The 1,131,246-nt window shown below is 41.9% G+C and overlaps 5 protein-coding genes, 4 long non-coding RNA genes, 5 other non-coding genes and 1 pseudogene across 52 annotated transcripts; 8 read left to right on the top strand and 7 right to left on the bottom strand.

The window, feature by feature from the left end:
• Positions 1 to 64,735: 64,735 nt before the first annotated feature.
• ODF1 (outer dense fiber of sperm tails 1) lies at positions 64,736 to 74,365 on the bottom strand. Of its 2 annotated transcripts, none has more exons than XM_086336231.1 (2): positions 73,883 to 74,365; positions 64,736 to 65,332 (listed from the first exon to the last, which is right to left on the bottom strand). In XM_086336231.1, the coding sequence occupies exons 1-2, from the start codon at positions 74,200 to 74,202 to the stop codon at positions 64,864 to 64,866; spliced, it is 789 nt and encodes a 262-aa protein (XP_086192357.1). In that variant the 5' UTR covers positions 74,203 to 74,365; the 3' UTR covers positions 64,736 to 64,863. The 2 variants fall into 2 exon arrangements, with proteins under 2 accessions (XP_086192357.1, XP_086192356.1); XM_086336230.1 differs by lacking the exon at positions 73,883 to 74,365 and adding an exon at positions 68,729 to 68,924.
• LOC147359153 (uncharacterized) lies at positions 69,234 to 82,000 on the top strand. Its single transcript, XR_015140565.1, has 3 exons — positions 69,234 to 69,432; positions 81,034 to 81,144; positions 81,760 to 82,000. It is a non-coding gene; the product is annotated as an uncharacterized LOC147359153 (long non-coding RNA).
• Positions 82,001 to 87,428: 5,428 nt separating this feature from the next.
• Positions 87,429 to 159,639, top strand: LOC147359152 (uncharacterized). Of its 2 annotated transcripts, none has more exons than XR_015140563.1 (4): positions 87,429 to 88,381; positions 88,970 to 89,191; positions 90,799 to 90,888; positions 98,446 to 104,271. It is a non-coding gene; the product is annotated as an uncharacterized LOC147359152 (long non-coding RNA). The 2 variants fall into 2 exon arrangements; XR_015140562.1 differs by lacking the exon at positions 98,446 to 104,271 and adding an exon at positions 150,514 to 159,639 and having other exon boundaries at positions 87,431 to 88,381.
• Positions 159,640 to 202,833: 43,194 nt separating this feature from the next.
• LOC147359151 (large ribosomal subunit protein uL13 pseudogene) lies at positions 202,834 to 203,172 on the bottom strand (annotated as a pseudogene).
• A 5,066-nt stretch (positions 203,173 to 208,238) lies between these two features.
• Positions 208,239 to 345,934, top strand: UBR5 (ubiquitin protein ligase E3 component n-recognin 5). 16 transcript variants are annotated; one of them, XM_086336221.1, is made up of 59 exons: positions 208,239 to 208,806; positions 253,176 to 253,220; positions 253,790 to 253,871; positions 254,347 to 254,423; positions 255,127 to 255,246; positions 264,653 to 264,842; positions 265,393 to 265,552; positions 266,153 to 266,302; positions 268,058 to 268,251; positions 278,467 to 278,583; positions 278,668 to 278,778; positions 279,392 to 279,546; positions 281,055 to 281,172; positions 285,210 to 285,394; positions 287,600 to 287,709; positions 288,837 to 288,949; positions 290,255 to 290,398; positions 290,493 to 290,604; positions 290,772 to 290,926; positions 291,220 to 291,417; positions 295,740 to 295,950; positions 296,937 to 297,063; positions 300,968 to 301,119; positions 301,601 to 301,645; positions 302,021 to 302,144; positions 307,429 to 307,526; positions 308,189 to 308,337; positions 308,655 to 308,746; positions 309,584 to 309,730; positions 309,824 to 309,942; positions 310,027 to 310,153; positions 310,236 to 310,365; positions 311,267 to 311,427; positions 311,544 to 311,783; positions 313,995 to 314,118; positions 314,732 to 314,843; positions 315,868 to 315,999; positions 316,376 to 316,633; positions 317,170 to 317,438; positions 317,609 to 317,820; positions 318,594 to 318,824; positions 319,305 to 319,378; positions 320,558 to 320,730; positions 320,820 to 320,933; positions 321,728 to 321,948; positions 323,387 to 323,507; positions 323,631 to 323,729; positions 326,052 to 326,295; positions 327,636 to 327,747; positions 328,347 to 328,491; positions 329,733 to 329,863; positions 334,439 to 334,499; positions 336,466 to 336,641; positions 336,839 to 336,923; positions 338,251 to 338,406; positions 338,742 to 338,855; positions 340,270 to 340,414; positions 342,005 to 342,090; positions 345,322 to 345,934. In XM_086336221.1, exons 1-59 carry the CDS (start codon positions 208,745 to 208,747, stop codon positions 345,532 to 345,534), a joined length of 8,328 nt encoding a protein of 2,775 aa, XP_086192347.1. In that variant the 5' UTR covers positions 208,239 to 208,744; the 3' UTR covers positions 345,535 to 345,934. The 16 variants fall into 16 exon arrangements, with proteins under 16 accessions (XP_086192347.1, XP_086192342.1, XP_086192340.1 ...); XM_086336216.1 differs by having other exon boundaries at positions 301,550 to 301,645; XM_086336214.1 differs by having other exon boundaries at positions 301,550 to 301,645; positions 323,631 to 323,735.
• Positions 345,935 to 349,772: 3,838 nt separating this feature from the next.
• On the bottom strand, positions 349,773 to 354,230 carry LOC147359149 (uncharacterized). Of its 2 annotated transcripts, XR_015140561.1 has the most exons (4): positions 353,348 to 354,230; positions 352,995 to 353,071; positions 351,607 to 351,779; positions 349,773 to 349,965 (listed from the first exon to the last, which is right to left on the bottom strand). It is a non-coding gene; the product is annotated as an uncharacterized LOC147359149 (long non-coding RNA). The 2 variants fall into 2 exon arrangements; XR_015140560.1 differs by lacking the exon at positions 353,348 to 354,230 and having other exon boundaries at positions 352,995 to 353,268.
• A 235-nt stretch (positions 354,231 to 354,465) lies between these two features.
• On the top strand, positions 354,466 to 389,303 carry RRM2B (ribonucleotide reductase regulatory TP53 inducible subunit M2B). Of its 3 annotated transcripts, none has more exons than XM_086336228.1 (10): positions 354,532 to 354,751; positions 364,457 to 364,549; positions 365,207 to 365,362; positions 369,998 to 370,114; positions 370,859 to 370,992; positions 371,566 to 371,660; positions 374,836 to 374,969; positions 378,496 to 378,600; positions 380,339 to 380,452; positions 385,372 to 389,303. In XM_086336228.1, the coding sequence occupies exons 3-10, from the start codon at positions 365,321 to 365,323 to the stop codon at positions 385,522 to 385,524; spliced, it is 894 nt and encodes a 297-aa protein (XP_086192354.1). In that variant the 5' UTR covers positions 354,532 to 354,751; positions 364,457 to 364,549; positions 365,207 to 365,320; the 3' UTR covers positions 385,525 to 389,303. The 3 variants fall into 3 exon arrangements, with proteins under 3 accessions (XP_086192352.1, XP_086192354.1, XP_086192353.1); XM_086336227.1 differs by lacking the exon at positions 385,372 to 389,303 and adding an exon at positions 381,226 to 381,521; XM_086336226.1 differs by lacking the exon at positions 364,457 to 364,549 and having other exon boundaries at positions 354,466 to 354,751.
• Positions 363,777 to 363,883, bottom strand: LOC147359148 (U6 spliceosomal RNA). Its single transcript, XR_015141360.1, has one exon. It is a non-coding gene; the product is annotated as a U6 spliceosomal RNA (small nuclear RNA).
• Positions 389,304 to 398,903: 9,600 nt separating the features above from the next.
• NCALD (neurocalcin delta) lies at positions 398,904 to 938,336 on the top strand. 10 transcript variants are annotated; one of them, XM_086336203.1, is made up of 8 exons: positions 398,904 to 399,202; positions 400,090 to 400,159; positions 438,158 to 438,342; positions 608,672 to 608,724; positions 714,242 to 714,292; positions 913,774 to 914,170; positions 932,979 to 933,084; positions 935,692 to 938,336. In XM_086336203.1, the coding sequence occupies exons 6-8, from the start codon at positions 913,793 to 913,795 to the stop codon at positions 935,787 to 935,789; spliced, it is 582 nt and encodes a 193-aa protein (XP_086192329.1). In that variant the 5' UTR covers positions 398,904 to 399,202; positions 400,090 to 400,159; positions 438,158 to 438,342; positions 608,672 to 608,724; positions 714,242 to 714,292; positions 913,774 to 913,792; the 3' UTR covers positions 935,790 to 938,336. The 10 variants fall into 10 exon arrangements, with proteins under 10 accessions (XP_086192329.1, XP_086192323.1, XP_086192328.1 ...); XM_086336197.1 differs by lacking the exons at positions 398,904 to 399,202; positions 400,090 to 400,159; positions 438,158 to 438,342 and adding exons at positions 468,827 to 468,854; positions 742,259 to 742,346; XM_086336198.1 differs by lacking the exons at positions 398,904 to 399,202; positions 400,090 to 400,159; positions 438,158 to 438,342 and adding exons at positions 468,830 to 480,617; positions 742,259 to 742,346.
• A 2,865-nt stretch (positions 938,337 to 941,201) lies between these two features.
• Positions 941,202 to 1,112,880, bottom strand: GRHL2 (grainyhead like transcription factor 2). Of its 10 annotated transcripts, none has more exons than XM_086336189.1 (17): positions 1,111,358 to 1,112,880; positions 1,067,230 to 1,067,425; positions 1,058,700 to 1,058,767; positions 1,053,772 to 1,054,165; positions 1,040,724 to 1,040,779; positions 1,037,821 to 1,037,977; positions 1,032,825 to 1,032,936; positions 1,005,832 to 1,005,926; positions 986,275 to 986,433; positions 978,424 to 978,511; positions 977,598 to 977,737; positions 972,503 to 972,534; positions 961,079 to 961,173; positions 957,121 to 957,206; positions 949,287 to 949,391; positions 946,305 to 946,369; positions 941,202 to 944,216 (listed from the first exon to the last, which is right to left on the bottom strand). In XM_086336189.1, the coding sequence occupies exons 2-17, from the start codon at positions 1,067,395 to 1,067,397 to the stop codon at positions 944,102 to 944,104; spliced, it is 1,935 nt and encodes a 644-aa protein (XP_086192315.1). In that variant the 5' UTR covers positions 1,067,398 to 1,067,425; positions 1,111,358 to 1,112,880; the 3' UTR covers positions 941,202 to 944,101. The 10 variants fall into 10 exon arrangements, with proteins under 10 accessions (XP_086192315.1, XP_086192312.1, XP_086192314.1 ...); XM_086336186.1 differs by having other exon boundaries at positions 1,111,415 to 1,112,880; XM_086336188.1 differs by having other exon boundaries at positions 949,287 to 949,370; positions 1,111,415 to 1,112,880.
• LOC147359145 (U6 spliceosomal RNA) lies at positions 947,760 to 947,863 on the top strand. The gene has a single exon (XR_015141398.1). It is a non-coding gene; the product is annotated as a U6 spliceosomal RNA (small nuclear RNA).
• Positions 999,597 to 1,017,922, top strand: LOC147359143 (uncharacterized). Its single transcript, XR_015140559.1, has 4 exons — positions 999,597 to 1,004,983; positions 1,005,746 to 1,005,795; positions 1,007,048 to 1,007,133; positions 1,012,149 to 1,017,922. It is a non-coding gene; the product is annotated as an uncharacterized LOC147359143 (long non-coding RNA).
• TRNAW-CCA (transfer RNA tryptophan (anticodon CCA)) lies at positions 1,010,758 to 1,010,829 on the top strand. The gene has a single exon. It is a non-coding gene; the product is annotated as a tRNA-Trp (tRNA).
• A 4,827-nt stretch (positions 1,112,881 to 1,117,707) lies between the features above and the next one.
• LOC147359141 (small nucleolar RNA SNORA79) lies at positions 1,117,708 to 1,117,852 on the bottom strand. Its single transcript, XR_015141371.1, has one exon. It is a non-coding gene; the product is annotated as a small nucleolar RNA SNORA79 (small nucleolar RNA).
• A 9,251-nt stretch (positions 1,117,853 to 1,127,103) lies between these two features.
• On the bottom strand, positions 1,127,104 to 1,127,215 carry LOC147359140 (U6 spliceosomal RNA). Its single transcript, XR_015141392.1, has one exon. It is a non-coding gene; the product is annotated as a U6 spliceosomal RNA (small nuclear RNA).
• Positions 1,127,216 to 1,131,246: the final 4,031 nt, after the last annotated feature.

Below are 1,131,246 nucleotides of genomic sequence, written 5' to 3'. Positions count from 1 at the left end.
CCATTCTGTTGTTTTCCTCTATTTCTTTGCATTGATCGCTGAGGAAGGCTTTCTTATCTCTCCTTGCTATTCTTTGGAACTCTGCATTCAAATGGGTATATCTTTCCTTTTCTCCTTTGCTTTTCGCTTCTCCTCTTCACAGCTATTTGTAAGGCCTCCTCAGACAGCCATTTTGCCTTTTTGCATTTCTTTTTCTTGGGGATGGTCTTGATCCCTGTGTAGCTTTAGTGTGTCATATTTGGCTGTTTCCTGTCTGATTTATATACTGAGTTGAACTGTTTGAAATAGCTGGTATTCAGCTCTCTTAACAGTTAATTCTTTAAATTTTTAAAAAAACACGGCTGTGCCGAGTCTTGTTGCTGCTGGTGGGTTTTCTCGAGTTGTGCGTGGGTGACACTCTGTAGTTGTATCAGGCTTCTCATCACAGTGGCTCCTCTTGTTGCAGAGCACAGGTTCCAGGGCACAGGCTTCAGTAGTTGTGGCCCATGCGCTTAGGTGCTCCACGGCACGTGGAGTCTTCCCAGACCAGGGATCGAATCCACGTCCCTTGCATTGGCAGATGGATTCTTAACCACTGGACCACCAGGGAAGTCCAAGTGTTAATTCTTTTTAGATAATGTAGATTTATAGAGAGAAAGTTATAAAGATAGAGTTACCATATATGCTTAATCCAGCTTCCTCTTTTGATTAACATCTTACATAGCCATAGAACATTTATGAAAATGAAGAAATTCACCTTAGTACAGTGTTACTAACTGAACTACATTTGGGTTTCACTATTTTTTCTACTGATGTCTTCTTGCTATTACAGGACCTAATCCAAGGTCTCAAGTTGCATTAAGTTGTCAGGCTCCACAGGCTCCTCCAATCTATGGTTATGCCTTGGTCTTCTCTCATCTCTTTGGAACAGTTGTTATTTAGTCGCCAAGTCATGTCCAACTCTTTGAGACCCCATGGACTGTATGTAGCCCACCAGGCTCCTCTGTCCATGGCATTCTCCAGGCAAGGATACTGGAGTGGGTTGCCCTTTCGTCTTCAACGGATCTTCCAGACCCAGGAATCAAATCCACGTCTCCTGCACTGTATTCTTTACCACTTTAGGTAAATACCACTGTATTCTTTATCCACCAGAGAAGCCCCTTTGGAACAGTGCTTGTCAGTTATTTCTGCCTCTCACTTTGGGTCTGTCTGATTTTTTTTTATGATTAGATTGAGGTTATGCGTTAATTGGGAAGGTACCGCAGAGTGATAATGTCCTTAGAGCATCATATCAAGGAATACATGATGACATTCTGTATTACTGAAAACGTTAACCTTCACCACATGGCTAAGGTGGTGATACCTGCTGGAATTTTCCATTGTAAATTGACCATTTCTTGATATATAATTATTACATATTTAGAAGGAGATACTTTATACCAACAACCTATTTCTGCTTCGACTTTTCCCCACTCACTTTACTATCCTTAAGTGGATCTCGATCGAGGCAGTTATTACTGTGATACATTAATGGTGATTTCTTATTTCCTTCATTATTTATTGATCAGAATTTCTGTGTGAAAGAGTCGTGACTTCTCCCCCATTCATTTATTTAGTCCGTTATTTATGTCAGTATGGACTTGTATATTTATGTCATTTTTGGGGTTACAATATAATACTATCTGAACTTCCCAGGTGGCTCAATGGTAAAGGATCCACCTGCCAATGCAGGAAAAACTCAAGAGACTCGGGTTCGATCCTGGGTCGGGAAGATCCCCTGGAAAAGGGAATAGCAACCCACTCCAGTATTCTTGCCTGGAAAATCTCATGGACAGAGGATCCTGGTGGGCTACATTCGATGGGGTTGCAAAGAATTGGACATGACTGAGCATGAACACGCACACGCTGATAATACTGTCTTTATTATGTGACTCTACTGTTCCAACTTTGGCCCATATTAGCTCTTTCAATATTCAACCATTTTTGATTGACAGAGATGGAAATTTCATATGGTTCAACCTATCATTTCTCATGGGAGTGAGAGCCGTTTGGTGTTGGTAATTAGACTTTAAAATGTTTTTCTCTACCTGCATTGCTATTAAGCTGTCTAAGCCACCCTCTCTCACTTGGATGACCGCAGTGGCCCCTAAGTTTTCTCTCTGCCTCTGGTCTTGTCTCCCCACCATCCCATCACCACAGAGTCTTTTGAACATGCAAACCTGACCACATCACTTCCTTGTTTAAAAATGCTTCAAACCCTTCCCAGTGCTCTCAAGATGAAGTCTAGACTTCCTAACACTGTCTAGAGCAGTGCTGTTGGAGAGAAATGGAAAGTGAGCCACCTGGGGAATTTGAAATTTTCTAGTAGACACATCAGAAAAGTTAAAACAGAAAAAAATCAAATAGCTTTATTTAACCCATAATATTATCATTTCAGCACACAATTAATGCAAAACAGTTGAGATACATCTTTTTTTTTTTTTTATCCTAATCTTTGAAATCCAGCTTACAGCACCTCTCAACTGGGACTCACTGTGGACCTAGAGGACCCCTCACCCTTCAGCCTCTTCCAACCTCCCACTCCAATCCCATCTTATTCTCTACATCATGTCCAAGCTCTGAATCATCACATACTCTGCTTCTTCTGCTGGGAGTGTTTCCTGGCCCTTTTAACTTGACATTTCTGCTATCATAATAATCGTTACCCTTTCCTGACACTGCTTAATATTAGTAAAACTCCCTGGGTGTAAGGACCCGTGGATCTTGCTCACTGCTGTATCACCAGCATGTACCACGATGCCAGACACACAGCCGGGGCTCACTAAAGCCTATCAAACAGAATCAAGAAGTCTATGAGACTTTAGGGAGGGAGGACAATTAGGAAGTTTTTACAATGGCGTGCCGGATGCAGACCAAGATGATGGAAAGACTGCCTTTTAAAATTCTCATTCAATCTTTGCTGGTGCTGAAAGGATTATTCACTACACCTTCCAAACTCTAAAGTATCTCTTGATTGCATTTTTACCAGGCATGGAAGAAATCTGATCAAGGTGAACATACACGAGGACTCACCAAGGCCCTCTGAAAAATGTGAGAGTGTCACTCACTCAGTCGAGTCCCACTCTTTGTGATCCCATGGATTGTAGCCTGCCAGGCTCCTCTGTCCATGGAATTCTCCAGGCAAGAATACTGGAGTGGGTAGCCATTCCTTTCTCCAGGGGATCTTCCTGACCCAGGGACTGAACCTAGGTCTCCTGCACTGCTGCTGCTGCTAAGTCGCTTCAGTCGTGTCCGACTCTGTGAGACCCCATAGACCGCAGCCCACCAGGCTCCCGCATCCCTGGGATTCTCCAGGCAAGACCACTGGAGTGGGTTGCCATTTCCTTCTCTAATGCATGAAAGTGGAAAGTGAAAGTGAAGTCGCTCAGTTGTGTCCGACTCTTCGCTACCCCATGGACTGCAGCCTACCAGGCTCCTCCATCCATGGGATTTTCCAGGTAAAGTACTGGAGTGGGGTGCCACTGAAGGCAGATTCTTTACCATCTGAGCCACGAGGGAAGCCTCTGAGGTCCTCTAGTTGTTGTTACTGTTGTTAGTCACCAGTTGTGTCCAGCTCTTTTCGACCCCATGGACTGCAGCACGCCAGGCCTCCCTGTCCTCGCTATCTCCCAGAGTTTGCCCAAGATCATGTCCATTGAGTTGGTGATATCCAACCATCTCATCCTCTGCTGCCCCCTTCTCCTTTTGCCTTCTGTCTTTCCCAGCATCAGGCTCTTTTCCAGTGGCTCTTTATGTGAGTCTAATTCCTCGGCCTGGAATAGCTGGGATGTGTGGCCTCAGCTCAGCCCAGCCTTTCTTCTGGAAGGACATTCAGGATGGGGCAGGGACTTGAATGAGGACTTGCCTCAAGGGCTCCGGACAGTCAGCGACACCCCAGCACTAGGAGAAACGCTGGAAGATGACATCCAGGGACACTTTAAAGGTGGCCTTTCTTCCAGTGATTTCCAGCTGATTTATATTTTCCTGGTGCCTCTGGCTTGTTGTAAGTGGAAGGAATAAAGTTAAACAGGGCCACATAAATGAGGTCTGTTGTTTTAAGCTTCCCCTGCTTCTTGACATCCTAATCCTGACGGAGATTTAGAAATTCCTGGCTCTCTGCTCGATGGCTGCCCACACTTCCAGTTTGACCTTGATTGGTCAGCTTGGCAGCTGGGTGCTGAAAAGGGAGGAATAGCCTCAAATATAAGAAAGTGACACCTAATCTTTCTTTGATTTCCTTGGAATGATTTAATATTTTTTAATTCTAAGTTTAGCCACTAGTCAATGGAGGCACTGCTTGGCTTTGGAAAAATCTGTATGGTCTAGGAAGAAAATGAAAAGCTAAGAAATAACATAAAGTGAAGGGTAGGCTGGGGTGAAAGCCGTTTTCTAGTTCTGGGATTAGATTATCTGGACCTTGAATATCAGTTTCCAAAAGGCACCCTTTTAGTTTGAACAGATAAGTACTGAGTGTTTATTGGGGAATTCCCTGGAGGCCCAGTTAGGTTAGGACTCCACTCTTCCGCTATAGGGGGCCCAAATATGATCCTTGGTAGCAAGCCACAGGGTGTGGCCAAAAAAAAAAAAAAAAGAAATCAGCATTGAGTGTTTATTGGGGTTTCCCTGGTGGCTCAGAGGGTAAAGAGTCTGCCTGCAATGCAGGAGACCTGGGTTCGATCCCTGGGTCAGGAAGATCCCCAGGACAAAGTAAAACACTGGCCTTGGGACAGGAAACATCTCCTGGGACCATGGAACCTGTGTGCTCGTGTATGTGTATCGCGCCGTCACTTCACTCGTGTCTGACTCTTTGCGATCCCATGGACTGTAGCCCACCAGGTTCTTCTGTCCATGGGATTCTCCAGGCAAGAATGCTGGTGTGGGTTGCCATTCCCTTCTCCAGGGGATCTTTCCCACCCAGGGACTGAAGCTGTGGCTCTTATGTCTCCTGCATTGGCAGGCAGGTTCTTTACCACTAGTGCCCTCTGGGAAGCCCTGAGTGTTGGTATCAGCTCTGAACTGACTGTAACTGTGAGCTAAACAATTTGACTATTTCATGGCTCAGTTTCATTATCTATAAAATGGGGATTATAAAGCTTATCCGACCTGCTTCCCAAAGCAGAATTAGATCTGAAAACAGAAAAACAAGCCAACAGTTGCCAAGTGAACTACTCTAATACCAGTGGTGGGGATTGCATTATGCCACTCATATCAGTCATTAAGACAGAAAAGGCCCCTAGAGGTGGGGCCGGAAATCTGATGTTGGTTACAAATAGTCATTAATGGGTTCCTGTTGGGGACGGAGGTCAAACTCCAAACATTCACAAAATCGTTCACAGTTTTGGAGGTTATAAGTCCAAGATCAACCTGTGGGTAGGGTTGATTTCTTCTGAGGCCCCTCTCCTGGGCTTGTAGAAGGCCCCCTTCTCCCTGGGTCTTCACATGGTCTTCCCTCTGTGTCCTAATCTCCTCTCCTTTCAAGGACATCAGTTCTTAAATTAGAGCCCACTCCAGTGAGTTCACTTTACCTTAATTAGTTCTCTAAAGACTCTATTGCCAAGTACAATCATCTTCTGAGATACTGGGGATTAAGACTTGCTGGTTGTGGATATAACCTGACAGCGACGCCTCCTTATATAATATCATTCATCACATCCATTCTACCCTTTGCCAGTTTGGTTCAAAATCACAATGATTTTCAAACAGGAGGGGAACCTGGGTCCCCATCCCAGTAATTCATCCAATATTTCAGGCTGTCTGCTTTTCATTTCTAGCATTGCATTTCTCTCTTGTGGCAGGGTGGTATCAAGCAGTCAGGTCTGGCCAGTGGATTGGAATGGAAATGATATGCATCAATTCTGGTTCAAAGTTATTTGACTGCCAGTGTTTGGACCTCCAGAGCTCTCTTTCCTTCTACTGTGGGAACCAGCAATATTCCAGCTAATCAGCCTTAGCCCTGGAAACAGTATGATGAGGATCAGAGTAAGAACTTAACTTTGTAGTTTGAAGATATTGTGGTTTGGGGGGTAACCTTGACTTACCAATATATACTGACTGATATCATCACTTTTGCCTCCGAAGCTGCTTTGCTCTGGGTAAATTTATTCACCTCCCTCTCACTTCTGAATATCAGGTTAAGGGGGAGTACTTTAAAGGACAAAAAGACATGAGACAGTTCTTCCCTTTCAACAATGTGTTAGTCGTTCAGTCATGTCTGACTCTTGGGGCCCCATGGACTGTAGCCCACCCGGCTCCTCTGTCCATGGGATTCTCCAGGCAAGAATACTGGAGTGAGTTGCCAGTACCTTCTCCAGGGATCTTCCTGGCCCAGGGATCGAACCCAGGTCTCCTATATTGCAGGCAGATTCCTTACCCTCTGAGCCATCAGGGAAGGAGATAGCAATGGGTACCTTATACGTACATAACCAAGAGGGGCCGAGTCCCAGGTCCTGCATCCTGAACAAGGAGGCTCTATTGCATGTTTGGTGGTGTCTTTGTCATCTGTCTGGACAGAGACGCAAGCTGCCTCAGCCCTTTCCCTTCAAGTACCACCACCGTCTTGGCTGCACTGATGCTGCTGCTGCTAAGTCGCTTCAGTCGTGTCCGATTCTGTGCGACCCCATAGATGGCAACCTACCAGGCTCCCCTGTCCCTGGGATTCTCCAGGCAAGAACACTGGAGTGGGGTGCCATTTCTTTCTCCAATGCAGGAAAGTGAAAAGTGAAAGTGAAGTCGCTCAGTCGTGTCCAACTCTTAGCGACCCCATGGACTGCAGCCTACCAGGCTCCTCTGTCTATTGGATTTTCCAGGCAAGAGTACTGGAGTGGGGTACCATTGCCTTCTCCGGGCTACACTGATGGAGACCAAGAGAAGGTGATGAACCACTGTGATGACGCTGCCTAAGATAAATCAGTAGACTTAATGAAAGTCATTCCTTAATTTTAGAGTCACAAGTGTTTAATGCGGGTAAATGACCACTTTCACCTCAAGCATCACGTGTGTAGGAAGGAAGACTGAGAATAGAGTCCTCTGGGATGTGCTGAAGGAATCAGGGGAGGGTGGGCAGGTATCTCCCAGCATTTTGTCCTCAGCAGCTCTAAGGAGTAGGAAAGAAAGGGCACAGGGCTGCCAACTGCTGCCTGCTGCCCAGTTTTGACGGTGAGGCTATCACAGATGCTCAAAGGGTAAAACGTTCATCTTTAAATACTTTCAGAAGGCACTGTGGTGTGGCGACTACAAGCATCAGCTCTGGACTGTTGCTTTTCGAATCCTGGTTCCACCATATACTGGCCACATGACTTAAAGCAAGTTAGGATTAAGCATGAGGATGAAATAAACTGGCATATATAAACCATTAGGGAGTCTTCCCAGGTGGCTCAGATGGTAAAGAATCTGCCCACAGTACAGGAAACCTGGGTTTGATCCCTGATCTATGAAGATTCCCTGTAGAAGGAAATGACAACCCACTCCAGTATTCTTTCCCGGAGAAATCCGTGGACAGAGGAGCCTGGTGGGCTACAGTCCATGGGGTTGCAAAGAGTCAGACGTGACTGAGTGACTAGCACACACAGGAATGCCTGGTGCATCATGAACATGACGTTTAAGTGTTTATGAGAGTGGTGATGTTTGCATTTCAGATGCCCCAGCCAAAAGGATCTTGTCTGGGTATAAGGTTGATTTATTTAGGAATGCTGCCTTAAGGGACCAGAAAGGGGTTCTGATGAAAGATATTATAGGCAGTTTTTGGAATGACACCCATGTTCTGTGACCTTGCCAAGGTTCGACAAGACAGCCGAGTGCTTGACTGTCCCAAATGATGAGTTAAATCTGGCCGGTTTCTTCTGCCCAGACCTCTGGCTTGGGTGAAGAGGTCTTTGATCTTTTTTTTTTTTCCTGAACATGAATGTTTGAGGATTGTCTGGGTTTGTTTTCAGGCTTTCTTTGGCAGCTGTGAAGTAAACCCTTTTCAACGAGTGTCAGTGTGGCTGTGCTCAAACCACCCCGTGTCTCTTGGCCAGCGTTACAGGCACCCTGGGTGGCCTCCACAGTAGCCGCTAGTCACTGCAGGAGAGACGCGGTGCAAGAACTTGACCCTGGCCCTGGCTCCTCTCTTCTGGTTTGGCTGGTTTAACCCTGAATCTGCCCAGTGGCCATGTGTGGGATGAGGTTAACAGGGAGGAACTGCTTCAGGTCAGGCTGGTTCTAGGAGACTCAGCCTTGCCCCAGCTAACCTACCAGAGGGATCCCAGGTCAACTGGAAGATCAAGGTGAGCCTTATGGTACCAATTCCTCTCTCCTCTGCTTGGAAAAGTTACAAACAAGCTATTGTGATTTTGGGTTCAAATCATGGCTTCTCTACTACCCCCTGCTTACAAAACTCTTGAGCATATTGTTTAACTTCTCTTGAGTCAGAATTTTCTTACATGCAAAGGGAGCATGATGTTCATGTTTATCTCAAACCACAATACTGAAGCCTGAGCACTCTAGAGCCCACGCACCCTAAGAGAAGCCACTGAAGTGAGAAGCTCCAGCAACACAACTAGAGAAAACTCACATGCAGCAGCAAAGACCCAGCGCAGCCATATTTAATTGATTTCTTTTTTAAAAAAGCTAAACAAATTCCTTAAAAAAACAAAAATAGTGAAGAGAACCTCTAAAAGGATTGACTTCGGCTCAGACGGTAAAGCATCTGCCTTACAATGTGGGAGACCCGGGTTCAATCCCTGGGTCGGGAAGATCTCCTGGAGAAGGAAATGGCAACCCCCTCCAGTATTCTTGCCTGGAAAATCCCATGGAGGAAGGAGCCTGATAGGCTACTGTCCATGGGGTCACAAAGAGTCAGACACGACTGAGCGACTTCATTTTCTTTCTTTCAGGCTTTCCCCAACCTTGGAAAGAACCCTGATGGATTTGACTTGATTAATCAACGTGGCCTCCTGGCCTGCTCCTTGTCCTGGAGTGGTTGGTAGCTGTGGTTTACAGGTGAGATCCGTTACAGTCTCTCCTGCCCCAGGCTTCTCACTCCAGCTCCGTGTGTCCCCTCCCAGGGTAGACTCTGGTGGCTGTTTGAATCCCTGTCCTCCGTGTTTGTTTCCTGGAAAGGGGCTCATCAAAAATCCCCTTCTCCTGTTGACCTGGAGGAAAGACCCCGAAGACCCGTTCCCCTGAGGACGACACTGCCTCGGGAGCAGAAGTGGAGCTGTGGACACGGTCTGAAGGCTGAGCCAGGCCGCAGGAGAGGACGTCAGAAGACGGAGGGAGTCCACTGGGGCAACCGCGGAGGCAGGAGCAGGCCTGCAGAGAAGGCGGCGGAAGGCCGGGGAAGGTAATGGGGCCAGGGCCTGTGCCTCCACCCCGGAAGGAGTTGGAATTTGAGGAGCTCTATCTAGGTTTCGGGAGAAGGCAATGGCACCCCACTCCAGTACTGTTGCCCGGAAAATCCCATAGATGGAGGAGCCTGGTAGGCTGCAGTCCATGGGGTCGTGAAGAGTCAGACACGACTGAGCGACTTCACTTTCACTTTCCACTTTCATGCATTGGAGAAGGAAATGGCAACCCACTCCAGTGTTCTTGCCTGGAGAATCCCATGGACGGATAAGCCTGGTAGGCTGCAGTCCATGGGGTCACACAGAGTCAGACATGACTGAAGCGACTTAGCAGCGTCTAGGTTTCTGTCCGGGACCCACTGGGCCCACTCTTTTTTTTGTTTGTTTTAATGTTTGTAGCAGTTTCAGTTGCTGTCTGGTGGATTTTTGTCCCCATTTGGCCCATTCTTTTTTTTTTTTTTTTAACGGTTGTAGCGGTTTCTTTTTATTTTGGTCTTTGATGCTGCACTTGGGCTTTCTCTAGTTGTGGCGAGTGGGAGCTACTCTTCGTTGCGGCTCCCGGGCCTTCTCATCGTGGTGGCCTCCCTTACGGCGGAGCCCTGGCTCTAGGTGCTCGGGCTTCTGCAGTTGCAGCACGTGAGCTCTAGAGCGAGGGCTCAGCAGCTGTGGTGCAGGGGCTTAGCTGCCCTGTGGCATGTGGCATCTTCCTGGACCAGGGATCAAACCTGTGTCCCCTGCATTGCCAGGCAGACTCTTAACTACTGGGCCACCAGGGAAGCCTCCGCCCCATTCTGACCCGTCCTCTAGTTGGACCAGGAGCAGCTTGGACGCCACCTGTGCTTTAGACACTCACCTGGAGACCCATCCTTTCCATTACGCTTCCTGAGGTATCTCTGCCCTCCCGCCCAGTCCCTCTCTTTCCTGATGGTCCATTGGCCTAAGTATCTCAGCTCCCAGCTAAATCCTGTCCTGACCTGTTGTCGCGTTGACCCAAAGCCCACTGTCACCTCCTCTGAGAATTCCCACCTCCCTGGACAGGGACAGTGTCTGATGCTGTGGTGGCCCCACACCCGGGGCAGAGCTTTGCGTGGGGCTAATAGGGACGGACTCAACCCACCGAGGGACCCAGGACTCCCCCTCGACTTCCCTGCCTGAGCTGGGGGGATTTATTACTGGCACAAATGACCCTTTAGGACTTCTCTGGACCACAGGCTTCCAAGAACATTCTCAGGCCAGACAAGAGAAAGGGAAGGAAGTAAAATAAATGCCGGTGGTTGGGGGGGACCCACACCTGGATTCCAGGGAAATGTCATGGGCTGAAACCTCCTCCACAGTGGCAGGTAGGCAGAACCTCCTATGACAGGGCCCTGGCAGCCTCCCTGCCCACAGGCAGGTGCCCACACTTGGGGAACACAAACTGAGGATGATGTGGTCTTATCTGTGTGGCTGCGGTAACCTTTTTCCAACATTAGATGGGCACTTCCAATCCTTACCTGTGAGCCCTGTCTTCACTGGCTGATTCAGGCATCCATTCTGCTGTCTGGGGAGCCCGCGGGAAATCAGCCATCCACATAATGTCCTGGCTTTTAGGATTGGACGGTGGGGGCAGGGGTGAGGAGGGGGCAGACACGTGTGTGTAAGAGAGAGACTGAACCATGTTACAGGACGAGCATTAATACTGCATTTTGCTTTCATTCAGCTACACAAATGTTTATGGTGGTCTTACTCTGTGTGGGTCCTACTGCCAGGGTAAATATTCTAAAACGCAGATCTTAAAACTTAGCATTAAGAGTCACCCCACTATCCACAGGTTAAGGCCCAGATTTCTGATGGCGTTCAGGGCATCTCACCATCTGGTCTTGGCCTCCTGTTCCAGAATCACCCACTACCACCACTCCCACAGTCTACAGATGCCCAGGGACAGAGTGTCCACCGAGCACATTGCTGCCTCCAAGGAGCTCGGTGCTGGCATGGGCAGGGCCCCATCCTCTTCCATGGGCCAGGTCTACCTGGCCAGGTAGAGAGAGCCACTTACACCCTGCATGGTGACAAGAGTGGAGGCAGATGGAGCCCGTCCGTCTGTGTGATACTCTGGCCCTGGGCCCAGCCTCCCTGGCTTCAGGCTTCCTCTCCTTCCCTCCGGGCCAGCCTGTGGCCGCTTTCCCCACCCAGCCCCGCAGCAGGCTCAGGTCCCCTCCTGGAAGGGGATCCACACACTGGGGGTGTCCACCCAGGAGGGCAGAAATGGGGAGCCTGCCCTGGGCTCACACCTCCTTCCTGCTCCAGGCCTCTGCTGGTCGGCAGAAGAGCCAGTGCTTACGGGGGCAGCCACGAGGTGCTGGCAGAGGGCAGTCCGCGCCCCTGGCCCCAGTTCTGTTTTGTTCTTTGGAGGGAGAGGGTCTGGTTCTCAGCCTCCCAGTTCTGACAACAGGACTTTTCTGTGTGTTCAGCGACAGAGCTAGAATTATAAATTCCACAAGACTGCTGTGCAAACTAGCACATCCATTTATTGCTGTATGGTGGTGGGGGTGGTGGGGATATCAGTTGAGATAAGTTTGGCCACCGTAACCAATAAATGCAGAAAACAGAAGCTAACGTGGCTCCTGCCCTATGGCCACTCCTGCTTCTACTGAGCAGTGACTCAGGAATCCAGGCTCATTCCTTCCATCCCTGGGCCCCAGCAAGATGACCCAGAGATCATCTCCAGGCCACCCTGCCCGACAGGGAAAGAGCAGGGAAGGTTGTTGTATGGAGGAGGAGATTGTCTGAGCGCTGCTGTAACAAATGGCCACGACCTGGGTAGCTTAAAAGAACAATGGTAGATTCTCTTACAGTCCTGGAGACCTGAAGTCCAAAGTCAAGGTGTCAGTGGAGTTGATTCCTCTGGAGGCTCTGAGGGAAGACATTTTCCAGGCCCCTCTCCTAGCTTCGGGGCAGGGAGGGAGGGGTTGTGTGTCTGCTGACCCTTAGCATTCCTGACTTACAGAGCATCACTTCCGTCTCTGCCTGTGTGTCTGCGTGTCTGTCTGTCTTCTCCTTTGCTGTCTTACAAGGATACCTGTTGTTAGACACAGGACCCACTCTAATCCAGGAGGATCTCATCTCAAGATCCTTGCCTTAATTACATCTGAAAAGACCTTTCTTCCAAAAAAGGTCACTGTGACGTAAGAAGCATATATTTAGTCTCTGCCCTCAGGTCCTGACACAGAGCTCCTAAAATCCTTAAAATCTGAGTGATAAATATGCTAGGACATCTTTTGGTTTTGATGTCTGGGACTTCCCTGGTGGTCCGGTGGCTAAGACCACAGGCTCCCAGTGCTGGGGGCCTGGGTTCCATCCCTGCAGGGAAATAGATCCCACATGCTGCAACTAAGAGTTCACGTGCCACAACTGAGAGCTGGCACAGCCAAACAGATAAATAAATATTAAAAAAATTTTTTGATCTGTGCCTGCATGTCCTGACCCAGAGCTCCTAAATCTCTCGGGATTCCCTGGGTTACAGGAGCATCATTTGTTCTAATGAGGTGACTCTTGGTGGGCTTCTGGATGGCTTCAGGATGGGGGCTGGGCACCAGATAGACCAAGTCATGATTAGAAGCTTGGAGTTTTCAGTTCCACCCCGCACGCCCACCCCCATTCTTCTGAGGAAGGGAGAGGGACTAGAAATGAGCTCATGATGGATCATACCCACATGATGAAGTCTCCATGTGTGCGCGCTCAGTCATTTCAGTCATGTCTGACTCTTTGCGACCCCATGGACTGTAGCCTGCCAGGCTCCTTTGTCCATGGGATTCTCCAGCAAGAATACTGGAGTGGGTTGCCGTGCCCTCCTCCAGGGGATCATCCCAAACCAGGGACTGAGCCTGGGTCTCCTGCACTGCAGGCAGATTCTTTACTGCTGAGCCACCAGGAAAGCCCAAAATCTCCATAATAATCCCTAATCTATGAGGTTTTGAGAGATTCAGGTTGGTGAACACATCCATGTGCTAGAAGGGTGGTCACTTCAACTCCATGGGTACAAAAGCTCCTGCACTTGGAACTTTCCAGACCTCACCCTATGCACCTCTTCACTTGGCTGTTGTTCACTTGTATCCTTCACTATATCCTTTACAGTAAATCAGTAAACATAATTAAGTTTGGTGAGCAGTTCTCACAAATTCTCAAACCTGAGGAGCAGGTCATGGAAACTCCCAATTTACAGCTGATTCGTCAGAAGTACAGGTGACAACCTGGAACTTTCGATTGGTGTCTGAAGTGGGGGACTGAGCCCTTGAGCTGTGGGGTCTCTGATAATTCCAGGCAGTTAGAATCAGAGTTCAGTTAACTTAGAGGACACCCAGTTGGTGTCCCCGGAGAACTAGAGAACTGGTTGGTGTGGGAACCACCACCCCACACACATTTGGTGTCAAAAGCATCCTGTGGGCATAGACACAGGGTTTCTTTTAACGACATTCTGAGCTTCTGGCTGGACATAAATTCTGGGGGACACTGCCTTCCACTACAGGGACGTAGCTGGATATGACGCACCTGTTGTGCCCACTTTCCATTGGCCAGAAAGTGGTCACACGACTTTACTACAAGAGATGCTGAGAAACATCATCCAGTCATGCCCAGGATGACCAGGAAACTGGTTTGAGGAACAGCTAACAGTGTCTGCCTCATGGCGAGGGGGGAGCAGGGAGGAGCGTCCTTGTCCAGGACCAGGAAGCTCAGGCTTCTAGAGAAAAATGACCCTCCCTTAGGCAGAACCGGATATATACTTACTAATCTCTCCAGATCCAACCATGCCCCTCCGCCTTGGCCTTGCAAGTCCAACTTCTAGTTCCAGAACTTGCCAAGAATCCAGTCTGTAGAGATGGTCCCTGAGGGCTCCAGTTAAGAAGTATTCCTCCCCCCCCCTCCCCTGTAAGGGTTCCAGAGATGGAGGGAGGAAGGAAGGGTACATGGAGTAGTGGGGTTGGGTAGGGAGGAGCAGGTGCCCTGGAGACTTTGAGAGAGACACAGCCCCACCCCTGGCCCCTGCGACTGACCCTCAACGCCCTAAGATTTCAGTGCCTTATGGGAGGAGATGCGTCTGCTTCCTTACTCCTGTCTTCAAAACTATGCAAAACCAACTCTTCATCTTCTTGCTGCTTTGCCAAGATTTTTTTTTTTAAGTATTGTTCTTGGCTCCCTTGGTTTTCAGTTCCCTAAACAGCAGTTTTGAGCTGTTCAAGCTATTTTAAAGTGTTCTCTTTAAACTGAGACCAAACCCTACTCTTTGGGAAAAACTATCACTTCAGAGGAGATATTCTTTTCTCCCCATTCCTTTCTTCTACTGCCCTCTGAACGATCCCTGTTCTCCAAGACGCTTGTGTTTTATTTTTTGCTTTATGTCAAAACAACCTTCCCTTTGAACCACTCCCCTGCAGAAAAACCTTTCCTAGAACAAAAATGTTTCACACCCATGACACTATTTTGTAGCGAGTATACACGGGTTAAATGGCATAGCAATTCCCCCAAGGGTCAGAAGCAAGCAACAACTTTACTTATTTTGAGTGGATGCCCTTCAGGTTTAGGAACACACCCCGTTTCATGATCCAGCAGATAAGATAGAACCCTGGGTGGCTGTGGCTGTTATTAGATGACTTCTGAGGTTTTCACTTCCATTGCTGATCTGCTGCTTCTAGGATCAATTCATTTTATTGCCTGTCCATTTTTAGAGAAAGACTGACAAAGCCACTCTAATAGATCAGGGGTCTGAGCTCAGAGTAGGTCAAAGGCACTCACAGGTAGGGAGGTGGATAAAAATAGGAGGAGGGTTGGCAAGTACAGCCAGGACACCTGCGTTCAGGGTGGACACTAACGAAGGCCAGCCTCTCCTCATTCATCTCTGGAGGGGAGTCATGATGGTTTCACAGGCTCAAACTCAAACCACGCGCAAATCAGGTGATTTCCCCTGAGCATTCCATAAAAAGAAGATCCTTCCATAGTCGGAGCGGCTGTTGAATCCGGGGCTGTTCTGACCGGTCTGATGAGAAGAGCTTGTCTAGAATGGAGCCAAAGGTTTGCTCGCTCACATGTAACCATGTGAAAACGCTCATGGCCATCAAATCTACATTGTTGGACTTCCCTGGTGGTCCAGTGGTAAAGAATCCCTCCCGCTAGACATAGACGTGTGGACACCAGGGGAGGGGTGAAGGAGAGGAAGGGATGAATGGGTGGGATGGGGGAGGGGGGAGGGAGATCAAGAGGGAGGCGGTATGTGTATACCTACACCTGATTCATGTTGCTGTATGGCAGAAACCAACACAATATTTAAAGTAATTATCTTGCAATTAAAAACAAACAAAATTTTTTAAAAAGTAAAATATAAAGTCAATACAAAGTAAAAAAAAAGAATCCACCTGCCAATGCAGGAAACACGGGTTTGATTCCTGGTCCGGTAGGATCCCACATGCCTCGGGACAGTGAAGCCCGCAGGCCACAACCACTGAGCCTGCGGCCTAGAATCTGTGCTCCACAACAAGACAAGCCACTGCAGGGACAAGCCAGCGCGCCGTAACAAAAAGCAGGCCCCACTCGCCGCAGCTAGAGAAAACCTCGAGCAGCACGGCCAGAAAGAAAAAAAGAAACGGGGGATGTCTTTATTCTCGTCTGCATTTGAATATTTGGAACCCACCTGAAAAGGTATTTATATGGTTTGCCCCTGGGCCTTCATGGCTACCTTTATTCACACTAATAAAGGGTTTTTCCATTTGCAGGTAAACATGTTGGAGGCAAGTTTTTAATACTCTGTGTAATCAGTATCTCACATTTTCAGAGGGGCCTCAATCCAGAATAAAGATGAGAAAAGGACTCTGATGGTAGCAACCCCACCAATTATGAGAAAGTCCCTATACCATCTGGGAAAGTCACTTCATGAGTCTTTGTGTTTTTTTAATCAGATATATAACCAAATACTTTGGTCACCTGCTGCGAAGAGCTGACTCATTTGAAAAGACCCTGATGCTGGGAAAGATTGAAGGCAGGAGGAGAAGGGGACCACAGAGGATGAGATGGTTGGATGGCATCACCAACTCAATGGACATGAGTTTGGGTAAACTCCAGGAGTTGGTGATGGACAGGCAGGCCTGGCGTGCTGCGGTTCATGAGGTCACAAAGAGTCGGACACGACTGAGCGACTGAACTGAACTGATAACAAAAGGATCTGTATTTCATGAATTTTTAAGAGAAAAGGAGCTGAATTTATCCTCTATGTTTACTTTTTCCATTTTTCTCAAGTTAGTATTTAAAGACAAACCAACAAAAACCTTTTAGATCCCTGCAGTAGCCTAAAGTCATATTGCTTTGGCAACAGTAGCTAGTCCACTGGACTCACCAAATATCAAGACAGAAAATTGTTAATGCACTTGAAATTTTACAAAATGTCACATGGTTCAAGATCATCCTATAGTCATAACTGACCTTCCAGCGTAAGATAATAAAATTGCCTTTCTCCTGATTGAATGTAAGTGGTCAAGAGAGATTACAGAACTTGATTCTTTTTAGGATGTCCTAAAAATTCTAGAATGGTTTTTCTTTTGAGGGAAGTGTGTTATCCAAATCAAAGGGATCTGAAATTACAAGTCCTTTCTTGAAGCTGGTTGTTCTTACGCAAGTGAGTGGTAAGTCCAAAATCAAACTCAACCACTGAGTCAAGCATCTATTTCTACGCTACTTGAAACAGACCATATGTAGTAGAACTTCGGAGAAGGCGATGGCACCCACTCCAGTACTCCGGCCTGGAAAATCCCATGGATGGAGGAGCCTGGTAGGCTGCAGTCCATGGGGTCGCGAAGAGTCAGACACGACTGAATGACTTCCCTTTCACTTTTCACTTTCATGCATTGGAGAAGAAAATGGCAACCCACTCCAGTGTTCTTGCCTGGAGAATCCCAGGGATGGGGGAGCCTGGTGGGCTGCCATCTGTGGGGTCACACAGAGTCAGACACAACTGAAGCAACTTAGCAGTAGGACTTCGGGGTCTTTCCTGGCAGCTCAGCAGGTGAAGAACTGCCTGCAATGCAGGAGACCCTGGTTCAATTCCTGGGTCAGGAAGATCCCCTGGAAAAGGGATAGGCCACCCACTCCAGTATTCTTGAGCTTCCCTAGTGGCTCAGATGGTAAAGAATTTGATTGCAATGTGGGAGACCTGGGTTTGATCCCTGGGTTGGGAAGATCCCCTGGAGGAGGGCATGGCAACCCACTCCAGTATTCTTGCCTGGAGAATCCCCATGGACAGAGGAGCCTGGCAGGAGTCCATGGGGTTGCAACGAGTTGGACATGACTGAGCAACTAAGCATAGTAGAACCTCAGTTAGCGTTATGCTGAACCTGTGGGTATCTGCTACATCTTGTGAGTGCAGAATCAAAACACGGTGATGCCTACATATACTTTCAGTCTTTTCTATACTAGACGTCTCACTAATGTGGGAACTTTCTGCTTAGTCTATGAACTACTAAACACAAATGACATATAGTATATGTTTTCCCTAAGTTAGCAAAAACTTGGAAGCCCTTTATCTGACTGCTGTGTTCTTGGGAATGCCTCTTAATAACCACTAGCTTTTAGCTCAATAAACATGGAAGCCCTAAAGACAGATTTTGAAAGGGATGACTAATTAGGGAACGTTTGTCCTTGTCCCGTGATTTTGGTGCTTTCCTAGGGGTAGGAGAGCCCATCTAAGCTAGCCTGTGGACAACAACTTTATCCCTTTGAGTCTATGATGCTCAGAACTGGGAGACAGCTTGTGGATCAACCATTGACTCTAGTTGTTTAATTTGACAGATGTAAGAACCAAGATCAGAGGACACACTCAACAACCCTCTTGGTCACTCCTCTCACAGAGAGACTCAGGTTCCCTGGAGATAATTACTGCACTCGTGCCATGGGCACTGATGATCTTGACTGATTTGGGGGTGGTCGGGGGGTTGTCCCATGTCCACTGGGAGGAGCAGGCTTGAGTCTTATTGTTTTGCTCTCTCTTGGAGCCAGTGAAATATTTACCCAATAGATATGATTCAGTTTGTACAAAGTCATCGTCTGCAGCTGCCCCTGTGACCATGCATGTTTTGTGAAGAGGAATTGCACACACACAGTCCTGTCTTTCTATTTTAAATGGTTACAACTAAGTCAGTTGAGTCAACGGAGAGACTGTATGTGTTTACAGGTCAAGGAATCCACAGGGGAATCCTTTATTTTGTCTTCAATGAAAGGTCCCTTTAAAAAGAATAAACTTTGGGGACTTGCCTGGTGGTCCAGGGGTTAACTCCACACTTCCAGTGCAGGGGGCTCAGGTTCCATCTCTGGTCAGGGAGTTAAGACCCCACATGCTGTGAAATGTACCAAAAGAAGGGGGTGGGGAAGAACAAACTTTCTAAAATATTTCTTTTCCATCTCTGGCTCAGAACATCATATTTATGACTTTGTATTTCTTATGACTTTGAAAACTAGATCAATTTCTCCTTGGAAACATCAGGAGAAAAATACATTTCTTTCATGTTCCTTCTAGAAGCCACCTTCTCAGGGTTAAGGTGTATTGACTAAAAGAGCTTCCTTCTTCAAGAGATCCTAAGTGTCTGTAGGGCACTTCATTGCGCTTAGAGGGATGGAGGGATGAAATCAGTCTGGTTGGGCGCAGCGCCCCGCGTCCCGACCCCCGCCCTTCCGTGACGGTGGTCCTGGAGCTGAGGAGGAAGGCAGGGGAAAGAGTTGAGTTGCGTTAGCGCAGGCGGCCACTAGAGGGCGCCGGAGTACCGGCACGCCCACCTGTAGCGCCCAGGAAAGCCCTCTAGGCTCTGGAGATGGAGATGACCCCAGCAGAATCCCAAGGAGGTGTCTACAGAGGAGGACTTGGTGCCTGGGTGCCTGTGACTCTCCGGCCCAAATTACCTCGCTTCAGAGGAGGGACAAGGTCTGCTTTCAGCAGCTGGGGCACTTCCAGCCTGGCAGGCTGTCTGGGGTCTGACTGCCCTTTGTTTTTCCCAGAGGAAGGCTTCTGGACCCAGAAATACCTGCCTTGACAGTTTTCAAGCTGCGGGCCTACACAAGGGTTGGCATCGGGATAACGGGGCTGGTGGGCGTGAGTGTGGAGCGTGTAAAAGTGGTGGCATTTTGGTGGGTGGGCTGTGCTCATTCCCGTGACCTTCCTCCCCATTCTTCCTTCTTCCTTTCCGCCTGAGTCTCTCATCCTCTCCCCACAGCCCTGCCCTCAGCAGAAGGGTGTCACTGTTCACGCTCTATGTCAAAAGCTGTATTAGGTGCTGGGATCAATGTGAAGTTCCCAGCTTTTGAAGATGCAGGCTTGAGGGGCAGACGGTGATGTAAGTTAGGGTCATGTGATGCAAAGTCACATCATGTGATGGAAAGTCACGTCATGCAATGGAAAGCCATCACCTGACATAAAGCTGAGGCACCTGAAGTAAAGTCCAGCACCTGATGTAAAGCCAGACATGATGTAGACAGCCACCTCCTGAAGACAGAGATTTTTATCTTGGACCAGCCTATTCAGGGAGACTTCAGAAACCATCACTTGCCAGGAAAAAAAAAAAAATCTTTTAGCTTCCAGGTACCTCGTACCTGTCCACTTGCTGTCTAGTCAAGTGATAAAATATTTTTATGAGCAATGGGAACTACAGAAAGCAGTCAGTGATAAGGATCCTTGGTTTATTATCCTTGGTTTATTTCCTTTTTCATTAGGTAATCTTTAAATTCATTAAGTTCATACACTTCACCAGAGTTATATCAGGATCTCCTGAGTTGGAATAGCCTCTGTGGTTGTCACAGACACGGGGACCATCCCCATGGGAAGAGTGGAAACCCCAGGGGCCTGTCTGCTGAGAAAAAAGAGTTTCCATCAGGCATGTCTGTATATTTCTAAGGGCTTTCCTGGTGGCTCAGACGGTAAAGAATTTGCCTTCAATGCAGGGGACCTGGGTTCAACCCCTGGGTTGGGAAGATCCCCCTGGAGGAGGGCATGGCAATCCCCTCCAGTATTTTCGCCTAGAGAATCCCCATGGACAGAGGAGCCTGGTGGGCTACAGTCCATGGGGTCGCAACAAGTCAGAGACAATGAGCGACTAAGCACAGCACAGCACCGCATAGCACCACCAGGAGCAGGCTGCTCGATGCTGCCCGCTGACACTGGTCTTCAGGCTCTGCCACTCTGCCGTCTCCTCCATCCTGCTTCCTTTCCCAAACTGGCATCAAACTTCACAGCCCATCAGTCACCAAATCCCCTTTGTTTTCTGCCCTCAGTATTTCCAATCACAATCCTCTTTTCACCATCACCTCTGCCCCACCCTCGTTTGCTCAGGGGATTATTTCAAGCCTGAGGATGAAGGTTGATAGAAATGAAATGATGCAGCAGCACTAGCACAAGAGTGAAGAAAGAGAGGCACCCAGGACATGAAGTTCAGGAGGCATCGCTCTCAGGATCAGTGTGCGGGGTCAGCTCAGAGGAGTGCCTTCCCGAGTTCATGCCCTAGTCATCTCCCTTGACTTACCCTAAATCCAGTCACATGATTTTTTTAAAATTTTAATGTAAATTGTTGCCAAAATCTATTAGCACCCATCTGTATGTTATGTACACTTCTCCCCTCACCACAGGTACTCATCCAGGTGAGATACCTGGGCTCAGATGCTGCCACTTGGTGGCATGCTTGTAAGATCTTGCCCATGCAAAATGTTCAGTTATGTTTCTTGGGTTGGCATTTTTCTTTATGGTGGCTTTTCCCTCTGCTCTTTATATTATCTGATTTCATTCTCTGGTTTTACATCAAGACACCAACATATTTTTGTCCTCACAGGCTACCCTTGACAATTAGGTAATCAGCACTTGGGACAGGTTGTCAGTTGCAGAATTAAGAAACACACAGGTAGATGCGGCACGCTGAGGGATATCGTGAACAGAAGTGACAGCAGCCACAGGTACTCGTTATTAATAGTAACGTTTTGGGACTTCCTAGTGGTCCAGTGGTTTAGACTCCATGCTCCCAATGCAGGGGGCTCAGGTTCAATCCCTGGTCAGGGAACTAAGATCCCACTTGTAACAAAGATCCCCTGTGCCAACACTTAGATCTGGTACAGCCAAATAAAAATAATAAATTACCAACACCTGCTAGTGTTGGTTTGCCATACTTGCAGTGATAGCAGTAAATCAGAGCAGAACCAAGGTTATCTCTTCAATAACATCCTTACATTCTCTAGAATTCTCTAGAGTTCTAGACTGCTTTCCTCCACAGGAGGGAAAGCGGTGGCTTTACCTTTAGCCTTCCCAGCACTAGTCTTACCTTGTAAACACGATGCACACACGTGTGAGGTGCTGCGATCTCTTAGTGTGTCTCCTCAGGACAAAAATAAAAGAGAACGGTGGGTGTGTGTTGGAGCCTAGTAAATCCAGGAGCCCTGAGATGTTCGACTTCTCCAAACACTGTCTCTCAGGTCCCGCTTGGGTGTTTTCCTGGGAGAGATTTTCCAGGAACCGTCTGCATGTGCCCAGACCTCTGTCTGGTTGGGGCCCCATGGAGCAGGGGTGGGTGGGGGTGGTTCCTGGAGAGTTTGCCCCTCCTTCTTCTTCACAAAATGCGTGTTGGCACCCCCATTTTCACTGGCTTTCCATACAGTACTTGACTAAAAGGCCCTTTCCCTATTATCTCCCTCTTTTTCCAGTGGATTCACCTTCAGGATGAACTCAGTCTCAGTAGATACTGTAGTTCACTGGCCCTTTTAGGTCAATCAGGTCATCCTCAGTCACACTTTCTCCCAATGTTTTACACACTCATATACACGTTTCCATTGCCCTTTCCTACTTTTACAGCTGCTGTAGTCATAAAGAGCTGTTTATTCAGGACATTTCTTCTCTCCTAAATTACTGTAGTTGTCTCCTGGTTAGTTTTCCTGCCTCCGGGCCAAATCCCCTCATTCTTTATAGAAATAAAATATACAGGAATACAACATACCCATGAGACATCTGGATATGCTGATCACAGACTTACTCGTTCTCTTTTGTGTATAATGATTCGATGAAGAGGGAGAGTCTTTGGAACCACACAGACTTGGATTTAAACCCTGGTGCATCCCCTAAGACCTTGTGATTTTCATCACCTTTGGGCATCAGGCTCTTCATCAATAAAAAATAATAACAATCTCTACTTCCTAGCATTTTTATGAAAATGAAATAGCACAATGCCTGTAAAACAGTCAGTACAGGTGTCTGACACATAGTAGGGTTGTTTTTTTTTTAATGCATTCTCTATTTATTTGTTTGACTGCGTTGGGTCTTAGATGAGGCATGCGGGATCTTTCATTAAGGTGCACGGACTCTCTAGTTGTGGCACGCAGACTCGGTAGTTGCTTAGGCCTGGGGAATGCTAAAATGAGAAGGCATAGTTCTTCTGATTTCTAATATCACCATCATTTCAATGAAAGTTAACCTGGCAAACATCTCTCCAAGGAAATGCTTAAGCCTGGGAGTGGAGAGTGGTGAGAAAGGGGCGGAGATGAAAGGAATGACAGGGAAGGAAAGGGACGCTCATAGTGCACCCAGCTCACCAGCACCCATTCACCGGCTGATTGATGACAGGAGGGCTCTATTTTCTCTTAAGAACTTTTGAATGAGAAGCATTACTTATATCAAATTATATCATAACAAATAACCAGAATGAATATCCCACTGGACTTGAGGTGGAATGTTAATTCTGGAAGGACAGAGGAAAGGGACTATGTGCTCTGTATCTGCTTCTGAAGGACCAGATTGTAAGAGCAAAGTTGATGGAGAAAAGTGCCACCATGTCTTATGTTGTAAGACTGCAATCAAATCAAAATAACTAGAAGAGAAAAAGCAATAGACTAACAGTAATTCACTGACAATCAATCTCTCTTTTTCTTTCAAAAAGTTTTTTTTTTTATCACTGAATTTTTCCTCTTTTATCCTCACCCCTCCATAGAACTATGCTGAAAATAAATAATAATAAGTGAAAGTGAAAGTTAAAGTCACTCAGTCATGTCTACCTCTTTGCGACTCCATGGACTATACAGTTCATGGAATTCTCCAGGCCAGAATACTGGAGTGGGTAGCCTTTCCTTTCTCCAGGGGATCTTCCCAACCCAGGGATCGAATCCAGGTCTCCTGCAGTGCAGGCGGATTCTTTACCAGCTGAGCCACGAGGGAAGCCCAAGAATACTGGAGTGGGTAGCCTATTTCTTCTCCAGCGGATCTTCCCAACCCAGGAATCGAATCGGGGTCTCCTGCATTGCAGGCGGATTGTTTACCAGCTGAGCTACCAGCGAAGCCCACATAATAATAAGCAGGATTCAAATTCTATTTTTAGAATACCCAGATGTTTTTAACAAGATCGTACAAACCAATAAAATGCTAGTACTAAGTGTTTCGAAAGGAAAGTTCATGTGAAGAAAAATTGCACAATATTTCCCTAACCCTTAAATGTCCTTACTTTGGATAACAAAGGGAAGAAGGAAGGGTTACTTCTGTTAAAACCCTACGATGGGGACTTCCCTGGTGGTCCGGTTGTTAAAAATCGGCCTGCCACTGCAGGGTACATGAGTTTGATCCCTGGTCAGGGAAGATCCCACACGTCATGGAGCAACCTGTGTACAACAACGATTGAGCCTGCACTTTACAGCCTGAGAGACGCAATTACCGAGCCCAAGTGCAGCAATTACTGAAGCCCACATGCCTAGAGCCCCCCACATGCCACGTGCTCCCCAACAAAAGAAACCACCACAATGAGAAGCCCACGCACCACAACGAAGAGTAGCCCCAGCTTACCCCAACTAGAGAAAGCACATGTGCAGCAACGAGGTTCAGCCAAGTACAAGCAACTCAGCACAGGGCCCCCACCCAAAAAAATATACAGTGCAAATCCATGCATCTACAAAGCATCTCTATGTTCTACAGACATAGAGAACAGGCTTGTGGTTGCCAAGGTTGCGGGGATGGGAGGGTAGGAACGGGAGTTTGGGATTAGCAGAGGCAAAGTAAGTACCTACAACAAGGACGTTGCTACAGATTGAGGTCGTGGTCCCGGGAAGACTGACATAGGAGGCACTTCAGTTAACAAGGCCGAGGTTAGTTGTAGGGGCTGGGTGGTTAAGGGGAAAGATCCTGGCCTGACTGGAGCCAGGCTTCTGTCTAGAGGACTGGACTGGGCAACTGGTTGTTTAAAGGCAGTGAATCCTCTACTATTGGGTGAGATGGACAAGTTCCCAGCAAGGGGACTGGATTGGACGAGAAGTCCTCCGGAGGCCCCTGCGTGGTAAGAACATCTTTTTTTTCTGGGTATCTTAAGTCCTAGTCTCTGATCTTATCTCTGTTTTATGTGGTCTTGTCTGTCCTAATGCTCTTGGAAATCTTTGCTGCGAATGTGAGCATGGGCTGAGCACTTAAAGGCCACTAGAGCACTGGCCACTGGAAGACCCCCATAAAAAGGTAAGTCAGTCCAGCCCAGGGTAGATGAGCCCTAGGCACCTTGCTGCCTGGAAGCAAATGTCTGGGTAAGAAAGCTTTAAGTTTTAATTGCTCAGTCACATCCTTTTTGCGACCCCATATCCTACTCTTTGCGACCCCATGGACTGTAGTAGGCACACAGGTGTAGTAGGCACCCCTATGACCAAGAGCCAGGTCATGTGATTTGAAGGGGGCTGGTGGCCCTTCAAATTTTAATTGGGGTTAAACCACGATCCAGCACCACCCTCCTGGCGGGGGGCAGTGTGGCTGTCTGCAAACTTGAGGCTGGTTCCCGTTGTGTCAAATTCCAGTCCTGAGAAGCCAGCTTGGTTGGTCTGGCAGTTTGCTGGGGAGAGAAGCATTTGGTTGCACGGTGGCGTTCCTGGGCTCTGGGCCAGGGCTGGGGGTGCTTAGATGTGGCTGAGCCACAGGGCGAGGCAAAGGGGGGCAAACGAGAGAGGCCAGTCCCCAAGCCAGGGTCCAGGAGGTCTTGCCCGGCCTCTCCAGGCCTGAGCTCCTCCAGGAGACCCTTTCTCTGGATGCTACACTAAATAAATAACTTAATAACTGCTGAGTACTTGTCAGTCATAGATTCTGTGCAAGGCCCCAGGAAGACCACCCTGGACAGCACATCATTCCTCTTTTCCAGTTGTTTGCAGTCTAGTGGAGAGCTTGTTGAAAAGGCCAATTTGTGAGACTCAGCCTCAAGATTCTGATTCCACAGGACTGGGAGGGACCCAGTGCATCTCTGGTGGTTATGCTGGCGGAGCGGTCTTCCCTCCAGGCTTGGAGAAACCCTGTTCTAGCCTGAACCCTTTGGGGAAGAGCCAAGTGAGACACAGCCCTTGAGAATGTTGCCTGCTTCAGGGTAGCCCCCCAGAGAGTTAGCTCTGGAGGAAGGAGAGGGTGCCCCTGGTGAACAAAGCAAATTGTGGGGAGATGGAGATGCATTTTCTCTGGGCTGGGTCCCCTGTTTCCCACCAGGGGGTGCTCCTTGGTCAGTCCAGCCTCCTTGAATTTGCAGCTGTTCAGCATCAAGTGAAGATGTTTTGCCTGGTAGGGGAGCTCACTGGGGCTGGATTCCCCATGCTCTGTGATTTCTGCAGTTGGCCTGGCTGTTGACTCTTGGATTATTTTCTGGACACCTTATTTTTCATCGTAGTTTTCTAACAAAAGAAACCAGTACCTGATGAGTCTCAAAACCAGTGCCCAGTTCTCACTCATTCTAGAATCTTAAGCAGTATCTCTTTTCAGACTCAAAAAGCTATTGGCCCTACTCAACCTCAAACCCATTAAAAAAAAATAATGCAGAATCTCTGGATTAGAAACCTGTTAAATGCACACAATGAGATCAGAACTCTATTCTCTGCCGGCTACCACCCCTTGCCCACACAAAGGTTTTAAAATTCGATGTCAAAACTATTAGAACAAGTTTTTAAAGGAATAACCTAGAGGAGAACATAGGCAAAACACTCTCCGACATAAATCACAGCAGGATCCTCTATGACCCACCTCCCAGAATATTGGAAATAAAAGCAAAAATAAACAAATGGGACCTAATTAAACTTAAAAGCTTCTGCACAACAAAGGAAACTATAAGCAAGGTGAAAAGACAGCCTTCATAATGGCAGAAAATAATAGCAAATGAAGCAACTGACAAACCATTAATCTCAAAAATATACCAGCAACTCCTGCAGCTCAATTCCAGAAAAATAAATGACCCAATCAAAAAATGGGCCAAAGAAGTAAATAGGCATTTCTCCAAAGAAGACATACAGATGGCTAACAAACACATGAAAAGATGCTCAACATTACTCATTATCAGACAGATGCAAATCAAAACCACTATGAGGTACCATTTCACGCCAGTCAGAATGGCTGTGATCCAAAAGTCTACAAGCAATAAGTGCTGGAGAGGGTGTAGAGAAAAGGGAACCCTCTTACACTATTGGTGGGAATGCAAACTAGTACAGCCACTATGGAGAACAGTGTGGAGATTCCTTAAAAAACTGGAAATAGAACTGCCTTATGACCTAGCAATCCCACTGCTGGGCATACACACAGAGGAAACCAGAATTGAAAGAGACACGTGTACCCCAGTGTTCATCGCAGCACTGTTTATAATAGCCAGGACGTGGAAGCAACCTAGATGTCCATCAGCAGATGAATGGATAAGAAAGCTGTGGTACATATACACCATGGAGTATTACTCGGCCATTAAAAAGAATACATTTGAATCAGTTCTAATGAGGTGGATGAAACTGGAGCCAATTATACAGAGTGAAGTAAGCCAGAAAGAAAAACACCAATACACTATAAGAATGCATATATATGGAACTTAGAAAGATGGTAATGATAACTCTGTAAACGAGACAGCAAAAGAGACACAGGTGTATAGAACAGTCTTTTGGACTCTGTGGGAGAGGGAGAGGGTGGGATTATTTGGGAGAATGGCATTGAAACATGTATAATATCATATATGAAACGAATCGCCAGTCCAGGTTCGATGCATGATACTGGATGCTTGGGGCTGGTGCACTGGGACAACCCAGAGGGAGGATACGGGGAGGGTGGAGGGAGCGGGGTTCAGGATGGGGAACATGTGTATACCTGTGGCGGATTCATGTTGATGTATGGCAAAACCAATACAATATTGTAAATTAATTAACCTCCAGTTAAAATAAATAAATTTATATTTAAAAAATAAATAAAAGACTAACCAAAAAACAACAACAACAACAACAACACAGATTTAAGGAAAAAAAAGTTTAGTCTGGAGGAAAACAGATTATGGTCTTGAGTCTTGTGTCCAGAAAACATCTGGGTAAGACTTTTGCCATGTCTGGGGCAAGAGTCTCTAAGGATCTCAATTCTGATCATTTTTAAGTTTTTCTTGTATGTACCTATTTTAAAATAGTCAGTCTCTGGAAAGGTTATAGGAAAGAAAAAGAATGACAAAGAAAAAGTGAAGTTTTCACATTCCAGAAAGATTCAGATGGTTTGTTGCGTCCTTGGAAAGACAGCACCAGCATGAACTGCAGTAGTTTGGAAAAGATGGAAAATAGACCAGATGTTCTGTGCCTGGGCTCCGCGCAGACTCTACCAATTCCTAGGGAGCCTCTGGGAAGCTTCCTGAAAAACTTAAGTTTCCTGACTTGTAAAATGGAGACAAGAGGACCACCTTGTAGGTTCATTATGAGTGTAAATGAGATAATTTGCATGAAGAGCTTAAAGGACATGCCTGACACAGAGACCAGTAAATGCCTATGACATCATATCATCACCATCACCATCATCTTTCAATGCCAGGGTCATCAGTTTGTTTTCTTAGCAAAATGATTAAAGCCTCTTTAATCAAGATAGCTTTTTCTTATCCTTAAAAGCATAATGCCCCCTTTTGTTCTGTGTCTGAGCCAAGCTTTGAGGGATTTTTTTTTCCCCAACAAACACTTGTTAAATGAATGGTATAATTCCAGGCTCTAAACTAAACGCTTTGCATGCCATTTTTCTTTTAATTCTCTCAGCTTTCCTACACAGTTAAGTTTTCTTACTGTTAACATTTAATGTGGATGAAGAAATGGAGTCAGAGAATAAGTAACTTGTCAAGGTTATACAGCTACTGAGTGGGAAAGCTGGTTCTTCAGTTCAGGCCTCTTCTTATCATTTAGCTTAAGTAAATACTTCACTCTGAACTCTGGTCTCTTTATCTATGTAGAAAAATACAGGCTAGCTGTTGAGAGCAAGTAATGAATGATCAATGAATTATTCAAAAATGAAATTATTCATTGTATCTTGAAAATGCAGAATGGTTATGAGATTTCAATGAGAAAGCACATTTTTATAAAGCACCTAGCATATTACAGTCATTTAAGAAATATCTAAAGTCCTCTTATTTATATCTTAGTAACACCAACCCCATTATCAATCAGCCCACAGCCCCTCAGAGGGCTAGCATGAGGCAAGCAGAGTAAGTGCTCACTACTTACTTATTGGAATGAATTTGAGCTTCTTGTTGGGACTTGTAACTGAAAAAGGGTCCTTACTTTTGGGTTTCCTGGCCTGTCCCACACTTGGAACAGCAGAGCCTTGGTGTTGCAGAAAGGGGAACCCCTTCCAGGGCCCAAGAGTGGGCTCTTGTCTAACACTCAGACATGAATTGTCTTAGGAGACACATGCATGTATTGACAAAGCAAAAGTCTTCACTGGGAAGGGTTGCCCAGGCAGAGAGCAGCAGGGTCAGAGAACCCAAGAGAACTGCTCTGGCTTGCGGTCTTGGGTTTATGGTGATGGGGTTGGTTTCCTCATTGTTTCTGGCTAATCAGACTCAGGGCCCTTCCTAGTGGCGTGTGCCTCTCTCAGCCAAGATGAATTCCAACAAGAAAGGTCTTGGGAGGCTGGTATGACACATGGCGTGGCGTGTCCTCTTTCGTCTCGGCCCCTCCTGAACTCTCCAGTTGGCACCATGTTCCTTACTAGGACCTCTTGCTGCAAGACAACTCATGCCAGCAGGTATCAGCATGCTCCCTCTAGTCTATGGGGTCTCTTGTCAGAAGACTGTAGGAGAAAATGAGGAGCCACCAAAGAATCTTTGAAGGGTTGAGCAGAAGTTGGAGGAGGTGGAAGGTTAATGGGAGCACAGGGAGAAAACCAAGGAGAAATAGAAGATGATAGGGCGCCCACCCCTCTTTCTGTTAAGCGTTGATGGACCCCATCCATCACAGTCTCTCCTCAGGCTCTGCCTTCCTGTCCACACCCAATGGCCTCACCATTTAGGTCCTGTTACCAGCTAGAACGGAGACCAGCCTGCTTGCAGCCATGAATTAGGACACAAACCAGGCTGATGCAATGAGAGATGGAGTTTCTTTTTCTCACAGCGTGGTTCATACTGACACTCTTAACATCAGCTGGACTCTGGCAAGGGCCCCGGATGGCTCCGTTTAGCATCAATTTTTCGGCACTCAGCCTTCTTCACAGTCCAACTCTCACATCCATACATGACCACAGGAAAAACCATAGCCTTGACTAGATGGACCTTTGTTGGCAAAGTAATGTCTCTGCTTTTGAATATGCTATCTAGGTTGGTCATAACTTTCTTCCAAGGAGTAAGCGTCTTTTAATTTCATTGCTGCAGTCACCATCTGTAGTGATTTTGGAGCCCAGAAAAATAAAGTCTGACACTGTTTCCCCATCTATTTGCCATGAAGTGATGGGACCAGATGCCATGATCTTCGTTTTCTGAATGTTGAGCTTTAAGCCAACTTTTTCACTCTCCACTTTCACTTTCATCAAGAGGCTTTTTAGTTCCTCTTCACTTTCTGCCATAAAGGTGGTGTCATCTGCATATCTGAGGTTATTGATATTTCTCCCAGCAATCTTGATTCCAGCTTGTGTTTCTTCCAGTCCAGTGTTTCTCATGATGTACTCTGTGTATAAGTTAAATAAGCAGGGTGACAATATACAGCCTTGATGTACTCCTTTCCCTCTTTGGAACCAGACTGTTGTTCCATGTCCAGTTCTAACTGTTGCTTCCTGACCTGCAAGAAAAGGCAAAATGATAGGATACTGAAAGAGAAACTCCCCAGGGCAGTAGGTGCCCAATATGCTACTGGAGATCAGTGGAGAAATAACTCAAGAAAGAATGAAGGGATGGAGCCAAAGCAAAAAGAATACCCAGCTGTGGATGTGACTGGTGATAGAAGCAAGGTCCGATGCTGTAAAGAGCAATATTGCCTAGGAACCTGGAATGTCAGGTCCTTGAATCAAGGCAAATTGGAAGTGGTCAAACAAGAGATGGCAAGAGTGAATGTCGACATTCTAGGAATCAGCGAACTGAAATGGACTGGAATGGGTGAATTTAACTCAGATGACCATTATATCTACTACTGCGGGCAGGAATCCCTCAGAAGAAATGGAGTAGCCATCATGGTCAATAAGAGAGTCCGAAACAGTACTTGGATGCAATCTCAAATGCGACAGAATGATCTCTGTTCGTTTCCAAGGCAAACCATTCAATATCACAGTAATCCAAGTCTATGCCCCAACCAGTAACGCTGAAGAAGCTGAAGTTGAACTGTTCTATGAAGACCTACAAGACCTTTTAGAACTAACACCCAAAAAAGATGTCCTTTTCATTACAGGGGACTGGAATGCAAAAGTAGGAAGTCAAGAAACACCTGGAGTAACAGGCAAATTTGGCCTTGGAATACGGAATGAAGCAGGGCAAAGACTAATAGAGTTTTGCCAAGAAAATGCACTGGTCATAACAAACATCCTCTTCCAACAACACAAGAGAAGACTCTACACATGGACATCACCAGATGGTCAACACCGAAATCAGATTGATTATATTCTTTGCAGCCAAAGATGGAGAAGCTCTATAAGTCAGCAAAAACAAGACCAGGAGCTGACTGTGGCTCAGACCACGAACTCCTTATTGCCAAATTCAGACTTAAATTGAAGAAAGTAGGGAAAACCACTAGACCATTCAGGTATGACCTAAATCAAATCCCTTATGATTATACAGTGGAAGTGAGAAATAGATTTAAGGGCCTAGATCTGATAGATAGAGTGCCTGATGAACTATGGAATGAGGTTCGTGACATTGTACAGGAGACAGGAATCAAGACCATCCCCATGGAAAAGAAATGCAAAACAGCAAAATGGCTGTCTGAGGAGGCCTTACAAATAGCTGTGAAAAGAAGAGAAGTGAAAAGCAAAGGAGAAAAGGAAAGATATAAACATCTGAATGCAGAGTTCCAAAGAATAGCAAGAAGAGATAAGAAAGCCTTCTTCAACAATCAATGCAAAGAAATAGAGGAAAATAACAGAATGGGAAAGACTAGAGATCTCGTCAAGAAAATCAGAGATACCAAAGGAAATTTTCATGCAAAGATGGGCTCGATAAAGGACAGAAATGGTATGGACCTAACAGAAGCAGAAGATATTAAGAAGAGATGGCAAGAATACACAGAAGAACTGTACAAAAAAGATCTTCACGACCCAGATAATCACAATCGTGTGATCACTGACCTAGAGCCAGACATCTTGGAATGTGAAGTCAAGTGGGCCTTAGAAAGCATCACTACGAACAAAGCTAGTGGAGGTGATGGAATTCCAGTTGAGCTCTTTCAAATCCTGAAAGATGATGCTGTGAAAGTGCTGCACTCAATATGCCAGCAAATTTGGAAAACTCAGCAGTGGCCACAGGACTGGAAAAGGTCAGTTTTCATTCCAATCCCAAAGAAAGGCAATGCCAAAGAATGCTCAAACTACTGCACAATTGCACTCATCTCACATGCTAGTAAAGTAATGTTCAAAATTCTTCAAGCCAGGCTTTAGCAATATGTGAACCGTGAACTTCTTGATGTTCAAGCTGGTTTTAGAAAAGGCAGAGGAACCAGAGATCAAATTGCCAACATTCGCTGGATCATGGAAAAAGCAAGGGAGTTCCAGAAAAACATCTATTTCTGCTTTATTGACTATGCCAAAGCCTTTGACTGTGTGGATCACAATAAACTGTGGAAAATTCTGAAAGAGATGGGAATACCAGTTATATGTATATGTATATATAAATACACATATACTTTTTCAGATTCTTTTCCATTATAGTTTATTACAAGATATATGCTATAGAATAGATCCTTTTTGTGTATCTGTTTTATATACAATAGTGTCTGTTAATCCCAAACTCCTAATTTATCCTTCCCCCATCCCCTTCCCCCGCCTTGGTAACTGTAAGTTTCTTTTTTTTGCCTGTGAGTCTATTTCTGTTTTTTTGGCTAAGCTATTTTTAAAATTTTTATTTATTTATTTGTGACTGTGCTGGGTCTCTGTCGCTGCACCAGCTTTTTTCTAGTTGTGGAGGGCTGGGGCTAATCTCTAGTTGTGCTGTGTGGGCTTCGCATTGCTGTGGCTTCTACTCTGCGAAGCACAGGCTCTAGGGTGCACAGGCTTCGGTAGTTGTAACATCTGGGCTCAAGAGTTGTATGCACAAGCCTAGATGCTCTTCGGCATGTGAGGTCTTCCGGGATCAGCAAACCTGTGTCTCTTGCCTTGGCTGGTAATGCTTCATTTCAATTATTCATGGTAGAATTTTGTAGGAAAGCAGCTAATATGCTCTAGGAAGCTGCCTTAAGGGGACACAAGGAGCCAAACGGCAGTCTGTGAGCTCACAGTTCTGCCCACAAAACCCTTCCCCGGGGTGAGATACGGAAAATGGGAGGGAAGGATGGAGTTCTTCGTGCAGTCAGGTAGTTGGCATCTTTTGTGTTAATCCTTTTAAAATTAGCCAAGGAGTATATTCTCTTCGCCTTCTTAATTTTTAATGTCTTTATATATGTCTTAACATATGTAGAATTTTTTCCAGATGCATAAATGTGATTGTGCGTGGCTCCTCTATTTCTTTTCCTTTTATTATTGGCTCCCCTTTCCCTCTCTTGTCTTCCCTTTACCACCCAGTTTCCACCCTTGACTTACTCGCCCCCAGAGTCTATGATTACAGCCAGGTGTGTCCATATCTTTCTCTGTCCACACGTGTACTGGGTGAAGCCAGAGCCAGGCCTGCCCATGGAAAGCCCCTGCGCCTGCTGCTGCTGCTGCTGCTGCTGCTGCTGTTAAGTCGCTTCAGTCGTGTCCGACTCTGTGCGACCTCACAGACGGCAGCCCACCAGGCTCCGCCGTCCCTGGGATTCTCCAGGCAAGAACACTGGAGTGGGTTGCCATTTCCTTCTCCAAGACATGAAAGTGAAAAGTGAAAGTGAAGTCGCTCAGTTGTGTCTGACTCTAAGCAACCCCATGGACTGCAGCCTACCAGGCTCCTCCATCCATGGGATTTTCCAGGCAAGAGTACTGGAGTGGGGTGCCATTGCCTTCTCCGATGGAAAGCTCCTAAGGGGATCTAAATGGTAAAGACCGGGATCCTGCAAATGCAAGACATTACAAAACCTGAGACTCAGGCACCAGGAAGGGGAGCCCCCTCAGGGCGGACCAGCGAGGGTCAGCTCCCAGGCCCTGGGCGGTGGGCCAGGCAGACAGGGCTTGCGGAGGAGCAGAATTGCTGACTGATACGTGTATGACACAAGCAGAGGCTGGAGGGCTTTTATGGGGGTAGAAAGCAAAAGCCCAGGAGAGCAACCTCTTCACCTGGCTGGAGCCCTCTGCAGGAAGAAAAGAAGGTGACTCCAGAAAACACCCTCTTTGAGATGTCCCCTCTGTCTGGGCTGTTCTCATATACTTTGTAGGCTCAGTGGAGCTTGTGACTAGGACTAAGAGTATTCAAGGGTTTCATTCTGCCATCTTTATTATCGTTATTATTTATTTATTTTTTTTGAAAGTGAAAGTCTTGGTAGCTCAATCGTTTCCAACTCTTTGAGACCCCATGGACTGTAGCCCACCAGGCTCCTCTGTCCATGGGATTCTCCAGGCAAGAATACTGGAGTGGGTTGCCATGCCCTTCTCCAGGGGATCTTCCCAACCCAGGGATTGAGCCCTGGGCTCCGGCACTGTGGGCAGATTCTTTACTGTCTGGACTTCCCTTGTGGCTCAGCTGGTAAAGAATCCGCCTGCAATGCAGGAGACCTGCGTTCGATCCCTGGGTTGAGAAAATCCCCTGGAGAAGGGAAACGCTACCCACTCCAGTATTCTGGCCTGGAGAATTCCATGGACTGTATAGTCCGTGGGATCACAGAGTCAGACACAACTGAGTGACTTTCACCTTACTTCACTTCACTTCTTTACTGTCTGAGCCACTAGGGAAGCCCCAGTTGGAGGTTAATTGCTTTATGGTGTGTTGGTTTCTGCCACACATCAACATGAATTCTTCTGCCATCTTTGAACTCAGTTTAGGTCTTCTCAGATTCAGTCATAAAGCATAAATTGAGAGTATTTTTAGAATTAATTTGCATATCGAAAAGTGGGTTAGAATATAATATGTATTCTTTTGTATCTTCCTTTTTCTCACTTAAGCAATTCCCTCCGATGCAACTGGCCTGGCGCCCATGCATCCTTCTGTGGCTGTCGCATAATATTCCACGGTGTGTGTATTCTATTCCTGTTCATGAGTGTCTGAAGCATTTCCAATTTGTCTTTTTTAACGGTTATGAAAATTTCTACAATAAACGTTCTTGTACATCTGTCCTGAGGCACAAATGCTTTTATTGCCATGTAATGGATTCCCAAGAATAAAATTACTGCACCATAGATGAACCTTGAAAAACACAATTCTAAAAGACTGAAAGAAGCCAGTCATGGAGGACCACATGTCGAACAATTCCATTTACATGAAATGTCTAAAAATAGGCAAATCCAAGGACACAGAAAGTAGATTGTTGGTGGTTGTCTAGGGGTGGGTGGGGAGAGTGGTGGTAGAGAACTGGACTGATTGCTCATAGATTCGGGGTGGGGGTTCTTTTGGAGTGATGAAACTTCTAAAATTGGTTGTGGTGATGGTTACAAACTGAATATACTAAAACCATCAGATTGTATACCTTAAAGGGACACGTGAATTATATGTGTGTTTTTTCTGTTTTGTTTTGTTGGGGTTTTTCAGTTGAACTGTGCAGCATGCAGAATCTTAGTTCCCTGACCAAGGATCAAACCCATGCCCCTGAAGTGGAAGCGTGGAGGGTTAACCATTGGCTCGCCAGGGAAGTTCCAATGATGTGTTTTTATTGTAGTAGATGCCATCAGACTACTTTCCAAAAAGGCTATATAGCTTTTCCCATTTCTACTGAATGAGAATAAGTAAAGATAGTGCTAAGTGACTCTTGCAATCGCACAAACAGTAGCCTGCCAGGCTCCTCTGTCCATGGGATTCTCCAGGCAAGAATACCGGAGTGGGTAGCCATTTCCTTCTCCAGGGGAACTTCCTGACCTAGGAATTGAACCCAGATCTCCCGCATTGCGGGCAGATGTTTTAACAACTGAGCTACACAGAAAGCCCTGATACCCCCACCCCTCTATTGCTGCCAGCAAAATGTTTTACACATTTTTCCAATTTCACTGATCTTGATTTATAAAGTGATATCTCATGTTTACTTTAATTTGTATCTCCTGGGCAGATTCTCATTATATAAGTTTAAATAACACTTCAGTGCACAAAGTAACCAGAGAAGGCAATGGCACCCCACTCCAGTATTCTTGCCTGGAAAATCCCATGGACGGAGGAGCCTGGTAGGCTGCAGTCCATGGAGTCATGAAGAGTCAGACATGACTGAGAGACTTCACTTTCGCTTTTCACTTTCATGCATTGGAGAAGGAAATGGCAACCCACTCCAGTGTTCTTGCCTGGAGAATCCCAGGGATGGGGGAGCCTGGTGGGCTGCCATCTATGGGGTCACACAGAGTTGGACACGACTGAAGCGACTTGGCAGCAGCAGCAGCACAAAGTAACAAGTACAAAACTCTTTTCACCTCTCAGGTCTCCCCTGAAATAATGCTTCTCAACAGTTAGTTGGGGTTCCAGGCAACTTTTGATTGCTTTTAGTGTATTTATAAACTAATCCACGTAGACATATCATTGTATAATTGATAAGTTGAATCACACTATAATGCTATTCCATGACTTTTTTTTTTTCATATAAGGGTATGTCTTGGGAGACCTTTCCAAATTAGGATGTACTGCTCTAGCCCATTCTCTCGTTGAATGAGACAGCACGCTGAGGAGAGTCCTAAAGGATTGCTCTCTCATCCTGCTCTGTCCCGCCAAGGCAGCCTCCCAAAGAAAAACTTCAGTGGAAACTTTCCACCTTGCCCTGACCTGGGCAGGAGAGAAGGCTGGGGGGTTACAGCTGATGGTGTCCCTCCTGGATGACGGGCTTGGGGCGGGTGCCCCGGGGCGGGAGGGAGACTGGCGCTGAACCCAGGGCGCGCAGGGACCGCTGTGCGCCCGGCGTCTGTCGTCTGTTAGCAGAAGTGCGTCTGGCTGTGACCTCAGCGGCTCCACTGAGGCTGGAAGCCCCCAGGACGGGTGGGAGCCGGTGCACTTGCCCGCCCCTCGCCTGGGTCAGGAGAGGCTTCTCCTGAGAGACCGAAGGCCCCACCAGCTTGGGTGGAAGTGGGGCGAGCCCCAGAGACGGCTTACCCCACTTAGAAGGTCCCCCGCGGGCCCTTAGTGGGTCAGCGCTGTGGGTTATTTTTAACCGTGGCTCGGGTTTCAGACGGCCTTTATCCCACGGTCGGAACAAGCCCGGTGGGCAGACGGCCTGGCGGGTGGAGCTGGCAGGAGAGGGCGGGCCAGCTGCGGCCAGGCCAGGCTGACAAGCGGGGAGCCGCCAGCGCCTCTGGCTGAAGTGCAATTACCGCCGGCACGAACTTCAGAAACGGCCAGCCCCTCCGCGGGGTCCCCTTTCCCCTCGGGGTCCCCTCTCCCCTCGGGAATTCCACACTTTTAATAAGAAAGGCATCAGAGGGTTCAATTGCTGAAACTGGAAGGAGCAGGCGTCATCACATCTGCAGTGCAGGGCAGGGGCGCACTAGGGCCAGATCTCAGGTGCTCCCTGGGGGCGGCCTCTGGCACATCTCAGCAGACCCGGTCAGGGGCCGAAAGAGTTTATAAGCAAATAAGCAAAGGGCTGCGGAAGCAGGAGTGTGGTGCGTGGGATGGGGTGGGGGAGGGACTTGTGGCTGGGAGACAGGAGAAGGGGGCTTGAAGGCTGGACCTTGGAGGGTGGATAGAATCTGCCAGGCAGTTGGGAGTGAGCAAGAACTGAGGAAGAAACAGCCCGAACCAGAAATAGGAGGGATGAGGACCGCTGGGGGACGGTCAGAGGTTCCCGTATGCTGTGTTTAAGGGAGTAGTCCTGAAGAAAATGCTGGAAGGGTAAATTATCAAGGAATTTAAGCCAAAGGCAAATGGAATCAAAGGGTTCTGAACAGGGAGTAATGTGATCTGAGTTATTCTTTTAAAATGTTTCTTGGATGGCTGTGGGTCAGGCTGGGCTGGAAGGGGAGAGCTGGATGCAGGGAGACCAAGCAGGAAGCTAGCAACCGAAGAACAGCCCAACCCAAAGTTTTATAAGCAGAAATGTAATTCACTAGCTCACCAAACTGTAAAGGCCAGGGGTTCTGGCTTCAGGCACTGTTTGATCAGGGGCTCCCATTTTGTCGGTTCAAGCTTGCATGCTAAGTCGCTTCAGTGTGTCCGACTCTTTGCGACCCTGTGGACTGTAGCCCACCAGGCCCCTCTGTCCATAGGATTCTCCAGGCAGGAATACTGAAGTGGGTTGCCAGTTCCTTCTCCAGGGGATCTTTCCAACCCAGGGATCGAACCCAGGCCTCCTCCATTGCAGGCAGATTCTTTACTGTCTGAGCCACCAGGTCTCAATTTATGTAAAAATCCTTAGGAGGCTTACATAAATCAACATTTATGAAGTGCTTAGAACAGGGCCGAGCTCAGGGTATGCACCATATAAATATTTATTGAACAGATATGTTGACTGGGCCTGCGTCGCACGTCTCCTGTGGCCACTCCCTTAGACCACGGTGACTGTGTGGGGAGGAATAGCAGGTGTGGGACAAAGGGGAAACAGACCCAAGCAGGCAAGAGACTGTGTTCTCTAAAGGGCTGGAGAAAGGGGAATGGAAGGACTCGTGGTTGGATATCGTGGAAGGACAGATTAAGGAGGAGGGGTGGTGACTGTCGTCAGAAAGGGGGTTGGAGGCCTTAATGTTCCCTGAAACTGGGCTCACCTTTCGGTTGGTGTTGAGCCAGTAGGCACAACCAAGCCAAAGCTCAGGAGAAGGAAGGATTTATTATTACTTTCAGCAAGTAAGAAGAACCCTGGGGATCTTGCCCAAAGCAACGTCTCCCCAAACAGCAAACTTGGAGAAATTTTAAGCTAAGGGTATCCATTCACGAAGGGGCTTGAGCAGAAGAGAGTTCAACATAGAAATGGGGCAAAGGTCCAGGGTCCAAGCTTTAGTGGATTGAACTCACAGACTTATTGTTATGTAAACATATCCCTTGAGGAGGAGGAACTAGGGCTCTGCACCAAGGTTTGACTGCTTTTTTTTCTTTTCCTGCATTCCTTTGTTCCTTTGAGATTATTCCTTTGTTCTGAGACTTGTTCAGAGACAAGCAATTCGGCAAGGCTTAGATCACAGAATGGTGTGTGTATGCTAAGTCACTTCAGTCCTGTCCGACTCTGCGACCCTATGGGCTGTAGCCTGCCAGGCTCCTCTGTCCTTGGGATTTTCCAGGCAAGAGTACTGGAGTGGGTTGTGGTGCCCTCCTGCAGGGGATCTTTCTGACCCAGGGATTGAACCAGCATCTATTATGTCTCCTGCATTGGCAGGCGGCTTCTTTACCAGTAGTGCCACCTGGGAAGCCCTAGATCACAGAATGGCTTAGGCCAAAATGGATTCTCTTTTGTCAAGAAAGCCATTCCTGGTTCTTTTCCCCCTAACTTATCTGCTTAACATTACTGATGTTGCAATTCCATGATGAAGAGGATGCAAGAGTGGAGATGTTTTGGGTTACAAAGCAGAGTTGGGAGGTGAAGACAGCCTTAAAGCCAGGTTATTGAAGATTTAATCTGTGACAATCCCTGGAGACCTTTATCAACTCAGGCTGAATTTTGTTCTAAAAATGATATTTTCAAAGATTTTTTTTTAATACTCTAGGTTCTAAATATAAATATTTGGGGTTAGGATTTAAATAGCTCAAAGTTTCTTGTTTTGTTTTTTCTTTTGTAAGTGACCTGTCTTTCTATAGTTTTTTTCCTCTAAATCAATTTCACAGAACTTTAGAGCCCAAAGATGTCTAAGAGCCCACATCCAGCTCCTTCAGGTCTTGAGAGTCAAGGGTTTTAATAGGATAGTGGTGGTGGTGGTTAGTCGCTAAGTTGAGTCTTACTCTTGCAATGCCCTGGACTCCAGCCCACCAGGCTCCTCTGTTTTTGGGTGGTGGGGAGGATTTACTGGAGTGCTGGGCCCAATCCCTGGCTGCTCCCCTCCCCTTCCTCTCCCACTTCTGGGCTTTGGCAGATAGACAGGAGGAACCACAATCAGCAAATTAAAGCACCAGTTTCATTACAGGTGAAATTAAACCTAAGAACTCAGAGGATACTCGGAGTGGAATTCTTCTTTGAACGTCTTTGGGCTTCTTTGAACGTCTCCCTCCAGAGCGGATGCTGCAGGTAGGTCCGTGGCTCCAGGGCAATGCAAGCGGGTCTATCTGGATTCTGTTTTGTTTTTGTGTTTAATATCTATTCATTTGGCTGCACTGAGTCTTAGTTGAGGCACACAGGAGCTTCAGTGTTCATTGCTGCTTGTGGGATCTTTCACTGTGGCACGCAGGATCTAGTTCCCTGACCAGGGATCGAACCCAGGCCCCCTGCATTGGGAGCCTGGAGTCTCAGCCCCTGGACCACCAGGGAAGTCCCAGGCCTATCTGGATTCTGAGGCAAGGCTGGAACCAGGAATAAAGTGATCACAGGACTGGGGATTGCCAGGAGAAATATCAATAACCTCAGATATGCGGATTACACCAGCCTTATGGCAGAAAGCAAAGAGGAACTAAAGGGTCTCTTGATGAAGGTGAAAGAGGAGAGTGAAAAAACTGACTTAAAACTCAACATGCAAAAAACTAGAATCATGGCACCTGGTCCCATCACTTCATGGCAAATAGATGGGGAAAATATGAAAACAGTAACAGACTTCATTTTCTTGGGTTCTAAACTCACTGTGGACGGTGACTGCAGCCATGAAATTAAAAGATGCTTCCTCCTTGGAAGAAAAGCAACGACAAACCTAGACAGCGTGTTAAAAAGTAGAGACATTACTTTGGTGACAAAGGTCTGTATAGTCAGAGCTATGGTTTTTCCTGTAGTCATGTACAGATGTGAGAGTTGGACCATAAAGAAGGCTGAGCACCAAAGGACGGATGCTTTTGAACTGTGGTGTTGGAGAAGACTCTTCAGAGTCCCTTGGACAGCAAGGAGATCCAACCAGTCCATCCTAAAGGAAATCAACCTTGAATATTCATTGGAAGGACTGATGCTGAAGCTGAAATTCCAACTCTCACATCTGTACATGACTACTTGAAAAAACCATAGCTTTGACTATACAGACCTTTGGCCACCTGATTCAAAGTGCCGACCCATTGGAAAAGATCCTGATGCTGGGAAAGACTGAGGACAGGAGGAGAAGGGGGCAACAGAGGATGAGTTGGTTGGATGGCATCACCGACTCAATGGACATGAGTTTGAGCACACTCTGGGAGACGGTGAAGGACAGGGAAGCCTGGTGCGCTGCAGCCCATGGGGTCACAAAGAGCCAGACTTGACGGAGCGACTGAACAACAACTATAAGGACTGGGGAGCAGGCAGAGCAGCCCCTCATCTCCAAGGGGAGCCGGAGGGAAGGAAGAGAAGGTTGAGTTTGCCAACTCAAGCATCCCAGCACTGCTGTATTTGTGGTTCTCATCCTCTTGAACCATGTATCTATGGAGAGTCCTTGGAAAACCCAGATTATTCTTTTGCTAAAGCATTGCAACTTTCTTGCATTTTAGTTTAGAAATCTGATTTGGGAGATTTCATCCTCCTTCCCATTTGTATTCCTGCTCTGCTTTCTCTCAGTGTCAAAACTTGACTAAAGGGGCGGGGCCGGGGAATTAGAAGCTGGGGCTTTGTCATCGCACACCCGGACTGAACCCCAGTTGCTCCCGAGCCTTGTGACTTGGGAGAGACTTTTCTGGGGAGAGATTCTCTGGTCATCAACTTCCTTATGTGTAAAATGGTGGTCCTAGCAGCAGTTACTTCATGGGGCTAGGCAGGGGGTGGAGGAATTGAGGGGTGGTTAGATGGAATAGTATCTGCAAAGTGCCCCCACATGGCCCCCAGTAATTAGTCAATAAATGTGAGTGATCGTTTTATTTCCTGGAACATCTGTAAGAGATTCACATGGAGGATTCCTCTTTGTTTGGGCCCTGCCCTCGGCCTCACTGGGGAGTACTCTCCTGAAACTTGAATCTTTGTTTTGCAGAGTCCCAGTGGTTTAGTCCCCAAGTGAGCTCACAATTGTGTAGTCTCCAAACCACTTCCATAGCGATCTTGCTTGCCCAGCGTTCATCCTGTTTTTAAGCAGTTGCCTCTAGTGATTAAAACAGAAAAACATTGCAAGAGCAAATAGAAAATACGTGCTACGTCAAAAGCTGTTTTGAGGTGTAGTATTTCTTCTTGAAAATTTTTTCGTTTCTCATTTCATGAGAAGCAAAGATTTGATAGCTGGGACAATTTAATAATAAAAATGCATTTTGATGTCTGAAATAAAAGTGTAGTCACCATAATAACGTCCATATGACAAATACGCTTAGAACCTAAAAATAGAAACATTTAGAGGGCTATTTTATTACTTGATTTCATTTTTAATATATCAAACCTGAATTTATTTTAGATTTTACCTTGTTTAAAATGTATTTTATGATGTTATAAATTTTAAAAAGTCCTATTTTGAGGCTTAAGATGGAAGTTTTTCCTGGGCGCAGATTACTAGGGAAACAGCTTATTTTACTTTGGCATTTTCTATGGCTATGAACTTAAATCTAGTAGCTGGCATCCATGTTCTAAAAAGCAGAATATTCTTTCTACTTTCTTTATTTTTGAACTCAAACTATTTAACTTTTATACAAATGGAAAAAATAGTTCAAAAGCAACATCTCTTCTTTAGTGTTATATATCAGCAATTAACATCTAATTTACAGCTCTAAGTGGGAAAAAAAAATCAATCCCTCCCTCAAATATGAGAGTCAGGTCTCTTATGCTTCAGGGGCTTCCCAGGTGGTCTAGTGGTAAAGAACCCACCTGCCAAAGCAGGAGACACTGGAGACACAGTTTCAATCCCTGGGTCGGGAAGATCCCTTGGAGGCGGGCATGGCAACCCACTCCAATATTCTTGCCTGGAGAATCCCATGGATGGAGAGTTGTGGTGGGCTACAGTCCATAGGGTTGAACAGAGTCGGACACGAGTGAAGTGACACCATGCACGCACGCTCTCGTAGTCTGCAGCTAGACTCAGTGCCATTTCACTAGATTGGTTTTTTGGCTGTTTATTTTAAAAATAACCTTTCCTTTTTCTGATTGAAATGTAATCAATGCTTTTAAGGCAACTTGAAAAACAGCATTATCTCTCTCATTAAAAATTTTTTATTGGAGTATAGTTGATTTACAATGTTGTGTTAGCTTCAGGTGTACAGCAAAGTGATTTAGTTATACATGTATACATATTATTCTCCAGATTCTTTTCTCAAATAGGTTATCACAGAATATTGAGTAGATTTCCCTGTTCTCTACAGGAGGCCCTTGTTGGTTATCTATCTTATATGTAGTAGTGTGAATATGTTAATCTCAAGCTCCTGACTTATCCCCCCGACCATGTTTCCCCTTTTGTAACTGTAACTTTGTTTTCCATATCTATACGTCTGAAAAACAGCATTATCTCTTGATAATTTTGAAATAATTTGTCTTTTAAAAATCTTTCCTCCAAGTTGAGGACAAAAACAATATGTGGCTCCTAAAGCAATGATTTGAAATACAGGTAGAGATTTAATCCAAAGATATTGTTTCATTACAGCAAGACGATGTAATAAACACATTTTTCATTAATTATGATGAAAAACTTCAAGCCACCTAGATGTTAGGAAAATATGGTCAATCCATGTAAAGTGTACCTACTATAAATAATTGTTGAAGCTCCAATACTTTGGTCACTTGATGTGAAGAGCTGACCTCATTGGAAAGAATTCTCATGCTGGGAAAGATTGAGGACAGGAGGAGAAGGGGGCGATAAAGGATGAGATCGGATGGCCTCACCAACTCGGTGGACATGAGTTTGAGCAAACTCTTGGAGATAGTGAGGGACAAGGAAGCCTGGCATGCTGCAGTCCACGAGGTTGCAAAGAGTCGGACACGGCTTAGTGACTGAACAGCAATATAAAAAATACAGTGTGAAGCATTTTCCCTTTTCATTAAAGCTTCTTTTTATTTATAAATTAATTCCATACAGTACATGAAAAAGCTTCATAACACAAAGGCTACAAAGAAAAACACATTTTTTAAGGACTTAGAGAAATGCTCACAATTCAAATGGAAAAATGAAAACATAAAATTCAACACACATCTTGATTTTAGTTACAGGCCTAGTGGTGATATTCCATAAATAAGACAGGCTTTCTCTGGCTGGTAGAATTCAGATGATTTGTCATTTTCTTTCCTTATTTTACTATTTCACGTATTCCCACCTTTATGGCAGAAAACAAAGAAGAACTAAAGAGACTGTTGATGAAAGTGAAAAAGGAGAGTGAAAAAGTTGGCTTAAAACTCAACATTCAGAAAACTAAGATCATGGCATCTGGTCCCATCACTTCATGGCAAATAGATGGGGAAACAGTGGAAACAGTGAGAGACTTTATTTTTCTGGGCTCCAAAGTCACTGCAGATGGCGACTGCAGCCATGGAATTAAAAGATGTTTGCTCCTTGGAAGAAAAGCTATGACCAACCTAGACAGCATATTAAAAAGCAGAGACATTACTTTACCAACAAAGGTCCATCTAGTCAAAGCTATGGTTTTTCCAATAGTCATGTATGGACGTGAGAGTTGGAATATAAAGAAAACTGAGCACCAAAGAATTGATGCTTTTGAACTGTGGTGCTGGAGAAGACTCTTGAGAGTCCTTTGAACAGAAAGGAGATGAAACCAGTCCATCCTAAAGGAAATCATTCCTGAATATTCATTGGAAGGACTGATGTTGAAGCTGAAACTCCAGTACTTTGGCCACCTGCACAAAGAACTGACTGAGTGGAGAAGATCCTGATCCTGGGAAAGATTGGAGGCAGGAGGAGAAGGGGAGGACAGATGATGAGATGGTTGGATGGCATCACTGACTCGATGGACATGAGTTTGAGCAAGCTCGGGGAGTTGATGAAGAACAGGGAAGCCTGGCGTGCTGCAGTCCATGAGGTCACAAAGAGTCAGACATGACCGACTGACTGAACTGAACTGATATTCCCAAATCTCTATAATAAGTAATGTATACTTTTATAATCAAAAGGTAAACTTTAAAAAAATGTATAATAAAAGTGATAAAGAAAATACAGAAGCCAAAGAAATGTTTAGACATTAGGGCCACAGGCTACACCAGTTGATGAACATGTTTTGGACTACACGAACAAACCTCAGCCCAGGGATAGTTTCTGCTGTCACTAACAAGCTTCCTTCCACCAGTAATGTTGCTCGCATCTTGGCCCAAGTGCAGACATGCCTAGCTACTTCATCCTCAAGGCCTCAGTTTCTTCTTCTGAAGGGTCCATATAGTGTTAAAGTCCTAAGATTCAATTTGATAGAATTTAATACTTATTTTTATAACACCATCCGTTTGAAAATATTTCCATTTGGCTAAGAGGGTGGCATTCAGTGGAACAAACCTGCTGGGGGGAGCTGGGAAGGAACATCCCAGCTTTAAAGACGTTTCCATCTGACAAGAGGGCTGGCTGTGAATAGGTGGCGGGACCTATTAGAAATACTCAGGGAGCTGGGAGCACGGAGATGTGAGTCTTGACCAGCCCTGGGTCTGGAGAGTCAGGGGAATCAGAGACGTTCTCCTGGAAGAGAGGACACCCAAGTTCGGTTTTAAAGGAAAACAAGGTAGCCAGAACCGGGAAGGTACAGATGGCTTTCCATCCCAGCAGCATACTGGCAGTGCTTACAGAGTGAGAGTGATCAGTTTAAAATGTTAAGGAATTCGAGGCAAAAAGACTTTCCAGTGGTTGCCCAAAAAGAAGGCCACAGTGACCACAAATAACAAATGTTGTGAGGATATGTAGAAAAGTAGGAACCCTCATACACTGTTGGTGGGAATGTAAATTGGTACAGCCACTTTGGAAAACAGTGTGGAGGCTCCTCAAAAGACTAAGAATAGAATTACCAGTAATCCATTATTGCTGGATTACCAGCAGTCCCAAGAGTAGAACATTCAGAAAAAAATGAAAGCTCTAATTTGAAAAGACACACGCACCCTAATGCTCATAGCAGCATTATTTACAATAGCCAAGATACCGAGGTAACCAAAGTGTTCATCAACAAATGAATAGATAAAGAAGATGTGATACATGTATAAAATGGAATACTACTCAGCCATAAAAATGTTTTGCCATTTGCAACAACATGGATAGGCTTGGAGGATATCATGCAAAGTGAAAAAAGTCAGAAAAACAAAGACATATACAGTATGTTATCACTTATTTAGAGAATCTAAAAAATAAACTAGTGAATATAACCGAAAGGGAACAGACTCAAAGATATAGAGAACAAACTAGTGGTTATAGGTGGGGGGAGGGACAAAATAGGGGGAGGGGATTAAGAGGTACAAACTTTGGGTATAAAATAAGCTGTGAGGGTTCATGCTCAGTCACTTAGTCGTGTCTGACTCTTTGCGACCCCATGGACTATAGCCCACCAGGCTCCTCTGTCCATGGGATTTCCCAGGCATGAATACTGATGTGGGTTGCCGTTTCCTACTCCAGGGGATCCTCCCAACCCAGGAATTGAACCTGAGTCTCCTGTGTCTCCTGTGTCTCCTGCATGTCCTGCACTGGCAAGTGGAATCTTTGCCACTGAGCCACCTAGAAAGCCTGCCTCTTTATTCACCCCCAAATAAATTCAGATATGTCAAAGATTTTTCTTATTGCCTTGGAGTAGGGAGGGCCTTTCTAGAAATGATTCAAAACCCAGTATAATCAGTCTGACGACATAAAGATAAAACACATCTGCATGGGAAAAAAAATAAGCATAGTGAAAGAGAAATGACAAGCTGAAACCATACCCAAAGGACTAATTTCCTTAATAAATAAAGAACACCTATAAATCAATAAGAAAAAAAACCCCTAACAAACTGAAATGGCCAAAGGCTACAAATAGTTCCCAGAGAAGAAAATACAAATGCCTTTCCTTTAAATATTGAAAAGATGCCCAACTCAGTTAAATATAAATTAAAACTATAATTAGATACCAATTTAAATGCTTTCAAATTGGCAAAGACCAGAAAGTATGATGTCAGCATTAGTGAGGGCGTAGGGAAACAGACCTGTATATATATGTTGCTGATGGGAGTGAAACCAAGTTACCCTTTATGGAGAGTAATCTGGTAATTCTGTCAGAATTTAAATTTCATGTACCCTTTGATATAGTAGTGCTCCTTTATGAATTTAAGGGGCACAAATAAAAGGAGGGTTAGTTAAATTACAATAATGGCATATAAGTGAATACAGGGTCAACCCTATATATGCTAACATGTAACATTTCCCAAAGTAGGAAAAAAAAAAAAAAGAACTGTATGCATTTACAGTGTGTTCTTCTCTTTGTTTTTTAAAGAGTAAGTTGTATCATTTCCATGGACTTTCCAGGTAGCTCAGTGGTAAAGAATCTGCCTGCCAAACAGGAGACTCGGGTTCCATTCCTGGGTTGGAAAGATCCCCTGGAGGAGGAAATGGCAACCCACTCCAGGCCTCTTGCCTGAGAAATCCCATGGACAGAGGAGCCTGGTGGGCTACAGTTCATGAGGTCACGAAGAGTCAGACACAACTTAGTGACCAAACAGCAGCAGCAGCGGCATCACCCCCATTCTACAATTGCAGAAAGTGAGGTTTGGAAGAGCTAGGTAGCTTGCCCACAGTCATCACACAGTCAGTAGTTAGATAATGGACAGAGTCTGGGCCAGGCCAAGAGTGTCTGGTCTCTTTGGCAATAAAATCCAAGTCTTTGGGGTTTTTGTTTTGTTTTGCTTTGCTTTTTTGGGGCTGTGCTGCTCGGCTTGCAGGATCTTAGTTCCTCAACTAGAGATGGAACCCATGCCCTCTGCGGTGGAAGTGCAGAATCCTAACCACTAAACTGCCAGGGAAGTCCTGAAATCCAGGTCTTTAACCACAAGCATTAGAGCCTCCCCTATCGTAGAATACAAGAAACTCTCCTACACCATTTTCTGCTTCTCCCCATCACATACCTTTCCATAAGCTAAACTGAATTTTTCCACATTCCTCCACACATCCCTTTTCCCCAAACCTCTACATCTGGTTCATGCTGCTTGAGCCAGATCAAATGTTACCTCCTCCAGGAAGCCTTCCTTTGTTCTCCCAGGCAAATTAATCTTGCCTCCTCCAAATGCTTGAGCATTTCATCTCTTTCAAGGAAATCTTTGGAGGGTAGGGTCTAGAGAGAATAAAAGAAATGAAAGGAGGAAAGAAACTTAAGTATTTATCATGGGCCTGTGCCCTTTGGACTGTAGCCCACCAAGCCCCTCTGTCCATAGGATTTCCCAGGCATGAATACTGAAGTGGGCTGCTGTGCCCTTCTCTAGGGGACCTTCCCAACCTAGGGATCAAATCTGTGTCTCTTGCGTCTCCTACGTTGGCAGGATGATGCCAATTTACCGCTAGCACCACCAGGGAACCCAATCGTGGGCCTACTTTGTGTTAAGCATAATGCCACTGCTTTCACACGAGTCTTCTCATCTGGTATTTAAGTATTTATCATTGGGTCATGTGTTGTTGGTGGCAGGATCCACGTCTGATGGACGTGGATATCTCACTGAAGACCTAGCACAGTTCCATTCCTCATGCAAACAATTTTTGTTTAACTTTTTACTTTGGGGACTTCTCTGTTGGCTCAGATGGTAAAACTTCTTATTTTGTATTGGGGTATAGCTGATTAACAGCATGGTGATAGTTTCAGGTGGACAACAAAGAGACTCAGCCACACACACACAAATATCCCTTCTCCTCCAGGGTCCTCTCCCATCCAGGCTACCATGCAACATTAAGCCAAGTTCCCTGTGGTATACAGTAGGTCCTTGTGGGTTATCCATTTAAAATATAGCAGTGTGTACATGTCCATACCAAACCCCCTAACTGTCACTTCCCCACAACATTCTCTTCAGCAGCCATAAGTTTGTTCTCTAAGTCTGCGAGTTTCTTTCTGTTTTGTAAGTTCATTTGTATCATTTCTTTTTAGATTCACATACAAGGGATGTCATATGATATTTCTCCTTCTGTCTGACTTACTTCACTCAGTATGACAATCTCTAGATTCATCCAAATTGTTGCAAATGGCATTATTTCATATTCTTTTTAATGGCTGAGTGATATTCCATGGTGTAGATGTACCACATCTTCTTTATCCATTCCTCTGTTGATGGACATTTAGGGTGCTTCCATGTCTTGGCTGTTGTAAACAGCATGCAGACAGTTTTTGAGATGCTACTGCGTATCAGGTACTGTGTGTAGTGCTGGGAATACAAAGATGAGTAGGATGAACAGAGCAGAGTCTCAACTGTCTGTCTAGGAGGGAAGCCAAATGTATGACCCAGTAAATCACATTTACTGTTAATAAGGTGGTGGCAGAGGTTTGTTGGATGAATGGATGCGTGCTTTTGAATGCGCCCCGTCTTATCCCTCCTTTCACTTCAAAACTTGCTCAATTCAACTTGCATCCAGTCCTGAAACCACCCTTTTCATGCACAGCCCTGGGGTTACAAAGTGTTCACATTGTCTCTCTAGAACTATATGGTCCAATACCATAGCCAGTATCCACATAGGGCTGTTTAAACTTCATGACAACTTCAAAGAGCTGGAGAAGTTAGAGTTGGGCAGCAGCATTGCCCTTGTCTGTTTTCCAGCACACCCACAATCACAGAGAGCTGTAGCCACGGCCTAGAGAAGGGGGCAGGGCAGCAGGCTCTGGGGTCCCCCGGGGAAGCTCACCCAACAGGAAAACATTGTCTCTGCTTGGGATCGCCCCAATCTTCCCTCCTCCCACTAGGAGGAGGGAAACAGAGACTCATGAATGGAGGGCCTGCCAGCAGCCCAGCTGGGTGACCCTGTGAATGTGGGACATGGGACCACAGAGGATTTTCCATTCTTATGGCATGCCCAGAGGGGTGCAGATGGGTGAGGGGTGCCCTGAGGTCTCAGGGCCCCTGTGTTCGTGTTCCACCTGCAGCACAGAACCTTGAGGCAAGGGAGTTTCCACACTGCCTCCCCTGGTGTGTGCCAGCCTTCCCTCCCAACCTCCCCAGGGCTCAGAGCCCTCTGGTTTTTCTTCCTGGGAATGGGGAGGGCACCAGAGGGGCTGGCAGTCCGGTGGGAGGGATTTTCCTTTCTCCCTCTCCTTCAGCGCTGGGGATCTTATTTCTCCCTCTCCCCTCTCTCTGCTGCTGCTGCTGCTGCGTCACTTCAGTCGTGTCCAACTCTGTGCGACCCCACAGACGGCCCCCCACCAGGCTCCCCCGTCCCTGGGATTCTCCAGGCAAGAACACAGGAGTGGGTTGCCATTTCCTTCTCCAATGTATGAAAGTGAAAAGTCAAAGTGAAGTCGCTCAGTCGTGTCCGACCCTCAGCGACCCCATGGACTGCAGCCTTCCAGGCTCCTCCATCCATGGGATTTTCCAGGCAAGAGTACTGGCGTGGGGTGCCATTGCTTTCTCGCCCCTCTCTCTACTCCATGGCTTTTGCCAGCTACCGGGACCAGAGCTGGCCACTAGAGGGTAGCAAAACCCCTCTTTTTAATTCTGAACTCGGTGATTGAGAAGGACAGCTCCAGGGAGTTCATGGCTCCCCAGCCCTGCGGAAGTGAAAATAAAAGAGCAAACATTTAAGGAAAAAAAAAAAGAATGTAAACCCTATTTTCATGTTTTACAGAAATTTCCAGGTAGACATGAATCAAAAGAAATTCCTCAGGAACCAAATAAGAAATCTCCCAAAGCAAGATGTTCCATGTCCAATTATTATTGTGGGATCTACAGTAATAAATTCTTCTAATAAAGGGTTCTCCAAAACCCTGGAAACTTAATAACATTGCGATCTAATACCGTGTGTTCTTAGAAGGTATTTTACACAAGACCAACATGCAGGTTTCTTTCTCTCCCTTGGCATTCAGCAGTCTCTTTCATTGTATTTGTCACTTGGTTTAAAAACTAAATTTAGAAATGAAAATTCAACACCTGCCTCAGCCTAGTTCTTGACAATTAGCTCTGTGCTGTCTCTTGGAACTGCTGCAGGGAGAGCAGAATCACTTTGCAGTCCTGTGTTTTATTTCTGCAAACTGATGCCTCCTAGTGGCAACACCAAAGCCCAGATGTTGACATGACCTTTAACCTTTCACCTGGCAAAGTTGGGTTTTGTTTTTTTAATCAATAGAATTGAAAAATTCATCCATCTACTTTACTGTCTATCTTTTGGGCTATACTGTGTATCTCTATTTTGGAGAAGGCAATGGCACCCCACTCCAGTACTTTTGCCTGGAAAATCCCATGGGTGGAGGAGCCTGGTGGGCTACAGTCCATGGGGTCACTAGGAATCAGACACGACTGAGCAACTTCACTTTGACTTTTCACTTTCATGCATTGGAGAAGGAAATGGCAACCCACTCCAGTGTCCTTGCCTGGAGAATCCCAGGGACAGGGGAGCCTGGTGGGCTGCCGTCTATGGGGTCGCACAGAGTTGGACACGACTGAAGCGACTTAGCAGCAGCAGCAGCAGCATGTATCCCTATTTATTACTTCTTCATCTCCTGTTTCTTTGCAGATCTTTGTTGTTGTTTACCCACTAAGTCACATCTGACTCTCTTGCACCCTATGGACTGTGGCCTGCCAGGCGCCTCTGTCCATGGGATTCTCCAGGCAAGAATACTGGAGTGGTTTGCCATTTCCTCCTCCAGGGGATCTTCCGACCCAGGGACTGAACCTGTGTCTCCTGAACTGCAGGCAGATTCTTTACCACTGAGCCTCCAGGGAGAGAAGTAAATTCTACCCTTTACGATGTGGTTCCATGTCTTCTTGACAATCAAAACAAAATAAAAAAATCTTATTGTGTAAATCCTGTTAAAGAGAAAAACCACAGGCCCCAAACTGTATCGCTTGTGCGCATGATACCAAACCTAGACCCAGCTGCAGCTTCAACCTTTCCCAGGTACGTAGTCTTTTTTTTATAATTTTTCTGGGGAGTATGGTTAATTAACAGTGTTGTATTAGTTTCAGGTGTACAGCAAAGAGAATCAGTTAAAACTGGGCAGTCTGGAACCTTCTGGCCCTCACCACTGAGGGCCCCACGGGACTTCTCCACCATCAGCACCAAGCCCCACTCCAGGGGAAGAAGAGGTAACCTGCATGGGAGACCCTGTCCTTCTTCCAAAACAAGGTGCCAGACCTGAAACAGTCCTTTCTTTTCTCTCGCCAGTGCCTTCCTTGCTGCACCCTCCTTCTTCCTATTAAAACCTCCCATTTTGTGCTGCCCCGCGGAGTGCCCTTTACCACCATCACTGAATAAAGCTGGTCAGATCTTTGAATTTGCTTAGCTGAATTGTTGTTAACAATCCTAAGAGCTGGATTGCACTGTGTAATTTTCCAAAGGGCCCTGAAGAAACATATTATTCTCCCTCTTTTGTAGATGGAGAAATGGGTCCCCTGGACGTGTGTTGGCCACGGCCACCCAGCTATTCCCCGGTGACATCCAGGTTTGAAACCTGATTGCTTTGGTCTCCACTCTGATGGACTCTTTGTAGGAAGAGAGTGTGTTGGGTCAGAATCCCTGAAACCCATGGCACTTGGCTGCCCAGCTGGTACCTCCTAGGCCCTCGGAGCATGTGGATTAAGAGGAGGGCGTGGCCAATATGGAGAGAGATCGGAAATCACCAGAACCCTAGGGCCCTGCAGGATGGTCTGCTTTGGTTAGTGCACTGCCGGAGGGTTGGGGAGGGGTGGGGAGGGGGGGTGGGGGGTGGGTGGAAGGCGGGGTGGGGGGGTAGAATGCGTGGTCTGCGGTCTTCGGGCCCTTTCTGATGCTGATTTCATTTTGCAATTCTCAGCTCCAGCCTAGTCCTCAGAGAATGAAGGATATGAGATGATGGCCCAGTGTGGGCAGGGAAGAAGGCAGAGGAAGTCGAGGGACTTGCCTGGTCATATCCCAGCTGATGCTAGCCCCACTGTACCTGGAGCTACAGGGCTTTCTCACCTTCAGCCAGAACCAGTGTTTACTGAGGACCTGCTTGGTGTCTAAGGTGCTTAGCAGAATTAGTTTCTTTAGTGCTTTCAAAACCCAGCAAGGTCGTATCCTTGTTACAGTAGAAAAAGGAACCCTCAGAGAAGCTAGTTCTTGTCCAAGAAGTAGGGAAACTTTTTTATTTTAACACACATGTTTTATTTAAATAAGCTACTTAAAAAAAAAAAAAGCAAATGAGAGGGAAGGAAGTGGAGAAACTGTGGATGTTCTGTTGCTGAGAGGCAAAGGGTGGAGGAATGAGCTGTTGTGGTTCTGTTAAATCAGAGCCTCTGGTCAGTGCACTGCTACAGCAAGAGAGGAAGGACCAGCCCGAGGCAGGCTAGGGGTTGTGGGCCTGTGAGCAGGAGAGGGGACAGCCTCTGGTGCCTGGGAACCAGCTGGGCTCCACAGGGTGCAGGCAGGAAGCCACTTACTTTTTTTTTCTCCCAATTGCCTTTTTCACCCACACTGTAGGCAGTTCCTTCCAGGCCCTGAGTGAGATCTCAGGCAGATCCCACAGCTTTTCAGCTTATCTTGGGTGGGGAAAAAAAAAATCCAGGCTGGGCTGATGTGGAAACTGACTTCGGGTCCAGTTGAAAAGCTCTTCCCCACTCAGCTTGGGCCTGCTTTTCACACACTGGGTGAAAAAAGAACTGTGCTCGTTACTCTTCTCTGTCCGTTCGTGCCTGTCTTGTCACCCCCCAGCTGCTGCTTTGGGGGGCCGTGAGGGTGGAGGGAGGGAGGTAATTAGCCGAAAAGGTCGTTCGTGAGTGCTGCAGGCCTCAGGTGATCATGACTGTGACCGTGACCTGGGCGAGTGTTCCACCAGATTTTTCCTCAAGAGAGGCGCTTGGTGAGGACTTAATGGACTGCCATCTCTGGGGGCGTTTTACCCACTTGGTAGTGCCTCCCCAGCTTTCTGCCTACCATCTTGCAAGTCCAGGTGGGCCATGGCCCAGCAGGTCTCACCTGTCAGAAACGGAGAGCTTCGGCTCACCTATACCTGTTGAATCAGAACGTGAGAGTGTGTGTGTGTGCGTGCTCAGTTGTGTCCAACTCTTTGTGACCGCATGGACTGTAGCCGCCAGGCTTCTCTATCCATGGGATTTCCCTGGCAAGGACACTGGAGTGGGTTGCCATTTCCTACTCCAGGGGATCTCCCCCACCCCTGGATCGAACCTGCATCTCTTGCAGCTCCTGCAGTGGCGAGCAGATGCTTTACCAGCGTGCCACCTGGGACGGCCACGTTGAGTCAGAACCTACATGTTAACAAGAGCCCAGGTGATGTGATGTGCGGTCAGGTTTGAGGAGCTCGGGCTTCCAGCCACCCCCAGCCCCTGACTCCCAGCAGCATCTCTCTTCAAGGGTTCACCAGACGGGCTTCACCCTGTACTTTTTAGAGCCTCCAAGTCCAGCCCCCTTCCACCCACGTACAAGTATGAGGGGAGTCTCTCTTCTCCCCATGGTAGGTTCTCTGGCTGCAGCTCTGGAAATTCGACTTACAAAGACAAATTAACAAGAGAAATCAAGTTTATTGACATGCATATGCATGGGAGCACTCAGCTATAAGGAACTCAAAGGGGTGGTAAGAATTTGAGCTTATGCAGCATCTTAACAAAAGAACGATACATTTTTAGAGAAGCGTCAAGACATAAGAAAAGCATTTGGGGCTTCTGGGAGTGGCAAGTTGTGGGACTGCGAATACATGAAGGAATCAATGGTAGATGAGGTCTGGTTTTAGCAAAGTTTGTTATGTAGATTCCTGCCATACTGCTAAGGGTCTAGATTATCTCCAATGATTAACTTCAATCCTTCTTGATAGACAGGGGAGAGGTCATAGCCCCTCCTGACCAGTCCCTGGGGATCTCACCCACCATGCTTATTAAATGTTCCACAGGATGAGCAGACTGTAGTCCATTCAGCTCTTCCCTCATTGAGAGATACTCAGGTGGTTTTCCGACTTTCATCTCTGCAAGCCAAGCTTCAAAATGTGTCCTCTGGTTTGTGTGCTCCAGAGGTCTCATTTCTAAGGGTCACCTGCAGTAGAACATGGCCTCCAAAAATACATGCCTTTATAGTAGAGAATGTCAGATTGTTGTCCAAAAGTTTTAGCAACTTACACTTTTACTAGCAAGAAATGAATGTGCCCTCTTAACCGCAAGACAGAGTAAAATAGTGTAGCTGTTTATGGTTTAAGCTAATTTGATGTGTGAAAAAGAGTATGCCGTTAATGTTTTAGTTTGCTTCTCTACAATGACCACAGGGGTCAGGGTGTTTTTGTTTTTTTTCATGTCCACTGACCACTTACATTTCCTCTTCTACAAATTGCCTTCTTTATTATTTTAAAATAAACTTTCTCTTTGACTGCACTCTGTGGCTTGTGGGATCCTAGTTCCCTGACCAGGGACTGAATCCAGGCGCTGGGCAGTGAAAGTGTGGAGTCCTCACCTCTGGACCACCAGGGAATTCCCAAAATGAACTTTATTTAAAAGAACAGCTTTAGATTTACAGAAGAATTGTGAGGACCTGCAGAGGTTCCCACAGAGCTGCGCCCACTCTCCCCATTAGTAACACCTTACATTACTTTGCTGCATTTGTCATGGTCCATGGACCATTACGGATACATTATTATTAATTGAAGACCTTCAAATATCCTTAGTTTTTCGCCTAGTGTCTCCTTTCTGTGCCAGAAAGTGAACTAAAACATGAACGGCATACTCTTTTTCACCACATTCAGTTCAGTAGCTCAGTCGTATCAGACGCTTTGCGACCCCGTGAATCGCAGCACGCCAGGCCTCCCTGTCCATCACCAACTCTGGGAGTTCACCCAGACTCATGTTCATCGAGTCAGTGATGCCATCCAGCCATCTCATCCTCTGTCGTCCCCTTCTCCTCCTGCCCCCAATCCCTCCCAGCATCAGAGTCTTTTCCAATGAGTCAACTCTTCCCATGAGGTGGCCAAAGTACTGGAGTTTCAGCTTCAGCATCGTTCCTTCCGAAGAAATCCCAGGGCTGATCTCCTTCAGAATGGACTGGTTGGATCTCCTTGCAGTCCAAGGGACTCTCAAGAGTCTTCTCCAACACCACAGTTCAAAAGCATCAATTCTTCAGCGCTCAGCCTTCTTCACAGTCCAACTCTCACATCCATACATGACCACTGGAAAAACCATAGCCTTGACTAGACGAACCTTTGTTGGCAAAGTAATGTCTCTGCTTTTGAATATGCTACATTACACTTAGTTATTTCAGCTCCTTGGGCTCCTTCTGGCTTTGATGACTTGTCAGACACTGCTTGTTTTCCATGACCTTGACAGTTTTGAATAGTGTTGGTCAGGCATTGTGTATAGTATGTCCCTATCTGGGTCTTGTCTTTTTCTCCTGACTAAACTGGTATTAAAGCCCAAATTATCAGCCTGGCCTTGGCATCAGCCTTGCACACCTGGCAAGGCGGTGTTTGTCAGATTCTCCCCTGCAAAGTCACTCTCTCCCCGCTTTTTCCACCCTCTACCCTTTGGAAGGTAGTTACTATGTATGAAAGTGAAAGTCGCTCAGTCGTGTCCGACTCTTTGAGACCCCATGGACTGTGTCCATGGGATTCTCCAGGCCAGAACACTAGAGTGGGCAGCCGTTCCCTTCTCCAGGGGATCTTCCCAACCCAGGGATTGAACCCAGGTCTCCCGCATTGCAGGCGGATTCTTTACCAGCTGAGCCACCAGGGAAGCCCAGGTCCTATGTAAAACCCACACCTATGGAGTAGGGGTTATGCCTCATCTCCTTTAGGGTAAAGTACATGAAGGATTTTGAACCCTTCTATATGAAAGAGTTGTCTGTTTCCCTTTGTTTACTTAATTATTCATTTACACATATCCATTCGGATGCCTGGATATTTACCTTATACTTTAGGTTATAATCCAATACTATCTTATTTTCTTGCTCAAATTGTTCCAGCTTGGACCATTTCAGATGATGCCCATGACCCTTTGACGTACTACCATCAATGTGTGTGTGTGTGTGTGTTTTTAAAATTTATCTATTATTTATTGAATTTTTGGTCACCCCTTGTAGCATGTGAGATCTTAAGTTTCCCGACCAGGGACTGAATCCACACCCTCTGCTCGGAAGGCGGCGTCTCAACCACTGGACCGCCACGGAAGTCTGGGCTTTGTTTTTTTGATCACATCCTTGCCTTCTGGCATTTCAAGGTGCTCCAGGTTCTTCTTGTGTCCTAGAATCAGCTTGCTGTACCCTAGAATCAGCCTTTTCTCCAAATAGTTCTAGTTTCTTTTATGAGAGAATGGTATTGGAAAACAAGGTCTGGGTACAAGATTGCTCATTGCTGTTGGGGTGTTATTGCTTCCAGTTTCTTTCAGCACACAGAGCAAGGTAATGTATGTGAACTTATTAACCAGTGTATCTATACACATTTACAAATATTTCTATATGAATATGAATTCATTCCTATATCCACAGCTCTATCACTCCATGGAATAGTTTCGCCTCCTTCCCATGCTTATGTGTAAATGCCCACTCCAACAATGAGAATCCTGGCTCCCTACAATATTCGCTTTACTGTTGATTTCTAGTACACATGTATATCAGCATCAGAATTATTAACCCTACCCTGATGGGAAAAACTTCATCAAACAGAGTACAGTTTTATGTGCAGTTATTTTTGCCTTTAATCTTATGGCTCCATTCATTTCCAAGGTTCCTTCAGTCAGCACCTATCCCCTCACCTCCTTCAGGGAGGCATTTTGCTACATTTCCAGTACAGATTATTTCATCCCAGTCTGCATTCAATCCTGGAGTCCCTTAATCTCCTAGATGATTTACTTTAATGTGTATGCATTGGTTCACTATTTGTGCTGTGAAGTTCTATGGATTTTGACAAATACACAGTGTCCTATATTTACAAGTAGTGTATCATATAGAATAGTTTCACCATCCAAAAACAAAAATTGCATACTTCTTCTATTCAACCCTCTACCCCACTCCTATCAAATTCCTGCCAATCACTGATGTTTTTACTGTCTCTATAGCTTTACCATCTCCAGAATCTCATATAGTTGGAATTATACAGTAGGTAACTTTTTCAGATTAGTGTCTTTCATTTAACAATATGTATTTGAGGTTCACACGTGTCTTTTCCTGACTTGATAGCTTATTATTTTTTTAAATCACAGAATAATATCCCATTATGTGGATGTACTACAGTTTATCCATTCCATGTTCTATTGAAGGACATCTTGGCTGCTTTCAGTTTTTAGAGATTATGAATAAAGCTGCTATAAATATTCTTGCCTATTTTTAAATTGTCCTTTGCTCTTCAAATTGCTAAGGACTTTGAACTTCATCAGGTTTCAACTATTTTTTTCCTAGTCTATTATTTATTTCCTAGTCTATTATTTCAACTATTTATTTCCTAGTCTATTATTATAGTCTATTATGTCTCCACTGACTTCATGATTTTTGCCTCACAATATTAAAAAATGTCATTGAATATATCTGTAATTTTTGTTATGGCTTCTGGGTACCCTGACTTGCCCAGATTGTTTTTCTCCATCCCAAGGTTGAAAGATGTTTTCTGAATCTGTCTTCCATTACGTATTAAGGAAGAGTGCGGAAGAGTGCGTAGGTTTAAACAGGAGATAGAAATGCTGAAGAATTACAGAGTGCCTGCGGTACAGTGACTTGGGGCTGAGAAGCGTTCTGCCTCTGAATTCCGAGTGGTCCATCACCTGGGCTTCCTAGGGTGATCCCCGAGAAAAGGTTTTCACGGGGTCCCTTCAGACACATGTAGTTCTGGAAGCAGGGACCCATGTGGCCTGACTTTGGCAAAGCAAAACCAGGCCCCAGGCTTGTTTCCTGAGCTCATTCGCCCCTATGTCTCCTTATTTTGTTTCCTTCCTAGATTGTAAGTACCATAAAGTCGAGGGCCAGGTCTGGCTTACTGATCCTTCATTCCTCAATGCCTGGCATGATGCCCTGTGGGCAAGCAGGTGAGAAGGAAGGAAAGGGCGTGGGTGATTTCCATTAACTCTGAAGTTCCACGTGAAGTTCTGCTGTAGGCCCCGGGTGGCTAACCTCACCGGACCACCTCACAGGCTTCCTCACCTCCGGCTCCCCCACTGGGTGTGGCCAATGGATACCCAGTCAGGGGTTTGGAGGCTTGGAGGAAGGGGAGGTGGGAGTTCTGATCGCTGTCACGCCTCACGGGCTGGGCAGGCCTGGCAGCAGCACGTTCTTATGTACTCACAGCTCCCGTCCTGCGGCCCTCCTCCCAGGATGCCAGCTTTCACCCGGGCACGCACACCACACGTCTTCCTCAGCCTCTGCCGCTCAGGTGGGCGAGCCCCTTCCCTCCGTGGGCAGTGGCTGTGGGTATCAGCGTCTCTTACGACTTAGAGGAAGCTTCCCACACCTCTGTAAATAGTCACTTCACTAAGAAACCTTCTCATAACCCCCAACTGAGTGTGCTTTCTTTGCTGCCTGGACTCTGACGGGGCCTTAAAGGGGGAGAAAAATAGGGAAAGAAGCAAGAGGAGCCTGGAAGGATAAGAGGTTCCCTCAGAAGCACTCACACAGGCCCGGGAGAAGCAGTCCTTGTCATTCCCTGTGCTTACCCCACTACGGGAGAGGACTTAGGACCGTGCGAGGCAAAGCGATGGCCGGCCTGAGTCAGCCCAGCTCCCCCTGGGCTACTGGCTCTGTCCTCTGTTCCCTCAGTGCTTGGTTCTATCTAGACAACAAATCTTGATAAAGTGAAATTATAACTTACCCTTTATAGGCCTATCTCCCTCACCAGACTGGAACTCCTCAGAGGCAAAGATTTGGGTTTTGACCGTTTCTGGATCCTGCCCATTTTCTTGTTTTTTTTTTTTTTTTTAATGTTTATTTTTATTTATTATGTATTTTGCCGTGCGGGGTCTCAGTTGTGGCACATGAAGTCTTTTATCTTCGTTGTGGTCTGTGGGATCTAGTTCCCTGACCAGGGATCGAACCCCAGCCTCCTGCATTGGGAGTGCAGAGTCTTAGCCACTGGACCACGCCCCTCTCCCGCCCCCGGCCAGGGGAAGTTCCCCGTCCAGTTTCTTCCAGGCTGCTGGGCACCGAGGAAGTCCTTGAATGGATTCGCATGAAGAAGGGAGGAGGGTTTCTCCCACAAATGAACCTGTAGGCCCACCCTTCTAGAACCCACCCCGTTCCTTAGTGGTGAAACCACCTCAGAAGCCAGTGGCCAGGTCCTGAAAGCTAAAAAGTACTTGACACTGATGATATCAGAAGATGACTAAGCTGCTGACTCAAGAAAACCAACTTCCTCTTCCAAGATGGCTGCCGGTTCGATTATCATGCTGTTTCGCCCACACACATCCTGGCCTCGTGCCTGCCTGCCACCTTTGCCTCCTTCTTCATGGGCTGCCAGCTTGGCTTCAGCAGCTTTCTACTTGTACCTTTCTGTTCTGTTGCTGTCTCAGATGTTGTCTGAATGATCCATACTAACCCCTTCACACCTGCATCAGGAAACCCTCACCACACAAAGTCCACAGTGTGGACCACAGTCTCCCATCCCCAAATCAGGATACCATCATTTGAAACCGGGGCTGTCCCAGAAAACCTGAGATATCCATTGGATTTATAGAAGCAACACTAAACCTCGATTCATTTTTAACTTAAATGATTTTGATAACCACAAATGTATGAGGAGGAAAAACAGTGAACAAAGCTTAATTGTGTCTGGCTGTAGTTTTCATAGGCAGTGGTGACCAAATGCCTGTAACTTTCTAATGCAGTGGCTTTCTAAAATTTTAATTGTATTGGCATATAGTTGATTTACAATGCTGTATTAGGTTCAAGTATACAGCAAAGTGATTTGGTTATACGTATAATCATTCTTCTTTAGATTCTTTTCTATTATAGGCTATCACAGAATATGGAGTAGAGTTCCCTATGCTATACAGTAGATTCTTGTTGGTTGTCTATTTTATGTATAATAGTGTATGTTCATCCCAAGCTTCTGATTTATCCCTACCTTCTTTGTTTAGTTACTAAACTGTGTCCAACTCTTCTGTGACTCCATGGAGTGCAGCCCACTAGGTTCCTCTCTGGGGTTTCCCAGGCAAGAATACTGAAGTGGGTTGCCGTTTCCTTTTCCATCCCCTCTAATGCAGTGTTAATTTCAAATGTCCCATTAGTGGAAACATTTTTACTTTATTTTATTGAAGGATAATTGCTTTACAGAATTTTGTTGTTTTCTGTCAAGCCTCAACATGAATCAGCCATAGGTATACATATATCCCCTCCCTTTTGAACCTCCTTCCCCCTCTCTCACCACATCTCACCCCTCTAGGTTGACACAGAGCCCCTGTTTGAGTTTCCTGAGCCATACAGCAAATTCCCATTGGCTATCTACTTTACATATGGTAATATAAGTTTCCATGTTACTCTTTCCATACATCTCACCCACTCCTCCCCTCCCCTCTCCCCATGTCCGTAAGTCTGTTCTCTATGTCTGTTTCTCCATTGCTGCCCTGTAAATAAATTCTTAAGTACCATTTTTTCTAGATTTTGTATATATGCATTGCTGCTGCTGCTGCTGCTAAGTCGCTTCAGTCGTGTCTGACTCTGTGCGACCCCATAGATGGCAGCCCACCAGGCTCCCCCGTCCCTGGGATTCTCCAGGCAAGAACACTAGAGTGGGTTGCCATTTCCTTCTCCAATGCATGAAAGTGAAAAGTGAAAGTGAAGTCGCTCAGTCGTGAAGCGACCCCATGGACTGCAGCCCACCAGGCTCCTCCATCTGTGGGATTTTCCAGGCAAGAGTACTGGAGTGGGGTGCCATTGCCTTCTCCAATATATGTGTTAGAGTACAGTATTTATCTTTCTCTTTCTGACTTATTTCACTCTGTATAATAGGTTCTAGGTTCATCCACCTCATTAGAACTGACTCAAAGGTGTTCCTTTTTATGGCTGAGTAATGTTCCATTGCATATATGTACCACAACTTTATCCTTTCATCTGTCAATGGACATCTAGGTTGCTTCCATGTTCCAGCTGTTGTAAATAGTGCTGCAGTGAACAATGGGATACATGTGTCTTTTTAGATTTTGGTTTCCTCAGGGTATACCTAGGAGTGGGATTGCTGGGTCATATGGTGGTTTTATTCCTAGTTTTTTAAGGAATCTCCATACCATCTTCCATAGTGGCTGTATCAATTTACATTTCCATCTGTGGAAACATTTTTGATGCCGAATATCATCATTCATGTTGTCGTATTATTTTCAATAAAAGCTGTTATTTATGTGTATAATAAACTGTGACACTTTGTATACCATTGTAAGATTTTTCATCTGAAATCCCACCCCAGCCCTGGAATCATCCCAGCCTGGTGCCAGACGGTGAATGAAGAAGCCTCTAGAAGACTCCAGTCACCTGAGTTTTCCCAAATGGAGCAAAGACAAGGCATCCCACCACGCCCTTCCTAAATTTCTGACCTGCAAATTCATGAATGTTAGAAAAATGATTGTTTTATTTTTTTTTGATTGTTTTATTTTTAAAAAATCACAAAGTAAAACTCTTCTCTGGTTGTTGTTTTTTGTTTTTTTTTGAACGTTTTTCTTAGTATATGAAAATTCAGTGAAAACTGAAGTTTTAGAAGAAGAAAAGGAGTATTTCTGCACCCTCCCACCCTGAACCTTCCAGATTGAACTTTCAGATGTTCTGATGCTTGGTGGTCCCTATTCCACCAAGAGCAGAAGTTAGTCCAGCCACACAGGGTTATGCCCACATCCCTGGGGCACTCTCTATACTGCAGAGAGAAAGATGACCTGCTGGAAGGAATTCTAAGTGGTCGGACCAGTTGTCTATAGAACAGTGAATGCTGGCTTTCAAATGCCCTGTCTGGCATCCTGGCTCCAGGACCCTTGCTGTTACTGACTTGTCTGAAGCACACCTAAAGCCCTTGACAATTAAATCATGGTGTTAGTCTTGCCTTGACTGAACAAAGCTCCTAGAAAGGTACTTCTCATTGACAACCGCTCCTGGCACTATCATTACAGGTACTCAATAGAGAAACCCTTGCCTTTATATCAGTTTTCCCTGTGAGGATGATGAGCAGATTCAGGCAACTAACCCACCACCACAGGCCAGGCTTCCAGCTGAGGGGTGGCCTCTGGCTTCCCTGAGGGATCCTGTGAGGCAGTGATATCATCAATGCATTTTTCAGAAATGCCCAAGGTGCATCCAGCATGCCCCTCTGGCCTCTCCTAGTCCTTGTAAATTCAGTTTCTTCAGAACTCCCTCCTCTCCCAATCTCTCCAAGCACCTTCTTGAATTTGAGGCATTGGTGAAGAGGGTATAGAACACAGCATCTGGTATTTAAATGGATAAGTCTGGCTTGGCAGGTTAGTAAATGAATGAATCTGGACCAACAAGAGGGTGAGCAGGTGGGTAGGTGAATACAAGCATGAACTGTCACCAGGCATGCCCTGGAATGGCACCTTCCAGAGGACAGGGATTCCCACTTATTCAAGACCCCAGCTGGATTCCATTGACCCAACAGCATGAAATTTTTTCAAAATCTATTTTAAAAATGTGTTACTTAGAAACTAGAATATTTATGAACATGTAATCAAAGTGTGGCAAGACACTTATAAAGGTAACTCTACCATTTGGTACATACAAACATTCATTTATACCTAGTTGCTAGGTAATAAATTTTTGAAATGTTCAATATTTTATATCTACCACCTGTATTAGTGGGCCATTATTTCCCTCAACTAAAAGCAAACTATGTTTTCTATCACCGTCAATATTCTTTAAACTTGAAGGAAACTTTTAAAGAAACAGGGATGGGAGAGCTTTAAGATCCCATCCAGGGTTTCTCAGCATTACCTGTGTGATTCAAAGTCTTACCTGGGAAGACTTTAAAAAATCTCAATGTATTTTTTTTTCCTTTTTAAAAACATTAAAATTTTTTTTTCTTGTGTGCATTGTGTGTGTGTGGTTTGTCTTTTTTCTCTTTATGGTTTGGCATCCATGTTTTTAAAGTTTCCCAAGTGATTCCCATGTGCAGCCAAGGCTTTAACCCACGTGCAGCTGAGACTAGTAAAGAGACTTACTCTGCAAACGTGTAGGCTTTACATTCCTTGTAAAAGTCAGACGTGAAATCAGCCCACGTCCTCATTCTGATCCCGCCCCATCATCTCCCTCTTCTTTACACTTATTTCTGTCTTGGTGGTTTAGTGACTCATGGGCCGTGTCCGTGAGGATCCAAGTTCAGGTGAACTATGCTATCACTTTGTGAAAGCTGTACTTTCCACTCATGAACGCTGGACTGAACTTTTGTGCCTTGAAGTAGTTTTAGGGACTGAGGAAAGCATAGTTGAAATAAATCCTGAGAAGTTTGCAAACCACCCTGAGCCACAGCTGGCCCTTCCCCCAAATCACAGGAATGTTGAGAAACAGCAGCTGTATGGCCACCCTACCCTTTGTCAGTGGGCTTGCTCCCCCCATACATTTGTACTCTGTTCGTTACCCCCAGTCAAAACCCAACCACGTGTCCCTTGGAGAGTCACTTTCTCTCCAATGCTCCCTACCATAGCAGCTTTGAAAAAGTGCTTGTCTTCAACCCTAACTAGTCTCGTTTTCTGCTTTGACTGTTTAATTTCTGGACTAGGTCATGTCACTGACTCATTTGGAAAAGCAACATGTGAGGATGCCCACCCACAAAATATCTTTTCCCGGGCTTTGGCATTAGTGGGGTGTGAAGTAGCACCCGGGAGGGCAGACTTCAGCATTCACCTTCCCTGCCCACCCCTCATCCTTCCAGTGCCCACTAACCAGGTAGGGCTCGGGGCGGGGGTTGAACCAAAAGACTTGCACATGCCAGTGGGTTGCAGTTATGTATTCAGTTTCCTATGTCCTTGAATAACACGGGCCATGGGAAGGGGGAGAGAAACACTGGAAGAGCTGCCTGGCTGGATACATGACTTCTACTAAGTCCTAGGTTCCTACACTTTACAAGATCATCTTCCTACAGGAAAACCGGCTCCCACAAGGATAGCAGGGGTTACAGGGGTCACAGGGGTTACAGGGGCTGCAGGGGCTACAGGGGCTGCAGGGGTTACAGGGGTTACAGGGGCTACAGGGGCTGCAGGGGTTACAGGGGTTACAGGGGTTACAGGGAGACGCGCAAGGGTAGCAGGGAGACTCGATCTTGACGCAGCTGCCGAGCCCGTAGGAGTAGGTCACGTCCTTCTCGTCCACGCACGGGGGCAAGCTGAACTCTTTGCAGATGTTCATGTAGCTGTATTTTTTCGACCCCAGGCAGTCGTATCTGTTCTCGCGCTCGGCCGACACACACACCTTTCCGTCCTTCACTCTAACCTTGACTTGATCCGGTTCAAAGCCACACACGTTCACCGATCCTAAAATGTTACTGCTACAGCAAGAGGAGGCCAGAATTCTATTTGTTGTTCTTCTCAGTCTGGAGTTTAGGAAAAGGAAAGGGTAGGAGGGAGAAGCTCAGATGGACTCAGACACAACTTGACAAGCAACATTTTAACCTCTATTGAAAAAAAAAAAAACCAAACCAGCAGAAGTAAATACTAGTCACTGTGGGGAGTCAAACTTTACAGAAGGGTGTGAAGTGAAAAATGAGAGTCGGCCCATGGGAACCACACCCTCCACTCCCAGGTAAACCCCTGTTAACTATTGGTGAGTGTTTGGTCTTCCAGATCTCTCTGGAAGTTTTTTATTTTTACTGTTTATTTTTAAAATTTTTTTCTTTTTCTTTCCAGTTTTATTGAGAGATAATTGACATACAGCATTGTAAATTTAAGGTGTACAGCATAATGATTTGACTTAACATACATCGTGAAATTATTATCTCAGTAAGTTTAGTGATTATCTATCACTTCATATAGATACCAAATTAAACAGAAAGATCTTTTTCCTTGTGATGAGAACACCTAGGATTTAGTCTCTTAACTTTCATATACAACCTACAGCACTGTTAATCATATTGTATATTACATACCTAGTAAGAGTCAGACACGACTGAGCGACTTCACTTTCATACATTGGAGAAGGAAATGGCAACCCATCCCAGTGTTCTTGCCTGGAGAATCCCAGGGATGGGGGAGCCTGGTGGGCTGCCGTCTATGGGGTCGCACAGAGTCAGATAAGACTGAGTGGCTTCACTTTCACTTTTCACTTTCATGCATTAGAGAAGGAAATGGCAACCCACTCCAGTGTTCTTGCCTGGGGAATCCCAGGAATGGCGGAGCCTGGTGGGCTGCCATCTCTGGGGTCGCACAGAGTCAGACACGACTGAAGCGACTTAGCAGCAGCAGCAGCAGCAGCAGCAGTACTTATTTTGGAGAAGGCAACGGCACCCCACTCCAGTACTCTCGCCTGGAAAATCCCATGGACGGAGGAGCCTGGTAGGCTGCAGTCCATGGGGCTGCTAGGAGTTGGACGTGACTGAGCGACTTCACTTTCACTTTTCACTTGCATGCATTGGAGAAGGAAACGGCAATTCTACAGTGTTCTTGCTTGGAGAATCCCAGGGACGGGGGAGCCTGGTGGGCTGCCATCTCTGGGGTCGCACAGAGTGGGACACGACTGAAGCGACTTAGCAGCTGCAGCAGCAGCAGTACTTATTTACCTTATAACTGGAAGTTTGTACCTTTCGACCACCTTTATCCAATCCTCCCCCTTCCTCACCCCTCTAGTAGCCACAAATCTGATCTCTTTTTCTGTCTGTGTGGTTGGTTTGTTGGTTGGGTTTTTCTAAAGTATAATTGACCTACAACATTCCTGGTGCACAGCGTAGTGATTTGATACTTTTTTCCATTACAAAATGATCAGCACTTTCTCTTGCATTTAAATCTCAACTCCTTGTCTTATTAGTTATGGAACCCTGGGCAGGCTTCTTAACCTCTCTGCCTCAGTTTCCTCATCTGTAAAACTGGGACAATACCAGTAACCTATTTCTAGGGATTTCATGAGACAAATTAGTTACTGAATGAAAAGGATCTATACTGGTGCTCCGAGCATGGTTAGCATGTTAGGCTTTTGTCTTGTGTGTGAGTCCCACAATGTGCCATGGAAAGTACTAAGCCATTGGAGGCATTGTTTCATTTGACCTGCATGAGAACCCTGTCACGCAGGTGGAATTGTCCCTGTTTTGTAGATGGGGAGATGCTGAAGGTGGTGAGTGCAGAGCCAGGATTCAAATCCAGGCCTGTTTAATGCCAAAGTCATGATTTTAACCATCACTTAGACTGAGCTGTCAGCATGAGGACCCAGACACTCAGTCTTGGAGGCCTGGCATCAGCCCTGCCTGCTCTGGGTCTCCTCAGGGACCAATTTCTTTCTAATTGCCTAAGCCTTCCAAAGATAACCTAATGCTCTGAAATGCTCTTCTTTTTACTCCCTTACCATTAAAAAAAAATCTGTATTCTAAGAGCCACTCCTGGCAAATCTTGCATCTTTGGCCTCCAAAGGGAGGTCTTGGCATGTGTGCTTTCTAGAACCTCTTCTGGTTTGAGGAGTCTGGACTCTGATTGGGTGATTAATCTCAGATATATTTTTTATTCTGACTTTTTATACTGAATAGTTTATACACTTACTGCTTTTTGTTACATAAGTTATTACAAGCTCACTGTAGAAAACTCAAAATGTGCTGTGCTCAGTCGCTTTAGTCATGGCCGACTCTGTGACCCCGTGGACTGTAGCCGGCCTGGCTCCTCTGTCCATGGCATTCTCCAGGCAATAACACTGGAGTGGGTAGCCGTTCCCTTCTCCAGAGGATCTTCCTAACCCAGGGATCAAACCTGAATCTCATGTCTCCTAAATTGGCAGACAGGTTCTTTATCACTAGTGCCACCTGGTAAGCCCAGAAAACCCAAAGTCCAGATAAACAAAGAGATGGAATATTTTTTCTTTTTTCAGTTCAGTTCAGTCGCTCAGTCGTATCAGACGCTTTGCGACCCCATGAATCGCAGCACGCCAGGCCTCCCTATCCATCACCAACTCCCGGAGTTCACTCAGACTCACATCCAGTCAATGATGCCATCCAGCCATCTCATCCTCTGTCGTCCCCTTCTCCTCCTGCCCCCTATCCCTCCCAGTCTTTTCCAATGAGTCAACTCTTCGCATGAGGTGGCCAAAGTACTGGAGTTTTAGCTTTAGCATCATTCCTTCCAAAGAAATCCCAGGGCTGATTTTCTTTTTTAACAGACCACAAAAGCCCTCTTTGTCTTCTACAGGAGATGGATCTGGGAGTCCAATGTACAAGCCAAGGCCGGCTTCCAGATCCATCTCTTCCTCTCAACAGTCTGAATCTTGGGGCATGAATTCATGTTTGTTTTGGGTTTTCCTTAGATTTCCCCCTCTCCCACTATTCCCTGCTATTCCCGAGGGGGTCACTCTGGCCCCCTCTCAACTGCAGCAGATGCATGGGGGTCTCACAAATATGGATCTTCAGGAAATTGCCCCAGAAGTCTTGGCTGGATCAGGTTTCTTCTTCCTTTTGCTCCTAGGTCAGGTGCAACCTATGGGGATGTGTGGGTCTAGGAGAAATTGCAGAAGCCTCATTTTACCCATTAGATTGAGCTCCGAACTTGCAACCTGACTCCTGCCTGGCAATGTACCATCACCCTACATAAGATTTTCCCTGGCTCTGTGAGGTTCTGAGAGATATTCTGCTTTACTGTGATCATGAGGACAGAGGTTAGTCATGGTCAACAGAGGCAAGTCAGCCTCTTCAGTGGATGGCAGAAGCCTCTTAGGAAAATTGGGGAAGAGCGAGTGGGCAGCGCTGTTTGCCTGCCACTCTGGGGTGTCACCTCCCCTCCCGACTGAAACTGGATTTCACCTGAAGGTATGACCACGCTCCTGAATGTGATTCTGCCCAGAGCAAAGGGGAGTGATACCGCAAGCCATCTTCACAAAGAGATGAATCGGTTTTCTGCCGAGTGATGAATAAGGTGAAGAGGATGACAAGAACGCCAGTCTCTACACTGAACCACAGGATGGCTGTCCTTCCTCTAGTTACTTTTTCTCCTTAGACCCCTGCGAGTAACCTGTTAAGCTTGCTTGTTCCTTTCCAACACATCTTTCCCTCTTCCTTCTTTTCCCTCTTCCTGTCTCCTTGCCTTGTCTCTCTCCTGATTTTGGATGATACTGGAGAAGTATGACTCTCAGCAGGAGCAGGGTGGCACCACACAGGTGCATCCGAACACCTGTGGCACTGTTCAAACACAGGTGCCTGGGCCCCACCCCCGGAGTTTCTGATTCAGCTGGTCTGAGGAGTGAACCAAGAATTTGCATTTCTAACAAGTGCCAGGTGATGCTGGCTGCTGGGTTCAGACAGCAGATCACTCTGACCACTGCTGACCAGGCAATTTAAGCACATCGATTCCAGAACTCAGGCAAACCTGGTCTCAAGTCCTGGCTCTCCCATATCCTGAGGATCAAGAACGTTGCCCTGACTCTGTTTCATAATCTCTAAATTGGCCAAGATGTTGCAAGGATTAAATGAAGATGATGTGCTAGGCACTTGGTTTTCACTCGATAAAGGTAAGTCTCTTTATCAGGCTCCGCCTTACACAGACTTCCCCGAAATATGAGGCTTTAAGTGGCCAAGCCCCAAGTCCTGTGTCAAACACTAAGGCTAAATAATGGATATGCACTTGGCCTGCAGGGGCAGCAACTCCTACTCCTGCTGCCCTGGGTGCCTGGGCCCTGAGACCTGTGGGTACAAAGAGATTGCGGTGAGAGGGGACGAGGGGCCCAGCTTGCTTCCAGCTCTGCAAGGTCACAGAGGGAAACAGCGAGCTCTCCTCTCTGTGGGAGAGTCAACCTGCCACCAGCCGTAAGGTAAAGCCGCAGAGTTCCTGGGTTCCTCTCTGCTGGCTTCCCACAGTGTGACTATGCCCTGATCTTTGGGTCAAAGAATGAGGTGGGTTGAGGGGAGTGGAATGATTTGCCTGAGGGCTTAAAACCTAGGGAGGCACTGCTAAACCACAAAGAATGCACTCTGGGGGCTGACAGTCATCAGCCTCCCCCAATGAGGGTGATGCAGGGGGAACTTCATACTCAGAGTGTGAGGGGTAAAAGGAAATGAGAAGGCTGGTTTCAAAGTTCTCAGAAGATGATGCCTCTGAGGTGGGGGTTTTTTTAAGGGAACTTCTTGAGCTGCAGGTCAACCAAGGATACTTGGATGACTGGACGGAAGCAGTCTCAGGATGAATTTCCAGGTACCTGCAAAGGGCCCAGCATTGAGCCTAGGGCATTCCTAAGCGCAGCTGCAAATCAAGGTTCATTTGCCCACGAACACTAGACCCAAGTGTTGGAGCCACTCCAATATGAGCTATAGTTAGATAATGAACCCTAAGGGCAGGATGGCTCTTACCCAGAGGGTAAAGCGTCTGCCTGGAATGTGGAAGACCTGGGTTCGATTCCCAGGTTGGGAAGACCCCCCTGGAGAAGGAAATGGCACTCCATTTCAGTACTCTTGCCTGGAAAATTCCATGGAAGGAGGAGCCTGGTAAACTACAGTCCATGGGATTGCAAAGAGTCGCACACGACTGAGCAACTTCACTTCTAAGGGCAGGATTGAGGAGGGGCTGGCTTTGTTCCTACCATTTGCGTACAGAGGACAGGAAGCCCACGAAATGCAGGGGTGAATCGAGTGCAAACTTACATCAGGCTGGTCACATGGTTTCCTACAAGAGAAATCAAACTCAGTAACTTCAGTCTCTCTCAGTTCAAGAGAGGAAGGAAGGAAGAGTCAGGGAAAAGGCTAGTGCTTAGAGTACGAAAGTAATCTGGGGAGAAGAAAAGAATTTCAAAGAAGCTAATGAAATGGAAGTACTTACTTGGGTCTCCACTATTGAAGATGCTGTCAAGGTGTCTTTAGAAGTAGCTGCTCAGTAAACAATGGGAAGAATTTGGACCTTCTGTACCCAGACTAAAAATACACACACACACAATCAAATACACACCAATTAAATACACACTCAGGAAGGCTCAAATGACTTTTAGGGGAAATTACATGGTCTGCCAAAACTTCTTGCCCATTATTCACGGAACACCCAGAGACAGAGCACATAGACTCTCACACAGAAAAACAATTCCAGTGGGGCCATGGCAACTATAGACCAAGGAATCTTCTCCATTGGGCAAAGAAGCTTCTGGATAACATGTCCTGGCATCTAAGAGGACATGTCATACCTAATCAAACTGCTGGCTTTTGCTTTAAGGGGTAAAAGGTCAAGTGCATATGTTTTCTAAATTCTAAAAGCCTTGGGAAGGTTTCACACCAAAGATTGTTTTAAATCGAATCAACATGATATTTCTGAATCCATTCAGTCATGGGTTGGGAGCTGAGAGATAAGAAAAGAGGCATTTCACTGAAAAAAATGATAATGGGAGTCCTCTGGGACTAGAGCTGAACCAGGCTTTAACATTTTCATTCATATTCAGAAATTGAATATTTAGGTTTGCAGGTAACTCTAAGCTTTTCAGAACAGTGAAATGTCAAGCTGTTAGAGCATAGGAGTTTCCCAAGGTGGTCTGAATAGGAAGAAAAGTAGCTGGGAAGAGGGCAGACCTGAGGTCATTTCTGAAATGAACTCAGGATTATCAGTTCAGAGATCCCAGAAGACCTCAGCAGCTTCATGTACTGCTTCAGGCAACAGAAAAAAATTAGCGAAAAATCCAGACATCATCAGGGAAAGTATCACAAACCATAGCAAGCGTTACCTCTTGTATAAATAAACCACACTGCTTAGATTTAAGCTTGAAATCGTGTCTACTGCAGATCATTAAGTAGAGACTCCCAGAGTAGGCGGAGGGTGCCCAGCTGGTGAAGAACTCCCCTGGAGAGCCCGGAGAGTAAAACAGCCTGGAGACAGAGACTGAGCAGACTTGGAGCAAGGGTGTTTGAATAGTCAGAGGCATAGGGAAGTAGACACAGGCTACTCGCAAGTAGCCCTTCATTTAGACCAGATATTTTTTTAAAAATGACCCTTACATGAAATTTATGTAACTTGATACTTGATGGGGTAAAAATTGGTTCAGATTGAGTATAGATGAGTTTATTTGGCAATGGTCCCATCTCAGACTATTGAAGGAAGTTCATTACTGACCTTTGGTGACCAATGACCTAGACAATAATTGTTCTATTGCCCTTTCCAGGGAATCATCACTGTCCTTTGTTGTCAAGGGCTTCATTCTCTCTCTTTCTGTCTTCATCCATCCATCCGTCGTCATCTTTCTTTTTCTTTTCTTTCTTCCTCTCTCCCTCTCCTCTCTCCCCCTCCTTCCTTGTTTTCTTCCCTCCTTTTTCTTTCTTCCTATCTATTCATCTATTAATATATGTGTCTCTCTGTCTAATCTATCATCTAATCTATTAATCTTATCACTGGGATAAGAAGGACATTGTTTAAGGATACAAACTGGCAATGAGTAGTAAGTCCTAGAGATCTAATCACAGTATAGTAAATGTAGACAAAAGAAACATTGTATTATAATCATCAAACTGGATAAGAGGCTAGGACTTAATCAATCCAATCACTAAAAAGCAATAATTATATAACACAGTTTGTTGTTGTTGTTTAGACTTCAGTCGTGTCCGACTCTGTGTGACCCCATAGACGGCAGCCCACCAGGCTCCCCCATCCCTGGGATTCTCCAGGCGAGAACACTGGAGTGGGTTGCCATTTCCTTCTCCAATGCATGAAAGTGAAAGTGAAGTCACTCAGTCGTGTCCGACCCTCAGTGACCCCATGGACCGCAGCTTTCCAGGCTCCTCCATCCATGGGATTTTCCAGGCAAGAGTACTAGAGTGGGTTGCTATTTCCTTCTCTGGGGAATCTTCCCAATCCAGGGATTGAATCCTCATTTCCTGCATTGGCAGAAGGATGAGCCACTGAGCCACTTGGGAAGCCCCTGTGTAGCACAACGGAGATAGCTAATTATTGCTACAATGGCAATCATATTATAATATATAAATGTATGAAATTTGCAACATTGTACAACTTAAATTTATACAATGTTATGTCAAATATAATTAAAAAGATCATCTATTTGTGCCATCTTTTAAAAAATAGTAGCATATTAAGTAGTTTTTCTGTACCTTTTTTCACTTAGTATGACAATACTTAAAATGCTTCATCAGTTCTTTTTACAGCTACATATTATCCCAATGTATGAATGTACCATAATTTGTTTAACCAGGTGACAGTGCTTTCAACTATTTTTTTCTATCATAGTTACAGACTAAATGGCATAAGTAGACAGAAAAAGAAAGTTTTCTCAGGCAAAAAGTAAAATGTGATGAAAACCAAAAAAAACTTGTAAAGTGAATTTAAAATTATCCAGTTCAATTAAAACCTTTTCAACTGTATTCTGAACACTGTGGCTTCAGTTCTGTAATTTCTTTACACAATCTTTACTATAGTTGAAGGGGGAGGCAGACAATAAACCCAATACCAGATGAATTTGAAGTCATCAAGAGTTGGAGAATAGGAGAAAGGATTTCCTACAAAACCAAATAAATGCCTCTATTGTTCAATTTGCTCCCCTGCTCTTAAAGCCTCTGGCAAACGTTTGACTTGATCAATTATTATTACTTCTCCCATAGTCATTTCTGTAAGCCGAAATACACTCAAATCACTTTACTCATAACCAGAAAAAATGTTTAGTTTGCTGCTCCCAATAGCTTTTTAATGACACCCCCTGTTTCTTTCCCTCATTGAAGCCACATTATTTATCACGTTGGTGCTCCTGCCATAAGCTGAAAACAACCTTGCCAATTGACATCATTACACTGTCTTTTGAGAATCTTACAGTTCCCATTATGGACCCTTTTACTCTTCTTTTCTTAAATCTTTTCTGTGTCACCAGAGTCATTACCTTGAACCCGGTTCATCTTTGTTCAAGTATCGATTGTCACCCTCTCCTCCCTTATTCCAACCTAGGAGGCTAATGCACCAACTCTAAAAACCTGAAGATGTTGTCTTACTTGGCAAGCTCTCTCTTCTCATCCTCTATGGCTCTAATGGCTTTCCTCTCCAAACTTCTGAGAGACGGGCGAAGACAGTAAAGCTTCACATCACACAGGCAACACGGGTAGAGATCGCACAGGCCGCAGGACCGTGACCGCTTTGAGTAGCACAGGCAGTAGGGGTACGGGTGCAGGTCGCAGCAGCAGTAGGGGTGCATGTATAAGTCGCACAGGCATCGTGCGCGGAGCTCGTCGACGCATCTCAACTGCCGCAGTTCTCTGTCCACCTTCTTGATGTCCCTTCTAACACTGTCCAAAAGACAACTCAGTGCAGCCATTACAGTCACACCTTATTGTTCTGTGAGTACCTTTGGGAAATGGCACTCGGGGGGGAAAAAATTGTTCTAAGCTCTTCTCAGAGGTTTCTTTTAAAAATAAATGACACACACATGGTTCACTTACTTTAAAGCTTGGGTTCTATGACCTCACCACCCTCTTAAGTATGTCATAGTCTTTCGGTTACCATGAGAACTGTACACAGTCACGGTCTCCAGAGGCCCTCCTTAGAGTTACAGAGCTACTCTCAGAACCACCGTAATTAACATAAGGGTTTCATTCACCTTGATTTCATTCACCTTGAAGTGGGATGGGCCCCCCAAGTCATCACAGTTCCTTGGGGTTTATTGGGCTAAATCGTCCTGCTCTTGACTTGTGTGTGGCCTGTGGATTAGCCACAGCAATGAAGATCTTAGTGTGCAGGGTAGAAGGAGCTGCCTGGCTCCTTCCTTCAGGTCCTTCTCGCTCCAGCCTCGACATCTAGCCTTGCCCCTTATACTCTAGGATTCATTCTGGCTTCTATTCCTTTATAGGTAGAATATTAAGAGCTCCCCAGGGGTTCTCCTTACCAAGCTAACCTTGAGTCAGCCTTTGTCCTTGACCTTCTGAGCCTCCCATCTCTGGGTCCTGCCTGTTCTTTATCAGCTGGCATCCTGGCTATCCTAGGACCTTAGTTCTCCTGTGACTGGGGTCCTGCTCTTAAGCTCCCACCTCTCAAAGCTCCGAGTCTTGTCCTCATCACCACTTCCCAGCAACTATGCCTCTGGTCTTACATCCAAGCTGCCAGATGCCCTATTCCCAAGTGCTTCCCAAGTGTTGGTCCTTGATACTCAGAGCCAACTGCCTGAAGTTGCCTGAGACCCTGACTTGGGCCAGTTTCCTGTGTTCTCAGCTGGGTCAACATGCTGGACCTGGAGCTCAGCCCTCAGCCTTGGCTTGGCTACTTCTGCTCCCCTGGGCCATTCCCCTCAAACTGCTCTCTGCCTCTCAAATTCCCTTTTAGTGGACCAAGGCATAGGGTACTTGAGGACAGGTGGTTGGAGGTGGCATTGGAGAGGGAGACCAAGGGCTGGGTTTAAAGGGACTTCTGGCCAGTTAGGGCATTTGAACTTTATTTTGAGTGCAGTGTAGACTCACTGGGTTTCCTTTCTGTTGAGAGAAGTTGGAAGGCAAGCCACACTGAAGGTGGGGCATGAGGGGAGAACAGTAGCAATGTCTTCTGCGGGAAGGCAGGAGACAGATTCAGGGCTGGGGACCATGGCCATAGGAGTGGCAGGAAGGAAGCCAATGGGCCGTCTTCCTCTGCCCTCCCACATCCGCTCAGGCCCTACCTAATCCACTCTCCACGTTTTAGCCAGAGTGATGTTCATACATAAATCTATTACCCTTCGACTCTACCCTCCCCTCAAAGTCTTCAGATTCTTCTCTGTCCTTGTAGGAGAAGGCCCAACATCCTCACAAGGTGGTGAACAGTAGGGCCTCTGCCCACCTCTCCAGTCTCTTCTGTTATCATTACTCCTGCAACTTGTTCTGCATGAGCCACAAAGGCTTCCTTGAAGTCTCTCTCATTCCACCTCCTTCTGGACTGTGTTCTGTCTGCTTAGAAGTTCAACACCCTAACTAGTTGATCTAGTTAACTCCTAAGGCATTCTTTAGTTCTTCTCTTAAATGTCCTTCCTTCAAGGGCTTCCCTGTTCCCCAGAGGACATGCTGAACAGTCCACATATGTCTTTCGTAACATTGTTTGTTTCTCCAACTGGAGTGTAAGCTCTATGAGGGCAGGGACCAATTATTTTTGCTCACCATTAGATCCTCAGCATGATGTCTGGCACAGAATAGGAAGTTAGAATTGATTCACCAAATGAGTAAAATTAAATAGCATTTAGTGAACAGAATGAGGACAGAGTGAGGGAGGTGTAATGACTCGTAAGTTTCTAGCTTGATTGAGTCATGGTGCCATTGACTGAGATATGAAACACAGGAAAAAGAGTAAGCTTGGAGGACATGCTGAGTTTGAGGTGCTGGTGACAACTTTAAGGTAGAAATGTGGAGTACCGTGTGGGTAAGTGGGTCTGGAACTTGAGAGAAAGCTGGGTCAGAGATATAAAATTCAGGATCTTGACTGGGCTAGATCACTCAAGAGGAGAAATAGATTGAAAAAATGAAGAGGACTAAAGCAGACTCCTGAAGAACAATGATAAGAAATGAGAGAATTAAAGGAGTCATGAAAGTCTCATAGAAGAAATACGAGAAGAAAGAATTCCCACTGCCGAAGTCCATTGTGTATCACTAGACCAAGTCCAGTAGACCCCAGTCTTGACCTATGAACTCCCTTTCTGTAGAGATGAAGCATTTTAGCAAAGAAAGCAAATTTCCCTGAAGATATTAGAATGAGGGAGGCTGGAGTCTGAGACACACAGGATGAGTTAGAAAAACAAAGAGGGGTAGTACTCCTCTGTGGACAAATGGTGAAGTCTTTCAAGAGTGATTCCATCCAATTCTGAAGGTAGATTGTGTTAATAGGAATGTGGCCTGTTCTCTTCCTGAGGGTTCATTGTGGAGCTGTTCAGATTTCTCTAGTTCCAAGGGATGGACTTTGAACTTTTATATCACCACAAATTCTATCCCTTAGCAAATGTCAGCAAAGGTCAAAACAAGCAAGCTCTCAGTTTTAAATTCATAAATATATAGGTTCAGGAATTTAAGCACACACACATCTGTATTATACATGACACATTATGAAGATAGTTATAGCTTTATTTTAACTAGGATTCCCCCATGATTCCATCCTCCTAGTAACTGCACTCTTTATCGTGATGCATATTCTTGACATCATTTCAAGTGACTTAACAAAGGTAGTGACCCCTTTAAAGATCAGAGGGAAATGTGATCTATTCATGTCAGAAGGGCAATGTAGAATTCATTAGAACCTGCAGAAACCCACAGGAACAATCTAGAGTCACAGTTCCCTGCAGCACAAACACAAGAAGATTCCTTGGACGTTTGTACAATGGAAATGAGAGGCTTTCCTTATATAGGACTATGTCTGGGGAAGCTTCTGCCACTTTGGCTGGTGTCCAGATTGAACCTTCTATGGGATGGAGGGTAAGTGGGTGCTTGGTCCCCAGTATTGGTAGAACTATGTGTCCAAAGGGGTCTCCTCTGTCTCTTTCACTAGGTGCAACAGCTAAGTCATTTATTAGGCCAATGGCACAAAAATATTCCTCTAGCAGTTACTCAGAGAAGGCAATGTCACCCCACTCCAGTACTCTTGCTTGGGAAATCCCATGGACGGAGGAGCCTGGTAGGCTGCAGTCCATGCGGTTGCTAGGAGTCGGACATGGCTGAGCGACTTCACTTTCACTTTTCACTTTCATGCATTGGAGAAGGAAATGGCAACCCACTCCAGTGTTCTTGCCTGGAGCATCCCAGGGACGGGGGAGCCTGGTAGGAGGCTGTCTATGCGGTTGCACAGAGTCGGACATGACTGAAGCGACTTAGCAGCAGCAGCAGCGGTTACTGGTGCTCAAACATCAAGTTCAAAGTCACCCTCAAGGATTAAGTGTGGTCATATCTCAGTAGTGGAATTAAAGATGGTTTTAAAAATTCTGTTCCTAGACTTTTGTCATTTCTTAGTTTCTTCGATAAGAATATCACCAATTTTTTAATGAAACAATTTCTGATAGTATGCTGTCTGCCACACTATCAGTTTTGACCTGAATTGCTAAGCCCACCTCCAGCCTCTTCTTTTATAATCCAGGTGGGCTCCAGGGCCATCTCTCTGAGAAGATTTGCTGCTGGGTCTTCCTGAGTTGACTCATTGGAAAAGACTCTGATGCTGGGAGGGATTGAGGGCAGGAGGAAAAGGGGACAATAGAGGATGAGTTGGCTGGATGGCATCACTGACTCGATGGACATGAGTTTGAGTGAACTCCGGGAGTTGTTGATGGACAGGGAGGCCTGGCATGCTGCGATTCATGAGGTTGCATAGAGTCAGACATGACTGAGCGACTGAACTGAACTGAACTTCCTGTAAGGGACATCGAATACTTTTCCTAGCCATCATCCATGGCATCCTCTCCTGATAAAATAACTCTTCTCTTCCCCTGCCCTCTGCCGTTCAGTTCAGTTCAGTCGCTCAGTCGTGTCTGACTCTTTGCGACCCTATGAATTGCAGCGTGCCAGGCCTCCCTGTCCATCACCAACTCCTGGAGTTCACCCAAACTCATCTCCATTGAGTCAGTGATGCCATCCAGCCATCTCATCCTCTGTCATCCCCTTCTCCTTCTGCCCCCAATCCCTTCCAGCATCAGAGTCTTTTCCAATGAGTCAACTCTTCACATGATGTGGCCAAAGTATTGGAGTTTCAGCTTCAGCATCAGTCCTTCCAAAGAACACCCAGGACTGATCTCCTTTAGAATGGACTGGTTGGATCTCCTTGCAATCCAAGGGACTCTCAAGAGTCTTCTCCAACACCACAGTTCAAAAGCATCAATTCTTCGGTGCTCAGCCTTCTTCACAGTCCACCTCTCACATCCATACATGACCACTGGAAAAACCATAGCCTTGACTAGACGGACCTTTGCTGGCAAAGTAATGTCTCTGCTTTTGAATATGCTACCTAGGTTGGTCATAACTTTCCTTCCAAGGAGTAAGCGCCTTTTAATTTCATGGCTGCAATCACCATCTGCAGTGATTTTGGAGCCCAGAAAAATAAAGTCAGCCACTGTTTCCACTGTTTCCCCATCTATTTCCCATGAAGTGATGGGACCAGATGCCATGATCTTCATTTTCTGAATGTTGAGCTTTAAGCCAACTTTTTCACCTCCTCTGTCACTTTCATCAAGAGGTTTTTTAGTTCCTCTTCACTTTCTGCCATAAGGGTGGTGTCATCTGCATATCTGAGGTTATTGATATTTCTCCCAGCAATCTTGATACCAGCTTGTGCTTCTTCCAGCCCAGCGTTTCTCATGATGTACTCTGCATATAAGTCTGCCATTAGGTACCATCAATAATATTGCCCAGTAAAGGGGCAGACATGTAACAAAAGCTGGCCTATCCAACTTTCCTCTGGGGGTTTGATCTTTCACAGAGAGACTGCGGATGTTTGGAGCTGATTCACGTGGTCAGCATGACACCTTTGTTACGGCCTTGTTCTGTTGTTTTCAAGTTGGTTCTCTGGCTTTCCTTTGAGTCTCTGAACTCTTCCATGTCCTTCCAACACATTCCTGCTTCTCTTCAGTTATCCAGTCAGATTCAGTTACCTGTAACTGAAGAACACAACTGACATGACAAGGCTGTTCCCTGGACTTGTCCGAGAGGACCACTCCAGGCCGAACGTGTGGGTCTACCTTTGCGCCAGTGCATGCTGTCTGGCGCTAGTCTAGCTCCTCCCTCTATATTCAGAGCTAGCTGCATCAGGGCAGCCACCAATCCTGAAGGCCCTGAAGGTACTAGGCAATGGGGATGACTCAAACTAGGGAAAGTGTCTGGAAACACCCACAAAGGCTCACCCATGGACACTATCCCTGGAGCAAGAAAGACTTTCCTGGCATTTGGAGCCTCAGAACTTTAGCTTTAGAAGATCTAAGTCATCCAGACCACTTCCTACCCAGCAGGGAATCTCTGCTGGAGCACCCCAGGCAGATAAGGATGGAGGAGCTGAGGGGCTTGTATAAGTGATGGAGTGCTCCCTCACTGGGCTAGTGCTCCCTCATCAGGGCTCCTGTGGCCAACCATATTGGTCCACATCATTTATCTCCCTCTTTCTTCCTCCCCACCTCCACAAGGAGCTTTGACAAATATCTTCCTGCTAAATCAGGGAAGGGATATGGAGGAGGAGGATGTTGGTAAGTTACTCTTAAAACTGCACCCAACAAGGGTGAACTCAGGTCCAAGTGGTTGCAGCACAGTAGATGTTTTTGGTTACCAGGATCTTGAAAGAGCATCTCATGAGGTGTTTTCCTTTTTTTTTCCAGTAAATATCATCATTCAGGCGTTACTGAGAAGGAGTCATGAGAATTTGGGGGCTTCCTAGGTGATGCTAGTGGTAAAGAACCTGCCTGCCATGCAGGAGACATAAGAGATGTGGGTTTGATCCCTGGATTGGGAAGGTCCCCTGGAGGAGGGAATGGCAGCCTACTCCAGTATTCTTATCTGAAGAACTCCATGGACACAGGAGCCTGGCAGGGTACAATCCAAGGGGTTGCAAAGAGTCAGACACGACTGAAGTGATTTAGCACGCACATACATGAATGAAGTCCCTCATTAATATCTAAGGAATGGATAGGGATCTTTGTGATCATCATCCTGGTTTGTCTGGGATGTGGGACTTTGGTAGTGCCAAAACTGGGGCAGGAGATGCAGGTTGAAAATGAGGTGGAAGTACCAAGTGGCCATGGTAGTCCATCCAATTTGTCCAGTTTAAGTGATGCAGCTAGACTCAGTGGGGTGCAAACCTGTATGTCAACCCCTGGTCTTGAAGGTGGTATTGTCGTTTAGTCGCTAAGTCATGTCTGACTCTTGCCACCCCATGGACTGCAGCCCACCAGGCTCCTCTGTCCTTGGGATTTTCCAGGCAAAAATACTGGAGTGCTTTGCCATTTCCTTCTCCAGGGGATCTTCATGACCTAGGGATCGAACCTGGGTCTCCTGCATTGCCAGGCAGATTCTTTACCACTGAGCCACCAGGGATGCCCAGCTTTGAAGGTAGAGTCATATTATGAACTCTGGATTCTCTGTGACAACTATACTTTATAACTCCTTTCTCTCACCCTCTCAAATCTCCAATTGCTCCTTCTCCAATTGCTCCTTCTCCCTCTGCTCACCTCCAGCCTCATGGATTCACCAAACAAAAATTGTTAACTGCAATTTGGCTTGTTCTTGAAGACAGAGATGAAAAAGCTTCCTTGAACTCCACACTGGAATCATTCAAACAAGAAAGGGTATGTCTATGTCCTCCTAGAAACAGAAGGACTTGCTTCTGCTGCAGATGGTGGCCTGATTACTTTGGGGGTGAGGGGTGAGAATTTTCATGTCCCTACCACCACCATAGCTGCCTACCTCTTAATAGAGACTTACTTGAATAATATTTCACATGTAAAGAGTGCTCAAGTTGTGGGGCTATTTATCTCCATTTTACAGATAGGGAGACTGAGGAATGGGGAGTTCACACAGCAAGTGACAGAACTAGGGTTCCAACCAGGTGGCCAGCCTCCTCTCTCTGTCTTCAAGTCTAACAACTCTTGAGAAGAAAATTTCTCTTTATGTTCACCTGAAAGATGAAGGAGGAATTAGATTTGAACACAGGGACTTCTGGGTTGCCTGCTTCTGTCATTATCCACACACCTACAGCTTGATTCCCTGCACATGTTGCTGTTCAAATGGAGTAACGTGCTTTTCTGCTCTGGGCCCCACCCCACCCCGTGTCCCTCCTGCAGAGATGGGGCTGCTTCACACCGGCCTCCAGAGTGATCACGTCCTCACTCTCCCCTCAACCACAGGTGTTCTCCTGTCTCCTAAAGTAATGTTTCTTACCGAGAATTCTTTCCTTCCCATAGCATGGTTGGCTTGTTTTGTGAAGTAAGAAGTTTTGTTTTCAATCATTACCAAAGAAGATGGAATCAGAACAAAACGTTCCCACTGAAGACTCCCAAGTCTTCCTGCCTGGGTTCTTGGTCCAGGGGGTAGACTCTCTGCCTCAAGCAGTGCGTGTGTGCTAAGTCACTTCAGTTCTGTCCAATTCTTTGCAACTCTATGGACTGCAGCCTGCCAGGCCCCTCTCTTCATGGGATTCTCCAGGCAAGACTATTGGAGTGGGTTGCCATTTCCAGGGGATCTTCCCCACTCAGGGAGCGAACCGGCATCTCCTGTGTCTCCTGCACAGCAGGTGGATTCTTTACTGCTGAGCCACCAGGGAAGCCTCCAGCAGGTGTTGCTCTTAACCCCAGAACGTGAAATGCGAAGCCCTCTTCTTACTTCACGTTCTGTCTGACTCAGCTTTCCAGGGAACTGAGATACATTCAGATTCCCCAAGTCTTTCTCAAGTCCCTGCAGAAGCCCAGCAGAAAGAGATCAGCACAGGGCTCTCAAAGCAAAAGCTAGAGACAGGCCACACCCAGGGTCCCTTCAAGCTGTGGGACAGGAGGCCCAGGAGGAGGGGAACAGAAGAGAGGAGGGAGAGAGGGAATGTAGTCCATCTTCCTGCTTTCGTTCAGTGGCTCTCAAACTTCTTGGCCTCAGGACCACTTTACACTCTGAAAGTGGGGATTCCAAAGAGCTTTTGGTCATGTGGGTTTTATCTATGAAGACTGAGCCTTTTTAGAAATTAAAACAGACATTTACAGAATATGTAAGCATTTAAAAATAACAATAGTAGGACTTCCCTGGTGGTCCAGTGTTTACAAATCTGCCTGTCAATGCAGGGGACGGGGATTCAATCCCTGGTCCAGGAAGATCTCACCTGCCTCGGGGCAACCGAGCCCAAGCACCACAGCTACTGAGCCCATGTGCTCTAGAGCCTGCGCTCCGAAACAAGAGAAGTTACGGTAATGAGAAGCCCAGGCACCGAATCGAAGTATAGTTCCCGCTTGCTGCAACTGGAGAAAAGTCCATACAAACAGCAACAAAGACCCAGGACAGCCAAAAGTTAAAAACCCAGTTGTGAATAAAGCATGTGTGCGTGTGCGTGCTTGTGGGGGTGTAAAATAAAGAAAGAAGAGAGAAGTTGATTGGTTATAAGTGATATTTTTTTAAAAACCTATGTAGCAATGTCCTGGCTTCAGCTAATTTGGAACCCCTTCAAGGAATTTAGTTGGGTCTGGATCAGCCTGTGGACTGGAAATGGTGAGTCCAGCTGGGCTCCATTTGCTTCTGGAGAAAGAACTAGAGGAGGAGGGGGTATAAAGCTCAGATTGGAGGCAGGCCTAGACTTCAAGTGCAGCCTGGTGCCTGTGGCCTGATTCTGTTCTCAGCCTCTGTTACATCCAGCCCCTCCACTGCATGGACCCATACTGGAGTCTGTAGTTGGTCAGGATGTATGACATCAAGAGAAGAACTCAAAATGGAGCTCTTTTCATTGGCTACTCTATAAAACGAGGGGTTCAGAGCAGCAGCGATGGCTACACATCCAGGCGGTAGTCTAGGTGCTGGTCACGTGTTTGTCCACTAGATCCTGTCGCTCAGTCCTTTGAGGTCTGTGCTAACACATTGTCACTTTTTCACAGAAGAGGAGACTAAGGCAAAGAGCAGCCAAGTCACTTGTTTATGGCTGCCCAGTTGACAAGCCCTGGAGGCCAAAGGTGTACTGGTGATGTTCTGGAGCTCCAGGTATAGCCACCACGCAGCACTGCCAGGCTGTGGGCCCCTCCCCAAGCCCACCTAACCCTTCCAGGTGGGGGAAATTATCTTAAAGGCTGGTGCAGGAACTTGCCTTAGAGACAAATATCTCTTTGTGCCAAAAGAGTAGGTTAAGGGGAGAGGGAGAAACCCAGAAGAGTGAACACTAAGGGGACAGGAGCCAGGGCGGCAAGACCGCTCATGTCTTGTGCCTTGCTAAGTCGCCTCAGTCGCGTCCGACTCTGTGCGACCCCATAGACGGCAGCCCACCAGGCTCCCCTGTCCCTGGGATTCTCCAGGCAAGAACACAGGAGTGGGTTGCCATTTCCTTCTCCAATGCATGAAAGTGAAAAGTGAAAGTGAAGTCGCTCAGTCGTGTCCGACTCTAGTGACCCCATGGACTGCAGCCTACCAGGCTCCTCCGTCCATGGGATTTTCTAGGCAAAAGTACTGGAGTGGGGTGCCATTGCCTTCTCTGTCCTGTGCCTTAGAGACCAACAAACGGGACTGGTGAATTGCCACCAGGTGACTCCACGTGTCACCAGCACCTCCATCGAGAAACAGAACCTTCTGAGTACCCCCTGTTCATGCCTCCTTCTGACTTTAACAACCCCTCCTGCTCTCAAGCAGCCAAAACTCATTTTGCCTGGTTTTGTATAAATGGAAATATACAAAAACCCATCTACTCTTTGGTGTCTCACTTCTCCCAGTCAGCATAAGAGTTGTGAGTTTCATTGTTGCCTGATATTTGTATTTCACTCCTTTCTGCTGTAGGGTGTTCTCTTGTGTAAATACACCACAACCTACATATGCTTTCTATGTTCTTGGACATTTGTAGACAGACATCTGGACATTTTTTCATTTGAGGCTGTTGTTGGCACTATGACCATAGAGTTATTCTCCTACACGTCTTGGTGAATATTCATAGCATGCCTGTGGGATGGAATTGGTGGGTCAGGGTATATATGTAAGTTTCAGCTGGGCTAGACATTGCTGAACTGTTTTGCAAAGCCTGTGTACCCAGGTACAATCGCTAGTGGGTTATTTTTAAGATGCAGGGAAGTCCAATCTCTTTATGAGTTTATGCTGCTGTGATAAGGGCTTCCCAGGTGGTGCCAGTGGTAAAGAATCCACCTGCAAATGCAGGAGAGGAGTTCATGGGATGCGAGTTCAATGCCTGGGTTGGGAAGATCCCCTGGAGATAGGCGTGGCAACCCACTCCAGTATTCTTGCCTGGAGAATCCCATGGACAGTGGAGCCTGGCGGCTAGTCAGACACGACTGAAGCAACTTAGCACACACACATGCTGCCATGATATAAACCTCTATCTGCCCCCTAAGTGTTTAGTAATGCCTAGCACATCTCACTGATCACTAATATGAATGACAGGTCTTTTTGTTTTTAATAAAAATCAAAGAATGAGTTGAGGTTCATGGCAGGGCCAAGATGGTGTGAAACAGAAAATGGCATGTGTGAGATGGTGAGGGACCCACACGCTGAGCTGACTGTGATGCCAGGAGCTTTGGCCCCGAGGTGACAGTGCCAGCCTCCTCTGGGGACCTTGGAGAGTGCCTCAGGCTTGCACAGAGGGGTCCAGGCTGTGAGTCGCCAGGGCCAGAGGGACCCTAGCTGACTTTCAGATCATGAAGAAGACAAGATCACACAGTTTCCCCTCTGTGACCTGAAGTAGGGGATGACTTTTGTGTGTCAAAATTTCCAGAACACAGAGCAAAGCTCTGTCCCTTTCCAGGCTTCAGTACATTAACACAGGTGCCCAGAGCCAACCAGGACGAGGTACCCATAGGACTAAGCAGAGGGACCCAGGAGCAGTGTCCTTCCAGGAAACTGCAAGAGGCAGCACCAGTGCAGAAGCCTCAGGACACGGCACCCTTGGCAATGATGCCAGAGTCCTCAAGATAGAACAGCCCTGGGGAAGGTGACTTCTGGGCCACATGACCAGGACCCTCCATAGAATGAGCTGGAGCAGGATGTGGGCAGAGTGGTGGGACTCCCAGCTGAGCCAGAGAGGGCTGTTGTGAGCTTCTAGAGACACTTGTGCAAAGCTCCCAGAAAAAAAGTTGAGAAACACCAGGCAGAAGGCTGGGTGCTCAGCCATGGTGGGCACCAGCCAAGAACATGTGGTTTGTTACTGTTTAAGTTCTGCCTCTGGGTGGCCGGGAAACCGGGGTACAGTCAATACTAGCAATGCCTGAGTTTATGTTTCTCTTTTTTTAATCCCATGTACTCCTATTTTTGCAAACAAATATTTATCTCTTACATAAATCAATCTGGAGTGTTGTTTTCCCAATGTTTGTCAAAGTTCAGTCCCCAAACCCTGGCCTTTACCGCAGTCCTAGCTATGTTCCCCTGCCAACAGCAGCACAGTTCCCCACTGGAGGCAGCAAAACAGGAAGGAGCGGGGTCAGAGGCTGCAAAGCCCCCCTCGAACTTTCCTACACGCTCAGCTGGTACCCGCAGGGGGGCCTGTGGTCTCCACTGGGGTCTTTCCTGCAGCTCTTCTGCCCTCTCCTCGTATATTCTGACTGACTCCCAGGCTGGCCTCTCTCCAGGCTCTTCCTTTCTTGAAATGCTTGCCGTCAGCAACCTTCACCTCAGCACCCTCCCCGTAGGCCATAGGCCCCTTCAGCCTCCATCATCTCCCAGAAGTGCTTCACTCTTGACTCTTGATGCTGGAAGTTCTACTCTCTCTGGTCATGGTCTCTCACCCTGCAAGGTTCTCATTCTCTTAATAATCACTGAAGAGTTAAAAAAACTAACCAGGGACTCTAGCCTCTTAATAAGCTCCCCAGCCCTCACACCACCTTCTCCCAGTCTATGAGTTTTCTCTTGCCTCTTGCCGCCTCTCCACCAAGCAGGACTCATCAGAGTGGGGGCTGGGGGGTGGTGGCAGGAGAAGTTTCCAAGAAGGGAGCACTGCCTGAAGACAGCAGAACACGCCCTGCCCTTTCTACCTCAGTGCCTTTGCACGGCTGTTTGCTCTGTGTTGCCCACGCTTAACTCCTCTCCACTCAGCTAACCCTACTCAGTGGTTCAGATCTCAGTTCAAATAGCTCTTCCCCAGGGTCAGCCCACTCTGTCCTCTCATGGCCGGCCCTCGCCTCAAGGAGGCATGCCAGTTGTCGTGGCTTGCGTATGTGTGCAGGGACCAGGCTGCCACGTGCACTGCCACACTCGTGGCACTAGCGCAGTCCTGTCACATTGATGGATGAGTGGGCTGATGGGAGAACAGGCAGGAGGCAGCCAACGGTGCAGACGCCAAAGTGGTGTGGGAGGGCCGAAGTAAGCTGTCTGTCAGTGTCAGAATGGAAGACTCATGCTCAGGGAGTGCTGACCAGGGGCTCCTCAAGCCAGAGCACCCAATGTGATTGTACTTGGACATAGGACCTTTAAGGAAGTAATTAAGGTCAAATGAGGTCATACGAGTAAGCTCTAATTCAGCCTGACTGGTGTCCTTATAAGAAGAGGAAGGGATGCCAGGGATAGGCAGGCACAGAGGAAAGGCCACGTGAGGACACAGTGATAAGGCAGCCACCTGCAAGCCAGGGACAGGAGCCTCGGCAGAAACCAACCCTGCTGACACCTTGCCTTTGGACTTCTAGTCTCCAGGACTCTAAGAAAAGAAGTATCTGTTGTTTCAGCCACCCAGCCTGTGGTGTTTTGTGATGGTGGCCTGAGCAGACTTAGTGACACAGTTGTGATCCAACCTTCCATTAGAGTAACTTGCCTGCAGTGATATGGTAGTAGGTCTTAACAACTGGCCCTCCGGGGACAAATGACCCGATTTGTAGAATCTGCCAATTACTGCAGTGTCAGTACTGCCCCTGCCGATTTCAAGCTGTTGGTGTCACGTCACTGATGTCAAGTTGGGAAGAGATGTGCATGTATGGCTCGAGCCCGTCAGCGCCCTGGGGCTGGCTCCAGCGCATCGCTGTTTGTCAGCCAATCCCTCCAGCAAATATTTATAGCAGCTCATTTACGGCAGGATCTTGTTTTTTTTTTTCTTTAGTAAACTAGGATATTACTAGTTTTCCTTTACTCCCATCCCAAACATAACACACAAGGGCACTGACATGCTCCAGGCTTGCCTTCTTGCAACAGGAGTAGCTTGAAAATAAAGCAGTCCTTGCATTCAGCCAACAAAAGTCCATCTAGTCAAAGCTTTGGTTTTTCCAGTAGTCATGTATGGATGTGAGAGTTGGACTACAAAGAAAGCTGAGCGCCGAAGATTTGATGCTTTTGAACTGTGGTGTTGGAGAAGACTTCTGAGAGTCCCTTGGACGGCAAGGAGATCCAATTAGTCCATCCTAAAGGAAATCAGTCCTGAACATTCATTGGAAGGACTGATGCTGAAGCTAAAACTCCAATACTTTGGTCACCTGATGCAAAGAGCTGACTCATTTGAAAAGACCCTGAAGCTGGGAAAGATTGAGGGCAGGAGGAGAAGGGGACGACAGAGGATGAGATGTTGGATGGCATCACTGACTCAATAGACATGGGTTTGTGTGGACTCTGGGAGTTGGTGATGGACAGGGAAGCCTGGCGTGCTGCAGTCCATGGGGCTGCAAAGAGTCGGACACAACTGAGCAACTGAAATGAACTGCATTCAGCTGTCCTTTACCCCTTGTCTTTCATGCTGGATCTGCCCAACATATTAGAGGAACATGGGAACAGAGCAGAGCTGTACACTGTTGGCTGCTTTTGCTTCAGGAACAACCAACTCTCCCTGAGGACCACAAATACAAAAGATATTTCCCACCGGATCTGGGATCTGCCTTGTTCCCTCCTCCCACCCCATCTCGTTCTTTCTTCACGCATGCAAACGAGGTAATTCCCAGAAATCTCTGCTTTCTTTCCTATTATTTACCTAGCACATTTTCACCTACCTGGGAAAATATGTGCTAATTTTACATCCATCATGGGTTTCACACCTCTCTCCAGAGCAGGTTTTAAGAGGTACTTGAAATGCATAACCGAGTATCATGGTTCCTTAGACACAAATTTGAATGATTAATTGGATCGTTTCCACTCCAGTTCGTGTTGTGCAGGCTCTGTCATCCTAAGCTCTTCCCCCTAATATTGCAGAATCTGCTTGTCCAGTCGGGCTCCCAACTACAGCTCCATTTCCTTTTTCATGAACTCTGTAGTGGGTGATTATGAACAGAATTTGAAGAGAAAGAACCCCTTCCCCCACCTGAAGTTCTTCATTCCTGTTTCCACTGCCTGTCCCCACTTCCTTAGGGAATAGGGCTCTGCCTTAGGTGGGCTGCTGGCTCCTTGACAAGGGACCTTGTGCTTGCTTGAGCATTGCTTGTGGCTCCCAGCATGGTACCCAGTGATGTCTGCATGCCTGGTGGGGAGAAGCCCGCCCTCAACCACACAGTCAGTGTTACTCTGCCTGTCTCCATCCCACAGGGATTCCAGTATGGTGACATTTGCGGCAGATACTGCTGAATTTGTTTCAGGAAGGTCTCCTTTGAATTTGGGGACCATCCCGAGGTGTGCTGGAATGGGTTCCTTCCAGCAGAGAAGAGCCGACTGCATGTATCTCCTCTCAGTTTCATGCTCGGTGACATCATGTTAGTAGCTTGCCAGAGGCCACGGAAGGAGGATTTACTCCAGGGAAATCAGTCAACGGTACGTATCACGGCTTTTTCTTTCTTTTTTCCCTGTAAGCACCCACTTACAACACACCACTGGAAATACTGCTTTAAAACAAAGAAAGAAATTCCCTCACAGGAGCCAGCAGCCCGTGCAATTAAAATCTTCATCCCACCCTCCCTATCATTTTACAAGCTCCTGCTACTAAAAGGGAGCAAAACAAATTCAAATTAAGCAGCCTCTTTTAATGGGCTGTCTTTCTTTATAGTTCTCATCACTCACCTTCCCCTTGTCAGGAGAATCTGGTAGAATCTAGGGGTGCAAGATCCTGGTTCCCCTGCCATCTGATGTCTAGCTTCTTTTCTTTGCATTGACTTCTCTGTAGGTTTATTTCTAATAATTTCATGATCCAACAAGCAGTGCTCTCTGTTCTCAGTGGTTCCTGATTCCCCAGGAAGGATTGCCACGAATAGAGATTTCAGGGCCCAGCCTCCAAGACACTCTCCCTCAATGGCTCAGGGCCAGGCTCCAGAAATCTGTATTTTTAAGAAGTTCTCTGGATGACCCTGGGTTGAGTTGACACTTGGGAGCCCCTACTGGGCTTCCCTGGAGGCTCAGTGGTAAAGAATCCGCCTGCCAATGCACGAGACACGAGTTCAAATCCATGGGTTGGGAAGATCTCCTGGAGGAGGAAATGGCAACCCACCCCAGTATTCTTGCCTGGAGAATCCCATGGACAGAGAAGCCTGGCGGGCTACAGTCCATGAGGGTTGCAGAGTCCAGCACGACTTAGCAACTGAGCACAGCACATACAATAACGTCTGCGGGTACGCTGGGCTCCTCAGCAGCTCCTGAGAGCAGAGCAGGACTCACTCCGCCCGTTCTGTTTCCCAGATCGACAGGCAGGTCTGGCCTGCTATCCTCCCATCCACACAACAGAGGGAGTCTTAGTGACTTCCCTGATTACCCAGGGACACAAAGCCTGGCTCTGAGGTACAGAGGGGGTGAACCGATGACCTGTGCCTCGTGAAAAGCTTAATTGCACATCATTTTCTAATTTGTCATCCAAATGAAGCACAGAGGGGTGTCAGGTGAGCACATCGCTCTCCAAGTGACTCACTGTTACACCCCAACCCAGCACTGATGATAAGTGGGTGTCCTCTCCCTCCCCATGTTCCTCCTCCACCCCCCACCCCACACCCCACACCCCTAGGGACTCCCAAACTTCAGGATGCAAATGAATCACCGGGGAGCTTGTTAAAAGCCGGATCATGGGCCCCTGCCCAGGTTCCTGTTTCAGGACAGCCAGAGTGGACCTGGGAATCCCCTTGTTTAACAAGCTCCCCAGGTGAATTTATTTGACACGCAGCTCGTTTTATTTAAACCATAAAGGTTTTCAGGAAATGTCGGCTCTTAAGAGTATTATCGGAGAAGGCAATGACACCCCACTCCAGTACTCTTGCCTGGAAAATCCCATGGACGGAGGAACCTGGTGGGCTGCGGTCCATGGGGTCGCTAAGAGTCGGATACGACTGAATGACTTAGCAGCAAGGGTATTATCTTCCCTTAAGGAATTCCTCTGGAGTAACAATGAATCAGCTTTTTCTTTAAAGCCCTTTTAAAAAATAAATACTGTGTTTCAGAAATCCAACCATGCATTTCAGCTGAGGCCAGTTGAGTACTGCTGGGGGCCATCTGGCCAGCCACACTTCCACTCCGAGAACTGGTCTCTGGTGAGTGAGAAGGGAGCACCCCCAAGCGGGTGGGCTCCTCCCTCGAAGGGAGGAGGGCGGAGGGGACAGGCCGCCCTGGTTCTAACAGCTGGATGGAATGTCCCCACACCAGGGTTAATCCGAGTGGTTTCTTTTTGTGAAGATAATCACCAAATTAAATGTTTTAATTACCAGAATTATATATGCATTTCTTCCGAGAAAAGAGCATCCTCTGGACACAGCATCCACTTCCCAGAGGGTCAAGGGGCTTTGCTTGGAGGGGAGGGGGGTGTGTGGAGGAGTCCATTTTAATTTCATTATAGAACCGGCTTGAGAAATAAAGGCATAGATTGACATGTATTCCCAGCCAGCTGTGACTTAATGAGCTCAATTCAGAGCTTGGAAGCTGCTAGCCACATCCATATTAATATGTCTGTGGAAAAAAACAACAGAGAAAGTGACAAACTGCTATTCCTAGTATTGGAAATGAATTTTAAATGATGGTTAAAATGGCTAACGCGGGTGAGCCTGACTCTGAGGCAGCCCAGCTGGCTGCCCCACCGTGCCTGTCAATAACACCCTCGCTGCAGAGGCAGACGTGGCCCTTGGAAGGAAGGAGCTGTTTTCAGCCCAGATCAGCAAACCCTGGGGCCTGGGGACAGGGTCTACGACAGCCCCCTCCCAACCCTCACCCGAGGCTTTTTATCTTGAATTGTTTGTTGCATAACCATCTAAGTCATCAGGATCACAGAGTCTTTGTGATACTGGTTTCCCAGTCATGAGCACAGCAACATAATACAAATGTCTTGTTCGAACATTTCGAGATCCTAAAAATAAAAGGTGCTGGGTAAGCCTGCCGAGTTAATAAGCAGAAGGGGAGAGGGAGGGTGTAGGTGGGGGAGGGCAAAGGAAATGCACCAGAGAAACCTCGGTTGGTGGATTTTGAAGTTCAACTGCAAAATAGCTACCTGGTTCGGTGAGAAGAGGGCCCCTAGGCTGCTGAACCATTCCTGTAGTACCGCATGGGAGGGGGAAAGCCCCTTTTTCAGGTCTGGAGAGAGGGTGTGAGCATTCTCCTGGGTAGGTCTTTGCATTCCCTTGAACTTGAACTCTGCTGAGTTTTTGGTGGTGGTTGTGTGTGTGCATGACAGGGGAACAGTCAAGATTCAAAGCATAGCCTTTCGAATCAGACAAATCCTGCCTCTCTCACTTACAAAAGATTCAACTGGACTATCAGTTTTCATTTTTTTAAAATCTGGAAATGGGGCTAAAATATTAATACCAATCCCATCAGGCGTTTTCGGATAATTAAATGAGAAAATACACGCTTAGACTCGATTTGGCAGAGGGTAAGCCCTGGATGATTCTTGGCACCATCTCTGACACACGTCTCAGAGGCACAGAGTTTCCAGGTTATTCTTCATTTAAAAACAGCTCTCAGTTACTCCCCTGGTGATGCAGTGGCTGTTTTCACTTTCGTCTCAGGTTCAAAGGATTGGTTAACAAAGTAAGCCACTTGTTATATACAAATAAATAACACAGATATTTATTAGAGAATTATCTAGCTTACTTTCAATATGCTAGTATTAAAAGAAAAGTAGAAAGAGCAGAGAATACATCACCAAATTGGGTTTATGACCAACATCCAGACTTAATCAGCGCTGGGAATCCCGTGTCACAGCTCATTTGGAGTCCCAACTGGGAAAGGGTCCCAGGCAGCACATCTGCTCCGCTGGTAAGACTTCACAGATTGCAGTTCAGGGGTTCCCACTTGTAATCCCAGGACGCAAACTGATATTATCATCAATCTGTGACCAAATTGTAAGCCTATTTTCCTATTAATGCTGTCTGTCTTGTTGTGTAAAACTTGGAATGTAGTGAAGCCTGGGGCTTGGTTGACCAGGCCCCCTCCAGGGGTTCAACAATCTCAAGATTTCTCCCCCATCTTATCTATGGTGCTGCAAGCCTTGCACTCACAGCAGGCAGTCACTCCCAGTCAGGACAGTGTCCAGGCAGGTTAGAAGCAAGGTCAGAGGCCTGCTGTGCTTTGTATCTGAAGCCTAAACCAGACTATTCATTTAATTTCCCTAACAGTGGCTAAGACTCCATGTTCCCAATGCAGGGTGGGCCTGGGTTCTATCCCTTGTCCAGAAACTAGATCTCACATGCTGTAACTAAAATTTAGTTCATATGCCACAATTAAAGATTCTGCATGTGGCAACTGAGACCTAGCGCAACCAAATAAATATATTTTTTTAAAATCTTTCAGGGAAATCCCCTGGCAGTCCAGTGATTAAGATTCAAGCTTCCAATGCAGGGGCCTGGGTTCAATCCTTGATCAGGGAACTAAGATCTCATATGCTGTGGAACACGGTTAAAAAAAATAATAAGCTACTGTATATGGTGATTATGAGGATATTTTTAAAAAGCAACAACACCCCCCCCACACACACACATCTTTCAACACATGTTAAAGTGAAGTCGCTCAGTTGTGTCCGACTCTTTGAGACCCCATGGACTGTAGCCTACCAGGTTCCACCATCCATGGGATTTTCCAGGTAAGAATACTGGAGTGGGTTGCCATTTCCTTCTCCAGGAGACCTTCCAGACCCAGGGATTGAACTCGGGTCTCCCACCTGGTAGGCAGATGCTTTACCATCTGAGCCACCACATGTTGCTGCTGCTGCTGCTAAGTCGCTTCAGTCGTGTCCAACTCTGTGCGACCCCATAGACAGCAGCCCACCAGGCTCCTCCATCCCTGGGATTCTCCAGGCAAGAACACTGGAGTGGGTTGCCATTTCCTTCTCCAATGCCTGAAAGTGAAAAGTGAAAGTGAAGTCGCTCAGTCGTGTCCGACTCTTAGCGACCCCATGGACTACAGCCTACCAGGCTCCTTTGCCCATGGGATTTTCCAGGCAAGAGTACGGGAGTGGGTTGCCATTGCCAGGCACTTTGAAATCAGTGTTTCAACTCAATGCCTAGTCAAAAATCTCAGACAGCTGTGACACCTTCAGGAAAAAGGGCAAAATATTTCACTTCTGCTTTCACACAATGCTCATGGTTAAATCAAGATAAAAGATGCCACCCAGTGAGTCATTTCTAAAACCAGGAGAGGGGACTGTCACCATAATCACTGACTAGAGTCTAAGCCCACTGGGAATAAAATGGGAATGGAAATGACGTAGTCACCAGCACAAACAGCAAACCCCATTTTCTCCAGTAGATCACAGCCAGAAACCGAAAGGAATCGAGTAGTAGTCTACTGACTTCATCAGGCCTCCATTTCCTCATCTGTGACATGGTCACAATAACACCCGGCTCACAAGAGGATAATGTAAATTTAACACGTGGTGTCTGCAAACAGGTGGTGTTTGCGATGTGCTTGAGACCGCACCATGAGCGAACAGCATGCACCACACACTCGCTCCTCCTCCAGCTAGGCGCAGGGACTCGGCCCCTTTCATAGCCCTTAGGCCTGTCCAGTCCCCTGGGGACACCTGGGTTCAGCACTCATCCAAACCCTAGCACCGTGGACACTCTTAGTTGCCATCAGTTATGTGTTATATCTTCCCCCCAAAATAGATTGAAGTTCTACCCCCAGTATTTCAGAATGTATTCTTAACTGGTGACAGGGTCTTTACAGAGGTAATCAAGTTAAAATGAGCTCGTTAGGGTGGGGCCTAATCCAGTCAGAGTGGTGTCATTATGCACATGGAAATTTGGACGCAGGGAGGATATGAAAACACATGTGAAGATGGAGGACCGGAGCGATGCATCTATAAACCAAGGATGATAGAGAGTGCTGGCAAACCATCAGAAGCTAGGGTGAGAGGAGGAAGGATTCCCCACAGGTTTCAGAGGGAGTGTAGCCTGGGCAAATCTCGATTTCAGACTTCTGGCTTCCAGAACTGTGACAGAATAAATTTCAGTTGTTTTAAGCCATCTGGCAGGACTTCCCTGGTGGCTCAGATGGTAAAGTGTCTGCCTACAATGCAGGAGACCCAGGTTCGATCCCTGTGTTGGGAAGATCCTCTGGAGGAGGAAATGGCAACCCACTCCAGTACTCTTGACTGTAGAATCCAGTGGACAGAGAAGCCTGGTGGGCTACAGTCCGTAGGGTCACAAAGATTTGGACATGACTGAGCGACTTTCACTTACTCACTCAACACAGTAGTGAGTTGCATGATAATTGGCACTTTCAGATGGTAAATATACCGAGTTGTGCTCAGTTGTGTCCGACTCTTTGGGACCCTATGGACTGTAGCCCGCCAGGATCCTCTGTCCATGAGATTCTTTGGGCAAGAATACTGGAATGGGTAGCTATGCCTTCTTCCAGGATATTGAACCTGCAGCTCTTGTGGATCCTGCATTACAGACAGATTCTTTACCACTGAGCCACAGGGGAAGCCCAAGACATACTGTATTTATATTCATTTTAATATTTATTTAATATTATTGATATTAAATACATTAAAATCTATTCATTTTAACATTCATTATAGTTTTGGATGCTACTGGATTGGCTTTCATACTGACGATAAGAAATACTGGCAGTTGGAAGAAAATGTTAGTGATTCCATTTTTAAGACAAACATTTTCTATTACTTTTCTTTCAAGCTTTTAGATCAGTTTAATTGAAGGTTATCCTGGGGTTGAAAAGCAAGCAGCTAAAAGCTGTTAATGCTTGCCATCACACGTGTATGGGATTCAGGATTTTATTGAGTTCATGTAACAGAAATATAACTCAGGATAAACTTGATGCTGAGGCTAGTCTAAAGCTAATTTTAAAAAATGTTTTTTTTAATTTATTTTTATTTTTGGCTGTCCTAGGTGTTCATTGAGTTAGACAAGGATGTGGTCCTAGTGTGATTAGATTGACTAGTTTTCTGTGAGTATGGTTTCAGTGTGTCTGCCCTCTGATGCCCTCTTGTAACACCTACTGTCTTGATGAAAGTGAAAGTGGAGAGTGAAAAAGTTGGCTTAAAGCTCAACATTCAGAAAATGAAGATCATAGCATCCGGTCCCATCACTTCATGGGAAATAGATGGGGAAACAGTGGAAACAGTGTCAGACTTTATTTTTTGGGGCTCCAAAATCACTGCAGATGGTGAATGCAGCCATGAAATTAAAGGACACTTACTCCTTGGAAGGAAAGTTATGACCAACCTGGACAGCATATTCAAAAGCAGAGACATTACTTTGCCAACAAAGGTTTGTCTAGTCAAGGCTATGGTTTTTCCAGTGGTATGTATGGATGTGAGAGTTGGACTGTGAAGAAGGCTAAGTGCCGAAGAATTGATGCTTTTGAACTGTGGTGTTGGAGAAGACTCTTGAGAGTCCCTTGGACTGCAACGAGATCCAACCAGTCCATTGTGAAGGAGATCAGCCCTGGGATTTCTTTGGAAGGAATGATGCTAAAGCTGAAACTCCAGTACTTTGGCTACCTCATGCGAAGAGTTGACTCATTGGAAAAGACTCTGATGCTGGGAGGGATTGCGGGCAGGAGGAGAAGGGGACGACAGAGGATAAGATGGCTGGATGGCATCACTGACTCGATGGACGTGAGTCTGAGTGAACTCCAGGAGTTAGTGATGGACAGGGAGGCCAGGCGTGCTGCGATTCATGGGGTCACAAAGAGTCGGACACGACTGAGTGACTGAACTGAACTGAGGTGTTCATTGCTGTGCCTGGGCTTTCTCCAGTTGCAGCGACCATGAGCTGTTCTTTAGTTGTGATGTGCAGTCTTCTCACTGTGGTGGCTTCTCCTGTTGCAGGGGATGGGTTCCAGGGCACAGGGGCTCAGGAGTTGTGACGCACAGGCTTAGTTTCCCTGAGACATGTAGAATCTGCCCAGACTAGGGATGGAACCTGTGTATCCCCTGCATTGGCGGGTGGATTCTTAACCACTGGACCACCGGGGAAGTTCCCTAAATCTAACTTTAATTTGTATCTGAACAGCCTCATTTCCCTTGTGTGATTACCGTAAGTGGTAAATATTGCCACTTGAAATTATGAAATAAATTTATATGGATAAAAATGGATTTATACCTGTTGGAATTCAGTGTAAAGTTGCTTCTGAAAACAGATAAAAGATCTGGACACCACCATACCCGACTAGTACCACCAGCACAGATTGTTCTGGATGAGTTGGACAGAGCTCATTTCCCACCCCTTGACTGCCCTGATGCTCTCTAACCTGTGAGCATGGATCAATTTGGGGATGGTTACTTCCAATCAAACGTGCAACCTGCTGCAGAGCATCTCAAGAGGTGGGACGTCAGATGCTGTGTTGGGAGGACACTCCACAGGCCACCCTTTCTGCCTGCTCCCCGTAAACTCGCGCAGGGCTTCTGAAAAGTCTGATTCAGCCTGTGCCAGATGAAAGCGTCCTCCTGAAAATTCTCTGCTCTGATGTGGTTCTGAGGAAAACACAAGGACTTTTCTTATAGAAATCCTCAGTTTGATTGCAACTTCTCCTGGTGAGAAAGACAATGAATTGCATAGAAGTGAGTCTGCTTTATGGAATGGAGAACTTTTATTAGTGATGCATGTATCAACTTGATTGGAGGATTAATTTTTCTTTATAGAACTGGTTTTAAAAAAAGCTGATTTTCTTTATTACATGGCTAATACATGTTCATTGCTGATCAATGAGAAAATGCAAGTAGCAAGAATAAGAAGTAAATGAAAATATTCATAATCTAAATAATTGGGGGAAACCACAGTTGACATTTTGGTATACATACTCTAAATCCAAGGTCAGCAAACTTTCTCTGTTAGGGATGAGATAGTAAATATTATAGGCTTTGCGGGCTAAGAAGTGGGCTTCCCAGATGGCTCAGCAGTAAAGAATTCGCCTGCCATCCAGGGGACTCAGGAGACGCAGGTTCAATCCCTGGGTTGGGAAGATCCCCTGGAGGAGGAAGTGGCAAATCACTCTGGTATTCTTGACAGAGAAATCCTGTGGACGGAGGAGCCTGGTAAGTCTACAATCCAAAGGGTCTCCAAGAGTCAGACACAACTGAGCACAGCACAGGCCAAAAGGTGAAACAGAGAATATTATGTAGGCACTTACATCAGTACAACAGAGAATACCAACTGTCATAGAATTCTTACTGATAAAATTCAAAATATAATAATACAAACAATAATGATAAATGAGTTCAATTTTTTGTAATAAAGGTCTACTTACAGTAAGAATGGAATTTTTGGGGGTGAGGATCACATTTTGCTGAATTGGGGTTCAAAGTTAGTGTTCCCACTAATGGACACTGAAATCTCTTGAAACATTTATTGTTATTACTGATATGTAATGGAATTTCATGTATTTTATCCTGGAAAATGTCTTTTTACACAGCAAGGTGCTACCAAATACCGATACCAGTTTTCAACCATACAATTTTAATTGAGCCTATTCATTGTTTGGAAGGCATTTTTAGAATTCTATTCCTTCTGTTTGTATTTGGATGGCTAAAAATTTCATTCAGGTTTTCCATGAAATGGTATAGAAAAACCTGAAAGAGTTTTTTGGTCAACCCAATATTGGCCCTTGAGCATGTCATTGTCTTTTTTCCCTAGTGGCTCAGACAGTAAAGAATCTGCCTGCAATACGGGAGACCCAGGTTAGATCCCTGGGTTGGGGAGATCCCCTGGAGAAAGGAATGGCAACCCACTCCACTATTCTTGCCTGGAAAATCCTACGGACAGAGGAGCCTGGTGGGCCCCAATCTGAGGGGTCGCAAAGAGTTGCACACAACTGAGCAACTAACACACACACACTCATGTCTTTATAATTCAGATTAATCACTTCCAATTGAAGATAAGGTGGAAGCTCCTCAACTACAGATAAGTGGATTCTGAAATATGGAAATTCCCTTTATACTTGCATGGAACTTCAAAAAATGCTGCTGAAACTACAGTATGAGCTGAGTATATAAATATACCCACTGAAAATTTGTGTGGGAATGGAGATCTCAATTATCACTTTAATTTTTAAAAGCACAGCAACCGTGTAAAGCAGTATGACATGACTTGTGATCCAAATTAATGTTAGTTACCATCAAGATGATCTCATTGCAGTACATAAGTTTTGTACATAAACACTGTTTTGTCTCTTAATTTTAGATTGAATTCATTAAGCATTATCAAGTCTGCAATAGAAGTTAATTTTCAAAGCCATTCAGTGTTCAATAATCATGACTGCTTAATAAATAAATAAACAAATAAATGAAAATAATCAAGGGAAGTAGTTCTCACTCAGAAACATTTCAATCTTAGGTTCAAGTTCAAAAGTTGCAATAAAACTTTACAACTGCTAAGCCACAGAACTGTGGTCATGGCTGTGAGATACAGGATATTTAACTTCAATTTGTGACAAAAATTCACATAACCGACAATGGTTAAGTCCACAGCAATAAATAGCAGTATAGATTCAATAATACACGATAGATTCAAGTATTTTCTGCCAAGTACTCTTGATACATAATGTGGTAAAGACCATAGGTTTTTAATACCCTCCATTTTCACAAGCTTCGTAAAGTTTTCTGACTGATACTTTCTTTTTCTGCTCCACACATTTTTCTTTTTTTTTTTTTTTACCACCATCAGTTGTTTGGTAGTCAGTACTAGTTAGTTAGAAGTTAAGAATTAGAGGTTAAAAAGAAACTGTAAAATACACTTTAAGGTCTATTTATCTCACATGCTAGTTAAGTAATGCTCAAAAGTCTCCAAGCCAGGCTTCAGCAATATGTGAACCGTGAACTTCCAGATGTTCAAGCTGGTTTTAGAAAAGGCAGAGGAACCAGAGATCAAATTGCCAACATCCGCTGCATCATAGAAAAAGCAAGAGAGTTCCAGAAAAACATCTATTTCTGCTTTATTGACTATGCCAAAGCCTTTGACTGTGTGGATCACAATAAACTGTGGAAAATTCTGAAAGAGATGGGAATACCAGACCACCTGATCTGCCTCTTGAGAAATCTGTATGCAGGTCAGGAAGCAACAGTTAGAACTGGACATGGAACAACAGACTGGTTCCAAATAGGAAAAGGAGTACATCAAGGCTGTATATTGTCACCCTGCTTATTTAACTTCTATGCAGAGTGCATCATAAGAAACGCTGGACTGGAGGAAGCACAAGCTAGAATCAAGATTGCCAGGAGAAATATCAATAACCTCTGATATGCAGATGACACCACTCTTACGGCAGAAAGTGAAGAAGAACTAAAGAGCCTCTTGATGAAAGTTAAAGAGGAGAGTGAATAAGTTGCCTTAAAACTCAACATTCAGAAAACTAAGATCATGGCATCTGGTCCCATCACTTCATGGGAAATAGATGGGGAAACAGTGGAAACAGTGTCAGATTTTATTTTTGGGGGGCTCCAAAATCACTACAGATGGTGACTGCAGCCATGAAATTAAAAGATTCTTACTCCTTGGAAGGAAAGGAGTCTATGACCAACCTAGACAGCATGTTAAAAAGCAGAGACATTACTTTGCCAACAAAGGTTCATCTAGTCAAGGCTATGGTTTTTCCTGTGGTCATATATGGATGTGAGAGTTGGACTGTGAAGAAGGCTGAGCGCCGAAGAATTGATGCTTTTGAACTGTGGTGTTGGAAAAGACTCTTGAGAGTCCCTTGGACTGCAAGGAGATCCAACCAGTCCATTGTGAAGGAGATCAGCCCTGGGATTTCTTTGGAAGGAATGATGCTAAAGCTGAAACTCCGGTACTTTGGCCACCTCATGCAAAGAGTTGACTCATTGGAAAAGACTTTGATGCTGGGAGGGATTGGGGGCAGGAGGAGAAGGGGACGACAGAGGATGAGATGGCTGGATGGCATCACTGACTTGATGGACATGAGTCTGGGTGAACTCCAGGAGCTGGTGATGGACAGGGAGGCCTGGTGTGCTGTGATTCATGGGGTTGCAGAGAGTCGGACACAACTGAGCGACTGAACTGAACTGAACTGAACTGATACAACTTTATTGAAGTTGGCATCATTCTAAAACATACAGGCAAAGATGAAAGGATCTGACTACATAAAAAATTTAAGTTTCATTATATCAAAAGAACAGTATAAAAAGGCAAAATGATAGGATACTGAAAGAGAAACTCCCCAGGTCAGTAGGTGCCCAATATGCTACTGGAAATCAGTGGAGAAATAACTCCAGAAAGAATGAAGGGATGGAGCCAAAGCAAAAACAATACCCAGCTGTGATGTGACTGGTGATAGAAGCAAGGTCCAATGCTGTAAAGAGCAATATTGCGTAGGAACCTGGAATGTCAGGTCCTTGAATCAAGGCAAATTGGAAGTGGTCAAACAAGAGATGGCAAGAGTGAATGTCGACGTTCTAGGAATCAGCGAACTGAAATGGACTGGAATGGGTGAATTTAACTCAGATGACCATTATATCTGCTACTGCGGGCAGGAATCCCTCAGAAGAAATGGAGTGGCCATGATGGCCAACAAAAGAGTCTGAAATGCAGTACTTGGATACAATCTCAAAAACGACAGAATGATCTCTGTTCGTTTCCAAGGCAAACCATTCAATATCACAGTAATCCAAGTCTATCCCCCAAGCAGTAACGCTGACGAAGCTGAAGTTGAATGGTTCTATGAAGACCTACAAGATCTTTTAGAACTAACACCCAAAAAAGATGTCCTTTTCATTATAGGGGACTGGAATGCAAAAGTAGGAAGTCAAGAAACACCTGGAGTAACAGGCAAATTTGGCCTTGGAATATGGAATGAAGCAGGGCAAAACTAATAGAGTTTTGCCAAGAAAATGCACTGGTCATAACAAACACCCTCTTCCAACAACACAAGAGAAGACTATACATGGACATAACCAGATGGTCAACACTGAAATCAGATTGATTATATTCTTTGCAGCCAAAGATGGAGAGGCTCAATACAGTCAGCAAAAACAAGACCAGGAGCTGACTGTGGCTCAGATCATGAACTCCTTATTACCAAATTCAGACTGAAATTGAAGAAAGTGAGGAAAACCATTAGGCCATTCAGGTATGACCTAAGTCAAATCCCTTATGATTATACAGTGGAAGTGAGAAATAGATTTAAGGGACTAGATCTGATAGAGTGCCTGATGAACTATGGACAGAGGTTTGTGACATTAAACAGGAGACAGGGATCAAAACCATCCCCAAGAAAAAGAAATGCAAAAAAGCAAAACGGCTGTCTGAGGAGGCCTTACAAATAGCTGTGAAAAGAAGAGAAGCGAAAGGCAAAAGAGAAAAGGAAAGATATAAACATCTGAATGCAGAATTCCAAAGAATAGCAAGAAGAGATAAGAAAGCCTTCCTCAATTATCAATGCAAAGAAGTAGAGGAAAACAATAGAATGGGAAAGACTAGAGATCTCTTCAAGAAAATTAGAGATACCAAGGGAACATTTCATGCAAAGATGGGCTCAATAGAGGACAGAAATGGTATGGATCTAACAGAAGCAGAAGATATTAAGAAGAGGTAGCAAGAATACACGGAAGAACTGTACAAAAAAGATCTTCACGACCCAGATAATCATGATGGTGTGATCACTGACCTAGAGCCAGACATCCCGGAATGTGAAATCAAGTGGGCCTTAGAAAGCATCACTACGAACAAACCTAATGGAGGTGATGGAATTCCATTTGAACTATTTCAAATCCTAAAAGATGATGCTGTGAAGGTGCTGCACTCAATATGCCAGCAAATTTGGAAAATTCAGCAGTGGCCACAGGACTGGAAAAGGTCAGTTTTCATTCCAATCCCAAAGAAAGGCAATGCCAAAGAATGCTCAAACTACTGCACAATTGCACTCATCTCACACGCTAGTAAAGTAATGTTCAACATTCTCCAAGCCAGGCTTCAGCAATATGTGAACTGTGAACTTCCAGATGTTCAAGCTGGTTTTAGAAAAGGCAGAGGAACCATAGATCAAATTGCCAACATCTGCTGGATCATCAAAAAAGCAAGAGAGTTCCAGAAAAACATCTATTTCTGCTTTATTGACTATGCCAAAGCCTTTGACTGTGTGGATCACAATGAACTGAATGAGTTCACAATGAAATGATTGTGAACTGAATGAGAACACAATGAAAGAGATGGGAATGCCAGACCACCTGACCTGCCTCTTGAGAAACCTGTATGCAGGTCAGGAAGCAACAGTTAGAACTGGACATGGAACAACAGACTGGTTCCAAATAGGAAAAGGAGTACGTCAAGACTGTATATTGTCACCCTGCTTGTTTAACTTATATGCAGAGTACATCATGAGAGACGCTGGGCTGGACGAAGCACAAGCTGGAATCAAGATTGCCAGGAAAAATATCAATAACCACAGATATGCAGAGGACACCATCCTTATGGCAGAAAGTGAAGAACTAAAGAGACTCTTGATGAAAGTGAAAGAAGAGAATGAATAAGTTGGCTTGAAGCTCAACATTCAGAAAACTAAGATCATGGCATCTGGTCCCATCACTTCATGGCAAATAGATGGGCAAACAGTGGCAGACTCTGGACTCCAAAATCACTGCAGATGGTGACTGCAGCCATGAAATTAAAAGACGCTTACTCCTTGGAAGGAAAGTTATGACCAACCTAAACAGCATATTAAAAAGTAGAGACATTACTTTGTCAACAAAGGTCCATCTAGTCAAGGCTATGGTTTTTCCAGTAGGCATGTATGGATGGGAGAGTTGGACTATAAAGAAAGCTGAGAGCTGAAGAATTGATGCTTTTGAACTGTGGTGTTGGAGAAGACTCTTGAGAGTCCCTTGGACTGCAAGGAGATCCAACCAGTCCACCCTAAAGGAGATCAGTCCTGGGTGTTCATTGGAAGGACTGATGTTGAAACTGAAACTCCAATACTTTGGCCACCTGATGTGAAAAGCTGACTCATTTGAAAAGACACTGTTGTTGGGAAAGATTGATGGCAGGAGGAGAAGGGGATGACAGAGGAGAGATGGTTGGATGGTGTCACCAACTTGATGGACATGAGTTTGGGTAAACTCCGGTAGTTGGTGATGGACAGGGAGGCATGGCGTGCTGCAGTTCATGGGGTCACAAAGAGGTGGACACAACTGAGCGACTGAACTGAACTGAACTGAATGGTAAAGAATCTGCCTGCCAATGCAGGAGATATAAAAAATTCAGGTTTGATCCCTGGATTAAGAAGATCCCCTGGAGGAGGGAATGGTAACCCACTCCAGTATTCTTGCCTGGAGAATTCCATGGACAGAGGAGCCTGGTGGGTTACATACAGTCCATGGGATTGCAAAGAGTTGGACACAACTGAGTTACTGAGCACACAGATATAAGGTAACACTAAGAAGTTTCAGGGATTTGGACCTGATATTGTTTTGTTGTTTGTTTTAAAATTATTTAGTTGTTTATTTATTTATTTTAGTTGCACTGGGTCTTTTTTGCTGCATGAGGGCTTTCTCTGGTTGCAGCAAGCGGGGGCTACTCCACAGTGCACCGGCTTTTCACTACAGTGGCTTCTCCTGTTACCAAGTACGGGGCTCTAGACACGTGGGTCTAGATGTCTCCAGTAGTTCCAGGGCTCTAGCCCAGTAGTTGAGGCGCATGTGTTTAGTTGCTTTGCAGCATGTAGAATCTTCCCAGACCAGGGATTGAACCTGTGTCCCCTGCATTGGCAGGTGGATTCCCATCCACCAGGGAAGTCCTTGGACTTCCCCTTATAAATGGTAATTATTGTTGACAGCCCCCTACAAGTGGTAATGCCCAGTAGCTACAAGGGTATTATGGAGAAATAGGTGCTCACTGCTATTGGGTATGAAATTGTTAACATATTTCTTTATGGCATATTAACCTTGGTTTGCTTCTCCAGATCCACTGTCTACTCTTCTCCATCCTTCTGTGTCCCTGGGGGCTGACTTGTGTGGACTGGTCTCTGGCTAGGTGGTGTTAGTTAGAGTCATGGGAAGGAGTTGGGAGGATGGGAAGAAAGTGAAGGTACTATTTCTTTGGTTTCTGCAGCTGCCTGGGCTTGCTGCATCTCTGCACCAAGGCCGTACCCTCTATCACATCAGATCAGATCAGATAAGTCACTCAGTCGTGTCCAACTCTTTGCGACCCCATAAATCGCAGCACGCCAGGCGTCCCTGTCCATCACTAACTCCCAGAGTTCACTCAGACTCATGTCCATCGAGTCAGTGATGCCATCCAGCCATCTCATCCTCTGTTGTCCCCACACAGTCAAAGGCGACCCTCCCCAAATACCCACCTCTGCAGGTTCTGGTAACTGCTCCCTCCCCAACCCCTCTGGCCTGGGGGTGGTAGTATCCCCCAGCACTGCACCATCCCTGGCAGGTTTCACACATTTGTACGTCGTCATTTTATTAGACCTCCCTCAATTACCCACGGAGAAGTCAATGGCACCCCACTCCAGTACTTTTGCCTAGAAAATCCCATGGACGGAGGAGCCCGGTAGGCTGCAGTCCATGGGGTCGCTAGAGTCAGACACGACTGAGCAACTTCACTTTCGCTTTTCACTTTCCTGCATTGGAGAAGGAAATGGCAACCCACTCCAGTGTTCTTGCCTGGAGAATCCCAGGGATGGGGCATCCTGGTGGGCTGCCGTCTATGGGATCACACAGAGTCGGACACGACTGAAGCGACTTAGCAGCAGCAGCAGCAGCAATTACCCAGTTTTGGCATGCCACCTGTTTCCTGTCAGGCCCTAACTGGTGCAAGTGCTACGTATCAAATCAGAGATCTATTTAGGAGAAAGTTTATTAGCAGCATTATTTATTATAACAGAAACTCAGAACAGCCCAAAGAACCAAACTGGAGACTGGCTAAGCAAATTATAATGCCTCCACATAGTATGTACAAGTATATGAGAATCATATTATAAAAGAATATTAATAAGATGAGAAAATGGTCACCATATATTCCCGCAAAATTGTATATTTAATAATTTCTCATTTCTGTAAAATTTTAATGGTAAAGAAGATTAAAAGCATATGTAATATTAAATTTTAGTAAAAATTATATCAATATGTGCTTGTATATCTAATGTATAAAATGTATTTTTTTGTGTAGCTTTTATATAATATGTGTTGTTATATAATGCAATTATCTCACAAATGTATATTATATAGATTTATTACATTCTGTGTGATGTCACTTTTTGTAAATTATTTACGTATCTACTCATACATGCTTTGTGTCATATGTGTAGTATATAACATACACATGTTACAGACAGCATGTCTGTATATGCATGGAAAGAATATCTCTTTTTCAGATGTTGGTTGAGATCATTCAGCCCTCTGAGCTTGAGACAGAATAGGTTGTATCCTCTAGTCCGGGTTTGCGAAAACTACAATGTACACTGTCCTGTAAAGACTGATCCCGATGCCCAGGAGCTCACAGCTGCCTGCGGCCTCTCTCTCAGCGCGCCCCGGCGCAGACGTGGGATTCACTCATGTCCCTGAATTTCTCCAAAACCACCTGCACTAGGCAAATGAGTGTGTGGCAGACTTTTCTTAAGATCCAGAGTGCTGCATGGCTAACTGTCCTACTGCAAGCATCTCGGGCACTTCCAGCCCAAGCTCTGACCGCCGAGGGCCGCTCTTGGCCGTGGGCGTGGCTGTGGGCGTGGCCGCGGCCGTGGGCTGCCGATCACAGGGCTGCACCGGATCAGGGCCCGCCTCTCCTCTAGGCGCTTTTGGCTTCAATTTCCTCACCCTCTCCTTACCGTGTGCTCCCCACCCCAATATTACCAACTGAGACTCCTTGGTGACTCTGGCAGACGTCAGTCTGGGACGGAAGATACCAACGAATCGTGACTCTGAACCGTGAGTCCCTCCCGACTGCCGGTCTCTAAGAGGAAAGAAGCAGTGAATGATGCTGGCTCTCTGGGTAGGCAGGAAAAATCCCGCCCCGCTGCTCACCTAGCTCTGACCTTTGGGGCACTGGTCTCCACGTACCTCAGTTTCCTTATATACAAAATGGGGGCGGTGCTAACATTTAAGAGGGTCGCTGAGAATTAAATGAATTAAATACAGAAGAATATGTTTGGACTTGGTCATAGGCAGAAGTTTCTTAGATTTAATATGTACAAAGTGCTTAGAATATTTGGCACAAAGTAAACACTGTTAAATATTAGCTGTTTTTCTCCGTAAATATGCATACACCCTCACCTTCATCTCCTCACCCCACCCCACCCCATGAACATGCAGGAGCAGCTATGGTCCACTTGGTTTTGAATTATATATTTATATCTGTTGTTGTTGAGTGGCTGGTGGTGGTGGTTTAGTCACTACGTCGTGTCCGACTCTTGTGACCCCATGGACTGCAGCACGCCAGGCTTACCTGTCCATCACCAACTCCTGGAGCTTGCTCAAACTCATGTCCATCGAGTCAGTGATGCCTTCCAACCATCTCATCCTCTGTCCTCCCCTTCTTCACCTGCCTTCAATCTTTCCCAGCATCAGGATCTTTTCCAGTGAGTCAGTTCTTTGCATCAGGTGGCCAAAGTATTGAAGTTTCTGCTTCAGCATCAGTCCTTCTGATGAATATTCAGGACTGATTTCCTGACTCTCTCTCAAGAGTCTTCTCCAACAACACAGTTCAAAAGCATCAGTTCTTCGGTGCTCAGCTTTCTTTATAGTCCAGCTCTCACATCCATACATGACAACTAGAAAAACCATAGCTTTGACTAGACAGACCTTTGTCGGCAAAGTAATGTCATTGCTTTTTAATATGCTGTCTAAGTTGGTCATAGCTTTTCTTCCAAGGAGCAAGTGTCTTTTAATTTCATGGCTAGCCATGAAAATCTTGGGATTTTGGAGCCCAAGAAAAGAAAGTCTGTCACTGTTTCCATTGTTTCCCTATCTATTTGTCATGAAGTGATGGGACCAGATGCCATGATCTTAGTTTTTTGAATGTTGAGTTTTAAGCCAACTTTTTCACTCTCCTCTTTAACTTTCATCAAGAGGCTCTTTAGTTCCTCTTCACTTTCTGCCATAAGGGTGGTATCATCTGCATATCTGAGGTTATTGATATTTCTCCCAGCAATCTTGATTCCAGCTTGTGCTTCACATGATGTACTCTGGATATAAGTTAAATAAGCAGGGTGACAATATACAGCCTTGATGTATTCCTTTCCCAATTTGGAACCAATCTGTTGTTCCATGTCTGGTTCTAACTGTTGCTTCTCGACCTGCATACAGATTTCTCAGGAGGCAGGTAAGGTGGTCTGGTATTCCCATCTCTTTAAGAATTTTCCATAGTTGGTTGTGATCCACACAGTCAAAGGCTTTGGCATAGTCAATGAAGCAGATGCTTTTCTGGAACTCTCTTGCTTTTATATATATATATATATATATATATATGTATATATATAAATATTTTAAATATAAATATTTATATATAGAAAAGTATATCTTTATATATAGCTATATATATCTTTTATATTTAGCTATAGCAAATTCAGACTTTAATTGAAGAAAGTAGGGAAAACCACTAGACCATTCAGGTATGACCTAAATCAAATCCCTTATGATTATACAGTGGAAGTGAGAAATAGATTTAAGGGCCTAGATCTGATAGATAGAGTGCCTGATGAACTATGGAATGAGGTTCATGACATTGTACAGGAGACAGGGATCAAGACCATTCCCATAGAAAAGAAATGCAAAAAAGCAAAATGGCTGTCTGGGGAGGCCTTACAAATAGCTGTGAAAAGAAGAGAAGAGAAAAGCAAAGGAGAAAAGGAAAGATATAAAAATCTGAATGCAGAGTTCCAAAAATAACAAGAAGAGATAAGAAAGCCTTCTTCAGTGATCAATGCAAAAAAATAGAGGAAAACAACAGAATGGGAAAGACTAGGGATCTCTTCAAGAAAATCAGAGATACCAAAGGAACATTTCATGAAAAGATGAGCTTGATACAGGACAGAAATGGTTTGGACCTAACAGAAGCAGAAGATATCAAGAAGAGATGGCAAGAATACACAGAAGAACTTTACAAAAAAGATCTTCACGACCCAGATAATCATGATGGTGTGATCACTGACCTAGAGCCAGACATCCTGGAATGTGAAGTCAAGTGGGCCTTAGAAAGCATCACCACAAACAAAGCTAGTGGAGGTGGTGGAATTCCAGTTGAACTATTCCAAATCCTGAAAGATGATGCTGTGAAAGTGCTGCACTCAATATGCCAGCAAATTTGGAAAACTCAGCAGTGGCCACAGGACTGGAAAAGGTCAGTTTTCATTCCAATCCCAAAGAAAGGCAATGCCAAAGAATGCTCAAACTACTGCACAATTGCACTCATCTCACACGCTAGTAAAGTAATGCTCAAAATTTCTCCAAGCCAGGCTTCAGCAATATGTGAACTGTGAACTTCCAGATGTTCAATTGGTTTTAGATAAGGCAGAGGTACCAGAGATCAAATTGCCAACATCCGCTGGATCATGGAAAAAGCAAGAGAGTTCCAGAAAAACATCTATTTCTGCTTTATTGACTATGCCAAAGCCTTTGACTGTGTGGATCACAATAAACTGTGGAAAATTCTGAAAGAGATGGGAATACCAGACCACCTGATCTGCCTCTTGAGAAATTTGTATGCAGGTCAGGAAGCAACAGTTAGAACTGGACATGGAACAATAGACTGGTTCCAAATAGGAAAAGGAGTTCGTCAAGGCTGTATATTGTCACCCTGTTTATTTAACTTATATGCAGAGTACATCATGAGAAACGCTGGACTGGAAGAAACACAAACTGGAATCAAGATTGCCGGGAGAAATATCAATAACCTCAGATATGCAGATGACACCACCCTTATGGCAGAAAGTGAAGAGGAACTAAAAAGCCTCTTGATGAAAGTGAAAGTGGAGAGTGAAAAAGTTGGCTTAAAGCTCAACATTCAGAAAACGAAGATCATGGCATCCGGTCCTACCACTTCATGGCAAATAGATGGGGAAACAGTGGAAACAGTGTCAGACTTTATTTTTCTGGGCTCCAAAATCACTACAGATGGTGACTGCAGCAATGAAATTAAAAGACGCTTACTCTTTGGAAGGAAAGTTATGACCAACCTAGATAGCATATTCAAAAGCAGAGACATTACTTTGCCAACAAAGGTTCGTCTAGTCAAGGCTGTGGTTTTTCCAGTGGTCATGTATGGATGTGAGAGTTGGACTGTGAAGAAGGCTGAGCGCTGAAGAATGGATGCTTTTGAACTGTGGTGTTGGAGAAGACTCTTGAGAGTCCCTTGGACTACAAGGAGATCCAACCAGTCCATTGTGAAGGAGATCAGCCCTGGGATTTCTTTGGAACGAATGATGCTAAAGCTGAAACTCCAGTACTTTGGCCACCTCATGCGAGGAGTTGACTCATTGGAAAAGACTGTGATGCTGGGAGGAATTGGGGGCAGGAGGAGAAGGGGACGACAGAGGATGAGATGGCTGGATGGCATCACTGACTCGATGGACGTGAGTCTGGGTGAACTCTGGGAGTTGGTGATGGACAGGGAGGCCTGGCGTGCTGCAATTCATGGGTTCGAAGAGAGTCGGACACGACTGAGTGACTGATCTGATCTGATCTGATAGCTATAGTATATCTTTTATATATAGCTATATATATAGCGATAGCTATGTATCTGTAGCTATATCTAAAATACCAGGAGAAAATATTTTAACATGTTGGAGGTGGATTAAGGCACTTATTTTCTCCTTTTATTTTCTTTTGTGCCTTTTCAAGTTTTCCAACTTTTGTACATTTAGCATTTGTTGTTTTTGCAACTATGAAAACTGCAAGTTTCTTTTTGAAAAGAAGGTCAAGCCTCTTGGGAGGGTGATGGTGCAGGGTAGGCGCAATCTTCCCCTTGTGTGGCAGTGGATTAAACCCTCAAGAGCAGGCATGGCTCCTTGGGAAATGGGTAGATCTTTAAAGTTAATGATTCCTTGCTGTTTGCACTTCAGAAGAAATCTGTGATTATTTCTTGCTCTTCAGACCTGCCATTTCAGCATCTAAAAAGAAACGAAACAAAGAGAAATTAAAGTTTGTGACCTGAGTCCTTCCTACAAACCTAATTGTCTTGAAATTTTCCCCTTGGATTCCTAGATTTTAAGAGACTTAAGTGGCTTCCTGGCCCCTAATTGCTCTATTAATTTAATCTGCTCAACATCTCCCAAGGGTCTAATCATCAGTCTTCAGGGCTGGTTCTGGCTGGTCTGGTCTCTTCCACAGAGCTGTGCGGAGCTATTTTACATGTCATCCTGAGTTCTGTGTTGCCAGCGTTTTCCTTCCGAGAGGGTTTCTCTTGACCTAATTAAACAAGCTCTGTTATTGTGAGAAGGAACACTTTAAGGGAAATGGTATGGTTCCTCCGATGGAGACCCGGAACTGCACATTTGTGCTAATTTTTCTCTGTTGGCTCCTGATCGTTTCTCCTATAGGCACTCAGTAGCTTCATGTTTACCCACTCCAGTGTTCTTGCCTGGAGAATCCCAGGGACGGAGGAGCCTGGTGGGCTGCTGTCTATGGGGTCGCACAGAGTCAGACACGACTGAAGTGACTTAGCAGCAGCAGCAGCTTCATGTTTATCTAGTGTAATTTATCACTTTGCATAAAAACATACCCTAAGCAAGTTAGCTCACTTTCATTTCCTCATCTAAAAAAGTCAGGTGATAACATATGTATTAGTTTCCCAGGGCTGCTGTAACAAATGGCCACAGACTCAGCCCGAAACAGTAGGAATTCATTCTCTTCATAATTCTAGAGGCCAGAGGTGCAGACTTGAGGTGTCAGCAAAGCCGTACTGCCTCCAAAGGCCTCAGGGGGAGAATCCTTCCAGCTCTGAATTTCCTTGGTTTGTGGCAACGTAAGTCCTGTCTCTACTTCCATCTTCTCGTGGCCATCTTCCCTTCTCTGAGTCTCAAATCTCCTTCTCCTTTCTCTTATAAAGACACCCACCATGAAATTTAGGGCTTTAAGTTAAAATGATGTCATCTCAAGATCCCTAACTTAATTACATCTGCAAAAAAAAAAAAATTACATCTGTTCTCAAATAAGGTCACTAGTCACAGGTATCTGAAATTCTCATTTTGACATCTTTTGGCAGGGGGGATACTATTCAACTGCTGCAGCTTATCAATCTCATTGAGTTGGTGGGTGAAGATTAAGATATCATATCAATGATATGAAAATGTGTGTGATACAGCTACCACTGAGCCTGATGCACGCACAGTAGGTCCTGAACCAGTCCTCACCATCATCATAGCTATTACCACCAAGGAGTGCTTACATTGGGCCAGGCCTGATACCCAACCTAACTGTGCCTCAGCCCACTTACTCCGTATAGTGTCTCTCTGAAGGAGATAATGCCCCATTTTATAGGTTAGCGAACTGATGCTTCAGGAGCTAAAGGGGGCTGATGATAAGAGGCAGAGCTGGGACTCAAACCCAGGTTTCTGTGCCTCCAGAGCCTGTGCTTCTCCCCTGCACTTGGTCCCCTGGGTATTGATTGTCTGTGTCTCCTCGGCTGTGACCCAGCACCTCCCCCTGCACTGACCCCTCCCACGCTCTGTACTGTGAACTGGAGCTGCATCTGGTGGGAGGAATTAGCAGTGGAGAAAGAGAAGAGTGAGGTTTCTCTTGCGTGTCCTTTTGACATGGCAGGCGGCCTGGTCCAGGGTGAGTGAGCTGAGAGGGAGGAGGAAGCCACAGAGCCTTTTATGTGCTCACTTGGGAAGTCGCGTGTCCCTTCTGCCGTCATTTCATTCATGGGAAGTGAGCTACCAGATTCAGTTCCCACTGCCGGGGACGGGAATTAGGTGCCAGCCCCTGGGAGGAGAGGTCTCAGAGGGTCTGTGGACACCTTTAGAGACGACCGTGCCAGTCAGTCCCTGGCAGGAAGATGGTGTCTGAGGAAGCGCTTGATTTGGCTGTGTCAGCTAGCAGTGCCTGGCGCCAAGTTTAGGGGCAGAGGAGAGCTGCATTTTTCCACATAATCAAATGGGACAACTTGAACTTTAGGTCAAAAGAAAGAAAGAGGGGAAGTGAGAGAGGAGAGGAAGCAACGAGCCTGGCATCCCAGGCGCCTGGAAGACTTGTGGAACAGGTCCCCCTGGTGTCATCTGCTGTCGTGTAGGGCGAGTGTTAGAGTCAGATCTGTCCATTTTACCACGCCACCAGCAGACTCTGCTCCACACACAATGCAGGCACACCCCCACACATGTACTGTGAGAGAGGATTTCAGTGGTGGCTATGGAGAGGGGCAGAGTTTCAGATCTGGTTTGCTAGTCTAAACAGGGACCGTGTGGGATGGTAGTAAGCCTGTCTGTGAATCCACCCTGTTTCAGAAGCACAGGCTGGAGACATGAGGCCCCTGGGAATTCTCAGAAATCTCAGAAAAGGCAATGACGTCTCCGTGAGCCTGGAAAGGGAGACAATTTAGTTCTTGCTGTGGTTTTGGTACCCAGCACAAGGCAGGCGTGGAAGCAATGACAGGTTTTATTTTCTTGGGCTCCCAAATCACTGCAGATGGTGACTGCAGCCATGGAATTAAAAGACACTTGCTCCTTGGAAGGAAAACTATGACAAACCTAGACAATGTATTAAAAAGCAGAGACATCACTTTACTGACAAAGGTGTCTGTATAGTCAAAGGTATGGTTTTTCCAGTAGTCACATACAGATGTGAGAGTTGGACCATAAAGAATGTTGAGCCCCGAAGAACTAATGCTTTTGAATTGTGGTGCTGGAAAAGAATCTTGAGAGCCCCGTGGACTGCTAGGAGATCAAACCAGTCCATCCTAAAGGAAATCAACCCTGAATAGTCATTGGAAGGACTGATGCTGAAGCTGAAACTCCAATACTCTGGCCACCTAAAGCGAAGAGCTGACGCATTGGAAAAGACTCCAATGCTGGGAAAGATTGAAGGCAAAAGGAGAAGGGGTTGGCAGAGGATGAGGTCATTAGATAGCATCACCAACTCAGTGGACATGAATTTGAGCAAACTCCAGAAGACAGTGGAGGACAAGGGAACCTGGCATGCTATCATCTGTAGGGTTAAGTGGAGGGAAGAGTGGTATAAAGCTTGAATGTGGAACATTTCTCCAAGACTCTGTTTCGCCAGGTCACTATATTTAGAAGTCATGCCTGGGTTCTTGTGAGTCACTGTCAAGAATGAGTCTAGGTCTTGGCTCTCCCTGGAACCCTAGTGCCTGCCATGGTCAATAAACATGTGTTAACTTGGTGTTTCACAGGAGATCATTAACACTGAGAGATCAGTTTGATCTAATTCTAAAAAATACCCAAAGATGAAAATATTTTAAAATAACAAAGTCCCTGATCAGAAGGTCCTGGATTTCCTTATTCCTTATACTAACTTAATCAATATTCAGGAAGGCAGAGGGGGCAGTTCCAAGGGTAGGATTTGGAGGGATTATGGGGGGAAATGGCTGATGCAGATGGCTGGTGCATTTGTTCACACTGTATACACACATCAAAGCTAGTGGTCTTACCCATCCTTTTGACTACTTTCAAAGGCTTCACTACCAAGTGTCATTCAACACAACTAAATGGTGAGTAGACTTTGAAAGGGACCCACCACCCACTGAATGAGATACTAGCTCGTATTCCTCTCCCCTGCTTTTATCTGTACATTTTGAACCCCCAGATATATGTTGATGCTATTTGATCAGTTGATGAGGATGGGGACTGTATCTTTCCCATCTTGACGTCCTACAGCAGTCCACCCTAGCCCCACTCTCCAGGCACACCTTACTACCAGACCTTCCCCAAATTCAGCTCATAGCTCCTATCTCCAGGCTCAGTACGTTCACCCAGATCCTTAAAAGGATGAAAGTGTCAAATGCAGCCTTCTTGCCCCTTAAGATTGTCTCAAATGCCCCATCCCACAGACTTTGGGAAGCCCCATGCCTTGTCAAACAGTTCTACAAGTTCCCAGGGGACCTAAGTTCTGAGTTACCTCTTATTTTGACCTTCTGCTTCCGTTAGTTAGTTCGGTTTTGGGCTCATCTCACAGTTTCGTATAACCCAGACTCGAGACTCAGCCATTTCCTATAGATTCACACTGACGCATCTTTGTGAATATGGCAGACTTTTGTTTTTATCAAAAATTCAGGAAGATGGAGGAATTTGTATCAGAAAATTGGACAAGTTTTAAATAAACATTAGCCATCCTTCATGGCCTCCTTGGGCATGTTCTTAAAAAACACTCATCAGGCATTTCTGCTGCTTTGTGCCAGGTTATGTAACCTCCTCTCCACCTCCTTCTTCTTTTTCGTCTCTCTCAGGAAAAACAAAGAAGTACAACACAAAACCACCACCTCCTCATGCCTCTCTCTCTCTCTTTCCCTCCTCCCGTTCCAGGCCTCCCTTATATATTCAAGGATCACAGCGAAGTTTTGCAGTTACTACTCCTAAGGAAGGACTCTTCTTAAATTCTAAGACAAATCAACCCCATCGCTAGTTTCTGTCTGGATATTAGTAGGGGAATGTGGTAATGGGTTACCCTGATTCCCAGTTTCCCCATCTATAAAATGAGGATATGATAACACTGGCTTCATCCAGGTGATGTGAGAATGAGTAAGTTAAGTCACAAAGTCCTCATTAGCACAGTGCTTGGCACCTAATCCACAGATAAACGTCACCAGTTCTTGTTCCCTCTCTTCCTCCCCACTGAGGTTCCATTCATACATTTAGGCCCAAGTCAAGTGCCGATGCCTTGACTCTGAGTTCTCCCTTCCAATTTCCTCCCTCCTGGTGTTGGGTTTACATTTCACTTCAGTCAAAGAGGAATATGACAAGCCCCTGGATGAATTTGGACTTCCCTGATGACTCAGTAGGTCAAGAATCTGCCTGCCATGCAGGAGACACAGGAGATGCAGGTTTGATCCCTGGTCAGGAAGATCCCCTGGAGCAGGAAAATGGCAACCCACTCCAGTATTCTTGCCTGGAAAATTCCACAGACAGAGGAGTCTGGCAGATGAGTTTACAGTCTGGAGGGAAAGATGGATGTGGGCATATAGAAAGGGAATGATCCAAGCTTGTTAGGGGTGGGATGGAGGAATAACAAGCAAAGAGGTGAGTCAGCCAGCTTCAAGGTCTTAAATTCGAAATCAGCATTGTGATCACATTGCCAGTGTTGTCAGCCCAGAATCCTGTCACACAGTTCTTCAGTCAGTTTTCCATCAGTTGCAGATTTTACCAAGTGCAAATTTCAGGCTTGCCTCTGTTATGTTGTGTTGATTATTTCAACATGTGTGGATCAGTCAGGGTTCCATCAGAAGAAGCAAAATCTCTGTGAGCTATGGGATAAGGAATTTATTATAGGAAATGGACCTTACCCAGTTTGGGGAAGAGCTGGGGAAATAAAGGTCTGGAGTGGGGAGCTGAAGAATCAGAGGAAATCACTAACCAGCCCTGGTCACAGGGAAGTCTGGAGCTCAGGCACGTCCAGCTGCTGGAGTGGGATGGGGTGGGGTTGGGGAGCTGGAGCTGAAGTCTAGGGAGGAGTCTGAGATCTTCATGACAAACCTCTGTGTGTTCACAGCATATTCTGGCTGGCCTGGGGGTGCTGCTCTTGGCAGAGTCCCAGGCAGGAGGGAGAGCTGGATGCAGAGTCGGGGAGAGTGGGGCACACTGGAACCTGCTTGCACATCTCGGCTGGCTCTTGTCATCTCTCCCCATTGTTGACCTTGAGCCCATCATGGTGCCTGCTTCATTTCAGCTCCCTGAATCTCTCACAACTTTGCTTTTGGCTAACTCCACCCAGAATCACACAGAGAAAAGAATTCTAGGAAACATAATTCCCAGTAGAACAATCCAGCATGTAACTTTTATTATAAATCTCAGTATTCATTGAAAATTGGAAGCATGACTGATTACTAATATCTGCTTCTTGGAACAGAGAATGAAAAATTTTAAGAGAGAAAAATTGTAAGATCGGGGTAAATGGCAGGGTCAAAATTTTAGAACACATAGGCCATAATCAGACTCATACATAAACATGCAATATGTGTTAGAGACAGTTCTGCAGAACAAGGGGGAAAGGAAGCATTGTCTCTAGTAAATGATGCTGTGCCAATTGGATGTCCAAGTGGAATACACATTAATCTTGACCTCCTACTTCAAAACACGTATAAATATCAACCCCAAGCATATTATTGATCTAAGTGAAAGATAAAACAATAAATCTTCCAAAATAGAAGACTAGCTCCATGATTTGAAGTTAGGTAAGATTTCTTAAACAAAACATAAAAAAGCACTAATCCTTTTTGGAGAAAATACAAAACAACTGTCAAGCACAATTGTTGGATGGAGTACAGTCATTGTTTAGTCCACAGGGGATTGGTTCCAGGAGCCCCATGGATACCAAAATCTGTATTTGTATACAGAGGACTGACTGTATAGATTAATCCAACTACTTTTGAAAGCTGTTTAATGGTGTTTACTAAAACTGAATATATTCAGAACCTGTATTCCAGCAATTTCACTTCTAGATATGACCTAATATAAATGCAGAGGTAAGTATTCCAAAAGAGCTATATAAGAATGTTTATAGTTGCTTTGTTAATCATCAAAAGCAGGAAGCAAGCTAAGTGTCCATCAACAATAGAGCAGATAAACCATTTGGTACATTCACACTGTGGAATACCATACGGTGATGAAAAGGAACAAACCACTGCCACATGCAATAACGCATATGAATTTCACAAACATAATTTTGAGCAAAAGAAGCCAGGCACAACTGAATATACCACATATGACTCTATATGGAGCTCAAAATGAGGACCTTCCTGGCAGTCCAGTGGTTAAGAATCCATAGTTCCATTGCAGAGGGCAGGGGTTCTAAGATTCTATGCACCATGCAGTGCAGGCAAAAAATAAAAATAAATAAAAAGCTCAAAATGGGCAAAATGAATCTATGATGTTAGCAGTCAAGACAGTGGTTTCCCTTATAGTGAAGGTTAATGACAGTGAGTAACGTGAAGTAAATAATCAAGTTAGTGATGGTGAGGGAGGCTTTGGATATGCTGGGAATATTCTGGTTTTTGATCTGGAAGGTGGTTACAGTCTGTAATAATTCACCATCTATACATGTATGATGTGCACTTTCTGCATGTATGTTTTTCTTCATTTTTTTAAGAAGCCTTATTTTTAGAAAAACTTTTAAATGTCTTGTTTTATCCATCACCAGTTGTCATACCTGGTGGGTTTTTTCCCTTACTTCTCAACCTCTTTTATCCCTCCTACACTATTTCCTATCCTTATTCTCTAAAAATGTTTTCTTTCCATAATTCTTATTGCACCTTGGATCCCTAACCTGGCTACCCAGCAAATACTTCTTGAGTATCTACGATATTTCAAGCACTGAGTCAGTCCTAGAGTTTATGATGGTAAGTAGACTAGCAAAGATTCTGACCTCTTGGAACTCAAGCTTCCACTGAAAAGAGGCTTCTCAACAGGTGATTGCATCCTAACCAACTCTTCTTCCCACTTCACCAAAGTTAAGGGAAAGTGAAAGTTGCTCAGTCAGGTCTGACTCTTTGTGATTCTATGGACTGTAGCCTGCCAGGCTCCTCTGTCCATAGAATTCTCCAGGCACTAATACTGGAATGGGTCACCATTCCCTTCTCCAGGGGATCTTCCCACCCCCGTGATTGAACCCGAGTCTCCTGCACTGCAGGTGAATTCCTTACCACTGAGCTACCTGGGAAGCCCCTCCCTAAATTTAGGTCTTCCCCAAAGTTCTAGGTTAGAGTCAGCTTCTCCAAATCCAGTTTAGGGCTGTTAATGACCCCATCCCTCCCCACATCATTGCATGAGACCTCAGCATCAAGTCTGATGATTTCTTCCAATCCCAAGCACAAAGATCTATCCCATCCTGCCCATTTCTACCTCTAAAGTGTGAGCACTCACTCCTTCTTCCTTCCATTTCTGTTGCTTCAATCCATCTTATTTATTGATGTCAAGTTATTGCCATCTTATTTAGGGTTTATTTGCAGACAAGGAAGCCACTCAAGCTAGTTTGAGCAGAATTCAGGTGTACGTGGCAAAAGAAGTGTTGAAAAACCTGACAAAGACATTAGAAACAGAGCTTCTGGGAACAACATCCAACTCCTGGAATCCTCCTGACTCTGTCAGGAATTAGGAAGTGGTTTCTTTTACTGCAGAAGTCCTCCAACCAGGAAGCAAGTGACCCCAGTCCCATGTTGTCTCTGGGCCTTGTGTGTCAGCAGAATGGATCCTTGTCTAGAAGCTGAGCTACTGGGAAGTGTGTGAGTTGTAGTCTCTAGTTTTCCAGCCTCGTGGTTCTGGTTAGTATGGGTGTGAGCATGTGAGTCCTCAGCGTCTCCCTGCCCTCCCAGCTCCTCTCCCACAGTCTCTGGGCTTCCCCCACAGTTCCATTCTTTTTATTGCTTCTGACTCTGATCCCGTCAGTCCGCAGCTCAAGCCTCCAGTGACTCATCCCCTACTGTGATCAGATCGCAGCCTGTTTTCCTGGTTTACATCCTGCTCCACTCCTCCAGTTTCCTCTGCTCCAGTCATTCCCCATTCCCCAAACACATGCTTCTCTTTCTCACCTCATATCTGTTCATCTGCTATGCATCCCACCATCCTTTGCCAATAAAATATGAAGCAGCTTTCTAGACCTTCTAGCCCTCCAATGGCACTTCCTTTCTGCCTTCTCTTCTCTTCCCCTTAACCAATGTGACTGCTCACCCCAGCTCCACAGAGAGCTCGTCCTACCACTTTGGAGACAAAGAGATGTGGGCTGGAATCCTAGCTATGCCTGGGCACACGAGGTCATCCTGAACTCAGAGCCTCCGTGTCCTGCCCTGTAAAAAGGAGATAATAACAGTACCTTCTTCATAGGCCTGCTGGAAGGACTGGTTGAGATAAGAACCTGAGCTGCCAGTACCTGCCCGACAGATGGCAACCGCTGCTGCAGAGCGTTGTGCGGTTTATCTTGTGCTCCCTCATCCAGGTGCTCCGTAAATACTAGTGTGATAAATGGACAGGCCGGACCAGGAAGCAAGATTGACCTTAGGTAGCTTGAGGTCAAACCAACGTGATCCTTGGTCCTTCTTTGGTCAGTGTCAGGCCCTTGGGTGGGGTCAGCTTAGGGCATAGGTATGAGTGGATGAGGAGTTCGCACTTGTTTTATCAAGTCGGGAGAAATAAAAGCTAAACATCTAAACAGAAAGGCCGGGGCATAACCCCGTGGTATAGGTCACGGCAAGTTAACAGAGCCTCATGGATCGAAACTGTTTGAGAAAGTTTCCACCCGCCCCCACCACAAAGCCTTTATTTGGAGGGCTCTCATCTCCATGCTTGGAGAAGTCTGAACACGGAAAGGTGGAAAGAGGCAGAAGGTGTCAGACCAGGAACATTCCCATCTGAGTCCCCAGTGGAAAATATTCCCGAGATCTCAGAGGCTGCTGGAGGAATGAAATTGCTCTACTGCCTTTTGGAGACCCATTGGGCAGTACTTTATTAATTCACAGAGGCACATGCCCTATGGTTCAGCAGTTCTGCTTCTCAGTCTCCACCCTAGAAAGACACTCTCACAAGCAGATTCGTTCAAGGAGATGCAGTGCTGCATTGTTTATGAGACCAAGAAATTAAAAACAATCTGAGTATCCATCAGTGATGAATAAATAAAACGTGGTACGTTGAAATGTTAAAGTACAAAATAGCAAATGCAAAGGCATGAACTAGATTTTCATATGTCGGTATGGATAGATTTTAAAGTATAATTTTAAGGAAAGATAATAAGTTGCAGACTGATGCATTCAGGATGATACCATTTAAAATATAAAAGGAACGCTATTAATATATATTGTTCAGGGCTACATTGAGGTACAAACTTTAAACAATGAGCTGAAGGGATACATGTTAAATTCATCATTGCAGTTACTTTTGGAAAAAAGAATTTGACTAGGAACCAAATTTTATCTCTAATGGTTTTTCTCTTTTATTTGAAAAAAAAAACAAAAAACAAAAAAACACCTTAAAAGGACTTGCCTGGTGGGCCAGGGTTAAGACTCTGTGCTTCCAATGCAGGGAGTGCAGGTTTGATCTCTGGTTGAGGAACCAAGATCCCATATGCCTTGGAGGATGGCCAAAAAATTTTAAAAAGAAAGAAAAAAACCATTAAAGCCTTAAGGGAAAATGTTAATAACTAGGTAGTGATTGGGGTATAAGAACATTATTCTATATTACAAAAATTTTTTTCTCAGAAAACACAAATATTGCTTATAAGTCTGATTTTGGATATATGTATGTGTTGTGTTTTCTAGATGGGGAGCCATTGGTGAATAACCCCAACCGTCGTCCTTCAGGAATATTTACTTGCAGGCAACAGAAGTTTCCCTGCCACAGCATCTAAATTTCAACAACTTGCTGAGGCTCTTAAATACCTCAGAACTCTTTGACCCCTTGACAGAAGCTGTGTGCTCTTGATCCAGGGGTGCAGAGATGCACAATTGGTATGCAGTTTCACAAGTGTTACGGCCCTGGGGTTGAGTCTGCACAACTGCAGCATATCCAGCGGTTGACTTCTTTCAACCTCCAGAATAGCTAACTTAAAAATGCATGGCAGAGAGACCAGGGAGACTTGTTAAAATATATAAATACAACGTTCTCTTTGCAGAAAGATATGTGCATGTGTGGGTATGTGTGTGTAAAAGCTGCCGAAACCCTAAAAAAGAATAAAATAAGCACAGCTTCTCAGGCACTGTCAGTTTGCATCCTGAAGTGTAATGTCAATAAGTCAGATGGTTCTGGGAAACCTGAGACTTAGGAAGCTCAGCTCCTGCCAGAGTAAATGCCAGCACCCCAGTCCCCGGGATCAGTTTCCCTGAGCTGGGAGCAGGCAATTCAGAGAAACCTGTTTAGCCTTGCAGGACTGTGAAGTCAGTCACCCCACCCACCCCAGGGACCACATGGTGTCCAGCCTGTTTCGCATCTAACCTCTGTCTCCTCTTGCTGGAAGGCCTCAGGGTTTCACCCAACATTCTTGAAGGGACAGAGCCTTCCTATTCAGGGCCCACACAGCCCCTTTTTGCCTCTTGACCTCAGGCTGGAAGTAAGATGGCTTTTTAAACTAAATCTTTCTTAATCATTTTGGTATTTGGATTTTTTTCATTTAACTTCTAGCTTTCAAAGGAAAAAAAAAATAGAGGGAATGTAACTGAAAAATAGTTCTGCAAATATTTCGAATTTGCAGAAAATTGCACTTTTTCCAGTGGATGCAAAAGTCTGTTAAGTGGGGTGGGGGTGGGGGTGACAAGCTGCCAGTGCCCTGGAGCTCATAGCTTCCCGTCAGCAGCATTCACACTGGCAGCGCTGTGGCCAAAACCCTAGAGAATGCATCAGACATTAGAGGAAACATAATCTCTCCCAAAGACCCAAAGTCAGATGGAGCCTTAAATATTTTATAGGAAAACACTTGCCAAAAAATGTGACTTGGCGGTAAATTACAAGATGGTACTCATTAAGGTTACTTGCTGACAGAGACAGCTGAAATGATAATCCACGATGCAAATTATTTTGGAGCCATGAAAAAAAAAATCTGTCAATAGTTTATATATTCTTGTTCTTTCATTTTGCCAAGATGAAGTGTTTTGGGATTGACTAAGTAAAGCCCCATTAGCTCAACTCTGAAATCCAGAGAAGTGGAGTGGCTTGAGAGAGTGCATGCAGAGCCCTCACCCTGCTTGTGTGCAAGGAAGAACAGCCTCCCTGCCCCTGCAGTTAACAGTTCTTCTTAAAAACCCCATCTCTGCAGATGGGGACGGAGCTTTAAGAATTCCTTGCCTGTAGACTAAATATGGTTCCAGAGCCTCCCCTCGAACCTCCGGCAGGAGGTGCTCGTTGAGAAAAACCACCCGGCACTCTGGTTGGTGCCAACTGTCTGGGGAAAACATTGCTTCCCCACAAGCACTCAGCCGGAAGTTTTAGGATCCAGATGGTGGTTGTAACTGTGTGCCCCTACCCCGGAGAGTATCTGAGTGCCTCTGCTGCCCTTGGTGCCTTCTTCTGGCCTCTTGGCTCCTCTCTGCTCTCGGATGCCATGGCAGGTGGTGGTGGCTCTGACTGACAGCAGTGGTTCTCTAGGTATAGTGTCACCTGCAGGGCTTATTAAAACACAGACCATTAGGCCCCATCCCCAGAGTTTCTGATTTTGTGGGTCTGAGGTCAGTCAGTTCACTTGCTCAGTCATGTCCTACTCTTTGCAACCCCATGGACTGCAGCACGCCAGGCTTCCCTGTCCATCACCAACTCCCGGAGCTTACTCAAACTCATCCAACCATCTCATCCTCTGTTGTCCCCTTCTCTTCCCACCTTTAATCTTTCCCAGCATCAGGGTCTTTTCCAGTGAGTCAGTTCTTTGCATCAGGTGGCCATAGAATTGGAGTTTCAGCTTCAGCATCAGTCCTTCCAATGAATATTCAGGACTGATTTCCTTTAGGATGGGCTGGATGGATCTCCTTGCAGTCCAAGGGACTCTCAAGAGTCTTCTCCAATGTCACAGTTCAAAGACATCAATTCTTCTGGTCTGGAGTGGGATCCCAAGAATTGGCATTTCTAAGTTCCCAGGTGATACTGATGCAGCTGGTCCTAGGACCACACTTTGAGAACTATTGGTCTGTGCTTTAATCTAAGGTGCCCTCCTTCCTCAGCTTGGGCTCAATCCCAGAATGTAGTGCTCAGCACAACCCTACACAGACATCTTGGTTGGGAGAGGGCTGGCGCAGATAATTAGCCAGACACAGTGTCCAAAGTTACATATAAAACAGCCCTTTTCATTAAAAAAAAAATGTATTTATTAATTTGGCTGCCTTGGGTCTCAGTTGTGGTGTGCAGGATGTTTCTTCGTGGTGTGAAGTCTCTCTAGTTGTGCCATGCGGGCTTAGTTGCCCTACAACATGTGGGATCTTAGTTTCCCGATGAGGGATTGAACTCGCATCCCCTGCACTGCCAGGCAGATTCTTAACTACTGGACCACCAGGGAAGTCCCCCTTTTCATTTCACGTTCAGTGAAGATGTCGATATATTGATATATTCTAGAGGCCACTACGGGGATGAGATTCTGGAGTCACTCTTCTGCCCCCCTCCCACCAGCTTGCCCTTCTTGGGGTTCTTGCACTAAAGAGGGCCTGACAGCGACTCTCAGGCTCCCAGGTGGCAGCTCCCTCTCTGTGGAAGAAAAGCCTTTTCCTCTGGACATCCTGCCCGCCACCCCACCCCACTCTGCCACCCCAGCCTCTCTCTTGGTTCCTTTCTTCTGCTGGGCTGTGATTCTTCGTTTCCACCTTGCTATTAAATGGCTTCAGAACCTAGGAGTGGAGATAGAAAAGAGGAGAAGCAGCTTTCTGCCTTGTCTGCCCAGCAGGATGTAATGTGTAAGATAATCAGAACTTTTATACAGCTTGATGAACAGTGCCGTGGCTGTGCCCTGTGGTATTATGCTAGAAGAGTCTCCCTCTGTTATCCTGGTCTGAACTGTATCCAGTCCCAGGATACAGGACCTGGTAGGGAAAGGGGCAGGCTTGCTATTGCATAAGAATGGGTCACTGTGCTGCTCACCTCCCTGGTAACACTGCCTTATGCCTCAAAGTGTAGGTTTGACACTAAGAATCTCTGCTCTTAGTAGTGGAGATGTTTTCAGACAGGGATTCTTGTTGCCCTCAGACTACACCTGGTAGGCAGCAGTTTGCAGTTTATCCTTACCCATGTCTGGAGGTGGCACACACATGGCACATATTAACCCTGATTAATAAATTCCCCAGCAGTGGTTCCCCTACCTGGCTGTCGTCAGAATCACCTGTGAAACTTTTTTTTAATATCAGTCAGTTCAGTTCAGTCGCTCAGTTGTGTCCGATTCTTTGCGACCCCATGAATTGCAGCACGCCAGGCCTCCCTGTCCATCACCAACTCCCGGAGTTCACTCAGACTCACGTCCATCAAGTCAGTGATGCCATCCAGCCGTCTCATCCTCTGTCGTCCCCGTTTCCTCCTGCCCCCAGTCCCTCCCAGCATCAGAGTCTTTTCCAATGAGTCAATTCTTCACATCAGGTGGCCAAAGTAAATATACAGTATTTGAAAAAATATGTATAACACAGAAAGTAAGAGTGTCCTTGTTTTCTTAATATATAAAGATCTTTTACAAACCAATACGAGAAATATTCATAACTCAGTAAAAAAGAAAGGACATATGGTATGTATAGGCAGTTCATATACAAACAAAAATTCTAAATTCTTTTATACATATGCAAACACAGTTGATGTCATTCATAATTAAAGTCATGAAATTTAAACATTTGAACATTGAGGTATCATTTTTCACCTATCAGATTGGTAAAAAATAAAGTTTAACAATATACTTTATTGTCAATAGTGTGGAGAAAAGATAGTCTCATACATTGTATGTTGCTATAACCTTTTTGAATTGCAGTTTGTCAATATCTATCAAAATGTTACAGGCATATACCTTTGACTCAGTGACTTCACTGCTCTGAGTTTAGCATAGTGATGTCTTAAAACATGTATTAAAAAGTATATACAGGAATTAAACATGTATTAAAAAGCATGTATAGTATTGCTTGTAATGGCAAAACTCAGAGACACCCTAAATGTTTATCAATAAACAGTGGGTAAATAAGTTTTGTCATGGCTATCCACTGAAGCTCCCTGCTTCTTTGAGAAGGATGATGTTAATCTGTGTCCGTGTGACAATCTCCAAGATATGTTAAGTGAAAACAGCAAGGGGCAAGAACGTGGTAGTGTACTATCATTTCTGTAAAAATATGGGTGATATATATGTATGTACTTACATGCATATGCAGAAATGTGTATAGCTTATTTTTTAAAGAATTTGTAAGAAACTGATGATAGGTTGCCTTTGGGCAGGCAGACATAGACTCTCGCTTTTAATATATATTCAATATGTATCCCCTTTGCATTGTTGGAATTTGTTTTTGCTGTGGGTATGTTCTACTTCATTTAATTAAAAAAATATATATATTCTTGAACTCCCTTCCTGGACCAACTGGGTTTGCTTCTCCAAGGTTGGGAGGCAGAAATTTATGTTTTAGAAAAGAACTCTACCTGAAGAAATGCCTGTGTGTAGTCTGGGATAGGGAATATACAAGAGGGGCTTGGAGCATCTTGCTTTGTCTAAAAGCAGCGAGCGAAGTGGGGTATGTCAGAGAAACCCAGGAGCCAGCCTGGAAAAGCTTCCAATGGCCAAAGCTGGAAAGCTCGAGCAATAAAATAAATAGCATAGTGTTGGATTGTAACCCAGAGCGTAAATATCCATGAGTCCATTTTGGTATGCATAAATGATTAAATAAATAAATGGGGAAAGAGAAACCCATCTCCCTTGCAGAAGAATTCCAGGAATTCCAAATTATTTATGTAGATAGTCTCCACTCCAGGAAGTGAAGCTTAATTTCCACCTCTTCCTTGACTGTGTGTTGGGCTCAAGGAGCGATTTACAGTGAAGAAAACTGGTCAACACTACCTCCAGGCCGAGTAATCAAGATTAGCATCAATAGTGATAAATCTTGTTGAGAATATCTACCTTTGATAAGAATGGTACTTCATCTCTGTGGTATTGTTCCCTAAAACCCATAACCATGAGAAAAACAGCACACAAACCCAAATTGAAAAGCATACCTGGCCTCTGCTATTCAAAGCTATCAAAGTTATAAAAAATAAATAAATAAATAAACCAAGGAAACTCTAAGAAACTGACAAAGACTACAGGAGACTAAAGAGACATGATGATTAAGTATAATGTGGTATCCTGGATAGGATCCTGCAACAGGAAAAGGATAGTAGTGGAGAAACTAGTGAAACCCAAATAAGTATAGAGTTAATAATTAAAAACAACAATAAAAGCCTGACTCCAGGCTGCCATTAGGTACTTGAGAGTCCCTTCAGTTGAATGGAGTGGCTTCCCTGGTGGCTCAGATGGTAAAGAATTTGTCTGCAGTACTGGAGACCGGGGTATGATTGCTGGGTGGGGAAGATCCCCTGGAGAAAGAAAAGGCAATCCACTGCAGTATTCTTGCCTGGAGAATTCCATGAACAGAGAAGCCTGGTGGGCTGCAGTCCATGGGGTCACAAAGAGTTGAGCACGACTGAGTGGCTAACACTTTCACTTTCAATCGAATGGACTTTTTCACTTTGGTGTGCAATAAAAATACCCAGGGAGTTTGTAAGCCCTGTGCATGTGTGCTTGCGTGCTCAGTCACTTCAGCCCTGTCCGACTCTTTGCAACCCCACGGACTGTAGCACGGTCATGGCAGTCTTCTGTACCTTGTAAAGGAGCAATGCTGTGATGGTGGGTTGTGGAGCCAGATCTTGAATGTGCTTGAGCCCCTGCCTCTGCCCAGGGGATGGCAGGGAAACAGGACATGCATTTTAATTATTTTTAATTTTTATTTTTTGTTGAAGTATAGTTGATTTACAATTTTGTCTTAGGTTTAGGTGTATAGCAAAGTGATTCAGTTATGTTTTTTTCAGATTTTTTTCCATTATAAGTTATTACAAGATATTGAATATAATTCCCTATGCTATATAGTAAATCCTTCTTGCTTATCTGTTTCATTTATAGCAATTTGTTAATCCCATACTCTTAATTTATCCTTCTTCCCCTCCCTTTCCCCTTCAGTAACCTTACGTTTGTTTTCTATGTCAGTGAGTCTGTTTCTGTTATGTATATAGATTCATTTGTATCTTTTTTTTAGATTCTATGTATAAGTGATATAGTTTAATATTTGTTTTTTCTCTTGTTTTACTTAGTGTGATATTCTCTAGATGATATTCTCTAGTTGCTGCAAATGGCAATATTTCATTCTTTTTTGTGACTGAATAATAGTCTCTCTATATAAAAATGCACACACCATATATATATACCACATCTCCTTAAACCCATTGTCTGTTTATGGGAACTTGAATTGTTTCTATGTCTTGGCTATTGTAAATAGTGCTCCTCTGAACACTGGGGTGCATGAATCTTTTCAAATTAGAATTTTCATTTTTTCCGGATATATGGCCAAGAGTGGAATTGCTCAATCATAAAGTAGTTCTACTTTTAGTTTTTACTTGTTTACTTTTAAACTTTTATTTATTTAGTTTTGGCCATGCCACACTGCTTGCAGGAACTTAGTTTCCCACCCAGGGATCCAACCCATGTCCTCTGAAGTGAAAGAGTAGAGTCCTAACCTCTGGACTGCCAGGTAATTCCCCTATTTTTTAGTTTTTAAAGGAACCTCCATGCTGTTTTCCATAGTGGCTGCACCAGTTTATATTCCCATCAACAGTGTAGGAGGCTTCCCTTTTCTCCACACTCTCTCCAGCATTTATTATTGTAGATGTTTTGATGATAGCCATTCTGACCAGTATGAGCTGATACCTCACTGTGGTTTTGATTTGCATTTATCTACTAATTAGTGATGTTGAGCATCTTCTCTTGAGCCTGTTAGTCATTTGTATGTCTTCTTTGGAGAAATGTTTATTTCAGTTTTTTGCCCATTTTTTGATTAGGTTGTTGGGTTTTTTTAATATTAAGTTATATGAGCTGTTTGTATATTTTAGATATTAGCCCCTTGTTGGTTGCATTGTTTGCAAATATATTTTCCCAGTTTGTAGGTTGTTTTTTCATTTTGTTGATTGTTTTTTTTTTTTTTTTTTTGCTGTGCAAAATGTTTGATTAGGTCTCATGTGTTTAGTTTTGCTTTTATTTCTTTTGTCTTGGGAGACTGCTCTAAGAAAATATTGCTAACATTATATCCAAGAATGTTTTGCCTATGTTTTATTCTAGGATTTTTATGGTGTTATGTCTTATATTTAGGTCTTTAAGCCATTTTGAGTTTATTTTTATATATGATATGAAGGGATATTCTAATTTTATTGGTTTACATGTAGCTGTCCAGCTTTCCCAACACCAATTGTTGAAGAGACTATCTTTTTCTCCATTGTATATTTTTGCCTCCTTTGTTATGTATCAGTTGATCATAGACGTGTGGTTTATTTCTGGGCTGGGGATATGCATCTTTAATAAGTGCTACAAGAACTTTTCAAATGCCACAATTTGGACACACTGCACTGAAAACCAAAATCTGATATTCTGTTCATTATTACTATTTCTGTCAATAAGATGTGAGCTCAGTTGGAACAAAATCTTCTGAAGATAGAAAGATCATGAACTTCTATTATATAACATCCCCAGTCTATTTGGGGCTCTTATTGAGTTCCCTAATAGAATCCTTACTACCATTTGACATGTGATAAGTGTGAAATGAACAAATACTGAAATAAGGAATTAACAGGAAACTTCCTGACACATCACTCCTTCTGATCATCCTGACCTAGTATGGCTGGAAGAGTTTATTTCCTGTGGCACTTAATTCACATTTAAGTCATATTCTTTTATTTTTCAATGCAGGTACAATGTCAACCATGAAATTTGTTTGCAGAATTAGAGCTGATGGATATGTTGTACTTCTTTCAAAGGTATCCTGTGCCCTCTCTCCTTAGGTTCTTTCTGCTCATAGTTTCCTCTCCTTGAAACTGTCTTTCCAAACCAATCCACACCCCTACTTCCTGCCTTTCCCCCGAAACCCACCAACACATTCCTAGTTAATTCCTACTCAAGTCTTAGCTTAAAGATCATTTCCTCATGCAGCCTCCCACACTGGTAAGGACCTCTCCAACGTTCTCCCAGAGCACTTAGTCTTTCCAGCAGTACCACCATTACTTAAAAGGAAAACAAGGCCAGAATTCCTTTCTTAGTGCTTTGCTATGTTTTTTTTTTTTTTTTTAATCTATTGCTTGCATTTTCACAAGTTCTGGTACTATCCAATAGAACTTTCTGTGATAGTGGAAATGTTCTTTATTTGTGCTTAGGTTTCTCCAAGAAATTGTGCCTCTTGACACCAGATAATTTATAGCTTCATAATAACGTAGCTGTTCTATTGTGTATTTCCTTCTATTTCTATCGATTTGACTAAGAGAGCAGGAAAAGCTAGAGGAAACTCTCACACAGGAGGTGATATTAGAGAAAGTCAAGAGCAGCGAAGAGGTGTTTTCCTGCAGGACAACAGAGACTGGTCCTGCGGCAGATGGAATACCATGGACAAAGTTTCCAAAGCATGAAACAGCAAGACAAAATTCAGGAGGTCTCAGAGTCAAACACAGTTAATGTCTAAGGAGGACATACAGGGAACCCAACACAGACATTTCATGTAAGATATGAAAAAAAATTAATTAGAATTTGATCTTGGCAAGTGAAAAGAAAAATTATAAAAAATTTATATTGTTATTTATAAATATTTTTTAGAAGTTAGGTAATAATTGTAAGTCTCCCCTAATTTGGGGAATAAAAAACAAAGTTCTATCATAGGATTTGGAAATCTACTTTTAAAAAAATGTGTCTGGGAGCACATCTGACAAATAGATTGAAGTCCTTCATTTTTCTCAGCTGCTCCATTTAATCTGTGATTTTCAAATATTTCTCTTTTGAAGATCTATTTTTTTCCTCTTTAATTTTTAAGTGGTTTAATTCTGTAACTCTTATTTATCAGTGTTTGCCTGTGGTTCTAGCATTTCTTCAACATCGTCTCCATGAATTTCATGAAACCCTGCATCAAAGTTATTCATATTATGATAATTTTTGTGTCCCAAACTAACCAGACAGATTTGGATATTGTTCAGTCACTAAGTTGAGTCCGACTCTTTGCAACCCCATAAACTGCTGCACACCAGGTTTCCCTGTCTTTCACCATTCTCTGGAGTTTGCTCAAACTCATGCCTATTGAATTGGTGATACCATCCAACCATCTCATCCTCTGTTATCCCCTTCTCCTTCTGCCTTCAATCTTTCCCAGCATCAGAGTCTTTCTCAATCATTATTTGGATCATGATTACCAGCTTAAGAAGAACCTCCTACAGTTCAGTATAGCTGATGTGTTGGGTATTGGGTAAGGAGCAGTGGGAAAACCCTGACATTTACCAGCTTCAGCAAGTAATTCTGACTTTCTGACCTCCAAATTTCTCATTTACCTTGAGGCAGCTGTTGCAAGAGTTCAGTAAGACAGCACAAGTGGAAACACCAAGCATTGTGCCAGGAACATGACCATCCCTCAGTCAGTATTCATGGTCTTCCTCTGCAATGCTTTGGATATCCCATATTGTGTTTGATTGATTGACTGATTTGTGCACTGATCAGACTTCTGTCTTGTCACTCTTGTCAGATGCACTCAAAACCTGATAGATGAACTTGTGTACTGCAGAGGGACAAAGCAAGGAAACATTTGTCAATTTTTAAGACAGGGGTTCCCAAAAGCTAGCTTTCTAGTGCGTAGAGAGATAAAGCAGAACAGGAATTTGAGATGCGACATATGCTGAGAATGATATTGCTGAGACTAAACAGAGTTCGCATTTGCAAAATATGCAAAGATTTTTATTCCAGGGCCAAGGGATTCTGGAATCTAGCCCTTCCTATGTGTCACTCATTCTAGAGGAATAAATAAATTAGGCAGGGAAACAGGAGAATCATCATGCTTCACTGCAATCTTAAAATTGAATTTATAAATAAAAATAAGAAGATGGAGCACATCCTGGGAATTATTGACAAATGTGAGACTCTCCTGACAGCTAATCTGAAATGGAAATTTTCTGTCTATTATTCTTAAAATAATTTTTCAGTTCATATTTTAATGTATTTGTTTTGGAATGTTTTATTTCCCTTAAGAACAAAGGGATTCTTTGGAAAGAATTATGTGCAAACATTAGCCAAGTGGTTTGCAACCATTTACTATGAAAATTTACATGCACTGGTGGTGGTCTAAAGTATAATCTTCACTTTATCATATAATTCCCATTCTTTGGAAATACCACAAAGACTAAATTCATGAGACAGTTAAGGAGCAAGGCTCTGATTTTCTAATGAGAAACTAAAAATAATAATGAGGTTTGTTATCAGATTGGAATAAAAAACTCATGAATAAAGAAACAAATTTGAGATTTCAATCTTTGTGTTCCATGATCCAACTACATGATAATAGTATCTTAAGAGAAATTTATCATAATTCCTTTGAAGTAATATTTGCAGCTATTTTCCTGGTGTGGATTAATTTCATGGAAATAAATCCCAAGGATGAATGATCTTGTCTACAGGAGAAAAATGCTGATAGGCTGTGTCTTAATCATACACATCCTTCTTCAGAAATGTTTAACCAAGAATTGTGCATGTAAGCATTAAAAGATGATTTAAGTAAGCTATTGATTTAAGAGAATTTGTTTTGGAAGAGCAAGACTAGATCTTAACAACAGCACACAGAGAAAATCTAAGCTTCCCAACACAAATGTCAGAAAACTTCTACTTATCCTCTGTTACTTGCCATTTCTAATTTTCTCATAGAAGACTGTTTTTTAAATTTTCTTATTATATAAATAAACTTTAATAAATCAGTAATAGAAAGCTCAACAACCCAATAGCAGACATGAATAGGCAGTTCATAAAGAAACATATTGGGTTGGCCAAAAATGTTCATTCAGGTTTTCCATAACATCTTATAAATATGAAAAATACTTTAACTAGGCAATTATTAAGTCAAATTAAAAATAGAAAGTTATATAAGAAATGCAATCTTAGTTCCCAACTTGGCTCAGCAACAAATAATATTTATGTAGAAATAATAACCTAAATGCTGAACCTAATATACCTGTAAGTAGCTTATTGAACAAGAGGGACTTGGAAGGTTCCAGCTGCAAGACTCTGTTATCTCACTTTTTCAGCCCCATGGCTGAACTTTCAGACTGTATCTATCATGTTTCTAAGTACTTTGAGGTTATTAATGAATAGTCTCCATTTTTTCCAGGTTATCCAAAGTCCAGTGTCATCTAATATCAGAACACCAAGCTCTTATCCAGTTTCTGCTTCTCCTGTCCCACAGCTTGGGCCTGACACAGGCTTGAAAGTCTACAGTGGGCAAGAAGTATGGGCAGGGTTGCCAAATAAAATACGGAACGCCCAGCTAAATGTGAATTCCAGAAAACAACAAATGCTTTTAGTAGAATTACATCCCAAATATTGCATAGGATATACTTAGACTAAAAAAAGCATTCATTGTTTATCTAAAATTCAAATTTAACTGGGCATCCTGTACTTTTATTTGCTAAATCTGGCAACGCCAAGTAGAAGGTCAACATCACTTTATTCCATCTTGCTTACTGATGCTGCCTCTGGCTCCTCTGGGGTTAGATGAAGACACAGAAAGGGTAGAATGAAGGGGAAGAAGAGCTCTTGGCCTGCAGAGTTGTCATCTGCCACAAGTACGCTCTTTGTACGTTAATATGCCCAAGGTTGGTTCATGGGAGAACCTTCATCACTGGGATGTTTTTGCTATACTTTCCTTGACCTAGAAGATGCCTTATTTGGCTGACCGCTGACAGCTGTCCACTCAACACCTGGTTTCTGCCTGTCCACTCTGTTGGAGTCATTTTTCATCTCTCCTGATGGTACTGTTGGGTTGAGGACTTTTGAACACATACCTATTGACAGCTCTCTTGCACAGAATCTGATCTGGCCCACTGAAAACCAGATCTCTGTTCCACCAGTCCCTGGAAATGCTGGCCAACCTTGACTCTTTGTCCTGCTACCAGACAGACGGCTCTAGCCAGCTTCTGGCGTCAGATTTTTTTTTCAGGTGTCAGTCATCAAGTATGTGACTGTTCCTGCAAACGATCAGTCTCTCTGAGGTTCCTTGTGAAGTCCCCCTTACTCAATTCCGGATAAGTGGAAGAAGATGTCCTCTCCTCTAGCACGAGTGATGGGGCAGGAAAAGCAGCACTCTGCTGACTCTCCCCAAAGCAGTGCCCAACAGAGGCTCCTTCAGTTTCTTGGTTAATTCTTAAGACTGAAGGTAGTTAGTGGTGAAGACTCGAAGAATCACTTTGGGGCTACCCCATTTGCAAGCAGTGCCTGGATTTGTAGAATCTCTATTTACAAAGTAGGGGGAGCTTTGTACCTTTTGTTCTCAAGTTTGGAGTCTCAACTGAATTTCAGAGACTTAAGTCAATTTTGACAATGTATGACGTAACTAAAATGGTTATATAATTATATTGTGAAGATGAGAGGAAAAGTCTGTGTGCATATGTGTGTGTGTGTGTGTGTGTAGGGTGCAAGGGATTGTCATAAATCCAAATCCCCTTTTATCATAATGAAAAGGCAGAAGAGTGTGTCTAAAACTGATAGATCAAGAAGTAACAGTATAAGCGCACTATTTAGAAATATGGAGATAAATACCAGAAAGAAGATCCAAGTAAATCAAAATGCTTGTTTTTGGGGAGTGGGACTGGGTATTTGAAGATAGTGGAGACAAAATACTGCTATTTTTCATTATATGCCTTTTAATACTATTTTTAAATTTTTTATTTTGTTTTAATTTTTTGGCCTGTGTAGTGTGTGGGGTCTTAGTTCCCGCCATAGATCAAAGCTGCACTCCCTGCATTTGGATGCAGCAAAAGCCGTCTTTAGAGGGAAGTTCGCAGTGATAAAATATTTCAACTAAAAATGAAAGAAATAGGAATGTCCTTTCACTAATGCCATCTCACCAGGTTAGAGGGGCTACTTGGATAATATACTGTGGAAATGCGTAAGCAATCTGTTTGGGAGGAAATGATCTAAGCGATGGTTCCCAGACATCTTCTTTAAGAAAGATAATGGCTTTGAAAGACCATTTTGGTGGCTGTGTAACTTTGGATATAACTTTTAGATAGTGGAATATTATGCAGGCATTACACTTTACTTTTTCATATAGAATTTATGATCATGAGAAGTACACTTATAAAATGTTAAGGGAACTTGTGTAGATAGATGTTTAGCTCTCTTTAAAAAGAATGCTGTATAGAAAAAGTTAGAAAGAAATACACCTAAATATTAACTGTGATTATTTTGAGTGAGAAAGAAAGAATTACGGATGATTTTTATTTTCTTTTTTTGCACTCAAGTTCAAATATGGAATTTAAAACATTTCTTAAAATGTGCTAGAAGTGTTTCTAGTGAGCTGGATCCACTGAACTGCCTGCCCCAAAGAGATTCCAAGATGAGAGTGTGTGCCCCAGAGGTTTCTCTCCTTCAGAGTCAGCCTGGGAACCTGTCTTCACTTGGATAGACACTCCTACCCTTAAACTACCATTTTCCTAACTTGATTCCCCCAAAGATTTTGCGAAAGGAGAGTCAGAAGTAGGAGGGTGGTCTGCAGGGTAACGGCTATCATCCCTGTAACTCTGATAGGTGTATTCTGTCTCTGTTGGCCACAGGATGTTACCTTGCCCTGCAGGCCTAGCCTCGGCTGACCAATAGCAGCCACCACTCAAGGCTGCTCGCATTGCTCACCGTATAACTCAAGGGTGTCATTCATGTGGATTGATGTGAGTTGTGTCTCCTGGGGAGGTGTGTGGGAACAGTCCTTATCATAAGGCTTATCTGGTTTCCTGGAGATGTTTGGACTTCCTCCCTCCCTGGCCCGTCACTTATCAGCAGACTGCTATAATAACAATCCGGTGACAGCCCTCAGCTCAGCTTCCCCCCTGAGGTTACGTGTCTGCGTGGTGGGCTTCCCCTGTGCCAGCTGGCACATGACTCAGACATCATTAAACTATCCTCAGCTCAGAGCCCGGCTAATTCTCCAGAGGGCTGGGGGTGGGGGTGGGTGGGGCAGGCCTTCAGGTCTGAGTCCATGGCCAGCAGTACTTTTTGGCTTACATTCTAGAAAAGATTTTTGATTTTTGTGGCCTTCACAGGGATGACTGTGTTAAACATCAGACGAAAATAAAGCCTGCTATGAAGTAAGGTAAGAATCCTTCAGGGACTGCTAACACCCTGATCTTGAGTCCTTTCTTCTGGTTGGGCTGAAAGACTCCCCTCAGCCCTGATTATTCTATTAACCAGAGACTGACGTAGCACTTAGATGTCTACAAAGGGCTGCTGACGTCCAGGCCTTGGAATGGAATGGAAAAAGTAAATTACAGAAAAGTAATTACGTGGTTGATCCCATTTATGTAATGATACTCATAAATCAGTATGATCCTAAAGATATAAAGAGATATTTACAGGACGTTCACTTAAAAATGATCAGCGGTTGTCTCTAGGTAGTAGAATTTGGGGGTGGTTTTCTGGTTTTTTTTTTTTTTAGCTTTTTAAATTGTAATTCTCAGTCTTAGAAGAATTTTGTTAACCATAAGCATGCGTGATTTTTATAGACTAAAACCAGTAAAACCATTTTTCTAAAGAAAATGTCTTTTTTTATGTCTTTTACACATATGTCTCTTTTAAAAAAAATAATTTTAATTAGTTTATTTATTTTTGGCTATACTGGTGAAATGAAATTATTTTTGCCCATGTTGCTGCGTGGGCTTTCTCTAGTTGCAAGTGGGGCCCACTCTCTAGTTTCGGCACGAGGGCTTCTCATTGTGGAGGCTTCTCTTGTTGAGGAGCACGGGTTCTAGGGTGCACAGGCTTCAGGAGTTGCAACTCCTGGGCTCTAGAGCACAGGCTCAACAGTTGTGGTGCATTTAGTTGCTCTGTGGCATGTGGGATCTTCCCGGGCCAGCGATCAAACCCAGGTCTCCTGCATGGGCAGGCGAATTCTTTACTTCTGTACCACTGGGGTCACCCATACACATCTCTTTTGACATGAGTATAACCTGGGACAATTTAGCTAACTTTTCTGCTCCTCAGTTTCCTCTGTTATAATATGGAGATAATAATAGCTCCTACCTCATTATGGAATGTGTTAATATACCAAAGTACTTAGAAAAGTATTCAAAAACATTGAAGTGCTCAATGTTATTATTTTGGTGGTAGCGGTGGTTGATGTTACTTTTTTTTTTCTATTATTATAACTTCATATCATGCAGTAAGGTCAGCAGGACAGGAAATACTCAGAAGCAAAAAGCCAAATTATTTCTGCAGGGCTACGAGACAGATGAGCGATAGTTGAAAAGAAAGACGTTGTTGCATTGACATGTTTCCACGGAGAGCCAAATGGTTTGTACAACTGATGATCAGTTTGCTAGTAATTCTTCAGTCAGGTAACTTTCTAGGAGACAACTTTCCAGGACAAAAATGCAGTGATTTTTGGATTGATGAACTTTAAAGAAATGTATGAAGGTGATAATGAGACAGGAACTTCTGTATGAAATTCCTTTACAACATAAGCTCCCTGCAGCTACTCAGTCCATTTCATCAACACAGAACCTTCAGTAAGAATTTGGGAGGGATGATGAGGTGATGCTATATTAACCTCTTGGGTTTTTATTTGCCAGGGGGTGGGGGCAGGGCGGTGCAGTGGTGTCTTTGCCTGGCATGTGTACGTTATCAGAGGCCCGGAAAGTTATGGTTTGTAAGTGTGCACGGGTCAGGGCACCAGGCTCCCTAACCCTGAAATACTTGCTCTGAAGCTCTCCCTGAGTCGGTTCCTGGCTCAGATGCCTTTGGCTCTAGCCTTCTCGTGATGGGAGCACCTAGACTTGAATCCCTCATCCTTTTTTCTGATGACAACCGATAAAGGGTGTGGCAGCAAAGGTTTGTCATCATTCAAGCTGATCTGAACTGGGAACTCAGGAGGAGGGACCCGTGTGTGTATCCTTATCATTGACAAACAAAGCCGCCTGCCCATTAAGAAGGTACCATCACAAAAACCCATTCATTATCGTTCCACTTAGAGGAATTCTGTGCTTAAAGTTCCACAATAAATGTAAGCACTTTCACTAGCCATGTCATGGCTGAAAAGAGACATTCTTGTGAGCAGCATAAGTAGATAATGTTTATGAACGCAGCCACAAGAAGGGCGTTCGTCCCTGTTTTTGGTATGTGAATTACTTTGTCACATGGTGACAAAAATAAGACATCAGAACCCCTGGTAGAAAACAGACAAATGCAGACTCTTCAAAGGGGGATAAAACATTATCTTTGTCTGTATGTATTAGTTCTTATAAAACAGAGACTAAATAACACATATTTTGAAGTAATAACACGTAGCTTAGTGACCTGCATGCTATATTATTTTGTTTATTTACATCATGCTGAGGATAGAAGTGGTTACTAAGAAAATAATTTGGAACCTGGACTAATATAGACCATGGGAAAAAGCCCCAGGCCTCTACTCCCTTAGCAGTACGGAAATTATTTTGACCTTGAAGGGTTTTAGGGCAGTTATACCAATGACCACCTGGGTCAATAAAAGAAAAAATCTTTATTGATTTGAGTCATATAGCTTCTTGGAATGGATTCCAAGATAAACAAGTTGCAGATACTTGCTTGTCAGTGTTAGGAGGCTACCAAGTTGAATCCCACAAGTTTGGAGTAAGATGGTCCTCTGGGAGCTAAATTATAATATCAAAACATAATGAACTGAAGTAGAAATATTCAAAATCACCTCAAAGAAAGAATGCTACCCAGAAAGAGCTTTACTATCATAGAAAAAGCATGAAGGGAAGTGTATATCCAGGCAAAGGGTGCTGCCTAGGGGATCAGAAATCTTAGACCACATTTTTTGAATCATGCCTTTTTTTTTTTCCTTTGATCTGTAAAGGACATTCCCCAGGAGGGATAGAAGCAGAGGACTGTCACCAAGTGACTGTAAATGTTCAGATCCCTAGATTAGAACCTCCCTAATGTGAGCAGGCTGCATTGTGCTGGGTGTGCCTAATACCTTGAAATATTCTAATAAACCCAGTCCTCTTGTTCTCATTCCATGTTTATAATCTCTTGCTTACTCTGGCTTCTCAGGTCAGTGTTCCTACAGAGAAATTTTGTATGAAGAATATGAATGTCATGTTTTCCTATCATAACTGCTCTTTTTGATATCATGAATAAATTTAATTGCTATTCAGTTTAGGAGCTGGCTTCCCATACAACTTGATTAGAGGGAGAAATGCTGCCCAGGCCCACTTAGGGTTCCAGTCTACAGTCTTCATCATGTTTTGACTGTAGCTTGAGTCACAGTGGGCACCTTCATTTCCTGGTTCTTAGAGAATAACATCTTCATAGGCTCAAAACACTGATGAAAGCGTGTATGGAACAGGTCTCTCAGTCAGCCAATGCATTGTTGTTTAGATTTTACATCTAATCGCAGGTACCTAATTAAGGTGAGTGTAACTCACAAAATTAGGTTTCTAAGCCTGTAAGACCAAGGACCTTCCCTGGTAGCTCAGTTGGTAAAGAATCTGCCTGCCATGCAGGAGACCCTGGTTCGATTCCTGGGTTGGGAAGATCCCCTGGAGAAGGGAACGGCTACCCACTCCAGTATTGTGACCTAGAGAATTCCTTGGGGTGGCAAAGAGTCAGACAGTACTGAGTGACTTTCACTTTCACTTTCAAGACCAAGGACCACCCAGCAGACCATGGAAAATTGCCAAAGGTGACAGGTAAGACAGCCTGGGTAACAGCCTTCCAACAGTCTGACTGTCTTGCCTGAAAAGGTGCACCTGCTTGTTTCTGGGCCCAGCGGATCATGCCCCCTGTCACTCTGCTGCATAAATCTTGGACCTTATATAAATGAGCTTACCAGTTTTATGGGATTACTTGAGACAAACTAGTAAAAAAGTTGAGGGATATCTACTCAAAACAGTGAATTTGGCTTTTGAATAATTGACCTGAAGCTATTCTTTGGGGCAGTAATTAGCCCATTAGGACCAAATGCCTGTTAAGACCACTCCTGGGTCATGATTAATGCATGAGTGTAAACTGCATGTAAGAGAAGTGTGTCTTTCATTCTCTATAACCAGCAGTGATGCATCCAGCTGACTCAAAAGCAGTAAAATATGATTACAATCTATGTCTAAAGGAGGAGCGGACAAATTTCAGTTTTATCCTATCAGAGATTATTAACTGATGTTTAAACTTAGACTGGACACAGTTGAAGTCCATAAAGTCACAGCCCAAGGAAAAGCCTATAAGAACCATCGTTTATATTGCTATGGGTAGATCTCTCTTTAAGGTAGCAAGGAATCTAACAGTGGCTTACAGCGGAATATTTAATAGTTACTCCTAAACCCATGGTTCCTCATGTTAAGTTCTGGCCTGAAAATCCCAGATTTAACATTTTTTTTAAACAATGATAATGAGATATTTGATTTCCTTGAGTCATTTGTATTATTATTGTGATGGAGTAGATATATAAATACTGATTTGTTTTCTTTAAAAAAAAAAACACTTTAAATTTTGTGTTGGGGTACAGCTGCTTAACAGTGTTATGATTGTTTCAGATAAACAGAGAAGGGACTCAGCCTTATATATACACATGTATCCATTCTCCCCCAAATTCCCTTCCCATCCAGGCTGCCACATGACATTGAGCAGAGTTCCATGTGTTATAGAGTAAGTTCTTATTGGTCCTCTATTTTAAATATAGCAGTGTATATATGTCAGTCCCAAACTCCTGAACCATATTCCTTCCCCTCGGCAACCATAAATTCATTCTCTTGAGTCTCTTTCTGTTTTATAAAGTAAAAACTGGCCACCTTTTGCCTGGAACATGTAACAAATTAATAGATCTGTAATCAAGCAAAGAAAAGAGTTTTCCACTTTTTTAAAATTAAGCTTTATGTTTTGAGACAGCTGTAGATTCATATGCAGTTTTAAGAAATAATATTGAGAGATCCTGTGTCCCATTCCCCAGTTTTACCCAGTGGTAACATGTTGTAAACTTATAGTGTGAGATCACAACCTGGATATTGATATAAATAAGTCAGGAAGCCTTTTCATAGCCACACCCACATGCCCCCACTCCCGTCACTCCTTAATTCCTGGCAACCAGTAATCAGTTCTCCTTTTCTATAATTTTGTCGTTTCAAGAATCTTATGTAAATAGTCATACCGTACTTAACCTTTAGTTGGTGTTAGTCACTCAGTCATGTCTGACTCTTTGCGACCCCACGGACTGTAGCCCACCAGGCTCCTCTGTCCGTGGGATTCTCCAGGCAAGAATACTGGAGTGGGTTGCCATGCCATCCTCCAGGGGATCTTCCCGACCCAGGGATCAAACCCGTGTCTCCTGTGTCTCCTGCACTGCAGGCAGATTCTTTACCTGCTGAGCCATCCGGAAAGCCCCATGTAACCTTTGGGGTCTGACTTTTTTTTTCACTCAAACATAATCCTGTGGAGATTCATCTATGTTGTTGCATCTATCCGTTTTTTTTTTTTTCAATTGACATCCATGTCATGGTATATGTACCACGGTTTGCTGAACTGTTTACCCATTCAAGGACAAAGGAGTTATTTCCAATTTTGGACAGTTATAAATAAAGCTGCTAAAATATCTGTTTCTAAGTTTTTGTGTGAATATACATTTTTATTTCTCTGGGATAAGTGCCCAGGAGTGCAGTAGCTGGGTCATATGGTGGTTGCATGTTTAGTCTAATAAACTGCCCAATTGTTTTATAGAGTGGCTGTACCATTTTGCATTCCCAGCAGCAGTGACTGAGTTTCTGCACATCTTTGCCAGCATTTGGTATTGTCACTATTTCTCATTAGACATTTTGATAGGTATTAGCAATATCTCATTGTAGTTTTTTTTTTCCATTGTGATTTTAATTTGTATTTCTCTGATGAATAATGATGTTGAACATCTTTTCAGGTAATTATTTACCATTTGTATATGCTCTTGAATGAAATGTCTCTTCATATCTTCAGCCCTTTTTTTCTAGTTGAATTGCATGGTTTTCTTTATTATTGTTTTTTTAATTAATTAATTTATTTTAATTGGAGGCTAATTACTTTACAATATTGCAGTAGTTTTTGCCATACATTGACATGAATCAGCTATGGTTTACTGTTGTGTTTTGAGAATTCTTAGTATGTTCCACATCCGAGTCTTTTGTCAGATATGTGGTTTGCAAATATTTTCTTCTTGTTTGTAGCTTCTCTTTCCATCCTCTTATTTCACAGAGCAAAATGTTTAATTTTGATGAAATCCAATTATTAGTTTTCTGTTTTACAGATCTTGGTTTTGGTGTCAAGTCTGGGTACTCTAGTTTTAGATTCTGAAAATTTTCTCATATTTTCATTCTGAAAGTTTTATAGCTTTACATTTTAAGTCGGTGATCTATTTTGAGTAATTTTTTCATGTAAGGTGTGACATTTAAGTTGAGGCCCATTTTTTTTGGTCTATGATGTCCAGTCACTCTGGTACCATTTGCTTAAAATCTTCCTCCCATTGAATTCTACCTTTGTCAAATCAGTTGGGCATATTTGTGTGGTACTATTTGTTGCTTCTCTAGTCTGTTCCATTGATCTAAGTCCCTTCCTCTGCAGTGCCACACAATTTTGAAGTTGGGTAGAATGATCTTCCCAGTTGATTCTTCTTTATCAAAATTGCTTTAGCTATTTTAGTGCCTCTGTCTTTCCACATAAATTTTATAATAACCTAGTAAAATCTGCAGACTCTTTCTGGGATTTTGATGGGAATTGCATTAAACCTATCTATCAATTTGCTGAGAATTGACCTCTTTAATAGGTTGAATCTTGCAATCCATGAACACAGTATGTCTCCATTTATTAGATCTTTGATTTCTCTCATTATCATTTTTCAGCACTCAAGTCCTGTACATGTTTTATCAGACTTATACCCAAGAGTTTCATTTTTAAAAAATATTCATTTATTTATTTAATGGCTCTGTCAGGCCTTAGTTGCAGCGTGTGGACTCTCTAGTGGTGGTCCACAGGCTCAGTTGCCCTGCGGCATGTGGGATATTAGTTCCCTGACCGGGGATCTAACCCTCATCCCCTGAGTTGCAGGGTGGATTCCTAACCACTGGACCACCAGGGACATCCGAAGAATTTCATTTTTTGAGTGATTTTAAATGGTATTACATTTTTAAATTTTGGTTTTCACAAATTCATCGCTGATATATAGAAATGCAATTGATTTTTATGTTTATTTTGCATCTGATAGTCTTTTTTAAGTTGTATTTATTTATTTACTTTTGGCTGTGCTGGGTCTTTGTTGCTGTATGGGCTGGGCTTTTCTCTAGTTGCTGAGAATAGGAGCTGCTCTCTAGTAATGCTGCATGGGCTTCTCTTGTTGTGGAGTATGGGCTCTAGGGCACGTGGGCTTCCGCAGTTGTGACATGTGAGCTCAGTACTCGTGAATCCCGATGCTACAGCACAGGCTCAGTAGTTGTGGCTTATGGGCTTACTTGCTCTGCAGCATGTGGGATCTTCCCAGACCAGGGATCAAACTTGTGTTGCCTTCACTGGCAGGCAGATTCTTTACCACTGAGCCACCAGGGAAGCCCACATCTGGCAATCTTGATGAATTCACTTATTATTTCTAGGAGTTTTTTGGGGGTAGAGGTCCAGGGATGAATTCCTCAGGATTTTCTATGTAGGTGATTACGTTATCTATAAATCATTTTGTTTCTTCCTTTCAATCTCTATGCCATTTTTCCCCTTTAGTTGCCTTATTGCACTGGCTAGAACTTCTACCTTTATGTTGAGTAAAATTGGCAAATTAGATGTCTTTGCCTGTTTCTTATCTTAGGGCAAAAGCATTTAGTCTTTTACCATTAAGTATGTTAGCTGTAGATGTTCTGTTGATGTTCTTTGTAAGTTTGAGAAAGTTTTCCTCTATTCCTACTGCTTTTTTCTGAGAGCTTTTACCATAATGGATATTGACTTTTGTCAGATGCTCTTTTCACATAAGTTTATATGATCCTGTGATTTTTGCTTCTTTAGCCCATTAATATGGTAGATTACATTGACTGCTATTTGAGTACTGAACAGCGCTGCATTTCTGTTATTACTCCATTTGATCATGGTATGTAAATAATTTGGGGGGCATCTCTCGTAGCTCAGTTGGTAAAGAATCTGCCTGCAATCCAGGAGACCTGGGTTCGATCCCTGGGTTGGGAAGATCTCCTGGAGAAGGGAATGGCAACCCACTCCAGTATTCTTGCCTGGAGAATCCCATTGACAGAGGATCCCGGCAGGTTACAGTCTCTGGGGTTGCAAGAGTCAGACACGACTAAACCACCACCATACAAATAACTTTATATGTAGCTGGATTCTCCTTGCTTATTTTTTGTTAAGGACTTTTTGTGTCTATATTCATAAAGAATTTTATATTTTCTCTCTCTTTTTTGTACTGTCTTTGTCTGGTGTTATACAAATGAGTCAGAGAGGACCTCTGTGTATTGGCCCCCTAGGCTATTTATTTCTTCACTGCAGGCTGAGACCAATTAGTTCAAAAGCCGATTTGCACCAAACTCAAATTTTTACACATCTAATATCCAGTTATCTTAAAAATGGTCCCAGCAAGCAAACATTAGGCCATTTAGGGCTTCTCTGCTTTGCATATCCCATGAAACCTAATCTGGCATCTGCTGGCCTTTGATAAGATAAAGCTTTGTGGTTATAAGACTGCAAGCTGCTGCCTTTCAGAATTCTCTGACCCAGACACTCTCCACTGTGTTGCTGAGTGACATCATGTAGACATGTAAGCCCCTCTGGTCACCCTTTCCTCTGGGAGTTCCTTTACCCCCCTCCCCTTCTGGATGGTGGCCCTCTTGCCATAAGCCTCTGGTTGGTCTCATACTGAGACCCTCACATGCAACCCTATTCAAGCACAGCCTAAAAAAGCTTACATTATTGTTTCCTTTGTGGTTATATCATTTTTCTTTATCATCCCCCAAATCTCTCAAATCCCCTACAGATATCAGGGTAATACTAGCTTTATAAACTGCATTGGGAAATGCTCAGTTTTCTGGAAGAGATCATGTAGAACTGATGTTAATTTTTCCTTCAGTGTTCGGGAGAATTCTCCAGTGAAACTCCATTTGTGTCCAGAGGTTTCTTTGGGGGATCTTTTAATTAAACATTCCGTTTCCTTGATGGATATAAAGTTTTTCCAGTGATCTATTTCATACTGGGTATAGTGACGATGTGTTTCTGTTTATCAAAAAATCCAATACTTTTCCAGTGCTGTTCTGTTTCTCCTGTTCTAAGAATCTGATGACACCAGTATTAGCTCCTCTGTAACAGTCCCACGGGTCCCTGAGGCTTTGTTCATTGTTTCCCCTCCAGTCTGTTTTCTCCCTGTTGTTCCGATTGGGTCATTCCCATTTTCCTAACTTCAAGTTTACCGATTTGTTCCTTTGTTCCTCATCCACTGAGTTTTTTCATTTCTGTTATTGCATTTTTCAATTGTAAAGGTTTTATTGGGTTCTTCTTCTTTATGTCTTCAATCTTTTGATAAGATTTTCTCTGTCTTTGCTGAGTCGGTATTTTTGTTCGTTTCAAGACATTCTTCATTGCTTACTGAAGCATTTTATTATGGCTTCTTTAACACCTTTGTCAGATCATTCGGACATCTCTGTCATCTTGATTATCTTTTTCCATTCAGTTTGGATCTTCCTGTGTTTTGGTGTGATGAGTAATTTTTGTTTGTTTGTTTAAACCTGGTATGTGTGGATATTTTGAGACTTTGGGTCTTATTAAACCTTCTCTTTTAGCTGACTTTTTCTGACTTTGTCCTGTCAGGGGCGTGAGGGTGCTGCCTCATTACTGCCAAGTGGGGGCAGAGATCCATATTTCCCACCCAGCTTTGTTGACACCTGATGAGGGAAGGTGCTCCTCAGTTCTGCTGGGGTGGGGAAGGAGTTCAGCTTTCTACCAGGCCCACACTGGAACCTCTCTTTCTGGGAGAGGGAGCGGTACCTCAGTACTGCCCCACGTGTGGCCTCCCCGACACCACGGGGTGGGGAGTGACCCTGTTACAGCTGGGCAGTGATGCGATTTCTGACTCTCCACCAGGCCTCCCCTGACATCACTCCGCTGGGAAGGAGAGGGTGGGTAGGGTATTACTGTCAGTAGGGATGTCAGTCCCGGCTCCCCACGGGATCTCCGTTGATTCCACGAAGGGGGTCTGCCCCCTCTTCTGCCCTCTCACACCACCCTGGCAGTGACGTTTACCTTTTACATCCACAGTTTACATTACCAGCTTGTGAGGGTGGACATCCAGGCTCCGCATGTAACCTCTGCTGTCATTGGTGGGGATGGGGACACAATTCTTTCTATGAGGTTTGGCCACAGTTGAGTAGTTTTCAACTGAAATCTTTCTCTCCTTGCCAGGCTGCCTCTTTTCTGGTCCTTTGGCTAGAGAGGCTTTTGTTGGTTTTTTTCTTTTTTTTTTTTCCTTCAGATTGTTGGCATTTCTATGTTGCTGGCTTCTTTAGCTTCATGTCAGAGCTATTTGAAGCTAAGAGGAACTCAGGAAACTCACCACTATGATGTTCTTTGGGTCTCAGTGTCCTTAACTGGTCTGCCTTCTGCTCTCCATTTCTCAGTCTTCTTATAAGTGTTTTGCATATAATGTTCAGGGTTTTTCATTGTCCTTAGTGGGAAGAATGGGGGCTTCCCAGGTGGCACAGTGGTACAGAATCTGCCTGCTAATGCAGGAGACGCAGGACATGCAGATTCAATCCCTGGATTGGGAAGATCCCCTGGAGGGGCAACCCATTCTAGTATTTTTAAATTCCATGGACTGGGGCTTACTCCTTGGAAGAAAAGTTATGACCAACCTAGACAACATATTAAAAATCAGAGACATTACTTTGTTGACAAAGGTCTGTCTAGTCAAGGCTATAGTTTTTCCAGTAGTCATGTATGGATGTGAGAGTTGGACTATAAAGAAAGCTGAGCACGGAAGAATTGATGCTTTTGAATTGTGGTGTTGGAGAAGACTCTTGAGAGTCCCCTGGACTACAAGTATATTCAACCAGTCCATCCTAAAGGAAATCAGTCCTGAGTGTTCATTGGAAGGACTGATGTTGAAGCTGAAACTCCAATACTTTGGGCACCTAATGTGAAGAGCTGACTCATTCGAAAAGACCCTGATGCTGGGAAAGAACAAAGGCAGGAGGAGAAGGGGACAACAGAGGATGAGATGGTTGGATGGCATCACCGACTCAATGGACATGGATTTGGGTGGACTCCGGGAGTTGGTGATGGACAGGGAGGCCTGGCATGCTGCAGTCCATGGAGTCGCAAAGAGTCAGACACAACTGAGTGACTGAATTGAACTGAACTGAACTGAATGGACAGAGGAGCCTGGAGGGCTACAGTCCGTGGGGTCGCAAAGAGTTGGAGCACAAGTGGGAAGAATAGGAAAAAGTACATTTATTCCACCTTCCCGGAAGCTGAAGTCACTCATTTGGCATTTTGAAAAATGAACAAAATCCATGTGCTGGGTCAAAGCAGAGAGCATCATTTCCATGGGTCTCCTGAAGGTGACTGGGTTGATAATCATCTGAGTCTACTGCTCTTGGTGGTCCTCCAGGTAACTCTGAAAGCTGGGAATCTCCTTTAAGCATTTATTCAGCTTGAAATTTTTGACCGACTATTTAAAATGAGGCACAATGACCAGGTTGCAGTCAGAGAAGGATCTGAGTGGTTGACCTTGTTTTGGAAATCTGTGGGAATCACCCGCGTCTCAAGTGGGAGCTTTGCCTTCACAACCTCAGTCACTGAGTTTATATCCTTGCTAACTGTCCCCAGAATCTACCTTCATCCTTGTCTCTGACAGCCAGATTCATATCCTCCCCCTGGGATTTATAATTCTTACTTTTTTTAGGTGAGGAGAAATTTATAATAAGCTTCAAATCTGATGATTTGAGCTTATTTTATTTTAATCATGTCTGTATCCTCAGGCTAGGTGTTGTAGATGTTTGGAGTTGTCAGGTGTAGGTGGTTGGAGAGTATCTGCCATCTTTACCAGAACACTCTGTCGGTAGAAATGATTTTTATCTTATAGGTGATTCCTTGGTAATTGGTAAGAGAAGAAATTTCACCTTCAGAGGCTGGGTTTTAAGTAGATCTCAGCCAGTAATTGGTCAGCAGTTGCATTGAAAGTCCGTGGGTCTGGCCTCCCCATCCCGAGCTCATGTGCATTAGGAAAAGAGAAAAGATCTCTCTCAGCCTGATCCAAAGCATTCATTCTAAAGATGGGGACTTTATCAGGATTAGCTCAGCTGCAAGTGGCAGAAAAATCAGAGTGACGGTTGCTTAAACAAGATAGTGATGTATTTCCCCTCTGTATAAGTCTGGAAGGGCCGTCCAGCACTGGCATGGCGGGTCTACACTGAGCAGGCATCTGCGTTCCTTTCATCCTCTTGCTTTTCCATTCTCAACTCATGGCTTTCACGTTATGGTTCAGAGAGAAATAGGATATGCTGCTGCTGCTGAGTCATCTTGGTCTTGTCTGATTCTGTGTGACTCTGTGGACTGCAGTCTGCCAGGCTTCTCTATCCATGGGATTCTCTAGGCAAGAATACTGAAGTGGGTTGTCATGCCCTTCTCCAGGAGTTCTTCCCAGCCCAGGGATCAAACCCAGGTCTCCTGCATTGCAGGCAGATTCTTTTACCACTGAGCCACCAGGGAAGCCTGAAGTAGGGCGTATCCTTTACCTATATTGAAGTGAAAGTTGCTCAGTTGTGTCCGACTCTTTGCAACCCATGGACTGTGTCCATGGGATTCTCCAGGCCAGAATACTGGAGTGGGTAGCCGTTCCCTTCTCCAGGGAATCTTCCCAACTCAGGGATCGAACCCAGGTCTCCTGCATTGCAGACAGATTCTTTACCAGCTGAGCCATGAGGGAATACCTATATTGAGACTTCCTTGAAATTGTTTGTGACTGTTCCTTCCCTCCAGCCTGACCTAAGTGAAGTTACGTGGCTACTGTTAGTTGCAAGGAAAGCTGGATAAGATAGTGCTTGTTCTAAGTGGCCAAGTGTCCATTTGTTCTATCACTGAGAAAGAAAGGGAGAATGAATAATAAGGGGGAGATAGCAATTTCTGTTACTGGAACTAACAATGAATAAAGATCTGTAATACTAATTATAGGTGACCACCGCAACTCCTGACTGAGCTCTACATGCTGTCATTTTTGAGTATTTAGAGATTTTTTCATTTGATGACTATATCTGTCCGTAAGAGTAGGATCCATAAGGAAGCAACCCTCCGCTTTTCCAGCATCTCACAAAAGATGTGATCTGACTCACCAGCATGCTTAATGTTCAGGTCCAAGAATGATTAATTCATCCATGGAGTCTGTGTTTTAATACAGAATAAATATTATGGCAAAGAGATCACAAGTCCAAGCAAATAGCATGCCCTTGGCAGGGGAAGTATAAATATTAAAAATAAATCACATCAATTTGCCAGAGATCAAAACGGTAGGAGGTTCCAGTGTCTCTAAAGCTAGCAGAGATTCTAGTGACCAAGCCACTCTTCTCTTAATTTCCGCCCAAAATATGGAGAGAAATCCGTGAATGTGAGGAGATTCATTCTAAAGTCCGACTCAGTTGTAAGCATATAGTGTGAAAACCTACCAGCAAAGCCAGGGTTAAAAGTTTTATTAGTGTGCCCACTTGCTGTGGCCCCCAAGGACTCAGAACTAAGTACTGCATCTGTAGTTTCAAAAAATCAAAAATCATCTGCTGATATAGCCCTACTTTAAAATAAAAATTTTACCTGTTTACGACTTCTCACTTCTCCAGAGCCCAGCAATCTGTAACCTCTTAGGAACACAGCTAAGAAACACACATCTTTGACAAAATAAAATAGTTGTAAGCAGTCATGTATTTTTATCCCCTAAGGAAGTAAAGATTATCTACTGGGTCCTGACTCACAGCACATGTAGTCTTGCACTACACACAATGCTAACAAGCGTGTTACCTGGCTTCTCATTTCCGAGCGTATTGGAACTACAGGCATACATTGGAGATGTTGTGAATTTGGTTTCAGATCCTAGCGATAAAGTGAATATTGCAATAAAACAAGTCACACAAAATTTCCGGTTTCCCAGTGCATATAAAACTTATGTTTATAACATATAGTCTTTTCAGTGTACATAGCAATATATCTGAAAAAAAAAAAGGTCCCTGAATTAAAAATACTTCATTGATAAAAAATTCTAACCATCACCTGACAAAGCAGAGTTGCCACAGACTTTCAATTTGTAAGAAATGCATTATCCGTACAATGAAGTGAAGCGCAGTAAAACAAGATACGCTGCATAGAAGCAAGAAGAGGACTGTGCAGACTGGAGCATGCATAGCAACAGGAAGTGATGAGTGTCAACCTACCAGCAAGAGAAGAGACAAGGATCTACAGAAGATAGAAAGGAATTCCAGTAAATCTGGTTTCCACAGATATGTAACGCAAGGACAAAGAGCCACTGTCCTTGGCAAGCCCTGGTTACAGTGCCACGTCTTTCCTCCACAAACATCCAAACGCAGGGGACTTCCCTGGAGGTACAGTGGCTAAGGCCCCATGGTCCCAGTGCAGGGAGCCCAGGTTCCATCCCTGATGAGGGAACTAGATACCACGTAACGCACCTAAAGATCGCACATGCTGCAACTAAGAGCTGGCACAGCCGAATACAGAGTTAAAAAAAAAGAAAAGAAAAGAATGCTTACACTGTTCCCCTTGCACCAGGACACGGGAATGAATTCTAGTTGATGAAATATAGATCAGAGTGCTATGTGCTGTGTTCAGATATGGTCTTTAAAATATCTTGTAAACTACTTCAAAGCCTCTCTCTTATATGTCCCCAAAGGCAGAGAACTCAGGGATGGAGTGTGTGGCCCTAGAAGATGGATGTTGGAGTCCCAGACAGAAGGAGCCTGGTCCCTGAATAACTGCCTGGTATGGAGCACCTCTACTAACCCACATTGAACTGTGGTGTCAGCTAGAAATATTTTATTGGGTCAACTCACTGAGTTTTGGGGGTTGTTTGTTATAGTTACCAGCATTTCTCATCCCAGGTAATATAGACTTGGAAATATTGTTTTTTAAAAAACATCAAAACTATGGCATCATATAGCAGGCAGCAAGAACAGATAGAGCATGCTGATGTCTAGAAATCCATGTCCAACAATGGCAAAAATTTTGGTAATATGTCACCTGTGGTATGTTGGAGGCAGACTGCGTGCCTGTTGAACTTACGGCTCTGTGGGAAGAAATTGGAAAATGAACATTCAGTTCAGTTCAGTTCAGTCGCTCAGTCGTGTCTGACTCTTTGCGACCCCATGAATCGCAGCACGCCAGGGTTCCCTGTCCATCACCAACTCCCAGAGTTCACTCAGACTCACATCCATTGAGTCGGTGATGCCATCCAGCCAAAATGAACATTAGTAGTGTCTATTGGCTGATTAGTAGTGTCTATTGACTGTTACTGGCTGTGTTTGACAGACTACCGCAAGAAAGAGATGAGCAAAGGAAAATAATGGCCAGTTTGTAACAAAAAGTGAAAAGGAATAGAGAAAATCCATAATTTTAGTGTCTTACAGAGTTGGAAAACCCAACTTTTTAGGCAGGATCTTTAATCCTGGTTGTGGCCTGGAAACTCTCAGTTGCAGCATGTGGGATCAGTTCCCTGACCAGGGTTTGAACCTGGGCCCCCTGCATTGGGAGCATGGCGTCCTTAGCCACTGGGCCACCAGAGTTGAGATTTCTTCTTTGACCAGGTGGTATTTAGAAACATGTTTTTTTACTCCTTGCATATTTGGGGATTTTCTTATAACCTTTCTGTTGTTGATTTCCAGCTTAATTCCTCCGTGGTCTGAGAGCAAACGTTGTATGATTTCTGTTCTTGTAGATTTCAGATGTGTTTTATCGCTCAGAATGTGTCTATCCTGGTGAATGTTCCACGTGAGCTTGAGGGAAATGTGTGTTCTGCTGACGAGGTAGATTTTAACGCTTTTTCTGTCTTGTGATTCTGCCACCTTTTAGGGTCTGGGAGCCATCCACAGCATTATTTGTATCTGGTGGCAGATGATAATTGCACCAAAGATTTTAGGGACCAGCCCTAAAGATCCCACATGCCATAACTAAGACCTGGCACAGCCAAATAAATAAATATTAAAAAAAATTTTTTTTTAACTAAATGAAAATGAAAACACAATTCATCAAAATTTGTGGGATGCAGAGAAAGCAGTGTTTAGAGGGAAATTGATTGAACTGAATGTATGTATTAGAGAAGAAAATCGAAAATCAATATTCTTCTACCTTGGGAAACTAGAAAAAGAGCAGTCAAATCCAAAATAAGGAGAGGAAAAGAAATGATAAGAATTAGAGCAGAAATCAATGAAATTGAAAACAAGAAATCAATAGAGAAAGTCAATGAAAACAAAAGCTGGTTGTTTGAAAATATTAATAAAATCAATATGCCTTTAGCCAGGTGAACTAAGAAAAAAAAAAGAGAGAGGACACAAATCACTAATATCAGAAATGAAAAAAAGACATCACTATAGGTCCCATGGAAATTAAAAGGACGATAAAAAATACTATAAACAACTATGCCCACAAATTTGATAATCTAGATGAAACTGACTAAATTCTTGGAAGACACTATCTGCCAAAACTCATAGAAGAAGAAATATAGGGTCTAAATAGACCTATATCTATTAACAAAATTGAATCAACAATTAATAATCTTTCAAAACAGAAAACACCAGACTCAAATAAGTTCACTGGTGAATTCTGCCAAACATTTAAGGAAGAAATTATACCAATTCTCTACAATAGTTTTTAGAAGATGGAAGCAGAAGGACTACTTCTAACTCATGCTATGAGGCCAGCATTACCCTAATACCAAAGCCAGACTAAGACATCACAAGAAAAGACAGCTACAGACCAATATCTCTCATGAGCATAGATACAAAAATCCTCAACAACATATTAGCAAATATAACACAAAGTGTAAAAAAATTCTATACTATGACCAAGTAGCTCATAGTATCCCAGGCATACTAGTCTGGTTCAACATTTAAAAATCAACTAATGTAATCCATCCCATCAACAAATAAGACACATCACATGATCATATCAATAGATGCCCCTTTCACTCCTTTTAAACATTATACTGAAAGTCTTTGCTATGCATAAAGGTAAGAAAAGAAAAAGTATACAGATTGGGAAGGGAGACATAAAGCTGTCTTTCCATTTGCAGTTTGAAAACTGTTCACAGTTCAAAAAACTGCAGACAATAATTTATGATCATCTATGTAGAAAATCTGAAAGAATTAACAAGAACACCTGAAACTAGTCTAAATATTATAGCAAGGTTTCAGGACACAAGATTAAATATACAAAAGCTAATTGCTTTCCTATATGCCAACAACAAACAAGTGGAATTTGAAATTAAAAATACAATACTGCTTGCATTAGTACCCCCCCAAATAAATACTTAGATATAAATCTAAAAAGCTATGTGCAAGATCTATATGAGGAAAACTGCAAAACTCTGATGAATGAATTAAAAGAGAACTAAATAAGTGGAGAGACATCCCATGTTTAAAGATAGGAAGAATCCATATGGTCAAGATGTTAGTTCTTCCCAAAGTTCTCTGTAGCTTCAGTGTAGTTCCAGCAAGTTACTTTGTGGATATCAACAAACTGATTCTAAAATTCATATGGAAAGGCAAAAGACCTAGACTAGCCAACACAATATTGAAGAAGAATGAAGTTGAAGGACTAATACTACAGACTTTAAGACTCAGTGTAAAGCTACGGTGATCAAGACAGTGTACTGTTGGCAGCGGGTAGGGGAGGGGAATTTGGATGAAGGCAGTCAAAAGACTTGAAAAAACCCTGATGCTGGGAAAGATTGAAGGCAGGAGGAGAAGGGAACGACAGAGGATAAGATGGTTGGATGGCATCACCGACTCAATGGACATGAGTTTGAGTAAACTCTGGGAGTTGGTGATGGACAGGGAGGCCCAGTGGCTGCAGTCCATGGGGTCGCAAAGAGTCGGACACGACTGAGTGAACTGAACTGAACTGAGTCAAAAGAAACAAACTTCCAGTTTTAAATAAGTTCTAGAGATGTACAATAATAAGTACAATAATGTACAACATGATAAGTATAATTAACATTTCCATATGTTATATATATATATCACATCACAGCGAAAAAAATTATTTTTTCAGTTTCTTTTATTTTGTGTGTATATGAGATGATGGATGTTCACTGTGATAAGTTTTCATGATGTCTGTAAGTCAAATCATTATGCTGTATAACTTAAACTTATATAGTACTGCATATCAATTATATCTCAAGACTGGAAAAAAAGACAGCATATTACTGATGAAAGAATAGATAAATCAGTAGAAGAGTAGAGACACAAAAATAAACCCCCATAAATATATTGATCTTTGACAAAGAAACAAAGATAGTCTCTTCAACACGTGGTGCTAGAACAACTGGATATCCACATGCAAAATAATTAATCTAGACACAGACCTTACACCCTTCACAAAACTGAAAATGGTTCTTAGACTTAAACTGCGAAACTGTAAGATTTTTAGAAGGTAACATAGGGGAAATCTACATGACCTTGGATAAGGTGATGACTTTTTAGATATAACACCAAAGGCACCATCCATGAAAGAAAATAATTGATAAGCTGCTGCTGCTAAGTCGCCTCAGTTGTGTCCGACTCTGTGTGACCCCATAGAAGGCAGCCGACTAGGCTCCTCTGTCCCTGGGATTCTCCAGGCAAGAACACTGGAGTGGGTTGCCATTTCCTTCTCCAATGCATGAAAGTGAAAAGTGAAAGTGAAGTCGCTCAGTCATGCCTGACTCTTAGCCACCCCATGGACTGGAGCCCACCAGGCTCCTCCATCCATGGGATTTTCCAGGCAAGTGTACTGGAGTGGGGTGCCACTGCCTTCTCCATTGATAAGCTGGACTTCATTAAAATTAAAATTTCTACTCCATTGAAGACATTATCAAGAGAATAAGAAGCCCATCCACAGACCTGGAAAAAATATTTGCAAAGGTTATATCTGATAAAGGATTGTTATCCAAAATATGAAAAGAACTCTTAAAACTCAAAACCAAAAAAACAACCCGTTTAAAAATTACCTTATCAAATAAATCACCAAAGAAGATACAAAGATGGCGAAAAAGCTTATGAAAAGATGCTCCACATCATGTCACCAAGGAAATGCAAATTAAAACAACGAGATGCCACTGCATGCCTATTAAAATGGCCAGTATCTGGAAAACCGACAACACAAACGGTGGCGAGGATGTGAACCTGAAGAACACTCATACACTGCTGGTGGGGATGCAAAACAGTGCAGCCACGTTGGAAGACAGTTTGCTGGTTTGATGGTTTCTTTCAATATTAAACATGCCCTTACCATACAACCCAGCAATCATACTCCTGGGTATTTACCCAAAACAGTTGAAAACTTATATATACACAAAAACCTGCACTTGATGTTTATGGCAGCTTTATTAACAATTGCCAAACTTTGGAAGCAACCAAGATGTCCTTCAGTAGGTAAATGGATAAACTGTGATACATCCAAACAATGGAATACTGTTGAATAATAAAAAGATAGCAGATATCACGCCATGAAAAGACATGGAGGAACCTTAAACATATATTACTGACTGAAAGTAGCCGATACGAAAAGGCTACATACTGTATGATTCCAACGGTATGACATTCTAGGAAAGGCAAAACGATGGAGACAGGGGTTAGAGAGGAGGCAGGCATGTTAGTTGATGCACAGAGGATTTTTAGAGCAATGAGAATGTCCCATATGGCATTATAACAGTGGACACATGTCATTATGCCTTTCTTCAAACACATGAGCTGTACAACACCAAGAGAGAACCCTCATGTAATCTGTGGACTTTGGGTGATGATCATTTGGCCACGTAACTTCATCCTTAGTAACAAAGGCACACACTGCTGAGTGATGTTGATAATGGAGGAGGCCACGCATGTGTATAGAAGAGGGTATATGAGAAATCCTTTACTGTCCTCTTAACTTTGTTACGAACCATAAACTTCTCTAAAACAAATAATCTTTTTTTAAAATCTACATTATTGAAAGTGATACATCTGTGAAATGCAGTGTTGTTGAAAGTGATGTCTTGGATGAACTGCTGGGGACAGACAAGGAAGGAAACTAAGGAAGAGTTAGGAGAACTAAGAACACGAAAATCTTATCACTGTCACAGATAGTTTCCAATTTGTTCTCTCGGTTGGGCAGGACTACACAATCGAGGCTACAATCATGGAAAGAAATTTTCCTGTGGGCCCGCTGGTTTTCTTGTTCCAATCCAGATAAATCCTGCCTGTACAGACCACAGACTGATAGCTGTTGATAGATCAACACTAAACAGTCTCTCCTATATTAAAATCATACCTCAAAGCACACGTACTCTTGATGATTTATGGTAGTGGTGCCCCCATATATAAAAGACTGTTTTACATGATAAATTTTTTCAATGAACAGTAAATGAATCACAGAAGTACTTTTTTAAAAATTGAACTTACCTCAGTAATATCTAAGTGAGAAGTATTTGGTCATTATCTGTACAAGAAGTATACCTTACAAATACTTTTTGGAAAGTCTTTGTCTCTGCCCATCTCTCTCATTAAAAATATACCAGAAAATGAATAGAGCTGGATATCCTACGTGTCTTTTGCTTTCATTTTAAAATTATCCTTAATACTACTTGCCCCTGTAAATAGGAAAGATGAAAGAATAGATAAGATCATTGTAAAAAATTGCCTTACATTCCCCAACCACTGATAAAAACAAAAAGCAAACATTAAATTCCAGTTGCTAGGAGAGGAATTGGAGTAAGGTTTAGAGCTGGGGACAATAGGTATACATGGTGTATATGTGTTCCCACTCAAAGAATTCGAAGAAATCGATCTTGATTGTTACTTAGATTTTGAAAGCTGGGATGTGACTTCTAGTCATGTCTATGGGTTGAAACATTGTTTGAATCATGGGCCACTCTTGAGAATTTAATGAGAGCGATGGGCTTCATTCCCAGAAAAATGCATGTAAACACAGACATAATAATTGCATATAAATAACCTACTGCCTTGAAAATACTTTTCTTCGAGAACTACCCCCAAAGTTAAGCTTTTCTAATCTGAATTTTCAAGTAAACTAAATGCCCTCTTGAGTGACTTTCGCTTTCACTTTAATGCCCTCTTCTTGAAAAAAAAGTTACAATAAATAAAAGTTGTACACACAGAATAAAAAATAAGTTAGTTCTGTTGGAAAGTAATTTTAATGAGAACTATGCTGCTCCTTTGGGTTTATTTTTTGTTTATTTTGTTCTTTGTTTTTCCTAAAAGACAGCCCCCACTTATTGTTTCAAGATTTCTGTTGGCCAGAAGTCTGGGCATGGTAAAGCTGAGAATGTGCTGCTGCTAAGTCGCTTCAGTCATGTCCGACTCTGTGTGACCCCACAGACAGTAGCCCACCAGGCTCCCCCATCCCTGGGATTCTCCAAGCAAGCGTACTGGAGTGGGTTGCCATTTCCTTCTCCAATGCATGAAAGCGAAAAGTGAAAGTGAAGTTGCTCAGTCATGTCCGACTCTTAGCGACCCCTTGGACCGCAGCCTACCAGTTGTTGTCTAAAGCTTAGGGTATCCTTCAAGGCCCATTCAGATTGTTAGCAGAATTCCAATATAGGATTGCTGGAGAAGGAAACGGCAACCCACTCCAGTACTGTTGCCTGGGAAATCACATGGATGGAGGAGCCTGGTGGGCTACAGTCAATGGGGTCACAAAGAGTCAGATGCAACTGAGCACTATAGAATTGAGGTCCTTGTCTTTTCAATAACTGTCAGCTGGAGACCACTCTCAGCTCCTGAATGCTGTCTGCAGTCCCTTGCATGGGGCCTTTATAGGCAGTTCTTGGCATGGATGTTTGCTTGCTTCCAGATTAGCAGGAGCATGTGTCTCTGACTTTTGGAGAGGCTCAGTTGCCTTTAAAGACCCACCTGGTTAGGTCCAACCAGCTGGATCGTCCCCCTTTGGATGAACTCAGTATTACACAGGGAACTCTGCTCAATGTTATGTGGCAGCCTGAATGGGAGGAGAGTTTGAGGGAGAAGGGATACGTGTATAGGTACGGCTGAGTCCTTTGCTGTCCACCTGAAACTATCACAACATTGTTAATTGGCTCTTTTCCAAGATAAAATAAACAATTAAAAAACAAAACCAGACTTCCCTGGTGGTAGAGCGGGTAAGAATCCACCTGCCAATACAGGGGGCATGGGTTCGATCCCTGGTCTGGGAAGATTCCACATGTCATGGAGCAGCTAAGCCCACGCACCACAGTTACTGAGCCCAAGTCCTACAACCACTGAATCCTGCGCACCGAGAGCCTGTGCCCCTCAACAAGAGAAGCCACTGCAGTGAGAAACCCCTGCACTGCAGCAAAGAGTAGCCCCCACTTGCCGCAACTAGAGGAAGCCTGTGTGCAGCAACGGAGACCCAGCACAACCAAATAAATAAAACAAAAAACAACTGACTTGAAACCTAATCCCAGGAGGGATATCCTGTCAGTCACAGGCTCTGCCTCCACTCAAGGTGGGGAGACTATACAAATTGTGTACACACAATTGGGATACTTGGGGGTCATCCTAGAATTCTGCCTTCCTTAGCTACATTCCCACCACTGTCTCCAGGGAGGCTCTTTTGGTTTAGTAAGATGCTGTATGGATTTTGAAGACATGAGACAAACATTCTCATACGGTTGACTTGAAGTTTTGCTTTGATGGACATAAAGGCTCACACCCTGACTCACTCCAGTTTGTGGTAGCCAATGGAATCATGGTCAGTCAAGGATGGGCTGGGATCTCAAACACCAGATTCTCCACCATTCCTCAAGTTGAATTCTTGTGACGTCATTTCCTTTGTTCTGGAGTCATGGAAGTCATCTTTGGCAAAGTCAACCTCACTACTGCCATCTGTCAATAAGGAAGGGATTGTAGGTTTACTTTCCACCTGAAGATTATTTGAGCAGAAGTAACACTCAAACGTCGGAGAAGGCAATGGCACCTCACTCCAGTACTCTTGCCTGGAAAATCCCATGGATGGAGGAGCCTGGTGGGCTGCAGTCCATGGGGTTGCTATGAGTCAGACACGACTGAGCGACTTCACTTTGACTTTTCACTTTATGCATTGGAGAAGGAAATGGCAACCCACTCCAGTGTTCTTGCCTGGAGAATCCCAGGGATGGGGGAGCCTGGTGGGCTTCCTTCTATGGAGTTGCACAGAGTCGGACACGACTGAAGCAACTTAGCAGCAGCAGCAGCAACACTCAAATGGAGAAGGCAGTGGCAACCCACTCCAGTACTCTTGCCTGGAAAATCCATTGGACGGAGGAGCCTGGTGGGCTGCAGTCCATGGGGTCGCTAAAAGTCGGACATGACTGAGTGACTTCACTTTCACTTTTCACTTTCATGCACTGGAGGAGGAGATGGCAACCCACTCCAGTGTTCTTGCCTGGAGAATCCCAGGGACGACAGAGCCTGGTGGGCTTCCTTCTATGGGGTTGCACTGAGTTGGACACGACTGAAGCGACTTAGCAGCAGCAGCAACACTCAAAAGTATTCTGAGGGCTTTGAGGTCACTACAAATTTCTGACTGAAGCTTTTGTAAAAGCTTCTTCTTTGTCACTTGCACTGCCAGACCGTAGAAGCATTTGCTTCAATGATGGAAAGTTTGAAGCTTCATCCCTCCCAAGTTATTCTTCCAAGTGTATAGGCTTGGCCAAAAAAGCTTGTTATGTTTGTTTTGTTTTTCAGCAGAATGAGGTTAGTGACTCCAGGACCTTGAATTGAAAGACTTACCTCATTCACTATATTTACCAAATCTATCTGCGTAATAAACCACGCTGTTAACAAACCCCTCCTGGTTGAATTGTTTGGATAATTGACTTTCCTTTTCTTTTTCTCTTGAGTGCATACACAACTTCTGCTTCAAGTTCAGTAAGCACTTCATGATCTGTTCATAATATTCTGCTGTTGTTATTTGACAAAATCTCTTGAAAAGATGGTGATTCAAGGCCATGGCTTGGAAGAAGATAAAGATATTCAAAGCTTAGGCAAGGCTATTCTCAGGGTCTTTGGCACTGATGCCAAACTCCCAGCCAACAAGCAGAGCTACTTCCTTCTAAAAGGCAGTGTCACCAGATGGGCAGCTGTACTTCCAGGACACCACTTAGAAACTGAGCTGGGAGTCCTTTTCATCAGTTTCCTTAGCAAAGCCTTTTCACAGTTTTAAAAGAATTAGTGGTATCTATCTTTTAAAAAATGGGCTCAGAAAACATTTTTTTTCCCCCTCTAATAGTCCTGGTCAATAATAATGAACAAAACCCAGAGAAATGTTTCTAGTTCCATTCTTTTCCATGCTAACGAGAAATGTTACCACTTTCAATTATTCAAAGATTTCCTTCAAAATACAAGAAAGGAAGATTACACATTTTGGAGTGTGGTCATCGACTGACATATTCCCCCTCAGCTTCAAGCCCCCAGATCGACCAATTTCAGGATATATGGCTTTACCAAGGTGTCTTCAGTCCCATGGGGATTCTTGGATTCTGGCATGAACAATGGGTTTTCATGAGTGATCTTGCAGGATACTTCAAAAAAAAGCCTTCTGATTTGAGGTGAATCCATTTGGTAAGATGCTGACATTTCCAAAAAAGGATTCTCATGACTTTAAGTCTGAGATATATTTTAAGATGTAGAGTGTCAGAGCTCCTTCAACTCCTCCAGCCTTAGGTTTACATTGGCTGAGTCATGTTTCATCCAAAGCACCAAGACTTGATGTCCGATTGTGCTCAGCAATGAAAGGAAACGCCAAAAGCACAGAAATTTGGTCTTACTATACTTTCCTTCAACAGTTCCAGTTTAAGCTAGACATATTAAAAACAAGAGCAAAGGCAGATATTTTTATTCAGAATGATAAAGTGTATTTTATTCTCATCAGTGGTAAACTATTCTAGAAATCCTAAAATTGGCAACAGTGACAATGGTATGTTACCCAACCACATATTCAGTTGGCATGTGAAAAGATAATTTAATCAAGCAGAAAGTCAAATTTGGAAATTTACACCAGCCAAATGCTCCATTCACTAATCATCTGTGTAATCAAAGAGCCAATTGCAAAAGGTTTTTGAGTCCTTCCAGAAATCCTCGGAAGTTTCTCCCTACTGATAATGAACGATGATGTCCAGTTTTACAGGTTTAGAAAGGATCACATAGCTTCCAGTGTGTTACACTTTCCACCGCATTTATAGACATTTTTATATTGCCATTATTTTCACAGACACATGAGTAGTAGAAAACAAAGAATTGACAGTATTCAGAAAACTGATTTTGTTTCTCTCTGGACTCATGACTAATCTAGAGGATAAGCATGGCATAGGCACATGGGGAAATGGTGGCTTTTCTTACTTACTCTGCACCGCAATCCTTTGTTAACTTTCCATTCTGTTAACCTTCCATATACAGCATCAGAGGCGTAGTTTTGCATTTTATTCATATAGACTCTGATTTACTGCAAATAACTTGATAACCATGAAGAGCTAGTTTTGGCCATGTCTTTATCATGAATGAAACTCTTTAAATGTAGATGTTGATGTTTTCTGTGATTGTCTTGCATAAATCAATAATTGTTTTTTTCTTTGCATCATCAGTCTTCTTGTAAAATAGAATTGGAATAAGCTGAGAAAAATGATCTTCTTATCACATCTTGCAACTGTTCTGTCTTTATTATTCCGGTGATTGTGAATTTGTACATTAATAGAAATCAACTCTTGCGTGCTAAAAAATTGCTTTTATGTATATATGAAATAAGATCCTAAAAGTAAATGCTATTTTCTAAGAAAAATAAAATTATTTTTACTTGAGCATGTCAGGTATGTTATACTCTTTTTCACTTGTCTAAACTGAGTGGAGATAATCTATTATCAATGGTTTTACCATAAAAATCAGCATTCAGTCTTTGAGTTGCAGTGTTTTCAAATGTTTTTTAAACTTTTTCATGCTTTAGGAAATTTTTCAAAGCTACTTTCCATCTGAAATTCTTCATGACTGATTTTTTTTAAGTGAACTATATCAATAACTGGTGTTCCCTGGTGTCTCAGACAGTAAAGAATCTACCTGCAATGCGGGAGACCTGGGTTCAATTCCTGGGTCAGGAAGATCCCCTGCAGGAGAACACGGCAACCTACTCCAGTATTCTTTCCTGGAGAATATTGCCATGGACACAGGAATATTGCCATGGACACGGGCTACCGTCCATTGGGTTGCAGAGAGGCTGACACGACTGAAGCGACTAAGCACAGCGCAGACCAATAACTATAACAGAATATTGTGTTCTTTGTAATAGCATATTCCAACCACTGAACAATTTTCTTAAAGCTTTGCAGTTTACCTGGGATGTTTTGTAATCCTTAGGTAAATTTGTGTTGATGTTGCCAATCATGTAAAGTCATGAACTCTAAACTATATATAGGATCCTAAGTGGAAGCTGACTCATTCTCTGGCCAGTAGATAAACTGAATAATTACTGGTGACCATAAAGCCCTCTGTTGCATGTTGCTGTCATTGATGTTGTTCTTCGATTTACAATGGAATATTAGCACATTTTGTAAATGATTGCCAAAAACTTTTGTTCAGCTAATGTTTTAAAATAACCACAGTTCCAAAACAAACAAAACACACACAGGGATATGCAATTGACCACAGGTGGAATAATCATGCTGCTAAAGAAGAATAACAACAAAATGTGCGTACCAAGCCTTGCAGACTGTACAGTGTTGGCAGGAACAAATAGGTCCGCATGAGGTCATAGGCGAAACATCAACAGCAAAAAAGATGCCAGGACTCACCATTGTTTGAGGTGAGATGCTCAATAGCACCCTGAATCCATTCAGGCTGTTATAACAAAATTATCAAATGATAAAAATAGATGATTATAAACATAGACATTTATTTCTCATAATTTTGAAGGCTGGAAATCCAGGATCAAGGCACCATTTGATTCAGTGTCTGGTGAGAACACACTTCTTGGTTCATTGATGGTTAATTCTTTATTGTATCCTCACTTGGCAGGGAGCTGAGTGGGGAAGCAGGCTTTCTCATGGCTGGTATAAGACCATTTATGAGGTCTTCACCCTCATGACCCCATCTAATCTTAATTACCTCCCCAAGGCCCCACCTTCTAATAGCATCACACTGGGAGGTAAAGTTCCAACATGTTAATTTTGGGTGGACATTCGGCCCATAAGACATCCCTGGTTTTTCTTTTCTTTTTTTTTTTTTTTTTTTGTCGACATGAAAAAATGTACATGTGCATGCGTGCTCAGTCGCTTCAGTCGTGTCTGACTCTTTGCGACTCTGTGGACTGTAGCCCTCCAGGCTCCTCTGTCCACGGGATTCTCCAGGCAAGAACACTGGAGTGGGTCGCCATGCCCTCCTCCAGGGGATCTTCCTGATCCCAGGGATCAAACCCAGGTCTCCTGTGACTCATGCATGGCAGGCAGATTCTTTACCTGCTGAGCCACCAGGGAAGCCAAAAAACAATGTATATTTTTACATTTTCACAAGACAAATAGGACCATGATTTACATTTTATAATTCTCATAGCTGGTTTGAGAGGTATAATTTTTGTTCCATCTGGAATGTTGGGTGGGCCCATGCTTACTGCACCCCAATCTCCCCCACTGCCCCCTTCTTGCCATACATTATATTTATGCAGTTCTTTCAGAAACTGAATAATACCCACTTAGACATAAGCCTGGTTTTTAGTGTATGACATTTTTTTTTATAAAAGCTTAGGTATTGTATCATTCCATAGTTAAGAAGGGGAGGCCTTGGTGTTCTCTTTTAGGAGACAGTGAGATTTTTTAAAATATGTTTTCAAGTGCATTTGACAATGATTTTAGAGAGGAAATGACAGGATTATAAAAAGAGCTAGAAAGAAAGCAAAGTTTAGTAGCAAAATATCAAGTGTCCTTATTTGCCATCAATCCACAAATGAGTGGGGATATCACAGAGGCCCAGAGAACGGTTTCACAGGCAATTGTAGTTAAGAATTTTCAGAGATGAGCTTGAGACAGCATGAATCATTTCACGTGCAAATCCAGATCTCAAAGCCAGTGTGTTACCCTCATAGAAAAACTGAGGAGGAGTGGCAATGTGATCAGCTTAAATGGCCACTGTTATCTGCTAATGACACCTCGTAGTGAGGACAGGGAACACAACAATACCCACTAGGGCTTATAGTCCCAGGTTCCGAGGAAGAGCTCCCTGACTGGTAGTATTCCTTGCTTCATACAGTTTCACCCTTTGGGGCTTGGGCACCCATTTCTTACACAAAGGTTGTGCTCTAAATCCAAGAGCTGATGTAACCAAAATGAAAAGCAGATATCTCAAATATGGACTGAGGATTCATGTTGGAAAACAAAGATGAATGAAACAAACTTTATTTTCACAGTTCTTGCTAATTTTATTTATTTTAATTTTTAATTGGAGTATAGTTGATTTGTTGTGTTAATTTCTGCTGTACAGCAAAGTGACAGTTATACACATACATGCATTCTTTTTTATATTATTTTCCATATGGTTTATCCCAGGATATTGAATATAGATCCCTGTGCTATATAGTAGGACCTTGTTATTTATCCATTCTATATGTAATAGTTTGCATCTACTAACCCCAAACTCCCAGGCCATCCCTTCCACTCCCCTCCCTACCCCCACCTCTTTGGTAAACTACAAGACTCCTCTGAGTCTGCTTTTGTTTTGTAGATAGGTTCATTTGTGCTATATTTTAAAATTCACATAAAAGTGATATCATTTAGTATTGGTCTATTTCTGACCTACTTCACCAAGTATGATAATCTCTAGTTCCATCTATGTTGCTGCAAATGGCATTCAGTCAGTGACATCATGTCCATAGTTTGAAATGGGCCATGGCAGCTGACTCCATCTGCACCACAGAAATAGACAAGCATAGTATCAGTACTCGAGGGCTTCCCTGGTGACCTAGTGGTTAAGTCTCTGCCTGCTGATGCAGGGGACATGGGTTCAGTACCTGGTCTGGGAAGATTCCACATGCCATGGAGCAACTAAGCCTGCACTGAAGAGTAGTCCCTGCTCACCACAACTCAAGAAAAGCTGCACGCAGCAATGAAGACCCTGTGCAGCCAAAAATAAATAAATAAATCTTTAAAAAAGTCAAGAGTTGAGTTTTATTGATTTTTCTAGACTTAGGAGAGTAATGGAGAAAGTATTAATAATTCAGATTGAACTTAAAAGTACATCAAGTCTGTAGCCATTACATTGTAACTGGAACAGAAAAATGAGAAAATATTCTTCCAATATTTAAAAACTGTTATCTAATTCAGCAAAGGTGTTCACATCACTGACAAATGAGTCAAGTTCAGACACACCTCTTCACTGTTTCACTTTCATCTTACTCATTAATATAAAGAAAAATATTAACTAACATTCAGGTTGAAATTATAGTCATTAGTTGCAAATTGCTGTTGTCTACTGGCAGTGGCACCCCACTCCAGTACCCTTGCCTGGAAAATCCCATGGACAGAGGAGCCTGGTGGGCTGCAGTCCATGGGGTCACTAAGAGTCAGATATGACTGATCGTCTTCACTTTCACTTTTCACTTTCATGCATTGGAGAAGGAAATGGCAACCCACTCCAGTGTTCTTGCCTGGAGAATCCCAGGGACGGGGGAGCCTGGTGGGCTGCCATCTATGGGGTCACACAGAGTCAGACACGACTGAGGCAGCAGCAGCAGCAGCAACCGGTATGAGAATTAAGCAAAAATCAATTTTTTCTCATCATCTCCATTCTTTTGATTCTGTTCTTTTTTTTCCTGTATTCTAATTAACACATTAATTGAATATGAGGCTTTTTTACTCTCATGTTTTCTCTCTGTTTATTTTTCATACTTTCTGAGTGATTTCTTCAACTTCTTCTTCCTTCTATTGAATTTTTAAAATTTAACGATCATTTTAAATTGCCAAGATTTCTTTCTTGTTCTCTAATTCTACCACATTTGCAGCATCCTTTTCTTGTTTTAGAGGTGTAATTTTGATTTTTTGGATAGTTCTGAATATGAAAGGGGTATTCTTTTAATTTGTCCACCATTCTCTGAATTATTTGTCTCTTGTCAGATTGATGTCTCTGTTTAATTTGGTCCTTCTGTTTTCTTGTTACAGTCTCTTCTCCAGTCTCTAGTGGTCCTTGGTTGCTCATTTATATTTAAAAATGAGGCAATAGAAAAGCCTATTACTGGGGAGGTTGGCTGTGTGAATGAACTTGTTGAATGACAGTCTTTGTCTTCAGGTGAGCAGTTGGAGATCAGCCAATACGAAATGCAGGGATCCTGCATTGTTATCTTCTTGTCTCCAGGCAGGTTAGTCAATTTCCTTAGAGAAGTAGCTTCCTTTCTAAACTTGAGGTTAAATACTAGGCAGTCTGGTATTCTATTGCCAGGGGCAGGCAGGGTGATGATTCTATATACAGACTCCTGTTTTCTGCTACACTTCATTTTTGCCCTCTTGTGCTATGCTCAGTCACGTCCAACTCTTTGCAGCCCCATGGACTGTAGCCCACCAGGCTCCTCTGTCCATGGGATTTCCCAGGCAAGAATACTGGAGTGGGGTGCCATTTCTTACTTTAGGCGGTCTTCCCAACCCAGGGATCAAACCCGTGTCTCTTGAGTCTCTTGCGTTAACAGGCAGATTCTTTACCACTAGCTCCACTTGAAATCTCTCAGTTTCTCTGGACAAATCAGTTGCCTCCTTATTGCAGGCCACATGTTAGGTATGTCAAGAAACTGTTTCCTATATCCTGCTTCATCAGTCACTGCTCTATTTCCTGTTTTTTGTCTACAAAAATTTCTGGAAATTCTCATCACTTCATGGCGTTATTCATGTTCACTACCTTGAAACAAAAAGTTCAATTTATTTGTAACACTGTTTTAGACTTCATGCATAAGGCTGTTTTCTTTGGGAGGGGTTAGAAAAGTTATGGGTATAGGAGTGTTGTCATATTTTTTTAAAGACCTGAGCTAATATTACTGTAAGTATTGGTTCATGAAAGCCCTCTCTCTTGTTTTCTTAAATGTATTTATTTCCATTCCTCACTTCTCTTCCTCTCCTTCCATTAGGCAGTCATTTTACTGTGGTATATTACCATAAAATAACAATGTATGTCTCCCAGTAAAATATGTTTTATTATTCTCTGTGAACTTATTTTTAATCTATACAATTTCTGTTGTGTTGAAGATCTTATTCTCATTTTTACTTTTTTGATCGGCTCAAGCTTATTAATTATATTTTCAGAAATGCTTACATCTCTATTATTTTTTTATCTGCTTGATCTATCAGTTAAAATCTCTAACTATAGTTATTTATGTATCTATTTCTGTTAGTTTAATATATATTTGAGACTGTTTTATGAAGTGCTTATATGTGAATGGTTGTATCATTTTGTATTTATTGATATGTCATTCCTTACTAATTTTAATTCCATTTTTTATTTGAATTTTATTTGAATTATTGAAAATTGCTGCCTCAGGTTTCCTTTAAATTTTTATTTTTGCCTGGTATATCTTTTTCTATCCTTCTGTTTCTAACTTTTCTGTGCCTTTCTGTTTTGTTTTGTTTCTCAAGAAATGATCGTTTATTTCTCTTGTTCGTTTCCTTCCCACTGTGTGACATATTTGAATCAGCTTCTAGATATTTAGAAAGGGCTTAAAGCTGGGTGGGGGGGGGGCGGAAATGATTTATCAGAGTAAATTCACTGCACTGACCTCTGCTGTTCCTGACCTTTGTTTGATAACCATGGGATGTTTTCAAAATTGTATGAGCAAAACACTAACAAAGAGATCATGCCCATTTGGATTCAAGTTGAAAGATGCTTTTCTGTGTAAAATGTGTATTTTATATATGATGTCTTTCTTTTAATCCTCTCTGTTTTTGAATTAGTAACTATGATGGCTAATTCATGTGTCAACTTTGATTAGGCCACAGAGTGCCCGGATGCTGACCAAACATTATTCTGGATGTGTCTGTGAGGGTTTTTCTCAGACAAGATTAATATTCAACTCAGTAGACTGAGTAATGCAGATTGCCCTCTGTGAGTGGGTCTCATTCAATCAACCCTCCAGAAAGTGAAAGGGAATTTCTTTCTGTCTGACTATCTTGAGCTAGAATTTTTTTCCCCTGCCTTTGGACTGGAATTGAAATAATGTCTCTTCTTGGGTCTCATAACTACTGAATCTGTTCTAGAGCTACACCATTGGTTCTCCTGGGTTCTTGGATCACTGGCTGTAGATCTAGGGACTTGTCAGCCTCCAAAATCACATGAACCAAGTCCTTACAATCAATCTATCTATATAGCGTCTATCTATCTGTCTGACTTCCCTGGTGGCTCAGATGATAAAGAATCTGCCTGCAATGCGGGAGACCCAAGTTCAGTCCCTGGATCTGGAAGATCCCCTGGAGAAGGAAATGGCAACCCACTCCATTATTTTTGCTTGGAGAATTCCATGAACAGAGAGACCTGGTGACTGACACACACAGCTGTCTGTCTGACCTATTTATTCTGTTTCTCTGGCAAACTCTAATACAGTAACTTTACCATTTACATCTACCTTAATATTACATTAGGGTTTGTTTCTTTCCTGGCATTTCTACTATTATCTTTAACTTTTTTTCTTCTTTCCTGCTTTCCTTTGAGTGGAAAAATTTTTCTTCTCATGAAGCAAGTATATCCTACAGACTGCCTCTCTAGTCCATGTTTTATCAATAGAATGCTTCCTGATTTTTAATATCCAAATGTTATAGTACATAAATATATAACAATACAACTTTGGGGGGCTGATGTTTTTGTAGGAAAAAAGATTGTATTTACATTCCCTAAAGTCAGTACAGTATTTTTTAACATGCAAGGAAGTAGCAAGTTGCGTTCCCAATAAGTAAGATGTCCAAATCATGTGTAGACATTTTGAAAAGTACTCTAAGCGCCAAGTAAGAGTACATGTGTTCCAGATGTTGCAGAAACAGAATAGGAAACAAAAATTTCAAAGCTGTAAAGCATATGTTGGAGTGTGAGACCTAGCAGGGAGGAGAGAGGTCATTTCAGGCAAGACATACAACCAGCAGAGCTCAAGAAACTGGCATGAGGTCATCCTGGACACAGGATAAAGCTAAGGCTGCAGACAATGGCAGAAAGAACTGTAAAAGTCTACATTCTGAACCATTGGCCTCATGCCCAAGCTTGGCTCTTATAGCACTGAACGTTAGGCTTTTTCCTATCACCAGTTCCATCCCAGAAGGTTCTGGAAGATTACCCTCCAGAGAAAGTGATCAGCCACAAAGAAGAAATTTCAGACACTTTAATCGGGGAGGGTTGCCAAAAAGAGACTGGGACCCCATTCAATTACCTTTCAGAAAATACCATCAGAACAATCCTCAACCACTCAGAGCTTCCGATCATTATTTATCAAAATGATCATATGGCTTTTCACCTTTCGTTTGTTACAACAGAACTCCTTTAACCAACTTATGTTTAACTGACCAATACTCACGTTCTCTCAGGAAAAACTCCTGACAGATGTTTATAGTATATTGTCTGCTCATGGCTAATAGGCTACTTTCTAATATAATCACATACTTCTGTTGCTACAAATTAAGTTATTTGCTTGTTTTCTGTCCCCAAATTGTCTTTTGCCACCTGTGCTTGTTTAAATATTTGATTTAAAATATTTCATAATTTGGCAAGATATAAATATGAAACAGAAGAGCTATTGATACTGTTTGGAGTAGGTAGAATTCTAAAGATATTTTCCCCAAGATTCTCATCCCCTGATATTCAAACACTAATCTGCTGCTGCTGCTGCTGCTAAGTCGGTTCAGTCGTGTCCGACTCTGTGCGATCCCATAGACGGCAGCCCACCAGACTTCCCCGTCCCTGGGATTCTCCAGGCAAGAACACTGGAGTGGGCTGCCATTTCCTTCGTTGCGTGAAAGTGAAAAGTGAAAGTGAAGTCGCTCAGTCATATCCGACTCTTCGCGACCCCATGGACTGCAGCCTACCAGGCTCCTCCATCCACGGATTTTCCAGGCAAGAGTACTGGAGTGGGGTGCCATTGCCTCCTCCGAAACACTAATCTAGGTACTGTTTTATAGGGGCTTCACAGATGGAATTAAGATTATTAATCAGCTGACCTTAGAATAGGGAGGTAGGGACTTCCCTGAAGGTTCAGTGGCTAAGACTCCATGCTCCCAATGCAGGCAGCCCAGGTTAAATCCCTGCTCAGGGAACTAGATCCTACAACTACAAGTTCGCATGCTGCAACAAAGATTGAAGATCCCATATGCCACAATTAAGACCTGACACAGCCAATAAATAAATATTTAAAAAAAAAATAAGGAGGTTATCCTGGATTTTCCAGATGGTTCAAAGTAATCTCATGAACCCTTAAAAGCAGAAGAGATGAGGTAAAAGAGGAGAGCAGAAAGACTGGAAGTGTGAGAAGAAGCCCCCACTATTGCTGGCTTTAAGACTGAGAAGAGATGTTGCGAGCCAGGGGTGTGGGCAGTCTCTAGAAGATGAAAATGACCACGGTCAACAGACCACCAGGAAACAGGACTTCAGTCCTACAACCTCACAGAAGTAAATTCTGCCAATAACACAAATAATTCTGGAAGTGATTCACCTGTAAGAGCCTCCAGTAGGGAATGAAGATTTGCCAACACTTTCAGCCTTGTGGGACCCTGAGCAGAGCTTAGAGAACTCTGACCAAAGACCTATGAGACAGAAAGTGGGCCTTGTGTAAAGCAACCCAGGTGGCTGTAATTTGTTTCAGCAGCACTAGGAACTAATACACTATTGAGAACTAAATTTATTACCTTGAAAAGGTAAGTTGGTAAGATGAGATGCTGAAAAAAGTTATTTTTGAATGTGATATGACCATGACAATTGTAGTAGACTGGACAGTTCAATTCAGTTCAATTCAGTTGCTCAGTCGTGTCCAGCTCTTTGTGACCCCATGGACTTCAGCATAGAAGACTGGACAGAAGATTGTAAAGTCTTTCAGAATAACACATTACATCTGCTTCACAAATGCCCTTTATGCTTTGTTCCACTTTCAGTTCAGTTCAGTCATTCAGTCGTGTCCGACTCTTTGCGACCCCATGAATTGCAGCACGCCAGGCCTCCCTGTCCATCACCAACTCCCAGAGTTCACCCAAACTCATGTCCATTGGTTGGTGAGGCCATCCAGCCATCTCATCCTCTGTCGTCCCCTTCTCCTCCTGTCCCTAATCCCTCCCAGCATCAGAGTCTTTTCCAATGAGTCAACTCTTCATATGAGGTGGCCAAAGTATTGGAGTCTCAGCTTTAGCATCAGTCCTTCCAATGAACACCCAGGACTGATCTCCCTTAGAATGGATTGGTTGGATCTCCTTGCGGTCCAAGAGACTCTAAAGAGTCTTCTCCAACACCACAGATCAAAAGCATCAATTCTTTGGCGCTCAGCTTTCTTCACAGTCCAACTTTCACATCCATATATGATCACTGGAAAAACCATAACTTTATAGCACCCAAATTAGAATTTGAGGGCAATAAGTGATGTGTATGGCTTATGTAGGAAGGACAACTCAGAGATCCATTAATCTATACTAAAAGAAAAGGACTTACTCTACATGTAAAGACTGATGTTAAATATATGCAGTTTCAAGTTAGCCATATACATTTGCCTCTACTAAAAGATGATGCTGTTAAAGTGCTGCCCTCAATGTGCCTGCAAATTTGGAAAACTCAGCAGTGGCCATGGGACTGGAAAAGGTCAGTTTTCATTCCAATCCCAAAGAAAGGCAATGCCAAAGAATCTTCTCATCTGACATGCTAGCAAAGTAATACTCAAAATTCTCCAAGCTAGGCTTCAACAGTACATGAACCAAGAACTTCCAGATGTTCAAACTGAATTTAGAAAAGGCAGAGGAACCAGAGATCAAATTGCCAACATCCTCTGGATCATTAAAAAAGCGAGAGAGTTCCAGAAAAACATCTACTTCTGCCTTATTGACTATACTAAAGTTTTTGACTGTGTGGATCACAACCAATTTGAAAAATCCTTGAAGAGATGGGAATACTAGACCATCTTACCTGCCTCCTGAGGACTCTGTAGGCAGGTCAAGAAGCAACAGTTAGAACTGGACATGAACAACAGACTGGTTCCAAACTGGGAAAGGAGTATGTCAAGGCTGTATATTGTCACCTTGCTTATTTAACTTATATGCAGAGTACATCATGAGAAATACTGGAGTGGATGAAGCACAAGCTGGAATCAAGTTTGCCAGGAGAAATATCAATAACCTCAGATACCCAGATGACACTACCTTTATGGCAGAAAGTAAAGAAGAACTAAAGAGCCTCTTGATGAAAGTGAAAGAGGAGAGTGAAAAAAACTGGCTTAAAACTCAACATTCAAAAAACTAAGATCATGGCATCCAGTCCCATCACTTTGTGGCAAATAGATGGGGAAACAATGGAAACAGTGAGAGACTTTATTTTCTTGGGCTCCAAAATCACTGCAGATGATGACTGCAGCCATGAAATTAAAAGATGCTTGCTCCTTGGAAGAAAAGCTATGACAGGCCTAGACAGCATATTAAAAAAGCAGAGACATTACTTTGCTAACAAAGGTCCATCTAGTCAAAGGTATGGTTTTTCCAGGAGTCATGTATGGATGTGAGAGTTGGACCATAAAGAAAGCTGAGCACTAAAGAATTGATGCTTTTGAACTGTGGTGTTGGAGAAGACTTAAGAGTCCCTTGGACTGCAAGGAGATCCAACCAGTCCATCCAAAAGGAAATCAATCCTGAATATTCATCGGAAGGACTGAGGCTGAAGCTGAAACTCTCATACTTTGGCCACCTGATGTGAAGAACTGACTTATTGGAAAAGATGCTGATGCTGGGAAAGATTTAAGATGGGAGAAGGGGACAACAGAGGATGAGATGGTTGGATGGCATCACTGATTCGATGGACATGAGTTTAAGCAAGCCCCAGGAGTTGGTGATGAACAGGGAAGCCCAGTGTGCTGCAGTCCACGGGGGTGGCAACGAGTCAGACATGACTGAATGACTGAACTGAACTGAACTGATTTATATGTGTTAAGTTAAAGCAAAATGGATAAGGTGTCTATATGTCATTTTTTAAAGATTCCATGCTCTAAGCAAAATTTTAAATTGACAGACAAATCCTGATTGCCTCTGATAAGAGAACTTCTCCTGTAAGCCAATGAATCATCAACTGCTTTCCTAAAGTTCTAGGCTCCTGTTGTTACTGGCTATACTGCTGCTGCTGCTGCTAAGTCGCTTCAGTCGTGTTCTACTCTGTACGACCCCATAGACGGCAGCCCACCAGGCTCCCCCATCCCTGGGATTCTCCAGGCAAGAACACTGAAGTGGGTTCTTCTCCAATGCATGAAAGTAAAAAGTGAAAGTGAAGTTGCTCCCTCAGCCGTGTCCGACTCCTAGTGACCCAATGGACTGCAGCCTACTAGGCTCCTCCATCCATGGGATTTTCCAGGCAAGAGTACTGGAGTGGGGTGCCATTGCCTTCTGCACTGGCTATACTAGGTGTGTGTAATGATTCTTTCAGTATGAACTCTCTGCAGAATGATACCTGTTATCCTGGGGGGAGGGGGAGGGAGCAGAGGGGGTGCTTTCCTTTCCTGTGGCTCCGTCTGCAGGTCCCCGTGCTGTAAGTGTGAGATAGTTTCATTGGATGCCATGAATTTTCACCAGAATTTTCAGATGCCGAATTGGGTAGGACCTGAAGTAATTTCCCCACTGCACAGTCCTTGAATTCCTGAGATTACATGTTCCTGGCTTCAGCATTTCAGGTTTTTACTGTCTCTGGGACTGCAAACTGAAATGCTTTTGGGGTGAGGCAGGTAACCTAAATAAGAAAACCAGGAGAGAGAGAGTGACATCAATGGGTGTAAGTAACAGGGAATGGGAAGTCCAGTGACAAACCAGAGTGAGTGCTAAAAAGAGAGTAAAGTGCCTGTTATGACTGTGTTGTTCATTTGCTAAGCTGTGTCCGACTCTTTGCAACCCCATGGACAGCAGCACACCAGGCTCCTCTGTCCTTCACTGTCTCCCATGAGTTTGTCTCTCAAACTCATGTCCGTTGAGTCAGTGTTAGTGATTGTTGATGCTAATTTCACGCCCACTATCAGTTGCCTTTTACATCTCCTTTTTAATTTTCATTTTTAATGGGCATTTTACGTACAAAAGTATATAGAATTTTTTGAATGACTAAAAAGTATATTAATTACAATTAGTTTAAAGTTGTATTTTGTAATATAGCAGAACATTTCCCCCAACATTTTAGTAAATAACTAATATGCTATTTTGTCACTATACTGTACTGTCATACAGAGAAGGAACCAGAGTGTCTGAGAGGACTTACACATTTTTGTAGAGAGAAAGTTGAGAAAAGGAAAGATAAGGGGAAATTGAAGAAGGTAGAAATAAAAATTAAGAAACAAGAGCAAAATAAGAATTTTGAGAGGCAATTAGAAAAAAGCCTGGGAGGGGGGTTTAGGATGGGGAACACATGTATACCCGTGGCGGATTCATGTTGATGTATAGCAAAACCAATACAATATTGTAAAGTAATTAGCCTCCAATCAATGGCACCCCACTCCAGTACTCTTGCCTGGAAAATCCCATGGACGGAGGAGCCTGGTGGGCTGCAGTCCATGCGGTCGCTAAGAGTTGGATACGACTGAGCGTCTTCACTTTCACTTTTCACTTTCATGCATTAGAGAAGGAAATGGCAACCCACTCCAGTGTTCTTGCCTGGAGAATCCCAGGGACGGGGGAGCCTGGTGGGCTGCCGTCTATGGGGTCGCACAGAGTCGGACACGACTGAAGTGACTGAGCAGCAGCAGCAGCAAAATAAATAAATTTATATTTTAAAAAAAGCCTTTGAAATATGAAATAGGCTTCCACAATGGCTCAGCAGGTAAAGAATCCGCCTGCAGTGCAGGAGATACAGGAGGCCCAGATTTGGTCTTTGGGTCAGAAAGATCCTCTGGAGGAGGGCATGGCAACCCACTCCAATATTCTTGCCTGAAAAATCTCATGTACAGAGGTGCCTGGTGGGCTACAGTCCCAAGGGTCTCAAAGAGTCAGATAAGACTGAGTGACTAAGCACACACACAATTTGAAAGAGAAAAGAGGCCTTTGACATTTGTTTTCACTAACTTGGAAATACAGTTTTCTAGATTGTAGGTACACAGTCTGCTCAAAAGTAAGTTCAAATTATATTCAATGACTTTCTAAATACTGTTTTATACCCTGTAGAGGGTCATGAAAAATTTCCATGTGCTTTTGAAGAATTCTTCTTGAGAGATTCTTTTCTAATCATTGATGAGAAATTAATTTTAAATGACTTCTGAATCCCTTTGAGGAAAAGCTGCATATATTCTTTAGTACAGCTAATTGCATTAGAACATTAGCACAGAGATTTTTTTTTCTAACTTTACAATATTGTATTGGTTTTGCCATATATCAAAATGAATCCGCCACAGTTATACATGTGTTCCCCATCCTGAACACTCCTCCCTCCTCCCTACCCATACCATCCCTCTGGGTCGTCCCAGTGCACCAGCCCCAAGCATCCAGTATCGTAGCACAGAGATTTTTGGCAGAGTAAAACTCTGGTGTATTTTGACTACTTCAGTGTTAAAAATTTTAGGGTGAGGTTTTATTTTGTTCTACAAAGTCTGCCAAACTCCAACTAAAACAAAGCAAATAGGTCAGCAGTATAAAATTAGATTCTAGTTGTATATCTTTTTTCATGAAACCTACTGTAAGTACATAATTGTATAAGAAAATTACAGAGTTGTAGTGTTGATAAGAAATTTAAAACTAACTATGTAACTAACTTTCTGAAATGCATCAGAACCAAAAGTCCAGAACAAGTTCAGCTTCATAGTTCAAAGCAAACAATAACCAAAAGATTTAAAAATTAATTCACTTATTACATTATGTTTTGGAGAGTTACTGAATTTTCTGAAGATTAAAGATATTGAAACAAGTATTTCAGGGGCTGTCTTGTGATGTTATGTCATTCGAAGCAGGATGTGATTAGGAGGGATTTTTTTCACTAATAGGAAACAGAGGCAGGAATATCTAGAAAGACAAATTAGAATTATTGCAAATTGGCAACTTATTCCTGAATTGATGATTAATATTGAGGATAAAAATATTTGATAGTGTAATCTTGTACCAAGGTGAAAATGAGATGTTGCTCATAGTGGGGGGTTTTAGATTTTTGACATTTTGTAACTTGTGTGCATTTAAACAAGACTGTTTCACCCTAAGTATTGGGTTGTTGAGGACTTATTTTAGGCAGTCAGCCAGGACAGGAAATAAAAGATTAGAATCATGTCAACGTCAAGTGCCTGCAGGGGCCAGGCAGAGGACACAGTAAATGAGGGTGGCCGGGTGTGAGAACAAGGGGAACTCTGGAGAGGGACCACCTGGGAGTGTGTGTTTCATCTGCAGAAGGCAGCTGTTGACATCTGGGAAAGCGGGTAACAGGATCTTCAAAATTTTTTTAATGATTTTAGATATTTGGATTTTATGTGACATCTCTTGATATTTAACTCAGCAAATAATGTCATTGATAATCAAGCCCATGGGAAGCAAAATGTCAAATAGGAAAAACGAACAACTCAAGGGGTAGATGGACCACAAATGACCTACCATATATCTGTTGTTTAATAATAAGGGGGGAAAATCAAGCATGAAACTGTCATTTAACCAAACACAAACCTACAGAAGATCGTGTGAATAAGGTCATGTTTTTACTTAGCCTTCCTTGAACAATTTGAACATGGGGCGAGATCTCAGCATTTGTGAATTTGATTTCCTGTTTCAAATACTTGGGTTTTTAGGAGATGGCTCCAGCTTCTTTCTCTGAGTTATGATCCTGCTTTTCCTGCATTTCCACTCACAGTAGAAGAGAGGGGAATGGACCTACAGAGATACTGTGACTCACTGCAGGAATATCCTCTGACAGCGCCTTTGAATACAAAGTTACAAAAGGGAAAGTTTTCAAGGACCTCTAGCTGAGTTGTTAAATACAGCACTTGAAATATACAGGAGGGATGCTCTAATCGTGGGCTTCCCAGGTGGTGCTAGTGGTAGAGAACCCGCCTGCCAATACAAGACATAGAGACGCGAGACTGATCCCTGGGTCAGGAAGATCCCCTGGAGGAGGGCGTGGCAACCCACTCCAGAGGAGCCCAGAGGGTTGCAAAGAGTTGGACACTACTGAAGCGAGTTAGCACACATACAGTAACCATACAACATTGCATTAAGAAGTTGAGTTCTTTGCACTTTCTGAATTTTAAACATATATTATTCTAAAATCAGAAATAAATGCTTATTTTTAAAGTGTAATCGGTAGACATGCATACTATCCAAGCACATACAGCACATACAATCCAAGCATTAAGTATGTAAACAGCTCAGAGAAACAGTTTTCCTGGACACTCTGGCCACTAAATGATCATTTATCCCACCCTTAGCCCCTGAGCTTCTCAGGTTTCCTGAATTCCGCTGACCTTGGTCTCTTTGCAGACCCACTCTGGATGCCTTTGTCATCTGAGAACAAGTTTCCTCTCATCCTGGGCCTGGATTTCTCCATGAGCTCTGGCCAGTGTGGGTGGGAAATTCCTTTAAGATCCGCCCTAGAGGAATTGCCTGTATCCTCTCTGAGACCACTGTGCATTTTCTTCTCTTCTGATGTAAGAATCATTCATTCCGTTTCTGTTATTATCCTGGCTACTCTTCAGTTTTTAATTAAGCGTATGTAATTTGGCAAAGTCTGGGTTCATAAACATTGCCACATCTTTCTTGCTGTCCTACACCATGTAAGGACAGTACGGAGACTTGACTCTGACCATTCTGTCCCCAGCTTACACATTGCCTGATGTTTTAGTCTCACTTTTTTATACCCCCCAAGTAGTTGCTATTATCATTCTTATTTTTTCTTGATATTTATTTATTATTTATTTGGCTGTCTTGGGTCTTAGTTATGGCATGCAGGATCTTCATTGCTGTGTGTGGACTCTGGTCGTGGCTCACAGGCTCGGTAGCTGTGCTGCACTGGCTTAGTTGGTCCCCGGCATGTGGGATCTCAGCTCCCAGACCGGGGATGGAACCCGGGTCCCCTCCATGGGTCCCCTCCATTGCAGGGTGGATTCTTAACTTCTGGACCACCAGGGAAGCCCCTATTGTTCTTATATGATCTATACAATCATATAAAATTTGATTGTTTGGATTTTCCCCTGTTTACTAATTTTTTTGTTCACCATTACTTTAAAAATTTTTTTTAATTTACTTGTTTTTAATTGGAGGAGAATTGCTTTACAATATTGTGATGGTTTCTGCCATATATTAACATGAATTGGCCATAGATATGTGTATGTCCCCTCCCTTTTAAACCTCCCTCCCACCTCCCACCCCATTCCACCCCTCTAGGTTGTCACAGAGCACCGGATTTGAGCTCCTTACATCATACAGTAAATTTCCACTGGCTGTCTAATTTTACATAGGCTAATGGATATGTTTCAGTGCTACTGGCTCAGTTCATCCCATCCTCTCTTCCTCCCCCAGCCTCTGTGTGCACAAGTCTGTTCTCTCTGTCTGTGTCTCTATTGCTGCCCTGCAGATGGGTTCATCAGTACTATCTCTATAGATTCTATATACATGCATTAATATATGATGTTGGTCTTTCTCTTTCTGACTTCCTTCACTCTGTATAATAGGCTGTAGGTTCATCCACCTTATTAGAACTGAGTCGAATGCATTCCTTTTTATGGCTGAGTAATATTCTATTGTGTATATGTACCACAAATTCTTTATCCGTCCATCTGTTGATGGCCATCTAGGTTGCTTCCATATCCTAGCTATTGTAAATAGTGCTGCGATGAACACTGGGGTACATGTGTCCTTTCCAATTATGGTTTTCTCAGGGTATATGCCCAGTAGTGGGATTCCTAGGTCATACGGTAGTTTTATCCCTAGTTTTTAAAGGACTCTCCATACTGTTCTCCATAGTGGTTGTATCAATTTGCATTCCAAACAATAGTGCAAGAGGGTTCCCTTTTCTCCAACCCTCTGCAGCAATTATTGTTTGTAGATTTTTGTTGATCTGTGTGAGTTGATATCTCACTGTAGTTTTGATCTGCATTTCTCTAATAATGCGTGATGTTGAATATTTTTTCATGTGTTTACTAGTAATCTGTATGTCTTCTTTGGAGAAATGTCTATTTAGGTTTTCTGCCCACTTTTTGATTGGGTTGTTTGTTTTTCTCGTATTGAGCTGAATGAGCTGCTTATGTATTTTGAAGATTAATCCTTTGTCAGTTGTTTCATTTGCTATTATTTTCTCCCTTTCCAAGGGTTGTTTTTTCACCTCATAGTTTTCTTCACTGTGCAAAAGTTTTAATTTTAAGTTTAATTAGATCCCATTTATTTATTTTTGTTTTTATTTCCATTACTCTGGGAGGTGGGTCATAGAGGATCTTGCTGTGATTTATGTCAAAGAGTGTTCTGCCTATGTTTTCCTCTAAGAGTTTTATAGTTTCTGGTCTTACATTTAGGTCTTTAATCCATTTTGAGTTTATCTTTGTGCATGGTGTTAGGAAGTGTTCTACTTTCATTCTTTCACACATAGCTGTCCAGTTTTCCCAGCACCACTTATTGAAGAGACTCTCATTTCTCCATTTTATGTTCTTGCCTCCTTTGTCAAAGATAAGGTGCCCATAGGTGCGTGGGTTTATCTCTGGGCTTTCTGTCTTGTTCCACTGGTCTATATTTCTGTCTTTGTGCCAGTACCATACTGTCTTGATGACTGTAGCTTTGTGGTATAGTCTGAAGTCTGGAAGGTTGATTCTTCTTTCTCAAACTTGCTTTGGCTCTTCGAGGTCTTTTGTGTTTCCATACAAATTGTGAAACTTTTGTTTCAGTTTCGTGAAAAATATCACTGGTAGCTTGGTTGGGCTACCCTTGAACCTATAGATTGCTTTGGGTAGTATGGTCATTTTCATGATGTTGATTCTTCCAGTCCAGGAACATGGTCTCTCCCCACCTGTCTGTGTGTCTGTGGTTTCCTTCATCAGTGTCTTACAGTTTTCTGCATACAGATCTTTTGTCTCTTTAGGTAGGCTTATTCCTCAGTATTTCATTCTTTTTGTTGAATGGGATTGTTTCCTTAATTTTTCTTTCTGATTTTTCATTGTTAGTGTATAAGAATGCAAAGGATTTCTGTGTATTAATATTATATCCTGGGATTTTGCTATATTCATTGATTAGCTCTAGTCATTTTCAGGTGGCATATTTAGGGCTTTCTATGTATAGTATCATGTCATCTGCAAACAGTGAGAGTTTTACTTCTTCTTTTCCATTCTGGATTTCTTTTATTTCTTTTTCTTCTCTGATTGCTATAGCTAGGACTTCCAAAACTATGTTGAATAATATAGAGTGAGCACCCTTGTGTTGTTCCTGATCTTAGAGGAAATGCTTTCAGTTTTTTATCATTGAGAATAATGTTTGCTGTGGGTTTGTTGTGTATGGCCTTTATTATGTTGAGGTATCTTCCTTCTATGCCAGTTTATGGAGAGTTTTTATCATAAATGCATATTGAATTTTGTCTAAAGCTTTCTCTGCATCTATTTAGATGATCATATGGTTTATATCTTTCAGTTTGTTGATATGGTATATGACACTGATGCAAATCACTGCAGATGGTGACTGCAGCCATGAAATTAAAAGATGCTTACTCCTTGGAAGAAAAGCTATGACCAACCTAGACAGAATATTAAAAAGCAGAGACATTACTTTGCCAACAAAGGTCCATCTGGTCAAAGCTATAGTTTTTCCAGCAGTCATATATGGATGTGAGAGTTGGACTATAAAGAAAGCTAAGTGCCAAAGAATTGATGCTTTTGAACTGTGGTGTTGGAGAAGACTTTTGAGGGTCCCTTGGACTGCAAGTAGATCAAATCAGTCAATCCTAAAGGAAATCAATCCTGAATATTCATTGGAAGGACTGAGGCTGAAGCTGAAATTCCAATACTTTGGCCACCTGCTGTGAAGAACTGACTCATTGGAAAAGACCCTGATGCTGGAAAAGATTGAAGGTAGGAGGAGAAGGGGACAACAGAGGATGAGATGGTTGGATGGCATCACCGACTCAATGGACATGAGTTTGAGCAAGCTCCAGGAGTTGGTGATGGACAGGGAAGCCTAGCATACTGCAGTCCATGTGGTCGCAAAGAGTCAGACACAACTGAGTGACTGAACTGATGACACTGATTGGTATGTGTATGTTGAAGAATCCTTGCATCCCTGGGATGAAGCCCACTTGATCATGATGTAGATCCTTTTAATGTGTTGTTGGATTCTGTTTGCTAGAATTTTGTTAAGGATTTTAGCGTCTATGTTTACAGTGATATTGGCCTGTAGTTTTCCTTTTTTGTGGCATCATTGTCTAGTTTTGATATCAGGGTGATGGTGGCCTCATAGGATGAGTTTGGGAGTTTTTCTTCCTCTGCAATTTTCTGGAAGAGTTTGAGCAGGATAGGTGCTAGCTCTTTACTAAATTTTTGGTAGAATTCGCCTGAGAAGCCATCTGGACCTGAGTTTTTGTTGTAAGATTTTTGATTACAGTTTTGATTTCCATGCTTGCAATTGGTCTGTTCATAGTTTCTGTTTCTTCCTGGTTCAGTTTTGGACAGTTAAACTTTTCTAAGAATTTGTCCATTTTTTCCAGGTTGTTCATTTTATTGGCATATAGTTGCTTGAGCAGGTTCTTATGATCCTTTGTATTTCTGTGTTGTCTGTTGTAACTTCTCCTTTTTCTTTCTAATTTTATTGATTTGGGTCTTCTCCCTCTTTTTCTTGATGAGTCTGGCTGATGGTTTGTCAATTTTGTTTACCTCCTCAAAGAACCAGCTTTTAGTTTTATTGATCTTTGCTATTGTCCCCTTCATTTCTTTTTCATTTATTTCTGTTCTGATTTTTATGATTTCTTTCCTTATACTAACTTTGGGGGGTTTTGTTCTTCTCTTTTTAATTGCTTTAGATGTAAGGTTAGGCTGTTTATTTGATGTTTTTCTTGTTTCTTGAGGTAGGCTTATATTGCTATAAACTTTCCTCTTAGTACTGCTTTTAGTGCATCCCATAGGTTTTGAGTTGTAGTATTTTCATTTCATTTGTTTCTAGGTATATTCTGATTTCCTTTTTATTTCGTCAGTGATCTGTTGGTTATTTAGAAGTGTATTGTTTAGCCTCCATGTGTTTGTGCTTTTTGTAGGGTTTTTTTTTTTCCCCTGTAGTTGATATCTAATCTTATAGTGTTGTGGTCTGAAAAGATGTTTAAAATTATTTCGGTTTTTTTAAATTGATCAAGGCTTGGTTTGTGGCTCAAGATGTGATCTATCTGGGAGAAAGTTCCATGTGCACTTGAGAAAAAAGTGAAATCTACTGTTCTTGGATGCAATAGATACCAATTAGGTTCAGCTGGTCCAGTGTATTGTTTAAAGCTTGTGTTCCCTTAGTAATTTTCTGTCTGGATGATTTGTTCATTGATGTGAGTGGGGTACTAAGGTCCTCAACTATTATCATGTTGCCATTGATTTTCCTTTAATAGTTGTTAGCGTTTGCCTTACATATTGAGGTGCTCCTATGTTGGGTGCATATATAATTGTTATATCTTCTTCTTCGATTGATCCCTTGATCATTATGTAGTGTCCTTCCTGGTCTCTTATAATGGTGTTTATTTTAAAGTCTATTTTATCTAATATGAGTACTGCTACTCCCACTTTCTTTTGATTTCTGTTTGCATGGACTATCTTTTTCCAGCCTGTTGGTTTCAATCTATCTGTGTCTCTAGGTTTGAGGAGGGTCTCTTGTAGACAGCATACATAGAGGTCTTGTTTTTGTATCCATTCAGCCAATCTGTTGGTGGGAGCATTTAGACCATTTACATTTAAGGTAATTATTGATATGTACAGTCCTATTACCATTTACTTTATTGTTTTGGGTTTGCTTGTGTAGGCCTTTTCTTTCTCTTGTGTCTCCTGTCTAAAAAATTTCCTTTAGCATTTGTTGTAAGGCTGGTTTGGTAGTGCTGAGTTCTCTTAACTTTTGCTTGTCTATAAAGTTTTTGATTTCTCCTTTGAATCTGAATGTGATCCTTGTTGGATAGAATAATCTTGGTTGTAACTTTTTTTTCTTTCATCACTATAAGTATATCCTGTCACACCCTTCTGGCCTGCAAAGTTTCTGTTGAAAGATCAGCTGTCAGCCTTATGGGGATCCCCTTGTATGTTATTTGTTGCTTTTCCCTTGCTGCTTTTAATATTTGTTCTTTGTGTTTAATTTTCATTAGTTTGATTAATATGTGTCTTGGTATGTTTCTCCTTGGGTTTATCCTCTATGAGACTCTCTGGGCTTCCTGTATTTGGGTGGCTTTCTTTTCCCATGTTGCTTCTGCTGCTGCTGCTAAGTTACTTCAGTCATGTCCGACTCTGTGCAACCCCATAGACAGCAGCCCATCAGGCTCCTCTGTCCCTGGAATTCTCTAGGCAAGAATACTGGAGTGAATTGCCATTTCCTTCTTCCTTTCCCACGTTAGGGAAGTTTTGAATGACATATTGAATGCAGCACTTGAGCAGCAGCATCTTTTAGGAATTTAAATAGCTCAGCTGGAGTTCTGTCACCTTCACTAGCTTTGTTTAAAGAGCTGCAAATCACAGAAGTAGAAAACACACTCTGGAGCCCCAGACTCCCTGGGGAGATAAGCCTCCTTGAGAATTGATCAGCTCTGCCTCTTTTTATCCCCACCCAGAGCCTTGGACTGAAACCTATATGCTTCCTCATCTCCCCCCACTGCTGGGTGGATATTTTCTATTTCTCCCCTTCCCCAAGACATCGCCCTTCAAGGTTGTAGCCATTGGCAGGGCTCCCAGTTCCGACTCTCTGCTGACTCTACTGTCCTCTTGTGGCCATCAAATCCCAAGTGCCCCAGTCTCCTCCGTAGGGACAGATACCCTCATCCCAGCTGCTGCAGCAGCAGCCTCAGCACTCACCTTGTAGTTTCAGGCCCATCTTTCCTTTGGGCCTTTGGAGATTTCTCTAGCTTTCTCAGGAGTTCAGCTACATATTCAAGAGGGTGTTTGTTGCACTTTATCCAACACTTAAAGGAGTTTGTAACAGAAAGGTTTTGATGTTTTCTAACCCCCTCAACTCTGACCACCTGATGTGAAGAGCCGACTCATTGGAAAAGACCCTGATGCTGGGAAAGATTGAGGACGGGAGGAGAAGGGGGCAACAGAGCTTGAGATGGTTGGATGGCATCACTGACTCAATGGACATGAATTTGAGCAAACTCGGGGAGATATTGAAGGACAGGGAAGTCTGACGTGCTTCAGTTCATGGGGTCTCAAAGAGTCGGACATGACTTATCAACTGAACAACAGCAACAGACTTCCTCAGTGGGTTCTGGAAATGGAAGCTCACACAGTTTCTCTATTCTTCCTTCTTTTTCTCTTTCTCCATTGGCTCTTTCAGACCAAAGACTCCCAAGTCTAGACTATGGACGGGAGTTCCAAGCTTGGTTTGGCATCTTTCTTACACAATAAATCCCATGCCGATCTCCTGGATTAAATATGTTATACCAGCTACAGTTAATCAGAGAGAACCAGAAGCCACCCAGGGAATAGATTCCAGAGAAAGTATCCCAGTACTTCTTTCATTCTAATTCTCACAGGTTCATTTAGAATTTTTTTAAAGTCTTTTGAAAAATTCATATGCCCCCTATTAGGGTTCTATCTCATCCATATTTTAGAGATTCCCAGGAGGTGGGAAGGCATATTAAAGTGAGAGGTTTAGTTCACAAAGCTGCCCTTTGACCTACTGCTTTGATTTGCTTACATTTATCTTGGCTGAGATTCACTATAAAAGAGAGCCTGACAATCCTGTTTGAGGGAATTTTGTTGTTATTATTGTTATTAAGGTCAAGAAACATTGCCTTAGGTTGTTTCACTTTCATGTAGATAAATTGAAATGACCCAGCTGAACACTAAAGACAAGGAAAAATATTGGGAGCTTTGAATTTGTAGGGTGAGGAACAGAGGAAAGAAAGAGGGAAATGAGGTAGGATTTCAGCCAAGGGGTTGGCAGTGGACAGACAGGCTGAAACCTTAGGAGGAGCAGGCTTTGGGATGTATAATGGTTAGGGGCCTGCCTGCAATTGGATGGCACGCTCAGAAGAGCAATTATATTTAACGATGGGACTGTTTAGAAAAACCAACAAGACCTGGTGAAGGCCCTGAGGGTAAGCAAGAGCTAAAAGCTGTGTCACCTGCAGCCTGTGAAGAGTCCAGGGAAGGGGACAGTGGCCGGGATCTGGGGAAAGCCGGAGCTAGAGGAGAGGGCCTTCTGCCAGGAATGCAAACCCTGGGAGGGACTGTAGACATAAATGGCTAAGCTCTCCCTCCTTTGATCTCCTGCTAGTGCCACCCACTGGCCTAACACCACTAGAGACAGAGGGCAAGGGAGCCCCATGGATGCAGTCAAAGGAGGTGGGCCTCTGAGGGCAAGGGCACTGCGCAGAAGGGTAGAGAGTGGCTGCAGAGAGGAAGGGAGACTGTCCAGCTCAGGTGGGACTGCACCGCTGGTTGGAGAGCCTGAGGGTTAGCGTGGGGGCAGGGCAAACACATGGAACCGGTGCACAAACATGTGGAGTCGACGCTCTTTGACTTCCTTCTTCCTTCTCCTGTTTCACAGCCTTGTTTCACACTGCATTCTGCTAATGCCTTTTCATGTCAAAAGAGTACTTTATTGACTGTTGAAAAGGCCCCAGTTGGGGAGCCTGTCTTCAGGAGGTATAAATGCTTTCCCTATTCCCCATTTGCCCCTCCCAGCTCCACTTCTCGTGGAAAGATGACAAAAATCAAGCCCTGGTGACATCAGAGTGGCACTGAACAGTAGAGACAGTGGTGAATTGCCCTCACAAGGGTTAAAATATCAGGGCAAATCTAGAACTCCAGAAACCTGGTCATTTCCCCAGTGTCCGGGAGAATCAGGAGTGTGGAAACCGTAGGCTCTGACCACAGAATCAAGTGTATCCCAGGCCACTCCTGTCTAGGACACCCTCTCCAGTTTAATCTCTTGTGTCTCCCTTTTATCACTGACCTTTCCTTATCTGGTAGCTATCAAGGAAAGACAGCAAAAAGAAGAGGAAGGAGAAGGAAGGAAAAGAGTGTGTGTGCCCTTGTCCTCTTCCTCTCTTAATCGTTAAAATAATGTGATGTCAACTGCGCTATGCACAGGACCATGAGTGCTCGGATTGGTCAGTGCAGGGCTCCAGAGCCAACCTTCCGTCCTTTGTTGATTCAATAACTGTGGCCTGTAATGTTATTCTCAGCATTTGACAATGACATTACTCATAATGATTGGTATCTTTGTGTGTGGCCATGGCGTATAGACTAAGGCTAGGCTGATGTTCCGTTTTTAGGCTGCTCATGTAAAATCTAATTTCTAGTCTGTGGAAACAGTCACTAATTGAAGCATCTGGGGCAATTGGAGAGGCTGTCTCTTTTGCGCTGTGGGAGATTACTTCCCTTCATCCCACTTCTGTTTGATCTACCTGCCCCCCATCATTCACAACTCATCACAGCTATAATATTCCAATTCTGTTAACAATATTCTAGTAGGATCAGGAGTGCAGAAATCACAGGCCCTGGCCCCAGGAACCAGTGCAGGGTCTTACACATAGGCGCTCAAAAACATCTGTTGAAAGCATAAATGGACGTTCTTCAGGTTTGCATTTACTCCCCTGAGGTGAAAGGGTATAATGATAATATGAGAATTTAGAAGCTATATTGGGGTAATTAATAACAGTATCAACTTACAGAGGTTTTTGAAAATGAACTACTATTTGTGAAAATGCCTGATAAAACCTTAAAGTCCTACACACATGTTAATTATTATCATCATATATAGATACTGTGGATAACTAGTCTTTTTGAAAAGAGCATAAGATTTGGAGTCAGAACCTGCTTCCCCTTTCAGGGTCCCCAATTGTTGGACCTTGAAAATTTGCTCAAATTTGCTTTCTGAGCCTCATTCTTTTTTTTTTAATGTAATATAATTGCTTTACAATGTTGTGTTAGTTTCTGCTGTACAATGAAGTGAATCGGCTATATATATACTATATCCTGTCTCTCTTGGACCTCCTTCCCCAGGTCATCACAGAGGACGAAGCCGAGCTCCCTGTGTTACATAGCAGCTTCCCACTAGCTATCTATTTTACACATGGTAGGAGAAGGCAATGGCAACCCACTCCAGTACTCTCGCCTGGAAAATCCCATGGATGGAGGAGCCTGGTGGGCTGCCGTCTCTGGGGTCGCACAGTCGGACACAACTGAAGCGACTTAGCAGCAGCAGCAGCAGCAACAGTGTATCTATGTCAATCCCAATCTCTAGTTCATCTCACCCTCCCCTTCCCCTGCTGTGTCCACATGTCCTTTCTCTATATCTGCATCTCTATTTCTGCCTGGGAAATAGGTTTATCTGTACCGCTTTTCTAGATTCCACATGTATGCATTCAGTTCAGTTCAGTCGCTCAGTCGTGTCTGACTCTTTGCGACCCCATGAATTGCAGCACGCCAGGCCTCCCTGTCCATCACCATCTCCTGGAGTTTACTCAGACTCACATCCAGTGAGTCGGTGATGCCATCCAGCCATCTCATCCTCTGTCATCCCCTTCTCCTCCTGCCCCCAATCCCTCCCAGCATCAGAGTCTTTTCCAATGAGTCAACTCTTCACATTAGGTGGCCAAAGTACTGGAGTTTCAGCTTTAGCATCATTCCTTCCAAAGAACACCCAGGACTGATCTTTAGAATGGACTGGTTGGATCTCCTTATATTTGTTCTTCTCTTTCTGACTTACTTCATTCTGTATGACAGACTTTAGGTCCATCTACATCTCTACAAATAACCCTATTTCATTCCTTTTAGTGACTGAGTAATATTCCACTGTATATATGTACCATATTTTCTTTATTCATTCATCTGTCCTTGGACCTTTAAGTTGCTTCCATGTCCTGGCTGCCTCATTCTTCTCATCTTTAAAGTGGGGATATTAATATTGTTCTTTCCTTCCATACACAGCTCAGAGAGTTGTTGCAAAATGCTTTGAAAAGTGTAAAGCACAATTAATTTAAATGTTGCATTTCATTTGTTTGAATAATTAGAGCGCTGTGATCCAGCGGACAGAATGTCAACAGGATACATACTATTACTCCCAGGACTGATAATAAATTTGACACTATATACATCTCAGAAAAAGTATCCATTTGGGGCCAAGGCCATACGGTTGTTGAAACTATGGACCACTCAAGGGTAGATGCCACTGCCTTGCTGCCAAAATGGAAAGTTCCAGCCAGCAGAGCCAATGGAATTAAATCTGTGCATAAGTCCTAATGTACCATCAGGAAACCACTCTCCCATCCAGCTCTTTCTGTGACTTCTAATGGATAGCAGAAATTTGCATTCCCTGAAGGATTTAAAAGTAACAACAGCAGTCAGAGAATCAGAAGCTGGGTTCAAGACCCAATTGTTGTATTTTCTGGCTGTGTGAGGCAGACAAGTCATTTATCATTGCTTAGCTGGAAATAGAGAATAATGAAATTTATTCTGCTGGACTGTTAGGAGGCTAAAATAAGTTTGTGTATGTAATGTCATTTTGTAGACTGGAAGGCACTAAACAAATGTGAGTATTAGTATTCTTCCCAGACACTGAGGGAGATGCTACTGGGCGGTAAAATCTCCTCACACTTAAAGAGCAGAAGCAGAAAAACAAGCAAAAGTCCTAGGTAATTGGCAAACTGGTTTAACCAGCTTCTGAATCATATAGACTTGGCCAGGCCAGGTCCAGTATAGAGCCCCTCTGGCCCCTTCAGTAGCTGGGAAAAGGGGTCTATGAGGAAAAGGAAGGGGTTATTTCCTCTACAGAAAAGATCCGTGGGAGGGAAGCTAATGACCTCCAAGTACACACAGGACGACTGTGGAAAATGTGGCCAGCAGCTGTGTGCCATTTTCACAGAAAACAGGACTTGCAGGTGGCCAGGATGAGGATCTATCGGGGTCAGCAGGATGGAAGATCTCTGTACCTGGGGCGATGGGGCAGGCCAAAACCAGCACCAGAGGGACTGTGACCTGGTTATGTCTTCAAGCTGATGGCCCCTCCCAGACCCAGTCTGGGGGGCAGACACTGTCATGGGGTTTATCGTGTTGTGCCCATGTGGGTCGACCTCTAACAGGGAAAGGTTGATCGTCGTGAGATGGAGTTTAAAGGTGCCCTTAGGACAGGGACCTTGCTCTGATAAGTAGCTCACCCCAGACCTGAACTACGCTTAATCCCTCAATTAGTTACTTGGGACAGTTTACTGTAGCCTTATATCACCTTCAAAACAAGCAAATTCAGAGATGGTCAGCATTCATTCGGATCCATCCAGTCATTCATTTCTTCTCCATTGACTGGTCCTAGTGACAGTCACACACCAGCAGAAGAACCCAGGAACCAGTCCATCTTAAAGGAAATCGGTTCTGAATATTCATTGGAAGGACCGATGCTGAGGCTGAAACTCCAATACTTTGGGCACCTGATGCAAAGAACTGACTCGTTGGAAAAGACCCTGATGCTGGGAAAGATTGAAGGCGGGAGGAGAAGGGGACAATAGAAGATGAGATGGTTGGATGGCGTCACCGACTCGATGGACATGAGTTTGAGTAAGCTCTGGGAGTTGGTGATGGAGAGGGAGGCCTGGTGTGTTGCAGTCCATGGGGTTGCAAAGAGTCGGACATGACTGAGCAACTGAACTGAACTGAAATGTGACAGTCCTTTCCCTAAGGAACCCATTCAGTGGAAACAAGTTAAGCCTGGAAATTCCTGTGGTAGGCAGGTTCTGGGGAAGGGAGCAGTCTCCCCTGACTGAGGAGGTGATGGATAGCATCACAGAGGAAGTGGCATTCGGTCAGGGACTGAGGATGGGCAGCTCTGGGCAGGATGTTTGCAGCAGTGGGTATAGCATGAGTCTTTGTGGAAGTATTTGATATTTTTTTTATTATTCAAGATTTTTATTGATTGTGTCTATAATCAAAGAGTAAATAAATGTTAAGGATAGTGATTATACATTGCCCTTCTTTGATGACTGTGCCATTTCTATACACTGCCCCACATCCCCTGCCCTGCTATGAAATGAATGTCCCTTCTGTCCAGCTTTTCTGCCACAATTTCTCCTCAGAGACTCTGCTCTAAATAAAAGCCTTCCTCTAGGCTTTTATCTGTCATTCTCATGGTCAAGTCATATCCATCTCGTGAGATCGCTTTTCCTCTTTTTTTTTTCCTGAGGAAAAAGGGCTCTAACTCTCTCTAACTTCTGTTTATAAACCAGAACCACATGAAATTGTTGTTTCTGTAGATCAAAAATGGTCAGATATGGACAGTTTTCCATGGTTCAACCTAACGAATTCTCTTCTGCTGACTTGGTGCTGACGTGGCACTCACTTCTCATTATTAGAGTTTAAATGATCTGGTTTCTTTCTTTCTTGGCTTTCTTCCCGCCTCCCACCCCCACCAGGACAACTGTAAGCCCAGTCCAGCAGGAGCTGTACTGTCTTATCTCTGCTGTATCCTTAACTCCCAGTAGATTGCGTGGTACATGGTGGAGGCTCAATATTTGCCTAAGAATGAATAAGTGCTTTGCCCAGGGTGTTAAACACATTTTCTCTCCTTGTGGAATTCAGTGAGTCTCTCCAGGTCTCGCTTCCTCAACTGTAAGAGCCAAGTCATGAAGTACACTAGGTCAGTGGTCACAAAACCTGACTGCTCACCAGAGCTGTCTTTGGGAGAGGGTTAAAATGCAGATCCAAAGGCCCACTACAGGCCCATGAAATCACAGTCTGTGGCATTTTGATTTTGACAGTTTCCAGAAATCTGTAGGTGTCTTTGCCTCCCGTGATGACTCTCAGGCAGTCACTGAAACAGCTGTCAACTTGCACTTGAGAACTGCCAGTGTCCATGAAACCACGGGAGAGGACGTCATCTGTCTTGCTCGCTGCTGGGCTTCCAGGGTGTGGCACAAGGCCTGGCGTGTGGCCGTCAGCAATGAACAGTTGTTGAATGCATGTGGGAAGCTCTCCCATTTCTGAAGGGTGTCTTAAACTGCCGAGGCCTGTTGTGTTATTGGAACAGTTTTCTAGGGCCCCCCTGGACTCCTAAACTCATATCACTGGTTGCATGTGTCACTGGGCAATTTAACCTCTCTGAGCCTCAGATTTTTCTATAAAATGAGGGCATTGGGTTAATGACCACTAAGGTGGCTCAGATGGTAAAGAATCTGCCTGCAATGCAGGGTCCAATCTCTGGGCCAGAAAGATCTCCTGGAGAAGGAAATGGCAGCCCACTCCAGTACTCTTGCCTGGAAAATGCCATGAACAGAGGAGCCTGGTGGGCTACAGTTCACGGACTCTCAAAGAGTCGGACATGACTGAGTGACTAACATTGTCTTTCTTGCAAGGTCTGGTTAGCACAGCCAAAATAAATAAATAAAAATAAAAAATACACTTCCAAGGTAGAGGCTAGCTTAGCTAACCAAAATTTGTATAAACCAATCTGAACTGAATACACTGCTAGTGGAAGTATGAAGTCATACAACCACTTTTCTTCCCTTTTTTTTTTGGATAACAAATTTATTAAGACATAACTCATATACCATAAAATTAATCCTTTTAAAGTATATGACTCAATGGCATTTAGTATATTCAAAGAATTGTAGAGCCATCACCACTATCTAATTCCGGAACATTTCTTCATCCCCTCAAAACAACCCAGGCCTGTTAGCAACCATGTCTCATTACCTCATCCTTTTGCCCTCTGGCAACTGATAACCCATTTTCTGTCGCTATGGATTTGTCTCTTATGGAGACATCATATAAACGAAAACAAAATATTTGGTCTTTTATGTCTGGCTTCTTTCACTTATCATACTGTTTTTAAGGTTCATTTATGCTGTGGTGTGTATAGGTACTTTATTGTTTTATGTTAAATAATAGTCCATTTTATGTATCAGTTTGTAGACATTTGGGTTGTCTCCACTTTTTTCTCTGTTGTGAATGATGCTGCTAGGAACATTCATGTACCAGTTTTTCTCTTTGTTGTGTTTTTGTCTTGGCTGAGCCCCGTGGCACCTTAGTTCCTTCACCAAGGGTGAAACCTGGGCCACTTGCAGTAGAAGTGTGGAACCTTAACTGCTGGACCACTGGAGAAGTCCCTGTGTACCAGTTTTTATGTAGATATAAGTTTTCCATTCTCTTGGGTACACACCTAAGTGTGGTCTTATGGTAACTGTATGACATTTTGGAAACTGTCAAAACTGTCAAACTATTTTTCTGAAGTGACCCCTTCATTTCACAGTCCCATCAACAATGTATGAGGGTTTCAGTTTCTTCACATCCTCTCCAGCATTTGTTATTATCCATCTGTTTAAATTTTAGTTATGCCAGTGGGTGAGAAGTAGTGTGTAATTGTGGGTTTTATTTGCATCTCCCTAATGATGTTGAGCATCTTTTCATGTGCTTATTGGCCATTTGTAAGAATGTCATTCAAATCCTTTGGCCATTTTCCCCCTCTAGGATTTTTAAAACTTCATATAGACACCATGGCATATAGTTTATCTGGGGCTGAAAGCCTCACTTTATTTACAACAACCCAAGGCTCTCTAATAGTTTTTTAACGTAATAGGAGCTTTAATTTTTCACCTTCACAATATTTATTTTCCTATATTTTCTATACTGCACTCTTTGATGCAGCAGTTAGGAATAAAACATTTTGCCGTGAAAGTGAAGTCGCTCAGTTGTGTCCGACCCTCAGCGACCCCATGGACTGCAGCCTTCCAGGCTCCTCCGTCCATGGGATTTTCCAGGCAAGAGTACTGGAGTGGGATGCCATTGCCTTCCCCATGTTAGCACATTACAGCTTTACAAACTGGAGGTTTACTATTTCTTATTCTTCATTCATAAGCTTTAGCTCATTCCCAGCCTCCTCTTTCTCCTTTGCTCATTTTTGAATTGGATGTTTGTCTTCTTATTGAGTTGTAAGATTTTGTTGGGACTTCTCTGGTGGTCCAGATGTGACAAATCTGCCTGACAATTCAGGGGACACAGGAGTGATCCCTGGGCCTGGAAGATCCCGTGTGCTGTGGAGCAACTAAGCCTGTGTGCCACAACTCCTGAATCCACGCATTCTAGAGCCAGTGCTCTGCAACAAGAGAAGCCACTACAGTGACAAGCCTGGCAACTGCAACAAAGAGTAACCCCTGCTCACCAGAGTTTGAGAAAGCCTACGTGCAGCAACGAAGACCCAGTACAGCCAAAATTAAAAAAAAAAAAAAAAAAATAGAGTTGGTTATATATCTGGGACACTAGCCCCAATGGCAACCCACTCCAGTACTCTTGCCTGGAAAATCCCATGGATGGAGGAGCCTGGTAGGCTGCAGTCCATGGGGTCACTAAGGGTTGGACACAACTGAGTGACTTCACTTTTACTTTTCACTTTCATGCATTGGAGAAGAAAATGGCAACCCACTCCAGTGTTCTTGCCTGGAGAATCCCAGCGAAGGGGGAGCCTGGTGGGCTGCCGTCTATGGGGTCGCACAGAGTTGGACATGGACTGGACTGAAGCGACTTAGCAGCAGCCCCATATCAGATATATGATTTGCATATTATCTCCCATTCTGTTACCAATGCTATGGCCCCAGAATCCTACTCTTGCCCCTCCCTCAAATGGAAACCAATTGTTCTTATCTAAGTTTCAGGAGGAAACTGCAAAGGGAAAAACAAGAGCTGGTTAGAACCAACTAGGCCCAAGGTGACAGAAGATCTAACTTCCAGTAGACTTGGAGCATGATTATGCATTCATTGTAATACCTTAGCATGCTAAATGATACCCCCACCTGTACCAGGACCATTGACAGTTGCCAAGACAGCAGTCAGAATAGCCCATACAGGAAAAGGAGAATTGCATTAGTTCTGGATCCAAACATCAGGAAGTTCATGGTTCACGTATTGCTGAAGCCTGGCTTGGAGAATTTTCAGCATTATTTTACTAGTGTGTGAGATGAGTGCAACTGTGCGATAGTTTGAGCATTCTTTGGCATTGCCTTTCTTTGGGATTGGAATGAAAACCGACCTTTTCCGGTCCTGTGGCCACTGCTGAGTTTTCCAAATTTGCTGGCATATTGAGTGCAGCACTTTCACAGCATCATCTTTCAAGATTTGAAATAGCTCAACTGGAATTCCATCACCTCCATTAGCTTTGTTCGTAGTGATGCTTTCTAAGGCCCACTTGACTACTTGACTTCACATTCCAGGATGTCTGGCTCTAGGTCAGTGATCACACCATCATGATTATCTGGGTCGTGAAGATCTTTTTTGTACAGTTCTTCTGTGTATTCTTGCCACCTCTTCTTGATATCTTCTGCTTCTGTTAGGTCCATACCATTTCTGTCCTTTATTGAGCTCATCTTTGCATGAAATATTCTCTTGGTATCTCTAATTTTCTTGAAGAGATCTCTAGTCTTTCCCATTCTGTTGTTTTCCTCTATTTCTTTGCATTGATCGCTGAGGAAGGCTTTCTTATCTCTTCTTGCTATTCTTTGGAACTCTGCATTCAGATGCTTATATCTTTCCTTTTCTCCTTTGCTTTTCACTTCTCTTCTTTTCACAGCTATCTGTAAGGCCTCCCCAGACAGCCATTTTGCTTTTTTGCATTTCTTTTCCATGGGGATGGTCTTGATCCCTGTCTCCTGTACAATGTCAGGAACCTCAGTCCATAGTTCATCAGGCACTCTATCAGATCTAGGCCCTTAATCTATTTCTCACTTCCACTGTATAATCATAAGGGATTTGATTTAGGTCATACCTGAATGGTCTAGTGGTTTTCCCTACTTTCTTCAATTTCAGTCTGAATTTGGTAATAAGGAGTTCATGATCTGAGCCACAGTCAGCTCCCGGTCATGTTTTTGTTGACTGTATAGAGCTTCTCCATCTTTGGCTGCAAAGAATATAATCAATCTGATTTCGGTGTTGACCATCTGGTGATGTCCATGTGTAGAGTCTTCTCTTGTGTTGTTGGAAGAGGGTGTTTGCTATGAATAGTGCATTTTCTTGGCAAAACTCTTCATTTCGTATTCCTGCTTCATTTCGTATTCCAAGGCCAAATTTGCCTGTTACTCCAGATGTTTCTTGACTTCCTACTTTTGCATTCCAGTCCCCTATAATGAAAAGGACATCTCTTTTGGGTGTTAGTTCTAAAAGGTCTTGTAGGTCTTCACAGAACCGTTCAACTTCAGCTTCTTCAGCATTACTGGTTGGGGCATAGGCTTGGATTACTGTGATACTGAATGGTTTGCCTTGGAAACGAATAGAGATCATTCTGTCATTTTTGAGATTGCATCCAAGTACTCCATTTCAGACTTTTGTTGACCATGATGGCTACTCCATTTCTTCTGAGGGATTCCTGCCCGCAGTAGAAGATATAATGGTCATCTGAGTTAAATTCACCCATTCCAGTCCATTTTAGTTTGCTGATCGAACTTCCTGATGTTCAAGCTGGTTTTCGAAAAGGCAGAGGAACCAGAGATCAAATTGCCAACATCTGCTGGATCATAGAAAAAGCAAGAAGAGTTCCAGAAAAACATCAATTTCTGCTTCATTGACTATGCCAAACCCTTTGACTGTGTGGATCACAATAAACTGTGAAAATTCTGAAAGAGATGGGAATGCCAGACCACCTGACCTGCCTCTTGAGAAATCTGTATGCAGGTCAGGAAGCAACAGTTAGAACTGGACATGGAACAACAGACTGGTTCCAAATAGGAAAAGGAGTACGTCAAGGCTGTATATTGTCACCCTGCTTATTTAACTTATATGTAGAGTACATCATGAGAAACACTGGACTGGAAGAAACACAAGCTGGAATCAAGATTGCTGGGAGAAATATCAATAACCTCAGATATGCAGATGACACCACCCTTATGCCAGAAAGTGAAGAGAAACTAAAAAGCCTCTTAATGAGAGTGAAAAAGGAGAGTGAAAAAGTTGGCTTAAAGCTCAACATTCAGAAAACGAAGATCATGGCATCCAGTGCCATCACTTCATTGGAAATGGATGGGTAAACAGTGGAAACAGTGTCAGACTTTATTTTTTTGGGCTCCAAAATCACTGCAGATGGTGACTGCAGCCATGAAATTAAAAGACGCTTACTCCTTGGAAGGAAAGTTATGACCAACCTAGACAGCATATTCAAAAGCAGAGACATTACTTTGCTGACATTACTAGACGACAAAGGTCCGTCTAGTCAAGGCTATGGTTTTTCTAGTGGTCATGTATGGATGTGAGAGTTGGACTGTGAAGAAGGCTGAGCGCCAAAAAATTGATGCCTTTGAACTGTGGCGTTGGAGAAGACTCTTGAGAGTCCCTTGGACTGCAAGGAGATCCAACCAGTCCATTGTGAAGGAGATCAGCCCTGGGATTTCTTTGGAAGGAATGATGCTAAAGCTGAAACTCCAGTACTTTGGCCACCTCATGCGAAGAGTTGACTCATTGGAAAAGACTCTGATTCTGGGAGGGATTGGGGGCAGGAGAAGAAGGGGACGACAGAGGATGAGATGGCTGGATGGCATCACTGACTCGATGGACGTGAGTCTGGGTGAACTCTGGGAGTTGGTGATGGACAGGGAGGCCTGGCGTGCTGCGATTCATGGGGTCGCAAAGAGTCGGACATGACTGAGCGACTGAACTGAACTGAACTGGGTCCAAACCGCACTCCTGTTCTGGATGAGTCATGAATATTCCTCCCACTCATTCCATTTCCCTCACATTTCCCTGTGCTCCTCCTGTATTGTGGTATCTCCACTGAGCTGGGTTGAGAAGTTGACTTGCAAGCTAAGTTCCCTCTTCTTCATTCTTTGGCCATTGTATAAAGTTTGTGCTGTTTCAGTCTCAGTATTGATTTTGTTATTGACTGAGTGAGCCCAAGTGGGAAAAGAACCTCCTTGACCAAGACAAGGGGTCTTAGCCTGGGCTTGAACCCTGACAAGGGTCCACTCGACTAATTTGGTAACAATTCCATGGGTTGCCTTCCTACTTTCTTAGTGGTGTTCTTTAAAGCACAAAAATATTAAATTTTGATGAAGTCTGATGCATCTGTTTTCTTCTTGGTTGTATATGCTTTTGTCTGTAAGAAAGGATTGGCCTATCTGAAGTTACAAAAATTTTCTCCTATGTTTTTGCTAAGAATCTTAAAGCTTTAGCCTTCACATTTAGGTCTATAATCCATTTTTAGTTAATATTTTTATATGACGTGAAGTTGAGCCACTTAAAAATAGAAGTCTAGCCTACCAGGCTCCTCCGTTCACGGGATATTCCAGGCAAGAGTACTGGAGTGGGTTGCCATTTCCTTCTGCAGTGAAATACTGTGTAGAAAAACACACAATAAAAACGTGTTCAGTTCAGTTCAGTTACTCAGTGGCGTCCAACTCTTTGCGACCCCATGAATTGCAGCACGCCAGGCCTCCCTGTCCATCACCAACTCCTGGAGTTCACCCAGACTCACACTGAGTCAGTGATGCCATCCAGCCATCTCATCTGCTGTTGTCCCCTTCTCCTACTGCCCCCAATCCCTCCAAGCATCAAAGTCTTTTCCAATGAGTCAATTCTTCACATGAGGTGGCCAAACTACTGGAGTTTCAGCTTTAGCATCATTCCTTCCAAAGAAATCCCAGGGCTGATCTCCTTCACAATGGACTGGTTGGATCTCCTTGCATTCCAAGGGACTCTCAAGAGTCTTCTCCAACACCACAGTTCAAAAGCATCAATTCTTTGGCGCTCAGCCTTCTTCACAGTGCAACTCTCACATCCATATACGACTGCTGGAAAAACCATAGCCTTGACTAGACGAACCTTTGTTGGCAAAGTAATGTCTCTGCTTTTGAATATGCTGTCTAGGTTGGTCATAACTTTCCTTCCAAGGAGTAAGCGTCTTTTAATTTCATGGTTGCAGTCACCATCTGCTGTGATTTTGGAGCCCAAAAAAATAAAATCTGACACTGTTTCCACTGTTTCCCCATCTATTTCTCATGAAGTGATGGGACTGGATACCATGATCTTCGTTTTCTGAATGTTGAGTTTTAAGCCAACTTTTTCACTCTCCTCTTTCACTTTCATCAAGAGGCTTTTTAGTTCTTCTTCACTTTCTGGCATAAGGGTGGTGTCATCTGCATATCTGAGGTTATTGATATTTCTCCCAGCAATCTTGATTCCAGCTTATGCTTCTTCCAGCCCAGCGTTTCTCATGATGCACTCTGCATAGAAGTTAAATAAGCAGGGTGACAATATACAGCCTTGACGTACTCCTTTTCCTATTTGGAACCAGTCTGTTGTTCCATGTCCAGTTCTAACTGTTGCTTCCTGACCTGCATACAGATTTCTCAAGAGGCAGGTCAGGTGGTCTGGTATTCCCATCTCTTGAAGAATTTTCCACAGTTTATTGTGATCCACACAGTCAAAGGGTTTGGCATAGTCAATAAAGCAGAAATAGATGTTTTTCTGGAACTCTCTTGCTTTTTCTATGATCCAGCGGATGTTGGCAATTTGATCTCTGGTTCCTCTGCCTTTTCGAAAACCAGCTTGAACATAAGGAAGTTCACGGTTCACGTATTGCTGAAGCCTGGCTTGGAGAATTTTCAACATTACTTTACTAGCGTGTGAGATGAGTGCAACTGTGCGGTAGTTTGAGCATTCTTTGGGATTGCCTTTCTTTGGGATTGGAATGAAAACTGACCTTTTCCAGTCCTGTGGCCACTGCTGAGTTTTCCAGATTTGCTGGCATATTGAGTGCAGCACTTTCACAGCATCATCTTTCAGGATTTGAAATAGCTCAACTGGAATTCTATCACCTCCACTAGCTTTGTTTGTAGTGATGCTTTCTAAGGCCCACTTGACTTCACATTCCAGGATGTCTGGCTCTAGGTCAGTGATCACACCGTCGTGATTATCTGGGTCATGAAGATCTTTTTTGTATAGTTCTTCTGTGTATTCTTGCCACCTCTGCTTAATATCTTCTGCTTCTGTTAGGTCCATACCATTTCTGTCCTTTATCAAGCTCATCTTTGCATGAAATGTTCTCTTGGTATCTCCAATTTTCTTGAAGACATCTCTAGTCTTTCCCATTCTGTTGTTTTCCTCTATTTCTTTGCATTGATCGCTGAGGAAGGCTTTCTTATCTCTTCTTGCTATTCTTTGGAACTCTGCATTCAGATGCTTATATCTTTCCTTTTCTCCTTTGCTTTTCGCTTCTCTTCTTTTCACAGCTATTTGTAAGGCCTCCCCAGACAGCCATTTTGCTTTTTTGCATTTCTTTTCCATGGGGATGGTCTTGATCCCTGTCTCCTGTACAATGTCAGGAACCTCAGTCCATAGTTCATCAGGCATTCTATCTATCAGATCTAGGCCCTTAAATCTATTTCTCATTTCCACTGTATAATCATAAGGGATTTGATTTAGGTCATACCTGAATGGTCTAGTGGTTTTCCCTACTTTCTTCAATTTAAGTCTGAATTTGCGTGCTAAGCTAAATAGATTATCATAAGACAGACACGCTGTAACTAACACCCATAGCAGAAAAGACAACTGTCAGCATTCAGCAGGTCTCCTGGTTCAACTTCCTGATTTATACACCTCCCTCTTCATGACGTATCTGCTACCACCTTGGTTTGCTTTCCTTAGTTTTACTACCTAAACATGCATCCCTCAAAGTATAGTTTCACTTTGCTGGTTTTTAACGCTCTTATCAATGGATTTGTGCCATCTTTGACTTCTTTTACTCAATATTACTTTTTGACATTCATTTAAGTTTTGCAAGTCACTGTAGCTCATTAATATTTATTGTTGTATAGCATTACTTTGCATAGACATACCATGATACTCTATTTTTGTTGGTCATTTTGGCAATTTACAATTTAGATCCTTTATAAATAGTGCTGCTATGGTCATTCTTTTCCTTGTCTCTTGGTACACTCTGCATGCCCATCTATTTGATGTACACTTCGGAGTGGAATTGTATGTTTCACTTTAGTAATAAATAACAAAACTGTCTCCAAAGTGATTGTATCAGTTTAAGCTCTCACCAGCTATAAATAAGTTCTTGTTCCACACACACCAACACTTTTTATTGTCAGTCTGTTTGATTATAGACATCCTGGAGGGTGCGTAGTAATATCTCATTGTGGTTTTAATTTATTTTTCCCTGAGGATGAATGAGGTTGCTATATTTATCGGTCATTTGTGTATCTCTTGCTGCTGCTGCTGCTGCTAAGTCACTTCAGTCGTGTCCGACTCTGTGCGACCCCAGAGACGGCAGCCCACCAGGCTCCGCCGTCCCTGGGATTCTACAGGCAAGAACACTGGAGAGGGTTGCCACTTCCTTCTCCTGGAGTGCCTATTCTAGTCTTCTGCCCATTAACATTTGTTTTTTGTTTGTTTTCTTTTTCTTCAATATGTAATATTGAAGAATATGTACTATGTAATATTTCTAGGCATTTAAAAATATATTCAACCATTAAAAAAATGAAATTTTGCTCTTTGAAGCAACATGGATGAACTTGGACAGTGTTAGGAAATAAATCAGACAGAAAAAGACAAATACTACATATATTGCTGATATGTGAAATCTTAAAAATACAACAAACTAGTGAATATAATAATAATAAAAAAAAAAGAAACAGACTCACAGATAGAACAAACTAGCAGTTGCCAGTCGGGAGAGGGGAGGAAGGAGGGACAATATAGGCGGAGGGGATATTAAGAGTGACAAGCCACTAAGTACAAAATAAGCTACCAGAATATATTGTGTAAGATGGGAAATACAGCCAACATTTTATAATATCTATAAATGTGGAGTATAACCTTTAAAAATTGTGAATCACTATATTGTACACTTGTAACATATAATACTGTACCATTAACTTACTTCAATTAAGCAATGCAAAAAAGAAAAAATGAGTTTTTTCTTTAATGTGTAATTTCTAGGAACTTAAAAATATGTTTTGAATATGAGTTCTTTTTCAGTAATACGTATCACAAACATCTATTCTGTAGCTTATTTTTTTCAGTTTTTTGTTATTTTTTTTTAACCATTAAAAAAATTGAAGTGTAGTTAATTTACAATGTTGTGTTAGTTTCAGGTTCACAATAAAGTGATTCAGTTATACATATATATTATTTTTCAGATTCTTATCCATTATAGGTTCTTATGAATATAGTTCCCTGTGCAATGCAGTAAGACCTTGTTATTTACCTATTTTATATGTAATAGTGTGTATATATATGTTAGGCCCAAATTCCTCATTTATCTCCACTCCCCATACCTTTTGGTAATCATATTTTTTATCAATTTTTTTTTTGGGGGGGGCACATAGCACAACACATGGGATCTTAGTTCCCCAACCAAGGTTCACACCTGTGCCTCTGACACTGAAAGCATGGTGTATTAACACTGGATCACCAGGAAAGTCATTTTCAGTGTTTTAATGTTATGTTGTCATTTTGATGAATAGAAATTCTTATTTATAATATAGTCTAACATAATGATTCTTTTTCTTTATGATTAGAGCCTTTATGCCCAGTATAGGAAGTTTACCCCTATCCTAAGGTTATATAGATATTGTTTTATATTGTCTTCTTAGAAATTTTATTATTTGCCTTTTACATTTACATCTATAGTTTGCCTGTGGGTAGCAGTTAAGTTCGGAGAAGGCAATGGCAACCCACTCCAGTACTCTTGCCTGGAAAATCCCATGGATGGAGGAGCCTGGTGGGCTGCAGTCTATGGGGTCGCTAAGAGTTGGACACGACTGAGCGACTTCTCTTTCATTTTTCACTTTTCTGCATTGGAGAAAGAAATGGCAACCCACTCCAGTGTTCTTGCCTGGAGAATCCCAGGGACGGGGAGCCTGGTGGGCTGCTGTCTCTGGGGTCACACAGAGTCGGACACGACTGAAGCGACTTAGCAGCAGCAGCGGTTAAGTTTAATTTTCAAAAATAATGATATCCAGTCATCCCAACACAACTTATTGCAAACATCTTCCTTTCCAAATTGCTCTTAGGTGCCTATGTTATCAAAGTCATGTGTTCATTAAACCTTTGATCTATGCCTGAGCTGTTTATTCTATTTCATTGATCTTCTTGTCTCCTCATACATTTCCATATAAGTTTGAGAAACACCTTGTGAATTTCTACTGGAGTCGAAGAGTTTTGATTAAGATGGCACTAAAGTTATAGATCAGTTTAGGGAGACTTTACAACCTCACAGTATTAGTTGTACTGGTCCATAAACATGGTATATTCCTTCATTTATTTAGATAATCTTTGATTTCTCTCAGAAATGTTTTTTTTAAATTTTATTTTATTTTAAAACTTTACATAATTGTATTAGTTTTGCCAAATTCTCAGAAATGTTTTAAAGTTCTCTGGGTAGAGGTTTTATACATCTTTCATTGAATTTGTTCTTAGATATTAGAAGCTTTGCAGTTTTATATCACTTTAATTGCTATAATTTCTAATTCTAATTCATTTTCTAATTTTTTTAATATATTAAAAACAATTTTTTTTTGTTGGATATTAACTTTACTTCTGTTTTGGTAAACCTGTTTATTCTAATTTGTATATATTAAAATAAGTCCTGTGAAAATAATGATGTTTTTATATCTTCCTTTCCAAAGCCTATATATATATATTTTGAGAGATAAACAGTTTTTTACTGGACTCAGAAGTCTATTAGTCTTGAGGACCTCTCTTTGTTGGTTTTGTTCCCCATGTGCTTCTTGGCTCATTTGAGCTACTTCTTCCTGTAGTGATTCTTGGCCTCATACTTCTTCTTTTCCAGGGTGTTTGTCACTACCTGGTACTTCCAGCCAGATTCATAGGTCAAGTAGCCCAGGCAGGCAAACCTAGAAGTGGCTTCAGACACACAAATCTGAACAGAAATGATCATCTGCTTTGTCTTATCAAACACCTTGAGGTGCTCTAGAGTTTCCTGGTCATGCTTGATCTTGTAGGGCAGCAAGTCTTGCACAGTATGTCTGAAGATGTGCTTGGGGACCCAGAACTGGAAAGGACCATTGGATGGGTTGGTGTCTAGGGGCCTGCGGAAAAGGTCAAGGCCTGGCACCTCCATTTAATTCTGTAGACGTTTGTGAGAAATGTTAATGTCCTCACAGTGCATGACCACTGATTTCTTAGATGAGCAGTACTTGCCTGTTCACCATGGCCTCCAGTAGCCCTGGAGCTGATTTAAACCATTGACTAGCATGATCTGTCCCACTGACAACTTTGGCAGCTGCCTCAGAAAATTCATCCCTGACCTTTAAAATTCATTTTCTTGTTTTATTGCACTAGCTGGAACTCTTGTGCAGTGCTGAAAAGGAGTGCTTAGGCATCCTTGTTTCCAGTCTTAGGGTAAAAGCTTTCAACATTTCCCTATTGCAAAAGATACTTCCTATAGGATTTTTAAAAATACTCTTTATCGAATTAAAGAAGTCCCCTTCTATTCATAGTTTGCTAAGAAATTTTCTTCATGAATGCTTACAGAATTTTGTAACATTATTTTTCTTACTCAATTAATGATTTTTCTCTTGCATTATGTCAATATGGTGAATTACATTTTTTGATTTCCATATGTCAAATCATCCAACTTGTTTGTGATCTACTCCTTGTTGTATATCCTGTTGAATTTGTTTTGCTAATACCTGTTTGTTTGTTTTCCATATCACGCAGTTTGTAGGATCTTAGTTTTCCAACCAGAGATTGAACCCAGGCCCTTGGCAGCGGAAGTGCACATTCCTAACCGCTGCCAGGGAGTTTCTTGCTTAAGATTTTTTAAACAGACTTTGTTTTTTAGAGCAGTTTTAGGTTCACGGCAAAGCTGAAAGGATACCAAGATTTCTCATATCCTCCCTGACCCCCTGCCATAGATAGCTTTGCCCATTATCAACATCTTCTACCAGAGTGACCCAATTGTTAAAACTGGTTAACCTACATTGATACATCATTATCACCCAGAGTTCATGGTTTACATTAGGATTCGCTCTAGGTTTTGAACATTTTATTGGCTTGCACAAGTTTATACTGATATGTATTCACTGTTATAGATCATACAAAGTAGTTTACTGCTTTAAGCATCCTCTGCTTTGCCTGTTCTTCTTCCCATCTCCACTGACCTCTGGCAGTCATGAATCTTTCAGCCATCTCCACAGCTTTGCCTTTTCCAGAATAGCATATAGTTGGGGTCATGCAGTATATAACCTCAGATTGACTCCTGTCACTTAGCAGTAGCAGTGTTAGTCGCTCAGTCGTGTCTGACTCTGTGAGCCCTCCAGGCTCCTCTGTCCATGGGATTTTCCAGGCAAGAATACTGGAATTTGTTGCCATGCCCTTCTCCAGAGGATCTTCCCGACCCAGGGGTCAAACCCGGGTCTCTTGCGTTGCAGGCAGATTCACTTGGTAACATGCATTTAAGGTTCCTTCATGTCTTTTTATGCTTTACAGCTTATTTCCTTTTTGTACTGAATAATATTCCATTGTATGGATGTAACCACAGTTTATTTACACATTCATCTACTAAAGGACTTTTTTGTTGCTTCCAAGTTTTAACAATTGTGAATAAAGCTGGTGTGAGCATCTATGTGCAGGTTTTTGTGTGGACATAAATTTTCAACTCCTTTGGGTAAATATTGAGGAGCATGATTCCTGGATCACATGTTAAGAGTATGTTAGTTTTGTTAAGAAATCATAACCTATCTTCTAAGATAGCTGTACTATTTTGCATTCCCACCAGGAATCAATGACAGTCCTAATTGTTCTACATCCTTGCCAGCATTTGGTATAGTCGGTGTTTTGGAATTTTATGGTCCATTGTTTATTCAGTCAACATTCATATACCTACATATTTTCCCTTCTTATTTTTCATCCTTTTATGCCTCTCTGAGCTTATACCAGGAAATCAGTTTCCTTTTACCTAATACCTTTAAGTATGGGTCAACTGCTTAAAATTTCTCACATTTCTTTTTCTTTCTCACTTTGCCCCCTCTTCCCTGCCCCACCCCCATAAAGTACCTTTATGTTTCTTTCACTCCTTTTTTGTTTGTCTGTTTGTTTCATTCTTGATGCTATTTTTTGGCCTTAGGAGTGTGCTTTGCCCACAAGTGGGGAAAGCTTGAAGTCTAAGGGGATTCACATCCCAGGAACAATCCTCAACTACTGAGAGGTAGAATTAATGGATAAATACCTCTAGCTTCCTCTCCGCTCAGTGGGCTAATTCTAAGATATGTCCTAACAGCCTCTCTGATGACCCCCAGTGGGACTGAATTCCAGTTGTCCACAGTGGGATCGAATTCTAGTTGTCTACAGTGGCAAAACGTTCATCAACCTGCTTTTATTGACTTTTCTCCATTCGCTGTCTCATTTCTCCATTTCCATACAGTGCTTCCTGCGGTCACTTCCTAAATACTTGTGGCCACATCCTTGACTCAAGGTATGTCTTGGGGGAAACCAATTCTAAGACATGGCTTATTTCAGAGCTGCAGTCCTTTAGGGCCCCACACAAAGTGAGAGGAGTTCATTAGTACTCACTCACTACTGCATTAGGGAACCTTGGACATCAGTGTCTGTTGTTTTAGCTCTGAGAGTTTGTCAGAAAAACTGCTCAACTTCTTGGCTTCTCACTAGGTCTTTCTGGAACTGGCATTCATCCCAGGGGAAAAAGTGGCTCTAAACACAGGACTCACTTCTTTGTGTCTTATTCATCCCTTGGATCCTAGTGTGGTAATTCATCATTATTTTGTTAACTCTCCTGTTCCTTTAAGCAGGTTTAGAGAAATATTTTTGGTTAACTTTTTAGTTGTCCTCAAAGAAATTAGTTCAAATTGTTAGAAAAGAAGCTCACTCCAGCCTTCTTTTCTCAACTTGTATTGTACTTTGGCTTTTCAAGAAGCTTCTGCTTGAACCTTGCTTATTTCCCTTCCCTATCTGTATTCCCTCCTTCCCCAACCATGTGATGCACAACTCTGTGCCTTTATTCTTACTCTTTCGGGTTCAAAGTGTGACCCACCATAGTGTTAGGGAGATGAATGTTCTAACATGGCAGCCTGGACAATGCCAAGATAGTTGTCAGTCACAGACCAAGTGGGTAGTTTGAATGGGCTGCTGAAGAGTGATGAGACCAGCCTTCAACCAGGATAGAAAATCTCAGTTGGTAAATCAAGTTGAAAGCAGGATGGAAGCACAATGAAAAGATGAAGGAGGGCAGATATGGAGGAAAGAGAAATGAAGCATGGACTTTGGAGTTTGTCCAGGGGCACAACTAAAATGACTAAGTTTAAACTGGATGTTCTGTTTTCCCAGAACATTCTTGAAAGCTTAAACGAAATGACTTTTCTTAATTCTCTTGGCTGGAACCACTTCCTCCTTTAACTTTCACAGCACTCTTATTGCATTTATCATATCACATTTTCCCATTGACTTTGAATAATCTGTTCCTTCTAAATTATTAAGTAGATGACAGTTGTGGTATAGTGGAAAGAGCAATGGAATCAGTTTCAGCACTTATAAGGTATTTGAGCCTCAGTATCCTCATCTATATAATGGGGATAATATTATTTACTCCATAATGTGATTTGAGTAATAAAAGACATAAGTGTATAAAGTGGTATATAGTCAAGTGGTATATTTGTCAAGTGGCACACAGTAAGCAACTTGACAAATAAAAGCTTCCGCTTGCTGAGATTACTGTATGTTATGAAGTGCTCTAGGTACTTGACATACACTATCTTATTTAGGCCTCACCAAAACCCTATGTAGATCTATTACTATGGAATATTTCACAAATGAGGAAAAAAAGATGCTATGATAGGTTAAATGATATAATCAAGTCCACACAATTAATAATTATTAGAAACGGCACAAATTCAAGTCCGTCTGGCTCCAAAACTAACAGTGTCCATTGGTTTACTCTGCTTCCCTGTGGCTCCCACGAATTTCTAATAAATAGAGGCCTTGAAATCACTTTTTAGTCTAATCTGGGCCATTTTGGAGCTGGTGACCTACAAAAGTGTTCCATTATCTGTCTCAAGGGGTACCTACTCTATCCTGATTTATAAATAGTCACATATTTTGTTCAAAAGAACTTCTAAGCAAGCGCGTATGTGTAATGCACTAACAGAAGAAAAGTGATATTTAAAATTAAGAACGTTTCACAGGACCCTTAATTTAACCGAACATACTGGAGAAAGAGGCTTCATGTTTTCACTTTTTTTCTCTTGAAAGAGGTACTTGATTTTTTGAAAGGGCCAGAGAAGCCTTTGAGAAAAAAATCTATTAACTGGTTCCCTAGAAAAAGGCAGATCTATTCAAGAATTAGCCCTTATGATCCCACGGATCATAAGCTGAAGAATGAAACATCTTCGATGAAAGAGATATTTCATCTTTCATTTAAAAGAATTAAAATTCATGAGTCATTTAAATCAGGAAATCGGTGGAAATTTCCACATTTTGTCTTTGTGTGGATACGTGATGGTGGCAGTTGCGTGGCGGGTGGGACTGGGGAAATCAGGGTGATAAAAAGAAGTTGCTGCAAAGTCAGCTTATAATCCTACGATTGGACCTTCTGGAAAGGCCCTTACATAACTACCTTACTTCTCCAATAAAACGCTGTGCGTTCCTTGCCCCTTAACAGATTTCTACACTTCCACTTTAAATATAACTGCGGATGTGAAGGACGAGAAACAACAAGAGAAAACCCCTAAGGGTCCGCAAAATAATTAGGGTTGCCCCAAGAGAAATCAGAGCGCGAGACTGGAGGAGCCCCTGTTCCCTCCCACCACCATCGTGCTGGGGACACACACTTAGCCTCCCTCCCGGACTCCCCGCCCCAGCCGGCTCGCCCCTCCGCCTCATCTGTCCCGAACACGTGCTCTCCTGAACACTCACTCGGGAGCGAGCCCACCCCCCCCCCGGTGGGGGGGGGGGGGCCGGGCTCGGGAGCCGAACGGCCCAATCGGCGCGCGCCTTACAGCGCCGTGGCTGAGCCGCCCAATCGGCAGGGCCTCGCTGCCCGTTTCCCGGAGCCCCGCCCCCTCGCGGCCGTGCCCCCCGCCTGCCGGTCTCCTCCCTCCCTCCTTCTCCTCCTCCCGTTCGCCCCTCCCCCGCCGCTCGGGAGCGGAGCCTGCGAGACGGAGAAACTGGGGCAGAAGTGAAGATGGCGGCGGCGGCGCTGGCGGCGGCGGCTTCTCGCCAGTGACGCGCCGAGCGGGCTCATTTCCCTCCCCACCTCCTTAGTCCGGACCCCGTCCGCCGCCGGGACCACACACCGGCCCCACAGCTCGCAGCCCGTCCCCCTCCCCTCCTCAGTCGGGCCCCTCTCCCGACGTCCGGCTGCCGGTAGCGGCGGCAGCGGCGGCGCGCCCCGGGTCCCGGCCGCCGGCCTCGCACTCCTGCGCGCTGTCGCTGAGGGAGCGGGGTGGCGTGTTGATCCGCCCTCCTGCCCGCCCCGCCGGACCTCCGCGCCGCGGACACACGCCCGGCAGGGAGGCGGCGGCGGCGGTGGCGGCCCCTGCGCATTTGCTTCTCTCATTTGGGGACCGGGAGGCGGCGGCGGCTGTGGCTGTGGGTTTTGACGAGGGGAAGGGGTTCGGGGGTGGGGGGAGCCGAGCGGGAGGGGGCCGTCCTCGAGAGGACGACGAGAAGGAAGCACCATGACGTCCATCCATTTCGTGGTTCACCCGCTGCCGGGCACCGAGGACCAGCTCAATGACAGGTAATAGGGCCGGCGGGCGGGCCGGGCGGCGGGGGGAGGGGCTCCTCCCCGCCCTCCCCTCCCCCACGGGGCCGCGCCGGACCGGCGGCCGGTGGGGGAGGGCGGGGGTCCTCACTGCCCCCCGGCTAGGTCCCTTCCGGGGCAAACTTCTGGTCCCAAGGGCCGGGGCCGCGGGGTCGGGGGGGTGTGGGGGGAAGCGAGCTGTGGACGGGGAAGCGCACTGCACCCTCTAACGCCCCCCGGTCCCCCCGCCTCCACGCAGGAGCCGCGTTGAACTCGGTGGGGGCGGCGGGTGGGTATCCAGCTCCCTGTGGGGGGAGCTTCATCACCGCCCGGGCCAGGCCCGAGGAATCCATATTAGTCAAAGTTGAATTGAGACAGACAATGCGGATGGGGGATGGTGGAGGTTGAAAAAAAAAAAAAAAAAGAGGGAAGCGGAGAAGCCGGGCGAGAGGCCCCGGGGTAGGCTGGGTTCGCCCGGGCCCCCGGGAGCTGTGTCCGGTGGGGTGGTCGGACCGGCGGGGGCCTGGAGCTCCCGGGGGGAGGGGAGGCGGGGCGGGGTGGGGTCGGGGGACCCGGGTGGGAGAAGCTGATTCCCTGCAGATCGCGGGTGGGGTGGCGGGAGGGAGGAAGCGCCATGATTATTGTTATTATTATTAAATTTGAGCCCCTGCAGTGAGGCTTGCCGGTCCGGGGAGGGGATGAATTTAGGCGAGGGTGGGGGGCGGGGAGGGAAGTGGATTGGGTTCCCTTTGCTCTGTTTTCTCTCGAAACGGTGCTGGCAGCTCCTGCTTCCCAGTCCCTGTGGTGCGAGCTTTTTTGTTTCCTTTTTTTATTCTAATGATAGTGTTTTCCTGAGTTGTAATTTGACAGCTGAAAACCGTGCGTAGAGTCAAAGGAAAACTCTTACGTTTGCAGTTCTCAGTGCTGCTTTTCTTAACACGCTGTAAATTTCTGGGATGGGTTTTGCTGTGGGCGGAGGAGGAATTATGATTTCTTTCTTTTTTTTTTTTTTCTGGTCTTTCATAAGGAGGCTGTTTTGACTCCGGATTCCTCCCCTTCCCTCCTCCACCGTTCCCTGCCAGTTTAGGATATTGAATTGCAAGGCCGCATGCTCTCAGGGAACTGAGATAAAGCAGGAAAAGTTCCTTCCCCGTTGCAAAACAGATTCCGAAGAGGTTGAGGGAGACCTCCATTAGGCAAGGCTGAGAAGCTAGGACTCAGATCTAATGAGGGTTAAATGTTTTACAGGGTCAGAAAGTGGGGCATTTTAAGTTTCTATCCCCAAACTTTCGCTACTCTCTATTTTCCTCGTAAATATAGAAGGCCGTCAGGGCCCACTTTTAGAAGTTAGATACGATTTTTGCTAAGTGACCGGGTGACATAAATTGCATGAAGCCCTGTTTGTCATGCACTTCCCCGAGGGAGGAAGAGGCCTAACTTGCTTCTGAGATACTGGCCTCTGTCTCGGGGTATCTAACCGCCTCAGGTGGGGCGGACAGCCTTTCAATCCGGGAAGCTGGAGGCTTGGTTTCTGGCATTGGGTTCGGATTTGTCTAATCTTTGCTGTTGTAGCCATATTGTATTTAACATGTTTGTAAAACTTTTGGAATACTTTCTTAAAATACTAATTTGGAGTGGTCACATAGTTCTTTTAAGTACGAAAATAAGTTTCAAGTCATTTATAATGCAGTCTTACTCCGATTTTATTTCATTACAAATCTTTTGTTAAGACTTTTACATAAAGTTTTTTTTTTTTTTTTTTTTGGGTAAATTTTAGAACCAGGCTTGTAGTGAGGATAGCTGTACTGCCTGTCATTCATAGAACCCAGTTGGCCATGCTTGTAGGGCAGCTTGTTACATTGCACCAGGAGAGAAGTACAGTGTATTTTTTATACTAATCCTAACTTCATATACCAGGAATCCAAACTAACTTACTCAATTGATCGTGCATGCCAAAACCTATTTTGCGGTTTTGTTAGGCACTTTGAATAATTTTTGAGCATTCCTCTTTCAGTTAGTCTAGAAATTTACATGTATTCTTTTTAAAGGTACCTTTTCTTTTTTCATTCTTGGTGTAAACAAATAATCAGCTTTGACTCCTGTACTCTCAGTATACAATATTGAGACTATTTGGATCGTCTTCAACTTTCATGAGAAATAAAGACAGGTGGTTCCGAAAATGGGATCGTAAAATATGTGCATCAATAATGTGTGTAGATATTTAAAAAAATAGCTTAGATAAAATTTTAGGAACCTGTAGTTGTATCTAGTAGCAGTAAAATGTCTGGTCTGTTTTGTGAAAGCAGCATTTGAGATAGTCATGCTTTCCAGTTTTTTAGTAGTTGACTTGTGGAGCTCTTCTGTGTCTCCCCTTCAGAAGAAGATCCTGTTTGCATACCTAGTTGGAAAATAATAGATCAACCCATTGCTGCATTGTTTAAGGGAAATCTTTTTCCACACTAGACTCTTTCTGGAACCTTTTAACTTAACTAGAATGAGCCCAGAAAACTTTTGCCTTTAGAAAAAAATCTACCAAGGTTTAAAGAAAGTTTTGGTAATAGAAAAGATAGTCACAAATGAAATGATAATTGATAGTTTCAGTGAAAAAAAAATCTATAAATACATATACTTTAGTATTTACCTGAAAAGCAGTAAGATTGGACTGGCAGCATGGTATTGAAAATAAATTGCTTAGTCAAAATGCCTCAAAACACCAATATTTTGCTGTACAAATAAAGTTTTCTATTTAAAATGGCTGCATCCTATTAAAAGTCATATATTTTGTTTAGTGTAGAAATGTGATGTCAGCGTTTAAAATGTACTCAGTATTAAAAAAAAATCTGATTTTTTTCCCTTTGTGGTTTTTTTTTTTTTTTTTCATTTTTAGCAGGAGGAATAAAAGAAGCAGGCAAAACAAAACAAATGGCAGAATGATACTAACAGGGTGATGTGGAGGCAAAAAAGCTAAAGCTAAAAATTGTTTAGTCTCTAAAGTCAAGTCTGACTCTGCCGCTCCATGGACTGTAGCTCACCAGTCTCTCTTATCTATGGATTTCCCAGGCAGGAATACTGGAGTGCGTTTCCTCTGTTTTTATACTTGTTATTTTTATGATGGGCTTCCCAGCAGTAAAGAATCCTGCCAATGAAGGAGACATGAGTTCGAACCCTGGATTGGGAAGATCCTCTGGAGAAGGAAATGGCAACCCACTCCAGTATTCTTGCCTGGGAAATCCCATGGACAGAGGAGCCTGATGGGTTACAGTCCATGGGGTTGCAAAAGAGTTGGACATGATTAAGCATGCACTCATGCATTTCTGTGACAGTCTTGGTATATTGGGTTAAAATCTTTTAATTATTGGCCCTGGGAGTCAAATAATGCAGTAGTAGAATACAGGTGGGGATGGCTAGGCAGTCCGAGAGCCTGGGATGTTGGTTGTGGATTTCCAGAATGATTACAAGGTCCCTGGTGCAGAGAGCTGGCCCCTCAGCAAATATTCTTTGTATGGAATTGAAACCACTCAGTGCTCAGATACTTGTGTGACATTTTGATTTTCTTTCTAGTGAATTCCTTGAGTTAGTGCTATGTTCCTGCTTAAAACATCTCAAGAAATATCAGTAGTAAAAACCATACCAAGAACATGGTACTGCATTTTGAGATTGAGAGGAGAGCTGGAAGTGCAACTCACCAAACTCTGGGGTGCTGAAGAAGTCAGTAGACCAGTCTTTTCACAGATGTGCTGGAAAACCAGGCCTAAGTTTATGGAATTTATCCAGGGTACTGACAGATGAGGGCCACATGATGGATCTTTGATTTTTGAAGTCTAGGTCTCTTCACTGTCCCACATGGCCTGTATTCTAGGAAATCTCTGCTTTCTGAGGTGTCCCAGCCTTTGTGCAGCCACCTGTCTTAGAGTTTTGATTTCCCCTTCTCCTCAACTCCTCCCTCCTGTGCTTCAAATTGATTTGGGCCTTTTGTCAGAGCCCGGAACCTCTTAGTGCTTTCCTAGTACTAGGTTAGGAGAGGCCTTTTAAGGTGATATGTGTCCCTGAGGCTAGTCCCTGTCTTGAATTACTCTTTGGGATGCAGGTTGACTACACTGAAACCCAGTTCACGTTGTTGGTCTGGATGTGGAATTTTCCTGTGAACTTTGTTCTTAGGCATTATAATGTGCTGTGTGACCAGAAACAATTGGGGTTGAGACTGTTATATCAAAAATGTTTTTCTCCGAGGAGCTCCTCCTTTAGATGCTATAAGGCTACAGAATAAGGTAGTGTAGATAGGAGTTTAAAATTAGGAATTCCTAAATCTGGTTTGTCTCAGCCCTGCTAGTTATTAACTATGTTGTGGTAGGCGAGTCGTTCAAGCACTTACAGTCTCACTCCCTGTCGCTTCTCCCCACCCCCTTCAGACTCAGTTTCTAAATCAGGTATAGTACCCTGGTTGGTGAAGAATAGTTGAGATAGCCGGTGGGAAGCACAATATTATAGGTTCTGTGGAAAATATTATAAAGAGATAGTTACTTTTTATTGCTTTTACATTTTGCCTGGTTTCCAAATAGAAAAATAGGAACTAGAGGAATTGCACTAGAATATCCTTAGCATTGAGTACAGAATCCAGACTGTTAGTCTTAGACCAGTGGTTCTCAACTGGGTGTAGTTTTTGCCCCCCTGGGGATGTTTGGCTGTGTTTGGAGACGTTTTTTGATTGTCCTAGTTGGGGCATTGTTACTGGCCTCTAGTTGGGTAGACATCAGAGGTGGTGCTCAACACCCTGTGATGCACAGGACAGCCCCACAGTAAAGTATGAACCTGTCCATGATGTCAGTTGTGGTGAGGTTCAGAAACTCTATCATAGATCATCTTGAATATATACAGATATAAAACTAAAGGGAGATTTATGAAAAATTCAAGCAATATAAGTTAGTCTCAAGACATGACTTACTTAAATTGAAATTAGTTGAAAAGAAATAAAATTAACAAGTTACTGTGGAACTGTAACAGTAACCACATTTCAAGTGCTCTGTGCCCACATGTAGCTAGTGGCACGGTATTGGACAGTGCAGATACAGAACAGTGCCATGATCACTGCAAATTCTGTTGGGCAGGGTTGACACAGAAAGAGCTTTTTGCACAATACCTGGCATTTAGTAAGTGCATCTTATTTTTATTAGGAACTGTTGGGTTTTATAGACTCGGGCATATCCTCATCCCTTCAGTAGGATCCAGAAAAGAGGCCTGGGTTTATGTGGAGCTGAACAAAGATTGTGGTGGGTAGAGGTTATAATAGCTGAAAGCTGCCTACAGTTTCATTGTGCTACACCAAAAAAAATCACGTCACCAAACCAGTGGGAAATCTGACTATATGATTATTGAGATAGTTACCTAGAAACAATAATACTAGAGTGACTTTACTGGGAAAGTCCAGGCAAGCCTCACTAAAATGATTAAGTTGTTTAAGGAAAGTAAGATTAAAGACAGGGTATGGAATAGCCAAACAAAAAATTCAAAATGAAGACAAGGGAAGATTAGTTTTATAAATCAAAAACTCAGTGACTAAATTGTACGTCTAGGAGTAAACAGATACTTGGGAAGGCAATTACATAGTACACAGGAGTACAACTAGGAATAATGGGATGAACTTTAGGAAAGGTCAGGATTTTTCCTTAACAATTAACATTATTTAGAAAATAGTCTTTAAAGGAAAGTTTAGTCACTGAGGACTGTGTCAAATTACATGTAAGTAGATCTTGCAGAGTGTATTGAGGGGAGTAATTTTATGTTACAGGAGAATGTACTTATGTCTTTATGCCCCATTTTCATCATACATACACTAGGCCCTTCATATCCACAGATACCAAGTGCTAACTATTTATACTAGTTATTTTATAAAGGGACTTAAGCAACCAAGGGTTTTGGTACCTGCCGGGGCTCTTGGAACCAATACCCCTTGGAGACACAGGGCCAACTGTATTTCTAGTTAAGAAAACAAACTCTAATTATAGTCTGTGTTTCTGTCATTTTGACACCTTGGCATTCTGAGCAAATGACAACAGCCTGCCTCCTGGCTCACTGTAATTTTGAAATGTTGATTTGTTTTTATAATTGGTTTTTAAGTTTTATTCTGAAAATTATTTTAAATAATTTTAAAGCAAATACAAAAGTAAAGAGGATGGTATAGTGAGCACCCATTTCAACAGTTACCTACTCATGGCCAATCTGATTTCAAGTCTCTTCCCTCTTTATTCCTTTCCCTCAGATCATTTATTTGATATACCTTCATTATATATCTCAAAGTTGAAAGCTTTAAAAATATTATCTTAATCTCAGAGTTCAGTCTGTTTAGATTTTTCCTGTTGTTACATGAAAGCTTATTTTTGATGATTGACCGTTTTGCAATTTTACATAATAGAACTAATTAAATTTTAACATGTTATAAAATTTGACATTCTTAAGAGAAGTTTGTTTGGATAATAGCCTTAGATGGATAGGCAAGATTACATTGGAAATATTCCTGACAGATGTTGTCACATCTTTAACCTGTAGTGGGATAACATTTGATCAGCAAGTTGCTTATAATAATGATGGAAAGACAGAGTTCTTGAAAGTGGGGTACATTGAGGCATAAGTCATGTGAAAAGTTTACAACATTCTTCTAACTTAATATAGAGGTAAGACTTCCTGGTGGCTCAGATAGTAAAGAATCTGCCCGTGATGTGGGAGACCCAGATTCTGTTCCTGGGTCAGGAAGATCCCCTGGAGAAGGGCATAGCAACCCACTCCAGTATTCTTGCCTGGAGAACGCCATGGGCAGAGGAGCCTGGTGTGCTACAGTCCATGAGATCACAAAGAGTTGGACACAACTCAGTGACTAACACTTTCATAGAGGTAAGATTACTGGTAAATTGAATTTGGCTATTAGAAATTATTCTCTAGTGAGATCATATTTTATATTATTTTCTTGATAAGATCACTATAGTGGTAATAAACTCCTTCAAAATGAGAAATATGATAAATTCTTAGGTAACTGGTTTCTGATATCCTCATTTTTTCCAGGATATTGAGTAAAGCATTACAAATTAATGTTACTTCATGTGTAAATAAAAATATAAGCTTAAACAGCAAAGTGATGTTATTTGTTCAGTTTCCAATGGTATTATTCACCTTAATAAAATGTTTTCAACTTTATTTATTCTTATTTAGTTTGTAACTCAGCTTTATTGAAGTTTAACTTACATACAATAAAATTCACCCATTTTTAGTGTACAGTTTGAGTTTTGACAAATGTGTATGGTTGTGTAACCATGATTACAATCAAGATACAGAACATTTTCATGATCCCAAAAGTTCCCTGGTGCCCTTTTGCTTTTTGAGCCCCTTCTGAAAAACAGCTATTCACCACGCTCCTGAAAAACAGCTATTCTTCTTTCTCTCACTATAATTCTGCCTTTTTTAGAATTTCATGGAATAGGGATCATGTGTCTGGTGACTTTTCCTTAGCACATGTAACAGTTTTTTTTTCTTTTGTTAATTATGTTTGTTGTTTAGTCACCAAGTCATGTCTGACTGGGACCCCATGGATTGCATCACGCCAGGCTTCCCTGTCTTCATTATCTCCTGGAGATGGCTCAAATGCATATCCATTTGAGTCAGTAGTGCCATCCAACCATTTCATCCTCTGTCATCCCATTCTCCTCCTGCCTTTAATCTTTCCTAGCATGAGGGTCTTTTCCAATGAGTTGGCTCTTCCTTCGTATCAGGTGGCCAAAGTATTGGAGCTTCAGTATCAGTCCTTCCAGTGAATATTCAGGACTGATTTCCTTTAGTATTGACTGGTTTGATCTTTTTGCAGTCTAAGGGACTCAAGAGTCTTCCTCCAGGACCACAGTTTGAAAGCATCGATTCTTTGGTGCTCAGCCTTCTTTATGGTCCAACTCTCACATTCATTACATGACTACTGGAAAAACCACAGCTTTGACTGTACACACCTTTGTTGGCAAAGTGATGTCTCTGCTTTTCAATACACTATCTAGGTTTGTCATAGTTTTCCTTCCAAGGAGCAAGTGTCTTTTAGTTTCATGGCTACAGTCACTGTCCACAGTGATTTTGGAGCCCAAGAAAATAAAGTCTCACTGTTTCCATTTATTCCCCATCTATTTGCCGTGAAATGATGGGACCAGATGCCACATTAATTGTGGTAGTAGTATTTCATTGTTTGGATAATCACTATATTGTTATCTGTTTTCTAGTTGATGGAAATTTGAGCTGTTTTCAAGTTTTTGACTGTTAATAGTTTTCAAAAATTCCTTACTATTAAAAAGCATTCTCACTACAATATTGTAAAGTAATTAGCCTCCAATTAAAATAAATAAATTTATATAAAAAATAAAAAGCATTTTTACACAAGATTCAGAAAACACAATCAGTTTATAAAGTCTAGCAGGAGTGCCATCACTGGTAGTATTTTGGTGACTTTCTGGTCTCTTTTTTCCCTATACATAGATTTTTCTTTTAAAATATAGTTGTGATCATGCTGCATTAGGAAAAAGCTACTCAAACGTACGTTTTTCTTGATAGCAAATTTTCATGTTAATGTATATATGTGTGTGTATATATATATATATACACACATACACATATATAAAAGAGATTATATAGTTTGGAATTTCATTAGTAATAGTGGTATTCTAGATCACTAGTTATAAAGATTATGACAGTGTCCAGTCTAGGGAGCACTGTGAATTGAATGAATAGATAGATTCCTTTCTCATCAGTTCAGGCCCCATTTTTTTTAGTATAAAAGGAAAAGTATTGAGAAACTACCATTTCAAGAAACTGGCTCTGCCCCAGCATGAATATGCCATTCTAGAATTCATATGACAAGGTGGTGTAGCTCTTTATGACCTGCTCTAAGACTTTCTCAGAGGCCTGGTGGAGGTTCACCTGAGTGTTTTCCTGTGGAGAAACAGCCTGCTGCTGTGATGTGAAAAGTGGAGGATGATGGGTTTTTGTAAGCTTTTAGCAAAAGCCAAATTTGAGATCAGGAAGTTAACTTGATGAAGAATGTCAAAAGAGCAGAGATAATATGGTAGGGTTATTTTGATGTCTCAGTGATGAAAATAGGGTTTTATATGAAAAGCTTTGAGGGGAGGAGTATATGAACTTGTATAGTTCACTGTCTACATTCTTCCATTGTGGGAGTGACTTTGCTTCCTGTCCAAAGGAATTTGAAGTAGTCAAGTTGTTGCTCTGTGTCATCATCTGCATATGGAAACTTTAAGGGAAGCACCAGACAGGTGATTTTTGTGTGGGTCTGTGCAAATCTAGTTTAAACATTCATTCTCTTCGTATGCTTATATTTTTAGTAATTTTTAAACTTCACTTTAAACTTTTTCATTTTTAAACTTCATCTTTGAGAAGTCCCTGGGTGTTTTCCTTAAGTAACTGCATTTTTCTGCTTATCAGGTGTTGTGATAATTATAGATCAAGAATATTGAGGGGGGAGGGAATCCTTGGATGCTGTGAACAGTGAGGGAGTCCTTGGATGCTGTGGACCATTGCTATGGTGGTTCTTTAGGAGAGTATACTGCTACTGCTACTGCTAAGTCGCTTCAGTCGTGTCCAACTCTGTGCGACCCCATAGATGGCAGCCCACCAGGCTCCCCTGTCCCTGGGATTCTCCAGGCAAGAATACTGGAGAGGGCCACCATCTCCTTCTCCAATGCCTGAAAGTGAAAAGTGAAAGCGAAGTTGCTCAGTCGTGTCCGACCCTAGCGACCCCATGGACTGCAGACTACCAGGCTCCTCCATCCATGGGATTTTCCAGGCAAGAGTACTGGAATGGGGTGCCATTGCCCTCTAGGAACTACTTTTTCTTTGCTTCTTGCAGTTGCCAGCAGGGATGAATCCAAATTGCTGCCACATGTTTCTACTGATTTTCTGTTGGGTTTCTGTCACTGCCGAGGGGACACAGAACCAGGAATGGCTGTCTTCTATAGGGGAGGTTGGCGACCCATGGTGTGCAGGTCAGAGATGACATGGGGGCTGATTTTGTTGGCAGTTGCTCATCTTTCTGCCACTTCGGAGAGCAGAGAGATACTGAAAAAGAAATACAACACCTGATTCCAGTCAGTGTGTGGTTAGCAGCCTTCCCATACCATCCAGAATGACTTTGGTTTCATAAAACCCTGTGGAATGGCAGGGATTCTAGGCCAGTTGGTCTTTTGCTTTTCTTCTCCAGGGTCTCTTGATTCCTCAGAAGTCTCTTTGGAAATGTAAAAAGCTTTCAGTTGACATGAAGATTCAATCTTTTTTTTTTTTTTGTAAATTCAACTGATATTTTTGAGAGGTGATAGCATTTATTTTTGAGGGTGATATATTTAAAATCTTTTTTTTTAATGGAAAATTTTTCTGGCAATAGTGTTAAAGTTTTGTAAGTAATATAACCTAACCAGATTGTAGTAAAAACATTTACTGTGGTAGCCTTTTCTGATTAAGAGGTTTTTTGATTTAAAGCAGTGTTTCTCATAGTGTCTAAATAGACTGCCATCATCAGGAACAAAAGGTTTGAAGATCCTGGTATAAAAGGCTCTTACCCATATTTCTTTGTTTTAAAATTCATCAATGACAGCAAAACCAGTCAGTCCTAAAGGAAATCAACCCTGAATATTCATTGGAAGGACTGATGCTGAAGCTAAAACTCTTTAATACTTTGGCCACCTGGTGTGAAGAGAATACTCATTGGAAAAGACCCTGATGCTGGGAAAGATTGAAGGCAGGAGGAGAAGAGGCTGGCAGAAGATGAGATGGTTAGATAGCATCATCGGCTCAATTGACATGAGTTTGATAATACTTTAGGAGGTAGTGAAGGAGAAGGAAGCCTAGTGTGCTGCAGTCCGTGGGGTCGCAGAGTCCGACACGACTTGGCGACTAAACAACAATGACGACAGCAAATAGGGCCAAACTTGCCCGTTCCTCACTGCCCCAGCCATCCTTTCTCCATCAGACTGTAGGCTCTCTAGCCGTCTGTCTGAGGCCAGAGTAATTCTTATTTGTTTTTCTGTTTTTACAAATGAAATTTAAAAAATTTGAAATAAGTTACATAAAAATCAGGTCTTCCCCAGAACTGAGAGACACTGAGAGGGTAGCTTTTTAAAAATGCATGTCAGTGCTCATAGGCTTACAGTCTTGGTTAGGGGAGTGACACTGATCCACAGGCGACTAGCAAACTATGAAAGACTGACAGAAGAGTTTGCCCCGTGTCAATATTTGCTGTGTGTTGCCGGCAGAGTCGAGAACAATGTTAGGTGAGTTTCCCTTGTTCAGTAAATGTTTGTGTGCTTCTCAAATGTTGTGCTAGGCTTGGGGTAGCTGCACCAACCCTTCCTGGAATTTGGGTTGAGAAGCATTTGGAACTTTTTCTGGCTCTTTTGGGAAAGTTTGTAGAAGAGTGAAGTGATAGGTTAGTGGGTCCTGGAGTGGCATCAGGTAGGTGGGCCATGTTTGTTAATTTATTTTTAACTTTTTACTTTGAAATAATTATAGACTCACAAGTAGTTGAAAAAATAATGCAGAAAAGGACCCATGTACTCATAACCCAGCTTCTCCCAATGGTAACATCTTGATTATGCCAAGTATTTTTCACATCCTTGTCAAAGTACTAGAAATGGGAAGATGTATTTTCTGCATATGCACTTTTAAGAAGTCTTTGTCTGTTAAGAAAATATAGATTAGAAGACACAAACATAAAGAAAACTTGGTATTCTTGGATGATTTTGAATTGATGGGATATATAGTAGGCAATCAGGGCTTCTCTGGTGGCCCAGACGGTAGTCTGCCAGCTGTGCAGGAGTCTTTGGTTCTGTCCCTGGGTTGGGAAGGTTGCCTGGAGAAGGGAATGGCTACTCCAGTATTCTTGCCTAAAGAGTCCCATGGCTAGAGGAGCCTGGAGGGCTGCAGTCCCTGGGGTTGCAAAGAGTTGGACACGATTGAGTGGCTAACACACACACACAGTAGGCAGTCAGTCTGTTTTTGATACAGTGATAATGGGATATAAATTGGAGGAAGCGGTTGGGGATTTGTTGGTTTGCGTGTGTGTCTGATACTAATTGGGTGTGTGACCATTAATAAATGCTGTAACTCTCATTTGTAAAATGAGAGAATTGGACCAGATTATTAGGATTTTTCTGCTCCAGTTTCTGTGCTCTTAGGATTGTGGTAGGGAAAAGGATTTTTGTATTGTAGAATGGCTCAGAGGAAGAAAGGACTGTGGGTCTAAGGTTGTCCATGGTTTCTTTTACTTAAATTTTGTTGATAAATGGAAAAAATAAAGAGGCAAAGTGGGAAAATTTTACTCTTTTGCTCAATTCAGTGACTGTTTTCTCAACTAAATTATGTACATTGTGATGCAAAGATGATGGCCTCTGCCCTCTTGGAGCTTTCAGTTTAATGGGGAAACAGGCCTGTAAATAAAGAATTAAGTGCTAAGGGAGACTGTAAGTGACAGAGAAGAAGGATCTGATGATTTAACCTGGTGCTTGCAAAAGGCTTTGAAGACAAGGTTTCAGGGTGTGGGTACTGGTTCATCCTCTTACCTCCATTCTCTTGAGCCTAAAGAGTTTTCATTTATAGTCATTGAAGATGCCAGTAGCAACCAGAGGTTCATCATAGATGTCTGTATTTGATACTGATAATCAGAGTTTCAATAGTAGTCCAGAACTGTTGAATTGTTTTGAGAACAGTTTACATACAGACAGTGGGTTTTGTTTTTTTTTTTTAAATCAGTTGTTGTCATTCCTTTGCTTTTTGTTTGCAAAAGATCTGTCTAGGGATAAAAACATAAGAGATTAATGGCCCGCTGGGGTGTGAAAACAAGTTTCTAGTGCTTTGATTTAGTTGTGGAAGAGATATTGGAAAGTGGCAGGGAGGGTCTAGGGGATGCTTGAAGAGCTTATGTGGGGAGTCTGTGCTCCTTTCTGTTTATGCCTACACAGGCTGGGCTTGGTTGCTAAGTTGTTCCTGACTCTTTGCAACTCCATGGACTGTAGCCCTCCAGGCTCCTCTGTCCATGACATTTCCCAGGCAAGAGTACTGGAGTGGCTGCCTTGAATGCTGCCAGGAGAGCAGTGTCGGAGCACAGAGAAACTTCAAAATGCAACCTGGTGTTCTCTGATGCTTTCATTGTTACTGTCATTTAAAATGACAATTTCATGTAGTACACTGCCAATGAATATTTTCAGATTTATGGGTCTAGATACTTGTGATCAGTTTTACGGGTTTTGCATTTCATACGGGATTTAAGACCCCAAGATGAGATGAAAATCAAAAATGCATTTCTGAATCTTTTAAGTTTTCTAATTTTTATCTGTTTTCAGAAGGTTTGTTTTGTGATAATGACATTCATTATCAAGTATTACAGTTCTTACAGTGTTATGTGTCTCTGAAAGACTTTGTGTTTGGTAGGCAGGCCCTGATGGGGAAGGAGTTCTGAAAACTGAGAAGACACTAAATTTGGAGTCAGGAGACATTTGGTTCTTCTATTATCAGTCATGTAATCTTGGGCAAGTCATTTCCTTACAGTGAGTTTTAGTTTACTCACTTGTAAGATGAGGGGATGGATGTATGTGACGTCTGAAAGTTCATCTCTCTGAGTCTGTGTGGTTGTTGGCCTTTAGATACTGTTTTATGAATTGTATTTAATATGTATTGGTCAGCTTTGCTCTTCTAAGATTTGATTTTTATTTCCTGCCTCAGACCTTCTGTTCTGTTCTTTGAACTCATTCTAATGGGTATCTAAAAGCAATGCTCAGTTGTTTCAGTCGTGTCTGACTCTTTGTGACCCTGTGCACTGCGGCCTTCTGGGCTCCTCTGTCCGTGGGATTCTCCAGGCAAGAAGGCTGGAATGAGTTGCCATTCCTCCAGGGGAGCTTCCCAACTCAGGGATCGAACCCAGGTCTCCTGCATTGCATTGCAGGCGGATACTTTACCCACTGAGCCACCTGGGAAGCCTCTATTTAGAAGCAGTGGACATTCTAAACTCTGAACACCTTGTTTGTTTAACTGGAGTGGATCTCTTCAAAATCAACCCAACTCTTCTGTTTTGTTTTTTATTCCCCTCAATTTTTTAACTGATAGGGCTCTTGTATTTGATTTGACATGAGTAAATTTAATTAGTATAAAATTATGTTATCTTTTCATTATACTTTCCATATAAACTTAATGGGAGAAGGTTCTGGATAGCAAAAAGTTATTTGAAATAAAGTGTGATAAAGCAAAAGCTCATTGATGGCATATACCTCCTGGGCTTGGGAGTGTTTGCTCACCTTTGGTTTGGGGTGGGTTGAGGCTTTTCTCTTTGGGGAGGATGTTTGAGCAGTCCTGCTAACCTTTTAAGTGCTCAGTGGGAATTTATCTTCTGTTTTCTAGGGTACCTATTATCATGCTATGGTAGGCTCTAATAATTGATCCTCCCTTTTGACTTGAGTAGATTACAAGTCTACTTGACTTTGCTGAGTAGAAAGTCATTTTTGAGATGTTCAAAATTTTACATCAAGGAGGATTTTAGGATTTTCATATTTTACAGCTGAGGGAATTGAGTGCTAGCATGCCCAGATGATTAGTGAAGTGGCAGACTAGATGCTACAGTAATTCAGCTTTATTGCTTTTTATTTTCTTCTTGGAATGGGCATGGGAAGTAACTTATTTTTCTGATACACACATACCTGTTAGTATATATATACACACATGCACACCATTTAGCGTGTGTATATATATATGCACATATGCAATTAAATATTAATATGTATACACTGTATGTTTGCACATGTGTGCCATTAAATAGTATCTTATCGTTTAATTCAGCAGATTTTGTGGGGCTTCTGCTACATGCTAGTTCTAACCTTGGGTATATGGTGGTAGAGCTTAGTCTTTTGTAAAGACAGGCCATTAGAGTGCAGTATGATAATACGGGGAAAGATGAAGTAAAAGATTCCTCACCAAAGGCACATAGCCCAGTCTTGCAAAGAAGGAAATCTTATTGGAAGAAGAAATGTTTAACAGGAGGACAGGATTCTGAAGATGGTGTAGGCTGAGGAGCTGGTGGGGAGATGTGTGATGTAGGGTAGGGCCTGGAGGACTAGAAGAGCTTCCTAGGTGGAAGGAACAGCATATGTGAAGCCCCTAAGGTGAGAGAATGATCATATATAGGGTTTTACATCAGTTGAATAGTTTTCTTATATGTGTGTAGTGGGTTAGACATAGAGCAACTAAACCAGTTCAGGGCAGTTAAGGGTGTGAATTCCATCCTAGTTTTGGCCAGCTGCTTGATTTCATGGCTACAAATAGCATCCTTAAACCTCTCTCCAGCCAAGTTGTTAGTAATTGTTAGTGTTAACGGGAACAAACAAGCTTGGATAGATGGTTTAGTTCAAATGCCTTAATGCTGTTGGGAAAATCCTGTGAACGGACCAATAATATCACTGAGATAAATAAAAGACTACATTTTTTTGTGTTAAACAGTTCATGGTCTTAACCAGGTTAAAAGATAAAAGTTTCATAAGAACTGGTGAAAGAAAAAGACAGTGTGCTTGTTTATGGGTTATGAATGGTTGCTTTTGATGTCTCTTTAATATGTTTTAGTATTTTATATACTTCTGTGTGAGTATATATTATTTTAATAATAGAAAAAGAATAAATCCCTAGGAAAGTGTTTTAGTTAGCTATTCATGTAAAGCAGGAAATTTCACTAGTTTTTTCTTTAGAAACTTCTTACATGAAGTATAATTTCTTTGTATAAAACTGAGGAATGATTCTACAAATAATTATTTTTAAAAGTTGTTTTGAACTTTGATATTGAACAGAGCCATTAATATATGACATATATGTTATGTCATATAATATGTATTATGTCCTATATATGACATCAGATATATGGACATAATTTCTGACTTGAGTTTACAGAATATTTATTCACAGCCATGTCTCAAAGAAGTTGTATGTGTTGAAAGACTTTTGGATTTTGGGCTAAAGCTTACCATTTCCATTTTATATTCAGATTTCACCCAGGGAGAAGACAGGCAAAAACATTGTGATAAAAAAGTTAAGCACTTTTTTCCTCCTAGTAAATTGACCAGAAGTTTCACCATAATTTAAATGAACATGAAAAGAAATTCAACTTCAGTTCATTCATTCGTTCATTATTAGTCAACAAATATGTACTGAGGGCTTGTTTTGGGCCAGATACTTGGGCTGTATCAGTGAACTAAAGAGGCCAAAATTCTTGCCCTTGAGGAGCTTACATTTTAGTGATGTACTTTTTGAGTTATTAGTTATGAAACACTTCTTTTGAAATGTGTGGTGTTTAATTTCCATATGTCACATCTATTTGAAATGTATTTCTGTTAAAAATGTAATCAGTTAGGAATGATGGGAAAGCCCACCAAATTACTCTTTGCGGTATCCCTAAATGGTTTCTTAAACATTCTCATTATCCTGCAGAACCACTCTTTAAATTGTCCTTCCTTCAGTTTGAGCCTGTGAGTGGCATCAGGGGAGCTGAGTGATCATCTCTTCGAAGACAGGCTGATTGTGGTCTCTGCATTCCTAGTGCTTGACATATGTTAGTACATATTTTTGTTAAATTAATCTGAACTTCAAAAGTAAGCAAAATAAAGTACTTTATTTTAATAGAAATTAGTTTAGAACTATATTCCAGTCTCTAGAATAAGGAATGAATTTAGTGTATGGATTTTTTGAATGTACTGTTTTAGTAACATTGAAAGATACCACATTATAACTTCACTTGACACCCCCTTCCTCCACCCTCCCCCCATATTTCTTTTCATGTAGGAGGAGACCTTCCTTCAGTGAGGAAGTCTTGACTCTATATGTGTATGTAATTTTGGTGAGGCGGATATTCTTTTTCCCACCCAACATTCTATTGTAAACATTTTCAGATATGCAGAAAAATTGAAAGAAGGTAACAGGGAGTTTTTACCTTATCCATTCAGTAATTGTTGTTTTGGTAATTATTTTTTCCAAATTTGCAGAATACACATGTATATATAAATGACTTTGTTGAGCTGTTTAGAAGTTGCAGTCATCCTGGTGCTTTTTTTAACTTCAAATACATGGTGGACTTGCATCACCAACAGCATGCGCCTTCTTCTGTACAGCCATCATTCTCACTTTAGAAAATTAACAAAGATTCCTTCATACCTTAGCTTTTCTCCACTTGTCTTTAAAATGTCTGTATGCTTAGTTAGCTTAGTTTTTTCAAACCAGAATTCAGTCAGGGCCCACGCATTGTATTGGCTTCATTTGAATTTTGTCATGGAGTCATTTAAAAAAAAAATTGTGATTTTTCCAAGGGCTGCACTTAATTATTGAAATACTAAAATTATTCCGTTTATAGTTGTGTCATTGTTTCCAATTTTTATGAACTTTTAATTGGTCTGTGTATATAATTTTCATTTGTCAGCAGTCTGTATTTTAATGAATTTCTCAGTGTTGCTTTCTGTAGATCTGATGGAATCATGCGTATTTGCAAGATTTGCAGTTTCACTCTGCACATGTCTTGCATTGGATTACATGTTGTTTGTCAGGTAACATCCTATGATGAGCACCAGCTTGACTTCAAAAGATGTGGGCGTTGTGCAGTTGTAAAACTTGCAGGGGTTTTTGGAGACCACTTTAATAAGAGATCAGCAGATGGTGAAGGTTTTGGCCTTGTCCACTTCTGTTTCCTTATGTGGTCTCTGAACTGAAGGAATGAGGACATGAGACCATTCTGTCAGTATATGTTACTGGGTGATTGACAGGAGAGTTGGCTCGTCAATGTTGTATTAGTTACTAGAGTATATAGAAGTATAGAATTTCTATTGATATTATGTAAAGATTGGCATTTGAGAAAAGATTTACTATTCAGGTGAGTCTAAGGTTAAATAGATTTGTAAATAAGATAGGTGATATAAACATTTAAGAAAGTTCACAGGTTTAGGTATATAAAGTTTTGGTTTTTAAACTTGGCACAGTTAAAGGAAATTGGTAGGAAGATTATCAGAGATGAATAAAAAATGAGGCTTTATTCATATACTAGTGGAACTAGGACCAAAGAAAATGCTGAGATTTCTTTTGACCATCATTCTGGTTTTTTATTGTATAATCACTCCAAACTTAATGGTGTGAAACAGTACTCATTTATTATTATTTCAGGTGATTGACAGTACTCAGCTAGGTGGTTCTTAACTAGATTTATGCAGCTGCTGTCAGATGGTAGCTGGAATCCTCTAGAAGATTCAGATGGCTGGGATGTGAAATGCTGATGTTTCTCAGGCATCTCTACCTTTGTGAGGTCTACCAGGTAGCGCAAAGTTTAACAGACATGTGTCCCAGAAGACAGAGAGCCAGGCTAGAATGCCCTTTCCTGACATAGCCTTAGCAGTCATGCAGTATTTCTTCAGCCCAGATGTTTGTTCAAGAAACAAATCATAAGGCCCATATTTGGGAGAAGGATTAGACTTCACCTCTTGATGGCATGAATACCAAAGAACTTACGGATTTTTTTTTAAAAGACTACCACAACCATTAAAAACAATGATAAACTAATAGTAAAGTGTAATTGTTCAGGAGGAGATTTGGGTACAATGGAGTTTTAGGAAAGATTGATACCATGTATTTGACAACAGAAACAGTGAAGATTTGATATTTATTGTGCTGGACATAATGCATTTTATGGCAGCAGTAACTACTAGTGCACATAATATTTCCAGACCGAAGTATTAAAGTAGACAGTTAAACAGCTCAATACCATAGACCTCGCTCCAGAAACATCCAAGTCAGAATCATTAGGGGAACCAAGGGAAATGTATTTCTTTGACCTCACTGAAAGTGAAAGTCGCTCAGTCGTGTCCAACTCTTTGTGACCCCAGTCCATGGAATTCTCTAGGCCAGAATACTGGTATTCCACTTAGAGTCAGGTGGTTTGTTTAGGAAATGTGAAACATTTGCTGTGTCCTGAGACTTAAAGATTGAAATGTGGGCCAGTGATAAGTTGTTCACTATGACTGCTCAAATGCAGTGGGTATTTCCTGTGAAACAGAAATTTCTTGGGACAGAAACTACTCAGCTTTACCATCCCTTTGATTAGTCAGCTTTAGGACTGAATGTTTTTCTATATCCAGAGGCACGTCTGTCTTGAAATGACTAGGTATTGCTGCAGAATCTATTTTAATTATCATTTATTTGCATACCTACTCCATACCAGGCCTTGTACTAGCTACCGCCTAGTTAGTGGCATTTAAAAGAAGCTTTACAGACAGTTCCAGAGGAGAGTTCTAAGTCTTTTGGGTAGGGTTATTGTTGGCATAAATGTAGGCTACCAGTAAGGTTAATATGAAGGTGACATCTATTTGCATGTAAAATTTGTAAGAAATAAATCTTGTTATTAGGTGTATTATTTGTGGTCAGTTTTAAAGTGATATTGGTCATGTATCATTTTACATGGTGTTTTGCAGTTTTTATTAAATGGAATATATGATGAAATTGCATCGTCTTTTGTGTGAATGTGAAAAAGAAAGACCCTGCATCTTATTTTTGTGCCTGCAGTAGCTTTTGTTGTTTTTTACTGTTTCTAGCCAGAAGAGGCTTTATTGTTGTCATTATAAAATGAAGATGTGGGGTAGACAGTTTCTAAGGGCCTTCCCAGGACTAAAAGCATGGAGGAGAGTGGGTGGAAGTTTTAGATGAGAAAGGTGGTAGGAAATGTCAGTGAAGTGTCAGTTTGAGTTGAATCATATTTTGGACTTCCTGCAAGCCATGATTAAAAAGAGCAGTGGCTAAAAAATTAATTTTTATCATGTTATATCAGAGAGAAACTTTTTCTTAATCATGCTCTGAGATACATTTTTACTGAATCTTTTTTACATTTAGGGCTACTAAAAACCCCAATGAACAGTGAATTTTATAGTACACACAGCTTTATAACTAAAGTGAGCACTGGTAAAATCTGAAGTTATAATGAGAAGTCCTTGTTTTGTGGAGGCCCCGTTATGGAAATTGAGGATTGTAACTTTCTGGGTTAGAATTATGTAATGTTTAGAAGCTGATCTCGGACTTGGAAAATTATGCACTTTGTTCATTTTAAACATTTTTAGCATTGTTACTCCTTATCATGTGTGAAGCACTGCATTTTGGAAACATCATCTCGTTTAGCAGCTCTGAGATGTCGGCAGCCTGGCAGTGCTGTTGCAGAGGCAGTTTGCGCTGAAGGCATTTGAGCGTGGCTCTCAGGCTGCACAGCTGTGGGGTGGTAGGTCTCTGAGCACAGGCCCTTCCTTATTAAGGCCCATTAACAGAGTCTGCTGCAGAGGCTCATGGGTTATGTGATCTGAAGTTAACATTTGTAGATAAAATCAGTGTCATAGTAAAGGACTGTGCTCCAGCATCTGAAGGCAGTACATTAATGTTATCTTGTGCCTGCATGAATGCAGCTTTTTCATGGCTTTGAGATCTTGATCTGTTTGCAGAGGATGTAGGCTCTTCCTCCTGTGTCTTTTCTTCCCTCTGCCTGGGGTTTCATGGAGGAACGAGGGCCATCAAGTGACAGATCGTGTCCGTGTTCAGTTAAGTGTTGAAACTAGGACTGTTGTTCATTTCTGAAGCCAGTATGCTGGTTCCTGTTGAGTCAGCTTTTGTTCCTTTGTCCATCTGGACACACTAGGGTGTGAGATGGTGGACTGGGGACACATTAGAATCATTACCATAGTGACGGTAAATCGTTTCCATCCTTTGTGTGTTGTTTGGCTGAGAAGTGTTGTGAACAGTTAGTCTCTGCTTTTGTGTAATATGCTAGTATCTTTAGTCAATCTGTGTGATATCTGCAATGTACTAAATACCCAGATGTGCAAAAGCTAAGTCACAGATTTTTATCATTAAGGAGATTACTGTGTCATTAAAAAAATAGGAATGTAAAAAGTAGGACAGCAGTATTAGAGACAAAGCAATAAATGATTAATTGCTAAATTGAGTAGAACTGATAGGAAGTTCTGGAAAAGTCAAACAAAGTGTCCACTGGGCCATGGTATCTTAATTACACTTTATGTAGCTGCTTGATATATAACTGGGTAAGACAGAGGTAATTCTAAATGTAATTTGGAAATGTTGAGATAACCAGGATTTTAATAGATGCTGTGGATTCACATGATTTTTGCAGTACAGTTAAGCTAAGAAGTACAGTTTCATCCCTGAGCTTCAGTTGGTCTAGTTGGTCTTTTGTATTAGTTACAAGATGTATTTCAGATGTCTTTCAGTGTTTTTTAATGGGGTACAGTGGTCGATATTTGGAGTCATTCTTTGCTGTCTTCGAAGTGGTGCACGTGTGCTCAGTCGCTCAGTTGTGTTAGACTTTTTGCCGATCCTGTGGACTTTGGCCCGCCAGGTTCCTCTGTTCATGGGATTTCCCAGCAAGAATACTGGAGTGGGTTGCCATTTCCTACTCCAGGGGATCTTCCCGACCAGGGATTGAACCTGTATCTCCTGCATTGCAGGCAGATTCTTTACCACTGAGCCACTGGGGAAGCCCTCTTCACAGTGGTACTGCCTACCAGTGGCTCTGGCGCCCCAAATTCCTTTTTCACCAGTTACCTAGCAGTTCCTTTTCTTTCCCAGCTCCTTTTCTTTCTTTCAGTCAGAAGTGGTAATGCCAGCAAAAAGAGCAGGAGCCTTTAATATTTTGCACCAGGCTCTGTACTAAGCAGATTGTATGCTATGGTACCCTGTTGGTTCAGTGTGTAAGTAAACTTTACCATCGTGGAAGTGAATTTATGGTTTATATTATTTACTGGATGTGTTGAGGGACTCAAGTCTTTTCTAGTATTTCAGATCAAAAATTTTGATTTAGTTTAAAGGTCAGGCTTTTAAGTTCTGATTGTTGTGGTTAGGTTTTTCCGGCTTGACCACTTTATAGACTATGGCCAAGCCAATAACTTGAGACACCATTAATAGAGTTTGAAAAATTAGGGTCAAGGCCCTTTAAACTTGCTGGCTTCAGGGAGAGCATGCAAGAAACTCCTCCACAAGCTCAATAGAGCGTCCCTTAGATTTTTAAAAAGAAAATTTTGTCCCTAGGAGTTCTGTTCACACACACACACACACACACACACACACACATCCAGCACACACAGACACCCTTAGATTTTTAAAAAGAAAATTTTGTCCCTAGGAGTTCTGTTCACACACACACACACACACGCACACACACACACACATCCAGCTCACACAGACACCCCCAGCACACACACATCATTTCTTTACTTGCTGTTGGTCTTTTCTCTGTTACCTGCCCTTCTCCCTCATCCCAGCCTCTGTCTCTGTGGACATTCAGTAATCTTCAGAATATTTAAAGATGTTTCAAGTGGCACGTATACTTTTTAAACACAAATAGTACCTTTACTTTTCTATCCACTGCTGTGAAGTTGGTTGGACAAGTGAGTCTGCATACTTCTGTATCCCAAAAGACAGGAGAGGGTAAATTGCTTTTGTTTCTAACTTAGTTAACTGTTTTGGTGAAATTTTAAGATTTTTGGATCTAGTTTTGATAGTTTGTTTTAAAAGTTAGTTTTTAAAAGCTTATCCCTTTTCTGTCTTTGGTGTGCCATTTTGTTACTATATTTAGTTGAAAGCACATTTAAGTTTTGTCCTCACTATTATTTGCTAGGTATAAAATTTCTGGCTGGGAATAATTTTTCTTCAAAATTTTGAAGGCGGTGCTTCATTGTCACATAGCCTCCAGTCCTCCAGGGTTCATTTTGAGGAGTTCAGTACTATTTTGACTCCTAATCCTTTTACATGACCTACCTCCATCCCCCCTGTCCTCCCCATAAAAGCTTTCTCAGTTTATGGTGCTGAGAAGTTTCATACTGATGTGCCTCTTCGTAGTAGGTCCTCTTCTCATTCATTGTATTTTGGGCCCCAGACACTTGGTAGGTGCCTTTATTCTGGAAGTTCCTATCATGTAGTTCTAGGAAATTTTGTCACACATTTTTCTCTCATCCATTTTCTCATTTTTCTTTTTTTTTTTTTAAACTCCTAAGAGTTGGATGTTTGACCCCTCTGTTGCCACTCTGATTTATTTATCGTTTCTCCTTTGTTGTCTATCGCTTTGACTTTTTGTTTTATATTATGCTGAAGATTCTTTTTTCTCCCTTTGGGCCAGCTTCTAGGGAAGGGAATCCTGAAAGGTAAGAGCATGGCTGCGAGCATGGTGGTCTGGGGACTGGTAGACTCCACATTTCAGCAGACAGCTTTTATGGCTTCCAGTGTGCCTAAACCTGCCTGGCCTGGTATCCCTAGGCTGTTATTCTGGTTGAATTTCTCTAAGTACAGAACAGTTCTGTCAGGGTCTAGGAGGGGCAGTCTCCTGCTTATAGAGTGGGGATCTTAACTGCTCCTTATGCAAACTTCCTGCTTGGGATCACCCCCAGGCTTCAGAGGTACCTGGTGCCTCCCAATTTCTCAGAGTTAACCTGTTCCTTTTCGGCTCCTACTTCTGGAGACTTTAGCTTTCAGCCTTCTCTTGTTGGTTAAGTCATTTGCCACTTCTCTGTCTGCTTTCCAGATTTTGTTGGCATCTCTTGCTTTTAAGTGCTGTAGCCTTCTCTCTAGTTGTCCTTGTAATCTTAACATTCATTTGTTGTCATTTTAGGAGGTCATAGGAGGTGATGGAGGTACACACATGTTTAACTAGAAGTCTGTACAAGAAAATTACTTAATTCTGAATACTCTTGGTTCTCCATACCAGTCGTCTTAACCTGCTTGGGCTGTTGTAACAAAATACTATTAACTGGTACCTTTATTAGGTTGGTGCAAAGGTAATTAGGGTTTCGGACCATAAATTTTAAATCATTATAGCTAGGGACAAACACATCCTGATTAATCAAAATAGGAACCATTACAGTCAACACGTTTTTGCCAGTGAAAAATAAGTTTATTTCTGTAGTGTAAAAATCCATGCCTCAGGATTGGATGAACTCTTGGAAAGCGTTTTCTGTATCCTGCTGGTTGTGCGATCATTTTCCCCGCAAGAAGTTGTCAAGATGCTTGAGGAAGTGGCAGTTGGTTGGCGAGAGGTCAGGTGAATGTGGCAGATGAGACAAAACTTTGTAGCCCAATTCGTTTTACTTTGTTGTGCGATGGGTGGTCTGGTGTTGTCATGGAGAAGAATTGGGCCCTTTCTGTTGATCAGTGCTGGCTGCAAGATTGCAGTTTTTGGTGTGCATCTCACTGATTTACTGAGCATACATCTCAGATGTAGTGGTTTTGCGAGGATTCAGAAAGCTGTAGTGGATCAGATAGGCAGCAGACCACCAGACAGTGTCTATGACTGTTTATTTTTGGTGCAAGTTTGGTTTTGGGAACTGCTTTGGAGCTTCTTTTTGGTCCAGGCACTAAGCTGGTCGTCGCCAGTTGGCGTATAAAATCCACTTTTCAGCACACATCGCAATCCTATTAAGAAATAGGATTCATTGTTGCACAGACTAAGAGAAGATGTCACTTCAAAATGACAGTTTTTTTTGATTTGTGGTCAGTTCATGAGGCACCCACTTTTCGAGCTTTTTTACCTTTCCACTTTGCTTCAAATGCCAAATGACCGTAGAATGAACAATGGTGAGTTCTTTGGCAACTTTTCGTGTTGTTGTAAGAGGACCAGCTTCGATGATGCTCTCAATTGGTCATTGTCACATTCTGATGGCCGGCAACTACCCTCCTCATCTTTAAGGCTCTTGTCTTCTTTGCAAAAGTTCTTGAACCACCACTGCACTGTATGCTTGTTAGCAGTTCCTGGGCCAAATGCATTGTTGATGTTGCAAGTTGTCTCTGCTGCTTTACAGTCCATTTTGAATAAGGAAATAAGTCCCATTTCCTCGAATAAGGAAATCTCTCAAATTTGCTTTTTAACATTTCCATAGTCTACAATAAATATAAGCAATAAATAATAAGTCATTAGCAAAAAACATAAAGAAATGTACATTAAAATGATATATAACATAGCCACATTTATTAAGAATATATTTAAATATCAGATGGCAAATTTCACAATGCAAAAACCATAATTACTTTTGCACCAACCTAATAATATTTTTCACAATTCTGGAGGCTGAAATTCCCAGGCCAGGGTGCTATAGTGGTCAGATTCTGGTGACAGCCTGTTTCTTGATTTGTAGATAACTGTCTTCTTGTATTCTTCCATGGAAGCGGAAGCAAGCTTTTGTCCTGTCTCTTCTTTTCTCTTATTTTAAAATTCAATTTAACGTAATGTAATATTTTACTGAAGTATGATTGACAGTGTTGCGTTAGTTTCTGGTGTGCAGCAAAGTGATTCAGTTATACTTTTATGTATGTATATTCTTTTTTCATGTTCTTTTCCATTATGGTTTATTGCTCTCAGGGGAGGTTTGAAGCTTGCTATTGGCTTAGCAGTGGTCCTGCATTTTCTTCCTGAGAATGAATGTCCCAGGATGTGCAGGTTTGACAACTTTCCAAAATGGACTAAAGCCTGTCTCAAAATTTAATTTTTGGAAGCCTCTGTTGTTCTTCAGGCATGGGGAAAGTTCTTTAAAACTTACTGTAGTCAGGGCTTGTGTTTTCTTTTACTACCTTTCTTGAAATGTTTTCTCCCTCATTTTCTTCTCCGTCTAGTGAAGAGCAGGAAGAAAGGTGTTCTTTCACTATGCTTCCCCATTTATTAAGTTTCTCTTCAGGGAGCTCAGGTTCTTCTCTGAAGTCTTCCCTGAGTCTGATTTCATGTCCACAAGAGGTAGCAAAGTGGAAAGATTGTCAGATCTTGTATCTGCTGTCCAGCTAATGAGATCTGCTTCTGTGAAGTATGTTGGACTTCCTTTTTTTTCTGTTTTCATGTCAGTTTTCTTTCAGTGCATGCATGCATGCTCAGTTGCTTCAGTTGTGTCCAACTCTTTGTGACCCCCGTGGACTGTATCCTGCCGGATCTCTGTCCATGGGACAGAGGTCCTTTGCCCTCCTACAGCGAGGGGATCTTCCCAACCTAGGGATAGAACCTGGGTCTCCTGCATTGCAGGCAGTTTCTTTACCACTGAGCTACCAGGGGAGTCAATTTTTATATTTATTCACTCTTACTTGGAAGGGAGATTCAGTTCCTAAAAGAATAATACTTTGATCACAGGAAGTGGTATACAATTTGTTGTTTTTTTGCAGACACTCTGGCACTATCTACTGTTTAGATTATTTGTAAGAAAAATAATTTCAGTTTCTTAGGATCTTTTCGGCTTTTTGGTAATTGTAGCCTTTTTATTTGTATAAGAGCCATTTTTTTTTTTTAGTTTAGTAGACAAATACTTATGTTTTCATTGACATGTGTCCCCTTTTCTGAGATGATGAATCTCAACACCCTTCAAAGCCCATTTCAAAATCCTGACTCCCCAGAAGCCCTGGCATTCACTGATTCTTCTAACCTGAAATGAATGCTGCCTTCTCTTACAGTAAGTTTTGGTTATAGCACTTATCTTGGCTCCCAGTTTAGTGTTTTGTTTGTTTCCTTATGGATGCCTTTTGTTTTTACAAGTAGATTATAGTACACTACTTGAGATGTGTGGATTGAAATAGTGGTTCTCAACTTCCCTTTCTTTCTCAGGCTTCCTAAGGGGTAGATGGCACAGTTTTCTGTAGCTGTGGTGCATAATTAAGGTGATCATCCCAAGTATGTAGAGACCCCTTCAGGTGGTGCTGTTTGTCTCCCCTCTCTTCCCAGTGTATCATATAGTGCAGCTTATTTCCTGTAATACTTACCTCTGGGCTGTCAGGAAGTATTTGTTGATTGAATTGGACCCATGGCAAGTGCGATACCATGACAAGAATAGAGGCTTCAAGAGGTTTTGTCTCCCCTCCTCTCTTTCACCTCTTATTTGAGTAATTATAGGTAAATCAACCTCTTGTAGTCTTTTGTTTTCTCATGGAAAACAAAGACTATTATATCAAGAATTTGATATTAAATGAAAAAAATCTGTATAGTTGTTGTTATGACATCAAATAAAACTATCAAATTAAGTACACTTCTGTGTTGGTGCCAGTTATTTAGATTTGTCTTTCTTACTTTTTAAATTTTAAATTTATCTTTCAGTAAAATATTGGTACCACATCTTGGCAAGATGAAAAGTTGGCAACCTTACATTTATTCCTTTAATTTGAAGGAAATTTTATTTATCTGTTAAGTCTAGAAGTTGGAATATTCTTTATGCCTTAAAACCTGTGGCAGCCCAGTCTGGGGACAGATTTCTATGTATTTATTTGTTAGACTAAGCTTGTTAATGTTCCTTTTCAGTAAAGTTCCAGTACAGTTTCTGTCTTTACTGATATTTTTTCTGCTTTAACTATCACTTTCTGATAGAAGTGTATTTCTCATTGGAGTTGACATTTCCTCAAGTGGTCAGTTTTTACTAGAGATGATTTTTGAGATGTGGTATTAGGAGCATTCAGAGTCTTGCATGTTACTTGTTCTTGGTGGATTATTCCTTTTATTGTTATATAATGTCTCTCAGCCCTTCCATCATACTTCCTTTTCCTCCAATCTGATAATATTTGACTTTTAATATGTGTGATGAACCATTTGAATAAGCAGGTTTATTTCTACTGTCTGAATTTTATATTTTCTGAACCTTTTATTTCACTGCCTTTTTTCCTTTGTTAGATTGCTAGTTTCCTGCATTTCTTTCTTTTTTCCCTCTGCTTTTGACTAGAAACCATAGATTGCTATTTCTGTTCTTTTAGTGGCTGCTATTAAGCTTTTCAGTCACAACATTTATAACAAAACCATGAGTCTAACTCCAGCTTCCAGGATGAACCCAGTCTCTCACTGGGGAGCACTTTGAGCATTATTTCCCATCTGTGGAGATATTTATCTTTTATTTGATCTCAGCTATGTCTTTTGATTTTCTCTTTTTTACAGGTGTCTTTCATGGCTGTATATTAAGAGTGGGAGAGGTTTTCCAGAGAGAGCAAAGTACACCAACTCTATTGCAACGATTCTTCTAGCCCACTGATACGCATACCTGCCCATAATATTCAGTCAGTGTTTGTTAATTGTTACATATCTTATACATTTCTTCTTTCTGTTTTAGTTTTACTCACTTTACTCTTTTCAGCTTTATATGGAAAGGAAAGTAGAGGGAACAGTCCCACCCAAATCTGTGGAAGACCTTTTCATTGACTTCCCACGTCAGACTTGATGGAGTATTCAGTGCTAAGAAAGGAGGTGTCAAGAATGTAGTTAGTCTGGGACAAGCAGCTTTCGAGTCCTACTGTGTATTGGTAGTATTTATTAATAGTAATCTCATTGTTAGGCTGGTTCCATTTTGTTATATTTGTTAACTCTTCAGCTCTGTCTTTCACTACAGATGCCAGTTACTTCTGTGGGAACCAGGAGAGCTGTGCTATATGTAGCTGTGTTGTTGCTATGATAATGGTGACTGAATGTGGGAAGCATTCCTCTTCTGCCTAGTGTTTGGTAGGACAGTCTGAGATGGTGCTAATTACAGGCGTGCCAGGCTGGAGGTGAGGCTAGTGTTTGGCTCTGCCTCGCTTTCTGCTCCATCATCTTCCTTTTTCAGGAGGTTGAAGTTAGTTATGAAGAAAGAATTAAACCAGTGAACTTGTTAGTTCTTGATGCTGCAGTATTGAGAATATTGCATCTGTGACTAGGAAGTGAGCTTTGAGTTTTGTTTTTTTTTTTTTAATGGGAAAGAAACTAGCAGTCTGGGAGTGATAATTAAGGATTGGCAGTTCGATAGACTGATGTCCTTCATGGTCATTCTCAGGATTAGCTCTCTACCTTTAGTTATCCACACATTGTCTAAAAACACCACATTTGTGTGTGTATGGGTGTTTGGCTTTTGTTTTTTAAGTGGTTGGAGGTTGAGATGGGATGAGAGCCCTCTCTATCTTTGATGTCAGTCTGTAAATCAGAGACTGCCTGTTGTGTCTGCTAATATTGTGTTGAATATTTATTGTTAGATGAGGAATTGGAAACTTTTATTGGTAGATCTCTGAAGGCCAAATGGGGGTGGGGAGGCAAGCCTTTGCTGTGTTGCCAGAGAGGAAAGATTTGTGTTCATTAGTGCTCCGTAGTGATAAAAGGAATCTGGTAGGGCTCTTAAATTTGACTGTGGTGGCTTGTAGTTTTGACCTTTTTTTAAAAAAAATAATTTCAGTTTGTATCTTCGAATTTCTAGTTCAGAAAACCTTCCTTCAGGTTTTCTGAGATAGAGACCTGGTGTTAAGAACCCTAGTAGGTGCAGATTTCAAAGAAGCCATTAGATACAACTTTCAGACCCCCTCTGGGTATACTGATGATAACGCTTCAGGTAATAAGCAAGGTTGTTGTGTAAAGCCCACTTGGTTAGTCTGGCTTCATGGGAATAAAGATGCCCAGCAAGGTTTACTTACACTGTAGAAGGAAAATAATGAAATCTATTGCTGTCTCCTAAAAGTAGATTAGTTTGAATCAAAACTAAATATCTTTAATTTTTTCTACTTAGAGAAATAGAAATGCTGTTGCCATGTTACTTGGATTTAAAAAACTGTCTGCTGTGATATATGTTGATGTAATTTTACGTAGAGTAAGATTGTTTATGCTGTTTCTCTTTTTAATCCTTGAAGTTGCTTAAACAGTAAGGAAATTGGAAAATCATTTTTGTTTAGATAAAGAAAAAAGGAAAGGCATTTTGTCACTACTGAGCTGTAGGCTTTCGTGGGGGTAGAGATGAATAACACGTGGTCTCTGTTTCTGGGAGTTTAGATATTAAATCGGTGTCCTCTGGTTCCCTAAAACCTTACTAGAAAGAATGGCCTGTTTGTGTTCCATGTTTAGTGTTTCCCAAATAGTGCTCACTTCAGTTTGGAAAACACAGGATTAAGCATAGTTAATCAGGTTTCTTTGTTTTAGGACTTACCAGAGTCTAATAGAGGTATGTGGATTGTGAATTTCTAAGAAGGGACTTTCCTAAGCAACATTTCCAAAACTTGAAATAGTAGGGTCCTACATGGACTATTAATCTTGGGACTATTTTAAGAAATGCTTACATGTATTTGTGATATCTTAGAGTAGTGATTTCCAAACTTATTTTATCATCAGCATCACTTTGGGTTTCTTAGACCTTTTTTTTTTTTCAATTTTGAGTTGATAGAATGTTTATGTGATTTAAATTTAACCAAGTGTACATTGGCACTCAGTGAAAAACTTCCCTTCCTGCTCCGTTTCCTAGCTGCCTACTTCCTTTCCTCATAGATGACTAAGATGTTATTCCTTCCAGAGATATTTTATGAATGTGTCATAATTTATTTAGCTAGAACATAAATTACTGAGTCTTGTATTTGGAGATTTCTGACTGAGTAAGTTTGGGTGGGGTCTGGTACTATGTCTTTTAAAATGTTCCTTAGAGATTGGATGATTAGCCAGGTTTAGATGCTATTATTTTAGATGGTACACATTACTTTTGCATGTGACATATTTTCCAATTCTTAAAACAACTCTGAAGCAGCTATGGTAGGCACCATTTCTGGCAGAGGTGGAAACATGAGAGCAGATTTTAAAATGACCTGCTCAAGGTCATGCTCCTCTTTTAATAGTGAAGCAGAGACTCAAAAAAAGCAGGGCTTTTTTTGGTATCTAGGTAGGACTTGGGTTGGCACTGATTTTGCCTTTTCATGGCTACAATGCAGATGTTTGGCTAAACAACCCTCCTTCCCCCCAAAAAAAACCCCAAACAAATAAAAAAATAATATGAGTATTTATATCCAATTCTTATGTTGGCACAGCATTAAAATGTTAAAATATTTTACTGCATTACTTGCCAAAAGATAGCTAGGAATTAGACTTTCACTCATTTGGTTTTAAGGCGCTTAACCAGTTAGACTCAGGTTACAGTTTCAGGCACTTACATTCAGGTGAGTTGCACACAGACTTTTATCTGTACTTTTACTTCCTGATGGCTCACCTTCTCTCTTCCCTTTGTTTCCAGCTTCTTTTTGGCCTTTCAGTACATTCCTTTATACCAACCAGAATTACACTGTGGAGGAGGGTAAGATGGAGGGAGAAAGAAGACTGTTCGCTAAGTGGAGGGATTAGGAGAAGATCCCTGGCTTACAGTACCAAGTGGTTTTCCTGTCTGGTAAACTCTTTCTGGGGATGATTCTCAAAGAAAAGAGTTTAGACAGATTCTTCAGAGTATTGTAAGACCATGTGAATTAGGGCAGAGCCTCCATAGGTTTATTTTGTAGGACAGTATTCCTTAGTGTGTTTTAAAAAACCTAGTCTCGTACTATTGTTCTCATAGCAGAAAAGCTAAAATCTTTAAAGAACGACTATGAAAAGAATTTAAAAAGCTATGAATTCAGCATTTTGAGGCACCGTAGGACTTAGCGCAGGGATATGAACGTCTACTCATTTGTTCAGCCACCCATCCATCAGCGCACAGAAGGGTTTTACTATGTATTGGGTGCTGGGGGTTTAGAAATTAGTGAAAACATGGTTCTTGCCTTTGTAGAGTTTCAGGCTTGGAGAAGGAAATGGCAGTCCACTCCAGTATTCTTGCCTGGAGAGTTCCATGGACAGAGGAGCCTGGCGAGCTATAGTCCATGGGGTCGCAAAGAGTCGGACATGACTGAGTGACTAACACACAGGCTATTCAGTTCAGTCACTCAGTTGTGTCCGACTCTGCAACCCCACGGACTGCAGCACACCAGGCTTCCCTGTCCATTACCAACTACTGGAGCTGACTCAAACTCATGTCCATGGAGTTGGTGATGGCATCCAACCGTCTCATCCTCTGTCGTCCCCTTCTCCTCCCGCCTTCAGTCTTTTCCCAGCATCAGGGTCTTTTCAGGAAAGTCAGCTCTTCGCATCAGGTGGCCAAAGTATCGGAGTTTCAGCTTCAACATCAGTCCTTCCAATGAGTATTCAGGACTGATGTCCTTTAGGATGGACTGGTTGGCTCTCCTTGCAGTCCAGGGGACTCTCAAGAGTCTTCTCCAACACCACAGTTCAAAAGCATCAATTCTTCGGCGCTCAGCTTTCTTTGTAGTCCAACTCTCCCATCCATGCATGACTAGGGGAAAAACCATGGCCTTGACTAGACGGACCTTTGTCTGCATAGTAATGTTTCTGATTTTTAATATGCTGTCTAGGTTGGTCATAACTTTTCTTCCAAGGAGCAGGTGTCTTTTAATTTCATGGCTGCAGTCACCATCTGCAGTGATTCTGAAGCCCAAAAAAATAAAGTCTGTCACTGTTTCTATTTGCCTATCTATTTGCCATGAAATTATGGGACCAGATGCCATGATCTTAGTTTTCGGAATATTGAGTTTTACGCCAACTTTTTCACCTCTTTCACTTTTATCAAGAGGCTCTTCTTCACTTTCTGCCATAAGGGTGGTGTCATCTGCATATCTGAGGTAATTGATATTTCTTCCGGCAGTCTTGATTCCAGCTTGTGCTTCATCCATTCCGGCATTTTTCATGGTGTATTCGGCATATAACACATAAGCTGGGAAAGAGACAGATATTTCACCAAACAAGTAGTTATACGGTATAAGTACAGTGGAGGAAGTATGCCCCAGGGGGGTCAGAAGAAGACCTAGTATAGCCTGGAGTGAAAGATTAGTTAAGATTTTCCCACAGGTTCTTTCAGCCAAAACTTGAGGGATTAGTATCTATAGATGTGTAGAGGGCAGTGGAGTATAGTTTATTCTAGGCTGAAGAAATGGGTGTGTACAAAAAAATAAAGTAAGGAGCTCCTTGGTGGTTTAGTGGTTGGGATTCTGTGCTTCTGCTGTTGTGGCCTGGGTTCTACTTCTGGTTGGGGAGCTCTCATAAGCTATACAGTGTGCCAAAAGGAAAGAGAAAAATAGAGTAGTTTGTGAATATAATCTAGTTAAGAACTTGGGAGAGCATAGTGATATCTGGAGTATGCAGTAGTGATATCTGGAGTATGCAGTGCTCTGGAAGTGTTAGGAGATGAGACTGGAAGTAGTAGGGGAGAGAAGAGAAGGAATCTCTTACTGTTGTGAAATAAAAGCCCAGGCACAGGATACAAAGAGTTACAGTGTGCCTACAGATTTCTGGTTCCAGGAATTCCCAGACTTAGTTGTCATTCCCTGGTTCTTCGGGTTCCTACCAGATCTCCAGATTCAAATTGGGCCTTGTTTAATTTGGCAACCGGTTCAAGCTAGAAGTTGGCTGATTGGAAGCAGCAGTCTATAGAGCAAGCTATCCAAGGATGAAAAGTATATTTCAGTGATAATGATAATGGCTGCCATTTATTGAGCATTTAAGTGCTTGGCTCTTTCCAGGGTACATTGCAAAATTACCTTTAATCCTTATAGCAGCACTACCAAACAAGTGGTTGATCTTCATTTAACAGAGCAAGAAACCTTCCATGCTCTGGGAGGTTAAAGTGAACTTGCCCAAGGTTGCAGAACCAGTTAATGGAAGAGATGGAATTGAACCCAGGTTGGTTTGTCTGACAGCCCCTTCTTTCCCTACCACCATGCTGCCCCTCAGGACTGCAGGATGGCTCCTGGAGCAGACGGAATGGCAGCTCAAGAATGTCCAGTGACCGTTTCAGAGGCAGTAAAACTACTATTTCATCTTCGATGTTAAAAGGGCAAACAAGAATCCATCCCATTATCTGTCATTTAAAGAAGCTTTCCTGAGTCTAATGGCATCAGGATCCTTGGTCAGGAACCTAACCTCCTTATAGTCTTGTTTTGTGGAAAAATCAGATTTAATCATAGGTATATAGCTCTATTTAAAGAACTGAGTACCTTGCCGAACAGTAGTATTTATATTACAAAGTGCATTAGTTTCTCATGAGACGTTTGATTTGCATGTGGAGTTAAAATGGGGTTTGTAACAGTTCGAATACATTATATGCATTTGGCAGGTACTTTATTGAATGATGTTGTAGTTATTCAGAATGTGGATATGGCCTAAGAGTGAAGAAAAACCAAGACTTTTCTCTTAAAATTTTGGCTGGATGCTACATTTTTGAAACAGAAGGACTGAAGAAGTCTTCTTACTCTGTTAGCATGCAAGTTAACACAAGTTTGACTCTTGTATGTATGTGTAGTCTTACTGTTAAGAAATTGAAATTAGGTGAGACAAAGACACAGGAAATTATAAAGAAGGATTAATGTGTAAAGGCCAAATCTTTATCTTTTCCTACCAAATTTCTTGTCCATTTGGCATGTGTATTTCCCTTTTCCTGTTTTGAATGGAGCTGAAAATAACATGGATGGTTTTGCTTTAAAGGAAAATGACTCACTTTCTTGTGCTAGTTTCTCAGAGATGTGTTTATCTTTCGAATGGCACAGTATTTTGGGATTTTGGTCTCCTTTTCGTTTTATAGGAATTTCTAACTAGAATATTTTCTTATGTTAAGGGAAGAAATTATTTGTAAGTATAATGTATTTTTCTTTGTTGTAGTTGCAGAGTATGTCTATAACGTGGAATTTTCTCATCTTAGTTGTATAGAAATGTTTGAGCTGTTTCACCTGAAAACCATTTTAGGAGTAAGAATTAAATTTCCCACTTAAAATTTATATCATTTTCTGTATTTATCTGGAAACTTTTTTTTTGGTCTTGAATGTATCTTGAGGCTGAATGTCTTGTGTTTATTTATTTAAGGTAAAATGAACACATTATATAAACAGACATTCGTTTTGTCCATAAGCACAAAGTGTATAGAAATCCTAACTATAACTGGTTACACAGGAAGCTGACAGATGGGTTTTTTCCTCCTATAAAAGCCATCATTTGGGTGATTTGGAGTCTTTTAAAAGTCAGGGGACTTCCCTGGTGGTCTAGCGGCTAAGACTGCTCCCAGTGCAGGGTGCCTGGGTTCAATCCCTGGTCAGGGAACTAGATCCCGTGTGCCACAACTAAGACCCGGTGCAACCAAATTAAAAAAAAAAAAAAAAGTGTTTGCTACCTGGCACCATTTTCTTTGGTAGGCAAAAAAGAGAAAAGTCAACTCAAATCTAAAGAAAAAGTGGCTAAGATTTATGTCTAAGCAAAGATATATTATGGATCAAAGTACAAGCTGAGATTTGCATTATAAAACTGAACAGATTACTCTTCACAAGGAAATACCCTCTTTTAGAGGGTGGGAGGAATAATCTGTATCAGTAGTCTCAAATGCAAATGCCTCCAGGTGCTAGGCAGGTAAGGGTACCTCTTGTCACCACTAGTCAATAGAAGCTTGGTTGTTAGATCTCATTTTTCAAAAGAAGCTAGAAATCTGAGTATCTGAAATTTTCCAGTTTTACATGTTGGCCAAGTTCTTTAACAGTCTTTTAAAAATTTAAAAGGCCATGTGATTCAATATCTTGTGTACACCTGTAGGCTGGCAGTTTGTGACTTAGACTTAAAGACTTCCCCTCCCCACCCCTTTTACTGATTGACTGTAGCTTTTGCATGTAAATCTTAGAAGTTCTTTCTGATCCTTGCCTCTACTGCCTCACCTTCCCCTACTGAAATAAACGTTTAGTGCTCATGAGAAATTTAATGCTATCAGGGAGGCAGGGTTACATTTTTCATATGCTTTATGTTGCATTACCATGTCATTTTACATCTAGAGAATCATGCATGGATACATTTATTCTGAGTGCAAAATAGACGAGTGGATTTTTAAAAATTAGTTGATTAACTAATTTTTGTCTCTGTTGGGTCTTTGTTGCTGCACGGGCTTTTCTCTAGTTGCAGTGTGCGGGCTTCTCATTATATTAGCTTCTCTTGTGGAGCACGGGCTCTAGGGTGCCGGCTTCAGTAGTTGTGGCTCGCGGGCTTAATTGCTCTGCAGCATGTGGGATATTCCCAGATCAGGGATGGAACCCGTGTCCCCCGCGTTGGCAAGTGGGTTCTTTACCATTGAGCCACTGGGAAGCCCCTGGATTTTAGTTTTAACAGTATTAAGAGTTCATAAATAGTGTTTCAGACCCTCCATTGTAACCAGCCTTTTAGAAACCATCACTTGTTGAGTTTTGGTGTAGTGATTTTTTTCTTCTCTGTATGTATTGTCTAAATACCTGTACTGCTTCTCTCATTATCCACCCCCCCCACCCCCAATTCCTGAGAAATTCTGAAGCTAGGAATGCATGATCAGGGTTAAATTCAGATATAAGCAGTACAGAATGAATTTTTTAAAACTGTATCTGAAAATTGAATGTCTTGAAGTCATATTTCAGACATACAGTAAGAGAGTCTTTCATAATCACAGGGAATTGTGTTGAAGGGAATCACCCCTAAAGTGCTGGTGCTTCTTGTTTGGGCCAAAGCAACCCTAATTCCGCTAAGCTCTTCTCAGGCTCACAGGTCAAGGTAGCTCCTAATATTTTAAGTCACAGCACAGTGGGCAGGTAGGCTGAAAGACTTCATCTCCTTCACCCATAAACAAATCCACAGTGCAGCAGGAGGAGGAGACTCAGTTATCCCTTCCGTCTTGACACCCAAAACTACCTCAAGGGGCTCCCCTTGAGCAGGTGGCCTGCTCCAGGGCTGTGTGCAGAGGGACCTGGGGTTGGGATACCCACTGTGCAGGATTGAAGAAGCTAACTCCAGGCTTTCAGTTTGCTGGTGGGGGTGGGAATGTACTTACTAAATGCTGGCACAAGTAAATGACCGTCTCAGAATGCTCTCTGCACCTTTGCCGAAAGTACATTCTTTTCTCCCAGGTACAGTCCTGCTGCCAGGCAGCACCACCATGTAATAGCTTGAATTTATTGTTATTGTTGATAATGTGAACAGTTGGCATGCAAGGAAGCATTTCAGAGGTGGCAGTTTGTATGGTGCGGTGCAACAGTGGTATAAAAGAACTGTGTTGTGGGGGGACTCCCGATACTCAGGAAGGTGTGTGATGATACAGTGCAGAGACCATATTCCGTGGTCAGAGGAGGGTTTGACTCTTCTCTCTGCCATCAATCTGGTAACATAGCCATTGCTCCAAAAGAAAAAAAGAAAAAAGTGCGCTTTGATTGCTTCTTGAATTTTAAGCTTTAGAGAGTTTGCTTTTGGAGAAATGCTAGAAATATTCCTACAGTATTTCTTTTTCTACAAAAAGATAATCTGGGTGCATTTAAGTTTTGGCAGTACCTGCCTTCTCTGATGTGGATGACAGGTGTTCTTTAAGACATTTTCTGTAGGAATCTTATGATTTAGTGTTACAAGTAGCCTTTCACTGATTCACTGTTGTTTCTTCATATGGATTATTAAGCCCTATATTCCAAAATAAAATTATGTGGATAGGTAAAAGTTTTATTTCCATGAATGGATATCTAGAGAGTGGTGTGAGGTCACTTTAAAGGTAGTTTGCTAATATGATTATTGGGTAACTGGTGAATTATCAGATGTTTTCACTGTGTCACCTGGTCTGTTAATGAGTTAATATGGGCAACTGTCCTAAAAAGATCTGTATATTCACACTTTTCTTGCTTGTTCTAAACTTCAATTTGAGGTGGAAGACCTGAGGAGTAGTTTAGTTTAAGATCAGGAATCTTTTCTGCTCCTGAAATGTATTATAACAAGTATTATTGTACATTTTTCACTGTTGGAAAGAAATGGAAGAGTGGGGAAATACTTGGTAAGTTTTATCTCTTCTTTGCTCTAAGTCTGAAGCCAGTTTAGATCGAAACACAAATGACTGTAGAATGTCAAGTAGACCATTAAAGGGTCCTGTATGAGGGAGAAGCTGTAGGTTTATGTAGGAAGAAAATTAGAGCTACCAGAAAAATTCATGGAGAGGAGTTAGTGTTTGAGCTGGGCCTGAAGAAATAAGAACAAGACTAGAGGAAATGTATGGGTGGCAGAAGAATTACGCCACTTTCTACCACTAAAGTGAGTACTGATAAACGTGAAACATGGATAGGTATCCCTGGTCTTACAGTTCCAGGTAAAGGAAAAAACATCATCTTGTAGAAGGTGGACTGAGGGAAATACATGCTGGAGAATTGGAGCCTTTTAGGGGTCTAGACGCACCTAAATTTTTTACATTTAGAAATGTAACTAGGAATCTAGCAGGTTTCATTTGTTTTGGGGATGTGCTTATTGAACAGGTGGCAGGGGATTCAGTATTAGGGCAGAGAATTATAAAACTGAAGACCCTGCATTAAGTGCTGCTGTCAGTTGCGGGTCATAGAAATTATAATGTTAAATTTGGGGGAGATGAGATTGAACTTGTAGGGAATTTCAAGGGCAGCTATGAAATACATTACCTTCTAGCAGGTACTGTTATACTTATTTCTCTTTTAATACTGGTTTGCTGTTACCTTACCTTGGTGCTTGAAAAATTTCCAGCCTGTGGATCTGTAAATCTGTCTATAAATCTGAAGGAATAGAATAGATTATTGAATCGGAATACACAATAAATCTTTGGTGTCGGAGTACTAAGGATTGTCAGAAACATACTGCTAACCTATCCATTGTGTGTTATAGCCACCTCACAAAGACTTTCCTGCTTGTCTCCAAATGAGATTAAATGCTGAGTTATGAGGTTATTTTGTAATGTAATGCTGTGTTCTTGTTTCCCATCACAATCACATGTAAAGATTTATTCTGAAATGGAATTTGGTGAGCTCTAAGGTGGGCTTCCCTGGTGGCTTAGCAGTAAAGAATCTGCCTGCAGTGCAGGAAATGTGGTTTTGATCCCTGGATTCAGAAGATTCCTTGGAGAAGGAAATGGCAACCTGCTCTAGTATTCTTGACTGGGAAATCCCATGGACAGGGGAACCTGGTGGGCTACAGTCCATGGGGTCGCAAGAGTGTACTCGACTTAGCAACTACACTACCACCACCAGGGTGGCTTATTTTTTCTTTTAAAAACAGAAAACTTGTGTTAATATTACAATGGGAAGAAATACAGAAATGCAAAGAAATAGAGGAAACAATAGAATGGGAAAGACTAGAGATCTCTTCAAGAAAATTATAGAGATAGCAAGGGAACATTTCATGCAAAGATGGGCTCAGTGAATGACAGAAATGGTATGGACCTAACAGAAGCAGAAGATATTAAGCAGAGGTGGCAAGAATACACAGAAGAACTGTACAAAAAAGATCTTCCCAACCCAGATAATCACAATGGTGTGATCACTCACCTAGAGCCAGACATCCTGGAATGTGAAGTCAAGTGGGCCCTAGGAAGCATCACTATAAACAAAGCTAGTGGAGGTGATGGAATTCCAGTTGAGCTATTCCAAATCCTGAAAGATGATGGTGTGAAAGTGCTGCTCTCAATATGCCAGCAAATTTGGAAAACTCAGCAGTGGCCACAGGACTGGAAAAGGTCAGTTTTCATTCCAATCCCAAAGAAAGGCAATGCCAAAGAATGCTCAAACTACTGCACAATTGCACTCATCTCACACGCTAGTAAAGTAATGCTCAAAATTCTCTAAGCCAGGCTTCAGCAATATGTGAACTGTGAACTTCCAGATGTTCAAGCTTGGTTTTCGAAAAGGCAGAGGAACCAGAGATCAAAATTGCCAACATCTGCTGGATCATCGGAAAAGCAAGAGAGTTCCAGAAAAACATTTATTTCTACTTTATTGACTATGCCAAAGCCTGTGACTGTGTGGATCACAATAAACTGTGGACAATTCTGAAAGAGATGGGAATACCAGACCACCTGACCTACCTCTTGAGAAACCTGTATGCAGGTCAGGAAGCAACAGAACTGGACATGGAACAACAGACTGGTTCCAAATAGGAAAAGGAGTCCGTCAAGGCTGTATATTGTCACCCTGCTTATTTAACTTATATGCAGAGTACATCATGAGAAATGCTGGGCTGGGTGAAGCACAAGCTGGAATCAAGATTGTCAGGAGAAATATCAATAACCTCAGATGCATGCAGATGACATCACCCTTATGGCAGAAAGTGAAGAACTAAAGAGCCTCTTGATGAAAGTGAAAGAGGAGAGTGAAAAAGTTGGCTTAAAGCTCAACATTCAGAAAACTAAGATTATGGTATCTGGTCCCATCACTTCATGGCAAATAGATGGGGAAACAGTGGAAACAGTGTCAGACTTTATTTTTGGGGCCTCCAAAATCACTGCAGATGGTGACTGCAGCCATGAAATTAAAAGACGCTTACTCCTTGGAAGGAAAGTTATGACCAACCTAGACAGCATATTCAAAAGCAGAGGCATTACTTTGCCAACAAAGGTCCATCCAGTCAAAGCTATGGTTTTTCCAATGGTTATGTATGGATGTGAGAGTTGGACTTTAAACAAAGCTGAGCGCCGAAAAATTGATGCTTTTGAACTGTGGTGTTGGAGAAGACTCTTGAGAGTCCCTTGGACTGCAAGGAGATCCAACCAGTCCACCCTAAAGGAGATCAATCCTGGGTGTTCATTGGAAGGACTGATGTTGAAGCTGAAACTCCAATACTTTGGCCACCTGATGAAAAGAGCTGAATCATTTGAAAAGACCCTGATGCTGGGAAAGATTGAGGGCAGGAGGAGAATGGGAGGACAGAGGATGAGATGGTTGGACGGCATCACTGACTCAATGGACATGAGTTTGGGTAGGCCCCGGGAGTTGGTGATGGACGGGAAGGCCTGGCGTGCTGCAGTTCATGGGGTCACAGAGTCAGACACGACTGAGCGACTGAACTGAACTGAACTAAACAGTTAATAACTTTAAGCATTGTAAGCTTTTGGAGGAGGATCCTTTAATATAGGTGAATGCCTGATAATTTTGGGGAAACATGCAGTAACTTAGTAAATTTAAATGAATGTGATCAGTAGCCTGCAGTGATTCTGAGTTTTGCATGTCTGCCCAGGATTCTATAATGTTAAGGGGAACAAAGTAGCCTTTATTTTGTAGTTAGTACTTTGTTTTTGTTTTTTTGCTTTGAAGATTTCTTTGTTACTGTTATCTGGGATCCATGTAGAAAAAGGTGTATGGGGCCAATTTAGTTATAATAACTATCTTGAAATTTGGAAAAATGGCATATATTTTCTATAAATTTGGGGGATTGAATTAAGAAATTAAACAAATTTGATATTTAGAAAAGCATTCTTAAGTATCTATTTAAAATAAATTTGTGTATGAGAGTTTCAGATGGGTAAGATGAAATTGAATATGACAGTAAATGCTGTTTCAATATAAACATTAACATAAATATCTTCCACTGATATATTTGCATTTCATACATTCTTAACAGTTTCAAGACTAAAAAGAACTAGAGAGGACTGATTAGTCTTGCTTCACATAGATGAGACAGAAAACTTAATGGGCTAGTAGTGGTAGATGAGCTGGGAGTAAAGCCTGGATTTCTTGTCATGCAGTGGGTATCATTTCCAGTACGAATGGGTGTACATTTCAGATACAGTTAGGAGTCCACCATGATTTTTAATAATAGAAAGTTTTATGTCTGTAACAATTTCTTCTATCCCCTTCCTAACGTGAAATTTGCTTTTGAGTTCTTGAATTGTTATTTTATTTCTCTTTATTTCTAGCATTTTGATATCCTCAAACCCTACTTTAGTTTTATAGATACTACCTGCAGTGGTATTTGGAGCCATGAAAGCATCATTTAATTCTTAATCTCAGTTGTCCAGTTTTGAGAACACTTTGACAAATTTTATTCTCCCCTCACTCCCTTATGCTTTGTGAAAACTCTGGAGCCAGTGTTGGGCTAAGAAAAAAGGAATGGAAATGAGGGGTTTAGTTGAATGCTGGTGAACAAGTATCTTTTGACAGTGTCACTATTATGGCTTTTGGGAAGTAAAGCCTTCCTTGGCCTTATCTCACAGTCTTTCTACTCTGTTGTCTGGTAAAGAGTTTTATACGTGGCTCAGAGTAAATGTGAGCTGAGGAGAGTGAGAACTCATGCCTCCCTGCCAGGTCTTCTCAAGGCTGTGGTTATTGCCCAGAACAGGGCCTCCCAGTTTATTTTCTTCTCCCCATTTTCTAGTCAGCCTTCTTCCAGAGCTCCTGAGTTCCACAGTGCATTACTCTTCCGGTGTTTTCTCTTGTCTTGGAGCAGAGATATGTGCATTGTAAATGAGCAGACTGAGATATGGTAAAAAAGCTTGACTTCAAAGGACTGAAGAAAACATTTTTTGTTAATGAAAGACTAGAAAAACAAAAATTATTTTATTGAGAGCCAAATCAGAGATGATCAGATGCTGTTTTGGAGTGAAAATTAAGTATGACATCATTCGAAAGTTACTTTTGCTTGAAAGTGTTAGTCGCCCTGCTGCTGCTGCTGCGTCACTTCAGTCGTGTCCGACTCTGTGCGACCCCATAGACGGCAACCCACCAGGCTCCCCCGTCCCTGGGATTCTCCAGGCAAGAATACTGGAGTGGGTTGCCATTTCCTTCTCCAGTGCGTGAAAGTGAAAAGTGAAAGTGAAGTCGCTCAGTCGTGTCCGACTCTTAGCGACCCCATGGACTGCAGCCTTCCAGGCTCCTCGGTCGATGAGATTTTCCACGCAAGAGTACTGGAGTGGGGTGCTCAGTCGTGTCCAACTCTTTGCTACCCCATGGGCTATAGCCCACCACGTTCCTCTGTCCATGGAACAGAGGATGGCAAGAATATTGGAGTGGTTGTCATTTCCTTCTCCAGGGGATCTTTCCAACCCAGGAACTGAACCATCATCTCATGTCTTCTGTATTGGCAGGCGAGTTCCCAGGTGCTGCCTGGGAAGCCCTGTTTTTGCATAGGAATATGATTTAGTGTTGGACATTTGCTTATACTTAGAGGAGGGCATGGCAGCCCACTCCAGTATTCTTGCCTGGAGAATCCTATGGACATAGGAGCCTGGGGGCTCCAGTCCATAGGGTTGCAAAGAGTCGGACATGACTGAAGCGGCTTAGCATAGCACCATTTGCTTATACACATTTTAGTGTTTCAAAGATGCTCCTTGTAAAGAACAGAGGATAGAAGTTTACCAGATAAAGTTGAAGGACAGTTGGTACCTAGTAGAATCTCTTATTGGAATAATTAGCTTATTTGCCCATATGTTGTATGATTTGTGGTAGCTTTTAAATCCTAAACTAGCTTTCAGTATGTTTAATTTTGAGTATGTATACCACTTTGATCTGTTGTTAGTACGAATGACTGAAATTTGATTTTATGTATTTTTGTCACTCTTTACAAAGCAAACTTCATGAAATTTCCTGTTGATTTATTGTTCTGTTTTTTCCCCTGTTTTCTAAAATTCTCAGGTTATTTTTAAAAGAATTTCTGAAAATTATTTTTCAGTTATTAATAATAATAAAACAAATACTGTTTTCAAAGATCAGGCATTTGTTTAGGTAATAGAACTGAACTCTTAAAATCTCTACATTTGATTACATCTTTATATTATAAAATGTCTTCCTTAGGTTGACAGAAGTACCTAATTTAAATGAATATTACAGTTCTTTATATTAATTTAAGAGTTTCTTTGAGAGAAACAGCAAAATGGTGATAAATAACATGAGTTAATGTCTTTGTTAGATAGCCCTTTGAGATTTTTCTAAGCATATTCAATAACTCTTAAAAATGTCAGGTGTTACCCTTGTTTTACAGATGTGGTCACTAAGGTTTTGCTTTTTATTTTTGCAATTCCACCAGAATACCAACCTGGGCACCAAGGTTTTAATTTGTACAATCGTGTGTCACACGGCCCTTCTTTCAGAACTTTTGAGACTATTCTCACCTTAAAGTCAGTTTGGCTTTTGGATTGTTTCTGCCTTGTTATCTTAAATTCTTTAACAGTTACGTACTTTCCAAATAGTTTCATTTTGTGGCATACCTGTACCTTCAAGAATCTCTTTCAGCGTATGTAGTACAGTGTTTGAAAAATTGGCTTTGCATTGAGCATTGATCCAATTGCCAGTTCTACTGCTGGTTTGTTAAAATCTGGAAGCCTGTTTCCTCTTCTGTAAAATAAGATGATGATTGAAGTTACAAATGAGGTGGTGAGGTAAAGCAACTGCAGGGTTGACTTATGACCTTTTTAGAGACAGAACTTAAAGATAATATACAAATCATTTTGCCTTAGTAAATTTTTTGTGGTTGTGCAATGGTAAAGAATCCATTTGCCAATGCAGGGGATGCAGAGACGTGGGTTCAGTTCCTGGGGCAGCAAGATCCCCTGGAGAAGGAAATGGCAACCCACTCCAGTATTCTTGCCTGGGAAATCCCATGGACAGAGGATCCTGGCGGGCTGTGGTCTATGGGGTCACAAAAGAGTCGGACATGACTGAACGCACACACATACTGTTAGAGATCTCCAGATGAGAGCTCTTTTGTTTACAAAGGCTCTGTATGTGTTGTTTATTCATGCTTTGTTTTGTTTTTAAAGGTTACGAGAAGTTTCAGAGAAACTGAACAAATACAATTTAAACAGGTAAGAGTTTTAAAATATTTTACATTTCCTGAGGAGAATAGCTTTTTTTAAAAGACAAAAATTAGGAAAACGTACTCATGTTTAGGTAGCAGCTATTAAGAATATTTTAATCTAGCTCTCAGCTTTTTATGAGTGAGTTCATTTGAATTATAGTTTGTGTTCATACTAATTTTTAAAAACTCTGCCATACCAAAGAGCTATAAGATAATGTATTTCAATTATTGCTTTAAAATATATAAATATTAGTTTTTTAAAAATGAGTTTTGCCAGCAGTTCTTCTGTTAATTGAAATTGAAAAAACCCTCAAGGGTGTATTTGCCATTTAAAAAATAATTTTCTTATTTATTTTGTTGGGTCTTTTCATTGTAATGATAGGGTGTTATTATTTTCATTTTATATATATATATACACACACGTATATATATGTTCGTTATATATACAGACACACTCACACATACATATGATGTGTGAGTATATGTGTATACCATGTAATAAAAGTTTCTAGTAAATACAATGACTTTGGAGGAAAAAATAATAACTTTGCTTGCATATTTTTCTTTATTCCTCAGCCATCCCCCTTTGAATGTATTGGAGCAGGCTACTATTAAACAGTGTGTGGTGGGACCAAATCACGCTGCCTTCCTTCTTGAGGTAAATTGTTTGTTTACTCTTAAGGTAGGGAAGTGAAAATGAGTGTTAAAATACAACTGTGCATCGTCATGTGTCTTCCTTTTGGAAGAAATGAAGAAAAGAGCAGTTTCTTACGATAATTATTTCAGAGCTCACCCAGTTCCGTTTTCTTATTGTATAAATTCTCTGGCCCAGAGAAAGTGTAAATGATTTACTAGAGCTTGAAACTAGTTAGTAAGAGAATGAAGTTCCTGATATCCAGTTATTTTCTTACTCTGAATTCTGTTAGATTGAGATATTTTACATTATCTTCACTGGTTTCATGGTAACGCATATAAAATATACTTCCCTGGCTTCATTATGAGTGCCTTCTGGAAGGGAGCTTATTTTTTGGCTTTTTGAATTGACAGTGATAGGTACGTAATCTGTTTGTTGAATAAACTCAAGTTTTAATGCACATTTTTACTTGGGAAAGTTCTATTTTCTTTGCTTCTAGGATGGTAGAGTTTGCAGGATTGGTTTTTCAGTACAGCCAGACCGATTGGAATTGGGTAAACCTGACAATAATGATGGGTAAGTCATTATGTCCTTTATATTTAATTAATAATTTAATTCTTAAAGGTATAATATTCCATCTGTGTTTTGGTTTGGGGAACCGTCAAGTTAAAAAGCATTATAGAAAACCAGGTGCTTAAAATAGAATGCAGTGGTTACTTTATAGTTTGATTTTAATTTTTATGCAAACAGTGATTTATAGCTAAAATATTCACATTAACAGTAGCAGAGGAATCAATGATCACTTAACCAGAATAGGTTACCAGAAGTATGATATGTATTTGGTAGGTTCCAAGTCAGATCTGCTCTTTGAGTGAACTGCCTTTTCAGATCATTTTTTTTCCCCCTTAATATTCCCAAATCAGGTAACTCAATTTGAAATTTTTGAAGTCTTTAAAGTTTTGGTCTTTATAAAGTATGACATGTAAAAAACATTGCTAGATAATGCATGATGACTTTCAGTTGACTGCTTCTGAAGAAAGTATGATTACTTTTAAAAATCTGAGGAACAGTTTGTTTGCAGCTAAACCATGAAAAAGGTTCAGACAGGAGCTGGATTGTTACCAGGTTACAAGTTGTTAGATTTGCTCTTTGTTCTGAAGTGTCCATCTCAATGAGAGTTATCAGAATTGTTAAGCTGATATTTTATGTAGTGAAGCCTGGAATTCCTAGGCATTTGGGGACTTTTCCGTGATTTTTCTACCTCTTGTTTTTTTCCCAGGTCAAAGTTGAATAGCAGCTCTGGGGCAGGGAGGACATCGAGACCTGGTAGGACAAACGACTCCCCGTGGTTTCTCTCAGGTTCTGAGACTCTGGGCAGGCTGGCTGGCAACACCCTGGGGTAAGTTGTGGCCTGATGATGCATCCACTGGTCTGTGAGTGCTGTCACTGCGAGTGGTCATCTCAGTGTTACCTAGTGACGAAGCCAGGGAACTCTGGGCAGGGTGTCCTGTTGCTTAGAATGAGCCACCATGACTTAAAAAAGCCTACATAGGCTAATTACTGTTAGCCTAGATTTTTCATCTTTTAAAAATGTATAGTGGCTATATGCATTTATGTCATTCATCTATGTTATTTTTTAAATTTCAGTTATATTATCTTTGGTCTTATTTTTGATTAATTCTTAGGTAAAAAAAATTCTAACATTTCTTTCTAGTAGCCAAATCTGGTAGTTCTTTCTGAGTAAATTTAGTGAGGCTTCAAACTATTACGTAACTAAATTTTACTGCCTTTAATGAAATCTTTTTTACTTTAAAGAAATTATTGTGGTATACTTGACATATAACAGTTGCAAGTGCACAACATAACAGTTCAATATTTGTGTATACATGTATACAAATGTTTATGGCCCTTGAACAATGTGGAATTTAGGGCACATTTTTGATCCTGTACAGTCAAAAACCCACTTGTAACTTCTGACTCCTTCAAAACTTAACAGCAAATAGTCTCTTGTTGACTGGCAGCCTTAGGATTAGCATAAACAGTTCATTAATACGTATTTTGTGTGTTATATGTTTTATATTCCGTATTCTTATAATAATGTAAGATAGGAAAAAATAAAACATTGAGAAGAAAATACATTTACAGTACTGTTCTTATCAATACTGTAAATTTGTACCATCTATTTGCAAAATGAATTGTCTGTCATTACCTATGTCAGTATTTTGCTATATGATACAAAACTCTAGATGGTATACGTATTACTTACACTAGACATCAAAAATGAAAAGATAATGTGAAAGGGAGATTCATATTTATTGTATTTATAGATACAGTGATTGATGCATTGATAGTGAAGAAGCAGCAATATGATTACTTCATGGTAGCCTAACTTAAACACTAATGAATGAATGGTTATAAAAACTTTATGGCATGTAGTATTACAGTCATATTTATCATATGATATTAGAAACGTTGTTCATTTAAAAGAAACTACTTACCTGTGATGATAGAAACACAGTTTCTCCAATTAAGAGAAAGAGAAGCATACTGTATGGTAATGTAATTCTACGAAAGCAAAGTTGTAACACAGTAAGAAAACTGTCATTGAGCAGCCAACAGTAAGAAAACTAACAGTATTAGTTTTATATTAAATATCATTCACCTTATGCCTATGTAAGCATAGGCTATTATCTACAAATATTTTATGCATTCATGACATAACTTTTTCTTAATATTTTTGGAGTTTTTCTAGGCTTCATGGTTCATCTGAGTTTTTAAAATTCCTGTTAGTCCCCCCCCCCAAAAAAATTCCAGTATATTTATTGAAAAAAAATTATTATATAAGGGAAGCCACACAGTTAAAGTCTCTGCTGTTCAAGGGTCAACTGTAATGTGAAATGAAACAGTCAGTTAACACCCATCACCAAATCTGGTTACAGATTTTTTTCTTGTGATGAGGACTTTAGAGATCTCCTCTCTTATCAGCTTTCAAATGTACAGTACCTTGCTGTACATTTTATCTCTGTGACATTTATTTTATAACAAAGTTTGTACCTTATTTTTACTTTTAAAATTATTTGTAAAATTTTTACTTTTTACACTAGATACTCTTAAGTCCATATTCTCTAAAGCTGGTATGCCGTTGAACTAAAAGAATCATATACAGATTCCAAGCCAGATGGTTTTATTCATTTTATACCTTGATTTATGAATAGCTAGATCTTCTGAAATTACCCATTTAGTGGTTAGATAATGCCAAAGCAATGATGTTAGCATATGTATTCAAAAGCTAAGCAGAGAAATAGAAGCAATTTAAACTGTTTCAAAATATAATTAAGGAGAGGAAGATGGTTTTAAACATTTTGACTCTCTTGGTAAAGTTAGATTTAAAAGTTGAGATCCCATTTTATCTGATAAACTTGCAAATGTTTGATTTTATTTAAGAAAGCATGCTCTTACATATCATACTACATCAAACTTTACCTGTTTAAAGATTAAAATTTAGTTCTTTTTTTAGTTGAGGGGTTGTCACATTATAGCCTACAGGCTAAATCTGTCCTGACTGCCTCCTATTTTCATTGAGACAACTATACTTGATACTTTCTCTGTGGTTGCTTTTGTGCTAAAATGGCAGAGATGAGTTGTCATGACAAAAGACTGGTGAGCCTGCAAAACCTAAATAAATGGTTTACTTTTCTACACTTTACAGTTTGCTGATCCCTGCTTTAGTTTATTCATTTACATAGGGGCATTTGTTCCTAATGCTGTGCTCTTTATTTCTAAATTTAACTTTTCATTTGAAAATTATTTGACTTTTAAAAATTGCAAAATTTCACCCAGCTTCCCCAAATGTTAACATTTTACATAATCATAGTACAGTTATCAACACCAGGAAATTAACAGTGATCAGTGCTTAATCTGTAGAGTTTATTCGGATTTCATCACCTGTCCCACGAGTACCATTTCTCTGCTCTAGGATTCAGTCCAGGACCCTGTGTTGCCATTTGTTGTCATGTTTCTGTAGTTTCCTCCAATCTGGGACAGTTTCTCAATCTTTCCAGATCTAGATGAGTTTGAAAACTGGTTATTTTGTAGAATGTTTGATTTTGTCTCTTATTTCCTCATGATTAAACCCAGGTGATGCATTTTTTTTTTAAGTCTTTATATTTTAAGAGCAGTTTTCGAGTTCATAGCAAAAATGAGAAGGTACTGACTGTACAGGGATTTTCATATTCCCCCTGACCACATGTATAACCTCCCTTGTTATCAGTACTCCCCACCAGAGTGGTCCATTTGTTACACTTGATGAACCTACACCCGCACATCATCATCCACAGACCATAGTTTACATGAGAGTTCACTCTGGGTGTTGGACCTTCTCTGGGTTTGGATAAGTTTATAATGACATGCATCTTTGATTATAGCATCATTTAGAGTAGTTTCACTGTCCTAAGAATCCACTGATCTTTTTTACCATCTCCATAGTTTTGTCTTTTCTAGAATGTCATATAGTTGCAATCATTCAATATTTAGCCTTTCCAGATTGGCTTCTTTCACTTAGAGTAGTATGCATTTAAGGTTCCTCCATGTCTTTTCATGGCTTGATAGCTCGTTTCTTTTTAGTGCTGAATAGTATTTCATTCGGAGAATGCAATGGCACCCCACTCCAGTACTCTTGCCTGGAGAATCCCATGGATGGAGGAGCCTGGAGGGCTGCAGTCCATGGGGTGGCGGGGGGTCGGACATGACTGAGCGACTTCACTTTCACTTTTCACTTTGACGCACTGGAGAAGGAAATGGCAACCCACTCCAGTGTTCTTGCCTGGAGAATCCCAGGGACGGGGGAGCCTGATGGGCTGCCGTCTATGGGGTCGCAAAGAGTCAGACACGACTGAAGTGACTTAGCAGCAGCAGCAGTATTTCATTGTATAGATGTACCACAGTTGATTTACATATTCAGCTACTAAAGGACATCTTGGTTGCTTCCAAACTTTGGCAGTTATGAGTAAAGCTGTGTGCTGATTTTTGTGTGGATGTAGGTTTTCTGCTCCTTTGGATTAAATGCCAAGGAGCACAACTGCTGAATTTTGTGTTCTAGATTTTGGTCATTCTAATAGGCATGTAGTGGTGGCTTGTTTTTTTTTAAAATTCACATTTGCTTGATGATATATGAAGCACCTTTTCGTATGCTTATTTGCCCAATGTAGCTCTTCTCTGGTGAGGTTTCTTTTAAGGTCTTTGGCTCATTTTTCCATCAGATTGTTGATATATTTTGGATAACCATTTTTTAATCAGATAATGTCTTTTGCAGTTATTTTGTCCCAGTCTGTAAGTTGTCTTTCATTATCTTGACAAGCATCATTTACAGAGCCAAAGTTTTTGACTTTAATGAAGGCTAGCTTATCAGTTATTTATTTCATTGTGCCTTTGGTGTCATAGCTAAAAAGTCATTGCCAAATCCAAGATTGTCTAGATTTCTTTTCTGCTATCTTCTTGGAGTTTTATAGTTTTGCATTTTACATTTAAGTCTGTGATCTGTTTTAATTTTTGTGAAGGTCTGTGTCTTTTTTCCATGTGGATGTCCAGTTATTCTAGCAATGATTGAATCATTTGCAATGATTGAATTGCTTCTTTGTATTGCCTTTGCTCCTTTGTCAAATATCAGTATTTATGTATTTATAGGGGTCTGTTTCTGGGCTCTTTATTCCGTACAATTGATCTATTTGTTTTTTCTCCAGTAGCACACTGTCTTGATTACTGTTGCTTTATAGTCAGTCTTTGAAAGTTGGTCAGGGTCCAGTCAGTCAAAAGAACTTTGTTCTTCTGTATTGTGCTGGCTCTTTAGATCTTTTGCCTTTCCCTATACATTTTAGAATCAGTTTGTTGATACAAAAAACATGGTGGGATTTTGATTGGGATTACAGATGATGCATTTTTGGCAAGAATACCACAGAAGTGATGATGTGACCTCATTGCATCATATGTGGAGGCACATGATATTGACCTGTCTCATTACTGTGATGGTTATCCCTGACCACTTAGTTAAAGTGATGTTTGCCAAGCTTCTCAAGTATAAAGTTACTATTAATATTTCCCCTTTTAAAGTTACTATTAATAGTGCCGCCTTTGTAATGTATTTTGTGGGGAGATGGGCTTCCCTGGTGGCTCAGCTGGATGCTTCCTGACTATGTAAATAGTCCATTTTCTATCATATTTTTGCTCATTAACTTTAGCATCCATTGATAATTTCTTCCTTCATTACTGTGGTGTTGGCCAAGTAGTGCTTTTTAAAATATGTTTTTATTATTTCTTTTACACTCATTAATTGAAATTTGACTGTAAGGAAGAACTTTTCCTCCTCCCCCATTTCTTTCTTATTTATTCTATTTTATTCTGTTACTGCTGAGTTATTTATGTTATTATGGTCTCATGGATATTTGTTTTATTTTATGGTTTATAATCCATTGCTGTTTCTGTTGCTTAAATTATCCTATTTAAATCCTCTTCTCTTTATAAATAAAGCTTGGATATAACCAGTTATAATAGACTACATGACAAGATGACTGGAAGAGAGTAGTGGAATTTTATGTCTTTGGTAATAAAATACACAACAAAGATGATAATAAAGGAGTACATTTGAGCTTGAATAAAAACCTTAGTAGAGCTGCTCCAAAAGAAGGTTAAGGCTAATTTTAAGACTTTGGAAAGCGGGGAGAATCATTAGTTTTTGTGTTCCTCTTACTTATGCTTGATTGTATTCCTTTTTTGAATCATGTTTTTATAAACCTGCCCCACCCCAACAGACTCTGTGTTTTCGCATTGGGTTCATGATCGCAATTCTGAAAAACGTCACAGTGTTCCCCCTGACTAAGCCATATGTTTACCTTTATTTGGTCTTGCAGATGTCCACAAAATGTAAGCACTTAAAGGCTGATTGTTTCTCTTGGCCTGTATGAAAATTTTTCTCAGTTTGTTGATGGAGAAATTGTAACCAGTATTCTCTAAATTAAGAAATTTTAAAGTCAAAAATGTTATCTGTCATAATAAATTTTCTTTCTCTGAGTTGTGTTGTTCCCCCCTCCTCACATTCCTATGTTGATTATAGTAAACTTTAAAGAAGCTTGCTATTTATTAGAGAACCTAAGACATACAGGTGCAGTCATATCTGAAAGACTGTCCCCACAGACCTTGGTCCCCAGCCTCTTCCTTCAGAGTCCTGGCTTGTTCCCTTTGGGTTCATAGAGGAGTTGTGAATCAGGTGGTCTCTGAGAACTGCATTTGAAAGATTTTGGCATAATTAATACTGTTTTTCTTTGCTGTCAGTGTGGGTAATTGAGAATTGATCATGTATTATGACTGAGCATTCTTAGGAATAAATAACAGTCAATGTTTCTAGGACTTTTAATGTTTTTCCCTTGGGGCTTTTGCTAATTGGCAGTGTGCTAAGGCTTTCTAGCTGCGTTTTTTTTCTCTTTCATAATTACTCAAATTTATCCTGGGAGATATTTTTAAAATCTCCAGGATATTTTTGTTAAGCGCATTTCAGTTGGGCAAGAACACCAACTTTGAAGGGGAAGAACACCAACTTTGGAGAAAGAGAGTGTGTGTTTAAAGAATGTTTAAAATGGAAATATTAGTTTCTAAAGTCTCTTCATCCATTGTTTGTTATCACCCATTTTTAAAGGAGGCAGCTAAACAGCTCATGTTACCATAGAAGTCTACAGGGCCATTGTTACCAAATGTAAACCTCCATTTCTCTCCTACCCCCCGCCCTTTAATCTTAAGAAAAGCTGCAAACTTGTTTTTTTTAATGGGAAATCTTCTGACTTAAGTGTTGAAACTAGTTGATATTTCCGTGGAAATAAATGTGCACATATGCACAGGCACACACATACCTATCTAGTATGTGTGTTTGTATGCTTGTGTATTTGTATATTTTCTTTTAAATAAGCTTCATATTTTTGTACAGTTTTAGATTACAGAAAAATTACAGAGGTAGTACTGAGAATTCTTGTATGCTTCATGCCCAGTTTTCACTATTAACATGTAACATAAGCCTGGTACACTTTTTATAATTAATGTATGTTGGTAAATTATCATCAGCTGAAGGCTGTAGGTTGTTCACATTCCCTCATTTTTTTCTTAGTGTCCTCTTGCTGTTCCAGGATCCCATCCAGGATACCACAGTAGATTTAGTTGTGATTTCTCTTTAGGCTTTTCTTGATTATGACAGTTTCTCAGACTTTTCTTGTTTTTGATGCTGTATAGTTTTTTAAACTAGCCAAGTATATGGATAGGACTTATGCCATGGGTATTAAGATTGTTATCCCATGGGTATTAAGATTGCAAACTGTGGATTAATTCCATACTATGCGTGATTTTCCCAGTTGATTGGAGTCACTTTGTGTATCTTGAGTATTATATAATGGGTCAAATTGTAGGATTAATTTGATGAGTGAGGTGTGGATAGTAGAAACTGGTTTTTACATTATTTTTGAGGTTAATATTAAAAATATGTATATCTCACTATATATGTGTGTGTATATATATATAGCGCGCGCGTGCGCGCGCGAGAGAGAGACAGAGCTCACTGTAATCATAGACAAAGAGAGGATTCCAATACTTTTCTTTTGAAACCACTGATAAACCTCTGTTAATGTATACTTAGTCAAACGCCTTGCTCTTTCTCTGGACAGCAAGCTGGATAGAGGAATGTTTAGCGTTGGTTGAGGTAGGAAGTCTAGTAGGTTGTTTGGATTCCAGCAGAAGAAATCCTGCACTGTGGGTGTGGGTAGGAAAATGTGGTATTTTCCATGGTAACAGTCAGGTTAATGAATGGGCAAGCCAGAGATATTTTGACCTTTGTCTTTCAACTAACCTCAGTTGAGGTTTTGTGTAACAGAGATTGCAAATTGGCCGTATAACTTACTGTCCAAACTGGGAAATTTGGGAGTGAAAATAATAATAATAGGCTCAGACAGTATGCTGACTCTGGTGTTATCTCAGGCAAACTGGGGACATAACAGTTACACTAATGAAATCTCTTTAAGACTCTAGTGTGGTTCCTCCTGATTTCAAGTTGAGATAATAAATTTAGCTTTTGACTGTTAAAAACTTCTACAAGAGTAGTTCCACCTGACTTAATTTTGACAGCTTTCAGGAAACCATGAAGTAGAAATGCTGATTTAATATTTTATTTTAATATCTATTTGTATCTTTCATTGATCCTATATTATTTTCTGTTGCATAATTGTCACAAAGCATATAAGTTGAAAACATGTCTGTTTTCTAGAACATAGCTTTTTTTTGGATAACACATGACTTTATATTTTTTAAATCATGTTTAGAAACACATTACATGAAATTTATCGTCTTTACAATTATAACTGCACACCTCAGTTAGTATTGAATATAGTCATATTGTTGTGAAGGAAGTCTCCGTAACTTTTTCATCTTGTAAAAATGAAACGTTATCTCCATTAAACAGCTCCCTCTATCCCTCTCCCTAACATCTGGCAGCCACCATTCTACTTTCTGTTTCTATGAATTTGACTACTTTGGATATCATTTGTGTTTTTGTGATTGGCTTAATTTCTCTTGGCCTAATATCTTCAGAGTTTATCTGTGTTGTAGCATGTGTCAGGATTTCCTTCCATTTTAATGCTGAATAATATTACAGTATATGTATATCCCACATTTTGTTTAACCATTCATTTTTCATTGGATATTAGGTTGCTTGTACCTGTTGGCTCTTATGAATAGTGCTGCTTTGAACATGGGTATATAGATATCTCTTTGAGACTCTGTTTTCAATTCTTTTGGATATATACCTAGAAATGCAACTGCTGAGTCATACATGATGGCTCTGTTTTTAATTTTTTAAGAAACTTTGTACTGTTTTCATAGCATTGCACCATTCTATAGTCTTAGCAACAGTGCATGAGGGTTCCAGTTTCTGTACATTCTTGCTAACACTTGTAGTTTTCTATTTTTTTTCTCATGGTAGCCATTCTAATGTGTGTGAGGTGATATGTTATAGTTTTGATTTGCATTTCTCTCAGGGTTAGTGATGCTGAACTTATGCTTATTTGGCCATTTGTGTATTATGTTTGGAGAAATGTCTATTCACGTTCTTGGCCCATTTTTTAAGTCAGGTTATTTGATTTTTGTTGTTGTTGAGTGTAAGAGCTCTTTATATATTCTGGATATTAACCTCTTATTAGATACATGATTTACAGATATTTTCTTCCATTCTGTACGTTGCGTCCTCACTCTTGATTATGTCCTTGGAGGCATAAAATCCACTGGGATTTTGCTAGGGATTGTGATGAATCTGTAGATTACTTTAAGCAGTCTGGACATCTTAACAATTTTAAATCTTCCAAGCCATGGATACAGGTGTCTTTCCATTTATTTGTGTCTTTAAAATTTAAGCTTTGAATTTTACTTTTTGCATTACAGACTGTTGGTAGTTATGTCCGATAGGTCGTTCGTGCAAAGAGGAAATGTATTATAACTCATTTTAGAGTCGTATCTAGAAATGCTAGGTATGTGGTTCTTTAAAAAAGCAGATGCGTGGTATTTATCTTTTAAAAGTGAAGTTATATTTAAGCATTAAAAAAATTAGAACTGTTATTTTAAAGCTCAGTTCTATTATCTTGTTCTGTCAGAATACCACTGTAACATACCATGTCAGTTAGAAAAATAGCTTTTAGCTTGTCCTAAGAGAATGAAAATGAGACCTGGAAGAATCTTGCTGAATGATTATTTAAAATGCTAATTCTATAAATTCTCCAATAATTTAGAAGTCGCTGGAGTTCTGGAGTGGGTGGAAGTGGAGGAGGATCCTCTGGTAGGTCATCAGCTGGAGCGCGAGATTCTCGCCGACAGACTCGAGTTATTCGAACGGGACGGGATCGAGGATCTGGGCTTCTGGGCAGCCAGCCCCAGCCAGTTATCCCAGCATCTGTGATTCCAGAGGAGCTGATTTCACAGGTATGGATCCTGTGGAACACTTAACATAAGAGCAGGACAGGGTGAGGTTTAACTAAACATAGTGGGCTGTAGCCATGGTTTATGGTAGCGGGTCCCTTTTCTGGGGCATCGTCCCATCCCAGGGATCGAACCCAGGTCTCCTGCTTTGCAGGTGCATTCTTTACCAGCTGAGCCACAAGAAAAGAAAGAAAGTGAGGTTGCTCAGTCGTGTCCGACTCTTTGCGAGTAACCCTACCAGGCTTCTCTGTCCCTGGTATTTTCCAGGCAAGGGTACTGGAGTAGGTTGCCATTCCCTTCTCCAGGGGATCTTCCCAACCCAGGAATCAAACCCGGGTCTCCCGACATTGCAGGCAGACGCTTTACCCTCTGAGCCACCAGGGAAGCCCAGCTGGGTCACAAGGGAAACCCAAATATAGTGGGCTGTAGCCATGATTTATATCATGAGTTGTGAAATACTGCTTTTCTGTTTTGATCCTAGAAAACTCATTTTGATTTTTAAAAAAGTTACAAAAAAGAAAATTAACATAGCACTCCTTATTTTTTATTTCAGGCCCAAGTTGTTTTACAAGGCAAATCCAGAAGTGTCATTATTCGAGAACTTCAGCGCACAAATCTTGATGTAAACCTTGCTGTAAATAATTTACTTAGCCGGGATGATGAAGATGGAGATGATGGTGATGATACAGCTAGTGAATCTTATTTGCCTGGAGGTTGGTGGATCACCATCATGGTTCTCTTATCTAGGGAGAGGTGTTTTGTTTGTTTGTTTGTTTTGACGGGAATGAAATGAAAGTGCAGTGGGTTTTCTGACTGTTCTTTCTAAGGTGGTAGATATTTCTCCCTATAGTGTTTGATTGTAAAATCTTTTTTAAGGGAAAATAGGGACGTATTTCTGCTCAGTGGACTTGTGTTTCGTCCTAATAAAGGCATGGATGTATATGCATAGCTTTATTGCTGACTGACAGATGCCTCTGGAATGTTGTTCTGATGCTGTTATTATTACTGAATATGTAATAACTGCATTTAGATTTTGACTGTATCATCTCTGTGATGTCACAAGAATCTTAAATAATGATCCTTTTTTCTTGTGATTATTTAGGATGTAGCCCAAGCAATAATCATGCAGTTGATGTTCTTAAACTCTGTGTTAATGATGTTAACTGTATTTCTTAGGTAGTTACTGCTTCTCTTCTCAGGTTATGTCAGTAGTCAGCTTCTGATTTTAATGTTTTAACTTTAAGGGATTTTTTTGGTGGTCTACAGATTTTTTTCTCTGTATCTGTTTCATTTATATTTGTTTCACTTTATAGAGGATCTTATGTCTCTTCTTGATGCTGACATTCATTCTGCCCACCCAAGTGTCATTATCGATGCAGATGCCATGTTTTCTGAAGACATTAGCTATTTTGGTTACCCTTCATTTCGTCGGTCGTCACTTTCCAGGCTAGGCTCATCTCGAGGTAATTGTGCATTTATTTCTTGGTGATTATTGGCTGACTGGAGAGCTAGTGGTAGAATTCTTTGTATTTGAACTTTTAATATTACACTAGATGAAATCATTATTTATTAGTGTTCTCGGAAGCTTTGGCATTAAAATAATTATTTTTGATTTTTGAAGAGCCACAGTAGAACTTTATAGATGATTTTATCTATTAATGCATTATAGAACACATATAAAGGATTATATTTTATCTAACTATATTTTTGAATTTAGGAATATGGATTCTGAACTAAAAGCAGAATTCTACTTAACAATGACATGCAGCATTCATAAAATAAGTCTCTCTAGTTTATTTGATTAAAATAAGGTGACTATCTTCTTCATTTTAAATCCAAAAAAAACTTTTGGAATGAGATTGATCCATAATAAATACATACAAATACTTAGCTTATTAAAATAGTATTTTCAGAAGTTAAAATCTTGAAAAGCTTTAGTTTATAGTAGAATTTAGAAAGATTTTGAAATCGTACAAACAGAAGCCTTTCTCTGTATATGTTGACATATATTTAACTGATATTTTAACTTTTTAAAGTCAGTATATTTACTTTTCAGAAAGTAAAACTCCTTGATTCAAATAACAGGAAGGAATCAGCTGTATTATATACTTATCATTAGTAAACTGGAAAAGATGCCATTTTACATTAAGACTGTACTGCAAATGCCTACTATTTGGAAGCAGTTTTAAAACAACAGTCTTAAAATGATCTTTTAGTATACTGAAACTGTTACGTAATAGCTTACAAATTCTTTAAAAATAAGTGAATATTTTACTGCCTTAAATGCATCAAGAATTACATTTCAAATATTCAGTATTTAACAAATAGCTCCTTCTAAATTTCTTCCTTTTGCTTTTCCTTAGGTCATTCTATGTGGGCATCTCTTTCAGTCTGAACCATATGAAATTGGTGGTACTTGACCATGTTTGACCTGCATGGATGGCAGTTTTATATGGTTCAACTTGTTTTTAATCCTTAATATCCAAGTCTTTGAAAGTTTAATTGCCTAGTTAAAACAGTAATGTGTGAGCAACCTGAAAATTTGTTTTAAAAAGTTTGTAAGCCAGTTTCAGTGGTAGCGTTTTTATAAAATAGTCTTTCTATAAAGATTCTTAAAATAGAAAAAAATTTCTGATTTCTCAAAATTTTTTAAATAAGACTTTTTATCTTATCACAAAAGATAAGATAAATCACAAAAATCTAGTCTGTAAAATTACTCTAAACAAAGATTATCAAAAATTTTACAGTTAATGGATTTTTATTTTGCCCTTTTAAAGTTTTTTCCCCCCCATGTGTAGAATCTCTAACAAATACTTTTTTTTTGTTTATGTATCTAACATGTCAAAATTTTAATTTATGAATAGTTTCTAATAGATAAATTTAAAAAGTTGTGGTAAGCATTTTTAATGAAAACTAGAAATTTAAAACTCCATGTAAAATGTCCAGAATCCAGTTTGAGGCAATTCTGCTCTAAAAGCACATATTTGGAATTCAGAAAAATGCTTAAAGAACTAGTGTACAATTTTCATACGTTCACTTGAAAGAGTTAAATGTTTTGAATGTTGCATGTCAGGCTTATTAGATATATAGTTACATTAAATTCTTGTGGGTGGATAAACTGCTGTTAGTTGCATCCTGAAGGGTCTTTACTAGAGAGTGGCTTACTTTTATCCCACTGGTGTGACCCAATTGCATACCAGTTCTCCTTCTTCCCTTAGAGAGAGACTCTGAGCTGTTGCGTGAACGTGAATCCGTTTTACGTTTACGTGAGCGAAGGTGGCTTGATGGAGCCTCATTTGATAATGAAAGGGGCTCTACCAGCAAGGAAGGAGAGCCAAACTTGGATAAGAAGAATACGCCTGTTCAAAGTCCCGTGTCTCTTGGAGAAGATTTGCAGTGGTGGCCTGATAAGGTATTTGAAAAAATCCCCATCTCTTCCATTTTAAATGGATGCCTGGCACACACGTTACCACCCCCAACACCCCCCCAAAAAGGTTTCTGTTTTATTTCAGGTTTTTGTACTGTCATTTAAAATGCAGACATAAAGTGATGTTTTTGTTTCTTTTAAAATATAAATAATCTTGATTTGACACTGCAGGAATCATTTTAACGAGATGTGTTCAGTGGTGCTATTTCTTTTTTCTACTTAATGAAGTAAATCAGAGGCATCGGGATGGCAGTTTCAGATAAGACATAAGCATTCTGTTTCAGGATTTCTTTTCTAGTGACACTCGCACCAGTAACTGATGGTATATTTCTTGATAGAAATTTGTTTTGTGCTGTCGAATGGACCCAGTGTCTGCAGAGCAGGTTTCATTGATACAGACATGCATATGAGGGCAAGATTAGGAATCTGTGTTTCTTTGATTAGGTAGCTTTCCTGATTGATGTCAGCGAATTCTGACAGGCTCTTTGCTCTAAAAACTTTGGGAGACAAAGCAGGCTGGACAGGAAGAAACTGAGGGAGTGATGCTCTGCATCCTGAGGAGTGGTACATGGCGGGCTTCTAGATAGCAGCCAGGACTTAAGTGGTGTGAACCTTTAAAACTCCATCACTGCTGCAAGGACACATCCTGATGATGGTGTGTAGGTTTCACTGTCTTAAGAGGCAGGTGGTTCATTTTCTCAGGTTCCTGTAGGAGGCCATATGCTGTCCATGTATTTCTTGGAGTGCCTGTTTATTTCCAGATCCAGTTGGATGAGAGATTCTTTTAAGTAGAAGTAAAAGAAGATAAGAACTTGGTTATCTGTAGCAGATAAGGACGTTCTGATGTGCATTTCTTTTCTTTCTTTGAAGTTGACTTTGGAATATTAAAGGGAAAATATTATTTAACTTTCTGAATTTGTTTATTTTTTAATAGTTATTGTGAATCTTGATGTGGTTAATTTTCCTCTGTATTCAGCTCATGTGGAAAGCTTGAATGCAAGAAGGAACATGAATTTTAATCAGTCTCTTTGTGAGCAAAAGGTTATTCTGTTTTCTTTGGCAGCTGACAAAGTTTCCCTGAATTGCATTCTCTTACTTATTTCCATAAAACCAGAAATGTTCCAGTTTCTACTTTTACTTCATATGGTAGAAGGTGACTTAAACCATTGGGCTTTTTCTTTTCTTTTTTTTATACATTGTTCTTTGTTTCCTGTTTCTCGAGAGCCTTGATCGTATTAGGGCTGCATCTACTTCATATTGACAGGAAGTAATGGAGGACTCCTGAATCTTGTTTAATAGTGCCAGCACATCTATATTAGTCTAGTCTTCTTCAGCATGTATTTGAAAGTGTTTTGAGCAGTTGGAGTTTAGCAGGACTTTTTCCTGGCCAGTGTACACTTTGTTAAGAGTTAGCCAGTCTTAGTTGGCCTTTACTGATAGGCATGGTTTTAAGTACAGCTTGTTTTCAGAGGCAGTTACTAAGTTCATCATAAAATTTTGACACTGTATAGGCCTGACTTAGTGTATATTTCCATGGTTTGTTTAGACGTTGAATGAAGGAGAAATAGCAGTATGTGCAACAGAGTATGCCGTACCTATACTTTTTTTTTTTCCCAATAAAGAAAAACCTAATTTAAAATGTTTTTTCTGAATAAGAACTACTTTTTATTAGCTTGTGACTGAAATTAGGCATCAAAAATTTCAGTTTAGAGAAAGAAAATAGCATAAGCCTAACTAAACTGATAAGTATTATCCTGGTTTTCAGCAAACCATTAAGATGATTTGTAAGGCTGAATGCTATAGTCAGAAAGAGAATGCAGAATTGTTAAGGGGAAAAAAACCTTGCTTTTGGAACAGTGTGCAAAATTATCGTACAGGAACATAGGATAAATTCCGCATGAAGAAATAGGCACTATGGAGGCCCATATTTAAATGTCCTCCGTAGTTGGAGATGGTGGTCCCTGAGGAGTGGAAAAGGTTTTTGCGGGGTGCTTGATAGGAGACGGAGAGTGCAGGGAGATATAGGATGTCGGCACACACTATTTGCAAATCGTCTCTCTTTTTTGCTTTTTTTTTTGGTGGTAGGAGGAAAAAGGAGTTGTCCTAGCTTAATTTCAGAAATGACCTAATTCAGTATTTATAAATTCTAAGTTTGGTTAGTGTCCATGGTATTTTTCCTTCTTTTGTTAGGGTACCTGAGAAATTCCTTTGTTAAATTAATTGGAATAATCTTGACTTTGCCATCACCTATTTAGAGGAACAGCTACTTCTTCAAAGTTTCACCATTTTCTAGGCTAATACAGCTGCTTCAATGGTGAAATGTGGAGTAGGAAATTGGTATAGCCACTATGGAAAACAGATTCCTTAAGAACTTAAAATAGAACCACTGTATGATCTAACAGTTTCACTTTTGGGTATTATCTGAAGAAAATGAAAACACTTAACTGGAAATACATGTATCCTCATGTTCATTGCAACATTGTTTACGACAGTCAAGATATGGAAGCCACCTAAGTGTCCATCAGTGGGTTGATACACACACACACAAGAGTATTATTCAGCCATAAAAAAAGAATGAAATCTTGTCATTTTTGACAAAATGGATAGACTTTGAGGGCATTATGCTAAATGAAGTTAGAGAAAGACAAATACCATATAATGGCACTTAAATGTGGAATCTTAAAAAAAAAAAAAAGGAATCCTATATAACAGAGAACAGGCTGATAGTTGCCAGAGATGGGAAGTAGGGAAAATGGGTAAAGGGATTAAAAGATAGAAAGAAAAAAATAAATCAATGAATTTTTTTCCCCTTATTAACTTTCAGCATCTTTTAAAAAAAATAACCATAATTGATAATTACAGAGATGTTAAAAGATCTGTGGAGGCAGAAGTGAGGGTCATCCAATGAGTAACTTGAGTAGTCTTGATTAAGTATATATTGTGTTTTAGGCTTTTTGTTCAGGTGTTAGGGTGAGAATTTTGTAGGAAGGCGTAACATTGTTCTGCCTAAATACTATAATAGAATTAGGTACAAGAGGCTTTGGGGAAACACAGGAGGCCAGAGTGATTACTAAGAGTTACTTCCATTAACATGGATCCATTTTCATGTCTTGGTCATTTTTGAAATTTACTTTTCTCTGATTAGAAATTTAGTTCTATGTTGCTGAATGCCTACATTTAAGTTGTAACTATATATATATCTATATGTAGTTATATATACATATATATGTATGTGTGTGTATACACACACCAACCTACTCACAATAAGAATCTTAAAGTGACTTACAAGGGAATAAAAAAATGCATCTCCAATAGTAACAAAGACTGTTAGAAATAAGACTGTAAAGATAAGAGCTAAGTGATAAAATGCTGAAGGTGAAAGGGTGGAGAAAAATTGCAGGGTAATTCATGCTAAGTCAGTCTGCTGAAGTTGAACGTAAGAACTTCCCCATTGTGCTCTGTAACAAAACAAACCTTCAGTTTAAGAGATGCACACATCCTTTATTTTAAGTAAGCTCTCAGAGAAGTGCTTCCTTGATAGCTCAGATGGTAAAGTGCCTGCCTGCAATGCGGGAGACCTGGATTCGATCCCTGGGTTGGGAAGATCCCCTGGAGAAGGAAATGGCAACCCACTCCAGTACTCTTGCTTGGAAAATCCCATGGATGGAGGAGCCTCGTAGGCTACAGTCCATGGGGTCGCAAAGAATCGGATACAACTGAGCGACTTCACTTTCTTTTTTCTTTCCCAAAGAAGAACTTGATAAAGGTTGTATGGTAGGTGATGAGGAAACAACTGATTTAAGTAGTCAGTATTGTTAACTTACAGTCATGTCCCTTACTGTTCTGGGTGTGTTTTCATAGAGTCTAGGGGAAATAATAAAATGTATTTCCCACCAGCGTTTTGAATTGTAGAGTTGTACATTATTCTCAATTTTCTTTGAATGGTATTGAGAGGAAACAGTCCCATGATATTTGGCTCCTTAAGATATTTGGAGCAGCTTCACTGTTGGGAACAGTTGATCAAACTTGTTGGTCATGATGCTTTGCTTTCAAGGTTCTAAAAGTGAAAGCTGGGTGGGGAATTTAAATTGTCATGTAGAAGCTACCAAGAAATGTTTGTGAAAAGTTAGGTAGTTCAGTTCAGTTCAGTCGCTCAGTCGTGTACGACTCTTTACAACCCCATGAATCGCAGCACTCCGGGCCTTCCTGTCCATCACCAACTCCCAGAATTCACCCAAACTCATGTGCATCGAGTCAGTGATGTCACCCAGCCATCTCATCCTCTGTCGTCCCCTTCTCCTCCTGCCCCCAATCCCTCCCAGCATCAGGGTCTTTTCCAATGAGTCAGCTCTTCGCATGAGGTGGCCAGAGTATTGGAGTTTCAGCCTCAGCATCAGTCCTTCCAATGAACACCCAGGACTGATCTCCTTTAGGATGGACTGGTGGATCTCCTTGCAGGAAGAAGGAAGTCAAGAAACACCTGGAGTAACAGGCAAATTTGGCCTTGGAGTACAGAATGAAGCAGGGCAAAGGCTAATAGAGTTTTGCCAAGAGAATGCACTGGTCATAGCAAACACCCTCTTCGAGCAACACAAGAGAAAACTCTACACATGGACATCACCAGATGGTCAACACCATCAGACTGATTGTGTTCTTTGCAGCCAGAGATGGAGAAGCTCTATACAGTCAGCAAAAAACAAGACTGGGAGCTGACTGTGGCTCAGATCGTGAACTCCTTATTGCCAAATTCAGACTGAAATTGAAGAAAGTAGGGAAAGCCACTAGACCATTCAGGTATGACCTAAATCAGTTCCCTGATGATTATACAGTGGAAGTGAGAAATAGATTTAAGGGACTAGATCTGATAGACAGAGTGCCTGATGAACTATGGGTGGAGGTTCTTGACATTGTACAGGAGACAGGGATCAAGACCATCCCCATGGAAAAGAAATGCAAAAAAGCAAAATGGCTGTCTGGGGAGGCCTTACAAATAGCTGTGAAAAGAAGAGAAGCAAAAAGCAAAGGAGGAAAGGAAAGATATAAGCATCTGAATGCAGAGTTCCAAAGAATAGCAAGGAGAGATAAGAAAGCCTTCCTCAGCAATCAGTGCAAAGAAATAGAGGAAAACAACAGAATGGGAAAGACTAGAGATCTCTTCAAGAAAATTAGAGATACCAAGGGAACATCTCATGCAAAGATGAGCTCGATAAAGGACAGAAATGGTATGGACCTCACAGAAGCAGAAGATATTAAGAAGAGATGGCAAGAATACACAGAAGAACTGTACAAAAAAGATCTTCACGACCCAGATAATCACGATGGTATGATCACTCACCTAGAGCCAGATATCCTGGAATGTAAAGTCAAGTGGGCCTTGGAAAGCATCACTACGAACAAAGCTAGTGGAGGTGATGGCATTCCAGTTGAGCTATTTCAAATCTTGAAAGATGATGCTGTGAAAGTGCTACACTCAATCTGCTAGCAAATTTGGAAAACTCAGCAGTGGCCACAGGACTGGAAAAGGTCAGTTTTCATTCCAATCCCAAAGAAAAGCAATGCCAAAGAATGCTCAAACTACCACACAGTTGCACTCATCTCACACGCTAGTAAAGTAATGCTCAAAATTCTCCAAAAGTTTGATAAGTGTATCACAAATGTAATTTAATAATGAAGTAAGAGCAAGGGGGAAGTGATCATAAAACAGAAAAGAAGCCAGGCATACGGAGAAAATGGAAACATAGGCAGGTGAGGGGAATGAAGTGTGAATAAGGACAGTTGATCAGATTGGGCCGTGTAGCCTGTAGTTGTGTAGTGTCTGTTTCAGCCATAGTGCACAGTACAGTCTGCTGTTAGAGCTGCTACTTAAGTTGGAAAACTAGTGTTTGTTGAGAACAGGAAAGTTTAAAAAAAAAAACAAAAACCAAGTTTTGTGGGGAGAAAATTAGGAGTAATAAGACCAATTTTTAAAAAACAGAAGTCAAAATTGGTAGGAGTTCAAGTTGCTATGCTTAATGACTTAAACTTTGGCCATTAGGTAATTTGTATTATATTTTTAGCATTTTTCATCCCCTTTGGGGAGAGATTGCTCATTTGGGTGATGACCTGTTTATTGTTTAGAGAATTGCAAATTTGTTGATTAGATTCAGCTTCTAAATAATTTGATTTTGTTTACAAATAAAAAAGCTAGAAACTACCAATCTTTAAGGAAATATGCATATCCACCTTTTCCAGGTTGAAACAGGCCCTAGCTTGCACAGCAGCAGCCATTAGTATTTCATTAAAACAATAAAAACATTGTTTTCTATGATATTCTGAAGTGTGTGAGCTAAAATACTGTGCTACTGTATTTGATTGCTTTGTATTTCTCTACAAACTCATCTCAATCAGGCGAGAAACAATAGGTGATTTTTTCCATCTTCCTTTGGTTGGTGGTTTGTGCTGTCCATCCACATTTGTCCATAATGGATGTTCAGGGTCTTCGGGGGATGTTCAGGGTCTTCGGGATTCACTTACCTCAGGACTCCTGAGCTGGGGAGCCCTGGCCCATTATTGAGGGGTGCAGGCCAGTCAGTTCTGAGAGAGCCTCACACACCATACTCTTGCTATACCACGACTTGTTCAGGGTTGTACTGCTCTGCCAGGGCTTTTACTCAGAAAGTTCGAGTTGAGATGCGTTTGTTCGGTTATCAGTGTGCTCCTACCATGTGCCAGGTGCCAAGCTAGCCTGTGGGAACATAGAGGTAGATTTGTTACGGACCAGCCCACACGACTGAAGCGACTTAGCAGCAGCAGCAGCCCGTAGGGAACTCAATATGGAAGACAAACATTGACATAATATGAAATGTGTTCACAGTACCACCAATCCTAGGTTGAAGCTGGGAATCTGGTATTTAGGGGTTTAGAGTGGGGAATGACTAATACCACCTGGTATTAGATTAAGATTGAGAGATTTGGCAAAATCTTCACAGAGGAGATGACTTTTAAGCAGCATTTTTAAAGTTAAGTGAGCGTTAACCAAGATGCAAAAGCATTCCAAGCATATCAGTATGGGCCTAGAGTCACGAAAGGACAGGGTGTGTTTGTGGAACAATGAGAAATTTGGAATTACTGCTGTGTGGTGGGAAGAAGAGAAGAGCAAGATGGAGCAAGACCAGAGGGCCCTAGATGAAGAGTTAGGATGTTGTTCTGCCAACAAAGTTCTTAGAGAAATGACATGATGAGATTGGTGGGGTTTTGTTTTGTGTGTTTTTAAGTAGACAAGCACTATTGGTATCGGAGAAAGATAGGAATAGGAACAATTCTATGCCTATTCTTAACAGTTAAGGACTGGTAAAATTGTTTATAGAGAGGGGAATTGCAAGGATCTCAACCAAAGCAGAGGATAAGATGGTTGGATGGCCATCACCAACTCAATGGACATGAGTTTGAGTAAACTCTGGGAGTTGGTGATGGACAGGGAGGCCCTGCGTGCTGCAGTCCATGGAGTCACAAAGAGTTGGACACGACTGAGCGACTGAACTGAACAACCAAAGCAGTGACAGTGAGGACAGAGGAAGGAAAGAATCTGAGGGGAAGGTGAGACAAGGATAGCATTGGTTTGCTAATCACCATATGGTTGAGAAGAGAGAAGTTGAAGAGAGGGCTCAGACTCCTTTGTGGCTTTCCTATTACAGGGTAGGTGGGTGGGTGGAGGTCCTTCATGGAGATAGGGACTGCAAGGGGCATGCAGCTTTGGAGGTGGTGATGAATTCATTTTGGAGATGTTATGTTGCTTTTACAACATCCAGGTAGTTTAGTCTGCAGGTTAGTCTGGAGATAGGAGAATGACACGTTGAACAGCATGGTGCCCAGTCACATATAAACCTGAAGGTGGAGCATAATTTGAATAAAGGGACAAGATCAGAATCTGGGTCAGGGAGTACAAGGTGGTACAAAGGAAATGGAGAAAACAATCATGAAGATAAAAGGAAGACCAGAAGAGAGTACTGACAGTAGTGACCTGTGAACAAGAGAGAAGGGAGGTTCTAGAGCTTGTGATGCATAGAGTCACATGGTTCAGAGTTGAAAGAGAAGATGAACTGATTGAGTAAATGCATGTGTTGGGAGAGTGTGTGATTTTCTCAGTTTTATCTCAAACTCACATCTATTGAGTCGGTGATGCCATCCAACCATCTTTATCCTTTGTAGTCCCCTTCTCCTCTTGCCTTCAGTCTTTCCTAGATCAGAATCAGGGTCTTTTCTAAGGAGTCAGCTCTTCTTGGCTTCCTCTTTTTATAGTTTTGTCTCTTTCCCCACTACCCCCACCCCACCCCCGCCTGCCCTATGCAAATTAGGGCTACCCAGGAAGGGGGTGTGTGTGTTTCACCTGAGGTTCTCACTCAGGTCCGCAGATTTTTCCTTTATTCCTTTTTCTCCGGCTTTTCCCTTTCTTTGTCTGTCTTTTAGCTATTGCCATTTTGAACTCCTTTTTCCTATTTTAACTCCCTGACACATGGAGCATTGATGTGGCTGTTGCAAGACCAAGTGTCATTGTCAGTGAAAGCCAGTGAGGTGAAATGTATGCCAAGTAATTGTTCACTTTACTGTGAGTAAGACTGAGGGGAAGACTAGTTTGGATGGTTGTTGGGGTAATAAGAGTGAGTTGCATCCACTTGTGTCTATGAGTTATCCTTAAGCAGTGGAGAGGGACACTTCTTTCTCTGAGATTGTGGGGAGGGGAGAATGGTGTTTTTTCATTAAGTATATTGGGAGATAGGGAGTCAATTGGTCCAATTCCATCATCTTTTTAACTAAGGGGTTGAGAAGGAATTATGAGGTTAGAAGTGTTAAAATTTGATGCAGTCATCCTGGAGAAAGTAGACAGTGGTTTTCAGATACCTATGGTGAAGGAAAGAGTATAATTGCTAAGTTGGAAAATTTCAAATTTGGTCTCTTCTGCATCCCTCCATAGGTGTAACAGATATGACTTGAAAGTAGAGCTGACTGGCACTGGTAGAATAAAAGATTAAAAATTAGTATTGTTTTTGTATGGCTCTGAAGTGTAACCTGTTATCAGTCTTGGCAGGCTGTAGCTGAGTCCCATAACCCATCTGAGATTGGAATTTGATAGAAACTTTAAAGATACTATTAGTTCCATGTACTCCTGAGCCAGAATTTCAAATTGAACAGAGAAGTTTTGCAGTAGCAAAAATACAACATAAAATCTGTTATTGGCAAGTTTTGCTGTGAGATTTCAGGGTAGTTTTATGACTGATCTCTCTGGCCTTAATATTAAAAAATTTATCACTTTATCATTGATATTTATTTACACTTATTGTTTAAACTTTTGCAAATTTAATTGCATTCCAACTTATTACTTGTACATTCTTTAAGTGAGCTTTTACCTTTAAAAGCAATGCAGACACTTGTTTCAGCAGCTTGGAATGGCCTCCAGGGACGGAGTCTTCTGTTATGATACTCGACTTTCCTAGCTTCAGTGCCTTAGTCTGTTTTTTCTTCATTTATTCAACATGTTTATCATGTGTCTACTGTGTTCACTGTTCTAAGAATGGGGGATACAGTGGTGAACAAGACAAAGCTTATATCTGAGTGAAATAGACTATGCATGCATGCTCAGTCGTGTCTGACTCTTTGGGACCCCATGGATTGTAACCTTCCAGGCTCCTCTGTCCATGGGATTTTCCAGGCGAGAATACTGGGATGGGTTGCCATTTCCTTCTCCAGAGGATCTTTCTGACCCAGGCTTCAAACCCACGTCTCTGGCATTCCAGGTGGATTCTTTACCACTGAGCCACCAGGGAAGCCTGAAGTAGACTATAAATGAGTAAATATAATCTGTCAAGTTGTGAAATGCTATGAACCAAAAGGACAGCAGAGTAAGGAGAGGCAATATTAGAGTACTGATTTTGGAGATAGTGTGGTCAGGGAAGATCTCACTTGAGCAAACTTGATTGAGGAGAAAGAGAGTGAGTCACCTGAAAAACAGGGCAAGAGACCAGTAAGGACCAATAAGGTGGGATCCTGGCAAGAGCAGGGAGAAGGCCAGTGTGACTGGAAAAGGGTGAGTTCAGGGAGGGGACCTTGCTAAAGGGGTTTATGTGTTCACATAATCCAGATTAGATGTAGTAATTAATGTGATGTACCCAAATCATCAGGTTTGGCAGTTGTTATATTTATACTACTATATTATTTTCACTATAGGATGGAACAAAATTCATCTGTATTGGGGCTCTATATTCTGAGCTTTTGGCTGTCAGCAGTAAAGGAGAACTTTATCAGTGGAAGTGGAGTGAATCTGAGCCTTACAGAAATGCACAGGTATTTCATTATATTAAATCTTTCATTAAGTAGCTCTCCAAATCAATATGCAAAATGACAATCACTTTTCTTATGCTTTCAAAGAATCCTTCCTTACATCACCCACGAGCAACATTTTTGGGGCTAACCAATGAAAAGATAGTTCTCCTGTCTGCAAATAGCATAAGAGCAACTGTAGCTACAGAAAATAATAAGGTAAGACATCCTGTGATAAACATTTCTTAAATTCTTGATTTTCTTCCTTTCCCTGCCCCCTTTCCATCTTTTCATTTCTATCTTTCTGTCTAACTTAAACCTACAAATACCAAGTGTCTTAGGCCTTAGTACTGTAATCCAGTGTATAATCTTTTCTGTTTTATCTCTATTTTATAATAGTTTTTATAATAGTTTTTATTTTATAACAGTTTCAGAGAGATCTTTCTACTTAAGGGAAGAAAAAATATTCAAGCTAAGTGCTGACAAAAGAGATACTGAAGAGCTATAATAGATAGAGGAAGTATAGCTATTATACTATCCTCAGATTATCAGTTTGACTTTAGAGTCACTAAATTCTTTTAAAAATTGTTGGAGCAGATGTTTATTTTCAATTAATGCCTTAGAACCATCTATTTCAGTACTATGTTGATTGATTTGTGTGAAGGAAGTAATTTAGTTTCTAGTCTCATTAAGAACCTTTTCCTAATTACTTGTTTTTCTTTCCTGTAGAATTCTGGTCCACAGTGTAGATATTCCTTGCCCTTGTTTTGACCACAGTCCCTTGGAAAAGATTACGTGTTTTTACTTAAGCTTGTGATATTTTATTCTTCAGGTTGCTACCTGGGTTGATGAAACTTTAAGTTCTGTGGCTTCTAAATTAGAGCACACTGCCCAGACTTACTCAGAACTTCAGGGTGAACGGATTGTTTCTTTACATTGCTGTGCCCTTTACACCTGTGCACAGCTGGAGAACAATTTATACTGGTGGTGAGTATCACAGAGGGGTATTTCTTACCATTGGAGGCTTTTATGTACATTATGGTGGTGGTTGTTCAGTCATGTCTGACTCCTTGCAGCCCTATGGACTGAAGTGCCCCAGGCTTCCCTGTCCTTCATTATCTCCCAGAGTTTGTTCAAACTCATGTCCATTGAGTTGGTGATGTTTATGTACATAGATAGGTGCTTTAAGTAGTCAAAGCAATAGAGAAGGTCAGTTGAAAGATAATGCTTTAGACTCACAGATATAGAAAACAACTTGTGGTTATCAAAGGGGTAAGGGGGCAGGGGAGAGATAAAGTAGGAGTCTGGGATTAGCAGATTCAAACTACTATAAATAGGTAAACAACAAGCTCTTACTGAATAGCACAGGGAACTATATTCAGTATCCTATAATAAACCATAATGGTGAAGCAAAAATAGAATATGAAAAAAATATATACATACTGTATACATATTATACATACACTCTTTTTCCTGTTCTGTGTGTATGTGTAGCTGAACCACTTTGCTGTGCACCAGAAACTGATGCAACGTTGTAAATCAACTATTAAAAAAAAAGATGCTTATACAGAGGGAAATTTTCACCTTGGAGCAAAGTAACATTAAAAATAAACCTTAAGATTAAAAAAAGGTTACAAAAATAATATATACTTAGTGACTATAATTTTGAAATTTTTAAAAAGTATAAGTAGAAATAAAAATCACTTATAATCCTACAACCTGAATATAACTACTGTTAACATTTTGGGTATGTTTTATTAATCTTTTTTTGTATGTATAAATGTGTATTTTGCTTTTGCTTAATTAAAAACAGTACTTCTTATACTTTTTTCATTTAACAGTAACATAAAATAGAAATTTATTAAAGTATTTCATTGCCTGAATATTCTGTGCCTCACTTTATTCCTTTAGTTTTCAAAAGGGACTTTAAATATGTTTTCTGTTGTGTTTTAAGAAATCAGCAACTTTGCATTGGTAAAAATAACATAGGGAGATCTACTAATTAAAACAGAATTAAATTAGTTAAACTAAACAAGAAAATGTCAAATGATGAATTTCCTGTAAATTTTAATCCTTAATGATTAAATAAGGGTTAATAATAAAAGTTGGTCCAATTATATACTGTCAGACCTGTGATCAAGTTATTATTAATAAATTGCACACGTTAATATTATACTGAGGCAAAAATGTTAGAGAAGAAATAGTGGCTCAGACGGTAAAGCGTCTGCCTACAACGTGGAGACCTGGGTTTGATCCCTGGGTTGGGAAGATCTCCTGGAGAATGAAATGGCAACCCACTCCAGTACTCTTGCCTGGAAAGTCCCATGGACAGAGGAGCGTGGTAGGCTACAGTCCATGGGGTCGCAAAGAGTCGGACACGACTGAGTGACTTCACTTTCAATAACAGTAATAGTTAAATACAATGTGTGAAATTTTAGATTTGTTTAATGGCTTCTTTGCTGCTTATTTGTCCAATTTTTGCTTTTCACTTTCAGGGGTGTAGTGCCTTTTAGTCAAAGGAAAAAAATGTTAGAGAAAGCTAGAGCAAAAAACAAAAAGCCCAAATCTAGTGCTGGTATTTCTTCAATGCCGAACATCACTGTTGGTACCCAGGTAAGTGATTAGAATTAAGTCTATCTTAAGGGACATTGTTGCTCTTCAAAATCAATTTCTTTCCCTGTAGTTAATTCCCCCATAGACAGTTTTATAAATGAATGTCATTTGAAGGACTAAGTTCCAGTGGTATGTATGTGCCACATCACTTTTTATTCAATAACTGAGTCACGTATAGATTCTGCCCTGATGTCAGTTGGTTTTCCTGTGTGGCCGGGATCCTAGATTTGCCTGATTTTAGGAATCATTCTGTACTTAACTGTATAGCCAGGAACTGCTTACCTGAAACATTCCTTCAGTTGGTTGGTGGTAGGACCCAGGCTTCATTGTGTTTAACAAACACCAGATGATTCTTAACAACCAAGCAGTTTGAAAGATTTTGCTCTCTGGTCATACTGTCAGCATGAGACAGGAGGCTTCATCAGATCCCTGTGCTTCTACTAGTTTCTGTGTTTTGATTCTGAGATGGTTTTGAAGCAGGAATCAGAGTTCCTGTTCGCGAAGCCAAAGAATGAAATCCATGAACACACAAATGCTCACAGTAGCAAGTGAATAAGATTTATTAGAGAAGAGGAAAGTACAAAGCTCTCAGCATAGACACTGAGAGGGAGGGGGTAAAGAGTCCCCCCAAAACACGGGGATTACAGCAGCTTTATATCTTTACCAGTATTAATCTGTACATTTTTGGTTGGTTCCTGTCCTTAAAATCCGTTATTTTTAATCAATCAATTTAAAGGTCCAGATGCTTAACATCTTTATGGTTTCTCTTGATCCTAGGATTAAATCACCACCCTTCTTCATGCCCACTGGACGTTTTATAATGGACCAAATGTATGGGTTTAAGATTAATGATCACCAGTTGTTTTTCCCTCAGCATATGAAACAGAAGTTAATCACTGCTGTTCCCTGGATCTGCGTGTTGATAATTTATCAGTCCAAGGACATAAATTGCTAAATCTCTTCAGTTGTGTCTGACTCTTTGTGACCCCTATGGTAGCCCACCAGACTCCTCTGTACATGGGATTCTCCAGGCAAGAATACTGGAATGGGTTGCTGTTCCCTCTTCCAGGAAATCTTCCCGACCCAGGGATCCATCGCGCCTCCCTTATGTCTCCTACATTGCAGACAGGTTCTTTGCCACTAACACTACCTGGGAACCCAGACCAAGGATACATTCCAGGAATTGGGGACAAAGGGTATAGCTTTAGGCTAATGGAGGGAGATGTATATTGAAAACAAGGTCTCAGAGTCCTACACTGCCTAACAATTTCTACCTCAGCTTTAGGCTCATATATATCTGATGGAAGGTGATTTTTCTAGTATCCCAGTGGTTCTCAAAGTGTGATCCAAGGACTCCTGCTGCCTTCTCAGCCCTTTCAGGGGATCTGTAGAGTCCTTCTTTTTCCAGTTACCTATCTTTGTTAAGGCTGAGTTGTCTTTATATACTTTAGCTAAAGTAACATATCATGGCAAATTGAATGCAAAAAGCATACCTGGGACTCCAACTGTCTTACATTAAATTAGACATTGAGATCTACAAAAATGTAAACAATGCCACTTTTCTTGGCTAGTTTTTTTAAAAATGTTTTTTTTTTTAAATAAATTATGCATATTAACATGGGGTTTATTAATTTTAAGTATATACTTAAAGTTTATCAGTTTTAATTACTAACATGTTAAATACCAACTCTAACCCATATAAACAAAGCATTTTGGGGTCCTTGGAAATATTTAATGGGGTAAGATAGTCTTGATACCGAAAAAGTTTAAGAACTACTGTTATACTTCTGATTCATTAGATTTTTATAGGAATTTATCTTCAGGATAAAAGTTGATGTTTATATTATTATAGCAAGTGCTGCAATGATTGTTTAAGGACTTTAAGTCTCTTTTGTTGCATGACATGGCACTAATTCCCTCATCTAACATTTTTTTTTTTCAATTCAGCTTTTTCACTAAAGATGGTATCATTTACATTACCTATTTCTTAGAAAGTAATTACTAGTTTAGCTGTTTTGTCTAAAACTCAGTTTAATAATGTATTTGTTATTTTTGTTTGGGCTTCCTATTTGTGGTTGTCTTGTTCCTGCTCCTTTGTAACCTTCCAGCTAGGAAGTTTTTAGTGATGACCCATTATTTTATTTTTTGTTTAGTCTTAATTATTTATGTCAGTTGCTTCAGACAGATCTCTCACTTCTAGTAGCAACCCTTTACTTATTCAGTTCACATACTGATCTCTTACGTTTCCAAAATTCCCTATTTATTCAACTCCCGTATTAGCCAGATACCGTAGCAGATGCCTTATTAGCATGAAGGATGGCATTACTATAGACAGGGAGGAAAGAAAAAATCCTTCAAATGTGCACCGAAGGAAAGCTTTAAGCAAAATAGCTTGGTGCTAAATTGCTGGAAAAGAGCATATTCCAGTACTTTAGTGCAGAACTAAGGTTCTGTTTTAAAGTGTAGGAAGCAGGAGGATTAAGGCAGCCATGGCCACAGAATGGGGAAAGCATTCATATGTTTGCATCAGAAAGAATTGTTGATCGACTTCTCTGGTGGCTCAGATGGTAAAGCATCAGCCTGCAATGCGGGAGATCTGGGTTCAATCCCTGGGTTGGGAAGATCCCCTGGAGAAGGAAATGGCAGTCTACTCCAGTACTCTTGCCTGGAAAATCCCACGGGCGGAGGAGCCTGATAGGCTACTGTGCAAAGGGTCGCAAAGAATCGGACATGACTGAGCGGCTTCACTTCTGAGTTTGCAGCAGCATCTGCATTCACAGATTCTAACTGTTGAGAGTAGTATATTTAGCAAATATTCCTTGCATGTCTGTTGTGTACTGGATACATACCTCCTTGTCTTTAAGCTGCATTTATTTTTATTCTAAGATATTAATAACTTATTCTCTAATATAGTTTGCCATATTTCTTTTATAATTATAGCCTTCTTATTGATCCTCTTTCAGGATTTAAGCTTTCACTGGCATTTTTTGAAAATTTATGGATGAAACCTCTCTTTTAAGTCAAGCTAAGCATACCCTTTCAAGAAGTTGTCTCTTAACTACTCATTCTATGCCACAGAACTGTATTTAACGACAGAACTTTTACTCTTTGTCAGTATTTCCAGTTCTGTACTCCTGTGTGTTACCTTCTTCTGTATGACTTATATTTAATTATAACTCCCACCCCCAAAATCTTTATGTATGCCACTGTCAAGTATAAGGTAATCATTAGTTATTGAATGACTGAACAGAATGTCAGTAAGTTTTGGGCTACTTTAGAAATCAAAAGAGATTTCCAGAAATAATGTTCATATCACAGTAGTAGCTTTTGTTGGTGCATTTGGCAGGGCCACGTTACAAGTTAATTGGTTTTAGAGTATGACCTGGGGGTGCTCCCTGGCAATAAGAATTTATAGGTTTTTCACTCTTGAATACAGTTAACTTCTAACACTAATGTCTACATATTCTGTTTTTTTAATGTAAGAGAAAACTTACATTAGTTAAAATTCTAGCTTATAGAAAACAGTCTTCTGAGGGAAACAAATACCTGTACAGATGAAGTTTATGGAGCCTATATATAGCATCATGAATTAAGGGAGAAAATAATTGCAAATTATAAGAAACAAAAAAAAATAATTGTTTACATTTTACTTATAATAACCTTTGTAGTTTCTTCTGTGCTGTTTCTTTTCTATGTCCTTGTAGCAGAATGGTCAGGGTATTTGCTGCGTGAAATATCAGTTCAGTTCAGTCACTCAGTCGTGTCTGATTCTTTGTGACCCCATGGACTGCAGCACACCAGGCTTCCCTGTCCATGACCACTCCCAGAGCTTGCTCAAACTCATGTCCATCGAGTCGGTGACCAGCCATTTCATCCTTTCCTCCTGCCTTCACTCTTTCTCAGTATCAGGGTATTTTAGTTTGTTGTTAGCAAGTGTGCTAAAATTATTCCTGCTCTTTGATTTTGGGAACACATAACTCTTCTAGTTTGTTTAAAAATTATGTCATTCTGATGGTGATTTTTCTTTTGTTTGCTAGGTATGCTTAAGAAATAATCCTCTCTATCATGCTGGAGCAGTTGCATTTTCAATTAGTGCTGGGATTCCTAAAGTTGGTGTCTTAATGGAGTCGGTTTGGAATATGAATGATAGCTGTAGATTTCAACTTAGATCTCCTGAGAGCTTGAAAAGCATGGACAAAGCTAGCAAAACTACTGAAGCTAAGTAAGTACTATGTCTTAACTAATCTTGATTTTTCTAGTTTGCTCTGTATATGAAGGAGGATAATCAAGGGAGACTTAGGAGAGCTATATGGTGACTTATAAAAGTGTTAACATGTGGGGTCTTGTTAAGATCCCCATGAGTTTTGACAGGAACTGGTAAAATTTACTATTTGCAGTTTCGTTAATATTTGTATATTAGTTATTCTTAATGTTTAGTGGCCAGAAGGGCCAATATAGAGTTCTCTCTTAATGTCTGTGTTTGATCATAGAGTGTATCCTTCGAAGGTGGTATATAGCAGTGACAATGTGTTCAGCCTTACTGTCTTAGGCAGACTTTTGCCTACTCTCTTCTTGTATAATCATGTTAATCACCTAACATCTTGCCTGCATCTTGATCACTGGAAGGGTTTTATAGGTTAATGTACTGGGGAGGGAAATTCTATAAAGGATTTTTGTGAATTTTGGGGTGGGGGATAATGTGAACAGAAATAGCACTGAATTATATAAAACCTACATTCTGGAGCTAGCTTACTATTTGGGAGCCATGTACAGATCTTAACACCTGTACTTTTAGAAGCATCTACTCATCTTTAAAAATACTGTGTATTATAATTTGGCTGTTTGGTACTTGAGCTTTAATAAAGTTTCAAAATAGCTTTTTTCTTAATTTTATAAAAATACATGAACATTATAGAAATATGGAAAAGTAACATATCACATTGTAGAAATAACATTTTAAATATTTTGATGTACTCTCTTTCTAAATGTATACAAGCAGTTGAAAAGAAATGATTGGGACTGTACTACACAAAAACCCTGTACTACAGGGTTTTTATATTTCTGTAACTTTTTAGTTCAAATGAATACAATGATTATACAAGGATTACTGCTAAGTTTAAAAATATTCTTTTGTAATTCATGCCCAGTTAAGATATTTTGCTTTGCTTTGTGCTTTAGACTGTCTTGTTTTTAAAAATAGATTTATAGATTTTCCCTCTGCTTATATTGATTTTTTTTTAAGTCTTAAAAATAGCATTTATGAAACTTTGTAAAGGGTATTTGAAATCTTTTTGATATGCATAAAATGAAATTAAAATAGGTTGTTGTATTTATATTTTGTGATTTATTAAGATTTTCAAAATCTTCCTTGAAATTTGCCATCTATATTAATATACTTAGTAAAAGAGCTAAGGTGAAATTAAATGTTGAGACGATAATCATTTTCATGTCAATAGCCTCTTCTAGTCATGGAAATGTGTTGACTTTAAGCGTGCTGGTGATGAGTCAGTGCTGGCTGGCTTCCACCGTCACAAGATGTGCAGAGCAGCCATGAGTATCCACGTATGCTTGTACGGCACATGTTGCTAAGATGCTTGTGAACATAACACTGTTTTTCCCTGGACTATTTTTTTTAAACTCAGGTGAAATTCCTGACAGGAAAAATAGCAGATGAGAGAATTAAGATGATGGCCCTGATTATAATACATACTAGAATGATCTGTATATGACAAATTTCTGAGTAATACATGACTTTTCTGTGTAAAAATTGACTTCTGCCATTTAATGAATAAAAATGTTTTTTTTTTTATCATCTGTAGTTGCTGTAGTTATCTTCTCAAGTATAGCATTAATGAAATAACTGAAGGAAGAGGGATAGTTTATTAATACTATAGTTTTCCATTTCAGTTGCAGCAGGTGGTTATTCTTGAACTGTCTGGTGTTTAACAAACTTTTATAAACCACTGCAAGTAGAGTTTTTCTTTTGAAATCTAGGAAATTAATGATCTGGAGGACTTTTTATTTATTTGCCTTTACCATCTTTTCAGTTAAACTGCTGTATGCAAGTCAGGGTTCAGTAAAGTGTGAAACTTGTTTGCTCAAGAGGCTTATGATACAGCTATGTAGACAAATTGAGTGTAGCTTCTGTTGTTATTCCTAGATAGGGCTTATCTGAATCATTGTTCCAAGTTGTTGATAGCTTCACACAGTGTATTTCTTTCCTGCTTTAAAACATTATTTAAAATTTGAGATGTGCACTGTGTATCTTTTTTAGTACCTTGCATTCTAAAGAATAATACAGTTTGTACGAGTTTTTACTATTTCATTCCCTTTTGAGAATAAACTTGAGTCTTATTATATAAGCCATTTGTAAGTTCCTAATGTTTTATTTTCCTAATTATAAAGAGAATGTTGTTTCTAACTGCAGGCCTGAAAGTAAGCAGGAACCAGTGAAAACAGAAATGGGTCCCCCACCATCTCCAGCATCTACATGCAGTGATGCATCTTCCATTGCCAGCAGTGCATCAATGCCATATAGTAAGTTTTATGTGTAGTATACATTGGTCAAAATAGGTGCCAGGCACACAGCTGTGTAGCTGTGTTCAGTTTGTGTTTCTGATTGGAGACAGCTCAGACTATTTTTAGTATAAATCTTTTAGTTTAAATTGTGCTCCTGCTAGTTTGATTTTTTAAAATATGCATATTTATTTATTTACTGAACTACAAGGCTTATGGGGCTTGCAGGATCTTAGTTCACTGACCAGGAATCAAACCTGTGCCCTCTGCAGTGGAAACTCAGAGTCCTAACCAATGGATCACTAGGGAAGTCCAGTGGTCTTATTTAAATGTAAAAACAATAGTTATAGTGTCGAATATTCATATTTTTGAGAGTTATAATTTTCCACAGTATATAAAATGCACTGCAGTAATAGAAGGAAGTAACGGCCACTCTCTAGAATATCTGCCTATCTTTGTTGAAACTGTTATTGTAAATTGGTTATGGTCTGGTCACAACTTTTTTTGCTCAGAATTTGTAGAATTTGCAAACTGAGGTTTGCTACTGCACCTTGGATATAAAGAATTTATTTTTTTTTTTAAAAGCTTTCCAAAATGTATTTTTTAGTTGTGGTTGCTTCATACTTGAAATTGAAAGTTAATAGTCATTTTAATAGTCTTGTGTTAATTTTAAGGAAGCCCAACATATCTTCCTTTTTTAAACCTTGGTCCCATAGCCCTACTTTTGAGGGTCCAAAACAAGTGTTAAGTTTTTAAATTTTTTGCAGTTGTTTACTATGTGTTCGGAGAAGTCAGTGGCACCCCACTCCAGTACTCTTGCCTGGAGAATCCCAGGGATGGAGGAGCCTGGTGGGCTGCTGTCCATGGGGTCGCACAGAGTTGGACATGACTGAAGCGACTTAGCAGCAGCAGCAACTATGTGTTAATATCGTTAAGCATTAATGAAATTTTTTTTTTTAACCATGAGTTCACCTAAGTGAAAGTTAGTCACGAAGCCTGAATTCAGAAGGCAGTAGTTTGTGAAATATGTTCAGATATCTCAAATATGTATCCCTTTACAAATGATCTTTTTTCATATATTTAGATAAAATCTATAAAGTCTCTTTCACATTTTCTTTTTGGTACTTACCATTTTGTTGTTGTCTAAGAACGACGACGGTCCACCCCTGCCCCCAAAGAGGAGGAAAAGGTGAACGAAGAGCAGTGGTCTCTTCGGGAAGTCGTTTTTGTGGAAGATGTTAAGAATGTTCCTGTGGGCAAGGTTTGTTCCAAATATCTAAGAATTAATCACTAAGTGAACTCTAGTGGTATCGATTATCAAGGAGTTTGTGGTTGGTGAGTGCTCATCAGCCCTGTCCTCCAGGCTGCCTTGTCTGTCACCTCTGATCTCTTGGGCCCCATCCTCCCACCTGATGCACTGTCTTTGTCCTGGACAGAGGAACTGATGATGCTGCTGCCTGTCCTTGAGCGTTAATGGTGATAGGCTGCTTTTTAAAAAATGTTATTTTGAAATAATTTTAGATTTACAGAAAAATTGAAGATAACATTTTTTGGTACAGTGTATCCTTTGGGACTAATAATACACCATTTTCATGGAGTTGATCTTTCATAACATTTATAAATCTTACTACTATCTTTAAGCTTCCACTTTCTCTTCTGTTCTTCCTAGAGTGAGGGTCTCGCTCTCTGAGAAACCGAATGGATAGAGTTCATCAGCTGGAATGTTATTAACTTCACCTTTATCTTCACACATTCTTAATACAAAATGGGATGATAGCTATAGAGTATCTGCAGTGTACATCTTTTCCGGATGGCGTTTTACTTTCTTTAATGTGATGGTCTTTCCTTTATACTTAAAGGACCGATAACTTATGTCCTGCCATTTACAAAGGCCTTTCTCATATACTATTCCATTTGGTTTCTTTAATAGAACTCTAGTTTATGGGCACCTTTTTTTTCCTCTAAGAAGAGCCCACTGGCTTAAAAGAAGTAAGTAACAAAAGTGGGACTCAGGTATTCTGATTTCAAGTGCTGTGCTCGGCTTTGTGTGCATTGCTCACTCTTATGGTGTCCATTATGGTAGCTACTGGCCAGGTGTATGTAGCAAATTAAACTTACTAAAATTAGTAACATTTAAAAAGTCAGTCTCCAGTCACATCAGCTCCATGTGCTCAGTAGCCACTTCTGGCTAATGGCTGTCATGTTGGACAGCATGGATGTAGAGTGTTAGACCATCATCATAGAAGTTCTTTTGCACAGTGGAGTTCTAAACTAATAACGAGGGAGGGTAGGAGGAATTTGTGGATTGTGCTTGATTGCTAAACATCCACATGCTAATCACTGGTTGTGTGGGTCAGTTTTCCTACAGAAAATATGTCTTGGATATAGACATCAACGATAAATTTGTTGAGTGTGTTCAGATTAATTTTATAACTTTATGATCATTGAAGAAATATACTCATAAGGAATTTAATGCCTTCAGTGTTAAATTTACTCAATAATATAACTTGCATATTGATTTCATATGAGTTAGTGTTAACATTTATCATATCTACCTGTATTCTAGGTGCTAAAAGTGGATGGAGCCTATGTTGCTGTAAAATTTCCAGGAACATCCAGCAATACCAACTGTCAGAGCAACTCTGGTTCAGATGCTGACCCTTCTTCTCTCCTGCAGGATTGTAGGTTACTTAGAATTGATGAACTGCAGGTAAGTATGAAGGAGTCACCCACTCACCAGTTGAATGTTGGGACCTTGAGCATATTACAGATTTGAGAGCAAAATTCATTTTTGTGTCACACAGGTTGTCAAAACTGGTGGAACACCAAAAGTTCCTGACTGCTTCCAGAGAACTCCTAAGAAGCTTTGTATACCTGAGAAGACAGAAATATTAGCAGTGAATGTGGATTCCAAAGGTAAAGGTTTTGTAACTTTTCCAACTGGCGTACTCTATGAAGTGTAACAGTATGGAATGAAATGTGTCTGTATTTGAAATGTGACTGGGGATATATAATTTGGTGGGTACTTGCCATTTACTAAAGATGTGTAACAAATTTTTTTTAACATCCGTGTATTTCTGAAGGTGTCCATGCTGTTTTGAAGACTGGAAATTGGGTACGGTACTGCATCTTTGATCTTGCCACAGGAAAAGCCGAACAGGAGAATAATTTCCCTACAAGCAGCATTGCTTTCCTTGGTCAGAACGAGAGGAATGTAGCTATTTTCACTGCTGGACAGGTATAGAGGCTTATTTTTGTTTTTGAAAATGTATATGACAACATCAGCTTTTTTGTGAAGCTGAGTTTGGTTCTAGTTTGCTTGTTATTAAACTAGAAGAATTTAGAAGAATTAGAAGAACTAGAAGAATTAAACAGAAGAATTTAGAATACTCAGCACATTTTTAATATTAAGTTTCTGTTTGGTCACTGTTACAAGCATATGTAAAATGTAATTTAAAAATAAATACACCTCTTGTAAAAATCAGACATGTATTTGATTGGGAGCCAAACTTGATTTCCCCTCTCTTATAGGAGTCTCCTATTATTCTTCGAGATGGAAATGGTACTATCTACCCAATGGCCAAAGATTGCATGGGAGGAATAAGGGATCCCGATTGGCTTGATCTTCCACCTATTAGTAGTCTTGGAATGGGTGTACATTCTTTAATAAATCTTCCTGCCAATTCAACAATCAAAAAGAAAGCTGCTATTATCATCATGGCTGTAGAGGTAATCTGGTTTTTTAAACTACTTAGCATTTCAATTGAGAAGACCCTGCTGGAGTCTAGGGAGACAGTTTTCAGTAGAGTATTTATTGCCCCTTCCCTATAGGAGCTAAGAGTATATTAGGATAAGAGAGAGGAGTATGCCGTTGGTCACAGTGTGATACAAGTGTTGGTAAGGCATGGACAAAGGTGTAGAAGCACAGAAGGGAGGGGTTAAATTAGACTGTGACTGGAGAGGCTTCTCTGAGGAGGTGTTACCCAGACATAATTTGAAATAGTCAGGTAGGTGTTTCCTAGACACAGGATAAAGGTAGGAGGTGTTATCCCAGGCATGAAGAGTAGCCTTTGTGAATCTCAGTAATATATTGGGAGAACTTATACATTCTTTTGATTCTTTAAAACTAGAAGATAGGGCTCATATGGATCTATGAGTGGCAACTGATAAGGCAGGGAAAGGGATTGGGGTGCCTTGTGTATTAATCTACAGGACCTGAACATTCCCCTGAAAGCTAGGAGGAGAGGGTTTTAAGCTGCTGTATTTTTTTGTTTTTGTTTTTAAAGAAGATGAGCAGTGGATGGAGAAGCAGCAGAAGTTTAGAGACCAGATAAAAAAGCTAATGTAATTATTCATGTTAGAAACAAAGTAAGCTTGAAGTCTTGGAAATGAGGAGGGGATGGACTTAAGAGATCTTAAGGAAGTAGAAGCTTTGAAGCTTGATGACAGGATGGCAGCAGTAACGAAAGGAAGGGGTTATTAAAGCTTTGATTTAGGTGTGGTTGATGGGGAGATGAGAAATAGGAGAAACAAATGGGATAAGGCGAGATGAGTTTAGTTTTGAACACACTGTGGTTGAGATGTTTTTATTTGTTAGATGTGGAGGCAACACTGCTCTAAGTTATTGGAGCAGTTTGAGCAGAGATTGACCTGATTTGCCTAACATTTTCAGAATACCACTGCTGACATGCTGAGAATACATGGGGGATAGTTTGGAAGTAAGGAGGCCAGTTAGGTGGAAGGTGCTGTTGGCTTGGCCCAGAAAGTGGAATGATGAGTGACTTGACTCTAGATATACTAGAAATGTTTTAAAGTAGATCCAACAGGATTTACTTATGGCCAAATACAGGGTGTCTCTTAGAGGAAGTAAGAGGGAGAACGGTTTTGAAGAATGATGTTGCCATTTATTGAGATGAGGACACTAAGGATGAATGAAGCAGGTTCAGGAGGGTAACATCAAGTTTGTTTAAGTTTCTTTTGTTTTTGGCTGCACTGGGTCCTTGTTGTGGCACAGAAGCTTTCTTGAGCTGTGAAGCTCGGGCTTAGTTGCCCCACAGTATGTGGGATCTTAGTTTCCCAATCAGGATGGAATCTGCAGATTCTTATCCACTAAACCACCACGGAAGTCTCTAAGTTTTGTATTAGATTATCTAAGAGGAGTTAGTGAAGAGAGAGTTGGGTGTGAAAGTTGGAAGACCAGAAGAGAGAGGACCAAACTGGAGAAGTGTATTTAGGAGCTGTCTGGATATCTGTGATATTTAAAGGAATTAAATGGCATGAGATTACTCAAGTCTTGGAGAAGGAAAAACCTAAGGACTTAGCCATTGGAGTAGTCTCAACATTTAAATGCCAAGAGATAAAGAGGAACCTGTATAAAGGGACTGAGAAGGAGTTGGAGGAAAACTAGAATGAGTGTTGTCTTGGAAGCTAAGCCAAGAGCATGTGTCAAGCAGGATGTGTTGTTTCAAGTGCATCATGTGGTGCTGTAGGCCAGTGAGCCTTCACATCCTTTAAAAATTCTTGATTTGTTGCCAACATTCCAAGTCACAGGATTTATATTTAAAATCAGATTTTCAGTTGCTCTTAAAAAATTAGAAGACCTGATGACATTGGGCCATCACAGAACATTAATCTGCTCCTTTCAGGGGGCTATGCATGGTCTCTCCAGTTCATTGCAGAGAATGTTTAAAATTTGTTGCTGTGCATTCAGTGTCAGTCACCATTTATTACGTGGTTTATGTTACCTTGTTTTTTCAGCCAGCTTCCTCCATTCATTTTATACTATTCCAAGTGCTTCTGTAGACCTAATAATTCTATGAACCCTGCACTTTGTCAGCGTCTCAATGGTAAAGATAAAACATGCTGTCATCCTAGGGGTAGGGATGAAGCGTGTCATCATTTATCTTTGTACCTCATTTACCAGGACTTGATGCACAGTAGACATGCAAGAAATTTTTGCCAAACTCTGTGTCTTGTTGGACTTCCCAGGTAACTCAGGTAAAGAACCCATGTGCCAGTGCAGGAAACACAGGAGACGTGGGTTTTATCCCTGAGTTGAGAAGGAAATGGAGGAGGAAATGGCATCCACTCCAGTATTCTTGCCTGGAAAATCCCATGGACAGAGGAGCCTGGCAGATTATAGTCCATGGGTTTGTAAAAGAGTCACACACGACTGAGCATGCACACATGCTGCCTTTCGTTATAAGAATAAGTGACAGTATATAGTGATGCAGAAAAAACTGTCTTGCTCAGACATAGTAAGTGAGGTATTGATACTGTCAGCATAATGGCCACTGCATGGTCTAGCAGGTTGGAGATGAGAGCTCCTATAGAGTAGCTGCTTCCAACCAGACGACCGATTTGTTTGAAAACATTCGATATCACAGCCATGTGCAGCAAAATATCTTAATTTTAGTTATTTCAGAATGTACTGTGCTTTTTATTCTTTGGAGAGGTTTTGACATACTCTCTCAGTGTATTGATTAATGCGTGTTTGCCACTAGATTTTGACAAGTTTAGTCCTTTGTGGCCCACCTCATGTTCTTAAACTGGAGTTTGTAATTTATGGGGTCCCTTCAGAGCCGTAGTCAGTCCCACACTCCAAATGGCGTGTCTCACATGTGTCACATACTAAAAACAGTTTTTTTGGTAATTTGTAAAGAGGTGGCAAGTTCAGAAGCATCTCTCTTCTTTCCTTTGTATTTCCATATATTCTTTTCCCACCTGCTTTCCTCTAGTTCCTAATTTTAGTTAAATTTTCTTATTTTCCGTAACCTAAGGCTTCACATTCAGTCCAGTAAGTACCCTATAACTATAATTTACATGGTGAAAAAATACATTTCAACTCTTTGATATATTAATGCTGTGTCTTGGTTTGTTTAGGCTGCTAAGGTCGGAGTGACTTAAACAACTGAAATTTGCTTTTCATAGTTCAGGAAGGTGGGAAGTTCAGAATCAAGGCATGGGCGGATTTGGGGTCTGATGTGTTCTTTCCTGGTTCATGGATGGCCGTGTGTCCTCACACAGTGCAAGAGGGGAGCTCTGGTCTCTTCAGGCCCCTTTAAGGTCACTGATCACCTTCATGAAGGCTCCATTCTCACGACCTAATCACTCTCCAAAGGCACTACCTCCAGATACCATCACCTTGGGGATTATTAGGCTTCAGCATGAAGTGGGAGGGAACAGATACTCAGTACCTAGCATGCTGTTTCTCAGGTAGAAAATGGTATGATCCATAAGTAATTTATCATTACTACCTTGTCTTTGACAATGAAATGTGTATTTAGCTGTCACCTTTGGGGAGGTGCATCTGTCGTGATTCTGGGGAGGTAAAGGTTTTCGTTTTCATAGTGTGATGTAACCTTGGAGCACACAGGAGGGTGAGAATAAGCTTGGAGTGAAATGTATACCCTGCGCTTGATTGGCTAACAATAGTAATAGGGTTCTAGTTTGCTATTTGTATATGACGTAAATAAGAGTTCTATAAACTACGATCTGTGGGACTTCCCAGGTGGCGCTAGTGGTAAAGAACTCACCTGCCAACGCAGGAGGCTTAAGAGATACGAGTTCAGTCCCTGGGTCGGGAAGATGCCCTGGAAGAGAAAACGGCAAGCCACTCCAGTAATTCTTGCCTGGAGAAAACCATGGACAGAGGAGCCTGGCGGGCTGCAGTCCATAGAGTCGCACAGAGTCGGACATGACTGAAGCAACAGCACACACACAAACTGCCATCTGTAGGTCCAGTCCAGCCTCTCCCATTCATCATTTGCACACTGTGTATCTGACTGATTTCCTGCTGCAGTTACTGAGTTGAGTTAGTTGCAGAAGCTGAAAATATTTATTGATCCTTTGCAGATCACTCTTCCATTCCTGTCAGTTGTTGTCTCTGCTTAAGGGTATCTTTAAGTTCAGCTTCTTTTGCCAGGTCACCTTAAATTGTCTACTTTCTGCAGAGCCGATTTTATTATTGTGTTGGCCATGTGAAATTTTTGACATGTGTATTGTGGTATGCAAATGCATTGAAGTTTTTTTCCTAATTTGTCTGAGCACAGAAACAAACCTTGATGCAGCACATCCTGCGCTGTGACTATGAGGCCTGTCGACAGTATCTTATGAATCTTGAGCAAGCGGTGGTTTTAGAGCAGAACCTACAGATGCTGCAGACATTCATCAGCCACAGATGTGATGGAAATCGAAATATTTTGCATGCTTGTGTATCCGTTTGCTTTCCAACCAGCAATAAGGAAACTAAAGAAGAAGAGGGTGAGATTAAGAACTATAACATGATCTTTAAAAGGAATTTTGGGCAGTTTTGAAAGTAGAAAAATTACTGAAAGAAAAGAAAATCACTGTAAAGAATTTGTGTATGGCTTTGTATATGTATTTTCACTTGGCTTTGTAAAATCTTGGAGTTTCAGAAGGTAACATTCTCAAAAGGTAAAAATGCCTGTTCTTTTGATAGGATGAGTATATAACATGAGTAAGTAAATTTTTCATCAGTGTGTTTCTTTTGTCTTAAATTCTCTTCTCTTTGTTTAGTACAAAACTATATACATAGAATCCTTAAGAGCTTGACTGGTTTTATAATTACAGGTGACTTTTATTACCATGAGACTTATTTAGCAAGTTAAGTCAAATTATATGGAGGCAACTTTTATCCCAGTTTTTAGAATGTAGAGGAGAAAATGAAATAGTTTTTAGATGTTTTTGGAGAAGTAAATAAGCTTTTCTTTTTGCCATAAAGTTTTTAATTGGCTGATTAAAGGGAGGAAACTGAAAACCTGAAGTGCAATTGTGTAATTCATAATGGTTTTCCTTATTTTGAATTCTACTGATGACATCCTGGTAGCTACATTTTTGAAGAGTGGTTTGCGAGTTTCTGACTTTTTATTCATTATCATTGACTGACTAAAGGATTCTAAGCAGTGTAGAAACTAAGACTGAGATACTGGTATGTCAGTCTTTTCTTCCTTGGTAGTGAGAGCTACATTTCCTCCTACTTGTGAATAATACTTTTTATCTTTGAGGTTGAAAAGTAAGGCAGAATAAGGAAATAATTCATGTTAAAAGTCATAGTTCAATGTAGCTTAAGTGTTTATTCCTTTGAGGAGGCAAAATTAAGCTGTTATCCCTAGTATGTGAATTAGAACACTAAAACAGCAGTTAGCATTTGATGGCTTGTACATACTTAATCTCTTAGTTATTTTTTGAAGTTTAAATTGATCCTGATTTTTTCTCTTATGTTTCAGAAGCAGAGCGCTCTGAAAGAAACACATTTGCAGAAAGACTTTCTGCTGTTGAGGCCATTGCAAATGCAATATCAGTTGTTTCAAGTAATGGCCCAGGTAATCGGGCTGGATCATCAAGTAGCCGAAGGTAATGTGATTTTTACCAGGGAAGTTCAGTTGATGGAAATGTAATCCAAGTACAGAAGGAAACGTATCTGTTACTTCTCGTATACATGAATTGGTGGGTCCTTTTGTTTTTTGTTCCTACCAATATCAGTCTGGGAAAAATATTTGACAGTATCTCATATTTAGGTATAGAATAGTAGGACCTAGGATCTTTAAAAAATTTGAGGTAATTTAGACAAGTAGTTTAAACTTGATTCTTTGAATGTGTTTTAAATTTTTCGTCATTCTTTTTTCCTAGGAAGTTATTTTCTTTAGTTGGAGAACAAATAATAATTGAAAGAACCTCAATCTTTTATTTTCAGATTGTTTACTTAGCTCAGTCTCTCAGATGTACTAATGATCTGGGAAGAAAAGAAAAGCTGGTGTATATTATGAATGTTCGGTATTTAAAATTTTCAGGCCTTCAGAGTTCTGGGATGGACAAAACTTACAACACATTAAAAATTACTAGATGTTTGAATAGATGAAGACTATAAAGAGTTCAGGATATAGGTGTTTCTTTTTTTACCTGAAGAGAAAAAGCACATTTATATTAGACATGAGAGCCAGAATTCTTGGATGCTTCACAAATCATTAATGTGGAAGCACTGCTTACTCTGCTCATGTTGTAAAGTCAACTTAAAATGAAGACTCTCTTTGCCTATTTGCTGTTCTATATTCAACTCTCCCTTTTAAAAATGATTCTTCTAAAATTGGTTCCAACCTGAGAGCGTCCCAGGTTCAAAAACATTCTGAGGTGAGATTTATCAAAAACTATTTATGGATGACCAAATTATAATTTAAAACCATACAGAAACATTATCTAGACTATGCAAAATGGAAATTATCACCAGCTTATTTATTCAGGACTTCACTAGGCAGACAAAGTGTTTGGTCTAAAATGGAAAGCGACTTAAATTCTTCATGAAGAAATTAGTGTCTGAATTATTTCAGGTATTTCATTTCCTCAGGGAAAACACAGGTTGAAATCAAGTTGGACTCTGATATGGTTGTCCAATACCAGTGCTGCCATCTTTTTTCATGTAAGGATTATTTTGAAGGCAAAGACTAAAAGGAGCTTCAAGAGTGGGTGATGTGTTGCTCACAGAAATAATTTGCAGAGTAAGCTCCTTTGAGGCATTTGCCGAAGATTTCACTGCAGTGCTCTTAACCAGTTCAAACTCAGGGCTGCCGGTTGAACAGATGAAAGCACAGGAGTCTTATTATCCACGCCGGGCAGTAGGAAGTCCACAGACTCTGCTTCATTGAAGTGAAACCCTCCTCTAGCCTACAATGGATTTTCTAGGCGATGCCCCTTGATGATTATGCAGGCTGGGATTCATGAGCTGTAAGCTCAAAACCGATGCAGTTTCAATATTGAATGGAGTACTGTTAAATGCCTTCAGATGATGATTTGACTGAGAAGTTTTGTTATGTGACTGAATAGTGCCTGAGTTCAAAGGGCAGATTTAGTGGAAGGCTTGATTGATGCATCTGATTACAGGTGTATGTACTCTAGAGATTATTAATCTGGAAGACACATGACCTTCGCTTTTTTGTCACAGTGGTATGTTTGAACATGACTGGATTCTAAGGCTTCTGTAGCATGGATATAACGTGCTTACAAAGAGGAAATTACATCATCCTTGAATTCTTCCATATTGTCAGAAAATACGATGACTCCAGGCAAGCCTATACGAAGAAATGTCAAAACTCTGAATCTTAGCAGCCAAGGTGGTATCTCCTCAGTATTGTCCTCAGCCACTGAGGATACAGGTGAATCTTCATGAATTGTGTACAACATCTTGAAGAATAATTTTCTTTTTTTGTTTTTTGTTTTTTGTTTTTTTTGTTTTGAAAGAATCGGTAAGAGGAGCTGGGCATTGTATTTAAAAATGTTCCCGAGACCTAATGAAGAAAAGAGGTTAAGGACAATTTTTTTAAATGACAAGGAATGACCCCTCATTTAATATTGAATTGACTACATCACAACAACAAAGTTGGGAGTTTGCAAGTTCAAGATGAGACTATGGTCTCAGTTTATCTTCATACTTAATCTGCTCTAAGCTAGAGATTGGAAAATAGCCCATATGTTTTGTTTGGCCTGTGCAATGTTAAAATTTTTTTTTTTCTTTTAACATTTGAATGCCTTTAGACGAGCATGCACACTTCTAGTTTGCCATGACCCCCTACTTCTTACACCTAACTGTCCTTTCCTCAATTTATTTACTTTCCAGGCCCAGTAGGCATTGCGTTTGTGACCCTGGTGTAAGCCTTCTTGATAAGCCCAAAACATGCATTTATTTTCAGGTGATTTGCACTGCTTCCCAATTATTGCTGACTCTTTCTCTCTCTCTCTGTTTTGAGTAAGACACATCAGGACACTAAATGTCTGTGTTGAGCTTAATTACAATTGTGTTGGAGCATCACAGTGTGAACAGTCACCCGGGCGGTGCTGTTTGGGTAGCACTGCCAATGTCTGCGGGTGATGTCTTGGACAGGAAGTGACCTTGACTGAAATAAATCACTGTGCCCTGCTCCCCTCCATATTATAAAAGCTTCTAAATTGGGAGAGAGAAGACATGTTACCATAAAACAATTAACTGTAGGTATTTTTTAATAGTGCATACTATAATGACTAACATATTTTTTAGACATTAAAATTTACTTTGCAGAATCTTCCAAAAAAGTTACTCTAACGAAAGATATATTATCATATACAAGCCTTATAAAGTAGGTATGTTCCTGAAGGTAGCTTCTAAAAGATATTTTGGTAAATGCTTTAAAAATTTTTTTTCTTTATGAAACTGAAAGTGTATTGGTCTGGAGAAACACATTTACCCTTGGATTAAATTCAAGCATTAATACAAATTACTCCGAATTACTTATTTGCAGACATATAATGTGTACGTGGTAAGATGTTAGGTTTTTCACATCAGAAGTGTCATGTCTTTGGGATTAAATCTGCCTAGGAGAAAGAAGTCCCTGATGTGTGGCCTGGCTTTTAAATCTAAATTCTTACTTTTTATTCATTTAAAAGCTCTAAAATCATGGCCGAGTGAAGGGATTTGCCTTATGCGCTCTCTCAATTGCTGCTAGTTCTTAATGTATTAATTTTGTAGCTTTTGTAAGCTTTTATTCAGAGGTACAGATTTTTGTACAAGTAATACACTAGTTCCCGAATGAAGTCTTGTGTTTGTGATTATTTTTTAGTGATGTGCACACCTGTGCCATATTTTTTTCTGTATAGCAGGAAGAAAAATATATCCATGCCCAGACAGTATTCTAATAACATATTTTATAAGCTCCAATTTCATTATTTGATTTCCTTGGGATGAAGTTGTACTGTTAAAAAATTTTTTTTTGTAAAAAAAAAATTAATCTAAATTGGTCTTGTTTGAAAACTACTTACTGTGTGGATATTAGTTCACTTGCTTTTGAGATCACAGAAAAGGGATTTGGTGGGGTAAAAATATTGGTTTTGTGCTAATACATATGTTTTGTTAATGTATATATTAAACTTAATTCTTACTGGTAATAAGCAGGGGACAGAATTTTTTGTTTTAAGGTTCAGGTGTTCGTTTATCTTTACTGTATAAAAGATTATTTCTAATTTTACTTCACCGCAACTTTTGTTCCCTGTGCTTAAGTTTGTGTGGGAGCTTAATACAGTGGTTTTAAGTGCTGAACTCGGTTCTGGGATCCCCCAGTTGAATTTCTGTTCCTTGCTGACTTATTTCGTGATTCCAGAATTGGCATTTGTGTCACTTTCCTGCTTGGAGTATTTGCTTGTAGAACAAACTTTGTTCTCAGATGAGAAGTTCTGTGCACCTTATTGTTACATTTAGACATAGTAGTGAGCTCTGATTTTGTCCATGTTCTTCTAGTTTGAGATTACGGGAAATGATGAGACGTTCGTTGAGAGCAGCTGGTTTGGGTAGACATGAAGCTGGAGCTTCATCCAGTGACCACCAAGATCCAGTTTCACCTCCTATAGCTCCCCCTAGTTGGGTTCCTGACCCTCCTGCAATGGATCCTGGTAAGACCTGTTATTTTGTTTAGTGTTAAACAAAAAGATAATGTCATGAAAGAAAAGAAACATTTCAGTGGGGTATTTAGAAATCTGAAATAGTTAAAAATTGGCATAAAGAGTATTATAACTAGTCTATGAAGATGTGGTTTAAGGTGTTTGTAAGTTAAAAATTAAAATTCTAGAAAGTCTTGTTAGATAGCCCTCTCCTACTGAAATATGTATTTCTATACTGATAAGAAGCCAATTAGTATTATATCAAGTCAATAATTTGTCTAGTGTGTTCATCCTCTTATAGTTTGGGAAAAAAGTTTCCACTGAAACCTCTGTCCGATTTGACCTTTGGCTTGCAGAGAAAAGCCTTAAGGCCAGTTAAATGAGCATGGTAGGGATATGTTTCCTATAATGATGTACATCCTGCTGTTCTGTTTACTGAAAGATGGTGACATTGATTTTATCCTGGCCCCTGCTGTGGGATCTCTTACCACAGCAGCGACTGGCACCGGTCAAGGACCAAGCACCTCCACCATTCCAGGTGAGAATCTCTATTATTTTATCTACCTGTGTATTTGGAAGATAAAGTACACACTTTGTATATATATATTTCTAGAGATCTACACTTTATCTCAAGGAGACTTTTCTTGGCTTGAAATATGTCTAATCCTCTGACTTACCTTCCATATGTCAGTGAAGTTAAGGTGTGTATGGGCATGCATTTCATCAGTTGAGATTTGTAAAATGTGTTAATATGTTTAAATTTTCTGTCATGAAGTTATTAACTTGTTACTAATACCAGAATATTGTTTTGGTGGTATATTTTAAAGATCCTTGGTATGTTATTCTAGAATAGTCTTTCACTCTTGTTTTGTATACTCTTGTTTTGTTACCAAATGGATGTGCTTAATTACAGGTCCTTCCACAGAGCCAGCTGTAGTAGAATCCAAGGATCGAAAGGCCAATGCTCATTTTATATTAAAATTGTTATGTGATAGTGTTGTTCTGCAGCCCTATCTTCGAGAACTCCTCTCTGCCAAGTAAGAAGTTTAATATACTTTTGAGATAAAGATTTGGCTTAACTCCTTTTTGTGTTGTTAGGTCAGTCTTTTTGCAGTATATGGAACAACAATTATCTTAATTGAATTTAAGATAATTTATCACAATTTAGCATTGTATTCTCTGTTACTAACCTATCTTTAGTGAAAAAAGCTTTCTGAATATAATACAGATAAACTAAGTGAATACAGGGTGTATCTTTATATGTTAGATTGATCAGGGTGTATATTTATTTGTTAAAAAGATCACAGTATAGTTACCCGTAGATGTTGAATCCATAAGTTAGTTATATCACTGTCACCTGGAGAAGTTTAAAAATTGTACAGATTCTTTCCCAAGCTTTATACTAGAAGTATGACTTTCTTGGTAAATATTCTGTTGTAAATGCTCATTAACCATTAATAGGTTACATCTCTACTTTTAGTATGGTTGTTTATCTTCCTTTACAGACTCATAATTATATAATAGTTACTAATGATTATAACAGATTAATAGTTATTAATCTGTGCCAAATTCTACTTGCATTAATTCTTTTATTCTAGATATAACTGTCTGGAGTAGATAGTTTGCAGGAACTTGCTCAGGATCCCAAAACCTAGTGAGTGGCATAGCTGGAATTTCAGACCTGGTCTGTGTCTTTTTTACAGAACTGAAATTCCCTTATGCCTAACCCTTATGCCACTTTTCCTACTTAAGTACAAGAAGATGTTTTGAGTTTTTTGTATTTTTGAGGGCAAGGGAGTTTTCCTGTTTAAGCCTTACTACTCTTAGGATGAGAACGACCACATTTATGAAATTTTGATTACTTTAATGAAGGCTGCCCCATTAGTAAGATAAAGTCTTTGGATTGTAAATATAGTTATTACTACAGAAGCATCTTACTAATTTGTAGTTTGAGGCATAGATAAAAATATATATATATAGACACACACATACAACTTTCTGCTTTCATTTCAGTTGTCATTTTTGTTGCATTTATGGTATTTCTAAGTATATTATCTTTTTATGATTTTCTCGTGGTGGTGTCTGAAAAGTTATTCTATGTTCTTGTTCCCTTTCTCTTTGTTATTAATCCATCTTGTATTTCTGCAATTAATTTCTTTTTCGCTAGTCCTTTATTTTAGTACCCTCAAAACGGTTTACTATTTCCTCTTTAAGAAAATATATATCTGGAAAACACCGGATTAATAAACTGATGTGTTAATAAGCTGATATTAAGACAGGTGGTGTTCTTTTGCCTGACATTTAGGTGAGAAGTGTAGAGATTATCAAACTGGCCCTTTTTTGCTTTTTTTATACTGCAAAATAGGAGAATTTTCCAGAGTTGCTAACAGTTTCCTGTGTGGTGTATTATTTACCATGGAGATAACTCAGTTTTGTTTTGTTTTTTCTTAGTGCAGTAGAATTGACTTAAAATTATATTTGTTTCGGGTATACAACATACTGATTTGATATTTTTTTCATATTACAAAATGATCATAAGTTTAGTTACCATCTCCCACTATAGAAAGTTATTGCAGTATAATTGATTATAGTTCCCTATGCTGTACATTCAGAGAAGGCAGTGGCAGCCCACTGCGTTACTCTTGTCTGGAAAATGTCATGGATGGAGGAGCCTGGTGGGCTGCAGTCCCTGGGGTCGCTGCGAGTTGGACACGACTGAGCGGCTTCGCTTTCACATTTTACTTTCATGCATTGGAGAAGGAAATAGCAACCCACTCCAGTGTTCTTGCCTGGAGAATCCCAGGGACGGGGGAGCCTGGTGGGCTGCTGTCTATGGGGTCTCACAGAGTCTGATGTGACTGAAGCAACTTAGCAGCAGCAGCATGCTGTACATTAGGTCCTCATGACTTATTTATTTTGTAACTGAAAGTTTATACCTCAGTCTCCCTCACCTATTTCACACATTCCTTTAACCCACTCCCCTTTGGCAGCCACCAGTTTGTTCTCTGTATTTGTGAGTCTGTTCTGCACAAGGCTTCCCTTTTCTCCACATCCTCGCCAGCACGTCTTATTTGTTGTCTTTTTGATAGCAATTCTGACAGGTGTGCAGTAATGTCTTACTATGGTTTGGTTTTGATTTGCATTTCCCTGATGTCTAGTGATACTGAACATCTTTTCATGGGTCTTTTGGCCATCTGTTACATCTCCTTCGGAATAATGTCTGTTCAAGTCTCCTGCCTAGTTTTTAACCAGATTGGGGTTTTTTTTGATGTTAAATTGTATAGTTTGGATATTAACCCCTTAATGGATATGCCATGTACAGACATCTTCTCCCATTCAGTAGGCAGCCTTTTCCTTTTGTTGATGGTTTCCTTTGGTATTCAAAAGCTTTTTAGTTTGATGTAGTCTTATTTGTTTGATTGTGCTTTTGTTTCCCTTCCTGAGGAGACAGAGCCAAAAAAAACCCTAAGACCAATGTCAAAGAGCATATTATTTTTGTTTTCTTTTTTCTTCTAGGAGTTTTATGAGTTCAGGTCATACATTTAAGTTTTTAATCCTTTTTGAGTTCATTATATATTGTGAGAAAGTAGGCCAGTTCGATTCTTTTGCTGTTAGCTGTCCAGTTTTCTCAGTCCTGTTGATTGAAAAGACTGTCTTTTGTTCTTTGTATATTCTTACCTCTTTGTCGTGGATTAATTGACCATGTAAGTGTGGGTTCATTTCTGGGTCCTCTGTTCTGTCCCATTGACAGAATGTGTCTGTTTTTGTGCCAGTACCACACCATTTGATTACTGTAGCTTTGTTAGTGCTGCGTGAAGTCAGGGGACATGATGCATCTAGCTTTGTTTTTTTTTTCTCTCCTCAAGATTGCTTTGGCTGTTTGGGATGTTTCATGGTTTTGTTTTATTATTTTGTGGAAAATGTCATGTCTGTTTTGATAGAGATTGCGTTAAATCTGTAGATTGCTTTGAATAGTATGGTTATTTCAGTAATATTAATTCTTCCAATCCATGAGCAAGGTTAATTTTTCCATTTGTGTCATCTTAAATTTCTTTCATTAGTGTCTTACTGTTTTCCACGTATAGGTCTTCTACCTTCTTGGTTAGATGTATCCTAGGTAGTTTATTATTTTTGATACGATCATAAGTGGGACTGTTTCCTTAATTTCTTTTTCTGATAGTTTGTGGTTAGTGTATAAAGTGCAACAGATTTCTGCATATTACTTTAGTTTCCTGCAACTTAATTCATTTATTTGTTCTAATTGCTTTTTGGTGGCATCTTTAGAATTTTCTGTATATAGTATATATCATCTACAAATAGTGATAATTTTACTTCTTTCCAATTTGGATACTTTTTTGTTTTTTTTTTGTGTGTGTGTAATTGCTGTGGCTAGGGCTTAAAATACTTGTTGAATAAAAGTGGTGAGAGTGGGTATCCTTGTTTGGTCTGAGAGGACTTGCTTTCAACTTTTCACCTTTTATCGTGATGTTAGCTGTGGGCCTGTCAGTGTATGGCCTTTATTATATTGAGATGCATTCCCTCTATATCCACTTTCTAGAGGGTTTTATCATATGTTAAATTTTGTCTCAGTCCTTCTCTGTTTCTACTGAGATGATCTTACCATTTTATTTTATAATTTGTTGATATAGTATATTATGTTGGTTGATTTGTGGATATTGAACAGTACTTGCATCCTAGGATAAAGCCACACGTGCCCGCCCCCCCCCCAACACACACACACACACACACACACACACACACACACACACACACACACACTTCATCATAGTATATAATCCTTTTAGTGTATTGCTGGATTTGGCTTGCTGGTATTTTATCTAGAGTTTTAGCCACTAGACCAGGGAACCCGTGATTCAGTGTCATTCTTGATAATCATTCTGTTCATATTTTCTATTTCTTTCTGATTCAGTCTTGGGAGATTGTATGTCTCTCGGTTTATCCATTTCTTCTAAGTTGTCTATTTTATTGGTGTACAGTTGTTTGTAGTAAGTCTCTTACGATGCTTTGTTACTTGTTTGGTATAACTTCTCTTTGAATTCTGATTTTACTTATCTGAACTTTTTCCTTGGTTGACTCTGGCTAAAAGGACACATAAGTATACTTTGGAGTAACAGGAGGGAGAAATGTGTTCATTATACAGAAAGCAGCCTTATGAAGATTAAGTTTGAGTAGAACCATGAAAAATAGGGAGAAGGAACAACAACATTGAGAAGTATGAGTATTTTAAGAAATCATAATTCATCCAGTTCGGAGTGAAGGATTAGAAGAGAACAATTGCGAGTGAATCTGGAAAAAAAAAATGGGTCACAATCACCACTTTGGTCTCTGTTCTTTGAGCTTCAGTGCTCTGAATAACTGCCTTTGTTAGACTGTAATATTATCAAAGTGGTGGTATAAAAGAGATTAAAATAGGCAAGAGTAAAAAGGAGAGTCAAGTCAAGTATGTTTTATATGTTTGTTATAACCTTTAATGTGTGTGTTGCAATAAACTGAATTAAAGAGTTGTTGAAAGTGGAAAAGAAAGATGCATTAAAACATGGTTTAGGTGAAAGACTTCATGAAGAATCCACATTTTTTGTCTGAAGTTACTTGGGACAGTGATACTGTTGGGTGACATAAATAAGTTAGATAGAGAGCGGTTTTGAAGAGAAAGATTATTTGAGTTTTAGATATGTTGAATGTAAAGTATCATTGGGAAATCTTAAATAGCCTTATCAAATAAGCAAGTGTAGATGTTGGAACTGAATTATTGTGAGAGAAGTGGTAGTTGCTATAATGGAAGAGAGGGAGGTACAAATGGCTGAGAAACTGACTTTTGGGAAATGCAAGGGTCTAGAAGGGAATAGAAATTCAGTGAAGAATATTTAAAGTACATTTTAAAGTGAAAATTCTTAGTAATAATAATAGCTAACACTTACCGAATACATGTGTTTTGCTAAGCAGTCTGTTGAATTGAAGTAATAATTCTTTTATTCTTCCTCAAAATTGTATGAGATAGAGCCTGTTACTATGCCCACATCTAGAAAGTATTAGTTTACTCCAGAACCCTTGCTATATTCTTTAAAGTCACTAAAGCCAAAAAAGGAAAGCGTGGTTTAGAGACACAAAGATTCCACAGAAGTGACTTTCTTAAGAGATAATATGAGATCAGAAAATATCACCAATGATTTTCTTTGAGCACTGACATTATTTACTAAAACATAACTAGTTTTTTGTTTCATCCTGAACATATGTTTCTTTTATAATATCAGGAAGGAAAATAATTGATACTATTTTTATATACAATTTTTCTTATTTTAGGGATGCAAGAGGTATGACCCCATTTATGTCTGCTGTAAGTGGCCGAGCTTATCCTGCTGCAATTACCATCTTAGAAACAGCCCAGAAAATTGCAAAAGGTAATTTATTTCAAGTTCTAAATGAGTTGCTTATTTTTTAATTTGACTAGATTCTCTTCTATAATTGATTAGAAACTATCAAGTTAATTCTTTTGTGTATATGTATAAAATTCATGTACTTTTTTCAAGCATATATTGTCAGCCTGTTAATTGGTATTGGTGATAAAATTTTATGGAAAGAACAGACCAGATGTCTTATTGTTCTTTCTGACTGGGATTTACCGCCTAATAGAAAGTGTTAAGGAATATCAGTTCTTGCCGTCCAGCCTTTAAAAGATTCAGTAGTTTTGTGAATCTGTAAAAGTTTGACTATCTTTTGAAAAATAGTGGCTGTGACTAATTTATGTGATTATCTGTATAATTTGTTCAGTAGAGCTAGAACTTGAATCTTAACTGCATAATGTAGAGTTGAGCACTTAGATGGCTGATGTTTGATGTATTTCTATTGTTCTCTTGTGTGGTTATGATGTAATTACACTTTGCTTTACTTTGCACCAGAATTGACTGGATTTCTTTGCAATGTTAACTTTGTATGTCATTTTATTTTATTAATATGTAGTAGTTTCTGATTTATACTGTGAACATGTTAGAACTTTTCCATTTGAGGAAAGTAGTGCTTAAGTTCTTTCTTGATGTGTGAACTACTGTGTTTTTAATCTTAGCTGAAGTATCCTCAAGTGAAAAAGAGGAAGATGTATTTATGGGCATGGTTTGCCCATCAGGTACCAACCCTGATGACTCTCCTTTATATGTCTTATGTTGTAATGATACCTGCAGTTTTACATGGACTGGAGCAGAGCACATTAACCAGGTAAGTTATTTTACATTTACCTATATTTGTGCTATCTTCAGATTTTCTTTTCTTCTCTTTGACCATCACTGGAGTTATAGCTCTTAGCTTTGGAATTGGAAGTCTAATGTTTAATTATGCTACTTTTTTTGGATGATATAAATTATTTTTGCTCTTCTGGTAATTTTTGATTCCCATTTGTGTATCCATTTGTGACTGTTTCCAGAGCATATTAATTTTGCTCTACTGTTGTTGTGATTGAATTTAGAAAATACCAGAAATAATCCTTTTGAGATATACATATCATTCTTTTAAAAAGTATATCCTTTTAATTTTAGGATATTTTTGAGTGTCGTACTTGTGGCTTGTTGGAGTCGCTCTGTTGTTGTACGGAATGTGCAAGGGTTTGTCATAAAGGTCATGATTGCAAGTGAGTGCGATTTTAGTTTCTTAATGCTGTAAACTACTTAGATTCATACTGCCGTATTAAAAATAGCCTGATATGCAAGAAATATGTGATCATACATTGTAACTAGGATCAGTCTTTTAAGAAACATATATATACAGAATGTTTTTGTCTGTATTCTCCAGCCAAAGTCTCAGGTCCCCTGTAGTGTGGTCTGTTAGCTGGCATTAAGGCATTAAGGGAGTCATGGTTTGGCCTGTGCCTTGTTTATTTCTTAAACTAAATATAATAACCTTCATCTAGCAATAGAGTTGCTATGGCTAGTTAGTTTTCACACTCATAGACCTAAGAAGCATAAAATACCCCAGCACTAACATTTGCAGTGCCTCAGGGTCTCAATAGGGACATCACCTATGGCTGTGCTATAGATGTAATAGTTAATAGAGAACTGGTTTGTAAAAACCATCTATTGTGCTTTAAAATAAATAAATATGTGGGAGAAGTGGAAATTTTTTTATAGATACTATACTGATACTTATAATTTTTATTAAAAGAATTCTGGCTAATATGTTTATCTTATTTAAATATCTCAAAGTGATAATCTGCTTATTTACTGATTGCTTACTAACAAGTGCCGTCACTGTGCTAGATACTACGTGGTGGTGGACAAAACAGTTAAGATGCCTCGTCTCTCGTACTGCTTTACAGACTGTATACCACTGAAGTGATCCTTGCTGCATTATTTGAAAGTTAACAAGGTTTCTCTTGAGTTTCAATGAGTTAGGCCTCTGTAATATCAGTATAGGCCTTTGTATTTTTTAAAAATTTCTGTGTTTGTATTTGTATATGAATTCTTTCTAGACTCAAACGTACATCACCGACAGCCTATTGTGATTGTTGGGAGAAATGTAAATGTAAAACTCTAATTGCTGGACAGAAATCTGCTCGTCTTGATCTACTTTATCGCCTGCTCACTGCTACTAATTTGGTCACTCTGCCAAATAGCAGGCAAGTCGTGGGATTTTTAGGGCATAAATTAAGTTGTGAAAGCACAGCACAGGTAAATAGCCTTCTTCCTCATAACAATGTTCTGTCTTGCAGAGGAGAGCACCTCTTACTCTTTTTAGTGCAGACAGTTGCGAGGCAGACGGTGGAGCACTGCCAGTACAGACCGCCTCGAATCAGGGAGGATCGTAACCGGAAGACAGCCAGTCCTGAGGGTGAGTTGATTTGACGCTTATGACACCCAGGAAAACCAGCATGTGTATTTCTGCCTTACCCACAGTTTCTTCTTTTCTTTGTAGATTCAGATATGCCTGATCATGATTTAGAGCCCCCAAGATTTGCCCAGCTTGCTTTGGAGCGTGTTCTGCAGGACTGGAATGCTTTGAAATCTATGATTATGTTTGGGTCACAGGAGAATAAAGACCCGTATGTATCCATTGAAAGTTTTTTAGACTTGTTTCCTGTGTTAGTGTAGGCAATTACAGTGCATTCTTTCTTTCCCCTCAAGTCTCAGTGCCAGCAGCAGGATAGGCCATCTTTTGCCAGAGGAGCAAGTGTACCTCAATCAACAAAGTGGCACAATTCGGTTGGACTGTTTCACTCACTGCCTTATAGTCAAGTGTACAGCAGACATTTTGGTAAGTCCTTTGAATGGTTATTTACAAGCACATGAAAAGGGCACGTGTTACGTAGTTTCCCAAAATTTTACTAATTCAAGCTCCCATGGACCAGTAAGCACTAATCAAATACTACATTAAGGGGGATGGAATTTTGGAGGTGATTTAAATTTCTCATTTTAAATCAGTCAATCAGTGAGAGCTCCTTTTTTTCATTCTAAATACAAATCCTAGAGTGTATTAAAAATACAGTATAAAAATGTGTGAAGCAGGGTTCTAAATTAGTAATAACTCAATGCAGATTTTTAAAAAATATCTCCTTTTGCTATGAATTTAGAAAAGAATATAAACTGTTAAACCCACTGCTGGAGAGGTTATGGAAAAAAGAACATACTTATACACCGATGAGGAGACCCTTCTTTTGGTACTCCTTTGGAAAACAATTTGGCAATGTCAGGAGCCATAAAACTAACATTGCCCTTAGAAACTGTCCTAAAGAAGTTATCTATGATATGAGAAAGAGAAACATTATGTCACAAAACAATATGAGATGGACGGGATTATGAATTCATCAAAATAAACATCTGAGTCTACTTTGATGTTTTGTTAAGTATCCTATATATTGAGTGAAGTATATTCTTTCTTTGATTGGACATATTAGGTATTCGTCTTCTAAATATTAATGGTTATATGTAGGAGTTTAAGGCAAGAAACAAGAAATCAGACATTTGAGACCCACTATAAGTCAAGCATAGTAGTGAGTGTGGCACAAAGTTAATCACTGGCATTGTGTTGATTCAATATATTTTTATATTTTTATCATGAAATGTTAATATTGAAAACATGTTAGAACTTTTTATTTATGAATGCCTACATCTTACAAGATGTCTCAACATTAACAGAGTGATTACTGGTTTTAAAGCTTTTAGATACTCTGCTAGGTACACTAGTAAAAGAACTCCAGAACAAGTACACACCAGGACGTAGAGAAGAAGCGATTGCTGTGACAATGAGGTTTTTGCGATCAGTTGCAAGAGTTTTTGTCATTCTCAGTGTGGAAATGGCTTCATCTAAAAAGAAAAAGTAAGGCATTCTTTTTGATTTTGGCTTTTATATTTTTTATGCGCATTTTTTTGTGATGATAAAATTATGTATATGAAAAGATTCAGAAGATTTCTATATTTCCCTTTTTGCTCTAGCAACTTTATTCCACAGCCAATAGGAAAATGTAAGCGTGTATTCCAAGCACTGCTGCCTTACGCAGTAGAAGAACTGTGCAATGTAGCAGAGTCATTGATTGTTCCTGTCAGAATGGGTATTGCTCGTCCAACTGCCCCTTTTACTCTGGCAAGCACCAGCATAGATGCCATGCAAGGCAGCGAGGAATTATTTTCAGTGGAACCACTGCCACCACGGCCTTCGTCTGATCAGTCTAGCAGGTAAATTTCTATCTGGTAACACATTCTGATTATTTCTCTGCAAACGTTACAGATGTTACTAAAACCTAAAACTGAACTAAATCTGAGGCAAAGGCACTCTGGTTATGTACAGGATCATTTGTTTAACAAATGGTAAAGATTTTATCTTGTTTGGAACATGTGAAAAGCACTTTAAAAACTACATGTCTGTACGTCTAAAGTAATAGACATATAACGGGGGGGTGCAATTTGGTTTGTTTGTTTGTTCAGAATGGCACTTTTTATTATACCAAAAAAGTAATCAGGTAAGAAAGTTTACTTTAGGCTTCTGTGCTTCATTACTTTTGTTTTTTTTTTTTTCCTTACCTTTAAATATAGCCTGCTAGAAGGCCAAGCTGAAGAATGAAAAGACTTCTTAACTTTCTCTGTGTCCAAAGCTTTGGGCAAGGGGGGCAGGTTATTATATAATCTAAATAACAGAATGATGGAATTTTAAAATATTCTGTGCACTCATATAGTAGTGGTCCCCAGCCTTTGTGGCACCAGGGACCGATTTTGTGGTAGACAGTTTTTCCATGGACTGGAGTGAGGCTAATTTAAGTACTTTATTTCTGTTATTATTACATCAGCTCCACCTCAGACTATCCCACATTCAATTCTGAAGTTCGGGGATCCTTGTTATATAGGATAAGACTAAAACAATTCAATTCTAGTTACAACATTAATCTTAAATCTCATTTTTCCATTTGTTTAATAGTTTACCTAACTAGGCTGTAAGTTGGCTGAGTCAGAGTGTTTAGCAACTAAAATGTTCTGGTGTCTTTTATCACAGTGCTTCTCAAATTTTAACATGCATGCAGAACTCTTGGGTATCTTATTAAAATGCAGAGGCTGATTCTGGAGGTCTGGGTGGGGCCTGAGAGTCTGTATTTCTTGTGAACTCGCAGATAGGACCATGCCAATACAGCTGCTCTCAAGGCCACACTTTTGAGTTGCAAAGTTTCTAAGATGTACAAGAGACATCTTAGACATCTTTTATAATGGAGACATCTGTCCATTCTTGGCTGTTTCCGAGTCACATTTTTAAGAAAGTGAAATTACTGGTTTGGCCAGAAAATTTGAACTTTTTGGCCAACCCAGTATTTTGCCACCCCATCTTTTGTTATGATTTATTTTATAATTGTACTTCTGAACTTATTTTTTTCCCCACACTCATCAGCAAGTCAGTGGTTAATAAGCTGATGCAAAGTAGGTCATGTTAGTCAAGTCTCTTAAAGAGTGGGTTACTTGTAAATAAGGAACTCTCTTTAGCGGGTGAATGCTGCTACCAGAGCCTTTGGAAGTTGAAAGGTTTAGTGATGGAAAAGGAAACATTGTAGAAATATTTCAGTGGGGAGAACTCGAAAAAGTATGTGCATTAACACAATTTGAAATGCCTTACTAAAAAGTAAAAACCATTCTCAGATTTATAAGTTAAATCTTCAGTTCAGTTCAGTCACTCAGTCGTGTCTGACTCTTTGCGACCCCATGAATCGCAGCACGCCAGGCCTCCCTGTCCATCACGAACTCCTGGAGTTCACCCAGACTCAGGTCCATCGAGTCAGTGATGCCATCCAGCCATCTCATCCTCTGCCGTCCCCTTCTCTTCCTGCCCTCAATCCCTCCCAGCATCAGAGTCTTTTCCAATGAGTCAACTCTTCGCATGAGGTGGCCAAACTACTGGAGTTTCAGCTTTAGCATCATTGCCTCCAAAGAAATCCCAGGGCTGATCTCCTTCAGAATGGACTGGTTGGATCTCCTTGCAGTCCAAGGGACTCTCAAGAGTCTTCTCCAACACCACAGTTCAAAAGCATCAATTCTTCGGTGCTCAGCTTTCTTCACAGTCCAACTCTCACATCCATACATGACCACTGGAAAAACCATAGCCTTGACTAGATGGACCTTTGTTGGCAAAGTAATGTCTCTGCTTTTGAATATGCTGTCTAGGTTGGTCATAACTTTTCTTCCAAGGAGTAAGCGTCTTTTAATTTCATGGCTGCAGTCACCAGGTCAGATGATTTCTTTGGGGCTACACATTTTCTGATATACCATAGATTAATTATTGTCAGTTTCCAAGAAACATTTGGTCAGATTGGAAAGAGCAGGTTGTGAACCACGTTGAATAACACCTCGAGGTCTGCACTGTCTGTCAGGGTGGTGGCCGCAGCGTGCTCATAAGCTGCTTCCTTACAGCTCCAGTCAGTCTCAGTCGTCCTACATCATCCGGAACCCACAGCAGAGGCGCATCAGCCAGTCACAGCCTGTTCGTGGCCGAGATGAAGAACAGGATGATATTGTTTCAGCAGATGTGGAAGAGGTGGTTTTAATTGTTTTAACTGTGGTACATGAGAGGCTTTTATTTGGGAGGGAAGGGGAAAGTAGTCACTAGAAGTTTTATTAATGGTAGCTTACCACTGTTACATGTATATGCTTCTACCTTTTAGACTTCTGTTATATGTTCTCATTTGTAGTTATACATATTAAAATATGTTAATAATCCTTATTTCATTGGCTAATAAGAAATTAGAAATAAACGTAACTCTACTTAAGGGTTCACAGAAAAGATATTCTCAATGTTAAAAAAGTTTTAGTAGTTTTGTGCAGTGTATTCGGAGGTAGAGAGGCTGCTGTGTATTTATTATATAAATTTTATAATTGCCGAAGTTTAAAAACATGTACTCCCCACAGTTTTTATATTTCTAATTTTAGGGTTCTGGGTATGGATAGTAATCATAAACTTCGGGATATGTTGGCATAATTTTTGATACCAAATTTTTGCTAGCAAATGAAAAATTTCAAAACTGCTTAGTGTTACAGTTCCCTATAGTTAGTGATCTTTGTATTTTAGTTACTAAATGCTGTGGGGGAATACAGTAGAGATGTGGGTTTATTATGTACTTTGATTGTCTACAAATAAGATCTGGATTTAGGTTGAGGTGGTGGAGGGTGTGGCTGGAGAAGAGGATCACCATGACGAACAGGAAGAACATGGGGAAGAAAATGCTGAGGCAGAGGGACAGCACGACGAGCATGATGAAGACGGTATGCAGGTTATTGGCGAAATTACTCAGTATGAGAAAACCGGGTGCCTTTAAAGAGATATTAATACAGAGGAAATAGTACTTGATGTATAGTGAAATGTTCAGCATACTTCTGCCAGGGGATTCTGTAGTATCTGTCAGAATTTTACATACATAAATATAAATACTGGATTAGCCAAAAAGTTCACTTGGGCTTTTCCACATCTTATGAAAACCCAAGCAAGCTTTTTGGCCAACCCAATGTATAGACTTTTATATGTTTACATGTATAAAATAATTTATCATCTCTCTATTTACCATTTGGTTTACACTTTCTATTTTCTTAAAAGTCTTTTGAAAATCAAAATAATCATAACCAACATAACATTGGAAAATTGGAAAAAGGGAAGACAACCCATAATCCCACCCAGACGCTAACAGCTGTGTTTTTACTTTCAGTCCTCCCCTGTACTGCCCCATTGCCATGCGTGTCATTCATATTGTGTGTACATTTTTTACTTTGATTTTTCATGTAGGCCTTTTTGCTACATAGTCATCATTCTTCTTAATAGCCATAGGATAGACTTCTGGGGATCACCTTTATTGAGGTTTAATTGACATGCACTAAACTACATATGTTGAAAATTCATAACTTAGTATGTTATGACGTGTGTGTATATACAGTGAAATACAAAGGATACACATGTTTATTAGCCTTCTTCCCTTCTTGGAATCCCAGTATGTAAAATTGATGAAAATTGAGCAGTGGCCCTAACCCCGAGCTCTGTCCACTTGTTGAAGTCCTCCTGCCTAATATTTTTCACCTAAGGCTATGCAGGCCAAATTTTGTGTCTGTGTTCACTGAGTACCATGATTTACCTGGTCATTCTTCTGCTAAGTGGGCAGTTATGCATACTCTAGTATTACCAATTCTCTCTGCCCCGCTCCTCTCCCTTCCTACCCTTACAGTATTCTGTCTTATCATCCTGTCTTGATCGATAGTGAGTTTGTACCTTATTTTCTTGTTATTTAAATATATTTGCTAGGGAGCGACATGGAGCTGGACTTGTTAGCAGCAGCTGAAACAGAAAGTGACAGTGAAAGTAACCATAGCAACCAAGATAATGCTAGTGGGCGTAGAAGTGTTGTCACTGCAGCAACTGCTGGCTCAGAAGCAGGTATGTTACCTTCTAGCAGTTTTCTTGCTTATACTAAGGTTATGTGTGAAGAACTGGTTAAACTGTGCTCAGTACGATATTCCCAAGGGTGGCTAACCCTTTTTTTAAAACTTTGTTTCTCCAGAGATATTAGTGAAGAAGATTATTATTTCAGTGACTCTTTTTTTCTTTTTTCTGTTTCATTTTTATGATTTTTAAACAATGAATTAATTTTAAGGTTCATTGAAGAGTTCCAGAATATTTCAATGATGGGTTTTGTGAAATATTGGACATAGTCTGGCATTCTGTTTAATATATTTTCCTAAATGAGGGGTACAGTGTAATTTTAAATACAAACAAACTCACAGTGGTTTTGGTTTAAAAATTAAAAATTTAGGTGCAAGCAGTGTTCCTGCCTTCTTTTCTGAAGATGACTCGCAATCAAATGATTCAAGTGATTCTGATAGCAGCAGTAGTCAGAGTGACGACATAGAACAAGAGACATTTATGCTTGATGAGCCGTTGGAGAGAACCACAAATAGCTCACATGCCAATGGTGCTGCCCAAGCTCCTCGGTCCATGCAGTGGGCTGTCCGCAACACCCAGCACCAGCGGGCAGCTAGCACAGCGCCTTCTAGCACATCCACTCCAGCAGGCAAGTCTTTAAACTTGGTGTTCCTGAGAGAGCTTAAATAGGTTTAAAAATCACACGTTTTCCTCTGAAGAACAAATTAAATAATTTCATAATAATTTTTCTTTGTTTTGCTGAGTTCAAATACAGAATTATTTACTTATTGCTCATGGCAGGGTTTCTCAGTCTCTGCACCATTGCTACCTTGGGCTGAATAATTAATTTATGATCATGCCCTGTAGGGTGTTTAGAAGCATTCTTGATCTGTACTCATTAGATGCCAGGAGCACTCTCTCCCCAGTTGTGACAACCAAAAATGTCTGCAGCACTGCCCGTGTCTGCATAGGGAGGCAGTGGCAGAATTGCCCTAGGTGAGAACATTACAATATTAATAATTCTTACCTTCATCATTCCCCTCCCCAAATTAGTGTGGCTTAAAGGAAATGCTCATTTGCCATATTTACTAATATAATTGACCTTTTACTTCACGTATGTACGTGTTAGAGAAACTGTTAGCATGTGACATTAATTTATTGTGGTTGTCTTTTCTTTCCTGATAGCAAGTTCAGCGGGTTTGATTTATATCGATCCTTCCAACCTACGCCGGAGCGGTACCATCAGCACGAGTGCTGCCGCTGCAGCAGCTGCTTTGGAAGCTAGCAATGCCAGCAGCTACTTAACATCTGCAAGCAGTTTAGCCAGGGCGTATAGCATTGTCATCAGACAAATCTCGGACTTGATGGGCCTTATTCCTAAGTATAATCACCTAGTTTACTCTCAGATTCCAGCAGCTGTGAAGCTGACTTACCAAGATGCAGTAAATTTACAGGTATGAAACCACTGAAAAATTACTCATTCAGATATATTTTTTGGCCATCTGTTATGAGAATTCCAGTATGATGGGAGTGAATGTTACAAGTACTTAAATGTCTATATCATGTAACTATCAAATTTAACTTTATCTGGGTAGTTTTAACTGTTCTAGTTTGGTCTTTGTAGAACTATGTAGAAGAAAAGCTTATTCCCACTTGGAACTGGATGGTCAGTATTATGGATTCTACTGAAGCTCAATTACGTTATGGTTCTGCATTAGCATCTGCTGGTGATCCAGGACATCCCAATCACCCTCTCCATGCTTCTCAGAACTCAGCTCGAAGAGAAAGGATGACCGCACGAGAAGAGGCTAGTTTACGAACCCTTGAAGGCAGACGGTATGAAATTCTTTGTCTGTTTAGACAGAAACCTTCTAGCCTAGAAATTGAGAGTTTTTTGATTGCCATTATATGAGACCCCACTCTGTTGTAAAGGAGGAAATACATGCCGTGTGTTACTTCTTTTAAATAGTTGTGTAGTTGAAACAAAACAAGTTATAATCCAAGCTGTTATTCAATTTTATGAGTTGTTTATATATTCTGGATACAAGTTCCTTATCAGATACAGGATGTGCAGAAACTGTGTCCTGTTCTGTGGGTTGTCTTTTCACTTTCTTGAGGTGTTCTCTGAAGGACATATGTTTTTTAATTTGGGTAAAGGCTAGTGCTCTTCATTTTCTTTTGCTTTTGGTGTCATTTTAGGCAGTGGTTCTCCAAGTGTGGTTCCCAGAAGAGCAGTATCAGGATCACCTAAGAGCTTGTTAAAAATACAAATTTTTGGTCCCACCCCATTCTTCTGACACTAAGGGCTGGGTCCAGCAAGCTGTTTTCACAACCCTTCCAAGTGATTTTGGTGGACACAAGTTTGAGAACCATTGTATCTAGGGAAGGAATACCTTCTGGCAATCCAAAGGACATGGGAATTTCTTACCTTTATAAATGTACAGTACTGTAAATAATACTCAGTGATTCTATTTCTAAAGTACAGCCCAGGCGTAATTAGCTTTTATTTATGGATAGTCTCAGTTCGTGATTTTGGATGTTTATAACAGTGGTAAATTTGATATTTGTGTTCTTTTTGTAAACATCGTGTATTTTTTTTATCCCTGTAGACGTGCCACATTGCTTAGTGCCCGTCAGGGAATGATGTCTGCTCGAGGTGACTTCCTCAATTACGCTCTGTCTTTAATGAGGTCTCATAATGATGAGCATTCCGATGTTCTTCCAGTTTTGGATGTTTGCTCCCTGAAGCATGTGGCCTATGTTTTTCAAGCACTTATATATTGGATTAAAGCGATGAATCAGCAGACAACATTGGATACACCTCAACTGGAACGCAAAAGGTATTCATACCTGCTGTGAAATTGATATAAGAAATACTTGATCAGTGTGATCTTTATTAGTACACTGTCTGATTTTTGGAGTAGGGAGAAATAGTACAGGAATATTTCACGTAGGCAGGTTAGCTTGAGTCCATCCAGCCTTTCTCTATAGCCACTCCTCACTTAAATTATGAAACCTAAGAATCCATTTAGGCTTTATGTTTGAGATAGTTTGTCCCGATTTGTTTATCATGTTTCTGAGTTTGTGTAAGGACTCAACTCTTTCTTGATGTGATTAGCCTTTTGCTTCTTTTGAGCCTATTTTGTAATTGTAGTACATTTGGCTGATCAGTCTGCCATCCCTAGAATCTGAAACTTTTATCACACTAATCAAAATTGGTTAGGTACTAAACTGACCTCTTCAGTATTTTGATATCATCTTTGCTCCTGTTCATACAGCATGAAATACTTCATGTAAAATGACTCACTTGTCTTTTTAAGGACACGAGAACTCTTGGAACTTGGTATTGATAATGAAGATTCAGAACATGAAAATGATGATGACACCAATCAAAGTTAGTGTACAGAAAATCTGCTAACCTACTTCAAGAAATGGCTGCCTCAGTATTTCCCCTTCAAGCTTTTTAACTTCATTATTTTCTGTCTGGGTGGGAATTTCTCTTTTCTTCTCTGTGTCCCGTTTCTTGCGTTTTCTGTCCATTTTCCCTTATATGTTCTTGCATTAATTACTTCATAAATAAGAATTAATGAACTTTTTAATAATTAATATTTTTTCTGTTTTGATTTTGTATCTCTCCTTTGCATCTTTTATGTTTACTTTTACGTGTGTTGGTAATACATACATTTAAATAGAATTTTAGCAGAACTTTTGTTAATATTGCTGCAAAATAGAGTGTGTCAAGAAAATGGAACTCATAAATTTCATTGGAACTTAACAGTTAATGCAATTAAAAGAGAGAAAATATCCCAAATTTGAGAAATTTTGGGACCTTCTGCACTTTCATAGTTTTCTGATATTATTTCAAGTAGAATTAAAATATTTTTCTAGTGCGGCCCACTTACCTGTTATTTAATATCACCTTGTACTTTATTACTTTATTCAACCCTGGGAAAGACAGCTTTCCTTTAATTTCTGCTTTTTGAGAACCCAGCCATAGCTCACTGTTATTTTCACAGCATACTGTAAGCACTGACAAAAGTTTTATTCCTTTAATGGGAGTTGGTGTTGGTGGGCTGATTTCCTGTTGGGTTACTTGAGTTGCCCAGACATTTCTCTTTTTATCTGCTTGTAGAGGAAGCAGAACTTAGAAGTAAGCAAATGCTTAAATTTTAGCTCCTTATTTTCTCCTCCTTTTGGAGTCATCAGTGCGCCAGATCCTGAATATGCTCAGGAAATTGGCTATATTCAGGTCTGAATCTCCAGGGAGCTAAGAGGTAGATGTGGCAGGTGTCCACCCAATGCAAAATGGAACAGTATTTGTTACTGCTAATACTTTTTGCAAGTTTTTATTATATTGAAATACACTTAAATTTTATCACTGTAACCATTTAAAACCAGTATTTTGAATTACCACTTGAAAATATTAACACAATTTTAGACTGTTGTTTTTGAGTGACATTTAAAATTTTATCAAGAGATAATAGGATTTTTGGATTGAGCAGATGAAAATTCTTTTACCCTTCCCCAATAGGTAATTTTCTAAAAAAAACACATTTTATCTCTTCGTGTTTAGGTGCTACTTTGAATGATAAGGATGATGACTCTCTTCCCGCAGAAACTGGCCAAAGCCATCCGTTTTTCCGACGCTCCGACTCCATGACGTTCCTTGGGTGTATACCCCCAAATCCATTTGAAGTGCCTCTGGCTGAAGCCATCCCTTTGGCTGATCAGCCACATCTGTTGCAGGTGATTTAAAGGAACTACCTTAAGGTTTCTTTTCAGTTGAACTTATTTAAGTGTTCAGTGTAACTGTAGTATTTTTGTTAAAATTCCAGCCAAATGCTAGAAAGGAGGATCTTTTTGGCCGCCCAAGTCAGGGTCTTTATTCTTCATCTGCCAGCAGTGGGAAATGCTTAATGGAGGTTACAGTGGATAGAAACTGCCTTGAGGTAAGATAGTAAAAAATCATTGCAGTATGATGCTTGTAAGCTGAACACTTATCCAGGCATTCAGTTTTTTGGAAATGCATTAATTCAGAATATTGTATTTACCCAAATAGAAGTATCAGAAATTCTTTCCTTATGAATTCAACAGTATTATTAGTCTGCTTTGAGGCTTGCTGTATGTCAGGCTAATGCACCTATAAAATGGTAGTTTCATTTTGTGCTTCACCTATTTCAGGGTCGTTTGTTGTAATGCTACTGAATATTTAAATTTTTGCACATATGAACATATATATTGACTTGTAACTTTTCTTTTTGAATCTAGAATGGGAATAAATAAAGTAATATTAATAATGATACCTAATATTTGTTAAAAAATTCTATCTCCTGGGCACTGCCTAGACAGATCTAGTTTTTGAGCCTGAAATTACACTGTCCTGTTTCTCCAGTGAAAAAGTAATAACATGTTTAAGAGCAGGCATATAGAAGAATGGAATTTAATGGAATTTTCTTCATTATCTAAGTGACAAGGGAGGATTTGATGTACATTAAGACACTTAAGTAACCATAAATGTTATAAAGATGCGTTTTAAAGTTCTCTAAGGCTGCTGTGGTAAATGCATGGAATTGGTGCTCAGCTGTGGGAATCAGACAAGAAATAGGTTGCATCTTCCTAACTAGAAGTGCCAGAAAGGGATTATTGAACTTCCATGTGATTTCTGTTGAATATTAGTAAGTTGAAAAGGACATTATAGTCAATTTGTTCTTAATGTCTAACATTTAAATGTAAAAATTCATAGGTTCTTCCAACTAAAATGTCTTACGCTGCCAATTTGAAAAATGTAATGAACATGCAAAATCGTCAAAAAAAGGAAGGAGAAGAACAGACTGTGGTGCCAGAGGAAGCTGAGAGTTCAAAGCCAGGCCCATCTGCTCATGACCTCGCGGCACAGTTGAAAAGCAGTTTACTGGCAGAAATAGGGCTGACTGAGAGTGAAGGGCCACCTCTCACATCTTTCAGGTATTTGTTAAGTGAAGGCAGTTTTTCTGTGCTATTCCTTTATGGCTACTATAATTTTTATAAGAGTTTTTCTTTAGGAAATTTATAATCTATGTATTTCATTTGTATATAAATAATAGGATGAAATGTTATTATTTTTGTTTCCCTAGTTTATAATCAGATATTTAAAATATTAAGTTTTCTGGATTTTGGGGGAGGGGGTTGTGACTGTTTTGTCACTGATTGGCGTTCTGATTTTCTCTGTTTATTGAAGAAATTCTGACTCTGTTTTTAATGTTCAGTGCTGAGTTAAAGTATATATCCACATCAAATTGCCAGTTACACGCTTGTTAGCAGGAGCTCAGATGTGGTGGTTGAGGGGAGAGGATGGCGTGTGAAAAAAGGAGTTTCTAGATTTATGACCTTCACATTTGCTTGGTTTCACTCCTTTACCAAATTCACACTTAGTAATTCTCTTGTAAGAGGATAGGTTTTTTGCTTTCCCAGTAAAAATTTGCCCTAGTATATAGTGTGACTCAGTATGGCTCATCACCTAATGATCTGTTTAGTAACTGTTTTGTGCTCTTTGGTTTTTTGGTTATGTAATGTCAGGTTTTTTTTTTTTTTTTTTTTTGCTTAGGAGGAGTTGAGCTAGTTTAGGAAACTATGTACATCATATATACACAGTCTAGCAATCTACAACCATAAAAAACAAGAATTATGGACTGAGATGGCCCCACCTTCCTAGAGACAGTATGATTTGAACCGAGATGGTTAGAAAGTGTAGAAGCAGATAGACTGAAAGGAGAGAACTTAGAGGTAGAGAGAGAAGCTATTATTCATTCTGGCTAGTGGTGAAAAAGGGACTGAAGTAGAATATTGTCTTTGGGGATGAAAAAGAAACCATGGGGTAAGAAAAGAAACTCATGAGGGGCTTGATCACTTTGGAAGAACCAAGGGAAGAATAAAATTTGTTGAAGTCTGTGCAACAGAAAAATAGACAGTACTTTTGAAGGAAATTAGGAGGCAGTGTCATTGCAGTGAAGAGGTCATGCTCAGTTTTACTAATTTTGAGTATGAGTTAAGTGTAATCGAAGTGGATATATTTCACGCAATGAAATTCTGGTCCATTGTGAAAGTTTGAACTAAAGGGGTCTGGGAATCACCCAGTGGAGATGGACACGGGACTTTAAGGAGAGGAGGTAAATTAAAGATGAAGATAAGGAGGCAGCCTGGGGATGTATCCTTACATAAAGGACAGAAGGAATAATAGAGTAAAAATGAGAAGTTCTGCAAGGAACAAGTAGTTACAGGAAAATTCGCCATTAGATAGTATGTGGTTATAAATTAAGATCTCAGAATATTAAAAGACCAAGTAAGTTACTGTTATTGACCAAAAACAAGGAAATTTTTAAGAATTGGCTAAACTGTTCTTCCTCTCCCCTTAAATTTCTCACAGGCCACAGTGTAGCTTCATGGGAATGGTAATTTCCCATGATATGCTGCTAGGACGTTGGCGCCTTTCTTTAGAACTATTTGGCCGGGTGTTCATGGAAGATGTTGGAGCAGAACCTGGATCAGTATGTATTTTGAACACTTTACATTCTATTCTGCCTGATAAGTACATATTCAGAGAATAGTTCTGTCATATATTTATGGGTTTTTTTCATTTTGTGTTTTTTTTTTTCCTTTTCTTTTTAAAGATCCTAACTGAATTGGGTGGTTTTGAGGTAAAAGAATCAAAATTCCGTAGAGAAATGGAAAAACTGAGAAATCAGCAGTCAAGAGATTTATCACTAGAGGTAAAGGTATTTAGAGTTTCTTATAATATACATATAGTATACTATTCAATACTATACATGTAGTATTTATATAAAGTTTGAGAACAAAAATAGTAGATGCATACTATGTAATTAAAAATTTAAAGAAAATGGTAGTCACCGAATTTAGAGTAGTGGGTATCTCTGGCAGTTGGTTTCCCATTATCAATGTAATGAGGAACAGTGGGTTTGTTTAAGTATCGTGAATACACAGATTTAAACTGTTAATGTGCTTCATTTCATTGATGCTCAAACAGTGTTTTCTTTAGCTGAGAAAGTGAGACTCTCACTGTAGTGAGAGTCCATCCAGTCTTTGATATCTTCCCTACTATTATGTGTCTCATTTTCTGGTATTTTCTGTCACAGTCTTTAAATCAGCCATTCCTTTTAACAGGAAATTGTATTTTGAGATTATAATCTGGGCTTTAAATTGTTCACTGCCTATAGGGTTGGTCATTGTTTCCAGACCTTTTAGTGGATAGAACTAGGAAATGCTTCTTTAAAAAAATAAGAAAATTATACCATGTGTTCACACTGATACTCCCATTTCATATTTAAGATTTAGAAATACAAGTTTTGTTTTCACCCTTTAGTCTTCCTTTCTTCTGAACTGATAATATCCAGCTTTCCAGCAACACCGCTAAAATCACTCATTTGCTTTTATACCACAGCATGCATATAGCAGTCTTAGAATCGTAATGTCAACACTACTACTAACAAAACGAGTATTGAAAATAGAGTTAAGATTTACTTGCAGTTTTTGTTCTTAGAGCATTTCCAGTTGGAGATTGTAGTCAAATTACATTGTTTTAAAGTCACTTGAGATGATTTCTGTTGTGTGGTTTTCGTACCTACCATCTTATTTCCACACAGTTACGGTCTTGGTTCATTTTGCCTTCATTTTTTAGGGCTTGCTGTCCTTTTTTTTTTTTTAATTTTGTTTTGTTTCATAATGTAAAATATCTACAGTTGCAAAGTGAACTCTGTAGAAGAAGTTTATATTCAGAGAAATCTAGTTTACATTTCTATCTCTTTACTTTGGGTTCCCCCTGCCCCCTTTTGGGATTTTTTGTTTGTTTTTTGATCCCCCACCCCCAGCTTATTTCCCTCCCACCTTTAAAAAACTTAATCATGTATATGTGTTCATCTCTGTCCCTCACTCCCCACTGCGAGCATTACACCCCAAGTGAAATGTTACACATTTTACTCCATCTTGATTTTTCCAATTAACAGTATATCCTAGAGAGAAAATCGTGGCTATAGAGAGAGAAATGTTCTGTTCTGCTTTCTGTTTTCTAACTACCTAGTAGTCTTAGTACCACATTTTATGGCTTTATCAGTTTTTTTTTCAACCGGTGTCCTGTTGATAGACATTTGGGCTTGTTTCCGGTCTCAGTCTTTTGCTGTTACAAATAGTGGTGTGCTTTTGCTGTTACAGATAGTGGTGTGATGAATTACTTTATGTGTGTTTCTCTATTTGGCTTGCGTGTCTTTGAGATAGAATCCTAGATATGGGTTAGAGGGCATGTGTATATATAATTTTGTTAAATATTGGCAAATACTCCTACATAATGTCTGTGTATTTGTGCACTTTCTGCATCAATACAAGAGTGCCTGATTCTCCAAAGTCTTGCCAGCAGTTTGTTGTCAGATTTTTAGATTTTTGCCAATCTGATTGGCAGTATAATTTTAATTTGTATTTCTCTTATTTTGATCAAAGTTAAACATTGTTACATAGATTTCATGTACCGTGGCTGCTGCTTTTTCTGGTAACTATTATGTATGTTGACATATTTTGCCCATTTTTCCTATTGTTTTTTCCTCAGTTTTTTTTTTTTTTTAGAAGCGCTAAGTGATACATATACACTATTCATGAATCTTTGTTGATAATAGAAGGTGCAAATATTTTTACCAGTTTGTCATTTTTCTTTTACTTTGCTATGGTATTCTATAGCAAAGGAATATCCTATCTTTTCTTTAAGGATTTGCTATGAAAAAAATTTCACACTTTGATCTATTTGCAATTTATCTTGCTATATCCCCAAACTGGATGAATTGCTGTGTTCTGGTAGATCTTTTAAGAAAATGTTCTAATTGAGTTAAATTCCATTATCTTGATTTAATGTAAGATATTCTTGTGTGATTTAGAGTCCTATTTGGAATATATAAGCTCTTGAGAACCCAGATACTTCATAGCTATTTCAACTGTCAAGGAAAAGCAAAAATTAGTTTCAGATTTTACACAGAAAAATGTCAAGGTGGTTTCCAGCACTGAATTTACTGCTTTTTGTTGAATTTCAATAGGTTGATCGGGATAGAGATCTTCTTATTCAGCAGACCATGAGGCAACTTAACAATCACTTTGGTCGAAGATGTGCTACCACACCTATGGCTGTACACAGAGTAAAAGTCACATTTAAGGATGAACCAGGAGAGGGCAGTGGCGTAGCACGAAGCTTTTATACAGCCATTGCACAAGCTTTTTTGTCAAATGAAAAACTGCCAAATTTAGACTGTATTCAAAATGCCAACAAAGGCACTCATACAAGTAAGTACCCTAGAGGTAACAAGCTCATAAAAATTCTTTCCTTGTTTGATTGAAACGATGATCATGGTTACATGTGTGTTTAGTTGGAGAAGTTTATATTTATTCTTTTATACTATTTTATTCTAGATCAATTACTTAACCTTGTTAAAACTACTCTAATTGACAGCTTACCAGTTGGCTCTTTTACTGCCACATTCATTTTCATAAATGGTTATGATTGTACGATTGAGTTTTTCATCTCCATTTTAATGTTTGGGAAATGGGAGGTTTAAGGCAATGTAAAAATTCAAAGAGCAAACTGCAGGATTTCCCAATTAGTACAGATATTGAGAAGAAAATGCTGTTACCTAGAACAGTGCTTTTTAAAGTATGATTTGCACAGTTTCTACCAGTCTCCAGTGAGGTGGATTTTGCAACCAAAGGTAAATTGGCTATGTCACTAACTTCACTGTTTAATTGAACAAGACTTTGTTTTTTGGTAATAAGGTTTTCTATGTTAACATCCTGGTGCAAGTTCTACCTCCTGAATGATCACCACTTTGGGGTTAGGATTCTCACCTGATTTTCAAGATTATGATAGTGTATTTTAAAATGTGAAAACTACAAAAGGTTGAAACTCGGGGTTCATGTAAGGAAATTGTCAATCTCGTAGGTGAATGGATCCACTAATTGAGGGAGAAGGAGTTAACTAACAGAATCCTGTGTTTTATTAATACCTAGGCTATAGCTGTATCTTACTGTGGTTCTGTAAACTGCACCATAGAAGCTGAATGAGCTCTGGAAAGAATTAAGGATGAAAAGATGGGGGGGCGTACCCCAGCCTTTCATTATTAGTTTAACCATTTGACTTTTTATAGTCTTACAGTTTTTTAAAAAATTGTAAAATGTGAATGAGGAAACCTAGGAAGTCATGACATTTCAGAAATCATTTTTCTGCACAGTCATTAGGAAACCATACCCTGGTTTGCGCTTAAGGTTTTAAAAAGAGTAATAGCCGAGTGTCTTTAAATGCTTTTAATGCCCAAAACTAAGAATAGAGAAGATACTCAAATATGTAAGAAATATCAGCATTGTTTATGTTGAAACTAACATAGTCCTGGTTGCTACATTTTATTTCACAGCTCTGACATGACAAGGAGATAAATTCATTCTACAGAATCACTCCCAACACTCAAAACCATAGGGAGAATAGCAGAAAGGCACTAACACAGATGCTAAGGAGAATGATCTTCAGTTGTCGTGTTCTTACTGTGTTGTCTCATTTCCTCGCATTGACTTTTAACATTTAAAGTAGTTGCATTTACATTCATCTAAACAAAGTGTATTTCACTTTTTTCCAGGTTTAATGCAGAGATTAAGAAACAGAGGAGAGAGGGATCGGGAAAGAGAGAGAGAAAGGGAAATGAGGAGGAGTAGCGGCTTGCGAGCAGGTTCTCGGAGAGATCGGGATAGGTGAGGTGATTTTGTATCTTTTATTGAGTACCATCGTTTTGGAGGAATTGGAGCTAGGCCTGAAAATAAGAGTCTCAATTGTGAACTTTTAGAAAATGAAATTTAATAATTGGATAAGTGATGCATTTTAACTAAAATAGTCTAACCAACTGTTAACATGTTCTGCTTTAAAAACCCAGGGGCAGTTGAAATTACATTGGCTTTTTATTTATCACCCAAGTTCCTAAATTTGTTTTAAAAATTTTAACTTGTGGCAATTGTATTATTTAAAAGGTTCAGTTTTTCACATGTTAGAATGAGTGGCATTTTACTTTTGTCTTAAAATTTCCAGGAAATATGGGTGGGCTCTTGACTTCTGGTATTTAAAGGTCCTGTTCTCTTAAAATCAAATTAATACATGCATTGCAGACTTACAGATTTTTAAGTGGCAAAATCTAGATAAATTTTATTTTCCAAGCATCATTCTTTTTAGGCATTCTTCCGCCCTGGTACCATAACTGGAGCTAACTATATGCTCTGGTTTCCCACTTTGTCGCAGTGATATTTTCCATCTTGCAGACAAGGGAAATGAAGTCATCATAGCTTTGTTCATCTTTCAGGGATTTTAGAAGACAGCTTTCCATCGACACTAGGCCCTTCAGACCAGCCTCTGAAGGAAATCCTAGTGATGACCCTGACCCTCTGCCGGCACATCGTCAGGCGCTCGGAGAGAGACTTTACCCCCGTGTACAAGCAATGCAACCAGTACGTATGGCGTGCTTGGCTACCTCTTAACTGGCTGTGCCATTTTAGGTTTTGAATTAAGGCTGATATCTTAAGAAGTTGTCAGCTACTGTGATTTGAGGACTGCCAAAAAAGGAAGCTTAGGAGGGAAAGAAGCAACATTTACTGGAGAGTAATTGTATATAGCTTGATGTTTATTTTACTACATATGCCAGGTTAACATTCTACCTAATAATTTCCTTTTATGCTAAGGAATTGTCTGTGCATTGTATTTATTTGTACAAATTACTGTTGCTTTTTAAAGCTAACTTTGTTATCAGCTTGTAGCTGGAACATGTTGAACAATGTCACTCCATAAATATGACAGGAAGGTTTTATTTTGAATGTTCTGTCAGGGGTTTCTTTCATATAATATGAAACATAATCTAGTTTTCATTTTTGTGTTTGTACATAACTACATGTACATACTAGAGCAAAAGAATAATAAAACAATAAATAAGTTACATTTCAGTAAATCCTTAGCCTTAAGTATGGGCATCTTTTTTCTTTCTGCTTCTCCTTCCTTCACTTCTTCCCTCTCTTTTTTCCTACACTAAATGAAAAAAAAAATGTTTCCAGGCCTCTGATGAAGAAGGGGGAAAAAAGGACCTTGAGTATTTTTATGTTTACTCATGAATATCAGAAGTCTTTTAAAAAGGCTTGTCAACAAATAAATATTAAACTAGCTTTAATAAGACTGCTAATGCATAGACTACTTATTCCTTACCAAAGTTTTCTATAATTAAGTTTCTAATCTCCTAATATAAACTCATGTGTTGTTCTAGTGACATCTTTGTAGATATCTGTCATTGTTTTCTACATGGAGAATCTGTTGCCTGTAAAAAAGGAGTTTTACTTCTTCTTTCCAATCTGGATTACTTTTATTTTCTTTACTTGCCTTCTTGTACTAAGTGGAACTTGCAGTACAATGTCAAATGGGAAGAAACATTACAATTCTCATCATCAAGTATCATGTTAGCTGTGGCCTTTTTCATAGATGTCCTTTATCAGGCTAATTAATAATTTCCTTATCAGGAAAATTAATGTCTCCTCCCTTTCTCTTCTTCATAGATTCCACTTAGAAAATATTTTGGAAACTTTTTAGTTTGTTATCCAAGTTTCTTATATTTTCTCCTTTTTTTTCGCCCCTTGATAAAACATTGCTAATTTAAACAAGAGGTTTCAGAGAGTAGAGGCAAGTAACATTTGTTTGTCATTTACAGGCATTTGCAAGTAAAATCACTGGCATGCTGTTGGAGTTATCCCCAGCTCAGCTGCTGCTGCTTCTAGCAAGTGAAGATTCTCTGAGAGCAAGAGTAGATGAAGCCATGGAACTCATTATTGCACATGGACGGTAATACGCACATTTGGGAAGACATTTTAGTTTAAAAAACATTAGCTACTTTATTTTTAGGATACAGGTGTTCGCATATCTTATCATCTATATTAAATAGTGCAAGACTTGAATGGTTTTAATTTTAGGAGATGGCTTAAAAATCTGAGTGAGACAGCCAAGTTTCACATGTTACTAGAAGGGTTGAATTTTAGCAGTTACTTTAGGTTTGAAGATAAATTTTATGAACCTTATTTATAAATTAACTTATAAGAAGTACATCTCGTTCTCCACCTGAATACCTCTAATGGCAAAGGCCAGATACCTCAAGGAATTGGGTGTAATCCCTGAGTCTTTGTAGTAAATAAGAAATTTCTTTTAGGCATCCTGATTTATCTTGGAAATCATGCAAATCTTTGCTTTTATTGTGCAATATATTTGTTTTAATATAAAAGTTAAAAATACCTAATTTAAATTACTTACTGTTCTTTTCCCCAAGTGACAGGTTAAAGTGACAAGAAGATACATTTAATCTGTGCCCTTCTATCCTGGGGCTACTCTAATATCCAGTTTGAGGCTTTGAAGTGTTATTTTAAATGAAGATGTGTTTTTTTTTTCCTCCTAGTCATGATATTGAATGAGGAACTTCAAGATTAGATATGGTCCTAGAAATGGATAAGTGGGTTGGCTAAATCCTGAAGTAAACAGCCGTTTAATTTATTCTAGCTATTTACCAGTCTCAGAGCTTTTGAATGGTCCAAGCCAAAGACTATTGCTAGAAGTTTCTTTTCTTTGCTGTTAACTATTTTTCACTTCTTGACTTTTATGTACTACATTTTCATTCCTCTTCCTCATTTCTGGATACAGCAACACTAGTATACCACAGCCTTGTCTAACTCAGTGAAACTAAGCCATGCCCGTGGGGCAACCCAAGACGGGCGGGTCATGGTGGAGAGATTTGACAGAATGTGGTCCACTGGAGAAGGGAATGGCAAACCACTTCAGTATTCTTGCCTTGAGAACCCCATGAACAGTATGAAAAGGCAAAATGATAGGATACTGAAAGAGAAACTCCCCAGGTCAGCAGGTGCCCAATATGCTACTGGAGATCAGTGGAGAAATAACTCCAGAAAGAATGAAGGGATGGAGCCAAAGCAAAAACAATACCCAGCTGTGGATGTGACTGGTGATAGAAGCAAGGTCTGATGCTGTAAAGAGCAATATTGCATAGGAACCTGGAATGTCAGGTCCATGAGTCAAGGCAAATTGGAAGTGGTCAAACAAGAGATGGCAAGAGTGAATGTCGACATTCTAGGAATCAGCAAACTGAAATGGACTGGAATGGGTGAATTTAACTCAGGTGACCATTATATCTACTACTGCGGGCAGGAATCCCTCAGGAGAAATGGAGTGGCCATCATGGTCAACAAAAGAGTCCGAAATGCAGTACTTGGATGCAATCTCAAAAACGACAGAATGATCTCTGTTCGTTTCCAAGGCAAACCATTCAATATCACAGTAATCCAAGTCTATGCCCCAACCAGTAACGCTTAAGAAGCTGAAGTTGAACAGTTCTGTGAAGACCTACAAGACCTTTTAGAACTAACACCCAAAAAAGATGTCCTTTTCATTATAGGGGACTGGAATGCAAAAGTAGGAAGTCAAGAAACACCTGGAGTAACAGGCAAATTTGGCCTTGGAATACAGAATGAAGCAGGGCAAGTACTAACAGAGTTTTGCCAAGAAAATGCACTGGTAATAACAAACACCCTCTTCCAACAACACAAGAGAAGACTCTATACATGGACATAACCAGATGGCCAACACCGAAATCAGATTGATTATATTCTTTGCAGCCAAAGATGGAGAGGCTCAATACAGTCAGCAAAAACAAGTCCAGGAGCTGACTGTGGCTCAGACCATAAACTCCTTATTGCCAAATTCAGACTTAAATTGAAGAAAGTAGGGAAAACCACTAGACCATTCAGGTATGACCTAAATCAAATCCCTTATTATTATACAGTGGAAGTGAGAAATAGATTTAAGGGCCTAGATCTGATAGAGTCCCTGATGAGCTATGGAATGAGGTTCGTGACATTGTACAGGAGACAGGGATCAAGACCATTCCCATGGAAAAGAAATGCAAAAAAGCAAAATGGCTGTCTGAGGAGGCCTTACAAATAGCTGTGAAAAGAAGAGAAGCAAAAAGCAAAGGAGAAAAGGAAAGATATAAACATCTGAATGCAGAGTTCCAAAGAATAGCAAGAAGAGAAAAGAAAGCCTTCTTCAGCGATCAATGCAAAGAAATAGAGGAAAACAACAGAATGGGAAAGGCTAGGGATCTCTTCAAGAAAATCAGAGATACCAAAGGAACATTTCATGCAAAGATGAGCTCGATAAAGGACAGAAATGGTATGGACCTAACAGAAGCAGAAGATATTAAGAAGAGATGGCAAGAATACACAGAAGAACTGTACAAAAAAGATCTTCACAACCCAGATAATCACGATGGTGTGATCACTGACCTAGAGCCAGACATCCTGGAATGTGAAGTCAAGTGGGCCTTAGAAAGCATCACTACGAACAAAGCTACTGGAGGTGATGGAATTCCAGTTGAACTATTCCAAATCCTGAAAGATGATGCTGTGAAAGTGCTGCACTCAATATGCCAGCAAATTTGGAAAACTCAGCAGTGGCCACAGGACTGGCAAAGGTCAGTTTTCATTCCAATCCCAAAGAAAGGCAATGCCAAAGAGTGCTCAAACTACCGCACAATTGCACTCATCTCACACGCTAGTAAAGTAATGCTCAAGATTCTCCAAGCCAGGCTTCAGCAATATGTGAACCGTGAACTTCCTGATGTTCAAGCTGGTTTTAGAAAGGGCAGAGGAACCAGAGATCAAATTGCCAACATCCGCTGGATCATGGAAAAAGCAAGAGAGTTCCAGAAAAACATCTATTTCTGCTTTATTGACTATGCCAAAGCCTTTGACTGTGTAGATCACAATAAACTGTGGACAATTCTGAAAGAGATGGGAATATCAGACCACCTGATCTGCCTCTTGAGAAATTTGTATGCAGGTCAGGAAGCAACAGTTAGAACTGGACATGGAACAACAGACTGGTTCCAAATAGGAAAAGGAGTTCGTCAAGGCTGTATATTGTCACTCTGTTTATTTAACTTATATGCAGAGTACATCATGAGAAATGCTGGACTGGAAGAAACACAAACTGGAATCAAGATTGCTGGGAGAAATATCAATAACCTCAGATATGCAGATGACACCACCCTTATGCCAGAAAGTGAAGAGGAACTAAAAAGCCTCTTGATGAAAGCGAAAATGGAGAGTGAAAAAGTTGGCTTAAAGCTCAACATTCAGAAAACAAAGATCATGGCATCCGGTCCCACCACTTCATGGGAAATAGTTGGGAAAACAGTAGAAACAGTGTCAGACTTTATTTTTCTGGGCTCCAAAATCACTGCAGATGGTGACTGCGGCCATGAAGTTAAAAGAGGGTTACTCCTTGGAAGGAAAGTTATGACCAACCTAGATAGCATATTCAAAAGCAGAGACATTACTTTGCCAACAAAGATCCGTCTAGTCAAGGCTATGGTTTTTCCTGTGGTCATGTATGGATGTGAGAGTTGGACTGTGAAGAAAGCTGAGCGCCGAAGAATTGATGCTTTTGAACTGTGGTGTTGGAGAAGACTCTTGAGAGTCCCTTGGACTGCAAGGAGATCCAACCAGTCCATTCTGAAGGAGATCAGCCCTGGGATTTCTTTGGAAGAAATGATGCTAAAGTTGAAACTCCAGTAGTTTGGCCACCTCATGCGAAGAGTTGACTCATTGGAAAAGACTCTGATGCTGGGAGGGATTGGGGGCAGGAGGAGAAGGGGACGACAGAGGATGAGATGGCTGGATGGCATCACTGACTCGATGGACGTGAGTCTGGGTGAACTCTGGGAGTTGGTGATGGACAGGGAGGCCTGGCGTGCTGCGATTCATGGGGTCTCAAAGAGTCGGACACGACTGAGGGACTGATCTGATCTGAGTATAGCTTAGCCTGCTATATAAAAAGTTGCAAATAATGTGCCTTTTTTGGGGGGAGGGGAAAGACATTTGTAAATATATGTAAGAGTTGCTATTTTAGTAGTATTTTCTGTTGAATACAAGAATACAGAATATTGACTGCTTTCACCTGCCTTTATGGATTGAACAGTGAATTTGTTAGTATTCTAGAACAGTTAAATACACTGGAACATTTGATTCCTATTGTGGTTGCCTTCTGAACTTTTTCCTGTTCTTTTACAGTGTTTTCCCTGAGCTCAAATTTCAGTCCCCCTATGAAGACTGCATTTACTTTGTCTTAAATCGGATAGCCTTTAGTTCATTGTCTTGGATCATACATGTAGTATCTTTGTGTATATTATTGACATTTCTGCTCCTAGAACTGCATTAAGACGAGTAAAGTGTCCTAGATACTTATTTACTTCAAAACAAGTATGTTGATAAAGAGTTACAAATTTAAATGCATATGGTTTTCTCTACACTAAATTCAGAAATTTCAGTTATCTGGAATATTATTTGTTTTTAGGGAAAATGGAGCTGATAGTATCCTGGATCTTGGATTATTAGACTCTTCAGAAAAAGTACAGGTAAGGGATGTTTTGTGGGCTTCCCTGGTAGCTCAGATGGTAAAGAATCCACCTGCAGTGCCGGAGACCCAGGTTTTCAATCCCTGCATCAGGAAGATCCGCAGGAGAAGGGAATGGCTACCCACTCTAGTATTCTTTCTTGTCTGTTAAGTGCATGCTGTATTTCAATTTGTAAGCTCCCTAAGAACTTCAGGGCCAGTGATAATCGTATCTCTTTAACTGATAACTCTGGAAAAAATTAAGAAAGGAACTGCTTGAGAATTCTGAAAAATAAACAGCAGCACACAAATTGGAGGGAAGTCAAAACTTGAAAAACAACTGTTGGGGCATTATTTCAGGCAGGAGTGTAAAGCTGATCCCCATTGCTCTCTCTTAACTGGAAGATAGCACATGCTTTAAGAAATAAACTATACTACCAGACTGTGCCACATGGTGCATATGCAGAACAGACCCATAGTGGAATTAAAAGGCTTTTGGTAATGGAACCACTGACTGCTCATTGGGAGGACTGTTATTGAAGCTCCAATACTTTGGCCACCTGATGCCAACTCATTGGAAAAGACCCCGATGCTGGGAAGGATTGAGGGCAGGAGGAGAGGGGGGGTGACAGAGGTTGAGATGGTTGGATGGCATCACTCACTCAGTGGACATGAATCTGAGCAAACTTCAGGAGATAGTGGAGGACAGAGGGGTCTGGAGTGCCACAGTCCATGGGGTCACAAAGAGGCAGACACTGGGACCACCGCACCCAGAAGATACTTCCAGTCTGAACCTAACCAGGTTATTATCTGGTTATTTACCTAGGCCAAAAAATTTAGCATTCTCTATATCATTTCAACAAGACCCAGAGTTTTATAACTTAGTAAAAAAATGTCCAGGATACACTCCAAAATTATTCAACATACAAAGAACCAGCAGAGACTCACCAATTCTCCTGGGACAAGAACCAAGTGATGCTAACCTCGAGGTGACCCCACTTGTTGGAATTATCAAACACTTTATCTCATGTTCTGTAAGATAAGCAAATGAATGGAAAGGTAAAGATTCACAACAGTGGAATAGAAAAAGAGAACCAAGGTAAAATTATAGAAAGTACTTATGAAAATTAAAAAGTTCACTGAATAGGTCAATAGCAGAACGAAGATGATATAGAAAAGTATCAGTCAGTTTGAAGATAGAAACTATCCATTTTGAAGAATAGAAAGAGAAAAGATCTCAAACAAGTTTTCAGAGACCTGTTGGACTATGTTAAACATTAATGTCATTGGAGTGCCCAGAAGAGGAGAATGAGATTGCTACAGGAAAATATTTGAAGAAATAGTATCTGAAACCTTCCCAAATTTGGTGCGCGACATATTTATTTGCAGATTCAAGGAGGTTAGTGAACCCTAAACAGGATAAACTGAGAGAAAAATCTGACTAGGGATAATCAAGCTGCTGTGAAACTAATAGGAAAATAATAGTGCCTTACATAGAAACAGTAATGTGCAAGGCAGTGGATTTCTCATCAGAAGGCCAGAAGACAGTTGCAGCATCATCCTTACAAATTGTCAATCCAGAATTCTATCAAGGGAAAATAAATTTAAGGAATCAACGTAAAAGAAGCTACCAGAGTTTCATTGAGTGATTTTGAATGGACAGAGAAATTAACAGGCACAAGCTTTGTATATCACAATTCTGAAAGAATGAATAAAGTTTATTTACATTTAAATATGAAACTTGTTTTACTTATCGAACTTTACATTTAAGTGATTTAAGAGAACCAGTTTGTATGCTTTGTTAAATATCAGTCTTCGGTAATGTTAAAAATATTACTGTTCATTTTTTTTGGAGTGGGTACCTGGATTATTACTAATTTTAAAGAGGGTTATAATGGTATTTTTAAATAATAATCATTCTCTTGTATACACATATACTAAAATAGAAATAAAATCTTGGGACTTGATCTCTGATACTCTGTTATTAGGAAAACCGAAAGCGTCATGGTTCTAGTCGAAGTGTAGTAGATATGGATTTAGATGATACAGATGATGGTGACGACAATGCCCCTTTGTTTTATCAACCTGGAAAAAGAGGATTTTATACTCCAAGGCCTGGCAAAAACACAGAAGCAAGATTGAATTGTTTCAGAAATATTGGCAGGTAAAGTCACTCTAATCTTATATTTGAATTTTTTTTAAATTTCAGTTTATGAGATTTTTCTAAAATATTTTAGTCTGTAAAATGTGTATATATATCTTCCACTATAAAAATTTATTTAAGTGTGTATATTATGTATATGGGGTTATGTGGTCTAGAATTTTTTAATTTAATTACTATTTGCTTGTTTTTATTTTTAGGATTCTTGGACTGTGTCTATTACAGAATGAACTGTGTCCTATCACATTGAATAGACATGTGATTAAAGTGTTGCTTGGTAGGAAAGTAAGTGATTTTAATGAATCTAACTGCTTTTACAGTTGCAAAAATTTTTTTTATAAAATATATAGTTATGGCATTAACTTAATATTAAATTTTAAAGCATTCTAGTCATTATAAAGTCATGTTCAAGCATTTAATGACATGGGGGAAAATCTCAATACATGGAGGAGACAGCATAGGAAAATGAGAAACACAGAGGTGAGTTTAGAGGGATTGGCGGACCTGGATCCTGTTGCAGACAAATCCTTGGACATTTATTACTCATTTATACAATGGTAAAGACAACAGTATAGTGCCTGGCACATAGTACGTGTTCAGTAAGTGTTATTATTATTTGTTCTAGCAAGTAATGGCAATAGAAGCAGCATTGTATTGAAAAGAGCACTCTTAGCTTCAAAACTGTATGTAAGATATATGTTGGTAGAAGGGAGAAAAGGTAAGAACATCTAGCTCAGCAGTGTTTGATAATTATCTCTTGGTGACAGAATTAGCATATTTTCTTTTGTGTTTTGGTAGTTTGCCAACTTGTACATTCCTTTATGATGGGGAAGGTAGGAAGAGAAAAACACATTCTTTAAATTAAGGCATAATACTAATTACACACTATAACAACAAAATATTGTATGGTCTTTGCTACAGATGCACACCACACATCTGATATGAGTTAGCATTGTTAACGCTGTGGTCTATCAGTAATTTTCTCTGCTTAAACCCAATAGTGAATATTGTTTTCTCTTACAGCATATCATACTATAATATATATTTTTTCCTTTTTTTTTAAATGCTGACTCTGTTGACGTGTTCCAGGTAAAATGCTCTTGTGCAGAGAAAGAACTGGACTTAAAAGCTAGCAGCATAGAAATGTTGAGCCTTTAGCAAGGTTTATGGAAAAGGTCATGAAATCAAACAGACTCAAGTTATAACCCAATGATATATGATCTTCAGCAAGTTCCTGAATTTCTTTGAGCATTAGATTTATCATCTGGAATTACAGGATGTGTATTTAGGATCAGCTGCTCAGCATAATCACTTTTTAATAATTAGTGCTGGTTCCTGCAAAAAATTTAGAACTTAAAGCTTTACACTCCTGGCTTTAAATTTTTTAAAAATATATACTTTTCATACTTTGAAAATTAAATGTATTATCAGAGCCAAAGACTTATTAAAATTTTACCTCTTTAGATCAGTTATATTAGTGGGATATTATTCTATATCAGTGTATCATGTATCTTCAAATTAGATAAAATTTTTATCATAGATTTCAACTTAACTAATGAATTCAATTAAGATGTTTCTTTCATAATTCGTTTTCATATGATTACTCTCTTAGGTCAATTGGCACGATTTTGCTTTTTTTGACCCTGTGATGTACGAGAGTTTGCGGCAACTTATTCTTGCTTCTCAGAGTTCAGATGCTGATGCTGTTTTCTCAGCAATGGATTTGGCATTTGCAATTGACCTGTGTAAAGAAGAAGGTGGAGGACAGGTAAAACAAATGAATTTGGTTAGTCTATTGTGCTTGATACATAGAAAAACAATTTAGATAGATAGGGACCAAGAAAGAGAAAGAGACACACACACATGCACACAAAGACACAGTAGGAGATGGAGAGAAAGATATGAATGGATGGAGAGTTAGTGAGACAGATTGAGAGGTTGAAGAGTTTATAGTTACTTAGGCCTAGAATGTCTGCATTTCTTAGTTGTCAAATACAGAATTATCTTTAGATTTTAAAATTTCAGGAAATTGTTTTATGAACTGTTAACTTACTCCTGCTTTGTCAAAATTGGTTTTAAATGGCACTGCTAAATTTTCCACAGGTTGAACTTATTCCTAATGGTGTAAATATACCAGTCACTCCTCAGAATGTTTATGAGTATGTGCGGAAATATGCTGAACATAGAATGTTGGTAGTTGCAGAACAGCCATTACATGTAAGTTTTTTCCAAAAAATGTTACTTGATCTGATGAGGCTATTTGTATCTTCTGTGTTTTAAACTAGCTTACAGTGTATTCAGCTTGCTTATGAAGGGTCAAAATTTTTAAAACCAAAATGAGTTTACGCACAGTATAAATTGTACCTGAGTCCAGACCAACTCCTTTCTTTTTGGGTAAAACTACTTGGAAAAACCATGTAATCATCAGAAAGTAGATCTGGTGAGTAAAAATTTGGAAAGGATTCTTTATGGGACTCAGATGATTTTGTTTTAGAGTCCTGCAACCATCCATGCCTCTGGTGACACACTAGGTGGATTCCTTAGACTCGGAGGCAGTTATCGGTATGGTTTATTATAGCAAAAGGACTCTCACAAGGGGAGATTTACATCAGATGGAGTCTGGAGGAATCCAGGTACAAGCTTCAAAGCTCTCTTTCTGGGGGTATGAGTTGTCACAGAGAAACAGTATGTTCTTCCTCCAGCAGTGAATTACAGCAGTGCGTATGCAGTGTTTGTGTTTAGGGAAGCCTACTTAAGAGTCGGGGCGCAGCTTTTTTATTGGAGACCAGTCCTACTAGCAGAGGAAATATCAGAGTCCTGTCAGACTCCCAGAGGAAAAACACATGTTCATCATAAATCACCTTTGCACAGATAGTCTAGGCAAGCTGTTACTGCAGAGCTTATTCCCACATCAGTTAGTAATAATGTAGGGAACATTCCAAAAGCCAAGTTTCCAGATGCCTGTCAAGGACCATCCTCCCATCATACTCTTCTAAAGAGCAGCATCAGGCCCACTACGTTAACTGTTTCTCCTCCTGGTGAAAAGTGTTTATGAAGTGGTTTGGATCCCTGTGCTGGGAATAATTGTGTGGGCTCTGGAATTAATACTGTCAGGGTGCAAATCATGACTGCAGCCTGCTCTAGCTGTATAACATTAGCAACAACTCAAGTACTTTATGCCTTTGTTCCCTCCTCTGCAAAATGAGGATGAGGTTAGCGTTAATTAATTCACATATGTAAGGTGCTTAGAACAGTTCTTGGCATTTCTCAGTAAGTTTGTGTCAGGGATATTGGTTTTTGTCATCATCATACTTTTCCTAGGATATTGATAGGATAACATGATTAACAGATTGTTTCTTAAGGACCAGCCTGTTTGTTACTAACATAATTTTAAATACTATTTAACTCGTGAGATAAAATAATAGTCCTTTACTGTTGAACCTGTAGCCCTTTTTCCCTTCTGCCTGTCTTTTGAATTTGTTAATAAACTCAAAATACAGAACTTCACTTTTTAGTATTATTTAGTATTCTTAGGCTATTAAAATTAGACATTGGGCTTTAATGATAATAACTGCTATGTAGAAAATAAAGTACTGATAGTAATAAATAGGTAATTTTTGAAATCCTCTAGGCAATGAGGAAAGGTCTACTGGATGTGCTTCCAAAAAATTCATTAGAAGATTTAACAGCAGAAGACTTTAGGCTTTTGGTAAATGGCTGTGGTGAGGTTAACGTGCAGATGCTGATCAGTTTCACCTCTTTCAATGATGAATCAGGTATGAAATTTATTAAATGTTTACGTAACAAATAAACTATACAGATAATTTGGTCAGTCAGTTTTCTGGGTTTCTAATTCTTAATCTATTTATAGGGACTTAGGAAATGCTGTTTATTACTTGGGTTTTTATATATTTTAAGATATGTTTGAACTATGATAGCTTATTATTAGGTTATTCTTAATTCTTTTATTGCTTTATTTTTCTATATTTTAAAGAATGTATGGTTTAGTATGAAATAGTAAAAATTCTTTGTGGTGAACAACTGTGTTGAAAGGGTTTTTATTTATTTAGAAAAAAATAATCCATATGACAATTCTGTTGGCCTTTCCCAATTCATGTTTCTTAAGTCCTCTAAAGAATTTGATTGCATAATGTAGCCTTTTTTCCCTTCTGCCTCTCTTTTGAATTTGTTAATAAGAAACTCAAAAATACAGAACTTCACTTTTTAGAACTTCAGAACTGAACCCAGAGCACACTTAGAAAGATATATAACACACAACCACATGAAAAATCTAGAAAGAGTAACAAGAGGTAGTGATAATTCTAGAATAATATTTGTCTTCAGTGCTTGATTTGTTGCAACTTTTTCTTTGCAAAGTCCCATATTCTAGGAGTAGACTTTTTAGCTGTGACTATACAATAAAATGGGCTTCCCTAGTGGCTCAGATGGTAAAGAATTCGCCTGCAGTACAGGAAACCAGGGTTTGATCTCTGGGTTGGGAAGATCCCTTGGAGAAGGGAATGGCAACCCTTTCCATTTTTCTCGCCTGGAGAATTCCAGGGACAGAGGCACCTGGTGGGCTACAGTCTCTGGGGTTGCAAAGAGTCAGACAAGACTGAGTGACTAACACATACAATAAAATACTGGAACTTCCAAGAAATTCATGAGAAGACTATACTTCTAGTCCAAGATTAATTCCATGCATGAATGTACCAGTTTTTTCCCTTTTATTCTTCATATTTTGCAAACAGCTTCAGCCAAATAGTAAGTTAAATTTGGGTAAATTTTCTTGTTTTTCCTTCATGCTTGGTAACATGCAGATCACTGCATAATAGTTTTTGTGCTAAATAATAATATAGTTTACAATATTTGTGACATAAGAATTTGGTTTATTTATTGATATAAACCAAAAACCTAGAAGGGGAAAAAATATCTAAAGACACTCCCAAGTATGATCCTCAAATCAACAATATCAGCATCATCTGGAAGCTTTTTAGAAATGCAGAATCTCTGGTTTCTTTCCCCTTTCTTCCTCCATACTTAGTGAATGATGAGAATCTGCATTTTAAAAAGATCTCCCAAGTGACTTGTAAACTCATTAAACTTTGAGAAGCACTGGTTTAACATCAGGAGAAGAATCATGACTTAGTGATGGAATTAAAGTCATGTGATTTTTTGAGGCTAGTGGTTTGTTTTTCTTGGTCATTGGGATAGGCTAATGAACTGTAGAAGTTTCACATTGTACAAATGGTCTTAATTTCCTGTATTAGGATTAGACACCCCCCCATTCACATTTTAATTTTATAAGTAGTATTCTAAAAATACAACTGATGCATAGTATTTATTGAATTTATGTTTATTTGTAGGAGAAAATGCTGAGAAGCTCTTGCAGTTCAAGCGGTGGTTCTGGTCAATTGTAGAGAAGATGAGCATGACAGAACGACAAGATCTTGTAAGTGTTTTCATAAAATTTGTAGAAAAAACTGTAAAAACCTTAAATACTGTATGAAAGACAGCCTTTTGTTTTAAATTGGTAATGATTTTAATTTCGGCTAAGGAAATTGAAGGTCAGAAATAAAAGGCAATTTTGTTTCTCTATTCTATAATAAGGACATCTGAAGTATGAGTAAAACTATAAATAGAGTGAAATACATCTTAGCTATTAAAATGCTATCCTTAGTCCTGAAGATATAATACCAGCTTACTGTTGAGACCTGTTTTTCCGCCTATAGTGAGTGCTGATGTATGTTAATGGCCTCTTTCGTCCATCCTTAATCTTTTTCACTAGTTGCAAGTGTTTGCAAAATTTTTTAATTAAATCGTAATTGCTCTGTATACTATGAATAGAGTAACTTAATTACGGGTACTAGGTCTATGATTTTAATCTTTAAAGTAGTAGGACTTCCCTGGTGGTTCAGATGGTAAAGAATCTGCCTGTAATGCCAGAGACCCATGTTCGATGCCTGGGTTGGGAAGATCCCCTGGAGAAGGGAATGGTCTATGATTTTAATCTTATTACTTATTAACTTAAGTTAATAAATTAAGACATAAATTAATAGATCATAAATTAAGACAGTATAAACTTTGATCATACTGAAGTCTATCAAGTCTGTGAAGTTTATGTCCAACTGTGAGTATATCCGAATCAACCTGTCCAGTGGCCTTAAAAGATAGCCTCCTCTAGACTTTGTTGTAGAAATTTGAGGGACATTCCTTATCCAGAAAATCTCTATTCATACCTCATAGTTCCCTGTGACATTTCCCCTGTTGAACCAGCCTTAGTTCTTAGTATTCTAAACCAAACCTCTATGGAATGTATAAAAAATGATACAATTTCTAGATATATCCCCCAATTTTATTTGAGAGGGGGAAATAGTTGGGCAGGAAAGCATGCAGTTTCCGATTTACCTTTAAAGGTAGTTAGTAACTTGTTTTTTATGGGGTAGGGGCCACGTGTTTAGCATTCCTTCATCTTCACGTGGCCCCAGGCCTCCCAGTGTTTCCCTACTATAGCACAACAGGTTGTCCAGCAGTCCTAGCTGCCAGCTGGTTTTTGTTCTTGACGTAGCCATCTGGTAGTTTCCTAGGCTGTTCCCTAGGTTCATTCCTTATAATTCCATGTATTTTGACTTTGACAAACTTGTAGACCAATACTGAAGTCCCTACCAATGCAGATACTGTATCTGCACCTTTTGGTTTTAGGAGTACCTGAGTTGCTTACTAGGGTTTCTGTAGTCAATCTGGATTCAGAGCAAAACCAGTGTGTCCTGTCTAGTCAGTCAAGTTAAATCTCACTGCATTTCTGCCATCTCCTAGAAGAGAAATTTGCTAACTATTCAGTCTTGTTTACAAAAGAGAGACAGAGACTACCTCCCTCTGTGGGGGCCTCAAAATGTCCAGCAACAGCTTTAATTGTGAGCTTCACTCTTTAAACTCCTGTATTCTTTGGGCTTAGCAGTATATCAGAGAAGGTGATGGCACCCCACTCCAGTACTCTTGCCTAGAAAATCCCATGGACGGAGGAGCCTGGTGGGCTGCAATTCATGGGGTCGCGAAGAGTCGGACACGACTGAGCGACTTCACTTTCATGCATTGAAGAAGGAAATGGCAACCCACTCCAGTGTTCTTGCCTGGAGAATCCCAGGGACAGGGGAGCCTGGTGGGCTGCCGTCTATGGGGTCACACAGAGTTGGACACGACTGAAGCAACTTAGCAGCTTAGCAGCAGTATATCGTGGTGTCTTCTACCTCCTCCTCTTCCTCTTTTGGGAGGTTATCCTTCACATATTGTTAGGCTTTTCCATATGTGTCTCAGGGTCATAAGAATATAAGAGGGTTTCCTAAACTCTTCTCCCTTGAATTATTGGCCCTAGGGTTATGCAGCAAAACTATACACATAGTATATTTCCCTCTTGGAAAGTCATAGTTCACTAGTAAAAGTTTTGAGAAGTCCTCTGTTATGTATTTATCTTTTTCCAACTTCTTGGAGGTCCAGCAGTGTAGTAATTTGGCTCTGGGTAACCACATTTATCCTTGGAGAAACACTTTACATTGTTTTTTACCTGTAAAATGAGTAGGTTGGGCCAGGTGTATGTCTACAGTACCTTCCAGCCCTTTTATAAATTCTTTGAAGATTTTGGAGACCCTGACACTTGAAGAGTTTTATTTTTCCCTGCCTCCTCCTATAGAATTCTAGATGAGATTTCTCACATAACTAGTTTAGGGTTCCTCGTCACTCTGAGATAATGAATATATTTGTCTGTTTGTATGTGTTAAGTTGCTTCAGTCGTGTCTGACTCTTTGTGACCCTATGGACTGTAGCCCGCCAGGTTCCTCTGTATGTGGGATTCTCCAGGCAAGAATACTGAAGTACGATTCTGTGTCCTCCTCTAGGGGATCTTCCCGACCTAGGGATTGAACCTGCAGCTCTTAGCTCTCCTGCATTGGCAAGCCGGTTCTTTGCCACTAGTGCCACCTTCGGGAAGCCCTTTTGTTTGTCTGTTTAGTTGTGTACTATAAATGCAAGATTTTAAAAGCTTTACCTTAAGAGATAGTCACTGTCTACTATCAATGAGGAAAAGTATGTTTTAATAAAAATATTTCAGGAAAGTATATCTTTGGTTATATTTAAAGAAAAAGTAATTTACACTATATTACACAAATTAGATGTGTTTTAAAACTCAGTGTTAGCATGGCTTATTGCGTGGATTTTGATGTACAGTAGATGCTGTCTGACACTAAATTACTGTTAAAAAATTACTGTGTATCACAATGCACCACTGAAAAGTATTGGGTGGTTTTGCTAGTAGATAAAATGCAGAATAACTTTTTGATAGCCTCTGTGAATTTTGAACCTTTTTCAGAGACCTTGTACCTTATTCCTACTAAGACATGCCCTGCGAAATTTAGCAACAGGAAGGGCCCTTAGACAGCATTTGATCAAGTAGCCTCATGTTGCAAATGAGAAGCTGAAGCATTGAAACATAGTCACTTTTCTACATACCTGACACTTTTTTCTTTTCCAACCCTGAAACTTTCCTTTTCAATACAAGAAATTTAAAAGACACTTCTAAATAATACCTCTTCGTAGGTTTTAACACAAGAATGGGGCTGTATGTATAATTGCCAGAATTAAGGGTTAATCTCTTAAAAGCCAAACTTGTAATTATCATACTCCTGTTTAGGTTTACTTTTGGACATCAAGCCCGTCATTACCAGCCAGTGAAGAAGGATTTCAGCCTATGCCCTCCATCACAATAAGACCACCAGACGACCAGCACCTTCCTACTGCAAATACTTGCATTTCTCGACTTTACGTCCCACTCTATTCCTCTAAACAGATTCTCAAACAGAAATTGCTACTCGCCATTAAGACCAAGAATTTTGGTTTTGTGTAGAGTATAAAACGTGTGTATTGCTGTGTAATATTACTCGCTAATTTTGTAGATTTTTCCCATTTGTCTATAAGAGTTTATGGAAATTGATGCTGTCGCATACCCTGTGGTACTTTTACCTTAAAGAGATGAATGCAAACATTCCTTGCTGAGTTTGTAGCTTAAAGGCCTGAGGAGCACTAGCAACATTTGACTATAATGGTTTGCTAGTCAACAACTTCTGGGTCTAACCCCAGCCAAAGATGACAGCAGAACAACATAATTTACACTGTGATTTATCTTTTTGCTGAGGGGAAAAAATGTAAAACGTTCTGAAAATTCACTGCTGCCTTTGTGGAAAGTGTTTCAGCAAAGGTTCTTGTATAGAGGGAATAGGGAATTTCAAAATAAAAAATTAAGTATGTTCTGTGTTTCATTTTAACTTTTTTTACGGTGTTTAATTTGTGGTTGGCTGCGGTTGTGTATCGTATATGGAACTTGTAAAAAAGTTCTGAACATTCAGATCTTAAGAAATGAAATCACTTTTACCTATAAAAACCACTTTTATTGAGGTTTGACTGCATTGAGCTCTAGGATATTAAATGATATCACTAATATTTTGCATGTAATTTGTTCATTTGAGGGCACTTTTTTGTACATACGATGGGGGCCAATGCACAGTACTTTATCACAATCAACTTTTTTCTTTGTATCCCTATTTCAATGAGCAGTCAGTCAGGTATACTGCACTTCAGTTCTAACTAGACATTTGTACTAAGGCATTTCAGTTATGTAAACTCAGCCTGGGCACTTTCTGATAACTGTAAAATGTTTTATAAGATCATGATTATTGAAGATACATTTTGGAAAATTTTAAATGTTCGTGAGCAGCTTAACTACTTTTGTATCTAGCCTTTTTAAAGTATCTTGTTACATTTACTTTTTTAAATAAATTACAGAAGAAATGTCAAGTAACACTGAAGAAACAATAGTTTTTATTTATGTAGTTGTACATTTTTTAAACTAAGGGCAATACAGTACCTGACACGGTTATGTGCATAAAAATTTTGTTTTAAAAAACTGAATGTACACACGGACTATAAGAAACAGAAGGAAATTGGTCCACATTTTACAGTTAGCAGAGAATCCTGAATGGCACTGGCCAGGCCACATTTTCTTTTATACAAATGGGGGAAGTAAAATGAGCCTTACTTGGCATCAGAAGTCAATCCAGTTGTATTTAATAACTGAGAAGTTCTTTTTTGATGATCCATTAACTATGTAGTTTAGGATCATTATCTCTAAATTCTTGTGGTTTTAGTAGCTTTATTCAGTGGCATAATAAGGAACACTTTTCTTCACCATGTCTTCAATAAAGTGACTTAAACCAGTCACTTTGCATATTGAAAATGAGGAGAGAGTCTCTGGAGTCTTTCCTTCTTTGTAGTTCCTTTGTAGGACTCCTGGCCTTTGGGATGTTTTTCACATTCAAAGGCACTGTGCTTTATTATACATGTATGTGTATATATATATGTGTGTGTGTGTGTGTGTATATATATATATATATATATATATAAAAACAAACTTCCTTCAGAAGACTGAACCACATTATTTTCAGCCCTGCTGATACAATAAATATTAAAAACTAAAGCAACAGTGGTGAAACTCATTGTACTACTTAAAACTTAATATGATGTATTAGATGTGTAAATTAACCAAAGTTTATTTTACAAAATGAGACATTGGTTTTATGTCTAAATGCTATTTCTGAATAAATGAAATAGTAATTAGATTAAGAACTGATTTTCATCAGTGTGTCTGAAAAACTTCTGTATGCACATGATGGAATTGATAAAACATTAAATGAGAACAAACTAGATATGATTAGGACATTTGAAAACCTAATTGTGAACTTATTTTTAATAGTTATTGAAAGAATGAAAGTATTTAAAATAATGCACAATGTCTTAAGTCTTCCTAAATCAAGATTTGGTTAAAATGCTTTTAGGAGTATTAAAAGCAGAGTGAGTTTTTTTTTTTTTTTTTTTAAAGTAAAGCATAAAATGGTTCTAAATGTAAAATAAAATCATATAAAATAAAGTTCTCTTTTGGTCTTGTTTAGTGATTAAATCTAATGGATTTGAAAACAAATTTAGGAAGCGAAGACCAAGAATGAACTTTACTGAAGGTTTTCAAAGTTTTGTTACTTTTTTTTTTTCCCCCTGAATTATCTGAATATCAAGATTGTTCCCTATAAATGGCTTCCTGGGGAATACTTGAGAGGCTTTTTAAATAGCTAATTTCACTATTTAGTACTTGCCCCTAAAGATAAATTTATCTCCTAAAGATAATATTTTTATCTATTTAGAGGTAATGAACCAATGTCTAGGTCTAAAACGGAGAGCTTCCCTTGAGGCAGTAGTTCTCATATTTCTGAAGGTGTGATTGTCTTGTTAATGCAAATTTCTAAGCTTTGCTCATCCTTTCAATCCCATTTCGACTTAGTAACTCATATAAGAAATCGTTATTCTTAACAGCATCCCAGATGATTCTGAAACACTGTCCAGAGCACTCGTTGTATTCGTGAATATAAAGCCCCCTATTGGTAAATACCCCAAAGCCAAACCTTTCCTTCTTATTATTCCTTCTTAGGGAAAAGTACTTTTAAATCATCTACTCCTGGATTAGGTTCTTCCTCTTGTGCCTGGGTAAAAAGATTTTCACTGTTTACATTAACCTAAAGATAGGCATGAACATAGAGATTAATTCTTCCCTAAACATCGTTTGATTAATACAGAAATGTATTTAAAATGTGACTTAGTCATATCAAAATACCATGAATTAAGTATAAGCAAAGAATCTTATATATATTACCTCATAAAATTAAAAATCACTGGATTGTTCACAAACATGAAAGCTCTCTTTTATTGAGTATTTACCGTGTGCTAGGCAGCTTGTCAAATGCTTTCTTTTATATCATTTTATTCTGTGGCACTATTACCATCCTCACACAGAGGAAATTTGGCACAGATTAAAATAATTTGTTCAAGGTTACAGAGCTGGTAAGTGCTGAAGTCAGATGTCTCCAGCCCTTCTGGAGATTGCATTCCCAAACATCAGGTACACTAGTTTTTGGAATGTATGATTATAATTAAGTGAGTTGCCAGTCATGGCCATTAAAGGTCCTGAGCACCCAGTTCCAACATGTAGGTGTGTATATATGGCGAGGGGTTCCCCCAAACTACCAAGCAATGTGCTGACACCACATGAAAGTGAAAGTTGCTCAGGCATGTCCGACTCTGTGACCCCATGGACTGACCATACAGTCTGTGGAATTCTCCAGGCCAGAATTCTGGAGTGGGTAGCCTTTCCCTTCTCCAGGGGATCCTATAATTCAACTCAATTCTGACACTATCTACATAGAGATAGCATCAAATTTCAAGGCAAAGACCCAGCCTCCACTGCAGAAAGCAATTGCAAGCCCGAGTTGTTACCTGTACTTCTGAATAGCTATAAATCAGGGGTTCCTATGACCACCTCCTTGGGTTTGATGAATCTGTTGAAGTGGCTCACAGAACTCAAAAAACATTGTACTTACTAGATAACATAAAAGGATATAACTCAGGAACAGCTGGGTGGAAGATTAACACTGGGCAAAGCCTGAGAAAGGGTGTGGAGCTTCCATGCCCTCTCTCTGCAACTCTGTGTGTTCACCAACCCTGAAGCTGTCTGAATCCAGTCTTCCCGGGTTTTTATGAAGGCCTCGTTACACAGGCATAATTGATTAAAACACTGACCACTGGTGATTGATTCAACCTCCAGCCCATAGGGCTTCCCTTATAGCTCAGTTGGTAAAGAATGCCTGCATGCAGGACACCGGGTTTGATTCCTGGACTGGGAAGATCCCCTGGAGGGAGGAGGAAATGGCAGTCCACTCCAGTATTCTTGCCTGGAGAATCCCATGGACAGAGGAGCCTGTTGGGCTACAATCCATGGGGTCTGCAAGAGTTGGACATGACCTAGCGACTAAACCAACAAACAGCCAACAACCAATCCACAGGGAGTTCAAGGGAAAGTTGCTTGGTGCCCCTGGCAACCAGAACCTATCCTAATGAGTGGTCCAAAAAGTCACCATTTTATTATTAGGAAATTCTGAGGATTTGGGGAGCTTAGTGCCAGAAACAGGGATAAAAGACCAAATACGTATTGCTTATTATAAATCACAATACCACATAGAATAATGAAATAGTCTATAACTTGTCTTATGTTTGTACATCATTTTATTATAAACATAATATATACTAAAATTTTAAAAGAATTTAAGACATCATTTAAGTTGGAGAAATGAGGGTCTGTGCATCTTAACTGGTACACTGTAAGCCATCAGTAGCATGAAATTACACACTTTCTGTACCAGAGGCTCAGCTGCTTGCTTCAGTCATACCACACATATCTCTGTAAGTACAATGGAGGTTATTCCAGTTATTACGTTTGCACAACCAATTATCTTCAAGGTTAGTGGTATAAAACAATCATTCACTATGCTCCTGGACTCTGTATTAGGAATCTGTGCAGGACATGATCATGATGGCTTGCCTCTGATGTTTCAAGTGGAAGGAAGACTTGGTGGCTGCTAGTTGGAATCCTCTAATGGTTTGTTCATTCACACATCAAGAAGTTGATAGTACCTATTGATTGGGTGCCTCAGTTCCTTCCTATGGCTTCTCTATGCCATCTTTCTTTGTAGGCCAGTTTCTGGATTCCTGTAGAATGGTACCTTAGTTCTAAGGCAAACTTTCCAAAAGGTAGAAAAAACCAGGCAAAAGCTGTTCATATTGTTCTTTATGTACTAGACTTAAAAGCCATGTATTCTCTTTGTTAAAAGTCAGTCATTCCAATGGAACATAATTAAAAATCCAGAAATAAACCCATGCATTTACAGTCAACTAATATCTGACAAGGGAAGAAAGAATACTGAATGGAGAAATGGTGCTGGGAAAATTGGGTATTCACATGTAAAAGAATGAAACTAGAATATTACACCACTCACAAAAATTAACTCAAAATGGGTTAAATACTTAAATGTGAGATCTGAAACCATCAAACTCCTAGAAGAAATCATAGGAAAAAAGCTCCTTGATACGGATCTTGGCAATGATTTTTCAGATATGATACCTAAAGCACAAGCAAAAAAAAAGTGGGACTACATCAAACTAAAAAGTTTCTGCATAGCCAAGGAAGTGATCAACAAAATGAAAAGATAACCCATAGAATGTGAAAATATCTGCAAGCCATATATCTAATAAGGGGTTAATATCCAAAGTAAGAAAACTGAAATAGCAGCAAAAAAGCCAACAGGCCAATTTTTAGTTGGGCAAAGGTTGGGCAAAACAGACAATTTTCCAAAGAAGATGTAGAAGTGGCCAAAGGTACATGAAAAGATGCCCAACATCACTAATCCTTAGGGAAATGCAAGGCAAAACCACAATGAGATATCAACTCACACCTGTTAAAATAGCTAGCATCAAAAAGCTCAGTCATGTTCAACTATTTGCAGCCCCATGTACTGTAACCTGTCAGGCTCCTCTGTCCCTGGGATTCTCCAGGCAAGAATACTGGAGTGGGTAGCCATTCCCTTCTCCAGGGGATCTTCCCAACCCAGGGACCGAACCTGGGTCTCCTGCATTGTAAGCAGCTTCTTTACTGTCTGAGCCACCAGGGAAGCCCACCAAAAAGACAGGAGATAACAAATGTTGGCAAGAATGTGGAGAAAAGAGAACCCTTGTGTGCTATTGGTGAGATTGTAAATTGATACAACTACTATGGAAAACAGTATGGAGATTCCTCAAAAACTTAAAAATAGATCTACTATATGATCCAGCAATTCTGAAACCAAGCAGGACCCTGCAGGGCCTTCTAAAGGACAGAACTCCTGTGACCCTTGACTCTTGTTGGTAGAAAAACTTTAGCCTCCTAGGCCTTCCCTGCGTTTCAAAGAGCAGATTTAATAAGAGAAGTAAGAAAATGCAGAAACAAAGGAAAGCAGGCAAACAAGACAAAATAATAACAATTTGGCTATAAAACAAAGTTGAGGACCTTTAATTGTTCTCAAGGGCTGTAGTTAATATCCTGAGCCATGTGTTAAGTCGCTTCATTAGTGTCTGACTCTTCGTGACCCCATGGACTGTAACCCGCCAGGCTGCTTTGTCCATGAGATTCTCCAGGTAAGAGTGGGTTGCCATGCCCTGCTCCAGGGGATCTTTGCTGACCTAGGGATCGAAAACACATCTCTTATTTCTCCTGCACTGGCAGCCAGGTTCTTTACCACAAACCCTGTAGTTATTCTGCAGACATTAAAATCCCAACCAGGTGGAGGAAGTTAACCATATGCTGATCAACAGCACTAGACCCCAGGCTGGCTGTATCCAGAAAACTGACAACTGAGATCCCCAAAATACCACCAGGCCTACTAGCTTCTGCATCCCTCCAAAAGAGCAAAGGTATGTTGGCTCTACTGCGGAGATTCCCCATGCCCATCCTCAACTCTGGCCTTTGTAATCATTCCACCAGCTGGGAAGGCTGATGCAGCAAAGACAAGATATATGAGTATGAATGATTAACTTGAATGATCCTTCCACTTCCTTCCCTTTCTGAATCCCATCTTACATAGGTTAGCTACTCCATCTCTTTCCCCTTAATGTATGTTTTCAATTAATAAACCATGTGATTCAAGCGACTCAGTTGAGCCTTTCTGTTCTATGACCTCTAGGATACTCTGATGAGTAGTGTACTTGAAAGCTACCATTGTAATTTTCTGCCCCAGTAGGTTCTTTACATGTAATATATTAGTAAATCCATGCAACAGTCTTATGCGGAAGGAACTGAGGATACTGAGTCTCAGAGAGGCTAAGTAACTTGTCCAAGGCAGCACAGCTAATAAATAAGGGAGCTAGAATTCATGCCCAGATGATATGGCTCCAGAATCCACATTCTTTTTCACTAGACTCATTCACTTTTGTACGTTCAATACACATAAGAAGCTTGATAAATAGGAGACATACTGTCTGATGACTTAAATGGTAGAATCTTTGCTCTTAGTTTATTTTCCACATGGCCTGTGATAAATTTTCTAGCTTCTTCAAGACTCAGGTTCCTCACAGAACTTATTTAACTATTATTTAAAGTTAACCTGTGGGAATTTATTTTACTCAGCACGTGGCCCCTAGTAGTTGTCTAAGTAAGAATGGATATTGCTCATCCCCCACTCTAGGGCAGGATTGAGAATAAACCTTCATCATTTTCAAAGCTCAGTTATCTATCCTGTCTGAACCACAGTTCCCTCAACTAATCACAAAGCAGGTGCCTGTTGTCAAGGCCTGACAAGGGTTCCCTCGACATTTCAGCTTCAGACGACTTAAGCAAATCTCTTTCGCCTCAGTTTTGGTTTTTAGACCCCACTATTTTTTCTTTCTGTGGGCACTTACCTGTAGACAGTTCCCCTGAGAAACAGGCCCATGGGCAGCCCAGCGTCTGTCTCTCTGTCCGCTCCTCGACTCTGGGCCTGGAAAAGAGCGTTTCGCGGGAAGCCCGGGCGCCTTCTACTTCGGGCTGGGTAACCTCAGTCGTTCATCCCAAGCCCGGGCTCCTGGTGGGCCGGCCGAGGGAGGGGGCTTCTCTGTGCAGGGCGCAGAGGCGTCCCGGGACCCTGCGGCCCGGCTCACAGCGAGCGCGGCGCCTGGCACTTGCTAAGAGCTCGGCAAGTGTCACGCCCTCTTCCGTTATTCTCCCCCTCCTCCTCCGCACGCCCCCCGCCTCGTCCCGCACACTTTTCCCCGACCTCTGCTTCTCGGGAGCTTCGGAGAAAAGCTGGGCAGCCTTCTCTCCTCTCTCGCGGTGTCACAGGGACGTCCCCTTTTCCCACCCAGAGCGTGGTTCCCTCTGCCACCGCTCCACACTCGAAGAGCGCTCTCTCCTCTTCAGCTCTTCCAGTGTGCGGTCCGACCACCACCCCGCATCCTCTCAGGATAGGCCGAGTTCAGTTCAGTTCAGTTCAGTCGCTCAGTAGTGTCCGACTTTTTGCGACCCCATGGACTGCAGCACGTCAGGCTTCCCTGTCCTTCACCAACTCCTGGAGCTTGCTCAACCTCATGTCCATCGAGTCGGTGATGCCATCCAACCCTCTCATCCTCTGTGGTCCCCTTCTCCTCCTGCCTTCAATCTTTCCCAGCATCAGGGTCTTTTCCAATGAGTCAGTTCTTCACATCAGGTGGCGAAAGTATTGGAGTTTTCAGCATCAGCAGCAGTCCTTTCAATGAATATTCAGGACTGATTTCCTTTAGGATGGACTGGTTTGATCTCCTTGCAGTCCAAGGAACTCTCGAGTATCCTCCAACACCACAGTTCAAAAGCATCAATTCTTCAGCTCTCAGCTTTCTTTATAGTCCAACTCTCACATCCATATATGACTACTGGAAAATCCATAGCTTTGACTAGACGGGCAGAGTAATGTCTCTGCTTTTTAATATGCTGTCTAGGTTGGTCATAACTTTTCTTCCAAGGAGCAAGCGTCTTTTAATTTAGGCCGAGTTAACGCGACATATACCGTGTTCCTGACGCACGGCCAGAACTAGCTGGCCACTTTCGATCATAGGAGGTCCGGGCACCTCCCGCACTGAGAGGCTAGAAGACGGCGACGCGGGAGGAGCCAAAGGCAGCGAGCCGGGAGGAGAGGGGGGGCCGGCTGGAGAGGCGGGACCTAGTGGAGGAGGCGGGGCCCGAGGTTCAGTGGGCGGAGTTTGGCAGGCTCAAAGAAGAGACCTTCACTGAGAAGGCGGAAGGCGGTGCCCGCGCAGTGGCGCTGGGCGAATTTTGGCGAGACTATGTTACTCTGGCTGCGGCGGGAGGTGGGGCCGGCGCAGAGAGGTGGGGCGGGGCAGTCGGAGTGGGCGCGTCCCAGTGTGGGTGGGGAGGCGGGGCCAGGCCCGAGCCGGGCCAGGTCCTCAATGGGCAGGCGAGAAAGCCGGGATCGGCCAGCGCCGAGGAGCGGGGCGGGACCGGCCGGAGTAGGAGCGGTCCCTGCGCCAGGGGGCGGGGCCTACTCAGAGCACCCGCCGGCCACCTGGTTCTGTCCCAGTTGGAGTGGCCCGAGGCTCTCGGTTCCCTCTGCTCCGGTAGCTCTGGCGGAGTCTGCGCGATGGGAGACCCGGAAAGGCCGGAAGCGGCCAGGCCCCAGCCAGAGGAGGTAAACAGCGCTGTCGCTTCCTCTCCCGCCCCGCGGTCACGCCGGGCCTCTGGGTTGCGAGCTGCAGGGGGGACCTGCGAAGTGCAGGATCTCTGTAGTAGATTTTACTCGTTGCCTCCTGAGACCCGGGGTAGGCCTGGCCTCGAGCTCTCGCTGCAGCCTGGTTTCGTCTTTTCGAGCGCTCTGAAGGCCGTCCCCTCGGAGGGGTGAGGAAGGAGCCGGGTTTCTGCTCCACTGCTCTGGGGCGACCCGAGGGCAGTACTCTGAGACTTCAGATCCGGGCAAGGCGCACCCTCTTCCATCCTTCCCTGTTCTGGAGCCCTGGCAGGGGAGGTTGAGGCTAGGGCCGAGGACTGGTAGCCCTACTGGAGAAATGCATTCCATCTCTGGGATGGTTAATAGGACTTGGAAGGATGCGTGTAGAAACTGACACAAGTGGATGGGGTTAGCTGATCAGTAGAAAGACTTCAGGAAATCCTCCTAACAATGGCAACGATAAGGTTAGCAGACCAGTTTTACTCAGACCCCGCTAAACGAGCTGTGAATCTTTGGGGGGTACCACTTTCTTCATTTCTACAGTGGAAATGATGCTTGCTTCACAAAGAATTAAGTGCTTTATGCAAAGTGCCACGGAAGTTGTGGGTGCTTAATAAAACCTACCTTAACGTGTTCGTCTTCTTGGCTTCTATATTAGTGAAAGTGTTAGTCGCTCAGTCGTGTCTGCCTCTTTGCGACCCCATGGGCTGTCTGTGGCTCACCAGGCTCCTCTGTCCATGGGATTCTCCAAACAAGAACACTGGAGTGGGTAGCCATTCCCTTCTCCAAGGGATCTTCCTTGGGTGATGGACCAGGGATGGAACCTGGGTCTCCTGCATTGCGGGCAGATTCTTTACCGTCAGAGCCTCTAGGGAAGCCCTTCTATATTAGTTGCTGCTGCTGCTAAGTCGCTTCAGTCGTGTCCGACTCTGTGCAACCCCATAGACAGCAGCCCACCAGGCTCCTCTGTCCCTGGGATTCTGCAGGCAAGAACACTGGAGTGGGTTGCCATTTCCTTCTCCAGTGCATGAAAGTGAAAAATGAAAGTGAAGTCGCTCAGTCGTGTCCCACTCCTAGTGACCCCATGGACTGCAGCCTACCAGGCTCCTCTGTCCATGGGATTTTCCAGGCAAGAGTACTGGAGTGGGGTGCCATTGCCTTCTCCGTCTATATTAGTAGAGGTACATAACAACAGTCAACACACTGGGATTCATTAGACTGTAGGGTAGTTAAAAGTGTTGTGCTATAATTTTCTTAGCCTGTTATTTTGTAAATATTTCTAAACCTGTTGCTGTGTGTGGTATCTTTGATTATTTATTTTATTTTTTAACTTTACAATATTGTATTGGTTTTGCCATATATCAACATGAATCCGCCACAGGTATACACGTGTTCCCCATCCTGAACCCTCCTCCCACCTCCCTCCCCATACCATCCCTCTGGGTCATCCCAGTGCACCAGCCCCAAGCATCCCATATCATGCATTGAACCTGGACTGGCGACTTGTTTCTTACATGATATTATACATGTTTCAATGCCATTCTCCCAAATCATCCCACCCTCTCACTCTCCCACAGAGTCCAAAAGACTGTTCTATACATCAGTGTCTCTTTTGCTGTCTTGTATACAGGGTTATTGTTACCATTTTTCTAAATTCCATATATATGCGTTAGTATACTGTATTGATGTTTTTCTTTCTGGCTTACTTCACTCTGTATAATAGGCTCCAGTTTCATCCACCTCATTAGAACTGATTCAAATGTATTCTTTTTAATGGCTGAGTAATACTCCATTGTGTATATGTACCACTGCTTTCTTATCCATTCATCTGCTGATGGGCATCTAGGTTGCTTCCATGTCCTGGCTATTATAAACAGTGCTGCGATGAACATTGGGGTTCACTTGTCTCTTTCAGTTCTGGTTTCCTCAGTGTGTATGCCCAGCAGTGGGATTGCTGGGTCATAAGGCAGTTCTGTTTCCAGTTTTTTAAGGAATCTCCACACTGTTTTCCATAGTGGCTGTACTAGTTTGCATTCCAACCTGCCTGACTTCAGGCTCTACTACAAAGCCACAGTCATCAAGACAGTATGGTATTGGCACAAAGACAGAAATATAGATCAATGGAACAAAATAGAAAGCCCAGAGATAAATCCACACACCTATGGACACCTTATCTTTGACAAAGGAGGCAAGAATATATAATGGATTAAAGACAATCTCTTTAACAAGTGGTGCTGGGAAAACTGGTCAACCACTTGTAAAAGAATGAAACTAGAACACTTTCTAACACCATACACAAAAATAAACTCAAAATGGATTAAAAATAAAGATTATTTTTAATAGAGTTTCAGCTCACAGAGATTCAGCTCTCAGATTCACAGAGATTCTTACATTTCTTCAGAAAGTTGTAGATTCCAGATTTGGGATTTTACTTTGACTCTGTAAACATTTAGTAACTAACAAATTGTAAATAGCCCTCAAACTTTCTCTTCCTCTTTTGAAACAAACATTTTCCTACTCTAATGGAACAATTCAGATATTTTTGTTTGTGGTGGTAGCTCCAACAGTTCAGACTTAAGACCTGGAAGTTAATTTTTATTTGTTATGCCTATCTTGGTACACACCCACAAAGACAGAGGCAGAACTTTAGATCTAGAATGAAGTTCAGTGAGCACCTGTTTCACAGTTTTTAACTTGAGATGCAAGGATGGCTTAAGTACTTTATTTCTATAGATATATTGGTGCAGCTTGGGCCACCTGCATCAGAATCACCTGGAAAACGTTGTGAGAAATGTAAATATCTGGGTCTACGCCCCACATATAGTGAATCAAAGTCTCTTGGGATGGGTTTGGGACTGCATTTTTAACAAGCACTTCAGATGATCCTGGTACACAGTTTTGTTTAGGGTATGCCAAGCAGCATGTAAAACTACTACCAGGGGTCAAATATGTGTCCCCTGCAGTGGAAGCACAGTCTTAACCACTGGATCATGGTACACATATTTTAAGAACACTGTCTTGAGGAGTTTATAGATGAGCTTGAAGGGGGTTTATGAATCTCCTGAAGTTTGTAGGTGTCATATGTGCAGTTGTGAATATCTAGAGAAAGGGGGTCCAAAATTTTGATAGTTTCCCCAAATGAACTATCTTTAATCTAACTGATAGTCCCTGTTTTCGAAATGATATACCCAGGACCACACAACTCAAGTTTAAAACCAAGATCCAGGTTTAAAAGCAAGTTCTCACTCCTGGGCCAGTAGTCCACCTGTTTTGTCAGGTTTGGTGGGAATAGGAAAATGAAAGTGAAAACACCTACGAATAGTGTATAACTCTGACGGCATCCGAACATTCTACCACACCCGAGGAGAAGGAGAGGTGAAGGCAAGCAAATGAAAGTAGTGTAATTGGAGGTGGATGGGAGGAAGGGGCTGTGTAGAATGCCCGTCTAGATCAGTGCAGGGTGAATGCCAGCTGGGGAGTCTTAACCCAGATGGCTGCCCTCACATGTCCTGGCACTTCTTGGGACCAGGTGTCCAGAATCAGGAAGCACCATTCTGAAAAAGACAATGGAGAGTTACCAAGGAATGCCTATGAGAAACTGTTTCACGTTTTCCTCACTTCAGCATTTGTGCAGTTACAACAAATTAGTTGTCTGTCTACTTTCAGTCTTACCAGCTGTCCAATCCTGTTTACCACTGCCAAATTAGTCCATCAATAAACCTATGCCTCCATGTCACGTCCCTCAAAAATACTCCTCAAAGAGTCTTAATTCCCACACCAAACTGCCCAGCTCCTCGGACTGGCAAAGCAGCTTTTTCATGTTAACTGCTACATCTTAATTCAGGCTGTCATTTCCACCTCTGAAATGGACACTATCGATGCTACCAAAACCTAGGATTTTCTCTTTTCTAATTCAGCCTACACATGGATATTCAATTTCTCTTTCTCGTGGTACCCCTGTTCGTATTAATTCCTACTCAGAAACTTTCCACGACTCTCCATAGGAATGATTTTAAACTGTGCTCCACAATGAATGCCAGCACCTGGGGGTGGGGGCAAGTGGGAAGAGTTGAAGTCTGAGCCTCCTAGCTCCCCGAGATGTTTGAAAACCTTTGACCCAGAAAATTCCTCATGCCTTAGTCCCATTGATACCCACAAAGTGGATACTTTAGGGAATTCCTCTTCATCTCATCTCGATCGTTTGCTTTAGCCAAGTCAGGTCACCGCTGCCTTTGCTTTATGTCTTTTTCTGTCACTTTTAATCCCAGCTACCTCTTTCTCCACCTGCCCTTTCTCTTTCTGTCAAGAGACCTGCATTCCCTGGTCTGTGTTCTCAGCTGTACTGCTGCTTTGTATCTTCTCCCTGAATAATCATATCCATCCTCTTGGCAACTACTAATAGGATCTTCTGGAGAAGGCAATGGCAAGCCACTCCAGTATTCTTGCCTAGAAAATCCCGTAGATGGAGGAGCCTGGTATGCTGCAGTCCATGGGGTTGCTATGAGTCGGATGTGACTGAGCGACTTCACTTTCATTTTTCACTTTCACGCAATGGAGAAGGAAATGGCAACCCACTCCAGTGTTCTTGCCTGGAAAATCCCAGGGACAGAGGAGCCTGGTGGGCTACCATCTATGGGGTCGCACAGAGTCGGACACGACTGAAGCGACTTAGCAGCAGCAATAGGATCTTCACGCCCTGAGAGAGGAGTGGAGAGAGTGCTCTACCTACCATAGTGTTATATTTTCAGCTTTCTTCTTGATATCTTGAAACTGAACCCCTTATCTTCTTTATTGATCAAATTGATTTTTAAAAGCTTTTGTGTTTGTAACTTCTTACTGTTATTAATGACTTGGGTTGGTGGGGGTGTTTATTCATATTAAATTCTTGTTAAACATGTAATGTGAGAAGCAAGAGTTTTTGTCTGATTTATTCAGTTATTCTCCAGGTGCTGAGCACTTTCTGACATTAGAGAGACCACACAGTTCTTCAGAGCACACTTGGAAAAATTGTGAAGTGTTTACTGCCTTCTTTCTGGTTTTATTTTCTTCCATTGTCCCCCACATACCATAAGTCCAGATTTAGAAAGTTTTCCAGTTCTTAAAAATGGCCCATGCCATCGTGACTTTTCTCATATTGTTCTTTACTTCTAAAATATGAGTTCTTAGCCCACATCCACAGAGAATGCCCTGGAGAGCCTAGAATTTGGGGATATATGATCCTCTTGATGGTATTTTAAAATGTGTGTGGATTTTTATCATCAGGAAAATAAGCAGTATTATCATCTATAGCCCAGTTCAAAGATCTGTGTTCGTTAAAGCTCCTCACTTCACAAGGCAGGATCTTTCCCAATAGCCTCCTAATTCAGCTTCTTAACAATCCACATATTACCATGATGGAACAGGAAGAATATGTGTATTCAAATGTGACTTTCATTTGAAAATTGTTTAAAGATAGTTGTCGTCAGCAGTTTTTGCAGATCCAGATGTTGATCAATTATCAGCATTTTCAAACTCCATTCAGAGCAAGGGTGCTTGGTGCCAAAGGGTTGCTGCTTACGCTGTCATTCCCAATTGTCAGTATGGTGCACACAGCAAATAGAGTGAAAGGAAAGAATTCTAGCTCTGCATATAGATCTGTACCCCTGGGACAAAATACATAACAAAAAGAAAAATGCAAAACCGTATCAAAATGCTGCATAGTGGTGATAAAAGCAAGTGCAGTCTACAAGAACTCAAGGAAGAACAATGCAGGCCAAGATAAGTTTGCAGTATTTGTTGACTGCAGATCTCAACGTTTTAAATTGGGATTTGAATATTTCACTTTTAAAGCCTTTCCAGCAATTTTCTAATTACTTCATGAATTATAGAAGACCACCTTTCTAAGGCCAGAAACATCCCAACAATTAATAGTAACACAATAACAATTTAAAACGTTCGTAACACTTGAGAGTATGCAAAGCACTTTTATTTATATTAGCTCCTCTGATCCTTATAACATTCCTTTTAAACAAGTAGGACAAATGTTAGTCTTTAATTTACAGGTGATGATGATCAGATTAAATGACTTGCCTGAAAGCATGCATAATAATATTAAGTGCTTACTGTAAGTGAACACGATTTTGTACTATAATGAACACTGTGGAGTGAAATATGGTCATTTGGTTTACTTCATGTTCTGATGTAGAGGTAGCAGTTTCCAAAATGTTGATTTTTAATCTCATCTTTACTGTCTTATCATTCACCTGTGAAACACATCCTCCTCAACAACATACTTCATGATCTCATTGTACATGGTGATTTTAATCTGGTGAAGGGGAAGGCAAATGCGTTCTGAGAAAGTTTTACTCTATTTTGAAATTTGCACCAGTTAAAAACCACTGCTTTAAGCCTTATCAGTTTGGCTGGTTTTCACCAGCTTCACATCACTTTGGTTCTTTCAACTTTATTTCTAATGAACTCATCTTTATTTTTACTTTTTCCTAAAGTCATATTTGATGATGTCCTCCTGTCATTTCACTAGTTACGTCAGATCAGATCAGATCAGATCAGATCAGTTGCTCAGTCGTGTCCGACTCTTTGCAACCCCATGGATTGCAGCACGCCAGGCTTCTGTGTCCTTCACCACCTCCAGGAGTTTGCTCAAACTCATGTCCATTGAGTCGATGATGCCATCCAACCATCTCGTCCTCTGTCATCCCCTTCTCTTCCTGCCCTCTATCTTTGCCAGCATCAGAGTCTTTTCCAATGAGTCGGCTCTTCGCATCAGGTGGCCAAAGTATTGGCACTTCAGCATCAGTCCTTCCAATGGATATTCAGGGTTGATTCCCTTTAAGATTGACTGGTTTAGTTACATCAGTACCATTTGTTAAATTAACTTTGTTTAGCAGGAGACAGTACAATTGGTCCTTGAATAGCAGGGGTGTTAGGAGCACTGACTCTTGGCAGTTGAAAATCCTGATATAACTTTTCAGTTGGCATTCTATATCTACTGTTCTGCATCCACTGATTCAATCAACTGCAGATGGAATAGTATTGTTGTTATTGGAAAAAAATCCACAGATAAGTGGACCAATGTGTTTCAAACCTGTGTTGCACAAGGGTTAATTGTAGTGTATACACTTTTTAGGGGCTTCCTGGGTGGCTCAGTGGTAAAGAATCCACCTGCCAATGCAGAAAATGCAGGAGACACAGGTTCAATCCCTGGGTGGGGAAGATCCCCTGGAGGAAGAAATGGCAACCCACTCCAATATTCTTGCCTGGAAAATCCCATGGATGGAGGAGCCTGGTGGGCAGCAGTCCATGGGGTCACAAAGAGATGGATACAACTGAGTGAGCATGCATGCACTCTTTTTAACTTTAGTTTATCTTATTGTTTTGAATTCAGGTTTTTAAATGGTGAAGAATCTGCCTGCAGTGCAGGAGACCTGAGTTCGATCCCTGGGTCAGGAAGACCCCCTGGAGAAGGGAACGACTACCCCCTCCTGTATACTTGCGTGGAGAATTCCAGGAACAGAGGAGCCTGGCGGGATACATACAGAACATGGGGTTGCAAAGAGTCGGACACAACTGAAGGACTAACACTTTCACGTCACACTGGCCCTAATCTAGCTGCCATCCACACATACAGAGATGTAGTGTAAGGCAAGGCTTAGAATTCCGACCTACCTCAGTTCTAATCTTATTTCTGCCAGTTACCAGTTGTGGAATCCTGGGTATGTTATTTACCTACTTCAAGATTTAGTTTTCCCATCTGTAAAATTGGAATACTATAACTATTTGACTAACTTGTTGTACAGATGAAGCAGAATAAATGTGTATAAAGCATCTGTGTGGTGTCAGTTCAAAAGCAGCCTCAGTGCCAGACCTAGAGGACGAGCTCTTATGTGTCCTCCTGTTCTAGAGCCTGGAACTGCAGTGTCTCAGAATCTTACAGCTTTTTTGAGATTGCAAAGTCCTCAGTTCAGTTCAGTAGCTCAGTTGTGTCTGACTCTTTGCAACCCCATGGACCGCAGCACTCCAGGCCTCTCTGTCCGTCACCAACTCCCAGAGTTTACCCAAGCTCATGTCCATTGAGTCGGTGATGCCATCCAACCATCTCATCCTCTGTTGTCCCCTTCTCCTCCTGTCCTCAATCTTTCCCAGCATCAGGGTCTTTTCAAATGAGTCAGCTCTTCGCATCAGGTGGCCAAAGTATTGGAGTTTTAGCCTCAACATCAGTCCTTCCAATGAACACTCAGGACTGATCTCCTTTAGGATGGACTGGTTGGATCTCCTTGCAGTCCAAGGGACTCTCAAGAGTCTTCTCCAACACCACAGTCAATTTTTCAGTGCTCAGCTTTCTTTATAGTTCAACTCTCACATCCATATGGAAAAACCATAGTCTTGACCAGACAGACCTTTGTTGGCAAAGTAATGTCTCTGCTTTTTAATATGTTGTCTAGGTTGGTCATAACTTTCCTTCCAAGGAGTAAGTGTCTTTTAATTTCATGGCTGCAATCACCATCTGCAGTGATTTTGGAGCCTGAAAAAATAAAGTCAGCCACTGTTTCCCCATCTATTTCCCATGAAGTGATGGGACCAGATGCCATGATCTTAGTTTTCTGAATGTTGAGCTTTAAGCCAACTTTTTCACTCCCCTCTTTCACTTTCATCAAGCTCCTCTTTAGTTCTTCACTTTCTGCCGTAAGGGTGGTGTCATCTGCATATCTGAGGTTATTGATACTTCTCCCGGTAATCTGGATTCTAGAAGTTGAGTACAAGTTACAGTTTTGAGCAAAGTCCTCAATGGCAGCACAAATAAACAAAAAACTTGACCACTTCCATTTTAGAAATTTACCTAAATATTTGTGGAATAAATATTGAGTAAATACCAAACTGTATGCTAAGCTCTAAGGATTCCACAAGTATAAATCTGGTTTTTCCTGGTTTTTTTTTTTTGGTTGGCATAAATTTCCTTTAATAATTTCTACATTTCCAATAGGATTTAATTAAAAATATGGAACGCTTCACGAATTTGCGTGTCATCCTTGCGCAGGGGCCATGCTAATCTTCTCTGTATCGTTCCAATTTTAGTATATGTGCTGCCGAAGCGAGCACTGGTTTTTACTGTTAAGAAGCAGAGTCTAGAGGAAACTGTAGACAGAGAATTAAATTGCAGTGATCTATATGCTTTCTTAGGCATATAATCAAGGCCTTTGGTGTGCTGAGGGGAGGATTTTGAGAGGGTACTCAGAGGAGGCTTGATTTGAATGGTTTTAGATTATTTCACTGATACATTTCGGTCTTATGTTAAATTTTTTAAAATCTAAAGGTATCCAAAAATCAGAGCACAGGCTAAAGAGAGATTAACAGTCCATTCACTTACTTGTGCATGGGTGCTAAGTTGCTTCAGTTGTGTCTGACTGTTTGTGACCCTATGGACTGTAGCCCATAGGGTCCTCTGTCCATGGGATTCTCCAGGCAAGAATACTGGAGTGCATGGCCATGCCCTCCTACAGGGGATCTTCCTGACCCAGGGGCTGAAACTGCCTCCTGCAGCTCCTGCATTGCAGGTGGATTTTTTACTGCTGAGCCACCAGGGAAACTAATGTTTACTTGACATAGTACTCTGGAAATACCACAATATATAAAAACTGGTCTCCAGTCAGACATATGACTTTATTTTTTCAGGCTCCAAAATCACTGCAGATGGTGATTGCAGCCATGAAAAGACATTTTCCTCCTTTAGAGTGCCATCCTCTTTCCAAGCAGTATGCATTTTAGGTATGTGTTTCTTTATCCCACAAAGCTTTGAGACAGTCCCAGTGAGACCATATGCCATACAGGAATATTAACACGTAAATAGCAAAAACCAATTGGTACATGGGAAGGCTCGGACAAAGACTGCTAAGTTGTTGGTAAAGAGTTTTCAGATGAGTATGATAATATTTCAGTTAAGATTAGACAAGAAAACTTTAAAATTAAAAAGCAGCTTGTAATAGTAGCCTATTCATGCCAGCATTCTGTCTCAGTGAGAGGCCCTGAAGGGACATTTTGTCCACAACTTTAGAAATTTGCCCCCGTGACATTTATGGGTCTAGTTTTTTATGCTTATCCTCAGAGTAATAATAATGGCAATAATATTTTGAGTGATTATTATGCACCAGGCTCTGTTTAAAGCATTTTTATCATCAAAATTAATCTCTAAGGTAGGTGTTATTTTACTGATGAGGAAACTGAGACTCAGAGAAGTTAAGGAACTTCCTATAACCACGCACTTAAGCCAACACCATTGACCAGCTACCAGATCACAGTAAGGATTCGAGCTGGGGAGACGGGCTCCCAAACTGTGCTGTCTCCCTAACTCTCCCAGACGTGTGTTAGATGTGAGTAAAGGGGAATCTCTACATAAAATGGGTGTTTGTACTTTATTTTTCAAAGAGGTTATCTTCAGATACCAATGAAAATGAAGCAAAGTCAGATGAAGAGCCGCTCCTGAGAAAGAGTTCTCGTCGATTTGTCATCTTTCCAATCCAGTACCCTGACATTTGGAAAATGTATAAAAAGGCACAGGCATCCTTCTGGACAGCAGAAGAGGTAAGTAGCATCGCCGTCATCAGGAAACATGTTCTCTAGGGTAGTGTTCACATTTTCTATCACAGGACTTACATTGTAAGGTACCCTGGATAAGATCAGTTGTATATGATAATGTTTTAAATTCCTGAGACTGAATACAGGGTTCTCCAATGTTTTGTGTTTAGACTTCTACCTATAAACAAGTTTTCTTCTGCAAAAACGTCATCTCAGTCTGCCAGATTTTTACCTCTAATATGTTTTTGAACATTTTCCTTTTTTTTTTTTTTTTTTTGGTATTTTTTATTTTTGGTTGAGCTGAATCTTTGTGGCTACACACGAGCCTTCTCTGGTTGAGGTCAGCGGGGGCTACTCTTTGCTGTAGCGCACAGGCTGCTCATTGTGGTGGCTTCTCTTATTCTGGAGCACAAGCTCTAGGCACGTGGGCATCGGTAGTTGCAGCACGTGGGCTTAGTAGCTGCGCTGCCCTGGCTTAGTTGCCCCGCAGCATGTGGGATCTTCCCAGACCTGGGATCGAACCCTTGTCCCCTGCACTGGCAGGCATATTCTCATGCACTGTACCACCAGGCAAGTCCCATTTTCCATTTTTGAACAGACTTTTGGTTTGCTGTGACCAAATAAGACTAGTTTTTACTTCCAGTCAGTGGAATAAACGAATAAATAAATAAATTTGCAGCTATAGCTGATGGTGCTGAAAGAGCTGCCACACAAGGAATTTGCCCGGGCAATGTACTCAACTTCTGAACTACTGTACCGGAACTCACCATGCTCCACCCTGTCTGGCTCTGCCCTCAGCCACATCAAACCTGGCACAACTGCCCGAGCAGACAGGACAGCTGTGGAATGTTTTCTCTTAGTGTGGCAATTTCTGCCTAGGAAATGAATTGAACCCAGCAAATTAGAAAATGCTCGCTGTTTGGTAAAGACAGTTGGTCATGCAAGCAGTTGCTCCATAGTCTGCAAATAATCCTTATCTTCGTATTTGAATATGATGGATGATACCTGTGTATCACTCTGTTCTCTGGGTGTGATATTCGCCTGTATACTGCACATAGATATAACTATTTGTGTAGATATATTTGGATCTATCCATCTATTGATATCTATCGATCAGAACTTTTGTTGTTGTTGTTGAGATTGGCTCTTTATACACACTGTTAAGAATGCAGGTGCTGGAGCCAGCTGAGGTACAAATCCCGGGTCTACCACGTACTAGCTGTGCCACTGGGGAAGTTGCCCTGGGAAGCCGCTCTGTATCCTCGTCAGTAAACTGGGCTAATAGTACCTAGTTCGTTGGGTGGTTGTGTGGATTCATTAGATGTGTAGAATGGTAGTTGGCGTGTAGTGAGAACCAAATAAATGCAAGCTACTAGTTTATACAGAATGGAGGAGATTTATACTAGATATCAGAAGGTACCAATTTTTGAACCTTCTGTTACACTAATTTTATCCCCCCACCCATTTTTGTTATTTTATATCTGTTAACATTATTAACATTTTTGTTATATTGTAGTTAGCATGTAGAGCAAAAAAAAAAAAAAAAAAAACCAAACCAAAAACCCAGTATTTTCATATCGAGCCATAGTGGTAGGCACACCTGACTGTCCCTAACCGTGATTTTTAGAAAGCTTTTCGTTAGATGTCATTAAGAGAACAAATAGGTTACACAGGTGGCTTTTTCAGTCGTCATGTTAAAAAGGTACTTGTGATACTTGTGTAATTACATTTCATCAAGACATTTCTTGCATCTTTTAAGACCTGTACTATGTGTTGCACTACGACTTAAAAATACTACTTTTTAAAAATTAAAATGTACAGCTTGGTACATATTTTATGCTTCCCAGGTGGCTCAGTGGTAAAGAATCCAACTGTCAAGGCAGGAAATGTGGATTTGATTCCTGGGTTGGGAAGATCCCTTGGAGGAGAAAATGACAACCCACTCCAGTATTCTTGCCCGGAAAATCCCATGGACAGAGGACCTGGTGGGCCACAGTCCACGGGGTTGCAAAGAGTCAGACATGACTGAGCGACTTAGCACACACGCATGCATGCACATTTTTTACAGACAGCTGACAGGAAGATTCAAATACATAATTAACTGGGAAGTCAAACACATTTTTAGTTCCATATATTATTCATTTAAACAAATTATGTAAGTTACAGTTTAATCATCTTTAGATTTCATTGCTTTACCAGTGATTTACCTTTATTATTAAATATGACTGGTCATTGAAGACTTGATTCAGAAGACAAAGTTCTGGTGTTTGTTTGTTTTTTTTTTTAAAGCTACTTAGGAAGTTCTGTTACCAATAGTTTGCAATCAATCTTCAGATTGTGAAATTGGGAATTTATTCAAATGAACAAAGCTGGGCAAAAACATTTACCTTTTAGGAACGGAAAATAATGTAGATAAGTTTAATATTTAAGAGGGAGCATATTGTAATATTAAAATTTAGTGTTAGGAGTATAATACACAAAAACCAGGAAGATGTCAGTTTAACCTGAGTGAACTCTTAACATTATAGAATAGGACCTGACTTTTAGCTTGCATATTTTAAAAGATGTATGCAAATATTTCCTCTCTTCTCCGTTGTATCCCCGACATTTAGCACAGTGTCTGTCATGTAGTGGGTGTTCAGTAAACATTTAAAACATAAAGTAATGGGAAAGGATTTTGGAAAAGAACACAAATGATTGAAGAGATGAAGCTTTAGTCTTTTTTGGAAGGGTCAAAGAGATTAGGGGTTTTTAGAATAAATAAATAAAGAGCAAAAGACAATTTAGTTCAGTTCAGTCGCTCAGTCGTGTCAGACTCTTTGTGACCCCATGAACTGCAGCACGCCAGGCCTCCCTGTCCATCACCAACTCCCGTAGTTTACCCAAACTCATGTCCATTGAATCGGTGATGCCATCCAACCATCTCATCCTCTGTCGTCCCCTTCTCCTCCTGCCCTCAATCTTTCCCAGCATCAGGGTCTTTTCCAATGAATCAGCTCTTCACATCAGGTGGCCAAAGTATTGGAGTTTCAGCTTCCACATCAGTCCTTCCAATGAACACCCAGGACTGATCTCCTTTAGAATGGACTGGTTGGATCTCCTTGCAGTCCAAAGGACCCTCAAGAGTCTTCTCTAACACCACAGTTCAAAAGTATCTTCTGCGCTCACATCCATACATGACTACTGGAAAAACCATAGCCTTGACAGACAGACCTTTGTTGACAAAACACATTTCAAATGTTTGTGAGATTATTATGAAACATTTGTAAGAGATTTTCCAGAGACAAAATCTACAAGGTACATTTAGAGACAATTTTAAAATTGTAGATTCTACTAAACTCTAGAGTACATTACTATTAATTCCAAGGACTAGTTCCAATAAACACTTTTCAAAATATTTCCACTCTCAGAGAAAGCTGTACCTATAAATTGTTTTAAAACCCAGATTATTACCTGTCTGACATTACTTCTGGGTATAAAAGTAGATTAACTAGCAGTAAAGTAGCAAGTACAACTGCTTAACAGGTGTCTAGTTATCTAACACAATGGTAAGTATTATATAAAATGTTAAAGCCCTGGCTGCTGAAAATCATTAGTATATTCACCTCAGTTCCTTCTTGATCAGTTTCTACTCTCTCTTTCTATTTTGCCCCTTCCTTCATTTCTTCCAGATTGCAGTTTTTCTCCCAACTTTATTGCTATAATTGACATATAACATTGTGTAATTATAAAGTATACAACATATTGCTTTAATACACTTATGTATTGCAAAATGATTACCAGCATAGTGTTAGCTAACACCTGTATCCCATCACATAGTTACCATTTCTTTTTTGTGGTGAGAATAGATTAGGTTAATGTTTTGAAAGGACATCCTGGCCAGCTTCTCAATTAGCTAAAAGATAGAATTCTTCATAATGTTTTGATTTTGTTGTGTTCCTTTGTAATTGTCTTAGTTTGAGCTGATGATATAATAATATCATAGAGTGAGTGGCTTTCAAACAGCAGAAATTTATTACTCACAGTTCTGGAGGCTGGAGATCCTAAGATCAAGTGCCTACAGTTTTGATATCTGATGAGGGCTTGCTGCCTGGTTCATAGACAGCTGTCTTCGTACTATGTCCACACATGGCAGAAGGGGCAAAGGAGTTCTCTGAGGTCTCTTGTATAAGGGCACTAATCCCATTCATGAGGGTGATCTAATCACTTCTCAGGGTTTCCTGGTGGTTCAGCAGTAAAGAATCTGTTTGCCAATGTAGGAGATGTGGGTTCAATCCCTGGGTCAGGAAGATCCCCTGGAGAACAAAATGGCAACCCACTCCAGTTTTCTTGCCTGGAAAATACCATGGACAGAGGAGCTTGGTGGGCTACAGTCCATGGGGTCACAAAGAATTGGACACGACTTAGTGACTGCACAATAACAACAAAGCACTTCCTAAAGGCTCCACCTCCAGATATCATCACATTGAGGATTAAGTTTCAATATGGATTTTGAGGGGGCACAAATAGTCTTAGCAAGAATGATGACTTTTTTCATTTTTCACATTTTACTGCAAAGATGTCCCACTTAACATTGGGACAGAAGTCAGTTTTCTATACTTTGAGAAGAAGTTAAATTTTTTGAAAATCTTTTTATTTCAGGTTGATTTATCAAAGGATCTTCCTCACTGGAACAAGCTTAAATCGGAAGAGAAGTATTTTATCTCTCACATCTTAGCCTTTTTTGCAGCCAGTGATGGAATTGTGAATGAAAATTTGGTGAGATTTTTGGTTCTACTTTTGTTCTCATTCAGCAGTTAAATGACAGTGATGGCAGTAAGATAATCAGACTGAACCTGAAAAAAGTCTAAGAAATGAACTAGATGAAGCTTAACTCTTGAAAAATTTTTTTCTGATGAAGTGTCAAAGGCAAGTTTTCATTTATATTTGACCCCACCCCCCACAAATATCATCAAACCAAGCATTTTGTACCAATGAAGACTGCTTACAAGGCATAAGCATGAGTTTGTGTTTACTCTTAGATAGTAATCCTAATAAAGCATCTGCACCTTAATAACCTTTCCAGAGCTCTTTAATAGAACACTGGGTCTGGCTCCCCACTGTATTATGGTTGGTTAGAAGGCATGCTTTCTTACTAAAAAGAATGGGAAGATGCAAACTTTCGCTGTCAACTGGTAGAGGCTTCAGTAGATCTACTTAAGGTCAATTCTACAAAGCAAAATAATTATTTTTGGTAGATATTCTAAAATTTATTTGGCTTTATAGGTAGTATTTCCAACTAACAGGTCAATTTATTTAAGTGCTTAAGAATACAGTATGCAACTAATTGTGGAGGGTTGATGGATTAAACAGTACCACTTAGAATAATTCATAAGGTCTTTCTGACCTGTTTGTGGCATCACAGGTGATTCTTATGTGATAATTCTTATGTTCAGGTTCTGATTTGCAGTGTTTAATGAGAGCCCATAGAATCGGATGTATTTATTTCCCTTGTTTTTTTAGGTGGAGCGCTTTAGTCAGGAAGTACAGGTTCCAGAGGCTCGCTGTTTCTATGGCTTTCAAATTCTCATCGAGAATGTTCACTCAGAGATGTACAGTTTGCTAATAGACACTTACATCAGAGATCCCAAGAAAAGGTATTACTGCTGAGATTTTATTTACAAAGCTCTGTCTATCACTTGGTTATGTTAATATTAGGAAACTAAATATAGGGAAAGATTATTCAAATATGGGAGTTTAGGAATACACTATTTTCTATTACTCAGTAATGTGTTGGGTTAAAAAAAAAAACTTGCATAGGACCAATAAATTTTTGGAAATTATAACTTAAAAAACTGTTCATCAACACATTGTTTAGAAATTAAATATTCTAATTTAGTCAGTTTGTATCAGACCAGATTCAAACCACTAATTTGAGTTTTATTTTGACTTCTATAGTTTATGGACTTGCCAAAATACAGAGAAACTCCAGATTCTATGCATACCATAATTTTCATAGAATCAAATATAGTAGGATTAAAAACAAGTGAATTGGGAATTTCCTGGTGGTCCAGTGGTTAAGACTTGGAACTTTCATTGCTGTGGGCTCAGGTTTTGATCCCTGGTTGGGGAACTAAGATCCTACAGGTCTCGTGGTGCAGCCAAAAATGAAAACAAACAAACAAAAAAAACCCAAGTGAATAACTTTGCCATTAATTCTGTTTTTACAGAGAATTTTTATTTAATGCAATTGAAACAATGCCATATGTTAAGAAAAAAGCAGATTGGGCCTTGCGGTGGATAGCAGATAGAAAATCTACTTTTGGTATGTAACTTTAATTTATATTTGATCAAATTTGCTTAGGTTATATTTTACATGGTGTAATATCACTATTCCTAAGAATTAATTGGAAGCTGGTGAAAAAATAATCTAAATCTGTTATATATTCTGTTTATTAAATTAAAAGTTGAAAGAGTAAAAGGTCAGTGCATAATTTCAGGTAAAGATGAATATCTGGGACAACCCAGAGGGATAGGGTGGGGAGGGAGGAGGGAGGGACACATGTACACCTGTGGCCAATTTATGTGGATGTATGGCAAAAACCATCACAATATTGTAAAGTAATTATTCTCCAATTAAAATAGATTAATTAATTAAAAAAAGAAGAATCAAAGAATCAGTCACATAGACTCAGACAAGAATATTAGAGCAAGACTATATACTTTGAGTAATGTTTATTTTTTTCCCTAAAATAAAGCAAGTCAGAGTCCTAATATTTTTCAGGGAACAAATATATAGATTAGTACACTCAAGGCAAGAACAGTTTGCAATAACAGGCTTATTTTTCAAATAAGTTAAATGCAGACACCCTGTAGGATTAATTGAGATCCAATAACGTTTTTTTAAGGAAAGAATTAACATTGTCTCATAAACAGTAGTTGCTCAATAAATATTTATTACATTTAATTAAAATATTCAGATATTTAATATAAGTAGCCCTAAGTACCTTTCTTATTCTTATCTATTTCATAATTGATTGTCTTTACTTTCTGGTTTTATTCATTATGCGCAGACGGAGATCTAAAAATTTTCAGTTTGTACTCCTTTGCATTCTTAAAAATTATTGAGGACTCCAAACTGCTTTTATTTATATGGTTGTATCTATTGCGGAGAAGGCAATGGCACCCCACTCCAATACTCTTGCCTGGAAAATCCCATGGACAGAGGAGCCTGGTAGGCTGCAGACACTTACATATTAGAAATTAAAACCAAGAAACTTTCAAAATATTTACTAATTAATGGATATTAAATTAGCAGTAACAACCCATTATATTTTAAAATAAATAATGTATATTTATGCAAAGAAACACTGTATTTAAAAAAAAATCAGTGAGAATAACCTAGTTTTTTTATTTTTGCAAATCTTTTTAATGTCTGCTTTATAGGAGGATGGCTGGATTATATCTGCTTCTGCATTCAATTTCTTGCAGACTGTTGTTTTGGTTGAATTATATGAAGAAAATCTAGCCCCCTTCAGATACGTAGTTACAAAAGGGAGGAGTATTTTACCAGGTTTTTCGGATTGTTATGATATGTCATGTAGCCTCTGGTAAAACACCACTCTATATTAATGACAGAATGATAGTAATAATGATAAATAATGCCTTAGTATCACTATGAAAACTGTTTTCACCTCACAGACCTCCTGGTCTGTGGATCTCCAGGGATTCCTGGCTAACACATTGAGAACCAGTGATTCAGTGTAGGATGTGGACAAGTACGTAGTATATCAGGGAAGAAACATAAATGTGGCATTGCCTTCAGTTCATTTTGATGATGAGAAAAGCAGTGGTTTTCAATGTGCATAAAAATCACCTGGAGAATTTTGGAAAAATTCTGCAGATTCCTGGTTCTCACCAGAGAGTGATCTGCATTTTATACCCAGCTAATTATCTCATGCGAAGAGTTGACTCATTGGAAACGACTCTGATGCTGGGAGGGATTGGGGGCAGGAGGAGAAAGGGACGACAGAGGATGAGATGGCTGGATGGCATCACCAACTCGATGGACATGCGTCTGAGTGAACTCCGGGAGTTGGTGATGGACAGGGAGGCCTGGCAGGCTGCGATTCATGGGGTCGCAGAGTCGGACACAACTGAGAGACTGAACTAAACTGAATTATCTCAAAATTGATTGAGAGGCACATGGTGAGAAACTGGCTTTAGAGAAAAACAAAGGGAAACATGAGTGTTCAATATGGAATGAAAAGATTAGCGTGTCTAGAAAATGATGGAAAATGATGGTGTGCCTCGCAGGAAGCATGTTGTCATGACACCACCAGAGAAGTAACCTAGAAAGAGAGAAAATGCAGGAGGGCAGCAGTCATCCCATGGCAATCTGCTTAGTTTTTTAAAAAGTGTCATATACTGCTTACTTTAAAAATATCTTTAAAGAACTTTAAAACATTAAATATACAGATTCAACTTTAATATATATGATGAAATTACATTTCAAACATCAAAAAAAGTATGAGTTACACAATCTTAATGCATTGCATCATAGAGGTTAGCTGTATATTAAAAATACATAGTACTTCCCTATCTCTAAGACAAATCATGATGCCTTTGCAATTCATTATAGCTTTTATAAGAAGCATTTTGAAAGTCTCTTTGTGATTCACATCTATTCTTGAAAATTTGTAAAAAAAGAAAAGAAAAGAAAAGAAAATTTGTAACATTTACCCTGTATCATCCTATAATCCTCTCCAAAAAGAATAGCCTTCTGTAATTATTTCTGTTATGATTTTCATTCTGTAGCATTCATGTGAATGCATAGAATAGTTAAAAGGACAATGTTCCTCTTAATCACAGATGTATAAAATTATAGTCTTGTTCCTTTACAGATAAATGTTCACATGACATCACATTTATGTTGATTAAAAATGTCTCAATTTTAACTATCCATTCTTATTAACAGTAAGATGAAAATATAGTAATCTATGTAAATAAATGATAAAGCTCCATCCTAAAACAAGCAGTTCACTAGTCTAAAGAGTTATTTTTGTTTCAAAGGGGTCAACAGAGCATAGTATGCAAACATACATGTATATACATACTGCATTCAAAAACATGTACCCGCACCCATACCCACAGGCATGTGTAGCACAGATAAATCACCTTTTCTTTTTTCTTTTTTTGAGTGTGGAAGGCTCTCCAGATTTCAAGACCTGCAGGAGTCCAGTGTTGGACATAGCACCTGAAGTAGAGGTGCTTTTCTGCTCTAGTAGGTTAAAGTAGCAAGTTTTCTCCACCGAAGACTTGGCTGTCTTGTTGATTTTAAAATCAACGACCTTGTTGATTTTATTTCTTGGCAAAACAGTTGTGATATGGTTGTTAAAAAAATATATATGTAAAAATATATATTATCCATAGGTAAGCTTGAACATGTCTGCAGTATATATTAATATTTCAGAAAGTGAAGCTATTTTTTTCTCCCCTAGGGGAAAGGGTGGTGGCCTTTGCCGCTGTAGAAGGAATTTTCTTCTCGGGATCTTTTGCTGCTATATTCTGGCTAAAGAAAAGAGGACTCATGCCTGGACTCACTTTTTCCAATGAGCTCATCAGCAGAGATGAAGTAAGGAGTGAAGTTCTTCTAGTTCTATTTGTATTCCTAGCTGGTGTTCATTTAGTTTTCTTTCCCTTGGAGATGCTTATGGTGACACAAATATCCTGGTGATTAAAATAAGAAGTCATTTCTTCCTTGGATTTAAGTCTGTGTTTTCCTCCTAGCTCTCTTAGTGTTCCTCCTCAGCCTCTGAGCATCTTTATGCACCAAAGTACTCCTGAGTTCGCACCTTAGCCTCTCTGCTTCCCTCTACATGGCCTCCTGGTTGATCTTATTTATTCCCATGGAATCAGCTGCCACTTAGGTGCTTATAAAAGCTAAAACTTTACCTTTAGCCTGGTCATTCTTTCCTGAGGTCCAAACCCATATATTCAAGTGCATGTTTAGATATTTCCTCCTGGAAGGCTCCATAGATATCTCAAGCCTAGTATTTCAGGAAATCAAACTCATCATTTTCTCCCAAATTATGTTCTTCCTGTCTTCTCTATGTCATTGAGCAAATCCATCTTCTATCCAATCATCCAAATTTGAAATCTGGGAGTCATTTTAGATTGCTTCTTTATTTTTTTAGCCACATTCAGTAACTAAATCTTGTCTCTCTCTGTCGGCAACACTCTTTCCATCTTTACTACCCACCTTTTTTTCCCAGCTCTTGATTACCTTCTCACAAGTTGCCACTTGAAACTTTCCTGACCCAATTAAGGAAAACTAACCACTCTTTCTTCTACATATACCTTTGAAACCTGAGCTTGTCCCTATTTAGGTTCCATAGGATGGCGAAGCCTGGTGGGCTGCCGTCCATGGGGTTGCACAGAGTCAGACACGACTGAAGCGACATAGTAGTAGTAATAGTAGTAGTAGTAGTAACATATATTGTACTTGTCTCTCTAAGCTCCTCAAGTGCAGAAACCTTGTCATTGATCTTATTTTCTCAGGGTTTAGACTGTTACAGCCATTCTGCTCACATTGATTGACTTATCCTGGCTTCTTAGCTTATTTCCATATTGACCTTGTCAAGTTATTTAATTTCTCTGAGCCTCAGTTTCTTCAACTATACATCTTAACAGGGTTTTGTTAAAATGCAATGAAATAGTATATATGAAAGTACTTTTCAAGTGCAACAAAATGCTTTGTGTAATTACATTTCTGTTGTTTCATGTCTTTAAATTTCTAGTAATTTTAATTAATGTCATGTATGATTATTACAGAGAATTAAAAAAATAAAATCATTCAGTCTCAAAACACCTTTCATATTGTATTGATATTTCCTTCTAGACTATTTTCTGCATTTCAGTTCAGTTCAGTCGCTCAGTTGTGTCCGACTCTTTGCAACCCCATGAATTGCAGCATACCAGGCCTCCCTGTTCATCACCAACTCCCGGAGTTCACCCAAACTCATGTGCATCAAGTCGGTGATGCCATCTGTCTCATCTCATCTCATCTTCTGTCGTCCCTTTCTCCTCCTGCCCTCAATCTCTCGGCTAAGCGCTGAAGAATTTATGCTTTCGAACTGCAGTGCTGGAGAAGACTCTTGAGGGTTCCTTGGACAGCAAGATCAAACCAGTCCATCCTAAAGGAAATCAACTCTGAATACTCTTTGGAAGGACTGATGCTGAAGCTGAAGCTCCAATACTTGGGTCAATTGATGCAAAGAGCTGACTCATTGGAAAAGACCCTGATGCTGGGAAAGATTGAAGTTAGAAGGAGAAGAGGGTGACAGAGGCTGAGATGGCTGGATGGTATCACCAATGCAATGGACATGAACTTAGGCAAACTCCAGGAGATGGTGAGGGACAGGGAGGCCTGGCCTGCTGCAGTCCATGGGATTGCAAAGAGTCAGACATGACTAGGCGACTGAACAATAACATTTTAAAGGCCATCATACTTACTTGTAGATTTCTTTCCAGAAATACAATAACAATTTGTAGCACCACCTAACAATATATGAACATGTCTTTTCTACCACAATTGGGAAGTTTTTCCAATTCTCCTTAAGTAATCCTTCCTTCTCCATTGACTTCTGGTATCTTCTTTATTATATACTAAGGATTCAAGTATACTAACACCTATTTCAGGGCTTTTTCTTTAACCTGTGTGACAAATTTCATGCTGTAACAAACTATTTTCATTATTACAGTCTCTTATGTTTTGATAATTAGTAGGCTAAATCTCATAACTTTTCTTTTAAAGTATTCCTAAAAGATTCTGCTTATTTAGTCTTGCAGATTAATGTTTCAACTTAAAAACAGTCCCACTGGGATTTTGATTGGCGTCGCTTTAAACCTGAAAATTAATTTTATTCTCTTATTGATTTAACAACTACAAGTGCTTTCCTTTTTCATACTCAGCTCTGTAATTGGTAGGTAGCTATTGGTTCTAATCGATATTTACATTATCACCTTTCAGCACTGTATCTGAAATTCTGCCTTTGGTAATTTGAAATATCCTCTTGAGTCGAGTAGGAGGGGTATGTTTTACTAGTAAATTTTCTAAGATTAGTTATTTAAAGAGGCTTTTTCTTATCTTTTTAATGATTTCTTCTGGGAATGACAATTTAACTTGGAAAATAATCCTTGGAATACAGCCTTTGAGTCTCATCTTTCAATTGTCTTTGGTTTTTTATTGATTCTTTTAGGAAAAGGTAGACAGCTCTGATGTTTAATCCTCTAAAGTACATATTCCTTCCTTCCTCTCCTCCCTTGTTGGCTTACAAAATTATTTCTTTTTCTGTGTAGTTTAGAAATGTTAATTGACTCTGCCTTGTTGTCAGTATCTAATTGTTAATTTTGTTTAGAACTCCATCATCCTTCTGTCTCTGACCTCCTTCTCTTTTTTGTTTTGACTTTTTGAAATTTTTTTCAGTTGTTTTCAGCTTTATACCATCTGTTCTGTGTTTTGAAATTCCAGTTATTGTAGGTTGAGCCTCCTTGCACTGTTTTCCAATTATTTAAGATTCTATAACGTTTCATGTATTTGCACAACACTTCTATTCTCAAGGTATTTCACAAATTTGTTTACTTCTGTCTTTGAGTTTTCTGCAATGTCATTTCTGCTTCACACAGCTTCAGATGGTATCCTTAATTCTTCAGTTTCCATTTTCCTTGCACTGAATTTATTTTTATCTCGAACCATTCTTGTTTAATATAACTGTTGTGTTTTTGAAATCTGAGTTTTTCAATCTGTCTTAATTTTTAAAAAGTTAAAAATGAATTAATTTTATTTTTGGTTTTTCTTACTTTGTTTTCCCTTCCAAAATGCTTTTGATTGCAGATTTGTTGGTTTTGTTGTTGTTCATTAATTCTTCTTTCATGTTAATTAACTGAGATTTGCCGGCCTTGAAAATTTTTCATTATAGGTTATTATGATTGGCATTTTAATAAGATTTGGAGAAAAGAAGATCCTGGCCCTATTAATCCTTCTTCCATCTTCCAGAAGTTCAGTGTTGCATTCCTAGCTTATATAAAGCCTGATATATCACTGTGTGAAAATAACTGATGAAATTTTCTTTGACAGTGGTATTTTTCTTCTGTTGTAGGGGCTTCACTGCGACTTTGCTTGCCTGATGTTTCAATACTTGGTAAATAAGCCTTCGGAAGAAAGGGTTAGGGAGATCATTGTTAATGCCGTTGAAATTGAGCAGGTAAGCAGGGACGCTTATATAAGTAGCACATCTCTCTTTGATGTTTGACTGCATTAGATTGACTCATATGAAATTGCTATTTTGTAGGTCAGAATAGATATCAGAAATATTATATGGTCAACCTGGAAGTACCAATAGATGATGTATTACAATTATTATGTCATGTTAAAATTTGGCTTATAAGCCAGTCTTTATTATATATTAAGATTTTATGTATACTAAAATTTGTTTCAGGACTATTTTTAAATTTCATTTATACATCAAATTTCGTGCCATTCCAAACTATTCTAATTATCTTAGCTTTAGATTTTTAGCTACTAGAGGGCAGTGATGGTTTCTTGTTTTGTATTCTTTTTTTTTTTTTTTAACTTTTTATTTTAAATTGGAGCATAGCTGCTTAACAATGTTGTGGTAGCTTCAGGTACACAGCAAAGTGACTCAGCCATACATGTACATGTATCCATTCTCCCCTATAACTCTCCTCTCATCCAGGCTGCACATAACACTGAACAGAGTTCCCTTTCCTATACAGTAGGTCCTTGTTGGTTGTATTCTTAAAAAACCAGCAAGGTATCTAGCTTTAAGCATGCATCCTATGTTCATAGAATGAGGAAATAAATGAATTAGTGAATAGTAAAATGTGATTTATGGGCATGTAAAGATCTCTAACTAGAAAGACATGGATGCTTCACTTTAGAATGTATTTTTATAATTTGAAAGAGCTAGTTGAAAAATAAGTAAGTTTTTAAACTTAAAAAAAATAGCTTTCATATTTGAAGAGAGAAAAGTCATAAAATGGATTTTTTTTTTTAGTCTAGTTTTTATTTATTGCTTTGGCTGCGTTGGGTCTTAGGTGCAGCATGTGCCGGAGAGCTCAGTAGCTCCAAGGCATATGGGATCTTACTTCCCCGACCAGGGATCAGATTGCAACCCCTGAATTGCAAGGCAGATTCTTAACCACTGGACCACCGGGGAAATCCCAGATTTTGGTATCTTGAATCACTTTTAGAACTAAATCCAAATGGTTAATATGTTTTTATTTTTTCTCTATTAACACTTTACCACTGTCATTAAGAATCTGCCTACAATGCAGGAGACCTGGGTTCAATCCCTATGTTGGGAAGATCCCTGGGAGGGAGAAGGGAGTGGCAATCCACTCCTTCTGTCCTGGAGGATTCCATGGACAGAAGAGCCTGGCAGGCTATAGTCCATAGGGTTGCAAAGAGTCGGACACAACTGAGCGACTTTCACTTCACTGTCATTCAATACAATTGGAATTCAGATTATCTCCCAATGCTCAGATCCATTTCTATTTCTTTCTCATTTTCTGTTAATTGTTTTTTCTTTCCCAGCTCCCTTTTAAGTCATGTTCACCACAGCAATCATCTTAGGTGAATCTTTTTCTAGATATTTCAGAACAAAATATCTCCTTTCTTTCTATTGAGAAAGCATATAAATTTGGGTCCTACAAGTGCTACTTTAAAATACCAGTAATGTAATAGTTTCAATTTACTCTGGCTACTTGAGAATGTGAATCAGTGTGAGTAGCAGCACCCCAAACCTTTTAAGCAAATGGGCATTGTTTGCCATGTTGCAAGAATTTATGCTAGTGTACTTTCCTCAAACAAGATCAGTGATTTAGAAGGTTAATAAAGCTAAAACCCTCTTTTTATTTGGACAATATATACTATTTATTGTTCTTTTTTTGTACTTTATTCTGTTTTTATTTATGTCTTAGGAGTTTTTAACAGAAGCCTTGCCAGTTGGCCTCATTGGAATGAATTGTGTTCTGATGAAACAGTATATTGAGTTTGTAGCTGACAGATTGCTTACAGAACTTGGATTCTCAAAGGTAAGGTGTTTCAAACATTACTACTAGCTAAAATGTTATAGTCAGGTAAGGACTCTAAAATACATACTATATTTCACTGAAAGCATTTGTAACACACTAGTCTATTTTTTTTTAACTTTAAACTTTTTAATTTGTATTGGGGTATAGCTGATTAACAATATTGTGATAGTTTCAGGTGAACAGCAAAGGCACTCAGCCGTACATATACATGTATCCATTCTTCCCCAAACTAGTCTATTTTGTAAATTGTCCATGACAGGCTTGTTTTACCCGAACCAGTTGATTTTGCAAAATCCTTAAATGAAACTTAAAATGAAATTCATTAACAGAAGTAGGAGGCTGATAAATCATAGAACTAATAAGCTCAATAAATTATTTTATAATAATTGTAGGTACTATTTAATAGGACTATCTTTAAATAATTGGATTTAACATGCCAATATATGTTTATCCTCAGGTAGATCCCCATGTGTCTGTGTTGTAATTTGAGGGTTAATATTTTTAAATAGGAAATCATTATTAGGAAGACCTTAGCTGTCATAATTTGACTCTTTGAACTCAGTTGTCTTTAAGTTATTTCTTGTTTATCAGAGATAATGTACCTGAATTTTCATGTGTGTCTTTCACATGAGATGGAGGCTGCAGCCGGACTAACTGGGTTTGAGTCCTGATTCCACCACTCACTAGCAATGTGACCTTAGGCAAATTGCTTAACCACTGTCTCAGTTTCCTTATCTGTAAAATGAAGATAATAGTAATAATCCTTACCACAGATTATTGGAGAAGCAAATGGCAACTCACTCCAGTATTCCTGCCTGGAGAATCCCATGGACAGAGAAGCCTGCTGGGCTACAGTCCACGGGATCACAAAGAGTTGGCCACGACTAAGCACACACACACCACAAGTGATTGCTGATGAGTTGGTGCACCTGAAGCACTTATAATAGTGTCACACACACAGTAAATGAACACTCAGTGGTCACGTTGTTTTCATCATAAGTGTAACATTCATCACAATCTCCTGTATATTACTATTGTTAATTAGAAATGTTAGGTTCTGATTTCTCATGGAAATGGAAGTTTAAATTATTGAGAAGCCTTATAAAATCCATGATGCTTATGGGTAATCATTAACTCTCTTGATAATGCACTTATTTTCTGGTAGCTACAAAAATATTGTGATGAGAATCAGATGGGACAAAGGTTTTTGGTAACTATAAATTGTAAAATATCACTATTTATATTGTTTTTGTTGCAAGATCGTCTCTTTTGCTGATCATTAATGAGATAAACAAAGATTTTAATTATATTAATATGACCTCTGAAATTTATAATTTGTGTATTAAAAGAAATTGTTTCTGTTTCTAAGTTACATGTTTATCATAATAAAATTAATTTGCTTACTTACAGCCTTAAAATGAACTCACTGTCTTTTAACCCACCACCATACCTTTACACCCACACATCCACCTTCTACTTATTGGAAAATTACAGACCTGTGGGTCTAGTCTTCCTTGGAAAGTTTGCTAATTGTAGGTATACAAAACATGCCTCCTAAGGAGAAAATCTGGACACAGTACAAAAACCTCAGTCTCCACAGGCCTTCAAACTATCTCAGTAAATTCCAAAAAGCAGAAATTATACTGACTCTTAGATTTTAATGCAATAAAATTAGAAATGAATAATAAAAGATTACCAGAAAGTTCCATCTACTTAGAAGTCAAAACTGTGTCCTTTAAAATGAGATTAAAAATGAAAATATAAACTAAATGACAATAAGATTACTGTATATCACAATCTGTAGAATGCAACCAAACAGATCCCCAGAGGAAAATTTGTATCCTTATAGGCATATATTAAGAAAGCAAGACAATTTAAAATGCATAAGCTAAAAAACTTTGAACTCAAGGAGCTAGAAAAGAAATTATTCTTATAATGATAATTTTTGGGCTTCCCTGGTGGCTCAGACAGTAAAGAATATGCCTGTAATGTGGGAGACCTGGGTTGGGAAGAGCCCCTGGAGAAGGGAATGGCAACCCACTCCAGTATTCTTGCCTGAGAATTCCATGGACAGAGGAGCCTGGCGGGCTACAGTCCATGGGGTCTCAAAGAGCTGGACACAACTGAGGGACCGACACACTTTGGTAAAATAAGAGGTTATTTAAATTAGCGAATGGTTGTCACATACAGAATTCCAAGCAGAAGCCACATTAATGTTGTTTTCAACTTAGTTTTGGATTAGTCAATAAATATTCAAGTACTTCAGTGTGTCACAACCAAGCTGCTTGATTTAGGCTGGTCTTAGCTATTTTGCTCCCGCCATGAATGATTGGGAAGAGCCTCAGTTGTAAAGTCTAGTGAACCTATGACCACTGTCCAGTGTACTTTGCACTGTCTCCTGCCGTGAGTGAAAACTCACATGTTTACTGCCTTGAACACTGTTTCTGACACAGTTTCACAGAGTTCCACTACATCAACCACACCCAGCATGTCTGCTTTTTTTTGGGAAAAAAATACACATGGCTTTATTAAGATATAAATGACAGAACATGCAATATGCCTATTAATAAATGTTTTTTTATTATTTGAAAAACATTGAAAAACAATTCAATGGTTTTTGGTATATTTGCAGAGTTGTGCAACTATCACAACAATCTATTTGAGAACATTTTTATCACTCCACAAAAAAATTCTATCCCAGTTAGCGATCAGCCACTTGCCTTTGCTTCTTCCATCCCCCGTAGCCCTGCTGTTGCTGCTTCGTTGCTTCAGTTGTGTGTGACTCTGTGTGACCCTATGGACTGCAGCCTGCCTGGCTCCTCTGTCCACGGGATTCTCTAGGCAACAGTACTAGAGTGGGTTGCTATGCCCTCCTTCAGGGGATCTTCCCAACCCAGGGATCGAACCCCGGACTCCTGCCTTGCAGACAGACTCTTTACCCTTGAGCCACCAGGGAAGCCCCCACCATAGCCTAGGCATTACTAATCTAGTTCTTGTCTCTTTAGATCTGCCTATTCTGTAATCCCTACTTCATATAAATAGAATCATACAATATATAGTATATACTGTATACTGGTATATGGTATATACAAAGTCAATATAATGTTTTAAAGTTCCATTCATGTTAGCATGTATCAGTACTTTTTTCCTTATTATGGCCAAATAATATTGCATTGTATGATTATACCTCATTTTGTTTATCCATTTATTGGTTGATGGTGGCATTTGGCTGGCATTTTTTGGCTATTATGAATAATGCTGCTATTAACATTCTTGTATAAGTTTTTGTGGGAAAATATGTTTTCATTTATCTTGGATACATAACTAGAAGTGAAACTCTTGAGTCATATAGTGACTCTATCTTTAATCATTAGAGGAACTACCAGACTGTTTTCCAAAGCCACTGCATCATTTTATATTAACACCAGCAGTATATGAGGGTTCCAGTTTCTCCACATCCTCACCAACAGTTACTGTCTTTTTTTTTTCCTTCTAGTTTTGAGATATAATTGACATATAGTGTCATTTAAGTTCAAGGTATACAGCATAATGATGTGACTTCCATACATCATGAAGTGATGACCACAATAAGTTGTCTGTTTTATTACACACCTACAGCCATCCTGTGTGCTTAGTCGCTAAGTCATGTCCAACTCTTTGCGACCCATGGACCATAGCCTGCCAGGCTCCTCTGTCCATGAGATTTCCCAGGCAAGAATACTGGAGTGGGTTGCCATTTCCTTCTCCAGGGGATTTTCCCAGCCCAGGAATTGAACCCAGGTCTCCTGCATTGCAGGCAGATTCTTTTCCATATGAACCTTCAGGGAAGCCTCAACAGCCGTCCTAGTGTGATGTGGTGTGAAACGGTATCTTATTGTGGTCTCGATTTGCATCTCCCTAATGGATAATGATTTTGAGCATCTTTTCATATACTTATTGACCTTCTGTAGGTATTCTTTAGAGAAGCATTTATCCATTCAGATCCTTTGCCCATTTTAATTGGGTTATTCGAATATGTTCTTTTCTGTGATATTCATAATTACTGCCTGAATATTCCAAATTTAAAGAATTCTCTTTTATTGTTCCTCATGAATCATCAGTATGCCTATCAAGCTGTATCTCCAAGCCTGCTTCTTGAATTCAGAAGCAGTGAAAAAGCTTCTTGTCAACATGTGTTCCATTTTTTGTTTGGGGTTACAATAGATAGCATTTAGTCTGTCTTCCCTGATCATGGTTCCTTAACAGCAGTTTGAAGATTACACGTCTCCTGTGAACTAAGAAGCATTTAGGTCCACAGTACATTGTTGATAATGTAATATTCTGTGGTATCATGTAGATGTGACAGCCTAGCAGTGGTGGTTCGGTTGCTAAGTCATGTCCAACTCTTTGGACCCCATGGACTGCCGTGTGCCAGGCTTCCATGTCCTTCATTATCTCTTGAAGTTTGCTTAAACTCATGTCCATTGATTCAGTCATGCCATCCAACCACCTCATTCTCTGTTGCCCCCTTCTCCTCCCACCCTCAATCTTTTCCAGCTTCAGGGTCTTTTCTAATGAGTTGGCTCTTCGCATAGTAGTAATACCTGTGGAAAATGCCTATAATACCTTTGGTGTTTTAGAGTTCTCAAGCTGTGAAAACATTTTAGTTTGGTATTAAATCTTCTATTTCCTGATATAATCTTTTTTTTTCTTTCAATTTCTGAGAATACCAGAGTTGCTAGTATAGTTCCTTTAAGAGGTTAGCAGGCGATCTTAGTCATCCTAAAATGTATCAGTCTTGACTGCCTCCAGGACCCTAGGGAATATGTGATGTCCAGGTGATGATACATGGTGTTGGGAGACCCAAGTTATCTGTTGCTCTTCTTATGTGATGCAATTTGCTTCTTCAGAATGTCTAACAATATTTCTTTTCTTTTCAGGTTTTTCAAGCAGAAAATCCCTTTGACTTTATGGAAAACATTTCCTTAGAGGGAAAAACAAATTTCTTTGAGAAACGAGTTTCAGAGTATCAGCGTTTTGCAGTTATGGCAGAAACTACAGATAATGTCTTCACCTTAGATGCAGATTTTTAAAACCCTCCCCATATCGAAACTAATCATTGGTAAATAACAGCCTATTTTTCTCTGCTTAAAAACAAAACACAAACCTAAAGTATCTCCTTTAGGGCTTAGGAGTTTGCTCAAAAGGAAATCTGAAACCAAATATCAATCAAGTTGGATTTATAGAAATACCCTTTAATTTTACTGTTTATCAGTCAGAGTATGACCTCCAAATGCTTTTGTTTCATCCCTAAAATATAAGATGGCATTCCGTAGTTGTCAAGAGCATGGGGTGAGGGGTCAGATAGAATTTGAGGTTCTGTCCTTCTTTGTGTGACCCTTGGAAAGTCAGTTAATCTGTCTAAACCTCAGATGAATGTAAACCCTAAGGTGAATGTGATAGCAGGTCCTAAATTCATAGAGCATGTATGAGGATGAGACACAGCATGGGTCTCAGCCAATACTGCTGTTGTGTCCTCCTCCTCTCTCCCCCTTCTCCCTCTCCTGTTATTATTATTGTTATTAATAGTGTTAATTGCAGTGATGGGATAAAATTCTCCATCTCCTCAAAGTAACTGTGATTCTAGGTCCTAAGATCTAGAATTATATCTTTGTGTTTTTAATGTTTTAGAAGAATGTAAATATTTCCTCAAAAAGATTGTACTTCTCTTTAACATGAGAATAACTTCTTTGAATTTCTCAGTGTTATAGTTAAGGAAATTTGGTTCTTAGCTGCTTTGGGCAGAATACTTAAGAGTGGAATCCTTGACGTTTTCATGAGAGTTGACCTTGTAAGCAAAATGATTCTGCTCCTTTAGAAATCAAAAGGATCATTTTAGCCAGATGTAGCCCTGAAATGTTTAAAACCAGGGTAAATTAGCTAGAATGGCATTTCTCAAAGAGTATTGTAAGAGCTGTTAGCCTGTCTAGGTATTTTGTGGGGAGAAAAAGAAAGATTCTGTGGTCAAATGAGTTTGGGAAATGTTCTGTGCTCCATTCCTCTTTGGAATGTGGAGTTGGTACGTCAAACACTGAGAAATTCTGCAGTGCATCCATGTATGCTGCTGCTGCTGCTAAGTCGCTTCAGTCGTGTCCGACTCTGTGGACCCCATAGACGGCAGCCCACCAGGCTCCCCTGTCCTTGGGATTCTCCAGGCAAGAACAGTGGAGTGGGTTGCCATTTCCTTCTCCAGTGCATGAAAGTGAAAAGTGAAAGTGAAGTCGCTAAGTCCTGTCGGACTCTTAGCGACCCCACGGACTGCAGCCTACCAGGCTCCTCCATCCATGGGATTTTCCAGGCAAGAGTACCGGAGTGGGGACATCAACGTATACCCCACTGCATATTCCAGACCTACTTAACAAAGATCTGTTTTTCACCTGTTAACATCTCACCTAATGTTCCTCAGAACATAGTTTGGAAAAAGCTGCCCCAGGACTATTTTCTACATGGAAGAAGGGCTTGTGGACCAAGCAAGGGAGGGCCTGGTGGGGATTATTGAGCCATTTCCACTTTGTGCCAAGCTGAGAAGTGTCCCTGTAATTGACTGCAGCTATATTTCTTATACTCCTAAAACTCTCTTATGCTGTTATTGAGATTCAATTTTTTTCTGGAACTATGCATGTCCCAGGACAGCAGATGGTGAGGGAGACTGAGGAAAGGCCAGCCCACGAGGTCTCTGAGAAGTCTGCTCCCTTTATGGGAGGGAAGTGTCAAGAGGTAGTCTGAGCCTAAGCAAGCAGTGGGTTTCCCCACTCACAGCCAACTGTTGCGTACAATTCTGGTTAATAAGGATTAGAGATTTTCTCTTTGAATAATTTTTGCTCCATTCAGTCCACAACTACCTAATGCATTAAAACGGGGAGTTTTCAAGTGGATGCAAAGGAACAGGCCATGACTTTATCTGTTAGAATATTGGAAATGAGCTATTTTGGCCTATCATAATACCATATACTTGTTCAAGGATTCAGAGTTTGCTGAGTGTTTTTATATCACCTCATTTGATCTCAAAACAGCCTTATGAGTTTGCCAGAGCAGGCAGGTTTGGAATTTTATAGATGGAGGGGGTGAGGCTCAGTCAGGTTCAATGGCTTGGCCAAGATCTGCTCGTAGTCACTGTCACTACGATATATAATTTTTTTCTTAGAAGTTACCATGTTTCTAATTTTTAGTCCTTTCTATTCATCTTGACTTGATTTTGCCTATTTTCCCATTAAAGTATCATATAGTTCAATTAAGATATCACATATATTAATTATTGTATCATAAACATAACTATATTCAGGTAGTAGTTCAAAGATATTCATCTACTGCTAACACAAAAACTTACATTTAAAGTTGATAATATATCGGTAGTGGCATAAGAATAAAAGAAAAAAGTTTTAGATTGTATATGCCCTTTGTTTTGAATCCACCTCTTTCTCATAGGTAATGACAGGTGCCTTAATATGAAGCTTATTTATCATAGCAATAAACCTAACTGTAGTGAGATGAAGTTTTAATACTGAAATACTGGATTTTATAATACACTGGTTTATTATATTCAGTACTCTATCCCCTTTTCCGAGCTTCCAGGTTTCATATTTATTTATTATGTTTAGTATTTTGGTTCTTAGTTCTTAGGGAGTCAAGAACTTGTAGAATCTCTTTTTGATATTATCTCACAAGCAAAGAAAGTAATTCAGAACATGTTTATAACTTTTTTGTTTTAACAGCACATGTATTTAAATCATTGCTATAGTAGTTAAAGTTAAGTTTATTATTTAAGAATGTAAAAACTAGTCATTCAATGACAAATTGCATTTATTAAAAATGTTTCATTGTAGCATGTAGAAATCATGACTTGAAAGGACTCAGGAAGACTGTTTGCTCCAGTGCATCAGACAGGGCTGTTTTGCTGTTCAGTTACGTACGAAGTGAAATAAACAACTGTTCTTATAATTTAAGCTTACCTCAGTCATGTTTTTGTATATGAAATGCTTCCTTTAACTCATTTGAAACATTCAGATGTTTCAGCTTCTTTTGCCATTTTGATTTTCATTTGTTCATGGAAAACACACCATCTTATATATTTAAAAAATAAATTCTTTAATATTCAGAATTTTGAATTTTACATTTAAATATGCTAACATCATGTCATAGAATTCCTAAATTACAGTTATTCAGATTAAGCTAAGGGCCACATGTCAATAATTTTTGGTGATTAAGAAAGCTGATGGGCTGCGAGAATGCCAGTTTAATCCTGTAACCAGCTGTTATGTTTTTGAACTAAGATGAGTGAATGGGTAGCCAACTCAGGAACTCTTCATAATCTACATGAGTGGCACAGATTGGAAATCTGGATATCTTTATTTTTCCCTCCCTTTAAATGGTCTGTTCCTTTTTTAGACAGCTACAGGTTCAAAGGAAAATCTGATAGTCCCAAGGCATTAGGATGAAAGAATTTAAGCCTTCAAATTTGGGGCTTAATTCTATTAAAGAAAATACAGGTGAAAATGAAAGGCTGAAGAATTTTTTTTTATACAGGTAAAAATAGAACAATTCAGTCTTTTTCTAAGTTTACAAGAATCTTATGTATTTGACTCTGTTTGACAACTGTGTTTTGATTTTTCCAAATGTCTGGTCATTTAGCAAAGCAAGTATCTACTATGTACATAGAAAGCTTTATTGAATATGTTATATGCAAACATTTTTAATGTATTTTACATTGTGGTGAAATCAAGCCAACCCTGCATATATGCAATTTGACAAATGAGTTGTTTTGTTCATTGTTTTGCATTAGTACATTGAAATAAACCGTATCATGTCTCTGTCATTTCGTGTATGGCCTTTTGAGTAAGAATGTTTCTTTAAAGGTGCAGGGGCTATCCTAGTGAAGGACTGTATATATTTCCTATTTGTGTATACAGATAAACATATTGGTATTACTTTAACTATTCCTCCTACCACTCTTTGACCTAAGTGGCACCCCCTTCAGCTGTCTCTCATCTACTTTCTCTCAATCCATGAGCCTTTCTTCCTGTCTCTTGGTATCCAGCTGAGATTCTACAATATATCATATTACTAGTAGTAACATTCTTATCAGTACCCTGAACTCTGTTCTTTATCTGCGTTTTCTACCTTACAGAGAAAACTCAAAGCAATTCTCCATTCTGTTATGAAACAACAATCCAGTTTTTCCCTGTTTGTACCCCTGCAGCCAAATACTGCTAGAGAAAAAGTTGTATAAGACAAATTGGATCTACTTTACATTCATGATTACCTACTGTCTTAGTCCATCTGGGCCACTATACAAAAAACTGCTGTAGAGTGGGTGGCTTAAGCAAGACGTTTATTTTTCACAGTTATCCAGATTAGGAAGTCAAAGATCAAGATGCTAACAAATCCAATGTCTGGTGAACCTTGCTTCTTGGTTTATAGACAGCTGTCTACTGGCTGTGCCCTCACATGAGGGGGGTGATCTCTGAAGGCTCTTTTACAAGGGCGCTAATCTCATTCATCGGGGAGATCCCCTGGAGAAGGACATGGCAACCCACTCCAGTATGCTTGCCTAGAAAATCCCATGGATGGACGAGACTGGTGGGCTACAGTCCATGGGGTCGCAAAGAGTCAGACATGACTGAGCAACTTCATGGAATCTCATTCATGGGCTTCCCTCGTGCAGTTCATTAAAGAATCTGCCTGCTAATGCAGGAGACATGAGTTCAGTCCCTGGGTTGGGAAGATACCCTGGAGAAGGAAATGGCAACCCACTCCAGTATTCTTGCCTGGGAAATCACATGGACAGAGGAGCCTGGTGTGTTAGAGTCCATGGGGTCACAAAAGAGTCAGACATGACTTAGCAACTAAACAGCAATCTCATTCATAAGGGCTCTGCCTTTATGATCCATTCACTTCCCAAAGGCTTCACCCCCAAATGCCATCATACTGGCGATTAGGTTTCATTTTTAAAAAAATTTTTTTCCTTTTTGTTTGGGGACTAGGTTTCAATATGAATTTTGGTGGGACCCAAACATACAGTTTATAGCACCTACGTCAGCACTGTCTGACAATCATACTACAATTTCCCGGTGAACTTGTTCTCCATTCTCCACAACTGCTTTTTCACAGTTTCCACGCTCTGCTCCTACCCTTGCTCCCCAAAGAAGTACCGCTCTCATGTATTTTTTCTTTTTGGGCTCTGGGCACTTAGAGATTCTCAGAAGAAAAGATTAACAATATAGGAGTTCTGAACCTAGAACCTAAGAAGTTGGCAGTAGAATCCAGGATACAAATTTCTATGCATGACTTCTGCTTCATTACAAGCAGAGAGTGATCGAGGAGAATATCTCTTCTGCTCCCCCTTCCAGGAGTAACAGCCATTTAACCCTGGGAGGTCTTGCTTCTGTTCCCACCACATGATTCTCACAGGGCTGCCAAAGCTCCTTCGTCTGCACAAAGCACACTGCATCTGTCTGGGCACAGCATTATGTGTGTGATCCTCGCGGGGCCAGGTCCTTAGCTAAGGTGTTTTCTAAATGAAACTAAAGGGAAAAGGTCACTTTTATTCTAATAACAAAGCTAGAGAAAAGGTCCTACGTCTAATGGCAAAGTCCAATCTTATCCCAATTCTTTGCTGCTTTTCATTGTGTAGGTAATAAAAGCCTATATTTTGCCTGAGATAGTTCAAGTTAAGCTTCTTGTGTGTGCTTTGTCTCTCAGTGGTTTTGTGCAACTCTTTGTGACCCTCTGGACTGTAGCCCCCCAGGCTCCACGGTCCATGGGATTCTCCAGGCAAGAACACTGGAGTGCGTTACCATTTCCTCCTCCACGGGAGCTTCCAGACCGAGGAATCGAACTCTTGTCTCCTGTGTCTCCCGCATTACAGGCAGATTCTTCATCACTAGTACCACCCGGGAAGCCCAGGTTTCTTGATTTGCAACCAAAAGGACCATAGTTAGAGAAGAAAATGGTTCTGGAAACCAAGTGACGGGAAAGAAACTGGGTGTTCATGTGTGTTTCAGTCCAGGAGCTGAGAGTCTGGAATCTGCACCTGGGTGGACCCCGAGAGCCAGGTGTTTGAGTCTTCAGTGGAAGGGAAGTACTGTCTGGAGGACAAGAGAGGAGCTGAGCTGAGTTGTGAGTCTCAGAAGAGCACAACTGTTTCAAAAGAATGTGGTGTCTGAGGCCTGTATGATCAGTTGGCAATAAAAAAAAAAAACAAAAACCAGCTGTCCTTGCTTTACGTGACCTTTTTAGGTGACTTGTGCATCTGGGCTTTCTGCCCCATATGCCACCTCTCACAACCATAGCTGCTCTCTGTTCATTTCTCCAGGTTGGTATGTTCACACATCATAGGAAAAAAGCATCTCCAGTGTGTGTGAGTATGCTCTCAATGGTGCCTCACCAGTAACAATGGTGTCCAGGTTCTAAGAGGAAAAATGTGTGTTTCACTGTATTTTGAACACTTAATTCTTAATAAAATATTCTTTGTACATACCATAAGGTGATTTTTGCAATCATATTATTGCAATCATTTCAATGGCTCCCTGATTTTATGCGGAATTACTGTATCATAGTAATATTGGTTTAGCCTAAAAGTTCTTTGGGGTTTTCGAAAAACCTGAAGGAAATTTTCAGCCAAACCGGTAGTTTTTAAGTGATCTGATGCTCAGACAAGTTACTTGCCCAAGTCCACACAACTAGTAAAAGTTAGAGGCAAGACTCCAACCCAGCTGTTGTGGCTTTAAATCCCATGTTTTCATTGAGTGCACCCAAATTTCTATTCCTTCTACTGCTGGAAGCCCTTGGCTTCCTGTGGGTGGTACTCGCTCTGGAAGATTCAGGAAACGTTTTTGCCTGGGGTCACATCTCCTGGCTTCCTCATGGTGGCGCCCTTGAGCCACTGGTTTCTCAGCTCAGGTGCTGCTTCTTTACCCAGGAGCTGAGGAGTTAGATTTTAAGGGACTATTCTGTTTCCAGTTTAGCTTCGGCTGCTTGGCCGGAGCATGGCACCCAGAAACATGCAAGAAACTCACGCTCAGCACTGGCCCTTTAGAAGGGCAAACTCCCAGCAGGAGCCCACAGGGGATTTCAGTCCTGGATGACTGTATAGAGATGAACGTCGAGGAGGTTGTGCAAATTTTGGTAGCCACTGAAAGAGGAGAAATCTCATTCTATAAACAGATGCCACGCAGTTATAACACAACTGACAAACTACACACCTCTTGTGAGATATCAGGAGCCCCAGAACTAGTCACAGAGTCACCTGTGACTTGGTGTTTCTTCTCCATCAGTTTGGAGGAGGAGGTGGTGGAGAGGGGAGGGTTGGAAATGGCAGAAAGGGGGTGCTGACCCTCTAGCCCCTTCTGGGAGGATCTGGGGATGGAGGCAACATACTAGCTCTTATCTGTTGCGCCTGAAAAGGTCACGTGTGTTCCTTTGGCCCTGGATACCCAACACTCTCCTCCACTTTGGTCTGAGGAGGGTGATACCTACATTTGGGGCAGGATGGGGTATTTTCACAATTCAGGTTATGGGAAGCAGATTTCCTGAGAGTTAGGGGCCATTGAATGATGCTTCATCCTATGAAACCTAATTTTTTTTCCTTAACAAATTTTATTTTTGAAGCTCTAGGTTTATTACTTGGGAGTGAATCTGTGTCCAATATTGTGTTATTACTCCCTGTGAAGAGCAGGACCCCACTGACAACCCTCTACACCTGCGGCACAGCTACAAGCTTATTAAAACACAGAGAGCTGGGCCTCCCAGTGTTTGCTTCTCATGTGCGTGAGCTCAAGAATCTGCATTTGGAAATTCTGCTTCTGGTGGAATTTGGTGGAATATCTGCTGGTCTTGGAGAGCTCCTGGAGACTGCAGCTCTCCCTAAGGACAGACACTGACGGACACCATTGTGCAATCCTCTCTCTGGCCTAAATCTGTCTTGACCCAGTTAACCCATTTGCAGCCCACAGAAAGTACCTCAAAATGTGGGACACCGTGCTGTTGTGAGGTGTGAGAGAGCACAGGCTTTAGACTTAAACTGTTGCTGCTGCTGCTGCTGCTGCTAAGTTGCTTCAGTCGTGTCCGACTCTGTGCGACCCATAGACTACTTGACTCATATCCTGATGCTTGACCATTTACTGGCTGGACTTTGGCAAGTCACTATCTGTAAAAGTAGGAAGAAAAACAGTGTGGACTTGTGTTGCTGTGTAAGTATAGAGAACACCTAAAATAGCACCCAGCACATAGTAAGCACTCAACAATTGATGTTATTATCTCAAAGCTCTGTCTAGCTCTAAAATTCTAACTCTATGCCTGGAACATTCCCATTAGCTTAGAGAGACCTTAAAATCAATAGTTTCTGCAAGGCTATGTCAGCTTTAATAATTTCATCATTGGCTAGGTTTCATTTCCATTGTACAGACTGTTGGGTTTTTTTAGTATAAATTTCTAAATGGTCTTAGTATCTAGCATTTTAGTTGGCTAGGAAATATATTTGTGTGTTTCCTTAGCAAATAAAATAGCTTTACTCTGCCTACAACATCAGGAGCAAGTGAAACTCAGTTCACCTTAATCACCTATATGGGTTTAGCAACCCTTACTGCTGTTTTTCGGAGAAGGCGATGGCACCCCACTCCAGTACTCTTGCCTGGAAAATCCCACGGACGGAGGAGCCTGGTAGGCTGCAGTCCATGGGGTCGCTAGGAGTCGGACACGACTGAGCGACTTCACTTTCACTTTTCACTTTCATGCCTTGCAGAAGGAAATGGCAACCCACTCCAGTGTTCTTGCCTGGAGAATCCCAGGGATGGGGGAGCCTGGTGGGCTGCCGTCTATGGGGTCATGCAGAGTCGGACATGACTGAAGCGACTTAGCAGCAGCAACTGCTGTTTTTACTAACATTCCCTTTTAAGGCTAATGAACAAATCACAAGCCTTCATAATGAATAATTCCCATTTCATTTTACAAGCAGCAAAGTAACTTTAGTGCCACGATATATCATGGCTCTAAGAAGAGACCTCAGTCCCAGGAGATTATTCCCCTGCTGTTCCCTCAACTGGATTGAGAGGTTGAGGGTCCAGATTTGCTGCTCCTTGGCCTATGAAGCCTCTCATGGCACCAGCTGGGATTCAGACTGGCTTTCATTTGCAGTAGGGACCTCAGTTTGAGCCTAGGCCCTATCAATGGGGGGAATGACTGGTATTTTGAGAGAACTTATGTGGTGGCTCAACTGAAGTTTCTTTGTATGGGATTTCCTGGGAGGGAATCAACCCTGGGGCAAGGAGACAGGTCTGCTGGGTTTGACTCAAGTGCTGAGACGAGGCAGAGATTCTGAATGTAGTGTGGAGGGCATGAATCAAACCCCCCCAGGAAGGACAAGGGTGAAGGTAGAGCTAGAAAGAGTGGCTTCATCCTGCCCATGTTACGATACAAACCACACCGAGGCGAATACGAAAAGGAGAGGTCCAGGGGCCCTCCCAGGCCAACTTGTAGCCAACTTTGGTGCCTGGCAGAGCAGTAAAAAGTGGATGTGCTTGGTTTTTCCACCTTCTTGCTGTTGTAGATACACACACACCACACTCTAATACATAGATGCATCCATATACAACTTTATACATATTTACGATTTTCCCCTGGGACAAACTGGGTCAAAGAAATGCAGGATTCTGAAGCTGTCCTGCTTTAAAAAACTGTACAGAAGTGAAATATGCACACATAGATAGGTCTGTCTTTTTTCCTTAAATAATAGAGATGTTTATATACAAAACTTCCTTTTTTAAAAAACTAAAACTGTAGACATATTCTAAAACCTTTTCTTTGGCCTTAGAAGAGGAATTTTTGTTTTAGCCACACTTCTGGAAAATCCCATGGATGGAGGAGCCTGGTTGGCTGCAGTCCATGGGGTCTCGAAGAGTCAGACACGACTGACCGACTTCACTTTCACTTTTCACTTTCATTCATTGAAGAAGGAAATGGCAACCCACTCCAGTGTTCTTGCCTGGAGAATCCCAGGGATGGGGGAACCTGGTGGGCTGCTGTCTATGGGGTCACACAGAGTCGGACACGAATGAAGCAACTTAGCAGCAGCAGCAGCTACTTATTCCTATGGCAAATAGTCTTAGCTGTCTACTCCAAAGCCATCCCCAACCCTTGCCTATTTCCAATGACAGAAATTGAAAAGCCATGTACTTCCTTTCCCAGATTCCCTTGTAGCTAGGCATGGCTAACCGGCCCAGTTTGGCTAATAAAACATGAAGGAAATCTTCTGGGGCTTTATAGAGAAAGTTTTCCTCTCCACTGAGAGTGAGTCTTATGAAAAGAAAAGCTCTACCAAAAATACTTCTTTGAGCCCTACCTTCAAAGAATCGCATCCTTAGATCAGTGGCAGCCACCTTGTGACCATGAGGCAAGAAGCCCGTGGAAGAACAGCAAGGGTAAGATTTTGGTGATGGAAGAGGTAAAAGGCAAAAGATGACTGAGTTTTGAAGATGCTGTTACACGTCTAGGCCATGTCCTACCTCCTATTTTCTGTTTTATGAGACAGTAAGTATCAAGATGACCTGGGCTATTCTTAATCATGGCTTCTATCATGGGCTTAGTCACTCTGTTGTGTCTGACTCTTTACAACCCCATGGACTGGAGCCTTCCATGTTCCCATGTCCATGGGGATTCCTGTCTCAAGGCAGGAATACTGGAGTGAGTTGCCATGCATCTTCCCAACCCAGGGATCGAACCCAGGTGTCCCGCATTGCAGGCGGATTCTTTACCATCTGAGCCACCAGAAAAGCCCATGGCTTCTATTACTTATAACAACTGTATCTTAACTGAAAAAAGCAAATTTAAACACTTTGAGTTGAGATCATTATCCCTCTTCTCTCATCCTGCATTCCTTACCCATAGCGTGGTCTCAATACTCCCACTGCGATTACATTCTTGACAAAACATCTAAAAAGGTGAAGACACCCAGGTCCCTTTCTCAGCAGTTCTGGTGTCCTTCACTCATGTTCATTCCCACCCAGTTCTGGCTCCACCCAGCTTTCCCACCTTTTGGCAGAGGACAGAAGGCAGCTCTAAGCAGTCAGCTATCTTCCTCGTGGCTTCACTCGGCCACCCCGCCAACTCCCCATTCCCCATGGCAGCTAGGCCAGAAGGGGTGTGCAAGGCACTCTTGGGTCCTGCTACTGGGCTACGCTGCCTGCTTCTCATTTCGGGGGCTGAAGCCCAGCGCCCTTCCTTCCTGAGGAGGAGTTCACGGTGGATGGGATCTCCATGCTACTGCCTCTAACTGAGACCATGTTAGAAACACTTAATGTTCAAACCAGAACCTTTGTTCTGAAAATAGTACATAAGGTGCTTGTGCCTGGAATACAAAGAATTCAAGGATTCTTTCAAAGGCAGCCGGAATCATTTTCCCTTCCGCAGGTATGTTTGGACTGAGTGAAATGTTTGACTGCATTACCCCTGAATGGCTGGTTTCCTGTTGTGATTTAACTAATATTCAAGTTTCCTGTGACAGGAATAAATGACAGGGCTTAGACCTTTAACAAGCGGCCTAGCGGGAGACTGTGGAAGTATGTGCTTGTGTCGAGTGGGAAGGAGCAGGCAGGTAAGGAATGCCCCCTTCCTGGTTTGAGGCTGGATACCCAAGGAGAGAGTGGAAGGTCAGGCAGAGGCTCGGGTGGAGATATCGCGGGTGCACTTGGCAGGGATCAAGGTTCCCAGCATGTGGTACGGTGAAAATTGCCGGGTTGAGAGTCACAAAGAAAAGTGGCAAGATGAAACACTTTGGTCAGACAGATGAGGAACGATCTTGGATCCACCATTAGCCATGTGACCTTGGATGAGTGGTTTAAGCTCCTCCACACCTCAGTTTTCCTATCTGTAAAGTGAGGATGCCTTAAAAAAAAATCTTTTGGTTGCATCACACAGCATGTGGGCTCTTAGTTTCCTTGACCAGGGACTAAACCAGTGCCCACTGTATTGGGAACATGGAGCCTTAACCACTGGACCACCAGGGAAATCCTGGGGATGCCTTTTGATCTGAGGTTTATAAGAGTATGAGGTGAACAGTTCACTGAAGTAAAATAAGGAACCTGGATCTGATCTGGGTGTAGAAAGGGAAGGGGGCTGAGGTGGGAGAGGAGTCAGGTCTCAGTTTGGGCCTTAGCAGGTGGTGGTGGGTTTTAACTGTTAAATAGTTTAAAGTGGTGGCTGACTCCTGTGTGGTTATGCTGCTGCTGCTGCTGCTAAGTCGCTTCAGTCGTGTCTGACTCTGTGCGATCCCATAGATGGCAGCCCACCAGGCTCCCCCGTCCCTGGGATTCTCCAGGCAAGAACACTGGAGTGGGTTGCCATTTCCTTCTCCAATGCAGGAAAGTGAAAAGTGAAAGTGAAGTTGCTCAGTCGTGTCCGACTCTTAGCGACCCCATGGACTGCAGCCCACCAGGCTCCTCCGTCCATGGGATTTTCCAGGCAAGAGTACTGGAGTGGGGTGCCATTGCCTTCTCTGGTGGTTATGCTAGGCCTACTTTAAAGCTGTGTTACTCTCAAGATAACCTCGTGCCACCCACGGGTTTATTTTACGGAAAAGGAAACTAAGGTTCAGAAGAGTCAAGAACCTTGCTCAAGGTTTCACAGCTTTTTCAAGTTAGAGCAGCAATAACTGGAACTAGACCTAGGCAATCAGTTTTAACTTTAAACCTTGCTTGATAACTTGACTTTTAAAGCTTTCAGTCTCAAGCCCACAAAGGGTAAAATGAATAAATTTCAGGCAATCCCCACCCTTCACGCCCTCCCACTATTCCTTACCCTCTCAACTTTCTCAGCTATGAATTTTCCTACCACTAACCTCATACTCAATAGAAATCTTCTTCCCAAACTCAGGAACAAGATAAGGATGTCCACTTTTACAGTTGCTATTCATCATAATTCTGGAAGTTCCAGCCAGAGTAATTAGGCAAGAAAATGAAATAAAATGCATCCAAATTGGAAAGGAAGAGGTAAAACTGTCTCTTTTGCAGTTGACAAGTTTACATGTAGATATGAATGTTTAAACTTGTTCACAATAAAGTGCAAAAGACTGATGATGTCTGAGTATTTTCTCACAGAAGTATTTACTGTCAAATCAGTGCAATAAATTCTGCATATAAAATTTATTGCATCAATCAGCTGGTACAAACTTTTCTTTTTATTAACTTTTCCATGGCCAGTGAAATCACAGTATCCACGGAGTAAACTGCCCTGCCCACATTGTCACATACTGCCTCTTCTCAGGCCCTTTTCTCCTTTCTTTCTCCTACCATCCTGCTCTTTTCATCTGTTTGAGGGAAGAATGGACTGAATCAGCAGTTTTTTTTTAATTATTAATTTTTCTTGAAGTATAGTTGCTTTACAAAATAAATTTACTTTTTTTTTTTTTTTTGCCTCAGACCCTGCAGCACATGGGATCTTAGTTCTCTAACCAGGGATCAAACCTGCAGCCCCAACCTCGGAAGCACAGTCTCAACCACTGGCCCACCAGGGAAGGCCCCCCATCAGTGGTTCTTAAAGTGTGGTAGCTGGGTGAGCAGCATCAGCATCACCTGGAAACTTGTGAGGCACAAATTCTCTAGCCCTGCCTGGATTACTGAGTCAGAAAACCTGGGCTGGGGCTCGTGGATCTGAGATTTACCAAGCTCTCCAGGTGCTCTGATGCACATCCAAGTTTGAGAACTACCGGACTATGGAATAGAGGTAAATCAGTAATTTATGCCTGTGGGAGAATGTTGGAATATTAGCTAGATAATGGCAGGAAGTAAGTTAGCTGTGATATAGCCAGACATGCTACACGTAGCATGCCCTGCACATTAGCTTAACTTAGCTTGGCATCTTGGCAAGAGCTGCCCATTGGGCTGTTGCCTGGCCCCTGCCCTGCCATCTAGGGCTTCTGGGCCTCTGCCTGGCTTGCTTTTCAGTGCCTCTTGCTGGCCCTTCATGCACTCTGGCTCCTCCCTAAGCTGAGGCAGACCCCAGCCCCTCAGTTTGGTAACACTGTTTTCTAGATAGCCTCCTCCTGCCTGTCACCCTGGATTTTGGTTCTGCGTCTCTGAAATCCTGGAGGCCTAGCACCTTGAACATTTAGTTCTCTCTTACAAGCTCATGGAAATGATTACACAGACGTTCCCATCACTGGAACTTCCCTTGTGTCCCCCCTTTCTGTCTTCCCTACCATGGGGCAACTTACATTTTCTTTCTTTTTTTAAATTAAATTTAAAAAATCTTATTATTTGTCTGCACCTTGCAGCATGTGGTATATCTTAATTCTCTGACCAGGGATTGAACCCACACCCTCTGCAATGGAAGTGCAGAGTCTTAACCGCTGGATTGCCAGGAAAATCCAAAGTTACATTTTCTTCATCCAACCCTCAGAGCAAAGCAATGGCACCTGGCTTATCTGCTTACTTCATTTGTTCCAGGATCCTTTCACTTGTGATCTCGTTCTAATAAAAATGCAACTCTATGGGGAGTTGCCGAGGCCCTCTGATGAGAAGTTGCTGTTTAAAAAGGACAGCTCTTCACCTGGTAGCCAGGTGGAACTTTTGTTACCTTTGAGACTCACAGCAGCATCATTTTCTTCAAAGGTTATTCCTGCTACCAGAGGTAACTTGTGTGAGGAGAGGGCCTGGCTGGTGAGCCTTACCGGCAATTGAGGTATGTCATTTACTTTCAGTGTGAAAGTGAAAATGACCCCAACTTTTGGCTATGTGTGCAAGCCTGGTGGGATACAGCTGTAAGCCAATATTTGTCAAAACATCGGCCTTCACTCAATGGCTTGGGAAGTGCCTGAGTGACTAGAAGATTCTTGTGCCTCAGCTCAGACCTGCTCATTTAGACTTTCTGAGGGTGGACCCAGAATTCACGTGCTTAGAGAGAATCTGGAAGTAATTTGTTATGCACCCCCAAGGTTTGAATATTTGATTTATTTCTAGTCAGGATTTAACCCAGAATAATCCACGTAGTGTGAGTCATGTTGCAACCAGGCTCAACTGTTGTAAATGCCCCCATTTTGTAAATGCTTTTTCTTGGCTGTTGGGAAATCAAGGCCGAGTCAGTCTGTGGGCACAAGAAAAGCCCCACTAAAGTCATTCTTCTACTTTTCCTGCTCTTGCCGTCACCTGTTCCTGTGAAACCCTCAGACCCAGATATTTTGAGAAGTGGGCAAACGCCACCTCTTGTAGCTCATGATCCAGGCATGGCCACCACAGCAGTCTGCTGCTATTTCCTCTCTGTCCCTGACTTGCCCTGACACTGTCCTCCATTCAGCGAGAGACTCCAGAGGTGCCCAGTGTGAGAACACCAGCGCCTGTGTCAAGGTATCATCTTAACGCAGAGGTGGGGAGAATCGTTCCATCTAAAACTTTTCATCTGATTTATCACCAAAGTCCCAAAGCAGAACTGTGTGTGCACAGGGTCTTACAAATTCCCTCGTGAAAATGCTTCCTCCAGCATCTGCCTCCAATTTTTCTTCAGAGAGGCTTAAAAATAGTCCTGGGGATTGGGTAGCTGTACACATTTTCTCTCTCTCTATATCTCTCTTTCACACACATACACACACACACACACACACACACACACACACACACACACACACACACAAAAGCCCCTTAGGTCTACCAACCCGTGCAAATAAACACCTAAAGAGTGCATGAAATTGTCAAGGATCCAGACTTCATTTTCCAGTCTGGACTAAACCAGGACAACTGGTATCTAGGTATATGCAGAACACAAAGGCTCCGACCTTAGTTTTCCCTGTCCAGTGTCCACTAGTGTAGCCAGGACTCCAGTAGCCACAGAGTTCTCTTTCCTTCCTACACAGGTCCCTCACAATTGAGAACAGCTGGTAAATCTGCTCTGCAAACTCAGATCCACCCAGGAAGGTTGATCATAGGGTTCTGAGCACAGATGGCCTCTTTGGAGCCCTTTGATGCTGAAGTTTGCCCTACCAGAGAAGAGATACTTTTTGGAGATATTTCTGTGGTTAAAAGGGGGAGTCTGAGTGGGACTTTTAAAAATGTTAAATAAAAATGTAATTATAAGAATTTGCTTTCATCTCATAGCTAAATGCTTTGGAGTATGTGTGTCTCGCTCGTAGGGTGTTTGTTTTGTTTTCAACTTGGTGTTTTAACACTTGGTTCTTCTCTGGTATATTCTCTTTTCATCTTTATTCTGTTAAAAATATTTTCTAATTTTCCTCTTTATGGCTTCTTAGATACATCCATCATTTAAAAGTGGACACTGAATTTCCAAATACATGGGGTCTTTAAAGTATCTATGGTATTAATTTTTCACTTTGATATTAATTTCTCATTTAAATGCTTTCTTCTCTGCAATCACTGTCTGAAATCAGTCTTGTAACTTAATTGAGTTAGACCAAAGCCTTTCAGCTAAGTCAATGATCTCTCTTGGTAAATATCACATTGCACTTGAAAATATATGGGTTATTTTCAAGTATCTTTTGCTATTGATTTCTTTTTTTCCCAGGAACAATACTGATTTCTAACATAATTTCACAGTGATAAGAGGACAGACTCTATGATTTCAATACCTTTAGACCATGAAGTTTTTGTGTCTTGTTTTATGTCCCTGAATATGTTTTAGTGTCTCCTAGTTTATAGTATGTGGAAACTTGGATAATTTGTATCCTACTGCTGTGTGAAAATTTTATAAATTTTAATTATGTTGGATTGGTTCACAGTATTTTCAGGTCTACTATATCTTTCTACTTTTATGTATATTCATTCTATTAATTTTTGAGAGTTTGGTATTAAAACTACAACTAAAAATCTATCTACCTAAAATATTTATCTTCTTGAAATAATTACAATATACAGTAGAATTATATGTAACTTTGTTCTGTGTTTTCCAAGTCTCCTGTAAGTATGTTATCATACTTTCATAAAAAAAAAAATCCACAAACAAACAAAAAACACTTGGTTCTCTAGCCCTGGGACAGTAATCAATCTGACAGAATCACATCATCATGTACTGGACCAGAGGACAGCCTGTCTTTCACGGAGCTGGTGTCCGAGAGAATCTCAAGCTGTCCTTCAGTTGCCCAGTGGGTTCTGTAGGGACCTGGACAAGCTTCATTATCCAGTGAATTCTGCTGCTTTCTTTCCTATTGTATCTAAAAGGAGGATCATGGCTTTCTCTGAAAGTTATCTCAATAATTTTGTTAGGAAGGGAAGGAAAAAGTGGAATGACTCTAAAATGGATGTAATGGGGGCTTAATTTCAAAAGGTCACAATACAGTGGCCTTCAGATGTCTGAATGAATGTGAGCTCAATCCCCCATAGGCAGCATCCAGATAGGGAATCATGCACAATTGTTTGACGCTTGGGCTTCTTGATCAGATGAACGATAGGGATGGGGTGGAACGAGGAGGCACCTTGGGTGGATTTCTTTGGAGAGAAATGCTCTGCTGTTGTGAGCCCCGCTCCTCTGCAGGGAGAGGGGAAGGAACTTCCATTTCAAGGCTAGCAAGGGCACTTCAGGGGACTCCCTGGCAAGCTTGACTTGTTCTCTTTGCACTTGAGAAACACAGGGGAGGGATCTATGTTCATAAGCGAGAGAATGCAAGTGTGGTGGCTCAGAATTGAGGTGGTTATGTTGGAATGAACTTGCAGGAATTCCCATGGGCCAGGAAGAAAGGATTGTCTTGGATCTGCCTGAGTTTTACCCAAGATGGTTTTTGCTAAAAGGAAGGGCACACCATCAGTGAGGGTGCATGTGGGGTGGACCCCCAGGAAAGCAGAGGCGGTCAGGCAGGGGGTGGAATGCGGGTGTAAACGGAAGTTGCCAAATAGAGGAAGGCCGCCTCCCTTAGCCTGTGGGATTACAATGGTAGTCCCCTAGGAGGGACTCTTCCCCAAATCTTCAGAAGACCTCCCGCAAAGAAAGAGCAAGCGCTAAACAGCTGCCAATCTAACTGAGCGAAGAGCCAATTTCTGGAAGCGATTTCCAGTTCCTTACCACACTTCCTCCCTGGGTGGGGGAGAGGGAGAGAAGGAACTGTAAGTGCCCTGCCCAACAGCTTTGTGAAAATTAGGGGAAAGAAAGAAATAGCACCCCACTCCAGTATTCTTGCCTGGACCATCCCATGGACAGACGAACCTGGCAGGCTGCAGTCCATGGGTTTGCAAGAGTCGGACATGACTTAGCGACTAAAACGCCAAACACCGTGAATATGGATGGTTGCCCTCCCCCTCTGCATTGTTCAGCACTCCATTTGCACACTTGTTAAGTGATGATCCTGAGACAAAATTGTAAGAAAACCCGTTTGACCTGGGGGACGGGGGAGGGGAAGAGGTGTATTTGGTGCATTTGGGAGAAGGCAATGGCACCCCACTCCAGTACTCTTGCCTGGAAAATCCCATGGACGGAAGAGCCTGGTAGGCTGCAGTCCATGGGGTTGCTAAGAGTCGGACACTACTGAGCGACTTCACTTTCACTCTTCACTTTCATGCATTGGAGAAGGAAATGGCAACCCACTCCAGTGTTCTTGCCTGGAGAATCCCAGGGACAGGGGAGCCTAGTGGGCTGCTGTCTATGGGGTCACACAGAGTCGGACACGACTGACGCGACTTAGCAGCAGCAGCAGCAGCATGCTAAATCAAGTTAGAAGTTTTAATTAATATCTTAGACTGAACATCACTGGGTTGATTTGGATTTGCAATTTATGGACACTGGGAGAGGGTATAATCCAAGGAATAGGAATATTTTCATCCAGGGCCAGGGAAATAGTATGCTCATGAAATTAATTTTTAAAAGGTCATGAGGTGACAAAAAGTTTTGATTGCAATTCAGTTTGTGCCTGTTTAACATATGCAAAAGGTCGGATGAGACTTAGTGACTAAAACAGCAGCAACAACATATAAAAGGAGGCAGAAAGCAGAGACTGAAATATTAAGTGGGTTAAATTGAATGAATTGACCTTACACATTTGAACAGTTGTCTATATTGGAAAAAATATAGCAAACAGGTTTAATTCATGTAGCGGGACTTTAAGTTGAAGAGTTACAAGCAATCAAGGAGGATTTGGGGAAGGCAATGAAGAAAGATAAACTTGAACCTCTGAAAAGAGACCAACTGATGTTGCTGGGAGAGAGATGATGAGGTTCTCTAGGGAATAGAATTGTCACACTAAGCGTGCCAAATACCATGGCTCGATGCTGCCATCCTCATTGTGGGAACTGGTGGCTGGATAGATTCAATTTGGTAGAGGACTTTAGGGAAAAGTCTGAAAGGAGAATGTAAGTGCTGGCCCTTAGTTCCTTTGCTGCTGGCAACCAGATGCTGAGATCCCTTACAAATACCGGTTACCTAATGGCTAACCTAATTAGAGTCCTTACCCAAGACATCAAGATTAAGACCAGGTGCTTGGCTGGATCTGTCCAGAGTTCACTACCTAGGACTGGTTTATGATGTCTGAAGACATTTCAAAATGTTTATTTATTTATTTTCTGTTGCTCTCGGTCTTCAGTGCTGGGTGTGGGCTTTCTCGTATTGCTGTGAGTGGGGGCTACTCTCTAGCTGTGGTGCTCGGCTTCTCATTGCAGTGGCTTCTTTTGTGGTGGAGCATAGGCTCTAGGGTCCGTGGGCTTCATTAATTGTGGTGTCTGGGCTTAGCTGCCCTGTGGCATATGGCATCTTCCTGGACCAGGACTCAAACCCGTGTCCCCTGCATTGGCTGGTAGACTCTTAACCATGGGGCCACCAGGGAAGTCCTGGAGACATTATTTAATGCTCCAGTCTTTGGAAGGGCTTCCCAGGTGGCGCGGTGGTAAAGAATCCACCTGCCAGTGCAGCAGACGCAAGAGACCTGGGTTTGAGCCCTCTGAAAAGAAGATCCCCTGGAGTAGGAAATGGCAACCCACTCCAGTATTCTTGCCTGGAAAATTGCCTGGATGGAGGAACCTGGCAGGCTGCAAGTCCATAGGGTCACAAAGAGTCGGACATGAGTGAGCACACATGCAGTCTTTGGAAACAATAAAAGGAATTAGCTGAGAACAAAAACATAGCTACGGATTAATGATATACAGTTTGCTTAAAAAAAAAAAAGAGTATTCTATGCATGTCAATAATAAATATAATATATGTTATAGATTTTTTTTGCTTAAATTTCAATTCCTTCTAGAGGTTTTGGCAAATTTTTCTAGCCATGAGTGGCTAATCTCAAATTTGATTCTAGCCCACCTTTTCCAAACCCTGTCATTCTTGTCCTGGCCTGTGTTCACTGCTAGAATTTCACATTGATGTTTACCTCTTAAGGCCACCATGCTGCAACGCATTCCTATGCAGCTCCTCTAGTCTTGACTTTCCCTGGCCTTTATCCTGCTGGGCTTGATTTTGTTCACATACCCTCTGCATGGCCTCTGAAGACTTGTTATTAGGCACATCTTCATAAAAGCCCAATCTTCAGCCTTCAGACCTTTAAAGAATTGTTTCCCAACCTTTTACCAATCACGGAATACCAAGAAAATGAAATTTTTTGTTTTCCACTTCGACAAACTGGAATGGATATGGAGCCCCAGTGGGGGCTGCAGAGGGTGGGGCTTGGGACTCCAGTCACTTGAAGGTCAAGGGATCATGTCTTGGGACTGTGGGGTCTTCAGCTCTAGTAGAGCCTGCCTTGATCACACGGCCGTGAGGTTAATGTCTGTACTGGTTTCCCAGCTCTTTCTGTTCCTGCTTACCTCTTTGACTACACTGGGCTCTGCTGTCCACTTAGTTCAGCTTAGCCTCTCAGCCAACTCTGGCTTCACACTACCCACACCTTTTCTACTCTGAGTGTGGTCCTCGGACCACCAGCGTAGATGTCACCCGAGAGCTTGTTAGTCATGCAGAATCTCAGGTGACACTCAGACCTAATGAGCAGGAATCTGTATTCTTGTTCCTGCCCTTTAGGTCCCATACCTACGTGCATGTTAAGTCTCTTAGGTTGTGTTTGACTCTGTGCAACCCTATGGGCTCCTCTGTCCATGGGATTTTCCAGGCAAGAATACTGGAGTGGGTTGCCATACCCTCCTCTAGGAGATCTTCCCAACCCAGGGATGAAATTTGTGCCTCTTACATCTTCTGCATTGGCAGGCGGGCTCTTTACCACTAGCCCCACCCCGGAAGCTCCTCACATACCTACAGTTTATTCTAATTGCCTTTCCCCATTTGTCTGTTGGTATGTTTATCTTCTCTAGAAAGAGAGCAATACGAGTTCTCTCTTTGAGAAAGAAGAATATTCAATAGGAAACAGGAATGTAAGTCTTCCTTTAAGAGATCAGTTTTAATAGGAAAACTCTGAAGGAGACCAGAGAAGGCAATGGCACCCTACTCCAGTACTCTTGCCTGGAAAACCCCATGGACGGAGAAGCCTGGTAGGCTGCAGTCCATGAGGTCGCTAGGAGTCGGACACAACTGAGCGACTTCACTTTCACTTTTCACTTTCATGCACTGGAGAAGGAAATGGCAACCCACTCCAGTATTCTTGCCTGGAGAATCCCAGGGACAGGGGAGCCTAGTGGGCTGCCATCTATGGGGTCACAGAGAGTCGGACACGACTGAAGCGACTTAGCAGCAGCAGAAGGAGACACTCAAATTATTTATTCTGGCACCACTTGTAAGTTGCTTTCTTTTCTGTCTGCCGATAAGAAGAACCAAAGGAGCTAGTATATTTTTGACCTTCAAAAGCTAAGTATTTACTCATTGAACAGACGGAGGCAAGGTCTTGAATGAACTTGGTTTTACTACTCTAGGTGGTAAAGTTCTTTGCCCTTTAGTGTAAGGACTCTCTTGATGTCAGATTTTTAGTCATCTGATCTGTAAACTTACCATATGTGTATGCCCCTCAGGAACCATGAAGTATGTTTCCGATAATTATGAGAAGTCACAAAACTCAACTGGTGTAGGAGGTAATAATGGTTAACTATGCTTGGTAGTCAATTCAGATATAATTGAACTTAAAATAAACCTTCCCGAGAGTTTTAAATTTTGTTCTTGCCAAAAGCTAAGTTCCCTGTTCTAACACTCTAAAAACCATGTTCTAATTTCTGGTATGTGAAATACCAGTCCTCTGTCTTCCCTTCTGTAGTGGTTAAAATAAAATCAAAACACAAGGCAAAGCTCTGTTTATTCTTTACTTCTACATGCTCAGCACACTTATCCCATTATCTCTGGCAGGAAAAAATACGTTTGAGATGGAGCATTGTTAAGAAGACTGTCCCTCTTGCCACTGAACAGATGCTTAATTTATTATATCTTGCTGTTTCCCTTTATAGGGGCTTCCCTGGTGGTTTAGAGGTTAAAGCATCTGCCTGCAATGCAGGAGATCTGGGTTCGATCCCTGGGTCGGGAAGATTCCCCTGGAGAAGGAAATGGCAACCCACTCCAGTATTCTTGCCTGGAGAATCCCATGGACGGAGGAGCCTGGTGGGCTACACAGTCCATGGGGTTGCAAAGAGTCGGACCCGACTGAGCGACTTCACTTTTCCCTTTATAAACTTTCTTCTCTGTTCAGAACCACTGTTTTAGAGCCAAATTCTGCTATGACTGATAGAAATGATGTTTATGGCTAAAGAAATGACATGTTATTTTTAAATATTCTATGACTAACCTCGCCCTCCTAGGTGACTTGTATTACTCTGTAAGGGGGATTCTATAGATAAGTACCGGGATGCTGTTGAATGAGGACACGTGACCTTAGGGCTAGCATGGCCATTTCGAAGGAAACCAGATGTGGAGTTGAGCCTGGGTTGGACATGCCTGTATCGCATGGAAAGTCAGTGTCACGAGCCCTCCATCTGAAACCTTTGTCAGTCTCTTTTAAAAAAGTCGGGGCATCTATTGCTCCTTAAGGTTTTGGACTTCCATTGCTGCTGAGATATGAGTGGTTATGGACACAGGGGTTCTTTTTTCCTCCCTTCTTTGTAAGTAATATAGCATAGTGGGAAAGAGAAGGAGTTTGGGCCAAATGTCTGGCTTGAGATTGTAGCTCAGATACTTAGGTGGGTGATACTGGGATTATTATTCAACCTCTGTGCCTCATGTGTTAAATGAAATAAAAGCAAGGCTGCTGTGAGGATTAAATAAGGTAATACATGTAAAGACTGAGAACTCTGCCAGGCATTACTGAGAGCCCAGTTAGTATTTTTTCTTTTTCTCCCTTTCTTCTGCCTCTCTCCTCCTATTTCTTGGCACATGGATATCTATCAATATATTGTTAAAGTACAGTTGATTTACAATATTATATTAATTTCAGGTGTAACACCTCAGGGATTCAATATTTTTATAGATTATATTTCATTTATAGTTATTACAAAATAGTAACTATATAATATATGTATATATTGTGCTGTACAATAGATCCCTGTAGCTTATCTATTTTATATATAGTAGCTTGTACCTCTTAATCTTTGATCCCTCTCTTTGCTCCTCGTCCCTTGCCTCTCTCCATGGGTAACCACTAATTTGTTCTCTCTGTGGGTGAGTCTGATTCTGTTTTGGTACATCCATTTGTTTAATTTTTTAGATTCCACATATAAATGATATCACAATAATTTTCTTTCTTTGACTTATTTCACTGAGCATAACACCCTCCAGGTCCATCCAGGCACATGGATATTTTAAGAGTGGAAATGAGTATACTACCCAAAGCAATCTATAGATTCAATGCAATCCCTATCAAGCTACCAACGGTATTCTTCACAGAGCTAGAACAAATAATTTCACAATTTGTATGGAAATACAAAAAACCTCGAATAGCCAAAGCTATCTTGAGAAAGAAGAATGGAACTGGAGGAATCAACCTACCTGACTTCAGGCTCTACTACAAAGCCACAGTTATCAAGACAGTATGGTACTGGCACAAAGACAGAAATATAGATCAATGGAACAAAATAGAAAGCCCAGAGATAAATCCACGCACATATGGACACCTTATCTTTGACAAGGGAGGCAAGAATATACAATGGATTAAAGACAATCTCTTTAACAAGTGGTGCTGGGAAATCTGGTCAACCACTTGTAAAAGAATGAAACTAGAACACTTTCTAACACCATACACAAAAATAAACTCAAAATGGATTAAAGATCTAAACATAAGACCAGAAACTATAAAACTCCTAGAGGAGAACATAGGCAAAACACTCTCCGACATACATCACAGCAGGATCCTCTATGACCCACCTCCCAGAATATTGGAAATAAAAGCAAAAATAAACAAATGGGACCTAATTAAACTTAAAAGCTTCTGCACAACAAAGGAAACTATTAGCAAGGTGAAAAGGCAGCCTTCAGAATGGGAGAAAATAATAGCAAATGAAGCAACTGACAAACAACTAATCTCAAAAATATACCAGCAACTCCTACAGCTCAACTCCAGAAAAATAAATGACCCAATCAAAAAATGGGCCAAAGAACTAAATAGACATTTCTCCAAAGAAGACATACAGATGGCTAACAAACACATGAAAAGATGCTCAACATCAGTCATTATCAGAGAAATGCAAATCAAAACCACTATGAGGTACCATTTCACGCCAGTCAGAATGGCTGCGATCCAAAAGTCTACAAGCAGTAAATGCTGGAGAGGGTGTGGAGAAAAGGGAACCCTCTTACACTGTTGGTGGGAATGCAAACTAGTATAGCCACTATGGAGAACAGTGTGGAGATTCCTTAAAAAACTGGAAATAGAACTGCCTTATGATCCAGCAATCCCACTGCTGGGCATACACACTGAGGAAACCAGAACTGAGAGAGACACGTGTACCCCAATGTTCATCACAGCACTGTTTATAATAGCCAGGACATGGAAGCAACCTAGATGTCCATCAGCAGATGAATGGATAAGAAAGCAGTGGTACATATACACAATGGAGTATTACTCAGCCATTAAAAAGAATACATTTGAATCAGTTCTAATGAGGTGGATGAAACTGGAGCCTATTATACAGAGTGAAGTAAGCCAGAAAGAAAAACACCAATACAGTATACTAATGCATATATATGGAATTTAGAAAGATGGTAACAATAACCCTGTGTACAAGACAGCAAAAGAGACACTGATGTATAGAACAGTCTTATGGACTCTGTTGGAGAGTGAGAGGGTGGGAAGATTTTGGAGAATGGCATTGAAGCATGTATAATATCATGTATGAAACGAGTCACCAGTCCACGTTCGATGCACGATACTGGATGCTTGGGGCTGGTGCACTGGGATGACCCAGAGGGATGGTATGGGAAAGGAGGAGGGAGGAGGGTTCAGGATGGGGAACACATGTATACCTGTGGCAGATTCATTTCAATATTTGGCAAAACTAACACAATATTGTAAAGTTTAAAAATAAAATTAAAAAAAAAAAGAGTGGAGAAGATTCGGGGTTGGAAGTGCGAGAGGAAGAAAGGAGAATAACCAGTGTATGTAAGCATATGTTTTAATAATAGCAATATGAAAGTAAAAATAACATAAGACAAGAAAGTCAAAGTTGAGAGTGTCTGAAGGAATGGGCCACTGGACCTGTTTGGATTGGGAAAGTTACAGAGATAGAAAGAATCTAACGCAGTAAGAGGTAAAGAAGAGACCCAGTCTGTGGAAGCCTTAGTGACGAGAAAGTTGGTGAAATGGGAGTGAGACATGGAGGGAACTGGAAGGATCAACCAGTATGCTTAGGGAGGAAGAGATGGAACGTAGGATTTACAAGATGCTGTCAGAATGGAGAGCCCAGCCGTAAGATGGCGGAAGTGGTGAGAATCGAAGGATCTGTGAAGCCAGGATATCGGATGGGTATTTTGCTCAGATTTTGATGGAATCGAGGATAATAACAGCACCGAATTGCAGAGCAGAAGTTTGGCATCTGACATCGTCCTCAAGAAATGAAGGGATGGAAAAAGAGGTCTGATGTCAGTGAAAAGGAGAGAAGGAGACAGGTATAGCCTGTGTGTGAAGAAGGCTATACTTACATTACTATTAATTGCTTCTCCTGTTACTACTGGACGAGTGTGCTACTGTTATACCCAGGCCAACTCTCAGAAAATAGTATGTGTTTTGTGGTCCGAAAGTATTAGTTGGGGAGCTAGGAGAATTTTAATGTGCCCCTTCTGGCTGGGTAGTTCCACTGTCCTCGGGCAGTTCACAGTAAGCTCCAGCCACGTTGAGCTTGCTTTTCTTAAATGTTAGCTGTTTGTTTCCCATTTTTCAAAGTCACAAAAAATTCTGTGCCAAACTTCTTCACATGTAACTGACATTTGTTACCAGGCTCTCTGTGGTGGTTAGACCCTAGGATAACACCCATAATCTGCAGTCCTGGTGTTTGTCCTGGTATTAACTCTGGTACTTATTTACAGCTTTGTGTAATTTCCTCACCTTGAGTATAAGCAGGGCCTGTGACTTACTTCCAACCAACAGGATATGATAATGGTGATGGGATGTTATTATGTCGTGTGTGTCATCTTGCTAGCTTACTCATTCTAGAGACTTTGTCCCTGGCTGGATTTGAAAGAGTAAGTGGCTGTGCTTGGAGGTCCATGTGGCATAGAGCTACAGAAGTCTTTCATTCGAAAGCCAAGAGACTCTTCTCCAGTTGAGCCTCTGGATGAAAATTGTCTGACTGGCTTCTTGATTAAAATCTTGCAGAGGACCCAGGCAAACCTTGCTTAGACTCTCAACCCACAGAAACTGAGATAAGAGATATGTATTGTTGTAAGCTGCACAGTTTGTGGTAATTTGTCAGGCAGCAGTAGAAAACTAATATTCTCTGTAATAAATACTTGGCAGATATTATCTCAATTGATTTTTGCAGCAGCCTTAGGAAGTTTATGATATTATTCCAGTGTTTATAAATGAGGATTTTAAGGTTCAGAGAAGTTGAGAAATATTCCCAGAGCCACAAAGCAGGTGATGAGTAGGAACTAAAAAAAAAAAGCCAGATCTTATGACTTTTTTTTTTTTTTTTTTTTACAATTGGAGTACCATTGCTTTACAATGTCATATTTTTCTGCTGTACAACAGTGTGGATCAGCTATGCTGTACTGTGCTTACTTGCTCAGTTGTGTCTGACTCTTTGTGACCCCAGGACTGTATGGCCTGCCAGGCTCCATGCCTCTGTCGATGGGGATTCTCCATGCAAAAATAAGAAGTGGGTTGCCATGCCCTCCTCCAGGGGATCTTCCTGACTGGGGAGTCAAACCAGGGACCTCCTGCATTGCAGCTGACTTCTTACCCAGCTGAACTACCAGGGATGCCCGTGAATCAGCTCCATGTAGTATATATATCTCCTCCCTCTGGAGCCTTCTCCCCTCATACCCCAGCCCTCTAGGCCATGACAGAGCACAGAGCTGAGCTCCCTGTGCTATACAGCAGCTTCCCAATCCTGAGCCCATGGTCTGAACCTACCTTTAATAACATTTCTAGATTCTTGGTTGTGGAGACATAGCTCTGACCTTTCAAAAAGTGATTTTCTTTATTTTAAATCAGTTTACAGTTTTACCAACAGTGGATAAGGGAAACTATTTCTCAACGTTCTTACCTGTATTGGCTGTATATTTTTAAAGTGATAAATGTACAAGTAAGTAAAATCACAATTTCTAAAATTTGTTCTTCTTTGAATATGCCTTCAGATATTTTTTTTCTAGCTGTATTTCCTCTTTAATAAGCAGTCCATGTTTAGGTAATACTCTCTTGGGGTATTATGGTAAGAGAGGGGAACTAGTGAGGGATGTGTCTCCAGTTTTTGTCTTTTCGAGTAAGAAATAAGTTTTAAATTATATTAAACTCTTAGTGAAATGGCCACACAGAGAACTGACATAGAATGGCATTTTGAAGCCTAAATGACCTAACCATTTGTGGACTATATCCTGATTATACACCCCTGACTATCAAGGCACCTAAGAAGACTTCACTCCTATCTCAAGAAGGGAAATACTCGTATGTCTATGAATCTTAGTCACTTATTTTTTTAAAGCCAATTTATTTGTTTATTTTTAATATAGGTAACCATTTTTCTTATTTTGGCCAAGCTGTGTGGCATGTGGGATCTTAGTTCCCCAACCAGAGATCAAACCCCCATCCCCTTCATTGCAAGGTGGATTCTTAACCAGTGGACCACCAGGAAGTCCTGTTAGTCACTTATTAGTGTATATTTTCTGTGTGCTTGGGTGAATGAACTCTGGAGCTCTGCAATTAATTTTTCTTCACTGTGACTTTCTGAAAAACACCATCCCACAAGTTGTGCTTCACCCAGTACCGTTGGCATGTGCAAATAAAATAGCTTAATGGCAATTAAATTAAGAAGGTAACTTTTTTTTTTTTTTTGATGAATTTCAATCTGTCTTTTCCCTTGAGGGAACCCTACAAAGTTAAAAGTTTTGCAAGTGTATCCAAGGAGGAAATACTAAATACCGATTTCTGTGGTAATTTTTTCCATTGCATTATTATTAGTGAGCAGATGCTTTCTCTTTCTGAACAAGGACAAAGAAATCATTTCAGTTCATGAAATCACAAATTTCAGACACTTGTTAATGAGAATGGAAATAGTTTGATTATGAAGACACTCATTTTTGTGGTGCAGCAACTGATGCTAAATTTAATGGGAGAAACAATTAGGATTGTAATACACAGATTTTCCTAAACCCTTTTACACAGAGCATTCAGTCATTAGCCAGTTAATTAATGGCTAATTAATGGTTGCTGGAAAGATTTATCACGAATTTTGAGAGTTTAGTCAATTTCTAATTTGCGTTAGTTTCTGGGGTACTGCATGGTGATTCAGGTATGTTCTTTTTCACATTGTTTTTCCACTGGAGTTTATTCTAAGGTGCTGAATATAATTTCCTGTGCTATCCAGCAGGAGCTTGCTGTTTTCTGTTTTGTATCTGTGGTGTGTATCTGCTAATCCCAAACTCCTAATTTACCCCTCCCCTTCCCTTTTCCTCTTTGGTGATCATAACTTTTTTTTCTGTGTCTGTTTATCTGTTTCTGTTTTATAAATAAGTTCATTTGTATCGTTTTCTTTTTAGATTGTATAATAAGTGATACACATAACACTTGTCTTTCTCTGACTTACTTCACTCAGTATGACAATCTCTAGATCTATCCATGTTGCTGCAAATGGCATTATTTCATTCTTTTTTATGGCTGAACAGTATTCCATGGTGTGTGTGTGTGTGTGCGCGCGTGTGTGTGTATATGTACCATGTCTTCTTTATCTGTTCATGGACACATAGTGTCACAATATTTTTGAAATCAGAAGTCTAGCATTTGTAATTACAGTATGAACATATCTGTGAAAACAAACATGGGCTCCCCAGCGTGTGGAATGTCTCATGATGGAGCTATCTCCATACCTCTCTAACTCTTTCAATGGATTGGCTCTTCACAATGATGATGAAGATGAAGTTGATCATAATGATAGCTATACCTTATTAAGAGTTATCAAATCATGTGCCAGGAGTACTATCTTCTTTAATCTTCACCACAACTCTGTGAATAAGAGTTATTATTATCCTCATGTTACAGATGAGGAATCCAAGACTCAGAGAAATTAGGTTATTCAAGGTCACATGGATAATAAGTGTCCCACAAAGGATTCAGATTTAGGTATGCTTGACTCCAAAGACTTTGCTAGACCAAGTCATGTAACTTCACCATCTTGTATTAGCTTTTGAGCTACTCAGCAGGACTGAATCTCACATCTTGATTCTAGGGACATAGCCAAGATAGGATCACAGACAAAGACCTTTTTATTATCCTCTGCCTTGTCAGGATCACTTTTCAGGCATTTCTCTGATACCTAAAGATACAGCATTGTTTGTAACTCTGTCAAAATCCTTATGACTTGGAGATACCCTGCTTTTATCCCAAGTATATGTGGATTTTTAGATACTAGAGGTGACTTTCCATGACTCAAATGGTCCTCTTACTTGGAAAGATGATAAATTACCTAGCTATGAACCTGGTAAACCTACTTGGAAAGTTTATCCCAGGACCGCGCACCTCTCAATGGTTAGAAGAATGGCTGCTTTCTCTGCCTCCGAAGCCCACCATGGCAACTGTCCATAGTGGTCGCTTGAACAACTCCCAAGCCAAAGGAGGACTTTCCGGTGTTAGACATGGAGCTGACTTTCTAGCTAGGCCTCTCCTTCTTTCTCCTCTTTTCCTCCCTCCCTCCTTTTCTCTTTTTTTCTCCCTCCCTTTATGTTTTTAAGAATTAGGGAGATGTTACAGGAAAAATATGTATATCTAACTAACTTTTCCCCTTATAGTTCAAATTTTGAGATTCAAATTTTCTGATGATTAGAAATAAAAATATATTTATCACATGTTAAGACAATAAAAGAAAGCTCTTTTAGGAGAAAAATCATAGGCTATCTACCACACATCCAAAAAAAATGGTGTCTTTAGAGTAAATGTCTGTATTGTTCATCTTTAAATCTCAGGAATAAAGATCATTATGGTTATAGGCCTACTTTGATTGGATTTCTGAATATATGGACCAGTCTTTAAGGAGCAAAAGAAGCCACCTTATTGTGGTAGACTATATTACTGTTTATAATTTTGGTGCTCCTCTGTGTGGTATCTTTGTCAATGGGAAGATTATATGTCCCTGGCCTGTTGAACTCAGCAGTGGCCGTGAGATTTGCTTTGGCCTATCTAGCACGGGCCTCTTTTGAGCAGAGGCTGTGAGAGACAGCATGTGTGGTTCAGTTCCACAGTGAGACTTCCCCATTAGACTGAGTCCAAAGTTCTATTAATTGGGTCAAAACTATGGCTGACCCTCACTTGACAAGTAGAATAAGGGAGAAACAAGGTGGCTTGTTGTTGTAAGCCACCGAGGTGTTTAGAGCTGTTTACTGCCCTGGTATAATCTCCCCTGTCATCACTGATACATACCCGCTCTCATTTGCCACTGCAAAACTCTCTAGGGAAGAGGCAGCCACAAAATAAATTTCTAGTGATGATAAACAGTAGACTTCGAATTTAATATAATAAAACCCATATGGAATACAAATTCTCAACATTCTTTTCTCTCTTGCTGGCTAGAACCAAGCGTTCCTTTCCATGTTGGGATATTTCTGAAAACCCTTCAGGCTAGTCTCTGGGATGCCTGTATTTCTTAGTGTAGACTACCCATAATGAATTGCCATTGATTAGATGGCTTGAACAACATTAATGGATGCCTAGCATGTCAAGGAAGAGCAGGTACAGGTGGCTGTGAAAATTTTAGTCACTATGCGAGAGCCAGTTTTGACCCCTGGGTCGGGAAGATCCTCTGGAGAAGGGAATGGCAACCCACTCCAGTACTCTTACCTGGAAAATTCTTTGGACAGAGGACCATCTCACATAGTTACTATGCATAACATTTCCCTTTAAAAAAGCAACAAAGTTGCCTAACTTTGAAATGAAAGTCTAATTGTACCTAGTACTAACCTAAAATTAAAGTAATTCCTTGTTTTCTTTTCCACTGTGTTTGCTTTGTTAGACTGAGTGCAAGTTTCAGATCTTATATTGGGTTCCCTTGGAAACAGATTCTGAGACAAGGAGTTGCACGCAAGGGATTTGGTGGGGGTTGTCTTGGGACACATACTTGTAAGCACATGAGGAAGGCAGGACTGTTTAGAGTCAGAAGCTAACCAGCAATGTGGTTACAGTTCTTTCTTTGCTGATTCCTGGAGGTGGGAAGGCCCTTCATAACTGTCTCTCATGGAGGCAAAGGCTCTGGCCTTCGTACCTGCATCAACCAGTCATGGCTGAGGGCTGCCCTCTGGGCAGCGGCATAGCCTTGAGCAAGGCAGAGCAAGCCTTGTCCCTGTGGCTGGGGACAGTGTTCAGTGACAGCCACAACAGGGAGTTGCCTGTGGCTGGTAGTAGCAGATGGGGGAATAAGTGCAGAGGTGCTTGGGGGAATGGCCCCCAAGAGGAGATCTTGGTGGGACACTGTTGAACCCATGGCAGCCAGTGCTTGCACTGTTCCTATTGACTTGCTTCTTACAGTAAGTTTGCCCCACTTCAAAGCAGCTTTCATGGCATTCTGGTTGGCCTTGTGTTCCGGGGAGTGGGGATAAGTGGAGCTACTCCCCATTTCATCCTTTGGTCTCCTGAACCCGTGAATTCTACCACCTGAGACATGGCTTCATACAGCAGTCATTGATTGGGGATGGCACCCAACCCTTTTCGGTTTATTATCTTTAAATCAGTGCCTCAGCTGCGTCTTTACGAGACCCTCCTGCCACTCAGGCTGATGGCTTCTGGTGGCGTGCAGTGTGGTGAGACCGATGGGTGCCACCCACGGTCATGTTCCCATTGTTCTACCTTCTTTCCGGAAGGGTCTGTCCGTCATTCTGAGGCAATATTATGTGGCATTTTAACGCTCTGGTGGATCAAATCCTCGGCAAGTCCTTGGCTGGTGATTCTGGGCCACGGCTCTGCAGGAAGCAAAGACGAACTTATGTCTGAAATAGTCCATCAATACAACTCGCTGCCTCTCTCCAAGGGGGGAATAGTTGTTCTCTGTGAGAGATAGTTTCTATTCAAGGGCTTTAGCTGTGCTGCTGGCTGGTTGGACACTGAGCTCTGGTGAGTGGAAGTCCATGCTTCTGGCATAATCTCTCCTGGCCAGCAGGACTGTCATTCACGAGTCCATTGTGTCAGCACTGGGATGGGTGATGCTGGAGGCTGGCTGATGACCCTTGGCCCGTCATTCTGTCTGATTGTTTAGTTCCTTTCCCACTGTGGACGGTCTCTGTCATGTATCAGCATAAGCTACACTGATACACTTTTCCATTCCCACAAGCCCATATGTCTCTTTCTGAGCTCTTCTGACCCTGCTATTCTAATTGTTCTCTTTCAAGTTTCCTGACCAGCCAAACTGCAGCCACTCCCGATGAGTTTGTACATGTTCTTACCCCAGATCTCTTCTCTATTCACACACAGTGGGCAACCGGGCACACTGTTTGGAATGCTGTGCCACGAGAGGGCTTCCCTGTCCTTCAGAGCCATTGCGAAGTGGTGTCATAAGTCAGCAGCAGACTCACGTCAACATGTCAAGCTGTGTTAGCCCACTCAGTTTTGCCGTAATGAATGACCACAAACTGGGTCGCTCAAACAACAGAAACTTAGTTTTCACAGTTTTGGAGGCTGAAAGTCAGAGACCAGGGTGCCAGCATGGTCAGGTTCAGGTGAAGGCTCTCTGGCTTGCAGACAGTTGCTTTCCTGCTTTGTCACAGGGTGGAGAGAAAGAGAGGAAGTAAGATGTCTGGTGTCTCTTCTTTTAATGGCCCCAGTCCCATCATGGGGGCCCTACCTTCGTGCACATATGCATGCTAAGTCTCTTTAGTCATGTCCGACTCTTTGTGACCCCGTGGACTGTAGCTCACTAGGCTCCTCTGTCTATGGGATTCTCTAGGCAAGACTTACTGGAGTGGGTTGCTATGTCCTCCTCCAGGGGAATCTACGCAACCCAGGGATTGAACCTTTGTCTCTTACATCTCCTGCATTGGCAGGAAGATTCTTTACCTTCCTGTACTACCTTACCACTAGTGCTAGCTGGGAAGCCCTTCATGATATCCTCTAAATCTAGTTACTTCTTGGGAATTCCCTGGTGGTCCAGTAGGTAAGAATCTGCCTTGTAGTGCAGGGGATACAAGTTCAATCCCTGGTAGAGGAACTAAGATCCCACCCACATGCTATGGAACAACCGAGCCCATACACCCCAACTACTGAGCCCATGCGCCACGACTAGTCTTCACATCACAACTAGGACCCAAGGCAGCCAAATAAATTAAACAACAAATAACTCAACAGATCTAGTTACTCCTCCAAGGACTCATCTCTAAATACCATCACACTGGGGCCTGAATATATAAATTTGGGGGAGGGAACAATTCAGTCCATAGCACCAGCCAACCCACCCAAGAACCAAGACTAGCCTATTTCCCTCCCCTTTCACCTGGTAACACGGCTCCCCTCTTCCTCCATCTAGCCATAAACATGAACTGAAGTAGAGGGACTCGGGGCCTTCTGCTTCTGCCATTTCCTTGTAGCCTCAGGCTCTGGTTTGCCTGATCTTTCCCCCTTAGGATGCACTGCTCACCTTTGACAGAACCTGTTTCATGAGAGGCAGCTCTGGCTGTGTGCTCACTTGCTGTTCCATGCACCAACTCTACTAAGATAAGATACTCTGACCCACTTAAGGCCTAATAGCAGCAAGTAGCTGCTTTTGAATTGTGCGTAGTGCATGTATTACCCATAATGATGACAAATGACTTTTCTAAAAGTAATTTAATGATTCAGAAAACAGCTTCCCATTACCGTCAAGATAAAATCTTCACTCCCTCTGCCCAGAGAATCCAAGATCCTCAAAGACCCAGCTCCTGCCAACTCTGGGTCCTCGTCACACTCACACATGCAGATGTTAGGCTGTGTTCTAGCCCTACAATTTCCACCAAATCCACACACTTATGAGTCAGGGTGGCTGGCAGGAAATAGATGAGACACGCAAGAGCAATAATTGAAGAGTTTACTAGACTATTTACAAAGGTGCAGACAGGGCGAGGGGAAACAAGAATGGAAGGTCATTACACTTCTAGGGCTGCAGGGGCCAATGTGAGGGAGCTGTTCCCAGGACCTAGATGAGCTGGGTCATCTCTGGGCTAGAGCTGTGGCCTCGCTGCTGCTAGGCAGGGAGGGAGCTGGGGGCCAAAGATGGGAACTGTCTCCCACTTCCCTCCATCCTGCACCTGGTGTATCCTGTTTGGCTGAACTCAGTTAGAGGCCAGCAGGCAGGGGAGCTCTGAAGGTGCACTCTGCAGAGGCCAGTCTCAGGCAGAGAGCAAGATAGACAGGAGTAGAGTGGCTCTGGAGAGGCAAACAATATGAGCATACCCATTGCAGCTTCATCAATGAGCCCCTGTGCTTACTTGCTTTTCCTTCTGCTTGAAGGGCTTGCATGGGGACTTCCCTGGCGGTCCAGTGGCTAAGACTCTGTGCTCCCAATGCAGGGGGTACGGGTTTGGTCCCTCATCAGGAAACTAGATCCCAGATGCTGCAACTAAGAGTTTGCATGCCACAACTAAGACCCTGTGCAGCCAAATAAATAAGTAACTAAATATTTTTTTTAAAAAAGAAAGGGAAACAAGAAAGGCTTACCTGACCCCATCCCTTTTCCTGTGCCTTGTTCACATAATAACTCATTCTCAACCATCAAGACTCACGTCCTACCTTTCAATTCAAATAGTATCCTGTGTAGATTTCAATCTCACATGAAACACATTGCATTGTAATTGTTTATTACCCATCTGTCTCCCTGATCAACCTGGGCGTTCATCCAGCACAGCAGCTGGACCTTTTGTATCTTTCTAATCTTAGAACCCAGCACTGGGCCTGCACCTAGGGGGTACTCAACAGTTATATATTGATGAGTCTCTTTATATTCCTGAAAGTAGAAGGCCCTTTCTTCTTCAGCTCTTTTAAGAGTAAACTGGAATAGCTTCGTTACTTAAGAGGAACAACAATCCCTTGATTTCCATATTGTTATAAAGTTTTAAAAACTGTTTCCTAGTCAGGGAACAAAGCCACTCACCCAGCATCCCTTCACTAGTGATGGCTAAGGAGCGGGTAGAACCCAGGTCTTCTGCCTCTAGTTCATTGCTCTTTGCTCTTGCCACTATGCTCGCGCTCAGTCACTTCGGTAGTGTCCCCCGTATGCCCCATGGATGGTACCCCACCAGTCTCCTCTGTCCATGGAATCCCATCACTAGATGTCCTCATGTGAAAGTGAGGGCATCGGGTGGCTCTGTGGAGGTAGTTCACATAATTTTAACAGGGGGCAATCTCAGAGGGACAATTTGAAATGAATGAGGTTAAATGCCTGGTTGAAGAAAATAGCCCCTTAAAATATTTTTTTGCTTTCAGAACTTTGCTGTGACATTAAGAATTAAACCCCAGGAAAGGGAATATCCAATTAGATGGACCAGTTTTTTTTTTTTCTTTCTCTTTTTATTTATAAAGTAAAAACATATTTGTTGGCTACAATGTAAGCTGCTGGAGGTCAAGAGGCACGTCTCCTTTACGTTTGTCTTCTGTCAGCCTTACATCAATGTGTCAGAAAAATGGCACATCATACAGAACAACCAGATGAGGCCAGTCTGACATTGCTTTGTGCGATCCCTGAGCTGCTTGCTTTGGTTCACTGTACACTTGGAGTGGAGGAGGGTGGAGTGGAATGCAGTGGCCACCAGCGACTTGATGCTTAGCATCCATCTCTCCTTCTGACAAAACCGTCCTAGATTTCTCGCAGGAAATTGCCTCTCCTCTTCCCAGCTGTGTAGTTTGGATGGCACTGACTTCAAAGCCCAGCTGGAGAGGTGGGCTGATTGGCTAGTTAGCAGATCACACGCTCTTGGTTACAGTGATCAGTTCAGAAATGAGCCAACGCCGTGCACTGACACAGTCACTAAGGATTCCGGAGAAAAGGCTTACTCTCTTCTCATTGGATGTGAAAAAAGAAGGATGTGGTTGCTGGAACTGCTGCAGCCATCTGTGACCACCTAGGTCAAGGAGGTGGAGACCAAAATGGAGAGCATCGTTTGAGTCTTAGATCAGGTTGCTCCTGAACCACATGCTCAAGTGAGCCTGCCGTCTTAGTGTTTTTAGTGTGGTAAATGGTACGTTGACTGAAGCAGTGTTTGTGGTTGAGAAGGAAAGGAGAGTTTCCTGTGGCTTTGTAGGTTAAGCCAGGGAAATGGCTGGCTGTGGATGAGGTCATACAGCAGGATAACTCAGGGAGATTTGCAAACCACTCTTGCTTTCCTTCTGTACCGGGATCTATTCTAGAATCACTTGGAGTATCTGTGTGTGTGTATAACATTTAAAAGCCTGCCCCAGGGATTCTGATGCAAACTAGTCCAATTGCTGGACCCTTTCGACTAAGAGTAGGTCTGATTTGACCGCTTGTATCCCTACCCTGAACATAATGCCTTCACAGCTCTATGGGATCAGCATGTAATTGACATCCCAACAAGAACCCTAGCTTGCTAACTTTATTAGGGATATTGGACTTCCCTGGTGGCTCAGACAGTAAAGAATCTGCCTGCAATGCAGGAGACCTGAGTTTGATCCCTGAATTGGGAAGATCCCCTGGGGGAGGAAACGGCAACCCACTCCAGTAGTCTTTGCTGGAGAAGTCCATGGACAGAGGAGACTGGTGGGCTACAGTCAGTGGGGCCACAAAGAGTCGGACATGACTGAGCGACTAACACACACACGTTGAACATTCCACTCTCTCCTGGACCTTGGGCAGCGCTAAGTCGCTTCCTTCTCTCGGGGACAGCCACTCCATTGTCTCTCACTTGCTTTTTATCCCCATCTTTCCTCTTAGAACCTTACTCAGGTTTATCTTTTAGGTCCTAGAACTCATCTAGCCACAGAACTAGGAATTAAAGGTGTGAATTCGCAATACAGCTACTGACAAGGAGTGATTACAAGGATGCAGAAACACAAAAGAATAGATATTTAAAGCAACGAGTGGGAAGTGAACACTAGGAAATAGGGCTTTGAAGACTGGAGGTTTGGCCTCTTCCTGCCTCCTCCCAGAGATGCCATACCACTTCTCTCTTTTTTCTTTCTTGCTACAAATAATACTTGATTAAAATTTCTGTAACGCAGTTTCGCATGATGAAAAGCCAATTAATTCTCCTTGTGCTCAGCTGACCCATCAGAAGCAAAAAACTGTTTCAAGGAACAGAGGAAGGGATACGTTCTCATACCACAAAAGTGAAAGCAGGGTGAATCAGAAAACAAAATCATGAACACAGCATCCTCTGTTGAAAATGCACAATTAAGTAGTCAAGTTCTTTTTTTTTTAAATTAATTTTTATTGGAGAAGAGTTGCTTTACAATGTGTTAGTTTCTACTGTACAGCAAGGTGAATCCATTATATATATATCTCCTCTCATTTTTGGATTTCCTTCCCATTTAAGTCACCACGGAGCACTGATGAGAGACCCTGTGCTGTATAGTAGCTATCTATTAGCTCTCTATTTTACACACAGTATCAGCAGTGTGTATAAGTCAACCCCAAGGTTCTTGATAGAGAACTGCTTGCAGGCTGCCTCCCACATATTAGACGTGGTGGTAGCTGCTGGGAGAACTTTGTGCAGTGGAAGAAAGAGAGGGGAGGACATTGAAAGAAGAGAGAAAAGTGATCGCAGAGAATCTCTTCTCAGCTTCTCTGGATAGAAAGTCTCTGAAGCTCCAGAACATCTCATTGCCATTTTAGAAAGAGACTCCACAATAGTCTCTAAGGTGACCTAGCAGGACGTTTGACTTGACTCCATCTGTGAACATTGTCGTTAGGTATCCTGGACAATGGTAGATACTCGTAGGCCTTGCTGAAGCGCCTTCCGTCGGGAGAGCTGCCAGGTGGGCCATGATTGCTGTGAGTACCTTGGAAAGTGGAGGAGGTCCTGCCAAGCTGCAGGGTTTGTCCTCGGAGCTTCCCCCAGAGCTTGGGTAGCAGCAGCAAACTCAAGCAGTGGGCATGACTGAACACCATAGATGAAGTAACAAAAATGACACAAGGCAAAAATGCTTTAGCAAAGTCCTTTGACTAGAGTTAGTTTCATTGATATTTCTTGCCTCAGTCTTCTCTGCTAGATCCCCTGCTGGTTTAGCAACCACTCCAAGAGCCAACTTAAGGCATGGGCCATTGCCAGAGGGTGGATCTGCACTGATAGGACCAACTGTTAGCTTCTTTTCCATTAATTATAATGGATGGTTGCAGGAGGTGGGGAAGCTATCAGGCAATTTATGCCATCTGTGCACATTTGGGAAAAGAATATCCAGATACACTTAATCCCTGAAGTATACTGGTCATAGTTTTAATAGTGCTTTTTGCATCATATTGCATTTAGCTTGTGTATTAAGATATAGAGTACCAAAATACAAGTCCCTTCAAAGTTGAAATTATGTTTCATTCTTCTGTCCTTTTATTTTAATCTTCAAGTGATTTTATTTCTTTTTTGTGTTATTTGTACTTCCTTTCTAAAATGAGCCTATATTAGATATATCTTTTTTTAAAAGTAAAATAAATAAAAATATTATAAATATTATTATAATATATATAATATACAATATTATAATATATTATAATATTATAATATAATAATAACAAATATTATTTATTTACTTGACCGCATATCATTCATTCCAGTCCATAAAATTCACCCTTTTAAAGTGCACAGTTTAGGGATTTTGTAGGTAGTTTTGAATAATCTTCATTATCCAATTTCAGAAATATTTCTGTCATCCCTCAAAAGAAACCCTGTGCCCATTAACAATCACTCCACAACCCCCTTCCCTTGTAAGCCTCTGGCAACTACTGATCTGCTCCATGTGACCCCATGATCAACTAGTCAAATTCACAGGTCTCTGTGAGTCAGACTATCCTGATTACTGCTTTGACTTGTTGTCCATCATGGTAACCATGTCCACCTTGCCTTTGGAGATTAAATGCCACCATTTTGCTGCCAGTATCCATCCTCCTGAAGCAGCTGTCTTGATAAAATAGTTGAATGGACTTTTGAAGACTCAATTGCAGTACCCAGTAGGTGACAATACCTTGTAGGGCTAGGAAAGGACCCCTAGGTTTCTGATTATGCTCTAAAGCCGTGTCCAATATATGAGACTGTCTCCTATAGCCAGGATTCATGAGTCTATCAAACGGTAGATATGTGAGTGGCTGGTAATCCACTAGCAGATTTTTTCTTCTCATCCCTGTGTCTTTAGGCTTTGATGGTCTAGAGATGTAAATTTCAAAGGGAGGTATAGTTCTACCAAGAGACACAATGATTTCCTTGAACTGAAAGTTGACATGGTCACCTGGTCATTTTGGGGTCCCCATGTCTCCAGATCAGTAGGCAAAGAAGGATAATTGATTCTGATTACCATGGAGAAATTGAGCATTCATTACATGAGAGAGTTGAGAAAGGTTATGCCTGGAATCAGAAGAAGTTAAGGGTGTCTCTTTGTACTACCACTTCTGTAATCAAGGTCAATGGGAAACTAAAACAACCCATTCAGGCTAGATTGCTAATGCCTGACCCTTTAGGAAAGAAAGCCTGGGTCACCCCACCAGGTAAAGAACCATGTCCAGTTGAGGTGCTTGCTGAGGGCAAAGAGAATGTGGAATGGGAAGTTGAAGAACGTAGTTATAAATACTATGATTGGGTGACCAGTTGCAAGAATGAGGACTACTTATTTTAAGTATTTCTTCCTTAGTTTCTATGAATATGTTTGTATATATGTTAAGCAAATATATTTTTTCTTCCCTCTCTATCCCCTTATCATCAAACATAAGCTATATTAGTAAAAGTTAAATTTATATCACAATATTCAAGTTAAAGGACTACATCAAGGTTGTATATTGTCACCCGGCTTATTTAAATTATATGCAGAGTACATCATGGGAAACATTGGGCTGGAGGAAGCACAAGCTGGAATCAAGATTGCCGGGAGAAATATCAATAACCTCAGATATGCAGATGACACCACCCTTATGGCAGAAAGTGAAGAAGAACTAAAGAGCCTCTTGATGAAAGTGAAAGAGAAGAGTGAAAAAGTTGGCTTAAAGCTCAACATTCAGAAAACTAAGAGGAGGAGCCAAGATGGCGGAGGAGTAGGACGGGGAGAACACTTTCCCCCCTACAAATTCATCAAAAGAACATTTAAATGCTGAGTAAATTCCACAAAACAACTTCTGAAGGCCGGCAGAGGACATCAGGCACCCAGAAAAGCAACCCAAGTCTTCGAAAGGAGGTAGGAAAAAATAAAAAAGACAAAAAAAGAGATAAAAGAGGGAGGGATGGAGTTCCGTCCCGGGAAGGGAGTCTTAAAAAGAGAGAAGTTTCCAAACACCAGGAAACCTTCTCACTGCCGAATCTGTGCCGAGCTTTGGAAGCACAAAGGGCAACATAACAGGGAGGAAAAATAAATAAACAATTAAAACCCACAGATTGCGAGACCTAGGGTAACTCCCCCAGTGGAGAAGCAGCGCAGACGCCTGCACACGCCATTAGCAAGCGGGGGCTGGGCAGGGAGGCGTGGCGCGGGCTGCATGGCTTAGAGTAAGGACCTGGCCTGAATACCCTGAGTGCTATCTGAGTGAAATAATTTGGGCTAGCAAACCAGACTGTGGGATATCTACCACACGAAAAGCCAGCCCTAACCTAAGACACCACCAGCCCCATGCACGGAACAAAGGACTGAACAGAGATAGCCGGCTGCAGACCATCCCCCTCCAGTGACAGGCAGCCAGAACCGGAAGGGGGCAATCGCAGCCCCAGAGAGACATTATCTATAAAACTGTAAGCAGGCTTCTTTGCTAACTAAAACTTCTTGGGGGTCTGGATGGTCAACATCTGCCTGAGAAGGTGCGCCGGTTGTACACCTAGATAACCGAGCGGCAGGGAGGCGATAAGTCGCAGCAATTGCACTCGCCAAACACCTCATCACCTGAGCTGCTTGGACCTGGGAAGGGCACAAAACGCAGGCCCAACTGAGTCTGCACCTCTGAGGACTACCCGAGTGCCTGAACCTGAGCGGCTTGGACCTGGGAGGTGCAGGCAGCCCAGGGCCCACCACGAATGGTTCCCGGAGGAGCAACCTAGAGCCTGAGCAGCGTGGGCAGGGAGGCTACACGCGCCGTGAGCGGGGGCAGACCCAGTGTGGCTGAGGCACTGCGAGCACACGCCAGTGTTATTTGTTTGCAGCATCCCTCCCTCCCTCCCCACAGAGCGACTGAACAAGTGAGCCTTAAAAAAAAAAAAAAAAAGTGTCCTCCACCGTCCCCTTTGTGTTAGGGCGGAAACCAGACACTGAAGAGACCAGCAAACAGAAGAAGCTATAACAGAGGGAATCGCCTTGGAAGCTACAGGCAATAGATTAAAACCCTGTGGTTACTACCGACTACATAGGAAGGGGCCTATAGATCCTGAGAAATATAAGTCAGACCAAGGAACTAGCCAAAAATGAACTGAACCCACAATACTCACAACAAAACCAGAGAAAGTCCTAGATATATTTTTACTATTTTTATGATCATTCATTCTTTTTTTTTTTCAATTTTTTAAAAAAATTCTAAGTCCTCTATTATTCCTTTAATTTTCACTTTTATAACCTATTACTTTGCCAAAAAAAAGACCTTTTTTTTTTACAGCAAACTTCATATATATATATTTTTATAATTTTTGACCTTGTTTTTTTTTTTCTTTTTTTCTTCTTTTCTTTAACATTGTATTTTTGAAATTCCAAACTCTACTCTAGATTTTTAATTTTAGCTTTTTGGTATTTGTTATCAATTTTGTACCTATATTTTCTTTATAATTTTCGTGACCTTGTTTGTTTTTGTTTGTTCGTTTTTTCTCTCTTTCTTTTCCTTCTTCTTTTCTTTAACATCGTATTTTTGAAATTCCAAACTCTACTCTAGATTTTTAATTTTCACTTTTATGTATTTGTTACCAATTTTGTACCTTTAAGAATCCAATCTTCAGTACCCATTTTTCACTACGGAGCAAGATTACTGGCTTGACTGCTCTCTCTCCCTTTGGACTCTCCTTTTTCTCCACCAGGTTGCCTGTGTCTCCCCCCTAACCCCTCTCTGCTCTACCCAACTCTGTGAATTTCTGTGAGTTCCAGACGGTGGAGAACACTTAGGGAACTGATTACTGGCTGGATCTGTCTCCCTCCTTTTCATTCCCCTCTTTTATCCTTCTGGCCACCTCTGTCTCCTTCCTCCTTCTTCTCTTCTCTGTATAACTCCGTGAACATCTATGAGCAGTCCAGTTGTGGAGTGCACATGAGGAAGTGATTACTGGCTAGTGCACTCTCTCCTCTATTGATTCCACCTCATCTCATTCGGGTCACCTCTAACTCCCTCCTCCCTCTTCTCTTCTCCATGTAATGCTGTGAACCTCTCTGGGTGACCCTCACGGTAGAGAAACTTTTCATCTTTAACGTAGATGTTTTATCAATGGTGCTGTATAGAAGGAGAAGTTTTGAAACTACTGTAAAAATAAGACCAATAACTGGAAGCAGGAGGCTTAAGTCCAAACCCTGTCTCCAGGGAACTCCTGACTCCAAGGAACATTAATTGACAGGAGCTCATCAAATGCCTCCATACCTACACTGAAACTAAGCACCACACAAGGGCCAACAAGTTCCAGGGCAAGACATACCAAGCAAATTCTCCAGCAACAAAGGAACACAGCCCTGAGCTCCAAGATACAGGCTGCCCAAAGTCACCCCAAAACCATAGACATCACATAACTCATTACTGGACACTTCATTGCACTCCAGAGAGAAGAAATACAGCTCCACCCACCAGAACACCGACACAAGCTTCCCTAACCAAGAAACCTTGACAAGCCACCTGTACAAACCCACACACAGCGAGGAAACGCCACAATAAAGAGAACTCCACAAACTGCCAGAATACAGAAAGGACACCCCAAAATCAGCAATTTAAACAAGATGGAGAGACAGAGGAATACCCAGCAGATAGGGAACAGGACAAATGCCCACCAAACCAAACAAAAGAGAAAGAGATAGGAATCCACCTGATAAAGAATTCTGAATAATGATAGTGAAATTGATCCAAAATCTTGAAATCAAAATGGAATCACAGATAAATAGCCTGGAGACAAGGATTGAGAAGATGCAAGAAAGGTTTAACAAGGACCTAGAAGAAATAAAAAAGGGTCAATATATAATGAATAATGCAATAAATGAAATTAAAAACACTCTGGAGGCAACAAATAGTAGAATAACAGAGGCAGAAGATAGGATTAGTGAATTAGAAGATAGAATGGTAGAAATAAATGAATCAAAGAGAATAAAAGAAAAACGAATTAAAAGAAATGAGGACAATCTCAGAGACCTCCAGGACAATATTAAACACTACAACATTCGAATCATAGGGGTCCCAGAAGAAGAAGACAAAAAAAAAAAAAAAAGACCATGAGAAAATACTTGAGGAGATAATAGTTGAAAACTTCCCTAAAATGGGGAAGGAAATAATCACCCAAGTCCAAGAAACCCAGAGAGTCCCAAACAGGATAAACCCAAAGCGAAACACTCCAAGACACATATTAATCAAATTAAGAAAGATCAAACACAAAGAACAAATATTAAAAGCAGCAAGGGAAAAACAACAAATAACACACAAGGGAATTCCCATAAGGGTAACAGCTGATCTTTCAATAGAAACTCTTCAAGCCAGGAGGGAATGGCAAGACATACTTAAAGTGATGAAAGAAAATAACCTACAGCCCAGATTATTGTACCCAGCAAGGATCTCATTCAAATATGAAGGAGAAATCAAAAGCTTTTCAGACAAGCAAAAGCTGAGAGAATTCTGCACCACCAAACCAGCTCTCCAACAAATACTAAAGGATATTCTCTAGACAGGAAACACAAAAACGGTGTATAAATTCGAACCCAAAACAATAAAGTAAATGGCAATGGGATCATACTTATCAGTAATTACCTTAAACGTAAATGGGTTGAATGCCCCAACCAAAAGACAAAGATTGGCTGAATAGATACAAAAACAAGACCCCTACATATGTTGTCTACAAGAGACCCACCTCAAAACAGGGGACACATACAGACTGAAAGTGAAGGGCTGGTAAAAGATTTTCCATGCAAATAGGGACCAAAAGAAAGCAGGAGTAGCAATACTCATATCAGATAAAATAGACTTTAAAACAAAGGCTGTGAAAAGAGACAAAGATGGTCACTGCATAATGATCAAAGGATCAATCCAAGAAGAAGATATAACAATTATAAATATATATGCACCCAACACGGGAGCACCGCAATATGTAAGACAAATGCTAACAAGTATGAAAGGAGAAATTAACAATAACACAATAATAGTGGGAGACTTTAATACCCCACTCACACCTATGGATAGATCAACTAAACAGAAAATTAACAAGGAAACACAAACTTTAAATGCTACAATAGACCAGTTAGACCTAATTGATATCTATAGGACATTTCATCCCAAAACAATGAATTTCACCTTTTTCTCAAGCGCACATGGAACCTCCTCCAGGATAGATCACAATCTGGGCCATAAATCTAGCCTTGATAAATAAAAAAAATAGAAATCATTCCAAGCATCTTTTCTGACCACATTGCAGTAAGATTAGATCTCAATTACAGGAGAAAAACTGTTAAAAATTCCAACATATGGAGGCTGAACAACACGCTGCTGAATAACCAACAAATCACAGAAGAAATCAAAAAAGAAATCAAAATTTGCATAGAAATGAATGAAAATGAAAACACAACAACCCCAAACCTGTGAGACACTGTAAAAGCAGTCCTAAGGAGAAAGTTCATAGCAATACAGGCATACCTCAAGAAACAAGAAAAAAGTCAAATAAATAACCTAACTCTACACCTAAAGCAACTAGAAAAGGAAGAAATGAAGAACCCCAGGGTTAGTAGAAGGAAAGAAATCTTAAAAATTAGAGCAGAAATCAATGCAAAAGAAACAAAGGAGACCATAGCAAAAATCAACAAAACCAAAAGCTGGTTCTTTGAAAGGATAAATAAAATTGACAAACCATTAGGCAGACTCATCAAGAAACAAAGGGAGAAAAATCAAATCAATAAAATTAGAAATGAAAATGGAGAGATCACAACAGACAACACAGAAATACAAAGGATCATAAGAGACTACTAGCAACAATTATATGCCAACAAAATGGACAACGTGGAAGAAATGGACAAATTCTTAGAAAAGTACAACTTTCCAAAACTGGACCAGGAAGAAATAGAAAATCTTAACAGACCCATCACAAGCATGGAAATTGAAACTGTAATCAAAAATCTTCCAGCAAACAAAAGCCCAGGTCCAGACGGCTTCACAGCTGAATTCTACCAAAAATTTAGAGAAGAGCTAACACCTATCCTGCTCAAACTCTTCCAGAAAATTGAAGAGGAAGGTAAACTTCCAAACTCATTCTATGAGGCCACCATCACCCTAATACCAAAACCTGACAAAGATCCCACGAAAAAAGAAAACTACAGGCCAATATCACTGATGAACATAGATGCAAAAATCCTTAACAAAATTCTAGCAATCAGAATCCAACAACACATTAAAAAGATCATACACCATGACCAAGTGGGCTTTATCCCAGGGATGCAAGGATTCTTCAATATCTGCAAATCAATCAATGTAATACACCACATTAACAAATTGAAAAACAAAAACCATATGATTATCTCAATAGATGCAGAGAAAGCCTTTGACAAAATTCAACATCTATTTATGACAAAAACTCTCCAGAAAGCAGGAATAGAAGGAACATACCTCAACATAATAAAAGCTATATATGACAAACCCACAGCAAACATTATCCTGAATGGTGAAAAATTGAAAGCATTTCCTCTAAAGTCAGGAACAAGACAAGGGTGCCCACTTTCACCATTACTATTCAACATAGTTTTGGAAGTTTTGGCCACAGCAATCAGAGCAGAAAAAGAAATAAAAGGAATCCAAATTGGAAAAGAAGAAGTAAAACTCTCACTATTTGCAGATGACATGATCCTCTACATAGAAAACCCTAAAGACTCCACCAGAAAATTACTAGAACTAATCAATGATTATAGTAAAGTTGCAGGATATAAAATCAACACACAGAAATTCCTTGCATTCCTATACACTAATAATGAGAAAACAGAAAGAGAAATTAAGGAAACAATTCCATTCACCATTGCAATGGAAAAAATAAAATACTTAGGAATATATCTACCTAAAGAAACTAAAGACCTATATATATAGAAAACTATAAAACACTGGTGAAAGAAATCAAAGAGGACACTAATAGATGGAGAAATATACCATGTTCATGGATTGGAAGAATCAATATAGTGAAAATGAGTATACTACCCAAAGCAATTTATAGATTCAATGCAATCCCTATCAAGCTACCAATGGTATTCTTCACAGAGCTAGAACAAATAATTTCACAATTTGTATGGAAATACAAAAAACCTCGAATAGCCAAAGCTATCTTGAGAAAGAAGAATGGAACTGGAGGAATCAACCTGCCTGACTTCAGGCTCTACTACAAAGCCACACTTATCAAGACAGTATGGTACTGGCACAAAGACAGAAATATAGATCAATGGAACAAAATAGAAAGTCCAGAGATAAATCCACACACATATGGACACCTTGTCTTTGACAAAGGAGGAAAGAGTATACAATGGATTAAAGACAATCTCTTTAACAAGTGGTGCTGGGAAATCTGGTCAACCACTTGTAAAAGAATGAAACTAGAACACTTTCTAACACCATACACAAAAATAAACTCAAAATGGATTAAAGACCTAAAAGTAAGACCAGAAACTATAAAACTCCTAGAGGAGAACATAGGTAAAACACTCTCCGACATACATCACAGCAGGATCCTCTATGACCCACCTCCCAGAATATTGGAAATAAAAGCAAAAATAAACAAATGGGACCTAATTAAACTTAAAAGCTTCTGCACAACAAAGGAAACTATTAGCAAGGTGAAAAGGCAGCCTTCAGAATGGGAGAAAATAATAGCAAATGAAGCAACTGACAGACAACTAATCTCAAAAATATACAAGCAACTCCTACAGCTCAACTCCAGAAAAATAAATGACCCAATCAAAAAATGGGCCAAAGAACTAAATAGACATTTCTCCAAAGAAGACATACAGATGGCTAACAAACACATGAAAAGATGCTCAACATCAGTCATTATCAGAGAAATGCAAATCAAGACCACTATGAGGTACCATTTCACACCAGTCAGAATGGCTGCGATCCAAAAGTCTACAAGCAATAAATGCTGGAGAGGGTGTGGAGGAAAGGGAACCCTCTTACACTGTTGGTGGGAATGCAAACTAGTATAGCCACTATGGAGAACAGTGTGGAGATTCCTTAAAAAACTGGAAATAGAACTGCCTTATGATCCAGCAATCCCACTGCTGGGCATACACACTGAGGAAACCAGAAGGGAAAGAGACACGTGTACCCCAATGTTCATCGCAGCACTGTTTATAATAGCCAGGACACGGAAGCAACCTAGATGTCCATCAGCAGATGAATGGATAAGAAAGCAGTGGTACATATACACAATGGAGTATCACTCAGCCATTAAAAAGAATTCATTTGAATCAGTTCTAATGAGGTGGATGAAACTGGAGCCTATTATACAGAGTGAAGTAAGCCAGAAAAACACCAATACAGTATACTAACACATATATATGGAATTTAGAAAGATGGTAACAATAACCCTGTGTACGAGACAGCAAAAGAGACAGTGATGTATAGATCAGTCTTATGGTCTCTGTGGGAGAGGGAGAGGGTGGGGAGATTTGGGAGAATGGCATTGAAGCATGTATAATATCATGTAAGAAATGAGTCGCCAGTCCAGGTTCAGTGCAAGATACTGGATGCTTGGGGCTGGTGCACTGGGACAACCCAGAAGGAGGGTATGGAGAGGGAGGAGGGAGGAGGGTTCAGGATGGGGAACACATGTATACCTGTGGTGGATTCATTTCGATATTTGGCAAAACTAATACAATATTATAAAGTTTAAAAATAAAATAAAATTAAAAAAAAACAAACAGAAAACTAAGATCATGGCATCCAGTCCCATCACTTCATGGCAAATAGATGGGGAAACAGTGGAAACAGTGGCTGACTTTATTTTCTGGGCTCCAAGATTGCTGCAGATGGTGATTGCAGCCATGAAATTAAAAGATGTTTACTCCTTGAAAGGAAAGTTATGACCAATATAGATAGCATATTAAAAAGCAGAGACATTACTTTGTCAGAAAAGGTCTGTCTAGTCAAGGCTATGGTTTTTCCAGTGGTCATGAATGGATGTGAGAGTTGGACGGTGAGGAAAGCTGAGTGCCGAAGAATTGATGCTTTTGAACTGTGGTGTTGGAGAAGACTCTTGAGAGTCCCTTGGACTGCAAGGAGATCCAACCAGTCCATCCTAAAGGAGATCAGTCCTGGGTGTTCATTGGAAGGACTGATGTTGAAGCTGAAACTCCAATATTTTGGCCACCTGATGCAAAGAACTGACTCATTTGAAAAGACCCTGATGCTGGGAAAGATTGAGGGCAGGAGGAGAAGGGGACGACAGAGGATGAGATGGTTGGATGGCATCACCGACTCAATGGACATGGGTTTGGGTGGACTCCAGGATTTGGTGACGGACAGGGAGGCCTGGCGTGCTGCAGTGCCTGGGGTCGCAAGCAGTCAGACACGAATGAGTGACTGAACTGAACTGAACTGAACTTCCCTTAATTTTTTTCCTAGTAATTACCAAAAGTATGCTCTTTCCCCTTTCAAGCTAGGGTATCAAGCACTTTAAGTTTAAAACAAACTAAACCTTAAATTGTTAAATTGTTACATATTTTATTAAAAATAGACAATACTTATTTTTATGGAGTTAAAATAGCTTTGCACTTACCATTTTGTACTTTGCTTGTTATTAATAATATTTCAAGCCCACATAACCTTGAATCAACACAATCCATAAACCTGTCTTTTTAATGATTATAGAGCCATCCATCGTGTAAATATGCCACAGTTTGCTCATCCATATCTCTATTTTTGGCCATTTGGGCTGTTTCCAGTTTCTTTCTATTATAAATAATGTGACTGTGAAGGATTGTTTAGACCAATGGCTTTTAAGATTATCTCTTGGGGGTCATTTCCTTAGGTCAATATTTCTAAAGATAAAATATTTGGAAAAATGACATGAACATTTTGTTACCTGTTGCCAGACTGCTATTTAAAAAGATTGAAACTGTTTTACAACCCATTATCAACACTATGTTTCCCTGAAGCCACATCCACTTTGATTGTTAATGTTATTATTTATTTTTGCCAGTTTACTTGATATACAATGGCATCAAAGTTGATTTGAGGTGCTGAGGAAAAACAACCTTAACCTTTTTAGAAGCTCTGTTGTTGGGGGTCTACAAGTCATGCCCTTAAGATTTTTAGAAGTATTTTTGTCTGGCCTAAGGGCCTCTTGGTCACAATTTAAATCTTTTCTAAGGTCTTTGCAAAAGATCTTGGAGCTGCACCTTTGATCTGAATTTTGCACTGCAGCTGTGTTTTCCTGGCAGCATCCTAGATCTGATCTTTACCTTAAGGCTGTCTCTTACTTTGATTTCATTTTGCTGCCGAGATTTCCCTGGACCATCTATATTTCCTCTAAGTTCTGCTCAAATGATTCTTTATTTCACTCATTCCTTTCTTCTTGTATTTTATCATAGCATAGGAAGCTAAAAGAGGCCAATTGATATTTCCTATATTTTTCCTGGAGATCTCCTTAGTCAGCTCCACAAGTTCATGAGGCATCCTTTCTATTTGTGATGTTACCACAGGCAACAGTTTCAATAAAATTTCTTTTGGTATATACATGGCATCCCCCTCCCTCTAGCAATCAGTAGTGATCTCACTGCTCCGTCAGCCTTCACTAATACTCCTTTTAAAAAAGTCTTCAGGCCTCTATCCACTGAAACCAGTATTACATGTTCTAGATCTTTCTTAGAGCAGTATTTCATTGTTGTTGTTCAGATGCTCAGGCATGTCCGACTCTTTGCAACCCCATGGACTGCAGTGCGCCAGGTTTCCCTGTCCTTCACCAACTTCCGGAGCTTGCTCAAACACATGTCCATTGAGTTGGGATGCCATCCAACCCTTCTTGTCCTCTGTTGTCCCCTTCTCCCCCTGCCTTCAATCTTTCCCAGCCTCAAGGTTTTTTCTAATGAGTAAGTTCTTCACAGCAGGTGGCCAAAGTACTGGAGCTTCAGCCTCAACATCAGTCCCCCCAGTGAATATTCACGATTGATTTCCTTCAGGATTGACTGGTTTATCTTGCAGGACAGGGGACTCTCAAGAGTCTTCTCCAACATCACAGTTCGAAAGCATCAATTCTTTGGTATTCAGCCTTCTTTATGATCCAATTCTCACATCCATCCATGACTACTGGAAGAACCACAGCTTTGACTATCCGGACCTTTGTCGGCATTGCTGCTGCTGTTGCTGCTCAGTTGCTTCAGTCGTGTCCGACTCTGTGCAACCCCACAGACGGCAGCCCACCAGGCACCCCCGTCCCTGGGACTCTCCAGGCAAGAACACTGGAGTGGGTTGCCATTTCCTTCTCCAATGCATGAAAGTGAAAAGTGAAAGAGAAGTCGCTCAGTCGTGTCCGACTCCTAGCGACCCCATGGAGTGCAGCCTACCAGGCTCCTCCGTCCATGGGATTTTCCAGGTGGCGTTACTGGGTACCAATTGCTGTTTCAGTTATCCATCACTGTGTAACAAATCAACACATCACCCCAAACTTAGTGGTTCAAGACTTTTGTGTGTGAAGGTGATGGTTTATTGGTCTTAGCTGAGAGGTTGCTTTCTTCCCTGGGGTGTTACTGGGCTAGACTGGGCTGGTATGTCTAAGAAGGTTCATTTATATGGCTGGTAGTTGGTGCTGGCTGTCAGTTGTAGTTGTCAGAGGACCTGGTTCTCCTTCATATAGTTTTTCCACGTGGCTTATCTATACAATATGACAACTGAATTCTAAGTCAGGGATAGAAGCTTCTAGTCTTAAGGCCTGGGCTGAGTGGTCCCAGAATGTAGTTCTACTGTGTTCTGCTCATCAGAGCAGTCCTAGGTTGTTCTTAGAGTTGAAAGAAGGAAAAATAAACTCTACTAGTCAAGGGGAGAAAGGCACAAGGAGGGGAGAACTAGTAATATCATCTCTGGAGTCTATCTATCATGCCAGGGTGATGAGGTCATTTATCAGCTTTTCTCAGGAGTGCTATAGATGTAGAAGACACCTACTGCTCATTAATTTATTCACTTACTCATTATCAGCTTTTTACTGAGCATCTACTCTGTGCTGGGCTCTGTTCTAGACATCATGGAAATAATGATGAGTAAGACAAAGTCCTTGCTCTTGTGCAGCTTACACTCTAATTGGGAAAAATTAAATATACATATATATGTATATACATATATATGTATGTACTAGGAAAATAGTAGTCGTGGTTTGAATTGTGTCCACCTGCCAAGCCTGTTTACATGTATCCTTCCTTATAAACATGAGGTTCCTCCCAAGACCGTTCATCTTCAGCCTTATGGAGGTCCCCAGTCCACTGGCCCCCACCACTGTCAAACAACTCATCATGAGCTTTTTTCCTTATCCAGGTGAGACACCAAAGTCCATCATCTCAAACACTCCTCCCTTGGCTGTCTTCCTCCATTGCACTCTCCTAACCTAATCCCAAACCTAATCAAATTCAATATGTGCTGACTCTGTGCCTGCACTTGCTTTGGTCAATGAAAGTGATTGGAATTGATGTGTGTTAGTTCTGAAAGGAAGCTTTAAAAATCAATGCACAATTCATCGCTTTTTTTTTTTTTTTTGCAGTGACTGACAACACTCCAAATGAGGGCTGCTCTATAAGCCTGAGTGTTGGAGTAAGGAGAAATCGGAGTAGAACCCCCAGCTGACTCATCATCAGCATGTAGTGTGATGTCACCGAGATTGAATGTAGTTTTATGACACTCAGTTTATTGCTTGTTTCTACAGCACAACCTAAACTATACCTCCTGGTCCACGTGAGTACAAGTCTGCCAGATGGAGAAGACAGTTAAGAGCATCTCATGCCGAAAGAGCGCTATGTAAGAAGGCATAGAGAAGTCTGGTGACATCGTGGTGGGGATGCAGCACAGGCTGAGTGATGTGAAGCTGCAAGGATGAACCTCAAAGAGCAGGTTAGGACTCATTCCTGTAGGGCAGTGACTGTAGCCCACCAGCCTCCTCTGTCCATGGAATTTTCCAGGCAAGAATATTGGAGTGAGTTGCCATTTCCTTCCCCATGGGATCTTCCTGAGCCAGGGATCCAACCCAAGTCTCTTGCATCTCCTGCATTGGCAGGCAGATTCTTTACCACTGATGCCAGCTGTTTGCCATCTATATATCTTTGATGAAGTGTTTGTTAAGGTCTTTGGCTTACTTTTTATTTATTTATTTATTTTTGCTGCATGGCTTGTGGTTTCTTAATTCCCTGACCAAAGACAGAACCCAGGCCCTTAGCAGTGAAAGCGCAGAGTCCTAACCACTGGACTGCCAGGGAATTTCCAGGGTCTTTGGCTTATTTTTAATGAGGAAGGCAAGCAACTTTTATGACCCCCAGTTTCCTTATCTACAAAATGGGAGCCTTGATGCTGGTACTTTCTCCATCACAGGACTGTTGCAAGAGTCAAGGTGGAATAAGATATGTGGAAACCTTTTGTGAACAAGAAGGCTCTGGTTACATGCTCTGTGTGCTCAGATGGTCAATCATGTCCAACTCTATGTGACCCATGGACTATAGCCCACCAGGCTCCTCTGTGCATGGGATTCTTCAGGCAAGAATACTGGAGCGGGTTGCCATTTGCTGCTCCAGGGGATCTTCCTGACCCAGGGATGTCTCTTACATCTCCTGAATTGGCAGGCAGATTCTTTACCACTAGTGCCCCCTGGGAAGCTCCTAGTTACATAGAAAGTATTATTAATCTGGTTGTACCTTTAACTGATATTCAGTGTGATTTTATTCTTGTTGTGTTACTCCTGATATGTCATTTAAGTTCTAAGGCTATGAAATTAGATAATTAAAAATCAAAAGAGACAGATTTCACAATCAAAGTAAGTAGCACCCAGCAGCTCTGAATTCTTCAAGCTGTCTGTGACCCCTGTGATAAGCTGGCCCATCTCCCTTCACCGAGTCTGCAGGGATGCTGTCTTGTTCCCAACCAGATGAGAACAGAAGATGTGGTTGCCTTGGAGAACAAGACAGGGAACAAAATGAACAGAAGTTCTGCTCCATGATGCACCCAAAGCTGATGCCTGACTCCACAGGAAGGGGAGGCATAGTTTTAAAAGACAAGACTTGGGTAATGTCTGTCCCCTAGATATCAACGAAAGCAGTGCTGAGAGAAACACTGTACCAAATCCTCATTTTAATATTTGAGAATTTACCTTATATTAGCTACACCAGTACTTGCACATCAGGCTGGCTGCATAAGACTCACTTGGGGGAGCATGTAAACAATTTTATCCATTCAAAAATATTTATTATGTCTCTAACATGTACCTAGACATGGAATGCAGCAGTTCACAAAACGAAGTTTGGCTTATGTGGAGATTACATTGAGTGTGGGGAGGCAAGTGATAAACACATAAATAGATAATATGTCAGATGATCACAAGTGCTATGAAGAGAAATAAAGCAGAGGGAGGGTCATGGACAGAATGGGATGTTGTTTTGGACAAATGATTCCAGGAGACTTCTCTGATAAGGTGACATATGAACAGAAGATTAAGAAAGGGAGAGGAGAAGGCATATGGATATCTGGGAGGGGAGATATCTGAACTAAGAACCATTATGCAGAAAGAATGGAGCTTCCCTGGTGGCTCAGGGGTAAAGACTCTGGCTATAATGCAGGAGATGCAGGAGACTCAGGTTCAATCTCTGGGTCAGAAACATCCCCTGGAGGAGGAAATGGCAATTGACTCCAGTATTCTTGCCTGGGAAACCCCATGGACAGAAGAGCCTGGTGGGCTATAGTCCATAGGGTTGCAAAGAGTCAGGCATGACTGAAGTAGCTGAGCATGCATGAACATGCTGAAAGAAAAGCACGTGCAAAGGTCCTGAGGTAGGAGAACACTTTCTTTCCCCCTTCTTCTTCTTCTTTAAGAAACAGCAGTGAGGCCAGCAACTAAAGAGGAGCAAGTTAGGATAGAGGGAGACTTAGTAAATGAGAAGAGGGAGTGGGAGGCTGGCTGTGGATTGGAGGCCACTGAAAGCGTTTAGGGTTTTACATTGGGTGAAATAGGAAGGCATGGAAAGCTTTGAGCAGATGAGTGATAAGATCTGACTTTGGTTCTTAAAGGATCACTCGGATTATCCAGTGGAAGACCCTAGACACCGTGGGAAGGTGAGCAGGGATGGAGATGTGGAGACCAGCCCAGGCCTTTCATATTTTTGGTGGGAGATGATGGCTAGTGGTGGAAATGGTATAAATATCTATATTTTTACTGCCTCTCCCTCTCTCCACTTCCGACTGAGAAGATTTAAGACAGGAAGAGAAATTCTGTGTTTTTATTTATTTATTTATCTGACTGTACTGGGTCTTAGTTGTGGCCATGGGATTTTTTTTAGTTGTGGCATGTGAACTCTTAGTTGAACCCTGTGGGATCTGGGTCCCTGACCAGGGATCGAATGTGGGCCCCTTGTATTGGTCAAGAGGGTCACCCACTGGACCCCTAGGGAAGTCCCAGGATCTGTCCTTTTAGAGTTCTCAGATGAATTGGAAATGTGGCCAGGTTTCCAATCCAGTGGCTTGGGATGAGAAAGCCACCCTCCTTTCCTCTTCCCCTTGGACTCCCCTCCTGCCTCCGTTCTTACCTCCTCCTCCTCTAGCTCAGGGCCTCTGCCTCAGGCCTCCCTGCCAAGCTCTGCTACCTTCATTTTTCCCTTAAGTGGGAAATAACAATAACTCTAGTTGTTTTCTGCTGTTCTCAACCTGCTAAACCCTAGGCAGCTGTGCACTCATGCCCTGGAGGTTAAACCCATACTGTGGCTGGATTTATCTTCCAAAAATATTTTTGCCTTTCATCTTGTCATTTCCCTGCCAGAATCTTTCTCATGGTTTTGTTCTGCCTCCCAGAGTAAGTCCAATCCACCAATCCTTTATAGTCTGGTCCTGATCATCCCACCTGTGGGATCATTATCCCATTGTGTCTGCCCAGAGTCACACTCAGGGGGACAGAATGATTTATTTGCCTTGCTTCAGAAACGACATGCTACTAGTTCCCATTTCTACTTTTTTCTGCATATAGTTTATTTCATTTGTTGGGTTGATCACTTTCCTTTCTGACTTATCAAATCCTGTACATGCTGCAAAGACACTGTACAGTTCAGTTCAGTCACTCAGTCGTGTACCACTCTTTGCGACCCCATGGACTGCAGCACGCCAGGCCTCCCTGTCCATCACCAACTCCCAGAGCTTGTTCAAACTCACGTCCATCGAGTCAGTAATGCCATCCAACCGTCCCATCCTCTGTCGTCCCTTTCTCGTCCCCGTCTTCAATCTTTCCCAGAGTTAGGGTCTTTTCCAGTGAGTCAGTTCTTCACATCAGGTGGCCAAAGTATTGGAGTTTCAGCTTCAACATCAGTCCTTCCAATGAATATTCAGGACTGATTTCCTTTAGGATGGACTGGTTGGATCTCCTTGCAGGCCATGGGACTCTCAAGAGTTTTCTCCAATACCACAGTTCAAAAGCATCAATGTTTCGGTGCTCAGCTTCACAGTCCAACTCTCACATCCATACATGACCACAGGAAAAACCATAGCCTTGACTAGACGGACCTCTGTTGGCAAAGCAATGTCTCTGCTTTTTAATATGCTGCGTAGGTAGGCTGCGGTCCATGGGGTCGCGAAGAGTTGGGCACAACTGAGCGACTTCTTTCACTTTTTACCTTCATGCATTGGAGAAGGAAATGGCAAACCACTCCAGTGTTCTTGTCTGGAGAATCCCAGAGATGGCGGAGCCTGGTGGGCTGTCATCTATGGGGTCGCACAGAGTTGGACATGACTGGAGCAACTTAGCAGCAGCAGTAGCAGCAGGTTGGTCATAGCTTTTCTTCCAAGGAGCAAGTGTCTTTTCATTGCTTGGCTGCAGTCACCATCTGCAGTGATTTTGGAGTCCCCCAAAATAAAGTCAGCCACTGTTTCCACTGTTTCCCCATCTATTTGCCATGAAGTGATGGGACCAGATGCCATGATCTTAGTTTTCAGAATGTTGAGTTTTAAGCCAACTTTTTCACTCTCCTCTTTCACTTTCATCAAGAGGCTCTTTAGTTCTTCTTTTCTTTCTGTCATCAGGGTGGTGTCATCTCTGCTCTCTGCCTATTCATCTCTGCCATCCTCACCAGCCGCTGGCAACCACTGATCTTGTTACTGTTTCTATAGTTTTGCTTTTTCCAGAATGTCCTATGGCTAGTATGTATGTAACCTTTTCAGATTGGCTTCTCTTGCTTAGTAATATGATTAAGGTATTTCCGTGTCTTCTCATGGCTTGATAGCGCATTTCTTTTTAGTACTGATTAATATTCTATTGTCCTGAATGTACCACAGTTTATTTATCCATTCACTTACTGAGGGACATCTTGGTTGCTTCCAAGTTTTGGCATTATGAATAAAACTGTTATAAATATCTATGTGTTGGTTTTTATGTAGACCTAAGTTTTCATTCCTCTGGGTAAATACCAAAGGTTATGATTGCCAGACTGTATGGTAAGAATATATTTGATCTTGTAAGAAACCACCAGCCTGTCTTCTAAAGCAGCTGTAACATTTTGCACTCCCACCAGTAATGTGTGAGAGTGTCTATATATTAGAAGAGAAGAAAGATCTAGTTTCCTGAGGTGAAAACAGTTTACACTGGGATTAATTCTTTTGCTAGATGTTTAGGTTTTACCCACCAAGCAAGACACTGTAATTGAGATCATATTTAAGGATTTTCTGGGTGATCACTGAGGACCTTACACCGTGGCTGGTCAGATCTCTTGTCTGTCAACTAGATGTGAACTCTGGGAAATTAAATTAATTAACCATACAATTTTGAAAGATTATATTCCATTTGCAGTTATTACAAAATATTGGCTATATTGGGGGAACTTTATGTTTGCAACTCTCTGGTCATCCTTTGCCTCTCTGTGAAATTCTACTCTATGCATGCCAAACCCAGCACTCATCAAAGACTCAAGCAGACCATGAGCAAATCACCAAGTCTTCTTGCATTGCTCCCTCCAGGGCAGATCCCAGGCCCACAACTCCTACCTGCCTTGGTCTCCCCAGACTCCAACTCCATATCTGTTTCACTGAGGCCATAGGTTCTGTTTGACTCCCCTAGCTGTACCAGTGACTGTGAAATTGCTGCTGTTTAGTTGCCAAGCTCTGTCTGACTCTTTCGTGACCCTGTAGACTGTAGCCTGCCAGGTTCCTCTGTCCACAGTTTCCCAGGGAAGAATACTGGAGTAGGTTGACATTTTCTTCTCCAGGAGATCTTCCCTATGCCTCTAGGCAAAAAGCTGGGGTAGGTATAGGGCCCAGTTGTTAGATTTTCTTTTCTCATGGACCACTGTCCTGTGTTCTTTTTGTTTATTGATTTATTTATTTTTGGTTGCTCTAGGTAATTACACTGTGCATCTTTAATTATCATGACCTTCTTAGACTTTCTATTGAATTACTTCATGATGTACAAATCTTGCAATAATATAATTGCATTTCTCCCTTTCTTTTTGCTCTTTGTACCATAAATATATTACATCTGTATACATTTTTTGAGATACAGTTCACATACCACAAAATTTATCCCTTTAATCTATGTAATTAAGTGTTTTAAAACCTATATTCAAAAAGTTGTACAACCATCACCACTATTTGATTCTAGAACATTCCATCACTCCAAAAAGAAACCCCCTAGGAGCCTCTCTCCTTTCCCCTCTTCTTCAGCCTCTGGCAATCACTCACCTACTTCTTATCTCTATAGATTTTCCTATTCTGAACATTTCTTGTAAATGGAATGATGTGATATCTATATATATTTTAAACCTAACAATACTTTTATAATTTTTGCTTTAAATAGTCAAATATGACTTTTATACAAATTAAGAGAAAGAAAAACACACAGTTTTACTATTCATCCATATACTACCATTTTCGGTGTTCTTCATTGTTTCTTGTAGATCTGAGTTACCATATGGTGTCATTTCCTTTTATTCCAAAGCATTTCCTTTAGCATTTCTTATAACTTTCCTTCTGCTGTTTAAGATCTTGTGGCAAACAGGGGGCAAGAAAGCTTCGTACATGTACCAATTCCATCACTTGGTAAGTTCAGGTTTTTCAAGAAATTTCTCCATTTCATTTCTTATTGAATTTATTGGCATAAACTTTATATTATTCCCTTGTTATATTTTCAATACTGTGTTTTTTTGTAGTGCTAGTCACTCTTCCAGTTCTGATATTGGTAATTTGTGTTTTCTCTATTTTTCTCTTGATAAGGTTTCCTAGAGAGTCATTAGCTGTGATCTCTTCAAAAAACTCAATTTTTGATTTTGTTAATTTTCTCTATTGTCTTTCTATTTCATTGATTTCTGTTATAGCTTTATCATATTTGTCTTCCCACTTATTTTAGGCTTAACTTGAGTATCTTTTTCTATTGTCTTTAGGTGTCAAGTTTCATCACGTTTTAAATCTTTCTTATTCTCTCATATAAACATTTAGGTTATAACATTTCTTTTAATTAAGGCTTTAGTTTCAGCCAACAGAGTTTTATTTTATATATTTTTTCATATTAATTTTTATTGAAGTATAGTAGCCTTACAAGGCTGTGTTAATTTCTAGTGTATACAGCAAAGTGAACCAGTTATACATAGACACGTAACCTCTCTTGTTTGCATTTCCTTCCATTTAGGTGACCATAGAGCACTGAGTTGGAGAAGGAAATGGCAACCCACTCCAGTGTTCTTGCCTGGAGAATCCCATGGACAGAGAAGCCTGGTAGGCTGCAGTCCACGGGGTCGCACAGAGTCGGACACGACTGAAGCGACTTGGCGGCAGCAGCAGAGCACTGAGTAGAGTTCCCTGAGCTATACAGTAGGTTCTCATTAGTTATCTGACATATACATGTCGATCCCAGTCTCTCAATTCATCCCACCCCAACCTCCCTTTCCACGCTTGGTGTCCATATCTTTGTTCTCTACTTCTGTGTCTCTATTTCTGTTTTGCAAATAAAATCATTTATACCATTTCAGGCTTCCCTGGTGGCTCAGTGGTAAAGAATCCACCTGCCAAGGCAGGAGACACAGGTTCAATCCTTGGGTTGGGAAGATCCTCTGAAGGAGGGCATGGCAACCCACTCCAGTATTCATGCCAGGAAAATCTCATGGACAGAGGAGCTTGGAAAGCTACAGGCCATGGGGTCACAAAGACTAAAGTGACTGAGTGCACATACACACACACACACACACACACCATTTTTCTAGATTCCACATATATACATTAATATACAATATTTGGCTTTCTCTTTCTGACTTACTTCACTCTGTATGACAATCTTTAGGTCCAACAAATTTTTATATGTTGTATTTTCATTAGCATTCTGTTCAAAATATTTTCTAATTTTACTTGTGATTTTTTTTTCTCTTGGGCTATTAAGTGCATTGTTTAATTTCCTAATACTTGGGGCTTTTCTGGCTATCAGTGAGGTCTCTCCATTCTAGCTTTCCCAGTTTTCAGCCCTTTAATATTCAGTCTCTGCAAGGCCTTATAGATTTTATCTCACATATGTGCAGTCCAAATACGGTAGGCTGACTTCTAAGATGGCCCTCGGTGGTCCCCCACCTTCTAGTATTCATATCCTTATATAATCCTCTCCCCTTGAGTGTGGGCTAGAACTAGTTGCTTGCTTCTAACCAAAAGAATACAGCAAAAGTGATGGCATATCACTTCTGTGATTAGATTGTAGCTTGTCATGACTTCTAGATGCTAGTGGATTTGCTGGCTTTGATGAGCAAGCTGCCATATTGAAGAGGCCCATGTGGACAGAAACTGAGGGTAACCTCTGGGAGGTTCGAGACTTGTAAAGGAGGCAGTGATCAAGACCATCCCCAAGAAAAAGGAAGGCAAAAAGGCAAAGTGGTTGTCTGAGGAGGCCTTACAAATAGCTGAGAAAAGAAGAGAAGCTAAAGGCAAAGGAAAAAAGGAAATACATACCCATTTGAATGCAGAGTTCCAAAGAATAACAAGAAAAAATAAGAAAGCCTTCCTCAGTGATCAGTGCAAAGAAATAGAGGAAAACAATAGAATGGGAAAGACTAGAGATCTCTTCAAGAAAATTAAGAGATACCAAGGGAACATGTCATGCAACGATGGGCACAATAAAGGACAGAAATGGTATGGACCTAACAGAAGCAGAAGATATTAAGAAGAGGTGGCAAGAATACACAGAAGAACTGTACAAAAAAGATCTTCATGACCAAGATAACCATGATGGTGTGATCACCCACATAGAGTCAGATACCCTGGAATGAGAAGTCAAGTAGGCCTTAGGAAGCATCACTATGAACAAATCCTAAAAGATGGTGCTGTGAAAGTGCTGCACTCAATATGCCAGCAAATTTGGAAAACTCAGCAGTGGCCACAGGACTGGAAAAGGTCAGTTTTCATTCCAATCCCAAAGAAAGGCAATGCCAAGGAATGTTCGAACTACCACACAATTGCACTCATCTCACACGCTAGCAAAGTAATGCTCAAAATTCTCCAAGCCAGTCTTCAACAGTACGTGAACCAAGAACTTCGAGATATTCAAGCTGAATTTACAAAAGGCAGAAGAACCAGAGATCAAATTGCCAACATCTGTTGGATCGTAGAAAAAGCAAGAGAGTTTCAGAAAAACATCTACTTCTGCTTTATTGACTATGCCAAAGCCTTTGACTGTGTGGATCACAACAAACAGTGGAAAATTCTGAAAGAGATGGGAATACCAGACCACCTTACCTGCCTCCTGAGAAATCTATATGCAGGTCAAGAAGCAACAGTTAGAACTGGACATGGAACAACAGACTGGTTCCAAATTGGGAAAGGAGTACATCGAGGCATATATTGTCACCCAGCTTATTTAACTTATATGCAGAATACATCATGCAAAATATTGGGCTGGATGAAGCAAAAACTGGAATCAAGTTGTCGGGAGAAATATCAATAACCTCAGATATGCAGATGATACCACACTAAAGGAAGGAAGTGAAGAAGAACTAAAGAGCCTCTTGATGAAAGTGAAAGAGGAGAGTGAAAAAGTTGACTTAAAGCTCAACATTCAGAAAACTAAGATCATGGCATCTGGTCCCATCACTTCATGGCAAATAGATGGGGAAACAATGGAAACAGTGGCAGACTTTATTTTGGGGGGCTCCAAAATCACTGCAGGTGGTGTCTGCAGCTATGCAATTAAAAGACTCTTGCTCCTTGGAAGAAAAGCATGACAAACCCAGAGAGAATATTCAAAAGCAGAGACATTACTTTGCCAACAAAGGTCCATCTAGTCAAAGCTATGGTTTTTCCAGTAGTCATGTATGGATGTGAGAGTTGGACTATAAAGAAAGTTGAGGGCTGAAGCATTGATGCTTTTGAACTGTGGTTTTGGAGAAGACTCCTGAGAGTCCCTTGGAATGCAAGGAGATCCAACCAGTCCATCCTAAAAGAAATCAGTCCTGAATATCCATTGGAAAGACTGATGTTGAAGCTGAAACTCCAATACTTTGGTCACCTGATGCGAAGAGCTGACTTATTTGAAAAGACCCTGATTTTGGGAAAGATTGAGGGCAGGAGAAGAATGGGACAACAGAGGATAAGATGGTTGGATGGCATCACTGACTCAATGGGAATGAGTTTGAGCAAGCTCTGTGAGTTGGTGATGGACAGGGAGGCCTGGCGTGCTGCAGTCCATGGGAGCACAAAGAGTCTGACACAACTGAGTGACTGAACTGAACTGAAAGCCAACAAGAATGAGGTCGTCAGTCCAACAGCTCTCAAGGGACTGAATCCTACCAACAAACAGGTAAGTTAATTTGTGAAAGTTCTGAAGGAGAGGGTCCATGAATGGTTTCCTGAGCCATAGACATTGCAAGATGATAGATATGTGTTATCTTAAGCTGTTAAGTTTTTGGGTTATGTAGAAATAGACAACTAATTTGTCAATCCTTGGCCAAGGAGGTATGGTGAACATTTGTTTATCTTTCTGGTGCCCCTCCTCTGTGTAGCTCCCTCTTTTCAGGTACCCTGCCCTGGAAATTCCAATGGCTTTAGTAGCCAGAACTTGAATCTGTATGTATATTTGGATATTTTAAGGGCAATGATTGAGTTATAAGCTTCTTTGTATCCTCTACAAAGCCTAGTGAAAGTGTGTTAGTTGCTCAGTCATGTCCAACTCTTTGCAACCCCATGAACTGGAGCCCTCCAGTCTCCTCTGTCCATGGAATTCCCCAGGCAAGAATACTGGAGTGGGTAGCCAGTCCTTTCTCCAGGGGATCATCCTGACCCAGCGATAGAACCTGGGTCTCCTGCAGTGTGGGCAGAGTCTTCACTGTCTGAGCCACCAGGGAAGCCCTCACAGAGCCTCACTGAATATCACATTTCTAATCAGTATTCCTTTACTATTTATTGATGGCATGCTTTCTAAACTGAACTTCCCCTGATACAGCCTTCGTCAGGGGCACATCTCAATGGTAAGTAGTGAGAATCTTTGCAGGGCCCTCCTGTTTGAAGCCCCAGATTTCGTGGACCACACACTCCTCATATAGAGCTCATTTACACTAAGTCATTCCTCGGTCCGCATCTGGATAGAGTGCTGTTCTACAGGAATCTGGTTTTCCCAGTGACCACTAGGGGGCTGGATGACACAACCTGTGGGCACAGAAGGATAGAAAGTAACTAACAGGAAATAGGAAATGGAAGTGAGATGAACAGATAAATCCCACTTCCTTTCCTCCCTCTATAGAATTTTCTGAGATGCAGCTCCTTGTTGCACTCCTTCTAGAAAGGTCCCATAGCGCCAGCAAATGAACCTATTGAATGACCAGCTACATCTCTTTGTGACTTATTGTAAAGGACTAGCCAGCGTGGTAATGAATCACACAGCATTTCAAGATCTCAATTCCACTTTTTTTTTCACCCTCACCTCCTGGACTTTGCATCTCTCAAAGAAAACATCCATAGCTTAAATCTTGCCTCATGCTCATCTTCCTAGAGAGCCTGTGCATTAGAGACATGGCACTCATGATATATCTGCTTTTAGCATCCATCTTAACAAACAATTTCTAAGGACTATACTTTAGCATAACAGACAGAATCATGACTCATTTTCGATCATTCACATAGTCAGTTTCACACACTGTCTTGCGTCATGTTCTGTCATGTTTCAAACATCTTCCCTCAGTTTCTCAAACTCTGTGCTGAAGGCAATGGGGGTTAAACTGAATGACTAAGGAAAGAATCTGAAGGAAGTGACTGAATATGGAGTTGGCCGTTTGTTCTGTTTGTTCTTCACATCAACTAGCTGGAGGAAGCTAAAATACTTTTTTAAAACGGACAATTTTCACACTTACTGAGTGAAATTCTGTTGTGGTCCAGAAAAAGCTTTTACCTGTATCCCATCTCACCATCCTGCCATGGTGATTTGCAATTTGTGCCATCTCTCTTCAGTGAAACCAGCAGGGGATTTGCTGCGAGAGCAACCCACAGACAAAGAAAAGCACAGACCCCTTCCTTCTTTAATCAGTTCTGATTTTCAGCAGCACACCAGGTGGAAGTAAGAACTCAGAAATGTGGCAGGGGTTTTTTTGCCGTTAAATTAATAGGAACCTAGAAGAAAAATAATTGCATGTACGTGCCTGTTTCTCTCCTTCCACTATACTGCGTGCAGTCAGATGAAAGTGGTTAAAAAAGCTTCTAACTTCCTATAAATTAGGTGCAATTTATTTTCTCTTTAGCCTCCAAGCTTGGTAAATGTAGCTAGACCAAAAAGGATGTTAATAAAAGCAGATCCTAGGCATGAAGAAAAACTGAGTCTCTTCTGATGCTTTTTGTGATTTCAGAGCAGCAAATTACAGACTTTCATTAGCGTACATAGAGTTGAGAGAGTAGCAATTACCTAGTTCCTTCCCAGCTCTCATCTCCCTGTGTTCATTGTGCCTCCCTATGGCTTATTGGACCTCGCCACAGTAGGAAGGTGCCCTCATGGTTCTGATAATCAAGTGGCCACGTGGTGGTTAAAAGGGCTCTGAAACCCATATGCTGGAAACATTATGGGGCAGCAAAGAGAGGGCCTTGATTTAGCTTATAAGGGGGATAGGCTTAAGGAAAAAGTAAGGGAACACCCTTCCAGAGTTTGACACCATTAAACTGATTCTTGAAGTCTAAGTGGGAGCTAGCCATATAAACAAATGAGGGATAAGGGAGTTCTAGGAATTAAAAAAGAGTTCTATAAGGCGTTTTTGCCTTTAGTAAGTAGACCACAGCCTTTAGTCATTCTTTGAATGCTGAGCTCTTACTTTGCCTCAGAGGCCTTTTATCTGGATGGTAATAGGAATGTACACATAACAAAAAATAAAAGGTAAGACACCATTGTACTACCCTGGCTAAATTAATAAATGGAAGTGGATTATTCTCTTATGTTATTTTTCTCCTAAATAATTTTCTGCTCAACTAGTCTCCTCTTAACCTACAAACATGTTCAAGTGATCCCTATCCAGAGAGAGAAAACTTATATCAGTTAGGACTCATTCGGGTAGACATTGAGGTTGAATAGGAAACTCAACCAAGTAAAAATGGAATTTATAGAAATTGTTGAAGCTTTAGGGTTTCTGCAGTCACAGGGACAGCCAGATTCAGTGACTCAGGTAATATCACCAGGGCCTGGTTTCTCTCCATCTCATAGCTCTGATTTCTGCTGTGTTGGTTTTATTTTCTGCTAGGCTCTTCTTGAATAAGGATAAGATGACTGAATAGCTTCTGCTTCTAAATTTCTAAACCCAAAGATATCTGTAATCACATTAAATGTAAGTGGCCCAAACACTGTAATCAAAAAACAGCTATTGTCAGATTGGATAAAAGGCAAAACCCAACTATATCTTGCTTCCAAGGAACTAACTTTAAATATAAAGATACAGATAGGTTAAAAATAAAAGAATCAAAAATACCATACTATTATTAATCAAAGGAAAGTAGAGTCTTTACATTAATATCAGAGAAAGTAGATTTCAGAGCAAAGACTATTACCAGAGATACTGAGAATCATTTCTTCATAATTAACTGGATGTGTTATTTAAGAGGACACAAAACTCCTAAATGTTTTTACACCTAATAACAGCACTTCGAAATACACACAGCAAAAAACCCTAGAGAACTCTAAGGACAAATAGATAAATTCACAATTATAGTCAGAGATACCAACACATCTCTCTCAAAATTCTTCTAACTTCCTTTGAAACTTCCTCTTTAAACAATATGTAATTCAGAAATGCATTATTTAATTTCTGATTATTTGGGCACTTAATTTCTTAATACCTGGGAGTATTCCAGATATCATTCTGCTGTTGATTTCCAGTTTGATACTGTTCTGAGCAGTGAACACACTTTGTAAGCTCTAAATTCTTTTAAAGTTGCTAAAGCTTGTTTTATGGTTTATTGTTTAGTGTTCCATATTATGTTTAAGTGTTCCATACATTTGAAAAGTATATATTCTGCTGTTGTTGGGTTGGGTCAAGTGCTGTAGGTCAGTTAGGTCAACTCAATAGTATTATTTTTAGGACAACTATTTTCTTGATAAACTTCTGCCTACTGTTTTGTTATTAATTACTGAGAGACGACTGTTGTAGTTCCCAACAGTAAAATATAGAGAGTGGGTTGAATTGAGAGACAATAGTTTAATAACTGACACAGTTCATTCTTCTGGCTACTCAACATTTATAACCTCCTTTCTATACATGTTCAAACTCCCATACAATAAGGAAAAACTTCTTCATGTTTTCATCTAGCTAAATCCACTAAATTTTTTTTTTTAATCCACTAAATTTTGTACACCTAAAAACATTCTGCACTGTTTCCCCAAAATGAAGAAATAAACACTTTCAAAGTCATTGAATCAACTTTTAAAAATAATTTTTAATGAGGTGTAGTTGACTTATGATTTATATACATTTCAGGTGTACAACATGGTGATTCACAGTGTTTATACTTTCTCCATTTATAGTTGGTTATATTCCCTTGTACAATATATCCTTGTAGCTTCTTTATTTTACATGGTAGTTTGGACTTCTTTTTTTTTTTTTTTTTTTTTATTTTTATTTTTATTTTTATTTTTATTAAAAAAAAATCACATGCTCCCCATCCTGAACCCTCCTCCCTCCCAACCTCCCCATACCATCCCCCTGGGCCTTCCCAGCGCACCAGCCCCAAGCATCCAGCATCGTGCACTGAACCTGGACTGGCATCTCGTTTCATACATGACATTTCACATGTTTCAATGACATTCTCCCAAATCTTCCCACTCTCTCCCACAGAGTCCATAAGACTGTTCTATACATCAGTGTCTCTTTTGCTGTCTCGTACACAGGGTTATCGTTACCATCTTTCTAAATTCCATATACATGCGTTAGTATACTGTATTTATGTTTTTCCTTCTGGCTTACTTCACTCTGTATAATAGTCTCCAGTTTCATCCACCTCATTAGAACTGATTCAAATGTATTCTTTTTAATGGCTGAGTAATACTCCATTGTGTATATGTACCACAGCTTTCTTATCCATTCATCTGCTGATGGACATCTAGGTTGCTTCCATGTCCTGGCTATTATAAACAGTGCTGCGATGAACATTGGGGTACACGTGTCTCTTTCCCTTCTGGTTTCCTCAGTGTGTATGCCCAGCAGTGGGATTGCTGGATCATAAGGCAGTTCTATTTCCAGTTTTTTAAGGAATCTCCACACTGTTCTCCATAGTGGCTGCACTAATCCGCATTCCCACCAACAGTGCAAGAGGGTTCCCCCCTCTCCACACCCTCTCCAGCATTTATTATTTGTAGACTTTTGGATCGCAGCCATTCTGACTGGTGTGAAATGGTACCTCATAGTGGTTTTGATTTGCATTTCTCTGATAAAGAGTGATGTTGAACATCTTTTCAAGTGTTTGTTAGCCATCTGTATGTCTTCTTTGGAGAAATGTCTATTTAGATCTTTGGCCCATTTTTTGATTGGGTCATTTATTTTTCTGGAGTTGAGCTGTAGGAGTTGCTTGTATATTTTTGAGATTAGTTGTCTGTCAGTTGCTTCATTTGCTATTATTTTCTCCCATTCTGAAGGCTGTCTTTTCACCTTGCTAATAGTTTCCTTTGATGTGCAGAAGCTTTTAAGTTTAATTAGGTCCCATTTGTTTATTTTTGCTTTTATTTCCAATATTCTGGGAGGTGGGTCATAGAGGATCCTGCTGTGATGTATGTCAGAGAGTGTTTTGCCTATGTTCTCCTCTAGGAGTTTTATAGTTTCTGGTCTTATGTTGAGATCTTTAATCCATTTTGAGTTTATTTTTGTATATGGTGTTAGAAAGTGTTCTAGTTTCATTCTTTTACAAGTGGTTGACCAGATTTCCCAGCACCGCTTGTTAAAGAGATTGTCTTTAATCCACTGTATATTCTTGCCTCCTTTGTCAAAGATAAGGTGTCCATATGTGCGTGGATTTATCTCTGGGCTTTCTATTTTGTTCCATTGATCTATATTTCTGTCTTTGTGCCAGTACCATACTGTCTTGATAACTGTGGCTTTGTAGTAGAGCCTGAAGTCAGGTAGGTTGATTCCTCCAGTTCCATTTTTCTTTCTCAAGATCACTTTGGCTATTCGAGGTTTTTTGTATTTCCATACAAATTGTGAAATTATTTGTTCTAGCTCTGTGAAGAATACTGTTGGTAGCTTGATAGGGATTGCATTGAATCTATAAATTGCTTTGGGTAGTATACTCATTTTCACTATATTGATTCTTCCAATCCATGAACATGGTATATTTCTCCATCTATTAGTGTCCTCTTTGATTTCTTTCACCAGTGTTTTATAGTTTTCTATATATAGGTCTTTAGTTTCTTTAGGTAGATATATTCCTAAGTATTTTATTCTCTTCGTTGCAATGGTGAATGGAATTGTTTCCTTAATTTCTCTTTCTGTTTTCTCATTATTAGTGTATAGGAATGCAAGGGATTTCTGTGTGTTGATTTTATATCCTGCAACTTTACTATAATCATTGATTAGTTCTAGTAAGTTTGGACTTCTTAATCCTGTATCCCTACTTGCCCCTCTGCCCTCCCCTCACCCCACTGGCAACTGCTAGTTTGTTCTCTGTATCTCTGAGTCTGCTTCTTGTCCGTTATGTTCACTAGTTTGTTGTATTTTTTAGATTCCAGGTATAAGTGATATCATACAATATTTGTCTTTCTCTGTCTGACGTATTTCACCAAGCATAATACCTTCCAAGTCCATTCATATTGTTGCAAATGCCAACGTTTCATTCTGTGCTGCCCGGACCTGTACATGTTGCTTACTGAGGAAACATCACTTTATCTTGGTTGTTAACTCAAAGTATAGCTGCATCTTGTCTTATTCATTCAGAGCGTTGTCTTCCAGCTGGTGCTACAGTTGAGTCTACAGCAGGCCATTCCACCATTCTGTTAAGCCCGCTGCTTTTGGATGGTGGTGCGTATGGATTTCATGGGCATGACTCCACTGCTGCACTTCATAATGTACTAGAACTAGAAACTGAGGCATTCTATATGAATGTCAGCACCAGCAGGAGAGATTGTATCACTTGACAGGACAAGAGAATCCTGGAAATACGTTCTTTAGTCCTAAATTTTGTGTCTCTGTGTCAGACTGTCAGTTTTACTCCCATACTTTTCATCAAGATATTAAAAATATTGATCAAATCTCATTGTAACTGAACTCCAAGTTATTTTGTTTATTAGTATTTCTTGAAATAAATGGGCTCCTAGATGAAAGAGTCTTGTCGTCATATGATTTTAATGACCCTGGAATTTACTGTAGCAGGCGTTCAACCTCTAATACATGTAAGGATTAATCAACAGGAGTATTTCTGAATCTTTTTGGATGTCAGAGTTCTTAATACCAGACATAGATAAAATGACATATTTCTTGATCAGGCCATGGAAGTTAAAGGTTTGTATAGGGGTGATTTTTAAATGGAAATAAAAGATGTGATCTGTGAAGAAATTGGTATTTGAATCACAGGGTAAGAAGAGGGGTGGGCATTGATTCTCCTTTTGATTTGAAATAAATTACTAGGAGACCCAAATCTTTCAGTGGCAGAATGCACCGTAAAAGTGTCAGAGCTGATAAGAGTACTTTGAATTTTAATAATTATCTTTTTGAATGCAGTTGAGAATATTTTACAGCTGCTCCATTTATTTCAATACAGCCTCAAAATTGAGTATGCTGTCCCAGTACCCAGAAGGCAATTTTCCTACCTAGATATTTAAATATATTTTCTCCATTTTCATTTCTTTAAACACATCTATGATACAGTCCTGTCTTTCAACATAGTCATAAACATACTTTACAAATATATCTATGTATGGCTCATAGGATCTATAGGAAAGAAGGAAGAATCTATTATTTCAAAAATGTTGTTTTCTTGAAAGAATGAATCTTTACTCTGCAAAATCCGTATATGGTAAGGGATCTAAATCTCTGAAAAAAATCTTACTGAAGAAGGAAGAAAAGAGAAGGGTGTATTTTTCCATAAGACTTAAAAAGAAAAGAAAACAGAAGATACATAAAGAAATATTTCCTTGTACAGGAAGATAAAGAAAGATGGGATCTTTTCCCCAAATCAAACCTTACATAAAAGCACTGCACTGGCATCAGGTTCTTTACCACTAGCACCACCTGGGAAGCCCCCACAGAAAAGCAGAGATAGATAACAAGAGATTAAAGCAGAGTTCTTCTGCTTACTGCGGGTGGGGATTGGGGAGGGGTGAGAGGTGGGGAAGGTAAGTCCAAATAAAGACTCTTCCCTCCACCCCACTTGCAGCCAAGGTGTGCAGCAAGTGGATTCTGTAGAGCTCAGTGCTGAAATCACTGTATTAAGAAAAGAAAAATTATCAAATGCTTCTTTTTCCAGAATGGTAGGTTTTGAATGTATAGTTGAACTGATGGCAATGGCTATGTGTCCAGTCTCTTTGGAGGAATCTCATCATCTTTTCCTCTGCTGGTTTCCACTCTTTGTGTTCACTGCTGCGCACTGTTACTCTGTACCCTCTGCCTCCCCAGTCCTACTCATTCTTCAAGGTTCAGCTCAAAACCTACTTCTTACCTGTAACATCTTTCCGGTTGGGTACAATCACGCCCTATTCTGAAATCCAGTCATTGCCCTTCATTTATATTTGTATTGTGAAGTGAAAGTGAAAGTGTTAGTCGCTCTGACTCTTTGTCTGACTCTTCGAGAGCGCATGGACTGTAGCCTGCCAGGCTCCTCTGTCCATGGAATTCTCCAGGCAAGAATACTGGAGTGGGTTGCCATTTCCTTCTCCAGGGGATCTTCCCGACCCAAGGACTGAACCCAGTTCTCCATTGCAGGCAGATTCTTTACTATCTGAGCCACCAGGGAATTAATTAATTAAAGGTTTACTGTTGAATGCACAGGTGTGGCAATAGGTATTAGAGATACGGTGAGAAGGAATGGGACAGATAAGGTCCCTGCCCTTTAGAGAACTTATCTAGTGGCAGGTGGTGGTGGTGGAACAGACAGTAAAAAAGTAAACAAATAAATGACATAAGTGCAGATTATGAAAACTGCCATAAAAGGAATAAAGTGAATGAAGTGATAAAGAGTGCTTGTACCTCTGTGTGTATTTTATTTTACTGGAGTATATGCTCTACAGTGTTGTGTCTGTTTCTGCTGTGCAGCAAAGTGAATCAGCTATCCATATACATATATCCCTTCTTTTTGGGATTTCCTTCCCATTTAGGTCCCCCCAGAGCATTGAGTAGAGTTTCCTGTGCTATACAGGAGGTTCACATTAGTTATCTATTTTATAAACGGTGGTGTGTACATGTCAATCCCAACCTCCCAACATCGGTGCATCTGCAAACGGTGTGACTGGAGGCTGTGTTGGGGCATGGTGCGGGGCTGGCACATGAGCCGAGAGGCGTGGGAGGCTTGGGGTCTATGACATGAAGTCCAGAATATCTGAGGAACAGAAAACAGAAGCCACGGAACAGGTCAGATTAGAGTGTCAAGGGGCAGAAAGGATGGGGGAGCTGAGGATGGGGGAGCAGCTGGGATCAAGGAAAGTGATCTTGGCACTGTTGATAACCTGGATGTACGGGGGTCCTTTGTGGAGGTCCCTCAAGGTCACAAGCTTTTCTAGGAGAGAGCCCTCATCCAGATTCATCTTTGTGTCCCCACAGAACCTAGAACAGGATTTTGCCCGTGGGAAGTGCTCTGTAATTAATGATAAAACAAGGAATAAAGCCCCAACTAATTCTAATCCAACTAATGAAGACTTCTCTGATTTAGCCAAATACCCTCATTTTTGCCTGAACCCCAGTGAGAGCTTCTGCCCGACCAGTGTAACATCCTAGGATTTTACCCTAATTCTGTTGTAGATATTTGGTAACTTGATTTCTCGCTCTCTTGGAGATGTAAGGAATTGTTGAAAAGCAAAGCTGGGGTGTGGAAGCTGTATTTTTCTTGGTGATTCCTTTTTTTTTTTTTGATTCCTTTGTCTTTTTGTCTTCATGGCCTACAAGCTGAATGGCATGAATCTGTGGAGCTGGTTTCAAAAACACAACGTCTCCAGATGCATACAGCCCGTGCCCCAGTGGTGTCCTGATAACCCAGCTTTGTGGGGGGGTCAGGAGTGAGGAGGGGAGAAATCTGAATTTGTAGCCTTGTCTGTTTCTGCTGTGTAAATAATTCCACTGGATTGCCACATTTCCTATTTAATGACCAGTTCTGGGAACTCCAGCACACAGCTGTGACCTCCAGCTTGGTGCCCATCGCCTGCAGCTGCCTGTCAGAACATCTTCCTGGTGAACTGCACTTCATTCTGGTTGCCACTTGACAAGAGACCCAGAGAACATGTTGAAGGCTGTGAGAGGAGCCGCAAAGATGATGAAATGACTGGTGCCCAAGTAAGCAGGCGGGAGAAAGCCGCCATTTCACTTGCTCTCTGAAGCCAACAACGGGTAGCAAACTGCTGAGCTGGCCCCTCCTCTTTACTCATTCTTTTTTTCTTTTGCTAAAATATTTATTTATTTGCCTGTACCTGGTCTTTGTTGTGGCATGCAGGATCTTTAGTTGCGGCATGTGAACTCTTAGTGGCAGCATGTGGGATCTAGTTCCTTGACCAGGGATCGAACCCATGCCCCCTGCATTGGGAGCGTGGAGTCTTAGCCACTGGACCACCAGGGATGTCCCTCCTCTTCAGTCATTCTTGAGGAGGCAAGGAAGCAGCCTAGACATGAAGGGAGGGAAGCTATTTTTGTTTCTCTGTCTCTTTTTTTTTTTGCCTTGAAGGAAACCAGGTATGTTTTGAGGTATAACTGCAGCAAACCTCTGCCTCCTGTCAAGTTCACCAGGTACTCTTAGGTTGTCCCCCACCCTATATGAAAGTTGCAGGTCTGGGTATGCTGGGTGCAGCAGGGTCAGCCTGGCTGACAGTAATCATGGTGTTTGACGAAAACATTGCTCCCTTCTGATCACAGCTCTGTGCATATGGTTCTTCTTTGGCATCTGGGGCAATGTTCTAGGAGAAAATCACTGCACGATGAATCCTTGTAGTTTGAAGATGAATCAAAGATGCTCTGAGAAATGCCGAGGAGATAGAAAGGACAAGAAGGGGGACTCTCTGGGAGGTGCATGAGGGTGGGAAGGTTGGCTCTGCCTCTCACAGTGGATAAGAGTGAGGTAAGGGATTTAGGGGCAAATATTTCAAGCCATACGTGCAAAAATATTGGCTTACCTTCTTCTAAGTTAAAACCCAGGGACGAGGTTCTGGAGTCAAAGCCTTGCACTCTTAAATGAGAAAGACCTGGGTGTGTGTGTTAGTTTCCTATTGCTGCTGTAACAAATTACCACAGCCTTGGTGGCTTAAAACAACACAGACTTATCTTACTGTTTTGGAGTTTGGCAGTCTGGAGTGGGACTCAACTGGGCTGAAATCAAGGCGTTGGCATAGCTGTTTTCCTTTCTGAAGGCTCTGGGGAAAAATCTGTTTCCTTGCCTTTTCCTGCTTTGAGAGGCTACCCACATAGGGATCCCTCCCTCCATCTTCACAAGCCAGTGGAGCTGTGTCTCTGTCTGACTGATTTCAGTAGCTCAAATCTCCCTCTGCTTCTCCTTCTGACCTCCCTCTTCTACTTCCAAGGACCCTTGTGGTCATATAGGTCCACCAGAATCATCTAGGATAATCTCCCTATTTAAGGCCAATGGGTTAGTAATCTTAATTTCATCTGTATCTTTATATTGCCCGTTGCCCTGTAGGTAACATATTTATACTAATAGGTCTTGAGGATTAGGACATGGACATCTTTGAAAGCCCATTATTATGCTTAATGACTTTATTCTGGATTCCAATCCAGTATCTTCAGAGTTATGTAGTCGTGGACAAGCCATTAACCTTTTAAAAAGGCTCATTAGATAGGGGGGTAATAGGAGTCCCTTCCTCGTGGGCTTTTGGTGACAATTAGTTGCAGTAATATGTGCCATGTGCTGAAAAGAGTGCCTGGCACATGCTAAACACTCAGTGAACATTAGCTAGTTTCATTTTAGACTTTCATTATGCTTGCTCACTTTGGCTCTGGATCAGAGACCCCTCTTTCAGCTCCCACAGAAACCTGTCCTTCCTGACCACACCCCACCCCACACTGCAATGTCACCCTCTGCTTATGTGTCTCTTTATCAAATAGAATTCCCTGACACTAGGCGGATTAGCTTATGTCTCTTTGTAATTCCTTCCTGCCTGGGACAGAAGAGGCTTCCCAGTGAAAGACTGGGTTGAAATGTGTTACGACTGAGAGTGAAAAGTGATTTTGATCCCCCTTTTTATTTTTGGACAAAAAATTCCACAAAAGGTCATGGATAAAGTTATCTCATCTGCATCATTTTCTCCGACAACATTTTCTTCACACTTTTTGGGACATCCTACTGTTTGTCTTTTATGGAACATGTTTAGGTTAAACAAAAATATTATGACTACATGCATTAATTGATGAAAACTGCTTATTTTAGAAAGTCATTATTAATGAGAACATCTAGAAAGTAACTGATCATTCAGCTATCACTATTACCAAATTACTGGTCTACTTTTTCACAGTTGTACTTTGGAGACAAAGAGTAATACTGAAGTACTACTGTGTTGGCAGAAGTGAATAAACTGCCAATAAAATTTTAATAAAAACCTGTATATCCTTTCTTCCCAGATGCTACTGTGATTTTGGTCGGGTATGTCAGCATATCCTTTATAGTGGGCATGTGTCCGTTCATGCTCAGTTGCTCAGTCATGTCTGATTCTTTGTGACCCTGTGGACTGTAGCCTGCCAGGCTCCTCTGTCCATGAGATTTTCCAAGCAAGAATACTGGAGTGGGTTGCCATTTCCTACTCCAGGGGATCTTCCTAACCCAGGGATTGAACCTGCATCTCTTGTGTCTCTTGCATTGGTAGGCGGATTCTTTACCACTGTACCACTTGGGAAGCCCTAATTAGTGGGCATGAGCTATAATTAAATAAAGATATATTATTAAATGCTCATGTAGGAGTTTAAAAACATGATCTGGATACAGAGTATAAAGATGTGATCACCTTGATTGGGAGGGAAGAGACACTTAAAAGAGATAAGATCCTTTTACAGAGCTTGTTGAAGAGGAAAAATGAGATCTGGCAGGAGATTAAAATGTCTCAATTAAGATGACAGGCTCAAAGTACCTCAAGGGGAGTATACAGATTCTCAGGCTACATAAACCAGAGAAAGTCTTCTCTGAAGGAAAAATCCAGAAAAAGCTGGCTTTTAGGTGGCTATGGATATAATGTCAGATCACAGTAGGCAGACATTCTCTCCTTCAAGATCTAGGAAATTGAGAGTGGGAAGGGCAAGCACATATTTCCATCAGAGCATTTACACCTTCCTGTAACACAGGCTGATGCATGCATCTTCTTCTCTAGACTTAAGGTAGTGAGGGCATGCACTGAGCTTTAATTTCTGTGTATAGAGGATCTAAAACTCTACCTGGCATATGCTGCTGCTAAGTCGATTCAGTCGTGTCCGACTGTGCGACCCCATAGATGGCAGTCCACCAGGCTCCCCGTACCCGGGATTCTCCAGGCAAGAACACTGCAGTGGGTTGCCATTTCCTTCTCCAAGGCATGAAAGTGAAAAGTCAAAGTGAAGTCGCTCAGTCGTGTCTGACTCTTAGCAACCTCATGGACTGCAGCCTTCCAGGATCCTCCGTTCATGTGATTTTCCAGGCAAGAGTACTGGAGTGGGGTGCCGTTGCCTTCTCCCACCTGGCATATAGAAAACACTAATAAGTATATGCTGTTGAATAAAAGAGCTGGTCTCATAGAATTTAAGAGCCAGTGGGAGCAAAGAGACTAGTGGTCTCCAGACTGATGGTCTCAAAATCTATCTGGACACCAGAATCACCTGTGGAGTGAGTGTGTGTGAGGGGAGTTCTTTTTTAAGAATACTGATTCTAGAATACAGAGAGGATACACCATTTATGACCTCCTTGGGACATAGCTCAAAGTACTCTCCTAATTAGACTCAACACTTTCTCCCTACAATTAGGAACAAGGCAGGATGTCTGTTATTACCACTTCCATTCAACATGGAATTGGAAGTTCTATAAGATAAGAAAAAGAAATAAAAGCCATAGAGATTAGAAAAGAAATAAAACTCTCCCTTTATTACCAATGCCATGATTGTCTTCATAGGAAACTCCAAGACTCTACAAAGAAATTCCTAGAACTAGTGAGTGAGTTTATTAAGGTCATAGGATACAAAGTTGATGTACAAAAAACAACCATATTCCTATATGTAAGCCTTAAATATTGAAATTTTCATGTTCAAAAGCACACAGGAAAAGAAATACAGTTATAGGACTAAAAAAATATGCAGGATGCTTGTGTTCAAAGCTAAAAAACAATAAAGAAATAAAAGAAGACTTAAATAGAGATATTTATTATTTTTCTGGATTATAAACTGAACACTTTTAAGATGTTAATTTTATTCACAGTGATCTATAGATTTAATGCAATCAGTGAAAATAGACATTGACAAGATGATTCTAACATGTATGTGCAAAGGCAAAAGAAATAAATAAGAAAGCTAAGACAATTTTGAAAAAGAACAAAGTTGGAAGACTTGTATCACCTGATTTCAAACTTATTAAAAACCCTCAGTAATCAAGAGAGTGTGATAATGCAAAAGGATAAACACATAGATCATTGGAATGGAAATGTGAGTCAGAGGTGATGAAACAAAGAGAAAAAAGTCTTAAATAAATTGTGTTGGAACTATTGGATATCCATAAGCAAAAATATGAACGTTGACCAATACTTATAAAATCTAAAACTATAAACCTTTTAGGAGAAAAACTCTGTGACCTGGGATTAGGCAAAGAGTTATTAGATGTGATACTATAAGGATGATACATGAAGGAAAAAATGGATAAATTAGACTTCATCAAAATGAAAACTTTGCTCTGTGAAGGATCATGGTAAGAGAATGGAAAGATACTCTGCCCCTTGGGAGAAAAATATTTGCAAATCAACTAACTGACAAAGGATTTGTATCCAGTATATAGCAAGGATACTTAAAACTCACCAATAAGCAAGCAAATGAACCAATTAAGACGTAGAAAATTTTTTGAAAAGATCCCTCAATGGAACTACATAGGTGGCAAATAAGCACATGAAAAGATACTCAACATCATTAGTTATTCACTCAGGTCAGTCACTCAGTCATGTCTGACTTTGCAACCCCATGGACTGCAGCGCGCCAGGCTTCCCTGTCCATCACTAACTTCTGGAGCTTGCTCAGACTCATGTCCATCGAGTTGGTGAGGCCATCCAACCATCTCATCCCTGGTTGTCCCCTTCTTCCCCTTTGCACATATATGTTAGAATCATCTTGTCAATGTCTATAAAATCCCAACTGCTATTTTTATTGATTGCATTAAATCTATAGATCACTTTGAAGAAAATTAACATTTTAAAAGTGTTCAGTTTATAATCCAGAAAAATAATAAATATCTCAATCTTTGATAGTAACAGGGTCTTTTCTAATGAGTCAGTTCTTCGAATCAGGTGGCCAAAGTATTGGAGCTTCAGCTTTAGCATCAGTCCTTCCAATGAATATTCAGGACTAGTTTCTTTTAGGATTGAAATCAGTTATTATTAGGGAAATAGAAATTAAAAGTACTACACATGATTTAAAATAGCTTAAAACAAAACAAAACAACAAAAACTTAGCCATATCAAGTCCTGGAATGACTACAGAACAACCAAATGCTCCTATATTGCTGTTGAGAATACAATTTCAGAAGCAGTGTGCGTTTCTTTTATAGGTAGGGAAACATGCACTCAGTCTGGGACCCAGCAAACCCAGTCCGATGTATTCACCCAAGTGAAACAATAACTTCCATTCACAAAAAACCTGTAGGCCAGTATTTATAGTTGCTTGATTCACAATTGCCCTGAACTGGAAATAACCTAAGCTTCCTTCAACTGTGAGCGGATAAATAACTCATAGTACAGTCACACAATAAAAAGGGATAAACCACTGATGGACTCAACAACACTGATACATCTCACATGCATTGTAGTCAGTGAAAGCAGCCAGTCTTGAAAGGCTACCTACTGTATGATCCCTCTGCTGTGACATTTTGAACAGACAAAACTGTGAGGCAGAAAACGTATCTCCGGATTCCACGGGTTAGGGTTAGGGGCAGGGCTTGATGGAGACAAGGAGCAGCGGCATTTTTGGAGTGACGGCACCGTTTTGAATCTTGATGGTGGTGATGGGTTTATCAAAATTTATAGCATGGTCCCTTTAAAAAAGGAACTTTGTACATAAATTTTAAAAACCAATTTGAAAAGAGCCTTCCATGGCTTTGTATTGTTCTTAGAATAAATTCCAAGGTAGACTAAATTTTCAGAGAAGGCAATGGCACCCCACTCCAGCACTCTTGCCTGGAAAATCCCATGGACGGAGGAGCCTGGTGGGCCACAGTCCATGGGGTCGCTAAGAGTCGGACAAGACTCAGCGACTTCACTTTCACTTTCATGCATTGGAGAAGGAATGGCAACCCACTGCAGTGTTCTTGCCTAGAGAATCCCAGGGATGGGGGAGCCTGGTGGGCTGCTGTCTATGGGGTCACACAGAGACATGACTGAAGCGACTTAGCAGCAGCAGCAGCAGACTAAATTTTATGTTCTTTATCCTGACTTGCAAAGCAATGCATGACCTGGCCCTGCTTCTCTGGCCACACTGTCTTTCACCCTTCTCCCTTGCCCACTAGACAGAACTCATTTAATGCACCAACTCAATGGATGATGAGACACCAATTTGCTAGAGCAAATCCAGTGATGGTTTGTGGTGTTACTGTGGTTGTGGAGCCAGGTGGCCGCACCTTCTGTCACTGCCTCGGATTGAATCTCTCAAGTTGCTCTTGGGTATGGCCCTACAGTGTCGCACCTCCCACCATTTGCCTTGCGCCTTCCACCTTGGGACTTCCCTAACTGGTAGTGCTGATCAGTTAACATCGAGCAACGTGAGAAAGGAGCCTGCAAGTGAATGTTCTCTTCCTTCCCCACCAGGACTATTTCCCCTGACCCTGACAGATGTTTGAAGCTTCAGAAGCATCACATTGCTTCTCTGTAGACCAGCACTCAGCATCTTCCCTTTTGAATCCTTCTTTAGCCTATTCACTAACGCCTCTATGCTGCCTCCTACAATCCCACCATGCTTCCTGCAGCCTCTAGCACAGTCACCAGCTGTGTAACTCATCTCTTTGTAGTTACTGTCTCTGTCGGAGAAGGCAATGGCAACCCACTCTAGTACTCTTGCCTGGAAAATCCCATGGATGGAGGAGCCTGGTGGGCTGCAGTCCATGGGGTCGCTAAGAGTCGGACACGACTGAAGCGACTTAGCAGCAGCAGCAGCAGCTCTCTCTGTCTTCCTGACTCCTCTTTTCTCTCCATCCTTTCCTGAGATTGCACTTTCCTATAGTTTTGTCACCTAACCGATTGCTTGGGCTCAACTTTCTAGGCAGTTCAGCCAAAGACACCCAATAAGCTTCAGTCACATTCGTTTTCTTTGTGTTCCCAGAATGAGCTGTGTATTTCTTCCCTCAAATTAGAGCTTTGGCTCTGTGTTTCTTCTGCTTGGCTCTCTCCCTAGTTGTTCCAGCTTATCACTCTATGTGGAGTCTTGACATAGCACTCATTTGATGTGGATCTTGTATGTTCTATCTATGTATCTGTCATCTATCTCTTCTTTTCTTTCATTAAACTAGAAGCCCCACCAGAACATGAATCTTGTCTGCTTTGTTTATTGCTATATCCTGAGAAACTAGAATAGTTTAAAGCCTTGTTAGGAGGCTTTAGGAAATATTTGTGGAGTAGATAAATGAATGAATGTATGCCACCGTAGCCCTGCTGCTGTTGCTGTTAAGTCACTTCAGTTGTGTCCGACTCTGTGCGACCCCATAGACGGCAGCCCACCAGGCTCCTCTGTCCCTGGGATTCTCCAGGCAAGAACACTGGAGTGGGTTGCCATTTCCTTCTCCAATGCATGAAAGTGAAAAGTCAAAGTGAGGTCGCTCAGTCGTGTCCGACTCTTAGCGACCCCATGGACTGCAGCCTACCAGGCTCCTCCGTCCATGGGATTTTCCAGGCAAGAGTACTGGAGTGGGGTGCCATTGCCTTCTCCTCACGTCCACTAGGATGGTATAAACTTGAAAAATGGCAAATAACAAGTGTCGGCAAGAATGTGGAGAAATTGGAATGTTCACACACTGCTGGTGAGACTCTAAAATGGTGCAGCTGCTTTGGAAACCAGTGTAGCAGTTCCTCAAATGTTAAACTTAGAATTACCATGTGACTCAATATTTCCACTCCGAGATAGACTCCCATGAGAAACATACATCCACACAAAAACCTATACTTGAATGTTCACAGCAGCATTATTTAAAATAGCCCCAAAGTGCAAACAACCTAAATGTTCATCAACTGAAAAAAAGGATGAAAGAAGATATCTATACCATAGGATATCGTTTGTTCATAAAAAGGAATGAAGTACTGTTGACATGGATGAACCTTGAAAACAGTATGCTTTACGTGAAAGAAAGCAGTCACAAAAGATTTCATGTTGTATGAAGAGTTCATTTATATGAAGTGTCCACAGTGGGCAAATCCATAGAGAAAGATTAGTGTTTGCCAGGGGCTGGGGGTTGGGAAAGAAAAAGAAAATGAGTGCTGATAAGCATGACATTTCTTTTTTAGGGGAGGAAAATCAGTTCTAAAATTGATTGTGGTGATAATTGTACAGCTCTGTGAATATACTACAAATATCAAATTGTATACTTTAAATGGGTGAATTGAATGCTATATGAGTTGTATTTTAACAAAGATTTTTTTAAAAAGCAGAGACTATTAAAATTAAAACTAGAGAAAGTGGGTTTTTAAACCATTCTCAGAGACACTCCCACCCCAAGCACTGCCATCTTCTGCCCATCAGGGTTCTTCCTGCAGTCTGTAGGCGATGACCTCAATGGTACAGACCACAGGTTACAAAATGATGATCTAGGGACATTTTGTGGCCTACAAACTCTTCTTCTTCTGTTTTTTTAGTGCACAGAGCATTAAAAAAATTTTTTTAAGTTGCCAACATTTTAAAATTAGAAGAGTTCACACTAAATAGGGGTTTTTGGCTTATCTTCATGGGGGGGCGGGGATGGGGAGGGGAACAAAACAAAATAAAAAATAAGCAATCCCAGTTCGATGGCTACACTGGACCTGTATTTTCCACGTGGAAAAATGAGACTGTCTCTTTTAGGGCTTGTTGTTCTTCCCTGTTTGGCCCTGTATCAGCAGCCTGAATCACTTCTTTGTTACTTCTTTTTAATCCTTTTGGGATATTTAAGTTTGCAACACCTGCACAGACCTTTCCCAGCATCAGAACTTTTTTGTCATTCCATTGCCTCAGGCTCAGCTGGATGATTGGCTAATTCCTGGTTTTCCAATCCTGGTTGCCTGAATCTCCTGGGATTCTTGTAAAATGTCTGCAAGCGAGACTGCAACCCAGTTAAACTGGAACCTATTGGGGCAGGCGGGCTTACCAAAAAATCCAACTCTCTAGGTTCCAAAGTGTATCCAGGGAGGTGAAGCAGTTGGGCTAATGTGCTAATTCAATTCAAGAGCAAACTGTAGTGTCCAATAATGGTTTAACAGCCTCTCTGGTAAGTTTTGTTTCTTAAGCTTTGCCTGAAGGAGTGGAAATGGAAGGCAGAACTAAGACTGTGGTTTTGGTCAGGTGAACCTTTTACCTGATTTTCAAATCAGAGTTGATGTCTGAATCTAAATGTAAGTGTCATTTTTTAACCACTAGTCATATTAAAAGATTTCGTAATCAGAACAAGTATGAGCAAGTCATGGTGCCTTTACAGCTTTGCATGGTGCCTTTTTGTTATTTTTATCAGCAAGCTTTTTAATCAATGAAATTGATTTGCTCTTCTGTGGGTTCTGGAAACGTTGACAAGTACAGGAAGTTATGGTGGCTTTTTGAGAGGCCATGAGTGGCCAACACAAGACAGGAATTGTGGTGGCAGTCACTCGATAAATATTGGTTGAATAAATTGATAAGAGATTTGCTGCTTCTCATCTCCAGTGGAGATAGACGATTTGGTGACATTCTCTGGTGGGCTACAGGAGGTGGGGGGAACATCGTGAGGAAGAGATCCCTTAGATGTCCTTTCCACCTTTTTGTTGAGTTCTGGTAGAGAAAAAACACTGGTTAGGCAAGGTGGCCCATCACCACCTTGTGGGTTTGTCCTTCTAAGGCTCCCTTGAACTTAACCTCTGCTTGGCGGAGACCCGAGGATCTCCTGGTCGACGCCCAGAAGATGCTCTGTGTTGAACCCGACCTTCCCACGGCCCAAACAGGCAAACAAATGGCGTCCCTTGGAAAGAATCAGTGTAGCCTGGCTAGAAGCCTGGCTGGAAGCTCGGCAGCGGGCTAGGAGTAGGGAGTACGACGGGGATAAGTCTAGCGGCTGCACCCAAGAAAATAGGGGTGTCCACTGCACCTGCAAACCCCACGCGCGCCTCGGCTTGGCCCCCTGCACCCCAGCCGGCTGCCCACCCTGGAGAGGCTGCCTGGGGGGCAGCAGTGTGTGTGTGCGTGTGTGTGTGTGTGTGTGTGTGCGTGTGTGTGTGTGTGTGTGTGTGTGTGGAGGTGGGGGGGGGTGTCGGCGGCCGCTACAAGGGAGGCGGCGAGGGAGGCTGGGGAGGGGGGCGCGGCGGGCGGTGGCGCGGTCCAGGGGGAGGCGGGCGGAGGGAAGGCGCTGCCGCCGCCGCCTCACCCGCGGCGACACAGACGCCGGGAGCGGCCGAGGCGGTGAGTCGCAGCGCCTTCCCTCCGCTTCTCGGGAGCTGGAGCGGAGCCGGAGTTGCAGCCGGGCGGGTGTGCAGGGGCGAGGGCGCCAAGAGCAGCCGCCGCGGGAGCCGACGCTCTCGGGGCGCGGCGGGCGCAGGGGTGGGCGCGAGGGGCGCGCGGTCCTGGGCACCTGGTCCCCGCTGCCCTTCCCGGGTGCAGCTCATTCTGTCAGTTCCCCTGTCCTCCACTCAATGCCTCCGAGGGAAGATAGAACTAAACCAAAGATCCCGAGGAGAGTGGCAGGAAAGGAGAGACCAACTTTGCTAAGGGACGCGCAGAGGCGCGCAGGGCAGGCAGGATGGGGGCGCGCTGGGTCGGAAGGGGGCGTTCGTGCGCCTGGTGGCCCAGGACACCAGAAGCATCCTTCCGGGGGTCGGGGGAAGAGGTGGGGGTCGCGGGCACTCGCGGATTCCGGGGGGAGCCTCAGAGTAGGCCCTCCGAAGCCGCAGTGGGCGTGTACGAGGGGTGGGCTCCTGCAGAGGGGGCTTTAGGAACCACCAGAAGGCGCCAGGGAACCCCGATGAGGAAGTGGTCTGCATTGTGGACTCAGGACCTGAAGGATTTGTGTCTCTTGCCCTCGGAGACTCGGGAAGGGGTGTGCTGGGGAGATGTGTTTGAGTGTTTTTCAGTGCATACCAATTTATTTTTAGCTCCCAGAGAAGCAGGATGTGCAAAGTGGGTTGTATCAGCCGGGAGGGGCAGGAGGTCTCCCTGTCCGCAGGAAATACACAAGTTTCTTGCTGCAGATGCTTGCTTTAACTTTCATGCCTGGAGAAATGAAAGCTATTTGGCTGTCTGCTGGTCTCCCCGCAGGGCCGCTTTCTTCCTGCGGGTCTGTCTGGGGCTGCAGGCCCGGCGCGTGCGCTTCTGTTGTTGAGTGCAAGACCCAAATAATGATACTTATTCTGCTCCGTCCGGCAGCCAATGCGAAACACAGAACCAGGGCTGCCGAGGTCTCACTCGCAGAGAAGGAAACCGCACAGGCTTGCTCAAAGTTTTCCCAGTTCTCGCTGATTTGAAAATGATAGACCTAAGCCTCTGTATTGCCAAGAGCAGACTTTGCTGTCCTGGTTTCTCAGACTTGATTGGAAAGGCTTGTGAGGTTTTCCTGTCCAGCTGGGAAATGATGTTCTAGGGTCTGATGTGGTGTGCAAGGCCACAGCAGAAGAGAAATGGATAGTATGGCAAAAGGGGTAGTGTGGATGTCCAGGTCAGGCTAGCGAGGGCTAATTACAGACTTGGGGATGGGGTTTCCTTCAGAAGAAGAGGCTTAAGAAGCTGAAATCCAAATGTTCAAAGATACCCAAGCCAGACCTCTGGAGATTGCCTTGAAATCTGCCCGTTTCAGTCACTCAGCACCCATCCTGAATATTCTCTCTCTTTAAATGTGCTTAGGAGAGTGGGCTGTGAGGAGTGTGGACTTTGCAGCCAGACTGCGGGATATGAATTCTGGTTGGGACATGAATAGCTCTCAGGCTGTGGGCTCCTTGCTTAATCTCTCTGTGTTTCCTGATCTGTGATGTGAGGTTGACGCATACTAAAAAGCACAGACATTGCTTTGCTGACAAAGGTCCATATAGTCAAAGCAATGGTTTTTCCACTAGTCAAGTATGGATTTGAGAGTTGGACCATAAAGAAGGCTGAGCACCGAAGAATTGATCCTTTCGAATTGTGGTGCTGGAGAAGACTCTTGAGAGTCCCCGGGACTCAAGGAGATCAAATCAGTCAATCCTAAAGGAAATCAACCCTGAATATTCATTGGAAGGACTGATGCTGAAGTTGAAGCTCCAGTACTTTGGCCATGTGATGCAAAGAGCCTACTCACTGGAAGAGACCCTGATGCTGGGAAAGATTGAGGGCAGGAGGAGAATGGGGTGACAGAGGATGAGATGGTTTTTTTAAATTTTAAATTATATATATTATATTGAAGTATATAGTTGACTTATGAAGTTTGAACTCATTACTCTTATTACATTTGTTGATGTCTGCTGCTTTCTGTCAGTTCTTATTGTCACTGATTTAGTTTATAACTTCACCACCTCTTGCCTGAATTGCTCCAGTTGCCTTCACACTGGGCTTCTTGCTCCAAATCAGGACACTTTTGCTTCAATCGATTCTCTAAATTGCAACTAGAAAACTTGTTTTGAATGACCCTATACACGAGACAGCAAAAGAGACACAGATATAAAGAACAGACTTTTGAACTCTGTGGGGGAAGGTGAGAGTGGGAGGATTTGAGAGAATAGCATTGAAACATGTATATTACCATATGTGAAAGAGATCACCAGTCCAAGTTCAATGCACGAAACAGGGCACTCAAAACTGGTGCACTGGGACAACCCAGAGGGATGGGATGGGGGGGGGGTTCGGGATGGGGGACACATGTACACCCATGGCTGATTCATGTCAATGTATGGCAAAAACCACCACAAAATTGTAAAGTAATTAGCCTCTAATTAAAATAAATAAATGAATTTCTAAAAAAAGAAGACTTGCTTTGAAAACAAAAATCTAAGCCAGTCATGCAGCCTAATTCCTTCAGAGGTTTTCTGTGGTTTTCAGGATAGAGTTTGGACTTCAAGACCTTTGTGACTGTACACTTGTCTCCTTGCCACCTTCATCTCCCAAGCCTCCCTGTGTGTAGCCTTGACTCAAGTCACTGAGTCTCAACACCTGCCATCTTCCCATCCTTTTTTGTCTGGTCAACTCCTATGCATTCTTCCCTGCTCAGCTGCAGTGACATTACCTTCCAGCAGACCTCTGGGTACCCGCCTCCTCCCCAGCTGACCGAACTACCCTTGTTTCATGCTGCAATTGCACCATACACGTACCCCTCTTATCACTCTGCATCATCTACATAGATCTTCCCAAGCTGCAAGTGCCTGGACAAGTGGATTGTTATTATATAAGTAATTGTTGGATGAATAAATGAACATCAGTCAACCAAAGTTCCTAGCTTCCCAGGTGGCACTAGTAGTAAAAGAATCCACCTGCCGGTACAGGAAACAGAGGAGAAAATCCCTGGGTCAGGAAGATCTCCTGGAGAAGGGAATGGCCACCCACTCGTCTTCTTGCCTGGAGAAACCCATGGACAGAGGAGCCTGGCAGGCTACAGTCCATGGGGTTGCAGAGTCAGACATGACTGAAGCGACTTAGCAGGCATGCACAAAGCCAGAAGCAAACGTGGAAAATAATAGAGAGGAAGACCAAACCAATCTTTATATATATTACTCTGCAATTAAAAAAAAAAACTTTGGAAAATATTAAGGAATCAAAGTTCAGTCGCTCAGTTGTGTCTGACTCTTTGCGATCCCATGGACTTCAGCATGTCAGCCTTCCCTGTCCTTCACCAATTCCCAGAGCTTACTCAAACCCATGTCTATTGAGTCGATGATGACACCGTCTCATCCTCTGTCATCCCCTTCTCCTCCTGCTTTCAATCTTTCCCAGCATCAGGGTCTTTTCCAGTGAGTTGGCTCTTCACATCAGGTGCCAAAGTATTGGAGTTTCAGCTTCAGCATCAGTTCTTCCAATGAATATTCAGGTTTGATTTCCTTTAGGATGGACTGGTTTGATCTCCTTGCAGTCCAAGGGACTCAAAGGCTGGTCAAAAGAAATGTGGTAGACTCTTGTGGAACAATTTCAGAGATTTTTTTTAATTGTAAGGGGTCAGACTAACAATGGAGAAATGTAGTCATTTGAGCTCTTTCCTTACTTTCCTCAGGTTGGCTGTGAGGAATGGGGGTTCGGCTATCTGAGAGGTGTGCAATGAAATAGGTCCTGAAGGTAGAATGAAGGTTGCTACATGCATGGGCTTGGGAGCCCTTCCTGGGAGTGTAGCTTCCCCCCCGAGAGTGGGTGTCAGCCTGCTCTGGGATTGGTATGATGAGAACAGAAACTCTCCTGTCATCAAAGCTCCTCTGTGGGTTCTGTGGGTGTGCTTCTGACTGAGGCGGCATTTCCAAGCGCTCCTGGACTGAGCTTCCAGGAGCCCTGCAGAGTGAGATAAGAGAGTGTGTGGATCTCTGGGATAGCCCCAGAGTCTGATTTCATGGCTCCAGAGCAGGGGTTTTTGTAAACTGAAAGATCTAAAAATGCTTTTTAAGGTTTTTAAAGGGTTTAAAACACAACACATCAAAACACAAAGAAGAATATATAGTGGAGACCACGCCTAAAATACTTACTACACAGTTCTTTACAGAAAAACTGCCAGCTGCTAGTCTCAAGCTAAGACAGTTGGCTTCATTTTGCCTGTCATCTTTGATAGATTGGTCGTGGCTGCCTGGAGAGCTGGGGTGAAGAGGAATCCAAGACTGGGTCCAGGCTCAGTAGGAAAGAGTGCTGTGGTCAATTAGTGATGTCTGTCAGGGTGTGGGATTAGGCAGTAATGACAGCCAGGCTTGGTCCTCACCATCCCTCTCTATCACTATGATTGAATATCCCAGCATTCCTCACAGTGGCAGACTGTGGCCATTGGCTTTGATTGAGTCCCATGCCTGTTTTTGTGGCTGGAGTTCCACACCAGTCTAGGGCTTGGGCTTGGTTATAGGTTTCATTGCTGAGCCATAGGCTAAGAAGTAGGAGCAAGGGTGTTTCTCCAGCAGAACATTGTTATACTGGCTCCAGAAGATTGAGCCATAAAGTTTGGATTGAAAACCAATAGACGTTCACTTACAGTAGTGTCAGCATTCCCGCTTAACTGATGAGGGAAATAGGCTAAGGGGCACTCAGTAGCTTGCTGGAGGATACATGGCTGGCAAACAAAGGAGTTCTGATTTGAAACCCATAATTGATGCACTTAGTAGGGTCATTTGTGACAATTTAAAATGAGTTTAGCCTGAAACTCTATTCTTTTCATTTCTGAAAATATAGGTAGATAATGTCAAGAAATGTTAAGTACTGGCTGGCTGGAAGACTCAAGAAGAAAAGAACATAGACATCTTTGGCTAGATATTTACTCAGTTATCCGATTCAATTAATATTTTTGAGGAGTTTTTCTGTGCAACTTTTTGTTAGGTTCTAGAGATTCAGCTGAATATGAGCTAGTCCCCTATCTTGAAGGAATTTGCATTCCAGCTTGAAAGTGCAAGAGATAACAAGGGAACAAATTGCTGGAAGAAGGGGTATGTGGCGGGGAGGTACAGGAGCTACGCCCCCTTGATGGGGACAGTGATCTTCCCGTTTGTGTATCCCCGTGTAGTTTGTGCAATAGGTGAGCAATATTTCTTAAATACATTTTAAAATTATGGTTAAAACACAGAACATAAAGTGTACCATTTTAACCATTTTTAAGTGTATAGTTTTGTGGCATTAAGTGCAACTGCAACCAGTGTGCATCTCCAGAAAATTTTCATTTTCCCAAACGGAAACTCCACACCTGTTATACAAAAGATTTTCCTTTCTACCTGCCCACTAGTCCCTGGCCACCACCCTTTGTTCTGCTTTCTGTTTCTATGGATTTGACCACTTCAGATGCCTTATAGAAGTGAAATCATACAATCTTTGTCCCTTTGTGACTAGCTTGTTTCACTTAACGTGTCTTCAGGATTCACTCATATTGTAGCATGTGTCAGAATTTCCCTTCTTTTTAAAGCTGAATAATATTCCATTGTATGGATATACCACATTTGTTTATCCATTTTTCTGTCAAGGGACACATGTATGACTTCTGTCTTCTGGCTATTTTGAGTGATGCTGCTATGAACATAAACCCTATAAAAGGTTGATCAGCCAGAGTCCTGCTGCGCAGCAGATGACAGACTCAAAAGCGTATATAACTGGTGACTTCCCTGCAGTCCAGTGGTTAAGACTCTTTGCTGCCACTGCTGGGGTCATAGGTTTGATCCCTGGTTGGGGAACTAAGATCCTGCAAGCGGCAGAGCACAGCCAACAACAACAAAAAAGGTGTAACTGAAAAAACCTAAATGAAGGGACTATAGTCGTAGCCCCTGCTTAACCTCGGTTTTGCTTTCTAAGGGTTCAGTTACTGGTGGTCAACCGTGGTCTGAATATATTAAGTGGAAAATTCTGGAAATAATTCAAATGACAAGATGTTCTGAGTATTGTGATGAAATCTCACATTGTCCTGCTCCAACCCTGTCCAAGACAAGGCGAATCCCTTTGTCCAGAGAATCCTGTTCATTGGTCATTAAGAAGGTCCACTGTCATGGTATCTTGGTGCTTGTATGCAAGTCACCCATTGTCTTTAAAAACGGCCCTAAAATGCAACAGTAATGATGCTGGGAATTCGGGTATGCCAAAGATAAGCTGGAAGTGCTTCCTTTAAATGGGAGGTGAAGGTTCTTGACTTAACAAGGAAAGAAAAAAATCTTATGCTAAGGTTGGTGGGATTTATGGTAAGATGAATCTTCTATCCATGACATTGTGAAGAAGGAATTCATGCTAGTTTTTAAAAATTTATTTATTCTTAATTGAAGGATAATTGCAATATTGTGTTGGTTTCTGCGGTACATGAACACGGACCAGTCATAGGGATACGTATGTCCACTCCCTCTTGAGCCTCCTTCCCACCTCCCACCCCAGCCCACCCCTCTAGGTTGTCACAGAGGCCCAGTTGAGTTCCCTGCGTCACAGAGCGAATTCCCACTGGCTGTCTGTTTCACATATGTTAGTGTGTATGTTTTTGCTGTCGTACCTCAAACAGCAAAAGTTATGGCATCAGTGCGTGATAAATGCTTAGTTAAGATGGAAAACGCATCAGATGTGTACAATAAGATATTTTGAGAGAGGGGAAGAGAGCACACTCACATTATTTTATTACAGTATATTATTATAGCTGTTCTATTTTATTTGTCCTTGTTAATCTCTTACTGTGCCTAACATAAATTAAACTTTACCATAGCTATTTATGTATGTATGACTGAACTGAATAGCTATGTATGTACAGGAAAAATCATAGTAAATATAGGGTTCAGGATTATTGTGGTTTTAGGCATCCACTGGGGTCTTGGAATGTATTCCCCATGGATAAGAGGGGACCACTGTGTTCGGAAAGTTGTGGGTTACGTTAAGGGAAATCCTATAGAATGGCTAGACAAGTGTGCAGGCCTTTACTACCCAGCCCTGAAAGGGTGACGTGAAAGAGCAGTTTCTGGGATTGCTTTTCAGCAAAATACAGCAATTCCAGAAACTGCTGTGGCCTGGCCGGGAGGCACCAGGTGAGTAAGTCCCAGCCACTCTTTTCTCCACATTGCTGGTGTCCGATTGGCCAAACCATCCAGAAGCCAGAGGGCTGGAAATGCGAGGACTACCTTTTTCATAGCAATCAGCCTCTCAGGGCTGAGAGCAGAGTGGAGAAGGGAGGAAGGTGGATCTGGAGGGACAAAGCAGAGGGAATTCAGCACCAGGGGGCATTACGGTTATCCTTTACAGGTAAGGGAGCATCAAGAGGCTGAGGGAACTATTCTAGATTGGTAGCTAGTGAGTTGTGGAGCTGGGATTTCAACCCATGGATGTGTTTTTCTTCTGTACATCCAGTTGGTCCTGAAATGTTAGGGTTTTCAGAATCCTGTGTGTTTTGATTCTTTGATAATAATCTGATTTGCTCAACTGTCAAAATGTAGAGTGACTGCTCAGAAATCACCTCCCCGCCTTTCTTTTCCTAAATAACAACATGTATTTTGTAGATAGGTTTCATAGCTGATTGGTTATGTTTCAGTAATAAATATGATTAGCTTTCTGTGCAGTTGATGGGGGTGACAATATGTCCTTGAAACACACGTGAAAAAGACACAAGTTTGTTTTGTTTTACTTTTAACTGAAGGCTTCAAAAGAGTGGACAGTGTAACCTGACTACTTAAACATTAATGAGATTTCAGCCTCATTGGAAGAAAGAGTGTTGAGGATAAGGGAGGTGGTAGTTCCCTCCCTGCTATTCTGGCCGGAGGGTGCAGAGGGCAGAGTCTAGCTCGGGGGATGGGAGTGGGGTGGGGGTGAGCCCGTCTCTCCTGGGGCATGACTTGAGGGGCTGTCTAGCCAGAAAAAGCTCTGTGGGAGCCTGATTATTATGGTTTCCAAATACGCGAAGTACTGCGCTGGGGAAAAGACCTATTCTGGGGCCAGAACTAGGCTCACTGTGAAAACAGCCGGCTGCTTTGCAAGGCCTCATATTTTCCATTCCCCGAGGTTGCGAGGCTGAGGCCACGGTGAGAGAGGTGGCTGAGGGCTTGTATGAGTTTCCTGTGGCCTCTATAACAAATTACCACAAACTGGGCGGCTTAAAATAATAGAACTTCATTTTCTCACCGTTTTGGAGGCCAGAGGTCTGACATCAAGTTATCAGCAGCGCCAGGCTTTTTCCAGAGGCTCTGGAGGAGAGCGTGTTGCTTTCTTCTTCTCGTTTCTGGTGGCTTTTGGCATTTCTTGGTTTGAAACTGCATCACCTGTGCTTCTGCCTCCATGATCGCCTGGCCCCCTCCTCTCCTCTGTGTGTCCCTTATAAGGACATTTGTCATTGCATTTAGGGCCACCTGGATAGTAATTCTAGATAATTTGTTTCCCCCAGTTTTATTGAAAAATGCGGACATACGTCACTGTAAATTTAAGGTGTACATACGTACAGCAGGATGGTTGCATTTACATGTAGTGTGAAATGGTCACCAGAGAGGTTCAGCTAGCATCCATCATCTCATATAGATAGAATTAAAAGAAAGAAGAAAAGAGAAACATGCTTCCCCTTGTGATGAGAACTCTTAGGATTTATTTTTGTTTAACATCTTTCCCATACATCACCCAGCATCATACTGTGTACATCCTGCCCCTACTTATCTTACAAGTGGAAGTTTGTACCTTTGGACCGTCTTCCTCCAATTCCTTCTCCCCCCATCCTCTGCCTCTGGAAACCACAAATCTGATCTCTTTTTCTATGAGTTTTGTGGGGTTTAAAAAAATGTGTTTGTTTTTAGATTTCACGTGTAAGTGATATATAATATTTGTCTTTGTCTGACATTTTATTTAGCATAATGCCTTCAAGGTCCATCCATGTTGTTGCAAATGGTAGGATTTTTCTCCTTTTGATGGCTGAGTAATATTCCACTGTGTATATATACCACAGCTTCTTTATCCATTCATTATCAGTTGAATAGGTTGTTTCCTTGTCTTGGCTATTGTAAATAATGTTGCTGTGAACATGGGGTTGCAGATACCTTTCTGAGTTAGTATTTTCATTTTCTTTGGATTTATCCCCAGAAATGAAATTGCTGGATCGTATGGTAGTTCTATTTTTAATTTTGGAAGATCTTTCATTTCGTTTTCCATAGTGGCTGTTGTTGTTGTTTATTGTTCAGGTGCCAAGTCATGTCACCCCTTTGTGACTTCATGAACTGCAGCATGCCAGGCTTCCCTGTCCTTCACTATCTCCTGGAGTTTCTTAAATTCATGTCCATTGAGTCAGTGATGCCATCTAACCATCTCATCCTCTTTGACCCCCTTCTCCTCCTGCCCTCAATCTTTCCTAGCATCAGGATCTTTTCCAAGGAGTTGACTCTTCTCATCAGATGGCCAGAGTTCCAGGTTACAATCCCACCAATAGTATACAATGGTTCCCTTTGGTTTCTTCACATCCACATCAGCATTTGTGATCTCTTGTCTTTTTATTGATGACCATTCTAACAGTGGTGACGTGACATCTCATTATAGTTTTAATTTGCATTTTGCAAGATGATCTTATTTCAAGATCCTCAACTTTATTACATCTGCAAAGACCCTTTTTACAAATAAGATCACATCCACCTGTTCCTGGAGCTAGGATGTGGACACACCGTTAGCAGGGGGTCCACCATGCACCCCACAACAGACTCAAGTGTACACTGCAACTCTTGATCCTCTGATTCTGTCACGATGCCCATAGATTTGGTTCCTATCAGTTCCTCCCCCTGGATCTTATACGTGCTTTTGATTTGATCTATTGAAATTTTAACTTTAAATGACAAAGCAAACAAAATTCTTAGAATCTGTGCCATCATTTATTTCTGAAATGAAGGGGTGAGTGAAAAAGGCTGTCAAAATCCAGTTTGAGCTCTGCCTTTGCTGGAAGTTTTCTGTACTTTGCTCTGTCCAGTGGCCTTGGAGGAAGTGAATGGGAGAAGAGCAGCCTCTGGGCCTGTTCTGGCTTCTCACCTGGGGTTGCAGGATGCTTTTAAAATTGTAATTGCTCAGATGTTAGTATCTTTCAGGAACATGAAGCAGAATGAGTAAAGGTTCAAGGTTTAGGTTTTTAGAAGGCATGGGCTTAGAAATGTGATTTGTAAATGCTGCCAGCCCATCAACAAGCCTTTTATGCATGTGTTTTCAATACTGAGCCCGAAACTGGGGCCTGTGTACACCAGGCACACAGGGTGAAGTCAAGGGTAACTCTGGCCATTACCTGGATAATTCGATAACTATAACTCATCAAGTGGACTGTATCAAGAGAGTCCACACCCCAGGGTGTAAATTATTCTGTTTGTTTGTCTGTTTTGATCACTTTAGCTGGGTAAGAGCCAAACTTACCAAACAGACCCTCTGTGTTATGGGGAGGTAGCTGTAATATGGGGAGGCGTTTCTCTCCAGGGGGCAGCAAATTTTGGCTGCAGTTAAGAGAAAGAGGAAAGGAAAAGAAGGTAAAATGTCCCTTCACGTTATTATGTATTCTGCTGTAACACTGTTACTCTAGTTAATATTAATTTTGGATTTGTTTGCTTTGAATAGTATACCTGAAGTACTGAGATACTTAGAAAATTTAGTCACACCAGTTGAAGAAAATGGTTTGCCTTGCACAAGACTGGATACACAATTTATGAGATGCAGTGCAAAAAGAAAATGGGTGGCCCTTGTTAAAAAGTTATAAAGAATTTCAAGATGGTGTCAGTGAGCCTTAGACCAAGCCAGGGTTCTTCTGAGCATAGGGCTTGCATGACCCTCTGCACAGGTCATCTGTCCATGAAGCTGGCCTGGAGTCACAGAGATGCTTAGATTGGCATCTTCCAACTTATTGGCATCTTCTTGACCCCCAAAGAGGGACCAGGCCAGTTGAAGCAGATGCTCCTGTATGGACAAGGACAGTGAGCAGGCTAGCCATCTCTAGTCTCCTCTGCGTCTCTCTCCTCCCTTATCCATCTGCCTCTGTGCCCTGAGAGGCAGGTCTCTATCACCAGTATCAATGTCCATCCTTGTCTTCTGATTTCTAGTGTAATTCAGTCTCTGGGGGGGTCCAGCCACTCCCGGGAGGGGGAGGGGAGAGGGAGGTAGAGAAGTTATTTCCTGAGTTCCCTCCTGTTGGCTTCATGCTGCAGGGTGGCTGACCTGTTGCCCAAGGCCATGGCTCCATCCAGACAGCCTCTCCTTACCGCTGTCTTCGGGTGCCTTGAGTCACTCCTCCCCTGTGGCCCTCAGGCCTAGGATGGTCATGCTCCCTGCTATTGCGAGCCTAGCGTTCACTGCTTTCTCGAACCCCTCACTGCTGTCTTCTCACTAGCCTCCTCCCTAGGATCCTTCCTGGAATCACAGAGACCTCTGGGCCCTAACAGAGCTGGCAACCCTCTTCCAGGGCTGGACCATGGCTTGCACTGCTGTGGAGCTGAAAGAGCGGCTGATGGCTCTGATAACACGTGACTGCTGCATCAACTCCTAGAAAAGCAGGGCAGTCAGGAAGCAGTGTGTCCACACCGCAGTGGTGGAGAACATGTGCCGGGAGGCAGGCGCATGAATTCTCTGGCATCATTTTGGGTGAGTCATCTCATCTGCAAAATGAGCGTAATGATAGTTCTTCGCCTCTGGGGTTGTTCTGGGCATGCAGTGACGTCACGTGGGTATCATGCTTGGCACAGTGCCTGCTCTGCAGTAGGTGTTCATGAAGTCTGGTGGCTTTTACCATTAGTCCTCTGGAGTGTCCCCTCGAGGAGATGCACTGTCTACCTTGTCTCTGATCTGAACCAAGGTGCCACAGCCTCCCCTTACACCCATGGTGATCAAGTTTCACTGGTTCCCTGTTGTTTTGAGTTATTTCTGTCTATTTCAATGAGATGGTAGTGTTGTGGAGGCCGGGGATACTATTTCCAGAATTCTCTTGGTACTAATCTAAGTTTCCAACTTAGTAGCTAACACATCATTAAACTGTTAAGAAATGTGTCTGGGCTAAATATAGTGACCATATAATTTATTGTTCACACCAGGACACTTTTGAGTGTGAACAAGGACAACTTTTTTAATGTTCATAACAAAACAACAGGCGCAAACACCGACGTCCTAGGTAATCCAGGCAAACAGGGACATGTCATACCCCTAGTTAAGTGAGCCTTACAATAGTCTTCCAAACGGGTTTTAAAGTTTGCCACGCTACCCTCTTTTGTGTTAGTCTGCCTTTGGTTTATGAAGTAAAAACTTGAGATTTCAGTGACATAGAAAGAATGTGTTTGACACGCCTAGTAGGCTCTTTGCTAAACAATTTCTTACTGGAGTGTGGTTGTTTTATAGTGTCGTGTTAGTTTCTGCTGTGCAGCAAAGTGAATCAGCCACAGTGGGTCAGCTCTGTGTGTACATATATCCCTTCTTTTTTGGATTATCTTCCCATGTAGGTCATCACAAAGCATGGAGCAGAGTTCCCCATGCTATGCATTAGTTATCTGTTTTATATAGAGTGAACACTCCTAGTGGATTCTTGGCCCAAGTTTGAGACCATAGGTCAGGACTGCTCATACAAATAGAGGCCTACTTTTATACTTTATGATTCTACTTGATATTGGGCACTTACTTACAGAACTTTCTTCTGTTCCTACTTTCGCTCTCCGCATTTAGTCTCCTGATTTTTGTTCTTCTTGGACAAAAATAGTAATCATTTGCGTTTAAGAGATGGCAAAACAGATTCATGTACATATATTTTTCCGAACATCTCTGTCTTTGTATTTCTGGTTGCCTAGGTGACATTTCCAAGAGAATGTGTGGTAATCTGCTATTATTAAAGTAGCAATAACATTATTAAATAGTAGCCTATTTTTAGGCTGTTGTATACCTTTCTTTTTCCCCCACCAGACTATGTAATTGGTTTATTTTCTCTGTTTCCATTATTGGAAGGCCATGTATAGCTTCCTTCCTCTGGTTCTAATTTGAGGGTTAATTAACTTTTTCAAAATTGACACAGTAATTCAGTACCTTCTCCATTCAGCATTACTGAGTCTGTACTGATGAATGTTAGATGGTATCATCAACTCAATGGACATGAGTTTGAGCAAACTCTGGGAAATGGTGAAGGACAGGGAAGCCTGGTGTGCTGAAGTCCGTGGGGTGGCAAAGTGTCGGACACAGCCCAGCGACTGAACAGCAACAACAAAGTCTGTATTGATTGTCTGCTTGGTTAGTTGACACCGGTTATTTTTCCCACAGGTTGTCCAAGCCAGGCTTGGCCAAAGATATTTTTGGTAGAAGAGAAGGGGGATACAGAGGCAATCTGTAGCTCCATAGGGGACAGAGCCCATCTCCGGAGCTGGATTAACCTGGCTTCAGTCTCGGTATTGCCGCTTACCAGCTGTACGCCTGGAGCTGGTATCTTAGTAACAGCTGTGCGGTGCAGGGTCCTGCTTCCTGGGGCTGCTCTGAAGCTTGAGAAGGGTAGGTGGGCACCACGTGTGAGTGTGAGGTGCAGCTTCTCACAGGGACACTTGGGCTGCTCTTCAATATCCAAGGTGCAAGTGCACCACCTTCGTTTCAGACCAGAAGTAAAAAATACTCAAATATACTAATGAGATAAATTAGGGAGATCCTTACATTCTTTTTGTAAAAATTACTTATTTGTTTGTTTGGCTGTGCCGGGTCTTATTTGTGGCACTGGGGATCTTTTAGTCGTGACGTGTGGGATCTAGTTCCCTCACCAGGGATCGAACCCGGGCCCCCTGCATTGGGACCCTGGAGTCTTAGCCACTGGACCACCAGGGAAGTCCCTATATTCTTTGCTAAAATGATTTTTGTTTTCATAAACATCTCAGAGAATTTCCTTTAATGGTGAACACACCACTGAGTGTGCTTTTTCTAGCATTGAAATTAAAAATCTAATTTACCCTCACACTTTTATGGATATAACTGTAGTATTATTACCTATAATTCAAAGGCAGTAGAGTTGATATTTGGGTTATTCACATAATTTACCATTTATGTAATGTATATATGACATATATCTGTGTAATAAGGGATTTTGATACTTATCTGGTTGTTATATGTACTTGGAAGGGAAATATTTAGCCTGATTCAGTATTAGGGCCTGGAATACTGCCAATAGGGATCTGAGATGATTAATTTGGATTTTATGGCAAGTTTGAAAAGTGGGATGGACTTTTAGTTCAGTTCAGTCGCTCAGTTGCGTCTGACTCTTCGCGACCCTTTGGGATAGACTTTAATCTGTTGTTATTTAAAATGACTTAATATTGGAGTGTCATCCTGGCTGGAGTTCTTTTGGTTCTCACTTTTTTGCATTGTTATTTTATTTTGATACATAGATTTGTCATTTACTAAGCAGATTTATCCGAATTGACGACATTGCCTTGGAGTTTGTCTTGCGGCCCTTGAAGACAGGGGAAGGAGGGAGGAAGCAGATGTACAGACAGAAACACACACACACACACAGATACACACACACTTCTCTTTAGACTTGTGACCTAAAATTTCTAATAGGATATTTAAAGTAAGAGCTCTTTGATGGGATTTTGCTCTGTGACTTGTCGGAAGGGAAAGATTGGGATGTGGGAAGTCTGTGATGCTGAGTTCCCATCACCTCACCCTTTGGAAGATATGACAGCCTTTTCCATATGAGATGAAAAGGCAAGTGGTGAGAATCAGAAGTCAAGTCTGACCTCTGAAGTTTCTGGGGAAAGCAACAGGAAGAAGGCGCCTTGTAGTTTTCTAATCCAGGCACTTAAAGAATATGTTCCCCAGAACTTGGGTGCTGTTTCCTTCATACCGTAGTCCCCATCATTATAAAAGGAAGGCATTATCATGAAATAAAATGCGAAGATTATAGGACATTAGAAAGAAGAAATAATAATCCATATAGTCAAAGGCAAAGTTAATATTTGGACATTCATTATTTCGGGGAGAGATTTTTCTTAGTTGCATAGTCATGTTTGTATATAATTTTAAAATTATTTTTAATTTAACTGTATACTCCAAGCCATGATATTGTGATATAATAAGAAATACATGTTTGGTCTTTGCTCCCAGTTGGAACCTCCCAGGTTGCAAAACACCACAAACTGCTGGGAGGATGGCATGCTTGGAGAGAGCCTAGAAGCGCCGCACCTCTTCCCCTGCACCTTGGGGTGTGCATCTCTTCTGCTCCTTAGTTCTTTGTTTTTCTAATAATTTGATACTCTAATAAGTAAACTGTTTTCTTGAGCTCTGTGAGCTCTTCTAGCAAATTATTAAACCTGAGGAGGGGGTCCTAGGAACCCCTGATCTATGGCTGATTGGCCAGGAGTGCAGGTGACATCCTAGGACTTGCAGCTGCTGTTTGAAGTGGAGAGCAGTCTTTGGAACCGAGTCCCTCCCCTGAGGGGTCTGCATTCACTCTGGGTCATTAGTAGCAGCAGTTGAGGACTAGGACACCCAGTTGGTGCCCAGAGAGTTAGAGAATTGCTTGGTGTGGAAAAAACCTTCACACATTGGTGTCAGAAGTGAAGTATTGAGAGTAAAGAGAATTCCTTTTCCAGAAATTCCATTTTATTTTATATTCTTTGCAGATAATATGTAATTGGTCATATACTATTCCATTGACTGGATATACCACCGGTTACTTAAGCATTCCATGATTGCTCATTTGATAACAAATCTAAATTTTTTTTTTGCTATTGTCACTTTGTATAGTAACTTTTACTTGATGTGAGGTTATATCTTAGGATATATTTCTAGTGCATTTAATAGGTTGAAATTTTGAACATTTGAAAAGATAAAAGATGTTCTAGCACTCTTTATTGAATGATGTTGTTTATTTTTTTAACTTTCCATAAAACAAGTGTCTTTTCTTATTTGTGCTTTTTTAAATTTTCAACTTAAAACAACGGTATTATAATCAGAAGGGTCTTTCCTAAGAAGATTTTGCATTTACCTGGTAGTTACACTGAGGATAACTTGGTCCCTTCAGGTCCTAGATCTTTGCCTTGTAACTTGACCATCACGATACTGCTCGTGGGTGTAGTCTGAGCAGCTCCACACTAATGAGTTCTCATCCACCTCTACTGCATTGCCAAGAGATGGCAGGGCCACAGACATAAATCTCATCTTAAATGTGAAGCAGTCAAACAATCTCAGGACTCATTCAGGGTTATTCCTGCTTTCTAGTCTGATAGTTCATTCTTTTTTTTGAGTCTTAGCTCTTCTGCTCTTCCTTCTAAATCTGCTTTAAAGTGATAAATTTATCTTTGAAACTTGAGATGTGTTTGGCTAGTTTGATTACCGTGTAGGAAGGAAATTTATCTTTGAAACTTGAGATGTGTTTGGCTAGTTTGATTACCACGTAGGGAATCTCAGGAAGGTCATATAATGGTAGTTTTGCTTAGAAATGAAGGCTCTTCCAGGACCAATATTACTATTAATTTTTTCAGCAAATATTTACTGTGTGTTGCTTTGTCCCAGACACAATGCCAGGGGACATCCCTGGTGGTCTAGTGGTTAAGACTTCGCCTTCCAGTGCAGGGGGTGTGGGTTTGATCCTTGGTCAGGGAGCTAAGATCCCTGGTCAAGGAGCTTGGCCAAAAAACTAAAAAAACTTAAAAAAAAAGAAGCAATGAAGACTTTTAAATTGGTCCACATCAAACAAATCTTTTAATAAAAAAAGATAATGCCAAGTGTCATGGGAAATACAAGGTGAGTAACACACTTTTCCTATCCTCAATGGATTTACACTCATGTCTTTAGTACTGTTTTAGTTACTTTTATTTAACTGCATTCTCTACTAAAGGCTATCAATATTTTGTGCTGCACTTGCTCCACTGTCTGGAGACCCCTGGGGAATATGTTTTGTTTTTTTTTTTATCTTGCAAGTCTTGAGAGTAGAGTGCATGGGATGTTGTATCTTATTCAGGGAACTCCTGTGAGGTACTTAACACGCCTGAGGACTTGACTGATGCATATTTTATGAGCTAAGATGGAACCGAAGGTCTTGCAGTATCTGTGTTACACTTTTCGGTCCCAACTTCTCTTCCTTTGGGCGTTTAGGTTACTCATGTGGTCAACCAGGGTCTAAAAATAAACCTAGAAACTTTGAGAGTTTTTTTTTCCCTTCTTCTTCTTTCTTGGCTGATTGATGTGTGTTTTCGTGTCTCCCAAACTACACTGTGTTACTATTTACTTTTGCATTATGTATAGCACTTAGCAACCAACAGTGGAAATGAAAGTTAAGAGCACAGCCAGCCCTGGCCGAGCTGGAGGAATCAGCCAGCTGAGGCCTCAGAGAATTCTCCTTCCCTCCCCCATCCCTGTGAGTCTGTGGCCCTGGGGTCTGCCTTGCTGGCCTCAAGTTCCTGCTTTTGCCTTCTCAGCTGGTGGCCAAGTGGGGACCAGACGGAGGGACAGGAAGGACCCCTCCTGCCCCTGCCCTTACCCCTCTGCGTTCCCTTGTCTGGTCAGCGTGGGCAGAGTGAGTCCCTGCACCCCAGGAGGGCGGGCACGCCCTGGCCACCAGTGACATCTTGGCACCCATGACAGTGCTGTAGGGTCGGAAGCATGGTAGTGCTGTGTCTTATTTGGAGGTCTGAATGGCTTTTCATAAAGGAAGGTCCAAGTTGTGTCTGGGCCGTGCAGGGCCCACAGGACAAAACTCTGTGCTTCTTGAGGAAATCTGAGGTTAGCATGGCTCTGTTAGGGTGACCTCAGGCAGGGTTTAGAACATTGTTCTTGGAGAATACTTCCTACAGTCTAAGTATTCCAGGTTAGGGAGCAACTTAGAACATGATCAGCCTGTAAGCTGAGGGACTGGCTTTAAAGTAAAAAATGTGGCTTATTTGTGCATGGGAATGGCCCTTGCTTGAAACACTGGGATGTGCTAGACCTTCTCTCCCCCAGCCCTCTTCTGTAGCTGTCAGAATTCATCAGTCCTCTGATTTTTAGAATAGCAATTGTACTGAAAAACTTGCATCCTGATTCTACCAAAAGAAGGCAGGGAGAAAGGCCTTGGGAAGATAGATTCAATTCCTTGATTATTACCTTTTAGCAAAGAATGGCACCCCACTCCAGTACTCTTGCCTGGAAAATCCCATGGACGGAGGAGCCTGGTAGGCTACAGTCCATGGGGTCACAAAGTCGGACACGACTGAATGACTTCACTTTTTCTTTCTTTCTACAAAACCAAATACACCAGGGTCTTTGGGATGGGCCCTTATCTTTTTTTTCCTTAGAGAAATACTGATGAAACTTCTATTCCTTTCTCAGAACTCCTGTGTGTTTCTCATTCTTAATGCATTTGGGGGAACAGATTTGAAGAGTATTTCTGTGAATCTTTTTTTCTGGGGAAATAGAGAATTTTTTTTTTTCTAAATAGGGAGTTTTTTTTTTAAAAAAGATGACTTATATCACCTTTCTTTAGCAAAATTCATTTTTTTTTTTAAAGGCTGGAAGGCACAGATCAGCAGTGCAGAATGATTAAACACACTTACTTGGAAAAGGAACAAAGTCTGTACAGTTGCTTGTGTAATTTTCACAGAAGGGACAAAACAGTTAAAGAGTAAACCCTCTCCCCCAACTTCTAGATGACTTTTTTCCAACCTCAGAAGGGGTGGGCCCACTCAGAACAGGAAGTAATCTCAGGCCAGTGGTTTGAGTAATGAGAGAAGGTTCTGGATTTGGCTTAGCTGAAAGCCAGGTCAGGCTACAGACGCTCTCCTACAGCATCCACACACTGCCCCCAGGCACCTGCTCAACAAGAATGTGGAGCCAAGGCAATAGCTGTAGAAGTGCAGCAGAAGAGGAGGCTGCACTCTGAGCAGCTGCAGAGGGAGGAGTAGTCTGAGAAGTTGGCATATCAGCCCTGCAACGTGGAGCAAGGGCTTCCCAGATGGCGTTAGTGGTAAAGAACCCACTTACCAATGCAAGTAGACATAAGAGACACAGGTTCGATCCCTGGGTCGGGAAGATCCCCCGGAGGAGGGCATGGCAACCCACTCCAGTGTTCTTGCCTGGAGAATCCCACCGACAGAGGTGTCTGGCAGGCTACAGTCCTTAGGGTCACACAGAGTTGGACACAACTGAAGCGACTTAGCACACAGGCATGCAAAGGAATAAACTAGTCCCAAGGGGTCAGTGCAGGACCCAAGAGGAACAGGGCACAGGACCAGATGAGGACAGAGACAGCGTGGCCCCTTTCACGTGCCACCCGTGGCTCAGGTTGTTCCATTAAGGAGGATCTCCCCTGTAGTTATATCCATATGCTGACAGTTCAATATGTATTGCGTAAAAATATATATTTCTATTCAAGTTAATCACTTAATAAATTGTTGCTTTAGTTTGGGCCCTCTCAGTGGTCAAGGATAAGATGTCACTCAAATGAGTTCAAGTACAAGGGGCGCATTGTAATGACTATGACTATCATTACATTGTCCCGAGTGTATTATCACATTGACTCTTCTGCCCTACCCTGTGGAAGGAGTGTTGTTATTCCCATTCCACTGAGGAGGAGCAGGCTTAGAGAATGTGTCCTAAGCATGTGGATGGTCAGTGCGAATCCAGCCTCACACCCAGGTGGTCACTTGGGAACCTTATTCTCTAACCACTGGACTGCGCTACCCCTTGAAAGCATTCTGAGCTTGTGAAGCAAAGAACAGCTGAGTCTCCTGGGCGCCAAAACAAAGGACTGGAAAATTGGGAATGGAGTCATGACCTTTCTCAGAGGTTATGTGGTCTCTGCTCAGTTGGCCCCTTCCCTTTTCTCTCCTATCTTCTTCTGCTGCTGCTGCTGCTGCTAAGTTGCTTCAGTCGTGTCTGACTCTTAGCGACCCCATGGACTGCAGCCCACCAGGCTCCTCCATCCTGGGATTTTCCAGGCAAGAGTACTGGAGTGGGGTGCCATTGCCTTCTCCTCCTATCTTCTATTGCTTCATTTTCCTCATGGTCCCTCAGTGGCCAGCCCATAAGGCTGCAGCCTGGAAGCTCAGAATCTTCTGGCTGAAACTCATAACTGAGAGTTTCCTATTGGTCTAGCTCACTGAGCCAGACTACACAGCCATTGCAACCTGGCTAGGAAAAATACTAGCTGCCTTTGGGTTGCCTGTTCATTCCAGGTTCACTGGGGGTTGCCTCGTGCACAGACTTCTCCAGCACTATTTTCCCAAGCAGGTGATTGTGGGTAAGATTGGGAAGTTGTTCAGAGCAGGAAGTTAACATCTGGTATAAGCTCATTTTATACTTTAATACTTTTAAATACTTTAACACATTTGCTATCTTTGTAAAGTCTCAAGTCAAAAGAATCTGTATCTGTTCAGACTCTTCAGGTTGTGAATGAAAGAAACTGAATTCCAAGGGACTTAGATCAAATTTAATTGGTTCTTATAACTGTGTAGGTAGAAGCTTGGCTGGACCCAGGTCTGAGACAATGACAGCAGAAATGGATCACTTGCCACCACGGGGCTCTGCGCTCATCTGAAGTGAGCAGTTGTCCTTTCATGACCTCAAGACCCCAGTGGAAGCTCCAGGCTTATCCATTAGCTGAGCCGCCCCAGTGGAAAGTGTCTCTTTCTTTATAGCAGAATTTACAGCAAAATTCCCAGGTTTGAATCTCATTGCTCTGGATTGCCAGTCTCTCAACCAAACCTGGCAGCCAGGCTGATTGCCCACTCATGGAGAGGGGTTAAACCACCCCTTTATTAAAACACATGAACTGAGTATGGGGCGTATAGTCTCCAGAGACAAGTGGGATGTTAGTACTTGAAGAAATGAGAGTGGATGCTGTCCAGACAAAAATAACCCATGTCCACTTGGAAAGATTTTCAGGTATATCATAAATAACTGGATATCCATAATCAAGATTTGGGGGCTTAGGGTAAGCAGTCTGGGTCCCTGACTTTATGTTATTTGTATGTGACAAATCCAAAGACCTAGGAAATTCAGTGTTTGGAAAGGCCTGCTACTTCTGTTGCTAAGTCACTTCAGTCGTGTCCGACTCTGTTCGACCCCATAGACGGCAGCCCACCAGGCTTCCCTGTCCCTGGGATTCTCCAGGCACAAACACTGGAGTGGGTTGCCATTTCCTTCTTCAGTGCATGAAAGTGAAAAGTGAAAGTGAAGTCGCTCAGTCATGCCTGACTCTTAGCGACCCCATGGACTGCCTACCAGGCTCCTCCGTCCATGGGATTTTCCAGGCAAGAGTACTAGAGTGGGGTGCCATCGCCTTCTCCGTGGAAAGGCCTAGATCACCTATATTTTCTCAGTCATTAATCCTGAAAAATGATGCTATTAAATCAACCAAAATTATTATTAAGACTTACATCTTTTGAGAAAACCAATCACAGGATGGCCTTGTCTCCATTTTTTGATTAAGTCAGAGGATAAGACTTGAAGAGTTCTTGTTGGGTGCCCTCTATTTAAAGTCTAATCTGTTGTGGCATTGCAGTGACTTTGGCGAAATACATAAAGGCCTTGTGTAAACCTTTAGCAGTGCTAGACTCTAAGACCCAGTTTATCAAGGTAATGATTAAATTGTCTTGTTTATATATCCATGATCTTAATACCCACTGGGAAATAATTGGTTGGTTTTTAACTGTCTCGTAAATCAGGAACTTCAAGGCCAGAGGAGGCTAAATTAGTAGGTCTCCATGCTAGCAGATGCAAGTTGAATCTATGCAACTTTGAGTCTTGAATGTGTGTGTGTGTGTGTGTGTGTGTGTGTGTATGCAGATATAACTTTGTGCTGACAGAATTGCCATATTTCTTTGCTTACCTTACCTGCTGCAATGGTCCCAGATGTCCTTGGGAACAAATGATCAGCTGCTTTTGACTATCAAAGTTTTGCAGGCATTTGCCTTAATTTATTTTACTTATTTAAAATTTTAGGGATTCTATGGCAGTACAGTGGTTAGGATTCTTTTGTGTTTTCGCTACTCATGGGTTCAATCCTTGGTCAGGAAACTAAGATCTCAGAAGGCTCACAGCCAAAAAAATTTTTTTTTATATTAGTGGGGTTAAAAAAGTTCCCTTATAGATGCCAAAACGTGTTTCTTCTCTCTTGACCTTCATTTAGTGATGCAGCTATTATTTGGTTTCATACTGATTTTAAGTTTCAATTGCAAACATCAGTGCCCACTCTGGCTAGTTTATATAGAAAGAGAGTTTGTAAAATGATATTGAAGAGCTCACAGAATTTCTCGGAGGATCAGTCAGACTTGGAGGCCATGTAGCCAGGAATACTACACAGATTACCCCCCTGGTAGCTCCAGCAGAGACCCTGGCGTGGCTACCACAGAGCATAGTTCCCTCTGCACATACCACCAAGGGAGTCCTTGTGGTGGGACACCGTCACTGTTGCCGCTGCAAGCTGGGCATCTCTCTGCCATGCTCAACCCACCCCCGCCTTGCTGAATTCCACATGGTGCCTGCCTCTGTACCCCTGCTCTCTTCTGAGAATGCTGGCATGGATGCTGCTGAGTGGTGGAACCCAGGTCACATGCCTGTACTCCAGGTGCAAAGAAGTCTGGGGATGCACATTCCTGACTTCTTCGAAAGATGTGGACTCAGAAGGTAGGAAGTTTCTCAAATATGGGAGGAGTGATTGAAAAAATCCTGTGCCCACACAATAAGACAAATTACTACTCTTAACCTCTATACCTAGTCAAGGCTATGGTTTTTTCCAGTAGTCATGTATGGGTATGAGAGTTGGACTATAAAGAAACCTGAGTGCCGAAGCATTGATGCTTTTTGAACTGTGGTGTTGGAGAAGACTCTCAAGAGTCCCTTGGACTGCAAGGAGATCCAACCAGTCCATCCTAAAGCAGATCAGTCCTGGGTGTTCATTGGAAGGACTGATGCTGGAGCTGAGGTTCCAATACTTTCGCCACCTAAGGTGAAGAGCCAACTCAATGGAAAAGACCCTGATGCTGGGAAAGATTGAGGGCAGGAGGAGAAGGGGACAACAGAGGATGAGATGGTTGGATGCCATCACCGACTCAATGGACATGAGTTTAGGTAAACTCCAGGAGTTGGTGATGGACAGGGAGGCCTTGTATGCTGCAGTCCATGGGGTTGCAAAGAGTTGGACATGATTGAGCAACTGAATTGAACTGGACCGAACCTCTGTATACTTATTGTTCTAAAATAGTGACTGACATCTAACAGTAGCCCTGTTCCCTACTGAGTACAATTTGAATGAATTCAGGAAGGACCACCGCCCTCCCCCCCGCCATTGGCCTAATGCCATACTGGAGTTTCATTACTTTTCATCGAGTGGAAACCTCCACACTCACCTCTTTACTGCCTTTGGTTGCCTCATCAGTATTGGCTAAATCAGTCTCCATCCCTTCCCTGCGTGAAGGCAGGAAACAGCTCTGAAAAGCAACGATGAGTCATCTGTTGCTCAGAGGAGGTAACTTACCTGCCCAAAGTCACACAGCCTGTAAGTGATTAAAACCCAAGTCCACTCCAGAGCCCGCTTCTCTAACAGCTCTGCAGGAATGTCTTTGGAGCGGCATGCACTCTGAATTGAGGGTTTTCCTCATCAGTAGTATGTGTTGAACAGATGGCTGGACCTCTCCTGAGCCCACAACACTGTCCCTCTGCCCCCTTCAAAGATGAATTCTCCAGTGTTGGTGAGGGAAGTGGCATTTACTTGTGTCTCTGCCATGGACAAGCCCCTTGTATAAACCAGGAAACGAATATCATTAGTTGCAAATAGAAGCTTTAAAGATGTTCACTGAAACTTCCAATAACATGGTTTGCTTTACAGCATAATTCATGATTAGATAAGTTGTGTGCCCCACAAATTCATGTCTTGAAGCCCTCTTCCCCAATGTGATGGTATTTAGATAGGTCCTGCAGGGAGATAACTGAAATCAGATTGATTATATTCTTTGCAGCCAAAGATGGAGAAGCTCTATACAGTCAGCAAAAACAAGACCAGGAGCTGACTGTGGTTCAGACCATGAACTCCTTATTGCCAAATTCAGACTTAAATTGAAGAAAGTAGGGAAAACCACTAGACCATTCAGGTATGACCTAAATCAAATCCCTTATGATTATATAGTGGGAAGTGAGAAATAGATTTAAGGGCTTAGATCTGATAGATACAGTGCCTGATGAGCTATGGAATGAGGTTTGTGACATTTTACAGGAGACAGGGATCAAGACCATCCCCATGGAAAAGAAATGCAAAAAAGCAAATTGGCTGTCTGGGGAGGCCTTACAAATAGCTGTGAAAAGAAGAGAAGCGAAAAGCAAAGGAGAGAAGGAAAGATATAAGCATCTGAATGCAGAGTTCCAAAGAATAGCAAGAAGAGATAAGAAAGCCTTCTTCAGCGATCAATGCAAAGAAATAGAGGAAAACAACAGAATGGGAAAGACTAGAGATCTCTTCAAGAAAATCAGAGATACCAAAGGAACATTTCATGCAAAGATGGGCTCGATAAAGGACAGCAATGGTATGGACCTAACAGAAGCAGAAGATATTAAGAAGAGATGGCAAGAATACACAGAAGAACTGTACAAAAAAGATCTTCACGACCCAGATAATCATGATGGTGTGATCATTGACCTAGAGCCAGACATCCTGGAATGTGAAGTCAAGTGGGCCTTAGAAAGCATCACTACGAACAAAGCTAGTGGAGGTGATGGAATTCCAGTTGAGCTATTCCAAATCCTGGAAGATGATGCTGTGAAAGTGCTGCACTCAATATGCCAGCAAATTTGGAAAACTCAGCAGTGGCCACAGGACTGGAAAAAGTCAGTTTTCATTCCAATCCCAAAGAAAGGCAATGCCAAAGAATGCTCAAACTACCGCACAATTGCACTCATCTCACACGCTAGTAAAGTAATGCTTAAAATTCTCCAAGCCAGGCTTCAGCAATATGTGAACGGTGAACTTGCAGATGTTCAAGCTGGTTTTAGAAAAGGCAGAGGAACCAGAGATCAAATTGCCAACATCCGCTGGATCATGGAAAAAGCAAGAGAGTTCCAGAAAAACATCTATTTCTGCTTTATTGACTATGCCAAAGCCTTTGACTGTGTGGATCACAATAAACTGTGGACAATTCTGAAAGAGATGGAAATACCAGACCACCTGATCTGCCTCTTGAGAAATTTGTATGCAGGTCAGGAAGCAACAGTTAGAATTTGACATGGAACAACAGACTGGTTCCAAATAGGAAAAGGAGTACGTCAAGGCTGTATATTGTCACCCTGTTTATTTAACTTCTATGCAGAGTACATCATGAGAAATGCTGGACTGGAAGAAACACAAGCTGGAATCAAGATTGCCGGGAGAAATATCAATAACCTCAGATATGCAGATGACACCACCCTTGTGGCAGAAAGTGAAGAGGAACTAAAAAGCCTCTTGATGAAGGTGAAAGTGGAGAGTTAAAAAGTTGGCTTAAAGCTCAACATTCAGAAAACGAAGATCATGGCATCCGGTCCTACCACTTCATGGGAAATAGATGGGGAAACAGTGGAAACAGTGTCAGACTTTATTTTTCTGGGCTCCAAAATCACTGCAGATGGTAACTGCAGCCATGAAATTAAAAGACGCTTACTTCTTGGAAGGAAAGTTATGACCAACCTAGATAGCATATTCAAAAGCAGAGACATTACTTTGCCAACAAAGGTCCGTCTGGTCAAGGCAAGGTTTTTCCTATGGTCATGTATGGATGTGAGAGTTGGACTGTTAAGAAAGCTGAGTGCCGAAGAATTGATGCTTTTGAACTGTGGTGTTAGAGAAGACTCTCGAGAATCCCTTGGACTGCAAGGAGATCCAACCAGTCCATCCTGGGGGAGATCAGTTCTGGGTGTTCATTGGAAGGACTGATGCTGAGGCTGAAACTCCAGTACTTTGGCCACCTCATGCGAAGAGTTGACTCATTGGAAAAGACTCTGATGCTGGGAGGGATTGGGGGCAAGAGGAGAAGGGGACGACAGAGGATGAGATGGCTGGATGGCATCACTGACTCGATGGACATGAGTCTGAGTGAACTCCAGGAGTTGGTAATGGACAGGGAGGCCTGGCGTGCTGCGATTCATGGGGTCGCAAAGAATCGGACATGACTAAGCAACTGATCTGATCTGATCTGATCTGTAGGGAGATAATTAAGATTAAATAAGGGTGGGGCTCTACAGCTCTGTCTTTCTGTGTGTATGCATTGAGAAAAGGCCACCGTGAGAAGGTGATCGTTTATAAGCCATTCTTCCTCTGGTGCAGAAGAATGCGTCACCAGAAACCAGCTCTGCTGAAATCTTGGTCTTGGACTTCCAGCCTCCAGAACTGTGAGGAAATCAGTATATGTTATTGAAGTCTTCCAGCCTGAGGTGTTCTGTTACAGCAGCCTGAGCAAATGATTGTGAGTCCGTTTGCCTTAAATCCCAAATAGGAAGGTAGGGATGGTAGTTACATATGCAACAGAAGCTAGAGGAGCTATGGGGCCTGGAGGAGGATGAGAAAACAGCTCGTCAGGGGCTCATTAAAGGCTCCATCGGCGACAGTGCCATGGGAAGTGGGCACTGAGGGAGCTGGAGTGCCTTGCGGGTTTCAAAGCATGGGCTCTGGGCTCTGACTTCCTGTGATTGAATCCTTGTGCTGGCTTGCTGGCTGTGTGACTATAGCCAAGTTGCTTAGTCCTTCTGAGCTTTTCTTTTTTAAAAAGGAGAATAATGACAGTACCTATTGTCATCATAGGTAATAACAACATTGGGGGAGAGAGTAAATGAGACAATGCATGTGGAACTATTTTGAGCTATGCTTAGCTTGAGATAAGCATTCAGTAAATTATTAATATTAGTTATTAATATTATTTGAACCAGCAGAGAATGAGGTAGGGTGTGTTTGCGGAGGAAAAAGGCGACAATCAGAGTGTGAAGAAACGTGTGAACAGTGGAGGGAGGCCATGGAATGCATCTTGTGAACAGCGGCATGGTTTGTCTGGAGCCCCAGTTCAGTCCGGCTCCCTTTTTCTGAGTCTGTGTTCTTCAAGGTGTCTTTTCTTGGAAGAGGTTTCCCGAAAGGAGCTTTGAAGGAGCCTAGAAGCATATCCTGGCCCGCCCGACAGTGTTTCTCATTGTCCATGAGCAAATTGGCCTTCTGGTTTATCAATCAGTGTCTTGAGTCAGTCCCCCAGAGTCTCATCACCCCTCAGGGAACTGATAAAATCAAATTCCTGAATGTGCAGAGCTGAAGACCAGGCCTTGGACCTGCAGTGACCCCTTGGAGGTACAGATATTGTGAGGCCCAGCTGCAAACAGAGAACTTGTCCACCGCTCTCTCTCCTCCCTGTTACTCTGGCCTTTAAACTTTTAAACAGTGTGACAGACTGAACCCCAGATATCTGGTGGGACTGGGCAAGAACATAGCATGAGGAAGGAAGATGTCCATTAAAAGCTTGCTGGGCTAATGAAGAGTACTCACTGCTGGTGATGCACAGGGCAGTGGACTGGGGCAGCAGGACTCACACCCGGGAAGCAGGGGTCTGGGTTCTGGTCCCTTCTCCCACTTACTGTGTGCTTTTGGACAATCCCTTAACTGAGCCTCACATGCCTTATCTGTGTTATGACGATAGATCCTTCCCTACTGAAGGCAGAACATGGCTGAATGCCCTTTTGGTTTCTCTTCTGGCTGTAATCCTGATGCCCTAATAAGATGACTCCAACAAGGGTTGAGGATATTTTATGGTACTATATTTTTCTTCCATGGGCAAACCAAGATGAGCTACAGGTAGACTCGAGTCTGTCCTGCCTTCTGATTGTCTGATGTTTGTTTCCTTGTTGGCCCATTTGAAATGAAGCAAGGTTGTGTGGGTGGGATGTTCATGGTGGGGAAAGTCAATGGACACAATTCTCATTGTTCACCATGCCCATCACATCACTGAGCATTTAAAAGGTGCTCAATAAACACTAGTTAAATTGAACTGAATTATATTGCCTAACAGCTAATGAATTCAAATTGAATTCGTATACTAAAGATATTATTTGCCCCATCTACAGAATGGTAATAATAAGATAAACACAAATGAAAAATAAAACTGGTTATTTCAAAGAACAGAGGATGCATTGTGAGGGCTGTTAGTTCTGTTCCATAGTGCATTTATTTAATAATGACTCATGTTAGTTTATTCTAGGATATTGTATCATTTTGAAATCATCACCCCTGTCTCCCCAAATTCATGAGACTGAAAAATTCAAACAATAATTTTGTTTTAAAATTCAGCGTCCTTCAGCCTTATTGGCATAAATTAAGGGTGTTAATACTGCAAAGTTGTCCTTCATGTGACTTGGATAAATGCTGCTCACATCTTTATTCTACCCTTTTGTCAATGGAGAATTCATTTCTTGTCTGAGACTAATGTGGGAATCTATTAAGTTGTCCAATCAGTGGACAGCCTGTTTTTATATGTGCGAGAATTCTAAAGTCCCCCATTCCAGATACACAAAAGGAAAACAAAACCCATATAAAACACCCCTTTTCCATGTGTTATTAGCTTCCTAGAATAAAGTGATGTACTTGTGTGCTGGCCTTCCGGAATGCATAGGCCAGCAGCACAGACTGGGAATCTGTCCTCTGCTGGAGCTGATGCTGCTCAGGACTTGGCTTGCTCCCCTGCGTCAAGGGTGGCATCTGTATCTAAAGACAATACTGTTAATTCACTTTCTAAATTAAAAGATGTACTCTAGAGGCCCGCTGACATGCTTTAGTTGACCTGCAGCATTTTTAGGACTTAAACTTTGTTGCCAGCTTAAAAAGGAAAGTAGAATATGTCTCATAAAAATGTGGATTTCAAACTTCTCTTGAAATGTCATCATATCTGCCTCTAAAATGGCGCATGGCCGCCATCAGCAAGCTGAGCAGCGCCTGCTGTCTTTAGAGAGCACAAGGCACACTCACTGATGCAATCCTCTACTCTCCGTACTGTTGCAAACCCTGACCCTCTCTGTCCTACCCACAGGTTGGCTTGCCTCTGTAGATGTGCTCTTTTTTTGGGTTGGGGGCGGGGAGCTGTGGCCTGTGGGATCTTAGTTCCCTGACAGGGAATAGAACCCTGTGCCCCCTGCGGTGGAAGTTTGGAGTCTTAACTATTGGACCACCAGGGAAGTGTATTTGCATTTTTAAATGGTAAAATATACGTAACATTTACCATTTTAATTACTTGTAAGTGTACAGTTCAATAGTATTAAGTACCTTTACATTTTTGTGCCACTGTTGTCACCATCCATCTCCTGAATGTTTTCATTTTTCCCAACCGTTACTCATTAACCAGCAACTTCTCATTTCCCCTCCCCTCAGCTCCCCACAGTTATCATTCTACTTTCTGTCTCAATGAATTTGACTACTGTAGATACTTCATATAAATGGGATTGTACAATATTTGCCCTTTTGTGGTCAACTTAGTTCACTTAGGACAATGTCTTCAAGGTTAATCCATGTAGCAGATGTCAACATTTCCTTCCTTCTTAAGGCTGAGTGATATTCTGTTGTATGTATACACCACAGTATATCCATTCATCTGTTAGTAGACAGTTGGATTGCTTCCATCTTTTGGTGAAATAATGCTGCTATGAACATGGGTGTTCAGATATCTGAGTCCCTTGAGAGTGAAATTGTTAGTCGCTCAGTTATGTCTGATTGTTTGTGATCCCACGGACTGTAGCCCGCCAGGCTCCTCTGTCCATGGGATTCCCCAGGCAAGTATACTGGAATGGGTTGCTATTTCCTTCTCCAGGGGATTGTGCCGATCCAGGGATTGAACCTGGGTCTCCTGCGTTGCAGACAGATTCTTTACCATCTGAGCTACCAGTCCCTTAAACATTCACATTTTTTTTGGACAATTTTCTTGACCATTTTCTTCTGTGCTCTTACAGCTCCAGTTTTCCTCTCTTTCACTCATCTCCCAAAGGCAAGGGACTGACTTCAGTTCAGTTTAATGAATTAACTTTTTTGAGAAGCACTGAAAAATCTTTGAGCTGGCTCATGAAAATGACTTAAGTTCTTTAAAATTGTAAAAAGTGGTTTCTGTGGGATTTTCAAAATTTAATGTCACATTAAAAAATATCAGGAGCTAACATTTTGTGATCTATTCAGTCTTGATTTTAGCTATGAAAACTGTTGGGGGAAGAAATTTGCAATGTATTTGGTTTTCTTGATCTGAAGGAAGCTTGTTCATCTTGTTTTGGTGTGCTATGTATGCTAATGAGATCTTCTTCTTATAGGTGCTGATACATGAGAAATATAAAAATGATTTAGATTTTATTTCTGAATTTTCAGGTTCATTAAGCTAGGAAAAATGTAATTTTTTCCCCCCACCGAGTGCTAAATGGAAAGGTCAAAATAAGTTTTTGCTCTTCTTTTTGAGAGAGTACTATTTCTGATTTGCTCTTTGTTAATGACATCAGCCTAAATGTCATTATCTGACATAGGCATATGGCAATTCCATTTCATTATTATGTGAACAAAATCTTGATGTCATTTTGGAATTTCAGTTATTTAAGTAGGCACTGGGCCAGAATTTGAGTTGCTCATATTTATTCAGCACTTTGGTCTAATGCAGTTCTGGACTTAACTTTTTGATGTAACCAGTGTTGCACAGAGAACATTAAACTCTTTAAGAAAACAAATTGTTTTCATGTACTTACTTGAAAAGTATGAGTTTACAAAAATTTGACATAAAAATCACAAATCTTCTTCATTAAAGCTGGATCCTCATAGTTACTTTCCTACTACATAAAATCTGTTTTAGAGCCTGGTTTGCTTAAGTGTTTTCTTGAAAGTTTTATGATTACATTTCTTTAAAATGTTTTATAACCTAGACTTTTAAACTAATACAGTAAACTTTTATCTGAATTAATAAATTTTGCTATAATTGTTTTTTTTTTTTTTTTTAATTTTCAATGTGCTTGCAGTTTTAAGATAACACGCCAGTCAATGTGTGTGGGCACATTTTAAATTTCTAATTGGCTTTAACCATTAAATCACATTTCAAGGACAAATTTTGTATCTTAATATAAATCTGCTGTCTCTTGATAAGGACTTGTCTCTTCCTATTTACTTGTTTTAAAACTAATACATTTTAAATTTTAAGACATGTAGGAGAAATCCCTTCAAAGTTAAGATCCAAGATTCTTATCTAAGTGCCTTGTAGTTTGGAATGTTCTTTTTCACCTGCCCTGACTCTATCCCCTTAAAGATATTACTTGTAATGATTCTAAGGAACTGACTTTCCAATGATAAGTCTTGAGTGCTTTAGATTATTGGTGAGCATGGATTTAGTAATGGAGGCTATTTTTACTACTCTGGGCTACTTTATTTCCAAATACAGATACCTAACTCAAATTGTTTGGGCAAAATAGCTCAAATAACTGAAAATTCCAGGAGTGGAATTGAGACCCATTTATGATGTTCAAAGAATGTGAGGAATTTGCGGGGTTTTTTTACACTTTCTACTTCTCATCTCTGCTTTCATCTATGTTGATCTAATTCTCAGCATGCAGCATGCTCTCTCCACATGGAAGCCAAGATGCCCGCCCGCAGCTCCAGGCATACATCACCCTCACAGTTAGCCATACTAGAAAAGAGAGAAAACTACAGAACCTCTGACAGAATTATGAGAGAGGGATGAAATTGGCCTTGGGTCACGTGCTCATTTCTGAGCCAGTTACTGAGGTGGATGCGTAATGAGTGATTGGCTAGACCTGGGTCATATGGCCATCCCTGAACCAATCACAGTGGTGGGAAGATGAACACCGTGATTGGCCAGGCCTGCGCCCCTCGGTCATCACTATATCAGGGGCTTGGGAATGGTTGGTTAAATTCCAAGTGTTTGAGATGGATTTCTCATTGGAAGGACAGGGGCTGGTGTCAAAAGAGTAAAGATGCCCGGGACATCATTTAGGTGTCCTAAAATCTCTCTGTGAGGAAGGACCAGTTCTGTTCATCTTTGTTTCTTTTAGTTTACCCAAACCTTAACAGAACTCAATTATGGATTGATGAGAGTTTAATTAAATAATTGTTACAGGGTTTCAACCAGGTTAAGGGAAACTATTGGGAAATGGCCAGAAGCTGCTGGAAGCTGTTAGAATCCTCAGACTTGGAGGAATAATGAGAGGAATAGCTCCTGGAATCAGAGAGAACAGTGGCTGAGAGAGAGGGAGGCTTGTCAAGAGCCCAGCACTGTGCATGGAGGAAAGCACTACTGTCAAATGATGGCCTGGTAAGGAAGAAACGGGGAGGATAAGTACCCTGTTCTCTCTCTCATCCTGACCTCTCTCACGGTCCCATTGCTTGAACCCATGGAAAAGCCAGAGGATAAGAGAGCCCAGTTCATTTAGTACCTGAGGATCAGGCTCCCGGAGGACAAATAGAGGTCCCCCCAGGCTTCTTTCTCACTCTCAGTCTTCTTCAGACCTTATTTAAATGCAGATCTTCTTAGCTGTATTCATCCCCCTCCTCCGACTCATACCCCAAGCACAGACTATACTTATTTTACTGTCTGGTGCCACATGCCTTTGCCAGGGGTACCGCAGATGTCTGTGCGAGAAGCACCGTTCACATCATGTGAATAGCATCCTCTGAAATCATGCAGTGCATCCCTCATTCTGTGGCTCTGCCTTTACATTGCATTCTGAATTGCGTTGACTAGGGTGTGGCCCTAGGAAAGAAAAGAGGCAGCGTGAAGCCTTATTATGCCATAATTTTGAATTTGGAAATAATGATCTAGGTACCTGTCAGGACTGCAGATTCTGCTTTCATGGATTATCAGACAGATGTGGTTGGAGCTGAGAGCGGGAGCACTATAGTTTCAGTAGTAAAAATAAAGGGATAAGTTGATGAGAGTCCAGAGAAAGCAGGTACTTAAGCAAAATATTTTTATTAAAGTTTTGTTACTTTACAATGGTGTGTTAGTTTCAGCTGTACAGCAAAATGAATTAGTTATACATATATATGTATCTCTAACTGATATATATATATATATGTGTGTATGTGTGTGTGTGTGCGTGCCTGCTTGTGTGTGTGTGTACACGTGTGTGTGTATGTTATCTGTGGCTTCCCTGGTGGCTCAGATGGTAAAGAATCTGCCTGCAGTGCAGGAGACTCAGTCTAAAAGATTCCCTGGAGAAGGAAATGGCAACCCTCCCGTATTCTTGTCTGGAGAATCCCATGGACAGAGGAGCCTGGGGGGCTACAGTCCATGGGGTCACAAAGAGTTGGACATGACTGAACAACTAACACTTTCACACTTGAAGTTTTATATATATCTACTCTTTTTTAGATTCTTTTTCCATATACGTCATTACAGAGTATTGAGTTCGGAGCAAAGGAGGTACTTTGAAGAGAGGTTACTGACTATTGTCGGAGAGTGAGTTTCAACAGATAAGCTGTATCCAGTCTCATCTAGAACTCCTTGTCTTGGCCTTCACAGCTGACTCAACTTCTGCTGAAATGGCATCTCTGTGTGTCAGTCTTATTAAGAGTAAGGGATCTGGAATAAACATCTTGTAATACTGTGCAAGAGAGGGCCCGATACGACAGCACGAGATAATGAGATCACCTTGCACTTGGCGTTGGAACTGGTTTGGGGCCTGCTGGTTGTGTTTAAGAACCGTGTCACACAGGCTCGTTATGCAGGTGAATGAAATAATATGTGGGAAATACGGCTGGTCAATGTGATATGAATGTCAGATGCAGTGAATGGACCTATTTCCCCCCCGCCCCGGCCCCTTGCTAGTAGTTCCTTTTTGGTTACTAATTCTTAGTCTTACTTTTTGTAATGTCTGAGACTGTGGGCCTCAGGTAAGCTAAGACTATGGAGCTTAGGTAAGCTAAGTGGGAACTGCCAGTCTTCTCAGATCCCTACACTTCCATGACTTCTGGCTCTATCTGTGTTTTCAGGTCAGAAATCACCAGAGAACCAGTCCATTGTGTCTGGTGTATCTTTTCCCTAAATCATTCGGGAGGAGAGGTAGCACCCCTGCCTTGGACATGCACCTAACTTGCTTCAGTTGAGAGCAGCTACTTCCAAAGCACCTGCCCTGTGCCACCCACTCTTCAATCACTAGGAACACGGAGGGGTCAAACACAGGCAAGAGTTTCACCCTCAAGAAAACAGAATTGAAGTAGAATTGAAGAGAATTAGAAGTACGGTTCTAATTAAAGTAGAATTATGTGACCACTCACATAGAGTGGAATGATGATGGGATTATATTTTGTTGGGTGGTTAGGGAAAAACCTCTTTGAGGAAATAGGATTTAAACTTAATTATGAATAACGAACAGGAACATGTCATGAGAATAACAGGGAAAGAACATTCCAGGATGAAGGAAGAGCCCATGCAGAAACCTGAGGATGGGCATGAGTTTGATGTGTGGAAGGAACAGATAGTCAACCTAGAGGGCAAATGGGACGTGCTGAAGCTGAGGTTGCCCAAGTGCATGGGGGCTTGGCAGCCAGGAAAGTCTAGAGATTTCATAAGGGCAATGGGTAGCCGTTGATGAGCTTTATGCAGGGAAATGGGATATTTTTTACATTTTTTAAAAAATTTTATTTTATTTTTAAACTTCACAATATTGTATTGGTTTTGCCAAATATGGAAATGAATGTGCCACAGGTATACATGTGTTCCCCATCCCGAACCCTCCTGCCTCCTCCCTCCCCATACCATCCCTCTGGGTTGTCCCAGTGCACCAGCCCCAAGCATCCAGTATCGTGCATTGAACCTGGACTGGCGACTCGTTTCATACATGATATTATACATATTTCAGTGCCATTCTCCCAAATCATCCCACCCTCTCCCTCTCCCACAGAGTCCAAAAGACTGTTCTATACATCAGTGTCTCTTTTGCTGTCTCGTATACAGGGTTATTGTTACCATCTTTCTAAATTCCATATATATGCACTAGTATACTGTATTGGTGTTTTTCTTTCTGGCTTACTTCACTCTGTATAATAGGCTCCAGTTTCATCCACCTCATTAGAACTGATTCAAATGTATTCTTTTTAATGGGGTGCTGGGAAAACTGGTCAACCACTTGTAAAAGAATGAAACTAGAGCACTTTCTAACACCATACACAAAAATAAACTCAAAATGGATTAAAGATCTAAACGTAAGACCAGAAACTATAAAACTCCTAGAGGAGAACATGGGCAAAACACTCTCCGACATACATCACAGCAGGATCCTCTATGGCCCACCTCCCAGAATATTGGAAATAAAAGCAAAAATAAACAAATGGGACCTAATTAAACGTAAAAGCTTCTGCACAACAAAGGAAACTATAAGCAAGGTGAAAAGACAACCTTCAGAATGGGAGAAAATAATAGCAAATGAAGCAACTGACAAACAACTAATCTCAAAAATATACAAGCAACTCCTACAGCTCAACTCCAGAAAATATTTTTTACATTTTAAAAGTGGTTGCTTTTGACCAAATGGACTGTAGGGGGTAGGAGATAAAGCAGGAAGACTCATTAGGTTTTGCTGTAACCCAAGATATAGTGGTGGCTTGAAAAGAGCTGTATTTGTAATGGAGGTGAAGAAAAGAGAGAGCCCATGCAATGTAACAGTGGCATAAAATAAGGAGAGACTTGGAGAAGGGAGGGGCCTCAGGAATGACTCCTGGTTTTTATTTATAGCACTTTGGTGGGTGGCAGTGTCTTTTATTCCGAGCTGGAGAAGCCTAGGGGTGTCTTGAGAAGGTATTGTGGGAGTGGGTTGGTGAACCAAAGTTATGTGTTGAATTGTGTTCCCACAAAATTCGTATGTGGAAGTCCTAACCCCCAGTACTGCAGAATGTGACTGTGTTTGGAGGTGGAGTCTTTAAAGAAGTAATTAAGTTAAAATGAGGGCATTGGGATGGGCCCTAATCCAATACTGGCATCCTCATAAAGAGAGCATAGGACACAGACGCACACAGAGGGGAGACACGTGAAGTCTTAGGGAGAAGATGGCCATCCGCAAGCCAAGAAGAGAGGGCTTAAAGGAAAAAACTGCCTGCACCTTGATCTTGGACATCCAGTTTCCAGACTTGTGAGAAAATAAATATCTGTGGTTTAAGCTGCCTGGTCTGTGGTGCTTTGTTAAGGCAGCCCTAGCAAACAGATATATGTTAAGTTAAATGCCAGGTGCACTCAGCGGGGACAAGTCACCAGGTGTGTGGTGTGTGTGTGGTCCTGGGGGAGATGGGAAAGCTAGTGAGAGATTTGGAGGTCGTTGGCATAGAGGTGTAGTTAAAGTCCTGGGCTGAATGAGATGACGTGGGAGTGAGGAAGGAAAGGAAAAGAGGGCCTGTGGCTGAGTGCTAGAGGAAGTAGTGAGGAGTGAGCACAGGGCGTGGTCAGTGAGACGTCATGGTATATAAAGTATGCTGTGCTTGGAAAGCAACCTTTGATCTTTAGCCTATTAGCCTCCTTTCAGACCCATTCCTTGGGCCGCTTCACCCTATAAGATTCTGCTTTGAATACATAGTTTAGACCTGTGCAGATTTCCTGCCCTGAGGTCCTTGCTCACTGAATGTTTCTGCGGTTCACTAGAGGGAGGGGACAAACGGTGCCGGTGCCGCTTCGCCCAGGACTGAGGGGTTTCTAGGATGTGGGACCTTTCGTTATTAAAACCAGGACGTTTCTAGGCAAACTGGGACTGATAAGAGGGAAGCTTTGGCAGGATTTATTTACCTCATTGAAAGGTGACGGGTCTAAGAGAAGGTGATAGCTGTTGTATTCATATTATCGTCTTGGGAATGCTCATCTTTTTTCACTAGAAGCTATCTAGAAGTGGGTGCTTCCACCATGAAACAAGCACAGTAATGAAAAGCAAGTTTGAGATGCATTCCTTTCAGTTCCATTATTTCCTATTAGTTTTTTTTTTTTTAAACAAGATGTTTTCTTGGCTTGGGTTTGTATTATTAAAAATTTCATACATCTTAGGATGTACATTTTGAGTAATGATCTCCCTGATGATTCTAAGCATTTGCTTCAGCTAATTGGACCCTTTAATGAACCCACTAACAGTGTCTTTGGCATTGTATAAGATACACAATTGGAGCCAGCTGTTGTTCAGTGGGTTGTAGCTGGGTCAAGCCTAACAGATGTTTAAAATCTAAACATAGGACTAAATTGGTTTACCTTTCATGGCCCCATTCTGGGTGAGTGGAAAAAATGAGGTCCTCCAGGCCCCTGGATGCGGTAATGAGGAGGGCTCCTGCCTCACTACCCTGAATACTTGTTATTTGTTCGCATCCCACTGGTCCAGCTCAGTTCTTAAGCCCAAGCCGCCTACCACACCCGCTTCTGCCTCCCTCACTCCATCTGTCACCCGCCATCTCTCTCATCCTTCTCAGCGCCTTGAGACTTGGCAGGAGTAAGTATTGGACATGTTCTCAGCTCCATCTGACCAGTTCATCACCCCCACATCGTATGTGGTGGACATAACTTCACACTCAGTCAAACATGTGACTGCTAAGGCCAAAACAGCCTTAAAAGTTAACAGGGTAACTTTTAATTTCCTAATGTGTTTGCTTGTGTGCTCAGTCGTATCCGACCCTTTGTGACCCCATGGACTATAGCCCCCTAGGCTCTTCTATCCATGGAATTTTCCAGACAAGAATACTGGAATAGGGGGATCTTTCCTGGGATCTTTCCTACTCTGGGGGATCTTCCTGACCCAGGATCAAACATGAGTCTCTTGTGTCTCCTGCATTGGCAGGCAGACTCTAGTACTCGAGCCACCTGGGAAGCTGTTAATTTTCTAAGGCTGCCATAAAAGGCCACTATAAACAGCATGGCTTAAAACAACAGAATTCTATTTCTTTACAGTTCTGGAGGTTAGAAGCCTGAAATCAAGATGTCAGCAAGGCTGTTCTGCCCCTGAAGGCTCTAGGGGAGAATTCTTCCTTGCCTTTTCCCAGCTTCTGGTGGCTGCTGGTGGTTCTTTACATTCTTGCCTTTTGGACACATCACTCCAACGTGTCTCCATCTTTATACGATGTTCTCCTCTCTGTATTTCTCTGTGTCCAGATTTCCATCTTCTGAGGATACCAGTCATTGAATTAGGGCCCATTCTTGTTCAGTATGATCTGATCTGAACTTGATCACATCTGTAAAGACCGTATTTCCAAATAAGGTCACATTCACAGGTACTGGGGGTGAGGATTTCCTATCTTTTGAGGAGGACACAATTCAACCCACAAGAACTGATAAATCCTTTGAAGAAGAGCTCATAAACAGGACATAGTGAAGTCAACCGCATGCTCAAGGTAATAGTAAGGGCTGGCTTCAAGGCTCCAATTCTGACACCACCTCCAGGGTGTGTTTTCCCCCCCACCATTGTTGTTAATTCAAATCCGACACCCCTTACCTGGAGGTAGTGACTGATCCCCTAGGAAAGGCTTGGTCCTAAAAGACCTCCGCTCCCTCCAGATTACAAATTCGGGTTGTCACTTGTGCTTCCGACTGATCAGGTAGAGAACAGAGGTATCCATGACTGCCCCCAGCTTGGGTTTAATTAACTTGCTAGAGAGGCTCACAGAATTTAGAGAAACTTTTTGCTCACTAGATTACTTTTCACTTACTGCTTTGTTTTAAAATGGTGTGACTCAGGAACAACTAGATGGAAGAATTACTTTTCACTTGCTGCTTTGTTTTAAAAGGGTGTGACTCAGGAACAACCAGATGGAAGAATTGCGCAGGGTGAGGTATGTGGAGAGGGTTCAGAGCTTTCATGCCCTGTGGGTGCCCCTCTCCCCGCATCTCCATGTATTCACCAACTCAGAAGCTCTCTGAACTGTATCCTTTAGGGGTTTTATGGAGGCTTCATCCCATAGGAGTGACTGAGTAAATTATCCACCATTGGCAACTGAACTCAATCTTCAGCCCCTTCTCTCTCCCCAGAGGTCTGCAGTGGGACTGAATATTCGAACCCTCTAGTCACATGGTTGTTTCCTCTGGTAACCAGCTCCCATCCTAAGGTGACCTAAAAGAAAAGTGAAAGTGTTAGTCATTCAGTCACATCTGACTCTTTGTGACCCCAAGGACGGTAGCCTGCCATACTCCTCTATCCATGGCATTCTCCAGGCAAGAATACTGGAGGGGGTTGCCATTCCCTTCTCCATAAGGTGACCTAGGGGCTTTCATAACAAAAGATACCTCTGCGCTTATAACTTAGGAAATCCCAAGGGCTTTAGGATCTCCTTGCCAGGAACTGGGTGGAAGGCCAAATATTTATTTCTTGCTGAAAATCACAAAGCACAGAGTAGAATGGGGTAGTGAAAATAGTACAGGATGTGGAGACGGATTTATTTAAATCCTAGTCCTACTGCTTGTTTTGGAGAAGCAATGGGTAAGCCACTTAGAATGAGTATACTATCTGTCATACTGAGCTGTTATGAGGTTCATGTATGATGGTTTACGCAAAGCACAGTGCCTGGCACAGACTGAGTGTGCAATTAATGTCCTCTCTCACTTACTTTCAAAGTCAACTGACTTCATATGAATGAATTAGCAAATTTCTTTGTGCTCTTCATAGAATCTGAAAGTATAGTTGACTCCTTAGCAGTGCTGGGGGTTAGGGGTGCCAGCTCTCCAAAGTCACAAAAGCTTACAGTTAGCCTTCCATAGAGGGGATTCTTCTGTTTTTAGAGGCTCTGCATCTGCAGATAAAACCAACTACAGATTATGTAGTACTGTAGTATTTACTACTGGAAAAAAACCCCACAGATATAAATGGACCTGTACAGTTCAAAAACCATGTATTGTTCAAGGGTGAACTGTAATAATTACATGACTAATGTTGAGATTGGGATTCCCAGGTGGCAGAGTGGTTAAAGAATCTCTTAAAGAAACATGGATTTGATCCCTGGATTGGGAAGATGCTCGGGTAGGGAAGATCCCCTGGAGTAGGAAATGGCAACCCACTCCAGTATTCTTGTCTGGAGAACTTCATGGACAAAGGAGCCTCGAGGGCTACAATTCATGGAGTTGCAAAGAATCAGACATGACTGCATGACTGAGCATACACCCAGTGCTGAAATTACTGGCCAATCTGAGCATTATCCAAGTTTTGTATTTTAAGTGACTCTTTTGGGAGTCTGATTGATTGTTTTGGAAATGCAGTAGGAAATTGCTTTTCATCATGAAGGGGCTGGTGGAATGTCCATCACTGGCAACTTTATGAATAATCAGATACCCTGGCTCACTTGAAACAACTGGCTTAGGGACTAGGTTGGAGTTGATTAACCCTGATGATTTCTTCTGGCTCTGTGTGCTTAGTTGCTTAGTCATGTTCAGCTCTTTGCAACCCCATGGACTGTAGCCCGCCAGGCTCCTCTGTCCATGGGGATTCTCCAGGTAAGAATCTCCAGGAGTGGGTTGCCATGCCCTCCTCTGGGGGTTCTTCCCAACCCAGGGATCTAACCCAGGTCTCCCGCATTGCAGGTGGATTCTGAGCACCAGGAAAGCCCTCTGGCTCTGGGCCCATCTATCATATCCTCAGTAATCTGTGAGGTTCTTGGGGGGCAGAATTTGTTGATTTTTATTAAATATCACATCAGACAGGAATTGTGTTTGGCTTCTGGGAACAGAGCTGACTTCAGTGGCTCAAAAGTATAAGGATTTATTATTTATTTCTTATAAAAAATACCTGGAAATAGTCTAGGGAAGGTGTGAATGCATCTTGGTCCATGGAATTCAGGACTGTTCCAGTTTTCTCTTCCATCATTAATGCACATTGTTTTTGTTCCCATAGGCTCTTATGGGAGAAAATATTTACAAATTATATATCTGGTAAGGAGATAATATTCAGAATATATATAGAACTCATAAAGCTCAACAGCAAAAACTCAATCTGATTAAAAATGGGCAAAGGGACTGAGTAGACATTTTTTCAAAACAGATATACAAATGACCAACAGGTACATAAAAAATATGCTCAACATCACTAATCAAGAGAATACATGTTAAAACCACAGTGAGATATCACCTCACACCAATTAGAATGGTTGCCATCAAAAAGGCACAAGATAGATAAGTCCTAGTGAAAGTGTGGAGAAGAGGGAACTCTTATACACTGTTGGTGGAAATGTAAATTGGTACAGCCACTGTTTCCCAGGTGGCTCAGTGGGTAAAGGATCCACCTGCAATGCAGGAGACACAGATGTGGGTTCAATCCCTGGGTCGGGAAGATCCCCTGGAGGATGACATGGCAACCCACTCCAGTATTCTTGCTGCAGAATCCATGGACAGAGGAACCTGGTGGGCTACAATCCACAGGGTCACTCACGACTTCAGCAACTGAGTATGCATGCACATGGCTACTGTGAAAAACAGTATGGAGGTGCCTCAAAAGATTAAAAACAAAACTATTCTATGATCCAGCAATTCTGTTTATGGGTATATATCTAGAGGAAATAAATTCACTATTTCAAAACGATACCAGCACTTTCTTATTCAATGAAGCATTATTTACAATAAACAAGACATGGAAACAACCTAAATGTCAACAGATGAATGAATAAAGAAGATGTGATATATTTATACACATATACAAGAAAGAATATATATATATATATATGCTGCCGCTGCTGCTAAGTCGCTTCAGTCATGTCGGACTCTGTGCGACCCCATAGACGGCAGCCCACCAGGCTCCCCTGTCCCTGGGATTCTGCAGGCAAGAACACTGGAGTGGGTTGCCATTTCCTTCTCCAATGCATGAAAGTGAAAAGTGAAAGTGAAGTCGCTCAGTCATGTCTGACTCTTCGCGACACCATGGACTGCAGCCTACCAGGCTCCTCCGTCCATGGGATTTTCCAGGCGAGAGTACTGGAGTGGGGTGCCATTGCCTTCTCCATATATATATATATATATATATATATATATATAAAAATATTATGAGGAACCTTCATGCTGTTTTTCACAGTGGCCGTGTGCATGCGTGCTCAGTTATTTAAGTTGTATGTGACCCTATGGATGGTAGCCCGCCAGGTTCTCCTGTCCATGGATTCTGCAGCAAGAACTTCTGGAGAAACCATAGCTTTGATTGTTTGGATCTTTGTTGGCAAAGTGATGTTTCTGCTTTTGAATACACTGTCTAGGTTTGTCATAGCTTTCCTTCCAAGAAGCAGATGTCTTTTAATTTCATGACTATAGTCACTGTCCACAGTGATTTTGGAGCCCAGGAAAAGAAAATTTTCATTGCTTCCATTTTTTTCCCCTTCTATTTGCTGTGAAGTGACGGGACTGGTTGCCATGATGTTAGTTTTTGAATGTTGAGTTTCAAGCCAGTGTTTTCACCCTCCTCTTTAACTCTCATCAAGAGAGGCTCTTTAGTTCCTCTTTGCTTTCTGCCATAAGGGTGGTGTCATCTGCATATCTGAGGTTGTTGATATTTCTCCCAGCAATCTTGATTCCACCTTGTGATTCATACAACCTGGCATTTCACATGATGTTCTCTGCATATAAGTTAAATAAGCAGGGTGACAATATACAGCCCTGTTGTATTCCTTTCTCAATTTTGAACAAGTCTGTTGTTTCATGTACAGTTCTAACTGTTGCTTCTTGACTCCCATACAGTTTTCTTAGGAGACAGATAAGGTGGTCTGGTGTTCCCAGCTCTTTAAGAATTTTCCACAGTTTGTTGTGATTCACACAGTCAAAGGCTTTAGAAGTTCATGATGCAAAAGTAGATGTTTTTCTGGAATTCCCTTGCTTTCTCCATGATTCAGTGAATGTTGGCAATTTGATCACTGGTTCCTCTGCTTTTTCTAAACCAGCTTGTACATCTGGAAGTTCTCAGTACATGTACAGCTGAAGCCTAGCTTGAAGGATTTTGAGCATAATCTTGCTGGCATGTGAAATGAGAGCAATCGTGCAGTAGTTTGAACATTCTTTGGTATTGTCCTTCTTTCAGTTCAGTTCAGTCGCTCAGCCATGTCTGACTCTTTTGCAACTCCATGGACTGCAGCACACCAGGCTTCCCATCCATCACCAACTCCCAGAGCTTGTTCAGACTCATCGAGTTGGTGTCCATAGAGCCAGTGATGCCATCCAACCATCTCATCCTCTGTCATCACCTTCTCCTCCTGCCTTCAATCTTTCCCAGCATCAGGGTCTTTTCCAATGAATCAGCTCTTCACATCAGGTGGCCAAAGTACTGGAGTTTCAGCATCAATCCTTCCAGTGAATATTCAGGACTGATCTCCTTGAGGATGGACTGGTTTGATCTCCTTGCAGTCCAAGGGACTCTCAAGAGTCTTCTCCAACACCACAGTTCAAAAGCATCAATTCTTCGGCACTCAGCTTTCTTTATAGTCCAACTCTCACATCCATGCATGACTGCTGGAAAAACCGTAGCCTTGACTAGATGGACCTTTGTTGGCAAAGTAATGTCTCTGCTTTTTAATATGCTGTCTAGGTTGGTCATAGCTTTTCTTCCAAGGAGCAAGTGCCTTTTAATTTCAATGTTGTCAAAGAGCATAACCTTCCAGTTATGAGATGAATATAAGCTCTGAGGATCTAATACTGCATGGTGAATTTAGTTAACAGTACACTTGAAAGTTTGCCAAGAGAGTAGACCTTAAACAGTTTCACAATACACACTAAGAATGGTAAATGTATGGGGTGATGGAAGTGTTAATGATCTTTATTGTGGGAGTCATTTCACAATATATATGTATATAGAAATCATCACTTTGTATACTCTAAAACTTATACAGTGCTATATGTCAATTATATCTCAATAAACCTGGAAGAAAGAAAGGCACAGATAATCTTATAGTCCAAGATGTCTACTGGAACTGGAGCCATCACATTCATCCTCTAGTTAGAAAAGTAGAGAAAAGAAGCAAAAGGCAAATGGCCATGCTTCCCCCCTGAGCCAGCCCTTTTAAGTATTCTTATGCAAAATTTTACCTTCTGTTCTGTTTTGTAAATCTCACTAGTCACACTTATCTATAATGTAAGGGAGGCTGGAGAAATGCAAGCATTTTTGTTTATTCTTAAATTTATTTATTTATTGAAGGAGTTTACAATTTTTACAATATTTTGTTATTTTCAAGTATACAGCATATATATATATATATATATTTTTTTTTTTTTAGATTCTTCTCTCCTATAGGTTATTACAAAATATTGAGTACATTTCCCTGTGCTATATAGTAGGTCTCTGATGGTTATCTATTTATTATATAGTAGTGTGTATATATTAGGGCTTCCTTTGTAGCTCAGTTGGTAAAAAATCTGCCTGCAATGCAGGAGACCAGGTTTGATTTCTGGGTTGGAAAGATTCCCTGGAGAAGGGATAGGCTACCCATCTCCAGTATTCTTGGGCTTCCCTGGTGGCTCAGATGGTAAAGAATCTGCCTGCAATGAGGTGGACCTGGGTTCGATCCCTGGGTTGGGAAGATCCCGTGGAGGAGGGCATGGCAACCCACTCCAGTATTCTTACCTGGAGAATCCCATGGACAGAGGAGCCTGGTGGGCCCCATCCATGGGGTCACAAAGAGTCGGTCACAAGTAAGCACAGCACAGTACAGTGTGTATATATTACTCTCAGTTTCCTAATTTGTCCCTTCTCTCCACATGTGGCCTTTGGTAACCATAGATTGTTTTCTATATCTGTGAGTTTGTTTCTGTTTTGCAAATAAGTTCGTTTGTACCTTTTTATTTTTTTTTTAGATTCCACATATAAATTATATCACATGATATTTATCTTTGTCTGATTTACTTCACATAGTTGGCAAATCTGGGTCCACCATGTTGCTGCAAATGGCATTATTCCATTCTTTGTTATGGCTGAGTGATATTCCATTGTGTGTGTGTGTGTGTGTGTGTGTGTGTGTATAACATATATACATATGTGAACATATGCTAAAACTGAAGCTTTGATATTTTGACCACCTGATTCAATGACCAGACTCACTGGAAAAGACCCTGATGCTGGGAAAGATTAAAGGCAAAAGAAGAGGGTGGCAGAGAATGAGATGGTTGAATTGTATCACCAATTTAGTGGACATGAACTTGAGCAAACTCTGGGAGATAGTGGAGGACAGGGAAGCCTGGTGTGCTGCAGTCCATGGGGTCACTAAGAGTAGGACATGACTTAGCAGCTAACAGCAACATCTTCTGTATCCATTCAGCTGTCAATACACATTTAGGTTGTCTCCTTGTCTTAGCTATTATAAATAGGCTACAATGAACATTGTGGTGCATGTATCTTCTCAAATTTTGGTTTTCCTTTTTTGTGGTATCTTTGTCTGGTTTTGTTATCAGAGTGATAATGGCCTCATAGAATGGGTTTGGAAGTATTCCTTCCTCTGAAATGCAAGTATTTTTAGTTGTGTACTTTGTCACTCAGGGATATAGATAGGAGAGAATTGACATTTTGGCAGCTAACAATCTCTGACTCAACTCCCTCAACTCATTTGCTCATCCCCTTCATGATTAAAATGCATTTCCTACTACTCAACCAAAATTATCAATCACAATAAAAAGAGTCACTTAAAAAACTACAGAGTACCTGGAGTACCTAGGACAGTTCTTTAACTTGTGGGAATTAATGAAGCCATTCATTTATGCAACAGATTGTGTGTTTGTGTGTAAGTTTGTGTGTTTCCTAAATATCTGGCAAGTTTTGAAGCTTGAGGATGGAGCAATGAATCAGGTAGTCTCAGTCCCTTCTCTCCGAGTTACAATGCAGTGAATCAAAGAGTCCCATAAAGATAAGAAAAATTTGTGATGAAAAAGAATGATGTGTCTTAGATACAATAAGAAAATCTCTCTTGGTCATAGGGATAGGGAAGGCTCCTGACTCCATAGATGAGTTGCAATTTGATGGATGAATAGGAAACACCTAGTTGAAGGGGGTATGTGGGTAAATAACATTCCAGGAATTCCAAGCATTCCGGAAAGAAGGAATAGTACAGATGAAGGCCAGTGGTGGAAGGACCATGGGAAAAAGGCTAGTTAGTGTGGCTGGACCACAAGAAGCAAGAGGAAGCAAATTGCGAGGTGAGCATGGACCAGCCACTGGGGCTGTTAGGCATGCTAAGGATTTCACTCTGCCTTCCAAGAGCAATGAGAAGCCACTGAGTTTTAAGGTAAGGGTGGAGACTGGGGGCTTGTGAAACGATCCCTTTTGCTCTTTGTAAAGATTACTCTGATGGAGAATGAGCCAGACTGGATTGAATAGTGGCAGAGAGACCAGACTGGGGCCTAGATAAGAGATAATGGTGGTTTGATCCAGAATGATGGAAATTATAGATATGGAAGTGAAGTGAAGTGCAGTGAAGTCACTCAGTCGTGTCTAACTCTTTGCGACCCCATGGACAGTAGCCTGCACCAGGCTCCTCCATCCATGGGATTTTCCAGGCAAGACTACTGGAGTGGGTTGCCACTTCCTTCTCCAGATATGGAAAGAAGTATACAAATTGACTAGTTCTAAGAGCCATTTGACTTTTGAGGGCTGATAATGGTCCAGCTGAGTCTTTCTGAGATACTTGCTCCAGGTAGAAAACATTAACATGGAAGAGAAAATGTTTGTATTAAATTTATTGGTAGTCACAGGATTCTGTTCTAGAGGTTTGTTCAAATTCAAATTAACCCAGGCTTCACCAGACCTGAGTTGGGGTGAGATTTTGTCCTGGCTTGATCTTAGTAAATATTCATGATTGAATGTATTTTTTCTAATCCTAAACTCTGGTATTTTAATGAAATGTACATCAAAGATGTGTAGGTTCCTGTACAATGAGATGAGAGATGCTTAGGTGATGTTTTCCTTGCCTTTGAGATTTGTTAGCTTTCTTCATTTACCAGAATTTGAGAACTGAATTGGGAGGTTTCAGATTAAGCATGGTACCCAAATGCAGCATTTGTTTTGGACTCTCCCTCATGTTTCACATCACTAAATGTCAGAAAAAGGATTAAACAGCATTTCCAAATAAGGACAAAGAGAATGGGGAGGGCAATGACTGAATACAAAAGAGACCAACAAAATTTTGAGGTATGGAAAGCAGATGGATGAGTAACTGCCTTGGGTTTTAGTTTTTTCCTGCTTGGTTAAAACCTACAGCCAACAATAAGAAGGCTGATTTGTACCACAAAACCCCAGACAGGCTCAGATACTGGTGGTGCTAGATTCCTCTGAAGGTGGGGCTGATGGGAGGATTAGCTGAAAATGGAACCCCTCCCTCTAGGCTAGAGGCCAGGCAGGTACCCTTCCTCTGCTCTCTGCAGATGGGAGTTTACTGCCTAGAGAGGATGAACTGGGGAGCTCCCAGACTGTGGGACAAGTCAACAGATACTTGGCAATACTTGCCGTTGTCACAGCTTGGCAGGAGTTTGTTCCTGGCGTCTAGTGGGTAGCTTCTGCTAAATATTCCACAGTACTCAGGGTAGTCACACAACAAAGGACCATCTGACCCAAAATGTCAATAGTGCTGAGCCTGGTGGGCTGCAATCCATGGTGTTGCGAAGAGTCAGACATGACTGAGAGACTACCACTAACACTTTGACAAATTCTGAGTTAAGTGCAAATCGAGGATGAGAGTCCCTGCCTTCCCACCCAACACAGGCAGTTTAGGAGATGGGAGACTATTTCTATTAGGAAGTTGACCAGCAAGGATAAGGATATCAACATCTGTAAATCTCCCAGTGTTCCAGGTCTCTGCCAATCACCCACTGTGAGTTCCACCCACTCTCCAAGAACTTTTTATTCATTTTTTTGAGACTGTCTTAAATGCAAACAGAGAGCCACAAGTCTCCGGATAGTTGAGGACAGTCTCATAATGAAAAATGGTGAGAAAAATGGAGGGGGGAAAAAAGGAGAAAAATAGAGAACACAAGAAACAGAAGTAAACAAAAATAACTTGATTATAGTACTTCTAGACAGATAAGAGATGCTGTTGCACTTCTTAAGCTAGAACAGTATGCTATTAACAAGAGAGGTATATTGAGAAAACAAAATAAGTTATTGGAAAGTTAAAATATGAGAGTGGAAATAAAAATGAAGTGTTGGAAAGTACAGTTGAAGAAGGCTTAGCAAGTGGAACAGAAAGACCAAGAGATGGGGGAATAAGGAGAGCAATGGAGGAAAACCCAGGGGGTCAACATCCAGCTAATAGGGATTCTAAAAAGAGCAAGTAAGGAAGGAAACCAGAAGAGAAAAAATATGAGAAAATGTCCCCAAAGGGTATGCGTTTCCAGAATAAAGGGTCTGCTGGCTAGCCAGTACTAGAGATGAAAACCATAAACCAGCAAGAGCAGAAAATCTATTTTCTAAAACAGATTTTAGAAACCTATTTTAGATTTTAGAAATCTATAAAATCTAAAACCAATTTATGTATTTACTATTTTTGGTTGTGCTGGGTCTTTATTGTTGCACACAGGCTTTATCTAGTTGCCACAATTGGGGGCTACTCTGTGTTGCGGTGTGCAGCTTCTCATTGCAGTGGCTTCTCTTGTTGCAGAGCACCGGCTCTAGGTGCACAGGCCATCAGAAGTTGTGGCTTGCAGGCCCGAGAGCACATGGGCTCAAGTAGCTGTGATATATGGACTTTAGTTGCTCCACGCCATGTGGAAGTCTCCCAGACCAGGGATTGAACCTGTGTCCCCTGCACTGGCAGGTGGACTCCCACCCACTGTACCATCAGAGAAGTCCCAGAAAATCTTATGAGCTATCAGAGAGAACAAGAAATCAGTTATGAGGGGCACGAGGCTTTTTAACAGAAATGCTGCAAGTTAGAAGCTGATAGAGCATTGCCTTCAACATTTTGAGGGAAAGTGATGTCCATTTAGCAGTCCATGTTCTGTGGACCTTCGGGCACAGATAAAGGTAGAATGAAGACAGGCTTAAACTTACCTGACTGAAGCAGTTTGCCTCCAAATACCCTGTCTTGGACCTCCCAGGGGGCTCAGTGGTAAAGAACCTGCTTGCCAGTGCAGGAGACGAAAGAGGCACAGGTTTGATCCCTGGGTGGGGAAGGTCCCCTGGAGGAGGAAATGGCAACACACACTAGTATTCTTGCCTGGAGAATTCCCTAGACAGAGGAGTCTGGAGGGCTACGGTCCATGGGGTCGCACAGAGTCGGACATGACTGAGCAACTGAGCACACACACATGCATACCTTGTCTTAGCAATATGGGAGGGATGGGATCCATCAAAAAGAAATATAGATTAAGAGGAAGAAAGACCTGGGACATGGGATTGTGCCAGAGACACAGAGTGAAAGAAGAAGGTTATGCCTGACTTAAAGTGTGCATCAGGCCCTCAGTGTTTGGGCAGACTGTAGCAGGAGAATGGAGCACTCCAAGGATTATTTTTTCCATTTCAATTAAAAAAAATTATTTCTAATTGTAGGATAATTAATTTGCAGTATTCTGATTGTCTTTGCCATACACCAACATGAATTGGCCATAGAGAACATGTGTCCTCTCCCTACTGTACCCCCACTCCCAATTCCCTTCCCTTCCCACCCCTCTACGTTGTCACAGAGACTGGCTTCTGTGCCATACAGCAAACTCCCACTGGCTATGTATTTTGCATATGGTAATATGTATATTTCAATGCTAAAGAGGGATATTTTTTAAGGAAAGCAGACAAGTACTACATAATGTAAAACCTCCAATGAGAGAAATTTTAGTTTTGTGGGAGTTTTCAGGATACACTGGTGACAGTTACATAGAAAATTAAATAAATGAAAAATGAGGGGAAAACAAAGGAAAGGGGAAGGACAAGAAAGAAAATCTATTCTGATTGTGCATTTAGAGAGCACCGGTTTTGTAATAGGCATTGTTTTTAGTGTTCATACATATTTACTTATTTAACCCTCACAGCAACCCCATGAAGTGGGTATTAATACTATTTTTATTTTGCAAATATGGAAAGTGATACATAAGTTTACATAGCTAGTATCTGTTGGAGGCAGAATCTGAACCTAGGCAGTTGGGGTTGATAATATAACAATGTGAATACTGTATTGCTTTAATCAAAAGAGTGACATTATTATATGAAGATAATGGTGGGGTAGAGAAATGGGAGGAGGTCATGTATCTCTTAAATTCTAATCTTTGATAGTAGGAAATTGTCGATAATGTCCACATAGAAAAAGGAAACAAGAAATAACAATGAAGAAGTTAATATAAAAATATGGAGATTATGATCATAGGAAAGAGTTAAAAAGGGTTGGGAGTGGTTACTTGTGGGGAATGGGACTGAGAAGTGGATGGGGTGGGGTAACAAGCTGCTCTCCTTTCCTCTTAGCTTTATAGTTTGATCTGACCTTTTAAAATAATATGCAAATGATAGCTTGATTAAAGATATGAGTCTAATAAAGATAAAAAGAATAAAGGAGTCTTTAGCCTTGTATTGGGTCACGCAGTTGGACTCTAAGCTGCCGCATGGGAAAGGATAGCTGTCCCCATCTAGAGGCACTGCATCTTCCTTTTATACTCATGAGTGCAGCCATCTGTGACCAGTTATGGGAAGGTTATAAAGACCTCCAGAATGGCTTGTTTATTGCAAAAGATAAGCCCAAATCATGCTGAGTCAACTTGAAATACTGGTCTGCTATTCATGCGTTATTTCAATTAAAGGAAAGTGTCTTCTTGGCTTGTGTGTTCTCAGTCGCTCAGTTGTGTCTGACTCTTTGTGACCCCATGGATCGATCGTAGCCCACCAGGCTTGTCTGTGCACAGGATTTCTCAGGCAAGCATACTGGAGTGGGTCACCATTTCCTCCTCCAGGGCATCTTCTCGTCCCAGGGATTGAACCGTGTCACTTGCATCTCCTGCATTGACAGGTGGATTCTTTACCGCCTGGGTGCCACCTGTGAAGCCCTTATTCTTGGCGTGAATGTGTTTCGTTAGACAACTTCTGTGTTAAAGTTGTGGGGCTGTTGCCATTTTGGGATTGAGTCAGACTTTATCAACTCATCAGTGGGGGAGACACTCAGGTGGTATTTCTCTTTTATGAGTGTTGTCCCCTGAAGTTTTTTTTTTTTCTTTTTGTTCCTTATGCACCAAAAGAGAAAAAGTCATTGTTAATAAACAGAAGCAGTGGAATACATTGACTTTTCTCTTGTCCTTTTGGAAGAAGGGAGAGGAGATGTTCATATCTCAGGAGTAATTCTTGGTTTTCTATTGAGGTCTCTATTGTATTCTTCTCCTATGGACTGGAGAATGATTTGAATGAGAGCCATAGAGGGAATGGCCTCAGCCAGGGATTGAGAGGCAGGCCAAAAGCTCCCATGAATGTGCAGCTCCATTACAGATGCACTGTGCTGGGAGGGAGCACTCACTTTCTTATCGCCAGAAAGTCTTCTGAACTTCATTCGACCATATGGTATCTTGAAAACTCCTTTCCTTTTATTTTTTTTAAAAGTTGTTGATTTCTTTACTGATGCCTCTAACATAAAGGCAATGATTCCTGCAGTGACCGAGGAATAATAATTTTAAATGTTAAACAACACCTAGGGATATGTTTTCTTTGTGGGGCTTTAATGGAGGCTGCATATTTAGACCCTTTGGAATGAGAGGTGGGAAGGGGAGGGGTGCTCCATATCTGTGTTAGTTGGACAAGGATTTGGGGAGAAGCTGCAGTTTGAAGGGGTCTTTTAATTTTCATCAATTTCTGGTAAGGACAGAGAACTTGTGTCCACCATATCTCCAAAGAGAGCTTTGCTTCTCAAATAACTGCCCATCTACAGAGCTATTATTTGAAAATACTAAGCACCAAGAGAAGGTGTCACAGTCATCGTCATTATCATTGTCACCATCATCTTCACACTTTCTTTTGAATGCATTTGATGATTCATTGGCAATATTTTGTGATGACATCATGTGTGTGGTAATAAGGAATTTTCTTATTGTGGTGGGAGTTTTGGGTTTTGAAGTTACATTTAGGAAGGCAATTTAAATACAACACATATTCAGTGACTGCTAGCCACCACTAGGTCATGTTCCCATCCATAGACTAAATTGTTGCCTCTAGGATTTGTCCAGCAACTGGTGGGTTCCATGAGGCTTAGTGTTGGAGAAAGCGCTAGCCATGCCCAGCTGAGTGTTTCTATAAGGCCTGGTAAAGGGCTTACAGCTGAGTGTTTCAGTTTTTTAAATTGTTATGTTAAAGCAATCGTTTTGTTTATGTTCAAATGATTTCTGTTAGTTAGCTGGGGGCTACTATAACAGAATGCCATATATTGGGTGACTTAAACAATATGCATTTATTTCTCAGTGTTCTGGAGGCTGAGAAGTCCAAGATCAAAGTGCTGGCAGATTCAGTGTCTGGTGAGGGCCTCTTCTGGCTACCGTGGCTGCCATCTTGCCATGTGCTCACATGGCCTCTTCTCTGTGTGTGCCTGGTGTATGGATGAGGAGAGAGAATTCTCTCTTTTTCTTCTTATAGGGCATTAATCCCACCACAGGGGCTCTACCCTCATGACTAGGTCTAAACCTAGTTACCTCCCAAAGGCTGTACCTCCTAATACCATTACACTGGGGATTAGGGCTTCAGTGTATGACTTTTGGGGAGATATAACACTCAGGCCACAACAGGTTCTTAATGTTTTTCTTCTAATGATGAAAAGGAGATGGTCTTCAAATATCAGCATGATGTCTAGTTAAAAGTACGGGTACAGAACTTTAGCTGGCCGACTGACTGAGTCAACAGGAGAAATAATGGAAAAGGAGTGTGTATTCAGAGAGCCGAGAGAGCATGCTTGTGTGGAAAACCAATAGGTTTTTACCTTCCTGTTATCTGAAAGCTCCTCAACATGAAATCCATAATAGGCACGAATGGGCTAAACTATTTTTAAGCCCAGGGACTGTTTGTGCCGCAGGGTACTCCTCTTTTCATCAGTCTGATATTAATAATATTAAAGAACAGTTTTCTATATGAAAAGGGCTTTGTTGGGTTAGTGAAAACCAAATGACTCATTAGAGACTTAACCTCAAAAATAATGTGCTAATGCATTTGAATTCTAAACAGAGCTGGTTTAGCCTGGTCATATTGTATTTCTGTGATTTATTGACCCTTTAAACAGTACATTTTCTAACATTGTGAAAACAACATTCTATCTCTTTTTCAGTTCAATATTTTATCTTTTTTATCTGTTCTTTTTTTGACAATAAGGGATGAACCACCAAGAGAAGGGGTAATAAAGAAGCCCTATTTATTGCTTCTCTTTCACGGAGCAGTTCTCAAATTTGGGGAGTGTGCATAAAATGCAGACAAGAGCCCCCCAGATTTAGATTCAGAACATAAGGAAAGGAGCCCATGAATCAGAATATTTAATAAATACCACAGGTAATTATAGGGCTTCCCTGGGGGCTCAGTCGGTAAAGAATCCACCTGTAATGCAGAAGATGGCCTGCAATGCAGGAGACCTGGGTTCTATCCCTGGATTGGGAAGATCCCCTGGAGAAGGAAATGACAACACACTCCAGTATTCTTGCCTGGAGTATTCCCTGGACGGAGGAGCCTGGTAGGCTATAGTTCATGGGGTTCCAAGAGTCGGACATGACTTAATGACTAAACCACCATCACAACACAGGTAACTATGATACAGGTAGCTTGACACCAAACTTGGGTGGGGGAGGGGGGACAACAACAAACAAAAAGAAAAAAAAACCCAAACCCTCTCTAATATCAAAACTTGTCCCATATCTCAAACCCTTAAAGTCTATATGCTCTTAGAAGCTTTGCCTTAATGCCTAGTGAGTGGGCTGAAGACCTAGGCTCAGCAAAGGTCCTTCATACCCCACTGCTGCTGCTGCTGCTAAGTTGTTTCAGTCGTGTCCGACTCTGTGCAACCCCATAGACGGCAGTCCACCAGGCTCCCCTGTCCCGGGATTCTCCAGGCAAGAACACTGGAGTGGGTTGCCATTTCCTTCTCCAATGCATGAAAGTGAAAAGTCAAAGTGAAGTCACTCAGTCGTGTCTGACTCTTAGCGACCCCATGGACTGCAGCCCACCAGGCTCCTCCATCCATGGGATTTTCCAGGCAAGAGTACTGGAATGGGGTGCCATCGCCTTCTCCGTCATACCCCACTGGCAGTGTGTAATTTGAGAACCATTGATTAGGTATAAACCTGCACCAGTACTGACTTCTCTGTGTGACTGCAGTTTCTGGGGGAGCCCCAAGCCCTTCACACCCGCTGTGCAGAATGGCCACAGACTTTCAGTGTCCCCCAAAGGCTCCTTGGAGCCCATGCTTTTGTCTGAGAGCTTTCCTTCCAAGTAAAATGATCCCGAGGTATTCCCTTTGATTAGTGGGAACACCTGCTAAATTCCCTTCCCTGTTGAGCCTTTGACAAGAACATATTAATCCATTGGGGTTGAGGTCCCCTGAAGTTCCATGAGCAAGCTCCGACAGGAAAAAAACAATGATATGCTCAGGAGCCAACCCTTACAATCCTCAGTGAAGCATGCTTACCTGCTGCCTTCGTGCTCTCTGAAAGCCTGCCATGTGACATAGTAGATTGTTTTTGGATACTTCAGCAGGCCGGTCTTGAATGCTTATAGGAGGCTGTCAAGATGAACCTAGTATTAGGCTATAAAGGCCAGTTGGGGGTAGTTTAAATAAAGGTATTGGGTTGTTCAGAATAATGGAGCTCTTAAGCGAAAAGTCAAAATAGCAAACACTGCTGGCTGCTGGAGCACACCACACCATGAACCTTTCATGTGAAGTCACTGATTGGAAGAGAGATGGATGTTTTGGGGGTGGATTATTTTTTTTTAAAAAGATGGTGGGTGGCACCAAGGATCTATTTTTATTCGAAAGGTTTGAGAAATGCAATGAAATGGCTATGTGTTTGCAAGCAGGTCTTTCCTATTATTTGACAAGACGTGAATAATCGGAGGCAGAAGATGCAGTATTCCTGCCTCATTGCTGTGGCACTTCGCTGGCTGTGCTTTGTAATATTTGGGCAAATTTGCCATTATCTTTGTGTCTCAATTTTTCACTTATTTAACTTTGATTTAACGCCCCGTGGCATGATGGGATTTCCTTAATTGCTGGCAGATTGCTTTGTATGTTTGGATGTGCAAAGAGAAAGTAATCCAATTTATTAATTATGCATTGCAGTTAATATTCATTTAAAGCTGTCAAGTGATTAGCTGTAAGAGATGCGTGAGAAAAGGACTATTAAAACAGCAACTGTTGTTTCTGTAGATAGGGCCCGTTGCTGTTATAGTAATTCAGCTGGTAAAAATCTGCCTGCACAGTGCAGGAGACCCCAATTTGATCCCTGGGTCAGAAAGATCCCTGGGGAAGGGATATGCTCCCCACTCCAGTATTCTTAGGCTTTCCTGGTGGCTCAGACGGTAAAGAATCCACCTGCAATGCAGCAGACCTGGGTTCAATCCCTGGGTTGGGAAGATCCCCTAAAGGAGGGCATGGCAACCCACTCCAGTATGCTTGCTTGGAGAATCCCATGGATAGAGGAGCATGGTGGGCTATACAGTTCATGGGGTCGAAAAGAGTCTGACACGACAGAACAACTAAGCACACAGCACAGCTGTTACACCTGTAACCTTTCAAAGAAATGCACGGTTGTAGCTTTAAATCCTCCTAATTTAATGAAAATTGCATCCTGGGTGGCAGAATTGTTTCTGTTCTTCCTTTTTTTGGAAAGTGAAGGCTTTCATGCTGTGACTGTCTTCAAAAGAGTGGGTTCCATGTTCTGGGAATAGGGATCATGTTTCATGAGAAGAAGAGTTAATCCATCCTATCTTCAAACTGTGACTTTGCTAGGGACTGGAAAAGTCATGGGAAAGACACGTATACTTCTGGGTCTCAGTTTCTTTCCCTATAAAATGGTATTATGTTTGTGTGTATTATGGTTGTGCAGAATATCCGCTTTGTCCAGCTCACTTCCCAGGAGCATTGTGAAGGTTAGAAAAGGAACAAACAGCAGGTAGCTGGTAGCTTTGCAGTCTCTGCTCTAGATTCAGCGCTGTTGGTGTGCATGAAACAGATGTCTCCTGAAGCTAGTGCAGGGAAAGAGGAAAGAAGAAAGGACGGGCTGGAGATTCTAAAACCTGCCTAAAGTCTAATTGACGTTTCGTAGACAGACTCTTACAATATTACTTGTCTCTCTCATCATAGCTTTCTTTTAATTTATCTCCCTTTTACAGACTTTTTACTAGTTCTGTTTTTTACTTTCCAAAGGCTCTTAGAGGTCCTTGGTACCACTAGCATCTGGATTTCTTCTCATTTTTTTGTCTTCTCTACTTTCTTGGTCCACCTTTAAAATTCCTTTTCATGTCCACTTCTAGGAACACAACCAAGTGTCCATAACCCCAAGTAACTTGTACCCTGTGGAGGAGCCATAGGTTGAGGCTGCCGCTGTAGTCAGCACTTCTTCAGGCAGCGGTGAGATGATTCTCCCAACATAATTCAGGTTCTGTCAGAATAAATCTTTCACTCAAATAGTGCTAAGTCATTCCAGGTTCCCCTCAGAAAAGAGACAGGGAAGGGATGGAGAGCAGGTTCGGGAATGCTGTGAGCAGAAGTTGGTTAAAAGAGTCAACATGATTTCAGAGGGGTCCTCTAAGGAGGTGGGTGTTTGGGAAAGTTGGTTTAACATTGCTTCTCTCCATTCTCTGAATTCTCCATCCTGGCCAGCAGGTTGTGCGAATGTGAGTATCGGCCGCATCATAAATGGGTCACAGATACAGCAGAGCGAAAAGTGTAGATGATTGTACAAATCCACCATCACCATTAGAAAAACAGCTTACAGTGTGCATCCTTGAAAAGGGAAGGCAAGCCATTTACTGCATGGAATTACAGTTATGTGCACAGCAGCGTTAGAGAGACATGCCTAGAGAGACAGCATGACATCCAGTCCCATCACTTCATGACAAATAGGTCGGGAATAAGTGGAAGCAGCAACAGATTTTATTTTCTTGGGTTCCAAAATCACTTTGGACGGTGCCTGCAGCCATGAAATGAAAAGACGCTTGCTCCTTGGGAGTAAAGCCATGACAAACTGAGACAGCATGTTTTTTTTTTAACTCAATTAAAAAAAAATTTATTTTTTATTGTGCTGGGCTTTGTTACTGCACAGGTTTTTCTCTAGTTGTGCGAGTGGGGGTTACTTTAAGGTTGTGATACACGGCCTCTCATTGCAGTGGCCTCTCTTGTTGCGGATCACGGGCTCTAGGGTGCCCGGGCGTCAGTAGCTGCGGCTCCTGGGCTCCGGAGCACAGGCTCAGTAGTGGTGCACGGGGTGAGTTGCTCTGTGGTATGTGGAATCTTCCCAGGCTAGGGATCGAAGCTATGTCTCCTGCATTGGCAGGCAGATTCTTTACCACTGAGCCACCAGGAAAGCCCATAAACATAGAATATTATATAAATATTCATAAGCACATAAAACCAACTTTTTGAACCATACAGGCCTGGTAACATCTCCATGGTTTGTACTTCCTGGGTGTGGTACTTGCTACTAGCTGCCTATTTACGTGTCCCCTTTCTTTCTTAGAAGCCTGTGGTGCTGTGACTTCACTTTCCTCTCTCCTTTTGTCTGGAACGCAGTTGATGGCGAGAGGTATGGTAGCCATCTTATGAATAGCGGAAGAAATCCACGCATAAGGAACGTGGAGCAGCAGTAGTCACAGGTTCACAGCTAAATGTAACCATAACTGAAATGCCTATAATTGGTTAAAAGACATTCTAGCTTATGCAGTTATTTATAACTTCTTCACATTCTTTGTAGAAAGAGTTATGCATACATCTGTATTCCCATAAATCATAAATATTTTGTGTGAGTCAATATGCCCATAGTAAGAGATTGAGGATTTCCTGTGGAACTGACTTGACAGTTGTTGATTCAAGTTCGGTCAGGAGACTGTGGAGCTTAATTCCTGAGACCCAGAGACCAATGAGGAAGCATACAGGTCACCAGTCTGGCTTCGGGGCACAAGGATTAAGATCTCAAAGGAAGTAAGGGTAACAAACAGGAAGTCAGGCCAGACTCTTAGGGGTTCAGAATGAGTTGTTACACCAAGGGCAGGAACTTCGGAGGTAACAGTTAAAGACAGGGAGAACTTCACAGATTACGACCAGAATCTAGTGTCTTAGAGTGGACACTAGGCTGTATTTCTGGTGCCGTTTCCTCCACTAGAATCTGTCCACTTGCTTTTCCTCTGCCTTAGTGCTGCTAGAGGCCCGGGGAGTGCTGAAAAATGAGGGCAGGTGTCAGTGGGCACTGACATTTCTGTTACATCTCTGGTGATGGCAAGATTTTTTTCTACAGACTAGCTTATGGCTCGGGAGTAGGAAATGGCACCCCACTCCAGTATTCTAGCCTGGAAAATCCCATGACGGAGGAGCCTGGTAGGCTACAGACCATGGGGTCGCGAAGAGTTGAACACGACTGAGCGACTTCACTTTCACTTTTCACTTTCATGCATTGGAGAAGGAAATGGCAACCCACTCCAGTGTTCTTGCCTGGAGAATCCCAGGGATGGAGGAGCCTGGTGGGCTGCCATCTATGGGGTCACACAGAGTCGGACACGACTAAAGTGATTTAACAGCAGCAGCAGCAGCAGCAGCTTCTGGCTCTGTATGTTTCAAAACTTGCTTCTCCTCCAGCCTACATACTTCCAGTGCTGGGCACCGTGAGGTTCCTAGGGTCCTAAGATGTGTTCACATCTTTTGGCCTCGCCTTTTCATTAGTTGACAATGGATGAGTCAGCGCAGGGAATGGTGGGAATATTCCTGAAAACCACATCTACCATGGGACAGCCAGCAATACCTTAACTATACCTGGAAATGATCATAAACCTTATTAATACATCCTGTGATGCCCCAAACCAAATGTATCCTAAGGCAACTTCCTTTTATCCAGACCCCAAAATGTCCAGGGCACTTCCAATGCCACCTAAAGTGAGACAGAGTATGACGAAGGAGAAATTGTGGTTGAGATAATGGTTTTAACCAGTTGCTGTTGAAATAACTTATTTAAGCAAAATTAAACAAACAAATAAATGACAATGTAGGTACACTGTTAGGAACCTACCTAGAATATAAGAAAGGCCCTGTGCCCTCAGAAAGGCTCCTGAAGCTGCAGCTTCTTTAGCTTTACGGTAAACCCATCTATGTGCATTTCTTTAAAGAGATGTGCCTGTGGCATGCATGGACACCCTTTGGACTGTTTTGTATGCTGCCAGACAATTTAAGGGCAATTTAAATTTTTTAGCAACTTAAATTATGTTTTGTTTAATCATTCAGTTGTATCCGACTCTTTGCAACCCTGTGAACTGTAGCCAGCCAGGCTCCTCTGTCCATGGCATTTTTCAGACGAGAATGCTGAAGTGGGTTGCCTTTTCCTCCTCCGGGGGTCTTTCCAACCTAGGGATTGAACCCACGTCTCCTGTGTCTCCTGCATTGCAGGCAGATTCTTACTTGTTGAGCCAAGGGGGAAGCCCCAAATAATGTTTAGTTTGCTTTGAAATTAGGTGATCCATGCTGTTGGTAAAAAGAAAATGAAAAAAAAAAATTTACTGTTAAATTCGCAGTTATCTTACTATGTAGGGATTTTGTATTTTCTTTCAGATATTCTCCTTGTTGAATATATATATATACATATAAATATATATATATATATATATATATTTCCATTTCCTCATCTGTAAAAGGGGACAACTTCAATACGTTATTTTGAAGATTAGTTATATGATGTGCTTTATTCAGTTCAGTTCAGTTCAGTTCAGTCGCTCAGTCATGTCCGACTCTTTGCGACCCCATGAATTGCAGCACGCCAGGCCTTCCTGTCCATCACCAGCTCCTGGAGTTCACTCAAACTCGTCCATCGAGTCGGTGATGCCATCCAGCCATCTCATCCTCTGTCATCCCCTTCTCCTCCTGCCCCAAATCCCTCCCAGCATCAGAGTCTTTTCCAATGAATCAACTCTTCACATGAGGTGGCCAAAGTACTGGAGTTTCAGCTTTAGCATCAGTCCTTCCAATTAACACCCAGGACTGATGTCCTTTAGAATGGACCGATTGGATCTCCTTGCAGTCCAAGGGACTCTCAAGAGTCTTCTCCACCACGACAGTTCAAAGCATCAGTTCTTTAGTGCTCAGCTTTCTTCACAGTTCAGCTCTCTCATCCATACATGACCACTGGAAAAACCATAGCCTTGACTAGACGGACCTTTGTTGGCAAAGTAACGTCTCTGCTTTTGAATATGCTATCTAGGTTGGTCATAACTTTCCTTCCAAGGAGTAAGCATCTTTTAATTTCATGACTGCAGTCACCATCTGCAGTGATTTTGGAGCCCCCAAAAATAAAGTCTGACACTGTTTCCACTGTTTCCCCATCTATTTGCCATGAAGTGATGGGACCAGATGCCATGATCTTAGTTTTCTGAATGTTGAGGTTTAAGCCAACTTTTTTCACTCTCCTTTTTCACTTTCATCAAGAAGCTTTTTAGTTCCTCTTCACTTTCTGCCATAAGGGTGGTGTCATCTGCATATCTGAGGTTATTGATATTTTTCCCAGCAATCTTGATTCCAGCTTGTGCTTCCTCCAGCCCAGCGTTTCTCATGATGTACTTTGCTGTTTCTTACATATTGTTAAATATCCCTAAAAAATGGTTACTTAAAAAAAATTCTTTTATTTATTATTTACTTTAGCTTCTCTGTGTCTTCCTTCCTGTGCATGGGCTTTTCTGTAGTTGCAGTGAGTGGGGGCTATTTTTCATTGCATTGCATAGGCTTCTCATTGCAGCGGCTTCTCTTGTCACAGAGAATGGGCTCTACGGTACGAAAACTTCAGAAGTTGCAGCATGTGGGTCGCAGGCTCTAGAGTGTGGGTTCAGTTGTGTGGCACACAGACTTAGTTGCTCCGGGGCATGTGGGGTCTTCCTGGACAGATCGGACCTGTGTTCCCTGCATTGGTAGGTGGATTCTTAACCATTAGATCACCAGGGAAGTCCCTAAAGTAGTTACTTTTAAAAATAACTGTGTAACATTCTAAAATTCTCTATTATTGAACATTTAGGTTATTTTAATATGTTTTATATTATAAATAAGGTGCTAAACGTCCTTAAACATGTATTTGTATATGCATTTTTTACTATGCACATAATAAACTCAAAGAAATTGAGTTACCACGACACATGACAAATGTAAAGAATTTTGTGCCTATGCATTCGTTGCTCTCTAGAAAATCTTTATGAATTTATACATGTATATTTAATTAATTAAATATTTTATTTTTGGTTGCACTACGTCTTTGCTACCGTGTGCAGGCTTTCGCTAGTCGTGGAGGGCGAGGGCTGCTCTTCAGTTGTGATGCACGGGCACCTCATCGCCGTGGCTTCTCTTGTCGTGGAGCACAGACTCTAGGCGCCTGGGCTTCAGCAGTTGCAGCTTGAGGACTCTGGGGGCAGGCTCAGTAATTTTGGCACTTAGTTTCCCCATGACATGTGGAATCCTTGAGGACCAGGGAATAAACCCGTGTCTCCTGCACTGGCAGGCAAATTCTTACCTCTGTACCTCCAAGGGAGTCCTGAATTTATATTTTTTAAAGAAATGTGTGAGAATGTTTTCCTAAACCTTTGCCAGAAATATTTACTATTATAAAAAAAAGTCTTTGGGATGGTATCTTTTGGTTTTATGCTCGTTTCTCTGATTGTTGTGATGGTCAATACTTTTTATATGCATTCTGGCTTTGTGTTTCTTTTGCAAATTGTCAGTTCATATCCTTAGGCAAGAGGTTTTAATTAGATAATTTTTTTTTTTTTGTGAAGTTGCTCAGTCATATCTGACTCTTTATAATCCCGTGGACTGTAGCCTACCAAGCTCCTCTGTCGTGGAATTTTCCAGGCAAGAGTACTGGAGTGGGTTGCCATTTCCTTCTCCAGGAGAATATTCCTGACCCAGGGATCGAACCCAGGTCTCCCGCATTGCAGACAGATGCTTTACCATTTGAGCCACCAGGGAAGGCAGCGCATTTCCCCAGGTGCCTAGAGCTTATCATCATCATCATCATCACTATTATTTTTTGTTTTCCCCTGTCTGCTCTTTCTCTGGCTTTTCTTCCTCTCCCTAAATAAAGGAATGTTCCCCAAAGCTGTTCTTAACCCTCATTTTTATTTGTCTGTTAAGACTGAGCCATATGAAACGACAATTTTTAGAAGGTTTAAAAATGGCCAAATACCAATAATCTTATATAGTTAAATCTGATCTATTTCTTTTGACAATCTGCTTCAGTCTCCTTCTACGCATCCATCTTCCATCTGTCCATCCATCCATCCAACAGATCTTTATTAACTAGCTATACGTGTCAGTCCTCTAAGAATGACTCACCCCTGAATCATCTTTAGCTGTGACCTTTCTCCTGAGCTCCTTTGTATTTTATGAGCTGGCAAATCAGGTACACTGGCTCTGTAATACTCTTTACACCTTCTGTGTTCCTGATGTATCTACCTCGGTTCCGATTCTCATTTAGCATGTCTTAGTGTGCCTGGGCTGCTATAAAGAGACACGGTAAACTAGGCGGCTCGTAAAACAACAGGCATTCCCTTTCCACAGTTCTGGAGGCTGGAGTCCAAGATCATGGCACCAGCAGATTTGTGTCTGGTAAAGGACTTACTTCCTCATAGATGGTGCCTTCTCACTGTGTACTCGCACGGTGGAAGGGGTAAAATAGCTGTCTGGAGTCTCTTTCTTAAGGACACTGATCCCATTCATTAGGCTTCACCCTCATGATCTTAGCATCTTCCAAAGGCCTCACCTCTCAATCCTCATCATGGGGATTAGGACTTCAGCATATGAATTTGGAGAGAACACGAATATTCAGACCTTCGCAATGCTAGTGTTTTCTCTCTTGCAATCTTCTCTTCCTTCTCTCACCTTCACTCTACATTTCCTTAGGTTCAAACTTTTTTCCTTCTTTCGAGGGTCCTTTTAAATATAGTGCCTCTACCCCCGTTCTTCACTACAACCTCAGAAATTTCATGTCTAATATCCTTTTACATGCACATCTTTTCTGGAACTTTTTATCCTCCTACCATCTGGTTGTTTCTATATTTTCTTTCCTATTGAGAGATCATTTATATAGAGTAAATGAAAAAAATCTTAGTTGTACAATGTAGTGAATTTTTACACATGCATATTCCTGGCAGCAACCACTCAGATGAAGACAGAACATTTCCACCACCTCAGTAAGTTCCCTTATGGTCTTTCCCAGTTAATGACTACTACCAGCTACCAAAGGTAATCTGCTCTGGTTTCAGTCATCATAGATTAATGTTAATGTCCTTGGGCTTCTAATTAGTGGCATCATATACTATGTACACTTTTGTGTCTGGCTACTTTTGCTCAAGATATTGCTTTTGAATTTCATCCATGCTATTGTGTCTATCAATTTTCCTTTTTGTTTTATTGCTGTGTAGAATTCCATTGTATAACAGTTTGTTTATACATTCCCCTGTTGGCAAACTTGGGTTGTTTCCAGTTTTTCACAATTATAAATAAAGATACTATAAATATTCTTGAACAAATTCCTTTTTCTCATGCATGTATACTGAGGAATGGATTGCTGGATCGTAGGGTATGTATATGTTTAACATTACAAGAAATCACCAAACAGTTTTCCAAAGGGATTATTTGATTCTATATTTTTACTAGAAATATATGAGTTGATATACATCCTCATCATCTTTTGATGCTAGACATCTTTTCCATTGTATTGTGTCTGTAGAAGTATCTTGTTGTGATTTTAATAAAGCTTGTGGTTTAATTCCACCATGAATAATGATATTGAACACATTTTCATATCAGCTTGCTTGTGTGCTTTGTTGCTTAGTCGTGTCTGACTCTTTGCAACCCCATGGAGCCCCCCAGGCTCCTCTGTTCATTGGATTCTCCAGGCAAGAATACCGGAGTGGGTTGCCATTCCCTTCTCCAGGGGATCTTCCTAACCCAGGGATCGAACTCAGGTCTCCTGCATTGTAGGAGGATTCTTTACCATCTGAACCACCAGGGAACCCCGCATTTTCCTATACTTTTTGTTTATTTGGATGTCATCTCTTGTAAAGTGCCTGTTTAAGTTTTTGCCCAGTGTCTTCATTACAGTAGTTTTATAATATGTCTTAAAGTCTGGAAGTTTAAGCCCTCCAACATTGTTTTTCTCAATTGTCTTAACTATTTTGGATCCTTTGAATTCCCATATAAATTTCAGAATAAGCTTGTCAGTTTCTGAAACAAAACAAAACAAAACAAAACAAAAAAACTGCCTGCTAGGATTTTGACTGGGACTCTACGGAACCTGTAGGTCAGTTTGGGATAGTTGATATCTTAGCAATGCACTTGCTTAGGTCTTCTTTCATCTCAGTTATTTTTTCAGTGTATAATTCTTACACGTATTTTGTTAAATTTATTCTTGCGTGTCTGATTTTTTTATGCCATTGTAAATGGTATTACTTTAAAAATTTTATCTTCTGATTGTTGATTTCTAGAATATAGAAATGCAAATGGATTTTGTATTCTAATTTTGTAACTTATCTCAATTCACATGCTAATTGTTATAGTTGTTTGTAAAAACGTTCCTTTGGGTTTTCTAGGAACATAATTATGTCATCTGCTAATAAATAAGTTTTCCTTTCTAATATTTATGTCTTTTATTTTTAAAAATTTCTTGCCCTACTGCAAAATTTTTGTACGTTTTTTTTTTTTTCTTCCCCCACTAAACTGTAAGCTACTTGAGGCAAGATTCTTTGAGGCAAAGACATGGTACTTTAAGAGAATTTTGGTTGACTATTCAAATGACAATGGGGAAAATAATGAAATTAAAGCTATAATTTACTATTCTGTATAATCAGTAAACAACCACCAGCAAGAAAAAGGATGTTTGTTAAAACCCACTTTTGTGAGTTGGTACGTCTTGATTTGTAAGGGTTACTGCAGGTAGTCTGAAGTCATCCTGCCTGGTTTGTGGTTCCCATTTCTAGGATGCTTCTCAGAGGTTATGTTCGTGTTATATGACTCTTGCTAAGCATTTTGAGACTTCTAAAATAGCAGTGACTGCTTCTCCCCAGGATATCACGGAGCAGATGGATTCCTGGACTTCATTGCCTTCAGTCCCAATTCCCCAGGCTTCTGTTGGTGTAGGAAAAAAAATCTGCATTTTCAATATTACTGGAGTGAAGCCTGGGAAATTTTCAGTTTTGAGCCTTTAAATTCCAGGAGCAATGTTATTTTTAGGTTGCTAGTATGCACTTGGAGTTTGTGAGTGAGCCTAAGGAGTGAGGATGAGAGTTCCTGTGAGTGGGCGGTGGTCTTTTCCCAGTACGCGGTGGCTTTTGCCCATTCTGAAGATTCATAGGATGGTGAAGTGGCAGCCTGGGACGTGAGATGACTCCAAGGGCCGGAGGAAGAACACTGATAGGACTTTGCTGCCCATCTTTGCATTTTGGTTGCAGTAGCCATTTCTTTCTTGCATTCCGTTGTCCATGTGGCTGGAAAAGGATGTTTCTTCCATTGTGTGATATTTGTTTCTAAGGAGCTAATTCTATTGTTTCTTTGCAAGCAGCGAAGATGCTGTTAGGGATTTAAGCAGTAGGTTGATAAAATGTTTAAGGCAGTTTTGAGTTGATGCCGCACGGACTGCTCTGTGATCGTCTCCATACTGGTTGACATTTTAGTATCTGATTAGGCTCACACGTCGATAAAGAACTAGCATATGAATGAACTAACTATATTCTTGCTGTTGAATAAATATGGATCAACTTGAAAAAGATAAGAATGATAGAAATAGTAGAAAAAAGAAAAATAAAAGAATGCATACCCTTGTAAATTTGGATTAATATGAATGTGGGGTGATTTTTTTCAAATAGTTGAATTTTTCAACTATTAGAAAAATATATTTGGTTCTCTTCAGCGTTTACATGGGGCTTCCCAGGTGGAATGTGAATTCAAGTGGGCCTTGGAAAGCATCACTATGAAAAAGGCTAGTGGAGGTGATGGAATTCCAGTTGAGCTATTTCAAATCCTGAAAGATGATGCTGTGAAAGTGCTGCACTCAATATGCCAGCAAATTTGGAAAACTCAGCAGTGGCCACAGGACTGGAAAAGGTCAGTTTTCATTCCAATCCCAAAGAAAGGCAATGCCAAAGAATGCTCAAACTACCGCACAATTGCACTCATCTCACACGCTAGTAAAGTAATGCTGAAAATTCTCCAAGCCAGGCTTCAGCAATATGTGAACCGTGAACTTCCAGATGTTCAAGCTGGTTTTAGAAAAGGCAGAGGAACCAGAGATCAAATTGCCAACATCTGCTGGATCATGGAAAAAGCAAGAGAGTTCCAGAAAAACATCTATTTCTGTTTTATTGACTATGCCAAAGCCTTTGACTGTGTGGATCACAATAAACTGTGGAAAATTCTGAAAGAGTTGGGAATACCAGACCACCTGATCTGCCTTTTGAGAAATTTGTATGCAGGTCAGGAAGCAACAGTTAGAAGTGGACATGGAACAACAGACTGGTTCCAAATAGGAAAAGGAGTACGTCAAGGCTGTATATTGTCACCCTGTTTATTTAACTTCTATGCAGAGTACATCATGAGAAACGCTGGACTGGAAGAAACACAAGCTGGAATCAAGACTGCCAGGAGAAATATCAATAACCTCAGATATGCAGATGACACCACCCTTATGGCAGAAAGTGAAGAGGAACTAAAAAGCCTCTTGATGAAGGTGAAAGTGGAGAGTGAAAAGTTGGCTTAAAGCTCAACATTCAGAAAACTAAGATCATGGCATCCGGTCCCATCACTTCATGGGAAATAGATGGGGAAACAGTGGAAACAGTGTCAGACTTTATTTTTCTGGGCTCCAAAATCACTGCAGATGGTGACTGCAGCCATGAAATTAAAAGACGCTTACTCCTTGGAAGGAAAGTTATGACCAACCTAGATAGCATATTCAAAAGCAGAGACATTACTTTGGCAACAAAGGTTCGTCTAGTCAAGGCTATGGTTTTTCCAGTGGTCATATATGGATGTGAGAGTTGGACTGTGAAGAAGGCTGAGCGCCGAAGAATTGATGCTTTTGAACTGTGGTATTGGAGAAGACTCTTGAGAGTCCCTTGGACTGCAAGGAGATCCAACCAGTCCATTCTGAAGGAGATCAGCCCTGGGATTTCTTTGGAGGGAATGATGCTGAAGCTGAAACTCCAGTACTTTAGCCACTTCATGCGAAAAGTTGACTCATTGGAAAAGACTCTAATGCTGGGAGGGACTGGGGGCAAGAGGAGAAGGGGACGACAGAAGATGAGATGGCTGGATGGCATCACTGACTCGATGGATGTGAGTCTGAGTGAACTCCGGGAGTTGGTGATGGACAGGGAGGCCTGGCGTGCTGCGATTCATGGGGTTGCAAAGAGTCGGACACGACTGAGCAACTGATCTGATCTGATCTGATTTGATCCCAGGTGGCGCTAGTGCCAATGCAAGAGACATAAGAGACGCAGGTTTGATCCCTGGGTTGAGAAGATCCCCTGCAGGAGGGTACGGCCACGCCCTCTAATATTCTTGCCTGGAGAATCCTGTGGACAAAGGAGCCTGGTGGGGTGCAGCCCGTGGGGTTGCACAGAGTCAGACATGACTGAAGCAACTTAGCACCCATGCATGCAAATATTTACATAGTGACATTAAACAGTCTTCTGTAAGTATTTTTGATATTTATTTATTTAATTGAAATGCAGTTGACAGACAATATTATGTTTTTTTCACTATACTACATAATGATTTGACATTTGCATACACTATGAAATGATCATCACGTTAAGTCTAATAACCATCTATCACCATACAGAGTAACAGATTTGTAATAACCAACAAAGTTATTAAAATATTATTGACTGTATTCCTTACACTGTATATTGTATTCCCTACACTGTATATTGTATCCCCATGGCTTATTCATTTTATAACTGGAGGCTTTACCTTTTAATCCCTTTCACCTCTTTCCCCGCCTTTCATACCCTCCCCTCTGGCAAATAACTATTTGTTCTCTGTATCTGCAAGTCTCTTTTAATTTTGCTTTGTTTGCTTGTTTTGTTTTTTGGATTCTACATGTCAGTGAGGTCATATGTTATTTTGTGATTTTTTTCACTTATCGTAATACCCTCTAGGTGTAGCCATGTTGTTGCAAATGGCAAAATTTCATCTTTTTTATGGCTGAGTAATATTCCATTGTGTATATGTACATGCATCTTCTTTGTCCATTCATCCATCAATAGATGTAAGCAACTTAGGTTGCTTACATATGTTCATTACTATAAACGTTGTAGTGAACGCTGGGGGTGCATATATCTTTTCAAGTTAATTGTTTTGTTTTTGTCAGGTAAATACCCAGAAGAGAAATTGCTAAATCATATGATAGTACCATTTTTAATTTTGGAGGGAACCTCCATACTGTTTTCCATAGAGGCTATATCAATGTACCGTCCCACCAAAGTGCTTGAGGGTTCCCTTTTCTCCACATCATCATCAATCTGTTTTGTTTGTTTATATTCTCATGGAATATCATTTTCTATTCCCTCACTTTCAGTCCACATATGTCTGTAGATCTGAAGTGTGACTCTTGAAGGCAGCATATATATGGGTCCTTAAAAAAATTGATTCAGCCACTTTGTGTGTTTTGATTGGAGTATTTAATCTAGTACTTTTAAAGGAATTATGGATGCATACATACTTACTGCCATTTTGTTAATTGTTTTCTTGTTGTTTTCATTGTTCTTATTTTGTTCCTTTCTTCTCCTTTTACTCTCTTCTCTTACAATTTGATGACTACCTTTGTATTCTGTTTGGATTTCTTTCTCTTTTGTGTGGCTGTGTATCTATTTTAGATTTTTGGTTTGTAGTTGCTATGAGGTTCATCGGAGAAGGAAATGGCAACCCACTCCAGTACTCTTGCCTGGAAAATCCCATGGGTGGAGGAACCTGGTAGGCTACAGTCCATATATGACAACCTATATATATGAATTATTATTTTAGCTGATGATCTCTTAAGTTTGAATCATAACAGCCCTACATTTTACTCCTGTAGCCCCCCATTTAGTGTTTTGGCATCATATTTTACATCTTTTTGTTTTTTGTATCCTTTTATTACTAATTTCAGATATAGATCATTTTACTATTTTCGTCTTTTAACCTTCCTACCAGCTTTATAAGTGATTGAATATTACCTTTATTGTATATTTGCCTTTATCAGTGAGATTTTCCTTTCATAATTTCATAATTCCTTTCATATTTATAGTTGTGGCCTTTTTGTTTTCCACTTTGAGAAGTCCCTTTAAAACTTTTAAACTTGCAAAGCCAGTTCAGTGATGCTGAACTCTTTTAGCATTGTTTATCTCTTGAACTCTATCTCTTCCTCAAATCTTAAGATAGCCTTGCTGGGTAAAGTAATCTTGGTTGTGTTTTTTTCCCCTTTTTATTACTTTGAATATGTTATGCCTGCTCTTCTGGCCTGCAGAGTTTCTGCTGAAAAGTCAGCTGATAGTCTTATAGGAGTTCCCTTGTATATAAGTAATTGGTTTTCTCTTGTTGCTTTTAAGATTCTTTATCTTTAATTTTTGACATTTTAATTTAATGTGTCTTGGTGTGTACCTCTTTGGGTTCACCTTGTTTGGGACTATCTGTGCTTTCTAAACCTTGATGTCTGTTTTATTCCCAAGTTTGGTAATTTTTCAGTTATTATTTCTCCTGCTCCTCTCTCTCTCTTTTTTCCTTCTGGGACCTCTATAATGTGAATTTTAGTGTGTGTGATATTGTTCCAGAGGCCTCTTAAACTATCCTCATTTTTAAAAATTATTTTTTCTTTTTTCTGTTCAGTTTTAGTGACTTCCGTTACTCTGTTTTCCAAATCCATTTTTACATATCATCTAATCTACTGTTGATTCCTTCTAGGTTAATTTTTAATTTCTGTTATTGTGTTCTTAAGCTCTGTTTGTGTCTTCTTTATTGTTCCTAACTTTTGTTGAAATTCTTGCTATGCTTCTCCCAAGTGTGGTGAGCATCTTTAAAATCATTCACTTGAACTCTTTATTAGGTAAATTATTTATTTCCGTTTCATTTAGTTCCTTTTCTGAGGTTTTGTCTTATTTCATTGTTTGGGACATATTCCTTTGTCTCCTGATTTTTTCCCAATTCTCTGTGTTTAATTCTAGGTATTAGGCAGGTCAATTATGTTTCCAGATATTGGAGAAATGGCCCTATGTAGATGTCCTATGGGGCCCAGCAGGACACTTCTCTCTGGTCACCAGAGTTATTTGCTCTAGGGGTGCCCCCTATGGGCTGTGTGTACCCTTCTGTAGTGGAGGGGCTGACTACTTTGGCTCACTGGTAGGCAGGGTTGGCTCCTGTCCTGGCTATCTGTGAAGCCTAATGTGTGGCTGTGAGCCTCTGGTTGCAGAATAGGCTTCCTGTGTAGCCCAGGGAAGCCACCACTAGGTGGCTGCCTACCTGCTGAAGGGTGTGACTGTGTTCCCACAGGACTGTCTGAGCTGACCAGGAGGCCATGGGGCTGGTTCTGGGTCAGGGCCCCGGGCAGGGCCAGGTCATTGCATGGCCATGTGACTGTTATTAATAGAACACTTCTCTTTGCTTCAGGGCAACTGGCACTTTGTCCAATCACCTGAATTCCTACCACCCAGAAATAATTACTGTTTTTACTTATTTGTTATGAAATAATTATAATTATTTTCCATTTCATTGCTTATACCAGCTACTTGGAAATCTGCTTTTGTCATTAAATGTTCTGTGATATGGGTATATTTCCATGTCAAAAAATACAGAGCTACATTATTTAAATGGGGTTCTTTCCTTGGTGGTTCAATGGTAAAAAAAAAAAAAAAAAAAGTCAGTTGCCAATGCAAGAGACATGGGTTTGATTCCTGGGTTGGGAAGATCCCCTGGAGAAGGAAGTGGCAACCCACTTCAGTATTCTTGCCTGGGAAATCCCATGGACAGAAGAAGCCTGGTGGGCTACAGTCCATGGGGTCTCAAAAGAGTTGAACACAACTTAGGGACTAAACAACAACAGCATTATTTTAATAGCTTTTTAGTGTTTTTTTTTTTGTGTGTGTGTGAGTTTGTGTGTATGTGTGTTTGTTTTTAAAATAATTTAACCAGTCCATTTTTTGATGGACATCTTTAAAATTTTTTTTTTTTTTTTTTTTTACTATTGTAAACAACACAGAAATGGGCATTGTTGTTCAGTTGCTAAGTTGCGTATGACTCTTTGTGACCCCATGGACTGCAGCACTCCAGGCTTCCCTGTCCCTCACTGATTTACTGGAGCTTGCTTAAAGTTGTGTCCATTGAGTTGGTAATGCTATCCAACCATCTCATCTTCTGTCACCTCCTTTTCCTCCTGCCCTCAATCTTTCCCAGCATCAGGGTCTTTTCTAATGAGTCAGCTCTTCATATCACGTGGCCAATATATTGGAGCTTGAGCTTCAGCATCAGTCCCTCAAATGAATATTCAGGGTTGATTTCCTTTAGGATTGACTAGTTTGATCTCCTTGCTATCCAAGGGTTTCTCAAGAGTCTTCTCCAACACCACAATTCAAGAACATCAATTCTTCATTACTCAGCCTTCTTTATGGTCCAGCTTTCACATCCATACATAACTACTGGAAAAACAATAACTTTGACTCTAGGGCATATTTACACATAAAATCTCGAGCATTTATCTGATCATTTCCTTATGATACAATCCTGGCAGGGGTATTCTAGGACTCAGTCTGTGTATATTTTACCTTTAGATTCATTTTGCCAAACTTGCATGTGGAAAATTTGAATTAATTTTTATTCTCATCTATATCATATGGGGAGTGTTTACCCACACCATTGCAAACACTATTTATTGTGAATCTTAACCTGTTTATATTTCTAAATTTTTATATATTTGTCTCTTTCTGAGGGTAATAAGCTGAATCCGTCAGAATCCAGTCAGAAAACTCCGTATCACACCAACTATTTCAACTAGCAGAGATTTCACACATGGAATTGGTTCCACATGTATTGAAAATCTGAAAGTACAAAAAGGAAATGCTAATGTCGCCCAGAGGTAGTAACTGCAAGAAGCAGCAGGGACGAGGTAGGAAGATGAGACCTGGGCAGTGTGGGGAGGGCCCTGGAGTGTGTGGGCTGGGCCCGAGGAGGGAGAAGCCTGTCTGGTGAGGTTGTGCCGCAGCTCGTGGTTTGACTGCCAGGAGGGTGTGGCCCAGCTGCTGGCATCCCGGGAGGCACCAGATGGCTGGTGCTAGAACTGTAGAGAGAAACTGGGGACTGAGGCCAGCCTTGGATGGCTGTTGGTTTGATTGCCAATAGAAACTGGAAACTGGAAGGAAGTCCCTTCTTTTTCTACTTACCTTCCAGTCTCTCTCTAGTGCTTCATATTGGCAGAAACTTCCAGGAAGCCGGTTGACAAGGGAGTTAGTGAAATCAATTTTGCAGAGTCCCATCCTCAACATTACAGAGTGGAAAAGAGAATGCTCGGCTTGGATCTAAGAGGCAATAAGTCATAACCAGGGGTGTTGCTTTGCTGGGACAGCCATATCAGAGTACCAGGAATTGAGTGACTTTGAACAACAGGAATTTATTGTATCACAGTTCTAGAGCCCAGAAATCAGAGATTAAAGTGTTTCTTATGAGTCATATTGGATTAGCAGTCCACCATACTTCAGTACAACCAAAATTTAATTTAACTGATTATATCTGCAATGACTTATTTGCAAATAAGTACACATTCTGAGATGCTAGGATTTTAACATATGAAATTTTGAGGCACAGAATTCAACACCAGACACCAGTATATAAACTTCTTTAGAAAAGGGTCCTTTTAGCCTTAAAATGCTATATTAATTCCTCTGTATGTTTCTAGTTCTGGGTACAAAGAATACATGTAATAATTGCTAAATAAATAAGTGCTCAATTAAGTGATGAACATTCATCTACAGGCTCTTAAATTTAAAGTCATTAGTGATGTAACAAAATGAATGGACAGAAAGTTGCAACATTTTTTAACATTAATATGCAAAAGCAGCTAATCTTACTTAGTTAAACAATTCTTATATGTGGGATTGTGTGCTTCCTGTTGTGATTTCATAGGCCTGTATTATGCTAGTAAACTCTGAAACTATCTAGAAATGAAAATGAAGGCCAGGAAGATTAGATGAAATGATTCTACTGCACAGGATTTAAAAACAATTATGATGTGAAAAGAACAGGAGTGCAGCAACTATTTTTTTGCATTGCCAAAGCCTAAATCAACCAGTTTAGTAGAGATGAAGGAAACCAAACAAACAAAACAATGGTAGCAAAAATTTACTAGGTGAAACCTTATCCAGATTTGCATGCTGCTAAGTGATGCGCTGCGGTTCATGGGGTTGCAAAGAGTCGGACACAACTGAGCAACTGAACTGAATTGAACTGATTATGCTAGTAACTTATTTCTAACATGTTGGTTAGAGTTTCATTAAGTTCTGCAAAATACATGGAACATTGTACTATCTGAGCAAATGAGATAAACTTGGTTCTAGCAATCAGATCAGCGATAACTCCAATCCTTAGGGATCTGATCAAGGCGTAGAGAGTTAGCACTAACTGTAACTTACAATGCACCAAGTCAGCCCTACCATGGAGGAAACTAGTGGTCAGTGTGCTGGGCTCGGTGGTTTGATGTGAAACTGTATGACTTACCTTTGACTGTTACTTTTCTTCCTTCATCACTTTCCTTTTGTGATGCTTCCTCTGAACTTAGAGTGTGGAGTGAGGGGACAGAGGGAGTCTCTACCCTTGAAACCCTGTCAGTTTAGTGAGGGAAGCAGACAAGTGTTACACTTAATATGTGTTGGAGCAGAATGAGATGGATACTGGGGGAGACCATGGGCTAAGGGAGGACCAGGGGCCTTGCTGCCTTTGTTTCTTGGGTCCCAGCACAGGGCCTGGTGCCCAGTCAATGTTTACTTGTTGAAACGGGCAGCACAGTCCTGCAAGTGTTTAGAAGAGAAGTTACATTTGAACTTGGTGTTGAAGGAGAAGGAGAAGATGGTGGTATGGGGGAAAAATTCCATTTACCCACATCTTCTGTCTCTAAGCCTCCTTCTCTAGATATTTCTAAAATTTGAGTTATGGTGATGGGTGTGACCATGACCTACCTCTGTAGGGTGTTTCTAGGATAAACCTCTTTCCCCTAAGCCTCAGCATAGGACTGACTCAACCAGTCACAGGACCTCTGGGCAGGGAGTCTAGGAAACTGGACTACAGTCTCAGCTCATCACTAACTCTAAAATCTTGAACAACCCATTTAGCTACTTTGCTAAGTGTCTTTATGGATAATAAGCTAAATGATGTGGATGATGGATTAAAATGGATTTAATAGCAGATAGTAATCAGGCATTATTGTGAATTAGGAGGTTCATCTTAACCTTAACACTGATTTCGTGTACATGGATTACATGCAGATTACCTTCCAGGAGTTGTTGTTCAGTCGCCAAGTCATGTCCGACTCTTTGTGAGCCCATGGACTGCAGCACACCAGGCTTCTCTGTCCCTCACTATCCCCTGGAGTTTGCCCAAGTTCCCTTCCAGGAGATGGACATCCAAATGAGGGAGCAGAATCTCAGATCATTCTGGGATTGTGTGGGGTTGGCAAGTGATTCCAGGTTAGTTGGGTAAGGATTCATGAAGGGTTTGTTTGTTACTAATGGAGTGCTGAGAATGAGCTACTGCCATCATAGAGGTCAGGCTGAGCCAAGACCTGAAGGTAAGAAGAGAGAGAATTCTACAATGTGAGTGATAACGAGGTTGTATATCCATTCATTCTCCAGTTACCTAGCAAGTTCCTACTGTGTGTCAAACAGGGATCAAGACAGACACGGTTGCTTCACTCTCGACATGTACTATTGAACAGGGAAATCGGGTTGTTGTTCAGTAGCTCAGTCATGTTCGACTCTATGCAACTCCATGGACTGCAGCACGCCAGGCTTCCCTGTCCTTCACCATCTTTTGGAGCTGGTTCAAACTCATGTCCGTTGAATTGGTGATGCCATCCAACCGTCTTGTCCTCTGTCGAACCCTTCTCCTGCCTTCAGTCTTTCCCAGCATCAGGGTCTTTTCTAATGAGTCAGCTCTTTGCATCAGGTGGCCAAAGTATTGGAGCTTCAGCTTTCAGCAACAGTCCTTCCAATGAATATTCAGGATTGATTTCCTTTAGGGAAATTGGGAGCTATACAAATAATTAAACAACTAATTAATTGTATTTATCATAATAAATGATAGAAAGCAAAAGTGCACTGTGCAATGATGTATGGTATCAGGACCTCCTCTGATGTGTGTTGAGAGGGCCAGGAGCTGAGAGCTAAGAATGAGGAGGAGCTGGCCAGGTGGGAGAAACCAGTGCAGCAGGAGCTTCATATGTGAAAACTGAAATGAAAATGGGTGTCTTCAGGAACCAGAAGAAGGCTCGCAGCTTAGGTAAATGATTTTGGACTTTGTCCTTGGAGCCTTGGGGACATGGGGTATGGTTGCAGTTTTGGCCTCTATTAGATAAGTGTTGGTTATGCAGATGAAGAAAAGTGGGCAGATGTGAAAGGAATTTCAGAGGAAAGATTATTTGAATTGGGGCTGATTTTATGCAAAAGGGAACGAAAAGAGTGAAATGTCTAGGTAGACTTGGGGTTTCTGGGTGGACAGTGAGGCCAACAACCAAAGGAGGTCCAGACTTGGTGCCGGAGGATAGTTGCCTCAGATCGGATGCTGTAGGTGTGTGCTCTTGTGGAACATTTAAGTGGAGGTGCCAAGGAGACATCCAAATGGTTCTCAGGATGGGGGTCTGTTTAGAGAGTCAGAGGTCTTTTATGGAGTCAGAGGTCTTTAATGTATGATAGATTATAATCGTAACCACCTCAGTGATGAGACTGGGAATAAAAGAGAGAGAAGAGGAAGGGGTCTATCTGATGGGAGTAGAAATAAAGTGAAAATCAGAAGGACAACAGAAGGCATTTACTTCAAACCTGAGATGAATCAATTCTTCCTTAATCAGATAGATTCTTGATCTGGAGGCTGCTATGCTTTTCTGAGGAATCCCAGGTGACCCAGTGGTAAAGAACTTGCCCGCCAATGGAAGAGATGCAGGAGACGAGGGTTTGATCCCTGCGCCAAGAAGATCCCTTGGAGGAGGGACTGGAAATCCATTCCAGTATTCTTGCCTGGAGAATCCCATGGACAGAGGAACCTGGCAGGCTACAGTCCATGGGGCCACAAACAGTCAGACATGACTGAGTGACTGAGCACACACGGACGCACTTTTCTGATCTGACTTAAATCTCCCTTCTTCCCTTGGGAGTGGTCTCCTGTGGAGATGACCCATGACATTGGGCCTACTGGAAACGGTAGTTTACTATTAAAAAAAAATTTATTTACTAAATTATAGTTGAGTTACAATGTTATATTAGTGTGAAGTGTACAGCAAAATGATTCAGTGATATATAAATTAAAATATATGTAAATTGTAAATATATATATACACATATATCGGAGAAGGCAATGGCACCCCACTCCAGTACTCTTACCTGGAAAATCCCATGGATGGAGGAGCCTGGTGGGCTGCAGTCCATGGGGTCGCTGAGAGTCAGCCACGACTTAGCAACTTCACTTTCACTTTTCACTTTCATGCATTGGAGGAGGAAATGGCAACCCACTGCAGTGTTCTTGCCTGGAGAATCCCAGGGACGGCAGAGCCTGGTGGGCTGCTGTCTACGGGGTCGCACAGAGTCAGACACGAATGAAGTGACTTAGCAGCAGCAGCAGCATACACATATATATTTATTTTTAGATTCTTTTCCATTATAGGTTATTACAAGATATTGAATATAGTTCCCTGTGGTAATCAGTAGGTTTTTGTTGTTTATTTTATATACAGTAGTACATATCTGTAAATCCCCAATTCCTAATTTATCCCTTCCCCTCTTTCCTCTTTGGTAGCCATAAGTTTGTTTTGTATGTCTGCGAGTTGATTTTTGTTTTGTAAATAGTTCATTTGTACCTTTTTTTAAAGACTCCATATTTGCTTTTCCCTATCTGACTTACTTCACTTAGTATGGCAATCTTTAGGTGCATCCACGTTGCTGCAAATGGCATTATTCCATTCCTTTTTTAAGGCTTAGTAATATTCCATTATATGTACATTATATGTACACACACCCCACACGTTCTTCATCCATTCATGTGTCAGTGGACACTTGGGTTGCTTTCACATCCTGGCTATTGTAAATAGTGTTGCTATGAACATTGTAGTGTGTGTGTCTTTTTGAATTAGAGCTTTTGTCTTTTATGAATATATAGCCCGGAGTGGGATTGCTGGATCATATGGTAGCTCTATGTTTACTTTTTTAAGCAACCTCCATCCTGTTCCCATAGTGACTGTATGAATTTACTTTCTCAACAACAGTATAGGAGGGTTCCCTTTTCTGGACAGGGGTTGGTTTATTTTCCCTTGAACTTTTTGTGTGGCTATAGTCTTTACATTTAACATTCTCAACTGAAACTGAAATCTTAGTCTCCCTCAGAACTGCATTTCTTAGCTGACGCCTTATAACAAAAATATTTCATTTGGTCACTTTTTCCCCTGTCAAAATTGCTCTCAGAATGTGCTTCCCTTTATATATGTAATTTTTGCTTTACCTGTCTAAGAACAGCAACAATTTGTATTTTTTTACGTCAAGTTTTCTTAGTTTTTACTTTTCTAGGAGCTCTGTCTGGCTTGTATTTATTTGTACATTTAATCAAAAATAGTACATTTAATTTGGCAATTGGAGCTTTTACTTAACAATTAGAAAATGATGTGGATTATTTTTATGTAACATTAGAAAGTCACTATGATCTAACAAAGTCTTATCATCTCAGTTCTGTAGATTAACTCAGTTTATTCTAAAAACAGTACGTGATATATATATTTACTACCGCTTGAGTTTAAACTCCACAGAGGAAGGATTTTGGTTAGCTTTGTCCACTATATATCTCAAGGTTGTAGAAACACATCTGGCACATAGTAGGTGCTCAATAAATATTTGTTTAATACAGATGACCCTTGAACAACATGGGGATTGGGATACCAACCATCCAAGCAGTCAAACATCCACCTATAACCTTACGGTTGGCCCTCCAATTCATGGTTCACATCTGTGGACTCATCCAACGGCAGATCATGTAAAACTATAGCAAGTATTTAGAGAAAAAACATCCACATATAAGTGGACCTACACAGTCCAAACCCATGTTGCTCAAGGGTCCACTGTAATTGACAAACATGTGTGAGGAATACAGATAAAGGGGTCTGAGGAACAACAGCATCTTTGCTCCATCTAATCTTCCAAATCGGCGAGCATCTTTATGACCATTACTTTGTTATGTGTGTGTGTGTGTGTGTGTGTGTGTACTATAACACCATCAGTTGTTTTATTTATTTATTTTTAACTTTGTATTTTGTATTGGAGTGTAGCCAATTAACAATGCTGTGATAGTTTCCGGTGGACAGTGGAGGGACTCAGCCACCCTATACATAATACATCTTCCCCAAGTTCTCCTCCCATCCAGGCTGCCACGTAACATGGAGCAGAGTTCCCTGTGCTGCACAGTAGGACCCTGTTGGTTATCCATTTTAAATATAGCTCAGTGTACATGTCAATCCCAAACTCCCTTTCTCTTTCCCCCATTCTTCCCTGCTGGCAACAATGAGTTATGACCATTGCTTTGAACTCTCAGTCAGCACCTAGATCAGCACCTGACTGAATGCCGGACTCTCAGGCAGCAGCTCTTAAACTATGCAATAATAGACAGTCCTGTGGGACCACAAGCATAAACCCAGTTGGCTACCAGACCAGGTGGTTTGGAGGTGTCCCTTGGGTGACAGTTATAGAAATCAGTGTTCTGGAAGAGCATATAACCTCCTTTCTGGGACACCCAGGTGAGCTGTAGTGAGGCAGTTGCTGAGTCATGTCTGACTCTTTGTGACCCCATGGACTGCAGCACCCTAGGCTTCCCTGTCCTTTACCACAGGAGCGCTCAAACTCCTGTCCATTGAGTCGGTGATGCTATCTAACCATCTCATCCTCTGCTTCCCCTTCTCCTTCTGTCCTCAGTCTTTCCCAGCATCAGGGTCTCTTCCAATGAGTTTGCTCTTCACATCAGGTGGTCAAAGTATTGGAGCTTCAGCACTGGAAGGCATTAGCCCTTCCAATGAATATTCAGGGTTGATTTCCTTTGGGATTGACTGGTTTGATCTCCTTGTAGTCCAAGGGACTCTCAATAGTCTTCTCTAACACCACTGTTCAAAAGCATCAATTCTTCGGTGTTCACCCTTCTTTATGGTCCAATTCTTGTATCCAACTACTGGAAAAACCATAACTTTGACTATATGGACCTTTGTTGGCAAAGTGATGTCTCTGCTTTTTAATATGCTGTCTCATAGTGAGGCAGATGGAGAGGGAAAAGATGGGGTCCCCCAGATCACATTCCTGAGTGCCCCTCTGTAGTGTCCAAGAGTGTGCCAACCTGAAACCTGCCTTTCAGGCTGAAGCTCCACAACAAGCAAATAGGCCTCTTTCACAGAGAGACTTGGGGGAGGGGATGTATTTTGGTCTGCTGTCTGTGTGGTGTCCTGGGTGGGCAGCCTGCCAAGAACTGTCTCTCTGATTGTTACAGTCCCATAGGACCATCGAGGACAGCCTCCCTGGTCACTAGAGTGAGGTGTTCCAGGGATTCCCCTGGGTGGAAGCTGCAAAAACCGGGACACTTGGTATAAAAGCTGGGACACTGGACATGAAAACCAGGGCACCAGATGTGTGTAAAAGTTCCTCTCTGGGAGACAGTGGTGATGTGGCATGGTGGAGAGTGCAAGAATGACACCTTCCAAGGAAAAAGAAAAAAAATCAATATGGCTTTGCCTAGAGAGAGAGTGCTGAAACGGTGCCCACCAGGATCCCAACAGGCCCCAGCCCCTCAGGCTGATGCTATAAGACTTGCAAATGAATCTCTTTGACATAAAGCCTGTTTGTTTCTTGAACAGTTGCTTCTGTGCTGGGCCCTGGTGAGTGAGTCTGTGCCCTTAGAGAGGCCTTTCTCAGTTCACTACAGCACTTCAAGTCTTGTGGACGTGAGCCCCGTTAATTTTCAAAGCCAAATATTTAGGAGGCTCATCTCTCAGCAGTAGGTCTTAAATATGGGGTATGAACCCCTCTGTCCTCAGGGGGACGCTCTGGCTTTGTGAGTTCCCTCACGATTGCAGGTCGCTGCCCTGGGGTGGGGTTTATGGCAGTGCCACGGCTCAGCCTCTCCTGCTCACTTTGATGTGTCTCCTTTCTAGTTTGTAGACATGAAGCCCCTGCACAGCTGGTTTTAAGGTCTTTTTCAGAAGAAATTGTTCTATATGTAGCTGTAGATTCAGTGTGTCCGGGGGAGGAGGTGAGTTCAGAATCTTCCTACGTTGCCATCCTAGCCAGCCTCCCCTCCATATTATACTTGCTTCAGTCAGGAAATTCTCCCTGCTGTGGCATTAGGGGACTAGTGATTGACTGAATTTTATGAATTTTATCCTTTTTTTTTTGTTAAGAGTTTTTGGTTTGTTTTTGCTTTCTGATCCTTATGGAGTTGATACTCTCTATTGATTTGTTATTCAGTTAGCTTGTGCTAAGTTGCTTCAGTTGCATCTGACTCTAGGTGACCCTATGGACTATAGCCCACCAAGTTCCTCTATCCATGGGATTCTCCAGGCAAGGATACTGGAGTGGGTTGCCATGCCCTCCTCCAGGGGATCTTCCTGACTAAAGGAGCAGGTAGAAATTTCGGCCTAAAAGTTTAGATATATAAGAAATAATACACGTTTATTTTAAAAGTTGAATTAAATTTGACTTGCAGATCTCATCTTCTGAGTGTAATCTCAGTCATTCTTGAGGCTCCTTTCCTCCTCAGGGTTGCATTGGAATTGAAGAGGCTTATGGCTAAAGCACTTGGAATACAGGCAGAAAGTCTCTAATTATAAAACGGTGGAACCTGGACCTGGGTGCAGGGTTCAGACTTCCCAGCTGTACTGCACATATGCTTATCCACATCCTCAGGGCATTGTCATCTGGGAGTGGCCAGGTCCTCCTCTCTCTGTGTCTCCCAGCCCTGCCTAACTTGTGCTGACCACAGTGGACAACTCTTGAAGCAACCAACCAGTGAACCTCAGTGCTTAACATAATAAATGGTTAGACTGGTTGAATCTCCTTGCAGTCCAAGAGACTCTCAAGAGTCTTCTCCAACACCACAGTTCAAAAGCATCAGTTCTTTGGTGCTCAGCTTTCTTTATAGTCCAACTCTCACGTCCATACATGACTACTGGAGAAACCATAGCTTTGACTACGTGGATTTTTGTTGGCAAAGTAATGTCTCTGCTTTTTAATATGGTGCCTACGTTGGCCATAGCTTTTCTTCCAAGGAGCAAGCATCTTTTAATTTCATGGCTGCAATCGCCATCTGCAGTGAGTTTGGAGCCCCCCAAAATAAAGCCTCTCACTTTTCCATTTTTTCCCCATCTGTTTGCCATGAAGTGATGGGACCAGATACCATGATTTTAGTTTTCTGAATATTGACTTTTAAGCCAACTTTTCCACTCTCCTCTTTCACTTTCATCAAGAGGCTCTTTAGTTCTTCTTCACTTTCTGCCATAAGGGTGGCATCATCTGCATATCTGAGGTTATTGATATTTCTCCAAGCAATCTTGATTCCCACTTGTGCTTCATCCAGCCTGGCATTTCTCTTGATGTACTCTGCATATAAGTTAAATAAACAGGGTGACAATATACAGCCTTGACGTACTCCTTTCCCAGTTTGGAACCAGTCTGTTGTTCCATGTCCAGTTCTAACTGTTGCTTCTTGACCTGCATATAGATTTCTCAAGAGGCAGGTCAGGTGGTCTGGTATTCCCATCTCTTTAAGAATTTTCCATAGTTTGTTGTGGTCCACACAGTCAAAGGCTTTGGTGTAATCGATAAAGCAGAAGTAAATGTTTGCTGGAATTCTTGTGCTTTTTCTTGATCCAACAGATATTGGCAATTTGATCTCTGGTTCCTCTGCCTTTTCTAAATCCAGCTTGAACTCTGGAAGTTCATGATTCACATACTGTTGAAGCCTGGCTTGGAGAATTTTGAGCATTACTTTGCTAACGTATTAGATGAGTGCAATTGTGCAGTAGTTTGAGCATTCTTTGGCATTGCCTTTCTTTGGGATTGGAGTGAAAACTGATCTTTTCCAGTCCTGTGGCCACTGCTGAGTTTTCCAAATTTGCTGACATATTGAGTGCAGCCATTTCACAGCATCATCGTTTAGGATTTGAAATAGCTCAACTGGAGTTCCACCACCTTCACTATCTTTGTTCATAGTGATGCTTCCCAAGGCCCACTTGACTTCACATTCTAGGATGTCTGGCTCCAGGTGAGTGATCACACTATTGTGGTTATCTGGGTCATGAAGATCTTTTTTGTATAGTTCTTCTGTGTATTTTTGCCACTTCTTATCTTCTGCTTCTGTTAGGTCCATACCATTTCTGTCCTTTATTGTGCCCATCTTTGCATGAAATGTTCCCTTGGTATCTCTAATTTTCTTGAAGAGATCTCTAGTCTTTCCCATTCTGTTGTTTCCCTCTATTTCTTTGCATTGACTGATGAAGAAGGCTTTCTTATCTCTCCTTGCTATCTTTGGAACTCTGCATTCAAATAGGTATATCTTTCCTTTTTTCCTTTGCCTTTTACTTCTCTTCTTTTCTCAGCTCTTTGTAAGGCCTCCTCAGTCAACCATTTTGCCTTTTTGCATTTCTTTTTCTTGGGGATGGTCTCGATCACTGCCTCCTGTACAATGTCACGAACCTCCATCCATATTTCTTCAGGCACTCTGTTTATCAGTTCTAATCCCTTGAATCTATTTGTCACTTCCACTGTAATCATAAGGGATTTGATGTAGGTCATACCTGAATGGTCTAGTGGTTTTCCCTACTTTCTTAAATTTAAGTCTGAATTTGGCAATAAGAAGTTCATGATCTGAGCCACAGTCAGCTTCCAGTCTTGTTTTTGCTGACTATATAGAGCTTCTCCATCTCTGGTTGCAAAGAATATAATCAATCTGATTTTGGTATTGACCATCTGGTGATGTCCATGTGTAGAGTCTTCTCTTGTGTTGTCAGAAGCGGGTGTTTGCTATGACCAGTGAGTTCTCTTGGTGAAAGTCTATTAGCCTTTGCCCTGCTTCATTTTCTACTCCAAGGCCAAATTTTCCTATTACTCCAGGTATCTCTTGACTTCCTACTTTTGTATTCCCCTATAATGAAAAGGATCTCTTTTTTGGGGTGTTAGTTCTAGAAGGTCTTGTAGGTCTTCAGAGAACCATTCAACTTCAGCTTCTTCAGCATTACTGGTCAGGGCATAGACTTGGATTACCATGATATTGAATGATTTGCCTTGGAAATGAACAGAGATCATTCTGTTGTTTTTGAGACTGCATCCAATTACTGCATTTTGGACTCTCTTGTTGACTATGAAGGCTACTCCATTTCTTCTAAGGGATTCTTGCCCACAGTAGTGGATATAATGGTCATCTGAGTTTAATTCACCCGTTCCAGTCCATTTTAGTTCACTAATTACTAAAATGTCGATGTTCACTCTTGCCATCTCCTGTTTGACCACTTCCAATTTGCCTTGAGGCATGGACCTGACATCCCAGGTTCCTATGCAATATTGCTCTTTACAGCATCAGATCTTGCTTCTATCACCAGTCACATCCACAGCTGGGTGTTGTTTTGCTTTGGCTCTGTCTCTTCATTCTTTCTGGAGTTGTTTCTCCACTGATCTCCAGTAGCATATTGGGCACGTACCGACCTGGGGAGTTCATCTTTCAGCGTCCTATCTTTTGGCCTTTTCATACTGTTCATGGTAGACCACAAAATTAATTCTCATATGAGTCTGTGGGTGAAACAGTGGAAGATAAAGCCAACTGTATAGAACAAGAGTGTTAACACTGGAAGACTGGAATGTAACTGTAATTCAAAAGAAGGGAGCAAATGTGGAGCATGCGATGAAAAGGATTCTGGCATTGGGAAGCCAGATGGAAAATAATGTTATTAGACTATGAAAGATAGAAGGAAAAACAGGCCCCATATAATATGAAAGGGGAAGTCTGTTTGCTAGCCCTGATTTGGTTCTGTTCTCTATTCTCCGCTCCCTCTTTCATTGGGCCCCTGCTTCCTGCTGCAGGATTGTGAGGTGTGTTACCAATATCTGGAATGAGGTCTTGAGCTACCAAGTTCTCAAAAAAGAGAATGTGCAACTGATACTGCCTAGTCTGCTTAAAAGGTGCATGTTTAACTTTTTGAATATGGTTTGTATTATTTCAAAATTCAAAAATACCCATGTTCTATGGTATCAGGAGGCAGTTGTGGTGATTTAGAAAGATAACCCCTACTGGTACTTTACTAGATTCTCTTCCTAGAAATTATGTCAAGGTCATAAATGGACAATTGGTATCTGTGTGTGTGTGTTTGAGCTGATTCTGTATCACTTAAAAGTACACAGTTGAAGGATAAGAAAAAGTCATAGCAGAGTTAAATGTTTGAATTACATGGTATTTTTCTTTCAGTGATACCTGATCTGAGCTCATCCTGACATGGTCTGCAGATTTATATTTAGATTTATTTTTTGTTTTAAAATGGCTTCATGTGTTTTCCTGTCATTTTAGGTACCCCAGAATCAGTGTGCTGGAAAGAAGCAGAAATAGAAATAGGTAATGACCCAGGGTTTGCACAGTTAAGGGGAAAACTCACAGGGTGGGCTCATTTCTCGATGTGGGTTAGGACCAGGCAGCAGTTTGGGGGAGGTTTGATGGGTTCAGAAAACAATAGCATTTTATCATTTTAGTTTCTAGAATCAGAAGGATTTCTTTCAGTCGTCAAGAGTCCTCCTTTAAAATGCAAATAATTCAGAGCCAGGCCATGACCACCCAATACATACATTGTAGGTTAGCTTTTCTGCTGGAACTAGTGGAAATGGGCTAAAGGGTCGGTGTCCCGGGGCAGATGGACAGGGGTGAGGCTTACAGGAGGTCCGAGTGGGATGGGACATGGTGCTGACGGGACTGAGGGAAGGCCATCAAAGACAAGCGTTAGGCGAATGCCTCCTCATAACTTGACTTCCTTTGTGAAATGTTGTGCTTCGGCTGAAGACTTTCCTCCACTATTCTAACATAAATTTGTGTGTTTTGCGCTGATGACTTGGGGTGCAAAAGCTCATGTTGCCTTCTCAGAGTTTGAGAAAAAAATGAGGTGGCTTCCTTTTCAGAGATGGCCCACCGTCCACGTTACCTGTGGGCCTCTGCCTTTCTCACTGCTGATTTTCCCTCTCCTCCCTAACCATTTCTTGAAAGGAAATGGTGTTCTGTTAAAACTATTTCACACTTGTAATTAAATGGCTGTTTATGTAATTAATGGCTGCCTCCGAGGCTGTGCCCAGGCCTCACAAGCCAGAACTCTGTCTTGTTTGCGGTGTGTCCTGCAGGTCCAGTACCACGCCACTCACGGAGGAGGCGCACCATGAAGGTTCTGGAGCGACTGAACGAAGCTCCGATTAACTGCAAAGTGATAGGAGAGACACAAACTTTATCTTACCTTAGGTAGAAAATTTCAATTGGTCTTTTTTTTTTTATTTAAAGTATTTATTTGGCTGCTTTGGGTCTTAGTTGCAGAATGAGGGGTCTTTAGTTATGGCGTATGAACTCTCAGTTGTAGCACATGGCATCTAGTTCTCTGACCAGGGATGGAACCTGGGCTCTCTGCACTGGGTGCACAGAGTCTTAGCCATTGGACCACGAGGGAAGTTCCTGCTTCAATTGATCTTCTAAATAAATGAGGTCCTAGGAATGGAGAACCCAATACATAAAATACGTTTTAGGAAGAGTAAGTGAGGAAGGAGCTGTCCTTGTGGGAAGAATTTTTTCTGGTTCAATGTCTTTGTGATTCTCTAATTCCAGAACACATAAGCTGCCATGTTTTGGACTTCTGTGGGCAGCCTGCATTTTAATCATTTCAGTATTTATTGGCCTCATGGAGGGAAAGGAAGTGTGAAGAAAAATGACTCATTTTACTACTTGTTAGCAACTCTATGTTGGGTCAGGAAGGTGAAACTAAGAGCTCAAAGAATTTTGGTGGGTTTTTGAAGGACGTGTTTGTCTTCTTTTAAATTATTGAGAGTCATGTATAGTTATAAAATTGTATATAGTTATAAAATAACTATATTTATTATTTTTTGTATTTAGTATAAAAATAATAAAATTATTATTAAAAACTGCCAAGAAAACCCCCCAAATCCTATCTGCTTGGAAATATGTTAGGGTATAAATGTGCTAGATTTTTGGGAGGGCCGGGAGGACAGTGGTGATATTCATAATATTAGTGCTGCAATAGGTAACTCCCATTCCGCAAGAAGAGTTTAACATTGGAGATTAGGTCCTGGAAAGGATGATGCAGGTGATGGGTGTAAAAAGCTGAACATTACTGGTGGGACTATAAATTGGAACAGCCACCATGGAGAACACTATGGAGGTTCCCTAAAAAGCTAAAAATAGAGGTACCATATGATCGAGCTACCCACTCCTGGGCATATATCTGGAGAAAACCGTAATTGAAAACATACATGCACCTTAATATTCATAGCAGTGCTATTTACTATAGCCAGGACATGGAACAACCTAAATGTCGATCGACAGAGGAGTGGATAAAGGAGATGGGGCACATACATACAATGGAATACTACTCAGCCATAAAAAAGAATAGAATGGCGCTATCTGAAGCAACATGGATGGACCTGGAGATTGTCATATCGAATGAAGCAAGGCAGACAGAGAAGGACAAGTATCATGTGACGTCGCTTATATGTGGAATCGGAAAAAAAAATCGTGCAAATGAACTTATTTATAAATGAAATAGAGTCACAGATGTAGAAAACAATCTTATGGCTATCAAGGGGGAAGAGGAGGAAGGATAAATTGGGAGACTGTGATTGACATAGGCACACAACTAAAATAGATAACTTTGAAACAGACAACTATGGAGGACCTACTATATAGCATAACGGTACTCTACTCAATACTCTGTAATGACCTCTATGGAAGAAGAAAGTAAAAAAAAAGTGGATGTATATACAGTATATGTATAACTGATTCACTTTATGTACCTCAGAAAGTAAAACAACATTGTAAATCAATTATACACCAATAAAAAGTTTTAAAAACCCCAAATAAACTAAAAACAAAAGGCTCGTTGCCTCTGCCTTTGGCACTACCCTTTTGATGACGGTAAAGGCCTCAGCTTTATATTTAAGCCTTTGAAATGGAGGAGTAACCTCTCAAAGGTTTGGTGGGAACATTCCTTGGGGATCTGCCAGGAGCTGGGACAGGGGCTTGAGTGGTTCCTGGAACTGTTCACATCCCCACCCCACCCACTGTCACTCCGTCCCCACCCCCTCACGTCTCGGAGGAGATAGGAAGCTGCAGATGGGCTTCGCTGGGAGGTGGTGCCTGTGTGTGGGGCGGTGGAAATACAGGGACGGATATGAAAAAAAAAGCCTCACTGATTCACATCAGGACAAAGTAATGTGACTTTTCAGATTAGCAGATTGAAATCTGTTGCCTCAGCTCAGCATTTCTATTTTAGGTCTGGAGACCATCTTTCCAACTGTTTCTTTCTTCTTTTTCATTCCCCCTTTCAGGCCTCCAAGCCCCTTCTGCTTTTTAGCTCTTTCATTTTTCCAGTGCTGTGGAATTTCTTGCCTGGAGTTTCTCAGTTGCCTAGGATGAGAATTGTTGAACCTGATATTTTATCATAGGCTGGACTCCATTACAAGAATCTCAAATTGAAGCAGGCTGGGTTCTCCATATTGAGTGAGTGCAAGACTAGATGAGGATACACATACCAAAAAGAACAAAGCACCAAAGAATAAAGCATGAAATTCTATTAAGAGACTAATTCTGTTGTGGGCACTTCGCAAGAGCACCTCCCACTGACACCACATAACTTTGCACATTGGCTCAAACATCCATGACAGAAAGTTTCTGTTCCTGTGTGATATATAATCTTTGTGCATTTCATATCATCAGTACAGCAGAAACTCAGTTTAGTTGCTATAGACAATGATTATCTGTATCATATATATACATGTATTTATATACACACATATATATGTATATCACATATGTGTGTGTATATATATACATTGCTGCTGCTAAGTCGCTTCAGTCGTGTCCAACTCTGTGTGTCCCCATAGACGGCAGCTCACCAGGCTCCCCTGTCTCTGGGTTCTCCAGGCAAGAACACTGGAGTGGGTTGCCATTTCCTTCTCCAATGCATGAAAGTGGAAATTGGAAAGTGAAAGTGAAGTCGTTCAGTCGTGTCCGACTCTTAGCGACCCCATGGATTGCAGCCTACCAGGCTCCTCTGCCCATGGGATTTTCCAGGCAAGAGTACTAGAGTGGGGTGCCACTGCCTTCTCCGATATATATACACAGATATGTGATATACATACATACATAAATAAACACATGCATACATACACACATACATACATATACACACATTCATAAATATATTTTCCCCTCTCTGTGCCTCTGCTGGCTTAAGCAGCTGTGCAGGTGTTTGATAATTTACTGGGATGGGACAACTGAGAGAAATGAAATCCAAGAATTGTTGAATTGCATCTCATGACCAATGAAGTATTGGCTCTTTCTAGTATTTCAAGTAGGGGGTAAAGAAATTGGATATTTAGAATTGTTTTTAATTTTGATATTTTATTTCTAAGGAACACTAATATTTACAAAACTCCTTATCTTTTCCTTTTCTTTCCTTTTGCTCTTAAGGGACAACTTTGCTAACTTTGCTAAGTTAAAATACTGTAGGGTTAATCTCTTAAATATATCTGTGTATTAACTTGTACCGAGTGCTTTTTGATTTAGCTTTTCCTTTAATTGGTTAGTTACAGTATTACTGACTTAAGCAGTGTTGAAGTTTCTGTTTCAGTTCCCATCTTTAAGTCACAATTAATGAAAAGCCTTTTCTCTTCAAATGCATCATGATCTTGTAGGAGGGTGTTTATACATTCTCCCTTTTACCTATTTTTAGACATAAAATTGAAACTAATAAATATTCTCATGTCATCCAGAAGTAAGAAGGTAACTTCAGCATTGTCTTAATATCTATTACATTTTATTGTGTCTCTCAGTGATAGATTCTTGGAACAGTACTTGGTACAGAGGAGTTGGTATATCAATGTTTGTGATGATGATGGTGGTGGTGATGATGATGATATTCCAGAAATGTCTGTGTATATCCTGGGATTGATCGAGTAATTGATTCAAACATCTAGCATCATGAACAGATTCACTGAGCAAGTACTACATGTAGGCACTGTGCTTGACCCAGAGGTTTTGGAGGTCAATAAGATTTAGTCCCTATCCCGAAGTGTTAGTTGCTCAGTTGTGTCTGACTCTTTGTGACCCCATGGACTGTAGCCCACCAGGCTCCTCTATCCATGGAATTCTCCAGGCAAGAATACTGGAGTGGGTAGCCATTCTCTTCTCCAGGGGATCTTCCTGACCCAGGGATTGAACCTGGGTCTCCTGCACTGAAGGTAGATTCTTTACTGTCTGAGCCACCAGGGAAGTCCATCCATATCCTGAAGGGGCCCTCTGTTGGTTGAATGCTGTTTTTGACCTACATCAACTGTAGAAATAGAAATGGCTTGACAGATGAGGAGAGAACAGTGTTCACACACAGAGTGGAAGAATATAAAGTGGTTCAGCAGATGTTATTTGTATTTGGAAGACTTGAGCCTAGTTGTGCCGTGGAGACGTGGGAGCCATCCACTGGTTCTCCCTCAGTCCTTCTTGTCCCCGTGGCACATGTTTGAGGGGTCTGGGTCGGGTTAGAGGAACATAAACCTGTCTCACATGAGTATCTAGGGACTTGCCCTGCACTCTGGCAGTGTGGAGGAGTGACCTTCGTCAGTCTCCTCTCCTCTTGATTCGAGATGCTCAGAGCTCTGGAGTTAGAGGTTGGAAAATGAAGGGTTAACCCCGGGGTTGCTGCAGCTGAATATACAGCATAAAAGCGATTGAGGATGAGATCACTTCTGTTTTGGGAACCTAAAGGCAAACACAGTTGCATTTGTTCATGTAATCATGGCCTTGTTTGAGGTTGTTTATGTTTAGAAAGTCATGTTGGAATATTTATCAGCTGGGGTAAAGAAACCAACCCTGGCTACTTAGGCCAGAAAGGATTCCACTGGAAGGCTATTGGGCAGCTCTTAGAATTGAAGGAAAGGGATGAAATACGTGACATGGCCTCAGAAAGGAAGTTGGACAGTTCTAAGGTTCTAAATATTGGGGAACTAAGGGATGGTCTTTTTAGGATGAATCAGCAGCAGTCATTTTCCATCCTGACATTCTTTCCCTGGAGATTCAAATTCCTGGAAGAGTGAGTTGGCTGGGTCATTCTGCCCATCTATTTACCAGAAGGTTGAGACTGCAAGGAGCTAGGGGGTTTATCTTGGTGGATATCTGCAGACAATGACAGATATCCACTCCTGCCATGAAATGATGGTATATTTCTCAGGCCTCCCACTTCCCAATATTTCTGGTCTATTTAGTCATAGGTAGTCCATCAAAAAAACTTTTGATCTTTTAGTGCATGGCTTGGGCATGCTGGTAACTCTGAATGAGCAACAAGAGGTGATGGGTGGACCTATGGACCCCAGAACGGGAGGTTGCACATAAGTGGCTTCAGATGCACTATGGTTCAGAAGCCATAGAGTGGAGACAGTATTTCTCTAATGGAGGTCTGCATTTCCCTGGAGGACTCTCAAAGAGAACTTCAAAAATGGGAAGTTTCATTTCAATAATAATTTTAAAAATTGGTCCCTTTATCTACTTTTTCTGGATCAGCTGATGATACTTAACACCACAGGTGCTGAGTTCCTTCTGTATTCATTTTTGGGGCATTGGGTTTTCTGAAGCTCTGGCTTTGATAGAAATTCATTAACTGTCATGGTCTAACGAGAGAAAAATAGAAGCAGGCTTAATATAAAAATAATCTTTGCGTCAAGCACAGACCAAATGATATCACAGGGTGCTGTTTTTAGAAGAGAGAGAAATGTTTGGGGAATGGTGTTTTCATACGGCAAGTAGCAGCACAGGCATGATGAATGCAAGGGAAATTGGGCCGTAGCCGTTAGCACCGTGGGCAAATTGAAAGCGGCAATTTAGTTTCAATGAAACGACATAATTCTTTATATGCACTAATGGTATTTTGAATTTTATTGGCTTTGCAGTTTTGTCTGAGTTTAATTTGTCCACTTATTTTTTATAGTGGTATGAGACTACCAGCATAAGATATAGATCTACACGTATAAATGTAAAGTCCTTTTATGTATTTAAATTTATCTATTTAAATAAATGGAGAAGGCAATGGCACCCCACTCCAGTACTCTTGCCTGGAAAATCCCATGGACAGAGGAGCCTGGTAGGCTGCAGTCCATGGGGTCGCTTCACGACTGAGCGACTTCACTTTCACTTTTCACTTTCATGCATTGGAGAAGGAAATGGCAACCCACTCCAGTGTTCTTGCCTGGAGAATCCCAGGGACGGGAAGCCTGGTGGGCTGCTGTCTATGGGGTTGCACGGAGTCAGACACAACTGAAGCGACTTAGCAGCAGTAGCAGCAGCATTTAAATAAATTAAAATAAAAAGTAGCTTTGGTCAACTCTGGAGGTCCTAGAGGAATTTTGTTTCTTTAAAAGGAAAAGTCTCTTATTCAGGTTTTGGAAATGCTGGTCTGCGGGGGACACTTGCCCCCCCACCCATCCCATCTCCATGGAGACGTACACTTCCCCACCCCAGGGGTGCTGGCTGTGGTCATGCCACTTGCTGTAGCCAGAAAGGAGAGGCTTGAAAGGAGCTGATGGTTCAGTTTGGCCTCTCCTTTTCCTATTGTTCTCTGGGAGAGGATAAAACTCCTAGAGGAGAACATAGGCAAAACACTCTCCGACATACATCACAGCAGGATCCTCTATGACCCACCTCCCAGAATATTGGAAATAAAAGCAAAAATAAACAAATGGGACCTAATTAACCTTAAAAGCTTCTGCACATCAAAGGAAACTATTAGCAAGGTGAAAAGACAGCCTTCAGAATGGGAGAAAATAATAGCAAATGAAGCAACTGACAAACAACTAATCTCAAAAATATACAAGCAACTCCTCCAGCTCAACTCCAGAAAAATAAATGACCCAATCAAAAAATGGGCCAAAGAACTAAATAGACATTTCTCCAAAGAAGACATACAGATGGCTAACAAACACATGAAAACATGCTCAACATCACTCATTATCAGAGAAATGCAAATCAAAACCACTATGAGATACCATTTCACACCAGTCAAAATGGCCGCGATCCAAAAGTCTACAAATAATAAGTGCTGGAGAGGGTGTGGAGAAAAGGGAACCCTCTTACACTGTTGGTGGGAATGCAAACTAGTACAGCCACTATGGAGAACAGTGTGGAGATTCCTTAAAAAACTGGAAATAGAACTGCCTTATGATCCAGCAATCCCACTGCTGGGCATACACACTGAGGAAACCAGAAGGGAAAGAGACACGTGTACCCCAATGTTCATCGCAGCACTGTTTATAATAGCCAGGACATGGAAGCAACCTAGATGCCCATCAGCAGATGAATGGATAAGAAAGCTGTGGTACATATACACAATGGAGTATTACTCAGCCATTAAAAAGAATACATTTGAATCAGTTCTAATGAGGTGGATGAAACTGGAGCCTATTATACAGAGTGAAGTAAGCCAGAAGGAAAAACAGAAATACAGTATACTAACGCATATATATGGAATTTAGAAAGATGGTAACAATAACCTGGTGTACGAGACAGCAAAAGAGACACTGATGTATAGAACAGTCTTATGGACTCTGTGGGAGAGGGAGAGGGTGGGAAGATTTGGGAGAGTGACATTGAAACATGTAGAATATCATGTAAGAAACGAGTTGCCAGTCCAGGTTCGACGCGAGATACTGGATGCTTGGGGCTGGTGCACTGGGACGACCCAGAGGGATGGTGTGGGGAGGGAGGAGGGAGGAGAGTTCAGGATGGGGAACACATGTATGCCTGTGGTGGATTCATTTTGATATTTGGCAAAACTAATACAATTATGTAAAGTTTAAAAATAAAATAAAATTAAAAAAACAAAACAAAACAAAAAAAAACAAAAACAAACAAAAAAAAAGAATTAGATGCTGTTGGTCCGAAGAGAATGACAGACATGTGGAGCTGACTGGGATTCAGCTGAGCCCAGCCTAGATTAGCTGAACTCTAGCCAACCAACAGGTGCGTCAGCAAAAGAGAAATTGTTGCTTGTTGTTTATTGAAAGAATAATTGCTTATTATTGTATGATATTCCCAGGTGGTTTGTGACACAGTTTTATAATAGTGATAACTGATTGATATGGTCTAGCCCATTGGTTAGTTAGCACTAGAGTGTTTAAATGTTTGCATTTAAAAAAAATTATTTATTTGTTTTAATTGGAGGATATTTACTTTACAATATTGTGATGGTCTCTGCCATACATCAACATGAATCGGCCGTAGGCATACACGTGTCCCCTCCCCTCTAAACCCCTCTCCCACCTCCCTCCCCGTCCCTTCCCTCCAGGTTGTCACAGAGCACCAGCTTTGGGCTCCCTGCATCACACGTCAAACTCTTACCGGCTATTTTACATATGGTAACCTCTATGTTTCAGTGCTATTGTTTCAAATCATCCCACCCTCTCCTTCTCTCACTGTGTCCAAAAGTCTGTTCTTTATGTCTGTGTCTCCTTTGCTGCCCTGCACATCGGATTGTTGTCAGTACTGTCTTTCTAGATTCCATGTATATAATACTCTTGGATTTTAATGAACACTATGTACCAGTTATTGCTGTGGGTACTGTGACTTTGGAAGTCTTCAAAAAACAGACCAAGTCTCAGCCCTTAGGGAGTGCATATTCTAGTGGATGTTCAATAATTTTTCTCAACTATTTATGGATCTGATAAATGCTTTGTTTTTTCCCTTTTCCAGCAGGGCAAACTAACATTGCACTGACATGTTTGCAAAGTGACCATTATCTGGATAGAGGGGATTTTGTCTACCTGTGTGGTCTTATCTGCATATATATGTCATATATTGAACAGAAAAGTCAGGGAATAACTTGACTACTTGATGTTGCCACCATTATCATCAAAACTGCCTTTGTTAAGGCATTTACTTCTCTTGACTCATGGCCAGAAATGTCTAGAAAAGAATATAAAAATAGATGGAAAAATAAGAGCATCATCACTTTGTCTACTAATTTTGCTCTTGCTTGATTTTACTTCATACAAAGTTTTGACTGGGTTCCATAACTAAAAATAATCTCCCTGCGTACGTGAAATTTCACCAGGGTAAATGGCTGTGTGTGTGCTTATATTTATGCATGTCTGGAAATTCTGCCGACTGTGGAGGTCTGTGGTGGCTGGTCTGGAATGAAAACATCATCCTGGGAAGGGAATTTGAGTGTAATGTTGAATACATTTAAAAATATTATTCAAATGACGGAAAAGTTCAGTTTTATGACTTTGGAGACTATTGGGAATCAGTAGCAAAAATTCACATTTCTTGTTTCATGGACAGCAGAACTGAAATGCAGCTGTATGTATTAAATTCTCAGAGGTCTTAAAGCTGAAAGGCCCATTTCGGGTGGGTTTAACTCTAGAAATGTAAGGCTTGCCTGTCCAGGTTAGCCCTTGATTTCGTTGTTGCTGTTGTTCAGTTGCTAAGTCATGTCCAACTCTTTTGTGACCCCATGGACTGCAGCACACCATGTCTCCCTGTCCTCCGCTGTCTCCCAGAGTTTGCTCAAGTTCATGTCCATTAAATCGGTGATGCTAACTATCTCATCCTCTGCCACCTAGACAGATAGTAGCAAATACCAGGCAGTTTGAAAAATAATTTATTCCACTTGGAATGTGGTGAAGTTTGATATTTTTTGCTTTGCTGTTCAATTCCTTTTTGTCTAGGTCTCAAATGTCAGTTGTCTAGGGTGGGGTAACCCTGTTGACAGACATGGAGTACTTGGATGTCCATCAGAGCATGAAAGGTCTTTCTCCCTCTATCCTGGGGATCCGTTGGTAGGTGAAAGTCTAGTTTACTGAGAGAAGCTGGCTTCCCTCTCTGTCCATTCTATAGGTAGTCATACCCTTGGCTAAACTTAACTCACCATAATCTTTGGGGTGATGTTCCTTGCACTTTCTTAGAACCTCTGTTTTGTCTTTCTGGAGGAAGTAAGGAGGGAATGGTTTGCAAGCGTGTGGGGTGTATTACTGGGGTATTTTTTTCCAGCCATTTAGATATAATGCTTTATTTCTAGGTTAAGACATGAATGATTTTCTCCTGATTGAGTTAAGCCGAGTGCTCAAGACATAGATGCCTAATTGTAACGTGATCTCGTAGGATCTGCTCTCAAGGCTGTTGAGTTTCCCCAGCTCTCTGGCGACCTGCTGCTTCCCAGGGCCTGGACACTTTGACTGGTTTGTGTTAATGATCAGGCTCTGGATTTCCATCAAGGTGTTGCAATGACTGGAGGGAAGCATTAAGTGCTAAAGTAACTGAACCTGAATTGAGAGTCTGGTTTCGTAAGAAAGATCTCCATGTGCTTGGTTGGGAAGATTAATTATTTACCTAAACTCCTCTCCGACAAGGCCTAGGCCAAGTGATACTGGCCAGTGCCTGGACTTGGAAGTGAGGTCTCCTAAGACTGACTGTCAGAGAAAGGGTTGGAGCCAGAGGTCTGGGGTGAGCCTTGTCCTACAGCAGTGGTTCTCGAAGTGTTTTCTTTGACCAGCATCTTCTGTATTGCTGGGAACTTATTAGAAACATCACAGCCCAACCCCAGACCTGCTGATTCAGACACCCTGGGGATGGAGCTCCAGACAGATTGTTCTAACAAGCCCTCTGGGAATCCTAAATTGAAGACTCACAGCCCTAAAAAGAGCATCAGGGATCCCAAATCTGTCACCCAGGGTTGGAGGGTGGCCATCCAGGGCTCATCATGAAAAAGATTTCCCCTGATATCAGTTAACACATTTAGCAGAATAGTCACTTTTTAAAATATGGAAATTAAAAAAATGTTACTTATTTATTGGCTGGGCTGGGTTTTCATCGCTGTACGCAATGAAGGCTTTCGCTAGGTGTGGTGCACGGGCTCCTCATTGCGGTGACTTCTCTTGTTCCAGAGCATGGGCTCTAGGGAGCATGGGCTTCAGTGGTTGTGGCTTGCGGGTTCTAGTGTGCAGGCTCAGGAGTTGTGGTGCACATGCTTAGTTGCTCTGAGGCGTGTGGTAGACCAGGGATCGAACCCATGTCTCCCGCATTGGCAGGTGGATTCTTAGCCAGTGGACAACCAGGGAAGTCCCAGAACGGTCACTTCTAAGACATCACTTAATACTCATTCATTTATTTCCCCAAGTGTTACACTAGCATGTCAGTGATTCATGACACATTGCAAATGTAGAGAAATTGGTGCTTAGACCATATTTTGATATTTTACTTGTAGGTTTACACATTTTTGTAGCCTGATTTCTTTTCATGTTTGTCCTGCATTCTTTTAGAACTTAAGTCTATGACTTCAGTTTTTTAAACACTCATTCAGTCACTCATCTATTCACTCAAATACCATGGAGCACCTGTTATATATTAGAACTCATATTCTGTTGTCGAGAATAGGTGATGTGGGGATGTGATGTCTAACATGAATCACAATATGCCCAGTTGAAGTGAATATGAAGAAACTCGGGAGCAAAGAGGATGGAGTGGCCCACAGGACCTGAAGGAAGGATGGCCTTTGGGAAATTCTCACAAGGAAGGCAGCATTTAAACAGAGACCTAAAGGAACAAAACATTTACCAGGGAGTCAAGACAGGTAAGAGTATTCTGGGTGGAGAGAATACACATGGGTCTGTATCTGCTATAAGAAATTACCAGAAAGTTGGTAGCTTAAGCTATACAAAATGATTTATTATGCTGTAGATCAGAAGTCTGACATGGGCTAAAATCAAGGTGTTGGCAGTGTCCAGTTCTCTCTGGAGGTTCCTAGGGGACAATGTGTATCTGTGTCTTCTCTGCTTGTATTTCTTGGTGTGTGGCATCCTTCTTCCATCTTCAGAGATAGGTATGGTAGATGGTATCCTTCCCATGTTGCCACCTATCTGTGTGTTTACACTCATATAATTAAATTGGACCTACCTGAAAAATCTAGGATCAGATACCCAGCTCAAGGTCGCTAACCTTATTACATTTGCAAGATCCCTTTGCCATGTCAAGTAACATAGTCTCATGTCCTGAGGATTAGAGCATCTTCAGAGTCCATTCGGAGAAGGCAATGGCACCCCACTCCAGTACTCTCGCCTGGAAAATCCCATGGATGGAGGAGCCTGGTAGGCTGCAGTCCATGGGGTCGCTAAGAGTCGGACACGACTGAGCGACTTCACTTTCACTTTTCACTTTCATGCATTGGAGAAGGAAATGGCAACCCACTCCAGTGTTCTTGCCTGGAGAATCCCAGGGATGGTGGAGCCTGGTGGGCTGCCGTCTATGGGGTCGCACAGAGTCGGACACAACTGAAGCGACTTAGCAGCAGCAGAGTCCATTATTCTGCCTACCCAGGGCACAGCATGGATGCCTGAGTGTGGAGACTGTTTTAGAAGAATAAGAAAACCCAGTGTAGCTGCACTATGTCCAGGAGTGAGGGAGAAAGTGCTATTGAGAATGGAATGAAAATATGTGTACGGCAGGATGAACCAGAGATGCTTTCAGCAGAGGCCTGAGTTTAAAAAGTTTTAGTGACTGAGTTAATTCAGTCACTACTATTTTACAAAAAAAATTCTTTTCTTTGTAATAGAAAAAATGGATATTGGCTACACGATCAAAAAGAAGTAGGTAGACAAATTCCATTTCTTCTTTTTCTAGTTTTTCTTACTTACCTGTCTCACCCACCAGAAATTTATTAGGTAAGCCACTGTGAATCACAGGAGTTTTGGTACAATATATTTGCTCTCCAGTGAAAACTAGCATTACATTGCTAGTTATAGTTTAAAAAAAAAATCAAATTTTATATTCACAGTACCTGAGGGGTACATCCAGGCTGGACAGAGTGTCCCTCTGGAGTGAAATAACAGTAAATCTTGCTCACCTTCCTTTCTAACCATGTTTGACCTGTGTCCTGATTCTTTCAGCTGCTTTCCTGGGTGAAGATGGTATATCACAAAAGGAGACTTTGCTGACTGTATTAAAGTCCCTAATACTTAAGTCCCTTAGCTAGGAAATCCTCTTCCTTAGTCTGCTCTAGACTGCATTTTCAGATCGTCATTGCCAATATTTATTGAATATTTATGAGCAATAATGGGCTTTAGGTTGGCCGTAAACTCCATACCCTCTTCCATTCCAATCTCCATCAAATGTTTTATTGTATTAAAGCTCAGATGTTAAAAGCTTGGTCTTCAAGTTCTTCATGTGGCAAAACTGTCCTGAATGTAAGTCACTTATTATTATTAAAATTTTTTCCCTTAATACTTCACCATTGGGAAGAGATAAAAGAGAATAAAATCTGACAGGGAATGTTAGACAGATCTGAGAAATAAATGTATATGGTGTGGATTCAGAAGGAATAATTTTCACCCAAACTGAGAATAGTTGGTCAGGGTAGAGAGAAACTCATTAATACAAGAGTGTGGGCTTAGAGGACACACAGACTGGAATTTAAATCTTGGCTCATCAAGACATGTGGAAATGTAAAATGTAACAGCTACTTTTTCTTTTTTTAACAACTGCTTTAATAACCAGAATTTGAAAATTTTAGCAATACATGTTTCTAACAGGAAAACCTTAACATATAGTCAAACTTACTTACACAGAAATAACTTTTATTAAATATCTAGTTGTACTTGCTTGCAAACCTTCTTCAGTATACTCACAGCCGCTGAGGTCTGAAATTGAGGAATTCTATAAATAGCATTCTTTCCTGCTTGAGTTTGGAGATAATTAAGAAAGAGACACAGGAGGCAGACAGATGAAAATAATGAGCCGCACTTCTAAACCAGCTTAACCTCAAGTCTAAAGCCAGATTCGTCAATCTAGTTTTTGCCTGCTCAGTTGCTGAGTCGTGGCCTAACTCCTTGCGACCCCATGGACTGTAGCCCACCAGGCTCCTCTGTCCATGGAATTTTCCAGGCAAGAATATTGGAGTGGGTTGCCATTTCCTTCTCCAGAGGATCTTCCTGACACAGGTATCAAACCTGGGCCTCTTACGTCTCCGGAACTGGCAGGAGGATTCTTTACCACTGAGCCCCCAGGGAAACCCGATACACTTTCATCAGGCTTTAAACATGAGGCTCTGCGGGTTTGTGGATTCCTTCTTCTGAATCTATCTCAGGCAGAACTAGAATATAAGATGTGTCCACCTCACAGGCAGAGGGAAGAGGACCAGGGAACACACACGGTCTGAGGATACAGGCACATCTGTGGGGACGAGAGGGCGGAGCCTGCTGCCCGCCGCTGGCGAGCTGAGTTGGATACTTCACCGCTCCTTTCAGCAAAGAAGAAACCGCTCCTGCTGGGATCCCAGGGCAGCCCCTGTCTTGTCTCGTGCCACATGTGAAGCTAGGCTTGGCATGTCTTTGCATTACCTCCACAGAGCCCACTTAGATTTTATTGAAGATTTCATGATGGAGTCCAGGGATGGGGTGGGAAGTTACATCACACACCCTGTAGTTTTTTTTCCACTCAAAAAAAAAAAAAAAAAATCCTTTTAGTTCACCTTAGTCTCAGATTTTAGCACATCAGAAACTAAATCTCAGAGCTTCCCTGGTGGCTCAGTGGTAAAGAAACCTGCCTGCCAATGCAGGAGATGAAAGAGATGCAGGTTTGATCCCTTGGTTGTGAAGATCCCCTGGAGGAGGGCATGGCAACCCACTCTAGTATTCTTGTCTGGAGAATCCCGGTGGACAGAGGAGCCTGTAGGGCTACAGTCTAAAGGGTGGCGAAGAGTCAGACATGACTGAGCACACAGGCGTTTATAAACAACAAATAACTTTTTCATATGAGTGATTGTGGAATATTGAACCTTTAAGGAAAAAGCATAAAATTAAAGCTTTTAAAGCTTACTCTTTATTTTGCTGTGGTTTGGATAAAACTGGTGAAGGAGTCCCAAAGTTTATACACTGGAGAGTTGCCCAGCATCACCTGGTTCCGTGTTTTGTTTCATCTTTAGAAAATGGTCTCTGGGGTTGTCTTGACTAAATGGCAGTCACTCATGGATCCTGGAGTGGCTTAAATACTGCCCAGACAATGCTTCATGTCTCAGACAATCCTTATTTGTTTCTTATTTTACGTGTAATCATGAGGGGTGACTTACATATAGTGAGTTTTGGAAGAAGAACTTGACATAGCAAGCTGACATGTACCAGGTAAGTTTGATAGGCGCTTCCACGCTGAGTGTTTTGAACCATGCTGCACCTCCCTCTTTAAAGCCGAGGAGATTTCTATGAACTCCCGGGTGCTGAAGGTCTCAGAGCTCTTATGCGCCCTTTCTTTCTCTTGTTTGCAGCAGGTTACCGTGTTCTACTCTTTCAACAAGTGCTTCATTTCCGTTACTATGTACAGAGGGTTGACCCTGTGCCAGGCAAGATGCTGTGCAAGGCATTGGGGGCCAGGATGAAAGAGCTTCCATCACTTCGCTGCTGCCTGTGGCGACTGCCTCTGAAGGATCTGCCTGCTTTCACTACAGCCTTCTTCCAGGCTGTGCCTTGCACTGCTGCCACAAGGATGCTCTTGTCCCCCGTGACCCATGCAGCCCCAGCCCTTGCCGCTGCTCCCGCTACTTTTAGGAGCAGTTAGGTTCCTGAACATGGTCTGCAGATGACAGCCCATGTTCACCCTGGGTACTTCCTCCTGCCCCTTCTCCCACCATGACCCTCTCCCGGGGCTTCTGTTCTTCTTCCCATGGTCTCCCTTCAGTTTGTCAAATACAGCTTTTCCCCTCCATCTCAGAACTTGGGGTATGTGGTTTTTCTGCTGGGAGGATGAGGGGGCTCCTTCCTGCCTCTCCTTTTCCTCTGGATAACTGCTACAGTTTCCACTTCAGCCTCATTCAAAGTGATCACCTCTCAGGATTCTTACTAGGAAAAATGCAGCACAAAGCCTGTGTGTAGCGATTTGCAGTTGTAGTTTTATATTCATTTGAGAGATGCTTATCTCCTCTACTAGACTGTGAGCTGTCCAAGGATGGAGTTTTGACTATGGTCGTCATTGTATTCCCAGTGCCCAGTACAGTGTAGGCTCAATAAAACCCCTGTCAAATGGTTGAATGAATATAGACAGATTCCTACCCTCTAGGAATTTACAGTCTGGTGGAAGGAAGAACGACTCAAACAGAAAATTAAAATATGACGTAAGTGCTGTCTATGACAGAGGAACTGTGGAATGCTATAAGATCACATGGCTACTACCGTAGACAGGGATGGGAAGGAGGAGGTGGGAGAATATATATAGTGTGGTGGTTAAAAAGCACTGGTTCTGGACTCAGGCAAAGTTATGTTCAAATCCTCGTTTTACCCTTCTTAGTTGGGTAGCCATTAGGAAGGTCATTGGACCTCATTGTACCTCAGTGTCATTATCTGTAAAATGGGTCCAGTAATAATACTGAAGCCTGAAGACTTGTTCTACTTGTAATGGTGTATTAGTTATCTATTGCTGTGTAAAAAATTACCCCAGAAGTTAGAAGCTTCATACCACAAATACTTATCTTATACAGCTTCTAAGGTCAAGAATCCAGGAGTGGTTTAGTTGGGTGGTTCTGGCTCAGAATCTCTCATGAGGTTGTTACATTGTTGGGTGGGGCTGAAGTCTTGAGTGGGGTTGGAGGACCCACTTCCAAGCTAACTTACCTGGATACAGATAGGCTTCAGTTCCTTCCCTGATGAGTCTATAGGGCTGCTTATGACATGGCTTCCTCCAAAATGAATCCAAGAGAAGACAGGCCCAGATGGAAGCTGCAGCCTTTCATAATCTAACCTCAGAAGGGAGAGAGCATTGCTTCTGCATATCCTAGTGGTCACAGAGGCAGCCCTGGACTAATGTGGGAGAGAATTGCACAGAGGCAGGAATATGAGGAAATGGGGGCCATCTTAGAAGCTGGTTACCCAGATGGGCAGATCTCAAGGAAACCTGGCTTTGGTCTTTGGTTTGACCTGCTGAGGTTGCCCTGAAATGTAAGTGGTCAGGCTCATGCTCACTGGTGAATATTTTCAAGATAAGATGCACTGATAACTCTCTCTGATGGTGTTGATTTAGAGTTTTGACTGTTTTCACTATTCCCTACTGATCTGTTCTTCTCACTAGCACTGACCAGCTCCACATAGAGCCTCTGGGATTGATTGTTCAGTTGTTTGCTTACTCATCCATCCTTTCTTTCAAAAGTACATTTACTGCATTTATTGATAGTGAAATGTAGGTGTGCGAGGCTCTATAATGAACTTTATCTCTCTGGACTGATGCAAAATCCTCTTTGAGGGAGGTGTACATTATTCCTATTTTCACAGATCTCCAGGCTAGCACTCAAGAAGCTAGGTGACTTCCTGAAGGTCATATAGCTATTAAGGGGGCAGTTTCTGAGTTCTGACTCAGGGCTATTTCATCCCAAAGCTCATCCTCTTAAACTAAAAAAACAAGCATAAACCCCACTGTTCTTACTAGGGGAGTGACACAAATTCTTTGTAAAAATTTCAGAAAATGAACAGCATAGTTAATCTTTTCATATATCTTATGATGTTATTTTTCCTTTTGGATAATTTCTGAGAAGTGTGCTTAAAAGACATTCAAAATGTTAAGGCTTTAAAAATGTGTCTGGCATACTGAGCTCCTGGAAGAGTACTGAGTTACTCCCCCAAATATATGTTTTTCATACAAATCTGTATCTAAGAGATAACTAAGGATATAATGAAACTCATATCTGAGTCTTTGCCTTGTGCCTCCTGTGTGCTCGGGGGCTCTGTTTTATTCTATAACAACAGGAGGTGGGGAAAATGAGGTTCTAATAAAAGTCTGGTTTACCAAGATCTATCCAGAAATAAAAAAAGAGCAGCAGAAAGGCGAGAGCAATTAGATTTAGGTTTACTTTTGTTCTATCAGCTGTTCATTGTGAAATTTCAGACAATGGTGTGTTGTGTGTTTAAGAGTAAGGTGGTGTAGTTCACACCAGCTGACTGACAGATGACTAATCATTTCCTGCTCTTCGTTAATTTGCTGAAAAGAGAATCAATCCAGCCACGTCTTCAGTTCAGTTCAGTCACTCAGTTGTGTCCAATTCTTTGCGACCCCATGAACCACAACACACCAGGCCTCCCTGTCCATCACCAACTCCCAGAGTTTACTCAAACCCATGTTCATTGTGTTGGTGATGCCATCCAACCATCTCATCCTCTGTCATCCCCTTCTCCTCCCGCCTTCAATCTTTCCCAGCATCAAGGTCTTTTCAAATGAGTCAGCTCTTCGCATCAGGTAGCCAAAGTATTAGAATTTCAGCTTCAACATCAGTCCTTCCAATGAACACCCAGGACTGATCTCCTTTAGGATGGACTGGTTGGATCTCCTTGCAGTCCAAGGGACCCTCAATCTTCTTCAACATCACAGTTCAAAAGCATCAATTCTTCAGGGCTCAGCTTTCATGATAGTCCAACTCTCACATCCATACATGACTACTGGAAAAACCATAGCCTTGACTAGATGGACCTTTGTTGGCAAAGTAATGTCTCTGCTTTTTATATACTATCTAGGTTGGTCATAACTTTCCTTCCAAGGAGCAAGTGTCTTTTAATTTCATGGCTGCAGTCACCATCTGCAGTGATTTTGGAGCCCCCCAAAATGCAGTCTGCCACTAGTAAACTGATTATTCAGCAGAAAGGGATGATTTATCCACAGGGCTTATTTGGTACAACCATATACAGAGCAGGGCTTCCCCGGTGGCGCTAGTGGAAAAGAAAGTGAAAGTGAAAGAAACTGAAAGAAAGTTGCTCAGTCGTGTCTGACTCTTTGCGACCCCATGGACTGTACTACCAGGCTCTTCCGTCCATGGGATTTTCCGGGCAAGAATACTGGAGTGAGTTGCCATTTCCTTCTCCTGACCCAGGGATTGAACCCAGGTCTCCCGCATTGTAGGCAGACGCTTTACCATCTGAGCCACCTGCAATGCAGGAGATACAGGAGACATGGGTTTGATCCCTGGGTTGGGGGACTCCCCTGGAGGAGGGCATGGCAACCCACTCCAGTATTCTTGCCTTGATAATCCCATGGACAGAGGAGCCTGGTGGACAACAGTCTATAGGGTCTCAAAGAGTTGGACGTGACTGAAGTGACTGAGCATGCATATACAGAGTGCCAGGGAGAAGGCAGGCATTTTGTTTAGCAAGTCACTTAAAGGAAAACAAATAAACGTGTGTTTTTATATCCTTAATAATGGCTAATATTTAGCGAGCACTTGTTATATGCAGACACTGCTCCAGGGCTTTCTCTTTCTGTCATTAATACAGGCTTTTCACTTTGAGGTATGGGAACAACAGGCCATTTGTAGATGCCTGGTAAGTGTGAGAACTGCTACTACTGTCTGGAAAAGGTGTGGGGTCCAAAAGTGTTAGACGTGGTTCCATTGGCTTTTTTCAGCTTATTGTAGATGAATGTGACTTAGGTTTGAAGGAATGACTGAAAGAAAGATGTATTAGCTCATTATCTATAGGAGATGCCATAAGGATGGGTGAGAAAATGATAGTTACCATGTTCTAATATCTTTGAAAGCAAGATGTTAAAGAATCTCAATTTGTGTAATAATTGCATACTGATAGAACTTGAAAGAATACAGTTTTTATGTGAATAGATAGTTAAACTTCTGTGAATGCTTCGGTGGAGTCCTTATCTATATTTTTTTCTTATTTGGTGACTCCACAGCTTTATAATTGAGGAGCCTTTAAAAATATGTATTTATGTATCCGTGAAAGTAAAACATAAATGCCTAAAAGAATGAGAGGCCATTAAAACCCCAAGACATCCCTGAATCAAAGAGAAATAACATCTAACCAACCTGACATGCTTGGAGAAGGAAATGGCAACCCACTCCAATGTTCTTGCCTGGAGAATCCCAGGGACGGGGGAGCCTGGTGGGCTGCCGTCTATGGGGTCGCACAAGGTCGGACACGACTGAAGTGACTTAGCAGCAGCAGCAGCAACCTGACATGTGTTAGTATTTCCAGGTGTTTTATGATGCCAGCTTCAGAGTTAGACTGCCTAGGCTTGGATCCTGGCTCCACCATTTATTAATTTTGTGCCTCAGTTTCCCCCACTATAAAATGGGGATAACAGTGATCAACCTCTAGAGTTTCTGTGAAGATTAAATGAATTACATATGGAAAATAGTTAATCTAGTGCCTGGCGTAGAGTAAGAGGTCAAGCAGTGGTACTTATTAGCACTCTCTTCATATTTATCTTTTAATATGCTGCTTTAAATAGCCAGTTAAGGGTAGAGATAACATGTTTAACTATCCCAGTTTTGAGTGTTTAATATTTAAAATCAATATTAAAAAATTAATGTTTCTTATTAGTATTTAAATACTTAATATTTTACCAACTTTTAAATAAGGAGGATGTTATAAATTAGATTTTAAAGAAATCAAGATTTCTTTAAATTTTTAAGATTTCTTGAATTTTGTAGCACGTATGAAATGAGATTATAGCATCTATGATGACTTTTTAAATATACATACCCCAGATTTCTGAGGCATATTGTTCTTTATATTGTCATTTGGAAGCTTGTCTCCTCATAGGATTTCTTAGGTTGTTCTAATATAAGGACCTGGCTCCTGTTTTTTTTTGTGACTATCACATTTTTTGAGATTTCTTTTAAGGCAAATTAGGACTTGTGAGGTACATCTGGCCTGATGCTTGTTTTTGTGTAACCTTTGAGCTGAGAATGGTTTTTACATTTAGAAATCAAAAGAAGCGTAATATTTCATGACATGTGAAAATTATATTAAATTCAAATTTCCTTGTCCATGGATAGAGTTTTATTGAAATAAAATCTGCAGCCACATGGATTCCTTTTCAGCTTGTCCATGGCTGCTTTTGTGGTGCTGCTTTTGTGGTGCTTTTGTGGAACTGAGTAATAGCAACAGGGACTGTATGGCCCATGAAACCTAAACTACACCCAGCCCTTTATTAGAAAAGTTTGCTGGCACCTGTCCAGTTCCAAATGTGGTAAAACAGAGAGGTCAGATTCAGCTTTGTTCATTTTGGAACTTGTTAGCAAGTGAGGCCAGAGGCAGAAGCTTTTAGGTAAAATAAACTTCCTGGATTATATGTGGATTTAACTACTTTAAGCTGTCCTTACCTTCTGAGGCAATGCCAAGTGAGAACGTTTAGAGACAGCAGAGTGCTGGATGCTGCAGCTGCTGCTGCTACTAAGTTGCTTCAGTCATGTCCGACTCTGTGTGACCCCATAGACAGCTGCCCACCAGGCTCCGCCGTCCCTGGGATTCTCCAGGCAAGAACACTGGAGTGGGTTGCCGTTTTCTTCTTCAATGCAAGAAAGTGAAAAGTGAAAGTGAAGCCACTCAGTCGTGTCCGTCTCTGTGCGACCCTATAGATAGCAGCCCACCAGGCTCCGCCGTCCCTGGGATTCTCCAGGCAAGAACACTGGAGTGGGTTGCCATTTCCTTCTCCAATGCAAGAAAGTGAAAAGTGAAAGTGAAGTCACTCAATCGGGTCCAACTCCTTAGCGACCCCATGGACTGCAGCCCACCAGGCTCCTCCGCCCATGGGATTTTCCAGACAAGAGTACTGGAGTGGGTTGCCATTGCCTTCTCCCAGAGTGCTGGATGAGAGAAAGGGAAATGCCTTCAGGGCTGAAATCAGAAGGTTGTCCTGGCAGGTGGGCCTGATCCTTAGGCAATCAAGAGAGAGCCTGTGAATGGAGGTCTGTAATCTGTAATTTTTTTAGGTCCAAATGCATTAGATAAAAAGGGCACAACCCAGTGGGAGTGTTTTTACTTTTCTGTCCTGATATTCTTAGGCTATAATCTTCTCAACTGCTTCATCAGGGTTTATCTGCTGTAATTACTGAGATTTGTGGTACATGTTATCAACATGTCAAAAGAACTAAGAAATTTTTCCCTTAAAAATATGAAAAATTATCTTAAGCTGCCAACCATGAAATGCTTGAGACTTATTTCTTTGTAGAACTTCATAAAAGTGCTTCTGAGTGATTCTTCCTGTTTACCTTGCTGCTGATAAAAATCCAAAGGACATTAAATTCGGTTACTTTCTAGACAGAAAAATTCTGGTAGATATTAATTCTCTGTGGCAAGTTAGAAAGTTTGTTCTACCCTTTTGAAGACCTTCTTTATTTAAATTTTTGTTGAAATTTCTTTTTTGACATAGATCCTCATTATTGTTTGGAATGAACTCACTAGAGTAATAATACCTTTAGGATGTCTCATGTTTTAAAAATACTGAAATAATGGGGCATGATATTAGCCTAATGCACTGCATTAGGATTCTGCGTGGTGCACTGTGGTTTTTGACTTCTTTGTTCCGACGGCTTGGTCATGGACTGAGACTGTTCAAGGCGTTGTTGAGACAATTCCCTCATTTCTTCCAGTTGTCCTATCCCTGCAGCCTTATGGAGTACAGGGCATTGAATAAGAGTTTTAACTCTGATCTTGACATAGAACTTGGTGACATTGGAAAAGCAGCAGTTGAGTTCCAGGATCTAGTTGACAAAATCAAGAAGAAAATTATAGAGCAGAGAGCAAGGCTTTATGTTTTTATAACAGTGAAAAATGATTGTAAGTTCTTACAACTCAACAATAAGAAAACAAAGAAGTAAAAAATGGACAGAAGAGCTAACAGACGCTTCAACCAAAAAGGGGTACAGATGACAGTGAGCTTTGGAAAGTATGTCCAACGTCATATGCCATTAGAGATTGCAAGTGAAAACACACTTGGATACCACTACGCACCTAAAATCCAAAACCCTAACAGTATCAGATGTTGGTAAGAATGTGAGCCAGTAGGACTTCCTGTTCATTGCTCTTGGGAATGCAAAATGGTACAGGTATTTGGGAAAACAGTTTGGCGGGTTTAACATATTCATACCATACAATCCAACAGTCACGTTCCTTATTATTTATCCAAATAAATTAGAAACATATGTCCCTCCAAATGTTTTAGCAGCTTTGTTTTATAGTTGTCCAAACTTGAAAGTAACCAAGATGTTCTTCAGTAGGTGAATGAATAAACTGGTACATTCATACAATGGAATAGTATTCAACAATAAACGCGTATTCCTAAATGGAAGAAGCCAGTCTGAAAGAGCTATCTACCGTATGATACCAACTATATCGATGCTCTGGAAAATTGTCTCCCAACTATGGAGACAATAAAATGGTCAGTGATTTTCAGGGGTTAGGATAGAGGGAAGGGTGAATGGGTGGAGCACAGAGGATTTTCTGGGCAGTGAAACTGTTGTGTTTGATACTGTGGTGCTGGATATATATCATTATACATTTGTCAAAATCCATAGAATGTATAACAGACAGTGAACCCTAATGTAAACCATGAGCTTTAGTTAAAAATAATTTATCAGTATTGACTCATCAATTGTAACAAATGCACAACATTAACATTGGATTTAATAATAGGGGAAATTTATGGGGTGGAGTGGAGCAGGAGGGATGTATATGGGAATTTTGTACAATTTTTCAGTAAACCTAAAGCTGCTCTGAAAAAGTCTGTTAATTAAAAACGAATAGGTAGTGTATGATTGCAACATCTAGGTCTTAATCTATTTCCATTCTTGTTAACATTCATTAATTTTTTGAAACTCAGTCCTGGTTATGGAAGAACAGCAATTCAGCCACTTTATATAACCTAGAGACATAATTCTTAGAATGTATATTCCCACAGTTGCTTACACTGCACTGAAATATTTGTCGACTGGATAAAAGTAGTATAGAAGAATGAACAGATTGATGGATCCCTTTATCCTTAGAATAAAGAAGACTCTTGAAAGGAGGAAGTGATAGTTTAGCAATAATTGGAAGATTTTTTGGAATTTCTATTCAAGTTACCAATTTAGAGCGCAGCTGTGGTATAACCAAAAGAAGCAGGGGTAAGGAACGCTCAGCTGGTCAGTCTGCCAGTATTGCTTGAATGCTACTGTGTGCTGGGCCCAGCACACAGATGTTCAACATAGTCAGGGTCCCTTCTGTCAAGGACTAACAGTTTAAAGACTTTGATCATATCTGGGATGGACCATCTTGGTTTTGATTCTAGCTGCAACACATATAGGCTGTGAAATCTTGGGTGATTTACCTGTGCTTTTCATTTCTAATATAGCAATAAGGATCATACCTACCATTGAGAGACTCATGAGGATTAAATTTAGGCATATAAAGCACCTCACAACAAAAATTATAGATGAAGTTTTCCTTTTACTTCTCTATGGAATTGAGAGTACAGTGAGGCTGTCAAAGGCTTTGGATTTCTTTATTTTTATTTTTATTTTTTTAGGCTTTGCATTTCTTTATCCTCTTTAACTTAATTCTCTACGACCAGCTCAAGGGAAATAGGAAGGAAAAAGTGGGTTAGAGGCAGCTGTGAACTGAGGGGTAAGAGACAACCAACTTCTCTAACTGTTTGATCTGATAAAGACAAATCATTACTCTTTAGAAAATCCCCATAGACGTTATTGTTTCAAATTAGTGTTTGTGTGTGATTAATTATGATTATTTTTCTTCTTCAAATAATGAGACAGAAACACAAATTCAATACACTTAAAGCTTTACACATACACGCATGCACAAATTCAGTTCAACTGCAAGTAAGTGACAACAGGCAGTTCTTCACTGATAAAGATTTCCCACATTGACATGAAAGAACATATTTGTAGAGCCAAGTGGCCACATTTCTCATCCTTTATGGTAGTGGAGGGGCCTATTAACCCTTAGTCCAGTTTTGAGTGGTTATCAGCAACAATGGACAGAAGAGCCCATTCAGAGAGGACCCTGCAGGCAAGCCACGTCTGAATTAGTGCAGACAGACATGGGCAGAAGGACACTCACACACTCTCAAACAATGAGCTCCTGAGCTATGTGGCTTCTCTTCTCAGAGAACCGCCTTTACTGAGTTATATTTTCCTGCAATATTATCTATTTTTATTTGTTTGTTTGTTTGAAAGAGAGACGAAAATTACATGAGCAAGCCGTGTCTTTAATGAAAACCATATACCAATTTGATGGATTTCATTGTCTGGAAAAAACAAAGAACAACAGGTCCTGTGCATAAGCTAATGCCTCCACCTTTTTATTAAGTATGTGTTCATAATAATATAAATTAATTGCCTTAGCTGGAAAGCTTTTGTCAGTCCTCTGTCTCAGAAATCAGGTGCTTAAAATCTTTAACCCATTAATTTTTTTCCAAATGACCTCTGCTTTTTATGATCTTCACATGTCTTAATCTATAATCCCCCTCAAATCCTCTCAGAAGCAGGCAAGAAAAAAACCTAAAGTAAGTGTAAAAATAGTACCATAGCTTCAGATGGGCCACAGAGACATTTGTTTTTAGAACTGGAAGAGTCCTCACTCAGAATTTTCCTTCTTTTAGAGGCCAGTCTGGGGCACTAAGTAGAGGAAATTTTTTAAAGGGTAGAGAAAGAGTCATTTATTTTTGAGTCTTTCATACAGCTCTTTTTCCTACCCACTGAAATTAAAAACAGACACACACACACACATTGCCAGTGGATATTGTTGTGGGAAGGAATACAGCTCAGCTCTGTGCTCTGGGGGCAGACCTGGGTTTGAACCTCAACTTCATGACGTACTAGCTGGGATCTCAGTTTCTTCAATCGAAAATAGGACATAATAATGGTACTTCCCAGGCTGAACTGTCTGAGAAGTAAATCACATAATGCATATGCTGCTGCTAAGTCGCTTCAGTCGTGTCCGACTCTGTGCGACCCCACGGACTGCAGCCCACCAGGCTCCTCCATCCATGGGATTTTCCAGGCAAGAGTACTGGAGTGGGGTGCCATTGCCTTATATAAAGGGCTTAGACTAATGCCTGACCCCCGATAAATGTTCAAGTAATGGCACCTTTTATTATCATTTTCTTTACATTAAAGTCATTAGGATGTACCATGATAAGTTCTAGATACACACCAGTAGAGAAGCTACTTTCCACATGTGACTTTTAATTTAATTAAAATAAAATAAAAGTCAACATTCAATTCCTCAGTTGCATTAGCCACATTTCAGGGGCTTAGTACCACATGTGGCTAGTATTTTTTTCCCCTCCATGAGTTTTGACGAGAGGAAATTGAAAAGTCAGTGGTGTAGAGGAAATTCAAGTATCAGTTGGATAGCTGAATCCTGTTGTTGATGATGATGACAAGCACAGGTAAAATCTGAAGGTTTACCATGTATCAGTGCTTTTTTTTTTCTACACAAATCACATTTTATTTGTAAAGCATTACATATAACTCAGTTATGTAACAAAGAATAAAATGTAAGAATTTTTAATGTTATTCTCACATGCACTCATTCAGATGGGCACATAATACTCCTAGGCTATGTTTCAGTGAGGTTAAAAGCCTTTTCAGGGTCACAGGGCTGCTGTAGAAATGGAGCTGAGATTTGAGCCAAGACTCTCTGTCTCCAGGGTCAGTGGACTGGAATCATTATGTTTTCTTTTAAGATGCCTTTGATCGAGGCAGTTCTCAACATTTTGGTCATTACTCAATGACCTTCCCTCAGAGTATAGCCCATAGAAGCAAAAGGAGGGGAAGCTAGACTTGGTCCCTTTCAGTTACGGTGCTGGACAATAAAGAAGGCAGAGCATCAGAGAACTGATGCTTTCAAACTGTGGTGCTGGAGAAGACTCTGGAGAGTCCCTTGGAGAGCAAGGAGATCAAACCACTCAATCCAAAGGAAATCAATCCTGAATGTTCATTGGAAGGACAGATGCTGAAGCCGAAGGTCCAATACTTTGGCCGCCTGATGCAAAGAGCCAACTCACTGGCAAAGACCCTGATGCTGGGAAAGATTGAGGGCAAGAGGAAAGGGGGGCAACAGAGGATGAGATGGTTGGATGGCATCACTGACTCAATGGACATAGTGAAGGACAGGGAAGCCTCACGTGCTGCAGACCATGGGGTTGTAAAGAGTCGGACACGACTGAGCGACTGAATGACAGCAACAACCTTGGTTTCATGGCAGCAGTGCATTATGGTGGGAAGCCCTGAGTTTAGAAATAGAGGCTTAAGTTTGATTTTAAACAGTTGCTAACCTTCGTGAGCCTTGTTTTTCTCCTCTGTTTTCTTCATCCATTTTTTGGTAGAGTTGTTGTCTCCTGAAATCTGTGTACTTCAGGGCACCCCCTCTGTGCAAGGCCTTCTTCTAAGCACTTCTCACATACTAATACACTGACATCTCACAGCCCCTTACCTAGTAGATTCTGTTAGCATCCCTGTTTTATTAGTATCAAAATTGAAGGCTTGAGAAGACCAGTAACTTGCCTAGACTCACACAGCTACTGACATTGCTACAATCCAACTCATATAGACTTGCTCCAAGGCTATGCACTTGATAATAAAGATCCTCTCCAAATGTTAAAGGAATCCTTCTTAAATTTCCCCCATGCAACTCTTTGGATGCCTTTTGGAGTCCCTTCTGATTGGTCACAAAAATTCTTTCTAACTTACAGAAACATGTGTTCGATATGTCAACCACCCCTCTTCACCCTGCTGACCCCATTTGTAGAATGAGGTGTGGTCCTTTCCTTCCCATGCCTGGAGAAGCTATGCTGAGCTTTTTCCTCAGCCCAGGAGAGCAGTTTCCCAAATGTTCTTTTCTTCCTGAACCACTTCTCTGAGTCCTCAAATTCCTTGTTAATCCTAGCAAGGATTAACTCCTTTTTGGGGGGTCACTTTATTCGTCATTTAAAGTTGTAAATAAAAACTCTACAGACTCTCCAGCTGTCTTCCCAAACTCCTCTTCTCTCTCTCTTCTAGTATTTTATCAGACTTAATTAGACGTAAATTCCTTAAAAAAAGAATTACTTTAAAATAACTCACATAGCAATTTTCCATATGTTGTTTTAACACGTTCTACTTAAAATGAAGGCCATAGCTGATGGCAAGTAACTGAAAATATATTGAGATTCTAACATACTTCTGAGTGTTAACTCAGAGATTCTGATAGTATTTTACCATCAGTCATTTGAAGCAAATTAGAGTTCTTGAACCAATGATAGAATCAGTTTTCCTCCCAGTAGTGATGCAACCGAAGTCCTAGAGTTTAGGAGTAGCAGCTGGGTGTCATCTTTCTGGCTTGGCCTTTCAGGAAGGGACAAGGAAGCAAAGAAAATGAGCAGCTACAAAACATTCCCCTTCCAACCCCTCCTTCTACCTCCAACCTGATTTAGTACAACATAGGTAGCTGCATTTTTTTATTTAAAAAAAAATTCTGTGATAGAAATGGAGAACAGCTGCTTGCTAACCTCCTGACATTTTGCCTTTTACATTTTAATTCCAAGTTCAGGTCACTTAGTTGTCCCCACTTCTTTGAGTTTTCCTTGTCCAAGCCTCCAATCCTCGGACTTTAATTATTTTTACAGCAATTTGCTAACACCCAGATTTTCAATCCATGATGACCTAGTAATGTTGAATCAATAGTACAGATACTTGCTGCTAGATTAAGGACAAGATAACTATCAACTCTATGGGAACAATTAGAAATATAGAAAGCAGGAGGAAGAACATCAAAAAACAAAACTAAACCCACCAACCAAACAAGCCCACCAAACCCTCTAAATTCTTTCTCATTAAAGAAGATTTTCCAAAGCTTAAACTTCAGCAAAATATTATCCTCAAATGGAAATGAGTCAAGGACTCACATGGGCCATATGCTAATTGAGGAATCCAGTTAGATGCCCATAATTATGTGATGAAAAGTTTAAACAAGAATAAGCAGGTATGACCAAAATGACTTCCTTGTGTGAGAGGTGAGTTTACAGTTCGCTTTTAATACCTTGATGACAGTAAATCTAAGGTAAGTCTCAGGGGACCTTTTCGTTGGCAGGGCAGTTTGCTGTGGTGGGTCCTCTCCTGGCACACACAGAGAAGGGGTGTGCTCGGTCCCTTCACGCATGTTTCCTTTTTCCTCCCATCCCAGTGGCTGCTCGAATCCTCCTTGTCAGAATGGAAAGATGAGGGGAGCCAGAAAGTTTTGACTTGACGTCATTGCTGTCACACAGCTTTATAGTCTCTGGACCTGGCAGGTATTTAAGGCTAAAGTTTTTCCTCCTGGGTGTTTTTATAGACTCTTCAGAGACTACCCACTTCCCCAGCCCCACACTCCCACCCCCACCCACATTCCCACCCCTGCGTGCGGCTCTAATCACTGGGGCCTTTCCCCAGTGTAGTTCTCTTTATGCAGACGATGCACCGTCTCTTCTTTGGCTCTTCATTTACTCCCTCTTCATCCCAAGGAATCTAGAGTCACCTCTAGCTTTCATCAAGCATCTAGGAGACCCTACTAGAAGGCCCTCAGGTGACCTCACACCAGTCCTCACACAGCCCCCTGTCCACTTTGTCACTGGAAATATGCAAGCGTTCTTTGCACTGATGAGCTCTGGGAGTGCAGGCCCATCTGCTTCCAGTACATCCTTGAACTCAGGTCGGCCACTCAAGTCCGCTTCCCACCTTGTAGGATTTTCAATCCAAGGTGACTTCTGCAGTGCAGGAGTAAACTGCCCTTCACCAGGCTTGAAGTGGAAATAGCTGGCCTTCACCTCTTTCCCAGGGGTTAAAAATATAGCTCTCTCCAAATAAATCCTTCTCACAAATTCTTTTCTCAGTTGTCTCCCTCTTGTCTCTCTCTTTGATATTCTTGTTGAAGGTGAGGGGTCTGCATTCTGTCACTGGTTATTGGGCACTAAAAGTTTGCCATGGGTTTGTCGTCTCTAAACTGAGAGAAAAGTTCTCATTTTGACACGTTGCCACATACGTAATCCACAGACTACACTCACGGAGGACTGTGTGTGCTGTTAGGTCTGGACCAAGCTAGGACGAAATGTGCTCTCAGAGGGATTTTAGCAGGGAGTTCTTCCCAGGAAAAAGACCTCTACTCAATGGGTAATGCCCTGATTAGAGGAGCTAAATGGCTTGAAACCCACTCTACCATAGTAGTGATTGGATTTTTTTTTTTTTTTGATTAGAAAGAGGAAATGTTTTTCTTTGGTCAAAATCTCAAGGGTAATTGGGTTCCAGCAGGGAGGCATTTGCTCTTGATTGCAGCCCTCTGTGTTTAGACTTGTGTGTCATTGCAGCCTGTCCCTAGACTTCCAGGCCATGCCAAGTGGAGAATTCTGAGTTTACCTATCAGCTGGGCTGGCAGTTTTCAGAGAGCAGTTTCAGTTGCTTTGACTTTCTCTTTTGAGCTCCTCCTGTCTTTGCTTGGGGGTCTGCATTCCTCGTATCAAACTGGCTTTTGAAAGAACTTCCTACTCTCTAGGTCAGGGGTCCTTACAAAAGTGGCCCCAAGCCACCCGTGGCCCACTGGTGAGATTTTTGTTTGGCTGGTAGGTCTGCACAGTGTTTTAAAAGCCAAGTCATCTAGGCTTGTTCCTTTCAACCTGATCACATAGTTGTTGTGGGTTAACTGCACACCTGCAGGCATTGAAGCTTTCCTACCTCTTTTTGGATCTTTCGGGATAGCTTCCAGTGTGAATTAAGGTAAATGCTCTGAAATGAATCAATATGTCTTTGAGTGATTAGGAGATAAGGTAAAGTTCCTTTTTGTAGTTTTCCATTTCCTTTGTCCATGACTGATTGTTTAGTGGGAAGAGGAGTGATGCGTGCTAAGTTGCTTCAGTCTTGTCTGACACTTTGCGACCCCCGTTTGCAACCCCATGGGCTGTAACTCACCAGGCTCCTCTGTCCATGGGATTATGCAGGCAAGAATACTGGAGTGGATTGCCATGCCCTCCTCCAGGGGATCTTCCCGACCCAGGGATTGAACCTGTGTCTCTTATGTCTCCTGCATTAGCAGGCAGGTTCTTTACCACTAGCGCCACCTGGGAAGCCCTGAGAGGAGTGATGGGAAAGTATCAGAAATAAAGGGCCTCGTCTCTCTGTGGCATGAAGGCTGCTCAGGTGAGGGCTGTGCACAGGTAGAGACAAAAGAGGGGCATTTATTACACACACACACACACACACAAAAGGATATACTCACATTTTCCCTCCACACTGACAAGAGTTCTTTAACACTTAAATTGAGAAATTAGTCAAGAAGATGAAGGATGACTAAGTAAGCCTTTGGTCAGTGATATAATGGGACCAAAACACATTGGGCAGATATGCCTTTATCCCTTCAACTTCTCCAGAGTATAACCAAAGCGGTGCCCACAAACTAAAGCACCCTCATGTCCACAGCAGCCCTGACCTATGGGACAGCCTGGCGGGGTACTCTTTGAACTAGAAAGTAGCCTGTCTCCATATTAAGAAGGTGGATACTCTAGCAGCTCACCTTGAACAATCCCAGTGACAAGACCACTATTGTCACATATGGATTTGGCAGCCCCTTGGGAGGCATTGCCAACCCTCCGCCAACTGGTTTTTTAATGGATTTTCTGTGACTGAGTTTACCTGGGAGGAACGCCTGTTGCAGCTAGTCAACATGGCAGCCCGTCTATGCTCCAGAGTGTGTGTGATGTGGGCTGTGTGAGTCTAATTATAGCATCATGAACCCACTTGCATCTGTGTCTCATCTCAAATCCAGAATTCTGTTGGAACCAGGATTTGATTTACCTGGTCACACTCCTGCTTGCCCCTGGAGCTGTGGTCTTTTCTAGGGGGTGCAAAAAGCACATTCTTTCTTGCCCGTGTTCATCCCCCCACACCCCACCCTCCTTAACATTCTACTCAGGACAATAGGTAAATGGTGGAAATCTGTTCTTTCCCTGATGTGGGTTACTTTTCTCCAGGAAAACACACTCCAGTGTTCCGGAATTCTGGAGTTCATTCAGAATCCTCCAGTATTCTGGCCTGGAGAATTCCATGGACTGTGTATAGTCCATGGAGTTGCAAAGAGTTGGACACGACTGAGTGACTTTCACTCAATGTTGTAGAACCTGCTAAAACCATAGGCTTTAGTTCTTGCAATGTTTTATAGCAGGAAACAAGCAAAGTTAGTTGTGCTTTTGTGGTGTATTTAGATTCCAGCATTGATTATAAGAACAATAAACACTTGTCCAGTGCTTAATAGGAGCTAGGCTTTTATCATATTGTTTTACAGGTGAGGAAACTGAGGCACAGAGAAGTCAAGGAATTGGCTTGAGCTCATCTGGTGAGTAAGTGGGGGAGAAGAGGGAGTCAAATTCAGGCAGCGTGGCTCCTGAATCTTTGTTTCTAATTATCACTGCCTGCACTCCTTCAGATTAATGATGAAAAATTCAAGTGAGATTTCATGTGGAGGTTCAATGAACTCCAAAGTATTAAACAGATATCAATTATCCCTTTCTGTGTTCCTTAGGGGTGAATGTTATGGACAGGCACTCCTTCTGAAGAGAGTAGAAGTATGAGAAAGAACTTTAGCAGCACATGTGCTGATAATGTCACCAGGATGGTCATTGCATTAGTTTTCTATTGCTGGGGGCTTGGACTTCAAATAACACAAGTTTATTATCTCTTAGTTCCTGGGGGTCAGGAGTCCGGCATAGGCTAGCTGGATCCTGCTCAAGGTCATCTCAGGCTGAAATCCAGTGGCAGCTGGGGCTGTCATCTGAGGCTCAGGGCTGTCTTCTCAGATCACTGGTTGTTGGCTGGATTCATTTCCTTGAGGTTGTAGGACTGACATCCCTCCTTCCTTGCTAGCCTTTGGCCGGGAGCACCCTCAGCTCTCGAGAACTCCTGAGGTTCCATGCCAGTTGTCTCTCCCATAGGCAGTTTGCAGCACAGATGTCTGCTTTCTTCCAGGCCAGGAGGAACTCACCTCTCTCTGGCTGGCTGGGATGGAGTGGGTGCCCCCTCACTACTAGTCATATGAAAGGAAGTGAAAGTGTTAGTCGCTCAGTCATGTCCAAGTCTTTGCAACCCCTAGGACTGTAGCCCACCAGGCTCCTCTGTCCTTGGGATTCTCCAGGCAAGAATACTGGAGTGGGTAGCCATTCTCTTCTCCAGGGGATCTTCCTGACCCAGTGGTCGAACCTGTGTCTCCCGCATTGCAGGCAGATTTTTTACCGTCTGAGCCACTGGGGAAGCATATAATGTAACCTAATTGAGGAAGTGGCCATCCCATCACAGTTCCCCACTAGAGGGGAGGGATTATACAGGTGGATACAGCCTGGGCAATGGAGTCTTGGGGGTACCTTAGAATTCTGCCCACTCGGTTGCAGTTTTGGAGCCCAGAGGGATCTCAACAACACTGCCAAAGTGAATGTTAGAAAATTGTGGAATGGGTTACTAGTGCACAGGGATACGTCCCCTAAACATATTTATGTGCTATTCTGGTTAATGCTATAGAATCTTGAGCCTTCTGCTTAGGTTTCCTAGGGGCTTTTCTGCCACGGGAATAATCAAGGCCACCAAATGCCAGGTGGGGAGAACAGCCAGGGAGTTTGTGGACTTGATTCTGGTGAAAGTTGATGCAGCACCCTTTGCAGGCACACAGGCTCACCCTGTTTCTTACATACTTTGCAAACCCTGCACACAGTACTATGTGATGGATGTCCACAGCAAGGATTGCTGTTTGACAGAATGTAATTACTGCCTCTGTCCCACTGGCCCACAGACAATTGTTTTCTTTCCACATGGTGTGGACAGAGTCTGTGTGGATGGTGCTGGTTTGATTTCTGTCATATTTTATTTGCCCATTCCCTGAAGGCAATTTAAATCCCCAAATCGGTTCAGTTGAGAATTACCATGGAGGAGCCCTAGGATCAGTTTAGTACCGTAAAGCAATGGCCATTAGGGAATTTCAATGAGTCAGAGGCCCTAGAAGACCCCATACGAAGCAACAGTATCCTCACCAGCTGGAAACTGTTGCTAAAGTTAAGTATATGCACACTGATAAACTCAGATGGCTCAGGGTTGAAGGCAGAGCGTAGAGAGACTTTATTTGGGCACAGGTTGAGTGCTTTGAAACTTCAGGTGTTGAAATCATACAAATATTTATTGTTAAAAGATATATATATATACACAAAGTGCTATCAGTTCAGGTTAAGGTCCTTTATTTAGTTTTCTTGAAGATTTAAAAACAACAGCTGTATCTCATGGTCAAGAAAGAAGGAGGCAAACTGATGTGAAATACTTCAGTTTGTTCAAATAGTCATGCTAAGAACTGGGTCCCTTCCAGTTCTAGGCTGAGGGCAGTGGCCATCAGGAATATTTCAGTGATGGTACCGAGAGCATTCTTTTATTTTGAAATTTATGAATGTAACACAGTCATCCCTTGGCATCTGTGGGAGATTGGTTCCAAAATCCATAGATGTTCAAGTCCCTTGTATAAAATTGCCTAGTACCGTGGGCTCTTGTATCTGTGGTTTTCACCAATGGGTTTCTTTGGGTGGGTAGGTTTCTGTGGACCTGTGGTTGGTTGAATCCATGGATGTGGAACCAGTGGCTACAGAAGGCCAACTACATGTGTTCTTGGCAAAAAAATAAAATTAGAAAAATAGAAGAAAGAAAAAAGTTTAAAACATTGTATATGATTTCAATAACAGTTGGTATTTTGCCATACATGTGCATATATATTATACACATATGAGAGGGTAACAGGCGGGAAGGCCAGAGGTCCCCAGGCAGCAGGAGGAAATAAACTGCAAATGGCAGATGTTTCTTTTCCTTCTCTACATGAAATTAAAAGGGGGTTCTTTTAATTCTGTGTTGACGACACCTGGCTCTGCCTTGAGCTAACCAATGTGTGTTTTCTTAGGTCAATGAAACTGTGTATTTGCTTTGGAATTTGCCTTTCTTCAAAATGGTTCTGCCTAAGACTAACTTTTATTTTCTCAAAACTTGGGCTGATAATGGCTCAACAAACCAGTGTTCTTGTCAATTGTTTTATGGCTGGGGGATGATACACCTCATGCCATCTTATCTCAAAAGTGCAGATTGTGGGAGAGGGGCCTGGTGAAACTCCGTCAGCCCTGAGGTGTCTCTCTTACATGACTAACAGCTTTCTAACAGACAAAACACCTTGCTGCAAACCAGCAAGGGGGCACTTTCTCTGTCCCCTTCTGATATCTGTCAGAAGCTTTCCCTATCTCTGTTATACTTTAATAAAACTTAGCTACACAAAATGCTCCAAGTAGTCAAGCCTCATCTCTGACCCCAGATCAGAATCCTCTCCTCTGGAGGTCACAAATCCTGGTGTAGTACTTGGCTCGCAGCAGCAACCTTTCACACACACGCACCCAATATAATTTCATTTAAAACATTTTTACAAGTATATTTTGAGATTTTTAATGTGACATTAGATATTCTTCTATAGTATAATGGTATGATGGTTGAGAGTACAGAATTCTGCAATCAGAACAGCCTTCCTGAGTTTGAATAGCTCAGCGCCATCTAAATCAGTGGTCTTGGGCAAATTACTTAACCTCTTTGCCTTAGTTTTTCTCTGTAAAATGGGGGCAATAATAGTACTTACATCATAGAATTATAGTAAAGATTAAATGTGTTAATATATTTACAAATTGCTTAGAATAGAGGCTGCTGCATGGTAAGTGCTATGTAATGTTTGTTTTTATTAATGGTTGCATAGAATTCCATCTTCTGGGTGAGTCATAACTTATTTACCATCCACTGCTTGCTATTTGGATTTTTTTTTTTTTTTGAACACCATCTCACTGTTTATTTAGGTGATTTTGAAGTTCACACACTTACACCCTGGATGTTTTTGATTTTTGATGATTACAAATTGTGAAACCCTGGTACACACTTTTTGTGTGCCCATTTAAAAAGTTATTTCTTTGTTTCAGGAAATAAAGTTTCTGGATGAAAATATACTAATATTTTTACGGTTCCTGTTACATATTAGCAATTAATCTCTGAAAGGCTGCACCAGCTTACGTGTCTATAGTACTGAGAATGCCTGTTGTTCTCAGTGATGAGACACAAACAGTATCTTACTTTGTTTCCATTGGCATTTCTTTGATTACAAGCCAGAGAGGTTTTTCCATATGTTTATTTACAATTTACATTTATTCTTTATAAATTATTGCTTCCTGGCCTTTACCAATTTTTACATTTCTCTCTTAAACTGACATTAAATGCTTCTAGTATATCCAAGGCATACTGAGTGCATTCAACAATAATCATGATGAAGATGCTGAAGACAGTTGCCCAAGGCATATATCACATCTCAGAGGCAGTAACCTCCTATAGTCAAATTCTTGTGCAAGGCTCGCTCAGCTCCTGATCTTCCATCAGAGGCATTTCATCATAGCCTCCATGTTCTTCAAATTTGTTATTATTATTATTATTTGGTTATATTTCTATGGGGCTTCCCAGGTGGTGCTAGTGGTAAAGGATCCGTCTACCAATGCAGGAGACTCAAGAGAGCCAGGTTTGATTTCTGGGTCAGGAAGATCTCCTGGAGAAGGGAATGGCTACCCACTCCAGTATTCTTGCCTGAAGAATCCCATGGACAGAGGAGCCTAGTTGGCTACAGTCCATGGGGTTGTAAATAGTCGGGCACAACGCAACTGAGCACACATAGCAACAGTGTAAATCTGTGGTATAAAGAACTTATGGTTCAGTTATTTGAGGAAGAGGTTGCCATGAATGTTGCTTGAAACACTGCAAGAACAGGATTGTATCCTGCCTCTGTAACTTCAGAAATCATCTTGTATGGCAAAATCAATACAATATTGTAAAGTAAAATAAATAAATTAATTAAATTAATAACAAGTTTTTAAAAAAGAAATCATCTTGAGGTGATGCACTTTTCTGAATGAGATTTCATTAGTGACAGTTTTCGTCTTTGCATCACAATAAATATTGTGACTACCTTGGAGAGAATCTCTTGGTTTATTAATGAGCTAAGTAGTCATCTAATGAGAAACTGTCAGTAATCCTGTGAACATGTGGAAGAAGATTTATTTTTAAAGGCCTGGGTGTGCAACGGGTCTCAGGAACAAGAATTTATTCACTCTTTAAATTGGCTCCTGAATTCTGCCTTCCCGTTGGCTATGGAGACCTCTGGCTACATGGTATGCTGTTGCTGAGTGTTGAATATCAGCAGCAGTTGATGGTCTTAACTTGTGTTCCTGATTTTCTCCATGCAAATCTTGCAGGCTAAAACACATGATAAAATCATGTTTTTAAAATACCACAAAAACATGTAAACTTCAATGAAGTGAAACTTGTTCTGTTCTGGAAAATAGGCCAAGATCAATGGGGATAAGTTCAACATTTCCTGTTAATGTAAGAAAGAACTGATTTTTTTTTTTTTTAAATCTCAGAAAGTGTCTCCTCATAGTATGGGTCACCTTTTTGAAGCAGTCACTGGGATTTTTCCAGCATAGATCAGATGATTAAAAAGTAATGGTTACTGGATTTAAGATGGAGAAGGTGGGACCATGCACTAGGTAACTTCTAAACTAGATTACTTCTAAGGTTTTTTCCAACTTGGAGATTCTACAATTATGTTAATTAAAAGAAATCATCTGCCTATTTTTCTAAAGTGGTAAAACTAATAGAAACTGGAAGTAGAGTGGTGGTTACCAGGGGTTGGAAGGAGGAGGAAAGGGGACTTGTTATTTAATGGGCATAGAGATGTGCTAGGTGAAAAGTTCTGGACATCTGTTTCAACAAAGTGAACATACTTAACATGACTGTACACCTAAAAATGGTCCAGAAGGTAATTTTTCTGTATATTTGTTTTACCAAAATAAAACCAGAATAAAACACCCATGAAACTGCTATGAGTTTTGCTGTAGGCCAGGCACTAGGGGACCCATAAGTCCAAGACAGTCCCTGCTCTCAGCTGGTTCACTTCCCCTCTTCTGTGAGAAGTGAGGTGCCTGGGCAAGCCAGGGTCCTCAAGAGCCAGCTGAGGCATCACTGCCCTTGCTCCTGTGGGCACAGCCAGTAATCCAAAGAAACAGAACGCCTTCTCCCTTCTGCTGTCTTCCAATTTCCTGCTAGTGCCCCAGATGATAGAACCCAATAGGAAGCCAGCTGCTGAGTTAGTCTGAAAAAGGTGGTGTGCATAGAATGTACATAGAAAGGAAGAACGTCCACAGAAAAGAGTGTGGGGTTGAGCGAGGAAGGTGCTGTGAGGCACAGTCCATCCCTTTGTCTCTTTTGCATCCGCTCACAGCCTTCTACCCACACACAAACTCGATAAAACAACCCCAGCAGCATTGAAGTGCTTCCCTTGATACAACTATCCCTTTAACAAATGAAGGCATGCTCCCCTTTCCCCCAATAAGGGAGATAACAAAGTTTCATCAGTCAGTGCATCCATGTTTGAATGAGCTTAGTGACTCTCACTAAGGTTAGTCAAAATCCCACTGTATAACCCACAAGGCTAAATTGTAAAGTTAAACGATCAACCAGCATCCCTGATATGACAGAGCAGGGGAAAGGAAAAAGGAGGAAGTGATTTCTATATACAAATATGTACATAAAAAAACAAAGAAGAAAATACACATAGTTGCTGTAGTTCTCACTTCTCTAGCTGATCACAAGGCCATAACTGTATATAGTGGTAGGTAGATAGATATAGGATCTGCATATGAACATGAATTTGGGCAAACTCCAGGAGATGGTGGAGAGGGAGGCCTGGCGTGCTGCAGTCCACGGGGTTGCAGAGTTGACATGACTTATCGACTGAACAACAGCAACAATATGAAACTATATCTGTAGCTATATGCTTTTCTTCTTCTCTTATCCACTTTCATGTACCGCTTCCTTTTAACTAGTCCTTTGGTTTGTGAGGATTCTTTCTCTGCTGGATTGTGGCTTCATTCCTGAAGAGTCTGTGTCCCTAGTCGTTCTTTCTTTATTGGGCTGGTAAAATCCTCCATCAACTTTACTACTGAACATGGAAGTAATAAATGGAACCCCAGAGAATCCTCTGAATTACAGACATCTCTCTTCAGGCCCCTATTGTTTAGCAGCAGTCCTATTTTCATCTTTACATTTGGGACCAATCAACTTAACATGGACAGCAAAACCTTTCTTTGTCCATTAGTTTAATGGCACAAGGAGTCTAAAATGACAAGGAGGAAGTCTCAAATTTGAGTATGGTAGAACCATTTTTTGTGCCCATAATGGAACTAGCAGAGCCCCAAATCTCAGGAGTGGGAAGCAAAATTTTGTTTAAGTGTAATAATAAAAGCAGACCCTATAACTTTAATCCTTGGTTTCCAGATCCAAGTGTCCTAGTTATGGAAGAAATAACACTCTATATGGGTTGTTGACTCAAAGCATATACTGCAGGCTATAAGATAGTGCCATAAATTTTCAAGGTGTTATCTCCCAGTGGGTGACAATACTGAGCCTTCAGTTGGTGATTCCACCATTCTGTCACGCCAGCTGCTTCTGGATGATGGAGTGTGTGGCAAGACCAGAGAATTTCATGGTCATAAACCAGTTGCTGTAATTCTTTTGCTGAGAAATTAGTGCCTGGTCAGAAGAAATGTTGTGATGGGTACTATGATGATCAATAAGTATGTGAATGGTGGTGTTTGCAAAAGGCAAATCCATATCCAGAATGTATTTATTCCAGGGAGGATAAATCTTTGCCTCCTTCTTTCTGGAAGGAGATCAAGGTAATCAACCCAAGGTAATCAGATTGGCTAGCTGGTCCACCAGGGCTCACTGTTGGCTCCTGCTGTTGGGAAGTTGAGAACTCAGCAATGGTGATAGCAAGATTTGCCTTGGTGGGTCTTTGCACAACCAGCTTGATGCTGCCATTGACACTCTGAAGGCAAGTCTTTGGAGAAAGCACTGGAAAAAAAAAAAGCATAGGGAAAGCACTGGGGAAAAAAGGCTGACTGTCATCTGACATCCTCAGAATGTTATCTTGTCTACCTTATCATTGAGAGCCTCTGCAGTGGTGCTGTTTTGTGGATATTCACAAGGGATACAAATATTTCATGGGGCTTCCCTGATGGCTCAGTGGTAAAGAATCTGCTTGCAATGCAGGAGACATAGGAGATGCAAGTTTGATCCTTGGGTAGGGAAGATCCCCTGGAGGAGACAATGGCAACCCACTCCAGTATTCTTGCCTAGAAAATCCCATGGATAGAGGAGCCTGATGGGGTCATGGGGTCATAAAGAGTAGGACATGGCTGAGCAACTGAGTGTGAACACACACACACACACAAATATTCAATACCCTTTCTCCATTCCAAAAGATCATCCATACACCTATTTCACAGTCCTCCTTTTTACCAAATTTCCAATTCCATCCTTTCTAATTCTCTGACCATCTGGCTAAATCATTAACTACTACTTATGAGTTGGTATAGATTTGCACTTCTGGCTATTTTTCAGCCTAAACAAAGTGGATATTCAGACGTACTGTAAAGTTCTACCAACGGGCAAGATTGTCTTTCTCCACTATTTTCCAGGGCCACTCTGAGTGAATATGCACCAGTCTGTTTCCAGCTAGTGCTGGTAATAGAATGATCTTTTTTTGATCATTAACTGGTTACAGGGAGCTCCTTATGAAGTCATGGGTGTGGGCTGAGAAAGGGAAAGCAATGTAGCACAAGTAGTGGCCATAGGAAGCTGAGTCACCTAATTATATAACTTCTTGTACCTTCCAGACCTGCTGTAGACCTATCATATATATTATACATATATATATCTATATAGGTGACAGACTGGGACTGCACGTAACTGAGTCTATGGTATGGGGATCAAATGACACAGTTAATTTATAGTGGATACCTTAGGTCATGTGGTCATCAAGTGTCCAAGGCCAGGAGTTCAAGAGCCTAGGAATGTGCTTCCAAGGGGAAAAATCAGCAGCTGTTTCTCTGAGGGAGAAAATCAACAAAAAAGCCTGGTGTTTTCCCAAAACATTAGTATTCTAAGTTTTGATTTTTATATAGGGCTTGCCCCATGATTGTTGAGTCATCCCCTTTTTTGGTGGGGGGTGGGGGATGAGCCCCCCACCATATAACACTTTTAGGGAATCACAATGAGATTTATTGGGAATGGAGGCCATAGCCAGTCAGCATCTTTCCTTTCATGTTTTCTTCATTGAATTATATTTCTTCCTAGCCAACTTATTCTAATATTTATTATAGAAATGTATTGAATATATTTTAACTCTCCTTCCCCAAATATAAATCATTGATGCATTATTTATCTATCATACTTCCCCTAAATTTGGAAAATATCAGAAGCTTCTTTATATCCTTTTTCATGCTTCTAAGGAGTTTGCTAGAAGTATCTTCTTTTTTTAAAAAATCAGGTTACTTTGTTGTAAAACAAAACACAGATAGATCCCCTCTTCCAAGTGAAATATATAGCTTAGTCAATTAGAAAGTGAAAGTGAAAGTCGCTCGGTGGTGTCTGACTCTTTGTGACCCCATGGACTGTATAGTCCATGGAATTCTCCAGGCCAGAATACTGGAGTAGGTAGCCTTTCCCTGCTCCAGGGGATCTTCCCAAGCCAGGTATCTAACCCAGGTCTCCTGCATTGCAGGCGGATTCTTTACCAGCTGAGCCACAAGGGAAGCCCAAGAATACTGGAGTGGGTAGCCTATCCCTTCTCCAGCAGATCTTCCCAACCCAGGAACTGAACCTGGGTCTCCTGCATTGCAGGCAGATTCTTTACCAACTGAGCTATGAGGGAAGTCCAGCTTAGTCAATTACCATAAGGCAAAAGCATTTGTAACTACAACCAAAGTTCAGCAGGTAAAAATTACCACCCACTCCAGAAGCCTCTTCCATGTTCCCTGTGTCAATCAACCCCTTACTTCCCTTCACAAGTAACCATTACCTACGCTTTAACAGTAATCACCCAAATGTGCATCCTTAGGTCCTATAGTTTAGCAGCTTTAAAAAAAATGAATGTGCTTATTTAAAAAAAAATGCTACAGCTTTCTTTTAATCTATAGGTTCCTGCTCCATCTCTCTTTTCCTTATAGTTTATCTGTGGATGAACCCAGTCTGCTGACCCGTAGAGTTTCTCACAGTCATGACACATTCCACTGTTCCTCTGTCTTCTGTAGCCCTGTAATGTGGTAGAAGGATTTAGAGGCTTGATCAGACTCAGATATAATTCCTTTGGCAACATTCTAAGAGTGTTCTTCCATCAGGAAGCATGTAATATCTGTCTTGTCCTCTTTGTGATGTTAACTCTTGCTGATGCTCAGTGCTTAGATTCCTTTATTCACTGGGGCTGGCAAAATGGTTATATTTATTTTAGACTTATGTTTTCATTTAGCAGATGGAATACTTTCATAAAGAATTGCTTCCCCTCATCTACTTTTTGATTACCCAGTGGTGCTATTCACATAGGAGAGACAAGATAAATATTTGACTCTTTTATTTACCAAGCATCAAAATCATGAATCTGAGTCCCTTTCATCTTCCAATAGTATGCATATATATATATATGCATGACTTTGTGGACTTAAGCATATTTGATGTGTTCCATTTAATTGCAGTTATCTTTTTGAAACCTCAAAGCCTGACGGAAGCCTCTTAAAGTTGTCTCCTGTTTATTTTTCCCGGATGTCCTTTGTAGATATGAACTCCATGGACTGAAAACTCAAGAACAACTTCTCTAGCTCAGCCTTTTCTCCATTCATTTATGGCCTTAACTGACCAGGGAATATGTTTGAAGAGCGGGCACACCCTCTATAGAAAGAGAATATGTGCTTTCTGTTTACAAATATTCCTGGCTTTGTATTGAGAGCCTGGAGCACTGGCTTCCTGTTGGGCCATTCTCCTCTGAAAAGGAGATTGCTTTGCCAGTGTTGTCCACCTTTTCCGGAAAGATTTGATATTAATAGTTTTTCTCCAGAATGACTTGTTCTTCTATGAGGCATGTGCTCTTGCCTAGTCAAACTTAGCTACAATAGAATTAAAAACAGCTGAAAAACTATCTTTTACTGCTCTCCCCCTGAAATTCCCTATGTAATCCAATAAATATCTGTAAATTAACCTTTGGGAAAGATAAATTAGTCTTATTAAATGCGAGATTGCCTCAGGCTTCTTGGGGTGGGGTAGAAGGACTTGCTTTCAAAACGTGCTGTGCCTTGAAAATGTAATTTCCTATGCCCAGTGGAAATTTATCACATCTCTCACCTCTGGGTAACTTGCTTTTCCTTTAGTTCAAATGCTGTGTTTTCTGTTTTCATCCTCTCAAGCTTGGACATTCTGAACTTTTAAATTCTCTCAGTTCTATTTCTGTGACAGTGGTTTTCAGGCAACAGAAGTGAGAAGTTGATGAGGAAACATTGACGGAAGAAGTGATACTTGGCCCAGCATACAAAACAGAACCTCCCACAGGAGAGAGTAAAGGTGGTTTTGAGAAGCTTATGGCGTCAACACCTGTGACAGTTTTCTTTTGGTTTATTTCATTCATATTTTTAGGCTAGATAATATGCATTTACAAAAATACCCATTTACAAAAATGGGTATTTTTATTGTGTAAGACTCTTCTGGAAAATGTCCCTTCGCTTCAGTTGTGTCTGACTCTGTATGACCCCATGGACTGTAGCCCACCAGGCTCCTCTGTCCATGGGATTCTCCAGGCAAGAATACTGGAGTGACTTGCCATTTCCTACTCCAGGGCATCTTCCTGACCCAGGGATCAAGCCCACGTCTCTTATGTCTCCTGCATTGGCAGGTGGGTTCTTTACCACTTTTGGTTTCTATCATTCATGTTTTTAGGATAGAGAATATGGATTTATACTTATGGATATTTTTATTGTATAAGAATCTTCTGGAAAAGGTCTGTCTGATTCCCTGGGCTTAAGTGCTTAGCCTGATAGTCAAGGCCATTCACAGTCTTACTACCATCCTCACTCTGAACACTCAGTGACTCCCTATTGTCTGTTGGACAGAGCATGCAATTTTCCTACAACTCCTATTTACCTCCCCCGGCTCATCTCCTTGGCTTTTCTGTGGGCACCTCTTTAGATCAGCTATATTAGATGGTTCCCATTTCCCTGGCATACCCCATGCTTTCCTACTTTGGCTTTTGCTCACATAATTCCATTTGGAATGACCTTGCCTCCCATTGCTAACTGCAGAAATCTTACTATAATATCTTAACATGAGCTTGAAATTCCTTTTTTCCCGAGATTCTCTTCCTGATTCCTACAAAGGAATTACTTCATTCCTCCTTTGAATTCTTTGAAATACATTGTTTTGATATATGGTTAAAGATTGCTATTGGCATCCTTTACATATTTGTTTGATACATGTGCTTATGGGATATAAGTAGGATGGACATATACCCAAATGTTATTGAGACAGTTCCAGTTTTCCTGGGCTAGTCTCAGAGTATGTGCTGTCCCAGTACCCTGTCTGGTTAACTCCCTGTTGCCTTCTCCTTAAGCTTCCCAGGTGATGCAGTGGTAAAGAACCTGCCTGCCAATGCAGGAGACAGAAGAGGTTTGGGTTCAATCCCCGGGTTGGGAAGATCCCCTGGAGAAGGGAATGGCTACGCACTCCAGTATTCTTGTCTGGAGAATCCCATGGACAGAGGAGTCTGTCAGTCCATAGGGTTGCAAAGAGTCAGACATGACTGTAGTGACCTAGGATGTACATGCCTTCTCCAAAGTATCTTGATCTGAATGATGAATTAAGTAGTCACCCATGGAATAAGTCACTGGGGGACTGGGGCTGCCTCATACTCATTCTTGAATTGCTGGTCATTTATCAGGAGGGGTGATGGAACCCACATACGGTGGGCAAAGGGGCGACAAAGTCCACAGGAAGGAGACTGCCTTGTGCTGGGGCAGGGCCCACGTTGCAGAGGCCATCAGGAAATGCTAGAGGTCAGTTTTGACTCCTCCCAGAGCTAGTCCTCCTCATGGCATTGCCCGGAGCTATTACTTTCCCATCAGAAAGTTAGATTCCCTGAGGATTTAATAAACAATCTCTCCCAACATGAAAAGCTGTGGGCATTGTTTCTTCCTTGGGTCCTTGCAGTTGGAGCTTCAAAGAATACTCGGGTATTGTGTAGAATATTGAATATGCACGTGAAAAGGACTTTGTTTATTTACTTATTATTTATTTATTTTCCATTTCTTTTCATTTTTAAAATTAGCCTACAGAAAAGTCAACAGAACTGTACATAGTGATAGTTCCTTCATTTTGATACATGCACTTTTCCTCTCTCGCTTAGTTCATATTTATACACGTTGGACTAAGTTTGTGTTTAAGTACGATGTATGTATAATGTCCACATTCTCCTTTGGCATCATTTGTATATAGTTTGAGTACATCATGGTACTTCACCCCTAAATACTTCCACATGTTTCTTTTAAGGATATGGACATGCTTCTAAGTAACCACAATGTCATTATTACACCCAAGACAATTAACAGTAATTCTACAAAGTCATCTAATATACAGTCCATACTCAAATGTCTTCAGACAAGTTTTGGATCTTGAATCCATTTGATCCATTATGTCTCTTTCATCTCTTTTAATCTTGTATAGTCTCTGTGCCTGTTTTTGGTGTCTGTGTAACTTATTTTTGACATACAGTGTTTGAAATCCTTCCCCCCTCACCCTTGAAAGAATTTTGCCTTTACTTAGATTCTTCCTCCTCCTCTCTCTTCTAAAGAAAGTTGCCAGATCTGCTCTCTGCTGTTTAGAATTCCCTGATGAAGACTCTAAAGATAGGTTAATGGGCTGGAGTGAGTGAGAGGCAGAAGGAGTTTGGTCCTGAGGCTTTAGAAAGGCCCAAGCTCCTCTCCTGTGGCCCACACCCACCCTGTAGCTCTGAAGTGTGGGGCCTTGGAGAGGAGTGGAAGGAAATTGGAAGAAAAATTGCTGTGAGCTATATATTAGATTCTTTTTAGTATTTTTCCAGAACCAGGAAAGATTATGTTTATTAGTTACTTTTGGACTATGTTTTCCTGGAATATGACATCCCCTCAGAATGAGGCTTCAGGGGAAGTCAGTATTTATTCTGCTCATACACAATCTTTGCTCTTCAAAGGAGAAAGCATTAACACCCAGAGAGAGAGAAAGCTTTCTTATGGCTGTGGTCATAAGCCTTAGAATGTCTTAAGAGGATTTTAGCAGACTGCAGAGTTTTGTCATCCAAATTGGGACATGTTTGAGAGTGAAACATTTATAGTGAATATAAAATAATTATTGACAATGAAAATATTTATTTCAGGCCATGTGCTTAAATCAGGTTGGTGTCAGGCAAACCAAAATATATGGTTAACCTGGTTATATACACCTGCTGTTTGCACCACAATTTATCTTGTCCAAATGGATGAGAGTTAAAAATAAACATGGAAAAATGAAAAAAATGAATGCAGGTACACTACTATGCATAAGTATTAGATTAAACCATATGAAACTCTTATAAAAGCCACAATTTTGTGAGGTATCTGTAATGATTTCAAAATTTGGGCATATCTGCTGTTTACTTCTTTAAGTAGTGAATTCTTTGAGGATAAGAATTGTTCATTTTTCATTCTGTTGTTTGTTTTTTGTTCATTTTTCATCATTTATTAGTACCTACAGCATGCAAGCACTATGCTAGATGCCGGGGATGGATCAGTGACACTGAGTAGGATACCTGGTTCCTAAGAGCAATATAATATTTAGTTAGAACTGAGCATAAAGGAAAAGCATAGTAAGTTCATGTTTGTTATTTGGTGTTGCAAAAAAAAAAAAAAAAAGCAATTAAATGCCAATTGAAGTACCAAATTATCTTGCTGCCATTCTTGTGGCACCCTCACAACTGATATCTGAAAACATGTGACCCCCTGTGTACCCTCTTTATTCTGCCTTAAAGAAGAATTGCCTCAAAGACATGACACGATTTTTGCAAGGAACAATACAAGAAGCTTGTAGTAGAAGAACGACGTGGAAGTGCATGAGGCATCATGAATGTTCTGACTTAAGTTTTTTCAGGGACCTGTCTGAGCTGCAAGAGAGGAAGTGATCCTTAATTGCTTGGTGGTAATGAGTGGAAAATTATTCATAGAAGCAATGTGGCTGGAGATATCACACATTGGCTTAAATTTTTATTGAGTGCTAGGCCTCTGGGGATTAACTTTGGATCTAAACTATTCCTAATTCACAGAAGTAAGTGTCCACTGAGGATGGTGAACTTTGAACTAACCTACCACAAAAGTAAGCATACAGCTGTCATTGTGATAAATGCAAAAAGGGAAAGGAATAGCAGGTTGCAAAGTACATCAGAGAAGGATAAAATTTTCTTTTGGGGGTCAAGTAAGATCTCTCTGAGGAAATCATCTTGAACTTGAGACCCAGTGGAGGGCAGCAGACCCTACAGGGATCTGGCTGGAGCTCAGCAGTGGAGGAAGAGGGTAGTGCCAGGTGAGGTCAAGGAATTTTCCTCTGGAAAGAAGTGGAATTGTTAGATGGGCCCTTTAGAAGGTGAGATGGGAAGGTGTTGATCACTTAGGATGTGGAGACCTGAATATCACAATAGAAACCAATCAGTGGAGAACTGTATACAGTTTGGCAAGGCTGGAGTGTGGAGTGTGAAGCCAGACACCATCTCGAACATTGAGTCCTTCCTGTAAGTAACAGGGAGTCACTGAAGAGTGGTATGAGTAAGGGAATGACGTATCAATTGTGTATTTGAGAAAGAGAAATCTCAAGGATGAATGAATTCATTGAAGACGTCAAAAGCTGGAAGATCTTAACTTGTTCAGCAGATTGGGGATGAAGATTTGATCTGAGATAGTGGCAGTAAAGAGACAGAGTAGAGACAGAGTAAGAGACAAAGATCCTCTGTAAGCACAATCTATAGAATTTGGTTATTGATGAGAAGAGAAAGTGGACTATGGTCAGGTTCCTCGTTTGTGTGATTAATAAGAAGGGCTGGCAGGGTGGGGACTGGTTTGGGTAACACATGATGAATTAGGTTTGTTCCTGATAAGTGCCGGGGCTCCCCAGGTGGTGCTAGTGGTAGAGAACCTGCCTGCCAATGCAGGCGATGTAAGAGACTCAGGTTCAGTCCCTGGGTTGGGAAGATCCCCTGGAGAAGGGCATGGCAGTCCACTCCAGCATTCTTGCCTGGAGAATCCCATGGACAGAGGATCCTGGCGGGCGATAGTCCATAGGGTCACAAAGAGTCGGACATGACTCAGCGACTTAGCACACACTCTGATAAGGGCTAAGTACCTGTAGGAGATCCAGCCTGATGTTAACTAAGCAACTGTTTAGTTAATATTTTCTGAAGTTGATGGAATTCTCTGAATAGTTTTCATATGTTAATATGGTATCTACTGAGAGAGTTGGACGCATTCAAACTACTTAGGAAAGGATTCTTGAATTTTACAACTGACAGATTGCTTTATTTTGAATTACTCATGACAGGCTTTGTGTGTGTGTGTGTGTGTGTGTGTGTGTGTGTGTTTGAAAGACATTTGACTTTGTCACAGTTCTGAAAATATGTTACTTCTGGTATGTTTAGATGGTGGGTTTTCAAAAACAGTTAAATATTACAACTAGGCTTGCTGCATTTTGTGTTTTGCCCCGTTCAGTTTCCCATTAAATATACAAGCATAACATCTGGTACTCTTATTTTTAAGGACTCTGGGGAAAGAATAGCAGTGATTAGACTGAGCACTTGACAATCATCCAGTTGTAATATTTTTGTCTAGAGTCGAGTTCGGGGCTGACTGAAATGTCCATGTCAGGAGCAACACTGTGTAATGTTGCAGAGAAGCCACTTAGGAGAATTCCTAATATGGTTGGAGCATTCTTGAGATGCATGGAATAGCCCATTTGTGCGGTATCATCCGTGATGGGAATGCAGCCTGAATGCATCCAGGCCGGGATGACAGAATCCACAGAGCACTTCTTTTCTGTTATTTGTCAGGCTATAGCCCTGTTGGCTGATGATGACAATTCTTCCTTCTTTGCTTCATTTGTCAATGGCAAATCCTTGGACCCTGAGCTGGGAAAGTCCCTTTCCTAGTTTGAAAGTCATATACTGTACGAGATGGAAGGGGCCTTGATAATTATCTTCATGGCAACCTACTCCAGTATTCTTGCCTGGAAAATCCCATGGATAGAGGAGTCTGGAGGGCTATAGTTCATGGGGTTGCTAAGAGTCAGACACGACTGAGTGACTGAGCACAAACCCCTGGCATTTTTACAGATGAGAAAAACGAGATGCCGAGGTTAAGCAATTTGGCCGCAGTCATCCAGTTCATTGGGCTTCCCCAGGGGCTCAGCGGTAAAGAATCTGCCTGCAATGCAGGAGACGCAGGAGGTATGGGTTTGATGCCTGGGTCGGGAATATCCCCTGGAGAAGGAAATGGCAACCCACTTCAGTATTCTTGCCTGGAGAATCCCATGGACAGAGGAGCCCGGCGGGCTACAACCCATAGGGTTGCAGAGAATTGGACATGACTTAGCAATTGAGCACATCCAGGTAATTACTGAACCCTCTGCTCAGCTCCCCTCCTCGTTCAGAATGGGCAGGAGGGCAGCCTCCCTATTGCTTTTAGTTTGTTATTTGCCAGAACTTCGAGTCTTCCTTCACTTTATAAAGCCTCTGGGAAATAGTCTTAACTCCTCTGAAAGAAGAAAAAACATGTTTACTCAGAAAGCTTATTTTTGTTTTTCTCCAAATGGATGTTTGTTTCAAGGCGGTGTGACTCCCCTGTATTCTGAGAGAGCTTTCACCACACCGCATGACATCTCTCTAATGGCCAGGGCTGCCCAGCTGGACATCTGTGCAACAGTCGCAGCAAAAGCTCGTACATTTGGGGGCATGGCAGTGTCTCTAAACTCTGGAAAGGATGGATGCTACAATATGCTACCCAGCCCGTGGCCTGGATCTTTAGGCTGAGTGATCCTGGGAACTTCCTTAGAAGCAACTGTTTATCAAGCCTTCAAAGGGATCCTTGATTCTTAAAATTAAAAATCACAGAACACCATCCTGGGACTGAGCACCCCTGGGATTCCTGAGCACCCCTGGGATTTGGCTGCTGCTGCTGGGCAGATGGGTGGTACTTGGAGCTCAGTGCAGCCAAGGAAGGGGAGAAGGGAGGTTTGAAGATGAGTGTGAGTGAGGAGAGGAAAAGAGCTTGTGTGGTGCTGACCATCTACTGTCTCAGCATTGTGGGGGAAGGACTCAGGGGCCCTTTCCTCAGGCTCATCATGTCTACTCGGTCCCAGCTCTCTCTCCAGACTTTGAGGCCTGGGTGTGGGGTGGTGGGCAGGAGCAGGTGGTCAGCATTGCTCTGGCTTGTTCGTGTTGTGTGTGCTCTGAGATGCCAGGTACTTGGGTTTAGAAAGCCAAGAGCCTTTATTTTGCTCCTCTGGAATGTCTCTTCTGTGAGGCAGTGGACGTTGCGGGAACCTCCTTCTGGAAAGAGGGAAGGATCTCAGGGGATAAGACAAGGAGGGAGGAAGATCAATTACTAGCTCAAAACACAATTCGACCACATTTGTAAGAGCTTGGTGAAAGAGAAACAGAGGCCATGGAGTGTGATCTTCTCAACCTGAGCTGTTTCCAAAAGCAGCAAATGAGTGCTGCTCTCTGAGCTAAGAGAATGATGAGAAAATGCATCCTGGTGGATTTCTCTCCAATCTTTAGAGTAAATAGACTTTTAGAGTAAATAGACTTGCTGTGGCAAACTTAATTCTGTAAGGAAAAGGCCATAGGATACTGCAGCTCTGTGGGAACTCAGAGATGATCTGAGATGGACATGCTCTGTCCTTCCAGATCCCTTCTCCGCTCTTCTCCATGCTGTTCTGGGTCCTGGGAGGCTAGTGTCCATGAACCACATCAATCATGTATTTGGCCAGTAAGAGGTCTTGCTTTACCATCCCTTGGTGGTTTCTTTAATCCTGTATACATCTTATAAATAATCCCCTTCATAAAAGCTCCCATTTGAGTATGTGATCTCTTTCTTGCTAGGACCCTGAATGGCTACACCGTTTAATCCTATGTGACCATTTACAGATGAGGAAACTGAGGCACAGAGAGGTTGACTGGCTTTTCAAATGGTGTCCCTTTTCTCATCCTTTTCCCAGCCATGATTGAGTATTTACAAGTTGAGATCCTGAGGCCCTGGAATGCTGGGCTGAGAATGAGAAAACCTCTGACACTAGAGTCTGCTCAGCGCTAATGTGATGACACATTTCTAAGAAACTTCCATTTATTTAAAAGCTGTGTCCTTATAAGTGTTATTTTATGTGGTATATCTGGAGAAGGAAATGGCAATCCACTCCAGCACTCTTGCCTGGAAAATCCCATGGACGGAGGAGCCTGATAGGCTACAGTCCATGGGGTCACAAAGAGTCAGACATGACTGAGCGACTTCACTATGTGGTATATGGGGCTTCCCAGCTGGCTCAGTGGGGAAAGAGTTCACTGGCAATGCAGGAGACATAGGCAGATGTTCGTTTGATACCCTGGTTGGGAAGATCCCCTGGAGGAGGGCATGGCAACCCATTCCTGTATTCATGCCTGAAGAATCCCATGGACAGAGGGGCCTGGTGAGTTACAGTCCATAAGATTGCAAGAGGCAGACACAACTGAAGTGACTGAGCACGCATAAATGCATGTGGTGTATATACATAATGGGATATTATTTAGCCTTCAAAAAAAGGTGATCCTGTCAGATGCAATAACATGGATGGTCCTTGAGGATGTTAGTGAAGTGAAGTCACTCAGTTGTGTCTGACTCTTTGCAACCCTGTGGACTGTAGCCCGATAGGCTCCTCTGTCCATGGGATTCTCCAGGTAAGAATACTGGAATCGGTTGCCATTTCCTTCTCCAGGGGATCTTTCCAACCCAGGGATCGAACCCAGGTCTCCTGCATTGCAGGCAGATGCTTTATCCTCTGAGCCACCAGGGAAGGATGGTGAGGATGTTATGCCAAGTGAAATCAGCCAGTACTGCATGATTCTACTTACCCAAGCTATCAAGAAGTTCAAACTTGTAGAAGCAGAAGGCAGAGTGGTGGGAACCAGGGGCTGGGGGAGAAGGAAAAGGGGAGCTGCTCTTCAATGGGCGTGAGGTTTCAGTTATGCAAGATGAATGAGCTCTAGACATCTGCGGTACAGCATCGTGCCAGTGATTAACCAGACTATATTACACAGTTAAAATTTTAAGAAGGTCGATTTCATGTTATTATTTTTTTAACCAGAAAAGAGAAGCACAAAAGGTATTTGAATCGGTTAAAAAGTAGTTAGAGAACAGAGTCCCTCTGGGAGGACACTGTCCATGGGGGCGCGGCTGGGTTGGCAGAAAGGAAGGAAACGCCTCCTTCCTCCAGCAGGGAAGCACCTGCTGCAGGGCGGGGCTGGGGATGAGGGTGGCTCCCCCCGCCCTCCTCGGCTCATGCCTCCTGCACCCTCCCAGCCCCAGCAGGCGAGGACTCAGAGCTGCTGGTCATGCCTCTGACCATGAGTGAGTGTTGAGTGTGTGTGTGTGTGTGTGTGTGACAGAGAGAGAGAGGGAAGAAGAGGGAAAGAATGAATTCACATTCTTCCTTTTAGTAACTTTCCCAGGTTCTCTTGAAGAGTCTTTTTTGACCTCTCACATTTCATTGCTTCTAAGACATACTTTACTTTCCTCACATTTTAATACTCTGATACCCGGCTGTGTCTGGCACTGAAAGCATCTTTTATTGCAACTGGTCAGGCGATGGCTGTGCTGCAGCTGCATTTCCTGTGTGTGCGTGAACTTGGTAGATCTGGGGGCACAAGACGAATGAAACCGCTCATTGTTGCAGTCTGTGGTCTGTTCCATGATCACCAGAGAGAGGGATGTGGTCCTAGGTGCTTAGTGAAGTCTTCTGCTGGCACCTGTTAGTAAGAGTTTCTTGCCAGCATCAACACTGTGGAAAGGCATCAGAAACTTAGAAGGAAATCCCCAATGCAGTACTCTTTTAAGACACGCTGCATCACTGAGTTTCTTGGTGGCACAGAGGACAATATTGTGTGGAAAAACACAGTCATTGGACCTGTGACAAAAGTGATTCAAAAGTGTGAATCACTTCTGTGATTGGATGTCTAAATCAAATTAAATTGGAGCACCCCAACCAATTTATTTCACTAATATTTTTACATTTTCTTTTTTTATGAGTATAATAAAACCCACCTACCCTATTAATAAGCCTAACAGAGCCTTTTCAGTAAACACATGATATTTAAGATACAAAAGAATTTTACAAAATTAAGGGTTTTACAAAATTTTACAAGAGATATTAAGAATTTAAGATACAAAAATTCTTAATCTTACTAGTGTATCACAGTTTAATTTGCAACCATTTTTTTTCTTTCCTAATGTTACATAAAATAGCGTTGTCTCTCACAACCAGTGAATCTTAATCAATGAAGTATGGTAATGAAGTAGGAAGTTGATTAAATTATCATTATGAATCAAAAGATGAGTTGGAAAGCTAAGAACTGAGGAATGAGTTTAGTAATCCTTTGACTCAATATTTATTAAATGTCTACTGTGAGACCAGCACTGGGATTGGCATGAGGGTACAGCAATGAACAAAGCAGATATGATCGCTGGGCTCACAGTGAAGACAAGATACATTGAATAAGTAGTTGCGTGTATGATATCATAGAGAAGACTTGCGGGTTTCTTTGGAAGTATAAATAAAAGAGCTTAACGTGGTCAAGGGGAGCAGATGGCCCAAGTGAGGATGAGACACTTAAGCGGAGAATGGAAAGATGAGCAGGAGTTAGCCAGGTGGAGGTGAGTTGGGGAAGGGGAGGGTAGTCCTGGCAGAGGGAACCACGTGTGAAAGCTGGGACCTGGCTAGGAGAGACTGAAGCAAGTCCAGTGCAGTGGGAGCCCAGACAGTGGTACGGGGATGAGAGACAGGCTAGAGAAGTAGGCAGGCCTCAGATGACCAAGGGCCTGATAAGTCAGGCTAGGGAACTTGGCTGTCATCCCATGGATAAGAGGAGCTTATGGGAGGGGTTTCAGGAGGGATGTGGTGTGTCATGCTCAAGTTTTATAACTTTGTTCTGGCTGCTGTGCAAAAATGGAATGCTGTAGATCAAGGGCAGATGAAGGGAATGTGGTGGTAGTCATCTTCACTGAACAAGAGATGTGGTAGCTGGGAGGGGGAGAAGATATCAAATGATGCTAGAGAATCCTGTACCAAACAATAGTCCCCATCACTGACAGCTTTCCTCAGATATTATGTCTGTAGTTGCTGACGACCTATATCAATAACTTTCTTTCTTTTTGACAGAGTGACTTCTTCTGACTTGAGCTTGCAGTGTGCTTTGAGAGATCCTCTACCAGGTAAATGCAGTACAAATTTCCTCTGGTTTATAAACCAAGACTTTCTCCCAAGATTTCCTGAGATCAAAATCCAACATCTTATTTAATCCCTGCAACAGCCCTTAAGTTAGGTTTATTTTCATGTTATACAGGAGGAAATTGAAACATAGAGAAGTTAGACAGCTTGCACAGAGAAGTTAGATCAACATGCACAAAGGCGTTCATCACACCATAAACTATACTTGCCAGATAAAGCAAAACAAGAGGAGAGAGCTGAAATATCCAACAGCAGGCAAACTGTTAAATCATTTGATGAAGTTACTTTAATAATAGTCTACATGAGATTAAGAAGTTTTTTTCCTATTCCTCATTTGCTAAAAGCAAATTAATTATTTTGGGTATTGAATTTTATTGAAAGCTTTTCTAATCTACTAAGCTGTTAAAATGATTTTTATTCTTTATCTGTTCATGGTAATTTCTATTAATTGATTTTCTAATATTATATACCTTGCATTGCTAAGATAAAACCAACTTGGTCATGATGCATTTTCCTTTCTATCTTTAGCTAAGATTTAGTTTTAGTCTTGAGATTGGATACAGTTTTCCTTTCTGGTATTTTCCGTGCCAGGAATGGTTTTCAAAATATTGGAATTACTTGAATGTTTAATGATAAAGGAGTAAAACATTTGAGTCCTGTTGTTTTCTTTGAAAGGAGAATTTTTACCTGCTCATTTAGTTTCTGATTTATTTACATTTTCTGATTTCTTCTTGAGTCAGTTTTGACAAATTTTGTTTTTGGTTATATGTTCATTTTCTGTTGGATATATATGCAGCAAGGGAATGTCTGGATCAGGGGGGTAAGTATACATTCAGTTTTAGCAGATAATATCAGTTTTTCTAAATGCTTGTATTGATTTAAAATGTACATGCTAAGCGGGAGTATATGAGAGTTCCGATTGCTCTGTATCCTTTTCAGCACAAGGTATTTCTGTTTTGGTTGATTATTTAGTCTGTGCTAGTGGGTGTGAAGTATTACAGTGACATTGTAGTTCTGTATTTGCTTGTAGGTTAATGAAGTTGGGTACTCTTTCATATGTTAATTGACTATTTGAATATCTTGTTTTGTCAAAAGCCCTTTCTAGTCTTAAAAAAAGGGGGGAAATGCTTATTCAGGTCTTCTGAAACAAAAAATTGGGTTGCTTTGTTGAATTGTCTTGTAGAATTACAGATATTTTTAATAATAAGTGTTATGGATTTGAGGTCTTGTTAGAATATATATGTTGTAAATACCTACTTTTGTTTCCTGTGGTTTACCCTTTCACTCTTTTTGTGGACAGAAATTCCTTTAAAATAGTGTAAATTATCCATTTTTTTTCCTTTTGTGGTCGGCACTATTGTACTTATTTAAGAAATCTTGGCCTTATTCTAAGATCACAAAGAAGTTGTACGTTTTCATCTGAAAGTTATATTATTTTTCTTTTACATTTGAGCCACAATACATCTGGAATTGGTTTTATTGTGTACGACGGGAGGTAGAGGGTCAAGATTGATTTTTTCCATGTGGACATGCACTTGATCAGGAGCCATCCTTTGGTCATAGCTCTGTTTATCTACCTGTTTATTTCGGTTAGGCTCACTAAGGTACAATGAACACAGTAAAATTCATTCTCTTGAAATTGATGGTTTGATAAGCTTGAACAGTTCTATAGCCACCACCACAATCAAGATGCAGAACATACCCAACCTCTGAGAGAATGCTCCTTCGTAGTAACAATCACTCATCTGATTTCTGTCCCTAGATTTTTTTCTTTTTTCAGAATATATAAATGAAGCCATAGAGTATGTAGACTTTTGTTTCAGATTTCTTTTTTAAAAATCTCAAAGAATCTCAAAAATTCATCCCTGTGTTGCAGTACCAGTTGTTTGGTTTTTTTTTTAGAGTAGAATTCCATTGTGTAGATGGAACACAATTTATTTATCCATTCACCAATTGATGAACATTTAGATTATTTATAGTTTTTGGCTCTTATGAATAAAGTTATTATAATTGCTCACTTTGTAAATCTTTGTATGGATATATGTTTTAATTTCTCTTGGGTAAATTACTAGGAGTAGGTTTACTGAGTCATATACTGTGTAGCAAGTATATATTTAACATTATACAAAAAAATCCCTCTAGCTGTTCCCAAAGTGATTGTGCCATTTTGCATTCCATTCAGCAGTGTATGATATTTTAGTTGCCCCATGGTCTTTCTCCAGATGGCGCTAGTGATAAAAAATTATTCACATTTGAATCAGTTCTAATGAGATGGATGAAACTGGAACCTATTATACAGAGTGAAGTAAGCCAGAAAGAAAAACACCAATACAGTATACTAACGCATATATGTGGAATTTAGAAAGATGGTAACAATAACCCTGTGTACGAGACAGCAAAAGAGACACCGATGTATAGATCAGTCTTATGGACTCTGTGGGAGAGGGAGAGGGCGGGGAGATTTGGGAGAATAGCATTGAAACATGTATAATATCATGTATGAAACGAGTCGCCAGTCCAGGTTCAATGCACGGTACTGGATGCTTGGGGCTGGTGCACTGGGACGACCCAGAGGGAGGGTAGGGGAGGGAGGAGGGAGGAGGGTTCAGGATGGGGAACGCGGGTATACCTGTGGTGGATTCATTTTGATGTTTGGCAAAACTAATACAATATTGTAAAGTTTGAAAATAAAATAAAATTTAAAAAAAAAAAGCTAAAAAAAAAAAAAGAATTATTCAGGAGATACAAGAAACTTGTGTTTGATCCCTGGATTGGGAAGATCCTCTGGAGGAGTACATGGCAACCCACTTCAGCATTCTTGCCTGGAGAATCCCATGGACAGAGGAGCCTGGTGGGCTACAGTCCATAGAGTTGCAAACAGTCAAACACGACTGAGTGACTTAGTACACACACAATCTCTCCAGAACGTGGTATAATCAGTCTCCGTAATTTGGGCAATATGAGTTAGTATGTAGTTTTATCTCATAACTCTAGTTCTTGTTTCCCTAATCATTAATGATGTTGAAAATTTTTTCATGTGCTTCTTTGCCATCTGCCTGTCTTCTTTAGTGGAGTGTCTATTCAAATCAGTCACCCATTTTAAAAATAAAGTCATCTATCTTTTCATTTTTGAGCTACAATAAAATATTATTCCAGATACAAAGGGAAGGGAAGTCGCTCAGTCGTGTCTGACCCTCAGCTACCCCATGGACTGCTGCCTTCCAGGCTCCTCTGTCCATGGGATTTTCCAGGCAGGAGTACTGGAGTGGGGTGCCATTGCCTTCTCCATTCCAGATACAAATCCTTTATCAAATGTGTGCTTTTCAAATACCCTTTCCCAGCCTGTGGATTGCATCATTCAAAGAGCAGAAATTTTTAATTTTCATGAAGTTCAGTTTATCAATTTTTTTCTTTGCTGGATAGCAGTTGTGTGTCCTAAGGAATCCTTGCTAAAACCAAAAATACAAAGACGTTCTTTTTTTTTTTTTCCTAGAAATTTTATAGCTTTTTAAAAAGCTTTTAGTTTATTTTTAATTGAAGGATAATTGCTTTACAATTCCCAGGTGGCACTAGTGGTGAAGTGCCATCTCAGCCAGTGCAAGAGACGTAAGAGATGCAGGTTCGATCCCTGAGTTGGGAAAATCCCCTGAAGGAGGAAATAGCAACCTATTCCAGTATTCTTGCTTGGAGAATTCCATGGACAGAGGAGCCTGGTGGGCTATAGGGTCGCAAACAGTTGGATACGACTGAAGCGACTTAGCACAGCATATTGTGTTGGTTTCTGCCATATATCAACATGAATCTGCCATAGATATATGTATGTCCCCTCCCTCTTGAACCTCCCTCCCACCTCCCACCCCATCCCACCACTCTAGTTTGTCTCAGAGCACGGGATTTGAGTTCTCTGTGTCATACAGCAAATTTCTACTGGCTGTCTAATTCTATATATGATAATGTTTATGTTTCAATGCTACTCTTTGAATTCATCCCACCCTCTCCTTTCCACATCGTGTCCATAAGTCTGTTCTCTAGGTCTGTATCTCCACTGCTCGCCTACAGATAGGGTCATCAGTACCGTCTAGATTTCATATATATGCATTAATATATGATGTTTGTTTCTCTCTTTCTGACTTCCTTCACTCCGTATAGTAGGCTCTAGGTTCATCCACTTTATTAGAACTGAGTCAAATGGCAGAGTAATATTCCACTGTGTATATGTACCTTTTTATGGCTGAGTAACATTCCATTGTGTATAGGTACCACAACTTCCTTTTCCATTTATCTGTTGATGGACATTTAGGTAGCTTCCATGTCCTCAGTTCAGTTCAGTCGCTCAGTCGTGTCCCACTCTTTGCAACCCCATGGACTGCAGCATGCCAGGCTTCCATGTCCTAGTTATTGTAAATAGTGCAGTGATGAATATTGGGGTACATGTGTCTTTTTCATCATGGTTTCCTCAGGGCATATGCCTGGTAGTGGGATTGTTGGGTCATATGGTAGTTTTATTCCTAGGTTTTAAGGAATTGCCATACTGTTCTCCATAGTGACTGTATCAATTTACACCCCCACCAACAGTGCAAGGGGGGAATGCAAATTTCTCCATACTTTCTCCAGCATTTATTGTTTGTAGATTTTTTGATGATGGCCATTCTCACCAGTGTGAGGTGATACCTCAATGTAGTTTTGATTTGCATTTCTCTAGTAATGAGGGATGCTGAGATCTTTTCCTGTGTTTATTGGCCATCTGTGTGTCTTCTTTGGAGAAGACATTTTTATTTTATTTTTTATTTTTTGGCCCTGGCATGCAGAATCTTAGTTCCCTGACCAGGGATCAAACCTTTGCCGCCTGCAGTGGAAGCTCAGAGTCTTAACCACTGGATCACCAGAGAAGTCCCAATCATAGCTATTTTAAAGTCTCTGATTATTCTAGTATCTGGGTCATCTCTCTGTCTAGTTCCATTGGTGGCTTTATTTTAACAAACGGTTGCTTTACCTTGGTTTTTTGAATGTCTTCTTAATTTTGATTGGATGCTGTTGGTAGAAGAGCAGTAGGTAATAAAATTGATAATATTGCCACCCAGAAATGGGCGCAGTTCTTTTGCAAGATGGTTAATGTAACAATGGTTTAGTCCTTTGCTGGCAGTTGATAGATCAGTAGCTGGGAGTTTGGGTGGGGTTGGACTCTTGATTGTTGTCACTTTCTCTCGCCCACCAGACTGCAGAGTTTTCCAGTCGTGGACTGAAGTTACCTCATGCTTAGTGTGTGGCCTGGTGTACCAGAGAGTTTTTCTCGCTGTGTAGACTCTGTCCTCAGCTTTCAGCGGGCCCTCCACTCTCAGGGCAAAGCTCAGGGCAAAGCTGTGGCCATGTTAGGGGCTTCCCTGTTCTTCTGGTCCTCCCTCAGGCTTGGGCAGGCCTTGGGGCTGTGCCTGTGTTCCTGTTCCTCTTCATGGCTTTCAGTTTCTGCTTGCTTCTGTAGGTGGCGTGGGTAGGAGAGAGCTCCCTGCAATGGTAGCAGACCTCTTCCTTGTGTCAGTGCAGGATCCTAGGCCTGAGAGTCCCTTGTTCTGCCATCAGAGCAGGACCAGCAGCTCCAGTATCACCTGAGAGCTTGTTAGAAGTACAGAATCGCAGGTCCCACGCTCAGACCTGATGAATCAGGATGTGCATTTTGACGAAATCCCTGAGGGAGTCATGTGCACTTTGAGAAGGGGTGTTTCACACAATCACTGTTTCTTTACCTTCTTTCTGCTTCTTCATTTTTTTTTTAATTGTGTTTTTCAAAATGAGATTAAGATCCTTCAAAGTCAAAATATTGTGAAAGTAACCCTACTTTAAGAATGGTGCACACATATTTAAATTAGAACATTAAAATTTTTTTCTAGTTAAATTATTGAATTTAATTGAACAATTACCACTGATATGCATATTTAGAGGTTCTTAGTTTCAAATACTTTTTTGAGCTTTGCTTTCCTAGCACACAACAACCTTGAGTCTTTCTTGTAGCCAGGATTTTCCTGTTGCTTCCTCTTATAAAAAGGGGTTTCTTAGATTTTTGAAGCCTGCCTCCTAGGGGCAGTTCTGTCTTCCTCTCCACCTTGGGTTCAGCTCAAACAACAGGTTGCTTCATGAAATTTCTAATGATGCTTCACAGCCTGACCTAAAGGGTTCTAGCAAGGACCCACGCCTCTGACAAAGTTCTTGCCAAGAGACCGTCAGCTTTTGAATCTTTCCAACTTTGAGTATTTTATTGATGCAGTGATGGGGCTGTGCTGCCAGAATTTTAGTTTCCTCTATTTTTTTCTCAACTTGCAATAAATTTTACATTTAATTGATTTAAACTTAATTAAATGTAAATTTAAAATTTACATTTACTTTTACATTTATCCTAATTCCTAATTTGTTGTCTTTCCTTTGATTTCATCAGGAATGTTGGCCAAGATTGCTGGATTATAGCATCTGCTTTCCTTTTGTCTTTACCTTTGCTTTTATGTCCCAGTATTTTGAGGCCTTCCTCTTCCCCTCCCTTTGCCTCCTCCTTGCGACCCCAACCCTTCGTGAGAGACATGCCTTCATGAGAGACATCAAGTCAAAGAGTTCTGGCTATATCATTAACTTGTTTTAACATATCTTGTTCAACTTGCAGCCATCATGGTAGTATTCCAAGCAAATGGACAGAGAGGGGCACAAGATCATGCCTCTTAGCTGAGTGAGCCCAAGTGAAGAGTTGCCCTGGTTTCCGGGGACCAGTGAATTATGCTTTAATCTCAGTCGTCACCCTTAGCTGCAAGGGAGCCTGGGAAATATGTCTCAGAGTTGGGCATATTGTTGGTGCAAAAGAAATCAGGGCTGGGTTTGCTATGGGTAGAGAACTAGATGCAATTATCAGACAGGGAGCTAGATTTCAGGTTCATTCCTGATAATCCTAGATTGGAGGATGAGCTTAAATTATGGACAAGATCAACTAGAATCAGGTATCCTATTACTTTTATTGATGAAGGTTTCTTTCATGGGAAAGAAAAATACATGCTGCTGAAGCCAGAAATAGAGAGAAGGGAAGATGCCCAGACCTCCATGCACTTTCCCTTACTCAGTCTGAGCAATTCAAGGAGTCACTCCCTTAAGGAGGAGTGAAGGGATGTTGTGAAGTGTAGAGGTCACCTTCCAACAGTTTTAAGAAGACAAACGATTTTGTTTTATGTGCCCAGACAGGAATGCTGGGAAGGAGAGAATGATGACCTCCTAATAATTGTTAAATATACATGTGTATCAGACACACACACACACACAATGTCTTATTGTATATTATGACAGTTGTGTTATATTTATTTCTTTATATATTGGGTTGGTCAAAAGGTTTGTTTGGGTTTTTCCATAAGATGTTATGGATACATCTTATGGAAATACCGTTTTCCATAACATGTTTTCCATAAGATGTTATGAACCCAAATGAACCTTTTGGCCAACCCAATATATCCCGCAACTCCTACTTCTAATGACCTTGTAAAATCGATCGTAATCTCCTGCAATAGTTGAGAAAAGGGAGAATTCACATGTGTTGGAGTTGTGAAACTCTTGAAAAGGAGATGGGGATGAACCTCTTATAGGTATGAAAGGTTTTTAGAATTGTTTCAGGTTGAGAAGAAGGGTATTCAGGGCAAGTAAACAGCATTGGGCTGCAGCCAGTAGATTTCTAGCTGCTTGGGCAGCTTGCTGCAGGATTCTTTATGATGGCCCCTTTACTGCTGCACAAAAACCAACCCACAAACTGCTGCCTCCACCCCCGCACCCCCGCCCCACCTCCGCTCCCAGCCCAAGGGTTTTGCTGCAGAAGCCCTCAGTGTGCAGCAGGGTCCTTTTGGGCCGCTCTTCTCATAACCACCAGCCCTTCTCCCTCCCTGCTCCCTCCGCAAAGCTCAGCTCAGGCCTAATTGTTGCTGCTGATTGCTTTGCTGACAGTGCTTTGTGGCTATTTTGGTTTTTCTCAAGCGTTTCTTAATTAGAGGAAGTGACATCGTGTGCTGTCCAATCAGCCTCTTGCCATATATTATTACATCTGTGGGATCATCGGGTGACATTTGGGCTTGGTCCTGCCAAGCTGGTGTGAGGATCGTGGCCTGTGGTGCAGTTGGCTTGGCAGAGCGGCAGTCCCCGCCAGGCTCTGAGACAGCAGCGCTGCTGGTGGTGGGAGGGAAGGGAGTTCTGTATTCCCAGTGAGGCCTCAGAGACCTCGGGGTTCACTGGGGAGCCTGTTCAGGCAGCAACGTCCCACTGAAATCTGACACCTCACAGGGAACCTCATAGGATGCTGTCTTCTCTTTGAAACATGGTGTTTCAGGATTTCTTTGATATTTGCCTTTCTGGCTAATGTGGAGACACCCTTTCATTTTCCCCTGGGAAAAATACAGATACGACCCGAGGAAGGCTGCTGCTTGGTGAAGTATTAGAGGTGGTTTGCCATGCAGTGTAGTGAGCTCTCACTAGGTTGCTTTAATTACCAGAAAGAACCATCTTAAGTTGTAACAATTCTGAATTATAAAAGAAGTTTGAAGAGATTTACAGCTCTGAACTCCACCAGATTTAACTTTTGGCAGCTATTTTTTAAGGCTCTTTGGTTGAATGCTTTATTTTGGAATAACTGTGTTTATTTGCATATAAACCATGTGCAAAAGTTTAAAAAAATCTATTTGTGCGAGTATGAGTATGGACCCTTCTTTTCTGATTTTTTTTTGTTTGTTTTTGGTATCAATTCATTGCAGCAAGGATTTATTGCGCCTGTTGAGGTGTCCTTGAACTTAACAAAGCAGTGTGAGACACAGTCCCTCCTTCAAGGAACCTACATTCTAATTAGGGAATCAACGTTCGCCAGTGGTCCTTTCTTCATCATTTCGTTGAAGGCATCTTCACGGTTACATGGCTTTTCTCTAAGAGTGTTAGAGCAGAGAACACAGAATACAGGATTATCCAGGATTGGGATGGAAAGAGAACAGAGATATTGAGGGGTCTATGGAGAGAGCATAATCATCTCATGTTGGGCACAGAAGAAAGGAAGGCCAAGGTGTGTGCGTGGAGTCGGATAGGGGTATCATGAAGATGGAGAAAGTGGTTCACGGACATGATGGGTGGAAGCTGAGGCCAAGAGGACTCCATTAGGCTGATAAAGAAATGGGGAGCAGCTAAGAGGCAAGAGAAAGAGAACAAAATGCTACCAGACTCTTTCCAGTGAGTCTGTCTTGTCTCTTCCACCAGAGGGTATAAAAGGGCAGGTATGACGTTTCTTTTGTTTCTCCTTCAGCTCCTGGTTCACCATGTTGCTCAGACCACGTGTTTCCTAAATATTTCCTGAAGAATTCCAGCTTCCTCATGGGCTTTCCTTGAAGTCATAGATCAAATTTCTTTCACATATATAGAAATGATTGGGGGGGGGCGGTGGTCATTGGTTTTGTGCAAATGGCAAGCTCCAAAGTGACTCCTGATATAGTCTGACAATAGTGTAAACACGTGCGTGTATACTAACCACAGTGAAGGGGAAGTCTCCATCATCTGACACTTGTTCAATATGGATGAAGGGAAAGTATCATCTTTAGGGAGATGGCCTGAGGAGACTTTCAAGAGTCCCCTGTGCTGGACGTGATTATGCCTTACCCAGAAAGCCAAACGCTCCTCGTTCTCTTAGGCCATCAGGTCTCCTTTTGCTCTTCGTGATTTTGCAGGTGATGTACATTTGAAGGCCCAAATGAACAGCTTAAACTTCTTTCTGATCCCATTACTGTCCCCATGGTCAACTGTTGACTTTTTCTCGTGTCTGTATTTAGCTGAAGTAATCTTTGTGAAGGACTTCCACACTTGAAGTCACAGTATAAACAAATGATAAAATTTAAATTTTGGAATAAAAACTAAAACTTCCATGTTACTCTCTCCATTTGTCCCACCCTCTCTTTCCTACCCAGTCCCACCTGCCCGTGTCCGTAAGTCTGTTCTCTATATCTGCGTCTCCACTGTGGCCCTGTAAAGAGGTACATCAGTACCATCTTTCTAGATTCCATCTATATGCATTAACATACGATATTTGATTTTCTCTTTCTGACTTATTTCACTCTGTGTAACAGGCTCTAGGTTCATCCACCTCATTAGATCTGACTTATGTTGATGTGTAGCAGAGGCTAACACAATATTGTGAAGCAATTTTCCTTCAATTAAAAATAAATAAGTTTTAAAAAAACAAAGCTAAAACTTGACTCTATCACCCCTGAATAGTCTTGCAACTCCCTGGGGATCTCGTCCACTGAGAGTTGTTGGCGATGTGTCTTCTAGTCACTCAGTTGCCCCAGTACTGTCCCGGTCGAGGCCTACAAGTGTGCGTGTCCCTGAAGAGCTTGTGTTGTACATCCAGTTCAAGCATACCAACAGGGCTCTCGTGCGAATGTTCTTAGGCAGCATTTTGAAGCTCCTTAAGCTGTACCCCAGACACAACAGACTTGACCAGAATCGTGCTGTTACCACGGCATCTGAAGAGCACCCTTAGGAGCCCGTCGACTTCTCCAGACAGGAAGATGGTGAAACTGCTCCGGGAGGACATTTTCTATCTTAGAAACTCAGAATAGACACTGTGTGTATCTGAAACAGCAAATCTCATTTCCAAAACTTCTCTCCAAGCATCATCTTCTCAAAGACATTCACGGAAAACTCTTCACCAGTTTATCTGCTCTAGCACTGACTTGGAGAAGCTTTTGTTTCATCTCTGATCTGGAAGCTTCTTTTCGAATAAAATAGAAATGTTGAATGGCTCTGGCTAAGAAATCCTTTTGAATTTCAGACAAGAGTTGCAGTAACTGAGTCCAGTTTATTCAGGAAGAGTGGAGCCAGAATGGGTCTGCTGTGAATAAAATGACAGGCCTGCTTTCTTCACAGGCGACTTCTTCCCTATGACCGAATTCTTTGATGTTAATGTAATTCTCATTAATTGCTAACGCCAAAGCAACAGAGCTTCAATCTTTGAAAGGACTGCCTTTTATAAATTCTCATTGTTTGAGATTTCTGCTAAATGGAAAGACCACTGAACCGCTAGTTTTTTGCTTCAGAGTTAGAAAGCAGGGACTGTTTAAGTCATTACTTTCTATTGCTTGACATTTGTGTAACACTTTATAGTCTTCAAAACACTTTCACATCCATTGTTATTTGAGCTTTTTAATGACCCCCGGAAGGTAGATTTTTTTTTTTAATTCCCATTTTTTGGAATGAGTGTATTGAAGGTCAGAAAGATGTAAGCATGTGTGCTAAGTCACTTCAGTCGTGTCTGACTCTTTGCCACCCTGTGGACCATAGCCCGCAGGCACCTCTGTCCATGGGATTCTCCAGGCAAGAATACTGGAGTGGGTTGCCATGCCCTCCTCCAGGGGATCTTCCCGACCAGGGAATGGAACCTGGTTCTCCTGCATTGCAGGCAGATTCTTTACCATCAGAGCCACCAAGGAAGCCCCCAGAAAGATGTGTGCCTTCTTTAAAATCAGTTCTTACCAGATGTAGACCAGGAACTAGAAGCTACCCTCCTCTTCCTAATTCCTCTTCAGGTTGCTCTACCATGATAAGCAGTGTGAGGATGGCAAGGGAGAACTGATAGCTTGTTTGGCAATTATCTGCTTAATAGTCTGTCTCCCTGGTCTGACTTTAAGCTGCCTAAAGTGGAGATTAAAAAAAAATTTTTTTTTGGCTAAGCTGCATGGCATATGAGGTCTTAGTTTGCCAGTTAGAAATCAAACCCATGCCCTGTGAGTTGGAAGTGTGGAGTCTTAATCACTAGAGCACTACGGCAGTCCTGAGATTATTTTATTCACTGCTAGATCCCCAGTACCTAGAATACAGCCTCAGTTCAATTCAGTTCAGTCGCTCAGTTGTGTCCGACTCTTTGCGACCCCATGAATCGCAGCACGCCAGGCCTCCCTGTCCATCACCAACTCCCGGAGTTCACTCAGACTCATGTCCATCCAGTCAGTGATGCCATCCAGCCATCTCATCCTCTGTTGTCCCCTTCTTCTCCTGCCCCCAATCCCTCCCAGCATCAGAGTCTTTTCCAATGAGTCAACTCTTTGCATGAGGTGGCCAAAGTACTGGAGTTTCAGCTTTAGCATCATTCCTTCCAAAGAAATCCCAGGGCTGATCTCCTTCAGAACGGACTGGTTGGATCTCCTTGCAGTCCAAGGGACTCTCAAGAGTCTTCTCCAACATCACAGTTCAAAAGCATCAATTCTTCGGCACTCAGCCTCCTTCACAGTCCAACTCTCACATCCATACATGACCACTGGAAAAACCATAGCCTTGACTAGCACGTAGTAAATTCTCAATGAACATTTTTGTTGATTTTGTTGATTAGGCAAGTAATAATAATGGTTTCCCAGGTGGTGCTAGTGGTAAAGAATCTACCCGCCAATGCAGGAGATGAGGGTTCTATCCCTGGGTCCAGAAGATCCCCTGGAGAAGGAAATGGCAACCCACTCCAGTATTCTTGCCTGGAGAATCCCATGAACAGAGGAGCCTGGCAGTCTATAGTCCATGGGGTTGCAAAGAGCTGGACGTGACTGAAGAGACTTAGCATACAATAATGCCAACATTTTCATTTCCACCCATCCCCTTCTTATATGTTCCAATGGCATAATAATAATTTTATCTAAAATAAGTAGGCAAAGATATGAGAACAGTGGGGAAGTGCAGGTTGTCAAGCCATCAAATAGTGGATGAGGAACCCTCAGAAGAGCTGTAGAAAAACACAGAAGAAACTGAAAATAGAGTCCTTGCCTTCAGGGAACTTAGAGCTTAGAGAAACATGGCAACCCACTGTGAAAAAGATGCAGAAAATCACCATTCAGCAGCCTGTTTGGTTGGCCCTGCTCTTTTGGAAACTCAAAGTTGGGGAAAATAGAAAGGATGCATACTGCAAAAAAATCAAAAAACAATCTCAGAGGGAGGAGGAAGTGAAAGGGCTTTACTGCCGCACTCTTTGTTCGGTCCTATAATTACCTGTACCTCTTCAAGTGTTTTCATGCTGGAAACTAAACAGGGAGACTGGTCAAAGGATGAATCATTCTAATTAACAGGAATAGAAGGTGAACTTTGACAAAGCTTCAATTGGCTCTTTTCTTTAAATAGTCAAGTAATTATGCTGCAATTTGGCATCGTAAACAATTGTTTCCATCCTTATCTCAACCTGAGATAATAGTTTCCAAGTCTTTTAGGGGCAGTGATTTTCAAAGTTTAGTCCTCAAGCCATCTGCTTTAAATATCCACTGCCAAAATTCTGATTCATGGGATCTGGGGCAGGGTCTGGAAGTCTGCTTTTTTTCTTTAAATAAGCATTTTATTGATATTTTGGAATAATTTTATATGTATAGAAAAGTGAAATAGTACAGAAACTTCCTGTGTTTCCTGCACCTGGCTTCCCCGAATGTTAACTCCTTACATAACCAGAACGTATTTGATAAATTAACAACAAAGCTACAGACTTTATTCAAATTTCATCAGTTTTGTCGTTGTTGTCCTTTTTCTCTTTAATCCAGGATATTACATTACATGTAGTTATCCTGTCTTCTTAATCCTGTCTTATCTGTGATGGTTTCTTAGTCTTTCCTGCATTTTTAATAAGCTCCCAGGTGGTTCTCAGACACTAGAATGCAAAACCCACTGTTCTTCTAAAGCCAGGGACGAACCCTAGGCACAGCTAACAAGTGCTCAGAAACCTGGGGAACCTCCCCTTGCCTAAGGGGGGACCTTGTGCTTTTCATCCTGTCAGTCAGGGACAGAGCCCCAAACTGAAGGCACATTCTGGAGAAGCCTGGGAAGAATTTAGCCAAGGTGCTATTTACGGAAATGGAGGCAGGGTGAAGGAAACAAATAAGAGATATTAAGGCAGCCAGGAGCTTTTGGCAGTGAAGAGCTGTCCCCTCTTTGGGACAGGTGACCTGGTGCAGTAGTAGTCATGGATGTGTAGTTGGAAAACCAGTCACTGCCAGAATGTTAGCCCCCAGTGTGCGGAAGACATGTGTCTTTGTCTTTGCCTTGGAGCTCCTGGTGGTGCCTCACATTGGTGAGACTTCACCGAAAGCCAGAGGGCAGGGGATGGACAATACAGTTGCTGGGCAGAGAAGAAGAAGAGAAAGATGCAAAATGGATCTGGAGAATGGATATAGTGAGGGGGTGAGGTGAGAATAACCAGTCCTGTGTTAAAGCAAAATGCAGGAGAGACAGTCTGATTAGTTAATTGTGCCTGGGTTAAAACATGTGCTCTGCTTATTATTTCACAGCTCCTATGTTAGTAGGGAGGGCCCTGTAGCTTAATAATAATAAAAAAAAAGGATGCAAGAAAAACATTGCATTTAGACTCTGAAACTGTACGATTGATCAATATGTTGCAAATTCCACAAACATTCTTTATTTGTAGGTTAATGAAAATAAAAGAACTGTAGCCTCCAGCTAAATAAATAAATATCTAGACTGAAGAAAAAGAACTTCCATCTGAGATATAGCCTTCTACAATTTGGATAAAACAGTGCTTTTATTCCACCCCACCCATTTTGTTATACTTGGCTCTAGTTTGTGAAAGACCATATCATCACCCCTTCTGCAGTATAGAGAGTTAAATTCTGGGCACCAAAGAAAAAGACTCAGAAAATGGTCCTCTTCTTTTTGCAATTGCAAAAGGATAAGAATGGGGAAAATAGCTCATCTTTCTTAAGCATCCATGGGACTTCTGGAGAATCACTAGTCTTTAGGAGTAGGCTTTCCTGGGGTTTATCCAGTGGGGGTTGTTTTTGATGATGGAAGTGAATGGGTGAGATTTTTTTTCTCCCTTCATTTCAGAAAAGGAGTATAAGTTAGCATGGAGGAATAATAGTCAAATTGTGCTGTTTTTGACATTAAGTGTGACATTAAATACATCAAGTTTGCCAAAATAGAAAGCTTGGTGGAGATTTGTTTTGCTTATGTACTTTTCCTCATACATACTGGTCTCTGGTGTTTGCTCACCCTCTTCAGTGAGGAAACAAGCACTGCTGTATTTATTTTGCAGAGTGGTTGCATTGGGATCTTAGCAGGAAACAGAATTCACCACAGAGGGTTTGAATGAAGAGAGTTTAATGAAGGGACTATTGCAAACCTACGGGCAGGGTTATGAGAACAGACAAGGGGTGGCCTAGCTTCCAGGAACCAGCAGCAATGGGAAGCCCTTGCCATCTCCAGGGCAAGGGACAACAGGGGCAAACAGTGGTGAGGGTTGGCAACAGCTGGAAGGACACTGACGTGAAACAGGGAGACAGAAGGGAAACAGCACCTCATTGCTCTCCCTACAGCTCTCCCATCTTTGTCTGGTGCCCCCATTAGTTAAACCCAACAGGAAGCCAGCAGTATAGATGACACAGGGGCAGGAGAGGTGGGGTAGGGTTGTGGGTGTTTAAAGGCGGGTGGGGAATAACTGGCAAGTGTTTTTTCACTATTTGAACCCCTGAAATGATTACTTGTGACATTATATTTAGAGGAAATTCAACATAGGTACATGAAATTAATGAGCAAATCCATTTTCTATAGAGCCATTTTTTTAATTAAAAAATTTTATTTTATATTGGAGTATAGTTGTTTATGTCATGTTAGTTTCAGGGGCACAGCAAAGTGGTTCAGTTACACATAGACATGTATCTTTTCTTTTTCACATTCTTTTCCCATTTAGGTTATTACAGTGAGCAGAGCCGATTTTATTGTTTTAAAAACTTGCTACTCCCTTAGCCTGTTCTGAAGTTTCTTAGTGCATAGACCCAGATTTTCTCCAGTTCTCTTAGCCTCACTGTGTGGTGAGCAAGGCATTGCCTTTACCATGACATGAGGCCTGAATTTGACCTCCGCAGCTTGAAGGAGGACAGTCACCAGCATAGCTTGTCCAAACTGGCATTTTCAGAGTTAAAGATGGCCACCATATTGTGTATACTCTTATTGTCTTAATAAGCTGTTTCTGTTGGAGCTAAATGTAATTACTAAACAATCATTTCCAGTTGTTCATTGATTATTTGTGCATAATTATTTAATGAAAATAGACCCAGATGACCAAGAGCTAGCGAGGCCCGCTTCTGGGAAAGAATTCACTCTAGCTGGGTACCCTCAGTTGCAGATTATTTCAAAATGAAAGCAAAGCAACGAGACCATCTTAAATGCACCTGGCAACTTTTAACCAAACTTGGCCCCAGGATCATTTCAGAGCTTCTGCTGTGAGACTCATAGAAACAGAGCTGAAAATAGATCGGTTGCAGCAATTTCAGCAAGGGGACCTGAAAATGTTTTCTTTGGCCAGGGGTTTTGAGTGAGTGATGAATCGGCAGTGCCCAGAAGATTGCATTCTTGGTAAAATAAATTCATATTTGATTTTTCCTTTTCCTGGTGGACTATTTCTGTGAAATACTTTATATCAAATCTTTAAATATGATACAGTGGAGGCTGTCAGTCTCCTATTTGCTGTAATCTTTTGTCCTATTTCATTAGCTCCACTTTTCCTTTCCATATTTGTGATGGATTCTTGGGCAAAGTTACCTTCATCTAAAAGGCTCCAGAAAAAAATAAAATAAAATCATGCTCTTTAAAGGTTTTATTTATATCAGTTAATTAGTTTTCCCTGTTATCAGCCTCGACTGTATTCCTTTTTTCCCTAGCTTGGAAAAATGTCTGGCCTGGCTTTGTCTTCAGTCATATTGGCTGTTCTCTTTATAATTGTGAAAATGCTAAATAAAAAAGTAAAAAACAAAAAACAACAAACAAAAAAAAGAACATGATCCTAAGCTATTCATTCTGTGGCCAGTTGGCTTAAAGTTCAAAAGTCTTTGACTTTCATAGCATAAATGAGTTTTGTTGCAATTTTGAGCAGAGCTAGAGAAAAAAAAAAATCTGTCGATTATGTCTTAAATGAAGTAATGTCATGGCTTTGAGCAGCTAGAATCTATAAGCTGCTTTTAATCAGTGACTTTCAGTGGATACAAAGACCTTTTCGCCCTACTGATCTAACCTGTGCACAGTGTTAGGGCAGATAGGTAGTGGTTAATGCAACACTATGCTGGCTTGCTTTAACCTAAGTTAAGAACCTGGACTCCATGATAATAGGGAGTAACACTGATGGAAGGATCATCTCTGTCCTTGGCAGCTATTCTTGTCTGTGTCAGGATCATTTTCCAAATGGGGGTGAACATGGCTTCATCTTTAACTCTGGGGCCCTCCACACTCCCTAAGGTTCAATTAGTCAACGGCTCTGCAAGATAGATCTGTTTCCTTTCCCGATGTCACCCCCATGGTGAGGACCTTCCTAATGGTCTGGTTATTAAGACAACCTCCCAGAAGCCTGCCTGCTCAAAAAGGAGCAGAAAAGCAAAGATCTTTCCTTGCTCTTGTCACATGAGCTTATTAGACCCTCATACCCTCATATTTATCAGGATCTGCCTCTGCTCAAAAACTCTCAGCCAGTTATTACTGACAGAGTGAAATCTCTATCAGTAACCAGTGAATACATTTCTGTGAGCAACTGCTGTGGGTAAGACTGTCTAGTAGGTCTAGTGCAGAGGCAGTCTGGACACATATTAGGACCACATGAGATCTTCTCAGTTGCCCCTCACATTTGACTGGAAGGATGCTTTTCTTCTAGACACTGTGCTTGGCTCTGAATGATCATTCTGGTCATAATGTATCCCCAAATGAAAGAGATTGGTCATCACCAAAGATGCTCCTGCTGGAGGCAGTTCCCAAAGGAACTGCCAGAAACATGTTAAGCAAAGGAACCTGTAGGGGGAAAAAATGCTGCCTAGACATTTTCTTAAGGTAATCACTTTGGAGAGCATAATGCACATTCCTTGTGAACTAAAGAAAAAACTATGTCAGCACTTTCAATCAATCCAGAGTCTTGAATAGCAGCTTTCATTTATGGAAGTTCTGGAAGCTGACATGCTTCTAATCTTCAATCAGCCCCATTAAATAGATATTATTTAATTTCCAAGTGTACAGATGAGGAAACCGAGGCTCAGAAGACTCTTGGGGTGTTGGCAGGTCACAGAGTGGGAGGTGGTAGAGCCAAGATTTCAACCCAGTTGGACTGATTCCAAGCCCATTTGCATCCTCAAGAAGTCTATCCTTTTAGCCGTGAAAGTGCACATTGTCCCCAGGCAGCCAAATGCCATGAAGAGCTGATAGTCAGGAGAGGGAAGGACAGTGCTGAGACCAAGAGCGCTTGTTGGCACTTCATCCATGCCTCCTCCATCCTGAACTGTCAGCCCTGCTTCTCTTTGATTGCATCATTGGAACTTGCTGGTTTAAAATAGCATCCTCACCAGTGTTACTTCTTGGACAGCAAGCGTCCAAAAACCTGACACCTGAAATTGTCATCTTCCCTGTGCAGTGAAATTGCCTCCAGTTTGCTGGCACAGAGGCATATCAGCCGATTAGCAGATACATTTGTGTTGACCTTTCTATTATTATCAACATAATTGTTTGCTTATTTAACTAACGGCATGTGCCCTTGTTAGGAGCTGTGGACACAGAAAAATCTTTGTCATTTCTGGACAAGTGATGATCTTTGTTAATTTCGGGTATGTCAGTCCAATCCACAGCATGGGGGAAAGGTGGTGGCAGGAACTAATGTTGCCTGTACTGCACATTCTGGAGATGAAGGGAGTGATTTAGCATGTTTCCCCTATAGAGTATATTTGTGGAGTGTGCATAAACTAGCAGATTTAATCTAAGATCGACCTGGCCCCTTCCCTGCCTGGCCAGGAGGTATGGTCAGAGAGCCTGAGTTCTAGTTGGTCCCCTAGGATTTGAATCCTGATACTTCTAGTTTATGGGCTTCCCTGTTGGCTCAGATGGTAAAAAATCTGCCTCCAATGAGGGTGACCAGGGTTTGATCCCTGGGTCAGGAATATCCCCTGGAGAGAGCATGGCAACCCACTCCAGTATTATTGCCTGGAGAATCCCATGGACAGAGAAGCCTGGTGGGCTATGGTCCATAGGGTTGCAAAGAGCTGGATACAACTGAGCAACTAACACACACACACACCTTAGTTTATGGGCTTCTCTGGTGACTTAGCAGTAAAGAATCTGCCTGCAATGCAGGAGACACAGTAGGCTTTGGTTCAATCCCTGGGTCAGGAAGATGCCCTGGAATAGGAAATGGCAACACACTCCAGTATTCTTGCCTGGAAAATTCCTTGGACAAAGGAGCCTAGCGTGATGCAGTCCATGGGGTCACAAAGAGTCAGACAGGACTAAGCAACTGAGCACACTTTATAGGGTTATTCTGAAGACTAAGCAAGAAAATCCTTGAAAATTGCTTGGCACATTATTCAGTTCATAGTGAAAACCCAATAATGAGAAGAATAGCAAATACTGAATGAGCAGGCCTAGGCATGGGCTGGGCTGTGCATTGCATGGCTCCTGGGGGCACCTGCCTCATAGACAACCTTGTGGGTGTCACCCAGAAGGTGTGTGAGGTGTGCAAGGCAGTGACCCTGTGCCAGGAGCTGCTCCAAGGGCTTCATGTGTTTGAACTCTTTAATCCTCCCAACAGTCTATTATTAATCCTGCTCACAACTTAGACACAGTTGTTAGTTACCTTGCCTAAGTTGCATCAGCTGGCAAGTGGCAAGGCGAGGATGTTGGCCATTTGTTTTATCATGGTGTACAGTCTTTCCTGTCAATCACAAAATGGAGGGAAGATCTCCTTGAGAGTTTGATGTTCTTTATCAACCCATAATGCATTCAGAGTCCTTACATATTTTAATATTTTTGAAGCAGTTTATATTTACTTCCTTTATAGATGTATGTGTTAGCTTAATAATGGAAATTCATGAATTCACTTGACCTTGGGAGAAAGTGACATACACTCTCTTATCACAATTGGGTTCTCTGTGATTAGGATTGAGGGAGGGAAGGAGGAAAAAGGGGAGAAAGAGAACAAGCCCGCTGGACATTTGAAAAACACCAGCAATTTTGGTCTTCCCTGGTGGTACGGTGTGTAAGAATCCATCTGCCACTGCAGGGGCCTGGGTTCGATCTCAGGTTCAGGAAGATTCCACCTGGTCGAGGCCTTAGTTGCCTTGGAACAGCTAAGCCCGTGCACCACAACTACAGAGCCTGATACTCTAGGGCCTGTGAGCCGCATCTTCTGGGGTCTCTGGGCCTAGAGCCCATGCACCAAAACAAGAGAAGCCACTGCCATGAGAAGCCACGCACACTGCAACTAGAGGGTAGCCCTTGCTTCCCACAATAGAGAAAGGCTGTGCACAGAAACAAAAGACCCAGCACAAACACGAAGGAAATAAACAAGCAAATAATTAAAAAAGATTCCCCGAACAACACCAGCATTTCTACCAGCCCTTTCATCAGGAGGTCATCACCCATTTTCTTTGCTCAGATGGCTTCGCCTCTCACATGACTTACATGATGTGAGCATCTTGCCACGTAGAGGTTTAATAACACACTTTTCATCCAACATGGCCCATAGATGAGGCTGCTAGATCAGCTGGTGCTCAAGCAAAGATTTACTCCACATCGGAGCCAAAACTAGCGCTGCTGGAATTTTTGACAAGTGACACAAGACCTCAGTGAGACATCTTCCTGAGGGACTTTCAGGGGGACTGCCTCTTCAAGAGACCCTTTTTGCCCTGGATGGCGGGCAGTGGGCTGTCAGGAGGAGCATAGCAAGGGTTTTAGTTGTATTGCCTGTGCTTTCTGAAATGGCTCTGGGTCCTCCCCGGCTCCTGCCTGCCTCACAGACACCCTGTGACGAGCACCTCCGGGTTTGCTCCATTCTCCTTCGTTCTCTCTTATTCGCTAACTGCATCTCCCTTTTATCAAGCTCTTTGCATCTGATGGTTGGCTGGATCCTTTCCTTTTTTATTTTTAAGTGAGTGATAATTGCTTTACAATGTTGTGTTAAGTATTCTGCTGCATAACTGTGAATCAGCTATAAGTGTATATAAATACATCCCCTCCCTCTTGAGCCTCCTTCCGCCCCCCGCCCCTCCGCCCCCCGCCCCTCACCCCCCCCATCTCGCCCCCTGGGTCATCACAGAGAACCGAGCTGAGCAAGCTGTCCTCTACAGCCTCTCCCCAAGAGCGTCCAATTTACGCACTGTAGTGTGTATGTGCCTCGTGCTACTCCCTCAATGTGTCCTGCTCTTTTCTTCCCCATTGTGTCCACATGTTCGTTATGTCTACATCTCCATTCCTGCCCTGCAAATAGCCTCATCAGTACCAGTTTTCTGTGGCTGGATTCTTTCTTTCCCTGTCTCCTCAGCCCTGTTTTTCCCTCTGTTGCCCATCTTGAAAGTGAAAGTGAAGTCGCTCAGTCGTGTCCGACTCTTTGCGACCCGGTGGACTGTAGCCTCCCAGGCTCCTCCATCCATGGGATTCTCCAGGGGCATGAATACTGGAGTGAGTTGCCATTTTCTTCTCCAGGGGATCTTCCCGACCCAGGGATCGAACCTGGGTCTCCTGCATCACAGGCATCACAGGCAGATGCTTTACCCTCTCAGCCACCAGGGGAGCCCATCTTGGGCCTCCCTAAACTCCCCCTGTACTCCCTCTGCCTTGGGGGAGAATTCAGGCATCATTGGTACCATTTATGTGAAGCAGATAACTTTTACAAACTTCAGCATGTTTCAGAATTGCTTTTTTCTCCTGAAATTTTACTGGAGAGGCTAAAATCAGATTTCAAGGCTATTTTGTATTAACGGGATGACGATGGAGGTGGATCAGCGCTGACTCCCTTTCTTCTCAAATTCCCATCCTCCATGAAGCCGGAAGCACCTCAGCCTCAGGAGGACAAACGGAATTGGTGGTTTTCCAGGTGAGGTGAGGGGCACCCGATAATCTGCTGTGGGACACGGACGAGCCTGTGTCAGTGTGGTTCCTTAGGCTTGTCACACCGAGGCTGCTCAGGACACCGTCAGGATTAGGGAAGACGCATCTTTTCTGTAAAAATAGCATGTTGTCTACATGATGCCAGGCAAAAGAAGATGATTCAGCGTGCCCTTTGCCACTCTTAGAAAACAACAAAATATGTCTTCCTTTTTACTTAACACCAGAATAAACTACTTCCTTCCACCGTCATTCACAGAGCTAAATTAAAACCGTGCCAGGAAGGAGAGAGGGAATATTTTCATCCAGGACAGAGAAGATCAAAATGGCAGGACTGGCAGTTGGATGAGGGCCTGGCCCATGGCGGGCTGTGGATATTAGCTCACCTACTGTTTGCTGAGGAGACTTTGCTCTTCAGATTATTCATGGCGTCTGCTTTTGAAGGAAGAGTTGGAGGCGCTGTTCAGGAGGATGTTACTTTCCCTAAGGACAGGACAGTGTGAAAGAATATGGCTTAGAAGAAAAGTCTAAATATTGAATAGAGAGTCTGAGTGTTGGGTCTGTGTCTTCGTTTTTCCCTACATGATTGATTTGAAATCTTCAGGATTGAATTAAGGGAGGATGTTACTTTCACTTTTCTGTCTTCTCTCCTCAGTCTCCCCACACTTCCTCTCTCAAGGCCCCCATCTCATTTTATGAGAATTCCCTGTTCTGTGCATCTTCGGCAACTTGGGGCTGGGACATAATCTATACCCCTGATAGTGTCTGGCAGGCACGTCGCTGATGCTCATTTGTGGAAAGAAACAGTGAAGGAATGAATGGCATTCACATGTTATGTTTTTCTCCTTTTTTGCAAGTTCCTTAAATAAAAAACCAGGTCTGATTCTACAGGTAATGTGGCAGAGATCACAGGTTCTCAGCAAGAGCCTTCTTCCCAGGACGCTACTTATTGTTCCAGGCATGCTGGGACTGTTATTTAAAGCAGTGTGTTACCAGAGGCTTTATTAACCCTCTGAATCCAATCATCAGAGAATGTGAAACTTGAAAAGCTTCAAAATCAGAAGAATAAATGCAAAAGCTTTTACTTGTTATTCTTGTTCTAGAACTAAGGAGAATAAGAGGGGGGCCACGTCCATATCTCTTTAAACTGGAAGGGCAGTTGCAGATACTAGGTTCATTGGGTATAATCTCCTAAAGTCATTTCATCTGAGGAAAATAAAGGAATTTTGAAAGCCTGGAGAAGCCTGAGTTAGACAGAAAGAATCAGCAAGCAGGGCAATAGCCCGTAATTTGAAGGACAGTGCTATTTTCTGTGCCCTTGAAGCTGGAAGCAGACAGTTCCAGGATCAGCATCAGTATTCTGAGCTTTTAAAAAATTTTATAAGTTTCAAGAGTATCATTTTAAACCAAGTCATATTATTCTATTAAATCAATGCACTCTGTTTTGGTTGATTGTTTCCATTTTTTTTAAACCTATTATAAATAATGTTGCCATGAGCATCTTCTTGGGTACAACATTTTTTTCCCTTTAGGATGGATTAGTACTGTAGCGAGGGGGATGCATGCTTTTATGGCTTTGGATACCTATGGCTAAAATATTCTTTAAAGGACTGTAATGAATATATTTAGGGAGTGTTTTAGCTTCTTTTGAAAGCTGTGTGCTTTGCTCAGTGATGTTTACCACTTTGTGATAGTCTGTCCTTATAAATCTGAAACCGTGGGCTGCACATGTCTCTGTCTCTCTAACTCATCTGGACCCATGTATCACGGAGGCTCAGTCTCAGTATAGCCTCACAGCCAAGGGAACAACATCCAACAGTCCAAGGCAATTACAAAAAAATGGAAAATTGTTGTGGAAGTGAAAGTGTTTAGTTGCTCAGTCATATCTGACTCTTTGCAACCCGATGGACTGTAGCCCGCCAGATTCCTGTGTCCATGGAATTCTCCAGGCAAGAATACTGGAGTGGATACCCATTCTCTTCTCCAGGGAATCTTCCCCACCTAGGGATCAAACCTGGGTATCTGCCTTGCAGACAGATTCTTTACCGTCTGAGCTACTAATTCCTATCTTTATTGTAATTCTCAAAGAACATGAGATGAACATGTTCATGTTCTTAAATCTACCTCTTCTTTTTAATTCTATTTCATGCTGTAGTTGCTTGGTGTCCTCTGTCTTCATATTGCCATCTCATTTCTAAATGGCTTTTCTTTTCCTTTTCTGCTGACACATACCATCAAGCTCATATATTTAGCCATCTTCCCTCAAGCCCACACACTGGACCCATGACTCTCTTCATATATAGAACCTCCCCTAGGAGATATAGTCTGAATGTTTTCTGGTGAATTTTCTTATACCCAGACTCAGACTTAATGCAACATGAGAAAACCCTGGAGCTGACCTGACAAGCTGGAGGGGATTAGGAAAGACCATGCCTAGAGGGTATTAATACTTTGTCCCTGTCTCAGGTAATAATAACAGCTAACATTTACAAGTGTTTACTAGGTACTTTTCTAAGTACCTTGCATGTATTGTCATTGATTCCTCGTAACAACCTTTTGAATTAACTAATAATATCAAAGCCATGTTTTAGATCAAGACACTGAACTAGAAAATATTTTAAGTGACTTTCTCATTGTCACAAAGGAAGTGACAGAGCTGGAATTTGAAATAGCTGGTTGGCTTTAAAGGGCTGGAGACGGAAATGGCAGCATTCTTGCCTGGAGAATCCAATGGACAGAGGAGCCTGGAGGGCTACAGTCCATGGGGTTGCAGAGTTGGACGTGACTGAGTACACACGCATGCTTTAGAGGGTGGGTTCTTATCTACTGTGCTATATTCCTTAAATTTCTATTTTAACATATATATAGACAAATATGTACACATTATATATATATATATATATAGTTATGGATAAATTACGTTTCCTTATTTAATCAAAATATAGAGCCAGAATTTGAAAACAAAGTGGAGTGTTCATTTCTTATGAGTTAGTTTTTCTAAATTAAAAATCACTTGGGGACTTTATGCTGCTGTCTCAATCTACCTGTCTGATCTTATTGATCCAGGCCATGGTGTTGCTTTTATTACTTCTTATGAGAAAGGCCTATTTTGACAAGGTCAGTGGAAAGATTTAATCCATCTTAGAATCTGGAAGATAAATCTAGGTAAAAAAAAAAAAAAAAAGGATTTGCTAGTATACCAACAGGGAGTGATTGCTGAGCCTCTTAAAGAAAAGGGTTTGTAATTTAAGTTGCTTTTTATCAATTTTTCAAGTAAATGCATGCATCCTGCCTATGTTCTGGGTTTGCTTTTAATGGATCAGCTTTCATCTTTTATATTTTCCTCTTATCCATGCCAATTACCTGGTCTGGTTCACTGTTTTCATCCCAGAGATGCTGTATGATGCAGTGCTCAGATAAGAGTCCCCTTCTCCTTTGGAAAAAATTGCTTGCAAGTTAGATGCATGAATGTATCTTTCTCAGTCAGAGGAATAAAAAAGCAGATTATTTTTTTTCTTAAGAAGAAAATGTTTAGCAATTTAGGTCACTCTTTACAGTCAAAATTGACTTTAAAAAGATCATTTAAATGTTCAGCTTGAAACTGTCTATAGTCTGCTCTTCAAAGAGGAGTGCTCACTGAGAGATGCAACAGTCCTCCAGTTTTCTGGAGTGGAAGGAATGCTGGAACATTCAGGAGACTTGAAATCAATGTCAATTCTGCTGATAACCAGCTGCTTTGGGACTTATTACTTATCCTCTCTGCATCTTACTGTCTTCATCTGTAAATGGAAGGTTTATACTAAATAATTTTTGCACCTTTCTTCATGCATAAATTTCTCTGGTCAGCTCTAACATAGGCAACCACCTCCACATCTGAGTGTTTCCCAACCCCTCTCCCTAAAATGCTTACCAACCCTCATTGGCTGGCTGAGGCTCAAACTTGCCCAATTAAAGCGCCATTCCTTAAGATTTCATGCATACATGCTAAGTTGCTTCAGTCATGTCTGACTCTTTGTGATGCTATGGACTGTAGCCCACCATGCTCCTCTGTCCATGGAATTCTCCAGGCAAGAATACTGGAGTGGGTTGCCATTTCCTTTTAAAATTAGGCACTGGTTGAAATAAAAGTATTATTAGATGGAACTATGTAAGCTAATTGCCATATTATTTAGTTCACCCACTCCAGTATTCTTGCCTAGAGAATCCCTTGTACAGAGGAGCCTGGTGGGCTGCTCTCCATGGGGTTACACAGAGTTGGACATGACTGAAGTGACTCAGCATGCATGCATGCATTAGTTCATTTAAATAGTCCAATAAGCAATAAGTGAGCACATAAGATATTCAAGATACTGAGTGGGGCACTGGGTGTGTTTGGAACGATGGAGAGGAATGTAAAGATGAATAACTTATGGTCTTGGAGTTGAAGGGCTCAAAGTGAGTGGTGAGGAACAGAAGATCTGCATAAATATCAGATGAGCCCTGTGGCTTTTGAGTGCTGTAAGATTTCAAATGGAGAGAGGGATTGCTGTCAGCTTCATTGCTGTCAATTAAAAAAAAATTAAGATTAGGCTTGAGTATGGCTTTGAAAGACAGTTGACTGGTTAAAAAAAAAAAAGACAAAGATAAGGAGCTATGACTTGGCATGAATCAAAGTTTTGAGGTGGGAATAACCAAGGCAAACTGGGAAATACAGTTCAATATATGAGGTGAAGCCATGATACTGGTAAAAGATAGGCAAAGAACATTAGACTTAATATAGTAAGTCAAAGGGAGCACTCGTTATTCTTGAATGAGAGAGTGACAAGCTGCTGGGCAAATTTCAGGAACTTCATGTGATGGGCTGTGCAGAAAAGTTTTCAGGAAAAAAAAACACATCCTAAGGCTTCAGAGATTCAGCCCTCACCCCATGAATGTTATTGAATGAGTGCTTTTGGAATTTGATTTGATGTGCTTCTAAGAAGAAGGGTTGACTATAAATAATCTTGCCAGCAAAAATAAGCAGCTTGGGAAGAAAAAGGAAGTATATGAGGGATTTTAAAGTGAAGGGACAGAGATTGGCATGCCCACTCACCTCCGGTTCTCCAGTCCCAGCATCATTAGCATTCATCCTCTTTCCTTTTCTAATTATTCTACCCCGTGTGTGTGTGTGTGTGTGTGTGTGTGTTAGTTGCTCAGTCATGTCCAACTCTGCGACCCCATGGACTGTAGCCCGCCAGGCTCCTTTGTCCGTGGGATTCTCCAGGTGGTTGCCATTTCCTTCTCCCTTAAAAGTGGGTAAAATATCAACTGTAAAAAGTCAGAGGTGCCTTTGTGGGGGGGAGGTTATATTTAGCTTCTCATGGTTTTAAGAAATATAGAACCTATAGAACCTGTCTTTTCTCTCATTTCTCTGTCTTCTCACTGGGGGACATATTTAATAGGTTCTATATTGGAATTGGGCTTCCCTCATAGCTCAGTTGGTAAAGAATCCGCCTGCAAGGCAGGAGACCCTGGTTTGATTCCTGGGTTGGGAAGATCCACTGGAGAAGGAATAGGCTACCCACTCCAGTATTCTTGGGCTTCCTTTGCGTTGTGGCTCAGCTGGTAAAGAATCTGCCTACAATGTGGGATACCTGGGTTTGATCCCTGTGTTGGGAAGACACATTGGAGAAGGGAAAGGCTACCCATTTCAGTAAAAGTTTTAGAGTCTAAGCATCTGTTCTGATATTGCTGCATAACAAGTCACCCCCAAACCTAGGGGCCCAGCAATCATTGACATGCGTCACTCATCTAAGTGGAGCTGGGCTGGTGGGGAAGGTGTGTCTCTGCTCCATGACATCAGTTGGGACAGATCAAGGGGAGGTGGGAGGACCCACTGCTAACATGGCACTGTCTCCTGGCTGGAAGGTTGGCTCTGGTTTTTGGCTGGGAGGTTGAGGCGAGGGGTTTGCCAGAAGGCTGGGATGGAGAACCCTGGCTGCTTGGCTTTCATGTAGGTTGGTGGCCGAATTCCAAAAGTAAAAATCCTGAATGAGAAAAAGAGAGAGGGAGAGAGAGAGCCAGACAGAAACTCTATTGCTCTAAAGTTGCAAGTTACCAGCACAGCTTGCACCACATTTTGTTTGGTAGGTGGGAGTAAGTCATCTCAAGAGGAGGGGAACTTGACTCCACCTCTGAGAAATATCCCAGGATTTGCCAACAACTGTTAAAACCACTGCAGTTTCCATAGGATTCTCCCTCCCTCCCCCCGCCCCCCACCAGTTCATCATCCCCTATCCTTCGCTGTATCTTTTTAAAATTTTAAAAAAATTTTTGGCTGTGCTGGGTCTTCATTGCTCTGTGGACTTTTTCTCTAGTTATGGTGAGCAGGGGCTCCTCTAGTTGCGGTGTGTGGGTTTCTCATTGTGCTGGCTTCTCTTGTTGTGGAGCACAGGCTCTAGAGTGCAGGCTCAGCAGTCGTGGTGCTCGGGCTTAGTTGCTCCATGACATGTGGGATCTTCCCGGACCAGGGATTGAACCCACGTCTCCCACATTGACAGATGGATTTTTTGCCACTGAGCCAGCAGGGAAGCCCTAATTGTATCTTTAAATGTTCACAGGAGTAAAGCCTCAAATGCCATCTAGGACAGGGCCAGACACGTCATGTTTGTGAGTGAGGCAGGGTGTGGGGTTGGTGATGTAAAGGAGAGGAATTTCCTCCCGTAAAGCAGACAAACCCACCCTCCCAAGCCACCAGTCTGGAACTTCTGGCTGCATAGAGAGGCAGAAGTAAACTTCACTCTGTCCCTCTAGACTCTTTTTTGTTGTTGATCAGTGAGTCTTCTTGATTATTTTTTAAGGGCAGGAAAGGGGATGATATAACACATATGAGTCAGAAGTAGAAACATGCCTTTGGAGGGATGTCCTTCATCCTGTTTAAATGACAGTTCTCAATGTGGGGCAGATGGTGGCTTAAAGGAACATTAGACTAACTTTGTTTAGATATTTTATGTTCTAACGGAGGAGATAATCTTTGGATAGACCCTTCAGCTACATGGTTCCATAGAATCCATGTGCCTGACTCTGGTGTCTGCTCCCACAGGGTACTTAGAAAGCTGGAGTCTCTGTGGTACTCCAGCCCCCAAAGTATGTGGGATGCCTAAGCTCCCAGAACAGATGAGAAAACTAGCCACCTGATCTGAGATGAAGGTGGAAACTCTCTGGGTAGAGTTATCTTAGCAAGGCACAGATTCAATCTTGAAATACCTTTCTCCGTGATTTGAAAAAGTGGTGGTTTTTCACCACCCCTTTAACCTTGTTCTTAAAGAAACAAAGAAGAGTGTTACTGTATTCTCTTTTCTTTAGATGGGTTCTGCATGGCTAAAGTTACACTCAATAGCTTCTGGCTTGCCTTTGGTTTCAAATACAGGAGAGAGCGGATGTTATTTGGAGCAAACTTTAAGCCCTTTCCACTGATGGAAAGATCATGCTTCGATGCTTGTTGATCTCCTAGGTTTCCAGGAGTTGTTTTTGAGTCATTTCGAAATAGCTGAGCAATTTTGGTATTAAATTGCAAACTCCTTTCACTTAAGAGCTCCAACATTTATTAGTCAACTGTCCTACAGAGCAGATTTTTCACTCTTATTCTTAAAGGCTTTGCCCATTTCTCCTATAAATAATACCATCTGATGTCAAAATGATATATTTTGTTGTACTGATATTTATTAAAGTTCTTTGAGTCATGGAAAACCATATGCTGGAAGAGGTCTGTGTCTATACCATTGGTTTTAGAAGCAGAAATTTGTTCCATTGGATGCAGAGCCTGGAATGGTGGTAGATGACGTTGGAATTAAGCAGAGCTTTTTGTTTCTTTTGTTTTGTTTGCTCTAAAGCCTTTAGAAAGGTTAAGACGTCCAGAATGAGTCGACGTCCAGAATTAAAGGACTCCAAAGAATGAGTCGTTTTTATGAACAGTGTATAACTAGTTGGTTTCTTTCCTCTGACCTTATTTCTTAGATGCTCATGGTTTAGAAACTGCAGGTGGAGGCATTTCTGGAGAATGTGAGATTAAAATACTGCTAAAGTCCAGGCAGAAAACAGAGGCACATTCAACCAAGCAGTTACAAAGAATTTGAGAGCAGCTCAACTGGTAAAAAAAATCCGCCTGCAATGCAGGAGACCCCGGTTCAATTCCTGGGTGGGGAAGATCAGCTGGAGAAGGGATAGGCTACCCACTCCAGTATTCTTGGGCTTCCCTTGTGGCTCAGCTGGTAAAGAATCCACCCGCAATGCGGGAAACCTGGGTTCAGTCCCTGGGCTGGGAAGATCCCCTGGAGAAGGGAACGGCTACCCACTCCAGTATTCTGGCCTGGAGAATTCCACGGACTGTAAAGTCCATGGGGTCGCAAAGAGTCGGACACGACTGAGATCTATTTCCGGAAGTGTAGCCATGGTGAAGGGGAACCAGAAAAGGACAGTGAAAGCACTCTGAGGGGCCATCACCACACTTGAGCCTGAGGGGACAGAAAGGGGGAACCGAACTGCAGGTGGGAGAGGCCGCTGGGTGGCGCTGTGCTGTGGGCGGAGGAGCACATCCACCCCCCACACCTAAACTCTTCTACTCGCAGAAGACTGAACAGCAAACCCTCCAGCCTCTCTTCCTTCTGCTCACCGGCTGAGGCCTTCCATTGCGGACCCCAGCCCGAACCCAGGGAGACAGCAAGAAGCCCAGGGCAGCATTCCGTAAAAGGTAGCCTCCTGGGGTTCCGAGCAGGGTGAAGGATAGAGAGTGAACTTGAAGGGGCCAATGGAAAGTGGCCATCGCAGCAGATAAACGCAACCCTACAGCTTTGGTCTGTCAGCTGTGTTTACAAAAATATGCTCATCCGGTGGGCCTAGTTGCCTGCTGAATTTAATACAATTCAATATTAATACAATATAGTATATGAATATACAATAATATGAATTTAATTCAATACAATTATTTCCCTCTAATAGGATAAGGGTGAAAATTCGGATGCATAAAATCCCTCCCCACCCCCATTTCATTAGCTTGGGGCCACAAGGAAATTTGAGGCTTGCTATTTCTGGTTTTCTTCAGACCTTGTTGTGGAGGTGGAGTTCTGAGGGTTGATAGCAGAGGTGGGCTAAGGTATTTGGAACTAAACTTAAAGAAGAGGAGATTCTGGTTCTGGACTAGGGCAGTAACTCTTTGGCAGAGCCCCTGAGAGGACTAGGGATGGGGGAGTGGAGAGAAAACGAGCCCATCAGTTAGATTTGCAAACCCCTGACTGGTGGCAGAGGCGCGGGACCTCAGAGGCAGGGAAATGTCTGTGGTAAATGTGCTCAAAAGGGACAGCAAGTTCCAAGAAGCGTTCAGCCTCTGTCTCAGAGATGTATTTATCTGGTAGCGTCTGGCCATTTGGGGGTTTGGAACCGTTCACACTATGGTTTATTTCTCTTTTAAAAATAGAATTGTCTAACTCTGCAAACCTAGTGGGGTCTTGACTGTTAGTGTGGAAGCTGGCTGGAAATAGAAGGGCAGAGAGCCCTTGACAGTTTCCAATGTATGTTAATTTATGTAATGTCGTGGAAAATCCATTACATGAAAGTAGTGTGTGCAACTTTTTATGTAGAAGACATCATAGGGGCTTTCAAGGCTATCACCTTTTACAAGAAGCCTAACTGCATGCACAGTGGCTCTCAACATAGAAAGTGGGTCTGTGATGTTTCTCAATCTGCTCCAGTCTCAAAGTATCAAAGGGCTTGGTGTAAGGCAAGCTCATGGTGCTTGCTCAAAAGCAGCATCTTGGGGGTGATTTCAGCTTCTGAGGCTTTGGCTTCTTCTCCAAAGAAAAGTTCATTCCAAGATATTGATGTGAACTACCCTCAGATACTGGAAACATGTATATATCAAAGGCTGCATTTAAAAAAAGAAATGGTCACTTAAATAGGTTATGGAAGGAGCCACATTCAGCAGGGCAGCTGTGTAAAGACTCAAAAGGGCGGAAAAGTTCCTTCAGTCATTCAGTTTGAGAGTCACCTTAATTTGTTAATTGATCTTTTTGTTTGTGGTGTAAGTTGGTAATCTACCTCTTCTCCAATGGATACCCAGTTGTCTCAACATCATTTATGGAGGAGTCATTTTTTTTCCCCATTGATTTTATTGATTGATTTTTGGCTGTGCCCTGTGGAATCTTAGTTCCCCAACCAGGGATTGAATCCGTTCCCCCAGCAATGGAAGTGTGAAGTCCTAACCACTGGACTGCCAGGGAATTCCTTGTTATTGTTCTTGAATTCAAATATTCACAAAGACAACCTCTGTGTGGGAGAATAAATCAGTAGTGTTAATTGCTCTTGTTTAACTCAACCATGAGAAAAATTAAGCTTTTCATAATTGGCTGGTTTTCTGGATGACATTTTCTGCTGCAGAACCATTTCTTTTATTTTGTGAGGAAAGAAAGGTTTAAAATGTTTTCAATTAAAAGTTTCATTCTTTTTCTCCCTGTTCTCTAAAAATATGCTCTGGAAGAATATTATTTTAATTGGAAGAAATATTTAGTTCAATAAAACTAAAATATAACTGGGTATAATTAGGAAATGAAATAATCAGGATTAGACATTTGAAAGAACCCACAAGTTTTCTTGTTTGGATGCACACAAGAAATTTATCCTGAGACCTGAATTTTTACAGGGTAGGCACTGAGGAGTCTTGGTAATAAAACAACAGGCTGGGCATTTGATATGTGCAAGGCTCAAGACTTGTTCTGTAAATACAAGATGAGAGTATTGCCTTCCAGAAGCTGTTGTCTAATTGCAGAGATAAAACCCATGAAAACTAACTGATATACAAGAAATACATAACTGTTTAGTTGAAACAATGCCACAAAGCTGTACATGCTTATCTCCCAGATAAATGGTACAAGTAATAAGTGTCTTATTCAGAAAAGGGAGAGATGATTAGGGAAAGGCCTAGAGTGACTTGGAGATGGAACTTGAGTTGGGTTTTTCAGGGCAGCTGTGAATCAATAGACTTAGAATGGCCTTGGGCATTGAAGGAGGAAATCATGAAATAATAGAGCATAAAATGGACAGAGATCTTCATGGTCACGTAGCCTGGACTCTACTTGAACACCACCAGTGAGTCATAGCCTTCAAGGGTAATCTGCTCTATTTTTGCTTAGCATTAGTCATCAGAAAGTTCTTCTGTTTGGTTTCAGGTGGAATCTATATCCCTTCCACATTCCAACTCTTTAACTTCCATGAGAGTTCTTTCAGGGAACTCTGAATCCCTCTTCCGTATGAGAGCCTTTATAAGTATTAAAAAGGATTCTTTTCTATCCATTAGGTGTTCCCTCCCTCCCCCCACCTCCCCTCAGGTTCTCATTTATCATTATTTCCAGATACTTCACCATCCTGGTCATTTTTCTCTAGGCTTCTTGAGACGCTTCCTTCACCAATCCATCTTTCTCCTGCATACTGTGGATCTGATCACTCCACTGTTGAAAACCTTCAGTGACTGTCCAGTCTGCACAGAATGAAAATGCCAGGTCCTGGTTTACCCAGCAGCTGTGACATAGTTCCCCACTAGGAACCCAAAATGTTTGTACCTTGTTCCTCCTTCTGTAAAATGCCACCTTAACCAGAAGACACAGCATCACTAGGATGCAGCATCTGATGTGTTCCCACCTCCACTTCTCCTGGGAGTGGATTTAGCTAAGCCCACTCAAGGTTCCTGGTGCATGGAAGTGAGGGAGCGGGGTGAGGTTTTGTCCTTGGAGTACTTTTCCTTTGGTGAAGGATCAAGGCCATTGGCTGAGAGCTGTAAGATCCTGGCATTGCATATGGCTTCCAGGGATGCCAAAGCTGACATGCAATTGCCAGGTCTTCCTCTTGCTCTGGCCTCAGCCTAGTGTTGTGTGTTGCTCCTCATGGCTGCCAAGCCTTTGACCAAGGTGGTGCCACCACCACCCCTGTCCTGAGCATGAGCTTATGAGGGCTCTGAGGCCCTGGTGTAACACAAAGGCTATGCTGGCTGAGTTTCTGATTTTCATTGCCCCATGAAGCTAGCAGGTCTTTTGTGACATTTACACTGGCTGGGAAAGGAGGTTAGAAAGAAAGATAAACTGGGGCTTGCAAAATCCATCCCTTCCTCTATATAGACTGAGTTTCATTTACTTCTTTCTATTTGCTGTTCTTGCTTTGTCTAAATAATGATTTGAGCTGTTATGGTCCAACTCACTACCCTTATCCTAGCATCCTGGAAGGAAAAGTCTGTTTAGAAATTCAGAGAGGAGTAGGTATAGCTCTTGACTTTATTGAGAAAACTCAGAATGACTTCGTGTTTTCATTCTGTGTCATTTTAAAGTTGATCGTGTGGTTTCTCTGCAGAGCCCTTATCCTGTACTGATATTTCTCACAGTCAGTTGCTGACTTGTGGTAAGCACTGTTAACAGCCTCCAGCATCCCATTGTAATTCTCTGCAGGGCCCTTATCACTTCCTAGTACTTCTGTTGTGAGCCGCAGGACAGTAGTTTTTTAGCAAAAAGAGGAAAATTTTCCAGAATGAGTGCTATCCGAAAGACACCCTCCTGGTTACTTACCTGGTTACATACTTACTATGGCTGCTCCTGGTGTCTCATGCTCCGCTGTCATCTGCCCATCCCCACTGGAATCTTCAGGAATGAAAAGCTGCCCACTGCATTGTACTTCTTTGGGGTTTTGCTCTCTGAGTAGTATTTTTGCACATTTATATGTGGCTTAAACCAGTTGTTCTGAGTGCCTTGTTTATCATATGACAAATATTTTGCTGCCAATCTTATTAATTCCTCTTCTATCTCCCTGAACACCTGGAAAACTATCTCCTTATTTCTCAAGGGGCCATGGCATTCAGATCCAGAAACTGAGCTACAGACCCTTATCCGTTTCTATCTACTTTACCAAGCACATGCAGTTTTGAGAGTCACCCCTCCTTCTTTCCTACCTTTCTTCCTTCCTTCCTCGCTTCCTCCCACCCTCCCCCTCTACCTCCATCCCTTTTCTTCAACCGGCTTTTGTTGAAAGACTTGTGCCAGGTCTTATGCTAGGTTCTGAAATACCGTGGAAAATAAGACAAATAGGAAGTCTGCCCTCTCAGAGTGTACAGTCATGAAGGTTTATGAGAAATAGCCAATAAAAACAGTGCTCCTCATACCCCCCTGCTCCATCACACACACAGAAGACATGCTTCAGTTGAGGGTGAAGTTCTATTTTAACAAACATCATTATGAAATAGACTGGACTGTGGACTCAGATAAGTCTGGGTTGACCTCCCAGGTCTTCCATTTATTACCTGGGTGACCTCGCCCAAAACACTTAATTTCTCTTTAGCTTCCTCATTGGTAAAAGGGGGAGAATATGATTATTCATCTTACAGAATTCGTGGGACGGTGAAATGAAGTACAACTGACTTAAAGCACTTTGGACAGGATCTAACTCTTAATATATGATAGTCATGAGAATGAAGATGGTGATTATAGCTGGAGCCTGGATGGAGCATTTGGAAATAGTTTGACACTGGCTCTGATACATATACTCCTTTTTAAAGATTTTTTTTATATGAACAATTTTTTAAAGTCTTTATTGAATTTGCTACAATATTGTTTCTATTTTTTATGTTTTGTTTTTTTGGCTGTGAGGCACATAGCTCCCCAGCCAGGGATCAAACCTGCACCCCTTGCTTCGGAAGGTGAAGGCTTAACCACCAGGAAGTCCCCTGATACACACACTCTTAATCTCTATCTTCTTGACCAAGATAATAGGATCTATTTAAATTAACAGAAAGGAAAATGAGGTTAGCATAACTGGGATATATATGAGTATAGTAATCACATTTTCTGAACTCAAAAGATCAGCCCATGTTGACTGACAAGCATGCATCTGCTTTTCTCTGGGGAGGGGGCAGTATATTTGCATCTGGGTCACTGGTCACCGTGTATGTGGCTGCCATCTCCTGTAACAAAAAAGCTCCTGAGAAAAGATGGGGGGCTTGTTGGGGAGGGGCTGCAGAGAAGAGGGAGAAGGAAGAGCGGACAAAGCCCAGGGGCTTTCTCATTTCCTGCTCTATTTACTGTGACTTGCCTGTAGCTTTTCTAGCCTGGTCTTTAAATAATTGAAGACCATCTTAAGTACCAGAACCTTCCATAAATGACATGAAAGTGAGTAATAGGCCCTTTGGCTCTGTGCTGGACTAGGAAGGAAATTCTACGTATCTGACTCTGAGAGGACCTCAGTCAGTGACAGAGAGGGAGTTCACGGCCAGAAAGGGAGGGCAGGGTCTGCCTGTGAGAAGCCGCAGAGGAAAGGCAGCTGCTGTGAAACTGGTGTCTGAAGGGCTATATTGCAATCCACTCGTTAACACAAAGTTTGTTGCTTGAAAAATTCAGCTTCTGTGAAAATTCGTTCATTATTCTTTTAGTGCCTTTTAGCATTTTGAGCAGTTAGAATGAATGACTCTTTGGGAAACCACAATTCTGACCAAAAAAATGTCCTTACGGAAAGAATAAAAGCCTCCTAATTCTCTTAGAATACTTGTTTTCCAGCAGAGCTATCTAAACATAGTAGAGTGTGAATATTGAATAAAAATAGTTTAGGACAAAAATAGAAAAAAGAGACTTGTTCTCCTGGTGAGAAAAAAGTGTGACAATCCCAATATTTTTGTTTTCCTTCTTAACCGTTTCTGAGCACATGTCACGCCGGGCAAACAGTTGTTTCTCCTTCTCGCCATCTTCTAACTCCCTCCCTCAGCTCTTCAAGGGACTTTTGTGTGTCTTTGTTTCTTTTTTCATTGTAATATTTCCATTAGAAGACTCGGAGGAGACTGCAATGAGATGAAGTGTGTCTACGTAAACCTGCTATTTCCTCAGCTTAGTCCGGCTACCTTCCCTCAATTTGCCAACCGTCCCCTCCCCCATAACCCCCTCCCCTATCCTGCACCTTTGCCTCCTGTACTCTTGGCATTGGCATTTCTCCTACATAGCATTTATCATAGTAATAATCTAAGAATAAATATTAGAATTCATTTTAGGGTAGTTCCCTTTTTTGCAAGACTGGAATCTCCATGAAGGCAAGAGAGGAGACTGCCCTGTTCCCTTTGGTGTTACTGGGCCTGGCCCAGTAACTGGCATATTGCAGAAGCTCAGTTTATATTCTGAGTGGTAGCTAACATTTATTGAATAACTGTCTTCCTGCTAATGAAAGAATCAGCCTCAAAATACTTGCAACCATTAAATAGCATTGCTCCTTGGAAGGAAAGCTATGACAAACCTAGACAGTGTATTAACAAGCAGAACCATCGCTTTGCCGATAAAAGGTGTGTATAGTCAAAGCTGTGGTTTTTCCAGTAGTCACGTACAGATCTGAGAGCTGGACCATAAAGAAGGCTGAGCACTGAAGAATTGATGCTATTGAACTGTGATGCTGGAGAAGACTCTTGAAAGTCCCTTGGACAGCAAGGAGATCCAACCAGTCAATCCTAAAGGAAATCAACTGTGTATATTCATTAGAAGAATTGATGCTGAAGCTGAAACTCCCATACTTTGGCTATCTGATGCAAAGAACTGACATATTGGAAAAGAGCCAGATGCTGGGAAAGATTGAGGGAAGGAGGAGAAGTGGGTGACAGAGGATGAGATGGTTGGATGGCATCACTGACTCAATGGACATGAGTTTGGGCAGACTCCGGGAGACAGTGAAGGACAGGGAAGCCTGGCATGCTGCAGTCCATGGGGTCTCAAAGAGTCAGACACAACTTAGCAGCTGAACAACAACAAAAACAGTGAAGTCTAAAAAAGTCATGTGAGACCTATGTTGTATATGGCTTTGAAATTTTAAGCCATGATATATATCAAATGCTACAACTAAGTTGGATCTGAACATTTGAGTTTCTAAAAGTCTGCATTGATTTCAAATAAATCATTCTATCTTCTCATCCCTGTGTGAGGCAGAGAAGGGATAGATAGTTTTACTGAATTACAACCAGCAAGTCATGGATGCAGGTGGGTCCCCAAGTCCTGGTCTTCCATGACAGCAGTCAAAGAAACATTGTTATATACCAGTCGGGGTCCCATCAGGATGTGAAGGCAACTTTGACCTGGCAATTTGAGCAGAATTTAGCCAAATGAAAGTAAGGCAAGGGCTTTATAGAAACTATTCAGAGATACTTCAGTACCCCAGGATGAGCTACAACTCAGAGACTTTACTCCCGCTAGTCCTGCAAGGTCAGGAGATGGAGAGTTAGCAGAACCCACACAGGGTGTCTGGAAGGAGAGGGACCCCCAACAGGAGCTGTGCCCTTTGGTAGGAGCACTACCAGCCCATGGCATCTTGGCAGGAAGGAAGCTGGGGCAATGCAAACAACATCCTCATCGTCTCCCACTTCCTAACCTCCTGCCAATGTCTTCTATGGCTATAACCCAGCCAGAAGTCAGGGCATAAAGGAGTCAGTCCATAAGGATCAAGTGAAGCAGGTTGGAGAATGAATATGAGGTGCAAAGAGAAGATAAAAGGTAAAGGAGGTGGAAGACACGGCCGCATTCTCTTCACTGAAACCCGACAGAGGATACAGAAACGCTGAAATGAAGTGAGATTATTTATGTTAGGTCTTTGGAGTGTCATCCTGTTCCAATGAGAAGAAGTGTTATATCCAGTGCCATGGAGCTGCTCAGTACAGCAACTCCTAGCCATCTCACTGGCTGGTCATCCGTTCAGCAAGTATTCGAAAGCACCTTGCTGTATTGTATGTAAGAGCTTGTAAGGGAGGTTTTAGATGCCTTCATTTCCAATAGTGCAAGGCTGTATCTGTGGGCTGTCCTTGAATGCAGGTACTCAAGATGAGGTTCCCAGATCAGGAGCAAAAGCAGCACCTTGAGGCTGGTTAGAAAGGCAAATCCAATTTACGTTCCCACTATGGGAAATAGTGTGGAGAGTCCTTAGAAAACTAAAAGCAGAGCGACCATACAACCCTGCAATCCCAGGCACATTTCCTAAGAAAATCATGATTTGAAAGGATACATGCACCCCAATGGTCACTGCAGTGCTGTTTATGACAGCCAAGACATGGAAGCAACCTAAATGTCCATGGACAGAGGAATGGATAAAGAAGGTGTAGTACATATATATTGGAGAAGGAAATGGCAACCCACTCCAGTGTTCTTGCCTGGAGAATCCCAGGGACGGCGGAGCCTGGTGGGCTGCCGTCTAGGGGGTCGCACAGAGTCGGACACGACTGAAGTGACTTAGCAGCAGCAGCAGCAGTACATATATACAAGGGAATGTTACCCAGCCATTGAAATGGATGGACCTAGAGATTGTCATACTGAGTCAGAGAAGGAGATTAATTGTATGATGTCCCTTGTATGTGGAATCTAAAAAGAAATGATACGAATGAACTTACAAAACAGAAAGAGACTCACAGACTTGGAGAACAAACATATAGTTGCCGGGGTGATGGATGGGGGCAAGGGATAGCTGGGGAGATTGGGATGGCCTTGTACATACTGCTATTTTAAAATGGATAACCGACAAGGACCTACTCTATAGCACTTGGAATTCTCCTCAATGTTGTGTGGTGGCCTGAATGGAAGGGAAGTTTGGGGAAGAATGGATACACATGTCTATGGCTGTGTCCCTTCACTGTTCAGCTGGAACTGTGATAACATTGTTTGTTAATTGACTATATCCCATTACAAAATAAACATTAAAAAAAAATACAGAAATGCAAACCCATGACCACACCCTGATCTTTAGAATCAGTGTCTCTGGGTTAGGATTCAGAAAGCTGTGTTTTAACAACTCTCCAGGTGATTCCTAGCAGACTTAAGCTTGAGAAACTTTAGCAGATATGTATTATAAACTTTCGGGACACGAAGAAAGAAGCTCAGGGCTGTGAGTAATATACACACACACATAAAAATACACATACCCATGCACACTCACTACTGCAGTTCACACAGTTTTATCTTAATCTTGGCATATTTTCAAATAGTCCTGTAAAATAAGGAAATTGGATTAAAGAAGATTTTTTTCAAGCACTGTTTATCTGATCCTCTTCAGAGCCAAGGGTGTCAGAGGGCCAATCCATTCAACTAAAATAATTATTTTTATATTTCATTTGAACATGGAGTTCTAAGACTAAAGAAGCATTGAAAACCCCTATTTGAAATAATCTAAGATTATTCCCTCTTGTTCAAATGTACCATGATGCTGTGTATCAATGCAATGTCTATTGCATTGATGTTGTGTGGAATCTATATTTATAGCTTATATAGATGCATATTTTATTTCAAAATATTAGCGTTGACTTATGGCCAGAGGTGCTTTTTTCCATTTCCTGCACTCTGTGGTTCAGCTACAGGGGTGTGCCCATATGCCTTGCTACCCTGAATGCATGTGTGATTTCCAGAATGGCGGTTGCTTCTTGGCAACCTGTCCTTAGCTGTTTTATCTCTTATTGCTGTTTTGAAAACAAAGAATTTGCAGAAGGTGTTACTGCACTTCTGCTTGCATCAACTCTTGTGTCTGAGCTGTCCATGTTAGCTTTAGGCTATTAAATATTTAAAAATAGAAAGTGGTATGGTTCAGCGGGCAGGCTCGGAGTTGTTCTAATCTTGGTTCTGTATTTGGCCTACAGATGCAAAAGATTGGCAATCATCCATCATTTCTATGCTTGCATTTTCTTATTTGTCAAAGAGCCATAATAATATATATCACCTGCCTATATTACGTGTGGTGGGTCCAGAATTTCTATGTAGAAGAGTTGGGACAATAACTATATTGCTGAGAGTAGGGAGTAGAATGAGACTTATTTTTCTTGAGGGCAAATTTGTAAAGCAAGCACACACTATTTTCTTAGTTTGTGTATCAAAATTCATAAAATTAAAAAGTGTCCAAAAATTCTTTTGTTTATGCTATGTGGAAAAATTAATAAAATGGCAATTAATTATATCAAAGAATACTCTTTAAAATTAGATTGACTTTTTTGGTATTTAAACTTTTTGTTGATATTGCAGATTGTTGCCCAAGCTTGTGCAGTGGTTTGTACTCTCACCCACTGTACTTAAGACAGTGTGTTGCACACCCCCTATTACCAAACTTTTTCATCTTTACCAGTCTGATAAACAAAATATCTTGTTTTTATTTTAATATTTTGTGTGGGGTTTTTAGCATTTTTCTAGATTGACTTTTGAGGAGAAATTATTGGGGCAGAAAGGACTAAAATTTTGCCCCCAGCCATTTTTTTAATTGAATATAGTTGATGTACAATATTCTATTAGTTTTGGGTGAACAATGTAGTGATTTGACATTTAAATACATTACAAAATGATCGCCATGATAAGTCTAGTAGCCATCTGTCTCCATACAAATTTATTACTGAATATATTCCTTATGCTGTATGTTATTTATTTTATAACCAGAAGTTAGTACCTCTTAATCCCCTTCACCTATTCCACCCAACTCCCCTCTCCCCACCCCTTTGGCAACCACTCATTGTTTCTGTATCTATCAATTGGTCTTTGTTTGTGCACTTGTTCTGGGGTTTTTTTTGGCCAAGCCCTGCAGCATGTGGAATCTTAATTCCCCGACCAGTGATTGAACTGATGACCCTTGCAGTAGAAGTGTGGAGTCTTAACCACTGGACTGCCAGGGAAGTCCCTGTTTCCTGTTCTGTTTTTCAGATTGCACATATAAGCGAGATCACACAGTATTTGTGTTGCTCTCTCTGACTTTTTTCACTTAGCATGTCTCTGGATCCATCCATGCTGTTACAAATGGCAAAATTTCATTTTTTATGGTTGAGTAATAGTCCATTGTTTATATATACCACATTTTCTTATCCATTCATTTACTGATGGACCCTTAGGTTGCTCTCAATCTTGGTTATTGTAAAAATGCTGCAGTGAATATAGAGATACACATATTTTTTCAAATAAGTGTTTTGTTTTCACTGGGTGAACACCCAGAAATAAAATTGCTGGATCATAGTGTAATTCTGCTTTTAATTTTTTGAGGAAGTTTTATACTGTTTTCCATAGTGACTGCACCAACAAACAATCCCACAAACAGTATCCTAGGATTCCCTTTTCTCCTCATCTCTGTGCCGACACTTGTTATTGGTTGTCTTTTGGATTATAGCCATTCTTACAGGTGTGAGGTGGTTTCTCATTGTGGTTTTGATTTGCATTTCCACAGGGATTAGTGATGTTCAGCATCTTTTTATGTGTCTGTCGATAATTTGTATATCTTCTTTGGATAAATGTCTATTCAGGTCTTCTAGCCCTTTCAAAATGGATTTGTTTCTTTGATACTGAATTGTATGAGTTCTTGATGTATTTTGGATATTAAATCCTTTTTGGATACAATGTTTGCAAATATCTTCTTCTATTCAGTTGACTGCCTTTTTGTTTTGTTGATGGTTTCCTTCAGTTTCCAAAAGGTTTTAGTTTTATGTGATCCAATTTGTTTATTTTTGCTTTTGTTTCCCTTGCGAAAAGAAAAGATAAATCCCCTAAAATATTGCTAAGACCAATGTCAAGGAGGAAATACTTCCTAGGTTTTCTGTGAGGTTTTTATGGTTTCAAGTCTGAAAGTCTTTAATCCATTTTGAATGTATTTTTGTGTGTGGTGTGAGAAAGTGGTTCAGCTTCAGTCTTTTGCATGTAGCTGTCCAGTTTTCCTCTTACCATAGATCAAAAAGGCTGTATACTCCCCACGGTATGTTCTTGGCTACTATGTCATGGATTAATTGGCCGTATAAGCACTGGTTTATTTCTGCCATCGCTATTTTGTTTCATTGATCTTTGTGTCTGCTTTTGTGCCAGTGCCATACTTTTTTGATGACTGTAGCTTTGTATCAATAGTATAGTTTAAACTCAGGGAGCATGATCTCTCCAGTTTTGCTCTTCATTCTTTCTGAAGATTGCTTTGGCTAATTGGAGTCTTTTGTGATTTCATACAAATTTTAAAATTATTTGTTCTAGTTCTGTGGAAAAATGCCAGTGGTGTTTTGAGAGAGACTGCAATGAATCTGTAGATTGCCTTGGGTCATATGATCATTCTAATTCTTCCGATCCATAAGCATGGCGTATCTTTCCATCTGCTAATGTCATCTTCAGTTTCTCTCATCAGTGTCTCATGGTTTTCAGAATATAGTTCCTTACCTCCTTGGTGAGACTTACTCTTAGGTGTTTTATTCTTTTACACAATTGTAAATGGGATTGTTTTCTTTTTTCTCTTCCTGATAATATACATTACTAGTGTATAGAAAAACAGTAGATTTCTGTATGTTAATTTTGTATGCTGCAACTTTATGCATTCATTTATTGGTTCTAATAAATTTTTGATGGAGTCTTTGGGTTTCTATATATAGTATCATGTCATCTGTAGACAGATGTAAAACAGAAGTTTTATTCCTTCTTTTTCAGTTTGGATTACATATATGTGTGTGAATGTGTGCCTGATTGCTGTGGCTAGGACTTCCAATACTGTGTTGAATTAAAGTTGTGAGAGTGAGCATTCTTGTTTTGTTCCTGATCATACAGGAAATGCTTTCAGTTTTTCACCATTGAGTGTGATGTTGGCTCTAGATTTGTCATATATGGCCTTTATTATGTTGAGCCCCAGGGCGGGCAGTGGCAGCGGAGGGGCTGGGGTGCCCTCCTCTCTTGGGTGTCCTCCGATATTGGCTCCAGCCTTCCCTGGACCCTCTTCCTGGCAGCTCCAGCAGGGCCTCTGGCCTGGCCCCTGGGCGGCTTGTTGACCAACATCCAGTGGCCAGTGGAGGTTTACACATTCCCTGAGGACCAGCAGTGGGACAACCAGGGCGCCAGGCTTCTCATCTCACTATGTGGAGTGGCTGAAGGGCATATCTCTGCTAGTCAGGGCCTGACAAAACATGGTCCACTGGAGAAGGGAATGGTAAACCACTTCAGTATTCTTGCCTTGAGAACCCCATGAACAGTATGAAAAGGCAAAAAGATATGACACTGAAAGATGAGACCCCTGGATTGGTAGGTGTCCAATATGCTACTGGGGAAGAGCAGAGAAATAGCTCCAGAAAGAATGAAGAGGCTGAGCCAAAGTGGAAAGAATGCCCAGTTGTGGATGTGCCTGGTGATGAAAGTAAAGTCTGATGCTGTAAAGAACAATACTGCACAGGAACCTGGAGTATTAGGTCCATGAATCAAAGGAAATTGGATGTGGTCAAACAGGAGGTGGCAAGAGTGAACATCGACATCTTAGGAATCTGTGAACTAAAATGGATGAGAATGGATGAATTTAATTCAGATGGCAATTATATCTACTACTGTGGGCAAGAATCCCTTAGAAGGAGCAGAGTAGCCATCATAATCAATGAAAGAGTCTGAAATGCAGTACTTGGATTCAATCTCAAAAATGACAGAATGATCTCTGTTCGTTTCCAAAGCAAACCATTCAATATCATAATATTAAATATCTTTGGGTTCATCTTGTTTAGGACTCTTTGTGCTTCCTGGACCTGGATGTCTGATTCCTTTTTCAGGCTAGGAGAGTTTTTGGCTGTTTTTTCTTCAAAGACATTCTCTCTTCTCCTTCTGGGACTCATAGTACAGCTGTTAGTGCACTTAATATTGTCCCAGAGGTCTCTTAAACTACCCTCATTTTTTAAATTCTCTTTTTTCTTTCCTGTTCAGTGTGCGTGATTTCCACTATTCCGTCTTCCAGATGGACAATCCATTTCTGTGTATCATCTAATTTACTGTTGATTGCGTCTAGGGTATTTTTCATTTCACTTATTATATTCTTCATCTCTCATTGATTCTTTAAAAAAATATTTTCTAACTTTTGACTGAAATCCTCATTTGTTCTTCTCTTGAGTTCAACAAGTACCTTTATTACCATTACCTTAAACTGTTTACTGGGTAGATTGCATACTTCCATTTTGCTTAGCTCTTTTTCTGAGGTTTTTGTCTTGTTCCTTTGTTTGGAACTTATTCTTTGATCTCTTGAAAGAAAGTGAAAAGAAATCTCTTTGTTTCTTTACAATAGGTAGGCCTGTTACATCTCCCAGTCTTGGGGAAATGGCCTATGTAGGAGATGTTCTGGGGGGCCCAGCAGTGTTCTCCCCTCTGGTCACCAGAGCTTGACGCTCTGGGGGTGTCCCTTTTGTGGGCTCCATCGTGCTTCCGTTGTGACGGGGTGATTGCTGTGAGTGTGCTGGTAAGCAGAGCTGGCCTCCAGCCTGGCTGGCTGAGAGGCTCTGTCTCAGGCAGCTCTGTGGTCAGTGCACTGGTGGGCAGGACAGGTCTCCAGCATGACTTGTTTTGATGCCTGGTGAGGTGCTACTGCGGTGGGCCTGTTTGCAGGTGCTGCTGGGGGCAACACCCTAGTGCTAATTGGCCAGAAGCAGGATTCTAAAGTGGCGCATGCCAGCACGGTCGATCAAGATCCCCCAGATGGCTGCTGCCGGTGTCTCTGTGTCCAGGGAGAGTCCCAGCTGCCTTCTGCCTCTTTAGGAACATCTCCAAGAGCAACAGGAGGTTTGTCAAACTACCAGCTTTGTCAAAGAACTTCTACTGAACTGGGACTCAGAGCATGTGAGATTTTGTGCATGACCTTTAAGAGCAGAGTCTGTTCCCTATAGCCTTCCAGCTCAGTTGAACAACAAGCCCCACTGGTTTCCAAGCCAAGCCTCCTGGGGGCTCATCTTCACAGTGGTGGACCCTTGGGCTGAGGAGCCTGATGTGGAATGGAGACCCCTTCACTCCTCAGGGAGGGCTTCTGTGCCTGTGATATCCCTCCTGTTTGTGGGTCGCTGGCCCAGGGGGACCAGACCAGACCAAGTTTCCTCCATCCTTCCTGCTTGTCTCATGGAGGCTCCTTCTATCTTTGGTGGTGGAAAATGTTTTTCTCTGGGCTTCAGGTCGTTCTCATAGGTAGTCATCCATAAGTAGCTGTAGTTTTGGTGTGCCTGTGGGAGGAGGTGAGCCCAGGGTCTTCTTCCTACTCTACCATCTCAATCTGTCTTCCCTACCCATTTCTGGGTGTAGCTCTTGGGATATTGTGAAGGTTAAAAAAAAAAAAAAATTAAAGGACTGAGCACTACAAGAATGTAAGGATTATCAAGCTGATAGGATTTAAATGTCTCGAAGTTTCTTTGTCTTGGTGTCTTCCCCTAGCAACTCTGTACCTAGTACAATACCCACCCTTTAGTGTAGATAGATGTGTAACTCAGCTGTTACCTCGGTCACCTGGTTCTGTGAAATGTACATAAAATGGCCTTGAACTGCACCCTGGGTGCTCTGAAGTCCTGGTGGCTTAGTCTCAGGGCCCTGCTTTGCTCTGGTTTTTGGTTGCTTCTGAGCTTTGGTCACATGTGTGGCTCATCTGTGACTGTTCTTTCTCTGCCCCGAGTGGACCCACATATAGTTACCTGCCCCCTCTCTTTGGTTTCCCCTAAGTAAGTCTCATAGCTGGCATTGGTGTGCTGCAGACTTCTAACTATTCAGAAATACTAGTTGGGGGAGAGCAGCACATAGATAATTTAGGATTAAATATTAGTTTTGTTCTAAAAAGTTCTCCTGGGGTGTATCACTTCTACTTTCTTAATTTCATGTTATGACATCCTTCTAAAAAGGACAGTATGGAAAATATGGGGCGAGAATGACTTTACAGTGGAGAAATCTGACAAGTGATCAAGGTCAACTTTAACAGCCAAACCTCCCCAAATCTCATAACCCCATTCTAATCATGGGAAAAACATCATACAAATCCTAATAGAGGGGCATCCTATAAAATGCCTGACCAGTCCTCCTCATAACTCTCAAGGCCATCAAAGACAAGGAAAGTCCAGAATATCATCAAAGCCAAGAAGGGTCTATGGAAACATAACACCTAAATGTAACAAGCTACCTGGAACAGAAAAAGGACATTAGGTGAACTAAGGAAATCTAAATAATCTATGGACTTTATTTAATAAAAATGTATTAATACTGGTTTATTAATTGTAACAAAGGTACCCTATTAATGTAATTAATATGTTAATAATGGGAAACTATATGGGATGTGGTACACGGAACTCTCTTTTCCATCTGCTCAATTTTTCCATAAATCTAAAATTACTCTAAAAAATAAAGTCTGGTAATCAAAAAACGTTTGCTTGGTTGTTTACCTGGAACAGAAAATTTCTCTCTGGCAATTTCCCCCTTGCATTCCCTATCAAGGCGCTGCCCCCAGCATCCTTCATATCCACATCCCCGCCTTTCTCCTCCTCACGCCCTCCCTGCTTCGAGGCATCTCTAAATGCCTCCCTCGCTGATCCCCAGTCATCCTTTCACAGAGCATGCTGGGGGTTCTTTGTCTCACTGTAGTTCATTCAGACGCTCTTGAAGTTATAATTACTGTTTCTTTCTGCTGCAAATGAACAAACAAACTGACTCCATTGATTGCTGCCCCCAGCCCAGATCCTGCTCACTCTACACAGTCCTTGGGGGTTCTGGGGTCCCAGTCTGTCAGTGGGACCTAGCTCAGGACAGATGAATTGCACCCAGGGGAGCAATGTTCATGTGGAGAGATGGGTTTGCTCTTTTTCAAAACTTTATCTCAGTATTAATTACATGATTCCCTCAGCAAAGCTCACATTGAAATGTTTCTAAACTATTCTAGCGGGTTGGGAAAAAGTAATTTTCCGTGCAGACATTGAGGACACTTTAAAAATGTGCTTGTTAATGAACTCTCTGGATTTAAGTTAAATTACTGAATAACAGATTTCACATTAGCTTCCAGGATTCATTGTTTCTGTAGAAATCCTCAGTCTGCAAAGTAGGCTTTGTTAGCTTCCTCATAGTCATTTTAAGAAAAATAAGCGGGGAGGGAAGGGAAAGGATACTTATCCTCATTTTACTAGAGCAGAGTTCAGATGATCTCTTTTCATCTCTACATTTTGAACGAAGTATTTTTGTCCCCATTTTAGCTCGGGAAGCTGAGATGAGTGAACTTGTGGGGTGGTGCAACCTGTGAGTGGCCCAGCTAAGTCTGGAGCCCAGAACTGCCTACCCTCCAAGCCAACGTTCTTCTCAAGGAGCTGCCTTCTTACCCAGTCCCCCCAGAGGTGCTGTCTGGGCCACTGGAAGCCCTGGATTTTGTCCACGTGCTTGGCTTTAGCTTTAACTTATTGCCAGTGCTATCCAGAGGTAGAAACTTTTATTTGCACACCAGTCTTCACCCTCATCAGCATTATCATTCTCTCCCTCCTCACATACCCCTACTGAATTGGTTGACTCCTACTAGGGATTTTGTAAAAATACATAGAAAGACTATTTGGACTTGATTCTCTTCCCACCCAAGACAAATTTAAGAGTCCACTTTCTCAGCTGCAGAAGATGACCAGGCTTTCTTTTGATCCATTAAATATTTTTTCACACCTTTTCCAGCTTTCTCATGCATAGTCCCTATGAGATGAAGAGTAAAGGGAGCATGACTGGGATCAGGTGGGAAAAAATAAAGTCGGGGGCCAGGTCAGTCCTTCCTGAGCCTCCATCTTTTATTAAGACATTTCAGTAAACAGCAGAGGCAAGACTGATCGGTGGCCATGTGGGTCCAGTTCCACTTTGGACTATCACCTAAGCTTTGGATTCTGAGGGAAGGGGTGATGCTGCAAAAGACAGTGGAAATTAAGTTGAAAACCACGATGGACACTGAAGCCTTATGCTTTGTGCCTTTAGAAACCTTCAGGGAAATGACCTCAGCAGTGGGGAAAATTTTAAGCAATGTTGTAACAGGCACAGATGATCCAACTTAGTGGGTTTACGGGCGTCTGAATTTTTTTTTTTTAAAGCAAGCCTGATAGAACCTTGGTAGAAGTTGAATTCTATAATATGCTTTCTTAAAAACTGCCTAGTTTTTCTTAAACCATATGTCAATTTTGAGCCCTGAAACTTAACAAGTATATAGAGGAACAAGCTGCTAGAATATGGTTATTTCACACAGCTTGTAAAACTGTCTAGGGGGGAAGATAGAGCTTTATTGGTTGGGGTCCCACAAGTTCTGCAAAATGTCCAGACTCTGAATGGTAGAAATCTGCCCTGTGGGAAGAGGTAAGTGGTAGTAGTGATGGGAAATTAGCATGGAGTGATTTTATTCTTACAACACTATTACAATGTAATACATAATACAGTTAGTGTCCAAGAGGTTGGAAGGAAAAGTAGAAATCAGCAGTTTAAGTGAATAAGCCTCCATAGTTTCCTTGTTAAGAATAAGAAATAAAAGGCATAAAGGAAGTTGTTATTTCTTGCATTCTGAGTATCTATCTGGTGGTGGGCTTTGAAATGGTTTGTGTTAACTAAGTACCTGTAGAGATAATCCCCTGATTAGAAACATGAATTTAGTAAGAGGCAGGTTTGAGGTGGGCTGGATGAAGCACAAGCTGGAATGAAGATTGCTGGCAGAAATATCAGTAACTTCAGATATGCAGATGGCACCACCCTTACGGCAGAAAGTGAAGAAGAACTAAAGAGCCTCTTGATGAAAGTGAAAGAGGAGAGTGAAAAAGTTGGCTTAAAGCTCAACATTCAGAAAACAAAGATCATGGCAAATAGATGGGGAAACAGTGGAAACAGTGGCGACTTTATTTTTCTGGGCTCCAAACTCACTGCAGATGGTGACTGCAGCCATGAAATTAAAAGACGCTTACTCCTTGGAAGGAAAGTTATGACCAACCTAGACAGCATGTTAAAAAGCAGAGACATTACTTTGTCAACAAAGTCTGTCTAGTCAAGGCTATAGTTTTTCCAGTGGTCATGTATGGATGTTAGAGTTGGACTATAAAGAAAGCTGAGCGCCGAAGAATTGATGCTTTTGAACTGTGGTGTTGGAGAAGACTCTTGAGAGTCCCTTGGACTGCAAGGAGATCCAGCCAGTACATCCTAAAGGAGATCAGTCCTGGGTGTTCATTGGAAAGACTGATGCTGAAGCTGAAACTCAAATACTTTGGTCACCTGATGCAAAGAGCTGACTCATTTGAGAAGACCCTATGCTGGGAAAGATTGAGGGCAGGAGGAGAAGGGGACGACAGAGGATGAGATGGTCGGATGGCATCACTAACTCAATGGACATGAGTTTGGGTAAACTCTGGGAGTTGGTGATGGACAGGGAGGCCTGGCGTGCTGCAGTCCATGGGGTTGCAAAGAGTCGGACACGACTGAGCAGCTGAACTGAACTGAACTGAACTGAAGTTTGAGGCAAGGTACTTAATATTTATAGCTTCTTATTTGTTTATATTCTGAGAGCACTTTGGAAATTGTACCTAAATGGCCAAGTCAAATGATTTATGCTTTATTATCTATAAACACACACATATAATTAGATTGACTCCTGCTGTTTACATTTCCCAGACCGGAAATAAAGCTAAGAGCTTGGACCTATTTATGCTACAGAAGATTGAAAGTTGTAAAATATTAGGTCAAATCATATGGAATTGCTTTTATAAATCAAAAACACCCAAATATTGGCAGTTTCATATGATTCAATCTAATATGTGAAAGTGATCAGTAAATTCCAGGTGGGTCACAAAATGCAATGAAATATCATCCATTTTCTGATGGTAGCTATGAAGGATGAAACTTCATATTGGAAGAAATCTAAAAGTCCTCCCAAGATTTGTCCTGAAGCTTTCTTTGCCAGTGGAAGCCATCCTGATCTCTCATAGCCAGTCAGCCCACCTAGGAGTTGGCAAACCTCAGCTCTTTGTATATCTTTGTTAAAAGAGATGATAATTAATGTAATTAATACTTTCCCCTACCTGTCTTTTTCAGGATTTCTTTTGGGGCCAAATAAAATAAGCATTGAAGGGCTTTGAAAAGTTAAAAATTATATTGGATAACATAGTGTCATTATCATCAAGGCTAATTGTCGGGGAATCCGACTGAGACAGTTCAAACAGGAGAATGTAATCTTGAATAAGACAAACCACCCACACTCGTCTGTCTCTTCTGGGCAGTATATCCATCAGCTCCTGCAGGTGGGAGATTCTCCCCTTAATGTGATAATAGGTTAGAAGAGCTAGGTTTAGATAGAAATGGAGACACCGTTTGGATGGCATCTTATTATTTTTTTTAATTAAAAATATCTTCAGCTGTGTGCCGAGAACAGCAAGGAACAAATGGTTCTGTATGTCACCAGAGCTAGTGAGACAGGTGGTGTATTCCGCTTCACCCTGGGTGCTTTTTCTCACGTGCAGAGAAAGCGCATGTGGGCAAATTCCAAGGTGGTTAAGTGAATGAGCCAATGGAGGCTCCAACCTGCTGTCCCGCCTGTGAACACAGTAGGATTCAATCACAGTTCATCCAGGACTGTATTCCCAAGCAACCTGGGGGCCCAGGGATGCTTCAGTTGCCTGTTGCGATCAGGTCTTTCGCATCAGGTTGTAGAGCATCAAGCCAGCTGCTTCAGGAACGTGTTCACCAGTTCTCTCTGTTTACACTCTGGGGGTTTGCTGAGATTTTATTCGGTGGGGAAAATCACTGATTTCCACCATGTAGAAAGCATATGTCACTTGGGCTTTTTTGGTTGGTTGTTTTACATAAAAGGGTGTGGAGGGTTTTGGGGTGAATCTTCACAGCATCCCATGATGCAGGTAGCCTTCTGACTCACCTTACAGATAAAGAGACTGAGCTTTAACAGCACAGCAGTCTAGTCAGTGTCACGGTCCCAGCCACTAACCTCAAAGAGATGACCTTCAATTACCATGATTTAGTCCTAGGTGGCTAAAACTCTTGCACGGAAAAGTCTATTTGTCACCAAAATTATGTATTGATCTCCTTGCTATATCCAGAAAAGTTTGCTTTAAGCAACAGGGGGCCTGCTGAAGGGGGAACTTAAATCTTTTCTTCTTCTTTTAAGCAAGACACACTGGTCCTTTAAAGTTGTTGGCTGTTTCTGTTTTCAGTTTTTGTGGTTCTTCACCTGGAAAGAAAACTTTCTGATTCTGCAAAGACTCACTTGAGTAGCCCCATTCAGTTGTAAGGCTATAAACCAAATACCAACTTACTCCTCTGAGACTGTAGCAGGAGAGTTTGGGGCTTGGAGGAAAACTGGAGTCAGATGAATAGAGGTGGTCATAGGTTCTCCAACACTCATTGTTATGTGGAGCAGAAAGGTTTCTGGGTGGAGTGATGGGCAGATTTGCATAAAGCCTCTTCAAGAGTCACCGTCTATATTCTAGTTCCTTTTGAGGATCTAAGGCTTCCCTGGTAGCTCAGATGGTAAAAGAATCTGCTGGCAATGCGGGAGACCTGGGTTCAATCCCTGGGTTGGGAAGATCCCCTGGAGAAGGGCATGGCAACCCACTCCAGTATTCCTGCCTAAAGAATTCCATGGACAGAGGAGCCTGGCAGGCTACAGTCTGTGGGGTTGCAAAGAGTCAGACAAGACTGAGAGACTAACACTTTCACTTTGAGGATTTAACTTGTTTTCTCGGCTGGCAATCTGGATTCCATACTAATCTGGAGTTGTTAGAGGGGAGTTTCTGATGCTAGAACCTGAAAATGGTTCTCTGTGTGTGTGTGTGTGTGTGTATAAATTACAAGAGCTCTATCAATAAGCTGCTCTAATATTGGGAGATCAGGCCTGCTTTGGAGGGGAGTATCCAAGAAAGTGAGGCTGGGAGAGAGTCCTTACCCAGCTGTCTTACTGGCCTCAGTTCCCATGGCTCTTACTTGCATAGGTGAACTCTTCAGCCCTTGGGTTCTGGGCCACCCGCTGGTTGACAGGCCCTAGCAAGGGCACTAGATTCTGTTTTAGCAGTGGGTTGTCTACAGTGGCAGAGACTGGGCATCTCAACCAATAGATCCAACCGTCTATCTCCTCCTTCACAAAGGAACAGTAACTACATCTGACTGCATGGATTGAGTAGAGGTCCTCAGGATTCTTGTCTTGTCCAGATGAGGGTTCCCAGGGAGAAAGACCTTACCATGATAAGAATGATCCTGGAGTCATTTTGTTTTCACACCAACACGTGCTGAAGAAGCACTTCAGTGCTCCCCAGTAAACGTCTTTCAATTCCTTGGTTCTATCTGCTCCCCTCCTCTTGGAGAAAGAAGAATTCAGTACATAACCTTAGCACCTTCTGTTGTGGTTTATAACACTGTTCAAGACCCAGTGGTAAAATTTTAAGATTTTAAGATCAAAGTAAGCACTGTTATCACTAATAGGTAAGAAGTAGAAATAATTAGAATTTAGTTTGTTCCAGAAAATTTCAGCAGTTATTTTCGAAAGCACTAGCTCTTTCTCTTCATCAAGCATTCCCACTACTTGTTATATAGATGTTACCATATACTACTGACCATACTCATATATTCCATAAAATTAGGCTCCTGCAATGTATATTATTTTGCTTCCTAATTTATTTTTTCTGCATAACAGTATTTTGTGTTATTAAATATTTTTCAGAAGTATAACCTTTAATGGGTCCTTTTGTTTTTCTTATATAGATGCCCCGTAATTTATTTCAGCAATGGATATTTTCATTTTCACTATTAGAAATAATGCTATGATGTATATCCCAACAGAGAGGATTCTGTGATTTTCTCTGATTATCCCTTTAAACTAGACTCCCAAATATGAACTTTGTGGATCAGAAAGCAATTTTAAGCCTGTTCATGCCTGTGGCAAACAGTTCTAGATGAGAATGCTAGGTTTAGCGCATTGTTGTCAACACAGATACTAATCTTTAAAAAGTCAGTTACAAATGGGTAACTTTTCCCAGTATTTTTTTGGTTTAATTGCTATTGAGTCAAACATATTATAATGATAGTTCATATTTGGTGAATTGTCTAATCATGTTCTTTATTTCATTTATTTAAATACATCAATGTATTTACTTTTCTTTATTTCCTTATTTGCAAGAATTCTTTATATTTTAGGAATGTTAGCTCTCTGTCACAATCGCTGAACATATTTTCTTAATTTTAAACTGTTTGTTGATATACCAAAGGTTAATTTTTATATAGTCACATCTATCAATTTACTCTTTATGATTTTCTACTTCATATTGTTAATTAATGAATAAATAAGAATAATGTTGTGAGAATAACATAGCACAGCATTGTTGTTCCTTATAAGTAATTCAGGCAACAGAAAGTATTTTCTAAAAATAAAATAAATGTTTTTACTTCTGATTTGCTACTGTTCCTTTATTACGTTTTGGAGGAAATGAGTTTCCCTAATGCACTCTTTAGGAAGCCATTGGGAAGTGCTGTTTTTAAGATGTTTCCCATTCCATGCCAAAATATTTTCTATTTTTATGAAATAAGCAGAATGTGCTGTCATACCTATTTTCCTGTGGGACTCCACTTTTTGTCTTTCCGAGTGAGGCAAATCCTTGTCTGTCTCTATGGATAACTTGGATTTCTGTAAATACTTAGACATTTAGACAGATGTTTTCATATGGTATTTGTGGCAGAAACTGGCAGGCTGTTCACCAAGTTTGTGTCCTCTTCCTCCTGGTCACACAGCTAAGTATGTTCTTCATGTGTGTTTTGAGTGACACGTGGCATCTCAGTGGGTTGTGGCCAATGGAATGAGAGGAGAAGTTATGGGCACCACTTCCAGACTTGGACATAACAACACCTTTTACTGGATCCTCTTTCCCCTTTTCCATGGTTGCTTTGGAAGCTGGTGCTGAAGTTGGTGGAGCCACAAGAGAGAAAGATCCTGAGACTCTGAATCCTGAAGAGATCAGTGAGAACTTTGGTTTTGAGTTTTTGTGAATGAGAAATAAACTTGTATTGGAAATAAATAAACTGTAATCTAGTTATAGCAGCTGGTGTAACCTTGGCTAATACTATATTCTTGTAGTCAAGTTAGATAAAATTCAGATTTGTTATGGACTGAAACATCATATGCAAAGAAAATAGAGTGCTGTGGGCTGACGTCAGTGTGTAGGGATCTGTCTAGAGGCATGCCACTGGACTCTGTCCTTCTACCCATGGATAAGAGGTGGTGAGAGGTCTGAAAAGTGGGGAATGAAGATACTTAGAAGAGATAAGCCATAATCAATAGTCTCATATATCTCAAGGTCTTCTTGCATGTGATTCAAGAGAGGAGAATTGTGGCTAGTGACTAGAAAGTACAGCAAGGCATATTTTAGCTTGTCACAAAGAATTAAGAATAATAAATAGAATAAATAATAAAATAGAATATACTGCCTTGGATGAATATGAATCCACATTCATTTTAAAGGGCTGATGGCCTGTTGTGGATGCCTTTGGTGGGAAGTAAAATTATAGAACCTTTAAGATCCTTTCCATATCTAAGATTCGGTGAGACTGTGAAGTGCTCTAACCTGCTGTTGTCGTGATCAGCTCCTCACTGTTGTCTTTCAGATCATTTCTTTCTTCCTCAGATTACAAGGCTGGCAGGAGCCACTGCAGGCTGTACTGGTGACGTCCTCATTTGGGTTCACAGTGATGTGGCTTGTTATCCTGTCAATGAACTTTTATCTCCCAGCAGGTTGTTAGGTTCGCTTTCGTTGCAGGTGTAGAATCCAGATGTTTATTCACTCCTGTAACGGAAAGTCTGTAAGAAGGGTGAGTTCAGGGAAAGTTGATTCAGCAACTCAGAGATGTTATCAACACTCAGAGCCTCCCACTTCTCCATCTACCATTCCCCGTGCTAGCTCCACCCCATTGCAGTCCTGTCCCTTGTTGTTGGAAGTTAGATGCTGACAATAGCTGGGCTTACGTGCTTCCTCAATTGTGACCTCAAAAACTGATGGGTTGAAGGAAACAGAAGTGGCAAGTATGTAGTATGTTCAAGAGAACTAGAAGACGAAGTGGGATAAATAGAGTATGAGGAATGAGAAGGGGTTTTTGAAAAACAGAAAAAGAGGTTAGAGGTGTGCACTCAGTGAATGATATGGAACCTTCTTCAGTTCTGGAGCAGGGGCATGAATGACGTAAGGAAAAGGATGTTTAGGAAGTCTAGCCTGACATCATCTCGTAGGTTCAAGCAAGGAGTGGCCATAATTTGAAAAGAGATTTCCTTTTTGAGGATCTTTCAGTGGTATTGGAGTAGTTCATAACAATTTGTAAAAGCCAATTATTAAATTTTCTAGACTTTTGTGTGGCAGTTGTTAAAATCATTGGTAGCTGTAAATTGATCATGAATGAGCAATTTACACCATGGAAATTGACAAATGGTACAAATCAGGGATTTTCCCTTCAGAAAACCAGTTTATTAGCACACCACGGGGTATTGCTTAACACATCTGGTTTTCTTACCCTGCTCTAGGATTATGAGAAATCCTATTACATAAAAAGGGAAAACAAATTCTAAGACCAAAATAATATTACAAAAAAGCAGGGTTAATTATCAGTTATTGCTATAAGGCAAACAAGCCTAATAATTTGTTCCACTTCTTCCCAAATGACTGGGGACTGATTGGGAATGTTTTTTTCATTTGAAATAAATATCTCAAATACCATTATTCTAACTTAATGCTCCTCAGACTTTAATGTGCATGTCAATTACCTGGGGATCCTGTAAATGTAAAATTTTGATTCAGTACCTCTGGATAAGTGTCTAAGATTTCAATTTTCTAATAAGTTCAAAGGCATTGGTCTAGGGACTTGGGTAACAAGGCTTCAACCCTTAACTTTTATAATACGTTGCAAGAGAAAAGGCGACAGTGGCACTGGTAGTACGCAACAGAAGCGTTAAATCAGAGAGAGCCTTTCTCCTGATGGAACTTTGACGGGAGCCATGCTATTCATGTCTGGTCTTGCTGGGGAAACTGCCTTTGGTTAAGTCACTTCAATGGAAGCAGGTTTTCCAGGTGCTAACCGTGGCAGCAGACTTTGCTAAGTTGCTAAGTCGCTTCAGTTGTGTCCGACTCTGTGCGACCCCATAGATGGCAGCCTACCAGGCTCCCCCGCCCCTGGGATTCTCCAGGCAAGAACACTGGAGTGGGTGGCCATTTCCTTCTCCAATGCATGAAAGCGAAAAGTGAAAGTGAAGTCGCTCAGTCGTGTCTGACTTAGTGACCCCATGGACTGCAGCCTACCAGGCTCCTCCATCCGTGGGATTTTCCAGGCAAGAACACTGGAGTGGGCTGCCATTTCGACTATTGGAAGCACTAAAAGTGATTTGATTGAAGCCAGTTACCAAGCAGAACAGCAGCCAAACTGGCTTGATTGACATAAGCAATCAAGGAATGAGAGCAAGCTGAATGGAAAGAGAGATTTATCCTTTTTCTTTTGGGTCCACTGTTTGCAAAGAAATCATATATTCTATTGGGCTTCTCAGGTGGTGCGAGTGGTAAAGAACACACCTGCCAATGTAGGAGAGGTAAGAGACTCGGGTTTGATCCCTGGGTTGGGAAGGTCCCCTGGAGGAGGGCATGACAACCCACTCCAGTATTCTTGCCTGGATAATCCCATGGATGGAGGAGCGTGGTGGGCTACGGTCCATAGGGACACAAAGAGTCGGACACGACTGAAGCAACTTAGCAGCAAACACACACATGGATTCTATCACACTATCAAGATAAAAGATGAATGCGGCTGCAAACTTGAACTTAGCAACTCTGACAGGACACAGCTTTGTCTATGAGACGCATTGCTTTGTTTTTAGCCTGTTGCCCAGGAATCATTTCTCAAAGGTGGATGAACTAAATTACTTAGTTCAGAGTCACTGAGGAGATCATCATGGACTTTTGAGTAGATAGTAAAGGCTATTGCATTTTCTCTTGGAAATAACAAAATGAATGATTCACAGTTTGGTTTTTGGCTTTAATAATGCTTCTAGGTGCTCTCTCTTTGGAGATAAACTGATGTCTCCAAGACTGTAAATTTCTACCCAGGGTCCAGAAATTCCACTAGGAATATCTGGATGAAACACCAGCATTTACTGCTCTTCCTGAAATTTTCCAGAGTTCTGTTTTGATAAACCTTTCATTATAGTCCAGGTCAGATGACTGTTAAACTAAAGCCATCTTCTGTTTAGTGCCTGGAAATTAAGATAGGAAAAAGAGTTGAGGTGCAGTGGAAAATGCAAGATCTTTTCAGAGTTGCCTAGAAACTCCTTGTAAACTTGAGCTAAAAGTATAGTTAGCAAATGGAAACTGAAATACTAAAGCAATGCCACAACTAGCCTTTTTGAGTTGCTATTAAGGCAACAGTAGTTCAGTTACCATTGAGCAAGGCTGGAAACTTTGACCATTAGATATTCAGTACTGTGGAACTTTAAATTCTGGAAGAGACCTCAGAGATGCCCTAATCCATCACACAAGATTTAAGATGAGATGCTAAGGCTCAGAGAATGTATGCTCCTGCTGCTGCTGCTAAGTTGCTTTAGTCGTGTCCGACTCTGTGCGACCCCATGGATGGCAGCCCACCAGGCTCCCCTGTCCCTGGGATTCTCCAGGCAAGAACACTGGAGTGGGTTGCCATTTCCTTCTTCAATGCATGAAAGTGAAAAGTGAAAGGGAAGTCGCTCAGTCGTGTCTGACTCTTAGCCACCCCATGGACTGCAGCCTACCAGACTCCGTCCATGGGATTTTCCAGACAAGAGTACTGCAGTAGGGTGCCATTGCCTTCTCCACAGAGAATGTATAGCTTGCCCCAAATCATCCTGCTAGTTGAAGAAAGAGCCAAGACTAGAACTTGGGGCCCCCGATAGCTTAATTATACCACAGATTGTTGATTTACTATATGCCAGGTTCTATGATAAATATTTTATTTTTATTATTTCATTTCATACTCATAAAGTCATATAAAAAGCTGCCATTCACTCATTTATTTCTGTCATCCGTATTTATTATACACCTACTGTGTCAGCCACGGTCCTGGATGCAGGGGCTTTGATTCCTGTTCAATCACTAAGTCGTGTCCAACTCTTGGTGACACCGTGGACTGCAGCATGCCAGGCTTCCATGTCCTTCACTCTCTCTGGGAGTTTGCTCAAATTCATGTCCACTGAGTTGGTGATACTATCTAACCATTTCGTCCTCTGCCACACCCTTCTCCTTTTACCTTCAATCTTTCCCAGCTTCAGGGTATTTTCCAATGAGTCAGCTTTTCACATTAGGTGGCCAAAGTACTGGAGCTTCAGCTTCAGCATCAGTCCTTCCAAAGAATATTCAGGGTTGATTTCCTTTAGGATTGACTTGTTTTATCTCCTTACAGTCCTGGGGACTCTCAAGAGTCTTCTCCAGCACCATAGTTTGAACACATCAATTCTTCTGTGCTCAGCCTTCTTTTTGGTCCAACTCTCACATTTGTACATGACTACTGGAAAAACCATAGCTTTGACTATATGGACCTTTGTTGGCCAAGTGATGTCTCTGCTTTTTAATACACTAGATACACTAAATAATACATTAAAGTGCCTTTAATTTCATGGCTGCAGTCACCATCCACAGTGATTTTGGAGCCCAAGAAAATAATGTTTGTCACTGTTTCCATTTTTTCTCCATCTATTTGCATTGAAGTGATAGCACTGGATGCCATGATCTGAGTTTTTTGAATGTTAAGTTTGAAGCCAGCTTTTTCACTCTCCTCTTTCACCTTCATCAAGAGACTTTCTGCCATTAGGGTGGTATCACCTGCATATCTGAGGTTGTTGGTATTTCTCTTGGCAATCTTGGTTCCAGCCTGTAAGTCATTTAGCCTGGCATTTCACACGATGTACTCTGCATATAAGTTAAATAAGCAGGGTGACAATATACAGCGTTGATGTACTCCTTTCCCAGTTTTGAACCAGTCGGGTGTTCCATGTCTTCTTCTAACTGTTGCTTCTTGACCTGCATGCAGGTTCCTCAGGAGGCAGATAAGGTGGTCAGGTATTCCAATGTCTTTAGGAATTTTCCACAATTTATTGTGATCCATACACTCAAAGGCTTTAGTGTAGTCAATAAAGCAGAGGTAGATGTTTTTCTGGAATTCTCTTGCTTTTTCTGTGATCCAGTGGATGTTAACATTTTGATATCTTGTTCCTCTGCCTTATCTAAACCCAGCTTGAACATCTGGAAGTTCTCGGTTCACATATGGTTGAAGCCTAGCTCGAAGAACAGGTCCTGCTGCTGCTGCTGCTGCTGCTAAGTCGCTTCAGTTGTGTCCGACTCTGTGTGATCCCATAGACGGCAGCCCACTAGGCTCCTCTGTCCCTGGGATTCTCCAGGCAAGACTACTGGAGTTGGTTGCCATTTCCTTCTGCAATGCATGAAAGTGAAAGTGAAGTTGCTCAGTCGTGCCCGACTCTTAGCGACCCCATGGACTGCAGCCCACCAGGCTCCTCCGCCCATGGGATTTTCCAGGCAAGAGTACTGGAGTGGGTTGCCATTGCCTTCTCAGTTCAGTTCAGTTCAGTTGCTCAGTCGTGTCCGACTCTTTTCGACCCCATGAATGGCAGCATGCCAGGCCTCCCTGTCCATCACCAACTCCCGAAGTTCACCCAGACTCATGTCCATCGAGTCAGTGATGCCATCCAGCCATCTCATCCTCTGTCGTCCCCTTCTCCTCCTGCCCCCAATCCTTCCCAGCATCAGAGTCTTTTCCAATGAGTCAACTCTTCGCATGAGGTGGCCAAAGTACTGGAGTTTCAACTTTAGCATCATTCCTTCCAAAGAAATCCCAGGGCTGATCTTCTTCAGAACGGACTGGTTGGATCTCCTTGCAGTCCAAGGGACTCTCAAGAGTCTTCTCCAACACCACAGTTCAAAAGCATCAATTCTTCAGCGCTCAGCCTTCTTCACAGTCCAACTCTCACATCCATACATGACCACAGGAAAAACCATAGCCTTGACTAGATGAACCTTTGTTGGCCAAGTAATGTCTCTGCTTTTGAATATGCTATCTAGGTTGGTCATAACTTTCCTTCCAAGGAGTAATCGTCTTTTAATTTCATGACTGCAATCACCATCTGCAGTGATTTTGGAGCCCAAAAAAATAAAGTCTGACATTGTTTCCACTGTTTCCCCATCTATTTCCCATGAAGTGATGGGACCGGATGCTGTGATCTTCGTTTTCTGAATGTTGAGCTTTAAGCCAACTTTTTCACTCTCCACTTTCACTTTCATCAAGAGGCTTTTGAGTTCCTCTTCACTTTGTGCCATAAGGGTGGTGTCATCTGCACATCTGAGGTTATTGATATTTCTCCCAGCAATCTTGATTTCAGCTTGTGCTTCTTCCAGTACAGCGTTTCTCATGATGTACTCTGCGTAGAAGTTAAATAAGCAGGGGGACAATATACAGCCTTGATGTACTCCTTTTCCAATTTGGAACCAGTCTGTTGTTTCATGTCCAGTTCTAACTGTTGCTTCCTGACCTGAATACAGGTTTCTCAAGAGGCAGGTCAGGTGGTCTGGTATTCCCATCTCTTTCAAAATTTTCCACAGTTTATTGTGATGCACACAGTCAAAGGCTTTGGCATAGTCAATAAAGCAGAAATAGATGTTTTTCTGGAACTCTCTTGCTTTTTCCATGATCCAGCAGATGTTGGCAATTTGATCTCTGGTTCCTCTGCCTTTTCTAAAACCAGCTTGAACATCAGGAAGTTCATGGTTCACATATTGCTGAAGCCTGGCTTTGAGAATTTTGAGCATTACTTTACTAGTGTGTGAGATGAGTGCAATTGTGTGGTAGTTTGAGCATTCTTTGGCATTGCCTTTCTTTGGGATTGGAATGAAAACTGACCTTTTCCAGTCCTGTGGCCACTGCTGAGTTTTCCAAATTTGCTGGCATATTGAGTGCAGCACTTTGACAGCATCGTCTTTCAGGATTTGAAGTAGCTTAGCTGCCTTCTCCTGCTAAGTCACTTCAGCGTGTCCGACTCTGTTCGACCCCGTAGACAGTAGCCCACCAGGATCCCCCATCCCTGGGATTCTCCAGGCAAGAACACTGGAGTGGGTTGCCATTTCCTTCTCCAATGCATGAAAGTGAAAAGTGAAAGTGAAGTCGCTCAGTCATGTCCGACCCTCAGCAACCCCATGGACTGCAGCCTTCCAGGCTCCTCCGTCCATGGGATTTTCCAGGCAAGAGTACTGGAGTGGGGTGCCATTGCCTTCTCCATAGCATAAGGTAAATAGTCAATAAATGCTAGCTACTATTCTTATTATTCCTTAAGGTGTTAAAACATCTATGTAATTTATTCTTCTCAGTCCTTTATAACTTCCTTGAATAAGCTTCAAGAAGGTCCTTTTCTGTACTGAACTGCTCCCTGTGTTCAATGGCACCCCACTCCAGTACTCTTGCCTGGAAAATCCCATGGATGGAGGAGCCTGGTAGGCTGCAGTCCATGGGGTCGCCAAGAGTTGGACACGACGGAGCGACTTCCCTTTCACTTTTCACTTTCATGCATTGGAGAAGGAAATGGCAACCCACTCCAGTGTTCTTGCCTGGAGAATCCCAGGGACAGGGGAGCCTGGTGGGCTGCCGTCTATGGGGTCACACAGAGTCGGACACGACTGAAGTGACTTAGCAGCAGCAGCAGCTCCCAGTGTTCAGTGGTGTCATAAGTAAACTCCAGTTTATATGACCAATTAAGCTCTAAAAGTAAATATACACAAGCATTCTGAGATTATGGTGACAGAGTTATAGGCTCCCTCAGAGCTGTTGGGGAGACTTATGGTGCATCTTTGGCCAACAGGACATACTTGGGAGATTTGGCCAGATAAAAATAGGTTGATTGCTAGCACCCACATCCAAGATTGTGAAGGGTCCCAAATTAATCTCTCTGGGTTTGGAATTTAGAATGGAACATTCTAACTCCATTTTTAGAACTGCAGTGGCCTTTGGAGATCACTGGACCCAACCCTCTCATTTTATAGGTGAGTGGTCTGAGGTCCTGAAAAGTGACATTTGCCCCACGTAGGATCACATCACTGGTGACACGCTGGTTAACGTAGTTTGGGCTATGGTGGGGTTCCATGACAGAAGGAAGAAAATGTTTCTGGTGGAGGAAGGCGCATCTTTCAAGTGACAGTGGAGGAATTTACCAGATTCTAAGTGGGACCTCTGCTGGGAGGATGCCCTGACCTAGTAGATCCCAGGCTGGGGGATCCATTCTGACAACCTAGTAAGGTATCAGCTCTAGAACCCCAACTGTTTCTCAGTATAATATATAATGTGCCTTACATACCATAAGACAAAGGGCTGCCTCATTTCCGGATGGCCAGCACTATGTCCAGCAGGTTTCTGTAAGGTGTCAGGCTCTCAGCCTTGAACCCCTGACTGATCTTTCTGATTCAACAGTTGAGTCAGATTCCTCAAGTGCTCTGATCATTCTATGTCCATGCCACAGTTTAGGAGACTCCAACTATTTTTTGGTAGGAAAACTAATATCCTCCAGCTGCTAGTGAGTTTTCCAAGACACATCTTGATTCATACAACCACCAAGATACAAAGCATTAAGAAGAGGGAACTTGCTTTAATATTTTGTTTGGCATCAGAATACTAAGTTCATGCTAACTGCAGTCAGTATTGAGACCTATTTCACTTGATTTCCTGGGTAGGATGCTCTTTGGCTGTGAAGGGCAGCTTCTTGTTTATCTTTATCTCTGCTTGGCTTCAGATTAAGGCTTTGTGAATTAAAAAAAACAAAAAAACTTTTCTTTTCACCACCCGTCTGTTTAATAATTATTTTCCCTTTTCTTTTTTTAACTTGCTTGTTATGCTAGCATTACTGTGTCTAAATAGAATGTCTATATCTGATTGCATTGTTCATTTTAGAACTTTTTTCCTTGTTTGTTTAATTAGAATTTAGAGTATGCCAGAACTAGATCCCTTTCAATAATTCAAGAATCAAAATTACTTTCACAAATCCCAGTGGGTTAGCAATAGTGTCTGTGTTTATCTCTGAGACTCTTAAAGGAGGAAATCTTTCCTGTTTTCATTTCTTTCTTTGGGGGAAAAAAAGCACTGAAAATTTGTATTTAAATATGGCTTGTTCAGAATTTAGCTTGTCCCCCAATTGGTATTTCTATATTTTATTAAGCTGCGCAGTGAACTCTGGGTAAATTGTATTTTGAGAATGAAGTGTAATTGTTACATGTTACATGATTATATCCTTCCAGATGGGCATGAAGGAGTGGGTTAGGTAAAAAGGTTTTCAACCTTATGAGGAATGTTCTTCAGTCGTTTTTCTCGTTCAGTCCTATGAAGTAGGAGGCTACAAAGTTTAACTGTTTGTCTATATTGTTTCTTGGCTGTCATCTAAGTAAGCGTTATCTTATAGTCCATAGTAGTAGATGCTTTGTTCTCTCTGCCGCTCTCTTTTTCTCACTTTCCCTCCTCCCCACAACCTGTATATTCTGTGTATACATACACATACCCGCATCGCTATAATATTTCAAAGACAATTCATTTAGCGGATGTTTGCGGCAGCAGTTGTAGCTTAAGGACAATTGGGGGTTAACAATTTCTGTGACTTGGACAGTCCCACTCTGATTAAGATGTCTCTTTCTACCCATTGTGTTTGGATAAACTTTGAAAAGCTGGCTTGAGTTGGTTCATCTAAACATAATCTTTTTTTTTTTTTTTACTTTACAATATTGTATTGGTTTTGCCATACATCAACATGAATCTGCCACGGGTGTACATGTGTTCTCCATCCTGAACCCCCCTCCCACCTCCCTCCCCGTACCATCCCTCTGGGTCATCCCAGTGCACCAGCCCTAAGCATCCTGTATCCTGCATTGAACCTGGACTGGCGATTTGTTTCCTATATGATATAATACATGTTTCAATGCCATTCTCCCAAACCATCCCACCCTCGCCCTTGCCCACAGAGTCCAAAAGACTCTTCTATACATCTTTCTAAATTCCATACATATGCGTTAGTATACTGTATTGGTGTTTTTCTTTCTGGCTTACTTCACTCTGTATAATAGGCTCCAGTTTCATCCACCTCATTAGAACTGATTCAAATGTATTCTTTTTAATGGCTTAGTAATCCTCCATTGTGTATATGTACCACAGCTTTCTTACCCATTCATCTGCTGATGGATATCTAGGTTGCTTCCATGTCCTGGCTATTATAAACAGTGCTGCGATGAACATTGGGGTACACGTGTCTCTTTCAATTCTGGTTTCCTCGGTGTGTATGCCCAGCAGTGGGATTGCTGGGTCATAAGGCAGTTCTATTTCCAATTTTTTAAGGAATCTCCACATGGTTCTCCATAGTGGCTGTACTAGTTTGCATTCCCAGCAACAGTGTAAGAGTGTTCCCTTTTCTCCACACCCTCTCCAGCACTTATTGCTTGTAGACTTTTGGATAGCAGCCATTCTGACTGGCATGAAATGGTACCTCATTGTGGTTTTGATTTGCATTTCTCTGATAATGAGTGATGTTGAGCATCTTTTCATGTGTGTTTTAGCCATCTGTATGTCTTCTTTGGAGAAATGTCTGTTTAGTTCTTTGGCCCATTTTTTGATTAGGTCGTTTATTTTTCTGGAATTGAGCTGCAGGAGTTGCTTGTATATTTTTGAGATTAGTTCTTTGTCAGTTGCTTTATTTGCTATTATTTTCTCCCATTCTGAAGGCTGTCTTTTCACCTTGCTTATAGTTTCACTTAACTACGTTCTAAAACATGTCACCTTTCCATGCTTGAGTGCAGCCAGCCTGAGACTTCCCTGTGTTTTTGTTGCACAAGATGGGAAAAACCGTGTTTCGGGCCTAGCACCAGGCAGAGGAGCCTCTTTGCTCCATTAGTATCTGTGGTTTATCCAGTCATTTTCAAGTATAGTGTGTATGTGTGTGTGTGTGTGTGTGCATGTGCATTCAGTTGTGTCTGACTCTTTGCAGCCCCATGACCTGTAGCCTGCCAGGCTCCTTTGTCCATGGAATTTTCCAGGCAAGGATACTGGAGCAGATTGCCATGTTCTTCTCCAAGGAATCTTCCAGATCCAGTCATTGAACCCATGTCTCTTACATCTCCTGCATTGGCAGGCAGGTTCTTTACCAGCTGAACCATTATTCAGCCCAAGTATAGTACAAAAAGTTATTCTATTACCTATTTTCTACATATGTTTACATTTTGGATTGTTGGCTTTGTCTCTTTCTCTTCCCGTTTTCCACACGTGTGTGTGTGTATTTTTCTCTGAACTGTTTGACAGTAACTGGGAAACATCACACCCCATTACCCTTAAATACTTGAGTGTGTATTTTCTAAGATTAAACACAGTCTCTTTCATAACCACATTACAAAAGTAGGAAATTTAACATTAATACAGGACTGCTATCTAATCCACGATTGCAGCCACGAAATTAAAATACGCTTACTCCTTGGAAGGAAAGTTATGACGAACCTAGATAGCATATTAAAAAACAGATACATTACTTGGCTGACAAAGGCCCGTCTAGTCAAAGCTTTGGTTTTTCCAGTAGTCATGTATGGATGTGAGAGTTGGACCATAAAGAAGGTTAAGAACCAAAGAATTGATGCTTTTGAACTGTGGTGTTGCAGAAGACCCTTAAGAGGCCCTTGGATTGCAAAGAGATCAAACCAGTCAATCCTAAAGGAAATCAGTCCTGAATATTCATTGGAAGAAGTGATCCTGAAACTCCAAGACTTTGGCCACCTGATGTGAAGAACTGACTCATTTGAAAAGACCCTGATGCTGGGAAGGATTGAAGGCAGGAGGAAAAGGGGATGACAGAGGACGAGATGGCTGGATGGCATCACTAACTCGATGGACATGGGTTTGGGTGGACTCTGGGAGTTGGTGATGGACAGGGAGGCCTGGCGTGCTGCAGTTCATGGGGTCCAAGGAATCGGACACGACTGAGCGACTGAACTGAACTGAACTATCTAACTCACAGTCTAGATATAAATTTTGTCAATTGTCTCAACATCTTCTCTAATTATTTTAAAAATCAACTGTGTTTTAAAACACAGACTTTTGATTTTGCTACCTTTGTATTTGACCATTTCTCTCTCAGTATCATATTTAATTAAATTGAAACTATAATAAGACTTGTTTGATTTCTAAAGCATAGCTTTACATTTTACTAGAAATTTTTATAAGTATGTGAGCCCAAGTTTCTTAGGGGCAGAGCCTATTGTGTTATTAAACTTTATATTGCCTAGACCCTTAACTCACTGCCTGTATTTGCTAAATGAACAAATGGATAAAAGCCCAATATTAGATCCCAGATGTCTCAGCTTTCTAATTATTGATCACTGTGACCATTTTTTTCATTAAGGTAACTTCTCGTGCTTCAGTTTACCCCTTGTTCTGCGTGGCCTTTGACGTAGCCCCAATAAGTCTAAACTTCTTGTGAGGCTGTTTGTTCTCAATTTGCCTTCTCTACACAAGGGAATAGGTTGGGGATCCATGTAAAGCATTTCCCTAATATTTCCCCAAATCCACATCTTTCCCATTAAAAACATGAAAGTGGGTCCAGGGATTGTATTGGTCCATCTCTAAATTCCCATTTAGCTAACTATATGAGGCGTCTGGGGACACCTTTTCTTTAAAGTTTTTCTTCTGTCTCATGACACTTACTGTTCCTGCCATTTAGCCACTTGACAAAAGACAGCAGTGATTCGAAAGAGACAGAGGGAGCTATGGCGTGGATGAAAAATCTCTGGGCTCAGTCTCAGGATCTCAGCCACGTCCTGGCTCCTTCACTGGCTGTTGTGTGACCTTGGAACATGGGTCTAAGCTTCATTTTGCTGATAAGGAACTGAGGCTCAGAGGGGATCAAGGACTTGGATGAAGCTGTAGACAGACTATTTCAGAGACTTCTTGTCCTAGCTTTGCCACTTACTGGGGCAAGGGTTAATCTTTCTGGAATAATCATTTATGAAAACGTTAATTGTTGCTCTAGAACCATGCCTAACATGAGTTGAGACTCACTATTTAGATTTATGGTGATGATGATGAGTCTAATTTCTATATTATCTGTAGTACAACTTCTAGTCTACGTATACCCCCGGAAGTGGTGAAGGCAGGCTTCATTTCGGGTGCTACAGGGATCACTTTGCAGAGCCTGCCTGGAGCACTGTGTGGGGAGAATACTGGTCCCCGTTCTCTCTTCTTCCTATCACTATTGATTGTTAGTGCAGAACAATGTAGCCATTCCTGAGACTGAAGGAGGAGGAGAATTGCTGCTCCCCTAAGTGAGATTGCTTTCTCTGATGAAAAAGCGAGAGCAAGACAGTGACACACACAGAGAGAGCAAGAATGAATGAAGAAAAAGGGGAAGTGGGAGGGATGGGTTGAGAAGGAAAAGAGAAACAGAGGGCAGGGAATTCCCTGGTGGTCCAGTGGTTAGGGCTTGATGCTTTCTTTGCTGGGGCCTGGGCTTGATCCCTGGTCAGGGAACTAAGATCCCACAAGTTGTGCGATGTGGCCAAAGTGAAAAAGAAAGAAAGAAAAGCAAAGGGCAGACAAGCCAAAAGAAGTCAGGAGGAACAAGGAGGCTGTCAGGGGTGGGGATATTTCTGTGTGGCATGACCCATCTGGGCAACTGAGAAAGGGATCGCTCACCTAGGAATTTTCTAAGTAGAAACTCTTCTATCCTGAACAAAATGTTACATTATTACATTGACTTTAGGAATACTTTATTGAACACCCGTGAAAGCCAAGTCATCTTTCTAATTTTTGAAAACTGTAAATGAATAAGAGACAGTTCCAGTGCTATGTACCAAGGTAGGTGCCAGGGGCTCCTTCTGCCACAGACCTTTCCATGCTCTATAATTTACTTCAAACAAGGTTTCCCCACATGAGTTGCTTATTCTATGTCTGGCATCTTGGCTAGGCTGTGGGCCCCATGAGGGCCAGAGTATGTGTCTGTCTTTCTTAATATGTGTCTACAGAGTTGCACTGTAATTCTGACATTAATTACCTGGGGCTACATCAAATTTCACAAGTGAAGGGCTCAGTCTTCCACAAGACTTCCCTCACTTTAGACACTCGCCATAAGCTCTGCGGTTCCCAGGTCACCTGCACTTTTGACCAACTGGCTGAGAATTCTGGGCTTTGCACCATGCCCTGAGGTTGAGTAATAAGCTTGAATGACTCAGAGATCTCAGGAAAGCTCTACATTTCTGATCATGGCTTTATTATAAAAGACACAGAGCAGGGCCAGCTCAATGCAGAAATGCATCAAGTAAGGTCTGGGAAGGTCCCCAAAACAAAGCTTTCTTATCCTCAAAATGCATCACTGTCTTGGCACATCAATGTGCATCAGCAACCAGGAAACTCAGCCAAGCTTTGGTGTCCAGAGTTTTTATTGGACATCAGTATGCAAGACGATTGAGTAAATTGTTGATCATGTGATTAAACTCTTTTTCCGACTTCCTTTTCCTCCCTGGAGGTCAGATGAATATGGTGTGGTTCAAAGGCCCAACCCTCCAATCACATAGTTGGTTTTCCAGCCTGGCCTATCCCATCCTGAAACCACCCAGGGCCCCACCATGAGCCACCTCATCAGCATAAACTCAGGCATGGTCTGAGAAACCATCAAGAGTGACATAATCAAAGTTTCAGGTGAGCATGAGAGTCGATTATGTGAATCCAAGTCTCAAACAAAAGCTAAGTTTGAAATGATACAAATGAAACCCTGCCTTAATCTAGATCAGTAAGCGCAAGGATCTTAAGAGCAGATAGACACGAGGGTCTCGTGGTTGTGATGTACAATACTGAAATGAAAGCCCGGTTAATTTTCTCCATCTGTTCAGTTTGGGGAGCCCATTCTTCTTTCTTTTCTTTTATAAACCACTTTGTTGAGATCTGATAGACATACAAAAAAGCTGTGCATTCTTAATGTATTCAGAATTTAGAGTAGATACTTTTCCAACATGTATTTAGTGAGTGAGGACATGAATCAATTTCCTATTAATACGAGCCCTTTACCCCTTCCTTTAATACGAGTCCATATGTCAACTGACACTTCTCCCTTCCTCTCGTCTCTAAAATTCTACCTCCACAACTTGTAGCAACCTGGAAGCAACGTAGGGTAGACAGAAAAGGCAGAACAGGTTGGTGTTGGACATGGAGCCTAGAGGAGTCTGGACCTGACTCCTGGACCTGACTCCATTATGTACTGTTGTGTGACCTTGGACAAGCCACTCAACCCCTCTGTGCCTCAGTTTCTTCATCAGTAAAGTGGGGATAATGATAGTATCTATCTGATATTTTTGTTATGTGAATCAAACAAGCTTATATAGACAGATCATAACACTGCTTTGGCACATAGTCTACGTGATACAGTGTTACTTGGTGTCATCTTTACTCACCATTTCAAAGAGGTGCAGGAGAGACAAATTTAAATCCTTTGATTTGAAATTGCTTGGCTGTTCCCTCAAGCCTTGGTTCTCCACCTTGCAGCTGCTGAGTTACCTCTCCATTTTCCCCTCCCACATACAGCCTTCCCCTTCCCCGCCTTCCCTTCTCAGATCTTCCTTCCCCAGGCCTCTCAGTCTTTTGCTCCAAGCTTGTAGACCCCCAGTCTCTGCCGTGTCCTGTCTTGTCGAATTCCAAGACTTTTTACAGAGAATGGAGACATTGCGTGAATTCATTTGCATTCTTTCATGTACCATTTACGGACTGGATATGTAGCTGCTCCTGCTGCTACTGCTAAGTCACTTCAGTTGTGTCCGACTCCGTGTGACCCCATAGACGGCAGCCCACCAAGCTCCCCTGTCCCTGGGATTCTCCAGGCAAGAACACTGGAGTGGGTTGCCATTTCCTTCTCCAATGTATGAAAGTGAAAAGTGAAAGTGAAGTTGCTCAGTCATGTCCGACTCTTGGTGACCCCATGGACTGCAGCCTACCAGGCTCCTCCATCCATCGGATTTGCCAGGCAAGAGTGCTGGAGTGGGGTGCCATCGCCCCTTAATGTGGCTCTGTGCACAGAAGAGAAAAGGGAACATAAGGAGACAGACAGCCAAGAGCCAATGGAGTTAGATTATGCAACACTTGAGTTGACAGTACTTAATCCCTACTTTCCACGGCAGTAGGGAGCCATGGAAAGGTTTTGACCAGAAGTGCAGGCACAAGGCAAGTATTTCACAAACGGTCTTCCAGGTGTGATTATTCCAAAACCCTCTGCATCCTAACAAAAGGTAAGCCAACCACAAGGCTGGAAGACAAAGAGGCTGTGCCCTCTAAAATCCACACGGTCATTTCATAAAAAGCACCACAACCTGAGTTACCCTCCTTCCATCTCATCGAATGCAGCATGCATCTTTCATGCAAAAGGCTCTGGACCAGGCTTGTTTCTCCACGTGAATGGTTCCTTGAAACTGTTTTTATTGTAGGAACTCCTTGAGGCCTCTGATCCTTCATTTCAAAACAGCAAGATGTCTTCAGCTTTTGAAGAGGGCAGAGTGTTAACTGCCCTGAAGTCTTTATTTTACAAACTGCTTAGCACAAAGCAGATTTTTACTCAATTCTCAATGTCTTTCCAAATTGGAGACAAGAGAGATGCTGCCAGAGGTGGTTGGATTAAGGCCGGGTTCCTAATAGCCACCAGGGACCCTTAGTGTTTTGATGAAAACTTCAGACGGTCTGTGGCAACCTTGCACTTCCTCTAATGTTCTTCAAGTCGGGGCAAGAGCCCAGCAGTGGGATATACCCACATGCCCATCAGCAGAGGCTGTTCCTCCCCGGTGACCAACAAAGTGGGTGAGAGAGGGGCAGCCATGGCCCCACGCCTCCCTTAGGTTGGAGGAGACTCTGCGGCTCTTTCAAACCTGAACACGTGATTGTCCTGACAGCTCCTCTCCCCTTAGTGAGAAGTCCATGTCCTGGGCCAGCAGCAGAAGGCTTCCTGAGAGAAATCCAGGCTCATTAGAGAGATCTGGCATGTGCAGTCACCCAAGTCACCCCACAGAAACTGTGGGGATGGAGGCGAGAAGGAAGACAGAAGGGAAGTTGGGAAAGACCAGATGTGATTTCTAAAGAGAAGAGTCTCACTGCTGTCTGCTGACAGCCGGCTCTGCCAGACGCATCTGCCCAGCGGTGGGTGGAGCCTGAGTAGAGAGCTTGACATGGTGGAGATCTCTTTGCTCCCCGGGGAAGACTTGGCCCCAGGAAACCTCTCCCCACCATCCACGCTGCAATCTTTCGCATCATCGCAGGATGCATGCCCAGCGTGTCCCCGCCTTTCTGTCTGCCTCCCCTCAACCTGTGAGGTCCCACGCTCTACCTGCAGCCTCTAAGTGCTTCTGGAGCTCGTGAGGAGCCCCCGTCAGGAACTCGCTGATAACACGTGGGCTCTGCAGCTGTGCTCAGAGATGGGCCGTGGGAGGTGGCCCCGAGGAGTGGATGTTCGGAACGTTTCCCCTGGAATGAGGGCTGAAGCTGTCTAATCGGTGCCGCCTGCATGGCCTTGCCTGGTGCCTGTGGCTGGGAGAGCAGCGGGCCAGAGGAGGTTGTGGTCCTGCCAGCAGCGGCCTTGTGGAAGATGAGGTCAGGGAGCGAGGGAGACGTTAGAGGAGAAGGAGGTACCTGAGCTTGGCAAAGAGGGGCAGTGGGTCAGCCTGATCGACTTTCAGTTGTTTCAGTGTGAGGTGAGCCTGTGAAGACGTGAGCTGTGTAGTGGTTTCCCCGAGTCTAGAAGAACTGACATTTGCATTCTTTGCACGGACAACATCTGACTCTCTCAATTGCCTGAGGAACAGAGGACGGTGAGGGGCAGCTGCCTGACTTTCTCCCAGATCCGTGCAGCGACCGGTTCTCACTTGCCTCCTGGCCAGATCTTCCAGAGACGCTAAAAAGTGCTTGGATGCAACACTGCCTTCTGAATAACTTGCTCCTTTTTTCTTTTTTTTGCTGAAATGACCAAAAAATTCTTGGTAGCTGGAATAGACCCGAGGCCTTTAACAATACATAACTATCCTTCTCTCTCTCTTAGTCAAGCTTGACTGTGGTGCCCTGACTTTGGAAGAAGCAGGGGCCCAGCATGGAGGGGACTGAGCACTTGGTTCCTGCCAGCAGATGCCTGAGGGACCATCAGAAACCAACCAACGGCTCCCAGCAGTCACCAGGTCTCCCTATAGCTTGAGGATTAGAACAAATATCCATTGTGGCATCTTAGCACTGGAAGAAACCAAGGAAACTGAAGTTGGGGTGGGGGAGTTGTTAGCGACTTTTGAAGAGCGTTTATTTGTTCAAGAAACATGTGTTGAGTACTAGGCACTGGCAGGGATGTTCGGATATGATACCCATGGAGTGTTTTGGAGACAGCAGTTCCAGCGTGTTCTGGTCATGCTCAGTGGCCGGCAAAGGAGTCTCTTCAAACAAGATGCCTCTACTGAGAGCCAGAAACATCATCGAAGCCCCACCCAAGGGAAGTGGGAGTTTGGGGTCTGTACTGTCTTATTCCTTGAGTCCAGCCTCCCTCCCTGTGCCGCCTGCCACACATCCACAGAGCTGCCCACCCGCACATCCTTGCATACTTGTCTGCTCCTTCTGTGCTTTGGCCCAACATTGCTGAGGACGCTCCAGTCACCTCTGGCAACATTCTGCCTAGAAACCTCCTTGCTCGAGATTGAGTTTGTGAGGTATTTTTTCTATCTTCCAAGTCCAGCTTTCTGTGATGCCATGGTCTGTAGCCTGCCAGGCTCCTCTGTCCATGGGATTTCCAGGCAAGAATACTGGAGTGGGTAGACAATCGCGTCTCCAGGGGTTCTTTCTGGATCCGGAATTGAATCTGTGTCTCCTCCATTGGCAGGTTGCTTCTTTACCACTGAACCACCAGGGAAACCCCTTCTAAGTTACTTTAGGTAACAATTAAATCAGTGTTTTTTCCTTTATAGAACATGGGGCACCATTTTCCCAGCTCCTATGATATTTTCCTTATTAATTTTTAGCTCTCAAAATATATATGTTGCAATATATAAAAACATTGCAATATATAAAATACATGTAATGTATTTTATATATATTAGATATATAATATATATTATATATATGTGTGTGTGTATATATATATATATATATATATATCTCACCACCTGTGACCTGTCCCTAAAGCCAAAGCACATACTTTAGTTTTATTATCACACATCTGTTTGCATGGACCTATTATTGTCTTAGCCAACTGTGTTGAGGAAGAGGTCACTGCAGGGTATCGGTGGCATATTACAGCAATAAGCACTGTCTCTACTCCTGTGACTGCAGGTCAGCTGGCTTGACTGGGATCCAGGCTGAGTGCTTAGATCCGCTCTGTTCCGTTCCATGCCTCTCGTTCTTCTTGGACCAGCAGGCTCCTGGGGACGTAGTCTCTCATGGCCACCACCAAACTAGAGACAAGCAGAAGTGCACAGTGCTGTGGGCTCGGCTCAGAACTCGTTCACAGTCACCTCTGCCCACTCTCCATTGGCCTGCACAAGATCAGTGAGACAGAGATCCAAGCTGTCTTTCTAGTAGAAGCAACTACACAATCATGGGGCAGAGGGAGGAAAGAAGACTCGAGGAGATAAATCTGCTCCGGCTATCCTGCTGTGTAGGAGGGATGTCTGGGCATCTGCCCGCCTCTTGAGAAGACTTTCAGTTAATCCTCTTGCTTTTAGCCCCAGGAGCATCCCCTTCTTCCAGAAACCCCTAGTCCTGCCAATTCCTGAGGCATGTGTGCGGGTTATAGTGTAAATCTGGCCGCTTCTTCCCTTTCCCACCACCTCCTTAGGAGTCATATTTTCAGATTTGTTAAGTCAGCTACCACTTGCCCATCTGCTTTCCAGCTTCCAAAATTTCATTGCTTTTGCCTTTTTTGTGTGTTTTCTTTGTTCTTGTGGGTTTATGCCTGTAATAAAATCCTTTTACTGTCATTTTCATGGGATTTGGGGAGAGAGTAAGGCTAAATGCGTGTTTTCAATCACCGTCATTCCCACCTGGCTCCTTCTTGACACCTTAATGATCAGCCTTCCTTCCTCTTCAGCTCCTCTGGCTTTAATTATGTGCAGCGCAGACCCCTTGTTTCCCAGAGACAGCTAAGCAGAGGAACTTTGATGGAGTGTCTGACGGGGTGATGACTCACTTCTCAGTCTGGCTGGTTGTTGGAACACAGTGTCAGCCGTGGACTAACCCTTTCTGACTCAGTGTTGTGTCTGTAAACATAGATACATTTCAAGAAATCATCTAACTCTTCAGAGTCCTTAAATATATAGCAGCCCTATTTTTGGTCTGAACCTGAGGTACAGATGGACCTGTTTGCAGGACAGGAATAGGGATGAAGATGTTGAGAGTGGATATGTGGACACAGTGGGTTAAGGCGGGGTAGGATGAACTGGGAGATTGGGATTAGCATACATACGCTGTATATGTGTGTGTATACATTCCCATGTGTAAAATAGATAGCTAGTGTGAAGCTGCCATATAGTGCAGGGAGCTCAGCTTGGTGCCCTGTGTTGACCCACAGGGGTGGAATGTGGACATGGGAGGGAAGGAGGTCCAAGAGGGAGGGGATATATGTATACACATAGCTAATTCACTTCCTTGTATAGCAGAAGCCAACACAACATCATAAAGCAACTGTGTGTGTCTGCGTGTGTGTGTTAGTTGCTCAGTCATGTCTGATTCTTTGTGACCCCATGAACTGTAGCCCACCAGGCTCCTCTGTCCATGGAATTCTCCAGGCAGGAATACTGGAGTGGATAGCCATTCCCTTCTCCAAGGGATCTTTCTGACCCAGAGATTGAACCCGGGTCTCCTGCATCACTGAAGAATTGATGCTTTTGAACTGTGGTGTTGGAGAAGACTCTTGAGAGTCCCTTGGACTGCAAGGAGATCCAACCAGTCCATTCTGAAGGAGATCAGCCCTGGGATTTCTTTGGAAGGAATGATGCTAAAGTTGAAACTCCAGTACTTTGGCCACCTCATGCGAAGAGTTGACTCATTGGAAAAGACTCTGATTCTGGGATTCTCCATCCTAAAGGAAATCAGTCCTGAATGTTCATTGGAAGGACTGATGTTGAAGCTGAAACTCCAATACTTTGGCCATCTGATGCGAAGAACTGACCATTTGAAAAGACTGGTCGTTTGAAAAGACCCTGATTGTTGGAAAGATTGAAGGTGAGAGGAGAAGGGGACGACAGGGATGAGATGGTTGGATGGCATCACCAACTCAATGGACATGAGTTTGAGTCCACTCTGGAAGTTGGTGATGGACAGGGAGGCTTGGCGTGCTGCAGTCCATGGGGTCACAAAGAGTGGGACACAAGTGAACGACTAAACTGAACTGAACTCCTGCATTGCAGGCAGATTCTTTACCATCTGAGCCACCAAAGCAACTATATCCCAATTGAAAAAAAAAAAAAGAATCATTCAATTCAACACGCACATACACATATACACACAATGCTATGTGTTATACGTGTATAACAGTAGCAAGCTGGGTTTTCTTATACTAAGTTAAGATGCAAAAGAATACAAAATACAACTGCCTGGTCTATTTTTATTGCTTTTGTTCTTTTCCTATCTGTTCCTGCGAAATAGTAGGGGTAGGAAAGATACTCTATAACTCATGGTTTGATTAACTCTTTTATGTTTTCCAAATGTTGGTTTACCATTAGCACTTCCTAGCCGATGGATGGGAGGACTGAGGACAAGGGTGCTCTGAGAGTAACAACATTTACATCCTAAACTGTTAGCCCACAGCCTCTCTAACAGCCCTGGGTGTGTACATCCAGAGTTGCAGAAAAACTTATCGCAGGTGAAAATCATCTCAAAACTGAATGGAAATATTTTGGAGTACTATCCAGATATGGACCTACAAATGCATTTCCAAGCAGGGGAGGAAGGGAGAAATATGATCTGTAACAATTAGCAAACCTTGAATCAGAAAACTGGAGTTCAACTCCTGATCCCACTTCTTACATTCTGTATGTGCATGCATGCTAAGTTGCTACAGTCCTGTCTGACTCTGTGCGACCCTATGCCAGGCTCCTCTGTCCATGGGATTCTCCAGGCAAGAATACTGGAGTGGGTTGCCCTGCTCTCCTCCAGGGGATCTTCCCCATCCAGGGATCAAACTCGAGTCTCTTCTCTCTCCTATGTTGGCAGATGGGTTCTTTACAACTAACGTCACCCGGGAAGCCCTACATTCTGTATAACCTTGGATAACTTTCTGGATCTCTTCGATGAGAAAACAAGTCTCCTCGCTCTTGGAACTGTTGGAATAATGACAGGAGACAATTAAAGCTCTTTGCTAAATAAAGGTTCTATTCAATACAAGTTTTATTTGGGGATCAGTTCAGTTCAGTTCAGTAGCTCAGTTGTGTCCAACTCTTTGTGACCCCATGAATTGCAGCACGCCAAGACTTCCTGTCCATCACCAACTCCCAGAGTTCATGCAAACTCACATCCATCAAGTCGGTGATGCCATCCAGCCATCTCATCCTCTGCTGTCCCCTTCTCCTCCTGCCCCCAATCCCTCCCAGCATCAGAGTCTTTTCCAATGAGTCAACTCTTTGCATGAGGTGGCCAAAGTATTGGAGTTTCAGCTTTAGCATCAGTCCTTCCAAAGAACACCCAGGACTGATATCCTTTAGGATGGACTGGTTGGATCTCCTTGCAGTCCAAGGGACTCTCAAGAGTCTTCTCCAACACCACAATTCAAAAGCATCAATTCTTCGGCGCTCAGCTTTCTTTATAGTCCAACTCTCACATCCATACATGACCACTGGAAAAACCATAGCCTTGACTAGACAGACCTTTGTTGGCAAAGTAATGTCTCTGCTTTTTAATATGCTATCTAGGTTGGGCAAAGTTATGAACATAAGTACTTTGCACAGGGTGGATGAGTAATAATAAATGTATTTCTATGTACCTTTCATTACTTGGAACACATTAGTCCTGAAAAGCTGGATGAACCCTGCAAATGTTCACTATAAGGTACACTTGTTGAAAATTAACACCTGATGGGTACTTGGTAAATACCATGTTCTGTTCTAAGCACTTTACATATAGGTCATCTAATCCTCAGAACAACTCTATGAAATCTATTCTATACATGTTATTATCACTAATTTAAAATAGGAAAAACTGAGGCCCAGAGAAGTTAAGCAAGTTGCTTCAGATGATGTCATTTGCTGGGGGAGCCATGACCTACCCATGGACAGCTTGGTTCCATGGTCTGCAGTGTGAGAGCAGCCCTACACTTGGGGTAGGGGTGGAATGGCCTCAGCCACACTGCCCATTCTCTCTAGCCTTTCCTTTTTGGGGTCTTCTTCCTCTGGTGGCCCACGAAATGTTCTTCAGACTTCTCTCTCAGCCTCTATTGTTATCTCAGTCATTATTTTCTCCCGAACAATCTCTATGTATCCATGGCCTTAATTTCCATCTGTATGCTAAAGACTTCCATCTCTGTGTCAGATTAGATCTCTCTCTTGGCACCCAGAAAGGTTTATTCAACTGCTTACAAAGTGTCTTCCCTTGGATACCTTGAAATGACCAGCAACTCTCCATACCAAAAGTTTTACCAATGATTTTTCCTTCTAATCTAATAAGCCTGTTTCTTTTCAGTCTGGAAAGTCTATTCACCAGGGAGGGCAATCATCCTAGCCAAGCCATGAGATGATGAGGAGAGGCATGGCATTATCCTTGAGTTTCCTCATTCACCCTCCATATCCGTCTAGACCATCACAAAGCCCTGCCAACTCAGCCACCTAGATAGCGCATCCATGTGTGTGACTGATTGGATTGGGTCAATACCTTCATTGAGGTCAGCATCATCTTTCCCAGATTATTTTGTAACATCCTCCCTAAATATTCTCCCTGCTTTAAGTCTTCAATCCTCCAGTCCTTATCTACATCAATAGTCCTCATGGTCTTTCTAAAACATATATTGTCCTCCTTAGGACTCTTCACGGGACTCCTGGAAATCTTAAGATAAAAGCCAGCATCCTTAACTTGGTTTCCAAGGCTGGTCATTCCTATGATTCCAGTGCCAGTCCCCATCTCTCTTTTTCTTGTGTCCTTTCCTACAGCTGAACATCCTTCAGCACCTCTACACACCTCTTGCTCACCACGGTGCCTTTACACATGAAATATCTTCTGCCTAGGTCAGTCTCAATCCCTTACCCACTATACTTTTCTGCCCAGCTCCTATTTATCTTTTGGGTACTAACTTAAAGTAAGAACATTCTCTGGGAAGCCTTCTTTAACTTTTCTAATCTATATTAAATGCCTTCTAAGTATCGTGTGTAACCCTGTGATTTATTGCAATTGCTTATTTATTTGTCTGTCTCTCTGGCTACACCAGAAATCCCTTAAGTGCAAGGGTCATGTAGGTCTAGCTCATAAACTGTATCCCCTGAGATTAGTATAAAGACTGGCACACAATAGGAACTAAGTAATTATTCATTAAATATTAGCAAATATTATATAAAACATCAAAGATTATAAATTACTCCATTCCCAAAATAGGACTGCCTCCCCATGAGTTTAATGCTCCTTTGTCCCTAATGGATCACCATGTAAGAAGGCAGACTGAAGACATATCTTTGCTCCTAGTTGTTCAAGACACTGAGGAATTAATGAAAGTAAAACTTTCCTTCTCTCTCTCTCTTTTTTTTTTTCCTACAAATTCTGTTGCCTTTTTAACTCAGATTACTTCTCCCCCTGGGGAAGCTGTGAAATGAGGAGAAAATAGTGGGTGAGGTAGGAGGGGTTCTGGAGAGTGTTTCTAAGTGCTTTGTGCCCTCAGAGAAAGGAGAATGAACTTTTCCCCAAACTGAATAAAGAAAGTTTGAATAAACTGAATAAACCAGGCTTTACCCTGGTTCACAGTTCTTCAATTACAATTCCTTTCCTCTTCAGAGACAGGTTCTCTGGAGACAGGAAGCTTTGAAAGCAGGAATTGAGGACAGTGCCTGGACTAACCTTGACCATCATAAAACCTGTCCTAAAACAAAACAAAACAAAAACCTGTCTTCCACGGAGCATAGTTATCAAGCCCCAGCATCATCTGTTTTCAGCAACAGAAGACGCGCTGACGGAGCTGAGGTGGCTTTGTAGAATCAGCCCAGGCGTTTTTACCTAAGCATGCTATCTCACACTCCTCTCCATATTCCCTGTGGCTAGGTTTCCTTTTTATCAATCCCTTCATCCACAAGATGGTAAATTTCGCCAATAGCAATGTCAGTCATTAAACAGAGTCCATGTTCTAAATGAGATCCCCTGTTAGTCTCTTAGCTCCTTCCAGTTTTCCTCTGAATCACTACTCAGGGTTAGTAATTCTCCGCTTATCTGCGTGGTTGTCTGTCTGCTCCCTTCCCTCCTTCAGCCTCTATCCACCCCCCAACTATCATGAGGTTCATGGGGGCAAAGACTGTTTGTCACCTGGGTCCCCCAGCCCAGCATGCTGCCTAGCACACACTAGGGCTCAGCGAGTGAGTGAGTGATATTGCTCAGTCGTGCCTGACTCTTTGCAACCCCATGGACTGTAGCCTGCTGGGCTGCTCTGTCCATGGAATTCTCCAGGCAAGATTCCTGGAGTAGGTCGCCATTTCAGTGAATGCTTGGGTAAAACGTCACTGGTTGAGTGACCATCGTAACAGGAGAAGCCTGTGGGCAACTCCTTGACTTCCCCCTAGGAACTCAAGGCTCAGCAGGGGAACCTGCTCTGCTTTCTCAGGTGAAGAGGTTTCTCGCAATAGAGGAGCGGGGAGAGGGCGAAGACCTCTGAGCAGAACTCGTGGAGAGCATGGACGTCGCCCGAGAGCCCCACAGTCTTTTCACTCATTTTGGGTCCCAGTGTCCTCTGTCGTGTGTTCTCTCTCACCTCAGCCCCAGCTGAAAGAAGAGCCTCCGAGGCTTAGATTTGAAAGATTTTCTGAAAAGGACTGTTTATAGAGGTGTGCACAGGAGCAGGGGGACCAACAGATTACTGGAGCTTCCGAGGACGAGCGACAGTGGGAGGCTGTTACCATTCTTGGCCTGGAGATAAAAGCTGGAGCTGGTGAGGCCGGGGTATGGCTGTGGCCAGAGGCATGCTTGTAAAGAAGAAGACTGAGGTCACTATCCGGAGACAATGTGAGACGGGAGGGGAAGAAGATGAGATGTCCAAACTCTCCTCCTTCCCATTTGGCTCCTGCTGGGTCTCCACTGGGCACAGCCCCATGGAGAGCCAGGAAGCAAGAGACCTGTGGAGCCAGCCTCCTGCAGCTCGGAAGGCAGGGGATGGACTGGGGACAGGAGGAAAGCTAGTGCACACGGTATTTTTGTTGAGTGATTCCCTTTAAATAGAGAGTGGTTGCTTATAATGAGCTTTCTTCTGCGCGCCCGTGCGCTACTCCATTGCACGCTGATGTCTCTTGGCCAGTTTATGGCATCTGCCTCTCTGCTTCTGTGCTCCTCCACTGCCTGCTCTTCTGTTGTGCGTCTTGTGCTTAAACTCCTCCAGAGAACATCTAATGGTGTTACCCTCTAATATTGGACAGGGCACTCACAGGGCAGCCTGTGAAGGTTGTCCTTGGGTCACACACATGCCTCTGGTTCAATTAGCTGCAAAGCAGGAGAGCCTGTGATGAAAAATCTCTCAAAACTGGTTATGGGGTACAGATCCCTCAGAAGAAACAGTCTGACTGGAACCCAACTTGCACATCCAGTACTTTGTCACCCCTAAGATGACCATCCTCACTTGCATGTGTGTGTCTGTGTTAGCTGCTCAGTCATGTCTGACTCTTTGCAACCCATGGACTGTAGCCCGCCAGGTTCCTCTGTCTATAGAATTTTCCAGGCAAGAATCCTGGAGTGGGTTGCTATTCCCTTCTCCAGGGAATCTTCTGACCCAGGGATCAAACCCAGGTCTCCTGTATTGCAGGCAGAGTCTTTACCATCTGAGCCACCAGGAAAGCCCCTATCGTCACTTATGAAGGCTAATAATATCAGTGTTGGGTTGCTGGATGGGACCAGCTCATGCTCACTGTTAGAGTCTGTGAACACACAGCCAGTTGCCTGTGTCAGCTGGGTCCATCATGTGTGCCTCGTCCCCTCTTGGTGACGAAGCTTCAGTTCCCTCCCCGGCTCTGGGATTGTCCTGCCCTAGATGTTGTGCTCTGAGTCCAGTTCTTGTTCTGCTTCTAATCAGAATAACCATATTCATCTGTCTTCATAAAAAGTAAATGACTCTGTCAATGAGGTTCCTGATAAAAGAAACAGGGCATGATGCCTTTTAGTCATAATCAGCTCTGCAAAACCTCCTGCAAATAGGAAATGAGTGTTTTCTGGCATGTTGGATTACATTGAAAGTCACAGTTATGAAAAATGACAGCAACTGTTTGTTGGTAAAGTTCCAGGAGGGCAGCCTTGATTGGTGGCCAGGACACTGTTCTCTTTGAATGCTCATGTCTCCCCAGTGTGGATTGTCTTCTGAGCTACCCTGTTGAAGAAGAGAACCAGTTGGGCACCCTGGTTATTTATTGAGCCATTCCAGCCCATTTGTCGATGTCAGGACTTTCCACGCTGCTTGCTTCTCTGCACACACTCTTTCCTGTCCCTGAGAACACCCTTGCCCTTGACTTCCATCTAGTGAAAATCTTGTCTTTCAAGTTTCTGTTCCAGTGCCTCTTGGGGTGGGATAGTAGTGCCCATGAGGGGAGGCTCTGCAGTCAGACCACTTGTAGTTTGTATCTAGTCAGTCTCTCATCAGGGCCCTGATTTCTTCTTTCATAAACATGGGGTGGTAAATGGGTGAGGCTGCATATTTCAGTGGTTCAGCGTAAAGGCATCAGAGCCAGACTGCCTGGCTTCAAATGCTGGGTCAACTCCTACCAGCTGTATAACCTTGAGAAAGTTAATGGACCTCTCAGTACCTCAGTTTCTTCATCTGTAAAATGGAGGTGATCAGATTTGTATAGATTTGTTGTAAGGATTAAATGAGTTCATTAAAGAAAAAGCCCTTAGAACAGTGCCCTCCATTTTTAGTAACCCTTAATGACTGTTGTACTTTATTATTTTTCTATCTCATTTTTAAGGATAAAGATTAATTAGACAAAACATGCAAAGCATTGAAATTATGCCTGGCCAAAGTCAGTTCTCAGTAAGTAAGAGTGCCGGTTGTGGTGAATTTTTCTTATTATTCTCACACATGCCAGGGAGAGACTGTCCATTCTTTGTGTTCCCGCAGTATGCTGTTCAGGTCAGTTCAGTCGCTCAGTCGTGTCTAACTCTATGACCCCATGGACTGTAGCACGCCAGGCTTCCCTGTCCATCACCAACTCCTGGAGCTTACTCAAACTCATGTCCATCAAGTCAGTGATGCCACCCAATCATCTCATCCTCTGTCGTCCCCTTCTCCTCCTGCCTTCAATTTTTTCCAGCATCAGGGTCTTTTCCAATGAGTCAGCTCTTTGCATCAGGTGGCCAAATTATTGGAGTTTCAGCTTCAGCATCAGTTCTTCCAATGAATATTCAGGACTGATTTCCTTCAGGATGGACTGGTTGGATCTCCTTGCAGTCCAAGGGACTCTCAAGAGTCTTCTCCAACACCACAGTTCAAAAGCATCAATTTTTTTGGCGTGGGTCATACCTCTTTTAGCATTTTTTGCACTGTGTTCTCATCGTTTGGATTCCATCTTACCTATTGGGCTTTCAGGCTCTTACAGGCTAGAGCAGGTAATTGATAAATGTTTGAGATTGGTTAAAATAAAAAATTACCAGACCTCAGCGAGGGTTTTTGGCTCAAGACTGATGCAGATAGCTTGTCAGTGAAGTTCTTTGTTCAGCAAGAGGCCAGCAGCAGATGGGTTAAGGCTTCTGGTTTTGACTGCATCTGCCTCCCCTCATCAGTTCACACAATTTACTAAGTGCAGAGTCAGATCATGAATTCTAGTGCCGAGACAGGTCTTCCCCTAGTCTGTAGGTGAGCTCTAGACAGTGTTTGAAATGAATGATATATAGTGAGACTTGGCACCTCTCCTATGGCACCTCTCCTGACGTCTCTCCATTTCACTCCCCTTCATATAAAACATTTGCTGGGATTCAAATGTGGCTTTCATACCCTTGATTCAAACTGGAATTCTACCACCATGAAGAAGTGCTTGCTGTGAAAGCAGCCACATCCAAAAGATGACTCATTCTGATGATGGCTAACTATGTTCCCTCCCCAAGCTGATGACTTGAGATGTTGGGGAATAAAAAAAAAAAGACAAGACATAACAATTTACTACTTCCTGTTTTTGGCTTCCCCTAAGTGAAAAGACATAGATCTTTTCTCTACCTTGAAACTGCCTCATCTATGCTTGTGATATATTAATGACTGTAAAAGAATTGACATCAAACAATGATTTACTGCAGAAATCGCTGAAGCTAAGGCTGGGCGGTGCGTTCAGTCAACACCCCATGCCAGCCTATCATCCTGCCCCTTCATGAGCATCTTTCCTGGTACAGATTCACACACGACAGATGCACCACAGATGCCCAGTGTGAGTTCCTGCTTGTCGCCCAAGTTGGAAAGATGCACGGATGTTATTTTTGCAGTGTGATTCAGAAGTTTATGTGGTGGTGCTAGTGGTAAAGAATCTGCCTGCCAATGCAGGAGACATGAGAGATGCAGGTTTGATCCCTGGGTCAGGAAGATCCCCTGGAGGAGGGCAGGGCAACACACTCCAGTATTCTTGCTTGGAGAATCCCATGGACAGAGGAGCCTGGTGGGCTGCAGTCCATGGGGTCATAAACAGTCTTCAGACATGACTGAGGAGACTTAGAACACACAATCATAAATGTTAGCTTGTATAGATAGGGAATGAATGAATGTTATGTTAGATTTCTGATTAAAGAAGCCTAGACTGCTTTTGTGGTTTAAAATGTTACATAACTTAGATTGCAGAGCAAAATTTATCTAATAGCATTTCTCCATTTTATTTGTTATCTGAGATTAAATTAAACTCTTAAATGCGTTGGCCTTGTTTGTTGGTGAAAAGTTGGTATTGCCCTCTTTCAAAAAAAAAAAAAATGTGTAAGCTCTTGTAAATAACAGTTGTAATATTTTATCTCAAAATACTTTATAGGTTTGGAGATGGGCTCTGTTCAGAAACCTCTGGATCTATCCCAGTGTGTTCTCTGGCAGTGGGGATTTGGCTGTTCTGCATGGTGTGCCTTTAGCTGACAGACCTTTCAGCTTCCGTCTGTGTTTTCCTTCCTGCAGCCAACTGATTAGTTTCAGTGAAGTTTATCCAATGTATTGTAATGCTTCAGAGTATCTTTTGTCCAAGCCTGGAGCTTGTCTCATTCAGGACTTGGATTGTCTGTTGGCTTAACAGCTGTGTTCATTACACAGTGTTTGCCCTCCGAGTTCCCCGAACCAGCTGTGCCTACTGCTGTTTGCACAGGCTCAGTGGGGGAGGCAGAAGCTGTCACTCTGAAGGCTAAGCAGATCCCGGAGCTCTAACATTCAAACATCTAGTGCTTTTTGGTATATTTGTGTATGGTTTGTATTTTTATTTTCTGTATCTTATGGTGGTTTTATACCTTAAATCCTTTCTGACTGGGGAGAGCCTGCCTCTCCCTGAACCAGCCGATTCTTAGAGATAGCAAAGGGCTCTGTGGGATCATACCTTTGATATGAAGACTAACCAGTCAGAAATGGCAACCCACTCCAGCATTCTTGCCTGGAAAATTCCACGGACAGAGGAGCCTGGCGGGCTACAGTCCTTGGGGTCACAAAGAGTCAGACACGGACTGAGCATACATACACACACAGCTTACCCAGTGTCTTACTTCCTCCATTGGTCAAATTCATTCCAAGCTAATATTTTGCCTGCTCTAAATCACCCCAGGACCTGAAAGAGACCACCTCTATACAGAGCTAAAGCCCAGCCTGCAGGGATTATTCAAACTAGCCAGTCTTAAAACTGTTTACTCTGCCCTGCCTTGACTGTGGAAACCCCTATAAAGGCTCTGGCCAAACGTCCTTCTTTCTCTTGCTTTCTGCCTTCTGACCACCCCGAGCCTGCCCCACGTGGCCCTGTGTGACCTGGTCTGCCTCCGGTTTTCAGGGCCTGTGACTATAATACACTTTTGTTCTCCTCAGCCTCCCCTATGTCTCCTCTTGTGGCCACACCTGACTGCCTGTCACATAAAAGAACACAGGACAATTTGTATTTTAACTGTTAGTGTCAACATTCGATAAGGGCACGTCGGGGTCATTTCAGATGGATCATCCTTTTGCTCCCATACACATTTCCTCTGACGGATGATGGATTACTGATTGTTTTATATTTTCATCCAGGCATGTCACTAAATTCCCTTGGTTCATCTCAGCGTTTATCTTGTCTTATTGTCAGGAAGGGCTCCTTGACATCCAACCCAATATTTTCCTACTGCTACCCAAGGCAACCGATTATCCCTGGATCTCTGCCTTAATAATGAGTTTTCTAAAAGTATTTGAGGTTCATCTCAACATGTCAAGTCCAGAATATTCTTCCAGGTACTCGTCTCAAAATTGCAAATGAAAGGAAATCCAGTGCCCTTAAGATATGTGTTAAGAGTTCCGAGTACAACTTCAACTTTGAAAAGAATGTTGTGATTAAAAAAATAGCAATAAATGCATGCTGACTGCCACTCTCCTAAGCTCCTTTTATACACTGAGTCAGCTCCCAGAGAATCAAATCTTATTTTACAATGGGATGAGGAATGCGTATATGCGTGCATGCTAAGTTGCTTCAGTCGTGTTTGACTCTTTGTGACCCCATGGACTGTAGCCCACCAGGCTCCTCCATCCATGGATTCTCCAGGCAAGAATAGTGAAGCAGGTTGCCAGGTCCTCCTCCAGGGATCTTCCCGACCCAGGGATTGAACCCTGGTCTCTTACATCTTATGCATGGGCAGGAGGGTTCTTTACCACTAGTGTCACCTGGAATGGACCCCATGGATTTTGAAGTAAGACTCACTTAGAGTCATGTTGGTTGCTGCCACTTACTAGCTGTCTCATCATAAGGCCATCATTTCAAGACTCTAAATCTCAATTTCAGCATCAGTAAAATGGGGATAATAGGTGCCTCATGGAATTGTCATGAGGATGGAATGACATCATCAAGTGGAAACTACCTTGAAAATGGCAGGCATTCTACAACGTTAATTTCTCTTGGCCATGTTTGTTGATGCAATGAAACTGCCAGGTTATATGTGGATAAGTATACGGAATTGGATTATTACAAAAAATCATTAATTGAATCAGAATGTGTAGCTGTTCAGACAGGGCTAAGCAGAATTTATTTATTTATTTTTCTTTTTTACTAAGAAGAGAGGATTTGCTAACTAAATTTTTCTTTCAACCAGAATGGTGATGAGGAAAAAAGTCAAGCTACTTAATGCTTTTAGAAACTCTTATTTGCAAATAAAGTGAAAGAGTTAATTAAAAACAATCGTTATCTAAGTCATTTGAAAGGGTTGGAGAGACAACCTACTTAGTAATTCTTGCCACTGGTTCCTGTGCAATTACCTTCTGTGTGATTTTCAAATGCATGACTCCTTTAAAACTTATCTGCATTTCAGACATCTCATCAATTAAGATGTGCGTTCCTTTCAATTAATCTGAATCTATATGTTTCTCTAAAACTGAAAGAGTGGAACATTAAGTAAAGTGCTGTCCATCTTCACCAAGAGTGTAGGAAAGACCTTTATTGGCTTATACTAATATGTGCTATGGTTGCATTCCTCTTTCCTATATCTTCATGAATTCATTGAATAATTATTAACAGCCAATCAATGACCCAGTTTGCAATTACAGAAGAATTTTTCTTCTGGCATCAGGATACAAACTTGTCTAGTGGTGAAAATGCACTTTCTCCTTTTACTTGGGAATCCTGTCAGATCCCAGCACTGGTAGATACCAGGTTTAACCAGGTGTATAATAATGTCATCACCTACATGTTGTACTCCATCCTTTGAGTGAGTAAGGAAAAGGCAAGAATTAATTATTACACATTGATCAGAATGGCCATCATCAAATGGTCTGCAAATAATAAATGCTGGAGAGGGTGTAGAGAAAAGGGAACTGTTAGTGGAAATGTAAATTGGTGCACCCACTATGGGAAACAGTGTAGCGGTTTTTTTAAAAAACTAAAACTAGAGTTATCATATGATCTGATCCAACAATCCCACTTGTGGGCATATATCCAGAGAAAATTCTGATTTGAAAAGGTACGTGCCCCTCCGTGTTCATAGCAGCACTGTTTAAAATAGCCACAATGTGGAAGCACCTAACTGTCCATTAGCAGATGAATGGGTAAAGAAGATATGTGCTGGTTTAGTCTCTAAATCATGTCCGACTCTTTGCAACCCCATGGATTGTAGCCCACCAGGCTCCTCTGTCTATGGGATTTCCCAGGCAAGAATCGTGGAGTGGGGTGCCATTTCCTCCTCCAGGACACCTGCTTTGCAGGCGGTAAAGAATCTGCCTGCAATGCAGGGGACCTGGGTTTGATGAATAATAAAGAATATTAATCTTTATTATAAATAATAAAAATATTATTCAACCATAAAAAAAATGAAATAGTGCCATTTGCAGTAACATGGATGGACTTAGAGATTATCATACTAAGTGAAGGAAATCAGAGAAAGATGAACAGCATATGATATCACTTATATGTGGATTCTAAATATGATACAAATGAACTTATTTAGAAAACAGAAATAGACTCACAGACATGCAAAACAAACTTACCAAAGGGGGAGGGGGAGACATTAGGAGTTTGAGATGAACAGATATATACTACTACATATAAAGTCAACAAGGACCTACTGTATAGCACAGGGAGCTATGTTTAATATCTTGTAACAACTTATAGTGGAAAAGAATCTGAAAAAGTATACATACAATATACATAGGTAATGGAATCACTTTGCTGTGCATCGAAAGATAGCACAGCATTATAAATCAACTCTACTTCAGTAAAAAAATAAATTTTTAAAAAAGAGTTATTTATTTGACTTTCAGTAGTGAATACAATGGAGAAGGCAGTGGCACCCCACTCCAGTACTCTTGCCTGGAAAATCCCATGGATGGAGGAGCCTGGAGGGCTGCAGTCCATGGGGTCGCTAAGAGTCGGACACTACTGAGCGACTTCACTTTCACTTTTCACTTTCCTGCATTGGAGAAGGAAATGGCAACCCACTCCAGTGTTCTTGCCTGGAGAATCCCACGGACGGGGGAGCCTGGTGGGCTGCCGTCTGTGGGGTCGCATAGAGTCGGACACGACTGAAGCGACTTAGCAGCAGCAGCAGTGAATACAAGGATGGCCCAGCCCTTTAGCAAGGCCAGACAGACACAGGCAATCACAGGTAATTACCAGGGATCGGTGGGGTCGTGTGCCTGTGCTCAGCCCAAGTTGAAGGTCTGACCTCCACTTCAGGCTTGAGGATACGCTGTGGGTCATTATCATTATTTAGATATTTTCATGATGCAGTTACTTGTTGCATATTTCTATTGCCACTTGCAAATTTGACTATTATTTCTTTGTTATTTGGCCAATAAATTACTATCAGGAAGTGATTAGAAATGACAAGACTGAGTTGGATCATTCTCTTTGCCTGCACATCCTGATGCTATAAATTTGATCTTTTCTTCCCAAGATTTTCCAAATATGTGTAGCCAGAAAGCTACCAAAACCTTTTGTCAAGGTCCCCAGTGACCTCTGTCCTGCTCACTGGGATGATTAGTTCTCAGTGTTCATTGTACTGGGCTTGTCAACAGCATTTAACACCACAAATGACTCCTTTCCTCTTGTTTTTATTTTCCTTGACCATTTTAATCACTTGTTTTCGGTTGTGGATTTTAAACTCTTTACTTTTATACTAGATCCATCAACATCTTATCTGGCCACTTAGTTGCATGAAAAGAGCATTTTAACATCCTTAAATTCAATTTTCCATTCTTTGTTTATTGTTATTAAGTTACATTATTATATAAATGTTATTCTGTCCTAGGTCAGTACTTAGGAAATGCTTGCTAAATTTGAAAGTGTGCTAAGAAATTGTGCTAAATTGCTTCAGTCACATCTCTTTGTGACCTCGTGGACTGTAGCTTGTCAGGCTCCTGTCTATGGGATTCTCCAAGCAAGAATATTGGAGTGGGTTGTCATGCCCTCCTCCAGGGGATCTTCCCAACACAGGGATCAAACCTGTGTCTCTTGTGTCTCCCACATTGGCAGAAAGATTCTTTACCATTAGGGATTTTAAAAAATATTCCTCTCTCTCCTGCATTGGTGCTGTGTCTTAATTCTTCAGAACTAAGAACCTTCTTATTAACACTCACCCCTGCTCTGTGTGCAGTAGCTTCTGTGTGATTTATAAAAGTGCGCCTCGTTAAAACTAGTCTGCATTCCAGACATATTATCAATTAAGATGTGATTTTATTCTATTATTTTTATATTTTACCCTGTAGTTTTCATACTATTTTGTTTAACTTATCAATTTTCCCCCTTTGATATAGAATCCACTTCTTTGTCTTCACCTTCTTAATCTATTTCCACTTTTTTTCTCTAGTTCATCTACTTCTAGATCTCCTTATTTTCTTCTTGGGATCTTTAATTTGAGGCTTCTTTGACAGTTTTTTAAATATATAGTCTCATACTTTTAAAATGTTTTTCTTCTCCCCAGTCAGCTTGCCTCACTGTTCTTGTGGTGATATTTCCACTTATTTTAGCTTTGCCGAAGTCTGAGGAGGATGGTCCAAGTTGATTCTTATCTTCTCATTGTGTATTTAAATCTTATCTGTTCTTTTTAGTGGCAGCTTATAAAGCCTATTTTGGTCTCCAAAGTTTAAAACTCTGACAAGCAGGCATGGTTGTCATTCCTGTCTCAACCGAGATACTGGAAATTGTAGGCTGAGCGTGCCATGTCGACTTCTACTTCGTTATTTCCATTTACCTGAAAGCCCCCTTGCAGTCTGGTGTTTACGCTCATCATTGAATGAATCTGGTCTGAGGAAATTCTCTCCTGGCCTCCTCTGGTCCCCTTAGCATTCATCTTCCTCCTCAGCTCCCGCCCACCCAAAGCTCTCTATCCTCAGCAATTTCCCCCCAGACTTCCTTCCTACTCCTCTTTTTCTTTTTGAACTAATTCATGGGCTTCTTTTCCTGTGCCTTCTCTCTAATCCTTCCTCCTCTCCAAGGCTCTGTCTTGCTTCCTTTTTTTTTTTTTGGTCATTGTGCAATATCTTCCTGGGGGATCTCACCTACACATTTAACTCCCTTCACATCACTTCCACTCTTTTGTGCTGTTTCCTCCACCCTGAACGTCCCCCTCTTTCTCCCTGTCCTTTTCATCCTTCAAAACTCCTCTTAGTTATTACTTCCTCCAGTAGGGTTTTCTTCAGTCTGCACATTGGACCAACTGTACCCCCTGCCCCCATAACACTTGGTGACACCATTGTCATGTCACTAATTACATTATAATGAAATTATCTCTGATCTCCTTGATGGTAGGAACTATGACTGCACTTTTATCTTTGTGCCTGCTACAGAACTCAAGAGCTCTCTTTGAGGCTTCCTTTTCTCTGAATGAGACATAATCCTCTTCATTAGCTATCTGAGATTGCATTTTAGCTCAAGAAAAATCTACAAAAATTATACTCCAGACCACATTTTCTCTTGTTAACTTTCTGTGGATCTCTGGTAGACTAAACCTCTGATCCACTTCCTGTTTCTACCAAGGACACTATCATATGTTTATATGGTCCAGCTGTGGTTTGACTTCAGTTCAGTTCAGTTCAGTCGCTCAGTAGTGTCCTACTCTTTGCAACCCCATGAATCGCAGCACTCCAGGCCTCCCTGTCCATCACCAACTCCCGGAGTTCACTCAGACTCATGTCCATTGAGTCAGTGATGCCATCCAGCCATCTCATCCTCTGTCGTCCCCTTCTCCTCCTGCCCCCAATCCCTCCCAGCATCAGAGTCTTTTCCAATGAGTCAACTCTTCACATGAGGTGGCCAAAGTACTGGAGTTTCAATTTTAGCATCATTCCTTCCAAAGAAATCCCAGGGCTGATCTCCTTTAGAATGGACTGGTTGGATCTGCTTGCAGTCCAAGGGACTCTCAAGAGTCTTCTCCAACACCACAGTTCAAAGGCATCAATTCTTCGGCGCTCAGCCTTCTTCACAGTCCAACTCTCACATCCATACATGAACACTGGAAAAATCATAGCCTTGACTAGATGGACTTTTGTTGGCCAAGTAATGTCTGCTTTTGAATATGCTACCTAGGTTGGTCATAACTTTCCTTCCAAGGAGTAAACATCTTTTAATTTCATGGCTGCAGTCACCATCTGCAGTGATTTTGGAGCCCCAAAAAATAAAGTCTGACACTGTTTCCACTGTTTCCCCATCTATTTCCCATGAAGTGATGGGACCGGATGCCATGATCTTCGTTTTCTGAATGTTGAGCTTTAAGCCAAGTTTTTCACTCTCCACATTCACTTTCATCAAGAGGCTTTTGAGTTCCTCTTCACTTTCTGCCATAAGGGTGGTGTCATCTGCATATCTGAGGTTATTGATATTTCTCCTGGCAATCTTGATTCCAGCTTGTGCTTCATCCAGTCCAGCGTTTCCCATGATGTACTCTGCATATAAGTTAAATAAGCAGGGTGACAATATACAGCCTTGACGTACTCCTTTTCCTATTTGGAACCAGTCTGTTGTTCCATGTCCAGTTCTAACTGTTGCTTCCTCACCTGCATACAGGTTTCTCAAGAGGCAGATCTAGTGGTCTGGTATTCCCATCTCTTGAAGAATTTTCCACAGTTTATTGGTTTGACTTCAGTCATCATCTATATGCCCATGATGCCTAAATCCTTTTTTGTAGCCCCTACTGCTGTCCTTGGGCTTCCCTGGTGGCTCAGTGGGTGAAGAATCCACCTGCAATGCAGGAGACATGGGTTCAATCCCTGGGTTGGGAAGATCCCCTGCTGCTGCTACTGATAAGTCACTTCAGCCATGTTCAACTCTGTGTGACCCCATAAACGGCAGCCCACCAGGCTCCCCCATCCCTGGGATTCTCCAGGCAAGAACACTGGAGTGGGTTGCCATTTCCTTCTCCAATGCATGAAAGTGAAAAGTGAAAGTGAAGTCGCTCAGTCGTGTCTGACTCTTAGCGACCCCATGGACTGTAGCCTACCAGCCTCCTCCGTCCACGGGATTTTCCAGGCAAGAGTACTGGAGTGGGTTGCCATTGCCTTCTACAGAAGATCCCCTAGAGAAGGAAATGGCAACCTACTTCAGTATTCTTGCCTGGGAAATCTCATGGACAGAGGAGCCTGGCAGGCTACAGTCCTTGGGTTCACAAAGAGTCAGACACGACTGAGCGACTAAACAACAGTTGCTGTCCTAACTGAATTGTTCCTATACATCTTACCCTTTGTATGAAAGTGCTGCTTGTCCTCATAGGGCAGGGTTAGGTCTCCAACACCATGACATGTCTTTCAGGGTTGATTGAGAAAGAAATACTCTCTAATTCCTCATTTGGATGTAGTATGCACGTTAAGGGAGGGGAGCAAAAGTGTGCTGGTGAGGTCAGTATAGAAAAGCAGTGGCAGAATGAAAACGCAGTTGTATCAGTTTCCTATGGCTGCTGTAACAAAACACCACCAACTTAGAGACTCAAAGCAACACGGATTGGTTCTTTGATAGTTCTGGAGGTCAGAAGTCTGAAATCAGGTTCAGTGGGCTAAAATCAAAATGTCGGCAGGCCGGTTTCTCCTGGAGACTCTGAGTGGGGAATCCGTTTGCTTGCTGTTTTCAGCTCCTGGAGACTGCTGGCTTTCCTTTGACTCCTGACAGTGTTACTCCAGTCTCTGCTTTCACTGCCTTCTCCCTTGACTCTGACTCTCCTGCTTCCTCTTATAAGGACCCTTGTAATTCCACTGGGCCCATCTGGATGATACAGGATAATCTCTCCATCTCTAGAACCTTAGTTTAATCATATCAACGATGTTCCTTTTGCCGTATACTGTGACACGGGTGCTGGAAGTAGGACCTATTTGAAGGGACATTGGGCTTTCCCAGTGGCTCAGTGGTAATGAATCTGCCTGCAGTGCTGCAGGGCATATGGGTTCCATCCATGGGTGGGGACGATCCCCTGGAGGAGGGCATGGCAACCCACTCCAGTATTCTTGCCCGGGAAATCCCATGGACAGAGGAGCCTGGCGGGCTACAGTCCATAGTGTCGCACAGAGCTGGACATGACTAAAGCGACTTAGCACACACGAGGGGCCGTATTCAGTCGACAACAGTGGTCCAGGATCAGAGGGGAGACACAAACAACAGTCTCTCCACTTGTAATGGGAGGAGCTCCAGAATCATTGATTTTCAGCAGGTATGAAGGTCGAGGGTGTGTGTGTGTCTGTGATGGAAGGAAAACTGGTGCAACTGATGCTATTTCTAGGTGATAGAAAATTAACAATGCCAAAGGGAAAAATTCTAAAGTTCTTTTTATGTGTGTGAAAGCAATAAACCTTAGAAGAGTCATTTATATGAACTGCCTCTGATTTATGCCTAAATATCTGAGAGCAAAATTATATTTTCTAAGTAATGAACTTGTCAGATTATCATCATTTAAGTCTTGTTTTATTACTGTGTGTTTCATTTAAGTCTTGTTTTATTACTGTGTGTTCAGGTGTCTGCTTCCCACCTAAACAGAGCAGAAGGTATTGTCAGTAGCTCTGATGAGCTCTGCTCCTAATGGGACTTTGAGACTGGGCTTCAGGACTCTGAAAGGAAGAGAGAGATGTTACAGCGTGCTTGTTTCTCTTGCATCCTTTTCTTTCAAAGGAGTTGTGGTTAAGGGTAAATGACTGGTTAATGAAAAAAAAAATGGGAAGAAATGCCTTCATTTGAGAAGCTTGACAGCCATATAAAATGCATGTATATTGAATCAGAGGGTCTGCTAACAAGGCAAATGTAATTAAGAGGCTCACTGGAAGATATCTTTGTTTGATTTTGCCCCAGAAGCAAATTTTGAGGCAGGATTTTGAGCAGGCAAGTGGGGATGTGATTACTGTAGAATGTCTCCCAGGGCTGTGTAAAGAGGACCGCAGGAAGTTCAGCCACCCACTCTTACTCTCCTCTGGCTGAGAACTGTCTTGGGGGGCTCCTCTCCAGTGTTTCCTGGCTGCACCTGCAGATTGTAGGTTCCCAGCACCAGGAAAGGACTGGAGACAGAAAGTCAGCAGATGCCCAGGGAGAGGCCTGGGAGGGCACTGCTAGCCCCAGAGGAGCCTGCATCTCTACCACTTGCCCTCCAACTACGGCTGAGAGCAGAGGGACGGGCAGGATGTGATGCATGGTTGCCGAGGAAAGACCCTCCACTCCATCCTGTGATGCATCTGTCTATCAAGGAAAAGATGCCAAGTGTTCCTTATAGAACAGGCCTGGGCTGTGGTGGGAAAAGCAGGTATGGGGTCACACTCGTCAATACAGCTGTCACCTCCCAAAGCCTCTGTTCTCTAATGTGTAAAATAAAAACATTGGTTCCTCCTTTTCAGGATTTTGTGAAAGTCAGTCATGTTAAACTCTTTGTGACCCCATGGACTATACAGTCTGTGGAATTCTCCAGGCCAGAATACTGGATTGGGTAGCGTTTCCCTTCTCCAGGGGATCTTCTCAACCCAAGGATCGAACCCAGGTCCTCCTGCATTGCAGGTGATTCTTTACTAGCTGAGCCACAAGGGAAACCCTTGTGACTTTCAGGACTTTATGTGAAGTAAAAGAGACAGTGTATTGGTCTGTGAGGAACTCTGCATGTTGTTGTTTTTATTGTTCAGTCGCTCAGTTGTGCCCCATCTTTGAGACTCCATGGACTGCAGCATGCCAGGCCTCCCTGTCCTTCACCATCTCCCAGAGTTTGCTTAAACTCATGTCCAGTGACTTGATGATGCCATCTGACCATTTCATCCTCTGTCACCGCCTTCTCCTCCTGTCCTCAATCTCTCCCAGCATCAGGGTCTTTTCCAATGAGTTGGCTCTTCACACCACATGGTCAAAGTACTGGAGCTTCAGTTTCAGCATCGGTCCTTCCAATGAGTATTTAGGGTTGATTTCCCTTACGACTGACTGGTTTGATTTCCTTGCTTCCCAAGAGTCTTCTCCAGCACCACAAATCTAAAGCATCAATTCTTTGGTGCTCTGCCTTCTTTATGGTCCAGCTCTCACATCTGTACATGACTACTGGAAAAACCATAGCTTTGGGGTCATGCCTATATCCACAAATGAGGGGAGTTGTACTAAAAAGGAAAAAGAGAGAGCAAAAACCAACCAATCAAACCAACAAAAATAGAAGAGAAGAGAAATAGGAAGAAAAGGAAGGTTATTGTCATGTGAGGCATTTGTTATGCGATACAGTCATGCATATTCCTGTTTCTTGCCAAATAATGTTTGTGACTATTTCACAGCTCAGGATATGTAGTCACACACATTTCACTCAAGTCCCTGGCCTAAAGTTCTTTCTGCTCCCTGACCCCACTTCCTTGGTATTTCTCTGGTAGAGGTTCTGACTTCAGATGCACACAGGGTGCTTTAACCAGCATGACCTGACCAGCCTAAGAGAGGAGTCCTGGCTTCTTAGACAGACCTCAGACACTGCAGGTCATCAACCAGGTTCTCATGTAAAGTCCAAATCACTGCTGGAGAGTAAATGGCCTTTTCACCTTGGGGTGGACATTCGCTTGTTCACTGATCCTTGGAATACAGATAATACTAAATCTGCCCTGGGCTGGCTAACCCCCGAGGCCCATAAAGAAAGTTTATGGAATCGTCCAGGCTGTTTTCAGGCTCAGTGATGCCAGAAACAGTGATGCTGGGGACACAGCCTGCTCCTGATTATACAACACTAAGAAGGAGCTTCTAGTTCAGAGTGCAAAGTCACGGGCGAAACACCCAAAAAAGGAGTTGCACAAGCTTTGCAGTGGAAACAAATAGAGACTGCCAGAGTAGCCCTGTCACCACTTCCCAGGAACAGGAAAAGCTGAAGTCATGGCCAGAGCACTTGATGTCCTGGTTGTGGAGGGACACTCACCCGCACCCCCCGCAGACACACACTGGTGCTGAGAAAGATGGTTCAGTGGTGGCTATGTTGATGACTGTCTCATCAAATGACACAGAGCCCAGGCTCCAGAAAACTCTAGTGGGATCCACGTTGCTATTCATCCTGAAGCACAGCTTCCCATGTGTGTCTTATGGGAGGTAACACATTTTGATGAGTCTGGACCAGGGGACCCAAGCACTTCTGACTTATTAAACCAGGAACATGGACTCTTCTGCTTCCTCTTTGTGCTGATGTGGGAGGCAGAGGACCCTCTGATCACGGGAATAGGGCAGACTTGGAGGAGGGGAAACGCAGCAGGATCCACCCTGAACTCAGATGCTTGAGGTACCTTTGCACTGGGCTCACAGGGTCATATGTTTCTGTAAGATTTTTTCAGAAGACAGAGATTCTGACTACAGCAGTGGATTAAGAACACTGCCTCTTTCCACTGAGATTGCCTTTAGTCTCACGTGGAGAGGTGCTGGCGTAGCCAGAGGCATATTGGGGATCAGTCTAAGGGGAAGCTGAGTTGGGGATATATTTTGTTTGGGCTTAGTCAGATTTATTTGTGTGATTTACAGTCACTTCCATATATATATGTGTCTGGTAGTTGCTTACTAAACATATATTATGATACTAAGCAATTTTTCAGTTATTAAAATTTGTAATTTCCATAATGGCTTTTCTCATTCTAAAAAATATTCCCATTTATGTTTAATTTTGTATTCATCATTTGTATTTTTTTTGAAAAGGGCTTCTAACACCACAAAACCGGATCTACCTTCCTTCCCTCCCCCGCCCCTTCCCTTCCTTCCTCCCTGCCTCCTTCCCTTCTTGCCTCCTGTTTCTTTTCCTCCTCCTCCTCCTCCTTCTTTTAGATGCTATGACTTTACAATATTTACCTGACTTTCTGATTTCTTGCTCCTGTTTCATTTCCTCAGGTAATCAAGGGGGAAATATTTCATGTGTATAATAGATTGTTAGATTTTATAGAATGGTTTGACAACCAAACCACCGTGTAAAATGCTATTCCCATAGAAGAGCGTGCCCTGAGTTAAAAACTACCATCTTGAAGGACCTTCTGGATAATCTGTGTCCTACATGGCCTGGCCTCTACTCATGGTTCTAGCTCATTCTGTGGCCTCCTCTGAGGATACCTTGCACACCTGCCCTTTGAAGTCAGGCCCCCAGGATACATTATCTTCCACAGTGCTGTGTTTTTGAGTTTAATATTCCTCCCTTGGCTTCTCTTTACTCTTCTTTTACTAGGAATGCTAGCAAATTAAGTTGTCAGGTTTCTGAATCCCAAGTAACAAATACCATGTTAATATTCAAGGAAAAGTTTCAAGAGGCAGCCACACTGAAAATTGCGAGAAATAAAGTCTCAAAAGTGAAAAAAGAGAGGAAAAGAATAAAACACAGAAAACAAAAATAATAGCACAGAGTCCTGAATCTGTAATACAAGCCCATTTCCTTTAGGAGCAAATAGATGTTTACATTCCAAAGTGCTTGAGAGCAGCAACATGAAATCACTGATGTTCACATGGTTAACATGAGCATTTGATAATACAAAGTACAGAAAATGTGAAAAATTCTCATCCAACAAAGTATGTATTTTAAGTTGTTGTTTTTACCAGAATCTGGTAAAAATCTCCTGTGGTACAGGAGGCTTACATCATTCTTCAGTATTGTTGATCAAACATCATGGTATTTTATTAAACTGACGGAATTTGGGGGAAGTGTGACATGATGGTTAAGACTGAATTTGGGGACCAGAGAGTCCTGGTCATACATCCTGGTTCTTCCACCTAATTAGCTATCGGACCTGTCTGAGCTTCATTTTCCTCATATAAAATGAGGAAATATGTGAGGACCGGAAGGTAGATCCAAGATCTACCTCGTAAGATCCTGGAGAGATTGTCTGGGAGGCTTTTTGCAGGGTCGTTTTCTAGTTGGTTCCAGGCTTCAATTTGCAGCCCAGTGTTGCAGGAGTGTAGCACTTTGCCAGCTGCTTTGGCATTAAATATACAAGAAAATATTTATTAAAATATTTCCCTTTTTTAAAGGTTTATTTTCTTTGATATATTTTCTTATGGGAAATCCATTACTTGTGGGAGTAAGAGGAGAATAAGTTGCACTCAGAATAAAATCCAGGCTTCCATCGAGCCCTGACTCCCTTGGTTGGCTCCCCTAAGCCCCTCTGCCCCTTACTCACTGCTCAGACCCTGGAACATGCCAGCCCTTGCCCACCTCTGGGCCTGTGCATGAGCTGTTCCTCTCCTTAGTCTGGGGACCAGTCTAACCCTGGGTTGGGTTGTCCCCTTTCCAGCCTTTGCTTCTCCATTCGGCAGACACGTCCTCTGATGTCGGCCCTTCTCTGTGAGACTCTGCGTCTCTGCCCGTCACACTTACACAGTGTGCATTTGTTAGATGATGCTTATGTTAGCTCACGTCTGTCCATTTCCCCCTCTAACTGGCTGCTCCATGAGGGGTTCTGTCTTATTTACTGGACCCTCTCTGTGTCTGGTAAAGAGCCTGAAGACTTCAGATCCTCACATATTTTCTGAATGACTGGTAATAAATGGGTAGAAAGGCAAAATGAGATGGGAGGCAGAGCATGGGTGGCTGACAGAGGACGGCAGGGTGAGGACCGAGAGTTGAGAGTAAATACACTGGCTGGGATCTGACACTTGGTGGGCAAGGACTGCAAACCAGCAATTGCTGGAAGGAAAGGGGAAGCCGGAGGGGAGAAAGAGGGCCAGTGTCTGTTATGTGGAGAGAGAGTGGAACCACCTGTTCCAGGCGCCTGTTTTAGCAGCTCTCAGTGGGAAACCAGCTGTTCTGATTTCCTTGCATGATACGGATAAAAAACCCATAACATAATTTGGAATGTGGGGGAAAGCAGCCCAGCATCATGACTGTGGAAACCAGTCATACTTCCCTTAAGCCTATGCGTTCCCTAAGGACACCCACCACCACCTGATCCTCCCTAAACCACCATGACTCACTGGGCATCTCCAGTTCTTTCTCACACACTGAAACCTGTGTTTCTCAGGAGGACAGAAGGGAGGAATGGTTAAGATTTTAGTCTTTGGAGTCAAATGACTTTGTAGTCATTGATAGAGTAGGAGCTAAGACACTTTACTCAACATCTGTAAACCTCCTGCATGCTAAGTTGCTTCAGTCATGTCCAACTGTTTGAGATCCTATGGACTGTAGCCGACCATGCTCCTCTGTCCATGGGATTCTCCAGGCAAGAGTACTGGAATGGGTTGCCATTTCCTTCTCCAGGCGATCTTCCCAACCCAGGGATCAAACTCAAGTCTCTTCTGTCTCCTGCACTGGGAGGCCGGTTCTTTACCACTAGTGCCTGGAGAGCCCTGTAAACCTCAATGTTCCCATTTTTTAAATGGAAATAGGCACTCAGAGAGATACGTCTAGTGATTAAGTTGGATAACTCCTATAAAGGGCTCAGCTCAGTGCCTGCACCAGATGACTGTTCAATGAAAATTCTTTACTGAGAAGCCCTGAAAACCACGTTTATCTTTAATCAGACCCTGTGGTCATAGAGAGCTTTGGATGTAATCAACAGAAATAAACAGAGATTACTGGAGCCTGAAAAAAAAAGTTTATTGGAAGGATATAAATAGCTGACAGAACTTAGGGAAGAGGCCTTGGGGAATGTGGGAACCAGGGCAACGGAGGGTCTTCAAAACAAAAACAAGTAAACCATCTTTCGAGGTGCTGCTGCTTCTGGTGGCACAGCCTTGGAATGCCCAGGAAAGGGGAATCCAATGGCCCCACTTGGGTCTAGCCCTCCCCTGTGGTAAGAAGAGTGGAAGTCTCGGGTGGGCTGCCCATCAAAGCCATGAAGACGGGACACGGGGCAGACAAAACTCCTGTTCTCTGTAGATCTATTGTGGGTGTTTCTGAGGACCTGCTAAGCCAGTTTCTCTCAACTGACTTTTCAACTTCTTATTTGCCAAAATTTAGTTGCCTTTCATAAGAACTCAACCTCATTTCCTCTCATCTTTCTAGACAATCATCCCCCACCTTTTTTTTTTTTTTTTTGAGTTAATTTCTGCAGTCTTTATTCACTCATACATTGATTTAGTAAACAAGTACTTATTGAACACCTGCTGGTGTCAGGTTTTGTTCTGGGGGCTGATTTACTTCAGTAAGCCACAGAAATCCCACACCCTCAAGGACTTATTTGAGTTGGCTTGGGGGGAGGCAGACAAGCAAACATAAACAACAGAGAGATGACATCCAGCGAGTGACAAATCACCAGTGAGAACAACCGCAAGCCAGGGAAAGGAAGGGGTGAGGTGTGTGCCAAGGCCTTGCTCTGATGGCTTAGCCAAGTTTATACGAGGCTGTCATTCATCTGCTCACATCTTGATTATTTTATTTGCTTGTCTGTCATAAGTGACTAGCTGGCTTCCCCACCTAGCAGCAAGCACCTCAGGGGTGAAGGCATGTCATTCATTTCTTGGGCTAGCCTTGGCCTCACTGTGGGTGCTGAGTTAGAGCTTGTTGAGTGAATGGACAAGCGCACCCCTTATGGTGTGGCTATCGGATGACTGTATGTTTCTGCTGTGAACCAGCCAACCAGCCAGCCATTCTCCCAAGTGGGGCATTGCGGGTGACCTGAAATTCCTGCCCTTGTTGGTTCTGTTGTTAACTGACCAACTGGCTGAATAAAACTTTTCTTTTTGGGGGCTGTCATGGGTCTTTGTTGCTGAGTGTAGGCTTAGTTGCATGTGGGATCTTAGTTCCCTAACCAGGGATCGAACCCACATCCCCTGCACTGGAAGTCAGGTTCTTAACCACTGGATCACCAGGGAAGTTCCTGAATAAGACATTTCTTTAATCCCTATTTAGTGGATCTCTCTTCTTTGGAATCAAGTTGGTTTCTTTGTGTTATAGTTTTTATTTTCTTAAAACAGGCTTTCTGAATGTAAGACCAAGTTTGAGGAACAGAGGAGAAAAACCTCTGTTCCTCACAGCTTGAGTCCCAGAATCATGACATCTGAATGAAGTGTGGTGTTTGAAGGAAGTTCAGGACAGCACCCAGTCCAAGTGAGGCTGCACCGTGAGACACAGGGGCAATGGCAATGGTCCTGTAAGCGAAACTGGATTCCTGTTAAATCTGCTCCCTCCGTACTTAATGTCCTAACATGGAAAGAACTAAATTAATCCTCAGTTAAGTACCCAGTCTAAAAGTAGAGGACAAGACAATGAAGTGCTTTAAAATATTTTTATTAAACATTTGTATAAAGTAGAGCAGTGTTAATGCAAGATGTTCCGACGTGGCCTCCACCCTAGCAGGATTCATGCCTTTGTACTTCAGACCAATGGATAGACTGCCACTGACACAGCTCTCTGGTTGCGATGGTAGCTGTGTTTATAAATGGTCAGCTGTGCTGTGAATATATTTAGGTTATGCTAAATGCCCCGAGAGGATGAATATCATCTGTTTCCAGTTTAATTATGTTTTGGAGCATGGTATGCTTTTTTCCAGATGAATAAATACTAAGTCTTTTTCACTTCCAGAGGAAAGTCAGGGTTGGATTCTGAAATTCAAGTTACCAGACTTATTAAGTCAAATTAAAATGAAATATAAAAAGCTGATTCTATTTATAAATACTTATCAGAATACCACTCAATGAAAATTTGAGGTTTTGGATAAAAAATTAGATACAAAAACTGACACCAGAAACCATATCTTTCATCATTAGCATGGTTAGATGGTATGATCAGGTAGTTAGAACTAATGGTTAAATGGTGGTGGTAACTGTACAGTATATTTATATAACATTAAAAACTTTCAAAGCAGTTTTTATCCAAATGTTCTCAGACTTTTCATATCATAGACCTTGAAGTTTGTGTATGCATGCCAAAATATATACAGTGACTATTTTAAGCACTATCACCATTAAAAAAAGATTCACTTCAGCCTTCTGAAAAAGCTAATTTGGCTGGCTCTATTTATTTGTTCATAAGCCATAAACTTCCTGATAGAGATCTTGAAGGAAAAGAACCAACTTGAAATGGGTATCAAAAGGGATTTTATTGTGATTACACAAATTCCCCAAGTACTGCGATCTAGTGATAGCAGATGAGTGCCCCAAAGTTAGCCCACTGCTAACCAATGGTCACGCTGGAGTTAGACCCTAGGATTCCTGACTCCTACACCTGTGTTCTTTCCACCTTATCCCCTTGTCTCCCTCACACGATCATTTGAATTAGCAAAATGTGCATGTAATCTACAAACTTTCTCTTCCGTCTCAGTTTCAATGAAAGTAGCTGTTATATAGATAACAGTATGTGTATGTGTGTGTATATATATATATATATCTCCTGTGGGTTATTTACACTTGCTTTCTCATGTGTCCTCCTTCCTCCCCCCACGTCCATCTTTTTTTAAAAAATAAACCTCAGAAAAGCTAGGTAAGATAGGCTGTTTCAGTATGCTTCTGTGAGCACATCAGTGAAACGTGTCCAGTGGCATAGGGAACAGACAGGGCTTTGATACTTCTCAGGTGCTGTGCTCTTCTCCTGGTCTCATCCCCTTGACTTGGATGCCAGCAATAGGTTTGGTTTTTAAAGGCCTGTCCACTCTGACACTAGAGAAAACCTCAGGGGTCCTATTTCTGGCAAGCTGCTTATTTATTCATCTTGCTACTTTAACTCAGCATCTGTGTTTTGTTTTGTTTTCAGTAAAATTTAAAGCTCTGAAACAGAGTTAGCTATGTATTGGGTTGGCCAAAAAGTTTTTGGAAAAAGCCAAACAAAGTTTTTGGCCAACCCAATATATTTTAACATGTAAAACCCTGTGAATTCACTTGACTTAATTCCACATCTTAACAACAAAAAAGCCCAAAATACCACTTCTCAAATTGTAATGTGCTTATATGTCAACAAAGTAACTATGAGATAAAGGAAAATATACAAAAACCATTTCATAGATTTTTTTGTTTCAGTTTTTAAAAAGTCATGCTTGGAAAAATTGCATTATATTAAGTCAAATTATCTTTTGTGCTGTGCTTCGTCACTCAGTCCTGTCCAATTCTTTGTGACCCCATAGACTGTAGCCCGCCAGGCTCCTCTGTCCATGGGGAGTATCCAGACAAGAGTACAGGAGTGGGTAGCCATTCCCTTCTCCAGGGGATCTTCCCAATTCAGGGATAGAACCCATGTCTGCTGCATTGCATGCGGATTCTTTACCATCTGAGCCACCAGGGAATCCCATCTTTTATATAATGATTTGTATCATTAAAATGTACAGGTTATTATGGGTAAGAAAAAAATTCAGAATCTGTCTTAGATCAGAATTCTTATATTGCCAGAACTAAAAATAGCATAATAACTATTGTTTGTGGGATATCCAGAGGTTCAGTATTTCCTTACCAGTGAAATATATTGCTTCTATCTATGTTCAAAGGGGCAAATCTATTAATTCTTTGGTAAAGTTCATAGTTCTGCTCTAACTGTATTCAGTTCCCTGGTAAATGCTTGGAGGAATATGAGTCCTTGGTTTATTGACTGAGATACCTTCTGAGATGATTAATACACCATCAAATACATAGAAGTCGGTGAAATACTACATGTTTTCCTAACATGTCCATTGGAACATCTTTTCTTCTTGAATTACTCCAATATTTTTTTTTAATATAAGGAGGATTTTTTAAACCCCCAAATTGTGCATTTCTTAGTATTTATTTCTAATGAAAGTAACATTCTGATATTTAAGAATTAAATGATATGAGTTGGGATATTTTTTTCTTTTTTCTTTCTTTTTACACATCTCCCAAGAGGGCTTTGACCCTGTTGATCATTTTGAAACTGTAGTAGTAGGCTAATTAGATTGTTTGGACCAGTGCTCACAGAGGTTCTAAAATCCACTTTTTCTCAAAGAGAGGTTATAAATGTGAGAAACAAAATCTGAGAGACCACCCCTCTCTTGTGTCCATTGGCGATGGGGTTCACTAGACCACATACCACCACCCCCCTTACTCCAAGCTTTCTCAATCAGGCTCTTTCTGCTACAATCTCCTCCAGGCTAATCAACACTTTTGATCATTCCTTTCTTCTGAACTATGAATCTAACCAGTACACTATTGGTTAGATAGTTGGGACAATAGTCTGAATTGTTGTCTGCTTATTGTAATTTCTTTTTGTTACATGATGACACTGTGTCTGCTAATTCATTTTGGAATGTACCTGAACTTTGGTACATCTAAAAGGAAGCTCATTTGGTGCTTGCTCTGAACTGAACGAAAAGGGAAGACCCGTGTCCCTGACTCTCCCTTCCCTTGGATTTGTATTCTCTGCCAAGGGGTTTATAAATATCAAGAGGTCAGGGACAGACTCCCCGTTGTGTTAGCCTCTGCTGCCTTTTCTAGGCAAGTCCCTTCTGGAGATCCCCGCCTCTACGTGCATTCCCTTGCCCATGGACAGCTCTGTCCATGGGATTTTCCAGGCAAGGACACTGGAGTCGTTTGCCATTTCCTTCTCCAGGGGATCTTCCCCACCCAGGATTTAGACTGGAGTCTCCTGCTTTGGCAGGTGGATTCTTTACCACTGAGCCACCTGGGAAGCCTCTTCTACTAAATACATGGGGATAAATCACCTTTAAAAAATCCTTTAAGATTTTTTTTCAATCAACATAGTTATTTTGTGTGTTTTCTTTTAGATCACCTCCAGCTTTGGTCCCCTGGCACCACCCATTAGCGACAGTCATAAGGTAAGTGTACATTTTAAACTCTGTTTCAATCAGTTGTTGATGGAAATATCAGTTTTGTTCAGTGGTTTCCACCAGAAACAGTTTCATTCAAATATTTTATCAGTGAATAGTAGTATAATAAATGGAAGTTTCATATATAGGAAAGATAATAAACCTCCTCTGTAAATTTTGTGAATAGGATAGAAATGGATAGAAATTAAATTACAAAAAGTACTGCTCATCACCCTTGACTATTGCCTGTAGCATAATACAGTATATTTGCAGCCACCAAGTGGAATGGTTTTTATGTACCATCTTCATCACAGGCAGCTGCCAGAATCCTCTCAAGAGGCACATTACAACAGCCTCTTCTTCTGTTTTAAATTGGGCCATAGCCCAAGAAGTGTCTCAAATGGCTTTCGGCACCAATTAACATCTAGCAGAGAGTTTAGCACTTAATGGGCACATGATAGAAATTGTCAGGAGAATGGACTGATGGATTCATTAATTCATCACTTTTTATGCTCTGTGAGATTCTCGGCAGTGTGAGGCAGTGTTGTGCACTGGTTAGTGCCCTAAAGCTGGAGCCAGGTGCTGGGTTCGGATACTGTCCCTGCCACTTGCCAGCTGTGTGACTTTGAGCACAGGTCCAAACTGTTCAGGGCCCGGGGTTTTCCATTCACAAAGTGGGGTTTATAATCTACCTCTTTTGTTGTTGTTATAAGGTTATTACAAGAACCTCAAGGTTTTTATAAATATTACGAGGTGATTATAAATATTTATAAAGTGCTTAAATTAATACCTGGCATAATAGTAATCTTTATGAAATGTTTGTTGAATAAATTAAAATATATTAAGCATATAGGGATATTCCGAGGTTCCAGATTTAGAGACTGAAAAACTGGCTTGACCTTAGAAGCAAAGATGCCCTAGGAGCAATAAATATACCTGCCACTCAAATCTTTGTTTCAATATTATTTTCCCATAAAAAGAATCAGAGAAATGACTGAGGGCTGGGGCAAGAAATATGCACAAAAAGCCTGGATTATCTTATAGTGCCAGGAAGTAAGGAAGTGCTAAAAGAGAAAAGATGAAAACAAAACCAAAATCTCATAAAGGTGACTATGACACAGTGTGTGTGGAAAGGCTATAGGAACCAAAGTACACCCATCAGCCAAAGCAGGAACAGTTTGAGCCACAAAATAAATAAGCAATATTGAGGTATAACCCAAATCTGATAACTATCTATTCTGGTGTAAATAAATGATTGGATAAATATACGAGGGAAATAGACAAATCTCTCCAAATAGTGTATATAGATACTCTGTTTTCTAGGAGGTAAAGCATAACTCTTCATGGAGCTACACATAATTTTTTTCTTCCAAAGAGTACAGTATAGAAACAGTAAGTTTTTTTAAAAAAGGGTAACTTACAGTAGGGGCTTTCCAGGTAGCTCAGTGGTAAAGAATCTGCCTACCAATGCAGGAGACACAAGAGATGTAGGTTCAATCCCTGGGTTGGGAAGATCCCCTGGGTAGGAAATGGCTACCCACTCCAGTATTCTTGCCTGGGAAGTCTCATGGACAGAGAAACCTGGAAGGCTACAAGTTCATGGGGTCACAAAAGAGTCAGACATGACTTAGAGACTAAACAGCAACAGTTTACAACAGAGAAACTTGACAAACACTACCTCAAGCCAGGAGATCAAGGTAACATTGACAGTGATATATCATATTAATAGTAGGCATCCTTCACAGGATGTGATGAGAATGGCACTTGACCTCTGTGATCTTCCTCTCAAAACATATTACCCCCCAGTCTAATCATGAGAAAAACACAAGACAATTTTCAATCGAGGTGCATCCTACAAAACATTTGGCCAGTCTCCTTCAAAATTGCCAAGCTCATCAAAAACAAAGAAAGTTTGAGAAACTGTCACAGCCAAGAGAAGTCTAAGGAAACTGGAAAGCTACCTGTAAGGTGGTATCTTAGATGGAATCTGGGAACAGAGAAAGGACATTAGGTGGAGACTAAGGAAATGTGAATAAAGTTTAGTTAATAATGAAAGTGAAAGGAGGTGAAGTCGCTCAGTCATGTCCAACTCTTTGCAACCCCATGGACTGTAGCCTACCAGGCTTCTCCATCCATGGGATTTTCCAGGCAAGAGTACTGGAGTGGGGTGCCATTTCCTTCTCCAGGGGATCTTCCCAACCCAGGGAGCAAACCTGGGTCTCCCGCACTCCAGGCAGATGCTTTACCGTCTGAGCCACCAGGGAAGCTATTATTAGTTAATAATAATTTTCAATATTTATTCACTAATTGTGAAAAATGTACCATCCCAATATAAGATATAATAACAGTGGAAACTAGGAGTGGGGTATAGAATAATTCTCTATTAGCTTCACAATAATTTTGCACTTCTGAACTTTTAAAAATAAAGTCTTTATTTAAAAAAAATAAGGAAGTGATTTGGGAGGGCATACTCTTCAATTTTCAAGTATCAAGATAATGGTATTTTTTAAAATGTTGAATTCAATTAATATATGTTTTGAGGCTCATATATGGAGAATTATATTCTGCATTAAAGTTTTGAATTAAAATAGAGATGTACACATCTATAAATCATTCAGTTATATTCTCTCCTCTAATGGAGAAAGAAAATAGCATTAGCAACACAAACCTTTTTTGGTGAGAATAATTGTTATTGGAGTTTGAAGTAGATTATCATATGTAGCATGACAAATTACCACAAATTTAGTGGTTTGAAACAATATATAATTCCTATACCACAGTTTCTATGGATCTAGAATCTGAGTGTATCTCAGCTGGGTCCTCTGCTTAGGGTCTCGTAAGGTTATAATCAAGATGTTGGCCATGAGACAAGAAGGGGGCAGGGCACAACCATTAAAGGAATGACATAATCCAAGAACACGTCATGAACTGAATAGAACCAAATAGGTCCAAGATGGCGGACGAGTCAACTTCCCCTGTTACACATCAGCAAGCTAGATGACACACCCACAGGCGCCATGCTCGTTCCAAGGCCAACCATAAAGGTCAAAAAGACAGCAGTGGCCCAATTTTTGGAAATCCCCACCCCATCCCCCAAATAGCTGGAATACTCCTCCCACTCATTAGCCTAAGAAATACCCGCCCCTATAAAAACAGATAACCCCACACCTTGCCATCTCTTGCCTTATGAGATGGCCTGTGTGAAGCCAAGAACTCACACTTGGCAGCTCTCCCAGGGACTCAGATGTGACCTGGGATGTGACCATCCTCTCTTACCCCACTCTCTTTCCCTCAACAAGTAGGCTGTGTTCCTTTTAGAAGCTTTTTTTTTTTCCTTCTTCTTGGTTCATGCGGTTGTTGGTGGGATTCACTTGAGTTGTAGGATTGAGGTCCCTTGTTTTCTTGCTAGCTGGCACCTGGGGTGCTTTCATCTCCCAGGTATCACTCAAGGTTCCTGGCCATGTGGCCGTTTGCCTCTCACAGGCCCTGTCACAACATGGCTACTCACTTCAAAACCAGCAGGAGGATCTTGGACTCCAGTCTGCTAGGACAGAGACTTGCATAATGTAACCTAATCAGGGAGTGACTATCCCCTCTGGCTTTGCAGTGTTCTATTGGCTGGGGCAAGTCAGGCTGGGAGTATAGGTGGTGCTTGTACTCAAGGGGAAAGGATTATCCTAGTGACTGCACTCACTGGGCAGTCACTTTAGGGTGTGTCCACTGCAGCAGGAGAGTTTTGAAACAGACACAGGCAGCTGGGCAAACTAAATAAGAGAATATGAGCAAACTAAATAAGAGAACAAATCAGAAATGCTTGCTTCTTGCCTTCAAGTAAACTACAACTTAAGGTAACTAAATAAATTTAGCTTCCCCACACAAATACACAACATTATGTTTAACTTGGAGAAATATTTCTAAGTTTTGAGGAGTATTTGAAGATGAAGGAGTTAGAGAAAAATATTTGGAGATAGCTCATAAATACATCACTATTTTCCTAATTGGGGTAGTTTTTTTTTTTTTCCTTAGCAGTGAAGAAATTTGCATAAAAATATGTTCTCAGTGGCAACATTTATGTGCTTTGAGAACTCCCATTATGAATGTCCAAAAATATGATCTCATTTTCAACATTTCATGACTTAATTTTCTTCATTTTTGAGACTGTTTAGTTTCTTAATACTTATGTTTTTAAGTTCTGCCTACTAATAATTATTAATAGGATTGTACTGTATAATTTACCATATGAAAAAATTAAAACTACCCCAATCAGGAGAAGAGAAGAGGACGTCAGAGGATAAGATGGTTGGATAGCATCGCTGATGCAATGGGCATGAACTTGGGCAAACTTTGGGAGATGGTGAGGGACAGGGAGGCCTGGTGTGTTGCAGTTCATGGGGTAACAAAAAGTTGGACACCACTGAGTGACTGAACAACAACTGTTTAATTGATAATTTTTACATTTTACATGATGCTTAGACATTTGTATATTTTAAATGTATTGAATATCCATTTTCACTGATTTCTTCTTATGGGTTCTGAATCCTTTTCTTATAAAACATTAAATACAGAAATTCTGCTATTGTCATTTGGCTTCAGCTTTTTAATCACCACCCAGATTTTCAGGAACTCAAATTTTTTTTTCCCCTGATGGCTCCTTGTAACACCAAAATGTCCTAGAAATCCTAACATTTAGCCATTGGAACTACATTTGCCAAGCTGCTGCTTGCATCTGGAAATAAAACACAAGCATCCTTTGTTAGACCCTGCATCCAAATTGTGGGTTTGGATAATAGGATGACTGTGCGCCTCCACAGAGGTTAATGCACGCCTATTAGTGGACTGAACCAGACACCTGTGCTGTTTATGTCTCAGATATGCAGCTACCTGGGAGAAAACAGGCAATGAAGCCCATTAGCAGCCAAGTTGACATGAAAATATGTATTGCAATAATTTAGCTAAGAAACTCCTAAGAGAAATGATTTCCTGTGGCCCCTCCCCCACCCTTCACCTCCTTGTCAAGTCTTTTTCTGCCTGGGTTTCTTTTTTCTGCTCACTCACAACCACGCCTTAGGCTGTAGCTGTTGGTTCTCCTATGCCAAGGGGTACAAAGAGTTGTTATTCAGAATGGTGAGAACAGAATCACTTGTAGCTATTGGGAAAATAACTCATTTAGCAAATAAAGGTCAAAGTGTGCTTGCTTTCTTCCTTCCTTTCTCCCTTGAAGTTGTTTTCTTTGTAGGAATTAAATAAAGGAACCCTTTTAAAAAAATAGGACACAAAATAAGGAAGTATTAAATGCAAGCTCAGAAGAAGAACGTTTGTCTTTGACTGGAAGGTCACAGGATAAAGCGCTCTTATCAGAGCTGAAGCTAGGGGAAGGTCTTGGAATTTGCCAATGTTGTTAGCCTGTGTGATCATCAGATCTCTTTCTCCCAGTTTTAGAGGGATTTAGTCTTGCCATATGATTTCAGATTTATTCACCATTTATCGTAATATATAAATCTGGTACTTTCACCTATTACTGAAATTCTGGATTTTTTAGTAATATAGAAGCAACCGTTAGATCTTTTTAAAAAGACCTGAGTTTAACTTGAAGTAGAATATTTTCTAAATAATATCTCTGTACATTATATCTGTTTTGTTTCTAGACCATCTTAACATCATTTTGCATTACGGTGATCAAATACAAGCTGGATTTCCTTGTTGGGGAGTACCGAGGTAGCAATTAGTTATGATTATCTGGGTCTTCTTTTGGCATAAGACAGGCAACTCATTCATTGTGTCTCTTTATTTACTACTGTCCTTGAGGCCTTGTGTGGTGCCCACACCACCCCTCCCATACTGAGCTCTCCTTTCCCTGAGTTTCCTGTCACACGTGGATTCTGTTCTTGGTCATTCCTATCTTGTCTTATTTACCCATTCTTTGCTATGGATACTTTTTCTCTCCAAAAGAGACTGTTGGCTCTTTGAGGGCAAGGATTCTGCCTTCTTGTCTTTTTGTGTCTTCACAGTGCTCCGGGTCGTTAGCACTTGATGACCACCTACCACCATACCCCATGCCTCCAACTCTTAAAGCTGCTCAGAACAGTGTTTCCTCAAATCAGGAGACTTAACATATGTTCTAATTGCCTCATCCTGTACTGGGGGCTACAGAGGTGGGGTCAACCAAGCAAAACAATCACCCCAGACTTTGGTCCTCTCAATCTCCTCTCAGGACCACTTTGCCATTCTCAGATCCCAGGCTCCTTTCTAGGCATCTCTCCTGTGGCTCATTCTCTGAGGCCCTGAGGTCTCAACTGAGTATCACACTTCCTAGGGCCATCCTGTCTAATAAAGAAATCCTGAAAACCAGAAAGATGTCAAGACCCAAAGTAATGTATCTCCAGTGGTGAAATCCCAGGCACTATGATAAGCAACAGTGAAGATATTTTTAACCCATCCTCGTCTGGCCTCCCTAAAGTAACACCACGCAGGAAGATGCCTACTCTGCTTGTTTATAGGTGTACCCAGACTGCTGCTGCTAAGTCGCTTCAGTCGTGTCCGACTCTGTGCCTAGGGACTGTTAAAAGAATAGAAATGTTGATCTCTGTTCTTAGAGTGTAAATGACCTAGCAGGGCAGTTTGGACCACATGCACCTATGGAACACACCAGTGTACTGTTTAAGAGTCTTTCTGATCACACAGTTCTGGCTTATAATCTCAGTTGTTCTATTCTTTAGCTGTGTAGCCTTGCATACATTTCTGAAATTTTCTGGAGATCATTTCCTTCATTTATAACTCCAGGATAACAAAGCCCAAGGAGGTCATGAAAATTCAATGAGTTAATGTATGGGCCTTTTGGGGCACATAGTATATATGCATGGCATGGGTGGCAGTGATGATAATAACTAAAGAAAGGGAGGAGTGTAAGCCCAAGCAAGGCATCTGAGGCTGAGAAGAGGTGTGTTGATCAAGGCAATGATGGACGTGGAGGAGGATGCAGGAGAGCTTCCTGGGAAGCACCTCCTTGCATCATAGGAGAATGTGAGTGTCCAGTATCTGTGCTTGTTTACCCACTGATACCTGATCCACTGATCGGTTGGTCTGCAGAGGCATTTTTTTTTTTGGCCTGGAAGCAATGTGTTAGAGAGTAGAAAAAGTCTGAGTGGAACGCATGCCCAACATCATTATAGAGTGGAGGTGCAGGTATCTTCACCCCTTCTCTTAACTGTCTGCTTCTGAGTCTCCCTCCTCCATCGGACTGTGTGGTCCTCAAAGCCAGCTTCGGACAGTTCATCCCTGTTATCCCCAGGTCACTGTTGAGAGCACATGCTGGGTACTTAATTGTTGGTAGAAAGATTAAAAGGATAGGAGATGCTGGTGTTTTGCTATGCTACCTCATCTAGCAACACAAGACTCAGTACAAGTATGAGAATGTGTTTTCCCTGCATGCAAGGATGACTCGGTCCAATGAAAGATGGAAATACTGTGGTTTGTGGTTCTTTCTCCAAAGCAACGTTGTTTGTGGGGTCAGAGACCAAGAAATATGTGACTTAGGAAAGTTGCAACAGCCTTAAAAATGTTGGTTGTTGTGCATGAAAGAAAAGGAAACAAACAAACAAACAAACAAAAAACCCAAGCTTATAAAACTGAAAGGGGAGTCTGTTACATCAAGCCTGCTGCCAAAAGGGTTGAGTCAGCAGATTGGAATGGATCATTGCGAGTTCCTGCAGCCACCTAGCTTGTGATTTAACACTTCTCTGAGCTTTTGTTCCAGATATATGAGGCTGAATTTATTCCCATCTTATTGTCCTTGTAAAAGCAATTAAAAAAAAAAAACTGTATGTTTTCTTTTCATTCTTATTTTTACCTTGCCATCCTGCTGTTTACAAGATCAGTCTCTCACACTCTGCCTGGGGTGTTTTCTATTCTTGTGTAGTTAAAACTGCCAGAGGATTCTTGGAGCAGCTCTATTTTGAAGAATGGGGAAGCCATGCTGCCCTGTGGAATCCCAGCATGGTGTGGTGGCTCCCCAGTGAAAGAGGCACATAGCTGTTATGAACTTGTGACCAACTGTGAAGCTTTGCACATTCAAGCACTTCAAATGCTTGAAAGTGCCCGTTGTACATCTCATTACAGAGATACAGTACCAGATGTGACTTCTCATGAGGGTTGATGACTCGCTGGAAGTTGCCTGGAGTAACATGAAATGTGATTTCTTTCCAAAATGGAGCGCCTGCGACTTTTCTCCCCAGCACTGGGTTGGAAATGATGTCCCCATAGCTCCTGTTCTTCTCCTCTGCTCCTGCATCCTATCTTCCCTGTGGTCCAATCCCTCTCTCCCATCTTAATGGTTTCCTCAGTGCCCTGTGTTCAGGTGATGCTCCTTCTGATCACAAAATCATGGTGGCACCTGGGACAAATGGGAACTGGAAGCTGTTCTTTGGCTTTCTTGATCCATAGAATCCAGAAAGGCTGGGGAGTTTGAGCAGAAGTTGCTTTAATTACAATTATAACAGTTCTTAGCACCAAGAGGATGAGCCTTTGTGAAGTGGTGAAGCAGGCCAAAGTTGGCCTTGTCCTTCTGAGCCTTTTCATGCCTCCATCTTCTGTTGTCGTTCAGTCACTAAGTTGTGTCTGACTCTTTGTGACCCCATGGACTGCAGTATGCTAGGCTTTCCTGTCCTTCACTATCTCCTGCAATTTCCTCAAGTTCATGTCCATTGAATCAGTGATGCCATCCAAATATCTCATCCTCTGTTGCCCGCTTCTCCTCCTGCCTTCAGTCTTTCCAGCATCAGGGTCTTTTCCAAAGAATTCAGCTCTTTGATTCAGGTGGCCAAAGTGTTGGAACTTCAGCTTTGGTGGTAGTGGTTTTGTTGTTAAATCATGTCCGACTCTTGAGAACCCATGGACTGTAGCCCACCGGGCTCCTCTGTCCATGGAATTCTCCAGGCAAGAATACTGAAGTGGGTTGCCATTTCTTTCTCCAGGGGATCTTCTTGACCCGGGGATCGAACCCAGGTCTCCTGCACTACAGGCAGATTCTTTACCAACTGAGCTACCATCAGTCCTTCCAATGAATATTCAGGGTTGATTTTCTTTAGGATTGACTGGTTTCATCTCCTTGTTGCCCAAGGGATTCTCAAGAGTCTTCTCCAGCACCACAATTCAAAAGTATCAATTCTTTGGCGCTTAGCCTTCTTTATGGTCCAATTCTCACATCTGTACATGACTACTGGAAAAATCATATCTTTGACTATATGCACCTTTGTCAGCAAAGTGATGTGTCTGCTTTTTAATATGCTGTCTATGTTTGTCATGGCTTTTCTTCCAAGAGGCAATCATCTTTTACTTTTATGGCTGCAGTTACCATCCACAGTGATTTTGGAGCCCAAGAAAATAAAATCTGTCACTGCTTCCACTTTTTCCTCATTTATTTGCCATGAAGTGATGGGACCAGATGTCATGATCTTAGTATTTTGAATGTTGGGTTTTAAGCCAGTTTTTTTCACTCTCCTCTTTCACCCTCATCAAGAGGCTTTTTAGTTCCTTTTCACTTTCTGCCATTAGAGTGACAGCTCATATCTGAGGTTATTGATATTTCTCCCAGAAATCTTGATTCCAGCTTGTGATGGATCCAGCCTGGCATTTCACATGATGTGCTCTGCATAGAAGTTAAATAAACAGGGTGACAGTATATAGCCTTGATGTACTCCTTTGCCAATTTTGAACCAGTCTGTTGTTCCATGTCTGGTTCTAACTGTTGTTTCTTGACCCAATCCCCTATTTATCTCAGGACTTCCTTATCAGGGTAGATATCACTCAATACTTAGGCTCCTTCCCTTATGTGCAAGTTTCCTTCTATGAAAATTTCTAGTCCCAGATATTATTCCTTTTGGGTTTTCTCTGTGATATAAATATGGGTGGTATTAGGTCAAAGATATGTATACTGGATATACTTCTCTATAGTAGGGGAAATGTAACGAAACTCACCAGGCCTCAGATGACCTGCATTTATAATTCTAGTTTTGACACTTATTGGCTGGCGACCTTGGGTTATATATTGGGCTTCCCTGGTGGCTCAGCGGGTAAAGTGTCTGCCTGCAATGCAGGAGACCTGGGTTTGATCCCTGGGTCAGGAAGATCCCCTGGGGAAGAAAATGACAGCCCACTCCAGTACTCTTGCCTGGAAAATCCCATGGACAGAGAAGCCTGGTGGGCTTGCAAAGAGTCAGACATGACTGAGCGACTTCACTTCACTTGGGTTATATTACTTAACCTTTCTGAATATGCCCAATACAATAGAATTGGTGAGTCTGTGTTAGCATGTCTTAAATATGAAACTTTTATCTCCCAGGATTATCATTAAGCTCAAATGAGGTGAAGCACTGGAACTGTCTCTATACATGAGAGAGGTTCTGTGCAAACGTAAGGCTGGAAGGCAAGAAAGTGCCATGTCCACAGTGTTAGCTTCTTGACGAGACCCATGGGATCTCAAAAGTCGGACACGATTTAAGCTTCCTGCTGTAGCAGGAAGCTTCTACCTGGCTTTAATATTTTCAGTAATCTTGGTTTATTGAGCCTCCATTTCCTTATTCATACAAAAGAATGCCTACAAAACCACACTGACTTGCCATGAACAATTATGAAGTTCCTTACGCTAGTGTCACTTGGGACTTAGTGTGTGTTTTATAAAACTTTAATTCCCTTTTCACCTTAACACGTTCCTCAAGCAGTGACTCTAAATAATCTGTTACAAGAGTGTCCATATGCTTCAAACCTGTCTGTATCTGAGGCAGGTCCAGTAACCAAAGTGGTGTCAAAGCTCCTCAGAGGAATAGTCTAGTCCAAAGGCAACATTAAATAGATGTACATTGTTCTCTGAAAGGAGGAGGGGTGCTAATAATACATCCACAGGGTGACATAGAGCTGGTGCTAAGGAATGGGGAGGAAGATGGGTGGGGCACTCGTTCTGGCCCCAAATTAAAGAGGACACCATATACCCATGAAATTTCATAATCGAGATAAATAATGCCTAATACAATGTGTTTGTGTGTGTGTGTGTATGTGTATGTGTGTGTGTGTGTATATATATATATATATATATATATATGTATTTTATTTGGCTGTGCCAGGTCTTAGCTGCAGCATGTGGGATCTGGTTTCCTGACCAGGGATTGAACCCAGGTCCCCTGCATTGGGAGCATGGAGTCTTAACCACTGGACCACCAGGGAAATCCCGATGCAATATTTTTAAAAATCAAAGCTAATGCAAAAAAAAGAAAAAAGTCTATGATAAACAAAACATCAATTGAAAATAATGTTGATTTTTTAAAATATTGCATTAAAACATTTATTTTGATTACTAAGCTTTTTGGTGCCCCCTGAAAATATGTGCCCAAGGAGAGTGAGTTCCTCAGTCCATTGACCTTGTCCTGCCCCCATCCTTGGGTAGTATCCACAGGGCTGGGGGGAGAGTCTCAGAGAGAGCTTCCAGTGCCCACTTCTTATGTCCCCTCCCTCAATCAGGGTCCTGAATTTGGTTTAACTGTAACCTTTTAAAAAAGAAAAGACCATATCAAGTGAAATTCTAGTGTTCTTTCTAATCAAGTGAACACAATGAAAGAGTTTGTAAAGAAAGTATGAAGTCAATTGTTCACCAGAAGCTTGATTTAGGTTTGGAGTTGGCAGACAATGACCCACATGTCGGCTGCCTATTTTTGTAGGTAAAGTTTTATAGGCGTACAGACTGGCTCATTTGTTTTTGTGTCAACAAGGCTGCCTTCTGACACAATAGCAAATTGAGTAGTTGCAGCAGAGACTGCAAAGCTGAAAATGTTTATTAATCTGGCCCATAGAAGACCCCTGATTTAAATTATTAAAGTGCTCAGATGTTTTTGAAGCAGCATGTGGGGTTGGCAGCAATTTAGAATATGTAGTTATTTGGAGATTTATGTAATAGAATTCAAGGATGTTTACAGAGAATATTATAACTTTCCATGTGTAAGAAAAGAGAGAAATGGGGAAGAATTCAGTTTAAAAAGTAAGTCAAGAGAAGCTGCTGAGAGCGAGAGTGGATGGGGTCTGTGTCAGTCCCTGCCCCGGAGTCCTATCAAAATCCAGCTGTGACTTGACATTAAAGGATATAAGATGCTTATGAGAGCTTGACATCACCCATATTTAAAGTAAGCCAGCAATGGGTTTGTGGAAAAGTACATCCACTTGCATTATCATATAAGTGATTTGTAGATTTAATCACTTCATCCTGTTGATGTATATAATTTAGAACTGACTTCACAAATTCAATGCAGGAGACCTGGGTTCAATCCCTGGGTCAGGAAGATTCCCTGGAGAAGGGAATGGCTACCCACTCCAGTATTCTTGCCTGGAGAATTCCATGGACAGAGGAGCCTGGCGGACTATAGTCCATGGTGTCGCAGAGTCAAACACGACAGAGCGACTAATACTTCACAAATTCAACAAGCATGTAGTGAGCATATATTTATGCAGAAACTGCAAGAGTTGCCCTCAAAGTAGTCTACTAAGTGTAATATGGTGACTGCAGCCATAAAAGATGCTTACTCCTTGGAAGGAAAGTTATGACCAACCTAGATAGCATATTCAAAAGCAGAGACATTACTTGGCCAACAAAGGTCTGTCTAGTCAAGGCTATGGTTTTTCCTGTGGTCATGTATGGATGTGAGAGTTGGACTGTGAAGAAGGCTGAGCGCCGAAGAATTGATGCTTTTGAAGTGTGGTGTTGGAGAAGACTCTCGAGAGTCCCTTGGACTGCAAGGAGATCCAACCAGTCCATTCTGAAGAAGATCAGCCCTGGGATTTCTTTGGAAGGAATGATGCTAAAGCTGAAACTCCAGTACTTTGGCCACCTCATGTGAAGAGTTGACTCATTGGAAAAGACTCTGATGCTGGGAGGGATTGGGGGCAGGAGGAGAAGGGGACGGCAGAGGATGAGATGGCTGGATGGCATCACTGACTCCATGGACGTGAGTCTGGGTGAACTCCAGGAGTTGGTGATGGACAGGGAGGCCTGGCGTGCTGCAATTCATGGTGTTGCAAAGAGTTGGACACGACTGAGCGACTGAACTGAACTGAAGTGTAAGCAAACTGATAGGAAGGCCCTAACAATGTGTTCTGATATGCCTTGAGCTTAGAGTGCATAGATGTGCCCACAGGAGGTAAGGGGAGAAAAGTCAACTCATAGATGTCCCTAAATGCTGGCTAGGGAACTTGAACTTTAACCAGGAACCAGCAGGAAGCTTCCTTGAACAAGAAAGTGGCATATCCATATTGGCACTTTAATTAGGATGTTAACTGAGTGACAGTTTGTGGAGAGATGAAAGGTGAGTGAGGATAGAATTAGGGGGACTAATCAGAAGGTGATTTCAATAACCTGGATAGCCTGGGTGATTTGTAGTCATACTGAAATGACTACAAGTTAGCAGTATCCATGGAAATGGGAAGAAAGATCTAAGAAAGCTGGTGAGGATAAAATTGACTAAGATTCATCCAGTTGACTAGGAAGGCTACTAGATTTAAGGCTGAGGTGATTAGAAGGCTGGAGAAGATATTACTAGAGATAGAGAAGCCAGGTAGAGAAGTAGATTTGAGGTCTAAAATAAGTTCAGTGTTATGTATAATGAACTGAAAATGCTATATAATATCAAAGGCAAAACAGAGAAACATATCAGATGAAGAGAGAGGGAGAAAGTGGGGGAGGGGGGATTGGTGCTAGAGATGAAGGTTTAGAAATGATCTGAGATAAGATAATCATGAAGACTAGGGCATAGAAAGCATCAATGAGGGAGGAAATTTGCGGAGATGAGCATTAAAGAAACAAATACTGTGGAGTTGTCTGTAAAATACAGGATGCTTGGTTAAAGGAATAATGCTTTAGTATAAGACTATACCATGAAATATTTAGGACATACTTATTCATTGCTGATCTGAAATTCATATTTAACTGGACAGTCTATATTTTTGTTTATTAAATCTGGAAATTGCCCATGTTTATGGATGGTCAGGAGACAAGATAGTGGAAGAGCCTAGGAATGGACAGATGGGTCCCAGGAAAGCTAGGATGTTGTACCATCATGGCATCAGAGTGCAGAGTGGGATTCATGAGAGCTAAGCAGAAAGATCAAGGTCATTGCATTTGGCAACCTGGAAGTCATTAGGCACTTTGGAGAAGGCAGATGAAGGTCTGATTTTGTGGGTTAAGCAGTAAATAAAGGAATGGATTTGGAAATAATCAGTGTAGACCCTTCTTTTAGGAAGCATGATAAAGAAGAGGAGGAGAGAAATGGGTTGGTAAAATGTACCGAACTAGAAGGCAGATTTATAAGATTAGAGAGGTTGAAGCTTTTTCAGCTTCAGAGAAGGAGATGAAGGAAGTAGCATCTTGAGTAGCATCACTCCATATAAGAGGAGTGAAGGGGATTAAGGGATGGATCAAGCTGTGGATGATGCTGGGAGGTGGGGAGAGAATGTGGACATAAATAGAGAGATCAACCTTTGCATGGAAGAGGCTCCTTCTCCATCCAAGTCATGACTGAAGGAGGGGTTGATAGATAAAGAGGTGGAAACTTTGAGAGCAGGGAAAAGAAAGAAACACTTTTTATTTCTTTTTTGCTGTCCAACTGTGCTATTGAGAGTGTGTGGTATGAAGGAAGGGTTAGGGGAGCAGTAGGGGAAAAACTCAGGCTTGAGATATTCCCTTTTCTGCTGGTTGCACAGGTCAGATATGATGCAGAGCTCAAAACTGCATGTAATTCATCTAAGTAGGAACCATTTATTTCCCTCACATTGTATTTTCCTCCAGCTCTAGTGATCCATATTGATTCATAACATAATTGAATTTCTCACTAGGGAAGAGAAAAATGACAGAAACAGAACTGAACAGACTTTCTCTCCTCCATTTTGTTAAATCATGAGATCTTAGCCGTGGAATGAATGATCAGGGTCATTTATCCACGGCACTGTCTTAGAAGTGACATTGGCTGCCAGTCCTAGACAGCATTTCTGGGGACATGTAAAATTCCTAGTCTGTGATTTTCTGTCTCTGCCATGCAGATTGTGTCATGTGGAGTTAATGACTTTGCCATGTCACACCTAGCATACTGGGGACTTGCTGATATGTAGGCAACTCACTCTGATTCCAATCACCCTCTAATCTCCAGGAGCCAAAGTCAAAAGATGGCCAGGATAGTCTGCAATTGGGAGAGGGTGAGGCTGAGAAGCAAAGCAGCCTGCAATCTCTTAGCTGCTTTTCCTCTCTGCTGGCAAGAGCAGGGATGCTTGTTTGCAGCACAGGGAGGGAGCCATTTGTAGAGCTGCAGAAGCCTGAGAAAGCTGAGAAAGAGAAGGAGCTATTTTGGGGAGAGGCTGGGTAGTACTGTCTGCCTGAGGAAGCTCCTAGTGCCTCCTCCTCCAGAGCATCAACATCCCCAGCCCCCTCTCCACAGCACTGTCTCTCCCCCTCCTCCTTGCCCCCAACACAAAGGCACAAATGAAATTCCTAAAAGTAGACTACTTCTGCCTAGTTATTTTTAGTGTTTGCTGTTAGTATTTATCAAGCTTTTCAGTGTTAATTTGTCCTCCCACCCATTTCTCTTCCTGCCTCTAGCTGTGGGGCTTGGGATGGAAGGAGCATGTATCAAAAGCAGCTGGTGATCTCACAGAACTGAATCCTAGAGAGAGGAGACTGGGGTTTTAAAATCAGCCTCCTTCACCCCCAACTTGAAGAGAAGAAAGAAAGATCCGGAGAAGAAGAAAGATCCGGAGATCTTTGGAGGACAACATAAGTGCTGATAAAAGTAAACCCATTGAAATGTGTAGGTGGTGCTTAGCTAGGTCAAGAGCACCACCAGTCAAGGAGCTGGGTCAGGGAACCCACACATGCATGAAATGTCATAATGCAAGCAAAAGTGGATAAGAGACCAGGTAAACAAGCAGATGCCAGAGGAAAAGTATGCCAGAGGAGAGAAAAGTATAAAAATCTATGCAGAGTGTAGGATCTGAGGGAGCTGAAGGACTGAAGTAATGAGGTGGGGTTGGACTGAAAATGTCAGAAGAAAACTTCATAGCACTGGTAAACACTGCTGAAATACTGCTTGTTCCTACCTCAACCGCCTGTCTTGTCTCCTCGAGGTAGTCATGCCCAGAACAGCTACATTGCTCTGGAGAGAAAACCCCAGAGCATGTTCTAACAGAGGGCTATTGAATGAAAGCAAGACCCCTTACCTACTGATCAAAGTGTTCACTTCTTAGGAAGTGGAAGACAGCTGTTTCCTTTTGCAACTTCAAAAAAAAATTTTTTTTGGCTTGATTTTTTGTGTTCTTTTTGAAATTTTATTATCATTTTCCAGTTTGCTAGAAATTGAAAATTGTAATAAATGAAGTAAAAAAAAAATTCAATTCATGGGCTCAACAGTAGACTGGAGGGGACAGAGGAAAGAATCAGTGAATTTACAGATAAAATGTTGGAAATTACCACCTCCCCCCCACCACCCAAACAGAAAACTGTTTAGCAAATGTACCATCAGCATCCTGGAAAGAGAGAAAGAGAACAAGGCTAAAAAGGTATTTTTTAAGGCTGAAAGTTTGCCAAATTTGGCAGAAAACACAGACCTATACTGTCAAGAAGTTGAGTGAAATCCCACCAAGATTAACCCAGAGAAATCAACACTAAGATATTATAGCCAAACTAATGAAAAATAAAGTCAAGGAAAAGATCTTGAAAATAGTGAGAGCGAAATGGAATCTTTTCTGTGGGGGGAAACAATTAGAATGACAGTGGATTTGTCATTAGAAATCATGAAGGCCAGAAGAAAGTGGCAGAATATTTTTCAAATGCTGAAAGAGAACTGTCAATCCAGAATTCTATATCCAGTAAAAATATTCTTCAGAAATGAAGAAGAAATTAAAACAGGCTTAGTTGAAGAAAAGTATAGAAATTTGTCACCAGCAGGCTTATCTTTAGAAAATAGCTAAAGAAAATTCTCCAAACAAAGAGGAAATGATAAAAGAAGGTCTCTTGGAATAATAAGAAGGAAGAAAAATAATACAAAGAATAAAAATAGGAGTAAGTATAATAAACTTTCCTTGCTGCTGCTGCTGCTAAGTCGCTTCAGTCGTGTCTGACTCTGTGGGATCCCATAGACAGCAGCCTACCAGGCTTCCCCGTCCCTGGGATTCTCCAGGCAAGAACACTGGAGTGGGTTGCCATTTCCTTCTCCAGTGCATGAAAGGGAAAAGTGAAAATGAAGTCGCTCAGTCGTGTCCAACTCTTAGCGACCCCATGGACTGCAGCCTACCAGGCTCCTCCATCCATGGGATTTTTTAGGCAGAAGTACTGGAGTGGGGTGCCATTGCCTTCTTTGAAAGTTTCCTTAAGTTTTTAAAATTAGGTTCGATGATTGAAGCAAAAATTATAACACTGCCTGATATGATTTTCAATGCAAGGAGATTTTTAAAAAATTATTTTAGAAAGAGGGAGAGTAAAGGGATGTAAAGGGAGGTAAGGGGTTTACTTTAACTTATACAATATTAACAACAATGCATTGTTCAGTTATGTATATTTAATGTAATATGGAGAGCAATTTGTGTGTGTGTGTGAATTTTATTTATGCATTTGTTAGACTGGAGTGAAAATGGAACTGGGAAAGCAGTAGAAGGAAATGTGAGAAGGCTTTTTCCTCTTACTTTTATGCTGGTATCTTAATTTCCTTGTTATATACCCATTTATCTTTTTTTTAAATTTATTTTTAATTGGTGGATAATTGTTTTACATTGCTGTGTTGGCTTCTGCTGTACAACAACATGAATCAGCCAGAAGAATATATATCTCCCTTCCCTCTTGAACCTCTCACTCACCCCTCTTGTTTGTCACAGAGCACCAGGTTAAGCTCCCTGTGTTATACAGCAACTTCCCACTAGTTATCTATTTAACATGTGGTGAGAAATTTGTATGCAGATCAGGAAGCAACAGTTAGAACTGGACATGGAACAACAGACTGGTTCCAAATAGGAAAAGGAGTACGTCAAGGCTGTATATTTTCACCTTGCGTATTTAACTTCTATGCAGAGTATATCATGAGAAATGCTGGACTGGAAGAAGCACAAGCTGGAATCAAGATTGCTGGGAGAAATACCAATAACCTCAGATATGCAGATGACACCACCCTTATGGCAGAAAGTGAAGAGGAACTAAACAGCCTCTTGATGAAAGTGAAAGTGGAGAGTGAAAAAGTGGGCTTAAAGCTCAACATTCAGAAAACTAAGATCATGGCATCCGGTCCCATCACTTCATGGAAATAGATGGGGAAACAGTGTCAGACTTTATTTTTTGGGGCTCCAAAATCACTGCAGATGGTGATTGCAGCCATGAAATTAAAAGACGCTTACTCCTTGGAAGGAAAGTTATGACCAACCTAGATAGCATATTCAAAAGCAGAGACATGACTTTGCCAACAAAGTTTCATCTAGTCAAGGCTATGGTTTTTCCTGTGGTCATGTATGGATGTGAGAGTTGGACTGTGAAGAAGGCTGAGCACTGAAGAATTGATGCTTTTGAAGTGTGGTGTTGGAGAAGACTCTTGAGAGTCCCTTGGACTGCAAGGAGATCCAACCAGTCCATTCTGAAGGAGATCAGCCCTGGGATTTCTTTGGAAGGAATGATGCTAGAGCTGAAACTCCAGTACTTTGGCCACCTCATGTGAAGAGTTGACTCATTGGAAAAGACTCTGATGCTGGGAGGGATTGGGGGCAGGAGGAGAAGGGGATGACAGAGGATGAGATGGCTGGATGGCATCACTGACTTGATGGACATGAGTCTGGGTGAACTTCGGGAGTTGGTGATGGACAGGGAGGCCTGGCATGCTGTGATTCATGGTGTTGCAGGGAGTCAGACACGACTGAGCAACTGAACTGAACTGAACTGAACTAATGTATATGCTTCCATGCTACTATCTCATTCGTCCCACCCTCTTCTTCCCCCACTGTGTCCACAAATCTTTTGGAGAGCAGCTATTAAATAAGCTTTACAAAGAGTTATACTGAAAGAAACACTGTGGATGGAACTCTGGAAAATGTTCAAGTATCCACAATAATATTGGAAAATGAAAATAAAGAAAAAAAATAGAGAACATACAGAAAACAAAAAATATAATGACATACTTTAGCTCAAGAATATCATTAAATATAGACAGTCTAAATAAATAATTTATTAGATGGAGATTAACACAGTTGACTAAAAAAATGACTCAACTGTATTACATCTACAAGAAACTACCTTCAAATAAAATAGTATAGAGTGTGAAAGTAAAAAGATGGATATACCCTGCAAACATTAATTAAAAGAAAGAAGGAGTGATTATACTAAAATCAGATAAAGAAGATTTCAAAGCAAAGAAAATGATCAAGAACAGAGAGAGACATTACATGATGACAAAAGAGTCAAAAAGACAGCAAAGATACATATTTTGCATGCAGATCCTAAATGTGTCCCAAACAACAGAACAAAATATGTAAAACAAAGTTGCAAAAGCTGCTGGAATAGACAAATCCACAATTAGAATTGGAAGCCTCAGTATACCTCTCTCAGCAATTAATAGAACAAATAGAAAACTAGCAGTCATGGAGATGAACACAACACTACTAATCAACTAGTTCTAATTTACATTTATAGAATCTAACCAACAACAGCAGAAAAGATGTTCTTTTCAAGCACCACAAAATATACGCCAAGATTCACCATAAACCATAAAAACTAGCTTCAACAAATTTTTTAAAACTCTCAAGATCATAAAGAGTGTATTATTCTCTGAATTACAGTGGAATCAAAATGGAAATCAGTAACAGAGAGATGACAGCAAATTCTCTAAACATTTGGGAAAAAAACCAACAATTTTCCAAGTAACCTGTGGGTCAAAGAGGAAGTCATAAAGAAATTTAAAAGCAAATACATTGAAGTGAATGAAAATACAATATATCAAAATTTGGGAGACTCAGCTAAAGCAGTTCTGAGAGGAAATCTATAGCACTAAATATTTACTTTAAAAAGAGAAAAGTCTCAAATCAATACTCTAAGCTCCCACTTCCAGAAATGAATTTTTAAAAGAAACTATAGGGGAAAAAAAGAGTAAAATGAACCCAAAACAAGCATAAAGAAGAACATAGTAAAGATAAGACCAGAAATCAATGACACTGAAAACAGAAAAATAATAAGGAAAATATATCAAGCAAAAAACTGCTTCTTTGAAAAGGGTGACAAAATTGATCCGTCTTTAGCAACACTATCAAAGAAAGAGAAGACACATTGCCAGTAAGCATGCTTGTGTGCTCAGTTGTGTCCAACTGTTTGCAACCCCATTGCAGCCCGCCAGGCTCTGCTGTCCATGGAATTCTCCAGGCAAGAATACTGGAGTGGGATGCCATTTCCTCCTCCAGGGAATCTTCCCAACCCATGGATAGAATCCTCTGAGTCTCCGGTGTCTCCTGCCTTGGCAGGCAGATTCTTTACCACTGTGCCATCTGGAAAGCCCCAAATTACCAATATCTGCTATCAAAAAAGAGATATCACCATAGACCTCCTGACATCAAAAGAAAAGTAAAAATATTTCAGACAAATAAGTCTACACATACAAGTTTCACAACTTATGTAAAACGGACCAACTTCCTGAAAAGCACAATTGCAAGTTGTTAAGAAGATAGATAATTTAAATAGCCTTACAACTAAGGAAATTGAATTAGTTTAGAAACTTGCCAAACAGAAAGCTCCAGAAGATTTCACTGGAAAAGTCTACCAAATATTTAAAGGAGTTCAATTCAGTTCAGTTCAGTCGCTCAGTCGTGTCCGACTCATTGCAACCACATGAACTGCGGCACGCCAGGCCTCCCTGCCCATCACCAAATCCTGGAGTCCACCCAAACCCATATCCATTGAGTTGGTGATGCCATCCAACCATCTCATCCTCTGTCGTCCCCTTCTCCTCCTGCCCCCAATCTTTCCCAGCATCAGGGTCTTTTCCAGTGAATTAGCTCTTCACATCAGGTGGCCAAAGTATTGGAGTTTCAGCTTCAACATCAGTCCTTCCAATGAACACCCAGGACTGATCTCCCCTAGGATGGACTGGTTGGATCTCCTTGCAGTCCAAGGGACTCTCAAGAGTCTTCTCCAACACCACACTTCAAAAGCATCAATTCTTCAGCGCTCAGCTTTCTTTATAGTCCAACTCTCACATCCATACATGACCACTGGAAAAACCATAGCTTTGACTAGATGGACCTTTGTTGGCAAAGTAATGTCTCTGCTTTTGAATATGGTATCTAGGTTGGTCATAACTTTTCTTCCAAGGAGTAAGAGTCTTTTAATTTCATGGCTGCAATCACCATCTGCAGTGATTTTGGAATCCAAAAAAATAAAGTCTGACACTGTTTCCACTGTTTCCCCATCTGTTTGTCATGAAGTGATGGGACCAGATGCCATGATCTTCGTTTTCTGAATGTTGAGCTTTAAGCTCACTTTTTCACTCTCCTCTTTCACTTTCATCAAGAGGCTCTTTAGTTCTTCTTCACTTTCTGCCATAAGGGCGGTGTCATCTGCGTATCTGAGGTTATTGGTATTTCTCCCAGTAATCTTGATTCCAGCTTGTGCTTCATCCAGCCCAGTGTTTCTCATGATGTACTCTGCATATAAGTTAAATAAGCAGGGTGACAATATACAGCCTTGACATACTCCTTTTCCTATTTGGAACCAGTCTGTTGTTCCATGTCCAGTTCTAACTGTTGCTTCCTGACCTGCAAACAGATTTCTCAAGAGGCAGGTCAGGTAGTCTGGTATTCCCATCTCTTTCAGAATTTTCCACAGTTTATTGTAATCCACACAGTCAAAGGCTTTGGCATAGTCAATAAAGCAGAAATAAATGTTTTTCTGGAACTCTCTTGCTTTTTCGATGATCCAGCAGATGTTGGCAATCTGATCTCTGGTTCCTCTGCCTTTTCTAAAACCAGCTTGAACATCTGGAAGTTCACGGTTCACAAACATTATTTCTATAAATCTCTTCCAGTAAATGTCAGAGAAGGGAACACTTCTCAATTCATTATAAGAAGCAATTCTAATAACTAAACTTGAAAAAGACAGTACAACAAGACAGCTAGAGACTGATGACTCTCATGAAGATGGATGCAAAATCCCTTAACAAAATATTGACACATAGCATTCAGCAGTATATAAAAATAATTATGTATTGTGATCAAGTGATGTTTATTCTAGCAATGCAAAGATCATTCAGTATGAAAAGCAGTCAGTGTAATCTACCATATAAACAGTCTAAAGAAAAAGTATCCCAATTACACTAATCGAAGCAGAAAAATCGTTTGAGAATATTCAGCACCCATTCATGATAAAAAAAAAAAAGCTTTCAGAAAAATTGGAATAGAAGGAAACTTTCTAAAATCGCTTTTTTAAACATCTATGAAACACTTGCAGCTAACAGCACACTTACCAGTGGAAGACTAAATCCTTTCCTCATAAGATTAGGAGCGAGGTAGGAATGTTCTCTTTCACAACGCCTATTCAACATAGTACTAGAAGTTCTAAACAATGCAATAAAGTAAGAAGAGAAAATAAAAGTCTGATCAGAAAGAAAGAAAGAAAACCATCCATTCACCATTCATATTATTCTCTTCTGGGATGATACGTCAGATCCATTGATCGTTTTCCTATTGCATTGTCTTTTCTTACTGGTTTGTAACATGTCTTTATATAATCTGAATACTGATCTTTTGTTGATTTCGTATGTTGCAAACTTGTCTCATACATTGGCGTGTCTTCTGCTTTCTTTATTGTACCTTTGATAAACAGAAAATCTTGATAGTAGAGCAGGCAAATTTATCAGTCTGTCCTTTGGTGATTAGCTGTTTTGTGCCTTAAGAACTCTTTCCCCATTTGGAAGGCAGAAAGATGTTCTCCTATATTTTCTTCTAACATTTTGCTTTTCACAGATAAATCCTTAATCCCTCTGGAATTGATCTTCAGGTGTGGCTCCTCCTTGACTTTTTGCTTGGTAAATTATTCCAACCTTCATGAGAACTCTGTTATCTTTTAGTTCCAGCTTCCCAGCCATGCTGGTTTTGGTTCTCTGTCTCTAAAAATTGTGTGGGCTTTTTTTTCTTTTTCTTTTGGCAAGCCTTGTAATTTTTTCTTGATAGCCAGACATGTTGTAGTGAGTAAAAGAAACTGCTCTAAATAGATTTTCAGTAATGTGGTCATGAGTTTTCAGGGAAAAGAAATATTCTATGTATCCTATGATCAGGTCTCACTCAGTGTTTTGGTGAGCCTGTGCCTCTAGACTGCGATCTTCATGAGTGTTTCTCAGCTTTTTCTCCTCACGTAGGTGGTACAGGATGGCTAGAGTGGGTTGCAGTTGAGTAGTCCCTTCTCCCATGGTGGATGCCCGGAGGAGTCTGAAGCTGAGTATTTCCCTTCTCCAGGTCAGTTGGGTTCTGAGGATGCACTTGCAGGTTAGACTCTGGTAACTAGTTTCCCCTGAGGACAAGAACGGAGTGCTCCGGCATATTTCAAAATGCTCTTTTACACACTCTATTCCGGAAACCTGAACTGACTTTTCTCTGGTATTTACTGTGGGAATCTGGTAGAGCTCCTTGAAGTAAATCTCACAGTATTGTAAGGACTGCCCTCCATCATGACTGTGTCCCCTTGAAGTGTTGAACTCTCAGAGTTGTCGTCACGGAGACTCCAGCAGTTGGTCAATCACAGTTCAGGTTTTCTTTTCCTGGTACAGGGCTTCATGCGGTGGTTTCTGCTCTCAAGTCTCTGAGACTTCCTGTATTCCCCTGCTGGTCTCTCCAATCTTGGGTGCAGCGGTTTATGAATCCAAGAAGAGTTGTTGATTCCTATTTGTTGTTAAGAGAGAGTGGTGACTTCCAAGCTTCTTATACATGGAGCCAGACACCAGAAGTCTTCTGTTGTCTTTTAATAACTAAGTCAGTGAGAAAGTCTAGGGAGAAAACTCATCCATGGCTAAATCTGGGAAGATGGTCAATTCTCCCTTAGGTAGTCTTGAAAGAAATTTTGGTCAAATGACCGTAGGTTTGTTTTTCTGCAGCCAAGGCATTCTTGTCTTAGAAATTTTGCAAGTGCATGAATGTTACATGTTAAAAAGCTAAAGAAACCAAAAACAGAAGAATGGTGAGAGAATCCCCTCTTGGCATCATAGCTATGACTCAGATCATTTAAACGAGCTATTTGTTAAAAAGAAAGCATAAATTTAAAATGCCTGTCTGTATGGTATTCAGAGTATGGATTCTGCTTATGGAGAGGCAACACAGAGAGTCAAGAAACCTGGGGTTAAGCCTTGATCTGTCATAGCCAGATTGTTAAGCTTCTTTGTATAAGGTGTATGTTTAGTTGCACGGAACAAGAGCCCTTCTATGGTGGCTTAACAATATAGAGGTTTTTCTCATCTAATAGCCCAGGAGGAGGCAGACAAGGCCCAGTATAGTGGCTTTCCTTTCAATTTGGTCTTCCCAGCATGTGGTATACTTGTCATTCCGTGGTTGCAAGATACGGCTCCACCTCTGGCATTTTACTGGTGTTTCAGGCATTGGAAGGGGAAGGGCAAAAAGTAAACACCAGAGCCCTTTAATAGAGCTGTTCCCGAAGCTCTACCTAGTACTTTCAACTTACATGTCCAGGGCCCAAAGTGTTCTACCTGCCCATCCTTAGCTGTAGTTTAAACAGGGCAAATTGCTGCCCTGAGGAAAATCAAGGTCCAGGTAGAACAAAGAGCAGACTGAGTGTTGGAGAGTTAAGAGCAGTATCTACCCTACTCTCTAAGCTTCTGCCAAGGATATCTATCTACCTAGCAGGGTTGTTTGAATAACAAGGTGGAAGATCGTATGCAAGCACACTTTATACACTATATGTGTTTCATAAACAAAGTGAAAAAAATTCTGAACTATTATTTTCTTAGCAAACATAAAAACATAATGTTAATAGAAAATCTTACTAAATGCAAAGATTTGGGTTATCAGTATCTCTTGAACCTCAGCTCATTCTCTTTCAGACATCTTTCAGTTCAGTTCAGTTCAGTTCAGTTCAGTTGCTCAGTCGTGTCCAACTCTTTGCAACCACATGAATCGCAGCACGCCAGGCCTCCCTGTCCATCACCAACGCCCGGAGTTCACTCAGACTCATGTCCATCAAGTCAGTGATGCCATCCAGCCATCTCATCCTCTGTCGTCCCCTTCTCCTCCTGCCCCCAATCCCTCCCAGCATCAGAGTCTTTTCCAATGAGTCAACTCTTCGCATGAGGTGGCCAAAGTACTGGAGTTCCAGCTTTAGCATCATTCCTTCCAAAGAAATTCCACGACTAATCTCCTTCAGAATGGACTGGTTGGATCTCCTTGTAGTCCAAGGGACTCTCAAGAGTCTTATCCAACACCACAGTTCAAAAGCATCAATTCTTCGGCACTCAGCCTTCTTCACAGTCCAACTCTCACATCCATACATGACCACAGGAAAAACCATAGCCTTGACTATATGGACCTTTGTTGACAAAGTAATGTCTCTGCTTTTGAATATGGTGTCTAGGTTGATCATAACTTTCCTTCCAAGGAGTAAGCGTCTTTTAATTTCATGACTGCAGTCATCATCTGCAGTGATTTTAGAGCCCAGAAAAATAAAGTCTGACACTGTTTCCACTGTTTCCCCATCTATTTCCCATGAAGTGATGGGACCAGATGCCATGATCTTCATTTTCTGAATGTTGAGCTTTAAGCCAACTTTTTCACTCTGCACTTTCACTTTCATCAAGAGGCTCTTTAGTTCTTCTTCACTTTCTGCCATAAGGGTGATGTCATCTGCATATCTGAGGTTATTGATATTTCTCCTGGCAATCTTGATTCCAGCTGTGTTTCTTCCAGTCCAGCGTTTCTCATGATGTACTCTGCATATAAGTTAAATAAGCAGGGTGACAATATACAGCCTTGACAGACTCCTTTTCCTATTTGGAACCAGTCTGTTGTTCCATGTCCAGTTCTAACTGTTGCTTCCTGACCTGCATACAGATTTCTCAAGAGGCAGGTCTCCCACAGTTTGTTGTGATGCACACAGTCAAAGGCTTTGGCATAGTCAATAATGCAGAAATAGATGTTTTTCTGGAACCCTCTTGCTTTTTCCATGATCCAGCGGATGTTGGCAATTTGATCTCTGGTTCCTCTGCCTTTTCTAAAACCAGCTTGAACATCAAGAAGTTCACAGTTCACATATTGCTGAAGCCTGGCTTGGAGAATTTTGAGCATTATTTTACTAGCATGTGCTGCTGCTGCTGCTAAGTAGCTTCAGTCGTGTCCGACTCTGTGCGACCCCATAGATGGCAGCCCACCAGGCTCCCCCGTCCCTGGGGTTCTCCAAGCAAGAACACTGGAGTGGGTTGCCATTTCCTTCTTCAATGCATGAAAATGAAAAGTGAAAGTGAAGTCGCTCAGTTGTGTCTGACTCTTAGCGACCCCATGGACTACAGGCTACCAGGCTCCTCCATCCATGGGATTTTCCAGGCAAAAGTACTGGAGTGGGTTGCCATTGCCTTCTCCGACTAGCATGTTAGATGAGTGTAATTGTGCAGTAGTTACCCAAGATCCAGTATTTTCATAGATACACGTCCTCAAATACCAATCTTCAGATTATTGCCAAACATTGTCATGGCAGACATTTGTTGATTTCCTCCAATATTCCTTTCCCCCTTGTCCCTTTCTCTTAGTAACCTGAATGCCCTTCCGTGTGATTTTTCTTTGGAACATCCTACCCTCATCTCTGGGTTTCCCAGGTGGAACCAGTGGTACAGAACCTGCCTGCCAATGCAGGAGACTCAAAAGACTCAGGAGAAGATCCCCTGGAGTAGGATGGCTACCCATTCCAGTATTCTGGCTTGGAAAATTCCATGGACAGAAGAGTCTGGCGGGCTACAGTCCATGGGATCAAAAAGAGTCAGACATGACTGAGTGACTGAGAGACAGAGAGAGAGGCTGTCACCTCTTACAAGGATAAGGCTTGATTAAAACCATTCAGACAAGTACAGTGACTGATTCAGTGATGGGCAATCAGAATGACTTCAGAGCTTGAGACTGGCAGCACGCTAACACTGCCCTCTTGGAAGATGGATGTGTGATCTTGAACCACTGAAGTTATTTGTTTGCACCAAGAGGAAAGGCAGCCAGAAGGTGAAGTCACTCTACAGAAAATACCATGCTAAGAGACTTGCAGAGAATCAAGAGATATAAATAGTGAAACTCTGTTTTCCTAAAACCAGACCTATATCCAGGTTTTTCTTCCCCAACTCAATAAACCAAAATATTTTCTTGTTTTGTTATTTATTTGTTTAAGGGATTTTGAGCTGGGTTTCTGTTACGTGTAGACAAAAGATTCCTAAATGATAGTTTCCACATATATTCCAGGAAAATTATATATATTACTTTAATATGCTGCTTATTGTTTTAAATAATCCATATTTAAATAATATATTGCTTAATGTATTATATATTTGTACTTATATATACACATATACGTGTTGATATGTATATATTTATAAATATTATATACATATTCTGAAATTTATAGTCCTTCCAGGATTAAGGTCATAAGACCTGAATGTTACTAAAATGCTTGTAATAAATTGCCTGCATGGCATCTGTCTAAAAGATTTTAAATTCTGCAATAGAAGGATCTGAGTATTGCTCTTTTAGGGACATATCATGTCTGTGGTACAAGACTCTCCACTGAGTACTTTGAGAAAAGACCAATTAAGCTGAGGTCTGTCAGTGCTCTTGTAGGTGTGTTTCCTGTTTCCTGTTTGCAAAGGCAACTACAGAAGAAGTAAAAGTAACAGCCTTTCATAAACCGCTTACTGAGCTGTCAAGTGTTCAAGTAAATTATTCATTAATTATGAGTGATCTCAGTTGCAGGGCCAGAGAACTGCCGGCGAGCAAATCTGGCCTTACAGCTGTGGAAGGCTCTGAGACCCGGGACGCTGCGTGACTGCATATTGTGAGTTACTTTTTTAACCTTTCAAATGCCTGGGTTTTGAATTGTGTAAATTATGATTCAGAATGCAAAGATGTTGCATCCTGGTTAAGTTGTTGTGTGTTAAATGTTTCTGGTATTTGGTAAATAGAAAATGCTAGTTTATATCTGCCATTAAAACTTTGTCATGAAGTATGCATTTCCATTTTTAACTCTAGATAAATTTCTGTTACCAAAAACTATTTTACCATTTTACTTTTTAAAAAATTCTTTTCTGTAGTGACTCTGATTAAATAGAAATTTACTTAATTAAAAAACAAACAAACAAGTAGGAGAAGGGATAATGAAATAAAAAACCCAACTTGCTTCCTGGAGAAAAGGACAATATATATGTGCCCCTCCTTACTTTCCATATCTATCATTTAATACAAAAGATCAAAGAGGATACTGTGCAGCAAATAGATGGAATATTTTTTAATTCAGAAAAGATTCTTTTGAAATCCTGTTATGGTATAATGAGGGCAGCAGCACCCGCAATCATGAGTTTCCTGTTAAGATAGGAACACTATTACTTTCCTATTTAGTTGGTGTGGGTCTCAAAAGCCATCTCATTGAACGTTTAGGAAATTGGCTTTTCAGGAAGGGAAATCTATTGATTTATGAATTCCTTGGACAATTTTCAAAATATGTTAATTGCTCCAGATGCGAGCCAGCCAAGGTTTGTAGACAAGGCAGTTTGGCTTAAGCCCTGGCAATACTTTTTGTGACTGTGAAGAAGGCATGAATACTTACTTGGCCAAATAGTTCTATATGAAGACCAAATGGTAAAAATATTAAAGTGAACGTGGGCCAGAACAGAACCTTAGTTTGTATTTTGCTGATATTTCAGGGAAGGGAGATAAGTCAATATAAAATGAAACTTATATGTATTTAGCTCTTTTTCATCCCACTTCCTTCATCACCCATTAACTCTCTATGGTTTAATTAATAGATGAGTAACATAGCTCATCTGGATATAATGAGAAAGTGAAAGTGAAAAGCCTTTCACTTTCAATTGTATTTCAAATTGAATAAAGCCAGTTCTTTTAATGAAAGCTATAGGACAGTAATAAAATATTTGAAGTCGAGCTAGTCAATATCTATTGTTTTTTTTTTTTCTCATAACATTTATAACTAAGCCTCAATGCCAATACATTTCTCCTGAAGGCCAGGAGAGAATTATGCATTTAAGTTGGCAGTAATCAGGCGGCTTGAGATACTCTGAAGTACTTATGGATCACAACCCTAAACATGGTAGTAGCCATTGCATTAATTCCTTGGATCATTGTGATATCAAGCTAAAGAATAATGAGAAATGTGTATTTTTGCCCCCAAAGACAGTAAAGCATATGTATGATCCAACATAAGGACACTTCCCCTTAATGTGACGGTGTGGAGAATCAGTATGTCTGCTATTGGCCCTCCGCAAGCATCCAAGTCTCTCTCTCTTTTAAAAAAATTTCATTTATTTACTTGTTTATGGCTGCACTGGGTGTTGGTTGCAGTGCTGTGGCTTTCTCTAATTGCTGCAAGTAGGGGTTACTCTTTGGTTGTGGTGCATGGGCTCCTCACTGCAGTGGCTTCTCTTGTTGTGGAGCACGGTCTCTAGAGCTCCAGCACAGCAGTTATGATACATGGGCTTAGTTGCCCTGTGGTATGTGGAATCTTCCCAGGCCAGGGATCGAACTTGTGTCCCCTACATTGCAAGGAGGATTCTTTTTTTTTTAAATAATTAATAAATTAATTAATTTTTTGGAGGCTAATTACTTTACAATATTGTATTGGTTTTGCCATACATTGACATGAATCCACCACGGGTGTACATGTGTTCCCCATTCTGAACCCCACCTCCCACCTCCCTCCCTATCTCATCCCTCTGGGTCATCCCAGTGTACCAGCCCCGAGGACCCTGTATCATGCATCGAACCTGGACTGGTGATCCATTTCACATATGATAATATACATGTTTCAATGCCATTCTCCCAAACCATCCCACCCTCACCCTCTCCCACAGAGTCCAAAAGACTGTTCTATATATCTGTGTCTTTTTTGCTGTCTCACATACAGGGTTATTGTTACCATCTTTCTAAATTCTATACATATGCATTAGTATACTGTATTGGTGTTTTTCTTTCTGGCTTAGTTCACTCTGTATAATCGGCTCCAGTTTCATCCACCTCATTAGAACTGATTCAAATGTATTCTTTTTAATGGCTGAGTAATACTCCATTGTGTATATGTATCACAGCTTTCTTACCCATTCATCTGCTGATGGACATCTAGGTTGCTTCCATGTCCTGGCTATTATAAACAGTGCTGCAATGAACATTGGGGTACACGTGTCTCTTTCAATTCTGGTTTCCTTGGTGTGTATACCCAGCAGTGGGATTGCTGGGTTGTATGGCAGCTCTATTTTCAGTTTTTTAAAGAATCTCCACACTGTTCTCCATAGTGGCTGTACTAGTTTGCATTCCCAGCAACAGTGTAAGAGGGTTCCCTTTTCTCCACACCCTCTCCAGCATTTATTGCTTGTAGACTTTTGGATCGCAGCCATTCTGACTGGCATGAAATGGTACCTCATTATGGTTTTGATTTGCATTTCTCTAATAATGAGTGATATTGAGCATCTTTTCATGTGTTTGTTAGCCATCTGTATGTCTTCTTTGGAGAAATGTCTGTTTAGTTTTTTGGCCCATTTTTTGATTGGATCATTTATTTTTCTGGAATTGAGCTGCAGGAGTTGCTTGTATATTTTTGAGATTAATTCTTTGTCAGTTGCTTCATTAGCTATTATTTTCTCCCATTCTGAAAGCTGTCTTTTCACCTTGCTTATAGTTTCCTTTGTTGTGCAGAAGCATTTAAGTTTAATTAGGTCCCATTTGTTTATTTTTGCTTTTATTTCCAATATTCTGGGAGGTGGATCATAGAAGTTCCTGCTGTGATTTATGTCCAAGAGTGTTTTGCCTATGTTCTCCTCTAGGAGTTTTATAGTTTCTGGCCTTAAGTTTACATCTTTAATCCATTTTGAGTTTATTTTTGTGTATGGTGTTAGAAAGTGTTCTAGTTTCATTTTTTTAAAAGTCGTTAACCAGTTTTCCCAGCACCACTTGTTAAAGAGATTGTCTTTTCCCCATTGTATATTCTTGTCTCCTTTGTCGAAGATAAGGTGACCATAGGTGCATGGATAATAAAAATATTATCTTTCTATTTTGTTCCATTGATCTATATTTCTGTCTTTGTGCCAGTACCATACTGTCTTGATGAATGTGGCTTTGTAGTAGACCCTGAAGTCAGGCAGGTTGATTCCTCCAGTTCCATTCTTCTTTCTCAAGATTGCTTTGGCTATTCAAGGTTTTTTGTATTTCCATACAAATTGTGAAATTATTTGATCTAGTTCTGTGAAAAATACCATTGATAGCTTGATAGGGATTGCGTTGAATCTATACATTGCTTTGGGTAGTATACTCATTTCTACTATATTGATTCTTCTGATCCATGAACCCAGTATATTTCTCCATCTATTTGTGTCCTCTTTGATTTCTTTCACCAGTGTTTTATAGTTTTCTATATATAGGTCTTTTGTTTCTTTAGGTAGATATATTCCTAAGCATTTTATTCTTTTCGTTGCAATGGTGAATGGAATTGTTTCCTTAATTTCTCTTTCTGTTTTCTCATTGTTAGTGTGTAGGAATGCAAGGGATTTCTGTGTGTTGATTTTATATCCTGCAACTTTACTATATTCATTGATTAGCTCTAGTAATTTTCTGGTAGAGTCTTTAGGGTTTTCTATGTAGAGGATCATGTCATCTGCAAACAGTGAGAGTTTTACTTCTTCTTTTCCAATCTGGATTCCTTTTATTTCTTTTTCTGCTCTAATTGCTGTGGCCAAAACTTCCAAAACTATGTTGAATAGTAGTGGTGAGAGTGGGCACCCTTGTCTTGTTCCTGACTTTAGGGGAAATGCTTTCAATTTTTCACCATTAAGGATAATGTTTGCTGTGGGTTTGTCATAGATAGCTTTTATTATGTTGAGGTATGTTCCCTCTATTCCTGCTTTCTGGAGGGTTTTTTATCATAAATAGATGTTGAATTTTGTCAAAGGCTTTTTCTGCATCTATTGAGATAATCATATGGTTTTTATTTTTCAATTTGTTAATGTGGTGTATTACATTGATTGATTTGCAGATATTAAAGAATCCTTGCATCCCTGGGAAAAGCCCACTTGGTCATAATGTATGATCTTTTTAATATGTTGTTGGATTCTGTTTGCTATAATTTTGTTAAGGATTTTTGCATCTATGTTCATCAGTGATATTGGCCTGTAGTTTTCTTTTTTTGTGGGATCTTTGTCAGGTTTTGGTATTAGGGTGATGGTGGCCTCATAGAATGAGTTTGGAAGTTTACCTTCCTCTGCAATTTTCTGGAAGAGTTTGAGTAGGATAGGTGTTAGCTGTTCTCTAAATTTTTGGTAGAATTCAGCTGTAAAGCTGTCTGGTCCTGGGATTTTGTTTGCTGGAAGATTTCTGATTACAGTTTCAATTTCCATGCTTGTGATGGGTCTGTTAAGATTTTCTTTTCTTCCTGGTTCAGTTTTGGAAAGTTGTACTTTTCTAAGAATTTGTTCATTTCTTCCAAGTTGTCCATTTTATTGGCATATAATTGCTGATAGTAGTCTCTTATGATCCTTTGTATTTCTGTGTTGTCTGTTGTGATCTCTCCATTTTCATTTCTAATTTTGTTGATTTGATTTTTCTCCCTTTGTTTCTTGGTGAATCTGGCTACTGGGTTGTCAATTTTATTTAACTTCTCAAAGAACCAGCCTTTGGCTTTGTTGATTTTTGCTATGGTCTCTTTTGTTTCTTTTGCATTTATTTCTGCCCTAATTTTTAAGATTTCTTTCCTTCTACTAACCCTGGGATTCTTCATTTCTTCCTTTTCTAGTTGCTTTAGGTGTAGACTTAGGTTATTTATTTGACTTTTTTCTTGTTTCTTGAGGTAAGCCTGTATTGCTATGAACCTTCCCCTAGCACTGCTTTTACAGTGTCCCATGCGTTTTGGGTTGTGTTTTCATTTTCATTCGCTTCTATGCATATTTTGATTTCTTTTTTGATTTCTTCTGTGATTTGTTGGTTATTCAGCAGTGTGTTGTTCAGCCTCCATATGTTGGAATTTTTAATAGTTTTTCTCCTGTAATTGACATCTAATCTTACTGCATTGTGGTCAGAAAAGAGGCTTGGAATGATTTCAGTTTTTTTAATTTACCAAGGCTAGATTTATGGCCCAGGATGTGATCTATCCTGGAAAAGGTTCCATGTGCACTTGAAAAAAAGGTGAAATTCATTGTTTTGGGGTAAAATGTCCTATAGATATCAATTAGGTCTAACTGGTCTATTGTATCATTTAAAGTTTGTGTTTCCTTGATAATTTTCTGTTTAGTTGATCTATCCATAGGTGTGAGTGGGGTATTAAAGTTTCCCACTATTATTGTGTTATTATTAATTTCCCCTTTCATACTTGTCAACATTTGTCTTACATATTGTGGTGCTCCTATGTTGGGTACATATATATTTATAATTGTTATATCTTCTTCTTGGATGATCCTTTGATCATTATGTAGTGTCCTTCTTTGTCTCTTTTCACAGCTTTTGTTTTAAAGTCTATTTTATCTGATATGAGTATTGCTACTCCTGCTTTCTTTTGGTCTCTATTTTCATGGAATATCTTTTTCCAGCCCTTCACTTTCAGTCTGTATGTGTCCCTTGTTTCGAGGTGGGTCTCTTGTAGACAACATATATAGGGGTCTTGTTTATGTATCCATTCAGCCAGTCCTTTGGTTGGGGCATTCAACCCATTTACATTTAAGGTAATTATTGCTAAGTATGATCTCATTGCCATTTACTTTATTGTTTGGGGTTCGAGTTTATACACCCTGTCTAGAGAAGATCCTTTGGCATTTGTTGGAGAGCTGGTTTTGTGGTGCTGAATTCTCTCAGCTTTTGCTTGTCTGTAAAGCTTTTGATTTCTCCTTCTATTTGAATGAGATCCTTGCTGGGTACAATAATCTGGGCTGTAGTTTACTTTCTTTCATCACTTTAAATATGTCCTGCCATTCCCTCCTGGCCTGAAGAGTTTCTATTGAAAGATCAGCTGTTATCCTTATGGGAATCCCCTTGTGTGTTATTTGTTGTTTTTGCCTTGCTGCTTTTAATATTTGTTCTTTGTGTTTGATCTTTGTTAATTTGATTAATATGTGTCTTGGGGTGTTTAGCCTTGGGTTTATCCTGTTTGGGACTCTCTGGGTTTCTTGGACTTGGGTGACTATTTCCTTCCCCATTTTAGGGAAGTTTTCAACTATTATCTCCTCAAGTATTTTCTCATGGCCTTTCTTTTTGTCTTCTTCTTCTGAGACTCCTATGATTCGAATGTTGGGGCATTTAACATTGTCCCAGAGGTCTCTGAGGTTGTCCTCATTTCTTTTAATTTTTTCCTCTCTGTTTCATTTATTTCTACCATTCTATCTTCTACCTCACTAATCCTATCTTCTGCCTCTGTTATTCTACTGTTGGTTCCCTCCAGAGTGTTTTTGATCTCATTTATTGCATTATTCATTATATATTGACTCTTTTTTTATTTCTTCTAGGTCCTTGTTAAACATTTCTTACATCTTCTTAATCTTTGTCTCCAGGCTATTTATATGTAATTCCATTTTGTTTTCAAGATTTTGGATCATTTTCACTATTATTATTTGGAATTCTTTATCAGGTAGATTCCCTATCTCTTCCTCTTTTGTTTGGTTTGGTGGGCATTTATCCTGTTCCTTTACCTGCTGGGTATTTCTCTGCCTTTTCATCTTGTTTATATTGATGTGTTTGGGGTGGTCTTTCCATATTCTAGCAGTTTGTGGTTCCTCTTTATTGTGGAGGTTCCTCACTGTGGGTCGGGTTAGACATGTGGCTTGTCAAAGTTTCCTGGTTAGGGAAACTTGTGTCTGTGTTCTGGGGGGTGGAGCTGGATTTCTTCTCTCTGGAGTATACTGAAGTGTCCAGTAATGAGTTTTGAGATGTTAATGTGTTTGGAGTGACTTTGGGCAGCCTGTATATTGAAGCTCAGGGCTATGTTCCTGTGTTGCTGGAGAATTTGCATGGTATGTCTTTCTCTGGAACTTGTTGGCCCTCGGGTGGTGTTTGGTTTCAGTGTAGGTATGGAGGCATTTGATGAGCTCCTATTGATTAATGTTCCCTGGAGTCAGGAGTTCTCTGCTGTTCTCAGGATTTGGACTTAATTAAGCCTCATGCCTCTGGTTTTCAGTCTTATTCTTACAGTAGCCTCAAGACTTCTCCATCTCCTTTCAAAGACAATGGGCTGCCTTTCTGGGTGCCTGATGTCCTCTGCCAGCATTCAGAAGTTGTTTTGTGGAATTTGCTCAGCGTTCAAATGTTCTTTTGATAAATTTGTGGAGGAGAAAGTAGTCTCCCCGGCCTATTCCTCTGCCATCTTAGGATCGCCCCCTGCAAGGAGGATTCTTAACCACTGCACTGACAGGGAAGTCCAAGTCTGTCTTCTGGGTCTGTGATCTCAGGGCCAGTTGATTTCTTACTGCAGATTTCCTTCTTGAAAGGGTTACTCACTCAGTCATGTCCAACTCTTTGTGACCCCATGGACTGTAGCCAGCAGGCTTCTCTGTCCATGAAATTTTCCAGATGAGAATACTGGAGTGGGTTGCCATTCCCTTCTCCAGGGGACCTTCCTGACCCAGAAATTGAACCCAGGTCCCCTGCGTTGCAGGCAGATTCTTTACCATCTGAGGCACAAGGGAAGCCTTTTCCTTCTTGAGTGAGCCTTAAATATACTCTACTCCATCTCTGATTTATGCAGAGCAACGAGAGGCTGAGTGTGTGCCAGAGGTTTGAGGCATCTGCCAGACCCAAAGGAGGAGGATTTGAATAAGAAATTAACTGGAAAGTTCTTGAGGCAGTGAAGGAACCACTTCCTGCTCAATTACTGTTGGCTTGAGAGGAGAAGGCAAGGCAAGGGTCAGGATGACCCCTTGAATAGAGATTAAACTTTCTAAGCATTCCAAAATAATGGCCTAAGGTAGCAAACATTGCCCCAATTTCCTGGGCTTTCTAGAATTTTGTTCAAGAATTCGACTCTTGTGAAAGTCACCTAGTGACAGAGTTCCTGACAACAATAGATAGGAAAGATATGTGTAAAACACTATCTGAAAGTGAAGTATATGAATAGACTCTAGATTTACAATCATTTTTGATTTGCTGTTGTCTGGGTATCTCTCTTTATCTCCCTTAGCTAGAATTACTTCGTCTGAATCCCCAAGAAGTTCATACTCTTCCCCAAGGCTTCCTATATGACTAACTTCTCAGTTACATGGATTTTTATTTTTCTACAGTTTTCTGCACTAAAGACCTTTTTCCTCCTCCTCTTAAAAAAATGCTATTTTAATCCTCTTAGCCTAGGAGCTTACTACTTTTTATTTTCAATGTCGCATAAATCCTTTTTTATTAAAAAAAAATCTACTTCATCAATAGCATATCTTTTGTTCGGGAGTAGTAATGGAGAGAGATTATCTCAGAGCTGAGAGCACAGGATACCACATATCTAGAGGATAATTAAGTATCCATCCATATGTTTTCAAATAGAGACAAATACTGATTGTTCAGGTAATTGATTCCCTGCAATGACTTTCCATTCAGTCATGTTTTTAAGGCCAAAACATCTAATAAAGTCAATGTTTTTTTAGAAAAAAGAATATAGTGTAGATGACTTCTCAGCAATTTTGCAGTAAGTTCTTGGAGTATCATGTAGACTTAGGAGAATGTTGTTTGTAGTAGATAACTGATGATTCCAATTAACCAAAAAGTATAGGTGATGCTAGTGGTAAAGAACATACCTGCAATGCAGGAGATGTAAGAGACTTGGGTTCAATCCCTGGGTCAGGAGATTCCCCTGGAGGAGGGCATAGCAACCCACTCCAGTATTCTTGCCTGGAGAATCCCATGGACAGAGGAGCCTGGCAGGCTACAGTCCATAGGATCGCAAAGAGTTGAACACGACGGAAGCAGCTTAGCATGCATGTATGCACTGATTAAGCACCTACTTACTTGAGCCCTAGTGGAAAATAATATAGTATATCATGACTCATATATTTAATAACAGATCACATTCCTAGAAACCTAATTCATTTACCCATTCAGTAAATATTGAGTGCTTGCTGTATTTTAATAACAGGCATTGTGTTAAATGATGAGGATTTGAATGGAGAACACGGCAGGGATGGTTTCTGTCTCCAGTTGAGTTGTGTAGGGATGTTCATCAAATAATTACAGAAATATTCTTTACAAATGTGATCAATACTATGATAGGAGGAAAGAGCACAAAGAAAGATGGGAAACCAAGACTATAAAATAGAGGCACTACATCTAGTTGAAATGGTGATAGGGAAGGCTTCCCTGAAGAAATCTGAAGAGATGGACAGTGGGGAGGAGAGTGTTCTAGGCCAAGGCCCCGAGGTAGGAGGAGCTTGGAGCTTACTAGGAACTGAACCAAGGCCAGTGTTGCTAGAGAACAGAGGGAGCAAGGTGTGAGGGAAAGCAGAGTGGTGGCAGGGGCGGATCATGAAAGGCTTGGTAGAGAATGAATGAATGCATGAATGCACACATGGACAAATGGACATACCATGGATTAGTCCTGTTGTCTCCTGTCGTTAGAGTGAAAATAAAAAGGAGTTTGCAACTGTATAATGACTCTGCTATTTGGGAGAAGGTATTCATTGATTCATTCACTCATTCGGCCAGTAAATACAAGACAAAATTCCCTGTTCATGTGGATCTTAAATTCTAGTTGGACAAGCAGACAATATGCCAGGAAGCAAATATATAGGTTTTATAGTAATTTTTTGTCTATGATTAAATGGTGTAAGTGGTCTTTAGATGAAATTTTGAAAATTATTTCAAATATGTATTGAATTGTATCTGTGTATGGTTATTCCCCTGTTTAGTTAAATAAAGTTATGTCCTCTAGCAGAGCTAGGACCACGCTCAGCACAGGTGTTCTTCAGAGTACTCAGTTCACAGTCAAAGACTTCAGAGAAATTCCAAGAGAATAAAATAAGAGAAGGAGGGCTTCCCTGGTGGCTCAGTAGTAAAGAATCAGTCTGCCAATGTAGGAGACATGGATTCGATCTCTGGCCTTTAGGAAGATCTCACACACTGTGGAGTAACTAAGTCTGTGCATCACGGCTGTGGAGTCTGAGCTCTAGATTCAGGAGCCACAACTACTGAAGCCGGAGTGCCTAGAGCCTGTGCTCCACAAGAGAAACCACTGCAGTGAGAAGCCCAAGCACCGCAACTAGAGAGTAGCCCGCACAGCAGTGAAGACCCTGCACAGCCAAAAATAAATAAATAAAAATGAAAGACACCTCTGTCTGAAAAAAGTAAGAGAAGGAAGCTGAGAGATTTGTATTTACTCTTGTTTCTGAGAAGCTAGTGATAGCACACCCACCGGCACCTGACCCGCGATTCCTGGAGTGGTGGGGGCAGGAGGAGGGGAGCAATGAAAAGATTTAAGTAAAAATAGCTGAGTTGACACCAATGGGAAACGATTTAAGAGGGAGTCTTTCTATTTCTTTTTACAGAAAGAGAGCTACATATATCTTATTATACACTCAAAATACTTTGTAGATTTTGCACACATTATCTCAATAAAAGGTTCACATCATAAAATCAACATACACATTTAAGGAGAGATGGTTCTTTGCCACATTCCTCAAAGCTGTTTTTTAACTGATAGTGCATGTTACAATCATCAGTGACTTACATTCAGAAAATAATACTTACCTGGAACCTTGTTTGCATTTTCGGTCATGCCTGTCTTTTCTGCTTGAAGATTTCCATGTGGTACTATTTTCATATCTGCATATAAATTATTACCATTGATGCAATTAATAAACCAGAACACCTGTGGGGTCACCTTCAGGTCTTGCTTGCCAAAGTCAGAGAGTAGTTCATGGATCAAAGGGAGGCATAATGCGTATCTGTTTTAATTTTCAAGAATTTCCTGCTTTCTGATTTCCAGATTACATGAATCAAAGTGATTATTTCTATATAAGACATGAGGAATAATAGAAATGTTGTTAGTGTATCCTTTAGTGCAGGATTTCTTAGCTGCAGCACTGTTAACATTTTGGACTAGATAATTCTTTTGTGAAGGGCTGTTCTATGTACTCTTGCCTGGAAAATCCCATGGACGGAGGAGCCTGGTAGGCTGCGGTCCATGGGGTCGCTAAGAGTCCGGCACGACTGAGCGACTTCACTTTCACTTTTCATTTTCATGCCTTGGAGGAGGAAATGGCAACCCACTCCAGTGTTCTTGCCTGGAGAATCCCAGGGTTGGCGGAGCCTGGTGGGCTGCCATCTATGGGGTCACACAGAGTCGGACACGACTGAAGCGACTTAGCAGCAGCAGCAGTCCTATGCACGGTAGGATGCTTAGTGGCCTCATGGTGCCAGTAGTATCTCCCAAGTATGACAACCACCTCTAGACATTGCCAAATGTCTTCTTGGGGGAGCAAAATCCCTCTCGTTGAGAACCGCTTCTTGAGTACATCATCATCAGGGGCTCGCAGTGCTGTTTTAGCTTTGTGTTGTATTGCAAACACGTCCAACTCCAAGTGCATAGCTTTCAGTTTAACAGCATGGTTTCTTTCTAATTCTGTAGTTCTTACATCACAATTAAAAATTATATTGTGAAACCAGAATTAGATTTTTATTCAGCCAAATGTGTGCAATCCTGACATGGTAATGTGTTCTGTAGGAAGGGAGGGAGTGGTTTACACTTTGAGGGCCTTGTTTCATCATTAAAAACCTTACAAAATTGTATCCTCAAAGATTAAAACTTACTTAGCTGCTCAACTATTTTTTTAAAAGAGACATTTATGGGAATCTTAAGCCCTAGTGTGTGAGATGAGTGCAATTGTGTGGTAGTTTGAGCATTCTTTGGCATTGCCTTTCTTTGGGATTGGAATGAAAACTGACCTTTTCCAGTCCTGTGGCCACTGCTGAGTTTTCCAAATGTGCTGGCATATTGAGTGCAGCACTTTCACAGCATCATCTTTTAGGATTTGAAATAGCTCAACTGGAATCCCATCACCTCCACTAGCTTTGTTTGTAGTGACCTGCCTCCTGAGAAATCTGTATGCAGGTCAAGAAGCAACAGTTACAACTGGACATGGAACAAACAGACTGGTTCCAAATCAGGAAAGGAGTACATCAAGGCTGTATATTGTCACCCTGCTTATTTAACTTACATGCAGAGTACATCATGAGAAAGGCTGGCCTGGAGGAAGCACAAGCTGGAATCAAGGTTGCCTGGAGAAATAACCTCCGATATGCATATGACACCATCCTTATGGCAGAAAATGAAGAAAAACTAAAGAGCTTCTTGATGAAAGTGAAAGAGGAGAGTGAAAAAGTTGGCTTAAAGCTCAACATTCAGAAAATTAAGATCATGGTCTGGCCCCATCACTTCATGGCAAATAGATGAGGAAAACAATGGAAACAGTGAGATTTTATTTTTGGGGGTCCAAAATCACTGCAGATGGTGACTGCAGCCAAGAAATGAAAAGACGTTTACTCCTTGGAAGAAAAGTTATGACCAACCTAGACAGCATATTAAATAATAGAGACATTACTTTGCTAATAAAGGTCTGTCTAGTCAAAGCTATAGTTTTTCCAGCGGTCATGTATGGATGTGAGAGTTGGAGTATAAAGAAAGCTGAGTGCCAACGAATTGATGCTTTTGAACTATGGTGTTGGAGAAGACTCTTGAGAGTCCCTTGGACTGCAAGGAGATCCAACCAGTCCATCCTAAAGGAAATAAGTCCTGAATATTCATTGGAAGGACTGATGCTGAAGTTGAAACTCCAATACTTTGGCCACCTGATGCGAAGAGCTGACTCATTGGAAAAGACCCTGATGCTGGGAAAGATTGAAGGTGGGAGGAGAGGGGGATGACAGAGGTTGGATGGCATCACTGACTCAATGGACAAGAGTTTCCATAAACTCCAGGAGTTGGTGATGGACAGGGAGCCCTGGAGTGCTGCAGTCCATGGGGTTGCAAAGAGTCGGACATGACTGAGTGACTGAACTGAACTGAACTGAACTGGTGATAGATACATAGAAACTTGCATGAGGCACATTCAACAAGTTTATTTCTGGTTTTATAGGAAGTTGAAAGCAGCAGAGAGAAAAAAGTGCCACCCTTGTATCCTTTGGTGATGGTTCTTGACATTTTAGTGTAAGTTATTACCATAGCATATTGGTTTAATGTTCCCTTAACATCTGTGGTTTACTCAAAGTTTCTGAAAATGGGAAAAATGTGTGTTCTGTCGTTGTTCAGCTAAGAAATGGCATTTCCAGATCACTTTAATCATATATGATTGAATCTTCGAAAGTGGATTTTACTATGCTGTGGTGCCTGGGGAGACACAGATTGCATAAATTCACTTAGACTCATGACTAATATATGACACCATTAAGAGAATTTTATTTTGAATTCCTTTTTACTGTTATTATCTACTTTGCCTAAAGGCCTCTTGACTCAAAGTGTTTCACAGAGCTCAAATGAGACCCATGTTATTTTGTTAAATAGAACGTTCTTTCATGTTGCTATGATGTTCAGGAATATTTAAGAGCTTCCAATTGTCAAAAATAAAGTTCTAACTCTTTTCCATGGCACTTAAAGCCTTTCCTAACTGGGCAACTTTAGGTTGCCCATCTTTTCAGATTTGTCTCCTTTACCTCCATTTGCTCGTCTCCATATCACACTTCGGGGGCAATGAACTCAGTTGCCCAGGGCATCCTTGCATTTTTCTGCCTTTATAGCTTTTCTCATGTTATGATTTCTACTCCACAGATTCCAATCCATGTTTCAGAATTTTTTCCATGAAAATTTCCCAAATTTTCTCTGTTGGAATTAATCTCTCTCTGTGTCCTATAATATTTGGAAAGCTCTGCTGCTGCTGCTGCTAAGTCGCTTCAATCATGTCTGACTCTGTGCGACCCCATAGACAGCAGCCCACCAGGCTCCCCCATCCCTGGGATTCTCCAGGCAAGAACACTGGAGTGGGTTGCCATTTCCTTCTCCAATGCGTGAAAGTGAAAAGTGAAAGTGAAGTCGCTCAGTTATGTCCGACTCTTCATGACCCCATGGACTGCAGCCCACCAGGCTCCTTCATCCATGGGATTTTCCGGGCAAGAGTTTTGGAGTGGGTTACCACTGCCTTCTCCAATGCATGAAAGTGAAAAGTGAAAGTGAAGTTGCTCGGTTGTGTCCGACTCTTCGCAACCTCATGGACTGCAGCCTACCAGGCTCCTCCACCCATGGAATTTTCCGGGCAAGAGTACTGGAGTGGGGTGCCAATTGCCTTCTCCATTGGAAAGCACTACACTGGTGCTTTTCAAACTATCTGTGGGAAGAACTAGATTTTTTCAAAATTTCTTATTTATTACAGGCCAATATGTATTCTCCTGTCTATGACCAGTACTGGGATAGCGCCATGTAAAATTCACATATCTGAACTGTCTAGACCCCATTCAATGAGCCAAGTCCACTTGATTACACATTTGAGTGGTGCAGCTGTGTCCACTGCTGTAAATGTGTCTAAACGATTATTTGCAATCTCTGTACTGGTTCTGTTGCTGTCTGATGAGAAATAGTTCATGAGGTGGTGCTGGTTCAGAGACTACACTTTAAATAGCTCTGCCCTAGATGATAAGCTCTGCAAGACAGGGCCCATGTCTGCTTTTTTCATCATTATTATCCTAGCATCTGGCATTGCCATCACATGGTAAGCACACTTATTCCACATAGAAGTGTCATATTACAGATCAAAGTACCAAAGTAACTTGGATCAGATCTTGATCACTTTTTAGCATTTACAGGATGATCATGTCTAACCTGTATCAATAAGAAATATCGGACTGAAAATAGAAATTAATGAGAATATCAGACTGTTCTCTTTTAAACATACATTCTCTTTAGTATAAAATCTACTGAAATGGAACACCCAACCTGCTAGTCCTGGTATAACATTTAAGAACGAAGCTCACTTAATGATTTCATTTTCTTTCCCTAAATAGTTGCAAAAACTCACTGTATTCAACTTAATTTAAGTGAAATAAATGCAGATAAAAGAAATCTAAAACACTTTGCCTGTTAAATAACAGTGTTGAAAAACTAAGAGAAATGTATTTCTTGTAGGAAAAAGACCCCACGAAAAGAAAACTATATTTGAAATCAAAATGGCACCTCAAGGGGATACTAAATAGTCCAAAATTTTAGTTTTGAAAATGAGAATCACATGGAGTTAGTTTAACATCTACCACTGTAATTTTCTACTTGGGAAAACACCTGGTATATGAGTCATATTTTCAAAATTTAAAGTTTAAGAGATATAGAATACTTGACAATGCTGTTTTTGAACATAGATTTCTAACTTTTAGTAGTTCAAGAGTGTCTTTCTGAAGTGGTAAGTAGTTGTAATTGAATGTTCATATTTTTCATTGACTATTTCATTGTATTAAAAACTGACAGTCAAGAAAAACATGAACACTTACTATATGTTTTCCCCACCCTTATTACCCACCGAGTTTTCCATGGAACGTTTGATATTTCTGGGAAACATGTGGCATATGACCAGAACCATAATTAGTAACAATTTGATGTTATAGGAATTCAGATTTTGGCAATTTCTAACTTTTTCGTTTGAAATGCAAAAGCAGTGAATACAGATCCTAAGGGTGCATTCTGGAGTCAGCTTTTCCCTCCTTTACAAACTGTGATATTGTTTTGAAGACTCACAAACACATTTATAGCTTGCCCTAGACCCAGAAGCTGCCAGAAGGAGGTGCTGTTCTAAGCACTTTACACACACCAACTTATCTAATCATGGCAATAACAGGGGAAAAAACAACAGCATGAAGACATTAACTTGCCAAAATCACTTCCATGAGAAATTGCATAGTTGAGATTCATCTCAGGGAGTCTGGCTCCAGATTCTGTGCTCTGACTTTCAGAGTAGTGTCTTGTGCTGCATTGCTCCTGTAAGTAGAGACTGCATTGGTAGAATCCTGCTGAAGAGTTTATTTTCTTGCTGACTGTCTCTGGGAAATGCCAGATGACTATGAATGATGGGTAACTGGGAATTCTGGGTAGCCAAGGAATCCTGGGTAACCAGGGAATGCTGGGTAACTGGGGGAAAGGGGTGCAAAGCCCTTAGTTATCTGCTTACTCTGAGCAACTTTCTAGCATCTGAAAACCAAAGAATTGTCATCAGTACAAGGTCAGGGACTGTCCTACAGAATCTGTCACTCTCACATAGGATCCCTAAAAACAGTGTTATCTTTGAGTCAGAAGGGTGAATATTTGTAGTAATCACTTTTGCTTTGTGTTGGAAGCCATGGCTGCTGAGGCTAAAAATCACAGAAGTAAGGCATCCCATGTTACTATGGAGTAACTGAGGACTGAAACTGAGACATTGCTTAGCAACAGGCATCATAGTATTTACTCTTTTGAGCAGGAGCAGCAAAAGCAACTGGTATGTCTTATCGATGTCCTGGCAGGCATTCTTATTTTCCTTCCAACTAACACTGCTTGTATCCACTGTCCTGGTATTAGCAAAGTGCTTAGACTGCGGCTTGGTGGGGCTTGATTTCAGTAAATTCGCATAAGTACAGAGATCAATCCTAAAAGCTGGTGTTAAACCAATAGAACCAAAAAGAAATTAGGCTGCAGGTAAGAAAAAGTAACAAAAGATTCCTACCACTCTAATGTTCTGAGTGCTCAGTCTCTCAGTTGTGTCCAACTCTTTTGTGACCCCATGGATTCCAGGCTCCTTTGTCCATGGGATTTTCCAGGCAAGAATACTAGAGTGAATTGCCATTTCCTACTGTAGGTTAATGTTCTGTATAAGGCTCCTAATTTTCACTCCTGGCAAGTATGTGATGGTAAGTGATATCACTCCTGTAAGATGCGGGAACTTGCTGAAATACTGTTTGGACTTATTATTTTGTTGGCCTTGATCTTCTAGGCACTGACAGAATCCATAACTAAAAGTGAACATAATCCATGTTTCCTCCTAATAAAAATGTAATGGTTTCACTAATAACAGTGCTAGTACTCCCCTGTCATTTACCCAAGCCCTCCTTTCATCTTCAAATTAAGAGTAGCTGTACATCTGAGAATCTTTTCTTTCTCTGCCCCCAAAGTCATTCTAGCTTGGTATCTTAAATTACGGTGTTCTAACTTGACTTCTGGAGAAGGCAATGGCACCCCACTCCAGCACTCTTGCCTGGAAAATCCCATGGACGGAGGAGCCTGGTGGGCTGCAGTCCATGGGGTCTCGAAGAGTCGGACACGACTGAGCAACTTCCCTTTCACTTTTCACTTTCCTGCATTGGAGAAGGAAATGGCAACCCACTCCAGTGTTCTTGCCTGGAGAATCCCAGGGACGGGAGAGCCTGGTGGGCTGCTGTCTATGGGGTCGCACAGAGTTGGACACGACTGAAGTGACTTAGGAGCAGCAGCAGCAGCAGCAACTTGACTTCTGCTCTGATGATGAGCAAGAAATTCCAAGGCCTGAGGCCATCTTAAAGGAAAGATTCTCTAAAGTGGCTTGAACAGTTGTGGGAGGAAAGAGGAGCTAATGTTCCTACATGAAGACAGTGGGGAAAGAATCAGTTCATCCCTGGAACAGAGGCAGCTGTTCATCCCAGAGCAGGGAGATGTTCCACTTGGATTGTCATCCATTGATTAATGACTGTTTGGTCCCAAGATAGATGGAGAAGTTTGGAATTCAAGTGAGCATATTGTTCACTTCTTTTTCCCTCTTGGGGAAGGGTCCTGGAATGTGTAATTTTTCTTCTTGTTTCAGTTTGCAGGGATTTCCACGTGCTTGGCTTTGCTTTTGTTATGTGGTGTCCTAGAATCACTAATTAATTATGGACCCAGTTCCTTCTGTGCACTTTGCTAATTGGATGTCTTGAAAATTGCTCCGTGCTGGCTTAAATAATGATGAGAGAATTAAAAGGCTGAGAGGTGCTGGGAAAGATAGAGACCATGACCACTGGAAATTCAGCAAGTGTCACAGCTGATATCTGTTACCCCAGTAAACAGGTGAGACAGAGGACTGGGACCGCAGGGCTATAAAAAGTACATGCAATGAAGCGATGAAAGGGGACAGGGTCAGCAAGAGCATCCATTGTTGAGAAAAACATTTTTGTGGATGGAAATCCTGTCTGAAGATCATATGGTCTGGGCAGCTCCAGTCAGTTAATGCCTCCTGTTGGGCAAGTAGAAGGGAGAGTGCTCCCTGAGAACAGGGAAAGAGCCAGGACTTCGGAGTCCAACATCCTGACATCTGTGTCTGGACTCTGCCATTTGCTAGCTGTGGGATTTGGAGCAAATGACTTTACCTCTCTAAGCATCCAGCTCTTCATCTGTGAAGTGAAAAATAATGGTACTTGTCTCAGAATTGTGGTGAGGAGTAAGTGGGAGCAAATTGGTTAGTGTCTAGACCACTTCCTGGCACACAGCAAACTCTCAGTAGTGGCTCGCCATTATTGTTATGCAGTTATGTTCTCAACATAATGATTTAATAACAGTAAAAATATTAATAACAGGTAAGGTGCTTAGCCTGGCACAGCTCAGGAAGGGTTGGCTTTAAAATGCATTATAGGATAATCATTATTCCCATTCTGTCTTTTCCACTCTCCTCCTGGCCAGTTTGGTTTTCCCTCTTACCCCCCATCCCCACCTCACCCCCACCTCACTCTTCCTCTTAGGGAAGAAGAGGAATTTTAAAAACTGGATGAGAAAAGTGCAGCTGTTCAGCTGTGGCCTTTGGTTATTGGAAAGGATGCCCCCAGACCACAGCTGGTCAAATAACCCCTGGAAACCATTCCCAAAGTGCATTCTATTAGCCTCTGCTGCTACTTATATCATTTAGACAAAGGTGATTTGCAATTTCAGATTCCAAATTTTTCTTCCCCATTAGAACGAAAGCCTTCAAGATGGCAAGGATTTTTGTCTCTTTTGTTCACTGCTATTTCTCTAGTATTTTATTTGGTGTTATTTTTCTAGTGTTTAGAGCTATGCCATGCACATATATGTGTCCAGTGAGTATTTGTTGGAGGGAAGAGGAAAGGAAGAAAGGAAAGAAGGAAGGACAGATGAATTTCACCCAGCAGAGCTTGAAGCCAAAAACAAAATGTCTTAGAAAGGAGATCTCCTGGCTAGTTTAGTCTAATGGGTTGACAGAGAAGGCCTGTGGGTATTCAAGTCAACAAACATTTAGTGAGCACCTACCCTGCACCTGGCACTGTGCCAGGTGGTAGGGATACAACAAAGAAGATGCTGTCTTTGCCACCAGTGACAGAGGTCTAGGAGGGATCCAGGCAGTCTTAAGTGTGATGTAACCGAGGCACCTTTTGGAGGAAAATGGGTAATTTGTGTATTACCAGTATATACAGGGTAAAAACAGTACAACTTGATTAGTGCTGTATTGGTGATGGACAGGGAGGCCTGGCATGCTGCAGTTCATGGGGTCACAAGGAGTCAGACATGACTGAGTGACTGAACTGAACTGAAGAGCTGCCATAACAAAGTATCACAAACTGGCAGCTTAAAACAACAGAGAATTATTCTCTCACAGTTCTGGAGGCTAGACGTTTGCAATCAAGGTTTTGTCGGGACCATATTCCCCCCAGAGGATCTAGAGAAGAAGTCTGCCTTGTTTCTTCCGACTTCTGGTAGCCCAGGTACCAGGTGCTGGTTTGTGGCAGCATAGCTCGAATCTCTAGTTCTGTCTTCACGTGGCAGTCTTCCTCTTGTGTCTCTGTCTTCTCTTAGAGGGACTCCCATCATGTTGAGTTAAGACTCCACCCTGCACCAGTCTGACTTCGTCTTAACTAATCAAATCTGCAACTACCCTATTTACAAATCAGGTCACTCTGAGATACTGAGGATTAAGACTTCAACATATCTTTTTGAGAAGACACAGTGCTGACTAGGATTTTATTTATTCTCACTAGGATTTTAGACGCAAGGTAGAGGCTTTAAGGTGACCCTGGGTGTCAACGTTAGGTGAGTTGAGTCAAAGTCACTGAGTCATATCTGAGGATATCAGTAAATCTTGTATTTATACTGATATATAGATTAATAGATAGACATATATGTATGTATATATACACAGCTATGTTCTTATATGCAGATGTGTGTATGTATATCACACACATATACATATACTCATATACATATTTATATACACATGCAGATAAATAGATACAGAAATTAATATTGATATGTGTGTATTGATGGGTTCATGTACATACATGTATTTTCTAGCTCTATCTACTGAATGAATCTAGAAGCAATGATGCCCAGTAACAAGGAACACACCCAGCTCCCACATCTTGGTTTCTAAATACCATTCTCCAAATGGAGGAATGGCTGATTTTAGAGCTGAGGCAGGGAAAAATACGAGATGAATTTGGGGTACCCTGTAGTGCTAAAATGTTTAAAAGTGATTTTTTTTAAAAGGATAGAGCATGTCAAAAGATACAGGAGTCAACTTGAAAGCTCCCTGTAGCCAAAGATGGATTAATTTAAGAAAAAGAAGAAAAGTAGTAATTCCCTGATGGTCCAGGGAAATCCTGTAGAAAATCCAGTAGAAAATCCTGATGATTCAGATTCTGAGGTCCTGCTGCAGGGGCACAGTTCAATCCCTGGTTGGGGAACCAAGATCCTGCAAGCTGCATGGCATGGATGAAGAAAAGGAAAGAAAGAAAGATAATGATAGTATTAGTATAGGTTATAGACAAAGAATGAAATACACCCATGTGTCTATACTGGTATAAAGAAATGATAGAATGAATAAATAAATAAATAGAAGAAAATCTTTCTTACAGAAGAATTCAAACTACAAATGTAGAAGATATGAAGGCAAAAAAAAATTTTATCCTTAGAATACTTAAGTAGACAAGTTGCCGCAGACAAGATCCACTGATGAATCCTAATATTAATGGGCAAATCTTTAGGAGAAAAAGATGTTTGCATAGTCTCAGAGTCTCTCTCCCAAAAGATTTATTGATTACTGTGGTTGCTGCTGCTGCTGCCAAGTCGCTTCAGTCGTGTCCAACTCTGTGTGACCCCATGGACTGCAGCCTACCAGGCTTCTCTGTCCATGGGATTCTCCAGGCAAGAACACTGGAGTGGGTTGCCATTTCCTTCTCCAATGCATGAAAGTGGAAAGTGAAAATGAAGTCACTCAGTCATGTCTGACTCTTAGCGACCCCATGGACTGCAGCCCACCAGGCTCCTCCATCCATGGGACTTTCTGGGCAACAGTACTGGAGTGGGGTGCCATTGCCTTCTCCCGATTACTGTAGTAGTTTTCATTTAATGCACAGATTGTTTGATAGCTCTCCATCCAGGAGGTGGAGCTTAATTTTCTTTGGGTTTACACTGGACTTAGTGACATATTTCTAAGATGTAGAGTATGAAAGAAGAACTTTCCATTGGTAAACTTCACAATATTACTTAAGAAGGAGTCCAGATGAATATCACTGTTGATAAGTAGCATCTAATCATTGAAATAAAGGGCACTTTACCTTGGTGATATCCTTCCTCCAATTCCCTAAACCTAATCATGAGAAAATACCAAACTCAAACTGACAGAAAGTACATGACACCTGACCTCTTCTAAAGTGTTACAGTCATGAAAAACAAGGAAAAGTCCAGAAACTGTCACAGATTGGAGGAGACTAAGGAGACGTGGTGACAGATGTACTGTGGTATCCTCGGTTACATCCTGGAACAACAACAACAAAATAATGGGAAAACTGGGGAAATCCAAATACAGACTGTAATTTACTTAATAGTATTGTACCAATGTTAATTTCTTAATTTTGACAAATATGCCATGGCAATAAAAGGTGTTAGAAATAGGAGAAGCTGGGAAATTCTCTGTACTACCTTTGCAGCATTTTAGTATGTCTAAAATTATTCAAAAATAAAAAGTTAAAAAAAGAAGGCTCTAAGAGGAGGATCCCATAGCAATAATATCAGATTGTTCCAGGGACCGTTCTCTGAGTGCTTACATCACTTACTCTGGCTGTGTGGTCTAGATGAGATGCAGCTATCAGCTCCTGCTTTGGGCTGGACCCCACAAAGTCCTCACACTGCCCTGAAGTCCTGACAGTATCTCCCTCCCAATATTCATGTTATCCCTCTAATTTTATCTCCTACTACTCTCTTAAATATTGTTGTTGTTGTGTTAGTCATTAAGTCACGTCCAACTCTTTGTGACACCCTGGACTGTAGCCTGCCAGGCTCCTCTGTCCATGGGACTTCCCAGGCAAGAATACTGGAGTGGGTTTCCCTTTCCTTCTCCAGGGGATCTTCCCAACCCAGGGATCGAATCCGTGTCTTCTGCATTGAAGACAGATTCTTTACTACTGAGCCACCAGGGAAGCCCTCTGTTAAATATAGCTAGATATAATTAGGAATAGATAAGACTTTCAGGGCATTGGAAAGACTCCCCTAGCAGAAGTAACGTAGTAGAAAGATTTAGAATGAGCAAACTTTGGGGGTTGAGTTCTAATTCTGCCGCTCTTCATTGGGGAGATACGCGCCAAGTCATGTGATTTTTTTGGCTTTTTAGCCTCTAAACAGAAAGAGTTGAGCCAGAATGCTTCTAATTGTAAATCTGATGGCAATATTATCCTTGGTTACAGGAAGATATGAATTTGATTTATCCATTCAGAAAAAATTCTTCATAGTTTGGTCCCTAGTGTGAAATTGTGAATCATTGCCTGTGTAACAGCTGTGTTCCCACTCTCTGCCCCAAGCTCAGGGCTTTGCAAGGAAGAAGGAAGCATATCCAGAAGCTGACCTCATGCCCCATTCTCTCTGGTTATAAGTCATTTTCATCAAATGGTGCTTCTCATGCTTGAATCATTCATGTTCTATCTTCATGATTTTTATTATATCCATATACACTACTATTTTTTACTTAATATCTTTCTTAACCACTTTATATTTTAACTTACAATTGCTTATATTTTAACTTGCATTCACAGTAATAGCTGTGAAATTGCAGACTTGATATGCCATCTATATTTTTTCTAATGTACATTTCATAATTACACAATACAAATCCACCATAACTAGGCACTACCCCAGATGCTCTCTACACTTTGGGAAACCCCTCTATGAAGTGAAGGGAAGAGCCTTAGAGGTCTTAGTGCCACCTGTGACCTTCTTCCCAAAATCTTGGAACTTGGGAGGATTTAAAAAGCTTTTCCGATCAGCAAGAATATTGGGGATCCCATTTTAGAACACTGGGGACTCCTCATTTTATTTTGGTTTGGAATGAAATATAGGAGTGACTAAGCCTTCCCTTTGAGGGAAAAGCCCAAAAGGAGCTGGAAGGAAGGAAAAACAGGTATTTTTTTTTTTTTTGGTTTAGAAAATAGAAGTCAATGGCAGAAGAAAGGGCTGGAGAGAAAGAGCAATTAACTAGAGTAAGACAAAGTAGCTGGGAAACAAGGGGGTGGTGAGGGAAAACTCTGGAGGGAAAAGCAGCTGCTCAAAGAGTTGTTGTTGTACAGTTGCTAAGTCGTGTCCAACTCTTTGCAACCCCATGGACTGTCGCATGCCAGGCTTCCCTGTCCTTCACTATCTCCTGCAGTTTGCTCAGATTCATGTTCATTGAGTTGGTGACGCCATCCAACCGTCTCATTCTTAGTCTCCCTCTTCTCCTTTGCCTTCAGTTTTTCCCAGCATCAGGGTCTTCTTCAATGGGTCAACTTTTCGCATCAGGTGGCCAAAGTACTGGAGCTTCAGATTCAATACTTCAAAGAGGCAGAGTGTAAAATGAAAGATGAGAGACTTTGTAGAGGTCCTGACATCTTTCATCCTTTTTAACTTTTAGACTGTCATTCATGGTGTAAGAACCGGTTAGATACACCAGAGGGCCAGCTTGAAGGGCCAAAGGGATCAGATTGTCCAAGAAACTTCCTGATAATGGAATCAGGCCCTGTACAGTTTAGTTTCTCCTTGGCATATGACCTTGGCATAAGAGATAGATTTAATACTGTCAGATAGAAGGGGTTAGCAAAGAGTCTAGATTTTCCCTAGCACCCTTTCATACTTCAGAAAAAAAGGAGAGGACCTTAGCCTATATCACAATACAGATCTGATTGGTTCAAACCCATACATCTGGAAGGGTCAGTTAGATTTAGAGTTAATTTTTTTAAAAACCTAAATTCCAGAGGATTAAAATATCTCTTTTTGTGAACATCTTCCCTGGCACACAGCTGAAGTAAGTGTCTGCAGATGGTCATGGCCCTGATGGGCAGAGGTATAATACTGGGGTACAGCATGTGTTGGACTGGACTCCAGTAGAAGCTGATGATCCTTGTACCACAGAATCTTAATTGAGGATGGGGCTGGGGGTCAAGGGTATGTTAGGAGCCAAGTCAGCTGCCCAAGGGCCACTTAGGAAAAATTTCCATGTTGTTTTGTGTCTTTCCAGATTTTTCTGTTTTAGAATTGTGCTGTCTGAGAGGGAGTGCTGATATTGTTTCCATCCTTTCCAAAAGAGGACAGGAACTGAGAGGCTCTGAGAAGACTAGGTATGGTCTATATATCCAAAAGAACAGATACGGTTAAAAGACAAGACACCTTTGTCAAGCTATGCCAAGAATGCTATTGATTACCCCTTCCATAGATGAATTTAGGAAAAGCCCCCAAATGAAATTGCACTCAAAACACAAGACATGCAGTCTCATATACCGTCCTTCTAAAACATTAAGTGGGATATTTATAATAAGGTTTCAGTTTCTTTCCAGACTTAGGAGAACATTCATCCAAAATCACATTTTCAGGTCAACTTCTTCCGGATGTATTAATACCTCAGATAATGTATGACAACTTTTTTTTCCTTCATTTTTCTTTCTTTTTTTTTTTTGCTCAGAATATTGTCCCTTGAAGGTCCCCTTGTCTCTTTCCCTGCTTATTTTCTCTTTGTTTTACAGTGAGTTCTCTTTAGAGGTAGACCCATGGATATCATCTTACTTCTCCAGGACTGTCACCTCCAAAGAAAAGAGAGGCCATTTTTGTATATACCTTGACATTTCAGAATTTTCAAGACTATATCAATGTTTGGACCAAGTCAAACCTTCCTCATGGGCTTCCCTGATAGCTCAGTTGGTAAAGAATCTACCTGCAAAGCAGGAGACCCCGGTTGGATTCCTGGGTTGGGAAGATCCACTGGAGAAGAGATAGGTTACCCACTCCAGTATTCTTGGGCTTCCTTGGTGGTTCAGCTGGTAAAGAATCCCCTGCAATGCGAGAGACCTGGGTTTGATCCCTGGGTTGGGAAGATCCCCTTGAGAAGGGAAAGGCTACCCACTCCAGTATTCTGGCCTGGAGAATTCCATGGACTGTATAGTCCATGGGTTACAAAGAGTTGGACATGGCTGAGCGACTTTCACTTCACAAACCTTCCTCAGCAACAGCCATAGTGAGTTGGCTTCTTCCAGAAGAACGTTCACCCTGTGGTGTGGGCCTCTGAGTTCCTGTGCATCTGACAGCTTAGCTCACTGCCCTTGGCTGGCTCTTGGGATGATTCAAGCAAAATAACAGCTTAGATTATTGGACCAGAAAACTAAAAGCAGATTCTTTCATGTGATTTTGATTCTTGTTTGTTTCATATGAACTTTATGTGAACAAAGTGACTTGTGGTGATTATATATACAACCAAGTCAAAACTTAAAGAGAATCCCCTAAGATAAAGTAGAAACTGTGGGAAAATGTTTATTTTATTAGGTATTTGTTTTGCCTATCCTCCAAACACTCATTTCTAGCACTTCTTTCTGGTTGGGAAAAGAGTTATTGTTCTGTAGATCTAAAGCACTGTAGCAATCACATTTTTGATAGGGAATTTTTTTTTTAAGTGTATGAATTGAGGGGAGTTGGAAAAGAGTTATTATTCTGTAGATCTAAACCACTGTAGCAATCACATTTTTGATAGGAAAAATTTTTTTAAGTGTATGAATTGAGGGGAGTTGTAGGAGTCTAAATTGAACAGATCAGGACGTTAGTTTAGTCCTCCCTGCTTTTCATGGATTAGCATCATGCCCATGCCAATGGCCTGGTGTATTTTCTGCTTTTAATTTCCTCAGTTTTTCAACTGTAGAATAAAGTACCAAAGTGTCTTGTTTCCTGGGAACAGAAAACACAAGTAAATATTTGAGAAATTTGATACAGGGAAATTTGGTTTGAAGCTTGTCAAAAAGATGCATGAAATCAAGCCCCAATAAAATACCATTCTTCCTTGCATCTGGTTTACTATGATTTGATGAAATTCTTCTTTGTAGCCCACTCCTAAATAATTTTATGACTAATACCTAAGTGGATGGATTACTTAAACACTGTTGTGCTAAAAATACCTGGCATTTTGGCTACTACTGCACAGATGAGACACATAGACTGCATTTATAGACTTTGGTTTAAGTCTTTTATCCAAACAATATCTTTGGACTCTATATTATTATAAATTAATATTTGAGGCTGCATGAGACAAGAGTATAGATGGAAGCCTTAGCCTGCAGCCCCTCATCTTCCAACCTCTCAGGAGAGGCCTTCCACGCAAGCAAACTGTGAACAAGTCAGCTTACTTTCCTGCCATTCTGAAAGTCAGAAGTCTGAAGTCAAGGTCTCAGCAGGGAAGCATTTCTTTTGGCGACCTTGAGGGACTAATCCATTCCCTTACTTTCTTTAGTCTTCAGAAGCCGCCTACATTCCTTGGCCCATGGCCCCTTTCTCTCAATCATTCCAACCTCTTGCTTTTCTCATTATTTTCTACTACTCTTATCTACCTGCCCCCATCTTACAAGAGCTCTTATGATTACAGTGGGCCCACCCAGCCAATCCAGCATAATCTTTCCAGCCTAAGTCCTTACCTTCATATGTCTGTCAAGTCCTTTAATCATGGGAGGCAGCATATTTACAGATTCTGGGGACCAGGAGGTAAAGACCTTTGGGAGGTCTGTCATGCATATGATCTCTCCAGTCCTGTGTTTTCAAACTCTGTCCTCTGGCCACCTCTTCCACACACATATACAAGGGATGCTCTGTCTGCCTTTGGGAAGGTCAACCTGGACAAGGGTTCACATAGGTCCTACAGGAGGCTTGGACGAGCTGGACAGGATAGTCTGGGATCCTGGGCAGTGGGAATGTGGTCTTGGTTAGGAGAAGGTCAGTACAAGCTCAGTGTAGGCATATGCTCTTGGCTGTCAGACTCCTTGATCCATAAGGAGTGTGGTCCAAAGAAGGCCAGAGTAGGGTTCTCGAGGGCTAGAGGCTCAGAACAGGGCCCGTTGTTCAGATCCATAAACAGCATTGCCTTCAGCAGCCAGACAGGTGACAGAATGGGGTGCCTGGAGCTGGACTGTGGCAAAAGGGAGACTGTCTGCCCTTCTAAAGGAGACAGCACATACGCTGTCCCAGAGGAAGGGAGCCCAGGGCTGCTACCTCTTCTGAGTGTTTTGAACAAAACTAGAAATCTGTTTTTGTTTTATTTTAAACATGACGTGAGACAAAAAAATGTGCACCAAGGCCATTCAACTCTCCACTTTATGACTGACCTCTGGTTTAACGGAAAAAGCACAGAATCCCTAGGAATAGACAACACTATGTTGAATGAATGAACAATAAACATCAGTGCTAAGTTCAGAGATGATGCTTTAATTAAATTACTCAAAGCTGAAAAATTCATCCCTCATTGTGCCACATTGTCCAATAGGCTCATCAGAAATTTGTCAGGGACTTTAAATGACATTATTAAGATAGATATTAATGAAGTGCCAACAGTAAGGTGATGACTTTTATTTGGTATAATCTTTTTTTTTTTTTTTGTATTATGAATTTCATAGAAAAAAATTAAAGTCTATAAATTAAAATGCCAAAATAAAGCCCCAAGGAATTAAGATCCAAAATCCAAATCTTTTACTCTTCTGAGTTAAAACCTCAAAGGAATCAAAGCCCTAATTATTAAGGCAGCGTTTAAAATCACTTCAGAAATTTCTAAGAAATTACTTCACAGTCATTTAGTCAATCAACAAATAATAATTGAGCTTCTACTATATGAGATACTCAGGATAGAACAGTGAACAGAACACAAGAGCATCTTGCTCTTATGGAGTTTATATTTAAGGTAACACAAATAAGTAAAATTCATAACATTTTAGTGATGGTTGCTAAGGAGAAAACAAATTAGGGAAACTGGGAGTAAAAGCAGTTTAGGATTTTAGAGAAAGGCCAATGATGGTCTCATGGGGAAGGTGACTTTTAAGTAAAACTTGAAGGCTATGAGGGAGGTAGCCTGGCAGAAGTTTGGAGGAAGGTCGTGCCGGGTATAAAGCGTACAAAGACCGAGGCTCTGTAGCAAGTGTGGGCCTGGAGTGTTTGAGGAGCAGTGGACGTCCAGAGCAGAGAGCAGAGGGGAAGGCAGGAGGTGGTGGTCAGAGAGGAAACGGGGGCCAGGTCATATAGGGCCCTGCAGAGCACCTGGGCACTTCCTCTCAGTACGATGAGTGTGCCAGAAAATTTTGAGGGGAGAAGTGATATCATCTGACTTCAAGTGCAAGTCAGCCCCCTCTGGCCACTGTGTTACGAAGAGGCTAAAGGAGATTAAAGGCAGAAGCAGTGACGCCAGTGAAGAGGCCATTGCAATACTCCTAGCAGTGATTTGCAGTTTAAACTAGTGGTGAAAGGGAGGTTTAGATTCTGGGTATATTTTGATCATCTAGGTACCAGAATTTTCTAATTTGTCTGGAGTGTGAGATAAAGAGATGAGGATGACACCATGGTTTTTGGTTTGAACAGCTAGAGTGGAGCTGCCGTTAACAGACTGGGAAAGACTGGGAGGGAGGGAGGTTTCGAAGCAAAGATCAAGGGGCCAGTTTTGTATATACCAAGTTTTGTATATATGAGGTGCATATTGAACACACATAAGTAGATGGGCAGGCATTTGAACATACACATCTGCAGTTCAAGGGAGAAGGGCCAAGCTGGAGATAGAAATGTGGCGATTATCACTATATAGATTTTTCTTAAAGCCATGAGGCTGCATGAGATCACCTGGAAGGTACATGTGGACAGAAAGGAGAAGAATTTTAGGACCTAAGCCTTGGGGACTCCAACACAGGGATCAGGAAGATGGCAGGGGTGGGGAAACAGCAAAGGAAAATGGGGCCAAGGACCTGGGAAGGTATAAAGGAAACCTACCAAGTAAAGAATTTGTTTCAAGGAGAAAGGACTAAACAACTGTGTCCAGTGCCGCTGGGAGGTTGGAGGGGGAGTACCAGGAACTGCCCATTGGATGTAGCAACATGGAAGTCTGCAGGGACTTTGATCAGAGTTCAGTTCAGTTCAGCTCAGTTCAGTCGCTCAGTTGTGCCCGACTCTGCGATCAGAGTAGCCTCCGCCAAACTGATGGACACTGATGCCTGAGTGGGGCTGAAGTTTTCCTTCAGCAACTATAGGCTGGCTATCTTCCGTGGATGTTGTTTCTTCAAGTATTAATGTTCTAAGTAGTAGAGTTAGACAACAATCATCCAAGTGGTTGCTTTTTAGTAAATCTGAAGAGTTGATGGTATAATACTTGAAAGTATTATAGCAGTGGCCTCATATACATGAAATAAGAAAACAAGACAGTCCATGGTTCCTGAAGAAACTACGTAAGTCCCAAGGATATTCCCCACCCAAGCGTTTAGTATTGCCAAATACTACAACAGAAGTCCAGTGACACTTGGTGAAGGAGGTAGCTGGAGGAAAGCTTGATTTGTTTCACCAAAATCCAGTAAGTCAACAAAATGGAGACCAAGACTTGCAAACTCAAACTGAATCAGAAAGAGGAGAAAGAACGCCTCACAGTGATAAGCTCTGCATCCCTAAGCATACGCTGAGAGCGTACAAGAGTTCATGCTTCCTGCAGGCAGCTGATGCTACAAAGAGGAAGGAGAGAGTGAGAAAGGGCTGAAGCTGTGCACACCCAGGTCCTGTCCCCAAGCGTCTGATTGAAGAAAGCACTGCTTTTCTCTAGGACAGTGAGGCAGGGAGGAGAGAGGCATCCCTCCAAGAGTTCCCACATAAATGCAAAAATCAGGAAAAGGGTTTTGACTTCCAAAGCCCTAAGCCCCCCTAAATATATCAGGGAAGGAAATTCAAACTATTGTATTTGGTTAGTTCTTTGGTATCAGTTTGATTAGGCATGGGTGAACTTTCATTATTCAAACTCTTAATGCTGGGAAATCAGGAAGTGGGTTTAGAGTATTTAAGCCACAATTTTAGATGCATATGTGTGCAGGTCTGTTGATCAGGGAGAAACTAGAAGCCCCTGACTTCTTGTTTTTGAGTCCCTGAGTCCCACCTGCAGATGGGAGCAACTGAGTTAACTCACTCTAACCAATTTTTGTGATTATCTGATGAACAATTCTGAGTCCTGCATTCAAAGTAGATAAAGGTTACAAGTACTCTTTGTCCTTCTAGGAAATTAGAACAATCCTATAGGGCATATGCAGACATTTTTTGGTCAAATCTTTATAATAGTCTGCTTTTTATTGCTTTAATATGTCTAGCTCACTCCCCTCCCTCTTCTGGTTGCCTTTTCTCCATCAGCATTTAAGAGTCCAATCTTACACACAGGTGTATCATTCATCCCATAAGCCTCACTCAGCACTAGCATTCCAGCACCCCAGTGTGAAGGGGGACTTCTGGTGGTCACAGTCCTGTCTTCTCGTGGGTCATTGATATCCATGCGTAGCAAGTAGATGCATTTTACTCACTGTTAGCCTCTTAGAAAGAGGCTGGAGCTCAGAGTTGCCTTCGTGGGTGATCTGATGCAAAAAGCTTCCTGAAAATGTTTCCTGAACCACCATATGGCAGTAAGAAGTCTTGCTTCATGTGTCTTATAAGGTCAATTGAGGTTCTAGGAAGTGTGTGAAAACACTTGCAAAAGTACACAGTCCTCTCTGATGGTCAGGCAGTGTTCTAATCACAGATTCGTGTAGTTCACATCTCTGTCCCATTGCACATTAAGTCACAGGTCTCCTCAAAGTGCTTTTGTGTTTTACAAAGCGCTTGATGGCTCCCCTTCATGACATTGATATTATGTGGGATGATAAGGAGTTGAATTCCATTTCCATGGAGTAATGGACTCCTGCCCTCCGACGCATCATGCCTAAATTTCTAATCCCTCACTGTTTTTAAGAACCACAGAATGGAATGCCAGCCCAAACTCTCCTGGCTGCTGGGGTAAAGCAGATGATAGAGGAAGCCGGAGTTTTGATTTTTTTTTTTAAAGTGAGAAACATGGCTTTAAGACATTCCAGAAAGAAGAGAGAGGAGATCCAATCTAAAAATTGAAAGCAGATCTTTGGCAGAAGTCAAGCTGACAAATGGCAGGAAGCCTCATTCCTGCAGTTACAGAACCAATATTCAGGTTGAGGGAATCAATCCGACTGTTCCAGGAAAAACCTCAGAGTTGAGAAAAAATGGTCATAAGAGACAGAGATGCCACATTCATCCCTGTCATGTCTCACACCTGATGATAAGGCAAGGAGAATCTTCGGAGTGGGGAGGGGCGGGGGTGCAGTGGTGGGGGCGGTGGGGGCGGTGGGGGTGGTGGGGGGTGGGTCAGGAGCCTGGTGATTGTGCAAAGGAGGCAATGTGGAAGGGGAGGGAGCAGGGTCCAGGGTCAGTCTGTGTGGACTTGAGCCCAGGCCCACTGCTGAGCTGCTGTGAGGACTTAACAGTCTTGACTTTTCCTTCCTGAGCCTTCACTTCTTGTACAGAGGGAATAGCAAGAGCCCTGCTTCATCGGGGTATTGGAAAGTTAAATGAAAAAATATGGAAAGTTGGCAGCAGAGCACTTGGGAAATAGCAAATGCTTACAAGCATCTACTATAATTAATTCCTTTAAAAAAAAACTGAAGTATGATTGATGTGCAATGTGTTCATTTCTGATGTGTAGCAAAGTGATTCGGATATATATCTATATCTGAATATATATGTATATATGTATGTTCTTTTTCATATTCTTTTCCATTATGGTTTATCATAGGATATTGGATGTAGTTCTCTGTGCTATACAGTAGGAAATTGCTTTTCATTAGTGCTGTTTTAAAAGTACAAACTGCCAGAGAAAGCTGAAAACATTTGCTGTTAGTCACAGGAGCAAGACATGTGACCAGACTTTGACTCTTCCTAAAATACCATATGGAGAAGGCAATGGCACCCGACTCCAGTACTCTTGCCTGGAAAATCCCATGGACGGAGGAGCCTGGTAGGCTGCAGTCCATGGGGTCGCAAAGAGTCGGACACGACTGAGCGATTTCACTTTCATTTTTCACTTTCCACTTTCATACATTGGAGGAGGAAATGGCAACCCACTCCAGTGTTCTTGCCTGGAAAATCCCAGGGACGGCAGGGCCTGGTGAGCTGCCGTCTCTGGGGTTGCACAGAGTCGGACACGACTGAAGCGACTTAGCAGCAAAATACCACAAGGGTTCTGTTGCCCTCATTAGGGAAAACTAGTGTTAGATTTCGGAGAAGGCAATGGCAACCCACTCCAGTCCTCATGCCTGGAAAATCCCATGGACGGAGGAGCCTGGTAGGCTGCAGTCCATGGGGTCGCGAAGAGTCAGACACGACTGAGTGACTTCCTTTTCACTTTTCACTTTCATGCATTGGAGAAGGAAATGGCAACCCACTCCAGTGTTCTTGCCTGAAGAATCCCAGGGACAGGGGAACTTGGTGGGCTGCCGTCTATGGGGTCGCACAGAGTCGGACATGACTGAAGTGACTTAGCAGCAGCAGCAGCAGTGTTAGATTTTGAGCTTCCCAGGTGGTGCAATGGTAAAGAATCTGCCTGCCAACTCAGGAGACACAAGAGACATGGGTTCAATCCCTGGGTCAGGAAGATCCCCTGGAGTAGGAAATGGCAACCCACTCAGTATTCTTGCTTGGAGAATCTCATGGACAGAGTAGCCTGGCAGGCTACAGTCCATGGGGTTGCAAAGAGTCGAACACGACTGAGAATATACACACACAGTGTTAGATTTAAACAGAAAGTTGCTGTAGTCAGTTATGAGAAATGGGCAAAGCTGTTCATGAGTATTTTTCATTTAAAAAATTTTATCCAAATTATGTTCCATCCTTATTATGTTATTAAAATTAATCATTAGTTAATATTTGCTTGTAATTAGAGTAGTTTACTTTTAGAAAAAGTGGATGCTAAACATTTTCTAACTTTTGTCTAAAACTTAGATCAAGCTGAGGAAAGGCTTCATGGGTCATAATTAAGAAAGCACTACTTATCTGAAACCAGTCCCTACATGATAGACTTTGTATCTATGGCCTCAAAGGGATAACTTGGTTAGGAGAAATGCAGTTTCCTAGAGTATGTCACAATTGAATAGTAGTTACTAATCAGATTAATTACTAATTACTAATCAGATATACTAATTACTAATCAGATATACTTTATATGTAACAGTAATTTACTAATTAATTACTAATTAGATATACTTTATATGTAACAGTAATTTATAGGTAACTTTTTTGATTTATTTATTTTTAATTGAAGGATAATTGCTTTACAATATTGCATTGGTTTCTGCTGCTGCTGCTGCTAAGTCACTTCAGTCATGTCTGACTCTGTGCGACCCCAGAGATGGCAGCCCACCAGGCTCCCCCGTCCCTGGGATTCTCCAGGCAAGAACACTGGAGTGGGTTGCCATTTCCTTCTCCAATGCATGAAAGTGAAAAGTGAAAGTGAAGTCGCTCAGTTGTGTCCTAGCAGTTTCTACCAATCATCAAATGCATCAGCCATAGGTTTACCCATGTCCCCTCCCACTTGAATATCTCTCTCACCTCCCTCCCCATTCCACCGCTCTAGTTTGTTACAGAGCCCTGGTTTGAATTCCCGCTGGCTATCTGTTTTACATATGGTAATATATGTTTCCATATTACTATAGTTAGCATTAACTATGTTTCTGTACAGCAGTGCCTGAAACAAATTTTTATAATTTGATTCATTTAACTTATAATATTAACTTAAAATATCTGCAAGATGTCTTGTTTCTGATTGGTTTTCATTCACAGTAACTTCTAATTTTTTGTCAGGTGTAGTAATTAAAAACCTATAAATGAATACTTAGTGATATCAGAGAACACAATGGTCTTCTTTACTATTTAAGGCCAGTGTACTAATGAACCCTTTTGCAAATTTAAGAGGGTTTGTTTTGTAATAACAATTCTGTAATTATGACATAATAAATGATTATAAGTTCTCTGAGGGCAAGAATTGTATCTTCTATCTATCACAGTATCATACAGTGAAAAACAAAAACACCTGTTCATGAAACATGCCCTGGGTACACATGCAGCCTTAAGAACTAACTTGCTGTATATGGTTTCTACTTTGGTGAACACTATTTTCTCATCTCTCTTTCTATCTCATGAAACCAGAGAATCTCAAATGGAGTCATATATGTGAGAAATGCAGTCAAATATGTGAGAAGAAAGTGGGAGTCTAAAGTTGTCTTTATGGGAGGAGGTTGTTGTTGTTCAGTTACCAAGTCCTGTCTGACTCTTTGGACTCCGTGGACGGCAGCACACCAGGCTTCCCTGTTCTTTATCATCTCCTGGAGTTCACTCAGACTCATGTCCATTGAGTTGGTGATGCCAACCAACCATCTCATCCTCTGTCATCCCCTTCTCCTCCTGCCCTCAGTCTTTCCCAGCATCAGGGTCTTTTCCAATGAGCTGGCTCTTTGCATCAGGTGGCCACAGTGGAGCTTCAGCTTCAGCATCAGTCCTTCTAGTGAATATTCAGGATTGATTTCCTTTAGGATTTTCAGCAGGTACTCACCCATTTATCCAATGATTCATTGCCATTTAATGTATCTGTTATTTTACACTGCAATTTTCTTCAAGTAGAGCACTTATACACTTCGATTAGTTGTTTTCTTTTTAAAAAAAATAATCATACGTGTGGTCTTAAAATCCCGGTTTTGCATTGCTCAGGCTATGTCTTCAAGTTTCTTTGTGAGTTCTTTGTTCCTCTACTCCTCCCATCCAGATGTTCAACCCCTGCTTTTTGCATCTGTCTGTACTGTGCTTTTCCGTCAAGAACCATGGTGGGACTACCCAGTGGGGGCTGAAAACCCCAGTGACCCAGAGAGGGAGGGGCAAGAGTTTACTGAGCTCCTCAGTGAATTTCCCTGAGCGCAAGGCTAGCCCAGTCTCTTGGCTCCTCAGCCTGGATAACTAACACAAGCCAAGAAAAACACAGCCTCCTGTATTCGTTTCTTTTTGGTGCTGTAACAAATTACTACACACTTAATGACTTAACACAAATTTTATTGTCTTACAGTTCTGGAGGTCAGAAGTCCAAAGCACATTTCACTGGGCTAAAATCAAGATGTAGGCAGGACTGGTTCCCACCGGAGGCTCTAGGGCAGAATCTGTGTCCTCATTTTTTCCACTTCTAAAGGCTGAAACTCCAGTACTTTGGCCACCTCATGCGAAGAGCTGACTCGTGGGAAAAGACTGATGCTAGGAGGGATTGGGGGCAGGAGGAGAAGGGGACGACAGAAGATGAGATGGCTGGATGGCATCACCGACTCAATGGAGATGGGTTTGAGTGAACTCCAGGAGTTGGTGATGCACAGGGAGGCCCGGTGTGCTGTGATTCATGGGGTCGCAAAGAGTCGGACACAACTGAGCAACTGAACTGAACTGACCTGAAAGGCTCCCCAGGTTCTTTGTCTCCTGGTTCTCTTCCACCATCTTCAAAATCAGCGACAGTGGGTTGAGTCCTTTTCCTATCATACTGCTTGGACCTTTTCCTGATTTTTAAACCTGCCTCCCTCTTCCACTTTTAAGGATGCTTGTGATTACATTTCCCAGATAATCCAAAATATTTTTTCATTTTAAGGGAAGCTGATAAGCAGACTTAATTCCATATGTAACCGTAATTCCTCTTTGTCTGTGACCTAACCAGGACTCCATCCCAGGTCAGGTTCTGGGGATTAGGAAGTGGGCATTTGTGGGGAGGGGGCATTGTTCTGCCTCCACAGCTTCCCTAGAGCAGTCATTCCCAGTGTGTGACCTTCAGGACAGCTGTGTCGGAATCACTGGCTGGAGGCAGAGGGAATTAAGTGCTGATTAAAATGAAAAATCCTGGGCTCTATGAAAGCCAGAGAATCAGAGTGTCTGGGAACAGAGCCCAGGACTACATCTTTACAAGTTTCTCTGCTGATTATTACAAACACTAGAGCTGAGAATCATTGTATTCAAGTATGTAGCCTACCTTTAAAAAAAAGAAAAAAAAAACTTGTTTTATTCAGTAAGTTCATTATAGATTATGTTGTTTCATTGTAGAAAAATTAAAATATTTACAAAAAAGGGTTTTCTGGGATGTGAATATTTAGTACTAAAACTGGCAAACCAAAAAGCATTAGTTTCCCTACTAATTTCTTTAATTTAGTTAACTTATCATGATTTCTCCAATCTCTTTGCAGCAGAGATAGTTACTGACAAGGGGAGAAAAAGAACTAAATCATGTCCTGCCTCTTTCACCTCCCTTCCCTCCATGTCTCCATCTTCTCAGTAGACAACAGAATTTGACTCACTACCCTATTCTGCACGTAAATCTCTTCCCCCTTTTCTTTTGGAAATAGAAATTAGACCAAATTAGAGATGCCATAAGAAATGTAAAAGCCAGATGAATGACATTAGCAGAAAAATCTGAAGTCAGTGTTAGATTATTTCTTCTGGACTTGTTCTTAAAGACTAGAACTCAGTGGAAAATCAGAATTCTATAGAAGAGAGAAATCCTTGAATGAGTACATATGGGCATCTATTATCTTGGCTCCGTCTGTGTTATATTGTATTTGGGATGGGAGCCATGTTGGAAATTCAGTATGCCAAAGAGAAAATGAATCTTATTATCCAGGTAGGTCTTATGAAAACTCTGTCATCCGAAAGAACTATAAATCAAAAAGGAGACAGAGTTTGAGGAGGAGGATGGACATTGTGTAGTAAGGGCAAGTTAAAATTAAATCACATCCTCTGGCATCTTATCATTTATTCTGTGTTTTGCTATGTTAGAAACATATGGTACCAGTGCTTGGCTCATAAGCAGTTTTGATATTGCCTTCATTTATTAAATCAAGGAGGCCCTTGGACCCAGAGTTGAAAGAGCTTGCAGCATGGTAGGGAAGGTAATAAAAAATATATAAAACAGGGACTTCCCTGGTAGTCCAGTGGTTAAGACTTCACCTTCCAATACATGGGGTGTGGGTTTGATCCCTGATCAGGGAGCTAGGATCCCATGTGCCTAGTGGCTAAAAAACCAAAATGTAAAACAGAAGCAATATTGTTAAAAAATTCAATAAAGACTTAAAAAATGATCCACATCAAAATAAATCTTTAAATATCTATATATATTTATGTGTATATATAGTGTTATATATTTATATATATATATATATATAGTGTTAGTCACTCAGTCGTGTCTGACTCTTGACGACCCCGTGGACTGCAGCTCTCCAGGCTCCTCTGCCCATGGAATTCTCCATGCAAGAATACTTGAGAAGTAGCCATTCCCTTCTCCAGGGATCTTCCCAATCCAGGGATTGAACCCAGGCCTCCTGCATTGCAGGCAGATTCTTTACCATCTGAGCTACCAGGGAAGCCCAAAATCACACCAGTGGTGGCCTGTATGAGGATATGCGTATATGTATATATGTGTGTGTGTGTGTGTATATATATATATAAATATGTATATATATTATATGTATATATACATATAAAGCAGGTTATGATGGAGATGTTAGTGAAGTGCTATAATTTTAAGCAGATTGGAAGGAATAACTTATGGGAAGAGTGGGGAAGGATTTAAGGAAGGCATCATTAAAGATAGACATTGAACTGACTTCTTAAAAAAAAGCAGGAACTTGCCAGCAGACAAAGGAGTCAGGACATCCTTTATAAAAAATCTGTGTGTGTCATGACACAGTACTTTGACAAGCTATGGTATGTCTGGGGAGTATGTCTAGCTTGGTGGGAAACTATAGAGCTGGGAATGTAGGGTGATCTTGGCTTCCAAGGTCCCCTTATACTTTAATAACAAGGAGGATTCTCTACTCCAGAGGATAATTTTTGACTCATTAATTATCCCATTGCATTTCATATTTATATTTTAAAAACTGTGGTATTTTGTTTCACCTAGACCAGCAGTTTTCTTTATTTTTTCTTAATAGCAGAACTCTTTCTTCAAATAAAAATGTACACATAAGCTCGATATAGAAATGAATAAGAATTGCTGTTGTATATACTGCAGGGATGGGATTTAGATCCCATTCTTCACCTTTTCTGATCCTTAAGGTGCCTTTAGGCAGCTTCTAGTGTCCCGAAAAGACTCTGAAATGCAGCGACTCTGCCTGCGTTAAAACCCTAAGAATGTCTCAGTAAGAAGTGTGAGTATTCACAAAGATATTAACATTTGGTCATCTATGGGCTTCAAAGGAAAGGAGTGAAAACTATTGCTAAGATTTTATCATTAGAAACAAGTAATGTGGCATCAACAGTGCAATCGACTTTTAAGAGCATTGGACTTCTAAGAAACCACTGTCATTTTTATTTCCAAAATTTCAAACTTAACTTGTCAAACGCTGTATCTTCCTTTCTAAACTTGAGCATTCACAGGGCAGAGGAGGCAGGCAAAGTACCTACCTTCCAGTTTCTCCTTGGAGAGGTTAGATTGCATACTTTCCTGCCTGCTATCTGAATGTTGGGCTTCTGATTAGCCTGGGTCCTGACTGCAATCCTTTCTTTGGGACACTGATGGGTCTTGATGTACCCTCAACTACTGGGAGCTACTAACAACAGAGAATAACAGACAATTGCAAAGGTTTGAGAGGCAATTAGGAGCTTGGGCCAGGCTGCTTGATGAGGTTCATCTCCTACTCAAGATCAAAACTAGAAGAGGTGGCTGTTTACCTAATATGCAGAAACAAACAGAATCAATGAAAATAAAGAAACAAGGGAATATATTCTAAACAAAAGAACAAGGTAAGTCTCCAGAAACTTATCTTAATGAAAAGAAGATAAGTAATTTATCAAATAGAGAGTTCAGAATAATGATCATAAAGATAGTCACTGAGGTCAGGAAAACTATGCATGAACAAAATGATAATTTCAACAAAGAGAAAATATTAAGAAGTACCAAACAGAAATTATAGAGTTGAAGAATACAATAACTGGACTAAACTATGCAACAATGGGCTCAAAAACAGGTTAAATCAAGCAGAAGAAGGGATCCACAAATGCAGTGGAATTCATCCAATCAGAGCAGTAAATAAAAGAAAAAAAGGAAAAAGAGTTAAGATAATATAAGGGACCTGTAAAACATCATTAAATGGACCAATATATGTATTTTAGGCATCCCAGAAGGAGAGGAGATAGAGAAAGGGGTAGAAAGCTAATTCAGAGAAATAGTGTTTGAAAACTTCCCTAATCTGGGGAAACAGACATCCAGATCTAGGATGTCTAAAAAGTACCAAATAAGATAAATTTAAAGAAACTCACACCAACACACACTCTAATTAAACTGCACAAAGCTAAAGACAAAGACAGATTATCTTAAAAGCAGCAAAAGCAATTTGTTATGTACAAGGGAACACCCATAAGACCATAAGTAGACTTCTCAGCAGAAACCTTACAGGTCAGAATAAAGTGGGATGATACATTCAAAGTGCTGAAAGAAAGAAAAAACTGCCAACCAAGAATACTCTAGCTGAAAAAATTATCCTTCAGAACTGAGGAAAAGATACAATTTTCCGGACAAACAAAAGTTAAGAGACTTAGTCACCACTGGGCCGGTTTAACAAGAAATGTTAAAGGGAGTTCTTCAAGTTGAAATGAAAGGATGCTAATTAATAACATGAAAATATATGAAGATATAGCTCACTGACAAAGTAAATATATAGTTAAATTCAGAATACCCTAATATTATAATGATAATGGGTAAATCACTTATAATAACTCTAAAATATAAAACAAAAGTATTTAAAATAGCTATAACAACAATAATTTGTTAATGGATATACAGTATTTAAAGATGTAAACTGTGACATCAAAAACATAAAATATGGGGGAGGGTAAAAATGTAAAGCTTTTGTGTGCATTCAAAGTTAATATCAGCATAGAATATATGGCTATAACTATAAGGTGTTTTATGTAATACGCACAGTAACTACAAAACAAAAACCTATAATATACACATAAAAGATAAAGACAAAGGAATCAAAACATACCACTACAGAAAAATCATTAAATCACAAAGGAAGAGAGCAAGAAAAGAAAGAAGGAACAAGAGGAGTTACAGTTACCTGATGAACAACATGGAGGTTAGGGACACTCACCTGGGTAGTGGAAATTCCACGTATAACTTTACAGTCAGCCCTCTATTTCTGTGGTTTCTCCATGTCCGTGGGTGCACAGCCATTGATTCAATCAACTGCAGATTGTGTAGTATTGTAGTATTTATTGAAAAAAATATGCGTGTAAGTGGATCCACCTAGTTCAAACCCGTGTTGTTCAAGGGTCACTGTACAAAACAGTTAGAAAGCAATTCAAAAAATGGCAGTAGTAATTCCATACTTGTCAATAATTGACTTTAAGTGGAAATGGGTTATTCTCCAAACAAAAGACATAGAATAGCATAATAGATTTTTTTAAAAAGACTCAACTGCATGCTGCATAGAAGTGATTTACTTCAGCTTTAAGTGCACCCTTAGACTGAAAGTAAAGGGGTGGAAAAAAAGAATTCCATGTAAGTGGAAATCTAAAGAGAACAAAGGTACTCCTATGTCATACAAAATAGATTTTAATCCAAAAACTTTAACAAGAAAAAAGATGGTCATTATATAAAAATAATGGAGTCAATGCATCAAAAGGATATAACAATTTTAAATATTTATGTACTCAACACTGGAGCACTGAAATATATAAAGTAAATATTAACATCTCTGAAGGGAGACTTAGACAGCTGTACAATAATAGCAGACTCACAGACTTAGAAAACAAACTTATGGTTGCCGGGGTGGGGTGGTGAGAAGGGATAGTTAGGGAGTTTGGAATGGTCATGTACACTGCTATATTTAAAATGGTTAACCAACAAGGACCTATTATACAGCACATGGAACTCTGCTCAGTGTTCTGTGGCAGCCTGGATGGGAGAGGGGTTTGGGGGAGGATGGATACACGTATATGTACCGCTGAGTCCCTTCACTGTTTGCCTGAAACTGTCACAACATTGTTACTTGGCTGTACTCCATTACAAAAATTAAAAAAAAAAAGACTTTGATACCCCACTTTCAACAGTAGATAGATCGATACATCATCCAGACAGAAGATTAGTAAGGAAACATTGGATTTAAACTACACATTTAAGTCAACACATTAGACCAATGGACTTAATAGATAAACATAAAACTTTCCTTCTAAAGCACACATGGAACATTCTCCAGGATAGATCATATGTTAGGCCACAAAACAAACCTTAATAAATTTAAGAAAACTGAAATCATATCAGCATGTTTTCAACCACAATGATATAAAACTAAAAATCAATTACAAGAAAATTCACAAATATGTAGAGATTAAACAACATACTTCTGAACAATCAATGGGTCAAAGAAGAAATCAAAAGGGAAATTTAAAAATACTAAAAGATAAATAAAAATGGAAACAGAACATATTCAAGCTTATTATAGTAAAAACAGTTCTAAGAGGGAAGTTTATAGTGATAAATGCCTGTATTAAGAAACAAGGAAGATCTCAAATTAACAACCTCACTTTACACCTCAGATAGCTAGAAAAAGAAGAACAAACTGAGCCCAAAGACATTAGAAGAAAGGAAAAAAGATCAGGGTGGAAATAAATAAAATAGAGACTAAAAAGATAATATAAAAGGTTAATGAAACTAAGAGCTAGTTTTTAAAGAGCTATACAAAATTGACACACCATTAACTAAACTGGTGAATTCTACCAAACATTTAAAGAATAATAATACCAATCCTCCTCAAACTATTCCAAAAAATAGAAGAGGAGGAAACACTTCCAAACTCATTTTATGAGGCCAGAATTACCCTGATACCAAAGTCAGACAAGGACATTACAAGAAAAGAAAATTGCAGGCCAGTATCTCTAATGAATACAGGTGCAAAAATCCTGAACAAAGTATTAACATACTGAATTCAACAGTGTATTAAAAAGGTCATCTGCATCATCTGAATATATGCAGAAAAACCATTTGACAAAATTTAACATTCATTTTCAACATGATAAATACTCAGTGAAGTGGGTATAGATGAATAAAGGCCATATGACAAACCTGCATTCAACATTCTACTCAGTGGTGAAATGCTGAAAGCTTTTCCTCTAAGATCAGGAATTGATGTTTTTGAACTGTGGTGTTGAATAAGACTCTTGAGAGTCCCTTGGACTACAAGGAGATCCAACCTGTCCATCCTAAAGGAAATCAGTCCTGAATATTCACTGGAAGGACTGATGCTGAAGCTGAAACACCAATACTTTGGCCATCTAATGGGAAGAGCCGACTCATTGGAAAAGAACCTGATGCTGGGAAAGATTGAGGGCAGGAGGAGAAGGAGGTGACAGAGGACAAGATGGTTGCATGGCATCATTGACTCAATGGACATGAGTTTGAGCAAGCTCTGGGAGTTGGTGAAGGGCAGGGAAGTCTGGCATGCTGCAGTCCATGGGATCGTAGAGTCAGACATAACTGAGTGACTGAACAACAACAAAGATCAGGAACCAGACAAGGATGCCCACCTTCACCACTTTTATTCAACATAGTACTGGAAGTTCTAGCCAGACCAGTCAGATGAGAACAATAAATAAAAGTCATTTAAATTAGGAAGAAGTAGATTTTTCTGTTTGCAGATAAGTGAAAATGAAGTTGCTCATTCGTGTCCGACTCTTTGCGACCCTCTGGACTGTAGCCCGCTAGGCTCCTCTGCCCATGGGATTCTCCAGACAAGAATACTGGAGTGGGTTGCCATTTCCTTCTCCAGGGGATCTTCCCAACCCAGGGATCGAACCTGGGTCTCCTACATTGCAGATAGACGCTTTATCCTCTGAGCCACCAGGGAAGCCCTGGTTTGCAGATAACATGATGTTATATACAGAAATCCCTAAAGACTCCACCAAGAAACTGTTAGAACTAATGAATGAATTCAGTAAAGTTGCAGATACAAAATTAATATACAAAAATTACTATGTTTCTAAATACTAACAACCGTTAGAAAGAGAAATTAAAATCCCATTTACAGCAGCATAAAAAAGAATAAATACTTGTTAAGTATAAGAATAAATACTTAGAATAAAGACATTTTTTGCAGTGTTTTGAGATCATGCTTTGTGGAAGTAGGTTCTATTATCATGTACATTCTTATTCTGGTGAAATGGATGATGAATAATTTTAACCAATAATAAATTTAACCAATGAAGTGAAATGGCTGTATACTGAAAACAATGAGATATTGATGAAAGAAATTGAAGAAGACACAAATGAAAGGAAATATGTCCTGTGCTCATGGATTGGAAGAATTAATATTCTTAATATTACTACCCAAAGCAGTCTACAGATTCAATGTTATTCCTATCAAAATCTGATAACATTTTTCACAGAAATAGAAAAAAAAAGTCAAACAGAGAAACAGAGTAGTATGGTAGTTGCCAGGGGCTGGAAGCTAAGGTAAATAGGTAAAAACTGGTTAAAATGCATGAGCTTTCAATTGTAAAATGAATATAATTGAGAATTAGATGTATAACATAATGTATAATGTAGTGCTTATGGTTGAAATTTGCTGAGAGAGTAAAACCCAAGTGTTCTCACCAAAAAATGAAGAAAAACAGTAAGTAAATATGTAAATGTGTGAGGTGATGGATGCATTAATTACCTTGAGAGTGGGAATCCTTTCACAATGTACATGTGTATAAAATTATCATGTACATTTTAAATATATTACAATGTTTTCAATTATACCTTAATAAAACTCAAAAAATAAAGACATATTTTGCAGTGTTTTGAGCTCATGCTTTGTGGAAGTAGGGCCTATTATCATATACATTCTTATTCTGGTGAAATGGATGATGAAGGATATTGGTGCTTTGAAAGTTATGTGATCATTCCCTTTCACCCACACAGACAGGAAAGCCTTCCTGGGAGAGAGCTTTGAGATAAGAGGATATAACTTAATGGATAAAACTGTGAGGGTTTTGAGTGGACATTCGATCTCTAAGTAGCCAAAAGTAGCTAAGAATGGCTGAGTTTTTGAGTGGCAAGTACAGGAATGAGCTGTACTTATCTTTGTGTTCATAAAAGGCAGCTGTTTAATGAGTGTTCCATACCAGTTAAAACTTGAAACAAATGTGAAATAAGAATAGAAATAATAACAAGAAATAAGTCTTTTAAACTGGAAAAGAAGTTAAAAGGTAAATACACTTGAGCCTCCATTTATTAAGTGCATCCATTTCTCTAAATATAACTGTTTCTGTCATGATGGACTATATTATGCTGCTATTAAAAAAAAAAAAAGCACACAACCCTTCAAATCTCTGGCTTAAGACAGCTGAAGTTTATTTCTCACCCACATCAAATCTATTATGGGTCCAAGTGACTCTCCAGGGTAGCTCATTCAGTGTGTAGGCTCAGCCTTGCAGACTGCTTCTCATCTTGCATAACCTTCTTATCAGCACGTTTCCAAGAAAAGATAAAACTGGAGCATCTTCCGTTAGCAATCAAATGATCTGGCTCAGAAATGTCACGTATCACTTCTACTCAGAGTCCATTGACCAGACCTAGCCATGTAGTCCTATCCCACAGCAAGGGAATGGAGTATTGTCCTGCTACATGCCTGGAGAAAGAGACCCAGACATGGGAGAACAATAGAAGTTTCTACTGTATTATCAAGTCACATAGCTAGGATCATCCTAAATTTCTTTTTCAGTTGCTGCGTATAATAAGTCACTTAGCCCCGTGTCACTGTTGCTCATTTCCTCTAAATATCTCCTCCAACCGTCTTCCTAGTCCATCCCCATTATCACTGTCTTCATTTGGATCCTTATTATGTTTCACTTCCGTCACAGCAATAATTTCTTAACAAGCGACCTGTTTCCCCATCTGGTTCTCTTTCCATTCACCTTCTACCTGCCTCCAGAGAGAGGAAGAGTGTTTGAGTGGCTCCATCTCCTTTATAAACTCTATTCCCTGACTGATCTTTCATAATCTAACTTGTGAAGACTTACCTGCATGGTGTCATTTCTCATTACTTTCCCACATGCTCGAGCCACACTCAGTCCCTAGAAGATCTTGCAAGAAGCCATGAGTGCTCCCTGCTTCCAAGGCACTCTGTGCTTCCCTGTAACCCAGCCTGCTCCCACCGCTCTGCTTGCATGGAACGCACAGGTCTCTGGGTTGGACCAGTTCAGTGGTTGTATCATGAATCTCACCATCTCCCTTACTGAGAGTGCTTGGTGTATGTGAATATTCACCAAGGTTTGCTGTGTGCAATGAATGAACAAATGTTGTAAATTCCTAAAAGAATGATTCAGGTGTCCAGTCTTAATCTGTTATCTTACAAAATTTTTTTTAGAAAGTCATTGAAGAAGCTGTTGTTATACTCTTAATAGCCGTGCTAACCCTGCATTGAAGCATGAGGCTCATGTCTTCTTTCATGGCAGACTGGAAAAGCCATATGTTTATAATTCAGCAGTAAAATACAGTTTTGGATTTAAATAGACTGTTGATCAATGGTTGGTCTTGGGCTGTCAGGAATGAAGCATGGAGAATAAGAAAAGGCTTACCAGAGAAAGTGAAAGTGAAGTCTCTCAGTCGTGTCCAACTCTTTGCGACACCACGGACTGTAGCCTACCAGGCTCCTCCGTCCATGGGATTTTCCAGGCAAGAATACTGGAGCTGGTTGCCATTTCCTTCTCCAGGAGATCTTCCCAACCCAGGGATTGAACCCCAGTCTCCTGCATTGTACGCAGATGCTTTACCATCTGAGCTACCAGGGAAGACCAGGGAAATTAGAAGCAGAATAGTAAAATGCAGGCCATGAGGGGAAGAGGAAAGACAGTGAAGGGGAGAAAAAAGTCCACAGGCAGTGGGACAGTGAGTGTGGGGGCTTCGTGTCCTGTGCACTCAGGATTGTGGGCCTACCACCCCGGCCCACTCCCCCAAATGCTCTCCCATGTCTTAGGTTGCAAGTAACCAATTTGTTTGGGGCTTCCCTGGTGGTTCAGTGGTAAAGCATCTGGCTTCCAATGCAGGAGACATGGATTCTATCCCTGGGTTGGGAAGATCCCCTGGAGGAGGGCATGGCAACCTACTCCTGTATTCCTGTCAGGATAATCCCATGGACAGAGAAGCTTGGTGGGCTACACTCCGTGGGGTCACAGAGTCGTACATGACTGAACATGCATGCACATCCAAATTGTTTGAAACCAGATTGAAAGTAGAGAGGCTCCAGCCTTGTTGTCAGGAGAATCATTTGATCTGTTTAATGGGGTCTGAAGCCCCTTGGGGCCAACAGATAATGTTGCTCCAGGTCTAGACCCTCAGAAGGCACCAGGCAGCACCTGCTGCCTTATTTCAAACCACTCACAGAGACCTTTGGGCACAGGGAATGCTTTCATCTTTCTAAGTAAACAGTGCATAGCACTAGAGGTTTTTTTTTTTTTTTGAGGTTTTATTTTTTAAATGTACTTTATATCCTTCATCTTAGGTGGCTCAAGCTGGTTCTTGGGCCAAAGCAGATGTTAATAATCTGATTTATAATCCTTGAAACAGCAGTTGTTCCTGAATGTCCCCTTTTGCTTCTTGGTGTCTCCTATGGTGACCTGCAGGTCAGCCAGTCCTCTCCCATGACTTTTGATGTATAAGGCCTTACATTTCAGATGGATTTGGTTTTCTTAGTTTCACACTGGTTGGTGGAAGGAGGTTAACAGGGGTATCAGAGCAGGGAGATTTCAACAGATGGAAGTTAATTGTCTCTTGAGGAGAGAGGGAGCTGGTGAGCTTTCAGTCCACAGTCAGGGGCTCCCGTTCTGCCTGTTGGCAGAGAACAAGCGTCCATCCCCCAACCACCGTGACTCATCTTCCACTCTGCCCCCACCCAGAACCTAAAGGCCAACTTCGGTTCAGTTCAGTCTCACAGTCTAGTCGATTCTTTGCAACTCCATGGACTGCAGCATGCCAGGCCTCCCTGTCCATCATCAGCTCCCAGAGTTTACTCAAACTCATGTCCATTGAGTCGGTGATGCCATCCAACCATCTCATTCTCTGTCGTCCCCTTCTCCTCCCACCTTCAATCTTTCCCAGCATCAGAATCTTTTCCAATGAGTCAGTTCTTTGCATCAGGTGGCCAAAGTATTGGAGCTTCAGCATCAGTCCTTCCAGTGAATATTCAGGACTGATTTCCTTTAGGATGGACTGGTTGGATCTCCTTGCAGTCCAAGGGACTCTCAAGACTCTTCTCCAATACCACAGTTCAAAAGCATCAATTCTTTGGTGCTCAGCTTTTTTTTATAGTCCAATTAGCATATCCATTCATGAGTACTGGAAAAACCATAACTTTGACTAAATGGACCTTTGTCGGCAATGTAATGTCTCTGTTTTTTAATATGCTGCCTAGGTTGGTCATAGGTTTTTTTGGTGAATTCCAAATCCAGAAATTAAATGAGTTTTCCATTCTTCCTGTGTATAGAAGGAACCATTTGCCTTCTGTCTTTCAAATTTGCCCGGGTCTTATGGAGGTTTCTGAAGTCCACAAAGAAATACATCTTAACTCGTATCTCATTTTCATGTCAAGTCATCAGATTCTATTAAGTCCCTCCTTTTTTAGGCCATGTCACCAGAAATATTATTCTGCAGTTTCTTCACCTTTCCCCCTCTATTTTTGTGGCATCTTTGATCCCCAAATGTTTCTCCATCCTAGTAAGTTTAAGCCTGAGTGAGACATTTTAATATATCTGCCATCAAGGAAGTTCCAAAGTTGGCCTGGGTCCTTGGGATATATATATTTTTTAAGAACTGAGAAAAGGCAAAAACAAGAAAAAAGCCCCACTTATTTAGCATTTAACGAAATGCCTGCTACCATCTAAAGCACTTTATTGATGTTCATTTACTTAATGTCCATTAAACTTTATTAGTAGGTACTACTATAATCTCCACTTTATAGATGAGGAAACAAGGCGAGGTTACAGGACAGCCAGTGAGTGATGGAGCCAAGACTCAGACATGGGCAGTTCAGCTCTAAAGTCTATGTTAACTACCGTACTTTGCAGACTCTCAAGCAACTTACCTTCCCAGTCAATAGTCTAGATCAGAGTATGTAGACTGGTCCACGAATGTATTTTACATGGCTCATCCACAATCCGAAGTTTCAGAAAACATACACAGAAGTCTGGATCTTCTGATTTCTTTTGAAAATGGGGATACCAGGCATCATTAGGTTTATATTCCCAACTTACACAGAAGCTGAGAACAGTCAGGCAGAGCAGACAAGGCTCCACAGTTCAGCTTACCACGGTGTCCATCACAGTGGGGAGACCATAGGGTCCAGCGAAATGCTCCATGTGACCCTCCAAGCCTGGGAGCTTGTGCTCTCTAGTCTAGCTGCTGTGTGTATGGACACTGTTCCAACAGCAAGGGCCAGGTCCAAAATGAATTCCTTGACCTTCTAGACATCTATATTAAAAATAATAATAATAATAATTTCCGCACTTTTCCCAGTAATTGGGTTTCTGGTAAGTTATGTCTAGTGGTTAATCTCATCCTAGAGATAAAAACTGAAAGGGAGTGAGTCACTCCCTCTGGCCTGGGGTCCCAAACCCCTACTGTTCTGGAAAGTGACTGATGGTGTGGGTTGATTTCCCACGGTGAGCTGGATATGTCAAACTTGTGGCTTCCCTGGTGGCTCAGCTGATAAAGAATCTGCCTGCAGTGCAGGAGACCTGGGTTTGATCCCTGGGTTGGGAAGATCCCCTGGGGAAGGAAAAGGCTACCCACTCCAGCATTCTGGCCTGGAGAATTCCATGGACTGTATAGTCCATGGGGTCACAAAGAGTCAGACACGACTGAGTGCCTTTCACTTTCACTTTCAAACTTGTGTCTAGTAATGAAAGGCAAGGTTCCAAGGCCAAAATGAGTCCTAAGTCTGGAGGACCATGGGCATCACAGAGGCCAGAAGCTCTGAGTTGGGCACAGAAAGTGTTAGGAGAGTAAGGAAGAGAGAAGAGCACAGTACAATGTAACAACAGAGAGGGAACTCAACTCCGGCAGACACGACTCCTTGGAAAAGGTACTTATGTCTGCTGAATCTACACTTCCTTCTCCATGTAAGGAAACCAGTGTCCCAGCCTCACAGAGGTGGTGTAGGGATTACATGGCACAGTGTATACCCTGAGTGCTTAGCTTGATGCCTGGTGTGAGCTCTGGGGTGACTGCTGAGAATACTAATGGGTATTTGCAGTTTGCTTCTGTGCAGAGCAGGTGCGTGGGGTATGGATGGGTCCAGTCAGTTCTCAGGACAAATCCAAGACAAAGTTCAATTATTTATAACCTTAATAATGTGTTGCCATCATTTATTTTTATTTTAGTATTTATTTCTTTTCAGTTTATTTTTATTTTCAAAAGTAAATGGGACAGAAGGGAGAGCTAGAGTAGACCTGTGGGTGATGACGCTAAGTGTTTTTTAATCACACATACTATTTGTATCTTTTTTTAAAATGTTAGTTCAAATGGCATACACTTTCTTCTGTCTTTACATCTTGAAATATTGCATGGAAAACGATTCCATAAGATGCTGGTGACTTCAAATCACTTAAGACTTTGCATTCTGTCATTTCTTCCCTCTCTTTCTCTCCACTCCCTTATTTCTTTAGAGCAGCTCACAAATTTGTTTCATTTATTGCAGCATTTCCTCAAATGTAAACCAAAGAACACTGGTCCCACCAAATTCTCCAGAAAAGAGTTTTGTGGTCTAGTAACTACATTTGGGGCATGTTGCATATTTTATTTCCTGCTTTGAGATTTGCTGTGCATGTTAAAACACATACAAGGCTTTCGTTTGCCTTAAAATTGAAAAAATAATTAAATATTTCTCAAATGGATTGCACCATGGACCTTTTTTGTCTCTCGGATAAATCCCATTAACACCCTGCTGGATACATTTGGAGAGGTGTTGATCTAGGGCTACTCATTACATGACTTTCTAACCCTGAAACTGAACGAATATTGCTACTGCTGTTTTCATTGAAGGTGTCATAGTCTGTATTTATAGATTTCTCTAACTCTCAAAGATATAACTTCAAAAGGAAAATCAAAAGAGCATGTCTTTTACTCTCTGCTTCACACATATTTTAAGATGATATAAGGCTGCGTAATGGGAAAGCTCATGCACAATGTACAGAAAAGTTGTTCCAAGACTTTCAACACTTTATCTTGTATCTTATTATGGTTCAAAATATTGTTTTGTCCAAACATTTAAGAGACCCCCAATAACTCACAAATCTGCATATTCCTTTTCTTCCCAACATGGGCTTTGCATTCAAGGAAAACATTAACGCAACACAAGTTCTTCCTTAAAACAGGTGTTTAGCATGGTTTTCCCCTCATAGACTGCTCATTTTGCACTCTCATTCATCATTTACTTACAGAAAATATGACCCATCAGAAAGCAATGTGTTCTATGTTAGATTCATTTACACAGCAACTCAGCTGGTATGTCCTGACTGTATATGTGGGCAGCCATCTCCCTGTATCTTGGAAGTGCCTTGACTCAGGGTTCATCTGGGCGATGCTCCCTGGAAGATGTGCTTCCAAGTATTAGCCCAGAAGAGATAGGACTTTGTCTGTAGGGAGAGGTTTCCAGTGCAGGGCTGGGGGCTGATGCCAGGGCCTGAGACACCCCTTTGGCTCTTTCAAAGACTAGGGCTTCTTTAATGACAAGCACTCCAAGGGACCGTACCCTGTCTCTCTGAGTGACATCTGAGCTGGATTGTGTACGTGCTTGGTCCAGAGGCTGGAACAAGGCTACTTCCACTGACAGTAGTGGAAAGTATTTTGAATTAATGCCATCTAAAAAGAAACTGTTTACATATTTATTGGCTTTATTGAATTTGGAAGAACTTCCTGAATGATGTGAGCAGTTGGAGAGCCACAAGAAAGGGTGTCTGTCTTTAATGTGAATGTACCACCTTGCCCTGCTCAGAGCCCTTTCAAATTCCACGTCCATCACAGCAGCGAAGATGAAAACTAGCGTGAGCTTGTTTCTGCTCGCTTATAATTCTGTCCAAGATAGGCTTACGAAATGAATGACTTTTTTCCATCGTAGTAGCTGCGTTGGCTAATTTTAGAAAAGTTAGGATGCAAGAGACTTCCATTCTGGTGCAAGTGCAGCCAGGCAAGTCGATACCATCACCCAGGTGTATCAAGTGAATTTTACCTTGATGTGTTTTCTGGTTTCCTATCTGGAGAGTGGGCAGAGAAATAAAGACCTTTTACAGGGTGAAATTATGAATAATTGACAAAATATTTATCATAGAACACTTTACAGATTAACAGCTCCATATTCATGCTGCTGCTGCTAAGTCATTTCAGTCATGTCCGACTCTGCAAACCCATAGACTGTAGCCCACCAGGCTCCTCTGTCCATGGGATTCTCCAGGCAAGAATACTGGAGTGGGTTGCCATACCCTCTTTTTGGGGATTTTTCTGACCCAGGGATCAAACCCACATTTCCTGCTCTGGCAGGCGGATACCACTAGCGCCATTCATGCTAAGTATCAACATAGAATTTTTATCTTATTTAAAGCAACAAGGTAGTCACAAATTCTCAGCATACTTTGAATCTGATATCAAATTCTATTCATTTAAAATTTATGGAAGCAGTGATGTAGAACAACATTTTTCCAGGCTGGATTTTATCTTTCTCTTTTATTTGTTACTATCCGATTCATGTAAAAATTCAAAGTTAATATCATAGTTTTATTCCTTTAAAACAGAAAATAGAGAAGGGATTCAGTTAAAGAAACTTTAACTTTCAAGAGCAAAGAGTAACTGAACATTAAAAATCTTAGGATCATTTCAGTGAAACTCTTTGTGTAAAATCTACAGCCTCTGAAAGACACGACTTCTTCTTTTCTGAGAATAATTTCTCCAAACTTAGGATAAAACGTTTTTAGGGTTGGAAAGCACCTTGAACAGGAAACTTCTAAGAAGTCCAACAGCTTTTTTGTATCAGTCTGAGAGTTAATCGTTCAGCACATCTAAAACATGATCAAGAGGTCTTGAACCCCAAACAATAGTCTTTTCAAGTTTTCTCTTGCCCCTTCTCCTCTGAATTATTTCATGGTATCTCAGCCACTCCATCTGCCACCTGTACCTCAACTTCTTTCCCATAATTTGGTCCTTGTAGCCCTTGGTGTTCCTTGGAGACCCCGAGATGTAACAGGAAAAGAAAAGTTGATAACTAAGGTTCTCTTATGATGTATATAATCAAAAGAACTCCATTTTGGGCATTTTTCTTGTGATGCTTTCCTGAAATTAGGGGTCCAGGACTTTAAAATGCTTACAAACTCCGGCTCTCCCCCATCAGAACCACAGGCTTGTCTTGCTCAGTATTAGTCTCCCAACTTCCAAAGTCTATGTCAGCTTTGGATCATTTCCTTATTTTCTTGAGCCATTGCTTCTCTCAGCCTTTGTAATGATTGTTCCTCCTAGATTCCCCTTTGCACCATGGACCATTCCCTGTCATTGTGACAGACCCAAACATGTCCCAGAATCCTCTTTTCACAAATGATCACTGTTTCTCATGAGCCTGAAGCCTGGAGGTAAACTCTCTTATCTCAAGATCCCTAAATTCAACCTCGAACCTCACCCTGCACTCTACTCTCTTATCTAAGTCTCTAAAATGGTTTTGCAGAAAGCCTGGAGGTATTCTGGCTGCTATTAACTCTCCAGCTTCTTGAGTCTCACATTCACCCAGGAGCAGTGCTGTTTCCAGTACAGTTTCATAGCTGTACTATAAAGTCCTTTAGGGTAGAAAACACAGCTAATTGTTCCATCTCCACATCGAGCTTTGGTCTTTAATATGGAAGGTGTATTAGTTAAGAATTCCATTGGCTCCAAATAACAATGGCTTGAATACATTAGGGACTTTCCTTTTCTCACATAATCAGAGCTGTAGAAGGGAGCACTCCAGAGCTGGCATGACCGCCCATTACGTCATCATGGACTCAGGCACCTTTGTCCGTTCAAGGATCCCTAGCGTCTGCTTGTTGCCTGTGGTCCCCAGATGGCTGAAGCTCCTCCAGCATCAAGTCCACGTTATAGGAAAGAAGAAAGGGAAGGAGAAAGGGTAATCTGTGATAGACAAAGTTGTTAGTGGAAGACACCAAGAAAGCAACGATCAACCAACCTCCCTTATTGGACTTTCCCAGAAGTGATTTCCAGTGAGTACAGGTACATTTCATTGGTGGAACTAGATCATGTGGACACCTATACCTGAAAGGAGTCTGCAAATGCAGTGTTCTTGAACCTAGATATGTTGTTGTTAATAAAACTGGGGTTCAGCTGGGAAAGAAGAAAGAGATAATAGATATTTGATAGGTGGCCTGAGATCTCTGCTGGATTAAGTAGGCAAGGATGCTGCTTATGAATGGAAGGAGAGACTCCCCCACCCCAACAAATGGACTGTGCTGAGTCCCCAGAACAGTGGTTGTCCAGGTACAGTCCCCAGACCAGCTGCATCAGTGTCCCCCAGGAGATTGTTAGAAATGCAGATTCTTAGGCCTTACCTCAGGCCTACTGAATTATAAGAAAATGCAGTCAGTAATCTGTTTTAAATGCCCCCAGGGGATTGTGATGTGTGCTGAGTCTGAGGCCCACTGACCCAGAGTGACCAGGCATGGAGTCCCAGCCTCTCAGGCTCTTCCTGTCCTGATGTCACCAGTGTAGGCTGGATGGGTTAGTGGCCAAGTTAGGCCACTGGAAGTTTTTACAAAACAATTCAATCTCACCCAAATAGGGCCAGAACAATCCAGGGTCATGATGTTGCTGGTTTCAGGAAAAAATGGAAGAAAACGCTGTGTGAAAGAACCAGGCTACTAATGAACTACAGCGTGCCAGCAAGCACCAAAGACCTCTTCCCATCAGACGGCCATGCTCCTTCCTACTCAGTAGGAGGGCTTCCATCCTGTGCGGCAGCAAAGCATTACTCTAGGAGTTTGTAATTAAGGATTATTTGAACCGTACAGTTCTTAAGCTTCAGTGGAGACACTAAAAGGTAGCTTGGGGAGGGGGGGTTAGTCATCCTGTAATATCCATGTATATCTCCTCCAAGAAACCCAAAGCTAACTAATCAAATTATGTAAAAAAAGTGCTCAGAGAGCACAGGCAGCTCTAAGTTGGATCTCGTGGTCTGGACCTCCCTAACGCATGGTTCACAGGGGGATCCAGTCCAAGAACTGTTTGCTAGTGGTCTGAAACAAGATGAAGAACTCGAACTCGAATATAAATCAAGTACAGTCTCTCTCAGTATGGCAGGGGGTTGGTTCCAGGATCTCCTGCAGATAGCAAAACCCACAGATGCTCAAAAGGCTCTTGTGTAAAATAGCCTAGTACAGTTACCCATCCTTATCCCCTGCTTCCCCATCCATAGATTGAACTACCCACAGATGGGACAGGGCCAGCTGTATTAGCCCTATTGGCCCCAAGCTCACCGTTTAGTGCAATTGACATTTTTTTCACACTGATTTTCTTAAAGAACATATTGGTGCAGGAGAGAAACTAATAATGACCTGCTTCTTTGAGAAGCTGTTCTAATAGCTCCCATCCAGCCAAACAGCCACCCTGGCTCCTTTCTGGAAATTCTTGATCAGCCATTCTAGGCATCTTTCTGTCCATCATTTCTTTAACAAACATTTAGTTGGTGCTCACAGCGTACCAAGTACCGTGCTGGGTACTGGGGACACAGTGGGCAACAGGGCAGTCTGTGAGGGTATCAGTTGTCATCAAATGGGCAAGTGTGTGTGGATGTACTTTGTAAACCTAATTATATTACAGAATCAGGTAGTATTCTCTCTCCTCCATTAGCTAGAATAAAAGATGCATAGAAAACAAGGAGATGATGATACTGGCCGAATTAAAACCCACCGCTCCCTGGCTTCCCTGCTGTGAGCAGAACGTGCTTCATCCTTTCTCTCTTTATGGTAGTCCTCTCTGAAAGAGTATTGCTGTTGAACTTGAGAGAGAATTTACAGTTACATTTTGAATGAGAAACACATGATATTGACAATTCGGTTTGCGGCCAGCCTCCCTCCTAGACATCTGAATGTACAGCCAGTCTCAGTGTGCATCACTGGAACCTAAGCGAAGGGCTACTGAAGCTCCAGGTCATGAAAGCTGCTATTAACTCAGCCTCTGGGGGAGCATCAGTGAGAATATGTGCCTCCATCAGATGCGCATGGTTTCTTAACCTAGGGATTTAGGAAGCAGCAGGAAGACGCCAGGTTGCTTAGGAATAGAGATGAGCTGTCGGAGAGGATTGGAAGGATGGGAGGGAACCATGCTGGGCCTAGCAACTTTAAAAAGACATTCAAGCAACTGTGGTAAATGTTAACATTTGATAAATCCTAGGAGTATGTACCTGGTTGGTTTATATTTTTCTCTCCACTTCTCTTTACCTTTTAATATTTTGCAGCTTAGCTTTGATAAATCCTAGGAGTGTGTACCTGGCTGGTTTATATTCTTCTCTCCACTTCTCTTTACCTTTTAATATTTTGTGACTTAACATTTAAAAAGTTAAACAATATCCTGAGAACAGAATCGCATTTTCAGATGATCAGTGAAACACAGAAGAGAAATTGCAATAAATTAAATATTCATGGCCCTAAAATTATGAAGGACACACAGCTTAGTTGTATGTGTGTGTATATATATGTATTCAGAAGATTTAGCATGCATCAGCATCCCCTGTATGATGTTTTAAATACAAATTACTAACTTCTCCTACTTCTGATTCAGTATGTCTGGGGTGAAGCCTGAAAATTTGCATTTCTAACAACTTCCAAACAAATCCTAATGATGTCTTGTTGAGTAGGCATTATGTGCTTTTCCTGCAATGATCTGCATTGGTTTGATTCATGTATTTGATAGATATTTAGTAAGTACCTACCATGTGCCAAGTATTATGCTGGAAATATGTAACTGAGAACTCCTTATCAAGAAGCAATCATTCATTAAGTACATTTTATGTTTATACCCAAAGATGAGCAATCACTTAGACACTGAAGCAAGCTGTTGGATATTATAATAGCTAATCAGCAGGCTGGGGGAACACCCTAGGGAAGGCTGTGTATGAAAACTTTGCTTTTTTGTAAATGGTAATTGATAATGATTACAGATAACTTTCCTTTTCTCTTTTTGTCTTCTCCCCAGTCTTTTCTTTTCTCTCTTTCCTCTCTCCCTCCCTTGGATAAACATGGTTGATTGACTAATTTGATAGCTATCTCAACCCCCTTCTTCCTTGCTGTATGCTACCAAACATTCTGAAAAGCCAGATATTTGCTATGCCAGATTCCCTGGCAGCCAGAGCTGGCCACATGACCCTGTTACAGCTAATGAGACGTAAGTGGAAATATGCTGAGTGGGGTTGGGGGGAGCGGTCGCCTGAATGGTTTTGCTTCTATATAAAGGGAACAGGAGCAAGAAAGCGATTACTGGTGTAGCCTATTTCTCTTTCTGTCTTGAAGGTGGACATGATGTCTGGGGTTGCAGCAGCCATCTTGTGACCATGAGGCAATCAGGAAGAAAAACCCAAAAGTGGCAGAGTAGAAATAGTGAAAGAGCCTGGTCGTTGATAATATTTTTGACCAGCTGAACCACTGTTAGCAAACCACTCGTATTCAGACAATGTTAGTGATAAAAGCAAGACCTTATTTTAATATACTGTTCATTTCTATCACCTTCAGAGGAAATCATTCCCAACTGATACACCCACTTCTCTTCCCACCCAACCCCCTTTTTTGGTCTTCTCATCTGTCTGCCTTTTTCTTCTTTCCTTCTTATGGGATTAATTGTGGACCCCTCCCCAATCCCCATCAAATTCATAGATTTAAATCCTAACCTCTCGTACCTCAGACTGTGGCTGTATTTGGAGATAAGGTCTCTAAAGATGTAATTAAATTAAAGTGTAATTGCTAAGGTTAGTCTTAATCCAATGTAACTAATGTCCTTAAAAGAAGAGGAAATGTGTATACAAAGATGCAGAGAAAAGACCCTGTAAAGACGTGGGGAGACGATGGCCATTTGTAAGCCAAGGAGGGAGACCTCAGAAGAAACTAACCCTAATAACCCCTAATCTTGGACTTCTAGCCTCCAGAGCTGTGAGAGAATACATTGTTACTCTTATTTGCTTTAATTAGCTCTCAAATAGTAAATTCAGTTCAGTTCAGTCGCTCAGTCATGTCCTGAGTTGTGGCATGAGGTGGCCAAAGTACTGGAGTTTCAGCTTTAGCATCATTCCTTCCAAAGAACACCCAGGGCTGATCTCCTTTAGAATGGACTGGTTGGATCTCCTTGCAGTCCAAGGGATTCTCAAGAGTCTTCTCCAACACCACAGTTCAAAAGCATCAATTCTTTGGCGCTAAGCTTTCTTCATGGTCCAACTCTCACATCCATACATGACCACTGGAAAAACCATAGCCTTGACTAGACGGACCTTTGTTGGCAAAGTAATGTCTCTGCTTTTGAATATGCTATCTAGGTTGGTCATAACTTTCCTTCCAAGGAGTAAGCGTCTTTTAATTTCATGGCTGCAATCACCATCTGCAGTGATTTTGGAGCCCCCCAAAATAAAGTCTGACACTGTTTCCACTGTTTCCCCATCTATTTGCCATGAAGTGATGGGACCAGATGCCATGATCTTCGTTTTCTGAGTGTTGAGCTTTAAGCCAACTTTTTCACTCTCCTCTTTCCCTTTCATCAAGAGGCTCTTTAATTCCTCTTCACTTCCTGCCATAAGGGTGGTGTGAGATGAGTGCAGTTGTGTGGTAGTTTTAGCATTCTTTGGCATTGCCTTTGGGATTGGAATGAGAACTGACCTTTTCCAGTCCTGTGGCCACTGCTGAGTTTTCCAAATTTGCTGGCATATTGTGTGCAGCACTTTCACAACATCATCTTTCAGGATTTGAAATAGCTCCACTGGAATTCCATCACCTCCACTAGCTTTGTTCATAGTAATGCTTTCTAAGGCCCAGTTGACTTCACATTCTAGGATGTCTGGCTCTAGGTGAGTGATCATACCATCATGATTATCTTGGTTGTGAAGATCTTTTTTGTACAGTTCTTCTGTGTATACAGTAAATAGAATCTAATAGAAGTAATGTAAACAGTCAAAGTAATACCAATAATAAAAACCACCAAATAGGAAATATTTGGGCTTCCCTGGTGGCTCAGATAGTAAAGAATCTGCCTACAATGCAAGAGATCTTTGTTTGATCCCTGGGTCAAGAAGATCCCCTGAAGAAGGGAATAACTACACACTTCAGTCTTCTGGCCTGGAGAATTCCATGGACAGAGGAGCCTGGCAGGACTGCAAAGAGTCTGACACGACTGGTCAACTTTCACTCACTCTAATAGGAAATATTAGGCACAGTGATCAAAAGAAAAGTATCACCCGTTATACTAGAATATGGGCATAGTCTTTTAGGAGGGAAATTTGAACATGATAAAATCAACATATACCTAACATGCCATTTCTGTACAAAGAAATCTCACTAGCCTAGCTACTGAACACTAAACATGCTAGAAAATATTTTTAACTGTACTTTTAAATTCATAGCTGAGTTCATGGCAGATTAATAAAATCAACTGAAGGTAGGTTGGGAAAAAGTGAAATTCTATAGGATAATTTGGCTCTGGAATGGATGACTTCCTAGGTCCCCATCCCTTTGGCCTAGAAGGACCCTAGTTTTAAGGACCCATGATGGCATATGGGCAGGAACCACAGTCTGGGACTATGGTAGTCTGCTTATTTCTGTTTTTAAGCTACTTAATCTGTGTTACTTTGTAATAATTCAGTTGCGGCCCCTCAGCAGCCTTCACGTGCCCATGTGTAAACCAGTAGTTGAGAAGAGGAATGGGTCCACCAGAACTGATCTGGCCAGTCAAGATTGACCTCTTTTGGCTGGGAGTGGAAACTGCCTTTCTTACCTCATTGATGCTCATAGAATGATGGGGACCAGATTATACACAGGGTTCTGTAAGAAGAGTGGGTTATCATCCAGGGAAGATTTTGCCCCCTGCCTCCAAACCAAGAGGCATCAGCTAATGTCTGGAGACATTTTTGATTACCATATCTGGGCGGGGGGAGTATTACTGCTGGCATTTATTTCATAGAGACTAGAGATGAAACTAAACATTCTACCATGCACAGGACAGTCCCTACAACAAAGAAGTATCCATCTCGGATGTCAATAGTGCAAGACTGAGGAGCCCTGTGATAGAGGGGAGGGGGAGGGGACTGTGGGGAAGGAACAAGTAGTTGTCTTTAGACCTGTCACAGATGGAATACTCTTCCGACACCACCCTGTTGTTCAGCCAGCTGCAGGCGACAGGACCCTGAGTGATGGAAGCTGATGTGGCCAGCCACCATCCCTCGGTCCACAACTGTATGTCAGAGACCTAAGTGAGTCAGAAAGATTTGTGCGGACTAAAATTAGAAGAGAGAAAACAAATGATGATTGGGAAATAAATTTAAGTAGACCTATTTAGATCCTTTGAGACTGCAGTCTGACACACAACAGGGCTAAAAATATAAAAATACGGTACCCTGTCACTCTAATCACTAGACTTCACAAGCTCTGAGTATAATAATGCCTTAGTTATCATGTACAATTAATGCCTTTTAATATTTAAAATATGTTAATAACCTTATTTTGGTATATTATTGGTATATTTAAATTAACTTCATAATTTCTAGGAGTAGCTCTTTTAAGGATTATAATGAATAACTAGGTTTTTTGTATCCATCCATCTTGACATTTTGTGGTAAACAAGAAATGATGTAATAGAATATATTTATGGTTTAAATACTAATTCAACAGTTTTTAAGCTTCTTTGCAAACTTTTCTTAAAGATGATTTATATATTGAATGATAGGTGTACTTGTTTCTACAAAGGTGGCTAGATTAAAAAAAAAAATCAGTGCCATGACCTGCAATTTCCTTTATAAATAGAATTTGTTCTGTTTGCTTTATGGCTTCTGTTTACAAGATGACATTTTCCCCTGAAATAAAAATGAAGTGAGTGACATAGAAGACTTTGACCAAATTAGCTAAGTTTCATGGTGTCCAGTTTTGTTAAAAGTGACCATGCACCTACTTTTATCAGTTTATTTATCATAATGTAGCAGCTTTGGATATAGCAGAAAGCACAGTTAACTTAAACTACAAAGCAGTTTCTGCTTTATAGGTTATGGTTTACAGGGCTTCCCCAGCCGCACTTTTGCTTAAACATTCTTTCATCAGTTCACTAGGAGTTTGCCTTAGACTTCGTTTCTAAAAGAATGACCACTAATATCTTCACTTGGATGTGCTCCTATGCATTCACATACAATTTTGCATTTACTTTTTTTTTTTACAAGTGTCTAGAAGAAAGAACCATAATCCTTCAGTCAGCCCTATTATACACCTAGGGTCTTCATAGGAATATTCCTTCAGTTTGAGGATGATCTTGAGCTGTGTTTTTCTGTATAGTTGCCTATGGATGACGGATAATGATGTTTTACACATGTAAGAGCACTCCAGTTCCCTATTACATGGCCATATTTCTAATTGGCTCCAGGCTCCTTGCTATTAATAGCTGTGGAAGATACACTGTACATCTAATTTAGCACTGCCTGGAGCGACACAATTGGTTCTCAGTTACTTTACTGCCAATATGTACAGCTTGTGCCACAGGGAGCCTGAAGCTAATTGACGAGATCCCTGCTTGCCCTCAGAGACTGCATCCAAGACAAGCTTCCAGACAGTTTCCCTTCACTGACCTCAGCATCCCTCATCACCCCAGCTATCTCCAGTATGGTACCACAGCTGAAAAAGCAAGGCAAGCTACCGTGTAGCTTCCACTTTATTCAAGACTCATTTAGCTCATTTAACAAACCTGCTTTATGGCTTCCCAGATGGCTCAGTGGTAAAGAATCTGCCTGCCAAGCAGGTCCCTGGATCAGGAAGATGCCCTGGAGAAGGAAATGGCAACCCTCTCCAGTGTTCTAGTCTGGAAAATCCCATGGACAGAGGAGCCTGGTGGGCTACAGTCCATGGGGTCATGAAAGAGTTAGGCATGCCTGAGCGACTAAACAGCAACAAACCCACCCTGATGGACTGTGGACGCCCTTGGGGAAGCTCCCGAGTTTCTACACATTTGTTGTTACTGTCATTGTTCAGTCACAGAGTCGTGTCCGACTCTGCAACCCCATGGACTGCAGCGTGCCAGGCTCCTCTGTCCTCCACTATCTCCCAGAGTTTGCTCAAATTCATATCCATTGAGTCAGTGATACTATCCAACCATCTCATCCTCTGCCAACCTCTTCTCCTTTTACCTTCAGTCTTTCCCAGCATTAGGATCTTTTCCAATGAATTGGTTCTTCACATTGGGTGGCCAGAGTATTGGAGCTTCAACTTCGGCATCAGTCCTTCCAATGAATATTCAGGGTTGATTTTCTTTAGGATTGAATGGTTAATCTCTTTGCTGTCCAAGGGACTCTCAAGAGTCTTCTCCAGCACCACAATGCAAAAGCATCAGTTCTTCTGCACTCAGTCTTCTTTATGGTCCAGCTCTCACATCCATACATGACTCCTAGAAGAACCATAGCTTTGACTATATGGACCTTTGTCAGCAAAGTGATGTCTCTACTTTTTAATACACTGTCTAGGTTTGTCATAGCTTTCCTTCCAAGGAACAAACATCTTTTAATTTCATGGCTGTAGTCACTGTCTGCAGTGATTTTGAAACCCAAGAAAATAAAATCTGTCACTGCTTCCACTTTTTTCCCTTCTATCTGTCATGAAGTAATGGGATCTGATGCCATGATCTGAGTTTTTTAATGTTGAGTTTTAAGTCAACTTTTTCACTCTCCTCTTTCACCATCATCAAGAGACTTTTTAGCTCCTCTTCACTTTCTGCCATTAGAGTGATATCATCTGCATATCTGGGACTATTGATATTTCTCCTGGAAATCTTGGTTCCAGCTTGTGATTCACCCAGCCTGGCATTTCCCATGATATACTCTACATATAAGTTAAATAAGCAGGGTGACAATATATAGCCTTGACTATATTGACTATACTCCTTTCCCAGTTTTGAACCAGTCCATTATTCCATGTCCAGTTCTAACTGTTGCTTCTTGATTTGCATACAGGTTTTTCAGGAGACAGGTAAAGTGATCTGGTACTCCCCTCTCTTTAAGAATTTTCCACAGTTTGTTGTGATCCACACAATCAAAGGCTTTAGCACAGTCAATGAAGCAGAAAGAGATGTTTTTCTGGAACTCCCTTGCTTTCTCTGTGATCCAATGAATGTTGGCAATTTGATCTCTGGTCCCTCTGCTTTTTCTAAACCTAGCTTGTACATCTGGAAGTCCTTGATTCATGCACTGCTGAAGCCTAGCTTGAAGAAGTTTGAGCATTACCTTGCTAGCATGTGAAATGAGCACAGTTGTGCGGTAGTGTGAATTGTATGGGCTTGTACGGTGTTTGCTATGACCAGTGTGTTCTCTTAACAAAACTCTGTTAGCCTTTGCCCTGCTTCATTTTATACTCCAAGGCCAAACTTGTCTGTTATTCTGGGTATCTCTTGACTTCCTGCTTTTGCATTCCAGTGCCCTATGAGGAAAAGGACATCTTTTTTTGGTGTTAGTTCTAGAAGGTGTAGGTCTTCAAAGAACCAGTCAACTTCAGCTTCATAGGCATCAGTGGATGGGGCACAGATTTGGATTACTATGATGTTGAATGGTTTGCCTTGGAAATGAATAGAGATCATTCTGTTATTTTTGAGGTTGCACCCAAGTACTGCATTTCAGACTCTTCTGTTGACTACGAGGGCTACTCCATTTATTCCAAGGGATTCTTGCCCACAGTAGAAAATATATTGGTCATCGGAATTAAATTCACCCTTTCCCGTCCATTTTACTTCACTGATTCCTAAGATATCAATATTCAATCTTGCCATCTCCTACTTGACCACATCCAATTTACCTTGATTCATGGACCTAGCATTCCAGGCTCCTATGCAATATTATTCTTTACGGCACTGGACTTTACTTTCACCACCAGACACATCCACAGCTGAGCGTTGTTTCTGCTTTGGCCCAGCCACCTCATTCTTTCTGGAGCTATTAGCAATTGCCCTCTACTCTTTTCAAGTAGCATATTAGACACTTTCTGACCTAAGGGCCTCATCTTCCAGTGTCATATCTTTTTGCCTTTCCATACTGTTCATGGGGTTCTCCTGGTAAGAATACTGGAATGGCTTGCCTTTTCCTTCTCTAGTGGACCACATTTTGTCAGAACTCTTCACTATGATTCATCTGTCTTGGCTGGCCCTGCACAGCATAGCTCATAGCTTCATTGAGTTACACAAGACCCTTTGCCATGACAAGGCTGTAACCCATGAAGGGGTCTACATATTTGGGGGAGCAATATGGAAGAAGGCTAGGAGACTTGTCTTGAATGAATGGTTGCTGGGTGAATATGTTTTGTTTTTTATTGTATTTTTTCTTTTTGAGTCAGTTGCACCTAGGCTCATAGATATTTGGTGGGGAGGGGAGTATAAAGTTCCTTGAATCACTGTTTGGCACAGCGATCAATCATTCCCCTCATAGAAAGCCCCTTTAAGTGGTTCCACTGAGGGCTGATTTCTTTGTATGGCTTTTTTGAATATAATATATAGCAGTTCCTGAGTTTGGGAACAAGTCACACAAAAATCAAATTTATGATATATTTTTGAGATCAGAGTTCTTGTTTTGTCACTAAGTCATATCTGACTCTTTGGAACTCCATGGGCTGTAGCTTGCCAGGGCATGGGATTCTCCAGGCAAGAATACTGGAGTCAGCTGCCATTTCCTAGTCCAGGGAATCTTCCCTACCCAGGGATAGAACCCGCGTCTCTTGCATTGGCGGGCATATTCTTTACCACTGAGCTGCCAGGGCAGCCCAAGATCAGAGTTACCTATATTGATATGTAAAAATTCAATTTAACTAATAATTATTTAGAGTCTACCAAGATTCTGTTCAGGCCATGTGGGGTTTCATTGTGTATTCTTCTACATGAGGCTAACTATAATGTACACAAAAAACTAAGGGATTGGGCCAGGCTAATTTTGCCTTTTCAACGGTAATTTAAAATTTAGAGGGAAAAAAATTGATTTATTATGAGATGAATAGAGGTTTTTACTGAGATTGTCATATGAACTAATCATAGACTGTTAGAACTGGAAATAAGTAATGCACTCTATCAGGGATTTTCAAAAGCTGTAAACAGTATTTTACACGGATGTCTAGTATGTCAGACAAACAAGAGTGGAGTTGGACATGGGGACTGATCCCCATTGACTTACTCTGATTATATCTCCAAGGGATTCCCCAGGACAGAGTTTGCAAAGTTGCTGCTCAGGGCCTGTCTCCGTATTTTGCTAAGGAGAGCACAAGGGCCTGGAATGGCAGTGTCTCCCCCGTAGTACTGCTTGTCAGAAGCAGTAAAGTGTCAAGTTCGGATATTTTGACTTATTTCATTGAACTTTCTTCTCAAAATCTCCCTACCATAATTTGCATGTCTTTTCACTTGTTTCGAATGTCCATGCCCTTTGAAACTAGGTCACTGTCTGATTAGTGGTAATAACTGGGGAAAGAATGGCTGCACTGTCCTGGGCTGAGAAGCAAAGAGGTTAAGTCCACTGTGTCATTTTTAATCCCCTTAGTGTATTTGACTGTGTTCATCTTTGCTTTTCAAATAGATAAGAGAGCCTTCCATGAAGCTCAGTGCCCTCCCTGAAGTGGAAAAACACAGTTCCACCAAAGATAGTGGGTTTCCACCTGCATCTTCCGTGGGATCCTGGCAGCCAGTTGATTGGCTCCCATGTGCTTTTACTGAGCCCTGGGGCAGGGGTGGGAGTGGGGGGAATGGGGAGTTTGTGTCCTTTGTAGACTCCCAGATGTCGCCACACTTTGGGGAGTGATGCCCCACCTGGTTCCACTTTACCACTGCGTATGGACTCTAGACCCATCTGCTGCTGCTAAGTCGCTTCAGTCGTGTCCGACTCTGTGTGACCACATAGACGGCAGCCCACCAGACCCCCCCATCCCTGGGATTCTCCAGGCAAGAACATTGGAGTGGGTGGTCATTTCCTTCTCCAATGCATGAAAGTGAAAAGTGAAAGTGAAGTTGCTAGTGTCCGACTCTTCGCGACCCCATGGACTGCAGCCCACCAGGCTCCTCCATCCATGGGATTTTCCAGGCAAGAGTGGGATGCCATCGCCTTCTCACTAGACCCATCTAGTGTGCTGTTTATTACTGGATGTGTTCACTGAGAAGACTGGGCGGCACAGCTAGCTCTCCACCAGCTCTCCATGATCCCCTTGCATGGCAAGGGTTTGTTTCTAGGGAGTAGCTTCTCAACCAGAAACCACATTTCTTCCCCTCCCCTCCCCCACCTTCCAACACACACCATTCGGGACACATAATCCAGTTCAGCTCATGAACTGAGTGTGGTCGTGACATGCGCCACTCCCAGGCCTGGCCCATCAGACTCCATGCAGTGTTCCTATGCGTTCTTTCCATATCTGTTGGCAGAATATACAGAATTTCAGGACCTAGACGAAGGTTTCTTAAGCTCAGCACTGTTAGCATTTGCAGTGCTTAGTTGCTCAGCTGTGTCCGACTCTTTGTGACCCCATGGACTGTAGCCCACCAACCTCCTCTGTCCATGGGATTCTCCAGGCAAGAATATTAGAGTGGGTTGCCATGCCCTCCTCCAGGGGATCTTCCCAACCCAGGGATCGAACCCAGGTCTCCCGCACCGCAGGTGGATTCTTTACCGTCTGAGCCACCAGGGAAGCCCATTAGCATTTGCAGCTGAATGATTCCTGGGTGTGAGAGCCTATCTTGTTCGTTGAAGGTAGTTCAGCAACATCTCTGGCCTCTGCTCGCCTGATACCTCCCCACTGCTGTAGCAACCACAGTTGTCTCCAGACATCACCAAGTAAATGTACCGTGATTGGGGACAGAGTGCAGACAAAATGATCCCTACTGAGAACCACTGCCTGGGGCATTAAAGACGCACTGATGGAAGGAGCAGGGGTCCCAGCATCACTATGAAGTAGAAAAGAATTACTGCATCTGATTATCAGCTGTGGAAAATGTGAGGTATGCTTGTGACTGCATATGGTGATATCTAACCAGACTCAGTACTTCGATCTGCTTTGCAAATTGGACTTCTACACAAGATTTCTTTTAAAGAAAGCTTTCAGGGACTTCCCTGGTGGTCCAGTGGCTAACAACTGTGCTTCCAATACAGGGGGCCGGAGTTCAACCCCTGGTTGGGGAACTAGATCCCACATGCCGCAGCTAAGACCCAGTGCAGCCAAATTAATTAATTTTTTTTTTTTTAAAGAAAGACAGGTTTCCCTCAAAAATAATAAACTGGACAAAATCCTTGGAAACTTTGAACCCAATTGGGCCTCTTCTCTTTATAAGAGTGGTTCTTGTAGAACCAGGTACAAAGATGTGCAGTGACTGCAGAAATAGGCCCAGGACTCAAGCCTCCACAGGCTGCATCCAGTGACTTAACCAGAAGTCACCCACCACTGACCCTTTCCCATCAAAACAGATGATCAAACCAGCTACATTGAAAAATAGCATTCTCTCCAAAGCTTGGTGCACTTCAGCTTGGCCAAGACTTGCACTGATGTCAGCCTAGTCCTCCGGATACTCTGGGTGGATTAAAGCACCTTCAGTCACCACTCCATTGTGTTTCTTCTACCTGTTCATCGTGTTCTATCATCTGAGTCACTATTTGAGGATAAAGCTTCGCCTCACTCTTCAAAGATGTTGTTCAGTGGGGTCCCAAGTGGATAAGTCCCCAAAGCTGGGCCAGTGCAGAGTTCTAGCTGGGAAGAGAAGAAGACTGAATGTCCACCAGGTGCCCCAGCCACAGCTAGTCTGTGCCCTGAGTGGGCAACAAGCCTACTTGCTAATGGAAAAGATGTTTCTAGGAGAAGTCTCTGGCTCAGGCCCTGGGCATGCTAAGCTTGCAGCCATGCCTGGGGCATCTGGGTGAGGCAAGTTCCAGCAGGAGGTGTTGGCACCTCTTTCCATGGGAGAGAGGTGTCCTTTGGAGGAAGCTGTGGGGTGAGTGTGCCAGTTAATGCACCTGCACACATGTCTACACCCTCCTTCCTCTGTTCCACGTCCCTTTGTCCCCTGAGCCATTTCTGACCGTGTGCCCTGGTACTACTTCTGCATTCACAAATTCCCCCCAGAAGACCCCCATGATACGGTCCCTTATTAGCTTTTTCTTACCTGTTATGGATAACAAGGAGATGAAACCAGTCAATCCTAAAGGAAACCAACCCTGAATATTTATTGGAAGGGTTGATGCTGAAGATGAAGCTGAAGCTTCAGTACTTTGGCCACCTGATGTGAAGAGCCAACTCATTGGAAAAGACCTTGATGCTGGGAAAGACTGATGGCAGGAGGAGAAGGGGATAACAGAGGATGAGATGGTTGGATGTCATCACAGACTCAGTGGACATGAGTCTGAGCAAACTCTGGGAGATAGTGAAGGACAGGGAAGCCTGGTGTGCTGTAGTCCATGGATTTGCAAAGAGTCGGACATAATTTAGAGACTGAACAGCAACAAATGGAGAGAAGTATGGACTTACCTTCCCTGGGGTTTTTATACACAATGATCATCTGTCCCAGGTGGTTAAGTTTCTATAAATTCGCACAGGTAGCAGAAGGCAGACTCTTACCCACCAGGGAAGGCTGAGTTGTCTGCCTTACCACTGCCAGATTCACTTGGAGCTGCTGTTTCTCTCTTCTGCTAACTAGTCTTTCCAGACAAGACTTAAATTGGAAGAAAGGAAGCATTTCTCCTCACTCTTTGGGAATTACAAATTTTATTTTAATTTGGGAGACTCACCAATCTTAGATACTTCTGTCTCCCTTTTCTTCCAGTTTGGATAACAGTCTTGGAATTAAACTTCAGGCGCGAGGATGTCTAAGCTGGGGGTTAATTGTTGCATTATCCTGAGTCAACAGCATTGTAAAAAAAGAAAAAGAAAAATTCATCTTAATTGCTCATGGGGAAAAAAAGTAAAGAAATGTGTGTACATGTGCTTTGTCAAACTAAACTGTTTCAGCTGAAGTGTTTGGAGAGTCTGCTGAACTGGGTTAATATTAAGACTTCAATCTTTAGATATTTAGCTTTTCTTTATTATTATTATGTTGCAACATTTGTGACTTAATCTTATGACATCATTTTGAATAAGGAAAAAATGCAGTATGAAAGTTTCTTTAGAAATCATCTAACATCGTGTTATTCAAAGTGTGCCCATGGACTGGTCAGCAGCATTGCCCTTCCCCTCCACCCCCCAGAACTTGCTAGAAATGCAGGATTTTAGGTCCCTCCCAACTTACTGAATTAGAATCTGCAGTTCAGCGAGGCCCCCAGGTGATTTGTGCACACATGAAAATTTGAGATTTGAGATGCACTTGTCTAGTCAGACTCCTTCATCTGACATATGAGGAAACTGAGGCCCAGGCAGGTTCTCAGCATCTCAGAGAACAAGGGGAAACCATGGCTTCCCCTTTTATAATTGTTAAAAAAGAATTATAAAATTCATTTTTTAAAAGACCGGGGGCTGCATCGCTAAAGCAGGCTGCCACAAACATCTTCATCTCCCCACATGCAGGCTTATGGGGTGACTGAAATCTCTGTGATATTCCCTTTCAATCACACTTAAACATGGGCATGGAGAGAATGTTCTAGAGCTGCTTCCATGGTGGATGCTTTTCTAAAAATAACTGTGAAAGATACCCCTGTGGGATAGATATGAGATAACATGGCCATTTCAGGGGTCTTCCCAGGTGGCGCTAGTGATAAAGAACCTGCCTGCCAATGCAGGTGGGTGTAAGACATGCAGGTTCGATCCCTGGATCAGAAAAATCTCCTGAAGGAGGGCACAGCAACCGACTCCAGGATTCTTGCCTGGAGAATCCCATGGACAGAGGAGCCTGGTGGGCTACAATCTATAGTGTCACAGAGTCAGACATAACTGAAGCAACTTAACACACACACGTACTTGGCCATTTCAGACCTGACAGGTAAGTAGTGAGTCTCCATCTATTCAGCCCATGGCATGGCTGTATGGTCTACAAGGAAGCAGGAGGTCAGAACCCACAATATTTATGTTGGAATTTTCACTGTTTATATAAGGAAACATCCTCATTAATCCCAAGCATGTCTATTATTAAGCAGGTCCCTGAAGTCAGGTGTTCGTTTAAAACAATAAACGTGACCTACGTCTCATGTTTCAGGTTTGACGTGATTACTACCTAAGGCAGCTTAGTTTTTTGGGACTACAGTTTTCACTGTCAACAGAGCTAGAAATTGAATAAAATTGGTCACCCATGTGTGTAGATTCTAACATTTTGCTGTCATTATGAAAAATAAATAATTCCTGATTGTCAAATGTTGCTATGTGCTGGGAAGCAATGAAAAGAATTATTTTAGAAACCAAGATGGAGAGAATAGAATGTCATGTATTTCTGATGGGAGAGGAAGAAGTTAACACGCCCCATCACAGGTGTAGTTCTGAACTCTATGCCTTAAGCAGAGGATCAGGCTGTTAGAGGTGACAGTAGATGATCCCATGGGTTTGTGGATCTGGAGAGAGGAAGGGAGAGAAGGAGGGTTTCTCTCAGCTGGAGGAGACACAGAAAGGAGGCTTTGCATTCCTTTGTTTTTTGAAGGCTGTGCTGTGTGTGCTGTGCTCAGCCACTTCAGTTGAGTCCGGCTGTTTGTGATCCTATGGACTGAAGCCTGCCAGGCTCCTCTGTCTACAGGATCCTTCAGGCAAGAATACCAGAGTGGGTTGCCATGCCCTTCTCCAGGGCATCTTTATGACCCAGGGATCGAACCTGCATCTTTTTTGAAGGCTGGATGCATTTAAATAAGCTATCAGTTCAGTTTAGTCACACCAGGGATCGGACCTCCATCTCTTTTTGAAGGCTGGGTGCATTTAAATGAGCTATCAGTTCAGTTCAGTGACTCAGTCACGTCCAACTCTTTGCAACCTCATGGACTGCAGCACACCAGGCTTCCCTGTCCGTCACCAACTCCCAGAGCTTACTCAGACTCATGTCCATCAAGTCTGTGATACATCCAAGGATCTCATCCTCTTCTGTCCCCTTCTTCTCCTGCCTTCAATCTTTCCCAGCATCAGGGTCTTTTCCAAGGAGTCAGTTCTTTGCATCAGGTGGCCAAAGTATTAGAGCTTCAACTTCAGCATCAGTCCTTCCAATGAATATTCAGGACTGATCTCCTTTAGAATGGACTGATTGGATCTCCTTGCAGTCCAAGGGACTCTCAAGAGTCTTCTCCAACACCCCAGTTCAAAAGCATCAATAAGCTATAATCAAATGAGCTATAACAAATAATCAAATAAGTTATAACAAATAATCAAATGAGCTATAACACACCTGAATAACACAGACCAGATCACCAAATCTGGTGTCCAGGAGCCAGCCAAGGTACTTTCTCTCTTCAAACCCTTCCCTGTTTCCTACAGAGAGTTGCACTGATGACACAGCCCTGGCAAGACCCAAAGGTAGATTTGGTTTGCTCAAGACGGCTTTGTCTGTAGTGAAAAAACATAAAGGAGAACGTCTTCATTGTTACTAATAAAAGAACAGCTGTATGAATCACGGCTGCTTCATGAGAACAGTAGCAGCAAATGCAGAGTCTCCTTCCTCTAAGGTCAGGAGAAATTTGGATTTCCTGACAGGGGCTAGGCTGTCTGCGGGTTTAATGTAAACTGATGGGAGTGGAGCCAACCACAATCCATGCTTGACTAGATCTGGAATATTCCAGATGAAGTCAGAGGGGGCAGATGGCATTTCTGACCCAGCTGCTGTGCTGAGATGCTCGGGGCAGGAGAGAAGATGCTAGGGAGAGGCAGAGCAACCCCAGGAGAGGATTCTCAGGGTTCACGGGAAAGGTGACAACGAGCCCAAAACGTTTAAGGGGGAAAAAAGTCTGTCTAATGCATCCCAGTTTTCTTTCAAGGAAAATATATAGTTACAGTTACAAAAATGGGGGCGGGCCAGAGGGGCAACAGTCTTAGAGTTTCAGATACCCTTTCATCAATTTCTTCTATCGGGTTATGACAATTCTGTTTTGCCAGGGACTGGAAGATGAGTTTGAGAGTGGGTCCGTGCAAGGCAATGGACCTAGGTTCAGAAAATCCAAATGACACAAGTAGGCCTTCCTGGGTAGTAATAGTCATTTAAAAAATTTATTGAGATATAGTTGATTTATAATGTTGTATTAATTTCTGCTGTCATTCAGATGTCATGAATGTCATTCAGCAAAGTCATTCATTTATAATTCTTTTTAAATATTCTTTTTCATTTTGGTTTATCACAGGATATTGAATACAGTTCCCTCTGCTCTACGTTGGGACCTTGTTGTTTACCCATCCTACATATGCTAGTTTGCATCAGTTAGTCCTAAACTCCCAGTCCTTCTCTCCCTCACCCACCCTTCCCCTTGGCAAGCTCAAGTCTGTTCTCTATGTTTGTGAGTCTGCTTCTGTTTTGTAGATATGTTCATTTATGTCGTATTTTAGATTCCACATATAAGTGATATTATATAGTATTTGTCTTTCTCTTTCTGGCTTACTTCACTTGGTATGATAATCTCTAGGTCCATCCGTGTTGATACAAATGGCATTGTTTCATTCTTTTTGAGGCTGAGTAATAGTCCATTACATATATGCACCACATCTTCTTTATCCATTTATCTGTTGATGGACATTTAAGTGTTTACCTGTCTTGGCCATTGTAAATAGTGCTGCTTTGAGCATAAAGTTACATGTATTTCTTCAAATTATAGTTTTGTCTGTGTATATGCCCAGGAGTGGGATTGCTGGATCATATGGCAACTCTATTTTTAGTTTTTCATGGAAGCTCCATACTGTGGAAGCTCCACTTTTCCATAGTAGTTACACCAATTTACATTCCTACCAGTACTATAGGAGGGGTCCCTTTTCTCCATACCCTCTCCAACATTTATTTGTAGACTTTCAATGATGGACATTCTGACCTGCATGAGGTAGTACATAATTGTAGTTTTGATTTGCATTTCTCTAATAACTAGCAATGATGAGCACCTTTTCATGTACCTACTGGCCATCTCTATATCTTCTACTGGGGCTTTCCAGGTGGTGCTAGTGGTAAAGAACCTGCCTGCCAATGCAGGAGACCTTAGAGGCGTGGGTTCAATACCTGGGTTGGGAAGATCCCCTGGAGGAGGGCATGGCAACCCACTCCCGTATCCTTGCCTAGAGGATCCCATGGACAGAGAAGCCTGGTGGGCTACAGTCCATAGCATTGCAAACAGTCAGACACGACTGAAGCAACATAACACATATCTTCTATGCAGAAATGTCTGTCTTCTTCCCATTTTTCACTTGGTTTGGTTTTTTGTTATTGAGCTGTATGAGCTATTCGTATGTTTTACAAATTAAGCTCTTGTCAGTTACATCATTTGCAAATATTTTCTTCCAGTCCAGAAGTTCTCTTTTCGTTTTGTTTATGGTTCTCTTTGCTATGCAAAAACTCTTAAGTTTGATTAGGTCCCGTTTCTTTAAGTAATAATCGTTTCTTACTTCTAGCATATATTTTCAGTCTATAGACCATTCTCAAGACAGTGATGCGAGGAATTTCCCTCTAAGGCTAGTGCTTCTTCTACTAGACCAGTGGCTTGTAAAATGGACAGCCTACTACACCCTGGAGGGTACACATGATAAATCTATTGCTTGCAAAAATAAACTCTTTAGAGTTTCTGCCCCTAAAAGTCAGAAAGAAATTCAGCTCTATCAATGTTAAAAGTATGGATTGAGCTTGACATGTTTTGTCAGTTTTTATGTCAGACAGCCCCACATCACATTGTTCAAGTGTGGTCTCCTGAGGATTGAGGGCTTTCCCACATCTTGGGTCAGAGTGACACCCGCTTCCTTGTTCAGTTTCAGCACATTGCCTCATCTTGCCCCTTATTCACCTGTAGTGAAATGAATTTATAGACTCAGGTTCTTCCTTCCTCTGACAGAGAGGACAAGCAACTTAAAATGAATCCTGCTAAGAGAAAACAAGTGGGGTAATACTTATGATGCAAGCACACACCGAGTCAAGCAAAAGCAGAGGCAGCGTTTCTGTTATTCTTGCTATGCTCTCCTTCTCAGCCACAATATGGCATTGAAAACAACAGTCTCATCTGAGCTAACATGTTGTGAAATATTTTCAAGGTGAATTGAAATGTGAATTACACTCACTGTCCCTGATGATGAATGTCACCCAGGTATCCCTTGCACTTTGATATAAGTGCAAGGACATTAGGAAGCCATCATGATTAGCAATTCATTTAAATGCTATATATCTAAGACTTAAAGACAAACTCTGTAGTCCCCTCCTTCCCCTAAAGGTGGTTAAAGAAATGTAATTCTCAACAGTACTTTAAAATTTGCCAACTTTACTGATAGATACTTAAAGTTCGTTTTTGAGATTTCTTACTTATTAGTGAAAAAGCCACATATGACTGGGTAAATATCTGTTCTTCTTACTGCTGTTAAAAAAAAAATGGCCAAAATAGTGCCTAAAATATATTTAGGGACAAACAAAATGCCTTTCTTGTCAGCTGACACTGTTGAAATAGAAATAGAAAATATTATTGAATGTCTGAAGAAGCAAGTATTAGAACAGGTGGTGTGGTGCAGGGTGTCTGCTATGTAGTCGTATGCTGCTGCTGCTAAGTCACTTTAGTCCTGTCTGACTCTGTGCGACCACATAGACAGCAGCCCACCAGGCTACCTGTCCCTGGGATTCTCCAGGCAAGAACACTGAAGTGGGTTGCCATTTCCTTCTCCAATGCATGAAAGTGAAAAGTGAAAGTGAAGTCGCTCAATCTTGTCTGACTCCTAGTGACCCCATGGACTGCAGCCTACCAGGCTCCTCCGTCCATAGGATTTTTCAGGCAAGAGTACTGGAGTGGGGTGCCATTGCCTTCTCTGATGTAGTTGTATAAAAGGGTTTATTTTGTCAATGTGTTTCAGCTTAGAGTATTTGCTAGATTCTGTTTCAATAATTTAGAACCTAAAGGACTACTTTAAATGTGTGTGTTTTGCCAGTGTCATACCACATATGAGAAAATATACTGGAAATAATATATCTTCAACAGTTATTTCTTTAATTAAAAATATTTCATGGAAAACTTGGGTAAATATGACTTCTGAGTCAGATAGGGCCAGATGAAAGTCATTCCCTGCATCATACACAGGAAAGCTTTTGTAACAAAGTAGTTAATGCCAGAGCCACACAGAGTGTTACAGATGTTATCCATTTGGGGAACATTATAAACACAAGACCTTTCAGATATCGTGGGGTCTTTAAGCACTGTGTAAAGAGAGGGATGTGCATGAGTACATGTGCTCAGTCATTTCAGCCATGTCTGACTCTTTGGGATGCTATGGACTGTAGCCTGCCAGGCTCCTCAGTGTGAAATTCTCCCGGCAAGAGTACTAAAATGGGTGGCCATGCCCTCCTTCAGGGAATCTTCCTGACCCAGGGATCAAACCCAGGTCTCCTACACTGCAGGTGGGTTCTTTACCACTGAGCCACCTGGGAAGCCCAACGAGATGGATAGTGACTATGACAATCTTCTGTAATACATAGAGTTTCCTTGTAAGTTATATTCTGTCAAAATATTAAAGGACTTGTTGAACTTATGATGAGTTCACTTATTTTTCTAAGAAGATGAGACCCAAAGAAATTGATCTTGTTTTGTGATGACAATTATGCTATTAAGATAATAGTTTTTGAGAAAATAAAAATTAATCCTATAAAATCATCATGAAGAATGAAGGTGGGAAGGAGATGTATTCATTAACTAATCGATCCATGAATGGTATGACCAGGACAACTAAAGTTTTGTCTTTCCAGTGCCCATCACCTCTGGCTAAATTAAGAACACTTCTCTTCTTTGCATTCCCATAATACCCTGTGTACACATCTACCCACCTATCGACCCACCTTTCCATCTACCTATCCATCCATTCATCCATCCAGTCATCCATCCATCCATTACCCATCCATCCCACAAATATGTGTTAATCAACTACTAGATGTCAGCATTCTAGATGGTGTCTATTACAAAACAATTAACGAAACTATCAATACTGCCAACTGTCATGAAACTTACATCTTAAGGAGGGAAGAACAGATCATTTGAAAAATGAGCAAGATATATAAGTTAGATAATGATCAATATTATGGGGAAAAACAAAGGAGAAAAGGAAATTAAATTGTACCAGGGAAAACACTGCAATTTTTAATTCAATAATCAGAGAAAGCATCACTGAGAATATCACATTAAGACCCAAAGGAAGTGAGCAGCAAGGTCCTACAGATTCCTGGGCAGTTTACTGAGTGGAGGAAACAGTAAGGACAAAAACTCCAAAGGAGGATTGTGCTTTAGGTGTTAGTTGGAGCTGAATGAGTGAGGGGGGAGGAAGCTCTGGGGTCAGAGAGGTGACAAGTCAGAGGAGAGGGGCAGTGCCAGGCTGTGCAGAGCCTTGCAAGTATTTCTGCTTTATTCCAAGTGTAAAGTGAAGACCCTGGAGGGCTCTGTGTGAAGGACATGACTTGGTCTGACTTATGTTTTAACAGGATTGTTTTGGGTGTGTAATAGAGACTAGACTAAATGGGGGCATCTTAGTCTGTTCAGTCTGTTCTGACAAAGTACCATAGACTTGGTGGCTTATAAACAGCAGACATTTATTTCTCACCATTCTGCTGGAAGTGTGAGTTGAGGGTGCCAGCATGGCTGGGCTCTGATGAGAGCTCTTTTCCAGTTTGCATCGTGCTGTCTCCTGACTCAGAGAGCAGAGGGAGGAAGCGAGTGCTCTCGGGACTCTTCTAAGGACACTAATCCCATCGAGGGGGCCCCACCCTCATGACCTCATCTCATCCTAATTACCACCCCCAGCCCCCACCTCCTATTACCATCACATTATGGGTAGGGTTTCAATATAGCCATCAGGGGGTGGGGAGACACAAATATTCAGTCCATAACATGAGACAAGCACAGAAGTAGAGCCGTGTTAGGAGATACTACAGTAATCAAGGGCAGAAGCGATCCAAGGTGACTTGGATCAGAGGAGAGAGAGTAAGAGGTGATTGCATTCTCAGGCATCACACTATATTGAAATTATCTACTTTTTTTTCTGTCTCCTCCACCTGTGTAGTGCATTTTCAGCACCTGTCACAATGCCTCACTCATAAAAATCATGAAGTAGCTCCTTTTGGGGAATGTACTATTCTCATTTTGAGGGTTGTTTAAAACTAATTACCTCAACCTGTGAATAAGAGGGGAGAGAGGTAGAAAAGGTAATTTGTTTAAGGATTAAAAGAAAAGTAAGTGGTTGATACTGGGTTATTATGAAAAAGAGGATGTTTGGGGGAGTATATTCTTGGTCATAGAGGCTGATTTTAAGGAAATCCTTTCTTTCCCAATACAACTCTGGGGGTTTGGGTCAGACTCAAAACTGTTTCAGTCTGATGTAGTACTTGGAATCACAGCATTGCACAATTCCTGTACACACTTTTCCCAGAAAATGCAGCATGGATCCTTGAAGCCGTGTGACGTGCTGATTTATGGATATGTCTCTATCTGTATTTTTGAGAAGTCTTTAGCCATTGTGGGGGGGGGTCATAAATTCACATAATCACTCAAGCAAAGCAGAAGCCATGATCTTAAATACTATTTGTTCATTTTATCACCTATAAAATGGGGATACTATTTTTGGCTCACAGCGTTCATGTCAAGATTAAGTAAAAGAGTTAATATAAAGATTTCTACACTGCTAGGCAAATATTCACTCAGTCGTGTCCGATTCTTGCTACCACACTGACTGTAGTCCACCCAGCTCCTCTGTCCACAGAATTCTCCAGACAAGAACACTGGAGTGGGTAGCCATTCTCTTCTCCAGGGGATCTTCCCAACTCAGTGATTATATTTGTGTCTCCTGCATTGAAGGCAGATTCTTTACTGTGTGAGCCACTAAGGAAGCTTCCCAGGTGGTGCTAGTGGTGCAGAAAGAACCCATCTGCCAGTGCAGGAGACATAAGACATGCAGGTTCAATCCCTATGTTGGGAAGATCCTCTGGAGGAGGTAATAGCAGCCCACTCCAGTATTCTTCCTGGATAATCCCATGGACAGAGGAACCTGGTGGACTCCAGTCGATGGGGTCTCAAGAGTCAGACATGACTAAAGCAACTTCAGTTCAGTTCAGTTTAGTCACTCAGTCATGTCCGACTCTTTGGGATCCCGTGAATTGCAGCAAGCCAGGCCTCCCTGTCCATCACCAACTCCTGGAGTTCACTCAGACTCATGTCCATCGAGTTGGTCATGCCATCCAGCATATCTCATCCTCTGTCGTCCCCTTCTCTTCCTGCCCCCAATCCCTCCCAGCATCAGAGTCTTTTCTCATGAGTCAACTCTTCGCATGAGATGGCCAAAGTATTGGAGTTTCAGCTTTAGCATCAATCCTTCCAAAGAACACCCAGGGCTGATCTCCTTTAGAATGGACTGATTGGATCTCCTTGCAGTCCAAGGGACTCTCAAGAGTCTTCTCCAACACCACAGTTCAAAAGCATCAATTCTTCTGGACTCAGCTTTCTTCACAGTCCAAATCTCACATTCATACATGACCACTGGAAAAACCATAGCCTTGACTAGACAGAACTTAGTTGGCAGAGTAATGTCTCTGTTTTTGAATATGCTATCTAGGTTGGTCATAACTTTCCTTCCAAGGAGTAAGCGTCTTTTAATTTCATGGCTGCAATCACCATCTGCAGTGATTTTGGAGCCCCCAAAAAGAAAGTCTGACACTGTTTCCACTGTTTCCTCATCTAATTCCCATGAAGTGAGGGGACCGGATGCCATGATCTTCGTTTTCTGAATGTTGAGCTTTAAGCCAACCTTTTCGTTCTCCTCTTCCACTTTCATCAAGAGGCTTTTGAGTTCCTCTTCACTTTCTGCCATAAGGGTGGTATCATCTGCATATCTGAGGTTATTGATATTTCTCCCAGCAATCTTGATTCCAGCTTGTGCTTCTTCCAGCCCAGCATTTTTCATGATGTACTCTGCATATAAGTTAAATAAGCAGGGTGATAATATACAGCCTTGATGTATTCCTTTTCCTATTTGGAACCAGTCTGTTGTTCCATGTCCAGTTCTAACTGTTGCTTCCTGACCTGCATATAGGTTTCTTAAGAGGCAGGTCAGGTGGTCTGGTATTCCCATCTCTTTCAGAATTTTCCACAGTTTATTGTGATCCACACAGTCAAAGGCTTTGGCATAGTCAATAAAACAGAAATAGATGTTTTTCTGGAACTCTCTTGCTTTTTCCACAGCCCAGCAGATGTTGGCAATTTGATCTCTGGTTCCTCTGCCTTTTCTAAAACCAGCTTGAACATCTGGAAGTTCACGGTTCACGTATTGCTGAAGCCTGGCTTGGAGAATTTTGAGCATTACTTTACTAGTGTGTGAGATGGGTGCAATTGTGTGGTAGTTTGAGCATTCTTTGGCATTGCCTTTCTTTGGGGTTGGAATGAGAACTGACCTTTTCCAGTCCTGTGACCACTGGTGAGTTTTCCAAATTTGCTGGTATATTGAGTGCAGCACTTTCATAGCATCATCTTTCAGGATTTGAAATAGCTCCACTGGAATTCCATCACCTCCACTAGGCTTGTTCGTAGTGATGCTTTCTAAGGCCCACTTGACTTCACATTCCAGGATGTCTGGCTCTAGGTGAGTGATCATACCATCATGATTATATTGGTAGTGAAGATCTTTTTTGTACAGTTATTCTGTATATTCTTGCCACCTCTTCTTAATATCTTCTGCTTCTGTTAGGTCCATACCATTTCTGTCCTTTATCGAGCCCATCTTTGCATGAAATGTTTTCCCTTGGTATCTCTAATTTTCTTGAAGAGCTCTCTAGTCTTTCCCATTCTGTTGTTTCCCTCTATTTCGTTGCATTTAGCACAGGCACATAGTAGTCACTCAAATCTTTGCCTGTTTCAGCTGGTGTTATTGTTGAGCTAAGGAAAATTCATAGGGAGAGTATCAGCCCTAGTTCAGTTTATTGTGTTGTGCTTTGTTACACTTCACAGATATGGCATTTTTTTGCAAACTGAAGGTTTGTGGCAACTCTGCTTCCAGCAAGTCTATTGGCATTATTCCAACAGCATTTGCTCACTTCATGTCTCTGTATCACATTTTGTAATTCTCAAAATATTTCAAACGTTTTCATCATTATTGTCTTTGTTATGGTGATTGGTGATCATTGATCTTTGATGTTACTATTGTAATTGTTTGGGGGCCTCACAAACTGTGCCCCTATAAGATGGCAAACTTTAATTGATAAGTTGTGTGCTCTGACTGTTCCACTGACCTATTGTTCCCCCATCTCTCTCCCTTTCCTTGGGCCCCCCTGTTCCCTGAGATACAGCAATATTGACAGAGGTCAGTGGATAATCCTAACAGTGGCCTGTAAGTGTTCAGGGGAAAGGACAGGACACACATCTCTCAATTTTAATAAAAAACTAGAAATGAGGAAGGTGTATCAAAAGCCAAGATCAGCCAAAAGCTAGGCATCTTGCTCCAGTTAGCCAAATTGTGAATGCAAAGTTCTTGAAGGAAAGTAAAAGTGCTATTCCAGTGAACACATAAATGGTAAGAAACCAAAACAGCTTATTGCTTGTTGAGGTCCTTTAATGGACTGGAACTTGGTGGTCCAGAGTCGACTGATAAGAAAGTAAAGGAGAGAAAGAGGCTGATATTCCTTGGTTTACGCAGAAAGCCAATAAAGCCCCTGGCACGGGGCTTGCTCTGTTCACGGAGGCCTCAGGCGCCCTCTCGATGGGGTGAAGGCATAGAGCACCTTCTAGAGAGGGTCTTAGAAGCCCGAGCAGGAAAGTAAACTCAGAGAGCCTCTGCGCTCCAGGGGATCAGCCTGAAAAAGAGGGGGAGAGAGAGAGAGAGAGAAAGAAAGAAAGAGAAAGAAAGACACGGGGACCAGAGCTCTGATGGAGCAAAGGTGTTTTAATCAACATGGTGTGGGCATATATACTATCTTACAAAGTAGTTATTCTCAGCAAAGATAAAGATTAAAATTCCAGACTTATAAAACATAGGCAATCCATATTAAAGAGAGAGATTTGTAAACAATCACTTTTACCATATGGTTCACAAGAAGGAAGAGGGTACTTATCACCATATAGAAACGCTAATGAAGGAAATGCCTGGATTCTTCAGTCCCGGGAGAGGCTTGCCTCTCCTCTTAATTCCTGAATATTCAGGAATTAATAAGGAGCAGAGAATTCCTGACAGATCCAAAACAGCACACAGGAAGCCTCCTGTTAAATGCTTCCTGACAATTGCTGACATGGAGAAAGTTTTACTGCTTTGGATAGAAAATCAAACCAGTGACAGCATTTCTTTAAGCCAAAACCCAATCCAGAGCAAAGCCCTGACTCTTTGCCATTCTGTGAAGGTTGAGAGAGGTGAGGAAGCTAGGGTGTAAGAGTCTGAAGCTAGCAGAGGTAGGTTCATGAGGTTTAAGAAAAGATGCCATCTTTATAACATCAAAGTGCAAGGTGAATACTGTAGCAGGTCCTAATGTAGAAACTGCAGCAAATTATATAGATCTAGCTGGGATAATTAATGAAGGTGGCTACACTAAAAACATATTTTTAGTTTAGCTGAAGCAGTCTTATATTGAAATAAAATATCATCTAGGACTTTCATAGCTAGTGAGGAGAAGTCAATCCCTGGCTTCAAGCTTCAGAGGACAGGCTGACTCTCTTGTTAGGGACTAATGTACCTAGTAACTTGAACTTAAGGCCAGTGCTCATTTACCATTCTAAAAATCCTAGGATCTTTAAGAATTATGCTAAGTCAACTCTGATTTGCTGTATAAATGGAGCAAAGACTGGATGACAACACATTTATTTACAGCATGGGTTCCTGAATATTTTAAACCCACTCTGGATAACTAATTTCAGGGAAAAAAATCCTTTCAAAATATTACTGCTCATTGACAGTGTACCTGGTCATCCTAGAGTTCTGATGGAGCTATACACTTAGATGAATGTTGTTTTCATGTCTGCTAACACAATATCCGTTCTGCAGCCCAGAGATCAAGGAGTAATTGCAGCTTTCAAGTCTTAAAATTTAAGAAACAAAGGCTGTAGCTGCCGTAGATAAATAATTCTTTTGATGGATATGTGAAAGTCACTCAGTCGTGTCCGACTCTGCGATCCCATGGACTATAGCTCTCCAGACTCCTCTGTCCATGGAAATCTCCAGACAAGAATACTGGAGTGGGTTGCCATTTCCTTCTCCAGGGGAACTTCCCAACCCAGGGATCAAACCCAGGTCTCCAGCATTGCAGGCAGATTCTTTACCATCTAAGTCACCAGGGAAGCCCTTGATGGATATGGACAAAGTTAACTAAAAATCTTCTAGAAAAGATTCACCTTCTAGATACCTAAAGGTTATTTAGGTATCTGAATGATTCACAGGAAAAAATTCAAAATATCAATATTAATAAGAGTTTGGAAGAAGTTGATTCATGGGTGATTTTGAGAGGTTCAAAACTTCAGTGAAGGAAGTAACTCCATATGTGGTGGAAATAGCAAGAGGACTAGAATTAGAAGTGGAGTCTGACGATATGTCTGAAGTGTAGTAATCTCAGATAAAACTTGAGTGGATGAGAAGTTACTTCTTATGGATGAGCAAAGAAAGTAGTTTCTTGAGATGGAATCTGCTTCTGGTGAAGATGCTGCCAAGATTGTTGAAATAACAACAAAGGATTTCAAATATAACATAAACTTTGTTGATAAAGCAACAGCAGATTGACTCTAATTTTGAAAGACGTTCTATTTTGGTTAAATGCCATCAAACAGCATTGCATGCTACAGAGAAATTTTTGTGAAAGGAAGAGTCGATTGATGTGGCAGACTTTGTTGTCATCTTATTTTAAGAGACTGCCACCACCCTAAACTTCAGCAGCTACCATTCCGATCAGTCAGCAACCATCAACCTTAAGGCAATACCCTCCATCAGCAAAAAGGTTACAACTTGCTGAGGGCTCAGATGGGTAGCATTTTTAGCAATAAAGTGTTTTTAATTACAGTATGTACATTTTTTTAGGCGTCATGCTATTGCATATTTAATAGACCACAGTATAGCATAAACATAGCTTTTATATGCCTTGGAAAATGAAAAAATCCATACAACTTGATTGATTACAATATTCCCCTTATTGTGATGGTCTAGAACTGAACATACAATATCTTATGCTTGTGGTAAATTTAATGAGCTTACCATGGTGGGAGCAGTGGTTCAGCCAAAAAAAAAAATTTTGAGAGCTTATATAAAAATAATAGGATATATCTGTAGTGACTTATTAAGGGAAATTAGGGTCTGCATCTATTTGTATGCCAGTATGGTGGTTTTGGAGAAGGAAATGGCAAGCCACTCCAGTATTCTTGCCTGGAGAGTCCCAGGGACAGGGGAGCCTGGTGGGCTGCCATCTATGGGGTCGCACAGAGTCAGACATGACTGAAGTGACTTAGCAGCAGCAGCATGGTGGTTTTATTTGTATTTTGAAAATGGTTGTAAGAACAGCAATAGTTTATGGGCACAGCTTTGGGTCCCCTCAGGACCAGGGTACAAAAGACCAGTAGAAATTGAGGGGGAGTGCCTCAATAGACAGGGAGGTTGATGCTGATCAGTACAAGTACTGCCAGTAATAATAACGTGTTCCAGCTTCTATATAGAGACTGGGAATGGGCCAAAATGACAGTTAGAATAGAGCATAGGTCCTGTGCTCTACTTACAGAGATTATTTTTTTCTTTCCTTGTTCTTTGAGATGAGAACAAAGAAACAATTGACTGGATATAGACGTTTCATGACAATTAAATGACATTTTCTTCAGAATAATTATAGGGTTTACATGCTTCCTTTTGACAGTTGATCAAAAGGAAATGAAAATTTGCAATGCAGACTGCCCCCATGTAGATCAATAAGTAAGCTGCTGCATTTAATTTTCTTCCTAGGACTTTGGAAGGCAAGCTGAGGGGTCTTCCCAGAATTTTCCTTTTCCACTCCCTCAATTGGCGCTGCCCTATATAATTGCTCCACTGATGCTGCCAGTGGGTTGTTGTCAACTTCCATCATACTCAGAAAATTTTATGGCTTCTCACTAAGGCTTTCCTATATTCTGAGCCTCAACTCTCATTAAAGAACAATATACTTGAGTACAGTCTTTAATTTCCTAGTATTTTGAGAACCCATTAACCTGTGAACATTCATGGACTCCTTCCCTTTTTCTGGAAATGTTTTCCCCTATGCTATTGACCTTAAGAAGCCTGGATACTAATGGTTTTTACATTTTTATTTCCTGAAAGTCTCATCAGGTTTGGCCAAAAATACTGTTTTAGTACCCTTGTCTTAAAGAGTGCTGTGAAATTCCAAGGCAGGCCAAACTCAGGACACTGGTGGGAGTGATTTTCACCAATGGGGAGGCCTTACGTACAGAAACTTAAACTTGAAGGAAGAACATTGAAGGATCCCTCTTATCTTTCATGTGGGTGCCTCTTAAAATTGCAGCCTTTTAAAAAGAGGTTTCTAGGACCTAGTTTTTCAGCCAGTACTAAGAGCCCTTTCTTTTCTCTTTTTATTAACCAGAACATTTCATAGCCTTGCTAACAGCAGGGAGAAAGTTTTTTCACATTCTACATGCACACTATATTTTTAATTTTCTAAAACTGTAACTAGCTGCCAAAACTATTCTGGCATCCTACAAAGCAATGCCATTTGTCATCAGAAAACTTTTGAACTCTGCATAAATGCAAAATATCAAAGGACATTTTTATATCCTGACAAGGTTTATAAAAACAATTTGACCGCATTTTATGGGTTTTGTTTGGGTTGAATATGATTCTGGTCGTCAGAAAAGGACTTTTCTTTTTTTTTTTTTTTTTTTTGGACTAATTATATCAGTAAAGGTTTAATCAGGAAAATAGAAACCACATTAGGTATGTCAAACAAAGGAGGTTTAAAATAGGGGACTGTTTTCAAAAGTAAGGGCTGAGGAACACAAAAGGGAAGGTGGGTTAACACAGCCACTACCACCAGAAGAACAAAGAACCGAGGTGGTGCCCAGAGCCGTGCTCTCCTTGGAATTGTCCACGTCTGCATCTGCTCTTGGACCTCCTGTTCCTGCCGCTGGAACTGCAAAGGCTCCTGGAGCCACGGACACCCAAAGCTGCTGCTCCTGGAACAGTCAACACCCTGGGAACCCAGGGCCGCCTGCTGCCTCCACTGCTGGGCATGGCACGGGAAGCAGAGAGAGGATGCACAATGGCTTCTCTCCTCCTCCTACCTTCCAGACACATGCCAGTGTGTCCCCCTGCCGAGATCTAATAGATAGTCAGTTGGCAGGATTCTGGGGAGTGTAGCTGGCAGAGTCCAGCTCCCTGCAAAACAGAGCTGAGCTGAGGAAGGGAAGGAATAGAATGGAGAGCAAACAGGCAAATCACAACTCATGTCTGTCCTTCACACAGAAGAGAAATGTGTTCTAGGCACTTCTGACATGCAACAGCACAGCGTCACACCCCTCTTCCCAGCTTCATGAATCGATAAATGTTCACTTGGCTTTCTTTCCACTTCCCCAAATATTTTAAATTTTAAATAGCTTCCATTTTTTAATAGTTAAAGATGGAATATGAATGAAAAAAATCAAGCAATGCATCCTGTAGTTTATCTTTTGAAATTTGTTTTTTAGCCTGTTTTGGAGGAAGGCAGCTTTGGCTTATGTTTTCACAAAATGCTTCTTGGTCTACAAATATTTCTCATTTAATTCTTAACAATAGCCTTATGAAATAAGATTTACTTTTATATACACCACCCCTCCTCTTTAAAGCAGAGTCTCAGAAAAACCTTCGCAGCTCTTCCTCTCCAGAGCTGAGACAAGAACTCTGCCTGATGCTTTCCAGACAGCACATGGGAGCTTTGTAGCCTGGGGGAGAAATGGTGATTTTTTTACTTGCAACCCAAGAGAGATCTTGAAAAACAGGATTTGTAAATAGGTTGCTGAATTTTTTTTTTCTACTGTAATGCTACTGTGAGCTCAAAGAAACAGTGTATATTCCAGTGCATACTGATGGCTGTCTTGAATTTCCAGAGCTCTTTGCTTGAATCTCTTTATAACACAGGTTTCAGTATGTTTTGTATAGTATCTATTTGCTTTTCTGTCATTCCTTCCCAGTAGATTGTAAGCATCTTAAGGACCACTGTGGTAGTCACATTCATCTCTGGACCCCAGATCTGATGGAGGCCTGCTACTTAGGAAGAGGTCAAGAAATGTGCGGCATGGAACTGTGGGTTTGGAAGGTCCTGCCCTCTTCATGAGCTATGCAGGACCAAGCCACAGGAATTACGATCTTCAGAGACTTGATTCATATCCTTCTTCACCACTTACTAGCTATGTGACCTGGGAAGGTTACTAATTTCTCTATACTCTCTTCCATATGTGTGTTAGTTGCTTAGTTGTATCTGACTCTTTGCTACCCCACGGACTGTAGCTTGCCAGATTCCTCTGTCCATGGGATTTCCCAGGCAAGAATACTGGAGTGTGTGGCCATTCCCTTCTCCAGTGGCTTTTCCCAACCCAAGGATTGAACCCAGGTCTCCCACATTGCAGGCAGATTCTTTACTGTCTGATCCACCAGGGAAGACCACCTACACCTCAAAGATCATTATAAAAATATGTTGGTTCACGTATGTAAAGTTTCTGACACTGTAGCTACCATATGCTAAGTACTTAATAAATGCCAGTTTGCTATTGTATACTTTTTACCGGTTAAAAAACATAACAATCAGGACTTCCCTGGTGGTCCAGTGGTTGAGAATCTGCCTTACAATGTGGGTGGACAAGGGTTTGATCTCTGATTGGGGAACTAGGATCCTACCTGCCACTGGGAGACTAGGCCAACCCACTGCAGTTACTGAGCCTTCGAACTCTGGAGCCGACAGAACCACAATTAGAGAGCTCGCCTGCTGCAACTAAGACCCCTCACAGCCAAATAAAAGTGAAACTGAAAGTGTTAGTCGCTCAATTGTTTCCAACTCTTCGTGACACCGTGAACTCTAGCTACCAAGCTCCTCTGTCCATGGGGTTATCCAGGCAAGAATACTGGAGTGGGTAGCATTCCCTTCTCCATGGGATCTTCCTGATCCAGGAATCCAACCCAGGTCTCCCACATTGCAGGCATATTCTTTACCATCTAAATAAATAAATATTAAAAAATAACAATCAGTTTCATCAGATTGCAATAAAAATACATTAAATGATTTTTTTTAAAGATTTGTAAATGAGAAATAAGAAAGACTTAACTCATTTATATGTTGAATATTTAGAAGCTTTCTTGGGGGGAAAGCAACTGGTTGAACTGAAGTGATCTGAGTTTTAAAGCACAGATTTAGATGCCTCAGTCCATTTAAGCTGCTATAACAGAATCAGTTCAGTTCGGTTCAGTCGCTCCATCATGTCCAACTCGTCCATGTGACCCCATGGACTGCAACATGCCAGGCTTCCCTGTCTATCACCAACTCCCAGAGCTTGCTCGAACTCATGTCCATCGAGTCAGTGATGCCATCCAGCCATCTCATCCTCTGTCATCCCCTTCTCCTCCTGCCTTCAATCATTCCCAGCATCAGGGTCTTTGCCAATGAGTCAGTTCTTTGCATCAGGTGACCAAAGTATAACAGAATACCATAGCTTAAAAATAGCAAAAATGTATTCCTCCCGGACTAGTGCCTAGGAAATCTAAGATCAGGGTGCTGGCATCAGGGTGTCTAGTGCAGGTCAACTTCCTGGCTCACAGACGGCTGCCTTCTTGGATTGTCACATGGCAGAAGGGAGGAGGAGCTCTTCAGAACTTCTCTCAGTAGAGCCCTAATCCTATTCTTGAGGGCTCTGCCCTCATAACCTTTTCACTTCCCCAAATCTCCGCCTCCTAACATTATGCATCAGGGGTTAGAAATTCAACATATGAGTTTCAGGGGGACACCAGTGTACGATAGTGGATAAATCACTTCGTATGTGTGTGCGCGCATGTTCGTGTACTTGCACATGTGTTATTCACTTCCTCTACAAAACTCTCCTTGGAAATTTCACTTGCAGGTTTGCTTACTATGAATTTTCTATACACTTGAGGATTAAAATGTCCCTGTTTGGTTTTGCTTCCCTGTTGCTTTCCCAAGTACCTGGGTGTTTGCCACTTCTGCTATGAAAGCATTAGAAAGCTGGTGCTAATGCAGATAATTCAAATACTGGCTGCATATTTTCAAGTGTATTGTTTTGGAGAAGTTTGAAGGTCAAGGGTCAGTATACGCTAACATTTGTGACCCTGTGGACCGTAGCCCTCCAGGCCCCTCTGTCCATGGGATTCTCTAGGCGAGAATACTGGAGTGGATTGCCATGACCTCCTCCAGGAGATCTTCCCCACACAGGAATCGAACCCATGTCTTAGATGTTTATATGTTGCTATTTATAATAGAGAAGATCAAGAAGCAAGCAAACTGTAGCAATCAGAGAATTAATATTAAATATACTATGGCACATCATTTCATTAGAATTTATATAGCAACTGAAAAGGATAAATATGGAGGCTTTGAAGGCTTTAAAAAGTATTCATCAGCCCACAATTAATGAAAAACAGGGAAAATGTTTGGCTTCTGGATTTGAGTGCCAGCTCTCGTGTGAATTATCTGACTCCACGGATTAAATCAGGCATCTCAGGCAGGGGATGGTCACTCTTCTAAACTCAGTGTCCTCATATCTATATGGTACTTACCTCATGGGGCTATTGAAAAATCAAATGAGGTAATTCACATGAAGCGCTCAGCACAATGCCAAATGCAAAACAAGCCCCCCTAAAAGAATCATACCTAAATATTATCATTGTAACTATGGTCATTTTTTTCTATCAACATTAAAGGTTAGAAGAGAGCATGAGAAAAAAGTGGGATAAAGTTCTTAAGAAGGATAATGGAATGAGTGAATATGTTATTTTGGAGCATTTCCCTTTGTAATGTTTTATATGTTGGGGACATTTTAGAAAACGTATTTCTCCGTCCCGATGCCTCCCAGGGGTTAAGTCCTCCTATCAGAGGTCCTCCTCTTTCCATCAGCTAGAAAGCCGCATTTCTCAACCCTGCCACAGCTCTCAGAATGCAAGCGTTAAGCCTGGGAGTCCACCACACAGATTCTAAATGGACCAATTGTATCTTCATCCTTTCCACAGCTGTTTTTGGAGAAGCTGCTGTTCTTAGATGCCTGATTATCCCACACCTGTGAGGATATGAGATCGCTCCCTGAGAACCAAATCATGGTTGAAATTTCTGATGTCAGAGGGTCTTTTAAAAAATGGGATGGCTTAGCATTTCCTCAGAATGCCGCATTCACGGGAGGGGTCTTCCACCTGACCTGTCAGGAACAATGTGTCTTTCAGGCTGCGGCTGCAGTGAATGGGACGCTCTGAACCTCCTCTCTTTAGGGTTATTATTCCGAAATCCTCATTGTAGGCAATGCCCTCTTGGCAGCTGGACAGTAAAATGCATCTTTCTATCAATTCAGTCTCTTTACTTTTTTTTTTTTTTTTGATAGCTGATTGGCTAAAGAAGTAAAAAGCCAGCAGAGCTACATTTTATTTCAGTGCACCTGCATTATTTATGCTGTCAGAAACTCAAGGCAAGAGGCTGAAACCGTGATTATTATTAGGCTTGGGAACTGCAAAGACAGGCAAAAGAGACTTTTCTTTTAATGTGGGTGGCAGGGAAATAAAATGACAATCCAGAAAGTACAAATTCTAAGGCATGAACTCTAAAAACAATCTGCCAATTAACTGCGAAGAGGATGGCATCTTAATTAAGCACTGCCCAGGCTTTGCGGGGCTCGTCCACTTGCCACTCCAGTTCGGAGGGAAAGGTTGATTCCTTAGAGCCTCCTTGTAGAGCCTTCCCAGGAGGAAGAACAAGATACTTCCATGCTGGTTGTTGTTTAGTCACTAAGTCGTGTCTGACTCTTTTGCAGCTCCATGGACTGTAGCCCACCAGGCTTCTCTGTCCATAGAATTTTCCAGGCAAGAATACTGGGTTGCTATTTCCTTCTCCAAGGCATCTTCCCAACCCAGGGATCGAACCCAGGTGTCTTGCATTGGCAGGTGGATTCTTTACTACTGAGCCACTGGGCAAGCTCTTCTATCCTGGTACATGAATCCTTATGAGAAGTGCTGTTTGAGCTTGACCAAGGAATTGGAGCTGCTGGCAGTGGGGAGAAAGGTGGGGACATCCTCAAAGCTTCTATGGTTGAATGATGAAAACAGCATCTTCTGATTTTGAAATGGACAGAGACTTTCTGGAGACCAGGCCACGAAGAGACCAGGAATGTGCAAATATAGTTTATCAGATGTTTTTCCTGGTGGCTCAGACAGTAAAGCATCTGCCTGCAATGTGGGAGACCCAGGTTCAATCCCTGGGTCGGGAAGATCCCCTGGAGAAGGAAATGACACCCCACTCCAGTACTCTTGCCTGGAAAATCCCATGGATGGAGGAGCATGGTGGGCTACAGTCCACAGGGTTACAAAGAATTGGACACAACTGAGCAATTTCACTTTATTTGAGTATAGTCACTCAATTATCTCCAAGTCTACATTTTCATGCAGTAAAAATGGGCCAGCAGCTGAAATATGGGGAAGAGTGTGGGGTCCTCTGTGTAATGGACAGATTTTTACCCTGAAGCCTAATCCTGAGACTTTTCTGGGGTTCAATCTGGACAAATCCTATAATTAGAGACATTCTAAAGCTGTCTGCTGCTGCTGCTGCTGCTGCTAAGTCGCTTCAGTCGTGTCCGACTCTTCGCGACCCCATGGACTGCAGCCTACCAGGCTCCTCTGTCCATGGGATTTTTTAAGCAAGAGTATTGGAGTGGGTGCCATCGCCTTCTCCAAAAGCTGTCTAGTGTCTGCAGATTAACAGATCTGTTGAAGATGATTGCTTGATGATATGTAACCTGGGGGCCATTTGCATAAGGTTTTTTGTGCTGATAGAAGATACATACTCTGCATAATCATACTCTGTATACCTTCAGAATCAGGAATTAAAAAAAAAAAACATTACTTTAAAAACATTTCATCGGTCTTTGTATTAGAACTCAGATGAACCTAGGACCCAGTCTGCCACCTGTTAACCGTTACCTGATTACATAGATTTACAAAGCCCTCCTTAAACTGCGCATGACCAGCTCACTCATTGTGTGCCACTTGCTTCTCTTAGTGCTCTGCATCCTGGCCTCTTTTTCAGTTCCTAAAACATGCCATGCACCCTCCCACCTCAGAGGTTTTAAACCCACTTTTTTCTCTGCTCAGTGAACTGACTTGCTCCCAGCTCCTCAACGACTCACTCTTTCTTCTTCACTCAAGGGTCATATCTTCTGAGACCTTTTCTGTGGACTCCCAGACTGTGTTAGGTCCTCCGTGGCGGGCACCATGTAGCTCTCCTTCTGTATCACTCGTTATTTACTGAAGGTTGTAATTATTCAGTAGCTATAAACTCCAGGAGACCAGAGTCTGAGTCTTTCTTATTCATTGCTATTCCCCTGACACACAGAGAGAGCACTCATTGAAGACTGTTAGGTGAGTAAGTGAGTGAAAGTGAATAACGAGCGAATGAATGCAGATATTATGGATATCTAGGCCAGATATCAGTGAATCTAGATAAAAAGTCTTTTCCATCTTGAGGAATCAGTGACACTAATTCTGTGAAGGACAAAGATGTGCTGATGATGTTTATATTAGACCTCAGTGGCTCCAAAAGATCGAAAATCCATTCAAGCCAGCGAGGCAAAAAGAGAAGTTATTCATTCGCTATTGAGATGCTCATAGACCCCAAGGAGTCTGGAGGAACTGGAGAGGCCTGTGGAGCTCAGACACTCAGCCGGGGACTCGTGCTGTAGGACTCAGACTCCAAGCCCCTCATCCTTGTTTAGAAGTTTCCACTCTTACTCATTCCCACGCGAACAGCCTTAATGAGTCAGGAATCTTCGTTTCATCTTGACTTCATGATTCTCCTCCTTTGGGGAGGGTCGCCTCAATCTCCCTGCCCTCTGCCAAATTGCTTCTCTACTCCCATTCCGGTTTAAGCTCTCTTTACTGGCAATTGAGTGTTTCATGGTGAAATTCCTCATAACAAAATTTCTTGGAGAAAAGGCCAATGCCAGATCTTGATGCTCCAGAAAGTTCTCTGAGTCCCTCCAGCCCTGGCACAAGTTTACCCAGCACTGTGGGCTCCCACTTCTATTTGGTGAGGTTACTGATCTCACGACTGAGCCCTGAGGATGCTGACAACCATACACTGTGGGAAACTCAATCATTGAACATCTCATTTTACATGTTAAAAAAAAAAATCAAGGCCCTAAAAGCTCTGGCAATGAGCTTAACCCTCAGGCTGTGGTCAGGTGGTCAGGAGCCGCATCCCTGGGGTCTCTATGCAGCGCCATTTCAATGATCACACTGCCTCTTCAGAGAGATCTTACTTTTGGTTCTTTGGTTGGTATCAAAATATATGAAAAATGTTTTTGCTTTCCACAGATAAGAGTACAGGAAATTAAAACATCCTCAAGGCAGGTTTAACAGGACAGACCTCCAGGATAGCTTTGGATATAAAACACCCCATTCCGATGGACAGGTACACACTGCTATATCTAAAACGGATAACCAACAAGGACCTGCGGTACAGCACAGAGATCTCTGCTTAATGCGATGCGGCAGTCTGGAGGGGAGGGGAGTCTGGGGGAGAATGGATACATGTGTATGTGTGGTCCCTTCCCTGTTCCCCTGAAACTATCACCACATTGTTAATCAGCTGTATCCCAATAGAAAACTAAAAGTTTTTATAAAAACCAAAACCATCCCATTCCACTCAGCCAGAGGATACACTCTTTCCTGCAATGCTGAGCTACATCTTACTTGTAGATGACAGCAAGAGAGCAGTGTGGTCCCTCAGTTTCTTTTCTTGCTTGTTGTTTAGAACATTCTTTGACTTGAACATCAACCCAGTCCTTGAAAATATTGTTATTGCAATTGAAGTTGTTTTATAGATGGAAATCCTGGAATCAGAGGACTTGATGGAAAGGCAGCCCTTGGCCTTCTGGAATGTATGATGTGAAGATATTGCCATAGATTTTCTGGTAGTGGGTTTGCTCCTATCTGGGAAGGACAGTTCCCCCCGCTGAAGCTCTGTAGTACTTTGCTGTGCTTCTCTTGGGATATTTGCTTTCTCCCTTTCTCTGTCCTGCTAGCTGCTTGAGGCTGGATTCATTTTCATTTCTCCTGCAAAGTTATACTTGGGAGACATGCCCAGTACACACCTGTTGCCTGTATTAGTTTTCTATTGCTGCTATGAAAAATTATCCCCATCTTAGTGGCTAAAACAATACACGTTTATTATCTATCAGTTCTGGAGGTAAGAAATCTAAATGGGTCTCACTAGGCTATGCTCAAGATGTAGGCAGGGCTGTGTCCCCGTTTATAGGCTCTAGGAGTGGATTCGCTTCTCTTAGTCCATTCAGGCTGCTGTAACAAAAATACCATAAACCAGCTGGCTAATAAACAACAGAAATTTATTGCTCACAGTTCTGGAGCCTGGAAGTCCAAGATCAGGGTGCTATCATGATCAGGTGAAGGTCCTTTTCTAGGTCATAGATCTCTCATTGTGTCCTCATGTGGTGGAAGGGCCAAGCAAGCTCTCTGGGACCTCTTTTATAAGCACCTCATACCATTCACGGAGAAGGCAATGGCACCCCAGTCCAGTACTCTTGCCTGGAAAATCCTACGGATGGAGGAACCTGGTAGGCTGCAGTCCATGGGGTCTCGAAGAGTTGGACACAACTGAGCGACTTCACTTTCCCTTTTAACTTTCATGCATTGTAGAAGGAAATGGCAACCCACTCCAGTGTTCTTGCCTGGAGAATCTCAGGGACGGGGGAGTCTGGTGGGCTCCCGTCTATGGGGTCACACAGAGTCGGACACAACTGAGATGACTTAGCAGCATACCATTCATGAAGGCTCCACTCTCAAGACCTAAACAATCCCCAAAGACCCTACTTCCTAATACTATTACATTAATGGTTAGGTTCTCAACATACAGATTTTAGGAGGATGCAAATATTTAGATGTAGCAATTTCCTTTCCTTTCCCAGCTCCTAAAGGAAGATTGATTGATTCATGGCCCTTTCTCCATCTTCAAAGCCAGCAACATTCGGCCAAGAACTTTCCATGCGGCCATCTTTCTACCATTCTCTTCCACTTTTAAGGACTTTCATAATTACATTGGTGTCACTAGATATTCCAGAATAATCTCCTTATATTAAAGTGAGCTGATTGGCAACCTTAATTCACCACTGACACATGGGATAACAAGTTCAGAGCTTTCTGGGATTAAAGCAGGGACACCTCAGGAGCAGCGGAGGAGAGCATTAATTATATGGCCCAAACATGATAACTGAAATCAGTAGCCTATTAGAGCAAAAGTCAAGAAGATGGCAGTCTCCTTGAGACAAATGTCTTTTTGAAAAGTTGTAATAAATTGTTCTTTTGTCTGACTCTTTGTGACCGACTCTTTGTCCAAGTCTTTGCATGGACTGTAGTCCGCCAGGCTCCTCTGTCCTCCAGGCAAGAATACTGGAGTGGGTAGCCACTCCCTTCTCCAGGAGTTCTTCCGACCCAGGGATTGAACCCGGGTCTCCTGCATTGCAGGCGGATTCTTTACTGTCTGAACCACCAGGGAAGCCCCCTTTCCATAAATGAATTGCCTTTTATATTCACCAGGGAAGGTAGTTATGCTTTGAATGTCCTAGTTAATTATTTTGTACATTAGGATTTATATACATTTGATTTTATTAAAGCAAGATTCACATCTTTTACATTGTTAACACATTTGTTTTCTATTAAGTCTGTGTGAGGGTTATTATGGAAGAGTTTTCACATTAATAAAAGGACTAGGAATTTGCCATTTTTGAAGTATATGATGCAGGTGTTTTTAGGGATGGATTTTTTAGAAGAGAAGCTAATGGCAAGTTTAATCCTATTTTCCCTCTTTTATATAAAATGAATAACTTAATAGGCTAACTATGATTCTATACTGTGGTTTTTCAGTTCAGTTCAGTTCAGTTCAGTCACTCAGTCATGTCCGACTCTTTGTGACCCCATGAATCACAGCACGCCAGGCCTCCCTGTCCATCACCAGCTCCCGGAGTTTACTCAGACTCATGTCCATTGAGTCGGTGATGCCATCCAGCCATCTCATCCTCTGTCATTCCCTTCTCCTCCTGCTCCCAATCCCTCCCAGCATCAGGGTCTTTTCCAATGAGTCAACTCTTCGCATGAGGTGGCCAAAGTACTGGAGTTTCAGCTTTAGCATTATTCCTTCCAAAGAAATCCCAGGACTGATCTCCTTCAGAATGGACTGGTTGGATCTCCAAGGTTTTTAACTGTCACTAAATGCTATTAAGTGGAAATATAGACTATGAAAATATAAATGCAAATTCATAGTTCTCTTGATGTTAAGAGTTATTGTAATTTACTTACTAAGGAATTCCATGTAAATCAGAAATCACTTCATGTAAGTATTCTTTAGACAGCATAAACAGGGTAAAATGGACCCTAATTAGCACATTTCTTAATTATTCTTCCTAATTGTGAAATTTAGCTCTCTCTTTAGCTATTTCAGAGGCACTACTAAACTACTAAAGCATCACTATTTACACCACCCTGCAAGGTCATTAGTTATCGCTGTTTCACAGATTATCAAACGAAGACTCAGAAAGGTTAAGTAAGTTGTCCAAAGTCACAGAGATGAAAAGTCATATTTGGGGAGCCCACAATTAAATCTGAGTGTACCCGATTCCAAAGTTCATACACTTTCGATTGCAATGCACCAGGAATCCTTGATGTTCACATTTTGGACGAAAACTCAGCAAAATGTTTGACTTGTGGTTGCAGATAAATTTCAGGACTGATGCCATATTCTTCTTTATAGGAATTGCATTTCAACATAAGCACCACAAGAAAGCATCTAGATTCCTCATGCTTTAGAGTTTATTTCTTTAACTCTTGACAGTAAGAAGGAATATAATCCTTAATCCTTGATGATCTGTAAAAGTCAGGTTTATAAATGTGCAAGAGAGTCTGACAGCAAAGACAGTTATGGTTCTGAGAGAGAGAGTCTTGATCACTCAGTCGTGCCCGACTCTTTGCAACCCCATGGACTGTGGCCCACCAGGCTCCTCTGTTCATGGGGTTTCCCAGGCAAGAATACTGGAGTGGGTTGCCATGCCCTTCTCCAGGGGATCTTCTCGACCCAGAGAACAAACCTAGATCTCCTGCATTGCAGGCAGATTCTTTACCATCTGTGCCACCAGAGAAATAGTGCATGTAAATTTTGGTATATTACATTTTTGTTGTTCAGTTCAAAATATTTCTACATTGGAATGTAAATCTTTTTAATTCATGGATTATTTAGAAATGTATTGTTTGGTTTCCATTTATAGATTTTCTATTTGTCTTTTTAATATTGAGTCCTAGCTTTGTTCCCCTGAGTACACAGAGTACAAACAGTATACTCTGTGATTTTTGATAATTTATAATGTGTTGGAAAAAACTCCTGTGGCCAGCATATAGTCAATATTGTTAAATATATTTGAGAGGAAAAGTTGTGTATTTTGTAATTTTTAAGATTATCATTCATCATGTGTTGTCAATTAACTGCATCAATTAATTGTATCATTAAAGCATTCTTTATCTCTACCTTCTTTCATTACTTATTCTATAAGTTATTGAGTAAATGTGTGGAGTAAAGAGTTAGAATTTTTGTATTAATATAGTCTGATGTTTGTTGCTTTTTAATTGGAATATTTAGTCAGTTTATATATTATAGTACTCATAATAATTATTGAAATGTGTTTATGATCAACTCTTCAATGTTACTATTTCTTCCTATTTATCCTATCATTTTCTCTTCTCTCCCACCTTTTTTTTTTTTTTTTTGCTTCTTTTGGGAATCAAGTAATTTTAAAAATTATTTTCCTGCTGTATTAGTTTGTTAGCTATACATCCTTTTGTTAATCTTTTAATGGATACTACAAGGATTACATTGTGCACCTTACCTTATTAGAGACTATTATTAATTAGGACGGGCTTCCCAGATGGCGCTAGTGGTAAAGAACCCACCTGCCAATGCAATGAAGTGTGGGTTCAATCCCTGGGTTGGGAAGATCCCCTGGAGTAGAGAATTGCAACCCACTCCAGTATTCTTGCCTGGAGAATTCCATGGACAGAGGAGCCTGGCAAGCTACAGTCCATGGGGTCACAAAGAATTTAACATGACTGAATCGACTTAGCATGTATACACATTAATTAGGATTTTGACCAGAATATAAGAATTTTAGAAAACTTTGATTCTCATCTTCTCTTACCTTTTGTGCTAATGTTGCCCTATATTTTGAATCTATACACGTTAACCCCTATAATACATTGGGGTTTATAAAGTTAGTCCAGGTTCGATGCATGATACTGGATGCTTGGGGCTGGTGCACTGGGACGACCCAGAGGGAGGGTATGGGGAGGGAGGAGGGAGGAGGGCTCAGGATGGGGAACACAGGTATACCTGTGGCGGAAAAATAAAATAAAATAAAGAAAAGGATACATTTCTTCTCCTCATTTAAAAAAAAAAAAGAGAGAGAGAGAAAAAAAGTTAGTATTCATTTAAATTCATACATCTGCCCTTTCTATATCCCTATATTTCCATATAGGATCATTTTTCTTCTGCTTAAACAATGCTTCAGAAATGTATGTAACCCTATTGAAACAATACCCTCAGTTTTTGACTGAAATGTCTTATGTCACTTTCATTTAAAATTTTAAATTAAACTTTTATTTTGAGATAAGTGTAGATTCTCATGCAGTTGTGAGCAACAATACAGAAAGAACCCATATGCTCTCTCTTTGCTTTCCCCCTAAAGGTAATATCTTGCAAAGCTGTAGTAGAGTGTTACAACCAGGATATTGACATTAACACAATCAAGATACACAAAGTTTGTCTCTCCAGTTTTGAGAATGCTAGGAGTCCTGTACTACTTGGGGATTATCAAGTAGTTGAGGGAAAACATAACAGAAAATGTGGAGATTGTTTGGCTTATATCAATATATTTTCTTTTTATCTGAGATCTTGGTACTTAAAGATTTTGCTGCCTTTTCTACTCTTTGATGCCTTCCAGTCACTTTAAAAAAAAAATCTATCCATTATTATCTCAGTGAGGATATTAGTTTGAACACAAAAAACTTCTTTATACTGTGAAACAAAAATTACTGAAGCCTGTGAGACCCAAACATTTGCTTCAGTTAGGACTATAAAAGTTGGGGTGATTTTATTCAGGATATTTTCAGTATTTTACTTTGCCCATTTTCCTTGATTCAAGTCTTCTGGATTAAGCTTTCTTGGCATATTACTCCTTGTGTTGCGTGTGTTAGCTCAGTTGTGTCCAGCTCTTTGAGACCCCGTGGACTGTAGGCTGCCAGGCTCCTCTGTCCATGGGGACTCTCCAGGCAAGAATACTGGAGTGGGTAGCCATTCCCTTCTCTAGGTGGTCTTCCCGACCCAGGGATTGAACCTGTGTTTCCTGCATCGAAGGCAGATTCTTTACTGTCTGAACCACCAGGGAAGCCCATATTACTCCTTAGGCCAAAGCTAAATTAAGATAAGCAGAGTTCTCAAGTGCAAAAAAGATCAGTTGGGCTTCCCCCAATCATAAGAAATTAAAAATAAAACAACCCCCAAGTATAAAATAGCCAAAAGAAATAATCCAATGCTTTTCAAAAATATATCAAATGTAAATTATCTCCAAAATCTATGGAGCTAGGTTTCCTGGTGTAGATACTGACTCTGCCACGTACTAGACAGGCAAGTTATTTAACTGCTTTATGCTTAAGTTTCTTTAGTTTTGAAATGTGGAAAAGAATACCTCCTACCTCATAGTTATTATACTGAATGATTTAATACACCTATAGCACTTAGAAAGATATTCCGGATATAGTGGGTGCTCAACTGATCAGTTAATGTAAAAGATTACCCAATATCAACAGCAATAGCCATAAAATACATCAGTGTATAACTTATGTGCACTTATAATAAACATGATTTAGTAGGGATAAATTTGATTTACTTGACAAATTTACTTAAACTCATTCATTGCTAGAAAATTTTGTGATTACTCAGTATTTTTTCTTCCTCCTTTGGCCTTTTTTGGGGGTTGAAAGGAGGCTCTCCTTTGTTAGCAGAAAGAAAAAAAGAACTATTTCTTTCTCTGCATTTATTTCCCAGTAGAGGAAGTTTCCTGGGTAGCTCAGCTGGTAAAGAATCCACCTGCAATGCAGGAGACCTGGACTTGATCCCTGGGCTGGGGAGATCCCCTGGAGGAGGGCATGGCAACCCACTCTGGTATTCTTCCCTGGAGAATCCCCATGGACAGAGGACCCTGGTGGGCTACAGTCCATGGGGTCGCAAAGAGTCCAACGTGACTAAGCACAGAGGCGTCACCAACATTTATTGAGCACACATGGTGTTGTGGGCCCTAGGCTAACCACAGAGTTGTAGAGACGAGTAAGATTCATCTTTTTCCTGAAGGTCTTTATAAACTTATCAGAATCAGACAGATAAATAAGAATTGATATACCTTGAGCCACTTACCCTGAGGCAGGGTGTCAGAAATTTAGAACACCTTAACTTTGTAATCCTCATAACCACCTTAGGATGTAGGCATTGAGTAACTTGCCCAGATGAGGTTTGAACCCAATGCTTCTAAAAACTTTGAAAAGTGGGAAGGTCTATGGCCTTCCCACTAATGTTGAGATAGTGACACAGCAACACTTCTACCTAGAAATAAAAGGCTAATTATAGTTGTCTACTCATGGTCTAAACCACCTGTTAATTCAAGTGTGTGAACCCAAGTTAGACTGCTTGTTTAGTGGCATTTACCAGTTATTTCCGGCAAAGTGGTCAAACTAATAATAGGCAACTTTGACATTCATATAGCAAGTGAAAGCTATGGTGCAGTGCTATTTTGGAAGGGGTATTTTTAAATTCAGTGAATCATGTTCACCTAAAAAAATGAGTTTTTGTTTAAAAAAGAAAATGACTCATATTCTCTTCAACATGGTGGGTTGTGTTGGAGAAGGCCCTCATGTGTATTTCCTATGATATTTTCAACTACATTTGGATTAATTAGCCAGACTGGTAGCAACCTGGGGTTTCCCAAGTGGCGCTAGTGGTAAAGGACCCGCCTGCCAATGCAGGAGACAAAAGAGACGCGGGTTTGATCCCTGGGTCAGGAAGATCCCCTGGAGGAGGGTATGGCAACCCACTGCAGTATTCTTTCCTGGAGAATCCCATGGACAGAGGAGCTTGCCAGGCTAGAGGCCATCGCATCACAAAGAGTCTGACATGACAGAAGCGACTTAGCATGCATGCGTGACGATTTTAGACTTTCTGGTGGCCTAGATGATAAAGAAACTGCCTGCAATGCAGGAGAGCCGGGTTCAATCCTTGGATCAGGAAGATCCCCTGGAGAAGAAAATTCACTCCAGTATTCTTGCCTGGGGAATTCAACGGACAGAGGACCCCGGCAGGCTACAGTCCACGGGGTCGCAAAGAATCAGACATGACTAAGCGAACAACACTTTCACTGAGCTCCAAAGAGATCACTACCACAATTTCAACCCTGCAGAAGACCAGTAACTTACTTTGCTGTAAGAGGAATCTCTAATTCTAGATGATTTCCAAAGGTAAATCAGTGATGGCAGGTTGGAAGCATGTTACAGAGAAAAGAATGACAACTATCCACTTTTCATTTGGAAGGTCAGTCCACTGATAATTTTAACTTACAATGAGTGCCTAAGTCAGTATACAATAAAGTATTCTAAATCTTAAAAGACTTAGAAATATAGAAAATTCAAAATGAAAAAGTGTGGGTATTGGTTAAATCTTAAACTAATTTAAGGCCAGAATTTTAGGAATTTTTAGAACTGGTAACTTGTTTCAGAGGACATCACCTATAGGCAAACTATGGTACTGCAGTCTGCATAAAGGAAGTGCTGATCAGGCAGCTGTGGATTAAAGCAAGCCGTTCAGAGCACATGGGGCCCTAGAAGTCTAGAAGGAAATGCTTTCTTTCCTCTCCTCCCACTCCCCTCATTGCTGTGATGTGCATTTCTGACAGAAAACCAGAACCCTCCACTGGAACAAAGCACAAATTTGTGAATTGTGACTGCAGCCTAAATCTGCCATTGGTGCAACATCCTGAGGCATTGAGATAGACCTTGGAATCAATGAGCCAATGGTCCTGGTGCTAATAGGTACATTTTCCGCTGTCATTATCTGAAATGCAAGGGGGAGCTTTCCTTGCAGCATTACACTTTAATGTTACTTTTGCAGTGCTATAGCTAATAATAGCATCAGGAAGCTATCTTTTCAAATAAAAATGTATCTTTTCTCCCAGTTGGGGCTAGGACAGAAGTAAAGGAAGAGGGAGATGGGACAGGAGGATTCTATGGTCAGACAATTTGAACATTAGTCTTATTGTTCTAGAAGCAATTCCTGACTGGAACCGAAGAAATTTCATTCTTTTGCAGTGACATAAATGTAATCTGCTCAGCTGGCTTAACTTCCACTTGTATTTTGTAGCACCCTAGTCTTTTTTTTTTCTTTCTCCTGTTTAAAGAAGCCAGACTAGATATCCCAATAACTCTAGCATGGGAAGATCCTTCAGGTTTTGAGAGCAGTCTTTTCTCCTTGCCTTTTAATCTCTTTCCTCTTTGAATGTGTATGTATTTTCTGAATGTATTTTTCAGAAGAACTTCCTCTGGATTTCATTTCATTTTATTGAATGGACTTCCTGTTAATTAAAAGGGAGAAGGAACTGGGAAATAAGCCCTTGTGTGTGGTATTAGAAGTAAGTGAGGCTGGTCCTAAGGGAAACGAAGCTGAAGTTAGAAAACAAGCAGGGCGGTCCTTTTCTTCTGCTGTCCTGGACTTTCACTGAGGTTTGTGTTTGGGGACACTTACCCATTTTTTTCCATGCTGAGTCCCAAGGGGACGTGGACAAGAGTGTTTTGAAGGGGAGAATTTGGCAACTGTATGGTGACCCCTAAAGTAAAAGTCCCAAAAAAGTTTTCAGTGTCAAGTATTTTAAAGCAGCACTGCTCTGAAGCTCTTTCAGTGGTTCATTCCTGCGTAGACAGTTCACAATGTACGGATCCCGAATTCATCTCACCTGACTCCCCATCCCAGTTGATGTGAGGCTCATCAGACTCGGATCTGACTCAGGGCCACCACACCCCATGTTTCTCCTCTGTCTTGCCATGACCAGCATGGTCTCAGTACAAGGATGTGGATTCTTAGATCATTTTAAAAATATCTTTTCTTCCAGCTCCCTTTTGAGCTTCAGTTTTTATTCCATTTACTGATGAACAGATTTAATTAGCTTGGAATACTACTCCCAGAATTTCTCAGTTCTTTCCTTCTGTTCTACAGAGAGAGAGAGAGCCACGAGCTTCACGCTGGTAACGGTGGGACTAGTAGGACTCGAGAGGGGCATGCCTTTTCCTGCCGAGAACTGTAAGGAACAGACCCCCACAGCCCTGAAGAGGAAAGTTGCAGGCACTTTGCAGTCACCACTTCAAGGGCTGAGGTTGTCGGGGAGCTGTCCGTGATGGGTGGTGGGGTGTGCACACAGACACACACACGCACTCACACACACATACACACCGCAGTGACAGATGACCTATTGAAATAATTTCAGAGCTGTTCTGTGGTTGCTACGACAACCAATGCTCTCTTGGCTTTCATCTGGCCATGTGACAGGGACTTTGACGTCAGCTAGAGGCAGAGCCTGTGGCTGAGTCCGCACAGTCAAAGGCCTGTGAGAGGCTGGGTGGGTGCTGGCCGCTGCCGCTGCTCTCCACGCTGCTGCTTCTGCGTCCAGGGGCTGCGGAGCATGGACTGTTAAATCTTGCACTTCTGCTGTGTGAGGTAATCAGTTTGCTTTATATACAATAGTAAGATGTGTTTATAAATCACAGCGGCTTTCCCCTCTCTCTCACCTCTTACAAGTTTGTCTTCATGAGCAATTATTGTTGTACCCAGAGAAAAAAATGTGAAGCAGCTTCTACTTGTTCATTTGGGGCGGAATCTCTGGCATTTGGTTAAATTTGGATTCATGTTCTGGGAAGTAGGTTAAAATATAATCGCCTCCCTTGTTCAGTACTTGTTAACGTGACATAGTTTAGAGATACAGACTTTGCAGCTTGAGCCAGATATTCCCCGTTGAATTCCAGGAATCTCCCCTTCAGTATTGTTTCGAGTTTAAAGATGCCAGCACAGCTTAGCAATAAGGGGCTAAGTTTGCCTTTTTATATATATGTATGTATTTGCTACCATATTCTGAATCAGCCTAGGATAGTTCGGAATGTGGTCTCTGTCTTGTTTGTAGCGTTCATAAGGAGCAACAATAGGCACAGTGGTAAAGAACGTTACAGTTTGAAACAAAAGTTGGGGGTTTTCTAGTAAATCAAGTATTCTGAAAATACCAGGGAAAACTGTCAACAGCTTCCTGTTTAGAGAAAAATACTCCGGACTGTGCCAAGGAAGTTGGGGTGGGACCCCTGACATGTGCACATGCCGTTGCTTTTTGGTTGTTTGAGCAAACGTGCACATTTGCAGTATCTTCCTCTGAAAATTCAGCTGTGAAAAGGAAAGTGTTGGATGGTCTTCACTAAGGCATCATGTAAGCTATTTTTGTACTTCAAAATTGAAATAATTACCTAGAGAAGAAAGCAATAGCCCTAAAACTAAATTATCATGGGTAGATCTACTTTAATTCAAACACAGATAAAAATAGTCACCAAAAATTGTTCTAGTTCTTCAATGAGTAATTTGATAACTGTGATTAATAAGGCTTTTTATCTCTATTCCTATAACAATATGTACTGCAAATTGGAGGAGGGGGGATTTGCGTTGCTGTAGTTCATTTCTTCCCCAGGTTGAGTAATTTTGAATTTTCTGTCATTGCATACAAGTTGGATGATGTTTGTAGCTTGTAATTCAAATAAAACCTCTGGTATTGAAGTTAATTGAAGCCTAGATTTATAGCCAGCTAGCTAAATCTTACAGATGTAACTGGAAAAAAAGAAAATTTTAGAGCACCACATTTAATATACCTACTGATGAATAGAAAATAATGATTTGACCATTTAAATGAAGAATACATATTTTATAATATGTAAGCTATATATCAATTTAATGCAAGAATAATATTGTTCTTTTCTATATTCTTTATTAGTTTCTGAATTCTGATCACCTTTATTACTCTTGGAGATGAATAAACAGTATTTAACTTCAAAAATAAGTTGTGAGTGTACAAATAATTTCTCAATAACTTTCAATGAGTGAATATTCATTTGACTTGCTGGCATTCGATATGTCTATTTTTGGCCAGAGACTCCATGGAGGATTTTCCAAAAAATCTAATGTGCTTACACTCCAGGCACAACTACTGAGGCATTATCTCATTGTTTAATTTGTCTCATAATAACTCAGAGGTCATATTCTTAACACTCCTAGAAATATGTTCATTGATTTGCAATGCTTCCAGTAAGTATGAATAGGACCAATAGCCAGCAGCACTGTCATTTAAAAGCAGTATCTTTGATGGGGTACTTTGATGTTAGCTTCTTTTACTCAAAATTAGGAATTATCATTAAAATTTTTCCAGGAAGCAATGATTTTCTTGATGCTCTCTATATGCTTTAGAGTTATAAAATAATTGTATTCAATGCCCTAATAAAACAGATTGGATTTCAGCAACACAAAATAAGTAAACAATTCAATGTTGATTGGCAAAATGTCAATGACAAAGTTTATCATTAGAAGAAAGCAGCCTTTCTAATAATAACGGAGATTCTTCAGAATCTACAGGTCTTTCCTTATGGCAAAATAAGGCGGGGGGAAAGACTCTCATCAGAATCATCTATTTACAGCATTGAGACTGTGTTGATTTCAGGTTAAGTTTGCTTCAACTTCAAAAGATACTAGCAAGGAATGATTTACTCTAGAAACCTGGATGTTGCATGTCAACTGCTTTCAGTTTTAGGGACTGTAACCTTTTGGATGTCATAGACCTTTTATCAGGCTGACAAAGCCTATAGGTTCTTTTTAGAGTGATGTTTTTAAATGCATAATAAAGTATGCAGGATTACAAAGGAAACTACTTTTATTGAAATACATTCACCAGATTTTTAAAAATTGTGAAATGTGTGTTGTTAATAATTCATTATTAAATAAACCAAATTGGCAGCAGTTATAATAACTACCATAATTGTGAAGCAGAAATGAGTGTAAAAGGTATTTTGAGATGGCTACAGTGACTGTAATAGGAAGTGAGAATATTTGTGACTTCTCTTGGCAACAAAATCACGGGACAGTGGTAGGTGGTTTGTGGCCTACATTTTAATTGAAAGATACTAAATTTCAGTTTGAGGTTGGTGAAACTAAAGATATAATATTTTTCCCATCCAAGTTCCTGGATCCTGTGAAGTCTGTCCACCTCTGAGTTAAATGATATGCAAGCTGGTGATGCTGAAAGGTCTTGGAACCGCACTGGACAAAACCCACACCACTGTTTCCATATCAGTTCCACCGCATCTGATTTTATTCTCTGAGTGTTGTGAATTTCACAATATTCTCTAATTTCCCTGTGAAAGGGATGGTATCCACAGAGTTACCAAACTGTAAATTTCTTTTGTTTTCCTCCTTAATCCTTAAGTAGTCTTATATACTTGAACTGACCTCCTGCCTGGTTAAATAGGGGTTAAGAGGGAAAACGTACAGTGTTAATACAATTTATACAAGTTAAAGCCATGGATCAAAGAAGTAAGACTATAGCTGTTTACAAAGGGACTTTTATCCAGTCAAAGAAAACAAGCAATAGTACTCAGATGAAGAATGCAGAATGTTATATGAAATAGATCGTAGCTGCAGGAATATTCTAGAAGATACTTTGTGTGCTCATGACAATTGAAATGAGCATTAGAGAACTTATGTCACTTTTCAGTTTGATATAAAGCACACACACATGTAAATTGATCAGTTGTAATGTAAATCTCAGTTACTCTGGATAGAGCCTGCAGGTTCACCTATCAGAGGTTCTTAGAACAGGACACAGTCAAAATGAAATAGGGAATGCTGACACTTCCCAAGTAATCTGAATGCAAAATCTTACTTGATTTATTGGATATTCAAGAACAATATAGGAGATATTAATATTATTGTTTAGAGTGACTTATATAAGAATTGCCTCATTTCCCATGTCACTCTTAATTTGCAGAAGATACTGCCTAATTTTCCTCCCCAACTAACTAGGTGCCTTTGCAGTTAGCTGGCTGCTGTCATGTATTATTGCGTTTCCAGCCGTGTGTTTAGTCCCAGCCATCCTTTCTGTTACATCAGCACCATCACCCTAGCCTAAGAAAATCGGAGCTATGACATTATGTACAAGCTGGTGTTTAAACTCAATCCAAATCCCTAACATGTGAAATGGATGCTTAGCAATGTTTCTTCATGTATTCTCAGGGGAATTAAAAAAGAGGATTTTCTCACACATTCCTTATTCTTTGGACTAGGAAAGAACACCTGCTTTGGGGGCTTTGAGTCTCTGTGGCAATTTGATAAAGAAACTTGGAAAAAAGTCGAAAATCTCTGACTCCAGGCTGTACTGTTTGCTTCTTTCATGGCTGGTGTTTGAAATTTCAAGTTTAGAAAGGAATGTGCCATTATTTTTCATGAAATCAACCCTTATTTTAATGGTGCCCTGTGATGGAAACCCAACCAGAAATAGCATTCCAAAATATAGTATTTTTTATTGTTTCCAGAAGTGATGCCATGAAAGTTAATGCTCATTAACACATTGATATAAAAATTATATGATAAATATTTAAATTCACTGGAGCCACATACTTTAAACCCAAAGCAGTCTGTGCTTATTATTTTTGTAGTGAGGTTTAGGGATTTGGGGGACATATTTTTATAAATCCCTTTAATTAGAGACATAGCATCCCTTTAAAATTTAGTGGGCACTAATAGAAAACATAATATACTTACATTAAAGTTCAATATTTAATTTTCAAGAAAAGAAGGCTGTAGTCTGCAAGATATCCCAGCTGCTGCCTGTCCTAATGGGAGAATTGTCCATATTTTCTGAATTCTGTCCCAATGAGTGCATGTTCAGTCACTCAGTCATGTCGAATTCCTTGTGACCCCATAGACTGAGGCCCACCATGCTCCTCTGTCCATGGGATTTCCCAGGCAAGAATACTGGAGTGGGTTGTCATTTCCTTCTCCAGAACCCAGTGAGTGTAGGAAAACCAGACTGCATATTGCTTTTATGCAAAGATGAATTCTTTGAAGGTTTGTCCTAGAATTTTTTTGCTTTGATGAATTTAAACCCCATCCATTAGAGGTAAATGCTGAGAAGAGTGTTGTATTCTTTGGCTCGCTGCTCTGCTGACTCCCACAGACTTTCATCTGATTCATGCAACTAAAACCACGACGAATTTTGTGACGACCATATTTACGACATCCTTGGAGATAACTTCAAAAAATAGCATCCCACAGTGGTTATCCGATCCTATGCCTTCCCATGTTTTACCATGGATCAGGTTCAGCATGAGGCAGCATCACTCAATCAGCAAGCATTTTAGTAAGTGGCTGCTGAACCCACAGTTCATAGCAGGCATTTTGGGCTTCTTCCTCAGTGGCCCTTAAGTAATAGCTGCCACTGGCATAAAGAGCCCAAGTTACTTTATGGACTTCTGACTATTGTTTGCTTGAGCTTTTATTCAAACCTATAGTCTTTCTTGCATTCAATAAGTTTTGAGCACCTACTGTGTGCCAGGCATTAGACTAGACACTACGAATACTGTGGTGAACAAGAGAGACAAGGTCTCCACCATCATGGAACTTACAGTCTCATTATACAGGCGACTTGCCCAGAGACCTAAGTGTTGACAGCAACCAAGGTTTCTCCTTCACAGCCATGCTGGCCAGTGTAGTCAAAAAGAGAATCTTCTCTGTAAGGTAAAAAAAAAAAAAAATCAAAAGAAAAGAGACAAGCAAACAAACTAGGAACCACTGGATTTTACACCAGAGTCAAACCTTAGAAGAAGCATTCCTCAGTTGGTGATCACCGAGCCTAATTTGCAGGCACTTGTTCATATCAGTGTCAAGGATTCCAAGTCAGTACGCCCAGCCCTATTCCCAAAGGCTACTTGTCCTCCTAGTTGAGAAGATATGAGACTGGTAGGGACTGACCTAGAGAATAGTTTTCCTTTATGCACATACCCTGCCTTATGCAAATAGCAAGAGCCATTTCATCTTATAAAAGGAAATCCTTAAGTTAGTTGTGCTCGAGTGTATCAATCCTGTCTTCCCTGTACTAACCCAGTCAAGATAGGCTCACTGCTCCAATAAATAGCCCCAAGTCCCAATGGCATAATGCAGTATTGTTCCTTTTTCAGTCACCCATGAATTAGATTTGGGAGAAGGGCTCCACTCCACACAGTAACCCAGGGATTCAGGCTCCTTCCATCTAGTTAAACTGATCTAGAGGTAAATCCTGTCTCTACCACTTACAGGTGTCACTTTGGGCAAATTACCAAGGTCACAGTTTCTTACCTGGCTAATATAATAGTAATTAGTACCTACCTTATGTGGCTTCCCTGGTGGCTCAGTAAAGAATCTGCCTGCAATGCAGGAGATGCAGATTTTATCCCTGGGTTACAAAGATCCCCTGGAAGAGGTCATGGCAACACACTCCAGTATTCTTGCCTGGAGAATCCCCATGAACAGAGGAGCCCCAACGGGCTATAATCCCTAGGGTCTCAAAGAGTTAAACAAGACTGAAGCTACTGAGCATGCATGCAAGCGTATAGTATTTTTTTCCTAGAAGTAATGTTACATGTTGTGGCAGATTGTACTCTCCAAAAATGGCCCTGTAATTATATCTACCCCATCCATCCTCCATGCTTTTCTTGAGTATTGCTACTCTACCCCAAGAAGTAGAGTCTATTGCCTTCCTCTTGAACCCACACAGGCTTTGTGATTGGTCCAATTGATAGAGCACAATGGAAACAATGCCAGGTGACCTCCAAGGCTGGATTATAAAAAGCATTCAACTTATTTTTTTTCTCAGCTATTCTTTAGAAACCAGCCACCATGTTATGAGGAAGCCCAGACCATAGAGAGGAGCCACATGTAGGTTTCAGCTAACACCTCCAGCTAAGATCTCAGCCAGACAACATGCATCAGCAACCAGATGTGTGAGTGGGCAGGTCTCCCGAGGATTCCAGGCCCCAGCCCCAGGTCCCCCTTGCCCTTCCTGATGCCAAGTGAACCGGAGAGAAACTGTCCCTGCTGAGCTGTATTGCGTGTTTAGTCACTTAGTTATATCTGACTCTTTTGAGACCCCATGGACTGTAGACCACCAACCTCTTCTGTCCATGTAATTTTTCAGGCAAGAATAATGGAGTGGGTTGCCATTTCCTAGTCCAGGAGATCTTCCCGATCGAGGGATCAAACCTGTGTCTCCTGTGTCTTCTGCATTAGTAGACAGATTCTTTATTACTGTGATCCCTGCGGAATCCTGCCCTAAACAACAAATTCATGTGCAAAATAAAAATTGTTAAGTCCATATATTTTAGAATTATTTCTTAGGCAACCAGAGTAACTGGAATGTATGGGGTAATTAGAAATTACTGAAATACCTGTACCTATGTGGACTTTGGGTACATATAGAGTAAATAGGTTTGGGGGATTTGGCGTAAGTGTCTAACCTAATTAAAATAATTTCTGGAGAAAAATACATTTCAGTTCAGTTCAGTCCAGTCGCTCGTGTTCGACTCATTGCGAGCCCATGGATTGCAGCAGCCCAGACTTCCCTGTCCATCACCAACTCCCAGGGCTTACTCAAACTCATGTCAGTGATGCCATCCAACCATCTCATCCTCTGTTGTTCCCTTCTCCTCCCACCTTCAATCTTTCCCAATATCAGGTCTTTTCAAATGAGTCAGTTCTTCACATCAAGTGGCCAAAGTATTGGAGTTTCATCTTCAGCATCAGTCCTTCCAATGAGTATTCAGGACCGATTTCCTTTAGGGTGGACTGTTTGGACCTCCTTGCTGTCCAAGGGACTCTCAAGAGTCTTCTCCAACACCTCAGTTCAAAAGCATCAGTTCTTTGGCGCTCAGCTTTCTTTATAGTCCAACTCTCACATCCATATATGCCTACTGGAAAAACCATAGCTTTGACTAGACAGACCTTTGTTGGCCAGTTAAATTACAAATGGGCTTTAGGTACATATCCTGTTCATAAATTTGGAAGAGTGACCCTACATAGTAATGCTACTGCTGGTTCTAGGAGAAGATTTGGGCTCCATACAGAGATGGTCAGTATGCATTAGTGGAATCTCCCTTGTTGCCTCCTGCTGGCTGGCCCATCTCTACAGGAGAGTCTCATGTGGACAGCAGGGCTTGTGCCATTTTCCATGGTCACTGCTTAGTCTCTCTATCTGCTTTTGTCTCTTTCTCACGCCGACTCTGTCCAATCCACTGCCTACTTTTCTATTAGATCCTGCTATCTCCTTGAGTCTCTTTTTTGGCCTGTTTCCAATGCTTCTAAACCTATTTTTTCTGCTGTAATGGTTTATAGTAAAGCTAGGGAATTTCTGTTGGCCAGGTAAGATTTAGCTCATTCAGCCGTCTTTTTTCTCTTGACAAAGCTGCCAAGACGGCAGCCCTCCCACTGGCATGCAGCTCCACGTGTTGGTCAAACCCAGAACTTGAAATCGTCAGAAATGTAGTCCTTAGGTCCTGACTCAAAGAAGCAATCTCTGTCTCTTCTACCACAGAGAAATCAATACCTCTGACTTTCTTCCTGCTTACTTAAATGTCACCTCATCCTGAGTCTTCCCTCTGGAAGGCTAATCGATATGTTCACCTTGATGTATTCATTCAATATATATTCACTCCATATGGTGGCCCCTGTTGTTGAGCACCTAAGTATAAAGATTTCTTTTGTGTTCAGGGACTGGTAAGCTTCCTCCAATTGTCTCTCATTTGCTCACCACTAACACCAGGCAGATGTGGTCCAGCCACCTAGACCTTTCAATGACCAGCACACGTCCCACCTCACCCAGGATGTCCCAGCTAAGTAGGATACTACAAGGGTTAACACAGGAGCAGCTAGTCTCTGAAAGGGTTACAGTCCAGTTGGGGAGGCTGGACAGCATAGGCAGCTGAGATCTAGAACTATATCTTCCGTGTTGGGTACCAATTCTCATAGTGCCTAGTGTAGTGCTGGACACATAATAACCACTCAGTAAATCTCTGGTAGGTGATTAGTGAATAGATTAAGTATGGGTATATGGCATTGAGATGACTTTGGAGGGGAAGTGAACTTTGAGTTGGGCTTCAAAGGACATATAATATTTAGCATGACCCAGGAGTGAAAGGGTTGCCCATGAATAAGAAACATCATAAATACTTTCCTAGTAACTGAAATAGACACTCACTTACCTGAGATCAAGAAAATAGCTGGGAATAGGAAAAGCGTACAACCCATAAGGTAGGTCTGTGAAGGACCTGCTGCTGCTGCTAAGTCGCTTCAGTCGTGTCCGACTCTGTGCGACCCCATAGATGGCAGCCCACGAGGCTCCCCCGCCCCTGGGATTCTCCAGGCAAGAACACTGGAGTGGGTTGCTGTTTCCTTCTCCAATGCATGAAAGTGAAAAGTGAAAGTGAAGTCGCTCAGTCACATCCTACTCTTAGCGACCCCATGGACTGCAGCCCACCAGGCTCCTCCATCCATGGGACCCTCCAGGAAAGAGTACCAGAGTGGGGTCCCATTGCCTTCTCCAGTGAAGGACCTAGAGTTTATCAATTTAAAACAAACTGGATTTGATCTGACAACAAGAAGCTAGTGAAATTTTGGGTGCAGGTAAGTGATACATGTGTAAAGTGATGTCATAATAGTTTCATAACCCTGTTTCCCTTTGCTTTTTTACACAACTTATTTTAATTGTGAATACATATTAAGTGTTTCCTTTTCCTCCATTTTTCTCACAGAAAAATTCTAACTTTTTAAATGAAAAAAAAAAGTGAGGGATTTCGTTGGTGGTCCAGTGGCCCCTCCTAATGCAGGGGTCAGGGTTCAACCCCTAGTCGGGGAATTAGATGCCACATGCCACAGCTAAGACCTGACTCTAACCCAATGCAGTCAAATAAATTCAAACAAATGTTTTTTTAAAACGTGAATTCCGTTTTCCCCTCAATACTGTGTAGATGGCTCTTTTAACTTTAGTTGGGTGATACCTGTTGGGGGAACTATGTTAACTTCATATTTAAAAATATATGTAATCTGCTATTTAACAAAGTCACATCTGAATGAAACCCAAACCAACTGAAAATTCAAACCTTCATAACATTTTCTATAGAAGAAGAGTCTCATTGAAGTCATGTTGAATCATATCTAGATTTAAGAAACAGGGACTTTTTATTGTGATAAAATATACATCATGTAAAATTAACCATGTTAACCATATTAAGTGTACCAGTCAGTGGCATTAAGTACATTCTTGCAACCGTTACTAGCATATGTCTCCAGAACTCTTTCCATCTTCCCAAACTGAAACTCTGTGTCCATTAAACACTAACTTCCCATTCTTACCCACCACTGTCACCCCCATCTCAGTCCCTGGCAACCATCACTGTACTTTCTCTTAAGGTACATTTTAAGGAAGTTTAAAACAAACCTACCATTCCTCTTTCTCTTGCCTGAAGTCTTCAATTAATAAAGTCCTTGTTCAAAGTCCCCAAATGGGTGCTTTCCTGGTCACTCCGTGGCAAAGAATTCACCTGCCAATGCAGGAAACATGGGTTCGATCCCCGATCCAGGAAGATCCCACATGCTGCAGAACAGCTAAGCCCGTGCACCACGACTTCTGAGCCTGTGCCCTAGTCCTGCAGCTGCAACCACGCAAGCCCTCGTGCTCTAGGGCCCGTGCTCCACAACAGGAGGAGCCACCGCAGTGAGAAGCCCGAGCACTGCAACTGGAGAGCGGCCTTCACTCGTCACAGCTAGAGAAAAGCCCCTGCAGCCACAGAGACCCAGCACAGCCAAAAATAAATAAATAAAATTACATTTTAAAAGGTCCCAAATAATTGGAAATTTCTTAGGTTTATACAAGTGGGCAACGTTTACGCAGAGTTCCACGATGTAGAGATTTCAGACATAAAACAGAGACGATGGGTTGAAACGTGTTCAACTCACCTACTTAAACCATAGTCAATACAATTTTTGTATTATCACTCAGCTTTTCCATTTCCCTTGTCAAAAAGAAAGCCATGGAACCTGAAATTTTCTGGTCCCAGGAGAATCCTGTGGACAGAGGAGCCTGGTGGGCTGTTGTCCATAGGGTCACACAGAGTCGGACACAACTGAAGCAACTTAGCATGCATGCATTGGAGAAGGAAATGACAACCCACTCCAGTATTCTTGCCTGGAGAACCCCAGGGACAGAGGTGGGCTGCCATCTACGGGGTCGCACAGAGTCAGACACGACTAACGTGATTTAGCAGCAGCAGCAGCAGCAGCAGCAGCAGCAATATACTCAAATAGTCCTATATTAGTGTTCTGTTCTAAGAAACTTAAGTATAGAATCAGTACATGTTTATGAGAGAACATTCAGAAAAATAAAGAATATAAAGAAAATAGAACTTATTTTTAATATTCTACTGCCTAAATAATCACTATTAATATTTTAAAGTTAAAAAGCAGTATATCTCATTTTACTTTATATTTCATCTTACTTTACTTCAACAGAAGAGAAAAACAAACAAACTCTGAAATAAACTCAAGCATGTGAACTTCAGGTAACTGTTTCTTTAAAACAGGAATTAATGATTTTTAACTAAATTGAATTTCCAATTAAAAATTGAAATTCAATCAAGCAATAAGAGATTGAGGAATCAATGTTTGTTAAAAACTAATTATTTCTTAATGGGTATGGATTAGGGCTTCCCTGGTGGCTCAGTCGGTCAATAATCCACCTGCAATGCCTGAGACCGGGGTTCAGTCCCTGGGTCGGGAAGATCCCCTGGAGGAGGGCATGGCAACCCACTCCAGTATTTTTGCCTGGAGAATCCTGATGGACAGAAGAGCCTGGTGGTCTATGGTCCATGGGGGTCACAAAGAGTCAGAGAAGACTGAGAGACTAAGCACAGCACAGCAGCTCAGGTTTGTATTTTCAGATAGTAAAGCTTACTTAACTATTTTATAAAGATCAGAAAAGATCAGGAATAAGCAAGCAAAAATGGCTTTGGGGAAAATAAAAGGTTTTTAACCAGAAGTCACCTTCTCCTGGGGGGGGAAATAAAAGGAGATAAAGGGGATAATATGTAAGGAAAACAGACCGTAAAGTCAAAACCATTTTCAAAAGGAAAAATAAAGTCATACAATAGAGAAGCAGGTATTTTACCCAGTGGCCTGGAACTCACAGAGAATTTAGAGGAATTCACTGTATTGATTGACTCTCTCCCTTGGCCATAAAAGTTTGACTTTATTTGCTTCATACATCAATGGTTTTATATTCCATTAATTGTTTAAATACAAACTGTATTTTAGTTTGCTTCGTATTTAGACCATAATTCTTTTATGTATGTTTATCTTTCTAGAGTTTCTAACTCTCTTTTTCTCCTCTGGAGAAACTTGGATCTTCAGTACTTATGTGACACCTCACGATTTACTTCTTGATTCTCAAGCATCCAGTTCGGTCATGATAACCTTTTGCTCTGTTGAAGATGTTCTTCGCCAGGCACTCTGTTCTGTTATTCCAGTTTGGATTAAGTATAGGCTGTCCCACTAGGGTTTCTTTTCATCTGAACTGGAATATTTCCATTGTTTCATGGTTTCCCTATTTCTTGGATTCATTTTCAATTTTGCTGGAGTAAATCTTTTAATTATTTTTTTCAAAATGGCAGAAGAGCTAAATCCTTGTAGCTCTACATTTTGCTTTCATAATTGAAAAATAGAGGTAGGATAGGTAAACTCCCAAGGTTAGTCTGCTATCTTAAAGTGAGACTGTATGCCCATTTGGAGTGGTTGTCCCAGCATGTTGGTCCTTGATCAACTTGAGGCTGTGGCACACATCTTACTCAGCACAAGGCCATTTCTTTTTCTTTTATGGCTCTGGACAGCACTCCCAACAGTGGTTGACCATATGATCAACATGGATCATTTTTACAAAGAAGCTAATAAGGTCACAAGAGTCAGACATGGCTAAACTACCAAACCGCCACCCAAAAGTAAAAGGATGGATTACATGAGCCAGTTCCATCACCAGACCCATATCTGCCTCCAGCAGGTACTGCCTCATCCTTCAGGATACTGCTCAGGCCCCCCTTCTCTAAGAAGCCTTCTTAAGTTCCCCAGCACTCACTCCTACATTATACAAACCCCGATTGTACCACTAACCACATGTGTGCCTGCTAAGTCACTTCAGTTGTGTCCGACTCTTTGTGACCCCATGGACTGTAGCCCTCCAGTCTCCTCTGTCCATGGAATTCTCCAGGCAAGAATACTGCGCGGGTAGCCATTCCCTTCTCCAAGAGGATCTTCCCAACCCAGGGATCAAACCTGAGACTCCTGCATTGCAGGAGGATTCTTTACTGTCTAAGCCACCAGGAAGTCTAAAAGAGTTGTGCATGTGTGCTAAATCACTTCAGTTGTGTCAGACTCTTTGTGATCTTATGGACTGTAGCCCGCAAGGCTCTTCTGTCCATGAGCTCCTCTAGGCAAGAATACTGGATTGGGTTGCCATGCCTTTCTCCAGGGGATCTTCCTGACCAGGGGATCGAACATGCATCTCTTATGTCTCCTGCATTGGCAGGCATGTTCTTTACCACTAGTGCCACCTGGGAAATCCAACACTAGCCACACCTCTCTGCAATTTCCTATTTGTCTCTTCTGCTAAACTCTAAGCTCCCTGAAGGTAACCGAGGTGACATTTCAGGTCTGCATCCTCACTGTATTCCACAGGGGCTGGCACACATTAAGTATCCAATACAGACCAAATGACCAAGTAACTGAGTGTATAAACAAGGGGATGAACAAGCTTGATGTTGACCTTGGAAACAGGTGTGTCGTCTTTCCTTGCTGAAAATGAGGCCACTGACCTGCTCATTCGGCAGGAGAAGCTCTGGAAGGTTGTTTCAGGCAGAAAGAGCCATATGGGGGGAAAGCTTGAAGGCAAGCTGGGACATGGCTTTTGGGGGGAATGATGGAGGTTGTTCCCAGAGGGCTGTAGATATTAGGTTCATCCACATTCAATCTCTAATCTCTCCCTTGTCCTTTTCTTCTGATTACAGTCTGATCCCAGGGTTCTTCAACTTTTGCCAGTTCAGTAAGTACAGGTCTCATGAAAACAGTTGTATTTTAGCAGAAACACTGGTGCCTCAGTTCCTTCAGTTCGGTTCAGTCACTCAGTCATGTCCGACTCTTTGCGACCCCATGAATCGCAACACACTAGGCCTCCCTGTCCATCACCGACTCCCGGAGTTCACTCAGACTCACGTCCATCGAGTCAGTGATGCCATCTAGCCATCTCATCCTCTGTCGTCCCCTTCTCCTCCTGCCCCCAATCCCTCCCAGCATCAGAGTCTTTTCCAATGAGTCAACTCTTCGCATGAGGTGGCCAAAGTACTGGAGTTTCCGTTTTAGCATCATTCCTTCCAAAGAAATCCCAGGGCTGATCTCCTTCAGAATGGACTAGTTGGATCTCCTTGCAGTCCAAGGGACCCTCAGTTCCTTAGGTGTCAATAAAAGTGCTTCACAATCATGATTTAGAAACTGCACCAATAAGGTCTTCCCACATTTACACTAAAGGATCTGCTTATATTTGTATTAAGTATCATGAATTGTATGGAGCCTTCACTTCACCGGAACAAAATGAAACCCCAGGTGACTTATAATGAAGCTTTTCCATCATCCTCAGACTCTTGAAGCCTGCTGGAAACTGGTGCAGCACAGAACTGAAGTTACAGATTTCTGCTGCTTCCATGATTTCCTGGCAGAACTTCCTTGCTCTAATGTCTCTGACTCCAGTCGCCATCTGAAAGTCCTCCCCAGAGGTCTGAGGGCCTCACCTCCTATGTCTGGTGCTGCTGCTACTGCTAAGTCGCTTCAGTCGTGTCCGACTCTGTGCGACCCCATAGACGGCGGCCCACCAGGCTCCCCCGTCCCTGGGATTCTCCAGGCAAGAACACTGGAGTGGGTTGCCATTTCCTTCTCCAGTGCATGAAAGGGAAAAGTGAAAGTGAAGTCGCTCAGTCATGTCCGACTCTTCTCGACCCCATGGTCTGCAGCCTACCAGGCTCCTCTGTCCATGGGATTTTCCAGGCAAGAGTACTGGAGTGGGGTGCCATTGCCTTCGGTACTTAATTAAAAACTACTAGTTGTCAGAAGCAAGTAGGCTCTCAATTCCTGCTTAGTTAACGTGAGCCTTTCAGTTTTGAGATGTGTTATTCTACCCACATAGCAGGTGTTCCTTAAATATTTTGTCAACGGGGAGAAAGAATGAATGAAACATTCAAGGAGAGATGGGGTTTGCCTTTTATGAGATTAGAGTGAAGGAGCGCATTTACTGGAAACTGTCCCCAGTGAGTGAAGGGATCTGCTTTTGGTTGCAGGCCACTCATTCTTTCCATTTCAGCCATCATGCATTGTGTACACCATCCATCTCTCATCTTGGGAGATAATTCATTCCAGGATTTAGAATGTCACTGAAGACATCTCAGCAGGGACCTTTTATTTGTCCACAACACAGGATCATCTGGGGGATGTGCTGTTCCCCATGGCAGAGACCCAGACTCAAAGGGCAATCTATCACATACCAGCTTCTCAGCATCAAAAGGAGTGAAGCAAGTCAGAAAGGGATTTGGGTTTGTTGTTAAGAGTGAAACTGGGCAGCCCCTCAGCGGTCCAGGGTTGGATGTGAAGTATATTTCCCGGTGGTCTGACTCAGGAGCTGCCTTGGCAATCATCAGTGAAATGCCAGGCCAAGCTCATAGGAAAATGAGGTCTGGGGAATGCTAACAGTGTAAGGTGACTGGCAAAAGGGGACACATTTTTGGCAGCCCTTGCCATAGTGAGGGCTGGAGACATCAGGAGAGAAGTGACTGCCTGAAGATCACACAGGAAGAACAGCTCAAGTCTTCTCATTGTTCAAAGTTCCAGCTGGATCTGAGCTGCTGGGCCAGTGGAGAGGGAAAGCAGCCCAAACTGACCTCCAAGGGCACTTTGCTAGAATCATCCCAGGAGCCTGAAGGGAGAGACACAAGGTCTAAACACAGATTCCTGGCCTCTGGGGGTAGAATCACAGATGCAGATCCTGAGACTGAACTCAGAACTTGGGACTCTAGAGGGCTGGGGCTTGGGGTCTTCCTCTTTACACAACTTTCTAGGTGATTCTTAACTCACACTAGCTAAACTGTGAGAGCTACCTGCACTTCCTAATCCTCTCATTCTCTAGGAATTTCTTGCAGACTGCCCAACACCAGAAACTGCAGTCACACATATGGCTGGTCAGTACATAACTAGAAAAGGCAAGTTCTGTGTCCTTGTGTTTAACAAGTAATTCTAGAACATATACACCTCTTCAGGCCTTGAAGACAAGTCTTACTTTTAGGAGTTAGTAAGTTGTGAAGTCATGATCTATACCCTCAACCCAGTAGGACCACCTACTATCACTGAAGACTCCTTTTGTGACTGTATGTCACAAAGAGATCTGATGCAAATAGGAAGTCACGGCCCAGGGATGACTACCACAGCTGGAAAACACCACCAAATTGCCGATTTGTGAGGAGCAACCTAAGGGTGTGACTAATTCACAAAGTTCACATGAGACTCTACAGATCCCTTAAGTAGGATTGTCAAATTTAGCAAATAAAAATACAAGTGTGTGTGTTCAGGCATGTCCCACTCTTTGTAACCCTATGGACTGTAGCCCACCAGGCTCCTCTGTCCATGGGATTCTTCAGGCAAGAATACTGGAGTGAATTGCCATTTCCTCCTCCAGGGGATCTTCCCGATCCAGGGATCAACCCACGTCTCTTATGTCTCCTGAATTGGCAGGTGGGTTCTTTGCCACTAGTGCCACCTGGGGAGCCTTATTTGGGACAAACTTGTGCTAAAACATTATTCGTTGTTTATACGAAATTCAGATTTGACTAACCACCTTATATTTTAGCTCTCAGTCCTACCTCTAAGCTTATTTAGGAATACTTCTTAAAAGATCACGGCTATCAGATTTGGGTATTTGGTCACCATAAGTTGATAGGGGTCGAGGGGCAGGGAGCTTGCCCTATTATTTTCACCTTCCTTCAGTTCAGTTCAGTTCAGTCGCTCAGTCATGTCCGACTCTTTGCGACCCCATGAATCACAGCACACCAGGCCTCCCTGTCCATCACCAACTCCTGGAGTTCACTCAAACTCATGTCCATCAAGTCAGTGATGCCATCCAGCCATCTTATCCTCTGTCGTCCCCTTCTCCTCCTGCTCCCAATCCCTCCCAGCATCAGAGTCTTTTCCAATGAGTCAACTCTTCGCATGAGGTGGCCAAAGTATTGGAGTTTCAGCCTCAGCATCAGTCCTTCCAATGAACACCCAGGACTGATCTCCTTTAGGATGGACTGGTTGGATCAGTCTTCCAATCAGAAGACTGGTTGGAGTCTTCTCCAACACCACAGTTCAAAAGCATCAATTTTTCAGCGCTCAGCTTTCTTAACAGTCCAACTCTGACATCCATACATGACCACAGGAAAAACCATAGTCTTGACTAGAAGGACCTTTGTTGGCAAAGTAATGTCTCTGCTTTTCAATATGCTATCTAGGTTGATCCTAACTTTTCTTCCAAGGAGTAAGCGTCTTTTAATTTCATGGCTGCAATCACCATCTGCAGTGATTTTGGAGCCCAAAAAAATAAAGTCTGACACTGTTTACACTGTTTCCCCATCTATTTCCCATGAAGTGATGAGACCAGATGCCATGATCTTAGTTTTCTGAATGTTGAGCTTTAAGCCAACTTTTTCACTCTCCTCTTTCACTTTCATCAAGAGGCTCTTTAGTTCCTCTTCACTTTCTGCCATAAGGGTGGTTTCATCTGCATATCTGAGGTTATTGACATTTCTTCCAGTAATTGTGATTCCAGCTTGTGCTTCTTCCAGCCCATCGTTTCTCATGATGTACTCTGCATAGAAGTTAAATAAGCAGGGTGACAATATACAGCCTTGACGTACTCCTTTTCCTACTTGGAACCAGTCTGTTGTTCCATGTCCAGTTCTAACTGTTGCTTCCTGACCTGCATATAGGTTTCTCACCTTCCTTAGCAAGCCTAGGATAGCACTCAGCTTATAACAGACACATGGCAAGGGGGTGGGGTGTCAGTGTTAAATGGTTCTTGTTCAGTGGAGGCTAACCTCAGTGCTAGCCACTTAAGAGTTGTAGGAGGGGAGCGCCTGCCTAGTAGAATTGGCATGCCATGGTAGAACTCCTCATAGTGGCAACTGCCTCTACCCTGACCCACTGACCAAGCACTCCATCACTCCATACCTTATGAGAAAAGCTGGTGATTGGAAAGGGCTGAACACCGTATGCATAAATAAGTCTTTTTCCTCTTACAGCTCTTTATAGCTTCATGGCAATAAGCCTCACTTTAAATATCATGAGTTACTGTAAAGGTTTTGTAAATTAAAGCACATTTCCCCACTGATTAACATGATCATTTCCGAGCCTATCTCCATTTTGAATGGATTTTTTTTCTTCCAAGACTAATAATTTAATGAATTGTGCACAAGGGAGATTCCTAGTGCAAGAAAGCTTTCGAAAGTGGAAGAACACTTCGGTTATTTCTTTCATTGTAGATCTACTTTCTCTAAGTTGAGGCACACCTGTCTCTAGGAGACAGTTTGTCAGCAGGACAGTATTGGCTTTGTGGGAATGTGCCAAAGGAGCTTCAAGATACTATGTTCTTTACTTTTGATTTATTGTCAAGTTGCTATCCAGAGGGAAGATGTTCCTGGGAGAAAGAAAAGCAACCATCAGTGAGCCCATGCTGCCCGCTTCATTGCACTTCAAGCTGGCTCCTTATTTATCATTATTGGGCTGTCTTGACAGTGTTTCAGGGGCAAATCACTCAGATCCCCTTGCTTGTCTGCAAGTGTTTTAACTTTGCCTAAGTCATACCTCATGGCCGCCTGAGTTAGTCGTTTCTCATTATTCACCTTTGAGGCAAGTTAGCATTAACCCCTCATTACTGGATCAGAAAACCAAACCCTAAAGAAGTTGATCCTGGCCCAAGAACACGTGGTAATCAGCATCAGGCCCGTGATTCTAAAACCTCTTCCCTCCTCTGAGAAAACACATTTGTCATCTTTCACCAGCCTCCGTGGGATGTACAAAGACCAAGATTTAGACACAGGGTTTCTGTTTACATCGCTAGCTCCATATTTAAAAGAGGAGCATTTAACTCTAGTCTGCTATAAAATCACCCAGAGCTTTTAAAGAACATGCCAGTACTAGGGTCCCACTCCTAGAGATCTTGAGTCATTTGGTTTGTGGTGTGACCTGGACATAAGTTTTTTGTCAGATAGATAATTAGATAAACAGACGAAAAGTTTCCACGATGCTTCTGTGCAGGGAGGGTTGAGAATGCTGGGTCAAGCAAAGTGAGCAGGGGATCGTGGGATGCTAAGTTCCACACCTGACTCAACAGTCTCCCCGTGTAGGTCTCCACCATCTTACCATTAAAGTCTACATTTAGCCTGGGTTAAAGCATGTTGTCACCAGAAAAGAAACATTAGCACAGGGTTAACTCCAGTAGAAATGCATTGCTCTGACAGAGGGACGGGGAGAGGAGAACAAAGCCAGGGTATATGGTATGCTGACCAGTGGGGGAGGGGTGGTGCTGGGCACCGAAAGCTTCTCCAGGATCCCAACCCCATAGGAATGCCATGCTCCTGAGCAGTGGTTCTGGAAGATGAATAGGTACTTTTGTAAGAGGTAGGAATCAAGGGAGGTTTGTTGGCTCAGACCAGCATGTTCTCTGAGGGTTGACTTTTGTTGTTATTCATTCACTCAATTATGTCCAACTCTTTGCAGACATGAACTGCAGCATGCCAGGCCTCTCTGTCCTTCACCATCTCCTGGAGCTTGATCAAACTCATGTCCATTGAGTCAGTGATGCCATCCAACCATTTCATTCTCCTTTTCCTCCTGCCTTCAGTCTTTCCCAACATCAGGGTCTTTTCCAATCAGTTGGCTCTTTGCATCAAGTGGCCAAAGTATTGGAGCTGCAGCTTCAGCATCAGTCCTTCCAATGAATATTCAGGGTTGATTTCCTTTGGGATTGACTGGTTTGATCTCCTTGCAGTCCAAGGGACTCTCAAGAGTCTTCTCCGGTACCACAGTTTGAAAGCATCAATTCTTTGGCATGCAGCCTTCTTTATGGTTTCTCACATCCATACATGACTATGGGAAAAATCATAGCTTTGACTGTGAAGGTTCAAATCCTGCCTCTGATACTTTAGCTATGTGATGTGGGCAAGTTGCTGCTGCTGCTGCTGCTAAGTCGCTTCAGTCACTACCTCTCAAAGGATCAGTTTCCTAATTTAGAAAACAGAGGTAGAAATTGCAACTACCGCATCATTTGTTGGGGTAGTGAAATGAGATAATATGAGATACAGTTATCTGAGGCCCCTGGCATTTCAAGGGTCAGTGGATCACTGTTAAGTTCTCTTGGTTTAAATGGAGATGAACCATTACCCTCTCCTTCAAGGTAACTGATTCTCACAAGGCAGTGCAAGTTAGATTTATGGTTGTGACATAATATGTTGACTCTGAAATGAGAGTAGACAAGACGTAACAAGGGAACCCATTGCCTCAGAGATGTAGGGTCAGGCAATATCCTTGGGCTAAAGAATGAGGACTTTCCTGGTGGCTCAAACAGTAAAGAATTAAACTGTAATGCAGGAGACCTGGGTTTGATCTCTGGGTCGGGAAGATCCCCTGGAGAAGGAAATGGCAACCCACCCTAATATTCTTGCCTGGAGAATTCCATGGACAGAGGAGACTGGTGGGCTACAGTCCACAGGGTCACAAAGAGTCAGACACAACTGAGCGACTAACATACACAAAGAATTAGAACAGGTACCAAGAAGCTAAATGGGATTGTGACAGGACTCAGCTCAAAGGGCACAGAGAGCTTCAAGTCAGAGGTTACAGAGGCTGTGAGGTAAAAAAATACATGACCTGGAAACCAGAGAAGGTGCCCAAGGCTGAAGAAGCCATCTCTGGAATAGCCTTCCAGAGTTCTCTGTTGGGAACCAGCAGGGTCTTGTTCTCTGCCTGCTTTAAGAGCTGTTTAAGCCTAGGAGCTCCCAGAAGTGAGTATCTTCACAGGTCATACGGACAAGTATGGGTGCAACTGGGAAAATATGTTTTCTAAATCAGAACCTGCTGACTCCACTCTAAGACTGTGAGCATGTCCCAGAGCGGGACGTGTAGAAGGCTGGTTCTAGGACTGTCCCATGGTAGACAGACTTGCTTGGTAAATGAAAGTTGGTACGTTTCTTGATTGGAGAACTTTTTATTTTTAATGTACATGTATATTTCTAAGAGAAAATATGGTAAGATTGGTTTCCCAAACTGGTTTTATCATGGACCCTTTTCTCCTTGGGAAGAAGTCCCAGCTCTTATGGCTCTTTGCCTTCTTTACTCCTGGAGCTTCTGCCGTAAACCTCATCCTCACTTCTCAGGGGTGTGTAGAATCCTCTGTGGCACGTGGCCTCATTCCCAGGGCCCCTACTGCTAAGGTAAGGGCATAAGATGAGGCTGTAAACAGCATAAAGGGGGGGGAGCCCTGCTTGTCTACTTCTCTCTGGCACACAGTGGGGCCCCAAACACTGTCTGTTTGTGAGTGACTATTCTTCAAGTGAATGCATGAATCTAGTTATGCCAAACTGTACAGATAGCACCTTGAATGTTCAGAATTAAATACTCAACTGACACAAAGTGATTGCTGAGGTGATTTTGTATAAGACTAAGAGTCAGGAGATGTGAGTGCTTGTCCTAACTTGGTACTTTTTTTGTTTCACCTATCCAAACTTGTAATAATCCTGCCCATTGTACTTCAAAACAGTCATGAAAATAGTTTGCAAAAATTAAACTCTCCACAGATATAAAATATGTTCTTAATATTTTCCTTTGGAATTAGTCTCAGCTATTTTATTATTTATTTCTTTGGCCGCAGCAGGCTTTTGTTGGAGCACACAGGGTCTAGCTCCCTGACCAGGGATCAAACCCAGGCCCCCTGCACTGGGAGTGTGGAGTCTTAACCACTGGACCCCAGGGAAGTCTCAGTTCCAGCTATTAAAGGTCTGCTGGGCCCTCAGTGGGGCTTCCTGGTGGCTCAGTGGTCCACCTGCCAATACAGGAGACTAAGACGTGGGTTCAATCCCTGGATTGGTAAGATCCCCTGGAGGAGGGCATGGCAACCCACTCCAGCATTTTTGTCTGGAGAATCCCACGGACAGGGGAGCCTGGTGGGCAACAGTCCATAGGGTCACAAAGAGCTGGACACAAGCAACGGAGCAGGCACACAGGCCCTTCAGTGTCTAGTCTGAACCTTTTGGAAAATGTAGGCATATGGAAGCAAAGGCTGCCTCCAAGTATGTTTTGTAACCACAGGCTTTGCAAGCTTAAAGGGAAAAGGGAGATGGAACAAGAATGGGCTCTTTTTTTTTTTCAGCTCTTTTATAGTGGGTAGTGTTTATTTTAAGCAGTTTCCCAAGTCAGTTGTGTTTCTTTTATGCTGCTGCACCCGAGGAATGATGCATTTTTGTGAAAATTTTCACCTGCCCTGACCCACCCCTACCCTGAACTTGCTTATCTGGAGGTGCCATGATCTTCATGTGGCTCCTGCGAAAACTCTGCAGAGGCACCTGCATCAGGTAGAGCCGAACCAAAGCACCGCCAGGAAAAGAGTTGGGGCTTGTTATTGCTTGGGCATCTTGTCCATCTGCACCTACCCTACAGCACTTTGTTTTTATTTTTATATTTCAGAAAGGGTGCATAGAAGGAAAGTAAGCTACTTTGACGGGGGAGGAATTGGGACTTAGATCAGACCCGTAACTGCAGTGACTAAGAAAAACAGCTCATTTGTCCAAACTCTGCATTGTAAGTTATGTTTGATTGGGAGGGTTAAATTTAAATGTCATGGCTACACATAATGTATGAGCACATAGTGACCTTATTTTTAACCCTGAGTCATAGACCAGTCTAAAGATTTTATCTATTTCTTAAGCATTTACACGAACAGTCTTCAACCAGCATGAGGATTACACCACATGTAGATTTCAACAAATCTCTGTGTTGGAAATGAAATTATTTGAAACTAGGTCCTTGGGAAATCTGGACTGTGGCCATGTCTGCCCTGTGCCTCGGGAGAGAAAAAGAGACTTGGAAGATCGAGCTGTTTGCCAAGTGGATCAAGAGGCCCCTCTGTCCTGGATGACAGCTGGCACACACAGGATGCTGCTCTCTCTAACTTTATTTTTTCCTGGTAAAGAAATAGCAACTATATTTGCCAGCCTACTTCTCTTCAGGAAGGCAGCAAAGCATTTGCATAGTGATTCTGGCATTTTTAATCATTTCTTCAGTGTAAATGGTTACTATCAGATAGTCAGAAAGAGCCTGTTTATAGGAGGCCATAGGTAATGGGGAAAATCCAGGAAACAATAATTATGACAGTTTTCTTATGCATATAACACCAGCTCTAGATGGAATTTCTTAAAGGGAGTTAGTCTAGTGTGCTGGGCATGTTCAGCTGCTCGGAGCACTCTGTAGGAGAAATGAATAATACAGGAGAATCAATGAATGAGTTCTTCTGGCTATTCCAAAGCAGTCTAGTACCTGCACAGAAACATCAATGCTTGTGGTGTCCAGTTGGAGAGCACAGGGTTACACAGTTGGTTTCCCAAACCCAAAACTTTCTCTCTGAAACATCTGGTCACAAAGGATGCCTCTCTGGGACCTGTTGTCTCCTGGCTTATTCAAATAACGATGACGTTAGGAACCTTCCAGGGCTCCAGGACTCTCCTTCACGCTCACTGACAAGGACAACAGAAGCCTCATCAATCGGCCAATGACCTTCCCTCCTGTTGTTTGGATTCTGTTCCTGGGCCTCTGGCTCTTCATCCATGCTTGTCTGCCCTCGCTTCAGCCCAGCTGGCCCACATTACCCTGGGTCCTCTGAGTGTACGTGGCTCAGCCTTGGTTAATTAAGTTATCTGATTTTTTTTTTCCTTTTCTTTCTCCTGGGTGGCTAATTTTGTTTGAGATTTCACAGTGCTTCTAAATTTATATATGTAAACAAACAAGGACATGCCTTTCTTCAGGTCATTTATTAGAATCAAAATTAGGAAAAGTTTTTAACCTTTGTACAATTGAGCTGATGGAAGTCACTATTGGAGGTGGGTGTTGAAGATGTTCGCGAGTGTCTCTGCAGAAGAGAGAGTCCGCATTCCCTTCCCATCATGCCTGCCTGTTTCAGATTTGACATACTGAGGGTCAGTGAGTGAACGTGTGTCAGTCAGAGGAGAGCATGTCTAGGTCATTTTCCAATGGAAAGAAAATGGCCTTCCTCCTTTAGGTTTTGGAAACCTCTAGAGGGTATTCCGGAGAGGGCAATGGTACCCCACTCCAGTACTCTTGCCTGGAAAATCCCATGGACAGAGGAGCCTGGTAGGCTGCAGTCCATGGGGTCGCTAAGAGTCGGACACGACTGAGCGACTTCACTTTCACTTTTCACTTTCATGCATTGGAGAAGGAAATGGCAACCCAATCCAGTATTCTTGCCTGGAGAATCCCAGGGACGGGGGAGCCTGGCGGGCTGCCATCTATGGGGTGGCACAGAGTCGGACACGACTGAAGCAACTTAGCAGCAGCAGCAGCAGCAGCAGCAGAGGGTATTCAGTGCAATGTTCACGTCAAAGCTCCCAGGTCAGAAATTAGAATTCACTTTCTCTACGTAAAGGGAGAATAAGATCAATCAGAACATCATTAAGGGAGTGTTTGAAATATCAGGAAACATTAACCTTAGGAACTTAGATAAATGGTGTGTAGAACTTTACGTTTAATAGAGTGTCCCTTCAATGTGCCATGAATCAATCACCATTTTTGAATAGAAAAAAGAATAGGACAGTATTTGTTGTGACATACTTGGGATGTGGGCGCTGTATTAGTGTCCTGTTACTGCTATAATAAGTCACCGCAAATTGAGTGCCTGAAACAACAAATTTGTTATCTTACAGTTCTGGAGGTAAGAAGTCTAAAATCGGTCAGCAAGGAAGAGTTCCCTTATGGAGACTTTGGGGGAACCTCCTCACGTTTTCTTCTTTTTTTTAAACTTTGGCCGTACCACCTGGTATGTGGGATCCTAGTTCCCTGACCAGGGATCAAACCCATGTCCCCTGCATTGGAAGCACTGAGTCTTAACCACTGGGCCGTCTCACATTTTCTAGCTACCAGAGGTTACCCACATCATTCCAGCAGTCCTGCTTCCCTCTTGTGATGGGACTGGGCCCACCTGGATCGTTCAGGATAACCTTCCTATCTCAAGATCCTTAAATTTCGTCATATCTGCAATGTCTCATTTGCCACATAAGGTGGCGTATCACATGTTTCAGGGATCAGGATGTGGACACCTCTGGGGGCCGTTATCCTGCCTTGTCCTCTGTTGTTTAGTCGCTCGGTCATGTCCAACTCTTGAGCCCTCGGGACTGTAGCCCACCAGGCACCTCCTCTGTCTGTGGGATTTTTCAGCCAAGAATACTGGGGGGAGTTGCCATTCCCCCCTCTAGGGGATTTTCCCAGCCAGGGGTTGAACCCACCTCTCCTGTGTTGCAGGTGGATTCTTTACCCACTGAGCCACATAAATGATTCCCAACTCTAATTGCATGAGAATAGATGGTTTGATGTGAAGTTATCCTCACTGAAATCCCTCAGGCTGTTGCCTGAATCCAGAAGAAAGATACGCTGAAGGACGCCGGACTCCATGCTCCTGATTCAACAGGCCTCCCTCTTGAAGGAGGAGAGCACTGCCTTTCCTGCAAGTCCCGACAGGACTTAGGAGGAGTTAGTGCTTGTTTTTTCTGGAATCCACAGGCTCTCCTTCTGCTGCGGCCGTTTCTGTGTCTCTAAAGCACCAACGCCACTTCTCCCCTCTACACGGTGACACTCCAGCACTCATGCAGAAACTGCCAAGACACCACCTCCTTCAGCTGTCTCTGAGCTGGTAACCTCCTGCTTGTTCTCAGAGAAACACTTTAAGAAAGGATTATTGTCAGTGCTAAGGTAGAGCCCCAAAGTGAGCAGGGATCCCTGGACTAGTGAACTTTCTGGGGGAGCTTCTTGTCCTCCGAAGTTCCAAGGCCACTCACTGTGTCTGCAGCGAGGATACCGTGGAGCTGGCATCATCGGGGCAAACTTTCTGAAGTCTCTAGCACTTGGCTTAAAACAAGGAACAAGCAGACTCTGTCTCCCTCCCTTGAGGCTGGAGAACACTGCTGTCTTGAACAACCCGCGCGCAAAGTCAGAGAACCCTTTTAAGTCAGGTCCTTGGCAAGATAAAGGAACACCTCACTTTATAACAGGAGAGTCTGGGGTCAGACTCACGCATGAGCGGAGGTGCTGCACTCAGTGTTCAAAACCATGCAGATATTGGGGGGGCGGGTGGTGTCTCCCCACGGCACCTTCACTCCCAACACTTTTAATTGTTGGCATGATCGGAGCAGCTTACCATCTTCCCCAAGAGGTATAGGTATAGAGGCATATATACCCGAAGCTTCCACAAAGTCCCAGTGACTGCCTACTGCTGTAGCTCAGGTGTTCCATACGGTAGTTATTCTGCCTACCACAGATAATTTATCCTTTCTGATCGGTTTTCTCACTGGTCCTCCAACAAAGCTGCAGGAGTTCAGCTTAGCCTGTTCTTTTAGTCTCTTAAGTCGCGTCTGACTCTTTTGCAACTCTATGGACTGCAGCCTGCCAGGCTCCTCTTTCCCTGGGATTGTCCAGGCAAGAATACTGGAGCAGGTTGCCATTTTCTTCTCCACAGCTTAGCTAAGATCTGCAGATGCGGACTGGGAATTTGACTGTGCCGTCCTGCGGCAGGACTTCCTACCAGGAAGGCCTTCTGGTGCTTAGGAATCTGCTGTGTCCAAGGGAAACTCCCAATGGGTACCAAGCTGATATTTTTTTCTGTTTTCACCAAAGTCTTCCAAGTGTAAAATGTAGTTCACTACACAGAACCAAAAGCTGTTGTGGTAGCTTTCAGCAGTGCCAGGGCTGTGGAATAAAGCAATTCAAATGCCAAATCTGCCCCTTACTAAGTGTGTGATGTTGCACAAACACCTTATTTTAATGAACCTTAATTTCTGTACTAAAAGAGATGACCTCCAAAACTGTTATGATATAATAAAAATAAAATGTGCAGGTGTGCACACACCTGGCATATAGTTGTTCCCCTGGGAATGGTGGCCGTGGTAGGACCTCACACCAGGCCTGTGCTCGCTCTGGGTTGCTCAGGACCCCAGAGGTAAAGAGTGGACACAGCCAGGCAGAGAGCTCTGGAGGGGAGAGAGCTGCAGGTCCAGCCTGAGACCACAGCTATTCCTGTGTTAATAAATGAGGCAGACCACCAGCATCCTCAAGGGAAATGGAATTCTGTGGATCCATTGATGGGACTTGCACCATTTGCATATGCAAAGTCTTAGAGCTTAGTACTAAGACCCAGAATGGGAAGGCAGACCCCAGGAAAGAATGGTATGGATTGTGACCTTCTCAGTATCATAGAAAAGGGGGACTGGGATTTAAGAGAAATGCAGTTTCCTTGGTCATGCTGGTTAGGACTGACATCCGATCCTCCATAACATTTGCGGCTGTATAAATCATCATTTGCTTGCTGACTTACTCTTAAGTAATGGATAATGCCATCTTACCCCAGAGTGTGGCTTCAGCTTTATTCTCAATAATCCACTTGATTGTCATACTAAATCCTGATTTTAGAAACCTTCTCCAGATGCTGTCATATATGTGAATTTGGACCAAGTGCATTCTATCTAGAAAAAGTACTAATATTTATTTGGATGTTTACTCTATGCCAGTCATTGTAAGTGCCAACTGCCCAGAATATATTTTACTTTTCATTCCTTGCAATAACTCTATTATAATTCTAGTCAGTTTTACAGATGACAAAGCAGACTTCTAAAGTCTGAGTAGCTTGCTACACTTACAGAACTTGTAAGTGGTAGAGCCAGGAGTCCAACCCAGATCTTTCTGTCACCAAGCCTGGATTCTGGAATTTAAAGGGAAAAAAACCAAGTGATAATAAAATAATATCAAGAACAAAAAGTATTTCTAAAATGGAAAAATGTCCATAAATGGAAAAAAGTGAATTGCTGAATTATATGTAGATGATTAAATTTTTGTAAACTACATAGGATATATATATATGTATAGCTACATAGGAATATATATAGTTATATAAGTATGTTATACTTTGTTATATGTAGCTCTCTATATAGGTATATATATATATATATATGAAATTTATGATTCCTTTTCCTTTAAAGTATATATAATATATGCACACAAAATTTCACACACAATTTCAAGGAGTTTCGGTTAAGGATCTCTAAAATATATATATTAAATATATATTTGGGCTTCCCTGGTGGCTCAGATGGTAAAGAATCCACCTGAAATGCAGGGGACCCAGGTTCGATCCCTGGGTGAGGAAGATCCCCTCGAGGAGGGAATGGCTACCCACTCTAGTAGTCTTGCCTGGAGAATCCCATGGACAGCGGAGCCTGGCGGGCTACAGTCCATGGGGTCTTAAAGAGTCAGACACGACTGAGCTCACTTTACTTCATATATGTGTGTGTATATGTATTTATGTATGTATATATATATATAAAACATGTATATTTTAAAAATATGGAAGGTTATACACATTCTCTTTGACAGATGGGATTGTAAGATACCTTTCATGTTATCCTTTATGATTTTTCTGTTTAGGTTGAATTTGTTTTCAGTGACTATGCATTATTTCTATAATCAAGAAAAAATTTAAGATTATAAGTGAAGTTGAACTGTTTCCAATTTAAAATGGAATTTACTACTTGTTTCTGTCTTGGTGACCAGGCTTTTAATGTTTTCCTGTGTCATAACCCAGAGATGATTGATAGACCTCTGAAAAAATTCAAAGAATGCCTTTGTGAAAGCACTCAGTATGGGCTATTTTGTCCAAAAAAGAAACTTTCCGTAAAAGTTACGAATGACTGAAAATAAAGAGCTATGAGAAGAGGAGCCATAGAGAGCATTTCTGACAGAGTTATTCATGCTTGCCACTGTGAATGAGGGAGACCTGTGCGTGAGCCATAGGTGGAGTGCTTTGTGTGAGAACTCACTGGATCTTTAGGACTAGTGATGTGTGCTCTGTGAGACCTGAACAGTAAGTGAGGGTAATGCTACCTTGCAGAGAAGTGGAGCGAAGGGTACTGTAGGAGAGATCTGTATGCTAAGCAAATTATCCTTCAGCATCGTTTGAAATGACCTCTTAATCTGTATTTCAAGTCAGTCTGGCACTAATTGAAATGGCTGTTTCCAGGGCGCCCTGTGCTTAACCGAGGGAATTTTCTTTAAGCTCTTCGCTGCTCACTCTTGCCGTTCCTTTGCGTTGGGGTGACAGGCTCACCACCTTCCACAGTGACACTGAGTTTGGAAGATACTTTCTCTCCTCATTCCTACCCTTTACCCACATGTACGCCCCATGTCTCCTCAGAGCAGGGAATTTCCATACAGCTTTACAATCAAATTGTATTCCAAGCATGAATAAAGATACTGGGAGCCTCTTACTTTCCAGTAAGGGGGAAAAAAAAATTTCGTCATGCATTTTGGTAAGGAATCTGTAATATGCAGCTTGATGAGGTCTTGGTGCAATAGGGTTTTTTGTTTGTTTGTTTTTACATGTTGGGATTGGACATGGCTGGACACCCCACTTATCCTCACTGCCAAGGACAGCAGTGAGCCTCTTCCCATCCCATCTCCAGAACCGTGTGTCCTTCCATTTAATGTAGCAGTTACAGGAGCAGCTATTATTAAATGAAGCTCCTTGCATCCATACCAGTATACTAAGTAATAAAGGACGTTAGACCCTGCCTGATCTGAATATAGAATTTGCAAATTGCTGTTTGTTCCTCTCCTTGGATAGGATGTAAATACCACTTGCATGGAGCAGTCAGTGTAAAGGTATCGTTCTTACACCTCCTTCCTAAAGGTTGCAACCAGTTGTTGCATGAAGGTGGTACAAATCTGTCTGCCACACTGTTCTGCCCAATTAAGTGCTTCCTATACACCCTGATGAGAAACCTGACAGTTACCATTGGTCCATGCATTCGCAGGCCTGCTCTCCCTGTGGGAGGCTATATTATGGGAGGCAGTGACTCTCCGCAGGAAAGAGTCTCTGCTTTCAAGTTCGAACAACCTGGGTTTAAATCTTGACACAGCCACTTACTAACTGTGGTTTTGTGAAGTTTCTCACTTTCTCTTAACAACTGTCTTTTTGCATGAAAGATAGAGGTAGTGATACCTACACTGCAAAACCACTGGGAGGGTTAAATAAGGAGTCACATGGGAAACACCTAGCATCAGTGCAGTGCTCCACAGACAGCAGCTAACTATACTATCAACATGCCGTTGTTGTTGTTCTGTCTTGAAGTCATGTCTGACTCTTTGCAACCCCATGAACTGCAGCATGCCAGGCTTCCCTGTCCTTCACTATGTCCCAGAGTTTGCTCAAACTCATGTCCTTTGAATCAGTGATGCCACCCAACCATCTCATCCTCTGTCACCCCCTTCTCCTCTTGCCCTCAGTCTTTCCCAGCATCAGAGTCTTTTCCAATGGGTCACCTCTTCATATCAGGTGGCCAAAGTATTGGAGCTTCAACTTCAGCATCAGTCCTTCCAATGAAAGGACTAATGTGCTGTTCAGTTCAGTTCAGTTGCTCAGTCATGTCCGACTCTTTGCAACCCCATGGACTGCAGCACACCAGGCTTCCCTGTCCATCACCAATTCCTGAAGCTTACTCAAATTTATGTCCATTGAGTCAGTGATGCCATCCGATCATCTCATCCTCTGTCATCCCCTTCTCCTCCCACCATCAATCTTTCCTGTTAGCTCACCCATTAAAAATGTCCGTCCTTTGCCCCCTCTTCCCCTTCCAACAACTACCCCGTGTTCTTGCACACCTTTTGAGCAGCTCCTCCAATAAGGACTCATATTCAGTGGCTCTAACCTCCCTCCTTGCCTCTGCTTCTAAGCCCACTCCAGCAGGGTTGGCCCACCTCTCCAAGGCTACTCTTCTTGTCACGTCACCAGTGGCCAGAGCATTTACCAATGGTGGTGACCCATCAGCAGCATTTGATAGATGAGATCTTTCCTTCCTCCGTGATATGATTTTCCCCTTGGCTTCAGGACAACACACTTCCTTGGTTTCCTCCTGTCTCAGTGGCTGTTCCTTCTCTGTCTCTGTGACTGAGTTCCTGATCCTTAGACATTGTGGGGATCCAGGACTCAGTACCTGTTCCTCTTTTTCATCAATATCTGTTCCCTTGATAATCCCATCCAGTCTTCTGGTTTTGAATACCATCTTAGCCAGTGATTCCCAAATATATATTACCAGCCTGAAATTCAGCCCCAGATTCCTCATATGCAGCTGCCTCCTGGACTCTCCTCTTGAAATCAAGTCAGCATCCCAAGCACGGTGTGGTAGTCAGAGTTCTCCAGAGAAACAGAACCAATAGGATGTATGTATGTATGTGGGCTTCCTAACAGGCTCAGTGGGTGAAGAATCCGCCTGCAGTGCAGGAGACGCAAGAGAAGCAGGTTCAATTCCTGGATCAGGAAGATCCCTTGGAGGAGGGCATAGCAACTCACTCCAGTATTCTTGCATGGAGAATCCCATGAATAGAGGAGCCTGGCAGGCTAGATAGTCCATGGGGTTGCAAAGAGTCAGACATGACTGAATGACTGAGCATGCGCTCACATGCATTATGTATTATAAGGATTATGGATGCAGGCAAGTCCCAAGATATCTGCAAAATGAGTCAGCAAACTGGAGACCCAGGAGAGCTGTTGGTGTGGCTCTAGCCTGAGGCCAAAGGCATGAGAACCAGGAGAAGCAATGGTTTCATTCTTGTCTGAAGGCTTAAGGTTTAAGACCCTAGGAAAGGCTGATGTTTCAATCTGAGTCTAAAGGCAGAAAAAAAGGCCACATCCAAGTGTGAACGTAGTCAAGCAGGAAGAACAGAAGCCCATTCTCTCTTGTTCGTGGGCAAGTCAGACTTTCTGTTCTGTTCAGGCCATCAAGGGATTGGATGAGGCCCACCCACACTGGAAGGGCAGTCTGCTCTACTCAGTCTGCCAATTCAAATGTTGCTGCTGCTGCTAAGTCGCTTCAGTCATGTCTGACTCTGTGCGACCCCATAGATGGCAGCCCGCCAGGCTCCGCCATCCCTGGGATTCTCCAGGCAAGAACACTGGAGTGGGTTGCCATTTCCTTCTCCAATGCATGAAAGTGAAAAGTGAAAGTGAAGTCAGTCAGTCGTGTCCGACTCTTCGCGACCCCATGGACTTCAGTCTACCAGGCTCCTCCGTCCATGGGATTTCCCAGGCAAGAGTATTGGAGTAGGTTGCCATTGCCTTCTCCAAGTTTAACCCAAAAGCACCCAGTGAATAAGGTTTGACCAAATACCTGGCACTTTATGTACCAGCCAAACTGATACATAAAATTAACATATAGACTCCTGATCTTTTGGACAAGGGTTAACTCTCCACACGCCTTGCCCTGTCACTGGTTGTCAACTGCGTCCTTCCAGTTTGTCTCAAGTCAAAAGCCTTGGAGCATCCTTGACTCTTCTCCTCCTCCTCTCACACTTCACGACAGCCTGTCAGAAAATTCTGTTTACCCACAAAACACATTCAGAATTCAACCATAGCTGGTCCCTTTCATCGCTAATAGCCCAGTGGGAGCCGCCATCCCTGCTCATGGGGACTTATGTAGACATCACATTTAAGACTGCTGCCACCAATCCTTGCGCATGGGGACTTATGTAGACATCACATTTAAGACTGCTGCCACCAGCACTCTTGCTCTCCTTTGCTCCAATTTTATCCGTACGTACTTCTCACCTTTTACGTACCATGTAATTTCCTTATTTATTCTCCCTGTCATTTTTCTGTCTGCTGCTGATAGAATGCCTAGAACAGTGCCTGAGATGTAAGTATACTTGCAATCAATGTTTTCAGTTGAATTTCCGCTGTAGAGATGAGGAAACTGAAGCTTAAAAGAATTGAGTAATTTGCCAGGGGGACACCAGTAATAAGTAGTAAAGCTGTTGTAAAACAGTACTTAACAGAGTCACAGGCAAGAAGCCCTGAGGTTAGGCAAGGTTCTGCAAATGGTCGTTAGACATCTATTTTCCATTTTTTATTAAAAACAGACCTTATCTAGATAGCAGTGTCTATTGGTTAGTGCTAATTTACATGATTATGCTTGACCATAGGAAAAGGCTTATTCTTTATTCTTATCTCATTGCCTTTCATTCATCTGATAAAATCTTCTTGCTGTGAAATATTTCCATCTTTCAGTCACTAATAGATTAACATTATGTCACACTATACCTTTTTTTTCTTTTTGACCCTTAAGAAGCCAAGCCAGGCATTGCTTTGAGCTTTCCTTATAAGTTAATATTTTTATCTTATAATACTTATACTGGTATCAAATTATTTCACAAGAGCAAAATTGAGTTTTTACTATATATATCTTTGTGTCATCATCTGCAAATATGAGGTGAGCTCTTACTCTGTGTGGCTCCTTGATAGGGCTGGAGAATTAAAGATGCTTCCAGAAAATTTTGGTCTGTTAGGGGAAATGTGTGTGTATTATTGGAATATTGATTTGGCTTCTTGACAGAGACTAAATAACAGTGCCTTAAACAAGATAGAAGGATTGCCTTTCACCACCACCCCCAGCCCATCTCTGTCTCCTCCTTTAGCTGATAAACAACCAAGAAAAAAGATTGTCTCCCAAGGTCACATGGGGCCCAGCTCCTTCCATACTGCTGTCCCACCATCATCTGTTGTACTCCTCTCCTGATGGCAGAATTTAGCCCACACCCCCACATACACGTTTCAGGCCCTGGGAAGCGGGGAGTAGGAAATATGAGCCAATGGATTCTTTTTAAGGATATGACTCAGAAGTTGCACAGCTCACTTCTACTCATATTCCACTGGATAGAACTTGGTCACATGACCATACTTAAGCTAAGTCAAGAAGCATAGTCTATAGGAGAGCCATATGTCCAGCCTGAGGGATTCTGTTATCAAGAGGAAGGAGAGATGGAGTGCTGGAAGACAAATAAAAGTTCCCACTCAGACGAATCTGTGAATATTTCTGTCACCGACTATATAATTAGGTCTTAAAGGCAGGGCTGAATCTTACATTCTCAGCACCTGGCACATGGTGAGTATTCAGTAAATGTTTGTTGATTGGATGATTTGGTTCATGCACTTTCATCCAAGAGACTTTTGCAGAGAGCTTTTATTATAATGCCCAGAACAAACACTATTCAATCCCAGGGTAAATACTGCAGGAAAATAAATGTCAGAAGGCAACATGGTCATAGATTGGCTCTCTGTACACTTAAACACCCCTTCAAGTTAAGCTATAGAGGCCGCCTGTTGTAAAACAGATGTGAAAGATAGATTCGGACTAAAAAGGATTCGTGTTTCAGCCAAGAGGCTGCTTCATTAATGCGCCCTGAGATCAAGCTACTGCTCCAGCAAATTTGCTGACCTAATTTTGGGAACAAAAAACCAGAGGTAAATGTGGTTTCATGGCAGACTGCATTCCTTTCTTAATTCATCATGCTTCATGGGAACCAGAATCCCAGGCTTCCCCTCCCCCAGGTAGCAGTTAAGCTGGTAGAATTGTTCGCTGTGGCCCATAAGGAAGTGAAAACGGATCCTCCTGGAGGAAGTAAATAGAGCAGCAATAAAGCGTTCCCTCCTCCTGAATCTGAACATCTGTTCAAACTTTTCACTGCTCCCATGAGGAAGGGGACAGAGCACAAGGCTCCCAGTGATCAAGGAAAAACCTCATCTACTAGTACTCTGCTAACGACTTACGCTCATTCGACCTGAACTGGGCTGGGTTCATCTCTGTGAAGCCTTTGAAGGAAGGCCAAGCTGGGTATGTAAATAGTAAACAGGACTGTAAGGGTGATGTTTATCATATTCATGAGAGCAAAGCTTTGCAGGACTTAACTTCATGAATGACTGAATTTAAATGACTGCTGCTTATGCCAAATGAGCTGCAGATTCAGTAGCAGAGGGCTCCACCACACCTTAGTTTGAAACTTATGGTTAAAATAAAAGTTTAGTTGCTCTATGGACTTGGAAAAAAAAAAATCCTCTGCTCTATGGTTTTGGAATTTCACTAATGCACACAATGCCTTTCTTCATTTATCTGAATTAGCAAGAAGTTGACTGTATCTGGCTAAGTTAGCCAGACACTCTCCTGGAACCTCAGTTATCCTTAATCTAGATGTCAGTTTGCATTTGCTTTAGGATGATTGGAGGTTCCTTCCCCCTTGTTTCATCATCTATTCTTCCCAGAGGATTTAGCAGTACGGCTTTTGGCCAGTTCCTTTCTTCTGCCAGTGTAGAAGGGTTCCAAGTGGCTGGCTGCTCAGCTGGGCCCACAGCTGGCTCTTGTTTCCAGCTACTTCAGAGCCCACTGGTGAGGGGTAAAGCCACAGTGATAAGCATCGTAAAAATGAAGTGCATTGCTAGCCAGGCCAGCCAAACAGCATAGGGGGAGTGGAAAATCCAGGCTACATGTTCTTGGCATGACACATTATCAGTATCTGAGGTGTTCCACTGGGAGAGATGGGGTAAGCTGTCCTCTAACCAAGCCTAATCTGTGTATTATCAGTCAGTAGCTCCTGGAGACTCATTTCAGGACCGGGCTAATGGGACCTTGTTTACAGACCACCATCTTGACTGGGGTCTGGTCTGGCCTTGGAAATTCAGTCAGAAGGCAGGAGTGGTTGCCCTTTATTGAATTTATAAGGGAGAGTAAGTATTGGGAACTCGTTAATCAGGGACCAGGTCAGTCTCTCTCCTTTGATGTGGCCTACTGATGATACATTTTGATCCAACAGCTTCCCCAGTGGCTCAGCAGCAAAGAATCTGCCTGCTATGCAAAAGACTCAGGAGGCTTTGGGTTCGATCCCTGGGTCAGGAAGACCCCCTGGAGGAGGGCATGGTAACCCACTCCAAGTTCTTGCCTGGAGAATCCCATGGACAGAGGAGCCTGGCGGGCTACAGTCCATAGGGTCGCAAAGAGTTGGACACAACTGAAGTGACTGAGCACGCATGCATACACGCTAAGCATCAGATGCTGCTACCCAAGTCATTCTTTGAGGGTACCTGTACATTTTCATATTTTTCCATACACAGGAAAGAAATAATAGTGGCTGTAGTCTCTGGAAATTCAGCTGGGCAGCCTGAAACTTTGGCGACTTTCTCTGGTCTTCTTGGGAATGTGCATTTAGCACCCTGCTGCTTGCTTCCCAGAACGCTTTGTTTCATGGTTGAATCAAAATAAGAGTAGAAAAGAAGACACTGCTGTCCCTCACTGAGATTAGGCAGGCACCTCGTATTTTCTCAAGACCTACCTGAAATTCAGATGAGAGCTCCTGACAGGAGAATAAATGTGCATTGTCTTCATTTTCTGGCTTACAATTTCCCGTCTATAGCAGGGGATTAAAGGCAAGTCTTTCCCGCTGCCGCTCCCTCACTTCCTCCCTCCTCTCTTGTCCTCTCCTCTCTCCCTCAGTTTTCTTTTCTTTAAAGACTCTAACAACCTCTCTGGCATGTTGCCTATGCTTTCCAGAGAGCATCTTTGTGAAAAGTTCTTCTAGCCAGTGTCATGGAAGCACTGTGTAAGTCAGCAAGACATTTTGTTGTAAAACTTTCTCATTATCAACATTCACTACTGTTCCATTTTATGAATGCTTCTTTGTCTTCCAAAAAGTCCTTCAGATTAAGCAATGCTGATATTGAAAGTGTGGGCAGTTTCTGCTTGCCTGCTTGGTTGAATTGCAGATGGTTGCCATGAATGTTATTACGCCAAGTTCCTGTAGGTGACTTAAGTATATTTATGAAATAGGTTACAGATGAAAGTAGAGAAAGTTTCCTTATTATCCAGTTGAGTCACTGGATTATTCTTTCTAGGTAAAAGAGCTCTGAGAGCTACATATGGCTCGACTACCCTATTCAGTTGGGACAGAGCTTTTTCCTATTATTGGATGCATAGATTCAAATTCAGTTACCAAAAAAAAAAAAAAAAGTGTTCTGCACACCCTTTGTGCCAGCAGTATGCTAAGCACTAGAGATATTCAGATTTATAAGGACGAACCTTGCTATTGAGGTGTTCATAATTCCTCCAGAGAACGTTCACCAGTCAACTGCAGCTCTCTTTGTCATCTAGTAAGCACTATTGCAAAGATATGTGCTGGAGACATATGGTGGGGGAGGCGGTGGGACAGGGTGGGTGGGATATCATTTACCTGAAGAGTACAAGCGCCTGACCTTTGATACCAGATGTCATTATCAACTGGGTAAACAAGTTAGTGAATGAATTAAAGCCTGACTCATTGTTATTATTGGGATTCAAAGGAACATTAGAATGGCGTGTGATGTGCTCACAACAGTGTCTGACACCTAGAACATGCTCCATGAATGCTCATTTGTAGATTAAGAGTAAGCAGTTGATTCAGGCTTTATTACTAGGTGTCTGGGCAGTATGAGGAAGAGTCGTAGACCACGCAGGAGACACCTGAGGTGAGGTGGGGGCATAAAACACATAAAAAGAGCCTGCTCCTCCAGGTGGTTGGGGCAGGAGTGAGTGGAGAGAGGGTCAAGAGCTTTAGAAAGGACAGGTTGGGGCCAGATTGCTCAGCGATTTGTCATGTCAGACTGAGGGATTAGACTTGACATTAAAGTGGGGTGTCACTGGTATTTGCAAGCAAGAAGGCAGCATAGAGATGTGAGTTTTAGCTGATAGCTGATAGCCATCTGATAGCTGCAGAGGGAATAGTCTAGAGGGGAAGCTCGTTAGGAAATGAACACACTAGTGCAAGCAAGATATTATGTTCACATTCACTGTTTGTACTTGGTGAAAGCCTGTGCATCTGGGCATTTCTCTGAGAACAAATAAAGCCAGAGTAGCTAAAAGATAAAGAGAAAATAATGCCATACATTTCATACATTTTTCTGAGATAGAACTGATAAAAACTGATGACTATCTAGAACACGAGGTGACGGAGAATGACAAGTGAGAAACAATTTCATGGGCAAGTGAGATCTTTCAGACCCCTGGAATTCAAAATACTTCATCAGCACTAGGAAATAAAGACAGCCATTTCTCTCCTAGCCTTTCTCCTCCCCTCGATCTTACTCTTTGGGGAGAAGAAATCACAGGCGCGAGTAGTGGCAAGCCCTCTCTGAGCAGCTGCTCCAGCAGCCTTTGGGGGTGAAGTCATGTTCTGTATTGTCTCCCAAAGAGATCATGAAAACTGAGTGACCCATGAAAAAGCAATGAACGGCTTTGGACCATATTCTCATGGCACCTTGAATGTTTAACTAATTTTCTTTTTAAAAGAGAGACCAGATCGTGACTTTGGAAGGTTGTTTTTCCCATCAAGGTGGAAATGTTATGAGAGGTCATATCAGATAATGGAAAATATGAAGTTATCTGATGAGATGTTGAGGACGGGATCTGGAGGGTATGTTAGGTAAACAGTTGGAGCGAGTGGTGATGTGTAAATATTTACATGGAACCTAAGAGGAAACAAGGAGAGGAAAAAGAATTACAGCATGAGATAGTTTCTGCTCATTGGAAGGATGTTCATGAAGGAATAACAAAATCTTAAAAGAAGACAGAGACATATGAATCTATTGTCTTTGACTTTGTGAATTCTTCCAGAATTTACTAGCAACACTCTTATTGGAAAGATGGCTATGTGGCATAATTTATTACCGTGGGTGAATAAGAGTCAATATAACTTATATATTAAATAGTAGAGTTTCTCGTGGGATGCATTTAATAATCATGAAAGAAAACACACTTTGTAGAGTGTGTGTTTGAGCCAGTTTCTTAGCAGGGTAATCTGATCCAGCCGGATTCTCATCAGAGGTATTTGTAACTAGAGAGAATTATTCTACAAACTGGGGTTTAAGTGAAGTTGCATTCCTCCTGATTTGTACTTAAATCTTTCAAACTCTCACATACCCTGCTGCTGCTGCTGCTGCTGCTAAGTCGCTTCAGTCGTGTCCGACTCTGTGCGACCCCAAAGACGGCAGCCCACCAAGCTCCCCCGTCCCTGGGATTCTCCAGGCAAGAACACTGGAGTGGGTTGCCATTTCCTTCTCCAATGCATGAGAGTGAAAAGTGAAAGGGAAGCCTCTCAGTCGTGTCCGACTTTGTGACCCCATGGGCTGCAGCCTACCAGGCTCCTCCATCCATGGGATTTTCCAGGCAATAGTACTGGAGTGGGTTGCCATTGCCTTCTCCGTCATACACCCCATTAGCAGGCAAATCAGTATATCTCTCTTGGTCTGACCCCTTCCCTTAATTGTTCATCATTCTCCAAGGCTCATTCAGTTCCACGGCAGTGCTAATCTTCCACATGCCTCACCGAGGTTGCTGAGGTCTCGTTGGTCTCACTGGCCTGCCGTGTTCTTGCTTCTCACTGTCACACAGTGGTGATGTTGAACACTGGTCCCCTGCAGTCTGACAGTCACTGCTTGTCCATTGCTTCGGGGAATCCTAATTAGTCCTGCAGATCACTCAGGCCGAGAGAGTCTCCCAACCAAGAAGGTGCACCTATGAAAACTCTTCAGAACACAGATCAGCCCCAGGTATGCTGAGTCAAAGCCTCTAAGCATCTACCTCCTCCTGGCATCTTTTTCTCAAGTCTTTCACCCAAATAGAGTACCTGCTTTTCTATTAAATCCTCAGCATGAAGGATCTTGAAATACTTCTTTCCAGAGACAATACGGCCACTAGCTCTCCATTTATACTCACGAATGAGGCCACTTCTGATCTGATTTTTCCATTTGTCTTAATAAAAATGAGGCAGGAGAGAGACTTCCCTGGTGGTCCAGTGGTTAAGACTTCACGCTCCCAATGCAGAGGGCATGGCTTCGATCCCTGGTTGGGATGCATGGCATAGCCCAAAAAGACTAGAATTTAAAAAAAAAAAAAAAAAGATTGAAAAAAATAACTGACAGGAACTCCTCTTAAAAAAAAAGAGGGGCAACAAACATTTAATCTCTGACAGATCTCCTCTGTAAGACACCTCAGTTTGTTCAGTGCGTTTAAAAACTAGTTTGCTTCTTACTCTCTGCATATCAATCATAATTCCAGAATTCAAAGTATTCATAGTTCAAGCTTAGCCCCTAATGGCATTAACACACTGGGAATCTCTTGTTGCCACTACTGTACGTGTTCCCTGGCTAAAACAACAACCACAACAACTCTGGTTTGCCACATAGCCCCACATTCCCAAACATAACAATCTTGCACAGGACATAGAGGCCAAAAGGTTACCCATAAAAGGTTTGCTTTTTCCTGTTCTGCTATTTAAAAGGGAATGTTGATCCTTAGTTGAAGAGGATTTCAGCCAAAAATAGAAGCTAGACAGTAATGTATTTCCCTAGCTTTTCAAAACCTATTACCTCATTTCTGCCAGCAAGACTTATGATGCGAGATGCAGGCTGGTAGGAGGCTGCTGGAAAGGAGACTAGTAAAATAAAGAAAACGAGATTTTTGAAAGAAAGGAGAGAATGGGATGAATGGTAGACAGAAGAGGTGGTGAAGTGTGATAGGTACTGTGCTTGAAATCTCTCTGTTAAATATGAACCTTGATGGCTGTTGGATCCACCTTTATCCACAGGCAGGTATGCTGGGTGTGGTTGACAAAGCATAGAGAAATAGGCCAAACTAAGCTCATATTTACCATGATTAAGGTAGCCCTTCAATTCATTGTCTGACAGGACTATTTTGGAGGGTATTAATATTACTCTACTATTAATAAAGCCAGGGTAACAGGTGTAAACCAGGACATTGTAGGCACACCAGAAGTTATGGTTATCCTAACCAGGATAGGTCTATATTTTGAAGATGCTATATTTAAATCCCCTGGAGAAGGGAATGGGAACCCACTTCAGTATTCTTGCCTGGAGAATCCCCATGGTAGAGGAGCCTGGCAGGCTACAGACCATGGGGTCTCAAAGAATCAGACACGACTGAGTGACTGACATTACAACACTGATGCTGTATTTAAAAATTGAGCTATTAACTGTGAAAAATGCATTATTCTGATATTTGTGGGAGCTGTAAAAACAAACAAACAAACAAAACCATGCCACCTCAAGGAACTGACAATCTGGCCATAGAGAAAAGACTCATACACAAAGAAATTGCCAGGAATCATTTAACATAATGTCTAACCAAGCACCAAATAAATAATAGTCATGGTTTGTCATTGACACCTCAACAAAGCTGGGAAAAATGATAGTCATAGGATATGGTAGAAAGAGCAATGGCCTTGAGGGCAGAACACTGGTGTTAAGTCATGGATTTGTCTTTAACTGGATGACATTATACAAGGCACTTAATCTCTTTGGACACCCATTTATTTTGTTGAATTAAGTGATTCATTCATTCAGTAAACAAGGGTTTGCTCTGTGCCATTGTATCACAGGGATAAAGAACAAAACCTTTACAGAGACATACTTGGGGTCAAGTTGCAGCTCTGTCACTAACTGATACTTGAACTTGTCACTTAAACTCTCTGAGCTTCAGTTTTCTCATCTGTTATGCGGTGATAATAACCCAACTTATGTGGTGAAAGAAAGGTGAACGTGAAGTCACTCAGTCGTATCTGACTCTTTGCAACCCCAGAGACTGTAGCCTACCAGGCTCCTCTGTCCATGGGATTTTCCAGGCAAGAGTACTGGAGTGGATTACCATTTCCTTCTCCAGGGGATCTTTCCAACCCAGGGCTCGAACCCGGGTCTCCCACATTGTAGATAGACGCTTCACCGTCTGAGCCACCAGGGAAGTAAGCTCTTGTAAATGAGGAAATAAAGTCACATTTTGTATATAAAATATTGAACCATTTCAAATACATAGAAAATGTTTGAGAAATGATAGCAATTATTCTTATTATTCCAGGTACTGTACTAGTTTCTGGGAATGGAAAAGAAAATAGGGGAGAGAGATATGGGTGAAAGTAGGCCATGGTGTCTGCCTAAACACCTCCCTGGGCTGTTAGAGGGATTCCGTGAAGACATTAGGTGAAAGAGCTCCACATACTATATGTGAACAAAGGAAAGATATTATGGCTGTTACTAGTGGTTGGGGCATTATCTGGCTTTTTCCCTTATCTGTTAGAAAACTAACCTACAAGTAAGAGATAACCCCACAGTTCTTGAATAATCAGTAAAAATATTCTCTCACAAAACAAAAAGTCCAGAGGTGGAGTGCTTCCAGGATTGGTTAATTCTGTGCTTTGATGATGTCATCAAGAGTCCATATTTCCTCTCTGCCAATCTCAGAGGTCAGTAGACTCACTTCAGGATGACAGATATTACCTCCTCATCTCATCACACACGAGAGGCAGAAAGAGATCGTCTCTTCCTTGTACTTTTTCTTAATATCTAAGAAGTCCCTCCTTGCAGTATAACCAGTAAGTCTCAACTGGCCAAAACTGGATTCCATGTCCATTTCTAAGCCAGTCAATGATAAAATAAAGTTACTATAATTGGCTTATGCTAAGCAAGATCTGGGCTTCCCTGGTGGCCCAGTGGTAAAGAATCCACCTGTCAATGCACAAGACGCAGGTTCCATCCCTGGGTCAAGAAGATCCCCTGGAGAAGGAAATGGCAACCCACTCCAGTATTCTCGCCTGGGAAATCCCATGGACAGAGGAGCCAGTTGGGGCTACCGTGCTTGGGGTCACAAGAGTTGGACATGACTTAGTGAAGAGACAACAACATCAAGATCCACTCTCCTGGGGCTGGGAATCCTATCCTCTTCTCCCCTCTCATTGGCCCCTGCTACTGCTGCTGCTAAGTCACTTCAGTCGTGTCCGACTCTGTGCAACCCCAGAGACGCAGCCCACCAGGCTCCCCCGTCCCTGAGATTGTCCAGGCAAGAACACTGGAGTGAGTTGCCATTTCCTTTTCCAATGCATGAAATTGAAAAGTGAAAATGAAGTTGAAAGTGAAGCCGCTCAGTCGACTCTTAGCAACCCCCTGGACTGCAGCCCACTCCTCTGTCCATGGGATTTTCCAGGCAAGAGTACTGGAGTGGGTTCCCATTGCATTGCCCCCTGCCTCCCTACAAATAACAAGATATTGCAGAGGATACAGAGCACCTGAACAGAATCAATCTCTTGTTAACAGGGAAGAAAAAAAAAAATGGCTGCCGGGTAACCACCCACAGTGTCTTCTACTCTATTTCTAGTCCTAATTCCACCTCCAAAAGATCTCTTAAATCCACTGTGGTCTTTGCCCTGGTTCCCAACTTTCTTGCCTAGACTCTCAAATCCTTCTATCCTTTTCCCAACCATCCAATCAGCTTCCAGTCAGCTCTTCATATAATGCCTGTCTGAGTGTAGCATTTCCTAACTTAAAAATTCTCAAGGGTCAATTCAGATGCAACCACCTCTTTGAAATGCCCCAGATGTTTTATGTATGATTCTTTATATCCCTGCTGAGGAGCAGTCTTGCTTTTGAGCTTTTTGTATATTTTCTATACCTCTCTCTCTCCTCTCTGTCCAAAATATAGTCGTAGCATTAGCCACACGTGACCACCTGAAACATGCCTGGCCCAAACTGAAATGTGGTCTTAGTACAAAATATACTTTGAATTTTAAGATTTAGGACAAATAAAAGGAGAAATGTAAAATATTTAATTAATAATTTTTAAATCAATTACATGTTGAAATGATCATTTCAAATGTGTTGGATACATTTTGGTTAAATGACACCCCACCTCAGTATTCTTGTCTGGAGAATCCCATGGATAGAGGAGACTGGTGGGCTACAGTCCAAAGGATCACAAAAAGTCAGACTGGACTGAAGTGATTTAGCATGGATGCACACATGCATATTTTTATCATTTATTGTATTCTTTGCTAGGATTATTTAGAAGGCCAAGAAATTAACACATTCCAGAAAATATTTAGCAGGAAATCTGTTTATAATGGAACAGTGAAGTCAGAAACTTTTTATATTTCTTGAGCAAAAATGAAGGAATTGAATTTTACAATTATGGCAGCTGAAAAATGCCGTTGTTTGAAGACAGTCATCTTTTTAAGAGATGGCTGGAGAACTTAACAGTCCTAACTTAGAAATAAATCATACCTATGCTCAGAATCATGTGCTGAAGATGACAGCAGGCTCACTTGGTTACTCTCTGGTCGGATGGCTCTGGGGCCCTTGGAAGGGGAGTCCTGTTGCCCAGCCCCCACCTCTGGGGCAGGCTGACCCCACCCCACAAATGAACAGAAACAACTGCAGAGTCCATTATTTTGTCAGGAGCATTGCTTTCATAAGTGCCCTTTGCCAGATCTTGTAAAAAGCAGTGTTTCCTCTGGCTTTGATTTTTCTCATGGTCACTCGGAAAAGCGCTGTGCCTGTGACATCTGGAAGCAGGGCTGGGATTCTGGGACCCTGGGACCCTTTCTTTCTAAGGACTTGTTATCCTCGGCCTGCTTGATGGTCCTTTCTTTCCCTTTCCTTCTTTCTTCCTTTCTTTTTCTTTCTTTCTTTCTCTTTCTTCCTCCCTCCTTTCCTCCCTCCCTGCCTTCCTACCTTCCTTTCTCTATCTCTTTCTATTGTAGAAAAATATGCGTAACATCAAATTTACCACTTTAACCATTCTTAGCTGTACAATTCAGTGGCATTAAGTACACTGATAATACGGTGTAACCATGGCTACTGTCCATCCGTAACTTCTTCACTGCCCCTGCTTCATTGGTATGCCCAGTAAGCACTAATTCCTCACTCGCCTCCTTTCTCCCAGCCTAGTAACTGCTATTCTACTTTCTCTCTCTGGAAATTCACCTATTCTGTGTACCCATATAAGTGGAATCATGCAGTATCTGTCATTTTGTGTCTGGCTTCATTCATTTAGCATAATGTCTTTAAGATTCATCCATTGAACAGCAGGACGAATAATATTTCATTACATGTATAAAGCACGTCTTTATCCACGGATCTGATGATGGACGTTTGTGTTGTTTCTACCTTTGGGTTATGTGTAGTTTTTAATAAAGCATAGAAACATGTGACGATACCCTGGCCATTTCTGCATTTGTATCGGTTTCTAATGAAATAAAGAAACCTAGATGTTATCACCAAAAAAAACACAGAAGTATGACTGCCTTGCTGAAAAAGAGAGCCTGCTAGCGTGGGAAGATGTCATTGAGTGGAGACCTCTTTACAGTTGGTATTTATTTATCTGAGTCAAGTGCAAACACCTCCCAGGAAAGACAGCCCTGCCTCATCACCTGGCAAAGACCAGAAGCAGGGTCTGCCCTCTTCCCACCAGACACTCCCAGGCAAGAAGGGCTTCTGAGTGTCTGTCAGAAAACTCCAGCCAAGGATTGTCTGCTCGCTATTAGGAAAGGGGACTTTTAAAAGGAGAGTGGAAGTGTCCCTATCTCTGGGACTGAAGCAACTCGGAGGAGAATTTCACATAGTCTTCATTCAGGAGAGTGGGGCTTCTTTTTGGTGTGTGCTGGCTGCCATTGTATTCCAAGATGCAGTGCTAGTTGAGGTTGTAGCCAGAGACCTGGAAGTCTCCAAATCCTGTTCTGCAGGTCCTCTCTCCTCCCACTTGAGGTTTCCCTGGAGCTATAACACATGCTAAGTCACTTCAGTTGTGTCCGACTCTTTGTGACCCGATGGACTAGCCTGCAGCTCCTCTGTCCATAGGATTCTCCAGGCAAGAATACTGGCGGGGGTTGCCTTGCCCTCCTTCAGGGCATCTTTCCAACCAGGGATTGACCTCTCATCTCTTCTGTCTCCTGCATTGGCAAACGGGCTCTTCACCACTAGCGCCACCTGGGAAGACCTATAAATATACAGACCTCAGGAAATCAAAATGCCTCTTATCACTAGCCAGACACGCGGGCAGGTCTCTCTGGTGATCAGGTTGGAGTAGATGGTTCGAGCTCAAGACCCAAGTGAGACCTCCTCCACCCTCTCAGCTCCTGAGCTGGGGGGAATAGTCACTGTACTATGAGTAAGCAGAGGGATGAGGGAGAAAGTGCTGGAGATTTCTGCTTATCTATGGAGCCAAGGCAAAGCAAGGAGCAGAGGGGCATGTATTGAACTTCTGCAAACTGCTTCTGGCTTTTGGCAAATTGGTAGCTGGAAACTTAACCAGTGACATTAGTGTTTCCTGGGGAGGGACCCAAATAGAGGCAGAGAAAGGGCAAACTGCTCCTTCCTCTGTGTGTGTAAAGGTCCTTTGTACACGTTTCTTTTATGACGTGTGTCCTGCACTGCACACTCGTTATCAGCGCTCTTCTGCAGAGATGATACCAAGGCTCTGAGGTTGTACATGAATGACCTGCCATACACCTGCATGCCAGAGCACGATTTGGACCTAGATCTGTTGGGCACCATGGTCTGCAGTCACACAGTTATTCCCTAATATTCCTTTTGTCAAAATTGGCCCCAGAAAGAGTACCTCAGGCCCTACAGCACTTGTCCTCGTCTGCCCTCTTCCTGATCCTGTTCATCGGAGAGAATGCCACTCCTGTCAATCCCAGTAATTCACTTTGGTTCTTTGGGGAAGCATTTCTGACAACGGAGGCCATCCGTTCTGCAGAACCATTTATGAGTCCTAATTTAGAAACAATTGAAGTGATTATAACATGAAAATTGTTTTAAAAGAAAAAGACAAATGACCTTATTTCAGGATAATGTAATTATTTTAAGGGTTTCTTTCTACTCCACAGTCAAAGCCTGGTTAGAAATAATTGTTAGAGAGCAAAACAGTGGCTTTGAAAAGTTTCACTGAGGAAATTGTAAGTGCTTAGGGAGTTAAACCCACATAGTTGACAAATGCTGCTACACAATTCCACTGATGTCTGGTGTACAGAAAACACACAGGAGCACATACATGTGTGCACACACTCCAGGGCGAAAGGAGCGGAGGAGACCACAGCCACCTTGAGAGAAGCGAAAGTGGAAGTCACTCAGTCACGTCTGACTGTTTGCAAGGCCATGGACTATACAGTCCATGGAATTCTCCAGGCCTGAATACTGGAGTGTGTAGCCTTTCCCTTCTTCAGGGGATCTTCCCGACCCAGGGATTGAGCACAGGTCTCCTGCATTGCAGGTGGATTCTTTACCAGCTGAGCCATAACATCCACCTTACACAGTGATTATACGTTGACACTAACAAGGCCCACATGCTCTTCGTCACTGAGAGAGCCTTATCCAGTTCTGCCCTCCAGGTTCACTTCTCTTAACACCCATGGTTTTTTGGTTGTATCAGCACAGAGACTGCATAACAGACTGGTTAAGAATATGAATTCTGGAGCTGTGGACCTGTATCTTAATCCTGTCTCTACCACTTCTTAGCTGTGTGATCTTGAATAACTCACTTAACCTCTCTGTGCTTCAGTTTCTCCACCTGTACAATGAGGATGATGGTAGGACCGCCCTCAGAGGGTTGTTCTGAGGATCAGATGAGCTAGTGTGTGTAAAGCACTGATCCATCAGGAGTGCTCTATAGAAATGTGAAAGTGAAAGTTGCTCAGTCATGTCTACTCTTTGTGCCTCCATGGACAATATAGTCCGTGGAATTCTCTAGGCCGGAATACTGGAGTGGGTAGCCTATCACTTCTCCAGGGGATCTTCCCGACCTAGGAATTGAACCAAGGTCTCCTGCACTGCAGGCAGATTCTTTACCCACTGAGCTACCAGGGAAGCCCCTATAGAAATATGGTGAGTAACAAAATATCACAGCAGCCAACCAGAGCCTACCATGGGTGAGAGAGGAGACAGGTAGGGAACAGTGTTTTGTTTTGCTTTTTATAATCTGGGCCTCATATTTACAAAGGATCATACACTCAGACTCTTGTCATCATTTATCCCCACTCCAGTTTACACATCAAGTCACCGAGTTAGACTGATGAGATTGAGGGATGGGAAGTTCATAATGCCACTTTAATGGGGTCCCTGGACCACAGCATCTATGTGCACTATGACTTAGCATTCTTTATGAATCCTGTAACTCACTTCTAAATATGGGACTTCCTTGGTGGCTCAGTGGGTAAAGAATCCACCTGCAATGCAGGAGACCTGAGTCAATCCCTGGGTCAGGAAGATCCCCTGGAAAAGGAAATGGTAACCCACTCCAGTATTCTTGCCTGGAAAATCCCATGGACAGAGGAGCCTGGCGGGCTACAGTCCATAGGGTCACAAGAATTGGACACGACTTAGCAACTAAACCAACCAACCAACTAAAGCAACCAACTCACTTCCAAACAGTATAATTAAGGAGCTTTGAATTTTTACAAGTATCCTAAAAGCATAAATTTGCTAAACATCAGTACATGGAGTACATCCCGATTTTTGGAAGTCTGTTTTGGCGTGTCCTCTCACTTTCTTACAAGCCACTGGGACATACAAAAAGGAAGCTAGCCAGACCTCCTTCACAATCTGGGATCAAACTCATGCCTTTGGGGTGTTTCATGAAGTGGACGTGTCTCTTTCATTAGAGGAGGAAGGTCTGAGTTGCTGGTGGCAAGTCCTTCAAATGCAAGCTTTTTTTTTTAATACAACTATTAGTGTATAACCATGTTCCCCCAAGCTCAGTGGGAAAAGGGGCTCCTGGAAAATAGACTTTTGGAGGAAACCATCTGGACTTCCCAAGTGGCTCCGTGGTAAAGAACCCGCCTGCCAAGCAGGAGATGCAGGTTCAATCCCTGATCAGGAAGATCCCTTGGAGAAGGAAAAGACCACCCACTCCAGTATTCTTGCCTGGAAAATCCCATGGACAGAGGAGCCTGGAGGGCTACAGTCCAAAGAGTCCCAAAGAGTCAGACACAACTGAGCAACTGAGCAGCAGCAGTAGCAGGAGACCGTCTGCAGGGATGTGGAACTGTGATTGTTTGCCTGGTGCTCCAGTTAGGACACTGCTAGCCATGAGTCTCAAGAGCTCCAACCCTGGCTCGCCATAGGTGAAATTTATCTCACTCCACTGAAAGTTATGGGCAACACCCCAGCGAGTGGCTCAATAATGTCCTCAAGGATTTTTCTCTTTTCTCATGTCCTCAGTATCACATTATCTTCATGTTTTGTGGTCACAGGATGACAACAACAGGTTCAGCCATCACATGGAGCTGCAGGAGAAGATCGTTTCTTTTCCTGTTCCCCCATTTTATCTGGTTTTCCATGTGGCACCAGTGGTAAATGCCAATGCAGGAGACATCAGAAATGTGGGTTTGATCCCTGGGTTGGGAAGGTCCCTTGAAGGAGGTCATAGCAACCCACTCCAGTATTCTTGCCTGGAGAATCCCATGGACAGGGAAAGCTGGTGGGCTACAGTCCATAGAGGCACAAAGAGTTGGACAGGACTGAAGCAACTTAACACGCACCTGTTTTACCAGCAAGGAAAGCTTGTCCCCAAAGCTTCTAGCAGCCTTCCACTAATGTTTTACTGGCCAAAACTGAGGCTCATGCCTTTCCCAATCAATTCTGTGCGGGAGGAATACAACCACTGCCATTGGCTTAGACTAGTCAGAATTTGCTCAAGGTACAATGGGGAAGAGGAGGAGGCATCAGAACCATAGCAAGGTTCTGCTGGCATGGAGCAAGGACAGAGCTGCTGGGTGTGCGTTCAACAGTATGTGCCTTGGTGACTTGCAAAAGTAGAGGTGTCAAAATGGGGCTTCTTGCCGGATCCCGTTGGAACAATTTCAGTTGGATATTGTAGGGTTGGCTGCTTTGGGTGCTATATTGTACTGACTTCATTGAGATTGAATCATATCTGTTACTCAGCACACATTCATTGCTTCAGATGAATCTCTTATCCCATTAACACCCACAGGAATAATAGGAGCTATTCTACAACCAGGTTGAAATTCCAGGAGGGGGTCATAGTATCTCAGATTTGGCATGCTCACAGCTACCTAAGAGCAGTCAGCAAGATTGCACAGATTTGACCTCTAAGTCCATGTTCAAACCTTACCATCATGCAATCTCATTGTTGCAAAGTGATATCACAGTGTTAACCTCAAAGTCTTTATTTCCGGATTTCATCTTGTCATGGGAGACCTGAAGTTTCTCTGGATTTCTGGCTTAATGTTTCCCTCTCTGAGCCTCAACTTTCTTATCTATAAAGTGGGGATAACAATAGGTTGCAGACTTTTTAAGTAAGATAATGGATGTGAAAGTCATTTGTAAAACTGTCAAGTATTACACAAGTGAGGGTTATTCCTCATCACTAGCTTCCATTCTTTAAATGTGACACAGTGCCACATAATGATAAAATCCCCTGAGAGTTTGGGGATTCTAACTAAGCTCCACCACTTATTTTCTGCCTGAACTGGGAGAACTTGTTCTCCTTAAACCTCAATCCACTCATCTGTGAAATGGGTGAGTTATTCTGCTCTCATAAGATTGCTGTGCATATGTGTGTGCTAAGTCACTTCAGTCATGTCCGACTCTGTGACCCCATGGACTGTAGCCCGCCAGGCTCCTCTGTCCATGGGACTCTCCAGGCAGGAGATGGGTTGCCAAGCCCTCCTCCAGAGGATCTTCCCAACCTAGGGATCAAACCTTCATTTCTTAGGTCTCCTGCATTGGCAGGCAGATTCATTATCACGAATGCCACCTAGAAAGCCCCATAAGATTGCCATCAAGATTAAATGAGGCAATATGCTTTTGCACATTGAGGACATCTAACCTAATGATATGGAGGGATCATTGGCCTGGGGACACTAAGAGGTCCTTGATGAGTTGGAGACTGACTACACAGCAAGTGATTGTGATAATGCCAAAGGACAGGGAAAGAACGGATGTATGGGAATAGGATCGTCTCACTAACTACACATGATATCACTGTGTAATTAGGTCTTTCCCCACAAAAGAATTGTTTTGACTGGGTCCTAGCTATAACGGATCCTAATTAACTCTAGCCACTGCACAGTGCAGAAAAGACTGCTGTGCTGTATCCCCTGGCTTCCATAAATCTGCTTTTGTATATTGAAAGAAAACTTGACTATATGAGTCAGGCTGTGAGATGAAAAGAAAATATTCTGTTGATTGATTGTCTTCCTCTAAATTTTGGTGACCAAATTTCAAAGCCCATTTCTATCCAATTTGCTAGCGCATGATGAGTAAATATGAGTCTGGGTGTATATGCATTTTGAACAATAAGGGACAACAGCCTGACATGGGGAAGTGTATCTCATCAGAAGAAAAACAACCGAGTTCTGAGTCAGTGGTGAGGCATTTGTAATGGAGTCATGAGATGTCCTCTTTCCTACGATTAGTAAATTTTGCTTTGATCATCTAAGTCAGGACTTCTCAGCCCAGGTGTGGGGCCCATGGGTGAGCTGTGGGTGGTGTGGTATTGATCCCTTAGTCCTCCCGGTGGCACAAGCATCCATCCAGCACCCTCATCTACCATCCCCAGGGTGCTGCATAAATAGTGTCCTCTCCCAGGGTGCTAAGAGACACTGAAGTCCAGGAGACACCACTGTGTCCTGCCTGCACAACAGGAACACGTGATGAGTAGAACTTCTCACAAGTATTTCTTTACCGAGCTTGACCCTAACAATGAAGATATGTGGTAGATAAACTAGTAGTCAAACAGGATGCCTGCTCAGCCTGAAACTTTGACCCTAAGATTTTTTAAACCTTGGTAGGGAAAAGCTTTTATTTTTCAAGTGAGAGTGAGAGTCACTCAGTCGTGTCCAACTCTTCCCAACCCAGGGATCGAACCCAGGTCTCTCGCATTGCAGGCAGATTTTTTTTTTTTTTAAGTTACTTAAAAATCTGCAAATACAACCTGTCTTTCTAGAGGTGGAGCTCCTCTATTACTTCAGGCTTGTTTCTTTGACTATGAAGACTACCCAAGTGATGTCTGAATTATGCAAATGTAAAGCCATGATTCTCTTTGGAAATGTAATTGTTTAAAATGCATTTTCTAGTTTCAAAAAGCTAACTTCTTTTTTGCTTTGGGGAGAAGTGGGGGTAAGGGATAGTCTGCTGGTGAAACAGAGCTAGGATTCCAACTGAGGTCTATCCAAAAAGATCAGGTTCACAAGTGCCATGCTACACTGCCTCCAGCAGGCGAACAGTGGTGGGATGAGGTAAGCATGGCAGAAAGAAGGTTGGCTGGAGGAGTGGGAGTTGGGAGAATGATCATGGGGAACCTTAACGCCAGGGAAGGTAGGAGTTGAGGAAAAGAGAAAGGGGAGATGAAGACAAAGTGGTGATTCCTGGACTGAGCCTTGGTGGGTCTCTGACCCTTCCACCAACAATCCATATTCTCCTTGCGAGGCATGTGGGTCCCTCCTCCAAGCCAATGCCACATGCTCTGTACATTTCAGTGTCTTTCTACCTTCTTTCAGGAGTTCAGTGAGGACTCACACTCCTCTGTTACTTCCCATCCAGCATCTCGGTCCTAAGGATCCCTTCCCACTTACTGTCGTTATTCCAAGTATTCACCCTATTTGCATTCCCACCCAAGAAGAGAGGAACAGATTTCACATGAAATTTGGTCTTGAGATACTGTGTCCAGAGCTTTACCTTTTAGCTTCATCCTCAGGGCACATTTATAATTTGAATCTGATATGATGTCTTTGTAAATCTAAGAAGAAATTAGTTTATTGTCATCCTATTTCTTCTGGTGTCTAAGACTAATGAAAACAGCCTCAGAATTTACAGTGTCCCTTATAGCGCAGAGCTTTTGGAGAGAGTCAGAAGAATGAAGGGCAGGGAAGGTTCAAGAGAAAAGCTTTCTCTTTGAATCACTTTCTCTTTGTCTCACCTGTATCTACTTCCCATGTGACCATAAAATCACCTTTACGTCTTTTAACAGGTAGGGTTATAGGCAAAATTGAGTCTTTCTAAATACTTCTTAACCCAACCACGCAGTGAAAAGAACAGCTGTCCTCACTGTTTACATGTGACGTTTTATTACGTTGCTTGGATAATGCTCCTTGAGTATAGAGACCATGTCTTTTATGTGGAGTAATAGTCTATCTAGTTTGCCAGCTGATTAGTCTCTCTGCCATTTCATCATACATTATTCTTTGAATCCATTGTCATATCCTGCACAGTCCTAGGCACAAGGACTTCACTTCTGGCGAAGTAATTCACAAGGAGATAGGACCTCCTTGAATGAAGACATTACTCTAAGCTTTTCCTAGATACCCAACTCAGTTTTATTCTAGGAATAGTGCTTGTTCTAAGTTTCCAATTGCATTATTTGATCTACTGTGGATAAATTTAAACATTTAAAAATATACCTTTTAATGCATATTTAAAATTCTTATAATCTAAATGAAAGAAACGATTTAAACTACATGCCCATCACTGTTGAAATTTAGATGCTTGTCTTTATTTTTGGCTTTTATTTAAAAACAGATCCAACTCAGTTTTGATTACTGAAGTATGTTAATTCTGGTGCTTTTACTTCACTTCTATGTTCTTTTATTATCACTTCCTGTATGAATACAATCAAATTCTAATTCTGCATAATTTTCTTATAGTAGGAAATGTTGCTCTTAAATAAGCAGTTGGCTTGGAGGATTGGAATAATGTTCTCTATCATTTTATATGCTGCTGCACATCATAATTTGTTAGTGAAGAGAGAGAGGAGTACTGGCAAATCTACCTTCACCGTTATTCAGATACAATAGTTACATATAGTACAACAGTCTTCCATTATTGCGTTCTCCTTCAGTGAAATATTTGGGTAAATTTCAGATTTTCATTAGTTTTTTTTTGCTATAATCATTTTTGTTCCAACCCCATCCACAAAGCCCAAATTTTACGTAGGAGTATGGAGAAGGCAATGGCACCCCACTCCAGTACTCTTGCCTGGAAAATCCCATGGACGGAGGAGCCTGGTGGGCTGCAGTCCACGGGGTCGCACAGAGTCAGACACGACTGAGCGACTTCACTTTCACTTTTCACTTTCACGCACTGGAGAAGGAAATGGCAACCCACTCGTGTTCTTGCCTGGAGAATCCCAGGGACGAAGGAGCCTGGTGGGCTGCCGTCTATGGGGTCGCACAGAATCGGACGCGACTGAAGTGACTTAGCAGCAGCAAGCATATTTGAATCTCTGGATCTGTCATCAACGAGAAAAATTTAGGCTGTCAGATCCAGCCATTTGTTATATATTGATACTTCTGAATCCATGCTGTTTGGATTCAGAAACATGTTTGTTATGAAACAGGTTTGCCTGTTTCATAAATATAAGGTGTTTTGCTAATGACCCATGATGAATGCATAGTCCAAAAGCCTCCTCTCTTTAGTTCATCTCTGCAGCTTCACACTGAGGCTGCATTTGCTGTCGCCATAATTACTAAGCTATGTGTACCAATAAGCCCTTTGGTGCTGCAAGAATAAGTAGGAAAGGCCAGAAGTGACATTATTCAGGAAAAGGTAATTTTCTTTGCCGCGGCTGCTGATGGAGTCAGCACACTCTGGTCTGGCGGCCCCGGCACCGTGAAGTGGGCTTCTGTGCGTGTGCACAGCGTGGGGTGCAGGATGCCGCCTCTGCTGTCCTCGCCACGGTAATCACCCAGGGTCAACCCGATACCGCTTCCACTGACCCTCTCGCAGCAAGCGACGCACCAGGAATACGCTCCCAGCTTTTTTGAACAACTTTAGGATATTTTGAGAACGTTTTTTACACTGATTCTACACTGCTCATAAGTGTTTGCTGTAATATAAGGTGTATATAAGGTGGTTCAATAGAAGTGAGCCACTCTGATCAGAATGTAGACATAGGGAAGGGATGTCCCTGGTAGTCCGGTAGCTGAGACTTCACGCTCCCAATGCAGGGAGCCCAGGTTTAATCTCTGGTCAGGGAACTAGATCCCCCATAATGCAACTAAGACCCTGTGCAGCCAAATAAATAAAAACATTTCTTTTAAAGAAATAGGGAAAATGTTAGGAGGGTCCCCACTGGCGAGGGGGTAGGGTGTGCAGGATAAGTTAGAAAACCCACCCAGGCCCACACAGTCTAAACGAGGAAGTGTGTGTGCTTGGGCTCTCAGTCGTGTCCGACTCTCTGTGGCCCATGGACTGTAGCCCACCAGGCTCCCCTGTCCATGGAATTTCCCAGGGAAGAATACTGGAGTGGGTTGCCATTTCCTACGCCAGGGGATCTTCCCAATCCGGGGAACTTATGTTGTAGCTTACGTCTCCTGCATTGGCAGGTGGGTTCTTTACCACTAGCACCGCCTGGGAAACCCAAACAAGGAAGGGGCTGACCTGGGAGGACACAGACCCTCTCTCAGAGCTGGTTGGATCCTTTGTTTGAATTTATTGCATTGCTATCACTTTGTGGATATATTTTCACCTTCCCTCTTTTCAGATTACGCTTCCATTTTCATTGTCTCTGAGCAAGAAAAGGAAATAGTAACCGGAGTGTAAATAGTTAGACGGGAAGGCTTTTCTTAAGCACACAAATGTGCACACAGCCTGCCACCCCTGGCAGCATCCTCCCTGAGGCTCTGCTCTGTCTCCCACCATGAGGAGCTGCGCTGAGAGGACAGAGGACAAAGCCCTGTGTCCTGCTTCCACCTTTGAAACTTATCACCCCTGGAACCTTGGGGAAATGCTTACATCGTCACCCTCAATTTCCTTATTGTAAGTAAGTGATCTTGCCTCTTCCTTTCTCAACAATATTTCGGGGATCTGCTGAAACATTATGCTGAAAGCCCCATAAACATGCAAGGGGTAGGGGGGCTGTGCTTTATTTAGTTTGTGGCATTGGGCTGCTGGTGTAGTGGCCTGCATACACCTGGAGTTCTGTAAACATTAGTGGCATTCTTTAAAGTTACACAAGCAATGCAATACCCTCTAGGATCGACAGAAAATAAGCTCCACAGAACAGAGCCATTGTTTCTTAAGCACCTACCACATGCCAACATCATTCTCAGAGCTGTAAAGAGAGGCCCCGACAAAACTCCATAGATATGCCTCACACTCACTTAGAAGAGAAAGGCCGGCTGAGTGTAGGAAGTACTACAATATCTCCACCTGACACCAAGTAAGATGTCAACAAGTAGAGAAGGAGAGAGGCATAGCTATAATAGTGACTACTTGGAAATACTTCAGTGTTTACAAAGGGTTTTGAGTTTTATTTTCTTGTAAGCTTCATCCCCTGGACCACTGTGAGGACTGGAGTGAAAATAAATGTGTCAAGTTGAGGGTTAGAATGACAAATTCTGCAGTTCTGATGAGGTTGGGGTGCAACCTTAAGGCCTCTGAGGACCAAGCAATGGGCTTTCACCTCTAATCTGTCATCAGTATGGAACATGGAAGATTTTTGAGAAATGGCATAATCAGATGCAGAGTCTTAAGACTGGAGAACAGTTAATATTTCTGAATTCAGATGAGAGATAAGGTCTGCATTAAGAAATGGTGGCAGTAATTGGAAATAAGTTGAGAGACAAGGATTTTCCTATGGACATTTTTTTCTGCCCTAATGATAAATGGTTTTTTTTTTTTTAAAAAAAAAAACAAAAACAATTTATTTCTTTTTCACCTCTGATCTTAGAAAAGATGGTTTTAAAAAAAAGTAATAAAGCAACAAAGAATCATTTCTTCCCCCAGGTAAAGAAGAATTGATTCAATCAGTCATTGATATCCTGTTTTTTCAGTGGTATCCAGTTCTGAAAATTGCATTCTTATCCAGCCAGACCCTGAGAACAGGTTACAAGTCCCTCTTGCACAAGCCAGACTGTCCCACTGCAGGAAGGCTGATCTTCCCACTGCAGGAAGGCTGATCTTCCCTTTGCCATGGGGCTCCTCTGAAGAGGATTCTGCCCCAGTCATACGTCCCAGCCCCAGGAAGGAAACCAGAGAAAAAAAGTGTCCTACTCACCATCAGCAGCTTCTCCAATCTGACTTCTTTGCTTAATTTCTGGTTAGAATAATGACTGCTATGCAGAGAAAACATTCAGCCAGGGGCCTGGCAGGAGTCGTCTCTGGGTGCAGACCCCAAATGTCTTTCCTATCTGGCAAGTGATCCAAGGGGAAAGTCAGGCAGAAAGCTAGCAATGGTTCTCTTTCTTTCATTCTCTCATGTCACATTCTTGCTTTTGTTCTAATTCTGCATGAAGCTAAAGCAAGGGGGACAATGTCCCCAGCTCTGGACAGCTCCTCTTTGTAAATAGCCCACCAAGCTGAATCCTTATCTCTCTCAGATTAATAGTCAATGTTTTCTGAGCACCTACTAGATGCCAGACACAGTGCTGAGTTTTCCCTCACTCATCCGGCTTTTTCTCATTTCGTATTTTCACCAAACAGCCACATGAGAGGTATCACTATGTCTATTTCACTGTAGAAGAATGAGACCTTAGGGAGGTCAGATGACTTTTCCAAAGTCACATAACACTGGACGACAATAAGGACTTCGATTCACTTCCTCTGCTACCAAGTCCAGTTCTCTTTCCATATATCTTGCTGGGGGATGCAAAAGTTGCAAGAAGTGAAGAAAAGGTACTTTATAGTCTCTCCTTGTCAGTCAATTATTGAACTTCTTACTTGTACATAAGTTTGATGGACGAGCATTAATATTTCAGCCACATTGGCCAGGATACAGACTGATTGATTCAGTACCTTCCAACAGAAGCATTCAAATACCAAAAGTGACCCAGCCAGAGACGTGGGAGGGATGGAAGTGGGGAGGGTGGTTCCCACGTACTCCCCTGGGGCCACCAGCTGCATGAATTTGTCACTATGGTTAACTTCTCAAAGCCCCTCTTAGCCCCTTGGAGTAAAACCAAGACATAACATTCCTCTCATCAACTCCACAGAAAAATTGTAAAGATGAAGTATCTGAGCCACAACTGGAATCCCAGACTCCCTCACTTCCTTTCCCTATCTTATGTAGGATGCTATTTTTGTAGGAATATTCATTTCAAGCCAGGAAACAGTAGATGTTAAACACATGTTTGCTGAATAAATAAAAAGAATTAAGAACTATTCTTAGACTCTGTGGAGGCGCTTGCATCAATTAGCTAAATGTATTTGTGGCCCCTGGGAATGTCTACAAATGAGACTGGAGCTCCTTCTGTGCCTCTGGCTGCAGGTTATGTGAGGAGGCCTGGATCCCTGTAGCTGATCCGTTTGGCCTCCGGAGTCCTTGCTGGCTCAGTCTTCTGTTTTATGGTCTTATCAAAACTCAAATAGTCATTCTTGTCTTTCAAATAAGAGACTATTGGACTTCCCTGGCGGTCCAGTGGTTAAGACTCCACACTGCCACTGCAGGAGGCACAGGTTCGATCTTGGTTGGGGAACAAAGATCCCGTCTGCCATGCCACACGGCCAATAGCTAGACAGATAAATAAATAAATAAGAGGATATTTAGTACATCTAGCTAAGCAGAAATGTATCACTATAGGAATTCCATGGAAGTCAGCCAAGGTAGGGTCTTACCTGTACAGCCCTGGAGAATGCATGGGGGCCCTCAGAGCTTCCCCCTCTTTTCCTCCCTGCAGCTGGCACTGAGCTGGCATCTGGCACGAGGTGGCCCAGACAGGCAGCTCTGATGCAGTGGTCTGCTGGCCAGGTGTGCTGATGGCAAGGGGACCCATCTGCTTCATCTGAAGCCCTTGACTTCAGGCACTCTGACAGTGTCTTTCGTTGGATCAGCTTTGTAGTTTCTGCGTGTGGTTTAGTGTGGGCCCTGTCCATTTACTCAAGGCCACTTACCTAAGGGCACTTTAAGCTTGCACTGTAAGTTCACCTCCAATTGCTGGCAATCTGAGAGGGGTGTCGGGGGAGTCAGCCATTAGCTGGACTTGAAGTAAGGAGGAAGGCGTGGGCATGAAAAGTCAGCAGGTGAGTATTGAACAAGGGAGGATTTAGAGTGCTGTGTGCATAATATCGTCTTTCGGCTAAAAGGGGGCATTTACATGGTGACAGTGGTGCACTCTTTAAAGACCAGGGTGAACGTGGCCTTGGCCTCCTAGGCACGAGAATAACTAATGTCAGACTTGCACTTGTGTGCCTGTAACACAGGCTGAGGGAGTAGGGTGAAATTCCAAGTCCAATTCCAAATCCGATTCAATTCTAATCCTAGCTGGTGTATAAACCCTTACAAAATGCATGGTTGGCATGTAAAGGCTCGTTTGATGAATCTGTAAGGGAGAGTCTAGAGATCATGGTACTTGCCAATGACATCAAGAAACCTGTTTGTAATAAATACTGCCCAAGGAATCCAGGAACCATGACCAAGGTAAATGCCGAGGGAATCAAAGAAAAGTGGGATCAACCGGAATGGCCATCAAGGGGGCTTTGTTAAGTAAATGTCGTGCAATGAACTGTGAGCCTCAGGTTACTAAGTATCCTATCAGCTGATATCCAGTTCAGTGCTTGGCCCTAGGTCAGTGTTCAATACCATCTGTTGAATCAGGTAATCAAAATTCAACAATTTAAAAAGATGAAATACATCCGCATGGAAGAATATCCACCATATACTTTTAAGTGAAAACAATCCCATTTATGGTTAGCATGTACAGAGTTCATATTGTTTAGTCTCTAAGTCGTGTCCAACTCTTTTGTGACCCCATGGACTGTAGCCCACCAGACTCCTCAGTCCATAACATTTTCCAGGCAACAATACTAGAGTGGGTTGCCATTTCCTTCTTCAGGGGATTTTCCTGACCCAGAGATCGAACCTGCATTTCCTGCATTGCCTGCAAATTCTTTACCACTGAGCCACCAGGGAAGCCCCACAGATTTCATATATATGCATTTAAATGTATAATATAATTTATATATATTTATAAAACTGTTATATATACATAAAACTGTTGGTAGTGGTTATTTTTTATGGAGTACTATTGGATCAGAGTAAGGGTGTTCACATTCTAGTTTTGATATCCCTTTATTACTTACATTTCTTGCAATAGTAATGTAGTACTTTAGCAGTCAGCAGAACTAAAAATATTTCCATTTTGGGAGATGAGGGAAAGGGTTGTTGTTGGATAATGTTCTACTCAGAGTCTATCAGAAATATATGTTTTATTGGCAGTAATGTGGGTTGTACTTTATTTTTTATGGAAAATAAAACTTGGGGAAAAAAAGCCCAAGGCCAGGCCCTGTCTAGTCTGAAATTCAGGCTCTGTAGAACAAGGGCCCAGATATTTCAGAGTCCGTGACCACTGCTCACCCTGGGAAGACTGGAGGGTTTTCGTGGGCTTTATCTCAGAGCCTGCGGAAGGCGGAAGGCAGAGTGAATTTGTTTCTAGAGAGCTTCCCACTCACAGTCTCTTTGGAACCAGTTAAGTTCTCATCTCACGCCTATCACCTCTCTGCGGGGGAAGCGAGTGCAGATGTGTGACCAGGTGTTACAGGTATGACTAGGCCATCAGGAGATGTGGGTCCAAACACCCCATTCTCATCGGGAAGAAGGCCTCCCTGCAGGCAGTGGCTTCGTGACAGATTTCAGGCAGTTCCAGCAAAGCCATTTTGTGATCCAGATGAGGGGATAGGAAGTACGTATTGCTTCCTCATATGAGCCCATCTCATCAAAGACTGGCAGGCAGAGCATTCTCTGGTCAAGGCAACTAAGCTATCGAGAGTGTTGGGTTTTTTGTTTTTAAGTTGCTAAGTCGCGTCCGACTCTCTGCGACCCCATGGACTGTAGCCCAGTAGGCTCCTCTGTCCATAGCATTTTCCAGGCAAGAGTACTGGAGTGGGTGTTACATAACTTCAATTCTCCCTCTATAATATTTTAATTTTTTTTCTCTTTCTGCCCCACTGAGTTTCATTTCCTAATTTGCTCACTACATATAAATATGTCAGTTTATATATATGGTCTCCTTTCAAACTCCCACTGAGAGGCAAGTTCCACTGAAGAGAAATTTCTGAAGCATTGTGCTCTTCAGGTTTTTATTTAGTCATTTTTTTTTCTCCCAGTGAGAAGTAAGGACAACTGACCTTGAAATGAATTTGTTGGATTTTAGCCACCTGTAAAATTCAGTTGGCCAAAACAATGATGTCTTGGTCATGGTAAATGAATGCTTCCTCCCATTAACCTATAACTTTTATCATTTCCTTCCTTACATTTTAGGAGCCTTTTTTTAGTTATGTTTTCATAATTTAGACATTCCATTGGTTGGAAATTCAAAGCAACTCTTAGAGGACAAGGTTACATGTTCCAAAGAGGCAAACATTTTAATTAACCTGGCCCCTTTCGGAAACCACTGTGAGCTCTATGTTCCTTGCTGCAGCTAAATGTGACTTTAGTTGCTAATTTCTTGTAAATTCTGTTTTAGAAGAACTCAGTGCAGTTTGCATTGCAACTTCCTCTGAGGTTAACCAGACTGTCCAGGTTAAGTTATGGACTTTTTCCCTGGAAAATCTAACTCTGGGCGTTGAGAATTAACTCACCGAGTTTTGGAACCTTATGAGGAATGGCAGAAATGAAATGCTGCAGCTCTTTCCACTCCCCAGATACAAAATATATAGATGGGAGCATGTGCGTGTGAAAGGTTGATCCTCCTCGCCATTTCCTTTCCCTGTGGTATCATTTTTAGGGGTTATTCCTTTTTTAGTTCTTTTTAGATGGAAAGTTAACTTCATAGTGTAGATTCCTGTGCGTGGTTCTTTGTTGGTGGTTTGGTGTCTTGTATATTTTTCCTTTGTCATCTGTGGTCAATATTAACCCCAGATTTATATTTTGGACACTGGATGACTGGATGTGTCCCAAAATAAGTTGGGAAATTTCACATTGCCCATCTCAGGTTAAACTACTGAATAACAGAATGCTGGTGTCTAATAGAATACTTGTGTGTTTCATTTAATTAAATGCAGTTGAGATTCAACAAAAATGAATATATATTATATATGTACCTTACAGTAGATAGGTACATAGAATGATCTTACAGGGTACATGAACTTGAAAGGGCTGAGGACCCAATTGCTATGTAAAAGTATTTTTCAAGGGACTTCCCTGGTGTCCAGTGATTAAGACTCTGGTCTTCCAGTGTAGGAGGGCACAGATTCAATCCCTGGTTGGTGAACTGAGATCCCACGTGAGATGGGGGAGATGAAATGAAGATGGCCATGATATGAAGTCAAGAAAGTATAAAAAGTAAAAAATTATATATATATATATTACTTTATACACACATATCTATGTATTCTTCAAGGCTCTGAAGCAAAAGTCTTTAAGAGGTAAAAGCTGGAGCATGCAGGAGGTCAGAGTACCTGGGCAAGGGGGGCTGAAAGGAAGTCAGGGATGGCCAGGGTAGCTCAGAGCCTTTGAGCCACAGGAGGAAGTCTGGGTTGGTGTTCTCTGTGTGTTAGGAAGGCCACGTAAAGCTTTAAGCAGAGGAGGGACCTGGTCTGTTTTATGTTTTTAGAAACCCACTCTGGGGATCTGAGTGGAGAGCCAGGCAGGGAGAAGGAGGATAAAAGTGAAGAATGAGAATCCAGAGAGGAGGGTGTTACAGATGTTCAGGAAGGAGGCGATGGAGGTTCAAACTGAGGCATGACAGTGGAGATATGCAAGTGAATCGATCTGGGACAAATTTTAGAGACAGAGGGCAAGTTTGGACAGCTCCTGCTTTTGGAACAAAAGTGAAGGGAATCACGGGTGAGTCCTTGGGGTTAGCTGTGAACAACTGGGCAGAAGATGACAACCTTCAGGGAGACAGGACATGCTGGGGTGGAGGAGACAGCACAAGGTTCAGAGGAAACCAGGAGCCCAGCCCTCCTGTGCGGCTGCCTTGAGCACATTCATGTGCCCCCTTGAGCTGGCGCGAAGGACGAAACGGCGGAGAGTGTGGGCTCAGCCTCTGTGTCTCCCTACCCCCTCACTGCCCGTCCTCCTTCTCCCTTGCTGGTTCCTTCTCCTCTTTCTATTGGCAAAGATTCTAAATGGCAGGGTGACCAAGGGCTTGGTCCTTATCCCCTTTTCTTTTCCATCCTCATTCACTTCCAGTCTTTAGCTGTAAACACAATCTATGTGCTGCTGCTGCTGCTGCTAAGTCGCTTCAGTTGTGTCCGACTCTGTGCGGCCCCACAGACGGCAGCCCACCAGGCTTCCCCGTCCCTGGGATTCTCCAGGCAAGAACACTGGAGTGGGTTGCCATTTCCTTCTCCAATGCATGAAAGTGAAAAGTGAAAGTGAAGTCGCTCAGTCCTGTCCGACTCTGAGCGACCCCATGGACTGCAGCCTACCGGTCTCCTCCGTCCATGGGATTTTCCAGGCAAGAGTACTGGAGTGGGGTGCCATCGCCTTCTCCGATCTATGTGCTGATAACTCCCAAATTTAAATCGCCTCCTGGACCACTTTCTCTTACTGTAGACACATCCAACTGCCTGCTCAATATCTCCAGTCAGCATATAATCAGCATCTGAGAATTAACATATGGACACAACAAAGTCCCCTACCTAACCCCAAAGCCCTGCTTCTCCTGCATTTTTCTTATTTCAGTAAATGTCAGCTTCCACCTTACCAGCGGTGCCAAATCCCACCAATTCTCACCTCCTCTGCTCCCCTGGCTTCACCCACCATCATCTCTTGCCTGGGTCATTGCAGTAGTCTTCCCACTGCTGCCCTTATCCTTCTTTAGCTTTCTGTCCACACAACAGCAAGGTCCTGTTAGAATATAAATCTCTCCTAGCACTTCTCTGCTAAGAATCCTGCAACGGCTGCATCTCAGAGTGCAAGCCAGAGCGCTCACGGTTCCCTCCTGGTCGCACAGCATCTGGTCCTCGTTGCTCTTCTGACCTCATATCCTTTGTTTCTTCCCACGCTTGTTGCAGCCCTGTCCTTGAGTGTGCTAAGCACGCTTCTGTGGAGACCTTCTCATCTGCTGTTTTCTCTGCCTGGAATAGTCTTCTCCCAGTCATCTCCATGGCTACCTCCCTACCTCCCTGGTCTTTTTCACACATCACTTTCTTAATGGGGCTTTTTATTTAAAGTGTTAACACCTACCCACCCACTCTGCTATTCTCCATGGTGCATCTCCTTCTCATATTTCACATATTTACTGTGTATCTCTTCCCAAGAGGCTGTAAGCTCCAGGAGGACAGGAGTTTCGCCTGTATGTTCCCGGCTGAATCCCCAGGGCCCCGAGCCATGCCTCCCTCCTGATAGACACTTTGCCCATATTTGTGGAATGGGTGTGTTATCTCTTTCCTCTTGGGCTTCCCTGACAGCCTGTGTGCTAAACTGCTTCAGTCATGTCTGACTCTGCAACCCCACGGACTGTAGCCTGCCAGGCTTCTCTGTTCATGGGATTCTCCAGGCAAGAATAGTGGAGTGGGTTGCCATACACACTTGGGAAGATGCCAGGGGATCTTCCCAACCCGGGGATCGGACTCACATCTCTTATGTCTCCTGCATTGGCATGCAGGTTCTCTCAGACCATAAAGAATCTGCCTGCAGTACAGGAGACCCCGGTTCAATCCCTGGGTCAGGAAGATCTCCTGGAGAAGGGAATGGCTCCCTATTCCAGTATTCTTGCCTGGAGAATCCCAGGGACAGAGGAGTCTGGCAGACTATACAATCCATGGGGTCACAAAGAGATGGACATGACTGAGCAACTAACACTTCCCTCGTTTAACTACTGCTCTCTGGCATGTTATAAAGCTTTTGTCTTAATTTCTATATTTGCTTGTCTCTGAAGCTAGTCAGACACAATCGAAAAAAAAAAAGACAGTTGACAGTCACATGCAAATTGAGCTTCCTGTCTGGCTCCCTCACTCACAAGCTGTGGGACTCAGGACAAGTCACTTTGCCTCTCTGAGTTTTCTTTCTTCCTTTTCTTCTTTCTCTCTCTTTCTTATAAAATAGTGAAATCTACCCTACTTATCCCTCAGAGTTGCTGTGAAGGCTCAGTAGAAGAATGTATGAGGTGCAATCAAGGATAGGATACAGCATATGTATAGCTGAGTTCCCTTGCTGTCCACTTGAAACAATCACAGCATTGTTAATCAGCTATACTACAATACAAAATGCAAAGTTTAATAATAAAATAAAAATGTTGTCCTCTTAACAGAGAAAAAAACCAAATTCTAGTTTCATACTACTTTACCTTTAATATTTAAATTCACTCATTAAAAAAAAACAGGAGTAAGATGTAGTTTTCACTGACCAGAGCATCTGTCCCTGACTCAACGCTAGAGGTTTACATATATGACTGTCTCGTTTAATTCTCACATAGAATCAGTGAGATATGAACTTGGACAACTGACCTCATTTCACAGATGAGAAAACTGAAGTGCAGTAAGAATTGAAGTGAATTACCCAAGAGCTGGTCAACAATAGAGCCAGTCTTTGAACCCGAGCATTTTTATTCCATGCCCTGTTCTACTGGCACAAAATAAACATTTTAATGACTGAATGGAGCAATTAAAAGTATTTGATCTGAGGTGCAACTTCTGACTCCGGATGGTTTGTTTTCTTTAGACTGCTAATTAATGTAGCATTTCCCTTAAGGTCCCCTCCCTGATCCTTCAACTCCAGCAAAATTCCTGTCTTCCAAAAGAAAAAGGTATTGTCAGGCATTTTCTATCCTTCCCTCTCTCCCTCAAAGGAAGAAACGGTATCTTATGTCCCTGGAAATTTTTGTTGTACAGCCTAACCATGTCCAGATGGTTCCCTCAAGTTCGGACATCATACTTAGTAAAGTGTTTGCAGTTATCTACTGAAACAAATTCTGGCCTAAATTGCAAACACCCGCTTCCCAGATAACTTATTCCATGCTCTTCTGCCTTGTTTGTCTTATGGCCTTTCTGTGCTAATGAATTTGTAAATGCGGTTTAATTACTGTTTACGGGAAAAATAGCCGCACACAGATCAGTCTCAGTGGGAGCCTTAGCCAAAATGTTGAAGCAATTTGTTTCTAGTGCAAAAACAGCTAATAAATGAGACACACTTTTTAAACATGGGGAAAGGAACTCAAGTTCGGTTTTGAAGAAACAGTGCTCTCTACATCCTGGGAAATAAATCATTCTTTAAGAGAGCAGATTTTAATATCAAAGTGGCGTTTTTTCCCAAGGCCGTGCACTCAGTGATTTGCACAGAACCAAAGGGTTCTCACAGTGATTTGATTGAACGCCACACCAAAGGGCTCTTCTCTAAAGCACTCCCCAAAAGGAAAACTCAACATTACGTGTAAATTCCATAAAATGTTTCGGAGCTCTATAAATCCATGTATTATGTATTACCTTGTGTTTCTGAATTATTGCCTCTGGCAAGTTGCCAACTTAGCAACTAAATGCAGTTTTGAAATTCTAGTACAAACCAGTCTCTCCTACTTCACTTTTTATCTCAAGGGGGAAAAAAAAGACACAAGAGGGAAGTGAAAGTTATTGAAAGGTTCAGTTTATAAGTTCTGTTTGTGTTGTGCTTGGAACTGTGGTTTACTTTTGCTCTTACGTAAAAGGGTATTGGTCTGATTCTGTAGTTTAGTTTTGCTCTTAGGTAAAATGGCATTGGTCTGATTCTCCGTAGAGTGTCACCTCTGAAAGTGAGCTCCTTCAGGCAGCTGTTGGTCGTGCTGATGCGAAGAGAATTGTTCCACCCTTCTCGGGGAGCAGAGACAGAGCAGGGCTGATTCTGCTCTGTGCAGAACTCAGGGAGCAAAATCAGTCAGCTTGGCAAGTCACAAGGATTGCTTGTCATTTCCTGAACTGTGCATATAATGAAGGAAGTTTGAGCAGTGTAAGATTCAAACCCTGCCTTCAAGGAATTTATAGTGGTGGCAACAGATAGGTACACAGGCAATTCAGTTTCAACAGATCCCAAGGGTGGGGGGAGGGGGAGTTCAGTGAACATGGTCAACAAGTAGAAGCCTCAGATAAGTTCTGGGCATGCATCGTACAGCATGGTACCTATAGTTAACAATTTGTTGTTGTTCAGTCACCAAGTTGTGTCCAACTCTTTGCAACCCCATGGACTGCAGCATGACAAGCCTCCTTGTCCTTCACTATCTCCTGGAGTTAGCTCAAACTCATGTCCATTGAGTCAGTGATGCCATCCAACCATCTCATCCTCTATCGTCCCCTTCTCCTCCTGCCTTCAATCTTTTCCAGCATCAGAGTCTTTTCCAATGAGTCGGTTCTTCGCATCAGGTGGCCAAAGTATTGGAGCTTCAGCTTCAGCACCAGCATCATTAACAGTACTCTATTGTATATTTGAAAGATGCTAAGAGAGTAGATCTTAAAAGTTCTCAACAGAAGAATTTCTGTAACCATGTGAGGGTATGGGTGTTAACCAGACTTACTGTGGTGAGCATTTCCCAGTATAAATGTATATTGGATCTTATGTCATATACCTTAAACTTATGCAATCCTCTATGTCAATTATGTCTCAATAAAACTAGTGGAGAAGTGAAGAAAAGAGATCCCAAGACCGAGTCTTAACTACCAAATAGCTTTACTGTCTCAAATAACGTTCTGAAAGCCAGGGCCTCATCTTTGAGGCAAAAAGACTCCTTTTCCAAGAAGATTATTCCATATTTCCCTGTTGTAATTATTTATCTGAGTCATTTCTTCATTCACCTAAGTTATATACGGTGGGCCCTAGGGAGATGGAGTAACCTCAACAAGACTCCATCTCAAGGGGCTCACCCTGAATTGGGAGGGAGGCAGACATAAACAAACACCACAAAGTGAAAATCTCAAAGAAATTGGGAATCATTATTAAAATGGGGATTAAAATCTTTTATATATTCTGTAAGTTTCCATTACAAGAAAAATGTAAAATACAAGTGTAGAGCCCCTTTGTTAGAAGGGACTTATCTTTACCATGCTTATATCATAAGACTTTGGATATGGGAACTAAGCTCACCTCCTCCAAGAAGGCCTCCCTGATAGCACCCAGATCCCCTTTTGGCTCGGGTGTCCTGTCCATGTACTTTCCCTGCGCCACGTCCATTCCCCTGGCACCACCTTTTGAAAGTTTATTGTGTTGTCCTCTCACCGCAACCACCCCCCCTTCCATATGTAGGCAACTGGGTGTCCCTTTAGGAGGAGGGGTCGCATCTTACTTTTTGCATCCGCAGTGCCAGAAACATCCCTGATATATGGCATGTGGTTAATATTGACTGGCTCTGTGAATGGGAAGATGGGAATCACAGGGTTTTTTCTGTCTAATAAAAGTTGCCTTTATTCCCCACATTATATTAAGTTTTAAAATAAGTAACAAAGAGTATATTTTCTTGTTTCTTGAAATATAAACACATTAAAACATATATTAATAGCATTTTAGACAAGGGTGCATATGAAAAATCTACAAGGACACACACCAAATTGTTGGCAGTGTATAAGTGTTAAGATTTGAAATGATGCTGACTTTCCTGTATGTGTTGCTGTGTTGTTTGCTCTTTTACTATGGATGTGCTATTACCGTGATAAGAAAATATGAAATTTTTTGTATGTTAAAAAGAAAAATTTGGCCAGTTTCATAAGCCACAATCATAGGACATAACTTTATGAAACATCATCTTTACTATACAAACACAATGTTGACAGTGATTTGACTTTTTGGCTTTAAATAACTGACCAAGCTTGGTAGCATTTAATGGAATTAGATGAGTTTCTACTTCCCTTACTCATGTCTGTCTTTATAATATTCAGAAGATACCCAAGCACTTTATTTGCAAATACTCTAAAGCATGTGACATTATCTCTTTTGCTCTCTCTCTTTTTGATCCTTTCCTTTAATTCTCTCTAATACTTGGGTTGGGTATTAGAACCCCGGTCTTTCTAAAGGCAGGCTCAGCCTCTTGCAAATAGATAAGGCAGCACTCAGTAATCATTTCTCTGTGTGTATGTGTGTGTCTTTTTTTTTCATTATAAATCTCCTGTCTTTCATTTGGCTCTGTGTCAAAGAAGTATCAGTTTTCACTGATACTTCTACTCTGCATCTTCTGCCAGCCCCTCTTTCTACATTTTATTGGGCTGACCACAAGGTTGGAAAGCCCTAAACAATGTTATTGAAGTCACACTTTTTTCTTTCTCCCAAAGGAATAATCACAGATTATAAAATGTGCCTCTGAAGAACAGGTTTAGGAAACTCTCTATATTGTATTCTTTTCTGTCTGCAGCTGAATTCTTGCTGTCAAGATGGGAAAACAGAACAGCAAGCTGCGCCCGGAGGTCATGCAAGACTTGCTGGAAAGCACGGACTTCACGGAGCACGAGATCCAGGAATGGTACAAAGGCTTCTTGAGAGACTGCCCCAGCGGACACTTGTCAATGGAGGAGTTTAAGAAAATTTACGGGAACTTTTTCCCTTACGGGGATGCTTCCAAGTTTGCAGAGCACGTCTTCCGCACCTTCGATGCCAACGGAGATGGGACGATAGACTTTAGAGAATTCATCATAGCCCTGAGCGTAACGTCAAGGGGGAAGCTGGAGCAGAAGCTGAAATGGGCCTTCAGCATGTATGACCTAGACGGAAATGGCTACATCAGCAAGGCAGAGATGCTCGAGATTGTGCAGGTACGTAGCCCCTGCCCTTTACAAAGGGGAGAGTGCGAGTCACAGGAAGCACTGGAAAGCCCACAGTATAGCTTAGTGGAGAGATTGCAAGCTGGTGGCCTGCCTGCTTGCAATTTCGGCTAGCCAGGGTCTTTGAAAATATGGAACCCATATATGAAACAGGGAGATTACACATAGCAAGGCAGACTGGTTAGCATCTCTTGGGAACTCAGGAGCTCTGCTAACACTAGACCCACATTCTTGCCTGGAATAGGTCACCAGGGGCTTTGCGGTGACTCTCCCCTACCGAGGGACATAGACTCCTCAGGTGGTCATGATCACTGGGGCCACTCCATCCACTCATTGCAATGACCTGCTTGGATCCAGAGCCTAGAGTAATGTTTATGACCAAACTCTGACCTGGGTTCAAATCCTACCTCTTTCAGTCACTATGTCTGTGACTTTAACCAAGTTAGTTCACCTAAGTAAGCCTCAGTGTCCTTATCTGTAAAATGGAACCACAAAAGTACCCACTGCTGTGGGATTATTTTTAGATCGATTCTCCTTGTTCAGTGGTTAGCACAGTGCCAGTTATATACATATATATAACTAATTATCAGCAGCAGCATTAATTTCCAACTTTATTCGACTTTTTTTTTCTTGGTCACAAGGTACAGTTTGGGGGATCTTAGTTCCCTGACCAGGGATCAAACCTGAGCCCCTGCAGTGAAACTGCCAAGTCCTAACCTCTGGACTATCAGGGAATTCCCTAGACTCTTGAATAAAAGTAGAGATCTCTAGTCTAGTTTCTGTCTCATTAGAGATATGAACAGTGCAGAATCAAGGCCTCCATCACTTTACTAGGAAGTTCTCCATTTTATTTCCCCAAACCACTCACGCAGAGTGAATTTCCTAAAAGAACAGGAAAAGGGGCCCTAGTGTTGGCCACATTTTCCTGTGGGATTCCAGCAAGCTTTGCAGAGGAGGGAAGGCTGAAGGAGCTACAGTCATGGCAACGACAGCTTCGTCAGCAGAGGATGGGGCCCGGAGACCAACCTCAGGAGCCTGAAACACAGCGTGGGGGAGGGTCAGAAGAGCCTCGGCTGCAGTAAAACCACCTACGCAGGCGAGCAGCCCCAGGGAGAACGCACCATCCTGGCAGGTGCATGGGACACGAGAAGGAAGTATCTGGCAGCAAATAGCAGGTGCGAGAAAGTGGTCATCTGGCTTCCTGGAGGGCTCATCTCGGAGGCTTCATCCCAGGACAGGCTGGGTTCAGAGATAGAGCTGCAGCCCCCGGGAGACCTAGTGGGTGCTGGAACGGTGGCGGAGGGTGTAATACAAAGAGACAGGAGACAGAAAGAACTAAGCTACGTTACGGTAAGGAGGGGATGAGGCTGGAGGTGTGTGACACCTGCTTTTAAGGATCCATGGAAAACAGGGTTACAGGAACTGAGGACGGAGCCTGGGTGAGAGCAACATGACTCGCCTGCTGTTGAGCCTGTGGCTGAGGCCTGGGGTCTGCTCCTGGGAGTGGGACTGAGACCCCCAGGCAGTCAGAGTGACAGCTGCACACGTCACAGGAAATCAGACGAGCTCTCCCAGATCCTCCAGCCCCTTCTCCTTTCTGCCTGGGCCACCAGTGGCTTTCCCTCGCCCCCAAACAGTAACTGTCTGGACAAGTTGTGTTGAATGAATCCCCCACAGACAAGAATCTTAAAAAATAAAGGATTTCTCTCTTTCCCCAAGGATAAATATATGAAAAATATAATGTCTACTATAAAAATATAGGGCTTCCCTGGTGGTAGAGTCTGCCTGCAGTGCAGGAGATCTGCGTTTGATCCCTGGCTTGGGAAGATCCCCTGGAAAGGGGAATGGCTACCCACTCCAGTATTCTTGCCTGGAGAATTCCATGCACAGAGAAGCCTGCTGGCTATATACAGTCCATGGGGCCACAAAGAGTCGGACATGACTGAGCAACCAACACACACACACGCACATAAAAATATAGGGAATATAGAAGAAAAGAAAAGAAAAAGAAAAATTCTCCACAATCCCCCTTCACCTACAAAGGGAATCATTGCTAATAATTTTCTAATATATCTTCCTGGTCCTATTTCCATATATTTAAAAATATCTAATTGATTTATAGTGCATGTGAAATTCTGTACCTTGCCATTTTTCACTTAACATAATTAAAACATAAGCATTTCTCATACTACTGAAACTTTCAATACAAACATTTTAATGGCTGCAGTCATACACATAGCATAATGTACCTAATTTTCCCTTATTGGATATTTAAGTTGTATCCAGTCTTTGTTATATATAACACTATAGCTTTAAAAATGAAATAACAAATACGTGATTCTTATGCATGAAGCTTTTTCTATATTTAGGATTATTTCCTAAGAATGGATTCCCAGAAGTGCAATTACTGGGCCAAAGGGAATGAGCATTTCTTTCTAAGACTCTTGAGACAGTCTGCCAAATTGTTTTTCCAAATGTACCTCTGAAGTGAATGAAGGGTGCCCTCTATCTTTGCACCTCTCCAATTGTTCTGAACCTTTGCTACTTAAACAAAACTTCAAATTTAAAACGTGGTTTTTAATTTTAATTTGGGCTTCCCAGTTGACTCAGTGTTAAAGAAGCTGAGTGCCAGTACAGGAGAAGCAGGTTCGATCCCTGGGTCTAGAAGATCCCCTGGTAAAGGAAATGGCTATCCATTGCAATATTCTTGCCCGGAAAATGCCATGAACAGAGGAGCCCCATGGACTGCTGTCCATGGAGTCACAGAGTCAGACACGACTGATTGAGTGTGCAATTTTAATTAGCTTTCTTTTGTCTCTCCTTTTTACCTGGGAATGTGGTGCTCTGCCCTCGTTCCCTGCCTCCCTGCAGTGAATGGGATGGGTACCTTCTTTTTGGAGAGAATTGCTTCCTGATTGAGATCTAAGAAAAAAAATTTTTTCCCCATCAACCATTATGTTTTCACCTGTTTAACACTTTTTGCACAGTTCTCCTGGCTGCAATGGTGTGGTGGCCAGTATTGAAGATGTAGATCCCCAGCCAGGGAGGACGGTCCCCATTACATGGGTTTATAGGAATCAAGAATTATTCACAAACTCCTTTCACACCTGTGGTAAAACACCTACTAAGTAGCTAGCACCAAGAAAAAATATAAGGAGGAAAACAGACACTCTCCCTGTGGTATTGAATCCATTTTGCAAGGGAGAGTGGAACGTTGCAGGGAAGGTGCAAAAGGTGTGGGTAGACGCTTGCTGAGCCCTTGCTGACTCTGTGTTCAAAAAGTGATCATAAAAGTCAAGGGGCATTCTCCCTAACAAGGTACTTTCTCTACTATAAAGCAGCTCCGTCCACTCACAGGCCCACAGTCAGTTTGCAGGTCATAATAGGAAGGACACAGATTCCTTAATAAAGCTTTCATACTCAGGGTTCTTAAGCAGCCTGCAAATGGAAGGTTCAAATTTTCTGAATTGTTTTCCATAGTAACACACCCTGATGATTAATATTCATGACCGTGGAGAGGAAACCTTGCAGCACCCTGAGGCACCTTCCAAATTGTCAGTGAGATTAAATTAAATTTAGAACCATTTTCCTATTAAGGGCTATTTTATCCCATTCCGCTGCATTGCAAACTGATAATTCATGTATTCTATCTTATTCTTATGCTAATCCCCCGGTTTTCATTGTTTCTGGATGAATTGGAATTTGCTGTAGGATATTACTAAACTCCCCACTCTCCTTTCCTTTCTCCACCCCCTCTTCTGTGAAAGTCTACACTCCAGGCCTTGTCACTGTCCCAAGAAGCCCTGTGGGGATTCTCATTATTTGGTTCTAGCTGGTCCGCACCATTTAGGACAATGCATGTTTGCAGACCCTGCAGTTGCTTAGGTATCCTTTCAGTTCAGTCGCTCAGTTCATGTTCAACTCTTTGCGACCCCATGGACTGCAGCACGCCAGGCTTCCCTGTCCATCACCAACTCCCGGAGCTTACTTAAACTCATGTCCATCGCATCAATGATGCCATCCAACCATCTCGTCTTCTGTCGTCCCCTTCTCCTTCCACCTTCAGTCTTTCCCAGCATCAGGGTCTTTTCTAATGAGTCAGCTCTTCGCATCATGTGGCCGAAGTATTGGAGTTTCAGCTTCAGCATCAGTCCTTCCAATGAACATTCAGGACTGGTTTCCTTTAGGATCTCCTTGCAGTCCAAGGGACTCTCAAGAGTCTTCTCCAACACCACAGTTCAAAAGCATCAATTCTTTGGCACTCAGCTTTCCTTATAGTCCAACTCTCATATCCATACATGACCACTGGAAAAACCATAGCTTTGACTAGACAGACCTTTGTTGGTAAAGTAATGTCTCTGCTTTTTACTATGCTGTCTAGGTTGGTCATAGCTTTTCTTCCAAGGAGCAAGCATCTTTTAATTTCATGGCTCCGGTCACCATCTGCAGTGATTTTGGAGCCCCCCAAAATAAAGTCTGTCAATGTTTCCATTGTTTCCCCATCTATTTTCTATGAAATGATGGGACCAGATGCCATGATCTTTGTTTTCATCAAGAGGCTCTTTAGTTCTTCTTCACTTTCTGCCATAAGGGCGGTGTCATCTGTGTATCTGAGGTTATTGATATTTCTCCTGGCAATCTTGATTCCAGCTTGTGCTTCATCCAGCCCAATGTTTCTCATGATGTACTCTGCATAAGTTAAATAAGCAGGATGACAATATACAGCCTTGACATACTCCTTTCCCTATTTGGAACCAGTCTGTTGTTCCATGTCCAGTTCTAACTGTTTCTTCTTGACCTGCATACAGATTTCTCAGTAGGCAGGTCAGGTGGTCTGGTATTCCCAACTCTTTCAGAATTTTCCACAGTTTGTTGTGATCCACACAGTCAAAGGCTTTGGCATAGTCAATAAAGCAAAAGTGGATGTTTTTCTGGAATTCTCTTGCTTTTTCAGTGATCCAGCAGATGTTGGCAATTTGATCTCTGGTTCCTCTGCCTTTTCTAAATCCAGCTTGAACATCTGGAAGTTCACATTTCACATATTGTAGGTATCCTTTAGGGGTCTGGGAAAATACCTATTTGAAAGTGATGAGATGGAGGCAAGCTGTGGGCTAGCAGAATCATACAGAAATTAAGGCTGTATTTGTTCAAGTAAGTGAAACTGCAGCTCAGCTACAAGTGTCAGTCCATAAATTCCTGGCTGAACTTTTGTCCCTCCAAGACTCAGAAATTCAAGCCATTTAAGGGAAGCCCCAGTGGCTCAGTGGTAAAGAATCCGCCTGTCAATGCAGGAGACATGGGTTCCACCCCTGGGTCAGAAAGATCCCCTGGAGAAGGAAATGGCAACCTACTCCAGTATTCTTACCTGGGAAATCCCATGGACAAAGGAACCTGGTGTGCTGCAGTCCATGGGGGCTCAAAGAGTTGGACATGACTTAGCAGCTAAATAGCAGCAGTGTAAAATGCAAATTCATGATGTTCACCTTCAAATACTAATAATTGGTCAGGGTGAAGATTGGGGTCCAAACAAGTTTATAATAGGCTTGTCAATGAATGTGGGTAGTTGTTTTTCAGTCACCAAGTCATGTTCAGTTCTCTGAGACCCTATGGACTGCAGCACACCAGGCTTCCCTGTCCCTCACTATCTCCTGGAGTTTGCCCAAGTTCATGTCCATTGAATCGGTGATGCCATCCAACCATCTCATCCTCTGCTGCACTTTCTCCTTCTGCCTTCAGTCTTTCCCACCATCAGGGTCTTTTCCAATGACCTGTTCTTTTACATCAGGTAACCAAAGTATTGGAGCTTCAGCATCAGTCCTTCCAGTGATCATTCAGGGTAAATTTCCTTTAAGATTGACTGGTTTGATTTCCTTGCTGTCCAAGGGAATGGAGATTGGGACCCCATAAATTTTCTAGTTTTTCTTCCCTAATGTTGTTCTCCATGGTTTAACTTTGGTATCCACTGAGAATTGTTGGTGCTAACAGATTGGAATCCCCTAGTTTCTCCTGGCATTGGTAGGAAGGATTTTGTGGTGGACTTTGTAACACTGAAATACACCGTGTTAGTCTCCTCCTTTTGCTATAATGAAGGGCCATATATGTAGTGGCTTATAACAGCACAGAGTTATTATCTTATGGTTCTGGAGGTCAGAGATCTGAAATCAGTTTCACTGGGCTAAACTCAAGGGGTAGGACAACTTGCATTCTGTCTGGAGGTTTTGGGAGAAAGTCTGTTCCCTTGCCTTTCCTATTTTCTGAAACATTCCTTAACTTGAAGCTTTTTATCAGATTAGATCAGATCAGATCAGTCGCTCAGTCATGTCCCACTCTTTGCGACCCCATGAATCGCAGCACGCCAGGCCTCCCCGTCCATCACCAACTCCAGGAGTTCACTCAGACTCACATCCATTGAATCAGTGATGCCATCCGGCCATCTCATCCTCTGTCGTCCCCTTCTCCTTCTGCCCCCAATCCCTCCCAGAATCAGAGTCTTTTCCAATGAGTCAACTCTTCGCATGAGGTAGCCAAAGTACTGGAGTTTCAGCTTTAGCATCATTCCTTCCAAAGAAATCCCAGGGCTGATCTCCTTCAGAATGGACTGGTTGGATCTCCTTGCAGTCCAAGGGACTCTCAAGAGTCTTCTCCAACACCACAGTTCAAAAGCATCAATTCTACGGTGCTCAGCCTTCTTCACAGTCCAACTCTCACATCCATACATGACCACAGGAAAAACTATAGCCTTGACTAGACAAACCTTAGTTGGCAAAGTAATGTCTCTGCTTTTGAATATGCTATCTAGGTTGGTCATAACTTTCCTTCCAAGGAGTAAGCGTCTTTTAATTTCATGGCTACAGTCACCATCTGTAGTGAATTTGGAGCCCAGAAAAATAAAGTCTGACACTGTTTCCACTGTTTCCCCATCTATTTCCCATGAAGTGGTGGGACCGGATGCCATGATCTTCGTTTTCTGAATGTTGAGCTTTAAGCCAACTTTTTCACTCTCCACTTTCACTTTCATCAAGAGGCTTTTGAGTTCCTCTTCACTTTCTGCCATAAGGGTGGTGTCATCTGCATATCTGAGGTTATTGATATTTCTCCTGGCAATCTTGATTCCAGCTTGTGTTTCTTCCAGTCCAGCATTTCTCATGATGTACTCTGCATAGAAGTTAAATAAACAGGGTGACAATATACAGTCTTGACGAACTCCTTTTCCTATTTGGAACCAGTCTGTTGTTCCATGTCCAGTTCTAACTGTTGCTTCCTGACCTGCATACAGATTTCTCAAGAGGTAGATCAGGTGATCTGGTATTCCCATCTCTTTCAGAATTTTCCACAGTTTATTGTGATCCACACAGTCAAAGGCTTTGGCATAGTCAATAAAGCAGAAATAGATGTTTTTCTGGCACTCTCTTGCTTTTTCTATGATCCAGCAGATGTTGGCAATTTGATCTCTGGTTCCTCTGCCTTTTCTAAAACCAGCTTCTATCTTCAAAGCCTGCAGCAATGGATTGAGTTCTTCTTCTGTTGCCATTCCTCTGGGTATCTCATTCTGCTTCTCCCTTCCACTCATAAAGACCCCTGTGAGTACACTAGAACCACCCAGATAATTCAGAATAATCCCCTCCCCACCCCCAGCTCAAGTTCCTTTTATTCTGGAAGATAACGTATCTACAGGTGTCGGGGATTGGAACAAGCACATCTCTGGGGGGCTGTTATTCAGTCTACTGCATATGTCCAAATGCAGTTATGTTCCTTTTTCCAAAAAAGTAATTTTGTGCTATATCAACATCTGGGCAAAAAAGCAAAAGCCATATAAAGATTTATTTTTAGAATCTTACATAAAGATTTTCATGTCTGTGTGTTTTTTTTAAGTGACAAACTTAGGAACATGATTTAGACCCAATATTTTATTATTCCATCAAAACCATCTCTCATGAGTCTTAAACCAGATCACAGTTCTGAAGTTCCCCCTGTGGCAGCAGATCCTCTCCTCAGGGGGGCGCTGGTGTCAGCTCATTGCTGCAAGAAGGAGAAGCCTTCCGGCCTCACCTATTTCTCTGTCCTTGAGTCCAGCCAGAAGCAGGTCTGAACACCTACACCCAGTCCAGAACAGGCTGTGTTTGAGGAACGGGCCAGGGAGCATGTGAGTTCCATTGCCAGTTAACATGAATGCTCAGATGCTTTCTGGATCTTGAGGGTGAAGGAACTTGAACTTAGGGATTCATTGACAGGATCACAGCCCTCCCTGGGTTCAGGGGAGAATGCAGGAAGAACAGGGAGTGAAACTAACTCTCTTCTGTTCTCAGAAAGTAACTAGGACCCTTGAAGGAACAAATTCAATCCAAATTCAACAAATTCAATCCAAACAAATCCAATAACTACAGGACTGTCATTAGGTAGGAGTACACAAGCTGTGTTGCTTTACTCTTTATCTGAATGCAAATCACAAGCTTAGACAAAAATTGATCACCTGTATCCCAAATAAAGATGAAGGAAGGGAAGAATTGGCATGTGAGAATCGGTGTCTTGGGCAAGGTGGATCAGTATCATCTTGCCTCTCTCTTTTTTCTTTTTCCATCTCCTTTTCCTTCTTCTCCTCAGATAAGTTATTTAACCTTTCTGTACATTGTTCTCATGATTTGTGAACTGGAACTAATCATAGCACCTGCCTCTAGAGTAATCGTAAAACAGTTATGACAAGTAGAGTACTTTTCTAGATACAACCCAGTGCCTCTCATGGGGTTGTTGTTGCTGTTCAGTCACTCAGTTGTGTCCAACTCTTTGCAACCCCATGGACTGCAGCACACCAGGCTTCCCTGTCACTCACTATCTCCTGGAGTTTGCCTAAGTTCATGTCCATTGAATTGGAGATGCCATCCAACCATCTCATCCTCTGTCGTCCCCTTCTTCTGCCCTCAATCTTTCCCAGCATAGGGTCTTTTCCAATGAGTTAGCTGTTTGCATCAGGTGACCAAAGTATTGGAGCTTCAGCTTCAGCATCAGTCCTTCCAAAGAGTATTCAGGGCTGATTTCCTTAAGGATTGACTGGTTTGATCTCCTTGCTGTCCAGGGACTCTCAATAGTCTTCTCCAGCACCACAGTTCGAAAGCATCAATTCTTCAGTGCTCTGCTTTCTTTATTATCTAGCTCTTACATCCATAAGTGACTACTGGAAAAACCATAGCCTTGACCATATGGACCTTTGTTGGCAAAGTGATATCTTTGGTTTTTAACACACTGTTTGTCAGAGCTTTCCTGCAAGAAACAATCATCTTCTAATTTCATGCAGTCACCATCCGCAGTGATTTTAGAGCCCAAGAAAAGGAAATCTGTCACTGCTTCCACCTTTTCCCCTTCTATTTGCCGTGAAGTGATGGGACTGGATGCCATGATCTTAGTTTTTAATACTGAGTTTTAAGTCGACTTTTTCACTCTCCTCCTTCACCTTCATCAAGGTTCTTTAGTTCCTCTTCTCTTTCTGCCATTAGAGTGGTATCATCCACATATCTGGATACTTCTCCCAGCAATCTTGATTCCAGCTTATAACTCATCCAACTCAGCATTTCACAAAATGTGCTGTGCATATAACTTAAATAAACAGGGCAACCAGAATAATAATAACTTTCATGGGGTATTACTCAGTAAATGCTGGCTACTGCTATTCTATAGAAGTTTCTAGAGCTGGGACAGGATGTTCCCCTGCAAAATAAAGGGAGGTCATTTCCCACTCAAAGGACAAAGTAACAGAGTTTTCCATTAAGTTTTATGTTGTTTACCTCATCATAAAATGTTTGTTCACAAACCCAACATACAAGTTGGGTTTGTATGTTCACAAACCCAACTAAACCTCTGAAGGGTGGAACCCACAGAAGAGATGTGCTTGTATAGATAGCTTTAGGAGTACCCAGGCCGCTTCAGCTGTTGTCTTTCCCACCAAACACCAGCCCAGCTGGGAAGAAACCAAAACTTCTGGGCTGCTCTGATGCTTATGGGATTTAAGTAACAGAAAGAGCTACCTTTCTAGGAGACAGTGTGGTTGGCACCAGGAATTCGCCAAATCTCAGCTGTTGCCCTGAGTTCATGGGTGCACCTCATGCATTCAGACTATTGGGGCACAGATCATCTGGATTTGTTCTCAAGTTCCAACTAGAGGCTTTCCCAGAGGAATATAGAGGCTAACACAATGTTACCCTTAGCAGTTCTCGGGGAACTCACTTTAATGACCGGGTTGGGATAATTTCTAGTTAGCACATTCATTCCTTGGATGGTAATGATTGCTTTACACTACTTGGTGTTCAAATGCGTGTTGTCTTAGAATCAGACTCTCCCTCCTAGTTGTGATTCAAGGTTGATTGGCTCTTTTGATGAAGGCAAGTGAGCTTCATAACACCCTAGTCTACAGCTCCACATCTTTTGAATGAATGGAAATGAAAGGAAGGAAGCGGGCTTATGCTGGCAGTCTAAGAAGAGTGCACTGCTTTGGTTTTTTCACAACATGGGGATTTGGATTTTTTTTTCCTGATACACTCATCAGAGTAAGTTACATGTTTCTATGCAGCAATGAGATGAAGAGGAAGGGAGATTGTGGTGTTGGTCACACAAAGGGTTACTGTCCCCAAACACCAAACAGACTAACAAATTAATCTGACCTAGTCTCAAGAGCACCAACTGTGACCAGTTCAGGCAAACCACATCGTGCATATTTGTGTCACAACAGATCTAAATCAGGGCCAGAAAGATTTGGTTACATTTTTTCTAGAACCACTTCCTGAGTGGTTTTTTCTCCCAAAGGTCTTTCTAAATTTGTGTCATAGACACCATGTCACTTGTAGTATGTGCCTTGAAGAGCTGAAACACTGTTTTTTTTCTGATTGTGAAAAAAAAAAAAAGGAAGTAGGGGTGGTAGTGAGAGCTTCTAGTCCATCTTGACATGGCCCTTGGGGATTCAGCACCAAACTCTTGCCTAATACTCAATTACAAGTGTGGACCACAGACGTTACACTGAATTCAACTTCAGTTTCTCTCTGGAGAAAATTCTTTAAAGCATTTGTCCAGGCTAGTGACTTTCTCTAAGAACTAACCTTACTGTTTGTTTATCAGTTATATTTGGCTTATCCCTTTCTTATTAGGGGATTATCCATATCATGACAAGTCACATTATAGTTTAAGAGTTGAAGTTATACATCTGGCAAGACAAATGAATGCCTACTAACCAAAGGCCCCCTCTGGGCTGTGCCATCCAGGCCTCCTTTGTGGACTCCTCTTCCTTCTCCTGTTCCCTAAACAAGGATATTCCTAAGCAGAGTTCCAGCCTTAGCCCTCTTTTCCTTCTTTTTTTTTTTCCCTTCTGGGACATCGCATCTTCTCAGTGCTTGTGAGTGCTTCTCAGTGCTCAAGCATTGTGTTAAGTATTTTTCATGCTGTGTTAGTTTCCTGGGGTTCAGTTCAGTTCAGTCGCTCAGTTGTGTACGACTCTTTGTGACCCCATGAATCGCAGCATGCCAGGCCTCCCTGTCCATCATCAACTCCCAGAGTTCACTCAGACTCATGTCCATCAAGTCAGTCCATCTCATCCTCTGTCGTCCCCTTCTCCTCCTGCCCCCAATCCCTCCCAGCATCAGGGTCTTTTCCAATGAGTCAACTCTTCCCATGAGATGGCCAAAGTACTGGAGTTTCAGCTTTAGCATCATTCCTTCCAAAGAAATCCCAGGGCTGATCTCTTTCAGAATGGACTGGTTGGATCTCCTTGCAGTCCAAGGGACTCTCAAGAGTCTTCTCCAACACCACAGTTCAAAAGCATCAATTCTTCGGCGCTCAGCCTTCTTCACAGTCCAACTCTCACATCCATACATGACCATAGGAAAAACCATAGCCTTGACTAGACGAACCTTTGTTGGCAAAGTAATGTCTCTGCTTTTGAATATGCTATCTAGGTTGGTCATAACTTTCCTTCCAAGGAGTAAGCGTCTTTTAATTTCATGGCTGCAGTCACCATCTGCAGTGGTTTTGGAGCCCCCCCAAAAAAGTCTGCCACTGTTTCCACTGTTTCCCCATCTATTTCCCATGAAGTGATGGAACTGGATGCCATGGTCTTCATTTTCTGAATGTTGAGCTTTAAGCCAACTTTTTCACTCTCCACTTTCACTTTCATCAAGAGGCTTTTGAGTTCCTCTTCACTTTCTGCCATAAGGGTGGTGTCATCTGCATATCTGAGGTTATTGATATTTCTCCCAGCAATCTTGATTCCAGCTTGTGTTTCTTCCAGTCCAGCGTTTCTCATGATGTACTCTGCATATAAGTTAAATAAGCAGGGTGATAATATACAGCCTTGATGTACTCCTTTTCCTATTTGGAACCAGTCTGTTGTTCCACGTCCAGTTCTAACTGTTGCTTCCTGACCTGCATACAGATTTCTCAAGAGGTAGATCAGGTGGTCTGGTATTCCCATCTCTTTCAGAATTTTCCACAGTTTATTATGATCCACACAGTCAAAGACTTTGGCATAGTCAATAAAATAGAAATAGATGTTTTTCTGGAACTCTCTTGCTTTTTCCATGATCCAGTGGATGTTGGCAATTTGATCTCTGGTTCCTCTGCCTTTTCTAAAAGCAGCCTGAATATCTGGAAGTTCACAGTTCACGTATTGCTGAAGCCTGGCTTGGAGAATTTTGAGCATTACTTTACTAGCATGTGAGATAAGTGCAATTGTGCGGTAGTTTGAGCATTCTTTGGCATTGCCTTTCTTTGGGATTGGAATGAAAACTGATCTTTTCCAGTCCTGTGGCCACTGCTGAGTTTTCCAAATTTGCTGGCATATTGAGTGCAGTACTTTCACAGCATCATCTTTCAGGATTTGAAATAGCTCAACTGGAATTCCATCACCTCCACTCGCTTTGTTCGTAGTGATACTTTCTAAGGCCCACTTGACTTCACATTCCAGGATGTCTGGCTCTAGGTGAGTGATCACACCATCGTGATTATCTGGGTCATGAAGATCTTTTTTGTACAGTTCTTCTGTGTATTCTTGCCACCTCTTCTTAATATCTTCTGCTTCTGTTAGGTCCATACCATTTCTGTCCTTTATTGAGCCCATCTTTGCATGAAATGTTCCCTTGGTATCTCTAATTTTCTTGAAGAGATCTCTAGTTTTTCCCATTCTGTTGTTTTCCTCTATTTCTTTGTATTGATTGCTGAGGAAGGCTTTCTTATCTCTTCTTGCTATTCTTTGGAACTCTGCATTCAGATGCTTATATCTTTCCCTTTCTCCTTTGCTTTTCGCTTCTCTTCTTTTTACAGCTATGTAATAAATTACCATAAACTGGGCAGTTTCAAACAACAAAACATTTATTCTATCATAGTTCCAGAGGCCAGAAGTCCAACATCAAGGTGTGGGCAAGGTTGGTTCCTTCCAGAGACTCCTGGCCGGTGGGGGTGTGGGGGATCTGCTCCATGCCTCTTTCCTAGCTTCTGGTGGTGGCTGGCGATCCTTGGTGTTTGGGGGTTGTGCATCTCTCATCATCACATGACATTTTCCCTGTGTATCTGTGTATAAATTTCTTCTTCCTATAAGAATACATCATTGGATTGGGGCCCACCCTAATCCAATAGAATCTCATTTTAACTTGATTACATCTACAAAGACCCTATTTCCAGATAAAGTCACATTTACAGGTTTTGAGTGAACATGAGTTTTTGCAGGACACTGGTCCACCTGATACCTGTGTATTATCTCATTTAATCCTCACGATAACCTTCTTAGCCCCATGTTATGGATGAAGAATCAGTGTACTTTCAGGCCTTCGCCTCTACTCTGTCCAGCTGTTAATGGACATCTCTCTCCAGTAAGACATTGCAGTGGTATCTCACAATCAAACATTCCAGAAACAAGCTCAGTATCACCCCCCAACATGTGAAGTCCTAAAGCACAGCAGCTCCAGAATGTCTTTTTAGGGGAGTAAATGGGATCTTTGGAAGGGGTTGTTTGAAGCAGCCTTTGCAGAGCACTTTATATAAGACTGAAACAAATAGTAATTGCCCAGATCTAAAAGTGAGGGGTACCACCATTGACTTGAAACAAGACAGTGGTGGGAGGAATGGGCAAGAATGATAAATTAAGAAAAATATCAAGGAAGCAGATTTGATAGGTCTAGTTGACCACCTGCCTGTGGAGACAGAGAGGTATTAAAGATGCCTTTGAGTTGATTATAGAACAGTGGATGGTAGGGCTATTTACCAAGAAACAGAGTGGTGGCAGGGGGACTGGGTAGTAATGAGTTTCAAGTATTAATGAAATCTTATGAGAAAACTAACATAAGAACGGAGCTGCTTTGCTGGAAAGAAGGGGTGGGGCCCTTATTCTCCCCTAGTCCTCCCTGTCTGTGACAGGCAGGGAGCACTTTGGTAAACATTATGGATTCACTGACTTTCTTGTATTCTTCTAGCTCTAAACAAGAAAGTGCTGATACATAGATATTGATACCATTTCAAGAGCATTTACAAGAAAGATCCTCCTGGCCTCTTTCTACCCTCCTTTCCTGCTGTGTGGTGTCCTTCTAAGGAGGGTGCTCTTCTTTACCGATAATCTAGAAACAGCCCTGTGCCACTTAACTTCTTTTGCCCTTGGTGGGTTGTTGTGGGGCTTGGGTGTCCTGTTAGAAAACCCTATGTCCTCTGATGAAAACTCAGCCTGGTTTTCTTCAGAGAGGAGTGAACTTTAGCTCTTGGAATTGTGCCTGCCCTCAGTTAATTCCACAACCTTTATCAGTTCAGACTTGAGTCCTTCCTTTCCAACATTCTGAGAGGTGGTTCATTCAGAGGGAAAAAGAAAAAAAAAAAAATCCTAGGCCCTGCGGAAGCCAGTAAGACCCCCGGCCACAGGTTGTGCTGTCCTGGGTCTGCCTAGGGCCAAGCCAGAACTGGGCCCCTGAGTGTCCCATAGCTTTGTATTTACACACAGACAAGAATAAGGCTCTTCAAGTTTAATTAAAAACAGGATGTCCCTGCTGGGCCTCTCACTGACATTGCTAAAAATAAAGTAGGGAAATAGCCTGGCCTCTTCATGATTTAATCCCATTAAATTGGCGGGGTGGTGGTGGGGGGTGGTGTACAGAAACTGGAGCTAATAAGACACGATTTGTTTCAAAGTGCTGTCTGGGCTTGTGCCTTCTATCTCCCTGCTCTGTGGAGTCCTAGAGCCAATACAGTCAATGCTGACTTGTTGAGACCATGCAAGAACACTAACCCTAACCCCGCTGAGGTTTTACAAGGATGTCACCCACTCACTCACTCTTAAGACCCCTGGGACTTGTCACCTCGTCTCTTTGCTCCCTGCTCTAGTACACACATGTTCATAGACCTGGTATTCTGAATAATTTATTCATCATTTTCTGTGAGTTGGTGCACATGCAAAAAAAGGGGGAAAAAATCTAGTTTGAATGCAATGAAAGAGCTATTTAGAAATGTGAAGCTCTTAAAGGTGTTCTCTTTTCCTCTTCAGCCCCTTCGTACACTCAGACGTTGTAATTCTTTTTGCTTATGGGTTCTTTTTCGTACTAACGCATCCTCATTTCTTGGCCCCAACCCTACTCCTTTAGACTGACAGCTAAAGACTAAACTATTGAAGACTTTCTGTTGGGTACAAGAACCTTTATTTCAAACACACAGTCAACTGCTGGCTTGGTCCTTCATTCACTTATTCAACCAGAGTATTAAGAGAATGGTCTCTAGATTGTCATATCATTGACTTGCCTTCAGGATCCCAAGAAGGAGAATTTCATGAGCCTCAAGTCTTAGAGACTGAGAGCACCAAGGAGTATTCCAAATCAATGGGTTATCCTTGCTACTATGGGACCTTACTGAGGCCCAAAAAGACCAGGGAAAGGAACAACGCAGCCCCAAAGAAGGTTGATTACACAACATCCTTAAGGCTTCTATTAATACTCACTGGAAGGACTGATGGTGAACCTGAAGCTCCCATACTTTGGCCACCTGAAGCGAAGAGCTGACTCACTGGGAAAGACCCTGATGCTGGGGAAAATTGAGGGCAGGAGGAAAAGGGGGCGAAAGAGGAGGAAATGGTTGGATGGCATCATTGACTCAACGGACAGGAGTTTGAGAAAACTCTGGGAGATAGTGAAGTATAGGGAAGCCTGGCATGCTGCAGTTCATGGGGTCGCAAAGAGCTGGACACGACTGAGTGACTGAATAACAACAAATAGCTAAAATTAATCTTAATAGTTATGCCCCTCCCTCATTACCTCTGTAACTCCTGAAATGTTGTAGAGTTCTTACACCTTTAAATGGGTGTACCTGTGATCTGATGAGATACTGACAGATACTATTTTGTTGTTGTTGTTCTAAGATATCTGGGCTTATGAATTCCCAAAATATTTCAGATTGTGTAAGTCTGAAATCCAAGTGAGGTGTGTGTGTGTGTTCATCAGTTTGTGCCACCAACTCCTCTTTGGGTCAAGAGTTTCAGAAAAGCTTCCATGAGGACAGGGGCTAGACCTCAGGACACAGGTGGTATGGAGAGTCTCCTGCTATCTACTTTTGTTACTAAATATTCATGTGGACCTGAAAGCTCAGCATCTCTGTTTTCCCATTTGTTAAAAAAAAAAGTCTCTATCTCTATGGCCTTTTCTAATTCCCCCAAGGATCCAGGTGTCCCCGCCAGCTTGGCAGGTGGCACTATAACCCCAGCACAGATGGCAGGGTTGTCCCGGGCTGGAGGGGATAGCGGGAGGGGACCAGGAGGAAGACAGAGTGAGGTTTGCCTCTTGCCTGTGGAGCACACTTCAGTGAGCACTTCTTGGGACAGCTGTCTGTGGCCCAGCTCGCTTACCCCCAGGCAGAGCCACGACTCCCAGCTTGCCCTTCCTCCCAGAGTCACTGTGGAGGCAGCTCTTCAGTTCAGCAAGGGCTCTGGGTGGGTTCAAGTCAGACTAGGGGAGCCTGGCCTAAGGGGTCCTTGTGGGGTGGGATCAGCCCAAGAGTCGGCATACTGGCTGAGTTCACTTTTCATTCCTGTTTTAGCAACTGAGATTGTAATATTTATCGCCATCTCTCCAGACTATTTTAGGAACTTGAGGCAGGTTGACCTGAACAAGACTGTAAAGCAGCAAAGCTTAGCCTTTATCTCTTTCTACCATCCTTTTTGTTTCCACATTTCCCCTTTGGAGACTACTTCCCCTCAGCTGCCTTCCTTTTTCTCCTCCCTCTGCATCCCAAGTTCCAGAACTTTCCAGATTTCTACCCCGCCCCCACCCCCAGGAAATTCCACTTTTTCTAAAACTCCTTCCCAGGGCCAAAGTTCCCAAACTGAATCTGAGTAGCAAAACCATGGTCTGGGGATAAAAACAATGACTTTACATTATTCTTCCAAAATACAAATATCTGATAGCTGAGGTCTTCCAGGCCCTGAGCATCTGGGGTTGGGGTGTGGTGTCCACAGGTGGTAGGGGAGATAGTTTCAGTACTGCTCAAAACCTCTTCAGGTTTTCAGGGTTTCAGTCAAAACTCTTTGATCATCAGATTTCAGACATACTCAGTTTATCTCAAGCAGAGGTTGTACACTTGTTCAGTTGCTAAGTGAACTCTTATCTGGCTATTCACAACCCCATGAACTGCAGCCCACCAGGCTTCCCTGTCCTTCACTATCTCCTGGAGCTTGCACAAACTCATGTCCATTGAGTCAGTGATGCCATCCAACCATCTCATCCTCTGTCATCCCTTTCTCCTCTTGCCTTCAATCTTTCCCAGCTTCAGGGTCTTTTCCAATGAATCAGCTCTTCTCAACAGGTGGCCAAAGTATTGACTCTTCAGCTTCAGCATTAGATCGTCCATTGAATATTCAGGGTTGGTCTCCTTTAGGATTGACTCTTTTGATCTCCTTGCAGTCCAAGGGACTCTCAAGAGTCTTTTCCAGCACCACAGTTCCAAAGCATCAATTATTCGGGGCTCAGCCTTCTTTCAGATCCAGCCTTCTTTACTTTTATTGTGCACTTATTTCATCCAGCAGTACTCAAGTCGCAGATGGTTCCCATCCTGGGGGATAACTGACAGTGTGCTGATAAGGAATGCAAGACGATTGCCACACACAAGTGGAGAGGGCACTGAGATGGATTGGTAATGTCTGGAGGAGGGCAGGCCCTTATAAACAGTGTTTATCATCCTCCAGTGGAGAAGGAAATGGCAACCCACTCCAGTGTTCTTGCCTGGCGAATCCCATGGACAGAGAAGCCTGGTAGGCTGCAGTCCATGGGGTCGCACAGAGTCGGACACGACTGAAGCGACTTGGCAGCATCATCCTCCAGGGACCCAGGGAGTAGACCCTGACCTGTCTGTCTGGCCCGAGGAATGTTGTCTACAGCCTGAGAGTGGGAACCCCAAAATTAGCAACAGCATCACACGGGATCCCTGTTAGAAAGGTAGAATCTTATGACTCCCATTTCCCAACCCACTCTACTCAATCAGCTTCTCCTTCTCATAAGATTCCCAGGGGGTTCATATGCACAGTACGATTAGAGACATGGAGTAGAGGGTGCGTCTAGCGGATCTTCTGGTCAGCTGTCATTCCTGAAGGTCCTTACCACTGGACATGCTCTGCTGGTCTGGCTGCTCTCACAGCCACTGCACATCTGATTTCCACAACAAGCGAGAAGCAAGAACAGAGCCTGGTCTCTGTGTGAAGGGAAGGCATTCCCTTCCCCCCTGCGTTTGGGAGGTTTAATAATAGGGCCATTGGGTGCAAAACCAAACTGTGTTTCCGTCTCCCCACCATGTTGCTTCTTGTCCCCAGGCGATCTATAAGATGGTTTCCTCCGTAATGAAAATGCCTGAAGATGAGTCGACCCCAGAGAAGAGGACAGAAAAGATCTTCCGCCAGATGGACACCAATCGAGATGGTAGGAGGCCACGGCTACTTTGCTTGGTTTTGCTCAGAGTGGGGACTGCTGGAGGGTCTAGATCACCCAGGCATGGAAATGCCACTCAAGGACAATTTATTGGCCACAGGATCTGGCTCAGGGTCCTTTGTGAAAGTGGCTCTTGTTGCATGCTCCCTGCAATGGGAGGACGGAGGAGGACCTGAGTGGTTCGCAGTAGGCTGGATCCTGCAGGCTAGCTAATCAGAAAGTGGGGAGGGGCTTGGTAGCCACTCAGACCCTAGAAGCTTCCCTTCCAGCCTGCCCAGGGGGTTTCCTGCACATGCTCCAAAGTGTAGGGTTTCCCAGAACCAAGTGGGGCCCCTCAGCTTTTGAGGGGTTAGGCCAGCAGATTTCACCCCAAGAGAGCCACCCACAATTCAAACCCAGCAAGGGGGTGCAAAGCAAACTGAAATGAAAGGAAAGATGGATTTCAGACTCAAAAACAGTGGACTTTTAGATGCTGGATTGCCAGATAGAATAAAGAGGTGCAATTAAATTTGATTTTTGGATATATAACAAATGATTTTTTTTAGTATAAGTGTGCCCTATGCAATATTTGGAACATACTAAAAAATTATTGTTTATTTGAAATTGAAAGCTAACTGGGCATCAAGTATTTTATTTGCCAAATCTGGCAGCCCTGTGTGTGTGTATGTGTGTTAATTGCTTAGCTGTGTCTGACTGATTGCAACCTCACGGATGGTAGCCTGCCAGGCTCCTCTGTCCATGGATTTCTCCAGGCAAGAATACTGGAGTGGGTAGCCATTCCCTTCTCCAGGGGATCTTCCCGACCCAGGGATTGAACTCAGGTCTCCTGCATTGCAGGCAGATTCTTTACCATCTGAACCACCAGGGAAGCCCCTCTGACAACCCTAGTTAGATGTAATACCTGAGTTTAAAGTTTTGACGCAGATCCTGGCCCATAAAAAGCCCTGAGTCATCTAGAGCTCTTGCTGTTATTTCCGGCTTGCCTATTCTGCTGGGCATCCCAGCAATTCTTGTCAAATATATGAGCAAAGTTACTCACAAAGCCTTGATGAAGGCTTTGTGTCAGAGCAAGCCTCAGTTTCTATACCTGTGCCCTCTGGGGCACCAGCGGCCTGAGAATCTGGGTTTGCAGGGTATAAGCTCATCTGTTTGTTTGCCTGTTCCTTCACAAAGGTGCCATTACATCCTGTTTCTTTGTGTGCCTTGATTCACAGCGAATAGTTCGTCTTGCAAAGACCAAACAGGATTCTTTTAATAGGATAGTAAAGGCCCTGACATTAAACTGCACATTTTCCTGATGTTCCAGGGGAGCACAGGGCGGCTTGTGTCCTGCCTGTAACCCGGCCTCCTCTTTAGAATAGGGGTGAAGGGTGGGAGAAGATCCAGACGGGCGGGATCAAACCCTCCCTGCCGGAAATGAGAGCTTCTGCTGGGGGACTTGGCCACAGTGGGCTCACAGAGCCCTGACAGGGTCTGCATTACTCAAATGCATCTTGTTGCTAAAAGCCCTGTGTTTTCCTAATGGAAAGCCTTGATTAAGAAATAGATGGGGAGGGGAAGTTAGAGCCATACAGGGAGGGGTTTAAGTCTGCAGGGGATCAGATTCCACCCAATTGGGAGACTTGGTGCTTCTACTCTGGGCTTCTAGATCCAAAGGCTGGAGCCTGGAGCAGAGGCCTCATCTAGAGTCTCCTGCGGTTACATGCCTCCTCTTTGCATCTAACACTTGAAAAGTCTGGGCCCTCAGCAAGTTAGCTCCAAAGCCAATTCGGAAGCACAGCAGGTTACTGGAGGAAGCAAGACTTCTTCACTGAATGTAGGGTTTGCTCCGCCCCCACCCCTCACCCCCAGAAATCGGGGAGAAGCTTTGCCTCCCCACTGACAGCATGAGGAAACTTCTGGAAGGGAACTTAACACATACTCTAGCCTAGCTAGAAAGGAAAAGGACCTGGAATAGGAGTGGAATCTCAACCAGCCAGTCTCCCTCCCGCAGTCCATCGGGGTAGGAGGAAAGACTACAGACTGAGGAGTCCTCTCTCTGTTTTGGATTCCCTCACCCCGGGTGGGAAGGGCAGCCCACCTTGTCCAAAAGAAGTGGCCCTCACCCCACGTGTCTCTTCAGACCCCTCTGCTCACAGGCCAAGCTAGGTACCCAGGTGACCCGAAGGAGCCCCAAGGGGCCCAGGAATACCCCGTGGGATGTGCAGCAGGAACCCAGCTCACTCTCTGAAAGGCGCAAGCGCCATCTCTTCCGTGGACACTGAGTCCCTCCGGTGGCCTTAGCTGGAAGGGCCACGAGGGCAGGGACCACGTGGGGGGCACCCAGCACCCACCCACCCCAACCCTTCCAGAGCCAGGGCCGGGCACACGGTGAGCTCTCAGTAAGCCGCATGCTGGGCTGTGCGATGCCGAACGACCCACTGCCCCCGGAGCGGGGGTGGGGTGCGTCTCAGCTCGGAAAGACAGAAGGTGGGGCTCACGGCTGGTGTGAGACCCCGGGAAAGGGTGTGCTGCCGCAGCCACCCCAGAGATGCATCGAGAAGACCCGGTTCATCCGGCTGCCGTCCGCCAACACTCACCGGTCCTCTTATTTTTCAGGAAAACTCTCCCTGGAAGAGTTCATCCGAGGGGCCAAGAGCGACCCGTCCATTGTGCGCCTCCTGCAGTGTGACCCCAGCAGCGCCGGCCAGTTCTGAGCCCGGCGCCACCAACTGTAGAGCTGCCTGTGTTCCCTTTGGATTTTTTTTTTTTTTTTTGGCCAAACAATATTGACAGTGATGCTGTTCCCCCTGTGGTCGGATGCGCCTCCTTCCGTGCCGCCTTCAGCTTCTCTGTCGTGGATGCTTCGTGGGAATGTCTAGACCCCCCGCGCTTGTGGAAGCATGGACAGCGCTGTCGTGCACAGACTGTGGTGTTTGTTGTTCTGACGATTTTTCATCATTATTGTTGTTATTATTTTTCCTTTGATTCGGAAGTCTGTGTTCTGAAACTGAAGACTTGGGGAGGCGAGGGAAGGGAAAACAATACAGTCCAGTGATTCTGTTGCAAACTTGAGGGGCCTGTTGGAAAAACAAAACTCGCCACCTGGGTCTGGAGTCACACATGCCCTAGGGGTGGTGGCACCACTTGCTGGATTCCCCAGGGACCAGGAATCCTCTGGGGCCAGACTCTTAAAGGGACCTGGGGGATCCCCCCAGAGGCCCACCCCACCCTTTTCCCAAATAGGCTGTAGTTTCTAAGCTGTGAACATTTCAAGGTAAATTCATAGAGAAGAAGAAAAAGATGGCTCAGCTATTTCTTGCCAGGTTTACACTAGTTGAGCTGAGTTTCTTTGGAAATTAAATGCAAATGGTAACTTATATTCCAAAACCAGACCCATCTTGTTGCCTATTGTGATTAAAAAAAAAAAAAGATTGCTGTATATAAAATATTGGGTATTGCAGACCAAATTGTTTTGCCTTGTTTAAACGAAATGCATGTTTAGTGAGCACTAATACAATCTTATTACAGAAGACTGTTTTCTGTAGCTTATTGTAAAGTAAGCCAGCTGTAATGAATGTCTATGTCTTGTTTTAAAGTCATATCTGTCTTTGCACAAATGCACCCATCAGCAGGTATATTTTATATACTCCAGAAAAGTACAAAGTAACCATGACCAGGGCCCAACCTTAATTTTGAGTGCTTTTCCGGTGGTACTGCCAAGGGAGTAGAAGTGGGGCAGGTTTGAGTGGAATGTGTCAAGTGGAGCACCAGAAGGTTCATAATTATTAGAGCTGTGGGTTTGCCCACCAGCCCAGCAGCTCACTGATGTAGTACTGGATTGGAGGTCTGGTGCTTTTCTGAGCAGATGATGTTCTATAGATTTTCCCACCCTCCTCCACCCCAAATAGCATAAATTCTGGGGGTTTCCCGATGCTTTAATCCACATGTATAGTTAGGAAGCTATAGCTGGAACATTGACTTTTCCATGCCCCCAGTGACCCTTAAGAGAGTCAGAGGTTAGGCAGTCATCTGGTTCATCTTGAAGAAGGCATAAGCAACTGTGTCTCATTTCCAAGGCCCACTATAAAGAATCCAAAAAATATTTTCCATCATTGTGTTCTCTGAAAGCAAATTTCTATTTCCAGAAGTGACGACACAAATTTGAGTTGCTGTTTGGTCTGATGACCTTCATATTGAAAGGTAAGAGTCAAAGTCGCTGGTCATAGGTAAGTCATATTTTCACAAGCAGTAGGCAAGGGGAAGCCCAAACACTCAAGGATGTAGATGAGGAGATCTTGCCCAAAGAGAAGGCAGACAGGTTCCCTGGGCTGCAGCCAAGCTACTTCCTACAGACCATGAACCACACAAAGATAAACTTATAAGGGAAACGATGCTGAGCCTATTCTAACCTCCAGATTCCTGGGTATTACTCAATTCCATTTAAACTGATAGTAAAAATCTGCATTTATGTGGTTGACCAAAATGAATGAACTTTGCAAGGTGAAATTTTGAGACCTGGACTCACCACCTGTAACATAATCCTCTTGCTCCAAGTGTCAGCTTTTTTTTAATAGTGATTTTACACCTTGAGACTTTCGGAGTTCCTCCATTGGCCAAGTGGTAAAATCTGGTTTTGAAAACTAGGGAATTAACCTAGTGGCGTGCACAATGGCATGGGGACCCAGCGCCTCTACAGGTGATGTTCCTGAGCTGCATCCCACTTTCTCCTGCTCTGGATTGAAGACCTAATTCCTCCTTTAGTTTTCCTTAATGGTAGAGTTGCTTAATGTCAGGGAAAGCCCATTAGGACTCCATCCTCAGTCATGACATCTTACTGAGCCAGACTCACTCTGCTCGTTAGAGCCTAGAGCTGGGGTAAGAAGCAGGGGAGCGCATCTCCAGCTGTTAAAACAACAGAGCAGACACAGGGCTGATCGATGCTGACATGCCCGGGATGGCCGCAAAGTAGTCCTTGTCCTGGCCTGCCACTGACCCTGACTGTGTTTTCTTGAGGGTTGTTTTTCTCATTCTTCTCCTCCCCAGGCAGGCCTTTGTATGTCTGATCCAGTGCACTGTGTGGCCAAGGGGCTCAGCAGCACCCAAAGGCTGAATGCCTAAACGCTTATGTCACTCCTGAGCTGGGCTGTTCATTGTCACTGCTGTTGAGGGACCTCTGGAAATGGAGTCTGTTTTGTCTGAAAGCAGCTCAGCCTGTGATGTTCAAGGGACTGGAATAAAGTGGCTTACGACTTGAAGGATGATACAGACTGGTCGACTATTCATACCCTTGTTTAGGGGGGGAAGGGATGCTGAGGGTGCAGTCCGATCCCATTGATACACCCCGGGGGCACTTTCCACATATATATCTATATCTATATCTATATATATATATATATCGATATATTTATGAATCCTTTCCTATGGAGTGGGTCCTGCATCAGTTGACTTTGGGTCGCTCTAGCTTGGCAGTCAAGCATGTTGACTGTTTAATATGATTGTCTGGGACCTGGGCTTTCTGTGCCTAAACTGCTCCAGCTGAATCTGTGCCTGAGTGAGGGCCCAGACGCTGTGTTGGCCTCCTTCTAGGTATGGTTTCGGCCCTGGAGGCACAAGGAAGCAGGGTTTGTGAAAGAGGGATGAGAGGGTCTGTGGGCCTAAAGCATTGTCCAAGAGCATCCTAGGTCTACGTGTGGGTGTCTTTACTTCCCTCCACTCATGGCCTTCACTTTCTTCTTACCTCTTCTCCTTCCTCACAACTGACTGGAGCTGTAAACTCTAGTCTCAACATTAGGTGCAATGGAAGGAGAAACGGAGGCACCTTCCTCTTCAGTGGGAAATTAGCATCCTCCCCCGACCCCCAAACCCCCAGACCTCTCAGTCTGGAGAAGAGTTGATAGAAAAGATGACATGATACACAACCCACAGCCTCAAAGCCAATTCCGATCAAGGTGTTTGTTATTGCTGTCACTGGCTCTGCCTCCAGCACAGGGGTCATGAATGTAGGAAAAAGAGGCTGAAACTCAGCTGTAGTAGGCGTCTCATAGGCCAACCAGACTTCATGCTGGAGTGAGTTGGCCTGGAGGGGAGTCCTTTTGTACCGCAGTTTCTCTTTATGGTTCAACAGTGGTCCTGATGCCTATGAGAACTGCATGAGCATGAGGAACACCATGTCATTCATGGCAATGATGGTAAGCAGGTGGCTAGGACCCTCCAACCTGATCAGGAGGCTTCACTCGCACACCTGTTGGAGGTTAACTGGTTAATTTCCAGCAAATTTTCAAGCCTGAAACTCCTATCTTCAGGGTACTGTCCCAACACCCCAACCCAACCCTGGACTCCCTGACAGTCTAGTTCAGGTGTGGGGAGGGGGTCACCGGCCAGGTAAGAAGGAGTCCGTGTGTTCTCAGTCAAGGTAAGGGGAAATCACGACTGCTTTCTTTAGGAAAAATGGAGCTGCTTCAACAAGCCTCTCATCTTTGTCAGGCGTATGCTTGCATTCTCCTGAAATATTCTGGTTTTTCAGGTGGCTGAAGAAACAAGAGAAAGAATACTGTATTTGCCAAGGCATCAGAGTATCAGTCAAATCCACCTACAATAGAAAGATTATTGTACAGTGAAAAGATGTCCACGCCAAGAGCCAATGATATATTTTATATCTAACCAATGGTATATGCAGTTCAGATTTCTCTACACTTGAATGATGGCTGTGTGTCCAGGACTTAGGTCCTGGGCACTTGCTGCCCTAGCTGCTAAGATGCCATTGATCCTCGGACACAGGGGTGCAGACACTTGAGTGGGCAACCTTCCCAAAGCAAGGTTAGAGTTTGGTGACCTCTCATCACGTTGTGAAAGTCTAAGGGTAAGAGGGGCTTGTATGCCCTGGGACTGGGGTGACTGCGAGCCCTGCCTCTCTGAAAGTGAACTGCTATCCTGGCACTGATGATGCCAGGCTGTCATCACTTGGTACATCATGGCCTCTGAGGATGGACTGCATCTAACCTGCCTCTCTGTCCCCAGCACCAGGCACAATGCCCGGCCCATGGTAACTGAGCTGAGTTGGTATAGAGATGAAGATGGAGGCAAGAGCCAGTCCTGGACCCCGGGGCCTTGATAGTTGGTCATCTTCACCCACCCAGAGTCCCAGTACAGGGAGGTGGGGGGTGGGGTGACACATGTGGGGAGCCATGTTCACAGCAGGACCAGAGCTGCCATGAGTCCAGGAAGAACTGCCTCAGGAGAGGAAGCGAGACTAGTGAATGCCAGGCAGGACCTCCTCGGGCAGGGGTGGGGGTGGGGGGAGCACATTCAGACCTCCTACTGATACTGGGGAACACAGATCATGGCAAACGGGCCTTTGGCCCATTTCTGATCCATGATCTCTTCAGAAGCCTCCTCAACAAGCACTTCTCCCAGCCTCCTCTTTAACGCCCACTGGTCCAGGTGTGGAGGCTGCCAAGGATGCCAACAGGGTTGAAGTTGGTCAGAGAAAGCTTTCCCAAGGTGGATTTTTAGCCAAGATTTGAAAGCTGTGGACATAGAAGGTGAGATGTGGAAGAATACAGAAGCTGCTACTTGTTTGGAACAGAGAGGCTCTTGGGAGATCATCATGGAGGACAGTTGAAGGAGCGGGTGGGTGGTCACTGAGGAAATGCCGAGAAATACTGGGATTTGAGCTGGCGGATACTGGTGAGGCTGTGGGTTCCAGGGCAAGAGACTGTTGTGAGGAGCTTGGTGTTTCAGCCACATGGTTTTAGGATCTGTGAAAAGGTGGGTGAAGATGAGTTAAAGGACATGAAAGGCTCTTCTGGTAATTTAAGTGGGGAGAGAGGAAGACAAACATGGATGGACAGAGCCTACTCCCTACCCCGAGGAACTGAAAGAACAGCCATCCTGGTGGCCTTTTGTGGTCACACTGGAGGCGTGGTGATGTCTTCAGCCTCTTCTCATTTAACCTTGGGGTGGAGGCACAATGGGGCAACCAGAAGAGGAAATGCCTGCTGTGTTGGAGCCCAGGACCTGAGGTGCCCACGGGGAGCCCAGAACCTTCCCAGCGCACACAGAGGCTTCTTCCCAATCAGCCTAGGAGCCCCAACACCCACCTCACAGAAAACATGGCACGCTTGAAGTTTACTCTTACATTATGAATATTTATTTTTTTCTTCTTAAAAATGTACAAAAAATAAAATAACTGTATTTATAGTTTATAGATTCCCCCTCTCCCATTTACAAAACTATTAAGTTACATTTGCCTTTTTTTAAAAAAAAAAAAAAAAACATGAGCACAAATTGTCCATCTCGCAATCTCCTTTGCTTGTCTTTACGAAAGGGCTGTTCGCAGAATTTGGCACAAACCCCCTGCTTCTGTTGCATTTTCGTAATTTTAAATAAGAAGGAAAATAAATGTTTGATTCAGTTCATGCTTCTTAAGTTTCTGGGCTGGGACATGCCTTAGTCTTTTAGGATCCAATTCCAAGATGACATCTGACTGCATTTTTCTGTCGGACCCAATTTCCCAGAAAGTCTAAGCATCTGGGGTAAGTATAAGAAAAACACTTGTTGCATATGTCCCTCATCTTACATGGAATTTTTAAAGCTTATTTATTTGAGTCTGATTAAGAAACCAAAAAAAAAAAAAAAAGAGCAGGCAAGTTTTCCTATTTCTCTGGAGTGTTTTTTTTTTTTTTTCCCCTTGGACAATTTTGCTCATCAAAGCTCTGCTCACACACACAGTGAAGGGCATGCTGAAGCTAAGCCACGGGCACACTGAGAGTGCAGAGAGGACGTGGTAAGATGGGGACAGACTGGATGGGAGGGTACACTGTGTGCCACCCTTTGCTGGCACTGGCCTCATACGCTTTGTTCTGGTAGTGGCCACCACAAAGATTGCCCAGGGCCCTGGGACAAAGGCAAAAGTATCTTGGATTCATCTTCTGCCTAGGGCAGGACCAGAAACATTTTGTCCACAGAGGCTGGGGAGAGAAGGTCAGGGAACCCATGTCTGCCAAAGATTTTCTCTTTTCCCTATTCTGGAGTCCTACACCCTGGCCTGATAGTATTGACCACTGGGCCTGGCAGTGATGTCTGAAATCACCCCTTAGGCAAGGAGCATGGTGGCACATTGTACATCATGCATTTCCAATACTGAGTCCCATTAGTACCACATGCTGGTCCAGGATGTGACTGTCACAGAGTGGAGGACGAGGGGACAGACTGGAGCAGAGCTAAATCCAGGATGCAATCTTTGGCACCGCAGGGAGGAGTAACACGTCCAGAAGACACACAGAAAGGTGCCCCCTCACCACACCTACTAGAGATCTTCCTGGGCACGCACCTGCCCTCCAGCCCATTTGAATCCTCTGCAGCCTCAAGGACAGAGAGCTGGACTGAAAGTGGCCCTTCCATCCTGCTCTGGGCCGCGGAGGGCAGGGAGGCAGGGAGCCCTTGGAGAGAAAGCCCCCAGGTAAGACATCAAAGTGCTTTACAAACAAATCTGGGCCCTTCCATAGAACCTGCCCTAGATCCGGGACCTCCTAGGGAGTGTGGCTACCAGAAACCTATGCTTTAGCCCACAAGGCTGAACACAAACCCCTAGACCATGTACCTGTCCCTCAAAGAGAACTTTGGCCCGGATGGTACATGATGATGCGACTGTTTGGGGAAGCATTTCATCTCCTCTTCATCTGCCAAGATACCTGGTAGGAGGACAAGCCTTCTTTCTCCATCTTCCAGACGCTGGTTTCAGAAGTGCCAGGGCTCCCGGGGTCTTCTCGCACCCATCCAGCATCCAGCAGCCCATCCTTCCAGAGCCGGCTGAGCCCCAGAAGGCAGCCCACGCCTGGCAGGCCAGAGCTGAGCCGCTGGCACCACTCTCAGGACTGCAGCTGGGCCTCCAGGGAGCCACTTGAGATGAGGATGTGCTTGTAAACTGAGACACTGCACAGTGGCCGGCTCCTCACGAAAGCCCAGGAGTTCTGCGGCAGACCCAGTGATGGAACCCTGATGGCAAGTCCCTGCGGCATCTCCAGAAAGTTCAGGCGGCACCAACACCAAAGCTGGAGGAGCTGGGACCTCAGACAATCCAACCTTTCCCACAGACAGCTCAGAGGGAGAGTCAGGCGAAGCTCATCGCCATGAGACAAACTCAGTGGGTCTCCGGGGCAGGTAGTGCCCATAGAGAGGGAACGGGGGGTGCTTCAGGCATGCCCACGGGGGTCAACCATCTTGGCACCCACTGCCTGACAGCCTGAAGGCTGTGTCCCTCGCCCAGCATGTCTTCTGAACAGCACGGAGGCAGAAACCTCTTGGAGAAAGCAGGGTCTCCAGGTATGCGCCTCCCCCAGGCCTGCGGCAGTAAACATGCCCACATACCACAGGTGAAATATATTATTGCGATATTATAAACACTATGTACATGATAGCCAGGCACACTTTCGGGGTTACTTACTAATTACACGGTGGCCGAATGTCTTCCTGTACACGGCCTGGTGGCTACTCACTAGGAACCCCTGAGGGTACCCACCAATGCCTTTCCTCAGAGCAGACAGAAGGCTCCTGATCAGGAAGAGGTGTCCACCTCTTCCCCCACCTCGGACGAAGGAAGCGGCTCATTCTGTCCAGCCGCTCAGGAGACGTCAGGGGTGAGATGGCAGGAGGGAGCTCCCTCAGGCTCTTCAGGATCAACGGACTGAAAGGGAGAGCTCTGGCCCATGTCAGCTGGAGCCAGCAGTGACCTGCAGAGTCCTGGCGGGCCCTGGGCCCCGGGCTCCGGAAAAAAGGTGGACAATAAATAAGGATGTGATAAGCTCAAGGCCCCGTCCCGAGGGGCTTGGGCCGTGGCTCCAGGGCAGGAACCGGTGGGTGGCCCAAACGCAGGGATCCCAGGGTCTTTGGGCCTCGCCCCGCTCCCCAGCACAGTCGTGTAACAGCAGTCGTCAGATGGGTGAGGTGGGTCTGTAGGGCCTGGGGGCCGGGGCCTCCGACTTCCCTGGGGGAGGAAGGCCCTGAGGGCTGCAGCCCAGAGTGGGGCTCAGATTTCCATGAGTGTGATCTTGAAGCCTTCCACCATGCTCTCCATGTTGAGGATGAAGGTGTCCTCATTTGAGTAGTGCTCAATGATGTTGTCGTCCATATTCACCAGGATGCTGCGGGGGTGAATGCGGGGGGAAACAAAGACGCCATGACCGAGGTGCTCAGTGAAGGGAGGCTCCAGGCTGGGGGTTCCCTTAGCCATTCTTTCACAAGGGAGGTGGGTGGGGGGTGGGAAGGAGAGGAGACAGGCAGGGAGAGAGGCCCTCACTATATTTCTTTCCCAGATATCAGAGGGAAGCAAAACCTCGATTTCTCAGAACTAACTTCTTATGAGACAGGATGTCAGAGATCATTTAACGCAAACCTTTGGCTCTCTAGACTGGTAAACTGAAGCCTAGAAAAAGTTAACAGAGCCTGAAATCACAGAGCTAACTATTGACAGAGACTGGATCTAAAGAGTTAGGTCTCCTAACTCTTTTCATTAAACCATATTGCCTCTTGAAAACACCTTTTTAAAAAGTCCTCTGCACTTACAAGAGGAAAATAAACCAGAGCTGCGGCTACCCTTCCTCGAGCATGGAGTCTGTTCCACAAACCTGTGTTCAGTCCTCAGGGCAACCATGGAGGCAGGTGCGATCACCGCCATGGTACAATTGAGTAGCCTGAGTTCAGCGAGGTTAGATCATGTCCCCAGGTTCACTCAGCCGGTTCAAGGCTGAGCTCGGTTTGGGTACTAGCTTTGCCTCACTCTGAAGTTCGTACTCTATCACATGTGACTTAGCCCTTAGTTAACCATCTGAGCTGGGTTTCGTTTTAAGAAAACCAACAACTTTCAGGGCCTGTCCATGAGACAAGTCCTTGAGCCAATCCCCTTCTTTGAAGTCAGACAGACCTTCGTTTGAGAAGTGACTATCATTTTACAGCTATGTGTCATCAGGCAAGTTGTTTAGCCTTTCAGAGTCTCGGTTTATTCTTCCACAAAAATAAGAATAACAACCCTGCTTTAGAGGGTTGTGGTTAGGATTAAAGTATTTAGCCCAGGGCCTGACACCGGACCCCGTGGAAGTGAAATGCTACCATCGGCATGCACATCAGCACTCAGGGCTTCTGCTCAGCATGAGACCCTGAGACACCACTCAGATCTCACCATCAAAGGAATCCACTCAGCCTCTTGCACTGACTTTGGAAAGAACATGCATTTTAGTGAGCTTTTCAACCAGGGCTCAAATGGAAAGGGTTTCCTGCTTGACTCCAAATTAACTGAGAGACCCCATTACTTGGAAGTCCCCAGTATCCCAGATCATCAATTTCTTCTATGAAAAAGGCCCAGAGCAGAGTTTAAAGATCAACTTTCTGCTTTTTGTAAGAAAATGGATCCAGAAGCTGACTCACTGGAGATCCTTTTCCGGTACTAAATCCTGTTCCACGGCCACTATGCTTATAGCTTCATTCACAGGAGGCCTCAAGAGGGCTGGAGGCAGCAGACAGCAGAATGTGCAAGCTAAATTCTTGGGCTTTGGTGCCATGGAAGTTTACTTGGGTTAAATCTGCATTTCACCTACTGAACACAAGACTTTGGGCAAAATGCTTAGCCTCCATCTGGCTCGATTTCCTCGGCAATAAATTAGGGATAAGAATCTACCTCACGGAGTGATGAGGAATAACAGAACAATGTGCATAACGTGCTTAGCAGGGGACCCAGAACCTACCGAAGACCAGATAAATAAGAGCTATTGTTCTTAACATTGAGAACAAGCAGGTTCAGTAATCACTTTGATCATTCTGTTAATAACAACCCCAGAAGAATCCCTGATGTCCTGAATCCTTTGTATTTCTACTGTGCTGCCCTGAGACCAAGCTTAAGAGCAGCACATGATTCCTAACAAACTTGGCTCTCTGCCCAAGGGCCACTCTCCCCACTTCCAGACCCCTCTACTCTACCCCCTAATCCTGCCATGGAGGGGGACATCTCAGCTGATACCATGACAATGCACTCTCACCCCTTCTCTTTCTCTCATTAAAGATCTTCAAAACGCATGGCACGGGTAAGCTGCTCAGCACTCCTTCGGGAAGATGACACACAAATTTTATAAAAGGCAAACAACAGAACTAACAAAAGATGGGCACCATCTTGTTTTTATAAAGGCACTGTACAGATATATCTGATTTGAAAGTCAATTGAAATTAGGTTTCTTTCTTACCCTTTTTTGCTTTTCTTGTAAAGCTTTGCTATCTTCTCCACAGGCAGCCCATATTTCTCAGAAATCTGCAACCAGTAACAAAAAGGCAGATGAGTGTGGAAGGGGAACCGAGCAGAAGCAAGAGAGAAAGTTCCAACATCACTGTCCTGGAAATGTTCCTGGGTGCCAGTGGCCTTCAGTCACGAGTCAAGCTTTCGGAAAGACTCATTTGCAAGGCTCTCCCTTTGGACACACCATAAATCAATCAGCAAAAGATTCAGTCCCACGAGAATCTGATCTATGATCGAGGTGTCATTTCAGTTCAGTCAGAAAAAGATGGACTGTGGTCATAATGTTGGATTAAATAGGTAGAAAAAAATTAACAAGTTACGCTGGATCCTTTCTCTACTCCTTCCATCAGAATAAACATCATCAAAGATTTATATGTGAAAGATGAAACCATGCAAGAAGAAACCGTGAATCAATTCTTTGTATGAATATTATCTTTAGATAAGGAAGATCTTTCCAAGCAAGTATGAAACCTAAAGAAAAAAGGTCAAAATGTTGATAAAACAGCATAATATTTAAAATACCAGTAGAGCAAAAACTACCTTTAAATAAAACTGAGGACAGACAATACACTGGGAAACATTTCTGCGGGCAATGTAAATGACAGATGTAGAACTAACTTCCTTAAGTTAGAAAGAACATCTGTGAATACAAATAAAAGGCTAGGGCTTCCCTGGTGGCTCAGTGGTGAGAAGTCTGCTTACCAATGCAGGAGACACAGGTTTCATCTCTGATCTGGGAAGATTCCATATGCCACGGGGCAACTAAGCCTGTGAGCTACAACTATTGAGCCTGTGCTGTCAAGTCCAGGAACCACAAGTACTGAGCCCATGAGCTGCAGCTACTGAAGCTTGAGCGCCCTAGAGCTTGTGCCCCGAAACAAAAGAAGTCACTGCAGTGAGAAGCCGGTGCACTGCAAGAAGAGTAGGCTCCCCCGTCACCGCAACTGGAGAAAAGCCCGTGCAGCAATGAAGACTGAAAATAAAATAAATGAAAGACTAAAACAGCCAAAAATAAATAAATGAAAGACTAATGTGCTCACTTTAGGGCTTCCCAGCTGGCGCTAGTGGCAAAAAACCCGCCTGCCAATGCAGGAGACACAAGAGACTCAGGTTCGATGCCTGGGTCGGGAGGATCTCCTGCAAGACAGCTTGGCAACCCACTCCAGTATTCTCCTCTGGAGAATCCCATGGACAGAGGAGCCTGGCGGGCTGTAGTCCATGGAGTCTCGAAGAGTCGGACACAACTGAGCAAGTGAGCATACAACACACGAGCTCACTTTGGCAGCACATACACTAAAATTGTGGAGAAGGAAATGGCAACCTATTCCAGTATTCTTGCCTGGAGAATCCCATGGACAGAGGAGCCTGGCAGGCTACTACCTATGGGGTTGCAAGAGTTGGACACGACTTAGCAACGAAGCCACCACCACACTAAAACTGATACAGAAAAGATGAGCATGGCCCCTGCACAAGGATGATACGCAGGCTCCTGAGTCAGTCCATATCCTTTAATACAAATGAATTTATTTGCAAGACAGAGACAGGCTCCAAGATATAGAAAACAAACTGATGGTTACCAGGGGAAGTGAGGAGGGGAGAGGGAGGGATAAATTAGGAGTCTGGGATTAAAAAATATATACTATTGTATATAAAATAAACAATAGGACATACGGTATAGCACAGGAAACTATATTCAATACATCTTATAACAACTTATAGTGGAAAATAATCTGAAAATATATATCTGAACCACTTTGCTGTACACCTATAACAAACACAGTATCATAAATCAATCATGCTTCAATTAAAAAAAAAAGACAGTTCAGTGAAAAAAAGGAAGAATACAATATAAAGAAGTAATTTCAGATAAATGCAATAGGATAATACACAAATGAAAAAATGCACCACCGCACTAATAACTTAAAAATGCAAATTAAAGCAACCAGAAGATACTATCTTTATCAGGGCAACAAAAACTGAAAGCTTGATAATAGTGACAGCCAGAGGATAAGAAACAGCAACTCTCCTAGTCCATAAACAGGAGAGCAGCAAGCTCGACCTTTCTGGAGGGAAGTCTGGCAGAAGATATTGAAATTTAAAAGGCATTTATCTCTTGACCCAAATAGTCCACATCTAGTAATCTGATCTACAGAAATACAGTCAGATGTATGTAAGTACATACATCTTGAAAGTATCACTGTTCATAACACAGAAAACAACCATTAAGCACACTTTGATATTTGCTCAGTTAAAAACCATGAAGTCATATAATCATTTAAAGAAATGCACAATGCCTATATGAAAAAAAAATGTCATTAACATATTAAGTTCAGTTCAGTTCAGTTGCTCAGTCATGTCGGACTCTTTGCAACCCCATGGAAACATATTAAGTGAAAAAACACAAATAGAAAAACAGTGTTTATTGTGTGATCCTGAATGTATATTTTTAAAAATATGTATGTAAGTAAATGGGCTTCCTGGGTGGCGCTAGTGGTAAGGAACCCACCTGCCAATGCAGGAAACATAAGAGACATGGGTTTGATCCCTGGGTCAGGAAGATCCCCTAGAGGAGGGCATGGCAATCCACTCCAGTGTTCTTGCCTGGAGAATCCCATGGACAGAAACCTAAAGGGCTTACAGTCCATAGGGCTGCACAGAGTCAGACACGACTGAAGTGACTTAGCACGCACGCACACATGTAAGTAAATAGAAAATATTTGAAAGGCCCATCAATCTATTAACAGTGGCTACCCTGGAAAAATGGACAAAAACAAGGACATTATTTTTCTTTTCACTTTGCATAATTCTGTACTGTTTACTTTTAAAGTGACTGTGATTTATTTTCATAAATATAAAGCAATATAACATTGGAGATGCGTTCCGGAGAGACTTACTCGAAATACTTTCTCTCTCCCAAATCCAATCCACCCACCTCTTGAGTCCAGTGGCTGGCGGTGCACAAACGGCTGGCGCTGGTGAGGTTTGGGACTCTGACTACCCGGTGCTCTAGCAGGGCCTGGGGAAAGAGCCCGAATAGCTCCGGGGCAAAGGTGGGATAGCTTTGTCTCCTGGGAAGAGCTTATTCTCCAGAGAATCATAGATTCCCACCTGTCCATCCCTCATACATAGGAAGACCACCCCCACTTCTCCCCCAAGCCCCAAAGAGCAGAACAGCTGGGCTGAGGGCTGAGACAGCAAAGAGACTGGGAAACAAACAGCCTGCCTGTGGCCCACCACCGCTCCATCACTGATGGGGCTGCCCCATGGCCACACTGGAGCCCAGATGAGCCCAGCACATACAGAACCTGGCCTGTGGTGTAGCAAAGAAAATGTACAGGACTTGCGTGGAAGGTGTCCATGTGAACAGAACATAAAAGAGCACTTAGGAAGACTGCTGTACAGCACACACACACGGGCAAAATCCTGATCTAAAAATACGACTGAACTAAAAGATCTGCAGGTTCAGTAAATGAGTTGAAGGCTAGGTAGTTGATCCAGGAGTTAGGAAAGGTCAATTAGGAAAACCATTTCAAGTGCAAAGCAAAGACACATAGCATAGACAGAAATCAGGAAGGGAATAAAAGGAGAGAGGGAGGGAGGGAGATTTGAAGAATAAAGGCAACCATATCAGATGTCAGGGAATTCCCTAGTGGCTCAGACTGTAAGGAATCCGCCTGCAACACAGGAAACCCAGGCTCGATCTCTGGGTCAGGAAGATCCCCTGGAGAGGGGGATAGCTACCCACTCCAGTATTCTTGCCTGGAGAATTCCATGAACAGAGGAGCATGGCAAGCTACAGTCCACGGGGTTGCAAAGAGTCAGACATGACTGAAAAACTAACACTTTCAAACTTTCAAAGTCCCAGGCAGAGAAAAAGGAGCAAATGGAGATGAAAAAACAATTAAATAATAGAAGACCACATTTTTAGACAGGAGAGGTATCCTGAATCCCAGAAGGGATCAGTGAGAAAAGAGCCATGCATCTGGCCATTCTGAAAAGTGCCAGATCTCCAAAGGTAAGAATAAAAATAAAACATCCTGGAACCTCCAGACAGAAAGTACAAGTTATTAACATTAATACTAATACTAAAAAAAGAAAAGAAAAAGAATGAACCTGGCTTCAGTCTTCTCATCTGCAAAACTGGAAACCGAAGTGGAATAACCACTATAGACTACTGAAAAAAGGGATGTCACCCCACGAATTCTGTACACTGACAAGCTCTCCCTCAATACTCAGGTTAAAGAATGGTATTTAACAAATGCATTTCATTCAAAAAATCCCATTTGAAGAAAATACTCATAAAAGATCTCTGCTGCTACTGCTGCTGCTGCTAAGTCGCTTCAGTCGTGTCCGACTCTGTGCGACCCCATAGACGGCAGCCCACCAGGCTCCCCCATCCCTGGGATTCTCCAGGCAAGAACACTGGAGTGGGTTGCCACCTCCTTCTCCAATGCATGAAAGTGAAAAGTGAAAGTGAAGTCGCTCAGTTGTGTCTGACTCCTAGCTGAACAGAACACACAAAAGAACGAAGACTTCAGCAAAGCAAAGGGGGAAGAAACAAGTAACCAGTGTTATACCATTAAATATATATATATACACACATACACACATGGAGAGAGACATACTCTATATACATTATATATGGCTATATAACTATAGTTCTCTATACAAAACTCTTTATATACATATATATACAGTTCATATATAGATATAGAATTATAGATATGTATATAATATATTCTGGAGAAGGAAATGGCAACCTACCCCAGTATTCTTGCCTGGAGAATTCTATGGATGGAGGAGCCTGGTGGGCTGTGGTCCATGGGGTTGCAAAGAGTCTGACATGACTGAGCAATTAACACACACACATATAATATATATCTATTTATATCTATGAGTGACTCTTTGCGACCCCATGGACTGTAGCCTACCAGGCTCCTCCGTCCGTGGGATTCTCCAGGCAAGAGTACTGGAGTGGGTTGCCATTTCCTTCTCCAGGAGATCCTCCACACCCAGGGATCGAACCCGGGTCTCCTGCATTGTAGGCAGATGCTTTACCATCTGAGCCACCAGGGAAGCTCATATATATATATATATACATACATACATACATACACACACACACACACACACATAGGTAAATGGACTGGGGAAGTGAAATAAGTGTTAAATAAGGGTTCTTGAAGTGAAAAGAACACAATGGGAGGAAAAAATCTAATCGTGTCCTAGAGAGAAAGCAATAAACTATTTCAGGAACATCCAGAAGCCTGGAGTGTGTGGGGGCAGTGCGGGGTAAACATTTCAGCATACTCGTCCTAATGAGTGAAGGAGGGGAGAAGGGGGCGAGACAAAGGCTCTAGAAGGCTCCTCTCACCCAGTGGGCCAGGGGGCTAGAGAGCAGGGGTGCAGAAGACAGTTGAAAATTTATTTTCAAATCACAGCACAATAAGGAGAAGAGATGGAAACAATTTAGGAAAAGTAAAGAATAACTTCCAAGAAAAGGTGAAAAACATTGATTTAATCCAGCTGCAAAACTAAACAGAAAGAGGAAGCCACAAAGCGAAATAAATAAATAAAAAGTTTTTCGTTGTGAGTTGCTTGACCTGCTAGCGTTGGGTTTTGACCTTTGGTTGGTGTCATTTGGAACTTGTTTTTAAAATGAAATGGATAAATAAAGGAAAAGGTGTTCTATTTTCTCCTCAACATCAGCAAGTTCACATCTTTTCTGAAAGAGAAGTGAATCTGATTCGTGGATCTTCCCTTTTTAGGGGTTTGACTCCCAGTTTCCAAAGCATGAATGCATATACTCAGCTCACAAATCAGTTGATAACAGTGAGGAAATTTGCATAAATCTGCATTACTCCAGTTTCGATTTGGGTCTGCCTGGAACAGCAGCAGCAGCCTGCATTTTCCGAGTGCTTACTAAGTGCTTAGCATATGGGCATGGGGAGCTCTGCATCTATTAACTCGCTCAGTCCATGAATCACTGCAACAGAACAGGTGCTTTTATGGGACCTGTTTCTCAGCGAGCAAACTCAAGCTTACAGTCATTAAGTAACTTGCCCAGGGTGCCTCAGCTAAGAAGTGACAGAGACAAGATTTAAAAGGGTAACAGTCTGGCAGTCTGGTTTTGGATTCTAAACTTACGGAGAAAAGAGGCATATGTTGGGACTGTTTGGAGCAGGGCTCCAAGAAGAGACTGGCAAAGTGGGCTCGGGCATCAGGCTGCCAAGGGCAACAGCCTCCAGGAGGGCAAAGCCCTGGCCTCCATGCAATCATCAAAGGCAAAGGCAACTGGATAAAAAGCCACCTTCACACTGCATCCCCTGCCTCCACGCCAGGCAAGGAAGTGTGCTTTGCCAAACCCAGAAGCCTGGAAAGAAGTGAGACCATGTCGGATGGCATGTGGAGGAAGCAGGCCATCTGTCGGGAGGTTATGGAAAGGAATCGTTCTGCCCAGGAGCTGGGTGATCTCACCACAGCATCCCCCTTCCGTGTGCGTGGAAAACGTGTGCTTTGCGGTAGTTCTCAGAGCAAGGCATTAGGAGTGCTTAGTTTTTTTTCTCTGTGTTTTTCAAGTCATCTGAACTGCCCAAACACGTCCATCATTTTTAAAAGCCCGTGATGAATATTTTTAAGGACCCCTAAGACTTCCTTGGCAGGCTTCCCAAGGTGGCGCTAGTCGTAAAGAAACCGCCCGCCAATGCAGGCGATGCCGGAGACGCAGGAGACACAGGTTCCTGACACGTACAGGAGACACAATCCCTGGGTTGGGAAGATCCGCTGGAGGAGGGCATGGGAACCCACTCCAGTATTCTTGCCTAGAGAATGCCATGGACAGAGGAACCTGGCAGGCTACAGTCCCTGGGGTCGCAAAGAGTCAGACACGACTGAGCGCATATGCACACACACACAAGATTTCCTTAGCAACCAGGAGGATCCTAGGCCTTGGACATATCTCATCAATGTGTTACTGGCTATCTGATGATCTGGAACATTTAGACTTTTACTTGGGGCAGAGTTCTGTTTTCCCAGAAACCTCTGGCCTGTGACAGGCAGAACAAATTCCCATTGGTTTTCACCACTGCAGGACTCTGTCTGCCTGGTCTAGAGGCATCTAACACAACTGCCAGTTCTGGAAGCCGATGACTTTTCTGTGGAGTTATAAAGTGCTGAGTGTGGGCTCTAGGATGCACTTTTTAAAAACCGGTGACTCTTGCTTGCAGATACTTCCTAGGTGACTGCATTTGATCTGTCAATAGAATCAGGAGGGACAGGCTTGTATCTCCATGCATGAATAAGTCAGCAGCGTACAAGTGGGTGCTCCCAGGTTCATGAACCCTCCTTTCCTTGTGCACCCTAGCCAGCTTCACCATGGAAGAACACCCTTAGTTTTAGTCCCTCTGGTTAGAAGGACTCTGTCTGCCTCCCCACCCCAGAGCACATACAGTCATCTACTACATATAAATACTCACCTATAGAGTAGTCTATGTGCTGCTTTAAACACCTCGTCTATGAAGTCACTTAATCCTCGCAACAACTCCACATCTTGTTATCTTCATAATAATAGGCAATATTATCAGAAATGATAAACCTGGGGTGTAGAGAGGCTGAGAAATTTGCCCACCACCCTGAAGTGTCAGAGTCAGGACTTGAACCCTGACTTTGTGGTTCAAAGCAGTACACACACACTTCTTGCCTGATGGCTCACTATTGCCCAAGCTTCTTTCCTTTAGTTGATATGAGCTGTGGCTTGGAAGGTCTGTTCTTCTTGTGATAACTTTTCACGTGTGGACGTCTCCCTAAGTGCACTTACGTTGCTCAAGGGCTTACATTGGCTCTGCCACTCTGTGGAGCTATCAGACCTCTCAGGACACCCACATCTGCAAAGGATGGTGATGACATCTGACCTCCCAAGTTTACAGGGATATTCTGAGGATCAAATGAGAACAGTGCATGTGGAATGCGTGCCCCCATAGCACTCGGCATGGCGGCATGCTCAGTTCAGTCAGTCAAGCATAATACTTATGCTTAAAGACCTAGGGATACACAGAAGACAGCAAGAGACAAAGTCCCTGTTCTCAAGAACTTCACATTCCATTGGGGAAGAGAGAAACAAATAAACAGAGTCAGTCACAGTGCGGGAGGAGGAGAAGGTGATATCGAACCCCACTGTGATCCAGCGAGACCACAGTTACCAAACACTTGCAGAACTGAACAGATGTCACAGACAGGAAAGGAAGACATCAAGGAAAAGGGTGTGATGAATTAGTTTAGAATTGGTCTAGATCAGCGGTTCTCACAACTGGTTGATCTAAGAATTCCCTGAAGAACTGTTAAGAATATATTTTCCTGCAGCTCCATCCCCACCCCACCTCCAATTCAGCAGAACTGGAATCTGGGTTAAGGCCTAGGTTTGTGCACTTGAAACAGCCAAGTGAGTTTCAGTAATATGATCTTAAAGGCCAGGTTAAGGGTATGAAGGGCTTTCCAGGTGGCGCTAATGGTAAAGAATCCCCCTGCCAAGGCAGGAGACATAAGAGACTCAGGTTTGATCCCAGGGTCGGGAAGATCCCCTGGAGGAGGACCTGGCAACCCATTATTCTTGCCTGAAGGATCCCATGGACAGAGGAGCCCGATGGGCTATAGTCCATGGGGTCGCAAAGAGTCGGACAGGACTGAAGCGACTTAGCATGCAGGCACACAGGGTATGAAGGGTATGAACTCTATCCAAAGGGCTCCTCTAGCTCATAAATCAATCTTCCAGTGATTTTAGGGTCATTTAAAAAATCTTGGTTCTTTTGAAGAAGTAGAGCTCACACTTTTTGTTGTGTTCATTTCTGGTTGTGTTTTCCCTTTACAGGGGCAGATTCAGTAACGACAAACTCCATTCCAATGGCAAATCCTAAGAACAGAAGAGATTACCAAGCCGGGCATTCACATGTTTTCTTAGAGGGTGGTCCTCCATGCCCTGTTCTGTATTGCCTAACAATGCCAACCACAGAGGGGGGCAATGTGCATTGGTAACATTCTTATGCTTTTTAAAAAAAATTTCAGGTGAACAAATAATTTTTTTTACATGTCATACAATTTCCCACTTAAATCATTTAAAGTATGCAATTCAATAGTATTTAGTGCATTCACGATGTTCTGCAAACATCAGGACTATGTAGTTTCAGAACAATTCATCAGCCCAGAAGGAAACTCACAAAATAATCGTTCCTCATTCACCTTTCATCAAAATCCTGGCAACAATGAATCTGCTTTCTGTCTCTATGGATTTGTTTATTCTTGAGATTTCCTAAAAATTGAATCATACAATGTGATCTTTTGTATCTGGCTGGCAGACACTCCTCATATATATCAAAAAAAATTGAAAAAACAAGTATTCAAAAAAAAAAAAAAAAAAAAACGTGTAGCCGGATGCTTTCGGCAGCACTATTCACAATAGCTAAAAGGTGGACGTGAAAATCCAGATGTCCACCAACTGGTGAATGGGAAGATGAAATGTGGTATAGTCACACAATGGGACGTTACTCAGCCATTAAAAAGAACGAAGTACTGGTTTATAGTACAGCATTGATGAACCTCAAAAACATTATGCTAAGTGAAATAAGCCATCCACAAAAGACAACACAGTGCATGATCCCACGTACAGGCACTGTTTTATATATACATTTCGACATATTACTCCATAGCCCAAAATGCTGTTTCAATGCAGCAGGTTTCCAGACTAACAAAAGTTCTGGACTGGCCCTCGGCTACCCTATTGTCTCCATCCCTATGTGCTGTGCTGGGCTTAGTCGCTCAGTTGTGTCCGACTCTTGTGACCCCACAGACTGTAGCCTGCCAGGCTCCTCTGTCCATGGGCTTCCGTAGGCAAGAATACTGGAGTGGGTTGCCATCTCCTTCTCCACTGCATCACTATAAAAAATATACGTGTTCTGCAACATAAATGTACAGGGGAGCCAGAAATCATATTCAAGGTAGAGTCATATTCACATAGGTAATACATAAATAAAATGTAAAATATCTTCCTGAGTCCCCGGTTAGTTAACACTAGATTAAATTGGGGATGAGAAGGGAGGGAAGAACTTCAGAATCTTACTTAAATTATTATAACTCTGCAATATATACTTTTTCCTTAACCAAAAGAAGTCATAATTTATTCTGGATTATACTGTACACTGTCACAGCTGGTGAGACACTTCCTAATTATTTTTGTTCCGTACATATTAGGAAGTTGCATGCTAAGTCGCTTCAGCTGTGTCCGACTCTTTGAGATCCTATGGACTACAGCCCACCAGGCTCCTCTGTCCATGGGATTCTCCATGCAAGAATACTGGAGTGGGTTGCCATGCCCTCCTACAGGGGATCTTCCCGATCCCAGGATTGAACCCTCATCTTTTATGTCTCCTGCATTGGCAGGTAGGTTCTTTATCACTGGTGCCACCCGGGAAGCCCATCTAATTTGGTTTCTTGCAAAGAGGCTGATAGAAACCCACAATTTAACCTTCCTCTATGGCATCTTTACTCTGATTAGCCTTAAACTGACAGGAAATTGGCAGTTTTCCAATTTCCTTCTCCTTAAGATAATAAGCCATGTCAGGATAGAAATCAGTGTCTCCATAAATCTCCAGTTTTCCTTTTTCTTTTATAAAGCTCATTCCAGAGCCAACCTCGAAGGCTGCCTTTTAATAAATGGATTCCAGCCCATAGGAGACTGCATGCTGGTTTCTTGGAGGCTGAAGGGGGCTCACGCTTACCGCTTCCATCAGGCCCTTCACGGTGGGGGATTTCAACATCAAGGCATCAAACACGTCGTCCGTCTCCTTCCTCACGTACAGAAGCACTGGAAGAGAAGGGCGGGAAGCCATGACCGCAGAACCCACGTGGCTGCCCCTGGAGGCTGCTCCCCTGACACAGGGGTCAGAGGCTGCCATCATCCGACCCCTGACCCAGAGGGCATCCCACCCGGTGACAAGGCACCTGCGGCTAGGGACTGTTACTGAGGATTCAATGAAAGAAACCAACAGTAGGGTGTAAGACGTCGTCACATCACACCCATCACACCCATCACACCCATCACATTTGAATTCCTTTAAGGTGGGCACACAATCTCTTTATGACCCATCTCTCTGTGACCTCTATCTTCTATTTATTTGACCATTCAACAAGTATTACTGGATATCCATCTGGGCCCAAGGCCCCAGGCGGTGTGACAGGAGCTGGGGTTGCAGTAATGAGTTAAGACACAGCCTGCCCTTCAGAAGTCTGTAGTCCACTTAGAGAGGCGGGCATTCCTCAGATGAGCAGACAGGGTGTCAGAGTTATGAAGGAAAAAAACCACAAGCGGGGGCTTGTAAGGCCTGAGCTTTTTCAAGGGGGTGGGGAAGGAGGGCTCCCAGAAGGCTACTTTGAAGGAGAGATCTGAGTTATGGAGGGTGTAGAGGCATCAGTGCAGGCCATGGGGGTGAGGAGGGGGGGAGGGAGGGGACAGGGAGGCGACCCCCAGGTGGACAGACTAACAGGCCCACAGGGAAACCGAGCAAGTCGGAGGCAAGCTGAGGGAGGAGCTGAGAACCTGATCTGGCTTTGAGCCCAGTTCAGCCTGCTGGGGGGCCCTATTTGTTCAACCCCTTCAAGCTGAGGACGATACCTCCCTCGTGGGGCTGCTGAGAGGGCTGAATGAGACAGCAGCCATGGGCACCAGGCACGCAGGCGGCACCTCCAATTTCTCCATCCCTGGGTCATTATGAAGCAACTGTAGTGAGGGTGCTGGTTCCCTTGGCGAAGGCACATGCAGTTTTCTGCTCATTTCTCTATAACCTAACATACTGAATCCAGCAATGCACAGAATACAAGAGATGGCAGGGACCCCAGGGGTCCTCAGGGAGGCAAAGGCACACTGTTACTGCAGCCCCACTCTTACAGCAACTGCACCAGGCTCAGCTCCCGGGAAGAACTAGGAAGCACTATTCAGATGCGACTCTCCAGGCCCAGTGAACTGCCTGCCCTTTCTTTCCCTCCTCCTGGTGTTGACCTGGCTTCTGCTTCTACCTTCAGAGGGAGGGAAGGGGCCGAGGCTGAAGCCCCATGCACCTGGCCGCAAGAGGAAGAATGCACAGGTCAGAAGCCCTGTTGAGCCCAGATCCTGACCGCCGTCAGATACCCATGGAGCCGCGGTCACCACCAGCCTGAAAGAATGGAGCTGGAGCTGGGAAATGAAATCAGCTCTAATCCAAACTCCCACCCCTTCTTCTCCTCCTGCCCAGTCCCCAGGGACATCATTAAAGTTGCTGCTTTGTAATGGCGGCGTCTATGGGTGCACACGGGCTCTGCCTGCATTTTCCTTCTGCAGCCAGAGGTTCAGTTTCTGTATGATGCCCCAGAAAGAAAAAAAAAACAAAACCGTAAGCATTGCAGTTTCTTCTCTTCGCCAAGTATAAAAATAAAATACCAAGGAAATAATAGATTGGAGAATAGTATCTCCGATATTGGATGGCCCCCATTTCAGCTACAATGATCTAGTGACCTAATGGCACTGTATGAGGTCTCAATGTTAGCAGCACAGAGAGAAATAATTAGACCACAGGGCCTCAATTACTACTAGATGGGGGAAATTTAAAGTAAGAAACAACAAAACAGAACAAGAAACCCCACCGGTGCCTCTCACAGATGAACGTTCTGTAACTTCTTTCCATGGACCCCCAACAGAAAAACGTAATCTCCAGTACCCTAAGGAAACCCCCAACCATGTTCTATTAAAGTGAGTACCACTTCCACTGGATCTGAGATAGTGCAGCTGCCACTCCTGCTGCAGGAGTCCCTGGAAAGGGTTAAAGGGGGCGTGGCGGCAGGTTGACCGGCTGCATACTGTGTCACCGTCTCCTGCTGGGCTTGTTGACAGCCACACTGGCAGCGCTGGGCTTACAGCTCACCCCCACGGCTTGCCCAGAGAGACAGCTCTCATTAACTGTGTGTCTGTGGATAATAATCACTCCGCTAATGATAGCAATAACCATCATCACACATCCAAGACCTCCTACAGACAAAGGCAGCCAGCCAAGGGGGGCCAGCCCCTGGTGACTCCAAGGGAGCCACCCTGAGAAGTGGCTACAAAGACAAAGCAGCAAACAGTGGCATTGGTGATAATTACGGTCACTGCCTCTCCTGGAGAACTTCTAACAAACAAACAGTGGGCACCATCACTGATCCCGGCTCCTCGTGCTCATCAAAGCCCAGCTCAGAGTAGGAGTCCTGGCAGAGGGGCTCAGGCACTCCACAGCCCTTTTCCAAAGACAGGCCACTCCTGGGAGTTCTCTATTGCTGGAAGGTTGCAGCGCCCTCATGTGTCCCTACGACTGAGATGTTTCAAAGGCCATAACCGTGTCTCGTCACAGCCCAATACAAATTCTGGTGGCAATTTTTGTGCTAACTTCACCACCTCAAAATAATCTGAAAAACACAATCTTTAGACCAGTCACACTCACTAACTATGGATCTAAGCTGCAATCACTTTGGCCTGTGTGATTCTTGATTTCCATACAACACTGCCCTCCTTTTAAAGGATGAGATATAAAAGGCATGCAGGAACAGAGCTCAAAATGGACTCGAATATTTGATGGTGAGCCTGGGAAATCTGAAAACCCTTTAAAGGTTTAAATACTACTACTGCAATCAACACTACTCAGGTATTTATGCTCTTTGAATTCTGAAATGCTCATTACTCAATCATAATTATGATAATATGCCTTAACTAGATCCAGGCCTAAAAATAAAACTAGTAATAGTGAAGATGGAGTGCTTACTATGCACTGGGCACTTGAGTTTAGTGCTTTACATACATTAACTCATCAGTCCTCATTCTGTGATGTAGGTATCCTTGTGGTCCCCACTTTACAAGCGAGGACTCCAATGCACAGAGGACCTTCCCAAGGTCATTCAATGTGACAAGGCTGAGGGAGGCTGCAGAGGGGATGCTCTTACCACTGTACAAACCCATTTTAACAAATAGGGGAAAAAATTCTCAATAACAAAAACCTCAAGCCTGTGCAGATGGTGGGCGTATAGCAACCTGCCTCATTAACAGTTCAGTGCTGCATAAGCCGGAAGTTCTGGAAGCTCTTGGTGTTGGCTACAGCAGAGTGTGCGGGGTACGCCCCCCTTCACCCCTTCCTCTTACTCCCAGGAAGGACAGTGGGTCAGCAAAGCACTGAGATGCTGAACAAGACACTAACATGCCCGTGCTTCCTTTCTTACCCTCTTGGTGAAGTGGAATAATATCCTTGACCAAGAGAAAATGAGTTAAGTTGTGATATCACAGAAAATAGGTTCATTTACTTGTGCCATGATCCATCATTGGAGTCTATTGAACAAGTCTCAGCTCTTGGTGCTTATGAGAGGCTATTGTCAAACACAGTGCGGGTTTCTTTTTAACTTTCTATTTCACTGCTGGATGAGTCAGTATGTTCATTATGCTGCCCTCAAGGTAAAGGAAAGAACCAGCTCCCAGAAAGAATAAATGCTTGCTTAGGGTGTTTAAAGAGGCAAGGTGGAAAGCAAAGGAGGAAACTGTGGACTTCCTTTGTCAATAAGTGCATCTCCAGGCCAGCACGGAACCGCAGGGCCCGGACGGAATGTGAGCTCTTCTGGGTGAACCGTCCCCCACTCTTCCTCATGAGAGCGAGGCCAAGGAGGGCAGGGCCCCAGGGGGAGCGGTACCTCGCTTCATCCCTTCTTCTTTCATCTGCTTAGAGGGTGCTGGACCAAACTCCTCTTCCATGGGCCTGAACATCCGTTTCACAAGGACACTGCTGCTAGAAAAGATGAGAAAGTGTTCATTCATTAAAGTATGCAGGGTGCCAACAAAAACCCTTTCCCATTGTGTATACCATCCCTTGTCACAACTGGATCCATGCACCAACCTCCCGCCTTCGGGTCGCAGGTCCCGAGTGGGCGTGTGGGGCAGAACACACACCCCAATATCTTTACCACGTGGCCCCGAGACATTCTCTCTGTCCTAAATACGGATCCGCCAGGGGAGACCGCTGGGTTTCACCCATTCTGTCCTGCACCTCACCCCCTTCCTGCTCAAATGTCTAGGGCTAGGGAAGCGATGTGAGCCCTGTGTCTGTATGGCCTCCAAGTTACCCAGCCCCTCCCATCTAGCTAGCATCTGGGTGTCCTGCACCTCTCGCCAGCCCCGAGGGCACAGCACGACCTTTGTCTGGAAAGGGCACAGGCCTCCCTCGTGCGTGCGTGCTAAGTTGCTTCAGTCGTGTCCGACTCTTTGCGACCCCGCCAGGCTCCCCTGTCCGTGGGATTCTCCAGGCAAGAATACTGGAGTGCGTTGCCCTGTCTTCCTCCAGGGGATCTTCCCAACCCAGGGATTGAACCCATATCTCTTATGTCTCCTGCATTGGCAGGCAGGCTCTTTACCTCTGGCGCCACCTGGGAAGGCCCCAGGCCTGCCTCGGTAGGTCTAAGTTATGAGGTTGCCCTCAGATCCTGCTGTTCCACGGCTCCATCACTTGCAACAGAGGAGACTGCAGTGCTGGAGGATTCCTAGATCCAGCCCTCCCTTCCTCCAGGAGAGGGTTTCAGCCCCTCTTCCTGAGGGTCCACAGGTCCCCAGTCAGCAAGTTCTGGTAGTTCTACATTTCCTCCCAGAATCCCTGTCCATTGCGGGCTTTCTAAGGAAGGGAGAGCTGTCAGGAGAAAGGAACCCGGAAGAACAGTAGTCGTCGCTGCTGAGAGTCGCAGCCGGCACGTGTGTCCCCTCAGACTCAGAGGCTGAAACCCAAGCCCCCAGGAGAAAGGTATTCAGAGGTGGGAGCATTCAGAGGCAATTAGACCCTCTGGGTGGAGCCCCCCATGATGAGAGCATCTTTTAAGGAGCGGATGCCCTCTCTCTGCCATGTGAGGACACAGCAAGAGGATGGTGGTCTGCAGGCCAGAAGAGGGTCCTCACCAGATGGCAGCCACACTGGCATTCTGATCTCTTCCAGTCTCTCCTCCTAGAGACTTCCAGCCTCTCAAACTGTGAGACGCACACTATGCTGTCTGAGCCACCTAGTTTATGGAATCTTGTTACAGCAACGCAAACCGACCAAAACGCCGAGCAAACGGTCCTGCATGGCGTCCTACTGTCCTTAAAGCCCTCAAGAGAGTAGGTGCAGGTTTTCAGGAAACTTTCATCTCTCTGGGGATTCCTGGACCCAGGCACATGAAGCAAAGATAGATAGGCAGCTCAGCGGTATTGTTAAGACATGAACTCTGGGTACCGAGCACCGTGGTTTAAACCCCTGCTTTGTAGACTCACAGACAAAGAAAAGAAGCTTATGGCCACCAAAGGGGAAAGTAGGGGGGCCATAAATTAGGAGTTTGGGATTAAAATCTAAAATAGATAACCAACAAGGACCTACTGTATAGCACAGGGAACTCTACTCAATATCTTGTAATAACCTATAATGGAAAAGATTCTAAAAAATTATATATATAACTGAATCACTTTGCTGGACACTTGAAACTAACACAACACAATAAATCAACCATGTTTCAATAAAAATTTAAAAAAATAATAACCCCGTGCTTTGCAATCTACTAGCTATGAACACATGGACAAGTCCTTCAACTGCCCTGAGACTCAGCCTGCTTGTCTTTAAAAGGAGGCTGTTGAGAGAAGTAAATGAATTCAACATACGTGAAGCACTCACAGAGTTGCCTGATACTTTGTAAGAACAACTGAAGTGTTATTAGAGATGCATCATGATGATCATGAAAATGAACGAGGGAGAGATCTGAGGAAGAGAGATACGGGGAAAGAGTACAGAAGGCAGACAATTTGAAAGAGCTCAAAGTTCCCATTTACCATCATATGGCAAATAGTCCAAACTACCTCTCTAGTCCAAATTAAGGGCCAAAGTTGAAAAAACTTCCTGCATTGGAGACTGACATTGTATCAATCCCAAGCTTCCAAGACATTAATAATATAAAACTCTGTTTCAAAACCAAACCTCTACTGGCATCACTGTCATTAAGAAGCTTTTATTTCCTCAATTCTCAAGTGGAGCTAATGCTGGGATCCAGTGGTAGAAAGAGCACGTGGGGTAAAACTGTCCAAACGGCATTTCTATTAATTCTAACGGTTTAAATTATTAAACCAACAAGGCTTTAATTGACCATCTCACAGTCTAGATCTGTGACTGTGAAAGTCGTTCAGTCATGTCTGACTCGTTGCAATCCCATGCAATCTCCTCTGTCCATGGAATTCTCCAGGCAGGAATACTGGAGTGGGTAGCCTATACATTCTTCAGGGGATCTTCCCAGTCCAGGAATCAAACTGGGGTCTCCTGCATTGCAGGCGGATTCTTTACCAACTGAGCTACCAGGGAAGTCAACTAGATCACACTCGAGATCAGGGGTCCCCAAACTCCGGAATCTAATGCCTGATGATCTGATGTGGAGCCGATATAATAATAGAAACAAAGTACACAATAGGTATAATGCGCTTGAACCATCCTAAAACCAATCCCCCTCCTCCAAGGTGCACAGAAAATCGTCTTCCATAAAACCAGTCCCTGGGGCCAAAAAGGATGGGGATTGCTGCTCTAGATGGTCCAAAAGTATGTCTACCAGCCCTTAGGAAGACCACTTTCTATAAAGCACTTTTCATCTCCTTGGTAAATTAAGTCTCTTGAACACTCTGCGAGCCAGCAGGGCGAGAACTAATCTTATCCCTATTCAGTGATGACCAAACTAAGGCACAGCTGTCGTGTCTTATGCTGGGCAATGCAGCTAAACAGTGAATCAGGCTGTTAAGAGAACCCAGCTCTGAGGGACAACCTCATGATAAAGTACCCAATAAAACTGAGATGATGATGAGTAAGAGTATGAGAAATGATATTAAGAGTCAGCATTCCGTCTTATCCCATGGTAATCAAACCATGGAAAGAGCTAGAGGAAAAACTCAAGGTCAAGTCCCAGTTGAAGGTGGTAATGAGTTTTAAGGGCCCTGTTCCCTCTATCTTCCCCTCACTTTTCTTTAAAATCATAAAAGTGGGTCATATTATTCTGTCATGTCTTGAATCTGGACTGACCATGACCTTGGGAGCAGAAGATTAAAAATTCATTGACTTGGCAGTCAGTGACCAGGAGGTTAATAATGGGTAAACAGACTGAACTATCACCACTCATGCTGTGTCAGGGTTCCTTAACTAGTGATTTTCTTTTTCTCGCCAAGGACGATTTATTTATATTTTTCCAGTTCTGTTGACTTTTGACAGCACCCCACTCTGAGCCATGACAAACTTTGTCATTAAAATAACATCTTGGATAAACCACATTTCTCTTAGGAGTTCAGAGATGCTTTTTCACACTTCCAAATCTATAAACCCAGTGGGAGTCAATAGCTTGTGTGGTCTGAATTCGGTGGTTTCATTTCTTTTCAAGGCAAGGTGAGAAAAGAAGGGCAGAAATGACTGCCCAGTTGATAGATGGGAAGAGCACAGATTTCAGGTCTCCTGATGTCCTGTTCAATTATAGTAGATTGCACCACAAAAGGATGAGAACAAGGAGAAGGAGCTTTCTCTGATACCAATCTTTTTCCTTCAACCCACGCCTTTTGGGCACAGTGTGTGAGGTTAACATGTGGAGGGGCTCCAGACCCAGCAACGTGTGAAGCCATTGTTTTATGGGGTCAATTTCAGGGAGAACAAGTCCCTGAGGTATTAACAAAGGCTAGCTGTTTCATCAGGAAAAAAACTGGGAAGGTGCCTGGGTCTGGAGGCTGCGTCTCTGGACATACTTGGCCACGTTGAGCCCTACCTGTCAGGCTGGGTCACACTAGACATCAGTACCTAGTGAGGAGGTGTCAGAATAAAACCCAGAAAGGCGCTGCCGGCACCATGGCGGCATAGTTTGTCTAGTTCACAGCTCTGCGTATGGCCCGTGTAGGCTGGCGACCACATCTGCCCTAAATAAATGAATGTCCCTGCCCTTTGTTGGTTTCCCTGATGGCTCAGATGGTAAGAATCTGCCCGAAATGTGGGAGACCCGGGTTCAATCCCTGGGTCGGGAAGATCCCCAGGAGAAGGGAATGGCAACCCACCCCAGAATTCTTGTCTGGAGAATCCCATGGACAGAGGAGCCTGGTGGGTTACTGTCCATGGGATCACGAAGAGTGGGACACAACTGAGAGACTAACACCACCACAACCGTTTATTAGCCTCAGAAAAGTGGAGGTCCTCTTATATTCAAGTCCTCACAAAGGCTCTCACATAATGGAGTAGAATCTCAATTTATTTGCAACAACAAATCGCTCTTTGGGGAAGAATCTATCATTTCCAAATGACTTTAATCAATGCTAGTTCAGGGTCTTGGTAGAATTCATCTGACACAGTCAGTAAAAACAAACCAAAGTCAAAAAGCAAACAAACCCCACATATATTTAGTAACAATTATGGTAGTTAAGAGCTTACAATTAAAAGCAGTAAATAATTAGGTCAGTAGGCCCGAGAAGGATCATTTTAAGAGGAAATACAGATATTTCTGTTTGTGGCTAAGATGTTGCAGTTGTGGCAAACCAAGCAATGTTCCATCCAAGAACAACTTAAGTAACTGTGTGTGTGTGTATGTATATATATATGTTAATATTTAATCTTATTGAAGGTATTGGAGACTACTGTTGAGTCAGCCAGAACCTGAGAGCTAAGATCCCAGAGGAGAAAAATGCAGCAAGGTGGGCTGATAGTCAGTGAGCTGCTTTCCCCTGAAGCATCTGCCATTTCTCAACTGGGAGCAGAGGATGGTGATCCCAGCAGAGGCACATACTTAAGGGCAAAGAAGCCTGCACAGCTTTGGGCAATCTCATGGTGTTAGAGAAACAGAAATTGGTGTTTAGGAGTGCAAAGGTATTCAGGACTAATGGGAAAACTTCCAGAGAGAAGAGAAGCAGGAGAAGTGAGCCAGACACTGCAGTATTCCTTCCTAGATCTTTGTCAGATTCTTAAGCTGCGCGAGACAAAGACAATAAAACAAAAATACGCTAGAAAAATGATGACCAAATAAAAATGCTTACAACAAAGAAACAAATATGAAAGAATTCTTTGCCAAAAGTTCCATAATGAAAGAACAATTAAACAGAATTCTTCTAGCAACAGGAAAAGGAGCCCATATATAACTGAATCACTTTGCCAAATACCAGAAACTAACTCAACATTGTAAACCAACTATATTTCAGTTTTTGAAAAATGGTGGGGCAGAGTGCCACGTGCTATACAGTAGGTCTTGTTGATTATCTATTTTAATATAGCAGCATGTATAATATTATGTGGCAGCTTGAATGGGAGGGAAGGTTTGGGGAGAGTATGTATGGCTGAATCCGTTTGCTGTTCACCTGAAACCACCACAACATGGTTACTCTGCTATACCCCAATATAAAATAAAAAGTTTAAAAGTAAACAAAATTTAAAAGATGGTGAGGGAATTCCCTGGTGGTCCAGTTGGTTAAGAAACTGCACTTCCAATTCGGGGGGCCCCAGTTTGATTGCTGGTGAGGGAACTAAGCTCGCCCAGGCCGTGTAGCCAAATAAATAAATAATGGAAAGCTCTTTGGTATTCTTAGGTAGGTTTATTCTTAAGTATTTTATTCTTTTTGTTGTAATGGTAAATGGGATTGATTCCTTAATTTCTCTTTCTGATTTTTCATTGTTAGTATATAGGAATGCAAGTGACGTTTGTGTATTAATTTTGTATTCTGTGACTTAAATTCACCAATTTAGCTCTGGTAATTCTGATAGTATCTTTAGGGTTTTCTAAGTATAGTATCATGTCATCTGTAAACAGTGAGAGTTTTACTTCTTCTTTTCCAATCCAGATCCCTTTTATTTCTTTTTCTGCTTTAACTGCAGTGGCTAGGGCTTCCAAAGCTGTGTTGAGTAACAGTGGTGAGAGTGAGCAACCTTGTCTCGTTCCTGAACTTAGAGGAAATGCTTCTGGCTTTTCACCATTGAGAATAATGTTTGCTAAGGGTGTATCATATATGGCCTTTACTATGTTGAAATAGATTCCTTCTATGCCCATTTTTTAAAGAGTTTTTATCATAAATGCATGCTGAATTTTGTCAAAAGCTGTTTCTGCCTCTATTGAGATTATCAAATGATTTTATGTTTTACTTTGTTGATATGGTGTATCACATGGATTGATTTCCATCAACAGATGAATTTGCAAAGAAGTTGAGGTACATGTATACAATGGAATATTATTCAGCCATGAAAAGGAATGCATTTGAGTCGGTTCTAATTGAGGTGAATGAACCTAGAGCCTATTATACAGAGTAAAGTAAGTCAGGAAAACAAATGTCGTATATATATGGAATCTAGAAAGATGGTACTGATGAAACTATTTGCAGGGCTGCAGTGGAGACGCAATCATAGAGAACAGACTTGCAGACACAGTGAGAAGGAGAGGGTGGGCCGAACTGAGAGAGGAGCATGGAAACATATACACTATCATACATAAAACAGATGGCCAGTGGGAATTTGCTGTATGAATCAGGGAGCTCAAACCAATACTTTGTGACAACCTAGAGGGATGGGATGGGGTAGGAGATGGGAGGGAGGTTCAAGAGGGAGGGGACATATGTACACCTATGGCTGACTCATGTTGCTCTATGGCAGAAACCAACACAATATTGGAAAACAATTACTCTCCAATTAAAAATAAATAAAGAAAAAAGAAATCAAACACAATTAAAAAAAACAATGGAAAAGGATCCCAAAGAAACACAGAAATAAAGGAATTAAGAGCAACAGAAAGGGTAAATGTAAGTTAAATTTATAAAGGGAGGTAAAGCTCAGTTTTATGAGTATTTAGTTCAAATCTTCCAATTTGCAAAATGGCTAACTAGTACAAGAATAACCGGAACTAATATAAGAAACTGATAAAAATCTGCTACGTTAAGGGATGGTAAAGATGATTTTCATTTTCTTAAATATTTTCTAAAAATCTCCCTTGTGTATCTGATGCAGATTTGAATATCACTGGGTGGATTTTTTTAACTGCAATATCTAACAGTAAAAGTAAAAATATATCCGTTGAAAAGGAGATGGTCCTGGGAATTCTCCGGTGGTTCAGTGGTTCAGACTTGGCGCTTTCTCTGCTATGGGCCTGGGTTCAATCCCTGTTTGGGAGACTAAGATCCTGCAGGCTGTGCAGTGTGGCAAAAAAAAAAAGAAAAGAAAAGGGGGTGGGTTTCTTACAGCTGCATGTGAATCAATGATTATCTTGAAATAAGAGTTTAATTAAAAACAAAATTTAAAAATAAGAGGCAACATGGCAGCAGTCACTTATGTAACTAATATTACAAGAGTCAATATTTGTGACTTAGGACAGAATTTCTAAGTTCTGTATCTCAACTTTGAAGGTAGCGGAGAACTGCCTTGATATATAGTATGAGATGACATAAAAAGTAACTTGAAGAATGAGAAAGATACGGATGTCATGAATTGTGAAGAATTCGAATAAAAGTTTCACAAAATGTGAGATATTTCTAAATTATGTTACTTTTTAAATGCATGTTAAACAAAGTAAATTAACAACAACAACAAAAGTATCAACAGAGTGTTGATTCTTTTGGTTATATTCAAAAAAGTTTACCTATTCAAGGTGGCCCCAGAGCTTTAGTTTATGTTTTCATATTCTCCTGGGGAAATTGTCCTATAGTTGTAATCACCTGTGTATATGTGGTTAAGACATAGCCCACCATGTCCTACAGCTCATGGTTTGCTTAGCATCCCTGAGAACCTCATCAAAAAAAAAGTGCTTGGTCCTCCAGGAAATTGCTCCTTTAAGAGAAATAGGGCAGAATTCTGGAAGAACTTTATTTTGTGCTGATGAACACAGCATGATGAATACTTAGGTTTAATATTATGTTGATTAAATGTACTCACTGGTGATTGGTCAACAATCTCTAATATCTCCAAAGTGCATTGAATTTTGGCCAAAGTGTTCTGGGTGGAAGATAACACCTCTTGCTCAGCAACACTGTAAGCAAGCTCAGGGTTTGGTCTGGCAGCATCTCTGAGAGGAGAGGCATGGCCCTCTGCTCCAGTCATTCAGAGGCTGATGAGTGAAGGCACTTTGGAGGGCTGACTCTCTGAGCTGTGATGGAACCAAATTCAGACTTGCTGTTCTCTACATTTGTCTTCTTCTGGCTTTTATTTTCCTAAAGACTCAGTCTTTAAGGCTTCCCTGGTGGCTCATTGGTAAAGAGTCTGCCTGTAATGCAGGAGACACGGATTCGATCCCTGGTTGGGGAAGATCCACTGGAAAAGGAAATGGCAACCCACTCTAGTATTCTTGCCTGGAGAAGACCATGGACAGAGGAGCCTAGTGAGCTACAGTCCATGGGGTTGCAAGAGTTGGATGTGACTTAGGGACTAAACCCACCTACCAGCCTTTGAGGAGATTATACAAGATGGGCCCAAAGGAGATAGTGGCATGCCTTTGAGAAGAAGCAAAAATAAGAGAAATTCTGAGAGAGGATTGTGGTCTGAGTGCCCCATGTGGCATCAGGCGATGGCAAGTTCTTGGAGGGAAATCACTCTTTTTCCAGACTTAAGGATGCCCAAATTCACCAAGAAACCCTGTATCCTGAATGCAGTATGTGAGCCATAGAAACGCAAAACTTGAGGGGACCTCATGGAATGCTGGAACGTGGGCATCCTAGTGGGGATGAGTGTGGACAGAGGATCAAGGCAAGAAGGGTCTTCCAGGAACTAGGGGTCAGATGGAGATGGAGACTAGATCCCCCGATCCTCAGTTTCCTCAGGAGAGATCTCACAGATCCTCTTCTACAAAATCTTCCTTTTACAATGGAGAACACCAAAGTCCAGAGGTCAGGGACCCAGCCCCAGGCTTCCCACTGGGGAGCAGCAGCCCAGGAGGAGAACACGGGCTTCCTGGCTCAGAGTCATCGTTCCTTCCATGACGCCACCCTGTCCTTTGTGAACCAAGTGAACAACAGAGTAGAAGTGATTGGTGCTAATTGTTCCTGTTCATTCCTGCCACTGGAATATACGACCTCTGTAGCTCAGACGGTAAAGCGTCTGCCTACAATGCAGGAGACCCGGGTTCAATCCCTGGGCTGGGAAGATCTCCTGGAGAAGGAAATGGCAACCCACTCCAGTATTCTTGCCTGGAAAATCCCGTGGATGGTGGAACCTGGTAGGCTACAGTCCATGAGGTCGCAAAGAGTCGAACATGACTGAGCAACTTCACTTTCACCAAGATAAAAAGAGAACAATATAACTAGGTATTTAGAAAATTTGGAACTCAGAATTTGGAGGTCAGATCCTGGATGAGGCTCTGCTCCTGACCAACTAGGGAATTATTAGTCTCTTTTGAGATTCTCTATCCTTTAGGACAGAGGGTGGCATACTTCCCCTGGAAAGTAAACAGTTCGGCTTTCCAGGCTAGACAGTCTCTGTTGCAACTACAACAGCGTCTCTCTACTGAGCTCTGCTGAAGCTCTGCTATTGAAGCACCCAGGCAGCCAGAGACAAGGCGTTCATGTGGCTGCGTGCCAATTAAATGTGACTGTGTGCACTTGAATCTCATAATTTTCAAATGTTATGCAATATTATTCTTCTTTTGGACTTTTTCAACCATTTGAAAATATGCAGACAGTACAAAAAGAAGTGGCGTGCTGCAGTGGGGCAGGGGCGGTGAGGGGCGCTCAATTTGGCCCTTAGGCTACAGTTTACCAAGCTCTGCTTTGGAAAAGAACCCAGGACTACCTGTTCCACTTGACTTCATTTTGAAATGTTGCACAAGGAAATATTGCTTAAGAATAGGGAAGCTCTGGTTTGACCATAGTTTGAAAAACAGTGATCTAGAGAGTTTAGTTATACCCATGTAATTAGTGCAAACCAAGATTTTAGTTGTAAGTGGTGTAACATGATGAAAATTGAATGTAGTACAGCATCCAGGTGGCAAAAAGAAATGATCTCAATATAATCTCCAACTCATGTGGTTCAGAACACGTGTACTTCTGAGAGCCAATTTTAAGGAGACCAGTAACAAATCTGGTGGTACCCCCTGGCGGGAGAATTAAGATGTTGAGAGGTAAAATGACATGTGAATGAGGAGGAAAGGTTGAGACTCATCCAGAAAGAACTACAGCCAACGCATATCAGTCAAAAGAAGGCAACATTGGTTCCACAAACTAACTTTTTGGAGCTGGAATTGTCCAATAGCGTCATGAGCTATCTCCTACAATGAGAATAGTCAGAATATTCCCATCACTGGGAACATTCAAGTAGAAGTTGGCTGACCCCCTATCAAGAATGTGGTATATTGCACTGTATTGCCTGGGAATAGGATCAGCTAAATGACCCTGAAGATTCCTTTTTGCCTCCAAAATTCTAGGAATCTACACAATGAGTTAATGAACAGAAAAGCAGTATGCAGCGACTTGATACCCAAGACACTGGGAGCCTTCAATGCCCCTGTGTAAACCCTCTCTTCCCTACAGTCCTGAAGACAGTGACAAGGTTCTCAATCTTCCTAGCCCCCATCTAAACCAGCCTCGCCACTGGCCCAGGCAGCTCACCCTCCAGCATGAGGGATGTGCGGGCATGGGGAGGGGGGTCCAGGTAGCACTGAAAGGAGGACAGGCTGTCTCCTTAGCTCCTGCCTTGAGCTCAACTCGATCTTGTGTTGGGGCCAAAGATTTCAGTAACTGGATTAGCAGTGAAAGGGTGGAATCAAAGAGATGTACCACTTCAAAGGCAGATCATAGGAAGGAGAGAGGGGTAAAGAGAAACTTGGGGACTTCTCTGGCAGTCCAGTGGTTAAGACTCTGTGCTTCCAATGCAAGGGCCACAGGTTCGATCCCTGGTCAGGGAAGATCCCACATGCTGTGAGGTGCGGCCAAAAATAAAAATAAAAAAGAGAGAAACTTGGAAGGAGAACGGTACTTCCAGGCTTCTCCCAGACAATTCTTGGAGTCAAGGCTTCTCTAGCTCTGAGTCTGGGGCTGAAAGGACATGCCCACTCCCTGTCCCATTATCCTGTGCTTGGAAACCCATTTCTACCAACAGGAACTGACTTTGGGTGTTGAAGTGAAAAGCCTGAGTGTCTTACCCTTCTCGTTCATCATCCGTGTTGTAATACACCTGTGGAACAAAACGGCAGACTTACTGTAGGTCAAGCATGAGAAATGGAAATATATTACGTGATGCACAGACTTTCCTAAGACATTACACTGTCTCTTAAAAAAAAAAAAGACAAATCTGTTTAATCATTTGTATGTGTCTAATACAAATCTGTGTGTGTCGAATGCAAATTTAAGCTCTTCAACAGTCTCCTAGGGTTAATTCTTAGACGTTAATGAACTAAAATTAGAAATCTGACTATTTCTAGCTCAAATCAGTCTGATCAGATTACCTATAGATCAAAGCCAAACCTTGCTTTAGACATTAAGGAAATATTTTAGCAAGATTTAAAAATCATTGCTTAGAAGGGCCTTGGCACAGAGCCTGTAAGTAACCGATCCCATCCAGTCCACAAGTGAGCTGAATGCAGACTGGTATACTTTGGTAAAGGGAGGGAAGCAAGTACCAGGCAGTAAGCCCAGGCCTTTGTTTATTTCCCAAAGGGACTTGGGCTACCCTGGTCCCATGACCACAAAAATCTAGGAGTCAACTATCTTCAGGCCAGGAAATGTCACCTAGCCCTAGGAGGTACTTCTGGCTATAGGAGGTGTTCTGGCCAGAAGGGAAAGAGACTTCTTTAGGTGGTCAGCCTGGCAACAGGCCAAATCAGATTTAAAGACATTATGAAGCATCCTTATTATTTTATGCAGCTCTGGAAATCCAGAGGGGGAGCTGCTGTGTATGTTAAGTCCTCTTCACCCAGTTATTTACGGCAATTAACTGTGGGCCTTTCAAGAGCTTTAACTATGTGCTTCAGGATCATTTGCATTTGGGTGAAGAATGACACATGTTAGTATCCAACATTCACACATTAAACTTCAAAAATCACCTTTGGGTTCCAGACCATTTCATCAATGTCCCTGCCACAGCCATGACACCCTCCGTGTAAACTTTCTCAAAGGCTCGTGCCAGTTTCCAGGATGCCGCCAAGCCCAGACTTAGTTATACAACAGAGCTCGTTACCTGGAACTCTTCGGGAATGAGTCATATTAGTCATTGGCTGAGATTTCCATGGGGAACTTTTTCCTCTTAAACTTTTTAATGTTTATGGTAGTATTGTATCCTTTCTTCTTAAACACAAGGCAATGAAGGTGAAGGTAAGACGTTTCCTCCCCACGCCCCAAGTTTCAGTGTGGCATCAGAGCAGTGGGTTATGCTCAGAATGGACTATTTATTTAGATGTATACAGAGGGACCCACATAAGCCAGGGAGCCTGGGCCACAGCACTGGACCCAAGACTGATGCTGACTTGTTTTTTTGCTGCTTTCTTTAAATGTGGCATAATACACCCGCCCTGCTTCACTGCCCAGGCAGGGTAACGGCCAGCTCTCTGCGAAGGTGCCTGGTGATCCAGAGCCAGAAGCGACCTTCTCTTGAGTGTCCCCCTGGCTTCCTGGGCAGCCTGTACTGTGCTGCCCCCGTCGCCTCCCCGCACCGCCACTTCTTGCCTCCCCGCACCGCCACTCCTCCTCCTCCTCCACGGGATGACCCACCATCTCTTCCTAGTCGGCTCTAGTGCTTATTGCACAAATTTGATTTTTGGACAGTGTTCTCAAACTTCAGAACACATAAAAACGATCTGGAGAACTTCTCATAAACACAAATTCCCAGGCTCCCCTTAGGAGATTTTAATTTGAAAGACCTGGAATAAACCTTGGGAACCTGAATTCTTATCAAGAACGCCTGTGATTTGGGTGGAGATGGCTTACAAGCCACAGGTCAGGGAAACGGCTCTCGAGGGTGTAAAGGAGAAGAGAAGGGATGTCCTCCCTGGGTTCAGGTGCATTGAGGGAGGCTGATTCCTGCCAGGTACATGGGATCCAGAGGAACGAGGCCTACGCAGCCCACAATTTCTCCCAAGCTCCTCTATCACTTCTTTTCAAGGGTTCTTGACAAAAGGCACCTTGCATCAGTTCAGTTCAGTCGCTCAGTCGCATCCGACTCTTTGTGACCCCATGAATCGCAGCACGCCAGGCCTCCCTGTCCATCACCAACTCCTGGAGTTCACTCAGACTCATGTCCATCGAGTCAGTGATGCCATCCAGCCATCTCATCCTCTGTCGTCCCCTTCTCCTCCTGCCCCCAATCCCTCCCAGCATCAGGGTCTTTTCCAATGAGTTAACTGTTCGCATGAGGTGGCCAAAGCATTGGAGTTTCAGCTTCAGCATCAGTCCTTCCAATGAACACCCAGGACTGATCTCCTTTAGAATGGACTGGTTGGATCTTCTGGGCTTTAATGTGAGGAGAGGGATACCAGAGACCTCCATAGTGCCTGCACCCTGGGTTCATGCTGTTTCAGGGGACAACAAAATCTGACTCCATGGTGGATCTGTTTCTTTAACTTTTGCTTCCCTTCCTCCGTTGCTTTTGTTTACTAAAAGGCCTGCCTGGGGAACCCTGCCCCTCTGCCTGAATTCTACAAAAAAAAAAGACATTAACACAACCTGTCCCCATCCCACCTCCCCCCTCAGGCTGGCCATTCCAGGAGATACTTGCAAGACTCATGACCTTTTTATTTTACTTCCTCACCTCCTCCCCATCTCTGTTCTATAACAGAAACTGGCATCCAGGCCCAGAGAAGATGATCATTTGGACATACTAGTCTGCCACCTTCTTGGTCTGCTTGCTTTCTGAATGATGTCACATTCCTTGCCTCCACATTCCTCGTCTCTGATTTACTGGCCTGTCTTGCAGGGAGCGGAATGAGCATGGACTCGGTAAGAATGCCCTCCTGTGAGTGTTTGATAACCATCCGGTGACTATTTCAACCCACGAGTGAATCAGTGAGACATGGAGGGAGAAGGGGACATGTGGGCTGACAGTGAAAGCTAGCTGGCGGCTTGTTCTGCAGCTGAAGGGCTGCCACGTGGCTGACTTCGCCAGGTCCATGGCAGTAGCGGTTACTGAGCATCACACCATCACCTGCCTTCCTCCCTTCCATCTCTGCTCCCTTATGGGAGAACTGGGCCAGCTCGTGACCTGCCACAGCTGGCTCTCGTTTGGCCTGTCGAAGCTCGCCAAGCCCTGTCCCTTGCCCACTTCCAACATCAGAGCACTGCCCTCTTCCCTCCTGCCTCTGGACTCATCCCCCCAAACTCCGGACTCTTCTAAGGAAAGGCAGCCTTTCTAGTCCTGACCAGCTACCGCAGGTGCTCTTTTCCTTCAGCCAAGCACGTTGATCAACCACAGGATGTTCACACACTGTCCCAGCACACAGAAGAGTGCGTTCCTTTGTCACCCGGGGCTCAGGCAGGCTCCCTCACTGACCCCCTACATTCTGACTCCAAAGCCACAGGGAAAGCCTGAGGCTCTTCAAGGACAGCAGGACTTAACTTTGCTGATGCCCCAAGGGACGCTGGTTGGGCTGCTTTGCAAACTGCTGAAACCAACAAATGGGAAAGACTACACTTTCCTTCTGCTCAGCCACAGGCTAGGAGTCCCGCTCAGGACACAGAGGGGGTACGTGAGGCCAGAGACAGTCACGAGCCGTCACATTTGGTCAGTTTTCCTCTTAAGATTCATTTACAGCTTTGCGTATTTTAGAGAAATCTTGCCAAGAGAACAGGTCAGGCTGTCAGCTTTGACACAGGGCTGAAGCCAGAATCACAACAGGAAACAATGAGAGCAAGTTAATTCAACCATCCCCTCTTTCCTAAAAGTGTGACGACCTAGCTTCAAAATACAGCACGTATTTACAAAGACTGCAAATACACAAATCACCACGTTCTTGGGAATTAAAAAATAAAATCAGGCCCTGGCACTCATGTCGTAATAAATCGTTACATTCTTCCTTTCATCTCTGTGTCTTTTTCCTATCAGACAAGTAAGACAAGATGAGAATGTTAAATTTTAATGTAATGCACTCTTAAGAAAAAGAACTAGGGGGTATTCTGCTACCCATATTTAGTTGGCATCAAAAACACCAATTAAAAAGTTCTGGTTGTATAACTGGTTTGTCTCATACACAAAATGAAATGGCCCAGGGACAAAATATTCTCAAGAAAAAGAAAGTTAAGCCAATAATGATTTCTGTTCCTAGACTAAGGTCAATTCCAGTGAGTACCTGAACGCTAGAATGGAAGAAAAACTTGAATGTGTCAGTATGCACCTATTTCTCAACAGGAAGACAATTCTGGCTAAAGCTAGGGAAGTAATTTTTTTTCACACAATTTTAATTTATCACATAAAATAGACAATATTAAGACATTACAAAAAGCAAGAAAAATTATCCATCTCCTAAGCTTACTCATCAAGTATTACAATTTTTCTTGTAACATCTTGGAAAAAACCCAAATGAAATTTTAGGCCAACCCAGTATTTGGAATCACAGTACAGACACAAATGAATATTCTACCTTTTCCCCACTGAACATTATCATAACTAGTTCCTATGTTGCTACATAGTTTTCCTAATTATAATTTTAGTGGCTGCATATCATTAACGTGAGCTACCATAAGGAGCTAATTATTGGGTGTTTATGTATTATAATATTATCTCTATAATTTCACTTGTAACTAGAACTAGAAGACAGGAATTGTCTTTTAAAAGGCTTGTCTACAATCTCATTTTTCTTTTGGTTTAAAATAATTTACCTATTCAACAGTAACTGTCAATTTACTAAGAAAAAGTTTTTAACAGAAAGAATTTTCCTCTTAAGCAACTTGCCAATGGGTGCAGTTCAATTTCCCACCATTAGATGGAGCCCTATCGCATCATGCGGATCCCACAGAACAAAACTCACAAAACTTGCCTTACAGGTTATCAGCCTTCTTACTTTCTTCCTCTTTCATTGCTTTGTCAACACTTCACTATTATCAGCTCACTCTCACCTTCCCCTTAGTAAGTTGGTTTCCTCTCCTGAGACATTCCTTTCTATAAAATTACATTTTCTGTAGGAAATGGCTGACTTTTGGTCGAACGCATAGGTTTTATTTTTCAGGTCAATAGCGCCTGAAGTGATGGTCTCTTAAGGCTCTACCTGCCGAGTGGATGGATGGCAGGCGATGTGAGCGGGTCAGCCATACCTGTCCTGTTCTCTGCAGGTTTGCGAAGTGAACATCAGGTATGAAGAGGACGGGCTGGGAGTGCAGATCAGGCATTGTCTTGAAGTAGGTGACGTCACTCTTCTTCTGTAACGGTATCGCTGCCAACTTCCCATCAGAGGCTGGACACGATCACAAAACCCGTAAGTGCAAGGGTCGTGGATGACTTAAGATCTCTCACTTGTAAGCTCTAGTCTTGGCTAAAGTTCGCAATGGTCTCCTATGAAGCTTCCCAAATGCCATATATGTGAACAGACTTTAAAAGCCTGCCCTCTCCCATCACCAGACCAGCAGAAAGAGTGTGCACTTGGAGTGAACACTCCTGAAGGGGTGCTCTCCTGTCACTCTCTGCACCCTAGATTTGTCTGGAGAAGGAGGATGTTGGTCTCTGGAGTATGAGAACCTCCCTCCTAGCTCTGATGTAATCACATGATCCTATTTGCTTTGCACAGGGATAATTCTCCCCATCGCCGTGGCTAGCCATAACTTGTGCTGTGCTTAGTTGCTCAGTTGCGTTTGACTCTTTGCAACCACATGGACGGAAGCCTGCCAGGCTCCTCTGTCCATGGGGATTCTCCAGGCAAGAATACTGGAGTGGGTTGCTATGCTCTCTTCCAGACGAACTTCCCAGCTCAGAGGTTGAACCCAGGTCTCCCTCATTGCAGGAGGATTCATTACTGTCTGAGCCACCAGGGAAGCCCAGCCATAACTTGGACGTGCATATTTTACCTACAACCCACTTCTTTCCACCCATTCCTTGGTGGACCTGGCCCGGCTGAAGCCCACCCCCCTTCTCAGCCACACTCACAATTGTTGCACTGGGTCTGGGAGGCCTGGCCTTTCCCCTTCTTCCTGTTCTGCTTCCTCTCTTCATCTCGGATTTTTCTTTCTGCTCCCTGACAGGGAAAAACAAATGCAGACAATGCCAGGCATGTTACCAGAAAGTGCAAAACAATTGTGCACACACAAGTCACAGGGATAAGAAATAAAACATGGGGAGGGGAGGCCAGCAGCCGCGGCTCCATCCTCCAGCGAGGTCGACCGCCCCTCAGTCTACCTGATGTTGCTGACGTCCTGGGGGAGGGAGGGATCCCACTCCTCCCAAAGTCTCCCCTTTTTGGTATCTTGCCTATTTAAACAATTCCAATTACGGAAAGGCCAGACTCAGTTCCCTATCCCAGTAAAGCCAGTTAAGTAATTTTAGTGGTATTTATTTAAAATAAAATGTTGTAGGATGACGCATTGGCCTGTTATCTTTCCTAATCATGGAGTGGGCATGAAAGTTGAGTATGAATTTCCTATAAAACTTTTCCTTTGCTCCTTGGTATGGAACTTTAAAAAATTATTACAGAAGAGGAAATGAGGTAGGGCTGAAGCAAACTACACAAGGTGTAAGATTTTGTATATACAACTACGATCTGGGCTTTTGTCTTAATATGTTCATATGCTCCTGGAAATGGCATTCAATTTGCCTTTTTGCTCCTCTGTTCCCTGTAATTTGACTTTTTCATTGGCATCTCTTGCCAACTCCATCCAAATTAACCAGCTGACCACCACCCATGTCTCTTGCCCTCTTGGTCTTCCACAATTCTTTGATCATCCTCTTCTCTTTTTGGTCACCCTTCGATGTCAGCTTTGCTGACTCATTTTCCTCTTCTCACGCCCCAAATACAGACATTTCCACATAGTTCCCTTTGCCTTTCCCTCTCTCCATTCTTGTGGCAGGGAAGTCCATCTATACCTATATTTCCAAGGCGCTCTAACGCGACACCTCTCCCAGCCTCGACTCCTCCTACATTTCAAATCCTCACTATTTCTGCCCTTTGTGGCAGCACATTTAAAAAACAGCAAAGTGTGGACTGCTCAGCAACCTCTACCCCTAGAAAATCCCCAAGTTATCACACACAAAACAGACAGATCTGAGAATATACAATTTAATCCTTCTGTAAAATGCACACAGATCAATTAAAAAGGAAGGGACAAGTTGGTAGAAATACTTGCTATATAAATCTCATGTGCTGTGCTGGGCTGGGCTTCGTCACTCGGTCGTGTCTGACATTTTGTGACCCCATGGACTGTAGCCCACCAGGTGCCTCTGTCCTTGGGGATTTTCCAGGCCAGAATACTGGAGTGGGTTGCCGTGCCCTCCTCCAGGGGATCTTCCCAACCCAGGGATCGAACCCAGGTCTCCCACACTGCAGGCGGATTCTTTACTGCCTAAGCAACCAGGGAAGCCCGTAAAATCTCATATAAAGTGTTAAATCAATAACATATAAATAATGATTCAAATTTAAAAAGAAAACAGCAACTATCATACCAGTTAAAAAATGGACAAGAGTCATGAAGGCAATTCACAGAAAGGGGCACGCTAATGGTTTAGAAGTAAAACACTGAAATATAGATTTTGCTTATCAATCTGGCTTAAAAAAAAAAAAAAACATATTCCCAATTCTGGCCAAAGTAAGGCCATGACACAATGGAGACATGTGGCCAAGGGAGGCATCCATCATAAAGGACACGGCTTTAGAGCTAATTCTTCATGAACAAGTGATGACAGCTAATCAGATGTGGCACTTCCTCTGTGCCAGGAGAGCTCTAAGAACTTTACATTGGTAAGATTTGGATGCTTATAATAGTTTAAACAGATATTATAAATATGCATTTTTATGTCAAAAAGCTTCTACTCCAAAAAGAGACTAATCATTTACAGTGCTCTATTTTTAAGTTTTAAATTGTCACTGATGTTTATAAACCATAGAAATTCATAGAAAGAAAGAGATAAAATATAAAAATATTTCCTTGGAAAGTCTCTTCAAGATATACTAAAAGTTTTGTAGAGATTTTTGTCTAGATAAGGTATAATATTTTCAGAAAAAAAATAAAGTGCTAAATGCACAAACATGACTTTGTTCAAATGGGTGTGAAAAAGAAGCAAAAGGCCCTTATTATTCATTTGTAGTTGTGTCCATGTAAGACTTTCTTCTCTGTATTTGAAGTTCTGTACAATATAGTATTGCATGTAAGTCAAAATATAGAAATGTACCTACATAAATTATAACTCACTGAAGACACATCCCAAAGTTTGTCGAGCAATTTTATTTTAAAATTAGTCTTCTGTCTTGTACAATTTATGTGAAGAAAAGTTCTGAAATTACCGTTCCAAGGTTTATATATGTTCAGTGTCAATTTTTAGGAAATAAAGCCACCTGCTTATCATTTTACAGGGGTTCTTTGATACACCAAACCTGAAGGATTAACATAAAACACAGAGTAGTTCTCCATAGAGCCTAGTCTGGGCACCACATCTATGTAAGAAACTCCCTGCCCAGAAGGCCCAGAGAGCAGCACTCCAAAACAATTCTGATAGTATCCAAACTTAGGAGGACCACCGTCCTCATGTTTAAAATAACGCTTTGATTCACAGTGACCCAGGGCAGCCTTGATACATTCAATTATGATGAAGAACCATCCTTGAACATGACCTTCCAAGAATTCCTTTCCTTCTTTTGATTATTTGTGACCCAAAGCTTCTGGAAAATATTTTCACTCTCATTAAAATGTAAAAAAGTCTGGTTCTTCCAGAAGGGTATAATTTGCTACAAATACCAAATTTATCATTTGAAAATAATTTCCCCCACTTAGATGTTCATTATGAAGTGTTAAATTTGGAGAAAAGAAAAAAAGATGCCAGAGGATTTCCTGATTATACTGTGATCACCTTTGCCACCTCTTGAGAGGTGATGGCTATCTTTATATTTGTATTTGATACTTAAATTGTTTCTCTTAAATTTGTCTCAATAATGTGGCCTTAACCTATTTAAAGTTGGCCAAGATACTGAGAAGGTATTTTGGAAAAATATCTTTAGTTTTTTATAATCTCCAAGATAATTCTAAGCAAGAATTAATAAAGAGGGGGAAAATTCTTAGGAGAAGGTGGCTTTATTTTCAAGTTTTGAACAATATATAGTTGCTCTTTGCAGTAATATGATTCTTGTTTTTCATGAAAGATAACTGAATTAAATACAGATATAAAGATATCTGCTTCCCAGGTGGCGTAGTAGTAAAGAATCCATCTGCCAACATAGGAGACGCAAGAGATGCAGGTTCAAACCCTGGGTTGGGAAGATCCCCTGGAGTAGGAAATGGCAAGTCACTCTAGTATTCTGGCCTGGAAAATTCCATTGACAGAGAAGCCTGTCTGGCTACAGTTGATGGGATCACAAAGAGCTGGACACAATTGAGTGACTGAGCCCATAAAAATACAGACAAAAGTATTGATAAAGATATAGCCATATAGCAGATCCTGAATTTTTAATTCATAAACATATGTATTTCAAAAAAAGAAATTTTAATATCAAAAAAAGGGAGAGAAGTCCTTTATTTTCATCTGCAATCTTACAGGTGCATTAATTAGAAATCAACCTAGGGAACTATAAATAGTACAAAATTCCATCTGTTTAAACTGTGGGAAATTTACAGTTTTAAAATGGAATGTGAAGAGTTGACTCATTGGAAAAGACTCTGACGCTGGGAGGGATTGGGGGCAGGAGGAGAAGGGGACGACAGAGGATGAGATGGCTGGATGGCATCAATGACTCGATGGACGTGAGTCTGAGTAAACTCTGGGAGTTGGTAATGGACAGGAGGCCTGGCGTGCTGTGATTCATGGGGTCGCAGAGAGTCGGACACGACTGAGCGACTGAACTGAACTGAAAATGGAATAGCTCTTAATTCTTTTGCTTTAGAAGATGATTCAAATTAATCTTTTGCATTTATACACACATTTGAAAGTGCAAGAACTAAAATGTCCCAGGAGTGAGTTTTGCCTGTATTTTGAAATCATGGCTACAAATATAATGACAAATCATAGCAAAAGATTTTGCATCTAGCTTATTGGAATAATTAAGAGCAGTTAAGATTAATATACTCTGCTTATCCCATGAGATTCCTTCCCTATGAGTTTCCTGATCCTCATCATCATGTTAACTAAAAAGCGACCCACTAGAGACTCTTTACATCACTAGTTCCTTGGAGTCCCTCTCATTCTAGGGGATAGTGAACAATATGGCACTCTCTGTTTATTCTGCATTTTATGCTTTATTTTTATTTTTAGTATTTATTACATCAATACTCGAAACAAATAATTATACGAGCATCTCTTAAGCCTTCTCTTTCATACTTTCAATTCCAGCTGTGACATAAAGGTAAACAGATTGCCCAGGGCCTCCATTCCACCCTTCCTTCCTTTTCTCCTTGCTCCTAATCTTCCTCCTTCCTTCCAATAAGGAGATTCAGGGAGGGGGATTCTACTATTCCCCTTGAAACTTCTGGAATAAAAGAAGGGAATTCAAATCAGTTAACTGTTCTCCCATGCGTACTTTAAAAATTCCACCTTGTACATCATTTGAAAATGCTTTCTTAACGTTTAATATGTTGAATTAAAGATATAAGGAATCTGAGTTTGGGATCAGACATGGATTTACACGCAGCTACTCTGCTTTTTCGCCACATGACTCTGGCGAGTTACCTGTGCTCACTGGCAATTTTCTCATCTACATAACAACTGTGTCTACAGACCTACCTGTGCCTCCTCTATATCATGGAAGCTACCTAACTGGGCCTGAGAGGGCTGTGCTGCTCTGACAATTAGCACTAATTGAAATCATTGCAACTTGAAACGCTATCGAGATTTTAGAGACATTTTCCATTATGCCACATGTCCCTAAACTCAGTGCAGTTCGAGTTAATTTGCTTCCTTCTCTCGTCTCATGATCATCTCTGCCTTCTGTTCAGAGATGCCCACTTCTTCCTCCTCTCCAACTCTGCTAAACGACAACTCAGACATTTTAATGGCCCTATAAGCTCTTTGATCTACATCTGACTGCAGCACCGTTAAGAGTGCTGGCAATTCTGAATTAGCCACTAACTTCTTTTTCCCCTTTCTGTCTTCTCCCCAGGACCTAACTGAACTCCTACTCTTTTACATCCAGCCAACTCCCTGGCGGCTCAGTAGTAAAGAATCTGCCTGCAATGCAGGAGACTCGGGTTTGATCCCTGGGTTGGGAAGATCCCCTGGAGAAGGAAATGACAGCCCACCCTAACATTCTTGCCTGGGAAATCCCATGAACAGAGGAGCCTGGCAGGCTACAGTCCATGGGGTCACAAAAGAATTGGACATGACTTAGAAACTAAAATAACAGCAACAGCAGTTGCCAGTTTATTCAATTTTTCATATTCTCTCCCTACCCTACCCAATTGCTAAATAATTATGTCTTGATTATTGTCAGAACATATCATATTGCCATTCCTGTCTCTCCCATCATTATATCCAAGATAAAAACACGTGGAATGCTCACCGTCGGTCCTTTTATCAATGTCTTTACAGTCATATTGGTGTCTAAACAGAGTTTTTTACTAGATTCCTCGAGCAGAAATATTCCCTGGATTTTTGCCCCTTTGGTTGTTTGTTCACTGGTGGTTTTGTTTCCTTGTTTTATTTTGTTTTGCATTTGCCTGTTTTCCTTATACTTGAAAATCAGCTTGGCTGGATATAAAATCCTTGGCTCACATTTTCTTTACTTGGTTACTTTAAATATCACTGTCTCCTGACAAGGCACTGCTGTTGAAAAGCTTGATAATAAAAGTTTCCTTATAAATGATTCATTGCCTACCATATATAAAGTAGATGGCTAATAGGGACCTACTGCATAACACAGGGAACTCAGCTCAACCCTGTGTGGTGGCCTCTATGGGAGGAAAGTCTGGAAAAGAGTGGATATATGTGTGTGTGTGGCTGATTCACTTTGCTATGCGCCTGGAACCAAGACAACACTGTACATCAACTACACTCCAGTAAAAATTAATGAAAAAAATTAATGACCCATTGTCTATTTTATTTTTCTTAGATGCCCAAAGAATATTTTTAAAGTCCAATGGCTTTTGATATTGGCTATCCTCAATCAACTTTCCCAAGTGCCTGGTAGCTCATTAAAAATATGTTCTTTTTAAGTTTTCCTGATTTGTCCTTTTTTAGCTTTTCTTCTGTTCCATTGTTTATGTTTTCTCCCACAAAGATACATATTATATGTCTTTGTATCTTCTTTCCCTCTCTTCTGTATCTATTATTTTTTCTTAATTGTTTTCTCATTTCTTCAAGTTTTTAAAATTTTGCCATTTTATACTTGTATTGTTCTTAAGGAATTATATTTTACATTTATTTACTCCCATGTAGTAGTCTTTACTTCTGAAACATTTTAATCTTCCACTTCTAAATTTTTTCCTGAATTCTACTATATCTCTTTTCAAGTCATTCTGGTCTCCAAACATCTCATGTCTGAGTTTTTCAAATTGTTGTTTATGTTGTTCTTCATAATTTCCATGATTTTGTTAATTTCATATTTTAAAATTTTGTTAATTCTCAGCCCATCTGAAACAGTAGGCTATAGACATAAGGACATATAATATGTATCACCTGTTTCGGGGGCATGTCTTTCTGGCATGCATCCATGGTCCACAAGAAGTTAGTCTAATCTTAATTATACTTTTCATGTAACACTGTAGGGGACTCAATATTTTTTCTTTTCTGTTGGTCATTTCTAAGTGAAATGAGTAAGTTAGGATAATTCTTCTAGCTTGATGGTCCTCACGCTCCTACTCTAGCTGTGTTCACAAAGTGATAACAGAAAATCGTCCTGTATTTCCTGAGATCTCACTACTCTGTTTTCTTTCCCCTCTTCCTTTTTAATTGGAACTTCTCATTCCTTTGAACCTTTGCTTTGTTTTTGTCTAACTCAACTTGGATTCTACTCCCAGTAGCCTTTTCTCAGAGCAGGATTTTTATCCTAAAGGGAACTTCGATTTGTAACTTTCCCAAGTTTATAGAGCCCCAAACACTCCAATGCTTTGTCCCCTTGCACCCACCCAGCAGTAAATTCAAGTCTGCACACTCCATCCTTCTACCCCAGTCTCACCAGATGTCCTCGATGCCCACTGCACTCTCTGCTATCATGGACCACTTGACAGTGTCCTGTTCTTCGGTCATCAAGTGAGTCCATTATTTTCCCTCATGATGCTGACATCATACAGGTTCTGAAACTGTTGATGCTTGGTCCCATTCACATTTGGGATTTGTAAGGGTCTCTCATCACATAAACATGGGATTTTAATCTTTGCTATTCTAATTGATCTATCTCATACAGGGGGATTCAAGAAGATTCAAAAACTACATGTCCTCCTGAAGCATCATGTTTGCTAGTGAACATACTTAAAAGGTACTGTGTCCATTCCAAAAGGCTCTAGAGGAGACCCCATTTAACCCATAAAAGAGGTTATATTAGTATGTTCTGGGACAAGATCTACCTACCCATTAAAAACTATCCATCTATTAGATCAGTTATATCTATGTGAATCAGACTCACAGCACAGCACAATGTCAGTCATTAAATTAGTGCTAGAATGATTGACTGAAAAAAAACAAATACAGTTGATGGCTCCGGAGATAGCTAATAAGAACTGAGAATGAAAGATTGCCACTCCCACTGTGACTGGAAAGTGATTATTTGGACACCACTAGACAAGAAAGGTGACAAGGGGGAAATGTCATCAAAAGTAATATCTAATAACAAAAATACCTTTATGACAAACTGTCATCTTTACTCACTTTGTCGCAGAAGACCTTGATCTGGCAATAAGCTCTATGAATGGGTTTATTGCTACGATTATTATAACTGTATGTATCAATCTGAATCATCAAAGGAAGTCCTTTCACTCCTTTTTGGGAGGAGAAATCTGTACTCAGGCAGTTCACGGTGATGAAAATCTGAGGGAGGAAGAAAGGAAAAAGTTCACGAGTCACCATAAAATAGATCTATTAAAAAAATGCATAAGCCTTAGACTTAAAATTAGAATATTAAACAAACCTAAAAGTACAACTAAAGAATATGTGGATATTCTCACATAAAACTTACTGAATACATGAAACTGATTTATTATAATTTCTAGTTATAAATTTACAACATTTTTGCTTTTATATTTAAACTTGAAACAGACAATTTAAATTTATCTTTATATCAGCAATGCCTTATTTTCCAAACATGCATAAGTTAGTTGGGTGAAACACTATCTCCTCAACATATAAAAACTGTAACTTTTAATAATTACATCGATTTCTATAATCTCTGACCTGTGGGGCTTAAAAAAAAAAAAAGCTACACAACATCTTCCTTTGCATCTTATTGCATCGAAACATAGTTGTTTGTTTACACATCTATTTTTCTTATTTTCATGAGAGTATGAGATTTGAGACAATTTTTTATTATTTTTGTATTACTGGTACTTAATGTAATGCCTAGCAGAGAATAACCATTCAATAAACATCTGATGAATGAGGTCAACGAATTTATCTAGAAAGCCCACTAGACTGAGAGTCAAAAGCCCCAGGTTTTAGTCCCAGCTCTAACATTAACCAGATCTCAGTCAAGCCATTTCTAGTTTTTGGTTTTCAATTTTCCCGTTAAATCATTCTTAAACCCTCTCCAAAGAACAGAATATAAAATGCTAAGATGCTTTCAACTTGGTGAAAAAGTAAAAGAGCTGGCAAAGTAAGACATGGAACAGGAGGATGGATGGGTAGTAAAGACATCAGCATTCTCATCTTACAACATGAGGTATCAAGAGAGACAAACAAAATGATATGAATCTGAAAAAATGGAACTGCCCAACAGAACTAAAAATAATAATCTCATTATAAAATACTGAGAGGAATGGAAGGAGGAATACAAATGATTAAATTTATCCTCTTTTTCTATAGTATATAGACATCAATACATACCACTTTATTTATGAAGGACTAGGGATATTAGGGGGCTTTCCAGGTGGTGCTAGTGGTAAAGAACTCGCCTGCCAAAGCAGGAGACATAAGAGACTCGGGTTTGACCCCTGGGTCAGAAAGATCCCCTGGAGGAGGGCATAGCAACCCACTCCAGTATTCTTGCCTAGAGAATCCCATGGACAGAGGAGCCTGGTGGCCTGCAGTCCACAGGGTCACAAAGAGTTGGACATGACTGAGTGATAGCACGCACACAGGGATATAAGGACAGCACTTAGATTTATCTGGTGAATACATGAATAGAAGAGGCAGTCTCTGGGGAAAAACAGGCACAATAGATTACATCCTTGATACTATTTTCAGTTCAGTCAGTTCAGTTCAGTTCAGTCACTCAGTCGTGTCCAACTCTTTGCCACCCCATGAATTGCAGCATGCCAGGCCTCGCTGTCCATCACCAACTCCCAGAGTTCATTCAAACTCACGTCCATCAAGTCAGTGATGCCATCCAGCCATCTCATCCTCTGTCGTCCCCTTCTCCTCCTGCCCCCAATCCCTCCCAGCATCAGAGTCTTTTCCAATGAGTCAACTCTTCGCATGAGGTAGCCAAAGTACTGGAGTTTCAGCTTTAGCATCATTCCTTCCAAAGAAATCCCAGGGCTGATCTCCTTTAAAATGGACTGGTTGGATCTCCTTGCAGTCCAAGAGACTCTCAAGAGTCTTCTCCAACACCACAGTTCAAAAGCATCAATTCTTCGGTGCTCAGCCTTCTTCACAGTCCAACTCTCACATCCATACATGACCACTGGAAAAACCATAGCCTTGACTAGACAGACCTTTGTTGGCAAGGTAATGTCTCTGCTTTTCAATATGCTATCTAGGTTGGTCCTAACTTTTCTTCCAAGGAGTAAGCGTCTTTTAGTTCCATGGCTGCAATCACCATCTGCAGTGATTTTGGAGCCCCCCAAAATAAAGTCTGACACTGTTTCCACTGTTTCCCCATCTATTTCCCATGAAGTGATGGGACTGGATGCCATGATCTTCGTTTTCTGAATGTTGAGCTTTAAGCCAACTTTTTCACTCTCCTCTTTCACTTTCATCAAGAGGCTTTTGAGTTCCTCTTCACTTTCTGCTGTAAGGGTGTTGTCATCTGCATATCTGAGGTTATTGATATTTCTCCCTGCAATCTTGATTCCAGCTTATTATTTGTATTCAACAGAAAACTTTAAACTCACTGTTTTAAAATTGTACAGTTATGTATTATGAAATCCATTTCATCAGATGTATTATCTGACTCTTGTTTTATTTGGTCCCTTTGAAATCTTTATTCACCTTCAAACTCTTGTCCTAAAGCCTTTCATATCATAGCAACACCCCCAGAAAACACCCAGCAGAAAGCAAAGAGCCACTTCCAGGAGCTGCATTTTAAAGGCCATTCAAATTTTTGATCTAATTCATTTCAGGCCATATCCCTGGTCGTCCTTTGGTAATTCATACAACCAAATCTCTCATTTTTAGTGCTATATCTATATAAAGATTGCCTTTTTCTGAGCCCCTTGCTTGGCAATAGAGACACATTAGCAAGGCAGCACACCACATCAATCTCAGTCAAGCCCAGATGACACATCTTAGTGACATGCTAATCACAACATCTATGGACACCATGACACAGGATCTCACTTCTCTAGCTGCATCTGGAAACAAGTGCCTAAAGATGATCTAACCATAAATATGGGCATTCCATTCATTCATTCCTTTTTCATTCATGCATTCTATAAAGATCAACACAAGTTCACAGTAGTTCAAATGCAGCATTAGACACTGGGGATACAGAAGAAAGCAGATCCGTCTCATGGAGCTAATAGTCCAAGGGGAAGACAGATGAGTAATCCAGCAATGACCAATACAGAGTGGTCAGGGCTCCCCAGAGAGAGATGTGTACAGAGGCCATGAGAACACAGAATACTGAACTTGAAAGACACAAGTGAAATACACAACCCACAGAGACAATGGGCTAAGGTCAGGGATTCCATAAATACTTGTTTATTATTTAGGAAAATGAAGGCAAAGAGTAACTAGAGATGCAAATGTCAAGTGATTTAGGAGAGCTAAGTGATGAAGACCACTCAGAAGGAAGATGCCATGCTGGTTTTTCCTACTGAATTTTCAGGGTAAAAGTAGAAGATATCCTGACTGCAGAGAACATTCACTCACGCCACAGATATTTTTAGGTATCTACCATGTCTCTGAGACTGTGCTGGATACTAGCAGAGGTACAACAATGGTCCCTGCAATCACGGAAGTTTGAGGCTAGCTTTCTCGGTGGCTCAGCGGTAAAGAATCTGCCTGCAATGCAGGAGATGGAGGTTCAATCCCTGGGTTGGGAAGATCCCCGGGAGGAGGAAATGGCAACCCACTCCAGTATTCTTGCCTGGAGAATCCCCTGGACAGAGGAGCCTGGGGGGCTAAAGTCCATATGGTCACAAAGAGTCGGACACGACTGAGTGACTGAGCACACACACGCATGAAAGATTACAATAACTTCATCAAACAGGTTAGAAAATAAAAGCATACTTTTCTAGGAACACTTGACTTCTTAAATTGTGATTGTCATTATTGGCGATAGGGTTTTTCTTGGCCAGAATGTATAAATAAACACAGCTTTATGTCAGCAAATCAATGATCACTCTGGTGAGCTATGCAGTTGTTCCAATTTGTGGCTGTGTATTTCATGTAGAAATCTTCCTGTTGGTGGCTATAATCGACAGAGTCCTCAACCAGACTGGTTTTTTTCCCTTTCCCTCATAAAGCCTCCCGAGTCCTGCAGGAGCCAGAAGAGAAAACTGTTCTGTATTTCCCAAGCTAATAGGATTCATGGTTGGCTCACTGATTGATCCATATGCTTACTCACCGTGGACATATACCCAGACAGACAGGAAGCAGTATTAATTGTGGCCTCGTCAGCCCAAGGTCTCAGCTAAGAAAGCTTAGCTGATGAAATATGTATATTTAAAGGGCCACTTGAGTAGGACAGATCTATGGAAATAACAGATGCTTACTGGCAATATTCTGCAACACATGCACTAACTCGTCCTTGGAGGAGCTGTAACAACGAGCCATCCAGTAGAGAAGGTCTCAATGGTGAAATGAGCTACAGCGCACTGGCCCCTACCAGGAGACAGTTAGACTTAGGTCCTCTTCATGGAGAAAGGTCCTTAGGAGAAGATCCAATGGGCCCTCTTTGATTCATGGCAGCCTGATTCTACAAAAAGTAAACAACACAAGACTCTACCTTCTTTTTCTGCTATGTTATGTTACCAGAATTATCCTAACAAGTAGGGATTTTATAATAGGGTTGGCACTGCTTTCTTCTCGCCTGACTGTCTGACCCGCTAGCAAAGCACGGTCTATGTGCCTGATGGTATCAATTGTGGTCTCACTGTGCTGCACTTAAAACCCAAATGGTTGAACTTTAACTGCAATGGGTGGTAGGATGGGGGACGAGGGCATGGAAGGACATTAACTAAAACCTAGGCTGGGACTGATAAGCATCCATTTGTTTCATCTTGCAAACCCAACCATGTCGCAGCTCTATACACAGCAGGCAAATGTGACAATGAATTTCTTGCAAGTTTATCTACAAAGCACTATTTGTAAACGTGTGTTACAGAAACGTGTATTACAGAAACGTGTATTACAGAAAGTGTATGGGGGCAATACACTTTCCCTCACCAAATGTTAATCCAAATGTCAAGCACAGGAAGTTCTTTTTAACTTTAGTAGAAGCCCTAATTATGTAAAGAAATGCTGTGAACAATTAGTCTGTCAACCAAGAGCTGTAAATGTTGTTTTCCTATAATTCTTACAGCACGTAATTTATTTTTTAGAAAAATTTTAACTGAATCAAGTGTATCCAGGCAGATAATAGATACAATTTTAATTTTGTCATTGGTTCAAAGATTGATTCCAACAGAGAGATCATTTGTAAAGGTACCAAAACCTTTTCAGAAACAGAAGCAGTCTCATGACAATTGATAATTTTTAATAAAATCACTTTTTGACACATGAATTACAACTCCCATTTTGTACACAAGAAAAGTGACTTTATCTGGGTTACAATACCTCTCAGTTGTGCATTATGGGTATAGTAAGATTTATTAAAATAAATGCAGAATTAGTGTGCTTTAGACGTGCTATGTTAACTTGATTATTAACTTCCAAGATTTTTCCAAGAGCTTGCCATTAAAATAAATAGGCCAATCTTGATCTACAAAGCAATTTGGGACTTAAAAAATCATAAGGTCTATGGTTTGATGGGAAGTGTTTATTTACCTCTTTAAACAATTGTATTTTGTGTTTTCAAGATCCCCTGATTAGAGACTAAGAAAGCTACTTATTTCCTAAGGTTGGGACTCTAAAGAGCTCTTTTACAAGAAATTGCACACATTAGCCTCCAAATTACAGGGACACGACATACATGAAGAAATCCATATTTTCACCGTAAAACACAAAGAATATATGAACGCGTTAAGCGTACCCTTGCCAGTTTCCCTACTGTTTTCTTCTCTGTTCTTAGAATTATGAAAGACCTTACAGATGGTTTTCTTACATCTTAGCATTTTTTCCCCATTTATATGATTGCATTTGGTGCAAATGCAATGCCAAATTGAGATAGAAAGATAAACTAAAAGTAAATAATATTAACATGGGACATCTCAGTCTTAGGCAATTATTTGTTTCCTCTATGCATTCATTCATCAAATACTTACTGAATATCTTTTCTCTGTGTCTGCCATTATGCTACGAGGTGGGACATAAGAATGCTGAGACAGACTCCCTGCTCTCAGAGAGCTTGCAATTTTGTTGAGAAGCTATGAAACTCCTAGATTTCCTGATGCCTCCATTTATAGAATACCTTTAGGAAATGATTACAACCTGAATAAATGTTTCTTTATTTTCTCCTACAGATACTGTGAGTAGGCACAGATACATTTTTGGTTTACTCACATATTCTACCACATCTTCCATATTCCTTTAGTACTCAATAGTCTCCATTTCCAGAATATACCAGGCTTGTTTCCAGTTGCCAGACTTTGCTATGGGCAGTGCCCTCTACCCCTAAAGCTGATCCCATAGATGATCACACTGCCTGTCCTTCTTCTCATTCAGATTTCAGTCCAATGTCAACTTTTCAGAAATCCCCGCCCTGACCATCTAGAGTTGTCTTCCTTCTCCTTCTCCCACAACGAGTAGCTCATCTTACGATGCTGCTCTTTCTCGGTTTCTTCACAGTACTGAACATTATCTGGATTTATCTTGTCATTTATCTGTTTAGTACTTAATTATCTGTCTGCCCCATGCAGCTCTAAACCCATAAGAGGAGGGGCCTTGTCTGCCTCAAGCTCCTTCTGTTCCCAATGCCAGGCTCATGGAAGATACTCAACAAATATTTGTCTAACAAATTAAGAGAAAATTACTTTTCTAAATACACAGTTCCTCCTTTATCAGTGTTCTTGCTTTCATAAGCAAAATGTTCTAAGAGCCAAGAATGCTCTGAGTAGCTGAAGTTGTCAAGATAAAATACAGCAGAGTCAGTTGCTCTGACCAGATTTATCCTCAAAAAAATGTTATCTAGCTATATATCAACAAACCCAAATCAAGCCCAAACTATATAATCAAGTATGAATGTATATATGTATGTATCATGTACGTCCATGTATATAAGCTAATGAAGATGATACACATGGATGTTACAGGAGAAACAGAAATCTAAGGTAGGGCATTGCCCTTGGGGAAAAGGGCAGCTACAACATTTCTCACTGTGGTGGGGTGTATAAAAATAGGAACTGAGGTGAGTATCTCAGGGTGTACATACTGTGAGAACCTGGAAAAAAAGGAGACAGCTCAGCCAGGGAGGATTTCCCATAGGAGTGCTGAGCCAGAAGGAAGAGAAATGGAGAAGAAGGTGCATGCTGTTCTCAAAAGAGGAAAGAGGCCAGGCTAATGGGAGAGGAGGGTTCGTGCTGAGAAGGTTCAGAAGGAGCCTGAGAAAAGGCAGCTGGGGAGGGGAGACACCAACCAAGATGCTTGTATCCCTGTGATCGAGTCACGGACACTTGATGAAGTCAAGTGTGTATCACTGAGGCCAAGGGCAGATAGACCTGTGGCCACAGTATCAACATCCAAGTTACCGAGAGGACAGAGTAAAGGCTGAGAAAAGACCAGGAGGATCAGAAATCGAAGGTCTGCATCCCTTCCAGAGGCCAGACCTCTGGAGGGAAGGACAGGAAGCTAGGTTGCTGGGGCGAGGGAGCCAGGATGTGAAGATGGGGAGAGAGCACCCAGCTGGGGAGTCTGGCAGAAGCAGGAGGATGGGCAGGAGCGCGTGCTGGGGGGTCATGCAGAGGTGTTCTCCCAGGATGGTTGGGACACAGCCAGAGAGGAGGAACAGAAGGCTGCAAGGCTGTGGAAGGAGGCCCTGTGGGAGCTGAGAGCCCTGGAAACAGGGATTAAATGGGATCAGCTCACAGGTGAAGTTCTATTAAGAAGAAGGAGCTTTCTATGAAGCTGGAGGGCAAAATGAGAGGAAATCCCAGGAAGGAAAAAAAAAAAAAATGTACAAGAGGCTCAAAATTATGTCCCTGGTACAAATGCTGACACTGTGGCCTTGGACTCACTATCGAACCTTTCTGGGCCTCATTGGCCTCTTCTTTTAAATAGGTATAACAATCTCTAGCTTGATACTGTGATACTTCAAGATCACGTTTTTAAATATTTATTGTTTTTGGAATTAATTTTTATGCACGTATAGCTGCTTTACAAGGTTGTGCTAGTTTCTACTGCACACGATCTCAGTCAGATACGGAGACTGAGATCTCATTTTTCAACTATAAGATGCCATGAAATTCTTCGGCAACTTGCTATGACCACCACGGTCTCCATCTTCTCAGATACCTGGTCACCCTGCCAGTCCTGCTCTGAGACTCCAAGCTCCTCCTCGCCCCACAGCACCGTCCACAAAGTACTGCCCCACATGTACTACCTCTGCAACTGCGGTCCCCAGTTCAAGCCCTCCTTCCGACCAGACCGCTCCAAGAGCTCCCTGTCCAGACTCTCTCCAGGCATTTGATTCCACATGGGTCCAGAGTGGTTATATTCACATTAACTTGAACAGAGAGATACTTAATGAAGGTGAATTGATCTGGAAAGCACAGACTCTATCTCTGTGTGACCCTTTAAGAAGGGTGGAGTCACAGGCTTCGCTGGGGAGAGAGCAAAGGTGAGCCCTCTGGGGCAGAACCCTCGTGGCTCTGCAGACGGCCAGTCTCGGCCACTCAGCTCTGTCACCTGAACGGGTCTTGTGAAGCAGCACCTCAGGACAAGGAAGAATCTGGATATTGTGTAACAACGGGTGGGGCTGTTTCACAAATAATGAGCTCTCAGTGGGAGAAGGAGTGAAACAGACTGAAAGAGCCACTCACTCAGATTTCTGGTTATCGGTTATGACTTTAAGCCTCTTTTATTCGTGTTTAACCCTGAAAACTTGTTTTGAGTTTGTCATAGCTGAATCTAGCACAAATTCAAAAGGGTAAACGTGGAAACCACACCCCGTCCCCTGCCAGCACTGCTCTGCAACCAACAGTTTCTTGGGTATCCGTCACAGTTCCTAGTGTATCTTCTAGAAGCCTGCTATGCAGATTCATAATCCTTTCCTTTCCAACACAAATGGTAGCATGGTCAACACAGTTCCGCAGCCTGCTTTTTGTTTCACTTGACAGGACATTCTGAAGAAAGTTCTTTCTCTTTTTTTAAAAAAAAAAGACCATGAATATGGAGTAACAATTTCTTTAACACGAGGCTGTTTCTAGCCTCTTCGTCTTGTAAACCATGCTGCAATGCAAGCTTTCAACACGAGCACATATAAATTAGGGACCGTAAGTAAAGGCCCTGTCCCCAACAGTTTTAACCTGACCTCGGACTTCACTGAGATTGCTTTCCTCCAGGTGGCATCCTTACAAGCAGGGTTATGCTGTTCAAACGTGTCATGACTCTGCCCTCTAGGTCGCAGGTGGGAGGTCCAAGTATCTGCATTTCTAACCATTTCCCAACTTGCTGCTGCTTTCAGAGGTTCCGGCTGTGAGAAACCACCGCCTGCGTTACCCACTTCTCTGGTCACTTTCTCCTTCTGTTTTGCTCTCCCGTATCCTTCTGTCCTCTCCTTACTGACCACTCCGGCCCTCTCTGGTTCCTTCTCCTCCATGTCCCCCAAATGGGTGGGTCTAAAGTTCCCACCTTGAGCCTCTTTCACCCACCCTCCAAGCCTCCCCGTAGCATTTCACCCGTCTTGCAATGTCTCTCATGCCCCTCCACAGCCACTCTGCCTTCTCTCGGAGCTCCGCCGCCCCAGGTTCTGCTGTGCTGCCCAGTCTCTGTGCCTGCGAGCGGCCCGTCCTGCTACCTGGTGCCCCTTCCCGGCCCCCGCTCAGATGCAGCTCAAGCACCACGCCCTCCCTTGGGTCTTTCCTGATCCCACACAGCTGGCACCCTCTCTACCTGCTGAAGAGCAGGGTATGTGGTCATAACTGTATTAATCTTTCAACTTTTCATTTGCAAGCTTTTAAAGTAAGACACTGGGGGAATTTTTAAATTAAAAAGTTAATAGAAATGCTTTTATAAAAATAAAATGAATTAAAAGATGAAACTTGTTTACAAAGCAGAAATAGACTCATGGACATAGAAAACAATCTTCTGGTTACCAAAGGGGAAGGAGGAAGGTGTAAATTAGGAGTTTTGGGTTAACATATACACGCTACTATATATAAAACAAATAATCAACAAGGACCTATTCTATAATACAGGGGATTATATTCACTATTTTCTAATAATCTATAATGGTTATTAGAAAGAATTAGAAAAGAATCTGAAAAGAATCACAACATATACAACTGTATCACTTTGCTATACACCTGAAATTAACACAACATTGTAAATCAACTATACTTCCGTTTCAAAAAATGGTTTGAAAACATTAAGTTACCAAAAAGTTCCTGGCTGCTAACCATAATCAAGACAAAAAGACAAGACTCAGAATGGAAGAGAAAACTTGCGAACTGGGCTACTAATCAAGTAGGTGGATGCTTATTTGTGCTCAAGAAAATTTTTTTATTTTGTGATAAAAAATAAAACACCAGGGCTACCGTCCTGTCCAGAACTCTCCTCACCCTTTAATTCTGTTTTCATTGGAGGCTTTGTCTCTTTCTTCCTCATTTTACAGTCATGTACAGAGGTGTCTGAGTTCTCAGCCCAGCCAGGATGGCCTCTGAGAGCAGCAGACACCCTGCTTGGCTTTTTGTCTGTAAATCCCCACTGCCTGCCCCAGCACGTGATGCACAGCAAGCAGGCTGCTTTGAGGGGATGCCAGCCCCTTTGCCAGAGACGAGGTGGAAGACACTATGACCACCTCCTCCCCAGACAATAAGGCAGTATGGAAAGAACACGTGCCTCGGACAGACATTCCCAGGGTGGGAGTCTCCACTCTACTGTGCATTCACTGTGTAAGCTCTCTGGACTTCAATCTCTTCATTGTTTAAATGAAAAATAATAGCCACTTAAAATATGAATATTGCATAAGGTATATAAACAACTGGCAGACTGCCTGGTATACATCAATAAGTAAGCACTGAATAAATACTAACCATGGTGAACACACACACACATTATCAGTCTATGAAATCTGTATGCAGTCTCACTCTCCGCATGCACACAAGAGTTCATGCCTGTGAGTTACAGAGCCCTCAGCAGAATTCAGGCCAAAAACCATGGATACTCCACATTCTAACAAAAGATCAAGCTGTTGATAGCTCTGGTGAGATGCTTTCCAAAGATTATTCCGTCCAAATGTGACTTAACTTCAGCTTTACGGCTTTTTCTGCCATCCATTACCTTATAAAACTGGAACAAAGGTATGGCTTTGTTTAAGTTCAATAACAAAGACTCCAGCAAATGTTTACCTTTCCCTTTGAAAGTTTCCTTCATCCACACCACGCCCTAGCAAACACATAAAAATGCCATTTGCCCTGCTTTGCAATGTGTATCTCAGCCCCTCAAGACTCCTCCCAGGAGCCTCTCAATACTTTGTTTACTTTGGAGACCAAGGAAGATGCCTTATAATATTTCTCTTCTTCCATAGGATGATCTGTTGAAACCTGGGCTCTACTTAGGCAAAACATTAGGACATAAGGGACTTCCCAGGTGGCACCCGTGGTAAACAACCCACCCGCCAATGCAGGAGACACAAGAGACAAGGTTGCAGTCCCAGGGTTGGGAAGATCCCCTGGAGGAGGAAATGGCAACTCACCTCTAGGATTCCTGCCTGGAGAGTTCCATGAACAGAGGAGCCTGGCAGGTTAGTCCATGGAGTCACAAAGAATCAAGACTCAATTGAGCACACATGCACACACATTAAGATGTAACTTTTTCTGAATTAGTAATATCCATCAACTCCATTTCATCCTGGACTGTCTGATATGCAGAAAGAGGACTCCCTGGACTGCTGACAGGAGGTTAGGGTCAGGGAAGCAAACTAGATCATGAACCCATGGATACTCAGGAGTGTGGTTTCCTTTGACCAGTTCTTTGTGTTCCCTTTTAATCCCCCAAATCAGTATTTACACATCTCCCCTTCTCCCTGGTGTCCAGCACTGGAGTTTGGTAGGAAAGGAACACAATTCATTCAGAAGCATCCCTTTGGAAGACATGATTCATCAAGACTACCGAAACTGTAACTTTCCAAAGCACTTTGCTTGACACACAGTGGAGCCCCATAAAAACTAATTAAATCTTTAGACAAAAAAGAAGTGTTGAGAGAAAGAGAAAAGGAAGAAAGGTGAGATAAATCAGGGACAATTTTAATAGCTCTGCCATGATTTGGTGCTAAAAGTCTTTCAATAACCTTATTTTCAACAAAGAGAGACTGAATAATTTGCAGGGTTCAAGAAGGTTAGAATACTTCTATTTCCTCCAGTTTACTGCCTTTACATAGGCTGTGATCAAACACTGCTGCTGGCACCATCCTGTCTCTGATGCTACCAACACTGAGATCTGAGGATCTCAATTGAGGGGCTAGTTTCCTTCCCATCAGGAGCAGATGGAGTAGAGCCACGCTTGGCCAGCGGACCACTGGCTGTACCTGGAAAAGACAGCACTGGAAAGAGAAAGGGCTGACCCACACGGGAGGAAAAGGAAGAAATCCGGACTTCACATGACAAAAGCAAGTCACCCAATATGAGAGCTTTATTTATGACTCACAATATGAAGCAGTTCACGACACGGACCACATCCAATGTTCCTATGTCCAGTACAGTAATGCTCAAAATTCTCCAAGCCAGGCTTCAGCAATATGTGAACCGTGAACTTCCAGATGTTCAAGCTGGTTTTAGAAAAGGCAGAGGAACCAGAGATCAAATTGCCAACATCTGCTGGATCACTGAAAAAGCAAGAGAGTTCCAGAAGAACATCTATTTCTGCATTATTGACTATGCCAAAGCCTTTGACTGTGTGGATCACAATAAACAGTGGAAAATTCTGAAAGAGATGGGAATACCAGACCACCTGACCTGCCTCTTGAGAAACCTGTATGCAGGTCAGGAAGCAACAGTTAGAACTGGACATGGAACAACAGACTGGTTCCAAATAGGAAAAGGAGTCCGTCAAGGCTGTATATTGTCACCCTACTTATTTAACTTATATGCAGAGTACATCATGAGAAACGCTGGGCTGGATGAAGCACAGATGGAATCAAGATTGCCGGGAGAAATATCAATAACCTCAGATATGCAGATGACACCACTTTTATGGCAGAAAGTGAAGAAAAACTGAAGAGTCTCTTGATGAAAGTGAGAGAGGAGAGTGAAAAAGTTGGTTTAAAGCTCAACATTCAGAAAACTAAGATCATGGCATCCGGTCCCATCACTTCATGGGAAATAGATGGGGAAACAGTGGAAACAGTGGCTGATTTTATTTTGGGGGGCTCCAAAATCACTGCAGATGGTGACTGCAGCCATGAAATTAAAAGACGCTTACTCCTTGGAAGGAAAGTTATGACCAACCTAGACAGCATATTAAAAAGCAGAGACATTACTTTGTCAACAAAGGTCCATCTAGTCAAGGCTAAGGTTTTTCCAGTAGTCATGTATGGATGTGAGAGTTGGACTGTGAAGAGAGCTGAGCACTGAAGAATTGATGCTTTTGAACTGTGGTGTTGGAGAAGACTCTTGAGAGTCCCTTGGACTGCAAGGAGATCCAACCAGTCCATCCTGGGGGAGATCAGTCCTGGGTGTTCATTGGAAGGACTGATGTTGAAGCTGAAACTCCAATACTTTGGCCACCTGATGCAAAGAGCTGACTCATTTGAAAAGACCCTGATGCTGGGAAAGATTGAAGGCAGGAGGAGAAGGGGACGACAGAGAATGAGATGGTTGAATGGTATTACTGACTCAATGGATATGAGTTTGGGTAAACTCCGGGAGTTGGTGATGGACAAGGAGGCCTGGCATGCTGCGGTTCATAGGGTCGCAAAGAGTCGGACACGACTGAGCGACTGAACTGAACTAAACTGATTCCAGTGAAAAGACCAAAATAGAAACCTTTTCCTCCGAGCACTAAGCAGCATTTTAACATTCAGGTAATTCCTCTGTGGTCACATGAGAGAGGCCTTTGTAGCACATCGAAATTGGTTTCATCTTGAAATCACTGTGAACTGAGAAAAGGGCTGTGGACAAAACTAAGGGGCCTGGTTTCAAGAATCTCCTTAGAAACTGGGGAGAAAAGGAAGCCTGTAATTAGGGTTTGTGAGCTCCTGCTCTGAGATGATGTCATCACCAGCGTTCGGTGCCAGGAATCAGAGCTCACCGCTCCTTAATAATTCAATAGGGGCTTGCCTGGGAATTTCTCATCTTGGAAATTAGCGAGCAACAAATCTACGTTGTAGATACTGGATTGGCTGTGGGGAGAAAGAAACATTGAATGACCTTGTAAGTGGGAGTCACACGAAGAAACTTAGCCCTGTAGTCCTCCACTAGAATCATAAGGATGGAACCTTAATACTTTGTCAACCCTGCCCGGTTCCCCTTCCTGTCATTTTCCAGCTGAGAAGCTAAAGCTAAGAAGGAGGAAGACACAAAACCGGCTATTCATATGCCCAGAGACCTGGTGGCCTGAGCGCCATTTCAGTGTTTTATCTTCTTTATTATCCTGTGCCCCACCCCATCAGCTTCCAAACTGTGACTGCAAGGATGCTCAGAACCTCACTTACCTGGATGCTACCTAAGTCATTCCCAGGGACCCCGGGACACCCGTTCACATTACAAGAGCTGCTGCTAAGTCGTTTCAGTCGTATCCGACTCTGTGCGACCCCATAGATGGCAGCCCACCAGGCTCCTCCGTCCCTGGGATTTTCCAGGCAAGAATACTGAAGTGGGTTGCCATTTCCTTCTCCAACAAGAGCTTCTAGACAGTGGGAAACGTCTCTGGCCAGCAGGTGTCATTGTGCAGAGACACTGTAGCATAACCAGCAGAACCGGTTCTGGGAGGAAAAACTCTGCAGGAATTCTGCCAGAACCACACTGCCCTTGAGACTGGCAACCTGGAGTTAATCCCACAACCTTATTTTAACAAACAGTGTTAACACCTTCCCTGGCCAAATTTTCTCCTGTAATTAAATTAAACTAAGTGATTACAGTTTCACGTTCTTTCTTTACTTCTGTTCCCACTAAAGGAGAGGTAAGAATAGAATGTAGGTCAGCAGCAAAAGACAAGAGTAGTGTTCTGGAAAAAATCCATAAATTTTGTCATCAGGTCTTGATGATGCGTACGTGGGGAGACTACCACATATGAGACTATTCTACTCTTTTAGTAAATGCACCAAAACCAAAAGTGAAAGTGAAAGCCGCTCAGTCGTGTCCGACTCTTTGTGAACTCGTGGACTGTGGTCCACCAGGCTCCTCTGTTCATGGGTTTCTCCAAGCAAGAATACTGGGGTGGGTAGCCATTCCCTTCTCCAGGGGATCTTCCTGACCCAGGGCTTGAACCTCGGTCTCTAGCATTGCAGGTAGCTTCTTTACTATCTGAACCACGAGGGAAGCCAAATGTCCAAATAAAAGCTATCTTGGGAAGACACAAAAGCTATCTTGGGTTTCTCAAATGATGCTTACATGGCTCAAAGAACATTCGTAGTGTTTCTTCAGCTATTGCGTTCTTCAAAGCTGGTCTTGTGCAAATATATATATTTTTGTATGTATGTATGTTTATATTTGTATATGTATATGTAAATTTATATATGTATATATATGTACATTTGTATACATATATACATGTATTTATATATACATGTATACATATATATGTATATATGTTTGTATATATGTGTATTTGTATAGGTAAATTTATATAGGCATATATAAACTTAATAAATTATATATACATAATTTTTATCCTTGAAATGGTATTATTCAAATTGTTTGTATATATTTACATTTGGACCCAAGTGATTCTGATTTTTTTTTTTAACACGTTCAAAGATCAAGATTTACTACCACTCTGTGTGTTCCAAAGGAAGGCACTGCAACTCTCTGTATGGGCACCAGCTCAACCTCCGCGCAACCTGCTGCCGAAGAACCAGCGGAGGGTGACGGAGTTGCTGACTGCCCCGTTCCTCCCTGTGTTAAGCTCCCCTGTGTCACTACTTTCCCTAACACTGAAAGCCAATAAAGAGGTAAACTGCATATTTGGTTGCTTGAGAGGGTGTGATTCAGGCATGGAAACTCAAATGTCCATGAGGACCAGGCAAGGGAAGTTCCAAGAGGGAGAAAGGCAGAGAAAGCATTCAAGAGAACACTGGTGCCTCACAAGAGCCACTCACAGCCTTGCAAACACTCGGGCTAATGTTGCTGGAGTCCAAAAGAATCTGGAAACTTGTATTAAAAAAAAAAAATCTGATTATTAAATGCGGGTGAAATATTTTAAAATTTGGAATAAAAGTACTTAAAGTGCATTAAACCCACACACATTTATGTTCTGTGGACCATATGAAGGTGGTGGGTCACAAATTTGTGTCCTCTGGCCACACCAAAACCAAAACAACAGTTGACATTGAATGGGGCCCCGATCCCGAAGCCTCCAGTGGATTTCTGTGTGGTTGTTACCAACAGGAACTCGTAGGCCAAGGCAACTGCTTCTGAGAATTCCACAATATGAAAATTATAAACAATTCCACCATGAGAGGGACATCTTTCATGCCTTGCTTTGTTGTCATTTCATTGCTAAGTCATGTCCAACTCTTTTGGAACCCCGTGGACTGTAGCCCTCCAGGCTCCTCTGTCCATGGGATTTCCTAGGTGTGAATAATGGAGTGGGTTGCCATGCCCAACCAGGGATCGAACCCATGTCTCCTGCCTCTCCTGCATCAGCAGGTGGAATCTTTACCACTGAGCCACCTGGGAAGCCCTTTATATGCATTGCTTTGTTGAAAACTTTTTCCCAGTTGTGTAATTGTGGGGTTATTTTTGCAGCCTGCTTATTATAAAATCAATTTTATTTTATTTATGTATTTATTTATTTTTGTGTGTGTGTGTCTCTTTTGCTGTCTTGTATACAGGGTTATCGTTACCATCTTTCTAAATTCCATATATATGCATTAGTATACTGTATTGGTGTTTTTCCTTCTGGCTTACTTCACTCTGTATAATAGGCTCCAGTTTCATCCACCTCATTAGAACTGATTCAAATGTATTCTTTTTAATGGCTGAGTAATACTCCATTGTGTATATGTGCCACAGCTTTCTTATCCATTCATCTGCTGATGGACATCTAGGTTGCTTCCATGTCCTGGCTATTATAAACAGTGCTGCAATGAACATTGGGGTACACGTGTCTCTTTCCCTTCTGGTTTCCTCGGTGTGTATGCCCAGCAGTGGGATTGCTGGATCATAAGGCAGTTCTATCTCCAGCATTTATTATTTGTAGACTTTTGGATCGCAGCCGTTCTGACTGGTGTGAAATGGTACCTCATAGTGGTTTTGATTTGCATTTCTCTGATAATGAGTGATGTTGAGCATCTTTTCATGTGTTTGTTAGCCATCTGTATGTCTTCTTTGGAGAAATGTCTATTTAGATCTTTGGCCCATTTTTTGATTGGGTCATTTATTTTTCTGGAGTTGAGCTGTAGGAGTTGCTTGTATATTTTTGATCAATTATATTTTAAAGAAAAACCTTTATGTCCTGCAGCCTGAAAAAAAAAATCTTCTCAGCCTACCTAATGAAATGAATTTAATTTTTATGGTTTTTCTTTAAAAGTTCTTCCAGTAGTTCAGTAAAATTCTTCGGAACTATTTCTATTACTTATCTAGACTGTGCACAATTACAACTACCAAATAATAGCTACTAAAAATATGTATTAAAGAAACAAGTTGTGCTACAACAAGCAAGTACTGCCATTTGTCAAAGCATATGTGAGCGTAAATGTGTCAGCCTGGAACAATACACAGGTACAAACACACATATTTAAACAAGACAAGTGAGCCCTGCCTATGGGAAAAGAAAGAAGAGTCAACTCAACCCCAAATTAACCATCTCATTGGTTGACCAGAGAGCCACCATCATTCAAGATGTGCCTTCTGGTTTTGGCATTTTCTTTAAAAGGTTCTATTGACTGGTGACAGTTAATACATTTACATTCTAGCAACTTATTATCAGATTCCATGAAAAGGAAAATGAGGGTGCAGTTTCAGCTGGCTTTACCTTGACAAGGTATTCCAAAGGTAGGATCCCATTGTCTTCACAGTGGATGGCTGTTCTCGGACATGCCTCACTCCTCACACACTGCTGTCCCCCACCTCTCTCGGAGGCTGACTTTTCACATATCAAACCCCCCAAGCACATGCTTGGTACAGCAGAGACAATCGGAAAAGTTGTTTTGTTTTTGCTTTGTGTGAGGGAACTGAAGCCCAGAGGGGTCAGATGCCTTGCCAAGGATTCCAACTCCGGGCCCTGACACCACCGCACAGGCTGCCTCTCCCTTACCCAGCCCAGTAATCTAGCCTCTGGGAGAAGCGAAGGGCCACTAGGAGAAGGCCTGGGGCTCGGGTGAGGAACTGGAAGCGGAAGCAGAGGAAAGCCTTGAGGAAAAGCTCTTCCTGCGCTTCTGTGCGGTCCCTGAGTTCCCAACACATCACAAGGCCTCCCTCCTTCCCTTGGACGCACTGAGCCCCCGGAACATTCCCTCGGCCGCTCCGGAGCTCTGTTTCTGCTTGCCCATTTAGGTCACCTTCCTTGGGCCTAACGCCAGTTTCATTTACTTTGTTTTACACCTGAGTGAAATGAGACACTGAGCAATTCATCTTCATCTCTAAATCATGCCCACGAACTCCCATCCAGTTTCCTTTCTCACCCGGCCTTCCCCTGCTCGCAGACAATGAAGCATTGACAGCGGTTGTTTACGTTGACCTTTTCATTAATTCGAAGACAAAGTCTTCTAACGCCCGCCTAGATGGTAAGTAACCGAAGCAGAAAACAAGCTTAGGGTTCATCTGAAACCTTCCCTTTGGTGCAAAATGAAGCTCGAGAATCAGATGGTACAGAACCCAGGATGAAGAGTGGGCACAGCCACAAAACTCAGTTTCCATATACTCAGAGACTCGTGGCTGGAAAATAAGTCTGAATATCCTCAAGTCTTGCTTTTTTTCACCCAAATCCATGCAACGGTGGATGTCTATCCTCTGGATGCACCTGGCCAGAGATTTTTACCTTTGCACTTCTTAACTGTGCTGGCACCAGATAGAAATAAGAAAAGCCTAAGGTCAACAGGAAAGAAATGGCTCAAGGTCACAGTGGTGGCTTTTTCTCAGGGAGTGAAGTTCAGAGACCTGCAGCCCTGCTCCCTCCCTTGACCAGGTGAAGCCTGGAGGGGGCAGGAGTCGGGGTGGGGTCTTCCAGCTGCTTACCTGTGCAACTCTGAAGAAAGAGGCAGTTGCAGAGGTGTTTGGGGAAACCAGTACAGGGAGAAAAGATTTTTAAGCCCGGTCCCATCAGCCCCAAGTGATAAAATGGAGCTTGGGGGCCTGGAGGAATGGGAGGGACAAGGGGCCTGGCCCTTTCAGCAGGAGGCCCCAGAGAGACAGGTACACCCCTTTGCCTGTCAAAAGGCGATTGATTTAGCTTCTCAGTAACTGAATGTGTGTGACTTCTAGAGAAACCCAATAGGTTCATTTCCCGTTTTTCTGGCTCAAGTTAACAGATCTTTCTCTACTCACAGAGGCTTTTGTCAAAGACTCCACTGCAGAGAAAGGCTATGATACTTAAAAGGTATGACCAATGAATCAATGCTACTTTCTCACTCACTTTTGCTTCTTCATTCACATCCCAGGTGAAGGAAACAGCATTATAGGCAATCTCTTCGATGTTGCCAATCGTATTAAAGCTCTCCTTGTAATCAGCTGTGACATGAAAAAAAAAAAAAAATTAAGAGTCAATGTTACTGGTGACATGTATTGAAGTATCATTTTCCAATGGGGAAATTGCAACTTTGTCTATTCGGCTGACTATTGCCATGGTAAAAGTTAAGGATTTGTGCTTATGGATAATCTTTTACTACTATTTACTCTATAAGAATGTGAGCCCATTCCTGTATTAAAACAGTAAATCTAGGAGAAGCAGTGTTCCTAAACGATTTGTTCATTAGTTTTATTTTTCATTCGGTTTATAAATTTCTTCCCCCTGAGTTCCTTGTCACCTACCCACTCCCTCTCCTACTCTCTTTTCTGCCATTTAATTTTGCCAGCAATGCCGGACTATTTCATAGGGATCGTTTTGTAGGACAGAATAATCTATCAGCCAGGCAGTGTCTCAGGACTTCAGTAAAGAAATCCAGGAGAGTGAAGAAAATTTTATTTTTTTACTTCTTCTTGGATTTAGGTACAGAGAATTGAGTCAGTCTGATTCAGTTCATTACCATCCACCTGTCAACTTAAGGCCCTCTCATTTATTTATGTAATATTATTTATGTAATAAATAATCCTTTTTATCTCCTCTGTCCCCCTGCCCCCGCAATAGCTATTGACATGTTTGCTCTATATGCTTATGAAATAAATTGGGTCGATCTGCCTGTGTTCATAGCCTTCATTTTCACAAACTGTGCCATGCTATGACCGGGGTTGCCAGATTTAGCAAATATTTGGACCATACTCTAAAAAAGTATTTGTTGTTGGTCCGAAATTCAAATTTAACTCTCTGTTTTATCTGGCAACCCTCGCTATGGACCTTTTCAGATGTAACCACTTTACTGGTTGCATGTCTAATCCTGGCTGTGGCTGCACAGAATTCCGTGGTGACCGTCAACCGCAATTTACTTATCCCCTCTCCCCAGATGAAGCCTTCAGTAGTCTCCAGCTCTCCGGAACCACAGACAACACTGATAAAAATCCCTGGTCTTCTGTCTGCACTGTCACCGCCTTAGTTGGTCTTCAGGGCGAGGCATGATATTCTTACTCTTAATCCTCACTACTACTTCCTGAGGTTTTAGCTTATGCTCACCATCTGGATTTTCCCTCTACTCTAGGCCTCCTTGGATATGACAACCTACCTTCACTCCATCTCTTGTGTACGAAATAAACACTGACCACGTCTTGCTTGGCTGGCATCATGGTAAGGTCCATCTGCTTTTCTTTGAGGTCTGTTTCACTCACAGCTTGATCACCTAATCACGTACGTTCTTTTTATCTAAATTTCTATAATTATTTTCTAAAATGAAAACTCTAATTATGTGCTTTTAATAATTTTTTAGGGCTAAAACATACACCATGACCTACACTATCCTTCACAATCAGGCCCTGCATACTTCTCTCTGCTCATACTCCAGCCCCACAGTGGGGGTCAGAGGAAGGTACAATGCTGACCATACTGGAATCTTTTTTGTTTATAAAATCTTTCGAATGTTTTTCTAAGTTAGGAGTGAGTTATGATGACTGACTTTCAGGGTGTATAAAGCATTCATTGTCTACAATATCTGACATGTTTCTCGTCAAATGGTCATTTCCTCACCTGTGTCCTAAGCGGCCCTGCGACTCCAGGGTCAGTGGTTTCTTGAGGTTTCAGCAAGTTCTCTACGTGAATGCTGCAAATTTTTGAAGTCTGCTTTCCTAAAATTCATATATCTGATCATTTTAGCCATTTTCTCCTCATTTATCACAAAATCTAAATTCATGTGATCATTCGCCAAAATTTTACTTACGTTTTCTTATTCATACAACACACTTTGTGTGAATTAGACTCCTATTTTTCTATCCATAGTATAAATAATAATAAAACAAAGCCCATAATACTAATGAGCTCAAAATATAATAAAGTCAGTTTGATTTTGTTTAAAAGAAAAAACTTCTTATTATTACTGGGACCTGGACTGGTGGTTAACTGCAGAAAAACCTACCTCGGTGCTCTCAGAACGGCCTCGGATGCACTTCCTGTAAAGGGTAATGTTGGTCTAGACCCTGACCAGAATTCTAGTTCCCGTCTTTCTCACCAAATTTCTACTGTGGGGGCCAATTCAGCGGGTACAAAGTGGTATCTCAAAGTCATTACAATTCCATTTTTTCCATCACCTATGAGTTCAAGCATATCTTCACATCCAGGATAGCCAAGCAGGTGTCTCCTTACATAAACTGCCTACTCATGCCCTTTGTCCGTAATTTTATTCATTTCTCCAGGGAAACTTCAAGGCAAGACTATGGATCTTCACATTTTAAATAAAGCACACACGTTTTAACATAGACGCTTGTGTGATCACCATAGGAAAGTCACAGACTTTCCTATGAACAAATAAGAAAAATATTGAAAAGCAGGCACAATTTTTTCACCCACTGCAAACACATCTGTGTAGCCTTCATTTTTCCTACCACAGTCTCTGTCTCCCTTTCTCCAAAATATGTAAATATTTTAAACAATATTGTAACAATTATTTTTTAATTTGCTTCTTTCCCCCTGTAATACATCTTCAGCATCTTACCACGTCACTAAATAAAATTGTGGAAAATAGTCTTAATGTCTAAGTACTATTATATTGGATTAAGATAAAATGCTATAAACTTTATTTTGCTCTTATTGATCCTATAAATGATGTCTAATACTTTGCTACCTTAAATAGCACTTCATCTAATTATCTTCATGGCAAAATAGCCATATATACTTCACTTTTTCATTAATATATACTCTCAGAAGTGAAATTAATAGGTCAAAGGCAAAATATTTTCGAGGCTTATAATTCATTTTGTAAAATTGCTCCTGGAAAGGTTAAAACAGTTTATATTCACAATAACTGTATGACTTCCTGTTTCCTCAAACTGTCTCTTTCCAAGTTGGTATGCAAAGCAGGTTACATTATTTTATTTGCAGTTCCTTGATTGCTAAAGAATAGAACAGTCTTCCATTTGGCTTCTGGTTCTTTGTGTTTCTTTATATTCTTTCTCTTTGTTTTTAAATTTTACTCATTTATTGTAACAGTTTATTGTTCTGTCTTTTGCTCATTTTTCTCTAAGGGAATTCAAATTTTCTTGATTTAAAGTAAATATTTAAAGTTAAGAGATAAAACAGATAGCAAAGGAAAACCATTTTATATCCTAAAATTTTACAAGTCTTTATGACTATATTTCAGATAATTTTAAATGCAAACCTGTGTTTTCAGCAGGCCAGTTTCTTAAATTTTGAAATAAGAAAAGATCACTGAACTTAAATTGAGTTCCTTGATTCTTCATGCTATCTGTTTTAAAAAAATAGTCTTACAATTTTGTTTTAAAATTTTAATAAGCCTCTTAAAAATTATCAATCAATCATAAATTTAAAAAACAAATACTATATCTAGCAATAAAGAGAAATAAATAAAAGTGCTTTGGTCCAGCACTTATTCTAGATCTTAAAAGTTTTTATTTTTTCATACCTCCTCTACCTGAAAAATTTCTCCCCTAAAAAAATGCTAGCTTAGAAAAGTAAAGAATTTTAAAAACAAATGCAATACAAATACAAATAAAATGCGTGTTGGGCCCCCTAGTTTTGCCCAGGGGGTCTGCCAGTTTCTCTCCATCATGCTCCCTTGTTGCTGTTGTTGCTGCGGAGTCACTAAGGCCTGTCCAACTCTAATGCAACCCCATGGCCCACCAGGCTCCTCTGTCCACGGGCAGAATACTGGGTTGCCATTTCCTTCTCCAGGGAACCTTCCCAACCCAGGGATCAAACCTGAGTCTCCTGCATTGCAGGTTATCTCTTTACCACTGAGCTGCCTGGGAATCCAATTTCCCTTACTCAGTCCACAAATACATTGAATAAATATTTGCTCTGTGTTCCCTATATACCAGGCAGCATCCTTACACTTGAGACCAGCAGAAAACAAAATGAGGTCCCTAATCTCATGGTGCTTACAGTTCAGAAGGAGACAGAATATAATTAAGTAGATGAATAAATAAATGAACAACACAATTATGTTCAATATGCTTCAAAGAAAAGGCGGTGGGCAGGGGGGGCCTTCCCTGGTGGCTCAGCTGGTAAAGATTCCATCTGCAATCTGGGAGACCTGGGTTTGATCTCTGGATTGGGGAGATCCCCTGGAGAAGGGGATGGCTACCCACTCCAGTATTCTAAACTGGAAAATTCCATGGATTACAGTCCATGGGGTCACAAAGAGTTGAACATGACTATGCGACTTTCACTTTCACTTTATGCCAAAAACAAGACTGGCAAGGCTACCTTTTACCAGGTGGTTATATTATTTACCCATTTCCTTCATACCACACATCAATATTTTGTTTGTTTATTTATCACTATCATTTCTCATTAGCTACACATGTATATGAAGGCAAGGAACTTGTCATTAATAATGCTGCCTTCTCGGTGTTTGACATTATTCAGATGATATTCATTCCATAAAATTTTTGAGTAAAAAATGAATAATGGCTCCATTAATAGTCTAACAAAAAACAAAACTAAGACACCAGAGTCACACACTCCCGTTTGACCTTATACAAGAAATACCTGTTCTTCTTGACTCCCTTTGTTGTTCACCTCTAAGCCATTCACCTGTAGATGGCAAAACAGCCCTGCTATCACACGGTGACTGTCAAAGTCTTCTACATCATACACCCTGATACTGCTTTGTCCACACGCATGTTAGTCCAATAAACAGAACGCTAACGGATGTGTCTCCTGTTTCTGAAAACTGTCTTAATGTCCTCTGTTGAGTGTTGCTGACTTAAGGGTTCATGATCCTTGGTGTAGGAATAAAATTCCCTAGTGGCTCAGAGGTTAAAGCGTCTGCCTCCAATGCAGGAGACCCGGGTTCGATCCCTGGGTTGGGAAGATTCCCTGGAGAAAGAAATGGCAACCCACTCCAGTATTCTTGCCTGGAGAATCTCACGGACGGAGGAGCCTGGTAGGCTGCAGTCCACGGGGTCGCAAAGAGTCGGACACGACTAAGCGACTTCACTTTCACTTTCAACCTGTTTTTAGGGGGGCTTCCCAGGTGGCTCAGGGGTAAAGAATCCGCCTGCCAATGCAGGAGACGCAGGTTCAATCCCTGGGTCAGGAAGATCCCCTGGAGAAGGAAATGGCAACCCACTCCAGTATTCTTGCCTGGCAAACCCCATGGACAGAGCAGCCTGGCAGGCTACAGTCCATGGGGTTACAAAGAGTCAGACATGACTTAGTGACTAAACAACAACAAACCTGTTGTTACATCTTCCTGAATTTATTTCCTCAAGAAAGTTTCCAGAACCTAAGTTTTATAAATGTTGGTAGCTGCAAACAGTAAAAGGGAGTGTCATGAGCTAGTGTCATGAGTTTATATTCCTAGAGCTGCCATAACAAATAGCACAAACTTGGAAGTTTAAAACCATAGAAACATATTCTTTCATAGTTCTGGGGCCAGACGTTCCAAGTGAAGTGCTGGCAGGGCTGGAACCTTCTGAAGGTTCCTAGCTCTCCTGGCTTCTGGCGGTTGCTAGCAATGCTTGGCATCCCTGGACTTGCAGACCCAGCATTCTAAGCTGCCTCCGTCTGCATGTCATGTTCTCTTCTGTGTTTCTGTGTCTCTTCTCCCTTTTTCTTCTCTTCTGAGGATTTGGCATTGGATTTAAGGCCCACCATAATCCAGGATGATCTCATCTAGAGATACTTAACTTACTATATCTGCAAAGACCTTTTTCCCCAACAAGGTCATATTTACAGGATCTAGTACTTAGGATATGAACATATAATTTTTGAGAGAGTTATCATCAACCCCTGTATCTGCGATTCCCTCCTATGACTGGAAGTCCTATGATTTGAATGCATGGCTTGTTCTTGTATGAGAGCCACTGTAGCTAAAGAGTCATCACACTTTCTTTTAAAGCATTTCATGGTGAACATATAGGCATGTCTCAGAGATTTTGTGGGGTTTGGCTCCAGAGAGCCTCAATAGAGCAAATACTGAAATAAAGGTAATCACATCAATATTTTGGTTTCCTAGTGTATATAAAAATATTTACTCTGTAGTCTATTAAGCACACAATAGCATTATGTCTAAAAAACAATGTATATACCTTAATTCAAAAAACTTTATTGCTAAAAATGCTAACCATCATCTGACCCTTCAGTGAGTCATAATCTTTTTTTGACTTTTTTTTTAATCTTTTTTGCAGGTGGAGCATCTTGCCTGGAGTTGATGGCTGCTGACTGATCAGAGTGGTAGTTGCTGAAGGGTGGGGTGCTTGTGGCAATTTTTTAAAATGAGACAATTCCTTAAAATGAGCTGAACTGATTTTTTTTCAAGAATGACTTCTCTGTAGTGTGCAATGCTGTGCTGCAGAGCACAATGCTCTGTGCCATTCTGCCCACAACAGAACTTCTTTGGAGACTGGAGTTAATCCTCTCAAGCCCTCCTGCTGCTTTATCAACTGAGTTTTTATGATAGTCTAAGTCTTTGTTATCATTTCAACAGTTTTCACAACATCGTAACCAGGAGCAGATTCTATCTTAAGAAACCACATACTTTGCTCACCCATAAGAAGCGACTACACATTCATGAAAGTTTTCTCATGAGATTGCAGCAATTCAGTCACATCTGCAGGCTCCACTTCTAGTTCTCTTGCAATTTCCACCACATCTGCAGTTACTTCTTCCACTGAATCTTAAACCCCTCTAAGTATCCCATGAAGACTGGAATCAATGTCTTCCCAACTCGTGTTAATGTTGATATTTTGACCTCTTTCCACGAACCACATTCTTAAAGCATCTAGAATGGTGAATCCTTTCCAGAAGGTCATCAATCTTGACAGATTCATCAAAGGAATCACTATCTATGGCAGCTATTGTCTTAAAAATGTATTTATTAAATAATAAGATTGGAAAGTTGAAACTACTCTTTGATCCATGGACTATAGAATGGATGTTGGGTTAGTAGACATGAAAATAACAATAATCTTGTGGTACCTCTCAATCCTTGCTCTCAGGTGATCAGATGCATCGTCAATGGACAATAATAATATTTGGAAAGAAATCTTTTTTTCTGAACAGCAGGTTCCAACAGTGGGCTTAAAACATTCAATAAACCATGTCATAAACACATGTGTGGTCATCCAGGCTTCGTTGTTGCATTTATAGCGATGCAGGTCCTAGATGGCATTTTCTTTTGACCTATATTGATAATTGGGGGCTTCCCTAATAGCTCAGTTAGTAAAGAATCCGCCTGCAATGCAGGAGACCCCGGTTCAATTCCTGGGTCGGGAAGATCCGCTGGAGAAGAGATAGGCTACCCACTCCAGTATTCTTGGGCTTCCCTTGTGGCTCAGCTGGTAAAGAATCCACCTGCAATGCGGGAGACCTGGGTTTGATCCCTGGGTTGAGAAGATCCCCTGGAGAAGGGAAAGGCTACCCGCTTCAGTATTCTGGCTGGAGAATTCCATGGACTGTAAAGTCCATGGGGTCGCGAAGAGTCGGACACGACTGAGCCACTTTCACTTCGTGTAGCCACCTTCATGAATTATCTTAGCTAGATCTTCTGGATAACTTGCTGCAGCTTCTACATCAGCACTGGCTGCTTCACCTTGCAATTTTATAAGTTAATGAGACGACACCTTTTCTTAAACCTCATACACTGACTTCTGCTAGCTTAAAACTCTTATTCCCTAGCTTTCTCACCTCTCTCAGGTGTCGTAGAATGGAAGAGAGTCAGGGCTTTGCTCTGGATTGGGTTTTGGCTTACAGAAATGTCGTGGCTGTTTTGATTTTCTACCCAGAGCAGTAAAACTTTCTCCATGTCAGCAATAGGCTGTTTTGTTTTCTTATCATTTGTGTGTCCACTGGATTAGCACTTTTAATTTTTGTCAAGAACTTTTCCTTTGCATTCACAACCTGGCTAACTGCTTGGAGCAAGAGACCCAGCTTTTGGCCTCTCTTGGCTTTTGCCATGCTTTCCTCACTAAGCTTAACGATTTCCAGCTGTTGATTTAAAGTGAGAGATGTGATTCTCTTGGTAAAGGTCACACTGCACTTGAAAATGTGTGGATTATTTTCAAATATCTTTGATAATTTGTTTCTAACATAATTACCTTTTGATAATTCTAACACAGTGATAAGAGAACAGACTCTGTATGCTTTCAATACCTTTAAACCATGAAATTTTTGCACCCTGTTTTATGTCCCTGGATACGCTCCAGTGTCTCCTAGTTTATAGTCTATGAGAACTTGGATAGATGTATATCCTACTGTTGTATGAAAATTGTGTAAGCCTTAACTATGTTGACTTGGTTCATGGTGCTTTTCAGGTCTACTATATCCTTCTACTTTTCTGTATATTCATTCTATTAATTTTTGAGAGTTTGATATTGAAACTCCAACTAAAATTCTAATTTACTACTTAAAAGTAATTGTAATATATAGTGGAACTATATGTAATTTTGTTCTGTATTTTCTGTAAATGCATTATCATACTTTTATAATTTAAAAAATGAAAAAAAAGAATTTTGAAAAAAAGAAAGTGAGAGAGGTAAGGCTTGTTCTTTCACTTGAACACTTAGAGACCATTGTTGGGGTTATTAATTGGCGTAATTTCAATATTGTATCTCCAGGCACAGGAGGGCCTGAGGAAAGGGAGAGATGGGGGAATGGCTTGTTGGTGGAGAAATCATAACACGTACATTTATCAATTAAGCTTGCCATGGTATACGGATGTGGTTTGTGATGTCCCAAAACAATTACAATAGCAACGTCAAAGATCACTGATCACAGACCATCATATCAAATACAACAATAATGAAGAAGTTTGAAATATGGAGAAATTACCAAAATGTGACACAGGCAGATGCTGCTGGAAAAATGGTGCCAACAGACTTGTTCCATGCAGGGTTGCCACAAACATCCAATTTTTAAAAAAGCATTATCTGTAAAGCACCATAAACTGAAGCCCAGTAAAAAAACACTTTGTATTACATTTTGAATGGACTTTCTTTCCTAAAAAAGATGACGAGGCAACACACATGCTACATGTTTTGTACACTAGTTTGTAAATATCTATAGAATATAAACATCTACTTGATCAGCATGGAGATATAAATATGGCTTAGATGTTTCCCAAAACTGGCATAATGGAACAAAACTACAAGTGGCTAAAACAGGTTTCTAAAAAAAAAAAAAATGTATGTCAATTGCATCTGAGTTAAGAAGGTACTTCTTATTAATCTTAGTGATTTACACACAAAGGGATAACCCTAAAGTACACAACCAGCTCAAAGCATCAAAAAGAACAAAACCATGGAAAGAAGAAATGAGAATCTAATGAAATAAGGGTGAAGTTGATCTCATGTTAATGTCATGTCTGGTGATAGAGTCAAACTTTCCAGGGTCTGTTCTCAGGTTGGGTGTGTCCTTGAAATGTTAAAGTGAAGCATATGGGAACGCACAGCCATGAAGATTCTCTAGAGCCTGTTAGGATAGCCTCCAAAGACATAGACTGATAGTTTCTGGATTCTCATGGTTGGTAGCCTTGGGCAGATGTTCTGTTATAGTGACTCTCGAGTGCTGGGGTGCATCAGAATCACTGGGAAAACTTTGGTAAAATGGAGACGACTGAGCCAACTCCCAGAGATTTTCATTCAGTAGGTCTGGGATGTGGCAAAGAATCTGCCTTTTTAATAAGGTCCCAGGCAGGGCTGATGCTGCTGGTCTGGAGACCAGACTGGGTAGCATAGATCTATGGCAAATTGAAATGACTGAATCCTTTTTGTGCATTCAATTTATTTCACATATAGGCTTAGAAAGCACTCCATCTACAGTGATGTCCCACATCAATTATCCATGATGTCCATGAGACAGACTGTCTTCATCCTCAAGTCTCCCCTCTTAGGTAAATGCCAGCACCACGTACAGGAGGACCAGGCAGCTACCTACATGGTAAGACCTGGGGACCACCTGCTCCAAGACCTCTACTTATTCTCTGGCCTGGAATCCCATCCTAGGACTCTCTTTGGGAACAGACACTGTCATCTCCTGACATGAAAATGAAGTGCTCTAGGAACACTAATACCTGCCATAAAGTGAGCTCTTACCAAATGCCAAACCTTCTCCTGACACAGCCTCCTCTAAGCCTCACCATGGCTCCAGGAGGTAGGTATCAGCACCCCCTTCTAAAGAGAAGTTAAGCTGCTTGTGCAAAGCAACATGGCTGGTGACAAAACAACCTGTGATTTGAATCTAGGTCTGTTTAGTGCCAAAGGCCACAGTTTTAACCACTACCTGCATTTATCTTGTAAGTTTATCTTGCAAATTAAACAATAAATGGCCACCAGCCATTAACATCTTACAGAGAAAAATCATAGCATAGCCTATGTGGAAACTAGCGGGTAGAGAAGTGCCGGAGGAATGGAAGTTTGATGAGGAGGAGAGTCTGGACATTTTTGGACCACTGCAAATGCCTGAGCAAACCAGGGCAAAGTTAGGGGTGTTGCAGTGAAGAGGAAGCAAAGAACACATCTCCACACCCTGCAGACACTGGGAGGATGGAAAGAAAGCTCACAAATTAGCCCTTCTAAGAAAGCAACGGAGGTGTGTGCTTAGTTGCTCAGCTGTGTCCGACTCTTTGTGACTGCAAGGAGTGTAGCCCGCCAGGCTCCTCTGTCCATGGAATTCTCCAGGCAAGAATACTGGAGTGGGTTGCCATGCCCTCCTCCAGGGGTTCTTCCCAACCCAGGGGTTGAACCCAGGTCTCCCACATTGCAGGTGGATTCTTTACCATCTGAGCCACCAGGGTGGAGATGACAAACTTCACACTGTTATCAGCAAAGGACCGCTAGACAAGCATGAATATGCAATACTTTCCATGTTTTTGGGAAGTTATATTCTGTGCTGATATTATAGGATCCACTCTATTTTAATTGCTATGGAAAGCAGGCCAGTGAATTCATTTGTTATACCCTTTTTATTTTTTTGCATATGAATATTGGTCTGTTAAAAGGTCTTTATTTTTTCATTTAAAAAAATATTTATTTATTCATTTGACTGTTCTGGGTCTTTAGTCGTAGCAGCAGGATTCTTTAGCTGTGGCATGCAAACTCATAGTTGTGGAAAGTGGGCTCTAGTTCCCTGACCAGGCCCCCTGAACGTAGGTCCCCTGCTTTGGGAGCAAGGAGTCTTAACCACTGAACCACCAAGGAAGTCCCAAAAGGTCTTTAAATTCAGACTTCTGTTGTTTTCTTCAAACTGATTGTATGTGTAAGTGTGATTCTGGAATGCTGTCAAAGAAACTAGTAATTCCTTTACCTTAATTAAGTTCACATGCTTGGTAAATTATAACTACTCCTTATTATTTTTGTATATATTGTTGGAGATTAAAAGAAGTGGTATAATTAATGCAAAAAATTGCTTCTCTTTTGAAAGGTGTGGATTCTGCCTGGACTGGTGCAATAAAGAAGCCAGAACGCTGAGAATGGCTCAAGGCGCTAGTACCAACTCAGTGTGCAGCATCACAGCCCAGGAAGACGCTTCTTTTGAAAAGCCAAGGACCTGTGGTAGTTTATGCATTTTATGCATCTGGGGTCAGGATGCTACAAAGAGTCCATTTATACGGTGGTGCTCAAAGCACAGAGAGAAAAACCACTGGCGGGGGAGATACCTAAACCTGAATTAAATTTATCCTCCTCTCACCAAAGCCTGAGACCGCCAGTGAATTACTGCACTTGTATTTCCTCAGCCATTAAAGAGAGACAATGTCTAAGAGAACAGACCCCACTCGTCCTGTAGTCGGTGACAGAAACAACGCTGGTCCCCACTTTCCCCCATCCCTTCTGTCCTCAAACATCTGTGTCCCTCTATCTGCAATGACAAATGGGATCAGTTCAAATTCCGAAAACAGTCAAGGGTCATTCTAAAAGTATTCACTCTGACTTGAAATATGAAAAATAAATAAACCCTAGTTGAAGTAGGTTCTGAGATTTTTTTTTTTTCTGTTTTCAAAACTAAAGAATCAGCTTCTTAAAATCTGAATGACTCACAAGAACTCTGAGTTCATGATTTCCTTTATATATTTTTACCAAATCAGAGGTGACCTGGGTTTCCTTAAGGGTGTTGACACTTGAGCTGATTTTTAGAGGCACTAAATGTATTTCCATCACTGGGTCCTGAGCAAACAGTTAGGAACAACCACCAGTCTTTGAGAGCTGAGTGTGTACTAAATACACATACTTCATGAACACAACCTCAAATAATTCTGATCAGTAGCTTTTTAAAATTATTCCTACTAGGTATAGTGGGCAAACGCATCGAGTACCTCCCCTCCCTGGCAGTCACTTAGTTCTGAAAGGGACAAGCTGGGATTGAAACGTAAGAAGTTCTGTAATATATAAGCTTTACAATGAGCACCTTTCCATACATAATCCAGAACAAAAGGGGCTGACATTATGAAAACAAAATTTGTGACTCATAGAATTGTGACTGGTGTAGAGTGACTCTTTGGCACTATTAAAGCTGGAGTTATTAATATTGTTATGATATTTACTCTCCATATATCATTTAAGATAAACTCTTTCTTAGAGTTTTCCCATTAGGAGAAGCCTAATATTTTATTAGTTTGACTCACCCTTCTATTTCTAGAGAAAGAATTATACAGGCCTGTGAGATAGCTTTCAATTGCACTTAACATAAACTTAGAATAAGAAAAGCATTGACACTGTAACCCGTTTCTGCATTCCAGATAGGCTAGTATTGAGTTGGCCAAAAAGTTCGTTCAGGTTTACATCAGCCAGAGAAATGGTACGGAAAAACCCAAATGAACTTTTTGGCCAACCCCATACTTTTATTCTGTTTGATTTCATTGCTTAAGAATGCTGGTCCTTAAGACCTAAATAGCTGTTTCTCCAGAGAAGACATATAGATGGCCAACAGACACACGAAAAGATGCTCAGTATCACTAATTATTCAAGAAATGCAAATCAAAACTACAAGGAGGTATCACACCAGCCAGAATGGCCGCATGAAAAAGTCCACAAATAACAAATACTGGAGAGGATATGCTGAAAGGTACCTGTGATCCACCAATCTCACTTCTGGGTGTATATCCAGGCAAAACTATAATTCAAAAAGATACATACACCCCTATGTTCAGTGTAGCACTATTTACAACAGTCAGAATGTGCAAACCACCTAAATATCCATCAGCAGATGAATGGGTAAAGAAAATGTGATGTTTATACATCAATGGAATATTAGTCATAAAAAAGAATGAAATAATGCCATTTACAGTTACATGTTATGGACCTAGAGATGATCATACCAATCAAGGTAAGTCAAAAAGAGAAAGACAAATACTATGTGATATCACTTATATGTATCTGAAATAAGACACAAATGAACTTATCTACAAAACAAAAATGGACTCACAGATACAGAGAACAAACTACAGAGAACAAACTTCCCAAGGCGGAGGGGGCTGGGGAGGGGAAGGGTTGGGAGTTTGGGATTAGCAGATGCAAACTAGTATATACAAAACAGATAAACAACAAGGTCCTATTGTATAGCACAGGGAACCATATTCAATATCCTGGGCAGCCATTCCCTTCTCCAGGGAATCTTCCCAACCCAGGGATCAAACCCAGGTCTCCTGCATTGCAGGCAGATTCTTTACCATCTGAGCCAACAGGGAAGCCCAGCATACCATAATGGGAAAACAGGGAAAAAGAATGCTGGTCTTGACCCATAAAACTTGACTTCAGATTGAAAGTAGGTCACATTCTGTTTGTAGGCACACATACACATATGTCCTAGAAAAGGGAATGACAACCCACTCCAGTATTCTTGCCTGAGAAATCCCATGTAGCCTGGCAGGTTACAATCCAAGGGTTTACAAAGAGTCAGACACAACTGAGTGAGTAATACTTTCACTTTTATATATATATATATATATATACCCACACACACATACAACATGACTTCCAGCTCTGAATTTAAATCAACTGGGATGGGCTTAAAATTAAACTCTTCTCATTAGTCTGTTATTCAGTGAGATTTAAATTCAATCTAACTATTATGTCTTTTTAAACTATGTGTCTTTTAAATTTGTGAAAACACAAAAGTGCCTAACACATCCTGACATTTCACTGAATGAATGAAGACTGGGGTAGTGCTTCGGTAAATAATTTATTTGTGTATACTGTGGGAACTATTTATGTTTTATTTCAGTTTTCCATTCTTTATTTCGTTACTTAATATGCTAACACTCTTAGGGGAAGGCAGAGGACAAGATGTTATAGACATCTAGGATTAGAAGTTACTGCCCAGAGTGGTTATTCGGCCAAAATCATGTCAGACCTACACACCGGGCTCCCTTCCTCTAGCACAAGTCCCCAAGCTTTCCCCACGTCAGTTGACATTTCCGGAAAGTGTGACACTTCCCAGTTAAACCAAGTCTAATTTATGAAAGACAATGGAACTCTTTCTCAAACGATGGTACTTTATTATTAGCAACAGTCTTCAGAATTGCTTTTCTGTCCTAAGACATTCCAGTCTCTCAAAGTCTCATTCTAGTATCTAGTAGCCCTCAATGTCAGAAATGATTTTCCAACACCTATAACTGCCCTTTTGAGTTGAATAGATTCAAAAAAAAGAAATGACTTTTTGGTAACTGGGGGTGCGGGACACAGACACACTACAAGAACTGTAAATCTTCACAGGGATTACCCTTTGATCAACCAGAAATTACAAACCCAATTCTTTCAGTAGCTCAAGATCCATTAAAAGCAACCTCCACTTTCAACCTTCCCATTAGCCCCTGGGCTGCCCAGTCACTCACCAAAGTGGTCTACAGATAAAGGAAGGTAAGTTTGTTATGTGGACGATGGAGGTGGAGGGTGTTTGTTATATGAGGGATTTTTGCATTAACTGCTATTAGAATTACTCACATTGCTATTCCTGTTTATTTATTTTTCAACAGTTATTAGAGGATTTACATATTATTTCAAAATGGAAATTCCAATTCTCTTACATATATTTCCTCAAGAAGATAAATGTGTCCTTCAAAGGAGGGAGGCAGTTCCTGCTGTTACCATTCTCCTTGGAGATGCTGAATCACAGCATCTGAGGACTGCAGGTGTGCACCGAGAGGAACCCAACAGCCACCTTAGAAAAGTTGGCTCCTTGATCTGTGAAATGGAGATAACATAGTGCTGGCCTCACAGCATAAAAAACTTTCTGTTTTTTTCTGTTGTACAGAAAAAACTTTCTCTTGGCAAGTTTTAGATTTTGTAAACAGGGAAGAAAAACTTTACATTTGCCTAATTCCACACTTGTGGGTACTGCAAAGACAAGGAAGACATGCATTTGTTCCTGCTGAAAGGCAGGGTGAGAGGGAAGTTTCCAGTCCCTGCTGGAGTGCGGCTGAAAAGACCAGCTCTGTAGTTCTGTTCAGTAATTAGCTGAGTCTCGTGACACTATCAGACTGTCTTGCCAGGGTTTCTTTTTTTGTAATTCTTAAGTCAACCAAGTAACACTAAAAAATGTGAGACTATTAGGCTGAGGTTTCACTAAATGCATCTCTAAAGAAAGAAAATAATTAGACCCCAAGCAAAAAACATGAAATCAGGGACTTCCCTGGTGGTCCAGTGGTTAAGAATCCGTCTTCCCGGGCAGGGGACATGGGTTTGATCCCTGGTCGGGGAACTAAGATCCCACATTCCAGGGGACAATTAAGCCTACAGGTTGCAACCTGAGAAGTCTGCATGCTGCAACAAAGATCCTGGGTGCTGCAACTAAGACCCGACGTGGCCAAATAAATATTTTTTAAAGACATAAACTCAAATAGAGAGCATAGATTACATGTTTGAGATGAAGTCATGGTCAAATATAGCTAAAGATACAGGAAAGGTCCGACCAAGTAGGAGAAAGCAATGTGGCATCCAGTAAATGTGAAAAAGAAAATGGTGGAAGACAGGAAATTAAAGTATTTTACAGTATTAAATATGATAGGTCTGTTGAGTGGCTTTAGTTATGTGTGTGTGTGTTCATTTTGAAAGCTCATCATGTAAACCACGATCTCTTTATGAGAAAGTTTCAGCCTTTCACTGAAACAGGTTCTCAGAGCATCCATTCAGTGGATGCCCTTCAAGCACCCATTCCTACTTTAACCCTCTCTGTAACATTCCTTCTGGTTAACCACTCAGGGTTTTAAAATTGCCAGCAGTGGGGAAGTACTTCTCCAGAAAAGGTTTCTTAAACAATAATGCCTACAACCAGGCAAACACACTTCCCAGGAGCAGTGAAAAAAAAATTAACCCAAATTAAAGACCAGATTAATTACAATTTTTAATTCCCATATTTTTTCTTGGTAAAGTTTGCTTTAAAGCAAATTTCTGTTTGTTTCAGGGAAATAACAATAATTTCCAGTTAAGTTAAAAGAAAAATTTATTAATGAAGCCCCCAAGTTAAAAAGGAAAAGTTCCCCCTTGGTTTATTAATGTAGGTATTATGTTTCTATGTTAGCAATTAAGTCTTGGAGTTAACCATGCTTCATGAAAAAGTCTATAGAATAATGCAACAATTTTTAAAATATAAGAAATCAAAGTACCAAATGCACATTTAGCTGGCATCCAGAAAAATACCACCAAAACTGATTGTTTCATCATAGAAGAGGACAGAGCCCAACCCCACCCTGATTTCCCTGTTAACAAAGCACATATTCCCTTACCATGGTGTTACCTACATACACAGAACAATACACGGAAGTTTGCTCATCAGCTAGTCAGCACTAGTTGAGCATCTTTTCTGTGCCAGGCACCATACCAGGTGCTGCTCATACAAAAGTTACAGAAGAAAATTTTCTCTCCCCTCGAGAAGCTTGGCATTTAGTGGAATGGACAGAATGTAAACTGATCAACCAAGTGAAAGACAGCAATGTTACGGTCTAAGTACAAACTAAAACCTGTGGAGGAAGCAACTGATGTCTGAAAGATCAGGAAGATCTCACCTAAGTGGGGCGTGGAACAAGGTCTTAGGAGGGAGATGACTGCCAGGTAAAGGAGGGAGGAAGGGCCATTCTAGGCAAGGAGAGCCCGAGAGGAGAAATGAAGGGGAGGTTGGAAGTAACCTAGGGGTGAAACAGATCTACAGATATGGCATTAAGAAATTTGAATATTAAAAAAGATACACACACCCCAAAGTTCATTGCAGCGCTATTTACAATAGCCAGGGCATGGAAGCAACTTAAATGTCCATCAGTGGAGGAGTAGATAAAGAAGATGTGGCATATATATATACACATATATGTATACATATACACATATGTATACACACACATATCTATACAATGGAAAATTATGAGCATTAAAAGGCATGAAACTGTGCCATTTGTAGAGGTATGGATGGACTTAGAGACTGTCACAGAGTTAAGTCAGAAAGAGAAAAATAAATATATGACACACATTTTGGGCTTCCCTCGTGGCTGATCTGGTAAAGAATCTGCCTGCAATGTTGGAAACCTGGGTTCAATCACTGGGTTGGGAAGATCCCCTGGAGGAGGGAAAGACTACCCACTCCAGTATTCTGGCCTGGAGAAATCCAAAAAGTGTATAGCCCATGGGGTTGCAAAGAGTCAGACACGACTGAGCGACTTTCACTTTCATATGTGGAACCTAGAAAAATGGTATAGAGGACCTTATTTGCAAAGCAGGACTAGAGATGCAGATGCAGAGAACAAACATAAGGGTCCCAAGGATGGAGGAGAGGCAGTGGGTGGAGCAATGGGGACTCACACACTACGTGTTTAACACGGGTAACTGACGAGGATGCACGGCACAGGGAGTTCTGCTAGGCGCTCTCTGGTGAGCCAAATGTGAAGGACATCCGGAAAAGAGGGAGGTATGTGTACATACGGCCAACTCACTCTGCGGTGCAGCAGAAACTAACATAGTATTGTAAAGCAACAATACTCCAGTTAAAAAAAAAAAGAAATCTTAATAAAAGGCAGATTATGCTGGATTCAGACGTGAGTAAGATGTGAGGAGGGAAATGATGCCTCTTTTAAGAAACATGGATTGTAAGGAAAGAGGAAGACCCAGCAATAGTTTGGAAGGAAATCTGCCTGGATGTGTGGACAGTTGGTGAACTCTGGCCCTGTCTCGGGGGAAGGCTGGAGGAACTCTCCATCACCCTAGGCACACATGCCAAGGAGGAAATGATTCTCCCCAGAGGTGCTGTCCCCAACAGAATCAGCTCCTAACACTCATACGGAGACACGCATGCAATAAAGAAAAACTCACGGTGGTTCAATTTTTATTGAAAATGAGTATGTTCTGCTTGAACTAAGATTAAAGTTTAAAGAATATTTGCAGTGTATCATCTTTTAAATACAGCATTAACAGGCTACAATTTTTATCACAGCCATGTTTTCTAACCAAAGTTGATGATGAAAACAGTTGTCCAGTAGCTGTGGCTACAGTGCTTCTCTGTAAATCAGAGGGTGCCTCGCACTGCCTGTGACTGTTTCAACAACTGGAGCTGATGATCAAACAGCAGGTGGGGCAGAGCCGGGGCCACACCCCAACCTCTCCTCCCTGCCCCCACCTGTGCAGGAAGCAGGGGCCAAGGCTGCTCCACTATCTCAGCTCTGACTCACTCACTGCCCTGACTCTCACCAACCAGCCCTGGGTTGGGTTATTATTTATTTATTTTTTAAGTTGAGGGCTCTCAAGGGGTTTGGTTTGGTTTTGAATCAAATTTACTTTTCATATCTATTCAGAAGTGTGGAAAGAGTCTAGGAAATATAAAAAATCAAAATTCCATTTCCTTGAGTTATTTTTAAAGGAGGGAAGTCCCACACTTTCCCAGCTGCAGGGAGAGAGCAGGTTTGCTCAGTGCTGGGGGAGGAGGGCTCACCGCAGAACAAAACTCAGTGGCAGAGTGGGCAACCCTGGGGAAGAGAGAGGCAAGCTGCAGGGCACCCTATGGTGATCTGGGGTTCCCCCAGCCATCCCCACAAGGGAAGGGGCCAGGACAGGGCCAGAGTTCACCAAATGACCACACATTCAGGCCCTGGTCTTGGCAGATTTCCTTCCAAACCATTGCTAGGTCTTCCTCTTTCCTTCCATCCATGTTTCTTGAAAGAGGAGTCACTTCCTACTTCACATCTTACTCATGCCTGAGTCTAGGCCCATTTGGGCCACAGATTCATGCAGACTACTTGGCTACCTGACCTCTTGAAAACCAGCAGATGCCTCTCCCAGCCCACCAATCTCTACACCACCACGCCCCACTTCTCTGCACAGCTTTGAGTAGCCCAAGCCAGCATTTGACTATAAAAACTGCAAGAAAGCACACTTGTAAGGCACACCTACAGCCAGGCTCCTCTAGAAAGCTCAAAGGAAAACTAAAGGTGTAACTTAGTTTTATTCACAATTCCTATTTGAAAGTGGAGTACGACTCCACACAGAAGAGAGCTCCCAGCCCCGGACAGATGAGCCAAGCTGCGAAAGTCACAGTGGTCAACGAAATGCTGTATTCGAGAATCTCCCGAAAGGCTTCTCTTTGACCCTCACAGAAAACTATCTCGAACTAAACTTGAAAAAATGTTTTGATTTCATCAGACCTTAAGGATTCATGAAAACTTTATCTTAATATAAGATTGCTATCAACAGGACAATTTTAAAATAAAGAAATACATTTGTATTAGGGCACAGATGAAAATCCTATAATCAGATGCTAATAACCAAAGAGACTATAACTGCCTGTCAATGGAAAACAATGGGATTAATATTAACAATATAATACATACTAATACAAGGAAAGATTACTTTCTGGGAACCAAAATCAAAGACAGATTGAATAAAGAGCAAATGGTTGGTTTCACAATTAACTGCAAAATGATGTCAATACTGATTACATTGGATGTGACTATCAAGTAATTTTGCTCATTCGGACGTGCTTGGGGAATTAGTCTAATTACATCACCATCCATACCACCCTTTCGGAAAGTGCAAAAACTGTGATGCTCATTGTTTTGAAAAAGCTGCATTGTCAAGCAAGCAAATAATTCTTAATTCTGTTCAGTAGAGAGAAGCTATATTTGAATGAGTCTCAATGTATCTGCTGTAGCTTCTGATTTTTCATTCTATAAATCAATGTTAGTTGTTGAATATCTTATAATTTTCCTTCCTTGCTTGAAAGGAAACAGAAAAACATTCTTCCCCAAGAAAGTGGTTCTGTAATTATTCACGCTTTGAGTAGACTTGCTGCGCATTCTGGTTCATTTTATGATTGGTAGTTCCTTTCAAATATTTTTAAAATGGCTTACATGGGGCAAAACTGGATCTCTCCACTGTGCAAATGAGTCCCAGGGAACTCCCGGCCTGTTTAATGTGTAGATGGTGCCTAAAAGTCACTGTGCCCCTGGCTGGACTCAGCATCAGTCAGCCCACACTCCCCTGGCACCTGGGGCACCATGCTTGCTGCTACTCCCAACCCCTACCTCATTGGCAAAGCTGCACTTTCTTTCTGTGATCTTTTTCTTCTCCTTTATCCCTACAGCCAGTCAGTTCTGAAAGTCTACCAGTTCTAGAATTCATCTCTCATTCCTGAGTTAATTTTTGCATCTCTCCTTTACAGCTTACTCCTCCGGGTCTCTCCACAGCTATAACCAGTCTCTCCCTCACTTCATCCCACCCGGACCCTGGCTCAGTCCTGCTAAAAATCATCAGCAGTTGAGCAAAGTCTCCCAAATAAAACCCTGCAACTCAATAAAGAGAAATGTCACCTCATCAGAGTATTCCATTTGCCTGTATTTCTGCCCAGTCTCCCCCTTGTCAGAGTTCTGGGAGGACCAATGGGCGAATGGAACACTCCCCTGAATGAGGGACATCTCTTATGGGCCCTCACTTATATATTCCTGCATCTCTAAAGCCCACTGTGTTCAACAAGAGAAAAACATGGATTAATGAAAAACAAAATATGCATGTTACACCTCAATATAAAAAAAGTGTAAGCACACACATTTCGAAAATCTCCCCGACAAAACTGCAAAGCAAGGTTCTGTGGAGCCACACGAGTGTACCGCGGCAGAGGACGAGAAGCTCTGAGCGCAGTTCCCCTCGGTATCTGGTGTGGTGACGCGCCTCTGCAAAGACCCACCCAACGGTCTGAGAGAGCATTTCCCCAGTGTTCCGCCTGCAGCTCTGAGTTGACCACCAGGATACGTGTGGTCGGAGTCAACAGCCCTCTCATACCAGGAACTTTCTGGGCTTTGGACCCCAAAACACCCTCCTGGGCTCATTCAGCCTCCATGGGAGACCCAGAGCTTCAGTCTGTACCTCACTGAAACAGCTTTACATGGGTCTCCTCTTACAGCTTGAGACCAGCAAATCCCATCTATACTTCCTACCCCTGTCACTCTAAGAAAGTGTTAGCCACTCAGTCATGTCCGACTCAGTGACCCCATGGACTGCAGCCCACCAGGCTCCCCTGTCCGTGGGATTCTCCCGCCGAGAATACTGGAGTAGGTAACCATCCCCTTCTCCACGGGATCTTCCCAACCCAGGCATCGAACCCAGGTCTCCTGCATTGCAGGCAGATTCTTCACTGTCTGAGCCACCAGGTTACTCTAAAATTCCCCTTAAAAAAGCAAGTCTCTCCACAATTCCCACAGCCTTCCAGCTCATTTTTCAGCCCAGTTTATTCCCAGTTTACTTGTCTCCCCACCCACTGTGTAAGTTGAATCAATGATACACTCACCAGCATGCACGAGAGTTTTACCCCTCCCATTTTTGCCAACAGTTTTATCAGATTTTATAAAATCACGTGCCAATCTCACTTTGGTTTTACTGTCTTGATTCCTATACCTCTGCATGGGCTGTTTCCTTGGCTCACAGCACCCTCCCCCACCTTTTTGACCTCACATGTTCTGGTTATCTTTTCAGAGGGGACTTAGAAACATCTACGGCAAGTGTTCCTCCCATCTGCCTCTCACCATGTGATAACCTCAGCCAGTCATCTTCTTGCCTCCAGTCTGGAGCAACTTGAAGATGGGGCTCTACCTTATTTATTTATCTCTGAATCACCAGTTCCTAACGAAGGGTCGGTTTGCTGAGTGAAGGTGAAATTACTCTGCCTTTCTGCAAGCTGGTGGTAACTAAGATGGGATCAACACTGACTCCATGTCCGTTGAGAAAGGGGGTTTCACACTCAGAGATGAGCAAAGGACAGATACCATCAAAGTGGTGATTCCATACAGTAGGTACAATTAGTGCAGGAACACTCTTTGGGCTGCAGAATGTGAACATATTGATGACCTGGAGTAACTGTTGTTATCCGACAAGTTCACAAGAAAGAACTTGTGAAACTTGGAGAACTCTACTTATGTGCTTTGCAGAGCAGCAGAGTGCACTTGGGCTGGGGTTTGTTTATTCTACTTATATCCAGCAAGAGCTAATTGCTAATGTTTCCTTCCCCACCAACATAGTTTATGGCCTAATGTACAAGAACCACACATCTGAACTGGCTTTTAGAAATGCCAGAACTAGCAGCAGCCGAGTCCTGCCACCCAGAGTGCAAAGCGTTCTCAGCGTCTGGAAAGGAAGGTGCAGTGGAGAGAGGCAGGGCCTCAGCGCAAGGTCAATTCATGACAGCTTGCAGTTACTCTGCATGTGATTAGGGGCTGGGGGGGCGGGCGGCAGAGTGATCTAGAGGTCAGGATACAAAGATGAGAGACAGTGGAGTGAAGACACACAATAATTAAAAAAAATAAGGGGTGCACACTCTAGCAATCCTGAATTTCCATCTTCACCACTTACCAGGTGTTTGATCCTGGGTAAAATTCTTCACACCTCACCCTCTCAGCTTTTCAGCAATAAAATAAGCTGTTTTCAGGATGAAGGACAAAATGCTTAAGTCTGATGTATAGAAAGAGCGTGGCACACAAAAGGCAACAGACACCCGGGAGCTGTTACGCAGACACAGTCCGCGTCTTTGAAAGCCAGCTTCCTATCACTGCAGCAAGAGTTTCATCCTTACGTGCGTTCATTCATTCGTTCATACGTTCATTCATTCCTTCAGGAAATATTTATCAAATGCTCACGGTGACTCAGGCTCTGTGAGAGGCATTAGGCCTGGAGCAGAAAAGAAAACAGACTAGTGTCTGCTCTTATGGGGCTTAGTGTAGCATGAGGGGGGACACAAGAAGAAATAGAAACATGTATTCATAACATGTTTGGTGGCGACAGGGCTCTGCAGTGGAGTAGAGTTAAGGCAGCTTGAGAGCGACGAGGGCGTGATGTTTGGGTGAGGTGAGAGGGAAGGTCTCTCTGATACGGTGACGACAAGCAAAGGCCTCCAAGAAGTGAGGGAACAAGTCAGGCAACATGTGAGTATCCGCCCAGGGAGGGATGTGACTGGTGTGAGGCAGGAAGGGACTCACCAGGAACTCTGCTCAGCACTCAGGAAGCTGGCAGCTGAGGTGCCCCCTGCTCTGAGGAGCAGCTCTCTTCCTTGGCCCTCCACTTTCCGTGGATGGCCTTTCCACAGATGGGGACTCCAACAGGGACGCTGAGGGTCCTCTCCCATCAGGCAGCCGGCACACACAGGTTACTCAGAGGGCAGGAGTGGGCGATGAGGCGGGGCCACAAAGAACAACCAACAGTCTAGTCCAGAGGAGACAATTTATGTAGGGAAAGATGGAGAATGTGCTCCAGGCATGATTATATCAGGGCCCAGAGGTGACAGGATGACCCTCGAGCATGAGTGGTGAGTTCCCCGGAGAAGGAAATGGCAAGCCACTCCAGTATGCTTGCCTGGGAAATCCCATGGACAGATGAGCCTGGTGGCCTACAGTCCATGGCGTCGCCAAGAGTCGATTGAGCACATGAGTTCTGAGGGGATGTTGAAGAAAGACCCAGAGAGGTGAGAGCTCCACTGGGTGCTGCTTGGAAGGGAAGCAGGGAGACTGAGGGATGGAGGGAGGGCTGGCTGTCCTGGGCACCCCTGGAAAGGTGAAAGGACCTGTGTATCCAAACACAGAGTGGTATTGCACATAACTTAAGGAGTGGAGGTTCCCCGAAGCCCACCCACAGACCCAAGGACCCAGGTTACGAATGCTCGTTTTAGCAAAAAAGGGCCTCATCTCAGTCTCTAATGCCAGCTTCAAAGTCACTACCTACAGGCTTCAGTTGGACTTGCTGACCACAGTGGCTGGGAGAGGCTTGGGGAACTGCAACTTGGGAGACCCAGCTTTAATCTCCAGTTCATAAAGGTAAAGAAAAATAACACATTACACACTTCTGGATTTTTCCTTTTCTCTTGCAGGCCAGCCACTAGAAGGTTCTCCACCCAAACTGACAAAGGTATAGCATAAACTCACTCCTGGGCCTCCTCCCCCTCAGCAGGCACTGGTAGCCCCCTGGCTGAGCGCAGGTGCAGCCTCACAGACATTCTCAACACGGCCCTGCGGAGTCACCACGGGGAGGGCACGCAGCACACGCATGCAGTCGCCACAGCAACCTCACCCCCCACCCTTTCTACTGGAAATGGTGTTAACCGCCCACTGACAGAGGAACAAGTTGCTTGATTTTTTAAAATCTGGTACAAGAATGAATGAGAGGAATTTCTTCCATCTTTCCTCATCCTGTCAGGTTGAGGTGAGGGGTAGAGACTGTGGTCAGAAATTTGATTTTTCATTTGAACCTAAGAGGCTGATTCAATGCCTCAATCTCAGAGTCAGCAAACAGCCCAGGTAGCCATGAAGTTACTGAGTCAAAGTCACAAATCTCAATGATAAATGTGTGTGTGTTTGTGTGCACACACACATGTGCAAAGGGTTACATGAGGGAGAAAAAGCAGCCAGGAGGTGATAAAGAAGAGAGATGAGATCTGAAATCCTATGAGACCTGAGAGATCATTCTGGGCTAAGAAAAGTAAACCGTGTAACAACATCAAAGTTGAACCCACAGGTATGCCAGTAAAACGTGTTTATTATTTGCCTTATTTGGACCTAGGCCACATTTCTACTTAATTGCTCCTTTCTTGGGCAGTAATTATAAGGCTAACTTTTCAAATAAAATAAAATTGTTCCTCTGCTCTGGGCAGACTGCCTCCAAAGCAGGTTACAGCAAGTATTCCCAAACCCTTCTTCCCAGTTGGTCGATCTTGGGGGTTCAGGGTGTGACTTGGGTGAGGAAGATCGCTTTTATGCCAGCACTTGCACTAAGTCTTGCACTAATTATCAGAGGAAAGGAAAGGTGGGTCAGTAAGCCTTGGTTTCCTTGTTTATTAAATAAATTCGTTTGACTAGTTGAAAGGAGATGTGTGTGAGTGTGTGCATCTGTAGTAGAGATAAGGAGTGGTATAGCCATTTTGCAAGAAAAACCAGCAAATTAGTTTCCATATGTTCTACAGCGAGTCTCCAACCCTACCTTAGTTCCTCTACCATTGGTCAAAGGGTCCCAGCAAGTGTGAGATAAAAGGTTTGAAAAAGTCCTTTGTTATAATGTGAAAGAAATCAAGGTAAACATCCTTCTAGTGCTTCATTATCAACTCTGGTGTCCAACACAGCAGAAACCTTCCTCACTGGACTTGGCCTGTCCTCACTGGGACTGTGCCTCGAGGTCTGGGAAACGTGAAAATAAAGCCTATAAATGGGAAATAATTTCTTATGGAAGCAGAATGTACATGAACTGTTAAAATTATTTAGAAACACATATAATTACTGTGGTCTTAAGTTATTTCTAGACACTTTAAGATCAATCCCTGGCACCCCCTGCTTTGCTCTGTGTCTAGAGGTTGATTCCTGCAAAGTGCATGTGCCTGGGAGGTGCCCTCCTCTTCAGCCTAACAGGGTCAATGGAAAGTGCTAGGGGAGGCTGGGGGGCAGGGCGTGCCCTCTCCCCCTCGCTCTACACTGAGGGGTGTTTCTGGCAGATTCTCTGCGGTTCTCGCTATTCTAAGATAGCTGCTCCCTCTGGGGTCCGCGTCCTCGCTGCTCTAAGACAGCTGCTCCCTCCACGGTCCCAGCTGTGGCTCCAGCCGATCCTGTCCCTGCCTGGGGGCTCTCACAACTCCCACCCCCTCTCCTTTGATCCTTTGGCCCTCCAGCAAATAACAGCAAGTTCCTGCTGTGGCTCCTCTCTCATGGCCTCGTGGGGCCTTCCACCCTCCCAATCTTGGCAATGAATTCTCTCCATGGAACCACTTGGTATGGGCTCTGTTCTCTTGACTGGACTCTTGAGTCCCACCCGGGGGCACCGAATCTCTGAAGAACAAGCATAATGTTTAGGAATATACAGACTCCTGGAAATGCACTGGGCAGATCATTCCTTCTCTACTGCCAAGAACGCTCTCTCAAACTCTGCATTAGTCTGATTACCTAGTACTCTTTGCACTAGACGTGTGTTTGGATAGAAGGAACACAAGATAGAAAATGAGAGAACTAGAATGCTCTATCTAGTCCCGTGACCTTCACGAGTACCTTAGATCCAAATGAGCCCACGTTACTTGTGTTACAGGAAGGAATAAGAGTTCCTCTGGCCTGCCTGCCGGTTATTAGGCTCAAACACAAGAGGGCATGGAAATATGTTTCAGAAACTGGCCTGGCCATGGTAAATCTAAATCTATTATTATATGAGACACAGTTGACTTCTATGGGACACAAAGTGTTTTGCTCTAAGCTTAGCCCAATCTTGACTTCTCAGTCCAATTTGTACTAAATGTACTGAAATATTGGAAATGTTCCAAACTAGTGCCAGGCACATCACAGGAGTGATGTAGGTCTCAGCTGTGATTTCTGGGCTCTTCTTTCTATCAAGGCAACATGGAGGTTTACCAAAGACCATGCAAGAAGGTCAAGGTCAAGGTCAACTTACCAATGTCAAGGACCCTCTGCTTTGCGGTGTGCTGCCGAGAGTGCCAGTACTTCCAGTATTTCAGCTGCTCATCCCGGTTTTTGTCCTCACTGAAGACCACCATCACCACGCTCTGCAGGGCAGGGAGAACCACACAGCTTATTTTCCATTCAGCCCCTCCTGCTCCACAGTGTCCAGTTCTGGGAATCCTACCAGAGGTGTGTTGCCTTAATTTCTGTAAATTTGCTTTTCTTGCTTTAGATAAGCTCAGTTGTAGGGTTTATTTTGTTTCAAAATAGGCCTACTTTTTAGAAAATAAGTGGGAAGTGAAAACAGCACAGAGTAAAAAAAAAAAAAAAAATGCTACCTCATCTTTACCATGACTAACACACAATTGGATTAACCAATTTACCAGCAAATGTATTATTTTGTGAGGTGAGTGGGAATACCAAAAAAGATTTTTTTCTTACATTGAATACAAGGCCATTTTTGAAATGGCATATCCTTAAACATAGAATTTGGTGCTTTTGTAAAAGAGCAAATATGTGTTTCTGGCCTAATTAAGTGCCTCTGACTGGATCAGTGATGGTACTGAGAGAAATACTAAAAGATGAGCTGACACTGATGAACAATGATATAAAATACAGATATATCACAGACCAAAAGATACAAAGTCAACCATATGATTTCCTTAAATATGTGGATATACTTTTAAATGAGCCCATGAAACTAATTATATCTGTAGAAATAAGAATCCCAAATGACTTCCACTTCTAAGTTCCAAGCTGTCTTGCTAAACTAAATATATGTTAATTCATTGTCATTTACGAGATGGAGAAGGTACCCAAAATCACCAAACAAACCAAAAAAAAAAAAACAAAACCAACTTACAACCCTTTAATTACAGCATGAGGAATACTATATCCAGGAATATACTCCCCATCTCATTCCATATCCAAAATACCTCTTAGACATTTTTCTGCTATTTCAAGAGAATAGTTCATCAACTCTCATTCCTTAATGCCTTGACCCCTGTAGCATTTGACACATATCTACCTAATTACCTACAGTTACTCAGTCCATGGCAGTGGCTTATGTTAATAAGGGCGGGGACATAGTGTCACTCACCACCGTGTCCCTGCTGCTGCTGCTAAGTCACTGCAGTCGTGTCCGACTCTGTGCGACCCCAGAGACGGCAGCCCACCAGGCTCCCCTGTCCGTGGGATTCTCCAGGCAAGAGCACTGGAGTGGGTTGCCATTTCCTTCTCCAATGCATGAAAGTGAAAAGTGAAAGGGAAGTCTCTCAGTCGTGTCCGATTCCTAGCGACCCCATGGACTGCAGCCCACCAGGCTCCTCCATCCATGGATTCTCCAGGCAAGAGTACTGGAGTGGGGTGACCATGTCCGTAGTGCCCGACAAATAAGAGATACCAAATGCATGATAGTAGCCGTAGTGTCAAGATCTGGCTTATTCCCAGTGGTATGTAAACATGTGTCACACAAAAAAAGCAGAGGTTTGTCAGAAAAGCTGGTTTAGAAATAATGCATCCATATTATTCGAATCCACAAGCAGCATGACTCACAAAGGCATGCAGGAGAGCTGACGAGAAAGGGACTCACGGGCTGTGCTGGTAGAACCCGGGGCTCGGCCTCCCTCCATCCTTCCCCCTTCCCCTTCCTCAGGTCTTTCTATTTCTATGTAAACATTCACTGCACAGCCTCCTGTTGTTTATTTCTGTCTGTCCCAAAATAAAAATAACATTTCGGGTGACTTTTTTCTAGTCAATGACTAAATTAGCATAAGTAATGGCCTGGTTTTGGTATGGAAATGTATTTTTCCAGTGATAAAGAAAAAGGCAGTTTGAAACTGCTATTACCAAGGCCACAGGCTCTGACTTAGGATGTAGCACTGTTCGCAGAAATCAGTGCTCAGAGATTCTAAGTGCATTCCTTGCTCCTCCAGGCAGCTTGCTCTCCCAGAGCCGAGGAGTAAGACAGACACACTCCGAGAAGGGCCATCCTGTTCTCCAAGGCTGTTAGATTGAAGACCTGAAGAGAAGGAAGGCTCTTTGTTTTAGGCAAAATGGAACAAAAGGAGATAAAATAAACTACATTATTTTCATGATTTCAATGAAAGAAAATTCTTGGAAAAGTCGCTGTACTCCAAACTGCTGCCATGGCCTTAGATTACTAACATCATCTTTTCAGGGTGATGATAATGGTGTTATTACCAAGGTGTATATGAGTTATACACTACCTTGTAATTGGCAAGATTTTTTGAAAAAGAAGAGGTATCCAGTGTCTTCTCACCAGGCATTCATATACAATGGCATAGGGCGCACCAGGGTCAATTTCCAGAGGTGGAGCCTATGCCTTTCAGGCCTCCATGCTGTTCAGTACTGTACACTTGGGTGTTAAGAGAGTAGGTTAGAAGTCTGATTGTTCAGGATAGAACCTGGCTCCCTCACATTTGAGCTGTGTGACCTTGGCCAGTCGCTGACTTCTGAAAGGCCAAGTTTCCTCATCTGGAACATTACAGAAGTAATGCCTGTGGCATAGGGTTGTTGCTAGTTTCCGAGAGTTACTCGATGTACGGTGTTCAACGTACACACACAATAAATACGAGCTGTTCTATTGTGGCTCTGGTTGTTGGGACGATGGGGACGAGGACGGCATCCCTCCACTGCAGGCCTGACCGCAGGCTTGGGACATACTAAGCCCCCTGGAGGCACACAGCACACTGAGCACCTTTGCACCTGCCCCGGAGCGCAGCCTCAGGTAGGACATTAGTCCCAGAGCCTCCCTCCCCATCCTTCCCTTCACTCTCAACCGCCCTGCCTCCTGAAGCTCCAATCTGGAACTGGGACAGACTTGAAGGGAGGAAGGCCTGGACAAAGGAGGAGCAGTTCTCCCTTGTCTTTCTCATGGAAACAATGTCATAAAACCCAGTTGATTCAAGAGCACACCACTGCAGGATTTTACCTAAAGCTAGTAACAGGCAAGTCAGCCAGCAGGTGCCCAGATACGCTTTTCTCTGTAACCTCATGTGTTACCCTTTGTGTGGGAATTTGAGATGCGGTGAACTGGGCCCGGAGGAGCACGGCGTTCCTTCCTCAGTGTACTGAAGAAACAGCTTAGGGGGAGGCAGTTATGATAAAATAAGGAGGCACGCACACAGCAGCATAAATCATTTTACAACAGGGCAGGAAAGTCCTTCAACCTCTTTTCAGAGCTCTTGTATATATAATTTTCCTTTTCAGTAGAGAAGCATTACCAGGTCCTGCCCTTCTTGGCAGAGTCGAGAATGCCAGAAGCTGGCAGACTTCCAAAACAGTTTCATTTCCCACAAACAGAACTAGCCCTCATGGATGTGAAAATTCTTTCAAGTCACTCCAGGTGGGGATCATATCATGCCCACTCCTTGACTTTTCGTACTGTTCATGGGGTTCTCACGAATACTGAAGTGGTTTGCCATTCCCTTCTCCAGCAGATCATGTTTTGTCAGAACTCTCCACCATGACCCATGTTGGGTGGCCCTACATGGCATGGCTCATAGTTTCATTGAGTTAGACCAGGCTGTGGTCCATGTGATCAGTTTATTAGCTTTCTGTGATTCTGGTTTTCATTCTGTCTGCCCTCTGAGGGATAAGGATGAGGCTTATGGAAGCTTCCTGATGGGAGAGAATGACTGTGGGGGAAACTGGATCTTGTTGTGATGGCCAGGGCCATGCTCAGTAAATCTATAATCCAATTTTCTGTCGATGGGCAGGGCTGTGTTTCCTCCCTTTTGTTTGACCTGCGACCAAACTATGGTGGACCTGATGAAAGCGAAAGAGGAGAGTGAAAAAGTTGGCTTAAAACTCAACATTCAGAAAACTAAGATCATGGCATCCAGTCCCATCACTTCATAGCAAATAGATGGGGAAACAATGGAAACAGTGACAGGCTTTATTTTGAGGGGCTCCAAAAATCACTGCAGATGGTGACTGTAGCCATGAAATTAAAAGACGCTTACTCCTTGGAAGAAAAGCTATGACAAACCTAGATAGCACATTAAAAAGCAGAGACATTACTTTGCCAACAAAGGTCCATTTAGTCAAAGCTATGGTTTTTCCGGTAGTCATGTATGGATGTGAGAGTAGGGCTATAAAGAAAGCTGAGCGCCAAAGAATTGATGCTTTTGAACAGTGGTGTTGGAGAAGACTCTTTGAGAGTCCCTTAGACTGCAAGGAGATCCAACCAATCAATCCTAAAGGAAATCAGTCCTGAATATTCATTGCAAAGACTGATGCTGAAGCTGAAACTCCAATACTTTGGCCACCTGATGAGAAATTTCAACTGACTCATTTGAAAAGACCCTGATGCTGGGAATGATTGAAGGCAGGAGGAGAAGGGGACAATGGAGGATGAGATGGTTGGATGGCATCACCAACTCGATGGACATGAGTTTGAGCAGGTTTCAGGAGTTGGTGATGAATAGGAAAGCCTGATGTGCTGCAGTCAATGGAGTCACAAAGAATCGGACACGACTGAGCATCTGAACTGAACCCCTTGACTCCTTAGTAAGCACTGGGCTGCAGAAGGCTTTTAAGCAGAGCTGCAAAGGGCTCTTTGTATGTATGAATGTATGAATTGCACCCTCTTTTACAGAAGAAAGCCCAGCTCTTTCCCGCCCACAGATATGCTCTGACTTACAGCTACTTACTGGAAAAATGAACATCATTTGATTGAAAACAATGATGATAGTAACTAGATACCACATAGGCAATGAATGAAGCTGGGAAAATCCCTTGGATACGGTCAGAAAGCATGTTCCCACCATCTCTGTTCCCTGGGGTTTATTGGTTACTGATTAAAATGATAAACTGCAGACCAATAAGTTCTTGTGCCCCAATTCTGACATTTGTTCTAGAATTATTTACTTTGGAATTTTTTTCCATGCCCTTCCACAAGGCTGGGAAGTAACAATGCCTTCATCTGATCCCTCCATGCTTTATTTGAGAAACGAGGCTCCTACCCTGACTTTGCTGATGGGGTGTCGGAAGCACTTGTTGTCCCCCGTCTCGCTGAGCGTGATGGCATAGAACTGCCCCTTGTTGAGGTAGGTCATCGGGCCCTCCCCTTGCTTCTGACGGAGAGATTTGGTGGCTTCCAGGGTGTACTGAAATGTGCCACTGTGAACAGAAAGCAAATAGTGGTCAGATTCACTCAGACATTTCTGCCTTTGGGATCAATTTCACATCAATAACATTTTGTATGAACATTAACCAATGTTTACTCCATTTCACAGACAAAACACAGCATATGGCAAAAGAGATGAGACCATACCAAAGGTCACTGCTAGTACAGTGCACATAACATTTCTATTAGTGGCCCATAAACCAGATGGTTAAGAAAGGGAGAAAGTCCACGGCATGCCCATCCCACTGAGCCAGGCAGGGCCAGGGGAGCCTCTGTTAGGTTTTAGCTGGCACTTTGCAACGCCTTAACTTAGACAGGACTTGCTTCTTTCATGCTGGCTATAAGCCATAGGTGTGAGTACCTTTGTTCAATTGATCCATATACTTAACCTTCTTTTGTCTAACTGAGGTGTTGCACACAGCTACATCCCACTTTAAAATACCTCAGAATATAAAAATCTAGAACTCAACACTCATGATTGAAAATTCTAGGGAATCTAGTTTCATAACAGGGATTATTTTTTGATTTGGGGTCTTGTTTTCTAAGCCTGCAGAAGAACTCATGACAGGGTTACTGCTCTAAAGCAGGAGGTTGCAAACAATGGTCCTTGGGCCAGAGCCAGTTGGCTGGCTGTTTTTGTAAATAAAGTTTTACTGGCCCACAGCTACACTCATCTGTTTCTATCTTCTCATGGCCGCTTTTGCACTGCCACAGCCGGGCTGAGGAGTTGTGACAGAGACTGTGTAATTCGCTAAAACTAAAATACTTAATATCTAGCCTATTACAGAAAAAAAGTTTGAAGATCACTGCTCTTAATAATTTCCCTAATATTTGACAAATGTAATTTAACTTGTAAAAGGAAAACACTAATTTTCCCAACTTTGAAAAACATAGCCATTGTTTAAAATGAGCAATGAATATGAACCACCGTCTTTTTTATTTAAGATGCTCGTTCAGAATACTTATTTCTGCTACCCTGCAGGAAGGCGCAGATGATGATCCAACTGCAAATGCTTTGTCTGTTTTCTGGATCATCAGAAACTCTTCACTGTGTCTATTTTTTTAGCCCTTTAAATTTCATAGTCTGTGAAAGACTAGGTACAAAAAGATTCAAAGTTTGCTTCCTAAAATGATCTACCCATAAGATTACGGGGGACTCTTGCTTTCTATGTTGAATATTTCTGCAATGTTTCATATCTTTTAACTTAAATGAGAAAGAAATCTGAAGGGCAAAATAATATTTCTCTTATATGATAGAAAATCTTACGTTAAAGCTGATAAAGTGAATTCCAGAATATGTGTCTTAGAATAAGGTGGGAAATAAATCATTCAAGATAGAATCGATTCCACTGTCATTTTGCCTGGAAAAAGCAATTTCAAGATAACCACTGAATCAGAAAATTTGAGACCTGGACAGGATATTAGGAATCACTGCTTGAAAAATATGAAGAAAGCTGTGAACTTTCTCCCCAGATAAAAGCACATATGCACACAAATGATTTGTAATATAATTTCAGGGGATTCACGTCCCCCAGGCTGATCAACAGCATAAGATAAGAACCACCTTCCTCATTTCACAGCTGAGAAGAAGCTGAGAAACTCGCTCACTCCAGGGAACAATGACAGCAGCAGAAAGCGAAAACAGGGCAGGAAAATGGTAGGTCAGTGCTCTTTTTAATGGCCCAATAGCTGGTTGCATGGCTATCTGGACGAACAGCATGTAAATTACCCATGCATTTCCATATTTTAGAAGTTGATTCGAAACTTTCTTCTCTGCCTTTTCCCTACCCTTCGCCGCCACCACTGCACAGCCAAATTCTGTCTGGAACAATCTGGAGAGGATAACTGGGGAGCCTGAGGTTGGAACAAGACTCTGAAGGAGCAGAAAGACTTTAAGAGAAAACAGACAGAAGAAAAGAGCGTCATACCCGTAAAAGTAAAGGGGCAAGAAACACAGTGGGAGAAGAGGTCTACAGTGCATGGAGGGCTCTAACCACCTTCATAAGGAATTTGTGTTTTATTCTGAAACGGTGAAATCAGTGGTAAGATTTGCAAATGGGAGAGATTCATTCATTCACGCCCTTCTCTCCCGTCTTCAGGCACCTCTGGAGTGTGTGGCTAGGAGGATGGCTACATCATTACGCATAACAAGAAATGAAAGCAGGACTTCCTGGTGGTCCATGGGCTCTATCCCTGGTCCAGGAAGATCCCACATGCCATAGGGCAAGTAAGCCTGTGCCCTGCAACAACTGAAGCCCATGCACCCAAAGCCTGTGTTCCACAACAAGAGAAGCCACCGCAATAAGAAGTCCGTACACCTCAACGAGAGAGTAGCCCCTGCTGGCCAGAACTGGAGAAAGACTGCACGCAGCACTGAAGACCCAGCACAGCCAAAAAAGTAGAATTTTAAAAGAGGGAATAAAAGTGGAAGAACAGATGTGAAAGAAGTCAAGAAGGAAGGGGAAAAGGGAGAAAAAAAGAGAGTTCCATTATGTACACGGTGTGTTGGAGGCCCAAGTGTTTGACATTTAGAGGAACACCTAAGAAGGGATATCTAGCCAACTAAAGGACAAAGAAAGAGTATGGGCCTCAGAAAGCTGGTCAAGACTGGAAATAATAATTTAGAAGTCATTGTGCAGAGAAGAAGATTTTACTTTAAAGGTGCAGAAGTATAAGTTGAAGATACATTTAAACAGTTATCGGTGCATCAGTGTCTAGGGGCATCTCCTGGAAACCGACCTTGATGTCTGATCATACATGTACTCCTCAGCCCCAACCGAAGCACTCCGAAATTTCTGCAAAATATAAAAAGTCATCAAAATTAAAACAAATAGGTGAGTCATTATGCTCCCCGCCCCCCACCAAAGTGGCAAAGGTATCCAAACTGTCTTATGTTTTAGAAAGGAAAATTACACATTTTTTTGGTATTGTGTTTTCAACTACAGTGAAAATAGTTACCATTTGTGTACAGAACTGGCATAGTACCTGCACATTGAGAATTATTTTCAACATAAAATGTATTTGTACTTTTCTTCACAAATTCACAGGTGCTCCTAAGGTGCTTTCAGGTACTGGAAACTGTTTCCTCAAACGTTTAAACATCTCTTCTATTTTCTTATCTCCAGCACTATCCCAAAAGTCACGAATTCCGAGTTAATGGAACACTGAATACAGGGAGGCCACACAGCATATCATAAGCCCTACTGAGAGTGTTAGGAGCATAGTTTCAGGAGCAAGACTGTCTAGAGTCAGGTTCTAGTTCTTTTACCTGCTGCCTGTGTAGACTGGGGCAAGTGCCATATTTTCTTCAGCTGTAAAATGCACAGTTGTAGTGATGAGAAGAATTAACTGCATTATTAGTGGTGAACTACTAAGAACAGTTCCTGGAATGTGGCGAGCCCTATCTACGTGTATTAAATTCTGTTCTATTGTGAACACTTGACCATATTTAGTGCCCTTCTCTAAGATCTTCATTATCGCAACATTGTTAAGAGTGAGTTTGCAGAGGAAACTCTAAGTCATAATATTATAAGTCATAATACTCTAAGTCATAACATGAGGAGGTTTGGGTTCACAGACATCCAGTTGTTGTATATTTAGTGCAAGTAGGATGCATTTTACTATATTTTAGAACCTTTTCATGGAGAAGGCAATGGCACCCCACTCCAGTACTCTTGCCTGGAAAATCCCATGGACCAAGGACCCTGGTGGGCTGCAGTCCATGGGGTCGCTAGGAGTCGGACACGACTGAGTGACTTCACTTTCACTTTTCACTTTCATGCATTGGAGACGGAAATGGCAACCCACTCCAGTGTTCTTGCCTGGAGAATCTCAGGGATGGGGGAGCCTGGTGGGCTGCCGTCTATGGGGTTGCACAGAGTCGGACACGACTGAAGCGACTTAGCAGCAGCAGCAGAACCTTTTCATTGAAGATGCACAAAAGTGCTAACTCTTGATCCTAAAGTGAATATAACAGAACATTGAAGAAAAAGCACTTGGTGGATCACATACATCTGGACCTTCCACTGTGGCCTTTTTTCTAGTCTCTCTAAGAAACAACCTTCTTGCTTCTCCTTTCCCTGACATAAATGTCCATTCTTTGACAAGTAATTCAAAGATTTCCTTCTCAGGAAAGGGTTTGGTGGTGTTGTTGCTCAGTTGCTAAGTTGTGTCCAGCATTTTACGACCCCATGATCTGCAGCACGCCAGGCTTCTCTATTCTTCACTGTCCCCAAGAGTTTGCTCCAACTCATGTCCATTGAGTCAGTAATGCCATCCGTGCATCTCATCCTCTGTCATCCCCAAGAAAGGGTTACTCCCAGCTATTTTCCAGCCACCATCTCTAACCATTGTCTCTAGGATAGTGGTTTATTTTCCAACCACCATCTCTAGAACACAGTGGACCCTTACATCACAGTTTATATGTACATCAGATATAGCTATATAATTCCATGTCTTTAATCAGTCACCAATTTTTAGGTCTTATTAATGTATTCGTTCATCCACTCTTTCAGTAAATACTTACTGAGCATCCACTTTGTATCAGACACCATGCTAGGTGCTATGGATACCACGGTAGAAAAGAAAAGATGCAGGCCCTGCTCTCATGAAGCTTCTGGTCTAGTAGGTGAAGAATATTAGCCAAATAATCATTCATTTAAAAACTTATAAACCATGTGCAAACACTCTGAGGAACAGCCACAGAGTTCTAGGACAGTACATCACAACTGAGAAAGTAGAAATCAGTCCCACTGACAATCAGCCTAGATGGTTCTAATAGGATGTACTATTTCCAGTGGCACAACAGAGAAGACCAACAGAAGATCAGCAACGCTCCCAACAGAAGCCCAGAAGACAGCAACACAGCTACACAAGTGAGCAACGCTCCCTCCTCCTGTGGGACTGATGCTTTCCTAGCAAAGATATCCTCAGCCTTGCTTTGTTCGTCACCTCTTCTGAACAATGACAACCAAGATACCCAGTTTCTAGACCGCCCCCACATCTCGATATACACAATCCAGAACTGGTTGTCATTTCCATGATCCCTTCTTAGATTCATCCAGCACAAGCCCAAACACTATCAAGAGCTCCTCCCAGCTCTCTCTTATGAGCTGTCCCTGAGGATCCCCTGCAGAAACAGACTAAATAAATGCAACGTTGACTACAAATATGTTCGTGGTAGTCTTTGGCTGGTGGACTTAGATTCAAAGAAAACTGATTTTACTAGAAACTGAAAGGAGAGGACAAGGAGGTCTTCCCTAAGAAAGTCACACAGGAGGAAGGGTGTGGAAGGTAGTAAAGAACATTCTAGAATAACATTGTTCAACAGAACTTTAGGCAAAGATGGAAATGTTCTATATCTTCACTGTCTAATACAGTAGCCTCTAGCCACATGTATCTACTGAGCACTTAGAATGGAGATAATGGGACTGAGGAATTAAATTTTAAATTTTATCCATTTTAATAGCTGCACGTGGCTAGTGACTACAGTACCTAGTGCACAGCACAGATCTGAAACATGGAGCAGCATTCACAGGGGTCTTGAGGCAGGAGGAGCATATTAGGCTCACAGAACTGAATGAAGCTCAGAGCAGAGGGCACCAGGGGGAAAGATGTGCAAGGTGAGGTGGGAAAGGCAGAGGAGAAACAGAACATGCAAGGCCCTGAAAACCAGTTACAGATTTAGACCTTGATCCTAGAAACAATGGGATTTCAATAAGAGGGTGTCATGATCAGATTATAATTTTGAAAAGACCATCCCAGGTACAGTGTACAAAACTGGACTGTTTCACAGACCAGAGATAACGACAGCTTGAGTCAGTAAGGTGGAAGCAGAAGGGAGACAAAGGAAGGATTTCAGAGAGATGTAAGAAAGTGAAGTCGGAGACTTTTCCTGGTGGGTCAGTGGCTCAGACTATGAGCTCCCAATGCAGGGGGTGTGAGTTCAATCCCTGGTCAGGGAACTAGATCCCACATGCTGCAATAAGAGTTCAGATGCCGCACCTGGAAGATCCTGCTAGATGCAACTGAAAAGGGTCCAGGTGCAACTAACACCTGGCCCAGCCAAATACATGGATTAAAATAAATATTTAAAAAAAAAGAAAGAGGAGTTGATAGAACTGGTAATGACTTAGACCAGGATGATAAGAGAGCAAAGTATGCAGAAAAAAAAAAATCCTAGTTTCTTCAGAAACCAGAAAGATGGTGGTGTCAATCCACTAGGGTGGAAAACAATTTGTAAAACAGGTTTTGTATAGGTGGAAAGTCAAACAGGGGGCTTCCCTGGTGGCTCAGATGGTAAAGAATCTGCTTCCAATGTGGGAAACCTGGGTTTGATCCCTAAGCTGGGAAGATCCCCTGGAGAAGGAAACGGCTACCCACTCCAGTATTCTGGCCTGGGGAATTCCATGGACAGTGGAGCCTGGTAGGCTATAGTCCACAGGGTCGCAAAGAGTTGGACATGACTAAGCGGCTTTCACTTTTACTTTTCAAAATCAAACAGGCAGTTGGGCACAAAGGTACAGGGTGCAGAGAGAACTGGGCAAGAGAAAAAAGTGTGAAAAGTATTCAGGGCATAGATGGTAACTGAGCTATGGACATAAACACAAGAACTTCTTCAAGAGGCAAGAGTATCAAAGTATCAAACGGTGCTGCCAAGTAACAACTTTAACAGAAAGGGGATTTCCAAATCCATTCTATGCAAGAGTTGGATAGAGGGCTCCTAGGAGCCAGAATAATGGGACATCCAATTCTTATCAACTTTGACTACAAATAGAGAAAACTAAGGGCTTCCCACAGAGAAGGCAATGGCACCCCACTCCAGTACTCTTGCCTGGAGAATCCCATGGATGGAGGAGCCTGGTGGGCTGCAGTCCATGGGGTCGCTAAGAGTTGGACACGACTGAGTGACTTCACTTTCACTTTTCACTTTCATGCATTGGAGAAGGAAATGGCAACCCACTCCAGTGTTCTTGCCTGGAGAATCCCAGGGACTGAGGAGCCTGGTGGGCTGCCGTCTCTGGGGTCGCACAGAGTTGGACACGACTGAAGCGACTTAGCAGCAGTAGCAGCAAGGGCTTCCCAGGTGGCACTAGTAGTAAACAATAATGCAGGAGATGTAAGAGACACAGATTCAAGCCCTGGGTTGGGAAGATCCCCCAGAGGAGGGCATGGCCACCAGTTCCATTATTCTTGCCCAGAGAATCTCATGGACAGGCAGGTCCATAGGGTTGCAAAGAGTCGGGCACAACTGAAGCGACTTAACACAGCACAGCACATACAGAGAAACCTAAATCTTCCCAAAGTATAAAATTTGTATTCTAAGGATTTTCCAAAATTTTTCTTGGCTCAAGAACAAAATAATAAATGATAGAAGTTTTAGTGGTACTACATGCACTATTTTGAGTATTTGAAATAAAAAATAATAAAATTTGTTGCACTAATCAAAAGCAAAGCCATGATCCATTTTAGTAACTGAATCAACATTTTCAAGGTTTTATTCTTTAGTTAGGAAAGGAAATGAAAAATTTCAAAATCACACTGGACAGTGTTTAGATCCAGGGTAACTTTCCGTATCAGTCTACAGATGAATAGGAGGACATCAATGGACATAACCATCATAAGTCTGTTGGGTATGACAAATAATAATTCTTTGATTTCATTACAGGATTCTCTGCAAACTACATTAATCTGACAATTAACATACCAGGGGCTAAATAATGAAATACACGGTAGAGATATCTCATCTTCCCTATAAATATTGGGTGGGCCAAAAAGTTCATTAGGTTTTCCCATAAGATATTATATTTATATACATGTATATAATATAATACATATTATATTTCCATATTTATATATTTCCAAATATTATGGGAAATCTGAATATATATTATATACCAATTATTATATACACTGATATAATTATCAATTATTAGTATTGATATATTACATGAAATATTTAATATATTATATGAAATATATATTTTCATATTTTATATTTTCAGATATTATGGAAAAACCTGAATAAACTTTTTGGCTAACCTAATGGTTCTCAAGTGGGCCTTAGAAAGCCTCACTACGAACAAAGCTAGTGGAGGTGATGGAATTCCAGTTGAGCTCTTTCAAATCCTGAAAGATGATGCTGTGAAAGTGCTGCACTCAATATGCCAGCAAATTTGGAAAACTCAGCAGTGGCCACAGGACTGGAAAATGTCAGTTTTCATTCCAATCCCAAAGAAAGCCAATGCCAAAGAATGCTCAAACTACCACACAATTGCACTCATCTCACACGCTAGTAAAGCAATGCTCAAAATTCTCCAAGCCAGGCTTCAGCAATATGTGAACCATGAACTTCCTGATGTTCAAGCTGGTTTTAGAAAAGGCAGAGGAACCAGAGATCAAATTGCCAACATCCACTGGATCATGGAAAAAGAAAGAGAGTTCCAGAAAAACATCTATTTCTGCTTTATTGACTATGCCAAAGCCTTTGACTGTGTGGATCACAATAAACTGTGGGAAATTCTGAAAGAGATGGGAATACCAGACCTGCCTCTTGAGAAACCTATACGCAGGTCAAGAAGCAACAGTTAGAACTGGACACGGAACAACAGACTGGTTCCAAATAGGAAAAGGAGTACGTCAAGGCTGTATATTGTCACCCTGTTTATTTAACTTATATGCAGAGTATATCATGAGAAACACTGGACTGGAAGAAACACAAGCTGGAATCAAGATTGCTGGGAGAAATATCAATAACCTCAGATATGCAGATGACACCACCCTTATGGCAGAAAGTGAAGAGGAACTCAAAAGCCTCTTGATGAAGGTGAAAGAGGAGAGTGAAAAAGTTGGCTTAAAGCTCAACATTCAGAAAATGAAGATCATGGCATCCGGTCCCATCAATTCATGGGAAATAGATGGGGAAACAGTGGAAACAGTGTCAGACTTTATTTTCCTGGGCTCCAAAATCACTACAGATAGTGACTGCAGCCATGAAATTAAAAGACCCTTACTCCTTGAAAGGAAAGTTATGACCAACCTAGATAGCATATTCAAAAACAGAGACATGACTTTGCCAACAAAGGTTCATCTAGTCAAGGCTATGGTTTTTCCTGTGGTCATATATGGATGTGAGAGTTGGACTGTGAAGAAGGCTGAGTGCCGAAGAATTGATGCTTCTGAACTGTGGTGTTGGAGAAGACTCTTGAGAGTCCCTTGGACTGCAAGGAGATCCAACCAGTCCATTCTAAAGGAGATCAGCCCTGGGATTTCTTTGGAAGGAATGATGCTAAAGCTGAAACTCCAGTACTTTGGCCACCTCATGCAAAGAGTTGACTCATTGGAAAAGACTCTGATGCTGGGAGGGATTGGGGGCAAGAGGAGAAGGGGAAGACAGAGGATGAGATGGCTGGATGGCATCACTGACTCGATGGACGTGAGTCTGGGTGAACTCCGGGAGTTGGTGATGGACAGGGAGGCCTGGCGTGCTGTGATTCATGGGATTGCAAAGAGTCGGACACGACTGAGTGACTGATCTGATCTGATCTGATCTGAATAGTTCTCATTCCTGAGCACACTGGAGGACTAAATAGGAAATCGACTTCTCAGCTTCTTGCAGTTAGTTGAGACCATGTGACTAGTTCTAGCCAATGAAATGTGAACAGGGGGAATAGCACCACTTTCAGATCAATGTATTTACAAGTCAGTGTGCCATCTCCATGGTCTCTCTTCCCCAGCTAGGGTGACTCTGAAGTCAAATATAGAGACGGTAATGTCAGAAGATGGAGAGAACCTGGATTCCTGATCAGAAGACAAGTCTATAGACTTGTATCAAGATTGTTAGCAAGAAATCAACTTTTACTGTATCATATCACTGAGATCTGGAGTTTCTTCATTCCTACAGCTAGACTTCTGTTAACTGACTTATACAAAATTGTAGAATAGAATAAGCAAATTCCTTCTTCTACTTTTATTTTTATAATGACAATACACATGATTTTTCTATAAAAACTCTTTCTTCCCTCTCGCAAGTTTTACATGTTTCCTAGAAACCTGATAGGGCTTTCCTTGTGGCTCAGCTGGTAGAGAATCCGCCTGCAATGCGGGAGACATGGGTTTGATCCCTGGGTTGAGAAGATCCCCTGGAGAAGGGAAAGGCTACCCACTCCAGTATTCTAGCCTGGAGAATTCCATGGACTATATAGTCCATGGGGTCGCAAAGAGTTGGACAGGACTGAGCGACTTTCACTTTCACTTTAGAAACCTGATAGCTGTTAATACTACACTGATTTATATTTATCAACTCGACTCTCTGCTTATTAGCTGTGTGACATTTGGCACATTCATAAGCTCTCTGGATCTGTTTTTTCATCTGTAAAGTGGGAAAAATAATACTTTCCTTGCAGAATTGTGGCATAGTAAATATTAAATAAAATGTGTAAACCACAGTGCCTGGCATACAGTAATACTCAATAAACAGCAACATTGTTATGTCTCTTCACAGATTATATAGTAACCTTCTAGAGCACAGAAACCAAGGCACACCCCCTTCTCTCTACTCCCACATTTAGCAAAATGCCTAACACCCAGTATAAACAAATATTTACCAAATGTTACTACAAAGAGGATATAGAATAAAATATAAATCAAATTAGCTAAATAAACTCATTAAAGAACTTTTTAATGCTACTGGCTTGAATTGAACCAAATTGCTCCCTTCCTTGGTATCAGTACACACACACACACACACACACTCACCCACACAGACACACTCACACACATACACATACAGATACAGAGAGAAGAAGTCATCTGTAATAGCAAATGAAACTTGCCAATTCAACAAGTAGTAGGGATTTTAATAGTTTGTCTAAAGGAAGTACTAGGTTTTAGACAAATTTTCCTTAGTGAAATTTACTTGGTGAAATCACTCTGAAATCACCTAATTTTATAACCTGTTGACAATGCCATGGCTGAAGATCATGATAGATGATTTCAATTAATTTACATCACATTGAAATACCTTATGCAATGTAAATACTGATTTCCAAGACTAGGAGAGCATCTAAACTAAATTCAATGGAAATAATTTTCACATTTCATTTCTGGTGAGTTGCTTTCTCATTTACTTCAAAATAAAACCCTGAATACAATAGCTTCCTTTCATAAGCCTCTTTATCTACAACACAACTGATAACACATCCCCCAAATAGGGTGACGGTTCCGTTGACATTGGACCACATCCATGGACCCTTCTGTGACTAATGGAATATTTCTGCACTGTGTGAGAAAAACATTAGTAGCAACCCTTTGGTGAAAAAGTATGCACCTCACATTCCTTTGTGGAGTGATTTGCTTTTCCCTACAGAAGCACCCCTGACTGCTTGAGGGCAAACCAAATATTCAACAATACCAAAACCCTACAAGATCCCTTGCTCAGTTTGAAAAAAAAAGAAAAGAAGAAGGAGCAGGGGGACTCCCTTGGTAGCCCACTGGTTAAGAATCCACCTGCCAATGCAGGGGACACAGGTTCAATCCCTGGTCTGGGAAGATCCCACAAACCTCAGAGCAACTAAGCCCATGCACCCCAACTTCTAAGCCTGCTGCAACCACTGAAGCCTGTGCGCCTAGAGCCCATGTTCCGCAACAAGAGAAGATACTGCAATGAGAAGCCCATGCACTACAACGAGGAAGTAGCCCCCACTCATCCCAGAAATAATAGGAAAAAAAAGGAGAGGGGAACAGGGAGAAGAAGCTTGTAGATGATTTTAAGCCACACAGGAAGCCAAAGAAGCAAACCTGAAGATAACATTGTCACTACAAGGACATTGAATGCTTGATGTAAAGCCCCCTGAACCCCAAAAATATGGAACCCTGATGAGCACAGCGAATTTATCCTGTCTCGCTCTGCTCTTTCCCCAAATTCATAGAAAGCAGCAGGCATTCAGGAATGACGAGTCAGGAAAGGAGGGCTGCTAGTGTGACCTGTCTACTGTGAGCCCCTACCAATGCTGAAGAGAGCTGGTTCCTTTTGTCCCTCTTATTATCATATGAAAGATGAGAAACAGCTAATGACATAGACAAAGAACACTCAGATGAAAAAACGAACACATCGGGGTAAGGCACTATGTTCAGCAATGGAACTCCTGAGAACCAGAAGGCCCCATGTTGTCTCTGAATATAGAGCTAATGGTCAAGGACGCTGGCCCTGGAGACCAACAGCTTGTGGCAAGTCCCATCTTTGCCACTTACTGTGGTATGTTCACAGCTGCCCTTATGCATCTCATTTGGAAAACAGAGATGACAATAGTAGTACCTACTTCGTGGGAGTTTTGGGAGGATTACATGAGTCCATATTACATAGAATGATGCCCAGCACAGAGTAAGTGCTCATCAAATGCTCATTATTTTAAGATATTATTGTTTAAGGTTACCATTTCAGCCTCAGTGGCTGAAGTTTGTCCTGCTGGCAACTAAATGGGCAGCAGGCTGCAAGTATTCAGTATGCTGCCACCACACTCCTCTTTAAGAAAGGAAAAAACCACAAGTTTTCTCCTTCTGCTGTTGTCTTTAATCGGCCAGGCAAAATGAGATGTCAGTGACCAGTGACTCAAATGCAGAGTCACTGCTCCGAAATGTGGAAGAAGCTGACACAAACTCAAAAAAAAAAAAAACCATGACATACGCCAAGTCAAAAATTGGAGTGGTGATTCACAATTATATTAGCAACTGATGTTCTACAAAGATCTCAAGGCAATTAAATGAAGAGAATACTGCCTTTTTAACAAGTGGTTCTGGAACACTGGATGTCAACATAAAAAAAAAATGGGACAACACTTCTGTAGTATCCAATATGAAAATTCTCTAGTATCCAATATGAAAATTATATCAGAGTGGATCATAAACCTACACTCAAAAGGTAAAAACTATTAAATGCTTAGGAAAAAAAAACCAGAAAATATTTGTGACATTAGGTTAGGCCAAGATTTCTTAAACAATATATCAAAAGCATAAACTCTAAGTGAAAAATATTGATCAATTGGACTTTATCAAGATTAAATAGTGTTGCTGTTTGAATAGTTAAATAAAGCAGCCATCAAATTGTAAAACATAACTGGTCAAGGGTTACACAATTTAAGAAACTCTTACAACTTAATAAAAGAAAGACCAGCAGCCCAATCTAAAAATTGGGCGAATTATTTGAAACAGACATTTCATAAAAGGAGTTATAGAAGTAGTCAAATAAACACACAGAATAATATTCAACATCACTAGACATCAGAGAAATGCAGGTTTAAACCATAATGAGACAACATCACATATACACTAAAGTAAAGCTTAAAAGATCGGTGGTATCAAGCTTGGGCAAGGATGTGGAAAAGTTCGGGAATCCTCATGTAATGCTGGTGAGAATGAAAATATTACAGCTACCTTGAAACACTGTACAACAATGTTTCACATACATTTCCCACATGACCCATATAAAGTTACATATACATTTATCAGATGACCCACCAAGTCCAGCCATAGTTATGTACCCAAGAGAGATGAAAACATACATCCACATTAAAACCTGAATGTCTACAACAGCATTATTTATAATAGCCAAAAACTAGAAGCAACAAATATCCACCAGCTGATGAATAAATTGTGATATATGCTTACCATGAAATATTACTCAGCAATTTAAGAAATTATTAATATAACCAGTAACACAGATGAAACTCAAAAATATTATACTAAATGAAAGAAGAGAACATACAAGATTGCATACTCCATCATTCCATTTGTATGAAATTTTAGATAAAGCAAAACTATAGTGACTGACGGCAGGTGAGTGTTTGCCATGAGCAAGGGGGGAGGGGAGAGCTTCAAGTTCAGACTTTTAGGGTGAGGAAGCTGTCTGTTGATTCTGATGTTGGTTACACAACTGGATACAATTAACAAAATTTTCAAACTGTGCCCTTAAAACCTGTGAATTTAAAACAAACAAGCAAGCAAAGATCCACTGCCTCTGCAAATTCTTTGGGCACATGAGAAGAATACACAGAATCCATCTGTAAGGTGCAAAGTACACATACGTATACACACTTTATTACTGATAATACCAATTCTTCCTTGAGTTTTCATCTGACAAGGTCTTTAAAGATTTATATAGTTTTAATCTATAAACAATAAATGCTGGAGAGGGTGTGGAGAAAATGGAACCCTCTTTCACTGTTGGTGGGAATATCAACTGATACTATTACAGAGGAGCATATGGAGAAGCATATGGAGATTCCTTAAAAAGCTAGGAATAAAACCAGTTTTATAAAAATAAAACCATAAGACCCAACAATCCCACTACTGGGCATACACACTGAGAAAACCATAATTGAGAAAGACACATGTACCCCAGTGTTCACTGAAGCACTATTTACAATAGCTAATCCCAGGGACAGGGGAGCCTGGTGGGCTGCCATCTATGGGGTCGCACAGAGTCAGACGCGACTGACGCAACTTAGCAGCAGCAGCAGCAAGGCATGGAAGCAACCTGTGGATGGCCAACAACAGATGAATGGATAGAGAAGCTGCGGTACATATGTACAATGGAATATTACACAGCCATAAAAAGAACACATTTGAGTCAGTGGTAGATAAACCTAGAGCCTATTATACGGAGTGAAGTAAGTCAGAAAGAGAAAAAAAAATACTGTATATTAACACATATATATGGAATCTAGAAAGATGGTACTGATAAACCTATTTGCAGGGCAGGAATGGAGGTGCAAACATAGAGACCAGACTTGTGGACACTGTGGGGGAAGGAGAGGGTGGGTGAATGGAGAGTAGCATGGAAACATATACACCACCATATGTAAAGCGACCAATGGGAATCTGCTGTATGACTCAGGGAGCTCATCACATCAGCTCTGTGATGGCCGAGTCGGGTGGGAAGGAGGTTCAAGAGGGAAGGGACATATGTACCCCTATGGCAGATTCATGCCGCTGTATGGCAGGAACCAACACAATATCATAAAGCAATTATCCTTCAATTAAAAATAAATAAGTTTTTAAAGAAGAGTTGCTTCGTTTTTAAAAAATGATGGGCAGGCAACACCTTTGGCTGCCATTTGGAAGGTTACAAACTAGAAGAAGTCAAGGTGAAAACTTTAAAAAGTAGGAAACTTCCACACAAACAGCTCTGTTCTTCACAAATATTTGATTTTAAGACTAAAACTAAAGCCAATAGAGGAATCTGTCATCTCAGAGTCAGGAAAATGAGAATATTCCTCCACACAACCTGTGTTTTAATAAAATCTGTTTATAAGGAAAGAAGCAAACATGTTTTTAAAAAAAAATGAACTCACAGTTGAATTCACTCATCCCACATAAAAAGCAAATAAAGGGCTTTTCTGGGGGGCTCAGTGGTAAAGAATCCACCTGCCAATGCTGGAGACAGTTCTACCCCCAGTCCAGGAAGATCCCACGTGCCGTGGAACAGCTAAGTCCGGGGGCCACAACTATTAAGCCTATGCTGTAGAGCCCATTCGCTGAAACTGCTGAAGCCCGGGTCCCCAAAAGCCCGTGCTTTTCAACAAGAAAGGCCACCGCAATGAGAAGCCGATGCACGGCAACTAGAGAGTAGCCCCATTCACCGCAACTAGAGAGAGCCAGCATGCAGCAATGAAGATCCCGTGCAGCCAAAAAGAAATAAATACTTTTTTTTTTTTAAGCAAACAGAGGAAAAAAGTTAGGTATGGGTTCTGGGTTTCGGTTCGGGCTCCTGATGTAACAGCCAGGGACTCACCTCTGTGTTTCCGTCTTTGAAGCTCTCGCTGTAAGTGCTGTCCGGGGTGCTCCGCTGGTCGTCCTTGAGGTAGGTGCTATGGCCGGCCATGGACGGCACGCCATACTGAGTCTGTTCAAAGATAACCACGCGTTGCTCCTCCCCTTCTCCCCGGGGATAGTGCACAGGTGGGCTCATGAAAACCGGGGTGAAATCTTCAGCCTTCACCACTGTGATTCCTGACACGGGGATGATGGCTGGGCTCTCGGGGACATTCGTGCTGTACTGCTCCCGCTTGGAATGCTCCAGGTGGTCTTGATTCAGGGAAAGGTTCACTGGAACAGTCTTCAGGACCTGCACTCGGTTTTCTCCTCCGCTCAAATTACTCTGGGCTTCACTCGTGCCGAGACAGTTTCTGTGTATTGAAACCCGCCCCCCAGCAACAGGATAGAATTAGAAAAATCATCATTTTGCAACTCCTAATAACTGATGCAAGCAAGAATCAGCGGATGCTAATGCATTAGGGGGAAAAAAAATTGATGGTGAGCTTTACAATGGAATGAAATGGATCTTTCCACCACTAGAAGTAGGACAAGCACCCCCATGTGCCTCCTGGTAGCATGCGATCAGCCCCACCTAGGAAATGCTCAACAAAAATCAAATGTTGACTCTAAATCAAACCAAGCTTTATATCTAACTTCCCATTCTTAGGCTATACGGGAGCTGGAAGAATAATTTAAACAACACTGAAAAGAAACAATCATACAAACCAGAATATCACACATCTTACTGACCTGGTTTCCTCAATAAGTCAGAGGCATGAAAAAAGAAAGAAAGGTGGGAGACTTGTTCTAGGTTAAGAGATTTAAAAGGCATGACAGCCAAACAGGACGAGCAGATCTTGTTTGGATCCTGATCTAAAAAGCCAAAGAGGTATTTATGAGGCAATGGGATTTTTGAGACAATCAAATATGAACTGAAAGTTAGCTGATGTTAAGGAGTATTGTTCATTCACTTAGATGTGATAATGATTTTGAGATTATGTAATAAAAGGTCCTTGTTTATTTAGAGATCCATATCAAATGGATATGGATCTCTAAATATGTCATGTCACAGGTGAAATGACATAAAGGTAAGCCAGGAACTTATTTTAAATACTATTGCAATAAAAATTTTTTAAAAAAAGAAAGAAAGAAGGGAAAGAAAGAAATGGTGAAGAATAAATAGGTGTAAGAAAAAGTTATCAAGTACTGAATCTGGAGGATGGAATGGGTCTTTGGGGGTTCATTATACCACTGTTTTTTTAATGAATATGTTTGAAAGCTTTCAAAAGAAAAAAATTTAAATAGCCTTTTTTAAAAACACAGGGATTTGGTAGAAACCAATACAATACTGGTTTTGTGGTACTGGTAAATACTGGTAAAGCAATTATCTTTCAATTAAAAATAATTTTTAAAAAATTCACAGTAATTTAAAAATTAGGGGCAGAACAATAGGTTGAAGGAGAAGATTGGGAAGAAAAGTTTTCACTGTTCTGCAGGCTAAACCCTTTGCAGATAAAAATAAGATAATGAGAACTTGTCATTAAAATATTTTCACTTAATTGAGAAAAACCATGAGCTCATTGATATCCTGAGCATTGAATTACTATCAGGACTTAAGGAAGTGGTGTAACTGGGCTTATGTAAGACAAGAGCTCTCAGATCTCACACCTCCTGACTGGTACAAAGAGAAAAAAAAGGATTTAGAAAATTAATTCTTACCAGGATAGGATGAACTATTTGCATCTATACCCCAGGATTTTGAGTGAGAGCAGAAGCAAAGAGCAACTTCTTACTAAATGAGCACTGTTGACAGCAAAGTGATTTTACTATCCAAGTCCTAGTAGTCAGTAAGGTTTGAGGCCATCTCTTACTTATTTATAGATTATCCTGAATGACAGAAAGAAAATGCATGTTTTGTATGCAACCCTGTCCCTGGTGTCTGCTTTTTTTAAACCAGCAGGTGCTTTCTGGGGTTTATAGGCATTTTTCATCAGGAGAAATGTTTGAACAAAATTGGTTCTTCTAAGAATTGAGCTCTCCTGGCTCCTCTCTGTAAAGGAAGTCAACTGGCCTCTGAACTTGCCTAACTCTCAAACAGGGCTTGGTATTTTTAGCTTTGATTTTTCAGATAAAACTTCAAAGGGAAGCTTGGGGAGAAAATGGCTCCTCATGAGCAAAGCCAACAGAAAAATACCTGAACCTCTCTGAGTCAGCCACAGACCTAAAGAAACCACTCTAGAAAGGAATCCTTTAAAGAATAAAATCACGAGTCTATAAACATACTGGCTTTCAGTAATAACCTGCTTTCGTGGCCAAATCAATACAATGAATCTGTGTCTAAGACACAGTGAAAATTAGATATTACGTTTAATCTGAATCCAGTGAGTGGATGATGCCAAAACCCAGACCACCCATTTATATCAGTATTTTCTAAACCTTGTTTTTTAGAACATCACATGGCATGTTAATACATGTTCCTCAAGAAAGGAGTCCACGATAGAATCAATATTTTTTAAAAAGATGCTATTGCCACAACAAGAAGACCACCCTGGTGGGTCACAGCCGTGAACACAGTAAAGGCCCCCAGCGGTTCCTCCAAAAGTTTAATTGTAACCCAGAATCTCCCAAACTCATTTTATGCAGTACCCTTTGGATAATATCCTGCAAGTTGAGTGTAGAAGGGTTGGTCTATGTTCAGTAGCTACCAAAGCAATTATCTACTTTCTTCACACTTTTGGGCTTTGCACAAGCATGGTCTTACTGGCTTGGCCAAAATATTCTAAATTCATCAACTCCTTTACCATCAGAGTCCACTTCAGTCCAAATTTCTTAAGTCTGTATTTCATGTAAAACACTTGGATTCTAAGCAAGAAACACAAGTCAAAATATTTTGGGCATTCTTATAAACAAATAAATAAGCAAGCGAATAGAGTCGTGCAAATATAGTTGAATCTTCATTACCACGAGACAAGGAAATAATAGACTCAGCACTGTCCTATAATGTGTTAACAGTGCCTCTACAGATAGCACTGACATTAAAAGCTGATGCCAGAGAACTTTGAAAGTCATCCCCAAAAATGGGTGATCTGAGCAAAGTTAAGAGCAATTGTGAGATACTGACTCACTTGCAATAGAATTTAAAATTGAACCAAACATTATAACATGAGGAAAAAATGCAATGCTAGGAATGGTGATGAAAATATACTCTTAAAAAAAAAAAAACTGGACTCATCTCCTTGAGATTACTTTTCAAAGTGGTGACTTCTGTATACAAACATTTGTAATGATATTATGCCAGCCCATGGCACCCTAATTCATGAGTACACTGCAGACCAAATGATATCCTTCCAAATTACATTTAACCAGAAGTCTACAAAGTCATAATTAGTCTATACAAGGTAATTTGTCTATACCTCACTGCCAGTTTTTTTTCAAGGCACTCCATAGATATCATAAAAACGGCCTTTAAAATACAATGGGCAGCTGTCAGTCTTTAAGGTTGCTCTAAAAGATACTTCACCAAAACAGGGCCTCTTGTGTCTATTACGATACATACAGAGCACATTTTAGATTCATTTCTCTCCCCATCTCCACCTCCTGCATGCGTCCCTAATCTTTCTGTGATTACTGGTGTAGGACTTAAACCTCTTTAGCTTATTAAATACTGACTGGATGGAGGAAAAGTTATTGGACCTGAAGAGTATCAGCCTCTTTCTCCCTGTCATCACTGCTACTAACCAGTGCCTGGGTCCCCAAAGCAGCATAAAGTTCCAGAAGATCCCCTTGGAACAGCAAATCATATGCAGACAGCCTTGACCTTCTGCTGGGGGTGTGCCCTGGAGGTGACACATGGACAATACCACTGGCTGGCAGGGTGGTCCCCACTGCTAGTCACATGACAAGATCGCAGGGTCACAGCAGTTCCTATCAAGGGCAGGCCAGTTTCTGACATCTGTTTTAGTAGGAGACTTCATTTCTCTTGGCTTCTTGTTTCCAAGTGGAAAACCCTCCAACAGAAAAGCACTGGGGCTTCTCCATTCCTCTGCAGGGGAAGAGATATATTTGATTGGTTGTGTTCGGGAGCTACTTTGGGAGAAGTAGCTGAGCAAGGTGGTTCAGACCTTTATGGGTCCTCCTTTATGTCTGGATCGTCTTGGCCAAAGAAAGGGGACAGACACTCCAGTCACCTTGGCCAGGCCATACGTCCCTTCAGGGAGGCCTGAAGTCCTGCCTGGGACTGGATAATAGGTCATATCCAAGTCAGTACTGATATGTTACAAATTGCCCGTTCAAAATCACATTCTCTAATTAGCTTCATCAGAAATAAAATTGATTTATTTTCCTTTTTAATTTCAATCTGTGTCTTGTTTTTCAACTGGTTCTTAATTCAGGATTGAAGGAAAAGAGTGTTACCTATGGTCTCCTAATATCTTTCCTGCCCCTGCACCCTGACAGTGTCCTCTGCCACCCATGGCTCCCTACCAGCTCCTCCCTGGACTGAGATCAGCCTGGCCTCCTTCCTCTCCCCCTTACCAAAGGTTATCTTCAAATGTCTCACTCCCTCAAGAGCCTCATCGCAGTTACACAGCCACTGAATTAACAGAAAAGTTCACACTAGCAGTGGGCTATCTTGCCAGTATATCATCTCTGTCTCTTGGGATTTGCAGCCTCCTTGGAAGACACTAATGAACCTCTGCAAATTGCAAAACCAAAAACTACGATTTGCTCTTCCAACTGAGAAATCCGGTTTTGGTCCAGGCTCCAAAAGACAGGGAGCAGACATTAAGCTTCTTAACTCCCATACCCTCTCAAGAACAAAAGTTATAGTTTAATACTATTGTTGTCAAAAACATAAAAAAGGAGTTATCTGGGGAGTCAGGCATACTCCTATGTATATCATCATACCTCTTATCCTGGTCCTCTTGGCTGTCGCTTGCTTTGCTTACAGACAGTAGCCTCTTGTCTCGAGGAACCTGAAATCATGACCAACCGTCAGTCAGACTTACATAGATGCAACTGTGACCTTGTGCAGAGAGCTTGACACCAGCATAAGCAAAGAAAATGAAACGGAACATTCTCTGGAGAAAGGTGGCAAATTCGCAATGGCCAGGAGATGGTTAAAGGTGAGAGGCCTGAGTAGCAATGAAGCGGACCAGACACAAAACGGTGATGACTGATGCAAAGTCACAGCAATCCTGATTCTGCTGTGCTCCGCTGACACAGGCAGTTATCGCTGGACCTGCGCACCTCTTGAGTCCTCCCCTCCTTGGTTGGGCGCAGATGAGGGGAAAGGGTATCTCTACTCTGGAGCAGAGAAAAAGCATCTTGGAGCTACAAGTATCCCATTAAGGAACAGGACTGACCCCCCACTGTGATGAGGGACTCTAGACTGACATGTAGAGGGGAAAACTGGGTAGTGGGCTGCACCGTTCAGTGGTGAGGCAACACCTAATACCTGGGCCACCTTTATCCAACCTCCCTACATAGCTCACGGCTTGCCTTCCTTCCACCTTTCTTCTTCTGCTAAGTCGCTTCAGTCATGTCCAACTCTGTGCGACCCCATAGACGGCAGCCCACCAAGCTCCCCCGTCCCTGGGATTCTCCAGGCAAGAACACTGGAGTAGGTTGCCATTTCCTTCTCCAGTGCATGAAAGTGAAAAGTGAAAGTGAAGTCATTCAGTCGTGTCCGACTCTTAGCAACCCCATGAACTGCAGCCCACCAGGCTCCTCCGTCCATGGGATTTTCCAGGCAGGAGTACTGGAGTGGGGTGCCATTGCCTTCCACCCTTCTTCCTCTAAGGCACTTTTATTATGGACTTCACAACTACAGTGCCAACGCATTACCTGAAAGATTATTGAAAAAGCGCTACTTGAGAGAAGGGACACCCCGACCAGCTGTGTTTCTGAGCATCATCTAATCACTCGACGGCACTATGGATCGCTTTTCTATCTCTACCACAGTTCTCAAATACATGAACAGTGGGTTTAGATTTGTTTGGCTGGTTGGATGTTTTTGATTTTTTTGTTTTTCAATTTTGTTTTTCCCCTAAATCTCCAGATCTTCCTTCTAGCCACACACCTTTGCACTGAAAATGCACCCTGCACTATTTTGACATAAAAGAGTGTTTATGAGAAGTTTCTCTTTTCTGGACTTCTCTTGCAATCCTCATGGATGGTTTCCACTCACCCAAATGTGTCTGCAAGCCCAGCCAGCTGGGCGAGGGCGGCGACACAGCAGGGTGACTAAGAGTCCAGACCTCGACCTGATCGTTTCAGTTCAAATCTCAGCTCTACCACAAACTAACTCTGCCTCAGTTTCCTCAGCTGTAAAAAAAGGAATAGTGGTAGTTCTACACCTCACCGGGTGTTTAGTAAAATTAGAAGAGTTGATTTTTTAAAGGCACTTATCGTGGAAATTTATAAGCATTTGTTAAATAAAAATAAAGTAAATCAATTTTAAGTCCTTCATGCACATGTCGATGTTGAGGGTCTACAGAGTAGCAGCATTACTACATGCTAAACAAGAAACGAAATGAATAAAACAAAACTCCTATCATCTACTGAAGATGACGGATAATCACAAAATTTTAATACTAAGCAAACCCATGTTCACAGCAGCATAATTCACAATAGCCAAAAGGTGTAAATGACTCAAATGTCCATCTACAGATGAATGAGTAAACAAAATGTGTTTTATATACATACATATATATATATATACACACACACACACACAATGAAATGTTATTCAGTCTTAAAGATGAAATTCTGATACATGCTATAATATGAATGAGTCTTAAAGACACCACACTAAATCCCATGTGACTCAGATCCATCCACTTCCCTGTGGAGGCCTGCCTCCTGGCTCAGCCCCCCACCTCTTTTGCCTGGGTTACTGCATCAGCTAACTGGTCTCTCCTCTCCTTCACTTAGTCCCTGCAAATCCATCTGGCTCCATTGAGAAGGACCAGAGTGCTCTTTCAGGCTGACCCCACCGTGCCTTCAGATTTCCTCCCTCCCATCTGGGCCCCCCTGAACCATGTTTACTTCTGGCTTCCCAAAGACTGTTCTTCTTAGAGAAACCGAGACCTCTGAACTCAGGCCCCTTCCGAGTCTAGACTCACCACCACACACCCCTCCCTGGATATCCTACAAGCACTTCAAACTCAACCTACAATTATCCTTTTCCCCAAAGCCCTTCTTCTGTACTCCGCCTTGGTTACTCTGAGAATCAACTGAGCTATTGTGATCCTAGTTATAGGGCTCTCTCATCAAATCTCTCTCTCACACACACACACACATACACGTACACACACACACAAACAGAATCAGTTGCCAACTTTTATTCAAACAAATACTCAATGATCTCCTGAACATACAGCTTTGTTTCTGTGTTGCATGACTGACTAAATATAGCAGCTGATTTAAGAAGAAGCTCACAAATGCTGACCCAGGGAACAGCTACCATTAGGTCTTACTTTAGGGCTTCATTCTTTTTTATCTGGACAATCGCAACAACCTGTTCACTGGATTCTCTGCTCATAATCCATCTCCCTGCTGCTGCTGTTGCTATAACATGTGTAAGTCATTTCTCCAATCTACCAGCCCAATGTTCAAAATCCTTCAGTAATACAGAAAATGATGTCAAAGAATATAATAGAAAAATTACAGGAAATTTCATTTTCTTTAAGCTTCTATCCATTTTCTATAATGTATATAAACTGAAAACAAAAGGCTCCATTTTTAAATTAAAAATAAAAAGATTTCTTTCAAAAATTTCTAAAGCCTCTGAATATTTATTAAATCATTTATTCACTCATTCATCTAGCAAAAAACAAGGCCATGTACCTAGCCCTGCACTCCCTCTTGGGGGAATAAAGCCCAGCCCACCAGTCTGGTCACTTCCAGAAGGAGTCGCTGCCTTCCTAACCAACCTTGACTGCCCTCCCCCCTCACTCACCTCCACAGTTCAGCAAGGCTGATTCCTTGGATTTCACTGAATGCATCCTGGAGTTTGACCTCCCACGTTTTCTCATCTCCTGTTTGCTTTGCCTAAAATGCTCCCTCTCTGTATGCCTACCTGAAAAACTCTCCTCTGCTTCCCCGTAGAATAGGCACTGCTTCCCATCTCTTATGTCTCCTGCATTGGCAGGTGGGGTCTTCACCGCCAGCACCACCAGTTTCAGTCCATGGGGTCGTAAAGAGTCAGACATGACTGAGCGACTGAGCACAACTCTGGAAAACCTGAGCTCTCTGGAAGCCTGGCACGCCCTCCTCACTGCACCTGGAGCACATCACTTTCATAGTATTTACTGCCATGCACTGTTGTTATAGGTTTACGGGACTGTTACAGACATCCTGGACTGTGACCTCACTAAGGTCTTAAATGGGGTCCCATCTGCCTTTGGATACTCAACCCACCCCCCTAATATCTAACACCATTGCTGGAAGGTCGTGGTGAATTAGCACTTGTTGGATGGATGGATGAATAAATGGATGACCAAATGGTTAGACAAACAAACAAACATCTTGGTGTCCAGCAGCACCAGGTCAACAGAATAGAGAGGAACCAACGGGCCAGGGAAGAATACTTTCACCAGAGCTAGAATCAGATGATTACAAATCACCAGCTTCTTCAGGGGGAAAGTAAAGTAAGCTAAAGTAAATCAAACCACATAAAAATAACAAATGAAATCTGTCATATTTTTCTGTCATGCCTGAAATTAATCAAAAGGTCACAATTGACTTCAGAGCTGTTGTTGGCTCTGTTGTTGGTAAGTAGCTTGAACCGAATAGAGAGCTAGGCTAGTATCTGAGTCTTTAAATTACGACAAATTCTAGCATTTTGGTTATTTTTATAATAGATTACATCTAAGCTTCAAATGCATATTTTAAAGTTTTGAGCTTATTTTCAAATAGATTCCATTAAAGCATTTTTTAAACAGGGTAGAGTGTTATAGACTGAATTGTATGCCTCCAATGTTTGTATGTTAAAACCCTAATCTCCAATGTGACTATACTTGGAGACAGGGCCTTAAAGGAAGTGGTTAAGATTAAATGGGGCTTCCCAGGTGGCACTAGTGGTAAAGAATCCACCTGCCAATGCAGGAGACACAAGAGACGTGGGTTTGATCCCTGTGTCAGGAAGATCCCCTGGGGTAGGAAAAGAAAAACCACTCCAGTATTCTTGCCTGGGAAATCCCATGGACAGAGCAAGTAGTGATGCTGCTGCTGCTAAGTCGCTTCAGTCGTGTCTGACTCTGTGCGACCCCATAGACGGCAGTCCACCAGGCTCCCCCGTCCCTGGGATTCTCCAGGCAAGAACATGGAGTGGGTTGCCATTTCCTTCTCCAATGCATGAAAGTGGAAAGTGAAAGTGAAGTTGCTCAGTCGTGTCCGACTCTTAGCGACCCCATGGACTGCAGCCCACCAGGCTCCTCCGTCCATGGGATTTTCCAGGCAGGAGTACTGGAGTGGGGTGCCATTGCCTTCTCCGAAGTAGTGATGACTACTTATTTATTTGAGGTCTAGTTGATGTACAATGTTATATAAGTTTCAGGTGTACAACACAGTAATCTCCAGTTTCTAAAGATCATACTACATTTAGTTATTATAAAATATTGGTGCTACTCCCTGTGTTGTACAATTTATCTTTGTAGCCTATTTATTTTATGCATAGTAGTTTGTAACCTTTAATCCCCACCCCAAACTTGCCCCTCCTCTCTCTCTTCCATCTCCCCACTGGTAACTACCAATTTGTTCTCTATATCTGAGTATGTTTCTTTTTTGTTATATTCACTGGTGTGTTTTTATTTTTTAGATTTCACATATAAGTGACATTATATAGCATTTGTCTTTCTCTGACATTTCACTAAACATAATATCCTCTTAGTCCATCCGCGTTGTTACAAATGGCAAGTTTCATTTTTTATGACTGACTAGTATTCCACTGTGTGTGTGTGTGCGCGCACACACACCACATCTTTATCCATCCATCGATGGACACTTAGGTTGCTTCTGTATCTTAGCAATTGTCAATAATGTTGCTATGAACAGTGAGGTACACATATCTTTGTGAATTAGTGTTTTGGGTTTTTTCTAATATATATCTGAGAGTGGAATTGTGGGGTCATATGGTAGTTCTATTTTTAGTTTTTTGAGAAACCTCCGTTTTCCAGTTGTTGAACCAATTTACATTCCCACCAACAGCGTAGGAGGGTTCCATTTTCTCCATATCCTCAAAGTGAGTTTTATGTAAACTCCCTACTCTGTATCTTAAAATATTTATGAAAGCAGAATTTCAACTTTCTTTTTAATATTAATAATGTACAAAAGGAGAGGTAATCTAGGTACCATATTTACTAATACTTTATCCTTTGAACCTATGGGAAATTAAAGTCTTTCCTAAATTACTAATGAGTTTTGTTTCAAGGTATATTTCTCTTTTTCATTAATATGAAAGAACTGTCATCTAATAAAGATATCTGAAATTATGACAGTAATGGAATAAAATCTGTTTTTAAAAAATAAGAACAATAGGTTTCTTCAAAATTATCTTAATATATTTCTTCATAGTCTTATAAAACTATTACTAACATATTTGCTTAATGAAGTTATATAGGTTACCAAAAAGTTTTAATGACCCAAGTTATTAAATCATAGTCACTTTAATGATATGTTACCAGATTTTCATGAGTGTCAAGCTTAACTATTTTTTATAATAAATAAAAATTGCTTTGCAATTTCTAGGGATGAGATCATTTCCAAACATTAAGTATTAACACAAAAGTCTAATAAATCGAAACCCTCAAGAAGTAGCCTAGAACATGAAACAGTCTAACATGATAAGTTCTGTACCATCCTTAATACATTCTGAAAATGTTCACCCCAAAACGTTTAGAAATTATCCTTGTGTTTCTCAAATTAGCTTTTCAGTCAAAAAGGATTTAAATATATAAAACAGCCACAAACAAAAGAAGAAAAGAAAGCCTGCCGAGAAACCATCTTTGTTTTTCAGGCTCAGTTTTTTTCGGGTGCTCCCTGTTCCGTGTAGGAAACTGCCCTGCTTGCATGAAATGGAGACTAGACCCTACCTTCTCTCATGTGGACCCCAGTTCCCAAATTTAAAGCCCCTTTTTGCTAGGTCATGAGTCATGTTGGGAATTGTATACCTTCACAAGACAGCTGTGAAATCTGCCAATTCCAGCTCTCTTAGTAAGGGGGAAAAGTCAGCCTAGACTGCAAGGGTGCAAGTGGAATGCCTTTCATTTATTTCTCCATCACTTTCTAACCATAAAAGATGCATTTATTTGAGTCAATAATATCCTCATTTAAAATAGCCTGGATGGGCCAACCTATCAGTTACTCAAACCTTGTATCGGGTTGGCCAAAATGTTTGCTCATAACAGCTTACAGAAAAACTTGAACCAACTTTTTGACCAACTCAATATCTCATCTTTAATAAGCACAGCTTGGGGCTTCCCTGTCTCAGATGGTGAAGAATCTGCCTGCAGTGCAGGAGACCCACCCAGGTTCGATCCCTGGGTCGGGAAGTTTCCCTGGAGAAAGGAGTGGCAACCCATTCTAGTATTCTTGCCTGGAAAGTTCCATGGACAGCGGAGCCTGGCAGTACAGTCCATAAGGTCGCATAGAGTCGGACACAACTGAGAGACTAACAAGCACAACTTGGCTTGACTGTATTTTCTCTCCCCACAGAGGGAGCCCTCCTTAGAGTTTTAATAGAGAAAATTAGAGGAAGCTGGAAAAGGAATGAATAATTTTAGGGAACGTTGGTCAAAGAGTAGGCTTGGGGGTGGTCGGTCAGTGCCAGGGTTGGTACTGGTGTTGGTGTTGGTGGGAGATCCTTGGAAAGCATGAAAACTCTGGTTTAGGAGAGACACAGGAGGCAGCACAACTTGCAATGGTGGAGACTGCTGGGAGGAAACAGGAACTGGGATGCAGGAACGAAGTAGGAAACCGAGACTGACGCTTAACTAAAATAGAAATTCCTCCCGTGTGATTTTCTCCTGATGGAGGGAGAGGGCAAGAGGAGGATTTAGTGCTTATTCTAAAGAGTTGCACCCAACCGGCAAAATAAACACAGCCATTTTCACCTTTGTGCCAATCCCAGCAGAAGCCCAGGTGTTTACAATCAAATCAGGCAATAAATATCCTCAATCAGTAAATACTTGTTGACTTTTTACATTTCAATGGTTCTAAGGAAGCAGGTCATACCAGATATAGTCCTTTATAGTAGAGACAGACCAATGTTTGTTCAATTTCCTGAAATACTCCTGTTTTGAAGGTACCTGTGACAAGTATTTTTATAATGCAAGTGAATTACATTCATTTTGTTTTAAGGGTTTTTCAAAATAAATACTGAGTGCCCGGTGAAACAAAGGGAGACAGATTTTGGAATTGCTGCAAAAGTCTACCATAAAAGCATTCATTGGCGTATTTCTTACAAAAGTGAAAAATCTAGAAATCCTGATGTTTCTTATAAAATGGAATATCTAAAAGCAAACTAGGGAGTTCCCTGGCACTCCCGTGGTTAGGACTTGGCACTTTTACTGCTGCTTTCACTGCCATGGGACTGGGTTCAGTCCCTGGTCGGGGAACTAAGACCCTGCACATCACAGGGTTCAGCCAGAAAATAAATAAACAAAAACATAAAGGTTCTCATTCTTTCATGTATTTATTTCATTTTATTAATTTATTTATTTTTGGCTGCACCATGCATCATGAGGGATCTTAGTTCCCCAACCAGGGATGGAACCCATGCCCCCTTCAATGGAAGCACAGAGTCTTAACCACTGATGGCCAGGGAAGTCCCACAGTACTTAATTTTAAAATAATAATAAAATAAGAAATAAAAGCAGCTTCAATGCCCCAAAACAGCAATGACTAAATTATGGTACAGCCACACAATGCAATATTCTTTATTCACCAAAAATCATAGAGTAAAAATGGCAGCAAAGAAGTACTGCAATATGATATGAAGTAGGAATTAAATGTGAAAGTGAAGGTCACTCAGTTGTGTCGAACTCTGCAACCCATGGACTATACAGTCCATGGAATTCTCCAGGCCAGAACACTGGAGTGGGTAGCCTTTCGCTTCTCCAGGGGATCTTCCCAACCCAGGGACTGAACCCAGGTCTCCTGCCTTGCAGGCATTAAATGTAGATACTATGTATGCTTGTAAACAGAGGGCACGGAAGTCAGTATCCGAAAGGAAAACTCCCTCTGGGCAGGGGTGAAGTTGGGCTTCATAGACGGGAAAGCAGGGAAGCAACGAGACAAGGAAGAGGCTGAGTTCCACGGTGAGTGTGGAAATACCCTTGGTTCTCTGGCCTGGGACGAAGTTTGCCCTCTCTGCCCACAGAGAGGGGCGGACCTAGGGGCCGAGGGCGGAGGGAGGCGGGGCTCCGCGGTCTACCTTGTAGTAGTCGTACAGCAGGCCAAGCGCGGCCGCGCTGTCCTCGTCACCGTTGATGCTCATCATTGCCTTGGTGGCCGCCGTCAGGGGGTTCTCCAAATACGACTTCCAGGCTTCATCCTCACTGGTGTAGGCTCTTCGGGTATTAAATGGAGGCTCACTGGGCATGGGCACTAAGGCCACCAGTCGTTTATTACTGCGAAAGCAAGAGAAATTAGATTCCTGATCAGAGAAGTGTTCTTTTTTCCCACCAAATATACACGTGGAATAAAAATATGCACGTTATTTGGTTCACTTGTACTTCCCCAGAATGGAAGAGAAGGAAGATTAAGACCAAAGTGATGGTCACGTCACATTGATAAAGCCACTGATTTATTTCTTTACTGTCCAGGAGAGGTAATAATGGCCTTTAAAAGGTAGTGTAGAAGTAGTGTAAGTTGACTCCCTTCACACTCGGCTTTTCATAACCAATCAGTTCAGGAGCCAAATCATTTTATTTGATTATCCTTCATTAATATATATTAGAATGAAATCTTGGAAGGGAACAGGTTTCATTTAATTCTGTAAGTTCTAGTGTATAAATATGTGCAACACATTAAAAGTCATTGGCGTGTTAATGGCAGTTAAAAAACAGTTTTATCTAGTGTAATTTACACTATGAAGTGAAGTCAAGTTGCTCAGTCGTGTCCAACTCTTTGTGACCCCAGGGACTGTGGTCTACCAGGCTCCTCTGTCCATGGGATTTTCCAGGCAATAGTCCTGGAGTGGATTGCCATTTCCCTATAGACCAATCCATGTCCTTTAATTTAAAAGGCAATAGAAGCTACAGAAACAAGGCGCAAGGCGTACTGCAGATATGATGTATCATACGGATGCGAAGCAACAGGAAAGAGATGAACTCTGTACATGAGTCCTGTGTTCCATGGGATCCTACTATATTTAAAGGATATCGAAGCTACAGATCATAAAAGATCATCATGGAGAGTGAGGAGGGCACCTGGAGAATCTTCAGCAGACAAGAGGGGTTGGAGCTGTGGGTCCTAACCAAGCCAAACTCAGGTAAAGCAGGAAATGACCATCAAAGCAATTTTTTAAGGAGGATTCAATAATAACTCAAGTACCTGGTGGTTCAGATGGTAAAGAATCCACCTGCAAAGCAGGTGACTCACCTGGGTTTGATCCCTAGGTCGAGAAGATCCCCTGGAGAAGGGAATGGCTACCCACTCCAGTATTCTTGCCTGGATAATTCCATGGATAGAGGAGCCTGGTGGGCTATACTCCACAGGGTTGCAAAGAGTTGGACACGACTGAGTGACTTTCACTTTCACCTCTAAACCACCACAGTCCTCAGCAGCACACCCCAGGCTTGTTCATTGAAATGAAATCAGAAAGTAACAATGAGACATTGTATTTCAGTAACACCTGGGTCTACTCAGGGTAACCTGACACAGAGAAGTGGCAGGGCTGCAAAGGCAGCATGTACGCCGATCAGTGGAAATTCATCCAGCAAGAACCGATGGTCATTCAGTAAAGACAAACCTTTTTGCTGGTATTCCTGCAGGGCTCTCAACGGTAGATGGTCTTCCAGCTCACTTTGTGGTGGAACACTGGTGTGAACTCACAACAAAGGCTGTGTTGAGGGCCCTTTGTGTGGAGGCATGGTGTCATGCATCGACGGAGGGTCAGAAAATGACACTGACATTGGTGACATATGTTGGGGGGTGCGGGTGGGAAATCCACATTGAGTAGAGTGGAATTTTAGATGGTCTCCAAATTTTAGATGGTTTGAACTCTTTGTGCCAGTGGTTTGGTGGAACTGATTGGGAGGAAAGAGAAAATAATGACCCAACTGTACATGAATTGAATTAAAAGGGTAAAAACCAAGTTTCTGGAAGTAAACAGGAAAATCCTGGTGGAAGGCCTTTCTAACCATTCGGCTGTGTGGTGACACGGAGCAGCACAGGCTCTGGAAGTGAGTCTCTGTTCACTGTTTACCGAGGAGCAACACTGCCTGAGGTTCGGTTTCTTCGTGCCTTACATAAAGACAGCACTATTTTCAGTTTCTTGAGGAACCTCCATACTGTTTTTTCCTTAGTGAAGTGAGTGAGTGAAAGTTGCTCAGTTGTGTCCAACTCTTTGTGACCCCCTGGACTGTATAATCCATGGAATTCTCCAGACCAGAATACTGGAGTGGGTAGCCCATCCCTTCTCCAGGGGATTTTCCCAACCCAGGAATCAAACCAGGATCTCCTGCATGGCTGGTGGATTCTTTACCAACCCTTTTCCCTTAGCAGCTGCACCAATTTACATTCTCACCAAGGCTGTAGGAGGCTTCCCTTCTCTCCACACCCTCTCCAGCATCTATTGCTTCTGGATTTTTTGATGACAGCCATTCTGACTGATGTGAACAAATAACCAACAAGGACCTACTGTATAGCACAGGGAACTCTGCTTAATATCATGGAACAACCTAACTGGGGAAAGAATTTGAAAAAGGATACATATATATGTATAAGTGAATCACTTTGTGGTCCAACTGACACTAACACAACATTATTAATCAACTCTACTCCAATATAAAACAGAAAGTTAAAACACCAAGCACAGCAATGCCTACCCTACTAACCTCACAGTATGACTGTGAGAACTCAATAAGATAATGGATAAATCAACTATAAACTGAACAAGTATTACTCTCACAGCACAGTTCTATATTCCTATAAAGTTTGAGGGCATAGCAACTTTTGGTTACAACGTAGAAGTGCTAAAGGTAATCATTAATTAAGGGAGTCTGAAGTTGTTTACTTAGCTGTTTTCCACAAGAGCCCAACAGACACCAAATATCATGCTATATGTGGAGGGGGTGATGGCAAAGGACATGGGCACTGCCCTGTAGCCCACGAAGCCTACAGGAAGGGAAAGCAAGCACCAGTGTTACATGAGTGATGAGCGTGAGAAATGAACAGTGTCATGAGTGAGGATTCATGACAGAGGGGACTAACTTAGCCAGAGGATCCAGGAGGAAGCAAAGCTTCCACAAAGACCTGAAGGAAAAGCAGGAGAGTGCTGGGCAGTGGTGAAATGGGCAGATGTGGGAAAAAAAATTTTTAAGTGAAGAGTGTATTGGTAATGCAAAATAATGGGATTTTCCAACAAAAGGAGCACATTTGTATTCATTTTGGAGAGTCCAAGAAATTTACATATTTTATATACACTGGCGTTTTCGTCATAAAAAAAAGAAGGAAATAATGCCATTTGCAGCAACACAGATGGACCTAGAGATGATCATACTAAGTAAGTCAGAGAAAGACAAATACCATATGAGTATCCCTTATGTGTGGAATCTAAAATATGACACAAATGAAGTTATCCACAAAAGCAGAAACAGACTCACAGACATAGAGAACAGACTTGTGATTGCTAATGGCAGGCGAGGTGGGGGAGGGATGGGGTGGGAGTTTGGGGTTAGCCAATGCAAACTAGTACACAGAGAACGGCTAAACACCAAAGCCCTACTGGATAGCGCAGGGACCTACATTCAATATCTTGTGATAAACCATAATGGGAAAGGATATAAAAAAAGAATGTATACATATATGGATAACTGAATCTCTTCACTGTGCAGCAGAAATTAATACAATATCATAAATCAACTACTCCTCAACGTAAAAAAAAAAATTTACACACATTTTGATTTAATAGTAAAACAGCATTTCCACGTTGTGGACATTACTAATCACAGAGGATAGAGTTGGATTTAGAGACAGAATTTTGGCGGACTCCTGAGAGTCTGTAAGTGGGAGAAATGAAGTCTCTGGGAGGACCAAGAGGGAAGGCGGTGCTGGTGGGCCCCACGGGGCAGTGCCATTACCACCCCTCCCAGTCACTAGAAGAAGCCACTCTGCAGCCTTCACTTAGAGGGCAAATTAGAGGAATCTGATTCCTAACTGCTGCCCAGGAGCGCCCACACATCATGTATACTTCCTAAAACATGCAGCAGGAAGGAAGAGCTTTACGTTACTTGTAGTGACCTCACCACTGAAAAAGATGGGGATTTGACTCTCCTTACTTAAGAAAAGTGGGGAGGCGGGGTGGGGTTGGGGTGGGGGTGGAGTGTTAATTACAACACTGGCTAATCTCCAAAATTTAGCAGGAAGCGCCAGGGTGAAGGATAAGAGCCAACTCTTGATTTACACTAAATAGGGTCCTCATTCACTGGAGAGATTTTTTTCCTGAGTCTTCCTTCTTCTCCGTTCTGCTAAGTCTCCTGGATTGCTGATTTCATATGTTCCCAGCACAAACGTTCACTCATAAATCTAGATTCATCAGCTTTTCTATGAAGAAATGCTTGATGAATCTTTACACAATCAATAGAAAAAAAATATTCTGGGAAAGTACAACCTTGCTAGCTGTTTCTGTTCACATTTTTTGATGGCCAAAGGAGTTTTATGCTCTTCCCTTTAACTGCATAATGACTTTGTTGTTTTTTTTTTTTTTTTCCTTAGATTATAATCTCTCCGGTACAGAGCACTGTTGAATAAAGCTTGGTTTAATAAAAACAGAACAATCTCTCTGGTACACTGAGCAAAAATGTAGACCTGTAAAGAAAGGAAAGTTTTCACAGAACAGCTTTTACCAAAGTTTGGAACACTTTCTGAGGGTGAGTTTCATCATTGCTTTTTCGGAATGGCAGTTCTAATCATGCACCAGTCAGCTTTTTAAATATCCTTTCAGTAGCTTTAGGTGTGCAATTTTCAGAGTTGCCTTGAACTATACACCTGATCCCTTTTCTTCCTTGGAGGAAAGTTTACATTAGCACCTGAGTATTCCCAGCAAGGCTAAAGGCCTTGTTAGATCATAGATATTTTTTTTTTTTTTGTCTTTCATTTGTTTCTTTAATCCACTACTTCATTTTGTTGATGCTGGGAGAAAAACTAACAGATGAGTGAGTCATCAGCTGAAGTAGTGAAAGAGGTGGAGCATTCATGAGACTGAGATCATAACCAACAGGTCAAGAAAAACTCCAGATCACTCTACCACAACCTACCATGCCCTGGGGCATTAGTAAGAGTCTAACAGAGGGAAGGCTTTGCTGAGGAAAAGCGTACAGAACTGAACACATAATGCCTTCACCTCCTAAAAATATGTGCAGTAATAGTCAACAAATTCAGACATAAATTCATTTCACTTGGGACCACAGAAAACCAGGACAGTGAAGTTTTCACTTCAAATTATCAGTTTCAATTCATTTCTTACCATTCTTTAAAAAAAAAAAAAAAATTCCTAGAAGAGCTTTAGTCTTTCTTTGTGGGGAGGGTTGTTTGGGAGCTTTTTGCCTTAATCTAGGGGGAGAATGGTTAAACTTCAGTTTCAATCTCAGCTCTGTCAATTTCTGAATTTGGATGAGGTACTTTACTTCTTCAAGCTTCTGTTTCTTCCTCTGTATCATATCAGACTTACAGTGTTCTAAAGGTAAACTCAGATATTCACATACAATGAGCCTGGTACATTACAGATCTTCTATAAATAATAGTTAGAAGTATTCTCTTTAGAACTGATTCTATTAATGACCCCCACTCAAAATCCTCCAGAGAAGGAGTGGCAACCCACTCCAGTACTCTTGCCTGGAAAATCCCATGGATGGAGGAGCCTGGTAGGCTGCAGTCCATGGGGTCGCAAAGAGTCAGACACGACTGAGGGACTTCACTGTCACTTTTCACTTTCATGCACTGGAGAAGGCAATGGCAACCCACTCCAGAGTTCCTGCCTGGAGAATCCCAAGGACGGAGGAGCCTGGTAGGCTGCCGTCTACGGGGTCGCACTGAAGCGACTTAGCAGCAGCACCCAAAATCCAACAGACGGCTCTCTGTTCTTAATCTCCTTGGATTTTCTTGGCCATTTCTCACTTCTTGCCTGGCCTGGCTTCTAAGATACTGTACAAGTGCAGTTCTCCTCTACAGCCAAACATTCTTTTCCAATTACTACTCTGTGTGCATGAGAAGTCGCTTCAGTCATGTCTGACTCTTTGCAACCCTATGGACTATAGCCCACCAGGCTCCTCTGTCCATGGGATTCTCCAGGCAAGAATACTGGAGTAGGCTGCCATGCAGATCTCCAGGGGATATTCCCAATTCAGGGATCAAACCCCCATCTCTTACATCTCCTGTGTTGGCAAGCAGGTTCTTTACCACGAGCGCCACCTGCAAAGCCGAAGTTCTCCTCTCCTCTTCCTGTTCTCTAACTCTCATCATTTCTGGGCCCTTGGTTCTCTTCTCTCCCTTGTTGATTCACACAGCTTTCATTCATCCTCTATTTTCATGTCTAACAGACATGTATCACCTAAGAGCCGGTTCTGCCTTCTCTCTTAGACGTCCTGTTGTCGACTTAAACTCAATTCAAAACTATGGTAACCATCATTTCTCAGTTGAGCACAACTCATCATCCCCTGTCCCTAGTTATCCAGAGCCAAATCTTATGTACTGGTTTAAAATATAGACTCTGTGGGCAGGGAGGTGGGAGGGGACACCCATGGCTGATTCATGTCACTGTGTGGCAAAACCCACCACAATATTGTAAAGTAATTAGCCTCCAATTAAAATAAATACATTTAAAATAAAATATAGCTTCTGGAGCCAGATGGCCTGGGTGTAAATCCTGGCTGCACCGCTTACTAACTGTGTAACCTTGGTTGAGTTAGTTAACCTTTCTGGGCATCAGTTTCCTCACCTGTAAAACTGAGATGTACTCCCAAATGAAACAGAATAATAATATGCACTCTCTAGGATTTTCTCAGAATTAAAATTGACACAGTATAAAAGTCTTACGTGTGTTAGCTATTATACTTTCTCTTTGTCCCTTATATGGAGTCAGTCACAGTATCCACGATCACAGTTTTAGTCTTACCTCTTCATGCCTCCAAGTGGTCTCGTTATCCTTCAGCTTTCCCCCCCTTCAATCTCTATTGAAGCCCTGTGGAATCACCTTCATAGTTAATTACTTTCAAGAGTGTTCTATGTTTCTTCACCACCTGTAATATGGAGCCCCAAATCCTCCATCTGATACTTAGGATTCTCCATGATCAGCCCCCTACCTACCTCTCAAAATTTATTCCTACTTGCTTAGCCTAAGGAGTTGAACCATTTAGCTGAAATTCCTCAAAGAAGCCCCATTTCTATATCCATGCTTTTGCTCAGACTGTTCCCCTGCCTGAAATCGCCTTCCTGCTTCTCTCCATCTAAATTCTACTCTTAGCAAAGTCCAGCACCAACATCCCATCTTGTAGAAAATACTCCCTGGTTGTTCCTATTTGAGTTTTTAAGGGCTTTCCTGTACTACAAACTCCTACAGTATGTGTATTATTTACTACATGTGCTGTGCTGTGCTAAGTCTCTCAGTCGTGTCCAACTCTTTGTGACCCCATGGACTGTAACCCACCAGGCTCCTCTGTCCATGGGGATTCTCTAGGCAAGAATACTGGAGTGGGTAGCCATGCCCTCCTGCAGGGATCTTCCCAACCCAGAGATCAAACCCAGGTCTCCCGCACTGCAGGCGGATTCTTTACCGTCTGAGCTACCAGGGAAGCCCAAGAATACTGGAGTGGGTGGCCTATCCCTTCTCCAGGGGATCTTCCTGACCCAGGAATCGAACCAGGGTCTCCTGCATTGCAGGCAGATTCTTTACCAGCTGAGCTACCAGGGAAGCCCATTTACTACATATTCTACCATTTAATTTTTACTATGCAAAGAATACCAAATATGGAGAGAAAACTGTTATTCAGTTGTTAGATCCACCAAGATCTAACAACTGTTATTCAGCTGCTAAAACTACACCAAGAAAGTAGTATTTGTTAATCAAAAAGCCAGAAGTTCCCGTACATAGTCCAGTCTATCCTACACCACGTCCTTGACCTGCCTTGGATTCCCAACCTGCCTGACTTCACTCAAAGATCTGTGAATCCCTCTTCTCCAACTTTGCACTGGCTTTGTTCTGAAAGCACTAGTCCCCACTCTATCACACATACGCGCGCACACATACACACACCTCCCTGAGTCAAGGAGCACACCTAGACACCTGGACTGGCCCTAGGCACTTATCTCTTAAAAGGCAGCTACCACAGAGTCATCCATGAACCTTTATTTTCTTCCATCCACTTCATTTAAAAATCCTATAGATATTACCTTCAAAATATACCTAGACTGTGGCCTCTTCTCGCCATTCCACTGCAAGTATGCTGCTGCAAGCCACCCTCATCTTCTACTTGGATTACTGCAATTGTCTCTGAGGTAGGCAACCTCTACTACAGGCTCCCAAAAATCCTTGCCTCCTAGAACTCACAGCCTTGTGGAGTGCCCACCCACACTGTACCAGACTTTGATATGATGAACAGCAGATGGCAAAAGTGAGAGTACGGCACTCCTAGAATTAGATACTGAAAGTCTTCCATTTTGGTAAGTCTCTCTCTTTCTCCTCTCTTATTCTGGGGAAACCAAACTGCCATATTATGGTGAGGAACTGAAGCCTTGACTAACAATTAATGAGAAACTGAAGACCACCACCAACCCGTGAGGGAGCTTAGTACATCCTGCAGTCAAAGTCAAGTGCAAAATCAGTTATAGCCCCAGATGACAGCCTGAGTGAAGCCTTACAGAGACCCTGAGCCACAACCATCTCCAGCTAAGCAACTCTTAGACTCCTGACCATCAGAAACTGTGTAAGATAATGTTTGCTATTTTAGCTGCTAAATGTTTAGATACTATGTTACCCAGCAACAGAGAGTTAATACTGTTTCTGAATAAACCTCCCGGCTTTCACCTTTGTGGCCCCCTCTCTCCAGTCTATTCTCAACAAAGCAGCATCTAGAGAAATCCCATTAAGACATAAATCAGATCAGGCTACTCCCATCCTCAGTCCTATATTATCCCCATTTTCCTTAGAGGTCAAGGTCCTTCCAGCGGCCTTCCAGGTCCTACAGAACCTCTCCTCCCTTACTTCTCCCAGCTTCCCTCCTGGTACTCTCTCCCCTTGTCATCCTCCGCCCTCATTGTGATCCTCTTCCTTGGTCTCCATGTCTCTACCTTCGGGTCTTGGCTCCAGCTGTTTTTCATCTTTCTGGAATGCTCTTTCCCCCAATATCCCCTCATAACTCTCTCGCTGCCTCTAAACTTCTGCCCAGATAGCACAGTGAGACTTAATCCTGGCTACCTTTATTAATGCAGTGACCTGCCTCCACCCACCCTCATTGTTGTTCAGTCACTAAGTCATGTCCGACTCTGTGACCCCAAAGACTGCAGCACATCAGGCTTCCCTGTCCTTCACCATCTCCTGGAGTTTGCTCAAATATATGTCCACTGAGTCGGTGATACCACCTACCCTAAAAATCTCAATTCCTCCAAACTTTACATCTCCCTTATACAGCTTCTATTTTTTTTTAAAAAAGTATTTATTTATTTGACTGTGCTGGGTCTTAGTTGCAGCGTGTGGGATCCCCAGGTGTGGCATGTGGGATTTAGCTCCCCAACCGAGAATCAAACCATCACCCCCTTTCCAGCACTGGGAGCACAGAGTCTGAGCCACTGGACTACCAGGGAAATCCCTTCTCCTTTCTTCGCTGGTAGTCACCATCTGCTCATACAATGTGGCCTACTTACTATGTTCTGAGTTCATGGTCTATCTACCCCCATGAGAATGTAAGCTCCACGGGATGGAGGTTCTTTTTTTTTTTTCCTCATGGATGTATCACAAGCATTGAATGATGCCTGCCACTCAATTAAATTTGTTGAATGAGTGAATAAAAGTTCAGCTGAAGAATTGAAGTGTAAGTTAGAGTTTAAAGTACTAGGAAGATCACAACATTGTAAATCAATTATACCCCAATAAAAATTAATTTTTAAAAAAGGTTAAAAAGTAAAGAGTCAAGTACTATGAAGGGATTGGGCGAGCTATTTTTTCCGTTTTGATAAAATCAGTTTATAGTATATTTGTAAATTGGTTGTGAACTGTAAAGGGCTATACAAATGCAAGATGCCTTAATTGTAAGCAGCAGAATCCTAAAATTAATTTAACAAGTATTGATCCTACAGTGTCCTTCTCTCAACTCTTAATTTTCACCTTCACATTAAACAAAATGAGGATTCATTCTTCTGTTCTCCTGAAATAAGAGCTGTGAGTGCATGCTAAGTCGCTTCAGTTGTGTGCAACTCTTTGCAACGCTATGGACTGAAGCTTACCAGGCTCCTCTGTCCAGGGGATTCTCTAGGCAAGGATAGAGAGGGTTGTCGTGCCCTCCTCCAGAGGATCTTCCCAACCCAGGGATTGAATCCACATGTCTATGTCTCCTGCATTGGCAGACAGGTTCTTTACCACTAGTGCCACCTGGGAAGCCCCAAAATATGAGCTACACAATAGGAGATCAAGCAGACTTATTTGGAGACCAGAGGCAAAACTAGAGGACTGAGCTCTACTCAGCAAAGGTCTGCAATGCATGACCCTTCCTCCCACCTGTTGTCTATCATTTCCAACACTGACTTGAGTTGGGGACAAAAGAATTTTTCCACCTCTCTTTAAGAAGTGAAGTTTTGGGACTTCCCAGTTGGTCCAATGATTAAGACTCTGCTCCCACTGTGTGTGTTGGGGCGGGGGTGGTGTGGGGTGAGGTGGGGGAGGGCAGGCAGGTTCCATCCCTGGGAAGATCCTGCATGTCTTGCAACACAACCAAAAGGAAGAAAAAGTGATGTTTTACCTAGAGATTATCCTATTAAGTGGAGTAAGTCGGATAGACAAAGACAAATACATATGATGTCACTTGCATATGGAATCTAAAAAAGTGACACAAAGGAACTTACTTACAAAACAGAAATAAACTCAGACATAGAAAACAAACTTACAGTAACCAGAAGAGAAACGTGGGAAGAGGAATAAACTAGAAGCATGGAATTAAAAGATACACACTACTATATATATAAAATAGATAAACAAGGACCTACTGCATAGCACAGTAATAACCTATAACAAAAAAGAATCTGAAAAGAAATAGTGCATATATATTATACACACACGGAGAAGGCAATGGCACCCCACTCCAGTACTCTTGCCTGGAAAATCCCATGGACGGAGGAGCCTGGTGGGCTGCAGTCCGTGGGATCGCTAAGAGTCGGACATGACTGAGCGACTTCCCTTTCACTTTTCTCTTTCATGCATTGGAGAGGGAAATGGCAACCCACTCCAGTGTTCTTGCCTGGAGAATCCCAGGGACGGGGGAGCCTGGTGGGCTGCCGTCTATGGGATCGCACAGAGTCGGACACGACTGAATCGACTTAGCAGCAGCATTATACACACAAACACACACATATATATAACTGAAACACTTTGCTATACACCAGAAATAGTGTAAATCAACTATACTTCAATTAAAAGAAGAAGTGACGTTTTAAAATGATTCTCAGGATTTCGTGCTATGTTCTCTGTCTCAATATTTCCCTCCTTCTCTCTGTCTCTCTGTCTCTCTCTCTCTCTCTATCACACACACACAACCTTTATCTTGAGATTATATGAATTCTATTTTCTAAATAGAATGCCTCTTCTTATACTGAGTCTTCAGCACTTGGAATTTAATCTTCATCCACTTCAATTTCTTGTAGCTGATTTAACGTAACTGCTTACTGACATATAATCACTACAGCTTCTCAGCCAAAAAGACAAAAAAAAAAAAAAAAAAGACTATATTCAGATCCTAAACTTAAGGGCAAGATTTAAGAACTGACAATCACTCTTCCTTTGGAAATCCTGGCATTTTCTCCAGTAACAGAATATCAGTTTCAAATAGAAACTAATGAACCAACCATGCTGACCAGGGAAAATGTCACAATTTAAATGCCAACAATGTTAGTCATTTCACTAGTAGCTACTTTCAATAAATCCCTCCTTTTGGTGCTTGCTAGAGGCAAATCACAAGAGATAACAGATACTTTCCATGTTGGAACAAGGGTTGAAATTGATTAGGAAGTTTCTACACTGAGCATTTGTCCTTAATGACTCTTTTTGCCCTTGACCAAATCCATATATAAGTCAAAGGAAATAAAATGAATCCAAAAGTCTGGGGTGACATCGATAGTCTTATGTTGAAGATGGTTATATTTGACAAAAAGAATTTTGATTAATTCAGTGAAAATACTATAATGCTTCCATATAAGATGCATATAAACCAAATAAAATGCACAGTTCTTAAAAATAAGTGCATTTTAAAACAAAACTTGTTTATTAAAATTAAGATAGTTCCACTTAAAATATATTAACTGCAGAACACACTGATCCATTGACTGAAGGTCTCTCTCACCTCGGCCCTAGGTTTGCTGGTGCCCATGGATTACAGTCCGTGGGGTCACAGAGACTCGGACACGACTCAGCAGCTGAGTATGCACATACACAAGCATCCTTCGTCCACCTACTAATTAATCAAGGACTCAGAGGATTAGGGATATAATTAAGAAGCAGCTGGAAAGGCACATCATCAAGCAGTAAAAACAAACAGGAGGAAAAAGTTACCAAAATGGAAAGCAAAAGAAAGACGACAAGAAAATAATTTTTTAAATGGAGAGAATTTGTAGAGTTTACAATCTATGAAATAATTAAAAGTGGTTAAAACTGTGTGTATGTAAGTCAAAATCCAAAATATTAACAGGGATTATGGGTGAATTTTCCTTTTTCACTTTTCAAATAGTCTTTAATAAGTCACACATACTTACAACCCACTCCAGTGTTCTTGCCTGGAGAATCCCAGGGACAGGGGAGCCTAGTGGGCTGCCATCTCTTGGGTAGCACAGAGTTGGACACGACTGATGCGACTTAGCAGCAGCAGCAGCACACATACTTATTGAGCCCCTACTATATGCCAGATGGTGTTCTAAGCTCCTGACACGGGTTAATACGTTTATTCTTTACTGGAGCCATAAAGTCAGAAAGGTAACCAAGCCCTTTACACAGACAGGGACGTTGAACAAAGTGCTAAGTTACATGCCTAGGGTCACGTAGCAGTCAGCTTAGACCAGGATGGCATCCCAGAGCCTGAGCTCTTAAGCATTCTTTTTCCTTGTTGTCAATTCTTGACTACGCTCTACTTTCATAATCCAAAAAGTTACTTGAAAAGAAGGAACTAGAAAACAGACCAGATACAAGAGACCAGTATGACAGGGGATTTTCTTACATGGAAGTAAATGAAACACTATCTAAATCCAAAGTTCTAAAAATACTGCACAAAGTGGAAATCTATAAGATCCTTGAAGACAGAGATTATGTGTTTTAATTATTTGTAGAATTCCAAGGTGCTGAAACTTTCTGTGGGGTACGTATTAGGCAGGTAACACAAATAAACTGCATATGGAGAAGAATAACTACTACACCTTATCCATATTTAATTTGACACAGTTAGAGGCCATCTGTTTTTAAATATCCTGTAGAAAATGTTAAATAATTGACATAATAAAAACATACATTAAATAATTAGGAAATATCAGAAACATTATATTTCAGTAGTGACCAAAATTCAATTTTTAAAGGAAAAAAAATCATCTTAAAGCCAAATCAGCTTCAGAAATTAGAAAGAGAATCAGTTCTTTGGAGAAACTTATCATGCTCAAATCTCCAGCAGGAAAAAAATAAAAAAAATAAGAGCCTCTTAAAAGGCTGCAGGACAGATTTCTATCTCATGACCATTTCATGTGTTTACTTTTCCTTCAAAGGTTTCCCTGAACTGAGACACGTAATAATGTGTAGTCAATGTGAAAACAGAAATTTTGTGCAATTCTAGAAGACAGAAAGCAGAAGACTGGAATAAGGAGAAACCAAAGTCAAGAGCACTGCACCCCCACTTACTGCGTAAGTGAGAACTGGTTTTCCCACTGAGCTTGGAAAACTCTAACTCAGAGTCTTCAGCATCTATAACCAAGCCAGTCATAGCAACTAGCTACGTGTTCACTTCTTGAATACAGAAGGGATCAGTCTTTGGAAGGGTCCTAGAACCAGAGAGAAAAACAACTTGGGAAAATGCCTAGAGTAATTTCAAACTACCAAATGAAACAAAGGGGGTTATGGAAGAAACACAGAGGGAAATTCAGCTTTAAGACAATAAGAAACCCTCCACTGAGTCCTACCTTCAGTTTGCCCCCTTGCACTTCACCTGTACCTATGCGAAGGAAACCTCCAGATGCCCTCTACACCCTTGAGCACTTCTTACATTGAAGAGCACACACCCTAGGAATGAGCCCACCTGCCAAGTTTTGATGTAGTACCCAAGTATCTACAATTATCTGAAAAGGCTTTGGAGATACATCTTTCTTTTCCAACTATCAGCGTGAAGCAGGATTTTCTTCACATATACTTCAACCAAAATAACATTTTGCAACACACTGAATGAAGCAGATATGAGAATCCAGCTGTCATCTATGAAACCAGACATTAAAGAGAATTGCAAAAATATAAATCAACACCACTCTTCTCACTAAGGGGCTTCCCTGGTGGCTCAGACGGTAAAGAATCTGCCTGCAATGCAGGAAACCTGGGTTCGATCCCTGGGTTGGGAAGATCCCCTGGAGGAGGGCATGACAACCCACTCCAGTATTCTTGCCTGGAGAATCCCATGGACAGAGCGACTGAGCACAACACAGCACTTCTCACTAAGTTCCTCATTTTGGAAATTTTAATTAGTTTTCATTTTTAAAATGTTATGTTAATATGCAATGGGTTTATAATCATTATTTTAATTGAATAAAAAATGTATTTTATATTTCTCATCTCTAATTTCTAGATTGGTAAATTATAATATATATATGTGTGTGTATACATACACACATATATATACGATGGCGCTAGTGATGAAGAAAGAACCTGCCTGCCAATACAGGAGACATAACGAGATGGCAGGTTCAATCCCTGGGTTGGGAAGATCCCCTGGAGGAGGGCATGGCAACCCACTCCAGTATTTCTGCCTGGAGAACCCCGTGAACAGAGGAGCCCAGCAGACTACAGTCCATATAAAACTCACACAAATACATGTTTTAGGGACTTCCACAATTTAAGAGTGTAAAAGGATTCTGAGAACAAACAGTTTGAAGATCACTCTACTAGAAAATCACTAGAGAAAAATAATGGAAAAAAAAGAAATATTGATCAATGAAACAGAAGTAAGCAAAAATAAAAATGACAAAATAACCTGTGAAAAATAAGACCTTATAATTTCAGCACTGCAGTAAGTGAAAATGAGTTAACTCTACTTTTAAGAGATTTTTTTCAAACTGAATTTTAAAAAGATAGGAGTATTCTTTTTAAGCACCCATGATACATAAGAAGATTGATCCTGTATCAAGCCATTAAGCAAGACCACCCATTTCAAAGAATTCTTATGAAACAGACTAAATTCTCTGACCACATTATAATTAAATTGTAAGCCAATAACAAAAAGATGAACGTTAAACACTGCATGTTTAGAAATTATAAGATACTCTTCCAAATACAGATCAAAAAAAAAAAATCAAGGAAAAATTTCAAATTAAAACTTAATAAAAAATACATCATACATGCTGTGCGATGTGATGTGCTTTTAGTCGCTCAGTTGTGTCCGACTCTTTGCGACCCCATGGACTGTAGCCCGCCAGGCTCCTCTGTCCATGGGATTCTCCAGGCAAGAATACCAGAGTGGTTTGCCACACCCTCCTTTGGGGGATTTTCCAACCCAGGAATTGAACTGGAGTTTCCTGCATTGCAGGCGGATTCTATACCAGCTGAGCTACCAAGGAAGCCTAAATTCTTGCCAAATTAATCCCATCGTGGAGTCTTTAGCTTGGAGAGCCCAGACTAACACAGGTCTAATTTAGATAGAGATGGGGCTGCATAAGAGTGGATTATAGGGGAAGTGACACTTAAACTGAGACTTGAAGGAGGAGGAATTTAGTCAGGTGGGAAAAAAAGAAATGGAGAGGTGAAGCAGTGAATGACACAAGCAGCAAGTGCAAGGTCCCCGAGGCAGTGTGGAGCCTTGTCCAAGTGAGGGACTAAATGAGGGCCAGTGTAGCTGGGCCATAGTGTTTTAAGAAGGAAGATAGCAGTGTCTGATAAAACTTAAGAGATAGGCAGAGGCCAAATTATGCAAGGATTTGTAATTCACTTTAAGGATTTTAAATTGGATTCTAATGCATTGGAAAGGCAGGCAAGACCCTTAGCAACAGACCAACTTGGTTCAATGTGTGTTTTTAAAAAGGGCACTGTGGCTGCGGTGGATGGATTTGGGCGGGGGGTGGGGGGCAGGCGGGGTGAATACTAGGAGACTAGGAAACAGGCTTAAAAAATCATTTTCACAGTGTTTCCCTTGAGAGTACATAGCCCATTTCTTTATCTGAAGGCATTCAATATTCTATGCCTTACTCTTTATTCAGCTACCAGTTTTAACTTCTACTATCTTTATGCAAGTGGGTATTATGTCTTACTCAATTTGTAATAACATATAGCATGTGAGTTAGTCTATTTTTTCCAATATTAGCAGAAATATTCATTGATAAAAACATTAGAATCCAACTTCAGTAGATAAGGAAATAAATCTTCAGTATATAAGGAAATAAATCAGAAAGCCACAAAGGTTACACAATGAAGTAATGGAAAAGCCCATACAGAATCCACACTAAACGTAATGATTGAATAAGTTCCTTCTACAAAACAAAACAGGGCATATGAATGGGCTTTGCTCTATAATAAATTTGACCTAAAACAAAAGTGCTGGAAATAACCAAAACCAGTTAAGCTTTAGTTTGCCTTATTAGAATTTAGATGGGCTCCTGAGAACTCTACCAGGAAAATAACAGTTACATCCTTGTTTTTCCTCTTCTAGACAATAATCAAAAGCACTCAAAGTTATTTCTTTGGCCTTAGATCTGTGCTTGAAGTTAAAAATTAATCTTAAACTTGTACCTGTTATGTGAGTGTATATGAACGTAAGAATGTATATATACATAAATCTTTACATATACATCCTTAGGGTTGGGGTGGTAGAATGTGTGAGGTGGGTGACAGGAAGTAGGAGTGGAGAGGAGAGGCAAGAAAAGGAAAGAGGAAGGTACCCAAACACACTGTGCACAATATGATCACACTCATGAATTTATATAAATTATGAATTTATATAATTTATAGAAGTTGTATGTGTGTGCAAAATTAGGTACATGTAAAGAAATTTTACAGGAAGAAGGAAGGACAAAAAGGAGAGAGGGATGATGGGAGGGAAGAAGGAAAGAAGGGAATCCAAAGAATTCCTCTTCCAATAAACGATATTAGAGTAAGTAGTTGAAGTGTTGGGTTTCATTTGTGCGCTTACTTATTTAAATAAGATTCTTACCTGAAACTATTACAAGAAATCCCAAGCAACTCTTTACTTATGTTTAATATTAAACCACATATACAAAGACAACTTGAATAATGGTTTAGGAAAACCCTTTGAGAAAAATCGGTACCTCCCCCAAACGGCAAGAACTTGGGATCTTTCTAGTCTGAGAGAAAAGACAGGACACACAAAATGATCTCAACCATGTAGAGGCAGCTATCATTGGCTACGAGTGCATCATTCTGTGCTGAAGGGACATTGATAGAAGGGTAACGTGTTGTCTTGGTGACTAGCAAGGAGGCACTGGCAGGAACATCCTAAAAAGGACCAGGAGCCTGCAGAAGGGTTCTCGTGACCAAACAGAGGAGGAAAGACAGACCAAGTAAAGAGGAGACGCAGTGTGCACATCACTTATAAAACCATATTTTTAGTTGTATAATGGGAAACGTCACATGTAAGTATAATAAGTAATAATTAGGAGGAGGGCAATACGGAATGTGGGTGTCCCCACAATAGCGTAAGATGTGCAGGACAGTTCAGAGTGGGCCATGCCGTAATCTGGACACGGCACATCACAAGGGATGAGCCTGTGTTGTAAGTAAAGAGGACTATCTTAAGCCTGAAAGGTCTGTAACACTTAGGATTCTACAGCACGTCGACTTTCCTGCTGACCATGTGACAGGGTCACAGATATTAAGGAACCCAAGTGTTGCCTTGCCTCTTCTAGCTGGTTTCACAGCATGAAAATATGCAGCTCTATTTCCCAACCTCAGCCACACCAAGCGGACGCTAACCAAACTTGTGCTTAAACCTGTTAGAAAGAGAGGTGGGATTGCAAGAGGCAGAAAATTTTCCAGGAATTAGAGTCATTTAATTGCAATGCTTTGAAGTTTGTATCAGACTGCTGCAAATGTTCTTGGAACTCTGAAGAAGAAACAAGTATTGGTGTTGTATTTTTTCTATTATTTGACTTTCTTTGACCTTTGTCTGCTTTGTCTCTGAGGAAAGCGAGCATTTTTTAAAATTACACAGATTCCCCAACAAATGTTAGAATATTGCCCAATAGAAGGGTCCTGCAGAGCTCAATCTAACACAGTGAGCAGCCTGATTTCTTTGACAGAGAGAGCCACTGAGTGACAGCATAACCCTTGGTCTCGGTGGTTTCTGAGACTCGTTGGGGTTGTAGGAGCAGCTGTCTGGACACTCCCTACCATATTTATCTTGACTGCTCTGGTCCAGCCAGAGAGGGGAGGGTGAGTGGAAGAAGGAGCTGGCACTAAGTATCCCCAGCAGTGAAGAAAAATAGAACTGATGATAGATACAAAATGATAGATAAACACGGTAAGACCCTTTAGAGGAGGGAAAACTGGGAAAGGGGCAGGCAGAAGCTTGTCAAAAGCTCCAAATGTACTTTCCAGTGTGAACAACAACTTTCCAACACTCTCAGGCACCTTTTTCTTTCAACCCTAGTGACTGATGGGAGTGAGAAAGGAAAGGAGAGACATGATCAACCAAGGCGACTGTCTCCAGCAGAAGTGGAAGCCCCACAACCCCAAGGTCAGGTAGGGGACAGACCAAAAACCCAAAGGCAGGAAAGAGAATGCCCTCCTTCAGATGGGGCGTGAACTCGATACAGGACATTTAACCAAGTCACTCAGAGGCTACACAAGGCCAGCTGAGCCTTCCCATGCTGCCCCATCTTCAAATGCCCAGGCTCCAAGCCAACCTTGAAAGGGCAAGCAAACACGACTCAAATGGCAGAAAGACGGTAAAGAAATCATTCGCTTTGACTGCAGCATAACAAAAGGAGGTTTGACTAGAACACATCAAGCACGAACAAGTCAAAAAGAAATGGCATAGCAATAGAGCAAAAAATACTACAGGAAATCAGATGAATAATAAAAGAACATAGCACACATAAGAAAATTAAATTAACCAAAATTAATTAACTATAATTAATTAAATTAACCCTCCCAAATCCCAGAACTTGCTTTATACTATAAAACATAAAAACATGAATTCAAGAAAACAAAAAGTGCAAAGTTGACGGCACAACAGAATTAGGTAAAAAAGGAAAATTGCAGAGCTAAGAAAAGAAAGACCGAAACAACAGCATACCAGAAGAACTGAAAACAGAATTACTGACAAAGGAAAGACTTGAGATAATCACAGCAATCGCAGAAGAGAAAGAGAGAAATTACAAGCATTAGACAATAGATAATTAGGGACAAAGAGGAACAAATATGGAGATAAATGTTGCTGAAGTAGAACACCAAACAAAAAAAAAGACAAACACCACTCACAGTTACACTACAGGGACGCTTCTGGTTAATGCGGCAGGCTGAACATCTTTGCTGAAACCCCATTAAAGTGACGGTTATTAATACAAAAACCTGTCATCACTTTTAAAAATCCAGATGTATATCAGAATTATCTTGGAATTTTTTGAAAAATACAAATGCCCAGGTATTTGCTTTTTTCTCCAAAGCTCCAGATATGTTTCTAATGAGCAGCCATGTTTAAAAACAACTGGACTCTACGATGATCTTTTACTTTTTATCTAGCTTGTTTCACTTTTTCTATTTCATATGCAGTGCTCCCATTTCATTTAGTTTATGCTTTCCAATTTCTCCATCTCTTTTTTTTTTTTTTTTTGATGTTCTTTCTCAAGCATTTATTAGGCATAGGAGAAAAGCTTTTCTATACATAAATATAAACAGTAGTATGTATATGTTTTAGAAAGCTTATGAATCTTTCCCTAACTAACTAAAATTTATGACATTCTAATTCTCTTTGTTAAATGCTACTTGTAAATGCTTGAATAAAATGCTAGATTTCTAATTCTAAAAATATATACATGCAACAAGCAACAAAAGTTTACTGTATAGTACAGGGAATTACAGTCAATATCTTGTAATAACCTACAAGGAAAATAATCTCAAAAATAATGCATACGTATAACTGAATCACTTTGCTGCACACCTGAAACATAAGTCAACTACAATAAAATATATACATATTAAAAATTACAAAAAAAAAAACAAAACAAAAAAAACTGATGGTTAAACACAGGGAGCTCAGCCCAGTGTTCTCTGACAATCTAGAGGGGTGGGATGGGGGAGACGGTAGGAGGGAGGTTCAAGATAGAGGGGATATATGTATACTTACAGCTGATTCACACTGTTGTACAGCAGAAACCAACATAACATTGTAGAGCAATTATCCTCCAATTAAAAATAAATTTTTAGAAAATGAAAAAAAAGAAAGAAGGTTAAAGAGGCCAAAGGATTTGGGAGAGGGCCTGACTTGGCCTTTGGGCCTCGACTGTCTGCAGGGTCAATCAGCCCCTTGACCTGAATCAGGGACTGAAATGTTAGAAGGGCAGTTTCCTTTTTCTCTTTTCTCCCTTTTTTCCCATGCTTCAGAGACACAAGAATTAATAACCGTTTTTTTTTTTTTTGGTTAGCAAAAGAAAAAGATTTTTATCTTCATGTTGGGAAGTCAATATCTAAGGTCTTAAATGGGCAGATGGAGAAACAACAGTATTTAGTATCGAGACATATGGGAATAAGTACAAAAGAGAGGAGCATAGCCGCCGCTGAGACCAGAGGAGACGGAAACTGGGGAGCGGAGCGGGGCTCAGGAAACCACTATTTTTCATAAGTCTTTTTTGTATTAAATAATTTTAAACTAAATACATTTTAAACTAAACTAAATACATCTTAAACTAAATACATTTCTTTGTTAAAAATACAAAATAAATGTTAAAATATTGATACTATTGAGTCCTATGAAATATATCCGAGTCCAGACGTAGCCAATGATAGCCAGCTTTACCCACTAAACCACCAAGCTTCTGGCAAGAGAAAGTAGGTGAGGAAGAAAGCATGATGACTAAATTCAGATGGTGACGTCTGACCACAGGGGTTCCAATCCCAGCTCTGCACCTGTCAGCTCTAGGACTCCTGTTGTTGATGTTCAGTCACTCAGTCGGGTCTGGCTCTTTATGACCCCATGGACTGCAGCACGCCAGGCTTCCCTGTCCTTCACCATCTCCCGGAGCTTACGCAAACTCATGTCCATTGAGTCAGTGATGCCATCCAACCATCTCGTCCTCTGTCGTCCCCTTCTCCTGCCTTCAATCTTTCCCAGGAACAGGGTCTTTTCTAATGAGTCGGCTCTTCGCATCAGGTGGCCAAAATATTGGAGCTTCAGCTTCAGCATCAGTCCTTCCAATGAATATTCAGGACTGATTTCCTTTAGGATGAACTGGTTAGACCTTCTTGTAGTCCAAGGGACTCTCAAGAGTCTTCTCCAACACCACAATTCAAAAGCATCAATTCTTCGGGGCTCAGCTTTCTTTATAGTCCAACTCTCACATCCATACATGACTACTGGAAAAATTATAGCTTTGACTGGACAAACCTTTGTTGGCAAAGTAATGTCTCTGCTTTTTAATATGCTATTTAGGTTGGTCATAACTTTCCTTCCAAGGAGCAAGCATAATAACCACAGATAAAAAGGAAATCTGAAACTGATGATTTCCTGGAAAATATAAGTGCTCAAACTTGCCTGGAGTAGAAAGAATAAAGAGACAAAGGAACCACAGAAGAAACTGAAAGGTTAGTCAAGGACCTTCACCGAGCCCAGGCAGCCTTCAAGGAATAGATCATTCCACCATTGTTTGAATTACTGCAGAGCATAATATGACATGGAAAGTTTCCCAACTCATTTTAATCAGCTAGCATAACATGGATATCAAAACACAACACAGGTAGCAAGCATCCACGTACATACACCCGCACACAAATAGCAATAACAATGACAGCTAACATTTATTGGGTGTTTTCTGTGTACCACAGACTGTTCTATACAAGTTATCTACCTCACCCCAATGCTAGGAAACAAGGTCTCTTACCATTATCTCTGTTTTATAGAGGGAAAGTGAGGACACAGAGGGATTAAGTAACTTACCCAAGGTCATGTCACCAGTAAGCAGGTGGGACTGGGATGAATACAGATATAAAATTCCTCAAAATAATACTGATGAACTGAATCTATTGATATGTTTTTACATCATGACCATACAAGGCTTATCCCAGGAATACAAGACTGCTCTGAAAAAAATTAGGAAATTTATTTATGAATATCATTACATCAAGAGACTAAAAAATCCAATATGAAAATCATTCTTGATAGCCAAGAAACCTACAATACCATCGCTTTTAAAAGTGAGACATTAATACCACTTCCTTCACAGAAGGTCCTCTGCCATCCTACTTGCCAACATTTACTTGACATCCTGAGCTACGTAATAAAAGAGAACAACCTAATAAATCTAAATACCAGAAAGGAGAAAAAATAATCATTATTTGTAGACAATCTAATTACTGGACAATTTGAAATTCAATAAAAGAGAAAGAGGGGGAAAGGAGATGAATGGCTAGATAGATATTAGAACAGAAGAGTTCAGCTGGGTGGTCAGATAGAAGATCATATAAACCCAAAAGCTTTTCAAAGACCAGATCATATTTAATGCTGAAATCCTAAGGACATTAGACAAGAAGGTCTACTCTCACACCTAATAGTATTAACTAACATTGTTCTATAGTGATAGGTTGATACACTTAGAGATGAGAATGAAATAAAAGTATAAAAACTGGAAGAGATGAATAAAAAGCATTTGCACACAATATGGCAGCATGACTGATCCCCAAGAGAGTCAACTGAACAACAATAACCTCTAAAAAAGAAATAAAATAAGGTGGCTGGATACAAAATAATATTTTAAAATCAATACCTTTCTTACTCAAAAAGAATTAGCTAAAACATATTTTTTAAAAAACATCCCACTTAAAACAGTAACAAAAAGATAACATATTTTTGAGTAAACAAACTTTTTTAATAAACAATAAAAGTACATGATTTATATGAAGAAAATGTTCAACAATATTGAGGAACATCAAAGATTTAAATAATAGAGCAAAACACACCCTGTTCTTAAATAGGAAGATACAATAGTAATATGATATCAACTCTATACCAAAGTTACCCATAAAATTTAATGTATTCCCTCTCTTCTTCCCCACCCTCAAATCAGGATTTCTTAAGAACTACAGAAGCTGATTCTAAAATGTATACTTTAAAAAAAAGGAAAAATAACCAGTAATATTCTTTAAAAGAAGAGTAATGAAATGGCATAGCACTTTCAGATATGAAAACATTTTATAAAGATAAATAAATAAGTTAGGTAGATAGCTGCTTTTGAAACATAAATAGGTAGATCAATGTAATGTAATGAAGAGTTAGGAAATAGTCCCAAATATACACAGATATTTAATATATGATATGGGCTGGATTTCAAATACGTGCAAGAAATATTATTATAGTAGGAACAGTATTATTCAATAAACACTATGGACAAAATAGGGGAACCATCTAAAAAAATAATTAAGGAGCCTACCTCATTTATTCATCAAATAAATTCCAGATGGATCAAAGTTTTCAATGGCAATGTGAACTCTTAAGTCATAGAAAGAATACAATTTGAGAGAAGTTAATATTGGAGTCTGGAGAAGGGGCTTCCCTAGTAGCTCAGACAGTAAAGCATCTGCCTGCAATGCAGGAGACTCAGGTTTGATCCATGGGTCGGGAAGATTCCCTGGAAGAGGAAATGGCAACCCACTCCAGTATTCTTGCCTGGAGAATTCCATGGACAGAGGAGCCTGGCAGGCTACAGTCCATGGCGTCACAAAGAGTCAGACACCACTAAGCGACTAACACACAATATTGGGGTAGGGGTTGTTTGTAACTTTAGAACAGAGAAAGCCTTCCTTAGTAAGACAGAAAACCTAGAAGCCATTTAAGAAAACAGATGAATTTAGCTACCTAAATTTCTAAAACCTCTACAGAGCAAAAATACAGCATAGTCAAATGACAACAAACTGGTAGACAACAGGCTAATTAATCTCTCAGTACAACCGCATCTCTTAAAAATCATCAAGGAAAGACCAAGAACACCACATGATCTAGCAACTCCACTTCTGAGTGACCAAAAGAATAGAAATCAGGATCCTAAAAGGATATCTGCACTCCCGTGTCCACTGCAGCACTATTTACAATGCCAGGATATGGAAACAGCCCAAGTGTCCATTGACAGATGAATAGATAACATAATGTGGAATATTATTCAGCCTTTAAAAAGGAAATTCTGCCAATTTCAATAACGTGGATGAATCTGGAGGACATTATGTTAAGTGAAAAAGGCCAGATGCAGAAGGACAAATACCACAGGACTCCACTTCTATGAGGTATTTGAAGTAGTCAAACTGATTCACACAGGAGAGCATTCAATAGTGGTTGCCAGCAACTGCAGAGAGAGTGAAATGAGGAGCTGTTATACAGTGGGTTTAAACTCTCAGTTATGGTAGATGAATAAGTTCTGGAGACCTGCTGTACGACAGAGTGCCTGCAGTTAATATAGTATTATACATTTCAAAATTTGCTAAGAAGGTAAATATCACGCTAAGTATTCTTAACACACACATACACACACGCACGGATATACCAGGAAACTCTGGGAGGTGCTGAACATGTCTATTATCTTGATCGTGATGATAGAATCACAGGTGTTTGCCTAAGTACAAACTCTCTGCACACATTAAATATATGCAATTCTTTGTGTGTTAATTATACTTCAATAAAACTTCTCTTTAAAAAGGCCAACAATGGAGACTTCCCAGGTGGCTCAGTGGCAAAGAAGCCGCCTGCCAATGCAGGAGACATGGGTTCGATCCTTGGTCTGGTAGGACCGTACATGCTGCAGAGCAACTAAGCTCCTGCACCACAGCTATTAAGCCTGTGCCCTAGAGCCCGGGAGCCACAGCTACGATGTGCTGCAACTACTGAAGCTTGCACTTCCTAGAGCCTATGCTCCGCAACAAGAGAAGCCACCACAGTGAGAAACCCTCAGGCAACCAGAGAGTAGCCACGACCCACCGCCACTAGAGAAAAGCCCGTGCAGCAACAAAGACCTAGCACAGCGAAAAACAAATATTTTCATAAATAAATTAAAAGGCCAACAACAAAACAGAGAAATAGACAAAGAACATTTACAGTCCACACGGTGGAAAAATACAAGCAGCTTTTAAATATGTGGAAAGAATTCTAGAAATGTAAATTATGTGAATAATTTTTCACCTAGGCAAAAACTTGGTAGACTGATAAAATCATTGACTGAGGGTTGGCAGAAATAAGCATATGCTAACAGTATTGATTGGAGTATAAATAAAAGTAGCATTTTTGGAGAACAATCTAAGATTTCAATATACAAAATCTTTGCCCCAGAAGTTCCACTTCTATAAAGATATCCTTTAGTCACTGTATATTCATACTGTGGAATACTGTGCAACCAAAAAGATGATTTGGTATTACCTGCATAGAACAATCAAAATCATAAAACACGATATATAAAATAATCTGTGAAATTTTTTAAATTCTCAACTACATACACATTTATATGGGATATAATACCTAGAAACACATCTAGAAGGCTCTCCAGTAAACTGTCAAAATTCTTTTGAAAATAATAGAAGACAAAGAATTATAAAAGAGGTGTTTATTCTTTTTCTCCATAAATTTACAGCTACTATTTAACAAAATTTTCTTAATATTTGTGACTTTCAATCCAGAAATTTCCACTTGTAGAAACTCTAAAACCTTGAAAGGTTTTCAGTTTGAAGATTTTTAAGAAAGTATGATTTAGGGACTTCCCTGGTGGTCCAGTGGTTAAGACTCCATGCTGCCAATGCAGGGGGCGTGGGTTTGATCCCTGGCTGGGGAACAAAGATCCCGCATGCTGCGCAGCCAAAAGATTAACAAATTCTTTCAAGTATGATTTTATAATAGTGAAAACTATGGCAACCAACTACATGAAACCTAAATGGAAGTCAATGATAGTAAATCCACAGCACATCATGCTCAGCAGCTATTCAATTATTTAGAAAAACATCGTAAAATCATGACCAAATATTAATATTATAAAATTCATTTGGGAAAAGAGAAAAATATGCAATATGACCAATTACTTAAAAATTCCCCTTCATTGGCATTGTGCTTTTTAGGTTTCATAAGGAAAGGCCATTATTTACAGCTTGCAAATTCTGGAATTTCTAATCAAACAATCCTTAAATTTACAGCTTCAAGAACATTTGAAAAAACGGGAGAAGGTGTAACATGTATCACATGAAATTTTAGATAATCCAAGAATTTATTTAAAATAATGAGTTCAAACTTCTACTGGAATTACTTTTTTTTCCTTTTAATCAGTAGTCAAACTAATTAAGTTGGATTTTCCTCTTCATGCCCTCTCTGTTAGATCTGTAGAGAGGAAAAAAAAACTATATATCTAAAAGGTTAACCGTAAGAGAAAGACTGAAGAAAACAGCCTGGATAATTCACAGACCAGATAATAAGTTCCTGATTAATGCAGCTGGCTCTAATGTCACCAACATTTTTAAAATAAATTTCTAATTGTCCTAGATGTTTTAATTTTATATCTCAGTTTAGAAAAGTACCAAATTACTTTTCATAAATTGCCAGTTTCCACAGATGTTACCTTTTAATGCTACAAGCAATATATATATATATGAGAAGGAATATAAACAGATGTTTGAACACATAGCTCTAGAAAAGTTTTTAATACAAAGTTTAATTACAGAGTGCTGAAGATTTATCTTTGAAAAGTAACACCACTTTAAATAGTCCTACTATTTAGATAAATGACCAGTGTTTCTTAACCGCTAATAACAGACCAAAAAAGGAGTGGGGGTGGTGGGGGGAGAGAGGAAATGGATGCAAGCCTGACCAAACCTGAGAAATGAAAACCAGTGGCAGATTTTTTCAAATGAACATAAAGCAGAAAATGTGAAGACTCACAGGATTTTGTCTTATTTTGGACCTGCCTGCCTCTATTTCTCCCACAACTAATTACCTCAGAAATGAAAGATAGGCGTGCATTTTCAAAAGTCAATTGTGTTTTACCTAATTATATTGTTTAAGGCTCTCAAACCTTAAACTAGTAGTCTGTCTAATCTTTGTGGTGTCTGTGGCTGGCATGGTGCCCGGCCGGCTCTGTACTGGGCCTGTAGGCACTCAGTAAGGAAGTGGAACAGATTTGTGCGGTGACCACTCATTTGCCGTTTGGACGTATTCATCCTGAGTTTAGTCATCACCAGGCAGCTTGGACATACCGGAGGTTTACATTGAATGGAATCCAGCTTAATTTAACCAGTTCCTTGTTGAACACTTGAATTTTTCATGTCAGTATTTGGATGAGTAAGTTCCATGAACTTGTGGCCTTTGATTAGGGCGCTTGAGTGAAGGCCTGGGTCACTGCTCTCACTGGCAAAGGATGGAAGCTGTGAACTAAGGACAGTTCTCAGAACCAATGACTTGTACCAAGAGAAGAGACCATGGCTGGGCCTCTTGTTGATAAACTCTTTTTACTAACATTGAACTCTATAAACCTCAAGAAGAGCTTTTAAGATATCAAAATACTATATATATATTAAAAAATATATAATGTTCAACTGAAATAGAAAATACAATTTAAGTAAATGGGAAGTAAATTCAAAACGAGTTACCATTTGACCTATCAAACAGGCAAAAAGTAAAAAGAAGAACATAAACACACTCCAAATAGATAACCAACAAGGACCTAGTATAGAGCATAGGGAATTACACTCAATATTTGGTAACAACCTCTACAGAAAAAGAGTCTTTAAAAAAAAAGTATATATATAACTGAATCATTTTGCTGTACACTTGAAACTAATACAACAGTGCAAATCAACTATACTTCAATTTAAAAAATAAAGAGGATACTATGAATTTTTGGAGAAGGGAGGTGAAATCCTCCTTCAAATACATTGTTTATGGGAGTGTTAATGAAGAGAGGATTTTGGGGTGGAAATTTGGAAATACGAACCAGATAATTTTAAAAAGAGGATGCCTTTTGATTAGGGATGTCTATTCATTGGAATGTATTACAAAGACACAACTAAGAAGTATGTTAGGATTTAGATAGGTCATCCAAATATTGACTTTAACAGTAAAAACATGAAAAATTTAAATATTCAACAGGGAACTCGTTAAATCAATCTGGACATTTCCATTCAATGTAAAACTCGGGGCCATTAAAAATATTTACCACCATGAAAAGCTCTTTGTGATCAATATTAACTTAAAAATTAAGTTACTACTACTACTACTAAGTTGCTTCAGTCGTGTCTGACTCTGTGCAACCCCATGGACTGCAGCCCACCAGGCTTCTCCGTCCATGGGATTCTCCAGGCAAGAACACTGGAGTGGGCTGCCATTTCCTTCTCCAATGCATGAAAGTGGAAAGTGAAAGTGAAACCGCTCAGTCATGTCCAACTCTTAGTGACCCATGGACTGCAGCCCACCAGGCTCCCCCATCCATGGGAACAGTATATAAATACATTACTCTCACTTCTGTACACACAGTATGTACAGACACAGAAAAAAGTGAAAATACAGACATCAAATTGTTAGCAATGTTACTATTAACATCTTTGAGTGGTAGTTTGGAGAGTAGTTGCATTCGCTAATGTTTTCGAAAATTAAGTATGAATTAATCATCTTTAAAGGGTCTTTTAAAGAACCTTAAAAATAAGGCTAAAATAAAAGAAAAAAATTTAATGAGCTAAATCCATAAATGTTGATCTCAAACTCTCTACATTTGAAAGCCCTGAAAGCACTCTCACACATAAGATAATATATTTGAAAAAACAAGAATAATATATTTGACATCAAAAAATTTAAAGCTTCAAACATTTTTTAAATCGTGAAATTAAATGATAATCAAAAATTTGAGAAAATTATAAGCAGAATTTTGACAAAAGAGTTAATCATTTTAGGTGTGTAAAAGTGGCTCAATGATAAGGAACCCGCCTGGCAATGCAACAATCAAGGGTTCGATCACTGGGTGGGGAAGATCTCCTGAGAAGGAAATGGCAACCCACTCCAGTTTTCTTGCCTGGACAATCCATGGACAGTGGAGCCTGATGGGCTACAGTCCATCCCTGGGTGGACACGACTTAGTGACTAAACAACAACAAAAAAGCTCTCACAAATCAGTCATAAAAATATCAGCATCCCAATTTAAAAAAAAAAAAGTGAAAATTAAGAACAGCCCACTTCTAATGCATATGGTGCATTTGTACAGATGTAGGAAGGCACTATTTTCCCTGGGCAGCAGCCAAGGGGAAGCATAGCTGACTCTCAGCCCCAAGGTCCCCTCAACCAGGACACAACAAAACACCCATATGTAGTAAGCAGCCAGGGCAAGAGCAGGAACTTTGGTACAAGAAGAAATTTAAATGATCAACAAACATCTGAGAAAACGTTTAACCTCATTAATTGTGAGACTGCAATCTAAAACAAAACTGTACCTTTTTTTTGCTTTTCAAGTTGACCAAAAAAAATTATAATTATCATATACTGGTGACAAGATGTGAGAAAGACACACTCAAACACTGTTGGCAGAAAACATAAATGTTTACAACCTATCTACTAGTCATTTTCAAAGTATGAATCAAGAACCTAAAAATGTTTTATCTTTTGTTCTTGTACTCTCGGAAGACTATTCTAAAGTAATAACCAGAGATACAAAGATTTATATACAATCATGATTTATAATAATGAAAAAGCAAAACAACCTAAATATTAAAAAATAAGAGACGATAAATTTCATCTTTAAGTGATATATAGAAGAATACTTCAGAGACTAATAAAACACCAATAATTATAGCGTTGAGTAGAAAACTCAGAACAGCATGAATGATATAAAAATGGGAGATCATAATTTGTATACTTTTATAATCATATTCATGTGCATGTGGGAGAAGGCAATGGCATCCCACTCCAGTACTCTTGCCTGGAAAATCCCATGGACGGAGAAGCCTGGTAGGCTGCAGTCCATGGGGTCACTAAGAGTCAGATACGACTGAGCGTCTTCACTTTCACTTTTCACTTTCATGCATTGGAGAAGGAAAGGGCAACCCACTCCAGTGTTCTTGCCTGGAGAATCCCATGGACAGAGAAGCCTGGTAGGCTGCAGTCCATGGGGTCGCACAGAGTTGGACACAACTGAAGCGACTTAGCAGCAGCCTCAGCAGCAACATGTGCATGCACTTGTTAGATACTGCAAGAAAATATATGACGTGTTGCTGTCGTTTAGTCGCTAAGTCGTGTCTGACTCTTGCAACCCCATGGACTGTAGCCTGCCAGGCTTCTCTGACCATGGGATTTCCCAGGCAAGAATAATGGAGTGGGTTGCCATTTCCTTCTCCAAGGGATCTTCCCAATCCAGGACTTAAACCCACAACTCGTCAACCTCAGACTGGCAGGCAGATTCTTTACCACAGAGCTGCTAGGGAATCCCATATGAAGTGTCAGGGCCCAGGAATTATGAGTGGCTTCTCTTCTCTGTATCTTTCTCTAGTTTTCAGTTTTTTTTACTTGTGAACTTATATTATCTTCATAATCATAAAAAAAGGCCTCAAGATATGATGCTTTAAAAAGAAAACACACTACAAATACAAAACCGTACCATAAAATAGTTGCAGCAAAAGTCAGCCCGCACCATAGCATTGAAAGCAGTGAGGTAGGCCATTCAGAAATACTTCAAACAGTGATTTAAAAAATAATCCATCAAATACTAAGTACAATAAAAAAGAAGTCTGAGAACCATAAAAACATTATAATGTCTTCCATATTCCAGGAATATCTAGCACAAAAATAGTAAAATCTGGTTAGTCCTGAAAGCTCAGCATAGCATGTTCAATTCAGTTCACCTGGCTAACCATGGGTTATGCTGCAAGAGGAAAACTCCCAATTTGCAATTAAATGTGTCCTCGGTATTGACCACACAGGCATTTTATTGTTTAAGAAGGACCAGGAAATCAAAAAGTAGCATGTGTGTGGGTCATTTAAATGAGGAAAAGAGAAGAGAAACAGCTACAACCACTGGTCAATTCAACTTCAGGATACTAGAAATGATAAATGAACTGTGTCCCAAGATTTGTGGGCAAGCTCAACAAGCAAATTTGTGGTTTTGTGTGGCTGAATACAAACCACACCTTTTACGATGTTTACTGAAAACTGAAGATAAACACAGGATAAAAAAGTAGCCTTTCTTTATCTCCCCTCACAAGACCTACAAGGATGTGCACCTTTAGACTTCCAACGTCCAAAGAAGATATGATTTTTGAAAATGTAAGGTACAGTATTTAAGACCTGATGAATTTCTGCAATACGAGAAGAAAAGTACGGGCAAGGGGAAGCCAGGCTGGGGTGGGAGAGAAAGGAACAACTGCATATTTCACTGTGGAATCCACAACCAAGAAGTATATATCTTAGAGTTCCTGTGTCATAAAACCATGTTGATTCCCACAAGCTAACGTTGCTTAGGTTTTGTTCACAAAGGCAACGTTTCTTAACATTATTTTTTTAAACCTCACCCTCTCCAACCCCCACTCCCCACCACCACCCCACCACCCCTGCTTTTTTCCTGACACATTTTTGGCAACTTGAGTGATTCTGTGAGGCCACTTTCTCCCTCAAGTTCACCTCGTGTACTTTTTGTTCCCTGCTGTGGATGCTCCTTGGACATGTTAAGTAAATAACTTCACATTTGCGACAAAACCACCCTGAAAGACGCCTGCAGGAAATCCAGTGATGCAATCTCTCCACAGCTTAACTAACAGACTCCAGCTCGCGTCTGGCATGATCTATGAACCAGCTTGTAGAAGCAGGTAGATGAGTCACAGGCTGGGCCCTCCAGGGAAAAAGCAAGTCTATGTTATGGAAAAAATAAGTAGCTGTTAAAAAAAAAAATTAATAAAAACTCAACCGTGCCTACATCTACCTTTTGTTTCAAAGGAAGTCATATTCCAGGTTCTCTTTATTCCTGCAAAAGATTAAACACAACTGGACCCACCACCGAGTCGCTCCCAAGAACACGCACTCAGGTGATCAGGTGAGGTCCGAGAAGGCCTGGAAGGCAGCCCCGCCTACAGAGAATTTTCTCCAAGGGAAACTGCGCAGGCGCGCAGGCAGCCTACTGAGTAGATGAAAACGTTTCTCTTCGACTTAGTCACCCTCGACCCCCCCAGCTCCAAGTTACACAGAGGTTGGAAACTCCCACACCTATTTGTGCTGTTTTGAAAAATAGTTGGACTTGATAACTGGGCCAACCCAAAGAGACAGAGTTGTTGAGACCAACCCAAAAGTGTCCAGGTGAGTGAGGCATAGTGCAAAAGACACACGTGGTGTTCCAGCAGTGATGAGTAGAATGGCATGCTTGGATAGGAGGGAGGGAGCGGATGAATTCTACCTGGAACAACTAAGCAAGCTGACTCTCTCTCCCTTTTATTTAGGGTACGTGTGTGCTATTTTTACACATCTGCATGGCCAAATGACTATTCTTTAGAAAGAACCTTTAAATGGTTCTCTTTAATTGCAAAAACAGTACAAGCTCACTTCTGCAAACTAGAAAAGTACAGAGAAGCACAAATAAGACACGGAAGTGTCTGTAATTTCTCCATGCAGAGAGCAAACTACTGTTAACCTATTGTGGTTGTATTACTATAGTTTTTTGTTTTCTATCCCTGTAAACATTCTAACATAATACACCATGACATTTTTTTCCCTGTTATTAAATATTTTTCCATAATATGATTTATAATGCTTGCAGAGTTCTCCATCATCTCACTGAACAGTGATTTACCAGAGGATTTAAACCAATCTTCTGTAGCTGGACACTTAGAGCTTTCCTGATTTTTCAGGAAAATATTTCTTTTTAAATATTTCTACAATTAATATCTTTGATTACTTCTTTAAAATAAAGCCCTAAAACTGAAGTTCAGGTGTCAAAAGATAGGCCCATTTCAACCACTTTAACCAAACTGTCTTCCAGAAAGTTTGTAATAATTTATAATCCTCCTAGAAATGTATTTTACTCAAACCCAATTTTGTTAATGTTGGCCCATTTGACAGGGAAACCTCGAGCTTCCCTGTTTTATCATCTGTACTTCTTGGATTATTAATAAACTAAATAGTATTTCATCTGCTTATTAACTACTTGTAGCTTTTGTGAACTGTCTACTCATGGTTATGGACCATATTTCCATTGTGACATGTGTCCTTTTGAAAAATGTTTTCAAAACTATGTATAAGATAGACATAGTTTTAAAACTAGCCACCAAGATGCCAAAGCAGCTAAAAACCGTGGTCTGCACAAGAAGCATAAATGTATTTACAGGGCTTTATAACCTATCAGAAGTCCCCCACCCTGAGAACCTTCCAGGGCCTATAGTCCATTTTGTCTAGGTACCAATACTGGCTTCAGAGAAAATGAACTTCAGAGACGTTTAAATCTTAGAACGCAACAGAATACCAGAAAAGGAGATTTTATTCCTGACCTAAACGAATAGTCATTTGTGTGCCCTGGAGTGAAATAATATATTGTCTTATAATCGAGGAGAAACTGCAGGTGCTATTCTTGTCCTTATATTATTTAATACCTCTTCTGAACTCTTATCAAACCACTGGTTTGGCAATCTGGTTGACAATGGGTTTCCCTGAATTATGTCTTATTAAGAGGAGGAGGAATCAGGAAGTTGGGGGGGAGAAGGGGGAGGAGGGGTGAGGGAAGAGGAGTATGGGGAGGAGAGGAAAGGGCAGGAAGAGCAAAGAGGAGAATCCTTTGTCCTTTTTGCTGCTGTTTGCAATTTACTAAATTTTATTCAGTGTCCCGTGCATTCCAACATTACCTCTCACTCCACGAGCCTGCGCAGAATACACCACTTCCTGGGCGCTCTCTGGCAAGAGAGTTCTTCGAGAAACTACCAGCGCTTTTTATCTGATTCTCCTGTACCTTTATCTACCAGACCAGTGAGGCTGTTCAGGGATCCACTCGGTAAACCATTGATCTCACAGCCTAGCTGCCCTGCTGAATTCCGCGTGGCCCTCTGAATTTCTCCTGACTGCCAGAAGTCTGTTTGTCATCTTAAACCACCTTTTATTTTGCTAAAATAAAATGATTGAGTGGGGGAGGGCATGGGAACAGAAGCAGGTCCCACTGTGCTGGGTCCTCTCCTATCTTGTTAACATCATCTTTCTGTGAGCTGCCAGCAGCCCAGACCCCTCTGGAAGGGAAAAAATGAAACTCGCAGAATGTTGGAGTAAGTGATTATCCTCAGAGATCATTTAGTTCAACTTCATTTTACAGGTGAAAAATAATGAAAGAAGAACCCTCTGATCTTATGTTAATTATCTTACTGGCAATACAGGAAAGAGGCTAAAGCTACCTTTGTTCCTTGCTTCTTTGAAAAGTTAGATCCAAGAAGTACAGAAAGCAGTTATTTTCTGAGGCTCACTGAACTGAGAACCAAAACCAATGATTTGGGGTGAGTGTGGGAAGGAAAGTGTTCTAGCAGAAACACTGTCGAAATCTTAACCAGGTATTTCCTACAGTCATGTTCATATTTTAAGAAGCAAATAGGCAATGCCTCCCCTGTTCTCAATCTCCCTACCCATAAAAAGCAGTGTATTTTTTAATCAAAACCTCAGATTTTCAATTCATACAACTGGTGTGCAACACTCAAGAAAGAATTAAGGCATTTTTATCTCCAAACCAAACTTTTGGCTCCAGATCCTACACTTGGGTACTCATAGACCTGGAAGGTTCATCCTAGAAGGTCTGGAAGGTTCACTTATAAGATCTGGAAGGTTCATCCTAGATCTCAGATTCAAGGCGTCAAGTAAGAATCAGTTGCCCAGGAAGACAAACAGCACTTGGTCATCTTCTCCTAGACCCCAGCTCTGCAGGCTGAGCCAAGCAACTCTCTCATCTACTGAAAAAGCCTGAGAAAAGCCTGCAGCTCAATAGCGGCTGAAGCGCAGTTTCTTTCCGTTCCTTTTTTCTTTCTCTCTTTTCTCCATTCTTCTCCCCTTCACTTCAACCTTTCCCCCTTTTCTAAAATCTTGATCTAAACTCAGGAGTCTTAAAAAAAGAGACTCTGGGGGAGGAGGGTTGTTATACATATACATTCAGCGTTGGGAAGAAAGGCGGGCACCAAAATAAAAAGAAGCAACAGGCGAATCTCGCTTTCCTTTTCTGCTCCGGAGGGTATCTGCATTCACACTTGTAAAGGAAGCATTTCCTTGGGAGTGAATGTGAAGTCAGATCACTTTAAAAGTGCACCCCACAAAGTTCACTGCCCTGTTCATTACAAAGTAAAATAAAGGCTCTTTATCACCACAGGCAGTGATGGTTTTCTGCTGAATGTCCGTTTCAAATACATGGTCAATCTCCATAACCCCGACACATTGTCAAAATGTACATCAAAATCCGCTGAAATGCACCAGCTTTTTTAGTGCCTTCCAAAGCACTCAAAAAATGTTTGTTTGGTGGGTATTTTAAGTAACAAATCAAAATATGCTGTTTTTAAAAATATTACTTTAATCCCGTTACTCCCCAGAATACATCAAGCTAAAACACTTAATTCTCTTCCCAATATAAACGGGGGTGGGATGTGGGGGTAAATCCCCAAGGTAGTACTTTCTGTTTCTATCCAACCTGCCCCTTTATAGTCCAGTCCTTTTTACCATAGACCATTAAAAGACATGGCACAAAATGTAATTTTCTGGTGATGGATGAATATAGGATGGATGGATGCACGGATAAATAAATAAAATGGAACCAAGGACTACTTTAGTGGATGGAAATACACAGGGCACATGGAGAGTAGAATGAACCTGAATTTTGGAGGCCTAAATTTGAAGACTTGTGAAGCTGTCTGAGGGACTCCTAGGTATATGTTGTTGTTACTAAGCAACCCACTCATCCTCGTGGCCCGAAGCAGAAATTCCTATCAGCCTGTTGCTGCTCGCTAAGGAATTTTTCCTGGACACGTTTGCCAAACCAATCACTACCCTATTTCAGCTTAGACCTAATGTTTTTATAATTGAGCAGGAATCCTTGAATACCTTTTGAAAAGGAAGAGTGTACACACCCCAAAGTGAATGGCAGGGATCATGAGTGAGGACTCTAGGGCAAGGTTTGCCTTAAACTAAGAAGAAGTTAAAAGTAAACATTTCCCAAGGTTAAACTCAGTTGACTTGAACTAGATAGGGTGGCATCATCTACAGCCATCATCTTAACTCTTGGCTCAGGTAACAGGGATGGTCTGCTGATGGTTACAAGGCTAAAAGAACACATCAAAGTTCACTGACTAAAGGAACGTCTAAAATCAGATTCATATTTATCTCTCTGCACAGAAGATATGCATGTGTAAATTCCTATCAAGTAATATAGAAGGAAAAAAAAAATCAGGAAAGTGGCATCAGGAGATAGACCAAGAAGCGAAGGAAGGGAGGGAAGGAAGGAAAAATGGGGGAAAAAATACTGTGTCAGACTCAGGATGAAATAAGAGGGAAAATACTATTTAACCAAATTGTTTATTTTTTAACCTGAAATGTATGCCTAGTTGTATCAAAGTCACAGAGAGGAACCAAAGCATTTGTTTGAGTTACCTAAGACTTTTTAACAACCAGTTTTAATAACCTAACATCAAAATAATAATCTTGTTTAAAGTATCTGTAGATTTTAAACAAATACTTCGTGGGGTTCTTTGATCGTGTTTTTGCATAAATGTTTCTATGTATGTTTGACTTACTTGGCTATATGTCTAAATTCTCTTTTTGATTTTGCAGAATATAGTACAAATTGCTAGATACAGCTCTTCAGCACTGCTCTAGCACTGACTTTTAATCCTCCTTTAAATCAGATGGCACTGGGTGCATTTGAGTGACCTAGTCTCTGCAGTCAGTTTAAAATAGGATCTAATTACAGATCAACAGAGGGCCTAGTGCCATCTTATCAAGGTAATACTTAAAGCTACCATCTTAAAGCAGCCTACTTAAATACTTAAAGCAGCCCTAGAAATGAAACTGCAACCACCATCCCATTAAATATTTCACCAAGGACCAACATCAGATCATACAGATCAGAACTTGTTATCTTTGACTTTGTGCTATAAAACAGAAACTAATTTTAACGAAATAACTGTGCCCAGAAAAATGAACACCAATTTTATGCTGTAATGTGAAATTATGGAAGAATGAGGTTGGCCTTCTAACTCCAACTCAGCTCCCTAGTGAGTGAGATCCAGCCTATAATCTGAGCTTGACCTTTTAGCTCTGGGCCTGGCAGAAGCCCCCGTGGGGTGACATCACTCCAAATAAGGTGTTTAGCAGATCTGGAAATGTATGACCTGTCAAAAGGGTCCATTCTTCCAGAAGGGACAGTTCAGCAAAACAATGAAAGTAAATGACATTGAGAGAAGGCCTAAGAACTCTTAACGAAGAACTCTTAGAAAAGAGAAAGAAAGAGAAGTCAGTCAGTCATGTCCAACTCTGCGACCCCATGGACTGTAGCCTACACAGGCTCCTCCGGCCATGTGATTTTCCAGGCAAGAATACTGGAGTGGGTTGCCATTTCCTTCTCCAAAAAACTCTTAAACCCAAGTTAAAATGTTAGAAGCTAATCATTTAGAAGCAGTAATACTGAAGGTAAAACAAAGCCCACAGACTTCATTTCACATAAGCAAATATACACCTGAAAAGTTGCTTGTGAATTGAATTTATTATTCACTTAAAGCATTAGTTTGTTAAATAATCCAATGTAGATGCCCTGGCCCCTCTCCCCACAGCTCTGGGGTGGGGCACATGGAATGTAGTTTTACCAAGTGCCTCAGGTGATATTTTTGTAATCAGATGAGTTTGCAGTGATTTAAAGAATTCCTACGGACATTCCTATTACTAAGCACATACATGATTATCTTCAACCTTTTTACCCCAATCAATCTAGACTTTCGTATTATTGTCTGCTGCTGCTGCTGCTGCAGCTAAGTCGCTTCAGTCGTGTCCAACTCTGTGCGACCCCATAGACGGCAGCCCACCAGGCTCCCCCGTCCCCGGGATTCTCCAGGCAAGAACACTGGAGTGGGTTGCCATTTCCTTCTCCAATGCAGGACAGTGAAAAGTGAAAGTGAAGTCACTCAGTCGTGTCCGACTCTTAGCGACCCCATGGACTGCAGCCTACCAGGCTCCTCAGTCCATGGGATTTTCCAGGCAAGAATACTGGAGTGGGGTGCCATTGCCTTCTCCGTGTATTATTGTCTAGCAGTTCCTTATTTTTCAGGTAGGTTAATTTTGCCTGTATATTGGTTTATTTCACTGAAGATGCAAAACTAAGGAAAGCACACTGTTTTCAGTGTCTCACTTCAGAACACAGTGGACCAGTCTGTTTTCTGACAGATGCAGGTTTGCAGAAATTGAATGATGGCAAGAGAAAGGGTAAGCCTTATTTTGCTGGAGGTTAATTTAGGGTTGAGACTCCTCTATAGCACAGATGGTAAAGAATCTGCCTGCAATGCAGGAGACCCGGGTTCAGTCCATGGCTCAGGAAGATTCCCTTGAGAAGGAAATGGCAATCCACTCCAGTACTCTTGCCTAGAGAATCCCACGGACAGAGGAGCCTGGCAGGCTACAGTCCAGAGGGTCACAAAGAGTTGGACACAAGTAAATGACTAACACACATACACAATTTAGGGTTGAGATAGCCAGGAAGAGTGGCAGCTTAAAATAAGAGGTTTAGACAGGAATGTCAGAGCAATACCATGCAGGTCCCTCTCCTTCAGTTCTAATTCCCCGGGGTCATCCAGAATGTGTACATTTTTTTCATCCCTAAATTAAGACATGTGCAGGATTTAATCCATTGCAGGGAAGATGAACACTGGACTCTAGCCATTAAACTAGTGATATCTGAGGAAAGAAACAAGACTGACGCTATTGGCTAATTCTTTATTTACTACCCTCTTGACTGCCAAGACCATTTATAAGTATAATGTTGTCTGGTTTTGAGTGTACAAGTGTCTGGACTATTAAGTAGGGAGTTGATTATGTTAGTTTACTTAATGGGACCGCTGTCTGTCTACATCTCTGATTCACCCACACTGGGCTCCTTTCTGATCCTAGAATATGCTAAGCACTCTCCTACCTCATGGCCTTTGCACTTACTCTCCCATCTGCCTATAACACTCTTATCCCAAGTATCTTCAGTGCTTGAGCCCTCACTTCAGCCATCTGATCAAAAGTCATCTCATCAGAAAGGCCATCCCTGACCACCTTATATAACATAATTCCCATTATTTGCAATCCCTTTAGCCTGCTTTGCTTTCCTTTGTAGCATTAATCATCATCTAAATTGTTATATATTTACTTCTTTATAGATTTCCTCTGTTTCCTGGCACTACAATGCTAGCACCATGATGGCAGGGAGTTTGTTCTATTTGCTAATGAATCTCAATGCCAGGATCAATGGCATTGTTCAGTATATAGTGGCACTCAAGATATATTTGTTGAATAAATGAATGGGTATTTTTAGTGCTTTGAGGAAGATATGGTTAACTTGGTGTTTGTGATTTTAAAAGATATTTTAGGGAATTCCCTCGAAATGCAGTGGTTAGGACTCTGCATTGTCACTGCCCTTGCCCAGGTTCTATCCCTAGTCAGGGAACTAAGATCCTGCAAGCCCTGTGGCATGGTCAAAAAAAAAAGTCTATAGCCAAATAGAAACATATACATTTATAAAACCAAACAGTCAGTCAGTCAGTCAGTTCAGTTGCTCAGTCGTGTCCGACTCTTTGCAACCCCATGAATCACAGCACACCAGGCCTCCCCGTCCATCACCAACTCCCGGAGTTCACTCAGACTCATGTCCATCGAGTCAGTGATGCCATCCAGCCATCTCATCCTCTGTTGTCCCCTTCTCCTCCTGCCCCCAATCCCTCCCAGCATCAGAGTCTTTTCCAATGAGTCAACTCTTCGAATGAGGTGGCCAAGTACTGGAGTTTCAGCTTTAGCATCATTCCTTCCAAAGAAATCCCAGGGTTGATCTCCTTCAGAACGGACTGGTTGGATCTCCTTGCAGTCCAAGGGACTCTCAAGAGTCTTCTCCAACATCACAGTTCAAAAGCATCAATTCTTCGGCGCTCAGCTTTCTTCACAGTCCAACTCTCACATCCATACATGACCACTGGAAAAACCATAGCCTTGACTAGACGGACCTTTGTTGGCAAAGTAATGTCTCTGCTTTTCAATATGCTATCTAGGTAGAAAGATTAATTAAAATGTTTCACCCCATTAATTGAAAGATTACCCACCCACATAAGGCATCTATAAATTTGTTTATTTTTCTTTATAGAATTATGGCTGGACTCCCTAGATAAAATGCACCAAATGACTGAAGGTAATTGCCCTAAGGCTAAAGTAGGGTGGGTAGAGAGAAGGGGGACTTTTATAATATCTGTTCAAGTCTCATCTTCTGCTGGATTGTGAAAGTCCCTTGAGGACATAGCCCACATTATGTATCTTTTTATTCTCCTATATACTTATCTGAATGTGTTGCAAATGGTAAGTAATCAGAAAACACATATAGGTAATGAAAAACACCTGTGGGTTTCAAATAAATCATATATATTCTGAATTTTTTGGCAGTAATGTAAGAGTTTCTAAATCCATCACTCTGCTGCTAGAACATACATGCTTGTTGACAAAGACCATAAATCGTCATAAAATGTTAGAAAGGGGGAGTAGAAAAATTTTAAATATGTACAAACTGTCCTAAAAATACTTTGTTTTAAATAGTGATAGCATCAACATTGCAGAACATAAAAAGTAGATCGTTTGCATCTGAAAAGTTCACAGCTATAAAAAAGATGATGCTACTTCAGTCCAGACTTGCTGACTGGAATTATCTTCCTGTGCTATCCAAAAGCTTACCTACTCTTTGATGGGTTTATAGAAAGGAAAAAAAAATCCTGTGTGTATTCTTTTAGGTTAGTTCCAGAAAATACAGACAGGCCTCCTACACAGATTTACCATGAAGCTGATCAAGTTCAAGCTTCAGGATCCCAGTTTGTTCTGGCAGGAAACGCCAGAAAACAGGCTCATGTGTGTGGGTTTTTTTTTTTTTTTTTTCTTTTGAGATCTCACCCCTACTCCACCTAACACACACAATTGCATAAGCTTCAAGCTCATAAAAACCTGGACCCATACTGACAGCCCTCCATTAGAATATTAACATTAAAAAAACTAGGCTAGAAACTGCAAAAACGATCCAAAAATCATTTTTTAATGTCAAGCATTTCTCCATAGTCCCAGCAAAGAGAGGCGAATGGGGTTCAACAATCTCTTTGGGGTATTGTTAGTATTTCTTTTCCCTGGAAACAAAATGAAGTCTTGGAAACCATGACTAGATTAAAGTTACTTTCATTAAATGTAAGTATACATAACCCTAGTTTTATCCACAGAAATATGGTAATGTATCACAGTGAACTAGATTGCTAGTGTTCTGAACTTATTATTTCTTTAAATTTATTTTTAATTGACATGTAATTCACAGTCAATATGGTATTAGTTGCAAGCACACAACACAGTGATTTGATGTCTATATACTGCACACTCAGTGGCTAAGTTTTATCTTTGCTACTCCATGGGCTGTGGAGCCTACCCATCAGGCTCCTCTGTCCATAGAATTTTACAGGCAAGAAAATTGGAGCGGGTTGCCATTTCCTGCTTCAGAAGATCTTCCCTACCTAGGGATTGAACCCATGTCTCCTGAGTCTCTTGCATTGGCACCCGGACTCTACCACTGAGCCACCTGGGAAGCCTGTGGACATTATCCGCACAATAAATGCAGTTACTGTTCCTCACCAAAGTTAACACAACGTTATTGACTATATTAGAACTTATCTTCAATACTAAATAAATTATCTTCATTGGTGCTAAGTACAACCAGCTAAAATATAAGCCCATCTGATTTCACCCTAAATTCGAGTCCCGTTGTATCACAAAACGAAGGGGTGCGACCAACGTTATATGATTTAATTAAGGAATTACAGTAAGTCTTATTCACTAGATTTGCGACCATTTTTGACAAGATGAAAACAAACCAAAAAAAAAAAAACCAACCCTGCTGCCATCTCGGCTTTTGGTTACTGAAGTTTTCAAACTCGGAGTAGTGAGTTCTTAAAGGTTAGAGAGAATTTAGGGGGAAGAAACAAGGATACACTCAATCACTTTCCCAGTCCTACCCTTCTCCCGCCTTCTTCTCGTCGTTTGCAACCAGGTCCATCCCTCAGGTGTATATAGTCGCAGCAGCTAATTTTTCACTAATGAGTAAAGTGGTACTAATACCTAATTTTGTTAAAATATGCTAGCCTGTGATGTTAACTACGCCTACCCTACCCGGGGCTTAACTTTAGGGACAGTCCCCTCCATCCCTCGATAGGTCCGCGGGGCATTCGCGCTCCCCCGCCTCAAGGTCCCTCAATCCGAGAAGGTCCAGGGCCACCTGGCCAGGAGAGGCGCCCTGAGAAAGGTCTCCTTGGGGTGGCCACAGCGCCGAGATAAAGCTACCGGGCAAGGCGGGAAGGTGGCCCCTACGCACTCCAATAGGACGCAGCCCGTTCCCAGCCGGGGACGCGCCCGACAGGAGGGGGAAGGGAGTGTCGCCACCGAATCCCAGGGAAGGCCGCGGGACCCACCTCCGGCTCCCCCTCGCTCCCGCCCTCGGCCCCACCTCCCCCAGCCTGCACAAAGCCGGCCCGGAGGCGGGGGCCAGGCCTGCTGGGAGGCCGCCCGGACGAGACTGGACCGGGGCCCGGCGCCCCGCGGCTCCGGCCGCCGTGCCCCGGCGCGTCTCCTGTTCCAGTCCCGGACGGGGCGGACGCGCCCCCCGGCTGGCCTTAGGAGGCGCGGGAAGCCGGGCTCCCCGCCTTTTCAGGCGACATTCCCCCGGGGAGGCCAGGCGCACTCGCGCCGTCCCGCTAGCCACGCCCGAGGTGGCGGGCTCCAGCGCGCGGCGCCCGGGCCGTCGGGACGGCGGAGGCCGGCCGGACGCTGGGGTGACTCCCTAAGTCGCACGCGCCCCTTCGCGCCCAACCGTGGCACAAACTCTGGCCTCAAATCGATCCCCCTCATTTCCGAAAGGCCCCAGTCCTCCGGCACCTGCGTAAGGTGACCAAACAATGCGGAGGCGGGCAGGAGGGGCGGGGAGGCCCGGGGACGGGCGTGAGTTCGGCGCCTCTGGCCCCCGAGACCCCGGCCGGCCGGCGCCTGGCCTCCCGTCGGGGGCGCACACACGCACACCGTCCGGCCCGGTGCGGGAAGATGGCCGTTTCTGCTTTCAGGATAAAGGCTCTTTGTTGCTCTCACACAAAAGCCGCCAAGACGCGCTTTTCCAGCAGGCCCTTTGGGCAAATCGAAGGAACGCAGCTGAATTTTCCAAATGGCCCTCGGAGCCCGAAGCGGTGGGAGCAACTAAAAGAGAGGGGGAATAAGAGGCCTCCCGCCCTCTTCTACCGAAACCTCTGCCAATATCCAAGGATTCGTCCTGGGAGACCGGGGCTGAGATCATTCGTAAAGGGAGGAAGGAAAGAGGAAAACCTACTTTTACTATCAAGGCCCAAAGGGGATATTAAACATTCACATTCTTTCAGGGTTTCTCCCCTTAACCAGGGTAGAAACATAATCTGGAAAAGTCTGGATACACCAAAAAGAAAAAGAAAGAAAAAAAAAAATACCAACAATAGCAACTTAAAAAAAAACAAAACAACAAACCAGTTGCCATCAGCCCAAAGTGGTAGTAGCAGCAGCCGGCGCGTGTGATCCACTTACTTGTCCGACTCTTGTGACATGTTTGATCCAATGAACTCGCTCCCCTTTTCCTGGAGCCTCAGCCTCTGGTGAAACTGGACTTTCAAGTCTGTGCAGGTGAAGGTGTGTGAGAGCGCCCGAGATGGCAGAACAAGAGCTACAGGTAATTCTGCTTTTCCGTCCCCCCTCACCACTCTCGCTCGCTCGCCCGCTCGCGCCCTCACCTAGCCGGAAAGGTGGGATAAGGGGGGGGGCCCCTCACATGGGGCCCGAGCTCGGAGGCGGCCGGGCGGCGCGGAGTCCCTCCCGAATCGTGGCAATGGGCAGCCACAGAGCAGAAAGTGGCGGACTTGGGCGGCCACAGGTAACTTTCTCGCAAGGAGCTGAATTCTTTCACTAAAGGGTACGAGCCCGAGGGACGAGCTGCGCGGTGATTGGCTGCGGGGCTCCCTCAGGTGAGCTGCCATTGGCAGAGGCGCGCTCAGGTAAGGCCCTTCTCCAAGTGCAGGTAACTCACTCCGAAGTTTACCTGAGTGGAGCGGCGGCACGCTTGCAGCCCAGCGGCGAGCCGTGGGAGCTGAGGGTCGGTGCTTGGAGCAGACTTCGTGCTACGTTTCCCTTCTTCCCGGGGACCGGCCTAGGGTGAGGGGTTGGGGGACTTTGAAGGAGAGAAGTTAACCAGGAAAAAAAACTACAACACCTGCAACCACTAGGCATTGTGGGTCGAACGGAAGGACTAAGGAGAGCTGAACTCGGGTGTCCCAAGCCAACCGGAATCAAATGCGCAGCACAACCACGAGGCTTTTAATACCCACGTTAAGAGGACAGTGTTGGACAGTGTCAGAAGAACACGGGACTGAAGTTTACGTTGTGCTCCGAGGGGGCGAAAAGCGCAAAGATCGCCAAGTCTGTTACGTAATTGCATTTTTAACATTCTTATCCACAACAAACAACATGTCATGTCCCAATGTGTAAAAGATACGGTAGACGGCTAGACTTATAAATAGATAAGCAGACACGACTTAGCGACTGAACAGCAGCAGCAGCATCCTTTCTTCACCTCGGCGGGTAGGGACTGGCTGATTTTGATGGGATGAAGAAATTTGGTTGAACAGACACTCAAAGGGCTCAAGCGCACCTCTTCCATCTCAATTCTGCAGCCCAGGATTGCAGAGCTGCAAACGACTGAATCCCTTCCATAAACCTATTGTCATTTGACGTTTCCAGGCAGGCATCAACATTTACATTGTAATTCAATAGAAGCAGCAGCTACAAAGGTGCTTTATCCTTCCAGCTTAATATGGTTGCTACGGAAACAATTCAGGATGAAACTGACTTTTTGCAGTTTTGTTGCCCCTGGTTGAGAGCAGCGAATTTGCAAAACTGTAATTTATAACCAATTCTTCCAATGAGTACTTGTGTAAATTCTGACAGTAATCTAGCCCATGCATATTAATTGTAGAAATAAAGAGGGCATGAAAATTTTATCATAATTTATTTCGAGTTATTACTACGTTGGCAGAGATGAAACAACTCCCATTTTAATCTGTATGGATCATATATTTCCTGCACATGACATTATGAGGCAAGATTTGGCAGCTCCATGTTTCATTCTCAACAAATGAATTTCAGGATTTTTTTCTTTTTAAATACAATATAAGCATGCACACTATCGTTTTTAAGATAATACAATACTTTAAGGTAATGCAATACCTACTTTCATGTACCTTCTTAACCTCCTGTCTAGAGGCTACCAAATTCCACTTTTAGCTGTCTATTCTGTCATTACCTTCCTATTTCTAGTAATTTACGCAGCTATCCCTTGATTTATCAATTTTGATAACAGGTGCTTTGACCACCTGTTGCCTTAGATAAGGACTTAGCTCTTTCAAACCCTGTCCAGTTTCATCTTCCACCATTCTTCCAATGTATCTCTTTCACAGCTTAGGCACAGCAAGTAGTCAGTGAGTGTGCAAATACTAGTCACAACAGAACCACCTACTGTACTACGCTTGTTTTCTTACTTTTAAAACAAATTTTTATCTATTTACTTAGTTTGTGATGTTTCCAATCTGATATTTTTTTTCTACAACATGTCTATCAAATGACTGTCATATTTATTTTTCAAATGATCAGTCAATCCTACCCCCTACACCCCCAAACATCCCTCCGAAAGTCCACTGCCCTTTTGTTCCAATGGAGATGAGTTCCTCTTTGGACCTGCTATTCAGTTGTCATCTTGGGACAATCCGTCATCTCCAGAGTAAGAGCCCCATTTCTCTGACTTTTTGCTTGGTTTGCTGCTTTATTTTTTCCATGGCATATGTTCCAGTAGTAGCCCAAGAATGGGTTCAGAAGGTAAAACTTATTCAACTTTCTTTTTTTTCCCCAATTCTTTCTTTTGAAGGAGTTTGACCAAGTGTCGAATTCTAAGTTGAAATTTTTCATTCATAAGTTCATAAAAATTTCTCTTTTATCTTCTAGCAGCCAGTGTTGCCACTGAGAATTCTGACGCCATCCTGATTCCCGTTCCTTTGTGACCTAGAATTTTTCTTCCTAAAAACTCATAGAATAATCTCTTTATCTCTGATATTCTGAGATTTCATAATTATGTGCCTTGGTTACCTAATATTCTGAAATGTCAGTATGTTGGAGGCTTTCATCAAATGTTTGCAAACCTTTGACTGTCGCTTCATACTTAAGAATGAGATCTTAAAACCCCTCTGGAAACTAGACATAGGGGTGGGAGGAAGGGTTCTTGCTCATTGATGGGCTTGCCGTGTGGTGATCGTGTTCAAAGTTCATCTTTCCTTAGGAAGATTCCCAAATATCAGAAACGAGATGTCTTTTCTTATGGGCTCTTCAGCATCTCAAGAGAAGTATCTGCCATCCCTTGACTTAGGGTACGTTCACCTGGCTGCTGGTATTCTCAGAACAGGTCAGAAGAGATCCAGAGCAGCCACTGCTCAGTATGCAGTCTCTGTCTTTCCTGTAGGCACTTTACTCCTGCTCTTCTTTCTGCCGGATGCACAAGCCTCTCTCCTGTATTTCCTACTGTCATTGTAATCCCCTGGCTGCAAGAAGTGGGACAGGGGACCTGAGGATCTAACAAATTCAAACATCTGCACTCACTCAGCTCTCAGCCTCTCGCCTCTGTCTCACTTCTGGGATCCTGCGCCCTCTCCTCAGCATCTCTCTCATGACCTCTGGCATCTCCAAGACCCGGCCCAATCTGGTGTTTTATAGAAGAATCTCTTGGGCTGTTTCTATACTGACCTCTAGGATGTCATTAGAGTAGCTTCTGAAGTTCTGTTAAACCAGTTTCCACTCTGCCGTTCATCCCCATCTTCCAGAATTGTGTTGAGATATATCTTGTGCAGATGACTCCACCTCCATCCTCTTTGTCCCTGTGAATTTATCCTCTTACTTTCCTTTACTGTCCTTTTCAGGAGATAATGAACATAAACAAGTATGGGTCAATCTGACATCTTTAATCTGAAGCCATTTCCAAAACCATCCCAAAACTTTTACCAAACTGTTCCAAATTTGTTTATGCAAACAAAACTAGAATTTATGAGCAAACCTTGCCTTTTTTTGGTCAATGGTGCTCAAGATTCCCTTCTTTCTCACCAATATCTAACAACTCAGCCTTGACTACATTGCTTAGTATGCCCTGTTTGACTACCCACTGCTATATTGTTTGGTTAGATTCATGAAGGAGAAGATCCTCGTGAACAATTTAAAATCATCAACCATGAAGTTAACTCTGTTACCCAATTGAAGTTTTTTTTTTTTTTTAATTTTTCTTTCTTTTTAAACTTTTAATTTTGTATTAACATTGGGGTATTAACAATGTTGTGATAGTTTCAGGTGAACAGTGAAGAGACTCAGCCATACGTATACTATTTATTTATTTACTTATTTTTGACTGTGCTGGATCTTCATTGCTGCACAGGATTTTCTCTAGTTGCAGGGGTTGGCTGGGGGCTGTCTACTCTTTGTTGCAGTGCTTGGGCTTCTCACTGCGGTGGCTTCTCTTGTGGAGGAACACAGGCTCCAGGGCACATGGGCTTCAGTAATTCCCGTGTGTGGGCTCAGTAGCTGCGGCTCCTGGGCTCTGGAGTACAGGCTCAAGTCGCTCGGGCTTAGTTGCTTCAAGGCATGTGGAATCTTCCGAGACCAGGGATCAAACCCATGTCTCCTGCATTGGCAGGCATATTCTTTACAGTGAGCCACCAAGGAAGCCCCAGGTTACCCAATTGTTTTGATTCTGTTGGCAAAATAGTTCCAAGTGACTATGAAACCTTGCCACACCCAACATGAGAATGTACTTCTCTCTCTTTCTCAAACATCTTTCTCCGTAAACTCTTAAGTGCAGCAGTCGTTCCCAATGTGAGATCCCTGGACAGACCATCGACATCAGATTACCTGGGAGCTTGTGAAAAATGCAAATTCACCAACTCACCCCAGGCCTCGAGAAACTCATGGAGGTGGACAGCAGACTGTGTGTCTAGCAAGTCCTCCAGGTGATTCTGATGCAGGTTAGAGTTTGAAACGCATCAGTACCGAATGCTGACAGGAGGAAGTAGCACCTCAGTAGCCATTGAAAGCCATCATTGTAAATTATGCCGAATTTGGAGTTTTCCAGCAACTTGTAGCAACCATGGGGTAGGCAGTCGATTTTACCCGTCTGGATTGTTTTATTCCTAATCTAGTGACTGTTTATATAATGGTTGACCATTATTCTCAATTGGAGCAGTTCAAGCTGGTTTTAGAAAAGGCAGAGGAACCAGAGACCAAATTGCCAACATCCGCTGGATCATGGAAAAAGCAAGAGAGTTCCAGAAAAACATCTATTTCTGCTTTATTGACTATGCCAAAGCCTTTGACTGTGTGGATCACAATAAACTGTGGGAAATTCTGAAAGAGATGGGAATACCAGACCACCTGATCTGCCTCTTGAGAAATTTGTATGCAGGTCAGGAAGCAACAGTTAGAACTGACCATGGAACAACAGACTGGTTCCAAATAGGAAAAGGAGTACGTCAAGGCTGTATATTGTCACCATGTTTATTTAACTTATATGCAGAGTATATCATGAGAAACACTGGACTGGAAGAAACACAAGCTGGAATCAAGATTGCCGGGAGAAATATCAATAACCTCAGATATGCAGATGACACCACCCTTATGGGAGAAAGTGAAGAGGAGCTAAAAAGCCTCTTGATGAAAATGAAAGTGGAGAGTGAAAAAGTTGGCTTAAAGCTCAGTGTTCAGAAAACGAAGATCATGGCATCCGGTCCCACCACTTCATGGGAAATAGATGGGGAAACAGTGGAAACAGTGTCAGACTTTATTTTTCTGGGCTCCAAAATCACTGCAGATGGTGACTGCAGCCATGAAATTAAAAGACACTTACTCCTTGGAAGGAAAGTTATGACCAACCTAGATAGCATATTCAAAAGCAGAGACATTACCTTGCCAACAAAGGTTCGTCTAGTCAAGGCTATGGTTTTTCCTGTGGTCATGTATGGATGTGAGAGTTGGACTGTGAAGAAGGCTGAGCGCCGAAGAATTGATGCCTTTGAACTGTGGTGTTGGAGAAGACTCTTGAGAGTCCCTTGGACTACAAGGAGATCCAACCAGTCCATTCTGAAGGAGATCAGCCCTGGGATTTCTTTGGAAGGAATGATGCTAAAGCTGAAACTCCAGTACTTTGGCCACCTCATGGGAAGAGTTGACTCATTGGGAAAGACTCTGATGCTGGGAGGGATTGGGGGCAAGAGGAGAAGGGGACGACAGAGGATGAGATGGTTGGATGGCATCACTGACTCGATGGACGTGAGTCTGAGTGAACTCCGGGAGTTGGTGATGGGCAGGGAGGCCTGGCGTGCTGCGATTCATGGGGTCGCAAAGAGTCGGACACGACTGAGTGACTGATCTGATCTCATCTGATCTGAGTGCATTTTTTTAAAACAGCGTGTGATCTGCTACATTATTTGTCATACCTTTAGGAATTTCAGCACAGGTTAGTATTTGATGTCATTTTATGTGGCCACAACAAAGTAAATTCTCATGTAAAAAGCTAGCAATAAGAAAAAGCTAGTGTTTTTAAACTATTCCATTTATGAGATTAAAGTTTTAGTTAAATTTCTAGTGGAGAAAAACTTCTATTATCATTTTAGTGTTTACTTCTGTTATCATTTTAATGGTGATTTTTAGCATCTATTATAATGGCCAATGCCATTTTCCTAAATTAAAACTTTAGTATTTGATACCAAATTGTTACTTTATTATGTCTTTTTTTTTCCCTCAGTTGTTTTGGCTCCGCAAAAATCAGTAGATGCTACCCCATAGCCAACTCATCCCCATAGTGCCCTGAGTGAAGACAAGTCTGTTTAGATGTATGATGTATTAAAACCCACTACCTAAGGCTGCAGGGAGTGAGAACAGCCATCAGATGTTAAATCTCTTATAATGAGATGTGGGGAGAAGAATGCCGCTTCTGTGCCATCTGGGCAGAAATACCAAGTTTGTTTTTAAATCGTATGTATATACATATATATAATTTATATATATATGAGATCAGATCAGTCGCTCAGTTGTGTCCGACTGTTTGTGACCCCATGAATCGCAGCACGCCAGGCCTCCCTGTCCATCACCAACTCCCGGAGTTCACTCAGACTCACGTCCATCAAGTCAGTGATGCCATCCAGCCATCTCATCCTTTGTCGTCCCCTTCTCCTCCTGCCCCCAATCCCTCCCAGCATCAGAGTCTTTCCCAATGAGTCAACTCTTCCCATGAGGTGGCCAAAGTACTGGAGTTTCAGCTTTAGCATCATTCCTTCCAAAGAAATCCCAGGGCCGATCTCCTTTAGAATGGACTGGTTGGATCTCCTTGCAGTCCAAGGGACTCTCAAGAGTCTTCTCCAACACCACAGTTCAAAGGCATCAATTCTTCGGCGCTCAGCCTTCTTCACAGTCCAACTCTCACATCCATACATGACCACAGGAAAAACCATAGCCTTGACTAGACGAACCTTTGTTGGCAAGGTAATGTCTCTGCTTTTGAATATGCTATCTAGGTTGGTCATAACTTTCCTTCCAAGGAGTAAGTGTCTTTTAATTTCATGGCTGCAGTCACCATCTGCAGTGATTTTGGAGCCCAGAAAAATAAAGTCTGACACTGTTTCCACTGTTTCCCCATCTATTTCCCATGAAGTGGTGGGACCAGATGCCATGATCTTCGTTTTCTGAACACTGAGCTTTAAGCCAACTTTTTCACTCTCCACTTTCACTTTCATCAAGAGGCTTTTGAGTTCCTCTTCACTTTCTCCCATAAGGGTGGTGTCATCTGCATATCTGAGGTTATTGATATTTCTCCCGGCAATCTTGATTCCAGCTTGTGTTTCTTCCAGTCCAGTGTTTCTCATGATATACTCTGCATATAAGTTAAATAAACATGGTGACAATATACAGCCTTGACGTACTCCTTTTCCTATTTGGAACCAGTCTGTTGTTCCATGGTCAGTTCTAACTGTTGCTTCCTGACCTGCATACAAATTTCTCAAGAGGCAGATCAGGTGGTCTGGTATTCCCATCTCTTTCAGAATTTCCCACAGTTTATTGTGATCCACACAGTCAAAGGCTTTGGCATAGTCAATAAAGCAGAAATAGATGTTTTTCTGGAACTCTCTTGCTTTTTCCATGATCCAGCGGATGTTGGCAATTTGGTCTCTGGTTCCTCTGCCTTTTCTAAAACCAGCTTGAACATCAGGAAGTTCACAGTTCACGTATTGCTGAAGCCTGGCTTGGAGAATTTTGAGCATTACTTTACTAGCATGTGAGATGAGTGCAATTGTGCGGTAGTTTGAGCATTCTTTGGCATTGCCTTTCTTTGGGATTGGAATGAAAACGGACCTTTTCCAGTCCTGTGGCCACTGCTGAGTTTTCCAAATTTGCTGGCATATTGAGTGCAGCACTTTCACAGCATCATCTTTCAGGATTTGAAAGAGCTCAACTGGAATTCCAGCACCTCCACTAGCTTTGTTCGTAGTGATGCTTTCTAAGGCCCGCTTGACTTCACATTCCAGGGTGTCTGGCTCTAGGTCAGTGATCACACCATCGTGATTTTCTGGGCCGTGAAGATCTTTTATTTATCTATTTGGCTGCATCAGGTCTTAGTTGCAGCACATGGACTTAGTTGCCCCACAGTATGTAGGATCTTAGTTCCCAGACCAGGGATCGAACCTGTGTCCCCTGCATGGAAGGTGGTTTTTAATCACTGAGCCACCAGAGAAGTTCCTAGAAATACCGGGTTTCTAGGAACCCATCAACTGAATCTGCTTTGCTGCTTTTCACCCACTGAATGTCATATACAGAGCCACTAAAGCACATTGAATGTACTGTGGTAGATGACTGGTGGTATCTCCTACATTGCTTCACACTATAAAAATACTTTTTTTTTGTTTGGCTTTTCTCCCCAAGAATTAACCTTGTAAAGAATGAAATGTACCTGGGTGTCTGAATTTGAAATTGACATAGAAATATATAACTTAACCAACTAAGCATTAAATGGCACTTTTTTGGGGCCACTTCTATTTTTCATAGTTGTATGGATATGTATATTTGCATTGACACTGTTTCCACGCAGACTCTGAAACTAGCAGTGTGGACTTCAGCTAGTAGCCTGAAGTAACACATCTCCTTCAGGGAAGTGAAGGTTTCTGTTTCTTGAACTGGTCATTGGTAACTCTTCAACAGAAAGCGTGGTCCTGTTAAAACATACTGCACTGAATACATATCTTTATCTCTACTTCTTCCTGAAGTCCCATTGATGGAAGAATAAGAGAGGAGATGAGATGGTTCAAGATAACAAAATTTGGAAGGTGGAAAAAAAGTGGAAAGTGACTGGAGGAGTAGAAACTGATTTAGGTGAACTGAGAAAGATGAACCAGAGCATCTGTAGACAGGATCAAGCCTGTTTAGGCTGTAGAACCTCATAAAGACATAGAAAATCAAATTTCTAATTGTCATTGAAGGTGGGAGCAAGTGGAAGGACTGAAACCAGAGGAATGGATTAACATTTTTAATTCAAAGCTGTTAGATCCTGTAGGTCCCCTTACCACCCCCCACCCCACCCCCAGTATAATCAAGCTTCTATCTGTATTAATTTGCTTGTCATTCAGTTACTAAGTCGTGTCAAACTCTTTGTGACCCCATGGACTATAGTATGCCAGGCTCCTCTGCCCTTCACCATCTCCGGGAGTTTGTTCAAACATATGTCCATTGAATCGGTGATACCATCCAACCAGCTCATTCTCTGTCATCACCCCCATCATCCTCCTGCCTTCAGTCTTTCCCAACATCAGGGTCTTTCCCAATGAGTGAGCCCTTCGCATCAGGTGGCCACAATATTGGAGCTTCAACTTCAGCATCAGTCCTTCCAGTGAATATTCAGTGTAGATTTCTTTTAGGATTGATTGGTTTGATCTTGCAATTCAAGGGACTCTCAAGAGTCTTTTCCAGCACCATAATTTGAAATCATCAATTTTTTGGCACTCAGCCTTCTTTACAGTCCAACTCTCACATCTGTACATGACTACTAGAAAAACCATAGCTTTGACTATATGGACCTTTGTTGGCAAAGCTAGGGCTACCATAAAAAATACCACACATCATGTGGATTAAACAAGAGAAATGTATTTTCTCGTGGTGCTAGAAGTTCCAGGTTAAGGTTTCGGCAGGGTTGGTTTCATTCTGAAGCCTCTCTTCTTGACTTACAGGTGGCCGTCACTGGCTCTGTCCTCACAGATCCTGTTCACTGTGAACATGCACGTGTCCTAATCTTCTCTTCTAAGGACACTGGTGATGTTGAATTAGGGCCCACACATATGACCCCGTTTTACCTTAACTGCCTTTTTAGAAGCCCTGTCTCCAAATACAGTCACATTCAGAGGTAAGGCCATACCTTGGAGTTATTGGAGGTTTAGTTCCAGAGCACCTCAATGAAGTGAATATTGAAATAATGCAAGTCACATGAATTCTTTGGTTTCCCAGTACATACAAAAGCTCCGTTTACACTATATTGTAATCTATTAATCGTGCAATGGCATCATGTCTACGAAAACAATGTGCATACTTTTAAGTAAAAAATACTTCATTGAAATCATCCCCTGCACAACAGCATAGGACTAAATAATGGGTTGTCTTTTCTTTTCTTTTTTTTTCCTTCCAACATATCTATCCTTTTCCCAGATTAAGATGTACTCCAGAAAAAAATAGTTTCGTTTTTATGTTGAAATAAGATGTTTTGTACCTTTTATTTTCATGTGCTGCTGCTGCTGCTAAGTCACTTCAGTCGTGTCCAACTCTGTGCGACGCCATAGATGGCAGCCCACCAGGCTCCCCCGTCCCTGGGATTCTCCAGGCAAGAACCCTGGAGTGGGTTGCCATTTCCTTCTCCAATGCATGAAAGTGAAAAGTGAAAGTGAAGTCACTCAGTCGTGTCTGACTGTTCGAGACCCCATGGACTGCAGCCTACCAGGCTCCTCCATCCATGGGATTTTCCAGGCAAGAGTACTGGAGTGGGGTGCCATTGCCTTTTCCGTTTATTTTCATGTAGGATACCACAGTTTATTGCTTAAAAAAATACTTTATTATTAAAATGTTAGCCATCATCTGCACGTTCATTAAGTAATCTTTTTGTTGGTAGAGAATCTTGCCTAGGTATTGATGGCTGCTGACTAATCAGAGTGGTGGTTGCTGAAGGTTTGGGTGGCTATGATGACTTAAAATAAGACAACAGTGACATTTGCTGCATCAGTTGACTCTTCCTTTCACAAAGAAATTGCTTGGTAGCATGCAGTACTGTTTAATAGCAAGAACTTCCTTTAAAACTGGAGTCAATCCTCTCAAGTCCTGCTATTGCTTTACCAGTTTTTGTCATATTTTAAACCCTTGTCATTTCAACAATCTTCATAGCATCTTCACCAGGGGTAGATTCCATCTCAAGAAATCACTTTCTTTGCTCAACCATAAGAAGCAACTCGGCATTCATCAAAGTTTTATCATGAGATTGCAGCAACTCAGTCACATCTTCAGGTTCTACTTCTGTTTCTGATTCTCTTGCTATTTCCACCACATCTGTGGTTATTTCCTTCACTGAAATCTTTTTTTTTTTTATTTGTTTTGATCAGAGAATAATTGCTTTACAATGTTGTGTTGGTTTCTGCCATATAACAACATGAATCAGCTATAAATGGCAACCCCCTCCAGTGTTCTTGCCTGGAGAATCCCAGGGACAGAGGAGCCTGGTGGGCTGCCGTCTATGGGGTCGCACAGAATCGGACACGACTGAGCGACTTAGCATAGCATACGTATATCCCCTCCCTCTTGAACCTCCCTCCCACCCATCCCCATCCCACCCCTCTAGGTTGTCACAGAGCACCAGGCTGAGCTCCCTGTGTTTTATAGCAGCTTCCCACTAGCTGTCTGTTTTACATGTGGTAATGTATGTTTCAATGCTGTTGTCTCAACTCGTCCCACCCTCTCCCTCCCTCACTGCGTACACAAGTCTGTTCTCTGTGTCTGCGTCTCCATTGCTGCCCTCCAAATAGGCCCATCAGTACCATTGTTCTAGATTCCATACATATGCATTAATATGTGATATTTATTTTTCTGACTTCACTCTATAACAGGCTCTAGGTTCATCCATCTCAGTTCAACTGGCTGAAATGTATTCCTTTTTATGGCTGAGTAATATTGTATTATATATATGTACCACAACTTCTTTATCCATTCATCTGTTAATGAGCATCTAAGTTACTTCCCTGTACTGGCCATGCTGCAATGAATGTTGGGGTACATGTGTGTTTTTGAATAATGGTTTTTCTCAGGGTATATGCTCAGTAGTAGGAGTGCTGGGTCATATGGTAGTTTTATTCCTGGTTTTTTAAGGATTCTCCATACTGTTCTTCACAGTGGCTACATCAATTTACATTCCCACCAACAGTGTAAGAGGGTTCCATTTTCTCCACATCCTCTCCAGCATTTATTGTTTGTAGATTTTTTGATGATGGCCATTCTGACCATGTGAGGTGGTTATACCTCATTGTAGTTTTGACTTGCATTTCTCTAATAATGAGTGATGTTGAGCATCTGTATGTCTTCTTTAGAGAAATGTCTGTTTAGGTCTTCTGCCCATTTTTGGACTGGGGACTGTTTGTTTTTCTGATACTGAGCTGCGTGAGCCTCTTGTATATTTCTGAGATTAATCCTTTGTCAGTTGCTTCATTTGCAATTATTTTCTTCCATTCTGAGGGTTGTCTTTTCATTTTGTTTATAGTTTCCTTTGCTGTGCAGAGGCTTTTAAGTTTAATTAAGTCCCATTTGTTTAGTTTTGTTTTTATTTCCATTACTCTAGGAGGTAGGTCAAAGAAGATCTTGCTGTGATTTATGTCAAAGAGCCTTCTCTGAAATCTTGAACGCCTCAAAGTCATTCATGAGGCTTGGAACCAAACTTTACCCAACTCCTGTTTTTGTTTTTTTAATTAATTAATTTTGTTTTTTGACTGCCCTGGGTCTTTGTTGCTGCTCACAGGCTTTTGTCTGGTTGTGGTGGGCAGGGCATGCTCTTCCCTGTAGTATGCAGGCTTCTCACGGTGGCTTCTCCTGTTGCAGAGCACAGCCTCCAGGTGTGTGGGCTTCTGTAGTCATGGCACACAGGGTTAGTTGCTCCACAGCATGTGGGATCTTCCCTTCCCTGCATTGGCAGGCGGATTCTTAACCACTGGGTCATCAGAGAAGTCCTTCCTAACTCCTGTTAATATTGATATTTTGACCTTTTTTCCATGAGTCACCTCATCTTAATGTTTTTAATGACCGTTTTTAATGGCATCTAGAATGACGAATCCTTTCCTGAAGGTTTTTCATTTACTTTGTCCAGATTCATGAAAAGAATCATTGTCTATGGCAGCTTTAGTCTTACATGTTGTATTGCTTAATTAGTAAGACTTGAAGGTTGAAATGACTCCTTGATCCACGGGCTGCAAAATGGATATTGTCCTAGGAGGCATGAAACATTCATCTCTTTGTACACCTCCATCAGAGCTCTTAGGTAACCAGGTGCATTTTCAGTGAGCATCAGTATTTTGAAATTAATCTCTTTTTTTCTGAGCAATAGGTCTCAACAGTGGCTTGTGCTGCTGCTGCTAAGTCACTTCAGTCATGTCCGACTCTGTGTGACCCCATAGACGGCAGCCCACCGGGCTCCCCTGTCCATGGGATTTCTAGGCAAGAGTACTGGAGTGGGTTGCCATTGCCTTCTCTGCAACAGTGGCTTAGAACATTCAATTAGCCATGTTGTAAACACGTATGCAATCATACAGGCTCTTTGTTCCATTTATTGAACACAATCAAAGTAGATTTAGGATAGTTCTTAAGGGCCTGAGGATTTTCAGAGTGGTTGATGAGCATTGACTTCAACATCAAGTCACCAGATGTATAAACCTCTTTTATGAGAGTTTGCCTGTCCTTTGAAGCTTTGAAGCCAGTTGTTGACTTCTCTCTAGCTGTGAAAGTTCTAGATGGCATCTTCTTCCAATATAAGAGTTTTTCATCTACATTGAAAGTTTGATGTTTAGTGTAGCCATCTTTGTTAATTATCTTAGCTAGATCTTCTGTATAACTTGCTGCAGCTTCTACATCAGCACTTGTTGCTTCATCTTGCACATTTATGTAACAGAGACAGCTTCTTTCCTTAAAGCTCACGAAACAGCTCTGCTAGCTTCAGACTTTTCTTCTACAGCTTCCCCACCTCCATCAGCCTTCACAGAATTGAAGAGAATTAGAGCCTTGCTCTGGATGAGGCTTTGGCTTAAGACAATGTGGTGGCTGGTTTGATCTATCTAGACCACTAAACTTGCTTCATATCAGCAATAAGTTTTTCATTTTCTTATCATTTCTGTGTTCACTGGAGTAGCACTTTTAATTTCCTTCAGGAACTTTTTTTTTGCATTTACAACTTAGCTAATTATTTGGCACAAGAGGCCTAGCTTTTGGCTTGACTCAGCTTTCTATATGCCTTTCTCACTGAACTTAATAATTTTCAGCTTTAATTTAAAATGAGACACATGTGATCTGTCCTTTCATTTGGACACTTAGAGGCCACTGTAGGGTTATTAAATGGCCTGATAACAATATTGTTGGGTCTCAAGGAATAGGGGGGCCTGAGAGGGATGGGGGAATGGCCCGTCAATGGAGACATTAGAACACACACAACGTTTATCAGTTAAGTTGGCCATCTTATATGGGCACAGTTCATGGTGCCACCATAACAATTACAGTAGTAGCATTGAAGGTCACTTATTGGGCTTCCCTGGCGATTCAGTGGTAAAGAATCCACTTGCCAATGCAGGAAGCATGAATTCAATCCTGGTCTGGGAAGATCCCACATGCCACGGAGCAATCAAGCCCAAGCACCCAACTATTGAACCTGTGCCCCAGAGCCCGGGAAGTGCAACTACTGAGCCCATACCACAGCCACTGAAGCCCATGTGCCTAGAGCCCGTGCTCTGCAATAAGAGAAGCCACTGCTGTGAGAAGCCCATGCACTGCAAGGAAGAGTAGCCTTGGCTCACTGCAACTATCACCAAAGACCCAGCACAGCCAAGTAAATAAATAAAAGTTTTAAAAGAGCACATCGCATATCACTGTAACAAATATAAAAATAATTTAAAAGTTTGAAATATTGCAAAAATCGTGAAAATGTGACACAGAGACACAAAGTGGTCAAATGCCATTGGAAAAATGGTGCTAACAGACTTGCTTGATGCAGGGTTGCCACAAACCCTTGGTTTGTTAAAAAAAAAAACAACAACAAAACAATGCACATAAAGCACAATAAAGTGAAGTGCAATAAAATGGAGTGTGCCACTGCAGGGTTAGGACCTCAGCCTGTGAATTTAGGTGGAGGGCACAGTTCAGCCCATAACACCATCCCTCCTCATTCCGGAAGGAGACAGAAGTGTATTCTAGACAAACTGAACCAGGAAGACTGCAGACTTGGGTGTACTGAGGGAATCATCAGGACTGAGGCACCGGACCTATAACAGGGAGAGTTTGTGAAGGCCATATGCTAATCAGTGAGATACCATCTCCTGGTTTCCTCCACCCAGCCCAGTGAGCCAGGAACCAAGCTTATCCCACCAGCAGCCACGCCTCCCCTCAAAGCAGGACATCAGAAGATCTTTCTTTGGATTAATTGTAAGGTCTTAGAGAAAAGATCTGCAGATACTGATGTGGGTGTTTCCCAATCAGGAAGAAAGAGAGAGTGGGGGGAGAAAGAAGAAAGAGAAGAAAGAAAAAGGAGGGCGAAAGGAAGGAAGGAAGAAATGAAAGAAAGCAAGGAAGAAAGAAAAAAGAGGGCTATTCTCTAATACATCTCCTTTCAACAAAGTCCATCAGTCAACAAGTCCTACCTTCATACAGAGAGTTTCTAAGGAGCTCTTTCTGCCACACTCTTGAATATAGATAAGAGGTTAGGGGTCAGACATTTGAGAAAAGCCTCCAAAATGAAGACTTGACCAAAATGTAACTAAAAGAGTGATTTTAAGAAAAACAGATGGTACAAAGATGGAATAAAGATTATATAATTAAAATATGAGAAAACATTGCCTCCATGAAATAAGAACAGCTACTATTTATTTTTTAAAAATTTTTAATGGAATGCTTCATGAATTTGCTTGTCATCCTTGCACACTTGCCATGCTCATCTTCTCTATATTGTTCCAATTTTAGTATATGTGCTGCTGAAGTGAGCACCAGCATACTATTTAAAAGCAATGAAACAACCATCAGGGAGTCAAAAAGGGCTCATAGACATTAAAATATCAATATGAAAGCCTAAAAAGAGGCTAAAAAGAAAGCATAAAAAGAACCTTCCACAGTATATTTGAAGTTAGAATCTAGGAAATCTCCCATACAGTAGAAAAAAAGACAACAAAATAGAGAGTAAAAGAGAAAAAAAATTAACAATTGTAAGATCAGGCAGGTAGATCTCACACATGACTAAGAGGTATTGCAGAAAAAGAGAATGGAAAAATGTTGGGAAGAAAATTATCAGAAAAAAGATAAAATATGATTTTTAAATAGCTCAAGTATTTTAAGTCTTCTAATTGGCATGACCCACACAGTGGTCAGCACAGTGGGTTCTAAATGAAGTAAATTGAAGCAATTCTCATAAAATGTCTGGGCTGATCTTTCTAGCCCAGAGAAATGAAAATAAAATGAAGCAAGCAAAGAGCAAACTGCTCAGGCACAAAGGATCAAGAATAAGAAAAAAAGAAAGAAAGGGGAAGAAATAGGAGTCCCTGGTGGACTAGTGGTTAGGATTTCTGGCTTTCTCGGCCTGCTGTGGCCCTAGTCGATAAACTAGATCCCACAAGCTGTGGGGCATGGCCAAAAAAAAAGAAGAATCAGAATATATTATCTCATTCAACAATACTGCCAGCTTCAAGATATTAGGGGGGACAAAAACCTTTAAATGCTAAATTATATGCCTAGACAAGTTATCAGTGAAGTATGAAAGTAGAATAAAATTCAATTCCAGAAGCTCAAGTTCTAAAACCTTGCATCCTTTCTCAAAAAGATACTAGACAATGTGCTCTATTAAGACATGGAGAACAGAAAGAACCAAGAAAGAGATAGTCTTAAGATTCAGGAAAGAGGGGAGGCAACAGAAGAGAAAGTTAGAGGGATGGCAGAAAATGATAATGGCTTAGCAGGCTTAGAGAGCAACTAAATTCTCTCATCCAACAGAGGTTTTGGGGTGGGGTTGAAGGGTTGAACCCAACAATTAAGTTTAACATGATGGAAAATTATATTGAGATGGTGTTTGAGGGTATGAAAAGTATTAGGAATAGGTACAGAGAAAGCTTAACAAATATTTAGCATTCAGTAATTCTGGGGGAAAATTACACAAGACTGGAAATATAATCAAATTAATCTTACTACATACTTGGTTCAACAGTGAATAATATTCATATGATCTTCATAATAGAATTACTGAATGATAATTTACTAAAACTGGTGATAAACCTCAACTGGAAGATGAAAGAAGGAAGATACTGGTATTAGGTGGGTGATGACGATGTGGGAAATTGTGAGTTAAATTACCATGTGCGTGTGTGAGTGCTTTGTCACTCAGTCATGTCTGGCTCATTGCGATCCCATGGACTGCGGCCCACCAGGCTCCACTGTCTGTGGGATTTTCCAGGCAAGAATGCTGGAGTAGGCTGCCATGCCCTCCTCCAGGGGATCTTCCCAACCCAGGGATTGAACCCACTTCTTTTACATCTTCTGCATTGGTGGGTGGGTTCTTTACCACTAGTGTCACCTGGGAAGCTCAAAATAGTCATCTTCTGTAACAGAAAGTCAATACCTATTGCCCAAAATTCATAAATCAGAAACTAGCAACTACACATCAATTAAAAATGCTTTTGGCTGCTAGTAATATCAAGGCTGATTAACAGTAGTTTAGAAGGATGGGATTTAGTTTTCCTCATTAAAAAAAAAAAAAAAAAAGCTCTGAAAGTTAGCATTGGTCCCAACACTCAGTTGTGGTATCTCTGAGCGTCTCTTGGCCTTTTTCATATGGATACAAGATGACCCCTTCAACATTAGCTGTTATATCTATGCTTAAGACAGTAAGGAGGAGGAGAGGATGGTGCTTACCTCAACTAAGTCATTCATGAAGAAAGAAATGCCAGCACTGAAGAAGCCTCCTATATGCCTCTATCTCATTGGCCAGACCTGGGTCACAGAATTGTGTTCTGGTTGGCCATTCAGCATACTACTTAGAAATATAGAAGTGAATGCTAGAATTTGAAAAAGAAAGCTCAAATAATGAAAAAGAGTTGCCCCTGAAGAGTGGGATTGGAAAGTGGGGAGGAGCGAGGCATGGACTGATATTTTTCGATGATATTAATGTGTATCATTTTCAATATTATTACTCAAGGTAATTATTTGACTTTTAAAATTACATATAGTTTATATACATTGTAGTTTACATCCACAAATATACAACTTTGGTCGAATAAAATTAAATTAAAAAATAAAAGTACAATTGCAAATATATCATGTTCCCTCTTTCCCAGGGTCTTTGCATTTGCTGTTCTGTATCCCTAAATCTCTTGGTCTCTTTAATCCCTCATCCAACTAGCTCCTAACCTTCCTTCAGATAGTGCTGTATCATCTCATCCCCAGAGAAGCATCCTCTACTCTCCCAGATCATGTATAGGTATATTGGGAAGATACATTTCTCCATGATTTATTAATCCAGGAACATGTTCCTCTTTTTTGAAAACACTTGTCACAGTTGTGATTTCATATTTACTTGCACAGTGTCTGATCCCTGGCCATCACCTTCCACTAGACTCTGAGCTTCAGGAGGGCAGAGATGATATCTGTTACTGGCTCTTCATTGTCTCCCCAGCACTTAACACCATTGCTGGCATTTGGTCAGCAGTTTCATAACTCAGAGTTCTGAGTCAGTGTCTTGGCACTCATCTGCCTCTCACAGTAGAAACTTTCATGTTCTTACACAACCAAGTTTAAAAGCAGGAAGAAGGTAGATAGAGCACGTACTTTAGGGATGAAAATCTTTCCCAGAAGCCCCCATCAGACTTCACCTTGTATCTCATTGGCCAGAACTGGGTCACGTGATCTGTACAAATCAGGAGCTGGATCCATCTTTCATGAGATCAAGAAATCTCCACTCAATATTTGAATAGATCTGGGTTATCTTAACAAGAAAGTAGTGGGAGACTGCCACTGAGTTAAAAATAAGTGTCAATAGAGATAACACAGAATTGATAGCTTCATAATACAGATGATAAATTTGACCTTCGTTTCGGATAATGTAAGTAACAGATCTGGGATTCAAATCTTTATCTGCCTTATTCTAAAGTCTGTATCATGATACCTCCTAGCTTTAAATGTAAAGTTCTTCCTGATTCAAGATGTGGTAGATTTAGTCAGGAATGGCTTCATAGAAGAAAAATATCTTAGGCATGGTCTTGAAAGAAATAACACAAATTGAGTTGATAGAGTGAATGAGAGGAAAGTTATTAGTTATATTAACCACTCTCTTGGACTTGCTTGGAGGTCCAGTGGTTAAGAATCCACCTTACAATGCAAGGGACATGGGTTTGATCCCTCATCAGGGAACTAATATCCCACATACCACAGGGCAACTAAGTCAGTGCTCCCCAACTCGTGAACCCATGCAACAATGAAGACCTACTGCAGCCCAAAAAACCCCCACAAAAAACACCCTTTTCATTTTCACTTTTATATTAAACTGCTTTTCATGTATCCCATTGATCATCAGAGCAATGCTCTCTATTTTGGGAATTATTATTGCTTTGATGGTCTAAATGAACTATAAATAAACTGAGATGAGAAGACATTTACCCCGGGGAAAATGTCACAGTGAGAACCCAGAGACCATGGCTGGGCTACAGGAGGACAGAATGTTCTGAGATTTTTAATGAGGCATGCTCGTTGTTGATGCCTCAAAGTACTCTTAAAAATGTCTCAACCTGGAAAACATATTCAAATAACCTAATATCATGGAACTGCTGCTTTCCTGCTTGATAACCTTCAGCAGTTCCTAAGTGCACACAGGGCAACCTCATCTAGGAATTAAGATGTTACCCGGTCTAACTCCAGTCGCTCCGATTCATCCCAACTGGTCTTCTGCACTCAGAGACCTGAGTTGAATGTGGCCGGATGTGGAGTGTGCAGGGCGACATATAGGAGGGAGCTGTCTTTGTCCAAGACTTGTGACCATC

Source organism: Bos grunniens, chromosome 14, assembly GCF_055505025.1.
Source record: "Bos grunniens cultivar Pamir isolate PY7600 chromosome 14, Bosgru_T2T1.0, whole genome shotgun sequence".
Lineage (NCBI taxonomy): Eukaryota > Metazoa > Chordata > Mammalia > Artiodactyla > Bovidae > Bos > Bos grunniens.
The sequence above is the reverse complement of the archived record's forward strand: the minus strand, read 5'-3'. Positions and strand labels throughout refer to the sequence as shown.

Bases quoted from the DNA above. Each gene is read 5' to 3' on its own strand.
- ODF1 (XM_086336231.1), bottom strand. From the start codon at position 74,202: ATGGCTGCACTGAGTTGTCTTTTGGACAGTGTTAGAAGGGACATCAAG. The intron at 65,333-73,882 runs GTAAGACAACAT...CCTAAACTCCAG, and splicing joins GAGAAGAGAGAGCTTGCCAA to ACTGAGAAGAACAACAAATA.
- UBR5 (XM_086336208.1), top strand. From the start codon at position 209,204: ATGGTGGAGGTTGAAAAAAAAAAAAAAAAAGAGGGAAGCGGAGAAGCC. The intron at 265,553-266,152 runs GTTGGTGGATCA...TTCACTTTATAG, and splicing joins TGAATCTTATTTGCCTGGAG to AGGATCTTATGTCTCTTCTT. The intron at 320,934-321,727 runs GTAAGATAGTAA...AAAAATTCATAG, and splicing joins TGGATAGAAACTGCCTTGAG to GTTCTTCCAACTAAAATGTC.
- RRM2B (XM_086336226.1), top strand. From the start codon at position 354,704: ATGGGAGACCCGGAAAGGCCGGAAGCGGCCAGGCCCCAGCCAGAGGAG. The intron at 370,115-370,858 runs GTGAGATTTTTG...TTGTTTTTTTAG, and splicing joins GAATTGTGAATGAAAATTTG to GTGGAGCGCTTTAGTCAGGA. The intron at 378,601-380,338 runs GTAAGCAGGGAC...TTTATGTCTTAG, and splicing joins ATGCCGTTGAAATTGAGCAG to GAGTTTTTAACAGAAGCCTT.
- NCALD (XM_086336203.1), top strand. From the start codon at position 913,793: ATGGGAAAACAGAACAGCAAGCTGCGCCCGGAGGTCATGCAAGACTTG. The intron at 914,171-932,978 runs GTACGTAGCCCC...TCTTGTCCCCAG, and splicing joins AGATGCTCGAGATTGTGCAG to GCGATCTATAAGATGGTTTC. The intron at 933,085-935,691 runs GTAGGAGGCCAC...CTTATTTTTCAG, and splicing joins GATGGACACCAATCGAGATG to GAAAACTCTCCCTGGAAGAG.
- GRHL2 (XM_086336186.1), bottom strand. From the start codon at position 1,111,434: ATGTCACAAGAGTCGGACAA. The intron at 949,392-957,120 runs GTAAGCGTGAGC...TTTGCCCCGGAG, and splicing joins TGAAGGGCCTGATGGAAGCG to CTATTCGGGCTCTTTCCCCA. The intron at 946,370-949,286 runs GTGGGTGGATTG...TACTGGTTGCAG, and splicing joins CCAGCCACTGGACTCAAGAG to ATTTCTGAGAAATATGGGCT.